The sequence below is a fragment of the Ischnura elegans genome, chromosome 2, assembly GCF_921293095.1.
Source record: "Ischnura elegans chromosome 2, ioIscEleg1.1, whole genome shotgun sequence".
Taxonomy (NCBI): Eukaryota; Metazoa; Arthropoda; class Insecta; order Odonata; family Coenagrionidae; genus Ischnura; species Ischnura elegans.
Window position 1 is genome coordinate 104,919,480 of NC_060247.1, and position 1,153,433 is coordinate 106,072,912.

The following is a 1,153,433-nucleotide window of genomic DNA, read 5'->3' on the forward strand; positions in this document are numbered from 1 at the left end:
CAAGAAATAGTGGTAAATTAACCTTGTTTGTGCTTATTATTCGAGAACGAAGATTCTCATTTGTATAATGAAACCAATTGAAATGGTTTTCTATTGAGTACGCCACCAGAGCGATTTTAGGAGCATTTTGAGGCTACAATTGAATCATAATGACGATAAATTTTAATCATACTTTTGCAGTAAGATATATCTTCTTAGCGTTAGTATGGCCCCTACGCTAATTTATTATCATCTCTGTGTTCCCTACGGAATTAGGAACAACTTGCAATTTGTGAATAATCAAAGCCTTTCCCGTTTTCAAAGTACTCACCATGGCCATAATTTAAATAACAGAATTTATAACCAACCACCGTCTAATGGAAAAATTAATCAGTGTTCATTAAAACGATAACGAGGACTCTGTCACAATGATGTCATTGTTATGATCAATTAATGGTAATTCCTTTGATGATTTTTGTGTTTTTATAGAGCATTTTCAGTTTTATTAAAATTTTCACAATGAGGAGCTATATTCAGCCATGTGTCACTCGTGTAACAGACTCGAAAAGCATTGAGAAGCAATATGTTTCATGAAATCCATAATCTCTGGCAAATAAATTTTCAATAAGGGACAGAACTAAGTTTAAATTTCTTCATTAGAGAGACCAAAATCTATTGCATGACACCAAGTAGCCCTTACCATTGAAGTATAAAGTGAAACATATTTTGATACTGGCTGTCAATAGTGTAGTTGATATTGTAATAGGGATGACTGTGAGTCTTTGTGGTAATGCCAATGAGAATGTATTCATTGCCATTTTAAATTGAATGGATGTTCAGAAATCACTGATTATGAACATAGCTTCACAGTCTAAAATTAAAATTAGAGAAGAATGAATAAAGTTTGAATAACTTATGCATAACCCTACCACAGTTACTTCAAGGGCTCCTGCTATCCAATTATTAAATAAATGTACAGTTTGCAGCAAACCTTTCATACTTTACCAGCAGGCTGCATGTTGTTATAAAACTATGCATCTGTAACAAATATTGCAACTCTTTTTGGCTCATAGCTTGGGATGGGGGATCTATTCTTTATGTTAATACTATTTTTGCAAACCTTGTGTAAGAATAAGTTTTAAGTGCTAACATAACTAACTTCATATCTAATCTTGTATTGTATTTAAGATTTAAGGAAAGGAGATGGGGTGCAAAGATATTAAAGTTGCTGGGTTCAATTTATAAAAAATCTGTCGAAAAACATATCTAATCAGAATGAAAGCATTAAATTTCAACTCTCAGTGGTGTTTATGAATACTATACTATACATGTGATAGATATTTTCTTTTATTCTCAGCGCACAAAATATGAAGCTTTCATTGAACATGTTTTAAATATTTAGCAGAGTACTAAATTATACAAAGACAGTAGTGGATCCAGGATAGGGACAAGGGGGTTGGACTAGGTGAGGTTAAAATTCATGCTGTAGTGGGGGTTGGAAATAAACCACCATTCTATCTAGTGTAAAGTGGATGGTACCCAAGGGGAGCAAATTGGATACCCTCCTTAGCCCCCCCCCATGTATCCGTCACTGTACAAATATACTGTTATTTATATAGCATTTAAAGAATTTATTTGTATCAAATGCAAAGCGTAAGGATTCCATCATGATGACTCCTTCATTGCAACTGTCTTTTTGGGATATGGGTTTTCAATGGAATTATGTTGTTACATGTTGTCACAGTAATTTTTTTTACTACCTACTTCTGGGGTAATCCTTATGAATGCTGTACCAAGTAATCTCTGAATGCACCACACTGACATCACTCACTTATAATTAATATATGTGCTTCCATTATCATAAATGCAATAATATGACTTCCTCACAGAATTTTATCGTACCATGTTCTATTTATGAAGTGATTATAGGAGCAATTTCCCTTACATCCACTCCACTTTCACAAATCTATTAAGAAAATTTGCCTTTGTGACATGAACATAGACTGTTTCTCATTACATATGTTGCAGCTATGCATGTTAAAATATATCTCTAGTGATGCAGATCGGAGCGAGACAGATGAGACAGAGATAATCCTTGGAATAAATAAAAAGAGGAGAATTAAAGGGATAATCACAGTACCAAAGTGCAAATAGAAGTCTGGTTAAGACATATGGAGTAAGGATTGCTATGGAACTGGTATTTTTGACCCAGAAGGAGGATAAGAATAGAGGTATACAGGAATGTATAGATAATATTGACAGGAAAAGGAAGTAGGAAGTGCTAGCTAGACCTGATAAGTGAGGTGAGGGAATAATTGCAGGAGATGAATTAGATATAAATGATGTAGATGAAGTGTATATCAAGCTTGAAATGCTGACAACAGTGATTAAGGTAAGGATTTTGAGTAACAAGCAAGGGCAGGGAGACAATGGTTCTGGAATAAATGGAATAACCATGTATGTTACAAAAAACTATGTCAACCTTAATGAGTAGATCACTTCTAACAGTAAGTAATGGAATGAGATATCTAGTCATGCATTATTATAAGTGTTGATGATATTATACCTAATAGATTTTTTGAACGTATGTACTCATTAGTGACAGTTCAATGGATGGAGCATGAAAAAATTAATAAAAGCTACGTATGGGATTGACATCCCAAGAAACTAACGAGTGTACCAGATATGTGATATAAATTGGCTGTTATAGGAATATGTCTTCACTTATCCTTTGAAGACTTATTAAACACATTAGTTAGTTAAACGTTGACAAGTAGTAGTAAGGGTTAATATTTTAGGAAGAAACCATACCAAGGATCCCACTTAAGACTTTGAAAGAGTTATTAGTAAAATTAGACATTGCAATATTGCCACTGATTTTATTATAATAAAACTCAGTGGAAATACTGCAATGTCTAATTTTACTAATATGAAGAACTTAACCATATCTTGTTCAATATCATACAAAATACTTTGAAAGAGCTTATTGATGAAAAAATTTCAGTAGTCACTGATAAGCATGGAAAATAATGAATGTAATGGTGGTGAATGCAGTCATTTCCTGTAATTTCAACCTCATGAGCAAATACATATGTACACAGACAACAGCTTTCCCCAATTGCAAGCAAGAGTAGCCCAGCTGGCTCAATATTGTAAGAAATACAACTGACTCTGATTGTTTCAAACATTCCCTTAGCAGACTATGCTTGAGAACCTCAATAAATATATTCCCTTAGCAGACAATGCTTAAGAACCTTAAAATAATATTTCTTTGATTAATCTGACTTTGATGTTCCATGAGTCTTCAGGTGCAAGGGTCCAAATTCTCTCCTTGAATTAAGGCTCAAATGTGTGGAATAAAATCAAACTTTTTCAGGATAAAGTATCGAATTGTTTACTTTCACCATATTAAAATATTCAAACCTGAAATAAGATAAGTATTGGTAACCAAATTGGCACTCTTATATTTTAACATGAGGTATCTAGATGGGCACCACTGATTCTATGGCTCTGAAGCTACTTTTGATGGCAGATGCACCACTGATTCTATAGCTCTGAAGCTACTTTTGATGGTAGATAATTTGCTAGGAGGTTTTAATAGTACATAACCTATGTTTGGCTACGAACTGCACTTAGGCAATAAAGTCGCATTTTTTTCCGTTGAAGGCTACACATTAGAACACTCAGAGACGAGAAGACTTCTCTTGCTTACGGTGCCTTTCCAAATCTTTTTCTATCAAAATAATGAGAGGTCATTACTTAGTCACAAAAAGTACAATAATTAGTAAACTTCCACACTCTAAAGGCTCATTTGCCTAACAAATTCCTTAATATGTCATACCATCTCATGAGCAAATCAGTCATTCTTACTTTTTTACCCACACGAGCTGTATTGGTTGCATCAATTAATTTGCCTTTCTCAGCCTCCAAAGAAAACTCAAACAGTATCTTGTATACATTACGTACGAAACGTGCAAAATCCTTTCTTTTTCATGCAATCTTTCACTTGCCTCACTTATTCCTACATATTTATCTCCAAGAAATACCAAGCCGTACACCAGATATTGTTAATGGACTTACCTACAATTTTTTGTAGTACTTTGACAAACATATCTTTTGGAAAAAGAAATACGAAAATACTTTCACCTCATAACATATATCCTCACAATTAATTATAAATTCTATAGTGACATCAAATGCTAGTAAATCAGAATGCAATCAGTAAGTACGATCTTTTTCTCTCTTTCGATTGCCAAATACGAAACTTGGCTGTTCTTCTAATTCAAACTGTCTTTGTAAACACCGACACATTTTAAATTCGTTGATGAAGTCAGCAAAACCAGGTAATAACAGATTTCTATACCTACACTCCTGTTACACCTCCTTCTTTCTCTCCGATATGTAATTCTAATATTTTTCATCATCTCACTTGGCTGGCACAAATCATAACAAACTCCTACACCGGCACAAATATTGCATAACTTCAACATGTTCAGGGGTTTGGCACACGATCTCCGACTGCAGTCCATAGAATAGACAATATTATTTATTGGATGGTGATTATTATCAAACTTGAGATGTTTGTAAGGATTTCGTAGCGTATACCGTAGAATACGTCGAATAGCATGAAAACAGTGGTCCGTTCCGGATATATCACCGGTCTTATGGAAATATTTCACTTATTAAACTGCTAGTATGGTGCTAAAAATATTGGAAATTGATTGCTGATATCGTAGATACGGATAAAAACGGAGGATGCTGCGCTTGGTCGATTATTTCTTCCGTATATTATCGTAGGGTACTTCAGCATTTCAAAACATCCGCCATTTTCAACAATTTAAACTTCACGTTAACCTTTTACCCAAGGGAAATCCATGGTTTAGCTTGACTACCACTTTAACGCTCAGATTTGACTTAACCATCGATTATAAAACAGAATTTTGGGACTTAACCGACGCTTAGCTTAAACTCCAGTTTAACCAGACATTATAAAACCGGCCCTTAAAGTCAAATCAACATTGCATAAAAGGGACATGAATTGAATCCTTTGAAGCTGAATCAATCGCCATCCAAGTACTCTCAGCCTTTTATCAAGGCTTGCCCTCGCAAAACACATCAATAGAATCAAGAATGGACTTTGATTTGAATCTAACTCCTTCCCCAAGGGCTTTTAAACCTCACTATTTCATCATTTGGGGCCATAAGAGGCCTAGACTTAAAGACTTATTTGAATAAGCGCTTCGCTCAATCACTGCGGGCAAGTTGGGCGATATCATGAAATCCCAGCCTAGCATAACTTCTGCCTCCAAAGAAGATTATGTAAACTGAGGGAATCAGGAATAAGCATAGTTGAGACTTCATGACGGGCTGCAAATGCTTGGAATTTTTTTCCAACGTGATATGCTTGAGATCATTAAGAGCAAATAAACCATCAATAACCAAGTTTTCATCCTAGCAACACGAGTGAAGAATTAATAAATTCGGTGTCAATTTCGGATTCATTCATTCCCGCAATAATACTACGATACATCCTCGGCACAAACGCTCAACAATAGCCCACCAGATCAAATCCGCTCATCTAGGAGTCCGGTAATACAAATCCGCCTAGCTGCCAGTAGGCGGAGCACAAACGCTCACCTCCGAAGCTTGGAGAATTGGAGGTGAGCGTTTATGCTCCGGCTACTGCCAGCCTAGCGGAGTCATATTGCTGGAATCCTAGATGAGCAGATTTGATCTGGTGAGCTATTGCTGAGCGTTTTCGAGGTATCAACTAAATTCTGAGAAGCTCCCGTGTCTCACTGAAATTTGCCATCGTTCATTCTTACAGACATCTAAATATTTCGCTGAATTCCCTCAAACTCAATAGCATTGTTAATGGATCATAAATATTTTCATCCATTTTATGTCACAAAACTAGCCGATTCTTCATATTTCATTTATATCGATGTATTTAAAATTCATCAAAATTAATAAATATATACATAATAAAATAATTGATTACTTCAATTGCAAATATAAAAGGGGATTTATGAAAGTATACCGGGACTAGCCACGGTGATAACTTTTTACGGATTCACCCGCAATAATAATAATAATAATAATAAATTCGTTTATTTCGTGGGCCTGTGGCCCATGAGAAAACCATTGCACAACTTTCACATGTTAAGCATGATATTACATTCCCAAAAGAAAATAAAAAAAATAAAAAGAAAAACATAAGATACACTTGTTGCGGACAGCCGCCAACTTACAAACAATTAGGCAAAAACAATACCAACGAAAGGAGAAACAGTTTCCAAAATGGAGATACTTTAGTTTCCCCTCCTTGGTGACATCATATTCATAAGGAAAAACAAAAAATGAAAAGAAATACAAAACATTTAATCGTTGTAAACCGCCGACAGCACACAGACAATACGGCAAAACAACAGCAACACAAGGGAAAACATCATACTGCGGAGTAACTGACCAACCATCGCAAGAAATCAAGGCGATAATTTAATATAACAATAGTGTCAGACAAACAGTATTAAAAAAAACAAAAAAAGTAAATAACAACTTAGTATGACACTCAAATTTAACATAATTTTACACTCAATTTTCTGCAACCATATGTTAGAGCCATTCGATTTAACACCGTTCTAATTTTACTTCAATCAGTTTTAGACAGACAGCATTTTAGGGTTATTTATTAAGATATCGTACACCTGGGTTTTGAAGGCATGTATGGATTTAGTATTTCTAATTTTGGATGGTAGGGAGTTCCATACTCTAGAGGCGATTATTGTGAAGGATTTAGTTACGTGAAGTGTGCTATGTTGAGGGATGTGAAGATCTACGGAGTGATTCCTAGTGGATACTGCATGTAGATCTTTTTTCCAGGTAAATCTAGCAGCTAGGTAAACGGGATTACGAGTGGATAAAATTTTATAGGCAAGCAGGATCACATGGTATAAACGACGCTGTTTTAGTTTCAGCCAACGTAATCGAACGTAAGTATCAGATATCCTATCCCATTTTTTTAGGTCATAAATGTAGCGCATTGAAGAGTTCATTGTTATTTGCAATTTGTTGTTACTTTCTTCGCAGAGATTAGTAAACAGAGAGGAGCAGTAGTCAAGGTGAGGAAAAATTAGTGACTGAACCAAGGTGGTTCGAATTTTGGGCGGAACTATGTTCTTGGTTCTATACAATTGATGTAGTATGCTCAGACATTTCTGTTTTGTGACATGGACTTGTTTTTTCCACTTGAGTTCCTTATCAAATATTATACCAAGGTTTTTAACTGTTTCTTCGTACGGTATTACACGATTTTCTAATTGAATTTTTCCAAGAGCGGATTCATCAATTTGAGTAATAAGATGTCTAGGACCAAATATAATAGCTTTAGTTTTTTTTTCATTGAGTTGCAGTTGGTTTTTCCTCATCCAGGAAGCTATTCTTTGGATATCATTATTGATTAATGTTATGGTGGAAGATAGATCTGATACTGCCGTATGACAATAAATCTGGAAGTCATCCGCGTAGAGATGGTATTTACAATGCATTAGAACCTCAGGAAGGTCATTTATAAACAAGGAAAATAGCAGGGGGCTTAAGACTGAACCTTGAATTACCCCTCTGCGGTTATACGTCCAGTTGGATCTGGTGTTGTTTGTTCCGATGACTGATTGAGTACGGTTGCTTAGGTAAGACCGAAACCATTTTACAGTACTCGAAGAGAGATTGTACTTAATAAGCTTACAGAGTAGTATTTCGTGGTTTACCATGTCGAAGGCTTTAGATAGGTCAAATAGTACCAGTATTGTGACCTCGCGCCTGTCCATTGCTCCTCTGATATCCTCGGCGATATTTAACAAGGCAGTTAGAGTGCTGAATCCAGTTCGAAAGCCAGATTGGTAATTAATTAGTATATCATTTTCAATAATATATTTATTCAGTTGTTCGTAGACCACACGCTCATATATCTTGGCAAAAGTACATAGGATACCTATTGGTCTATAATCTGATGGATTAGAGGGTTCAGAGCACTTCGGGATTGGATGAATTAGAGAATGCTTCCAAATGCAGGGATATTGTGCGGTTTGGAGGGATGAATCAAAGATGTTTAAAAGAGCAGGAAGAATAGCCGGGAGGGCATTCTTTATTATTACAATATTTAGTTCATCGTAGCCTGTAGCATTAGTTGTGATAGCTGTACATGCTTTCATAACTGAGGAGATAGATACGTGAGAACTATCTCTAAAACTATATCAATGCTGTCATTAAGTCCGGCATTTTTTATATTATGTCATCCAACTCTCCTCTCTTTACATCCATTATCTTCCAAAATATTATACTTCACTGTGCTAGGTATCTGATCAAATAAAAAATTGAAAATTACCATTTTAAAGGATAAATAATTCAGATGCCACCAAATAATACGGCATGAGCATGAATTGGTTATACTGATAAATTTCATGCATGGTTTCTTCCATCGACCGAAGTATGACCGCAGCTCGTGAGGTATTCGTGCTAGAGTTGAACTTACTCTCAAATGGTATTCCTCCCAGTCTCTATTCAACTATCCACGCGTCTCTAACCTCAACTGTATCTTAAGCCTCCATGCTTTGACATAACTTGTATATCACCGTCATTAAGCGGCTCCTGCAAAAAAAATAAGTTATCCATTAACTAATATTGCCATCACCTACTGGATGTCTCCTTGTTTGCGCAATCAATAAAATCCAACTATTCCAATTGATAGTTCTTTGAAAAGTGAAAAGAAGTAACAGGATTTTGAAAGTAAAAATATATTGACAAAGGCATGTTACTACCACTCTTCCTAGTAAATATCCCATTCTTAGAATAATTCTAATAAGATAGGAAAATATCTTTCATGCGAGACCTGTTCATTAATAAATCGAACAAAATAACTTGTTTTCTTTCAAATTGATTCAATTGCACAGCATAATGTATCAAGACCTTCTGGGATGACCTCGACTGAGTTACATAGTACAGTTTATAAAGGATGTGAAAGAGAAGAAATATGTCGCTATGAAAATGTTCGTGGATAGGAGAGAGGAATGAAGAGTTGCGTCAAACCAATCCTAGGATTGTTGACGAATGATGATGACACCACAGTGGCGTGGCCAGGAATTTCGTTTGGGGGGGGGGGGTCCTAAATCAGTTTGAAAAACAGGGTACTAAAGAATGGGTTTTAAACTCATTTTAACACTTTTCATAATCGAAAAAAACGACCCCCGGAAGAAGGAAAGGTATGCAAGGAAATCACCAACTGCATCCCACACTTCGGACCTGAAGAGGCAAACTGCAACGTTTGCGAAACATGTTGTCACCTGAGATGAACAGTCGCGGGAGGAAACCTGGAAGCAGCCAATCATCGACACCACTCCACGGAAGACTTCTTTCCAACATCGAAAAAACTTCATTTGTCAAAGAAATATTTTGTAAATTCTTGATTTTTCAATATTTTGTTTTCTTTAATGAAGGAAAATAATGTATTTTTATATTTCGGGGGGGGTCCGGACCCTCCGGACCCCTCCATCCCTGGCTACGCCACTGATACACACCGAATAACAAGAAATTCATAATATTTTGCTAGAATATAAATATATGGCCCCGAGGATAAGAAAAATAGAATGCCCAAGCTCCGAAATAAAATAAAGACCCCCCCAACCTCTTTGAAATGACATCACCTTCTTGTTCCTCCTCCATCCAACAAAGCGGCTGCCACCACCCCCTGGCGAGTGACGCTACCGCCCCCTATTGTCACCCACCCTCCGAGCACATCGCCTCACACCACTATCCCAGCGAAAACTCTAACCCATCAACGCATTGCAATTAACTCATTGGATATCTTCCCCCGGCTCTTTCATCCCCCCCACCCATATGCGTGCCTCCCCCTTCCAATTCCCCTTGAATTCACCCTCTCAACCCCCACCCCTACCCTCGTTTCCCCCCGGACCCATTTCAACGCATCCACTCCAATCCGTGTCCCCCTCTCGCCCCCTGAAACTTGCGTGAAATAGAGAGATAGGAAGGGGGAGTAGGACCCCTTTTTCTCTCTCTCTCTCGCATTCAAAGCCTACCACATTAACCCCCCTCCCATCCCATTACCCCTTCCATCTTTTATCCGGCTTTGCCGTGAAGCCAAAAGCAAGCGAGTAGATACTCAATTCAGAAGCTTCCACTATAAATCCTTGTTTCAATAAATACCAGGCTCGTCATTTTAGTTTGCAATGAATAAAAATGATGATTTTATTGTTGAGGTTGTTTGATGGCTTGGGGGAACATTGAGCTTTGTAACGTATGCAATATTAATTTAAATTATAAAACATATATACACTCGTTTCTTCCACAGCCTAAACCGCCACAAGAGACATGGCTCATGGGCCTCATTATTACGCAAAAGATTTCGGCGTATACCACAGAAATATTGCGTTTGCGGGCTTGCATTTTAATTCCGGACTATGAATTTTATTGGCAGCATTTAAGAGGTATTCATGACAGTAGCAGCAGCTATCTAAAATATTTCACTTTTACCGCGCACTGTCTAACTTTTAAATTATCTAAATAAGTTAGTGGCATTAATGTTATTAGGAAGGCAAATTAAATATAGAAATATAAAGCAGGCTTGAATTTAAAAAAAAACTTAAAATAGGTATCTGTAACTAAATAATTGAAAATTAGCAGAAAAATAACTGTGCATAGCAATTTTACCGACAAAAATGATTTAAATGGTTGCGCCCAGTAACATCTGGACAGCAAAAACATTATTTCGCTAATTTGGATTCAGAAGGTGTTGTTATAGCCTGGAGGGCCAAGAATTCACCCCAAATTTGAATAGCAGTGATGATTTTATGAAAACAAAACATATTTAATTCCTCGGAGACGAGAATAAATTTCCTCATGAGGCATATAAATGTCCAATATTTGCTACAATACGATCGCTAGGTAAAAATTTGGAAAGATGAAATTAAAGCGACGTAGACTTAGGGGAACTCCGGTTGACACAACTGGTCCGGAATATCCTTCAATTTTTTTATCGACCAACGCTTTCTGAGAATCTCAGTGTTTAATTACCTTCAAGTTTACCATATTTTGCGATCGTCAAAATATCACTGTAGATCAAGTCATAAAAATAGAGTAAAAGAGATAAACTATAAAACTGATAGATAAATAATGCCATTTTCTCCGCGATCGATGAAGGGACTATAACGGCAGGGTTAATATTTATAAATAGGTAAGTTGATTGTGAGTGTAGCTTACCAACTTAATTATTACTTAGTTAGTGCACCTTTTTGAATTCTCCTGGTATTTCTATAAGAATTTTTCGTATGTTCAAGCTTCTTAGATCGCCTTCATTAGAAGGATAGAGTAGAATAGGATATGCAGCGTACAGGACGCGTAGTGCATGTTAGTGGAAGTAAATTTTAATTCTATGTTGCAAGTTGGTGATGCTTCAACCCCTTCCAAACACCTCTGTAGGTGGCATACAGCTTGCACTTACTCAATGGTATTATGAATATTTACCCTATTCCTAAGCCGATAGGGAGTTTCGACTACCAAGTTTGACAAATGAAAATGATAAACTTTGCCAAACAGAAATCCAGATACAAATTTTAACTGTGTCATTGATAGAGTAAAGAAGGGCATAAAGTGGATTGAATATCCGAATAAATAAAGAGACCTATTAAAATCACACAAATAATACAAGATGGGTAAATAAAGCTTGCTTATGCTTTCCCCCACCTCATTTCATAGGCTAAAACATCTTCCATCACCGCTGAACAGCGTCTTCTTCGAGCAAAACCTCCCCCATACCCCAACGACCACCACTTCCATTCCCGTCATTCCATGCATTAATAATGTGCGGCCTACCGAAAAAAATAGCACAAGGGGTAAAGCACGGTTAGGGTCGAGGGTTGGAGTAGGGTAAGGGGTTGGTGACGGCGCGGTGGTTAAACTGGAATGGAGCGATTGGTGATGGGAATATGGGGTGGAATGGGTTGGTGTGATCGCACTTAGGAGATGCAGACTGAGCAATCACAATGGACCAGGACCCACTCAGTTAAAACGCTGTGCCGAATGGAATCGAAGAGTTTACGGCTTCATGGTTTTTAAATTCTAAAATCGACATCCTCAACGAGTAAATACACAACTTGATCATGAGGTCCCAACATTAAAACATACTCTAAGCAAGGATTAAATCTACTGAGAAAAAAAAAACCTTTTATTTGACGGAGATTTAAAATCACGATGTCATATAAAAGATGAATAATATACATCTAATAATTACAGGTAAAAAGTTGAAATTTGTAACACAGAAACTTAAACAGGTTCCAGACAATAGAAATAATCTCATGCCGAATTGGTATCGTTCGCTGTCCGAAATAAACTTTTCCCCAAAAATTCACATCAAAATTATCAAATTAATGACATTAGTGATCTAAATCAAGAAATAGTATCCGAAAAAAAATAATATTAGTAATTACTAATCTAATGCCTGACTATGAAATACTGGATGACATCACAAAGATAAGGCAAAGTGCAATCGATTTGCATAAAGAAGGACAGTTGCAGAAGATACATTACTGGTAGAACATAAATTTATGCAAAGGGAAACTTTTTCATGAAAATCCCCTTAGAACTCACGGGACACTATGATGTTAATAAGGTAGCGAACGAGATCCGATGTCATTTGTAACATTTAAATGGAAGGAAGGAATGAGTGGATAGAAACATAGCGAAGGCAGCGGCGTCAGAATCACAGATATATCATCCAAGGCCTATTTTCTGCTAAAGGTGCTAAGGTTACCACGGCTTCCCATTCGACTTGAACACTGGAAAACTGTTCATAAAGTGATCTGCATACCTTACAAAAATGAATCGCGATACCTAAGTAAAACCGCTAATTGTGGTATTCAAGCCCAGATCACCAGAATAGGATCCTGTTCTCCACACCGTGGCGATTCCCAAGAAACACACCGGCAAGAATTGAAGGTATGGAAACTTATGGAAAAGAACAGTTTTCCATACCTAAATAACGTCCTCATAATGGGTAAAGGTACGCACCAATATATATTAGATGACATGTTAGTGTAAAATTGGCTATTTAAATTAAATGAGAATCGCGGAGATTTGGTCAACCTTTTTCTAACTATGCAGCAACACTTTCCGGAGTTCCGCTAAATTTTATTAACATCCCAAGACTTGGCAAGATTAACTGAAATAAAAAAATGAAAATCACTACTTCGAAATATCCTAATTAGTATAGGCATATTAATAGAAACAAAATAAGGCACCAAATATTAGTTCAACATGTTCTGAGTTCTCCATGAGTTCTCCAACCATGAGGAATGAAACAAAATTTACTAAGCAGATTTTCGGTATTTGATAATTTGCAATTGAAAAATTAAGGCCAAAATTCTACTTTTCCCATGTTTCATGCGAGGAATAGACGTATTCTTGGTAGAAATTAGTTCAACCCCGACGAATAGGGTAGAGAGGACTTCAATTGGGAAGAGTAAGTAAATGCCTCTTATTGTCATTGGATGAAGGGTCGAGGCTCAAACGTTTAAGTTCCCACTCCCGGCTTTTCACTCTTTTAAAGTTCAACCGTTGGAAGTAAGAGAGGAGGCGAGGAGGGTAAATAAACACGCATGTAGCGGCGGCGTCAACGGCGTCGAAAGATCGCCCAGCGAGTGACAGCAGTTCCCTCTTGAGCACACGTCAGCACTGGGTGAAGAGGAAGAAGGGGGAGGGAAGTTAAGGCGTGGGGGAAGGGCAATGGAATTGGTACGGGATTGATGGGGGTATGAGTTTCATGCGTGAAGCAGGGGGTGTTGCCCATTCCCGAAGATCCGAGGGTGCATCTGGAAGACTAACAGGACATGTGAGGCTGAAGGCATAGTCTGAGAGGAGTAACTCATGGAGCAATTCATGAGCATAATAAGTTTAACAAGTTTAACTGCCATGAGTTCTAAAACATAGGTGCCTACCCTTACGCATTGTGAGAACGCTATTTAATCTTGAATAACTGTTATTTTCCATATTTTTCAATACCTTCAATTCTTACCAGTGAACTCTAGTGTGTTTCTTGGTAATCAAGGCAGTCAGGATAACAGGTTCCTATTACAATGATACGGGTTTGAACACCAAAATTAGCGGTTTTACTGGGGAATCTCGGCCCATGCTTGGAAGGTATGCAGAATTACTTCGTGAGCAGCTCTCCACCCTTCGAGTCGATGGTGACCACCTAGAGATCACTTGGGCACCATAAGTTTTAAATAGGCCTTGGATAACAGAACTATGACTCCAATTCACGGTAAGAAACCCCAGAATATGCTTCCATTCCACCATCGTGGAAGCCTTCGCACCAACTTCAAGCTTGAATCTTATTGAGGAATGACATAGTTCTAAAATAAAGGGGAAATTCTAAGGTTATTTGAAAAGTGTAACATCCCTCTACATTTTAAAAGTTGGTTTCTCTTCTGCGAAATATACATCGCATACCCTAAGCGAAGTCAGAGACCACGGAAGTTGGGGGTGGCTGTGCCAGGCCGTGTCATTCAAACCTCAACACTTCAACTTGCACCCCATCGCTAACGTCTTCCCCAACCCCCTCCTCTCACCCCCGAGTCTTTCACACCCTCCGGCCGGAAACCCGTGTTGCGCCGGAGAAGTCGTTACTTTAATGCAGCCAAGATTCGATTTTCCCCCGCTGCGAAATCTTAGAAGCTGAGCCCACACCCTCTCCCCGCTCAGCCAACCCAATTCCCGAATTCATCCCTTCCGAAATCCCTGCTACACCACCCTCTCCTTTTTTTATACCTCGGAATCCCCACAAGTGAAGCTGCGATAAGGTGAGAATGGACCCTGACGAGAGCTCTTTGCCCCAGCAGGAGACCAGCGCTAGACGACCATAAAGATCATTCGGATGAATAAGAAATCCGGGCCACACGCTGATTAAAAAAAGAAGAAGATATTGCAGTTGCATTCATTTAAATGGGCCGAGGACGGAAGCCTCTCCGTAATTCGTCGCTTTCCGTTTAATACAACTTTTCATTTAATAACATATCATTTAATATCATATCATCTTAAACTATGCTATTAACTCATTCAAATCATTTGGCAGTTTTCCACAACTAGGTACTTTAATTGCACGACCGGTTTCGATACGTTTTAAATTATCCATACGATTATACATGGCAGCAGTAAATCTATTGACTCACCTGAAGATACTACATAATTTATATAAATCGGTCGTACGATCAGAGTATTTGTGGAAAATTGCCATTTTAATTTATTAATATGAATCAGTATCACACGAGATTAAACGTGAAGCAACTATCCAAATTAAAGCTAAGATATTCAAATTTCCAGGATGAGTAGAGCTAACGCTTGCCAACATGTACCAGTAACGTTCTAAGATAATAGTTTTAGTTTTGAAAACAAAATATGAGTATATTCCATTGCTATCAAGTACACTTTGCATAACCATCCATCGTTAAAGGAATAGAATAAACTTGAATACTGTACAATGTATAGTATACAAGTTTATTCTATACAGTGTACATACTTTACCAATTTAAACACTTTTCATATTCCACGCGAGTGTCGAGAGTGTATCAATAAAAAGTGTCAGGAATTGAAGAAGTTTATTCCTTATATTTTAAAAAGTAATACGTCACAAAAATACTTTGGAAGGGATGTACCTATTAAAATTTAGGCTACTGATGAGAAAGATTCATACCGTACGCGAGATATCAGTTTTCTGATAATCCTTGCCTGTTCCCATACCCAAATTCTATTCATTTCCTAAGCTCAACATAAAATATTTTCCCATTTAATGTCATTGTAATCAAGAATACTGCACTCATCCTAATCCTTCCCTCTTGTTCAATATCCTTCCTCTTTCCTCTATTCTTGTTTTCTCCTCAATGCACACAGATTCCACAACATCCTTTTCTTCAACATTCATTCCCTATCATTTAAGCTGCTAGCATGTACTACTAAGGGGTATTTTGGGCTAGAAACCAATCCATCATCAATTGGGAATTGCGATTTTGTTGTTGGTCATGAGTCACTCGATAAAACGGAAACAAGATGCAAGACAGGTAAGATTAGTTTTATAAGTGTGGGCTCAAACCCGCAAAAATACAAATGGAGGCAAAGTTAGTAGCTGCTTTAGGCAAGTGAAGTACACAAATAGTAGGGCAACGAGAAAAATAGTTGGGCAAGGTGGAAAACAGAAAAGGACGTTAATGTCTCTGATTATACACTTAAGCAAATATTAAAACCATACGCATTAAAAACAAAGTCATTCTACGGTACATTCATCGAATATCAATCATATTTTCGAGTAAAATGATCTTGGGCAGATCATAAGCCCTCGCGTGAAATAAAGACGCAGAAATCGGAGTGATTTTGAATTCAACTTTTTTCTCAGAAATACTAGTTATTTTTCCTAAAAAATTTAAATTCAGAATTTCTTTTGGCAACTCCTCTTGGACGACTAGCAAAAATTTGAATGGTTCAGCCTGTCCTGGATAATGCGGAAACCTGCAATCACAAAACAGAGAGAGGTTGGGAGCCTGTATCGCCGTGTCTCAGAAAGTCAACTCCGAAAACCTATAAACCTAACCGACCGTCCAAACCACCGGTTTGGTTCAACAATCAATGAGTGAATTAACACAGGGTTAGACGCAAAACAAATCATTGCATGAATGAAATCAAGGTACAAGCGATCTAAAACAAAAAGATATACATATAAAGAGGGACAAGCCAAGCACGAGTTAATTGCGGTCGCAACTAAGCGTTGCTTTGTTTTAAAGCCCCATTATTGACCGCCGTTTGACCTCCATACGGTCCACGGGGGGTGGTTGGGTCCTCTAATTGCCTGGTCTATTAAAACCCTTGAGACCCGGTCGGCCGCGAAGCTCAGCGTCGAGAACGCCGGCCCAAAAGCACCATCGGCTCGTGTTTTACTTTGTGATGCCGTGAACCCGGGAGCTAAAGAGGGCAGTCCCTTTAATTTCGCATGAACTTGCCGGCGCAACTTCGCGCTAATCTGCTGGGCGAGGCATCCGCAGGCACTGCAAGTCCGTGCTCCTGCGAGTGCCAATTAGTTGGCATTCGGGAACTGAATACCGTTTTCACTTCAACGCAGAAGAACTTCAAAAGATCTTGTTCACGAACTTTTACCTGCATGTCTACGTTCTAGTTAGGTTTTTGTTTAAATGAGCATTGAAAAAGAGGGGTAGAACGCAGTCTGTAAGCACTGATACTACGAATACCACGGAAATGTCCGATTTGGTATTTTTAGAATCAGGGGTGCCGACACACAAAAAATATTGGGGGGGCCCAAACCGGCGACCTTGCCCCGGTAAATTTTATAAGTAGTGAATTTTAAGTTTTTTAAGCATTTTAGAAGAGTCATATGATCAACATTAGAACCCCGATCACTCAAATCTCGATATCCCTCGTGGATTTTTAGGTTTATGATTTTCAGCAACGTCCTTGTTCCTAAAATTATAATAATCTGTAAGCTACTCCCAATCATTTGAAAAACGATGTGGTTAAGATATTGGTTATGTTTTTGGACGTTAACACATTTTGGGCAAATTTTAATGATCAATTCATCAATTTTTCGCGGCAGTAATTTCTCTGAACCCCAATTGTGATCTCCTTTTGGAATTTATATTTTCCAAAACCTATTAGTTTAGCCTCGAAAGTAATATTTTGTAATTATTTATGTTATTTCGATGGACACTTCGGGGAAAATCAACAAGCCTGACACATTCTTTCCTCACATCTGGAACGATTTTTGGGGGGCTCGGGCCCCTCAGTCCCCATGGAGTCGGCGCCACTGGTTAGAATTATGCGTTCGCCTTAGGTATGCTTCAATACTTTTTCGAAATTAATTATCAGATGTCAATACTTTTAAAAAAATACATTAAAAAATATTTATAGCAAATATAATATATACAGCATATACCTCTACAAAACATAATATCTCCTTGGCTTAGCCATGGAATAGCTCCTCCAGCGTGAGGTACAACTACTCCTGTAGTCGATCTGCCTCTTTTGACACAGCCTCCAAAGTCAGCAACACTGTTAAATTCTAAAATGCCTTTGTTTGCTGTAGAACTGTAAGTAATACCCAAATATAGCGTCCTTGCCAAGGATCAAAAGGCCCTCTTTGAGTCTTGCGACATCATCTGGGGCCTAAGTCCGTAACTTGAATTCTCCTTTCTCCGGAGAAAGTGTACTCTCCCGTAGTTTTCTCCCGACTGTAGTCCGTAACTTGGCGGAGAAAACATCAGTTCCTGGCCGCTACCGGAGAAAACTCTAATTCTCGGTATCGGATAGGAAGAGCAGATAGGTATGAAAAATATTGAATCCGAAGCCGGCGATACCGTGAAGAACCAATAGAAAAGCTTTGTTTCAAATAAAAAACGAGAGGGAAATCAAACGATTCTCACCTGTAATAAGGGCTACTCGTTCATCATTAAAGTTAAACTTTCAAATAAAAGAAATTGATGCATCGAAATTATAATTGATAGTGGATAAATCGATTTAAATCCATCGCAGATATATTTGTTCATTAGTACACACAAAAGAGTATATTATACCATTGAAAAAGGAGAGACTAATGCGTAACACCAAAGCATTTTTATGTTTTAGATGTAGGTAATCTTGTATACAAACGGCCGCTGTATTCATTGATGATATATATGGCATATTTTTTTGCACTTCGGATGCTTACTTTCATTGGTGAATGCATGATGAGTATGGAAAAACATAACTATCAACGTCAGTATTACATGCATTTATCCTCGAAAATCTGAAATACACAATGTGGGAGTGGAAAAAGAAAATTGAAAAACTTCACTATGCAGAAAAGAATCGTAAAGAAAATAACGTTAAGATAAATGTGTGAATGGTACACATTTATTCTTGCAAATACATACGTGCCAGCAATTAGTAACATATGTTACAATCTCCCAAAATTTTATAGTTTAGGAAACACAACAACCTGCCTCGCTACTTTTAAAAATTTCAAATACTGACAGCGTAGAAAAGCGAAAACATGGGGAAAATGGTTTACTAGAGGTATATATAGAGAAAACAAAGCAAAATTACCCTTACTTGTACATATTTATTGCTCATCATATCACATACAGCACTACAACGCACACATTTCTATCTTTTTAATACTTATAATCATTATATTCGGAATCAACTGTTTCAATAAATATCTTGGCTCACAATAAATATAAAACACTATTATGTAACACTAATAAAACATGATAATCGGTTTTCCAATCACTTTGCACACACTAAAAGAATTTGCACTCCTTGAAGTTCGAAAGGATTCTTTACACCTCACTTCCTACTCATCACTAACGACTTAGAATCAGATTACGTTATTTCACATTAACATTGCGAAGACAATTAAATGAATAGGTTGAAAGAAATTGCTAAACCAGTTATTGTAACACCAACAAACTTCGAATTTCACTATCACTCTCACCGTAACATGACCAAAACAAAAACAAACAACAACACAACGAAATGCGTGAAATGTAAACATTGCCAAAACCTCACATCTCACAACGGGAATTGGAAATAGATGCAATACGTAATAAAATCAAACAGAACTTAGAAGCGAACAAACGAATGAAAATTAACAGGCGTTCGATGTATCCCTAAAGTAAGAATAGTTCAAATATGAAACATATCCCCTTCGCAATACATAGTTAGATACCTTTCATCGTAATGTATACAGTTGATTCGTAGCCTAAATTATATACGTGCGAAATAATTTCGTCGAAGATGTTACATTCACAACACACTTCACTCTTTACTTCATCGTCTATGTGCAATCAATTCACTAAGGGGTACACTAAGGATATAAATTTTGTTCACTTATACTAGAGGCACAATGAAAGTTCACTGCACGTAGTTTCCTTGCAAATGCAGCCATACAAAAATTTCTATTCTTGTCACAAATTACACTACATAAGTTGCCTGCCTAACTTGAGGAATGCATTTTCGTGTTCTATTTTGTCACAAATACGTAAAAAACCATATTAGAATACAATTAGAACCGCAGCACGATCGCCCACAACGGTCCGCCATTGGTATTTTCCTCGTTTCTCCTATGGAGAAAATGAATCGCCGGGTCCCGGGCGGGTGACTCCGAAGCTCCCGTCCAGGGCGCGTCAGTTTCTCCAAATCGCGTTACGGACTTCAGTCGGGAGAAAGATACTCTCCAGGAGAGTCAGTTTCTCCGTTACTGGGAGAAAGTTTTCTCCGTTACCGGGAGAAACGAGTTACAGACTTCAGTTGGATGAAACTGGAGCTTCACGAGTCTCTTTTCTCCCAACTCGGGAGAAAACGAAGTTACAGACTTAGGCCCCTGATGATGGATTTTCTAACGACCTTGAGATAAATCTAACGGTGTAAGCCGCCTCAAGATGCGTGCTACGGAAGATTTTAGGACACAAATCGTTTACCTGAGCATGTTCAAAACAAATTAAGTTGTGCGCTAGAAATACTAATGGTTTCGTGGAGAGTGTAAAGATACGAGTTGTTAAAACAAAAAAAATATAAAGAGAGAGAGAGACAACGGTCGAGCGCAAGTGAATAGGGTGGTTTCCTATTATTTTTTTATTGCCTAAATCGAAAGATTATTACTCCTGGAGTACGTATTTCGCGCTTTTAGATTTTTAAATGACGATATCTATTTTTCGCGATTAAATGAAAAGTGAAAAATTTCAAGCGCGCAAAAATGCGACGCGTAAGTAGGAAAGTCCGTGCGACGCATTTCTGGTTCCCCTCTCTCCTTGTGAAGTGACCTTGATCGAGGCTCTGAGCGCTGATAGGACGCAGGATGCTAGCGGATAGCTGAGTACCTTGCTGGCTGGTAGCGCTTGGCTTAAAAAAGGTTTATTAATACCTTATCAAACGAAGAAAACTTTCCGACCTTAGCCAGTTTTAATAGGTGATTATTAAGACATGTTTCCCTGAGCTCTGTGCCTCATGCATGCATTGGTAACCTCAGACGATGTATTACTCCTATCCTCTCGCGTAGAAACTAGGTCCCTGTGACGTCACGCGGAGTGGAATCGCATGGGCGCCAATCTGGCCTTTTTCAAATGAGGATAAAATTTGACCCTTGCCATTCGTCTAAACCGGTATTTCAAAAACCAAATAATTTGTGTATTATGAATACAGTAATGGTGTATAACGAATCGCAATCAATGCCTATCGTTTTCTTTGATGAAGGAAACTACCCTATTGCGGCCGCAACTTCTTTGAGGTGATTTTCTATGGCCTATAAAGTCCTTCATCGTTCGTGAAAAAAAACAAATTCTTATTCCTCTAAATTTATTGTTCCTAGCGCACGTGGAAGAAGTGAAGAAAATAAACTTCTATTTGGTGATTCTCTCAGCGCCACCCTGAACGATTTCATTAATTAAGCAATTTTTTTAATCTTTTATCATAAGGAATAAAGTTCAAAACCTTCGATAAGTTTTTTCACGAAAGTTGTCTCGACAGATCTGACTAAATTCTGAACTCAATATCTTCTCTTTACGTAAAATGCAAATTAAAATATTATAACTGATAATTTTAGGTTTTTTTAATTTTAGGTGAAAATTTTCCACCATGGAAAAACAATTAAAGTTTGTTAGGTTCACTAGCACAATATATTTAAATAAGCACGACAAGGGTTTCATAACATAGCACCTGAAGGGGTGACTATGAAACCCGGGTCGTGCATATTTGAATATGTAAGTAAACCTAAAAAATTTGCATTTTTTAAATAATAATAATCGTAATCAATAATTAAACATATAGGTACTCATGCTTAGATGTCATTTGATACATATTTATCCCCAGAATTACCGAAAATCAAGAGTGAAATAAATATAATCCATCTATGAGCAAATGGTGTTTACCAACATCTCATCAAAGAACTAGGAGCTAGCCTAAAATTGAGGAATGAATTTAAAACATACAAACTCAAACTACACAAAATAGAAAATGGAGCAATGGAGTATACATTTTTGAAAATTTCCATGAATACTTTACCCCACTTTACAGATCAAAGGATCACATATTGATGGGATATGAAACAAAAAGTTTATCCTGATTAACAGTTTTTGCCATAATGTCCCAATAATAGGAAAATAATCGGCCAAATAAATTTAAAAAGTTAAATCCACTGGCTAAAAATCCCAGACTATGACGGACCCTGTCAGATTCATGCAATATGCTGATAATTGCATTTCTTTCAATGGATTACAAAAATGCATTTCGACGAAACTGATATGTATTTGCTAATTCAAAAGTTTCTGTCAGAGAAAATATAAGCTAAATTTTAAATCGTAAGGGAATTAATTGTTTACATACAACAAACAAATCAAGTACAACATATAATTTCGTTTCATTGCACTATAATCGGATTAAATTATTATCATCTCGGCCAATTTATGTTAAAAAAATATTTACCACAGGAACTAGCAGGTCGTAAGTTATTTGTTCTCGATTCTAGCAAAAATAATTACAAAATATTACTTTCGAGGCTAAATTAATCGGTTTTGGAAAATATAAATTCCAAAAGGAGATCACAATTGGGGTTCAGAGAAATTACTGCCGCGAAAAAGTGATGAATTGATCATTAAAATTTGCCCAAAATGATTTAACGTCCAAAAATATAACCAATATCTTAACCACATCGTTTTTCAAATGATTGGGAGTAGCTTACAGATTATTATAATTTTAGGAACAAGGACGTTGCTGAAAATTAAAAACCTAAAAATCCACGAGGGCCTTTTTTTCTCGGGAGATTAAATTCAATTACCCAGCACAATTGACGTAGAGGGAAGGCACAAGTACTTTGCAAAATAACTAGGTCATTCGGGTTGGATTACAAAGTATTACACTTTGATTCCCATTGTCAAAGCAATTATCTCTTACCCATTCACGATGAATGAAAAAGAAAAAATTTAACTCCATTTTATTACAATTTTGAATGAATAATTTATCAGTGAGAAAAGCAATGATAATTTTTTCACCCATTAGGTAAGCATGAATTGCATGAAATCTTAGCTCATTCATACATCCTATTATTAATTAAAACAGTAGAGCAACAGATTGAATATGAAATCTAATAGATTTACCGTGTGAAAAAATACTACGGAAGATATATACAGGGTAAAATGCATAGTCAAAGAATTTTTTATAAGATCATCTCATTATTTATAGCCCCTACTAAGAGTCTAACCCTTTAGAATCTATTGAAACCTTCTTGTATTCCTTAAACAATGTTGTAAATTATAAGATTTAGATGGTATAAGACATAATGGTGAATGTTAGAGCGAAGCAACAATTCATGAAACGCCATGCTTGAATGTGCCATGAGTTACACAAGAAGATAGTCTATTCATATTACAAAAACAAAATAATAGATTATTGAAATGGAGGCAATATATTCATATATAAGTAAGGGCGAGAAAGTTAAAAAAACTTAATGATTTAGAATAGGTAATTTTGCAATCAATAATACTATAGCCTGCCTATAGCTTTCCAAAATTAGTGAAAAAAGAATACAGTTTTTATTACGCATACTCACACTCCTCCGCCATGAGCCTGCAGCAATCAGAGAAGCTTGTAAAATGCATCAAAATTGAGCATAATAACTACTATTGATGACATTGTAAAATACACATTTCGCTCATCGTGTGTATTCTACAATCGCGAAGAATAATCGCAGTAAATTTTCGAATAAAATACTGGAAAGAATATTGTAAGCACCAGAGTGCTAATGGTACTGACTTTAACGTTTCATCGTCACTTGGAGTAACATCATAATTATGAAGGATTCAGTACAAAATTTATGTTTCCGTATGAGTGGCAAATATTATATAATTAATAGAGACTCATTACTCAAGCATGCTAAATAAAATATAAAAGTCCGGCAGTAATCCTACGACATATGAAAAAAGACCGAAAAATGTTTTGAAAAACAGTGACCAGTCCCTTCGGAATCCAAGGGAATGGGGCGTTTTTCTCTTGAGGGAATAAAGGAAATCACAACACTGAAAAATAATAAAACAGAGATAGAGAGTGAGAGCGGGAGGGGACGAAAAATAATTCCGTCCTTGGAATTGCTTATCGGCCACCGAAGAAGGCATATTTCACCCTCCACTTAAGCGGGGAGGGCGAGCGAGCAAAGAGGGAACAGAGAGACGGTATGGGTAGAAAAAAAAACAAGCGGCTGGATGGACCCACCCCAAGAATCCGGAGAAACACGGCATTCCGGTCGATTCCGAATGAAAATCAGCGAATACCAGAGAAAGATTCATCCCCTTTACCCTGAGTTGCCGTGGAAAGGACTTAAATGTGCCACGCGCGTTAGTTCTCAACCAATAGAAGGGTTTAAGGACGAATCTAACCCTGTTGTGCTAACTGGGGATTGGCATCACGAATTACATAGCAACCAGCTACTTCGAATCAACTTTAATAGCTGCCCGACAAAATTGTACGTCACGCAGGCACTGCAATGTATTCGTTATTCATTTATTACACTACCGGTCAACAGGTCTAATTTTCTGACTCTCTCTTGGAAAATATATTGGAACTTTCTCCCACTCCTCTAACAACGTTTTTAAATCATAAGATTTAGATGAAACTTGCTATGTCATAGAGATGGAAAAAGAGGGCAACTAAAAAAGGAAATGTCATGGTTGCATGTGCAGAGAAACTTGCAAATATTTTTTTTTTCCTGATACTCCACATGCACAAAACATAAGCTATCGCCTTGAAATGTTTCCGGGATTGAAGAGTAACCCTTTAAAAAAATTAACTATGGATCAAATGTTAAAATTTCATCTCAGAGAAAGAAAAGTAGGAGATTATTAGTATTTCAAATATTTTAATGTACATTCACTTTAAATTTTTCCCATCGAATCTTAAGGTAACAAGACTCTGAGAATGTCTCTAAATAATAATTTCTATAACTGATTGAGATGAGTTATTAATGCTTGGTCTTTTGAATATAATTACTCGTCTTTTCGCTCTGTTCGAGCATCTTCAGGGCGTAATTTTTTGCTCCAATCGTTTTGGTCAAACGCCCGAACTATTTCGTATATTGGTTTCAAACCTAAAACTCTGATGAAGCTCGAATTAAAGAGGAAAAGCATTGCATGAAAGAAGTGACTTTGTACACAGTCACGCGCACGGTTGAAAAGTTATTTAGACCGAAGATGAAGTTCGCCATGAAAAAATGATGGAGAACACCCGGTATTCGAACACAGATCACCGGATTGCCGGTCAAGGTCCTGAAGTTTGCTCTGAGAAGATGGATTAGTGGTGTGACTGGCTAACCTGACCGACGATCGGTAGATCCGGGTTCGAATCCCGGTTAATCAAAATATTTGTTCATAACGAACTTCATCCTCGGTGTAAAGAGAAAAAGTAGGCGAATAATTACAATCTAAAGGTAAAATCAATAACCCATATTCATAAGTTATGAACAAAAAAGTGGAAAAAAACTATAGCATAGTTCACAACCTTCCACAAAACATTGTTCTCTTGTGAGATAAAATTTTACCTCTCGGTATGCAGTTAAATTTTGAAAAGGGTGTACTCTAAACTAGCAATAAATACATTTTAAGTAACATGGATTTTAAAATAGCAACACGTGAAGAAACAAGACAAATAAGATTGGTCAGGCGGAAATGATGAGTTCTCTTGAAGTCTAAGCTAAGACATTTGCTACTGCCCAAGGGCTGCGATAGCTGGTGATGTTAAATTTCTCACAAAAAGATAGGTATCAATACAGAGCTCGAGATTTTTCCATCGGTACATTGTAAAAATATAAAATTACCAAAGTTTTAGGACATCGATACATTTAGTGGGCACTGAGCCCTCCAAGGCAAACCAAATGGCTTCAAAACTCGATTCTTATGCCAGGCCAAATTATTTCAACCCATTTTTGCATCTTTGACGGTAAATCTCACCAATTCTCTTTGTACTTAAAAACAAAAATTACTGTATCAGCATGGCAAAGAATATTTAGTAAAAATAGCAATACTTATCATGAAGCTTTATAGCGTGCTCTGTGCAAAAAATATAGCGGTATAATTATCATGAAGTTTTGTCCTTCCAAAAATGACATTTTTATCATAATAACCAATACAAAATTATGGTGAAATATATGAACGAAATGACATTACCAATTAAATTCCTAAAACGCAAACTTTGAATAAAACATTTTTTACTTACCCAAAAATCAAGAGATACAATCTTGAAGCAAAATAATGGACACCCCACTCATTTGATTTTGCCATAAAATAAAATCTGAATCCTCCACCTAAAAAAATAATAATAAAAACTAATAATCGCTTATGACAAAGTACATTAATAAATTGACGTCACATAACAAAAAAATCAAATACCGAAAACGTATACTTCGTAAAAAACATTTTTACTTGCCCAAAAATAACTCTAAAGAGGAATAATATAGAAGTAAGATACAAAACACCCACTCATTTGATTGTGTCAACGAATAAAATCTACGAAATGGTCACCACCCACGTTATAGAATAACTTTTATCACAGGTTCTCAAATATGTTCCAAAGAACGTTTTACCTTGATCGACAGACTTTGCAAAAATAAATATGCCTCCCGCTCATTTATTTACGTACTACGATGCAAAAGAAGATGGAGAGAGAGGGAATCCAAGGCATCCACGTGTCGAGATATCTCTCCCACCCGTTTATTTTATTTGTTGTCGAGTGTCCTCATTCCAAAGCTCACGGAGGACCGCCGGATGAGCACGGCTGCAATTTTTCCTCCCTCCCTCATCCCATGCTCACTCAATGGAACCACTCTTCCGAAACACCCACTCGCTTTACTCAATGCGCCCTTCCCGCCAGCACCTCCCGCTGATTGTTTAAAAAATAAAAATATTTGGGAAAGCATTTCTGGTATACCTACTGTCTTGCGTTACTTTTCTACATATATTTTACACGTATGTAGCGCAGGGAATTGCCGAACGAGATCCAGCGAACGTTTAACACTCGCACCTCCAACTTAATGATTAAAAATAAAAAAATATATTTCAAAAGTGCAAAGGAAAAATATTACTGTTACAATTATTGCCTTGTGTTACATTTCTACTCTCGATATATTTTACACGTATGTACCGGAGGGAATTTCCGAACGAGATATTATCCAGCGAGCGTTTAACGCTCGCACCTCCAACTTAATGATTAAAAATAAAAAAATATATTTTAAAAGTGCATAGAAAAAATTACTGTTACAATTATTGCCGTACGTTACATTTCTACTCTCGATATATTTTAATATTTTTTAAATATTTATTTATAATGTTAAAAGAAATATGCATATTTTTAAAGTGCGAAGGAAAAAATTCTGGTGCAGATACTTCCTTCCGTTACATTTCTACACTCGATATTTTACACGTATGTTGTGGAGGAGATTGCCGAATGAGATATTATCCCACGAACGTAATTTTTAACATGTTGAGGATATTATTTTTAGATTTTTTTCTATTTCACAACAAAAATATGGGAGATAACTACGTAGGGTCCCTGTTTTAAGAGGGAGGAGTCCTTATTCAGTGCAAATTTACAGAGGATTAGGTAAACTCCTATGAAAAATACTTAATAAAATAAATACATGTCCAAAAAAGAAGAATAAACCAAAGAAAAAATCGGCTATAGTAGCGGTGGGGGCAAATCCTCCCACTTAATGATTAAAAATAAATATTTCGGAAAAGTGCGCTGAAAAAAAGTTTTGGTACAGATACTGCCTTCCGTCACATTTCTACACTCAATATTTTACACAAATTTAGTGAAGGAGACTGCCGAGCGAGAGATTTTCCCGCGAACTTAATGCTTCAATGTCACGCTTAAAGTTTAAGAATAAAAAATAAAAATATTTCGAATAAGTCCGCAGAAAAAATTTTTGGGCCTTCCGTTCTACTTCTACACTCGATATTTTACACGTATGTAGTGGAGGTGATTGCAGAAAGACATATTATCCCGCGAACGTGTAACGCTCCCATATTCCACTTAATGTTAAAAAATAAAAACATGAAAATATTTCGGAAAAGTGAGCGAAAAAAATTTCTGGTACAGATACTGCCTTACGTTACATTTCTACACTCGATATTTTACACGTATGTTGTGGATGAGATTGCGGAACGAGATATATATCCCGCGAAAGTAATTTTTGACGTGTTGAGGATATTATTTTTAATTTTTTTTCTATTTCATAACAAAAAAAAATATGGGAGGTAACAAGTTAGAGTCCCTGCTTTAAGAGAAAGGAGTCCTTATTCAGTGAAAATTCATAACGAAATTCCGGTAAGTCACATTTGAAAATTCAATAAATGTCCGAAAATAGGAATACATCGTAGCAGGCAAATTGAGGATCGTTCATGAAATATATGTATTTCATTAAATTTGAAAACTATATTAATTATTTTTTTCCAGCACTACATGGAAATTTTTTTAAAGGACCATTAAATTCAGTCAGCTCGAAATTATGTTGACAAAAATTATAATTGTACGGCGACATACATCACAGATTAATGAGAACCCTCAGAGAAGATGTAATCATAACATATGGTAAGGTGAGGTAGGACGTGGACCGTCAGATTACGTTTTTATTATTGGAATAAAATCAGAAAATGGTAGGGAAGAGGATAGCAGGAACATCCTAGTTGTACAGGGTGGATTTGTCCATTAAATGTCGTTTTTACTGCGAGTGTAGAAAATACAGACTGCAACTGAATTCAAAATACCCAACTGAATAAAAAAAATGCTAAATGAACTCCAAAGGAAAGAATAAATCTGAAGTAATAACTATTCAATGACTAATTTACATTTTTTTGGAGCAAGGCTTCTTACCGAACACCGAAAGACATTACATGCTAAATCAGTATTTTTTCAGTATTTGAGACAGTTTTTTTAAACTTTCCGCAGCTACAAAGGAGCCAACTCACAATCCAAGCGAAAGGATACAGAGTGGCGCATAAACAATTTCGAGGGTGAAAAGGTATATTCTCTGCATCTGACAATAAAAAGTGGTAGGATAGTATCGCCAGACTTCATGATATAGGCTGCCAATCCATACTTTATTTACCTCCTTTAAACGAATTTGAATGTATCCGCCATTCATCAAAGCGGGATTTGAGTGGGCGTTCTCCATTATTTAACGGTGTTAGCTTACGGGCGTCGCACAGTGGGCGGGATCGCACAAAAAAGAGGCCAAAAGCCCCACAAAAAAATTATGATATCAGTTTTTTTGCAGCCAAAGTTAATACTCCGGGGCATACTATTTACTGTGAATTTTAATTGAAATCCGTACTTCAATCAGCAATCCCATCGCAAATAACGGTAGACATTTTAATGGCGGATAAAGTGTCGCAGATCTGCGTTTACAAAAATGCCTATGGCGGAATTGAAACAGTAAAATTTATTTAAATTTTAACCGAAAGTTAATTTTTAATGTTTTTAGAAATATGCATGAAGTTATATTGACCCAAATTAATAATATAATTTGCATTACACAGCAATTAATATGAGAGTACAGTTTTCAAAATGTACGCTCATTTTATTAGAACTACGAAAAAATCTGCATTAAGCAATGGGATTACTATTGATTCAAGTGAGCTGTCATATTATTTGTGGGACTAATAAATATCTTATACCAATACTTGTGGACCCCGGAGATTCGATTATTTTCTAACAGAGGGTCCCAGCCGGCTACCCCCGACCTCGTGCCTAGCCGCCACCGCGTCTGGCTCGTCACCACCAGAATAAATCTGGCCGAAATATTGCCTACCCTCCGACATTTCCTCAGAATTTGTGTTAAACTCGGGTAAAATCTTGAAGTCTTGATCTTTTAATCGACTTCATATTCATAATTAGGGACCCAATAAGACTCTTGACACCAAATTTTCACCAAAATTGAACCATTTTTTTCCATTTTTGGCCAACTTTTCACAGTGTCGGACCATGGTGCCCGGCGTGGAAGGCTCGGGTACATGGTCCGTGCTCTAAAAAGAGTCGAATGGTCTAACAATTACTATGAATTCCAGTTTTACGGTTTTCTGCGTTCCGTCATGATGAACAATCATGCCGAAACTAAAGATAAAAGGCTATTTAACTGTGCTTACATTCCTCCTCCATTCCTACAAGAATTCATTCATTCAATCTTTCCCCTTATACATCCCACGCATTTCACATTCCCTTTTCTAAGCATATAGAGGAGGTAAGCTTTCGAGAGGAATGTAAATGGTGTAAATGACCCCATCTGACGACATCTTCCTTCTCAAAGAGCTAGATCATCCTCTCCATTCCCTCCTCCTCGTACGCAAAACCTTTTCTCCTCCACAAACACACACACACTCACACAGCGAGATTGCGCACAAACCTATCCCCTGGCTACTCTACTCCCACGCCCTCTTCTCGCCCTCCGAAGAACCTTAATTTCACAGATTTCATTCTAATTTAATCAAAGATCTAACGCACCCCCACACTTTGAACCCCCCAAAAACCCACCCACGACGCCTCTCTTCATCTCCAATTCAAAGAATCCCCTCTTCCACTTCAAAAAAGAAAAAAATATCAAGGCAAGAGAGTGAGGAGGGGGTCCAAATAGGTCGGCCACTTATTGAGCGCCTTTATTTTCAACTCTCACCTTCGCAAACCGTCCTCCACCTCTCCTTTCGAGAAAAAAATTAAAGTCGCCCCTTCCCTATAGCAACTCCCTATAAGTCGTACTCTTCAGTCTAATCCACATTCACGCGTTCTCCAAGAATCTCTCAAAAGTACTATACATAGCATAGCCAGAGCTGAGAAAAATACAGGTCGAGGGGTATTTGAAATACAAAATACCGCTCCAATAATAATTGAAATGCAAGATACAAAATACCTTAGACTAATAAAAGAATGCAAAATATTGAAAAATTATGAATTTAAAAAATATTTCTTTGACAAATTAAGTTTTTTCGATGGTGAAAAGTGTTGATATTAGTTTAAAACCCTCTACTTGGTACCCTGTTTTTAACAAATTTTCCACCCTTGTTTTGGACCCTCTCCCCCGAACGAAAGTCCTGGTTATGCCACTGTCGTGAAACACCCTTTTTATGTATTAGGTATGGCTTTTTACCTCCCAAAAGAGTCTCGGCAGTCTCCTCCTCCGCCTCATCCGAATCTCCACCCCGCGGGGCCCGGGATCCTTCCCCCCGTTGAAGAAGACGCAGACTTTAATTGTCATGCCGTGGCCAAAGAGGGTCATCGTCCCCTCTTTGGCCGCACTTCTTCCTATTTTCGTCCGAGCCACATCACACCTTTCCCTTTATTTTTTTCCAATGCCGATTCCACACCACCTTCCTAAGTTGCCTTTGCTCACTTTCTTCTTTAATTAAGTCCTACTCTTAAGGTGGAATTGGCCTCTGCACATGCGTCCATTATTGAAAACCACTGAGTGACATAGCTTTAGGTGCTCTACTCGTACCATAGGATTATCATTATTATTATTATCATTAGATCATCTGGGCATTCATATTTAAAGCCCACTTCTTCACTTTTAAGATAATCTATTGTTTTTCACATTTTTCATGAAAATTTGTGAAACAATAACACGTTTAATGTTTTTATTTCTATTCCCAACCCTTATAAAACGAAATGTGCTTAGCATTTCGAATTCACTTGAGTTATCTAGATGATTAATAATCCATTGCTACGTAGTTTATTTTTTATTGCAACGTAAATCACCTCTACGAAGCACAATTTCCGTTATAATCGAATGCATTTCTTTAATCATGTCGCGATGGTTGCACAATATCGCAGAAAAAGGTGTAAAAAATTAAGAGTATACAGCGTTAAAATTTGTATGATGTAGCCAAAAACCACTTATGCACTTATGATAATATCAAATCCATCGTAAGTGGGTGAATTTATTGTTACGGCAATGAAAAAAGAGAACCCGGGTGTAAGGGCTATTAGCGTTAAACCTGGGAATAATGTTATTAATCAAAGAGTAACCGGAGTAAATAAATCGAAAAATATTACGCCAAATGATCGTGAAAGTGAATAGAAACCCCATTCGAAATCCCGATGTCTACAGTAAATGTCAATCGGAATAAAAAAGGAGCAAGTTAAAGGTGGCAGAATAATAAAAAAATTGCTTTCTTCCGAAATTTAATGAACTAGGAGCAAAGTACATAGAGACCAAATCATCTCGTATTCTTAAATAACTAAAGAAAACGTAACAATTTTACCGTATTTGTTTCGTAAGGGGTCCATCGATACCCCCCCGACTTCATCCAATCGGCATCTTAGGTCTTCACAGTCGAATTTATACTGGCCAAGTAATTTTAATATAATAACTAAAGAAGTCCGTAAAATATGGCCATTTCCCACCATTTAAGTATTTGTTTGATCGACTTACAAAATGATAGTCATTGATAAAACATGAAATAGTAATATTTACAGATACTTGAAATATATGTCTCCAATTTTCTTGAGAATTAGTCCTAATTGTTATCTAAAAGGTTGATATAATAATTGGTAAATGCCGAAACGTACCAATGATCGAATTCATGTTTCATATAAAATTATTTTTTACGGTTAAGTGAACAATATAAGGCTATAGAAATTCATGTATTAACACTATTTGAGTGTTTTGGCACTTTTAATTTTTTCCTATTCTTAAAAATGTTTTGTCTTGCTCTACAAATTGTATTAGTCTTTCTTTTCCCATATTTTAATTACTGCCTCTATCAACCCTTCTGCCTTCCAATACTCTAAGCTATTAGAAAAAGTCTTCACCGCTGCAGCATGTTGACTAATACATATTCAGTTTGATGAAAAAATTAATTACATTTATATTAAATTATCATTTGATTGTTATGGGTGAGTCTATTCATGAACCTATGCGGTATCCACGAAAGTTTATTTGACTGAAATTGATAAAAATAAAAGTGTTTTCTTACTACTTTAGATCGTTAGATAAAATAAGGTTTCTATAGCATTCATCAAATTGAGTGAAAGTAAATTTCTTGTATGTGCTAATCTGAAAACAATGAGTCTTGATGGTCCAAGATTTCATAATAAGAGAAAGCACTTCAGGAGAAGTAGTTTACATAAAGCGAGACTTAATGAAGAATGCACGCTGAATTTTTTCCTCATTGAACGGAAAGCACCCTCCAGCTTTCTCCTCCTGATAATGTAGGATTACAAGTCGCTCCCTAGTTTACTCATAGTCCAGTATAAACTTCGACGAATGAGAGATCGTAATATTTGTCACCGTTCACCAGGGTACAAACTTAGGCCGCAAAAACTTTCATAACCTTATAACCTTCTTCAATTACGAAGGGATTTGGCTTTCGAGCAAGTAAAAGAGCATAAATATTTGAATAAAAGGCACTTTCATGAATAACACTTGCGGAAACTTACTAACGCCGCAGGTCGAAATTAGTATTTTCAAATCAGTAATTTCAAATTACTGATTCAGAGACGCAATTCGTATGTGGCATATTAGCATGTGCTTAAAATATTCCAGACAAAACAATTATACGAAATAAATATACAGCAGCATATACAAAAATACATATATGTGTGCCCAACTACCAAACCGCAATTTGCATTAAGATAAATTAATTTGAGTGCATATTTATATAATTAAATTTACGACTACCCATCAAATATAAGTATTTATTTTCAGTTCTAATACCCAACCTGAAATATAACCATCACATGCTAACATAGTTGAATGCAGGACTTCATCACCGTGTAACCTATTGCATTTCAATTTCGGAATAGAGGCAGCTGAAGCCATCTGCACCGTTTTCGACGTTTTCCATCAAAGATCAATTTACTGCAACTCCACTCTGGTAACCAAATCAAGGTGATCTCTACATAATACTAGCTATAAAGTGGAGGGGGCCTACATCACCACAGTGTTCGTCACACCTTAAGAATCTCGAATTCCCAGCAAACCCTGTGGCGCGACACACTTTGCCGGTATCCCTCCTTCGCCGTTGATTGCGAGAAGAGAGAGAATTTCAAAACCAAGCAAAACAAGCGACTCCTCTCCTTCAATCGATTTCTCCCAGACTCGCCTCGCTACGATTCCTCGGCTCGGTAAGGGCGGGGACAAAAGACGCGGAACGCGGGGTGAAAACAAAAGACAGACGCAAAAGAATTTTACAACGCAACGCCACCACACAGCGCTTCTCAGATGCCGACGCCGGGCAGGGCCTCGCGCACGCAGCAGAAGGAAAAAAAAAGAAACCAAACGGAGGGCTCTCTCGCCTCATGCGTGAAATACATCTGCGTATTTACATAAAAACCTTTCCAACTAGTAGCAAGAGTTTCTTTCGTCATCATCATCACTGGTCAACAATCCTAAGATTGGTTGGACGAAGGCCTCGACTCGATTCTCCTATCAGCTAATCATTTCAAATCCACGTATTTCTTTTATTTCACATCCTTCCTTTACCTGTTCCATATATTTTGTTCGAGGTCTTCATTTCCCGTTCTAGCCATCCACCACTTGTCCCTCGACGATTGTATTCATCATGCTATCATGTTGTGAAATACGGCCGTAAAGGTTTTTCCGTCTTCTTGTTAAGGTTATCATGAAGCTTCTCTTCTCTCCTTCTCTTCTTAAGACTTCCTTCTTACTCAATATATCAATCCATTTGATCATCGTCATTCTTGTGTAGCACACATTTTGCGATTTAGGACCCGAAATTGCAATATTTCGGTAATTGGAAGGAAAAGATAAGATACCACCAAAAACAAACTGTCCTCATTCATCCATTCACTTATAACTCTAACTGAGAAAACGCAAAAGTTGCCGCTCAAATTTCATTAGTGAACGACGTCATCATAGCTCTAGTTTATTGAGGTATGGAATCGCCCATAACTTCGTAAACATGAACCGCGTGATACCCTTGCGTAAGGGGGAGATAAAATGGGGTGACTCGTCGGCTTTAGAGTCCGGCTAAACGGCTTCCGTACTCGGCCACAATCTTTCGGCTGCAAGTAAACTCATTTCCACATTTTTAACGCATACATCGGCGAAGATCCCGTACTCGGGCGTACTTGCTGTAAACTTACTTTCGATTCATATACATCTACGAGGTACCGTGAAAGCCACCACCAAGGTGTGCGGCACGAGGCCATGCAGCCATGACAGCCATGCAGCACTCATCAGAAACGCGCTCGCTTGCTGGACACTGGACAGGCACATGAGACAGAAAGATGCGGTGTAATACCAGAAACTAGGAGAGTACTGATTAGAACCAAGGACACGAGCATGATAACATGTATATAAAACTATTAATTAGTAATAGAAAACGATTACGGCTACGCTCGAGGACGAATCGTCAAGTTCAGACATTCTCGGCCCGAGAATTTGTACTTCACTTCAGCAGCTCCTGAGAACGCTCCCACTAGTCCGATATTGAGATACGAAAATTCGTAAGCGATCGCCCAAACAGTTGCTGAGTCACTCGAATCCTTTCGTAGTCGTCGGTTGACCGGGGACTCGAGGCGAGTGAGCGGTCGAGCACGGCCACACTAGGATAACTTCGAAGTTCAGGTGCATACAGGCTGGAAAATATTCCTGTCACGAAATTTTAACTCTGAAGAGCTGTTGACAGTAGGCAACAAAATTATGAATGATGCTTAGGTCGACAACGCACCATTCTTAAACCATATAAACTTAGAACCAAGGGCTCCGATTGGCCGCGAGTTTGCCTTGTTGCCGGATGCTCTGAACAACTCATAACTTCGAATGCTTTGTCTGCCGGATAACGCAATGTATCCAAGTCATTCGGCAACAAAGCAAACTTGTGGCCAATCGGAGCGCTTGGCTTAAAGTTTCTGCAGTTTACAAATGTGATTTTATGACCAAAGCATCATTGATAATTTTTTCCTAGTGGTATCTGCTACCCAGGATTAAAATATCATGTCACAATTTCTCTCCAACCTGTATAGTCGAATCCACTGCCAGCCGAATGAAAGTTGCCAATTTTGGGAGGCGCTTTGTAGGACTCTAGTTGACATGAACTCATGACGTCATAAACTTATCTAGGCTTAGGGGTCACGATTTTTTTGTGCAAATAGTTCGAGATGTAGGCGTATATCGAGAAATAGAAAATACAAAGCTCTTTAGTTTTCAAACTCTATTACAATCAAGAAAAAATAAAATTGTTCAACGAGCTAAAAGCTTCTCGAAAAATGATTTTAATTTTCCCAACTGCTTCTGATTTATCGGCACAATAATCTAATGCCCAATTGTTCTGAATGCTACTCGTTCCTGGATCACAGCAGCAATGCCTCTAATTTGATTAATTTTATTTTGTCGTACTCGCTGTTGTTGTGTTTGATGTTCACGAACTCGTTGCATTCTAAGCCTATCCGCTTCATTTTCAGTCACTCTATAACGCAATTCTGCCCGGGCCCATTCTGCTCAGGTAAACCCATTAAAATGCGCGGTGGGTGACAACATTTTTATAGGCCGACTTGAGGATCCTCTTTTATAATATTCCTAAACCGTTCCCCATTAAAAAAAGCCGAAATTAATTTCCAACAAACGTAGCAAGAATACAGAACGGACGGAAAACGCAAACATTAGATCGTTCCGTTCGTACCAGGTGCTCGTCGGTTTGTGGAGTAATGGGCCCCAGGGGCAATGACACATCGAGCATTAACGCTCAGCTCAGCGCTTTCGGACACATATGGGGGAGGACCCTGGAGCACACAGGCCGAGAGAAAGGGCTCGCACGCACTCAAATCAAGGGACATCTAGGGGGTTCGGAGAGATGGGGGAAGAAGGCCGGCGGAAGAATTGAGAGAAAGCTTTTAGCAAAGAGCAAGGCAAGAGATTTACACATGTATCGCACATGTATACATCGGCGTGAGACCAAGCAGACCGCCGCCGCAAATTCATGCCTTCAAGGGTTCTGAAGCATGAAACACACGGCGTTTTGCCTTTCATTTGCACTCGTACCAGCATGTACCCGTGGACACGTACAGTAAAGGTGCATTGTGAGATCCATAGTTAGTAGCATGCTAACTACCTGCATCATCGCTGGCGCCCTAACTTATTTAATATTTCCCGTTACTAATGCTATATTAGTTTGATACTACCGGGTATGAAAAGCGGAGTTTTTTTAAATAATTATTACACTAAAATTACATCTATTAATCATACATCAAATGAAAGAGGAACTCAAAGAGTCATACATAAAACCCTAAAAGTGTTCCATGCGAACACAATTCGTCGCACGGCACACGTCATGACGATCTTCGTCATGACGTGTGCCGCGACATGTGTTCTTCACAAATGTTGATTAGTGTCTCCCGAGTGCTAATTGTTGCAACAGCCCCTTCTCTCCTGTTTTTTGATTCGGGAAGGTAGGCTGGTAGAGGAGTGGATAGGTATTATTATCACTTGTAAGGATCACAACCGAAATTAATACGAAACGCACGTTGCACGGTAACTACAGATTCCGTATTAGCAAACTGTAAAACTAAAAAAGCTTTCGGTTCACTAAGCCCATATCCTTGCTACTAGCGCTCTCTAACGGATGGCGACAGATACATTGGGTGCAAATGAGCATCGTTGTCACCAAACAAAACTATTCAAGAAGCTATTTCACTTGATGCATCACTTACAGCTGTAAGTTAAGTGTGATAAATATTATAAATCTTTGTAACCCCGCAATTCATTTGAAACACCTGGCATTGTCCGTGCTGAAAATTCACAGGATGAAATATGGAAAGAGACGGTAGAGGGGAAACAACATGGTCGTATATTCAACAGGCAAAGGAATAATGACAACAGTACCAGAGGGATCGGTGGAAGGTGAGAAGAAAAGAAAAGACAGTTTTAGCCGATGGATGGTTTAAGAGAAGAGGGTACAAGGAGACGAAGGAACGAGCAAAGAACAGAAATCATCGATACAGCGACATCGGCTGGATCCAGCTTAATAATTTTGTACTTAAAAGATCACAATTAATGATTCGCTTACAAAATAAGCAAGGACATCATGTTTGCATTTACAAATTATATACTTTTTTTTTAATTGTCTCTGGTCTCGGCGCTTTTACAGAGGGAAGTTCGCGTGGATCTCATCTCGACAGCCTCACTTTACATCGTGAAATAACAGGAATATTTTCATTCCCATTCCTGGGTTATTCCGCTGATAATTGTAAAGATATTCTCATTTAAAAATACATAATTACCTACATTGGACTCCTCGCCCATTTAATAAATACAATAAGCATTATAATCCCACGAATTTGTTCTTCGCGTTTTTGTCACGGGTCCAACCCGATTTAAAATGCTTACGGAGTCACCATACACAGATTCAACTCCCATGGTTGAACACGGACGACAAATTAGCGTCAAACTCAAGATTTAACGAACACATCTCTGATTGTACGAATATAGGCAGTCCTCGTGGCCGTGACAGAAAAAAAAATTGATGCGGAGATGGTTTGAAGGAGATCTCCCTATCTATCGCGCCATGGAATACTACGTGCCGCGTGCGTACAGAACCTAATAAATGGTCAAGATGGAGAGATAGAGATATATCTATCAGAGGGGAGTTTACAGTCGACGGCGTTGCATTATACTGGGAGGGATGTGGGGGTTTTATGGAGTTTAAAGAGCTTCCCGAGGCGTACCCACCCAAGGATTTACAGAGCGAGTGCGAATATGACGGAGGGAGGAGGGAAGACTGCTTGGCCGAGTGGTAAAATGGGAGAAGGATGATAGCACAGCAGCTGGGCATTAGATCGTGGTAATGGGGGAAAGTGAGCAGTCAGCGGGAATATCGAAAGAAGCATCTCGTTTCAGGATCACCCCCTCTTATTCCCCCCTCTCTCTCTCTTCCCAGGGTTCCAGCGACTCCTCTCTCCCCCTTTGCAAAGCTAGCCTCTCAGTCTGATACCCTATCCCCCCCTTACGTGTTCATGCCTCCTTTCCCATTCCCTCATTCATACCGCATCCATCAGCAAAATCTCTCAAATTCTGCTCCCCCACCTCAACCTAAGGGTTCTCTGCACTCCCCGTCCACTCACCCACGCTTCTTCCACCATCCAGCCTCAGCCCCATATTATAGTGTGATGCCTTGTGTCCACGTGGCCGCCCCATTCAACCGTGGTCGCCCGGTTCGACTCTCCCTTAATAATGCTCTCCTGCTTCTTTTCCTCTTCCTCCCTCTTCCTTTCCTCTCTCCCTCTCATGAAGGCTAGTCTTCCTCTCCTATGTTCTCTTTTTCTCTTGATCTTTATACCTACTCATTTGCCGTCGTCCGCGAATTAGTAATTAATTGTAAGGACTCGTCTTCGCCTTCATAATAGGTACGCCACAAGTTTAAAATGATGAAAGTACTTCTATTTCCACAGTTTATTATTTCTACGGATCCAGGTTTCGGCGCATGATGCCATTTTCAAGGTAACTTTCAAGGTTGAAAATGGCACTATGTACTTACAGAAAACCTGGTTCCGTAGAAATAAAGAAGTGTGGATATGGACGAAAGCTTTTATTATGCTAAATATTTCCACTGAATTAAGCCGAAAACTGTATCTTTCACACCACAAGTTACCTCAAGAGCTTCCAGGAGGATGTTGAATGCTCAAACACATTGGAGTACCTTGTGTGTCTATTCATGTCTTCAGTGGCAAGGTAAGTACTGCCAATTTCTGGATCTCCTGAATTTTCTGGATTATATGTAGTGATTGGGTTTCCTATCGAGTCGAGTTCCAAATGTCGATGTTTCGTTGAAAGGTATTTTCGACATTCTCACGATTATAACAATTACAAAGATAAACAATAACCTTGACAATGTCAAGATAATATTGTTGACATCTAGGTTGGTAAAATAAAACCGAGTGGAATTGGCTAAAAAATTTAAATTTACTTGAAAATAAAGACATCAGCCGTCCACAATGCGACGCCTTTGTTCGATATAAGGCATTCATTTTCAGTATCACTCCACTTTCTGAAATTTCACAAGACTATATGCTGCAAAACCTTGAATATTTTATCACCTCTGGTAAGGGGTGAATTTAAAACAAAGAAGTCATCCACTTTAGATTTCATCTGTGTGAAATGAATCTTACAAACGCATACAAGTAACAGCGGCTAGCGGCAGCCACAAAAATCTTAAAAAGGTATGCATGGTAATTCGATGAGTCAAAATATTCAAGGCAATCGTCTAGTAGCTGATAAGACGAAGAAAATCATAATTTCGCATTAATATATTCTTCCAACTTTCAAAAATTCCTTTGGCAACATTTACTGATAGGTATTAATAGTTTCAGCAAAAAATGGCCCATGCCCATAACTCCGCTGTTCAATTTATGACCAATCTCTAACGTTAATTTAGGTATTCCGCAGTGGGAAGATTACTTACTTTAAGATACACCGTACGCCATGTAAAAGACAGCGAACTTTGAATTGACTCGATAAATTATATAGATATTCGTGCCAATACATTGAGACAAATAGAACGAGACTCCTAGGGCGGGCTCGCAAGTATAAACTCCTGGGGCAGGGCCTATAAGCGCGAGCTTTTTACCTCTGCATCACAGAAGGGGGAGGACAGGAAGGAGAAAGGAAGGAGGCGCCGCCGCGATAGGAGCCTGACGACGCCTACTGTGACGGGGTAGGGAAGGATGGGATGGGACGAGGAATCCCGCACCGTCACAAAGGCGGGCGGGTCCTACCACCAGCGAAACCAGGCAACAGCCATTGCAATTCTAACGATTTTTTTAGGATTATCCTATGAGGAAGAATAACCCAACGATCAAATTGTTAGATAATACATTGAGACAAACTAATATTGCAGTAGGTATTGCCAGTAGTAGTAGATTTTGATTTTCAGACGACCAAATACTATGGCTGTATCGACGGGCGTAACCCAGATCCTAAATGCTTGTCAAACACATGATTTTACCAAAATGGGAGCCGGAATGGGATCCCATAATGGGTTCCACATCGGGCGCATAGCCTGGCTTGGAGGGTCAGGGTTAATCCTCTAAACGACGGCGGAGATAGGGAGACGAAATTTTCAACTGACCCATTCTCTGAAGGTATGCATGGCCACGAAATGACCATACTTAAATGACCATAGTGAAATAAAAATCCCCATCATAAAATGTGATAGCAAATATAAGCACTCAGTTCCCATGAAAATAATAAACACCCTCTCTCCAAATGATTCATGAGGCTGTCGAGATCTTGTTTTACCTGTGTTCCTTTGGTAAGATGCGAGTAAATTCATCAGGTGTATTTCACCACGCAAGTTAACCGTGCATTTTTCCTTTTTAGCAAGAACGACGAATGAGTAGTAACTATATCAAGCAATTGATAGATTTTTCTTCTTCTGAATACGCGTACTGAGTTACGAAAGGTAGAATACGCCAATTATTTTCGCGATAAAGATTGCCCAGCTAACGACAGACTCCGGTGTGACATGTCACTAACCAATTCCTTTATCACAACTTTCTAGGGAAGATACCAACTAACATCTTCCCGCGCATCATTCAAAAACAATGTTTCACTTCTCCAATACTGAGATCGGTTTGTACTGATGAAGATAGAGGTCAACCTAGAGTAAGACGGAGTAGCGAATTCCACACAGTCGGAGTGGGGAGCAGTTTCTTCTCCTCTCTGCTACCTGAATATTTTCTGTTGACTGTGCCAAAAGACGTAAAGACTGCCCTTAGACAAAAATCATAATGGTCCACCCATCAGGATAACCCGGTCTCTTAAAATCACCATCATCACAAGCTCGAACTTCGAAAATTGGTAAAACGCTGCTCTAGGCTCAATTCTCTAATCCGCTAATCTGTTAACTCCAACGTAATGCTCCCTTTTTATATAATTTATCTCCTGCTTTACACATCCTGTTGTGGGCCTTCCTGTGACGTTCTTCCCTTCCACCTGTCCTTCAATGATTATTTTCATTAGAGCATTATTTCTCATGATGCGGCCGTTTAAGTTTACCTTATTCTTACCAAGGTTTTCAGAAGGCTTCTATTATATCGTAATCCATAGTTTTAAATGCCCAGCTGATCTAAGCCATTGGCCAGGGTAAAGTGTACCCCTCGCTGAGTAGCCAAACACTACCCCAACACAACCTACGTTCCACCGGAGTCACCAATTCGTCGACGTCCGCCGTTGCGATGGTAACGTTCCTCAGTATACTAAGGGCGTGTTTTGAAGTGAGCCGACGTAATCCTAATACAGTTATCGCCATTAGCAGAACAGCGCAAAGACAGAGGGCATTTTTTTACCCGGAGAAAAACCACTTTCCACTCCCCTAAAACTCTCAATCCGCGAATTATACGTCGTCTCTCTCTGTATTTAGTGACCGAGAATAAACATTTTCGCGAGGGTGAACATTTGGAAAAGGAATAAATAAACAAACCATGGAAGTTGGGATTAGAGCTACAGTTGTGGCAAAGCTACGTCTGCCCTCCATCCCCCTTTCCTCACCACCATCAACCCTACCACCCTTACCCTTGGATCTTCTTATTGGGGTGGGGTGGAAACGGTACTACCCATTCATTGAATGCCCAACGCCCATCCCCATAATCCCACCCTAAATGCCGCGGCTCAGTCTCGATCACCCCATCCACCCCACGTACCATTCCGGAGAGAGAGTGTTCACCCCACTCTGGCACCGGATTGCTCCCCATACCCCTTTCAGGGGAACGGTCCCTTTCGTCAGACCGCGCGTCCCTCCCCCACCTTCCTTCCCAACCCTCTCCGATCCTCCCCCTGAAAAACGAACCCCCACCCCTCTTTCAGCCTCTTTTCTTCGCGTAAATCTCGGCTCTCCCCTTCCCCAAAACGGGACTCTGAAACACTTTTAATCCCACCAACACCCACCCCCTCCATTCACTGGTCTCTTGTTTTTTTCTCTAGCTCATACAACTTTTTCCCTGAGTCTTACCGGAGTAACCAAAGCGGCAAATTTTATTTTTTTTAATTGAAAATTTCCAGATAATATGAGATTTAGTCAATTATTATCCGCAATACAGTTATAAAATGTTATATATAAAATACTACAATACTGAACCGTGACTAATTTGCAGACGATATGCCACTTCGTCAACAGTTACTCGTGTGTCTAAGAGAATCATTTCACGTGAACGCTAAATGTTTTCTTCATTTTTGGCGGTAAACGGTAACCCAGCTCCTTCATCATATGTAACTCTTGTGCGACCATTTTGGAATTTTTCAATCCATTCGTAGACACTCCGTTGTGGCAAAACACTGTTCCCGTACTCTATCGAAAATTTTCGATGACTTTTGGCCCCTAATATGACTTCCTACCACACATAACGGATCTCTGAACGTTGCTCTTCTTTTTTTTGTGCAAACAGAAAGCGGAGCAGCCATGATTAACATCACGAGAGCGATAATGAAACTAACCTAGCAGCTTGAAACTTGCAAAGACAACAACAAATAAACAAAGCATGCGCCATCAACGTAAAATGACAGTACACCAAAATTAACAAAGATATAACTCAATTGCGGATAAAAATTTACTTGCCCTCGTAATAATGATAATGTGATTAATTCTTCTTGAACTTAACAAAGTGTGGTTACAGCAATACATTACCAATTATATGAGTAATATAGATGCAGCAATATTGTCTCCCAATCACAAGAAATGGTATAAAATATAACGACATCAGATGCATAAAATATAACGAGATCGAATATATAAAAATAGAGAAAACAAGTACATAAAACATAATGAGAATCGGAACAAAGGCAAGAAAGTTTATAAGAATTGATACTAATGAGAATTGGGATAGAGGTAAATTTGGGAAGACGTTCGGGGATATATAAAAGGTATAAACGCTCGGAGAATGGAATTAAGAAAAGAGGGGAGGCGGAAAAAAGTGAGTGTTTGACAGTCGGGCTATAATATATACTAGCACCGATGTGTCGTTCTGAATATGATCAATTAATGTGTTTAATGATCGCGTTTTACGATTACCTAAGGCGGAGACCTGTGTTCAATATTTCCTTCTTAACCGGATATCCCATCATCATCAGTCAACAATCCCATGATTAAGATTTCCAAGTTGGCTTTCCGCGGAGATTATGACGGTAGACAGCGATTCTTCCGGGTTTCCTTTCGTGTTTATCCATTTTAATGGACATGTGCCTTTTATATTAGAGATTACGTTTCAGCATAGCATATTTATTATTTTAAATAATATCACAAATTTGAGGCATTAAATTCCATTCCAGTTGGTGATTGCGGAATTATGGGTAACTCTGTCTTAAATTCACGGCTTCCCATCCTCACGGAGATCGATACGGCTACCTGCCGGAAGACATTTATACCTATTACCAAAATACATTGTCCAGTAAAATGGATAAACCCGGAAGGAAACCCGGATGAATCTTTTACTATAACCCCATGATTAGTTTGACTCCAAAATCTATAAAAGTATTTAATGAATATATAAAGTCCGTGATTGGCCGAAATTTTGCACCTACTCGCACGTTAACCCCTAGAGTGCCTCCTGTATCTCGCGAAAAGTGCCCGGGGCGCGATAGCGCAATCCTGCAATGTAACTCTTAGATGCTGATGGTTCGCTAATCATTCAACAGTCAATATTCATTTTATTTCACTATTAATTATTTTTTAATTACAAAAATTAACTCATATGACCAAAATTTCGTCAAATAATACATTAAAAAGGTAAAAACACATATAATAAAGATTTCCTTAAGTTTTTGAATATGTACCTTTATTTTTTTTAGGCCTAATTTTTTTACATAACCTACGGAAAAATCAGCAAAAATGCCTCGGTACTTTTAGCGTAGTACCTATAAAATCGGTTGACACTCAAAGGGTTAAGCATCATGCTTTTGGACCTTGAATTCCCGCCTAATAATAAATAAATGTAAATATATACAGGATTATTACAAATGATTGAAGCGATTTCACCGCTGTACTATAACTTTATTATTTGAGATATTTTCACAAGACTTTGCACACACATACAAAAGCTCAAAAAGTTTTTTTTGGCATTTACAAATGTTCGATGTGTGCCCCATGAGTGATTCTGCAGACATCAAGCCGATAATCAAGTTCCTCCCACACTCGGCGCAGCATGTCCCTATCAATGAGTTCGAAAGCATCGTTGATGCGAGCTCGCAGTTCTGGCACATGCATACCATCGCCGAATGGAGTTAGCAGTTGGTGGATCTTTGTTGAACTTCGTCCTGAAGTGTCGTTGCACTGTTATGGCTGACTGATGTGAGTGCAATTCAAGCACGGCATACGCTTTCTCGGCTCCTGTCGCCATTTTGTCTCACTGCGCTCTCGAGTGCTCTGTCGGCAGAAATCTGAAGTGCGGCATCAGCCAAACAAAACTTTATGAGTTTTTCTACGTATCTGTAGTGTGTCGTGACCATATGTCAATGAAAGAAGCTACAGTGAATTTATGAAATCGCTTCAATCATTTGTAATAACCCTGTACATTTCTTGATAGAGCAATAGAGCTGCCGGCCTCGGTGGCGGCGGGGTGAAGTCCTCACCTGCCAAACAAGAGGTCGCGGGTTCGAGTCCCACCTGCGTAGGTTTCCCCTCTTCAGGGCATGGTTATTCGTGTACGTTCAACTGTTGAATATGTTAAGTACCCCGATATTCAATGGCATTATGAGCTGTATTCGGTGGTTTGGGAATAAAATTAAATTAAAAAATTAAAAATGTATCACTCAAAGTTGTGTTTCATTTGGGTTCTCCTACATTCCCTCCATATCGTATGTTCTAGTTTCCTGTCAGCTTTTGCGGTCGTTGCGTCTGATGATCGTGTTCAAGCTGAACCAATTAGTGAGAGTAAAGGTAAATACGAAGACCAGACGGAATACACGATATCGAATCGGCAATGAGGTAGCCGTATAACGATCTTCGTGAGGACGTGAAACCATAAAGTTAAAAGAGAGTTACCCCCAATTCTACATTCACCAGGAGACATCAGGATTGCACAGCGAAAAAATACAGCTTTGAATAAAAAAAGGGGGACACAAAATTGGATATATTTAGGCATGATTCAGCATATAGGCATTAGTAAGAAAGGTAATTATCGGCAGAAAGGAATGGGTGACAGAATCCTGTCTTACGATCATTTGAAATAACTGACCAAGAGCCTTGCACAGAGTGTAGCTGTGGATGGTGTGGAAACGTGTACCAATATAAGTAAGGATGATAAATGGACACTTTTGAGGTCATTATTTGGGAATGGAGGAGAATGGAAGTTGATCAATAGCTATTTTTTATGAAAATACTTAGTTTTTTATGTATAGTTAAATAATTATGGAAAGATTAAAAGATTATGGAAAAAATTATGGAGTAAATTTCAAACTATCCAATTTAAATTAATGCGATGAATTTAGCGTCTTAAGTCTAATACATATTTTATGCTTCCCATTTGATTCTTTTTTCGATATTTATGCATTAAAATGAGGCACGTAATTCTACTCATGAAATATCAGGATTATAAATGATCCATTATATATTTGTGATAAATACACCACCTGTGAGCAAGGGGGGCGACGACCCGATGTTGGAAGTTACTTCGCATAATCCCCTGCAACATTTTATCTTTTATGTCGAGAGACACAATACGTGTTAAAGCTCAATGAAATGACGTCATTAGCATTAAAGAAGTGTTTTTGTAACGGGGAGTATTCTGTTTTCGGAAAGATAAATCATCACCTTATCTCAGTCTGCTGATGCAAATGCACTGAGAAAAATAAATCTTGAACTCCAATTCTCATATTACGCTAAATAAAAACACAACAACCCACCATGAATGCGTTATTATTATATTGTAATCCAGATTCCTTCAATGAAATCGTATTTTTAATTTCGCTGAGAGAAAGTACAAGATTCATAATCAGGAACACAATCATAATCTCTTCATTCATGGGATTCGTTTGAGAGCTGTGTATTATTTTCTCCTAAGTATCCACTTTTTAAAAAATCGCCACCTTCGACCGAGATAATATCTTCATTTCTTTTTTTTTCAAACCCCTTTTACTTGTTATTTCCACCTCCTTCCCCACTCTGTGCTGTTCTCCAACGGTACTTCTCTGTCAGGGCACGTGTTTCCACGTGCCAAGGCCTCAATCGTCACAAGCATTCACCGCAACCCTTTGCCGTGTGACGTCATCTTCCCCCCATAGATACACGGATTCCTTTTTCGAGAGCAGACAAATCCGCGGGAGAGCGAAGAAAAAACAGATAGGAAATGAAATAAAGTGGGATATGGCAGCGAAGTTCCAAATTCGATACAATAAAAGTGGGCCATCCAATATTTTGATTGATCTTTTTGAATGCCTCATTCAAAGTTATTGATTGCATTTTCTCGCTTAAATAGCAGCATCATTTTATATAACATCCGAGATAACTGACGATATTACGAGATAGCATTGCTGAAAAATGTGACAGTGTTTTTTCACCCAACGAAATCTACAAATTTACTCGTGACTCAATAGACATTGTCCTAATATAAAACTGAATATGATCAAGCATCAGTGGGAAACCGAAATTTGCGAGCTTTATAAGTCGCAAAAATTAACGAGGACAACAAGCGCCTGTCCATGCCCACCAAAGGTACTAAAATAATTATGATATCAATTTTTGGCTACACAAGGTAGAGTCTATCAAATTTTCATGAGAGCAGACCTGTAGAAAATAAGAAAAGCACAAACCTTATCGTAAGCTGTTTCAGATAAGTAGGAACGTACTTGCTCTATATATTCTACTTATCATTATTCAAATGTTTTTAATTAAACATCCTTAATCATTTAATCTTTTCTCTATTACTTGTTGAATCCAGTAACCTCGCTAAGAATTACCTGTCAGCTTAAGAAGGGTTGAGACTCAAAGCACACGGATTGTTTTCGATGTATTCATAAATTTTCTCGCATGTGTTTTACATCTTTAATATAGAATATATTCTCAGTTACCTTTTATAGTAATGCATCTTGAAATGCGTCCAATTCATTAACATAAAAATTAAAGGGTTTGATATCCCTATCCAGCCTGCACTCTTAATGCAAAAAGTACTTATAAACCACCGATTTTCTTTTTAATCGTAGACTGAAAGTGAAAAAGCATAAAGCGGCCGAGGAATATTGAGTCCATTTTTCGCCGAATATTTCCCTTGCCAATCACCAGGAAAAAAATCACCATAGAAAATCCGGCGGGATGAGAGTTACCTAGGACTTTCAAACTCCCAGAGCCAATTAATACTTTAATGGAGGTATAATTTATTCGAAAATCGATTGAGGAATAGCATTTTTCGCTGAAAACTAAATTTGAAATTCCTTGCTAAGAATTTTTATCACACACTACTATTAGAAACACTAATAGTAGCATTTGAGAAAATAATCTACCATAGTTTCGCATGAGTTAATGAAGTAGGAAGACTTCCAAAAATTACAGTGTCAGAGAAGGAATAACAGCTAGAGGTAATCGACAGCATTTTTGTAATCCAGATTATTTGTAGAAGAATGCAAAGTTGAAACCTGAGTTGCGTTTCTTAGTCAAATATTAGTGTTCATACTGAATTAAAGATATAATACTATGGAAGTTAACTGAGAACATATTCAGTATTAAAGATGTAAGACACAAATGAACATATCTTTAAATATGTCGATAACGATACGTGTGATTTGATTCTCGGCCCGTCTGAAGACGACAGGTAAATCTTAACAATGTTACTTCAACATCATTTAGAAAAAACATTTAATGATTAAGCAGGTTTAATTTAAAAAAGATTGAATGATTTTATGATAAGCTGTACAAACTTCCCTTAATTGAAATTCCATTGCGTTGCGCCGCGCAGCACGCCTCTCCAGCCGAAAATAGACATTTTCTGACTGTGCGACAAACATGAGATAACCGGTCAAGCTAATCGTAAAATGGGTTTTCTTAAAAGAATATCAGGAAAGTGCGACGATAAAGTGAGAGAAATTAGCTACTTTTCCCTAGCTATACCCCATTTAGTAGTATAACTAAACTCTTGGATAAACCGGCATGGGAATCTCTGTCAGACCGTAGATTGAGAAATAGACTAAACCTTTTAGATAAATTCAAGAGCAGTGTCTTTTCTTACGGAGTTAGCCATATCTTACGGAAGCCAACATACTACGGAAGATCAGATCATGTAAATAAAATAAGAGAGATAGATTGTAGAACAGAAAAATTCATTATGTCTTTTATTCCACGATCAATAAGAGATTACAACGGCAGCGACTGAACTCATAAATAGATTAGATGATTTGTAGTGTAGCCTACTAACTAATGTAAGACTTAATGCATGTTTCTTAATTTTATTATTATTTCTAACAGCATATGGTTGAATAATTTGTTAGTATGCGTGACGTTTTTGGTCTGTGTGCTGTGCATGTGGGAGTCCAATTGCATGCTGCATTCTGGTGATTGATCACCCCCTGCTAAACACCCTAAAGGTGGCTGGCAGGGTATTATGTAGATGTAGATGAGAAATAATCAAGCGCAACATGATCACCCCTTCCGCGTCTCCGTCACACTCAACGTATCCTACGCTCCGTCCAAGGGAACACTCTCCGACCACTCCCCGTTCAAGAGAGATGAGGAATCGAGGAGAACCCCTTCGGAAGAGCGTGCCCCTCATAAGAGCACACGCGTCCGCCGCCGAGTGAAAGGGAGTCATCATTACCATCCCACACACAACGCAAAGCAACTCCTCGCTCATCAACGGTCATCCGACATACCCCTCTTCACACTACACGGCGCGCCTGAATGCCTCAACACGTCCCAACGGACGGCTAACGCTAGATTTATCCCGCCAATTTTCACGCAGGTTACCGTCCTCAGTCGATACCATGTTTATGACTATAACCATTATTATGCTGTGGGTGGTATTCAATTTAAGGCAACAGACGAAGTGAAGTACCTGGGAGTTACGATAACCTCGAACCTCTCATTGGGAACACATATAACGAATATTTGCGGCATAGCCCTGAAGAAATTAGGACTCGTCAAGCGTATTGTGGGAAGATTTTCGGATGAGAAAGTAAAAGAAAGGTGCTATTTCGCACTCGTCCGACCGCACCTTGAATATGCAGCGAGCCTATGGGATCCGGTGCAGAAAGACTTAATCCGCGAAATGAATAAAATACAAAAGAAGGCTGCATGTTTCGCCAAAAACTGCTACGGGCGTGCCGACAGCGTTACCCAGATGTTAAGCGAATGAGGTTTGGAGCCGCTGGAGACTCGGAGGCTGCCCGCTAGGCTTAGATTGCTTGAACAAATGAGAATGGATATCTTTAAGAGCGACACGGATAACATAATATTAGAGCCACACTATATTTCCAGGTCCGATAGAAACGATAAATTGAGAGATATGTTTTTCCGAACGGATATATATGGATATTCGTTTTTCCCCCGAACCATAAATGACTTTAATAAACGCTAGTCCCAACTTCGTTAGAGCACTTCATTTTTATGTATAAACGAATGGTGTCCTAATACCTCCTGCCACACGTCTTTCAGGCGGCTTGCAGGGTATTATGTAGATGTAGATACACTGCCTGCAGTACACGTTGTAGGATACCCCGAGATGATTTCGCAAGTTGTACACCTATTGTTTCATTGTTCATTTATTTATTTATTTATCAAATTGCCCACTTGCAGCTTACTTGCCAGTTAACGGGGCACAATATAGCAAAAATAAAAAATACACTCAAGCATAATGAATGTAAATAAATAACAATGCATTAAAGGTAATGATAATAACCTTAAGAATTTCCATTCAGATATAGCCCGGTTGGTAAGAGTGTGGCTAGGAAGTGAGATCGGATGAATGTGGTCCGGAATAAAATTTATGAGGGAAGAGAGGCGGAAGCGGAGGGAACCTTAGATCAGAGACAATCTGGGAACGGGCATATGGAGGAACGAGAAGTGGATCTACGTGAAATGTATTCAACCGGTTATGGTACATATAATTTAAACAACTTGGTTTTAGTCCAAAGATTTTTTTTATATCATCATCGACCTGGGTTTTAACACCTACCTACCGCTATCTGCAGGGTAGATGGGCACAGGGTATTTGTCGCTAGGTGCTGAAACCTGGGTCGGTGATTGCATTTTTTTAAATTTGTGGTCTAAAACAAAGTTTTTTGTAAAATATGAATACCGCAAACTTCCTCGTAGTTTGACCTTAACTAATTGCGGTTATGCCAGGTATACATGAAGCATTGATTTCCTATTATGCCAGTCCCCCATCCCACCCACATTGAACGGCATCCCTGTTATACTAACAAAGAAATATAATCGTAAATGAAAATGGCATTATAGTCGATAGAAACTGCGGGGACAAAAGAGAAATGAAAAATATATTAGGTACAATAATCTGATAGCATTGTACCAACATTATAGTTTAACATTAAAGGATGTAACTGATAAAATATTATTTTTAATTGGCGTTAGCATAAGATGTAATCAATCATTGGTTCTGAATTCCATAATCAAAGCAGAACTTCATTTGAGAAGTACAGCGGTGACTGCGCGATTCCAAGCAAATATTTCTCGAGTGTTATTTAGAAAAATAGTTTTTCAATCTATCGGGATTAAAATCAAAATTATGGAATAATTACTATTCATAATCTAATATTTAGATTTTAGTTAATTCTTTTCCCACCTATTACATCCGACCATAAGGCTATTTTCAAAAAACCAACGTGGTTTCACCTTAATTGCAGTATCCGTTTGCTAATAACTTAAAAAGCTGGCTGGAGACAAGCTTAAGTTTTAATTTTTACATAATTGCTAAATTATGTCGCAAATTTTACCAGTTTTTCAAAACGACATTCCAGTATCGGTCAACTCCTACCATTTTTTTGAACTGGTACCGCCATAGCTTTATGTAATTTTTTTCCAACTTCCTCGTAAACAATACATAGAGGCCTTTACGACGGAGGAATTAAGAAAGTGCGACACAAACATTCATGCCCTGGATAGGACCACCTACCCAGGCGGGATTCGAACCCACGACCTAAGGTTTGGCAGGCAAGGACTTTACCCCACCGCCACTGAGGCCGCCAATGAGGATTTTCGAATGAAATGTTCAGAAAATATAGCCTGCATTAACTTTTTTGCCTGTTTGTTGAGTAAATAGATTCAAAGCATAACAAATCATGCTTGAAAGTGCATATCAAGGAATATTTTTTAAGTAAATGACATATGCTACGTCTACTCGACCGCTTGAATGAAATCGTCGAACATGCCTGCCGCACGGAGCCATGTTTTCCCGTCGTTCTCTGCTCCCGCGTTTGGGCTCTGCGTACGCACAATGGTGTGTACGTCGGTGTAGCGTGAACGGGCCATTTGCGCACGTGGTGGGAGGGGTGAGATCATTCCATTTCCCCTCTCCCGCCGTCTCCCTCCTCCTCCCCAGCCCACACCCTGGTGCGCGTACACGGTCGAGCAAGACCCTGGGAAAGGAAGGGGGAGGGGTACGCGCAAAGAGAGGAAGGGAACATGTTTGGATACAAGTGATGGAGAGGGAGAGGGAGTTAGTGGAACGAATAAGGAACAGGTTTATGAATATGAGTATGATATGAGTCTCGAGAAGATAACATTCGCAACAGGCCGATTGTGGAATACGTATTGGCATTCAGACTGAAGGCTATGATCATGGGATACGCCCTTAAGAAATCTCCCAATAATGAAAAACGCTCCTGATGAATCGGTTTGAATTCATGAAGCAGCAAAGTGATGATAAAATCTTCTCGGGTTTTACACCGGGTAAGGCTGTTTAGGGTTAACGTTTTGGTTAGAAAAATATGATTTCATTGAGAGAATTATTTAATTTTTAAATTACATAACTGTAGAATTTCATCAAGTTATAAGACAGTTATAATGCTAATGGAATTTAAAAAAATAAATGGGAGTGTATTGTGAGAAAACATAAGTAATACATGAGGGGATAGATTTGGTGTGTTGGTTGGAGGATTAGCATCCCACCCTAGAGGTGCGGATTCAAATCTCTGAGGTAGAGGAGATTTTTCAGACACTCCCCGACCTTACCTTAGGTCTTTCTAGAGAGCACTTGTGAGTGCCTCCGTCCGTCGGATGGGACATAAAGCAGTGTCCTCCATAGTACCTTTCGTCGAGAGCAAGCTAATGCCGACGCGTCGAGATGCCGTGTTTTCTCCACCCTCCTTTTCCTATAAAGCTAATTACCTGATCTTCCTATTGCCTCCTAAAAATATCAAATTGTAGGGAATATATTAAGCTTGAAAAACTGTGTTCTAATATTAATTTCATGTTGGTCGAAAAAAACAAGACAGCACTTTTTCCACAAGTTTCACTCCCAATACATCAAACCACTACATTTAATAAATCCTTTTCTGTTGTTGGGACAAGGGTATGGAACATTACTCCTGAACTAATCAAAAACTCCAAATCACTGATGTCTTTCAAAATAATACTGTTCAATAAAATTCCATTGCAAGAAAAAAAAATAATTTTACCAACATGCTTGTATTTTCTGTTATCATTATTACATCATTCATTGCATGAATTCAATTTTTCTGTGTACTCGGGCTTTGATACTATTTTATACCCTTGTATGTTCTTAGAGCACCAATGGGCCAAAAACAATAAACATTCCTTTATCTTTATCTTTGGTACTACTTTCAACCGCTAGATCTTCATCAGGTACATACAATCTAATACATCCCATACGTACAAAGTTCTGTGAGCCGTATATTCACCACTCAAAGGGAGAAGTGGGGAGGAAGGATTGGCATATATACGGCTCACAGACATTCCAAACATGTATGTACCTGACGATGACCTAGCGGTTGAAACGTGAAGTACCAAAGTGAAACTTGTGGAAAATGAACCACCTATCCTGTTTTCTTCAATCTATTTGTATTCTTTCCACTGCATCTCGTCTGCCTCAGTCAAATAATTTCAAGTTTTGCTAATTCCTTGATTACTTTCTTTTCTTTCTCTTGACCACAATTTTTAACGTTGATTAGCGCATCGGAATGTAGGTCTTTAAGGATGTATAGCAAAATTTTTGGCTAAGGTTTCGGTATATTTTATAACTTACAAGCTGACCCGGCGAACTTCGTACCGCCTAACATTCAATGAACTTATAGTTTAGTTGCACCATTTATAAATAAAGAGCGGCTGTATCGTTTTAATCATATTTGATTTATTATAAATTAAATGAGAAAATATTGATGAAATAAAAATTATTCGCATTCAGTTGTTGGCTATTTGTGTTATTAACCGTAAAAAAATATTTTAGGTCTAAGTCCGTAGCGTAAACTTGGCTCCTTCACGGGGCAGGTTAACGCAACGCTAGACCGACACTTGACTGATTCTCAAAATAGTGTAAGAAAAGCCCCTATGAATCAGCATTCGTATCAAATGACTTTAGGCGCGCCAGTTATAGTATCTCTGTTTGGAAAAAATGCACTGCGTAAACGTGCTGCATGCGTAAACGCACCACGGTGTGCCCTACACATTCGGGTTTAATGTCTTGCGTCAAGCGCCTTCTGATAAACAACAGTTTTTGTTTTGTTATCAGGCGCAAGATAAAGCGAATGAAGCTAAATAAAAATTGCGAAGCGAAGGAGGGACAAAGCGAGGGGGGTTTTTGGGGGTTAAAACCTCCCCAAAAGCTCAGAGAATCTTTTTATAAAACATTTAGTTATTAATATTAGGGGGACGGATGAGTCACAAAATATTCAACAGTTCACTTAGCCGCAAAACCTACCATTTTGAACCTTTTACCCTAAAAAATGTCTGGGGAGGGCCCCCACACCTCTCGCTTACCTTGGCGAGTTTTCTATACCTTACAGACCCGCCAGTATTAGCTGCGCCTATCCTTAATTCCTAGCTGCGCCCTGGAAGCGAAGGAAGAAATACAGCGGATGGTTACTGACTCGAAAAACATACCACATATTATTTACCATTAGAAAATCATGGGTTTTCACTAACACATGAGAACAAATATCACAAAAACTGAAAGACTGACCATGCGATTTGTTAATCGTTATCACGAATTCAACACGAATTGGAAATTGAATACGTTTAAGCTCAAAAGGGCATATAAGTTGGGATCATGGAATCTTCGGATTGAGAACTTCCTCATCTTTGAATTTTCCTTTGAGTATAGTGGCGTGAATCACTTTCATCTCCTAAAAGCATATCTCTAAGATAAAGTTGAATTTTTTTTGTGAATTTTTCCTATTTTTTAATGTCCTATATGTTATCCGGGGCTAAGACGAATCCAAAGAGCCTAATGTCACTAAAATCGGTGCAGCCGTTCTCGAGTTATAAGTGTTCTAACTAACACGATTTTCGACTTTGTTTTATATATATAGATTCAGGACATTCGAATGAATATAACTAGATTAATTTGATACATAAAGGCGTGAAAGCTTATTACAATGTTTTTTAGAATTTTTTTCTTTTTTTTCTAATAAAAATATCAAAATTTTTCAATTGTACATATATTAGTTAAAAAGAAGATACAAGAATTTTGAAGTATATTTTTTTTGCAATAAAATATTATTTGTTTATTGATTGTAACTAAGCTAATTCGATTTCGCTCGCTAGAGGGACTCAGTCCTCCAGAACACCTGCAATAGGTCTACGGCCTGTTATGGTCACTGTGCTAGGTCTAAAAGTTATTGCCTGCCGTTTTTTAGTTAAGTATCGTTTTTATTTAATTGGCCTGATTAGATATGAGCAATATTTTCACTTTCACAGGCACAGTGAGTTTTTAGTTCATAGGTTACAATTTAAAAAATAATTTTTGCAAAAGAGCAACTTTTTTCTAAGGGACTAAAAAATATAAAATAAATTTTATATGAGCCCAACAGAGTCTCTAAATTATATGCTATATACAACGAAATAAGTTTAGCGCATGTTCAACTATAGCACTAGATTTATACTTAACCCTTAAAGTGCCGGGAAGCGCTATCGGGCTCCTCCTATCTCATGCAATGTCACTCTTAGATGCTGATAGTTTAGTAATCAATCATTCAATAATAATATCGTTTATTTTCGTAGGCACTGGGGCCCATGAGAAAATGTAAGTATGGCTTTCTATCAATTCACATTGAGATAGATAAATAAGAGACAAAAAGTAAATAAATATATATACTGTCAAATGTGAACAGTGCATATCGCCTAGTGCATAAAAAAAGACAATACAATGTTTTCGACAAGAAAATAAATAAATAATCGCACTTAGATATAACACACTAATTACAAAATTTAAGGAGACAAACAAAAGAAATATGAACAAGAAATATGGACATAAGAAAGTGAATATAAACAAGAAATATGAACATAAGAAAGTGAATATAAACAAGAAATATGAACATAGTAGTCAATATTCATTTTATTTTAATATTAACTATTTTCTTTAAATTATAAAAATTGACTCATATTACCAAAATTACATCAAATAATACATTAAAATAGTGAAACCAGGCATAGTAAAGATTTCCTAAAGTTTTTTAACATATTTACCTTCATTTGTTTTTGAGACATAATTTTTTTTCCTAACCTACTGCAAAATCAGCAAAAATGCCTCGACACTTTAAGCGCAGTACCTAGAAAAACGGTCGGAACTCAAAAAGTTAATATTATGTCATCATGAATTAGGAAATACAGTGAACTACCCAAATCAACCCTTGCCCATACCCTTTCATACCGCCCTCTCCCACCCCACAACCCCACAACCTTCTCCTCCTACCCCCCCTCCATTTCCTTTCACCCCTCCCACTACGGAAAACCACCCCCTTCCCACCGCTCTCTCACCCCTTTTGAGCGTATCGACTCGGTTCGTGCACCACTTCTGCTCACTCTGGCGGAGAAGTGAGAGCAAAGAGTGACTGGCGTTGCGCGGAGCTGGCTGACGGTTGAAGGGAGGGGGGTCGGCCGGGGGAGATCACAGCGGGGAGCGTAACAAGGGGGATGGAAGAGGGCGGGGAGGAGGCACGGGGCGAGGTGGAATGAGGGCGAAGCGTAGTAGTGTGGCAGATTCACGATTAAGGACGCCAGAAACCGAACGCGATGCCGATGAAAGTACAAGTTGGTAGGAGGAAGATTTAGGGATGTTCTCAACGAATTATACGGCATTACCATTCTAACCGTATCGATACCTCCGCTGCAAAAAACGCTCAACAATCGCCCACCGGATCAAATCTGCTCACCTAGTAGCCCAGCAATACGAATCCGGTCAGATGGCAGTAGCCGGAGCATAAATGCTCATCTCCGAAGCTTGGAGAATTGGAAGTGAGCGTTTATGCTCTGGCTACTGCCAGCAGAGCGGACTTTATCCGGTTGTTGTGCGTTTTTGCAATGGAGGTATCAGTAACATTATGTAATAATTACCGATACCCATACACATGGTTTTCCTGGTCCGATAGAAGCGATAAATTGAGAGAGAGATGTTTGGATTGGATAGATATGGGAATTCGTTTTTCCCCTGAATCACTAAGCACTTCAATAAATGCTAACCGTGATTGTTTTGAGCATTTGATTTTTATGTGTGAATTGGCGTTGCGCGGAGCTGGTTGACGGCTGAAGGGAGGGCGGCAATTTTCATAACATCCCATGCCACACTTCTTTTAAGCGCCTTGTGAGAGTGTATTTAGATTTAAATGGTTCTTCAAGCAATTCAATCTGTCCAGTCGAAATAATTCCCATATTTTCCATGTGAAAAGCATTATATCGCTTCGTTTATTTCAAGTGCTCTGGTTGAATGGAAGTGCTCATTGAATATCTACGTGTTTGTTGATTAATATCGCCTTCAACTTTCCATATTGCATACAGCATATTTTTGGTCACTCGTACTTGCTTTTACCCGGCTAACGCCCAATTTTCCTTGGCAATGGCTGGTGAATAACGTGCATATATGCAGTAGATGGGTTTAGATAATTCAGTAAATAATAAAGCCTATGGAATATATTCAATCATTTTGTGAAATTCGACCCTAGTTTATATTATCCCAAAACTAGTTTTAAGTCGTTCGAGTCATAATTAAGCACAAATTAACTTTATACACACCTGTTTTTATGAAGCATAATATTATTTCATTTATCCTTCGAGCAATTTTCTATTCCGATGTCACAACTTTACAATTTTAGCTACCAAAATTAATCATAGATAATTTTCACGTGACCGCACGTAAATTTTATATCAAGCCTGATCTGAAATTTAAGATTAGATGAAAACCTGATGGTACCCATTGGTGAAATGTAAGGTCAGGATGGGGTTGCTCACAAAAAATAATTACCATATTTTGTTTAAAAAATAGATTTTTATTAGATTTTTATTAGAAGGGGCAGAGGGTTTGAAGGTTTGGATGAAGTGATCACTTCGCGGGGACGGAATGTTGAAAATAGAATTAGAGGGAAGAACATTTATCAAGGGAGGAAGGCGAAGGAAGAGATTAGGATTTACAGATAGATGAACAGGGATTAGGTGTGATTGTGAATGAAAGAGGGAAGTCCAAGGTGGGAGGGGAGATGGGCCGCGATAATTTTCAAAATATTCAATGTAAACTTACCTCCAAAAGTACAATGCTTTGATAAAATAAAGTCCAATGACGAAAACTTATCTTGACGTGACTTGGCCATTTCGATCAAGATTAACTAATAGCATACTCTTTCAATAACAGCGCAAACCGCGCACTAATGGATTTTAGGGGACCCACGATACTTCATTTTCCTTAAAAAGGCAAAATGATTTCCCTTTTTACTGGTTAACTACATAATTACGGACGGGAAATTTAATATTCCCGAAAGTAATAATTATCCTAAGCCAAGTTATTTCATTTTAAGTTTTTCGCAAACCGGTAAGCACTCTTTTCGAGTTTTCTGTTACAAAGCTACGTAAAATGAAGTTTTAAGTTCAGTTTTTGTGAACAAATCATTAAGGCTTCCAAAAACTTATGTACAATTGTAGCTCAAAAATAACTTCATTATTCCCAGTTGGCATATTTCGCTATTCGCTCTCTTTCTTCGACAGATTCATCAGAGCCAGATTTGGTATCGGCAATTTTTTGTACTTATTTGCCATAAAACTAATAAACCTTCCTAAAATCGAAAATGGCATGATGACCTACTTCATATTTAATATTGCTGTTTACACAGTCACTAAGAGAGATAAGGCTTCATTTCCTTTATTAAATACATTGGCTTGATAAAAAATACTACGAGAGCTGAATGTTAGTCATTCAAATAAAAATCAATAATTTTATATTCGCTTGGTATCAGACATGACCTCATTTAATCTCGGTTGATCTACTTAGGATACCTTATGCTTCGTAAAGGCCAAGCTACTCATAGAATCATACATGTAAGTTTGATTTGAACTTGTAGAAAAATATCAATGATAGTATTCTCGCTTCGTGCACGGAATAAATGTTAATTAGGTTATGAAAGATAATGGATACAATACCCACCTATGCTAAGTGAAATTCAAATATCAAATAATTAAACCTCCTTTAATTCCAACCTAGTTGTTATTATCTCATTGCACATATTTATAAGGTTTTAGCCATAATTAAGTAATAGCACACTTTGTAATATAATGTTTTTTAACGAACCATGAAATCTCACTTATACTTCAAACTCTTTTCAATTTCGATATCACCAATTTTGTAGTTTTAACTACCTAAACTACTCTTGTAAAGCGTGCAATTGTGTTTTCTAGAGGTACAACCATCTTCCTACGTTCTTCTAATGCAATTTTTTAACGTCCTTACTTATGCTACCAATCTGTATGCCTCCTCTTTTCTCACATTCCTCTATACAGTCCCCTTCCTTAGGGTACTTGAAAAAAAAGCGAAGCGATTCCTGAATGTTAATATGGAAAACATGATAATTTTTTCTCAACTGGGCAGATTAAATTTATTGTAGAACCATGTTTATGGTTCAATTCGTTGTCTCGGGCGTGACTTCATGGAATAGGCTTAGCATAGTGAAATGTAAAAAAACTTTTAAATTCTCCATTTTAATACTGTACAACCTAAGATTTGAATTGGCACTTCTGGTTTCTGGTAGTGACGTCGCAAGTCGAAATTTAGGTCTTACAGTATTAAATTTATGTAAAATTACACTATTTTTACATTTCGTTATGTGTATAGGTATTGATAATTATAACCCTATGAAAGGAAAAGAGCGCCAATGCCACATAGTAAATCAGTGAGAGTAGCCCAAAATCTCCCTCCAACCAAGAGCCAATGAAAAGTGAGGAAGCTGGAGGAAAAAAAGAGAGCTTCATACTCTTGCTCACGTTGACCGTAAGCCGTATTGATAGTACGGGATGCAGAGAGATTATGAACTAGGGTGGGGAAAGAGTTTGGCCTTCACCGAAAAACAGGAGGAAGGGGAGCTGGGTAGAGAACCAAGCGGGTGGAAGGGGCAGGGGTACAGCCTCGATGATGGAGAGATTGGGGGGAGGAGGGTGGACGGGTGTTCCTTCTATCGATTCCGTGACATCCCGCTTGTCAGTTGATACGATACGCATGCCATCTTCTTTCCCCATCAACGTCGCTTAAAGCCAAGCCTCCTCTCATTCCTCGAACGAACCATATCTCTCCCTCATCCCTTCCACGCTGGGAAAACAAGGAAGACATTTCCCTCCCGCCCTCTCGTGGAGAAAAGAAGAAACTGAGACGCGCGCAGGTCTACGTTTTTTGCAGGAAGACCAACCGCGCCGGACGGGGAACTACTCCACTCGAGTAGGACTCGGAGTACGGACGGGAAAGAGCGAGATGCGGCTTCTGCGCATGCGCCCGAGATTAAAAATCACAATTCGCGTGACTAAACCCCACCCTTAAACGATAAAAAATATCGCTATCTGTATGATAAATTCATCTACATAGCAATTTTGTTAATCAAAGTTATAAAAATTATTTCATAATTGAATTGCTAATAGAAAAAAATTGCTCTTGGAAATTCAGTGTCCCGGTTCAGGGTAATTTTTTCTTGTGGCAATTTATTTGATCTTCGTCTCCATTCACGCGACGGGCCGGAAATGCAACACACACAGCCATTCGCGGCTTTGAGTGCAAAGCGCAGGGTTGAGGTTCTCAACCGGTTGTGACTTCATTGCAGTTCTTTATCCTTGATAGCCGCGAGGGCCTAACATCTAGTATCATGAGCATCGGTAAAATTGCCATGGCAATTAAACAAACCAGGTTGACGTAGTGGTCTGAGTAGTGGCCCAGAATGCACAAAGTCAGTGGTTCGTTTCCTGGAGCGGGGGATTTTTTTCTCATGGCAATTCATGTATATTTCACCGCCGTTCACTGGCTCTAAAGATTAAAATAATTTATTGGTTTGAGTTGCTGCGGTGAGCACGATTTTATTATCTTATTAAATTAAAAAATCTGACGATTCTGTTCTTGACCTGTTTTTGCCCCTTGAATCCTATAACACGTTTTTCTGGCTAGGTTTTCTAATGACCAGACCAGGAGAATTTTAGAGACGTGTACTCACTCAGCCGCCACGGGGATCGGCAGTTTTACACTTTTTCCTCAAAATAATTCTCACATCAGATTTATATCTCATCACGAAAATTAAGTATAGGGCTATGATTTGCAACTGATTTAAAGGCTAAATTTCACTACACTTTTTACAGAAAGGATTTTCGTGTTTTCCACCGGTTAATTGGCTGCATGCCTTCCAACGTTTCGAAGAACGACTTGCTCTTCATCCTCTGGGAATCCTCTGAAGAATTCCTGAAGATCATACTGAAGATCCCTGAGGATGAAGAGCAAGTCGTCCATCATAACGTCGGGAGATATGCAGCCCATCATCCAGTGAAAAACCCGAGAATCTCTTATGAATTTGATACGCCGGGAAACTCTACGATCTTACTCACACTTTTTCTAGTTTCCGTGATAATGTTGGTATTTCCCCGAAGTTACTTCGCGTCCAAGTCCAAGAGTGCACTTTTTATATATATGTTCTGAACAGCAGACTGCTGTAAAATTTCTGCAGAATTGACGCGAAAAAATATGTCCTCTTCCCATTTCAAATATACCCAAACCCATTTCAACCATAGGGAAAGTTTGACGGTGCATATGTAGAATAAGTATCTGGGGAAATTTTTCTGGTCCAGAGAAGAGATTATAATGCTGAGAAAATTGTCTCCTCAAAATAAAAATAAAACACACGCTTACCACTATCTCCTTCACTTTACAAATTCACAGAACAGACTACGAGAAAAATAGCGGTAGATGAAAATTTGAGATTTGCCCGGCGAGATTGAATATGCATTAATTTAAAACGGTCAGGCATAAATTCATTTTGCTGAGATGTACCTTAGCATTCCCACTAATGCATCAGGGACGTTGAAATTTCACTCACATTAAGCTTGGTAGGTAATACGAGGACTTGGTATAATCTTACCTGAGAAAAAGCATTAAGTCTTCGACTTCATTTGATGAGCATTTATGTAACGGGGTGCAGATAAAAAGTATGTGGAGCATCCGACACCTTTGTTAAAATTCTAAAAAAGCGTTTTGAAAACCTCAGATTACAACTTCATTTTTCAAATCATAATATTCTAACAACACAAAGTAATAAATTGTGTGAGAATGTTATGATGTAGTTGCACGTTAAATACTTGGATTTGGGTGAATCCTACTCTTCACCAGCAAACCAGTCATTGGGTAGAAATTTTTGAGCAAAATTCCTTGAAAACCTCTAACTCATCAGCCTTATCTAAGACAGATGAAAGAGTTTAGGAGTTTATGTATAACATGAATGAAAGCTGTACTTGCACGAAATGATAAAAATAAATAATAAAATTATATTTTCATCGATTAAGAGTCTCATGGCTACATTTCTACGATAACAAATATTTATCCTCTCTAGCAATGAATTCCAATGCCTACCGATTCATTAAATTCTTTTCAGAAAAATTATAAAGACAAAATATTTCACAGGTAAAGAAATTTGTTTTTACACTAGCATACTTTTTATTTTATTACACATAAGGTGCTTATTCTAATGCTAGGATTTATTCAGAAGACTGGAGGCAGTTTTATAAGTACTCATTAAAATATTGAACAACGTATTTGTGAATATGATACATAAGTTGCTAGGAGATAAATATTGGGATGGAATCTTTACTCTATAAGATATCAAAGGGGTAAAACGGAAAAGCTGCAAGATAATACTCCAGAAATTTACATAACTTCATAAGTTACAGAGATATTTATTTTGTCAAAAAGTCTTTTAAATATCAATTTCCGCATCGAAAATTTTAGAATCGCACTACCCCAACAGACCTTAATTATAGGTTCCCAAACTTCTGAGAAATTTTCAATTAATCGGAAGTAATAATGCGAGGAAAATTCTAATACTTTTTAATCTATAGTCGTAAGAATCGAGACATACAATCGCTAGTTGCTAACGTACTACGCTTACACATCGAGGCTCCAAGATTTGAAGGTAGAAAGATAGAAGCCCATACTGCTTTCCATTGAAAAATTGTAGTAACCCATAGCAATGTGAGCAAAAAAACGCGTGGCAGATTTATCCCAAGACGAAAACGCCAAAATGGCGACATCATTCCAGTCTCTCCGCAAGGTGAAGCCGAAGATTTGGGTCACATCGATCAGTATTAATAGCGAAGGAATTTTTCGCGGAGGAGCGAGGACATCCATATGCATGAGGTGGAACTCGAAACTAAGGCGCTAAAGTTAGTCGACGGGGTTGTAGCCCAAGGATCACGTAGGTTACACGAGTCGGGTCCCCACGTGTGACAAGGCTACTACAACTTTGGCCCAATGCGTCTCATAAGCCTCGGCCACTTGATTTCAAAACAGTCACCTTACATAACTAGGGATTCCTGAGCAGTGTCTAATATTTTAGGTCAACATGCGACTTCGGGACTCGGAGGCTGCGTGCGACGCTTAAACTAGATATCTTTATGGGCGAGATGGAGAACATCATACGAGGGTGTATTGAAAATTAAGGATTCCAACGACTCTATTTCCGAACGCGAGTCGCTAGGAAAAATTTGACTACGGCACTGCATTCCTTTGGTTACTATGCTAAAAATTAACACCACTCACGTTACTTTGGGCCATTTAGCCGCTGTGTAGCAGTCGTTAAGTATGAAGCATCCGCTTAGCTCTCCCTCCAGGTGTGAGCTACGCTAAGTTATTCGATTTTTGAATGCGAAAATGTTTTCTCCGATAGAAATTCGTCGCCAGTTAGTGGAAGTATATAGTAAGAAGTGCTTGGCCATCAAAAACGTGCGGAAATGGTGTCGGGAGTTTTCTAATGGACAGCAAAACGTCCATGATGAGTAGCGGTCGGGAAGGCCGAGTTTGCCAGAATCATCAGCGGCTTGAATTGATGACGCGGAGCGCAATAACCGGAAATAACCCTTCATGAGATAAAGGAAGGTCTAAATGAAGAGTGTGGCAACTTCTCCGTGCAGAATATTGAGTCGGAGGTCCTCAGTTACAACATGATGTCTACCAGGTGGGACCCTGAGCAGCTCACCGATGGACACAAAAAACCGTGTCCACATGTGCCACTTCAAGCGACCGCCATAATCAACGAATTCGGCTAGGATTCGGCCAGATCCGACGGAAACGAAAAACTAAGTGGGAATATAATATCTTGCCGAACAGAAAGGTATGGGATTCTATTTTTTCCCCGAACAATAAAGGATATCAATAAATGCTAGTCGTAATTTCGTTTGAGAATTTAATTTTTATATGTAAACGTAATATGTAATTAATGCTGATGTCCTAAAACCCCGCAACACTCGCCTTTTTAGGCGGCTTGCGGGGTAACACGTTAGATGTAGTTAATCTGATTCGATCAAACCCAAGTTATAGACACCTCATGAAGTATGATAAATATACGTAAAAAAAACATAGAATTAAGATATTTTTTCAGGAAAATGCGCAAAAATATACGAAAAATGAATTCTTGTTACTGGGCCACTATAAATTGGCAATATTGCTGTATGTGGGCTTTTGATATAAATAAATAAAATAAATAAATGCCAAGGTAGAGGTACGAAATGGTAAATAGAAACTCATTCCAAATGCGTCATTAAGGCACTGCAGGTATGCTACGAAACGATGATTTTAGTGCAATAAAAAAGCAGGTAAAGATATTTAAAAGTTCCCTCCTTCCTCATCACCAACCTACAACGATATAGATAGATTAAAGTTGACTTCCAACCTATAATATGATCTGATATCAACAATTAATTCAGAACCACCAATACCGAACACTACTTACAACTATCTTCAGTATAGTAAAAATGTAGCACATTTATTTTAACGCTCATCAAAGTGCCACAGCACAAATCTTTCAGTGCGATGGGACGGTCATATTATTAGAAATAATGTCATTTTATCGCGAGAAACAAATATTACATTACAATTACCATATGAATTTTTCTATGGGTCCCAAATTGACCATCGTGGCTAAAAGATGCGAATTCGAAAAACGAAAATAAATTCGACTGCAGAGGCGTAGTGCATATACTTGTACGCAGATTTACTCTTTCCACAGTCATAGTTAAAGGAATGAGAAGAATGCCAGTTCAAAACATTTTCATATGAAATTTCAAAAAACGCTCTTTTTCCTTCCAGTTCAAGCAGTGAAATCACGGAGGAAAAATACTCATTTTTTCGGCTTCTTTCAAAAATCTTTTTCATACCTTCTAAATGTATAGATATTCTGATGAACCATCCAGCTCAGGCTGGTCGTAATAAACAAAGACAAATGCTGCAGCCTTACAATATAGTGATTTGATTCAAAGATATGCACCAAATGAGCTCTTGAAAATTTAACTGCGAATTTTTTCGAATTTGGATAACATGATGCAAGTATCATGATACGAGAACGCAAAATAGGGCCTACCCCTAGAATTCATGCAAACCGGTCTCGCGCCATGGTAGCAACCAGTGCATAATTTAAGGGATCAGCTCGTTTGAAACCGAGAAATTCCTAAACGGCTTAAGTCCGCTAGCCATTTGGGATGACTGTGCAGCCTATTTGTGCAATGCGGGACTGATATGGCTGCCTATTATTTCCATGATTTGACATAACTATATGGTAGCTTATTGATTCACTCGACAAATCCGCGACGTGATGGCTTCGGTAGCTCAGAAGATGGGCAAAAAAAGTGGTGGGTCTCAAAAACTTTGCTGAATAAATTGTGAGGTTTTGCGATTCTCGGCTTTATTTTATAGCACGACTAAAGAACATTAACGTCACATCACACTCCATCAGAATCCGACCAATAATTTGAGACCAAGTGAGTAATATTGATTTTACGCGATTGATTCGGCTTAGTTAGTAAATACTTAAATTAATGTTCCCCGACCAGAGACGCTCATTTTTCAGACATCTCTTCAGTAACACCTGAAATTTCCAGCATATTCTTGTTCATCGACTCTAGTTTTGCCCATCCCATTTCATGAACCAATTTTTCTACGAGCTTCGGCGAATGCGAACAAGTATTTTAAAAGCTCAAAAAATTCATTCTCTCTCATCCACTTAAGATATATCAATTTCCATCATGAATGGCAATCTCAAAAAAAAAAAATTAAACCTCTTGGCTTTTGGATTGAACTGTAATATTTTCCTCCTCGATTAAACATTAAAATGATACAACTGTAAACATTCTGATTTATTGGAGCATCGCATGATACGAAGGTGGACCCTGCGGAGATAATATAAGCTAACGCACTGTGGATCTCCGGCTGGTATGTAAATTAAGGTGGAGATGAATACAGAATATATGGCAGTAACGTATGACAGGAAACGGCTGAGGAATAAAAGAAAGAGATTTCCGGAAAAGTTGGGGTAAGCACTGAGTATTAGGAGTCCGGAATTGTCGTAGGGAGAGGAGATAATAAATTGACATCCGCAGCGTTTGAAACATCGGAAATAGTTCACAAGCAGGTGTTATTCCATATTGAAACACAAGCGGTCGACTCGTATCACATCTGGGATTTATAGAGATAGGCAACGGTATCCATCGCCAACATAGCACACACATTTGAAAATGAATTAAGCCGAATGTTACCTTTGAAATAGAAGTTATTTATAATATCATTAAGATATAGGTAGAAAGTGACAACACCATATTTAAAATGTATCAAATTATTTATGTATTCAACAGTCACATATTCATTCACCAATCGTTTAATCGGCTCATTTATCTTCATAAGATCGTTAGGTAGTAAGTTACATGCGGTGAAACCCAGAGGCAATGGAAATGTCCCAAAATCAATACCGCGGAATAGTACGAGCTAACTCAGCTTTTCCTACGCATTGGTTATTCCCTATATAATACTATTCATTATTTCGGTACGCTATGAAGTACGGGGCCAATTAGTCTACTTCTATCTTTTGCATCCGCAATTTTTTCAGTGATCACGTACGGAGGGAAAATCATAAGATCTAATATGTATCATTAAATAGATATTTGAGATTTCTTCCCTTATTTTTTATTTTGGAACAGAATATCTGTTGAGATATTGTTGCTTATATTGTTGTCTGTTTAGCCTGGCTTATTGTCTTCTTATTATACTTGTTGCTTATTTTCTTATTATGTTTTCTTATTATGTCACTTCCAAGTAGCTTAAATCTCAAGTTGTTTAATAGGATTATTTTATCCTTGAGGTGGAACTGTTTATCTCTACGTTTATAATCGTTCGTATTTTTCATTTATTCAAGCTAATAAGTATTTAAGGCCGTATTGGAAAAATAATTTTAGGCAAAATTGGCAAAAAAGGACTCAGAACATTGTAATGTCCGGAAAATTATCACATGTACATAAAGTAGTTTCAAAACGAACTTCAAATTTATCACACCCGATATCAGTTTTAAATTGAAAATGTCTATCAGACCTCGTTAAATAGGTGGAAAACCTGTTATCATGGTGTCCTTAGTCGTGGAATAAACCAATATTTGGAATTATATAGTGTACACTTCGACCTTGAAGCATTGATCTAATACGTAAATGCATACTTTATTAGTAAAGCAACTATTTATGTAATACATCCAGCAAGCGATTCGTTTGTGACTCAATTTAGGTGTTTTGACCTAGAAACACAGCACATCTTATTATTTATTCGTAATGCATTTTATGAATTGTGCATCAGGTGTAAATAATACAATTATTTATCCATTAAAAACAGCGATCTGTTACATAAAATTATATAATTTGAGCAATAAAGATGCTTTCATTTGCTTCTTTACGTAAAATAATCAACGATTAAAAAGTACCTGCTCGTTCGGCTCTATCCCTCTCTTTCCCGACTTGGATACAAAGCCTAACAGATATAACATGGCCGAATATTAATCAGAGTAATTTTAATTTTTCAGTCTAAAGTCTATAAAAGTCTAAAATCCCTCACTTGACTCCAATAATGACGTCGCAATCGAAGATCTGTAATAGCGGGGGTGGACATTTACTTAGCATCAGTAAAGTAGCGCCTAGTAAACTCGACCGGAACAATAAAAGGATAACTCACTCGCCAATGCCACCATGGCCATGCTTATCAATCTCTCGCACGCGGCCCATTGGAAATTGCTTTCACCCTCCTCAGCGGGAACGGGGAGGGGGGGTCGCTGACCCCTGGAGATTACACGTACCCTTTCGCCGTTTCAATTGCATGTCAACCGCTTTCACTACACGACAACGTCATTCGCGATGTTTTCTCCCCGCCGCAAGCGACCCGTGTTCGACTCCGGAGGGATTTCCACGAAGTGGCGTCGCGGAGTGTAACAGCCGTCCATGAAGTTCGAGATGTGCTAAGCACCTGTAGCGCTGTACCATTGACGAGAGGAGACTACAAATTCGCGCCGGAAAATGGAATGGCAGCCCTTGACGCAAAGAGCCCTTTTTTATCGAGAGACTAATATACCGGGAACCACAGAATATGACTGCAATAATTTAATTTCAGGGGATTTGTAATCCATTTTACGAGGTAGCGACCGCATAAATAAAAATTATGACTCAAAACGAAGAGAAAGCTGCGACGTTGCAGACTGCAAATGTATGATCTGAAATAGAGAATACTAAGGTCATTATTATAAATATTATCAACACCAGTTGCGAGAAAGAAAAATAAATTCCATAGATATCTTAGGTGGCACCGTAGGAATAACTGTATTTTAAGGCATTCAGCTTCATTACTCCATTTCATCGGGACACAATGGAGACAGTCGAATAAGTAAGCCTAAATCAATTGATAAATTGCCTTACAAAATCCAAAAACTTTAAGTTATTCCGCATATTTTTATAAAAATAGTCATTATGCCTTGTCTGATTATATTTTAAAATCCCCAATTCCAGAATTCCAAAGTTCAATTTTAAAATTCTGTACCGCATCAGTCTGGCAACATGGACGAAAATTCTATTGGTGAGGCAAGTTCTCAACGCAAACACGGAAATTTCGTCATAAATAAGTCTCAACTCTGCAATTGTTCCAACTAATGATACTATGAAGTCCAGAACTCTAGTGTTATTGAATTTATAGCCCAAATGAAAGGAAACATAAATTTGTTGGCATGAAATATTATTTTTGCAAAATAATATTATCTACGACAACAACATCGATAATAAACTTTACAAACCGATTGAGTGTATAACGATGCTAAAAAATATATATAGTGTAATCAACCACTCTCCCAATAAGGCCCCAGTTTCCTTTCTACTAAGATATTTATCATAAATATTATCTACACCAGTTGGGAAAAACAAAAAAATGACCATCCATGAACACTGTCAGTATTTACATCTGCATTCATTTCATTCCTTCACTATCATTGCATTCAGCTTCACCTTTAATTGAAACGCAATAGCAATAGTCTAACAAATAATTATTACCAGCAAATGTCGAGAGTTTAATTGCCATTAAAGTCAAAAAAAATATTCTAATATACGAAACACCGTAGACAATTGCAGTAGTTATTGGATTAATAGTGCTCCATAGTAAAAATTCGTGGTAAATAATGTCCATATACATTTTAGGTGAACCGCATGAATAATTGGAGCTATTAATGCATTCAGCTTCACCTTTAATTGAAACGCATTAGCGACAGTCTAACAAATAATTATCACCAGCAAATATCGAGAGGTTAACTGCCTTCAAAACCCAAAAAAACATTCTAATAAGCGTAATTGATTATGCCGTGGAAAGATAACAATTGTAACGAAAACGGAGGACAACATCTCTTTACTTCTTTCGTACCAACCCACGACTCTGTGTCAAACCTCGTACATCCCATTCAATTACTCTCGGTCACTTCTCCTTCTCTCTTCCAAAAATCCTTGCAGTTCATTGTCTGACCGGAGAGTCCGCCTTCTCTGACGTCACACATCGTGACCTTCGCCTGGCTTTACTTTTCGACCTCAATAGGGCCTCTACGAACTGCATCTCCTCAGAGCGGCGACTTTCGTTAAGAGCAGGCTAAGGCCGACGCCGGGTTTCTCTCCACCCTTCCTTCCAAACCCTTCCCTCATGGCGCAAATGGCCTAAGCTGTCGGTCGCCTCCTCCAAATACCATACCATTCTCAGCCCGTGGGCTCCGGTCCAAATCTCTGCAGTGGCAATGAATTTTCTAACACTCCCCAATCCCTTATTACATGTTAAGTGGAAGACATTTAAGGCGCAACACTCCGTTTATCGTTAAGGACGTTAATCTGTGGTCTCCTTGAAGCCTTTTGTTAAAACTAGGCTAATGCCGGCGCCAGGTTTCTCTCCATCGTTCCGTTCATATCCTTGGTTGCCTCCTCCAAATACCACTGCCACTAGGTACCGGTGGCGAAGGGAGGGGGGGTTTTGAGGGATAACCCCTCCCCCCCCCCGAGCTCAGAATTTTTTTAAATTTTAATCCATTTTACTTAATTGGATTAATATTACTTACTTACAGAATAGTGTAAATATTAATAAAATATCCCTCCGAAAGCCGTAAAACTCACCACTTTGAACCATTTGCCTTGATTTTTTTCTAAAGGAGTGCCCTCGCACCTCGCCCGCTTACCCTGGCGGGTATTCCACACCCCAGTATTAGTTGTGCCTAAACCCCCCCGCCACCCAGCTTTAATTCCTAGCTGCGCCCCTGACCGCTACGGCCCCTATTTTCCGTCGAAAATAATCCGAGTTATCGTCCCTCAGTTATTGAATCCAATGGTATTTCAATCTAATGCGCTGAGCAGGATGGCAGGTTTCTGCAACGGGAGTCAAATGCAACCGTCAAATGCTCCACCTCCGCCGCTTCAATGGCATCCGCGCCAACAGGGCGTGGGCGCGAAAAGTGGCCTCGGCCACAGAGAGATAAGGATTCGCTACGCCCTCACCCTCTGGACTGAAGGACTGGAGTGGATGTGTCGAGGAAAAGTTTTTTTCCCCGGCACTCGAAAAAGAAGACGTCAAGTATTCGAGAGGACGGCTGGCAGTCACCTTCCCCTTCGAATGCACCCACGCGGCGGCTATTCCCACCCACATGTACATTCCCCCACGCCCACCACCCCAACAAAAAAACACATAAAAACCCACCCCCCACAACTCTACCAATCCCACCCACACCCACCAACATTTTCCGCTCCGATCTCAAACAAGACGCACGAGGTAAGCCCCCGCCTATTGTCAGGAACACGTCAGCAACAATTCAGCCCAGTACCCCTCCCTTCCTAAGCAACCACCACCACTCCCCCCCCCTCATACCCCCTTGATCCCTTCGTATAAACCCGCAACCCCATCACCACCTCACCCCACTCCCCCTATAAGCTCCCACGGGTCACCCCACCTCCTCCTCGTCCACTCCTCTCCCACACTGTAGCAAACCCACCCTCTTCCTGCACTCCAAATCCCCCAACCCGACCCAACCGATCTCATTCCCAACCCTCCCACGCAAAAGAGCCCCTAGTCCACTCCCAGTGCAACACTCAACCCCTCTCCCACCCCACCTCTTCCTAAATACCAATGCCTCCCCACCCCCTTCCTGCCCAAAGTAACCATAGCAACAGAAGTGATTAGCGGATGACTCCCCGAGAGTTGGAGATGGACAGTGAGGGATGGGAGTTGCGTAAGGGGGGTGAGAAAAGGGAGAAAGCAAAATGCCCACACTGTTCACCCCCCCCCCAAACCCACCCCTCGGAAACCCCTTGAGCCCCCCCTTTTTGTTTGCACGCCGAGATTAAAATGCGCCGGCTCACACGGGAATAAACCTTAATAACACGACAATATTGCGATGTGTTCTTTGGTGGTGGTGCTCGGAAGCTTATGTCGTGAGGGTGGTTGGTGCCCGGCCGATGCTCCCTCCTCCGCTCACCCTCCTGTGGAGGCAAATTGCGGTACGGTGACCTCCTCCTCCTCTTCTGCGGCCACGCTACAACCCTGGGTCACCTCCGGGACCCCCAAGGGAGTGCATACCACCAGTTGCGGTTAAAAACCACTTTGGCTGGCGGGTAACCTCGCGGGAGAAATTTTGGGAAAAAATTTTCGAAATGATATCAGCAACAATGTCATTTTTGAGCTTTCACTGGTAGGTCCACCATTTATATCGCAAATTCCGATCAAAGAGAGATTTTTCATAGACGAAACTCTTTCTCATTGAAATGACAATTATTCTTTTTGAAAATGAGGTTGAACCAAAACTGCCCCCTTAAAAACCCAAACCATAATGTTTATAGACAATCATTCATATAAATGTTCATTTAGAATTAAGATTTATGGATGAGGCAAAATTAATTTCACAAATGATCATGTGAATAAAATTCACCATATAGTCAAAATTTTGAAGATCTAATTCTGAGTGGAAAATGTTTAGTATTATATCCTTAACGAATACACGCATAATACACACGGAGGGTGAAAAAACTGCGAAAAGCAAGGAAAATAAATAAATTAGTAAATACTCAGTGGCATAAAGTATTAATATGAATAGTAAGTAAAAGCACACATAGATACGAAAGAAAGGTTCTTAATTATGCCCCAATAGAGTGATTTATTTATTGGTGCCACTCCAAAATTAATGCTATCAGACTTCAGATCCTTTTGCGTTGTATTCTTCCACATCTAATTAAAGAGGACTTCAGCGGCAACAGATACTCCAATGAATATATTTTTAGAAAAAATAATTCTCGAAAGATATTTAGACAGTATTCAGAAGTGGCGTAGCAATATCTGTGGTGAAACGTCATCAACAGGTCAACAAATACGAGGAAATGCGATGGAACACTATGAAGAGCTGTGGAAGACATTTTAAGCTTTGTCGTCATTATCTAACTTCGTAATTTTCTCATGAGAATTTACAACCGTAGGTATTTAAAATATCTTTTTAAGGCAAAAGAGGCATTTGAGAACTCGAAATTAGGGATTTTTTGAGATTGGAATGATTAGATTTTCTCTAGGATTTTTTTAAATTCGCACCGCTCTGTCCCCACATCAGGTTAAAATTAAAAACTATTCACCGGACCTGGTTAAATAGATGGTTAACCTGTGATCATTAACGGCATAAGCTTATTTTAATCGGTTATGGTGTAGGTGAATGTTAGCAGTCATAGTAGGTCAAAAATGCTCAGAAAATGTGTTGAAAGATAACATATGACTATTTTATTTATTTCTGCAGCACCAAAAACAGCACCATTGGCCTTTTGCATCGGGGTTTTTAACTTGGTAAAAAATTTAACTTTTTAACATTCTCTGATATTCTATAACCTACTGCTATGGAGAAACTTGCTTAAAATATGGTATACATTATCGCTATGTGCCATAAATCATTACACTTAACAGAAGCATATTAATCGCACGAATAAGTATAAAAACCTGCAACCAAAGCTTCTACTGAAATATCTTGAGGACTCAACTAATCAAACGTGAGACAAATCCTTTGACAAGAAGCGTCTTAAATAGTTTTCTACGAGCTGTGAGGCAGGAAGGACATAAAACGACTGGTTTTAATGAATGAAATTATAAAGGCGTGAACTGTTGCCGAAGGTAATAATGGAAAGAAAGGCATCGTAAAACGAAGCCAAGATTCAAAATTTATCATAATGACCTAGTAAAAATACATGTCTGTTTCCACACTCCCATAATTTCTACCGATCCAGTTTTCGGCACATAATACCATTTTCAAGTTCAATCATCTGATATTTTACCAAAATGCGGCGCATAATTCCATTATCTGTGGCATTAATTCAGAATTATGAATTAATTACGACACATAGCGATGATTTATATAATTTTCTCCCAATAATTAATTGACGGAGTAACTCTGCAAGCAGGACACAATGCCGCCTTGAAAATGACAACATGTGCGCATGTACCGAAATCTGAGTCAGTAGAAATAAAGAAGTGTGGAATAGACAAGTGATTACCATATGTTAAAGAACAAAGATTTCCGCCGAGTTACGCCGGAATATGTATCTTTTCTCATAATGGTTCACGCTTCCGCATATGGAAGCAGATAATGAGCCTAAAAATGGCTTCTATCACAAAAAAGCGCTCGATTTATAACGGAGGATAATAATAGAAACAGGCTTTCTCTTCTTCGGTAACGCCCATTCGTAACTCTCGTAAGTTGCGGTTTAAACGCGCAGGTCTATTCACCATGATTGAAACTGTCGAAACACTCTAGTTCGAAACAAAGCCAGATCCACAACTCTTGAGTTCGCAATCGGCGGCGGTGACACTGACAATGAGTGCAAGTGACTCAATTAGGGCCGCCCCCAATTACCAAAGGCGAAATAACGATGGTCGCTGAATGGAAAGGCATGATCCGTTCTATTCAACTTACGCGAGCTTACGGGTAATTTAAGGGTGAATGTAAACAAGAGCGCTGAATTTGGCTGGGAAGTAATTTATAGTGTCCACTGAAGATAAAGAAACCACGTGACTTGTGAATAAATTCTTTTTTATTATATAAACCAGAAAAATAAAATAAATGGTATAAACAGCTTCTATTTTAAGCCTGACAATAATGACTACCTCTTCTTTACGAATCCTATATTTGGTGAAATCATAATTTCCATTCAAAGAAAAAAAAACTGGCAGCAATAATTCAACATACTGTAAGCTGGATAAACTAATCAGCGGTCACTGAAAAGTTTGAGGTGAGTCCATATCACGAGGTAGAGGGAATTTGAATCTTGGCCGAATGTGTAGAATCTAATATTCGCTCTTTCCTGTACTAATGGTGAGATGACATGCTTCTCGACTTACTCTTGACTACCTAATCTCGACCGAGGCGGAAGGATCCTTCGTCTTTCATGTGTGAATGGTGAATGTACACCGTAGGTCTACATATACGATATATCACTAAAAAGCAGTAGAAGTACATAGTTCTAATGAAGTACTATCCTTCGCGAATTCAAAAATTTAGAAAGTGTATGTTGCAGGCGCAGCAAACAGAACCTGCTTCATTTTCATCCATTAACTTCATAGGACTCCTCTAATATTTCAGAGGCTCCTGTGGGCAGATTCCGGAAATCGAATCGCAAAGCAGGAGAAAATGCATGACTGCAAACCTTTTTCTTTTCTGTCCATATTCTTTTCAAGCAGACCTTAATAAAAATATATTCACATGATTTTGAGCCGAGTTTTTGCGTTTTTTTTCTAACCAGTTTGAGATTGTCTTCAGTGACACAGTGGCACCAATTTTTTCTGCAAATTTTTCCTCCTAAGAGACTTTTTATTCATAATATCCCTAAATATTATCAAGATAAATTATCGAACAGGCTAAATTATCAATTACAAAAATCCATGATAAAACATAAGACTTAAATACAAGAGACATAAGACTTAAATAAAAAAAGACATAAGATAAGACTTAAAGGTCATTCATTCTCAAATAAATGAGGAAACCACGGTCCATAGCGTATTTATGTGTTAAAGTGTGGAAATTACTTTTGGTGTTTTATATTTTACCACTGAAATACCGTATTTCCACCACTCCAAGCCTGAAACGATTTTATAATATCAATTAATTATGAATTTCCTCGTTCACATGAGAGGATGTAAAACTAACTCCATCCACACATTCTACCATTTACGGAACAGGAAACTACAAGACGCCATTGGACAGGATAGGGTAAGATTTCTAGGAAGCAGACGATGTTGTTGACGGGCCGAGAGGCAAAGAGATCGGTGTTTGCCGGGCGGAATAAACCCAATGGAAGCGGAACGGAAGGAGGAAAGCATACTAGAAGGGTTCCTTCGCCTAGCAGAGGAATTGTGGACAGAGAAGGAACTATGGAGAAGCGTGCAAGGGCGAGTGTTTGGCAGGACGAGGCCGAGGGAGGAGTGGGGGAGGGCGGAGGATGTGATGAGAACGCCAGGGAGCAACTTAAACAGGTGTGAGGGGTAGATGAGGGAGGGGGGGTTATCGGTTTGGAAAGGCCTCTGCATCGGGAGATTATTATTGTTCAAGACGCCTGATCCCTCGGCCGGGTAGGGAGGATAACAGCCCCTTAAAATGCCTTTCTCTCGCTCTCCTAGGCAGCGGCGTCTGAGCCCGTGTTCGGGCATCAATGCCAAGACTATAGGGGATGGAACTCTGTCAGCCACCCTTCCTCTTCTCAGCCATTGACGTCCCTTCACTGAAACAAGGCGACTTTGGTCAATTCGTTCGACGGCCCTATCTCAGGTCATTAGTAGAGACAGCTCATTCGAAAATTGCGAAGCGTTCATGGAGAGGGTTATATTTCGATTGTGAGTAGAGTAGAATCCTTTTAATTGGTACACATAGGAGCCGATACACTCGGCTCCAACTAAGCAATTATCACACTTATCCGAAGGATTCGGAATATATTAATCCTTGGATGTTGAAATGAGATAAAAGAAAAGACTGATGGAATTATTCTCTCATCTAATCTGAAGTTGAACCAATGAAAAAATACTAAAACCCTAAAGATTTGACCGAATAAGTGATAGTAGTTATATATAACTTATTTCTGACGGGTAATATACCCATATATCTCTCAGACTTCACGCATGGGAACGTTAATTTATAATTTGAGCAGCGGTAAAAGAAATGGTGAGAGAAGATACGTGATCAGTACTAGTTGCTGGAAAGAGTGTATGTACAAAATTTGTTTCTAGAGTTTACAAAATTGCTTATCTTTTCGTAACTATTGGGCAAATTCCACCGATGCGTGTCCCGTTTGATCGACTTGTCATCCTAATTAACCCTAGAAAACCCATGGTAACTCGTCAACCGGTATTTCTTACCGGAGACTCGTCAAAGTAGGCGCCTACCCTTAATATTTGGGGGCCTGGTATAATAATAACTAGAATCTACAAAAATTAGATGCAAATATTACTTAAAGCTCACACTATGGACAATTTCAAAATGTGGTGATGTCTACAGGATCAATATCTCCCAGATATAAAGGTATTTATGGATTTAAATTGAATAGCATAATAATAAACGGGATGGGTAACTTACTGAAATGAATTTGCGATCTTCAGCGTCAAGCAGCATTTTTAAGGCTGGAATGATGCAATGAGATTATCATTTTCCATCAAAAATATTTTTTTCCAAGTTTAACGAACTAAAAAATGCCATAAATGAATGGCATCGCCTCCCTAAAAAAATAAGTACGAATTAGTTAACCTCTGGTGACAACATGTAAAAGCTTCATAAAAGGACAATGTTATAAATAGTTATAAATACCTAGATGTACATGACTTTTAGGTGTTTACCTGGCGTTATGAAGATACTTCACCTTATAATTTAAATCATTAACAAAAGAAATAAAATTATTACGATTCTTCTAGGCAGTTTGATAAGGTTAAGTGATGAAACTTAGATTGGTCTCGTGGTCGTGGGACAACGTTTCACTGTTTTCCATGGTCATTTTTCCCAGGGAATGCATATGACGGAAGAAAAAGATATTTTCCCAGGGAATACATAAGACGGAAGAAGGCATAGACAACGGCAATAGCGGAGAAATCAAAGGTAGAGGCCTTCATAATGTGGTGTTAAGGAAGAATGTTGAGGATCGAAATAATGAATCAACCGAATCAGAAATGAGGAAGTCATAATAAGGGTTAGAGAGAAGAGAAGTCACATGAAAACATTGACAAGAATACGGAACAATGTAATAGGCCATACGGCCCTAGCAGGTGCGGGGCTAGGGGCGAACCTTCAGTGCGGGGCCCTTCACTTAACCCTTAGACTACCATTTTTTTCTCCTTAACTTCCAACCTTTTTATTGGTTCCTATCTCTTTATAAGTGTTTCAAGATGCTATAGGATAATTTTCATGCACGTCAGGTTACGGATTTTCAGCAGGGGGGGTGAGGGACATATATGTCCCACTGGTACTAATGGGTGGGACACATATGTCCCATTGGTACTTACGGATGGGTCACGAATGTCCCATTGGTACCTACGGTTGGGACATTCATGTCCCATTGGTATACAAAGTAATTCAACAATTCATACCAATACAAGGGAATACATACGTTTTGAGAAAAAAATTATTTTGAAATCGGCATACGTGTAGGTACCCAAAAAGAAGCAAAATACACAAGAATAGAGACTAAGATTGAAAGTGTCATGAGGGTGATAATTGAAAAAAGTAGATAATACAGAGTGGAATAAACAATTTTATTATTACAAACAAACTATACATCAATTTGACAAAAAAATATGATGAAACAGACATCAACTTTTTGAACCCTAGGTGTGATACGGCGTAAAACAATTTTTACATAATGGTACATTACACATACAGCAAATTGTTTTGGTTCTTTTTTCCATTTTGTTCTGCGCGCACCTCGAATAGTGTCTCCTGGTGTTACCCTCAAAAGGCAGATGGTCACCCACATTTATCATGAGCTTAGCTGCTTTCGATGGTCTGCCTCTGCATCTTTTGCGTTTTACATGGCTTTTTTCTTTCCCAGTTGCCATCAAATTTTCGGCCAGTGGAACAACGACCTGTAGCAGTTTTACATTTTTCTTTGTTATTTCCTTGTGTAAAATCCATGCATTCACCACTGCTAGGATTAGTAGTTTGTAAAATACCTTTTTCCACCACTTCTTTGACCGCCTGTCGAAGTCATACACGCTAACCTTCTGGTCGGAGAGATCTACTCCTCCCATGTATTTATTGTAGAAGCAAATAGCGGCTGGACAGTCTACCACCAACTTTGTACCATCTTTTTGTTTGCGATTAGCAGTTTGCACTGTAGTATCGTGGAGGTTGCTAAGAACAGTTACTTCTTTGCTGTCCTGCCACCTTGTTGCTATTGTCTCATGCTGATTCACAAACTCATACTCTCCCCTTTTCAATTTTCCTTGGAACTTCGGCATGTGTTTTCTTGAACTGATAGCGGTACCCACTGATGGATATTTCATGGTATTTATCAATTGTACACTTGTGAAAAATCTGTCAAAAATTCCGAGAGTGGTCAATGCAGAATAGTTTTCACCGGATTCTTTCCCAGAGTAAATATTCAAATCATATGCGTACCCAGTTACTGCATCGCAGCGCTTCCAAATTTTTATCCCTCTTTTTATTGGTTTCATGGGAAGGTATTGCTTGAGAGAGGATCTGCCTTAGAACTTTGTCATGGACTCATCAATGCTCTGGAACGGACTTTCTTCCCTTGCCTTAGGAAATGTATGTTTGAGGCAAGAAACTACCTCGTCAATATAATATGTTTTTGAAGAACCCATTGGTTGTTCGGGATCATTGAAATACAGCTTTGATACTAACAATTGGAATCTATTTCATGCCATTGATTTTTTGATGGCCTCATTTCCCATAGAAACGTTGTGGGACCAATAATCTAAAATATTTGGTACTTTATTGTAGCTCATTACGAGCATAGAACCAAGGAGCAACATAATTTCCCCAGGATCAGTGTCGCGGATAATATTATGTTTTCCCTTTTTCCGCAATATATCCAAACGCTTATTCGTAAATTGACTGGTGAATATAAATAAGCTGTGAGGAAATAATAGAGAAAACAGTCCATTTCATCTAATGGCCTACTAACCGAAATCAATGGCATTGTAGGTCGATCAGGTATGCAAAAATGTCTCGGAAGGAATTGTATCTTTGGAGTGGTCCACAAAATCTCACTCGGAATGTCACTTGTAGATAAGAGGGTAGAATTATTGCTTTCCTCTGTACTTACATTGTCTTGGATGTCGTCGGACTTTTCATTACAATCTTCCAGAGAGCTCTCATCAGTCACTATTTTCAAAATCAACCCTGTATTCTTCGTCCGATGTATCATCAGATGACGCGTCTTCGTTTGATGATTCGCCCACCGACATTTCGTTGTCAGGTTCATCCAATATCTGGAGTAATTCTTCTTCATTGCATTTTCTCTTGTGGCTTATTTCTTGGGACTAAAATGAAAATGAATATGTAAAGGCTGTTATGGAAGCAATTATGCACGAGGACACCAAATTACATTTAACGTGTTTACTCACCTGGTATCAATCTACTCCAGAGGTTACACAGATGTAGTTGTAAATCACTGTAATCCTAAAATAGCTTCAAAGGACTGAAAGAAAGAGCCTCATCTAGAAGTGCTCGTCGCATTGCTCAATATCACAGGGACATAAGCACTAGTCTGTTACTTATCAATCTACAGAACCTAAATATTTACCATATGGCAAAATTTTATGACGTCATGGTACAAACGGTAAATCAGAGAACTTATATCAAAACGTCGGCACTCACAAATGCATATGTGAAAAAGACAAATCATTGCGCAAAATGAGGAGTGGTAATATTGTGCAAAAAACAAGGATTCTAAAGTAACATGGATATTTACTTATCATTTTAGAATTACTAGCCAAGTCCAAATTTCCTCTGCTATAAAACCGGAGGTGACAATGTAAACCTTATTGACTTGTCAAAGTACTGTCCTCTGTTGGCAAAATAAGAACTGAAAGTTGATTAGTCCCTCTTATACCGATGGGACAATATCGTAGGTGTTTATAATAGGCCTACATCCCAAAGGTTGTTTTGCAAATCTACCTGGGACATATGTGTCCCGTTGGTAGTCTAAGGGTTAAAATATTAAACTCTATACCCCATCTGCAAACTCGAGCATTTTGAATCCCTACCACTCTCTGGCTAAGTATGTGTTCCCCTCCCAAATTCAGACTTCGTAATTACGCCGTTATGATACCATCGTATATTTTAATCTTTTTTCACGAACGCGGGGCCCCCAAAAGCGCGGGGCCCGGGGCGGTAGCCCCAGTCGCCCCGCCCTAAGGCCGGCCCTGAGGCCATATCTCGAGACATGATGGCCTGATGAAGAGAATTGTCGAGGGAAAAGTAGACGGCAAGAACGGAAAAGGAAGGTCCCGAATGAAATATATTGAAGAGGTGAAGAAGGATGTGAAAGAGAAGAAAAGCGGAGATGTGAAAAGATTAGCAGATAAGAGAATTGAGTTGAGGGATATGTTCAACCAATCTCAGGATTGTTGACCAGTGATGAGAAATAAAAAGCATTGTGAAATGGTGAAATCGGCAAAATCAATATAAAATCTAGATTTGTCTCCATTAAAATTTCATGAATATTGATTAACTACAAGTTTCAAGGAACGTAGATGGCAAGAAAATTCAATGGAGGGCTCGTTCAAACCATTATTAGGATTTTAGAGTAGTGATGATGGTGATGATCATGATTCATATACAATTATCTTTACCCTGATGTAGCCTCCTGTAGCGGAGACGAGACTGTTGGTAGATATATTTTAAATTGTGACGCAGGTGTAACCAAAAGAAGATCGCTGGACGCCGAAAAAGTTTGAGCATCGCTACACCAGGACACAGAGCTCTTGCGAAAGAGAATCCCTCGGGTTTGAATCCAATCCAGTATCTGTCTGAGTAAGGAGATGCAGTTTACTCGAGCTTCGTCCCAAGGGATACACGGATACACCGGGGAGCGGGGATAGACACGGTCGGGGGTTAGCGAGAGTGTATTTGATATTGGTGACGAAAGGGAATCTCAAGGGTCTTTTAAAAAGGGGGAGGGGAAATAAGGGATTAAAGTACGAACGAGAGGGGAGTGCGAGAGGAGAATTTTGGAAGGGGGGGGTGGCAGAGGGTGAAGGGAGGCGCATGTTAGTAGCTTGGAAGTGGGGCATGTAAAAAAAGAGCGGGATTATGCCCCTGTTCTCGCTGCCATCAAGCGCATCAACGTTATCGGCGTAGCAAATCCGAATTCATTCAGAGCCATGCCAATTCACCACTATAAATTTAAAATGTGGCAGGAAAGGAGAGAGAATTTATATAGGAGGGTCATTCAATAAATAATGCCCCTTATTTTTTTTCTCCGAACATATTTATTGTAAATAGTCAGAATTTGGTGACAATATGCATCAACATGTCTTGTCCACGCCCTATTTTTCTACGTAGTACCCATTACGTTTTAAGGCCTAGCGGCAACATTTTGTGGGAGCATGTATTCCCTGGTGGTAAAAGCTCTTGTCTTGTTGCCGTTTCCATGCCGAGCGTGGCTGATCATGGAGCTCTGTTTCTGCATCTCCTGAGGCTGTAACTTTCTTTACCCATCGCCCAACTTCACTCCTACCAACTGCAGCGTTGCCATACACTGCACACAAACGCTTATGGACGTTCACCACGGTTTCTTTTTCTGTACTCACAAATTCAATAACAGCACGCTAATTTTAAAGTGAATCGTATGTAGATGCCACTTTGACGCTGTGCTACGGTTCTGCTATCAGCTAGAACGGTGTCAAACTTCATCAGCGCAGAGAACTAACATCAATTGCGAAGCACCGACAAGGACATTGATCTGTTTACATCATGGCTTTTTTTTAATTTGGGGCATTACTTATTGAACGACCCTCGGATTTATTTGAAAATAGTGTTTAAAAAGGCATACTATGGTCCATTTGAGGAATTAGTTTTTCACCCATTTAGGATATCTTCTTTATGAAATAACCGCTTATCAACGTTTCGTTAAATTAAATCCCTATCGCAGGGGCTTGAGGTCAATGATAAAATGAAGGTAGCATAGTTTAACAACAGCTAACTGGGTAATTTCATAAATAAAATAAATTATAAAAATTTCATAACATGAAATGCTAATTGAGGCTGTTATCATAAATACACAAATTTAACGAATTTGTTACGCGTTTATACTAAAATCGAGCGGAGGAAAGCAAGTTCTCTAGCATTTTACTAGTGTTTTCGTGGTTTTCCTTAGTTTTCCAAGCGTCAGTATGGGAGAAATCTGCCATGACGGATTTCGAACGTTTAGATGTTATGTATTGGACCTCATCGCATGCCTATTAAATATAACCAATTAGAAACCATCGAAAGAAGTTGGTAACCCAAAACCTTTTCATTTTCTGATGGGTTTAATAGAACACGAGCCTTTGAATTAATTTAATTATAATAAAGTTGGCATTAATTTAGCACAAATAAGAACCAATTTTTATCGCTTTGTCGCATTAAATGCATCCAAGTTATCAACAATTTTATTTTGAAAATACAACTCATTTTCAAAAGTTGGAGTCTCATCATCTGATGTTATAGTTTTCTTCGTTTCCGCTGATAAGGTTAACGTGTATTTAGCACAATGAAGAACTATTTTTTTATCTTTTACCTTATACAAAATTGAATACATCCATTTTTCCAACAGTTTCATTACGTAAAATACAATCTATTCTCAAAATTTAAACGCATAAAATCGTTTCTGGCTTGATTTGGTGGAAGTTCGATATATCCATGATAAAAGAAAGCAAACAAAACATAATACACAGCCAGAAAACTAATTTTGAAAATTATCTATGCTTAAAATATGCAGCAGGTATTTAAATAATGTATAGTGTTGTCGAAAAGCGGGTCGATAGTATATGTATAAATGAATTCTGCAAGCATTTAATAATAATATTTGTGTTCTTTCATCATGGATCAAAATTTAAAGTATCGTTATTTGGTATTAGATTTGTCCCGTATCCTCTGATTCACACCCAGCACACGAGCTCAAAGCAATACGGCTCACGAGTTACACTCACACGTAAATCCAAAGCGTTCTTCCCCTAAGCAGGTCGGTAAAAAGGTTGGTGGCGTAAAGAGCTGAGCTTCTGGCGCATCCCAGGCTGGATTTCTGGAGTTAGGGGGGGAGAGAAAATCGGTACGGGAGGGTATTAGAGGAATGAAAGTGGAAGGAGAGAGAGAGAGAGAAACGGGTGGAATAAGCCCCGAGGATGAAACAGATATTTAACAGGACTGAAGGATTAAGATGAAAATGAGGAGGTATATATAAGTAAAGAGGAGTTTAGTGAGGGGAGGGGGATGCTTCCGCGAGGGAGCCACTGAGAGCAACAGGGGTTGGGGGAGGGAGGATTAGTGCGGGGAAAAGAGAAAGGGATGACACACGAGGGAGGGTGGGTGGCAGGGGGTGACCTCGGAAAGGCTACAGCGGAAGGGGAATACACCCCACGTAAAAAGGGGTTGAGAGAAAAATAAATTATCCCTCCCCCCCCCCCCCCCCCCCCCCCCCCCCACGGGGATAAACAGGGCGTCAACGAAACAAAATAGTGCGCTCAGGATGCTTTATTTAATGCGTTTCATTCCGGAATTTCGAAGATTATTACCCTCTAACACCGAGATCACTAAGCAACCGAAAGCATACGTTTAGTGGAAAACGGGTGGTTTCAGGTTAATCTTCGCGGGATTCGGGGATTGGAAAAAATCATTACACAAATTTTAACAAAGTGGATGATTTCAGGCGTTTTGACGGTACATAAAAAAATAAAATATGTGATACAGCCTGAAAACAAGTTTTGAAATTTGTCTAATCTTAAGATATGCAGCAGGTATTTTAATAATGTATAATGTAGTCGAAATCCGGGTCTATAGTATACGTATAAATGAATTATGAATGGATTTTATATACTTCTACCGTTAACGCCATCATTAATAGAACTTCATTATATTCCACACAGTGAAGAGAGGAGCGAGGTAGAATAGTGCGTAAAGCACACCGACCGCTACACTAAAGATCCCGGCTTCAAATCCCGGAGTGCAACCTTAGTATAGCCAAAAACATTCTCTAAGGGAACGCGAATTCGGCGTCAGCTCTACCCTCGAATGCACAAACCAATTTCCAGAAAATTTTTAACTAATCAAAAACAATTTACCTCACTAGTGCAGGAAACTGCCGGAAGGAACACGATTCCATGATTTTTTCTCAATGATTTAAAATCATATTGAACACTACACATCACCTCCCACTCAATTTTTATGCAACAGCGGTGCGAAACTGAACATGGATGGAATAAATATTTGTAAAAGTTAAAGCAAATATAACAATGTTAGGTCAAGCGATGCATATTTATACTGGTACACATTTTCCTGCTACGCTCCATTACTTTTAGGCCGAACAACAAGAATTTTGCACGGGATACACAAACGCCCGCGCACGTGATGAGCCAATATTTGCATTATCGATATTATAATGCGGATGCTCCTTTGAACAAAAGCAATATTATTACTCAAAATAGAGGCTTGGAAATTATGCGAACGACAAAGTAGTCCTCTAAAACTGGATACTCTTATGAAACCTTATTAAATATTCAATTTCCTCCAACACAAATAGAAGTCTGAAAATAGGAAGACTGTTTTAAAATCCGCAGGAATATATTCCGATACTACGGTTCAAGTGGCTGTCTAAAGAATTCCTTTCGATGCAAAGGGAGAGCAGAAGGTTTTTCTAGCATGAAATTTTCTTAAATTCAACAAAACTGATCCAAATGCTAAAGAAGGAACGAAACTTGGGGGGTGATGAAGATCTTACACTATATAATATTGCCTGCAGGTTGGGGGCTATTTTTTAACGCAAATTTGTTCTGTGTTCCATCAAAGGGGAATCAAATTACTCCTTTATCCCTCACTTGAATTCAATTGGTAAAACGGAGCTATGCTCACATAACTGTGATATATTTTTCCCGGAAGAGATGGAGGTAGATTAAGTAGTCCACTACTTTCCCAGGGCCTGGGTAGTATGCAATACTTAAGAGCGATTATGCGCTTGCAAGTAGACTAGTGACTTTTAGACGTACTCCAATTATATCATATTATTATTATATTATTTTGTAGATATGTTTATAGAACTGATGAAATAAAAACTTTCATTGGTGAGCCACTTTAATGAACACCATATTCTCAATTTTTCCAGGAATTACAGGGGAGGGATGACAGCCCCCTTTACCTAAACCCCTAAATACGTTACTAGGGAGAGTAAATAGATAATACCTGGAACATTTTCGGTTACATAAGATTATTTAAAACCAGATTTTATTTATTATGACGAGAACCTAACAATGTGAAATCGAGGTTTGACGCTCTATGAAAATGTTTGACAACATTGTGAGCAACGAAACTTGTTATACCCTTTAAGTCTTAGCGTAAATGAGAGCAATTTGGATAGTTGACGCAAGAAAACCTCCAGTTCAGTGGCTTAACTAGGCATATGCTTTGGGGGGATGAGAGGGGTTAGTGAAGAACCCAGGAAAAGAGGTGTTCAGGTAAAGTTTTGAAAAATAAGCTACCTGAAAATGCACTTTACATCATTTTGGCACTTAAAATTTAACTTTAAGCAGATGCAGTTATCAAATCCAGACAAGATTTTAAAATAATTTTTTTTGATTTCCCTAAGGCTTTGGGGGGAATCCATCCCCTCATCCCCCACTATAGTTAAGCCACTGCTACAGTTAGACGTCTGTCATCAGTAGCTTGCAGCTTATTAGAGCTAACTGTAAGTCTACCTCTATCCAGAGTTTAATTCAGTTTCTACACATGTGGCGGATAGTAACTGGTCTCAGAAAATTTTCAACAAATGCCAGATATGAAGGTCGGAAACTTCCAGAAGAGAAATGGAGGTTGAACACGTTCGATTTCAACCGATGAAAAAATTCCTCCATCAAAACTTTCAGAGAAATTTTCCGGAGGACTATTGGAATACCAAAGTTACAAGGTTAAAGTACTTCACCTGACATCTCCACTCTCGAAAACTTTTGATGATCCTAAGCTTAAACCCATAAATCTTTGTTTCCACCTACCCAAGATGCAGTTTTTGATAGGATAACGCGAGGTTTTGCACAGCAGAGTTCAGCAAAAAAGTAAGCAATATAAAAAATTCTAAGAGAAATCGGAAGCCAATATAAGACCCCTTGACGGTTGTAACAAGAAATTAACCCTCTTTACTGTCCTAAATAGTTGTTAAATAATCAGATAATCAGTATGTCAAGTATTAAGGAAAAATTATAATAATCAATCATCCTGAGTGAATATTAAAAATTTTATTACTTCTATAAATACTATCACTATTTATGTACTCACAAATAGATAGATAATCGTTCCTCAATGGGATATGTCCCGTTCTGTTAGAGATTCTTCCCTGACTGTCACATTTGAAAGCGAATCAGATCGGCAATATTGATAAACTATCATCATCACAGATGAATAGCACGAATGAGGCGGGTTAAGGAGTAAATGTAAAGCAATTTGGGATCATTTCTTGACGCTGTTTCTCAAGGCATATTTACAGTAAGTTATATCAGCATTTAGGAATTCATGTACCAGGCATCAATCGATTAAATACCAATTTAAGAAAGGCACACCAAAACTGTTAACTAACCGTTAACAGTCCAACAGATTATATAAATTCATAAAAATTATGTTTCGATCTGTGATTACTTTTATAGCTTTTGTTATATAAATAAAGTATGGAAGTATTTTTTAAAGTGAATCGCATGACTTATATGTATACATTGGTCGATAATTATGCCTTTTCAAAATTGTTTATTTTCATTACCTCTGTAGTGAGTACCTATACGGTTTATTCGATATTTTCCCCTACACTCGCCCTCCTGTGACATGCTCTCATTTATTCAAAAGTTCAGTATACATTACGTCGCTAAACTTAGTTTTGTTCAAGTGTATATTTATTTTTCAAGCAATAGCAAATTTTTGTGGCGTGTTCCCATTTATAAACATGCTTCAAACGAGTTTTCTTTCGTAATACCTCTTAATTAGTTTTAAAATAAATAGGATACGCAACAAAATAATAAAAATCAATTCGTAAGTTAGTTCGGTCTTTAAAGGGATAATTGGGTTTCCACCAAAGTTACGTGGATATGATGTATATTAACCTACCGGCGAGTAATTTTTTTTCTAAATTTATATGTTAAGGTTGGCCCAATTTTCCATACAAAAATCCCTTAAAATGGATTATTTTGCAAAATTGCAGTCTTGCATGCGGTACTACTTTCCGGGGAAACTCGAGAACAGCTCTCACGGATTTTCCATTGGAAAAGATGTCTATTAACCCCATGATCAGGGAAATGCGCCAGCCAATATCTCAGAAAGCTTCCCCTTCGGCGGGTTAGAATTTTACGATTTGTTTTATTTAAAAAGGTCTTCCTTCTCTTTTTCCTACAAAGAGTAGAATTAATGGCGATAAATCACAGGGAAAAGAGAACATCTATAAAAATAATCATAGCCTGGCTTATGCTAAATGAGATCCTCAACATTCTTTATCAGAAATGTATAATAACTTTCCGAAAGCCTTTAATAATACAGGATCCCTTACTATTTGCAAGAAGAAACTCAGCGAAGTTTAGTATAGTAAAGTCTATTTTTCTGTGGATGAGTTCCCACAGCCGTTCACGTGATAGGAAAGAAATAGTACACCAGAAAGGAATCCATACTTCCATTTGGAGGAATTTATCACTGAAACATTGTTAAAGTTGATTTTATTACTAAAAAATGAACATTGCCAATATGTTATTTGCAGAACGTATACCCAGCATTTAGTTGATAATTTACTCATGGCCTTAAAGTGACTGGTTACACGGAAGTAAAACAACAAAACTCCGTGTTGTTGACTCCAGGTAAGGAAATAATGAGCCTCCATCTGGCCTCAATAAAGCAGTACAAAAATTTGTGTGACATAAGAGAAAGTGCAATGGCTACAGGTAAGATTTTATTTAGTTTAAATTTTAAACTTTTCGGAAAGACTTAACTCTCTTTGAATACTCTTAACTCTCTGAATAGTTTTGACAAAAAATTAACCTCCAAATATTAAAAATGCTGATAAATATTACGCATTTTCTTCCTAAGAATAGATATCTCACACGTTACGATTATACTGAAGCATTATTTATGATATCCCTATCTACATGGTTCGCATTAAATAGCCGCTCAAGAGAGAAATCGATATTTAAATTCACAATATTTTTATAATGACACAGAGCAGAGATCAAATAAAGAGGTGGAATTGCATTGCCATTTCATTAAAATTTCAGAAATGTTTGTACAAGAAATGAAAGACCACAGGCGACGCTTTTAGAGCGAGATGGCCATTACGCGTAAAAGATAGTGAAGCCGTGAGTGGATGCAAAATGAAGGAGATCCTGCAACCCTTTCATCGCAAGGAGAAATGCATTACAGGGGAAACGATTCCAATAGTAGCTGACACACTGCTTCCATCTAGCGTATGCGACGCTACCAAAGATGGACTTGGCGCGGTAAGTGACGTCACGCGAAATCGCTTCTCCCTGCGCACAGCAACCCAGAGAAGAGCTCACCCAGAGTCATCTCTGCGGCTTCTGAGAAAACTACTTGGGCATTTTTCCTGGCTACGAAGGTAGTTATTCGGATGCTCGAATAGAGGACTCTGTAGTACACGAAGTGCCTCCACGGCTGATTCTCACATCTGGAAATGAGACCACCGCGAAGTCGACACAGCCACACAGCAAACCGGCAGCAGACAGCGATTTATTGAAGATCATAGCCCGCCAAATTTTTAAAGGAACAAGTGGCGAGGCCAATTCATTTTTTTCTAATTCACGCGAACATCTCACCAACTCCAATAAAATGTTACTCCTCAAGGGTTTCACGTGGTATTATTCGCAAATTATATCTTAAATTATTAGAATAGATATCTAAGACTAATGTTGCGTACTCATTTTGTCGTAGTAGGGAAATCGAAAGTTGATAATTCGACTTGGGAAAAAAAGAAATTCCTCTTCTTCTAAAAAAACCTCATCTGCCCGTGGCGTCATTTAAAGCATTTTCTGCCCCAAATGGTGACAGAACGCCAGCCGTTTTCGGGATATTCCTGTTCCAACAACCTTAAGGTTTCCTATTCTATGGCAGTTAACGAAACCTGATTGAGTACTTGAAAAATATGAAATTTTAAGTCTTATGGCGGGTAACATCCATAAAAATATAAAACTGAAATTTGAGAAAAATCCCCATTGAAAATGGTCAAAAATATTGAAGCTTTATTTAATTGCTTTCAGGGAACACTCACAGCCCTGAGGATGATGGCCGATTCGGACATCGAAACGCCGGGAGTTATGCAGTTCCTAACCCAGTGGCGATCCCGAGAACATTTCACGAAGTCTATTCGCTAGGAAAGCACTAAATCTTTCTTCAGAGTGACCTGCTTACTTCATCCGTCGGATGAGACGTTTGTCTTCACCGCCATTCTAATACATATCCATTTACTTCGTGAAAATTGATTCAGTTATTCAAAACTTGGATACTTGGAAACTAGAAGACCATAGCCACCAAATACATCAAAGTCAAAGAAGACCATAGGCACCAGAGATTGCCAAAGAGTTAAAATTCCTCGAAAAATTTTGGCTGTCAGTATGCGTGCAGATCTTCAAACCAATGATTCCGCCCCCGAATGCATCCTTCTCCAAAATAAATTTACTTTAACGATACCTGTGGCCTCAGTTTTCAGATTAGTAGTAGGATTTAAGCAAAAAAATTCAATTGCTCTAGTTGACTATTAAGTTTTTCCATTCAATTACAGCAGCCATTAGCTAATACCTCATTAAATACTACAGCGGAGTACTTACGTCTCGCTTTGTACGTTAAGGATTGACTTATATTAGTTATTTTTGCCAAAACAGTATTTATATTATAACTTTTTTTACATTTTTCATGCATGCGCAAGTACACTCTATAATACTACATAAAGTTTCACATAGACAGCTAAAATACTCAAACAATGAATCGAGGAGAGCATAATCTTTAATAATAGCTTGTATTGAACAATAAGAGGAATATGCTATGAAATTTTCAAACAAATACATTCATTTCGTTTCCCGGTGAAGCTTCCTTCTAAGGCATCCTCGAATTTTAACACAATTACATAAAACGCTGAAACTAAAAATTATTACTTTGCCATACCAATTATTTTTAAATAATGCAAACTTTTGGCGTTCGTTTATGAATTTTTTTGGAAAATAAAATTCTAATAAACCCCTTCATTTCAAAACAACGTATCCCTAGCATATCAACTAGGGGATCAAAGCATACCACGGAGAGAGGGGTAGAAATCAGGCGGTAAGAGAATAAATAACTCAGTTTCCAAGAAAATATACTTTTGTGACTATTTGCGAAAACTGCTAAATTATTTAGTCAAAATTTTATAATAATGAGTGCCATGAGCAACAGTTGGAATAACTACGAAGCTCAACGCCTCCCGATAAAAATTCCCGATCCGAATTTGAAAACGTATTCCTTATGGTCTCTGGACAAATTCTTTCGAAGAAAACGAAGTATCTTGGGGACTATAAATGACCACACAACGAAGTCTGCTCAATTTTCATCAGGTCGCTTCCGGAAATTGACAGTGATTGTTCTGTTTCTCAGAAATAGCTTCGAGGGGTGGACGATATATCTTCCGTAGCCAGCTCAAGACAAACACCCTCCGTTAGATAGCAAATGCTTCCAACAATTCTCCCCACAAATCCAAAGAATAGTTCCGTTTTCTACGCCAAAAAGCGCGTTTCTGGAAATTGTAAGGAGGCATATACCAAAATGCTACCGTTTCGAGGCGCGATCGTGCAAGTAAATCGAAAACTTGGTCTAAAACCAGGTTAGAGGTCAAAGCACAAATCTTTACTTTGTGAAATAGACTTTTACGATAAGAAATGTCAGATCAAATTCCTCCGATCATGTTTCCAGATTAAGTGTTATTAACGTGCAAATGACAGTTCGTGCCCAAAACGTAATTCGGAAAAAATAGTTAGTAGATAACGATGAGTGATCCATTCCCTCCCTAATTATCACTGGTTTGATTGAATATTGAATCCGAAGATTGTTTCGACTCAATTCTCCCATCAACCAATCTTTTCACACCTACGAGTTTCTTCTCTTTCACATCCTTCTTTACCTGTTCTATTCATTTTATTCGAGGTATTCCTTTTCCGTTCTGGCCATATATTGTCTTCATAAGGCCATTATATCTTTTTCTCCTTAGGAGAACAAATATCATGAGAAAGAAACAGCCGAAGTAATTTTCCACACTTATCCATTAACTCAACCAGCTTCAAAGTTTACATGTAAATTCTATGGCTGTTTCTTTCTTATTACAATAAGTTTCCACAAAGTAATATCGCCTACAATCGACCTGAAAAAAATTATTACTTCTGAAGGGATACATCAGCCTGTTTGATGGTGTCTCAGCTTAATATTTGGGGTAAATGAAAGTCCAATTGAAATCGGCGATGACAAATATGAGTAAATGCGCTACAACAATGGAAAGTTATCATCCTCCGAAAGGTTGGTGGATATAAAGCTGGACACACGACGCTAATTCCAAGAGAAGTTCATCCGTTGTATTTATAAATTCCACCGTTTCCGCCTTTCTCATGACAATAGTCTGGCCCGATTATCAAGGGGACATAGAAGAGAGATCCTCAGATCGAATTCAGGAGTTCAAGACATCTCAATCAAGATGATCATCGGAGCACGAGAAAAATATTTATCCATAAAACGATGAGCGCGGTTTGATAAACGGTTAGGGATAAATACCATATTGCTGATAATTTCTTTCCATCATCTCACGTGGTAAAGTTTATGTCTCCACTGCAATAGCTCCATTTCTATGATAAACATTTTACTTATATTATTGAATTATTTTCCTTAACTGATCGTTTTACATAAGTAGTAGGATATTTTTTCATGAAATCCATTTCCATCGAATCATTTATCTACACTTAAGTGACAGACATGGCTTGGTAATTATTCAAATGGTAAAATCTGAATGTTTAACAAAATCACATGGATTACGGCGATACTTTAAAAAATAGATACTAGGCAAAGGAAAAATATGTGTAATAACCGTCAGCCCTCTAAATTAAAATAGACAAAGTTGACAAACTCAATGTATTTTTACGGTGAAAATTGTCCATGCCTTCCGAGTTATACACGCTAACTAGACCAGTCTTTATTTAGAAATAACATAATCTTACCTTTGAGAATAAATTGAGAATATTATACATCCTAAGGTTATTGAAGTATAATGCTTAGCATCGTAACGAAAAATCGATAAAAATAGTTAGCCTATCTTGGAAGCTGCAGCCAAATAGAAGCAGAGATATTCTTAATAAGTAAAAATGCAAAAAGAAGCACTTATAAGGACTAACACAAATCTCCATGACAGATTGTCACAGATCCAGAGAGCATCCATGAGGACTACATAAACCGTGATGAAAGGATTAATTTGTTAACAAGGAAATCTCACTCAAAGATTGCAGTCGTACTTTTTTCAGATTTATGGACCGTTGATTAGCAAAATGAGAAAAAATCATCATCATCGGAAATGACAGTCGAGGCGTTCACTGAAATTAAGAGTTCGTATAAAAATATGAACGAGGAAGTGTAAATGAGAATACTAGAGGAGAAAACCAGGAAACATATCAGGAAAAAATCAAGCATAAAAAGGCCACTCAGCCGAAAGAATGAAGATCATATGACGAAGTCTAATAGAATAATATTAACGCCAGCTACAGTGACTACGAGAACGGAAGAACAACAATAGCGCAAAGCATGTATCGCTGAGCAGAATTGTGGCCAGCTCATATCATGATCAATGTCAAGAAATAACTACGAAGAAAATAAACTTTTCTTGAAGATAAATTTGAAGTTAATGTTTCACGCAACACGACGACCTTGTGGACAAAATTAGCTGCTCAAACAGTACAATTCAAACAAATTTCACTTTCAGTTTGCAATAATGTTTGTAATTCCCTAAAATATCTTTAATTTTTTTAAATGTGTTAAGGCGATTAAAACTCGTTATGTATACATCTTTGAAGACAGCAATTACCTACTACCTATGAATGTGACTGCAGTAATAGTTGGTTCACTTCACATTTATTCATTTATACCACTTCTAAATATATATCATTCCCACTTTTAAAAAACTCACCCGTTCAAGAGGAACTTAAAGACTCGATAGCAGAGCCAACGAAAATTTACCGTTTGCTTTTCTGAGAATTATAACGGGTTATTTACTTTCATCAAGATACTAAAGCTCTTCTCAAGAAAATGATACCAGAACTCTTTTTAGAAATGATTTAGAGAAAACCAATCTACACACAAATAATGAGCGCAGAGATATAATTCTCCGGTACTTCATTCCATAACTCGCTCTCTGAAATCATTTTAAAAGACTTATTCAGAAAAAATCAGAATATTACATCGGGCTCGAACATTATATGAGATCATATTCATCGAGTGTTCTTTAAGTTTCTGCATCATGTGAACCAGTGGCGTAGCCAGGGGGTGTCCAGGGGGTCCGGACCCCCCTCTCCCCCCCCTCTCCCCCCCCCTCTCCCCCCCCCCTCTTCATCCCCCCCCCCGAAATATAAAAACACAACTATTTTCCTTCAAAAAATAAAACAACATATTGAAAAATCATGAATTTATAGAATATTTCTTTAACAAATGAAGTTATTTCGATTATGAAAAGTGTTAAAATTAGTTTAAAACCCATTACTTAGTACCCTGTTTTTCAAAAATTTTTCCCCCTGGTTTTCGATCCCCCACCCCTTCCCCCGAACGAAATTCCTGGCCACGCCACTGATGTGAACCGTTACTGGGGAAGGCCTTGATGCAAAATAAGCAGAAATTAGTTATATTGGTACATGACTCTTTCAGAGATTGCAATCAAATTTTAGTTTTAAAGGGATGGATCTTATGTGAAGTATTCTGAAGCCCTTCTCGACAATTCCGTTCCAATTCTTCAGTTTCCCAAGAGAGCACGACGGAAAACATTCAGGGGATCAAATAACAGTAACAGCTGCAATTGTCTCAAGAACGTGAAGTTCATTGAATCGGTCCGAGAACCTCTGTGGAAGGCAAATTGAAACCTTTGCCTTCCTACAATATCCACGTTAGCCTCCCTAGAAGATACAGCCTAGAATAAAAGCATGACGTGATAGCATTATTCCCGCCAAGTCCGTTGCCCGAAAAATGTTTCGCTGGAATGCAATGTACCCCACCGCACATAGAACAACCAGCTATGTATCCCGTGCATACATGGGAAGAGTGTTCAGTTAGGAGAGAGGTCATTTGAGACACTCCTTAAATTTCTGGGAGGTTTGAAACCTCTGAACCTCTTCCACAAAAAGTAACTACTTATTAGTAAAAAAAATATTACTGAGATAACAAAGTCCCAATAAGATCGTTGAGTGAAGATTCTCGGGAAAGGAACTCCAGTCAAAGGTATCATACTCGAACAGGGCCAAGGGTATCGGGATCTTCAACCTCTTCAGATCTATGGGAGAGGAAATATAATTCTCAAGATCAATTTCTGCTTTTCAACTGCTAACAAGGATACATTTTTATTTCCTAATATTTTTATTCCCAACTGGATACCTTATTGGCTACATCACAATAAACTTAAACACTCGGCTATCTTCCTAATAGGTCCGACTTAAATAGCAGTTAACGAATAAAAAATTTTATATTTAGTGAATAAGTATTTATACAGTATGGATTTTTCAAATATGCCTCCAGCAAAATTTTTATTATCTAGAAGAATATTTTCACGAAACTAGCGCCATACATGATTACAGTGGGCGGCCCTAAAGCATGCAAACAGCAGGAGTACAATAGGTTTCAAAATTTTCCTCCGAATCCAACCAAATTCTACCTATTCAGCCGAGCGGAACTAGCGCCATACATACTATCGCTGGGCAGCCCAACAACGTATTCAACGGTTTCCAGTTTTTGAAAATGTCACCAATCAATTTCCATGCCTCGCATTATTATATCTAAAGAAAAATCACACCTTCGACAGTGAATATTACAAAAGAGAGTCCTCAAGTCTGCCTCTACATGTGTCGTCAACCAACGCGCATTTAAATGGGTTTACAAAAATCGCCACTCGCGTCGCTGACGGACAAATTGATCCGAGTTTCACGGGGAAATAAGGTATAATTAGGGGTGTAAACCGAAATATATGTCCATGATGACGTGATCTATCAAATTCATAAAAGTTCAATGCTATTCCTCGCAATTACAATCATTATATTGCAAAATAATGGAAAAAAAGTGGCTCGGACATGAAACCGATTAAAATGCTACCGAAGTGGCAACAGAAATCAGCCATCTATTAGATCAGGGGTCTTCGATCTTTTTAATGCAAGGGCCAAAAATCGATATCACATCGTCCGTAGGGGTACAATACTCCACGCCATTATACCATATCATACTATACCATACCATACCACTATACCACATGCTATACCACGCCACTATACCATACCACTATATCAGTAATTTTTTTTAATAATTAAAAAGTCAATAATCTTCATTGGTTAAAAATTAAATAATATTTTTTAATCAAATATTTTCGCAGGAAAATCCGAGGTTATTTTTAAAAAACCTACTGAACTTGCTTAAAATCATAAAATTATACAGCTCCATTAATCAACGAGGTTTTTGAAATTGTTTTTTTTTGCTTATGTGTCAATATTTGGTTCGCGACACAATATTTTATTTAGCCTCTTGGGGCCGCGAGAAATTAGCCGAGGGGCCGCGGGTTGTAGACCTTTGTATTAGATGGAATTGGATCTCCTCCATGCAGTTCTCTTGCCGTCGACGATCAAAACCATTGTAGACGGATCAGAAAGAATGGATACATCGAATGAGCCTAGCGGAACGGGAAGCAGGATGGGAAAGGAGAGGGACAGAGTGGGTTGAGGGAGGGAGACAGGATGAGCGTGAATTGAAAGCGAGGAGAGGGGAGGGAGAGAGAGAGATAGGGGGGGAGACGGAGGGAGGACAGGTGGAGGGGGGCAGAGTTCCCGCCTCCCGCTCCGACCAAGACAGACGTTTTTCTTCCCCGCGGACTCAAACACCGCTCCTCGCGGGAGAGGAAGGCATAAACATCAGTCTTCCCCACGGTCGCGGCCGACTCAGTTCAGCTCCGCGCGCCACGGATTACCCGGCGGCCGAGGAAGGCACGGTGTCGCAGCCACCTTAGCTCTGCTTGCCTGCCTGTGAGAAGTGTCGAGTGCGGATAAGGACGAAAGTATTCCAAACTCGAAAATTGCTTTGGTGCGTGCACCGAGGGAAACCTTTGACGGCAGCACCACTACCAACCCCCAAAGGGGACACGGAAACCGTCTCGCGAGCCGTCTCCGCCACTGAAACGGTGAGTTTCGAGTTGCCCTAATGAGTGTCTGCGTATATGCATGCCTACTTAACTCGGGAAACCTTACGACGGAAGGGGATTTCTCTGGCGCCGTCCGGATTTGGATTTTCGGGACCCCCAGGGTCTCGGAACCCTCCAATTACATCACCGAAAAGGTTCGGGGCATGCTTTAAAACCGCTGTTTCTTCTAATACACGGCAACTTTGTTAAGTTAAATGTCTATATCTTCTCATTAGTCCTCATCCATTAGTTCATAATCACGGGCGTACCTAAGATCAAAACTAGTGGGGGGAGGGAAATCTATGGTTGTTCGAGTTGTAGGTAAGATTTAAGCATGGAAAAGGGGAATGAAATCAACATTTTCAGAAAACTGTTACAGCCCTTTATTAGTGTATAAAGTTATCTACTTGAAAAAATATTATTTTCCTAAAAGACATTTGCGATTTTTGCTTCTAGGGGGGGGGGCAGCTAACCCCTCCTCCCCCTCGCTGGGTACGCCCATGTTCATAAACTCTTTATAATATAATCGTCATTGTCGTCACCATATTTAGAGTAAAATATTTTTTCGCGGATAACATAAAAACAATTTAACTTAGAATTGTTGAGTAATAATAATATGTATTTAGCCAAGCACGACATTATGTCGTCCTACTGAGATCGAGAGGTCTTACCCAATAAAAATATTCCTTTTTAAACAAATGAAGTAAATCGTTAGATCAAAATGTAAATGTTCCAATAGAAAATTTCTTTGTGATATTATTGCGTTACATACGCATTTGCATGTGACTGTGTCCAATTTTTTCGCTAAAAAATTCGAGGTTATTTTTCAAAAACCACTGGACTAGCTTAAAAATTAAAAACATCATCAGTTCAATATTTTCTATATTTTCAATCGAAACTAACAATGCTTGTTGCTTTGTGGAGAAGCAACTATCTAACGAAAGAATTACGAACAAAGTTTCTAGTAGGTGAAAATCCCGGGACGACCTCGTTCTACTAAGTACTCAGTAGTTTGGTAGATCTTTTTCCTTGCGCTCTCGTAAATTCGCATTTATTCACCCCAAAATCTTCTATATAGGCACACTCACGTTGGTTATCTTTCAGCAAGAGCAAAAAAAATAAGAAACTATGGCGCCTTCGTCTCCTCTAGAAGAATTATTTTTTCAACTTCTCAAGAACCAGTTCACAATACACAACTTCGCTACTTAGGACATACATTTTTATGACGATTTTTATTAAAATTCCATTACCAAGGAATTTTAAAATATCGCTTGCACCATTACGCACAGTCAATACCGTGTTTGAAATATTTCAACCACAATCACAAGGAAGTCCGTTAATACAAAAGACAAAATCTCTTCATCTATCACCTGAGTGTTATTTTTAACTATTTTCCACTTCATTAATGGGATTTCAGCATTTTTCTTCCTTAAATACCATTAATTCTTCTTTTATTCCCATTCTGAAGTCTTCTTCGATTATGTCATCAAGGTAAAATCTGACTGAGATTCTGACACAACGTTTGGCAACACGGAATTAAAAAATAATTCGAGGCTTTATATAGAATGTCAACAATTCTATGAAGTGGCTTAATTCTAAACATACAATGACTCTGAAAAGCAATTATTTTACTTATTCCCTGTTCAAAAACCTCCTTAAAGAAAAACGCATTATGATTTGAATATGCGAAAATAAATTAAAGTAAAATTTGTCACTCACAAATTTTGTTATTCGCGAACGATCAATTTTCCTCGCCAATCTTGAGACGGATGAAAATGTTGCGTGTGAAAGTGTCAATACGATGGTAAAATGGGACTCCCTTTTGTACTGTAGGGCCGTGGCTTTTGTGTGCGGCACAGAGTGTTTTAATCATATCGCATGAAGTCTTTCAGAAGTTTTATCGGTGTGAAGATTCAATACAGAACTTCCTGTAGTGTAAAGAAAGTGGTAAGTAATGGCAAGGAAAACCCCACCTAAGACAAATAAATCAGATAGCGGGATATGTCACCTGTATTCACAGGAACGAATGAAAAAGAGGGAAGATCAGGAAATAGAACCAGAGGAAGACCTTTACAGACGAATTTTAGTCTCGAGCATCCAAGGGGAAGAAAAAGAAAAGCTAATAATTTTCCTTTCGGCTTTCAACTCGTCCGCTATCTTCCATTTCGGTTTTCCCACTAAAGAGACGAGAGAAATTCATTAAAAGCCGGATTTCTATATACCTCCAACTTCCAGCAATCATGATTTGGTGAAGAAAAGAATAACGCTTTTGTTTAAGATAACTTTGGATATACGATAATAACGCACATTCAAAGATCAACAGAATGACGATAAATATATAAGACAGTTAATTATCGAATGATAAAATAGGAGATAACTATACCTGAATAAGTGAAAATCACTCAATCAAAGGTCAGCAGACAGCTGAGAAAACTTAAGGGTAGAGAATTAGCCAAAAATGAAACCGGAGACAACTTTGCGCGGTCAAATCCGAAATGGACATATATTTTACCATTCATAAGTTAGCGCACCAGTTTTAGTTTTGTAAGAAAACTGGGACAGAATTGCTCATACATAGGTCGAAGATATGAATCATCTCATATGAAGAGCACTCTGAGCAGACTAGGTTCTGACATACCATCCTAATGATTGTGGAGGCTTAACAGAAACGAACCCCAAATGACTTTCAACAGCAGTGCAGTTGAACCTACGCAAATGATAGAACAACCAGCCGAAACAGGAATTTTCCTTTCCTCCATTTAGGGAAAACATCATTAGTTTATCAGCGTAAAAAAATCACCTATACCTACCGAGTTACACGGACGGATAAGACATGCCATCTGCGTCTCAAGTACTGTCTGAGATATCTGGTTAAAACCGCAAAGTGCACGCGATCAGTTTCACGCAAAAGGTGTGGATCGTCGCTACACGTTTATTTTCCTCGCCATACGCTTTTTATGAATCTGTTACACAACGACCAAAATGGATTGATCGAGCCATAATATTTTATGCCACCGTATTTTTAAATCGATGCTTTCCTTTTCGAAAACTGGTATGAAAGGTCATTTCCATTTGTCAGAAGCATGTGAGGAACAAAAACCGTAAAACATTTGAGCTGGCGCCACACAGGCAGACAGTTCTCTTCCTGCATTTTTACGCGGCTTCTTTTGGCATGAAAACAGTCTGACATGGTAGGAATGATAATTAGTAGTCTTAATTTGATGGTCTCCCTCTTATTAAATGAAATTAAATATATAGCTCGTGCATGTGCTCCGTTTTAAGGGACTTCTCATAGAGGATGTTTCTTTCTTGAATCATAATTAAAGAATTTGATAACATTCCGCATGATATCATCAAATCTTCGGAAAAAATGTTTCCTTGATTAATATTCAATATTCTTATCCTTCTATTGAAAATAAAATCTCCATTTCAAATACTGTCATTACTAAGCAAGAGTCATATCTAAAAGTATACGTGAATCCCAGTCGAAATTTTAAACTAATGTAGGGAGAAATAAATGTCCAATATCACCATTTATCTCACGGGCCACTTCCGCATATCTAGCGGACTATTGGCGATCCGCAGACCACCTATTCAATATGCATGAGCTTGGTTTACTCGAGAGTTACTTGCTAAAACAGTATTATTGTGGATTGCATAGTAACTTTCTTAAAACTACTCGGTAAGTGCAATTATGGTAGTAGCAAGTATTAATGACTGATTTTTCGACAAATTTACTGGACAATTCACTCTCTTGGTTGATAGAATCATCATCGTGGAGACTCACAGTACCCATTGAAACCTAAGTTATACAGGAGTGTAGAAAATTAGAAAATTTTGTTCATGGTGAAACAAAACATAGTACTATTCCACAAACTTTTATTTTAACAGTCAACTAGTTTCGAAGTTTACACCGTCATTATCAAGAGTCTTGATAATGTCGGTGTAAACATCGAAACTAGAGGACTGTTAAAATAAAAGTTTGTGGAATAGTAGTGTGTTTTGTTTCACCATGAACATTTCATCGTTCCACCAAGTAACGCCCAAATCAGTTGATTTTATTAGAAAATTTTGTGCATCCTTCTATCATCATGATCGAAAAAATCTACTCAGTAAAACTTTAGTTTATCGTTTATGCTCCCGTGAAGTGATTCGTGTGATTTTCTCCACCATTAACGTTTGATCAACACTGTCATGATTTTATGCCACCAAAAGAGAGTGTTTGAACCCCGTCAGTGATTTTAAGCGGCCTTGGCTTTCCTCTCTTTCGTTTCCTTTTAAATTTTGGCAAGAGGCTCTCACCTCCGCGTGGGGTAGTTTTTTAACGAATAACCCATCCCCCTCCCCACCATTGTCTCATCGCCTCCTGCGCCCTCCCGCCCCTAGATCTCCCGACGGATAGGGAGGACGATGTCGTCATCGGGTTGCCCCGTAGGTAACTTGTTTATTTTTAAACTCACCCCTCTTTATGTCTCTCTCTCTCTCAAGCGGGACAACGTGAGCATAACAATAACAAAAAGACCGCCGCCCTCCGCGGGACTCCGTGATGTGAGACGTCAATAAATTATAAAAGACGTACACGGAATGACTTTTTTGGCGTGTTACTTCTCAGCGCTATGACTCTTCGATGGTTCGGACTCGCTGGCGCTTCGAACTTCGCAAGATCATGCCGCAACGTCCGACCACGGCACTTGCACTCACCAAATGGATGAAAATTCTCTTTTAGACTAGATGGCAATCATTATTTCACGAGGGGATCGGGTTGGTGTAGTGCCTGAGTGTTGGCTGTCCACCCCGTGGGCTCGGGTTCAAATCCCGGCGGTGGCAGAGAATTTTCAGAGACTGCCCGATTCCTACTCGAGTGCTGTGTGGAAGAAAATTCAAGCTTTCAAGACTTTCTCGTGATGGGGATAGGGTGGGCACGGTTACCATAATGCTGGCTTCCTATCCTGTGGGTCCGAGTTCTAATCTCGGCGGAGTTGCATAGAAATTTCACTGAATAACCGACTCTGGCTAGAGTGATTTGTGGAGGAGGGTTCTTCAAGTATTGCACTCCGTCCGTCGGATGGGACGTTAGGCCATGGTGCCCTTGGCACCTTTCGTAAAGAGCAGGCTAATGCCGACGCCGGGTTTCTCTCCATCCTTCCTTCCATGCCCTTCCCTCATGGCGCATATGACTCAGATATGAGACGCCCCCTCCAAATACTATACCAATATTTCACGATTAACTAAGGATGAGGGGGAAATAAAATCCCTTTAAGCGTCCATATTGACTATTCATTGCTACTGACGATAGTTTCGATACTGTTATGTCATTACTAAGGATAAACTTTAGGTACTATTAAATCATTATCAGAGATCACTTTGATTGTAACAATATAACTAGATCAAAACCGTGATCGGTGTTTATTAACCCCTTGCGCTGTAATGACGAGCCTAGCTCGTCATGAACTTTCGACGCCAAACCGCGCAATGACGAGTGTCTCTCGTCATCAGATTTTCATAAGTTTAGCACTATTTTGAGGAGCAATATAATTATTGTGAAAGCTTAACAATGTTAAAAAATTCATAGTATACAAAAATAATTCATATTTAATGAAACGTGATTCATTGGAGGGATTAAAATGATTTTATTCGAGTAGCGATAGCTGTGTCCTCCATGTTTAATAATCGCATTTTATTTCACGTTTCTACGTTGATTACAAATTACAATATTATCATTTCATTACCTACCATTTGAAAAAGAACTACAGAAAAAATAAATAAAGAATAGGAGTACGATATTCGGAAAATAAATCGAAGTGGAAGGGGTTAATATTCAGTGTGCAACGTACCTAGCGGATTTCCCTGCATCGCGCTTCCAAAAATTTGAGCCGGAAACCTTACACAGTTCCCACAAGAGGGTATTAATATTAATTTATGGTGTTAAGGCAAACAAAAACGGTCAAAGTGTGAAGTAGCCTAGGGAAAGGATCTGGCCCCCTGAATGTGTGAAATTCACACGCCTGACGCTTAGTCAGTGTTGAGCTCTACCTTCACCTCTACGAACCAACTTTTTGGTTCCATCACTGAATGCACGCCTAACCTTGTACAATTTCGGACGGGTTCAAAGTTGATAAAGGTCTATCACACCGATGAATTACCTCACAATTCAGCAATCAATTCGCGAAGTTAAGCAACAGACTGACTGTTGCAAACGGGCAAAACGTCTACTTCTCAGCGCGATGACTCTGATTGATCTGACTTTAATACGCTCAGAAGTACGCAAGATAATATCGCAACAGTCGACGAAAGATATTAATCATTTATAAATCGCTTATTTTTAACGCAGCCATGCATAGAAATTCCAAGAAATAGTTGATAGACAAAATCTGTTATTTTCATGGAAGAAGATTACTTAACACATTTCAATCTCCAGTATCCTAATACTTTCGATTTCTTGATAAGAATAATGTAGTATTAGACATGGAAAAATGTACCATATTAAGATATCTTATTTAATTCCATAATATTTTTACTTCAAATAATTGAAATCTTTCACTACATGAACCAAATAGAAAAAAATTAAGGCGATGAAAAGCTAAGTTATATTATTCTGCCCTAATCCAGATTATTGTATGCCCTAACGCCTCCTCGTGATTCAAGTTTGAACGTTTGAGTTTATCTTTAGGTTGTCTCTTCATTGTTTGAGAAACGTAGAAAGTTATTCCTTCAAAAAAATAATCATCTTCTTCTCTTGTAACGTTAACGGTTCATGTCAAATGTATCTTTGATTTATAACATTTTAATTAGAAATTATCTCTCATAAGTGCCGACATAAGATACCTAAGATTTACAGCCTACATAAATAGCAAAACATATATACCTCACACAATTCTTCAAAACAGGGTTCCATATCTTTTGGTGAGGATAGAGCTCACACCAGGCAAATACAGGCTTGTAAATTATTGGTAATAAGAATCGCTTAGGAATTAAAATAATTGCAATATAGTTACCATTTTCAGCGCCCATGAGAATACTTTACATTTGTCTCGTATATTCTACGTAATCATATATCTAAGCATAACTTTTAGATAAACTGAGTTCAGCGAACCAATTTCATCCCCAAAGACGGCGTCGGCTGAGATAAAAGAAGTGAGAAACGTTTCCTCTCCGCAAGCGATCGAATGGTGAAGAATTCCGAATAACGGTTGATTTTTCCACCTCTTCCGACTACAAAGAAAGCCACCTCGGGATAAAACATTATCTTGAGGTGGTGATTAAAACAAATCCTTGTAATCAAGGCGAATTTTGAAGAAATTTTCTGGCAACACCATCGAAAATTTCAAGAGTTCTATGATGTCTGCCACATGTCTTAAGAATCACTTTTAATAGCATTTCCGAGAAGTCATGACTTAGATTAACCTTTGCGTGTTTTCGCTTTCCGTGAATTTATATATATGTATGCATCAAAAATCACCGGGATCCTTCGAGGCGAATAACGGTACGGTGAATCCGGATTTATAGTACTGCGCGAGCGAGGAAAAAAAAACATTTGAAATGGCAGAAGGTGAAAATTAGTCTGAAACTTCTGGTTCACGAATTACCTTTCCTTATCCTGGTATTTTTCCCCGAGAGCATCCTCACGCAATGGCAGATATAAGTTATTTTTTCATTCATTTACTTTTGTGTAGGAACATTACGTTGAAAATGATACAGCATATAACATATTCATATACAATTTCTCAATAATAACAACACATTCTAGGTGACATAAATTATTGACAGAGCGAGTACTGAGCGAGGAGGTGATATTGAAAATGGTGTTAGAGGGCAGAATGTTAGGTAAACGAGGGAGAGGAAGGAAGAGAATAGGAAATGAGGATACTTAAGAATGGGGACGAGAGAAGACGAGGCGTTTGAGATGCGTGTGTGGAGAAGAATAGAGAAGGTTAAGTGGACGGAGAGGAAGAGGAATGCCGAAGTGCTGGACATGGTGGGTGAAGAGAGGCAGCTTCTAGATGAGATATGAAGAGACGGAAGATATGGATGAAGGGGGTACAAAGCGGGGAGGGAATGTTAAAAACAGTGTTAGAAGGTAGAATGTTAAGTAAACGAGGGAGAGGAAGGAAGAGAATAGGATTTTTAGGTAGAATGAAAGGGGATAGGCCTTATTATTAATTGAAGAAGGAAGTTCATGAAAGAAGGTCAGGCTGCCTGAATGCTTTTTTAATTTTTTAAATTAATTACGCCACGGAAACCTTCCTTTGCTATTATAATACCTTGATAATAATAATTTAATTTCAATGAAAGGTATCCAAAAATTAATTAATGATCACGGTCACAAAATGAATCATGTGTTTTCTCGCAAGATCAACACTCTTTTTTCCCGCGCTGATTTTCATTGAAAAAATTACACCCCTAAGATCTACTTGATCTTGAATACCTTAATTATCTCATCAACCGGCTCGGTCCAACAGTAATCAAGGCCTTATGTCCCGCTATCAAGAGTTAAATACTTCATACATGAGGAGACGTGGAAAGTATTGCTGCTTTTTGAAACGAATGCTACAACTCCTCGTTCGAAGGAATTTTTTTTAATTAAATGCGTTGAGTAACATATGATCAATCTTCAGATAATGAGCAAGTTACTAACATACTAGTGTGATAAACAAAATAAAAATGTCTTCCTTCCCCTTATAAATCCAGTAATTCTAAAAATGTCGAACAGAGATATCATATCAGTCCATGGTATAATAATTACGGCCGTTATATGGCTTTGATGGATAAAACAGTGCATTTGATATTCAAGAACACGATGTGGTTCAAAATCATTGCTAACTCGAAATAAATTCTATCGAAGACCAAGACGATTTTTACCGACCTATTAAGACTAAATTATATGTTTTGGGACAACATAAGAGGTAAAAAAAAGTAGCTGTAGCTATTTTTCTCATGTAATTCCAAACCAGCATTAAATTCACGAATTTTTTCCTAGAAGTCATTAATAGAATAAATGACAACACATGTTGGCACTGAAAAATTAATGCATAAGAAATGGGAGCTATTAGAAAATTATGGAGTATCAATTACCCATAGGAAGAGTTTAAGGTTCGTCAGCATTTGGCTTCAATGTTCGTCAATGAGTTATACAGACTGAAAAATTACTGAATTACTTACGCAGTCCATCTATCGCATCCCCGCAACAGTGAAATGTAGCGCGTCCCCTAATGATGATCAATGCTTAAAATCTTCGATACGAAAACTAACAATAATGCATGGCTCCTACATGATGAATGAAATAAAGCTATGGTTATAGGTTCAGGAAATAACAACAGATACTAAAAAATCCTCCGAAGTTATCTTATACAACATATGAGTAGGTATGCGTCATTAGCTTAGAAAAAAGAAGACTTTATTAATGTATGAGAGTAAATGCAAACTTATCACAAAATCGATGAAAAAATCCCCAAAACACAGACAATCCTGTGGTAACTTACTATAATTGAAAATATCATGAAAGCCACATGTTAAGTGGGGAAAAGCATACCCGCGGTAGGAAGATATAACATGATTTGGGAAAAATAAGCTCTCAAAAATCACCAATAGAGATGAATATTTTCTCGGCTTGTATCTTTTTAAGGCACGCATTTGATGTATTAATCGTGAAACTGTCCGTAAACGTACACAGCTGTACGCATTTCACAGCACGACCTTCGCATCGAAGGCTCTTTTGGTCAGCAGCACTTCCGTGCTCGATTTCATATTCGCGTGCGATCCTTCGTGCTTGAAATACAAGCCATTTGTATGGTGAACCGTCGCAGCAGTGGAGTTCCTCAGCATAAATTTAAACCGGAGGAAATGCTGATCTTTTATTGCTCCATCGAGTCAACCGTTACGTCGCCGTCGGCTAGCTTTCGCAATCACTGATATTAACGCAAAATTCCAAAGCATTTGATAGATTTTAAATTTTTTCGGTAGTCTCCTCGTTCCCACTTTAATGTGTGGAGATTCTTTCATTTCCCTCCATTTTTATGAGCGGAATTTTTCACTCCCCGCGATATCAATCTTTCCCATGAATCTCGTCTTTTTTTTACTTCGCAACAATAAAATGGAAATTATTTTCCTTCGCTCGATGTTTATTGAGCTTTTATCAGGCAAAAGGCAAACGTCCTCCAATCAATTAAACTACTTCCCCAAATGCCAGCGAATTCGATCGAATTTATGATACTTACGAGGCAAGAAGAAATTCGATAATGAGATTCTAAGCCATAAACTCCATCCAGCAAAAGCTTTTAGGTTGTCTTCGCTCTGAGAGAGGAAGAAAATGCTTCTTAATAGCAAAAATTCATCAATGGTGAAAAGCAGCGATATATATATAATATAAAATCTAGAACACTCTCCCGCAGCATTGCATGAATATCGATTGAGAACGAGTTGCAAAGAACTATTGATCAAGGGTCAAATTCTCCAAAAATCTACCTCAGATTGAACTAGAGCAATTTTCGGCATTTTGCGCATGCGACTAATATATGAAATGGTAAAATCTGAGAGCACGTGATTGGGGTGATGGTTCTGTTAAGCTGATTCCAACGATTTTGTTTATTTAGATTAAGTATATTTGAATTATAAAGTTTATTTCCTTGTTATCAATTATTGACGAAGAAGTATCACGACTTTAAAGAAATCCATTTTAAAATATACAAGAATTGCCATGAGAGAAAATTTCCCTGGACCGGGAATCGAACCACGGACCTTTGGCTTCCCGGGCCACTGCGCAGACCACTACGCTATCCAAATTCTTCAATTCCAATGGCAATTATACCTTTTCTCATGGCAATTCTTGTATATTTCACCGCCGTTCACGCGGCAGGTTTAGAAATATTACATCCATTTTTAAATATTTTATTTAGTAGCTTTTTTCGACTTCCAATTATAATGCTAAAGTGAGAGTTGCAATGTTAGTCTCAGCTCTTGGTTACTACGAAGTCACATACACCACTCTTGTATATATTTACTCTCAGATGTACTCCCAGAATATTCCCCATTGAAGTCCATTTGGTGAAATATTTGACGCCAACATCCATCACAGGACATTGGTTTGAGGGATTTATTTTATCAAGCGGAAAACGAAGCGGGAAAAAGAGCCGCGAGATAAACGAAGTGGTTTCTTTGCTTTACTGTCCGTTTACCTTCCCCATTCAAATGTTTACCTCGCGTATCGCTGTCGTATTGATACGATGGGGCTAGCAACACCATGTGTGGGTTTTGCGACGCGGCGAGAAGGAAGGAGGACAAGAGATACTAAAAAAACAGTTCTCACCATATTCTTACCATTTCCACAGATCTCACTGAGGGCCAGCGAAGTACTGGGTTTATTAAGTGTTACGTTGGAAAGTATTCGGTCGTGGAGGAGGTTTGCTGATCTAGATTATTCGTGAAATGATTAAGGATGTCAAATATTTCCCGCTAATTGATAGTGGGATGAGTTCTTCTTGGATGGTTTCGAAGCTTTGTTCTAACGAAGAGAATTTGCCACCACAAGTAGAAAAATAAGTTATACTTCAATTTCATTTTGATCGAATTTGGAGTTTCTCTAACATCTAGTCTCTAAATTCTTTTGCGTTAGATAAGAAGTTATAATAATTGATATACAAGACGAAAAAATCCCCGGACGCATAATATATTAATTTCATTTTCTAATCTCCAAACTTTCGGCAACATCTCTACGACTGAGAAAATTTCTCACATGCGCCATTCAAAATTTCTCCGACGGTTGCAGTCCAGGAAAAATAATTCCAACTAAGGACATCGTAGCTCCTTCGAGCTCATAAACCCTACAAATCATATTTTCAGCGAATGACTTTCCTGGCCATACTTGAGAAAACACTAATGATTTCAAATCATCCACCTTTCAAAGCATTTAATATCATAAGATGCCACAATAATGGGTATGCATGACGAAAAAATCCCCTTGGACGCGTATAAATAATATTCTGGAAGTACCTCTGAGTAGGGATGTGCGACTAGTACTTTACGATCTCGAGTCGAGTATCGAGTCTAGCTTGGTAATTTCTGAATCTGGCAAAATGATAATGCATGCACCAACATATTCTCATTTTTCCAATCCCCTGGTGATATATATGTATACGCGCCACACATTTTGTTGGGCTACCATGTCTATTCGGGGAGTGTAACCTATTACTTTTTCTCGAGGCTATTCCACGGGGACTTTGGGAGGTCGACAATACGCCCTTGCGATCTATCAAAAATGGCAACACAAGGGAAATGAAAGCTTCAAAGAGGGCGAGCCGCACATAGCTGATTCCATTACCAAGGCTATGACCGCGCATGCCACTTAATGTGATAATAGCGCGGCGTAGGGTTCTCAGCATTGACCTGGAGAGCCAAGGGCAGCGGTTTGATACACGGTCCAGGTGGATTTTTTTCACTCGAGACTCAACGAGCGAATTTTATTAAAGTTTGTACAGCAAATTCGAATTCATATGCATCCATGTGATACCACGCGAGCCTTCTATAGGATAGACAAGGATTGAGTACTTTGACTTGAAATGCACCATTTCACATACTTCTCAGAGTTAAGTTAGCATCTCATTAGCACATAAGGAGAAAGTGCAATTTTAACGTTGGCTTCATTACGATTCAATGACAAAGTTTTTAGTGCATTGGATTCATTTGAAAAACCTGAAATGATTGCATCCTTTTCTGACTCTACCCTGTTAACGATACGACGGAATTAAGATTTTAGACGGAATTTTCAGATGTTCCCTTTTCATCACAACTGTTTTCGATTTCTACCTGACTATACCATTCCTTTGATACTTTTGCCGAGTGACTCATCTTCCTCTTCCCCTAAGTCTTCCCAGATTAATCAAACGTTCATACTCACCTTTTCTTTTCTCAAACAAACTCCACTCAACTTTAATAAGCATATGGCACGAAAATTTTCATTATCATATGGAAGAAGTAACCGGCACCTGAGGGCATTCGCGCGATGGTGGAAGTGTAGGGAAGAAAGGTTGGAGAGAAATCTAGAGTCGGCAGTAGGCAGTCCTTAACCCTTCAAGGTCCAAGGGACATATATGTCCCATTTTTTTTAAATTCTCTCAAAATTAAATGAGAAGGTGTATGATTCTAAGAATTGGTTCTATTGAAGAATAGGCCATTGGCTTCTAGTTTAAAATTCTTTTTTTAATATCCTTCAGATATTGTAGTTCCCACAGAGTTAAGAGCTCTCACTTGAAATGCTGTTTACGAAGTGAAAATTTGATAGTTTATTACAGATAGATAAGAAGGTCAACTATAACGGAACTTTCGGTTTATCTTTTGCGCGTACCTAGCCTGTGGAGTTAGTACGAAAAACTCCGCATTTGTGCTTTAATTTTCACAGAATTAGTGTTTTTATGTCATGGGACACATATGTACCATAAGGGAGCGAGGATTTGTATTATTTCACTTCCCAGACTGTATCTCAGAAACTATAAGAGATATAGCTTTAATACACATGTTTTTTTTAATCTACGCATTAATATTAGCCTAAAAACGTATATTGTTATGCGATCTAATGGCTGCAATCTTTATGGACCTTAAAAGGGTTAACGCAAAGCACCAAGGGGCAAACGTCTTACCCTATGGACGGAATGTTGTACTTGGAGCGTCATCCACTCAGCCATCAAACAGTGATCGACTTCTAAGAGAAAAATCTCCGCCACTGCCACTATACACATCGTCTAATTAATTGTCTGTTTGATATTGAAAATTAAGCAGTAGAAGACGATAGTAATTATTGGGAATAAATGTAACGGAGTCGTACCGAGTATTTTAATACTGCGTTTCACTCCTTCACTAACACTGGAAAAGTTACACTGATCCCCTGTACATTTGTATTGTCATTTTCCCCTGCGTGAGCACTTGCCCACATTCATCGCCGCTGAAGAGGTGGTACATATACTCACCGGCAGCTGTACGGTTTCCGGGTAAAAAGCCGGGGCGAAAATTGAGAGGGATGGACGAAATAATACTGCATTTCACAAACTACCCAAGATCACTTAAATCTTTCGGCTTGATACGAATTTCTTTATTTGTTAGGGAAAGTGCCTCTAGGCACTGATCCGCAAGTCCGTCGCGCAAGTTGCATTGGCTTCAATTAAGACCTCATATCCTTGACTTTGATGGACCGCAAGGGCATTACAACGACCTCCCATGAATCCTTGCATAATCTCTGCTCCAGCAACGAACTTTGGCTCCATAGCGACCCAGAGAGCCAAAAGTCTGTGGCCTATTCCTGAAGATATTTTTCTAAAGCATTTCAATGTAGCTAATAAATGCTGACTAGAAGGAAAATGGAAACTCAATCATAAATTTTGACAATATTGGGTATTTTTCAGCATTAACCTACTCCTAAAGGGTGATAGAATCTATGCTATCACGTCATATAGTCAAAGCTATTTGAATTGATTTAATATGGCATTAAAATGAAAGAGGTAACCTTAAATTGACATTCATAGGCATTCGAAACCTTGAAATTGAAACATGCTATTTAAGCTTGGCATAGGTCTGATCTTTGTCATTTCTTCAAGCCCAAATAATTACATTAATGGTCTGCCTCATTCAGCAAAGAAATCGTTAGAAATAAGATCCATCAATTATAAAAATTTAAATGGCTCCTAGTGAGAGACACTATGGTGATAATTTTCGTATGCGCACGGTTCCTACCAATTAGTTCAAGCTATAACTCGTAAAAAATAATTAGAAAAAATGTAGAATTCAACATTTAATTGTACATCATTTACTGATTTGAATTTTACAAATCCTCATTCAGGAAAATTATATAGATAACATATGCTTACGACGCATTATAAAAACACGAAATCATTCAAATGGTATTTTGCAGGTGAAAAATATTCTTGCATCTATGAAAGGTTAAGACGATTATCACGCTATTTATTAGCATCATTCAATTTTTTAGTCATCCATACTCTAAAAAAAAGTCTCGCGCTCAGGTTTGCTCGCCTAATGTTAAAATATAATCTGTTTTCCGAGGTAAAAATTCAAATTCTTTCTTCCTTAAGAAAAAGTAGGTGAAATAATATTGGGTTTTTATACCATTTAAATCATGAATTAGCACAAATGAAGCCTCAAATATGATAACGTTCCACGGAACTCCAGCTGCGGAACATGTGAGGTACGATATGGCCTTGATCTCAAACTCAAAGTACGTACGACCAGAGTCCAATTGCTGCGAATAGAAGTCAGTGATGCGGTGAGTCACATCCCACGGTAATGTAAAACGGCCTCAATTTTCCTATCCAAAAGGTTTCCGCGCGATAAAGTAGCAAGCGGGAGACACCCTGGCTCTTTACCAATGCAGTTTACGGTTGTCGCCAAGGTCAAAGCGTTCAGATCACACTCTTATAAGGTGTACCGTAGAGATTTCCGCAAAGAAACACAAAGAGGCATGCATTTCCCGATGAGATTGTCTCCTTAGACGACCCTTCCTGATCACGGAAGTCGTATATAGCTTAATCAAGGGGACTGCATAAAGGAAGCCCAATTCTATCCCATACAAGGCTAATTTCTATTCCCACTTCGGTCGCATTTTAATCGGTTTTCAAACATGTCCGCGGCGCAGTGATGAGTGCAATGCGATTTTTTTTCCAATATTTTGCAGTATAATGATTTTCATTGCGAGGAATAGCTTTGAAAAGTGATGAATATGATAAATCACATCATAACGTATATAAATTTCGATTGATCCCCTAATTATACCTTATTTCCGTGTGAAACTCGGATCACTCTGTCAGTCAGCGACGCGAGTGGTGACTTATGTAAACCCATTTAAATGCGCGGTGGGTGACAACACATTTAGAGGCCGACTTGAGGGTCCACTTTTATAATATTCGTGGGCTTAATACTCTGAAGTCTAAGCCCGAGTATACCTGGGGATGAATATATTCTGCCACGGACCTCAGGCTGAGTAGATCTGAGCTCGGTCTGTCGTATTTGATTCTGTGAAAAAAATATTGCGTGCGTTATTCTCAGGCCCGAACAATTTAGCCTCTTTTCTTTGCTATCTGGTCTTCTTGTAAGCAGGGTGCTGTCATTTAGCAGCTCCTATGTACTTTTTCGGATAAGGACATTTTTTATTTAAAAAATCCCTGGGTTTTTGTGGCAACCCGCTCATAATATATCACGCAACCCGCTCATAATATATCACGGGCTTCAAAGAGCTAATGGAAAGAATCGGGCGGATACCTACCCGTTAAATACTAAGAATCCAGTGGTTATCCGTAAAATAGCGCGCAACCGGTGGTTTTCGAACTCCCAGGTTAGGCGACGTATGAACTTACATCTCTGTAACCACGAGATATTGATAAACAATATTTTTTTTAAATACCCAACCTTTCATTGAGCAAATACATTGATCAAACAGTGTGATATGACATTGTATTTTTTAGTTTATTTAACATACATAAAACTTCAATAAAATTTATTTATGCACAGCATGTGGCAGAAATTTCTCTTAATTTCATTGTTTCTGAAGGTACCTACTGAAAATAAAGTACGGTTCCAATGTGCCACTCTGAAAGTTATCTTCTCTTAATTTCACTGACAATCTTAGCCTAGCACGTAGCCTCCGAGTCACTTTCCCAATCTAATTATGCATTAAGTTCATGCATTTTTTGACAAACTTCACCGCTCTCCATAGTATTTTATTCAGTTCACGTACTATATCTATCTACGCTGGATCCCATATGCTTGTCGCATATTCGATTTTCAGCATATTGACCTTTATCTCTCAACATATTCCCACCATGAAGAGTTGGAAAGCACTACAGCGTTCTAAACGGTTAAACACACACTGGATCGTCAGTGAAAACAGGGTCATCTCCGGTTCTTTCCAAGAGAGATACAATACCGAAAGAGGGCAATCGAAAAACGTTCCCAGAAGGAAACAAAAGTCGAATTTCGCAGATGACTGGGAGTGGCAGATATTCACTCGGGTGGAATAAATTATCTCCTCCCAGCTAAGTTCCCGTTTTGTGCAGCGACCGTGCTGCTGCATTGTCAAAACAATAGTGCCGCCCTCTGTACGGAAGCCAGAGAGTAGTCCATTGGGTGGAGGCGGGAATCTACTGGAGCGAAAAGTAGGCTTGCGATCTCGAACCAATATCACCAGGAAACATCTAGTAGACGACGCGCCAAATTTCACATCAGTTTCTGCTGCTTCACTCGATGAGTGGAGAAAAGTTGAAGGTAGAAATGGAGATAAATCTGTGAATTTCCACTGAATTTTTCAACATATTTACAGTTTCCTGAGGTGTGGAAGCCTTGCCGATGCAGTATTAAAAATTGTTATTAACAGGAACGATCACCGTGTGAATTAAACACTTACAAAAGAAAAATGAATGGTTGAAAAATAGAGAAAATTCAATAAAGAACGTTTTTTTATGGAGACCTCTGAAGTGACTGCAGGTAGGTACAGAGAATACTCTCTTCCTCGCAAGCGGCGAAGAAAAGTTCAGGACGAATTTAAGATATTCTCAGCGAAAACTTTCAGCTAACAAAACTACAAAATGATGTGCTGAAATAATGGATCATGCTCATCGCATTCTTTGAATCAAATTAAGTATATATCGATTGCTAAGTTCGAACAACACGTATCTCAAAAATAGCAACTTATGAGGAGAGCAAAAAACGATTTATTTTTTTAAATTTCACATAATTTCATTGTAATAAAAACCAAAAATGCATAAAAACTGAAAAATAAGTATATATTTGCAAACAAATAGTTGCTTTTTGCTTGAATTTTATTGTTTATTAAGAGTATTAGCAGTATTAACTCAGACCGGCCAAATTTTGCGATACGTGTTGTTAGAACTTAGCCATCGATATGCAACTATTGAATAATTGCAACCTACGAATGTGGAATTACTAAGTTATTTCCAATCTCAATCAATCTCATCAAACCACAGCGGTTTTCGGCGAGTTATAGGCACCAGTATTTTCCTTAGCAACGCATCTAGCTTTAGTGATCGAAGGTACGGCCCCAACTCCCTAGCTTCGAGATAATTATTGCGTATCAGAACGGGAGACTCGGAAGCTAAGCCCCGCGGCAAGGGAAGCGGATACCTCGTCACCAACCGGATGAGAGTGAATGCATGCGGAACAGCACCCACGGAATCACATCCTCTTAACCGCACTGTGAACCGCATTTGTTTCCCCCATCTTCGACTTTGGAATCGGTTTTGAAATTCCAGAAATTTCTCGAAGAAAACTGAATGGACAACCCATCGACATCGGCCTCGCGTGAACGGAAGGGATACAGCTAAGTCATACTTTTTCTCGGAACCGTTGTCCCTTCGTTGGCTCGAGCGCAAATCGGAACCGGTGGGCGATTTTCCGAGTCAAAGGATGTATCACTACCGCGCGACCACTTGGATTACCCATGCCTGGTTCCCAGACGTACTGGCTGCAAAATGTATTAAATTTTTTGGGTATTTACCAACTTTTCTGTTTATATTACCAACTAACAGTTTTATTTTCGTGGTAGAATGTTCGTGTCCTCGGTACTCTCCCAAGTTCTGGTCTTACCGCGTGTCGAAACGAGAGCTTTGAGTGAGTATCAACAATAAAATTGCGCAATATCACCCATTTTAAGATTAATTATTTCAGTCAATTGTAATCGAGAAACTTCGCCCAACCTAAATTATTTAATGTCCTTAAAAATCCAGAGTATTAATTAAAATGTCGGAAAGGCTGGATATCCCTAGAAAAATCGTTTTCATGGTAATTACTAAGTATATCCAAAGAAATGTGGACAAAGCATGCTTAAAATTGTCTCCCTTACCTCCTCCTGAAGTACTGCAGATTCCTGCAGAAACACCCTGTATTCTAACTATTTTTTTCCATGACAACATCAATGCTGCGCTGAAACAATGCGAGAAAAAAGCAGACCACTTGTGACCTTCCTTTGAATGTCATCTCGCACTAAGCCGAGGCATTAACCGCGCGACCCGATATCTTAGGCGGCACAACGTTCACCCTATTTATTGAATGAATCCTTTCTTCCCAAGTTTACGATTCGGACATCATGCTCACTCACGCAGCGCAAAAATGCAAACGCTGCACCGCCTTGAGATTTCGCAGCTGCACACTCATTTCGCAATCCCATTATTGAAACAAAACAAAAGCGTCGAGGGATTAAGTGGGTCCCATCTAGACCCATACGGAGTAAGTAATCCATTGCTTTTGCTTACGTCCGACTGTTACGCCCGACATTCGCATTCCGAGCGCGATTACAGCTCGCGAACAATGGGGGCGCTTCACGGAGTCAAAAGTGGGGGAGTAATCCCATCTGCGACCGCTTTCGTCGCTTGGAGACGGAAATAAACAAAAAAGAGAGACGAAAAAGAATATCTCCGAAAGAACAAACGAACAAGGCAATGCCTTCGTTCCGGCTTGGGGAATTGTCGCGGATGTGAGCAATGGTTAAAAAAAAAGGAAGAGACCGCGAGATAGGAGATAAAGACGTCGAATCTGAAGGAAACGTCGGAATCTGCGATGAGAGAATCACGACCGCAATAGGAAATGGACGTTTGGAGGGGAAGAAGATCCCGCAAGAATATCGCTCGCAACTGGCGTCATTGCGACACTCAAGCGCAAAAACACATGAAGGTGCTTGAAAGTCGTAAATGACTTTCAAGCACCTTCATGTGTTTTTGATTGATGAAAGCGATTCACATCCTCATAACGTCTTTTCTCCGTTAACATGCACTCACCCCCATCAAACTAATTATAATTCCAATTCCTCTAAACCTCAATCTTACTAACGTGTTCACTTCATGCGCCTTCATCTCGGCGCCCTCCTAACCTTTGCGGCCCAATGTCACTGTCTCGCTGTAGTAAGGGCAAGGCAATGGAAGAACTAAATGCGGTCATTATCTAAAGCTGGCATTCTAGCTATCCTGTTGCTACCAGTGAATTAGCCCAAGAGTTTTCTATAGAATACCATTCAAGGGAGCTCAAGCTATCCACACATGAGTGAATATTTTTTTGTTTTTTATATCAATGAAGAATATTTTAGAAGAACAATTTATCAAGTGCTACATATGGAGCATGTTTTTGTCTATGGGAGCGAGGCTTGGGCGTTGGCAGGTGCAGAGAAATCAAGGTGCAACTGAAGAATGATGACGATAAAATGGATCGACCGTGTAAGTAATGAGGAAGTGCTAAGAAAAGTGGGAGAAAAGAGAAGTCTTCTGAAAACCTTAGGGAGAAGACGAGACAACTTAGTTGGCCACATAATGATGCATGATGGTCTGATGAAAACAATAGTGGAAGGACAGGTGGAAGGGGAGAAGGACAAGGGACGGCCTCGAATGAGTTACATAGGACAGGTTATAAAGGATGTAAAAGAGAATGAATACATCGCTATGGAGAGAATAGAATGTTTCGTAGCACGTGCTGGTGAAAACTTTCAGCCAAAGACTCATGAGAAAGAGTTAGCAGGGCATTATTGGAGGAATGTACCTGATATTTTTGTGATGGCACTTTTTCCCTGCAGCATTAAAAGAATCCTTAAGCGCGTGTACGGATGTCACTGAACATCGTGCTATATTGTGTAGGTCACATTTATTCAACGGTTGCACTGCTAACATACTTTCCGGGGACGGTAGAGGATGGTAGTAGATAATAATGATTTTCCATTGTCTCTTTATAGGCATGTGCGAGTAGTACTTTTTTATCTCGAGTCGAGTATCGAGTCGAGTTGAAAACTACTCGCGAGTACCGAATCGAGTCGAGTCGAGTGTGGTAATTTCTGGACCAGGCAATAAAAAAATGCATGCTCCGACAAATTTCCCTTTTTTTCCAATCCTCTAGTACATTTTCTATTCTGAATGCTTATCCTGATATAAAATGGGAAAAATAACGAATAACGTTGATGATAATTGTGTCAGCATTAGGTTATGTATGGAAATCAATGTATCATAAACAATTGAAGCACAGTTTAAATGAATTAACCCCTATTCATATGTCGAAAATTTAATGAATACGTGTATCCAAACGGTTTGGAGGAGCTCTGAGTAAAGGCATTTGCGCAATAGTAATAAAGATTACATACGTAAGTTAATCAATGGCTTACTGTCCTCGACAGCTCTGTAACAGAAACTACTCGACTCGACTCGGCATTTGCAATGCGACTCGAAACACTCGAGTCGAGTAGCAACCACTCGACTTGACTCCGATTTTCGACTACTCGCACATCTCTATCTTTTTATCATTTTTTCTAAGAGTAGCCTTGATATTTGCGTTCACAGAGTCCCCAAGGTCCTCGTTGCCAACTAAAAGAATGCACAATACGTTATTCGCATCAAGTAGGGGCTACCCGTTGGCTTTTACTCCCGTTGCGTCGTTGCATTTCCCCGACAGTGTGCGCCACACGAGATTTCAAACTTGATCCCGCTTTTTTCATCTCAAATCTCCCTATTATGCTTGCGGGGCTATCAATTGTAATTACATCCCTTTGGCTCGCCGACGTTGACCAACTGGAACTAACATTTTATACGTCCACTTTATGCTAGCTGATGAATGAGTGATATGTTATAAAGTATTGGAGCAAAGTGATAAGCTCGAGCTCTATAGCTACTACTGAATAGAGAATCGCTCTCACTGGGATTATTGAACCGCTCAACAATAGGGCATTCCGCGGATTAACGGATACCTGATTTCAAAAACAACGGAGGAATTGCTAGCGGTAAAGCTGGCAAGTTCATTCGAGTGTGACAATTCCGCAGAGAAAACATCATTCGTCTTGACCTTACTTCGCGCTCGCCTTGACCTCGACTTTGCAGCCAGCAAAAATTTAAGGGGAACAAAGACGCCTTATTAGTTAAATTCATGGAAGCGCTTGAAACTCAACTTCTCAGCGCTGATTCGGAGGATCCTAGTTTTAGCCAATATCAGGCCCGAAACTAGTGTGGGTCAGGGGGGGGGGGGGGCACGTGCTCCGGACGGCAGATTTAAAGGTTGACAAAATTTGAAAATGTTATTTTTAAAAAGATTTATTTTTCAAATTTATAATATAACGATCAATATGGTTACATTTTATTTGATTTTTTGCATATCATATCAACTTTATTACACGCACACACACTTTATACCAAATTATTTTCTTCGTTGAGTGAAAAGACACGAGAGTTAATGTAGCTTATAAATACGGTGAGTAATTTCAACTACCGCATCTCAAAAAATAGCTTCCCGTGGTATTATATTTTATTAGTGGGGGAGAGTGAATCAGGGGATGGGGAGCAACAAACTAATATTTGCTCCCCCTGACAAAACGCTCAGTTCCGACAATGGCCAAGATCAAGATGAATGAATTTTCCTGAACGATTTTTCAAGCGCAGACTGATGCGTCGCAAAAATAATGAATAAAATCATTAAAAAATAGTTGCAGCTGTACCATTAATTAGAGTAGAGGAAGCTCTTATTCGAAGGTATTGGTTGACTTACGCCCTCAAGTTCGGTTCATTCAGTTTCCACGCATCAATGACCGAAGCCTGAAATAGATACGGACCACCACGATGAAAGCTAGACCCCAACTTTGATCCAAGAATCTATTTTTTCTCGTGCTGACAGATCAACCAAAATTACATCGAACTTAATAGAGACAAACTAGGATTTCTTGTGGAGTGGCTCCACAAACTTCGCGAACATGCCCGCGGAAAAGAACTATAGTAAATTTCATGCTACTAAAATGCAATAAAAATTAACAAACAACAAGGAAAAATAGCACAGACTTTACTCTTCCCCTTAAACGTAGCACTTCATTTCCGAAAGAGTGTACAAATACCCCTAAAAATGCATGGCTGTAATGAGTAAAGTGGGCAAGGTAAAATGTGCCTCATCCAAATAATGAAATTGAAATAATATCGAGCGGACACGAAAATAGCATTGCATATTGCGCTGCATTGATGCATATATCACTCGACAAACCCTAAATCAGTGCATTAAGGCCAGCATAATATTCACTTCAGAAAAAGACGAGGGTTAGCCGGAGAATGAAAGAGAAAAAAACGATAAAAACGTGCAAAATATCTCGCAAAATTCGCATATGTTTAGAATTATCTGTTTGATGCAGAGTTATCGGTCCTCGAGCGAAAAGATTTTTTTTATTCTCTATTTGACGGCCTTACGTAGGGAATAATTTCGGTTCCTTCTCTAGAGTTGACGCCTTTTTAACAAGAATTTTCATGATTTTGACTTAAAATTTTCATCTCATGTAAATATTTAATAAATTTATCTAATTTAGCTTGATATTTTACACGAAATTCCTCGCTATTTTTGCCGTTTTTTAGACTGTTACAGTTTCCAGGAAATGTAACACTTGCTTGCAAAACTAAAAAGTATTAGTCATACCATTTTCACAACAAAATACAGGGATTTAGCAATCAATACTCCGAGGTCAGCGAGAAAAAAATGAGCATGGAAAATAAAATAAGAAGAACCCGCTGAAGAAATAATTGTAAACGATCTCTGCGATAAACTGCGTTGCATAAATAATTAAGCCACTTGGCTCCCTCAACGCGTGACTCGCGGGCAATTGAGCTATCTGGCTCGAGAGAGAGAGAGAAAAATCAACAAACTAAGCACTCATTAAGTGTCACAATGGCTCACTGTGAATCACGAAGGAACGGTAAAGATCGCGGACATGAGTCATCACCGCCGGAATCCTTCCCGCGATTTACGAGCATTCGTCAGAGACGCTAAAGAGCTGTCATCAACCTATGCTTCAACGGCGCGAAATTCTTTTGAGCTACCGGAATTCTCAGATAACTTCATACCTTAGGAATTTATAACTCGAATACTAGCTTGTTTTCGTTTAAGGACAGGAAATGTTGGCTGCAGCAACGAGAACACAAGAATTCCGTGAAAAAGATTACATGCATTAAGGGCAACGTTTTGATAACAAAACACGATCTCGTTATTTTCGCAGATCACTCAATTCTTCTTAGTCCTCCCTCGTCGTGATAATTCACATCGTACTGACAAAAACTGGTTTAACGTTCTTTCCTACTATTTCTGTTTATCAATACGACAGTAAGTAGCCTTGGCCCAGAGCTATGACGAGTAAAATATATTGACATTCATGAAATAATCATAAAATCGATTGCGCCGAGAAATTGCCAAATTTTAGTGTATATTTGAGAACTAATGAAGTTTCGACATTTAGATGTGAAACAAACACGCCTCGTACTCATTGGCTGCTAATAAATCAAACCATAATTAAAGCATTTGGCAACAAAATAATACCATCGATTAGTACGGCAAAAGATGGCACAGAAATGAGACGTTCCGGACGATAACTTGAAAATAAAATGAAGGTGGGATGAAACACAACACTTAAAATGATCAATTGTAATTACTTATTTTCATAACGATTTCAAAGGAAAGGAGCAAGCAAACAAGTTTCTCTCACTCACAACTCACAAATAAACGTTCGATGAAGCAATAATGAAAGATTGATGTATAATGATGACACTTAATTATTCATGCATATCTTATGAAGACATTTTCCATGTGATCAGCGAGGGAAAATTTGTTTTTTCACTGTTGTCATTAGTGTTACGCACATGAAAATAATTTTTTGCCACAAAAATATTACGCCGTTGCAATTTTTTCTTCCTAAAGGCATTAGTCTACTATTGTCATTAAATTTTAACATAATAAAACCATGTCTTAAAGAGGATACCGGAACCTTAGCCATTAATAAGTTAATGCATGTGATTGCTTTGAAAACCGACCGACCGAAAATACCGACGTCAACACAGTCAACTGCAAGAAAGGAATGATAAACGGATACTCTACCGAAATGAAAAAGTACTTCAGCCCGCCCTTCTAACGCTGTGCAAATATCACCAAGATCGCGCAAGAAGCCCTTCAATCATACAAAGCAAGAGATAAAAGGATCATACGGCCTGCAGTAAAAGGAACTCAAGAAAAAAGAAAAAAAACTCAAGAAGTTCGTACTTAGGCGACAAAGAGGGTGCTGATTTGATGTCAAGTCCCAAGTTGAAAGGAAGATACAGGGTGCTTTCCAGAGAATGCGCAAGGCGAAATTTGACGCACTTACCACCAGGCGGTCGGGCATGCGTGAAGTAACCGCAGATCTGGTTAATTCAGTTGGGCGCGTGGGTGCCAACAGTTGACCTTTTGATCCTCCACTCATGTGTCCTTCAATTTCAGCCGCCGTCGACCAGGGAAAAGTCATCTTGAACTGACGCCAATGATGCTACTCATGGAGCGGAAAAAAAGCACAGCGTCAAATGAAAAAGTCGACCTCCGTCACCAACATCCCAAAACCACATTTCCGTGATCATTTGACAGTCAATAACATAAAAGTTCTCTTATGAAGATGCTTAAATATAAATATAATTGCTCTTAGTAGGGTATAAACAGAAGTCGTAAAAATGCGCGAATAAAAATAAATAGAAAAACTGTAAGTATATTGAAGTTAGGAAGGTAGGAGCATTGGGAATATTTACAGATAGAATAATATTTCAGCTCCAATCAAAAGATGCTTCCAATATTGATACATCATTTGGGAGGCAAGTAGTTGGCTTAAAATTAAGAACTTATAAACACAAATTAAATAAAAACAGGAGTGCTACGCTTAGTTGTGCAGCAATAGAAAGGTGGGGTCGAAACTACGTCACTTTTTCATGATGCCGATAATATTATGAAAAATAACGTGGAAATTGTTGCGGACATCTTCGTCCTCGTGAAACCTATAGTAAATGAAAGGACAACTTCATTGAATACTGACAAACTCACCGCCGCATGTAAAATAATGACGTTGATGGAAACAGTGAATCAGCAGTCACTGCGATGCCTGGTGCAGTGGCGGATACAGAAAACACTCAAGGGGGGGGCGCAAAAGATATATTGAGTTGCCTTTACTTTTATCGCGATAAAAAATAATCAAGTCACCGGCAGAGTAAAATAAAATTTTAATTAAAGTAATTATACACATATATAAGACAATGCCATCTTATGATATAAAAAAGTCACAATCGTGGTTCTGCAATGTTTGCCAATACGGCCGGACCCGCAAGGGAGGGGCGCGCGCCCCCCATCTGTATCCGTCACTGGCCTGGTGTGAGGACAGATCACGTGGTTTCGGGGTTTTCATCTCGGAAGAATTCAGAAAATCTACTAATCATTCTTTCCCATACTTACTGAAAGCTTAAAAAAGTTAGCAAGGGAATAAACAGAAGATTACTTCACCCAAAGCTTTTTTTCAATACATATTCGCACATCGTTCAATCTTAACCTCATAATTCATCCTAAGATACGGCATCACCCGAATTAATTCACGAGGAGGCGAGACGAATGGCCATGCATGTGCCAAATTTATTTCTGTTTGAAGGCTACGCAATAAACGTCATCAAACTGGAGCAAACCTCAAAGAGAATAAAAAGATATCCGGTCTCCTTAGTGTTTACTGGATCATCACCTGGCTTCGCCAAGCCACTCACTCAGGTGTTGGGGCGGCTTATGATTCATAACCTGGCAGGGGTTTCCGCTTAGGAGTAAGTAAAAACCAGTAGATTGGCATTTGAAGCTGTAACCATGGGTCCCGGAGAATTAATACTAGTAATGTTTACAACGTCATTAAAAGCAACATTACAGGAAGCAAGATCAGACAATTAGAAGCAAGGACTCATCGATTTCGACGCAAATAAAAACTTACTGAAACCACACTTTTATGAAATCATATTTTGACCATTTTAAAACATGTTTACAATTAGTTTTATTATTACTACTACTCTGAGACAGTAGAAGATTTTGATCAGCACCCGGCCGACACATTTAGCCCTGACTACAACGAAATGCTAAAATTTCTCGAATGAAATATTTTCTTTTTTCCGACAACGATACTGCATGTGTCGTTGTAAACTGTATACCGTGCACTTAACTAAATGATGACCTGTGATTCATGGCTACTTAACTCCTAAAACGAAATTCTGAGTCTTCCACCATTATTTGCCTAAGCCCGCCATTACAAGCGGGTCTATCTTTGCCACCTCTTTATAAGGATAAGAGAGATGTAAAATAAGTAACTACATACGTACAGACAAATTCAACGGAGAAAAAAACGCATTTCCTGGCACGGAAACAAAAAAATCCAAAGGAAAGAACATATACAATCGCAATCAAACAGCAAGATGATAAAAATTAGCAAAATCTCCCAACGGAGATAATCACGCACGATAACTGTCGCCAGCTCGAATGATAACGAAATTGCAAGAGACGCTTCAGGAAGCTTTCAGAACCTATAGGTTTGTTTCTCATTCGAAAAGGCTGTGAAGTGAAAAATATTGATTGTTCACTGAATGAATCTCTTTTTTATATAAATGAAAAGAGCCAATGCCCTGATATCCTCCATACAAAGAGTTTGAAGAAGAAAGAACAAGATAAAGAAATCCCACCAATTTCAGTTTAGGAAATAAAAATGAATCGGTAGCTATAGAGCACCGTCTGATCGATAACACACTGCTGCACAGATAGGAGATAAGTTATCATGAGATTACTTATTTGGACCAGAAGAAGGGAGCTGGAACGCGCCCGAAACTGTCGTCCGCCACAAATGAATCGACGCGGAATTAACCCGGAAACCAATCTTCAATCAATAATGAGATTAGTTTGGTTTCAGAGTCAGACGATCGAATTGTAAAACGACACCATGCTTTTGCTCGTGAATAAAATGACACACGAAGCGGACGGGTTTGTTTTCAGTGGATTTTGAATTAATCCATTCGCAACGTACAGAGCGTAAAACTAATTGTTACCATAGCAAGGTCCAATTCAAAACGTGAATGTAAATATGCTTCAATTGAGGCAAATACTATAACCACACGATTTTTTAAATATTTTTTTTTTATTTTGTGATTTACCTATCATTATTACTGAGTGTATTTGACTTACGTTAACACGCTTCGAAAATATTTATTAGGTAAACATTAGTTTTTACGAGAGATAATCGAGAGCTAGAGTGGGAGAGAAGAGAAGCCTAATGAAAACTTTGACAAGAAGACTTAACAACCTTGTAGGTCACATCTTGAGATATGATGGCCTGATGAAGACAATCGTCGAGGGACAAGTGGATGGCAAGAATGGAAAAGGAAGACCTCTATTCAAATATATGGAACAGCTAAATAAGGATGTGAAAGAGAATAAATACGTAGGTGTGAAAAGATTAGCTGATAGAAGAATTGATTGGCGAGCTGCGTCAAACCAATCTTAGGACTGTTGACCGGTGATGATGATGATGAAACCAAGGATTAAAAACTGATTAACATACACAAACTGTCCTCAAATGTTATTTTTCATTGCTAAAAACCAAAACTACCTGATTCCGCCATTACCATTAGTTCAGTGGGTAGCTCATGCTTCTTCATTCAACCAAAAAGCCTGATTCTCATCCTGTATCTTATCCAAACACCTGCTCCCTATAGCATTCAATTCATCCTCTCCATTCTTTACCGAACCCACATCACATATGTCCGTCGACTTTTTACAAGATTTACATTTCGGTGCCTAACAATCATAAGCTTTGCTCTTTCACTCGAAACACTCATCTTCTCTCCGTTCATTGCGCTCATGCCAAATGGTACTGTCATCAACCCCTGCCTGTTGAATCATCTCGTTAAGTCCTGACGCCGTAGTCTTTCAGGCGTCTTAGCGGCTATGCTTAATGTTTCTCTGTTACTTTCAAAGGATGCACAACTATTTTTTCAACCTTCAGTATTTCCCCATCAACTTTATGGTTGGATATAAGAAATACTTTCTGGATACAACAATATGACTGGTTTTCTGACCTCCTTTCAAAGTATTTTATTGAGTTTTACAAAAGCTCAGCTCGTAATTAAATGACTAAACAACTAATATTTATCTGGAATTTCATAGCTAATAATAATTCGACTTTAATGGGTGAGATTGGATCAAGAAAGTCAAATCTACCATCTAATCCCTAAAAGCTAAAAGATGTCAAGAATCGAAATTTTGCTCATTTTTTACTCTTATACTGCTCACAGTGACCTTTGTTAGATTTTTTTCGCTTTCACTATGTCTGCATGCGAAATTCTTGGTTCAAAATGATCACACCTGATGATTGCATCAAGATCTGAATTCCTGAATATCCTGTCAAGGTTATTTACATATTCAATACCTGTATATTCGCCAAGATAGATTTACATGCAAATTTTACGAATCACACCTTCATACATTGAATTTCCACTTCAGCTCGCCACAGAAATAACAATAATGATTTTATTACTCCACACTCAAATTACATGACAATAGCAAAATTGAGCAATTCATGTAGCCTCGAAGGATAATCTGTAAGAGGCAACCGTCCAAAATAATAATATATTATGCTTTACATATAGTGTAGCTCATTTTGAGTTACCTTGGTAAATTAAGTTAACAAAGCTTAAGTGCGTACATGAAAAATAACAACGAAAATAGTATTTATAATTCATTTACTTCAATATGTTACAACAATATTTGTTCTACACTTTCTTTAGTGAGAAGCCAAGAATGTGCATTTTGCAAAAACATTTTCAAATACTTAGAAATAAAGCATGACTGGGGTAACAAATTAAATACCTTTGGTCCTATATCCAAAAAAACATCTTTTAAACAAAGTCAAATTTGGTTGTGGTAAGGGCACGCTTCTTTTACTTCTTTTAAAATTCTTCTACAATATATGACTCTTCTCTTTCCTCCTATTCCCTGCATCCATCGACGTCCTTCCCTCTATCACAAGTTTCAGACCTCCCTCTCCTCCTCAGTTCACGCTCCATCCATCTCTTCGCGTCTCCTTCTTGTCCCTCTAGCAGTTTTCTCCTCGTGCCCACCGCGCCTAACACTTCCTCGTTCCTTTCCCTCTCTATCTATCTCACCTCTCCATTTTCTGTCATACCCTCATCTCGAACTCCTAAATCCTGTTCTATTCTTCCTTCCACAGCGTCCGTGCCGTAAGCACTACTCTTCATTTCAGATTCTTCGCTAGATTTTTTTAAAGACTGTAATAACTCATGCATGAGTCACTTACTAAGCTAACTTTTCGTTTTTCTATTACTAACTAACAGTTTTATTTGCAAAATATTAGTATGTACGTGTCCTTAGCACTCTCCTACTTTCTGGTCTTGCCGCGTGTCGTTGTCCTGTGTGCTTGGCCCGTGTCCGGCAAGCAAGCGCGTGTCTAAATAAGACTAGGATGAGTTCTGCATGCCTGGTGTGGAATCACCCCTTGCCACACACTCTGGTGGTGACTCGCACGGTACCTCGTAGATGTAGATGTACACTCTTGCATAACTAGCCTCTCATTAGCTCTTACCTGCAGATAAACGACTACAGACTACGGTGTTAACGCTATTCTCTCCCGGAAATTCTGACGCGTTTGTTTATCTCTAATGTGCTGTCCCACCTACTTGGTTGGTAACCATGATGTTAGCTATCACCAGTTGGTAACCATGTAGGTGCTTAAATGTTCAGACTCAACTTCCCTGCCTTCGCGAAGAGGCTTTGCGATTCCGCATGACTCATGCCTACTAGTGATTTATCCTCATGCTTTATTGCTAGCACAATTTACATAAGGCATCCATCTGCGCCTGCAATCCTTTCCCTGACAGCTTAGTCTGATCATTCGCAAGCCTAATAAGTTATCAAAGCCTATTTCAAGCAAGACTTTCTAACCAACTATATAACTTGAAACGACTCGCCACGGATAGCCATGATTTTAAAACTCACCTCAAATAAGGATGCGATAAGATCTCTGCTGAAGCCCATTGAAGTTTCGGCCAACCTCATATTTGTAAGGAGCCAGAATGTTCTCCAGTTTTATGAATGTAGCTTCCAAGAAAGCTCCCACGATCAAGGCATTATGGGAATTGGACCTGAAGAAGACGTCATTTGGCACGATGAAACCCTTCGGATGACGTACCTATATCAGTAGTATCCGGAAAATCGTATTTTCGACAAGCCGCCACTTGGCTCCTGTCCACACACTTCGAAAAGGGCGTCTTTTCGGAGAAGGGATGAGGTGCTTCCACAAATCAGATGAAAACATGGCACAAAATTAACTACTCTGACGCTTCCTCGACAGAGATTTTTAAACCAAACCTCAGAATGTTCCGAAGAAAACCTTTGGTAGGGAATTGGTTATGATTGTTAAAGGAGAGAGGACGGGAAACGTTCAGAAATTAGATTCTCCTCTGAAGAGAACCTGCCGGGTTAATGGAAAATTATTTACTTATTTCCATACGCTCGAAAAAATCTTAAATGGACCTTTTAAAATTGGGCTAAAAACGCATAACAAAGGAAAATTAAAAACACTCAACACTTAATATAAAAATCTTACCCTGGCGGGACCTGAGACCTTCACTTTGACACGCGAGGACTTTAGCCGCACCACCGAGGCCAAAAAATAAAGCGAATGAGAAACAAAAACTCTGAAACACATATAAATATCGGCTGAGAAACTCAAGAAAGAATAATAACAATATTAGACAAGGCAGGTCATGGAATGAAAATTCAAGGGAAAAGTAGCATAGTTAGTCATTACTTTACGGCTGAGCTAAAACAGGCGTGAGATAGTTTTCTATTTTTATTATTATTGCTATATTCTATCATAGTAATTTCTTATTCATTTTTAAGGAATTCGATGCAATAAAATAAAATTGTTCTGAACATGAAATTTCGATATTACAGGAAATAAAAACTGTGCATGCAGCAGGAATAGATTTAAATAATAGAGAAATCAATTATTGTTCCAAAATCTTTCAATAGATTATATCGACGGCATTGCATCCAAAAAGCATAATTTATAAAATATTCTCTTAAAGAATGACCTACTCAGTTTTTTGCTCTGATATAGTCCCCGCATGCATTTGTGACAGTAATATGATGTTTTAATGAATTTATCCATAAGTCAATCCATATATCGATGACTAAGTTCTAATAACACTTATCTCCAAAATAGCAAATTTTGAGGAGAGCAAAAAAACTATTAATATTTTTGTTTTTAGGCTAAAATTAAAAACCAAAATTTCATAAATCTTGAAAAAGAAAAATTCATTTGCAAAGAAAGTGTTGTTTCTTGCTTGTATTTTATTTTTCTAATGTTATTAAACTTTGTTTAAGATACCTGTCTCAAACCGGCCGAATTTGAGATACGTGTTGTTAGAACTTAGCCATCGATATAGCGTCTTTACCCAGCAATAGTCTCCAATAAATAAGCATTCAACCGTAAATAATTGTAACAGGGTAGTTGCAATAATTTATAAGAGAGTACCGATATCATTTTCCCAATATTTTACGCTAAAATTATTCCATTTGGCCATCTTTCATTACAAAAAAAAAGTCGCAGAGTCGGCACTGCTGAGTTGATAACGAAGGGAGCCAAGTAAGGCGATTTAAATACCGCGAAGAGGAGAGGGTCGATATTCATACAAACCGAAAAATAAGGATAAAAAATATCGCAAAACCACACTGTGTAACGGCAGGAAGCGTTGAATATGTGAGTCCATGAGAAAAGCCAGATCAGCCTGATGATCGGCGATGAGCAGAGTCAGGGGAGTGAGTCAAATAAACTTCATGCCTTGCCCTCTCTCCGAGCCCGCTTTGTGCCATGGACCACGCAGCTGCTATAAATTCAAAAAAAAAGCATCATCAATGCAGGCGAATTTTAACCATGCACAGGAAAGCTGTTTTAAAATTAGAAAACATATTGCATTACTCTTTAACCCTGGAGAGGGCGCGCGGCGAAATGTAACATCAGAAGGCCCCGTGGGGTGTCATCGACACCCCGAAGGAAATATTTTATTATCTCTTTCATTGGAATGATATAGTTATGCTGTGTTCTTTTTTAAATAGTTCCACCGAATTAAACTGATAATTATTGTTATTCTCATTAAATAAAGAAGAGCCATGGGGTGATATACGTCCCGCGCGCCCTTTCCCGGGTTAAATTGGCGCCTTGGTATGCAATGAAAGATAATTTCTCTCTGACGCAATGAAGACTGAAGAAATGGTGAGGGAAGTATAGACGCTGAAATGTTAAACTTTAAAAAATATATATATAGATACACATTTGGGAATTTGGGTATTTAATGAGGGTTTTCCGTTGTTAAACGTTGAAATAATTGCTTGATCGCAACTTTAGCCCCTCAAAGGACTGAAAGCACTCCATTCATCGATGACCGGTCTTCGACGTTAAAGACAAACAGGGTACAGACAGAAAGTCCAAAGAATGCACATTAATTGGCAAATTTCCCTTATTTGGAGCCGATCGTAGTAAAAATTTAATGTACTTCGTCTTCTTATATTGTATTTGCGAATGATAACTCAAAAAATATAATTTAATGGTGCCTACGCTTTAGATTTATTACGGCTGCGAATGCACAACGAAAATTTTTGGGCAAAAGAAGTTTTAGCGTAAATACGTAATCTATAATTATCATGATGTTTAAGGACAGAACCTCGGAGTAAGAATATCAGATTTCGCGAATACCCTACTTCGTTCATATGCCACGGGCCCACTGAGAGCTTAACTACGTCACTTGCATGCGAGCAGTGAGATGTCATCTAACCGATCGCTTCTAAGGATCACTCACAGATTTACACAGTCACTTTCCATCGACCCTGGTGCATCCCATTACGCGAGATAGCGTGTCAGGGATCTGCTGAATTACGTCACCACGCTCTCAATTCGGAATTAACGAGACCGACCAGTGACCACTCGAGAGTAGCTGTACGTAAGTTCACTAAAAATAAGACGGATGAATCGAGCACGAATTGAGTCCTCATTCGGTTTAACAGACTCACTCATTGTCGCGGTAAATTCTCCGTCTCAAGTTAGCTCTATAGAAGAGAATATGGCTTCACGATTTCCAAGGAATCTCAACTCAGATGCAACAAGCACAGTGACTCATCAAAGGCTTATTAGAGAGTACGAAAGGAAGTAAGATCCGCACCAGAAAATGAAACGATGATTGAAAGAATTACGAACTCAAACTGACTGATAAGAACAGCGATCGGTACATAATAGCGATCACGTCACTCTCAACCGACAGAAAAAAATAGCGAAAAACATAAGTTTAAGATACGTGTGATACATATATGGAAGAAGGGATTTGAAGGTGATCCTGGTCAATATGAAATGAACAATGGCCTGATATCAGCCGAAAGCCAATACGAAGAAAGCTTAGATATTCGTACGCAGTAAAAAAAACCAGCGTGGGTAGGATAAGGTCGGAAAACAAAAACTCGAGGAGGTGAAAGACCTAGGAAGCTGAGGTAACCCGTGAAGCTGAGTAACCAGCGAAGTACAAAACAAGAGAGAAATAGTCACTGGGATACTCCAGGCGAAGAGGGCACTCTTCAAGAATTAGAATCTACATAGAGAAAGGTTAAAAAGATACAAATAATGAAATTGTCATAAACAGGTTCAGGTTTCATTAAAATAATGGAGATTCAATACCCATAAATTACTATGTGAATGGTAAATATTTATTTCCACCTTAGGGAGACAAATATGCACTAAGCAATAAACCAAAAATCCCCATAGATCGATAAATTCCTCTTACTTCACGTTTTGAGTGTTCACACTGGAAAACAAGGCACCGCCTACCACACAGAAAGCTTATTCCGGCGCATTGACGTTACTCGTTTACTTGCTATTCCGGAAACCTACCACGCATTCGCGGTGGGTAGACACGAGCAAGAAAGAAGTCACAGAGTATCCTCTCCTGAGCCATTCCTGGAGCCTAGCTGTCGTAAAATTTACAGTGTAGGATCGTTAAACATCTTTTGTAATATTGGATGTTATTCAGTATTTATTTTGGTTTTTTTACAGTTGTATTCTAGTTTTTAACATATAGGAGCCCAGAGTATCAATTTCCAGGAATAGCTTTGCTTAAAGTGCTTCTTTTTTTAACAGTGGGAAAACCAGAATAAACGCCTTTCCCACGCGTGGTCGACAATCGCCGAGGGCCACCAGCTTAGGGGCCCCACAACGCTCGCGTCTATCGTGAAGCGTATATGAAAGTTGAAATAAAAAGACAGAATGCATAATCCAAAATATTTGCGCAATTATAAGATTCTACGTTTATATTAGTTGCTTTATTTACAACAATCTCGGTGTAAAAGGATTATTATATAAAAATATAAAATAAAGGTGTCAGAAAAAGATAAGGTTTTTTTTAATGGGTATTCGAAAAGGTTGTTTTAGATGTTTTTTTTTTGTTTCAGTGCTGTTTCAAAGAAAAAAATTCAATAAATATATAATATAAATTTTATACATTATTAAACTTCATAAGCTGTGAAATTCTTAGTTTTCATTGTATTTTATCTTACGAAATTTCTACTTTTATTAACTTTGATCTGGTTTTTAAGAGTCAGAATAGCGTCAAAATCCATTTCCGCGTAAACAATATCCTAAAGTTTCCCTGGGGGAACCCCGAAATCCCTCAATAAGGAGGGCCCCATCATGAGCCTCAGCTGAGGGCCACCAATCGCCCCAGACCCCCCCCTGTTTGCAGTCCACTCTTTTCTTCATTGCATCAATTCCCCGCCCAGGCAAAGAATAAGTATGGAGAGAAACAATTCACCGGATATCCCCCTATATCGATAGTCTTCTCACTTTAAGCGCACCAAGTGTTCAAGACCTATTCCACGACCGCACTGACGTCTCTCGTCCACTTGTTATTCCGGGAGTCTACTCTTCACAGCCCTTCTTTCGCGTCGGGTAGATGGCCTCTCCTCCATTCATGAGCTGTTGTTCTGACGCCGCCGCCGCCGTCCGCTCGCTCTAACGCGATTGCTCAACTTCCTTCCCCACCCCTCCACAATAGACACGCGGCTCCTCCCGCTGCGCTCACCTTGAAAACCGTGAGCGAACCTCGCGGCGTTATATTTGGTGCATTCCTCCGCGCTCTTGCATTTGCATACAAAACACGCTTTTGACGCTCGCCGGAACCGATTAGAGAGTCCTCATCTCCCGAAGCTCTTGGAAACCCCCTCATCATCAGTCGAGATAATTTCGTGAGAATTCGCGACGCGGAGAGCAACACGACCAAGGTTGCGGGGTAATACGGACCGATAGAGTAGAACGCGGAAAGGGAGATACTAAAAACACGCGATTCGAAACAAATATCAAGTATATCTTATAATGAAGCAAATCATTGTTTTTAATCGGACAATCGTCTTGCCTACTTTTCGCAAGTTGGCAATAAGATTCGCCGAATCTTCGAAGATGCAAAATAAAATGTATGCATCTTCGAAGAATGAGGATTTATCATAAATAGACTAATATCTAAACTTTTCGATCCCCTCATTAAACGTGAACTTGTGATGATTTTTTAGTGAAAGTTTCGAGATTTTCAGTTAGATGTAAATTATTAAAAATGCTCATCCCTAAGACTCAAAAGAAAAAGTTAGCGAAAGGTCTGCAAGAGAATTGCCTGATTTTTTAAATGCAAAAATCTACTGATCTAAATCCAAAAATAACAAGATGTATGTAATATTAATTACATATATACACCAGTAAAAATTTAAACAAAATATCATCCCTCCCTCTCGACTTGTCTTTTTTGGCGACGCCTTTCTCGTTGGAAACCTTGATACTATAATCCTGAAATAAAAATAATATATAGTTACAGACTAAAAGTGCCAATCGTTTTGAACGGTTGTCGGCTGGGCACAATAAGAAAGGTACTCATGTAAAAAAGTAATACCACAATATATATAATCTGAATATTCTAGCGATATGGAGTTGAATTTCTCCGTATTGGAATAAAAAGGTGCAATATAATACGTCCATATTCGAATAGCAAGGTGCTTGTTATTCCAATAACACGAAAATTACATTAACGTTTCTCTGTGAAATATTCTTAAGCAAAGCTGCGGGATAGATAAGAACTCGCACCAATGCGCGACGTAGACAGAGAGAAATAGTTCTCATTCTCTCCACGGAATCGATGTCATTGCGAGCTCTCCGGCGAAGCGGACGTCTCAAGGTAAGCTCTTTAAGGCAAAGTAACTCCCCTGGACCCTGTGGACTTCCAATTACACCAAGCCTTACAAGACGCAACCTTCATGCTATTCCCATTCCGTTGCTATTGTGTCGTTGAAAGAAATAAACCTATCAAATATTTTCTCGTCGCCAAATAAACAGGTCTACTTCTGTGTTCTTGTGCCCTGAACAGTCTCAAAGGACTAACTTACAATTATTCTCATTAATTACGCAATCATACGGCGCGAGGCGAATTAATGAACTCTAAACGCTTATACAGACATTAATCGTTCGATTCCCAAGTAATTGAATTTAGAGCGGTTCCACGCAAAAATTCGTCAGAAAAAAGTCGCTATCAGACAAAATGTTAAAATTTAAACTAATTTTTGACAGAAAATAGGCCTTAAACGTTGGAAAATATGTAAAATGTACAATGATAAAATGCATACGAATATGTTTTCAAGTTATTTCCCAAACTTAGATATTTAGTAAAATCTTCAAATCGTTGTAAACAAATTGTTGTAAAACTTTATTTTCAGGCTTGGCGTACACATGAGAAAAGCACAATTATTTTCAATGAAATATCTATCGAAGTATTGCGAGTTGTTCCTTTAGATATTTTATTCCTCTGCCAAGGAAAGAAATGGGTAAATTAACGATACTGACATGGCCACTCCATTTTTTTTTCTTTTAGCTCTATTATTTGTCCTTGGATACTCCTGACATCCAAACTAAGATGTGTTCTTTCTGCTCCACTGTTCTGAGCCTTTGACATTTGAGTCTATCCGAACCAGGTGGCTAGAACTTCTAAAACCCCATAGTCGTTTCCTTTCGGCGGCTGTCTTCCCTTGATCTTCGTTATGGGACCGAATATCCCACAGCTAACAAATCCATGGATACTCATGGAAGATTCCCCACGTCTGAGAGTCAACCTCATTAATCTATCACGGTTTGCTTCTCCAATTACCCATTCATCGGCACCGCAGTGGGGTAAACGTTCACAAAGTTGGGGGGCCGTAGCCACCCACGACACCCCCACTTTTTTCATAACATCAAAGACGTCTATATCAATAAGTTTGAAATTGTTTACAGGAAGAAAATTTCTCCACATCCCCTACCTATTTTCTTTTATCGATTGCCGTAGAAATTAATGAGCATTCAAGGCATTATCACCTGTAAATCGCAATTAAAAATCTGAAAATTCGCACAGGTTCAAAGGATGATGCTTTTTCTTGGGAAGACAAAAATTTTCATAGAATTTAGGGTAAGTTTTTAAGAGGAAACTGAAATATGAAGCGTCACATTATACGAAGCCTGAGAAAAAACTAAAGTTATACACTTGATCACACCAGCTTCTAAATTATTAGGAAAAATGCAGAAAAATGAAGTCAAAATCTGCCGGATCAAAAAAATAATACGATAGTCAACTCAAAATATGTAAAAAAAAAAGACTTAAAAACGTATTGATTTTATATTGCTCTTTTTGTGGAAACTTTGATTTATGGTATCAATTAATATAACCCGCAAAACCAGTGACTGTATGGCATCTCTTGATATGAGACAAAGTGACGAAACCATCGCCCTTGTATATTAAAAGTGTGGAAAACAACTAGGAACGTTATTGTGATGAGAGAGGAAAAATGATTCACCAGCTAGTGTTTCCCAAGATGTGACTCACTGAGCGATTAAGATGGCACTTATGACTATTTCGAGGGGACTGTTAGTAATGTGGGCTGAGGGAAGCGATCAAATGGGCTGGGTGCATCCTATTGCGCGCATACCTAGAAGACGTGGGCGTATCTGGGCTACTCGCGGCTCCAAAGCGAGAAAAAAAAACATGATTCATAACCAGAGCTTCGCCACTTCACGCGCACCCGCCACCATTTCCTCGCGAACTGGGAGAAATTCGCGGAAGCTAAGGAAACTAGCGCCTCTCCGTGGTGTCATCCTCCTCCGCCACGGCCTGTTTCCTCGGTGACTCGGGGAGACCGTTCCGCTGCAGGTCACCGCCGTGAACGCCCAGGCACCCAGGGAAAACAAAAACTCGAACGAGCATGGGGTGAGAGACCTCCCTATCCCACTCATTTCTCAGAAAGGTACTCAGATTGGTAAATTAAAATTCAATGGCAATTTTCCACAAAAACTTTAATTTCACTTCAAGACCGGTAGCAATACATTCCGTATTATCTTCATCTGGTGATGTATGGAAATCGGTCGTAAAAAGAAATTAAAGTATTTATGATATTTCCAGTAACTTTTAATTTCAAAGCACTGCGTGAAACAAGTGAATTTGTGCGCAGTCACGCGCACGGGAGCAAATTTATATACACCAAGGATGAAGTTCGCCATGAAAAAATACTTGACTTGACCAAACAGTTTTTCGTGTAGAAACTGTCATCTTTGGTGTATAGTATAACTTTTAATTTGCTAATATAGACTGTCCCACTAGTCGTGTGTCATTTTTGACCTCTATTTTTAGTAATTTGGCCTCGAACAATAGTTACGAAAATTGACATACGTATGGGGAAAGGTATTAAGTTTTGTTGAGTGTAAGCAAAATTTTACAATTTTGACCTCACAGTGTGGGTCAAAACCAAAATTTTGAATTTTCCTTTAGGGGTTTCAATGAAAAAAAATTCTAAATAGGAAAACAATCTGAATTTCATTGACTAAGATATCAGCTCTTAGGCGTATATTGTATGTTACAATTCTACCAGATTAAGCCTGAAACAACTCTTTATACAAGTACTCAGCCACAAAATTAACATCAAAATAACCGTCACACCTCAAAAAGACAATAAATTTGAATGGGCTAGACTGCCGATATTAGGAATTATGTCTTACAAAGCCGCAAGGTGCATTCCGCGAATTAAGTAGAGGGACCTTCCACACGCCATCCACTTTGAGGAACATTTTCGACAGAACTAAAAACAGCCATGAGATGACGAAGAAGTCGGAGGCGTATTAGACAGCGTGTAACACATTTGGCGCAGTGTATTTATGAAAAAAAATGGATGAATCCCGACACTGGATTAGAATACCACAGAAAATGCTTTTAAATAATAACCACAAATCGTTTTTAACAAGTACTCCTTTTCACCTACATTTGAAAATTTTACAGTTGGAAAAGGTAGGACGTAGATTAAACGTGCTTAGAGAGATGGTATATAATACAAAGAAAGAAGAAAAATATCCTGCTATTCAACTGTATTGAATTTGATCGCTCGTCACCCACCCTTTCCGTTTCCACCTGATTACTTGACCTCACCCGTTTTTATTTCCATCTAGTAGGATAATAATATATATTCCCTCTTTGATCTCAGTGTTTTCCTATCATTGCTTTCCAAACATTGACCAACCCTTATTCTTTGGCCTCCTCATTCTCTGGTATGGAATCTATTACAGCTACTTCACTGCGCCGGAAATAATTATTCAAGTGACCTAATGATGACTTATGCGTGGAAACGCGTTATGAATAAATAACTTCTGCAATTAAAAAATTGCACAACACAAAAATTTTAATTTTATTCAATATCTTCCAGAGATTTATTTCATTGGTACGGCATGTTTTGATACAGAGTTAGAGATTTTAAGGAGAGAAAAAACCCATAGGCAGCGTAACGGGTTTTTTTCCTCCCCTAAAACACTAGACACCCTCGGCTCCTACTCTAACCGCCATCGTTCACCCCACCCCTGAGTTTGTTCCTCTCCTGAATACCCCCACTTCCACCCTAGCCACTATATTATAGTTATATATGGGAAAATTTCTGGAAATATTTGTACCTAATGATGACACTAAAGTGTCGAAACACATCGTTCCTAAGTATCACGTAATTTTTTCGGCAATAAACAGTGTAAAATGTGATTCTAGACTTCGATCTTACTAATCTTAAATACTAGTCTTAAATAATCTTAAATAATTTTAAAATTTGTTTTTTAATAAATCCGACGTGATGAAGCATAGATCAACGTATTTACACTAAAAAAACACGCATTTGGAACAATCTCACGTGATATGAAAGAGATGGGGAGGGGGTCGAGCCAAATCTCACGATATATCACCAAGGGGGGGAAGATGGGGTCCAAAATTGCCAAAATCACCACACGTAATTAATGGATACCCCCCAAAAAGTAGCGAAATACTAGCCTGAAAAGGTCGAGGTCGTTTCAGGAATGAATAAAAACCTAGTGTTTCTTCCGTGGACTTCAATTTCCACGTAGTTGAGCCTGATACCACTGTAGGTGAAAAAGCCATATTCCAGAGGACGGGATCTGACCCAGGAACCCGACAGTGTATCTACGACAACGTTGTCCTCCCCCTCGATTCCAAAGGGCGATACCCTGAAGGGCAACGGTCTCCGCTCTGCATGCTCTCATAATCCCAAACAACCCCCCCTCACCCTCCTTTATTTCCCGAACCCCATCGCGTGGATAGCATCCGCGTGTGGGTCCGGCGAGTGAAGGAAGGGACCCCTGGTGGAGGGAAAGAAAGATCTCAGCATCCGTTGAAGGGAAGGGGATTATAAATAGAAGGAAGGAGAGTTCCCTCCACGTTAGCCTCCATCCACCACGTGTCCTCCAAACACATAATAAGACACAAACTCACTCCCCCGCCACGGCCGACGTGTTTTTTTCACCACCACCGTTCCCTCCTCCCCCCGCACGCTCTCGGAGCGGGGGTCGGTAAACTTCTGAGGCGGAGGAGATGATGCCGTACCTGCCCCGCTCGTATGCGAAGCACGTAATCCGGAGCCGTGGATGTATTCAAATTGAGGAGATACATAAAGGGTGGGAACAACGAGTTATCAACGGAATGGAGTCAGTCCCTTAAGAAAGACATTATTTCCATATTAATTGTTGAGAGAAAAAAATTCACCTGTCGGAAAATCGAATCACAGACTGCGGAGACCATTATGCTATCAGATATTGGCATTAGGTGGTTTCTAGTACTATGGAGGTGTTGAAGAAAAGTGAGCAAACGTTAATCGGTGCAAAACAACCACGAGGCACACAAGTTCAATTGCTAGTGTTTGGGATAGTTCGGGTATTAGTTTCCGAATGATTCAAATGTGTTTACCAGGTTAATATCTACGACGGCAGGTGTACACCTCCTCCAACTCACCTATGAACAAATCTTAATCCATAGTTGAGTTGAAATGTAAATAAATACATAAACTATTCATTAACACAGTGGGGTTACACATAACTCCCATACCAAGGGAAAGTTTGGTTTTGCACGTTATAGTTACGTTACGTATGTTTGCACCGATGGATTTTAAAGGGTTGCAATTACAAGATATCAATGGAGAGAAGTGGAATGATGAGAACTCTCACCGGCCAAGGGAGAGGTCGAGTTTAAATAACTGAATGATAATAATGCGCTTTTGAATTTCCTAATAATTTTAAGTATTACTGCAAAACCTGAAAAAATAAGTATTTGGCCTACCGGACCAATTGAAGTAAATTATCAATGAGTTGCCTTCGATGAGTTTGTTGCGCTAAATGTAATTGGCAATGTATATCCTCAGTACAAAATTTACTTCAGTCAATGAGAAACTACATCGAAGCATCACTCCGGTGGTGGTAATGGCGTAAGATAACGGACAAAGCAGTTAGGAAATCGGAAACAAAATAGCGCGGGAAAATTGAGACATTTATGAATGGCAACGGAATTATCGTATTCCAGGAGCGCAAATAATCAGCTAGGAAAGAGTCTGCCAGAAAACGTAGCGCTTTACGAAACGGAAGCGAGGACGCTGAGTTAGGAAAAATTGGCTGGAAGAGTATGAAATTTGGGTTGGAGGAGAATGGAGAGTCTGAGTTGGATAAAGAGAAATAACAAGGGAAAAGGAAGACAAGGAGGGCGAAGAGAAGAAACTCTAAGGAAAGTCACAAAGGAGGCAAGGGTGTGGCTGGAATTTCTAACGGGGAAGGGAGGTTGATCGAAGCAGTAAGAGAGGGAATGGTGTTTGGTAAGCTGGAAAAGGGGAGTTTGGGGGCAGGGTTAGCGGAATCCGGGGCTTAATTCCGATCTGATAAATGGTAAAGATAATGGTTGTTAGCAAATCATTTCATGTAGACGTGGGGTCGTAAATTTTCCGGTGATCAACGTAAAAACTTGTCGTGATATTGGTGAAAACTCTTTTTTCAGTTTAGCTGTGCCATTTTTTATCGGGATGTTGGAATAGGAAAAGAAAATTTCGGAATACGGATGATTGGATCACGAAGGATAAGTAATGAGGATCCCATACATGACACATAAACCCGCTGGCCAAGTACCGATTAGTTAATTTCAGGGATGGCAAGTGCAAACGAAAATGTTTCGTTTCGACCCGGAGGGAAACTAAAATACGAAGCCTAGGTTTAGTTTCGCTCACGCACGAAATTAAAATCACCAAGAAGTTTAGTTTCGACCCGGGACGAAACTAAGTTAATCGATACTCCGCTGCTCATAGTTAAGTTTCGATCCCAGAGGTTGAGTGGAGGGGGTATAAGAGGGACGTGTAGAGAGGTTAAAGCATTGAGCTTAAAAATCGATTGACTAGTTTGCGTCCAATGTTCTCCTATTTGTGGTAAAAATATGAGTGTCCCATGCATCTAATGGGTGTAGGCCGAACCTCTACCATACTTCGCACTCGGTGTGTGGGTCGAAACTTAACTGTTCGAAAATGAAGCGCGTGGACCCTCCGGTGCGAAACATTATCTGCGTTTCATTTCGTTCAAGATGTTTAGTTTAGTTTCAACCCGAAGTAGTTTTGAATCCGATTTCGTTTCGACCCTGATTTTAGCTCCCCGGGTTTAAAGCCATTACGTTTCGTTCCTACATTTCGGTACCGGGAACGAAAATATTGAAATTTTACTGTTTTTGACTTTCGTTTAGTTTCGATTGCCATCCCTGGTTCTATTATTGTAAAAACACAGGAGCATCGTAAATGGTCAAAAAGATCGCAAAGAAAGACACAGGGGAAAGGAATGATGGAAGAATTATTTATTTGAAGAAGGGTAACACACAGAAACGGTGAAATACATTCAAAAACATGTTTATCTGACAAGAATTCTTTTTGTTTTAGGCATTAGCTTTTTCGAAAATCCCATTGTACTCCCTTGTTTTCTATAAAAACAAAAGGTTTGCTGTCTTTTAGAGTAATAACTAAAGATTTAAGGTGGACTTAAAATCACGCCGATGACACTTTCATCAGATTTTTTGCGAAATTGTAGGAATAGCAATCTCCTCCCTCTAGACACTTAATGTTTCTCCCTCGTGTTTGGAAGCTCTCACCCGTTAAATTGTAATATATGTATAAGTAAATTGTAATATAACTGTAAATAGATGCCAGAGATGATGTGAGATGTTTTGCGAAAATGGAGGAGTTGTCTCTCTCTTAATAAGTATGTGCGAACGCCAGGAAAAAAAATGAGAAAAATGAAGAAGTCCTGAAATTTAATATCTCCCAGAGGCAGCTCTGGATTACAAAGGGTTAATCTGTAATACAATTGTCTGTAAATAGTAAGCTGTAAATATTAAGCTGTAAACGTCACCATTAATATTGCGGGAAATAACTCTCTTCGTAATGTTGCACAAAACTTTATTACTCCGACCCTGGGTGTCAACTGCTAGTTACTCATTGATTACGACAGTCTTGTAGTTGAAACATAAGGTCGGAATAAAAAGTTTTGTAGAACATTACAAAGTGAGTTATTCGGCACTATCGTTAGTCGAACCAATTTGACTATGCCACAGTCTCACACTGCTGTCAAAACCAATTTAAAAAATCAAGATTTTTGTTGACAACTCTTTGACCAACCACCGTACAGTCCTTACTTTACATATAGCGATTACTTCCTCTACTTGCACTTAAAACAGTGGCTAAGTGGGCAACATTTCGAAACCGAAGAGGAACTCAACGGCGTTGTCAATTGGTCAACTCTCAGGCGGCGATCTTCAATGCAGAGGGGTTAAAGAAGCTGGTGCAGCGGTACAAATAATGCTTAGAAGCGAACTGCAATTATGTAGAGAAGTGAAGTAGGTTTCTGGCTAACTAAAAGTGCCAATAATATTTGTTTCGAATGAGTATATTTTTTCCTGTGACCACACAACCCTTACTTTGTGAAAATACCTCGCATATATTTGTCACCATCAACCTGCTATATGCGAACGCCAGGAGAAAAAGCAGGAAGAAGGAAGACCCGCTCGAGTCCTCCCTTGCGGCCCGGATAGCTTCCGTTATCCGTCTTCATCCCATCCCCTGTTGCTTCACCCGCATCCACCCCATTACTCCCTCTCTCCCCAATATTGCATTCAGCGCACTCCTCCGCACCCCAGCCGACGACCCTCGCCACAACACGCCCTTCCCTTCCATCAGGAACCCTTCCGTTCGGAACTTCTCAATAGTCGGAAGCCCCTCCTCCCTCGCGATTCCCCATCTGCATCTGATTAACTCGTATCGATGGACGGAGGGCGATTGCGACCATGCGTCCTCAGACGACGGAGTTTTCTTTTGAGGGTATGGGGAGGTGGATGAACCCTACACGGCCCGTGTGTTGGATAATACTCATGGATCCTTTCCCTCACGTGACAGCGTGATCCACGACAAAGCCGATTGAAATTCTTCCTCGACGGTCACCATTACGTCATGTACTCTTACACCTATCGAGCCGTGGCAACGGGGCGTCAGACAACACGATGTTAGGTGGAAGCCGACAGGTGCGGTGATGTGGGCCACGTGCTCAGAAAACACTAGGCTAAAAACTAACATTCAAACTTTGTGTGTAACACTGTATCAAAAAAAAGATATTTACAGATAGAGAGACGATATATCTTTGTAGTTATTTTAGAATCCGATCACCTACAAAATGAGCCAATCCACTAGCCAACATCTCGCGTATTATTTGCACATAATTAGGGCTATGAATTTGCAAGGGTTGAACGACATCATTTTCATTATTAAGTTTAACAAATAATAAGCACAATAATGGCATATTTCTGGAATTCTTTAAGGCTTGTGAAGGAAGTAGTATGAGACAAACCGCGGACTTGCAAGACTTAAACCTCCACGGAGTCACCTGTAATGGCACATTTAGGCGAAAATCTATATTCGAAGAAGTTGCCATGGTGTCCCATTTGCTTAGAGCTCCTGAGAGAGGAATCCTGTTGTTTCCAACTTCAGGAAAATTATTGATATTTTTACACATCTTTCGTAGTGTTAATAATATTCGTTTACATGAAATTTAAAAGCCCAACCTGGGACCGAAGAGTACGGTATATAAGTCATCTGCAAGTACGATGAGACTAACATGGGCGATGCTGATCAGAAAATAGAGAGTATAATAAGGGATGCCATAACATGCATCATTCTGGCTGACACCAAGAAGTCAGCTGTGGCGGAACATCGCATCTGCTAAGGCCATCTTATCGTATTCGACGACACTAACATTCTTTGCAGATCAAATTAATAATGGGACAGGTGAATTGAGGAGGCTATAGTGATAAGATTGCAGATAATGACTTACTCTGAGCTGCAAGATAAGTATTCTGTCAATAGTGGCAGCTGGAGCTCAGGAAAAATGAAGAAGATTGCGATAAGAAACAGAGCAAATGTCACGACCGAGACATGTTTTAAATATAATCGTCGAGTTATACTTCATCGAATATCGGTCACCAAAATTGGTAATAACACGCTATATTTTCTGTAAATCGCATTCATAATTAAAAAATGACATAAGCTCCTGTTGCATCGCTTCTCATAGAAAATATTCAGATTACGACTAGAATATTAAGTAATTCAGTTTCTGAAAAAAAAACTCATAAAATTTATTATTTAATTAGAATCATGATAAAAAAGGAGCACTCGTCTATTTACTCTCTGAGCTATTAGAATATTTGCCATGACTGAAATAAAACATGTTACTCAAAAGAACAAGGACTTAAAAAAAAACGCCAGTCGACGTCGATACAATAGCCACGTCTTAATTTCCTCAGTGCAGAAGACTCACTCATTCTGTGCGCATAGTAAATTCTTTAACCCTTAGATTTGTGATGATGGGTTAGGGTAGAGCTCAAGAAGCAAGACAAAATCATGCAATAGAATAGGTACTTCTTTTTCTGTTCTTCGAAGTCTTCCTTATCCGTTATTGCCATCTACTTGTCCCTCGACGATTGTCTTCATCAGACCATTATGTCTCAAGATGTTGCCAATCAGGTTGTTCCGTCTTCTTATTGAGGCTTTCATTAAGATTCTCTTCTTCCCCACTCTTCTCATTACTGCCTCACTACTAACTCGGTCAATCCCTTTCATCCTCATCATTCTTCTGTAGCACCACATTTCGAAGGCCTCAGCCCTCGATTTCTCCGCTGTTCCCATAGTCTATGACTCATTGATTCATTCGCTCGTGTAAAGTAAGAAAATGCGAATGTTGCCGCTCACCTAATTGGTTGATGACGTCAGTAGTGTAGCCAGGAATTTTGTTCGGAGGGTGGGAGGGTCCAAAGCCAGGGGGGGGGGGGGGGGCATTTTTAAAAACAGGGTACTAAGTAGAAGGTTTGAAACTAATTTTAACACTCTTCATAATTGAAGAAACTTCATTTTTCAAATAATTCTTTCGTAAATCCATGATTTTTCAATATTTACTTTTCTTTTGTGATGCAAAGTAAGTGCGCTTTTATATTTCGGCGGGGTCCGGACCTCCCCCCTCTCGCTACGCCACTGGATGGCGTTATCAGAGATCTGGATCATTTAATCGTTCAGAGAGACCTTTCACTACGCGAAGGAATTACTCACAAGAATGTAAACACCTACGAACCACACGATACCCAAGCGCAAGACCGGGAGGAAGTAAAGAAGCGGCCGCACGCTCGGTTTGAGTTTTTGACGTCATCAACTTATCTAAGAAAGGATTAAATCCTTCAAATTCTCCCCACAAATAGCTCGTGAAGTATGCTAAGTGTCGAAAACCGGTAAAATGTGGGTTCCCTATAAGGTCTATTACAAACGACAATAATATAAAATGGGTGAGCGAGCCCATTCTTCCGATCGGTGGTCAATACGAGCAGTTCATTCTAAGAGGTAGGCTACGTAATCTGATGTTGTTTTTATTGAAGTTTTTCATTCCATCAATGAGATGATCTCTCGCAATTATTCGTCGAAAAGAAAATTTTCAAGCACCATAGTTACGATAGCGTTGCAAACCACTAAGAACCAACCTCTCGCAATGACAACAGATCGGAATAATCTCACTCACGTCCCTGTGAAGACGATGAGGGTGTGGGCAGTCGAAACGTTGGCTATGGATGAATAATATTTCTAATGGATATGCTTAAATCTTTCGTTATTAATTCCGGATTGTAACCAAGAACAACCTAATCGGGCAAATCATGAGATATGATCGTCTGACGAAAATAAAAAATGAAGAAGGGAAGAGAAAATCTTCGGAGACGATACAGTAGAGTAGGTGATGAAGATTTAAAAACAGAAAAATTATGTTAGTACTAAAAATACTAGCGCATATAGGAATTGAGTGGAGAGGTCCGTCAAACCAATCTTCTCATTATAAATGATATTGATGATTATGAACCATTAACTCACCCATTAATAATACGGAATGAATGGTGGAGGCTGATATATTGTGGAAATCCATCGTAGGATATGAAGTAACGATACTTTAATAATACTTTCCACGTAAATGTTTATTTCAAAGGAGTCAAAATGTGTCACTGCACGTGGAAATTTTTGAAAAGGTTAATTTTGTAAGGGTCACTGAAACATGTTGACTCCTTTGAAATAAAGATTTATGTGAAAAATTGCGTAGTATCATTACTTCATATCCTACAGTGATAAGAAATCATTGGTGTGTAGGCTTTATTCTTAACAGGAATCAATCTCGAACGTTCCAAACACACCTCAGGTAGAATTTAGACGACCCTCGAGTACCGAGCCCACATGCAAAGTAACAATCCCCTTAGTTAAATGGTTCATGATTCACGGGTACTATTTGACTTAATTCACGACGTTTGTTCTTAGTCCTCCCACCTTTCGTGCCCTATTTTTTTTATTTCGTGCCGCCCATCACTAGTGCATAGTCTCGGCAGTCGAGCGGAGGAGATAGACGTTCATATCAAGTATCCAAGGGGCGGGCAGGATGCCAGAACGATCACTCCCCCTTATCCTTTCCACGCATTCAAACGGCCGGATACGTGCGCTCACGGATATGTTTATTTTTGAAAAAGACGAGAGAGAGAGAGAAAAAGAAAAGAATCCCCGCCTCTCCGAGCTCAAACACGCGAGAGAGACTTTCTCCTCCTGCCGTTCATTAAGTGGGGCTCGGCCGGACGACTTCAAAAAGGCGAAACGATTACCACGAAAGGGAACGCGGCGGGTATGTTCCTCCTCAATTGGAAAGGAAGAGGAGCAACCGCACGTAAAAAAATATAATTTGACAAAAGAATTACAAATGGCGTGCGGACCTGTGATGGAAACCGTAACGGGGAGTAACGGTGAATTTCAAAATAAAATGTTAGGAACATCAATTCCCCAATAAAAAAATCGTCATCAATTTCCTCATTAATGACTTCTTCCATTTTTAAACATGCTCAACACTTACTCATTTCTTCAATCCGAAGGCTGGTTTGGATTTGTGGGAATAGAACTCCACGTAGATGAGCCCAAGGCGTGTAATTCACTTAGACAGGTAAGGGTGCGGGCCTGACCCTTCACTTGGACCACATCACAGCAGGGGGATTTGGTATAGGGCAGTTGGAAGGATAGAAAAAATTCGTCATCATCAAGCCCGTAAGCAATGACATCTATTAATTAAAGTCAATTAAAATTATGGTGCCGAAACATTTTATAGCTAAAGGCTCAAACCGATGAAAGTTCATTTTGGTCAGACCAAACTAATGTAATATTAAAAACAATTCATAAATTAAAAGCGATGTTACTGAAAGTTACCAGATGGTGATTCGATAAAGGTGTTCGCGTTTACTTTGCGGCAGGCTTTGAACACCCTAATCTCTAATAATAACATTACACGGGGAGTCAATTCTCAATGCCATCCATTTTAGATTGATTTTGAGGTTATATTGAGATTGATTTACTGCATGTGAACATCATTAATTATAGCATTATAAATACAAGTTAAATAAAATAGGATATTTGGCTTGGATTGCGAATATTGTATTCAATTCTTTAAAGGAGTGTTACCTTTATGAAAGGAGTTACTTTTAATCGGTGCAGTGCCTCTAATTGGTTCAAATAGGCAGACAGTATTTAACGGCATTAATGATATTTCAAAATATTTATCTCAATCTCTTACGGACTTGAATAAGTGATTTTTAGGTGAAATTATAACTGTCATTCCTTTCTGCAAAATATTCTAGCAGCCAGGTACCTGGTTATTGACGTAGATTCTCAATATTGCATTATAAGTAAGAAGTGAAAACAACCCTGAATAATGAATACAATTTTCGAAAGGTAAATAAGGCTTTAAAAATAACTCTGAGTAACGAACGGTTCTCAATATATATCTTTTGGTTGCGGCAAACTTGGGAGGAAAATTTCAACGATAAGCATAAAAATCTAAATGAACGGAGTGAGACGATGAAAGCGGGGAAGTTATTTTCGAAGGCAAGGAAATTACTTTCCAAAAGTGAACCCATGACTGAAAAAAAATCAAAATGCATCTCGTTCTTAAGGCATTGGCTACTTCTTCCCAATTAGAGATAACAAACTCTGAAAACAGATAAAGACCACGAAAGCTAGTCTGATAAATACCAGCGCTCTGAACACCCTAATCTCTAATAATAACTTCATTTCAGAACTAATTAATCACATTTAGTTGTCAGCTATATTCATCACAGAGGGAAGGTTCGAAATAACTTGTATATATATGCACGTGGAAAACATTCTCGAATGCCTATCATCAGTCTACGATCGAATGAAGAGATGAAAGATTCAGGCAATTTTAACCTTTCAAAAAATTACACTCTTTTGGGTAAAGGAAGTAATTTATGGCTATAGGTCGCATTAAATAATAAAATTTTGATAAGTCCTTGTGGTTATGTAAAGAGAACTAACGGCTAAAATTTGTAGAATGCCTCGATCACTTGAAAACATACTTAAATCACAGATCTATTGTTTTTTTCGTTTTCCATTGCAGTACTTTAAGTGCGAGATAGGCAATAAATAAATAATCATTGATACACAAATTTTATAAAACGGTGGGTAGACCATATTATGAGGGAAATCATTTACATGGGAAGCACAATGGATGGAAAAATTGAATGAAAAATCAGCTAACGACTCCAAAAAAGAAGTAGCTTACAGGTAATATGATTGGGCGATTCCAAAGTTATTCCTCTTAAAAAGTACCTCCACGAGACCGAGTAATCATCCACAGAGTCAATAGAAGACCCTCAATATATTCCGTGAAAATACAGGGAAAATTAGTCCAAATTGATAGACGACCTGGAACTTCTACTTCACTTCAAAGTAATATTAATCCAAAAACAGAAACAAAAAATGCTTTGTAATAAAAAATTAAAACGTTTTATTTAGAGAAAAATATTAAATAATCTACATCAATCTTATCGATTATATTATTTTCCAGTTTAATTTCTTTCTAAGTCATTTCGTTGCCTATGTGAAACCATCTTTAAATCTTTGGAAGAATTTAAATTCTTAAATAATGAGTACATAAGCGCCACTTCAATATCATTTGAGCATCATTACACTGTGAATTCTGAAACTTTTTGAAAGAAGGCTAGTAATGCGGTGTAAAATATTATGACATGACCAAGCTATTCAAGTCTTCGTGAATTTAAACGACATATTAACTCATGCGAGTTAATGTCTGGTTGCATGAACAATTTTTGTGGACCGGAACGGAACTTGTACAAATGCAAGAACAGTTTCTACTTTCTGTTCATGCATTCTCATAAGTTAGGCGGTTACACGGCACATTTTGGAGTTCACTCTCGCGTTCATACATTCATACTTTAACTTATACGCGCTAACCTAGCGGGTAAACGGGTCCTTTACGCACAAATCTGACACAGTGTCTCGTAACAATCACACTACTGAAAACAATCAGTCTTGAATCCCTAGAGCCCTGTTCCGATCGACCATCGCGAAGGAACAAAAGCGATTCGATTGATAAGAGAGCGGAAAAAGAAATCTTCCGCAGAAAACTGCATCCGTCGACAAAAAACGCCATCACCTTTTCCCTTTGATCGAGACGAATTCAGACCACTGACTGAGTCTCTACGGAGTGTCTGCGATTCCGAGAAAAGTGCGTCATCTTCCCATTTCGCCACGCCAGCTGACTCAGGAAGGAAGAAAAAGAAGGGAAAAAATATGGAAAAATAACAGATGACGAGAAGATATTATTCCTCATCCTGCAATGTATCGGATCGGGTCGATTTCACGTTTCGAGCCAGGGTAAAGCGGACACGAGACCGATCGATTGATGAAATCGAACTGGAACGGATGTCCTTCCTTCGACCCCTTCAAAGGACGGAAAAACATTTCCCTTCCGATACAACCCGCGACTGGCTCGTCTACACTTCGGAAATAACGCCGCGCAGACGAGGCGACGTGTGAGTGGTCTTTGAAGCTTGTTGCTCATTACAGAATGCTCCGCAACCCGTTTCATCAAAATCATATATTTAGAACACGAAAATATACATAGTCGATCAACAATTTGTTCTCGTCCCCTTAAAATTCATAATATAATATATTCCTAATTTTAACAATCAATAGTAAATATCGACCGCTCCTAGTCGCAAAGTAGTATCTCAAAAAATCATTCTATTCCAGCGTAGTGTCTTGAATTTCTACAGTCCAGAAAATCGTACGAGTAAAATTTGAGCCATATCAACGTATTTAAAATTTCGTCCATTGTGGACTGGTATTCTGATATGCGATTTTATGGACGGCATTTCAGATACGGCTAAAATTTTACAATTACGATATTCTGGACTATAAAGCCAAGATACGCCTAAACGGATTGGAATGATTTTTTCAAATACTACTTTGCGGCTAGAAGCGGTCGATATGTATCTACCACTGGATATTTAATTTTGAGCACGATAGTGGCACTACTACGGCATCACCATAAACTTGTAGAGAGTAGGTACTTGCTGACGCCATAACTTGACGTAACTGGTTGTTCGCTCAAAATTAAATGTCCTATTGATAGCAAAAATTTACCATAAAATATTATAACTAAATATTCCTTCAATCAAGAAACGCCTCAAATCATTAATTAAACCATGCTTTCCGTTACCAGGGCTACACAATAATAAAAAAGAATACTTAGCGACAACTACGATAATTTCCACATCGCTATCAAAAAATGTATATCGTTTTGTTGTCCTGAAATAAAATACACTTAGTTTCGAAGAGCATGCAAGAAAAAATAAATACTTATGCCTCCCTTTCTGCACTATACTTTCATTTCTTGAAACTAATTTGAGATATACTTACCCCTTTACCCATTAAATTGTACCCCTTTCATTAGGTGTCTGATCTATCCTATTGGCCTGATAAAATGCCTGACTAACCCTTTCATTTTCACCCATTTTTTACAGCGATCATTGTGGATGATAGAGAAAATAGTGCCTATCTCTGGACGTATTTTACTTCCCTATCACGATAGCTCAAGTCATTTTTTTCCATATCACATGGTCATTTGTCTCGAATGGGATCGCCATTTCCTGGCCAGTAATTGCAAGGATTCATTATTTCCATGAACTGGGGGCCAAAAGAAAACAACATTTTCTTCAGGAAAATTACTGGCCGCAGGTATTCCACGGGCTTATTTAATTAAGAAAGTACTTGTCAATCAAGTCATGGTCCAGTTGGCGCATTTCGTTAAAAGTAAGCCGGGTGTCTCTCCAACCAGGCGAAAATGGAAAAAGCTGCAGGTCGCCTCCTCCGTACACCAAAAATCTTGCGTCCGCAGGTTGTAGGCAACACCGGGTTATAATATCCATTTTGAAAATGTTTCAACACTCTAGCTGAGTCGTAGAAGTAGCAGTCACTCCAGTAGTATGTATCTCGTGATGACCAAGCGATTGAAACACGTAGTACCAAGGAAAGTCTGTGAAACAAGTGCTATCTTGTTTTCTTCAACCAATATACCCATATTATTTCCACTAAATCTCGCCTGCCTCAGTCAACTTAACTCTAATATCAAGCCAAGGTCCCGTTGGCGCCTTTCGTTAAAAGTAAGCCGGGTTTCTCTCCAACCAGGCGAAAATGAAAAAAGCTGCCGGTCGCCTCCTCTATATACCATGAATGTTGTGTCCGCAGGTTCTCGGCAACACCGGGTTACAATATCCATTTTGACAATGTTTCAACACTATAGCTGAGTAATAGTAGTAGTAGCAGTCACTCTAGTAGAATTTACCTATTGAATACCTAGCAATTGAAACGCGAAGTACCAAGTGAAACTTGAGAAAGAAGTGCTATCTTGTTTTCTTCGTCCGATATTTATTCTTTCCACTACACCTAGCCTGCCGCTGTAACTTTTACTCTAGTTGAGTGTCGTCCTATTGACAGAGGCGAGTGACAAGAAAGAGAGGGTAAACCTAAACTCTTCCTCTTCTCTTCCTCCTTTGCAGGCTGGAGATGCCGGTTCGACCGTGGGTGGCAGGTGCCGCCCCTTGCAACGGGGGCGGGTGCGGCAGCACATTCCTCCGGGGCGGCTTCGTCAACGGCAGTGCCGGGGGAGGAATGAACGGCGGGGGTAGGATGAACGGCAGCAGCGGCGATGGGGGAAAGGCCGAGGAGGACATCCTGAGGGCCCGCGAAGGGCTGAGGGCGGCAGCGGCGACGAGAGGGGGCGCCGCGGACGGCTTGCCCCCTTCTGGACTGCCCAAGACTTTCAAGGCGGCCTCCGACTTCTTCGGCTCGCGAGCCTCGGGGTCGACTACGCCCTCCGGGGCCGAGGGACTGTGGAAGACGCGCTTCGAGGACGCCGAACGGAAGCGGAAACAGGTGGTGGCCCTCGCCCAGAAAGGTAAGTCTCGCCCGGCGCGGACTTCGTCCGAAAGGGCTCGCTGCTTATTGTATGATGGGGGTGTGAGGAGGGTTAATTGACCAATGGGGATAAAGAGACACGTGGAGATTGCACTGAACTTTTAACAATGGAATACTAAATACCTTCCCTCAAGTGGAGCCAAGAAATTACGTGTATGGCCATCTACAGGAGGGCCTTTAAAATTGCACTCCAATTAAATACTTGGTAAATCGCGCAACTTTTTTTATCAGCTCACATGAATGACCGCGCTGAAGGCGCGTTTCCGAAAGCTGTTCCGGTGAGTCCACAGATGACCACCCAGCCAGTTAACAAAAGACGATTAAATTGGCGAATATTTTTTCGTTATCGGCGTAATGACGTTTTTGACGTCACATTACGCCGATTTGACGTTTTTGTGAAGAGGAAACTTAAAACTAGTAATTATTCAAGAGACAATTGAACAAATAGTAAGCTGTTGCAAATATTTTGATATTTTCATTATTTTTTCAGCTTTAAATAATTTTTTGTGCCAATATGGTAACTTTCGTAGGATTTCTTTCATTTGTTTCTATTGTCACTTGAAATCACTGCTGAGAATTTCTTATACCTTTGTAAATTTTATTTTCTTTTTTGATAATTCTTAAATATTTTAAAAATGAATGACAAGAACAATATTAATTAATAACCTATGATTAGAAGACGGTTAGGACATACGAAACACTCATAGAATAGCACCTTGTAAAGGCAGTGTATAATTGTTGGAATGCTTGGATTTTTATTCCAAGTGTCTGTAAATTAGTTTTTTCTCAGCTCATATAAATCAGATGCTTTGCGACTTAAAAGATGAATTACTTGAATTTCAAACGGCAGCTTTTTCAACTCATAATACTCTGTTATTTCAATATAATTTTGCTCCTATTTCTATCCAAAATACGTGGGATTCGCCTGAATACTGAGGTTTTCCTTGGCAGTCAAGTTTAGAGTAGTTGCGGTGAAGCACTGTGACCTTAAGGAGGTCGTTCAACCAAAGCTAATCTAATTCTATGCAGGTACCAATGTTATCACCAAATTTCTCTGCTTCTACTCTGCTATTGCTGTAGTAACTATTTTAAAGAGCAAAAATGAACTCAGCCCAATCGTTTATCTTCCCAAATGAGTAGCCGATAATATTTAATAGCATGGGGATGTGTCTTAAATAGACATAAATTGGACAGCTGTCAAAAGAATGAGCGGAAAGAAACATTTAAGGAATGGCTTCACGACTGCCGTAAAAAAATACTAAGGACAAATGACGTCCAACTCGACGCATTAACTTCCCATAACGATCGTTAGCTACGGGAACGCCCACAATAGACTGAGAGTTTGACCTCGATTAGATACTGTCGCAAACAGCACGAGACAAATAGAGGGGGAGAACAGACCCATTTCAAGGGCGGTATATTTTCGTTTCATTTAATATTTCTTTTCACCTTCTCGCGCACTGTTAGTGGCCAAACAAACTCCCATTCAAACCAATACAATGCCCTTGACATCAAACTTAAGCAGTAACAAAATAGTCAGAAGAGCAATTCTCCATTCGAATTATTTTAAAGAGTATTTCCGACGCATAACATTCGAGCATGAAACATCAAGTAAATCACAGTAAAAATCCATACTAACTTCTACTAAGCTGGAGAAACTGCTCTCTTTTTTCTATGAAAGTATAACTTTCGTTTCCACTGACTCGACTTGGCTTAACTTCGCTTGTATTAAGATGAACCTAGAGTTAGGCCGGTTTCTTATCAAATAAGTACTCACATCGACACGAAAGGGATTAAAGAAATATGTTTATATTTTGGCGGTAAACTCTTCAAACTCTTTAAGTTACGTATTTTCTGATCGTCTAGAAAATTTTTAAATTTTCTTCAGTTTTCTTGAAAGCCTACATCAAAAAGCCCGTTTCATTATAAGAATCCTTCGCATTTTTCTTTAAAAGTGTATCTTCTTTCTCATGTTGGGGTCTTTTTCCAATGTATTTTCTCTAGTACACCGGTAAAAGGCTAATAGGCAGTATAGATCATAATAATAGATAATTCTTTGATAGAGAAAGTATAATGTGATCAGAAATGATGAGTTAAAACATGAAAAAGGTAATAGCTGCAGAAGTAATGAAATAAAATACTTCATTCAGTGCGATGATTGCTCAATAATTTTAGGCGGTTATCTCTCTCCAAAAAGTCATCGGAAACATATATCATCAAATCAGTGGAAGATTAAGGGAGGGCAGTCCCTTATTACCCCCACGTAATTTCTGGAAAAATTGAAAATGTGGTATTATTTAAGGTGGCTTTCCAATTACGGCTTTTATTTTATCAGCTTAACAATAAACATTTTAAAATAATATATTAATACCTATAAGCCACTAGTCTATGCCTATCTTATCAGACCTCAGACGCATTATCGCTGATAGGTATTGCATACCACCAAGACGCTGCGGAAAGTATATGAACCGCCTCTCCAAAACAACGATCTTAATCCCCCCTCCATTAGATAGTGCCACTCACGCCATACATCTGGCTGAAGCACTGACAAGTGTACTTACTATAGTATCACTGCTTAAGCCAAATGGTTTATTACCTATTCGTAATTAATTTATTTGCCACTTCAATTACTTCGTGAATTTTGGATTAATGGTCCTCCTTAACAATAAATGAGGGAGAAAATTACAAACTTGCATGTCCTTGGCGGTGGATTCCGTTCAGATGGGATTCGAATTCTCCACCTCTAGGTTAGCAGGCGAGGGCAACCCCGCCATCATCAAAGCAGGCCAGATAGATTGGTTTGGATTGGTGAGGATTATCTCTAATAAGCGTGCATAGCCGGAAGCCTAAAGATAATTGTCTGCGTGACAAAAACATTTTGGGATTTTCACATCGTAGATGCGATCAAATATTGTACAATTGTAAAATGTACATAAATAAAAAAGGCTTTACATTCATTACAAGTACATGGCCGAGAAATTTTTAACAACGACGAGATGTTTCTGCTTTACGATAACACCAAATTCCTAATTCCCAGTCTGCAATGTTTCGCCAGGAATGTACAACTCTACAACAAGGGCGCTGGGAAATGATCTTGAACTAACCTCATCCAGCTGAATGTGATCACTAAGGCTAAAAAATTATTTGCACAAGACATCACGCCGATTTTCTAGAATTTGTTTCCACCTACCTATTATTCCATCTGGATTCTCATTCATGTGCATCGCAGTAGCACCAGTCATTTCAACAGGCGCATTTTTCTATTTCGAAATCGCTTCCCCATGTGCACAGGCTTCGTCATTCTCTTCCGAATCCTTAACGCCAGTAGTTGGCATCGAGCTGCTCACAGTAACTCTTCCTGGGTTCATCAACCACTCCACACTCCTAGGGTAGGAGCAGTCGATATTTTTGGATGAAACCGAGACAAGCCACCAACAGGTAGGCCATTCCTTTCTTAATCACTTATAGAAAATACAATTATTATCGAAGGATAAGTCTGTCATTACTTCTGTTAATACGGTGCGAAATAGTTATTTGAAAGAAGACAGCTATGTGTTGGCAAACTTAAAAGGACTTACTGGGACTTGAACACGCGTACATTGATAAAAAAGTAGATATAAAAGCCATCTCTCCGATTTTCTTTAATTTTTTCCCACGTACCTGTTATTCCCTTTGGATTGTCATTCATGTGCATTGCAGTAGCACCAGTGGGGTTCTCATAGCGAGGTACACATTGGGATGTCCAACACGCGTACACTAGTGAAAGAACTAGACACTACACTTGGGCGATAAAAATATCGCGGTTCAAATAGCTACCACGTAAAAGTTTCCGTTTGGTTATAAGAGCCATTTATATATTGCATCGCCATATACCGCCGAACTGGTCACTCGCGGCATCTTCTTTTTAGATACTATTTAACGCTCCCATCTGTGAGACGTCACTCCCTCCTCGTAGGCATAATGCAGGAGTTGGAAGGGGTGACAGTTGCCATCTCCAAAAGTATTTACCCCCGTACTTTGCAACCCAAAATTTTTGCAATAAGGGAATAAGAATCGAACACTTGAGATTTTTGAAAATGTTTCACGTGTTGCAAAAATGCTATGAAAAACCTCAGGCCTCCCATAGCTCTCGCCTACATAAATACGTTAAAAACTTTAAGACACGAATGTATTCCCTCCATCTACCGTAATTGCTATTTTTCACATATTACTTAATATATAGTGTACTTAAACGCCCTGGCTTTGGTTGAGTGCATTTTAGGGCTAACTTAAAATTGCTCCAGTCGTCAAACACTGCATTTTGCATGGAGACTATCACAATTTAGATTAATTTGACGGTCGATAAGTCGTAACTACATGCTCTTGATTAGATTATCGCGTTCGAGTCCAATTTAATTTCATGATAAGAACGCGAATAAAAGCATAGAGCTCAAGGAAAAGTGTCGCCAACTATAGTATGAACACCATTTATTGAATCAATTAATTTGCCATTCTACAAATATCAATTCCAAACAATGTCAAAGATAAAATTTCATCAATGAAACTTTTGATTGTGACGATTTAACGCAGAAAGCTATTTGATTTCAAGAAGAATAGTGACAAAATAATGAAAATCCTCATCCATTACGCCTCAATTACTCCACAAGGTATGATGCAAAAGGAACGCGTTAAAAACCGTAAAATTTAGAAGAGGCCATTGATTCTATTCACTTCCCAAAATAATAATAGCTATATCATCGGAGTGACTTAAATGATTCACTCGCCTCCGTTTTAACAATTACCTTGCATTTGGTTGCGAAAATAGCGCTGAAAATTAAAACCATCTAAGTCTTCTTTGGCTCTGTTCCAAGCGAATTCTCCTATTATATTGATTAATGAAACCCCCATCACATTATTTTTTTCGATTACGTCTGGACTAAGGAAAAAGAAATGACGATTTTTTAATCCTACATATACAAGGTCCTTGCTAAAATTGTTGAGACGATCACCTCCGAATCCACGTCCGAATTCCTGTGCCAAGGTTTAATCTATATGAAATAATTGGGAAGCCTAATAATATGTAGAAGCAACAGAACGTCATGTTCCCAAGCGGCTGTGTTTCGGAGTCACCTAGAGACAATTATTATGGAGTCACACTATATTTCTACACCTAAAATTCATCGTTTCTCTGATAAGTGACGTGAGTACCTCAAGTGCGCAATGATAACATTAAAATCTTAACATCTACGAGCAGGCATAGGTATTGTTAATACTTCGTATAGGTACTCTTACAGCTTCGTTTAGTGATTGCCTGTTATGTAATATAATGCGTATTGCAATATGTGTGAGATTATTGAAGATTGATTCAACAGGCCCGCCGAGAGAGGGCAAAAACCCGGGGGCCAAGACCTCTGGGGGGCAGTGCCCACGGATTTTTGAGGAGAGTATGGGATACTGATTTCTTATCTTTCGCCTAAGTGCCCAGCTCGTCTCACGAAAATTGTAAAGAAAGAAGCATCGTTGCAGTAATCAAAACATTGGGCTTAAGCCATTACTTGAGGAGAGGATTGAGTCAACAATGACTCCAATAAAAACAGCAGAGTATGAACACACAAGTTACAGGAATTATTAGGGATCGTAAACCAGCGTTAGGATCGTAATACCAAGCCATTTTATTATTAATTTCTTCAGATTAAATTTTCCCATTGCCAAGGCCGCTGAATCGAAAAAGCAGCTATACCAGAAGTTCACCAAATTAACGATAAACAATAGCTTGGAAGAAGACCTTGTACTCGCGGACCGAAACCAGAGCTCTTAAATGAAAAATAAATTTACGAGCCGGTTCCCTCCCACGCCATATCCTTTGATGGCCCATTAATTTTGTCTTTAATGGCCCCTTCGATTGCATCCAATGTATGAGGGCGGAGTCTCGCTGGGAAGACAGCGAACATCGCCAATTTCTCGGAGCAGACAACAGCTACTCATTGGCGTGTAAACATGACGAGACACAGAGCATTTTTTGCATGGAGGAAAGCTGTACAGTCGGAATATCAAGACTTAACTATGCGAGAACGAGAGCTAAAATCTATCAATAAATGAATACCGATTCTTGAGTGAGGCTTTACGACGATCGTATTAGTCGAAATTAATAAATATAAATCTCGTTATCAATTCCGGCGCACGGAAAACAGCCCCGAAGCAGATGATAGTATACTAAATCGAGAAGAAGAAAGATTCGACGCATTCGCTGAATTTGACAAATGTCTCGAATAACTATTGATGATTGTCCATGAATATCACCATGTTTGCCAAATTTACCTCCTTTTCATGATATTCTGATGCAAAAGACTTCAGCGACTCGAGGTAAATACCCTGATTTTGTTTTTTTCTAAATTAATGAACACTCAACACTCCCGTCCTACTTTATTTAAACTTCTACCTTTTTTTATTTCGAATGTTAACTCAGGCAATAATTTCTCTACCAAAGCTGATCCTGAGACTAACTCTACGCGGAAAATTTTTTAAAGAGATCCAATACCTCCCCTAGAAGTTTATTTCATAAATTTCATATTCATTTGTTTAACAAGCATAGAAATGCCTGATTTAAAGACGTGATGCGAAAGTTTAAGTTCTAATACCTCTAGTATCAACTAGAGGAAGAAATATTTGATACCGTACAATTCATTATACTTTTTAATTACGTTTCGTCGATAACTTTGGGATTTGTTTCGCTCTAAATCGATCTCTAGGAAAATTCGTACACTTTAAAAACTTCGTATGATAGGTATATGCAATTTTATAGTGCAACTGGCATTTTCTACGTATTGGCAAGCAAGAACAACTTTGCGTGTAACAGCTTAATAAATTATAAAAATAAATGCACTCTCTCCATCATTAGTCCATCGTGTAGAATAAGAATAATTTATATCTTACGGTCTCACAGGCGGTATAAAATTTGCGGAATGCGGCACTCAAACTGTGGATGACCGACACCGGGGGCATACGTTATATTTTTGTATTAATGGCGAAGAATATTCGCGATTAATACACAAATATATATGCACCCGGATAATATATACACAAATATAATAATACAAACAAATCTAAGTATGATAGCTGATATGCCAGCTGCATACACAAATCGCGAATCGGAAACTCACTTTGAGGAGAAAAACCACGTCCGGCTGAAAATGAACTCTATCGCCAGATTCAAGAAGTTTCCGTCTTTCGCCGCAAGTCAAACTCTGCTTCAGTGATCGAAGCCAAAAAGAAACAATCCCTAGTCGCGAATTAACAGTCCAAACTCAACAGTTCTTTGGGGAGAAATGTTGATTGAGTAGACCCAGTGCAGTGTAACTGTGATAGGAGCTAAGACTGACGAAGTAAAATAATGAAGCGACTCCGCCGTTTCTTCAAAACAGGGACAAAGGACCTGGAAGACCTTCGAGAGAGCTACCACCAGCTGCAGGAGAAGTATGAAGCCACAATTCAACAATCCAAGGAGAAGGACGAGAAACTGGAACAACTAAAGAAAGGTAACGCTAACCATATATGTATTCTCGAGGTGGTTGGCATTTGCATGCACAATGGCCCATCAGGAGGGGAGGGATGAGAGCAACACTTTCATAGCTCTTACCTTTACCTTTAGACACAAATTTGCCTTTAAATCGGCATAATGAGCCCATCACTTCAGCCTAAAGGTATATTTACTAATTTAAGGCTAAGTAAAGTGGATAATAAAACGAGTAATATTGTCACAATGCAACGTAACCTGAGATCGTAACTCAACGAGGTAGCGTAAACAAACAAAGGTGCTCAATCGGTGTGAAACTACGATATGTTGACAGCGTTGCCGAGTTGGTGGTCAGCAATTATATATAAATCATTTTTCCAAATTAGGTTAAAATTAACAGAGCAAAAGTTCTCATTAGTTTAGTTCTTTTTATTCGCCACAAATGATATAGTTATAAAGCTTTTCTGTATTTCAAGAGAAAGTTTTTAAATTCTTCCGATACCTAAGAGTCAATATAACAGCCATTCTTTATATCACAGGATTATTCCATTTTTAGTGAAATACATGCATTGTACAGCTATTTTCATTGATTTAAAATTACTTTTAATTTTTATAAATGACACATTTAGCCATTACAACTCGTTTTTGTCGAGTTTATATAACTAATGAAAGCAGTATTTCGAAGCGCAGGTTCTACCTTAAACTGATCGGAATTATTCCGATCGGTTTTCATTCCGAACGGCTAATTCCCATTGGCTGCAGCGCGATCGGCGTTTGTAGTTTTTTTTTTAATTTTCACTTCGAAGACTCGCAAATAGGGATCATATTGTCATAAGGAAGAAAATTTTCAAGCGCAAAAAATTTTTATCGCACTTATAACCAATCGCAAGCAACCAACCGTTCGGAATGAAAATCGATTAGAATAATTCCGATCAATGTCAAGAAAAACCCCACAAGGAGTAGATGAGTTTGACTCTGATCGGGATTAGCCTGATCGGAATAAGCCTGTTCGGAATCGTTACGAGCGGTTAATTCCGAGTGACTGGCAACGCGATCGGAATTTGAAGTTCGATATTTTCATGTCGAAGGAATATTACCTACGAGGGCACCTCTCGCAGTCGGAAAGAAAAACTAAAACCCGCCCACTTCCGATCGCGTTGCCGAACACTCGGAATCAACCTGTCGTAATGACGACCGATCGGAATGATTCCGATTAGGTTCAAGCACATCCCTCTAAGGGGGACATCCCACACAAAACACGATAGCTAGCGCGTTGTATTTGCACTCTTTGCTTCGATAATAAGGGTGTTTAAAATGAGGATTTATGTGTTTCTTATCAGTTAAAATGTTCCCTTTGCCATATAATTTTAAATAAAACTGGGACCCGCCGACAAATTTTCTCAGGAAAATGAGGATTGACAAAAGTTACGTTTTTTCACATTTATCTCCATTTGGGTTTTAATGATGGCTTATTTGCCATAATGCAGTTTATTTAAGTCTAATTGGTAAAAGTTTCCTGGCGATATGTGAATTAAGAGTACGTAAGTAAGTATAATTTATCTCATGTCATTACCTCAATTGAACCATAAGAAACCATCCATAGAATGGCTCCTCAAAAGTGCAAAAAAGTGTATTACTTCGTGAGGCCTAGATTCCCTCTTTGCTATATTTCTATCAAGTCGGTATGTCTCCTTGACACACCCAAGAAAGATGTTTTCCGTTCTTAAACCCCGAGTCCATTCTTCGATACCAACAACTCGAAAAAAAAACACCTTTTAACGCCCATCCAAATAGTATATACAGGAACAAAAATTGGAAACTTCAGAACAAGTCATTCACATGTAGAACAGGAATACATAACCAGTTTCTTTTTTACGGCCCATTATTTACATCTCTATATCCACCTAGTCATTTCCATGGTCGATACCTTGACCCTCGTAAATGACCTTCCTTCTCTACCACAATTATTCCAGATACGCCGCGGACCATATTTAGAGACGATTCAAACTGCTATTATTTCCATCTTCCTGCCCTCACAACATTATTCCTTTCATTAGTTATAATTCTCACGCTCACTCCGCTTCCCATGGATTCATTTTTATTCATATCCTTCTCAGATATTTAAATACCCTCGTTTTAATTGTCTCGTCCGACTAAAGATTGAAAACTGGTTAATTAGCCAGGAAGCAAGACGAACGCCTACAACGTGGAAATAAATGGAATACTGTCCATGTATGCATAATTTATCAATGCATTTATCTTTCGCGAATCGTAAAATTTTCACTGTTCAAGACTGTTTCTTCATCGCATTTGTACTGGGTACACAAATCTGAGCTGTGATTGTGCCCAATAAAACGAAATGAAGTGCATGCACTTCAATACATGTTCTTGGAATTCGTAAAGCACGCAAGAAAGAGTTCCAAAAATTTTCATTCCCGTGTTATGCTTCAAAAAAAATCTTCATTTTTTAATACATATGTTTCAAGCAAGAATTTAAATAGCCTCACAGACATTTTAACTCAAACCTCATCCTACTACTTTTGCCAATAATTTGCTAGTCCCTATTTATTTACAACGTGGATCGTATAACTATGTAAATAATAACAAAAGAGTAACAATTCGCACGATTCAGCTATGGCTGAAAAAGGAATCTTTTTTCAGGAAATAATGACACCGTTTCCTAAGTCAGGAAGGGAGGTGGCGGTCTTAGGGATTGAAAGGGTAGGAGTTTGACCTCGGAGACGCAGCATCGCAGGGTGGTCCCCATAGCCGCTCGAACTTACAATTAGAGGGACTATAAATGAGAAATACATTGATACACGTTAAAATAAACAAAACATTAGCCCAAAAAACTGACTTGCGCATTCTGCACGAAAATAAGTATTACTCATTCTGAACCTATGCATATTGTGTTTTGAAGTAGGCACTGAAGTTTTGAAGCAGGCACTGAGGAGGTTTTGAAGTAGGCACGAAACCAGTGCAGCAGTTGGGAAAAAAATTTAGGCGGTACTCACCCAAAATTTGCCAACAGCTGCACATGTATTATACCGATTTAAAAAAGGTAGTTTAACCGGTACGCTTATAGCTAGTTTGGATTTTAGGGGGTACGCCGTACCGGCCCAACTACAGCACTGAGTGAGTACAACCATAGAGTAAGTTTACATAAGAAGAGTATTACCAGGGGCGGATCCAGGATTTCTTTCTCGGGGGGAGGGGGCACAAGCAAGGCCATATCCAGGATTCTGTTCAGGGGGGGGGGGCACAAGGATACCGTATTGGAAGTCTTGCATATTTGTTAAGGGTCTGGGGGGGCACGTGCCCCCGTGCCCCCCCTAGATCCGCTTATGAGTATTAATGTGATTAATGTGGCACAACGTACCACAGGACCCGGGTTACTGACATAATAACTAACATGGTTTTGGATGAAGAGTCTACAATCATTCATCTTCAAAACTTATATAAATTTATTTCTAGACTCCATGGATATTTATACCCTATTTCGATCATCAAAAGAACAGAAAAACATGACTTTTCGTGATTTTAAATTTTAAGGGCCACTCTAGCAGTGGCGTAGCCAGGAATTACGTTCGGGGGGGTCCAAAACCAGGGGGAAATTTTTTTGAAAAACAGGGTACTAAGTAATGGCTTTTTAACTAATTTTAACACTTTTCATAATCGGAAAAACTTCATTTGTTAAAGAAATATTCTATAAATTCATGATTTTTCAGTATGCCGTTTTATTTTTTAAAGGAAAATAATTGTGTTTTTATATTTAGGGGGGCGGGAGGGGGTCCGGACCCCCTGGACCCACCCTGGCTACGCTACTGCACTCTAGTATGTATGTCCTAGTGCACTTTATCTGTGGAGGGGTAAGTGGAGGAAAAAGTGGGTGTAATGAGGGAATGCCCGTAACCACTGAAATAAAATAGGAAAAAGGCAACAATATACAAAATTCCCCAACGTTAGCTTCTGATTCGCCAGTTCGATACACGATGCTCGAGCGTTCCATTCGATTCGTTTCAAGGCATCTCCCCCGTAAGAATCTTCCGTGAATCCGTATCTTTGATAATTACATCTACATTCTACCCCGCAAGAAGCCTCAAAGGCGTATTAGGGCACTAGCCATTTACAAATATAAAGTAAATTCTGTAACGAGATTACGCCCAACATTTATGAAGGACCTTTAGTGTCCTTTAGTTTAAGTTAGTCCCGCGAAAAACGAATTCCCATAGCAATCCGTTCGGCAAAATATATCTCTTAACACTTCGCGGGCGTAGTATTACCTAAGCCACGGGAAATCCTTCGATTTTTGCTACGGGCGTAATATTACGACATGCGTCATTTGAAAAATCCTGGTTTGCCCTTTTTTTTAAAAAAAAAGTGGTACTATCCTCCAAATAAACAAAAGCAAAATTCGTTCTTTAAAATGATACGAAACACATATTCCTCGCATAAAATGAAGGTTGTTCAGAAATAACACTGGGATACAGATCTCCAGTACTAAGGTCAGCATGGTAAGGGTCAATTTATCGTTTCCGTAGGACCCTGAAATACAGTGATACTGCATATCCCACAGGCGCCTTGAAAAGTAGAAAACCCTCAAAACAACAACCCCGCCCCCCCGCCACTCCCCTTGACGACATATTGTTAGTCAACCAAGCCGCGACCGAATGGAATATCGATGACATGGTGTACTTTCCATCCGACGGCCGATAGACCCTCGCGAAACATGGTTACAATGTCGCCGAAAAATGAAAGGAATTCACCGGTAAGCAAAGGACAAATAGCACACGCCGAGGCGGACCTCACGGCGAACCAATCTACCAATACGCTTGGACGGGTACCTATGTAGGCGCAGTAAGTAAGAATAACTTCACGGTCATTCCGGGAATTTAAATGCATTTGGGCCATATATTTAGAGTCCCTTTGATGTTTTACGGTAGTATCAGTTTTTAGAGCTAGAAGTTTTGGAATTCGTTCATTGACTTGATGAAATTTGGCTTTAAACATTCCAGTTTCATTTGCGAAGAGTCTTGGGGGCCGTTAATCTGTTTTACGGGCTCGTTTTTTTTAAATTATCTAAATTGGTCCCAACTATGGATAAAGCCCTCGTAATAATTTTAACGATATCATAAGTCAATATTCAATACAGTGACACATTAAAAGCAAGTTGACGGCCCTCCACACTTCCGTCTGTTTGATTGTTGTAAGCGCGCGTGTGAGCTTCTGGCACTCCAAGAATGCGTCGTTACTCGGAAGTAGGTACCCAACAATTGTAACACGTAACAACGCAGGGAACAGTAACCCTCGCATTTCATAATAGAAAAATCTGCGTTTCATTTATTTGTACACTATGGACATGCACGCAAGTAGGCATCTGAAAAGAATTAGTTTAGCAATTCAAGATCTAATGAACCAATATCCTGACGACGCGATGGAATGGAGTTACAAAGAACGTAAGTAACTTTCTCCAAGGATACCTTCATTTGCATCTGCTGTTTCCATCTAATTTTTTGGTATTTCTGTTGGTGGTGGAAAACTTTTTCACAGTATTTCAACCACAAGATTCTCTAAATCTAGACTAGATTCCAACCAACTCACTTAAGTATCATAGCACAGGTTTGCACAGATAATAATTGCAAAATTTCAAATATAAAGAAAGGGTAAGTCCTCCAAACTATCTTTACGACCTAAAATAAACTTAAACCGATCGACATCCAATGATGGATTCAAGGACTTGATGAAGATAAGGTGGATTTGAATTTCAAGAAATAAACTTGTAATTTAGTACTTCTAGCACCTGATAATTTTTGAATGGTCAAAGCACATATATATTAAGAGGTAATAATAATAATAATAATATATATTTATTTATTTTCTGTGGCAAAGCCACCTTAGAAAAACAATACATTTACATTATAATATATCAGTCGGCACTAGTGAATACAAATAATAATATTATAGATGTGCACATTTACATTACATATGATATTATTTAATAGTGTTCAAGAATATACAATATACAAAGGTGGGAAAGACTTTTACAATAGGTAGCCATTTCTAAAAAAGTTATCTTAATTCTACCAACCTGTGATCAAATTTTAAGGAAGTTGGACACTGAGATTCAACCAATTAGCTCTTAGATACTAGTAATTAAATTCAATAAGAGACACAACTCGCTTAATTGAGAGGATAAGATGCATGACAGAATGAAATGAAGTCTAAGGCACTCTTGATGATTCCTTTGCAGCACAAAGGTTTCACTGAATAGATTCAATTAGCATCTAGAATAAAATGCAGGCAAATTCATGAACTTATCCATTGTTTAACTATAAAATGCAAAAATGTATAATTGCATGTCCATCCTTTACAGCTTCCACAGACATGTACCATGAATATGAAAAACTAAACAGTCAATACAAAGAAGAAACGGGAGCTTACCAGAAAGCATTAAAACAAGCAACCTCAGTAAGTACAATTTTTATCCCGTTTCCTAGCTCAAAGAAAAAGCACACAAATGTTTTTTGAAATATTAATAAATCATAATTTTTTCTAAGTTGATTAAATTTTAACTGCTACACACTTAGGTGAAATTAAAAGCAAGAATTATGTACACACATACAGGTATTACTTGCTGTTGAATAAATTTTTCAAATATTGCCAAAATGCTTAATTATTGGAAGCATTGAAATTAATAAGTATGCAATTCATGGAGAAGCAACAGCTTCATCTCTAAGCACACCACATTCTCTCTTAATTGTAGGAATACCCATTAATTCTTATCTAATAATGGATTTTTCAATTGCATCCAATATCTTACAGTGGTACAGAGAAAATCAAGATCTCAAGAGAAGAAGCTTTGCCCTGGCACAGAAATTCATGAATGACTCACCAGATCTCTCTTCCTTGGACACATTAGTTGAGCAGTTAAAAATGGAATCATCAACTTGTCAAGAAAATGGAGAGTTAGATGATCTTAAGAAAAGTGTCAAAGGTAAGTTTCTCCTATAATTGACTCCAGTACTAATTTTCACCTCCTTGTGCAATCCCTGTGAAAGGTTCATGTTAACGCCTGAAATATTTATGATCTATGACATAAGTTATGACTAATGATAAATTTTTCCTCCTAAAACAACAGATATGAGCGAGACAATAGGAAGGCTACAGTCAGAGCTGAACGCAGCTAGGCTGGAAGAATTTGAAGCACAAGAGGCTGCAACTGCATTGTCTGGGGAGCTGGAAGAGTCAACAATGGCACGTAAAGCTGCGGAGGTGCAGATAAAGGAACTGCTGGAAGAGATTAAGGTACTGCGCCAAGCAAAGGAAAAGGCAGAGGAAGAAGCTAAAATGGAAGCCAAGAGGGCAGACGAAGCTCTAAGAGATCGAAATACGATCGCTCATCAAAGTTCCCTCCTCCTGTCTCAAGCCCTTGAGGAAGACTACGAGGGAAGGATGGCTGCAACACTAATAGAGGTGGAACAGCTGAAGAAGGAACTCGAGGAAGAGAGAATAGCTCATGAGAGAGCCATCAAGGAAATGGAGGTATGGCCAAATTTTTTTTATTTGGACATTAAAAATAGCTAATACTAATTCAGAGAATTTTTATTGTAATCTTCCATTATTATTATTAACATATTCCACCTATTAAGGTATGTTCCCATGGAGTATTTAAGAAGAATTCTGGGAGCCTTACCTTCCATCACGCACTTCCCTGTTCAATTCACAATAAGGGCTACCTAAATTTCATTCTACCTAAAAATCTCATTCTTTTCCTTCCTCTCCCTCATTGACCTAACATTCTAACCTCAAACACTATTTTAAACTCTCACTCTTTCACTCCAGATAAGACTTCACTACCCTTTTCTTTAAACTCTTACATGGCAAACCTTGTCATAAGCCCCTTCCTGTTCATGAACGCCTCCTTAGCTAATGCAATTCTCTTCATCCAATTATTCAATTCAATGGATCAATTCAATAATTAATCCATTAATTAATCTTCCATTAAAAGGCAAGAAATTGACCTGCATGGTGCAAGATCTTATACTGCTCAAACATTATGCTCGTTTGATCAATAACGAAATGATGTGTAAAAATGCTGTACGAATGAAGAAATGCCTGCTGCTGCCTTAATTTCATTGATAACAACTTTTTAACTTACTTAATTATGCTTTACGATTAAAATCAAATCAGATGATAAGGTGATCATATTTTAATAACTGAACCTTTGCTAAGGAGGGTAAAGCAATGAGCTCATCAATTTTGATAGCTAATATTGAATATTTCTTTTCCCTCTAGAATAAACTAGAAAGCAAATCCGCAGAAGCCAGATTGGAGATAGTAGAGGAACAGCTTGCAGAAGCCACACGCCGAGCAGAGATTGCAGAGCAAAGACTGGCGGAAGCTGAAGAGAAGGGTAAATACATTTTGTGCTACTTATTTACCTATATTTACAACTATACTCTTAAACCAAATCACTTCCAGAAAAGAATATGAAAAGGTAATTAACTTGCACCCACATTAAGAAAAGTTAAGTTAGATAGTTTATTATCGAAGTTGTATTCCAGTTATGTTGATTTAGAAAGTCTTTCATTCACCCAATCCATTACCTGAAACAATTTTGCCCATCACTAACCCCATTCCCCTAAACAGCACCCACCTTCATTTACTGACCCAAAATCTGTAAATTCCTTGACTTTTCATATGGAATAGATTACTACTCTTAACTTCTCCCCTATCTCCTAGCATCTGGGGTATTAAATTTAACCTTTCCCAAGCTGTTTTAACACTCGAAGACAGTTCAGAATGATTTGGTAGAATGTTGCTCAAAGATGTAGTTAACATTTTCAATTGGACTGTTGCTTAAGTTTTAACAAACTGGACAGTACAACCAGGTCCGGACCTAGGATAAGTCAGATGGGACAAACGCCCTGGGTGTCAGATTTCAGGGGGCTGCAAAATTTGAAAAAATAATTTCAAAAAGTTATTTAATTTTTCTAATAAAAATATTTAATGATAATTATTAATTTATAAATTATTAAACAATAATACTTACAAAATAGCCTTAATTGCAAACATACAGAGTGTAATTTCAACTACCACATCTCAAAAAAATAGCTTACTGATGATTTTTATATTTTAGTGGTGGGGGAGGGAGGGAAGGAGAGAAGGGGGATGGAGGCAGCAAACTGATCTTTGCCCCACTTGACAAAACTCCTAGTTCCGGCCCTGAGTACATTTGTTGATTACCTATCTTTTCAACTATTTCTTTAAAAGTTTTTTATTACTTACTTATCTTTTTCAGTGAGTCAACTTGAGAACCACCAGATAGTGAATGGCGCCGAAATGGAACATAGCCAGCACCCAAATCCTCCACCTTTTGCCCCTCCACCACCTCCTCCTCCCCCTCCTCCACCACCACCACCTCCACCCCTAAACAGTTCCGTCTGCCTCTCACAAATACTCATTCCCCCTCCTGCGCCTTTTGCCTCGGGGGAGGACAACAAAGGATGCCTGCAACGGAAGCAATCCTCTTCCTCCATCACTGCCCCAGGTAAAAATCCTCACCAAAAAACAAAAAAGATCGAGGAAGAAAAATGAAAATTGTACTTTAGAACTGTTCTTGCCCATTCAGACTAATTTACCGATGCCAGTTATCAGTTGTAGTTTTCTAGATTTAGTGTACATCGCATGTCTTTCATCTTCTACTTCACTTACTCTGGAGAGGAAATACTGATCCCTTAAACTTGTGTCATTTGTCCCATTGGTGGGCCTAAACACATTCAGCTCGGAGTACGTTAATTGACGTGCTCTGCCGGTCGGGCCGGGAGCCCTCTCTCCGCCTCCGTACGTGACTAATATCCACTTCCGAGTCTTCCGATTGTGTGCATGGCCTTCAGCAAGCTTCCATCTTTCAACCCGTGTGCGCTGTTTTTAAATAGTAGTATTTGAACGGAAGTTATGGCACTGTAACGTCTGATTTTTTTGAAGTTGTTATTTTGGTTGTGAAGGGTTTGTTTGGGAGAGGGGATTGTTGAGAGAGATGTGAAAAAGGAGGGTTTTTGTGGAGTATTGTGGAGAGAATTGAAGTAAATAAAAAAGGTTATGAAAATTAATCGTCTTACGTTACAGCACGAAAACCTCTCTATTTTTCTTTCTTATTTTATCAGCCGATTGTGCTGACTTTCATGAAAATCGGGCCTGCATTGAATGTGTTAAAGGCACAATTAAAACTGTTGTAGAGGCAGTATACATCACTATCAGCTGGGCCATTAGCCATTATATATTGGTGTCATATTTGTGGGCGAATGAATGAACCAAATGAAAAAGTAAACTTCAGTTCAGATAATAGAGAATGCAAACCTGAAGCAGTTGTTTAAAAATTAATTCTGCTGATACAAATATTTTGTATCTACTGGTATTGAAATTCAGTTCAGCCATAAAAAAGTTAACTTCAGTTCAGATAATAAAGATAGTGTAAACCTGAATCAGGCATCTGAAAATTAATTCTGCTGATTCAAATATTTTTTATCTACTGGTATTGAAATACTGCTATTCACCGGCATTGGGATATGGCTGAAATGACAAGAACTTCACTTGAATGTGATTTTGAAGTATCTATTAATACAACTCTAATTTGACATAATGAAAAGTTGGTTTTTCATAAATAGCATTCTTATAAAAATTATAATGTCGCATTTAGGGAAAGACTGTTATTATTTATCCGAAAATGATAAAACTGGACCACCACAATAAAATGGGTCATTTTATTTGGCAATAAAACATAAAAGATGCTTTCCAGTAATGTCACTCGTTTACCAAACATCTAAAAGACACGAATGTAACAAGTGATATATCAAACCTAGTGACATACCTCTGAGTGAAACTCTAAGATCATCACCTTAATTGTGCTTGATAAATATCTCCGACAGCAAATCCATCTCAACAATATATAATTGAAGTTACTCAATAACTCTTTACAGCTCCACCACTAGATGACATCATCAACCAGATCAAGGGTGGAAGATTCACCCTGAGAAATACTGAGGTAAGTCGCCATCTACTTAGGATGATTTCCATGAATTAGCTCCCTTCCTAGACAGATATTTCTTGAATACAACCAAATAAGAAATACATTTTTAAAAGTCTTACTAGGCAGTGAAAAGTTTCCCATGCCCATTCAGTTCATTCAGCAATTAACCCTAACTTTCCATTCAATCCAATCCAAAATTCTATATTTGTCATTTTCAAAAATTCAGTGAGCCTGGTAAAGGAATTTGAAAATTTAATCAAACCCATGGACTGAAAATCCACCAATTAATAGGATGAAGAAAGGATTGGAAGATGTGACCAAATTCATTGGGTTTAAGATCTGATAGAATCCAATGGATTACAAATTTGACCCGTCACAAAATTTTGCCAATATGTAACATTTTCCTCTAAATAACAATGCTATCCCTTAATTGCATTTAATACTAACATAACTATCATTCAGCATCGAATATTCAGTTATCAAACTATCACGCAAATAATTAACTCCTATAGCATGTATAAATTTAAAAATTTATTGGAAGTAAGAAATAATTGTGGATGTTTCTAAAGATACATAATATTTACCTCAGAATACAAAATGAATAACTATTGCCAAATAAGTTCTAACTTCTACTCATTAGATTGCTTCCATCTATCTTTATATAATAATAATAATGGAGTATTGGTTAATTTTTAATGTCTACTCATGTTAATGTCATGAATAGCTAAAGCAATGATTAGGGTATGAAAGTTACTAAATACTTAATTGAAGATGAATTCACCAACCTTAATTAAATTGATATTTTCAGAAAAAACGACTGAAATACATAGGGAAGGTCGAAGATGAGCAACCTCCAGCAGTTAAAGAAATGCTTGGGATTCTTGGAACATTAAAAAGGCGAAAAGGTCAGACACAGGAGCTGGTGAATGCTGACAGCCGACAGCCAAATGGAGCAGACTGATGAAGTTTCCATTTCCAAAGTTTGATTATCAAATCCTATGGATTTAAAGAGTATTAATATTTAAAAGAAATTATATGTACAATAATCCATACAGAGAAAGCCTCTTCACTTGCCAGTGAGTTTTTAAAAAATACCCGACGTTGGCTACTTGGACAGTAAATGAGAAAGGTTTGGAAAAAAATTCCTTGTGATTACACTGTCAGAAATATTATTCTCGTGAGCCATCTCTTTTTCTCAGTAAATTCCCCTGTAAATACATTTACATTATAATTTCTACCAAAAAACTGTCCAGTGATCGAAGGAGAGTATAATGTAGAGCATAAAGCAAACTAAAAAGTCAAAGTGAGTATCAAAAGCTAACTGTAGCTTAAAAACACTTCACTCGTAATCCCATTGTACATATATTCACCGAAAACACTCCTTGTGTACAAAAGAAGTATATTTTTGGTTTCCTATGAATGATAAAAAGTGTACTTGTCCTTAACAATAAAATTAATAAAAAAATTCAGGAGCCACAATTTATTTATGCCAACTTAAAATGTTTTACCCAGGTCAACACTTCAAGTCCCTATACTTTTCAGACTCACTTTTTTACCCATACAGGTGATAAGGGGCATCCATTAATAACGAAACGTGATTTTTGGCAATTTTTGTACCCTACCTCCTCTCTTAGTGAGTTATCATGAGATTTGGCTTGACCACTCTCTCTAATCTCACGAGCGACTGTTCAAAATGCATATGTATTGTCAGCATAAATACATTAATCTTTGCTTCATTGCATTGAATTTGTTATAAAAAACAATTAGTTTAACGTTTTGCACAATTCAACCCATTTTTCTCACAATTTTAGTTTCTTGCAGAAAAACAATTACGTGATACTTGCCAGGACCCGTCCTATCCCCCACGCGAGACTGGGAGAGAATCGGTTTGACCCCACAAGCTAAAATCTTCACATAATTAATTGATGCCCCCCTTATGGTTCCTTGAGGATGCTTACCAAGGTAACCGAAACCTGGAGAATGGAAGCAGCAAAATAGATAACCACTGCACTACATAGCTAGTTGGACATGTAACAGAAAATAACACATCGGACACAACCAGAAGTAGCATTACGGCATTGGGAGCATGAGATCCACTAACTACGGTTGCAATCTGTGTAGTACTTTGGAAATTCATAGCAAACAGACTTTTTTGTACATATATGGATTAATGGGTTTGGAATCTTTCTGCATATTGTTTCCGATTCATGTTTTTTTTGCCATGAATTAAGTATATGGTCAGTTCTTTTTCTTTTGTTTCGGAGCTCAACGGGAAATGTCAGGAAATAGCGTGGTGTACTTAATTTTCCCCTCCAACCAATATCAGTACATATTTTTAGGAGTGAACAACCAATGGAGATAACACAATAATAATAGAAAATCCACCATGGTTTTAAAAAGTGAGAATATTTATTCAAAAAAAAGCATAACAAAGTAGAAATAAATCAATGCCGTAACAACAGGTGCACAAATGACTAGACTTCATGCTGTCAATACATGGAAATGGAAAATTTCTAAGTGTTTGGAAAGCTAGGTTACCTCTACACCTACTTGCTCTCATACCAAGCACTCACTGTCACTTAACCATTTTAAATCACAAATATGTAAAGTCACAACATAGTCCCACAGTGGAAAAGTAGAAAAATAGTATCCTATACAAAGAAAGGCAATTACGTAAAAAATCATTGAGCACTTCCAATGTATATAAATAGCTCTTTCAATTGTAAATGGTCACCAGAGTAGAAAAAATTTCTATTTATAACAAACATTTCACACTATGACTAGTCATTATGCACCTGCCTTAATTGAAATATTATAGGAGATCCATAAGATATGGAACATCACATTACCATAAGCTTGCACACAAGTGTCTTACAACTTAAGACTGTTGATACAAAGCGACAATGCAATGTCATCAGTTGGCCAGCTATTCAGCAATGATAAAGGCCAACTAATGAGTTATTTTTTGGACGATACCTCCTCGGTCACAAAAGCCTTAACTTTGGCAATTGCATGCTCAAAACGATCAGCTCGGAGAATTAATACTCGTCGATATGGAATCATTTCAGCATCCCCCTCTCCCCACTTGCCTCCCAGCCCAGAGCCAGCCTCATCCTTAACACAGAATTCAAACCTGTAGTCTGCTTCCTGAGGTAGAAACAAAATGAAAAGGATTCACATCACTCAATGGGAATGCCAACACTGCTCCACAAAAGAAAAGGAAGGAGGAGGATCAATGCACAGGTACTATATAGGGAACAGAAACAGTGCGCCCCTGAAGGATTGCATAAACTTACCTACAAGGTTAACTTCATTTTCAGAAGAAGGAAAACAAAGAAAAACCGCAACAGAACCCTCATGGATAAGAAGGATTGAATATAAGTTCACACTTTGGTTCTGTTATTTATTTTAATGAGAAAAAAACCACCCCATATGGAATCATTTTAAAAATACCCAAGGGTAAAATCAATGCTTTTTCAAATAGACACCATTAATTCTACAGCTAGCCTTCCAATCAAAGAAAGAGTACACACACACACTGCGAACTTAAAAGTGAACAAATGAGAAACATTTTTCCACCAAGAAATTAAAAAAGATAATTCTACAGACAAGCATTAATAACATGAACTTCTAACAACATTAGTGGACAGTCAAAGCTCTATTCAAAAGAAGAGACATTATTGGAGGACAATCTCAACATTCTTCACCAAAGATAAGACAATTTTGCAACTAAGGCTAACCTTTTCATGGGTAATGCAACAAAATAATTCACTCAGCACATCTTCATTCATTAGAAAGTTAATAATTACTATAAATTTACCAATTAAGCAGTTAATTTACTTACAGAGGCCAATTAAATGCATTTTCTATAACAAAAAAACTAATTTGACCACCATACATTAGAAATCCAAAATCTTAATATAATTTCAATCATGGCAATTAAATCTACATACTTAAGATAATGGAAACTACAGAAAACTTTGCAATTCCTCATAAATATTTAATGTGCAACCTAGGTTTGACGTGGCATGTGCTTGTCTGCAGCACAACTTGCAAGAAGCGCCGATATGAAAATGATAAGTCTTTGAATCCTCTGTTTTAATTTCATCATATTTCGAATAAAACCTACATCTATATCAATAAGGGTTCTAATGTTGTTCATATGACTCTTCTATAATGCTTAAAAACATAAACTCACAACTCATAAAATTTCCCTGGGCAAGATCCCCGGTTTGGGCCCCTTCAATATTTTTTCTAAGTTGACATCCCTGCTCCCCACCCCATGGTCTTTCTCTCCCGCTACTTACCCTCCATCTGTTGTGGTTACGCAATCTCAATTTATCTCATATTTATCTTCACAAGAGGCTTAAAAGTGTGTAATAAAAGGCATACAGTGAGTCCTCATTTAACGTCACTATAATATCCCATAAGAAACAATATAAAAAGTGAATATCGGCTCCTAGACCTCACAGTTTCTAACCGAAAATAATTTTAGCGTATCATATCTGGGGCATTTTTTACGGTGGGAATGCCAAACTATCGCATAAATATGAGTTCCTGTCTTCATCGACCACAATAGCAGCAGTGACGTAAATCCTTCTCCATTTTTGTATCTTCCAGCATTTGCTTTTCGGCTTTGCTATGGTGGTCGCCCGGGCGAGCGTCGCCTGGGCATCATCATCGCTGAAACATCGTCGCAGTTACAGGAACCAAAATTATTGTGAACTCGGCAAAAAAGTGACGACAAAATCTCCGAGTTCTACACGGAAAAATGCCTTGATATCACTTTTTAGGTTCCTGAAAACCATTATGTCAAGTAAAACCTTGCGCAACTATGTAAGAATTCATTTTTCAGAAATTTTTGCTAAAACCGTAATCGCAATTAAGAATTACCACACCGTTTTACACTTTGCTTAGACTGACTGTATTACCGCCCACAAAACGAACAACCTGCAACGCCCGCCGCTTCGCCTTTTTTTTTCGCGCCAAATTTAAAAGACTTGACGTTATCGCGAAGCGTAGGTGCGATAAACGAATTACGGTCTCAAAATTTTTGTGATGTTATCGCGAAATGACGTTAAACGGGGTGACGTAGAACGAGGACTCACTGTATCTCTAAAAGATTTAATGTGATGGGACCTGTCTGAGCTAACAATAAGCAACAAAAAATTACAATTTACCTCGTCAATGACTTCCTCTTCAGGATTGGACCAAATAACACTCAAATCTTCAGTGGTCTCTTTCTTCCCTTTTCCACCCTTCATTTTGCGCCCTTTCTTGCTTGCCTTCATATCCATTTTGTACAGCTTGCAAATGAGAATAAAGTAAGCAAATTCGAAAGGCATTCCTTTTTCTTGTGCTCTCTTTATTTCTTTGCTGAAAAGAGTAAAGAAGAAAAAATGACATCCAAAAATACACAGTACAACGATTCCAACAACTCAATGACTCAATTTTTGGTGCGATGGTCTAGTGTAGCGTTTCCCAACCTTTTTATCCTCCTGTACCCCTCTACATGTATATAACTAATATTGTATCCCCAAAAATGAAACATGCACATTTTATTACAAATTTTACTTCAAGTATGTGACACTTTTAGTTGCAAATAACTGTAAAAATAGAAACTTCGTTTTGAATACCCCATATAATATGCATACAAATTTTCTCGTTAAGAGATACAGTAGAACTTGTTTAGTACGTTTCTGAAGGGACCTCAAAAAAATGAATGTACTATCCAGGAAAACGTGCTAACCAAGCAAGTAGATAATAGCAATTGGGATAATAGCAACTGAACTCTGTGGAAAAGACGTCATAATTACAATTACTTTCGGAAGTTCTCGTAGGATCGTCTTCCTGAACTCTTTCCACATAGAAAATCAATCAAATGAGCACTGCATTGCAAACACAGTACCACATGAATGAAAATCAATGTTTCATGGATTTCCCTGTAACATTTACAGAAAAACTGCGTCATTCTCCCGTGATTTGTAATGCATATGTTTTAAGAGGACAAGTTAAGCTAAGTAATTTCTTCTTTGTCACAGCTTTCATGAAGAATATGACGATAACTACAAGTACATATATCATTTGGTTGCTTTAAAACATCATAAAAATTGGCAACACCTTATTTACCATTATTCACGGCAACCACCTAACACATTTGTTCTTGGAACGAAACCCTATCAATTGGTATAACGATTGATGAATCGATATTGATTAACACACTCAAAGATTAATACAAGCACATTTTTATATTTGACAGTTTAAATTCACTTAAAAAATTTGTCCCATATTGTCTACTTCCTCTTTCTTGTGCGGAGATCAAGCATTTTTGCATTAAGTTTCGCGTGTAGATTCAAAGCATTGTCTGCTCCCACAACACTTGTCAAGCAATGACGCACATACCACTCGCATTGAGAAATGCATTTAGATGCATCACCGTTGCAGAAAGAGAAGGGTGGGATGAAAGTAAGAAGGTATATGGCTGATAATTATGCAATAACTTAAGAATTCAAAGTTCAAACACCTTAAAATATATATGAGGAAACGACTTGGGGGTTGCATCATGGCAAGTAATTGTGCAAACTAACCAAGAAAGAGCCACTATTTGATACGTACTAACCAAATAGTTTTACCTGTATTTTGTTCGTATAGTACTGGGACCCGCGAGAAATCGCTGTGTTAAGAAGGAAAACGTGCTAAAGAGGAACGTACTAAGCGGCAAGTTCCACCGTACCTAGTTCCTGGTGTCCGCCTTTAATGATTATTTTCGGTGTACCCCCGACTGGTTCATCACATACCACCAGTTGGCAACCCCTTGTCTAGTGAGAGGAATGCTGGCAGAGAGGATCTCAGTTTTAACATAAAGGAGCCTCTCTTACAGCAGTTTATACAGTATTCAATTCCAGTCCACAAAAATTATTAATGCAAACAGATATTAAGTCACACATGTTAATGCATCTTGGACACAGGCCTTAAGAGCACTATAGATGAATGTTATTCAATATAATTTTAATTACCTCAAACTTTCAAGAAGAGGAACAGCAATTTGGACAGGAATGTTTATGAAGCGCTCAGTAACTAGAAGTCCTACGTGATGCTGCTGACCACTGGCCTGGACCAGTGAGCGCACTAATTCTTTAGTTTCATTACTTCCATGCTCTTCACACAGCTCAAGGAGGAGGGATCTCAGTTGGCGCACACATTCTAAGTCCTGCGAAAAGAAAGTATTTAAACAATTCAGAGAATTTACCAAAGCAGATTGACACAAAATGTAATGTAATTGGGTAATGGACCATTTTACTTGGCAAAGACCATAAACATCACAGAGAGGGCCACATGACCAGTGTGGCAGACACGTGAGAAACATGAAAACATAATCTAACCAGACTCATGATTTGGAGACTAAATATTGTTCTTAAGTGGTGAAAGCCTTTCAATTAGCAATGATGAAGCATTGTATGATGCTCAAGGACCAGAGTAGAGCATTTTCTTCCATGATATAGTTTCTCTTTTTTTTTCAACAAATACTAAGTCCAGAAGAATTTTTGAGGTAAATAGAGAGTGAGGTAATAGATTCCAAAATAAAATATTAAATATATCTTAGCCTAGATGGAAGTTGGGTTCCCCTCCTCAATTTTTGCAAAATTTTAACACCTACCCCAATTTCTAGATAAAATAATGTAACAATTAGTGATGAGCGATATATCGCTGTGATTGAATCACCATCACTGAAAAGTAGAAGTCACAGTGGGTGACTTAATACTCTAAATCACTGTATTCGGTGAAGATAGCACAGGCTGCTACCAAGTGATGAGCGATATATCGCTACCTGTGATTGAAGAGAAGTAGCCGATCACTACCGGTGACTAAATCACTAAATACTCGATATCACTGCGACTGTGACTAGGGTAAAGATAGCTTCCGCTGCTACCAACTACCAACGGTATAATAAAGAATGTCTTATTTTTCCTTTATAATGAATAAGACATTCTTTACAAAATATACAGCAAACAGTTTGAATCATGATGGTCTGAATATAAAACATGTTTAAAAAAATGCAGACAGGATTTTAATGATTGCCAAAAGTTTATCAATTCCTGTATCATATAAAATTTACTTAATTATCGTACAGTGGAACCTCGTTAAAGCGAGCACGGGCTATAGCGACACCCCCGCTATTACGAGAGATAGCCGATGCACCGTCAATTGACTCTATAGTAAGCGTGTTAAATAATTCGTTTTTACGAGACCCTTTCGGTGTTGGCTCTCGCCATAGCGAGGGTTTTACCGCCGGAAGACTTTCATGAAGACTCCTTAACCTATGTAATTGCTAGCGATCTGTTAGAAATGAAGTTAATGGAGTGCTCAGTCTCAAATTTATGTGGTAAACTGTCGTTCGATAAATATAATGATGACGAAACAATGCTTTGCATGATTTTTATTCGGTGCGGCGCTTATAAATTGTTTGAATAGTTAGTCGTTATTTGAGTAAGGAAATTTAGTGATGCAAAAAAACATCGCCTTTCGTCTGGATTTATGATTATGTTTATCGGATAGATGTTTATCTGTCGCCGCACCACTCCTGTTCCTGTATATCTGTTTGCAACAGGTATATTGGCTATTATTTGCTCCACCTCCGGTAAAGCGACAATTCGCTATAGCGAGTGTTTATTAGTGCACCGTGGGGTGTCGTTATATCGAGGTTTCACTGTAATATGAACTCAAAATCAGAACTATTCACTAAAAAAAATATTTTGCCTAATTTCCCAATTTTCAAAGTTTATTCATTCCTTTTGCAGAGAGCTCATTCATTGGAATTGGACAAAGTAGCAGGAATAACAGCGCTACAAATCATGGCTGACTTTTATGAGTGATTTTCCTCGGTGATCGCAATCACAGTTAAGAATCACCGTTACTGATGAGTAGCAGTCACAGGCAACGAAGTGATTGGAAAATCACAGTTCTGTTCATCAATACTAACAATCTCTCTGTGACAATGGGAGAAAAACAATCGAAGTCAAACAATAATGGACAACAATTCTTGTTGAGGATGCGAACAGAATGGGAGTATTGTCATGAAAATAGTGGCGTTAGGTTGTACGTGCTGTAGCTCTAGTGGTTTTGCCTGAAGTACTTATTGTGTTCACAATGTGTGTGTAATTTGATTTTTAAAGTACATACAAATAATACATGTCATCTCTCCCAATTTTCTTCATGACAAGTTTCCTCAACAAGTGTGCTGGCAATTTGCTTTAATTACATAGATAAAGTAACAGTATGTGCTGTCACCCTCGATCTTCTTCATGAGGACTTAGCTACCATGTTCAACATTTACGAGTAAATTTAATTTGAATTAAAAGTGAACATAATGATAGATAAGCCCTGAATAATATAAAATACTATCCCAAGATAAAATGTATCACCTGAGTAAGCAATGAGGAAGTGTGGGAGAGTGATGGTAGTAAAGAGAAATCTTCTACAAACTTTAAGGAGAAGATTGGACAACCTAGTTGGCCACTTTATGAGGCATGATTGCCTGACGAAAAATATCGTAGGAGGACAGGTGGAAGAGAGCAACGACGGGAGGGCAACGGACAGCCCCAAATGAGTTAAGTAGGATGGGTATTAAAGGATGTCAAAGAGAATAAATATTTCACCATGAAAATACTATCAGATAGGAAAGTTGAATAGATCACTATTAAACCAATCTGGATTGTTGACTGTGATGATGATCACCCCAGTTTCTAACCCATTTTTCAATAAAACAATGTTCACCACAATTTATCAGTTCACACTATTTATGTTATCACATACAAGGATAAGTCTAGAGGAGAGTTCTAAAATCTCTATCCTCCCATTCCTCCAAAATTCTTTGCAACACCCAAGTGGCATTGACATGACTTCCCTTCCATCCTAACTCAGTTCTTCCCTACTAGGCATTCATGCATTTTTTATATTTTGCTCCAACTAGCCAATTTACACTTTTTACCTCCATGAACCATATCCATTAAAATCCATCCCTGATCCAATGCTAACATACCATTCTTGGTTTAATTTTTGTCATCATTTAGCCTCCTTTTCAACATGACATTGTTTTCCCCAAGAACAAAGTACACCTATCTCTGAACCTTCCAGTAGACTTTCCATTTTGTCATATCAATAAGGATAAGTCTACAGGGAAACCAATATGGACAAAAAAAAGTGGTGGAGTTTGGTTCCTTATTTCTGCCTTAAATAAGACCATTTCCTTTCAAACAACTCTCATCTTTGCATTACAATCACCCAAACTCCATTTATCTAAGATTGAAGGCCAAATCAAGTTAGAAAATTCACTAACCCCCTCATTTATGGCATTTTGATATAGATAAAAAAGATATCAATTAATGTCATCCATTTGAGTACATATATTCGATGTAAAATGTATACAGGCTTACAAGGATTAAACCTAAACCTCATGACAGGCTAAGCAAAATATTCAGCAGTTAAATAAAAGTTAAGAAAGCCTCTGGAGTAAAAACAAAATTAAGGCCAGCACATAATTCATAACCATTGAACTACACTAGTCAATGCATCCATCACTAAACTGGACGAAAGCAATTCTTTTCAATCTACTTTTTAATCTAAGTTTTTTCCAAACTTTGAAATTGGTTAATTTATTCCAACAAAATTCATCTTGATATTGCCTCACAAAGAGGATAATACAGGCAAATCATATGTCCACCATGCCTTTGAAAATTTTCTTAATTTACAACTAAACAAACTTTAAATTAAGACATGAAGATTTTGCATTTATAAGGACACGCTTGGCGTGCAGAGAGCATACTAGTCATTAAAGTGGCAGTTTAATGTAGACAAAAATATGTCTCAATTTGAATAACAAATAGCAACATATTGGAAGATGAACTTCCCCAGACACTTTGCATTAAAATATAAAAAATAATCCAGACATACCTTTTTGTCAGTTAAATTAATGACAGATGTGATGCCAAAAACATCATTACTATCCATATCTTCATCTTCACAATCACTGTCTTCATCAACCTCGCTTTGCTATAAAAAAAATAAAACAAGTGAATTCCAAGGCTATGAAACAGCAAGGCATGAGTATTGTGAGTACATATATCAGATCTGAAGTCATTATTATTAAAGGTATTCTACCATTTCAGGTAGGAGAAGAGGCTAACAGTGTTATGAAGTAATAGCATCTGAGGAATTTGTTTGATGTGTTGATGGTGGCAACAAATCAGCTCTCTCATTTCCTGTTCACCACAAGCTGCAATTAAGTTTATAGTTCCAAATCCCATATGAATGATGAGACCATATCACTTACAATTAGATTCAATCACTAGCAGGTGTGGAAACTTTTGGAAAGGACAGGAAAAAATTATTGAAAGATAAGATTATAGTACAATTTTGGGAGTTTACCATTATGCTAAATCATTATACTAAACTAATATGGCAGAGAAACATTTTTAAAAATGAGATTGAATAAAATTGACATTTTCATCCGGTAATTTTTGAGTGGCTCCACTTGGGTAATTTTTATAAAAATTCTAAATATCCAGCAGGTGAGTTTAAAAAATCCTCATTATAATGATCAGCCAACGATCCGAAGATTGCTTTGATGCATATCTCGATTCCGCTCTCCTTCCTGCTAGCCTATTGATAGTGAAGAATTCCCTCTCTTTCAATTCTTAATAACCTGTAATATGTAACGCATTTATTTCCCACGCCCTTCTTCCCTTACACCAATCATTGTAAGATAGTTTTCAATAGGTCACCATGCCTCATAATGTGGCCAACAAAGTTTTCCTGTGCTCTCTTCAAGGCCTTTATGAAGACTTCTCTTTTCCTCAATTTTCATAGTGCTTCCTCCATATACCAACTCAGTTGACCCAATTTATCTTCATCTTTCTTTGATAGCACCACATTTCAAATGCTTCCACTCTTGGCTTATATGCATCCCCTATAATACCCCTTATTTTCCTTGATCTGAACTGGTCCTCATCCAGGAATTCTTCTGGTCTTTGTTCCATTTTTCTGCATTGATATAAGCCAGACACCATATGCATTGATGACTCTTGTCAGAATCTTCAATGCATGTGTGTCATCATGCTTATGTTCTAAAAATCTTCACACTTCTATGGTATCTTCTTCTTAGGAATAGGAATGATGATGTTCCTTGAGTAGTCACTAGGTACATCTCCTGTTGAGTAAATTTCACATATGGTTTTGTACAGCAGAGTTAAAGTCTTCTGCCCTGCATTTTTGATCAGCTCTGCTGGAATATTATCTATTCTAGCAGCTTTATTCCTTCTCATCTCTTATTGCAGCATTATATTCCTATTTTCGGATGCTGGTTCCCATGCCATCCTTCTCTACTCTTATTTCATCTTGGGTAATTTTGAGCCGAGTTTGCCTCCATTGCAGAATTCCTCCAATTATTCTTTCCATCTTTTCACTTTGTCTTTGTTTTCAATCAAAATATTTCCATGCTTGTCCCTTACCGTACTACATCTTGCTCATGGTTCCTTGAAATGGTTCCTCACCATCTTTGAAGCCTCTTGCACTTTCCTTGCACAAGCTCATTTGGCAAATCCAATTTCATAAGTTCATCATCCACGCTTCAGAGCTTTCCTTGTTTTGCAACAAATCTTGTTGTTTATTCTCTTATAGCAAGCCTGTCTTCCTTAGTTTATGAGGTATAGAACTTATTCCGTGATCCATAGCTTCTTCATAACCAATTTTCTTATCCTTAGAACTTTTCTGGCAGCTTCTAGAAGTCCACTTTTAATGTTTTTCCAGTTATCCTTGACTCGTTTCTCAGTCAAATCTAATGCTATCTTGCTCTTTATTAATTCTTAAAATGCCCTATGTTTTTTCCCCTTTAGTTTCTTCACTTGCCATGTGATTTCACTGATTTCTTTAATTTCTTGAACTTCAGTATATTACGATCACTGTTGATATCTAACTTCCGTTAGCTTTTGTAGTCCTTTATCTGGTTCCTAAACATCTCTTTTATTAAAATTGGTCTCCTGGCATTTCCATGTGTATCTTCCTCACGTATGATTCTTGAACAGTGTCTTGCCACCAACTAATTTATGCCCAGGCCAGAATTCCAGAAGTCTTTCTCCTTTTTCATATCTATTACCTAATCCATATTTTCCTGTTACTCTTCAATCCCGGACTTCTCAATGACAGCATTCCTATCACCTAAAGCATTAAGGTTTTCTTCGTATCTTACCTGTTTGATTAATTCTGTGATAACTTCAAAAATGTCTTCAACTTCCTCATCCTCATAGTCCGTCGTAGACATGAAAAACTGTACCACTACAGTATCTACCGGTTTATTCTCTAATTTCACCATAACCATGCTTTCATTATACTGAAGGAAACTTTTCATTCCATTCCCGTATTCCTTCTGAGCATTATCTTAATCCCAGCACAAACGTTTAGAGATCCTGTGTGTATAATCATATAGCTTCCACTCCAAAAGTCTCCCTCGTCAGACCACTTCATTCCACTGATTCCTAGCACATCAAGTTTCAATTTTTGTATTTATACTTTTCCACAAGGTTTCCTACTGCAGATCCTAAGCAATCTCACATTTCATGTTCCTATTGTCATAACTTTATCACAGTTGACCTTCAGTATCACGATACCCTCTTGGGTAGTTCCCACCCCAGAGATGCAAATGGGGAACTAGTTTACCTCCAGAATTTTTTACCTGAGAGAATTCCATCATGTCTGATTATTTAATCAGCAGTAATTTTTATTTAGTAATGTAAATTCAGTAATGTATTTTAAAAATTTAAAGTTGGAGTAGCTCCAACTCCTTGGGATAATAATGTGGTGGTTTCCCCCTGCCTTCCACATCACAGTACTACAGCTATTTAGGCAAATGTTACCATGCCTGCAGTGAAATGAGTGTCACTTTACTGGCCACCGTGGTCTTTACACCGTGGTCAATCGGGTTCCTTCCCTCGAAATCCACCTGTATTTCCTATGAAGAGGAGCTACTGCTCTCTCCCCCAGGTGATGGGATGCATAATTGTTGCCCACTTCCCACTGCCAAGACACGGTATCTTCAAGGGATTTGTGTATCACTTTGATGGCCTACCTTGCCCAGGGATAGACCCACACCACCTAAGAATGCCATCGCTTATTGCCCACGGCTGCTTATTCAACAAGAAAACTTGCTCATATCATAGCTAACCTTGCTATCTAGAGGTCGATCCACCAATAATAATATATTTATTTGCCCAGCGATTGAGTTACAAGGTTTGTACACAATATAAGGCACGTCCAGTGTTTGCAACCCGGTGGATGCATTCAGTGGCTTCAAGCTCAGCTGTGAGGAAAATAAAAAACCCAAGTGGAAATTTTTTTTCAGTCCCATCTAGCCAAAATTCCACACCAATATCGCCGAATTTTTGGAAATCAAGGTAATTAAGTCATCCAACTTCTGCCACAGAAAAAACAGCACTTAAGTCAAACAATCTTCGCAATCCAGTAATTTAAAGCATACATTATCCAACCCACAAAAAATATAACTCAAATTTTAGTATTTAAATAAAAAATATGTAATTAACTATTAACTAAAGGCATAATTTGGTTCCCTAGGATATGGGAGAAAATGTGGACTACTCATGCAATGTAGTCGGAGATTCTCAACTTAGGCGTGGTTTAAATTTACAGCACAGTTTATTGCAGCTGTAATTAATCACACTTAAATTCAATTTGAATGTCGAAAGGCTAACTATAATTCCGACATAATAACATGAATCCAGCCGAGAAAAAAAATGAATGCGTCAGTAAAATAGTAGGTCGGTAACAGCGCGCACATGCGATCAATTTGTGTTCGCGCCTGCGTCACAGACGTTAGTTACAAGGTTCAACGCCTTTCGGTACAATGATTGAACTTCAGAATAGGAAAACCTCCAGAATTTGAACTTCATTCCACAAGTACATCATTTATTTTCTAACAAAGTCTTACAAATCAATAGTTAAGCTATAATAAAAAATTACTATCCTTTCTAAATCCCAACAATTTCTGGCCGATAATATGATAACTGATAATTCCTAGCGAAAGCAAACTTCTACAGAAATCTACCAGAGATTTGATGCCTCAACATGAAATAGTTTCCTTTGACACAGCGATTAGTCTGGAATGTCAAAACTAGAAATTGATGTCAGTGTATTTCATGAAGCACTAAACATGGGCGAGAGCTGAGTAATCTAATTGAGCTACAAAAGACACTGCGTTAAGTCCACCCTAAAATACAAGTGTTTGCATCGATTGTCAACTGCCAGGCAAAGTAACTAAAGGTAACAACTTTCGCATAACTTACTTTGACCACACTTCCCACGTAGTTCTGAGAGATTATGAGTTCCGTCAGCTCCGATAAGTTCACATGAGCTTTCAAAAATAACTGCTGAAGAAGTTGTTTAATTCCATGGAAGTCTGAGTCAATCGGGTTCCTTCCCTCGAAATCCACCTGTATTTCCTACATAACAACAGGTGCACCATTAGAAAAGTACGTGTTGAGATTGTGAAATCAGTCAAAAAATACATGCCTTCGGCTGTGACTAAAATACTCACTTCCTGCTCACCAGCACCGAAGTCATCTTCTTCAATTGAACTATCACTGCTGTCAGAACCATCATTATCTTCAATGTTATCAGAATCATCACCACCCACCATCCGCTTTTTAACCGGTGCCGCCATGTTTTCGTCTTGAATGAACACATGTAACAGCAAGTACACGATTATTAAAATAAAAGTTAGCCATAATGTAGAAAATTACCAACGTACATGTTAAAATACCAATAATTCAGAGATGATCCTCAATTTTTGATCATTTGTTAAATTATGATGGCTATGTGTAGAAGCAACTTACATATAACCGTGCCCCTTCTAATTTCTCAACGGCTTGAAGTGAAGTTATCCGTCGCGAAAATCGGACCAGCCATGATGGCTCTCGTTTGATATAAGTATCCAAAATAATAAGAATAAATATTTTAAAAATCTTGATTTCATTTGCTAATCTAGCCAATATGAAATAAAAGGCATTTGCTTGTGTCCATTGCCGTTCTTATTTCATAATATCTCTCACATTAGATGAACGCTTTGAAACCAATTCAATGAGTTCAAATATCTGTGATTGGCACTGCCGGTAAGAACGATTTGTCGATTGAATTTTCAGTGATAGGTTGATTTCGCAGATCGATATTTCGGCAATGTTTTGAAATTCCAAACTTGGAAAGTTACTTAGAATATGTGACCCTTTGTTCGTTTAGTGAAACTGAAGTATGGATTTTAAGATTTTTACTCACCCGATAAAATATTTCCATAGTGTATGTATTGATTCCTGAATTTGATATTTACGATTTGTAGTAACAGGAATATACGTGCCAAATGCCGGGAGCAGTGACCGTCGCAATTTCGTCAGAATTTACGAAGACCCTCATTAAGTGTCATAGAGGTGTACTATTTCGTAACCTTAGACACTATTCTAAGAGGAAGTATCCCGTAAATCCAGAGGAAGCGAACAGTTTGCCGGGTATGGTGTCAGTTTTGTTTTTACTAACATGGTCTATGATAGCATTTTCCGACGTTCAAAGCATGTTTAAAGGAGTCCCGATTAAAATAGGACAACACATTTTATTTTATTGAGTATTTTTAATTTAACATGTACCATTTAATTTATTACGTGATTAGTTTTCGATTACAGCCCCGGCGAACACAGAACTCCACATTCATTCCGAGTGTATGGTTGGGGAAATGGAGAGCATGGTGGACTGGGAAACCAAATCCAAATCAAAGGCAAGCGCAGCCCTCCACGAATGATTCATCGCCCCTCAAGGTTGCATTTTGCGGAAACCCACAAGGTTTGGAAATTGTATTATAAAATTTATTTTAACGATTGTCTAGAGGCAGTCAAGTTGATTCTATTAACATTCTGTTTACTACCCTCCCTTATCCTCACCCTAACACAAACTGATCATCTCATGGATACTTAATGTTGAAACAGCTACTAAAGTAGTTACCACTATGACTTACTTGGTCATAGATGATTTCTCCATGCAGAAATTGTTACATGCTCATAAAATGTTTTTATATCCAAAAGATAGTCAATTGAAATGTGGGGACATAATCTGCCTCCTCCATATACCTTTTTTACTGAGAGCCAGGACTCATTTGAGGTGAAAGAGGAATGTTAATGGATTTTTTTCAGTAATCCCTCTTGGGCACATCCCAGCACCCACCCACAAAAATCGTGAGGCATTAAGAGACTTTGGTCAGGTTTTCAAGAGGAATTATATTGAAATTCTCTCGAAAACTTATTGAAGGAGCATGTCAAGTTTTTGCACCTCCTTTGAGAGTGGAAATGATTACATTGTTAATCTCTGGAGTTGACGAAACAAATATCTGCAAGATGTTTCTTAAGATCTTGTTACACAATGCATACAAGTTAATGCCTAAATGCATGAATGAGTGAATAAACACGAAAATGCACCATGTAGCCACGGTACTTGTGGGAATGCATGAATAGAAAATAGAACCTGCTCTCATTTGGTTCATACATTCATGAATGTTCCATTCCGGTCCACAAAGATTGTTCACGCAAAACAATTTGCACAGGTTAATGGAGCAGTTAACCAGGCCTTTAAACCCTCATTGAAATCCTCTGAATCCAGCGTTACAAAAAAAATCGCTGAAAACCTCTGCATAGCCTCTTCAAATCTTAGCCAATTCCTCTGGATAACTATCAACATAACATGTTTTGCAGGTCTCTCAGAAACTTTTACGGAGGAATTATTATTAGAAACTCCTTGAAATCCTCTACGAATTGCCTGTTGCGACACCTCCTCACATCCTGTTAAACAATTGCATATAGCTCTAGAAAAATTTGGTTGTCATTGTTTTGTTACTCGCATCATTAAAATTGGATTTACTTGCTCTGTAAATGCCTCAAATTTTCGTTGAGTGCTTAGTGTAAATATTAAATACATCAGCATTTTTGCACTATGTGAGGGTTTTACTGTTCATATTATGAAATTATGCTAGCATGGGCATATCCAGTGGGGGGCAGGAGGGAGCAGCTGCCCCCCCTCGAAGCAAAAGTAAATTTAGTTCAAAATGAAAGCTTTGAACAAATTTTCTTTAAATCCAAGAAAAGTGATATTAGTATAAAACATGAAATTAAAATTAAAATATTTTATTTTTGAGGAAATAATTTTAAAAACTAATAAAGCGCTGTTATAAATTTCTTGAAATTTTGGTTTCCTTAACCTTTTCTATGTCACAACTTGAAAGACCACGGCTTGCCCCCTCTAGTTTTGATCTTGGGTACCCCAGAGTTTTTGTCAGCAATCATAACAGTCTATGTATTTTTTCTTCAACTGAGGTAGAACAACATGGTGAACAGGCTGCAATCCTACACCCCCCTAGCCTCACCTGCCAACAGTATATGAGGTTAGAAATGAAAGAATAAAACTATGTAAGGTTCACTTGTGTCTTAAAATAGACACGACCCGGGTTTCGTAAGGTAGTGAAGATGTAGCTGCGTTATGCTATGCTGCGTTATCCAGGTCATGCTATTTAAATACACAAGTGAACCTTACATAGTTTTATTCTTTTATTTCCAATATGGAGAGGTTTTACATAGTGTAGTCTGAAGTATCAGTTATAGTATAGGAGGTGTTTAAGTAACCAATGTAAGTAAGTGCCTTCTCCCAGGACAGGGGTTCTTACCAAGTAAGTGCCTTCTCCCAGGAGCCAATAATAGGTATTACTTCATTGTTTATTTACCTACTTCACTTTGCAGGTGACTGATGTCGCATGTGGATATGGATTTTCAGCCTTCGCTGTGGATTCAAAAGAGCACCAACTATTTGGCACTGGCATCAACACAGATTCCCAGATAGGTATGCCTATATATACCGTATAAACTTGTGTAAGAGATGCACCCCTATTTTGAGCATCGGAGCTAAAGAAAAAAATTTTGCAGCATTTTTCTTTACCCTATCGCACGGTGTTGCAGACCTATGCCTGTACTTTTGACAAGTATCAAAATTTCCAGTTTCAATTCTAAAAATTTACATGGCATTTTTCAGCTAAATTTAAACGAAATTGACATGGTTATAATAAAAAATAATGATATAATAAAAATTAACAATAGAATACAAAATAAAATGGGCTCAGTTAAAATAAAGGTTATAAATGAGTACCTGAAAGGCCATTGAAATATGAATGAAATAAAGTTTCCAAAATTGGTTGGTCTGCAATTGGAAGTATAGATGAAATTGCTTTTTTCTCTTGTAGAAATTGATGGATAGACTCATTTTTCTTACTGATCCAATAATGACTGGTCCATAAAATCTTGTGTCATACATTTTCATTTGTATTTTGTCTGCTATAGGCTATCATGCTGTACGCCGTGGCCATCCCCTTGGTCTTCTCTTGGCACCTGTGCCAATCAGCCGATTTCCTCCAGTACATTCCAGTAAGGGAGGACAGAAATCAGATCGTGTTGCTGGTCTAGCTGCTGGTCGGGCTCACCTTTTAGTTCTTATGGCATCTGGTTGTGTTTACTCATTTGGATCCAATCACTATGGTCAATGTGGTCATCCATCAAGTGCTGCGAAAGAACCACATTCATTGTACTTACCCCATTGCATTTCCAAAGCACCAGATGGATCTAAATTCCTCTCTGTGGAATGTGGTCAGGATCATAGGTAATTTTTTATTCTATTTTGTGTCGATGACTGCTGATTTTCGGGTTCTCCAGCTGCATCTGTTGTTTATCTGTCAACCATGAACGACAGACGCGGCTGGAGAACCCGAAAATCAGCAGTCATTGTGAGCAACGCCGTGGAAACCAACCTACGCACGAATTTCTATCTTGTGTCTTTGACACATTGAGTGATATAGAATGAACATTCTCAAGCATCTTTTGGCGGAAATACTCCATCATGGAGTTCAGTTTATGAAATTAAAGTCTCCCATGTCTCACCTTACACATCATCATGACATGCATTGTCAATTTCTAGTAAATGCAAACAAGGGTGTATCCAGGATCAAAACTAGAGGTGGTCGTTAAACACAAAAATGGGTATGAAACCAAAATTTCAAAAAAATTATGAAAGCAATTTATTAGTTTAAAAATTATTTTCTCTGAAAAATATTTTTTATTTTAATTATATGCTGTATTTTATGTTATACCCTTTTCTTGGAAGTAAAGAAAATATGTTAAAAAATTACAATTTGGGCTATATGTACCTGATTCTAGGGTGGGGGCGGTCACCTTCCCTCCACTGGGTACACCCATGAATGCAAATAATGATGTTGTTCTTCAATGTGAATTTTTATTTAATTTGGTTTGGCTATAGCAGGTGCTGTCTTAATTAGTATTAGTAATTATGGAGCACCCTTTTACAAAAAATTCCAAGCTCTGATGACAGAATACATTAAATTCTGAAACATTGGCAAACAATTATTTTGATGATCTTATCTGATCTAAATATGCTCCCTATTTTAACATGTTTCCTATGGAGCAAGTGTGGATCCATGATTTTTTTCTGGGGGGCACAAAGGTCTGACAAGAGCTGCAAAAAAGGAAGACTCAGCTCTTAGAGCAAGAGCTGAGTCTTCCTTTTTTGTGCTTCAGACTGTGGTGTCTTTCCAGTGGGTCACAATTTGGTTCATTCTAGCCTGGGGGGTGCACCATGCTAGGATGTCTCCTGCTTATGGGAGCAGATGGAGGGGAAATGAAGGAACATAAGGCAGCTACTGCAGTTAGGGAATACACTAGAGCCCCTTAAATTGTGATACCCTACCAATAGAATGCTATAAGTGTGCGGCACTGCTGGTACCTGGCACCAGGCCTGGAACAAGGGTGGGGTAGAGAGGGCACATGACCCGGGTGGAGATTTCAGGGAGCGGCAAAATTTGAAAAGTTTATTTATGGATTTATTTAATTTTTATAATTAAAAAAATTAGCAATAGTTATTTATTTATAAATTACTAAACGATAATATTAATAAAAATTCGTAATAACAAACATATGGTATGTTAACTAAAGTACCGCACCTCAAAAAAATTGCTTTCTAGATGATACTTTATTGATGGATGTATTATATTTTAGTGGTGGGGGAGGGGGAGAGAGAGGGGATAAGGGAAGGGAGGCAGCGAACTGATCTTTGCCCCCCTGACAAAACTCCTAGTTCCGGCCCTGCCTGATACTGCTAATTTCTTGGCCTTTGCAACCTGGGCATTAAACTGAGTCCAGTGGTAGACAATGCCACCTGGGAGAACCATCCAGGTGGCTCCTGTCCCATTTTTTTCAACTTGTGTATTCAAACTCCATTCCAAAGCAACGTCCGGAAGTGGAGTCGTGTAACACCCTGAATATATATCCATTTCACACTCCGTGACCCACGAGTGGGTCACACTGCAATGAACATTTTAAATAAATTTAAATGATTTTTCCTTTGTTTTAATTATTTTTTTATGAGTACCAATAGATTCAGAGTTGATGCATCCATACATTGTCATTTTTCTGTTGTGTATGTATTTGGTACATCTTTTCTTTCGAACATAATTTAATTATGTATACATTTCTCTCCATTTGGGTGTTCTTCCCATGGCGTTGAAACAGCCTGTTCCTTAGTGATCAGGGTGAGGTATGGGCATGTGGCTGGGGAGCTGATGGGCAGATGGGACAAGGTGACACACAGTCATCATGGAAATTAAAGAAAGCCGTGGGTGATCTCCAGGGTAAAAGAATCATAAAGATATCCTCTTCAGCTGACACTATCCTTGCCCTTTCTGGTAAGTTTTTTATTTGTGGATTTGTTTAATTTTGTCTTGTGTAATTTTGGTTGTAATGAATTTTTGAATGCCCCTTTGCAGCATATTTGTTTTTTTGCCCCCTCATATATTGTTAGTCAGCATTATAAATTTGGGCAGAGCATTTTAGTGTAAAGTTACTGTTGTTTATACACAAGGGCGGGTCCAGAATTTTTTTCTGGGGGGGAGGTGAGGGGGGAAGACAAAACAGACAAAAGATCTTTGATCAAAAGATCTTTTGTCTGACAGACAAAAGATCTTCTCATATTTGAGATTACAAACAACATATAAAAATTACTGTACGAAGTATTCTCTTAATTTTATTATGAAAGTAATTAATATGATATTAAAATATTGAGGCTCAATAATGCACAAAACAAAACGAATGTAATGATAACCGTATTAAAAATGTTGTCTACATTGTAAGCATCTAGAGGGGGCACGTGCCGTCCCCCTAAATACACCCATGTACATACAACAGTTTGGTGGTTGTGGGTCGTGAGACAATTTTGAATCTTAGTCAAATTTTTGTAGGTAATTCTAGATACTTTTTATTATTAATTACGTACATATATATTTACCAAGGTCACCTTTGGATGTTGTTAAGTGTTTTTTCTCAATCCATTTAATATGTTATCTATTCATTTCTTTTGTAATGAATTGAAGGCATCTTTAGCTGTAATTAGAGGTTCCATGTAAAAATTGTTTGGAAACCAATGAATTTAAGAGGACACTCTCTCTCACCCAACTTGTCATTTTCTAGACTTATTACTTTTTAAAAACTTATGCTATGGTATTGAAAATTCTGAGGATATGTATATGGAGTATGCTATATATCTGGGTATCCCAATGGGTAGGGCTTGGGGCTGCTAATTGAAGGGATCTGGTTTCAAATTTTTGGGGTGAAGTCTTCAGTCACCCAAAGCATTAATCTGCAAAGATCTCGGTGGCTCAGGGAATGGGACTGAATGTGTGAAATTCTCATGCCTGTGGCTCAGTTCTCAGTGGCTCAGTTGTGAGCTCTACACTAACCTATCCTAATCAACATTTGGGTTGAATCACGATCAGTAGATCATTTTCAAAATGTGAAGGTATTTATAACATGAATTTTATATATTTTACCTTAGTAGTTTCCGTGAGGTAAAACTTTGATATTTGAGATACAGACATACTATATTGACTAAGGTTTATTGTAAACACCCTGAAAATTTTTCAAGATGATGGCATAAGTTTTTAACGAGAACTATGTCATGAGAAAGTACAAAATACTTGCAGTTGAGTAAGAATGAAACATCCTTGTATGGTGGAGATAGCCATTGTTCTCTGCCTTTGTGCTTGGTATATAATGGGGAAATTTGTTTGCTTATGGCTTAATCTCTCCTTTCACTCAGATCTTTACAAAAACTTTTGCTGTATGAATTATGCTTTTATGTATGTATTTTTCAGCATTGAATTGCATTAAGTTGAGGTCTTTTGTTGCCTTTTTTAAGAAAAGTTTGTTTCAAAAATAGGTTTCTTCTTAAAACTCCCTCCTTCCCCCATGAATATGAGGACTAGATGACTTTTATAACTATTAAGTGCAATTCTTTTATTTTGGTCCACTCAAAATAGGTATACAAGTAATTGACTTTGCCAGAATAGGAACTTTCCTCTCTTGAAGTTAAATAATAGCTCAAGGAATTAGAGTGTTTACAAAAATGTGCTCTTTTAAGAAGCTTAAGTTTACGTATAGTAGTGCATGTTAAATCATTAAAGAACTCTTGAAGCATTTTAAGTTTTCAGAATTTATTGATTAACTAGAAATTACCGTATAAGCGCGTGTAAGAGGCGCACCTTTTTCACCTGAAATTGAAGCCAAAAAGGGGGGTGCGCCTCTTACACAAACTTCTTATCTTCCCCCCCTCCCCTTCGCCGGCCGCAAGTCCAAAGGGAACTGAGTGGCCTTGGTTTTCAGCGTGAGTCAGTCATTTGAAACCCTGGGTCAAAATCAAGCAGCAGGTAGGGGAGTTTCTCCCTTAGTGACGTTTTTGTTAAATGCTCGTGTTTGCATTTATTGTAAGCATAGCGCCGTCACGTCGGTACCCCAGAGGAGAACTTGGAAAAGATCCTGCGGGGTGATTCGCTCCAGAGCGCGAGATAAATTTACTGCCACGAATGGGCATTCTGCAGCATTTATACTGCGTATAGTAATCGCTTATCAAACGTAGAGAAACGCATAGTTTTGAAGGACATGCCTGGTTAATAGTCAACATCTGTCTTGCCGAGAAATTTCCATTACGCTGAGCACATGATTTTTCAAAAATTACCTTCAGACGCTTATATGAGGATTTTTGCAACTGAAAATTATATTGGTGTCAAAACCTGCAGTTTAAAAAATTTGAACGAGTGTGTTCATTGTTGGACTAAATGGTGGATAGAAGCAATCGGAAATACTTATAAGTGAAGAGCGCTGAAGGAGAGCTCGAGGGGAAGGAGTGTATCCGTATTTCAAGCTATGAGGCTATGAGCCGCTATGAGCGAAGGAGTAAGGGAAACCACGTCCGATCTTGCATTTGACGTCGTTGCCTTGAAAGCGAAGCGGCGAGGGTGCAGCAATGTGATATACGTAGTTTGCGCGTCCTGAAGTTTCCAGTCCATCTCGTCTTGTTTGAGTACGCTTATGCTATGCTTGTTTCTTCCGAAATTGTGCTGTTGGACTATGTTGAATATTAGTAGCCTTGTTTTAACTTTAAATCTTTGTGTCAATCAATTAGAGTTCAAAAAACTTAAATGCTGTCAGATATACGTTGCGTTAGGTCCCATTCGTTTTAGAACCTCGTGCACGTCATACAATTGCTGAAAGATATCGAGATATCTTCGAGCTCAGTAGGTGACTCTACTAGTATTTGGCCTCCAGAAACTAGGAGAATTGAACCTGGTAGGCCGAAATAGGTTAGTTGGTGAGATGGGGTAGGGATGAAACACGTTTCCATTGTTCCCTGAAATTTTTTTGATACTTTATATTTTCTTATTTTCCTGTTGGGTCTCGGAAAGGAAAACAAACGGCAGAGGCATCAGCTGATGGAGGGCCGAGTGGAGCTCCGTTAAATCTACGACGTGGTTATTATCCTACGGCGCTGAGATTGCCCTGTTTGTTGTCCAATCTCTTGGGAAGGCTCATGCTATGTGACTGTCGTGTTTTGACTTAAAATTTTCCACGGCTGCAATTCTATTGCAATACTCGTGCGAGAGCTTCTAAACAAAATTGTTCGTGAGTAGGACGAGCATTGTAGAGCAACGGCGTATGGGAAGAGAGGGTTGGAACTCTTTCTACTCCCTCTTATGCCGCTATTACCACCGCAGTTATCAAAATTTTCTCTTTCAATTAGCATTGAAAGAGGAAATTTTGACAACTGTCGAAATTCCAGGCATACGTCTGCAACACCGCACAATAGGATAAAAAAATGCCGTAAATTTATTTTCTTTATAGCTTCGATGCTCAAAATAGGGGTGCGCCTCTTACACGTGTGCGCCTGTTACACACGCTTATATGGTATGTATGGCAAAGTTAAATTTATGAATGTATGATGCCATATTGTCATTTCTTTTTTCAGAAAACTTAATTCTCACACTTATAATTTTTGTTCTAGATCTACACAATTATACATAATTTTTATTTTATAACTTTGTATATTTCAGAGGATGGTGAAGTGGTTGGTTGGGGAAACAATGAATATGGGCAACTGATAACCCATAATCCAACTCCTCAGTTGTCTACTCCAACGCAATTGAAATTTCCTTCCAAAGTGGGGCGTGTGAAAGATGTTGCTGCTGGTGGATCTTTTTGCCTTTTGACTAATGGTTTGTATCATATCCTCTTTTTATATCAGTATCTTTAAGCATTGTATGCAGTGTCTTTATGCATTGTTGTTATGTTTCATAATGAATTATTTGTCCAGTCAATTTGTACTTTAAAAGAGCTCTGATTAAGAGAGAAATCTTGTGATGGTTAATAAAATCTTCATCTAATTATCAATTTTGAGGGGATGTATCCCAATCTGAGGTGTGCGTACAAAATCTTGTGACTCATAGCAAAACTTGACATTAAGTTATATGTATATGTATTTGGATTTTTTCTCTATCCTTGCTTTCTCCACTGCTGTCATTGTCCCTATTGTCTCCGCTGCTTTATTGACTTTAGCCAATTCAAGGACCCAGGTTTCTCTTAGTGAGGCTAAAATGAGAGAGATAGTGCCTTAAGCAAGTAAGCATTGCTTATGTTCAATGAGCAAGGTTACACTTGGAGTTTCTTTCATTCAATGTGCTCTCATTGAAATAGGTAAGTATACAAAAAGTCATTCTTAGATTGGCGGTAACCTGAACCCAAATCCAAAGGTTTGGTAATGAAGGACCATACGCTGCTAATTTCCATGTTTTAAGTGATTAAGCCCTTTCATCATCATCACTGGTCAACAATCCTAGGATTGGTTTGACGCAGCTCTCCACTCAGTTCTCCTATCAGCTAATCTTTTCACACCTACGTATTTCATCTCTTTCACATCTTTCTTTACTTGTTCCATATATTTTGTTCGAGGTCTTCCTTTTCCATTCTTGCCTTCCACTTGTCCTTCGACGATTGTCTTCATCAGGCCATCATGTCTCAAGATGTGGCCTTTAAGGTTGTTCCATCTTCTTATTAAGGTTTTCATGAGGCTTCTCTTCTCTCCTACCCTTCTTAGGACTTCCTCGTTACTAACTCGGTCGATCCATTTGATTTTCATCATTCTTCTGTAGCACCACATTTCAAAGGCCTCTATCCTTGCTTTCTCCGCTGCAGTCATTGTCCATGCCTCACTTCCGTATAGGAGCATACTCCAGATGTAGGTTCTTATAAATTGTTTCTTTACTTCCATATTTAAGTTTCCCGCTGTAAGCAGGTCTCTCTTTTGGTGGAATGCTCTCTTTGCCGGGGCAATTCTGCTGATAATTTCTTTCTTGCTTCTCCCTTTATTACTTGTTAATCATGAATGTAATTAAAAAATTTCTAACCCGTTTTTTCTACTGATCCAACTATGAAATAGTGGTTTTGGCGAATGGAGGTTGGCAATTTCCCCTCAAATGTTTGAGTGATAAGGGCTCAACATTTGCCCCTTCAATATACATAATCACCAAAAGGTATGATCTCTTTACATGGAACCCACCTTTTTTTGCTGGAGCCTTGTGTGATTTTTAAATAGTTGATAAAATATTTTCTTTAGTCAATGTGAACAATTTTTAAAGCTTAAAGTAAATTTTCCATTGCGAAATCAGTCTTTGCTTGTGTTATGAATTAAGGGATATCTATTCAAATCTCTATTACTTACTCTTTATTATTACAGATTCTGGGGAAGTGTTTGTTTGGGGTTATGGACTGTTAGGACTAGGCCCATCTGCTGACCATGCCAAGGAGCCAGTGCAAGTCCCACCCACACTTTTTGGTGCTGGGGTGTTTCAAGAGCAGCCTAGAGTCACCAAGGTTGCAGCTGGTCTCTCGTATTCAGTTGCCGTATTAGCCAATGGAGATATGTATTCCTGGGGCCATAATTCTCTTGGTTGCTTGGGTCTGGGCCATACCAAAGACCAATCTTTTCCCATGAAGGTGAATTCAAAACCATAATTTTAGCTGTCTAATTTTTTGCTGTTAACTACGGCACACTCCCGATTATATAGGCTAATGATGGGGAGAGACGGCACGAATAATTGGAAAACATGGATAACCCAAACTTTCACTTTAATGTCTTGTAATGTTAAAATTTACATAAAACAAACAATATATAATTGTTAATGCAGTTATTCTGTTATTTTAGTGTGCTTTCCGGGCTTATTGAGAGCTTTCTTCACTAGTCTGCGATCTATTTAGCGGCGATAACAAGGTTGTACCCGTATTATTACGGCTCCATGTAAGAACTGGCTTCGAAAACCACGCATCGGCGACTGCGTGATCACGGATACAGAAAAGTGGTTTGTATGAATGCTTCAAAACCACTGCGAGAAGTCGGAAACAACACTATTAGGCACCACGCCATGTAGCCGCATCTCGCACAAGTTGCGAGATGCAAACGTGTATCCGTGATCACGGAGCGCGATCGCGCACTGCGAGGCTTGGAAAGCAGGAATACGGAGCTCCCGTGAATGTAGCTAGTGCTGTTCCGTTTTAGGAAGGAGGAATTGTAATGGGAATAATAAGCCCAGTGAATCCTAGCATTCAAATGCAGTAATTCCAGTGATTTTGCATCCGATTTTATTGTTTATAAAGGTTGCGGAAAATGCTGAGCGAGTGTGAAAATCGTGCACGGATAATCCACAACTCTGTCATACCGCAGCCGGATAATCGGGAGTCTGCTATAAGATAATACTATAGTAAATAAAGGGCTATTCAAGTATTGAAGACAAGTATATTAAGACGTTTTATAGCATCAAAATTACCTAAAATATATTGAGGGGTCTTTTGGCTAGTCAGTCCTTTCACACAATAGGGTAGTTTCCTTCATCAAAGAAAACGAAAGGCATTGATTGCGATTCGTTACCCACCATTAGTGTATTCATAATACAGTGGAACTTGGTTAGTACGTTTCTGAAGGGACCACGAAAAATGAACGTACGTACCAGGAAAACGTACTAACGAGGAAAGTAAATAATAGCAGTCCGGGTTATTGCAATCTGTGGAAAAGTCGTCATAATTACAATTACTATCGGTAGTTCTCATAGGATCGCCTACCTGAACTCTTTTCACATTTAAAATCAAGAAAATGAGCGCTACCATGAAAAACAAACCCTTTTCTGAATAAAAATCGCAATTTTTCATGGACATCCCGGAGACGATTTCATGATTACGGCGTCTATCTCCCGTGATTTATATATATTTACCGAACGAGGACGAGTGAAGCTCAGACAAGCGAAGACAAGTCATTTTTCTTTCTCACAGCGTACTCGGAGAATATAACAACAACCCGGAGTAGGTCAACTGGTTTTTTAAACATCATAAAAATTGGGCAAAATTATATTGACTTTCAAATTACGGCAACAGCCGTAGACATTCGCTTCTGGAATGATACCATTTCGATTGTAAAATCGATCGATATATCGACTGATGACACGCAAGATTATTAGATTACGACGTAATTACAAGAAAATTTTATATTAAACAGTTGAAATTTACATTCAAAATTTGTCTAATGTCGTCTGCTTTCGTTCCGAGATCAAGTATTTTTAAACTAAGCTTCTCGTGGAGATCCAGAGGATCGTCTGCTCCTGCAACAGTAGTCAAGTAAATACGCACGACGTCGAGTTTATGGAGCAGTACTGCTTTAGATAATGTGGGAATTGTCTAATACCGTTAAGACTCATTTCTTCATCATGATAACTCGTGCAATAGCAACAATTTCCCACTCGAACTTCGTGCGCAGCAGTGGGCACTCCCAAGCGCTCCAAAGGCAACAAAAGGTGAGGAGCTCGGGGTGGGGAAAATTGGGGCTTCTTATTGGCTGTAGTTTTTCATAGTCAGACATTCCCGAAAAATGGCCGCATTTTATTATTCAGCACGTCACAAGAATTCAGAAATGCATTTGGATAAATTACGGTAGAAGAAAGAGATGTGGAATGAATGGAAGAATGTTAATGGCTAATAATAATAAATTAAATCATGAATTCAGACGTTTGCGACCCTTAAGAAGACACTAGAGAACGAATTGCGGGTTGCGTCATAGCAAGCAATTGAGCGTACTAACCAGGAAAGCGCAATTTTTTCAAACGTACTAACCAAATTCTTTTACCTGTATTTTGTTCGGATTGTACCGGGACCGAGGGAAATCGCCGTACTAAGGAGGAAAACGTACTAAGGAGGAACGTACTAACCAAGTTCCACTGTACACAAATTATTTGGTTTTTGAAATACCGGTTTAGACGAATGGCAAGGGTCAAATTTTATCCTCATTTGAAAAAGGCCAGATTGGCACCCATGCGATTCCACTCCACGTGACGTCACAGGGACCTAGTTTCTACACGAGAGGATAGGAGTTATACATCGTCTGAGGTTACCAATGCATGCATGAGGCACAGAGCTCAGGGAAACATGTCTTAATAATCACCTATTAAAACTGGCTAAGGTCGGAAAGTTTTCTTCGTTTGATAAGGTATTAATAAACCTTTTTTAAGCCAAGCACTACCAGCCAGCAAGGTACTCAGCTACCCGCTAGCATCCTGCATCCTATCAGCGCTCAGAGCCTCGATCAAGGTCACCTAACAAGGCGGGAGGGGGAACCAGAAATGCGTCGCACAGACTTTTTCCCATCATTCCTACTTACGTTGCGTTTTGCGCGCTTGAAATTTTTCACTTTTCATTTAATCGCGAAAAATAGATATCGTCATTTAAAAATCTAAAAGCTTGAAATACGTACTCCAGGAGTAATAATCTTTCGATTTAGGCAATAAAAAAATAATAGGAAACCACCCTATTGCCGACAGTTCTATGGTGTAATTCATGGTAAAAAGTCTCTTTTTTAATGCATTATATATTCTTACTCATATTCACGGGATAGTTTGAGAATATAGTTGATTAAAAAAATTGCTGTATATTCATTGAAAGTAAAAATATATGTACCTAGCTAGTAAAGACATTTTGGTGATAACTTTTGCATTTTGTATAATTGAAAGAATTTCATCTCTTCACAGTGCCTACTTGTCACAATGAAATAATTTTAATTGTGGATTAAGTCTGAATAATCTCACTGTTTTCTGTTTTCTTAATTCTTAGTAATTTACACATGATTTGATATACTTGTGGATTTAATCCCAAGCAGCAGACGATACCCATCGGATATTCTAACAATGTTGATACGTATATCCAAAACATGTTTTTATTACGCAACGGATATTTTTACAACGTTACCTAGATATCCTATTTGTAAAATCCATCATAAGTTGTAAAAATAATATTACATAGTTATACAAGTTGAATTCCAAAGAGTATCCACAGGGCATATCGATGGCTGAGTTCTAACAACACGAATCTCAAAATTGGGGTGGTTTGAGACAGGTATCGTAAGCAAAGTTTAATGACATTAAAAAACTCATTGTTTGCACATGTATGCTTCTTTTTCAGTTCTATGAATTTTTGGTTTTTAATTTCAGTGTGCAATTAAAAATATAAATCGTTACTTTTGCTCTCCTGAAAGTTGCTATTTTTTAGATGCGTTTTGTTAGAACTCAGCCATCGATATGTTCTGTATAGAATTGGAGAGCACAAATGTTTAGTCTGCGTCTGGGTATTTCCAAAAACCTTAATAAGCGTATCCATCATTTACTGATTAGATGTTTTGAAGATAACTAAGAGATTTTGTAATATAGACCTGCATGTCCACCGTTGTATATCGCTGCAACATTCTTGGCAGGTTCTTTGAATACTCGACAGATATCAATTCAACGTTAATTGGATTAAATGAATGTTGCATGTATGTCGTATGTTAACTCCAACAATGTTGTCTGGATTTTGTTGGGATATTGATTGCTGCTTTGGATGATGTTATGATCAAGATTTTTTATATTAAAAGTATTGCTATCTTTCTCAGGTTGCTGTGGGTGCTGAGGTTGTGAAAGTAAGCTGTGGTGTTGATCATCTCCTTGCGCTGTGTAAACCATTCGTATAGCTTTGTCATAGTACAGGATGTTCCAAGAGTTAAACTTGAGAGTTCTTTTAAATGTACTGTTATTTCTTATTGCCCCTAATAGAAGAGTTAGGTAGTATTACTCAAGTTCATTTAAATGACTGTGCTTTTCAAGGGTAAAAATCAATTTTTTATGTTTTTACATGCATACACTGTAAAAGTCAGTCAGTGATCAGTAATTACATACTTGATTGCTTTAACTAGTTCTATTTGTGTGTGATGTTATCAAAATATGTTAAATGTGATGGTAGCAGTGCAAGCAGCCTGAGAATCAATTACGATCATGGTGTGATAAGATTTTTCTGCCTTGCAAAATCTATTTTGAATTAAGTTTTTAAAACTTTCGTGGTCCATATGCTGTCAATTGATATAACCCTTGAGTTAACTTGGTCTTAAGAGTCATCAACTTTTTTTCCCCCCTGTTGGGGGCCTATTCAGGACTAGTTTGAAGAGGTACCAGGCGGAGGGGAAGAAACATTGACGACTTTTAAGTTAACCTTGAATTTTTATCAATTGACATCCATGTTGAATGCAAAATGTATTGGTATTTGACATCTTCTAAGGCTGTAAAACTCAAGGTTGAAATGTGTTTGCCATGGAACTTTCATTTGCATTCAATATATCTGCCTTTTATGGTTCCATTTTTATTTTCCTGATTTATTCAATGATTGAATCCTTTTGAAAGTGTTTCTGTAGGCTTTTTTATGATGATGCGCGAGCAATTTATTTATTATGTAGATCAAAATGATCATGGTCATGGCTTTCTTTCTTATATTGGCTTAATGATTCTGTTATAGCAAAATCTGTTTCTGTTTATACCTAGGTATTTTACTTAATGATTCTGCAGTATAGAACGTTATTTTTGCTGAAGAAAATACATATATTTATGTTATTCAATACTTTTAGTACTAAGTAATAAATTGAAGTTGTTGAAACTTTTCGGATTTATTTTTACACTTCTTTGGTTTTCAACCATCCAAATTTGGCATGCCATAATTCAACCTATGTCCCCATTGAGAATTCTGCCAGTGTCGTGTGTTAGATCCTAGGATATTGAGAAAGGTCAGAAAGTGGAGTATCCTCCTCGTAAAAGTAACCACTTCCTAATCAAGATATGTACCATATTTATCATAATTAAATAGTTATGCTACAGCTTTTTTCCATGCCTAAGATTGTTTATAATGTTAAATAAGTCATAAATCCTAAATTTGGTTAAGATCGGTGGAAAAATGAGGAATCGATAAAACCGTACCATTCCCAAAAGCAAAGCACATGATCCATGGTTTTCAGAATATCTTCTTTTGAGTGAAGATGATTAAAATCATGGCATCCTTAACCCCTCAACGCCGTCATGCGTACCCAGTACGCGCCCTTTAAATTTCGTATGCCGCCGTCATGCGTACCCAGTACGCTTCCTGACCTACTGTTTATAATATTTTTTCTCCGCCAGATATTGTATGTTAAATTAAAACTAATTCCTCTATCTTTTGAAGGAATGTTTTTCCTTTCCAATAAAATATTCATAGTGGTTTTATGCCTTCAAGATTAAAAAAAAATGCTTCGATAAAATTCCGTTTTAAACCAGCGCCTTGACGACTTCGGTCCAAAAACTCATCGCCTTCTTTCAGCTGTTCTATCATGAAAACTTCCGCCTATTCTGCTCGGGAGATGTCTAGAAGGGTCAGCTCCTTTAGCTTGAGATACGGTATCTTCTAAGCTCTCCGTCTTCTCCTTGTTTGTCGTCACCTCGAGCCCCAAATGTGTTTGGTCCGCCTCGTTAGTCCTAAGCGAAGGGGCCATGTGCTTCGCTCTGCATTTATTTTTTATTTTTTTTTCTGGACAGTAATCAACGAAGATAAGATTCCATCTAAACAGTCAGCGTATACCAGGGCCCCTTCGAGATATTTTCTCGTCTCTTGAGGGAGCTTCTGAACCACGAGCTTCAGTCCACCCAGTCCACCAGAGTCATTCATGCTGTGTGGTGTTCGTTCAGGCAGTATGCTGAAATTCTCATCGAGTGTACTTCCTGTGTGTGGTTTTATAATTGGGGATCCTACGAACTGTGAATAGTATTGAAAGGCAAAAAAGAGACTCGGAAGTCTGTTTGTGTGTTAGGCTATAGTAAAATCATTGGTGGGGTGAATTTCAAGGACCTGTTATTGCATTCGTACGTAATGGAAAGAAAACGCCATTACAAGTGATGTATGAAGTTATTTAGGAGACTATTGAATGAGGCAGTCCTAAATTCATATGTTGTTCACAGGAAAAACACGTATAAAAATTTGACTTATCATTTCGCGTGCCATTGGGCGAGATAATATTTTTGAAATATCCAACGTCATACGAACTGTTTGGACTTGGCCGTCACTCATTACACAATTTAGTACCAAGACTCACAAAAATTGATTTCCTAAAGACAATTCCTGCAGCTGGGAAGAAATCAAAGTCTCAAAGGAGGTGTGCAGTTTGTGCGTAACATGGGAAATGAAGAGTTTGCGTGTACTGATGTGAAAAATGTGCAGTGGGATTATGTTTGGATTGCTTCAAATCATGTCAGAGCAGATTTTCTATGGTAAATCGTTTGAATATTTGGATATTGACGTTTGAAACATTAGCATGTGATTACCTATATGAAATGATACGGTAATAATGGAACAAAGTCAGAGAAGTGGGCGGAGTGGTAAATTTTCAAGGAGGCGAAACGGGTAATCCTATTGAAAGTATCCAAGCTGTTATGAAATTTTCAACCCCAAATAACTAAATTACATCATGTAGTTGTATTTTTTAAATGCATGGAATGTTAGAGATCTCGTAGCATATTCGAAACCAAATAAAAATCTTTCAAAATTGAAAATTTATTCATTAGTTCATAAAAAGAGATACATAAAACAATAAATATTTTTTCCAATCGCTCGAAAAATTATTATATAGTAGCGCATTATAATACGCAAGTTTACAAAAATTATCAACGATACTGATCGTATATTATAAAAGATATAAATTATTGAATGATAGTATACCAAAAAGGCGAAGATTTTTAAATCTCATCCGGCCGCTGAGATGGGATTTAATTAAATGCCTGCCGCGCTTGAGGGGTTAAATACAAGTAAGTATTAAAGGTGGCCATGTTACATCCAGACTCACATTTTAAATTTCCCGCTCAATAGTACTACCAACATGTGTCGTCAAGTAGTGCATTCATTACAACTAGGTCTGTGATTAATACTGATTGTAGGAGAACCACTAGCCGGTTGGACAGCTGATTAAGTGGTTCGTTTACCATTGGCATTAAGGCAGTTTGTTCATTTACACTTACATAATGTTTTTGGAGGTGACCATGAGTGGGTGACGAGCATGAAAGACCGAGTATTTATACTGTAGAGAATTTACAAGCACCAATATAATAAAGAAAACTTTAGGATACTAGCTACATATATCTACGGTAGATAGACGCAAAGGATTTCCATTTATATACTGTCCTTAAACTACATTCTGGTCCAATTGATTTGTAAAATGACGTCAGTTGGCGAACCTGTTTGTTGACAGGCCGTGCGGAATGATTTGACATCAGTAATTTGAGCGCCAAATGGATGGTAGGCCGAAGTAGTTAGGAAGTGTAGAGTAATTGCATTCAATTTTTTTTCATAAACTTAGTTAGCATTCGGTAGAATAAATGACAATATCTTGCCGCGGGGCTATGAGTAATCTTATCCGTAAGTTTGTGTTTTTTGAATTGTACGGGCTTCGATTCCATGAACCCTTCGGGTGAGTGTTTTCAAACCTAATTTTATATTTTGAAGGTTTACGGAAGGAATATCGGAAAATCCTGAAGAATTTCTCCGAAGTGGAATTCAAAAGGTCATTCATTGACTTGTTTGGTTGGGAGAAATGGAACTGTATCGTGAGGTCTTTTCCAAAATATCAGATAAGTTCAAAAGCAGACGCTGATAGAGCAGTGGCAATTACTGTTGAGGTTAGTGTGCTTGATATAACGATTGGCGATTAAAAATTACATGAATTATCGAGTTATTCAATGAAAGTATTATTTGCAGGAGGTCGATGAAGAGTTTCTTCAGAGAACTATACATGGTCTGCAACTGTTAGGTAAACAGTTAAATTTAGTTGTTAATGTTTGTTTTTCTATTAATTTACACATGAAATTATTTTAATTGATTGTTTGGTGTGTAGACGTTTTATTGCACAGCAAAAGAAGAAAGTGGTATGCTTTTAAGTTGTGCGGTGAGAGGACCAACACTGTATCATCAGATCGTAGAGTGGAAGAAGATATTAAAGCCACCAGTTGGAAGTTAAAGGCTCCTTGTGTAAGTGATAATCATACTTTTATTTTTCTGTGGATATACAGTAGTTTAGTGGAATATTTCTCATAAATCTGCGAATATTCGCTTCAGGATGTAAAAGTTAAGGCCCACGAAGAAGTATTTTGGATAAGAATTTCTTCGAAAAGAGGGAGAAACTGTGCTCCAACGTTCTTTGCTTACTTCGCATGTGAAGATATAATACTATGTACGAGGAAGAGTCCAAACCGCAAGATGTTTCAAGTAGGTTGAAATATAATTTTATTTCTTGCTGTGGAATTTGGACGATCTTTGCATATTGTGCGATGCTTTATTTCTCCTTGTTACTGTTTTTTTTTTCAAGTCTATCGTGAGTACTCTAAGGTTCGAAAATTACAAAAAACTGAGCTTGGAAGGCAAAGATGTGTGGTCTCTATTTAAAATGATAGAGGAGAAAGATGGTAAAGCTCACGAAGGGAATGTCAACTTGGCGTTGAAAGATAATGAAGGTATGCTAATAAAATATTTTATGATTCTTATTTTATGGCCGGTCGTGCTTCTACAATTGTTTTCCATTTTACCCTATAGATCAGCTGAAAGGTTCGAATTTTGTTAAGGACATGTCTTCGGGGAAGAAAAATGAAGTGAATGCCTTGTTTGGATTGAATCCTCCAGTTCTTCAGTCTTTGATGATAAAGGTTAGTTGCTATAAAGAGTGAAGGAGTGGTTTTATCCATGAATTTTTCAATGTCTTTCTTCCTTCACTTCATTGCAATATGTTCTCATTCATTTTCTTATTATCTGTTATGGAATGATTTCATATTTTGATGTGAAGGGAATGTGTTTGCATTCTCTACATTATCTAAAATTAGAAGTAGAGAACGATGTATCACGCAATACAGATGCAAAATTACAGCTGTGTATTGTGTGTGGTTCTCAATGCTCTAACTATGAACAGCATTCAAGAACACATTGTTTCTTGTCATTGGGCTAAAGTCAATATTGCAAGTCAACGTGACAGTAGAAATTTCTTGTGCCACAAATTTTGCCCTTGATGGAAGCTTGTCTTCTGCTGAAAAGTCTTTTGCTGTTAATACTGTATAAGGATACATATTAGATATTTTTGAAACAGTCTGCTTTGGAGTTTGAATCTTATAGTTTTCTATGTCCTCTTGCTGAGTCCTTTGCAATCCATGAAATGCACAGGGTAGAGTACTCCTTGGTAATGTACTCAACCAAATCATGGTTCCCTTTGCAGTCTCAAGAGAGCATCAGCCAGGGCTAACAAAGAACACTTCCAGTACTCCCACTCATAATTGTATACTCACAAAGTGACTTCCAAGGACTGATTCTTGAGTGATGTGACCACAGGCAAACCTTAGTGGGGAGCGATAAGGCTTTTTAGTGGAAAATTGTCACATTTTAAATTTTTTTCCAATTAAGTACTTATGCAATGCAGCGACTCCTTTGCCCATTAACATATCTGAAAGCACAACCTTATTAAACCATTTTAAAATGCTCATTGTAGCTTGTCCATAGATGACAATTGACTACTGATTGACAGCTTTTTATGTCACCCTGGCTGGCTGTTCCTGCTTCTGAGGAAACAATGACTCAAATTTTGCCTTTGGCATGAGAGCTCGACTGATAGACTAAATATGACCTTGATTGGCACTTACCAAATGGGACACTTTAACATCTAAAGGCAACTTCCAATCATTTGAATTATTTGATGGATTGTGCTTTGGCTCTATTTCCTGTTCAAACTCATCTTAAAAAACCTGAAAATATAAAAGAAAATTAAATCAACTCATTAAGAAAAAGTTTAGGATTCCCTTCTTGAAAGCGCTGCACAACACACTTCATTTGTGTCACTGAAGTTGACTCTCATACCCCTGATTGACCTATCATCAGCTTCATAATCCGTCTCTACACTGGCATAGGAGACATTATGGCCTTACTCGACCTTGTAACGTTTTTTATTATTTTCTTTTCAATGGTTCACAACATTTTGTTATTACACTGTATAACACGTTTTATAATTTAAAACTCAGGAGCAAAAACACATCTGCACGCCGTGACTATTACAATCCAACTCCCTCTCTGCCTGCCGTTCGCAACAATCTCCGTCCACCATCACTTGCCTCATTGTTCCTCTCCCACCAATTGCCACATCAACATTCTCCGACTCAACTCAAATAAAACTCGAAATTAATTGTTACAACCTCTTCATCAAGCTCAGCTTAGGTGATCATTATGATCCACTCTTGCCATATCGCCAGTTCCTTGCTAACACGGTTTTGCTGTTCAAACTTCTGGCTCACGTAAAACTGGCAGGCTTTCGCCGGACATGAGGAGGGATCATGAAAATGACCTCATCTCCAGTATGAAGCGGAATGCTGTGCCAGGCAATGGGAAGGCTGACCTGGCCAATCTCTGCCCTGCGGCTCTCGTCTTCCTCAAAATGGCTGTTGTCCTCCTACTGCATTCCTGGCATGGAGAATCTGAGAGGGGTCAAAGATCTGGCAATTATGTATCAAAAGTGTTAAAGCTTACGAAAAGCCATTTGTAGACTTTGCTTCCTTTTGCACTCATAACAGCATACTGCTCAGTATATAATGTACATAGCCTTGTATGTTTTGTTAAACATATGACACAATGGCTTAAATGAAAGAGTTCCAGGCTTAGCGGGTAGCCATGACATGTGCAATGTGTTGCACATTTCTGAGCCACAAAATGACTACAAAAGGCAGACTCTCAAAAGCTACAATATATCATAAAGCTTGCAATAAATTTCAAATTGCTAACCAAATATTTCGTGAGCGAGTGCACTGACTTATTAAATGGCTTCAACCTGCCATGCAGTGTTGCCATAATTGGTACCAACTTGCTCCTTGAGAATTTCCTCCAGATTATCATTAATTGCTATGGTTCCATCCCATCCTTGTGACCAAAATGGACATTTGCATTGATGATCGCAGATGTAATTCCGGATACCTTAGACTCAGGCATTAAGGAGCATAGGCGATTAAGGCAGGATTCTCTTATACACAGTTCCTCATAATAGCTGTCAATAGCCAACCGTAGATGTCTTCCCTCATTTTCAATGAGTATCTTCTTGAGTTGAGATTTTTAAACTGTGTTAGCAGCCACTTTTGTTACGATCAGAACTCCAATAGTCTGTCTCATTTTGACATCATAATTGATATTTTCTATTTATTTTGTAATCTTAAACAATCCCGTATCTCACAATAATTAGGTTTTCTACATATTGTCTTAACTGCATTGTGGCTTAAGATTTGATATTAATCTTCGCCATTATTATACTGTCATTTTGCTATAGGAAGCCGTTTTTATGAATTCTGGTGTTCTTTGGTAGCTCCATACCAACTTACGCACTACAATTTAGATATCCAGTGTATGATGCTCTAGCTTCCAATCCTAAAGTAAACTTTTTTGTACCTTTCCATTACTGCGTTTCCTTGTTGTCCAGATTATTCCCTGTCCACCTTCAGTTTCTCTAGTCTTCCGTGGGTGATATCTAACCTATGGAGATACTATGACTCTCATGACATCTTCACTGATTATTGCAGAAAATAATTTTCACAGCAGTTTCTCATTTAATCTAATTCCCCTTTAAAAAAATGTAGCGAGTGAAATGCTCTTACAAAATAAATTACATCGAGCCAGACGACTACAGCCAGAAACACAAGAAAGCCAGACGACTACAATGAATACAGAAATAAATGCTCTGTGCTCACCTTTCATATAAGACAGGCATTCCATTCTCAATGAAAATTTATTTTCCTGTTGGTAGTTAGGCAGATAACCATCATAGAAGTACATTTTCAGGTGCCTTTTATATATGCTAAACTGTGTGGCAATTCATGGATAAAAATCATTTATTTTTGTTGTAGAAGTATGTCTTAAAGGCATGGATTCAAGATACGGCAGCATACTTGAGTTGATGTTATGAATGTGTGCACCATTTTGGTGGACTGGAACAGAACAAGTGCAAATGCATGAACCAAATGTATAGGTTCTGTTTTTGCTATGCATTTGCACTAGTTGGTGATCTCATGGTGCATTTTTTTAAATGCACCACGCATTTCCTCATTAACTTGATAATGAGGAAATGCATGGGCACAAAAATGTAAAAGACCTCAAGGCAGTCCCAAGTTTCCTGATCATGGTGTTTGCAGCATTTCCTTGCATGTCACTGACAATTAGTCCTGATGGATCGTTTTCTCTTACGCCTTTATTGTGTGTAAAAACATTTTTCCCTGGCATAAATGCATATTTTAATTTTTTTACAGGGTGAATCAGGCTTCCGGGTTAAAAGGTGGCTGCCAGAAATGGAAGGTGTCCCTGTGAAATCAGTGCTCAGAGTGATCAATCCTAGTATAGCAGAGTTTTTCAAGAGGTTAGCTGTGTCAAATGTTATCATGGATCCCATGTTTTATAAATCCATACTTGCCACTGGGAAAAATATAATAACTTTGAAAGACCCAGCTCTTAGGAAATAGGTAAAATTACGTTTTTTGGACACTAATAGTACAAAATTATTCAAGGAGTCATGGCAAATCGGATTTTGTGTTCAGAACTAAATATCTTCGAGAGAAGTTTGGAGTGCTGATGATTGTCTTTTTCGCAATATGAACAGCTTAGCTGATCTCATAGGCTTGTTGGGACTGTGGTGTTGTTACGAATGAATATAATAGATGCTTGACTGTGCCTTACAATTAACCAGGGTGCAAACAGTCCTGCAGCACTATTGTTTCCTGTAAATTTTTTATTTACTCGTTAACTCTAAAACATGTATAGGTTGGATTTTCTCTGTTTTTTAAGTCTCCAACGTTTCACACAATGTGAGATGCCTTAGCCCAGTATTGGGTCACTTTAAATTACTTAATGTAGTCTAACTTAATGAAATGAATGGATTTTGTAATTTTGTATGGTGTTGTACAAATTTTATTCTCAATGATGCATTACAGTTAATGGTTGAAAAAAAAAGTTTTTTTTTTGTCTTAAAGGTTTATGGGAGAGAATAACAACATAATTGTGCATTTGGTTCAAATCAATATGCATGGCTATACAACTAAATTAAGGGCTAAATTTGGTAGAGCAAGAGTAATTATTGGGGATAATTTTTTTAGCCATTAGAGTTAGATCCAAAAGGAAATTATAAGCATCTATACACAAGTCATTGGCAACACTTTTGCCCAATAATGGCATATAGTTAATTATTTCAGAGCAAGATTTTCTATTGAAATTATTAGTCAAGTGACATTCCCTCATCATCTTCATCTTCCTTCTTGTCTTGACTGGAACCCTTACTTTCTTTCTCTTTTTCATCTTTACTCTCAGCTTCCTTGAGGGCTCCTTGGAGAGCTTTGACAAATGCTTCAACATTTCCCTGCTCAGCAGCAGTTACAGCCTCATCTCCAACCTCAAACTGCTGTACAACAGGCCCCAATTGGCCAGACTGCAAAGCTGTGCTGAACATACCTAAAGCCTGTAAATGCCATACATGAATTGTTAAAATTGACTCCAAAAAGACCTATGTACATCAGCAACACAACTGAAAAACATATGCACTTTAATTTGTAGCCGTAGCAATTACCAAATTTCTTCCCCCCCTGATTTTTAGGCTTCAGTTTTGGGTAAAAAGTTAAAAAATGTGTTTGAATATAGTCCCCCCCTTTTACATTTATCACGGGCATTTTTGGAAAAAAGGGGGACTATATTCAGATAAACATGGTATATGCACACTCCTGTTCAACATAAAGAAACACGGAGGAGCTGAAAATTTTGTAAGTCAAGAGTGACGCTGATGTGACAACATACCCACGCCCTGCTGCCTCAAATTGTTGCCAACTGGGCCCCCGAGCAAATGACCAGAGCTAAAGAGTCGTGTGGGTGCCAAGGAGTTATATCCGAGAGGAAGTAGACTCACTGCATTTCTCAAGTTTGGAAGCATATGTTAGATTGCAAATTTCGCAAATTCAATATTCCTAAATTTATATATGTATTTGGTAATTGAAATGTGCATTACAAGGGCCCTTAATTAGATTCAATTCTTCATTTTATGATTATTCCTTGTCAAATATACATTGCATTAGTAACATATGATATTTGGAGTTGGTTAAACTGTATGATGGTAAGAACATACAAAATACTTCTAACCGCACTGAAGATAAAAAATATGCACAAGGAATACAACAATTAATCTGTGTGTGAGTGCCTCGATCTACAAGAAAAGATACTTATGAGATGGAGAAAATCTTTTATAGAAGCAAATTTTTTCAATTAGCAAGACGGTATTAAAATTACTGACTATCTTGATACTGCTTTGATTTCTGTATTGATTGCGACATTCTTCCAATCGTAACATTGCATGTACAATATCATTACTAACATTAGCTGATATGAAGGTTTTAAAATCATTGTGACCAAATACTGATACTGGACATCATCCTTACCGTAATGTGTCCACCTAGCAAGCAATGGAGCTCGAATATATCTAATGTATTGTCAGATTACACATACATATCATCCTCCACGGATTTTTCCAGAGTTCTTTCTCAGTTTCCAAGAAACAAATGTCACTATAAAGAAATTGCAAGCCTCTGTACCTTAGGCAAAACAGTAGACTCTCATTATTACGAAGTTCACAGGACCGAAAAACCGGAGGTTTGTAATAACAAAGTTTGTATGAATGTTTTTTTAAGAATCAACGAAAAAAATACAGTATATTATAAACGCGATTAAATTATGCGGAAATATATATAAACAGGAAAATTCGTTTCAGTTTTTCAACAGAAGAATGCAGCATGACGCAATCGAGGGTTGATATCTTCCCGAATACATCCGATATACGAACTAGATGCGTTCCAAGACCTTGTTCTGTCTTCATGGGTTGATAAACTTACAGTCCGGCCGCCGAGAGTTGTCCAATGATAGACAAAATGGTCTAGATCTGGGTAGGGGGCAAGGCTGCCAGGTAAGAAAGGGAAATGCTTACAAAGGCTTCGGTGAAGAAAAGAAACGGAAGGGACGATGACTGTGAAGGACCTAGAGGAACAATCACTTGTGTTGGTGAGTCGAAGAATGGTCTTGTTTTGGTGGATCAGGCTTATTACGATGCTCCTTTATGCATTTGACAACGTTGTAAGAATGGGTGAGTGTGTGAGGTGCATTTGGGGGACAGCGATTGGCTTTAAACCGTGCTGGCGCAGGCTTATCCGCCCCTCCTATTGTGCTGTAATCGGACAACTCTCGCCAGCCGGACTATATGCAAGTAATCGAGGAGTACGGTTATCCTGCAGAATGCAACACTGCATTACAAGTATGCGCTAACTCACGAAATGATCTAGCGGGGCGTGCGATGCATCCGGAGCCGAAAAAATAGCTCCCCGCAGTGACAATGAATGGGCGAAATGCTGAATAGTTCCTAAATTCACACCAGATTCGATGATACCTTGTTCAGATTGTGATCACAGAGAGTTTCCCAGCACCACACCGCGTAGTATCGGCCAAATCTAAAGTCGCCAAATTCAAAATTTAAAAATTTTGAATGCTCGTATCTCTGATAATTCGTAAATCGAATGTTCACAGGAAGAGGACTGACTGTACATCCAATTTACGAACGGTTATGAGTGGGTCACCATGACTGCACAGGAATGAAGCTTGTTATATGATGTTGCGTGTTAACTGAATAAAGAACCATAATTGACGCTCTTAGGCACAACACGAGAAGAACTTAAACATGGCGCGAGTATTAAAACTTAAGTGTAGTGAATATCCACCTAAATGCTGTGACTTATGCGTGGAACTTCGTAATAAAGTTCATTTTGTAACCACCAGGACCGGGATTGAGGTTCGTAAATTCGTAAAAACGAAACTTTTGCAATAACCTTTCTTTTACTATAGCTTGGATAGGCCTTTTCATCGGGACCAACGATTTGCTTCGTAATAACGAGAACTTCGTAATAACGTTGCTCATATTAACGAGAGTCTACTGTAATTCTCATGAGTACATACTATGTGAGCAAAATCTGGATAATATATCCCTGAATCCATTAAATAATGTTATCTCTATCCCAGAAACTCTGAGGGTGTCTTCAAATTGGCTTACAGTATTAAATGCTAATTTGTACAACCAAAAAGCCACTTCTTCAGAAACACCATCATATTGTGCTGTGGAAGTATGTGTCAGTGCAAGCAAATAGGAGATGACCAAAGACTGCTTCCTTGTGAAGTTAACTTTTATAAAATATTCGTTTCCCATAATTCACTCAAACATAAATAATAATATCCCAAATGAATGCAATTGATATTTAGCGTGGTTACTAGCATCACTGTTTTAACTAACATAATTCATGGAGATATTTTTCCAAATCTAAACATGAACCAAAATTCAGAACCATGAAGGGTAAGGGTATTCAGAAGCGTTACCTTCTACAAGTGAACAGGGTTCAAAAAGGTTCTCCAACCATCTATTTGGTACCAGTTCGTTTCAGCATCAGTTCCCCCTCCCGGTTCCAAAAAACAATGTCATTTCATATTTTGGCAAGTCCTTCACTTTCAACCAATAAAAAGTTTTAAACTGATACATACTTCCACATCTTTTTGCAACAATTCCCAGTCCTGGTTCCAAAAACGTTGTCCTTTAATGCTCTTTTTTGCAAGGCCTTTACTTTCACTGAAAGAAAAGTGTTCAAAGAGGTTTTCCCACCATTTTTTTTTTTTTACCTGTCCCACTTCCAACTCCGAAAACCGAACCATCCTATCCATAGTACACAGTATACACTAGATGATCTAACTAATAAAATAAACATCACCTGCTGAAATTGTGGTGAATGTAGTGTTGCTCTCAGTTGCTCTGATGGCTGCAGCTCACTCCCTGAAATAGCAGGAAGATGTGTCTGCAGTTCTCGAACAATTGCGGGATTCGCTAATGCTGCCTGGAGACTTTCAGATGATAAGGCTGACGACAGGTCAACTAGAAATAGCAGCCCAAAGAAAAATAATTCAGGATACAGTTTTGAATATCTGGTTTAAATCCACCAAAGACACTACACCCCTTGGAATATTTTTTACCTGGCAACTTCCACTACTGTATATTATGCATAATATTCTGTTACAAACAGTAGTTATAATTTTTTCGCTGCAATTAAGTAGCACCAAGTCAGTGTTTAATATATTTAATATGAGCCAATTTAAAATATGAAGATCTCCATTTTCTGACACAGGAATAATTCTCATGTTCATTTTTAACTCCCTTATTTTTTGAAAGTGAACTCAATACCCTCCCTTACCTAATGAAAAACTTAAAACCAGGCTAGTAAACAGTTCCTTCTACGTCAAAAATGCATTTGAACAATAAATTTAGCTGCATGACTTTATAAGATAAAATACATTAAACGTGGTAAATCAGGTAGTGTCACTGGACAATGGAGAGGTAGATAAGAGATACACAATATTAAATAAAATACTAACTATTAGTCCAGATCAACTAGAATATTTCCTATGGTTAAGATGCCAATGAAAAAATGGAAGTCATGCACTAATATACATACATATATGCCTCCACCATACGAACACCTAAAATGACAAACTCTTAAGCAATAAGCAACACAGACATGCAGTAGAAGTTCCACTGTGGCATCTGCCCCTCTCATTAAAGAATATAGAGGCAGGCTTTGATGATACTATTCCAAATTAACCAGTAACCTCTCTATTGGTAGATACAGAGACAAGAACCCATGCTATGCCTATGAAGAATCCACACAGGGTAAAACAAATAATTGGTTGAAATTTTTTCCTCAGATCTTATACAATGCCTCCGAATCTGATTTCATAAAATGAAATCATGCCAAAACAACAAAAAAATGCCTTTTTCTAACTTATTTATTAAGGTCGTCTCAGGGCTCCCTTTAAGCTTTACTATGTAAATAAGTGACACCAAAAATAGAAATGATAAAACTATGAAGTATTAAGTGAATAAAAGGTAGGCATTTCAATTTCGATGAAGAATGAAGTTTTTGATACTTAAAGCCCCATCAAATGTCTTTAATGAGCCATTGTGGGTGGATTATGTATAAATACTAAAACAGAGCAATGTGCTTCAAACAAGGTAGATTTCCTAATGCTCATTGTAGATTTCCTAATGCTCATTAAAAGCACACAGCTTATTCTAGGAAGATCACCCTCCCAAAATTTACAGAATAGAACATTGATTCTAGCAAAAAATTAACACATTCTCATACTAAGGGCTTATCTATCTAGCATATCAATTGATTCCGACAACACCTGAAAATATTAATTATTCATATCAATGCCTACGGACAGGATTCTATTACCTTGGCATTTATTCTCCTCGGAAGTTGGAACATTTAATTCAGAAAGAAAGTTTTGAAGGTCTCTGAGCTGAATAGCGGATTGACTACCTGGAAAGACATGTTATGGTACACATTCAGCCAATTAAGGAACAACATAAGTACATAAACACGCATACTACATATATACATTATTTAATACTTAATTCAATTAGAATCACCCAATTAATAACCTGAAGGAATCTAGTCACCAATGCTAGTAATAGTAAAATTATGCACAAAGTATATTAATCACAGATAGGTCATGACAGACTAATAAGCTCATAGGGATAAAACACAAGGAATATTAAAAGCTGCTGGTAGTACCATTTCCAACTGGTGAATGGATTAGAGAGCAATCAGTATAGGAGGTACTATAACAACTTCCATATAAGACACGGTCTCCAGCATGATATGATGCACCTGATGATAGCATGATATGCAGAAACCCGGGTCGTACTATTTAAAATTACTTTAATTTATTTTTCAATAGATAAAATATTTCTATCTATCAGGATGATGATAGCATGATATGCAGAAACCCGGGTCGTACTATTTAAAATAAAGTGTGGAATAGAACAAAGTATTTTTATTTTTATGATTACAACTCCCAGTCAAGTTCACAAATGAAATGTTGGATGCATTCTTGAATGAGGATTTTTAAGGAGGATATTTAAGGATCTACATTTTTAAGAGGAACTTAAAATTGATAATTTAAAAGAGTATGCTGGTTATCTTGAACAAAGATAAATGGCCCATAAACAAAGCAATTGCTGTAGAAGAATGGATAACTTTTTACTGAACTATACAGGAATTGGCAGGAAACGTTTTTCAATCAGGAGGTTAATTCCATGATTACAGTTTATTTTCAATATTTAATGGTAAACTTAAAGAGCGTTGAGAGCATCATCATCATTAGTCAACAATCCTAAAGCCTGAATAACACGATCATTTTTTTTGTCGCGAAAGTGATCACTATCGCGAGCACTGCGCAAAATGATTGTCGGCGGCAATTGTTTTTCGCGATGGCGATCGCGATGTGGATTCCCATCGCTATTTTTCATCACTCGTCCGGTCGCTTTTTCCGTCGCTAAAACCGTCACTAAAACCCCATATCAGCCAATCAGATAGCATGCCCGTATGGTGTGATTGCAGCGCCACGTTTGACAAATGTGCGAACGGCATAAATAAACAAACACGCTATATAATTTCGTGATGAGGGTACTATGACAACGAGCTGTGATATTGGAAATGATGCGAAAAGCGACGGCGGGAGTGACCGTGTGATTCAGAAAAATGATCACAAGAGCGATTGCTTTTCGCAACGGGAAAAGTGATCGCGATAGTGATTACTTTCGCGACGAAAAAAAATGATTGTGTGATTCAGGCTTAAGATTGGTTTGACGCAGCTCTCCATTCCTCTCTCTCCTGTTAATAAGTCTTTTCATAGCGACGCATTTCTTCTCTTTTAAATCCTTTATAACCTGTCCAAGACTGGATCCAGAATATTTTTCTGGGGGCACAAGGGCCTGACCGGCAAACAGTCTACTTATATTTGACATTGAAAACAACATGCAACAATTACTATGCAAAATATTTTCTATACTTTAACATGGAATTAAATTATTAAGGCTCCAAAATATAAAAAAACACAGATGTAATGATAACCGTGTTAAAAACCTTGCCTATTTTTTTAGCATCTTGGGGTGGTCACGTGTCTCCAAGCCCCCCCCAACCTCCTAAATCCGCCTGTGAACCTGTGCTATGCAACTCATTTGGGGGCCGTACCTTGCCCTTCTTCCCTTACACTTGTTGTTCTAAGATAGTTTTCATTAGGCAATCACGCCTCAAAAGGTGGCCAACTAAGTTGTACAGTCTTCTCCTTGTGGATTTTAGAAGACACCGAGAGCATATCAATCGTAATTCATATGCATTATGTGAGTAAATAAGTTTTCATTATTTTCAAACACCATATTAAGAAATTTCTACCACTAACAACCATTAGATAATCAGGTGGTACTAGTTATGTACTTATAACGTTAAAGCTCCACAGATTCACTAAAATAATGCCTTGGTGTTGATGTATAACCTTTCTCCTTACTGCCTGGGCTGCCAGAAGCTAGGCTCTGAAGCAAAGTACTAGTATATGAGCCCACAAGAGTCCACCTTAGGCTTTCTAGTACATACCACGTCGGTATTATTTTACCCATGCCTAGGGAATTTAACCTCACTCCAACCCTGTGGCGGAACTAGGACTGAGCTTTGGCGGGGGAGGGGATGGGGTGGCGGCAAAGGGTTGGCAGGGGGAATGGTCATCAGCAAATTTAAAAAAAATGACATGCCTTGAATATATTTTTAAAATCAGTTTGGCACTAAATATTTAACTTTACGCTGATGCAGTTATCACATGTCAAAACTAGACAATAGCTTAAAATATTTTTTATTTCTCTGAGACTTTGGGAGGGGGGATTATGCCCTCATCTCCCCCCATAGTTACACACAGCTCAAACCTATCCATGGGGCCAGGAATGACCAATCCCTCAAAACATTTTTGAACAGAGGAAATTCAACTCGTAACTAATGTTGCTTGGGTATGTTTTCAAGTGGCCAATGACACAGTACTCATTCCAACATACCAAAAATGATATTTTTTACTAACAACCCTGTAAAAATTTAGGTTAAATGTAACAGCTAGTAAAAGCTTGTGATAATTATTGCAGTTTGCATCATTTCAAAGCTTCAACAGACTGCCATCAATTGAGAAAAATGCCAAATAAAATAATACCAGATGCTGAAGAAGAGTCTACAGCAGCAGTTGAGGTGTCCATTGGAGCAGTGGTGCTCTGGGTGTTTGACGTCGCTGAGGGCTGGGCAGAGGTAGTGGTAACAGTAGGCGTGACAGAAGACGTAGAAGAAGAGGCTGAAGCTCCTGAGGTTCCACCAGAAGTTGAACGAGATGCTTGACTTGACGAGGGCCGACTGCAAATAAGATAGGTTTGTAAAATGACAATTAGTTAACATTGCTTTTTTAATTACCTTCACCACCCTGAAAAGAGCACATAACCATGAGGGAATCTAACTAATAACTTTGGTTAACACCCATGCCCTAGATAAGGGCAACCCTCGACCTTCAGTTTGGCAGGCGAACAATTTACCCCAGCAAAAGTATTAACACAGCTGTTGTGAGAGAAGAGCTCACAGATGTAATGTTATTGTACCTATTGCACTGGGTAATTGATTAGGACGTCTCAGGCATTTCAAGCAGGTTAATCATTGTATACGCTATAAAACTTTCAACTATTCAGAGCGATTGAATAACATTAGTACTGTATGTCGTAGGGTCAATGTGTCAAGTGCAGGATAAATGTTTTTCTTCAAAAATTCAAGTATTACCATCACTATACAGGAGTAATGGTATCGACTGAAGGAACTAATGCAAGCTACCATTGGGACGCACGATGACTGTGCATGTTTCTATTTAGTAATCTCAACTTTTGAACTACTAAAATTGAGACACGAGTAAAATTGCATACCCGAAAACATACTGTTAAACAAGAAAAACTGCGTGATAATAGTGGGGCAAGACGTAAATTACTGCTCACCTCATTGTTCCCAGCAAACTACCTAGTCCTCCAATTTGCCCCACGCCACCGAAAAGTTGCATTAACTGCTGCTGCGACATGTTATTCAAAAGATTTTGAAGGTCTCCATCCGGTGTTCCACCACCACTTCTTTGAGACCCAGGAGTTGGAGGATTGTTTAACATTTCATTTACACGTCGACAGTGGTCATCGTCTTTGTCTGTTTTTGGTTCCTAAAATTATTCAGAGCATTCTAATCATCTGCACCTCATTTTTGTTCTTAAAAGATAAATAACTATCTTTTACCTGCATCCAGAAGAAAAAATTTCGATTGGACGACTTGAATTTCAGCACATACACTCGGCCAGTGGTGCATTGATTAACACGCTTATACTCGCAATCATCGGGGAAAATAATGAGATCCTGAAAATAAATAAAATTAAGGAACATATGTAGGACAGCTTAAGGAACTAGAGTACTATATTAGTCTTGTTCTTACATCTTCCACGGCACCAGTCTGTCGATCCTTCCAACAAAAATGCATTAACGAATCATCCGACTGATATACATAAAGCAACCCTTTCCGTTTATCAGGGTGAACCATTTTTCCTTTCTGGGTCATTTTCCCAGCCTTAAACTCCACTAAATTCTTGCTCTGAGAGCGAGAAGAGGTATTTCCAAATAATGCAGCACCGACCGCCATTTCTGCCGACTATGGGTTACGCTGTATGTGCTGTATCATTGGCTGCATTGGCTACTGGGAAATTCGTCTGTCTTCTGAATTTCACATTTTCCCTGCTTTCACCAAATTTCTCCTGCTGGTGAAAACAGAAGAAGGGAAATTGAAAAAAATGCTTAAAGGGCTAATATGGTATTCATGGTGAAATAAGATAACAAAATGGCACACGTCTATTATTTATTCAATAATTATCATTTTAAAACAAATCACGCTAGCTACATTAATTTAAAAACATTGCTTAGGAAGGGTTCAGTGGCAATTCAATTTCAAATGTAAGGTTGCACGGTATCGTCCATAAAGCGGCGTTAGTGGAGAAAATAATGAGCGCTTCAAAGAATGATAAATTCCGGCAGTACCACCACAGTAACAACCCAATTCTAATCAAACAGATCAGACAGGCACACTTAGTCTGTACAAGCATCACAAATTCATTTCATGCTTAGACATCACCCGAGAGAATTTAGCCAATTTATCCGCAACAGTCAAATAAGTGACATAAACATTTATTTCAATTCTTGTGCTTCCATCTGTGGAGGAAATTCATAAGTAAACAATAAGTAAATGTCAGGCGTTTCTAACTACGCTCACTAGATGGCAACTCCATCTCCGAATTCCATTATCGTGCCTTGCGCGTGACGTCACCCAGCGAACATCTCTGTTTTTGCGTTGGTGTGTGTGTTTTCCTTATGTGTGTGGGCATGTGGGGTGGACCCATGGCTATGTTGCACTGTTTGAGCGTGCAGAGGTTCGCAGTGGGAAGGGATAGCGGGAGAGGAGGAGAGAGAGCGGGAAGGGGTGGAGTGCGGGAGGGAGGACACTGCTGCCGCGTCGAGCGATCGTGGTGGAGTGAGTGAGCGAGAGGACGCGTCAGGGAGCAAGACCTCTTATCCAGAGGAAGGACGTCTCTCGCAGAACGGTTTGTCCGTTCTCCGAGAATACCGACTGTGTTCTGTTCGTATTCTGGGATTAAAGTGTCCGTAAGGAGGAGTTTTATTGTGTGCTCAAGATGGCTGTGTGAGTGCTGAATTGGAGTGGGAAGATCGGGGCGAAAAAGGATGCATCCTCGGTGCACGCTGGCTGTTTGACCGACGGGAAGAAGTTGCGGAGAGGCCTTGGCTGCCGCCCCTGCCATGCCGAGGAGGAAGACCGCTGGGGTTTCTCCGGGCAAACGTGAGTACCTACTACTTTTGTGTGACGTCGCTGCGTCGGAATGCTCGGCCGCTTGCGGGTCCAACTTCAGAACATTTCTAACTTCCTCCTTAATAGCGCTTACAGCTGTACTGGTTTAAGTGCAGTCATCTAGTTGCGTCTTCATGCCCTAACAATGTTACGGTAGGAACGTAAACTGAGTTACGTTGAGGATACAAAGCGGTCTCTGGCCGTTATGCTCAGCGATACTTCGTCTCTTGTGTTTTGTAGCGTACACATGTCGCATTTGACCGGATAACAATCGAAACGGCACAAAGAAGCCTCACCCGTCTCGACTCATCGTATATGTATGAGTGGGCGAGCTAGCAGACTAGTCGCTTAGCTCATACGAGCCGAGGGATTGGTTTGATCGGTCGCGGCTGAGGAAGGTCGTGAGTTTTTTTCATCGGTAAATGGCACCAGAACGGCAGGCAGTCTTTGTTGTTTTTGTAATCCTCCGTCCTACTCATCCCACGCCGCCTAAACTTGCAGGGTTCCCCCGTCACGTCCTATGACTACTCTTCTGCTCGCTTTCCCCTCCTATTCCCCTTGCGGACGACACGTGTTTTCTCCCCAAATCGGTGACGCCAGTGCACGAAACCTTGTAGTACAAATGTTGGAGATCAACCCATCCCCAGAACATATTTTCGAAGCTTCCAAGGATGTTTTCACGCGTACTTGTACACTAGGAGGGATAATATGAACAGAGAGAACCTAATATAGGAGAATATTTTTGTGTCATTAATTTCGAATCGCTGAGAAATTGAGCATAAATTTGCTATCTTAGGGTCACGAAGTCATAGTGTCTGTTTGCATGGGGTTGAAGGTGCGTGTAGAATCTCGGTTGGATGATTATCTATCGTTATAAGTTCACGCACTGCCGCATCAATCGAACGATCACACTACTTCTGCGCCGACACTGACACAGAGAAATCCCCCTCCCGCCTCCTCGCCATTGGGCATGGAATCTCCCTCATTCTCTCTTTATGAACGGCGTGACGTCAGCCGACATCGGGATCTCCCTTCGTCCCCTCTTCCTCAGCCCCCATTCCCCCCGCCTTCCTTCTCTACCCGCAAGAGGGAGCTTTCCTCCTCCGCAAGAGCCTTGGAGGTTGTCCGCTCCCTCGCTTGACTTCCTCCCATCTCCGCCAGCCCGTCTCGTCGCCTCTCCATCCACGGCCAGCGGTCGGACCTGCAAGGCACACTCGAAGGTGTGTGGCAGGTGCTGGAATGATGCAGTTTTCTGTTCTTGACCTGCCTTTTTTACATTTATAACATAGCAGAAATCTTTTTTTTTTACATTCGAGCTATTTGTCATTTATTTGACAGGTTCGCAGTTATCTTTTACTAGTGTTCATAGCTGGATTTAACAACTATGCAACGGAAATATCTATCTTTTGATACCGTCATGGTTTCGGATTTTTGTCAGTCTAGTGAGGATCTGAAGTTCTGCGTGCGCTTGCAAACATTCCTTGTTTTTCAAGAGGTGATGGCGATCCCTTCGACGTAGCACTGATGATGGCCCAATTTTTCAGTATCTTTGTCCTTCTTAATCTAAAGGTTATGTTTCTTCATTTCTCCAACCATATTAATAAGGAAAGAGAGATTCAATTTTAAGTAAGCGTCGGATCATTGAGTCATTTACCCATGAGCTGTTGGCTTATAATGATCAAGCATGTTGAGTGCTGTAAACAGGCCGGTCTTGAAGAGTGGCTAATTTGTTACCTCGCGAGTGGTCCTGACTTATTTCACAATTTAGCATGAGATTGGCAGCACGATTTCTTTCGCCTCAAATTTACATTTTGTTTATCAAAATATTTTCTCTAGATAGACTGTTGTTTCTGAACGAGCTCGATATTATTAAATGACGTACATACATGGGAGATTTCTGGGTTGCGAGCAAGATGCATCCTCGAAGAAGGGCCCAACTTTGGAGTTACTACAATATCTTTTGTGTTTGCTTTCTACGTCGAAGGAATAGGAGGAGAAAATCGGATCCTTTTTATATCGCCTCGAAGCTAATTACTCTAAATATTATTAATTTACCAAGAGTAAAACAAGGGAATTTTTTTAGTCGCCTCCATTATGGATTTACTGTCTATAAATATATGAAAAGGGAACGCTTTAGAGGTAATAGTAAATTCACTATTGGCCCCACCTACATGGCCTGCATAAGCCGCTTTTTACAGAGGCATAGAACATCCTTATGTAAGCATGCCTAAGCTTTCGTCCTACCACGTGCCATCGTGGAGTTTACTCGCATATGCACGTCAGCGTGGTGCAGCACACCGCTCCGCATGAATAAAGTAGGGGAGTACTAAATCTTTCACTCGTCGACAAAAGTGGCCCCGTGGCATCTTCCCGTGGGACCAACGTAAACATCTTCACTGTCTCCTCTCCGCGCACTCCTCCCTTCATCTCTTTTCAGTCTCTTCTTTTCTTAGCACGGAGAACGTTCTTGCTTCTTCGTCTTCTTCCACTCGTTAACCCCTACTCCTCATGCCTTCTTCTCTTCCTGGGCCACCCCTTGGGGAACTCCCCCTAGCCCGTGAGGTGTTCCTCCTACCTGCCTCTCTTCCTGCATACGCAGTTCCTTCCCCCCCCCCCCCTTTCTCCTTCCCCCTACCCTTCGTTTCCCCCTGCCCCTCCTAATTCTTCCCCTTAGGAGTCCTCTCCCTGCAGTGTTAACAGGTGGGTGGGTCGGTACCCTTAGTGAGGGAGGAACGGGTGGGGGGGCTGAGAGCAGGTCGCTTTTCCATTTGGAATGATTCTCGTGATTTAAGCGCCTTGCCCGCCCCCGGCCGGCTACAAAACTACGCGTTTTGTTGTGCGTGGATTCCACTGTCTTCGCAAGGCTGTACCCAGAATCATAACTAGGGGTGGAAGGGGTCAAGCCGTGGTCTAATGGTCTAGGGAAGGGGGGCAAGCCATGAGATTTATGAGATTATTTCCTTGAATAAATGGTTTTAATTTAGTTACACATCTTATACTAATATATATTATTTTTCGTGGGTTTAAAGCAGGGTTGATTGATTTAAATCACTTCGATTTTTATTTTTTTAAATCAGGTGATTTAAATCATAATGTGATCTATATGTTTGATTTTTAAAGAGTCAAGAAAAGGAAGCTGTACGTGTATAATTTTGATTTTTTTGTCTTAATTCATGCAATGATTCGACAATTGTCAGCACAATGGTGGCTGTTAAATATAAATGATACTGTAGGAATGCATGTAACATGAAAATTTTTAAAAATCTTACATTTCAGTTTTTTAATAGAAAATACAATTAGCGCAAAGAAAATCATCAGTAAAATTGACAGATAATAAATTGAGCCACATTTAATTCGTAGAAAAATTCCATGACCCGTGTCAATTTTTAATGAGAGTGAGTGTAAGTGAGTAGTCGGTCTGTCAGCCCAAAGTAAATGTGGGATCAAGGAAAAAATTGTTTTTTCTTCTAATTACAAGGGGAAGGCAGTGCACTATGTCACACAGATGAAGGCACAATAAAGGAAAAAGACAACATTCGACAATTAGATTAAACAAAAATTTTACAACGAAGTTGCATATTTTACAGCATGAAGAGCAAATATAAATTGTCATTCACTGTAATGATTTAGCCAATTACAGACAAAGTGAGTGATATGGGATATTAATAAATACCTCATGTCACTCACTAATCATGGTTAACAAGTGTTTTTATATTAAGAAGTTAGTATGTACAAAAAGAAAACCATGTACTTATCATATAGTATTCCTATCAACACTGTGCAATGAGGACACCTACATTGGATGGCTATCATTTAAATGCTTCTATTAGACAACTAACGTTGCAGCTTTATTGTGTCCTAATTTATTCTGCGATTTTGAATGAACTAAGTGAAAAGTGGAAAAGACTTTCCTCTCCAGCTGATGATGCTGGGAAAATGAAAAGCTGTTCAATTATTCTTACGATCGAATTTCCTTGGTGCTTATCTGGTTTAGAGTATGTTGCCTCTTATTGTTTCTGCAAACGATCATTCTCCAATATGCTGCCCAAAAAATTAGTTTTGCAAATAACTGAATTTTTGGTGAATGGAGAATCATAAAGATACTGTTACATTTTGTACTTTTGGGTATTGGAGGGGTGAAGACTTCATATTGCATCACATAGCTAGTTTGGGCCAGAGATCACCTGACTTCGTCTCCCTCTTGATTTCTTAACTGCTGAGATCACATTACCGATACATTGTACTGCTTGAGCATTGCCATTTCAACCCATACTACTGGTTCATGGCTCACAGTCGAAGGCTTTGGTTAGAATACTAGTGTATCCATTGAAAAAAAAAATTGTTTTCTGATTTAACTTCTAAGCGTAGGCACCGTACAAAGTTGCAATTACAGAATTTTTCTAAACTTCATATGCTTTAGAACCGCGTAATATGTATAGCACATTTGATACTACAATTTTGTACTATGCTGGCCTAATTTGTAATTTGATACCATTTGCATTTCCATAGTTCTCTCCCCTGATTGACTAAATGTTGTATCAAGTTGAGTCTGCTGCGTCTTATTGTTTCAGCGAACGATCATTCTCCATTATGCTGCCCAAATAGTTAGTTTTGTAATTAACTGAATCTTTGATGGATGGAGAATCATAAAAATCTCATTTAAATAAAAAAAATCCGATTTAAATAAAAAAAATCAACAAAAATGATTTTTTTGAAAAAAATCATGATTTTTATCAACCCTGGTTTAAATAAAATTTGTTGAATACTTTCGTTTCAATTCAGTACTGATTTTGATTAAAGACTTTTGCGATTTTTGCTTCTAGGGGGGGGGGGGGCAGCTGTCCCCCCCCCCCCTGCCCCTCGCTGGGTACGCCCATGTGTCTTCGTGCTATTTTTTCTCATTTGCCGGTCTTGGTAATGGTAAGGTTCTTCCTAACGACGAACCTTCTTTCCAATAATTATAGTGAAACTATTGTCGCCCACCCGTTTTGGCGACATGGTTACCAACTTTCATCTACAAGGAACCGTGCAAGCCACCACCGAAGTGTGTGGCCCTGGAAAATGCCACATCAGGCATGCAGCACTCATCCTATGCATTAATCAAACACGCGCTCGCTTGTCGGACACAGGGCAAGACCAGGAAATTGGAGAGTGCTTAGGACACCAACCAACATGTTACCATGCAAATAAAAAAAATTATTGAGTAATAGAAAACGAGATGTCCTAGCGTTACCTTGGGTGGTAGTTGACGAACAATAATTACCAAGTGTTAATGTCGGTATGAGCAACGCACTAGCAGAAAAGTACACGTAAATAAATGTTTATGATGTAAATGCAAAAATTATTACTCATGTTACTCAAAACTACCGAGGAATAAAAGAAGGGTGATGTGACAGCGGGTATTAATAATAGTTCTGTACGATTCATTTCGTGAATTAAATAAAGATTTTTGTTTCCTAGAGTGGAATGGATGCCTAGTATTAGTTATTTTTGCTGTTTTTACCTTTGAAATACACCCGAGAGAGCTCGCAGGGTTTGTAGTGTATGTGGCGAAAAAGGTATCCTCGGTCGGTATGTTACTCGTGTATCTCTTCTAGGAATCAAGTCATCTTAGCATTACAACTTCCGAGGTATAGTACTCCCTCTATAATCCTGCACCTCACTTCTCCGGCTACCTATGTCAGGAATCCGACGTTTTTATTCAGGCAGTAACCCAGCGGGTGGATCGGTATTTTCGAGTAGTCTACTTCGCAGGTGAGCCTAGTCCTACTCTCAGTCAGAAAATAGGAAGTGTGGAGCTTACAGAGAGGGGAGACATGCACGAACAGTCGTTTCATAGTGGAAAGGGGTAAAGTATGGGAGGACGGTTCCCATCAGAATCTCAAGTCGAATGGGGTGAATTATTTGCGCCCGTATCAGCCTGGTTATCTCAAGAAGGACCGGGGTTGTATGGCCACAATTACCCGTTATTTTCACGGGTAGTACATAATAACTTCAAGTATTTCTTCGTTTATGTTAAAATGAATTGATAATTTCATTAAATATGACCTTTTTCTGTAGTTATCAATTGATACTAGTGATTTTCTATCAGGAAGTACTAAGTAACCAGGAAGTGCTAAGGAGAGTAGGAGAAAAGAGAAGCCTCCTAAAAACATTAAGCAGAAGAAGGGACAGCTTAGTTGGCCACATTTTGAGGCACGATGGTCTGATGAAGACAATCGTTGAAGGACAAGTGGAAGGGAAAAAGGGCAAGGGACGGCCCCGAATGAGTTATATCGGACAGGTTATAAAGGATGTAAAAGAGAATAAATATGTAGCTATGAAGAGATTAGCGTATAGGAGAGAGAAATGGAGAGCTGCGTCAAACCAATCTTAGGATTGTTGACTAATGATGATGATTTTCTATCATTTTACAATAAAAATTAAAATAAACAGCGGTCACGTCACTCCAGCTCCTCCTGCCCTAACTTACCCCAGGCCACTCGATATGGCTAATTTTCTTCTTATTTCAATTCAAAATGCAATATGTGATGAAGTTAGATCTACGGTTTCCGCAGCATTTCTCCGTGTGAGTCTCGGCTTTCGGGCGTTTCTCCGCGTTGAGTTGTCCATAGGTGACGACAGTTTCTCCAGCCAGCTGGCGTTTTCACGTCACTTCTGACCTGAAGACGCCAGCAGGACGGCTGAGGAAACTGTCGTCGCGTTTAGACATGAATACGCAGAGGAACGCCCGAAAGCCGAGGCTCATGTGCAATATGTGATGCTAAATTCCGGCCTCGGTGGCGGCGGGGTAAAGTCCTCGTCTGCCAATCCAAAGGTCGCGGGTTCGAGTCTCGCCTGGGTAAGTTACCCTTATCCAGGGCATGGATGTTTGTGATTGTTAAATGTTATCAACCCCGATGTAAAGGCCGAACAGTGCTGTTTTCAGTGTTGTGTGAAATAAATAAATAAATAAATTCATACATTAGCCAATTAAAACACCAACATGGCCAGACATAATATAGTGTTGTGATTTCCAGAATTTAACACGCTTTCCCGTTACAATTAAAATATAAATGCATTTTGACGGGTTTTGGTCTTTTAGGGTAGACAGGTAGTACAACTCCATTTCTATTTCAACTATTAAATAATATTTTTACATAGACATGATATTTAAATTTATTAGATGGCTATTTTCGTTGCATAATTTTTAAACCCGGCTATGAACACTAGTAGCAGATCTTAGCGATACTATCGACTAAATAACAAATGGCTGGTATGTAAAAAATAGAAATAATATTTTTACAGAATTATCATACAAAATACATAGTGGTAATATACAATTAAGAGGACCAAAAATTAAAGGCAATATGATTAAGAAAATAGAGGTTACCTGTCAAAATGACGGACGGATCTGGTCCTCTAGTATTAACGCTTATTATTTAGCCTCAGTGGCGTTACTACAGGGGGTGTGAGGGGGATAGATCCCCCCCCCCCCCAAAGCCTCAGAGAAGAAAATTATTATAAAATTATTGCCTAGTTTTGATGTATAATAACTGCATCTAGCGATTTGATCGATGGATTTTCCTACCTCATCGGAAAATCCTCTAAAATCGCTGGCACATTAATGGCTTTGCCTGGTTTCGCTAATTCCCTCTTCACTTTTATAGCGTTGTTGGGGTGTTTTTCCCTCTCCCGTTCCCTCCGCACCTTTCCTCTCCCAGAGGCGTCGTCGAACTCCTATCGCGGCGGCGCCTCTTTCCTTTCTCCTCCCTCTCCAGCCCCTCCCCGGGTGATCAGGCGTATAAGCCACTGGCTTGGTTCCCGGCCCCGGTGTGTTGTATCCTCGAAGGGGTCTCCTGAATCCTCATCCGCTGTGTAATAACTGCATCTGCTTAAATTTATAGTGCCAAAATGATGCAAAATGAATTTCTAGGCATGCCATTTTTCAAATAATTTCTGGGACCCCGATTGCTTGGGGGGGGAAGTCGCCCCCTAGGCCCCTCATCCCCCCAAAGCACATTCCTCTTTACGCCACTGTTTAGGCTGTAACGAGTTCTAGTAATCCGGTGGTGCTCTCGTCCGAAATCTGCCGGATTACGGAGAGAATATCATGATACAGGTTGGCATTCACAATACTTACCATTGTGGGGATGCTAGTGGTGGAATTTGAGGGCATCACGGAGGTCGCCGCACACCTTTCGTATAGTGTTTGGTGGGTGGGGTCTCGTTGTGCGAAGTGGGCAGGTGTTTATACCCTCGCATTTTTTTCGGGTGGGGAGGTTTCGGTGCGTCAGGAAGTGGGGAGATCGCTGGCAGGTGGGAGATGCCCAGTGTGTTTTTTGTTCCAGCTATCCTCCGCATGCTGTTTTTGTTTTGGCGACGATGTTGTTGATTTTTTGTTGGGATGCTGCCGGTCGTGGTGCTCGAGACAAGGAATTTTTAAGGGTTCTGTTTGGCTGTATTTCCTTTCCATCCTTGGATCTGTACGGATTATTTTAGGGGCGTCTTTGGAGAGAGTGCATTTATGTAATTTAGGGAATGACCTTTGTGGCGTTGTCTCTAATTGAAGATCCGCTTCGATAGAGAGTGATTTCACTTGCTCAGCTCGGGCTCGGATTGGTTGCACCTAAAGCCCCGGATCTGCGAGCCTACTGATTTATACAACAGTTGATGAGGCTATTACGGAAATATTTGTCCATTTTTGACTGGAACCGAATGCAGACATACACACTTACATGTTAGTAAATTGATGCGATGTTAATTTAAAAATTTAAAGTCCGTTTGTGCCTTTAGAAGCAAATTTCTGCTAAATTTAAAAATTCAAATCGACATAACGCTATCTCGGCAGGGTTAATTTTTTTCTGCAGCAAAAAAAGTTGAATTGCGTCCACCATGCTTGATACCATGTCATGTTCATTGCTAACTAATCTTTATTGAAAATGCCAGATTCTCGTATTACTGGCCATTTCAGCACTTTTTATTGAGTTACTTCGAGAGCAGCTTCGCTCATGGTTTAAAAAAGGGAAAAAGGGGAATCTGGCTGGAAGACATTCCATTCATGTTAACTCACCAGTGTCTCACAATTCTTAAATGATACTCGGAATCCTTTCCCTCTTCGGGCGTGCGAAGGGGCAGTCTTTTAATATAATTGTTTTCAGGTCCGTTTTTCTCTATTAAATGTCCGTCCGAAAAGATAGTCGAAGTCTTTGAACCGTTTCCTTATACTTACACACACATGGCTTGTCCTCTTCGTCGAGCATCGGCCTCCAGTGGTCGGTGCTTCAGGTCAATTAATTTAACATTTCAGTTTCGTGGGTCTGCGATGTACGGTTAAGCGGCAATTTTTATGGCCCGCCGGGCTCGCACCTGTTCTCAATTTATATCGTTATGTTTATTATTTTCGTTTATTTTATATTCTAGTTATGTTACGAAATCGGACGAAGCACGACAGATTTCTTCACGGTTAGGCTTGTGCCATTGGCTTGAGCGATTAAAAATTTGTATGTCCTAATATTTCGTGGTATTGTAATTATACAATGGGCAGCCATTTATTTTTCGTTCTTCCATATAAGCACCGTCACCTGCTTAATCCGGTTGCCTACAAACATGATGGCCATGGGTTCTGAATTGCTTAATTTCGTTCGCATGCAGGCCTTAAGCCTCCACAATGCTGAGAGAGTCTCCAACCCCCTCTGAAAAAATGCCATGGCAATGTATAAGAATTTATAAAATTTTGAAACAGGTTTTTACAATTTTTTCATAGGGGATACCTTGTTCCCTTACGCCGTAAAATTACTTACTATTTCAATCTAAATTTCCCTTGCGGGAACATAAAGAACACGGTTCGCATATTTTTTGCCTTTGCTCCATCGCCGAATGCATTCATGAGAGAACGAAAGACAATGATGCTGATTGTTACTTATGTTATTAATCGATGATGCTGTGGAAATACCAATAACAAAGGCAATCTGGGAATAAATCTTTTGTCTTCAATTATCCTTCCCATTAGTACCTACGTGTCTTATACTCAGATATTTACTTTTTGTATCATGACGCCTTGTGTTCCTCACTTGTAGCGTGACAAAATGGAGAAGGCATTGCAGGATTTATGACTAAAATGATTTTAATAATAAATAAATAATGATAAAAAAACGGGGCAGTCGTGGGACTGGCCGACAGAAGTGAAAACTGAAATAATTATTATCCATTTATTTTTTATATAGATTTAATATTATTAAAGAACTAATTTTTCCAGTAATACTCATTTTTCAACAAAAATTGAAATTATTTTTTTCAGCAAACTGTTTATTATTAAATATATATAAAAAATACGGTGTGTATGAATAGAAAGTAACATCATTTATATATTAAAATATAATATGCTTTTATTTCTTTTATTTAATATGCTTTAAACCTATAATTGTTCACTATGCACATAAAAGAAACTGCCTTAAATTGTACTGACCTGTATTTATATAGCGTGTATACTCTTCTGCACGTTCATGCACGAGCTCTTTATTTATTACTTCTTTTTTTGATGTTCAAGTTTATTGAATATGTCGCATAATTATTTCAGGTGATAGATTTTCCATTTGCGTGGTCCATCGTCAGCATTTCTCACCCCCTTATCGGGGAAATTATCCCCGTATTTCTTCGTCCAGCTGCGTGTAATTTCCATGTATTTATGTACGACTTCGCGTAAGTGTGCCGGGTTTAAATTTTTTAGTTCGACGATTATCTAGGTTGGAATGAAAATGGCATAGCTTAACTGTCAGTCTCAGTGGCCCGCTCCACGGGTTTTGGTCGGAAGTTGGAAGATATCTTCTCGGAAGCCATCCGGTTACGGGATCACACTTCTGGGAACAATTATTGCGATAACAAATAGTGAAAAAGTTCTTTGACACAAAGCTTCCTGTCGGCCTTCGCTTCCCTCCTCCGAAGACGAGGCCGGTATGTTTTTTAAAGAGTTTTCTGTTCAATCTTTTCTTGTTTTCCTACATCTTTTTCCGTGCTGCTTTTCAGAAATTTACGGATTTGAACCACAATTCCAAATGGGCTATGTTGAAAAGGAATATTTTCTGCCGTTTGCGTTGTGCGTATAGGTTTGGCAACAAAGTGTTATCACGCGCTCTATAGATGGTTATGGAAGATTATTTGTTTACATCTTGAGATTTTCTCTCAGTTATGCGATATTGTTGCACGGATTAGGAGTACGTTGACTTGAGTATGCATGATTAGTGATTAAATCGTATTACGGTCATAAATCTTCATTCCTTTTGGACAATTCGATGTTATTTTAGTAGAAGTATGAGTATTTTGTATAAATCAATGTTTGTTTTTTCCGCACCTGGCTTTTCTCTCATGATCAAGGTTGGCAATTCAGTGAGGTATTGCGGGAATGTTTATCGGGTGTTAATTTCGTTTGATACCGAGGTTTCGAGGACCAAGTGCGCCATCGTCTTCTGGTTGGGAGACAATGGCGTACTAATACATTCCCTGGATTGGATTAGAGTATGACGCGACTGCGACCGATGTTTCATGACGTGACTGCGAGAAAAAAAGGGTAAAAGCTGCATTTCTCCAGAAAACCGTATTGTATTCGTCGAAATAAGTGAGTGCCCTTGGAGCCATTCAATTATGCGTCTGAGATCGGGAAACAATAATAATTTCATTTATTTTCGTGGGCACCAGGCCCATGAGAAAGTAACTGTATAACTTTTTACATTTTTAGAATTGATACATTCATAAAAAATTGTAATAATGAATAAAAATGCAAAGAAATGCGCCCTGTGTGGACCGCCGGTAGCATGAAGACAATTTGATAAAACAATATTTAAAACAAAATCATGCTGTGATATAAAAATCTAACTACAAAACATTAGGTGGCAATTCACTATGACAATAGTGTCAAACAAACAATATGTTGTGTTACAAGCAAACTCAATTTACCGGTTGTATGAATGATTATCAATTAAAAAAATTAAGCTATGCATGAGTACAAACAAGAGGACTTCAACACGGCGTTATTGAGCCCGTAGTCAGTAGACCGAATGTTTTATGTTTAAATTTCTCGATGTTAGTGACCCTTCTAAGTCGGACTACAAGAGAGTTCCATTTTCTAATGGCGGTTGCTGAGAACGATTTATTCATATATAAGGCGTGCGAAATATAGGAAGATAACACTTCAATTTGTACCTGCCAACCTGAATATATGCCATGGTTTCAGTACTGATATCATTATCAAGTTACCTTACGCAGTTCTCAAATTGGGATTTTTGTCCACTCGTGTGGGGAATGATGTTCTTCTTGCTTTTCTGGTATTTGGCGCTCACCCATATGGTCTTGTTCGACGTAGGATTCTTTCAGTTACCCTACGTTTGGTTCTTGAAAAGTCCTGGTCTATTCAGCTTGTTTTTCGGCTAGGTTAGTTTCTTCCAACATGAAGGAAAGTTTTGTTTGCTCTCGCGACAACCCAGTGCACGAAAATGGAAATTGCTGCGTTGCCGATCAGGGATGCGTCCCTGTTGACGATTGCGTACTTTCTTGAGAGGGAGCAATGCCTTCGACGTGACCCTTGGTTCTCGGAATGAATTCCATTTACTTGTCCGCACCCTTCGCTGGAAGCACCGGATGGTGCGGTCTGCTCACCCCGGCGTTCTCCAGAATGCATTTAACAACCGTTCAGGCGACTCTTTTTTCGTTAGAATCTGTTAATTGCTTCTTCTGGTCTTCGTTTTGCTCATTTGGGTCGACCAGCATACAAGGCAGGTTTAATTATTATGGGTGTTTAAATGGAGCCGAAGACAGAGTTATGTGTTTATGGGAGTTAGGTTATGTCTCGTGAGTGCTGAGAACTCGATGCCGATGTCCTGAAGCTGTGCTGGAGTAGGCTTCTACGTAAACTATCCCGTTATTAATTGATTATTCGCGCAGGAATGGTAACATGGTAGTGCTAGTCATCGATTTAGACTCGATGACGACTTTGTAATTGGCAGTAAAATAGATATTACTAGTAACGATTCAATCTTTTCCTGCCCTACTATATAGAATGTTTTCCTATTAAATGGGAGCAACGACGACTTCGCGATTTTCCCAACGATTTTATATCAACGTCCTATCCTATACTATAACGTCATACCCTATGCGATCCACCATTTCCTTTTCTTTAATTACATTTCGAATGGTTTACCGCGCTGGTTACGCAATGACGCAATGCAGATACAAAAACTGTGGGTTTTGTATACATTCGAATTTGTTCATTGCCGAAAAAACCATTGAAGATGCAATTTAATCCGTGAGAGTACATATGATGATATCCATTCTATCCTAAGTAAGTGCATTAATATGTGCAACAATACTGTTACATGTACGCTAATGTACGACGAGATACGTTTACGCTAAATCTATGAATGTAAATTAAGGTGCAATCACAGTATATAACGCGAAAGAATTACGTTACATGATCCTGAAATCGAATAAAAATCCTATTCCAAAGGACGATGTTTGCTTTAGAATGTAAAAGGAAAAGCAGTGAAAAGATCAAAGGTTGTAAAGGTCAAAGATGCGAAAAAAGATCTAAGTATGCAAAGTTGATTTCCTCTGCAGTGTAATGAATGTATCAACAAAAAATTGACGAAATATTCTCTTATTGTCAATAAGTCAATGATAACTTATCCATGTTGACCCTATTAACTTGATGTAAACAAAAGCCGCCGTATTTATTCCGTAAGTGGTCTCTCCGGTACTTCTTTACCCAACCGGTATCAAAGGTGTTAATCAATTGACTGCCTTTTTTTTAATCTTGGGGTATGCGAAGGTGATGTTTACTTACCTCAGGTCTTTCAAGTTTTATTGCGTTTCCCTCGCCACGTGTCTAGATTTTTTTCATCGCAGCCTCAATGCGCATTCTATTGTTAATCGCTGGAAGCCATTCTGATCCTACTGATGAATGAATGTTCCGGGGAATGCGGTCGATTGAAAGGGAAGCCTTAAAAGCAATTTGTGCTGAACTCGTGTCTCTCTTCCCTTTGCTCGCCTCGTCTTCTGTTGATGTCTTTATAATTGCACCCTTGACGCGAGGCATTCTTGCACTTACGAACCCTCATAGTACTCAAAATGGCGAGCGTGTCTGGTGGCTATCTAGCGTTTGATCATGTTCGCTTTTAACTCCCATCGACTCGGTCACGAAGATGGTGGGCACTCTGGAAAAGACCTACGTAATGCGAGCGTGTTTTGTTTCCGTGTTTCTCCTCGTTCTCATGACTGTTTGATGCGTCATAAAGGTATTCCTCCTATCCTCTCAAGCTATTAACTATATTTGACAGTGGGGTTTCCATTGATAGAGAGCTTTGAGAGCTCTTTAGTTAGGAAGCAATCATGTGCAAACTCCATGTGTTTACCCGGGGTGAGTATTTTTGCTCTACTTGTACCACATTAAGTACTAATACTAACTATTTTAGTTAAATTTTGTAACAATTACGTGGACACATATTTTACAGTGGTTAGATGTCTCCAAATGTGAGAAAATCACATGGCTACTACAAGTAGCTGCATTCGTCGACGTCCTACATTTGAGCCCATGCGAGAAGATGGTGCTTATGGATCAAGACTCAACAGATCAGATTCTTTCTGCTTGCTATATTTTTTTTCGAAGATCGTCCGATACTACTAAAAATATTTTACTGCCATACTATGTAACTGAAAAAAATTGGTGCGGAGAGTTTCGTATTACCGACTTCGGATTGCTGCCGTGATAAGTCTTCCCCTTAACCACTAGTCCATCTCACTCGTTGACTCCTTTGTGCATTCATTACGAGCTTTGTCAGGCAAGGTAATGATCCAGTCTCCTAGTGTCGCTAAGGCAAACTGATTTTAAACACTCAGTGGCATTATTTGCTGTGATATTGCGGCAGATATCTTACATGTATGTTATGTTCGCTATCGCTGATCGAAAAGCTTCAGCGTTAATTGTAAGATAATATCCTTCGACGGATCGGCCAACTTACGAGAGAGGGTAAATTGACGTTCTGTACGTAGATGTATTATCTAGCAGGAGCTGCATAAATTATGTACGGCATTAAACATTGCACATTTCCCGCATACATTTCCCTTTAACGATGTTGTTATAAAAATATTACTAGAGGTGGGAATGTTGTTCAAATTTCCCTCCCACTGGTGCAATAGAAAATGCCGAAACTCGATTTCCAAAATGCGGCGAAAGTGGCGCCGCTCCATTTGTTGCAATACTTTTGAATCCGACTGTACATTATCTCAAAGCCATGTCAAAATTCAGGCTGAAGCAATAGTTGTGTAGTTTCATTCCTTTCTGTAACGTTTCATGGGTGTCTATCATGATGTTGGTGCCTTGAAATTTGTATGACATTGCCAAAACGCTACCTACTCATTATTTTTTTCCGCCAAGTCATACTCATCAGTAGTTAATTTGTGTTTTTTAGTCTCTTAGTTGTTTCTAGTTTTACTCCATCGGTGTATATCATAATGTATTGCACCGGCATGCCTTTCACGTTCCGTTATTTGTGAATTTGTACCTATACTTGCAGTCTCCGACTTATTTTTACTGCTGCTGGTATGGAAAAGGGCTTCCTAGAAACCCGTATTTTCCTCAGGCTTTTTGGAACTGATTCCAACGAATTGTTTTCGTTCGAGAATATCATCCCAAACCATTGTTTTGGATGAAAGGTCGTGTTACTTCCTTGTATCGGTGGAAAATCTTGGCTTAACGTGACCTCAGCGTAATCCATAATGTTTTTGGTAACAGCTTTATTATCGCGTGTCGAGTCCACACTCGCTACTCCCTTCCTAGTAAGTCGTAACTCTTTCGACCGTCGTTCCTCGAAATCGCATGGTTAGCTGGTGTTCACCAGTTTGACCCGCTCCCCGTCGGAACTCGTCTATTGCGATGCGCCATTTTTTTCGTAGCATTCTGCATCCCGGTGGCCCCTGTTAAGCTGTTGTGTATAAATATTTTACTTTGATGCAGGTATATGACGGTAGTGAATTGCTCATTTTTCCCTTTCAGTCAAATCAACGTCAGGCGTTCTAATGGAGATTTTTTCCGCGGGGAGGAATTTCATTACATTGGAGAAAGCATGCGGTAGATTGTTTTTTTTTTAATTGGTGAAACATGACATTCGGCCCATGCTACCAAGTATTCCAAATGCAATCGTATTTGCTCATTATTAACTCCACAGTGGTTTTTTTCTGGAGAAGACCACAAGACCTAGGAACGGTTGGTGAGGGGACAAAACTCCTGGAATAGATAAGGTTGGGACCGAGGATGAGGAAAGAACGTGTACCTAGCGGATGCGAGATACTGCTGCCAGATGTTTAGGGAAGCGGGCTACGAGGAGGAAGAGAACCATGCTCATGCATAGAATGAAGGGCAATACGCCTTCTATCGAATTTATGAGGAAAACTCAATTTGGGGAAGGGGCACAGGCTGTGGTTATATTTAAAATTCTTCGTGTCAGCCCGCCCCAACCACTGGAATGAATGAATGAGTTTGATGTTTGTCTCTCCTTATATATCCATGCAGCAGTTCAATTTGTCATAATTGGGTGTATTATCAATGCGCTGCTTGAAACAAGTGACCTTATACGCAGTCACGCGCACGGGTGCAAATCGATGACCAAGGATGAAGTTCGACATGAAATGATATTTGGCGTTGGAAAAAGTATTTTTTTGAATTTCTCTCTGAAAAGATGGCTTGGTGGTGTAATTGGCTTGCACGTGTGACCGACGATCGGGAGATCCGGGTTTGTTTCCCGGCTGATATTTTAATGGCGAACTTCATCCTTGGTATATGCATAATCAATGCTTCAGTTGAGGATCTTGCGTTTATAAAATCATACGTGGTTAGAGGGAGCTTCGTGTCATCATCATCACTGGTCAGCTATCAGAAGATTGGTTTTTTTTATTTTTTTATTCTCAAACCACCGGATACAGCTCTTATTGGCCTTTTTGCACCGGGGTGTTCAACAAATGTAACAAGTAAACGTACACAAACAACCAAAGAAGAACAAAGAAAGACCAAAGATCTACCCGCCTGGGTAGATTTCCCCTGCCCTGGACAGGGGAAATCAACCCAGGCGGGACTGGAACCTGCGACCTCTTGCTTGGCAAGCGAGGACGTTATCCCGCCGCCACCGAGGCCGAGGCAGGTTTGACGCAGATCTCTCTCAATACTCGCATCAGCCAAGTAATCTTTTCACACCTATTTCACGCCTCCGTATCTCTTCTCTTTCACGTCCTTGTTTACCTGTTCGTGTAACGTTAGCTTTTTGTAATTACTGCAATATGGGACGCCAACGGTGGGTGATGGAGGCAATGGTATTTCCTCTCTCTTCCTAGCCAACCCCCTCGACCCGTTTCTCCGTCATAAATTCCAGTCCGCATTCTCCCAATTTAACATTCTAATCCCCGAAGCACTTCGTCTTCGCCGCTTAATTTCGGGGAGGAGGAACGTCCGTGTTGGCAAAACTCAGGCGAAGGCGATTCCGAGAACTGTACCAGCACCAGTATAGGATTCTTCCTAGAACCACTATTGGCCACGTTGCCTTATTCCGGGTCAGTTAAAGGCCTACCCTCTCTTTTGCTCCTCAAGCGTGTTTTAAATTAAGCATTGCCTCTCGTAATAGTAACTTGCTCTTTACCCCTTTATTTATATCTCCTTGGTCCATATGCATAAGGAAATCCATCTACACTTTTCGACTTGGTGACAGGCTGGATGGCGATTCTTGGTGGAACTTGGTGACAGGAAACGTAATAAAAGATGCACTGTTTTACAGGGGCGCAGCCAGGAATTGAGGCTGGGGGGGGGGTTTAGATGCAACTAATACCGGGGTGTGTGGGGGTATGGAATATCCACCAGGATAAGCAATAGGTGCGAGATTAATAAATTGCGGAATTTTAAGATAAATGGTTCAAAATGCCGGCCTCAATTTGCCGGCCTCGGTGGCGGCGGGATAACGTCCTCGCCTGCCAAACAAGAGGTCGCGGGTTCGAGTCCCGCCTGGGTAGGTTTCCCCGGTCCAGGGCGTGGTCGTTTGTGTACGTGTACTTGTTACATTCGTTGAACACCCCGGTGTAAAATGGCCAATAAGAGCTGTATCCGGTGGTTTGAGAATAAAATTTAAAAAAATAAAAATGATGAGTTGTACGGCTTTCTGAGGGATAATTTATTAATCCTTACACTATTTTATTAGTAATATCAATCCAATTAAGTAAAATGGATTAAACTTTAAATATTTTCTGGGCTCTGGGGGGGGGGTTTATCCCCTAATCCCCCCCCCCTCGCTGCGCCACTGCTGTTGTATGCTCCACAAAGGTTTTAATAATCGACCCAGGTTTCCCATAGTGTAATGTCGAAACCTGGGTCGGTTATTTAAACTTCTGTGGAACATGCAAAAGTGCATTTTTTATTATTTTTCCGTCTACACATGTAAGCCTGCCTGTAAAACTTAGTCGATAAGTTTTGTTTTCGCGATATTTTTACCGGCGGCGCTTTTTTTAAATATAATTTACTTACTTAAAATGTTCTCTGAATCGCTCATAACGTATGCCATGCATTTTGGATCCTTCATAATTATCTCTCGCTAAGAATATTTTATTCATTCATTTTCAATAGTTGAGCCCAGAGCTACTCAAAGCCCCCGAATTACTACATGCGGAATAGCTACGCACATATTGCTTGCTATTACTATTGGACACATTTTACGGTGCAACCAGTAGAAAATGAAGTGGGGCTTGAATGGACTGCCTGAATAAGACATGTTGTTTCGATTCCGTGGATTCTATGTGCTATTTTATGCTTGACAGAAATACTGAATGTGTAATCCTCTCAGTTATTCAATCTACTAGCATATTTTTATTATTTTCTATTCATTGTACTGTTTGTTTTAAATGTCCCCGAGAATGGTGCCAGCAGTTTTTTTTCATTGGAATTTCGTTATTAAGGAAACTGTTAATTTTCCTCTTAAATTTTATTTTTGACCAGTTTCGTTACAGTATATATCGTCCTCGGGTCATCCTAAGGAAGAAACGAAGTGTGGGTTAGATTACCACAAAATCAATTCTGACTCCTGTTTCTCATAATAGTGTTTTGACATTCTTATTTTGAGTTCATACTGGCAGAATCCTAATAGCCAAATAAGTGGTAAACTTTTCCGTTGCTGAGTTTTGATGTTCTATCTAGCCTTCGTTTGGGTCTTTATTTAGAGATTGTTTTACTCAACGCATTGCGTGTGTTGGTGGTGCACGTCATCGGGGGGTATTCCGCCTTGTCGGCAGCTGTTGACGTAGCCGCCGTTATCAGCGCTAACAATTCGCACCTAGAGATTTTCTCTCTCCTCTGTCCTCGGTGGCTGTAATATGACCACCACCATTCAAAGATAGGTTTCCTTCGTTCCTTAGCAAGCACGATTTTCATTCCACAATCCTGTGAAATGTAATGAAAAATGTCGCCTCTACAAGGAAAAAATTGTCACAATATCGTCATTACGCCGATGCTGGTTCTCTTCGCCATGCATGTATTCAATTTTTCATCATATTTGCGGTGAGCAGCCTTTTCTTCATGCTGGAAATGCAGCACGAACAGAATAATCATCATAATTCAACAATCCTGAGATTGGCATAGTGACGTGTTTCTTCTCTTTCAAATCCTATATAATCTGTCCGATGTAGCTCATTCGGGACCGTCCCATACCTTCTTCCTATCCTCCTGTCCTTCTATGATTGTTTTCATCAGGCCATCATGTCTCAGAATGTGGCCAGCGAAGTTGTCCCGTCTTTTGCTTAAGGTATTTAAAACACTTCTCTTTTCTCCAACCTTTCTTAGCACTTCCTCATTATAAAAAAATGCCAAATCCACGTAAGTAAACTTAAATCAAAGCCCGGTTTTCGCATTTCACAGCATTTTCATGAAAAAGGAAATGAAAATGAACCAGAAGATTGGTGATTCAAGTGTTTATCATTTTGTGGGATTGGAAATATTTCTATTTCTTGCCTCATAACGTGGCCGACGAAGTTGTTACGTCTTCTTCTTAAGGTTTTTTGAAGACTTCTCTTTCCTCTACTAGAATGCCTGTGCAAAAAGTTCTTGTTTTTATTGAGAACGCTCGCTGTTTTGGAAATCCTCATGGTTTTTTTCCTGTGTTTAGTTTTTTATATTACGTCAGCGTCGCGGATCGAAGTTCAGTACCGCCATAAACTCTCCGTAATCATCGGGTTAGAAGGAAACAGACGTCGTATCAGATACGTGATCGTTGATTTTCTGCGGTTTCCTTGTGAATATCGATAATCTGGACTTCGGTCAGTCTCTGCGCGTCATGTAGGTGGCACGCGTGGGTGAGAATCGGACCGATGACAGTGTACTAATCTTTTCTCTCCAGAAGAAGCATGTTTTTCTGCATTCTAAGGATTGTGCGATGAAATTGTGCTTATTAAAGACCAAAACACCCTTTCTTCGAATCCTGAAAGATCTTGGTCTATGCAGCTATGCTATGCAGGTATTCTCCTCTGAAAGTGAACTTCAGTCTTAGCGCTGTAATTGCCATTTAAAAAAATTGCAGTCCATCCGAATGTAGCTGACGAGGCACAGTACGAAGTTTTCCTGTTATTTTAATCTATAATTATAGATTTATAATTGAGTACTTCCTTTTATTGAGTTGGGACGTTACGTTTTTGTCTCGAGGACGTATATGATTGTTTCTGAGCGTGTTACCTTAGTGGTCGACTTCTTGGCTGTCCCCCTTACGTATTGAGGAGGCCTTCTTTCCGTAATCCCAATGTAGGAAGTGGAAAGTAAGAAGTTTTCATTTGAAATTGAATGAGCTCTTTACCGGAGGTATACCAGCTGTACGATCGCGAGGAGGGTATTCCATCGGATGGACACAAGGCGGTGCAGTGGCGTTGTTCTCATATTACCCTGGAGCCCTGATTGGTATTTGGGCGAGAAGGCTAAATCAGAGTGGCACAAATATGATCTTTGTACTGAGTATAAAGAGGTAATACTACTTTTTTATTTAGAACATTAGTAAATCAAAATTCACTGGCATTTCCCCCCAAATAGCTCCATCTCACGACTAGTTTTAATGTAGTATTGTCATCACCAGAAGATTTAAAATTGCATTGAAACCTGCGGTGAGATTGAAAATGTTTGTGAGAAATCCCGGTAACTTTAAATTTGTTAATGTGTTATAATTGCTTGTGATAAAGCCTTAAAAGACATCATGCCGGCCTCGGTGGCGGCGGGGTAAAGTCCTCGCCTGCCAAACCGTAGGTCGCGGGTTCGAATCCCGCCTGGGTAGGTGGTCCCTCTCCAGGGCATGGATGTTTGTGTTGTACTCTGTTAATATTGAAATCCCTCGTTGTAAAAGGCCGTTATGTGCTGTTTACGGGGGTTGTGATAAATAAATAAATAAATAAATGTTGGAACTTTGAGTTTTTTTTGCATATTCATATACCAATAAGCCTGTGAAGGTAAATCCCTAAGGAAGAAATTTGCCCCAAAAATAATTTGATTTGACCAGATTTCGAACTCAAATCTTTCGATTTCTGTTGATATCGGGGTTCGAATCCAATTCCTTTGTTTTTTATTAGAGAATTTCATTCCATGGCTTGTATAGTATTATTGCAACGGTCTGCGTGACTGCATACAGAGTCCTGCGTTCGTTCAAGGCATAGTTACGAGGTTACGTAACTACTCAATTAAAACTTCTGGATTCCATAGGTTGGGGCTCAGAGTGGATCATATTTTGTTCGTCTGCCCTGTGAAGATCCCGAGATTTTGGCCTCTACGCTGAGGTTTTGAATATTTGTTTCCTAGAATATCATGAGTGGTGGCCATAATCTCTGTTATCATTCGAGTATTGTGTAAATAAATATCGCTGATTTGGTAATAGATGACGTACTATTTGGGTGGTGTGTTGAAAGTTTGTCGCGGCGTCAACTGGGTCAAAAAGGAATCAGGATCAGGGCGAAGTCCTCTTAGTATGTGCGTATGACATCGTGCGACGTATGTCATAGGAGCCATCCGCTGAGTTATTCTCAATGGCGAGGCTTTGGATTTTCGCTCTACATTGCGTAACGCCCTCAAATTTAATTTGAACTTAGATTTAATATCGAGTATGCATCCGGAATCATATTGTTTTATGTGCGTTAAAAGCTGTCCCGTTCAAACATGTTCACCACAACCGCATTTTTGGGCGCATTTGTCTGTGTTGTGCGAGTATAAGCGTGGTGTTAGTGTGAGCAGAAACTTAACAATCAACAATAAAAACTTATATCTGAAAATTTTATCACAATTAATATTTCAATTATTTTGTTCTTTTTTATTACTAGTAGCAGCTTTTATTATTTTGGATGTAAATTTTTCCATTTTTTTAGTGCTTTTGTTACTAGATGAAGGAAAGACTCTTCGAAGAGTAACTTGCTGTGGCAGTCGGCTATGCATCCTAGTATGGAGTATATTTAAGGGGATTCGCGATCTCAGGTTCAGAAAACTCGATCTCTCTACGTTGATTACTAGTATTCAGTGCCAGTTGCGCCCTCCTACGGCATTTTCCCGTTATTTGGCACTATCTGGGAAAGGTCCATGGACTCTCACCATGGGTAACCACATCGGATGACACCAAACCTCCGAAGCGACGCCTGTAGGTGTTCCAAATCCCGGGCGTCATGTAACAACTAGACGGTCCCGTCGAAAATGCTCCCGCCTTTCCTCACAGCGACAGTGATTCGTGATACTTGGTCATAGGGGGCTATGACCTTCGTGACTCGTTCCGCCGACGCACGAGCCGTTCGTCTCTCGTCCTTGTAGCAGGAGCTGATAAGTCACATCGGCCTTCCCTGCCGCTGTCTGCTTCGACGACTCCGAATTTCAGTTCGCGCGTGCATATCGTCATTCGCAGTTCGGGAGATTTCGTCCCCGATTGGTAAAGCGTAACCCTGAATTTAATGGTTCGGTTTCCGTAAATAACCCCGAGCGAGAGAGAACTGTTCAGTCTTTTGTGCTCGACGCAAATGATGCGAGAGGAGTCATGGTCGGAAATTAGTTTTTCTTTTCGCAAAGTGAAATTTCTCAAAGATAATTGAGCGAAATTTAATGCATGGCTCATGTATCTCTTGGATTTAAGCTGCAGGTATTCAAACACACACACCCTTTCATATCACATTTTGGAGATGGAATTATCGTTGAGTTTGAACTTGGGTAACAGTTTTGTGCAATTTTTGATTTTTCTTTCATTTTCAATGCGTTTTCTTTTTTTCGGACAATATTTCTCCCATATCTACTGATCTATTAATGAAAGAATTTTTATTTAGAACTGATCAAAAGTATTAAATAATAGGCATAGTAACTGAAGTTGGCCAAGATAATATTTAAATCACGTTTTTTAAAGGTCTAAATTCTCGGTTTAGCTCAATTTTGGTGATAGTTGGTAGCAATAATGACATTCAAACCAAAACTGGTTATTGAACGTAATGCAATGATTTTTTTAGAACTCCTCCTTCGATTTCCTCTATGGCACACATTGCGTCAAATCTACACTGCTCTTGGCGGACCTAGTATTTGATGTAAATGGTTGTAATACAAGTAGAAAGGAATATAATTCGCTCCTGAATATATAACGTACGTAGTGATAGATAGATAAATCAATTTTTCAACTATGCTGCTCATCGAACGGAATGTTTGATTAAAAAAGGGCAGAGAATTTTTTTTATGCGAAAATGCTTCCAGATTACGGATTTGGTGAATTGCATTCGGAATGAAAGGGATACGATTATGTAGAATTTTGTTTTCTGGGTATGACGCTCTGGCCGAAAGGAAATAGCATGAATTTACTGGAATCTTTGTTCGAGGAATGTAATTTCCTGTGAATCATTTAATTTTGTTATGTATAACGTAGGGATAATGAGTGATAAAATGTTTTTTATCGGGATGAAATTATTTCACTCTAATTTCAGTTGAATATGAGCTTCAACTTCTTATTCTGCACGGCTGCTACTATCTTCTGCTCGCTGTGTGTCGCCGATTAGGAGAATAAACGCGAAAGGTGGGAGGGAGTCATCGCCGTGACCTTAGCTGCTGCTTGCGTCATCTCTAAGTCTGTTCTATTATCAAATTCTCCGCGTCACTCGAGACGTGTTGTCGCTTACCTGTCGCGTGGAATGTCAATACTGCTCGACGATTACGCGTATCTTTGTTCATTTTTACCTGCCAGGTGGACGTAATCGTAAAGCAAAAAGCCTCAACCAGTAATTCACGAGTTTTCGCTGTTAACGCCTCAGGCTTAAGTACAATGATTTTCATGCATCATATTTGAGGAAGTATTATATCATCTTAAACTTTGTTATTGTGTTTGTCGTTGAAGTCTGAAATGTATTTTTTTTTGTATTGGTTCATCCATGTTTGACGTATACCGTACCCCTCATAGCACGAGTGCTTTCGTAGTCGACCATATTTGTAGCGGTATTTGTAGCTCCATATCGTATTTTAAAAGGGCGGTGCATTTCCCGCCGACGTGTATGTAGCCTGTTGGATTCTTCGAGTCATCGCAAATTCCGATTGTGCTCACATGGGTTGTAGTAGAGCGAATAATGCAGCTGAATTGACAGCAATCGTCTGCATTCTATTACAGAACATCTCCGTTGGTCTATCCTAAGCATAGTGCCTGGATGTAACCCTCAAGTTTCTGCGTATTGCTGCCATGCAGCGCATGATGTACGGAATGGAGTTGCCTGCTGATTCGCAGGTGTATTCTTTGCCTACTGGAAACATGATGACACCACATTAGTATCATAGACTTTCGTCTAGCTAATTCTGTTTCATGTTGTGTCAAAACGTAGTGGAATGTAGTATTGAGCTAGTTAATGCTCTCTTTTTAGGACTGATAGATTGCCTTATTTGAAAGTTATGTTGGCTAAAGGTTTTTTTTTCCTCCTAAGTCATCATAGTTGTTTTTCTATGTTATGTCGCACGCTGTTGTTAATGAAATTCTAAATCGATTCCTAGAGTTTACTCGTGTGAATGCAATATATCATCGTCGTTAAGTATGCTAATCCTGTATTTCTAAGCCTTTTCATTTTCATCGCAGTGTCCTTCCAACACCTTGCTAGACAGCTCTATCCAGATTATGTCGTGCGATTAAATCATCCGGCGCGGAAGAAGCTCGTTGTGTATTTTTCGCCGGGGGAATCTGATGTCGCGGCTGTTCTTTTTTTACGGTCTCCTAATTATGCTTCATTTCCTCGTGTGCGGTCTTTTTCCAACGGCTGCGATATGGTGTGTTCCCCACCCATATTACGTCACAGGTTCAAAATTGCCCCATTTCGCTCCGAAATTCAAGTTCAGCGAACTGGCTTATACTAGCGGCTCGCTTTGGGGATCGTTTCACCATCTTTGAAAATTCTCTATTTTGAATTAATTTGGTGCAAATAGTTGTTTTATTTGGTTCTGATGAGGGACGTACTTAATTATATCTTCTCGCCAAATTTCAATGTCCTTGGGTTTCTCCCGCTGTCTTGCATTTTGTGGTGAGATCGCTGGCGAGTAGATATTTCATATCCGTTATCGTTTGGTTGAATATATATTCAACCTATACTAGCAAAACGGCTGTTGGTATTATTCTCTGCGTGTAGTCACACCACTCCTCTCCTACCAATTTTATGCTGAGTCTAGTGTGACCAGTTCTGGAGACATTCATTTTTGGAGTAAGCTGTATCGTCTTCTACAGTGTTTTACGAAACTCGCTCATACCTGATACCACTAATCGAAGCGCTTAGGAACAATATAAGAATGTGTTAGGTTCTAAAATTTTAGAATACATTTTGTCATCCTGTATAAGTTTTACATAAAACAAGCAAGTGATATCCTGCGTTTATTACGCGTTTCTTTTGAAAACCTTTGTTTTTGAATTTTTTCTCCCAAATTGCGCAAAATATTTTCATGAATAGTATGTATTAATAATAGTAAAAATGAAAAATAAATTCAAGCTATGAATACAAAGGAGGCTGAAATATATTGTAATATATATGTAGTTATTATGACTTTGGTTTTCTAGTTTTCATACTTTTCGTACCCGATAATGCGTTTTAATTTTGGTACGTCATAAATATCCCTCTAAGAGCTAAAAGAATAACTCTGGTAACTTATAAACTGTGGACGTTTAAGTAACATAACGGCCATGGTTTTAAACGCGTAGTGCCATTATCACAATTGGAGTACATAATGCTGTTATCATCACGCTAAAATATTTTTTTAAGAGAAAGTTACGTTTTTTTTCTCGTAGATACTACGAACACCTAGTTAAAGCTGATACGCCTTTATGCGTTAATATCATGCGTTTACTGATGCTTTGATGAATGTAACGAAATTTTTGTATCTTTTTTCATTGTTCCACTCGGCATCTCTATTACGTCCAGTGTATATTTTATGGAGTTAAACTGTTTTCATTGCTAGCGTGTCGGATTAACCGCGATGGCTTTGAATTGGACGGATTCGAGAGAGGCTGTGGAATATGGAGGATGACTCGGAGCATTCAGCTTTCTCGGACTGTCGCTGACGCAAATGGGTCGCAATCATGAGGTTAACTGCGATAAGGCCGGAATGAGTTATGCGCGCATGTATGTGTGCGTTATTTTTTTATGTTTTTTAATTCTCGACGAGCTGAGTCAAAGTACCGAGATTAGTGTCCGCATTTTTTTTTATTCGAGCTACCCTTCCCCCCCCCCCCCCCCCCCATGCATCTCTTGACCGAAAGCGAGGAAACAGAATTTTTTATGCCCCCTTTCATTTAGTACTGGTGGGAGGGCGACTCGTTTGACGGGGAGGAGCTTGGGGACTCGTGCGGGAGTTGAAAGATCAACAACCGCGCCGCCAAAAACATTCTGCGGGCGAGGTCAAGATCTCGCAGGTTCCCCATGTGTAAGTAATGAATGACCCCTGGCCCGCAAGCAGTGATCATGTGCAACTTTTCACTTCTCAATGAAAGGAAAACTTACTGTGTTACTTACTCTTACTGACTAGATTTCAAATAAACCGACTCATATTATTATATTTTTTAAGAATTATGCTATGGTGTTTTGGAGATCTTTCTTCATCGAGCAGGTGATATCATCAGCGGATAGTGGAATCCTAACCTCTTATATATCCACCATGATTGACTTCATTCTCTTCTATTCATTCTATCAGTAGCTTTGTCCATCTATGCATTGATTTGTAAAGGAATCTAAAATGCAAAACAAGGAACGTTAATAATGGTTACTTGTTGGCCCAGACAGGTAAAATAGTACAGTCTGGGATTCAAGACTCGGTCCATAGGTTTACTCTTCTTTTATCATTGGTCATCAATACTGTCAATGAGACTGTTTTGACGAAGTTCTCCGCTTCTTCTCCTTTCGGCCAATCTTTTTTGTTGACGTTTTTCTTCCTATTCGCAACCGTGCGCGTGACTTCGTAGAATTTTGCATGTTACATAATGCGATTTTAGAAAATAATGAATACTCATAGTAAGTTATTCAATACCCTGGTATTTATATCATCCTTAATGGTGAATAACCGTTAAATTCTGTGGTAACGCATTCTCATCCCTCCGAAAATGTCATCATGAATTTACTCGAGAAAAAATTGGTACTTTTCGTTTTACGAGGGATTTTTTTATCATTCCAGCTCCTGCCCAAAGTTTTCTTTGTGAATGATTGAGTCGCTCGTTGACATCTTGTCGTACATATAGGTCGTTTGTTTTGTGGCTTAGATTCATACGATTGCGTGAAGACCAACTCTTCAACTTACGAATAAAACTTGAGGAATTGTTACTTTCTGCTATAAATATTAAGTTTAGCCCTGTTGTTTGTAATATTTTCGTCTCATAAATCAAAATGTCGCTAATTAATATCGGGTGCATATAATCTGTCCCATACCCGCTAATGCCAAGTCCTAGTGACGCTTCTGCCCCTGACAATCACTTTTCGATATTCTTCTTGAAAGAGAATGAAAACATGATCGTATTAGTCAGGTTTTTCGTAGTAATCAGTCCTTATATTATTCATTACATTCCAAATGGTTGGGGAGTAAACGTTTAGGAATCTTCTCATTGAAGATACAAGATGTTTTTTTTAGGCAAAAAGGAACGTTCTCATTGATGGAAAAAGTAAAGGGATGATTATCGCTGAAGTCCCCTGGAAAGTGTCCCGTCGCACGATCAATTTTCACCGATCATTCGAGCTTTCATTTGCGCCTTTTCTGGAGAAGAGCGTGAGAGTGATCGCGTGGATTTTTATTCACGAGGAAATTTGCGCAGTTGTCTTGGGAAATTTGCGCAGTTGTCTTGGGAAATGGAGCGAAAAAACTGATGGTACTGCAACAATCTCATGTAAGTCCCTGGTGAAGCAAGTGCACGGATTCGCGGAAGATACGCGATAAACAAAAGAGGACGCACGGAGGGAGAGAAAGACAAAAGGACTTGGTGGCTTCCCCCCCCCCCCCCCCCCCCCACTCCCCCTTCCTCGCCCACACGGCAGGCATCTTCCCGCCATGCCTCTTCAGTCCGTTCACGGCATCTCCACACCCTCCCCTATTTCTCTCCTCCCCCCACCCCTATCTCCGCCCCCGCCTACCCCCTCCCACCATCGGTCCCTCCCTCCGCCATTGATCCGCTCTCCCAGCCTGTCTCCATAGTAACCTCGCTGCTTCTGGGTTCAAAAGGGGAGGCATGAGAGGAGGAGACTCTTCTCCTGCGCTCTCTGCTGGGGGTGTGTTGGGCTTGCGTGGGAGGGTGTGTTTATATGTGTGGAGGTAGGCGGAGGTGAGTGTGGACTTGTCGTTTCCTAGGAAGCCGCCCCCCCTCTCAACCCCCATAGTGAGCTGCAAGCTCCTTTACGGTGGTGTGGTGTCGTCCCTCTCTCGTGTGTGTATGTAAGGACGAAGTCACTCTCTGCACTCTCTCCTGTGCAATGCCCGGCTTACCTAGGCAACGCGGTTTGCCCCCTTGTGATTTCCGGAGCTCCAAAGGATAGAGTATAATGTCATTGCTCCACTTGATTCAACCGGCGTATTTCTTTTTCAGTTACGAATTTTCAAATTACTCTATTCGGGGATGTAGGTATTTTATTTTAATCCCAATTGTCATGTAGAATGTAAAATAGTTTCGTACGATAAATCTTGTAATAGAAGTATACACACTTCAGCAATTTGGAGAAGAAATAGGATGAGTTTCATATGTGATCCAAGGAGGGATTTTTTTTACAAAAAGGCGAAATAAACTGCGCATGAAAAACATAATTTTTACTTCGTAAACAGTCGCGAGATGTGTAGTTTGAACACTTTAGAAATTTACATTAAAAAATGAGACGTTGAGTGACCATCGTTTGTTGATGTGATGTAAAATGAAAATATAATTAATTTTATTTTTAAATTCAGTGCCGCCGTAGAGCAAATGTGGAGGATGTTACTGACGGAAAGCCTTATTGGGCTACTGATATTGGTAATAAATGTGCGAATATATTTTCCGTGAATATTTATCATAAATCATCGGAGATGACGTTAATGAAAAAGTTCTTTTCCGTTGCATTCAGGTGATAAACTGAAACCTTAATTTTTTTCTGTCCCTCTCTTATTACCGCAGTTTGAGTGGATTGCTGCGTCTTTTCATTCAACTATCGTATTTTGATCTCAGTAACAAAACACATTTTTAAATACTCTATCGTGGGATGCAGGCGTTTTATTTTTATCGCAACTGTCTGTTGTGACTTAAAATTATTTCTATCACGACTTTATGACGTATGTTATCTGTGATATAAATTTTGCACATGCCTTGACGGTCGAAAAAATAAGAGTTTATATGTATATGTATAAAAATAGGATTTTCAAATTACCTTGATACCAATAAAGAAATTAATTTTATTGCCAAAATATTTTAATAAATGTTCAAATAGTGTTATAATTAGCGTCGTATAAGTTTATCTATAGGTGACGTTGTAACGTATATTTGCTTCCGATAAATGACTTTCAATAAGAGTTTTACCTACGTTATTCGTGATGTGCAATACATGAAGTCATCAAATGATGGAGAGATGAGATTTTGATCCGTGCCACTGCCGTAATAGGTTTATAGCGGGCGATGTTAGTACACTAGCCAAAAAAATGAAAGGAAATGTGAGTAAATTCTAGGTACGAGTTCTGCTTAGAATTACTTAAAATCCTTTATTCTTGGGGGAAAACCTAATTCCTATAACGTTCCGTTCGGCAAAGTATCTCTATTAATTTATCATTCCTGTCGGACTTTGAGAGAGAAAGAGAGAGATATATCTGGAGGTTACTTTGATTTCTAGTTTTTCTCGTCTTGTGTGAGGACTTATTTGTTGACCTGGCGTATTATATACCTTTGTTGTTTCATGTACGACAAATTGCGGTGGATTCTGTACCCGCGTAGGTTATCGCAAGGCTCACGTTGTCCCCACTATTCGTTCATATTTTCATTATCTCCCCCATATCGTGAGACTTTGTCGTCACGAGTCCAAGCAATCTCTCGTCTGCGGAAACAAGCGCAACCCCCCTAATGCGCCCCCCTCCCTCTTGAGGAAGGCTTCCCCCCCCCCCCTCCCGTCTTTGTTGGTCGTCCGCCCACTCCTTTCCCCTTCGCTCTTACCTTTCTGACGTATTAACGGGGGCGGCGGGGGAGGCGGAGATGAAATCCTCCCTTCATCTTCCCTCGTCAAACGACCGAAGTAGTATCACCTCCTCCTTTTCGCCGTCCATTTTTCGCTACTGCTTCGCTGCCGATTCTTGCTTCTCCTCTCCGAGTGAACTTGTATGACCCCGTATGGTTTTGATACCCTTGAACTGGTTTAAAAATAACCATTTGTACAGTAAATAGAGGAATACCAGCTCTTGGAATGTTTGGAGGAGAGTAGCGTTAGCATAGGAGGCCTAAGTTGTTAAAAATTTAGTGTGAGAAGATCGTCGCGTAAGGGTGCTAAGAATGGCCAGCTAAGAAGTTAGTGTTGAATGTGTATCTTATTAATTCCCAGTTCTGTCTTTAATTTGCGAATGATGTACAGCTTGCTATGGTATTTGATTTCATTGAAAAAATTGGAATCGCGTCCTGGGTGTCGCTACATTGAATCTGACCGACGTTTGTGTATGTTTACCGGGTTATATTTCGATTGGAAATGTTATTTACATTACATGTTTCTCGCACGAATTAGATTAAGTATCTAATATTTTATAAAATGTCTATTTCATTTAATTCATCTACTAACAGTTATGATTTATCGTAATAATGCTAGGGTTGGGGGCATCAATCTTGGCCTCAGTTGCTGGTTTCTGTGGTGGCACCCAGAACGCTCCTGTGTTTACTTAACAAGCCGCAAGTGGTAATGGAGGGGGCGTTGTCTCTTCTTAACTGACCTGGCGGAGGGACAAGGGAATGGGTCCGCATTATATATATGCTTCATTCTCAAATTGCCCAGCACGGCTTTTATTTGTAAGATTTGGCTTTTATTCCTTATGTGTGCTCCCATTCCCCTTCGTTCCTTTCCGGTACTCCTCCCATCTACGTTACCTCTCCTATCCTGCGCATTTATACGCCGTAAGCTTTCCCGATGACTGTAGTTCGAGACTGAAGTGGCGAGTTCCACCCCTCCGTTGCTATTTCCTAATCGCCCTTCCTGTCCTCCTCGACTTGTGTTTAAGCGTGGGCCAACCTCTTTCCGGCGTTTGCTCAGGGTTTACCGAGAAGTTGTCGTGAGCCATCCGTCAAGCGGTCGTGGTCTCCGTTTCTGCCCCGTGTCTGTTTGTCCCACATGAATTCCGTTGCATCGACGTTTTCCTCCTCCATAGATTGTAAGTACTACTATTCCCCTTCTATTTACTTTTAAGGAGACTCCACCGGGATATTAAGGAAGTGCTTTTTTTAAATCTGCTATTATCGTGTTACTTTATCGACTTTCGATCAAAATTTTGCTTTCTCTTTTAGTATTCATGAAAATTACTCTCAATAAGCGAATAATATTGGTTTTTTTTATGGTGGTGCTCTTTTATGTATATGTAGAAGATAGATATTTTATATGCATTATAGATTTATTTCTCCCAGGAGAGAGATTTAAGATTCATTATGTCATAATGATCTAGTAATTTAGCTCCTTTATTGCTGTAGTTTTTGAGCTGTTAGCAAATAACCATAGAGTAAATGATGTAACACGTTAGTTCATTTTCATGTTTTGTTTGATATACTCTAAGTTGACGTAGGTATGTTCTATCAAACTATTTTTATTGTTTACGGTATCCTATGTGCAAAAGTAGCTTGTTTACACGGAACTGTTTGGGAATCACTCCGGATCCTCACTACTCCCGCTTTGAATTACATTCGCATTAATGTATATTCTCTTTTATTTCATCCAAAGGCCCTCTCTCTTCCTTGCTTTTCCGATGTTCTTCCCTCTTACACCATTTTCAGCATTTCTTCCCTACTATTTCTTCTACCAAAAGTTGAATAAAGTATTATTTACTTGAATATATATTGGACATGAAGAAAGAGTGGCGTCTGTAAACTCGTGGGGTGGAGGCGCATTTCTGCATTCGTGCCACTGAATGAAAGCGAGTCCTTGGAACGAACGTGGTCCCGTCATTTCTGCGAATGTGACAGCGCATCTATTTTCGCAGCGTACCTGGGGCGGCCGAGTTGCGGGTTTGATTGATCAGCAGCCCGTCGGATGAATTTCAATATTCCAAAACTGTCAATCACTCTCGCTCGTCCTTCGACCGGAGCGGATGATTTTCCTGCCCGCTTGCTCTGACGTGAGCTGTTCACCACCGGGAGGGAAGCCCCGGGCCCGACGCGAAGGGCGGGTTGTCCGATCCACATAATCGCCGCCATCACTCCACCGGGCACATTTTGATTTCGCTCCACGCCATCTTTCCATTCAGCTCTCGGTCCACAATTTTTGCATAATCGGCTGATGTTTCAGGACGGAATACATAGGCGTTCCTTATTTGTTCTTCAGTAAGGGGTTTCCTGGATGGTTAACTTTCCGTCATGCGCAATATAGGAGTAGCTAAGTTCAGGCGCAATGTCCCTACAGGCACAGGTGTGAAAAAACGTTAACTCTTAGCATGCCTCAGTGGTGCACCTTTTAAGTTTAAAGCACCATTATTTGTGTAGTTGACCACTTAAATGATGTCTTACGTGCTATGCTCAGACCCCTTTACACTCTGTCATACGGCCCTGGACCGATCCAGCAAGGTGCGATATAACGTGCTCATTAGGCTTTTAAGTACCATTATACGTAATGTATTTTAGCGTGTGATTTCTATAAGATCATTTTTTTTAATCTAATGTATTTAGCTAATGATGCTTTTATTTTGCATTAGTTTGCCATTATTTTGTTTGGCTACGATGAATAATCCGCCTCTAATCTGTCGGCATAAATGCGAATAGCAAAAGGCTGGACAGAGCATTTCAAAACAAACAGCCTTGTGGGATGGAGAAATAGAAATACATTTGCTTTGTGCCTGACGTATCCATTGCGCCCAACGGAAGGTTAGCATACTATATATTGCTCTCTTTTTTAATGAAGTGACCTGGGTTTCAATGAATTGTCATCATCTTCAGGCGTACAAATTCTTAGCTAGGGATAATTTAAAGTTCACTTCGTTTAAAAAAAAGAAGTGGCATAAGTAATAGTTCACCATTCAAGAACCCTTAAAATGGAATACCTCACAGTTAAAAATGTGTATGTGAAAATTTTGGTTCTTCAGCGTTAATCCTTTCGTCAGCTGTGACTCCTTAACCTAGAATTCCTTCTATCTTTCTGCGAATTTTGATGCTTAAGAAGTGAGGTATTTCTAGTGATGGTAGTACTAGGAGTTCTTCTGCAGCTCTCATTTTCGTCCCTCGACGATGTCGCTCCGCCAGCGATCATTGTTCAGCTTCTGGGGCTCTCGCAACGCACCGTTATAGTGTTTGAATAGAATAATCCGATTGAATGGGATGTGTCATTAGTAATATGCTTTTAAGTATTTAGCTGAATTTGGTTAGACTGTACCATCATGAATTTTTTAATTGAATACTATTTTTTCCCTTTAAAAGATGTGGAAAATGGCATTTAATTTGTCAGTAGATGTCATAGTAAATACGAATATAGGGGAAAAATTGAAACAGTCGCTCTGGCCAAGATGGATATAGATGTCAACTTTGTACAGCTTCTGAAGGGTTTCGAAGTGAGCCGCATGTTTTTAATAATAGTGATAATAAAAATGTGATTCTTCCTTCTAATCCATGACTTAATTGTAATTCTATGGTTGTAACTATCAAGCTGATGGAAATGTCGATAGCAAACCTTGCAGCCTTTCATTTTCCCCGTTGGCCGGAAAAATCCTTTGCCTGAGGTCAGTTAAATTTTTTTATGGAAGAGTGAAAAAGTATCTTCTTCGTAATTTGTTGGACCGATGAAGTGGTGTTATAAAATAGCGTCGGGAATCCCATGAAGACCAATGAGATAGGGGTTTGCGCAGCTCAGTAGCAGAAGCAATGCGATATCGGCGGCAGATGTTACACCGGCGGATGCAAAAAAACTAAAGAGATCAGGTTTTTTTTACCCCTGTTAAGCCTCCGGAGGTTGATGATGATGATTTATTTATATCGTGTGAGGAGAACACGACATGAACCATCGGGGCTTCAAGTACAGCTTTCAGGAAGACGAGCTGTCATATTGCTCACGAGTCGCTACATGCATAAATTATGAAACCCTTATTGTAATTCGTTTTTCAGTTTTAAACTGGCCCCTAAAGATGTTAAACGCATGATAATAATTAAGGTTTAATAATATTTCAATATTGGAATAAATTAAATTTAATAGCAATTAGTATGCTAATATTTTATACTCGAGAAATTTTTCACTATTTTTTCTTACTTTGCCGGAGTTGGAAAAATAAAGATAGCAGAATTTCCCATTCGTATATCCGTCTGTTACTTTTGAAGGTATTTGCGACGAAAGATGGACGGCCGCTTTGTTGATAAGTTGATGACGTCACGAATTAATACCGATTGGTATTAACCACTTCTCAGCTAGACAAGCTCTTGGCATCAGTGTAGCGTGGTTCGTGGTTTTATTACCCCCTTATGAGCGATTCCTTTCCTGAATGAAAAGTTCTACTTGGAGGAGTAATAAAACTCGGAAATGTGATCACGTCACAATTATTATCTGTGATTAAGTTATTTGAATTAGGTGATAACTTTTGCGTTTTATTACTTGTTAATTAAATATTCCAATGCATTCTAGTTTCTCGGTTTCTTATACCAGTTGCAAATAGCGTATTCTCTGATGAGAGGATTGTATACTTGGTGATGAAGGTCAACAACCCGACACGTGTTTTCGATTTTGAAGAAAAACAAATGGCCGAAAATCTTGGTCATGGCTAATTTTTCGGATTCATAGTGGTGGTAAACACTACCTTGGTCGTGTTTTTTTTTAATGTGTCCGTATCCTTTTAAGTTATTTTAGCTGATCTTCTGAAATTTTTGTTTGCGAAACTAAGCAGAAGATTAGTGGTCCTTGTTCCTTTTCGGATATCTGGCTGAAATCCAAGGTCAAAATAAGTTTCAGAACTTGTACAATTAGCCTAGAAGTTTCTTTTGGTTTGCTTTCTCTGTCTCCTCCGACGATTATAAAACTTGGACTAGTTCCACTTTACGTTTGTGTGAGTTATATGAGGTGGAGTGGATAATTTTTTGTCTTTTCCTCTGATCTTTTACCCTAGCGTAATGGGAATGAACTTTATTGCGATTTAAGTGTCGTACGCTGACTTCGTAGCGCCTGTGTCTTTCTTTGTACGCTATGTCGTGCATCACTTGTTCCTGTATTATCGCGACCATTGTTTTTGTGTACCGTTCTGCTTTCGTACCTTCCTTCTTTGCTCGTCTCGTGTACATTTACGACTTGACGTTGCTCTTAACGTTCTCTAACTTTTACTTTGTACCTATTCCCTGAAAGTTTTCTCCGTGATGGACGTGTGCATACTCGAACGATTTACCCATCGAGCTTAATTTTTAACTGCTCACTCAGAATAAAAAATACGAACATATGCGCGAGAGTTCTCCAGTGAAACCCACTATGTGAAATCTATCTCCGTAAAATGAAGTAAGGTCGATTTTCATTGCATGCGAATGGAATAATTTGTAGCTAACAATAAAAGTTAAAAAAAACTAACACCTGTATTGGCATCATGCACGAACACGACTGATTATCTGGGAATACCTTTTCCCCCTACATTACCTGTTGTTCCAGAAGTTTTGTGTCTCTCTGGCTATAAAGTTATCTTATCATTAAGTTATCTTGCATTATTTCCTGGTCACCATTATCGCCCTTTATGTGCAGCGGGTGGCTTTCTTTGTCCGATTTAGTATTTACATTTTATTTCTAAAAAGTTTCTAACGAAGTATTGTATCACAATGGGACGAAGATAGAAATTAAATTACTAAATAGGATACATGCGGTAAATAATGTGATATATTCTCTAAGCCGTAATAAATTTCTAATCAAATTTTAAAAAGGTAACAGGTACAACAATATTAAGATGTAGAAGTGGCAGGATTACATACATGTTACAAAAACCAACGTCTTAATCTGAAAGGCTATTGAAGTATACAGAAGTTAATCCAATAAAGCCGTTCTGAAAATAATGCAGAAAATTAGTGAGAAGAAGAGGGAAAATAATAATTCCATTTAAGTTCTGCTGTTAAGTAATTAAAATTTTAATCTATTTTTGCCTCCCCTTGAATGTATTCTACTAGAATCATTATTCAGCCTTCTCCCAAGTGAGAGCAGCGCACTCTGCGTCATGAAGACCATGTTTGTACACCCCTTCGTTTCTTGTTCGTCTTCGACCACAAGAGCCCTCTCTCCCTTCGCGGTCGGCTGCCTTCTTGGCCGGACGCAACGCTATCGTGTCGTATTTTCGGCCGTTCATCACGCGATAAAACCAGCATCGCGTTTGTCTTTAAAGTTCCCTTTGCTCTAAGTTTTTTTTTTTTTTGCACCCTCTCCTTCCTTGTGCTGCTGGTTGAGGTAATTTTTTCCTGCGATCCCACCCTCGCGTCCGTTAACCTTGAACCCGTCGGCGGCACCATTAGCCCCCCTCTTTTGTTACGCTCTGAGTGTCCCACACCGCTGGCACCAAATCACTTGTGAGTATCGTGGTGCTTGTCCTTCCTGTGTGTGTAGGCGTTGCGATCCGGACGGGTTTCGGTTGTGTAATTGGGTTTAGTTGTGAGATCGATTACCTCCTATAATGTGACGGTAGAATTATCCCCGCCTTTGGTTTGTAAGTGGTAGTTATTTTACCAACCTGCCTAAATCATTCATGCTCGAAGCATCTATGATCCAGCGAGGCGGATCTCTGTCGTCAAAAATTGTAAAACAAAAACATATGTAAAGGCCTGGTTACACGATACATTAATATGTATGGGTTAATGTCTAAATCTATGAACGCGAGAATGGACGCCAAAATGCACCGTGTAACCACCCAACTTGTGCGAATGTATTCACAGAAAATTGAACCTGTTCTTATTTGGCTCATGCATTCGTAAATTTTCCGTTCCGGTCCAATAAAAACATTCACGTAAACGTACAATAACTTGTACGTGTTTATGTACCGTGTTACCAGGTCTTAATTCGTGATTGATGGTACTTTCCTGCTGTTTTTGTAGAGTTCGTGATTTCCTAACCTATCATAGCCTATGGTTTTGTGAGCAAATTGACGATTTCTTCTTATCGAAGGTGTTATTATAAAATCGAAACTCTCCGTGTAGCTATTAACATGTATCACTGGAAATATAATTATCTCGACGGTAGACATTTAAACATTCTTGCAATAAGTTTTGCGTTAAGGAGGTTGAGTTCAATTATGTGGCATTCCCGTGATGTATGGAATCACGAAATAAGGAAATTGAATGCAAAAATGTTCTTAGTTTTCATGCAATCCGGCGATCACTTTTCACAGTCTTTGAATGAGGGCTCTTTTAGGCTGAGGAACCATGGTGACATCCATTTGCTAAGATTCGAATGACACATGGTTTGTTATTTTTAGCGTGGGACGGCTTTGGCGGTCCAGTCGGATCTCGCGCCTCGTCTGCATCGTCGTTCACCCCCAGCGCGGTGGTGGTAATCTTTCCTCGAGGCGTGGACGGAATTTTAATCGAGCGATTACGATACGTCGAGAGAGAGAGAGCATAACGCGCTGCGTTCGAGGCGAGGGCTCCGAGGGGTTTCGCAAAAAAAAAAAACCGCGTCCCTGACTTCCGCCTATCTCTTTCTCTCTTCGCCCGAGAGGAGTTGTATTTTTTTATCATTTCTTTCCGTTGCTCGTCGCTAGAGCTTCGTCATTTTCGTCCTCCCACCCCCCACCTCTCTCTCCGAGTGCTCTCTCTTCGCCTCGAGTTCAGGATCGTGCGTGCGGGGTTCCGAGCCAACTTGAACCATTTCTCTCGTTTGCTTTCGCTCTTTCTTCCTTCCGTTTGCCAGCTTTCTACCACCACCACATGGCTCTGTCCCCATACTCTTTTTTCCTCGACTGAGACCCACCCCCTTTACTTTACTGTGTGTCATCTGTGTCATAATTTTCATCCTTATTTTCCTCTTCTGACAACTGTATCATGTTCGTCACCGTCGTAACCAATCAAAGGGAAATGTTTTGATTAAATCTTACGTGGAAGCTGCAAGTAGAATACTTTTTGCCTGACTTTCAATATATTTTGAGAGAGCCTAATTATTATTGTAGATACGATCACAAGGGTAAGATTAGGGTAATGGACTGTAGAGCCGATAGATTTTTTCTTCCTTCCGTTGCCAGCTTTCGACTGTCCCCATACTCTTTTTTTTTCTCGGCTGAGACCCACCCCCTTTACTTTACTGTGTGTCATCAGTACCATAATTTTCATCCTTACTTTCCTCTAATGACATCTGTATCATGTTCGTCACCGTCGTAACCAATCGAGGGAAAATTTTTGATTAAGTCTTGCGCGGAAATTGCAAGTAGAATACTTTTTCATAAAATAAAAATACTTTGTTCTATTCCGCACTTTCAATAGTACGACCCGGGTTTCTGCATAACATGCTATCATCAGGTGATAGCATGATATGCAGAAACCCGGGTCGTACTATTTAAAATAAAGTGTGGAATACAACAAAGTATTTCTATTTTGTAACGAAGCAGTTCCACAAAGTAACGCCGGAGACCGTGCCTTATATTAATAATACTTTTTGTCTGATTTTCAAGATATTTTGAGAGAGCCTAATTATTATGATAGATACGATTACATGGATAGTATTAGGGTAATGGACTGCATAATTGATGGAATTTAGATGTTTTTTTCCGCGCACAATAAGGAATACAATATGCTTTCGCTCTTTATTCCTTCCGTAGGCAGCTATCTACCACCACAGGGCTGCTGCCCCTATACGTCTTTATTTTTCTCGACAGCGGCGTAACCCCTTTACTTTCCTGGGCCATCTGTATCATCATAGTAACCAATGGTAGGGATAAATTTATAATAAATATTTTGCGAAAATTGCCAGTGGAATACTTTTTGCCCGATGCTTAAATTTTATTGAGTGCATGAATTTAATATTTCTCTCAATTTTTATTTTTATTTTCAATTTTTTATTTTTTACATTTATTTTCAATTTCTCTGGTGACTCATACGGAAAGCAACCATAGCAACCTCAGGTAACCTAATGCATATTGAATATTGGATGGATAGAAATACAGAGGAAAGCAACAAGCACAGTACATGCACAGTAATGAAGTTCGTAATTGGTACGATCAAGGGTTAGTTTTTTTATGAAGAATTAAAAACTCGAAAGTTGGCTTATTAAAGTGTAGGCATTATTTCAGAGGGATAATTTACGAGAGTAGTGAGTTCCAATATTTCGGAGCAGTCGTAAGGAAGGAGTTTAAATAGACATTGATACAACCGGGGGTATGCGAGGGAAATTACTGTAGAATCGAGTTGATTTTTAGGAAACTCTCTCAGAGGATAGTGAATATATCGCATAGTTCGGAAGAGTTCAAATTATGGAAGAGTAAAGGGAGGTAGAACGTTCCACGAACATTTTATTTGTATTCATTTGGGATCCGCCAGTTATGGCTTCTTTCTCTCGTCTTATTTTTTATCTTTCCTGTGTTCGGCACCCTTGTATTTTTGTATTTTTTGATCCTGGTATTTTGTCAAGGAGTCCGTTTTTTCCATCATTCTTTTTGTTCCCAATTTTTAAGTTCCTGTTCTTGTCACTGCTTGTTTTGAAGGTAATTTGGGGAATACCTTTGATCACAAAAAATTTGATAAATCGTTCCTTGAATTCCCTTCTTTTGTCAGCGTTTTCCCCCATTATATTTTTTCGAACATCAAAGGCTAAACATATCCTTTGCTGAAAACAGTATAATGTATTATTCTCAATAATTTTGTGTCGCATAGGTCTTTGTATTTAATTAATATAAAAGGACCTTCCTATCAGCGTGCATGCATTGTATGTCCCGATTCCTCATGAGCATGACATGGAAGTGTTTCCAGTCCTAAACGATTTATGCAAATACGTTCCTTCTGTAATTTGTGTTTAATGTGTATGTATTGAAAATGTTTCTTATTTTTAGCTCTCTCAATTCTTGTTAATATCATTTTCCATTAGCATAATTGTGTGTGTAATTTCATCATAATGAAGTAAGGAATCCTTTGTTCGAGGAGAATGCATGCAGGTTACCGGTTTCTCTTTGACACTAACAATAAATATTAAATCGACTTATTTATCCAGCGGGCGTATTCTCGGGGAGGTGAACGTGTACGTTATTTTCAATCATGATTTTGTTCGTGAAATGAACTCGGCGTTGCTTATTTATTCGGACGCGCGCTAATAATTGTTTTTGCCCGTATTTGGGGCGCAATGCATGTGGATTAGTGATCACACTCCCGTGTCCACCCTCCTCCATTGCATCCACCGTTTGACGGGGACGCGTTGTCATCGAGACGACATGATCCGTTCGGCTCGTCTAAGTGGGGGGGATATGTGGATGGGCTGATCGATTGTTCGGCAAATTGGATTGGGATTGGTCGAGTCCCTGCCTCCGGCGATCATCTCCCCACTCCACCTGCCTTTGTCTCTCGTCCTCGCGCCCTATCTCAACTGCCCTGGCCTATAATCGCGGTCTTTACCTTTCCCTCTCCAATTCTCCGGAATAGGCTATCCATAATACAGGAGGACCTCATATGTCCCGGGAAATTGATAGTTCGCCTGGTTCTCCGTTTCCATTCCGGCGGTTATTTTCATCGGCACATTCTCTTGGATTATCTTCTCTCTACTTCATCACGCATCGTGATCTCTTCGGCATAGCGTGTCCAGCCGGTAGTGGTTTCGAGGTGTTCGTGGATCGCTGAAATTTGTGAAATGCTCCGGAATTTCTGGTTCATCGCCGGCGTTGATAAATAAGTGAATCGAAGACTCAAACTGAACCTCAGCACGTTTTATTTGTCAAATTTGTAGCAAATAATACGCTCTATTTTATTAGCCTTCTTTTTTCACTCGTTTGTTTTGTCATTATGTTTGATTATTAACTTCATATTTACTGCTTGGAGTTCTTATGGAAAACTCTCCATTCGTTATAAGACTGGAATGACATCATCTTGGGTCATGTAATAAGCGCCATATATTTATCAAAATAAAACGTTGGCCGCATTTACATTTAATTTGATGTTTTGTGATACATTTTTTTACTTTTGTGGATTGTCTGTATTTGTATAGTCATTCAGGTCCACAACTTGAATTGATTGAGTTGCTTACGTGTTTTTACTAAGGTGGCGATCGTTAACAAGTATCAGAAGGTGTCTTTAATTTTCTGATCTGTCCCAGCAACTTTGGTTGAGAGCACTTGGCTGCTTTTGAGGCATATTCGGAGATGCAGTCCGATCCACTATCCACCCCTATATTTACGAATTAAGTTTTACAACTTGAAAACTGCCTCATTAGGCCGCACCTTTATCCTATATCTGTAATACCGTTGCAAAATCAGACTACTGGGCTAAATTTTTGACTCCTGTTCATCGCTTGAATATTCGTAAGGAGTTCTTCTCGCATTTCATTGTTACAATGCACTGGATGTTCCACCAATAATTGGAGTGGTAACAGGTATGCAAACGACCATCTCTGCTTGAGACTTTCGCAGCGTTGTTATGATGATATAAGTGTCCATGTATTCGGGGCAGGGTAGCACCGTTTTATTTTGAATATGGCGTTAAGTTGACTGGAAGAGATTCTTGATACGGAACAAACCTATATCGAAGTGCTCAACGCTTATTTGTTGGATAACCAGAAGGCCATCCTGGTGTGATATAAATACTAGCCAATTTCACTGCTTTTCAAGGAGTTGGTCGCGGACTAGCCGCGGGTGTATAAGTCCGCAATTTCGAATGAGAAAATTCTACGGAAGAAAAGTCGTTGGATTTTTCGTAGCGTCAACCGATTGGTAATTGGATCCTTTCTGACCATGTGGCCTGCATTGGCCAAAAAACTTCTTAATCAACATGCTACGGCCCAGCATTACCAAAAAAATACGGATATGCCTTGGTTACTACCGTGTTTATGTTTACTCGCGATTGTTTTGTTTCCCTCCGCGATGAGTAGGTGAAACGGCGAGTTGGTCCAGTTGTGCCGGCATTCGGGAATATCCCCGTGGGGGGCTAATGCCCCGCTTACCTTCCTGCCTCCTCGATCCCCCGCCGCCCCCGTGTCGACATCGATCCACGGCATCTCTCGGGGCCCGAGCTTCGTTCGAGCGATGATCGATTGTTTGGGCGAATCGAAATTGGGAAGGTCCGCGTCCGTTTCCCACCAGGTCACTCCCTCCCTTAGCAACCCTGCTCCTCCTCCCTAACCTTTCCCTTTCCTCGCCTTCCTTTCGTTTCGCCAGCCGCAGGATTCCCCCACGTCGTCAACCCACCTACCGCATCGTCCAGCCTCGCTTCCCTCCAACCTCCTGGACCACCCTTTTCCCGCGCTGTCTATGAGAGATGAGTCGTTCGGACGTGAACGAATCCTGGAGCTGCGGCTCGGCTAACTGAAGTCGTTGACTTCCTTGACAAACTCGTCTAACTGAAACTACCTGGTGTGCATGGGGGAATCATCTTGCATGTTGGTGTTTGATTACCCCTCGCCAATCACCATAGAGGTGTTACGCAGGGTATTATGTGGATGTACCTTTCGTGTGATGGGATTTCGCCAATACTCTAAAATTTAAAACAACTACGTACTACCCGCATGGGTTGATGAATTTTTTTTTGCTTTTGCGTATGCCTTGCTTTAGAGGTCTGATATGCATTTTAAGAGACACAAATTAAGTGGTAAAGTAGACATTAAAACTCATAATAATTCATGTTTTTTCACATTGATACCAATTTTGCCAATTACATTTGCATAGCGAATTTTGACCTCAATTAATGAATGTGTTTACCAATAAATTCAACTGTAGTAATTTTACTTTTCAGCGTTTTTTTTTTGCTTTTACTAATACGTGTTGTTGTGCTTGACAATCGTTTTTCGCCTAAATAGCATTTATTTTGAAGTTTAAACGTATATATTTCGTGCGAAGTGTCAAATATCGCTAAAAAGCTGTTAGAAAATCGCAGATTGTGACTTCAATTTTAATAATGTATTGCACGGAAAGCCCAAACACTTTGAGTCGCTGTAGATAAAATACAGTCGGAGGAGCAAATTTTTAAAATTGCTTTCCTCAGCTTCACGGTGGAACTACATTAAGAGCTTAGTTGCTTCTTTTGCATACCTAATAAAGATTTTTAACCGTGTCCCAGAAAGCGAGACAGGCTATAAAATTAAGTTGTGACGTAAGTAAGGCGTAAATAAAACATATTTCAACTCGTGTATTACTGTGATTATGACTTGCAATTATTACAATATTCTACGGGTTTAAGTAGTTTGTAGGAAGATTTTTTGACTTGTCTCTCATCCCTAATTTTGCGTCCCTTATAACGTCTCTATGATGGGCATTCCTTTTCATCCATCCATTAATCCTATTTTTACCCGTGCCCACTTACCTAATATTATTTTCTCCGAGGTTTTTTAGTATCCCCACGCTTAGCTCTCGCTCCATCCATACCGTTCGTTTCCTCCTCATCCCTTGTAAAAGGTCCCTTTCCTCGCCCACCTTGTCAACTAGTAGCATTTCTTTATCCTCCAGTCTAATCTGGTCCTGCTTCCTTAGCGTCCACGTTTCCGTCCCGTGTGTTTGCATTCTTTCTAATCAAGTTGGATGTCATTTGCGAGCGCGAATATAATATCTCTCCAATGATGATCCTCTCCTACTGTGCCTAGCACCTCGTCGTTCCTCTAGCCTTTTCTTGTCCTCCTTTCTCAACGTCCACGTTGTTTCCTCCCCTTACGGTTGCTGGTCGTCTATCAACTTACAAAAATGCGAAATTTATCAGTTTTTAGTTTTTTTAGTCGCGGTAGAACGTCCTCAAACCCAAGTTTATATCTTCTCAATTCTTCGTCACGATTGTTTCCCGTCCCCTAACCTCCATTCAGAAATCTTGCTCCGTGAGAAGATTCCACGGTGGCAAAGTCATTAAGAAGTCTTTAAAAATTTCAAAATTCAACATTTGAAAATTCCACATAGGCCAATGACCACTTGCGAGAGATTCCATTAAGTTATTCAGCTGGATAGTTCGGAGTTCTACTCAACACAACTCAATTGTAAACAAATCTCCTAGGTGCATCTAAAAGTCGGTTTTATACCTTGAATAAGTTGTTAGCACTAATATAATGTATCAGTGGCGTAACAATGGGGGGATGAGAGGGATAAGCCCCCTCCCAAATCCTCGGAGAAAAAAAAATATTTTAAACTATTGTCTAGTTTTTACGTATAATAACTGCATCCGCTTTAAGTTAAATTTTAAGTGATGTAAAATGTAATTCCAGGCCAGGAAATAAATATAATTTTTCAAAAATTTTCCCGGGGGTCGCCGTCCCATGCTCGCTCATTACCCCCAAAATATATTCCTAGTTACGCCATTGTGGTGTATGTAAAGCTCCATTTCAGTTTAGCTGGACACTCAGGACATCATTATGACGAGAACGACTCCCAAGATTCGACTCCTTTCACCGATTCGCCGAAATGAACGATTTTCCCCATCTGTGTAGCAGGGAGCATCCTCCTCTCCTTCCCTCTCTCTCTCTTACGGCACGTTCCCTGCATCCTAGCCCCCCACTCCCGCGAGGTGCATCAGCGCGCATGACTGGCCTGGCATGTGCGCGCCTCTTACCCACCCCAACCCCCGCTGCCACCCCCTCACTCACTGCACTACAGCCGCCCCTTACCCTTCACGTCTGACCCCCTCCAAAGCCCCCCTTTACCACTTGTCTTTACTCCCGCGCTGCTGTGTACGGGGGAAAGAGGGCTGCTACACGGTACTACGCAGAAGCGCCCAGAACTGTCCCACTTTACGATTACCGAAGGAGAGCTCCCTCGCAATTTTTTTTTCTTCCGCTTTTTATTTCCGTCGTTCAAAAACTTCTTTTTTTTATTCTTTGCATCTTTCCCGATCCTTGCTCTCCTCTGTGTGTGTGTTCGTGTGTTTACGGCCTTATATTTTTATTTATTTCTTTTGTTTGTCATTATTCCTTGGGCGATGATATGGCGTCCAGGGGGAGAGCCCGAGTCGCTCGATAATGTGCCGTTGTGTTTCTTTTGTTTTTTCATCTCTCTCTCTCTTTTTCTTCCTTCTTTTTTCCTCTCTTCAGTGCAGGCACTCCAAGTGAAGTGTCCGTTTTATTTTTTTTTCTCTGTTCCGCTGAGGGGGGAAATGGAATACAATGTGGTTGCAACCTTGCGTTGGCAGAGAGTAGGAGAATGGGAGAGGTGTCTTTCTGAGTTTGTCCGTTTAGAACTTCAGGAAAGACTAAGATCTGGTGGTTTCCTGACATAGTAACACTTGAATAACCTGCTGCTTTTTTCGGCCATACCCTGTGTAATAATTAGAATAAAGGAGCTGTCTCATCTTTGTAGGATATCTTCGTCCCATAGTTTCCATCATTAGGTCGTAGTTCGATCGTTTTTTAAATCTTTAGTGCATCAGAAAAAAAACTTCGCGGTAGATGACCTGAAATATCATCATCTTTCAAGCTGGTCCACGGAAGCCTTTCTTTACGATAGAATAATATCTTCTTTCTTTAAAGAATCTTTATTCTATTTTTTTCTAAATCTTGTTTTAAATCAAACTGTTTAATGAATAAAAAATCTTCCAGAAAGATAAATTTCCTTTCATATAGGATAAAAATTCTTTCGCACAAACAAGGGTCTCTGGCCATTGTAAATCATGATTATGACGTTGCTTCGTTGCTGTATAACGTTATTTTCGATTAATACTACTCGAATTAGATATATATGATCGTGAATGATTTTATTAGTCATCGCATAACATTCTTTATTGAATAGATGCTATTTTCAATGCAGTATATGAATAATTTAATTGATTGATCCAATATTACTAATTTATTTTTAAGTACCATCAGCTTCATTGACGGCTCACTTCATTGTGTAAATATGTGGTATCTAAAGATTTATTGTCGTTCTTGCTTTTTCTGAGTACCGTCTGGTAATTACATTGGTTGATTTATGCAGGGATTTAGAGTTCGTGAAGAATGACGTAGCTGGAACACCTTTGTGAGATTATGTATGTTTGAGAGTTGACAATTGAGTTGCAAATAAGGATGTTTTATTTTCTGCGTGAATTTACCATAATTTCCTGGCGCTCGTTCTCCCTCCATCACGAGCTTATTAAAACTTTTAGAGCTAACAATTAGCGTGGCTTCGTACGCCCCAGTTTACTTCAGTTAATTCTGAATGTGTCTTGGCAAACTTTCCTCCTGGTTCTCCTCCAGATTTTCCGTATGGTGCATAATTTGATAAATTCTCTTGGAAGTAATCAATTTGTGGCGTTTCCTACGGGCAAGAAAGCCTGGCGTGATAACTATGCATATTTTTCGATATAAATTATTGTTCGCTGTTCCTTTTTGTTGCTGTCAAATGTTGTTTTAAGATAATAAAATATGACACACAAAATGAAACACACTAATAAATTATACGGTTTTTATGCGCACTTAACGACGAGGAAATTAATGATTTTTAAGGCTCCCATGAATCTTTCATAAATAGATATATCTAAAGAGTTCATAAAGTACGTACTGCAGTATTACCTCTCCCTGGCGGATAAATAATAAGCTAATTCAATATTGCTATATTTATTGTATATGAATGTAGCAATAATGAAAGTTTTTATCACTTGTTATTTCCGTTTGAATGCGGTCATATTTTTCTCTGCGTTTGCTTCAGTTCACATGTATAAATAGCATGTGCGATCAGTTGTCAGTGCGGGCCTAATTATTTCTTGATATATATTTTTAGAAAATTATGTTTGATGATCCGCAACTATTTTTAGCCTCTTTGGATGACGCCTATCTTAGCGTATAGGGAAGATAGATATGGAATTCAGTTAGAATTGAATACCTCAACCTTTGAATATAGAATATATATTTGAATTAACAATACTGATATGGGGCACGTTACAGCATGAGAATCGTAATAAAATCTAAACTTAGCTACCTTACCATGCTATTTTTTGAGTTTCATTGTAATTTATTTGGAATGCGGATTCCAAGTAATGTATGTTTAATATTTCTGTTTATCGCTCCAAATTGGGTGAAATGTATATGTCCCTTTCACCTCTGTTATTCTTTTTAAGAGTACATAATTTTTAAATAAATATTAGATAGATACCCTTCTTCCCGTACACTTTTATAATATTATTTATAATTAATTATATTTATATTATAATATTATTAGAAAATATGCTTTGGTACATAATTAATTTTGCTTTCTCTCAATTTTCAGGTAAGTTTCATCCTTGGACCATCGCTTATGGTTGTACATTTTCTCTGCTGAGAGGTTTGTGAAATATGTGAGTAAACATATGAATCTTCCAATTAGGGAGAAAACTTAACGATTTTCGTGAGTATGAAGTTTATTTGCTCTCTGTTTAGTTAATTTAACCCGATTTTGTAATCATCCCAGAGAAAGTCCGCTTATTCACTCCCGTTGGTAATTTGTTGCTGTAACCGAAGTAAAAAAACCGAAGTCAGTGGATGGAAACTGGAGTCACCTGCGACTGTTCCAGGAATGTATAGCTGGAAAATTAAGCAATGGAATAATCTGCTCGTTTTGCAACATAACTTATTTTCCTTGCAACATAAGAATTCGACTGTGAAAGTTATTAAACGAAGTAAAAATTAAACACATTGTCCGCAAAGTGAGAATGATGTATTTTTTTTTATTGCACTGCGACGTTGGGGCGTGCTTAGAGGCAATGGCGCAGCGAGGGGGGGTTTTGGGGGATAATCCCCCCCCCCCAGAGCTCAGAAATTTTTTAAATTAAATCCATTTTACTTAATTGCATTAATATTAATAATAGAATAGTGAAATTATCTATAAAATATCTCTCAGACAGCCGTAAAACTCACTATTTATCCTAACAGTTTTCTGGGAAGGTACCCCGCACCTCCCGCTTACCCTGGCGGGTATGCCATACCCCCAGACACCCCAGTATTAGTTGCGCCTAAAACCCCTCCTAGTCTTATTTCCTAGCTGCGTCCCTGCTTAGAGGTACCTCGATGGATTTTTTTGAATGAAGTTTTGTCACTTGCTATTCTCGTTTGACTGCGTTCATATTTTTGTTTGCGTTTACTTTAGTTCACGGGTCAAAATAGCGTGTGGAATTGGTTGTCATGGCATGTCTAATATTTGAACGGAGGGAAAGGGAGCGATATGAAGGCACCTAATAGGCTTTACAGAATGACTAACGCGATTGTTTTTACTGTTGACCTTGTTTACTATTGGAAACGTCTTTGGTATGGCAGTTTACCCAGAGTGACCTTGTTAACGGTCCCAAAACAAGCTGGAGATTTCCATAATAGGTCTTGTTCCATCAGCGTCCATGGTTTCTGCCTTCGTTTTGGACGTCAGCTGGCCATGATTAGTTTTCTTTCATTGGTGTAATGCTGTGTTCGCGAGGGGTGGCTGCTGACCTCCAACATCGTTCATCCCCGTAATTCTCTATTTTTAAATTTTGTGATCAAGTAGCTAGCGTTGATATTTTTTAGAGTTCTTGAAGAAAATGTTCTCCATGTGCACTAGCATTATAAGCGGAGGAATAATCTTGCTAAGCTTTAAGTTACAATTGAAACAGTTATTGTTAAATAAAATTAAAGGACGACCTCCGCAACCCCTTTAATATGAGGAGGGTATTCCTCCACTGTCCATGCCATACAAAGGTCATTAATAATAAAAAAAATCTCAACCCTCGTAGGAAAGTTAAACGTTTTGCTGCGGGCAGAAAGCAATTACGTTGGTAACTGTGCTGCGTCGTTTGAATTGAAGCGTGTGGTATAACAATGGTAAAGGATATTGGAAAAAGAGCAAATGTTTCGTGGCATCACTCACGGAATAAATTACCGGTAATTTTGTGGCCGGCGGCAGTGGTCCTCGATACACCTATCAGGCATTTCCGGAGTCGTGACTCTGGAAAAGGTTTCGATTGGAATGCGAAAGCGTATGCTTATCGCGCGCTTATGTCATCGCCAACGGTTATCGAGCGGTGCGATAGCCTCCCTCTCCGCATGGGCGTGTAAGATTAATCATTTCGATTCACTGTTCCCATCATTTAATCGTCTGAATTCTCAGTCTTTGACACCTGTTATTATTTGACGGATTACGGAATGTCTTAGCTATAATAGCGTGTTTTCCTATTATTTTTTTACTGCCTTAATCGAAAGATTATTACTCCTGGAGGACGTATTTTATCAGAAGATCTGACCCGGTGGAAACCCCGAAAAGGATTCATGTCATTATTTCGCCGGGAAAGAACTTAATCCTATGATGCCTGTCATTTTTGTGAGGTTTCCTTCCTACCAAATATTTTGCTTCTATAATAATAATATTATAATATATTTATTGCTCCTTAAATAATTTTAATATTTTGAAATGTCAAGATACAAAATCAGTTATTTTAACCATTTATTCAGGAATAGTATATGGGCGTACCATTATTATGGGCGTAGTCTATAAAAATGTTGAAAACCACTTTTGAAATACCACTTTTACGACGATATTGCTTGTTTAGTTGTATTGTTCTTAATCCTTTTCTTAAAGGGTATAATTGGTTTTAAAACTCGACTTCTACAGATGTGTCTAGTGAAGCTATATGTTGACTAAGAGAGGCGAATTTCATAATACATCCCTTCCGAATCCACATTAGCATGCTATTGGCGTGCCTAATCCCCTCTTGAATTAGTGTGCACACAATTTTTTTACCGGATGTCGTATTATCCTCTCATAAAATTGAAACGCTTTTTAACTGCTATCGAGAAGTACGTTTTTTTTTACCACCGTTGTTAGTGGAGCCCGTCGTTCCCTATTGGCATGTTTGCCCTAGTTCATGTTTCTCCTGAGGCTCGTTAGTATTGAAGGGATTTGAATTTTTTTTTGCCATCGACTTAGGTGGACAACTCCCCCCCCCCACCCCTAAGTCTCAGGAAAATATATAAAAAATATTTAAAACTATTGTCTAAGTTTTGGATAATAATAACTGCATCTCCGTAAAGTTGATTTTTTAGTGCTAAAATGACGTAAAATGATTTTCTAGGCATGTCATTTTTCAAAAATTTTACCAGATTTTGCTTTGGGGGATGAGGTCGCCACCCCAGGCCATCCCAACCCCCAAGCATACTCCTAATCACGCCACTGGACTCTAATATTAAAGTATTTATTGATCACATACTTCTACCTTTTCTTGTGTGTTTACCTCTTGTGTGTTGTCTCTTTACCTTTTGTTGTGTCGTTGAGATGAAACGTATAGTGAGGTAGCATAAATGTATAAAAAGTAATGCGACTGTTAAATTATTTTGTACAGGTCTTACCAGCTATTATCAGCTACTTTCGTTTCTCGATAGTGCAGTTTGATGTCCACGGTGTTAGGGTTTAGTGACTTCGGACAGACCTAAACATTGTTTGCAGTACCTATATTTTGGCAAATTTTGAGGCTTATGAGCGACCGGAAGATACCAACTGATCTAAACCAAATGAAAACTCTTTCAGGCTCTATTTGAAGACGTTAAAAACTATTACATTACGAAAACATCTAATTTAAACGTTGAAAAATAATCACAAAAATGATTTTTTTTTCATATTTTCTCTAATTTTAGGGCCTACGCGGTGACCAGAGGATGTCAACCGATTTTGATAATTCTTTTTCTTTTGTTTTTTCTGCACAATTCACAACTTTTCCGCGCTATTACAACTTCGAAATAAAAAAATGAGTTTTTTTCGGTCCACCTTACTAAACAAGGGCCTAGAATCGTTATTCTGGGCGTTTTAATCTATAATCCTGAAGCTTAGTCCGGTAGTAGAGTTCCAATCTTACCTACCACCCACTGATCAACAATCCTGAGATCTATTATATAGATTATTCCTGAGAGTCTCACATTAAGTAACATTTTGTATAGGTAGTACGGTTCTTCTGCTTCACATCCGTCACCCTTTGTCCTATATGATCCACGCCTACCCAATTCAGCCTTCGAGTTGAATCACTGGGTAAGTTGCCTGGGACTCGATTAATCGAACGCACCTAAAATGAAGAGTGATTAATCTCGAGTCACCTTCGCGTATAATTCGCGTTCCGTTCTCCTCCCCACCTACGCCTCCTCCTTCCTTGCAGCCATGGAAGACGTGTTCGTTGGAGGATGGGCCCTTTATACTGTGTATAATAGCAGATAATAGTGGACGCTTCGGAGAAGGCGAAGGGTGGCCGGAGGTGGTGACTCAGTGTGGTGATGGAGTCGCGCGCGGACCGGCTGGTGTGCAGAAGGGAGTCCAGCCGAGGTTGGTGGGAGAAAGTGCTCATGCCCTTCCCTCCTCTGTGTCCACGTAACCTCCTCCCCCTCTTCCCATCTCCCCGTCTGCACCAGGAGATGTTTTCCCGGAACCTCAAGGAGAAAATTCCGCCTGTTTGTCTGCGCAGATGTGACCGCAGAGTATGTGTAGCGATGGGTTTAAAACTCCGCGAAACGAGAAGGGCATCATCAGATATACATTGCGGTCAGAGGAGAATTGTGAGGCGGGTACTATATACTCCATGGATAAGGTGTTTAATAATGAGAGTATGGTTATAGCTAATACTCGAAATGGCTATTTCTGATTGACTGTAGAAATTCCAGTAGTACTTTTTTTTAGATATTGGTGGTCATTGCTCGCAAAATGACTGAAAATATATCACAGATTGTAAATACGGCTTTTATCCTTTAATTTTTAATAGTACTAGTTCATTCGTGAGCAGCAACCGTTACTCCTATAGCTTCAGGCCCAATATAGTGTATTGTATTGATTAGTCCCATACTTTATCGCATACGTTTACCACTTCGTGTGTGTCGGTGAGATGAAACGTACAGTGCTGTGACATAAATATATGAAAAGTGATGCGACTGTTCCATCAATTTGCACAGGTTCTTACCAGCTATTATCAGCGACTTTCTTTTCTCGATAGCTTGGGTTGATGTCCACGTAATCATCATCGCCTTTACCTTCTGTTATCCCCTGAGACGTATCTTCCTGGAACTTCGACGAAAGCACACCCACGTTCCGATTCGGATGAGGTCACCCCTCAGACTCACATTTCTCGAGCATTATCAATTCAAGTGGCGCGTGTCAAATATCTCCGGTCAAATTTGGGCGTGATAAATTCCTGTTTTTGTATAAATACGATGGAAATAAAAACGAAAAATTTAATTTAGGCTTCATGAAGTACCCATGTATAACCTCAGCGATTATGTCAGTTAAATGTGGCAAATAAATTTTTTATGTGGTTGTGATATCTAAGACGTTTTTGGGAATGATTTACGCGAACCGAACGTCTACTTATGATTGCGTTATAATTTGCGAGTAAGTTCATGTAACAGGTTTATGCAAGTCTGATTATATTTATTTACTATTTAAATTTCCTGTTCCCCTGAGAAACGCTTGAATGAAGAGTTTCATATGGAATCTCTTATGCGATACGACCGTTGAACATTCATTGTAATTTTATCAAGTTTACATACTTCACATTCTGTACGAATGAATTATTTCCACTAAAGTTCAGAAGCATTGGGTTAGTCTAGAATTTTTTGAAAAATCAAATCGTTAAAAATGTTGCAACTTGACGCACTCCTTTAATTTATGTTAACTTGTAGATAAGGTGCATGCGTATCCAAAAGCGAGCTTCTTTAATATTCTCTTCATTTTCAATTAAATTATTTTTCCCCAAATGTACTACTATATCTGCTGTATATCCATTTAAATATGAATAGCCGTAGACGATTGGCTTTGCAACCCTGGTTATCGGAAAATTGGTTTGTAATATCTTCTCCGATTGCAATTTCTTCTCGTAACGCTGTTAATCGCTGTGCATGGCTGGAATTTTTCTTGATGGAATGACGCTGCTAGCTGTTACCCGGAAGCGAACATTTTTGTACGTTAAGTCCAGAAGTAGTGTCTCCTTTGGTTCATGTAGGTCGTAGATCTTTTGAATGGCTTTTTAAATCACTCGAACGCCGTTAGCTTCATTTTCAACTTAAGTATAGTTTTATTATTATAAGGTGCAAGTTAATTAGTTCTTTTCCATCTACTTGACTTTCGCATTAGTGAGGATTGTCTCTCAGGATGGAATATTGGCATCTGAGGTGAAGTTACACGAGCGCGTCCCGTTCCGGAAAAATGCTCCGTGGTGACACCGTAGCCAGCACCGAATGAGTCCACGCCATTTGCGACGCAACGGTCGAATCCGCCTCAACTTGCCAAGTACCTTTCTACCATATCTACTTGGAAACCCTGGACGAAGAGGCTCCTCGCCTTATCACTCTGTCTTAAGGCCGTTTTACACGGAGCACGGAATTGCGCAGGCTATAACTGCATTAATTTCTAAAATGGCGTGGAATTGCGCGAATGCATGAACGAAATTAGAACAGGGGCTATTTTGCCATCTCACGTCCAACGCATTCTCGCATGTGTTCTAGCAATTCACGGCATTACACGACGCAATTTTGACTGCGCCTTCGAAAACACACGTCAGATTGTGCCCCGTGTAAAACGGCCTTTAGTTTTAGTCGTTGAACGTTAAAGCATGGGATTTATACTCCATGATTGTATTCTCTGTATTCTGATCATAGCATCATTAAAAGTAATCAACCGGATAAGGTTGTTTCTTGGGGAAAATTCCATTATTCATCGGAGCCCCCTTGTTCCTCGTGTCGCATTGAAGTGCCGTTTTTCTGTTTGGAGTATTAATCATCCTACATTTCATCCACTAACTCTGTTCTCTGGGCCCCCATCCTTCGCCTGTTTTGCTCTGTTTTCAATATGCCCTCTGATCCCTGTGGACTGCCTTCTTTTAAAACTACCCAATGTCAGGCATCATTTGATGGTGACTCACCTGACCGATGACCGAATAGAAATGTTACGATTTGGTTTGGAAGAATATTTTTCATTAAATATCCTGACATTCAATATTCGAACGAGTGAGTGGCTGTTATATGAATACATTCGATCCCAAATCATGGCTTTCGCAACATAATGCTAAGAAAAATAGTGAAATAAGTTCCCCTTCGAAACCTTTTATTAAGAAATGCTGGCAATGTGAAAGCTACCGTGAATTAGCGTGCTGGGGTCGATGATATGGCGAGATCTTTACTTACAGTCGCACTTTTTATTAGTAACATATAAGCTACCACGTACGTATACAACTTAATTTTTTAAAAATTTCCATATGCTTTAAGAAATGTAATGGTCTCATTGTCGTTAGAGGCATGTGATAAGAGCTGAAATCATCGTAAAAATTTTCAGTGGACACTGAAATGTAATGATTCACTGACTGCAGTCTCTTGAACGTGCTAACATAAGTGTAAAACATTTTAGTGCTTCCGGATGAATGAAGAAGAGGGATTTTAAAATGACGGGAGATGTATAACGAGGGTGTAAATGTGACATGTGTTCCTGGATGCGAGCCCATGTGAAGGCTCGACGTTCTTCGTGTGAGTGCGGCGGAGATACTTGGAGTATAGAGACAATTTCTCCGGAGTGGCGGCAAACGTCTTTGGAGTCTCCCATTCCACCCCGTGTAGTGCGGACGCAGCCCAATCAACGACAGGCTGTCGTAAATCTTCGTCATTAGTTGGCACCAATCTTATATCCTGCGAAGCAGTCTAGAACGCTTACAACGGTTTGTTAGAATGTGCTAGCGATTTTCAGTTGAATGAGGTCCACCTAAGAAATGATTTTAGTATGATTTTCATGAAAATTTCTCAATATTAATGATTTTCTAACTGTACTTTATCCTCAGTTGATAAAAAATTGGGCTTTCTGAGTATTTACCATTTGGTTAATTTGAAAAACAGAAAAATGACAGCAGTGAAATGTGTTCTTCTGCAATTTTGTGGTTAATTAGAGTCAACGGTGGATTCAACAGTCGGGGTCAACGTTGTGGATTTTTTATGATAGATGAACTCTTACTCTAACCGGTGATTTGTGCAGAACTGTCGTATATGTGAAAACTGTAAAAAAATTGTAATGAAATGATTTATTTATCGTAAGAATATTCAGGAACTCCTCAAATTGACTCGTGTTAAAGTTTACTTAGCGCTGATCACGCGTCTCATTTACCCGCTTTGAAAAACAATTAGGCCCACGGTAAATTCTTACGAAAACCATGCGTATTTAAAAATAATAAACGAAAATGAGAATTCGACTGTTGAACTGTTATTTCCCTAATGAAGTCATGCAGATCATTGAAACTTAGGTGCTACTCACAAGTCCAAGGTACCTGTAGGTAACAATTACGAATTCCTCTTCAGAATGATCGTGAAATTTTCGAGCGATGAAATTCCCTTCATTTTGACCTCATTCCCTCGAATACTAAAAATAATGGCGTGTGAGAAGTATTGATTCGTGTAAGTTGAGGCTCCACGCACGCAGTAGGTTCTAGGTTTTGCCACATTTGCTCGTAACTGTAAAGGTCTCATTAGAAGTGCGATTATATACGTAAGAGCGAATAAATGACTTGTTTTTGCTCGTATTTCATCGGGGACTAAAGCGGATAGATATCACAAAGTGGATTCCATGGATTCAAATCTCTTCAACTTGTTTTAATTTTACGTTGCTTCTTAAATTGGTGACTTTTTCGTGAAATTATTTAGAGTGCTTTTTTATCTCCCTATTTGCCGCATCCCCCATCTCCTTCCCTTTCTTTTCGATGAGCTTTGCTTTAAGCGGCTAGTTTTTTTTCGTGAAATTATTAGCATTGTTTTGCCTTTCCCCCTTTCAGTTCCGCATATCTTTAGCCACATTCCTGTATCTTCTCCGCTCGTATGTCTCGGCCACCGCCTTCACCGGTTGGGTGGGTAGGTTAAATATTCAACGTGTGTGTGTGTATGCTTGTGGGAAGATGCTGGCAACTGGGGATGATTTTGACGAATCGTCTGGGAGTTTAATCGACGTGGGAGGTCGCTCGCATCCTTTGGCCTTTTCGCGGGAATTAGCGCCCGATGCCAGATTAAGTGCGCTTATGAGTTTGGCCGTGAGTCGTCGCTCAACTGTTTGGTCGTCTGCGGCGTCGATTCCGCGCGCTGTGAGCGATGGGGTTCCCTAACAGCGGCCTTATCACTGGAAAATGCGCGACTCCGGCCTCGTTCTTTACCAAGGACAGCGTATAATAGACTTCGCACGTGTGGTATCATCCTCTCGCGTATTTGCAAACTTGGGAATGATTATGTTTCGATTTGTCGTGTGTATTCGTATTTCATACGAATCGGATTATTTATTTCTTCCTCCATGCTTCGAATGGAAAGAAATTTTGGCTCGTTTATTGTAAATTTCGCCCCGAATTAGCATAAAAACGAGTGAATTTCATCATATTTCCACAACTGACAATATCGCGGTGCGAGGAATTGTTGTTCCTAAGTACTAGGGTGGTTTTGTTCAACCTCCGACCGCTCAGCAAAAACAGCATACAAGCGACAAGCGGGTACAGAGCGGATAGGGCAATTGCGTGTCCTCTGCACCACACGGTCAAGTGATTTCCGGTCGTAAGTTGTTAGTTTAAGGCTAGTAGCAATCTCATTAACTACACTGCTTCAATTGATTCTCCCGCCAAGTGTGCACTGCGGAGCGGCAGACAGAAAACTACCCAATGGTTTCAGCAGTGATATATCTCTAACTTTATGCCGATAAAAGAGAATTTTTAATGCACTTTGGCTATAGTGTGAAACATTACTCACATTCCCATTCAAAACAAATGAGGAGACATGCTTCTGGAAGTGTACTGATCCTTGACAACGCCCGTCATCTCAGCGCTGTAGCTGCCCAACCGCTCCTTGAGCAATTTCAATGGGACATTTTCGATCACCCGCCTTGCAATGCCTACCTAGTGCGGTGTGAATTCCATTTTTACGCTGAAATGAAGATTTGGCTGGAAGAGGAAGTTATCAAACAGACGATGAGCTTCAGGAGCTCATCGTCCGTTTCATAACGCTTCATAAGTAAGTTCAGGACAAGGGTAATTTTTTTTTTCACTCTTCTCAACACCCCCTGCTCCCGTTTTGCTATGGTTCTTCCCCACGTGTCGTCATTTTACAGTTGTGACTAGAACCCTCCCTCCAACGTGGGTTCTCCACATCCCGTAGTTGTATCTTTTCCCACTGTCTCTCCTCAGTACGCCCGTTCTCATCCCCCATCCTCAAAGATGTCAAATCCTCTCCTTTCTCAAGGGTATAAAAGGGATTTTCACATGTTCTGAAGTGTCTTGTACCAGATGATGGCTCAGTGAGCCGAAACGCGTTGTACGCATTAAAAATCATTGTGGAAAAGTGCTACGATCTGTTATTTATTTAAAAAAGGGTAAAATTCATTGGAGGTTATTGGCGGCAAAATCCTATGAAGAAGGCATAGTAAAGCTTGTCCACAGGAACGATCAATTCCTCAATGGCCGAGGTCATTATATCGAAAGGACACTACGAGTGTGCTCAATATTTGGCAATAAAATGATTTTTAATCGATCACATCGTCTCCTGTTCATGACCCATCGGAGTTTGAAAAAAAACGCCCTCGTATTTGAAGGCCTCACCTGGATTTGAACCCGATACCACTCTATCAGCAGCTATCCATCTAACCTATGAGGCTACCAGCTCAACCCACAACGAATGATGTTCTTCGGTACTTACAAACAGATTTTATTGAATGCATGGGCTGATCTCGATTAACACTAATTCGACGATCTCTTGTGTCCTAACGTAGATGCTTTGGGTTGAGTCCGTAGTTCCCTATTTTAGGGTAGTGGCTGGTCTTCTATGATATTCTATCCTCCAGAATGGCCAACGATACTTAAAGTTAATGATTCTAGTTATTTAGTTATTGTTTTTTACTTTTATAAATAGAAACTTACTACATATTGTTCCTGAGGCACCATTAATTCTTTCCTGTGTCACAAAATAAGCGACTATATTTAGTCGTCTTGCTGATTAGGATTGAGATGTACTTCCCCTTTGGCTATTTTATGCATCATCGATATTTAAGAAACATTTAGCCCTTAATGTCGGTAATTGTTTTATGTCTAAACATAAATGAGGTAGATTATCAGAAGTGAAAAAGTCGCTTTCGTTCTGGAGAGTAAATGTGAGTAAATGGACATTTTTCAGTCATTAAATATTTTTCTGGCTCATTTGAGCTGAGGTATCATTTTAATTTTTATTGTGTCAATAAGTGATTTTATAGTAATTTTTCATGTCTCTCTCATCTCTCAATATCGTATTCCTCGTAATAATTAAAGAGGTTTGTTACACTTCCTTTTTTCATTGAGAAACGAGAAATAATTCTGGTTGATATTTCGGTGGTCCTCGCGCCATCATCATCCGAGGTAAGAATAAATTACATTTTTACCTGCCGCTGACTAAGTAAATAAAAAGGTAGTCGATATCCATAGCCATTAAGTACGGGATGTGTTGTGAATTGATTTTCTAAAGCGCGGCTTTAGAAATCACAGGAATAAATTTTGTGGGCGGAGGAGGAGTGCGCACCGGTAAGCGGTTTCGGATTGCCGATTGATATGTGGGCTATATTCTGGGAATCCGTCCCAACGCCTTCCGCGTCCCGTCTCTCCTTCTGCTCCTTCCGCAACCCCTTTGCGGTAATATCTCCCCAAGGTCTCCCCCGCACTTCCTCATTCCATCTTCCCGGCGCACGTCTGGACATCCTCCGCAACCCCAAGTGCCGGTGGAAGGGTTGGCGCCTCGGGGATTCCCGGACGGGACTGAGAGGAGCTTATGAAAGGGATGTTTGCCTCAATCGCACTTGGATTGATTTCAAATCCGTTTGTAATTTTTGTTTTAAACCTTAATTCTGTTTGAGTGGTCGTGTCAGAGGGAAGGATTTATAGAAATAGCCGCCGATGAGCGTGTTGGAAGAGTAGTGCATTTCAAGAAAAAACTGAATTTATAGAATTGAGAGAATTGCAATATTTTCGTTGATTTTTCTCGCCTCCATTTATAGTTGAATTGATTGGCGCATCGAATGGCAACACAGGCCGGAAATAATTAATATTACTATTGTCCAAGCTCATCGTTTATCCATTTCGCATAATATTTGCCTTCTGGTTCACGATTATTTCGTAGTGTTTAAGGCGGATTTCCAGGTGCCTCTTAGATTAAGGCCCGAATCTCTTTTAATTGATATATATTCTTCCAACAAACGCCGAAGGAGCGGATGAGTATTTTGCTTTTGCAAAAAATCATATGGTGATGAAACACAATGTAGTGTTCAGCGATGCTTGATTTCCCATCTTGTACTTAGCTAAGATCCCTCATATATTCTGTGAGGAGCGTCACAATGGTAAGTTCCGTTTCTCCGATTTTCACTGACCCGGCTGAGAACCCGATGGAAGTTCATGGATATCATTCTTTGGGGAAGAACCGAGGAGGTTGGAATATACTGGGCCACTGGTTCCGAACTTGGAATGAAGTGTGGCGGGAGTGGGGGTGCTTGGGTAGGATAAGCCATGCCTTCTTGACCAAAACATTGGCAAAAACATGTGCCACAGTGTGGACTTGTGACGTCAACATCTTGTTCTGTAAGGCCCATCCCGAAGTTCGCTCTGAGAAAATGACTTGGTGGTGTAACTGGCTAACACACCTGGCTGGCAATTGGGAGATCCGGGTTCGAATCGCGGCTAAGTCAAATATTTTTTCATGGCGAACTTCATCCGTAGGTGTATACGTTGGTGCCATGTGGCACCCAGTGCAGTGCCGAGCCAATACTCCTGCAATGCATTTAATATGTGAATATTAGTGAACATTTCTGTGAACATACTTAGTAGTAGGTTTCCTCTATTATTCACTCAGTTTTGAATTGTGTTCATCGTGTTGAGCTCATATGTATCATATTTTATTAAAGTGAAATGTGTGTGATTTGAAAAAAAACTTTGGGCGCTGACGGGATAATTGGCAATCTCATTAGATCAAATGCGTGCTATTTGGCGAAAGTTTTGAGCATGATTCGTAAATAAATTAAAATGCAATATGGAACGCACACAGGAAACCTCTTTTTTTTGTAGGCTTCGCGAAGTTGGAAAAGTTACGTTGTACAACTAGCTCAGCTGAAAATAAAATGTTACAAGTGTAAACTAAGCATTTCCTTGCACTTTTACTAGTATTTACGTTGATGACGGCAAAACGAAATTATCGTTCACGGACCGGTCACAATTATAGTACAAAAGCATATTTTCGAAGTAAAGTGGCTAATGGGATATAGCTGGTACATTTAATAGTAGTATCGCGAATGGTCGGAAAACTCCGATGTCAATCGTCGGTTAAATACTAGTGATTATGGCAGCAGTTCTCATTAGTTCAATCACACACTCTGTACCTACACTAGTTGAGACTATCCTTAATTTGAATCTTAATTCCCGCTAGGGGTCGCTGTTCCTAACTAGTCGCCTCCAAGCAAGGAGATTAGAATATCTGGAGGCGCTGTTTCCGAGTTTTTAGCGTGGTCAAAGTTCCGCCATCTTGGTTCGACAATTTTTGGACCTAGTCTCTGACTGATATTTTGAGGCGGCTAAGTTTCGTTCTGAAAATGCGCTACGTCAAGTGAAAAATGCTACCATAATCACTATTATTTCGCCGGTGATTATCTACAGATTTTTCCCATATTTGGCGATACTTGGATTAATGTATAAACTCTGTGTCTGTTAGCCGCTTTATTGGTGGGGATATCGTTGTAAATATTCTTTTTTACTGCAAATTTTTAGATTTCCATTGGCTATAATATGACTAAATACCAGTATAAGTGCAGGTAAATGGCTTGTTTACTCTCGTAACATTTTATTTTTAGCTGAGGTGGTTGTAGAACGTAACCGTGGTAATGGATAATATTTTTTTTCCTGGGAAAAGATATTCACGTCATAGCTTCACGAAGTCTACCAATGTAGTAAGAAAAGAAGGATAACATTGTGGGTTCCACAGGTTATTTTAATGTATTAACGAGTTGTGACCAAAAATTTCACCAAATAGTAAGCATTGATCCTTACGGGATTGTCAACGTTTTGGTCAATGTGGGCGTGGCTTGCCCTTCCCAAGCACCCCCATTCCGGCAACACTTCGCTCCACGCTCGAAAGCGAAACCAGTGATTCCCTCTCCAGATATTTACAACCGCCTTGCTCCCAAGACACTCGATCCTGGGCAACCCTTTTAAGTCAAACCCTTATCGCTCTCAACACAGTCCTTCCATTACATCTTTGGTCTTCTCTTCTACCGGCAAATTTTGAATTCTGCTCCCCACATACTCCTCATCCCTGCCGAAAACGTATCCAAACCACTGCATCCCTCCCTCTTCCACCTTTCTTGATATCTCAACAACTCCTGACATCTTCCTTTTCATCTTATTCCTAATCTCATCTCTTCTTTTTTTCCATCGTCCATCTCAGTATTCCTATATTAGCCACATCAGTTTACTTTTCGTGGGCTTTCTTAAAGAGCCAGTTTTCACTTCCAAAATATTATCATTTTTTTTAGGCGTGACTTTATGGAATCTACTCAACATAATGAAAAGTAAAGAAAACATTGTAATTCCACATAAAGTGGAATTTTATGGAAGTGAGATTTTATGTGGAATTACATACATAGTTTTATTTACTTTTCATTCACTTCCAAGACTAATTCGATATCTACACTGCAAAAACGCCTAAAAAATGCCTACCGAATCATATCCGCTCATCTAGTAGCCCAACAATACGAATCCGCTCAGCTGGCAGTGTCCGGAGCATAAAGGCTCATCTCCTATTCTCCAAGCTTGGAGATGAGAATTTATGCTCCGGACACTGCCAGCTGAGCGGATTCGTATTGTTGGGCTACTAGATGAGCGGATTTATGTCTCTGCTTCTGTCTTCTGCTAATCTAATATAGCAATTTTCTTGCTTCTTTAAAACTGCCTTCTTTTAAAACTACCCAATGTCATGCATCGTTTGATGGTGATGACCTGACCGATGACCGAATAGAATAGTTACGATTTGGTTTAGAAGAATATTTTTCATTCAATATCCTGACATTCAATATTCGTACGAGTGAGTGGCTGTTATATGAATACATTCGAGCCCAAATCATGGCTTTCGCAATATAATGCTAAGAAAAATAGTGAAATAAGTTCCCCTTCGAAACCTTTTATTAAGAAATGCTGGCAATGTGAAAGCTACCGTGAATTAGCGTGCTGGGGTCGATGATATGGCGAGATCTTTACTTACAGTCGCACTTTTTATTAGTAACATATAATTACAGTGTTATATAGTTCCATACATTGCAGTGGAGGTATCGAATTGAGACTGGCAATAAACCCTAAAATTGTCGAACTAAGATGGCCATGCTAAAATCTCGGTAACAGCGCATCCAGTATATCGCAGCCTCTATGGGTAGAACCTAATCGTATTCCATATTATGATCGAGGGATCCCTCGCGCTATAAGTGCTCCACCGGATTGAACTGTGAGCTCCCGCTTGCCTCCCGTCGTCGTCTTTGGCCGCCTCCGGAGGCGACACAAAGGCGGCCGCGGGGGTAGGTGAAAAATGAATCGGGCCATCATCCGCCAACACTCACACACCCCGCTCCATATCTCCGCACCCCTCCTCATTCCCCACACCCATGACGCGGCAGTGGACGCACTCGCCCCGTTCCCCGTGGCCCCTTCCGTCTAAAAGGGTCCCACCCGCCACGAGAGTGCCAGGGAGGAGGGGAGGGGTGAGGAATAGAGATAAGGGTTGGCGGAGGAGGAGGAATCAGCGGGGGAGGGAGGGTCTGCCATGCCGGCGCCTTGGCTGGACGGACGCGCGTGGTGTGGGGGATGGGATGGGGCGACGGAGAAGACCGCATGGGCGTCTCTTTCGAGCGGTTTCTAAAATTGTAAAATGCACGCAAACGGAACGCAGGCTCCGTCCTATTTATACTCCGAATATTAATCCCACGCATTCTTCTCCTCTCCTCCCTTGGTATGTGTGCGTTTGGTGGTGTTGGGACCTTTTAAAAATATAACGCACAAACCTCCTTCCTCTCCTCCCCCTCCTTCGCAGTGAATATATTTTGCTAGTCCCAGCATCGGATGCGGGCGGGTTTTTTCTTCAGGGGTCGTACCCGTCAGGGAAAGCACTGCATGAAACGTCCGTCGCGGAATAACGACAGAGTAGGGTTTATTTCTTCGACAGTGGCTTTGTAAGCACGAATTCCTTCTCCTGTGCCACAGTTTGAAGTTGAGATGTCAACACCTTGTTCTGTAAATCCAGTCTGAGATTCGCCATAGAAGGAGATGTCTTGGTGGTGTTACTGGTCGCATACCTAACCGGCAATTGGGAGATTTCAGATTGGAATCCCGGCTAAGCCAAGTGAATTTCTTCTTGGAGATGATAATAACCATCCTTCGTGTATATAGTCAGGAAAACGTCAGGGAAATAGAAATTAGGACTGGGAGTCAGGGACATTAGGTGTTGGTCAGGGACACTATTATTACAAACAGAAGAGGATCCTCGAGCCGGCCTCCGGATGTGTTGTCTCTCGCTGCGCATTTAAATGGGGTTACAAGAGCCTCAAATTGCTTCGCTGACGGTCATAGCGATCCGAATTTGTGCGAGAATTTACCTGTAATCACGGCTCGTGTAAGGTTACTCGGGAATTCCACCGGATCAGGTCCTCAAACTCCATCTCGCCCGACGTTTCCTTGTACGATGTTGGAAAGAAGGCTTCCGCGGAGTGGTGTCAATGATTGGCTGCTTTCAGGGTCTCTCCCGCGTCTGTTCATCTCAGACGACGACATGTTTAGTTTGCTTCTTCAGGTACTTCGGACCTAAAGAAGCAAACTGCAACCTTTGCGTCTTCGCCTGAGATGAACAGACGCGGGAGTGAACCTGAAAGCAGCCAATCATCGTTTCGATGCAGGAGTTGTCAGGGCATGCCCTGATGACAATGGATAACTCTTACATCGAAACGTCGGCCGAGATGGAGTTGGAGAACCTGACCCGGAGGAATTCCCGAGTAACCTTCCACGATTCTAAACGCCGGGAAAGCCTGCGATCGTTCTTTATAATCACTGCTGTTAAGCTTTCCTTTTGTCAGATCATTCACAAGGGATTATTGAAACGTTTATTTTTTTATTTTTTCATTTTGTAAGTGGAAACATGAGTCCACCTGCGTTTTTATCATAGATGGCCAAAATATTTGCTTGATATAATATGTCTGATATTTAACCACACGAATAGATAATTGGAATGTGGTTTGATTACGATTGGAATCACTGCAGCGAAATTATCTCACTATCGTGAAGTGTTTATACCCCATTGTCGACGTAATTGGCAATGTGGCTCCATCCTTATATGCTCCCCTCACCGTTTACAATTATATGCCGGATTTTCTGGGGGAAGTATCCAACTTTGCCGGAACGAGAGCCAGGACCCATAGGATTGGAATTCGCTGCTAGACACCTCGCCAGCCCGAGTTTATATGGTCTTTTAATTTTGCAGTTGGTTTGTGTTTAATTTTTTTCGATTTATTTACGATTATTTTGTCATCAAAAGGCAATATGTTTGTGGGTACTCTGAAAATGTATCTGTGTTGTGAAATACTCTTGGTGTCTTCTCTTCCCGCCTAATTAATTTGTGCGCAATATTCTTTGCTACTCATATTTGTGTTTGGGTGTTCGATAACGCTATTGATAATATTAATAACGCTTTTGGTTACGGATATGTGGTCCAGATATTGTCTTTTGTACTACTTATTCTTTTGCCGTGACTTTCATGACAGGTAAATGCGACATATTACTACGTTATTAAAATGAAATGAGCATCCACTATTTCATTCTCACACAGTTCTACGGAATACTACTTAATCTCTTTCGTTAACGAGGCTCGTACGTTATCGAGCAGCGTGACTCATTTAATTATCTTTACATTCCTTATCGTGTGTTCTTTTCCACCCGATGCTTTTTTTTACAAATGAATCGAGAGTCGTGATTCTTCTCTGATGCGCAGAGACCTCCTGTGGCCGTTGAGATTATTCTCTCAAGGTAGACAGTCATTCATTAATCGTGAACTTGGAGAGGGTTGGCCAAGCCTCTGAATGCCATTTATTCACATATCGGTGATGAATTAGCGACGGTCGGAAACATTTGTCACTTTCGTGGGAACGGAGGAAGTCATATAAGATGAGATTAAGATAAAGAGTTGATTGTGTGTCGAAAGTGATGTTCTATGTTTACAGCGTTATTGAAACGGTGAAATTACTTAAGTTTGTTTCGTAAACATGAAGATAGAATACGGATGGACGTGGGAAACGAATCTTTAATCTATAGGCGGACTAATTGATGTGAAATGTATGGATGGGTGACGGATATATTGTGAGCGGAGAAGCTTGATGAAGGGAAGGATATTAGGTAAGCGGGGAAGGGAGAGGATGAGGGTGGTGTTTATGGATAGACTTAAGACTGCAGGCCTTTTGCCGCATTCTCAATGTAGTTCTTGCATTTGGTAGGAGAGACCTGGTTGTTAGTTGAAATTTTCGTGGTAAAAACCTACCTGGAGTGGTACGGTATCTATGTTGACGACTTCGAAATTATTTTTTAGCCTTAAATTTTGTATTTTCTAAAAATTTCTAGTGGGGTTATAGGAGTAAAACCACCAATAAATGAACCTCCTTGCCTTCGCCAAAATTCCCAACTTTAAATTTTAAAGATAAAATTCTACGTTTTCAAAACCGCATACGTGCTGCACATTCGCTTTAAATTAAACAATGGGCTGCTATAAATTCATCGTCGATAATTTGAGATTTTAGTTGTGTTACTGTAGTGGATATTTACAGAGGTAGAATTAGGTTTTAGGTGTTGAAGTGAATGTGTACCCCGCTTTTTGTTTTGAACATGTCAGACAAGATAGTTGCGTAATCAAGTTACGAAAATACTCTATTGGCAACCACTAATATACATTATTTTTTATTTATTTCTCGCGTAATTTTATGAAAGTGTTTTGATGCCTTTGCTAATTTTACAAAAAAGAAGTAAGCCTTCCCTCATCCCATAAGTCTTTTCTATATCCATCAGTTCGTTGGTGCTTCGATCATTCGCCTTTGCCGGTTTGATAGAAAATTGGATGTCGCTAGAATATGTGCGTTGTCAATGTGTGTGAAATGCACCGTTTTATTGCGTTGTGCCTCTGTCGCGAGGTTTGCCAAACACTTCTATTTATAGTTCCGTGCGAAAAATGGGTCCCTAATAAACCGTATGTTTCCTAGTCTTACGGAGCCATATGTCGACGGCTCCTTCGTCACCTCTCACCACGGCTTTCTGTTATGACTTTTCATGAAGTAACTGAATTAAGTGTGTTTACTTAAATGGTAGATATGGCTTCCGCTGTCTAATTTTATGTTCTTGCATGATTGATTATGCATTGTGAAAGCCAAGAACAATATTTAAATGAATAAAAGATCGTAGCACTTTTCCACAAAATTTTTTACTGCGTACAACGCGTTTCGGCTCACTGAGCCATCATCTGGTACAAGACCTTGTCTTCAAGACCAAGTCTTGTACCAGATGATGGCTCAGTGAGCCGGAACGCGTTGTACGCTGTAAAAAAGTTTGTGGAAAAGTGCTACGATCTTTTATTTATTTAAATATATCTAACTTCCACCAATTGAAACCTGAATCTGTCGAGCCAAGAATAATGATGGAGATAAATTGTATCGACGGAGTAAGTACTGAGGAAGTGCTAAGAAGAGTGGGAGACACGAGAAGTCTTCTGAAAATCTTAATGAGAAGACGGGCAACTTAGTTGGCCTCATAATGAGGCATGGTGGCCTGATGAAAACAATTATAGAAGGAAGTGAAGAAGGGTAAGGGACCGCCACGAATGAGTTGCTTTGGACAGGTTATGAAGGATGTTAAAGAGAAGAAATGCGTCTCTATGAAAAGGCTAGCGGATAGGAGAGAGGAATCGAGAGCTACCTCAAACCAATGTAAAGATTGTCGGCTTATGAAGATGATGATGTTTTTTTATTCGCGGCTGCTAAACGTGTTCCCTTTTTCGTCAGAATTCAGGGTAACGCTGGAAATCAAATGTGAATATTAATTTATCATAGAGACATTGCCATAGAACTCCCCGCCCCTTTTTATCTTCGGTGACTCACCAGCCCTAGCCACGAGTGTTCGATAAACGGCCGGCATCCTCCACCTCTTCGCCGCTGTTCAGATTTCTATATTTATTCCCGTCTCGAGAAGACAAGACAGAGAAGGATTAACGGAAAGGAGCGATATTATCCCTCCTCGCGGTCCGAGCGGAGGAAGTCGCGTCGCATGGCCTTGGGAGCTTTTCCGAGATTAACTGGCGGAGAGAGCTTTTATTTATTTTTTTCATTATTGTTTTATTTTTTAATCCCTCGTCGTTCACTTCTTTTTCCGCAACAGAGTGACATTGTCCGCTAGTTGTCTCTCCTTTTGGTCGTAGTAGCGTTCTCATCCCGTACGGAACATTGATTGCGGCTGAATCTTGGGGTCTCAAAATCATTACGGGCGCTTCAGTGTCGTTTGGCCTACTTTTCGAGGGTGGAAGGGGCGGTAGGAGCGAACGTGGGGTCCTTTATTTATGGCCCAATGCTGTGCGCTGACGGCGGTGGTCCTCTCTCTCCTCCGTACATAGCTTAGCGCTGCTGTAAGGTGGCGAACATCCGTAGGAGTCAAGCGGGTGGCGTTTCCGCGAATTTGCTTTTGCCTATGCCCGTGACTTCAGCTTATCCGGGTGGCAGGGAGCGGGAGAAGTTGTAAAATTTTAAAAGAATTGTTCTGCCATATCCAGTATGGAGTGTAGCAAGGGCGTACCCAAGATCAAAATAAGGGAGGGGGGGGGGGGCAAGCCATGGTTGTTAAAGTTGTGGGTGAGATTTAAGCATGGAAAAGGTGAATGAAATCAACATTTAAGGAAACTGTATCCGTTCTTTATTAGTTTTTTAATTCATTTTATTGAAAAAATATTGTTTTCCTTAAAGAAATTTGCGATGTTTGCTTCTGGGGGGGCAGCTGCCCCCTCCTGCCCCTCGCTGGGTACTAACATGGAGTGTAGCGCTTTACGGTGCGGAAACGTTGACACTCGGCAAGGAGGATGAGATAAGACTTAAGGAGTTCGAGATGTGGGTGTGGAGAAGAATGGAGAGGGTGAAGTGGACGGAAAGGAGGAGGAACGACGCAATGCTGGACATGGTGGTTGAGGATAGGCAGCTTCTAGAAGAGATACGAAGGAGACAGAAGGTGTGGATGGCGTAAGTACCTAGCGGGGAGGGGATGTTGAACACGGCGCTAGAGGGTAGTACGTTGGGTAAACGAGGAAGAGTAAGGGAAAGGATAGGATTTTTAGATAAAATGATAGGGAGTAGGACTTATATTGAAGAGGGAAGTACATGAGGCTACCAGAATGCTACTTAAGTACTCCATGGAAACCTACCTTAATCGGTGGAATACTTAATTACAATATCCGGTATCTATTTGAGGTAGTCGGAAAGCCAGTAGCGATTGTTATTCGGGTAATTTTTGCCTAAAATTTGCAATATTTTGCAAAAGGCAATGTTTACTTTAGTTTTCTTCGCAAGAATTTTTAGTCGTATTTATGCTTATTGGGTTATTTCGAAAGAATCAGCGGTCAAGATTTGGCAGTGGTTTTTATCAGGTCACGTTCTCGAGATATGCATCGGTAAGTGGATCACTATTTCGCAATCATTATATATAGAATTCAGACTCGGCCAATATATTTAAATATATATACGCTTACGTTAAATCTCTGAAGTCTTGACCATGAAACGGAGTATTTTCCGTTGATTTTCTATTCCAGATAGAATAAATATGTTTGCCTGCACTTGTCAAAAAACACCATAATTATCCAATGTTTTTTGTCTCAATGTGTCATTTATAAAGCTGAAACCAAGTGTGAATTATTTTACTATTTATGAATGAAACATTTAATACAGCGTTGATGGAGACGAATGAATTCCTCATATCTAAATATATATATTGTTCCCATTTTCGTATTTTTGCTGTAGTTTTTATCGCGTACTGTTCCACTCTCGTCGTTTTACTTGTAAGCAAATATGGTGAGATATTATTCAGAATCGTGCGAAGTCATAAAGCCTTGGTTTTCTCGGACTACTTCTTACTTAAAAAGTCTCTGCGAACTTAGTATTTCTTTCATATTCCTCAGAACTTCGCGTCATCTGGACCGTAATCGATTCGTCGTCTCGGATTAATGTGTCTGAATTTATGGGGAACTCAAAAAGCTCAAGGATATTTATATATGAGAGAGCGAATGTTCGTTGGGGTCGAAGGATACGACTGCGTGGTTCGTATGAGGGCGTTTCTCGGAAAGTCGTTTCCTTGAATTTCCGGCAGCTTATGGATTATCCATCCCGTTGGAGAATATACCCATCACGAATAGTTATATAATATTTATAAAAGGGGACCCTCTTTCCGTAGTGCATCATTTCTTCCATGACAAATTGAATTCCTCAACACCTGTCAAAAATTAATCCTTAAATCATCGAAATCTTATTTTTTTAGTGTCCTGCCATAGTTGATTGGGAGCGATAAACTAAAGTTTTCTGACGTCATTTATTTTATTTATGAAAACAGCTTTTCCGTTAGTTAAAAGGTCACTGTTATCGGGTTTGCCGTTCATGATGCAGTTTTTCCATACCCAAAGCGCACTCATTTATCATCAATATTATGATTTTTGGTGCGTCATTTAAAATTACTTCCATTTTGATCAAATATTCATCGTAAACACGTATTATCTTCCCAGACTCAAGGCCGCGTCGGGCGTAAGTTGATAAGAAAATAGCCTTGTAATTCCCAAAGAGTAACGAAAAACATTCATTCATGGCCATGGGCTACAATGGTTTGATCCTCTCCCAGCTTTGGTTTTGAAATTAATGGAACAAAAAGAAAACAGGTGGTGCCTCACAAGTGGGTGTGATCTTATTATGCGGTGGTTTTGTGTCTATTTATCTTTCATTCGTCTTTCATTCTCCAGTAGCGTTATTACATGCATTGCTTTCAGTTCATAACTTTCCTATCTTACGATACGCTCCGCTACGCTAAATTTGGTAACTATTAAGTTATTGTCGCGATGTTCAGCCGTTGCTGGTAATCGGAGAGTGGCCTCTATTTTCAGTGTGGTGTTATTGTTTTATTTCAACTTTTTCCCTCTTTTATATCTACCTCTGAATCCGTGCTAAAGACTTGGTGGAAAATTTACTTCCAATTCTTAAACCATTAATTCACATAAAGTTTAATTTATTTATCGCTGTTCCCATTTCTGTGTTTACTTAATGTCCCTTAAGCGACAAATTTGCAATCCTATTTCGTACAATTGTCTTCAGTCGTATAAAAAAATTGATCCTTCTATACTTGTGAGAACAGCGATGTTTGCAGGTAAAGAAAGTTTTCCTTTCAATTCAAGGATCCATTCGTGGCTTGGAGATTTCCCACTGCCGACGTCAGCCTTTCATTCTGTATTTCTATCTGGAGGGAATGTAATCATTTCTTTCAGTTGCGAGATGAGTGTGAGGCATTAGAATTCTTTCGTTGCAAGATGTTGGTTGTGTTTTATTCGTGATTTTTTTGATTCCCTATCCGTTATTTATGAGGCGTGGATATTGTTGAGAAAGTGCTCCGAAAGCCATTCTCCTACACATTGGCAGTTTGCCAGATTCGTTTGCCAAACACCTTCACCATTACGTAGGTAAGGAATTTCAATTCAGTTGTGATTTCCGTGATCATGAGATCGGTGCGTGTTAATCGTTTTAACTAAGGATGGTTCGGTTTTCCATTTTGTTTCCGATTCCGGTTCTTGCTCGTGACATCGGGTCTCGTGTCCGGTTCTTTGTCAACTGTTTCATTTTCATTGAATAATTTTCAAAAGCCATGAAAGGTATGTGCTGGGTTGTGACGGAAACTGCCTAATACCACGCATCAAGCTGCTTAATTAGTGATTGAATTTACGAAATCACTCAATTTAAAGCCTATATACCTTTCACTGAATAACCTTTGAATATGCAAGCTGTACCGGTGAGCCTTTGCTCACCCCTACAAGCCATTTTACAATAATTCAATTTAAAAAAATATCGCATGTGTACCGTTGTTTGGTGTAAAGTGTTGTCTGTGTGAAATAGAACCTTAAAATTAGAATTTTTTACATAGTAGGTACAATAAAAAATTCAAAACGGTAGACAATTTTAATGCATATTTTTTCTTTTATTGGATTATATTATTATTTTTTTAAAGTACCATTCTCTTAATTAATAATATATTTTTTAACAATTTTTAATCAAGTGTCTGATAATTATCAACAATTTGTGGTATATATTTTTCTTTTTCCAATTTTTTTCAGTTTTATTATTTTTTTTTAATATTCTTAAGTTTTGCTACATCAAGTTCTCACGCAGGAACCAAGACGAAGAACTTTGTAAACTCCCTGTTTACCTCACGATCAGGGTACCGTCAAACTGTCGACATCATCATCAACTTGGTTTTCTATTAAGGGATATATTCTATAAATTGCACTAAATTATAAAAAATAAATAACTCCTGTAATTGGTGTTGACTGTTCAACGAAACCATCGCCGTGTAATAAATAATCCCATGGAATTTTACAAAGATTTTTCTTCTTAGCCCAACGTGAATTATAGATTTCACAAGGTTACCCCTGATACCACCATATTTGTTTCACACAGTTTACCTTTAAATTTTCCGGAATCGAATCTTAATCATTTCGGCTCCAATTCCGTTCCCAAAGTAAAGAACCGGTGCAGCGGAAGAACTGAACCTTCACAGCCGAAGAACCGAACTTTCCTAACTTGAAGTGAACCCTCGATTCGTTTTTCATTTTATTTTCGGGGTGGACGGCTGATGTGATCGGAAGGAAGTCTCCTCTCTCAAATCAAACCAACTCGTCTGCCCGCGTCGTCGCTTTTATCTCCGCTCCAACGTGTACGCATATCTACTCATATATATATATATATAAAGCAGAATCCGTTGAACTGGAAACCCAAGGTCTATTCAACAGTCTCTCCCGCATGTCGTCATCCGCTGCGCTGTTGACGCGTTCTCCGAGGCTTTTATGGAAGGGGAATTCATTCGTTGTTTTTTTCCCTCCCTCCCTCCCGGAGATATCTGGTCGTGGTGGGTGATTCTCGGAAAGCGGCGAGCTGTTGTACTAGACCTCCGCCGTCCTCGCTTCTGCCTCCGCGGCTTCCCCATCCCCCCCATAGCGCTTCGGAGTGATCATTGTCTGCAACTCACCTCAGTCGCCTCCTCCTTCCCTCTTGCGGAGACTTCGCGAGGAGTTCCCGGGAAATCAAGGTGGCCGGAGAGCGTCTAGGAGAGGCAGCCGTCTTGCTGATTCGAGCACGAATGTAAATATCAGGATGCATAAGAGGCCCCAGTTCGTCCCGTAGAAGCCTGATTAATAATAATAATGAACATTTATTATCGTGGACGCCTTGGTCCTTTGGGTATTGATAATTGTACTACCAAAATAATAAATTTACATAAACAGAAATTAAATAAAACAACCTTTAAATCCAAGTGAGTGAAGGATGTAGAACCTCTCCAAGATTTAAAAATTCATTTTATGAAATAAAATTTCGCGTATTATTACTGAGTGTGGTGTGCTATTTAATTCTATCCACCCTCTCGAAGCCAAGTTCTTGTTACGCCTTTGGCGCCGAGCTTTCCATTTATTCCTTATACTTCTAATAGTTCCTGTTTCAGGCAAAATGTTGCGGAAGAATTAGATATGGAGAGGTATATGCTGTTCAGTAATGCATTTGACCTCTCCTCGATGAATTATATTTGCATCAAAGTCATCGGAAGACAAAGATTTCTCTTTTCTCTGGTATACTTGGAGTGCATCAGTATGAGAGAAAGTTTAATTTTTACCATAAAACTTATCGTATCGTAAATGTATTTGGACGTAAGTCATCCATCGTTAAAATTAATTCATGAGATATTTTTAAAACAATTTCTTGTTAGGTTTTATCTTATATCAAACCAATTTATTTGCTTTTATTCCAATTGAAATTATGGCTAAATTAGAGTAATATTATCCAGGAAATCACCCAAATATCTCTTTTCCAAACATGTTAATTAATTAATGGTTTTCTTGAATAAGTTAGATCCCAGCGCGTGCATCGCTTTCATATTAATCATTTTTTTTAGTTTCTTACTACTACAATTTATTTAATTTTATTCAAATTGAAATTATGGTTGAATCAGTGTAATATTCTTCGGGAAAACTCTTTACAGTTTCTCGGATATCCCTTTGAAAACTAATTAATTATCTATGGGTGGATAAGTTAGATCCCAGCGTCGGCTTTGCTTTCATTTTATTATTTTTTTTAGCTTTTATTACAACCATTTATTTAATTTTATTCCAATGAACGGTTGAATCAGTGCTGTAGTCTTCGGGAAAACTCTTTGCAGTTTCTCGAATATCCTTTTGAAAACTAATTAATTATCTGTGGATAAGTTAGATCCCAGCGCGCGCATGGCTTACGGCGTCACTGAAATAAACGACGGATGGAGTCATTGGCGAGTGACGCATTTAACATCGCTGACCCCACTCCTTGATTCGTTATCATCCGTCGAGTGAAGAGAGGGGAATCCGGTCTCCGGAGGAGCGTGGTGATTCGCCTGGGGACCGACCAGTTGGCGACTGAGAAAACCGGACCCGCACCCCGTGAAGCTTTGACGAAGGCGAGGTTCCGAGTATCTCTAGACACGTGTGTTTTTCCTGGAACCTTGGGCTACACCGAAGACTTGCGCGGTAGCCCCGTTTCCACCACCAACCTGAAGCCGATCCTCCCATTAAGAAAAGCACGTTTTACAAAATTGTAATGGAACTCCATATCCGTTTGGTCGACGTTTTCGTTCCCATGTGTTACGCATTTCCGATTGCTTACGTCTCTTCGTTGTCAACATGGAGAACTATATTATCAAAAGGCGATAAACTCATTTCAGGTATAATCATCATCATTGGTCAACATTTGGTTTCTTAAGATTGGTTTGACGCATCTCTCCTCTCAATTCTCTCATCATCTAATCTTTTCACACCAACGTATTTCTCTCTCTGACATCCTTTTTTACCTGTTCCACATCATTTCAGATAGTCGACTTTTAAGCGTTTCAAGACAGCTTTATCTTCTGCGCTGTATTACGTTCCTTGAGGTCCTTGCTTTTAAGAATTCAATCTTTTACTCTGTCTGTGTACTTCATTACATTTTCTAAATAGAGGAGCCCATTATAATATACTGGTAATCTATATCTACAATACCCTGCGAGCCACATCTAGGGTGTTTGGCAGCGGGTGATCAATCACCAGCATGCAATTGCACTCCCACTTGCACATCACACTGTCCAATAAACGTCACGCATACTAACAAATTAGACTACCATATGCTCTTAGAAATAATAATAAAATTCAGAAACATGCATCAAGTTTACATAAGTTAGTAGGCTACACTACAAGTCATCTAATCTATTTATGAGTTCTAACGCGGCTGTTATAATCTCTTATTGATCGTGGAAAAAAAGACATTCTGAATCTGTCTGTTCTACAGTCTATCTATTTATTTTATTTTATATGATCTGATCTTCCGTAGTATGTTGGCTTCCGTAAGATATGGCTAACTTCGTTAGAAAAGACACTGCTCTTGAATTTATCTAAAAGGTTTAGTCTATTTTTAAATATACTTTCTGACAGAGATTCCCATCCGAGTTTATCTAAGAGGTCAGTTACACTAACAAGACTATCGTAAAGATCTTTCACGTACCTGGCAGCTCCTCTTTGCACGCGTTCTAACTCTGTTATTAAGCCTTTTTCATGAGTGTCCCTAACACTGGCAGCGTGAATGAATGGTGATAAACTATGAAAAATTCTGCGGACAGCTTTACCGATATTTATCCTTTTCATTGTATGAAATCCATGCTGTTAAAGTGAGTCCCAACACCATCTCTCCAGAGTTTAGCTGTTGACTTGGTTTTAAGTTGTTCGACATCCGTGATTTACATAACTTACTGGAATCGAAAGAAAATTTTCAAGAAATGTTGAGTTTTTTCCTCTCGTCAATTAATTCCCCCTTTTCTTCGAACCAAATCTTGTGTTCTGCTCGTGATGTATGTGGTGTGCCTTTTGGTCTCCTGGGGCTCGAGGTCCGTGCCTCCTTTCGTTCCGGGATTCTTTTGTTTTTGATTGTGTTCTTTTCGGTCTCTCATGAGAGCGAGTCGGGGCGACGCGTTTGGTGGCAATGAACGGCGAAACCGCGAAGGTCATTCAGTCAGTCAGTCATTCACGAGGCAGGGCAGGAGCGGTTTATTCTTCGGCGACGCCAACGCCCGCCCGCCGTGCCGCCGAGGAGAAAGGGAAGCGAAATGGGGATGAGGCTAAACAAAAATGAAGAGAAGAAAGCGGAAAAAAAATTACGGAAAAACCTGAATCACGCGATCCTTCTTTGTCTTTATTTTGAAAGACACATGCAGTTAGCTAGGTGGACAAACCAGTAGCGGATACAGAAAAAAACTCAAGGGGTTGGGGGGCGTAAAAGATGTCTCTAGCCCCCTTTACTTTTATCGTAATAAAAAATAATCAAGTCACAAGCAATGTTTATCGAAGTTTTGTTTAAACTGATTATAGACGTATACAAGGGATGCCATCTTATGATATATTGTAGTTATATTCTTGGATTGTTCGTCCTATAATGATTTATATGTTGGGCGAACATGAAACATGATAAATAAAATAATAAAAAAGTTACAATTGTGATTCTGCATTGTTCGACAATGCGGGCGGCTCCGCCCCCCCCCTTACGGGCCCCCTGGCCACCCCATATGTATCCGCCGCTGGGACAAGCCCCCGTTTTCAAGTCTAGGCTTATTACCGTGAGCCGCTCTTTATTCGTTCAATTCTTGATTTCAGAACAAATTTTGTTTGCTGGTCAGCCAACAGACCGCGTCCCATAGCACTAAGTGCAAGGTTCATCAACACAGTTGTCTCTTCAGTTCTTAATTGTGTTTTCTCTTTGTCGCGTTGACCCTTTGTCTTTATGTTATTACTCATGCTTTCATTTTTTAATATCCTCGCTGTTAAGGTTAAAATATTAACCCTATGCGTGAACTTTTTCAGGGATTTTTGAAGTGTAGAGTTGTACGTTGCCGACACCGAGAGCTAATCCGCGACGCGGCGTCGAGTATGCTGGAAATATGATCGTGAATTTCCTAGAATTTACTCAAATCACGAATCGTACGAGTAAAGAGGGGCTCTCGGTTATAAGACCCGGGGGGATGGTGGTGGGCCCTTAATATTTTCACTAAAATTTGCCTTTAGAGGACGATCGGTTTTTTTCAAACTGGACATCATCTGGACATTTTAGTGAAAATTTGTTCTAAGCTTATTTTTTTAATCAGCCGTGAATGTTTTCAAAATTGTGACCAAACATATTCAATTTAGCTCTATCACATCAGTATCATGGTTGGCTATATCACCCAGTGTAAATAATACCCCAAATTGCTCTATTTAAAATCTATCATTCAGAGAGACAGGAAAGAGGTAATGCGATGCAGTCTTTCGATAATGCCTTCGGTGATGAGGATGAAAGAATGTGAGATGAAGAGGAGGGTGGAATTGAAAAAGAAATGAGGGAAAGGAGCGAAAAAAACTGTAACGCGTTGGAGTGTCTCTCCTACCCACCCAACCCTCACCCCACTCTCCCATCTTTTCGAGCAGAAACCCCATCTCCGCTTGCATTTTTTTCCTCCCGTATCCGTCTCCTTTTTTTTCGTCCTTTTTCGCGTGTGTTTTCTTTCACCCCGGCTCGACCTCGTGCCTCGGCACTTCGACCCGGGCTCGTATGGTGCACATTCACTCATATGAGTCTCGTATCCCTTTATCCCCTTCCCCTCATCCCACCTTCCCCCCCCGGACGCGATGTCCCCGCGTTCTCACTCAGGACTCCCTCGTCTTCGGCAACAGGTGCCCGTGTTGAACGCGGTTGGTGTATACGCGGGGTTCCTCGCGTGCCGAGTGAAGATTTTATGGGCCCGGGTCACGAGATACATAAGTAGGAGCTCTCGCGGTGGGAAAGTGTTTTCTCTCATTCACTTTCTTGCTACGGTTTTCCCTCTACCCCGCCCTCTTTTGTGTGTTTGACGGAAAACGAAAGGTAGGAGGGGAACGAGGATGTTCCAGGGACTTGAGCGGCCGCGTGTTCGGGAGGATATGCCCGTATTTAAAACCTGGATCCCTATTCTGTTAGGCGCGAATATTACATTATTTTCAAGTTCGCAGCTAGAATTGTTGTCGCTCCGCGCGCATTTATATCAAATTTCAAAATAATAATAATAATGTCTGTAATGACCATAGGTTCCCCCAATTACGACCATTATGATATGTGGACAACGCATTTAAAAAAAAAAACCATGCCCAGGATGGATTCGAACCCGTGACCATCGCTTTGACAGGGGAGGATTAAATGCCTTCACCACCGAGCCACTGACGGCGCTATCAGTCATCGATTTATACTTTTCACAAGGAAATACAGGGAAGTAATACGTAACTGAGCCTAAAAATAAAAAAAGCGCACATTTAACGCATGCTAGTCGATAGTCTACTAAAAATATCACTTCTACTCCGGTTAATGGCGAAAGTCGCACTAAAGGAGATACAGACCTGCCGAGTGGCGTAGCCGAATTTGAGATAGCAGAATCAATCATTTCTGCGGAATGTCATACAATAAGATGAATTTCATTCAGTATTTTTTTTTAAATTTTCGAAAAACGAAAGTGACGTGTATATATGGTAGGATTCACGAAAATGTTCGTGGAATTTCATGCAATAATTCGTAGATCCCTCTATCTTCCGGGTTTTCGTCGCGTTTGTAGTAAGAGGTTGACGACAGTTTCGCTGGAATTCCACCGTTCGCCTTCAGGTCACTTCGAGTCTCGAACATTTCACAATATGTTGAGATTCTTTAATTATTCTGTGAGGTATGGAAATTATTTGAGATAAAAGTCTTGAATATTTCTCTACATGCCAAGTAACAAGTTGACATTCTTTCAATATTCCTTAGGGCCTCGATTTTCGAGCCACAAATTTTGCGTCTATATTTGAGGTTTGAATCTCGAACATTTTTATTGCCATGCATTAAATTAGAATTATTTAGGTGTGCCATTCCTTCATATTCGATGTTTTCTTCGTTAACCTCTTGTCTGTCTCGCATAAATGAAAACCTCCCCAAGGACGAAAATGTTCTCTCCCTATTGGTCCACTTAATGCATTTATTTATTACAACACAGAGTTTCTTATGTATGTTTGGTTTTATATTCCCATCGACTTGATTTCTCGTAGACTTGGTTTGTATAATAATTTTTCAACAGTAGCGGTTTATCTCCATGAAGAAATTCCCTACACTTATGTCTGACAATAGCAGGTAACTCGACGAGTGGGAGGTGATTATGAAAAGTGTGACTTTGTGTTTTTACGATTGTGTCTATTACGGCGTATGTGCGATTGCGTGGTGTGTATAATTCAATATTATCTTTCCTCTTTTATTACTCAGCCGTGGGTGACGTTACTTATGACGATAGAGTTATCTGATTTCTCGCCAATTCCCCCAGGCGTCAAGCGACGTAATTCCCGTCGGCTATTTGATCTAATTAAGCTCATAGGTTACATTCAATTTTGCGTGATGTGTGTGCGTAAGAAAATCGATATAAATTCTTATGTTTGCGGGTCGTCGGGGCGCTAGTCTCCTCATGATATTGAAATGCATGGTTTGTATGAAGCAATGTCCCTAGTTTTGGCCTTACAGTCATGTATTAGTTTTATACGAGAACGTTTCTTGATGAAGTTGAAATTTTTTGTGAGTTATTTTTAATTCACTATTTTGTTTCCCAATTGTGTCTGTATGCTATCTGATTAAATTGTTGAACAAAAAATTGATCTTACCTGCGGAAAAACAAAAATCCTCCAAGTTCGAGGTAGGCCGAGGAAAGAAAGTGGCTCATCTACTCTTAAATGTGTGTAACACTCACACGTGTGGTTTAGTCTAGGTTGAACTCTACCCTAACCTATCCCAGCCTCCTGGTTGAATAACTTATTGAGTTCATCATCATCATCATCACTGGTCAACAATCCTAAGATTGCTATGGCGCAGCTCTCCGCTCAATTCTTCTATAAGCTTATCTTTCCACACCTATGTATTACTAATATTTTCTATCCTTCTCTGCCTTTTCCATATATTTCATTCGAGGTCTTCCTTTTCAGTTTATATCGATCCGATTGGTCCTCATCATTTATATATGCGGTCATATGCTGCAATCTTGAGCCGCGAACGATCGAATGGTTTTTTTGCGGGATGCTGTGACCTGTCGCGCTACCAAATTCTCAGACAACGTTGGGGGTCCTTTCCATGCTATCGGCGGAAGCTGTGAAGATAGCGTTCCCAGTTCTGGCGTGGACTTCCATCTGTTGATGTCTGCGCCCGGCGTGGGTGTCTCAGCTCAGCCGATGAGGATACCGGCACAGTTTCTCACGCGACAGATGGTCATTCACGTGCGACCCACCGGTGACGAGAGACGGACTTCTGGCGCCGGCAAACGAATACATCGGACTTTCCGCGTGTCGCTGGTGGCCGACGATGGTGTGATAACCCCTGTGGAAAGAAGCAGACATTGGAATGGCTTCATCGCGTCACTAATCCTTCGCTGAGTTCTCGCGGAAAACCGAGTCTTCAGATTATGCGTGCTGTTTTCGTATGGTTACCAGGCGTCCGGAAAATTCTTGACGTCCATCAGATTCAAGTTAAGTCCGCCGAAGAGGAGGAATTTATAAAATATCCTCAATGCCCTCCTTTTTGAATAATTGGAAACGATTTACGCAATTTCTGTTTGAAGTCCAAAAATTGTTTTGACAAATTTGACGTCTGGATTATTATTTTGAAATATTTCATGAGCATGATTTATTAAGTACGAGGTAAAGAAATAAATTTATTTTTGTGTAAGTTTTTACGTTCTGGAAAAAGCAACTGAGAAAAGGATTTCGCGTATGTCACGCCTGTTTTTCCTTTTGTCCCACTCTTTGCTGATGTTATATGCTGGTAATCTTAAAATATTTCTACTCTCGTGGACAACCATCGCTTTTTAATTATATTACATCCTCAACGTTTTATGTGCGATTCTCACTCAAAATTCTTCTTAATTTTCATTCGTTATACAAAGCCATCTTTAGCCTTAATGTACAGAGTAACTTTCTCGATAAAATCCGAACTTTCGCTTTAACAATTTTTTTATGGCTATAATAACATCTGAGGATTTGAGGACTGCATGGTAAAAAATGCTAATGTAAGTAATATAGTATACGTTATTATTCGTATGGATTCCTGTGTGAAGACGGCATCTTCCGACGTTCCGTTCAGACGTCTAATATCTTCTCCGCTTGGCTGACTATTTAACGGCCAAATGATATTATCCATTGGTGGGGCTATATGCGTGATTTTTATATCTCTCTGCCAGCACAAGTTACTCGCATCCATTCCGGACCAACGAAATTCTCCCTCTTTTCCGGTTTCATGTCCCTCCTCGCCTCTTACGTAATAACCCTCTGCTTCTTATTCCGCGATTTCGTCTTTCCATGTCTCGACGCTCTCTTTTCTACCGGATCCCTTCCTTGTTTCACTACATGGCTTCAAAAAGTCCTTCCTTGGGCCCCGTTTCTTCAACCACTGTTTCATCCTCCCTATGCAAATCCTCCCTACAATGCCACCTTGAACAATTCACTATTTACAGTCTAATCCAAAATGCCAAGGGGGCAAGCCATGGTTGTTTGAGTCATAGATAAGATTTAAGCATGGGAAAGGTGAATGAAACCAACATTTTAAGGAAACTGTTACAGCTCTTTATTAGTTTTTAAAGTTATTTGATTGAAAAATTATTTTATTTAAAGACATTTGCGATTTTTGCTTCTAGGGGGGGGGGCAGCTGCCCCCTCCTGCCCCTCGCTGGGTACAGTTCACCAACACAACAGCCGACAGGAGCTGGGCGAAAGCGGGAAACCAGTCGGAACGCAGGAATTTTCCCTTCAGGAAAAGGCCCCTTCTTATGTTCAAACATTTTTTTCTGTTTGTTTTATTTCTTTGTTGTGTTATCTTGCTAGCTTTTATTTGTTTATTGAGTACAACCAATTTAAAAGCCTTCGTGCCGTTTTTGGTGGTAAAGTAAATAAATTCCTTCGCCCCGATTGGTATCCCGCTTTCGCCCAGCTCCTGTCGGCTGTTGTGTTGCTGAACTCTACTCGCGTGCAGAATCCTCTCGGCCTTCGCACGCGTGCGCCTCCCGCGTCACGTGACCTCTCGGTCGGTGGATGTGTATCGCGAGTCGCCATCTGCCTCCTTCCCCAGTTTTCGCTTTCGCCTTCCAAACCCTCCCCCCCTCCTCCTCCTCCTCCTCCCTTCCCGGTGGTGGGGGTGGCGGGGGTGCATGGAAAAGGTGGTGGGGGTGTTGGCGTATATGTACGAAAGAATTTGAATGTAAATGTTCTTGCCACTTCCCCCGGCACCTACTCCCATACTTCTGAATTTATTATATCAGAAATACATAGTGAAATTTCCTCGAAATTACTGCTATGTGTCGTGTATCGGCCTCCTAAAACGGCACTCCCCATAGACTTTGAAAATGCATTTTTGCACTATGCCCCTACCTTTAAAAATATTGTTATATTTGGTGATTTCAATGCTGACCTCATACGAAATAATTATGATGGTAAATACATGCATAACTTTGTGCATTGCAACAATCTCCATCTTGTACCATATGCTGCAACGCATCACACAGGAAAAAGTCTTACCCTGTTAGATCTCTGTATCGTCGACGATCTGGAAAAAGTTTCAAAATACTCTCAGACTTCTGTCCCCTTCCTGTCGTCTCATGACTTGATTGAAATTACCTACAACTTCAGTTTATCTATGTCTGTCACACCCACCTCTTTCAGATTCCGTGACTTTCAAAACATTGATTCCCGGTGCCTTCATGATGCGCTTCTAGCGATGGATTGGAATGGTGTTTTTAACTCTAGTTCTATCGATGGAAAACTTGGTTGTTTCACGTCAAACATAGCTAGTTGCTCTGACACTTTTTTTCCCTTACGGGTATGTCGGCCTAAACGCCGAACACCTCCTTGGCTGAATGAGACGATAAAACTCATGATTAAAGAACGCAACCAAGCGCGATGTGCCTTTCGACGCATTGGTTGTTCCACTCTGCGACAAAAATACAAGGAACTTAGAAATCGCGTTAAATCAGCCATCAATGACAGTAAACGCCAGTTTTATTCCTCGAAGCTTTCCTCGCAGAGAGACCCGAAATTGATTTGGCGTGAGCTTCGAAATCTTGGGCTGGTTCGAAGACGGGACTCTTCTCTACCCCCAAATATAACTCTCGATCAGCTAAACTCCTACTTTTTGTCAACTACGATTAGTCATAATGATGCCCCAGCTAACTCCAGACTTGAGCGAGTTATACCATTCAGTGATAACAACTTTTACTTTAAGCACGTAACTCCTGAGACTCTGATCGAAGTATTGGAGTTCTCCAAGTCAAATGCCACTGGAGTTGACGACATTCCAGTAAAGATTATTCAACTTGCCAAATATGCCCTATTACCTTACATCCTTGAAATTTTCAACCATTCTCTCGATAATTCAGTATTTCCATCGGAGTGGAAAAAAGCACTTATTCGTCCGATAAAGAAGACAAAAAATGCAAAATTACCTTCTGACTTCCGGCCAATCTCTATTCTGTGCGCCCTGTCGAAAATGTTGGAGAGAATTGTTTTCAAGCAAGTTACAGAGTACCTAAATAACAATAACAAACTTGACGCTATGCAATCAGGTTTTCGGCATGGATACAGTACGCAGACGGCACTACTAAAGATAACCGATGACATTCGACTTCATATTGATAAGCGTATGGTTACAATACTAGTTCTTTTTGATTTCAGTAAAGCATTCGATCGAGTTGATCATAATCTACTAATCCATAAGATGGTGAAGCTTGGTTTCTCTTGTTCAGCTTTAAACTGGTTCTGCTCCTACCTAGGCAATAGATTTCAAGCAGTCTTAGGACCTGAAAATAACTTATCCGCATGGGCTCCAGTATCTTTCGGAGTTCCTCAAGGATCTGTCCTGGGACCTCTGCTATTTTCTATATTTGTCAATGACATTTCAATTGCGATTAAAAATTGTAAATATATGATATATGCAGATGACCTTCAAATATACATCCATACTTCGATTAAAAACATAGCTGATAGTATTAATCTAGTGAATCATGACGTGAGAGAAATCACAAAATGGGTGGGTAAAAACCACCTCATACTGAACTGTTTGAAGACGAAAGCAATAATCATCGGTAGCTCAAGGATCCTAAACAAAATAGATTATAATCACCTTCCTCCAGTTGTAGTTGGTGACCATCAAATACCGTTCAGCGACTCTGTTCGCACTCTTGGACTAACCCTCACAAAAAATTTGTCTTGGAACCAACATGTGAACGAAATCTGTAATAAAGTCAATATCACACTGTATCAACTAAAACTGCACAAGCACTTACTTCCTATATCCACCCGAAAAATGTTAATTTCTACCCTGGTATTCCCTTCCTTTGACTATTGTAGTCTTGTTTATAATGACATGCCTAAAGAGCTGGATAAAAAGTTACAAAGGCTACTTAATTCATGTGTAAGATATGTATTCAATTTAAGAAAGGATGTTCATGTATCACAGTACAGAATCAGCCTTGGTTGGCTAAATCTTTGTAATCGAAGGAAATATCTACTCGGTGCTCTTCTTTTTAAGATTCTCAGAGAGAGAATCCCTAATTATCTCCGGGAAATCTTTATGAACAGATCAGTAACCACCCATATGTCATCTCGCAAAAATGACTATTTATGTTATCCTACTCCACGTACTAATATCTACCAGAAATCATTTCTGATAACGGGATCAAAATTCTGGAATTCTCTCCCTGAGGATCTTAGACAGAGGGGCTCCATCCATGCTTTTAAAATTAAATTGTACATGGACTTACTCAGTGGAGAGCTAAAATAAACTCCCACGAAAATACAGCCTATTATGTATCATTATTATGTATTATGTACTATATTCCGTCTGCCTATGATGTCAAATTTCAATCCTTGTTACGTGTTATTTCTTTTTTATAGGTGCGTATCAAACAACTTTACTTGACATTTTTCATGAACTTTTTGCTTTGATGAGCCATTATTTTTGTAAATTGTGTTTTTTGCTCCAAGGGTTTTTTCCCAGAGCATAATAAATATCTATTCTATTCTATTCTATTCTATTCTATTCCCTTCTCCCTATCATCATCGCACGGCTCTCCGCTCGCCCTCTGCCGGGTGGTACTTTTCGGGGGCGGGTAAATTGCTGGGCGGAGTGGGGGAGGTTCCCGAGGTGGGAATTGGGTAATCAGGATCTCCCTTTAGCATTCGCGCACGCGACCCGCGATTTCTCAAGGCCACGGAGTTGAGTTTTCTCGTGAGGACCCTCTCGCAAATCACCGCAAAGCGACCAAAAACGAAACCCCTCGCTTGACGTCAATAAAATATTTTTCCTCGTAGTGAGGTTTGTTGTGATTGGTATTTACCACATTTCATTTCGTAAATAATGAGAACGTTATCCAAGATAATTAGTGATATTTCCAAGAAGCGGTACAACGTTTGCTTTCCATGAAACCGAAACGTGTGAATTAACGCCTAAAGGTGGAGGTTTATAATCTGTTATTAAATAGTAAATGATGATAATAAATAAAATGAACTCGTCAAGGCATACTCTACTTATTAAGTGGGCAAATTAAGGTTTCAGGTTTGCAAAGATTTAATAATATTGGTCTCGTCGAATTCTCTAAAGCATCCTAAGAATTTCTGTTTGGCTTATTCGGCATACTTAATTTCGACTCGACAAAATTGATCCGTATTTTGTGGATTTGCTACGGTATAAGGCACATCAATTCTCCATCCTCTCTCCTCTTCACATAACTGCTGTTCAAGGTCCTCAATAGACTCTTTATTTAGCGTTTCGAGTGAGAGAGGATCGGCAGTTTAAGGCGGGCGGTGGTTTTTGTGACGTCACTAGCTTGCGAATCTACCTCCGCGGTATTTCCCGCCGAGCGCTCTTGACTCGGATTTACATGTTTTCCTCTCGGCGGGATATTTTGGGAGTCGCACGAGCGGGAGACCGGTCTGGACTATTCTAAGCCGTTATTTCCTTGTGCGAAGAAGGAAAACAAAAACCCTCACACCTTTCGCCACAGTTAATTTGTTTCCTTCCTTCGTCTTTCCCTGAGCCAAGATTAATTTTAGGGAATCAACATGAAATGCATCTTCACCATTTTCGATGGCTTATCTTTTTGGCTTCACAATATTTATACACATATGACTCACTTAGCCTTATCTACAAGGCCGAAAAAAACATTTCTTATACCAAAAAAAGCTTTTAATTCCTTAATTAAAAGTCGTTGGGAGTAGTAACTGTATCCGGGAAATGATTCAAGAGTTGTAGCGATCCCGGTTTTTTTACCGAAATGCATCCACTTAGCGTGTCATGTTTCATCGTTGTGCTCGATAGAGGTAAAATTCGTCAAACGTGATTTTTTTATTTAATCTAGAGCATAAATTAAAACGTTATGCAACAGGTACATTTTTTAAACAGTGGAAAAAAGTTCAATTTTACCACCGAAATTTACCCAATAATTTCGTATTTTTTATGCCACTTCATTGAGGTAAAAATCGTTTGATTTATTTATTTAAACTTAATCATTTTAAGTAGGTTTGGTGGACTAAATATCCTCATCCGCTCAACAAACCCTAATTAGATAACATTTTGAATTATGATCCTTCAATTCCATCGATATATACTCTGCCTCTTCAAGGAACTCTTCTAAGTGTCTATCGTATGTCGTTCCTTCTTCTAATTTTAATGTTTTAATAAGTTCAACAGATTCAGGCTTCAATTGGTGGAAGTTAGACATATTTAAATAAATGAAAGATCATAGCACTTTTCCACAAGGAAAAGTGCAACGATCTTTTATTTATTTGTTTTAATTTGAATGATTGTTTGATCGAATAAGTTCAACCATAAAAAATAATCTATATTTAAAAAAGAATGAAAATAAGAGATAAAAAATATCAAAAATTGCTGCCTTCATCGTAAAAATATTATAAAATTATTTCTTTTAGAATGAAAAGGGCAAATACCATAAAATCTGTACGTAACATAATATATGATCTTTCTGGTAATAGTGTGAATTAACCAATGTTTTCAAGTTGGTAGTTAAGGATCTCCTATCAAAAACAGCGCATTTTACGCACACGACGCAAACAGATGCACACAAAATTTATTGCATGGTTAACTGGCTGATTGTAGTGAGCTGGGTTTACCGTGACCTGCGGCGAGGCTAATGATGAGAGATCTCCTCATTCGTGGATCCCTCCAGCCCCAGCATCTAAAAGCGTATCTCCTCCCACGCTGGAATTCCGGAAATGGCGATTTTCGGATTTCGATCGCACTTCTCAAGCGTTTCAAAATCATCTATTCCCGCACCCACTCCATTCGGAAGCCCCTCTATGCTGTGGATAAGAGAAGTGGATTTATGCCCCCGCGCCCCTTGAAACCGCTCGCCCCCGCACCCGTGGACTCCTCCCATTTTGCCAAGGCGTATTTTCGGAGCGTGTGTTGTTGGTCAAGGCGGATGAGAATAGTCAAAGCGTTGTAATTGGCTGGATTTGGAACTCCCTCGAGCCAGCGGATCCCACATCTCTCCTCTTAACCCCCTTGTTTTTTTTTTTTAAAGGGGTAGTTCGCGGAGTCTACCTCGTTTTGTCGCTTTCATTTTTCTTCAATCTTTTTCTTTTACTGTGACGCGATTTGCTCCTCTATTCCGGGAGACGGATGACAAGTAAGGTCGTTTGGGGGTTTTGAGGGTCAGGGCGCTAATTGGGGGGATTATTAAAGTAGTAAGAAGGGTTGAAAGATGGGAAGGCGTCGACAATAAGGTCTATCAGTCGACACTCTAGCCTAATATCCCAATTACCCGGTCGCGCTAGAAATAAGGCGCCAGGAAATCCGTAACTTTTGGTCTTCATCACTTCCAGTCAACAATCCTACAAGATTGGTTATAAACAGTTATGCCAGAAACTAAACAGACGTATGCGTTCGGATAGTGTAACGTAACATGAAGTGCGGAAGATAAGTTTGACAAAGTGGCCATTCCACGATAACCTTTTCGAGTCTTCTCAGGGGATTTCGTAAATTTAAATGCGTCAAATCTCTTGAGCAGGTCTTTCGGCGTGTTTTTCGCCCTTCGTCCAATGCAGCGAAGTCCCTACCGATTTTCGAGTAGAGCTCGAAAATAAACAAGAGGGGCTGGGAATGCAGGAATGTCGTGAGGAAATCGATGTGAAAGCCGAGAGAATTCTTAGATTTCTCGGAAAAAAAACTAGTATTCATTTCTATGTGTTACATACTCATGTCGCTACGTTTTCTGGTGCGAGTAAACACCAAAATATAGGCTGAATGCATTAGCGCGTCCCCCTGAATAATAGACGGACAAATTTGTAGGTGTTTACCTCAATTGTAATTCAGAAATATTATTTTTTTCTAAAGGTTGGGAGTTAAAACCAAGTCTATTTTGTACGTATCAAAAAAAGGAAGGTCGAATTGTATTTTTTCTGTTTGTGTTTTTTGTTTTGACCACGTTAATGGCTGTTTCGCTTTTTTGCAGCTTTAATATGAAGAATAATTATATTTTATTTCATTAGAAATGCGAATAGGTAATTTAGAAACTATGCAAATAATTTGTTGCAGTAGAGCCAATTGAGTTGATAATCCTACTTTTAAAAATAGATTTGTTTACTAAAAGGGCTCTATTCTCTCGTGAAGTCATCCATCATTGCTCAACTCAATCCAATAGAATAACGTGCGCCGCACACGGTATCGTTCGGGGTCACCCGAAGTGGAATCCTAAAAGGGAAAAATATCCAAAATTCCAATGTAGGAAAATACTTCTTAAAGGGCTTAAGAGCTGAGAGTAGAAATTTCTAAGGTGTGCTATTTCTCATGCATGTACATGCAGCGCAATTCTCCTGGTTAATTTTGGTTAATGCGTATTTCTGCTTCTCGTGGGCTGTTTTTCTATCAATATTCCATTCTTTTTTAGTGAGTTTTAGACGACCTTTTCTGGTTTAAGCGGTGTATGAAATGATGTCACAGGAGTCGATTCGTTTTACGAATAATTTCCTTGATATGAAAATTTTATTTTAACTGTTATTGTGTATGATTTGTAAAGTGCTGTACATTTTAGTAATTTATATACTTTCTTTATTTTTTCAGGTAAGTGTAGTCCATGAGCCTTCTCGAGTTCTTGATAATTTCTTCTGAAGGGGAGTTAAATATGAGGAGTGATATCTGTGAGTAAAAACAAAAATTCGCCTGATATATAAAGATTCATTAATAATTAACTATTTCCGCAGGCTAGAAAACCATATGAAAATTTTCTACTCGAGTTCCGAGGTGACTCTAATAACTTACAATTGTATGCTAGCATTAATCAAGACATAATGATTAATAAGAAAACGTTTTGGCCTTACTCATCCTATGCTATCCGCTCTCAAAACTTCTCTCTTTTAATAAGGTTTTTGATTAAGTGACGTCATTCTCTTATTAAATAAATTGAAATGGTCGTTTTAAACTCAATGCATTATACTTTGCTTCGACGAACACCATATATTTTCAAGTGCTATTTGTAACAGATACCGTCGTTATATGTACGAGTATGCGCTTGTGATTTCGCAGTAAATTTCAATAGAGGGCCATTCCTAATGATATCATGCGAGACAGGTCTTGTTTTTTTATACTCATAGAAAGGAATGGTTTCCCAAAATAACGCTGTGGTAATGTTGAAAAACAATGTTTCAAGGAGTCAATGTTTCATGGATCTCAATCCATAGTGCCCTCTTCTCATGGATTCATTGTGATCCATCGACTTCCAATACCCCACTACGATCTACGTCTCCTCTTGCATATCTCGCGATATGCTGACGACTTTTCTTTACCGCACGTGAAATGCCTTTTATCGTTTGATAATGTGATCTCGTATAGGTCAATTTATGACAACTCTTTCAGTTATCTAACTCGCTAGGTCATTTGCATTAATTTGCCATAATCATTTAGCCAAAGTGGGTCAATATGTTGGATCGTAATCGCTTCAGTCTGCAGGTATATATTTACGGAATGCTATCCAACCCTGCTCTCCTGTATCGTATTCTTGGCTATTATCGAAGTGTCTTTCACGCTTTCGGAATATTCATGTGTTACTTCCCGCCATTTCAGGCATAGAAATTTGTTAATTTATAAATATATGGACCAATTCCTTGAGCAGGGCTCTATTCTATGTGCTGTCATTTTTTTCGGTGAGCGTTGTCATCATTGAATTTAACATTGACAGCTGGGTCTTGTATTTTATACCTTCACTTGACGATGGTAGATAAACCGAGAAACCGGTTACTGAGGTTGTATCTGATAAGCTATGAGCGGTAAAAAGTCGTATGTATTTTGTTTAAAAAATACATCATTGCGTGATTTCCCCTCGGTAGTGATATCTTTTCCGTTGTACAATCTTAATTTTTCAGACTCCATGGTTTGAATTCATGAAACGGAATTAATTTCTTTTCTAATTAAACGATCTATACGAAACGATTTATTCAGAGAAAATTAGTTTAAAAAATATTATGTATTTAATTCAACGTGTTTGCTAATGTTTTAGCAACTTTTTTTCCGTGCGTTAAGCAGTAGGTGTGGCATGCCCGAAAGAACATGTAATCCCCATTTTTGCTGTCTCTACTGAATTAATCTAAATAGAGGAAGGTAGCTCTGTCGGTATAGGCTTTCTTAATAGCATTTGACATTTTTTCATGTATTACATTATTATTATATAGGTATATTACATTCACCATTCTAAACTATGACTTCTAAAGTGAGTTTATGCTGATTTTCTTTCTCTGCCTTGTTATGGAGGCGAACGTTCTGATATATTTCTCTTGAAGCAATTCTGCAGTCTGCGTGCCGTACCGTGTGAAAAGCTTGAGGCAATCAGTGGGACAGCTGTCTTGTTAGTGGAGCGATAACGAAGACCAGGAATGCGTGACTCTTTGTGTTAGAGTCACTTGGGCCGAATTACGCTATCCAGTGATTTGATTTGGCACATGGCATGTTTTATTCATGCGATTAAATCATTTCAGTGGTGATTGACAGCGTAGTTAATCTTTGAAAATCGATTATGGTGTGTATCGTTCGTATATTTTGAAATTGAGTTTTAACCCATTACGTGATATTGGCGGTGACCCTCGAGATAAAGGCCAACTTCTTAATATTCGGTGATTAACGTCAATAAGTGTTTATCTATGCTCTGAATGTACTTATTTTACCTTTTGCTATCCATTATAATCCATTATAATGGATAAATTGTCTTGCCTTGAGTTTATTTATCCCAGAGGAATGGGTATTTATTGTAAATTTTAATCATGAACAGTTATTGTCAAACCCCTAATAGGTATTTTATAGCGCGTGAAATTTTTTTTAATGCCAAAATTTTTTTTACAAGAAAATATATCCTGTCCAGAAAAATCTTCCAATAATCTTACGGCCTATTTATTCGAAGGAGCGTCTTGGGTTAACTGAACAGGCCATACCTACCCTTACATTAAAACAATGGGAACGCGTTTATTATCGGATGACTCATGATCATTGACTCTTCGGAAACAGTTGCCTCCTATTTATTTCATATGTCTCCGTTTCGAACGAGAACTCCAAATATTAATTACAAGTTCAGTGTTAAAAAAATAGTTTTACTTGTTTATCCGCGTGTTAACCTCGTTATAAGGATAAGAAACACCGCGATGAACGTATTGGCCGCGACTAATCGTCTTCATTGGGCGAATTTAATGTCGCGAAAATCGGAAATTATCGTCGCCCAAATCCTATCGGGCTCTTCATCATTATCTCTCTCCAATTTTCCCCCGTGGAACCCACCAGTTGAGCGTGGTGGTGCATGTCGGGATATTCGTCGCTTATCTTTCAGATAGGCGATAGTGTGTGACATAAAATGGGGATGCGTCGCCCTTTTTCCTTGTGAAGAACCAGCGTCCCCAGCGGACGAATTATATATTAAGGCACCTTGGCTATTGTATTTTACCCTTCACCATCGGAGAACAAAGCTTAGAATTTCGATTATTATATTCATTCCTACCATCCAAATACCCGCATTTTTTTTGCCGGCCCCGGTGGCGGTGGGGCTAAGTCCTCGCCTGTCAATCCTTAGGTCGCGGGTTCGAATCCCGCCTCTGTAGGTGATCCCTAACCTGGGCATGAATGTTTGTGTTGCAAGTTGTTGACGTTAACCCCGTTGTAAAGGCCGCAAAGTGCTGTTTACGGGGAAATGGGAAATTAATAAAATAAAATAACTTAATTATTTGCTCAAGGATATTTTTGTTGGGATGCTATTTTTGTGATCGTAAATAGGGTAGTTTCCTTCATCAAAGAAAACGAAAGTCATTGATTGCAATTCGTCTCCCAACATTGGCGTATTCATAAAATAAAAACTATTTGGTTTTAAAAATCCGTGTGTAGACGAATGTTAATGGCCAATTTTAACCTCATTTGACGCCCATTGGCGCCCATGCCATACCACTCCACGTGACGTCACAGGGACCTAGATTCTTTCCGAGTAGTAAGGAGTTTTACATCGTCTGAGATTACCAATGCATGCATGTGGCACAGAGCTCAGGGAAACATTTCTTAATAATCCCCTATTAAAATTGCGTATGGCCGGAAAGTTTTCTTCATTTGATAGGGTGTTAATAATCCTTATTTAAGCCAAGCGCTACCTGCTAGCAGCCTGCGTGGTAGCGGCTCTCATAGCCTCGCACCAAGATGGTCTCACACGGCGGAAGCCGGAACCAGAATGATGTCACACGGGCTTTTCTCAGCATTCATAGTTAGCCTTCGCATTTTCGCGCGCTTGAAATTTTTCACTTTTCATTTAATCGCGAAAAATAGATATCTTCATTTAAAAATCTAAAAGCGTGAAATACGTACTCCAGGAGTCTTTCGATTTAGGGAATAAAAATAATAGAAAACCACTCTATTTTTATCAATGCCATTCTTACGATGTATATTAGTACGAAATACCCTTGTATGCAGTTGGTTGGAATTTAAATAATATTCCGTTTCCTGTCGATGCATTTATTTTTTATGTGACTGTTTGAGAGTGATTTTTCCCATCACAACCGTTCATTTTTCACGGTATCTGTTTCATGTCATATTGTTATGTCCTTCGCTTTTTCGTCGTATTTTGTTTCCTTTAACTAACCTACCCATTGGTGCTGAGATTAAGTGATTCAGATGATGTTACCGTAGATTTTAACCAACCGACCACGTATTATATTTTTCCACGCCGAGCGATATTGCACCTCGGCGATATGAGGTAATTTTTCCGCTCCATTAAATTTCTTTCTCCCTGATCTGTTGGGAATAGAAGAAAGTTAACGTGAGACTCGCGCGGCAAAAAATTGCCCATATGCCATCACATTTTCAACCATCATTCTCATCAAATACCCAGCTGCACTTTGCCGATTACTGGGATAAAAGGTCGGTATTACAGTTTTACCGGAAGCCTGCTTTTCTAAAGGATTTTAAGAATGGCAATACTTGTATTCCAAAGGGAACATCCGCGTTGAACATCCACATTTTAACTGTGCTATTTTTTTAAGTCATGGTGCTATGTTTATTTCGAGAATTTCTTTCGGTTTATTTGTTACGTTATTAGGTCGCCGTTCTTCGTGGAGGCCGTTGTCGTCTCTAAATTACTTATTAAATCTGTTGGAATATAAACAAAGCCTTCAATTGTTTACTTGACAATAAGATTTTGTATCTATTTTCACAAAGTTCTTTCTCTTGCTTTTTTCGCATCTTTTGCAATAGGGAACGCGGTAATAGGAAGGAGTGAGTGAGCGCAATGGTAATAGTTTTCGTATTAATCTGGACTTATTGACTGGAATCGTTACTTTCATTAGGTCTTATACAGAAAGCAAGTGGAGTTGCCGCTGGTGGTTTTGTTTTACTGTTTTATCGGTTTAAATAAACGATACATTAGTGAGAACTATTTACTTGGTCTGATCCGGCTTGACTTCGTGGAATGACCGTTAATTCATTGATAAACACGACGTGGAACTTTCCTTGATGAGCCAGTAAGCCGAGTTTGCTTTACCCGCGAAAAATATTTTTTATCGATAACTACCTTGGCGTGTGTCGGAATGGAGTACCTACGACTTGCAGAGGATTGCGATTCCCTTGCTTCCATCCTATTTATTGCGGATATAAGGTTGAAGCAATGCACCGTGTATTTTTTTCCCGAGTTGTGCATTACGTCCTTGGACCTGTTTGCGAGGTCGATCGTATACCGTTGCTAATGACTTAATTTGTTTTCGGTTACTTGCCTCTCTGTTGTGGTTCGCACGCAGATGAGCGTCTTCTGGCTCGCCATCCGGTTTCTGGCACCACCATGTGTTCACTTGCCCTGACCCAAGATAAGAGGAACACATTCGGTTGGGACTCGAAATTGCTTCCTACTATAAGATAGCCAGGAGTTTTGAGTCTCCGCCGTAGAAATCTAGATAAAGATTGAACTCATGAGTTGACTAATCAACAAATCTGGTAAGCAGCCGAAGATAACAGTCATAATAATCTATTTCAATGTAATCAGATATTTGTATGTGCGTTTTATGCGTGTTAATGATATGCTCGTTGATAGTATCTCACTCATCCACTCAGAGATTTAAACATATGTTTCCTTTGGAGGCAAGGTTCGACACAGCCGCGGCATAAATGTCTTTAAATCATATAATTTACGTTAGCTCTGAACTTATATTTAGCAATCATTTGCCTAGCGTGCTTTTTATGATTATTTGACCAAAACGTAATGAAAATTTCAGAGAATATGTTGCTTTACCGGCCAACGATGCTCAAAAAGTTCTCTTCTGGTTTCCTATCGGGTGTAGAATTTCTGCTGCTGCAAACGTTTTTAAGGTTGCCTCGGCCATCGCCATCAGGGCTGATCATTTTCGTAAGCCTCAGTTCCGTAAACATGAGAAGTTTCAATAATATGAATGATTGGAACGTTACAATGCCTGCTTGACGAGTCAACTCTACATCTACAAACCGCCTCAACAGGCGTGTGGCGGGGTGTTAGAACACCAGCCGTTGAAAATTAATAAGGAAATGCCAATAAGCAATTCCGCCTAGCATCTATTATAGTTCTTTCACTTTTTCATCCGATAGTCTTCCCAAAAGACTTCGAAAACGAATCCTAGCTTCCTCAAGACTCTGCCGTAAGTATTTCTTACATGTGATCCTCACAATTGGTTCGAAGTTAACGTAAATCCCAGCTACTTCACTTCACAGCTTTATCTGTTTCCAAGGTTCCTCCTAACATCGTTGTTGTACCGGCGAGGTACTTTACTATCACATTTCAGTATTTGTTGAGTATGTTCGTCGAATCCTTGGCGTAGAGTTTCCATGAAGTATTTCCTTGATACATTGGTGCTTTTATCCTCTTTTTTTATTTATGAAAATGTGGCTCAGTATTTGGTTGATGTTACGCGGTTTTTTCGCATATTCGCCCCCGTAGAGTAAATATATACGAGCCATCTTCAGCTTCAGCGCTTGCGGCTGAGTTTGAAATAGTAAAATCCCGGATTACTAGACGCATCTGATTGACTTACTACGAAGACAGCTTTTTTTTTGTTATTTTTTTATTTCAAATGGAAGTTTTATTTCCGTTAAATTCCATATTCTCCGAGAAGAGGGTTTCACCTCATCGTCCTCAGTGGCAGCGAGGTTGAGTCCTCCAATGCCAAACCTAAGGTCGCGGGTTCAAGTCCCGCCCGGGTGAAGAGCACCTATCCAGGACGTGAGTTTTTGTTATCGTTCATAATAAATTGTTAAATATACCCTCTCGTGAAAGGCCAGATTAGTTATTTTTTTCACGGTAACTGTTTTGCGTGTTTTTCTTCTTTAAGGGCAACTGGATAATAAATAAATAAATTTATTTATTTTATTAATTTCAATGGGGAATTATCAATTAACAATGAAGGACATTCTCACACGCCCATGCCCTGGATAAGAGTAACTTACCCAGGTGCGACTCGAACCCGCGACCTTCGGTTTGGCAATCGAGGACTTAACCCAGCCGCCAACGAGGCCGGCAATAAAGAGGTAGTAAAAGAACTTTAATAAAATTTTAAATATACGCGTCTCGCTTTACTACCATAATCGAAAAAAAATCGATTTCCCAATGCTATTGCAGATCTTAAGGTTTGGCCTCAGTTTTGGTCACTGCTCCACCATCTTGAGCGCTCTTACATATTGACTCACTGAGGTCGCACCTTCGCGATGTCCGCTCGCGAAGAGAAGGGGAGAGAGAGTCCACGGCGACGACATTGGCACTCGACTTGTGGTTTGGCAACCATGTCCGGGTGTGAGGAGAGGCCGGTAGGAGAGCACCAGCGAGCAGCATTTCTCCGGCCGAAGAATACATTCCGTTCGTCCTTGAAGATTTTTGCGGGCGCCAAACTTGAGAAGCCCTTTTGGTCCTTTTTCCCTGGCCGGGAGCGGTTAATGAACCTCCTCGCGTTCCCGAGGGGGGAGGGAGGGGGCGCCCGGCGGCGTGGCGTCTTGGGGTCGCCGAGTATAACCCTCTTCCCCCCCCCCCCTCCACCTCTTATCACCCCTTTGAGCACCCACTCCTCCGTCCTCCACTCCACCCCTTCCCCTCGCGATGGCTTGCTTCGGTGGTTGGTGCCCTCACCGTACATTACATACTTGGTTCGCCCACGCCTAGCGCACCTGCTTCTTCTCCGTGGACTGCTTGCTTGCGTGAACGCGCGATTCCGGCTCGTGGAGTGCACCATATTTGACGATGTCGCGAGGGTTTATTATGCTTCAGCTCTGCCGAGGATGTCTTGACGTCAGGAGGGATGAATATGAATGCATAGTCCCTGTTTATAGGTAGGGTTTTTAGCCGGCAGGATGGCAAAAATGATGGGTACGGTTTATGCCGGAATTATACTAGCTCTTGAGTGGTTTGAGAAGTGGCTTCCGGATCGTAGACATCTGAAATTATTTTTACGAACTGCCTCCACCTCGCTGTACCCTTTGTTAGTTGAATCCTTTCTTCAGGACTTAACCATAACCAGATTCAATATTGATTAATAACTATTGCTTTTATGTTGCAGATTTTTGGAAGTCGTGGAGGTTGAAAATGAGTTTAACCTCCGTGATTGAGGTAGTATTTTCATGGAGGGTGAAAATGACGGTTATTGTTTATGCTGGGAGTAAACATTTTTTATATTGGCTCTTGGCTCTCCCTTGGTTTGAGAGTAGCTTACAGCTCTTAGAAGCCTGAAATTCTCTGTACATTCCTCCTTCATCTCACTGTACCCTTTGTTAGCTTTTAGCCCTCAGCTCCTTACCCATTACCAAATTCAAAATAAATAAAGTGCCACTGATTTTCTCTTACCTTAAGAATTTATTGAGACCCCCCTATTGTTTTCCCCATACCATGTAATACCGCTTCCATTCTGTGGAATGGAAACTTTTTCTTTGTCCAGTGGGCCTCTCTCAAATCTCATACTGGTCACCTGCGGTACGCGAACCACCAATTGGGTTAGAGGATTGTGGTAATTCCAGCTATCGTTTTCATTGATGCAAAATCAATCGACCTAACTGAGCGTCATATAAATAAATGTAGTTTAGATCAATAGAAATATTAAAAGAAAGTAGTTCAACCGTGGGTGGACGAATGCGCAGTGATATGATTATCCGTATTCACATATATAGCCATCAAGGCCGTGTTACACGAGGCACGCACCTGCACAATCAAAATTGAGTCGTGTAAAGCGGTGAATTGCTGGAACACATGCTTGAACCCTGGACGTGAGATGGCAAAATATCCCCTGTTCTAATTTCGTTCATGCATTCGTGCGATTCCACGCTGTTTTAGAAATTAATGCAGTTCTAACCTGCGCAATTCCGTGCCTCGTGTAAAACGGCCGGTACACTCTGAAGATTCACCCAAGTTAGCGGCTAGCCTTCGTCGGGCATAGCCAGCGTAGAGGATGGGCGTATTGAAAACAGCGCAAAAGGGTAAAAGAAAAGACCTAGCGGGTATTTATCAGCCTGTATTGGTGATACTGCTTGATTGCTGATCTGTTTGAAATTTCTCACGCAAAGCGTAGAATCTTCGTTCATGGATGGCATAAGGGCGCAATGATGACTGCGCCAGGGTTACAGTTGCAGTAAGGGCACAATTCGAGTTCAATCGTGGTTCATTCATTTTGCACCGCATTATTAATATCAGTTTTTACTTTTGCCTTTTCCGGTGTGGTTACGCCGATCAGTTTGGGTGCAATTCAGTGTAATGATTCAGACGAAATTCTCAATGAGCTCCGTTATTTCCGTCGTATCTAAATTGAATGGAAATACATGAGAAATTATCTTGGAAGTAGTAGCGTAGTAGTATATAAAAATTTCTCTCTCCCCTCAGAAATATCTGTTCGTGGTTTTACTGACTGAATTGCATATTGACGTACTATACTTATATTAGGTATAAATGGCATTGACTGACGGACAAGATAGAACAAGACCATTTACCCAGGTGAACTTCATGCCCATACTAATTTCCGCTATTTTCCGTGAATTATCAACGTTATTTGTTGATATGATGCATCTGGTACTTCACAAAAATATTTTTAGGTTGAATGAGGTGCAGTGCCGCTGTCTTGTACCACTTATTCAAACTTTCCCAAATGTATCTAATAACAATTATTTTTCTTGAATAGAGTTTTTTTTATTATAGCTTCTATTGGATAATGTGTATTTTATTGAAGTAATATTATGTAAAGGGTCACGCATAATATCGCCAACTCTTCAACCTAACGTTTGCTTCATTACATCCTTATGAATTCACCTTCTTGAAGCAGTTTTTAAGTTATGTAATGGTGTCTGCTGTGTGATATTCTGCGGGAAAGTTTATAGCTCTGCCTCAGTGCTCATGAATGTGTACATCAGGATTACCATTTTCATAAATCATTGATTTGTGTTCCGCGGATTGATAGGCATTGAAGGTAACTCATAATTATTTTTATCACTTACTACAGATGAGTCATTCGTAATTATATTCTTTGACTGAAGGCCATCGTAGAGTAATAGCTTCCTATAATTCTCTTCTGCAAGCAATGGGTGATGAATCTCTCGTTATGGCTACGTAGCCGTCACGCATTTAGATTGGAATGACCTACATTAATCTCCGCGTCGTTGTATCGTACATTTAATATGTGACGGTCATGTTAACACTAGCGTTCGTCTGGACTACCAAATTTTTTGGGTCAAACTTGATGTTAAAACCGTTGTATAACCCTGTAATTCGAAGAAAGACCTCGCCTATCCGTTAACTAATCCCACGCCTAGAGTTAACTAATATTATTGCTATTAGTGAACCTTAAAACGTTTATTTTTTCATTTTCCGTAATGGAATGGTTTCAAAAATTGATACCGGAAATCATCAGTTATATGCAATAGTGTGTTGGAAAATGCAGTGCTATTATTATTTTTTTAATCTAGTGTTTGCATTGATAGTTCTCGCTGAACCAATTTAATGTAATTACTCCGTCATCGTGTAGTGAAGGAAACTAGATACTACGAACTGATGACAAAATATTTGATGAACCCGAGAGAGCCTTATTATTAAAGCCGTCTTCTCGACCAAAAGTAGGTCTTACGTTTATTTTTTTATTTAATTGAAAATGCCCATATGTAGCAATATTGCCAATTTGCAGTGGCCCAATAACAAGCATATTCATAGCGAACACGCGTGCACCATATTGTGCGTTTTTTTCCTAATTGAGTTCAGGTATCGTGGAGGAGAACTAACGCTAATTATTCGTTCATATCATATCAGTTGGCTGTTAAAGAAACAACAGGCCGCTCATATGCGCATAATGTTGTTAGTTACACGCGTTTAAAGTTAATTTTAATGAGTTCAGCACCATTATTCGTACACCGTGATACAACACGAAGGAACCCGGGTTTCACCTCCAAGCAGATACACTTACCTTACCACTGGCTCCTGCGTCGCAGATGTCGTCTCTTTGTGGTGCCGTGTTCGTTGTATTGCTTGCATAGCGCACGCGCCTTCTGCTGAACACGTGTTCGCTATGAATCATCGCGGGTTCCCTTATGTTTCCAGTGAGTTGATTGTGTTCCTTATTCAATCCATGCCTCCTTTTGCGCATTTTAATTACCTCAATTTCTCCCGGACTCTATTATGGCCAGCTCATTAATCTTTACGGATGATGCAGGTATGAGAAACATGTATGTATTAGGGATGACTCAATAGTATGAATCAGGTCTATCGAGAAAGGAAGTAAGTGTCGCTAGAAGTCTGTTCCTTATCGACTCTTTTTCAAAAAAAAAATTTTTTATTTTATAAGACGCCTTAATTTCTGGGTGTGGCATTTAAAAATGGAAAAAATTCAATGGCCCAAAATGGCCATGCGTATCTGTACGTTGTTTATGTGTGTTTATCTACGAAAATATAGATGCCGTTTTGAGTCAATCTGACATAAGTTTCTCCTTATGTAGATATTCAAATAAAAAAATTGGCACCCAACCGCATACTTTCTGAATTCAGGGGTTATTTGGAAGATTTTTTGTCCCAACCTCACCCAATAATGACGAATTATTAATATTATACCACATTAATGCTGTAACTGAGGTTCAGTCCTTCATCCGAAGGAAAGTGACCCATCCATCGATTCAAATTGCAGAAATCAGTTTGAATTGAAAAATACATAATTTTTTTATCCGCAGGACTTGTAACCTAACTTTAACTCTCAATATCTAGATGTTCAACTAACGAGAACGCAGTATTTTGATGATGATATGAAAGGAAATAGGGAATGAAGTTTGTTTTAAATCGCATATGTTCGCGATGGAACATTTGAGTTAGGATAAGAAAGAGTGAATATTGGCTTTTGAGCTTGCAACAGCGATAGAAATGGAAAACTCGCAGGCCACTAATTATTCATCTCTCACTCTCCGACGTCAGGGAATATCCCATATTGGTTGATTCCGAGTATGACATTGTGGTATAGCAGCGACAATTTTGTTTATATGGATGGAAAAATTTCTCTCCATTGAACTTATTATTCAAAAGATAGATATCAGGATATGAATAAAATCCATTTTCAAGGATTTTTTTCTCGAACTGTTTCATTTTTCGACATATTATGGCCATTTAGCGGAATTAAGTACATCCAAATAGCCGTAAAGAGTTAGCAACCTTTATTGTTTTCAAAATATTAGTGAAGAGTTTGATCTGGAATGCTGGGCTTTGCGGCACGGAAACGTGGACACTTGGGAAGGAGGACGAGAGGTGAGTGGAGGCGTTCGAGATGTAGGTGTGGAGAAGAATGGAGAAGGTGAAGTGGACGGAAAGGAAGAGGAACGACGAAGTGCTGATATTGGTGGGTGAGGAGAGGCAGCTTTTAGATGAGATACGAGGGAAACAGGAGGTATGGGTGGAGCGAGTACTTAGCGGGGAGGGGATGTTGAAAACAGTGGTGGAGGGTGGAATGTTGGGTAAACGAGGGAGAGGAAGGAAGAGAATAAGATTTTTAAATTGAATGAAAGGGGGCAGGCCTCATCATGAATTGAAGAGGCAAGTCCAAGATGGGAGGGCGGACTGACGGAATACTTCATGAATGCTCCATGCAAACCTACCTTAATCAGTAGAATACTTTAATAATAATAATATCCGTTGGAGAAACTTTTTTTAAACTGTATCACCCTTATGAGTTAATTTCATATTGCTCATCTATATTTTCGGCATTTTCCTGAAGCCAAGTGGTTTTAATATTGGCCTCATCTTTTGTTTGCTTTTAAGCCTCCTGAGCCTGCGCTCTGTTTATGTTTATTCCGGGGATGTAACCTTCTGAAGATAGTGAATATCTATTGGTGTTAGAACGTGAAGTGGGTCGATCAATTGGAAAGGATTTGTTGTCCCGTTTACAGCAATGTGTGAAAGGAATTGTGCGCGCGAGGATAGCTCCACCCTCGCCTATGCATGCCGACCTTTCGGTTGAGCAGAATGCGAGTTCGTGACCTGTCACGGGTCGATATTGGAAAATGAAACACCGCGCCTGGCGCCTTTATTTTTTGACCGCCACCTTTCCCGACCCCTCTGCATCCGATGCTACCAATAGAAGCGCCCAAATACGTGCTGCGTCGCGCATGGTGTGTGGAGTCTCCATTGAGGGTATGTCTATTTTTACGTTGGTTCAGACCCCATATTCATTTAGTTGTAAGCGGAGGTTTCTCGGAACGTGATTGATTAAACAATATTGAGCATTTTCCCTTAATATATCTCCCTCGATTCTAACCGTGGGCATTTCCCAATCAGCTTACCATGTAAATTCGATATAAATCAGTGGCGAAATTGTGGGGAATTAGAGGGGTAGTTCATCATCAAAGAAGTTTCGTTTTTCCTACCCGTTATGGTTATTCTCCATTTTAGTGAAGAAAAACTGAAAGACTAGCGAGTTTCTGCTACAAATATTAAATTCAACTTTGCTTTTCTTAAATACATTCATGTTGTAAAATAAATACACAAGAATTGACATGAGAAAAATTTCCCCTGAACCGGGAATCGAACCATGGATCTTTGGCTTTCCGGGCCACTACGCTATCCGTTTCAAATAGATTTATTTCCTGAAAATATTTCAATTACATTGAGGGCTATCCAGGTTTTTTAAATCCCATGGCAAATATAACGAAGCTCATGGTACTAGGTGTTATGTAAAATAAAATTTCATTTATTATTACCCGGTGTGGTATGCGATTCAGTCTGTACGCCAACCTTCCAAAACCACTCCTAGTCATGCCACTGGTATTATTAGAGTCGTGAATTCCCAAACGGTACGAGTCTACTTCACAGGAACTCAGGACAGTAAGATGTCATGTATATTTTTCGGGGGCTACTAAATTCTTGGTTCGATTTTTTTCTATGGGTGTAAATAACGTATAGTAACGTATTCATCAGGGAAATTGTAAATGAGGGTTTAGGTAGCTTTGAACATTTATGCTGGAAAAGTGGTTGGTCTCAAAACTTTGGTGAAAGGACTTGTACTGTTTTGGATTTCACGGCTTGAATTATCTTGATCGCATGGAATTAATCTCCCTTTGGGCGATATTTGATGGAAGGTAGTCTTTCTTATATAATTATTTTTTTCTAGGTAGGTGGAAGGTAGTCTTTCTAATGGCAGGACTTACTTGCGCGAAGGGTTATTCTCCTATGGTCCCGAACTCGAAAACAATTTCTCTAAGATTTACGATTGATCGTTAAATTTTCATTTTTTGTTCATCGTTTGAAATTAGACCGTTTTCCCTGTTGGCCACCTATCTCCCTTATAGGTTATAAATTTCCTTCTAATCTACCCAAACATCTGTATCAAATATTGCAGAATTTCTCATTTAATGAATACTATTTTGATGAACTACATTCAAGTGACTCCTATTGTGCATTACTGTATTTGTGAGAGTTTAATACACTTCTTATCATATTATACGCAGACAGCAGGGTTTACGTTTTCTGCTGGAGAGTTTCCCCGTCGCTCGTGCGGATGACGCCGTCGGCCGTGGCGGGAGACGACAAAGTGGTTTGCGAAGTTTGCGATATCTAGGCGCCAGAGACGAGCGCCTCCGATAGTAGTGCGCAGTGGTTATTTATTGCCCCCCGCCCTCCACTCTCTCATCGTAAACTATCCGTGCCTGCGTCTGTTGAGTCACGTGACTTCGGAGAATTCCGTATTCTTTTCCCCCATTTTCATCTCTCGCTATCTCTCCCATTCCTAGCTTATCTCGTGTCCTCCCTTACTTTTTACTTACATTCTTCTCGAGTATATGGTTCGCGTTCATGTGCAGGCTACAAATTCATCTGTGTAGGTTTTTCGGCTATAATGATTTTTAAAATCCTAAATATATTCAAATTCAAAGAGGTAAAAATAAGTTCATAAATATGTTGAAATAAAATTTAGTTTAAATAAACAGTGTATTTTGAAAATTTAGATTTTTTTGGAAATTGTGTTTTGCCCCTCATTATCCCGTTACAACCTGATACTTGCTTTCAACTCGAATGAATTTCAGGTTTTTCTTGCTTAAATTGGTGTCTCACATCGGAAAGTGTACTTGAAGGTGGTTTGAATTTGAGATATGTAATTCATCCAGAATTATATTGATCATGAGTGTTTACTAGACGCACTTATTCGTTGTGAGGTAAGACCAATCGAAAATGTCGTTCTCACCTCAGTATCGTATCACGTGATCGCAAACTCAGTCTTTCGCGCTGTTGGAAAAGTTGACGTGATTCAATGCATTGACAGTGGTTGTTTTCAGTGTTGTGTCGATATGACCCTGAACTTAACGTTATGTTGCGAGACTTAGGGAAAACCCAGTGAATAATCAAAAGTGGAAAATTCTCTGGAACGGCTTCAGTGCTAGTTCCCGAGGACAGCGCTGCGTTTTAGTGTTGTGGAGCGATTAGCTTGCAGATATATGGCTGCAAATCTATTTCAGGCCCTTATTTATTCTTTGTTATTTCTGTATAAATTAATTAGTTGTTTCCAAGTCTATTGTTTCTCTCCATTCCTCATGCGAAATCCCTGTGTAGAGTGGATTGATGTGGGAATCGGGTCATCTGGGTGTTACACTGTGACTATCGTTGTTTTCTTGACCGATAGTTTAACCAGCGTAGCAGTCTGCTATTTCTCATCGTTGAAGTATGCGGAGCACAGCCCGAAAGATCGGTTTTCTGACCTGTAAACAGAAGAAGACAACTGCAAAACCGGCATAATTGTGTCCCGAGCACAGATGGACGAAGATGAATAAATCAGCTATTTCATATCGGTGAAATACGTGGTGCACAACCCGAGAGATCCTTTTTCTGACCTGTGAGCAGAAGAAAAAATTGGAAAAGGGCGGAATTGTGGCCGGAAGACACATGGACAAAGAAGCTGTAAAGCCCGATAGAACTGCTTCTTCGCATTCCTTTTTACGTGTCTTCTTCACCACTTCTTACGACATCGCTGCCTGTGAGTTGGCGGATCTTGGGTATTCTTCTCTAGAGAGTTTGAAGAAAGGAAAGTCATTAGACTCAGTATCGACTTATATCATCGTTTTCCAAGGATGAAGTGCGGGTTGCCTCCTCATTAGCGAGCGAATCCCCCATTCATTTTTTTCCCTGCGGAGCTCCGTGCCATTGGTATGGAAGACGGATTGGAGCGAGATGATTTGTTTGCTAAGTGCGACCTTATGATGCGTAGAATGTCATCGAGGCATTGCTACATGGCCGCCTGTGGTGAAATGAAAGGATAGATTTGCGGCTGCGTATGGCAATCCTTGTGTTAGGGGAAGAGCTTATTACATGACTACTACCCTTCTAGAAGATTACCTTCCGCCATCCACTTCGTCAATGAATAGCTCTTCCTTCCAGTGTCATTTCCTTGGTTATATTATGTACCCAATGCCTTAACAGCTGAATCGTGCTTGTTTGGCTGTTGGCAGGGTGACCAGGTCTCATGGCATCAAAGAGAAGGTAGGGCACTCGAAAATGTAGGGCGTCCGGAAGTAAAAGGTTCTTAGTTAATTTTTATGATATCGAAGTTAAAATATGCTGATACCTTAGGCATTGTTCCTGCGTGGCTAAGGGGGGCAGCAACCCCCCCAAAAATCTCCCAGAGTCCACTCCGGTATTTTGCCAAAGCAAAGTTATTTGGACTAGTGGTATAATTTATCATTTAGAAAGAGAATTTAGGAAATTATTTAATCGCAGGAAATTATGAAAACCCTTTAAAACCAATAATTATTTAACATATTATTTTCTAAAATGTGCCTTGTTCTCAAAATCTCAATTCATCTACCTTTCAGTATTACTTCTCGTATTGCATTTGTTGAAGTGGTTTATTCAATTCTTATTTAATAAAAAGCATAAGAATATAAACGGAAATTTGTTTAATTAAAATGGAGAACATCCCGAAAATATTAAAATAGTAACCACACCAACTGTTATTTGAAAATATATCATTCATAAAATCTTTTTGTAGACCGGGTTGGTTTGGTGGCTAGAGTGTAGGCTTCCCACTCTGTGGGCTCGGGTTCAAATCCCGGCGGTGGCAGAAATTTTTCAGAGACTGCCCGATCCCTGACTTGAATGTTGTGTGGAGGACATTTGAAGGGCAATACCCCGTCCTTCGGATGGGGCGTCAAGCCTTGGTCCCCTTGGCGCCTTTCGTTGAGAGCAGGCTAATGCCGACGCCGGGTTTCTAACGCCACCCTTCCTCAAGGTGGTATAAAGACCCTATCACATCTATCTATCTATCTTATAGCTAGCTATCACCTTGACCCTTCCTTACCTACCCTTCCCTCATGGCGCAAATGACCTAACCTGTGGGTCGCCTCCTTCAAAATACCATACCTAAAATCTTGCACTTTGCACACTCGCTGAATATTTACCGGCATTCATGGTAACATTTTTAATTACGTTGTTCGTGTTGCTCAAGTATGGAAAAACTCCTAGAATGCTGTTAGTATTGGAGCCCGACACCCTTCAGTTATGCTGAAAGAGAGAAACCCGTATTCCTTTCATTCGTTGATTGCGTGCTCTGGTTTGTGAGAATTCGCGTGCCCAAGTCGTCGGTCTTTCGTACTCGCGGTGAAATTCAACGGAGTACGTTTTTTTATGTGGTTTAATTACGCTAGCAGCACGCCAGGGGAAGCGGTAATGTGCAGTTACCAGCTTAGAGCTCAGTGCCTCAAATGCAACGCACGGCCTTTTTCTGTTAAAAATGCTCTTGCTCTTTGGCGTTTTTGTTTTGTTTTTCACCTCGTGGCGTTTCCGTGCCGCCGCTGCGTCCTTGACACTGAAAAAGGCGCAAATAAGGCGCAGAATGACCGCTCCGATGATCGCATTCGATAATCAATGGTGTGAGTGTTTCCTAGAATCGCCGCTCGATTAGATCTCCGGGTAAATATAAACAAGAGCTGTTGCGGTGGTGGTTGCGCGGTAACCGAAGATGAAGGCAATGTTTGAGTCACGTCATTTATGAGTGATTACAATAATTCCTATTGTATGGTGTTTTTTTTTGCAAATATTCGTGGAATAAAATTTTAAATCGGTTCCTCACACTGCACAATGCGGATGACACAAAAGAGGAAGTTTTTGAAATTATCTCATTTGATGCTTGAGAAGTTTTTATTTCATGAGCATTAAAAAGGCAAAAGTTTGGTTCATACTTTGATGATATTAATTACATATATTTTAATTATTCTTGCTAAGTAAGGTAATCTAGCCATCGACATCGCAATTTTTTATTTTACTTGACACTTTGATTTCAGTAATTATATTTATGTGCTAATTACTGTGATAATGGTTTGACGAGTTACTTACGTTTTATTTTTGTTGTGATTATTGTATAATAATGTTAGTATTTTTGTGTCAAAACGGAATTCGTAATCTTTTGGCATCAAACACTTTTCTTGTACTTAGTCAAGCATCGCTATGAAGGGGATATTTAAAAATGCTGTGATTCTGAAAATCAATTTCGATGCAAAATAGCGTGGTAAGCCTGAGAATATTTTACCGATACCCCATGGAGAACTGCGAAATATAATACTTACGAAAATTTACTTAAAACTTTTTCGTTAAATATTTTCAGTGTAATGTCTTTGCATCATATTTCAGCATCAATTCTTGGGGTAGAAATAACTTTATTTATTCATTACAAAAATACTCTGTTACCAGTCAAGAATTGCAGTTGACTGTGCTAGCAAATTTACCCTACCTCTCCTGTCTGTGATTTGAGATGTTCCAATGTTGATAGCAAACGTAATTACCAGCTGGTAATCAATTTATCCGTTTCCTTAATCTAAATGCAAGTCGGGATGTAAGAATAAAACATCACCTGTCCACTGCCGCGGAATTCTCGGCCGTCTGTCTCGTGCATGTCCTAGGGCGCGCGTAAAAGAATTTATGAAATAAAACCACGCCATGAGGAATTTCAACCTTTACTATTAGACCACATTTCTTCTAGCATATTTTAAATTTCTCCATTTGACTTTTTCTTTACTTCACGCTCTAGTTTTCTTATAGCTCGCCGATAAAATTGTTACGACCTAGGTAACTACATTTCGAATGTGCAATTACTGATATTCATGCGGAGTCAAAAATGGATAACTATTTCAGTTAGATTTTTTTTTCTCATGGCAATTCTTGTGTATTTGAGTTTATTTTTTAAATGAGGAATCATAATTATTTAATGTTTGTGTACTTGTTTTCTGATTTTTTGCGTGGTAGCTTTAGGGTGCTTTGTGGTGGAATCGTGACTTATTGCGTAAAGAATCGCCATTTTATTTTCAGCTGTGTTATTGGCCCTAGATATAGTCCAGGAAATGAAGCTCATAAAAGTGAAAAACCTTGCAATTTTTTCAAACTGAATCGATTTGCACCAAAATTTGGGATTAGACTAATTATACCCCCTACTTCAAATTCTATATTATGCCGAAGGGCGCTTTTTATTTTTTAGGGGTGAAAACTACCCCTAAAAGCTGTAACTTAAAAAATTATTTTTTAAAGCTAAATACGTGTAAAATTTAGTTCAAATTATATGTATAATTATTTTTTTATGTTTGAAAAATAATTTTAAGGTGTTTCAACCCATAATAATCAACCCTTATTGGGGGTTAATGTAAAAAAGAATTTTCAAACTGAATCGATTTGCATAAAAATTTTGGTTTATACTAATCATACCTCCTTTAAAAATGTTTTTCAAACCGAATCGATTTGCAAAAATATTTCGGATTAGACTAATCATACCCCGATCTTCAAAATCTATACTATGCCGAAGGGCGCGTTTTATTTTTTAGGGGTGAAAACTACCCCTAAAAGCTGAAACTTAAAAAGTTATTTTTTAATGCTAAATACGTGTAAAATTTAGTTCAAATTATATGTATAATTATTTTTTTATGTTTGAAAAATAATTTTAAGGTGTTTCAACCCATAATAATCAACCCTTATTGGGGGTTAATGTAAAAAAGAATTTTCAAACTGAATCGATTTGCATAAAAATTTGTGTTTATACTAATCATACCTCCTTTAAAAATGTTTTTCAAACCGAATCGATTTGCAAAAATATTTCGGATTAGACTAATCATACCCCGATCTTCAAAATCTATACTATGCCGAAGGGCGCGTTTTATTTTTTAGGGGTGAAAACTACCCCTAAAAGCTGAAACTTAAAAAGTTATTTTTTAATGCTAAATACGTGTAAAATTTAGTTCAAATTATATGTATAATTATTTTTTTATGTTTGAAAAATAATTTTAAGGTGTTTCAACCCATAATAATCAACCCTTATTGGGGGTTAATGTAAAAAAGAATTTTCAAACTGAATCGATTTGCATAAAAATTTGTGTTTATACTAATCATACCTCCTTTAAAAATGTTTTTCAAACCGAATCGATTTGCAAAAATATTTCGGATTAGACTAATCATACCCCGATCTTCAAAATCTATACTATGCCGAAGGGCGCGTTTAATTTTTTAGGGGTGAAAACTACCCCTAAAAGTTGGAACTTAAAAAATTATATTTTAAAGCTAAATACGGGTAAAATTTAGTTTAAATTATTTGTATAATTTTTTTTTTGTTTGGAAAAGAATTTTAAGGCGTTTCAACCCATAATCATCAACCCTTGCTGGGGGTTAATGCAAAAAAAATTATTTACCCTAAAAATAAAAATTATGTATCACATTGTATCTTGTTATTCACTTTCTTACTCCTTTCATTATGTATTCACTTTTTTCTCTCATGATTTTAATCACAGCACAGAAAAGGTATAACAATAGGATAAACAGAACAAACTTCGTAATGGTAACATAAACAAATAAATGTACATTTATGTAGACATTACATGAAACACAATCAAACGGAGACTGTATGGCTTCCAGTCTTCCCACCACATGCATGCTCACAGGTCACTGTGAGCGAAAGCACACATACTCACATATGTGTATGTATATATACATCTTATGGGTATGTGTGTTTATTTTGTAGCAAATTTGAGTGTATTGTTAGCTTATAACGTAAAATACACGAAGAATATGCTGATTATGAGGAATATTATGCTCTGAATTGTGGATTTCGAATTTTTCGAAAATAAATTTGATTGGTATTTCAAACATAGCTCCTTTATTTTTTATGATAGAAAGTTCATTTAAATTTTGTTTTGTAGGGTTTTTACTGACTACTAGGTCATGCGAATTAAATTTTTTTCGAGTAATTAATTTTGAAAGGGGAGGGATTTAAGGGTTTAAATAAGGTGGAGCTCCCTTGAAAATAGAGGTTTTAATTATCAATATCTCACCAAATATTTATTATATAGAAAATTTAAACACACCAAAATATTTGAAAATAATGAAGCTATAATTTATCACTCGTGCATTTTTTTCATATCTCCAGCTTTTTTGGAGTTATTTTGAAAAAAAAGAGCACTTTAACGAAATTGTAAAAAATGACTTTTCACTTTTTCCTTCAATTTTTTCAAAATTTAGAGTTGTAAATTAAAAAAACTTCTAGGATCAATTAACAATACTTAAATAAAGATAAATACTGAAGGGCATTGATCAATTTTGTCTAGCGTGGTAATAAGGAGTTGTTTTCACTGATGTTTTCGTACAAAAAAGTAGGGACTGATCTTATTTTTAATCATAACTCGCTCAAATTTCATGATAAAAAATATTTTTTCTCATTATAAGAAAGTATTTTAAAAACACTTTAAAACATATTACATAATTTTTCCTCGAAAATTACATTTTTTCCGCTATTTAATATTGAATCTTTCAAATTTAGCGTATGCCAAACAATAGATAACCATCAACAAGTTGTAGCTCGGTCCGAATTGGTCATAAAGGAAATCTAAAATAAGATTTTTATTAAATTTTTTACAAGCTACAGTTTTGTAATTCACAATTTTCTAATAAAATTAATACTTTTCAAGTTATTTGCCTATAATCGATAAAAATCGTTGATTTTTTCGTCAAAAAACTGTTACTTTCAATCGCAAATAACTTGAAAAATATTAATTTTACGCAAAAAATTGAAAGAACATTTTATTCTTAGAATGTATTTTTCTATCGATTCCTGTGGTCAAAATATAATTAAAAATTTCCACCCCCGAGATGGGGTGGAAACCACCCCCAGGGTAAAAGCGCCCGTCGGCATGATATAGATTTTCATTCTTGGTATATTCCCTACTCATTATGAAAATTTCAAGAAAATCGATTCAGTTTGAAAAAATTGCAAGCCAAAATGCTTCATTTCCTGGACTAATAGTGCTTTTTAAATTTTGAATCCGACTGGATTGTTCAAAAGTTTAAAATTATAATCTTGTATAATTTCGTAGTTTTCTTTCGCGATTCCATTTGTTTTCAACCACACGTTAATTAGTGTAGGTTACTCTTCTTACGAAAATTCAACCCAAATATAGGTGTAAAAGTCTTTTTTATCCTCATGTTTAACTAATCTAAAATCTCTGCGGCTCATGTATTTTTAATCATTTTCTGAGCTACGTGACCCCTGACATTTCTGCGGTATACCGGAGGTCGCTCGATGTGTACTTTTGAGTTGATCGGTCCTATATTTTCACATCGCGGAAAACAGTGTAATGAATTATATGACTAAAGTCAAAAGCACGAATTAAAATCACACACGTGAAGAAGTTCGGTATGATGCCAGGAATCCCGATATCCGTGTATCGAGACCCGTATATTTTCGCCCGTAAATTTCCATGTGATGAAGTATTTTAATCCTCGCAAAGATTACCTTGGCGGATTTCGTGAACGAGTGGTGTATGTTCACCACTGATCGAAGGGCGATGTGAATTCTTTTATTTATGTATAACGTTCAAGCAGAATAATATATTTTCCGGTCTTCATATCAAGTCACCTGAAAATATTCCGTTAGTTTCCAATTGGTATTTAGCCTTGCTTTTAAACTCCTTTCTCGTTATTGTGTAGCATGAAGAGATCTATCGTTGGGGTGCCTGCGTGTGTTAGGGGTCCTTCAATATATCTGTAACTATGATCGAGCTGCTTTGTGCCTTAATAAATATTGATCGTAGGAAAAGTGTGCTGATGATTTTAACATACCAGAAAGAGTTAGTGTTTGTCCCTTTGTCGGTATTTCTGCTAATTTTCCTTCTAGGTTACTTAGTACTGCACAATAAACAATGTTGATTTCTTTTCCCGGGATTGAAATAAATAAACACTTTGGTGAATCTACCCACCCTATTTCGAATTTATAATTTTACAATAGATGGCAAATTGGCGAATTCCTTCTACTTGGTACCAAATCCCTATTTGATAAAGCCTCCTAAACTGGCGTCGGATCACGATCGTTTGACTTTCCTGGCCAATGCTTGGGCCTCCTTTGCTATCTGGGTTCCTTTTTGTTTCCCCAGACCACTGCACACGCCGCTGCGATGCCACGGAACGTTAATACCGTAAAGAATAATAAATGCCATTAAATAAGTGTTGTGTCGCGGCGTATTAATATTATGATAGTGGTTCCCTGCCCGGGATACTTTTCGCCTCCTTTTACGGGGAAGGTTCGAGTGATTCACACTCATTCTCCGCATAGAATGAATTCCTTCGATGTATTACAGTATGGTATCTAATCATTTCTGCATCCTGTGCGGAGAGTGACACATAATTGATGTTACATGGCTATTCCGTGTATTACATTCTAGTCTTGTGTCGCTATCTCTCTTCGTGGCTTGAACAGGAATGGCTCTCTTTCGCGTTCGATCCATTGAATTTCAAATTCTCCGTATAATCGCGATTCGTACGTCAATTGGAATTTCATTCATGTGATCGACGGCCTGTCTCGTTTGTTCTGGCAAACTTCATTTCGTTCTGACCAGCTTAACGTTGTTCTGGCATCAGCTTGCGTTGCGACAAAAATATAAAGTTGGACCCTGAATCGTCGTTTTCATCGGTGCGAAATTTAATTTAGTGTCGTGAAGTCACATGCCACGAGTTTCGGAATTTCAACCGGAGAATTAATACCGCACTTCTCGGGCGAAGGAATCTGGTCGCCGCGTTGCATTTCCCTGTGTCTCCCGTGGCAGACTGCGGATAATTTATCAGGAAACAGGTTTAAAGCGTCCCATGATACGTAACTACTCCCTTCACCCTTTTCGCAAAAAAATACATTGGATGTGACCGAAATCGGATTTACGAGTTTTCCCTTTTTTTTTGTTTCATTATTCCATCGCTTTGCGCATTGCGGCATGTGTGCATATATGTTTTAACTTTGTTTGCTCACGGCTGTGTTATAACCCTGCACGTGGGAAATCAATTTCCAAGTTTGCGAAACGCGCTTCGTCGTTAATTCCAATCCCCTCTCCTCTCTAACAGTGTCAAAAGGGACCATTTACGTCGAAAGGATGTTGTATCAAAAGCGTCGGATGTATGTGCAAAATCGATGGGGCCACATCATTGAATTACCAAAGTTATTTTCCCCAGCTCTGGGACTCTTTATAACGCCGTTTTGCCTGGGAGTGTAATTTTTGACCTCATCGATGCTATATGGAATGCGTTTTTACTGGAAACCGTCAGATGTAAACGGAATGTTGATCTAACGCCATTTGAAGCTTGCAGGGCATTTTTTTCTCCCTCTTCTTTGTGTTGGGTCGATACATGCTTATTTGGTTGTCATTCGTGTTATGGAAGCGTGGATGAAGGGAATATTTTATCGCCGTAGCGAGAAGCTTTTGAACTAGTTTAGCCTCAGTGCGTCATTAATAATACAGAGCGATATGAAATAAAACATCGACTTTCGTTAATTCCCTTGTATTCACTTTTCTAACTATTTAGATCAAGTCGCTTAACACAGTGATAAAAGGACAACACGCTTAACTATTTTTTTTTAGTATTAACTGTCGATCAAGTTTTATATGCGTAATAATTCACCTGCACATGCATGCGTATGGGAATATCATTGTTTGGGCAGAATTGCGGGTCACTATACAGGGTTCCCACTCAACCGTGAAAACCTTAAAACCGTGAATTAGCCGTGAATTTCCTCTACCGTGAAAAAACCGGGAAATAGCCGTGAATTTCGTCTTAAAACCTGAAAAATATCTCAATCTTGATAATAATACCTTCCCAGAAATTTTCATCTTCGTTCGTAGCTAGCGCACTTCTATTCATTGTGGCGAGCATCGTCGCATGCGGTCGTATGGGTCAGAAAAGCGTGGGAACGAATGTTGCCTGAAGAAAAAAACATCTTTCCCCAGCGCAGGCCTTTTCTCTCCCCCTCCTGAAATATGACACCACTTCTCATCAGCTTGCTTACTTTCCTCAAATGGCTTGGTTTCCCCTCCCTCGGTCACTGCTTAGTCCCCCTTCCACCCAATTAGCCTTCCCACTGGCTGCAGCGACCACTTTCGAAACTAAATCTAGATGGTCATTGTGTCGAAAAATTTGAACGTTTATTCAACACCCTCAATCCTATGACTGGAAGACCGCTAGCCTTGAAAACCTGCCATGCGCTGTGGACACTACGCTCCCTGCGTTTGAACCGGGTGACAGCGAGCTTTCGGCGTGACGTTACTAATTCTCGCGCATTGCGGCCCTGAAAACGAGAGAAGATTTCCGCTTATGGCAACACAGCATTACACGATTGTCGCATGCGTCGACCTGGAACTTGCCAGTTTTACGTCGCAACCGGAAAGTTTGTGTGGAGTTATTTACTGTCGGTGGGGATCCAGTTCCTCCGCTTTGTGCTATCTAAGGTAATGCTGTTTGTTTGTGACGTTAAAGCCTCAATGCCGTTGCGATATAAACTGCTACATAGTCTCACGAATACAAGGATCAAGAACTTTGCTATTTCCTTGATCCTTGTATTCGTGATATTATGGATTTCCACCAAGTTACGCCCTCTACGATTAATTATGCTACATAGTCGTTCCATTTTTCCCAGAGCAACGGTAAGAAGGGAACATGATTTGCCTCTGATTAGAGAGATCGATTCAGTTTTGGTTTCAGAGTATTACAATAGCAGAGAAAAGAAGTCATTACACTGCCGCTTTCAAAAGAAAGTTATACGGTGGAACCTCGATCTATCGTTCCCGCATTGATCGTTCGCCGTTTCTAGTCCCAAATAAAGTTCCTTATAGACAATTTAATTTTTTACCGCATCTATCGTTCCCTGAAGTATCGTTTCTCGCATTGATCGTTTGAAGATCGCGGTTCCGACGCAGAATTTTCCCGCATCCATCGTTTGACGAAAATGAGACGAAATAAATACAATGTGTCATTTATGGCTAATAACGACAAGCACGTAGTTGGAATCCTCTCCAAGAGATGGAACTACCATTGGGAGAAGCTCAGTGCCGTGGGAAAGTAACATTAGCGCATTTCCCAAGAACCCTTATCCCCCTCCATTCACCATTCGCCTCCCCCCTTCTGACGCTTTCCTCTTCTTCAAAATAAAAACAGGTCCCAGCTCGCGCAGGGATCTTATTACGAAGACCTTAGCTTCGAAAAAAATATCGAGTTACACGAGAACAGTAGAAACGTGTTTCGCGCTCCCCCCTCTTCTCACCAACTGACCTTTTTCAGCCTAAAGTTCCCAGTTTATGGAGGTCAACTGCTGCATGAATCACCTATTAGCCCAAAAGGTATCTAACAATGATATTCAGTAATTGCTATTATGCTTTTATTAGATTGAAATGTTAGTAATTTGCACGTTAAAAAAAAAACGAGACCACACATGACGTATTTTAAGCAAGGAAATAGATGGAAAAATACGATGGTGATTTTTGGCGAAACGCGATATCCTCGTAGCTGAGCTTACGGCAGTTAATTCGGCATTTTAGCAAAAAAATTAAGCATTGATCGTTTTTCCGCATTCATTTTATAATCGTATCGTTATTAATAAAGAAAAATTGTCCCCTAGTGGAGTTCCAAAAAAGGAGGGTAGTCTTAGAATCGTGTTTGTCTTAGATTCGTGCTAATACGGTGTATGAAATTGTTTTTCGATTTATTATGTTCTATTAACAATTTTCATAAAATATTTTCCGCTGAATAAGAAAGAATCAATTTATTATATTCTATAAACAATTTAAATAAAATATTTTCCGTTAAATAAGAAATATTGGGGTGGGGGAAATTCGGTTACTGTGCAGTAATAACAACGTGCGCAAAAAACAATCTCTCAGCGAGGAATTAAAAAAGGACCTCGAGTGTCCGGACGGAAGAAGGTCCGAAGGGTATTCGGCGTCCGGGCAAGAGCGCGGTTGGGCTGGTCCTTTAGTCGGCCTTGAATTTTACAAACGATAGATCACGTCATAACAGATATCACTTTTCATTGCGGCGTTAACATTCACGGCGTTTTTCGCGTACGTTAATTTTCTGTTGATATACGGCCAGTGATTTTCTTATTGTTGGCTTATTAACGGACCGTGAATTTAGCAAAATTGAGACCGTGAAAACCTTAAAAAAACCGTGAAAACGTGAAAAATAACCGTGAAAACCTGGAAAAAGCCGTGAATTTCATTGTTCAGGTAGAGTGGGAACCCTGCTATACAAGCTGTATTGTAGTAATATGTTAAGCATTTTTTCCTGTTAAAATCACGATTTGACTGACTTCTGGTCCCGTGACTGCGGTGAGATATATTTTAGTCCATTTTTTTCGTTATCAGTTACATTTTGGTAAAATTCTTCTCTTTTCTTATACATCGTCCTTTTATCCTACTTAAATTTTTTCTTTTATTGGGGAGCTAGGCATGTATTAAAATTATGCTCCTTGTGCAATTTTTTGTTGTTTTGAAAAATTGGCAAACACGTTGGTGAATGCATTTCTTCATTTTAATTCCATAGTATCGCATTTTTCTCTACGCTATCGAAATAAAAAAAAATAATAATTTAGTAACCGGCCACGTTAGATAATGCCAAAAAAGATACTTGATGATTGATTGACTTATGACGCTTCCATAACACGAATGACAACCAAATAAGCATGTATCGACCCAACACAAAGAAGAGGGAGAAAAAAATGCACTGCAAGCTTCAAATGGCGTTAGATCAACATTCCGTTTACATCTGACGGTTTCCAGTAAAAACTAGGATGGTACTAGAATCTCTCTATAAAACCTTTTTTGTCTCGGTGGGGGCAAGAATTTGAATGTTTGGTAGGCATGTATTAATCAGCATCCTTGCGCCTAACTACGCACGAAGTTACTTCTTTCATGCAGTACTTCGCAATGATGTTTTATTTGGTGATTATCTCTGGAAAAAGTGAAACACTTACAATTTATCGACTAGTTTTATAATTAATCAAGTCAATTTTAACTCATTAAGATTATGGATCAGTCAGGCGTACTATTAAGTTCTATTATTCTTTTCATGCAGGCCTACGAATGTGTGCAAATTGATGCAAGAAAGATGAAACTCGTATTAAAGTAATCATTTTGCCATTCTCGCTGGTTTTACCATGGCGACTTTTATATTTGGCGTAGGTATACAACACGCTTTCAAAGCTCCATGCAAAGCTATACTTGGTCAAAATAAACTTTTCAGAAGGCAAAACTAATTAGGTAAATAATAAGTTCAACCGATCAGGGCGTGATGTATTGGTAGTTTGGCGAATTGGAATGAGTACCTGCTCGCTCTCTCCCGAGAGAATATGAGCTCAGGATGGACTATCCCGACTGCATTCCTCTGAGCGCCCATGCCTCTCGTCTCCTGGGCTGAGAGTGACTCAACGGACATCGGCAGTCTATTTGTGGGACAGGTAATCGTGATACGCGATCGACAAGGAGAGAGAGAGAAAGTTCTATAAAAGAAACCGGGCTTTAATTAGCGCCTGTCTGCGGCGTTGTAATAATTTCTCATTTTCACTCTCCTTTCCTCCGTATGTGTCCGTCTGCCTCGTCCTTTCGAAGTCGAACGCGGCCCCGAGGCTCTTTGGAGGGGGTTGGCAGGCCGTAAATTTAAAATCTTCCTCCCCCCACTCTCCCCCTCGTCAATTCCCGAGTTGACTCTAATCCGCGCGGAGTCCCGTGGTTTACAAACGCGGAAGTCTGGCCTTCGTCCGAAAACCGTGGCGATTGTGCCGAGGGGAAGAATCGAGTCGAGAATCGCTATCATACAGTTTGCCCGTCCCGTGAAAGTGGAAACGTTTATATACCACATCGAACTGGTGGTATTCAGGCGTAACTCTACTGTTTGGAGATCGTAGCCATTTTTATTTATGGAAGAATCAATACAATTCGGATGCTTTTATTTCCGTGCCAGCTCGATTTACATTTTAAAACTTCAAGCTCTCTTGTTGATTAGGTTTCTGGTGTAAATCGAGAGTACAGTTGTGCGTAGTTCTCTTAACATTCATTGATTAGCATCGAGTGTAATGTATCTGTTTTCGGTCAACGTATTCAACGGACACACCTCACCTAGCTGTAGATTTGTCTGCATGGATGAGTTTTTTTAAGTTTTGAGCTGGCTTAATTAGCAGCAAAGACTTCCTGTTTACGTATTCTGTGAGTTTAATAAAAGAAATGAGATTGAATGTTTAAACATAAGGATGAATCACTCCTTAACGTTGTGTTGCTGCCGGGAAATAAACTGATTGAAAGTAATAATATTAATGTATGCATGTATATATATTTATAAAATGTAATCATATTACCGCGTTTGAATTTTTTTTCAATACCATTAAACGTGATTGAAGAGAAATAGATGCATCGATGGTGATCTTCTTACAGTCCTAGCGCAAACATAAACTTACTCTTATATGTGAAATTACAAGTTTGTTTACTGGGAGTAGCTAGCGTAGATGAAAAAGAAGCCAAATATTGATCAGCGCATACGATTATTTCAATACATTGTGCACTTTCTTGCTGTATTTAAAAATAATTCCGGTTATTCTTTCCACCAACAACAAAATGTCTAACTAATGCCTGTTGTTTTATTTTCGTTTTCTTGAAGCCATTATGCATAAATTTCATAATTTTAAACTGTGGCATATATGTCGTACTGAATTTTCTTCGGGTGTTAATGTCCCAGTTCGGAGGATTGAATTAATGAAATGCATTGCTTTCTACAAGTTTCGTGTTTTATTATGTATTTGTATTCCCCGAGGAGTCCTTTCGTGAGAGCGTTGCGTAAAAACCTGTCGATGGGGAAGCCCAAGCGAATTAATTTTATTTAATTGTAAAGTTAGTATTTAACTAATGGGTGAACGTATCCCAGAATAGAAACACTTTGGATAAATTCCTGATGGTTTGATGAATGTGGTTATGCAATTTACGATCGAAAATATGGAAAAATAAATCTGAATTTCACAACATTTCGCACCGCTATAAGCGTAAATTATTTAATGGTTCAACAAGTATGGTAAACGGCATTTTTACTGTATGATTCATCTAACCAAGAGTTTTGGTTTCATAACCTTTGCAAAAATGTCCAGATTTCCTTAACAGCATTCGCCGATTGAGGGCTACTTTCGATTATTTGTGGGTGTATAGTGACGATGACAGTCCTGGTTAATTTTTTCGAGCTTTCTTAAGGCCGTCTTACACGGGGCACGTTATTGCGCAATCTGACGTACGTGCTAAGTCCCAATCAAAATTGCGTCTTTTAAAGCGGTGAAATGCTAGAACGCATACGATAATGCGTCGATGCGATACGGCAAAATAGCCCGTTCTAATTTCGTTCATGCATTCGCGCAATTTCTCGCCATTTTAGAAATTAATGCAGCTCTAACCTGCGCAATTCCGTGCACCATGTAAAACTGCCTCAATGAACTGCGTGATGTGTCTTCCATTGGAGGTGATTAGGTTGTAAGTGCCTTATGAGATCATAATCCTCAAATTTCAAGTAAGTTTTTGACCAAGGTACTTGTCATTATTAACCTGCGCAATTCCGCGCCTGTGTAAAACGGCCTTTAGAAACACGTGGACGATATTGTATCTCGTCTTTGTGCCCTCGCGTGCCTACGAGGAAATTTCCTCAGCGGCCGTTAATCACCTTTTTTGTAAAAAAAGGAAAGCAAATCTTTTTTAAAAATATTTGGGAAGAAGAATGAGATGATGGAAATAGAAAAAAAAATTCTTCCTGATTTAAATTTTATGGCGTTCTCCCATTAGGGATCACCTCTCGTCTCGTCCGGTACCTAACGGGATTGAAAAAAAAAAGAAAAGCGGTCCGCGTGTTTGTGTGTGCGCAATCCATCCTTCTTCTTCTTTCCGCGGGTCGCCGGTCTCTCTCTCTCGCGCGCTTTTCGTCGAGATTAAGAGTTTTTTTGTTGTGGACTTCGGTAGTGGCGGGAAAGAAAAAAGTGGCGGCGGTGGGAGCCGTGGAGTTCGTAAAACGATTGGGTTGGGTCGCCTCCTTCATAATTGAGTGCTTTCGCTGCTCCACATTCGTCCGACCTCACCCCTACCCTTAACCATTTCCCCTCCCCACGAATGGAAGGGGAAGGGTCATGGGGGAGAGAGAGAGAATTTATCCCAGGTCTACGAGGAAGACTGCGCCATTCAGAACACACGCTAGGGGGAACGCGAACTCTAGTACAACTTTTCGTACAAGTTGTCAGGAATGTTACTACTAGATAATTCGGAACCGGTCTTTGAAATGTGGGAGATGTTGATTTATTTATTCCCATACCACCGAAAACAGCTCATATTGGCCTTATACATCGGGCTTTTCGACAAAATAACAAATACACGTGCACGTACAACCGTGCACTGAATAAGGGGACGCAAGCAGGACTCGAACCCGCGACCGCTATCATCGTTACATGTCGAGATACGCTGGATAAGGGCGGTGGTGAATGAATTAGTCAGTGCCCAATGCACCCAGCTGTGCGTGCTTTTTTATCGCTTTTGTTTTACATTATTTTCGGTGCTTTCATAACGAGGGAAGATTTATACCTTTTCGTTTTGTCAATGGATCTGTCGAGTGAAAGTAACATTGTTATATTTTCTCAACTTTCGTATGTTCTTAAAAGTGTCTCTGCTCCCTGGACGTCATGCTGCTTACGGAAGATATCAGGGAAAGGACAATTTTAGTATAGGAAATACCAGAGATTGCCAAAGATTTCCGTAATATCGTGTGGAATTTACTGATTTTTAAAGGCAATTTTCGGGAAAATTATATTGGTAAGCTCAATTTTATTGTACTATCGTCGATAAACTACATGCGGAAGATAGTTTTCTGAAATATTTATGAAAGTAACTCTGACTTCATTTTTAGTTGTAACCTCCTTAAGGCGTTGGCGGTAATCCGAGGAAAAATAAATACAATTCAAATCCTGCACTGCTAGACGTGGAGTGACGTAATCTTCGAGTTGATAGGGAGGGGAAGTGAAACTTTTGCCTCGGGACTTACGGCTAGGATGGAAAGGTAGGGATAAAATTATTCTCGATCAGCTGTGCATATTTATTTACGTCTTTTACGGCTCTCTGCGTGCTCGTGGAAGACATTTTTTCTGACGCTTTATCGCTTTATATAATTCTCCCATAAAATAAGGAATGTTGCTATTTTATCAGTATCTCCGTTAGGGAGCGTCACCGAAAAGTGAGGGGTCAGGTGGGATTATTAATGATAGATGTTGAAAAGATAATGTTCTTGTTATCATTGGCACCAAAATTGCACTTCTTAAAAAAGTGAAATTCCTTGTACCACAGTTGAGAGGGAATTATTTTGTGATGACTGGGTGAAGGAACGCATCAGCTAAATGTAAAATAGAGTCATTCTCCGGGATGTTGGTGGCCCAGCGTAACCATTTGCATCTTTAAAATACCCAAAGGGTCACCGCAAGGGTGTTGGGCAGGGGGTGAGTTTTCACGAACATTGAATTCACTACATTTGCATTAAATGGCAATCAACATTTATCCTTCTGGGACTGCGAGGGTATAAATCGCACTATCATTATAATCTATATAATCTCAATATAATTTATAATCTCGGAAAAATCCATGGGAATTAAGGAATCCATGGGATTAGCGTAGTGGTCGGCGCGCTGAACCGGAAATCCAGAAGTCCTAGGTTTGGTTACCGCTCCAGGGGAATCGTTTCCCATCCTAGTTAATATGTTTTATGAGGTACGCGCAGGAGTATGCGTAAGTTGAGAGGTCTTGCCAACCATTCACAACCACGCTACATATGCTGTATAAGACCCTAGGATAAATATATTTAATAGTTCAATAAGGTCTTCATCTGAAGTTGATGGTTGGTGAAATAACTTTGTGGAAGTTATACATGATAAAATAAAATCACTTTGTACTTCTCACACAATTTTTAATGTTTTGCGACCGGTTTCGACGTTCTAGGTCATTTTCAAGCTATACTGCCATCTACAAACAAGCCAGAGTTCATTATTTTATTTTACCATGTATAACTTCCACAATGTTGATTCACCTACCATCAACTTCATTATGAACTTTGGCTTGTTTGGAGATGGCAGTCTAGCTTGAAAATGACGTAGAACACGTCAAAACCGGTCGCAAAACATTAAAAATTGTTTGGGAGTTCAAAGTGATTTTTTTATCAAGCTATTCATCTCCCTGATTACTGTGGAAACGTCTCCCCTGGTGAGGGTACGGCGTGTGGGAGGCCGGAGAGGGAGTGACCCTGGAAGTGTATCCTGCGTGTTCCCCCTATCCATCTCTCGGGAATTATAGTCATTAGGCGGCCAGGGTTGCTTCGAATTGTTGTGCGCCCTCGCAGCCTCCGGCTTCCTCCCGTCCGTCCGTTGCCTGGCCGACATATTGATTTAAGCAGTTGCAATTGACGTGCCACTCTGTTGTAGCCCGGTCAGAACGCCCCCTTGGAAATGGGAGGACTCTCTCACAGTCGAATTTCGAAAATTTCAGACTGTTTCCTCTGGTAACGTAGCTGCGTAACAGAGGGAGAATATCACGGCGTTCGGAAATACGCCATCGTTACAGGGGACCTTTAAAAATGTGCATTTGTTAATTGCCGGCCGCGGTGGCGGCGGGGTAATGTCCTCGCCGGCCAAACAAGAGGTCACAGGTTCGAGTCCCGCCTGGATAGGTTTCCCATATCCGAGACGAGGTTGTTCGCGCACGTTAAAATTGTTAGCATGTTGAAAACCCCGATTTAAAAAGCGATGTATAGCTGTTTTCGGTGGTAATGAAATAAGTAAATAAACTTGTTCGATTTTCTTCTGTCCGGTTGACTTTGGTGTGTTAGTTGAGCTCTGATGTTTCCGTTCAAATGAGTCTGTTGCCAACGTTTCGATAGAAAAGTCCTCCATCGTCATCAGGACAATGGTTTACCAGTGTGTCAAACACCCGTATAATCAGGGGACCATTGGCATTTTTTCTGTTATTTTACTTGTAATTGTTTCCTAGTGTAGGATGTGCCCAGAGGCTCGATATAAGGTAGCATTTTCCGGCCTCATTTCGAGGGTCTAATTTAGTCAACGCTCCCAAAGCCTTTTGGACCATTGTGATTGCTCTAAAGACGATTGAGTTTTCCAACGTATCGTTGACAATAGATGTATCCTAGCTTAGTTGGAAACCCGAGTGGGATTTATGTAGTACATCTGAAGTCAGTAAACCGTTACACGTGTTGAAGCCTTAAGTTAGTGAGCGGAAAACCTCGCCTAAATTCTAGCTTTGGTCTGAGCTTTCCGTGACGTCATTTCATACATTGCTTTCTTAATATTTCCGAGATAGGGAGGTTCTTTTATTTTTCAGATATAATTCTTGGTGAATATTTAGGCTGTGCACGGGAAATTATCACGCTTTCCCCTTAATTATTCGTTGTTACAGCTTCCATTAATGTATTTCAAGTCGCTCCTAAAACCCTAATATAGTAGTCATAAACCCTAGTATAGTAGCGACTCATTTTTGATGTGACTATTTTTCTTCTGATCGCCTTTCCTGTTAAGACTGCGCCTACATAAACCTCTACGAGCCACCTCGGAAGATTTTTGGCAGGGGGTGATTACTGATTAACCACCTGCTTGCAGCTTGCATTGCGCACTCACTCATAGTTTTAACAAATCTATAGTACTAAATTTATCACGGAGATTAATTCATCGCTTGCTTGCGGGACGCTCGCACTCACGATTTTAAAAATATATAATAATAAATATAACACGGAGATATTTGTGCAGGTGGTATGAGCATCCGCAGAGCACACATCGCTTCATGAAACACGAGATTGTATGAAAAATATGCTCACAGAGAAAGCTGCAATTTATATGCATGTGTAATTGTGCTTAAGTGACGAGAGGTGGGTCTCTAATTTGCACGCGTGTGAATTTGCCTCCGAATATGTTTTCGTTCCTCGCGTCGGCTTTGACCCGGTCACCGGCGTTGTCGAGAGAGGGAGTTTCCCCGCTGTTGGTTCGTCCTCCGCCGGGTGAGTGCCCTGTGGAGCATCCCCTCCTCTCTCTCTCTATCCCTTTCACGTCTCACTCGATTAATTTCGCGAGTAAACTCGCCCTGCTGATTTAAGGCCTGGCGTAATTAATCGAATCATGTTTGTCCTCGCGTTGAAATCGAGTTGCCTCAGCCCGTGGAAGTGAATTTCACTTGCGCTGTTCCATCTTCGGACTGTTTTTTTTCTTCATGTTTGACAATGCTCGTTTTATGCATGGATTGTATGGATATGTTATTTTTTTCGTTAGCCTTTATATGTGGTTTATTGCGTGTTGGTGTAACATCCTCTGCCAAGCACCTTTTAAGTTAGGTAGTGTGATAATGTCGTCTTTGTTACCGGCGAATTTAGGTCTCCATAGTACTTTCATACAATTTATTCGTTTGAAAGTCACATACACCCATGCCCCGGATGGTGGTAAATTCAACTAGGCGGTATTCGAACCTGCAACCTTTATGTCAGCAGACGGGGACATAACCCCGGCGGCACAGAGGCCGACAAAGTATCATCCGCATGCTCACTGTCAGTAGTAAAAGGCTCAACCACAGATGTTGACTTTTGCAAATTTTGCAGTAACTTGATTTTTCTTGACTATGAAGGAAGGATAGAGGCCTTCGAAATGTGGTGCTGCAATAAAGTGATGAAGATAGAGTGGATCGACCGAGTTAGTGGTGAGGAATTCCTGAGAAGAGTAATAAGAAGACGGAACAACCTGATAGGCCACATCTCGATTCATAATGTTCTTATGAAGGCAATCGTCGAGGGACAAGTGGATGGCGAGAACGGAAAAGGATGACCTCGAACGAAATATGTGGAACAGGTGAAGAAGCATCTGAAGGAGAGGAAATACGTAGGTGTGAAAAGATTAGCTGTTCAGGGAATTGAGGGGAGAGCTGCGTCAAATCAATGTTAGAATTGTTGACCTGTGATGATGAATTTATTTCCTTGGTACGACATGTTTCGACATCATCTGTTACCCTGGAGGTGTCCTTATAACGTGGTTTTAATGTAGTTAGGGTTCGTCAACATTGATTTTTAATGAAAGTCATTCCATATTTTTATGCTAAAGGAGCGTATAGGTGTATTAGTTTAATAATTATAATTGTGGCCGAAGGATGACGAATTAAAGACTTTGGGCGTGGCCAACAATAATCCTATCAATGCGCGGTGCCTCAGGGACGTGAACCCTGAATTTGTTAAACGTGGTTCGTCTCAAACTCATGTTCAACGGATACAATTTCTTGCATTCGGGCATAGTTGTAACCTAGTGGGTGGGTAAAACTCTGGGCTACAGATCGGAGGAAGGGTGGGTTATTATTGTTGTCTTACCTCTGAACAGCCTCTTCTAAGTATGTTTTCCCCTTTTTTATATTGAAAGCTCCATTACGATAATATATAAATATGAGGCAATAAATTACAATCAAAGCCTTGGCGAAAACCCTGGGCATTGCGATTAAGTGGTTAAATTATAGCGCCTCTGTTGAATTCTTAGCAATAACTTTGAATCTTCACCTACTATTCATTTTTTAAATATTTTTACTTTTTAAAAAAATCAGTAGACCTAGTTCCCGTGCTGAAGAGGTACAAGGTGGCCTCATTCATAGGAACACCAGGTAAACCGAATCATAGCTACCTTGACAAAGTAATTAGGAATTCGTTGCTACCCTGGGAATGTTACCCTTACCCTGCATGTGCCACTTTCACTCACTCACTTGTCAGATACGGGTGGTCTAAGTTCTGCTCTCATATATCAAGGCATTATTCGCATGGTAACTTGAAGAGAAGTCAGCCCTTTTGTAAGTAATTTATTGATCGCTCTGGGTTCAAGTCCTGGGAGTAACTAAATAAACTTTACAATCATAATCATGGATGGAAATATATTAAAATTGTAATAAACAAATAACAAGTATATTTTCATTTCATAATGTGGGAATAGGGTAATAATAATAGATCCTGAAATCAAACAATTTTCTCAAATTTTTTCGTGACTCATGTATTGCTAAGAAAAATTTAGAAAAAAACTAATGCATTCTTCTGTATAAGAAAGATATTGAATTATATATGTTCTTTAATTAGATTGGCAATGAGTTCCATAATCTCGTGAGGGTCACAGCAAAGTTTGCAGGTACGGTGTGCATGGAAATATAAAATCGAGTGTGAAGAGGGGAGGATTGTTGGAGATTTTTATGAATGCATGCATCGTCATGCTTTTTTTCATCATCGTAGCTGTTTCACACTCTGTTAGAATATTCCGCACAATCAGTAGGTGGTTTTTAGGACACCGTCCGCTTGCCCCTAGGAGTTCCCATCAATATTTCTGCAGGAAGAGTTTTATTGATGCGTCGGATGTGGATTTTGAATAAGCCATACTATCGATCTCTCCTCCCAACCACTTTTTGGCGGCTACGTACCCCAATGGACCAATCAGCTCTGAATCTCCTCTTGGTCGAGCAATGAGCATTTTCGGTCCGATCCACCTTGCTGCCTACTAATGCATGCCATTGCGAGTGCTGTGAGTCATATAAATTCTCATATATTAAGTTCAACAGATTCAGGCTTCAATTGGTGGAAGTTAGACATATTTAAGTAAATGAAAGATCGTAGCACTTTTCCACAAGAATTTTTAATGCGTTCAACGCGTTTCGGCTCACTGAGCCATCATCTGGTACAAGACACTTGATCACATGTGAAGATCCCTTTTATACCCTTGAGAAAGGAGGGGGGTTAGGAGAGGACTTAACATCTTTGAGGATGGGGGGGGGGGGTTGTGGGAACGGGTGTACAGAGTAGAGACAATGGGGAAAGATACAACTGGGTTCTCCATATTCCGTAGTTGTATCTTTCCCCATTGTCTCAACTCTGTACACCCGTTCTCACCACCCCCCCCCCCCCATCCTCAAAGATGTTAAGTCCTCTCCTAACCCCCCTCCTTTCTCAAGGGTATAAAAGGGATCTTCACATGTGATCAAGTGTCTTGTACCAGATGATGGCTCAGTGAGCCGAAACGCGTTGTACGCATTAAAAATTCTTGTGGAAAAGTGCTACGATCTTTCATTTACTCTCATATATTACGTCAAATGTTTTCTATTGATAGGGCGCCTTATTATTATCATTACTAAGGAAAAGTATTGGTTTTAGGCGATTGATTTTAAGGGTTTTCAACTCCATTTTCATGCATAAAATGTTGAAACTTATACTTATTGCATATTTATTGCATTATTGTATAGTATATTGTATCATATACATAGTTGATAAATTCTAGTGTTAATATATAACTAAACTTGCTTTATGAATTTTATGCATTAAAAAATTCTAAGCTATTGTATTTTCATTGGAATATTTGATTCTCAATTTTATCATTAATTCCCTTCTTGCAACCCAATAAGTTTAACGTAAGTAATTGAGTTAAAAGAGTATTCGTAAATTCTTCTTTATTCGTCATTTCTATTTCACTTTGTAATTAATATTGTCTTCTTCTATTTTCAGGTAAGTGCCACCCTTGAGTCATCACTTGTGTCTGAAAATTTCCTGTTCTTGGGCGTTCGTAAAATAAGTGAGTAATACACAGCACCCATCAACGGAGAGCAAATCATTTCCAATTTATTAAAAAATGTAAAGATTAAAAGGTCAGACTATTTATAATAGATTTTGTGGTCACTCTGTTGGACCTAAATTAATGATACTCAAGGTCTCGGCTCAGTGCATCCAAGAAGGGATAGTTAATTTTTAGATAATTGTCTTTTAGTTAGCAACAGTTGGCCGCTCTTTATTAGGTTGAAAAATTAGGAGTAGCGCATTTTTGGAAACGGTCACAACAGTAAGAACAGCAGGGATAGAGTAACTGTGGCAAATGAGTCATAATGGATATTAGCCCGCATGCTGAACTAAAGAAAAAATCGATGCGTGGAAGTAGGAGGCAGGGTTTATGTGTAAATTTGCTACCTTGTTTCGGCAAATAACGCCTTCTTCAGGTAAAATTCATCGGCATTTATAACATTATTTTGACTTGTTTATTATGCGATGTTCGTCGATGTGCGTTTTAAGTAGTTTTCGATGTTAAAAATTGAGGAAATTGCAAACATTTTTACTTACTTGATTTCTTTGTTTACCGGCTCATGACCTATAGTAATGAAATAGAATTCGGCATATTCTGACCATCTTCTTGTAAATATCTCCCCCCATTATTCTAGCGTCCATGTGTTTCGCCGTGGATTTTATGTAATGGCAAGGGAACTACTTTTGTATTCAAATGGTTTCGGGCTATTAACTATTCGTTGGATGCCTTAAAAATATCGTAGGTCAGGTATGGCGGGGAAAATTATATATAAATTCATAGGTCTTTATTTTGTTTTAATTTAGTTTTTATTTTTCGATGGTGAACAAGGTTGTCTATTTCAAATGCATTTTATTAGGAGTAAAAATTACCTTGGGCTATATCCCTTGAGCAATATATATATCGCGTTGCTGTTTCTTTCGTTTGTTACCCTGCCTTGCTTTATTCCGTCAATTTTATCATCATATTATTATTTGTGTTCTCAGAATACAATGTTGAAAGTTGCTTATTTATTTTGAGTTGTCTTTTGTGAATTTGTGTTCGCAAATTATTGATTGCGATTGAAAGAAAAATAAAAACAATCGCTAAAATCGTTTTTCAGTTTTTCATATTAATTATCCATGCCTTAATTTTAGCGTTTAAACGCTGGGATGTCGGGAAAGCTTTTTGTGCTTTCATTTTTTATCGAGTGTAAGGGAATGCATGCATGCATGTGCTGATGGAATCCGTGTGGCTTTCAGGTGTATCTCTGATGCTAACCTAGAAAGTTGGTGGTATATCGAACTCTGATCAATGATATGCCTTTCTGCTGTCAATCTTCACGAAATTGAGTGCGCAAAAATACAGCCCTGCCAAATAAAATTATTATCCAATCAAGTTATCTAACTGCTAGTTTGTGCGTAAAACTCACAGCATAACTTTATGGTGTGCAGTACTGCATCAAAACTGCTCGAGGAATATTATATTCATGAAAAAAATTTAGGATAGCCACAACATGGTGCATTTTTTTGGGAAGGCAAATGCTTTTATTCCTCCGCCAATAAAACATTTTAATAAAGAAATGTTAACATCAGTGGACAATAAATTGATTATTGTGATAGGTAATTTGTGATTCTATATAATGGCGATGTGCTTCATAAAAGTGTACTTTCTGTACATTACATTGACTTCGTCCAACTTCGTGTCTTATTTAACCCCTCCCGTCATCAAAATAGAGTTTATATTAGGTATTTATGCTCGTATTTTTGTCCTGCGTCGATGTAGACCCAACGTGTGAATATTTCGTGTTTTTTTTTATCACTCTAAATGTTTCCATTTCTGTGGCATCTTCTCTGGGGCACAAACGGCGAAAGAAACAAACAGTTGACGAGTCGCATCCGTCTCGAAACTCCTCGAGACAAGGACGCAAAGAGGAAGCGACTGTCTTATAAAGACGCCCTCCGTGAGTCAAATTTTTCCTCGTCCTCGCGGCTTTTTCGAGGAACGGAACGTGTAAACGGGGGAGCGCGCGCGCGAGAGGTCGGCCCCGAGATGGAAAACGACCGAAATTTCCCAGTCGGTGGAGGGCGCGAAATCGGAATTCGCCCATGCGTGCGCGTTGTATGAGGAGGGGGGCATGCCCGCAAAAAAAAAAAAACGAAAAAGGTGCGCCTTTCCTTATTTTTTTATTCATCCTCCTCGAAAGAAAAAAAAGATAAAACCTCTACCCCGCTCTCTTCCCTTCCCCATCCCTACTCTTTCTCTACCTCTCCCCCGCTTCGGCGACCATCCCTTTTCCGAGAACCTCAACGCGGAACCTTCCAACCCTCTCTCATCGCTAAAATCCCTCCTCACTGGGAGCTCCCTTCCTCCTCCCACACAAGAGAGCTTCCCCTCCGAATCCACCCCTCTCGCTTTCAAAATATCGATCAACCGAATTGTAAACAAACCCGCCGACCTCCCCTCCTCCCTCTTCACTCTCCACCCCCCCCCCCCCCTCGCCGCCCCTTACCTTCCCCTCTCCCCTCCCCTCTCGTCGTCGTCCTGGGGAACAGTCGCTCTTTACGATTCGTGCGTACTACTACGCTTATCACCATCCCCCTCCTTCAACCATACCTCTCCTCCCAAACCCCCCCCCCTCCCGACTTCCCCACCTCCTATAGACCATCCTAGTACCACCCCCGCGCGAGTGACTCGCTCCGTGCTGCCGTAGTAGCGCGGATAGATCCCCAAGCCAGGGGCGCGGGAATAGGTGTGTGTGTATATATATAAATGGGGACTTGACCTGGGGGAAGCAGAGGTCAATGAGGTACGAGGTGAACGTGATTGCAGCCCTGTGGGGTCGTTGCCTACGCAGTAGAATCGTAGTCATGTGCTTTGCTACTATCTGGCAGTCACGAAAATCTCAGAATTATGCATGATTTAAGAATTAGTCTTACAAATTGTATTGTATCGACAATTGCTATCCATTGTGTGTTAGCATTAGGTGTTTCGGTAAATTCTATTCGCACATTTATTATTTATCTAGGACATTTTTCATTGATGGATACGGTTAAAAAAATAAAATCTCATCCCTGCAATATTATGATTCCCGCGTTTATGTGTAATATATATCCTTTGGTTTGGATGCAACGAAATACCCTATAAACGATATGAAATTCTTGTTCCCCTAACTTTGCTTTTAAGTAATTTTACAATGGTTTCAAAGTGAAATATTCACTGGCATCGTTAAAGATCGCTTTCTACTCAATTTAAAATTAGTGAACTTAGGGAGTCGCTCATTGTCAGTGTATAAGTCAGTGGTGTCAAGGAAAACTCGCTAAAAAGTGAGGGCGGAAGAAATGTTCGCAGCTCGTATAGTATTAGGACGGCAGCGGGAAATGACGTTGGTGACTTTCCACATGTCTAACGTGATTCAAGAAATACAATGATTCTTAACAATTTATTCGACATGTTGGCAATAATTTAAAATAAAATTGTGCATAACGTGCGAGTCTTCTTATTTTTCGAGTTTAATCAGTGGAGGGTGGGTGGTCAAGTCCGTTCCATACTCTATCTGGCGCCTCTAATGATTCTATTTTTCAAGGGAGGAGTATGCGGATTCCATAACATCCCTTTTGCTTTATACGGTACGATTTTCTTCGTATAAGCGTTTACGTGAAACCTATGGTTACGGTCGTCGTCGGCGCATAGGAATCCAGCCCAGTGCTTGGGAGAAGTCTATTGTTTCATTTAGTATTCTGTCGATACGCGCTATATCACGAAAGCCATATGAAATTCCGTAGAATCGTGCGTATCCATGCATAGCGAATTAAATTTGCTCGAATCAGACAGCATTTCGATTCATTTCGTCAGCGAATAGGAATGCCACCATGCGTAAATTTTCAAAACCTACGCATTTGATGAGTTATTTTTAAAATCACAGCATCCGGAATTTGCTCTTTGTTTCTGGAAGTTAATTTAGGCCGTGACTTAATCGAGAAAATTTCCTCTCCCTGATAATGAATTCCTGCGATTTAGTATTTACATTTTGTTTTATGAACGAATCCGTACTTATCAGTTTAATTTTATTATTATCCAATTATGAAAGTTTATGCTTCCCTTCATTTCTAATATTAAATGTTTAAATTAGCTTTGGTTCAAATCGTAATTTATTTTCCAGAATCAGGCAATTCGTATGTAATGTGGCTTGTAAGTTGTCTCATGCGAAAAGGGTTTCTGAACCGACAAATATTCAACAGCCGTTTTTATAAATGAAAATATTGCCCCGACCTCCACTTGAATAATCGAACAGTAATCCACTCTATTTGACGTTTTTGAACGGTGCAACTGTGCATAGGAATGTCCTTGCTCGTGCTAATAAATAAATCCCGTGTAAAACAACCTCACTATATGATTATTGCACGTCAAAAGGTCTGTACGCTTTCGAAAAAGTATATGGTGGAATGAATCGAATGTTATTAGTAAAATAGTTTTGGAAGATGACCTTAAAATAACCTCTAAAATCGGAAGTTATCACATTATTCATTAATCAATGCGGGAGTACTTCCACCATTGTACCCTTGTGACAAATAAAGGGACCAATAGGTATGACTAGCAAATATTATGTGATTTCCGTAGTCCATATGAAGAAGGGAAATATAATTTATGTGAGTCCTGTTATACATATTGCCTGTTAAACTATTTTCATGTAGATAAGATTCGTCTTCTACGATTATTTTGCCCAACTCCAGAGTAACACGTACGTATGGACAAAATCCGTTTGGTGTGCCTTTGGCATCATGTGTGGTTCTTGGGAAAGTTACGGTTTTATTAATTCCATCCAGCGTCATAAACGCGGAATTGAGTGGCGCAAGTTCAGTCACCCATTAGCTGGATGTCGCATGATGTTAGTTCAATACCCATTAGCGAGATTTCTGCGCTTACATAAGTGGGGAGGTAAACATTTTACCGCTCTGGGACACGTAACGTGACCCCCGGAGGGGAAATGGCAATTTAATACGAGGGCAACACCCTGAAAATGTGACCCGGAATCCAACTCTGTGGTTTTGGAGCCATAGCGTCGTTTATGACTCCAGTCACTAGCGAAGGAGAGAATCAATTATTTGAGCAAGTATTCCACTGGAATTCTAGATGTTGTAGATAAAGTTAATTGAGCTCTTAGGCCTCTATTGATTAACTGGCGGAGGAAAAAAAGGTTCATTGTTAATCTAGGTGCTGTATTTCCTCGTGGGTTTGGCAGGCGGACATAACAGATTCCATATCGCGATATTATACATTTGTATCGATGTGATTTATGAGACCCTTCGACAACATCGTAATTTGATGGCGTCGAAAGGTCTTATCGTGACGCTAAATATCGTAATCGTGCAATATAACTCGGTTTATTAATTTATTTGGCTAGGCCACCTAAGAATAGGTTAAGATTGCATATAGTAACATACATTCGAAATAATATGGTAATATTAAATACATAAAAGCATTAAGGGTTCTCTATACCTCCGTCAAAAAATGGCTCTGCAGACTTCAGTTTCGTCGCCAGTTGCTCCCTTTCGAAAAATCGAAAAAGATTTATATCAACGTGTGGAAGTTCGATTTCATTTAGTTTAGTTTGCCAATCTGCAAATATAAGCGTTTCATTTTATAATTTATTTGTAATATATTCGTAAAATATAATTTTGAACATTCTTTTGACAACCTTTGTGGCAAGGCCACCTAAGAAATAGTACAGATTATGCGTGTAGTTACATCACAGTGGAATATATATATGGTAATAATAAATGCATTAAAACATCAATACGAGTCGAAAAAGATACGTATGAGTGTGAAAGTTCAAATGTTATTTAGTTTCTTGTGCCGATCTGCAAATACAAGCGTTCGATTGTTTGAATTATTCATGTAGATGTACATAAAATTTAGATTTTTTTGTGTATCTACATGAATATCAGCCTTGTGATAACCTTTGGGTTGAGACAGTGAAACATGCCTCGTGATATTTACGGCACATCGTGTGCTCGTGGGAATAGCCTCATCTTCCTCCTCTGCAGTCCACCCCCAAGCTCCGGATCAGTCCCCTGGTGCATGGGGTCCACGAGGGTGGCGCCTGAAAGAGCCCTAGGATCCTCCCCCCTCCTCCCCCGCCCGGTGGCGCGTGGGTGCAAGTCCCGGACAAGAAGGGGGTCGCGCGCGCGCTGCTCTGGGGACACCCCGCGCTCGCGCTAGGGGTTAAAGGGGTAAAGGGGGGGGGGAACGGATGACGTTTAGGGGCGAAAGGGTTTGAGGGCGCTCCAGGGGGAAGGGAGGGGCGTGCGTGCGTGTGTGTGTGCCCTTGTAAATCGATGTTCTCCCTCTTTCCATCCCTTCTTCGCATATAGCTGGATCCTGCCGTGTTCCAGTCTCACACTGAGGAAGCGTAAACAGAAGGCTCGGCGTGGTTGCGCAGTAACCGAAAGCTTGAGGCCGTAAATAGAACCACGTGGCTTCTGAACAATTCCGACGTAATAATTTACGTAGTGACTGGAAATATGTTATGATGTATGTTATGTAGACATGTTCCTGTATGCGGCATTACGGTAAAATTTGCTCTAATGTATGCGTGATTGATGGGTTCGCTATTAGGAGCTCTGTCCCCTTTGTTATCATGATTTATAGAATAAACAGTTAATTATTGGCTGGGAACATGAAAACATCGTTGTACGAATGTGTAATGAAATACTCTACTGATTCATGTATTTAAAGAAAATGCCGTTTAAATTCGGTGACAAATCAACTAATAGCCATGCAGATCCGAACGGGACCCGTCCGCCCCGTACTATATTATTATACCCCGTAAATATCTTGTAATCCATGAAGTGTTGTCCGTTTACTGGGGCAAAGTGATGAAACTCTGTAGTTATTTCTCTAATTTCCCAACAATCCCCAGTGCACACGAGGTCATTACGTTTTTGTTTTACCTCGCATTCTCTATTTTTTCTCGTATGTTCTTTCGCGGAATAATTGAGAAAATTGAAACCTAAAAATCAGTGGTAAATGATGGCCTAATACTACTTCTCCAGCCTTCATTCTGAATATGAGATGGGAATTTAAAAGTTTTCACGCCGATATAAACAAACACCGCAACGATTCGAATGGTGGGAATCGGCGGTCTTCCATGTCACGGAGGTGGTGGGTCACCTGGATTTTCGATTTTACAGCGTTGACCGCATGCGCAGAAGGCAGAAATCGTTCTCTCCTATTCGTGCTGTCGTGGTTCCAGCACGATGCCAGGGTCTTCCTGGAATACGCGTCTTCCCTCTCCCTCCCTCCAGGTATTGGCCTCTCGTGGTTGTGCCTTCACCTTTTTTTCCTCTCCCTCTCTCAATTCTTTCTTTGTCACTGAACAGAGTCGTAGCTTCCCTCCTCGTTCTGCTCAAGGGTTGAGGAAGGGAAGGGGCAGGGGGGGGGGTTACAGCGGCGGGTGAGCTCTTCTCTTCCTTTGAAAGCGGTTGAGGGCGGGTTTTCTGCTCCCGCGAGTGAAGTGTGTTGCGTGCATATGTGTGTGTGTTATGCTCTCCGCCCCGCCCCGTTCACTTCGCGTCGTAAGTGGTGAACTCCCAAAGCCACGCGCGGTCGTTGCATCGTGATTTTTAGTTCCCATATCTGTCGTCCTCCTGCATCGGTGTGTTTTTTGATCTGGGAAATGTCATGAAAAATATACCACATTTATTTCGCCTGCTGGGTGACTTGGAATTTTTTTCTTGATTAATATCACAATTTTTTTAAGCCTTTTTGAAAGGAATACCGAAAGCCATAGTGACAATTTCCCCGAACATGTTCGTATTTTTAATGCCAACAATAAGCACACACTAAGAATATGTATCGGAATTGCTAATTCATGCCCCTAGTAGTTATTCTCCCTAGCCTTACCTTACTATTTTTGGAAGTGTATATATTAGTTCCATTATATGAAAATTCCGAAAATTAGTTTACTTGTGTTGTATTAGGTTGGAAGTGTTTTTGCATCTAGCATCGTGAATCTATATAGCGTCTTAAAATCCCATCAATTAAATTAGTTTCGTATGAATCTTTGTAATCGTATTTTTCTAAAAAATTACATGGCTAAAATCTTCATACCGTAAGCCTTGGGGCGGATAGTCAGCCTTTTCAATTTTTTTAGTAAATATTTTATTTCTTTCAATTAAATACGAACCGCTCAAGCCTTCACAGTTGGTACCTGGTGGGAAATGTTGCGACACCAGCCAGTAACGGCAATGGAGAGGGTGTTTTAAGATATTCAAAAATTATACAAGTATATTGAGAGTGTTTTGATTGTGGTCTTACATTTGTCATGGCCTTATAATGCCCACGAGGGAATGAATTCCTGTACATAATCCTTTGGGAGTGCATTTATCCTACTATATCGTTCCCATTTTCATTTGGCTGGATGCTGCTGGCTGTTGCGACGGTTAGCTCACGGGCAGTGGCGAAGTGAATGCGTGTCGATGGGTTACGTTGGCACGCACACGGCGGCGCCGTGAACGGATCAGTGGTGAAGTGTTAGGGGTAGGGGAGTTATTGCAGGACCTGCGGGGGAAGGAGCAGGAGGAGGTGGGGAGGGTGGGGTGGAGCAGGCGGCCAGATTCCCCTGCAAGCCAAGCCAAGCAAGAGCGGACCAGCCACCGGGAGTTGTGTGCGTGCGTGAGGGAGCGGGTTCGGTGTTGGTGGTGTGGCGGACCGGGACGGCAACGCTGTAGGTTTCCCTCCCACTCTTGGCAACGCCGAGCCTACAGGAAGAGGGGTGGGAGTGGGCTGTTAGGGGAAGGGAGAGAGAGAGTGTATATCTGTGAACGGAGGGGAGAGTAGTATCTGAGGACATCCCCTGGCGCCTGTGGGTGGAATGGCTTCTCCTCCGCCCATTCTGTCTCTCCTCCCTCCCCATCATCCCCCTCCCTCTTTTCCCAGAACTCCGCTTGCCATTCTCTCTTACTACGATCTCGCTATCTCTCTTTTTCTCCACGCAGAAGACTTCCCTCCGCCCCTCACTGCGAACCTTTTTTTTCCGTGCGCATGTGTGTATAATACAGCCTTCCATATCCTCCCACACGAGCATTCTCTCTCCTTCCCGTGCATCGTTGTTTTCCCTCTCCCCCGCGAATGCCCAGTTCCGCAGAGCTCAGGATAATATCTTCAATTGCCGCATTACTGTTAACACTTAGCACTTGTTAAGTAATACCTCGTGTTAGCGGGAAACAAATTGTGAGCATGTGCCGCCGTCGTAGTTTTTAGTTCCCAATCCTGCCAACCCGCAAAGTCGTGGCGCTGGCATCAGTGTGGAAATTACAATACGAAGCCGCAAAGATGAAAGAATAGATGCTAACGTTTTACCGTTATTAATATGCTTCGATAATATTTGTTTATATCCTATCTTTGTGAAAGTGCGTCTTTAGTAGATTAATTGACTTTACATCAGAGTTTAATGAAATAAAAAACCAATGTATTTGAGACTTTGAAATAATTAGACTCTACGTTATGAAACTTGGTGTCATTAATCTTCGAAATCGGTGATTATTTGATAGATAATGGAAACCAGGTGATAACAATTAGTACTAAGGAATAATGAGTGCATCAATGATCAAAGTGAGCATATATTTTGTTGGAAAAGTTTGAAGCTGAAACTTACAAAGCGAATACCTCGGATAATCTTAATTTTTAGGTTAAATCAACTAATCTGTTTTAGTTTGCTCGTTTTCCTGCAGGGAGCATTCGGAGGAGTTAAGGCTGTAAATGAAAGAATCAGCGTTCAATGGATTTCATCGGTAACGTTGGTACGCACGTTAGTCGTGTGCACGAGGCCTGAATCTTCATATTTTTTTCGCTCTTTGTCCCCCTGTTCTTCCTCCCCCATCCTTGTTGGCTTGCGAGTTGCCTCCTCCACGTCGTCTTCCCCTCCACGTCGTCTCCCCACGTATGTATGTACTCATTCCTTCGACTTCCTTCTCTCTACTCTGCCCCTTCACCACTGAGCACATGTGTCGGACTTTATTAAGCTCACGGTGGTGCCTTGGCGAACCTCGTTGTGCGCTACTCCTCGCGGGGGAGAGATTTGTCACCTGCAGTGCGGGACCAGACAGCGGAATTCCCTTTCTCTCGAATCTTGCGCGCTTCGCTTCGTTGTTGTTTCTTTAGCGGCCGCGGGCAGCCTTGTTTGTTTATTATTAGCTTCGAACGTATTCTTTACAAGATACGTCCTTCGATTAAGTAAACAGAAGATGCGTTGCTAGGGGGAAAATTATTGTTTCCAGTATCAAAACGTTTTCATGAGGAGTCGTGAAAAAACTTATCTGGAACCACTATTTTCAATGAGCGGCGCTGCGCATGCGCGGCCCGTGACGACTGGCTGAAAACCATCCTCACGTGAAAATATAAAGATGTCAGTATCCCCCGTTGATGTTAGGTCCAACTGCCTCAATTGTAAATTGTACAGAAGAGCGTAGTTTTAAGATATTAGTCCGATCAGGTGGACAGATCGTAAGGCGAATGCCATCGTATGTTTAATCTGCATTATTTCCAGATGAGGTATGTTTGAAGATCACATGCAACTGTTGCTACGTTTAAAATCTGTTCAACATAAGGTGTAGAATCACATAATTTTACATGTTGTGCAAGTAGAAATAAAATCGGTGAAATCTGAAAATTTTAAAGCGCGCGCAAAATGAGCTCAGATTGTATGTGGAGTCCGTATTAAGTCTAATTCAACGTAAAGCGGGGGTCTACTATATGAAAGGGCATATCTCTAAACGAGTATGATTTAACGATAAACGCCTACAAGGCCTTCCTCTCAGTGGCTTGTAGAAATGGTTTGTTTCAACGTAATTCTGATGTGAGACCTGGTATTTGTTTACACGGCAGATTGAACTCTGAACACGGTAGCAAGAGCATTTGTTTACTCTCGCCCAATGTACCACCGAAGGCTGTTAATTTTCACTTTTATCGCTGTTCAAATAGCGGAAGAATGCCAAAAAAATTCACTGCGTTCCGAAGATTCATTAAATCGACGTCTATTTAATGGTTGGTATTTGGTATTTACGTAAGACTTTTGTGCGTATAAAGTTCATGATTCGGGCTGTGACTATGGGATCACTAGTTTGCTTCAGCATTAGATCAAACATGTACTCTACGATGTTCGATGACGGTGACATTCGATGATGTTATTGTTTCTCGGTTCTACTTCGATTCTTCAGACGACGAGAATGAAAGGATAAAATCTTAGGTGGCTTTTGAAATTAGTGAGCGACTTTTTCTGCGGGAAATACGTGTACATTGGTGTATTTTTAACCGGATATATTTAGCATCGTTTCAAATTTTTGTTCCATTAAAACCAAGATTAACTTCTTCGCTTCAAACTGATAGCGAACTATCTAGCGTAAACAATGGTGATGTTTAAAATTTTACGTTTTCCCGGCGTATAGTTTGATGAAAAATTTCTTGGGATTCCCACCGGGTGTGGTATTGGTACCGTAAAAAAGTACCATTAAGAGTAAACCCCTGTTGACGATGGCAGACTCAGCCATTGAAACGTTGGGAGAATTAACCCAATACCACACCCGGTGGGAATCCCGAGAAATTTTTCATCAATGGTGATATTTGTACAAAGAAATTTTATTTTGACAAAGCCCGAGATTTATTTCGGTTTCAAGGGTCTGGTATGGATATTCCCATAATCATAAATTGGCGATGCAATGTTTTCATCTTTGATCCAGCCCTCGAGAGCCGAAGCAAGTTTATTTCAAATCCATCCGCTGAGGTTGTCTTAGGAGAATTCGTTTAGTTGTGACCGAGGTAAATGGCTGAAAAACTTCCTTTTTACTCCTCCATTATCCGTATTCCCTTCCATTGTTTGGAGTCGGAGGCTATCCTCTCTTGGAAAAGTCGTCCTTCAAATTGCCCGCGGGGAACACTGTAAGTGGATCGTAGTGTTTTCCTTCGCGTCCGAGAGGGCTCTCTCCAACTTTCATCTAATCTTCTGAGCGAATATTCTTGCCTGTTTGCCATCTTCCTCCAGTCTTCCTTCCTCTGTCCTCCAAGTCACCTCGACCTCTCCCTCTGGCCCTCTCTTTTGAGATTGGTCCATAGCTATCCATTCTCCTGTCCAATATATATTTCCTTCTTCCCTGCTTTATTTCCCGAATTCGACCGTCACGGTCGGTGTCCGTGCTGAACAAATCCTATTTCGCGTCTCCAATTCGTCCGCACTTGATCCACAATATTGTTCAGTCTCCTAGCTCATTCTTTCCCGTTTATACTTCCAACAAACATCGTGTAGCTGTTTTATTTTTTAGGAATTGGCTCTGATTGTCCTCTCAAGTTAGAGATAATAGTTGGTATTAGTGTTAGGATTACTTTACAGTAGACCGTCTCTTCTTCCTCTCCCATCCGAGCTCACTATTACTCTATTGTTCTTCTTCTCTGTAGTCAAGTGCTTGCCTCCTTAGGGTACTCGCCCTTCAGTTTTTCCCTCTTTAAATTCCATAGCATAAGTAGGCGGATGGAATATTCGTTAGTTGAAAAATCTTTCCTATTTTATCCGAACAGTTTCTTCCTTTTCCTTGTCTTCGAAACTATGGCGATAGAAGTGAGATATATTTAGAAACTGTTATCTTGATCGAGATGGTAGTGGGATAATATTATTTCAATGGAACAGTTATCCGTGATCAATTATGTTTTTAGCAGCCTTTGCCGCCGCCGGAGTCCAATCCTAGATGTTTCCTGATAGCTACTTGATGTTTGTGGTTGTTCGGTTGGTAATAATTTATTTATATCAAAAAGGCGATAGCATTTATGTTTGGAAATTTGGTATCGCATTTCAATCCATATATTTGTTTGTCATCCTTTGCGGTTTATTGAGTATAGAGTTCTTTTAATAATTTATTCATATCAATAAGGCGACAGTATTTATGCTTGGAAATTTGTTATCACATTTTAGTCCGTATTTGATTGTCATCCTTGCTGTTTATTGAGAATACAGGTATTTCGCGAATTTTCAGTTGACAGTTGTTTTTCGTTAAACAATAGTATTCTTCTAGTTTTACTTTAACTCCCCTGATCATACTCTAGTTGTGCCTGTCATCTTTTCCTTTCCTTCCTCCGACGGGTGGCTTTGTTTTTATAAATGAACTTTCAATTCAGGTGTACGCATTTTCTCTATTAGTCTATTTTCCAGCCTATTTTATTTGTAGGAGCATGGGGTGTGACACGTCGCGCAAAGTCTGTAATGTTGTCGGCGCGATGTTGACGTGAAAGAAATGTAAACAGCTACGGTATTTAGGTCCTCCACACATTTTCCCACAGGAGCAGCCAAAGGTTTTTTTGGCTACCCTCTCTCTCTCTCTATTGTCAATGTGCAACTCCTTGCAAGTGGACTCGAAATACGTGAGTATAATATCATTCCCCATCTGCAATAATCCTAGCCGTAGCCACGCTACCAGCTCCTCTTTCTCTCTTTTCTCCTTGCCGAGGGCTTTCCCATTTGGGATGCCGCCGCCGCGCCGAGCAGGGAGAGAGAGAGGCGGATAGGCCGCCGCGCCCGCCATCTGTTGACAGATGCGCGAGCCACTACGTCGCTTGGGCGAGGGAATCCCTTCGTGGAGGACAGACGAGGCTCCAGGAATGTTGGCCGAGAGGAGAAGTTGGGAGGGGGGTGGTAGAAGGGAGGGGAGGTTGTAAGGAGAGGGAGGGGGCGGGAAGGACGTGAAGGGGCGAGGAAGAGGTCGTGGAGGGGAGTGGCTAAACCGGGGGAACCCCTGTGTACTCTCTCTCTATCTCTCTCTCTCTCGCCGCTGGTTTGGAGGAGTCCCTCCCCTCCTTATTCTCCTTCAAGCAGCCTTCCCCCTCCCGCTGACGCCCCGGCACAAGACGGCAGGCTGGGCGGCGGCAAGCGGACGACAGCAAGGAACTTCTTATACCTCGAAGCCGCGAAGGAATTAGTGCGAATGGATGTAGGAAGAGAAAGACCCCAGAATGAAGCGATCCCTCCCTCACTTTTACATGGAGTGTGTTGAAGGTTTTCATAGGCGCAATCTTATTCATTCTACATCATGCGGTCATCACTTGGCGGAGATCAGGTGATTGGTTCGCAATTGTACGGGAAAGCGTTCTTTATTTCAGCTTAGTCTGGGTTCTTTCATGTTGGATGCGGGAATTTAATTCATATTGTTTTTTGAAAAATTACTCATAATTTGTGTGTTGCACACCGAAGAGTTGAATTGGAAACTTGGAAAGCAATGAAGCGTAGCGATTTCGTTGTGTGGAAAAGATGACTCAGAGAGAGGCGTGAAATGTAGAAACCATCTCATTGACCGCAGTCTGAACAATGCAGTTGGTTCATGTTCTTAGAATTCAATAATGCCTCAGCTCTGGTACTGGGATGCTTTTTCTTGGATATCATCCCACTCCTCTCTTGTAGGAGATAACATGAATTTTCATCTGTTTTTATTTGGACTGTGGACGAGTGGAGGCCTTTGAAAATAAATCGTCATCTCCATGTATCTATATAGGAATGAATTCTGTATTAGAAAATGTAGAAAGGGTTACTTTAGTTGGACGATAAGTTAAGAGAAGGGAGAAACTACGAAAGAGGGCAGAGTCTGTTGGGGGATGAAGATATGAACTCGAAGATCGGCGGATGTAGCTTAGCAGGTTCATGCGTCATAGACTTGAAATCACACACTGTCCTAAAAGTCGTTTGCATCGCTCCCTGTATGTCTTTCCGCGGCAGATGCGCTAGGCGTAACTCAGGGAAGCGGTCTTTAGCCGCTTGTTTTTTTTTGTAGCTCTTATAGTTCCATGATTGCATTGGTTACTGAGGCTTAGAATGTTGAGACCTTTGAAGAAACGCGTCTTAGTATCGATTGTACCGAGCGTTTTATTTTCCGATGCTGGACCAGCTGTTGTGCCCGAGTGGCGGTAGTGTAGCGGCGAGAGGTTTGCTTCGCTTGCGCACTCGCTCTCTCTCGCAGATTACACATATATTTTTAACTCTCGCTGCGGGAAAACCTTTCGGTGGTGGACATTCCGATCGCCCCCGTAAGAGGTGTGTGCGATCGGTGGTGGTGCCTCGGGGCGGAGTCGGGTTGGCGAAGCCGCAGAGGAGTGAGAGCGGATGCACGTCGCTTTGCTGTCTCCTCAGTGGAACTGTCTGTGCTTTGATCGTTTACGTTAGCAAATGGAACCATAACTAGCCTTTGCTCAGTATGAGTGGTCAATAGTCACGTAATGGTCATAGCTGGACCTAGCCTGTGCTTGGAAGATCACTTTTAACGTGGCAGGGTTAACATGACAACCAGAGAATTTTTTGCTCGCCTTGTATCCAACAACAAAATAGAAATCCCAGAGTTCAAATCCCGGGTGAGGCCTTCGGACACCCTATTTATAATTCGTGGAATTACTAAGTAGCTCAGGCAATCGAATTGACCCTGCCCCTCTCATTTGTGACTTTTACAGTGAAATGAGATTGTTTGTAAGAGTATATGTTTTCCTTTGATTTCCTCATATGTAAACGTATCGTCTATTATTATATTTTTACAATGTATGGGCTCCTAGCGTTTATTTATTTCGCTCGTACTTAATTATAACTTTCGTGTTGCAAGCTCAACTCCTTTTTGTAGTTGGAACCTTAGATTAGCAGCGCAGAGATTTCTTCCTCTCGCTTCTATATTATGCTGTGGTATAAAGTGAAAGGTTAAACCGCAAAGGTTTTATAGTCAGTCGGGCACCATTGTGAATTTACTCATAGGTTGTTTTAAATTGTGAAATCGTGGTGGACCCTTATTTGGGAATTTAAGGCTTCGAAATAAACGTGTGATTACACTTATATAAACCGCCTCTCCTTACTACATGTATCGATATCTGTATGAATTCTATATTGGAAAAATGTAGTGGCGGTTACTATATTTGGAGTATGAATCAAGATTCAAGGGAAGTGATGGAGAAATTATGAAAAAGAATAGAGGGGCAATCGTAGGAGGATGAAGATATGAACTCGAAACTGAGCCGGTTCGTGTGTCGCAGACTTGAAATCTTACGTCATCTTAAAAGTCATTTACATCGGTGCTTTCATGCCTTTTCCGCGGGAGATGCGCTAGGCGTAACTCAGGGACGCGGTCTTGAGCCGCTTGTGTTTTTTTTTCTCTCGTGCCTTCCCGGACTGCTGCCTCCTCTTTGAGCGGGGAGCAATTCCGAGAATATCGACTGTCGAAGCGTGCGATTACTCGGTCGCCTTTGTGAGCCAGCTCCTCGCTTCCTCTCTCAGAGTCACCGCCGCGGAGGGAACCAGTTTCCACGCGTTCTAGCCCTTCTCTTCCCGTGTGCGACATGTTTATAGGTGCGGTGCAGCTCCTGTAATGGTATTGAGCCCTGAGCGAGCGAGCATGGACTTTCGCGAAGACCGATTATTGGTTATCTAAGCCCGAGGAACCCGTTTTGTGCCGCCATCTTATTTCGTTTTGCCATTTACGATGATTATTATTTTTCCACCGCCATTGCTCCAGTTTATCCCTATATTTCTCCTATGTAGTCGCCTAAATAAAAACCATTGTTCAATCCTAGTTAAGCCTCTCCATCTTTGGCTGGTTCTTGGTATTTTTCATATTAGCCAGATATGTCTACATTTTTTACTCTCTTCCGTTCGGTTGCTACGTTAATGTGTTTCACTAACCCCCTAGAAAGCCCTTCTCTCCTCCGATACATGTGTTGCCTCTGCAGATGAAAATTTCAACTCATATATTATCTCAATTATTGATAAGTTTTTTGTTGAACTATTTAAGTATTCCGCCCTTTAAGATTGATAGGACGGTTTGGAATGAAACAAACGAAGTCGACGGGGTGTAGACGAGTAAAAAACACCGAGCGCATTGCAACTGTTGCAATAATTAGAATGAACCCACCTCTCCCTCCCCCTTGGCTCCTGCCTTAGGTTAGTTTGAACGTAGTTATGCGCGGCTACTTATTGTGCTAAACCCTGTGCTCTAATATTTCCTCTCGATCGAGCTTCTTCTATTAATAAATGTATTGTTCAAACGCGGTGACTGGAAGTCATCACCTTTTGAAGCTAGGGAGCCATTGCAATCGAAAAGATTTTCCGCACGAGGTGCTTTGGCATGCATAACTCCTCTCCCCTGATCCTGAATGAGTGTAAATTCATTTACTCGTGAAACGCTTTCTCGTTGCCAGTCAATGTCATCTAAACTTCTTCATATTAAGGCCTATTCATTGACTATTTCTTCGTTTTCGGTCATGTTTCTGTTGACGGTTTTTGTTGTATAGTAATTCGAGATGGAATTTCGCAGTGTCCTCCCTCGAATTTCCTCGTGACTCGGTCTCTTTTCCGGTGTATCAGATTGAAAAATTAGAAAGCGGGGGGGATGAGTGGAACGCTATTTTGCTCCCTGGCGCGTAATGCGCTCTGGCAGCGGGACGTGGTGGGGAAGGAGGGAATTTCAAAAGATCCCGAATCGGCCAAACGGGAGAGGTCGAAGCACGCGCTATCCGGTCGTCCATTCTATGGGAAGACGTTCGACGTTTTGAAGTTAAAACAAAACATACAGTATAACTTTCGACCATTTCGCTTTTTGTGATCGGAGCACTTCGTGTTTTATATCATTCTTCTTAACTTTCTTAGTGCTTTACAAATATTCTATTTACATTGAGATATTGTGAGAAAGTAAAAAAAAAGCTAATAATTTTATTAGAGGTGCTAGGTGCCTTCGTCGGGGGAGGAAAGGGAGAGGCGAAAGCTACCTGTGTCGGTCCCATACAGTTTTTTTTGTCCGTCCTTTCCACCCCTCCTTAGCTCGCGGCTTAGGTACCTCGCGGGCCCGTGCGCCAACTTACGGTACACACACTATAGAGACCATGACGCTGAAGTATGGCATGGTGGAATAAACGAAGAATCGGCAATTTTCCTCTGATATATATGTAGTTTCATTCGAGCTGTTACGATGCACTCTCCACACGTTGGTAATTTCGTATGGTGTATGGTATTTGGAGGAGGCCACCGACAACTAAGGTCATACGCGCCATGAGGGAAGGGTATGGAAGGAAGGATGGAGAGAAACCCGCCGACGGCATTAGCCTGCTTTTAAAGGAAGGCGCCTAGGAGACCACGGTTTAACGTCCTATCCAACGGACGGAGTGTTGCGCTTGAAATGCCCTCCACAAAACATTCAAGCAGGGATGGGACAATCTCTGTTAATTCTCAGCTACCGCCGGGATTTGAACCCCAGTCCACGGGGTGGGAAGCCAGCACACTTGCTACCACACCAATCAGAACGCCCAGGTGATTTCGTACTTCGAAACCGGTCGAATAAATTTGTAATTTAACCGATTCAGGCGTGATATAGTGGAAATTCGACTTATTGAATTGGAATGTAGTTGTACTTTTCTACACTCATTTTAATCCTTTCCACGAGTTTTGGCTCACCGAGCCATTATATGGTACAAGACCAGATAATGGCTCGCTCGCAGTAGCATTAAATAATTGGTGAAAAGTACAGAATTTAAATACGAATAAATTTATATTTGTGTAAAATTGCTAAATATTCGTTTATTATTGTTGGGGACAGACTGGCTTGGTTACAGCTGCGGCATGATATGGATAATACTAAAATGACGAAAAATTGATGGAGAGTCGTATAGTTGGGGTATTCCTGGGATATTTCTCCTCATGCGGCCGTTTTTCAGCGATTATGGGAGCCATCATCGGAGCGATGAGGACGAAAAATGTGGTCCTGTGATTCAGAATTTACGTGCGACTGATGTATAGAAAGTAGGATGTATATTTTTTAATAAAAATTAATATTTTAGCGAAATTTACTGGGAAAATGCAGATATTTTTGTTGTGGTTCCTTTACATAAACGCCGTTGCCGTCAATGCGTTTTTGCTGCATATACACCAGTTTTTGTATGTCCTCGTCGAGTACCGTCCTCTCCAACTACTTCCTCGATTTTCATGACCTCTTCATCGTCTGAATGGTACACACTTCCTTCGCTCTTTCTCCCGCCCGGAGATGCTATAGTACTTTCTTCCTACTTCGACGCCAAGTCGTATACTCCCTGGGGCCAAGTCTCCCATCACATTCCCGTCACGAAAAGGGGCATTTGTCGGCGTCGTAACCCTTCTCACGATAATCCCCATGGCGCGCCCTCTCCGATTCTTTTACGATTCTGCCCCATTTCTCTCTCTTTGGGCCAGTTTCACTTGTTTTTGTTTACTTGTTTGTGGTTCAAGATAGGTTGACGCTTCCCAAGTCTATCACCCTACCGTTTTTGTGTTTTCGTAGCCACCATTTAAAAGATCGAGGCCAATTGAAGAAAATATTCTCGTCCCAAGTCACCTCTTAGTGACCTGTCGTTCAATTATGTTTACTCTTGGGTGAATTACCTCGTGTATATTTATGTGAATAATTTCCTGCATCCCACTTCAAATTTTTATGGTAAGGATCGACTTTTTTCCCCCAGCGGGTTTCAATTTATTGTCGTGGGATATTAACGTTAATTCTTAACTCTTATGATTGATACGATAGCCACTGCAACCATGACGTAAGACATCACGCACCTCTGGTCCAATACACTACTTATGCCTTTCCACGTAGACGTATTTTATAGCCAGAGATTTATATTCGCCTATAAAAACTACTTAAGCATTTTCCGTGTATTGCAATTGAAGTAGTAATGAAGGCAGTGTGTGGATATTTTATATGGTCTAGTCAGAAGGCACGTAAGAGCATTCTTGTCTACCTTCACATTTTGTTCAGTGCAATCTCTTTCGAACTCCATAATTGGTTTCGATTTTTGAATTTGAATTGTATTTTTGTATTTTGATCCCATTTTGCTCCATGCTGCTGCGAACCGAATTCTATGTCTTTCGTTTAATGTTCACGATCAGAATTCGCTCGTTCCTCTCTGTTACTTTATAATAAACTTATGCACATATTTCATTTGCAGTGGCAGTCGGTAACGCGCCACGGAGTCATGCGGAGTTGCCCTGCTATACAGGTAAAGTAATATTTTGCAATTTAGACCTTCAAAATATAAATGCCGTTTTTAGCGGTGGCCAGGTAACTAGCCTGTATGGCAAGCCGGGGGAACATGGGTTGAAATTTATTAATCGAATTTTAGAAATAATTGTGGTAATAATTCCCCTAAACATATTCTGTAATAGCTTATATTAGAGGCCTTAATTTTATCTGTATTTAGTGATTGACCAGAAGTAGCCCTGGTATTTCAGTTTTTGTGGAAGTAAGTATGTTGTATATATCAGAGAATATTCGGCGTTCTGAGTCTCATAATAGCATGATGATGATTTTTTTCTCTTTTGGTGTATCTTGTATAGATACATACGTGTATGGTTCAGCGCTAGTTTTGTCTATATCGAAAGAAAGCATTTACCATCGCACAGCCATCGTTCAGATCCTGTTTGGCTTTTTGGCATGCCAGCTAAATAGAGTCGTTTTCCGAATCGAGTAATTTTTTAATACCTCTGGAAGTCGTTTATCGTAATCTTCTTCTCGTGATTCTAATTTTTTTCTTGCTATTTACGGCATTACTTTTAATGCATCAATACATAATTTAGGTTGGACGAAAATGTGCAATTATTATTGTCCGAAACAATTAATCTTTGAGCTTAATTGAACGAGAGCTTTGAGCGAGTAATGCCCATTTTGAGATTAATTGTTTCAGACAATTACAGTCACTCATTTTCGTCCAACCTTTATCATTTAATTTCTTTAAAAATCCAGAGTATCAAATAAAATTTCGGATAGGCTTGGTACAAAAAAAAACGTTTTCATGGCGACTACAAAGTGCACCCAAAACTGTTACTATGCCATGGCTGAGTAGCTAAGGAATTGCTACCCCATGTTAATGGACTATATATGCTTAAAATTGTCTCCCGTGCCACATCCTCAAGTATTGCAGATCTCTCCTGAAACACCATGTATACATGAAATTTCACATACTTTGCTTCTTTATGGAAATTACTTCAGTCGAATTTTAAGTCGCGGCATGCTAACGAGTATTTTTATAGCGCGTGGCATATGTTGCTTACCGGAAAACTGGTCATCGCTCCCTCCGACCTTGAAACTGTATGAACTTCGCATCGTCAAGAGATGAGACCCCTCCCTCCTGCCCCAAGCGAGAGATTTGCACGAGCTGCACAATTTGCGCACTTGCCATCTCTCTCTCCTTCGCAGATCACCCCTTTCGCGGATCCGCGGCTTTCCTCCCAGCTTCCTGGTATTTCCCCGTCCTCGCCGATTAGACGCCTTCTGCATGACATCACAACCATCGCAAGGAAGTTCGCACGGCGCCCGCCTCACCTCGACCGCTTTTCTCAGCGCGTTGCGTCAACTTTCCCGTTTGATGGGCCAGCGATTATCGCTCGCGCGAGCCGTGTTCCCTCCGCGCCCGAGGATTATACATATTACACATTCCTTCCCCCAACTTCCTCATGCTTCGCTAGCCCATTCATATATTTTTTTACTCGCTCCCTGCAGAGAGAGAGAGCTCCTTTCAAGTTCACTGCTTTTAATTCCAGACTCGCGCCGCGTACCAATTGTCCAACCTCGTCAATGGAACGGCGAGGTCTCGTAAGGAGCAAGACGACATGAGACGAGAAGAAAGCTCGAGAGTTATTACGCAGCTTTATCTCGAAGCAAGTCGCCTCTATGACTGTTCGTTTGCTTTGTCAGATGTGGCGGGCCTTATTGTCATAATCCGTGGGCAGCAAGGGGGCACCCAGGATCGTAACTATGGGGGGCAAGCCAAGTTGTGACATTTTAGCATGGAAAAGGTGAATGAAACCAACTTTTAAAGAAAATTATAACAGCGTTTTATTGGTTTATGAGATTATTTCCTTGAAAAATAGGTTTATTTTTGTTACATATGATACTACGTTATACTAATACATATCATTTGTCTTGGGTTTATAGAAAATTTGTTGAATACTTTCATTTCAATTCAGTACTGATTTTGCTTAAAGACTTCTGCGATTTTGCTTCTAGGGGGGGACAGCTGCCCCCCCCCCCCCTCCTGTCCCTCGCTGGTTACGCCCATGGTGGGCAATATTTGCGGGAGCGCCTTACGTACGCTTTATTCGAAGCACTTAATGTGTTCTTATGTATACAGTTCTTCCCTCAGTCCAGTATAACTGAAAAAATATAACGGGCATTTTTTATGACTTGCAGCCGTACATTTATTGTTTGTTATTTTCAATTGATCAGTGAATACGATGCAGTTTTCACCACGCCTTTTGTGCATCAGGATGTAGTGGTACAGTAAAATGAGTCGTTTAAAACGGCAGTAAGAAGATGTGGATTCATGAATTCAAGAGAACCTTCTTCCTAAAGATTATTAGCGTTGGAAGAAGAAGATGGCTTGGTTTTGTAACTTATGGCGACTGGCAATCGGGAGATTCCACTTCCTTTCCCGGCAAAGTCAAATAGTTTTTTCATAACGAATATCATCTTTGGTGTATATAATTTATCTTTTAGTTCATTTTATGTAATATTTTGTATCTTTTTTTAAGCATACCATTGGTGGTACTGTTTTAGATGGATATGATTGTCTCATGGTTCTTTAGTGGTGAAGTTAAAATAAAAAAATTAAGCGTGCTTAATGCTGGTAGAGTATGAAGGATATAGGGCATAAATAAACGGTGGTAAATATATATTTGTAGAAGTCTTCACATAACATTGAATTTGTTTGGTAAACGTGTGAAACTTCGCATTCCATTTCAATTTTTCCATACTCACCCATGAAGTCTACGATACTATTATGTGTGATACTACTTAAAATCCTGTTCAATCATCGAAGAAGTTTTTATCCTTCTGGGAATTGTGTGAACTAGATTTCTCAACCTTGGTAATTCTACGTAATTTCATGGTGTCGGTTTCTTGAAATGAAAAGAGTAAACAATTATGCTATGACATTTCCGGAATCGGAGGAAGACGCCATGCTTAATGGTCCCTACTCGTTTAAAATAGGGCGGGCTCTTATAGCATCTGAAACTAATGCTTTTGATGATGAGATCTTGTAATTTTCGGCAGTACGTATGTTAAAAAAACACGTGAGTCGCCGTATTTTGGGCGTCGTTGTGAACTATGCCGCTGGAATTGATCTCATGAGCAGACATTATTGAAATGAGGCGGAAGGGTAGAATTAATTTTTTTTTTAATGCTAACGAAGTTTCCGTATTTTTGAAATGAGGATTGCACCATCCAAATGTGGGTAAAGAATGATTGCTCAATATTTATTAGGCTTGCGTTACTGAATCGGCGGTAGTGCATGGTTATCGTAAAATGAATGTATTGTTTGATTGCACTTACGTTGTTTATCACCACTGCCTTAAATATGCGTGTTTGCTAGAGTAGGTAAAATTTGAGGCTTAAAATTAGCTAAAACTTTGGATAGTGATTGCTAGGCGTCTCTGTTCTACATGTAATGCCATTTTTTCCGGAAAATGTGTCGCCGCAACTAGATGAATGCACGAGTTGTGGTTGTTCTTCCTCGCTTGGATAGAGTGGAACGCAACTCTAAAGCACATTCTTTTGCACTAGTAGACATTAGAGCATTTTTTTAGTGTGATATTTATCTAATCCTGAGTCTCAAATAGAGAATACTATCAGAGCACGGGAAATTTTTGAGAAAATATTCTTAGAATATCTGGACTATCATTTCATATTCGTCCGTACTACCATCATCCTTTGACATCAGAATGTGGGGAATTAATCTGCATTCATTATATGTTTCCTTATTGTTTCAATATTATATCTTTTCTCTTACTTTTAGCATTGGATTGAATTTTCATTCGGGCGCAAAATGTTGAAGTTGTCATTTACAAGATGGGCACTTCCAGCGGAAACAGCCATAAGTTTTGAATGCGATCGGTTAAATAAGAGATCGCACCTTATAAAATTATTGTTTAAGCAACTCAGCTGAGTGTCACAATCATGTCGAAAATGATTTCAGTATACTACTCACTTAAAACTTCATTTCCGGACCAGGTCTCGGCTGCATAGCAATCATCTCAAGGTTTCATTATCCAATGTTTTCTTTTATAATCAAGGTCATGAATATAAGATTCGACTTATTTCAGCAGAGTGGTTTAAAATAATATCTGTGGGCGTGATAATCCTTCAAGATCTCACTGTGGAGTCATGCAAATGGTCTGTCGGGACCATTCGACTCGTGTTTTTTATTTCTGTGCCAAATGGGTTCGCGTCGCTTTTAATTCTGCTCGGGTTGACGCTGGCGTTATAATTCCTCTCTCTCTCTCTGACGTGACGGATGACGCAATGATGTGTTGTCGGCTGACGCCTACGTCCTGTCCTTGGTTGTTCGTTTTAGGGCGCTTTCTGCAAAAGCCTTGGCATTGGAAGCGGCCGAGGAGCGGTGTGCGGGGACCCCACCGAAAGTTCTCTTTCCCCGCGACAGGACATGAATGCAAAACAAAAATCGTGTTAATGGGAAAAGCGTTGAGGTAGGCCCGGAGTTGGGAAACCCTCCTTTACGATGGAGTTAACGGTTTAATGGCTTTGGACAACTTCAGGATAACAGTCCCCATTGCCCGCATTAGACTTCGCTCAGAAATTGGGGAGGGATTTATAGATTATGTAATTGCCCTTTTTTTTATGTTGCCGCATCGTTCCTCTTCCATCGGTTTTTTTAGTGTCCAATCCCGCGTATTGGAATAAAATATAGTTGAAAATTTCCACAATTATTTAATGCGTCGTACGCACGTTAATAATTGTGAAAAGTGAAACTACCTTTTATTTCAATCTGTCGAACTTCCACTTTATCACGACGGGATCGGTTGAACGATTTACGCGTTTAAAAATGTATGCCATTGTCCTAAAACTCTCACAGCCGGGGCCGGATTTTCCTATAGGCTAACCAGGCTTCAGCCCAAAATCATAAGATCGATTGGGGCCTACATTCATTGAACATTCTCGACCTTTTAAATATATTGTCCGTGCCAATTTCTTTATAAAGGTCAGTACCAATCACAACGTGTGTCATGCAACATATTGATATATGTCACAGTAATGATGTCTTCTATTATCTCTCATTTAATTTACAAATTTAAAAATGGGAGGTAAAAGGACTTCACGAGTTGCGTACCCTTTCATCTAAATCCGGCCTTGCTCATTGCATATGAAGAAGGTCCTTCATCATTTTCCTGTGTTCCGAATTGGAAAATTTTACCTCTGTTTTTCTCGGATATAGAATATATATGTTTGAATTAAAGGCAAATATTTAGAAAAGGTCCTAATGTGAATATAATGAAATGTATGATTCATGAAAATTTCATGATGATAACGTTGATTCTGAACGATTATCAAGTCCCCAAAGTCAATTACAACCGGTCGCGAAATAGTAATGGGTCGCTTTAATTGCTTTTCCTTTATTTGACTAGCTATTACTTCGTCTCTGACATTGCAGATGGATGCTAGTTTCATTTTAATTAGATTTTCGTGTTTCGGATTGCCATTTTAAATTAAAATAGAAAATTTTCAGTGCGAACGTAGAATACCTATCATTCAAACACTGGACTTTCATTTCAATGTCGTGGTTGTTGCTTAGTATGAAGAATTTTTTCATTATTGTTTGATGTATTATTTTTCGTGGAGATCCTTGTCTAGGAGTAAGCTTTTGTTTCCTTTCCAATTTTTCACAGGTTTATTTCAATATAGAGGTTTTTGCTTTCTACTCCGCAGGCTAGATATTGAACCGTTTGAATATTCCAGATGATAGGGGGGGGGGGGTGAGTCGGTGGGTGTTGCCTTCCGTGCAAAAGTTGTTCTTTTTGTCTCTGGGCCAGGGAGGCGACGGAGATACCCTTTTCAGCGAGCAAAGCCCCGAGCTCCCGACCTATCCATTGTCCTCGCCCCGTCCCACTTATTCGCACTGCTTGAATGTTACAGGGTTGTTGACTTTGACGTGGCTTTCCCACACGTCCCTGGGACGTTCTACATATTAAGCCCACCAGTTTCTAGCGACGAGAAACGCCCAACGGGCTACTTTTAGCCAAGATTATTACGCCTTGTGTTTCTGTCTAAATCGATTCGGGAGGTGAGGTGCTTTTATTTTACAAGTTGTTGGCAGAAATTAGCGCAGTATAGATTATGTGTGGCACCATTTCCTAGTTGATGCTGTGTCTGAACATGAGATCCATTCCATGGTTTGAAAGCCTATTTACTCGGTACATTGGCTAATGCAAGTTAATGTCTAAATGCATGAACGTCAAAATGCACTGTGTGAACACCCAACTTATGCGAATGCATGAACAGAAAATAGAACCTGTTCTAATTTGATTCATGCATTCGTACGTGTTTCGTTCCGGTGCACCGAAATCGTTCATGCTATCGTACGTTAATTCTTACGGGTTAATGTATCGTGTAATCAAGCCTTAAGCCAAGAGTCTGTTGTGTATGGTAAGTTTCAAGATCATTTCTCTCGCATATGTGGGTGTACAAAAATCCCTCTAAGATTTATAATTCGAAGTACTTACTCAGTTTCAATTTGTTCTTTATTTTGTGCCGACCCGGGTTTCAAAGCAACCTTGCCATCATGTGGGAATGTTGTGTAAAAGATGCCTATTACAGTTGTCACATCATGAACGGAGTTTGTTTGTGACGGAATAATGACAATTTTCGGAAATATTGGTTTAGCGGCTATGGTGATAGCTTTTCATCACCTCGATTCTTAATTTCTCTGCGTATAATCATCCCTTAATCATTATCTTAAAATATCATTAGTGATCTGAATTTCGGTGATTAATATTCGTGCGTATTCTCTCAAAATTACGGTATTGATTGAGAGAGTATTTAATTTTGCGTCGTTGGTTCATTAAAAAAATGAAATTATTACCCTTCCTATAATCTGCGGTGATTCGGCTTTATATAAGCTCATGTTGAAGAATTAGGTACGTTATTATTTTGATGGAGCGTTAACGTTTGGGCGCATAATGGCCTTCAGGCGAAATTATTTGGTGGTTATAATTCTTCATTGCGAGTTATAATGCGAGTATTATTCGATTATTATGCAATTCAGTCATTTCGAACGCTTTGTAGAATACTTAAAGCATTTTTGACTTCTTATTCAGGTCCAAGAATTTAGTGGTTATGAAGAATGTCGTTGTGGAGTGAATTTAGTTCCTGAAATTTTTATTGGGGATGTATGTAATGTTAAATGCGAGCGAAAGTGATCAGTGGCGGATCCGAAAATATGTTTCTGGTGGGAATTCTGAGAAGCATTAGCAATATGAGGTATTCAATTTGGATTTTTTTAAATTTGGGGATTTACGTCAGCCTGGATGACTAATTTTGTGCTTTATAATTAATCTTCCCCTCGTTCCATAGTAGAGGGCCCGTAATTAGGAGGAAATATCCAGCTCCATTTATGGATTACGCTCGGTGTCAAAATGTTAATTTTTGATTAAGTTAAAATAAATTCTCTATTGGCAAATTATTTTCCCATGATAGTCGTGATAATCGTTTTGACATTTGTGAACTCATAACATTCTTATATGTTACTTATTTTAAATATTTCATTATTATTTTTTGATTAAATTAACATTATGACAGGAAGAATTGTAAATCCACTTATGTCCACCCTTCTTTTCTCTGAGAAGTAATAAATGTTCCCCTGAAGAATAGACTCTCAATCCTCTCTCTAGATTTTATTAAGGAGTAATGAGGAAGGGGCTTAAGCTCTTGCATTCTTCGTCTTAGGAACGCCTATGGGCTTACATAATCGAGTCTTGATGTACCAGTCACTTTTTGTTACCTTTTGTAGTAAAACTCCTACTGGCCGGATACATAGGAACCACACCCTTGAAGGGTAACCAAATATATGAATATATACTATGAAAAGAATTTGATTTCATGGAGGAAGAAAAAAACAAAATATTTGTGCTGAATATAGTGAGTCTTTTTCTGTTAACTTTGGCAACGTAAAATTGCTTGTATAGTGACAGTTTCTATTTTATTTTTAGCTGTGTTATAATATTTCGTATTTTTCAATTTACCGCCTGTTGTTTCCTATTATTTATTTGTTTTCTGGTAATTCCAATGTAAAAAGCCTCTTTCGTTTCGGGACGTTTTCATATTATTAAATAGAGAAATAACTGCCGAGTAAAACCACGGAACTCTTTAGATGTCACCTATATGTCATTGTGGTCTATCGGCTTTTTAACATTTAAAATTAATCAATTTCACCCATTGAAACCTGAAACTATTGATTATCCTACGGAGGTCGTTGGTATGGTGAAATTATGTCAGACGGGGTGTCCCATCTTTTTACGCGATCAGGGTAATTGGCGGTTCGGGTAACTGTCTCTATACCGAAATCTCGAAGGGGCGGGTGAAACCGCATTTCCTGTGCACCTATTTCGGTGTGGCTATTCTTCAGTGGTACGTTTTTTTTTCGCGGTGAGTGCTTCTTGGAGAAGGGCGAAGGTTTTACTGCGCCCATGGATGAGAGCCAAGCGGAAATTCTCCTTCGGATACGCATGGGCCCCCGTTTTCAGTCACTCAGGGAAAAAAAGGATGAGGAAAATATTTCGGTTCGTATTTATATCCCATCGCTCGGCATTTCGGCTTCCTCTCGCAATTTTTTTCATTCACCTCGGCTCTCTCTCTCTCTCTGCGATATCTGTTTGAGCGCTTACTCAGTGAATTCGAGATGGCTCGAAGACTTCATTGAATCTCGAGTGGTTTCCGTGATATCTTCGCCTCCGACCTTCGGCTACTCCCGAGATAAGTAGGTGCAAGACGAATGGGAACATCCGAAAAGTCGTGCTTACTCACCCTCTATATTCATAATTCAGATGTCCCGATCAAGTTCACATTTTGCATTCATGATTTCCAAATTTGGTACGACGAGCGTGTAAATTTCAGTGGCTCATAATTTTAAGTTTTTCATTTCAAAATTAAGTTTTTCATTAGAAATTCTGTGGTTGGCATAGATTTAATTTCAAAATGAAAAAATTCTATGCCGCTCTGACAATTACTGGGATTGCATCGTAAAAGAAGCGATACAATATCTTATATGATGTGAGGCTCGATGTGGTGGGAGTTCTTAATATTAGTAAAATTGGACGTCGCAATATTTCCACTGAGTTTTATTTTGCCACTACGCGTTTCTTTTTTTGATAATACATATTATTTGTAACAACGAAACTCGTAGTGCTAAAATAAAACTCACATCAGTGGAACTATTGCAATGTCCATTTATTATTAAAGAGAAGCGATAAAAATTAGCCTATAAGAATGGAACATCAATAGGGACAAAGGCTTCCAGTTAAGCAATGCGTGGAAGAGTCTAATTGACCACAACATACTAAAACGACACCAATCGAGAACCAATCAATCAGGGCTCATTTGAGCGGCAGTCGAGGGTATAAATACCGAGAATAGCTTGGCTCCGTATTTTACCCCTGGAGGAGATGGCAGACTTACTAGGCCCTGAAACGTTGGGACTATGCATCCAAAAAAAACCCGGTGGGAAACCCGAGAATTATTCCTTCATTGGTTGATTGATAGTCCGGAAAAAGACTCAGGGACACAGAAGTCTTGAAATACATCTACCCTCATCAACAACGTTTATACAGGGGGCATCATCATCATCATCACTGGTCAACAATCCTAGGATTGGTTTGACGCAGCTCTCCACTCTATTCTCCTATCAGCTAATCTTTTCACACCTACGTATTTCTTCTCTTTCACATCTCTCTTCACTTGTTCCATATATTTTGTTCGAGGTCTTCCTTTTCCATTCTTACCTTCCACTTGTCCTTCGACGATTGTCTTCATCAGGCCATCATGTCTCAGGATGTGGCCTATAAGGTTGTTAGGGGGCATGCAGTAGAATATTCATAGGGAAGTAATTAAAGATTATCTAGTTATTTACACGGTGCCCGCAAACCGGGAAAACAGGAAAATGAAATTCAGCTGAATTGGCCAGAGAAAAGACAGTGAACTTCTGCAATCTTGAAATCTTTTTCGAAATGTAGGTGTTGATAGTGATTAGTCTCATATCGTGTGGCGCAGGTTGCCCACATGCCGAGAAAAGGGGGAAAAGAGAGGGAACCAGATTTTTTTCGAAATGTGGGAATAAATATCAATTAAAAAGCACTGCAGGAACAAGTGACTTTGTACGCAGTCACGCGAACAGTTGCAAAGTTAAATACACCAACAGATGAAGTTTGCCATGAAAAAATTTTTGACTTGGTCGGGATTCGAACACGGATCTCCCGATATTCGAATTCGGTTTCTGGTTCCCTCTCTCTTCCCCCTTTTTTCGGCATGTGGGCTACCTGCGCCGCACGGTATGAGACTAATCACTATCAACACCTACATTTCGAAAAAGATTCCGATATTGCAGACGTTTCACTGTCTTTTCTCTGTCCAATTCAGCTGCATTTCATTTTCCTGTTTTCCCGGTTCGTCCGTGTCGAATTTCATCCGTGTTCGAATCCCGACTAAGTCAAAAAATTTCTCATGGCGAACTTCATCCGTTTGTGTATTTAAATATCAATTAGTCTGCATCATATACCGTGCAGCACAGTGTGTCGTTGATGCTCTCATTTGGCAAATCAGTCTCCTCTGCCACACTTCCTGATCGAATGAAGTTAAAGTCGATGCCATAAAGAATCGTGTCTCGAGGGAAACGGTTGTACTGCTGTCGTCGAAGGTAGACGAAATGGCAAATTCAATGTAGGAATCATAGCAGCCGTCAGTAAACAAGGGCGGCTGGAGAAACCATTGGCACGAACAGTCGAGGAAGCGTGCGTAGTGAAATTCTAGAGGACTTCTTTGCCTCTAGATCTTATATTTTTTTCCCTACTTCTTAAAGGTTCTTGTTCAGAACATCGATAGCGTTTGATTACTGTTCCCTTCTTTCTTTTTCGATTGATTTCCCCTCTGAAAAGACTCAATAAGCTGTTCCCATTGCCCTAAAATTGCGGCACGCAAAACGTACTTGCTAGGCTATTCCTTGTATTCTCATTTGCGTATTTATTTATTTATTGCATGCATGCAATTTTTTGTGTGACCCATCCCGCAAAGTGTATTCTAATTTGAAGTGCGGTCCTCGAGTAAAAAAAAAGGTTGGGCGCCACAAGTCTATACAGTAGATGGTATTTTCGGACGTGGCGTGTGTATTTAAGCGTCACGGATTGTCTAGAGGTAAGAGTTTCTTATTTAATCGTTTTCCACTTACTTGCTTATCATTTGTGCTTGCCTGATATGGGTGTGTTTATGAATGTGTATGCTCTCTTCCATTGTCACTCGTGGCCGTGATGAGTAAATCAGGGATTCCTCCCTATCAAGAGGCGGCTGATATCTTTCTTCTCGGAAATGGAGCACTGGGCTTTTCGGTACGAAATCACGGTGACGTACTGATCTCCTTAAGTGATGAGCTCGGTTATATATGCCTGCAGACGTCTAAAAAGCTTCTTTTATATTTTACTAAAATTTCAATCTGCTTCTTGTTAAGTTTTGAGTGTTTCAATAATTATCCGTGCATATATTTGGCAAGTTATTTCTTTTAAAATCTATCCACCATAAGTCTTCTTGGGAAGTTTCAAAACCTTAGTTGCATTTACCACTGTGCATTGCATTAGGTAATCTCTTGATAGGAAATAAATGAAGTTGTAGTGGGGCTTTGGTAATTGTCATGGTGGCAAGATCAGGAAGGAAGTTAATGTTTTGTCCGATAGATACTTGGATGCAGCGCCTTTGAGTTATGTGACTGTTACAGCCATATTGTATCAAATGACTTAATGCCTTCCTACGCTCTTGCTTGGAAAATAATGCTTTTGAAATTTGATTTTTTGAAAGTGCATCTAGTTGAGATTTCCTCTCAACGTGATTCGCATTATGTTTCTTCCACGAGCTGAACTCTTGTCTCATTACCTCATATTTGTTGCACGACTGCCGTATCGTTTTCATATCCCAGCTGTAGGACATGCGTATCTGCCTTCCCTTCACCAGTAAGTAGGTGGTATTCGTGCCTTTCTTTTCCTAGTTTCCTGACGGCTGACTTAGAGCCGCATACATCGCCGTCTCCTCGACACCCACGGGTCTATTCCGCTTCTATTGTGTCACTCTTCAGTGAGTTTCAGCCCTCTTCCCACCCCGCCGTGCATTTCTAACGAGTTCCAGAGCGCTGTTATAGCTAGCTTCACGTGCGTTCCCGCACTCCGCTCTATGCGTCGGTAGATTCTCTCCAGCCTCACCAAAACTTCTGGAACTTTCTTTTCTTCTCGGCAGACGTGGAAGCGCTGGTTCATGCCTTGTTCTCCGTGCCCCTAATTCCCTTTATTCTCCGTACCCACGCGGATCCTGGCGCATACTAATTTCCTGCGGTTCCATTCACGCCCCAACGTGTCTAGCTCGGGGGGTGGGTGCGGGTGTCAACCCCCTCGCTCTCCATTCAATTCTATGACGAAGCCGGGAACGTCGATACAAAGTGATTTAATTAAATATGAGGGACTGGAAGCGATGAAGCCGTGGGTTTCTCTAGCGAGCATCAAAGTTTGTCATTTCTTGTCTTTAAATAATTGGTTCGTGCTTATGGATATTAGGCATTTTGAAACATGTTTTGAATTAATTTTGGCATCTCTTAACGGACCCCAGTAATTGCAAGAGACTAATCTTTGCTGAATATAATCAGGAATAGAATGCCTTACTTGGTGTTAATGAGCAGCACCCGACAGTAGCGATTTCTCAAACACCAATATTTGAAAGTAGGAGGAAGAAATGGAATTATTTATATAATACAAGGACTCCACCTCATGTTTACGGGCCTGCATATGTTAGTGTGGCATCAATTCCATTATGCAAGTGTTACCCTTGGAAATTTGTTTTTTTTTTCTTGGTCCGCCTACAGGATCTAGCCGTTACAGGTGATGGGATATCCTTAGCGGAGAAGTATTCCGGTTAGGTATAGGAAATTTAAAACGTATATACCGTTGTAACTCCAGATACTTTCATAATTTAACAAATTGAACGAATTTAATTCTTTAATCCATACATGCTGGCTATAGGTACCAGGAAGTGCTGGACGTGGTGGGCAAGTTTATATGGAGTAAATTTATGTGGGAGATACGGAGGTCACAGTCCATTGAGCGAGTACTAAGATTGGAGGGGATGCTGAAAACCATGTTTTATGGAGGAACTTTAGGTAAGCAGGAAAGAGGGGGGAACAGAAAAGGATTTATGGATGGAGTGAGTGAGATAAGGCCTTGCCATATTGTGAACTAAAGAAAGAATTTGAAGTTGGGTGAAGGACATGCCGGTAGGAATCTTAAATTGCCTTAGTACAAATGAACTAGACTGTCACTGTACCTTTAATGATAATGATTATGAATATTTCTGGATCCTTTCATTGATAGTATTTTTTGTTGTTATTATGGAGATAGTTCGCCAATAAATAAAAACAGTACCATTACCGACGTTTACCAATTTTTATTTGTGCATATTCAGAGCTATACTTTGTTTGTGTTAAAAATCATTTTTTAAAGAATACATATCGTAATAAAAAATGCAAATTATACGAATTAGTAATTATCTTGGAGTTTTTTTTACGCATTTCCACTTGTACTTGAAACATGTATTGTAATGAATGTAATGTGATTTTCGTTGTTAGTTGATTTTGCGTGATAATGAGGCAATTTTTTAAAAAAGAGATAATCATTAAGAAATAATTTTAGAGAATAATGAATGGAAGTTGTTGAAATAGGGAGAGGGCGAACGAGACGTGAATGTGGCGAAAAAGTTGCCGCTCGCTTTTCGTTTGTCCTCTAATCCTTTCGCGAGGTTTGACCCAATTCGCCTGCCACACGCCACGCGATGGCCCGCGGCCCGTAATGTACATGCACATTTTCCACCTCCCAAGCACCTTTATTTTTTTAAATATTATTTTCCCGTCAAGGGTTCCACTTTTCCCCTCTGCGTCCTCCCGTCTTCCAGGTCTACCGCCCGCCCTCCGCGCCGCGAGTCTCAACTGTCTTCTTGCCGTTTCATTTTACGACACCTATCGGCGTCTGGGATTCAAAAAGTTTTTATCAGCCCCATCGCCGCCTCCGTATCCTCGCCGCCAGCGTATATATATTCCGACGTCGCGATCATTTCCCGATCGCGTTTCTCCTTTGCAAGCCCGCTGCTTCTCCAAGGACGTCGTTTCTGCCTTCGCAAGAAACGAAAACGTTTTTGCCACTGTGGATGCGAGTGTGGAGGTCGGTCGATGGGTAGTGGATCCAGGGAGAGAAACAGGTGGAGAAGGCGTATCCAGGCGACGTGATGGCATTCACACGAATTACCTCGGGAAAAATTAGTCACCATCGGGAATCGAATCATCTGCCTTTGATTTTCCGCAGCTTATCGTCGACTGGTTGGTCACTCGTCCAGAAAATTTGGGATTTTTTTTTTATTGTCAGGATAGTATCTAGTGGGGCGCCGTATGACAGAAAATTAATGAACCTATTCTAAAAAAGTACAGGTTGCCCAATATAATTATAGAGACCGTGAATTTTCCCCAACTTGGAGTGAACTCGAAAAATGTTGGTTACTCTACTCTGAAGTATACTCGCTTTAACCCAGTATCTATGCTCATGTGTATGCTTCTTTTCCCTCCTTTACCCAACCTTAAGGTCGCGTATTCTGAGTTTCAGCAGATGATTGAGACTTTGTGGTGTTATTTCTTAACAATCATGCGTCCTATTTTACAAACGGGCGTGTAAAGGAAAAGTCTGTAGCTATAAAAAAAAACTTTATGCACCTTACCACTTTCACGATATGAGTGTGTATCGTTTCTGTATTTGCGAAATACCACTTCAAATCAGGTAGTCATTTAAGTTTCTGTCGGTGTGTGACAATGAAATAGTCGGACATTAAAATATAACCGTCTTAGCGTGGTGAAATGAATGGGCTTTGAAGAGAGCTTTCGCCCGTGACATTCGCGGAATCTAAAATTATGTCCTCCCGCCTAATCTTGCCTAATCCACTTTTTAAATTGACTGGACTGCTTTTGGGAAAGGCTCTCACTGAAACTCCCCGAGCAGCATGTCTGGATCTCCTCGAAACTGGGTCCCCGTTCTTCTCCAATCTTTCTCCGTTCGAGTGACGACGCGTGGGCCGTCATTCCGGATTGTGTTGTGTCACGAACGCGCTACATTAGAGATTATAGTCAACCAGAGGAATTGCTATCAGCGGAGTTCGCTTGAAATACCGACCGAATAGTTTGTAGTGGATAGCTGAGATTGAAGTAGTTGGCTCAAAAGATGCTTTAGTAAGTTAACTTACTGCTGCGAAAAAGTTAAGGTGTGCACTCTTGTTGGAAATAATATTTATGGTTTTTGAGTATAATTTATAATTTTTCCCATTAAAATATGAAATGATGGCCGGTGAGTGGAATCCTGGGAAATTTATTTATATCTGTAATCCACTCTTGAAATTCAATGAGTTGCAAATTTGTGATTACTTGTAAAAATTTATTTTTAATTGCCCTGGATTTTAAAACAGTACTGTAACCAGATAACGAATTGAAAGAGAATTTTCACGAGTTTTTCTGTTATGACCATAGCCTCTACACTCTTTGTAAGCATATTATTAAAACAAAACTGTAACATCAAGGCTAAAAATAATATGTTGGAAGTTTTAGTATTACAGGTATTTATTTGTTACATTCCGTATTGATTATTTTCAATTAGAATTTCGATGACGTATTCGATCTTAACCCACTTTAATGTGACCTATATCGATAATTCATTTCTCCCGTGAGTGGGGTTTTATCACCCATAATCCCCCCTGTAGCTACTTCACTGAATAAAACGCCACGCCACGTGTAATAAATTTCCCACGGCACTCCTTTGTTCCCTCGTGGGTGGCAAACCCTGGCATGACTCGGAGCGGGGGCAACATCCGAAACAGTCCTTTTTCCGCCCGTGCCCTGTTACCGTGTCACGCGCTCATTTCTGCGGCCTCCTCTTTCCACGGAGTGCTTCGTGGCGTGTCGGCACGGCGGGGAGCCCACCCCCCGACACGTGTCTACTCTCCAACGTCCTCGATTGATCAGATATTTATTTCGCCGACAACGGTGCGAACAGGGAAAACACTGCGGGTCACACATCACTGTTGACAGCGATAACACAGTTATGTTTCCGATGTGAAAGAATATTTTAAAAATTTTATGTTGAATGAAAATTTTATTTTCACGCCACTCATGAATGATCTCCTGCTTTGGATTTCTCGGTTGATAGTGCATGCATTTACTGGTTGGAATATACTGCTTATTATTTAGTCATTAATCAAATACTTCTGGCACTGTCTTTCATTTTTATGGACAACTTAATGAATGATTGATAACCTCTACAATATAATGTTTTAAATGATTTCATTGGTAGTTTTTACTCATCAAGTAGGGGAAAACATCGCACGTAAAAAATTGTTTTCTTTTCCTCAAAATTATGCTGAGATGCAGAGAATCCTCTTTTTCGACGGAAAAATTAATGTCGATGCTGAATTTTTGCCGCAGTTAAATAATGATTAGAGGACAAGGTAAACTGAACCTTTAAACTTTGTTATTCATATTTGTTTTCTAGTGGAAGTTCCCTTCCATCTATCACTTATGCATTAAAGTATTGATATTGCGTGACAATTTTTTTCATGAAAGTTCTTTTACGTATATTTTTCCTTCTCATATTTCTATTGTATTATTTCCTAAAAAGTAGGTGAACTCTATTATTTTCTATAATTTGAGTTAAGATTTTTCATTTTAGAAAAAATTATTCATGACCGTTGCTTGTTATGAAATTGGTGAGTCGTTCAAGTTCAAGTAAGTATAAATTGACTTTTGCGTACATTTGTGAATTAAGAGGTAAAAATTGTGTAAATAATTTAAGGCTAGGAAAAGCAAACTTGGACTAAGGTCCTTATATCACGATTCCTTGCCATAATTCCTTCATATGCGTTATTATTTCGTAATAAGTTTTTTTAGATAATAATCGTATCTCATCATACAAGGCAAATATTTCCCTGAAGTTGATATTCTCGCTTAGATAATGTTTCTATCTATTCCAGGAATTAGTTGTGATAAACAGAGATTTCCTTTTTTACCCATAAGTTGAGGCTCTGATCTTCTGTTCCCAGCATACTTGGTTTTAGATTGGTCTAGGCATTGTGGTTATTTTAATCGGGATATTTCCTCTTTATTCAACAAAAAGTTGTCGGCCGCGCAGTCAGTTTCCTGAACCGTATGCAGAATTTCCTTGTCGGAGTTCATAAGTTTCAAGGAAGGGAACTGGACCTTCTCACTGAGTGTATAAAATTCACTCGCCTGTCATTTAGTCCGGGGTGAGCTCTGCCCTCACATATCCAAACCAACCTTCGGGTTGAATCAGTGACTGAATGAATGACTTCCATTGCTGCAACATTGATGAGTCCCGGTTTTGAATTACTATCACTACATATGAGGCTTGTATTTTACGGATGTAGGCGTTAAATTTTTTAATTAACGCAGATTCTCCGAGATCCACGATCACCGCTACAACCACCTTATATTGGCCGGCTCCGGCGATCGGCCAGGGGCAGTCCATTTCCGGAATCAAATGCAGAAGTTCCGTGTTGGAGTTTTTTTTTGAGTTCCGACCGCCGGCGACATAAACCATTCGGTTTCTCACTTGGCAGGGATCCATACTTTGATACCCCGTTTATCTCGACGTTTTTTTTCCCTCGTGTGTGCCTCGTTCCCTGGCGCCATTGATCGACCTTCCTTCCGTATCTCTTCGTCCTCTTACAACTCCATCGCTCTCTTTATCCCTCTCTCTCTCCCTCTCTCTCTCTCTGAAGCCCTCTGCAGAAAAAAGCGAAATGCTTCCCTCTCAGATTATATCTTCTGCCTGGTTTGCTTTAGGGCGGATAGCTTTATGGAGAACGGTGATCAGCGGTCGATGATGTCGTCATTATTTTATCCCGAATGCCCTCAAAAAGGGGAATGTTAACGACGTTTGTGGGTTAAGCGTAAAGCTGACCGTAGCTGACGGAAGAATTGACGAATTCGGTGTAGTCAGGGGGTAATCCCGAGGATCAGAATATTTGCGAGAGATTTTGAGTTTTCGATGCTGTATCAAACGAATGGTTCGCGAGTTCACTTCGTTGAATGGTGACATGGTAGATTCAAAAATAGACTTTTTTTATATTCTACACAGTATTTATTAAAAACTCCACCGGTTTCGACCATCTGTTACCTATTGATAATGACCTCATAAGGTCGAAACCGTTCGAGTATTTAATAAAAACTGTGTGGAATATTAAAAAGTTTATTTTTGAATCTATAAATTTCGATATTGAATATTTTACTTATTTTTAGCTAAGACCAAGATAACGGCCAAGTATACTTTTATCATTATTGAGTATATATGGTGTGACTTTTGATTCATGGAGTAGATTCTTCATATAAATGATGACGTTTACTTTGTACTTAGTTTCTCTTGAAAAAATTATTAGTTGAGTTTATATTGACGAACTAAAGTTTAATGTTGTCATTTACTCTCGGTAGTAAATCTTCTTGCATTGGTTTGACCAAAATGCAAAGAAATACATTGTATTAACAAGGCGTAATTATATAACATTAATTGGTGGCGCCTCGAGACAATAGGCTGACGCGGTAGTGGCGCTGTTCAGAAAGGGTGGAGGGGTAATGTTTGCTGAGGATTTAAGGAGGAGGATTTGAAATCTTAGAATGCGGAAGAGAGATCAAGGGAGGGCAATAGCGATGTGAGGATTTTATAGATTTTTAGATTTTAGGCGTTTGATTCAATTTTCCGAAAGCCGAAAAAGTCTCCCCTATTGAATGAACAGCATATCAGAAGGTTAATGAGGTAGCTTAGTGCCAATATAAAGCTATGAATACTGCTTTAATCAGAGAACCATGAGAGCTCAAGGGGAGCTCTTCGAGGATACAACCACCGGGGCCCGGAACCCTAGGCCGAGCCTTATACGCCCGATCACCCGGGGAGGGGCTGGATGGGAAGGAAAAAGGATAGAGGCGCCGTCGCGATCGGAGCCCGCCGACGCCTCCAGGGAAAGGAAAGGAATGTAAGGGAGGGGAATAGGGATAAAACACCCCAGCGCTATAGAAGCGAAGGGGGCCCTACCTAGCGAAACCAAGCATGCGCAATTTCTCTACCACCATCCCGAGGAGATTTTCCTATGGGGAAGAAAAATCCCAGTGAGAGGGACAGTGGGAATAAACTGCTTTAATCAATGCACTCGTACGTTTAAAGAGGTTAATCCCAAACTAGGTGCACGCCCTTATTCCACGATTTCATTCTCTCGCTCCGCTAATTTGGCTGTTTTAAAGTTTTACTCTCGTATAGGATTAATTTAGATTGCTGTAAATAGTGAAATGGAAATAGTGTTTTGTTGCTGTGGGTCGTGAGCAAATTGCAGGGCTTATTAGGAAATGACGATCGCAATTACAGTTATTTTGTTTCTCAATGAATGTGTCCTCAGAATAGCCATGTATATTTTTTCTAATTATTATGTTAAATCTTTTATAACCTTGGTTTCCTGTGAATATTTACTTTAGGTCCTCTGGAAAGCTCATGTCTATTCTATAGGAAAAAAGTGCAATAAATGTTTCGTTATCTCTCGAGCCAGTGTTATATCGTTGAACTTTTCAACTCCAGTGGAGAAGTATTCATTTCTCGATATTTATTTTTTTTATCGTATGTATCAGCCTAGCGGAGAAAAAATGTCCTGCTTAGCTTCGGTTACCATAGGAATCGCTCGAAAGATGAAAAAGTCAAGCTCCGACTCATCTCAAAAAGAAGAAAAAGGGTCTCCGATTGTGAGGCAAAGGCGAGTATTCGATCAAAAGAAACGACGACGTTATCAATGTATGTATTCCTCCCTCGGAGAATTGAGCCTCGATGTGATGAAGGGACATTCCTATCCTTTTGAAGCGAATTCGACGTGAAATAAAATGCATAGCGGGTCTTATAGATGAGGATTTTTCCCCCTCGTACAAATGAGAGTTTTCATCACGTAAAAGCGTAACACTTAACTGCGTGCATGCATACGTTTCGCGAGGTACGATCCGCGTCCTCACAGGTCAGTAACTCTTGCTTGGGCGGGGGGTTGCGATGCATTTGGGATGGTAAAGACGGGCTCGCCGCTGTACTCCTCGCGACATCTCTTCACCGAGTAATGGTTGATGCATTTCGCGGCCGCCAGCGTTTCGCGTGTTTTTAAAGGCAAGGGAGGGATATGGGGTAAATGAAACGTGGTGTCGTTGGGGTGGTTAAGGGGATGTGGTATGGATCTTCTCCCTTTTCCAACCCGTCTTTTGATCAAACATTTTCCTCGGCCTGCATCGGCCTCATTCCCGCGCACTGCCGTCATCGACCCCCGTGCCTGTTGTGATCGACCTTTTTAGCCTGAGGTGTGCATGCGCACCGTGAGTTCAATTTACGATCGTCTTATCTGTTCGTCACTTTTTACACTATTGTCACTTTCATGTGTTTGGTGCATCTCTACACGCAGTGTTTCCGTATTCGTTGTTTTCTCATTCATATTAGCGCGTTTTTTTCCTTGTCAAACCTAGTCCCTGGTGGTGTATGGTATTTGGAGGAGGCGACCGACAGCTGAGGTCATTTGCGCCATGAGGGTAGGGTATGGAAGGAAGGGTGGGAAGAGAAACCCGGCGTCGGCATTAGCCTGCTCTTAACGAAAGGCGCCAAGGGGACCACGGCTTAACGTCCCATCCGACGGACGGAGTGTTGCGCTTGAAATGTCCTCCACACAGCACTCAAGCAGGGATCGGGCAGTCTCTGAAAAGTCTCTGCCGCTGCCGAGATTTGAACCCGGGCCCACCGGGTGGGAAGCCAACATTCTAGCCACCACACCAACCCGATCCGCTTTATTCGGTACCAATCACATGTTAAGCTTGAAGGTAATCCAAGAGAGAATACCGAAATAGTTTCAGTAAACCGTTTGTTATTTTATATGTAAGTTTAACCATTCGTCTTCCGCTTTCGAGAAAGCAGGAACAAATAAATTTTCCTAAATCTTCACTAGTCCGGACTCCCGCTAAATGATCCCCGCAGCCAAGAAGGCCGGTATAATAAGGGCATATCATAATAAACGGACGGAGTGTTGCGCTTGAAATGTCCTCCACACAGCACTCAAGCACTCAAGCAAGATTCGGGCAGTCATTGAAAATTCTCTGCCACTGCCGGGATTTGAACCCGAGCCCGCCGGGTGGGAAGCCAACACTCTAGCCACCACACCAACCCGATCCCCTCCTAGTCCCTCCATATTGGTATCTAAAATGAGTCATTCCATGACGATTCTTTCCATCCACTCGTTCTTTGACGTCCTTTGTCTCCATTTGACCATCATGTTCCTTGATGTGATATATTATGTTAGTCTACATTGTTAGTTGCAAATCTGGAGTATGTAAATAAAACAACGAATCTAAACCAACGTTTCGTTAAGTTTTAATTGGCGTTTCATTAACGTTTTTTTATTGGTACTCTTATGCTCACTGGTGACGCGATCTAGAATATTGGAAAATTCGCATCCAAGACTTTGAACGTGGTTTGAATGTGATAATAACGTTTAAGTTAGTTCTAAGTTATTGAGATAAATTTTCAATGATCAGATTTAAGTATGCCGGGACTAGCCACGGTTTGAACTTTACGGAGTCACCCGCAATGCTCTAATTGTGCGGAAATTCCACGGAGAAAAATCCCGGTCAAGGCGAATGATTTTTTTCCCTGTGGAATTTTAACTCAATTTCAATAATCACTTGTCACGCATTTTGATTCACTAGCAAATTACAGTCGAACCAGCTTGTCACGATATAACGAAAACCATGTTATCATTTTTTTCATCATTTACATGCTATACTATCAGAGGAAAAATCACTGCATCATGTGGGCGTGAAAACACCCATCAATAGGAAATAACAGGGAAGAGTGGAGGTCATAAAAGTTTATTTACCTCTCTCTGGCTGAATTTAAACTTAATTTATGTGCGTTTACGATCTGTTTATTTCCGCCTCCCGCCTGGCCGCGTTTTTTTCCACCCTGAAGTTGTTTTCATAAGAGTCGGCGTTGTGGCGGTGAAATATCGTCCCGAGTTTTCTTGAGTGGGCGTTAATTACGTATTCGCCGTCATTTTTTCCCACGCTCAAAGGAACCATTTTGCAGAGCAGCGTAACGATCCTCACCACCTCCTCTTGTTTGGCCGGAATGCGTCGATATTTTATGCGCGCGAATACATACGAGTGCGTCTGTACGCTGCTATCGTCACCGGAGTGTCTTTCACCCTAATAAGCCCGCCATTATTTCGCGAATGTATATCGTGTGCCTCGCATAATTTCGGTGGAGACATATGAAATATTTGAACGTAGCCTACGTTATGTAGATAACGTAGGCTACGATTTGAGATAGTGAGTGGTGACAGTCAGTGTGCTAACCTGGAATTATTAGGAATTTTGAAAATTCCTGGAGAAGACGGAAAAGGTGGAATTTCCGGTACCATTATGGAAAAATTTTTGGAAGAAATAGTTATTTTCCTACTATTTCTTGGATGGGGCAAGCGTGTGCCCCCCAAGTGGGAAGATTAAGTTTCCACCTAGCTCAGGGATAGAGTTTTAAGAATAGAGAGATATTTTTTCCGTTTTTCGATACGTCACCTTCTTCACGTGCCATTCGTCTTAATTCGGGCTTACCTCTTTTTGTGATTTGGTGAAGTTCATGACGTCACTTACTCTTGCCAATTGGTTAGCCGCTTCTCCGCTACGTCTCGGTCTCACCAACCCGTCTCACGCGATTCGTTGTCATAAACACTCCAATGAGTGATTCTTTCAATCAAGAATCGGGTCTGTAACTACGACATGGTGAACCAGAACTTCAATGCATTTTTTTCGTATTAAAGTTATGAAAAAATGGGTGAATGAGGAAGACTTTTTTCGTTATTACTTATCTTTCCCATCCATTTACCGAATCATCTTAGATATTAAACTGTGATTTCTGGTGTGAGTGAACGGCGACATTTTCACAGCCGGCTGCATCCCACATCCTCCCTCATTAGCCGCATAAAATATTCTGCTGGATATCCCTGTGCTTCACCCCCGCGGATCCTTTTCAGAAGGGAATATGCCACGCGCATGCGTAATACCTATGTGGTGATTGCGGCAAAGGAAGATCGGCATTGCCTTCGTAATCCTACGCGCACTTCCCCCGCCACCGCTTGCTGTCAGTTATAATAGAGTTGTTCCATGACGCTATGTACCGTTAGATACCATTGTGAAATCTACTATTTTCCGCCGATTTATGTCTCAATGCTTGTTGCCTCCGCTCAATTTTTTGGTAGACCTTTCATAAAATCCATCATTATTTTAAATGAGCTTTCTCACGATAAAAACGTTGTGTAAAACAAGGCTGCAACACGAAATTTTGCTTGGCTTTTGTATCATTATGACGTCTTTTTTATTGAATTGATTTTTACCGTAAAATGTTTTACGTTTTTTGTTATGAATTACTTGAGCAATATTTTACAATGCTGAGTAAGGCGTCTTACGTTCTTCACTATCATTGCTTGATTATAATTTAGTAGTCATGATGATAAAAAATATTTTTGATTTTGCTTTGACCTTTTTGAGGTGAATTTTCGTTTTCTATTGCTAACTAATAGTTTTATTAGCATGTTAGCATTTTCTTTTCCTTATCACTCCCGTAATTTCTGGTCTGCCCGCTTGGCCTGTGTCAGGCTAGCGAGCGCGTTTCTGATAAAGCCCAGAATGAGTGGTGCATGCCTGGTGAGTAATCACCCCGTGCCTCACACCCTGGTGGTAGCTTGCACGGTACCTCGTAGATGAACTTACTAACAAATGCGCAGTAGAACCTTTTTAATATCGCATTTTTATCTGCTAGTCCAGAAAATGATAGGTTAGAATGGGGAGGAGGAATTCAAATCGATATTCGGGAGCACGGGAGCAGCAGCTCGAGGAAAGAGATTCTGGAAATAAAACAGATTGCTAGTGCTTAGTCTCCGCTGATCTAAGGCTTTCCAGCCCAAAAAAATCGGAATTAGACAAATCCCACCTAGAGCCCCTATTAAAGTAGAGGAGAATAAAGGTTCGCGACGTTTGCCTTTAGGAGGAGTAACGAGTCGCTATTCGGAACTTTGCGACGACTGTAATTTTTACCCCCGAACGCCTTAGCAATTATAATTTTCTCCGAGGAAGTGTGAAATATCATCGTTATACATGCCTCATTTGGTCGTACCCACACTGAGATATTTTATTTAATTTTTTTACTTTAAAGAAAACGTTACGCACACAGCATGACTTTCATTATAACGTCATTTCTGAATATAAAAAATAATTCAAAGAAGCTAATTAAGTTACAGATGAAACTGTAACAAAACAACAAAACCGATACGTTGGCCATATCCTGAGTATTTAGGACTTGATATAGTTGTTTATTTTACTAATTTCGTGCAATACCGCTATCAATAATGCTCCCAAAAAAGAGTCTGATTAAGCCGTATATTAATCCCAGAATGAAATTTCGCTGTTAGTGATGCCTTATAAGATCTTATTTACATTGTGAAATTTTTGTTTAATTTTTTATTTTGAAGAAAACGGTGCATGTACCGAATTAGAGTTATGATAGGGGCAACCTACCCAGTCTACTGCTGCGTAGGTTTCACCTGTCCAGGGCATGAATAATAGTGTATGTACGTAGTTTTCTTGTTATGAAAACCCCGATATAAAGGCCGAATAGCGCTGTTTTCGGTTGTGTGAAAATAGATACAATGATTGCTAATTTAAAGAGCTTATTTAACAATTCTCTTCGAAATTTTACCAACTTCGTGCCGTTATCAATTATGCTCCAAAAGTGAGCCTGCTTAAGTTAAAGCCCTAAAATAATCCCGCGCGTAACTTCCCTTTACTCGCACCCTCGGGCCAACTCAAATTTCACGGTTCGCTCCCGTCGTCGTATGCAAAATTTATTCATTATTATTATTACCCGCTTGGTCGTTCGGCTAGGCCGACCAGCTGAGCGGAGGAGTGGGGGAAGGGACGTAGTGAGTACGACAGCGTGGACGACTGCCGAGAGCCGTTTGAGAAGAGAGGGAGAAAGTGGGCTAGGAGCCAGCACATTCATCGGTTATCCCCCTCTTTCTCTCGAGAGTTACTCATTGGACTGAGTCGGTCGCGAGTGAACGACTCTTCTTAGTGACTTGACCCTCGAAAGCAAGCGTAACCAATAGCGAAAAGCAACCGAAAGTTGAGGCCAAAATTCAAACTTACTGCCTTCAGAAAGTTGCCCATCCTGATGTGAACTGGAATTTAGTAGCCTGAATCACACGATCATATTTTTTGTTGCGAAAAGTGATCACTATCGCGATCACTTTTCCCGCCGCGAAAAGCGATGGCTCTAGTGATAATTTTTCTGAATCACACGGTCACTCCCGCCGTCGCTTTTCGCATAATTTCCACAGCTCGCTGTCATAGTACCCGTATAACAAAAATATAGCCTGAATCCTGGAATTGAAATAATTTAAATTTGGTGGTGCCATAATGGATGTACAACACAGGCGTAGATTGCTTTTGGCTACAGCAGCTGCAGTTGAGTTTTCTCAGTTAGACACAAGCTAAAATTTACGTAAACTTTTATCCATCGTATTACATGTCAGACCTATTCAATGTTTGCAATCATGGAACAGGAATTGTGAATCATTCTATATCTCCTATTAGTCAGCTTTCCGAAGAGTCGTTGGATGCCCGACACAAGTATACAGAAGATATCGTGTAAAACACACCAGGAAAGTTTCTAGGATTTCCGCAAACCATGACCTTTTCCATAGACATTTAAATTAGATCCTTTTATTTCTTGTTCTACGGGTGTTCCCCGTAAAGTAAAGAATACCAGCGGAGGTGAGAATAATTCTGGTGAATAGCGAAAATATTTCAAACATGAGAAGTCTTTAGCCTCTGTCTCAGAGTAGGACTTAAAGTGGCATGCCTTTTTTTGAGCAATTAGCAATAAAAATATTTGTTAATGGTATTATTCTTCTTCATCACGCTTTAATGATCAAAATTTAAAGTTGAAAGTATTCAGCATACATTGTATTATTTATTGAAAGACTCAACCGGTTTCAACCTTACCAGGTTGAAATTTTCTATAATACCTCTGTGTAATGACTTAGATAAGTTAAATGACTTGGCAAATTAAACTTTGTTGTATTCCACGCAGATTTATTGAAAGACTCGACAGGTTTCAACCTTTCCAGCTTGAAAATTGGTATAATACTTCTTAATAATGGCCTGGAAAGGTTGGAACCTGTCGAGTCTTCTGATAAATCTGTGTGGAATGCAGCGAAGTTTAATTTTCATCCATTATAAGAATCAGTGGCTATGATGGGCGAATTTTCCCACTGTCGAGAGCCGTTTTGTAGGCTGGGAGAGAAGAAAGTGGGCGTGGAGCCAAAAGATCGGCCGGCTCTCTCTCTCTCTCAAGAGCCGCCCCTCACGGATTGTCCTCTCTCCTCATCGTCCTTCCCTCTCACCTCAGTGCCACCCACGCCCGAATGCCTCCGCCGTGTCCCCCCTTAGCATCCACGGAGGATGGCCTTCGACAGACCTCCTCATTTGCATCTCTCCCGAGAATTCCCTCTTCCTCCCCCCGTGGTCCGAAATAAAACGAAATAATAAAACTCGTGGTGGGAGTTGGGGTATAAAAAAAGGGAAGGTCGGATACGACGATGGTGACAAAAAAGGAAAATCAAGTGTTTTCTTCGTCTGTTTATTCTGTTCTCTTCACCTTCTCCCATCTTCCTCTATTGTAACGGAATCTTTCTCCAAGTACTAGCTTTAACATTTTCCGTGGCCATCTTTACTCATTTCCAAAGTAAGTTTTATTCTTACGAAATTAGTTGTTATTAGAAAAGCAGTTGTTCTTCAAAATAGGTCTCATTCGTGTCAAAGATTTAACCAAAAAAATATGTATCAATTTATGAAAGGAATGATTGCGTTAACCGTACACTTGTTTGAACTACCTGGTTTTGTATATTAGAAGTGACCTCTCTGACGTTGTTATTTTGAGTCTCACTTTTGACTCTTCTCGTCCCGGTTTACATTTTCACCGTATTATTTTTTCAGTTAAACCATAGTCAGTGGTTGAAACTTTGTTAACAATTCGTGTTTGAGTAAAATCAAAGAATAGGTCGATCAATTGATTTCTGAAACAACTTTTTATAAGTAAACTATTTTAGTCCCGTGTTGAGCGTGGATTCGTGTGGTTTCTCTACCTGACTACGACCCATAAATGGATTGAACAGTCTGATGGCTTCAATCAATAGATCATTTTGATCGGAGAGAAAGGATTTAGGTCTATAGGCGGACTTAAAATTAGATAATTCCCTACTTTCAAGATTCCCTATTTACCAGAAAAGATCCGAACTTCTTCTCGAGTGGCTCGATTTTCCTGAGTTTTGAATCGTGACGTCACGTTAACATCGAGTTTGAAATGGGATAATTTAAACTTTCCCAGCGCATGACGTCAAAATTCCATCATCTTCGATTCGTGCGTGCAAATTCTTAAGCCTAACGGTGTCACTTGGGGTGGTGCTAGCGAAATCACCATTGTGGATTGGGCCACCCACGAGGGAATTCATGGCGCAATTTGTGCCGCTGCATTAAAATGTCGTGAAGAATCGAAAATTTGGTCTGGGGATTTCAAATAAAACCTAAATAAACATTTATTTCAAGTACAATAATTCTTAATTGTAACTGGACTTTATGTACGTATTTGGTGGTAAAAAAAACAAGTGAATGTTAAACGTTTGTAAATTTAATTATTGCATTATTGCCGCCAAAATCCTTTCCGTAACTTTGCCCTCAATCTATCTTGCGCCATCTCCATCGTCATTTTTTCCCTGCTGCTGTCCCCACCCAAGGAATGATACAATTATTTGTTTGTTTATTTACAATGCTGATATGTGTCCTTTTTAATTGTGCTGGTTCTGTTTCTTGACTTCATTAAATAAATAAACATTCGCCCAGGATGGGCACGTTATTACCTGAAGTCCTGAGTAATTGCAAGGGGTTGGGGTAGCGGCAAGGTATACATGGAGGGGATGTAATTGTTGATGACGAACAGAACACATATGATATTAAGTTTCAATGATAAATTTCTGTCGTTGGGCGGAAACAAGTGTACAAATGGTAATTACATTGACTGACATGAACCATGGTCAGTAATATTTTGCCCGTTGGTGTCATTCCAAGCGATGGTGTCACCCGGTGAGTTCCGCACCTCACCATGAGTGACGCCACTGCTGAGACCTTGGCGAACAGGACACGTGGAAGTCAGTAAATCACTCCGAATGTATCTCTTGGCATGGACGAATGTCTGCAGAGGTGTGCTTCCCCAAAACAACCCACCAGACCTTTGGGTGGGCGTGGCTGAGGTCATTTTAAATATCGTGAAAAGTTCGTCGCTGTCGTCCACCCGCTTCCCCAAGATAGCGTTTTTAACTTAGGGCGTTTCACACGGGGCACGTAATTGCGTTGGCTAGAACTGCATTAATTCCCCTTCAAGACGTGGAATTGCGCGAATGCATGCTAGGAATTAGAGTAGGGGCTATTTTGCCATCTCACGTCAATGCATTCTCGCATGTGTTCTAGCAATTCACCGCTGTACACGACGCAATGTTGGGTGCGCCTTCGTACACACTTCAGAAAGTTCGAGTATGCTCCCCGTGTAAAACGGCGTTGAAGCGTTGTTTTTCGCGTGGCACAATATCGCACATCTCCAAGTCGCTACTTTTTCTCAATAGGGAGTGCAATCGTTTAATTATTAGAGCAGGGTCTATTTTGTGAACTTTCGTTCGTGCATTTGTGGATGGGTTCAAAAAATTCACGGTTTCACGCGATGAATTTGGAAATGTAAAGTCCTTGCTTCTAGTATTGAACCACGGCAGTCTCTCTTGGTAAATGTAAACAAGGGCTATTTCAGGCATCTGCCCATGGGACCAAGATTGAAATGGAAAAATTCGAAATCACTTGAATATTCGTGCGTTAATGTCGTCTCTGACGGAACTATGAGCGTGAGGAGGTTATGGTGATATTGTCCCCTTTCCACATTGCCGTTTGGTTGAAAGGTACCCTAAGTAAAACCGAAATTTTGGAGACCCCCTCTTTGGATGGAGGATACCCTCCGGCTTGTCTTCTCCCTTCTTAGTCCAATTTTACATCCACCGTTGGCTGAGGTTATCAATTAATTATGACATTAACCCACCATGATTAAGTTAGCGTTATCCGAGATAATATTGGAATATTATACTTTGTCTTTTTTCTGATTAAAGAACTGGTATTTTATTAACATCGATGTATTTGTTCCCTCTTTCTTGTGAGGCATATAGACTGCTCGATTGGCCAGTAGTTTAATGAGATTCGGCTGATATAGTTACAACCTACCCCTCTGTTAATATTATTCTTGAAAGACAATTTTATTTCATTGCGAGGTAATCAATCATCTATTGGACACATGTAATAGTTCAGGGTGACACCCGTAATTTTCGGCAAGACGCATTATTTTTATTTATTTCTTTGTCCAGCCTCTTTACCCTGTACTCCATTATACGAGATTGTAAACGATCATCTCTCTCCATATTCGTGCTTCGCAAGCCACAATTCTGTGAGAATCCCCGCCCCACCCACACCCATCCGGTCAATTGAGCGAGGCGATAGGGAATGAGACAGTCTCGTACAAGGTCGTCATCGAGTCATCACCCAGCCGAGTCCCTGTGATATACGCCCTCTCTTTTCTTGCTACATACTTGGATACTGTAAGCTGGTCATGCTCTCCGTGATCGTCCCACGTATTGTCAATTTTTTTCTGAAAATACATGCTTGAAGCGAACGGAGAAGGAAATGAATTGTCACGTGTTAAGTGGAGAGACATTTCCATCCGTTTCGAACTGAAATTCATATTTTCTCTCATTTTACATTTAATTGGTATTGGTCTTTGTATTTACCTCTACTCCATATTTTTTTGCCGATGTATTGGTATTTTTTCATGTTTTAAATGTGATTTTATGCTTGAAGTATTTATTTGAAACCCTATTCCTACTCCTTTACATCCATTCCATAGCATTAAATGAATATCGATTTCAATTACTAGGAATTAGTAATTTTCTTGCTCTAAGCAGAAATCTTATTTGGTACCAGGGATAATGCTGGCTAACATTAATTACAGGCACTAGTTGGTAAATGTGTGACGTCCATGATGGAAGGTCTTCATAAAACAGGTGTTTTTTCGATGAAATGTTGGGACCAATATTTTTTGCTCGACCACTCTTCAAGCCTGGAATGATCGAGGAGTTACAATAAAATTAATGTATGCATTTGTTTCCCTCGCGGGAAACGGGTGATATTAAAGCCTAATTTAATGCTCATAATGGGATGTGCGGACAAAAAATAACAGCGTATAAATCAAAATCAAAGGTGAATTATCATCATCGAGATCAAAATGAGGTACATAATGTTTGCAGTCATTTCGATGCGTTCGTATTCATTACGGGGGTCGTGTATGTATGATCTCCTCGACGGGACGGGTCTAATTAATGGCGGAAGTCGCTAAATTAATGATTCGCCCTGTGCCGCCGTTGCATTGCGGCCGACGAGAGGGCCATCTGCTGTGGTTTCCGCCAAATGCTTTCCGGTGTTGGAGTCTCTCTGGGTTTCTGCCTTGGTGGGCCATTCCCTGCTAAAGCGGCCTAGCGCTTCCTTTTGGTAAAAACGCGGATTTGGTATCCATGATACCACAATGAGATAGGGCGGAGGACCAAGACCTTCACTGTGGTCATATTACCGTGCCTCAAATTTCGAAAACATAACGAGCCCCATTGTCTAGAGTCCGTGATTGTACTCGGCGATGTATCTAACAGCATGTTTTGCTCGAAAATGTTTCTAACAGCACGTTTTGCATGTTCTAATTTCATAGGCAGATTGCCTTCATGAGTAGCTGACAATTTTTGCCTTAACACGAATGCGGAATTGTGTTCTGTTGGTGTGCGTAACATTATTATGACCGTGTGGTGCGCATGTAGGAATCCTCTTGCATGCTGGTGATTGGTCACCCCCTGCTAAACACCCTAGAGGTGACTCGCAGGGTATTCTATAGATGTATGGAAATATAATGGTGGTTCAGTAGTACCCATAGGTCTAGCTATAGATTCGTTGCTATCACCTGAAATCCATGCAGAGTGGCATTCAGGCACATCCTTCCTGCTGTTTTATACCGAGGAGCGTATAAAAATCCTTACTCTATGTGTTCCTCCTAAATATTTCATCTCTTCAATAATGGTAATCGTTGGGTACATATTATTCCGAGATAAATTAGCACTAGTAGTGGCTTTTAGTTAATTATTTTACTTTTTAAATAGAAATCCCTATTTTTCGTTATGTAATTTCTCTCGCCTTAACGATGACTCGTGATGATTTATCTTACAATTAGTATTTTTCTGCTATGGTATTAAGAAATATAACGCCACAGCCTACGTACGAGGTGTGTCCTGAAAATAGCGGGAATTTTAATTATTTTGAATATTTATTTATTCGTCTAATTGAATAGTGTCTACATGAACCCTCAAAATAGTTTCCAGTGGATATTATGCACTTGTTCCTTCCTTTTTTCCAATGCTCGAAACTTCCATTGCTTCTTCGCTAATACTCCATTTCTGTGGCTCGTAAATATTTTTATTTTTTATATCTTTTATGTATATTTTCCAGGCTTTTCATAATATCCCTGCTGGACCTCTTCCATTCGGCGAGAAATAAAGAAGGGAAAGACATTGTTTCTCGTAAACCAAGTAACCTAGTCTTTCTTGTTTTTTGTCTCTCGTCGAATGGATGTGTTCCCGCGGGGATGCTTATGAAAAGCAGGGGGAAAAAATAAAAATAAAACGAATGCGAGGGCTTGGAGTTTTTTGTGCGCGCGTGGGATGCAACGCCCGCCTTTTATTCTGCTCGATGATCGAAAACTGCGTCATTCAGTGGAGTGGAGTGATGAGAGGGGGTAGTGGGGGGATGGGCGGTTGGTTTGTCATGTCCATGAATGGGAGTTCACTTGCTCGAGAGACTTGCATCCTATTCCGTTCACCAGCGCGATTCGCTCGATTCAAGGGAATTTTTAAAATGTATATTCTTTACGATCTTTATACTGCGCTCCATATTCCTTAGAAACGGAGATATATTATCCTTGTAAACTTGATTGTTTCTGGCTTTACTTTGTGAAAATCCATTCTTAATAATAAAACGTTATTGTACTTTTCCACACGATTTAATTAATAACGGATAATTATAACGGATTCTGTACCTGATGATGTCGCCTCTGCGACGAAACCGGTCGTATTAATTAAATCGTGTGGAAAAGTACAATAACGTTTTATTATTATCCTTGTGTTTGCTAAAATGTCATATTCTTGAAGGAAAAATTTTAATGTTGTGAAACGTATATTTTTTTAGCGTATGGATGCATATTTTCTTTATGATCTTTATATTGTACTCCATATTCCTTAGAAACGGAAATATATTGTTTTTTTATATATTTTTATAATACCTTCCTCGGAGTTAGGTAATGCCTAACTCCGAGGAAGGTGGTAATGCCACCGAAAATTCAGTTATTAATGTGAGTTTTTAATCTTTATCTTGTGTGTTCTGTGATACTGCCCATCCTAGGGTTTTTTACGTTGTATATATATATTGTTATTGTATATTTTATTCTTGTGTTTGCTGCAATGTTATATTCTCGAATGAGAAATTTAAGTGTTGCGGAACGCGGGGCGAATAAACGTCCAGAGACGATACCTGTTACTCGAGCGAGAACAATAAAAAGGGAATATTATTTTGCTGAATAGAGTAAACTCCATAATGGAAGAAGAAACTGCCAGAATACTTAAATAAATAATTTTTGCTATTCTCTTTCATTTTGTGCTTCACCTCTCTAACGGCTGAATTAGGGATCCATGATCATAATTTGGCGAAATCTGAGATTCTGCTATTGGTTCATTGGGATCCTACTAAGACTTTAATTAGCGAATCTATCCCACCTTAATAAATGACAGTTAACCGCCTTAAAAGATATGTTAATGCTACGTTAAAATAGTTTTTGAATTGAACGAAACTACGTTAGCTTTTATGACGTGAGACTTGAGAGCATATGATATATCTAGTGAATGAATTTGGTGAATGAACCTATCGATTACCCCTAATTATCATCGAGTGATTTTATGGCTGTAATTATTCTGGCTCGCTACCCGCGGCCGTATGTTCGCGAGTCGTTGTCCAGCAGCCGCAGGAGAGCTGGTTTTGTCTGGCATGGGAAAATAATGGCCGTCGAAAATATATGATGATCACATTCCTCAGGTGTTGCCCCTTTCATATCATTCCAATTAAGAGGTGTCTTTTGTTTCCGCTATTTAATGCTGAGAGATTATTGCCGGTGCGTCCCGGGTTGTAGTTATAATATTAAGTTCAGGTTTAAATATGTTGTTTCATTCTAATTTCGCTCGGATTTAATTAGCTCTGAGGATTATTTACTTTGTTAAGCTGTGCTCCAACCAATTTTTCTTTTTTCCCCAATCAATTGAATGTCAATTGAAAAGTTTCTAATTGTAAGAGAAGCGCTACTACGTTGCCGAAGAGTTCTTATGCATCGAACCTTATGTCCCCAGTGGAAGGCTTTTACACTTTTAAATAGAATAAGTTGCCACTTTTTATAATTTATTTTCTTGTGTTTTAAAGTATGTAAGATGAATTGATCGAAATGGCGATGCAAAATCTATCCGTCATTTCTGTAAATAGCCATTCGTATGCAGCAGGAAACTGGCTCCTCGCAGGAATATCTTATCAACCAGCTTTTACTAACTGAACAAGCCTAATCTCCCGTATGAATAACTAGTTTCTGACCTTAAAGACCTTTTATTACTCACTGTGGATAGGGACTTGACGGAACATGGCATAGTCGGTTTGTATTGCTCAAAGGACATGTTTTTCCCTTAGACCGTATAGAAATGGGAGATATTTTTCAAATGAAGATCGCTTGATTCACGTCAGCTGGGTTTGGGCAATTTCTTCCCTAATTGTCCAGGACGGATCCAGGATTTTTTTCTGGAGGGGACGCGATGGTCTGACAAGCAAACGGAGTCTAATGTTTAGATAAAATACAAAATAAAACAATTACTGTAGGTAATTACGATTACCACTGTAATCCTAATTTCAATATGAAAGTTATGCATATAAAATTATACGAATGAGGCTCCATTATTCACAAAACAAAACGAGCGCAATGATAACCGTGTTAAAAACCTTGTTTATTTTTTAAGCGCCTGGTGGGGGGGACGTGTACCCCCACCCCATAAATCCGCCTATTCTCAATGTAACTTTTCGTATTCATATCGTTGCGCTCTGACTTTGTCTGTAATCCCATTCGAGGTGCCTTGCAGAGTGACTTATCAATCACTTCTCACTTTAAATTATCTTGGCGTGAGTCTCATTTCCTATGAGCGTGCCTCGCCGATGCTTTGTTCAAGATTATCCCAGGAAATTCGTCTACAGAAAAAATGAATGCCCAACCTAACTTTAGTTTTTGCTCGCCGCACCTCAATTAAATACGGACTTAATGAACCCGACCTCTCATATGCTCACGTTTATTATTTTAAATCGTGCAAGGTGCATTATAAAATTAGTAATTCAACGAGGGCATTAGCAGGGTTCTCACCTGCTCATTCTCGTCTGTTTTTATTTTTTTCGTTCCCAGCTAAATCCCTCAATCGTTAAATATAAATTTGAGTACATGTGAAATAAGAGTATCTTTTCATCTTTATCTTTTTGGAAGCGATGTTTCTAATAAAAATTAAATGATGGTGGATGAAATAATTATTCTGTGGTTCTAATTAAGGACTAATTTATTTTTTCTTTTTTAATTAGCCTTGACTATATCCTTTAGCTTCCGACTCTTGTTTATATTTGATTTAGGATTGCGAAGCGATGCACGGGCGATTTTAGGGAAATAAACTTGGACCTGACTGGAATATATACAGTTATAATGTTTAAATTTTCACGATTACATAAAAGCATATCTTTCATGGAGCAACACGTACCTAAGGACGTATTACGAAGAACGCAGGAGGATTCGATGGCTATGGATATTTCGCGACCGGCAATTGTTGTTTTAACTGCGTAGGCGGAGAGTATATTACTAGTTTTTTTTAAATTTAATTCTTAGTATGGATCAAGGGTGCATGCTGTAAGTTGGTGATTGATCATCCCTTGCCAAGCACCCTAGAGGTAGCTCGCAGGGTATTATGTATATTTAGATGTAGGGTAAGCCTAAAATTGATCGAATTCTCTCGCAAGTAAGGGGAGATGAAATTATTTCTCCTTTCACTTCGTTTTTTTCTACCTTTGCCATCGCTAAGCGCATTGCCACTTTCTAAATATTCATTTGTGTAAACCTCCTCCTGCCAGTGTTTGGGATCCTTATGAAATAGGCATAAAAAAGGAGTCAGAACATTTACAGAGAAGAGCAGCCAGTTACGTGAAAAGCCAATTACATAGTCTTGTTAGCGTTACTGATCTCTGTGAACAACTTACACTTTTTGGATATTTCTGTGTTGATAATATTAGGGAGATGTTAAGCGAATTAGGCTGGGAGCCGCAAGAGACTCGGAGCCGACGCGTTATGCTTAGATTGCTTGAGAATAGATATCTTTAAGAGCGACACGGAGAATATCATTTAAGATCCCCAATATATTTCCTAGTCCGGCAGAAGCGATAAATTAAGAGATATATTTTGCCGAGCGGATAAATATAGGAATTCGAACCAGTAAGGACTTAAATAAATACTAGTCGTAATTTTGTTTGAGAATTTACTTTTGATACGTAAACGGCCGTTGCCCTAACACCCCTGCCACACGCCTCTTTCGGTGGCTTGCCGGGTAGTTTGTCGATGCAGATGTCGCTCTTGAGCTACTGTTATCAGAGTCCTCTGGATGGCAGTTTTTTCTCTACTTTGTGCCGTTAATACATAAACAACTCCCTCCTTTATATAGTGTCGTATAGACAATCCAGCGGACTTAGCTGCTATAGCAGTTATCTTCGTCGTGTAAACCTGGTTTACACGACGAAGATAACTGTGGCTCTGTGGGTGTGTTCCTGCCACACGCCCCCTTCGCCAAGTTTCGAAGGGCACTTGAACGTGAAGGCCGAACGGAGAGTGAGTGAAAGGCCGATTGCTGGAGGTAGGAAAGGGCGACTGTACCTACGGAGAAACCGCAGTACACTCTGACTTTGTGGTGGAGAAAGAAAACGGCTTATGGGGAACCAAGATAAGCCTTCCAGGAAAGAGAAGAGACGAATGGGGATAAGGAAAACAAAAGCGGTCTCGAGGAACCCATCGGCGGTGCAAGGTGGCTGGGGATGGAAGCGACCAGTAGGTACATAACGTCCTGGTGAAGTGCTCGGACAAAAGGAACTCCGTGGAGCAGACGGCATTCTTCGGGGCCCCAGTCGTCGTGATGGGGTTCCCGCGGACTTGTTAGTCACGAGGATAACGGTAGGAGACCATTCGTATGGGGAAGCCAAACACTCTTAGAGGGAGCAGTGGAGGAGCGGTCGGAGTCCTTGGAAAGAGTGGACTCGGGAAGAATTGTCGCGGGGCTAATGGTCATCCATACGCCTGGGGAGACAGGTAATCTAGAGGAGGGGGAAAATACCAATGCAGTTAAAATATTCCTGAGCGGCGGAAGAAAAAAAATCCAAACGAGTCGACGTGAGTTCAACAGTATCGTGAACGAGGTATGACGATCCGGCATTTTTTTCGAGAAGGCTGGAGACGTTTCAGATGCGGGTGTGGAGGAGAATGGTGAAGCGGGCGGTGAGGAAATGGAACGGTGAAGTCCAAGATGTAGTGGGTGAGTAGAGGAAACTTGTGGAAGAGATGCGGAGGAAAGAGTACTAAGCGGGAAGGGGATGTCAAAAGTTGTGTTTGAGGGAGGAATGATTCATTCTATTTTTTTATTTTTTTTTTATTTATTTTTTTTTCAAACCACCGGATACAGCTCTTATTGGCCATTTTACATCGGGGTGTTCAACAAATATAACAAGTAAACGTACACAAACAACCATGCCCTGGACCGGGAAAACATACCCAGGCGGGACTCGAACCCGCGACCTCTTGTTTGGCAGGCGAGAACGTTACCCCGCCGCCATTGAGGCCGGCATTTTTATTTTTATTTTTATTTTTTTATATTCGATATTTAAATGTACTGTTTTCTTTATTTGCGTTTTTATTAGTTTTGTATTTTTATTGCCCATAAATTAATTATGCGCTAGGGATTAACCTAATTTTTCGTAGTCGGAATAAAATCTATTTATTTTTACATCCTAAAATGCGTTTTATCAAGTACATATTGTGGTTTAGTGAGCGGGGAAGAGGGAAGAAGTGAGTAGGATATATATAGGAAGAATGAAACTGGAAATGAGAGGTTCGGGGGGGTTCAACGGTACATTTGAAGAGGGGGATGGGCGATAAGATTCGCAAAGTGCTCCGTATTGAATACATTCAATAATTGAGAGGCAAAATTACATGTGGAAGTCTGAATGCATTTGTGTTCATAAGGTGAAATATGGTACGCCGTGTTAGGACATCCTTTTTTTCTCAAGAAAGGAGTATTTTGACCATGAAAAGCTTACATTGAAGTCAACCATTAAGTAACTGAGAATTTAGGGGACAAGTACTTTGACTACTAAGTTAGAGGGCCAGTCGTGGAGTGATTTTAATTTAATATGAGATAGTCGTTAGTTTTTTCCAAATTTGAGGGCATAAAAATGGCTGGGGTGAGCTCTCACTGAGCTTGTGCAATGTATTTCGCTACAGAGTCGAACTTGCGAGCAGGGCTTTCTACGAAATCTTTTGCTGAGGACTTGTTGCGTGCCATGTGTCGCATGTCTTCTCTAACAGAATATTTATTTCCTGCTTGCAATTAGTTTTCAGATAAATTTAAGTTAAATGTCAATTATTTATAACATTTTACAGTCCCTCCGAGAGCGATTTCATTGCCCTAAAAACACCCCTTTATCACTTCAAGACACTCTTAAAAATTGAAATAATCAACACTCAAATAGTGAGGGTTGGAAAAAAAAGAAAATAGTCTTTAATCACGAAAAATGTTGTGACCATTAGTGTCCTGAAATCACGATGTAGTCATTTGGCAACATTTCTTTTAGTAGACAATCCGAATTCTGATTAGTGACGATAAAGGTGGATGCTAATTTAGAGTATCCTAAAGATGACAGGCCCATCGGATCGCATATTTAATCGGGGGAAAAGGAAATGAAAATAAAAGAGAAGCGAAATGAGAAAGTGACAGCACGGAAAGTTGCTAATTCCAACTGATTGATTCTATAATGCGATCTTGCTTGATGATTGCATTAGGATTCAATCGTCAAATGTGCTTTCTGATTTTATTTCTTGAATATCAATATAAAGAAAAGAGCTTTACGCTAGAAACAAGATATCGAGTGATAGGACTAAGAAACGTAATTGGATCTATGTATATCTTCTGAGAAATCATTATAAATGATCAGTGTTCTTTATAGGAATCCTATTAACAGAGAATGGATACGCTGTGACGTACAATTATAATTCAAAAGTCAAATTAGCACATAAATAATAAACACAATTGTCCTGGAAGAAAAATCGGAAGCGACGATCCGTATTATGTTTAATACAGATTGCAAACACAATTGTCCTTGATAAATACTCAACGAGGAAAAATCGAGAGAGACGACGCGTCTGACCGAACACCGCTATTTCCATTACATGACTGACTGTTTTGTTTACTCACGTCGTCAAAGTGAATTGTTGTCCACCAATATGTGACTCTCAATTGTTTTCTCCCGTCGTCAAGGAGAATTCTTAAACACTAAAGTGATGTAATTGTGCGGCTTTTCTCTTATGTGTGCCAATTTTCACGTGGTGCTCTGAGGTAAACTTAAAAAATACGATGATATTCATGTGTACTTACCATGGGATAGAAAAGACCCAAATTCAGCGTTTGTATGAAGGAGAGACGAAAACGTGTGAAAAAAAGAATAACTTGAACGGGATAGACAGAATATTTTGTATTGCATTATTTCATTTTGCATCAGCGTTTTATTTAAAATTATTTCCGATTTTATCAGTTTGTATTTTCATTTCTTTCAATTAATAGTTTCACATAGGAGTGATTTAATTTTTCTTCGTCAGAATGAAATCTATTTATTGATACGCTCTAAGGTTCGTTTTGTCAAGTGCGCCTGGAATGTTGTCCGTGTGATCTTCGGGTGTGTGGTGACCGGCAGAGGGGCGGCAGGCAGGCATCAAAACGTAGATATCGTTATACGGTCCTGCTCTTAATTGGCCACCTCGATATCCGCCCCGGCTATAATTTTCCCTCTCAGCTCGCATTACGAAGAATTATGGGCAAGTGGATGTCTATATTTTATTCATACTGTAAAACTCTCGTGCACTGGGGTTATAACTCACTCGCCTGGGTCAATTACAGAGCGCGTGCGTGTGAATGAATGAATGGCAGCCGTCAGGAGCGATACAATCACCGCTTTACGACACGGCCACCTCCCTCCCCTCCTCTCCTCCCATTCACCATTTCCCACCGTTTCCGATTCTTATACGAAAACGAAAGTTTCGGATGCGTGCGGGTGGGCGTTCTCTCAATTCGCGGGCGTTCTTTCGGGGACTTCTTTTCCACGCTTGTGCACTTCGAGGTGTTCGGAGCGGTGTCTTCATCATCATATCATGAGTCAATAGTCGTAAGGATGATTTGAAGCATCTCTCCTAGTCGTCATAGTCACTACTTTCTTCTCTTTTGCACCCTAAATAGCCTGTCCAACGTTCAACATTCGGGGCCGTCCCTTGCCCTTATTCCCGTCCACCTGTTCCTCAATGAATAGGAGCCAATATTAATGGTATTCACATTTGCGTACATAAAACAATAGCTTAGTGTCAGGGCCGGCTCAAGGCAAAATACTTACCCTGGCAAACTGCTGTTGTGTCCCCCTAGCCACGTCGCCCGGGTTGCACGACCCTTAAGCTGGATCTAGTTAGTGTTACAATTATGTGAATATTGAAGGCCTCCGAAATGAGGTGCTATAAGAGAATGATGAGGATCAAATGGATCGACCGATTTAGCAATGTGGGAGTCAGAAGAAGAGTAAGAGAAGCTTCATGAAAACCTCAATAAGAAGACGGAACAACCTAAAAGGCCACATCTTGAGACACGATGGACTGATGAAGATAATCATCGAGGGACAAGTAGATGGCAAGAATGGAAAAGGAAAACAACGAAATGTATGGAACTGGTAAAGAAGGATTTGAAAGAAGAAATGCGTAGGTGTGAAAAGATTATCAGATAGACGAATTGAGTGGAGAGCTGCGTCAAACCAATCTTAGGATTGTTGATTAGTGATTATGAATAGCGAGTTGAAGAATCGATAAATTCTTAGCATTCGACCTTTAAAATAAATGAAGTTAAAGTTTTGAAATTTATTTTAACTGTAAGTATGATTTCTTCTAAGAAACATGATCTAACATTCTGCTAGTCGGTGACGACAGAAAAGAGACGTCGGCGACATTCTATGGTATGTTTTTCGATTTTTGAAAATTTTTAATTTAAATTACTTTCCTTAAAATAATTATACACTCGTTTTACGCATCATATCTTATCTAGGAGACAGTTTTTTTTTGCCAGCAACTAAATTCTATATTAATTAATATCATTCTCCATAACATTGCGTATTGAAATAGGGGTAAATATTTTAAAACGAGCAAGTGAATTTTTTTTTATAAATTTAATCCTTTGATGAATTACAAAGTTCGCCGCCTAAGGTGGAATGTTTTGCAAAATATTGTATTTATGGGATTTAAATAAGTTTTAGTAAGTACATACATCTACAAAATAGGTATTCTCTTGCTTAAAATACTGAAAATTTGAGGTGTAAGGTACTTATTTAGTAAAAATTTGTATTCCAGCGTATAATAGTAGCCCATTGCATTTCCGAAATCAAATAAACGATTGATTAAAAGCCTGTTCCTCAATCAGAAGAAACCCGGAAGTATCCTTTTAATTAGGCTGAAATCCACAGTGACTTATTCTATTAACGTATTACATTAATAAACTTATAAACATCTGGGTGGGTCATCGAGAGTTCCCACAGTATATTGTGACTATTTTGCCATGAGATTATTCCCCTATATAATTTTGACTAAGACCAATATGTGAATTCCTTTGTAATCGCAACTCGGTTGGGATATTTATCATGTAATGGATTTCATCGATCTTATGATGATGTTTAGGAGCATTCATATATTTTGTTATCTTCCTTGCTATCGGATAGAATTGAAAGAAGATTGGGCTGTGATCAGCTCAAATGTGTATTTGGTAGCAATAATTTTGAAGACACTCTTCTGAAAGTCTCATCTCGAAAGAGTCGAAGCTTTTACCAAAACTCTCCCGAATGCTGGAATTCACGGCGGTCTTTTCGCGCCTCACGATGTCTTTATGTCTTCGCAGATATTTTTACGACTCCATCCGATTCGATGTTTGTTGCTGCCTTGTGATTTAGGTGCCTACCTCTCCTCTAGGTCCCGAAAACAGGAATGCGTTCCGCGTACGATTTTGTTTTCGCGCGCACGCGGTGAAAGTGAAGGACCTTCTCCGAATACCCGGAACGACTCCAGTATCCGCAATGAATCACTTTATGGACATGGCACGACCTTGATGCCTCAGTGCATGAAGTTATGTAAATGTGCGCGCAAACGTGTCAAAAATGTGAAGGAAGAAAATTTCCCTCAATTTTCGTTTTTTTTTTCGTCACAATTTTTAGACAGATTGCAATAATAAATAGCGATTAAGGTAGTGCTAACAATTGTCAACTACAGAGTAAATCAATATCTCAACTTACTGTAAGTACTAACGTGTAAACTTAAGGAAAGTAATTGAATTAGTGGATTGATTCAATAGAGGTCAGTGTTTAATTAGAATTCGTACCATGTCAATGAGAAATTTGCCAGAGAGGTGTTGTAAACCAAAAATGGATTTAGAAGTCATTTAGGATCGAATAAATGAATGGGTAATTGGGAAAAATCTATCAAATATTATAATTCTATTGTAGTGTTTTCAGGTGTTACCAAATTCATATGCTTTTTTGTCGGAAATGTCTCGGTTCCAGCCGGCAGTTTCTCATGAAAGAAGTAGTATGCGGTTTTGGTATTCTTCATATGCTGCTTATTAATCACGCAGCCCTGCCGTGGTTACTGGGGTGACATACTGTATCATTTGTGAATGCTGACCTTATGGCACAGTTCAGAAGCCAATCCGATATTTCTCATTTGTTTTGAGTTTCAGTCAGGGACGAACAGCGTAAGTGTAAACAGGAGCGCCTATTGTAGCTCCGCTGTAACCAAAAGCTGAGGCTGACGTTGAAATCCTTCGGTATCACTTTAGGAAATGGACTAAAAGCAAGTGAAATGCTCATAATTATCTATTTCATAAAAAGCCTGACACTTGTCCTTATTCATGTATTTTAAATTTAATGTCAATAAAATTTCCAATGGAAAATAGTAACATGAAAACAAACACTGTCGCTGGAAATAGCCAGTCAGGCACATCGTGATCTCTAACCAGGGATTTGGCCGTTTATATTTTGGTCGTATACACAGAAGCGGAAAATCGCTTTTGTTTGTATTTACTCTTGTGGTCGAACTTCCTTATCATGGCGAACGGGCGCATTGAATTGTACATACATACATACTTTCCAATGGTGTTTACTTTCGTCATCGCGAACGCGCACCGGGGAATGTCACTCCAAGGGAGACGGTTGAGTTTCTATCCTTCGCGAATGGAGAAGATAGTCTAGAAGTATTTGATGGTTTCCCGGTGAACTTTGGCGATGAATTTTTCTCGAGCTACCGAGCTGGTAAGGATCTCAATTTCTTTCGACGTTTCGGTGAAACACTTTTCCATCGTCCTCAGGACTGGTTGATTATTCGGCACTTCTCCTCAAGGAACCGTGGAGTTCGAAGTCCGTCTTAGTTCGGAGATTCCGAGCTGTGTAGTGTATTGCCTTTGTGCAATGATCTTGTTCTTTCTTTATTGGCGTTTCTCGCTGTAGTAGAGGTGTGAGATGCAAAATACATCTTCAAGCGCTATGGAAGTACTGTAGAGTATGATAGTTTAAAAAAAAACCTCGTAGTTTTTGATTATTCGTGCTTTAAAAAAAATACTTTTTCCCGGAAAAACTAAATATTCGACAAGAATTACATTTTTTGATATCACTGAATCCCGTTAAGCACAAGATTTTTGGTATTACTGTTATCGCATTTTGGTATCTCCAAATCCTGTCCGTATTACGATGTGTGTAAATATTTTGCTGTATACACTGCGACTTCACCTCTATTTTTGAACCTCTTTCATTCATTCGATATCTAATCACTTTTCCTGTGTCACACTTTTGGCATTTATTTTGTGCATGCGAACTTGTCTTTGAAAATGTAGAGATGTTGATCTTCTTTCTAGTCATTTGGCGTGCACTTATTTCGTTTCTAAACGCAGCGTTTGTCTCCGTTTCTTCTGCAGGGGTGCAGTCTGTAGCTGCGAAGGAAGACCTGTTGCTGCGAGGCTGTGGATTGGCGCCGAGGAGAAAGAACTGTGAGACCAATGGTGAGCCTTCCTTTCGCGCGAATTCACCGGCGCATTTTTAGTCGTCTATTCTGGTAGCGTATTTATTTTCGTGTTATATCATTATCACTGGTCGACAAAGCTGAGATAGGCAGCATTCCGTACTAACACCTCTAATGATCTAATCTTTTCACCCGCCAGCGGTTCTTCTCTTTCATAGCCCTCATTTCCCGTTTTAAAATTTTTTCATTTAATTGAAGTTTTGGGAAGCAAGTGATATTTTGTTCTAAACAAAGCTAGGTGTAGAAATTAGGTATTGAAAAAAACAAACGAGACCAACTAGATAGTTAGTAGTGTATTTGCTTTTCCCCTCGATGTCAGCACAGAATAGAGACTCACTCGTATCCCTTGGCCACCAAGTTTTTGTGTATTTCTTCTATCAATTTCTTTACCTAACTCAGTTTACAAAAAAATCACTTGTACCCCCTTGGCTTCTTAAGGCTGGCTGTACCCCCTCAATTGCTCTTCGAGCCTTTTGTAAAACTCGCGACAAATATTAAATCGTAATTTGTCGTAGACACACACGACTCATATGCATCATTTTCTGAGTTTCGCATCTCTCGTTTGGACATCTATTCTAATTCAGTGTATATCAAGACTATATTTTTAGCTTTAAAAGTTCTCTCTTTTATGGCTTTGAGTTCAATGGCAAAAGTTTACATACTTCTGGCGGAAAACAGGGTTTCTGGTGCTCAATGCATATATTGAGTCAGGGTCAATATTGTCTAAGATACTGCTAGGATATATAAAGTAAAACTGGACTACTATACTTACACCTGGCTTTATGCAAAGAAAAGCTTGTGAAGGAAAGTTTCTCCTCGACCTGGAAGACGATGGGAAACCCCTTCATGGAAACGTTAGCAATGGAGTAGGAGTTTTGGTCGAAATTCTCTTGAAGAATTCACCTCAACGAATTCATCATATTCTTATGTTCTTCATTGGACCATTTTAAGCCTAAAGTCCTTTCGATTTTTTTAAATAATGACGAAAAAGGTAAATTAGTTTATTCACAATCAGAGATCCGACGTGTGGAGCACAAATAAATATGCTCTGTACTCACTCTGGAAAAAAATCCTCGTAATTGCGAATAAATTTAATTCTCTAAGACCTTGGTTTCGACGAGGCGCGTGATTATCTGGTATACACATACATTTGCATCGAAGACAGAATGAAAATTCGTCATATCATATCTCTGTCTTCGATGCGAACGTATCTGGTGATGACATGTTACGTCGTAACCTAGGTCAGTGGCGTAACTATGGGGGGATGAGGGGATAGATCCCCTCCCCCCAAAGCCTCAGAGAAATTTAAAAAAATTAAACAATTGTCTTGTTTTGATATACAGTGTCTGAATTTGCTTAAAGTTAAATTATAAGTGACAAAATGACGTAAAATGTATTTTCAGGCATTGATGTGATTTATTTATTTTACCTGTCGCAGATGAGACCACAATCCGGCCCCCTTTTCCCTTGGACCAGGGCTGATATTTTTTCAAAAATTTTCCGGGAATCGCTGTTGTCTGGGGGTAGGGGTCGCCCCTCAGGTACTCCCATTCCCCCCCCCCCCCCCCCTAAGCATATTACTAGTTACGCCACTGACCTAGGTCGTCTTACAGTATTAAGTTTATGTGGAATTATAAAGTTTTTTTTTTACATTTCACTATCTGAGCGATCGTATTCGATGATTTTTCTTCCTATTTTATCTCGTGCTCTCAGGAATCGAATTTATCGTGGAAGGAAATATTCCTTAAATTATTATTTGGAACCAGCCTAGTTCCTCTTATATTCTGACACAGCTTCATTCATGTCGCAGAAGTGTGGAGGAGACGTCATCAGCACGGCTTGGTTATTCAACTTTCTCTTATCCCTCTCCCGTGATAAGAATTTGCCGTTCTATGAATAATATTTCACGATCCGCAGAAGAGTTTTCATGCATACTTCCTTGCACATTTGATGGGAATTGAACCGTAAACGACATTAGTTGGCTTGTTATGACATACGATTCGATGAAATTGAATCTGCTTTGATAAAAGAGTAGCGCTTTCCGAAAGATAAGTTCTGCCAGTAACATATGTTGAGAAATGGCTGTGATGTGATTTTCTTTGTCATCGTATCACGTCTTAATTATGAGGAGAGGAAAGAAAACTTGTAAGAAGTGTTGCTGTGGCGATGATGGGATCATTTTCGTTTGACTTGAATGAAGAATAAGCGAAAGGAAACGACATTCTACGAAATTGAAGCGGGGAAATTGCATTGAATGTCCAATGCAAGATGTGGAACAGGCCAAAATAAAGTAATTGTGAGGTACCACGATTTCTTAATAACCATCCATCAAGCAGTCCCACGGAATGTGGTCAATTTATTACTAGAACTATGTAAATCCGGTGAAGTGGGGCTAATTTCACTAATATTGCTGTTTTTTAAGGCTGTAATTTTGCCCTTTTAATCATCATTCGTTTATGTGTAATAAAAAGGAAGATTCACCTGATTATAATTACCCATTAGGAAAGGAAATTTATAAAAGAAACCAGGAATGAGGACGTATCCATGAACCAACGAGTTTCAAGTTAGAGCTACAATTAAATTTAAAAGATTTCAGTGCTAATGCCCTATCCTATTACAAGATACCAATTCAGAATAAATATTAACGAATAAATTTTCGACCAAGATGTAGAGCATGATTTTTTGAGAACAATAACGAAATTTACATATTATTTTAATCGACAGGAACACGTTTAAACATCATTTTGAATTGATAGTGAAAAATAAGAAAAAAATTATGGTTCTTGCACCCGGAGAGTATAATGTAAGTTTCCAACAATGTCTGAGAGTTATTTTGAACTTATTGTTGAAAATAACTATGTCTACTATTAAAGAGGTTGAGGGTCTTCATGTTTTTGTGGGGAATCTCATTTTTGCAAGTGTTAGTCATTACCTCTGTATCGTGGTCTCAGGTCTTCAAATATGTTTAAAACAAGGCAAAAGTATTTTAAGAATAATTTTTGGTACTTATTGCTGCGAAATTAGAGAGAGTTGCAACTTGTAATTATCAGTCCAAAATGTGTAGCGAGGACATAGTTAATGATTGACATGGTTAAAATCTCTTCCTCTGTAGTTTCTGATACATATTCTCTATTTTAGCACCTTCCTCGAGCGTCAGGGGGTATTGATGTTATTTTGGTCCAAGGCTTTAGTCATTATTTGTGGATTGAGCGTGCGGAATATTGGACAGCAAAATCGGGACGCTCTTCCAGATCTATTTCTCCGTGCAAGCGAAGCGGTAACATCCCAAAGGACGCTAATTGATCGTTTTCCTCGTTACACCAGAGCCAAAGTGGCCTGTCGCAACTTTTCAACCGCTCGGAAAATGTTTTATGCGGAATGTTCGTTGGCGATAGGCTGTTTGCGCGTGTAGCTCACGTCTTTCGGCTGTTTTTAGAACTCGTCTATGTTCCAATTGGCCACTTATTTTCCTCCACGTTTGACGAATGTGGCATATAAAATCGATGCATTTTTCCTGTTTTGTCACATCAGGAAATCGCTGGACTGCCTGACGATATTTCCCTTATCTTTTAGAGTTTCTTGGTTCAGTACTGAAGAAAAATGTCATGACGAACTCAGAATAAATGTCACATAAGTTACGTGGCTTTTAATATTCATTATTGGAAAACGTTTTGTTTTATTTTTCGTTATTTTTTCGCAGCACCATTCCGTTTGCTCTTCACCTTTCGTTTATATTTCTGTTCACATTTTACAACAATTTTCTTCGCCCCTATGTGTTGGTTTCAAGCTGAAAATTCGTGTTAAAATTTTGGAGGCTCTTTCAATTATCTTTAATTATTACCAAATCTTCCGGCAAACAATGTGCGAAATGCAAAAGAAATATATCAGCTTGCATTCTAAGGAATTATTGTAGGTGGCGACTTGATGACGCTGATTGCAGAACTATTAGTGGAATCGCGGAAAATATAGAATACATGAGGTATGCAAAGAGTCCTTACCTAAATGAGTGCTCCGAAATTAATGAATTAGATTATCCCCAGGGATGGAAATAAATGGTCAGAAAATGGTGACTAGACAATTTGTTACAAATTCGGATGGTGTTTTTAAACTTCTGTTCGTGATTATATTTTGCAATACACGAAAATGATGTTTAGTTCAGAGTTAGATTTGCAGTTCGTATTTTTTTATAATACCTACGTAAAGGGTTGATTTTTTGAACCAGCTTCTCGTGATAATATTAATTTTTTTACAAGAAAAAACGATGAAAAATTGTAACTGGATCTGAGTCAACCTATGCTTCTTTCGTCGTCATGAAATATACACATTTCGTAGTTAAATTCTTAATAGAGATACTGTGGAACCGTTCGAATAATCAGAAGTCGTTTTTTATGAAGATTGGTTTATCGTATGGAGTTTTTTAAAATCACTTTCCGGCGAATTAAAGGAACTTTCGTGATACTAATTCGTAGAAAGTTGGTGGTGTGCGGACTGATTCTCTCCCGAATATTCTTAAGACTGACAGTTTTGTTCGGCTGTGCGCGAAGAACCCTGTGGGTTGTTGTCGCTATTTCTATTTCTGTCATTTGTGCTCGCAAGACCCAGGAATAACTATTGAACCCGCGTTGCGTGACCCAGAGCGTCAAGGTTCATGGCTGTACGTCCCTTTTGAGATTTCCTGGCAATCCGCCGAATCGCAATGATTATTATTTTTCCTTGTTGTTATCTTTCTCAGTATTTTGTTTGCGGCTGAATCGGCTTAGTTCCTTTTGGTCATTTCCTATCGTACGCAGCGAAATACTGTTCAGACGTGGAACTAAGGCGGGGGTCTGTCTTTCCCTTCCCCCAAAATCCGTAATGCAACTTAGATTTTATGCTGTAATAATTTTCACGTTGCAGGTTGATAAAATACCTCGCAATTTGATAAATTTTAAAATGTTTGTAATAAACAATTATTTAAATCACACGTTTGTGGAGGAATTTTAAGTGAAGGCATAAGGGGGTCTGGCGTGGCCGCCGTACACTGTGCTGAAATGACAAAAAAATGGAAAAAATATTTTTTCCATGGTTAAAATGCTCGCATTTTTTGTATCACAACAGCAAAAGCACTGAAAAGTTTATTTCTGAGTACAGGCCTGTTTATACTGTATCTTGACGAGTACGAGTTAATGTTTAATTGCATGAATGATTTTGGTGGACCGGAACGGAACATGTACAAATGCATGGATCAAATTACAACACGTTCTAAATTCTCTACATGCGTCCGCACAAGTTGGGTGGTTTACACGGTGCATTTTCGTGTTCATTCTCGCGTTCATTCATTTAGACATCAACTTGTATTGTTTAAACAGCCCTTGAAATGAGATGGGGCTAGCAGGTGAACCTTTTTTTCACCACTCGGCTTTATCGAGTACTAAGTTATCACGTGATATAAATTGAAAGAAAATGTTCATGGTGAATCAAAACCCAGTACTATTCCACAAACTTTTATTTTAACTTTCAACTAGTTTCGACGTTTACACCGTCATTATCAAGACTAACAGTGAGTCTTGATAATGACGGTGTAAACGTAGAAACTAGTTGACAGTTAAAATAAAAGTTTGTGGAATAGTACTGGGTTTTGATTCACCATGAACATTTCATCGTTCCACCAAGTAACGCCCAAATCAGTTGATTTTATTTGAAAGAAAATGGATTCCGCTCCAAATTAAGCTTGAATTTCTCAAAAAAGAAAACAAATGCGATGGATAGCGATCGCGGATCAGTCGCTGGATTTCCTCCCAGGAAAAATCCTATCATGTATCTGTCGTCGGCAGTTTGGGGTAATAGTTACGGATAGCCTTCCGCTTCGGATGGAATCTATTTTGTGGTTGCGGCCTTGGCCATACGCGTCTCGGAGAGAAAATCCACTCACCCGTGGACAGTCATTTATGCCTTGGAGCGTGTCGAGGTGTCAGGGTGGAGGGAAAGACTGGGAGGCGCATGGACTGTTGGGAGTTGGGACTGTTCCGCCTTGCCCACCCTCACTGGATGCTGTCTGTGCCTCTCTCTTTCTCTACCAAGGTCCATTTCGTGATGCCTGCGACATGGCAGAAGCAATGCGGATAATGAATGAAGTAGACGAGAGCCACTTTTAACAAAAAGCTTTTCTTCCACGCTTTTCTGTGTTCATACTCGCTTTCGCTCTTTGGGGGGGAACATGTTCGGGGGGGTGATATATCCCACCCTCCCCCCCCCCCAGGAATCCCCCGGAAATAGCTTGCGGCCTTTTCTGATCACTCAGCCAATTCTTATAATTTTTGTTAGCCCTTTGTTTCTTAAGGATCATTTTTTTTTTCGGTGATATCTAACCGACTTAAATTAACCATGCCGGCCTCGGTGGCGGCGGGGTAACGTCTTCGCCTGCCAAACAAGAGGTCGCGGGTTCGAGTCCCGCCTGGGTAGATTTCCCCAGGGCAGGGTTGTTCGTGTACGTTTAATTGTTAAATTTGTTGAATACCCCGATACAAAATGGCCAATATGAGCTGTATTCGGTAATCGGTCGACATCACGTTGGGGAGCCACCGCATGGGCGTTTGGCAAGACATGTTAGACATCCGGTGATTATGTTAATGTGACCGGAACGAAGTAACCGTTCGTATCTCGAATGCAAGGGTGCTTGACCTTGGCTTTGTCGTGGTCGCGAATCGTGCGGATAAAAATAGATTTTTTTTAAAAAACGACTGTCGCGTAAACGGAGTGAAAGTCAATAAACTCGCATTGGTAAATTCGAGTTCATTTGTACCCTGTATTTAATTATATATTCGTAATTTAGTCTTGTTACATGTTAAATTTCCTTCAAACTCACAGTCCTATTCAAATGCATTTGTACCATGTATTTAATAATATTTTCCGTAATTTAAACTTGTTTCCTTCATCAGTTTCGTATCACAAACTTGCAGAAGATTACTTTACTTTTTAGTTCTTATAAATCATGTTAATATTTTTATCTTTGAAATTTTGCCTCGTAGTCGCTCAGAGCTTTTCTACAGTATTCTGAATTGTGGCTGTAGTTTGACTAGACAAGAGCAATTTTATTTTTATCACGATTTAAAAAATACTGTCTTGTTTCTTTTATCAATTTTTTCGTAGAATTAACGGCAAGGATACAGAAATTTGGACGACAATATGAAAGATAACTTTTTTCCTATTGCACCTAGTTGATTTTAATAATTAACTGCTGTTCTAAATTGTATCTACTGTATTCAAAGTACTAATTTCAAGTGTCATTGTTTTGCATTGTCTATTTTCTGTTCGTCTCCGTAAATTCAATCACTGGGCCTGAAGGTTCGTTTACGTCGTTAGTCTAAATCGTGTCTATTGGTTGTTACTTTTGCGTACCGCAATTTCCCATTGCAAATTCAGTAATTTCAGTTATTTACGATACTAATACGGATAATAGTTCATAGTTTGTAATATTGTTGTCAACGATGTTTTTATTCATTTTCGCGTCACATCTTCTAGTAGGTAATGAATAAATTCTATGTATCTTTACTCTGATGCCCAATGGATTTGCTGATGTTGAAGATGTCTGCTTCTCCGGAGCTTTCTGAATGTGTTTTGTTGAGTCATAATTTCTGTCTTACTTGTGAAGCAGCCCTTATCTTCTTCGCATCCCATGTATCTTAAATTTTATTGTGTATGATCAAGTAAATAGATGAACGGTTCTCCCAACTCCGAAACCAATATTTATATGTGTTTGTGTTGTAATGTTTACATCATCATTTGCTGATGAAATGAAGACCCGACTTCTTTTTTCCCTCATTTGTTTGATTGAAATAAGAAAATAAATGGATCAATGTTTGTTAATCCCTCAACAAATACTGGCTACTACATCGGAAAATCCATTACTTTTGATACAGTGAGGATTTTATTTTTAATTATTCATTTGCAAACGAGTGCAAATTTTTAGAACCGTATGGAATGTTTCAGACCTCATGTCATTTCTATGATATGGAAAAATTCACGTAAGGTCTTTGCGCTGAGTATTTTCTCCTAAATTTTAATGTGCTATATACTTGGCGTAGTAATGGAAAGGGAAAAGGTAAGGAATATCAATACATTTCAGAATATCAAAAAATATATTATTAAATGGCAATGTGGCCTACCTTGCGAATATATGTTTCTTTGCATTCATGGTAATATATTTCTAACTAATTCTGCTTTTAGCGTAATGGTTTTCAATTCCTGCTTCCTGCCCTTATAAACATTCCATTATAAACATATATTATGCTTCTGTCTCTAGTGTATACCTATCTCTCTCTCGTGCGATGTAATTTTAATTGCGGTTTTTAACGGAGTTTTCCCCATCTTCTTCCCTGCCCAGATGGCGAACGCAAAGATGGATCGCAAACAGAGCCCAACCTCAGGTACCTGCACAAGAAGTTCAAGAAGATGGCGGAGGCCGTGGGTGCGGAAGCAGGAGGAGGCGCCGTCGAGAGCAACGGAGGAGGCGGCGGTGGAGGCGGCGCCGAAGTCCGAGGGGGCGCCGTCGCCCCCGTGGCCATGGAGGCGCCGTCCGCCGACACGTCCCCCGTCGAGGCCTCCCCTCCGCCCCCGGCTTCGCCCCCGTCCACCTCCAACGACGCCTCCTCATCCTCCTCTTCCTCGTCTTCTGAAGAGTCCAAGCGGCGAGCGGCCGCCGCGACGCCGGGCGCCGCCGCTGCCACTGGCGCCGGTCGACACATCTGCCCGTACTGCAAGCTCGCGTGCGCCAAGCCGAGCGTGCTGCAGAAACACGTGCGGGCGCACACGAATGAGCGGCCTTACCCTTGCCGGACGTGCGGCTTCGCCTTCAAGACCAAGAGCAACCTGTACAAGCACTGCCGCTCGCGGTCCCACGCCCTCAAGGCGGAGAGGCCGTCTTCGGCGGCGGCGGCGGCCCTACCCGGTGCGGAGGATGACGAAGAAGACGAGGAGGAGGTGTCGAACGGCGTGTCTGGGGAGGAGGAGGAAGAGGAGGGCGTGGAGGAGGACGACTCGCCCAGGGAGGAGAGCGGCAGCAGCAGCGGTGGCGGTGGATACGGCGGCACAGGGAAGACGTCCCCCATGGAGGACCAAGAGTGCCAGTCCGTAGCCGCGTCCCTCGCCAACTCCCGCCCCCGGACCATATACAAGCCCAAGTTCCACACGGCGGCGCTTTACAGGGACGAGGAGGAGCAGCAGCAGCAGAGCCAACAGTGCCGTGCCATGGCCGAAGGAGCAGGTGAGTGTGGCCACCTAGGGAAATAAAGAATTTTCTTCCACTTGGTCAACCTTCGACTACTATGCTTTTGTCAGTTGTGTCATCGTGGATGTTTGCTCCAAAATGTAACCCTCACTTTAATAGATTATACAAAAGCAATGTTTTGATGTACCCTATGGTATCGATGATGGTAGGTATAAATACTCCCACGTCAAACTGAAGCTCGCGGGTTCCGAGTACCGCCTGTGTATCCAGATGTTTTTAAATGTGTTTGTTAATAGTTAAATGATAATAATTGGAGAAACTGTTAGAATTACAGAAATTATTATTCTTATTATGATTACTATCTATACTGCTTCTTAGTGGGATGTTTAGTGGGTTAGTGGGTGAGGGATATTAAACGAAACATGGGAACTGTTGGCGCTTACAATCAGTTAAGAAATATGAATGATATGCCTCACCATGCTATCGTAGTCAAATCTGGATTTAGTATATTTCCTATAGTCCTATAGTCATATTTCCTACGCAACAGTTTCTGCTGTATTTCCTTAGGTGTACATAATTATGGACGTTTTTATTTCATTTGACCCTGTCCACCATTGCTGTTGGATTTGCACATCCATTTTTTACATCATTTTATCGAGTTTCTTCCTTTGCCTATAAATGATCTCCAAATTTCCCTTCCTTCATCATTCTTCCATAACACCACATTTTGAAATAATTCATACCTTCATTTCTCCCCTGCTGTCATCGTCCATCCCTCACTGCCATAAAGAAGCATGCTCCAAATGCAAGACCTGCTCCTTAGTGTATGGACTTGAATTGATACATCCCCTTCTGCCTATTCCCACTTTCAGAACTGGAGATGCTGAATATGCTAATATGGATGGATATATATGGATATATATATAGGATGTAGGATATATATATTCCTACATCGTTAGACTTTATTTTATCATTTCTTAATTATTAAATTGTTTTCTTTAAAATTACTGGGGGAATTGAGTTTTTACATTGTTCTAACAAAGTTTCTCCCTACCTCCATGGTGGCTGCAATAGGTGGAGGTCCTTCGGCTCCAATGTCTTCCGAGCGGGAGGCGCCGCCGTCGCAGCCGCCGCCTCCAGCAGCATCCGCCCCTTCCCAAGAGTACCTGCGCCGGCACGTGGCCCGCATCATCGACGAGAACAGAGCCATCGTGGAGGGCGGCGACCGCACCGCCTGGGCCAAGAAGAGGGTGTGGGGCGGACAACGGGCGCCGGCAGTCGCCAACAGCCGCCCGGGGCCCGCTCCTTCCCCGCACACCGAATCGCCCCCGCCGCCCCGCCCCTCCGACCCGGGGCCGGAATCTCGCCTGGCCCTCGCCCTGCTGCGCCCCGCCCCCGAGCAGCCGCTCAACCTGTCTAGGGCCGGGCCCGACCGAGCGAGGTGGGACCCTTCGAGGGCCCCCTTGCGGAAGGAGAGCCCCTCGCCATCTCCTCTGCAGCCCACGCTCCCCAAGACCTGCCCCCTTTGCCGGGCCCAATTCCGCGACGAGGAGAGCCTGGAGGCCCACCGGATGTGCTATTGTGAAGGCCGTGGACCGCCCTCGTACGCGCGGAAGGCCTCCGGGGCGGAGGCGGAGGACGTTGGACACATGATGGGGGCGTGCCTCCCTTCTCCGGGTCCCCTCCTGGGCAACACCCCCCTCGTGGACGGCTACAATCCTCCGGGAATCCCCGCTCCGAAAGTGGGGCCGCCGCCAAAGAAGCGGCGGACAGACCCACAGCCCTCCCCGAGATCCATCCGGCACTCAGCCCCCGAGTACGAAGGACCCTCCTCCGTTCTGCGCGGCGGAATGGAGGACGCCCGGGAACAATCGCCGTCCGCCATGCTTCCCGCGACGCGGCCCTCCAACGCTGTGCACCTGTTCGGTGGAGAGGTGCGCATCCGGGAGGGCAGCGAGACAAAAACCCTGAGGATAGAGGTTGGCGGGAGGGGAGGCGCGAACCGGGAGGTGCTGCGGGGGGAGGAAGGTGGCGGAGGCGCGGGTGCCGCGGGAGGAGCGGGTAGGGACGGGGACACGGTGGTGACCATCGCCCGCTCCGGCCTCCACTCCGGAGGAACCATCGTGCATGTGCGCAAGACGAGCAGCTGCGAAGAGGACGCACCCACCGTTCGACGGCCCAAGGCGAAGGCCGGGGGTCGCCGGTCCCTGGCCCCGTCCCCCACCGGCGAGTCCTCGCCCCCCTCCTCCCTCTCCCTGCCCATCGCGCCGCAGATCTCGACGCCGGACCTCGCGCCGGACCTCCGGGCCCCATTCGGGCCCTTCCCCCACCACGACGGCGTGCTGCTGGGCTACGACCATCCGCCCCCATCGCCCTCTCTGAGGGCCCGCCCCTCGCCGCCCCGGCCCTCGCCTTCGTCTTCAGGCGTGCTGACCATCTTCCATGGGGGCAGGGCCGTGCCTTTCGTCCCCGGGATGCCCGGCCCCCAGGGCACCCCGCCCCTACTCGTGCTCCCGGCCCGCACCCCTTTAGACCTGGGGCCTCCCCTTCCGGAGGGCAAAGACCACTCCCCGCACCCCAACCACGTGTTCGCGGCGGAGGCGTCGAGGGAGGCGACGCCCCCGCCTCCACGGCAGCAGCCGCCCCCACCCCCGCCTCCTCCACCTCCCCCGAGGGTGTCCCCCGTGCCTCCGCAGGCCAGCCCCACCCCAACTAGGGCAGAGAATGATTCCACTGCTCCCGAGGACCAGAAGAAGAAGAGTCGATTCCTTCGACCAACGTCACTCCCTCTGAAGCCAGGTTAGTCCAGGAATTAGTTGAATGTTCATGTGTGACAGTTGTTGAGGACTCTAGCATGACATTTGTTTAAAATTTTATTGCTTTATTCATCTTTCATTGATGCTCTTAGTATATTTCCTGTCCCCTTCTACCCATCCAGCATGCAAAATTGTTTCTGTAAATGCAGATTTCCTCTTACTCTTATTTTATCAATAGCTGAATCAGTTAATTTTTTTCCTTCTTGTTATTAATTTATTACACTCTGACAAAGAGTTATTTTGAGATCAATATTAAACCCACAAGAAGGTTATAATGTTTGCAAGTTAATGGGCTAAAGATTTGCAATACTGTAATAGTAATGTTTCAGCTGTATTGAGTTGGAGTAGAATCTTGGAATATAAGAAACCTCCCTCACATCTCTCTTCATGTTAAATTGTGTGGTATTAATTATGAAATGTTGATAAGTAAGAAACTTTTATTTTTTTTATCTTTTGGAGGCAATTGTGATTTTTTTTTCAAGCGATTTGTGAGGACACTATTAATGACAGTGTGTGGATGCCCTTATATTTTCTAAATAACGCTTAAATCTTCTTAAAATAGTTTTCTGGGATTCTTAGTTTATTTCATAGCTTTTTAATGTAATTTTTTTTTACTCCAGGAACCTATCCGTTGAAGAAGCATAGTCAAGGCAACACGCCATTAGGCATAGGGTCTAGTGGGGCTTCTCTTGTTAGTCCGGAGACACCCCGTCCTCGCAAATCATATGGGCAGCTTTATTTGAACGGCCACGCTTACACTTATCTTGGTCTCAAATGCTCAACTCGGCCATCGTTCTGCTGTGCCCATCGCCGCCCACCTCAGCCCATGTACGTTGCACAAGGCCCTGCACACCCACGGCTGTCTATGTACTCCAACTGGAAGGTGAGCACATCTGTTTTATTTTGTAAATTATTGAATCAGAGGAATTGTGTGTAATGAGACTCCTTTTACAGCCAGCCAGAGGTTCAATCAAGGTGTTCAAGTATCCAAAACATTTTTGAGCAAACCCATTTAGGCGATAGTCTTAAGTTTAAATGTAAGTGTACCTCCTTATGTGCACTTACCCGTCTTAGGTTTTCACTTAAGACTCCTAAATATTAAATGCATCTATCAGTGATCACTCTAAATTACACCCTCTTCAAATGAAACTCCTCCATGCATTTCAGCCATTCATATGTCCACATAGTCTTACTTTGATTTACATGCAATGAATTCGGTAGCTTAAAAGAAATTCAGGGGAATTTTGTTTTAAGGGTTTTTTATTTACAGAATATCTGTTAAGGGATTTAGGATCTACTCCCTATGTAAGTGATAAAGAACATTTGATCTTAGTAAATTACATTAGTGATTGAGGTTAGCTATGCCATTACCAAAAAGTTATTGTTTGGGGTGCCTCTACAACTATATTCACTATCAGTTTGTAGTTGCCTGTACTTTCTTTTAAATTTATGTGTGTGGTAAACTTAATGCAGTTAATTGACAGGGAAATCAATGTTGTGGGAGTATATTATCCAATAGAACCCTCTAATCTTTCAGGTTTGTGAAGCAGTGACTGCTGAGCCATTTGGTTTGGAACCTGGGAAAGCAATGAGGTTGTATGATTCCAGACACCGGCCATCGGATACATCTGTCGCACCATCACAGTCGGATGGTTCCAATGCCATGATCCTTACTCATTCATCTTACTGGCTGCTCAAGAAAGAAAGAGATGTATTGGGGGAGAAGGAAGAGACAGTGGAAGTGAAAGAGGAAGCTGTGGACATGGAGGAGAAAATGGACAAGGAGAATGGAAAATCAGCAGCCACGTCTGTGAAAAGCGAGAGGACGAAAGAGAGTGAACAGCAGGTATTTACATATTGCCACTGGTCTCGTCAATATTTATGCCCTTTTTAATCCTTAGAATGCGATAAGTTATCAAAGTAGAAGCTACAGGAATAGCTCATCTCTTTCCTAAGCTCATTTTTTAAATTTTAATTTGCTTCACTTGGTAATATCAATCAATTGATAAAATCATCTTGGGTTTGGCACTGGTTAAGGGTGTTTAAGGTCATCATTTTGATGAGAAACTCACTCATCATCATCAGGGCTGAGGCTGACGGAGACAGAGAAGATTGTATAAATAGTGTTTGTGAGGAAAGCTTACTATCTTTTAATGTCAATCAAGTTTGTTCAAAATTTCTTAATTCATTTTTCTAGTAGTTATCCGATTACTTGTTTTTAATATGTTTTTTTTTTCATTGCAGTGTACAAAGTCATCTGCAGATGCTGAAGGGCAAAGCCAACCTCCGGCTAGGGTGAAGATATTTGCAGGCGGGTTTGAGTCTAATGAAGAATACATATATGTTCGGGGAAGAGGTATTGTCACATGGTTTCATATATTTATTTAATTGGCAGCTTTTTCTTGTTAGCAAATCATGTTTATTTAAAAATATTATTCACTGGACATTGAAACACATTTGTAGGTTGTTGAGGAAGAAATTGGATATGACAATGGTTTTTGATATGAATGAATGAGTACTTACATATTTTTATTTCTTCTCTTGAAGTGGTAGGAACTGAATCGTTTCATTCTTTGTCCAAATTTTCATTGTTACACTACGGGCATGGTCTTATTTATTAATTTGAACTATTTTACACTTTTTATGAATATTTTTGGATTAGTTTTTTCTTAAAAATAAAAGAAGTACTGTTAATTTTTTTTTAAGGTCGTGGTCGATATGTCTGTGAAGAATGTGGGATTAGATGTAAAAAGCCGTCAATGCTCAAGAAACACATTCGCACTCACACTGATGTTCGTCCATTCACTTGCCGGCACTGCTGCTTCAGGTAGTCAATTTATCCAGCTTCTTTTCTTTTCCAGTTTTATTTTGGCATGCACACTTTCTTAGTTGCCCTGTTAATGATACATAAGTCATTCCTTCTTGTTGATTTATAAATTTGTTTTATTTTAGTTCATTATTTTACTTGGTGTTGCTGTACTCAGTATCATGGGTGTAATTATATCACCCAATGACTTGTAATGCTTTATGTAAATGACTGCCATTAACAGAGTTTACTGTAGATTAGATGGTCCAGCCCTTTCAACTGTTCATCTAATGCAGATTTCCATATTCTAAAATATCTATATGTGCAATTACTCAAAAGGAATGGTGCTCATTTTAGCTTCAAGACCAAGGGAAACCTAACAAAGCACATGAAGTCAAAGGCTCACTTCAAGAAGTGTGTGGAAATGGGTATAGTCCCTGTTCCGACGACGGTGGATGAGAGCCATATTGATGAAGAGTCACTTGCGAAACAAGTAAGTGTGGAATTGGAATAATAGCCAAAGGAAATCACTTGGTCATATCCGGACGTTTAATCCTAATACCATCCCATGGTTTGTATCTTTTGCAGCAAGCTCAGAGAGCTGCTTCCCTTGCTGAGGGCGAATCAGAGTCTGATGATGACGATGATGAGGAAGATGATGAGGAGGAAGAGGAAGATGAAGAAGACGAGGAAGATAATGCTGATGGTAAGAAGATTTATTTTACTCCATCTTTATTTCAAGTGTTAGGTACCTCTGTATTTTTAGTGGGCACTTCAAAGTCCAGCACTCCATTCGTCGGATGGGATAATTAGTACTCCCCTTAGCACCTGTTATTTAGATTAGGCTTATGCTGATGCTAGGTTTCTTTCATTGGTCAGGTTATTGTTTTGGGTGGATTTGAATCATTATTTTCTGCAGTGCATTGGTGGTATGCAATACCTTGCAGCGATAATGCATTTGAGGTCTGATATGCCTTTTAGATATTGTTTTTTAAGCTGGTGAAATGAAAGCTTTAGCTCGAGCCACCTTAAAGGTATCCATTTTTAGAATTTACACTAGGGAAGGGGGGGGTGTCACCTCCCCCAACCTTTCCACTTATTGCGCTAGTGGTTTCTATCTACCCCTCATTCCCTATAGTGATAATGACCTAAGCTGTTGATTTCCTCCTCCAAATATGATACCATGCGTATATATTTGGCCAGCAAGAACTTGGATGAGATGTTGGATAAATGGCCAATTGTTATTTGTTGGGTGGGAGAAGTAAAGAGTGACTGGAAGTTGATAGAAGAAGGTTTGTGGACGTAAAGGATATTGGGATGGTGGCTTTTGGGTACTCGATACTGGAGGAACCTCTTATGTCTGGTCCATTTCTTTTCTATACCATCTAGATCTTATGCTCTCTATGACAGATTCCAGGCAGGATTCGGGGTAGGAAGATTAAGAAGGGGGGGAGTTGCAGGAGAGGGTTCAAAGAAGGTAAAAATTGAAGGAAAGAATTGAGAGATAGTTGAAAGGGTTGTGGTGTGGACTTATTCTTCTTTGGCAGTGGTTTCAGGATATCTGGCACTCATAGTGGATATTATTCAGGCACGCAGCCAGGAAGGTTGCTTTAGGGGGTTAAGAAACCTTGATTCTAATCGTTAATAACGTTGGTCTTGTATCCTAAATACCATTCTTGCCAATTTAATTATTGGTTTTATTATGTAAGTAATGAGTAAATGTATTTCATGCAGGTGCTGATTCATCAAAAGGCAAGATGGAACAGGAAGAGAGAGAAGTAGCTCGCAGCTTGCTCAGTTTGTCTGAATCTATCGATCCTACCAATGGAATTGGCAGATTACCTCCACCACCACCACCTGAACCAGTGTCTTCATATGCCCCCCAAAGTGGTCTCACTCCCCTCTTATCTCGTCCACGCTCCTACCCTTATCTCTCCCACCTTCCCGATCAGTCCATCTCACCACCTCTTCCCGCGGAGGAGAAGGCAAGGGTCCTTCCCCCGGACGCCGATGTTGTAAACCCTGAGAGTCATATATTCCCTTCATCTTCGTCATCCACTATGGTTGCCGTTGCCTCTGGGCAGCGCTACTATTTCCCATCTCGGCGGGATGCCCAAGCCCAGGAGAAGGTGACGGAAGAGAGTGTGAATGCTGTCAAAACACCTACACCTTTGAGGTTAAGTGTGAGGGATGCCTCTCCTTCAGCAGGCACTCCTGTCTTCAATGCCACGAACATTGACCCAGCCGACCAGGATGCCAACGAGATGGAGGATGGTGTGAACGGAGGGAGTTACGGTCCCGTTGATCTGAGCACAGGAGGTGGGGCCGGGGGAAGTCTTCCATCGACCCCGGAAGATAGGGGACCAAGGATAGGTTGGCGGGTCAGGGGACAGGAGAGAGAGGAAGCTATTCGTGCGAGAAATGCAGGGCAACCAGCATTCATTCTAGCATCCGTGTTGCCTCACTCCCCTTACGGAACTTTGCCAGGGACACCCACCACACCGGTCAGGGAGCATCCTTCCGAGATCTTAGCGCCTGTGCCCTCCGACTCGGCTGCTCTGTTGGCCTCACTCTGCAGTACCGTTAACAAGTTGCCTCAGTCGACACTAGATGCCAGTTCAGGTGGAGGTTCGGTGGCCACCACGCCGACTATGGACGACAACACCCCTGGTGGTGGAACTATGCTCCAGGCTTATCTCACGGAGAGGGCACTACAAGACGTGCGATTGAAGAGGCAGCAGAGGAGTCCGTTCCATCCGCTGGGCAGGGATGATCAAGTTGAGCCGGTGCCGATGACGGGCACTTGCAACGTGATCACGTCAGTTGGACCAAGTGCCATATCCCTCCCACCCGGTGTTGTTTCCAAGGTGGTATCCATGACCCATTCGCCCAGAATCGTTGACTCTCCTTTGTACGAGGTGGCCAAGGCAGCTGAAGCCATCCAGGAAGTGCAAGTGAAAGTGTGCGAAACGATTCCAAGGAAGGATTGGTCAGAGACTGAGAGGGAAAACGGTGAAGTAAACGTTTACTGTGCCAGTACAGCAAGCACTGTTGCACGGGTCATTGAGCGTCCGTGTGTGGTCTCATCCAATCATTCGAGTGCGTCGCCAGTACTTCGTCAAACCAAAACTGCAGCTGATGCTCACTCGGCTGGTGAATCGAACAGCATCACACCTGTTGGATCATCAGAGATGATGAAATTAAGTCATGTTGTAGGACCACGTGTACCTTCTTGCTCTCCCAAGGCTGAGTTCATGCCACCTCTAAGTGGGCCCTCTTCTAGTTACACGGGGTAAGTTAATAAACATGTTTGCAGTATTCATTTGTTATTTGGTGTACCGTTGTATTTATTCCTATTATTTCACAAATATTTTTCTATCCAAAATTGAGTTCATCAGATGGACAGATACTGCTGGTTACATTTAACACTGCTGGGCTTTATGCCCTTTTGATTTTTTTGTGATATTTTTGTTCCCTAAATTAGCATCCTTGAAAATTTAGAGGATCAGATGAAATGATAATTTCCATTTTCACCTTACTTGCTATTGTAGTTTAGCCAATGCCAATTAGCTATCTCTATCTATTGAATTCTGAATTACATATAAAGTGAAATGATACACAAGATTCTGGGCTGATCAGAATATATTGAATTATAATACCTTTCTGTATTTCTTATATCCTATCAGTGGATTTTCTTGTATAAATTGACCCTTGTCAGACTCTTCGTATAATTTTGATCTTTGTCTTCAAATTGAACCTCTTGAAGTCAAAGAGGTTGAAGGAAGTTAAAAAAAATTTCATGGAGGGAAATGGGAACTCTGAGGAAGAAATAAATGAACACGAAGTAAAATTGTTGAATAAGTACTCTTGAGAATGGACTACAATCAAAATGAAAATGTCTTTTGGTTTGTCAAAATTTGGATCTGAAGAAGTTAGAGTGGTAGAAACTCGACTGTATTGCTATATTCTTTTGTCCATATAATCATATAGAAATAGTTGTGAGGTTTTTTTACCTGCAGTAATGTCACATGAATGGGCAACCCAGGTTTTTCCATCAGTTAACATGCTTATCAATATGTCTGCTGGAGTTTTAATTGTTATGCTATGTATTTTTTTCAGGGTGACTGAAGACGGCCGAAGTATGTGTGCCATATGTCACAAAGTTTTTAGTAAAGCAAGTCAACTACGTCTGCATGTGAATATTCATTACTTTGAGCGCCCCTTCCGCTGTGACTCATGTGCCGTGTCCTTTCGCACAAGGGGACATTTGCAAAAGCACCAACGTTCTGTCTCACATCAGAATAAGGTTAGTCAAACTGCTGATTCGCATCTTGCCCTTCATTTCAAATCTGTCTTATAAATTTTGTTAACACGTTGCGTACGGATGGCGAGAATTCTCGTCATTTTTTTCCCGAACATGCCGGACGGATGACAAAGATTCTCGTCATTTAGGCGCGTCAACCTAAACAATTTTAAAGCGTACAATACGTATTCGTTAGCACGTTTTCAGTTGTTGTTCGTTATTCATAATGAATTGATGCATCATAACGTTTGATTGGGTAAAGTTATATTCTAAACATTAGCTTTTTAATCATGTTTAAACCAAAGGCATTACGCCCTAATAGGCACATATTTCCAATCTCGGTGTTCCTAGGAATTTAAATACCCCGTTATGCAACGTGTTAATGACCTTAAGGATGCTGGTTATTAATATAAAGTGTAGTGTTGTGTGTAAATTATTTGTGAGCACTATTTTTGAAGTTATTTGATATTTAAAATTCTTTATGTCATTCCAAACTTTGATTATAATTTTAACATTGGATAAGATTATAGGCAGTAAGCACCTTGTAAAAGATTGTATTGTATTGGTACTTGCTTTTTCATTCCTTCAGTGGCTCTTCTAATTTTAATTTGCAGGTCAGCATGAATTCAACATTTGGTATGCCAACAACGGAGAATCCTCGTCCCTTCAAATGTGGAGATTGTAAGATAGCTTTCCGAATTCATGGTCACCTCGCCAAGCATCTCCGTTCAAAAATGCACATAATGCGCCTTGAATGTGTTGGAAAACTGCCTTTTGGTACATATGCAGAGGTTGAAAGGTCTGGGATCTCATTAGCTGATATCGACACATCTGACTGTGAAAACTCTCTAGAAAGTTTGCAGGTAGGAATCCAACTATTAATTCACCTATTAATTTTCAGCATTTTTTTGCTACAGCCCATTCTCCTTTGCAGAGGTTAGGGCTTAATTTTTTCCGTATTTAATTTTAGCAGTTCTTCTTCATTGAATGAATACACTACATTTCTCTCTGAAATTTTATTTCATTGCCTTTGGAGTTAAACTGTAAAAAAAAGTATTGAAAAAGGAATCAAATTCCACTGAAGAAACAAACTCCTCTACATATTACTTGAAAGAACGCTTCATTGTTGTGTCTTGGTAATCTTGTTTTGTGTCCCACTATGCAAAGAAGCAAAATTGTATGTTTATATTAACCCTTTGCGCTGTAATGATGAGTCTAGCTCGTCATGAACTTGCGATGCCAAACCACACAACCACACAGTGACGAGTGTATCTCGTCATCGGGTTTTCATAAGTTTAGCACTATTTTGAGGAACAATATAATTATTTTGAAAGCTAAATAATGTTAAAACATTTATAGTACTCATAAATAATTCATATTTCATGAAACATGATATATTGGAAGGATTAAAATGATTTTATTCAAGTAGCGATAGCTGTGTTCTCCATATTTAATAATCACATTTTATTTCACGGTTCTACGGTGATTACAATTACAAAATTATTATTTCATTGCCTACCATTAGAAAGGGAACCGCTGAAAAAATAAATAGAGAATAGGAGCACGATTTTCGGAAAATAAATCAAAGTGGAAGGGGTTAATCTTTATGTCACTATATTTCATGAAGCTGAAAGTTTTCCATTTTCTCATTTTGTTTTTTTTTCCTAAAATTCATTCCAGATGTTGGCCCAAAAATTGTACGAAAAAGATCCGACAAAGCTTCAGCATTGGGAGCGTACGAGAGCTTTGAGTGAATCGTCTGAGGATGAGGGAATGGGTTACCACAGAGATGAATCTGGACACGGTATACCTGTGCCTAATGGCCCCTTGCATGGTGGTACATTGATGAGGCCATCTGTTTTGGAACAAACGGCAAGCCGGAGAGCCTTTTGTGGCACGCTCACTTCAGACTATGAAGATGCCTCTGATGGAGAAAGTGTAGGTATTCAATAGGCAGCGTCAATGTTCAATCTGTGAGAAGTATTTTTGATTGACTCTTAATGTTCTTGACGTTGAAATTGCAAGGATGAGGTAATAGGAGAATATTATCTCTTAAAATTATATAAATTTTTATATTAACTATACGTATAGGGGATATAAAATTATATAGTCGTTGCAAGAATACAGTCATTGTATTTTGAGTAGAGATGGGTTGAATAGAATTTTTCTTGAATTTGAATATTGAATAAGATTAATTTATTTCCGAATACCTCACTCAAATAGCGAATATTGCATTACTGAATGTGCATTTTCCTACCAATTTTAAATACAAATGAAAATTAAAATAAAAAAATGCTAAACACTTTGCAAGTCATTCTACTTCAATATGGCACTCAGATCCTTACGTAACTGTCCCACGTTTACATCAAACCTGCACGCATGAAGCACCGCAATGCTTTTGTTTTTTCTTATATACATGCATATTGAAGGTTATGTTATTGGTATTGTTTTACTGCATTCTTTGGAAGCCTAAAATTAAATATAAAATTGACAATAAATTCAAAATTAGAATATGTAACATGTAAATTTGATCATGCAAAATGGAGTCAGAAAAGGAACAGCCTTCACGCGTGCGTACATACATTTTTCTAAATGTTGTTCTTGTTGAGTCACCAGGGTTATACATATTTTAGTGCTTAATCAAATTCTTATTTTCAATGGTAAGTTTTTGTAAAAATATTATTATTGAAGAATTGAACCAACCAAATGCCTTGAAACCTTCATGTAAGATCCAACCATTGTCAACGGATTTATATTGAATCGCAGACTATCTGTGCTGTCTATATGCAATTTGAGTAATCAATAACTTTGTGTCATCGAATATCAAATGGTGTAAAAAGCTCATTATTCTAGGTATTTGGCGATTCAACTATTCGAATAGCCAATCCCTAGCTTAAAGGTTTTTGATGTGTGTGAATGCTTATTTTTAATTTCTTTAAAAGTTACTTCTAAGAATGTCAGGTTTGCTAGAGCAGTTCTTGCAGAATATACTGTATCCAAAATAGTACCTACTATATAAATACAAAAAATTATCTTCGCTTAGTAAACCAATACATATATTATCCTGTAGCTATATTTAGTTTGACTAACAATGTAACAGATTTACTTGACTTTAAATCTGCAGTTTTATTAAATATATTAACCATGGTGTACTATACTGATAATTAAATGTAATAGTCATAGTATTCTTGTTATGATTTACATGAATAAGTTTGCACTGATATTTTTCAGAATAGTTTCAATAATTGATATTTTAATCTTAAAGGTCTATCGCAGGAAAATTCATTTACCAAAAGGTAGGGTACATTTTATGTATGGTGGAATTTTATTTCATTAAAATGTACTTCATTTACATGAATGAACAGCATTTTTCTGTTGGAAATAGAATTTACTTCATAATACGAGTTCTATCTCATGGTCTTTTCTTTTGGGACAGAAAACCGGTTCTTTTTGTGGCACAGATTTTATTTTGAGTGAAGATAATATCTGGTCATTCATGAATCTTGCTGTTATATGTACAGGGCTATTCTAAATGATGGAATTATTTTCAATAATTCCTATGTATTAATTATTATTACGAATTATTAAATTCAGTTAAAATCATGCTTTAAAAAAACTTTAAAACATTGTCTTTTTATTGACATAAAACTTGTTCATTATGGATGTGTACTTGAATAAATACAAAGTTTTGAAAATGAGTCCCATCAATTAGAATAACATTGTGCATACTATCATTTAGATATACAAGATTATTTTAATAATAGCATGATGAAGAATTTGCCTCTGGGGCATTTTCCTTTAGTTCTATGCCACCTTATTCTATTTTTTGATAATTCCCTGCATCAATTGACCTTTGTGTTCCTCTAATTTTCATTGTATTTAGTGGTGGAGCATGTTTCACAACATGGTTTTTCGCTGTGCTTAACCTCCTAAGTATTTGTCATTGCTTTCAAAAATGTTGTACCATTCTCCCAATTATTGGTCTAATGCATTTATCAGATATTTTTCACTCTCCATTTTTCAAGGTGATATGCTAGTTATCGTACTTTTAAAAAAATTTGGTAGACAATCTCCTCTCAGACGGCAGAATAACAAAATTGTCAGTGAAAAATATCTGCATTTTTTGCATGCAGTTTAATGTATTGAAAGTTACACAAATTACATTACATTAATAGACAGTTGAATGCCGTAGTGTACCTCATCTTAAGAAATCTTTTTAAAAATTAAATTATCTTTCTTTTTCTTCCACAGCACCTCATGCTCCAACCTCAATTAACACGCTCCTTCATCTGTGACTTTTGTGATGCTGGTTTCACCTCAAAGCAGCTTCTTCAAAATCATTTGTTGGTTCATCAACAAAGTCCTCCAGATAATTGTTTGTAATGGGAATGCAATGGGAATATTTTAATGTTAAGCGAGAAAAATGGAATAGTGTGTATTGTAGAGTAATTGTGTGTTAAATGAATCCTTTTGATTGTTCTGTGTACAGTTTTGAATTTGTGATTTGTTATTAAGTTTTTATTTTATAAATAAATGTTAAATAAAGTTTCATTTGAAATTGTAACAATGATATCAGGGCAGCTCACAGAGCTACATACTTTTATGTCCTTATTGGGATAGGTTGCATAGGAATTCATATAATATTGTTTTAAAATCTTTTCCTTGTACATACTTTCAGTATTTGACTGCTTTTGTATTTTCTATCAAAATTAGATTTTATGGATGTTGTCTTTGTTTGAGCCATTTATAAATTGTACATAAGAAACATTTGACATGATTACGTAGCAGTATGGTTCAGCCAGTAACCAATATTATCCTCTCAAGTTGCTTTATTTTATTCTTTAAATTCAAGATTGTTGCAAGAAAAGTTGTAATTATTCATTTGTTAATTTGTTTTAATTTAATGTGTCTGATTTTCACAGTATAGCAAAGGATAACAGGAAGAAGTCACATTAATAGCTGTTTTCAAACATATTCTCCTAACAATACATATCTGAATGTGGCGAGTTAAAGCATACCTTTTACCAGTTGTAGTGCTTTTACAGGGTTTTCTACCATATATTTCTTACCTTTGTCTAGCTTTTTGATTATATCGTAGCCAATTGTGAAAATGTTAGTGGGTGAAAATCTTCATGATGGTGGTTAGATTTTGTACTTCCATACATCTTCCTTTTCTCTTCCATTTTCAAATTTGCTCACATGACAACATAGTTTTCTAAAGCTTCCATGTTAGAAAGTTGTTATTAGAAACATTATATAAGTCATTTTTATGAATCTAAATATCAATGCTACCTTAAAATGAGTGATTATGGACTAAAATGATTTTCTTATACCTGTCAAGATATTTTATAATGCATTTTAGGCAAGGAATACTTTTTCTTGTTACTTTTTTATTGATAGTGTATAAGCTGATTCTTGATAAATTCATATCAAAGTGTCTAAAGGTCAGGCAAGCTCAAACTTCCTCCAGTATCCCTGCACTCCATTCTCCTCCTCTCGGGGAACACATTTTGTCCAAATCTGTTGTCTGCCTTTCAATGCTCACACTGCCCTTAACCTGTAGGCCATATTACAGACCCTTGTTACCTGACAATTGCCTTTGTTTGTTACTCTTCCATCAGTGCTCTCCTAATGAGACCAACTGTTAAAGCTTCCATGATTCAAAAAGAGGTCATGTCTTCTCCTTTTAAGGTTATTGTAGTAGTATGACCCCTTTGCAATGTGCTTGATTAGTGGGACATTAGAAAACTTTTTAGAGGAAAATTACTTAACAATGATGAATACATTTGACAGTTGTGTATTTAATTGGTAGAACTGTTATCAGTATTCTTAATGTATCGAAATCTCTGACAATGTCAATTTTTACTATGTTCCTTCTGCATGCCTAGCTGGCAAAGGACAATTGCTCTGGCTGCCACAAGACTCGTTGAACATGTTTATTTTCTTCTTTCTTTTAAATGTCCATCGTGAAATTTTAGATTTTAATTAATGGTTACTTTTTTAAGTGTTAACGGGGTAAGTTTATTTACCCAGTTTTTGCTTCTAAATTGTTCTTGATGACAGCTCATGATGTCTAATGAGCTTGATTTATTTTTGAAAAAATGTGAAAAGAATCCTGGTTTGACATTCAATATGCTCAAAAACGTTGTGAATATTGATTTACAAAGGAGCCTTCATGAATCATGTCACACAGAGGATTGGTCATTGTAGGCATTGCAAATGAGAGCAAACTATTACTGTCAACCTTAACTTATATTAAGTGTATGGTATAAAACAGTGATGTGCGTGGGTATGACATTTTATAGTGCAATGTTGTAAGTGGTAGATGATGTTGCTTCTGCTATGTACTTTTCTGAAAGTTTGGTATGCGTAACCTTGCCTGGAAATGGATAGATCAAGCAATTCCAAAAATCCCTCAGAAACCTGTACAGTGAAATGGTTTATTTTTGTATCAGCTGAATGGAGAAATTAAACAAGTACATAAGTTGGAACTTATTGAATTTAAGATACCTGGAACTATTTTTCGTGTGAACTGTAATGATTGTTCATTGTAAATGTTAATTAATAGGCATTTGAAATTCTTTTCAAATCTGTTTTCGATATGTAACAGTGTTTCCTCCTGAAAACTATAATTTTTTACCCTTTTCACCTTGGTCAATCAAAGGTGTTTATTTATATGAATGAGCAAGTAGTATGAATCATTACATTGATTGCTCAAATTCAGTAACTTTAATTTTTCACTAGCAATAATTCTTGAGGTGCTGTTGTTTGAGGTATTCTCAGTATATGAATCACATATCACCACCTCAAGTACCTTATAACCCTCTCAGTTTCATTCATAAAATATGTTTTGAGTATATGAATGCCCATATCCATGGCATTTTTAAATGTATAAAAATAGACTGTTCATTATTTCATAATACATTTTGACTCCTGGTTGAATACTATCGTTGATGTGAAGTATGATCCTGTTTTTCAAATACCAGCTTTATAAGAAGAAATCATGTACCATTGAAATGACTTTTGGAGGTTATAAATCAAATAAATGAAGAGCTGATAAGTGTAAAGTATTTCACTATTAATTTTCACATACCAGATTCATGTTTTTACTCTAGATTTACATTTTACATAGCTTTCTTAACCCACAGGCTGATTAGAATACAGGGATGCCGACTTACAAGAAATATTGGGGGGCCCAAACCGGAGATCTTGCCCCGGGAAATTTTATAAGTAGTGAGTTTTAAGTTTTTTAAGCATTTTAGAAGAGTCCTATGATCAACATTAGAACCCTGATAACTGGAATCTCGATACGTGGACACTCCGGGGAAAATCGACAACCCTGACACATTTTTTTTCCTCACACCCACAACGAATTTTGAGGGGGCTCGGGCCGCCTTTGGCCCCATTGAGTCGGCGCCACTGTTAGAATAGGTTCTTTGGCTTCTGAAACTTAGGGGTTTGTGATCATGTGGTGTCACTCTCGGGGGGCCTTCCGTTGATGGGTGCCAGAAGGGCACAAGGGACAGATAGGCAAATGGTCTACTCATATTTGAGATTAAAAACACCATACAAAATTTTTTTTCTAAATATTCTCTTTATTGTAAAATGAAAGTAAATGATTGAAGTTACATTTCAATACACATTACAAAACTAATGCAATGATAAATAATAAACAAGATTTTTTAATATGGTTAAGAGTCTTGGGGGGGCATGTGCTTAATCCACCAAATAGGGATATGAATGCCATCATTGTGATTCCTTTCGGGTATTAAATATCTCTTTTCCAAGTAAATCTTTTGAACAAATGAGGTGGGTCACCAGAGTATTTTGACAGTAAAAAAAATGAGGCCTCATTATAGTGCCTCTAGAATGTGGCATGGGCCCACTGCTGGGACTCGTGACTGCTAATTTCTGGCTCTCGCAAACAGCGTATTAGGATGAGGTCAGTGTCAGATGGTAGGCCATCCAGGGAGCACCAACCGCCATTTTTTTCAACAATCTCTTTTTTTTATTGTTGAATTCCATTGTGAAAAGGTTTCAGGTAGTGAGGTCTTCAAATCCAGAATGTGTAAGTTTGTTATCCCAGAGGGAGGGATGGGGTTGAGGGGTTCAAGCCATAACAAAATTTTATGTTGACTTTTACCCAAGGGTGGGAATGTTAATTGTGATTCTTATATGTAATGAAAACTGACTCATATGATAGGCAAATGATTGCTTGAAATTTTCTGTTAAGAAATATGTAAATATATATGTATTGATAACAAGCCACATTTAGCCAAGAAATGGTCTCCAAGTCACCAATAGAAGTTGGTTTGCAGCAAAGTAATATGTGTGCAAGGAAAATTCCTTAACTACACTTGCTTCTAATTCAAGTTACCATCGTGTGCTCACTTCACGAAAAATATTCTAACGAAGCAGGTCAAGTTAAACGACCTGTGTTATGCATCTATGTCCAGCTACTACTTACTATGGCCCATGCTGAAGTCTGGGAATTACCTCCCTGGAAGATGTAAGAATAAGGGTAAACTAATTATAATTAATAGTAGCGGGCGTGACTTGATGGAAATCCTTAACTGTAGGAGTTGAAGGAATAAAAACTTTGCTTTTTCCGCATGGTGATTTATTATGACTGACCGTGGTTTCGTTACAGCGTGATATTATCAGGGTGAGGAGTACAGGAAAAGTGAGCATTATATAAGAAAATGGAATGGGAAATTTTTGGGTGCTGTTGGTTAGGAGGAGGTGGTGGTTGCGCTCACAGTTGGTTTGTCAGCACTTTGGTAGGCATTGCAGTGGGTGGAGCGTTAAATGAATACGTGGGAAAGTGGAGGAGGGTAGGAGCGAGAAAGGTGTCATTGACAGGGTATGAATTCCTGTGGCTTAAAATTTACAGCTCTTCCAGGGCGACTAATCTGCGTCCGGTCTTTTGGAAGTGCAGAATGGTTGAGATGAAGTCAGTGTTGTGGCCCATGTCTATAAGGTGTTTTGGGAACTGTGAGTTATCTTTTCCTTATTGATGAAACACCTGGTGCTTGGCCATTCGGGTAGAAAAACTCCTCCCCGTATGTCGTACGTAAATCAGTAATTAAGGCGATACACTCCGCTCCGTTCCTCCGGAATTTCCTTGTCCTTAGGCGATTCAAGTATGTTCCTTATGAGGCTTGCAAGTTCATATGAGTTCCTCACACCATACTTGCAGAAAATTTAGAATAGCTTCTAAAAAGGGTGTTTATTTTGTGCAATATTAAATGATTAAGTACACAGGAAGTCCGTAAACTTGGGTGCTTTCATTTGATTCACTTGATGACATAAGCTTCTTTCACTTGATGATATAAGCTTCTTGCCCTCTTTCTGATATTCCATTGTAGGATATTTTTTTTAAAACTTCAACTTTACCGATGAGATGAACTCTTCAGACTTATTTATGTGTTTTTTTTTCGTGATCACTAGGCAAGATGTTAGGACACCTGCTAATAACCTGTATGACAACTTTATTTTGCACAGTGCGAGTGATTTGACAGACTGAGGTCAACCTTGCATATCAGGTAGCCCTTTATTGTTTAGGAGAAAAATTCTTATGCCTACCTGTCCAAAATATATCTGCAATTTTACTTTTCAACGTAATGCGTTGTTTTTCTAAGTTATTCAACTGGATTATCAGCTAACTTTATGTAACACCGTTCATGCTAAATGATTCTAGATTCAGTTATTTTTAGTTTTTCGTGAAAAAATATCATTAATAAATAATCTTGCTATTACGTGCAGACGCGCGTCCTCACTTCACGGCACATAATTGCTTTCGGCTCGCCTGCGGGATTACTCCGTACCTGCAGGACATAAATGCGAGTATGAAGTGTTGACTAACCCGCAGGATGAAAAGGCTAGACCTTATGCTTTGAATTTTAATGTATGTACGCAGGAACCTAAAATTGCCCACAAGAGTAAATGCTTAAAAAAATTTCAAATTAATTCGATTAATATTTTTGTACTTCTCGTAACTGCTGGGGGCTAGAATCAATTCAATCGCACTTCATGATTTCATTAATTTTTTAAATCTTGACGCAGGTTAGAGAGTAAGAGTTGAGTAAGTTGCCGGAAAATATGGTAAAAATATTAATTGATGTGTTTTTTGGAATTGCATGGGATCGGCGTCAAAAAGCCTTGGGAAAATGTAAAAAAAATCCGAATAGCAAAACTCTTGAATAATCTTGCCAGGAGTCTTTGATAGGTAGAAAGTTAAGAAGCAGCATACCTAAGTAACTTTCAATAAGGTAATCATCATGCTACAAACAAAATTGCAATGGAACATTACTGCATATAAAAATCAAACATGGCTTATCTCGCCATCGACTCGTTCACCGCGAGTGGTAGCAACTAGGGCCGGATTTAGGATGCACTGGGGCCCAATTCGGTGCGAGACCCACCGTTTCAAGGTCTTGCAATTTATTACTTAATTGCCGGAAAGGCGTGCCATGTTGCTTTCAAAGCTACGTTAACAACGACAACGGGTAAAGTGTTTTTACCATCAGTATTTAACATTAATTAACGTCAATGTTGACGACTATATGTTTACAAAAAAACAACCCAGCTTCAGTTCGAATCCCCTCATTCATGATGATATTTTATGTTTTACCGATTTTGTGAAATTTAACTCTACATTGGCTGAAGACTAATGCTTGGTGGGTGGCCCGGGACCTTTGGGCCTCCCCTTAGATCCAGCCCTCGTAACAACTCACGCTATAACCTCAGCATACATCGTGAGTGAGAAGACGCTAACAGATTGCGAGGATATAATTGAAAAATTTTACTTACCGAGTGCAGTTCAAGTTCTCATGACAAATTAAGGAAACCAACTACCCGAAGAAAGACAATAATCCTACAAAGACAAAATTAAATCACTGTACTATAAAACCCATTTCCAACCACTGACTGATTCATACAAATTCTTTGGTCGAACGAAACAAGATACGACAGTGAGTGATGCATAACCCCCCTCTAAAATAGTCTGGAACCCTAGGGAAAGTTGTCGAAACAATTTTCTATTCATTTCAGTTTTGTCCACTACCTCTATGTCTCTACCTTTTTGGGGCATTTAGGGTCAAAAAAATCAATTTTTTTAAAATGTAATTTTTCTCATCTATACATCTACATAATTCCCTGCAAGCCGCCTCAAAGGCGTGTGGCAGGTGGTTTTAGGACACTAGCAGTTTAAAAATAAAAAGGAAGTGCTCTAAGGACATTATGACTAGCATTTATTGAAATCCCTTACATTTGGGGAAAACGAATTCCCATATCTATCCGTTCGGCAAAACATCGCTCTTAATCTATCGCATATGTCGGACCTGGAAATATAGTGCGGTTCTAATATTATGTTCTCCGTGTCGCTCTAAAGATATCAAACAATCTAAGCCTAGCGCGCAGCCTCCGTGTCTTCAGTGGCTCCCAGCGTAATTCGCTTAACATTTGGGTAACGCTGTCTGTACGCCCGTGGCAGTTTTTGACTAAACGCGCAGCCTTCCTTTGTATTTTGTTCAGTTTGCGGATTAAGTCTTTCTGCACCGGATCCCATACGCTCACTGCATATTCAAGGTGCGGTCTGACGAGTGTAAAATAGCACCTTTCTTTTACTTTCTCATCCGAAAATATTCACACAATACGCTTGACGAATCCTAATTTCTTCAGGGCTATGCCGCAAATATTCCTTATCTGTTCCCCACGTGAGATTCGAGGCTATCGTAACTCCCGGGTACTTCATTTCGTCTGTTGCCTTTATGTTAATACCATCCACAGAATAAACATAGTTAAAGTTGGACGAACTCTGCAAAAAATGTACCGAAATGCATTTGCTCAGATTAAGTTCGAGTCCCCACTCTTGGCTCCAAAAATGAACGTTGTTTAAGTCAGATGATAGAATTTCATAGTCAGAGTGATCATTAATTTCGCGGTAGATGACAGCGTCGTCAGCAAATAAACTTATTTTGCTGCTAATTCGGAAGCAGAGATCATTAATGTATATAATGAACAAAAGTGGATCGATTTCGCTTCCTTGTGGAACACCTGATGTCACTTTAACTACATCAGAGATAATTCCGTCAATAATTACTTTTTGTTTACGATCATTCAGAGTGTCGCTTATTCAGTTAACCACTGTTTCGTTGAATCCGCATGACTGTAATTTGTATAAAAGTTTATTTTGAGGTTCTGTGTCGAAAGCTTTCTTAAAATCTAGGAATAATTCATCAACTTGTCTTTCCGATTCCCCGGATTTGAGAACGTCGAATCAAGAGCGCGAGATGCGTTTCGCATGATCTACCTCCTCGGAATCCGTGCTGACAGCCATGGAAGAAGTTACGTTTGTCCAAGAAAGTCATGATATTGCTAACGACGATATGATCCAGTATCTTGCCTATAATCGATGTTCATGATATTGCACGATACTTGCCTGGGTCATGTCTGTTTCCCTACCACGTGATACGTCGAGAAACCAATTTTCAGACCGATCGGAGTACTTTTAATTTTGGCCAAATCTCGCCTTTGAATGCCACCACCCTCTCCCCTCAATAGCCTTGGGCGATCATGCCACGCGATGATGCACTGAGTGATGCACTAGGGCATAACCCAGTCCCTAAAGCCACCCAGAGCCAATAGAAGCCAAGTAAAATTGACAAAGAATGGAAGAGCGTCTGAGTAATATCGGGCTATATTCACCTCACACTCAACAGCTACACAATATTTTATTGGCAAATATTGAAAAAATCTGCTAGGTGCGCGAGTGTTCTATTTTATTATTGCTCGGGTACGATCGTGGTCACTGCCTAAGGAGAAGTCCTCGTAAACCTAAGGGTGTATGTGCACGAGATAAACGCAGACATGTGGTGGTGAATTCTTCTCGGGTTTCCATCTGGGTGAGCTCCATCTCCATCGCTGCCGACGTTTCGATAGAATCCTTTTCTATCGAAACGTCGGCAGCGATGGAGATGGAGCTCACCCGGATGGAAACCCGAGAAGAATTCACCGCCATCATACGCCGGGAAAAAGTGAAATCTTACGCAGACATGTGGTCCTTAGGGGCAAAAATTCTGGGTGGATAAGTGAGGGAGTGCGTGCTTGATTTTTTTTGCATAATGTTTTAAAATGGATTTTAGTGATTGCCTTCATTTCAAACAAATCCCTACCTTAATTTAATCCCTCAACTGACCCCCGAAACGATTATATTCTTATTAATATTATTTATCCTACCATGACTTTTTAAAATTAAATTTCATAGCCTAAGCGTTTCGAGATTAATAGAGATAAAATTACGGCGAGATAAGAGGGTTGTGATAAATTTTTACGATCTTTGCCAGTAATTGAACTGTGCGATTTTACGGATTAATCATACTTCACATGTTTTTATTATTTACCATGTATGCAAACGCATAGAAACTATCGATATAATTGCAAATTCAAATTTTTATACTTCCTTATTTATTCGGTTTTTTCCTCCTCCACGAATACGCCCACTCCATTTTTTCCATGGTTTGCGTGAACATGACATTTGGTTTGGATACATTAGAGGCTAGCGAGGGTGAGTGAGTCGAGGAAAGGGTTGCGAATTAGCGACCCGTCCGAGGGTGTACCACGCCCAACTCAGGACTAAATCTGCGACATGGCCTCTGATAACGTACCGGAACCAGACCTTTTCTTAGAAACATCTTAAACTCGACAGATTAAAGCTTTTATTAGGAGGCTTTACTCCTGCTCGACCGATCGTATTTTAACTTAATTCCTGACATATTGATTCTTAAAAGGTAATGCCACCGTCTTAAATTATCGGGGTACGAAGATTAAAGCCTTCCTAACGTTTACCTCTATTATGCCACCTCTGAGGAAATTTCGAGGCAAAAATTTCCGTTATTTACAATAGGGATGAATTTTGGCACGAAAAAAATCATTTGGCTTAGCCGGAGTACGAACCCGGGTCTCCCAATTTCCTGACGGGTATGCTACCAGTTACACCACCAACCCACCCTATTCCAAGGCGAAGCTCTGAGTTAACCGAACCGTTCTATGCATTGGTTTCAAAAATTTCAGGTTGAAATACAAGTATATGCAGATAAAAGTCTACTTTCTCCATCCCGAAAATTTCAAGATGATAATAGCCTAAGTTTCAAACAAGCAATGCGTTTTTTTAGAGGAAAACAATAGCATCAAAGAGATGAGAATTTATCGGGGAGCTGAACGTAACGTTCATCCCCACCTTTACAACAAGTAACAATGTGAATGATGTGAAAGCGAAAGAAAGTGAGGCTCAGGGACTATGAAAGGTCTCTTTGTCGTCTGTCCGAAAGCATTTCGTTCAAGTCGCTGCAAAGTAAACTCCTCCGATTTATCACACGTAAGGAGAAATGCAGTTCGACATTTCTAGTATCATCCATACTGCACCACTTCAAAGGACGTTGAATCCATCATGCATCACAAACTCAATATAATCAAATTTCTTCACGGTCTCTGGTTCAAGATTTTACTCATATCTCACTGGCGACTATATTTCAATTTTTTAAAAATGTATTCTTGGAATCTTGATGAGATTGAGCGCATACTTTATTTAAAGAAAAAAATATCGGCCAATGCTCTACATATACACATCTAATAGTCATAACATATTATTTTGTGAAAAAATAAAATTCTTCAGTTGCATCCTCAGGGAGGAAGATGAGAAATTTCACGTGTTCGAGGTATGGGAAGTGGAATATACAGAAAATTAATGTACTATGGACGGCGAGGAAAACTAAAGTAAGAACTGGACGTAGTTTATGAAGATAACGTATTTAGGGGAATACGACACGGATAATGCCAATGGTGAGAGTAGGCATTGAGGGGCGTATTAGAAGAAGGGATGCGATGTTAGGAAAATGAGGATAGGGGTAGGAAAGGACAAATTATCGATATTGTGAAAAACAATAGGATTCCGGGGTGAATAATACAGTAATAGATGGCTCGTGCATCTCTTGGGAGGAGATTCTTCATCTTCCATAAAAGCCAATCTTACTCTAAATCTCAATCTTACGATAAACTCACACACATTGACATTGTGTAACCTCCCTTCGGTCCAATATATAAACCATCATGAAATGGCAGCGGAGGAGCGTGAAGGAATCAAATGGTCTTCAAAAAAGGAATCAAATAAGCAAATACAAGTTTATTAGACTCCGGATTTACTCACCCTAATGGAAAATTATGATCTCACTCGGTAAGTGAAGCTTGAATGTTTTCCACACATAATTAACACATAGCCAACTTCCAAGGCGAAGAAATCGTGTCTAACTGAATGACAATTGATAAAGCACGAAATCAAAACTTTGCACAATCTTCAATTAATTTTTATGTTAAAAAATAATGCTTATTGTGGATTGTCATCAATATTTTTACCAAAAAACCTGAAAATCGCTTTCAATAGAATACTCCTGCTGAAAAAATATGATAAAACAATTGTAAAGTGACAGATTTAATAATATTAGCTGCGATTAGTGGTCTAAACTGTGGAATTAATTTCAGATTTGGGTGCTACCTTTCTAATTGCATCTTCAAAATCTAAAATCATTCCTTACCTTCAATAACAAGCTAGAATAAGTTAACTAGCCGTGCAAGAAATTAATTTCTTTATCATAAAATAAATACTAAACATTTCCCTCTCTGCCTAATTAGAGATAATTCCTGGAAAAAATGGGAAAATGCCAAAGAAATTCTATTGACATAAGCTTAAGATTTATTACATAAGAATAATTACGAAAAAAAGAATCTGAAGCCGTTCCTCTTAAGTGCCCTACAGTATTAATAAAAACAGCTGAAGTAATATTCCACACTTTTTAATTTGCTAAACCGGTTTCCATGTTTTCACGTAATTCTCAAGAGCTGTCAGAGCTGTCAAAGAGACAGCTCTTGATAATGATGTGAAAACGTTGAAACCGGATGAGAAAATTAAAAAGCGTGGAAAATTAATACACATGTTTTTATTATTACTTTCGATGAATTTCCACAAAGTGAACTCGTCGACAATAAATCTGATAAGTGCACTACTGTCATGGTAACATAGCGCTTCGCGTCTCGTCGTCCCTACAGCCGAGCGGTCATTTTGTCCGGCAACAATATTCGCCGGGGTGATGAATACGAAGTCTATGGTCAACAATGATCTAGCTGCACTGGTGATGAAAATGCCTCAGTGATTCAGTTTGAATTAAGGGGGCCACAGAGGCACAAGCTCACCTAATCGCTTCATGAAAAATGGCCCTGGATGTGATCAAAATACACAAACTCATGCAAAGCTCTGAAAATACTGTATTTCTCTTTTTGTAGAAGTAAATTAGAATATGGATCAATGGTTTGGGCGCCATATTCCAAAAAATACATTGAAGAGATTGAAAAAATTTGAAAGAAATTCATTAGGTGCTTGTATTACATTTGTTTCTATATTTACCCCGCTCAACAGAATTATGTACCGTATAACAGCTTGTTGAAACTGTTTAACTATCAAAGTTTAGAAAAAAGAAGGCATGTTAAAGATCTCATGTCTTTATTTGACATAATAAATATAGGTGAATGCCAGTTTTGTTTGGCGAGTTTAAATTTTTATGCTTCAAATGTTAATTTGAGGCCCAAATCTTTTTTTACTTAAATTACGCGAAACATGATTATGCAAAAAATTCACCATTACGTAGAATTTGTAAGATATATGATAAATATTGTAATGAACTTAATTTTTTTCAACAAAGAAATGAGTATTGTAAGGCTCTAGTATTGTTAATGAACTATGACGACTAAATTTGATGTGTTATATTCTAAAAAAATTGGGATTGTATTTTTTTATTATGTTTATATACTTTCTATCAATTGTGTTTTTCCTGTAATTATGTTGTTGGGAAAACAATAAAAACCAATAAATTTTTTAAAAAGTGAGTGAAACCCTTAGGGAGTAGGCGGAGAAGAATAGTAACGGAAGATATTCCAACACATCATGCATTCACGGCGGCCTGCGTGGGGTTTTAGCGGTTACCCTCACGTCTAGTGCGAATGCCAGCCCACAAAGCCATTCCTGAGGAGATAGTTCCAAGTGATAATTTCTTACTATTGCCGCAACAAAATCGCAAACAACATAATCCTCACTCATTTTCACGTTTCGAGGATCTTTTTATTTACCGAAGTTTCATGTATTATTCCTTGATTTTCCATCCAGACGTTATGGTGGGAAATTGTGAGTCTAATTCTTAACGATTCTGAACGAAGAAATAACTCAACGTATAACTAATATGATCCTCTGACGTTCTAAAGAGTGTTCCGTCAAATTAAATCCAACCATTACACAACTGAGCGTCATCCTGTCGATTGGAAATTTTGGAAATGTATATTTTATAAATCCCCCGAATATTACCTCAACGGTTTAAAGCAAGGTTTTTAACACAAAAATTTTCAAACACTTTCTGAAAAAAACTCGTGCAAGCGTTTATTTCCTATGCTGCCTGTGAATTTACATAAATATTTATAGATCATTGTGATTTGTATATGTACCTATACGTTGCAGGTACACTGGCACAGTAGTAAATTCCATTAAGAAATTTGAAAAAAATGCGTGAGGATCAAGTTGTAGAAGGAATAGGAGAAATTTATTACCGTGGAAATCTTTTCTTGTGGTATCCTTCATTGCCTGGGATTCGCCCGAGACGTGAGGGAAACCGGCAAAACCTTACGCAAACCGCCGGGAATGCAGCTGTGGGTATGAGCGTTAGGATGATGTTGCGTCCATTTAAATGTATTCCGTGCCTATGCTTCTCCGTCAATCTCTTCGGGATTTCACTCAATTCGATCACATCTACGAATTAGATATCGTTGGGAGAGATTGGTTTGACGTGTGGGTCCGTGACCCGCTTCGTTGCAACTAATTTATTCGTGCGTTTTCATCGCCTAGGTAGCTAGGGTATTGTCGGGCATACCGTTGTCCGTGGTCACTCCAGCGACTATTGTTGCCGGACTGCTGGCAATATGGTGTAATATTTCCGGTTTCCATGGCTGCAGGACACTTGGGTGGATGAACTTCGAAATCAATTTTTTCGAAATCATTCTTCGCTTAGTGCCGATGAGATTATCAAGCTATCCTTGTTTTTGAGTCCAAGAAAGTCGCTCGTAACTGTCGCAGAACGAATTTGAAATTGTCGACATTGACGAAGAGGGATTATCAGGATCATATGCGCGCAGGGGCGCAGCGAAGAATTAAGGCTAGGGGGGTTTTAGGCACAAATAATACTTAGGGGTGAGGGGGTATTGCATACCCGCAAGGGTAAGCAGGAGTTGCGGGGGCCCTCCTTCCGAAAAATTCTAAGAATAATGGTTCAAAATGGTGAGTTTTACGGCCTTTTGATCGATATTTGATTAATCCTAACACTATTCTATAAGTAATACTGATCCAAATAAGTAAAATGGATCAAACTTAAAAAATTCTCTGAGCTCTGGGGGGGGGGGGGGGGGTTTAACCCCCAAAACCCCCCCTCGCTGCGCCACTGTATGCGCGTACCTACACTGCAATGTATTGTCTAAAATCTAAGATTGGGATTAATGACGATTAAGTGTAGCAACCTTTTAGAGGAGATATTTTAATTAAGGAGTGGTATTCAGCTTTGATAGTGCTAATATTAATGTGATTAGTTTCCACTCAAGCCCTACTTTTATGGGAGTTCGTATGGTAGCTTGGTTAATTGATTTCTATACTGAAGTCCTACAGGAATTTCTAGAGTCAGACAACAAACAAAAATTATTTTTTTAAGAGGAGGATGGACACCGCCAAAAAAAAGGATACATGCGCAGGGGCGGATTAAGGTGGTTGTTTAGGGGGGTTATTTAACAGCGGTATTTACTTACCGCGGCGCTTTGATCGTATGCAATACTTCGCTGCGATAATGCGTTCGAGGCCTGATATGCGCAGATAAGAGGCTATTAGATATACATTCATTATTTTTAAACATCTTTTACAAATCTGGTGAAACAAAAATCGTTCATTGGAGAGCCACCTTAAAAACTACTATCATATCAATTTAACCAGAAATTACGCAGAGGGGAGCGGTCGTCCTATGCCCTGCTGCCCTCTTGATGTACCACTGTATATGTAGACGACAAACACAGCAAAAGCATACTGAGAGAGAAGCAGTCATTGTTTCTTCTTCTGGCTTTATATCGAGGCTCGCAAAAAAATAACACAGTTTTGTTGAGAATCAGGAGGTAATGAGTCCGAAAATGGATTTTGATATTTTTATCCAACGAGAGAGAGAGAAAAATCGAAGGAAAATTCTCCAAATGATGAACAAGAGACGAGTACTTGGTATAACGATATGGGGAAGAAGAACCACAGGGAAGTAATAGAAATGATATGCCATAGCGTTAATGGAAGGCAGTGATACATCAACCCCATGATATTACAGGGCTGTCCGGCCAATCGAAAAGAAAAATTCATGCATATATCCCGGTTTTCCAGGGTGATTCTACAAAATTCCAGGTTAATCTTATGTGATTATTGCCATACATAAGACTTTTGAAACACTCAAAATTACATCAATACTTTTAAAAAGAAACTTCCCTTAAAATTACGAAAATCACGTTTTAGCCAAGAAAATGGGTTTTGAACTGGAAAAATATTTATCAGAAATGAATTTTGAAACAAAAGATGTTGAAATTCCCGTTTGGAGCAAAAATTCATGAATAATTCATGCACTATTCCAGGGACTTAAATAGTAGGGTGGTTTCCTATTATTTTTCTATTTCGTGAGTCGAAAGATAAATTATTACTCCCGGAGTACGCATTTCACGCTTTTAGATTTTTAAATGACGATATCTATTTTTCTAGATTTAATGAAGAGTGAAAATTTTCAAGCGCGTGAAAACGCGACGGATAAGTAGGAATACTGGGAAAAGCCCGTGTGACGTCATTCTGGTTCCCGCTGCCGCCGTGTGAGGTGACCTTGGGGCGAGGATATTTGAGCCGCTGCGATGCAGGCTGCTAGCAGGTAGCAGAGTACCCTGCTAGCAGGTAGCGCTTGGCTTAAATAAGGATTACTAATACCTTATCAAACGAAGGAAACTTTCCGACCATAGGCAGTTTTAATGGGTGATTATTAAGAGATGTTTCCCTGAGCTCTGTGCCTCATACATGCATTGGTAATCTCAGACGATGTAAAACTCCTATGTACTCGTATAGAAACTAGGTCTTTGTGACGTCACGTGGAGTGACATCGCATGGGCGCCGTCTGGGCTTTTTCAAATGCGGTTAAAATTGACCATTGCCATTCGTCTAAACTGGGATTTCTAAAATCAAATGATTTGTGTATTGTGAATACACTAATCGTGGGTAATGAATCGCAATCAATGTCTTTCGTTTTCTTTGATGAAGGAAACAACCCTATTACCAATTTACCCGATCGTTGGACACAATGTATTAATTTTATCCGTGTATATAAATTTATGTACTATCTTTTCAACACTAAAAGTGCCTTTTTCACCTTTTTAACCCTGGAGTCGTGTCTACGATTTATTGCTACATTTTCCATTCTGCTTATCGATTATTAGGCGAGACGAGAAGCAAGTTGACTCACCAGTAGGCTGATGCCTAGTAATTTCACCGTCCCAATTGTTTCACTACTCAAAAATATAAAAGGGATATATTATCCTCAGGGATGGTTTTATGCACGTAAGATCAAGGGAATAACCGGCGTCTCATCCATGTCAACATCATCGAGATCATTACTTCAATTGGAGGCCGAAAATACTTCGAGGAAAAAGCTGACCAAAATACATGACCATAACATTTATATTTAGCAATACAAATACGAGGTCAATTCCTTTCCGTACGAAAATAAATCAGTTTCGTCGAACTCAAAAATTATTCGTACCATTGGCTACACAAATTAATTCCAATGCGGGAAAAGTGAATCCGATGTCCGAAAATATATTTCCCAGAAGAGAAGTCATCTAAAAATTGCGAAAATTAATTACAGCCACTTTTTTACATTCATTATTGTTATTAAAACGTCTTCATCGATAATTTCCAACCTACGTAAGCCATCATGAACTTCCTTCGCTTGAGAGTGAACGATTCGGCGGCAAGCGTCAAGCAAATTGATTTCAAAAATGGCTTATAGTATAAGACCAAACTCTGCAATGATAGTTCCTTTTTAGAATTCCAAATTAACACTAAATTAACAGCTATCTAACCTAAATTTATGCACATATTTTATCAACTGACAAAACGCTTAAACACTAGATTTTACGATAAACAAGTCACTTATATGCGCGAAAAATTTAAGAACAAACTGACGCTAAGTTGCAAGTCCAAGGTTGGATTGATGGGATAGAGCTCCCCCCGATCTATTTCTTTAGTATTCCCAGTAATTCGCTTACAATAATAGTTTTAATAATAATTTGATAATAATAGTTTAGATAATACTTTGTGAGTCTAATGTGATGTATTATAAAGGTCAGACTGGAATGAAGATGCTTTGGTGCAAAAATCCATAGTGTGAGTTGAGAAATGCAAAAGATTTCGCCCGGGATTTGAACCCCGTACCCCAAGTGAAAACGTAGCTCCTACTCCTAGTAAAAAATTTTTATCAAGATCATAAAGTTGGCATTATAAATAATCACCGAATGCAACAACGCGGTGTTTCCCTCTTAAACACAGATACTTCAAATTTCACCCATAGACTAATTAAAACTTTTAAAGCATCGCATTCCTTCTTTTTCAAGATTCCCCACCCCACAACGGTCTCCTTCATTTCGTTCAGGTTCTGATGGCCACTTGATGGCCGATTGATGTTGAGTGGAAAAACTCTCGGAAATGTGTTCGAAAAAAGGAACACCTCACTCAAATTATTACCGCAAAACAATTACATTGGCGCCCCGAACAACCGACAACGTTTTTCAGCAGGTCGAGGAGGAAATCTCTTGACCGACAAAACCACAGTGTGGCTTCCAAATTGCGCCCCAAGATTCTTCGAATTCGAGCAAAAATGCCGCGATAAAATCTCCAGTCATTAAACTTAAAGAGGAAGTATATCTCGGCGACAGCTGGAGGAGGTGGAGTGGGAGAGAGGGAAAAGGAAAAGCGGTTGAAGGATAGGAGAAGATGGGATGATATCAAGTGACTGGTCGAATTAGGACGTATGCGGTGTCTTCAGAGTCAAAGCAAACTTCTTTTCGTACAAAATTCACTCATGTGATCTACACAACTTTCTATCGCGAAGATTATTGCATAATATTATAATATATCATCCAATTGTTAAACTATACGATGTCCTCTCTGGAGTGTTGCTCAGGAAATAATGACTCTTTACTTCAGGATTAAAAATTATTACTCGTCATTTTCTTGGGCTATAAGAAAAAATTGAAAATTATGGCTTCTAATAACTTTTCGCGCTAAAAATGATTTTCCTGAGATGAACGTACAAAATTTAAGGTTTATTCTGAAGTCAAGAATTATACTTCCTGTACAACTCCCAAGAGAGGACAAAATATAGAAAATTATTACCATAGCTGCTTCAGAGGACGCAGCATTCACGTTCGACCGTTCTTTTGTGACTTATCACCAGTTTAAATATAAATCTATCATCTTGAGAGTATCGAGTTGACGCGTGTCAGCTTTTACCAGCATCGTAACTATGAAAATGCACACCCAGTATTTTCTCCACCTCACTATATTAATTAGTTATTTTACTTTAGAATTTTCAAGTTAATAGAGTTAAATTGTGAACAATGATACGTCACGAAAAACGTCAACAGATAAACGTGCGTGAATCGTGGAATCACCAACTCAATACTCTTCATTGCTTCAGTGTTTCAACTCGATACGTGAAGTTAGAATTGGCGTACGCAATACACAAATCATTTTATTTTAATTCAAAAATTTCGCCTGGATGTTCAGAGACACACTCATATTTCATCTCATTACTCTGCAATATGAAGCCAAATCCAAGACGAAGAGATCATTGTCCCGCCGTTTGAAAATTAAAACAACAGTATTTCAATTGTCCATCTATCTATCTCTCTAATGTCATTTACTGTTGTCACGATTAAGCTTGGGTAGTTAGTAATTTGCGTCTTTTTGTGCATGCAACACCAGTTATTATGAAGTTTTGAACTTCGCTATATGAGTGCTATTCATCACGAGTGGTTTCTCGAAGATCAATAACACGTCACTCCCACCATTACACTAAGAAATCTCAAGGCGACAGGCAACTAGATTGGATGGTTGATGAAAACTACTAAAGAAGCGTGAGAGGACTTCCTAATAAAATATGAAGTGGACTGAATTAATACACTGAAAGCTACCGAAAGGACATAAAAATCTTCTTTTTCGTGAAAAGCTTGTGTTTTTAACACCTTAGATTACATTTTGAATTACGTATTGACCCGCGAATCAGTACTATTATTTAGTCGAATGGTGATAAATTGCCAGAGTAAAATATCAATGCGAGTCAAGAAACGTTCAAATATTACTATGAAATAATTAGGTAACGCTAATAACAACACAAAAATGAGTATGCGGCACCATAGAATGAAGAAGTCTTTTCAATACATGTTATTTATCTGCGTTTAGCTTACGAATGTTAATTTTTCCTCATCCATACTGTGGAAATTATATCAAAATTGTTCCTGTATTTAAGGAGTGATGATCAACTCTTCAAAGCCATCGTGCTAATTTTGTGCATTGAGTTTCAAATATTATATCACTTTAAATAAATAAAAAATGCAGAATGGCAAAAGCAACAGAGGAGACCATTTCAAAAAGGACAGGCATTAAATGCAGCAGCTTGTCGTTGGAAAGGAGGAAAAGAATTATCAACTGAGTGTCTTGAGAAATGGATTCGAAACCTGACTGAAGCAAGAGGAATAAGGAAATGATTGAGGCGTTGGAGATGTGGAAGTGGAACAAAATGGAAAATAATCGGTGGACGGGAAAAAATGAAGAATGAAGGAGAGTCACATAATTTTAAGAATATTATACTTGACAAAATCGGAATGAAAAGGGTAAATCGAGAGGGGTATAAGAAATAATTACGGATGTAGGAAACTATTACGTCTCTAAGGATCGATATAAGGTGAGATAAGTATGGAAAGGAGATTAATAAAACTGATGGAGGAGACTCCGAGAGGAAGACATGAGGAGATAAAGGAGAAGGGGGAGGAGAAAACCTATCCCATGTAAGAAACGTAGAGCGTCATATGATGATACTAGTATGAGCAGCATCAGTCACTTGAGCGACTTTTACTGCAAGGAAAAAAGTAACAAAAAAGTAGTCCAAGGCTTTACCACCTTGTACTTTTCACGACGCGTTATGATACGTTACTATTAAAAATGCACCGTTTCCAATATGAAATGTGGGTTAGGATGGAAATATTCACAGGAGCGTAGAGCAAAATATAGGCTGAATTTACTTATGTTAAGAAATTTGGAGAAGAGTTTTTTTTTCAGGCCACGTGAAAAATATACTTCGCTTACCGTCGCACTACGGAAGAAGGGATGGCGAGAAGAAAATTAAGGAAATAGACTGCACAACAGATATATTAAAAATTTAATTCTCTCCTCGCATTATCAGGGATAGCGAACGTGTCCCGATTAATAACATCAATGGCGTCACTTGCTAGGAAGACTCAATGCATGTTTTATTTTCCATATTTCTAACCTTCACTAGACTTTCAATAGAGATTAGTAACCGTTGGCAAATTTTGCCTTTTCATGGATATGGGCGTATTTTTTGCTATTGTGTGTAATATTTTGATAACCGTGCAGTGTTAATGTGAGGATCCTCTTGCATGGTGCATCCTTGTGATTGGTCACCCTCTGCCAAACACTCAAGAGGTAGTAGGATATAACAATAATAATATATCTTTATTTGGGGGAGGTTGAGACTAAGAAGTCCCCTCTTCCACCAAACCCCTCGATAGCGTCAAGGCAAACATATTTAAAAACGGTGGATAAACGTTTACAATATAAAACATATACAATATACACTGTGAAATGTCAAAAAAGAAAAACAAGTATGTGTGAAAAATTTGTGTGAGAAAAAATATTATTTAGATAGATAAATTAATAATTCTGATCCCCTGAAATTCTGATTCTCTGCACGGTACGCATTGTAGGATAGCTACATATAAAATTTGACAATTCACCGGCCGCCATCGGCTTTTTTAATGAGCTCTCCTGCGGAATAGTCGGAAGGGCACATGTCGCAAGCTTTTGCGAGGTCCTAAGATAATAAGTGCGAATGAAACCACTTCTATCACGGAGCAAAGCAATCGGATCGGTCGGGCAATCAATTAACGATGCAAATATATATATTTTATTATTTTGTCGAATTGGTGGAAAAATTATCCAACATTAAGAACGATTAAGTGTTTTCCTCACAGATTTCAATTTCTTCAGCGCTTTCATATTTTTCTGCTCGCCCATTTAATTCTTTATATAAGGTTAAGGAAATTAGTTCCTACATTCATTTGCGAAGCTCAGTATAATAAATATAATCGATGACGCAAAATTTCTTCTGCCCATTCCATGCTTTTCGGGGAAAAATTGGCACGATAAACTGTTCTTTCACTCTGGCCGAGGATTCATGCTTAAATCACGTAATTAACTTGCGAGGAAGAGATGGCTTTAAAACTTAAGGCGGGTAACTAGGGTCAGGAGTATTTACTCGAAGTAACGTGACCGTTCCAGCGGCTAGAATTCGTTTATTCACGTTTATCACCTTTTGGCAACGTTTTAGTCATATTTTGCTACATCCCTAAAAATAAATGCATTAAAAAACCAAAAGTACATTTTTCAAATTGAAAATTTCAATAGTAGGCGAGAAGTTATATATCGGGGAGGAGGGCAGTGAAAAATACTACGGTTATCAGCAAGAGGGAGGGGGAACGGATACCAAATTTTACCAGAAACGTTAAGGCAGTTAATGCTCGAGCCTCCACTGAAAATTGCGATGGGTTCAAAATTCTTCGCCGCTATCGTGGTGAATACTTCCATCAGGGGCGTATATGAATGACGAAATGCCGACCCCGGTGGCGGCGAGGTATAATCCTCCCAACTGAAGGTCGCGGGTTGAGTCCCGCCTATATAGGTAGGTAGTCCTATTCAAGGCATGGGCGTTTGTGATCGCCCATAGTTAATTGTTGCAGCCCCCGATGCAACGGACAAATAGTGCCGTTTCCGGGGTGATGAATGAAAATAAATAAATCCCCGAAATTATGACAATTGTGAGGGTTCAAGCTATCTACTGGCTACCGCTTAAAGCTATCGTAGCAATTTATAACTATATACTAGTTCTATTGCACTTTATTAGCTTCAATAAATTCACATTCATTTTAAATATAAAACGCCATGGAGTGATTCTTTGTGAAATTTCTTACCCTAACCTTGCATTGATCTTGCCCCTTCCCCCCCCCCCCCCCCCAAAGATACAAGCAGCTGAGTTACATCTTCCCTCCTCTTTAATCTTAGGGGGGCTACTGGTCGTTGGGAGGCGGCGAGAATGTCAACCGTCTTGCCCGCTCCTCATTCACCCGATCCAAACCACTCCCCCCTCCCCATTCACCCCTCCCACACAGTCTGGCTGGAAGGGGCGCTTTTATCTCATGAAGGAGAGGACCTCGGTCATCACCCCTCTACCCTTTGCTCCTCCGCACCACAGCACAAAGAAAAACATTCACTCACTCACTCCACGCACACCAGTGCAAATGCACAACTCACCAGTCAAACGCCACTTCCTCATCCTCGGCGTCAGAACCCAGTCCGCCTAGGAGAGTTGCGAAGGAATAAGACAGCGCACGGTCGCTCGAAACAACCGTACCGTCACAGGACACTGTCATTTAGGCCAGACCTCCTTGCTCGTGACCCCTGTGACTCGGTTTACCTATAAGGTGAAGTGATTACAAAAAAAATAATAATCGAGTGCATCAGGAAGGGATAGCATAGTAGTTTGAATGGCGACTGCACCCACCAAATCCTTCGCGTCGGGTGACTCCCACTATGTGGTGCCTATGGTCCTGCTCTGCGTCCTGTGCCTGGCCGCGGCCTTCTCGGCGGTGCTATACGCCATCGCGGCGAGAGCTGACATCGACGCGTTGAGCGGACGGCTGTCGGCCCTGGAGTCGCGGCACTGCGCCTGCCCCCCTGTGGTGAGTCCAACCAAATCCTGGACATATCCTGCAATTTTAATTTTATCCCTCCTTCCGTAAGAATTGAATCTTAAATAATTTTTCTTCACGTTTAGAAATTTAAAAATTTAATTCTATTCATGCAAAAACATAATTTTGTATTCCCTCGAGTTTTACGAATTAATTTTTCAACCAGAGGTGATATTTTGCTGAAGACCATTTGCCCTCCAATAATTGGCATATTTAGCACGATCGAAATTTCTAAAATTTTTCTCTATCGTTCTTTTATATGTTTCAATGAGATGAAAAATACAAGCAAACGACATTTGTTAAAATACTTTCGCTTTCACGCAGAATATTCTTACGCCCAACAATTTTGTCTGATGCACTAAATTATAGAACATTATGCCCAAATTTTCATCAACATTCCCACGAGGAGCAAGCTGCTTAACAGAGAAAAAAATTTGGCGGTTTTAAATTGCACTCATACCGGGAAGGAATGAGCCATCAGGAATTTGGGGAGGGCCACTCCTGATTAAGATCATCTGGTAACCTTATATTTAGGGTTGTTTACTTCCGAATTCAACCCCGTTTCTGAACGATACGATGGATTTTTAAGTAATGAATTGGCTTGATATAGAATCAGTAGACGTACGCACTAAACATAGCAAAACCGATGATTCGATATTATTCGCGAAAAAAATAAACTGAAAATTTACATAATGAACCTAAGATAACAAAAAAGGCGACCAAATAACGTGCATTGTTTCACGAATTCGGGATTATTGTTTGCGTTTCCTTTCTCCGAGCAAAAGAAATGTCTGAACGACAGAGATTAATCAGATTAAATCAATCTTTTCAAAATGCCGTCCTAAAATTACTCCTCCAGCCTCTCGAGCAGTTATTGACGGCAATTTCATTCTCACAACGGCAATGATTTCATCACTCACAATCAGTTATTCGGTGTGCCAAGCAAAATTTTGGTTTGTGAGTTAAATGATATATGAAAATGAAAACCTTTGTGTAAGTCCACTGTATTTATTATAGTACGACGCGTTTCAGCGAGTCACCTTCCCATCATCAGGTTCAAATGCAGGTTTCAGCCAAGAAGTCGTATATATTCCACAGTATAGAATTCAGTATAGAAGTCGTATATGTTCCACAGCATCTCGCCGAACACCGTTGAATACATTTCTGTGTTCAACATGGTCAGGCGACGGTAAAGATCACATCAGTGACCACGAGAAGTGGTGTAACCATGAACTTCACACAAAAAATTAGATAGGCCAAGTTCTTTCCATGAGAAGTCTGCGATTTCACACCCCTGAATATTAGAACCGTAAATATTTTAGCATAGAGCACCTGCGTCCTCGCACCGAACTGAACCTGAGATCGTCAGGCCATTATCTCACCGTTCCACTGAGAAGAGCCGGTCTATTCCGCTCACTCTCATGACTCAGGAAACAAAATTCGTTCCATCTGATTGATCTTAACTAAAAAGCCTATTATCTGAATATCAACTCTTTCCACCCAAGACTTTGAAATACCATTCGTATGAAAGCTCGTGACTTCAAATTTGAATTATTGATAAAATAACTGAAGACATATTTCAAGATAATTATTTTAATTGGCATGGTAAGGTTTGAAGCATAATTTTTATCTCCAATTTCACTACATAGAAAATGTTTAACTTCGTTGAATATGTAATTTATAGAATTTTAGTGGTAATTAAATTCTCACTCATAAAGATGCATATGAACATCTAAAAATAAATAAAGACGGACAATCTGTATAGGTACATTAATTAAATGAAGCATTCCAATCTTTCCACCTAATTCATTTGATCACGACGCGTTTTGTAGATGCAGCAACATTCTCAGGTGCGTCAAGAGTAAATATAAATAAGCAGAATGAAAAAATAACTGTGGTTTACATTGGAAACGTAAAGGCAAAGCATTGAAGAGGCAAGTTAAGATAAATTCTGTACACAACAACCCCTAAAAATTTAAACTTTTTATATAGTAACCGTTCCCATGCCAACGCCTGCAGAATATTCATCGTGGCACCATTTGCCTCGCCGCGCAAGAGATTTTTGAATGAATACGCAAGACTGGTTTCTTTTCTATTTGCCTGAGAAAGGATTACAGCCTTAGGAGAACACCCAACGGAGAGCCATGAAGCCCTGCTTTCGTCACCCCTCCCCAAAATACTTCCGCCTTGCCCTCCTCTTTCCTTTCATCAAACATCCCCAGTTACCCCTGCAGAGAGCAGAGTTGTAAGTGCATATGTACAAACATTGGAGATACGTTATCTCCATTTGGTGACCACCGCTGCACTCGCGATTGGTTTACGCTTACGACAAGTCTGCATCGCTTGTGGTTATACCTGCCGGCTAACCCATCATGATTTCACCATCTGATATTAGCAATCAATTTGCAACGGCTGGAATTCAAGGTCCGCTTTTCTAAAACCCAGGAAATCCAGTATTTTTGTATCGAGATAGAAAAAAGGATAGGAACCCGCTCCTATTTGAAGGATTATAAATCAGCCCCTGGGATCAAATGTCGAAGGTTACTTTCTGAAAACAAATGTCGCACGGATTGTGAAGCGATACCGTAAGCGGGTTCGACGGCAGAGGTAGAATCACAACGATCACTCCCGCTTAGGGAAGATACGTTAAAGCTGCCGGGTCGCAAGTAATTTAAAATTTAAATACCGAGTTCCTCATCCATAATGATTGCCTATGTTCTTTCAAAAGCACACATTATCCACCCACGGACTACATATTTCCTCAAGTGACTGGGTAAAATTTCCCACAGCATCAAAAGCGCTCCTGATATGTGGCGACTCTGACTAAAAATGCTCCTTTGGGAAGAAGGCATTTATCCCAACCGATCTGTGATCCAGTGGCGCAGCGAGGGGGGGTTTTTGGGGATAAATCTCCCCCCCCCCCCCCCCCTTAGACCTCAGATAAATTTTTAAGCTTAATCAATTTTACTTGATTGGATTGATATTACTAATAGTATAGTGCAAGGATTAATAAAATTTCCCTCGGAAAGCCGCAAAACAAACCATTTTGAACCGTTTATCTTAAAATTCCGCAAGTTATTAATCTCGCACATACCGCTTATCCTGGTGGGTATTCCATACCGCCACACATCCCGGTATTGGTTGCACCTAAACCCCCCCAGCCTCAATTCCTAGCTGCGCCCCTGCTGTCATCGTAGGATCAAACATTCATTCGCTGCATGGGTTATGTTACGTTCGTAGAATCAAACACCAAACACTAATTCTTTACATGCGTTATTTGTTAAAGATGACTGAGTGTATTTCAAAGAAATCCCCACGCATACGCGATGAAAGACAACCAATTCTATTTTTGTACCCCTTGTAACCCTTGTAATGAGAACGTGAAATATGTATCGTTTTTTTTGGAAAAAAACAATATCATTCTCACCCCACTACGAAGACTTATAGAAAACGTAGGTTATGACAGCACATTCAATATTCTTGAAGGGGGCAATTAAGTTATGTTACTTTGAATGTACAAAAAATGTACCTAGAAATTTCATAGAAGGGAGAATTTAAGCATTTGGTACGGTTTAAGTCCGCAAGAGACATCTATATGAACAAAGGCCAAATTTCTCACTTGCAAGGCGCAAAGTCATGATTAAAGCATCAGGATAATTCAATCATCGGTACGTCCACCAGTTTTTTTTATTGCCAATCGTGATACTAGGAAAAATGGAGGGATACGTACTTTTCCACTTACCGATGGACCGTCTACTCATCGAGCTAATCCCACCGAAAAGTTGACGGCACATTTAGCAGAAATGTTCATGATGTCACGCGCTGCTACCGAGCGGGTCACCACTTCCGAGCTACTTCTCTCGTCCTCCCATAGGTTCGCGAGGTACGTTTTCGTTAACACTCTTGTGAGCGATTCCTTACCTCACTGAGTGGTTCTCTCTGAACAATATATTGAATCGTAGCTCTAGTGACGTCACCAACTCGTGAAAAGGGAGCGGCAACTTTCGTGATTGTTTTATTCAAAACTAACGAGAGTATGGCTGGACGAGGAAGATTTTTTTTGCGCCGTAACTTGCCTTGCCCTTCCACAAACCGCATCCTTTACATACATTGCGATTAGTGGTAACTTAAGGGACTAATAAACCGATTGATAACGCGAAATACCCCAATGGCAGCCTCAGTGGTGAATCTACGAATGAGAACAACTTAATGTTCGCCTTCAGTTAAAATTTCCTCAATCGCTAGCAACGAAACTTTTTATGACTTCGGGAAAACACTACATACATATTTTATTAAGCGTTAGTTGAATCAATAATAATAATTGATACAAGAGATGCTCTTTCTCCACAAAATAGACTTGCCTCCACTCCAACTGGCTTGGCCCGGTGATACGAGTGACCACTAAACCGATCTTACCTTGGTAATCTCCTTATCTTCTGGGTTTTCCAAGCAAATTTAAAATTATCTACGGATTTTTCATTCTGTATCGAAACGAAAGTCTATTCATGCATAATATTTTTGCAGTTCTAAGTATAGTTTTTTAATGCTGGTATCCTGGTATCGCCATGAAAGAGAACACAGGTACACATAAGTTTGTCACATCATCAAGACGTCATAACCATGAATATTTAAAATAGTATTAATCGAAAAATGGATTAGGAATTCATTTCCTCCATCAAACCCTTTTATTATATTTTTTCGAACTTAATACCGTAATTTTCTTGCTATTTTTTCAATATTCATTCCATTTCCAATCCAATTCATTTGTATAAATCATGGAACAGCTTACTCTTACCAATATGGACAGCTATGAGTTCGGGGAAATGGATTGAAAGAGTACCTCATTATCCCGTTTCGAATATACATTAAAAACGATCTTCCTCAGTAAAAATCAAAACTACCGTTGTCTCCATAGCCTACGTTAACGATTAATTCTTCTGTCGTCCAGAAACTTAACTTCCTTTCCGCTTGACTCCACGAGTGAGACGAGTTTCGTATGGAAGGTCACGCCACGATATGGAAACACAAATATGTAATTCTTTAACTCCTCCGGAGGCGCAAAATATTTTTTGGACCGATGCCCAGAAACTATACAAAGATAATAAATATTTCTAACCTCTCCGGAAGAACTTCTACGCAATTTTCTTTTAGCTTTCACGAAATCGTGTTACCCGTCGATGAAATTAACTAGTAAAATTTAATACGGACGCGTTTCTCAGAATTAATAGAAATTTTTAACGCATCACCACAAGGGTAAGTGCCTCAAGGATTTTAGTAGCGAGAATAATTTGAAACTTTTAATTACAATTTTCACCTTCCGGGCGGAAAATAAGTATTTTCTTTGTCATGATTATTTTCTGATTTTAGACTTCGGTGTCCGGTGGGCTTTCCACCGGATTTTTGATATCTGAATCTAAATAAATGCCCATTTCCACAAGACTCACATTGCGCTAGTCTCATTTTGCCGCGACAAAACTAAATTATTTCTGAACATGAATGTAATTCTCATCAAAGGCGCTATTTTCCATCAAAATGATATTTCATTTTCACAGCTTTTGCAGAAGCCTACGAATTTTAGGATTTATCCACGAAACAAATCACGTAAACCTATGAAATAGGGGAAATGAAAAGGGAAAAAATTACGAACTACACCACTTGATTAACACTTTAAAAATAGCGATTTACATTATTAAATTTGGCCCCTTAAAACCAAATATTGAGGCCATAAATTTTTACCGCCAAGCTATTTTTCCGCAAAGCATTTATTTTTTCACCAATTTTGTGCAGCGCAACGTCCGTTAAAGAGCAACTGGCTCACCAAAATTTAATTCACATGCAAGTACGTTAAAAATGCAGTGGATAAGAGTCCAATTTTTATTATATTAACATTCTGTGTGAAGCAGGGGCGCAGCTAGGAATTAAGGCTAGGGGGTTGGGGGTTTCGGTGCAACTAATACCGGGGAGCCTGGGGGGTATAGGATAACCGCTATGGTAAGCGGGAGGTGAGGGGTCCTCCCCCAGAAATTTTTTTAGATAAATGGCTCAAAATCTTGAGTTTTACGGCTGTGTGAATAGTTTGATGTTTTTTTTGTGAATCATCCGTCCCCCTAATATTAGTAACAAAATTTGTCACAGTAAAAATTTTTATTGACAAAAATTCTCAGAGCTCTAGGTGGGGGGGGGGTTATCCCCCAAGCCCCCCCTCGCTGCGCCACTGGTGTGAAGAGCACTTATACTTCGCTCATGCGTGTAATAAGTTTTATCATAGAGAAAATATTCCCTATGCGATTTAATTAGTTTATATACCATCCTTACATTAAAAATTGACTTTGGTGAAAAACGCTTTTACACTCACGCCAGTCAAATCTCTCGTAATGCAGTCCAAGTACGAGAAAAAACTTGATTTTTACAGGAAGCTCCTCACGCCCTCATAGTATGTCGTACTCTAACCAAGCCTCGGCCCGCGTGGGTGTGTAAGATTACATTTGCGGTTTAGAATGGGGTATTATTTGATTTGAAAAGAAATCATTGTTAGTAATAATGGGAAAATTAGTCTCTCCTCTCATCGATTTTTGAATGGACTCGTCGCAATAACCTCGTCACATTTCGCCGCGGAAGATCCAATTATTTCTACTTGTGAATCGACTTCAAACCAAAGTCGTTTTTTTCATATTTAGGGAGATACATGATATTTTGTACGCAAGGAAACGTGACGTGATAAAATATTTAAATAAACGCGCACTAAACGAAAAAGCGAGGCCTTCGAAAATGTAGTATTCATTTATGGCACGTACACAGCTGCAGGGTTAGCAAAAACGGATCTATGAATGTATGTAATGAAATTATCGGTCTACAGGCAGTGGCGGAAAAAGTCGGGGGCGGCTTCCTCTATCTCCCCTTAATTTAATTTAAGTACCCTTAATCTCTGGAATAATTAAAAAGATTAAAATCTTCAAGGTGGCTGTCCTATAAAGGTTTTTATTTCAACAGCTCAACAAACAACGTTTAAAAAATATTCGATGAATATCTAGAGGCCACTTCCGCACCTCAGTCGCATTTTCGTTAAAAGGTATGAATATCACAAAGGCGCCGCAGAAAGTAATGAACCGATTCCCCCTTTTAAAAAAATAATAATAACAACGACCTTACTCCGCCGCTACTCAAGAGAGGGGAATCTTAGAACTCTAAAATTTGTATCTAAAAATGAAATAATTTACTTTAGTTTTGCAGAAAAAATGCTTTGAAGAAATGTAATCCATTTAATCCACGAAATAGCTTCATGTTTTTCTTATTTTACCTTTTCAAGCCGTATAGAGAAGACTAGCCAATTAAACAAGGATGTAATCTTAATTAGAAATGGATACAGGGATGTTCATCACTCGATACATCCCTCCTCCCTATTACGCCTGTCTGAAGCAAAGAGGACGCAAGTATACTGCAGCCGAAAACTTACGAACCATTAATTCGTATAATCATTAGAAATAATGGAAGACAACGGCAATTTATTCCGATTAATAAATATGTTTGAATGGAGGTCTGATTTTTCCATCAGCAATGAAATCACTCACCACAATTTGTTGTTGACTTCGCAACTTTCAACAAAAAAATGAAGTGAAACAATCACATGACATACGCATTCTACGCGCCATACACAATTGGGCGTTATCACCCGCGGCTTCCTATTACTTCATCAGTTCCGCTGACGAAGTCCCAACTCGCGCATCATTCATCATTTCCTGTCTCTCCCATGCATACACGGGCTACCATTACTGCAGAAAAAAAGCTTTTCGAAAATTCACACGGCTGTAACGTCTAAAATGAAGCAATGCTTGTTGAGGGATCAGTCGTCGCATTGAGTCATTTTGAGTTCGGGAACACAATCTTGCAATGCTATCACCGCACAAACACCGCATATTTGTATCCACTTTAAACGCTGACCAAATTAAAAGATGGCTATGGCTGTGGAAAAGGGCAAAGGTCTAGCTTCCAACGATTCTCAGTTCTAAATCGTAGTTAGCACAGCAAAAAAGATAATTTTCAAATCGAATTAAAATCGCTTCAAGTACAAATACGCATGCAGCATACAAGAGCTACATTCAAACCGAAAGGTGGTTTTCTGAGGTATTTGAGATTTGGGTGCGATTAAACGTTGGAGGGTAGCCGACGCGTAGCTCCGTAAAATGACAAAGTTGATAATCCCGCACCTAATGAGAAGCCTTGCACATTTTGAAAATTTTTGTCTTAAAAAATGAGTGGTTGTCGACGTCCCTGAGAACCAATTATGACGTAAACCTCACGGATATGGGTTAGCATGTGTACCCTAATTGTAAAAAAAATCATTCAATAAACCTGTAGCTCAAGTAATAGCACATGAATATATCAAAAAAGCTCTACTAGGACTAAGATAAATTAAAATAATAATGAACGGCTGGAAAAAATATTTTCCCAAAAATCTAAAATGGTATTCATTGAAATTAACCAGAAGTAAAAATGTTGCTGGAGAAATAACCCAAGATGAGCCACCTTCACAAAATACAGCTCTTATGCATATTTGACAATCAACATCAACAGTTCCATCTCTCATGAATAGGTGTATTAATACTTAATTATTAATCAAGTTATAGGTTATGGGAGTAATAATTATAAGTACAGAAAAATATACAGGTATGGGAACATAGAAAAATTTTATGCTACCAGGTTGTCATTACTATTTTTGCTAGGGAGGCAGGACCACCCTTAAGGCTAAATATGGCAGGCAAGGGTGAATCCAGGATTTCTTTCTGGGGGTGGGGAGCTCAAGGGTTTGCCAGGCAAAGTCTTCTCGTATTTGAGATTAAAAACAACATCACTGTACGAAATATGAAAGTTATTAATGTGAATTTATATTATTGGGGCTCAATAACACAACAAAACGAACGTAATGGCAACCGTATTAAAAGGCCGTAATGAGTAGGGGAAGGGGTAATGCTTAAGAAATAGTCTTTAGCACAACACCTCCAACTGAGCCCCCATCCCCAATTATACCCTCTCATAAAAATGATAGCTTTAGGAAGAGAAAAGAACACTTTCTAATAGTGCAACTCCATTAATTACTCCACTCAAAAAAGTATTTAATTATAAGTTAACCTAAATTAATTCATATAAAAACCTTAGATAAAAAATGTTGTTCAGCTCTGTTTATATGAAAGATGAAAATTGATGTTTTCCCTTAGAGATTGTCAAGAGGACTGCCTACCCTGCAGGATGTCTAAACACACACCTTGCATGATGTGACGTCAACGTAAACACGCAACGCGTCAGGCACAACCAGAAGTAGCAATATGAACTTTGGGAGCGTAAGATGTACTGATGTACTAAGTTTGGTTTGCAATCCATGCAGCCATATGGAAATCCACTGCGGACAGACAAACAGACATCCTCTTTTTATATACATATATAAATATACATACATATATGTATATATTTCTTCATTCATTATTCAATACATATTTCTTCATTCATTCACAAGGTGCCTTAAGTGCAAACATACAAATAAATTCATAGGGTAGGAAAGAAAGGGATAGGGAGATATAGTTGAAAAGGGGAGTATATACAAACATAATTACAGACAGAAATTGAAACAATGAGATAGACACATAAACACGTGACTATGACGCACCCCGGCATGGAGATGGAATGAAGGCTGAAAACATATGGAAAAATTTCACCTCGACCAGCAATCGAATGGCCGACCTTCTGCTTTCCGAGCAGATTCTCAGACCACCGAGCTATCCAGGCTACTCTATCTCCAGTGTTTTTGGCGTGCGGTTTATGCAACCAATTCCCCCCAGATGTAGCCCAGTATGTTGGCCAAGAGATGGCTCTGGGTGTAAGTCCCGCCACCAAGGAAGAAATCAACATGCACAGAAGAAGAAATGGAGTTAAAGATTGTCACACTCACACTAACAGTACGATACTCATAGCACACACGTTTCGGGGAACACTGATCCCAACATGAAGAAACTAACCATATAGAACTGCTTGGCTCAAGGTTTTGGGGAGCAGTAAGAAAGAGGTGAGTTTCATAGTCTGAAGGTTACCAAAATACTTGAAATTTTGAGAAGGGTTTAGTCAAGTTCTTAATCCTTACCTTTCAAATTTCAATCAGGATATCTCTCTTTGGGTGAGGTTGGCTTACAGGGTGACATACTAATGAGTTTGCAGTTGCCTTATTCAAGATAGTCTTTGGTGTACTGGAACACCACTCACCTCTGTCTGCTTTATTATTGACAATTAATAAGTGTTTTTGGAACTTTCTGATTTCAGACTGCACCTAGAAATCATATGGACATTCATACATTTTTTATGTATGCACTGTCAACAGTGGTAACATTGGCCCAACTTTTCAGGTTTTCTTGGAAACAAAAAAATTTATTTAACTCCAAAATAAAAAAAAATGTATTTAAAAGTCGCTACAATACGGTAGTTTCCTTCATCAAAGAAAACAAAAGGCAATAATTGCGATTCCACTCTCTGTTGCCCACCATTAGTGTATTCATAATATACAATTTATTTCGTTTTAGAAATGCTGGTTTAGACGAATGGCAATGGTCCATTTTTATCCTCATTTGAAAAGGGCCAGATTGGCGCCCATGCGATGCCACTCCACGTGACGTCACAGGGACCTAGTTTCTATACGAGAAGATAGGAGTTATATATCGTCTGAGGTTACCAATGCATGCATCAGGCGCAGAGCTCAGGGAAACATGTCTTAATAATCACTTATTAAAACTGGCTTGGGTCGGAAAGTTTTCCTCGTTTGATAAGGTATTAATAATGCTTATTTAAGCCAAGCGCTACCAGCCAGCAGGGTACTCAGCTACCCGCTAGCAGCCTGCGACGTATCAGCGCTAAGCCTCGCCTCAAGGTCACCTCACCGGGCGGGAGGGGGGACCAGAAATACGACGTACGGAGAGATTTCCCGACATTCATACTTATGCGTCGCGTTTTCGCGTGCTTGAAAATTTTCACTTTTCATTTAATCGCGAAAAATAGATATTGTCATTTAAAAATCTAAAAGCGTGAAATACGTACTCCAGGAGTAATAATCTTTCGATTTAGGCAATAAAAAAATAATAGGAAACCACCCTATTATAAACAGACCATATACCTTCAATATAGGGCTGTTTCTGAACCTCAAACTATTTTGACAACCAGGATTTTTTTAAATTAGGGCCAAAGTTACCATGAATTGGGGTTTTGGCCAAATCTAATAAAAACATAAAAATCTAGTTCTACTCAATATGTTGGAGCAAAGATATCCCAAGGGATTCGGATGAGTGTTCGGATTGTTTGCCCTTACAGCGCGTGCCTAGTTTCAAGTATCTGGGAATAATCCTGGATGAGTGTTTAAAATGGCGTCAACATGTTGAAAATGTTGCAAATAGTATGAGGCAAACTATATCAAATTTTTATTTCATCTGTAACAAATGCCCAACATATTTTTTGAAACTCATTTATAACGCCCTAGTAAATACCAGGCTAAACTACGGTGTGTTTAGTTGGGGTGCAGCTTATAAAAATTCTATAAGATCCATTGTTGTATTGCAAAAAAGGCTTATTAGAGTAATTTTAAAAAAGAGCCGTTTTGAAAGTTCCTTTCCTTTATTTTATAGTATAGGCTTGCTTCCCTTGAGAAATCTTTTCATTTACAAGGTTTTACGTCGTTTTTTCATGAGAAGTGGAAATACGGGGTTATTATTATACAACCATCCTTCCTTCACCCTACGAAGATCATGTATTGCTTTACCTAGGACTAACCTTATGCTGTATAAACGTTTCTTGTTTATAGGGCCAAAAGTGTACAACTTATTACCCGTATCATGTCTGAAAACAAAAAATAATAATGTAATTATGAAAAATATTCAGTCTTGGCTGTTTAAAATGCAAAGTGTGGAGGATTTTTTTCTATGATGCAATACCATGTAATATATATGTACGTACTTGTTTCAATTCAAATGTTGTGCTTGCTTCAATTCAAATGTTGTTCTTGCTTCAATTCAAATGTTGTGCTTGCTTCAATTCAAATGTTGTGCTTACTTCAATTCAAATGTTTATATGTCAGCATGACCCTATACAAATGATGGTAGCCAAAAAACAGGTTGTCCTTAATGGCTACCTAAAGTTACTCCATTTTCGGTAATTAATTCTATTCTGTACTTTTATTTTGTGGAGTAATAAACAATTATTATATTATATTATATTATTGCAACTGAATATATATAATGCACATAAGAAACAAAGGCATCAACTATTCCTTTCCTTATTTAGCAGGATATAAAGAAAAATGCAGAGAAAATTACCTTACCACCACACACACTAAATGGATTACCATCTGCTCACCGCTTTAGGAGATCTCCATTAAACCAAGAATTTGATAATCCAGAATTATTGAACACGGAAGTTGAAGGTAAGCTATTAAACATAAACTTAGAAAAGCCTTATCAGCTAATAATGAAGAGTTGATAATATTAAATTAAAATCCTTGTCATCATAAATTCCAATAATATTCAAGTGCATTAAAAAAATTGGCACACATAACATGATTTCTCCCTTACCTTTGAAACTGAGTACAGAGATTCTGGATGAAATGGCTCACAATGATCAATCTTTCTCTCTTTAGCTGATATCTCCAGGCAGGACAGGAGGCGTGGTAGTAGAAGACGTGGTGGAGTTCGTGAAGATCCAGGCATAAGAGGAGGAAACAGAATCACAGGAAGCACACATTCACTTGCTCTACATTTTGATGGAAATACTTCCAAATACTCTCTGGGACACAGGCATTTTGAAGGTTAGTAGTATACATACAAGTTGAGAGAGCATTAAATAAAAGCTTGCCCAAAGAACAGCACAACAGTTTGGAGACAAACTTCAATATTGTTATAAACTACTCTCAAAGTATATGAGGGATATTCAGATTGAAAAAACTGTTGGCCTCCAGCGGGATTCAGTTAATTAATAGGAAAGTCAAATTCGCTGAAAAATAAGCAAATCTGAAGTTCTCCCAGAAACTTAAACATCAGGAGTGTAGTGTAGTGAGAATGAATATCTTACCTTGAGGTAGCAAAACATCATATCATTAAGTTAAACCATCATAAATCTACAGATAAAAGAACACTTATAGAGCCTAGATTGGTTCAAGCTCTTGACAAAAACTCAGGATAGTACCTTAGTTGCAGTTCTTTCCAAGGGAAGTTATTTCTCCATAAAATTAAACCATATCATTTTAAAATTATAGTCATCATACTATGTACAAGATATTCAGCATTAAATAAATAGAACTCTTAAATTATAATTATTACACCTCAGCCTCCATTACTGAACCTCTTTCTAAGTGGAAAAAGCAGTTGTGCCAAATACACATTACCAAATAAATTTCATTGGACAACCTTTCTGGAGAAGATGCATAGCAGAAATTACAATTCCTATCACAAATTGAGAGACCATTTCAAAGAACAGTATAAAATCCAATCATTATATCAAAGTGAAAAACATGCACCATGAGCACAAATAACCTAGCAGTGATACTATATTGCTGGATCCTTAATGATGTAAATTTATTGCCAATGGCAGGTAATGGCCTACTAAGACACCCAGATGGCATATTCAGAGATTGGAAAATGAAGGAATGGGGTAACCACCTCAGCAGACAGCATCGGCTGCAAGAAAATGAGGGGACCCTAACCATCAGAGAATCAGGAATATACTTCGTTTATGCTCAGGTGAGAATAAATAGTAAATAAGAGAATTATCATGTAATACATATTATCCTATCTCAAAATTTTTCGATCATTGTTTAGAGATTGGGAGAAAATTTGGTCATCAGAACAACTGGAAGTGGATAAAAATTCAACTGCAATATTTCAACCTTGATGAACATAGAATGGAGTCAGAAATTTCTCCATTTATTTTAAAATTATTTCAAAGTATGCATTTTGAAATATATTTTCAGTATACTACATTATTCAATAATTGTGAAACTACGTCAATAACTGCAAACAATTAGTGAGTGAATCAGCATGCAATGAAATATACATTTTTCATTTTTATCCCTAGGTTTATTATTACGATACCCATGATGTCAATGGTTTTCAAGTGATAGTCAACGAGTCACCTGTGCTCCAGTGCACAACAATGACTCATGGAGCAGGACATACAAAGGCCAACACATGCTTCACAGGAGGTATGGTTGAACTGCATACAGGAGACACCTTGTTAATTAAGGATATAGAGGCACTGCGATATTCCATTTTTCAACCAGAGAAAAGCTTCTTTGGGCTATTCCGAGTGGCTCACCATTCAGCTGGGCAACGGGAAGGACCTTGATGATCTTCGCCTACTGCCACAAAATACTTGTATAAATGCATTTGCTCAAATCAAATGAAGCCCAATAACTTGGTTTATTTCTGTGAAATACATAAGCTAGAGAGTTAGGAGCAACATTTTCTGGTTGAGTACAGAGGAGTGCTGGAATGGTGAGTGCACACCATCTGAACTATTACATCTGCATTCAAAATGAGGACAATGGTGTGAAGTGGAGAAGCATTAGATACAACATCAATGGAATTTGGCTGCTTCCAGTTTATATCAATGCAACCAAATTAAAAACCTAAAGTAGTGAAAGAATTTACAAATATTTATTAACACAAGAAGCCCTAAGTGTGAATAAAAGGTAGTCTTTTGAATGCAATCATCATGTATGTTGTTGTGCTCATACAAATAAAATATTTGGAAAGACAACCCACTCCAATTTGACGGTGCTTGAGAATTAAAACTTTAAGTCCCCTTCATAAATACACATCTCTGATGCTAACATATAGATTTTTTAATCACTTATGTTCCTAAGTTTTTTGGACGACAGGAAATTAAATAAAAGCAGTGCCATGTGATTGTCAGGGAGTGGATCCAGTCACAGGGCACCCCCCTCAGGTCTTCTTTTCTAGAGTCATACTCAAGCTGCTTGGTATTCTTGATTCCCCAACAACAAACAGCTCATCCTCAAAACTTCACGCTGACCCTCTTCATGGGATTACCTGATCAAACCCTGGTGATCAACTAAGTCGATCATCTATAAATTCCATAATCCATTTGGTTCAAGTTCGAAATGGACTGCACTGATATAGAAAAAGGGAGCCAACTGAAGGTCAAAGCAATGGATGAGGACTAGCTGAGTTTCTCAGGAATATATACAGAAAAATTAAAGCCCGAACTCTCTGGAGCTGGACGAAGATCCAACAGAATATACATATTTAAGTTTACAGGGTGGCCACTATGAAGCTGAAATTATAATTTTTTCTTGACTACTTAAAAAATATCAAGGAGATTTTGATAATATGATGTATGTATGTGTACATACAACATTAATAATGCATTCAAGTAGAACAAATGTCTGAATGCTATTCAAGATTAACCCTATGAAATGTATTTCATGTCATAGAGCAACATCAGAGAAGCATAACTTTGAACATAAATTGGGAGTCCCAATCACGGTTGAGTAATAATGGAGAGGGAAGCTCACATGATAAAATATGATAGATAATCTATTCATGGGAATCTATCAAGCAATTTTCACCTGAGTTTCTGTGCAATGCTTTCTCTGATCTTTTGCACCAATCCCCCAAAATTATTTTTTTGTGAGAAGGAATGGTAGATAAGGAAGAATACAGGAGAGTAAGCAAGGGAGAGAAAGAGAGAGTGATGAAGAACTACCCGCAGAAATGTTAAGGACAATATATGTATGACAAATTGAACAAACAATAATTGGAATTCAATTTCTTTTCACTATTGGATCATTATGGCAAATATTTGAAATCATTAAAATCTACCCACTGTGTAACAGCACATATTCTGGTGTTTGTTTACAGGAAAAACTCCTAGCAAATGCATCACCATACAATACTAACCAAGTGGACTAGCATTAATTTTTACAAGTTAACTCAATGATAGCATGTCAAAATTGAAGTACTGAACAGTATAAAGATCCATACAGAATATGCTAATGGCAATGAGATACCTACGCATCAAAAGATTAGGCAAACTCACCATTTGACTTAAACAACAAAGATGGTACCTTTATATAATTACACATATTTTTAAATTTCCCAAAAATCCAATTAGAACCCTATAGACCGAGTACTTTTCTTACTCCCACTTTTCAAGTTTTACAGCAGAGTTGCCACCACATTGCTATCTATATATGATTAAATGTTGACATGTGAACCAATATCTACTGTCCTTCATTTCTTTCAATTATTTCAAAAATATTTATTGCCACACCACCAAAAACAGCACTACTTGGCCTTTACATTGGGGTTTCATAATATGCAACAATTAAACACAAACTTCCAAGCCCTCTTTAGGAGCAACCTACCCAGGCGGGACTCGAACCGGAGCCTTTCGGTTTGGAAAGCAAGGACTTTACCCCGCTGCCACCAAGGCCGGCCAAATAAAAATATGATAATGGTGTGTGTTGCACTATTGGTTCTGATCCTAGAAACATGAACAGTCACAACAGCTTCCTTGAGTCTGTTAGTTGTAGCAAACTGCAGCATTAAAAATTCGAATGTAAAATTATCACTTATTATTTTAATTGTATGTCATCATGAGGCAGTGCCTTTGGGTACCTATCTAGAATTCCTCCAACATTCCATTTTCTCTTTCATGGTTTTGGCACAAAAGCTTCGCATGGTACTGCTTCGGTAGCCCTTTATGCATGCTAGGTGTAACAGTTTTTTCCCTGTTTTCATAGGAAAAAACGTGAGGGATTCACAGCTCCGATGTCTCATGATTAACAGATAAAGTAAATGATAAACTGGAAACAGAAGTAAATAGGTGATTTAATGATTTCAGAGGATGAATCACAATCTAACATATCCTTTATACTCCTTAAGCTATGAAACAATTGAAAAACCCATTATCTATCAACAATTCTCACAGAGAAGTTACACATTTTATTAAAACAACAGCAAAAAGAATAATTTCATCAATAGAAAGCATAAAGAAACCTACTAACCCAAGGGTGAAGGTATAGTAGATGAATAGCAATCCAATTCACTGTGGCACAAAAAATATTCAAGTTCAATACACAAAAGATGAATGTTCAAGAAGTAAAATAGCTGGACGGTTTCATTACTTGAAGATTAAATTGAATGTATACACCGTAATGATGAAGATAAATGGGAATGCATGGAGAATCATTAACGTTTATTTGATTTGACTCATCACTTGCCATTAGAGGCTGAAAATTAATTTGAATGCACGAGGTATAAATTTCTCACCTCTCTCATGACCCATGTGGTAGACTTAGTTTCTGGAGTATTTCATATAATTATAAAGCCTTAGGTTAGCTCAACTCAATCACAAAATTAGAGCTAACCCACAAAAACTTAGGAAATAGGGACTGGAAAAAAGGCATTACTTACAAAAATGCCCGAAACTGCTCGAATATGGATATAAAACAGGTTGAGAATCAGTCTCAACTTCACCAATTGAACACAATTTTGATGGATATATAAATCATAAATTAAGTTGCCATACTTCGCTACATACATATTTAAAAATGTCTCCAGCCAAATAAAATATAAAAAGCATTATCTTCTTAACCTATGCTTCCCAACAACGCCACTAAAGATTCCTTCCAAACTGACTGATACTCAAGCAACTAATTGCACAGATTCTTTTACAATAAATATGATACATTTATTATGCACCCTTTTTATGGGAAAGCATAAAAAGAGAAAGCAATCTTCCAAATAACGCACATATGCCAGCAAAATTCCTCATTATAGCAAAACTATACAGAAATGCTTAAAATTTTTTGTATTAATGAGAACAATTTCATTACTTTTAATCTGTTTTCCATATATATAAATATATATACATACACATTCTCTCTTATCGATGGGAAATGACCAATGACTCATCACAATTATTTAAGACAAGAGGTGTATGTAAGCCCACAATCATTCCCTGTGTCTTCACTAATAGTGACGTTCTTATGGTCCCTATGAACACCTGAAAATGGTTAAAATAACTCCTGCACGGACAAACAGAAAGTACCGTCCCATGGAAATTCAATTGAAAACAATGACATCATCTGTTTACATTATTAAAATGATTTAGCTCTATGCAAAGTAATTCCTGAAGCCATGTCGACCTTGAGATGAAAATCAAGAATATTACCAACATAAATGTACATATCTATTAATCACCATGGAGAAAATCTTAATTTATCAAAATGATAAAGATAAATGCAGATTAACAAAAAAATACGCACATACTATACAAAAAAAAAAAAACTTCCTGCAATTTTCTCTTCAAGGGGATAGAGACAAACTAGATGACTAGAAGAGGCCCAATTTATTTTTAATGAACACGATGCACAGAAATGAATTTATTATCCATGATTAACTGGAATACTGAAGGGCATAGCTAAAGATCAAAAATCTGGTGCGTACATAAACTGAAACCATTTCCAATGAATAAAATAAGATTCTAGGATAACTTTTGAGATCTTTGCGGTTGATTGGCATATGAATGCAAATTTGTCATTGGCAAGGGAATTGACTCGCGATCTTCAGAGATACATTACAAACAGGATAAATATTCAGGTATGGAGCATACAGCCCAATAAAGTTACTGTACTCACAACAACATCCAATAAAAATTTTACAATATACACAAGTCAATTAAAAAACAAGTCACACACACATATATTTTTAGATATATGTATGAGCTGTTACAAAACTGGTTTGTTCTAACTAATAAAAATCACACATTACACAATAGATTCATACATCACTCACAAAAAGCACTCATTCAGGTGAAGTCCACATTCACACCACAAATTCCCACTTTCCACAATCCCCTCTACGAGAGGCACATTGGAAGATAAAAATTTTCCCGGCATTTGGCTTTCACAAAGAAAGTTTTGACTAAGGCATGGCCAGCTGATCAATATAGTATAACACTTGTTTATCGAGCACATTAGCTGACATACACAAGCATGAGGGCTTGAACACTGCTGTTTGCTGGTCTTGAAGACAAGCATGTCAGACAGATTTCACAATAAAACACTGGCTTTTAAAGTTTTTATCTCACACAATCACTTGTGGCACCTTGAGGCCTAGCTGGAAAGCTGCAATAATCCATGGTTTACCTTTAAAAAAATTTAAGGTGTTTATTGGTTTAAGGATTAATAACCACTAAAACTAACAACTTCCTAAATAGTACAATAGAACTTTAAAAACTTTAAGATTTACTTTTAAAGAGGTGTCAGTTTGGTTCTTCACTTCTACTGGTTCTTAAGCTGGAATTGGAACCAAAGTGAAAAAGAATTTTCGCTCAAATAATTCATGTAAAGCCTATTTAAAAACCTTCCTTGGCCATAAATAACATTTTAAAAATTAAAATGAGTTGTGCCATACATTCAACCACATAGGATACAACATAATAGGTTACTTTAGGCAGTTTTCAATATACCCCACCAAAAATCATTAATAGTTTGAAATATAAAATTATGGAGCAAAAATTGAAACACCAGTAACAAACCAGATTGACCAGAATATGAGTTGGTAAAGAACCAGAATCAAAAACCAATGCCATACTAAACCAAAATCACAACCAACAAAAAAGTGGTACCAATCTATCCTTACCCACATTTAATTCACCCAAAAAATTGTGGCATTGTGATGACACAAAAACAGCTTGTCCCTTAAGTCACCAAGCTAAGCTTATGATATTGTCAAAGATACATGAAACCTAATGGTGACATCACTACAGGCAGGAAATAAAATATAAACTATCAAAACATTGTTCAATATCAGAACAGCAATTTCTGCAAAACTGAAATCTGAATACATGCTTCAGCCTTCAGACATAAAAAATTAATAATGAAAACATTCAAAGAAATACGAAGTAAATTTAAAGTACTGTAAGTTGGTCAAAATCAAGAACAAAATAACCTTGATAGTTCAACCTCAATAGTGAGATCTGACGTTGCAAAAAAAAACTCACCATTAAGATTGACTCTACACTCTATGAGGAAAATGAATAAGCTAACCTTTTATAGATAAACTTATTGGTTCTTTATTGCACTTAAGTAATATTATTTTGGTGAAACCATAAAAAAGCTTTTAACACCTATCCATATAATTTAAATAAAATACCTTAAAATTATTAAAAAAGAAATTACCCATTACATAGTAACTTATTGCTGATATTTGCTCTGAGGTTTACCATGACATCACTTTAAAAAAATTGCATTATGCATGTGCCAACCCAACTAAATGATTTGCCTAGCTACCAAATATCCAGTTGTGAAAATGAAAGTTAGATACAGGGATGCAAATCAAGTTTAAGATTGTGATGCAATTTCATTGACTTAAAATATTTTATCATAGTCATCAATGGCTTGTGACATACATTGTTGTACTACCATTTTTATAGAACGTAGGGAGTAAAGAACTGTTTGAGAGCATGCCAGCTATGAAATGTACCTCGCACCAGAACTTATGGAAGTTAGGCAAAACTTTTGATTGACCCGTCAAGGTTGGTATTATTGTTTTTTAAGATAACAAATGTACATGAGGGAGTAAAAATTCTGTTGTGTGGGCAAGAGAGGCCGATGATTATTGCCCTAAGGTGTCAATATTTAATTAAATGAATAATAGTATTCACTGGAAATTGGCGTAACCTCACTAAAACTTCATAACCTTATTTGAGGCTATATTTAAGATACAGAAAGTGGGAAGGGCTTACCAAAGGCAAATCAAGCGAAGTACATAACTTTCTTGGTATCAGCATGAACAGTGATAGCTCGGGCCATGGCTCCAGGAGTGCGATCTTCACTGCACCCAGATTGATGTGAACCCTCTCCACTGAAAATACACAAAATAATAACATGCATGAGAGAAACACATGAAGATCATTATCCTAACTCTCAGAGATCCCATATTCAGGTGTATTTCCTGTCTCAGATGTGGACCTCTGGCTGATGCCAAGAAGTGGTGCTGCACTTGGAGAGTTCAGGCCCTGAGCAGTAAATGCCATGAGGCACTGACGGGCCCCAGTGCAACTGATTTCTGAGAAATCTGTCACCTACTGGGAATTGTAATCTAATTTCCCCTTCTAGGACCCAATGCTAAGTCATGCGAACATGCTAAAGGTAAATAAATTTGCTATCAAATGTATCAAGGTTACATTCATTTAATTCTGATCCAGTGATTAATGGTACTTCTCAGCATGGTGGATAAGGGCTGTATTTCTCGTAATAGTCCAACCCCCTAATATTTGAGGCTTTGGAAAATCTATTTTTTGTTCAAAGCAGGCCTAGAAGTTGAGCTGGAGGTGTTTTCTACAAGTTGAGCTGGAGGTGTTTTCTACACATGGCGTGACACTGTATACATTTATTATCAGATTAACAAAATTGGTGCCTTACACGATAATTGATACTTTGAAATGCGTTCTCATTCATTGAATTCATTTGAAATAAATTCTCTGTATTTTATCTGATGATAAGTATGCAAAATGAATAATTTTATTATCCATTTCCTCAACCGATTTTAATTGTTTTTTAAACATAAATAAATAAATACAAGTATCCTAATCACCCAAAAAAATTAAAGGAAAAATAATAATAAAAAAGCTCATCCTTCCACTAATCAATAATCACTGGATACTAAATTGACATAAAGAGACTAAACAGTTTAAAATTGAATGCACGATTACAAACCTGTCATGCTCCTTCTCAACAAGGTGGTAACGAGCCCTGAAAGCTACTAAGTGAGCATAGTAAGCTGGGGCAGGAATTGAGACTGAACGAGTACACCTCACGTAAGTATGACATAGTTGGTATGTTAAGCACTGAAGTTCATCAGCATCAAAGTGGTTGTCATCCCATAGCACATGGTAGTGACTTGGCCTGCTGGTTCCCTGAGAACGAGAATCACAGAATTATTTAAAGTACTGAGATCAAAACATTCTACTTAAGAATTCTTTCACGAAGATATTTAAAAAATTACATACTGAACTATTGGAAAAATAAAAAGAAAACCTTCAGCAAGAAGGCCTGGAGGAATATAATTATGAGTCTATAATGATATACAACAGTAACACATTTCTAATAGCATGAATACCTGAATTCCTTGGTGACTGCACAAGTAAAAATCAAATTCTGTAGGATGAGTGATGCCAACATCAACTGTTGTGCCTGCAGGAATGTTACCAGATTTACCACTCTGCTCCTTCTTGTCAGCACAGAAGAGTCGAGTATGATGCCTCTTTTGAACAACAATAAATGTAATACCAGGTTTGTAGTCTCCTTCCAGCTTTATACATGCCTCTCTAATGGCTGTCAATTCATGTTGTAATACCTGTACGGGAAAAGTCGAAACATACAAATAAATTTATGACAATTATAGGCTTGACCATTAATATAACCATTTACTCCTGGCTAGCCCCTATTGGCAAGGAAAAAAGAGCTTCACTGAGTACCAACTGAGCCCATATATGCAACACTTCACTTTCACAGCATTAAGTGTTCAATTTCAAAAAAATTGAGGTGGCCATATAACTTTTTAATTAAACAATCCTTTAAAATTTTGAAAATCAAATGAATTAGGAAATATTCCTCTCATATAACCTCCTGATTGATCTTTTAACAAAACATATGGACTGAAATTTAACTCTGCTTATATTTCGCGGAATTAGAGCATGTACCTTTAAACGTCAGAAAGAAAACCATTTTTAAACTACAATATATTTCTAAGTCCAACAAAAGAAAACAAGATTAAAAATATTCTCTTGAATCGATAGGTGTAAGAATGTGTTTCCTCCCTTTGATAAATGTAACATCAAACTCATTCAAACTTCTCACCATGAAGACCTGATTTTTTAAACTTTCTTGTACAGGGTAATAACTGATGTCCTAACACCACCAAACATATACCTATTGAGGAGACTTGCAAGATAGAATATGTAAGAGAGCTGGGAGAGAATATGGACAATAAGGAATTTATATCTGGCACCTAAGTTTGACCGCATGAGGTTAAAAACACCTGTCCTCCATCTACTCTATATAAAAATGAGAATGGAACAATTAGGAATGAAATAGATTAATGATTGACAGAAAAAATACACATCCAGCATTTGAAAAAATTTTTAAATCAATAAAGAGTTGACATAACAAAAATACTTGAGCAAATTTATATCAATGACAGATTCTAAATTCCTTTGAGGTCTATTTGTGATACTCAATCTATAAGAGAAACATTCATCAAATAAATTTCAAACAAGAAAGAAAAATACCACTTACGTGAAGAAACTGTCCTTCAGATACACCATCTCTATACAATATTATCCTATGTGGTTTATAGCCACCAGTACTTTTGTAAAACATGATTAACAGTTCTCTGAAAATGAAAAGTTTAACAATTAATTAAAAAAGAATGACTTATTACTACAGTAGTATTTATTGTGTTTTAATTTCTCATTAACTTCACATATTAAATTTTTAACGTATTTATAAAAGGCCACGCTATCTAGGATTGTGTACAACAATGAACCATGAAACTGTGTCATCCACAACTGCACCTACCTGACCATTGAGCTGAGCTCTTGGATGATTTCTTGTCGATGCTGCTGCACCCTTACAGTAGCTGCATAACGTGATGGGTGAGCATCCATGGACCCAACAACAGCAGCAATAGAGGGCTTTTTATTATCGCCAGCAGGTGGATGGGTGACATCAGCACCAAGGAAAATTACTGGCTCATTAAATACCTAAGAAAGTGAATAATAAGTAAATGATTCTGAAATATGATCTTTACCATTCTAAAAGCATTAAAAAGAAAATTCATTCCAAAGGAAGAATTATTGAACTCACCTTTGGTCGTATGCTGGGAACTAATATACTATTAATGCCACCAAGTTTAACATTAATTTTTAAACATAAATTGGAAAGGGTCTGAGGTGAAGTCTTGTTGACATTCTTTGCTTGAACACATTGTGTGGCCATTCCAAGAACCGTGTCACCAACTCTCTTTACTTCAGCTATGTAAAAAAAAAGAAGCAGAAATTAGCCTCACACAACAGTATAATATTGGGGTATTCAAGTCTACCACGCTTATAATATGTTACATAAAATTTTATTTTCATTATCAATAATTAGGTGCTACACCTGAAATAATGTAATATAATTCTAAGAGGGTAATCCATAAAATTAGTTGTTTCGGCCTGCAAATTGTTAGGGCAATTTTTTGCTAAATGTGGTAACATAGTACAAAAGTGAGGAAACTTCCATATTGAATGAGGATTGGAAGGCTTGCAGTAGCATCAAAAACAGTCAAAGAAAGACATGAAATGGAGCCCTTGAGGTCTCACACTATCACCTTGGTGCCTGTTCAATCTTGAATTGTTGTGAGCGGAGTGATTCAATTTCATAATGGTTATGGTTTCAAATTGGTTTAAATTCATCTGATACTTGCTTACGTGTATAGATTGGGAGTAATGCATTAGTCAATAGTGAGATGAAGGGGTTCATGAATTTAAATCAGGAAGACATTTACTTGTGGACAGTAGTGGGAGAGATCCTAGTTCACTAAGGATGAAATTGTGGAAAAAGTTAACAATGCTATTAGCAAAGATCGTTGTTCCACTACGGATGAGCACGGAAAAATACTTAACATATTTGAGAACATTTTCTGGAAGTTAAATTTTTATCCAATAAAAACTAGATTCAAGAAAATAACTTATTTCCAGCAAGTCCCCTCTAGTAATCTCTTATGAAATTTAATTAAGTTTATTTCTTCAGCACCTACTTATCTGATATTCAATCAAGAAATTGTCTCAAATTCACTTTTTCTCAGTTTATTGATCTATCTTTCCAACAATGCTCAAGTTTTCCCATCATGGACAACTAAAACAAAAATAAAACACTTTACTTACATATTCTTCAATCGTGATTTCTCTTTAACCACTTCACTTTCACAATTAATTAGCCATACTGCTCAAATTTAACAAATTTCAAATAACCAACTGCCAGGGCCAAAACTAGGAACATGCTTTGGGGGTGGGGGATAGGAGGGCCTAGAGCGGTGACCCTCTCCCAGGAAAGGGAACATTTTTGAAAAATAAGATGCCTGGAAATACATCTTACATCATCAATAAATGATCATTAACTTTAAACGGATGCAGTTAATATATATCAAAACTAGACAATAGTTTTAATAATTTTTAATATATAATAATTCTAGGCTTGACCATTAATATAACCTTTAACACCTGGCTAGCCCCTATTGGCAAGGAAAAAGAGCTTCACAGAGTACCAACTGAGCCTACATGACCCCCCCCCCCCCATTGTTACGCCACTGCCTACAGTCATTATTCCATTAACTACAGATTCATATCCTTTTGAAAGAACTCCCACTGCCTTCGCACTTCAAACTTTGACACTTTCTTTAAAAACCATATTCACATCACAAATTTATTCAGTACTCACCATAGACAGGTGTTTTACCAGGTAACACAACCACAACGAGCTGCAAGCCAGGAAAAGTAGTTTTTAAATACCGGAACATTGGCTCCACTTGATCAGGACCAGTTGCATATTTACCTATTAAAACAAAAAATTACCATTAATGATCAACAAGCATAATTACATGTCACACATTACCTTCACATGGTACAGTTCTAATCATTTTGGCAAATCATTCTACATGTGTGGACAATGACTTAACCTGGATCCGCCCAATGTAACAAAAATGTCACACCCTGTATCGCTCATCTATAGTGGCACTTGCATCGCTCTGGCACGGTACATTGTTGTGTTTTATACTTTATTAGAAAGAGGAAGCTAAGTGATTCAATTCAAGGTAAGAACTGTCAAGTGAGAGTGAAGACCTATCCTTTAAGCACCCCTGGTGCTTAGGCGCCTACCCTAGACACTAAAAATGGTTGTTCGCTTTGTGTAAGTATTTAATTTTTTCATTAACTGTATGCGCTACAGCGACAATTTTTGGTACATATCCACATAATGATGCAAAATTATTAATAATACATTAATATGTTTGGTATTGCTTTCCATCTGTAATATTCTCTGATAAATGGTACCGTGACATAAATGTCACATTGGGCGGATCCCTATGCTATTCAAAGTTGCGAATTTTATGCTCTAGTCAGAATTTATTGCAATTTCAACGTTTTTTACCTTCATTTTCACACCAAAAGATTTATTATTTATCAATTAATCGATAAATTTGCATTCATTAACTTTTATTCCGGTAATAACATTTGAATCAAAATTTTTACTCTTAGTGATATCGATAGTTCAGAGATATTACACTGCGTGAAGCCAAAGAGCTCCCGGAAAATGAAGACTTTGACGAAGTGTACTCAATATACCTTGAGCCGCCAGAAGCAGCAGTTGCCTCCGATGAGAACATTGCAGATGACCAGGCTGGTGTACTTGTGGAATATTGAACGGGAAGACAACCTCGGGCAAGAGTGGAGTTTGTTTTGTGGCTTGATAATGATAATTCTTAAGAATTTCAAGAGAAGTCCGAAAGATTTTCGGTACCAATTACACATAAGAAAAAGGATTCGAAGTCAACGAAGCCTAAATCACTTCTCCAACAGAAAAAAGTAAAAAGAGAAGAAGCCTATTTGCGACAGGAAGGTCTTTTTGTAAGAAATTGGTTATTCCCTGAAACAGATCTTCCTGAATTGAGGGAAAAATCATTTGTAGAAATTTTTGTAATAGTTTTTTTCGGGTGAAATTCTATTTTCCTCAAGGCAGAATCAGATAATTACACTACGTCATTTTTTTCATCTCCTAGCATCACAAAAGAGGAGATGAATTTTACTGTTATGAGGTTGTAACAGGTTTCCATCCAAACTATGCTCCTGGGAAGATTCTGGGGATGTTCACAACTCAATGATTACCGTAGCCTAGTGAAAGAATAGGTTCCTTGTGATAAGTAGATACCTTCACTGTGCAGACAATATGATGCCCAAGATGAAAGACAAATTGTGGGAAGTGAATCCGTTTTGGTGGTGTTGGTGGTGGAGTATTTTTTCTTGGCTTTTTAATATAGCTGTTCACAAGCGGAAATCTGGTCCTTTCATGTCACAAATACGAGTTCAGGCGTGTAATAGAGCAAACATAACTGGCTATATATCGGTGTGAAACCAAGAAGCCACACTACTTCATTTTCATCAGAGGCAGGCAATGAAATATGTTACAATGTTAATGATCATTTAGTTCCCTGTTATACTAAGTAAAAGATAGCGTAGCCGTGCTGAAGAATATTGCGCTTCCATCAACCGCACTGCATGCGATACATGTAATATGGACAAATATTGCTTTTCTGATTACCACTCAAAATAGTATGTTCAGTGGAACCTCGATCTGTCGTTTTTCAGGGGGATGGATGAAAAAAACGATGAATGCGGGAAAACGATTGATGCGGGAATGTTTGTACGGGTTGCCTATGTCCCAGGAAACGCTGGATTTTTGCGAATTATGATATTCATTAATGGATTCAAACAAGATTTTAGCTGATTACGGGAATATTATTACTTTATCGAAACACTTAGGTCATATTGTTGATTCGACTTATCCCTCTTTCAAATATCCTAAAGGAACAAGCCGCCTAGCTAAAAAATGTTTGCACTCCACTCGGAATTTTCACTGCTATTAAGAATTTCTGTCTGATGTAAAAATTCTTATCAATCAAATGCCATTTCAAGTACACGTATTTACGAGAGAAATGTGCGTGTTATGCCTCAAACAACTGATTTCGCTGTCGCAGTGATTGGTTATAGGATGGAACAAGAAGGCCAAAAATAGTTTATTATTTGAAATGTTCCTTTCTAGCAATTAAATTTTTAATATGATTGAGGCAATGTGGCGTTAATCGTCAGCGGCACGCCCACCTGATCCTCGGCTTCATCCCACTTCTTGTTTTCACCAGGGATCTCGCTCTACCCCCACCCCTGCCGTCATGTGCTACCGGATATACCGAGGTGTTCTGCAATATTCACGTATTTCTAGCCCGGATTCTTTTCTTCATCATTAATTATTTTCAGTCCATCTTTTAAAGTTCTCACTTGTGTCTTCGGAAGGGCCATGGTCTGAAGACGAATAAGAATAAAACTAATAAAAATGAAACTGGACTCCATTGCACCCAAGCGGAAAACACTCGCTAGTTTTAAGTCAACCCACCCTGGAAAGTACGGAACCACTCGTACGAGGTGAAGTTCGGCACTAATGCTATCGCGTACGGCGTAAGCAGAGCTTACTGCAGAGGGTGAAGCATGACCATATGACTGCGCAATGAAATTTTTTATCCTATAGAGAAGGCAACTTACCCACTCATTTCTAACAATAAGTAGCGTAGCTCTAGATGAGCAGATGAATTCAGATTGCTAGTAGAGAGAAACAAAATATCCTGAGAAGACATCGCTTTGTTAGCAGCTCAGACTTGTAGCATAACTCATAAATTGTAGCCAGATGCCCTGCTTTAGAAAAAAAATCGTATCAACTGCCATGAAGCTCACTATCAGCTGCGAGGATATCGATATTCGCCAGAAATCACCATCGTATTATTCCAACAATTTCCTTGCTTAAAATGGTTAAATAACGTTAGAAATACGTCGTGTTTAGTATCATTCTTTACTGAATTACGTGCACATCACTAATATCTCAATCTAATAAAATCATAATACCAATTACCGAAATTCATTTTTAGACACCTTTTAGGCTAATTGGTGATTCATGCAGCGGTTGACCTCCAGAAGAAGGGGATCTTTGAAGCGAGTCGGCTAAAAAAAAGTCAGCAGTCGAGAAAGGGGGAGGCGTGAAAAAGGTTTCTTCTGTTCTCGAGTAACTTGATATTTTCTTTTGAAGCTAAGGTCGTCGTAATACGATCCCTGCTCGAGCTGGGACCTTTTTTTACTTCGGAGAAGAGGAAAGCTTCAACCGGGGGGAGGCGAGTGCTGAATGGAGGGGGATACCGGATCTTGGGAAATGCGCTAATGTAACTATCCCACGGCACTCTGCTTCTCCCTATCGCATTTCAATCTCCTGGGGAAGATTCAAACTATGTGTCTGTTGTTATTAGCCATAAATAACATTGTAAACACTTCGTCTCATTTTTATCAAACGATGAATGCGGGAAAATTATTCGACAGGACCGCAATCTTCAAACGATCAATGCGAGAAAACGATACTTCGGGGAGCGATAGATGCAGGAAAAAATTATATTGTCTTTATGGAACTTAATTTGGGACCAGGAGCAGCGAACGATGAATGCGGGAAAACGATGAATACAGGAACGATAAATCGGGGTTCCACTGTATAAGCCTTCATTCAACTCTAAATCATTCTTTAGTTTATTTGAAACAATTTGATTCATATTTCATTCAATTTTTTGCTAAATAACACTTTGATGTGACGTGAGAATATTTTTCAAATATGCATTTATTCTATATATTTTCCAAAATTGGGGAAATGCGTTTTCAACTGTTTTACCTATTCGCCATGCAAAAATATTATTTGAATGTACCTTCAACAAATCCATTGATTGCGTCAATTCAAGGTTCTATAATTTCATAACACTCCTGACGAAAACTTTACATAAATTTGAAATAATTTTTCTTAGTGTGTATTTGACAAGTTTATATTATAAAAGCACTGTGTATTTATGATATGAACGTTATAAATTTAAATATACCCCACATATGTGAAATAACATTTGAAAATCTAGAAAATTTAAACACTTTTAGAACGTCACACCTTGCATCGAAAAATTTATGAATTGCAGACAATGAAACACTGAAAATTATTGCTAAATATTCAATAATTTCCTTTAAATGTGAACAAAAGCTTGACAGTAGTGAACATAAATAATAATATGAGCAAAATAAATGTTTTGTTAGTGATTTTTATCATTTAAATGAACTCTGTAACACAAATGCGAAAAACATTTGCCTTATCTGGGGAAATATTACCTTGCACCAAAAGACAACAGATCCACCCCATGTGACAATAGGGTGGTTTCCTATTATTTTTTTATTGCCTAAATTGAAAGATTATTACTCCTGGAGTACATATTTCACGCTTTTAGATTTTAAAATGACAATATCTATTTTTTGCGATTAAATGAAAAGTGAAAATTATCAAGCGCACGAAAACGCGACGGGTAAGTATGAATGCCGGGAAAACTCCGTGTGACATTGTTCTGGTTCCCGCTACCGCAAATGAGGTGACCTTGGGGCGAGGCTCAGAGCGCTGATACGATGCAGGATGCTAGCAGGTAGCAGAGTACCATGCTAGCTGGTAGCGCTTGGCTTAAATAAGGAATGTTAATACCTTATCAAACGAAGAAAACTTTCCGACCTTAGCCAGTTTTAATAGGTGATTATTAAGACATGTTTCCCTGAGCTCTGTGCCTCATGCATGCATTGGTAACCTCAGACGATGTAAAACTCCTACCTACTTGTATAGAAACTAGGTCCCTGTGACGTCACGTGGAGTGGAATCGCATGGGCGCCAATCAATTCTTCAAATGCGGTTAAAATTGACCATTGCCATTCGTCTGAACTGGGATTTCTAAAACAAATACCTTGTATATTATGAATACACTAATGGTGGGTAACAAATCGCAATCAATGCCTTTCGTTTCCTTTGATGAAGGAAACTACCCTATTATGCCACAGCCTGTATCTCGGAAACTACACAACCGATCAATGTAATATTTTCAGAATATAATAAAAATGAGACCCTTGGCATTCCCCTAGAATATCAATTGTTAATCTCAAAAAAAAAATATTTTGGGTGGATCCAGGTTAAGACATTTTAACACACACTAACAAGACGTGAAATTTAATGAAATCATAGTCAAACATAAAAATATCATGCAATCTTCAAGGACACGGAAATTAATAGCCTGCACAAAATTTTATTAAGGAAAGGGTAAAATTCATTCATTTAAAGATTATTTTCAATTTGTTGTTCACTAAGAATAGTCCTAAAAATTTGAATTAATTGAAGCAATTTCAAAAATAATAGACATTTGACTATTTTGTATTCCTGCAGTTGCTTGTGAAAAGAAAATATACTTTGCATTACAATAATGATTTCAATATGCCTTAATAAGTGGAGCATTGAAATAATTATCATTAGGTTATGTTGAGAAATAATTATTACTCAAGTGAAACTCACACTATATGCAGTACCACATTAAAACAAAGAAATTACTCACAGAAACATGGCTGGCCAATAATTGGCATCCCTGCATCATTGCTAATTTTCTGCAACTGCTGAGTGAAATTCCTGGGAAGATGTTGAATATTCATAATTAGAATTGATACTGATTTTTAGATTATACATCAATAAAATGAAGAAACAATTACATACCTGAGAGCATCCTCCCGAACAGTTCTCTGAGGTGCAAAGCAAGCAATAGCCCAAACACGAATCTCCACTCCGGTGAAGAACTGCTTCCCTCTCATATCCCAAACACCTTGATTGGGTAATGCCTGCTGCTTGGTCTATTGCCATTCACCCAGAATATGAGATATCCCCACCCCACCCGAGGGTCGGAGAGTGGGGGAAAGAGCATTAGCACACTATACAAAGAGGGTTCAAGATACCAATACCAAGTCTACAACCATCAACACATGCTTCATCACAGTTTAAGATCTTTGAAAATTTGAAAGAAAATTCATCACAGAGATGCCACTTTCATGGTTAAGGACCACTCATGGACTGTGTTAACCTTTTCCCTATTAAAGACAAATATATTCCTGTGGACGTTTCTTGACCCGGGAGACGAAAGCCGTATATTTGCGTCTGAGATTTTCCTGACCAAGAGAACGAATGCCGTATATATACGTTTTCTACCTCTCCCCCCTTTATGATGCTCGCGGGGGTACGACGTCTTTGTTTCAGGACCCAACACTGCGAGGTTTAGGCTTTACCCTCGGAATCTGGGAGCAGGTACCCTGACCCCTCGTCTTTTATTACCTCTCTTAGCAGAAAGGGACCGCGGTCATGCAATTGTTTATCCAGTCAGTTTTCAAAATAAATATTTGTTCTTTTCTCAAGAAATATAAACTAAGAATTGAATTCTTTGTCTTTGAGCTGCGTTTACAATTTTTAAACAAAATTCTAGGATAGATATTAACTTTTATCTCGAGTTCTGAATAAACATCAACATGGAAATTGTTGCTGCATTAAATTCGTAAATATTGATGCGGGAAGGGGTCAAAAAAGGTTCCGCGAGACCCTTCTTAACGAATGTCCTCCAAAAATGCTCCATACCACGAGAAAGAAGTCTCTTGGGGCTCAGTACAGCAGTCATGCTAAGACGAAAACTCCGCCGTCTCGAAAGGGTTAAGCTCTTGAAAAGGATCCATTACAGGAGGATTTTGAATGCAATGTGCATGAGAAAGTCCAGGGACAGAAGTCATGACTTCGAAATACGGAGGTTCTCATGAAATTTTGCAAGAGGGAGGTTTTTATATAGAAGTAATAATTAACAGCTAATTATGAAGTTCCAATTGATTTTCAGGTATCACTAATAATTGAAACTGATGGATTTGAATCCAAGTCTTGTCGAAGTATATTTTGCATGATAAATTTTCCTAATTGAGAGAAATCCATTTTCTCGTTAAGTGAAATATATAAATACAGATATTCCTCACAAAAGAAACTTTGGAGGAGGTGATGGGCTTCAATGATACGTCTTACTATGGAAGAGACATGGGAATTGCACAACATTTTAGAATAAGGTCCTACCAGAAACCATAATTAGCCTCGTCATAAAAAGGTTTAAAAAAAAAAACTTGTACTGATTTTACATTAAGTAAGCCTGCCAAAATAAAGAATTGAGAGGTCAAGTTTTCCTACTGTTAGAACACAATTCTATAATTAAATCAAGGCCATCATGAATCACTAAGCAGTGTTGGCTGGGGAGAACTTAGGTCAATTCGTACAACACCTACAAAAAATTGTCTAACTGGGCATTGCCTTCACCGAATCATTCCTTTGCCTAACTGAATTTGCAGTTTTTTTTAGAATCATTGAAGTCTCCCGAATGGAACCTTATAGATGTAGGATAAAAGCAATTCATTGAGTGTTAACAGTAAAATGAAAATATTAAATTGACTACACTTAATACTAAGCAAGATAGATTGCTATAAACGATCTTATCTTTGGATTGTGATTTCTAAAAGCAGAATAATTCCATTTTCACAAAACCTTATCCATTCAGTGAATTCTTCAAATTTTTAAAAAGCTCTATTTCAACCACAAACACCCGACAAACATTTTCATGCCTCTAGATAAAGAAATAATCTGCAATTAATTGATGAGGGAGAAAAGAAATTTCTAAATATCAACGGGCAAAATGAAAGATAAGCACTAAAAATGCCAACAGGTTTTCTTTGAAACAGATAAAATTCTTAGAAGTTCAATTAAATGAGGTAGCAAAAATAGTAACATTGACATGACAAGACATGTTGTAAAATATACAAATATTTAAGAAGCTAAGTAAAACAATAAAATCCAGAAATAATTTCTCACGTCATATGTAATTTAACGTAGAAGAAAAGCAAAATCGGTTGTGATAATAAAAAATTACTTCTTGTAAATGTAAAAAAATAGCAATTAAACATCTTTCCAGTCATCAGTATAACCTAATGTGCTAACTCATAAGTTTACCTCTTCTAAGAATCTTATCTTTTAAATTTCCAATTTGTCTGTTGGATTACTTCCCATATATTATATCATAGAACATTATTAATCCAGCAAAAAAAAGTTCATTAAAAACTAAAATTGAAATTACTTGAAGGACCTTCAAAGGGAGCTAGGAAATTACTTATTCAATCAAATGAAAACATTTGCAACAAAATGGCAATTTTAAAAAATTAAAGCTAAGGTAAGATGTTATGTGAATAAGTTAATGTACAATTGAAGAGGAAATGCCAGCTGAAAATCTGGCAACCAATCAGAAAATGGTGAGAAATAACAAAAATATCAGCTAGTGCAAATGTAATTATTCAAATTAACAACACAAGAGGGCCTCTCAAGTGTTGAACAAGTTCACGAATACTCTATAGAAATTAACTTGAAAAATCAAGGCCAAGACCATTTTTTACATCCAACTACTTGAACTTGGAAGAAGGGATAAATATGATTCTATATAAATCAAGACAAACACATTCCAACTCCAAAGGTTAGTAACTAATCAAACATACATGGTAGTACGAATAACTGCACAAAGAAATAAGAAAAACTGAAAGACCTGTCCGCTGAGCGAACTAACCCGTCCGCCATACTGAAGTTTAGGCGGAGGCAAGACGCGACCACGAACTTCCATCATAGAATTAGATATTGTAAGCCCAAACTCTTGCACGTAGGCATCATTATTGAAGTCAGCTTTCCGAACTAAGTTGTTAATTTCCCTTTCTCGATCTGGGGCTGATCTGGCAGTTGCCTTGATCATTGTTGATGTTTGCATGTCAGTCAACTTCTTGATACATCTCTGCCCTGCTACTATATTACAAACCTAGGAACATAATAAAATGCTATTAGAGAAAATTAACACAGAGTTATCCAGAAAATACATTCAGTACTTGATGACATTACTGCCACATAAGAAATGCAAAGAACAATTCTAACCAAACTTCTGCAAACAGGAGCAACAGATTGATTATTGAGTAACAACCAGTGGAATTGATACAACTGAAGAACGGCATCTTTCACAAGAATTCACTACAAACCGTTTTTCAGGAATGAAATGTATCAATACAAGTTCTGGCACTATGACTCAACACAGAAATGATTCATTGCTAAACAAAAAGTATTTAAATTTTTTAGGTGACCAAGATACTGACTACTATTTTTCCCATATTATTTTTCACTCTTAAATTGATGATGGTAAGATAGCATAGAGATTTGAGATAGCATAAATGCTATTTCAAATCTTCAATTCTTAAAATCCTGCATTTATGCTAATTAAAATCTTCAATTTATAATAAATAATAGTCTTATAAGACTAAACAATGAAAACCTTTACACATAACAAATACTGAACTCACCTCAAGAGGCAGGTATGTGTGCTTGTGCTCTTGACCAACTTGCAAACATGGCAAATGAGGATATCGTAACTTCATTTTATATTTATCCAAGAAATATTTGGCAACTGTGCATTCAACTGTTTGCCCATTTTCTAGTTGCAGGGGGAATCTATCAAAATTTAAATAAAGACATAATATTAATGTATTTTCACATGCAGAACATCATAAAATATAAAAAAATAGAAGGAAGCACCATTAGACCAAGAAATGTTTATTAAATGCTGACTCCCTTCCAACCATGAAAATTCTCACCATTACTCATTTTAACTATTCTTTAGATAGCATTATTATTTAAAAAATTGCAATGGATGAGTATCCTTTTCCACCAATATCAAATCCAAAGATATGATGAATTATGAGCTCTGATAAAGCATGCAAAAAGTGAGTGGCTATAATATTACGAAAAGTAAAAGAAAATTATTTTATAAAATTTTTCCTGATTCTTTAAAATAAAATTCTAGATTTGATTCAACTTAAAAATATTGGAAGAATACAAAAAATAAATAAAACCATAAAGCAAACTTAACCCAAAGAAGTTATTTCAACTTACGACTGCATTTGTGCTGGTCTCCTTGTTACATTACAGACACGATATTTACGCCTCATTGTTCCACAATGAGTGATTTCAATTTTTAAACCTTTGATTTCTTTAGTAAATTTGACACGCTGAGAATCAGTCAAGGGTTTCCTCTGTTCATGTATGTCTCGAATATCAAGTACTTCACACATGAATTCTATCACTGGCTGGGCCTTGTAGAATGCAGTTGCCGAGACTAAGAAAAGATGAAGAGAAGATACATTATACATCCAAGTTAACAATAACACAAAAAATCCAAATATAAATTGATTGCGGATCCCAGAAGAAGGTAAGTTATTTATCCTTCATCATAACATAGTTTTTAATTAAGTCTGAAATTACAGGTTCAATCATTAGTTTCAAAACTATTCTATTACAAACGTATAGAACTGCATACCGTCAATATTGAGCATCATCTTCCATTGAGACGGTCGAACTGATTGATGGAACCCAAACCAAACTTCTCTTCCACCACCAAGAGGGTGATAATAACCATCAGGAGATGAGAAAAAAGAACGACCAACAGGAGTGTACGTCATGGAAGGTAAATGCCTCATCACTACATCAAGGGCCTACAAGAAAAAGAAGAAAAGTTACAGTTGATACTCAAATTGTGAAAAATTTTACTTCACCGAAACCCAGAAAATTACAGCATATCGACTATGCATAGGGCACACTCACCAGTATAGCATCATATGGAATTTGTCTGGTGCGACCCTCCAAAGCTTCTTCAAGAGCAAAAAGAGACACCTGAGCAACCCATTTGATAATTACTCGAAAAACTCTGTCTTTCCCCTCTCCTGGCAGTGTTACCTGATACAAACAAAAATATGCATGTTAGGAATGCGAACTTCACCTCAAGAAGTAGTATTAATTGCACAACAAAAAAATCGATCTTCATTGAGTCTCATTTTGTACCACTGCAACAATAGTGAAAGCAATACTTATACACTTATGTATACAAATACTAGAACGTGATACTTTTGAACGAGAATATTTCAAAAGAGGAATTAAAAAATTAATTGGCCAAAAATACAGGAGGTCAGCCAAAAGACTAGCTTTCATTACAGGGGAACAAGTAACAAGTTCATTCACCTTGCCATTGCCAAAAATTTTGAGGACACTTGGGATCAATAGTTAAAACAGAATAATTGGCCAAATTTAAAAAAATTTCTTCTAAGCTTAGTTCCTAATAGACCATAAGTTCATTGTTAACATTAGAAAACTAAAAAAAAACAAGCTCAATTTCCTACATTCCATGACACTACCTAACAATGAATCACTCAAAAATGTATTCTTCAATATTTAGTGTAGAGCTAAAATTGACATAGTTAAAACCAATTGCAAATATAATGGTACAAAAAAATAATATGACTACACCCCAAAGATAAAGGGTGATTTTATAGAACCAAAACAATATGCTTTTACCAATAATTGCAAGAATCCCTAAACACTGTGCAAACAGAACAGAGAATTTCAGCCCAATTTAAAATTAGATATAATATTTCATGAGAAAGGATCTTTTCCAACATTTCATCAGTCTGTATCAAACATAAGTTCCTCAATCAATACATTGTTATTATTATACAGCAGAGGGTAAATTATATAATGTTGGATCAATTATTACCCAGTTGAGCTTCTTTGAGCACTTTAATAAGTACAACTTAAGCTCATCTTAAACACCAGTAATTTTGAAGAAATTTCTATTACCTAGGAGTCTGAATAATTGGAACATATTGAGGACAGGACTGGCACACTTTTGCCCAATTAAGCAACTTCCCCAACCAGGCCAAGAATCCCATAAGTGCATAACCATACGTTGAAATGAGAGAAAGAAGACTCAATAATGTTTACAATGCACAAAACGTTTATTTAACTATTAATTGATTTGATGGATCAGTGAGAATAATTTATTTATAAAATTTTTTGAAAATTCTATTAGTCTTGCTTGAAAATATTTTTCTCAGCCTCAGGCGATGCTGAATGCTTTTTACAAATACCTATTTAAGAAAAATTCATGGTTCCTTAGATAAGAATATGTGATCTCTAAATATTTCATATCCTAATAAACATAAGAGTGCTTATTGTTCAAATCTTATCTCCTAGTCCTAGGACTTTGTCACATGTACTCTGCTGCATTCTCTTAATTCTCATTGTACGAACAAAGTCGGCACATACATCCAATGATGAAATTGGGCTACCTTTGTTGCCTTCTTACACGAAGAAGAGTCATAACCCCTCAATGAACTTTCTTGCATCCAGCGATGTCACACAGCTACGCTAAGTTACGAACTTATCTCTGTCATTATCCTCACCTTCAGTATCACTTTGCTGCCTAGATAATATGGTTTCAACAATATCAACTCCAGTTTTTACTGGTGATATAGAAGTCCACATTGCAATCAATATTATTAAAAATTTTATTGTTTATTACTTGATGTTCATTGCCCACACCCTTCTATCCTTAAAACACAATCTTTTGGCCTATCATCTATCGCCGGACTATGACCACAAGAGCCCTCTCCCCTGAAAAATGACACTATGTTAAATGAGGTCTCCAGTTTCCAAAACAGAATACAGATCCTTTACCACCTAGCAATAAAAGCTATGAGAATAATACAAGGATAAGTACCCATGAGAAAAAGAATTAAAGAAGGACAATCTTAGAAATTGGTATCCTGATGCAAAAAAATCTGAATTTCGTTGTGAGTAAGGAGTCGATGTTGCCAACACATGGTCCTATAAAGCGGCATGCTGTCCCAGTGAAGTAGAGAAAACTGGGACACTCTTCCTTTGGGTTCTATTCTTCACGATCTATACCAACCAAGCGGTTGTGCCAAAAAACTGGTGGCCCCATTAACCAGAATCCACTGCATAGAATTTCTGGTTACCTCGGATCTAGAGCTTTCAAGTTCCTGTTGTCCAAGTTCAATACTCACAGTATCATAGTTAGCATTAGCCTACAACTACGTACCTCCAAATCAACACGATCATTTCCAATAGGAAGAGGGTCTCGAGTATAAAGATTGTTCCTCCCATCAAAGACTGGCTTCAAGGTACCAAATATCTTGGTATAGGCATGCACCATTGTTTCAATGATTTCTCTGAAAATCAAAAACAATATTAATAAGGTAATCATGGAAAATACACAAGGATGATTATCATCTAACCAAATTCTGTTCCACCAATACATCAGATATCAAGCAACCATTACATTTCTTAATTCTTTATAACACAGATAAGTACACTTATATTACCTGTTCACTTTGCGTGGACACTTGTCAGGTTGTATATTAATATCATAATGATGAACATAACCTCTGGGCATTGAAATTTGAAAATGATTGGCTCTGAGCATAATCGGCCTTCCTTCTCTTCCTAAATTGGGTCTCCTGGGACAAGTGAACACTGAAAAAAATCACAGTTGAAGAATTAAGTAAATAAATTATTTAGTAAGTACTGAGGTGTGATAAACCCTAAATTTCTACAGATTTGAATCCTTAGCTGTCCTGGAAACTCTCAAATTTCATGAATGTTGGATGTATTGAATCAGCCTTTCTAAGGAACTTTCCTTGGAACTCTTGGAAATGACACAAGTCATTGAAGCCATTAGAACAGAATAACAAGTTATTGGAATTTTATGGACTGTTTAACATTAATCTACCAAGCTTGAGTCTTAGCAATGAAGTCCCAAACTGCTTTATACACACTGATTCTTGGGTGGCACCTTAATTGGTCTGAATACAAATGTTGGATTAATCATAAAACAATTTTGCAACTGCATACTGCCCTCTACCACAAATTAAAATAAAAGAATCTAAGATTAGCTTCAAGTCAATAATGTAAAGAACCTCGTTATGTTATAGCTTTTTAGAGCTCTACACTAAAAATTATCCCAATGTAACAGTGCACATCTCGCAAAAAATTTCTCAAATTCATTTATCTCCCAGTTCTACTGTTCTTCACTTATCTGTCATCTTAACCCTTATTAAATAGCTAAAATTGTACTCAGTCAATGTTCTGCAGAATTAATGTGTTAGTATCACTATAATAATCACTTTGCATTATAATTTGCAAATATACTTAAAGGCATGACATTGATTACCATTGTCAACAAAAGCTCAAGTTCTGAGATTTAAGGCCCCCATCATCCGGCCTTGATGTTGTTTAAGGACAAAATACTACTGCAAACTGAAGTCCAACCAACAAAATAAATTATGCCCATTGCAACAGAGATAACATAGTAAAACGTCTAATGTTTAGATGGGAAGTACGAAGTTATCATCTTCAAATAATGGTAATCACACAAGGAAGGTATTATTTTTCTTCCTTTATAAGATTGATATTTACTTAGAGTTGCATATACACTGAAATCCATTCGCTACGTAGCTTATGTTTTATATCCACATATGTATATTGCCTCTACAAAGCACTATTTCAGTTTGCTTCAAATACCATTAGGGTAGTGGAAGGTTACACGGAATTTCCACCAGGTCAGGTTCTCCAACTCCATCTCGGCCGACGTTTCCCTTTGCCTTTCGACATTGCCCTGAAGACAATGGACAACTTGCCCATCGAAACGTCGGCCGAGATGGAGTTGAAGAACCTGACCCGGTGGAAATCCCGCGTAACCTTCCACAATTCTATACGCCGGGAAAGCCAACGATCATTCTTACCATTAGGGTACTTTGTCGCCCTAATTTTACGACACCAATAAAAAGTAAGGGTTTTGTGAATTCCAATTTGCATGATGTCGACATAAGCCATTGAAGATGTAATATTATTCCGTGAAGGTACTAATGATAATAACCAGTCCATCGGCAGTTAGTGTATTAGTACTTTCCACAATATAAAGAAGAAAATCCATGTTCAAGGGATTTTCATGCTAATCCTATGTATATGAATTACAATGAAAGAGTAACCAGAGTAAATAAAAGGAAAGATTGTTACATGATCATAAAAGCTAATTGAAATTACATCCCCAAGGCCAATGTTTGCAGTAGATGTTAATCGGAGTGTAAAAGAAGTCATACAAAGAATTTTCCATATTTCAATAAGTCGACGAAAACAAATTGATGTTGACACAATCACCTGATGTAAGCAAAAGTCGCTATATTTGTTTTGTGAGGAACCTCACCCCACTATACCCACCCAGCATCTAAGTTCTTCACAGATTGGCTGGCATATAAACGGCCATATGATCTAACTCTGGTGCGGCAACAACTTACTTGGAAGCTCTGGAGGCTGAGGGGGCTGGTTTGGTGCCTGTGGCTGCTGTGCTTGTCCCGGTTGCGCAGGCACAAGTCCCAAGGGTGGCACCCCCACACCTGCACCCCCACCTCCACCGACCACCACTGGTGGCCCACCCCCGGCACCCACTCCTGCTCCAACACCAGCACCCACCCCAGGCGCACCAACTGGTGGCCCACCCCCGGCTCCACCACCTCCCGGTGGGCCAGGGGGAGGAGCTGATCAAGATAACAAATTGAAAAGATTAACATCCACAACTCATGATTACCCGACACAAAAATATACATCACAAAAAACTTTGACTGGATCTAAGGAATCATCAAATCCAACTGTTCCAGTTTTGCTATGATTATTTTTATTGTTTGAAAAAAAAAACAATGGATCACTTTGCTTTTTCCAATTTCAACATTTAAGACTGGAAAATCCAAGTGCTCTTCATGATGTAGAAATTCGACTGCATCACGCATGATACTCATGCTATACTTCCTCAACAAGCTAAAACAAAATGAAATATACCACCATCAAACAAAATAAAAGTGAACATTTAAGAAAAACATGTTTTCTAGCATATATCACCCTGTAGGGTGGATTCCTATTTTTTTATCGCCTGAATCAAAAGATTATTACTCCTGAAATACGTATTTCATGCTTTCTGATTTTTAAATGATAACATCTATTTTTCCTGATTTAATGAAAAGTGAAAAATTTCAAGCGTGCGAAAATGCGGCGGCTAAGTATGAATGCTGGGAAAAGCCCGGGTGATGTCTGGCTACTGCTGTGTGAGGCCACCTGGGTACGAGGCTATGAACGCTGCTACGACCGCTTGCTGACGAGCATGGCCGTAGCGTAGAGTACCCTGCTAGCAGGTAGCGCTTGGCTTCAATAAGAATTATTAATATCCTATCAAACGAAGGAAACTTTCCGACCATAGCCAATTTTAATAGGCGATTATTAAGAGATGTTTCCCTAAGCTCTGTGCCTCATGCATGCATTGGTAATCTCAGATGATGTAAAACTCCTGATTACTCGTATAGATCTAGGTCCCTATGACTTCACGTGGAGTGGCATCGCATGGGCGCCAATCTGGCCTTTTTCAAATGAGGTTAAAATTGACCATTAACATTCGTCTAAACTGGGATTTCTAAAACCAAATAATTTGTATATTATAAATACACCAATGGTGGGTAACAAATCGCAATCAATACCTTTCGTTTTCTTTGATGAAGGGAACTACCCTATTCCCACATGGTCTAAGTTTACCTCCTGTATCGGACACCCGTAAAATATATTTCAAAATGTAACTCTTGTCAACGAGATAAAGGTACATGTACATACATCACCTGGTTCTGGATCCAACATCTTTTCAGTTTCAATTTAGAATCAAATTTATTCAATAACTGAATTTCTTTAAAATTAATTTCGTACATTACTCACCGGAAGAATCTCTCGTGATCAAATTCACTATTTTTGAAATAGAAAGTTTAAAGTGATAATGCTGCAAGGTATGGACTAATAATTTTCAAATTCTAATTAAGTTGCTGGTAGCACATGCATGAGGTAAAATACATGGATTAATGTAAGTACTAGCATTTAAATTAATGGTCTTACTAACATTTTAACTCAGGGAGAAAAAGAGAGGGCTAAGGGTCTATAGCATGTAAATACACAAGGAAAAGAATAACTCTTATATTTTGTATTTAATCAAGCTAGGCACATAAATGTAATTGATTTCGAGATTTTACTGCTATACAACTCAATGCATGCAAGGAAACATGCAGCCCTTGATGTAAAAATTGGAGATGCTAATGCCAGAGCTGGCTGTTGATCACAAGAAAAAGAAAATGGAAAACACATCGATTAAACTCAAATATCAATGCTTTCCTTTCCGTTAACGACTCACAGAGCGCCTTACTAATATTCAAATCACAGAAAAATTAAGAGAACTAATATCAAAATCCAGAAAAATCCTCAATCACTCATTCCCAATTCTATAGACATTGACACCTCCATAAATAAATAAAACAACCGGACCGAGAAAATGGTGATTTGATGTGAGAGGATTCAGTATTATGGAGGTGATTTTTGGGCTGCATTTCCAATGGATTAGCAATGTGTTTATGACGACTGACAACAGAAGCAAAAAATACAGCAGCTACAGTGACTCCAATTTGGAAGATTTTCTGGGGATGAGAAATTCTCACAACGGTGAAAAATAATAGGTGACCATAATACATAATTCCCCTTACATGACAGACTGGCTCACTCATTAATGGATACAATGTCCCAACCACTATTAGCAGAGTTGGAGATCTCCAAATTTTCACAGAAGTGGGGGACCAAAGTGATTCAGAGGAAGGTTGTGAATACCCTAACTTGTGCACCCATTCCCCAAAAAAAATTCAGAATGGCACAAATTATGGTTTTCCAATGCACTCCCCTGTATGATGGCCGGAAATGCTTAGAATATTAAGGGGATCTTAAACTTATTAAATATTCAGATAGTGGGAGGATTGTCGCTTCCTTGGGAATGCTTTATATTTCCATAAAACCCAAGAATCCAGAGAAATAAGTCTTCAAACCTGAACTTTGATGGGCCACTCAAATATCCTATCGGTCCAGACAACCTGAGAGGAAATTACAGAACATTTGTTCCTTTGACTTTTGATTCCACTGTATATTAGGACTTCGACTTAAGTACAGCAAACTACTGTACACGTATCAAATACCCTGACATTTACCCTCCAGACCATTGAAATGCTCAAAATGCCAAGATTTTTATGCACGCCTCCAGTCAAAAGCCCCTAAAGCCAGAAGTAGGCATGTTGTCCGACAATTAGTATTCCACCACATTATGATGTCTTTAGGTAATTAAATTTCTTCTCACCATGATGGTTTACTTGCATCCAAATTCGCTGAAGGCATCATATCTGGATCCGAAATTTTAAATTTATGCATCAGTTAATGCAGCGTCCCATACGAGGGAGTGGAAAGAGTAACGATCCTACCTTCGCATGCACCGTTGCATAGCAATGCTTGCCCTACTCATGAACTATTTCGCTTAAAAGTTCTCATAGGGGTTATGCAACAGAATTTTAGCCGCAGAAATTTTTACTGCAAAATACGACAGGCACATAGTCTGACTCCTAAGAGATTGAACAGTTATTGGGAGAATCTCAACACCATGGGATAACAACCGAGTGAAACATGACTACGTTGCAGATTAACAAAAAAAAAAAAACACCCTCAGCCCACCATAACCCCATGCCACTGATATTTTTTTTTCTTTTCTGAGACCACACAGTCCATAAATCATTATCTTTGAAGGAAAATATCAAGTTATACAAGAACAATGGAAGCGTGTTTCATCTCTACCCCATCTCACCCACTGACCTTATTCTTCTTACCTGCTTCAATTCTCCGTTTCTGGAGAACTAATGCTAGGTGAGTGACTTACTGGACCCAAAGATGTCTCGATAGTTTTCGGCAATTGGATGACGTGCACGAGATTCAAAAAAGAATGAGACCAGATTTCTCATATTTTTGCGTTTTTTAAGATCAAATTGATTGAAACAAAGTTTTTTAGTTACAACATGACTATAACAATATTCAACTCAGACCAAACAGCACAATTTTCAAAGGAAAAGGCGTGGTATCAGTACCATCAAACAAGAAGATACTGTGTACATCACATAGGTCACCCGGCTTCGCTTCGAAGGCAACGACATCACAAAATAGCATGATCTGACATGTCCGTCCGCGACTCCCTAATCTTTAGCCTCATTGCTTGAAAGACAGGGGAGCGAACTCCATCTCCTCCACCTATCCTTTACACGCTTCTGGAGCCCACTTAACCTCCTTGTGCCCACCCCATCCTCTCGCTGAGCGGTCATCTCACTCTGTTCTAACAACTCGTTGCACGTGATGCTAATGTTGTTCTAAACATTGTTAATTGTGTCGCAGATTGCACAGTTACAATTTTAATTAATGATATACCAATAAAAATGTCTTTCATTGTGTAGAAACATTTTCATCGACTTAAAGAGAACCATATGCGTGCATTGTGACGAGAAACCATTGCGAGGAAGTGCAAAATACACCTCACCGCAACTGAGGCATTTGTGGGTGAAACACAAGTCAGTATGTGATGAGAAAGTGACAAAATTTGGGGGAAACTTATGTGAGAAATATTAAGATTCAGTCAATGGTTTATATGTAGATTGAAAACTAATTTAATTTCCAAACGCAAGCGTAACTGTTAAGATACTGAGTGTGTAAGGGTTTTATCATTTTGAAAAAATAAATTGAAAGCTAATAAAAATTATTTTTTATCAGTAAAAATATAAAAATGTGTATGTCAATCGAAAAAGCATTCCTTTAATGGTGTGTCCAGATGAAACTTGAATAATTACTTCGCTTTATAGCAGGAATTTGAAAATGCATTAGGATCCGAAAATATCCAAAGATCCAGCTCCGAAAATCAAGGATCCAAACCAGATCCAGTTCCACAAATAATCCTGGATCCGTCCATTTCTAATACTAACATTTCATTTTGCTTTATAAACATATCACTGTATCAGTTATCGCCATTACTGCTCACCTGCACAACTATGTCACAATTTTTATAACATAAGTAATCCAAACAGCCAGCATCTTCTTCAAAACATCATGACCACCCATTGACTTATAAAGGCCTGGGTACATGATACATTAACTTGTCCATATTTTAGTACATTACCATTACCAAACACATATCATCGTTACCAGTAATGAGAAATGACTAAGTATGTAAAAGCAATCACATCAATTACAGCCCTTAATTAATTTTTGTTTACCACGTTTATTGCCCACTGTTCCAAATAAGTTCCATATAGACTATGTAATTTTTTGCCGCATCCATCATTCCCCTAAGTAGTATCGTTGTTCCTTATCAATTGTTTGCAGATAACAGTCCAGACGTATTTTCCCACGTCACGTACGACAAGAAATTTACAATGTATCATTTAAAGCAAAAAGTGACAACTTCTCAGGATATTTTGTTACTCCCTATTAGCCATTCAAATTCATCTGCTTATCTGGTGCTATGCTAGTAAGAAATGAGTGGGTAAGTTGTCTTCTCTTTGGAACTAAAAATTTAGCAGTGCAATCATATAGTCATGCTTCATCCTTGGCAGGGAGTCAGGACCCAATGGGTGCTCTGAGGGTTACAACACACTGGGGGCGGGACCCAGTACCTTAACTGATACACCCGCGCACCCAGGGAGGGGAGTGGAAGGAAAAAGGATGGAAGCGCCGCCACGATAGGAGCCCAACTGCGCCTCCGGGGTACGGATAGGGATGAAAAAACGGGACGGGAAAACCCTCGCCGCTATGGAAGCGACCAGGGCCCACTACTAGCGAAACCATAATTTTATGCTCTTACAGAAAGGAAAAAATTTCATATGAGGAAGGAAATTTCTATGATTTACCGTTGATGCTTCACCCTTGGCAATCGGTTCTGTGTGCATGATTGCGTCAGTTCCTAACTTCACCTCATACAAGTGGTTCTTCCCTTTCCAGTGTGGATTGACTTCAAGCCTATAAGTGTTTTCAGGGTGAGTTTAGCGAAGTTGGTTTCATTTTTATTGGTTTTATTTTTATTTAATTTGTCTTAATAACATGGCCCTTCCGCATAAGCAACTGAGAACTTTAAAAGATCAACTGAAAATGAGTGAATAAGCAGAAAAGAATCTGGGGGAGGAGTACAGGCGGTCCTCGACTTTCATATAATTCACACTTTCGTACATTCCAAATTGACACCTCGAGGGCAGCGTTGATTTTAATCAAGGCGACTAATTTGAGAGAGAAACGGCTTGCTACCGGCTCCTTTACCAAGAGAAGAAAAAATCTGTAGTTCAGCCTTCATTAGAGAATTTTTTTAAGTTAACAAGACATCACCAAACAGCTGTCAATTGAATTAATAAATAAGAGTGCCTCTTACTAGTTGTGTATTTTCCGTTTGAGTGCTATTTAATTCGTGTACGACATTTAAACCTTCAGCAACAATATTGCACAAAATATAATCCGAATCCCATAGGTCTTTTTTTAATAACATGTGAAGGATATGCTGTGACAGCATACGGGAATACGAGTACATTGACATAGTCACCACTAGAAAGCTCTCAATGAGTACTCGAGGCAGTCTAAAATTTCAGACTATGAATATAATTAATTATATACAGTGAGTCCTCGTTTAACGTTGTAGATTCATTCCTGAAAACCTCAACGTTAAGCAAAACAACGTTCAACGATGCAGTGTTTCCCATAAGAAACAATGTAAAAAATTTAAATTGGTTCCTAACAATCCATTTCTTTGTAAAGAATCCAGAATTTCCCTGGCGAGAATCCAAGGAGGCCAATTATCAGAGCCGTAACTTTTAAGCAGACTTCGTGACCAATAGGGAGACACCTGAACCAGGCCAAAGGTATACATTAGAAGGAATTTTAGAGATCGGAGGGAGGGATAACCTTTTTGGCATACCTCACACCAGCGCCACTGTGACACCAATAATTCACTTCAGCATGATTACGATTCATGCACAGCGCAACGATAAAAGATTGGGAATAAGGCATTATAAAATGAAATATACAAACTAAATTGAGAAAGTATTATAATGGCAAAACATCGATATTTTCAGTAACAGAAGAAATTTTAATTGTAAAAACTCGACCTGAAAACCTAAAACTCAACTGATCTCTCCAGCAGTTACACCTTCTTCAATTCTTATAATAGTATCAAGTTTTTGTTCTAATATCGCCATTTTTTCTTCACGTCTGAAGAACCACCAGGATAGCCACTCCTTTTCGTGGACATATTTTTCGGTTGGAATCAGAAAAATAAAAGGATAATGGGTAAACGAGGTGGTAATTATTCGCTTAAAATGCATATTTAACTTATGCTACCCACACCAACCTTTTCTGTCAAATGAAAATTATCAATCGCATTAATATAGTAATATTTACTATACATCAGATGCGCTTGCGTCCTATTCGCCATTCATTTTTTTTCTTCGCGCATAATTTGAACAACGTTATCGCGAAGCAATAACGACGTTAAATGATAAAGGGTTTCAATTATTGGACAACGTTATCGTGAAACAATGTTAAACGGGACGACGTTAAACGAGGGCACACTGTATACTACTTCATTCATTCATACGTTGCCTAAAGCGTAAACATTCAAATAAATTCAGAGGTAAGGAAAGAAAGGGATAGGAACACACAATGGAAAAAGGACAAGGACAACGATGCTGTGGTAAATGGAAATAAAGCCAGAAATCAGAGGGTAAAAATGCAGCCTGACAGTTTAAGGTAAATTATAACATCATGTGGATATTGGATGCTATGCATTGACAATTTGCATGTTTGCACACAATTTTTACATTGGAAAGAAATCCATCATAGAAGTGTAAATGCAGAGACGCCATGAAATTATTTATGAAAGGCAGCTTTTTTCCTTAGGACATTTAAAAGAGAAATAAGTCGAACCAAGTAGGTGCCCAAAGTGTTTCCATAGAATTAAAATACTTCTGTAAACAGCTTAATTCCAGCATGAATCCTTTAAAGGCTTAATCTTACAAAGGACACGTACTTACACAATCTGAAGTGTGTACGAAGGCGTAGTCGAAACTGTCATATCAAGTGGCAAACTGCAAGCATGCATGCAAGAATGTGTGGACGTGAGACAGCAAAATAGCCCCTATTCTAATTTTGTTCGTGCATTCGTGTAATTCCACGCCATATGGAGAAAGAAATGCAGTTCTAACCTGAGCATTTAAAGTGTCCCGTGTAAAATTGCCTTACACAAGACTATCACAATTACTTGCACAAATCCTGCCTTTACTGCTTCTGAGGCAACCTAGTCAAACTTCCCCGCAGTAGTTTTTTTCCACTCATCTCCTTAAATAATTATAGATGTACCTTGTGTCGTCCAGAAAAACAAATGCACTGAAGTATATGCTAGCAAATAGATTTTTGGCTAGTGATGTGTTTCAGTCCCCAAATGTAGAACATACAAGGCTATTCAAGGCTTGGGCTACCTTGGTGGTTATTGTTACTAACTACCTACTTTAACTAAGCCCTGATGATGGCACAATTGTCAAACTCTGTAGAGAAATGTAATTGAAACAGAACAAATGGGAATATTAAATTTCTGGCAAAAATAATTACCAGACTTACTGTGAGCAATACGCATAAGATAGCAATATTTTTGTGATTTGAATCGAGCCCCCAAGCCAGATTGCTGATTGCAGAAAGCCAAAAGCACAGAGGTACCGACAGTATTACTAAAAAGACTACCGGAGAAGTTAATCTAAAACTACAAATCATGAAAACGGACTCGCTTGAGAGCTATTATACCTGATACATCATCATAAAAAGCATTATTAATTGACAGGTTGATACCTAAACAGAATTATTAGTGAGCAGTAAGGAAATCACTCACAATCAATGCTATCAGATCAGATGACCATTGGAGGAAAACATTTATTTTTTGTTATGCGTTTACTTTATATTAGAATGTGATGCCATTTTATGATAATACTACCAGAATGAGGAAAGTTTGAAAGCTTTTGAAACTTGTATTCATCACTGAAGCTGCAAGTACTATGGACATGTTTTTGTATTCCACACATGCACAGTACTTAGAAGAGATGTGGTGGAACAATTCAGTCATAAAATAAAGAAACCTCCATTGATGCTATTTCTAAAATTCTTATTTTATAATATGCACTTAATCCACAATCGCAGATTCGCAACTTATGACTTAATTTTTAAATATTTTATTTCAATGAGTTATCAATGTGAACCAGGACTTCTTGGGGGTATATCACCACTAATAATGATTCGCAAATAACAAGCTCCTTCACTGAACTGCTCAATTTCATTTTATTTCTAATATGAACAGAAGTTTGAAAGCTGACCTCATCAAGGATAAAACAAGAGTACTCAAATTAGGGATTTTTTGAGTAAATGTGGAAATAATACAAAGCATTTTGTTAACTAAAAGCCAGCTGGCTGCCCACAGAGGGGATGCAAGGTGTGCCATAGAAAATTGAAGGTGGGGATACAAAATAAATTAACATTGGTAATATTAGAAATGCATACCACATACTGGTTAAGGGGGCCAGATTGTTGCTTTTGGGGGAGAATGCCCCATTGCCCCATGCCCCAGAATTGGTGGGATGGAAACCCCTAACAATAGTGCTGAATTCCGCTTTTTGGGTAGGACAACAAATAAAAAGGAACACAGGTTTTTTAGCAATAAAAAAACCATCAAAAGCTACTAGTGAATCTGGAGATACATGTCAGCGCCAATGTTTATAATGTAGTTTGAAAAAGGAAATAAATACCTCCAATTCTTGAGTCACGTGCCTCATCAATGTCAATGTGACCGATTTAAGTAAAGAACTAGACTCCGATAATATTGCATAATAAATTGCACAAAAGGAAATAATTGTCAGACAATGTGACAGATTAAAGTTAAGTGACTGATTTAAGTAAAGGACTACACTCCGATAATATTGCATAATAAATTACACAACGAAATAATTGGTTAACATTTAAATAGTAACATCAAGGGTCCATGAAAATATGACCATAACCGCATTAGCATATATTCTAGGATGGGTGGGACTTTCCGGCGCTGATCATAAAAAAGAAACAACAAAACTCCCACCAATTAATTAAAGGGCTGAGATAACCTTACATCTGATAACACAGGCATTGGGACATACAGGCATAAGGTAGGTTCTAAAATGTCACTGTACGGAAATATCACATTGAAAAAGTTTAAAGAGTATTAACCATTCGGCAAATACGGTATGGCAGGCAAGACAGCTGTCAGAAAATAATTTGGAAGGCATACCCATAGCAGGGGAGGATGGACGAGGTGCACATGTCTGTCCAGCAACAGACCATGGTGGAACCTCTGCAGGTGAAGAGAAGCACAAGGTACAAATGCAGCAAGCAAAGCCAGGGTAGGTCACGGGTTGCAGGCAGTCAGGTTGGCCAGGAAATAACCAGTTACAAGGTGCACAAGGTGTCAAATGGTTTCCCAAATCACCAAACCCCCCAAAAAAGGAGAACACCCACGCCGAGCAAGGGGATTAAGGATAAGCAGGTTAAAGTAAGGAAAATGAAAAGACAAAACTTAAAACGAGTCACAGAAAAATTATAATAAAAGTGGCTAACACTTAACCAAATACGATATCCAAAAGGCACGTATCATTACTCCACAACCAACGCAACACTATGCCTTTTCAAAGGCAAAGAAGCGTTACAGTTCACTAAATGATATAATGAGATAATACCTCAAATTATGAATATATACATAGATTACAGCACGCCTTGCTGTGCATAAAATACCCATACCAATTAATATGGAACCTTACAGAAAAGTAAGACACGTACATAAACATTGGTGCCGTAATCATGTTGCAACAGCCATTAAACATCAAGACGGTTCAAAACTCATACTTATATAGCCTTTAACTACTCTTTATAACAATTAACTAAGGCATGGTGATTTGCAATACCAATAAAACACCAACGTCAGTTGGACCATTGGTTGCAGCACATCATACATACATATTATTTGCAGTCATATCAGAGACGTGTAAATGAAAGGAGTGAGTAAAATAAAATATCTACAGTTCTCAAATATTAAAGCACTATTCACCTGTCAATATAATTACGGGATAGCCTAGTAAGTTTAATTCCAAACAGTGCAACAAAATACAATGAGGATGCAGGATCTAGTTCGACGATTTGGATTAAGGAGAAAATAGGAATTCAAAAATAATACTCACGCTGACCGACTGGATACATTAATGTAAATAATTTCCTCCCTCAATTCAAACTATATAAAAAATTAATATATAACTGCCCCGAACAAAATAACTAGAAAATCTCTTCAAGATTCCCCTAACATGGCGTCATGTCACGTGACGTCAGATACTAGTTTTGTTACAGGTCATGTGATTGGCGGCTCGTTTGTCGAAGAAAACTGTGATTCCAGTTGGTAAAATACATATCGGGATTATTTGTTATTGAAACTCTATTTTGGCTCTTAATTTCGAAAAATTATAACGCTTTCATTTGTGATCTGTAATGTACAACTGATTCTAATGATTTTTCAGAACACGTTAGGTTGTCCACCCTGCCACACTACATTGCAGCGATGTCCGTACCCTTTTCTGGAACTCTAAGCAGGTCTGCAGGACTTGTCAGTGCCATAACAAAGCAACTCAAAAATGTCAACCTAAAGCCAGTAAAACAAATATCAGTCGCATTTGATCCCTTTCATCACAACGCAGCATCGATTAGGTAAGAAACAAGAAGAATTCGACAGTTTGATGAAGACATTCATTTGTTTTATTGAACTTCTGCATACATCGAGCCCCCTCAGCCACTCAATACACACATTTTACTTACCATTGCATTGTCCGCACCCGTAAGTTTTCCCAAGCATGGAAATGGTCCCTCTTCTGTTATTGGGAACCTCTACAGTAGGTTTTGGTTTCGCCGTAGCCATTTTCTTCATTTCCCATAGAAATAGATAAAAATGTTAAGTTTTATGTAATGCACTATTTGGGACCGTTAACTACAGAAATTTCGCCAGATAGCTAAAAATTAAGTATTTGTGATTATCTTGTTCATTTCCATATTTCATACTATTAACGAAATACTGTATGAGTTTGCCGTGCGGTACTGTTACTACCAAAAGTTGCCTTTTTCAGGGATTTTCTGTTCTACATTGCTTCACCTAAAGTTCTCCAAACCAACCCCAATTGCCGGCTAAAGACAGCCATACAGTGTACAAGAGAGGAACCCATCGTATCTTTTGCACTTGGTAATTATTGCCTCTCAATCATGTTATAAGCAGGTTCTAGCCGGGGTCTCATAACGTTAATCTCTTTAATTCACTTTCTAGGTAACGGTGAAACTGTGAAGTTCAAAAGTGAAAATCTCACAACATTAGAAATTCTGCAGTTGTACAACAAGCATATCACTCCCCTTGCTCCAGTCGAAGAAAAGTCTACTGTCCAAACTAAGTCCGAGAAAGCAGGGTCAAGAAAGCGAAGATAGACGCGATTTATAGTGTTGCATACCCCACTTGCTACCTTCGTCGGCGTTATTGTTGGAAGATTATATCATCATGCAGAAGAGTCAGTATAACATGAAAATAATAGATACCCTTTACAATCAGGTACCAGCATTTACCGATGTGTTCGATGAAGATACATGGTACATTTTTGTCGCCTGCTTTGCAGCAAGTACTATTGTAATCGTATTCATTATTTCCCGATTTGTTACTCTGAAACCTGTTGATTAACCCATTTCTCTAGCTTTGTATGTTCTCCCTAGTCAATTATGTTGCCATGTCGTCGCATGTGATAGACTTTGATTTATTTATAATTCGCGTAATTTAAGTTGTACGCTTAATTATCAACTGCGTATTAGGCTATTGTTGAGTTTAAATCATAAAACTTTGTATTTTTGAGTTGGTTGAGTGATACTAAACCTCCTACGTTGATCAAAATAGTAGATGTATCAATTGTAAACAACTTGATGTGACCATTACAAAATGTCCTCCATGTAGTTGTTGAGTGAGCCTAATAAACAAAACCAATGCGGTGCGTAATAGTGTATTTAATGTTATTATCAATACCATCCTTCCTTAAATTTTCCCAATGCGTCGTGAAAACAAAACATACTGTCAAGTCGAAATGAGAATGGAAATTAGAAACGGAATCGGCAGGAAGAAGAACCTACAAGCAAGAATTCCCGTGACACTCGCATAAACAGCAGGCAATGAACAAAATACGAACAACTCATCAAAATTGAGTTTTTTGCTACATTAATTAACTATTCCGGGGTATTACCGAAAGACTACAAGCACGGATATAAAGAAGATGCGCCACCAGCTTGACCTACCGTACGGCAACATTGCAATGTCAAGGTCGCGCAGAATTGCTGCATTGAAAATATAAACAATAACTAGTGATGTCACTGACAGCATTCAATGACTTACATTTGCGGTGATTCAATCCACGAAGAAGCCAGCAATAAACAATACATTGATAATGAAAACCATCGTCTTGCAAGTAAAGCGTTGAGATAGTAGCTGTATGCAGACTTTTGCGTCCAATCGATAAATGTCTACACACCGCCTCGCAGGTGACGCGACGATTTCCGTTGCCTGATTTATGAAGCGCAAAGCACATGGAGGTGAAAGTTGAAGTTTTTCCGATAGGATATCTCTCAAAACATGATACTATGGCACAATAATATTAATTTACATAAAGACCGTCAATAGACGGGTGTGACGAGCCGCTTGACTCATGAACGATTGAATCGCGCATGGCGATGTTATATATCAGCTGACATTGGTAATTAACCAATCATAAAACAAAGCAAAATTGCGCTTAACACATTCGAAAAAAGTAAACTAAGGTAAGTTTAAGGTGAGAACCAAAGCGTACTTCTGCTAATCTAATTTTTTAGCTATGGGGTTTTGCTTGCAAGTACGTGATTAAGGTGGGAGGAGATCAAGTAGACGATGCACCACTCAATAGTTGACAAAAATTTGCGAAGTATTAATTTCACATTTATTTACAGCGTCCGCGCGAATTGTCTTCGCATTCGCCGGATCGATGCAAGCGGGAGTTTTCTTCAGATTAGTGCTGTCAGATAAATTCTGTTGGCGCCAAGACAAGAATAATATGAAGCAATTACGTTTTAAAAAGATACTTGCACTCTTTCTAGTAATGTAGTATCTCATTATTCCTTACTTTTCCCATGGCCAATCCTTTCCCTGCTTTTCCTGTCAAGACAATTTTCTTGGTTTATTTTCTCAACTATTCTTAATTCAGCATAGTCTATATTGCTACCTTTATCCTATATTCTTCCACTTCTTTTATGCCCACGAGCCATCAAGTTCTGGAAGTAAGTCAGTGGAACTAAGAGTTCAGGGGGGACATGGGGGTAGGTTCAATTTGAAATGAATTGGTAAATTATTTTTGTCCAAGGACACGTTTGTATTTTTTTTAGAGGTAGCATCAAAACCTTAGGCATTCGAGATTAAGAAGATATTTATTTGGGAAGCAGGATAACTATATCAAAGGGAGACAGTAGTGGATACAGAAATCACTCAATGGGGGTAAGGGAAGGGGGGGTGAAAAAGGTATTTTGAGCTACCTATAAAAGCAACAATTTTGGTTCAGCAACGAAGGCAGCGGGTGGCCCTGTGCCCCCCATGTGTGTCCGCCAGTGATGGGAGAAGCAAGAAAGAAATTATTAACAGGATAGCCGAAGCGAAGAGAGCATTCCACCAAAAGAAAAACCAGCTTACAGCAAGAAACTTAAACATGGAAGTAAAGAAACAATTTGTAAGAACCTACATTTTGAGTATGCTTCTATACGGAAGTGAGGCATGGACAATGACAGCAGCGGAGAAAGCAAGGGTAGAGGCCTTTGAAACGTGGCACTACATAAGAATGACGAGGATGAAATGGATTAACCGAGATAGAAATGAGGAAGTCCAAAGAAGAGCAGGAGAGAAGAGAAGCCTCATGAAAAACTTACCAAGAAGACGGAACAAACTTTTAAGCCACATTTTGAGATATGATGGCCTGATGAAGACAATCTTCGAGGGGCAATTGGATGTGAAGAACGGAAAAGGAAGACCTCAAGCAATATCCAAGGAACAGATAAAGAAGGATGTGAAAGAGAAGAAATATGAACATATGAGAAAATAAGCTGATAACAGAATTGAGTGGATAGCTGTGTCAAACCAATCTTAGGATTGTTGACCAGTGATGGTGATATTATGAGACGGTCATTGCAATTAGTATTGTACAGGAGGAGGGTTGTTCACAAGAAAGATAGTGAGAGGAGGTGATTCACATATGGCCAATTCAGGGAGTATAATTGCGCCTCCAAGAGATTTTGAAGAACCCCTTACTTCCTCCCCTCACTAAATACTTCCTTGTTAATAAAGGCCGAGCTACACAACTCATTAACATGTTCAAGTTAATGTCTGTGTGTGAAAATGAATGCCAAAAAATGCTCCTTGTAATCAGCCAAATTGCAGGAATGAAGAGAAAATATAGAGCCTTATCTCTTTTATTTTTGGCATTGGTACATTAAATTATATATTTGCATTTGCACATCACTCATATTTGTCAATGTATGATATAACATTTGTTTTCATAGGAAAGGCTTCACTTATTCGGTTATCTACTAATATAATTTGCACAATACCATACGTGGTATGGCCCATACAATCTACGGAATGTGTGGGAGTTTCCCTCTAAATAAATACCGATTGAAATGTACACTTTACATTAACTACCCCTCCCCCTAATTTTTGGGCTTAACTCTTGAATGCCTTACCTCCATTTCATTCTGTTTTAAGTAGATTTAAATTTAACTGGCACGTTCTTCTCTTTTACTGCAAAATCAATCTGTCTTCCACCTCCCATTTACATGCAGACCTAACAGACTTTAAATAGTTGTTTTTCTCTTCTCAACCATAGGAGTGCAATTTTCAGTCATTCGAGACTGGATGGCACTCTAGAGACTTTAGATAGTGGATCCTGGTTGCCACCATTTGACCAACACTCACAATTTACAATCCATGGAATCAAGGACGTACCCCGGATCAAAACTATAGGGGGGCAAGCCATGGTTGTTCAAGTTTTAGGTAAGATTTAAGCATGGAAAAGGTGAATGAAATCAACATTTTAAGGAAACTGTAACAGCTCTTTATTAATTTTTAAAATTATTTGCTTGAAAAAATATTATTATTTCCCTTAAAGACATTTGCGATTTTTGCTTCTAGGGGGAGGGGGGCAGCTGCCCCCTCCTGCTCCTCGCTGGGTACGCCCATGCATGGAATGAAGTTCAAGTATATCATGTCATTTATGGGGCCGAATTATAAATATTGAGAAATTCACTATCCACAGGCTATTGTGAGGGGTGGAGACTAGAGGGGTTTTGGGACCCTAAAGGGCCTACTACATATTACATAAAATGCAGATAAATATATTATACAGACAGTTTTAATTTTTAAAGCACAAATCCTTCAGGTAAATTCTACAGTTTCTAAGTATAAAAATTAACATAAATACACAATAATTCCCTTGTCAACCCAAGCTCTCTTTGGTCCATCTAACTCCACCCATAACCCTCTCTCAGCCCCATTCCCATTACCTGAAACCACAACTACTAACATCTATCTCAACTGGTAATACGTGACCCTACAGGATGGAGGGCTATAAACCATTTAGTCAATCAGGAGATCAACTGCTGGAAGGTAGAGAGGCTAAGGAATTGATAGACCTAATCCAATTGATGTATGATAGAACAATAGATGATCAGCACACAGCTTTGACAAACAAAAACAAAATCTTTTATCACTACAGTACTATAACAGTGTTTTCTTTAGCACATTTTTGAACAAATTGAATGAAAATTAACCTCTCACAAAACATTCTTTCTATATTCAGTAAAATTAAAATATGTTATTTTATCATTCCTATTTATTTCTGCTCCTTATATGACACAGTTAAAACAGATTTACAAAAGAACAATACACAAGCTCTCATCTCAGATTGCAGCAAAATATTCTTTTTCAAATGATATTCACTTACTTATGCTTCCATAACATCCAAGTTAATTTCCAATAATTACCATTTACCCTAATTCACAGTATGTGAAATTTTAAACCAGCAAAGCTTTCAAATACTGTTGGGTAGTTTAAAGTTTTACTTTCTTACATTCGCCACTCTTCTGACCTGAAGAAGAGAAGAATATTTCAATCTCTTCATAAAATCTCAGTTTCTTTTGAAGTATGTAATATACTCCTCTTGCCCCAATAAGACATCTTATCGGGAGCATTGCCATGAATGGTATCAGAATGCCCAATATTATTCAAATTGACTATCTGAGTGCAGATATCACATATAAGAGTTAAATAATACATATAAGAATTAAATCCCTACACGGCTACAGGAAGAGCCAAAGAATATGGCTTGGGGAGCTACCAACCACTGCTAAGGTTTCTGGTGATACCTCCACTTCAAGGAGTACTCCTTATGATTGTTTTTCTATTTACATTTCAGACAGTTAACTTTAACCTGAAATTCTGATGAAATTTTGTATAACACTGAAAATTTTCGTTTTTCAAGCTGAAAATTTTTCAGGTGCCCCCCCTTTCTACCCAGACCCCTCTAGCTTTGTCCATATACATGACATACGTCAATCAAAAAGTACAAACGATTGAACTTTGAACTGAAAACATTGAAAGATGCTCGCACCATGCAATAGGCTGAAGAAAAATTATGATAGAGAATGAAGAAAGCAAAATTAAGCCATGCTTCAGCCTAAATCACACTATCATTTATCATGCACAGGTTATAGATTTATTCGTGCTTTACTGAAGTCATCATTTGACTAATCAGAGTCATTTGTGAAGTAATTGTACTAATCATACCTAGGGTTAAAAAGTATGCAGTGCTTACATATAGACAGGAAGTTACACAATACATTTTCTCTCATTGCACTAATGACTGCATGTATTTCATGTGGGAGTTCTAGGACAGAAAAAATAGTCACAATTGTCATTTAAATGATTTAAAGAGTAAAATTAATCACTATTGCTCATGCTATACCAGAACTGGGAGGTGAAGAATCACCATTCAAGTCTTTCGAGGAAAGGCATGCAAAAGCTTTTCAGTTTCTCAAGCATCAAAATCTGAGATCACTTCCCAAATGCACGAAATCAAAGGATAATAAAAAATTAAAGCACCCCATAATAATGTGAAAATGCTTTCATTACCAGAATAGATACATAAACAAGCATTAAAATATCAATAATTTCAAATTCTCTACAAAAGTAAAAATTTTATAGACAGCAATAACATTGATTTTCAAAATGTAATTGCCTGCCTTTAAAAGACCTAAAAACAAAATTTTGATAAGGATATTCATGACTAACAAAAATAAAACAGGAAAAAAATATTCATACTCACATTTGGATGAGATAACAGGAATTGTGGCCACCAGAGATACTCATTGATAAACAACAGCAGAACTGAGAGTTAAATGGGAGGATAGGAGAGAATGTGCTTGTTAATATGCCTAAAGTTAACGTCATATCCTTTCATTCCTGGACTAAGAAATTTACTACAATGATGTAATAAGAGGCACATTCATAAAGCAAGGGCCGTTTGGTCACAGATAAAAATATACTCATATGAAACACATTTTATTGGCACTTTTAATCAGCCAGAAACTTCCTTCACTTTTCTACATAATTTCCATTCACTTCATACCACTGCACCAGCTTCTTCAATGGTTTTCACCAGTGAGGTGAAGTGAGGAGAGCCAAGAAACTAAAAGTCGAGGGGAAAGATAAGGGAGAATAAAATGTTAAGAAGTAGTGGCAAAATGAAAAGGAGAGAGTAAGCTCTTCTAAAGGCAAGGCCTTGTATTTGGGAAGAGGTTTCAAACAAACTGGGGAGTGGAAATGTGTACCAACATCACATCTACCGGCAGTGGCGGCTGGTGGTAATTTATCTAGGGTGTGCATTAGAGCAGATATAGGATGATTTAATTACATTATGTTAATACTAATCCATGAGCATCATATTTCGTCGTAATAGAATACATAGCAAGCAAAACATATCACTGGCATATTCTGCCCTTAAAATTGCATGACCAGAAATAATATTAGCATGCATGAAAATAATTATTCTAAACACGCCTTTACAAGTGACGGTAGGCGAAATTCATTCTCCTTTCCTTACACCCTATGAGGAAGTAGTGTAGAAAACGGCCATACAGATGACTCTGTAGACGGACTAGGATCCTGGGCGCAGGTAGTGTACGTGGCGGCTACACCACTACACTACCTGCGAGTCACTCACCAAAAATATGCACGTGCGCACTCGCATCGTTTTGAGTCTGCTCCCATCACCCATTTGAACTGTATATACCCCCCCGCTTACTTCGTCCCGCCAGAGCACCATCAAGCGATCGCATAGACCGAAAATGCGCCCGGCCAATGCCTTTGGCCCGGCGCGATGCCACTGGATTGCACACTAGTAGAGCGGTGAATTCAAAAAGGAGATAGCTGTAGCGTTCATGTTTCTAGCATATGCAGACAGGATTTTTATCCTTCTCGTTGCAAAGGAATAGTTTTCTTTTATAATTCATTCATCTTTGGGTGTGCACTTGCTAACATGCGTATACGCACGCGCCGCCACTGCCTACTGGGATCATTAGATGTCCAGTGACTGTGAGTCACCATATCCCAATCCTTATTTCTTCAAAGTTTCCTGTCTCCATCCCTTGCCCTTTCTATCAAATTTGGTGGACATCTCAACCTCAGCAATGCTCTTCCTGCCCAAACACAAGAGGTCCTCAACCCTTCCTTGACCTTGTGTTCAAAAATGAAAAAGTAGCTTAAACATAGCAATCCTCATCTATCCTCAAATAACTCATACAAAGCAATCCTATTCACACAGACCTATATGGCGCAGGAGTAAAAAGAAAAAAAAACTTCTCATTCTGAAGTGTGTATCACTTTTCAGAAATTCAGAAAGGGAAAAAGAATACTTTAAAAGTTTCATTTAAAGAAAAATATGTAGTCCACAAGGGTGACATACACCTTATGAGATTCAACTATGCAGTATTTGGTTAATACATTAGTGTGTATCTCAGATAAAATATGTCATCAATGTGTCATATTGAAAAGATATCAATTTTTTAAATACAGGAAAGGTGAGATTATATAAGTACAAAGATGGAAAATGTACTAAATATTTTACTATAAAAATTCTACTTCATATATTTATTATAATTTTAACATCACAGCAGAAAACTCGAGCAAATATTTCACTTCCACGATGAAAGAATATGCAATTCTCAAAAAACGAACATGGAATGTTTATCAGTGCTGGATAAAAAATGATTTTCATACAAAAAAACAGGAGATTTGCATCTCTCAGTGCTGGATAAAAAATTATTTTCATATAAAAAACAGGGGACTTGCATATCTCATTCCCAAAGCTAACATCTATAATTATTTTTATTTTAAGCTGTGCTCACAAATATGCTAAAAACAGTTTAGACTATATAAATCTTTAACTAACTCAGGATATCTCAAAATATATAAATAAATTGTAGCATTACGACTTCTACCAAAGACAATTTATACCTGGAGACATAACTGTATTATTTTGCTTTCTTTAGAAATACTAAGAATGTAAACAACTTTTAAACTCCCTTATATCCTTCTCCTCCTATTTTATTGAAATATCTCAGCCAATTGGCATTTACTCTAAACAAAAAGAATGACATACAATAAACTAATATTATATAATCACATTACACAGAATCTACGACAAATACAAAACAAAGAGTTCACAGCTGCTATAATTTTCTTAAAGTGTTGGAAAAAAATTGTAAATTTCAACATTGTTTGAAGATTTTACAAAGATATACGTTCATGAAGGTTTAATAATATGGCCCATTGATATTGAGAAGAAAATGAAGGATACAACAATAATAGAGCAACATTATTTAACATATAAAAAGGTAAAAGGACAATGTCTCTATCAAAAGATTTTCTTAAAAGTCAAGCTTTAAAAAAATATGACACTATTTCACAAATAAATCTAAAATAATCACATCAATCTATCAAATGATTTTCAAATATTAAAAGAAATGTTCAATACAAAATAAAATATCTTGAGATGAGGTAGTCATCGTCTCAATGATACCACCTCATTTACATACTCTGTGAAAAACCACACTTTTAATGTAAATTTTGAAATAGTAGCCACAGCAATAAATCACTTATATTCACATGCTTGTTTAACAACCAAGTGGAAACAAAGTGAAGCATTCATCTTTTTAGAAGAGTATGGCTTCAACTTCAAAACTCATAGAAACAATGCGAATGGCAATGTGAGAGGTAAGAAAAAAAATTCAATGGTAACATGTTTACACAACTACATTTACTTCCCCATGGAAACACCGTCACTGGCAACAATGACAGAATTCTGAGATTGCCGACCAGTTTGCTGGGCCTGCATGTGGACACTTCATTTTATAGCACGTCATGGAATAAAGAAACAAAATATTATTATTTAATTTGTAAAAATTAATAATAATAGCCTTCTCAAAGCCATTATATACAAATGAGGTTCAAATAATCTCTATCGATACCTCCACTGCAAAAATGCTCAACAATTGCCCACCGAATCAAATCTGCTCATCTAATAGCCCAAAAATACGAATCCGCTCAGCTGGCAGTGTCCGGAGAATACATGCTCACCTCCAAGCATGAAGAATAGGAGATGAGCATTTATGCTCCGGACATTGCCAGCTGAGCAGATTTATGTTATTGGGCTACTAGATGAGCAGATTTGATTCGGTGGGGGACTGTTGAGCATTTTTGCAGTGGAGGTATTGCTATGTTATGGACAAGATGGGTTCCTGAAAATATTATCACTTTTGCCCCAGCTAATATTGCTGATATTCTATGCATACAATGGTGGCTGCTAATAGAGCATAAACCATTGCTTGTACCTTCAGCTATTTATCCAATTATCCAGACAATTACATACATTTATATTATCATCCAAAGGCTGCCCTATTATATCTTATAAAAACCAAAGGGCAGCATGACACAAGGGTAGGTCACACCAGTACAGATAAAGAAACATGGGTGAACTATTATCATGGTTTCCAATCAAACTAAAATATAAAATTCACGGTTTTTTCCAGGTTTTCACGGTCTAGATGTCATCAAATTCACGGTTTTTGGATAAACCATTTTAGGCAGAAATATTGATTGCGTAACGATCATCGGCCGCACGTTACCTAAAAATTTAACAAACTCGACAGATGCCATGAATGCAAACGCAGCAATGAAAGTGCTGTAACCTTTTATGACGTCACATATCGTTTGCAATATTCAGCTCCCGCTAAAGGTTGTGAGTGGGAAAAGGGAGGGACCAGGGTGCCAGGGAAATTATGAAGTGTCTGAATTTTCACCAGGGTTAATGAACACTTTGGTTACCGGTCATTCCGGCTTTGGTACAGGCTTAAGGTCAATGTGCCATCACAGCAAACAGACCGATAATTGCGCTTAGAATATACGTGTGCAGATAAATGCGTGGACAGTGTCTGCGCTTAACTGACCTTGAAACATGATCGACATATCAATTTTTCTTATGCTCTTTCAATCGTAGTTCTAAAATCAAGTTTGAGAGATTTTTAAGGCTATATGACGAAATTCACAGTTTTAAGGTTTTCACGGTTGAGTGGGAGACCTGCATAATGTAAGGTCAGCACACCTGAAAGTGAGAAATGTTAGACCCATCAGTGACGCACACCATGGAAAACCTGCCCAGTGTGATTTGCAAATAACTTAAACTTTTGTGTAAGTCACACAGCTGACAATGAGCAAGTGGTACTTTTTAATTTCGAGTTGAATTGATAACTACATGTAGGTATAGAGTTGAGTATGGTAATTTCTGGACTAGGCAAAACAACAATGCGCATGCTCCAACATATTCCTATTTTTCCAATACCCTCGTGAATTTTCTACTCTGAATGCTTGGTCTCATGTAAAAAGATATGTTAGGACATTGATGGTAATTGTGTCAGAATTAGGAGATGAATGAAATTTTATGTACCTTAAACAGTTCCATGAGCACAATTGAAAGGAATTAACCTCTATTTGTATGCCGACAATTTAATTGATATATGTATCCAAACTGCTAGGAATGCATTTGCACAATTGTAATGAAGATTATAAATGTAAATGAATCATTTATACTTGATCCTTTCAAATTCTCATCCCGAAAAACCAATTTTTATACATGCTCAGGCAGCAGGTTTTGATGTCTCAACGTTACAGTATTACTGCCTGCCGAAAATTGTCTTTCACTACACACTTGTGCGGCTGGACAAGGGAGTTTCTTGCCAAAATTGCAAGATTTGGAAACCTTGGGAAATGTTATTAAAAATAATACCAATGATTTTTATAGATCTTGAATGCTTGTGGAATTTAAATTAACTAAGCTATCAAACTACAGAACTTAGCATAAGCTTCGCAGACCAAAAAGTATTGTCTGTATTTCTCACTTTGTCTAATCAACCATGGGGACTCTTGTTCTCTAAGTTCAAGGAGGAAACTAAATGCAACACAGTAATAAATGAAAATAGACATAGGACGTACATAGTACTCAAATAGGCTAAAACATGGCACTACTTGCAATGTCAAACATCTGGGAAAACAACATTGTCCACTAAAACCCAAAAGTTACATAGTTTTTTCTTAGGAATCTTAACAGTTCTTACATATTCTTTCAGTATTTGAGGGAAGAAAATAGGGTGAGGCATAAAGTATCGCATAAGAAAGCATGTACGAGCGATGCAGTGGTCCAATCCAATTACTCAGAATACACCACTGGGTCAGAAGACAGGTGGCCGCTGCTGCTGACGAAAAGGCATTCAGTGCCCATGTGTTGGTTACTACTATATTGGTTGACTACTGTGTATGTATATAGCAAGCTGAAACTCTCAGGCCAAGACATTATAATGACTCAATGAAAGGATATTATTGCATGAGTTTTATGATAGTGACTGTCCTGTCGCAGATTTCTAAAATTACTGGCCTCGACAGCTCTGTAACCAAACTGCTCGACTCAAAATTTTCGAGTACTCGCATATCCCTGTACACAGCTGCCATAGCAATATTTTTCCGAAGCAGCCACATTTTACAGTTAATTGCCATTCAAATACACCCTTCTTTGCACTCATTACAAAGACTTTTACTGGCAATTATATTTTTCCAGCAACTCCCTTTCTTATGAAATAATATTACAGAGCCTGAGGAGCATATCCATGAGCAAGAAATGCAAAACATTCCATAATTCGGGGACTACCTACAGAGCTAAGACCAAAAAGGATTTTTTTCTTTCTTTCTCTCAGCAAAATAGCCTGAAAGGTGTTATCAGCTTCGTACAGTGAAATGAAACTAAAATTAGTCACTAGGGTACATAGGTGGCAATGGAAAGCAACTAGTTACTTCCTTGAAATCCCAAGACTTCTGCTATCATCACCATAATTGGAAAGCTAAAATTGTTGTTTTTCTACAGAATTTACATACTATATATGTATCAATAGCAAAACCATTTTTGCTCATTGAAAATACAATTTAAAATATAACAGACAACTTCAGGCTTGACTTTGTGAAACCTCTCCATATTGGAAATTATGGAGTAAAACTTTGTCAGGCTCAATATTATATATTACTATGGGCACGACTCTGGTTTCATAATGTAGTTACATCTACGTTACGAAACCCGGGTCGTGCCCATATTAATATAATAGTGAACCTGACAAAGTGAAGAGTTCTCGGGATCGCCACTGGGTCAGGAACTGCATCACTGCCGACGAGACGTTTCGATGTCCGACTCAGTCATCATCCTCAGGGCTGTGAGTCTCGCAGCCCTTAGGACGACGACCGTGTTGGACATGGAAACATTGGCAATTATGGAGTTCCTGACCCAGTGGCAATCCCAAGAACTCTTCACTAAGTCTATTCGCCGGGAAAGCTCGAAATCTTTCTTAACCTGACAAAGTTTTACTCCTTTATTTCCAATATAATTTAAAGCATGAATTTGATTACCGTTATCAACAAAAGCTCAAGTTCTGACATTTAAGGCTCCCATCAACCAGCCATGATGCTTTTAAAGGACAGAAAACATAACTCCAAACTGAAGTACATCCAACAAAATAAATTATGCACATTGTAACATTGCTAACATAGTAAAATGCATAATGCTTAGATGGGATATACATACTTATCAACTTCAAAAATGGTTATCAGTGGAGGAGAAGGTTTTATTTTTCATCCGTCACATAATTGATATTTCCTTAGAGTTACACATTCACTGAAGTTTTCTAGAAGATGATGAATCTATTAGCTATGTTGCTCATGTTTTTTATCAACGTCGCTCGCTCGCAACGTAAATCACTCTACAAAGCACTACTTCAATTTTATTAAAATCAAGTGGTGCGCTTTGTCACACTCATTGCTCAATGAGGCTGATGAAAAGTAAAGGTTTTGTACATTTCTAATTTATATGATGACGACAAAAACCACAGAAGATATAATATGAATGTGAAGGTAATAACAATGATATCCATTATATTTAAAGGGTGAGTATTAATTCTTACCACAATGAAAAGAAGAACATCTGTGTGCAATGGATATCCACACTAATCCTATGCATTTGAACTTCAATGAAAGAGCAACCACAGTAGATAAAACCAAAAAATTATGTTATATAATCGTAACATCAAACAGAAATCCCATTCGAAAGGCCAATGCCTGCAGTAGATGTTAATCAGAATGTAAAAGAAGTCATATGAAGGTATCAGAAGTATGCAAAGTTACCGTATATGTCTGAATATAGAACCCCCCTTTTTTAAAAAAATGTCTGTGGTAGAAGTAAAGGGGGGACTATATTCAAACACATTTTTTAAACTTTTCCCGAAACTGAAGCCTCAAAATTAGGGGGGGGGGACTATATTCGGAGAAATAAGGTAATTACCTCCACATCAATAAATGGATTTCATGAATGTATAAAAAAAATACAGACGAAATCTTCCCACATTATCAATAAATAAATGAAAACTTATTGATAAAGACAATTATGGGAAGATATCAGCACCTTGAATATCAAGGAGCAATTATAGTTATGAAGGTATTTTCATAGCACAAAAACACACACAAAACAATAACAAATCATGATTTCTCTTGTGCTCCCTTTCTTTCAAATCTGATTATTCTGGAAATCTACATAGCTGTTTTTAACAATAATCATAATTAAATAAAAATATAAGGAGCTCACCCATCAGTTGTCCCAATAGGATTATTCAAGGAGCCTTTTGAAGAAACACCAACTTCTTTCTTCATAGAATTACTAGTTGAGGTCACTGAATCCAGACCAAGTTCTGAGAGGGCACGCAGAGCTGTCAATGCAGCCTAGGAAGATATCAGAATAACAATTAAAGCACGTTCAACATTCACAACACCACCTCTTAGTGTGCGGACTACATATTTCAATGGACAAGGCAATGATTGGATAATTGAAGTTTTTTGGCGGTAGTAGGAAAATTAAATGGGGGATAATAATCGAAGTAAGAAGCATTCTTTATCACTCATTAGCCCAAGTAAGACCTTCTCATTTATTACATATATCATACTGAACAAACTAAGGTTACAGGACCTGACACTCCAGCAAACCACACACAAAAATAGACCTTCAACAACTTTCAAATAGCATGGAAATGAACTAATCGTGAGAAAAAGTATGGCTAATGAGTGGCTTCATTCTTCTCCTTTGGATATAACGATTCCTCAATACAGAGAGTGATTAGCCATTAACCCTTTTACTGCCAGCCAATTTCATGTACAAAGACTGCCAAGGCTATTTTCCGGAATTAGCAACGTTTCAGATTTAAAAATTTTTCAGCTACTTAATTTTATTTAATACGTCTAGATTTTTTTCCTAATTCTTCAAATATAATTATATCTTATAACCATAGATAGATTATGGGGGTTTACATAAATCACAGCCATTGAAAAGGCCACAATCACGAAAAAAAAGTGAACTAATTCGGGCCAATAAATCAGCCCCTGGCAGTTTTCACTTAGCCAGCGAGGGCCAATATATTGGCCCGATGGCAGTAAAAGGGTTAAGACCAATTGTAATACTTCCACTTCAATTGCAGCTGATGACACATGTAGTCTTAAGGCCTCAGGAAATCAACTAACCATACAAATTGCCACTAGAATGTAACTATGTACTACCATTTTCTAACTATGTATAGCTTAAGGCCACAAAGGGGAGAAAGCATTCCACAGAAACCATTGTAAAAACAATATTCTTAGAACATTAACCTGAAATGATTATCCATTTGGACTTTCCCTTTATTACTTTAGATTAAAATCTGTTAATTAAATTATCAAATTACCTGATCATGGGATGCATCTGTTGTTTTTCCAGCTCCATGACAAACTTGGGGTGGTTCAGTAGACAGAGAAACAAGACTAAGAAACTCACTGTTGCCCTGTTTGGAAGATTTGCATAAGATTGATATCATACCATAGCAACATGCACTTAAATGCAGGATTTAATGACACACAAAAATGTATTTGACAACATATTAACAATGAGGTACACTGATTGCAATCAGTAGTGGCTCTAGCATGGGTCATAAGGTTGGACCAGATTATAAAATGGGTGGGCTTAACAGGGATAAATACGTCATAAAATCCACTTAGCATGTGTTTCTTTTCTGTGCATGGAATTAGAATGGAAAATGCATAATTGTTCAGCAAATCAACAGAGTGGTTTTCCATATGCCTATAACTATAATCAATTCATTTTAATTTTATAAAATGAAGTTTAACTTTAGACTTTGATTCTAAAATTTGTCACTTTTATTTGGGCAGGCCAAAAAATAATTTGGGTGGGCCTGGGACCATCCCTGACACCACCACTGACTGCGATGTACCACATAGAAAACCACAAGCAAGAAATATAGGTGGTACCTGAGGTATAAATTTATATGTTAACAGAAATGAAAGTGTTCTGAAACTCTTTTCCATGCAAAGTACATATGTATACATAACCTACATATAAGCAATTTAATGGAATAAATGCAGTCTTATTGTTCCAGCAATGGCAAGAGAAATCCTCCTTTGCACACTGACATGATTAGAGGAAAGAAACCAGTACACACCTTTTCTTGTCACCTATATAACAAAATGCATTTACTGACCTTGTAAATTATATTTCCTATAATAAATACGACCCTGAAGTCTGATATCAACACAGAAGATTAAATTGCATGGGATAACCTTTGATAAAAATCAAAGCTATTTTTACACAAAGAGTCAGCACTAAACAGCAACAGGTACCGTGCGAGTAAGATTATGTAAGAGCGCCAATGTTTTGGATACCAACTTGCTACCCATTCTCAGTATCCGTGAGAATGGGTAACGAGTCCGCACCAGAAACGTTGACGCTCTTACATAATCTTACCCGCGCAGTATCCTGAGAAGAGTTTACACATGTTGTTCACCGGGAAAGTGTTAAATCTTACATAGCAACAGGTAATTAAATAAAGTAACTTTTGCAACAGTATTATTTTTGGGTTTCTGAACATCAAATTCAAAAAATTTTTCCACGCTCAAACTTCCGCCAGGTGAAAAACGCCACCAAATAGAGAACACGTGCTGTTAATAAATGCCTCATTAATTTACTCATGTGAACAGCAAAATATAGACAGGGAAATTTAACGATAAGCATATTAACATTAAAAATAATCCTCTCAAGTAATCTTACTTTAGGAAAGTCAGAAAATTGAACTTGAAAGTTCAGCAGCTGTGCCAAGTACATGAGTTGATCTTTTGGCCGCACAACTGTTGAGCTGTTATTTTCTTGAGGCCTGGCATTGGGTCTGTGTTCAAGGCCTCCTTTTGAGTCTGAGAGGATAGGAGGTGAATGTGTGGGGGAAGGGCGATGGTGATACGCTCCAGATTTAAGAAGAGCCTCGGCAGTAGGCGATGTGCCACCTCTTAAGAGTTCTTTTGCTATTGTGGCTGTAGTCTGGATATTAGCTATTCTTCCTCCAGAGGAAGACTGAACACTTCGTACACCAACATCTGCAAGGAAATAAGGTTATGCACTCAAGAGGCTGTTATTTTAGACATGTAACAATCAAAGATGGGGCACTTAAAGTCAATTGCGACAGACTTAAGTATGTGACTTCATATGAGAAATAAATCAAGCTCTTATCTTAAATACTTCCCAAAATACAGCGAGGATTTGTACTTAACAAATTATGCAGTAACTGGCCACATACCATGAAAATCCATACCCATTATTACTAACTCTTTTTAATGAGGTGTGCCCCATAATAAATTCATGGAATACTTTAACTAAAGTGTAACTCTAGGAATCAGTTTGCACAAATAACAAATTATCTTGAGTATTTAAAATCTTTGGTTGGAAATTTACAGACAAAAGAAGGATAAATAGAAGAGTAATGATATGAAAATCTATGACAACATAAAAAGTCACAGTCAATCAAATTTATATATTATAGAGAGAATGAGAATGATTATGATCATTAGGGAACCATTGTTGCTAAGGGAGAAATAAATTACACATGCACTCTACATTCACATTTGAAATATATTCAATGAATGTTGATGTAGAAGCACTATCCGGTATATTTAATCAAATCTTAGATAATTAACGTTAAATTCAGAAAAACATTACAAGTGAAGACGTTACATCTGGATCACACTGTAATTTCAATTGAAATCGACAGCAAGGCGATCCCCCAAACCTACAAAGTACCACTATCTCCACATTTACTGTTCCAGTTGAAACAAGGTAGCACTCAAACACTCAAAATCGATCATTGGTTTGAAAATTTCAAGCACACCAAATCCCAAGTGAAAAGATTCTGAAGTGAAATGAGCAATCCAAATTACTCCGTGCCGGAATCATTCTCAAACGGTCAAAGCACACCCCCACAGAATTCCTGATTCTGGCTCATGCAGGAACTGAGTTGAATGGTTTTCACTCCACAGAATTACTGCAATTTGATGTATTTAAGGTGACTCAGTCTAACCACGGTGCAGATTTACTTCCTTAAACTATGCTGATATTTTACAGACAAGAAAGTAGAAAACAACTTACTCCCTTGCCCTATTTTTGCTGATGTTTGATTGAAACTCTGCTTAACATTACTATCACCAATGAGAAGAAGGCCAGGAACTAGCTGCCGCCCTCCACTTCCTCCAAGGGCAAGAACAGATGATCCAACCCCACTAACTCCACTGCTGTCTCCATCAACTCCATCTTCCATGAAAGTCACCTATCAAGCATTCAATTTGTACCCATTTATACCAAATGTACATACCAATCAATTCAATACAAATGACATTGAAATCTACAATTTCAACCACTTAGTGTAACTGGTGGATTATAGGCAGTGCACAAATTATGTATGAGAGGCATTTTGAATGATGTAAATGAAAAGCTATTAAAAAACTGAGTCTGTCGTATGAAAGATTATGTTGATCCAGGAAAATGCAAGGTAAATTTTCAGCTCACTCCATTCACCGCAAAATTCATGAAATCCTCCGGTTTTCTTAAGATATTTGCCAACATAAATAAAAATATCACCCAAATGTTGAATCTTGAGTATTTCTCTCCCAGAAATTTACCAATTATATGCAAAAATATTAATGTCACAAATAGACTTACATCATTAACCCATTTATGCCCACTAATTTTTTTGCAAGAAAATTTAACTTTTTTTACATTTTTCGAACTTATTATTCCTCTGGACAACAGAAAAAATATCAAAAAAAATCCTGAAGCATTTGTTTAAAAATTATGACATGGGTCGTTTTCGACCCACTGGGCATTGGTGAGCACATTTAGGATATTGACTCTTGGATCGTTTTCTAATAGGCTCTCCAGAGTTATTGAGGTGCAACTGCTTTATGATTTCCAATTTGTTGTGTTTTGTTTTTTAATTGAAATTTTAATTAACTTACATTATTTTGGGATAATTTGTTAAAATAAAAAAAATATTTTAAGATACTATTCATATAAAATAATTGTTTATTTCCTTCTAAATTTTAACAGTCAGAGATATTATTATGGTACTCCTCAAAGCACTTATCGTTCAAAGGAATGCAACATTTATGGCATGATTTTACTGTTTTACTACGACATAAAACGCATCTTCTTCTTGGCTGATCTGTGAGAATGATATGGTGCGGTCCACTCGTTCGGATTATCTCTGGAGGTGCAAACTTGCTCGTTGGCCCTGCTCGTTGTGGTGGAATACCATATTTCTTCAATAATGATATTACAATTTCTCTTCTGAAAGCTAAACTGTCCAGTTTCATACCATAAGTCCTGCTGAGACACCATGCATTACTCATGCATACATCCATCATCCAGAGAAATATGGGCGTGTACCACTTTTTCCCACGAATGCCAATACGGTAATTAGAAATATTATTGTCCATTCGGTCTACACCACCCATGTTTCGATTGTACATGGCAATAACGTGGGGTTGTGGAATTTCAATTCTTCCTTTCACGGATGCTGAATATCTCGTTGCCTTCTGCTGAGGTTCGACGCCAAACTGATTAGATAGCATTTTGACAACATTATTGTCCATCCACCTAACTGCACTGATATTGTCCTCCCGGGATACACGACAGTCATATCTACCTCTCTCATTTCTTTTAAACACTATAACATCCTGCAAGGGGCAGTTATCAATTCGGATCACTCTAGCGGTTCCCGTTCCACCATAGCCAAATTTTGTTGGTTCGTGTATTAGATTCGTAGAAGTGAAAAAATTATCAAAATACAGGGAGAAATTCAGCAGTGGATAATTTTTTTTTTAGGATTTCAGCTAACCCCATCACCACAGATTCACCGAGCCCTCTTGATGAAGTGAAAACCCTTTTTTCCTCTACTTTCCCTTGGTAGATATAAAATTGGATGCAGTCCCCTAGGCGGAGTGCAGCTACCCAGGCCTTGTAACCGAATCTCACTGGCTTTCCCCGAATAAACTGTTTGCATCCGTGCCTTCCAAAGTATGGAATCGATAGAAATTGATTCTTCTAAAGGCGCAAATCTACAAAAGTTTTTGTTGAGTTCACAAATGACTGGACGCAATTTTGCGAGACGATCGGATACGTCTAATGCACTATTATCTGCACAATGGATGTTCGTAAATATATCCTCAAACTTGTTTCTTCTCATACTTCTAGACACCAGTGAATTGCAGACATATTCCTTTTCTTCCCAATACATTCTTCTTCTTGGGAGCCAGTTACATCCGGACAAAAACAATATGCCTAAAAATGTATACATAGCTTCCTTGGAAACCTGCACACACCTATTCCTCGCTGCTGCATATTGATTTGTAAACTCAACAAGTTTCGTAATGATGTTGTCATCAATAAAAAGTTCTAAAAACTCTAATGGGTAACTGGACGAGGATAAAGCCAGTGGAGGTATAAAACATGTACACCAAGAATCATAAACAGGGGTAGTTAGATCACAACTGACCCATCTCCGTGTTATGTTTTGGGTTTTGGTTGATTTCCTTCTCCTTTTAGAATGGGATGATTCTTCAACGAATTTGATTTCCTCATCAACTTCACCAGGGTCATCTTCAATGTCAATGTTGAAGTCACCTTCCGCTTGCAGCTGCCAGCCAGAAAGACGATCAGGATCATTACATTCTTCGTCCCCAGAATCTTCACATGTTTCGTTTCCATCTTCTGGAGGAGTTATGTAAATATATACTTCATCTTTTACACCTTTTTCATCCAACTCTTCTAGCTCGTGAAGTATTTCTGTTGTAGTCAGCTGTTTGCGACTAAATTAGAGACATAAATTAGTCAATGAGCTCACGAAAAAAATATGTTTATAAAATAAAAATATGTCCTCTAGGAATTATATACTAACCTTGCCATGCCAAAATTTATTTGGGCTAATGCACTCCAAAAGAATCTTATCGCAGTTCAGCAGAGAGAACGCTCGATTTCTGGTCAACCTAGTACGTCTGGAGTTGCCTAGCCTTATCTGCCCAGTGGGTCGAAAACGACCCACACCAATATCATGACCCGTGACAGACACAGGAGACATGAAATTTGGTAATTGAATACGGAATAATGAAATTGAGTATACAAAGTATTGTAGCATGTCGTGTCATTTTGATTGAACTTGAAAATTTTGGTTATATTGTACGTCAAAGTTATTCGAAAATCGCGGTAATGAGAGGTAATTTTTTATGCTCACATTACAATGATTTGAAAATGTATCCTTGGAAATATTACTTCAGGAATGAATCACTTGCTTCACTGTAAAACGAATATAACAACAATGTAGAAAAATACTTCAAATTAGAGGGACAAGGATTTTTTAAATCCCGTGGGTCGAAAACGACCCACTGGGCATAAATGGGTTAATAATGAAATATCCCATTGGCATAAACCAAAATTGTGAAATAATGTATTACTAAAGGGATAATAGGTTTCACATCTAACCTTCTACACAATTTGTTATCAGCTCATTTGCTTGGGTGTACTGATCAGCCCAAAAAACTATATAATATAAGAAATATATACAGGTCAGGTAATGCCATGAATAGATTTTTGTACAAGATTTGTATTTTCATCTATACTTGCACCACAATTTCAGTGTAATCGCAAAAACTTGGTCAGAGCTAGGTAATGTGTTGAAACAGCAATAAAGTTTTAATGTTTTTATATCACAATGTTAATGTCTGCTTTCATGAATGATTTTTGTAGACCGGAACGGAACATGTAAGAATGCATGAACCAAATTAGAACATGTTCTATTTTCTGTGCATGCATTCGCACAAGTTGGGTGGTTACATGGTGCATTTTGGCATTCATTCTCGCCTTCATACATTTAGACATTAACCCGTAAGTGTTAATATACCGTGTAAACAGGCCTTAAGGAGACAGAATTTTGTGAAATTGGAAGCCCCATATAGCAAGTAGGTCATGTTGCAAGAAGCTTCAATTTGCATACTGTTTGATTCATTGAGGCCAGGATTAAATGGCACCAAGTTTCCATAATTATTTGAATATCATAATATAATTTCATAATTATCATTAAGTATCATTTTAAGTTTGCCTTATGCCTGGATTTACAAACTTACACAATACTAAATACTAGCAATAATAATAATAATAATTAGCACAGTAAGTTTTACCTATTCATACAAATAAATACAGGATGAAAGAAATGCATAGTAAAAATGGACAAGGATGTCAGTGATGTGGAAAATGGTACAAGGTGGAAATCAAAGGCTACAAATGCAACCAGACAAGGACATTCAAAAAATCATGAATTTCAAGGATCGAGTCCAGGCATGCTATATTTTTATGCCTTGACTGTTGGCTTCCACCATCTTCCAGATCACCATTAACTATGCCCATTTTGCATTGTGCGCTCCCATCTCGTTCTTTTCTTTGCAATTGATTTTTATTGATTTACTTATTCAAATTATGGTCTTGTAAGTCTAAATGATTCTTTAAAAAATCCTATTTAATCATAATAAATCACGCCAGAAACCAAATTCTTAAAATGCTTACCTTTCTATTTCCATCAGCCAGCTCATCCTTAGTTTTCACTTCAGAATGTAGCATTGAATTTGAAACAGATGATGGGTGGTGAGACGTAGCAGAACTATTGGCTGATGACGACGAATTACGAATTCCACTGGGTAAGGAATTTGAGGAAATAGTATTTGATGAGGAAGTGGAAGGTTTGGAGGGAGAGGAATTAATTGGGGTTGGTGTATTCTGGATGGTCGGCCGAACATAGCCTAGCATTCGTAGTAGACCCTCGGCAGCAGAACGTTTTGCTAACTTCTTATTTGGACCTGTCCCAGTACAACTCATATCTTCAACAGAAACCTACATCAGACCAAGGAAATATAGACATCAGCAAAATAACGTAGGTCTGAAAACTAAACAGGAAAATCATTACCAAGTATGTATTTGGGTTATTGGGAAATGTAAGTAAAACACCAATACACCAAATCAATTAGGTATCTCATGATCAGGTTAAGAAAATAAATAATCCATTACAAAACACATTTCAATATACAATGGATATTTTCGAAAAGATGGCTATCTTAACTCATGCACTCCATTTAAAAATATATTATCCAAAGCTTTAATCTTCAGCAAAAATAAATAGAAAATCATTTTTATGATTAAATAAATAATGAAAAGAGAAATGAAGAGTGAGAGGCTAATATCCTTCTATATAAAGAAGTCAGTGGAATTGTTGACAAACTTGCAAAAATACTCACCTCCATAACAAATTCCCTTCGATGCCTGGGCACTCCTCTCTCCTCAATTAATGTGTAAACAGGCTCATGTTCTTTCTTTGCTTGCTGTATTTGGATAAGTCGTGATATAGGATTGATATCTTCCCCATAGTCAACCTTAGCTTTCTGCTCCTACAATGAATGAAATTATTCATAAAATGAAGAGTAGATTAACACTGATTTTACTGAGACAAAAAAATATGAGAAAAGAACTGCTTTGTTTGCTGAATGATTTGTTTTTCCAACAGGAAGTAAATGATCACTGTAAAAATTGACCAGCATTCCAATCACTCAAAGCACACAATCAACCCTTCCCAGCCCTCTATACATTTTCTCAATATAATAAGGAGTCTGCAAGACTGGAAAATTGCCACTTCATAGAATCAAACTTAATAATTTTGAATCTTTTAAATAAATGGCAAAAAAATTTCATCTTAATCATTTTAACTTCTATTGTCTTCATATTTTTTTGCCACTACTAGAGGAGATATGCTAAAAATATGCCTTCTTTACCAGTCAGGGAACTAATTCTGACTTAAAATTAGTGGTAGAAGAAATCATACCTTTTTTATCAATACATGCATTGATTTATAGTTTAAACTAGTCGTAACTGGAGACTAACATATTTTCTACAATATTTTAAAGATTATAACATTCACTTCAAATTAATCAACACAGGGAATCACAAGGAACATAATGACGAGGCCATACTTGTTGAAATAATTAGGTCATACTTAATATTTAATCACTATGATAAAAAATTGTAAATCTAATGCCCAAAATAAAACAGCAATAATGGGCCACAACCACACTTTTGACCCTGACCTGCTGTACCTTGATGAGGTTCCTCGTCTTCTTTTTGGCAGTTGGCTTCCGCCTTTGACGATTAGCAGCCATGATTGGAGGAGGTGAGACAGCAGGTAATTTTCGTATTTCTGCCAGCATTTTCTCAGCTGCATGCTTTTTTGAAACCTAGGAATATGGAATAAAACATTAAAAAACTTAAAAAGCCCTTTTATGTGAATACACAGGCAATAGCCATAAAAGAAACTATTATATATCCAATAATACCCTTAGCATATTTTGAGCAACCTTAGTTTTTAAAAGAGCTGTTCCACTAGTAGCACCAATCGTGCCAGTGTAAGTATCGCGAAGATGGGACGTGACCTCTTTCCTAGCTTCCCCCTTTTTCCACCTCTCGCCACCCACCACCCACGTGCCGCGTGCGATGAGACCAGCGTTGGCAGTAGCGTCCACGAAGAGCATGAGTGTGTGTTTGGCGACTGTAGAGTACGAATGTGCCTAATAAACCTGCTTGAGTAATGTAGAGTTTCCTTTCAATTAATCCTGCCTTCCCTGATGCTATCGATATACTGAACCCTTACACCAGTTCACTATCTTTACATTGAACAATATATAATTTAAATACCGGCAAATATCTTTTCAGCACAACAAAATACAGTTAACCGTGCTAATTGATGGAAGGTCTGACCCAAATAAATGAAAATATAATTGTATAAGTGTAAAATAAGTGTGGTCGCAATATCAACATTTCACATTATTGCAGATAATTATTATTAGGACAGGTACAGCAGACTCCCAATTATTCGGCTGCAGTTTAGCTGTGTTGCGGCTTATCTGCGAATCAATTTTACACTTCTTCAATGTTTTCCACACTCTTTTTAAAAGAATCAATCGGATGCATAAGCACCAGGATTTCTGCAATTTAATACAAGGCTACACCAGGCTTATTATTTCCATTAGAATCCTCTTCGTAAAAGGAAATCATTCTATTTACTTTTTGATGAGGAATGTTTCAAGGTTACTTGGTCGTCTGCTCTTGCATGCAGACGATGGTCAGCGGCGGGAAAAACTTTTGATTGAATTTAAAAGTTCCTTCAATGGTTAACGATCGCAAATTAAGGTAAATGTTATCTACAATCTGTAATTCTATATTACAAATCATAAATGATCAATTATTGCTATGGCCTTACATTCAGTTGAATACGGCCCTAAGGAACCGGAGATTTCATCGCACTCAGACATATTTACGCTGTGACTAGTCAAGGTCGATCTAGAGATGAAGGGAATAGCAGAAGTGTAGCCAGTGGGGGAAGTGGAAGTAGAGATAACATGATTTGATTCATAGCCAGGCACACGCTTGCGTAGACAAAAAGTCCTGGTTTCCTATAACTGCTGCTTCATGATGAGGTGATCACATGCCAATTACCGACATGGAAGCTCTGTGTTCGTGTTACCTAAACATGGTCAGCGTACGCGATCATGTTCAGTGATCACGGAACTGCGTCCCACAGCAGTTGCATATCGGGCAACTTGCCCAAGACGGGACTACACAACGTGGTGCCTGACGTTGTAGTTTCCGACGTTCCGCAGCGATTTTGAAGCATTCGTGGAAACCAATTTTTTGAATCTGTGATCTTGCAGACACAGGAGTGTGGTTTTCGGAAACCAGGCATTATAAAGAGCAGTGGGAATATGAGTACAGTCACTTCATCGCCGTTAAAAAGATCGTGGTTGGTAAAAGATAGCCGTGAATGATTCTGGAGAGCAACCTAAAATAACAGATAATGTGCAAAAATAATATTAAATTGTTTGATTCAGATGAGTAATGAAAATTACATGAAATTTAAGTGAAAGTTTGGATTATTCGTGCCGCCTCTCCCCATCATTAGCCTGGATAGTTGGGAGTGTACTGCATATATTTGAAACATTTAAACCATCCTACAGTTAACAAAGCATTAGTTAAACATATACCAATTTATTTGTTAAAAAATTGGAGTAGATTCTTGTCCTGAATCACTAGAATTTTTAATAGTTTTTCATTGCCACAACAACTCTTGGATGCATTAACAACGACAATAATAACTAACTGCACTATTGCCTTCACATCAGGAGGAAATTTTTTTGCTGTTAATAGGCAATTTTTAGGCAGGGACTCCCTTGATCATTCCTTTTGATCAATTCTAGGTTCTGCAATTGGAAGCAACAATTTCCTTCCGCTACATTCTTCAGATCCTGCCAGATAACCGGATAATCAAAAGCAGAGTATCTAAGATAATTGTAACTGTGATAACTTGAAACACTAATTATGCAATAATACTCCATTGTATGTATCACTGGGCATGTTCAGGTCTCACAACAAGTAGGCTAAGGAGCTGCTCATAATAAGTAATAATAAGCAGCACCCTAGAAGAAACATTCACAGATGACCAGAAACAAGATGAGGAAGAAAATAGTGCAAAAACAGATGACTTCCTGTGATATTTCCAACACACTCAGTGAGCACCCATTGACTGCATAAACCTACTGAATCACTCCCAGAGGCTCCAAACCTGCTCTATTGGCTGAACAACCCCGCTAGCAGCCGCACCAAGAGAAACAAAGAACTATCTATGGGCAAATAATGACAAGGAGCACATGATTTAGGAGTTGAGAAAGGAAACGGAACACACTGAATAATAGGAATAGTAAAATTTTTAATACTAATATAAATAATATAAATTGGTTCATTGTTTTCATGGATGTAAAAATATTGTTCTTGTATAATTGTAGAAGCGTAAATATCTACTCAATGCACCATCTGATGAAAAGGTGCAAATGAAACAGATGAAATTGAAGGTATTTCATGCAATGGTTTGTTTTTAAGTCAAATTCTTATTCATGAGAAAGAAATAAGACTGTGAATTGGCATTAAAATTAGACTTGTTGTACATAGGTTAGGTTCTACACAAGAAAGTTGGTGAAAAACGTAAGTGGAAATGGCAGAGTTTTTAATACATTTCTTTTTATCAGGAGCAACCAAATATTTCCTATTTATTATGATTAATTGGTCAAATCAACTGAAAAAGTGACATATTGTCATTTGCATGCATTTTGACATTGACCTTAAAAGTATCACGATTATTGCCTTCAGAATATTCTTCGAAATGCTATCGGTAGGGAAGAGAAAGTAGCTTGGATAATCCACAAACCAGATGATCGGGAGCTGAATAATGGAGAGTTGACTATATCATTTTACATTACAAGACATTTCTTCAAGACTGATTCACACTACTCCTTACATAAGCTTATTCATTGCAATTGGATGACACACTAACCCACCAAGGAATCTAAGAAACTATGTATTCATTAAGAAAGCCTTGATTCATTCAAGAACACTTGTGTAAATGTTCAGGGGGCTGAGCAAGGAGCATTAATGAATTAAAATTCAATTTATTATTAAAATAAATTAAAAATTTATAATACCTTTTTTCCATTGCCTTCACCCTCTGTAATCAGATCTCCAACAACACAACGAGTAGTAAATGTACGCATATGGGGTGGACCTCTTTCTCCAGTAACCTCAAAAGTCACCTCTAAGCCTCGTTTAAGAGCCAGTTCATGTACCAAAGAAATGGGGGATTTGAGATCTGCATTGAGTCCAGCTCCATCTTTACTACCTAAAACATAAAAAATATTGAAACAAATGAGTTATAAATGAAGTTTCATTATACAAAAAAACAGGACAATTCAAGGAAACAATTGAAAATATGGATAAAAATAAGCTGTTGATAAAAAATCACATCTGGTTACTTTATTAATGCTGTTCTTTGAGGCTCATAATTTTCTGAGGCTGGAAATAGCTTCATACTTTCGAAGGACACCAAATAATTAAATAAAACATAATCACTTTGTACTTTCCACACAATTTGAACATTTTGTGAATGGTTTCGACGTGTTCTACGTCATTTTCAAGCTAGACTGCAATCTCCAAACAAGGCAAGTTCATTTTTATACTGCAAGGTGGGGGAGGGGGGAAGTAGGTAATGTGAAAAGGAGGTAAGGTGAAGGTTGGTGGTTTGAGTGGTGAAGGTCTAGAGTCCTCCACGCTGTTTCCAAGTCAACTACCAACGACGTGCATGTGACAGTGTATGGTGCGAAATTCAAAGTATTCGAGATGGTACTTTTAGCACAATTATTCAAGATCTTGAATATTGAATTTGAGGTATTTGAGTATTCGCGGATACTATTCGCACATCTCTAGTCTCTTATTAATTGCAGTCATATGCGTATATCCCTCGTGGGCTAGCCCCAACACCTACCGGAAATTTGACATTTAGTTAATATTTCCCCTTTTTAAAATAATAACCACCTCCTTGGGGTGAAGTTGGTGTGGGAAGAGAGGGGCCTTTGGACGGAGGTTACAGTACGGTACCTTCCTCCATCTGACTTGGTCACTGGGCGTCTATAAGTTAGACGATATGGTCGAAATGGTTGGTTTTTCTTTTACCGGTCAATTAGTTTGTCTACCATGGGAAACCTTGTACCCATTGTTAGTGGCAACCTGTTCAATAAAGGTCACTTCCTTGTGAAAGTCAATTTCTTCCAAAGGGATGGAGGTAAGTCCATTGATTAGGGAGTGAAAGGACACCCTGTAACTGAAAGAACTTATAAGAACTGTGATGGTTTGAGTCATATGGTATGACCACGTCAGAAAAGGTCTCCTTATGGTAAATGGAAAATTGATGTCTACTTCCTTAATACATATCGTTAGATCTAGATAATTAAGACTATTTGTACCAACTTCACTGGTGAACTGTATGGAGTCATGTAAGGTGTTGAGGAGGATGACAAACTGATGAAGTTGCCTATTGGTACCATTCCAAAGACAAATAATGTCATACTATGTAATCACACAAAGCAAGAATTGGAAGACAAAGCAGGGTGAACATTACCTTCTTCATGTGTTCCATTAGATTCAATTGCTGAAGTGAGTCCAGCATCACTCACTCCATTACATTCTGCAGTCTTCTGCTGAGGGAGATTCTTTAATAAGTCTAATGCTTTCGATGCTGCATCATGCCTTGCCAGCTGAGCATTGTGGCCTTCCCCAAAAAATTCCCTATCCCCTACTCGGAGCGACACAACATACATGGGAGAATATAGTGGAGCATTCATTACGCCAGGTTTGCCATTCATCCCACCGCCGTAGTGATTATGATACCGCTGAAAATGAGAAATAAAACTCATTAAGAAATTTTAATCACAATAAACAGAACATACAACAACATAAATTCCCTTAAAATGCCAGGGTTCATACCAATTTTCCATTTCCTTGACTTAGTATCAACGGTAAAGCACTTGTACATAGGGACTTAGAAAAAAGATGCAGTAAAATACAACACGGTACATTGTGACGTAAAATTTATTTATTCCAAGAGTGTAACATAATTCAGTCAAACCTTAAAATAAAAAAGGAAAAATCTACACAGCCTTGGCTTAAAAATCACTTATTATCATACAAACCATCACAAAAAAGTAAACTTATCCTTGGCTATTTATCATTGCAGCCAACTGTTTATCATTTGCACATATTTCCGCAGCCTTCTCAGTAGCTGACTTAGCCCTCTTCGCCTGCATGTTAGCCAAATTTAGTGCCAATCACCTTGTCTTCATCACCTTCTCTTTTATGAACGGAAACAAAAAAATGTGTCCACCTTGCCACTAGAAGGCAGCTATGCTCCACACATTCAACTACCATTTTCACTTTTAAGCTGCGCCTCAGAAGTGTTTCTCTGAATTTATGTCCCAATTTTTATTTCCCTGCTCACGATGAAGCCTGAATATATTTCAACCCAAATCTCTAACATTTTTGATAAGTTGATCAACTTTTGAGACCTACAACAAGTCCTAACTACCACAAAGGCAATAAAGAATGATTTTTTTACATGGATCATTTTCTGTACCAGTAGTGTCAGACATGGTACATAATGATTTTTTGTCCCCTTAATCTCCACCAAGCAAAAATTGCTATCTCACACTGGGGATGGTACCTGGCATAACTTAGTTGCATCCATAATTCTTGTTGGTTTAACATGGACATTTGAGATTTTCTTTTATTATTCACATTGATTACTCTGCCAATTAACAAAGTAAGGGTTTATTGTTTAATCCTAGAATCAATGTTTAATGCTCTTCACATTCCACTCTTTGATATGGTCTCCACTGTGATCCAATTGGAGTCTACTGTTAAGTTCCAAATTCCTAGTAATCTTCCATTATTTTATGCAGTGCATCTTACACTTTTTCATCAAGTTCTTAGATTATATTTGTACTCTTTCACTGATTTTACATTACTCAGGCACCTATCCATTTACTGCTTTCTCAAGGTTACTTATAAGTATCCATTGGCAACTGTTTTCTGCCTCATCTTGTTTCTGGTCATCTGTGAAAGTTTCTTCTAGGGTGCTCCTTATACGTATAATTTCATGTTGACTATCTTCCATCAGCAGTTTTCCATCTGAATCTGAGTATGTTTCTGCATTAAAGCTTCCTTTCTCCCGCACCTCTCTCAATCTACCAATATGCTGCTTTTTATTTGCCCTTCATTGTGTTGTCTTTAATGCATTTGCTGCAAATTTTAAAGTCACCGTTCCACCATGAGGATTAAGAAATAAATGGACAAAATGACAGTTAAAAAAATCGTATAAATCACCCTATACTTGTCTGAAAACTTACTTTATTTTTTTTACAAATTAGGAAACAATGCTAGGAGCACATCATAGAAGAAAATATAGGAATGTTATCCAAAAAGTTTGTACTAGAAGTTTCCCCTAAATAGGTAAACATTTGGGGTAAAGTTATTTTAAGGGGTTTCTTTGAAAGTGCCAATGATATTGTTAACTTGAAGCAATCTCATATGACAATTTACAAACTACCTTTAACAGAAGAAACATCAAGCATTCATTGCAGCATTACTACCTTTGGTACTATGGTTCCTAAGGGAATTTCAATGCTCATTTTTTTAACCTCTGTGATTATCATGTGAACTCTTAATAACTTGATTATTGACACAAAATTTCCCTAAGTACACCTCTAAAGATAAACACAAAGGAAATGCATACTTCCATTACTAATCCTATAATGGAGCTAATTGAAATAATATTTTTTTTAACCAAGACTGCAAAATTGAGAGCATGGGATACAAAATACTGCCACTTACACAAGCTAATGGAGTATAAGATTGATTACATCCATTATTGCAAAAAGAAATATTTTTCAATTCCATTAAATTATACAGATAAAATTTGGTTCTTTCTTTGTGAATGATGTTCAGGAGCTACTCCCGGCTTTCCATCCCGCAACACCAAAATTCTACAATGCCAAATGACATCACATCTTATAATGCAGCACCTGGCTAAGATGAAATGCACTAACTTGGCAGGAAATTTACCCGCCATACTAATTCCCTTATGCTGGTATCTGACCAGGGAGCAAAAACATTGCACCTCAAAGAGTTATTGCCCAGGCTGGAAACCAGTGAGCAGTTCCTAAGGATTACATTATTGCTGAGCTTGATGCAGTAATTCTCCAAACAAGAGCACATAAGAAATAACCTACCAATATAGAGAGCCAACTTCTACCACAATAATTTCAATGAAAATGGAATAGAAGCAATATTACCCCAGTATATCAGCTAGAGTTACCAAGATATAATTAAAAATCATAAGCACATTACTTTAAAATTACTTTCAAAAGATCAACTGCATTATGCCAAAAACAAACCAGCATACTAGAAGGTAGCAAAACATTCTTCAATATTCAAAGCTAGAAGTATAATGTAAGGAACAGAGTACAAAAAGATGTGACAAAAACCAACCACCACTCTCAAGTGCTTTTAAAACTAAACCTAAAAATCATGCAAAACATACTATCACACTTGCCTGTGCTGATTATGAAAAAAAGAGCTAAAAACAGAGGCATGATTAATGTGCATACAATTGAGTTATGAGTAGATGAGAGCATCTAAGTGTGCCAACAATACTCACAGCTTTTTACTAAGTAACTTCTCAAATATACATTCAAGATGGAGAAAAAAAGATAAAGGAGAGAAATGAAAACTGTTTCACCGACTATTTAAATCTTGAAGCATGGTGCAAACTTGCGTGGGAGTTGTGGCACTCATTTTGGCTAGACCAAAGGACAATATAAATTTAATATTTTATTAAATTAAAACATACATAATGCAGCAATCACTATTTATAAGCCAAGCCATTTTACAATTTGGTTAAACCCATTTGAGTGTCACTCAAAAGAAAAGTGCTTCAGTCAAAATTCCAGTGCCCCTGGCAATAGGATTACACTCATGCCTTGATTAGAGCAATTTTGGCAAGGCCAATTTTGCCATAGCACAAATTTGTTCAGGCCTAAGACTGACTGCCAAGTTTGGTCCACACCACACCTATATACTGAGCTAGGCAAAGGATGGTTGAGACCTATTGTTGGCCCGCTGATTCAAATTGGCTCAGAGGGTTTGAATCGAGTCTGTAAATTATGGCTTCGCTAGTAGTGGGCCCTGGTTGCTCCCATAGCGGCGAGGGTACTCCCTATCCTACCCTTCCATTCCTAACCCTACCCTGGAGGCGTAGATGGGTTCCTTATTCGAGGCGGTGCCTCCATCCTTTTTCCTTCCCATTCCAATCCCCTCCCCAGGTGAACGGACGGATCAGTTTTATTACAGGGTCCTAGCCCCGGTTCATTGTAACCTTCTAAGAATTATCTTTACCTCAGCTACCTTTGGGTCCTCATACTCTGCCTTAGAGACAGAATGCCAGCAAACTGAGGCAGACGGCCACATGATCACCTGGCAACCCATAGGCAGAATAGTTTTTGCTCTGGGGAAAACCCTTTTGGAGGCCCTTGCACCCGCTGCCAAAACCACACTTCTTTCTGAAGGGGTTGTTTGAGGTGGCCAAGGCAGAGAGCCGAATGGCAGCTAGAAACGTGAATGCTGGGCAAACGCCACAGTCCCCCACCTCATTTATCAGGTTGCCTCCTAACACAAACTCTGATGGCCAAGGGGCCTGAATGGGGAGAGTTTAAAAAACTCCAATAAAAAAAGCCCAAATCACTGGTGAGCAAGAGGGAATAAGGGACTTAATACAAGTTTGATTAGCACAAAGATCCCATGGAGTGCATCTTTTGCACTACACAAGGCATGAGTGTATCCCCAAATAAAAGCAAAATATAAAAAAAATAGCTTCAGGAAGCTAGAGAAAATTCATTAGTTTTGAGTATGCTCTCCGCTTTTGTTACTCCATTACGTATTCCAATACATGTAATACACCAATGATAGGTAAGTTTACCACCTAGCATAATTGAATTTCAAAAAATTACATTAAAAATCAGGAGTTTTGAAAGACTTTAATGTGAGAAAGAAAAATCAGGAAAATGTTAAAGTCTCCACCACAAGAAATGAGAACCAAAGACCAGATAAAATTTTGGCCAGTTCAACTTTAGCTCTTTTAGTACGATCAATTTTTTTTGTACTAGTCACGACTTGATTCCATAAAGATTACACACACCCCATGTAACTGATGAGGGGAGGTTATCCACGATTCCTACAGTAAAACGTACCAGGAAAATTTGCCAACCACCTAATTAAAGCTTATAAATAGATCATTACCCGTGGAATATGTGAAGAGGTTGTGTCCCCATGACGCAAGGTTCCCCCTCCTACATGCCTGTGGAACCCTTCCGCATGGGGGTGAGAGGGAACACGTGGGGGGAACGGGAGGTTTGAGGGCGGGCAGGAATGTTGGTGGGGTGGCCCCATGACATCATCCTGGTGAGTGACTGCCCCATTTACACGCATCTTGTCCCCACGCCCTGCACCACGGCATGGGAAAGGCTGCTGGAGACGTCCATAACCAAGCAGTCCTTCTTCTGGCCTGCTGCGATTGCTCACCTACGGCATGCAGTGCAGTCCACAATTCAAAAATAAAATGACAGAATGCATAGGCATGCACATTCGTGGTTGCCAAAAACAAGAATAAAAATCATACTACATTGCACAAGATCTATACAAACTATAGCCATCTCCAAATCTGGAGAGGGAAATCACAAAATAGCAAGGTAGTCCTATAAAGAGCAATTTAAATCCTACTAATACTAAGTGACTGTATTTTACCCTCCTTAGAATATGAAATGGTACAAAAATTTCCAACACTGGTAGAATAACTGCACGACTTACCAGATTCTTGGGCCATACGAGGCCATGACTTTCATTACTGCCAAATGCACGAAGGCAGTCAAGAGGGAGATTTCCTTTTGGCAATTAATTTAAGTCAGAGGAGTAACATTAAATTTCACTTGCATTAAAAGCGATATTTTTTAAATAACACATGAGTAATGCCAACACATTAGTACATAGCAAAAATGGAAATTTAGGTTTCAGCTATTTTCAACACCAAATCTGTGTAACATTGAAATTTAAAAGAGAATTTTCAGCAAAGAGGTGTTGTTATCTCGACAAATCATTGTGATAAGATAAAGATAACATCCATTTTGCTGTTTCTCTAGGTTTTTGCTTTTCATGTATCTTCACACCATAGAAGCAGCACCTTTATTTTCATTGGCTTTTCTATGATTGCATTTTTGACACAAACAAGGATGAAAACAATATACGCACGGTTGCATGAATCTCTGCAGGAATTTCAGCTAAATGCTTTTGATTCGGTGTTCTACCATACGAACTACAGAACATAAAAGCTTTGATAAATATATACATCTATGGAAACTGCACCAAGAATAAATAGTATTCATGCTCTGCCATAGAAAACTATCAGATAACCTTGATAGTATCCCTACAAGTGCAGTATTATGACACTCTTCCATCAAGAATGACTGTATTTGATGAGTACTTAACAGAAGAATGAATATAATAGAGAAGTAAAATTAAAAAACATACAATAATTAAAAAACCAGAATCATATTTTCATTCTAGGCCAAGTCTTTAATGCTAACAATGTGTTGATTCACTCATGCTAAGTTCCCCCTTCAATTCAATATTGGCCACCAAACTACCAACCTAATATGTTATTTCCAGGAAATAATAATTCCTGGAAAGGAAAAGATATAATCAGAATAATTTTTTCCATTGGGAATTTTGTGTCTATTTATCAATGGAACATTAAATACTGATCCATTTATAGGCGAGTGCTATAAAATCAAAACGAAAACATCATGTTTTTTCACTTCAATTGGATGGGTTGGAGAATAATTATCCAACAGCTTGATGGCTTCAGATGGAAATCCTAAGTTTGCCAGAAGACAAAGCACCTACGGCATAACCTTTTTCTAAAACCAATCTGTGAATTTGATATCATCCACCACACACCCTTCAGATTTCCATAATTTTCATGAAGCAGAGGGATTCAAAGTTCTTAGATTTGCCTGTCAATGGTATAATTTGTCTCCAGCCGCATTTACACTGCACAGCACTTTTATCCTCTCTTTCAATGATTTACCTCCAGGAGTATTTTTTCCTGAATGCTCAAGTTCTTGTCAGATGGAATTTCCAATGGGTAACCATTTCATCAGCGTGAAAAATAGTCATGGGTCAAGTCTCCATACATTATATATTCTGTGAACTTCATCAGCACACCAAAGAGCATCAACAGCTGAAAAATTGCCACCAATTCTCTTTCAATTGCTATTTGATGAATTCCGTGTCCTTGCTCACATCTGTCAACTATCCAGAGGAGGCTTACCATATACCCCCCTTCAAGTATTTTACCTTCTATCCCTGAAAAATAGTGAAACATTTTTTGTCAGATGCTCACCAAAAGGTCCCAAAATGGGTATACTGATTGACTGTATTTGATAGAAGCAAGCAGCATGGCAGAATTTAAATCCTGAAAATTTTACTATGACTTTTAGTCCAATGTTCTTAAATTCTCAAGCCAATGTCAAAGAAAATTTCATTAGCTTACATTTTTTCTTCATATTATCCCATTGTGTTGGCAATCTCACATCACATTCTTCGGCTAATTAATTCATAGTCTCTCCTTTTTTAAATCCTTATTTTCAACTCTATGGAAAGCACAATTTTCTTCTGCAACATTCATCTGCATACTAAAAGGATAGCACGGAATACAAATGCAATTTTGAGATGTTGTAACATGAATGAAGTAACAATACTCTTTTTTATTGTTATTTACAGCCCACTCTGAGAACAAAACGAATGACTGCCAGTGCGAAGTGATGAAAGAGCAGTGATTTTTCCAATTGATTCTCCAAATTTCTCAATTTTTTTTCTCTCCGCCGCTTCTTGAAATGCAAGATGATGATGTGGCACCTTTCTTTAGTTTCTCAACTTACCCTACGTTTCAGTGATTTATGTATTTAATTTATTGAGTTTTTTACGGCATTTCATCACCACAAGATTATGATCACTGTTGAAATCTGCCCCCAGGTATCAGTGGTGTAGCCAGGGCAGGTCCAGACACCCCCGAAATATAGAAACGCAAATATTTTCCTTCATAAAAAGAAAACAAAATATTGAAAAAGCATGAATTTATAAAATCTTTCATTAACAAATGAAGTTTTTTCGTTAATAAAAAGTGTTAAAATTAGTTAAAAACCCATTACTTAGTAACCTGTTTTTCAAATATTTCCCCACCTGGTTTTGGACCCCCCCCCCCGAACAAAATTCCTGGCTACACCACTGCCAGGTATCTTTTGACAGTCCTTTAACTGGTTCCTAAGCCTTAGTTTCTTTAAAATGTAGTCTAGTTGAAATCTTCTTTTGTCTCTTGGCACTTCCGAAGACTATCTTTTTCACATGAGATTCAGTGTGTTGGCAACCACAATATTGTGCTTTGTGCACAATTCCAGAAGCCTTTCTTCTGTTTCATTTCCATTTCCTAATCCATATTTTCGATTAATTATTATGTCTTGACCTTCAATGACAACAGCATTCCAATCAATTTAAATAGTAAGATTTTCTACACCTCTTACCTGTTTTATAACTTGCATAACCTTCGTAGACCTCTTCAACTTTTTCATCCTTGTGATCTGTCTGAAGCACGTAAACTGGTACCACTACAATGCCAACCAGTTCAATCACTACCTTTACCATAATTATTCTTTCATTGCACTGCAGGAAGCTTTTCACATGCATTCCGGAGTTCTTGCTAAGCATTATGCTGCATCAAATCCTGTGAGTATAATCCTATAGCTTTCACTCCAGAAGTCTCTCTCTTACAGTCACTTCATTTCACTTATTCCTAGCACATTGAGGGTTAATTTTTGCATTTCCACCAAATTTTCTAGCCTAATCCTGGTTCTCAGCAAAATAATGTATAATTGTTCAATAATAAAAGTATGAACTTTTGAAAAGGAGTGACAAACGCTTTTCACATGCATCAAATGCTGGTCCACCAGAAAATGGCTACTAGATTGCCTGGGGCTGAAAGCCTCAACTTCAACTTCCCCACTTGTGTAAATAGCCATTGAAAGAAATATGATATTCTTATTTATTTTATGCCCATTAAGTTATTTTTTAATTTGATATTTAATTTACTGACAACATATTCTCCTGGGCAAGACCCTAGCCATTTGTCGTACAGATTCACATACGATAACAGAAGTTAGGCAATAATGGGCCACGACAAAGGTTAGACTGGGGATCATGTTCACCTCAATTTCACAATTTCAAATGTCCGCAAGTGGCCGGTAGGATGAGAATTGCATTGGCAAAATATTCCAGAGCACCTGAGAAAGGCCTCTCTAACGTTGCAATTAACCTACCTAGATGAATACTGGAAACTATTTGAAAGGTGACAAGCTCATAACCAAAAGTAAGAACTAAGTTTTTCCAATGGGCCACGCCCAAAAAAAGCTGTGAATCTTTTAAGTTAACTCTTAATTTTAAATTTAATTCAGTCAGGCTTTAAATTCTAATCTTATATAGAGCAACAACCAGCTACCACAGAAAATTGCATAAGATACTGCTCTCCTGAGGTGGTATGCATCTAACACACACATACGGTAAAAGGATTGCATGTATTTAAGGATAATGCATATTCATGATAAGCACATTTATCATATTTGCACGAATCTAAAAACCAGGTTTTTTTTCCACCCCACCTCCTGTAGTCTTACAATCAGATGCAAAATTCTAAGTTTCAATTGTGGGTTGGAAAATGTAAATTATGGATGCTCATGTGTGCCACCAGGTGGCTTTTCAATGATAAACTGACATTTACATTAGCAGAATCATAATTTAAATTATTTTGTTCATTGTTTTAGTTTTAAAACAAAGAAGAGTTTTGGTAGCAGTCATAGATTCAGAAAGAGAATCTAATTTCTAATAACCAATAAAAACATCTCAACAAAACTGATAACGACAGACCAGCAAATAATTGTCTACCATGCCGTAATTTTAACTTAACTGTGATGTCCAGGTTGCCTAATTAGTCATTCAAAAACTTGCGCTCCAATGTTGGCATGGCCTCCTTTAATAGTTAAAGCCATGGTATAAGCCACCTATTAATTGTCTTCTGGAGATTTTTGGAAACCAAAGGAGACTATATTAGGAGATATACGGTTATTATTTTTCAAAGTAAAATTTTAACCCTAGTGGAGTTCCAAAATGAAGGGGATCAGGGGATCATTTAACGATCTTGTTCCCTTTAGATTCGTACTAATATGGTATTTCCTCCTCTGACAGCCTAACAGGAGCAAAATGAATTTCAGAATCCTGAATAAATGTAAATACAGAATTCAACTGACTCATTTTAAGCAAAAAAAAACTTCCCTCTTCCATCAATAATGCAACTAGCACTGATGCAGTTGAAATAACATCTCTCTCTTACATAACCATTTTTGTATGAAAGATGGATGCAAATGGGTTTGAAAAAATACATTTTCATGATAAGTCACATGAAATAAAATTGGAGATTTATTGAATCTTTTCCAAAGTCAAAACATCAGAGGTAATTTTAAACATAAGAAGAGGAGTCATTCCATCCAAATACAACCAGGTTATTGCCACATGGATAAAAATTTTCAGCCTAAATGATATTTCCTTCCAAAAGTACCTGTGCCTGTATGTGAATGGGAAAGTGTAGGCGATGGTACTGGTCCCAATGCTTGTAAAGATATTTCTCAGATATAATAGTGTATGGAAAAAATTGGATAGAGGAAGAGAGAAAAGTATATATATTCATAAACAGCAACTTCTATCTTTCGTGATTTCCTGCTTCTTGTTTTTGAGGTTTCAATGAAGTATTTGTGGTTCAGGTTTTGAGATATTTTTGTAAAATTCTCTATTCTCACTGCAACCATTGCAAAACTGCTTTGTACTGTGATGTTGTTCCGAGGTGGCTCTGACACAGGACAATAATTACAACATAATAAAATAATATTATGAGACATAAATGATTTATGTAACAAACCAACATCCCAGAAAAAAACATAACTACATTAATAAAAGCTTTATTACTATTTTTATCATATAAGAAAGCAAAATAATCACTAACCTGGCTGTATATCCCACGGTAGTTCAATCCTTGAGGTGGCATGTACTGAGATACATGTGGAGGAGGCATTGGGCCAGGGTGCGGATGATGAAGGGGAGGGTGCGGTGGGTGTGGTGGATGTGGCGGGTGGGGTGGGTGTGGAGGGTGTGGGTGATGAGGAGGGGGGTGGTGATGCATGGGGCAGTGTGGCGGTACATGAGGAGGCTCCAGGAACGTGTAAACGGCAGGTTCACCCCTCTTCATTGCAAGAGCATTTAGTTCCACTGTTGGAGTAATGTTACCTAGATGAGGCATCAGAATAATCACTATATTATAGCATAAATGTTATAATAAATAAGTACAATTACCCCTAGCAAAAAATTGAATCACTATGTCATTCATTGATTCCCTCCAAATAATCTAAGAGTATTCCATGTTCAAGATATGCTTTTCACTTTCTCCAGGATTTGATTAAATGCAATCATGGAAGTTCAGGAATTTAAATTAACTTTTCAAAAAGTATTCAAAGTCAAATGAAAGGACAATTTTAAAAAGCTGGATAGAGCACAAGGATGATTTTATTCTTTCCCGGCATATGATACTGGTGAAATCTTCTTCGATTTTCCACCAGGTGAGTTGCTTGTAGGCCAACATTTTGATGGCAGAGGCAGCCATTGAAACGTCGGCCCACAAGCAACCCACTTAGTGGAAAACCCTGGAAGATTTCACCAGAGCATGGGGATATTTCAAATACAGAAAAATCTCATTAATTCTAACACTATTAATTCAAAATACCATCTAATTTTAAATGCGAGCAGTCCCCAGCATTAGCATGAGAAATTGCATGCTAGGTGGTACAAAAAATTTGAAATACTGTGACTTTATTCCAGGTATGAATGCAGTATTCGTTCCAACGAAGAAAAAAATGTGAATGAATGAATTATTGAACCTTTATTGCTAATTCTTTCTAATCGAATGGGCAAATTTGAAAAGGGCCGGTAGGTATATTATTGCTGTTACTTTATCATTTCACATGCTGTTCCATAAATGGTAGTTTCCTCGCGAGTCGAACTCACTATGTTTGTACAACCATTAAAATGGTAATTCTGCACTGAAGTGACCTACTTATATTAATGTCAATTGTTTCTTATTACTCATTTATTCTAGAAAGAAAAAACCTGTCTCTATTCCCCACCTAAGTCCTTTATTATTATAATATTTATAATAGGCATGATTTCATTCATTAAATATGTACACCACAGGCATTCAAAAGTCTCTCTTGACAATGCAATCAAATTAATTAAGATATGACTTAAATTTGTCATGGGCTTATACATAATGACTGCCTCAAAAATGCAAAAATGGGAATATTTATCGACAATAATGGGGAATCTCAAATGCCTACAGCAGACTACTAATTATTTTTCCCTTCCTCCCAGAATATTTCAAAGGTCTTATCATTTGACATGTCTGATGAAATGTTCACAGGACAATTGCTAAAGATTCTATAATTGAATTCACGGTGATTAAGAGTCCTAAAGCCTAAAAGGTGATGGATGAAAAGGAGCAGCAATGTTTGCCCCTTCGTTAAATTTTATTCGAATGTTTAAGGGCCTTCTGTGGTGGTCATGGGCGGATCCAGGGGGGTGGCTGTGGGGGCGGTCGCCTCCCTTCTCAAAGCTTAAGTGCGCACGTGCAGAATTTTCTGCATATAATTCTACATATTGTTTTTCATATGGCTACGACCGACGATTAATACTGAATATAACTATTAGCAAACAAGTAAAATGGCTCTACATAAAACAATGATTACAATTCATATTCAATATTCGTTATTAAGATATGTCATGATGCGTACTATAAATATAATAATGAACTCAAAATATACATGACAAAGAGTTACTGGGTAACCTTCCCTTTCTTATTTTTGAATCATTTTAGGGTACACCCATGCCTCGCTTAGCACAATTTCGATTAGCATAATTTCAATACAGCGCAAAATCATTCTTCAGGTAAACATCCTGGGATAATCAAATAACCTTAACACTCTCTTGTTATAACATGAACTTGCCAAAAGTACACACAAAATTAACCTCATTTTGCAGTTTAATAATATTACTTGCCTCAAATCTTCTTCTTTGTTTATATAGTCGAAAATCATTGCTGCCCAATGTGCAAAAACATTGCTCGTCATGCCGTCCGGATAGCCCACCTACCAAAGTAATTTAAGTCACCTCCTTAACTGAATTACAGTGAAACCTCGATATAACGACACCCCACGGTGCACTAATAAACACTCGCTATAGCGAATTGTCGCTTTACCGGAGGTGGAGCAAATAATAGCCAATATACCTGTTGCGAACAGATATACAGGAACAGGAGTGGTGCGGCGACAGAGAAACATCTATCCGATAAACGTAAGCATAAATCCAGAAGAAAGGCGATGTTTTTTTGCATCACTAAATTTCCTTACTCAAATAACGACCAACTATTCAAACAATTTATAAGCACCGCACTGAATAAAAATCATACAAAGCATTGTTTTGTCGTCATTATATTTATCGAACGACAGTTTACCACATAAATTTGAGACTGAGCACTCCATTAACTTCATTTCTAACAGATCGCTAGCAATTACAGAGGTTAAGGAGTCTTGATGAAAGTCTTCCGGCGGTGAAATCCCTCGCTATGGCGAGAGCCAACACTGAAAGGGTCTCGTAAAAACGAATTTTTTAACAGGCTTATTATAGGGTCAATCGACGGTGCATCGGCTATCTCTCGTAATAGCGGGGGTGTCGCTATAGCCCGTACTCGCTTTAACGAGGTTCCACTGTATATTATTAATTGAGTTTGAAACTGGAGGAAATGATTTTTTTAAAAGCAAAACAGTTTTTTTCTCCATTGCTCTTGATTGCTAGTCTTTTGTGAATGATGTTATGTTCATATAGCCATCATGGGTTATCCGGCTAATTGACTTCCACAGTAAGGGTCCACCCCAAAGCCAATACGGTCTCTCGGATCTCGGGGGAGAAATGGAGCAGGGGCAGAGATACGTATGAATAGCACCAACATGTAAAAGGGTCTGAAAGAGTGTCTCTAACACAAGGACTTCACCCATCATCCCCTCCCAGCCGTTTTAGGCCCTCTGTGTGCCAGGCCCCTCCGTAGCATTGTAGTTAGTCCCACCCATGCTGCAGAGGAATTAACTGCCTCAGGCATACAGAGTGGAAGTTTTTCAGAAGTAGGCGATTTTAATAGAGCCAAACGGTGTAAAAACCAAGTGAACAATGGCAGTATATAGGAATTCGTATCGAAAGACAAAGTCGAAGTTATCAAGAAAAAGCATTAGGCTAAAAGAAATATTGGAAGTGATCAATTGCTTCAAAAATGGAGAGCACCAAAGTGATATGGCGTGCAAGTTTAAGCTCAAAATGTCAATACTGCGCACTATTATTCAGAATAAAGTTAAAACGTCAGCGACATCAGCCACATCAACTTCAGCCAAGCGATCAGCACACAAGTGAAATCCATTGCTCGAAAAAACAGAAAGACTTCTCAATACTGGGATTGATCATAAATGGCCAAATGATATTCCTCTGTCACAGGCAATTATTTGTAAAAGGCTGTGACTTTATTTGAATCTGTAAAAGAACACGAGGGTGGTGATTGCACCAAGACATTCAGTGGAAGCTCTGGTGGGTTCCAGAATTTTAAGTGGCGAGCAGTTATTCTCAGTGCTGCAATATTAAGCGAACTTGCTAGTGCCGATAGCACAGTTGCTGCAACGTATCCGGATGAACTCCAAGCAGTGATTGAGACTGGCTCCTTTCCCCCTGAACTAGTTTTTGATGTTTACGAGACGGGATTGTTTTAGAAGAGAATGTCATCTCATTCTTTCATTTTCAGGGAAGAAAACCCTAGGTCAGGTTTCAAGGCATTTAAAGACCGTTTCATGTGGCTGCTTGGTGCTAATGCCTCAGGGAACTTCAAATTAAAGCCAGCTATGATTTATCATTCACAAACTTCGCGACCAATAAAGTGGTATTCAAAGTAGTATTTGCTGGTCATTTGGATGAGCAACAAAAGGGCCTAGGTGACACAGATCTATATCGAAATTGCACTAGGCGAGGCATGGGTGTACTTTCATTTGGTATGTTAGATAACTTTCATACATTTTTCTGTTTTTCTTTTCTACCAACTTCTAAGAAACAGTTTATGAGCTTACTCTTTCCAAGACGAGGAGCTCCTGTGCGCTGGGCAGTGTTAGACCTTGGAGGAGGGTGGCGATGAGTTGTCGAATTAAGAGCAAGAGCCGCAGCAGCATGTTGTGCCTTCTTGATGCTGTGACCCTCAGCCTCATACTCCTCGCCACCCAGTTGCAACATGACAGTGAATTTTTTCTTGTGTGCTGGCCCCGTTTCGTTCGTAAGTCGGTACTGATGTTGGATCTATGATCAAACCAATGGAATAAAATAAAAACCTGTTATAACATTCATACAGCTTGATTACAACAACATAAAAATCATACATTGTACAGTAGAAGCCTGGTTTAACGAGTGCTCATAATCCCTCCTCAATTAATCGCTAAACCGAGCGCTCATTGTATCCGAAGGTGTTGAATAAACCCACCGAAGTCTCACAATCGTTCGTATTTACAGTTTTTCTTTTGTTTCTGTGGTATGTAACGAAGTTAAACTGGTAGAGAGTCATTATCAGGTACAATCTAGTTGAGTATCAACAGATTAAAAGAAAGATACCACCACCAGTTTCGGTGATTTTATTCCTCTTTTTGTATTTTTTGATCGCCGAAGAAAGTTGCAAAAACAGAGTGACTAACCTGAATCAATATGTTTGGTATGCGGTGGAAGTTTTTGGATAATTTTGCGATTACATCATGCCGACAATATCAGTTTTGTCGAGTTTTCTAATGTTTAACCAGTACGTCAGTCAGTTTGGAAAATTGGCAGAAAGGTTCACTGAAATATGGCATGATTTGGTGGTCGAAGATATTTCTCCCCATTATGTAGTCAGCTTTCGTCTTTAACATCACACCGTTTAGGGGCAGTCCTCTAGACCTTAGTTGACAAAACCACTTGAATAGTGCAGATTCCATCTGTGGATGTTCCCCTTGCCGCAAACATTTTTGGCTGCTAGGTGTTCCTAGTTTGGCCACTGCTGCCCAAATTTATCTTTGTTCTTTAATACTGTGAATAAGGTAAATGACGAGACACCAATCCGCCTTCCGATATCAATCTTTAAAGCCCAGCTACTTTTGCACTCGTCTATAACTTTAATTTTGGTATTAAGGCCCAAATATTTCCGTTTCCCGGACATAATGCACTCGCGCAAATGATCTGACACTAATACGCACCTGAGACTAGAGTACACTCTGCCCCTCCAAGCGAGTAAACTCCACCCCTTACCCACACCCCAGCTCTCCATTGTCATGTGATTGGGTGCATCCAAGTTCGGGGTAGGGGTAAGGTTGCCAGGTAAGAAAGGGAAACGCCCATGTTACATGCAAGTAAAATGCTTCCGTGAAGAAAGGAGCCAGCAGGGACGACGGCCTTTAAGGACCCAAGGAACAATCCTTTGTTTTGGTGATTCAAAGAAAGGGTTTGTTTTGGTTTTTCAGGCTTTTTTTCTTTGCTTCATATGCATGTAAAAACGATGTATGACTAGGCAAGGGTGTGAGGTGGATTTTGGGGGCCGTGATTGGCTGCAATCCGTGCCGGCAGAGGGTTCTCCACCCCTCCTTTTTGGCTGTCACCAGACAACTCTTGCCTGTCGGACTGTAGTCTGAGGGTTTTCTGGAGAGCGACTACAATGATATAAATGTTTTACTTATTGTACAAAATCTTCAGTTCCTCCGAAAAAAAAAACTTTGGGCGATTTACATACCTACGATAAAAGCTCCCCATGGCAATGGATTAGCGAGGACTCATATGAACTAACTCCCTCTCCCACTGTCATCTTCCTCCCATTCCCCTTCCACTGATAGCAGGGCCTAACAAAAGAAGAACATTTAAGGAGCGCGCTGAGCATCCTCAGGGCCGTTAATCACATAAATGCTTGGACGTAATGGGCTTTAGGTGTTGTAGATCTAACACACATCTTGTATTAGTTTAATAAACAGATGCAAATCATAATATTTAATGCTTGCTTAGCAGTGTATCGCCCTCAAGAAATATGTCGTAACACTCAGTGTACACTGTGGAAGGAACTTTATAACCTCGCTAAATCCGATTTATTGTACATGTAAAACTTAGGCCGTTTGGCAGTAAAAAGACTAACACTCGCTAAAATGCGATTCTCCTAATATCCCATACTCGCTAAATTGGGCTTCCACTATACCCACTAAAAAATGCAGTAATAGCAGGATCAACAATGCAGTCTTTTGAAATAATGTTGTCCATTCATTAAAACTTTTTTTCAACATCATCTCTGCATCACAATACCATCAATCTAATTGAGTGCAAGGAAGGAAATTAAGAGTGAATACATCAGAGAATACCTAATGCATCATGTCCCCCATAGAAAAAATAAACACTCCATTAAAGAGTGAAAAACTAATCAATAGAATATTTCAGAAGATTAAACTAAGCTTTCCATACAATTATGTCTTCTCCCCATCTTTTACCACAGTACTTACTGTAGAGAATTCAACTAAAATCATAAAATGAATTTTTACACATGTGTTGACCCTATTAAAAGCCACAACTTAAAGGTTTTAACAACCACAATATTATTTGCTAAAGCTATCCTTTCGCCACAAACATTAACATTACATTTTCAACCATTCCTGCCACATTGGCAATTTATTTTTCAGAATGGCTGTATCTACTCCAATTGGCCAATGGCTGTGTTATTTTGGAAAGATGGAAGATCAAATAATGTTAACGTGGACAGGAAACCCCATCATTGCTGCAGTGCATGATAATGACGGAATTTCTATGCAATAATTTGGCTAACTATTGACAGCAGTCCTTTTGAAGATGTCCAAAAAATGTTTGCAAAATTATCTGATTTTGGTGAATTGCACACCTCATCATGTGGAAATACTTGCCATCAATAGCTTTCTATATTTACAACATCCACAAACATGACACAACGGCTGCTAGTGGCTGTGAGTTATGATTGGCAGAAATATGGTGCCGGTGATGGGAAAAGAAATAAGATTCCTATACCAGAAGCTACGGCGGAATGTGATCGTGTGAAGTGGTCACTTTTCTCCCATCATTGGAATGATTACAAGAGCTATCACTCTAGAGGGACAGAAAAATGATCATATAATTCCCGCTTAACACGTTGACCGCCATGCCGGTCATAATGACCAGAGTCGAGTGGCTCCTGTCACGCCACGCCAGTCATACTGACTGGCCTCCGAGCGACTGTTTCAAGTGGATTTCTGATGCCGGAGTGACCAGAATCTCTTGCTAACGTATGGGCCATGATCGTTGTGGCGTCAGAATATAAATATTTCTTTTAAAGTTAAGTACAAAATCACATTTAATGTTTTATGATCCGGGAATAGTTAACGGAATGAAAAACACTAATGGCGTCAGAGGACATATCTACTAAAAACATCATGGCGGTCAACGTGTTAATAGCCACAGCCCACAGCATGGTCATAATAAGCACAGACAAGAGGGGGCAAGGAGATTCTACACACCAAAAATATTTTAATTATACCACAAACGAGCAACCAAAACAATTTTTATGACTATGGACCAGTACTATCCATTCTGCACACCTTGTTCAGACGAGCCAGTTCGTTTATCAGGCACATGGGAGTTTTCTCTTTTGTGTTTGCCAAGTTACCCCTCTGCTGCTGCCCCATCGGGAGGGCGGCAGAATCTCCGGACACCAACTCTGCCCCACCGCTTCCTCCAGCCTTGTTGAGAATGGTGGGAGGCGGACAGGTCATGGGGGGAGTGCAGTGTCCAGATTTGTCAGAGGGGGCTACCCCATTGGGAGTTGCAGAGGAAGAGTTGGTGGAAGGAATGGTCACCACTCCTCGAGATTCCATAGGGGGAGCAGGTGCAGACACCACAGCATCCCCCACCCTCCTCTCTCCAGCCCCATCTGCGCCACTCTCGACAGCTGAGCGAACCATTCGACCCACACCACGCCCCGTACCTCCGTCCCTCCTTTGTCGGGACATGTGACCCAACAACATTTGGTGGTTATTTGAATTCAATGGCGCAATGGGTGGTCGCTGTTGGATGGCAACAGGGGGCTGTGAAGGAGGAACTGGGTGATGATGCAGGTGGTGAAGGAATTGCCTCTGTCTGGGATGGCGCCGGTGCTGCTGTGCATCAACCGAGTGATGGATATCTGATGGACCTACATCAAATGCAGACGATAAAATAAATGAAGAAAGCCAATTACTTTATGGGTAAATAAGATATTTTAGTGACAGGCATGGAAAGGTTAGGGTACAATGGCATATAAGGATACCTATTATCATGCCTCAAATTTTCATAATTATGAAAACAAATTCAAATTTGTGCCTGTCTAGAATGGTCTCGCTCATTTAGTGTTACAACCCTAAGGTTGGTTATGATAAAGAAATGTACCACTCATCCCACTTTAGTCTCGGGAAAATGAATGACACAAATTCAGAGTGTGATGGTCAGATCAGGAGGAGAGCGTGCATGTCATTGTTTGGAATTATTTTGATTGGTTTTCATTCCAAATGGTTGATTCTGATTGGTTACAAGGGAAGGTAGCACTTAGTTGCTCACCAGGAATACATAGTTTTTGATGTGCTGAATGATTTACTGCATCTAAAAGGCGTAAAGTCTCAGTTCAAATTTGTGACTTACCTTTGTGGAACTATGATGAAGGGAAAAGAAAAATCTCTTAGCATGTTCCACACTGACACTTTATTACTGATCATGGTTTCCACACTTGTGTGATACCTTACATGACACACCATGATAATAACCTAACGTGTCAAAACCATGGCCAGCAATGAAATGTCAGTATGGAATACAGAGAGTGATTTATCTTTTCTTACATAAAGCCCCCACTGTCCCAAGCTAACATTTATAGAGAAGATTTTACATTTAGTAGCCTCTTGTTCCCAAAGGATAAATATAAAATTACAAATTACATTCCCTCAACAATTAAAACTGTTTTGTTTAATACAAAAGACCTGTTCCAAACCACAAATAAGGGGCATAAATGACCCAAGGTGAATAATGACAGCAAGTACATTTCAAAATCACAAAAACCATATGTCCATTACAAAACGTAAGTGCTCGAATCCCTTTTCCCCAATTTATCCACTCCATTTATTTTGCCAAACGTACACCTTCTGTGAAAGTAAAATTAACCAAAGCCCACAAATTACATCTCTAAATTACGTGGGGCAAATTTTTGATCCCCCCCCTCTTCCGGGTGACATGTCATTAGGCTTAGCTAAACCCTAATCTCAATTGAGATTTTCAATATGCATTTTTTGAAAATGCGTACTGTTTCTTGCAGATAAAAAATGTGATGTATGCAGAGACAGCTGTCAAATAAATATCCTTTCCATTTTATTTATTACTTATTTAATGACACAACACCAAAAACAGCACCATTTGGCCTTTAAATCAGGATTTTCAAGACATTTAATAATTAAACATACAAGAACATCCACACCCTGGATAGAGGCAACCTACCCAGGTGGGACTCCATACAAGTAGCACAGCGAGGGGGTTTTTGGGGAATAAAATCCACCCCAGAGCTCAGAGAAATTTTTAAGTTTAATCCATTTTACGTAATTGGATTAATATTACTTACAGAATAGAGTAAATATTAAAAAATATCCCTCAGAAGGCCATAAAACTCACCATTTTGAACCATTTATCTGAAAAATTTTCTAGGGGAGGGACCCAGCACCTCCCACTTACCCTGGCGGGTATTCCACACCCTCTGACACTCCAATGTTTTGCGCCAAAAACACCCCCCTAGCCTTAATTCCTAGCTGCACCCCTGCTCCAAACCACGAGCTTTGGTTTGGCAGGTGAGGACTTAACCCCACCACCACTGAGGCTGGTGATTCCCATTTCATGAAATTCGATCTCTTTTTATATAAAACAATTCATGCTTCTTATATCATCCCTTATCATATTTAATTGAAAACTACCTAAATACCGTATTTGCACGAATCTAAGACGAGGTTTTTTTCCCTCAAACTCCTTCAGAAGAGTGGGTTTGTCTTACAATCGGATGAAAAATTCTCGACGTCAATCGGGTTGCATAATTTATGTCAGAAAAAAAATTATGGATAATGGAGTTTGCCACCTGATAGCTATACAACGAAAAACCAGCGTCAAAAATAGCTGAACAGCAATTTAGCTTATTTAATTTTGCTTTTAAGTAAAAAACATTTACCATTTTTTGGCAGCAGGCAAAGATTGGGTGCGCGCCAATAAGTCGCCGCGTGCACTTCTGCCATGTCCACGAGATCGCCTACTTTAACCTGGGTTTGGCTTAGTTTTAAAGCTTGATCAACTCACAAAATGTTTGTGTGATTGGTTACAATTTACCTTAACTGTAACGTTAAAGTCTCAATGCCATCGCAGAATAAACTGCTACAAAGTCGTTGCATTTTTCACAGATCAACAGTAAGAAGGCAACATGAAATGCATCTGATTAGAGAGATCGATTCAGTTGTGATTCCGTGCCTTTCAGAGTATTACGGTGGCAGAGAAAAGAAGTCATTACACTGCCGCTTTCAAAAGAAAAGTTGCATTATTTGCAGAGAAAAATTCCAATTCTGCAGCTGGAAGAGTATTTGGAGTTCGGAATGTAATGTTAGACCCTGGAGACATGATTCGATAAAGATTTTCTCGAGTACAGCAACAAGGAGAGCATTTTCTGGAACTCAAAAAGGAAGGTACGAAGAATTGGAAACAAAACTAAGTGATTGGTAGTGAAGGCTATTCGAGTTCTCCACCGGGTAATCTCCTTCATGGCTGCCGACGTTTCGGGGTACGAGTCGTACTCCATCTTCAGGGCTGAGTGTCATTTCTCGGAAGGTGTTCGCCTTATATAGCATGCCAGGATGTCAGGTTCCCTCTGATTGGTCCTTGGTATTAGCCAATCAGATTTTATTCAATACGGGTTTCCATACATAACTGAGGCAGCAACCTCCATCTCTATTGAAGTTTTTGTCCGTTAGCCGGATCTCTATGGCCTCCTTCGTAATTCTTTCCCAATAATTCTTTTCTTGAGAGATGATCTTCACATCTTCCCAATGGATGGCGTGGTTCTGGTTGATGCCGTGTTTGGCCATTGCAGATTTTTCTGGATGACATAGCCTGAAATGCCTTTGATGTTCCTTTATTCTCGTGGCAATTGTCCTGCCAGTTTCACCCACGTAAACTTCTCCACATTCACAGGGAATCTGGTATATCCCGGGAGTTGCGAGGCCACAGGGATCCTTGGCTCTAACTAGTTGGTCCCTAAGCTTAGTACAGGGCCGGAAGAAGGATTCAATTCAGTGTCTTTTCAAAATTCTGGAGATTTTGCCGGAAACCGTGGACACGTACGGCATTCCGGCTATTGCCACCAGTTCCTCACGTTCTTCATCCTCACGGGCGCCTTCTCGGTCGCTGAAGGCCCTTTTAAGGGCCAAAGATATCTCCCCCTTGTTGTAGCCATTCAGGCGGAAGGTCTTTTAAGGATGATTAATCTCCTGTGCTAGGTTATCAGAGTCGGATATGGCCCTTGCTCGGTGGAATAGCGTGGACAAAACCGATCTTCTTTGGGATGGAGGATGATGACTAAGTCCATTCAGGTAAAGGTCGGTATGCATGGGTTTCCGGTAGACGCTGTGCCCCAGATGACCATCTTCCTGGCGGTATATCAGGATATCCAAGAAAGGTAGCCAACCCATTTTCTCTACTTCCATCGTGAAGAGAATGTTGGGGTGGTGGCTGTTCACATGGTCGAGGAAATTTTTCAGTTGGTCCGGTCCATGTGGCCAAATGATAAAATAATTGTAATATCCCAGCGGGCTAAAGGACTACCAGTTTCTAGCAAAATTATTCAAGTGAAAGCAAAAGAATTAGCTCGGACTTTGGGTATTCTGCGGACTGAATTCGGAGGTAGTCGATCTTGGGTGCAAAAGTTCATGGCTCAGAAAGGATTTTCTCTTCGTCGGCAAACTTCGATTTGACAAAAACTTCCTCCAAATTTTTAAGAGAAGCTGGTTGAATTCCAGCGTAAGAAAACTACAAGAAAAAGGATATCTTTTTGTCCAAATAGGTAATGCTGACCGGACACCAGTTTATTTTGATATGCCCAATGCATATACGGTGACAAAAAAGGGGATAAGGAAGTGAAGATACTTTCTGCCGGTGCTGAAAAACAAAGACTAACAGTTATGCTATGCTGTACCGCTGATGGATTCAAACTGCCACCATAGTTCTCAAATGCAAGAATGTGCCCAAGGGTGAGAATTTTCCTTCAGGAATGATTGTTAGAGCAAATGAGAAAGGGTGGATGACGAGTGAAATGGTAGTTGAATGGCTGAAATTGGTATGATTCCGACAGCCGGGACACCTCCTCAAATTAAAGTCTCTACTTGTTCTGGATTCTTATCGAGGGCACATTACTCCTGCTGTGAAGGATGCAATGAAAGAAGCAGATAGTGACTTGGCCGTGATTCCAGGAGGTATGAGATCCATAGGTGCAGCCTTAAGACGTTTGCGTTAATAAGCCTTTTAAAGATCAATTGAAAAGGTTTTATACAGATTGATTGGCATCTGGAGAATGGGAGCTGACGCCATCTGGACGCGTAAAGAGGGCTGGCATATCTCAGTTGGTGCATTGGATTTTAGCTGCATGGAAAGGAGTGAAAGAGGAAATAATTATTAAAGCATTTAAGAAATGCGGTATTTCTAATCTTATGGATGGAAGTGAGGATGATGAACTTTGGCAGAGCAGTGATAAAGATTCAACTGGAAATGAATGTGATAGTGACAGTAACTAAAATGATTCTTTGTGAAATATTTTTTAAAAATATTTTGTAAATTAGTAAGTTTTGTAAGTCACCAAGTGAAAGTATCTTCTTTCATCATTTCTTGTTGATGAAGCCGTAGTGTTACATGTAGAAAGAAATTGTCAATACAACTAGTAGCTATAAGCAATAGGGTGGTTTCCTATTATTTTTTTATTGCCTAAATCGAAAGATTATTACTCCTGGAGTACGTATTTCACGCTTTTAGATTTTTAAATGACGATATCTATTTTTCGCGATTAAATGAAAAGTGAAAAATTTCAAGCGCGCGAAAACGCGACGCTTAAGTATGAATGTCGGGAAGTCTCTCCGCGTGACGTATTTCTGGTTCCCCTCCCGCCCTGTGAGGTGACCTTGAGGCAAGGCTTAGCGCTGATACGACGCAGGCTGCTAGCGGCTAGCCTAGAACCCTGCTGGCTGGTAGCGCTTGGCTTAAATAAGGATTATTAATAACTTATCAAATGAGGAAAACTTTCTGACCTTAGCCAGTTTTAATAAGTGATTGTTAAGACATGTTTCCCTGAGCTCTGCGCCTCATGCATGCAATGGTAACCTCAGACGACGTATAACTCCTATCTTCTCGTATAGAAACTAGGTCCCTGTGACGTCACATGGAGTGGCATCGCATGGGCGCCAATCTGGCCCTTTTCAAATGAGGATAAAAATGGACCATTGCCATTCGTCTAACCCGGCATTTCTAAAACAAAATAATTTGTATATTATGAATACACTAATGGTGGGTAACGAATCGCAATCAATGCTTTTCGTTTTCTTTGATGAAGGAAACCACCCTATTAATATGTTTGCATTTCCTATTTTTCTGTTTATGTGCACATATGTTGATAACCTTAGACCGTAAGTATTTTATCATTTATTGCTTTTGATGGGAGTATTGGTTTATGGCCACTTTGGAATAAAACAACAAGAAATACCTTGGAACTCTTGTATTAATCACCCAATTACGACGCGGGTAGTGAATATGACTGTTCGGTCTGCAGCTCTCTGTCACAATGACCGTGGTGGCAGGGTGTATATAATATTTTGCTGACTACTGACTTTCGTATCCTCTCCAAGCTCTCAGCTGCATCTTGGTGGCAACAAGGTGATAAGCATGACTTTCGGGTTAAAGTAGGGTATCATCATTTCGCCGAGCACGTCAAGCCATCTCGCGTCGCCAATGCGAGGCGATGACAATGCATCGCGGCAAGCACAATAATGTATAGGAGATGGACTCTTGTAGCAGTGCTTGCAACTGAGGGAAACAGGAGCAGCGTTCTGTTATGTCTATCATTAATATTATTTCCCCTATATTTTGGTGCCGAGATCGATAAAATAATATAGAAATTTAATATATTTATTGGAGTTGCAACCTCAAAATTCTCGTCGTGGACATTCAAAGCAAACAGCAATCAGAAGATAAACAAATGATAATGAATGTAAAAAACAAAAACAACAACAAAAATAAATAAAAAATTCAATTAGAATAAATTTATAGGCACCAGTAATCGTCTAACAAATTATTTTTCAAAATAATTTTTTTTCCTTAGTGGAGTTCCAAAAAATAATATATGTAGTCGTCTTAGAATCGTGTTCGTCTTAGATTCGTGTAAATACGGTATGTTTTTCGTTGCCAGAGGATGAAATTTGCTTCTTTTGCACCACTCCAGATATGATTTTTACACCACTTTCACTCTAGTTAATATGCCACTTTCAAGGGTTCCTACCAATAAACCATGAAATTCACAACATGAATAGTCTCATGAAATAAATTTAATCACTGAGATGGAGGTCGACTGCAAGAACAAACATCTTTATCCAAAATTACAAAAATACTTCTAAACATTCAACAGAAAATATTTTCAATGTACCTGTTGCATGGGATGGAGGAACAACAGCTCCCGGCCCAGTCGCCATTACAGGAGTAGGCATAGACACAACAACACCTGATGGCAAAAATCACACCAAATTTCAAGCTATGATACACGTACCTTTCCTTTCTATAATTAACTTCCAAAAATCCAAACACTTTTAAACAGCAAGTACAACAAGATCGAAACAAAGACGTATTGAGAGAAGAAAATTTATTCCCAATAACTTTCTAGTGATGAACAATGCATTCATAAACTGAATCCAAAAAAATGGTGGCTACAGTGAATCTTTAATACTAATTTAGTTCTAAGTCAGAGTATCAAATATTTTTTTCTCAGGAGCTGTAAGACCTTGTTACTTCATGTTTTTGTTTTGTGTTGGCACAGTAGACCCCGGCTCACGATGATTATCTATTTCACATGTTTATTCGCGATGTGAATTCCATGGTAAAGTCAACAAGAAAATACTGTTTGAGAGAATTTGTTTTACTTCAACATTTCTAAGGCCCTTTACGGCGCACAATGAGGCAGAGACATAAAATATATAGGAATCGAATGATTAAATGCTACTTAAATAGTCTACTGATTTACATTACACTTGGCAAGTTGCTGCAAGCAAGAACAATGCTCTTAGTTCCTAGCACATTAGTTGTTGAGTGAATCCACGAAAAAGTTAAGACATCATCAAGAGGGGGTCTACTCAACCGGTTTATTATAGGGTGGTTTCCTATTGTTTTTTTATAGCCTAAATTGAAAGATTACTACTCCTGAATTTTCACACTTTTAGAATTTTAAATGACGATATCTATTTTTTGCGATAAAATGAAAAGTGAAAATTTTCAAACGTGCAAAAACGTGACAGCTAAGTATGAATGCTGGGAAAACTCTGAGTGACGTCATTTTGGTTCCTGCTTTCGCCACATGAGGTGACCTTGGGGCAAGGATATGTGCTTTGCTACGATGCAGGCTGCTAGCAGGTAGCAGAGTACCCTGCTAGCGGGTAGCGCTTGGCTTAAATAAGGATTATAAACACCCTATCAAACGAAGGAAACTTTCAGACCTTATGTTTATGGGTTTCTTGAAGCCAAAGGTTTTCAAACAATTACCAGTTCAGGTTAATTTTCCTTCACAGTTACATAGGTTAAATAATTTCATTCAAAACTATATCTGTGGTACATCCAAGACTAATCTGAGGAAACTCCTTTCCAGAGAAATGTCATTTGATATGAAAATTTTACAGACCAAAAAATATGTAATATTATTAAAAATTTCCTTTTAACATCCACCAGTCTTTCTCAATCAGAAAATAATCATGAGTTAATAGAACTTATAGCGAATTATTATGTTATTGGCATCAATGGAACTCACAAATGAGCATTGTTGCATGGATTTGCTTATGTTTCCTTTCCCCATAACTTAGTATTAATACATATTTCATTTTCTCCAACATCATGATGCAAACAACAGGTAGAATGTACACAATGTATGGAGTGAGTAAGCCCTAAAATATCAAATAAGAAAACTGTGTGCTATTACTACAATAACAATACCTGAATTAATAGTATACTATGGAACTAGTGATATCACAAAAAATAGTGAAATGATACAAACATCACTTGAGGCAAGTCTTACCTGGTACACCATTTGGCTGTGGGGGCTGAGGCGAAGGATGCATACCCATGAGGATGGGAGGGGCACCATGTGGTGGACGAGACCTATGAGGACCACCAAGGCTCCCTGGTTGACCCATTCTCAAGGGCAGCTGGGCAGCCATTCTGAAAGAAACTTGGAAACTTAAAAAAAGTGAACTAAGAACTACTCCAAAAAAAGCAGATGAATTTTCTTCACTATGACTGCCAATTAAATTTTATTTTGGCTCGAACAGTCATACGGATACAATGCGTGACAATAATTATCACATCATCATTCATTCACTAGGTGGAATTTTTTATGCAACGATACATAAATTTGTTATTTTCTCATTTTTGTATAGGTCCCGACTTTCTATGGCCTATTTCCTAAGGGTATACTTGATGATGAAAAAAAAACAGCAGGAGGTTGCTAACATTACCTTTACTCAGCCAACCAAAACTTGGCCACTAGACAATTAAGTATCTGCTCAATATAGGTCAAGAGCAATCGGCCAACTGGCACACCAAAGAATAATTTAACATAACACTCATTATAGATACATAGTCATTCATTTCTTAACCATCACTTTATACGAACATGCCTACAGAATTCAAATGCTAATACAGCACTCCAAATCATAAGTACAATCAAAGATGATCAAAAAAAGCAGCTAGTAAATGTTCTTTACACATTCAGACAGGGGCGGATCCAGGATTTCTTTCTGGGGGGGCACAAAGAAGGCTGTGTCCAGGATTTTGTTCTGGGGGGCACAAGGATACCTCGTAATACAAAACGAACGCAATGATAATGGGGCTTTATCAAAATCTTCCATATTTTTTAAGGTTATGGGGGGGGGGGCACATGCCCCCGCCCCTAGATCCGCCTATCCATTCAAAGGGCTCTAGTTTTCTCATGTAGAGCAAGCCACTTCATGTATTAGGATGACGGTAGAGCATTATCCTGTATTTTATACATACTTGTTGCTATGCGATGTAGTCTTCAAATAGAATAGCAAGGAATTTTTTCATCATTTACCAACTCTAATACTAATTCACTTGCTGAGAGTATTAATAGCTAGGGAGTAGTTACTGTATTTAACCCTTTCACTCCCAAGCGGCCGATATATCGGCCGCGGCCTTCCTACCCAATACGCCCAAGCGGCCGATTAATCGGCCGCTTGCTTAGAGCAATATTTCACATAAACTATGATGTGTTATTATTTAATTTATTTTTATAATGAATGTATACATATTTTGCTATCCTTAGGTATTTTTTATATAATTTAATTTATACTTTTGATATTTTAATGGACGCTCTTTCTTTAACTCTTTGTAAAATCTGACTCATTTTGTCGAAATTCTTATGCCACTTTATAACTAAGCGAAATTAGAAAATTTGTACATCATTGTTGCTAACTATCGTTTATAAGTTATATTGAGGATAAATTTTAATAAATATGTAATTGAAATGTTCTTTTTCTGTAATTTTTTATGTAAACTGACAGCTTATTGAACTCCTTTTTTTCCTCTCGTAAATTGCCGCCACGGCTGAATAATGACCTTATGATGTTCTCAACAAGCTTAGGCACGCTTTTACGCAAGATTTATTGTTATTCACTTCACTACATCACGTTCGTCTTTATTCGTGTAATACACTGGTGCGTATGACTCCGTTCTTTCCACGACGTAACATTTTATCTAACCTCTAATCTCCCGCCCGCTGCAATTATATTTCGACATCTCCTTATTACAATCAAATCCTTTTTCGGTATCGACATACATTTCAAAGGAATCGTCTTATCTGACTTACATTATTACATTTTATTCACAAGGAAACAATACTTCTTGTTTACAGGAAGAGTACACTAAGGGTAAGATTATCGTGCGTGGCGCGCGAATAAAATGTTTTCAGCGAACCTCAGCAAGTGGCCGATAACGTCGCCGAATAGTTGCCGTGAAAGTGATGGCTTCACAGTTTTTTATCCTAATCTTCCTTATCTACATAAGTGATTCATTGTGTCACTGCTTTGCTGACACCTACTTTGTGGGCAACTTCTGAGAATGCGTCATCAGTTACAAATGTAATGGTTTGCATGCGGGGTCCCGACGGCTTAGTTTGCATCAACTCGCGCGTATCAGAGGTCGGATACTTTTCTTCGCGTTGTGTTTTCTGTGCATTGAGTCACTTGAATTTGCGATAAGTTCATCATTGCAGCGAAATCTGCGTATAAAAGTCTTGTGCCTTTTTTTAGTGGTGTGAGTGATATTTTTCAAAATAAAAATCACCAATAATGGCTGGACCATCACGCGTAACGGACAAGGATATTTTGGAAATTTTAGACAGTTCATCCAATCAAAGTGAATCAGACTACAACGAAAGTGACAGTGAGTCGGGGAACAATACTGATGGAGATCAGCATTCGTTTCAGTCTTCGGGTGAGCTGGACACTGACGAAGACAGTGACAACGGAGAATGGAGGGAAGTACAAGCTAATGAAGAACAAATACCCATTAAATTCAAGTTCCAAGAAGTAAGTGGACCCAAGAAAGCCCCACCACCTAACTCGCCACCAATTCTTTATTTTAGACTTTTTTTTACGGACCTTCTTTTGAACCTCTTCGTCACTGAAACAAATAGATATGCAAAACAAAACATTACCTCTCATTCAGGAAGATCATCACCACCACTGAAGTGGGAAACAGTTACAATTGCGGAAATGAAAGGATTCCTTGCCTGTATTTTGAACATGGGAATTATACGGAAGCCCACCATAGCTTCATATTGGTCGACTTTGCCTTCTCAGAGTACCCCTTGGTTCAGAAAAATGTTTCCGCGGAATCGCTTCCAGCAAATTTTGCGATTCTTTCATCTGGTTGACCCTAAAAAATGTACGGCCCGTAACGATCCCAGATATGACCCTTGCATCAGGTATCAACCCCTTGTTGACCATGCAAATAATGTATTTAGATACCATTATACCCCTCACGAAACTCTGAGTGTAGATGAAAGTCTGGTGGGGACAAAAAACCGTACAAGTTTGTTGCAGTACCTGCCAAATAAGCACCATCACCGCTGGGGAATCAAATTTTGAATGCTGTGTGATGCTGTATCAAACTATTGCTTAGGTTTCTTTACCTACAAAGGTAGATCAAATGATGAAGAAAGGATGGAGGTGAAGGAACATGGCCTGGGATATACAGTGGTACTGAAACTCCTTCAGATGAACAATTATTTATACAAAGGCTACCATGTTTTTGTGGACAATTTTTTTATGTCAGTTCCCTTAGTGAACAAACTTTACCAAATGGGTACATATATTACAGGAACTGTTAGAAAAAACCGAAAATTCCTGCCCGAGTTTTTCAAAAAGAAGTTCACCGTTGGGGAAAAAATGTTTTGCCGTTCCGGCTGTATTCTAGCCAGTGCATTTAGGGAAAAAAAATCTCAAAAAGGGCCAGTGATTCTTCTTTCAAGTAAGGCGACTGCAAGGAATAGTGAAGTGACAAAATTGAGACAAGGCCGCGAGAAAAAAACTGTGAAACCGGAAGTAATTTTGGAATATAACAAGTACATGGGAGGTGTAGACTCTTCAGACATGATGCTCTATGTATATTTAGATGAAAGGAAAACATTCAAATATTGGAAGAAAGTAGCGTTCAACATTATTAGTAGGATGGTTTTGAATAGCTACATAATATATAAGGAAAATTTCAAAGAACCTGGAAAGCCTCTGACAAGACTTATGTACACAGTTAGTATAATTGAAAACTTAGGAGCTGAGTGGTTGAATTTCAGGGAAGAGTGCGAAGTGAGGGGCCGTATTTCACCGGGAATAAGGAAACTGGGTGGGAGAAAAGAATACAGATGCTGTGTCTGCAGCACAAAGGAACAAAGAAGAAGATCCAGAACAGTGTGCGTCAGATGCAACAGGGGTTTGCATGGGGAGTGTTTGCATAAGCATAAGTGCTAAAAGAGTGATTGTTAACAAAAGGCAAAGTTTATTCCTACGTGATATTTTAAACGTGAAACTAATCAAAAGTGTACCTATGTACTTATTCCATTAACAACTTGAACAAATAATGAAAAATCCTCCGTGAAATAATTTTCATCATAATTTGTTTGCCCTCGTTTTTATAGAAATAACATTGCATATGTAAGTCATTCATTTGTTTAAATAAATGCAATGTTAACATTTAAACAATTCCTTTAGCTTTAATTTAAAATAGCAATAATTTGTATTATTTAAGGCCTAGATATATAAATATATACATATTTCATAGTTTTTTTACAGAAGACTGGCTTAGGCACTGCTCAAAAGTGATTGTGACAGATTTAAACAATTAAATTTTTATGACAACAATTTTTTTGTCTATGCTTAAAAAATTAGATAGATCTATCAAAAACTAAATTTTTAATGTAACTCAATTTTCAATAATAGCAAAATGAAAAAAATATTATGAATCAATAAGCCATAAAGTTAAGTTTTTCGTAAAAACATTTTAAAGTATTAATTTTATAAATTTATTAATGCAAAACTAAAATTTATACATAATGATAATTAACATTTTTGAAAACGTCATTTATTTTTACATATGTGTGATTTTTTCCATGTCTATAAAACCTAAAATAAATCCATGAGAATTTTTAAGAAAAGTACTAATAATTTCATAAAAAAACCCTTGGGAATTTTGGGTATGCACATTGAAAAATGCTTGGGAGTGAAAGGGTTAAATAATTATGTTGTACTTTATATACTGACGAATCTGATACCTACATTTGTATGGTCTGCGGAGAATAAATTATTATTATTATTATTAAACACATGAATACTTGGCAAAGGCTGCAATTGACCCATTAAAATATGCAACAATATTGAAAAAGAGTTTTGGCCCACAGGAAAGATATCAAGAAATACATATTTATATCCAATCCATAATTGCAATCAGTAGAATTAATTAATTACAAATGAAAGGAAAAATTTTGGGCAGGTTATTGGGGATAATTTGAGTTACATAGCTATAGGGACTTCAAAATGAAAGCTTTGACAATTATGTTGCCACTGAAATGGACACATCACATTTTACATCAATTTCCTTGAGCAGTTAACTGTTTTCAGGGTTTAAATTCTAATAAAACTGCACTGCGAAAGTCTATGGCTATCAGTGAAAGAAGGGCATACACTAATAAAACCAAGATAGTAGGTATCCTCAATAGTCCCATTATTGATGATGATAAAGTCAGGCTGTCATTTTGTAGTTATCATTTAAATATCTTGTAACTAGAAATATCTCATGAAGGGAACTTTAAAAATTTTCACAAGACTCACACTTACGAACTAATTCTTACTTTTCACAAAGTTTCCAAAGGGATTAGCTTTCTTTAACATCATTTCACAAGAAGTTCAGTTCTACTAAACATAATTGTGCCAAAAAACTAGTACCAAAGTCAACCCAAGCAAACAATTACTACCTTTGTGTTAGTATATAGAATCCCTAGCAGATATCTCATAAGGCTCACATAGGTATTTTCTCTTGAATTCCCATTGCACACCTCATCAGACATGAAATCAATTGATTCCACTTCACCAGGTGAAAATTCATGCTGAATGAAGGCAAAAATATAACCTTTATAAAATTTTCACTTTTTTAGGATACGACCCATTTCGAACTTAAGGCATCATTTTAGTACAAATTTTTACAGCACAATTCTAATATATATGTACTAAGGACGAGGGAGAAGGGTTATGGAGAGGAGAGGTCAGGGTGGAGCAGGAGGGTGGGTGGGGGAGTGGTTGGGTTGAGTGACTATAAGTTCAGGGAATAAAAGGCTGGGAAGGTTAGCTGGCTGGCAGAGGAGAGGTTGGTGCTTTTGAAAGACAATGTCATTGAGTACCTGGTCCATACTCAAATTCCTTTAAATCTTTAATTCTTCCAGAATGTCCATCTTCTTCTCCTCCTAGGAAGGGTGTACGAGGGGAGACCCAAAAATAATCGGACACAATTTTTAAAAATTTCAAAATTCAATTTTTTGTCTTACAAAGATTAGTCACCTTCGAAGTATTCTTCATTTACTCTGATACATTAGTTAAAACTATTATCCCACTACGCAAAACACCTTTGGTGCTTGTCATTTCCGATGCCTTGCAGCACCGCCTTCGATTTTCTTTTCACCTCCATAATATGACAAAAACTTTTCCCTTTCATCACCATTTTCATCCGGTTGAACTGCATCCGGTGGAACTCAAAAAGTGCAAGATCTGGTGAGTAGGGTGGGTGAGGAAGCAGTATCATGCAATTTTTTACCAAAAACTCATGTCGCGGCAATCAGCAACATGTGCCGCTTCTGATCAAGAGGCAAAAAGCGGCACACCGCGATTCATCACAATTGCTAATCTTCAGCTAAAATTCGCTGTAATGGACTCCACATATGACCACATTGTTCAGCGAGTCCATCAATAGTACGCCTCTTATCCTCATACACAAGGATAAGAGTTTTTTTTCCAGATTTTCATCAATTCTGGACCTGGGAAGCCGGTCCGGGCATTGAATGTCTTCTATCGACATGTTGCCACATTTGAATCGCAAACATCACTTGAGGACTTTTTAATGCGTGTTCCTTATTAGTCGTAGACAACATATTAACCGTATCTGACTCAATTTTACTGAGCAGAGAGCAAAATTTCAACACTGCACGATGTTCTCGACTATCAGCCATTTCAAAGATTGAAGAGGTCAAAAAACTCTTTGAATGTAAACCATCACAGGGGCTTGCTACAACTGTCTATATCGATGCTGTTTCACATACTGACTCAGAAATGATGAAATAACATCCATCAAATGGGAGAAGCCCAAAATATTAGAGCGACATGCATAGCGATATATGGCCAGATATTTTTTTCCCCCGCCTTGTAGTATCTTAGGTATGAAGTCGCTCTTCTATACGGCTTCTGCCATAGATTCATGTCACTCATACTATTGCTATTGGGTGCTGGAACATTGCAGTATATTATCTATCTAATGTTCAGGTGGCGTTTCTCTGAAAACCACCAATAATCATGTTTGTTTCTGATAGTGCGTGCACTTAACACAATTATTGCCACAGAATCCCATGTTTGTTATCCAAAAGGCTACTTTTTGTGAATTACTTGCAGGTGACTTTAGCTATATTGATGAATATGATGCTCAGCTAGCCATGATCAGGTCATGATGCTCACATATCTCATGACATTTGATGTTAGATTTGAGAATGAACTAATTTATACAATCTTTCAACTGTTAGATTTATACTGAACTTTTCGGATCTCGGAAATCAAAAGTTGTTCATCAAGAAAATCATGTATGTGCTTGGCAAAGCCATTTGCTCTTCTGTATACCCAAATCTGAAAACTAAGGCCAGTTGATGCGTGGATTTCATGGCTATAAATATCAATTAAAGTCAATTTTCCAGCATATTCAAAATGAATTCACTACAGGCATTTCACTTACAAGTCTGTTATATTAACCTTCATTCAATATTAAAACTTCTTTCATTTAGCATATTATTATCTATGCAACTTCCATAAGACCCTAACAGGTTCTTCATTAAAAAATAAAAAAATAATGGATTTTAATTAATTACAACAGTATAAGATATCTGTAGTCAGAAAATTGTTTTCATTGTCGATTACAAGGCTCAATTCAAAGTTTGCCTAGATTATCTAACAAGAAAATCTGATTAATAATAATAATAATTTTTATTGTTCCTAGAGATCACATGTTCTGGTGACATTGGAAGTCGTCAAAATAAAGTAAATAATTAAAGTAATAGTTACAAATAAATGAAGTGATATAACATTTACAATTTTTACAGATAAAAGAAAAAAAGTTACAATTTTAGTGGTTGATGGGCAAAGATTACTCCGAGCCCAACATAAAATCCTTCAGGCTATAATAGTTATTTTCCATTAAATATTTCTTCAAAGCATTCTTGAATGGTGTAGGTGGAAGACATTTAATATCATACGGTAGCTTGTTGTATATTTTTGATAGGGAGAAAAGGGGTCCTTTTTGGCAGAAAGTGCTATGGTAGTCTTTGAGGTGAATGTCATTGGTGGTTCTGGTAGCGTGATTATGGAGAGAACTATTTTTTGGAAAGTATTCAGGGTTATTCATAACAAAAGAGGCACAGTTGAGTATGTACAGTGATGGGAATGTTAGTATTTTCAGATCATTGTAAAGAGGTAAGCCAGGTGCTCGCATAGAAACTCTGGCCATGGCTTTCACTGCACGTTTCTGCATAGAGAAAACTTTGTGGCAGCAGCTAGCATTACCCCAAAAGATGATGCCATAAGTTAGGTGAGGATATATTTTGGCATAATATATCATCTTCAGAGTATCAATGGTAGTTACTTCAGCCAGCTTTCTTATAATAAATATGCCAGTGGATAGTTTATTCATTATATAATCAATATGTGATGACCAGTCAAGGTTGTCAGTGAGGATAACACCTAATAATTTTGTTGAATGTGCCCGGGAAATCATGTGAGGACCAACATTTAAGATCATACTTGAGGTACATGGAGACCGGTTGCCATGGAACTGAAGAAAAACTGTTTTGTCAATGTTGACTTGAAGGGCGTTATCATGACACCATTCTGACATGCTGTTGATACTGCTTTGTGTGGTATTAACTAGGTCGCTCCTATTTACCTCACTTGAAATGATTGAGGTGTCATCTGCATATAGAATGGCATTTTGGAGGAGGGGTTTGTCTGGCAAGTCATTAATGAAAATTAGGAATAGCAATGGCCCTAGTATAGAACCCTGTGGTACTCCTGCTTTCACAGTAAGGGGATTTGACTTAACTACTGTAATGCTTTTTGCTGTTCTGGAGGTATATTTGACAAATTGCTGACGGTCAGTTAGGTATGATGACAACCAGGAGAGAGCTTTCCCCAAGATGCCCACTGACTGCAGTTTAGAGAGGAGAATTTCATGATTAATTCGATCAAAGGCTTTGCTTAGATCAAAGAAAACACCAGCTGCTAATTTGCGTTCCTGAAAAGCTGTGTATAGTTGGTTTAATAACTGAAAGATGGCTGTACTTGTGGATTTGGATTTACAGAAACCATGTTGAGCATTTTTCAGTATTTTAAAGGTTTTGAGATAACTCATTACACGATGGTAAAAGAGTTTTTCGAATATCTTTGAGAAGGCAGACAGTACAGATATAGGTCTGTAGTTTGCCGAGTCATTTAGAGGGCCCTTCTTATGAATTGGGGTAATTATGAAGCATATTTGAAAAGGTCTGGGAAGACTCCAGAGCATATGGAGGTATTAAATATGTCAGAAAGGGGACCAGCAATGACTTTGGCAACATGCTTAATTATAGGCATGGGTATACCATCAGTACCTGCTGACCAACTATTTTTGAAGGAGTGAATAATGTGAATACTTTCAGTTTGCGTGCTTGGGAAGAGAAAAATACTCTGTTCGGGGTTAACTACTTTGAAATCAATTGTGGAATTCAGGGTTGAGGGTGAGTAACAGAATTGTTTATTGAAGCTATCTGCAGTGATTGATGGATCAGAGCAAGGAGTGCCATTAAAGAAGATCGGGGAGGGGGTCAGGGTTCCACAGGAGGATTTTGTGTTATCTTTGATCACTTTCCATGAAGCCTTTATAATGTTGTTTGAGCTTTTTATGTATGTATCAATTTTAATCCTACGTTCATTGTATACCATAGATTTAAGGTCTTTCCTGGCTACTTTGTAACTGGGAATCAATTCATTTTTACCGCTTTTTATCAGGGAGTAAAGGTTGCGTACATTAGTGGCTCTTTTAAGAACATTCTCAGAATATATCTTTTCCTTTAGAGGGAAGATTCTGCTTTTTTTCACATTTAGTGGAAAAGCTGCATTAAAATAGATATGAAAAATGTTAAGGAAGGCACTAAGTTTTGAGTTCAAATCCAGACTTGAGTATATCTCTTCCCAATTTTCTAGAGATAGATCATGAAGGAATTTTTCCATAGCAGAGTCTGAGAAAGCTCGCTGAGACATAGGTACAAGACGAGGTGGGGTGTGGGTTTTGATTTTTATGTTGACATTAATTGCAAGATGGTCAGACATAAGGGAATCAAAAGTAGTAAGAAAATAGAAAGGGTTTTCATTTTCTGAAAAATGATTCCATGCAGTAAATCTCATTCATGTCTACATTGCATAGGTGATTCCATTGTTCTAGGAAATAACAAGGAATTTGATAATAATCTAGTGATAATAAAAACCTTCCATTAAAAATTGATGTAACTCAATACGAGAATATTGTTCGTATGAAGGATTATCATTGAGTAAATAACCTCTATCTCCATTCAGATATTTTAAAAAGTTAATTGTTGTAGTAAGTCTATGCAGGCAGTTCACCATGTCACTGGAATGCAGCAACACATCTACCACAAAATTCATCAATTTACTGTGCCTCTGGATTTTTTGCCCGAGCACAATCCAATTTCCGTGGCATTTCCATGACTTCTCCAACTACTAAAAAGCCTGATTTTACACTTGTACTTTTATATTCACTTTTTCTATTCTCCCTTAATTTTACTTGGTGCCCTAAGACACCCGTTAACTTGAGGTAAGCTTGTCCAAAACCTGTGATACAGCTGGATGTGCCTGCATGCATGAGTTGTTCTGAGGAGGCCCTCTATATTAATGTGTGATTTGCGGAGCTGTAAAGATGTGATGGACAATAAATTAATTCATAACTGAAATGTCTTACTGACCCAGTCTGTGGGGTCAAGGCTTCAAAGATAACCAAAAGATTTCAACTCTCCTTCAAGGTGTCAGTAACATACTCTTCCCTGCCTTGAGGTGATCTAGTTTTAATTCTATTACTTGTGTGGAGCACTCTTGTCACGCATATGCATGAATTTCAGTGTCCCACTATTGTGCTGAGTAATGCACCTTGGTATCCTTTTCTATCACTAAAATAAAAAATAAGCATACAGAAAAAGTTTAGGCAACAAATTCTAGGGTTATTAAATATCTAACACGGCACAACACATTGAAATAATTGCCTCGCCAGCTGTGTACTGATATACTCAAAGAGCTCTAATAAAATAATAATTATTATTATTAAATTATTTCTCCCTCCTTCAAATCAAATTTAATGCTCTATGATACTCTTAATACATTATTCGCCATCCATTGACGATGCCTGCAGCCCGTAATAAGTCGATCAGGGCAGCAATGGCTTCAACTGCATATGTACTTATTTGATACAGCATGTATTCGTTTACCTATATAAATGGTTTTCAATGAATTTTGAGAGATTTTGGCACCATACTTTGCCATTTCCTGCCTCTTCATACTCATGAACTGCTTGCAGCAAAGCAAGAATCACTTGACTGAAGTGTGATCAGATGGGTCTCCACTGCTCGTGTGTCCACAAGTGCTTGAAGTTACACTATTGCTTTCAGATACATGGAGCTCGAGCATACCAAATGGATCAAGCACTTGGCTACATACCACATCACTAAAGAATGACTATGAAGTCCCATGGAGCTAAAATTTTGAGCATAGGCCTCCTACATCGAAGTGCATAATTAGGTCTAGCCACATCACACGAAAGAGAGGCAAAACCCAAAGCACATATTTCTAAACGGTCATGACTGATATGCATGTCTTTCATCACCGAGGCAGTGGGACCGACACAGTCTGAAGAACAACATGAAAATTCTTTAATAAAGAAAATAATCGCATTCAACAACATAAATGAAACGTCATTTGGACACGTTCTTCAAATGAGCCCGGGAAAATTCATATGAGGTTGGGCACAAACTTCAACATGAAACGCAGCATACGGCTCTCCTCGTATAATTGAGCAAAACACAGGGACTGCTCGCGTTATCATTCCAGTCAATAGTATTCACCTTCAAGCAGGGTAAGCTGTCAATTAAGGTATTATAATTCTCAAATGGCGTAATATCACCTTTAAGAATCATAATTATCCGTACATACCTTCCAACATTAACTATTCTGAGAAGTGTACACACTTCCTTTGTGATCTTTCATCAAGTAAATCTTTAGGCAGAAAAATCGCGTGCCATTACATTGGCAAGTTGTTCATTTTGAAAGAAATACCTCAATAAAAAGCTACCAAAAACCGTTATTAACGAAAACAGAAGTCAGAAGTGTAAATTCACCTGTTCGGATCTCGTATTTGGTTCGGAGGAATGGGCACCGCGTGCTGATGATGCAGCATACCGGCAGCAATAAAAAGGTGCGATGATTACGTTTATCACTGAAAGAAAATTAGGATATTAACGCCTGATACTACAACGAAGAATACAAGATTTGAGGAGGGAACATAGGTGTGTACACCACACCGTCAATTGCCGGTGGACATACACGCCACAGTTGTATTATAATACGTACCAAAAATTCTTAATCACTTCAACCAATAAATAGTGATACTATGGTTGCCGTGATAAAGATAAATATGAACTGCCCTAACCTTTACACCCTACGTTGGCAAACAGTAAAGAAAATTAAGACTATCATACAGCCATGATGGTCTACTCCCTGCCCAAGTTCGTACTACTCGAGGGTATGCAAGGTAACCAATTTTTACTTTTCTTATTGCGTACAAAATCAATCAGATTGAATTCTTCGCATGCGAAAATCACATTTCCTCATATCAATATCACGAATTGAACATAGCTTGATGTCAATAAATTATATAAATCATTAGTTTGACTATTCTCATGCATGGTTGTCTGCTAGAGTGAAAAGTTAGACGGAATTCATGAGTTAACAAATCTCAGATTGTACTGTCATTTTCGGTATTTCGGTCTCCCATTTTAGAAAATAGCTCCCAATCTTTACGCAGGTAAAATCTAACCGCATGATAAGAGACATTGGGCTCTCACCGTCCCTGCGTCAATAGTTAAAAAGCGAGTCCAACGAGATGAAATGCATTTTGAGCCTTTATGAAAAAAAGAAGGTAAAAATCACTGAAAAAGACCAGTAAAATAATTTACCAAGTTTACTACGCTTCATTTATCATTATATTTTTTAGTTGAATTATTACTCATATTTTGAAGTTGATTGAAAAACAAAATCATCATGGTAATGCGTTCTTCCTATGATGGTAGTGCCGCGCGATGTACGAATTTCGGACTTTACGTCCTATCCTAAACTTTTCCGAATTGTTAATTTTTCACCCCAAACACAATATTTGGTGCCTTAACTATTATTGGCCATGCTTCAGACCTTGGATAATATACGGTAGGGCATAGTGTACGGCTACGCTGTGGGGCACACGAAAATTTTCGTGTGATGATGTGGTCGATCAAATGATCAGGTCGTAGTAAGATAACTCACAGCGATGTCAGTGTTGAATGATACCGGTAATTAAAACGAATATCAACACAAATCTAATTTTAAAATAAGCTTCTGGAGATGAAAGCATAAATTCATAGTTTTCTGACATAATGCTGGGCATGCGAAGGTGAATAAAAATGGCAATATCACTGAAATTGATCCAAAAATACCATATGTACGATTCGTCTTAAAGAAATAATTTTTCTAAAATTCTATGTAAAAATCCCCTCTTCAGGTCTTGCTGTGAGTAACCAACCAGGAACCATCACTTTACCACATAAAAGATTCCTATGACATTTCCAAAACATATATCTACTTTTAAAAGATCAGTTGCAGCCCTAAATGGAACGAAGCCAGCATAAGAGGGGCTAACTGTATCTTAGTATAAATAATGAACTAGTAAATATTAAAATTCTCATGACAATACATAATTAGAAGCGGTTTTCTTATATACGATTGGTTGCTTTCAATATTGAAGGCGTTACGAACCTATTGATGCTACTGGACATACTGGGTTTTACACTTACAATGCTACAACATACAAATATTGCTCTCTTCCTCTCCTTGCACAAAAAGGTGAGCATGAATACAGTTAAATTAGGGGGTAGAGGCAGCCTGATATTTTAATTCTTGCTCCCAGTAGGACCTACCAGGGGCACAGCTCGGAATTAAGGCTGGGGGTGGGGGTTTAGGTGCAACTAATACCTGGGTGTGTGGGGGTATGGATTACTTCCAATTTCACTCTGTCTAATCTTCATTGGCTCCAACTGCCACTCAATTCTGCGAAAAACCAAGTTTCCCATGGAAACAAGACTAAGTACCATCAGCATTAAGCCCGAGAAAAAACTATAAATGAATGCATCTCGGAAAACCTCATAGCTTTCATTAAGTACTCATAATGCCAGCTTGACAGCAAGGCCATTTTCACACAAAGCTGCAAACCTGGTGCCATTGCCAGTTCCAGCAGTAAATTTTGACACATGGGGCTGCTGGCTCTCAAAGCTGGTTTAATTTCACCTCCAAAATAAAACCAGCTATGTTATCTGAAAATAAAACCTTTTCTTCCGCACTCACCAAGCCCGATAAACGTACAAAACTGTTCATAAATAAATATAGAAACAAATAGCCTTAGCTGGCACACGCTCCCATCTTTATCACTGGCTGCATTTGCTGGTCTCAAATAGGATAACGGCATTATACTCTCTTGCCAACTGACAACTTACTTCCAGTTGTTCCATCTGATTGGACGAGTGGAAGACCAGACTCTGGAGCACTCAAATAAGAGATTAGGTGTGACTACAACTTCCCCACCACAAGCAAGACTTGAACCCATTACCTTCACAATGTTAAGCCAAAACACTAAACCTAACTAGGCTCAAATGAATATATTATAAATACAAATTATGATGGGATATCCTGATTCACTTCTTAACGTCAGTTCATTTCACCTTCAATCAAACACCACCTGTGTGTGTTACCAACGCTATCAGAGAATGATTTTAAAAGAAATCTTTCATTAATTCTGCCATTGAGAAAGCATTTACTTTTTCTTTCCAATCATTCCTCAGTAGTTATGTATAGCAGTTGAGTACTGTTAACAAAATAAAAAGAGTAATTTTGAAGATAATGGTAGTATGGGGTGTAGCAAAAAAATAAAATGAGCCTTAGACTAAATCCCATGCCTTGCAAGTGGTGTCAGAGAAAAAATTGCATATAAAAGAATAATACAGTAAGCTTAAAATTTACCAACAATTAGAGAGTTGTAAAAAAAATTCTTTACTGTGAGGTAATCTTTCCCATTAGAAGAATCCAAACTATTTACATTCTTGATTGAAACAGTTCCTGGAGTACATATTTAAGTTTAAGATTAAACAATGGTAAAAAAGCATGAGCATTTAAAGAATTCATTAATTAGCCTTTATCATGAGGAATCAATTTTTGGCAAATACAATTATGACAGGCATGTAATCAAGATTTTTAATGCTCATACTTATTACGACGGATAAACTGCTAATACCACTGGTAAAGTAGCAATATGTGTATATATGTATATTGATTATGGAGAGAAGGTATTGCATTATTTTAAAAGAATACTTCACCAGGAACAAATTTCCCATAAATATGAAAGTCATGTTACAAATACAGTATTCAAAAATTCATTACAAATTCACAGTCATGGTTCTTCATCATTCAGTGAACAGATAGTTAAGTTCACCCACATAAAAGCAACACTAAAATGTTAGCACTGCATTTCACGACTATACATAAAGTATGTACCTATAATGCACCAATTAAATACACAGTAAGCTCTGAATACCCATTTGATGGGTAAGCAGCCAATAACCAAAAAATTAAATATAAAACAATACAGCTATCAAATTAACTGAGTTGTCCCCAGAGTGCAAATGTAATTCTTCACCAATATAGCCATTTCCTAAGGTTAAATGCACAATAAATCTTTGATCATCGTGAATCAAACTTAAATATATAAAATGTAATGGGATGTTTTAATGTGCCATGTCCAGAAAATAACTCTTACATCAACTTTCTCTCTGGCCTGAATACAATTGAGCCAATCCATGACAATCCACTACTCAGCAAGTGAAAGCCATTTTGAGTGAGCAGCAATGGGGATATACTGCTGGCATAAAAAAATTGGTTGTAAATTGTTGTTGTGGAAAAGCAGGCATGAATGCTGATATCTGATGTATCTTCTTTGTATCCTTATTATGCTTTGCATTCTACCACTTCGGTTTTCAACCCCTTCTCACTCACTGTGGTCTTGTACTGCTCTGGTATTGGGTATTCCATCTGAAAGTAAAAGATAATAAATTTACTCCAATTACAAATGGTTATCAAATAAAAGAATGAATTTAAAACATGAAATCATTCTAATACTTCCATTTGATTACAATGCGTCTGACACTGGTACTGGTTTAGCCAGTGTGTGTGAAAATACCCAAACAAATAATTAATACCTGACAAACTGATACTTGAGCCTAATTCCAATCCACTTTGGAGTATCAGGGTTCTCACTCTACCTAAATAATGAAATTCACGGTTTTTTCCAGGTTTTCACGGTTTTTTTTCAGGTTTTCACGGTCTCAATGTCGTCAAATTCATGGTCCATTTATAAGTGAAAAATAGGACAATCACCAGCTGTATATTAACCAAAAATTAACATACACAACATACGCCATACATACAAGACATATGTATAATGTAAAAGCAGCAATGAAAAGTGATATCTGTTATGACGTCAACGTTTGGAAAATTCAGGGCCAACTTAAGGCCCAACCCAACCGCACTCTTGCCCGGACGCCGAATACCATGGCCTCCTTTAATATGTGAATGCCCTTAGGACCTTCTTCCGTCTGAACACCGGAAGTCCTTTTATAATTCCTCGTGCCTCCGAGAGATTATGTTTTGCGCACGTTGTTATTACCGCACAGTAACCAAATTTCCCTCACCCAATCTTTCTGAGATCGCCGAAAATATTTATTAAAATTGTTTATAGAATGTAATAAATAAAAAAATCAATTTCATATAATCACAGTGGAACCTCAATCTATCATTTTTCAGGGAGATGGACGAAAAAAACGATGAATGCGGGAAAACGATCGATGCGGGAATGTTTGGATAGGTTGCCTATGTCCCAGAAAACGCAGGATTTTGGCGTGTAATTATGATATTTGTAAAAGGATTCTAAGATATTAGACAATTACAGGAATACTAGTACTTTATCAAGACACTTGGGTCATATTATTGATTCGAATAATATCTCTTTCAAATATCCTGCCATATAAATAGCCATATTTTTAAGATTTCATGGCGAAATTCACGGCTTTTTCCAGGTGGACAAAATTCACGGCTTATTCACGGTTTTAAGGTTTTCACGGTTGAGTTGGAACCCTGAGTATACTAGGTGTACTTAAATTTCCCCATTTTCCGGAATTGACGTCATGTTTTTTGACTTCAGGCAAACTTCAGAATCAAAACAAGATGCAGTACAGCTATTTCAGATGAAGGCATACTATTGAGTTGTACCAGCCTTACTATAGAAACTTGGCAAACACTTGTTTGAACATGCTATTTGCTGTTAAAATATAATTTAATCAACCTTAGCTTCACTTTTTCGATAAAAATGGTATTTTAAGATAATTCACTTACTTTTAACGGGCTCACATAGGAAATTTATCTGCTTATCACTTTATATGCACTCCTATGTTAATCTGGTATGTGCATGAGAACTCCAAATTTTTTAACAAGATACATGATGTATGTATTAGGTTGAATTGCATGTTCACACATGACTGGCAATTAAAAACACCGTTTCAAAATAAAAGTGGAGATAGTCTCCTTCAGTGTCCCTGATTTTTAATGATGAAATTTAAAATTAATGATGAATGCAACCAATAATATATCATATTTAAATGAATTGAAAGGGTGGACTACATGAGTATTAATGGAGCTTCATTATCTTAATACTAATAAAATCACTATGATAATGAGATAAAAATGTCTTAATAGAGTACGATAGTGATTATGATAACTTGTCCAGAGCTTCTAAAAACACCTCTTAAATACTAGTAATAAAATTAAATCACGCAGTCCAAAAATACTTCCTAAGGCAAGTCAGCTCAAAATTAGAAAGTAAAGTGCGTGATACATTTCTGCCTTCACAGCAAACACTTATTCAAATAAGAGTAAAATTCAAGGATAACACAACTTAAAAAGGTCAACATAAAATTACGAAAGCCATCTACTCACATAATCTCCATTGGGTTGAGGCACCATTACATTCATCTCTGATGACTTGGAGCTGACTATTTCAACATCCATCGAGTCCTTACTAAGATACATCTGGCACCCATCTGTCTTGTCAATAGTGATAGTGGGAACCTTACCCAGCACCTAGCATCAAAGAAATAAATAACTTTGTTATTCTGGCCTAATGGAAACAATTACTTAAGAATTAAGGAAAAACATATAATGAAACTGAAAATATACCCACTAACACTTGGTTAGCAGAGAAACAGATTAGAAAAAATCACTATTAACAATTCTTAGTTAAAGCAACTAGGATCTTCAAAAAAGATGGCTAACATACTTTTTCAATCTTATAAAAATATGGAGTTAGTATTACGACTATTAATCAAAAATACTTCAGTAATTCCACCCACAAAGTCTAGGAGAGGGTACTGTTTTGGTCTGCTCTGTTCTAGTGCGATTTTAAGAAGAAAGAGAATGATTGTCGCTCAGGGAAAACATTATGTCATCTCCATAATTGCATTTGTGCTGTAGTGAATTTCATTTCAAACTAAGTCCAGTATTTTAACTAACCATTTTGTGTTAACATAATATAACATGTTGTGTGCAAGTTGACATCAGGAAACAATCCTTGGACATTGAGGCATCCACGTTAACGATGTAGAAACAATGCAAATGAATACTTAAAATAAAAATTAATTATTTAAAACTTATTTGGATATTCATTCCACTGGGGACCTTTTAAAATTACATACCACCCACTGCAAAAAAATTATGGAAATACCTCATTAACCCAATAATTGCAACAAGCATTGAAATTAAGGAGAAACATATTCCTTCAAGTATGAATAAACTCGACTTCAACAAATTGAAGCCTGAAATTGTTAGCAATATCCCTAGAGAGATTTAGGGTTAATTTCCGATGCTCAATACCATATGCTAGGACTCATCATTTATCTTGATATTTTTGCTGATTTGAACCAATAGGGAGTTTTCCTATTTTTTTTAGTGCCTAAATCGAAAGATTATTACTTCTGGAGTACATATGTACAACTTGCTTTTAGAATTTTTAAATGACAATATCTATTTTTTGGGATTAAATTAATAATGAAAAATTTCAAGAGTGCAAAAACACGATGGCTGAGTATGAATGCTGGGAAAAGCCTGTGTGACGTAATTCTGATTCTGGCTGCTGCCGCATGAGGCCACCTTGGTGCAAGGCTATGAGCACCGCTACAATGCAGGCTGCTAGCAGGTAGCACTTGGCTTAAATAATGATTATTAATACCCTATCAAACGAAGGAAACTTTCCGACCATCTGTAATTTTAATAGATGATTATTAAGAGACCTTTCCCTGAGCTCTGTGCCTCATGCGTGCATTGGTTATCTCAGATGATGTGAAACTCCTGACTATTTGTATAGCATCTAGGTCCCCGTGACATCATGTGGAGTGGCATCGCATGGGCACCAATCTGGTCTTTTTCAAATGAGGTTAAAATTGACCATTGACATTCGTCTAAACTTGGATTTCTAAAACCAAATAATTTGTATATTATGAATATGCTAATGGTGGGCAACAAATCGCAAACAATGCCTTTCATTTTCTTTGATGAAGGAAACTACCCTATTCCAATTGCTTGCTCTATAACAACTCCTTTTCAGTGCTTCCAGGGACTCAATCTAATTTTTCTTGTGCATGGTAATTCTTTGCAGTCATCAACTTTTCCCGAATGCAACATTAAAGGTTGAACTCCCAAATTACTTCTGACGGTGATTTCTAAAACAGTATCTCACCAGGAACTATTGCACCACATAAAATTAGTTGTAAAACTGTTTCTCAGCAAAAATGCCTCATCAAAGGCTAGTGCTATGTAAGAGCTTTCTTATGAAACTTACCTGCATTTGTACTGACTGGCAATTGATGAATTCAACGGATGACACAAGTGAGTCAAATACAACTGATGACTTTCGACAAGAATCAACCACCACTGAATTGATTTTCCCACGAACTGTGAGGGTGGATCCTTCACAGCGGAACATGTAAACTACATTGTTCATTTCAGCATTTTCAACAACCAAATTACTGTTATTCTTTTGATGCTCCTGAAACATTTAAATGGGGATCACATTGAATCATTCTGGCCACTAGAGATTGATTTCTGCTTCATGCTTGTCACAAAACAATGCATTTACTTACCACCAGCCACTTTTTCCCATCACGGGTGAATACAGGAGGTTTTGCACTTGGAGCACCAGGCCCTCGAACAGGGGCATACCCTTTGATTGATACGTCACCAGATGGGGCCTTAAATGGTGCAGGGCCTGAACGCAAAGCTTGATTTTTATGCACTTGCATGTCAGGTGTCACCTTTTTCAAGCCTAGAGAGAGGAATTCATGATCTGTAATGCCATTAAATTACAAAAGACTAACCAAAGAGACTTCACCACTTCCTCAAAATCTTACTAAAGAGGAATAACAATTTTTACACTTTCACCAGGATTTTACATTCATGTAAACATATATTTCAACAGAGGAAGGCAAAAACTACTTGCTTTGGGAATTATATGTTAAAGGAGATACTATGGTAAAACTATGAAAACTATGAACTAACTTAGCAGAATAAGCTTCAAACTTAGCAATTATGCCGGTAGTGCTTTTTGATTTCCAGTTCAGGGTTTAAAAAGTATTCAGTTGAGTTTTAATTGCTCACAAGTATCGAGTCAAGTCAAGTTGTATAAACCATGGCAATTTCTGGGCTAGGCAATATAATAATACATGCACCAACATATTCTCATTTTTCCAATCCCCCTCGAGCATTTTCTCTCACAAACACTTCAGCTGATGTAAAAGGAAGAAAATGATGATAAACATTTACAGAACTTGTGTCAGAATTACGAGATGCACAAAAATTATTGCCTCGAACAGTTCCAATAGGACAATTAAAATGAACTAACATCTAGTAATTGTCTACGCTGTAGTTGTCTACAGTGTAATTTAACTATGTATCCAAACTCCTACGAAGAGCCCACAGTAAAGGCACATGCAAAACTGTAATTAAGATGAATCATGGAAGATTTGATACTTTCGATATCCCTGTAACACTTTTCTTATTACATAGAATCTTTTATGAGTAACTACCAATGATTCACTGTGTGTTTGCACTGCAAATGACAGCACAAACTTGTTGTCCAGCCAGTAGATACTTTAAATGTATTTAAACAAAAATTTCAGGTGGCAGTTGCTTCGTTGGCACGTTAGGTAAAAAGTGCCAAATCAAAGAAATCTTTGGTGAGCCTATAGAAGGCCTGTGCATGAGGCCTACATTTCCGTCAGTGTTTAATACACTTTGTCTTATATCAAATCAAGGTTCAGAAGAACTAAGATCATTAAGGCCTGGCCTATTACTAGGTCCAGCAGCACATTTTTCATCCATAGAAATACTCGCTCTTTGCCTACTATCACATTTGCCTTCCAAATCATTGTCCACATTTCCACAATTTGTCATTCACTCGGTTCCAACTCACTCAAATACAGATGCATACTTTACGCAAATTTAAATATGGTCTCAACAAAAGAAATGCAATAGTTTGTGAGGTAATCACTATCCAAGCACTTGAAGGAAAGCAAGCCTGGGTCTCCCCTCACAACTCCTGGAACCAATTCTATATAAACTAGATGTTGGTGCAAACCCACCATAGCGACAGTCCTGCTTCGGATGCCAACTTCACAAATGGACTCAATTGCAATCACTGTACTTAAATGGGTTCTAAATATGAGCGGGTGAGTATGCAGAGCTTATGCAAGTGGGGGAGGTTCTTCATTGGGTGAGTCCAGATGCTGCTGGTGAGTTTCACTGAAGGGAGCACTAAGATAGACAGAGAGATGGTTGCCAAATGGAGGTATGTACTACCTTTACTTGTTCTAGGAAACAAATGGGCTATAGGTATTTCAGGCCTGGCACCACTGCAATGTACGAGGTGACCCTACTAGAGGGGATTATCCCCAACGCAGACGAATAGCTTTCACTGTCTGTTGCTCATGAGGCTAGCTACAGAACCATACTACTGTACCGACCCCATACATAATTTTTTACGTATTCTCTTGGCGTTTAGGTAATGAAAATGGGGGAGGGTATAAAGGCATGGTATAAGAAAATATGAGAGATGCAGCGGTCCACTCTGATTACTCCTGAATACCCCGCCAGCTGCTGCCGCCAACGAAAAAGTACCTAGAACCAATTTTGATAGTTATCGTAGCTGACTGATACGTTTAAAACCAGTGAAACTTCCAGGCTAAGGCAAATAAATGATTTAACGTCTTTACAAAAGATTCTTACGTGAGTTCAATGATAGAGCTTCCTATCGGCAGAAAACAAGTCCATTTCAAGCCAGAACATGCACGCAAAGGCTGAAAATATTCAAAACTCATGCACAATACACAAAAATACTCACTACGCGTAATAGCCTCTCCCTGATTGATTTCAGCAAACAGAGCGGACCGATCTTGAACTCCACCAGCTGATATGTCTAAGTTCTCAATTGGAGGAGGGGGAGGAGGCATAGGGCCAGGTGGTGGTGGGGGAGGGGCAGGGGTGCCACCCTCTGGCATACCTCGGCCTCCCCAACATAGTCCAGTGGTGTGGTACTGCTTGACAAACTGTTGAAGTTCTGTGAGCGTTTGGACCCATGCCTTTGTCCATTCAACATGGACTTTATCCCTGGTCAAGTAGAAAGTCACAATCAGCATTGAACTTCATTAGAACAACGTCATCAAAACCACAAATGGAAATTGTACTTAGATCAATTTTATGTGTGAATATTTTATCCAATGCATACACATGAGTCGAGTTAGCAATTATGGATCTTCAGCAGAAAAAATTATATCGTGATACATGACTGATTTATGGTATTTTTATACAACTTAAAAGATTGACATTGATTTAATCCTTACTTTTCTTTCCATTCTTTTAACACTCTATTGGTGTAGAATTGTCCAGCATCATTCATTTCTTTTACATATGGAGCAGGAGCAGGGCTCTAAAAATAAACAAATTATTTTAAAAATTAGAAATTTATTCCTTGGAACATTAATAATGTGTTTTCATGATATATCATGGTATACCTTTGATTAGTAAAGTATAATTTGTTCTTAATGCATGTTCTCAACACAGCAGAAATTGATTTAAATGATCAGAATTAACAGTAAATTGGAGGTAAAAATCAAATAACCACCATACCAGCCAATACAATGAAAAAAATTCCAATCCCAAATCTCATATTTAACATTTCTACTGAACCATGATGCTTGAAGTACAAAAATTCCTATAAGAATTTTTACACTTCAAGGGAAAGAAACTTACCACAGCAACCCATCCCAGTGCTGGAATGCTCTCACTTACAGCACTTAAGTGATTAAAATGAGGAGAACCTCGGTGACTTTCCCTAAAGTTTTGGATAGCACCAATACCGTCAGAAGTAGGTTTTAAGAGAGCTTGCAGTAAACTTGAATTTGAAGGAGCACTTGCTTTGGATGCAGTCACAAGGAATTCCTTCTGGGCACTGAAATGAGAAATACACAATTACGCGGGAAGAAGAAATACAAAATTTTCAATATTGTAGATAAAAGTATGAGACCATGCAAATTGATCAAAAACAGCAACATTACAACTTTGGGCTACAGTTTAAAATGACCTACAGAAACCAAATTGTGCCAGGAGCATGACCTCCACAGGAAGGTATTCTCCATACAAGAGAACTATCAGTATCATTAATGAATATTTAAATTGACACCTTAAGGGAAAGTTGCAAATGGTATGGGGTCATTCCATGTCAGTTCATCCAGGCATGACACCCACCGACTCGGATTTTGATGAAACTTGCCAATTTTCATCCTTCCATGCTGGAATGAAACAGTGTAAAATATTTCTTGGCTATCTCTAATAGTTTTTTTTTCACGACCATTTGAAGTTTGGGTGAAACTGCAGTTTTTCAATGAATGCGGTCTCCAGAGGCACTTGTACCTCCAGAGGGAAATAATTTGTCTCAGCCATAGTTTTCATCCGATTCTTATGAAAATTTGCAGGTTTACTATAGAAGTCATGAGGATTCCAAAAACTAATTGAAAAATATCCTAAGGAATGTTGGAAATTCTCTAAACTCGTATGTTTCATAAGATTTTAGAAACTTTTGCGTCAAAAACATGGTTCTATAAAACATCAAATTTTTACCTGAGGCAATATCTGAATCAAGCTAAATTATTTTTTCTAATATTCCTTAAGGTATGACCCACCACCTGTAAAAATAAAATTCATGGCTTTTTGCTTGCTTTGTTGCTAAAAAAAAATTTATGAAAAAAAAATCCCTTTTCACGACTCTGGTCGTCAGTGTTGGGTCCTCCTTCAAGTGTGATGAAATGCTAGTGTTAACTGTTTTCTATATCTAAGAAAATATTTACAACATGTATCTAGTGCATAATACATTCAAAAATTAAAACATTTTTTATGTGCAGGTTGTTTTTCTCCCGATAAGAAAAATATATTTTTGAAATAGAATATTTTAAGGAATTCATAGCACTTACCCATCATTGCTGGGGAAAACTTGATTGTTGCTATATAAAACACATCAAAATACAGGATGAATTCCTTAAAATATTCCTGGAGACCGCATTCATTGAAAAACTGCAGTTTCACCCAAACTTCAAATGGTCGTGAAAAAAAAACTATTAGAGATAGCCAAGAAATATTTTACACTGTTTCATTCCAGCATGGAAGGATGAAAATTGGCAAGTTTCATCAAAATCCGAGTCGGTGGGTGTCATGCCTGGATGAACTGACATGGAATGACCCTATGTCATGACCATGGTAATCATAAAAAAAATAGCCTTTTTGGTACACCTCACAGAATAGAGATAGCTAATACTTCTAAGAGAAGAATGAGTAAGATAAATACTTGAACTGAACATCAAAATGCACCTTGAAACCACTCAACATGTATGAAAGCATCAACAGAACTTAAAAATGTTCTAATTTATTTCATGCATTCGTATATGTTCTGTTCTACCAAAATCGTTCATGCAATTAGACATTAACTCTTTCAGGATATGTACCACATAACTAGGCCTTACCTGAACTTTTCAAAATTAACATCACTTATAATAGGAAGAGCTTCTGATGGCTGAAAATTTACACTTTGAAGCCACGAAGCAATTCATTACAACTTACATTTGGGGCATGCTACACTATATTAGTGAGACGAAGACATCACCAGAGAAATTAGAAGGTATAAATTGGAAGATTTTGAAATGTGGTGTAATAGTAGAATAATGAAAATCAAATGGATGGTGTGTATGAGTAATGTGGAAGGTCCAAGAATAGTAGGAGAGAAGTCTTTTGAAAACCTTGACAGTACAATTTAATCTGTAACATAATGAGACATGATGGTGTAATGAAATTTATTGCTGACAGACATGTATAATGGAAGGACGACAGAGATAGGCCATGGAGTAGATAAATCGAGAAGGTGAAGAAGGATGCAATGCAGAAGAATGCGTGTAATTGCACGAATGCATGAACGAAATTAGAACAGGCACTATTTTGCCATCTCACATCCACACATTCTCACATGTGTTCTAGTAATTTTGAATGCACCTTAGTACACATGTCAGACTGTGCAAGTACGTGCCCCGTGTAAAACGGCCTTTACTGCCTACAGTAATGCACTGCATGATGTGTCTTCCTAACCCGGTGGCAACCCCAAGAACTCTTCATACAGTCAATTTGATGGGAAAGCACTAAACCTTTCTTCATATCACTCAGTCATTGTCATCATAAAAAATCAGCATCAAAATGTAAATTGGATTGTAATCGTAAAAATTTATCCAAAATATAGTCCTTGGGTTCCCATTACTACAGTTTATTGCATGGAGATTAGTAAAACAAATTTAAAAATCTCACGATTGACTAAGGTATTGTTGGCATTTTGACGATAATTTTTTAACATAGCTACAACTGCATGAAGTCTATTGGAGTTATATGATGGGAGTTATACGATGTCTTTGTCCTTGAGTTGCAAGTGAACTGGAAACCAAGCTACCTTCACTTCTGGCACTTTCCGAAATAGCCTCAGAATTTTGAATGTAAGTTGAATAATTTCTATGCAGTAATTAAAAACCACTTGAAATGACACATACAATAAGGACCACTTCTTTGATTAGTATTAGTGTGCTTTAATTTTCAAGTGAAAAGTTTTTCTGTTACCAAACCTGGGGTACCAAAGGATTGGAGCCAAATAGGAATGACCTCTTTTAAATTTATTTGCAATATACTAAATATACCATCACAAGTACTCCAAATAATATATTTAAACGAGGGATAGAAATGGCATGGGGAAGCATGGTTGCCAGGTAGGTTCAACTCACTTGGCCACCAACAGATGGGACACAGGATTCTATCCCAAATTAAATCTTTAGAGTGTTCCCAAATAAATCTTGCCATATGAGACTGCCCAGGGAAAGGATAAAACCTTTTACTGATGTTTGAAAGAGGTCATGCCAGTGGCTTAGTTGCAGGTGAACTCAACGCAACTAGCCAATATCAACCATACAGTTGATACACCAACTCAGGGATTATCATCATAGTTAAGCCACAGACTTTTGGCCAACCAATATTTTAAAGTCCACGAATATCAATGACCGTAAATTTGAAAATAAATGCAATGCCATTTCTAAAAAACTAATATCCAAGTGTTAATTCATAATAATATTACTGAAGGTGTCATATACAATGATTTTATTATTGTTCAGTAACAGATAATATAAGAAACTTTGAGAAAAAATATGGCATTTGATAGAAAAAGTTACAAATTATACAAAACATACTTAAATGCACTCTCCACAAGCTTTGCATGGGCAGCAACATCACCGCCAATTTTGGAAGAACACTGCAAATACGTTTTAAGTGGCCCTTGGAGGATTGCATCATAAGATGATACTGAGGCCATTGTTTCTGTGAACAAAACAAAATTTTGTCAGGGATTTTAAAATGAACATGGTTTTTATATCGGAAAATAAAATATTTTAAAAACAATTAAGTGGACAAATATTTCATAATCTAAACCTCAGCATTTCACTTCACTGGAAGATGATTTTATTCGTTCAATATCATCAATTGAAGTCCAGTTACTTCATTAACACCCCGAATTCACACTCGGAGAAGCATTGAGGACATTATTGAATATAGGGAAAATATCAGTTGGTTACAAGGAAATCAAGCAAAAAATAAACCTCCAATCTAATCAATCATATGAGGAAACTGAAATTTTGTACATAGAGAAGTGCATATTTAGCATTGAACCCAAATAATATGCGAGCATCAAAATGTGTTAATTAAGAGAAAAAAATCAATCTTAACGAATTTTGCTACCAGATTTACAAAATGACTTTCTTTAATTCCAGATTTAGGCACAAAGGCCTACTGACCTCAATCTTTCATTGACGAAAAAAATGGGCAGCTATGCTGAAGAGGCATCGCTTTAAGATAAAAATACATCTGGGCGTCACCCCATCATGCGCTAACGTTGCATATTTTTCGGAGCAAATCATTGCCCTTGAGAGTCAGCAGAGAAAAACCACTGCCTTCCGAACACATGAACATTAGTCCCCGAATCAAAATCCTCAAAGTAACTTCATCACAACAGATTCCAATCTAACACCCACTTTAATTTACTCGTAGTTTCAAATTCCGTTTTCACAAAGCGACTCGTTGAAAACGTTTCATTTAAAAAAATAAGCAAATGACAAACACGACCCGACATTCTAAAAAATAGCGGTACGCCTAAACATTAGACAACCATCTCGGTTCAAAGCAATGGAGCCGCAAGAAACGAATCCATAGAAAGCGGCTTACTTAAAACTTAGATTAGAAATTCACATTCCAATGACATGATAAAAGATGACTCAAAGTTATTTTCATGTACCTGCCGACGGCGCGACCTCCTGACCTATCGGGTCCGGGCGGACGGGCGGTAACACTGGAGTAAGACTGACATTGCCAGTCGTCATGTCAGCGAAAAAACGATACCGTCGAATTGCTAATTCATCACGGCCGTAATTCTTGCCTCCATGTTCCTCATTCTCGGGATTCTTCTCACTATCCCTATTAACCGGAGAGTCGGAGTCATTCGCGCCGGCATGATCCGACTCTTTTCTTAGCTTCCCGTCCACGCCCTCCTGGGAGACAGCTGTAACCTCTACCTCTTTAGAAGCATTATTGTCTCCTCCTTCTATTACTCGGTCTTCCGACGGAAAACCGCATACCGCCACATCCTCTCCATCCCCGTTGCATTTTTTTCCCTTATCTTCCGAAACTTTGGATTCGTCATTGGACACCGTCCGCTTCCTGCCACACCCACAACACAACATGACACAAACTTACGAATGGAAGTACACTTAAAATTGTGAAGGGAAATGTACCCTAAACGGAATAACTACATAAACTTCATAAACAACTAGCATTAACGCATTCCCCCACACAAACCAACACTAACACACTTTCATGCGGACACGGCCAAACGCCATCTTCAGGCTACGCCGACAACTCAAGGAACCTCAAAAGTCGTCTGACTACTGAATATACCTGTACTCATCAGTTTCAATTGAATCTGAATTTGAAAATGATTCCAGCAAATATTAAATGAGTATCAAAGATGAAATTAAACCACTGACTACAAATTTCGGCATAATTAATCTGAGCATAATTTCGTTGCTACCGGCAAATACTCTTTTCACAACACAGCAGTCACCGTAACACAATTATATCCCAATACCCCGTATTCATACATAAATAATCACCAATACTCATTTAAGCACTTTATATTAATACAGCATCAAACAGAGATGAGTCATAGAACCTAAACGCATCGCACTGCTCAAGCAAAATCGGGTAGGACTATACGAATACGATTGGAATAATTTGTACTAAACTATTGATTTTGTAAGTTTAAGTAGAATTAATAATAGTATTTACAATATTACAAACGTTTGGTATCCGGCACTTACCTGGGACAGTGTCAGCTGCTGGGCGTTCGCAGACGTACTGCTGTAGTCAAGACAATCAAAACGTCTCTGGCACAAGCTGCACGGTATTTGGATCCTGCGTGAAAGGGGCTTGCGTGCTGCCGGCAATCCGCTTAGTCATACAAATTAAATTATATATCCCTATAGTTATAAAACATAAAATGAGTATTGGAATTCATGGCATGAGATGACATATTTAGTTACTGCTGGTAGCGACTTTTTGAGGCGCATAACTCAAATCAGGAAGAGTTTTCGCAACATCGATAAAACTTCTTGCTTAGCCATATACGGACAAAAAGATACACGCGAAAACCTGAGTAAAAGAGGTCGCACGGAAGATAATGCTCTTTGGCACTACCTGGGAGGAAAAATGGAAGATGATGAAAATATCTGAGAACTGCAACTAAGGCTAAAAACAAGGAAGAAAGTTGTTCCGTTATTTATTTATCCGGTAGCATGCTTGACCGTGCATTTTGGAGTTCCTGCAAACCAGCAAAAATGTTGCACCATTGATTTTGTGTTCTATGATCAGTGGTAAAAATTTTCGTATACTATTAATTAGCACTCTCATCTGTCGGGACAGCCCCTGGCCAAATTTTTGGCGGTATTTTATGAACCGAGATTTTATGCAGACGCACATGCAGCTTATGGAAAAATCCACTGGCTTTTATTACCACCATTGATTTGGGTCTTAGCTGTAAATTAAGGAAATAAATTCTAGAGGAGTATTTTTCCCGTAAACGATTTGTTTTACACCATTAATTTAAAATCAACGAAGAATTAAAAGGGCTTTCCGACAGCACAACCCGCATAGCGGTACTAGCAGTCTTTATACCGCTCAAATTAAGTAATTTCGTACACATTTTCCCTGAAAATCAATGGAATCAAGTATTTGTGGTAATCGCATAATAAAAACATACTAAACACAATGCGTTAATTGATATTAAGGAGCTATGATAACATCATGTTTGAACGTTAATTAGAAGTTGTGGAGGGGGAGTGGTAAATAAAGAATGCATGTTGAATTAGATGAGGAAGAGATTGATAAAGAGTAAAACACTGGATTCCGCGGAAAAATCTCAATTCGGCGAAAATGAATGAAGAGAAGGATCGGAGCAGCACCCGTATCCAGTCGCGTAAGCTCTCCTTCCGACTCATTAAGTTCAAGGTAATGACGAAAGTGGTGAATCATGGAGAGGTGAGGGCTATCATACCGCCGATTTTGGTTATGACTGATGTTGCTCTATATTTCGTGTGTGACCCACGTATTGTGATCGAAAGGAGCAGGGGCGCTGCCAGGAATTAAGACTGGGGGGGTTTAGGTGCAACTAATACCGGGGTGTGTGGGGGTATGGGATACCCACCAGGATAAGTGATCGGTGCGAGATTAATAAATTGCGGAACTTTAAGATAAACGGTTCAAAACTGTGAGTTTTACGGCTTTATGAGGGATAATTTATTAATACTTATACTATTCTATTAGTAATATCAATCCAATTAAGTAATATGGATTAAACTTAAAAATTTCTCTGAGCTCTGGAGGGGGGGTTTATCCCTCAAAACGCCCCCTAGCTGCACCACTAGAAAGGAGCAGTTTATTGGCATTCAAACCCCCAGTGAAATGTTTCGGAGATGCAGCCTTAGGTGTATCCATAATTTTCTAGCAATGGCCTTGCCATGAATCGGTCATTCAGTAAAAGTGTGGGTTAAAGTTAGCGAGATGAGCGGAAACTTCACTAATCTATAGAGTATCGGTACAGGAGACGGGGAGAGCTTTTGATCCCAACACCTAGCAGCAAAGTGAACTGCGTGACCTGACAACTGTCAAAGGAAATAGTAGTCCAAGTTCAGTACTTTCCTAAGCACAACCTAGGATTCAAAAACTGTGCTACGCTTAGCGATTTCTTGAGGCTCAAACTATTTACACCTATGTTTGCACGTAAGGGTCTGAGTCAAGTGGCATTTAAAGTTCATTGGCGAAATTTTTCTGACATATAAGCCAACCTGTGAAAACTTAAGAGGGCAAATAGGTCAGGAAATCTTGATTAAATCCAGGGCCGGTTTAAGCGGTAATCAAAGTACGCGGCCGCGTAGGGCGCCAAGCAAAAGGGGACGCCTAAGCGCTCACAATTGTCAGTCCAATGTTCAATACTAATCAAACAAGGAGATTAATGAGGGTTGAGGGTTGATTTACTCCAAAAAATTATTGTAGAAGTAAGGTTATATCGAAAAGTGGATACCCAAACCCCAAATACTCGGGTTATTGTTATTACCAAATGGACTCGCCCGTCGGAGGCCCCTCCGTTCGGGGTATGAGGGGAGAAAAGGATGGCGGAATGTTGCTCGCTTACGCTAGAATGATGTCAAGAACCAGCCTTGATTAGACCGTACGTCATTTCCATTTTTATTTTTTTTCCATTCCAATATTCTCGCGTTTCATCAAACATACCATTGGAATGGAAATGAAATATGTATACGGATGGATATTAACGCACAAACTCGAAAAATTACAAGGATTTTCCGTCAGGGCTAAGAAGCACGGGGGTCCGGTAGAAGAATCGTCAGGGGCTGCATTCAGTACCGCCCCTGTGGCGCTATATTGCATGGTGTTTTGTTCAAACAGTAAACAATAGCGGTTTTGTTAAAAAGGATAATTTATTTGTTCTTGTTAGTGACTTTTTATTTCTAAATGCATTGTTCCTATTCAAATAAAAGGAAGTTGTCGCAACAATCATTTCCAAAAAATTTCCATGAGCCACGGACTGCGCCGCTCCCTGCGCCCATGACAGGCGTAGTTATACTTGCCCAATATAACATATTATTATTAAGATCCATATTGAGCCTCTCCCTCAGGGGACGCCCTGTGTGACGCCCTAGCATACATGGAATGGGATATATCGACAATACACGCATTTTGCCGGATGGCTACTTCTCCCCTCGTACACCATGGCAGGTGGTGCTGTAAAGTCAGTGGCGGATCCAGGATAGAGGCAAGGGGGTGGGGGTCCAGGAGGTTACGAAAATTTTGAAAATTTCGAGGCTTGTTACTGCTGACTGCTGAAAGCTGACGTTAAAAATCAGTTCTATTGTCATGAAATATGCAAACGGTATTTTGATTCTCAATTCAAAAATATCAGAGCCCAGGAAGTCGTTCAATCAGTGGTTCAGATCAGGCTAGGCTATGGTTATATTTTATCCTTTTTTCTTTTGTCCTCGAGGCCTTGAAGAAATAAATCGGGATATATTTCGGCTTCAGTGGATAATTTTCAAAAACACTTATTGCATTACACTCGTAGATTACCATCGAGCAAAATGATACATTGCGCGGATGAGTGACCCGAAAAGTTGTTTACAAGGTATCTAGGAGGGCGACCCATAATTAATTCATTTTTTTCGCAGCATTTCATTTATGTAAGAATTCGATAAATATCATTTGGTATTTATTTATATTAATTCTATTGTAATTAAAATTACATAGTAATTTGATGTAAAAGTTTAAATTGAAGAAAAATGATAATTAATTGGATTCTTAAATGTTTTGAAAAGATTTTAAAATTTGTTGCCCGTCTTGGCAACCTCAAATGGACCAATTTCAAAGCTTGAAATCACTTCAAATTAGTTTTTAAAATTAATAAACCTTCTCACAGAAAAAGATCTTATGTCTCTAGCGAACGAAAGTAGGACTAAATAGCACGAAGTATATTCCAGAGACCATAAAGTGATTCAGTAATGCTGGCAAAGAAATTTCTCCTTCAATTAAAGATATTGGTGACAAAACGGCGATTCGCTTATTCTTCCTAAATTTTCTTCACTCGCAAAGAGTTCAACGTGATCTCTCGTTAGGTGATACTCATCCGAAAAAGTCTTGCTATTTCAGTAACTACGCCCCCGAATATCTCGTTTGCGGAGAATCTGGCAAGGTACTTCGCCCTGGAACTGCTCACGCCAAGTTCGCAAGAAACTTATCGTTACGTAACCATTTTCTGCCACTCGTGGCATAGAAAGATATTATGCTGGAAGCGCACCATTCAAACACAATAATATTCCATGAAAATCTTTCCTCCGAAGGTACAAGATGTTTACTAGTTCGCGCAAGACTGAAACCAATCAAACGAATAAAGATCACGGATGTATATGTTTCGGATATTCATGGGAATATCATGCTATTATCGATACTAACGGTACTGAGGAAATCAAGTTTCGGCAGAGGTGACATCCATAAGATTTTGAATTCGTTTAAAAAAGAGCTCTATTTTTTTACGGCATCTGTCTCAATAATATGTACTCTCAAGTTCACGGTTAAACAACGAGTTTTTCAGGAGCAATCTCATCCAGATTAAATAAAGACCAAATACTTAAATAGAAACAAACTTTACCCACGATTAAAATTTACTATTACCGTCTATAATGACCCTTTCTGTACATATTTGAAAAAAATTGACGGGCTGCATCTATGTATTTGCCTAGAAAAAATATTTCCTATATATCAAATCATATTCTATTTCAATTTTATGACAGATATTACCAAAATAAAATGGCAAGTCAAGCACCGATGTCATTAGGATTGTTATTCAGGAAGAGCAAATGAAATGATCGTGAAAATAAAATGTTTTAGGTGTCCACAGAAGAAAATGGATTAAAATTCGAAATAATAACTTTGATAACTTGAAAAGGAATAAAATAGAAATTAATTTCACTATATTCTCCATCATGTAACGCAGAAATGCCTGAGCCAGAATCAAAGAAATTACGGAGATCCTTGTAAGAAAATTCCCTAAGAGAATATTTATAAAAATTATCCTCGGGAAGGAGACCGCGAAAAGCTCTCAAAATTACAAACTACTTTTTATTCTGGTGAATAACCTCTTTTCAATCGATAAAAGATGTGCTCTTCTGATGAATAAATAGGATGAATTTTTCTCGTATTTTCGTTACCTAACCTTCTTTTATTTTACCCTGTCAGTAATTTTCCATTCATCGATTCACTACTACTCCTGTATATAATAAGCACGTACAGGGGCGGATCCAGGATTTATTTCTGGTAGGGGCACAAGCAAGGCCGTATCCAGGATTTTGTTCAGGGGGGGGCACAAGGATACCTCATCGTACAAAACGAACGGAATGATAATGGGGCCGTATTAAAAATCTAGCATATTTTTAAGGGTCTGGGGGGGGCACGTGCCCCCGTGCCCCCCCCCCCTGGATCCGCCTATGAGCACGTACGAATGTGAATTTTGGAGAAATGTAACTTTATGTCAAAATTTTAAAAAATATGGCATTTTTCCGCGCAAAAATGTCTCAACTCTTCAAATTCTGGGAATAGTTTCAACATCTAGTACTAAATTTACCTTGTTTTTCAATCTGGCATGGTCTTTTTGGCATGGTATTTTGATAAACCTACGAGGGCACGCAGTGTAATTCAGTGTAACATGGATTCAGGAGGATCTCCCTCGTAAAAGAAAAAATCGCAAAAGCATTGCATGAGGGAGTGATGACAGGGGCGTATTCAAAGGGACCCCGTCACCACTCGAAATGAGAAACAGATAAAAAATTAAGAGGTGTGGTCTGATCTAGCTTAATTAATTATCCGAGAAGGCATGACCCCAGCATACTGTGATACTCCGTCGTATATACAATGTTTTATATACTTTAACATAAACTATCTTGAGGTGCTCTAATTAAAAATGAGTTAAGCAAGCCTAATATTGACCCCCATTATTATTGATCTATAACCTTAAGTTATTGCTAGCCAAGGTAGGCGTGGAAGATGACAGACGCAAATATGAAGGGTCCAAGGGCGTACCCAGGATCAAAACTGGGTCGTTCGTGTCCGTGTAAACCCGTGGTCGTTCAAGTTGTAACACAGAAAAGGTTACGAAACAAAAATTTCAAACAAATTATAACGTATCGCCTTATACATTTTCATAACACACTTCTATTGGTTTAAAAAAATATTTATTTTGATTACATGCTTTATACTAATATCACTTTTCTCGGATTTCGAGGAAATTTGTTAAAAATTTTCAATTTGAAATAAATTTAGTTTTGCTTCCATGGGGGGCAGCTGCCCCATCCTGCCCCCCGCTGGGTACGCCCATGGAAGGGTCTAGAGCGCGTCTTTGAATATGATAAATATTCCTGAAGTGTTCTGAAAGGCGCAAGGGCCATGGGCGCGACACTCGTCACCGGAGTTACCATGGGTTTTCCAAAGGGGTATAGCTCTGCATTGGGATCTATAAACGCCAAGGACTGATGAAAAAACATGTAAAAGAACCGTTTTTTTTTACATCTTTCAATTTTCTCGCGACTTGCGGGAAGGAGGAAACAATCCAACCATGCATGTTCATTATCATGCCCTGTCGACCCACTGACATCTATGAATCCAACGCTGCTCTGGGGCGAAATCAAGGTGTTTGAGGAGGGGTTCACAAGGGCTCGGCGGTATGGCAGCTCTCAACCACGGATATTAGCTCTCAACAAAGCTACTTTGAAAAAACATAGAGCACATGACATGCATACGCGAATCGTAGTCTACTGAACTTGTAAAAATAAATCTTGATATTTTAACGCACTAAGAATCACGTTAATATAAGTATCCTTTTTTTCTTATTTTCTCCGGAAAAGCTGGTTTCATTCGACCTGAATTCGGAACTTCATTATTCTAGCGAAAATAGATAGGAAGAATGGGCAACCACCGAAAACTTTATCTGTAGCCATTATTTGGTGGAAACCTATTCCCTCGTCCATCTTCACAGCTTATGAATGAAACTGCAAAATCGGGTGGAGTAAGGCGACCCTTTTAAGAAGACTCGTCTCTCCTTTTTGCCTTTTTCTTTTTCTAGTGAGTCATTACTAAATTAAAACTTCTGCCATCATATTGAAAATTTCAGTGTACGTGGAATAAACGTCTGTCAAAATTTTCCTTTATCTTTACGTAAAACATACGTGTGAAAAATGTTTGCGTAGCATCATCAAATTTTAGACAAAAAATGGTCTACTTCGGATACTCAAAAGCTTAAATAAGTTAAAGTTATGCGTAAGTTATGAAAGAGTATTACCCTCGTCGGTAAAAAGACCGGTCGAACGGGAGATATGCGTACTACCATAGAGTAAGTATATACTTACTCTATGGTGCTACTAAGAGAAAATAAAATTGATCGTTAGAATTAACACGGTCTTGCGAGGCAAGATTTTATTTCGTCTATTCATTAGACTGTTAGTGATAGACGCCCGTTCTGGGCTAGTAGAAATCCAACCCCCCCTAAAATTGTTGGGATATACAGTGCTATGTGCGCCCCTGACAAATGAACCAGAAACACACCCTCTCCTCAAGTCAACCCCCCCACCCCCGAAATTTTTTTCTGACTGCGGCTAAGCGCGTTTCGACGAAGACACGATTTTCAAGAGCGAATTCTTTCTCTAGGCATCGTCTATTTATAACAGGCAAGGAACGTAGGCGGAGTTGGAGGGTTGGTGGGTACATGCATTCGAAACGGCGTTGAAGAGCGTGGGAGAATGCGGTATGGACACGGTATAATGTCATTTTTGGCGGAGTGGAATTTCTTGCAATTTTTTTCTGTCGCTTCGGAAATTTTCCACCACATTTCACTTCAAGCAACCACGTCAATTTCGCATATGAGACCGCGTGAAGTAAAAGATTTTTGAATGGATGCTATGTTACGTGGGCTGAGATATTTGTGGCTAAGTTTTCACTTCGATCTATCCTAGGAAGCGTTACTGTCACAGTTGACAGAAGCGTGGTGAGTGCCGGGTGTCATGTCCCAGACGTTTCATGACCTATTGCTGGTCACTTAGTCATAGGAAAATGAATGATCATGAAACAATGAAAATGAGTGAATGCCATCATGAAGCGCGAAAGCTTCAACCAAAAGATATTTGCAAAGGTTAATGATTGAAGAGAGAGAGAGGAGGTCAGTAGTGAAAATAGAGCAACCCGAAGGAGCAAAATATGGCGCTAATGGCGCCAATGAGAAATATTTTGGAAAGGAACCAACGGTTTTGGGGAGATTCGAAAAATATATAAAGAGATGCTTACTTAGTAGTCTTAATTTTTTCCCTATTTGCGTCGCATTATATTCATATTGGAAAGTTCTAACGATAAGGTAATACTAATCGCTTAGTGTAGAACAGTGGCGAATACATATGGGGGGCGTAGGGGCCGCCCCCCCTAGCGGGGCTTCCCGCATTGCCGAACCACAATTGTAACTTTTTATATCATAAGATAGTATTGTCTTGTATATGCGTATAATCAGTTGAAATGAAACTATCCTAAATTTTGCATGTACCTTGATTATTTTTAATTACGATAGATGTACAGGAGGCTCAAAATATCTTTCGCTCCCTCCCTTGATTTTTTTCTATATCCCTTCCTAGTGTAGAATAGTAAACCAGCACAGTCGTTACAATACCACTGAAATTCCTTACTTTCCCCATTCCCTCGCTTTCCCAAAATTAATTTCTTAATTTCCTGTGACTTTTTCTCACTCTCGTTTCGACCATAATAAAGCACTTTTGAAATCGATATACAAGCGGCAATAAAAAATATATTAAATAGAATTAAAAAATTATATTGTAAGTTATCTTTAAAGCGTGTTTCTTGACAATTCGCATAAAGAAAAACAGATATAGCGCACATAAAGATTAGAAAAAACAATATGTAATGAGCAATAAAGTGTAAATAATGCTTAGCAATGCGATGTCATCGGATCCTTATCTTCCCAAAACAGCGAGTTAAGTGGTTTTACATAGAATACGGGTGTTTCCAAAGGAATATTAACCGATTTATTCCATTTGAAAGACGGGAAGCTGTATGTCCCTTAGCCAGCCAATGACGGGGTCGACGTGGCAGTCCTTTTCAATCGCACAACGTCATAAATATTCCCTGACACTGTAGGCGAGATATCGTGATTTTTCCCTGATTTCCCTGGCCCATTACAGATACTCTTGCTTTCCCTCACCAATAGCAGCACTGAACAAGCCCTATCAGGACACGCCATCAAACGTTATACAAACAGGATAATGGGGCTGTATGCGACGGAGAGAAGAGCGGGGGTCAGTGTTGTTGGTTTTGAAGGGGAAAGCGCGATATTCGTCGCGATTGGTACCCCCTGATCGACAGTACAAGCCTTGGTTCTTTCTACCATACAAAATACGTCGAAACTGTTCCAGTTCCACCCAAGGGCCTCCGAAGATACTTACTGAACCGCTCTGGCATTCGAATTCGACTCGAAGAAATCTCTGTCAATTTTAAAGAGAATAGGGTGGTTTCCTTTTATTTTTTTATTGCCTAAATTGAAAGATTATTACTCCTGGAGTACGAATTTTAAACTTTTAGATTTTAAATGACAATATCTATTTTTCGCGATTAAATGAAAAGTGAAAAATTTCAAGCGCGCGAAAACGCGACGGCTAATTATGAATGCTGGGAAATCTCCGTGTGACGTCGTTCTGGTTCCCGCTGCCGCAAGTGAGGTGACCTTGGGGCGAGGCTTTGAGCGCTGATACCACGCAGGATGCTAGCAGGTAGCTGAGTACCCTGCTAGCTAGTAGCGCTTGGCTTAAATAAGGATTATTAATACCTTGTAAAACGAAGAAAACTTTCCGACCTTAGCCAGTTTTAATAGGTGATTATTAAGACATGTTTCCCTGAGCTCTGCGCCTCATCCATGCATTGGTAATCTCAGACGATGTAAAACTCCTATCTACTCGTATGGAAACTAGGTCCCTGTGACGTCACGTCGCATGGGCGCCTATCTGGCCTTTTTCAAATGCGGTTAAAATTAACCATTGCCATTCGCCTAAACTGGGATTTCTAAAACCAAATAATTTGTATATTATGAATACACTAATGGTAGGTAAGGAATCGCAATCAATGCCTTTCGTTTTCTTTGATGAAGGAAACTACCCTATTTGTCTTGTGCCCTAGCCTCTAAACTATAGAAAAGTTTCCGGCGAAAGTGATCTGAGGTATGAAAGCAAACAGGACTGAAGGTCTCGGATAAGAAATGCCTTGCAATGAAACCCATCACAGTTTAAACTCATGACTTATCTTATCTTTGCTTGTCATACTATAGATTAAACAAAAAAGAGTTCTTGTCTCGAGTACCAACATTTATTTTTCACGACGGATTAGGACGAAAGGGGGACGCGTCCACTCAATTACTTATGCCCTCCGGAGAATTTAATGAGGTTATTATGAAGGTATTCCATACCTTCCAGACTTCTGCAAAGCCGGTCCCCTGCAAAGGCTTACTGCTATCAACGCCAATGACCGTGTCCTTTCCCATGCACCTCTTACAACGACAGACCATCTATTAAGTACATAAGGTTAAAATGGTTGTCAATTTAATAAGATTTTGCGTTTAAATTAGGATGTACCTCATTTGGGAAAGAAACTTTTGTTCGCGAAAATTCTTGCTTTCATACCTCTCATTTTTTTCCTTCTGGTCATATGACCTCAGAGATCAAATTTTATCTCAATCGGACTCTTATCCCGCGCCGAATCGAACGACACGGTTAAGCGGGGATTTCAAAGGGAAATAGGGAGTGAATAGTTTTTTTTGCTTAGTAATGATAGAATTCATAATTTAAAAATTTTACCATATTTAAATAAACTGGGGTGGGTTTTCACAGAAAAAATTATGTATTCTTGATAGCACATACTTTTAAATCAAAATTTCCACGTTAAGAAATCGTTACGTTTCCATGGTTCCAAGAAATCTGATTTTTTACTTCCTTCGTATTATCACCAAATTAAAAAAGCAACATAACTTCATATGTTGAGGAATCCAAAACGTTTAACCTTCTATGTTTAAGTTGCTGCGCTAAATCCTATATATTACTGTCAGATATATCGAAATATATCCATTTAATAAGTTCGTCCGTCTATGGACGAATAGACCTTTCCTCTACGCTTGCATGTTTCAACTACCAATAGGGTAGTTTCCTATTATTTTTTTATTGCCTAAATCGAAAGATTATTACTCCTGGATAACGCTTTTAGATTTTAAATGGTGATATCTATTTTTCGCGATTAAATGAAAAGTGAAAATTTTCAAGCGCGCGAAAACGCGACGGCTAATTATGAATGCTGGGAAATCTCCGTGTGACGTCGTTCTGGTTCCCGCTGCCGCAAGTGAGGTGACCTTGGGGCGAGGCTTTGAGCGCTGATACCACGCAGGATGCTAGCAGGTAGCTGAGTACCCTGCTAGCTGGTAGCGCTTGCTTTAAATAGGGATTATTAATACCTTATCAAACGAAGGAAATTTTCCGACCTTAGGCAGTTTTAATAGGTGATTATTAAGACATGTTTCCCTGAGCTCTGCGCCTCATCCATGCATTGGTAATCTCAGACGATGTAAAACTCCTATCTACTCGTATGGAAACTAGGTCCCTGTGACGTCACGTGGAGTGGCATTGCATGGGCGCCTTTTTCAAATGCAGTTAAAATTGACCATTCGTTTCAACTGGGATTTACAAAACCAAATAATTTGTACATTATGAATACACTAATGGTGGGTAACGAATCGCAATCAATGCTTTTCGTTTTCTTTGATGAAGGAAACTACCCTATTGTATAGAAGAGGCACGTTGAAAATGTTTTTATCACTCTGGTTGACTTATTTCCATTATATCATAAAAAAATATTCCGTCGCTTTAACGTTTATGGCATTATTTATACTAACTTATCAATTAAATTTACATTCCTATCGGACTTGAGGGCTTCGTCCCTTCCGAAATTCTTTCCTGGTGGCGACTACCCTCGGTACATCTCTCCTCGGGAGATCATTAGCCCAGGGACATGTATTATTTTTTTTATATAATTACATTTCATAATGTTTTCCGAATACCGACGATGAATTAAAACAATGATGAATCAAAACGAAAGTTTTGAACAAATTTTCTTTAATTCCAAGATTAGTTTAAAACACGTATTTAAAATTACCTGTGCCTCATGCACAGGTAATTTTAATTACGTGTCATTAAAATTTTTTCTAGCGTCTTCTAAAATCTTTTCTAACTTCTCATTAAAAAATTTCGAGCTAATAATGTAAAAAAGTATTCACAATTTTCTTGAAATTTTCGTTTCCTTAAACCTATCTGTGCTACAACTCGAACGACCAGGGCTTGCCACCCTCTAGTTTTGATCCTGGGTACGCACGAAGCAAATATCTGGCTGCGTGACTACTTGGGAAAATTCGTAATTAATATACCGAAGACATTTCCCAATTACGCGTATGAAACAATAAAATCAAATCGACAAACGGACACGCAAACTTTCCACAACGACAAGTCTACGCGTGATTCACCTGGGAATTTTTTCCACACAACCTCGTGTTCGATTCGGCATGGGTAGAATTTGTAATCCCTTCTTATTAAAATTTTGCATCAAAGGCGATGTAACAAAAATGGGGGATGAGAGCTCAGAATTTTATAATTCAGAAATTGAGGGACACCCTAAAGTGCTCAAATATGAAATCTGTTTTTATTCACTACTGCGGTGAAAAGAAATGCGAAAAAGTTTTAGAAAAACAGACGGGCTCGAGTGGTTCGAAGAACGAGGGTTCCAAACACTCGAGAACATGCTCTCCAGTAGAAATTCTAGCAGAATGATTCCTATCCTATTATAAAGCGCGCATCTCTGAGCCTATTGTGCGTAAGCTTCAAGCATGACGTAACAGATACGATAAGCCTTTTTCAAGGGCTTTATTCCTCCCTCCTGGCCCAATTCTCTCGTCAAGCGAAAATTCCCCTCAGCGTTCATGGTGACGTAGGGTACGTAATATTTAGACTGGAACGCAACATTGAACATAACTAAGTACTCCACTGTCAATTGAGGATTGTCGTGGTGAGATTCGCCCGATAGTATCTACAAAATTATGAAGACGCATCCCCAAGATAAATCTCTCAGTTAACTTACATCGATAGATCCTGTCTTCCATATTTAAAATTTTAGAAAAAAATAAATTTTCCCTGCCTGAATGCATAGAATAAAAAAATCAGTTGCCTAGACCAGGAATCGAACCACAACCCCTTGAATCTGCATAAGTTACTCCTAACCGATTTCACCATCAAGATTCCCCAATAGATTTATTGGCTTATGATTTTCTTCTGCAGGCACTCAAAAAAAAGATAACATTTGAAAATTGGGTATTTATCAACAATTAGTAGAGTACCTACTTAACAATAATGTATAGAACAGGCTGGGGAATAGTCACATTTGGGGTGCAGAATTTAATGATGCATAAATTTTATTCTAGAGAGTGAGAATGAGGTTGAAAAATTGGAGAAGAGATGAGATGAGTATTGAAAGAAAGTAAAAAGTGTAACAGGAATAGAAGAAATAAAAAGGCAATTTTGATTCATTACCCAGGTTATCAGTTGACAACGTCACAGTACCCTTCAGTGGGCCTGATAACATGAAGCCTAATGATACTTACACCGCAGAGAGAAGTGGTCGGCAACGTGACTACTTCTTAAAGTCTTGTATGCGACCCTTACAGTTTCATACAGTTCACACAACCATAAGGCAACTATTGCAATGCTTAACAAAGTGAGGGTGAATATATTATTTAAATTTAGTGTACATATAATTTATCTGACCTAATATCCTGATAAGATTCAGAAGCACACATTCCATATAACCTTACCCAATTGAATACCCATAGGCATGGAAAGGTAACCCAACCAAGAGAGAAGGGATCTAATCAGATTAGAAAGGAATAGATCAAGGCTACGTGATATGTACTCTACGTACAGAGCTGAAAAAAGGAAAATCGTCAGAGATCAAGGACAGCAGGCATGAAGGTTAAATTGACACCTCCATTTGAGTCCACCTCTGTGGCATGGGATTGGGGGGGGGGGGGGGGTGTGTGATCCAGGGGATGGAATCTCCCCGATAACACTAAAAATGAAAATTTTCTTTTCATTGTAATCCTACTTGTTTGAAATACATGAAGTGTTTTAGCTTTAATTTGGCCTATTTATTCAAATTAGTAATGTGAGAGGCAGCTGACCAGTGGCGTAGTGAAGGGGGGCAGCCTGCACCGGGCATCAAGTCAAAGAGGGGCATCATCCTAGAGTTTTTTTTAACGGAAATATACCTTGTTGATAAATCTTTTTTCGATCATTATTCAAAATCAAAGTATATACAGTGGAACTTGGTTATAACGTCATCAAAGGGACCAGAAGATTTTTAACGTTATATCCGAGTGACGTAATAAAAAAAGCAGCCTTAAATCTGAGTGAAAGGACAAAGTAAAAATGCAAATGTTCTGCTATATACAACACTGTTTACTGTGATGTGACTGATGATCTACTGTAACTAACGAAACAATCAATACAATACAGTGTGCCTGTGTCAGTGACCTTGTAGAATGTAGGGGTGGGAAGGGATAAGACCCAGGTATGCGGGACAGCCCCGGCTCCCTCCAGACATCAATTAAACAAAAGAGTTGCATCCCGTCACCAGCTCAAGTCCAGCTTGTGACCTGTTTTTGTTTTTTCTGCACATGGTTTCTATGAACTTTGGGACATAATACAATCACACTACCACTTTTGCAACCTAAGAATATTTTTGACGATATACCTGAGCATCGCAATATTTGTGGACGATATAAACGGGTTTTCGTACAACATAAAATGTTTAATTTTGGCTGGTCTGTATAAAATGTGATGTTACAGCCGATGCCGTTATAACCAAGTTCCACTGTATACCATTAAATAAGACATTAGCGGTAAGAAAAGAGGATAAAGTGTACTCATAAACATAGAAGAACTGTAATCATAAAACAGACAGCATTAAAAATAAAAATCAAAACTCAAAAACAAGTTTCAAAAAACATTTGTCATCATTACAAATTCAATATCCAGACAAAGAAATGGATGTGCAGAATTAATTCCTTGGCCCTATAGTTGTGACTTTTTTGGGGGGACATCAACATCCACGTCTGCCCCGGGCATAAAAATTCCAGGCTACGCCACTGCGGCTGACATATTCCTTCCTTCACCCCTCTCCCACACAACTGACAAGCTAGGCACCTTTGCTCTCCCAATCCCACCAGCACCTTCAGTCACCGAGAGTGCTTGCAAGCCCAGGTAAGGTGAAACGTACTTTCGACCTGATGTGAATAAGACAACACCATGGTCAGCAGTCCACAGTCCCTGCCAAAATAGTGGTTTGGGGCATCTCAAATTCATCTAAGACAGGTGATGACTCAACAGAGGGGGCAATAGCACCTTTGATACACCCCCCATAAGATCGGACACTGTTAACTTTCAAAATATAACTAAAATATTAATGGGGAATTTTCAAGAAAATACATGAAATTCAATTATTCTTAACACACAAAAGCCAGATTAAAATAAAGAGAGAGAGAGAAAACGATATAAAAAGCTGGAGAACCAAAAATCCAATAAGTCCTAAATAAGCCAATGCAGATACATGCTGACAAAATGTAATCATTCCTACGACAATTATTGAGTTACAGTGAAATGAAGTTTAACTTGGGTTAAAATGAGGATTGTGAATCCCAGGAAAAAGTCTCAAGTTATTCACACTAAATGGATGAGGGTAGCCACAATAAGGTAATTCCAGAGCTATTAACAAGGATGCAATGGTTATTTCCAAAGATGTTCTTGAAAAGAAAAATTTTCATTAAAAAATTAATTTTTCAAGTGGACTAAAAGGAATGCTTTCATTATCTACAAATAAACACCATCATATTTAAAACCATGTCCTCACAATTTCAGCAACAACCATATTTGAAAGCAAACAAAACTCTGCCGACTTTACTTTTATGGTATGATATCCTCACCCAATCAAAGTGTAGAGGAAATTGAAGACAAATGTACACTAAAAATGCTGGAGTCCATTTTTATTACAATCACAAACAACCATTTTTTTTTATTAAATATAGGACATTTCAAATTGAAAAAGTTAACTTATTTTAGGTGGTGTTATTATTTTTTCACCATCAAACCTCATTTGAAAAGATTCCATGCCCTCCATAAATACAAATCCTCACTTTTTTTCACCTGGCAAATTCTATATGATCACTTGAGAAACTGCTAACAGTTTATTTCCACTATAAAATAGTTAATTTACAATACACCTGTTCCTCTGTTCACAGTCACTCAAATATGTCTTCACCCAAAATTTGATCAAAATGTCTGCCATACCTTACATTATTCTAAATACCAGTCATACAGCATGCTTAGATTATAATGCTAGATCATAATAAGAAATATGTTGAATACATATTTCATATAAAAACTAGAATTGGTGTTATGGTGATTTTTATACAAGTATTTTAACTGTAATGCAATTGTTACACCACCATAATGAAAATAATAACTAAATATATTAAATTACATAAGTATTTTCCATTTCTATTTTAAATTCAACCACTGGAATTGAGCCCAAGGCACGCCATTGGCAGGTATATAAATTTTTATCTATACCTTAAAATTGGGAAAAGTATACAATAAAAGCCCACATGAGAAAATCAAGTAAATTCAAATGAAAAGCATTGTCTACCACATCACAGAAAAGACAAGATGATGTTATTGTTTAATGTAATGTTTCATAATATTTGCGGAACCTTTTAGTAACAAATGCAATTACAATTCTAGTAATGAATTCATGCATTCTTGCGTCAGAGTAATGTTTCTATTTCGCAGTCAATTTAAAATGCACATTCAAAAATGAGAGCCGTTGAGTAATTTAGACCAGAATGCAGCAACAATTTAAAGCATAGAAAATTTTCATGGTGATGAGTGAACTATCTGACCAATCATCATTGCCATTAGTAGATGAAGTTCAGTCCACATTGATACAAGGCTGAACCACACCATGATGGGCATACATCTCAGTTGAAGAATAAAAGACCAAATCCTATCTCCAATAATTGTATTATCTACCAAGAAAACCATGGCTAACTCAATAGATGTAAGAAAACCATGGCTAACTCAATAGATGTAAGAAAACCACAGCCACGCCTACACTCAACATTTATTCTCGACAAACTTGAAGCATGCAATTATGAGCATCACACTGAACGATGATGTTGAGGAAAATAATCAAGTTTAAATTTTGTATGTGTTTAATGCCAAAGGCAGGAAAGACCTCAGCAATGCATATCAACAGACTACGTACGCGTTTCTTTCTGGTTACTATGACAAATTATTGAGCAAACCCAATGAGAAGATTATTTTGAATGGGAGAGAACCCCTATGACAATGTCATGAAAATGTATAAGAATGTATGCAAATTTTATACAGGTTTATGCAATTTTTTCATAGGGGAAGAGCATCAGCTGCTCAAACCACAAGAATAATGGGACTATAAGGTGAATGTAGATATTGACTGAATGTCATGAAAACACATGCTATAAGATTTGGTCAATTGCAAACACTAAATCAAAAAGAATTAATTCATCCATTAAAATTATTCCCTAAAAACCTATTTATATACACCTGAAAAATAATTGAAAGAAAATGCAGAAGACATTTTATAAATGCAAAAACTTCAAGGGTCTCTTATAACATTCAGAGGCATTTACCCAAAAAATTAACAATGAATACAAGGTATTGGTAGAATTTTCTAAATGCCCAGTATATGACAGTGAGTTGAAAACTGGAGAATGTAGAAAAAATACAGGTCAAACACCTTAGATGGTGGCATTCTTATAAGGTCACCATTAAAATGGCAGATAACTGCCAAATTAACCCCTAAGTTAGTAAAAGTAGGAATGGTTTAATTTATATGCTGATTTGACAACTAATTTTGTAATTAAAACAAAAATTAAAAAAATGAAATAAATATTCAAGTCATATCTAAATGCTTAATGCATACCTACTAAGAAAAACTGAAAACACAAGAATTATTTTTGTGTGTGAGTAAACTGAATCTTTTGACAGTTGCCCAAATTACGTAAATTACTTCCTAAATCCTATTGACCTTAATGATGCTTAGAGGCTTCATTCTTGATCTGATCATGTGTCTGAGTAATGTTTCTGCTACTAAATACTCAGAATTCAAAGAATATGCATTGCTATTTCAGGGGGAATTTAATGAAGAACTCACTAGATTGATTATTTTGCACCACAATAAATCTCAACTCTTTGGCCTCAGTGGAGTTATTTTATAGTTCAAGAAGTAAAATGAATGTGCATACCAATTGCGAAAAAATAAATTTTTTATATGCATAGAGGAATGCAGTGGAAAGATTGAGTTAAGCAAAATGGGAACGATATTATAGAAGTATGTTAGCAATAGTTTAATCAAGAAAAGTGACTATGCCATGATTTTCGGTAGCTACTTCTTTAGGAGTTCAAAACAATTCGCTCACCTTTTATTTATCTTGTAATAAAATTCAAAATCAAGGTAATAAAACATCATTAAATGCAAAAAAGCAAATTCTTATATGCAAGATAAGAATATTTAGGAATCCATTACCTTCTACCTTGATGTAATTTATACCAGGACATCAACAGACTCAAAAGTTGGCAGAACTGATAAGGGTAAAACAAACATAAATGTGTCAGGGCTGAATTATATAATTTAAGCAACTTCACAAAAGAAACAAAAAAAGAGAGCTGAGGTAAGTAGAAATTTGTTCCACAAAATTTTGGTTTAAAACCAAGTTTTTGTTTATTGCAAATAATACCGTAAGACGATAAGTCCTTCCTTCAAATGCAGGTTTATATCAGCCCCATGTAGGTCACATATGAAATTCAAAATGTGGTAACAATGCCATTGGTCACTGAATTCGGACATTATAATCTCTTAAAAAAAAAACAAGAAATTGATATGAAGATGGCAAATCACAGACTAAAAAATCTCACCATCAAAAAAAAACAATACCCCAGTAAATTGCATCTCATGGAATTAATTAAAGCCATATATATGGAAACTTAACCAGTTTTTAATGACTATTCCATTGGTTAATTACCTGAGGTTTAAAAATTAATATGTATTTCAGGAAATTAGAGGAGACTAGGAGACAAATTATGTGCGACTTACGACTGTGGTAATCACGCAACACTATGATTATGATAAAATAGAATATCCTACATTGATTTGTGTACCCCATAATTCTATTAACTGTCTAATTATTAATTGCACATCAATATGTATCGAAGACTTGAAACCTTGTGATGACGTATCGGAAGTATTCATTCCCATTAAACTGTATGCCAAACGAAAAGACTGGTCACTATCTCGAGCTAATAAATGTGCATCAAAATAAACACATGACAATGGCTAAAACATAGTTATGTAAAAAGACTACTAACTTGGTTGCACCATGGTCTAGCGTTTAAATGGGAAAATATCAATTCCAGAAATTCTGGATGATTCGTGATGCATTGAAGGTAAGTTTTCTCTCCCTCCAAAAAATTAAACATTCCAGTACACTTGGACAGCATATGATAAAGCAAGTCAGTAAATACCATTTAGGAATTAACCCAAATGAAATAATTTCTCAAAGCTAAAAAAATCCCTAACAGAATGCTTCCATTAATCATCATTCTAGCAAATATTTGCCTGATTTTGTAATATTTAGCACAGTAACAAATGAATTCTTTTCTTCAAATGATTAATTTCCATTCACTCAGATATCAACAAGAGAGAAAAATATTATACTCTCACCGAGGTTAATAACCATAAATATGGGTCATACACAGGATATTGCACCATTGGGATCAATTCATCTCTATCAGCATAGGTAGCGATGGGAATGGAGAATGAGTTTTGATGGCTCCTGGTCTTCACACTTATCGGTTATTCCGGATAATCAAGAGAGTGCAACATGTTTTATGACATGAAATCCACATGACATGGTAAAGATCAATGAGTAATATTGTTAGTTAACTACTGAAAGCACTCGAGGGAAAATTTGTTTCAGCTGCTTAAGGAGCAAATACAACATCATAAAATAATGCATGAAAAATTATTTAAGTGTGATTGTCTCTAATTGAGGTGCTGGGAGGTTAATCTTCTCAGTTTGCTTATTAAATACTGAGGGAGTTGTGAAAACGCATTGGATAGTGCAGAAGAGAAATGTTGAACCACATTATAAGAATGTGAATATGAAGATAGTGAGTTATTCAAATGAAGAATAGCTGACACTGGCAATAAAAAACCTAAAAATCTTTGGAAAAAATAGCCACAGAAAGTGAAAAATTGGTCACATCCCTGAAAAGGCAGAATACTCAAGTAGAAACAAGACTTATTAGACAGGTCAAATGCAATGCTTCAATAGTCTAACATCCTTGTCTGAGTGAAATATTTACACAGTGACCACTTGTGATTGTCCATACGGTTGCTTCTTTTCAAAACTTGACACCCAATGCCATGATACGTCAATGACCTTGAAATACACTTTCAAATACAACCAATCACGCCTGCTTACTGCTGTCAGTGAAGTGACAAAACTCATCATTGCAGGCTTTTATGTATAGCTTTATGATACAAAAGAGGTATTCAATAATTTTAATAACCTTGATTAGGCACTGTGTTAGCTACTGACAAGGCTTCTTGAATTTATAATAATCCCTGCTTTAGTAACTATTACTTGCCTACAGCTATAAAATCAATGTAAGTAAATATCGTGTCAATTTAAAATTTATTCAGCAGGGATGCCAAATTACGTACATACTTCAAACATCTAAAAATTAGAAAATTTTTTATAGTGGCAGCTTAGACTTCCATAGCAGATTGTTTAAATGGACGGAATATTTACATTGCCTAACAACATACAGATACCCTGCCAAAGTGTTGTCAACAAACTTATGGTGCAAATAAAAGTGGAATGTAAAAATTATATTATCATTTTTTCTTAAATTTACAAGCCAGTTATATGTTAAAAGAATAATCCACTCAATGCTTCTACATGATAAAACAAAAATATAAGCACACATCAATCATGATAGCAACAAAAATGGTAAACTATTGTTGCACATCCCTAATTGTATCAATTCTTTTTTTTTAATATTAAAACAATTCCTAAAACCTATACTCATAGTTTTTCAGTAAAAAATTTAGTTATTTCTGTTTCTAACACCACCTCTTCGATGGAGGCCAATAAAACATTTTCCACTCAAGTCATTTCTTCTTCCACCAGTAAACACACTGGCAGGTCTTCAGGAAGTCCAAATGAGAGGCAGGCCACTGCACCTGAGTTTTAAGGGCATTTAAAACCCCGTTAGTAAGTCTTCAATATCATAAGACAGTAGCACTTCAGTCTGAATTGGATCCATCGGAATCGGAATCAGAGTTGTTGGAGCCAGAGTCTGAAGAGTCTGAGTCACTGTCACTTCCAGATGAAGAATCATCACTGGAATCTGATCCCTAAGAAATCGGAAAAAAATCTTCTCAGTCCATCTTTTCAAAGACACCACTTTAAGTCTACGTTAAATACGTAAAATTAGAAATCTATCATTACTAAAGCATTTAATAGAGCCTAAATTTATCACAGCACATGTCTTTTTAGACAGGAAACAGAAAGAGACTTTTTAAAGCTCCTCACATGAGTGCAAAACTCGCAGTACAGTGGAACCTCGATCTGTAGTTTTTCAGGGGGATGGATGAAAAAAACAATGAATGCGGGAAAATGATCAATGCGGGAATGTTTGTCCGGGTTGCCTATGTCCCGGGATCCGCTGGATTTTTGCGAATTACGACATTCATTAATGGATTCAAACGAGATTTCAGCTGATTACAGGAATATTATTACTTTATCGAAACATTTAGGTCATATTGTTGATTCGACTTATCTCTCTTTCTAAAATCCTCAAGGAACAAGCCGCCTTGCTAAAAAATGTTTGCACTCCACTCGGAATTTTCACGGCTATTATGCATTTCTGTCTGATGTAAAAATTCTTATCCATCAAATGCCATTTCAAGTACACGTATTTACGAGAGAAATGTGTGTGTTATGCCTCAAACAACTGATTTCGCCGTCGCAGTGATTGGTTATAGGATGGATCAAGAAGGCCAAAAATAGTTTATTATTTGAAATGTTCCTTTCTTGCAATTAAATTTTTAACATGATTGAGGCAATGTGGCGTTAATCGTCAGCGGCACGCCCACCTGATCCTCGGCTTCATCTCATTTCTTGTTTTCACCAGTGATCTCGCTCTACCCCCACCCCTGCCGTCATGTACTAGCGGACATACTGAGGCGTGCTGTAATATTCACGCATTTCTTGCCCAGATTCTTTTCTTCGTCTTCAATTATTTTCAGTCCATCTTTTAAAGTTCTCACTTGTGTCTTCAGAAGGGCCATGGTCCGAAGACGAATAAGAATAAAACTAATAAAAATGAAACCGGACTCCATTGAACCCACACGGAAAACACTCGCTAGTTTTAAGTCAACCCACCCTGGAAAGTACGGAACCACTCGTACGAGGTGAAGTTCGGCACTAATGCTATCGCGCACGGCATAGGCAGAGCTTACTGCAGAGGGTAAAGCATGACCATATGACTGCGCAATGAATTTTTTTATCCTATAGAGAAGGCAACTTACCCACTCATTTCTAACAACAAGTAGCGTAGCTCTAGATGAGCAGATGAATTCAGATTGCTAGTCGAGAGAAACAAAATATCCTGAGAATACATCGCTTCGTTAGCAACTCAGACAAGTGAAACTTGTAGCATAACTCGTAAGTTGTAACCAGACGCCCTGTTTTCGAAAAAAAATCGCATCAACTGCCGTGAAGTTCACTATCAGCTGCGAGGATATTGTTATTCGCCAGAAATCACCATCGTATTATTCCAAGTATTTCCTTGCTTAAAATGCTTAAATAACGTTAGAAATACGTCGTGTTTGGTATCAATCTTTACTGAATTACGTGCACATCACTAATATCTCAATCTAATAAAAGTATAATACCAATTGCCGAAATTCATTTTTAGATACCTTTTGGGCTAAATGGTGATTCATGCAGCAGTTGACCTGCATTGCCGCAGTTGACAGTTTGAAGCGAGTCGGCTAAAAAAAAAGTCAGCGGTCGAGAAAGGGGGAGGCGTGAAAAAGGTTTCTTTTGTTCTCGAGTAACTTGATATTTTCTTTCGAAGCTAAGGTCGTCGTAATACGATCCCTGCTCGAGCTGGGACCTTTTTTTTTATTTCGGAGAAGAAGAAAGCTTCAACCGGGGGGGAGGCGAGTGCTGAATGGAGGGGGATACCGGATCTTGAGAAATGCGCTAATGTAACTATCCCAGGGCACTCTGCTTCTCCCTATCGCATTTCAATCTCCTGGGGAAGATTCAAACTATGTGTCTGTTGTTATTAGCCATAAAAACACGTTGTAAACACTTCGTCTCATTTTTATCAAACGATGAATGCGGGAAAATTATTTGACGGGACCGCGATCTCCAAACGATCAATGCGGGAAAACGATACTTCGGGGAACGATAGATGCGGGAAAAAATTACATTGTCTTTATGGAACTTAATTTGGGACCAGGAGCGGCGAACGATGAATGCGGGAAAACGATGAATGCGGGAACGATAAATCGGGGTTCCACTGTATGTGTTTATGAAATCACCTTGATAATTTGCACACTAAATAAGACTCATATTTCCAATTTTGAATTCAACACATTAAAGATACAGTGTCCGGCGTGATGCGGTGGAAATCTTTGATATTCAGCTTATTAAAACAACTTGTCTGTTTCCACTCTATTTTATTTTCACCGACCATGGTTTCGGCAACTTGTACCTTGACAATGGCACAAGTTGCCGAAACCATGGTCGATGATAAAATAGTGTGGAAACAGACAAGTTGTTTCAATAAGCTGAACAACACATTAAGAAGTCTATAAAAAGCAAGAATAATATATTATATCCTCCACTTTACCCAATGTGATCCCACTTGACCCCATAGATCATCCCATTCCCAACATGAAATGACACGTTGGGAATGGGATGATCAATTTTACATAATTTTTTTTATTTCTGACTTTTCTCATTTCCCTCACATTCAAAGACTTTCCGTGCATGATGAAATACTCAAAATTCAAAGGTTTTCTAGATGAGTGGTAAACCAGGGTAAGGAAACCTTAAATAAAACTTTGCCCTTCCTGCAATTAGCTGAGCGAGTATTTGCAATTGAAGGAACAAGTTTACCTCGTTTGCTTGGTTCTTGGCGCACTCATCATCGTCCTCCTCCTCACTCTCATCACCTCCGTCCCCGTCATCTGCTTCGTCCTCTTCCTCTCCGCCATCCACACTCTCCCCATCCCTTCCGTCCTCATCGTCTTCATCATCATCGTCCTCGTCCTCATCATCACCATCCGAGTCCTCTTCCTCCTCTTCTTCCTCCTTCATCTCATCCAGCCTATTACAATTTGACTTCAGGGTGGAGTACTCTTTAAGCTGCTCCTGAGAGAGACCCTGGAACAAATAAAAAGACTCAGATGTCACTAACAATAAGATTATAATATGAAAAATTGTTAACCTAAGGTGACATGAAAAGGTGGTAAGATGAAGAAGGATTTGGTTCTTTCCCGGCGAATGCTGTTGATGAAATCTTCTCGGGAAATCAGCCGGGTGATGATTCGCCCTGAAGACGATGGCAGAGAAGGCCATCGAAACGTTGGCAGCAATGGCCATCATCACCCAGCTGATTTCCCGAGAAGATTTCATCAACAGGTGGTAAGATGATGTGATCACTCACCAAGACCCTAAACTGCAAATCATTATAAGAATTAAGTAGGGATGAGTCGATTCCACTTTTTTTTGATTCCGATTCCAATTCCGATTCCTTCAAATCGATTCCAGGTTCTAGATTCCAATTCTTATTCCTTCCAACAGGTGGGAAATTGATTTATCTGCAGCATTGCTATCATTAAAATTTAAGAATTTAATGGAATAAAATACCTAGGGATGGTCAGATCCAGGATTTTTTTCGGATCCAGATTCGGATTGGATCCTTGATTTTTGGAGCCAGATCTTTCGGATCGGATATTTTCGGATCCAAATGCATTTTAAATTCCTGCTATTAAACAAAGTAATTATTCAAGTGAATTCTGGGTACATACAATCAAAGGTATGCTTTTTAGATTTTCATACACATTTTTATAATTTTATAAATAAAAAATCATTTTATAGGCTTTCAAATTGTTTTTTAAAAACATTCAAACATGCTCAGGACCTAAACTGTTACGCTTGGATTTGGAAATGAAAATAGGTGAACCACTGACCAGTGACGTAGCGAGAGGAGGAAATACGGAGGATCCAGACCCCCCAAAATATAAAAACACAATTACTTTCCTTCATGAAAGGAAACAAAATATTTAAAAATCATGAATTTACAAAAATGAAAAAAAAAAAAATCTTTGAAAAATGAAGTTTTCTCTATCATGAAGGGTGTTAAAATTAGTAAACGGCTGAGGATGGTTTTCTGAAATCTGCGACGTAGTTACTTTTGACGTGGTTATTATCCTACGACGCTGAGATTCCCCTGATGATTGTTCAATCTTTTGGGAAGAGTCACCCTACGTGCCACTCTTATTTTTCCTTTTTTATTTTCCACGGCTGAAATTCTCTTACTTAACCTCTGCGAGAGCTTAAAAACAAAACGGTTCATGAGTAGGACAAGAATGGCATGCGACGGTGCATTTGAAGAGAGAATAGGAACTCTTTCCATCCTTATGGAGTGTTGCATTCACTGAAGCTTTTCTTTAAAATTTCGGATCCAGATCCGATGTCTTCCACGACTTTGGATCCGATTTATCCGATGAAGGGCAACATCCGCGGATATTTGGATCCGAGGTATCCGATCCGACCATCCCTAAAAATAACAATAGCCGCGGTGGCTACATTGTTGTTTGGCCACAGGGGCCAAGCAATAATGCAGCGTTCATTGCGTCCATGCATACCAGAGCAGCCTGGCGGGTGCGCGGTGGCGGCCGAACGCAACCTGCCGAGTCCGCCCGGAGGCCGCGGCGGCTTGTGCCAAGCAAGTTTCAACCTTCTCAAGGGTTGCATTGATGAAACTGGGCTATACAAACGTGAATGTGTCTAAATTTTTTATTATTGATGCAGACGCATCTTAGTCTAAAAAATTTATTTTAAAAAAAAAAAAAAAAAAAAAAACGCTCTTTGCGTGTATTTATATGAAACTTTTTTTTCACAGGAAAACTCGCTCTCTGCACGTTTTTATTGTCATTCGAACTTCAGAACTATTATCATTCAGACTTCAAATTTCATTCGAAAATTAAAAAAAAAAATATTTCGATCTATTATGCGTTAAAATTGGTGGTCCAGATGAATTCTCCGATGATGATTCATTATCATAATAATTTGATTTGCCGTGACCAGCGGTCATTAAAAGAACGAAAAACGTATGCATTGCTTCCACGATCCCGTGGTTTCCAATTTTTTTTCTCTGAGAGTTGCTCATGAACACGCGCCATTTCAGGGTTCGTCGGTTTGTCGCTCTTGCCGACATTTTCATATTTCCGAGGCCTCTCAGGTATGTCCGTCGCAGCACCCGCATGCTGGGCGTATCCTCCGCGCGGGCAAGGCTGACACCGTGGCTGCTTAGGTGTGTGGCAGCCTCTATGCCCCAAGCTTTAAGTCTATGCTCAAAACATTTATCTTCCTGGAATCGATGGAATCGGAATCGACTTTAGGCGATCGATTCTCGATTCCGATTCCATGCCCGAGAATCGGTGGAATCGAGAATTGTTATTTGGAATCGACTCATCCCTAGAATTGAGTAAAAGGATGGAAAAGAAAAGTTACAGCAAAAAAACATCTTCCCCTTTCACATCGAGGTAAATAAAAGCTTCACAAAACAGTATAAAAAAGGACCAAAAATCAGTATAAAAAGTAGGTATAACGATCCAGTTTGTGATAAAAACAGTAAATAAAATTGTTACATGTGGCGGACAAGCAGAAGTTGTTGCAATTGTTTTTCCACCAATGGCCACAAGAGAGCGTTGGAGAAGGAGGACACCAAGCAGGGAGAAGAAGAGCGACGCCATGAGAGTCTGGACGAGAAGGGTGAAGGTGTCGATACTGTTGAGCTTGTCTGTGCAATGCAAACGAAGCGAAATAAGCCCTATTATGCATAATTGGTGATAGCTTTCATTTACCACGTCCGTAATCATCCCCACGCTACATTACAGAAATTTTTTTTGCAAACAAAATTACAATTTTCACAATCCAAATGCACTTCCAATGGCAGATTTTTTTTTCATTAAATATTCCCAGTTATAGAAAAGCTGAGTCAGGTATAATATTTAGTATGGATTATTACGAGTTTGAGAAATGGAAGTTTAAATGTGATAGTCATAGGTTGGACCAAAATCTCTTTAAGCTCATGTATAAGGTAACGGAGAAGTGTGCCAGCTGTAGCATACCATAATCAAGAAGACCATCCATTGGAGTCCAGAATCCATAGACAATAGTTTATCAATTAAAGCTCTGTTCTAGGGAAAAACCTGCTTAGGAGTTAATATTCATGTCAGTAAGGTGTAACAGATATTTGTTTAAATTGTCATTACCATTTATTTATTAATAAATTTAACACAGGAATAGAGGATATGGAAGTAGCCATTCTTTGTGAAATGTGAATACACTCTGATCAGCATGAAATAAATGGGCATACACTCAATAAATCTGCAGGGTTATACCACTAATCGTATGGCCAGGCCATAAGTCGAAATCGACCATAACTACGGCCTCGAGACATACGTAAGGCTTTGAGCGATTCTACTCTGAGCGAAAGGCCATAAGTCAGGTGGTAGCAATGGTCTGCCTAGGAGGCAGTCATAACATGGGCCATACGAAATAATATTGCTCGCCTAATGAGTTGTAAAAGAAATTTACGAAGTGTCATCGATTATTTAGCCATTGTTTCAAGAAATATAGGAATAGTGCAAGGGAGCACATACTGATTCAACGGGCATTGGCTAGATATATAAAAGAAAGACGTCGATTTCATCTGGAAAGAAGGAGGACACGGGATACGTGTAATCTGTTCGCATTCGATGATTAAAGTTTCGTTAAATATTCCCACGCGTCAAAAGAAGTTGTTACTTACTTTTTAAGTAGATATAGTGGATGAACTAAAAGTTCGCTTGTAGTTTAAAAGTTATAAATACTTTTTAAATGGATGCTCTGTTGAAGTGAACGGAGGAACGGGCTTTTATTTGCTTTCTGTGCTACATTTGCTAGCAGATTTCTAACTTACTTTTTTCGAAAAGCTGTAGGTAACTTGAAATATCCGCTATGAAATGTTTTAGATTTTAAGATTCTCATTGCATTACAGTTCACGAGGGAGGACATCAAAGAAACATAGAGCAAGACATTTTTTTGGCAGTAAGGCAAAGTCGATGCGTGAAGGACAAAAGCCATCCACAAATCAAGGAAAGAATGATAGTCTCATATTGAAGTTATAATTTTATACAGCTACCTAAACATAAGCCTCTGATAATAAAATTAATGAAACTTAAAGTTTCCATTTCTTCTTTAGAATTTGTGCATTGGTTGGATTTCTAAGGCTTTTGGGGGCAAATGATAGCAGCCATGAGACAATAGTTACACCATTGGAAGAAGAGGAAGGGGGTGAGAATTACAATGGGATGTCATGTTCTAACTCTATCCATTATATGTACAATTCACGAATATAATAATAATGTATGGTACAAATTTCTTTTGCTTCTTCTCGTCCGTGATTTTCATTCTTCACTTTTTTAAAGCTCTCCAGCATCTACTGCCAGATCAGTGTTAAAAGAAAATCCAAATATCCTTTAATAAGAGTTAATTTCAGTTAAGGAACATAGAATTAATTTTTTATCCACGTTGGAACAAACTTCCTTCTCGAAAAATGACTAGTGCTTAAAAAAGTGAACCCAACATATAGTACCAATTACAATTCCCATACTCGCCGACAGAAAGGGTGTTAAGACTTTTGGCTGGGCCATACGATATGGCCCCTTGAGAGTGGAATCGGTATAGGCCGTAATTTCAGGTCAGGCCATACGAAACTTACGGCCGGCCATACGTATGGCCCAGTTTAGCAGAATAGCCCTGCTGGTGGTCAGAAACACCTGGTGACCAAGGAAAAATAGGAGGAGAAAGAAAATATCAAAAGCAAGAGATAAGTAAAGCATTGCATGATACAAATGAATCATAATCATTGATACAATGATATTACAATTAATTGGATAACTAAAGTCTTTCACCTGAAACAGTTACAATAAATATTTCCTGACAAGTTGAAAATTTTCACTGGTGATTTGTGAAATAAATGGCATGAGAATTCTCAGGATCGCCACTGGATCAGGAACTCCATTTCTGCCGTTAATAGTAATGCAGTTCCTGACCCGGTGGTGATCCCGAGAACTCTTAACGCAGTCTATTCGCTGGAAATCAGTAAATATTTCTTCAATGAAATATATGTTCACAAACTGTCATAAAGACATCATCAAAAGGTTTCTTCATAGTTTGTTAAATATTTTACGGACATTGATGGAGTAACAACACTTATTAAATCCAATTCTGAGGTCTCAGTTAGGTTTTAATTGTGGGCTTCAGCATCATAATCACAAAATTCTTACCTTCAAAAACTTTTCATAGTTAGCTATGTACTTCTGCTTCAGTTCACCAAGCTTTTTCCTGTGTTTGGCCTTTTCAGATTCTGGCAGCATCTCCCAATACCTGGGTGCTTCTTTCATTCGGGTTGCTGGAGGTATGTGGGTTGCATCACTCATGAACGATTTTAAAAATAATTGAAATGCAGTCCTGAACCAAAAGAGAAAGGTACTCGATTAATGCACAGGATTAGATAGTAAACATTGGCCTAGAAATGAAGACAACAAGAGGATTCACTCATCAACGAAATATACTCAGCAGTGGCATAACTAGGAATATGCTTTGGGAGGATAGGGGATCGTGGGGCAGACCCCCCCCCCCCGGTAACGGAGTTTCGAGAAAATTTAAAAAAATAGCAAGCCTGGACATACAATTTACATCGTTTCGGCACTTAAAATGTAACTTTAAGCAGATGCAGTTATTATACATCAAAAATAGACAATAGTTTTAAATATTGAAGCTTTGTGGGGGGGGGGATCTATCCCCTCACCCTCATCCCATAGTTACACTACTGATGCTCAGCAACTCAACTAACAGTAAATCTATGTTACTTGGATCCATTAAATTCGACCCCAGCATGAAATATAGACCACCTTGCATACAAGTAGCAGCTGCTTAAAATTAACCTCTACCTGGAAATCTGAATTACGCAAGCATCTGAACAATGGAGGGTTTCCCGGAGTTCTTCAAAATTTCTAATTAAGTTCATTAAGATGCATAGTCAAAAATGCTGCAATCTAAGTCAACTAATTAGCCATTTTCTTTTTTTAAATATTTCACTGAGTGACTTGGGATACCTAGATGTGGAGATTTCATGCTAGAGAACTCACGGCTACAGTGTACAATGTCTATTCCTAGAATTTTCTGAATTTATTTGGAGAGGGTTGATGCAAATATTACTTGAAGTCTACCCAAGAAGACCTACAAATGAGGTTTATGAAAAAAGTATAGCACATGAATGATAACTGTTAATCTTCTTTACTGAGATATGATTGCCTACTTTTTCATTCAATGAGCTTTAACCACCATGAAGAGGAATCCTACTGATGTCTTGTATCTACATGGACTCATTTTGCAGCAGTGAGAATCAACATGTTGCTTAACATATTTCTTCAGATGCTGTTTTCCCAGATGAAAGCTCTCTTATCTGAACAGAAGTTCATCTATTTCTAAAAATCCACACATGAAATAGCCAGTTGCTTCACGCAAGGGAACCTTGCAGTAGTTTTTAAATTGGATTTGACGATCCCTTTTCACAATAGGTCCCACGCATTCCAGATTATTGATCTTCTACTGTAAATAGGCATCACACACTTCATTTGTACCGCTAAAATCCGGAGACATTTTTTCATGCTTGGATCAAGTTGCCTTGCTGCTTCAGCTACACCAGGACCACAGTGAACATAGCATGTGATATTTATGCTCTGCAATAAGCATTGAATTTCTTGGTGATATGCATGTGGTCACGCCAAATTCAGAATAGGAGCATTAAAAACACTGTGCTACACAAGATATGAATTTCAACGGATATTTCACTCAATATTACAAAAAATGAATATTTAAATATATAAATGAAATGACACATGATGAATGAACTTCAACTTCTTCACAGATATACAGCCAATATTTTCATTTCAGATTTAAAAGAGAATATCCTGCCCAGACTTACACAGGTGGAGGTTCCGGTTCTCCCTGATACAAAGTTTGTTTCCATTCTTTCTTGCTCTTTTTATCCTTGACTGGAGCAGGTGGTTCCTTTTCCTGGACCTGAGAAAAAAGCAGAGAGATGAAATGGCCGAATTAAGATGATCCAAGGAATGAACATCATTAAATGTTTGAAAAATCCCTTAGTATTACAGGAAACGATAGTTTTATAGGTATTGCACCATTTCAAATTTAATCCTGTCAATTTTGACTAAAAAAACTTTTTGATTTTTTTTTGGGGGGGTGATGTTGTGAACAAGCATAAATAGGTGAGAACTGAATGCAACTTTCAGCAGAAAAACTTCATTTTGAGCATTCAAACTTCTTTTCAGCATTCAAACTTCAATTCAAAGTTTTCTGAAGCATTTGAACTACTAAGCAGACTAAAATATAACTTTCCCAATTGGGGAGGTTTCATATAACATGCCAATTAACACAGCACCTTACATTTATGATATAAATAAGTTATTAATAAATGAAGTTTGTGAGAGAAAAATTTGATAAGGTAATGAAGGAAATTATGCAAATTCTGAAAACTTTAAACCTCAGCATAGTAATATGTATTAATTTAAAAGTGGTTTCAAGAATCCCCAACCATTAGTGTTCCTGATTGCTACATTTATAGATTCCTTATTCACTCGTGGGCAACACTATAAAAATTACAGTAAAATAAGCACCGTGAAACCACACATAACAAAATAAACAGGAGCAGAAAAGCGACGGCTTCATTTAAGGTGATTCTTATGAAGGAGGTTATTATTTTTGGGCGAAATTTATTTACTTTTATCTTGTGATCCCTGTCAAGAACTGATTACTTAAGATTTATCATATTCTCCACATAATTTTATAGCTTGATGCTTGGTATTCATGCAAGAAATATTACTTCTCAATGGCCCGGCTACAAGTACACTGCATTACCTCTCTTTTCACAAACACACTTAGGCTGGAGTACTGACAGTAATAAAATATATGTCTTTTCATATGCTTGAGCCCCATTTCTGATAACTATAGTGACACCACATCAAATGAATGTCTTAGAATGTGCCCAGAACCTATTCCCGGACAAGGAAATAGCAAAAATCTGAAAGATGGTCACATTGGATGGCAATATCACGACGTTGGCATCCTTGCTTACAAAAGACCATGAGGCCTACAGCAAAGCATAATTACATGTACATTTATGTGACTCTCAGTCACTACAAAAAGGAATTCTGAGCACATCCTAAAATTACTGGTATTTGCACGCAATACAATTAATAACATATAAAGTTGCTACATAGATATCAATTTTGTTCCGGGGATCTGGATTAGAATATAGGTATTAATCAATGGAAAATTGGTAAAGAGAAAGGTTTTTAGAGTGGTTTAATTCTGCAAAAGTGACATATGTGAAGGTACCAGGACCATAGCTATGGTTTGAATACGAATGAATATTTTACTTTAATATTTCCAGGAATCAAAGAACAGGAAATTTGGGGAACTACCATAGGAACAGAATAAAACATAGGGCGAGTCCAGTTTTCAAAGCAAAACAAAGAAACTTATACCCCTGAATTTAATAAGTTGTCTTTTAATACATTCACTCTTACTTTGACATCATTTGCTTTCTTCGAACTAGCAGATGCTGAAGGTGCTGCTTTCGTGGTAGTAGTACTGTTTGCTTTTGCGGCAGGCTTTTCTGCAGCTGGTTTTTCTGGAACTACCTTCTTTTTCCTATGAGTAGTCAAAAGCAATTCTTCCTTTCTCTCATTTTCTGGTAATGATTCCAAATATGTTGCATATTCTAATTTATACTGATCTATCATTTGCTGCACCTAAAGATAAAAGTATTATAATAATTAAGTCATCAATTCTAATTATTATAAGAAAATCAATTCTCAATATAACAATTTAACATGAAAATATCAGAGGAAAAAATGTTTACTTTGTCATGGTACTTCTTCTTATCTATTGCAGAAAGATCCTTCCACATTTTTGAGATTTCTAACATTCTCCCTTTGGAATTGTATTTCTTCATTTCATCACTAGCTAACATAATTCGAGAAAATAAACTGTAACCCGAATTTGGAGGTTTTTCAGGTTTACCAGCCAATCTGAAATAAAATAATTTTTTTTCAGGAAAGGGCACCTCATGATGGTATATTAAAATTGCGGAGTGAATATCTAAGATAAGGAGGGCAGGATTAATCCACCTTAAACTAGATGAATAGAAAGTAACAAAACATTTTGCAAGTGTGTATTCAACGAGGTACTGTAGTCTATATATACAAGTAAAATTGACAAGCATGAGTAAATACATTAGCAGAGAGTTTAGCATATAAATTTACATTCAAACTCATAAAATGCATCTACCATATAAGATAATCATATTAAATTAGCTAATAAACAAACCTTTCCTTCAACTGCTTCTCATCTTTGGTAAGTACTGGTTTTAAGGGTTGAGGCACAAAATTGGGATTTTCCCTCATATAAACTTTCAGTTCAGCCTGTTAATAATAAGATGGATGGAATAAGCATCAAAGATACATAAAAAAGATATGTCACATCTGCTGAACAAAAAAAATTCCTTACTTGATAGCGTGTTTCATCTTCCAGAGCCCGATTAATCCAAATTAGTTTTTTCTTATCACTAACATTCTTCCACATTTCTTTGCATTTTTCTTGCCTGAAGTCTGGGTCATCTCGGTGAGTTTTCAACTTCTCTAAATAATATAGCTGTTGAGAAAATAAAGGTTGTAATTACACAGGAAAGAGAATTTTAGGTACTAAAAGACACGGGGTGAAGTTGCAAAGCTCAAATAACAAACATGGAGGAATTTATTCCTTTATCAAATGAACATAATTGTTAAACACTTTTAAAACTGCCCTTATGAAAAAATTGTATAAACCTGCCATTGCAATGTATAAGAATGTATAAAATTTTTAAACAGGTCTATACAATTTTTTCTTAGGAGTGTAAACAATTCTTTTTTTAGCCTTTTAGAATTCTTCTACTTGACTGTGTAAATGCATGCATATAGTATTCCTCCACCACAAAGAGGTAGTAGAAAATGATAAAGAATCAAAAATAAGACTCATTTTGAATTCTTCAATCAAAGAAAATGTATAGAAAAATATCATGGGCACTCTTAAGCTGACCTTAAAAGGTGTACAGGGTCTGCGTGGCCCTGGCTCCATTTGAGGAGGTGGTTTGTCCTTAGGAGTACTTTTGGGAACCATTTCCGGATGAAGACGACTAGAAGAAAAGAGAAGAAAAAAATGAGGCTAAGTTCAGAGCCCCCTAAAAGATCCAATCTAAACAGCATTTGTGTTGAAGCACCGAGTGAATGAAAGAAGTTCCAAGGAATCTTTTTCCAGTGTCTATCAATGCCAGGCAAAAAGTGTACAATGAGATTCAAAGCAAAATTAAAGCATCAATTCATTAAATTATCTCTGAAAAATTAAATTAATTGAATAATGACAAATCCTGCAGAATTTGGCCATTTTCATTCCTTATATCTAATCCATAATTCTCTATTTCGAATATCTACCTATTGACCAAAAGTAATATAGCTGTCCAAAACATGTGGTAGAATGTGTTTTCATAAAATTTAACACCAGCATTCATTAGTTTTGCTGAATATTTACACTCTTTTTTTAACTCAATGATTCAATCAAAATTCAAACAAAAATTTATTTTTTGCTGCAATTAATTACATTGCAGCCATACGTATCAATGATAGTTGCCTAGATAAAGCCAACCACTATTTATTAATTACTTACTAAAACTCCTCCAACTTCTCTTCGTATTCCCTTCTTTCTTCAGCTGCCTTATCTATGTATTTTTGCTTTTTCTTTTTTGATAAATTTTTGTACATCAAGGCTATATGTTTTGATACTGCAGTCTAAAATAAAAACGAGATCAAAACATTTTTTTTGAAATATCCAATGGGAAAAAATTGTAGAACCATAGCACACAACGAAGTATATTTGCAGTATCTCCTAATATAAATGAAATGATTTCCTTTTCATAAAAAACAGCCATATTGTAAAATTGCTTACCATTTCCAGTCCTGGGTGTTCCTTTGCAACCCTGTCTTTCTTCTCTAAATAAAATAACATATATGTTGACAACGGCCGCCTTGGCAGATCTGGATGTCTATTCTACAAAAGAAATATTTTATGTCAATATAAATTCAATCTATAGAAGTAATCAGTTCCAATACAAAAACTTGACCTGACCTTAATAAATAAGATGATTATGCTATTATATGATTACCTGTTTGGTGCTTCGGTAAAAATTGGTCCATGGTTGAGTCACCCAAGTTTTGGCATCCTCCAACAACTCCCGGAGTAACCGGTAACGCCGGAGTCTTTTCTGAATTTTGTTCCACATGGCTTTACATTCTGGCCCAGTGTATGGTCCAAACCTAACCTGCAGTAGTAAAAAATCAAGTAAGACAATTATAATCTGTGTACAGATATATATCTTTATTTTGGTACCATTAGCTCCGAAGGTTGTAAATCATTATAAACATAAACAATAGCTTTAGATTACATAATATGAAATGATTCCACAAACAATGCTTTCTTAAACAACATGTATGTTACACATTGCTGTTTGAGGTACTCATAAATATTGTTAACATGCTGTCTTTGTTAAAAAAATTTCACTATAAAATAAAATTTCAGCTACCTTCCAAGGAATAAAAAAAATGGACAAACAGATGTTACTGAGACTGAGAACAGAGCTGAAAGGTTGGAAATTTAACTATCAAAAGACACTAAAGGAACAGAAACATTAAAACATTTCACCAGTTCAGCATTTTAGGGTAAAATTAGAACAGGGGCCATATAAAAATTTTGTTTTCAAGTATTTTATTAAAACATTTTGCAGCGTACTTTCAAATTTTCATTGTGATTATGCACTCATTTCAGAATAAACAATAAAATACATCACTTAAAATTAAATGAATGCATTACTACCAAACATATCATTAACTCGTAAACCACACAGTTAAAATTATGGTACGTTAAATGAAAATGAAATTCTTGAAATCGAACATTTTAATGAATCAAGATTCAATATAATAAAAGAAATATACAATCCATGAGTATTTGCCTTGCCCACAGCAAATGTAGGTAAACCCTTCCTTCTTTGCTATCGGAAGGGCACAAATATCAAAAATTTCATCAGGTAACATTAAAAATAAATGATAAATGCAGTAAATTTAGGCTATTTGATCTCTGAATAAAGGAATCACTCGCTACCTCAAAGCTAAAATGAGTTACTAATATCTAATAATGTGCAGATTGCAAAAAAAATCGTTTCAAGAGTCGCTAAGTACCAAGGGAGCTACAGGCTTCCAACGGCCATATAATAACTAACTCATTTAATGAAGGCCATTTATTCGGTAGAATACAATTTGATAACAATCCGTTAGTGGATGACCTCTGCTAAAAGGAATACGTGAGTAATGTAGAGATTTTAAAAAATATTTAAATTAAGATTTTATTAAATTTTATTTTTTTATCAATCCTAACCTTAGCAAAATAATCATTAATCTTAATATAAAATTTATTTGGATTATTTCCGCACTTGTGCATTCATATGGCTTATTTCAAATTACAGCAAAATTAATGCGGCAAAATTAATGCGACAAAATTCAATGACAGAGACAGATAAAACGGTAAGCAAAATTTCCAAAACTAGCGAAAATTTGCCACTAATGAGCGTCGCACATCGCACCGCACGACGTATCTTTCAGAGTAGCAGATTTGGATTCTTACTACACCATGGCTAGTCCCTAGATTATACCAAAAATTCATAACTACGTGAATAAATGGATTAGATCCATTTACAAGGAGTAGATTAGTTACTGTCTTACAGTAATATTTCAAGAACATGGCGATTCAGTGACAAAAACTGCAGCCTTATAACATTATTTCGTAACTAACAAAATAACTATAATAAAGGGCAGTAAAATGTAGGCAGTTTTCACTCGCTTTTCAATTCGTACGCTTAAGCTATCTTCCATATCAACAAAAAGTATGTAATCTAATTCCAATGGTTTTTGACAGCCTGCGAAGTTTTTAGTACTACAGAAAACCGAAATGGCGCTCCGATCGCAGAAGTGACTGCCACTAAGGGACAAGGCTTATTGCAATCACTTTCTCCCAATGGTTTGTCGAGTAGGTCGTGCCCGTGGTGCGGGCAACTATGCGAAACAGAATGTTGTTTTTGCAACCATAATTTTGAGGGAGACAAATCTAATGGCATAGATGATCCTATTAACGCAAGATAAATTTTCGCTGAAAATTCGTTCATTTACCTTCATGCAACGAAGACAGATCACAATTATATGCCACTAAATATAGGAATTTCACTTTTATTTGTGGTTCTACAATGTCAAATAAACTTAATACATTGATAAAAATTCTTTTAAAAATTTTCAGCCTTTCGGAAACAACCCTCCATTTACACTTTTTTTTATCATTAACTAACATACAATTGTATTTTTTTCTGGCAACATAGGACGTCATGATTATGTCACTCCCATCACTTAACAGTTGAAAAATGTATCATAGTTACAGAAGCATCTCTTTACAGAACAGTAGTAATTATCAGGAGTTATTTTCTGGTATCCCGTAGAAAACAAACATTTTATACGCGACACTTAGGCCACGTTTTCTTATAAACAAAATTGGCAAGTGGTTTAATAGCATACAACATGGGGCACAGCAGAGAGTATCTTATCACAAGAAATGTGTCGCTCTGATGCCAGGGAAAAATTTTCCGATCCATATTTGTTGTTGGACCTCATTAAGGATGTTTAATTAGAGTTAATGCCCACAATCACTTTCAGACAAACACACACTAATCTATTTATGCATATATCGGTGAAAGATGTGGCATCGTCAATAAATGCTGAATGAAAAAGTTTAGTTTAAAAATACAAATGGGATACCTGCGTAATGTTTAAAAGTACTGACAAGTTTTCCGCACAAAACAGGCGCAGGTTTTCCGCATGTGCCTGGCATAGGCGATACATTCGTCTTCAAAATGGCAATAGGAATCGATACCATGATCGATTAGCAATTTAAAACATTTTAACAGTGTTTTAGATTCGGAATCAGATATGTACTACAAATGACGTCAAAGTTAAAACTGAAACGGTGATACATACAAATGTGAGTTTTGACCTCAAAAGGAAATGCCAGCCACAGGCCATTGAATAAAATCTCTATACACGTCTTGAACGAGAATAGGGCAAACCACACATAATATTCTAGCCTTACGAAATTTCGCAGTTTCTCCCACTACCAAAACAATATTGCATTATCATCTGGATCAGTAAAAAGGAGTGTTTAGGAATGAATTTGCAAAATGAAAAAATGACTTGCAAATGATGAAAACTTGAAATGCAAAATGAAAAGCAACGATATACAAGCTAAACGGAAACATATTAAACATTAAAAGTGAGACATTAAAAAAATGAACTTCAGTAATTTAGGAAAAATAAATAAAAAAAGGAGAGCTTCTACCCAATCAATCAAGAAATTTAAAATTGGAGCATTTAGAGATAGAACTTGAACTGAGAAAGGTCCTTCAAATTTCATTGCCATGAGTTCCGTGGGTATTTATAGAACATATTCAGATAGTTATAAAATACATTGCCAAACGATTAGTGGGTAAAATGGCGATAAACCTGTTACTCATGGGAGCGCACATGACCTTCCCAAGGTTTCCTAACAAAATTTAACACCAGTTACTTACATCACGCGAAAAACATCAAAATTAAGAACTTTGCACGTGATTATATGAGTGTTGAAGATGAATTTTCGAATAAAGCAACAAATTAATGCTGAAGAACGTCAAGACACTCGTGGCACTTCGTGATTTCCGGACAAATAGAATGCATGGCTTTTTCTCGGAATAACGGTTGGGTTAGCATGCATTTTGATAGCCAACGTTTCCACCGCTTGCTCTCCCATTCAGCACTGGAAACTTGCACCATAAAGCCCACTTTTCCGGTAAACCAATAGAATTACTCGACTCTCAATCCGAAAATTATTCATTTAATTCAAGACAATTCAAACAAAGCGCCACATTAAATTCAAGTTACTTATACTCGGAGCGACGGGTTAATATTCTTTTGAAATGTGAATTTTGCAGAATTTAGGACCTAAATCATAACAGCTACGTATGTTAGATCAAAGTAGCTCGGGAATAAAATGGAGTGATTGAGAAATACCGGGATATGGAATACGTAATATAATCACGGTTTATTTAAAGTGAGAATGGCTATGTGACTTCTTCATTAGTCTTCACGCAAGTAATTAACAGCTATACTTTCCCATCTCAAAATCGTCACCAGGTGAGCCTTCGTCACCACCACCCGACGATGTCCTAGCGAGAAAAATCAATTGAAGAAAAGTATTCGGTCACAAGAAAATGAGTAAAAGACCGTCAACCGACTGGAGCTTCGTATCCCAGTAAAAACACAAACTCTTTCTTTACCCCTTTGACGACTCGGAAAAGTTAATACCCAGTTAAATTCTCTAACTCCCTTTGCGAATAAGACAACCCAACTTGTCGGTTACCAATAAGTCGATCGACAAATTTATCTCCCCAAAGATATCACCTCCTACTATTACGCAATTAGAGAAGGCCCTATGACATAGCAGAAAACGAAAATGATTTATATTGATATACGTCAATATCTACAGCAAATAAAAGGCCACAAAATATGTTTTGCATGATCTTAGGCTTTCCCGTTTTATGGGTATCGATTCGAAACGTCAACTTCATACCGCGAAGGAATCTGCAGAACACAATCTGTCCAATTCTACCACGTTATGGACACTTGCTACGGTAACCAAAACTCGTAAATTAACGTAAGATTGCGTGGAAAATTTTAAATAATTCAAAGCAGTTCAAATAATGAGTAAACATTCCATTTTGCGGAAATGAATACTGAACTTCTTCCACTCCAAATGCCTCAAGGAGAACCGTGACGCAAACTTAAGACACTGATTAGTCAGAGTAAAAATGAGGCAGACTAAATGGCATTATTCCCGTATCACTGAAGTAAAGGAATACGGAGCGACGAAAATCAATAGTGTTCCATTTCAAAATCATCACGAGAATAAGGTTAACAAGTAAACGTATTTCAAATTATGACTCTTAAGTTGAAAATGGGAACATCTTTGTTTTCGATAATAATTACAAGACCAAGTTATGCCCCTATCCAACCATTAACATCCACCGCAATCGTAATGGATAAGCTACGGAAAAATTTTGATTACGGACGTAATTGGTGCATGAGGATTGTACAAAACCAATGTGCGGAGGAAAGGGCATTCACTTTAATTAAATATTAAACAAGACAACAACGACAAGATATAGCATAGGCTCACATCATACACAACGCCTGATTCAAAGAACTGTCTTAAAAACAATAACATTCGACTGAAAACCGTTTACGAACAGCAACGTGAGCTGCAATCAGTATGCCAGATTTGACTCGAACTTTTCCGGAAAAATGTTCCAACAAAGAACTGACACGCAACATGTAATGATTATGAGACACACACGATTATTGTCTATACCCAGTGTCATCCGGAAACATTGGAGACACGGCTATCTAACAGTATCATAACCTGAAATACTAATCGTCAGCATGGGTCACGTTTTGTCAGTCTTTGCGACAGACGAACATTATTTCCTATGGCATTAAGAGAACTGAATTTCAGCTGTAAATTCCGAACAAAAAAAAAACAACACAGATAACCTTAAACACAAAAAAACCTTTACGGGAAAGCAATCAAAAACAGGGTCAATCATCAGGTGAGTTAATTCAATTTTATTTCCAGTTTTCAAAGTTGGTGATAATGAATTTATCAACCTGAGTAAGATGTGAAATTTTCAAGTTATCTGCCGAAAAATATGCAAAAAAATCTTTACAAATAGTCATCACTATAAATAAATATTAAAATCCGGTAATTTGTGGAGAGCAAACCAAAAACCAATATACAGGGACAAATAATATAGCTGCTTTGGTTCGCCCTGCGGGAGCGCGTGATCCGCGACCCCAGCGCCGCTGTTCGGGCTCGAGAAAATCAGTACGAGTGGAGGCGAGCTCAACGACGCAACAACGAACGCCGAAGAGAGAGAGGGAGAGGACGGGGGAAGGCCCGCCGGGCGGAGGGAAAGGAGGTCGCGTCGCCTGGCGTTCGTACTCGGGAGGCAATCCCCCCATCAACGGCTCGGCATGCGCGCCTGGGTGACGCCTACTCCGCCGTGGCGGCGGCGTCGGTTATCGAGCCGCTCCCCTTGGCTTGGCTGGCCCCGGCGCGCGTTCGGGGGCCGCACGCCGGCGTCGTCTGGAGCCACGGTGCGCAGAGCGGCTGGGGCACGTACCACGGCTGGGGCGGGGACGCCGTCGCCGCCGCCCGAGGATCGAACGAGCCGGGGTGGGTGGGTGGGATGGGGGGGATTGTTCACCCCGTCCACCCCAAACCCAGAGTGCGCGTCGCAAACCCGGCCCGGGTTTCGCTGCGGTGGCCTCGCGGCACACATCCTGTGACGTCCCCCTCTTTCCGACGAGGAGGCCAATGGTGCAAATGATGTGGGCTCGAGGCGTGCACGAAAGGATTGTTTGGTGCTACGGTCAAATATATATGCTGGCATTATCACGAACATTTTCGATCACCCGGCCTGTCAGCCGAATTCTGTGCGTCAGTTCAACATTGATTTTTGAGGGACTGAATTATAGTACAGAAACGAAAAAATCACTGGAATTTAGCATCATTTAAGAGGAAATTACATAAATAAGCACCAGATTTTTACCATCATAATAATAATAATTTATCGAGCTTTGATAACAACGCGCTTCGTATCCCAAGCACCAACTTCAAGCATTTAATTCTCCTCAACTTCAAATTACAATTTATAATGAGACGACGACTCGTATAGAAACGTTCTTTCGCTTATTTTATCAAATGCACGAAGAAAATGTCAGCATCACATTTTGTGCTTAATTAGATTTATCATGACACCAGATATGTCGCGTTTAATTTTTTTATTGCGTCCACATGTACACATAAATACATAACTATTACTAAAATTAGGCAAACAGGGATATACGTAAACAAAATTGTGCGGGATCACTGTTCTCGGTATCTAAATAGAAGTTCATGGAAGTTCTCAAGGTTCCCCAGACGGGATATAATTTCGCTTACAGCTTAGCTTATGTTCCGACGACTGGCTAAGGAACAGATAAGCAAAAACTTATTTCTCATTAATAAAATTTCTTCGGTTACTACAGAAAACGAAGAAGATGAAGAGATCTGCTGTCAAGTTTCGAGAGGAAAGACACGTCAGACCAACTCTAGGGTTGATGACCTGTGCAGATGATGACAATGCTAGCAAGAATGTCGGAACGCTGGAGATAAAAAAGAGCCGTCTTTTAGGAGGATACTTTCCGATTACGCTTTAAAGCATGCCTCACAACGCCTTGCCACGATATCAACATGAATATCCCCCGAAAAATCTAACCGTTTGATAAGCCGCAGCGTGTAAGTTTACAGCAATATTGGATCGAATAAATCTCTCCTCAGTCGGTACACAAAAAATGAAACAAGCAAAAAACAACAGGAATCCCAATAATACTCAGATAAAAATCAGTATTCGGTACTCAACGCCCCAGATCGTAGTCAGGCGCCGGACATATCCCTATTCGCCGGCGGCCAACCTCATTGATGCCAAGATGTGTGTAGGCAATTCAACGGAAATTTAACTTCCTTCCTCATTTTATAATCATTAATTTACCACAAAATAGCAAAAACACATTATGCGATACAAATAAGTCGGTTTAATGTGAAAGAAAACGGACGATTGTATGGCATTTCTGCCACAAAAAACGCATATCTTCCTAAGAATCGAGATCGACTAATAAAACGCATTACATTAAGCCTAATATTTCCGTAAGCGCTAGAGTTATCTCAAATATCAAAATATTTTATAGCTTGTAGCTTGCTGGGCTGCAAAAAGTGGTTTTAAGGCCCGCATAAGCCACGCCGGCAGCAGTACCTCGAATAGGCAAAAAATCGCCTTAGAAATCAGAACCATTAGCCTATCCTAACTCATTGCATCAATCGGCAAAACATCACATTCGCACACATACATGAACTGGTAGGAGAGATAAGGAAGGAGCATGCTCTCAGGCCAATCGTCATAGCACGCGATCACGAGCTTCATGTCGCTAACTGGCCGACGACCAATTCGGAGACCGCCCACTCGAGACGCGGCCGCGAGCCGACGAAAGAGACGGCCGGAGACCGTTGAAAGGCTGACCAGCGGCGGCGCGACGCCCACCTCCCCACTTCCAAGCGCGGCAGCCGCGCCCGGGGAGAGCGGTCGCCGCGCGCTCGATCCAGCCCACGCGCCACCACCCGGCCGCCGACGATGAGATTGCCTCCTGCGCCGCGTCGAGGGAGATCCCCCTTCGACCGCGAAGGGACCCATCGCTATTTTGAGCGGACACGCACTCCTATGCCGCTGCTAAAATAACATGTGGACGCGGGAGGCACCCGCGTCGTCTGGGAGAGGCTGTGACCCCGGCAGGCGCGCTTTTGACGCTTTTTTGGCGGCGTCGTCCTCACGACACGCAAGGCTGGGCGAACCTACCGTACAAGGGGCGGGCATTACCTTGCGATTATTGTTGGGAAAACCGGTGGTTTCCGCGAAAATCTTAAGACACTATGCCGATGTAACGATACCTGTAGCATAGGAAACCCTATTTTAAACAGCTTAGTCACCGAAATACGACAAACCTCGTATAAGATGAGAATGTTCCTAGCTACCAAAAAATCTTATTTATTCTACGAAATAAACTTTTCTACAACCTGGAAACTTATGGATTTTTATCAACTCGCCAAAACTTTTGGTATTTATACAAAATTTCGAGGTGGTAAATTCAAATAATATTCAGTTTGGCTAATATATTTCAGTAATATTTCATTTAAATATTTTTGAATAACTTAGCAATAATTCTTATTACCTAAAACTGCGACTGCACTTTCCAGATCAAATCATTTATCTACCGAACTAGAGAAAAATAATACTTCCGCCGTCGGTCAAACTTTTCTACATTTTGAGTTCAAATGGAAACAGCGACATTCACCTTAGAAAATGTTTGTTGCCATAAATTGGTATTATTTGGTTTTCTTATACGAAAAAAATACTTAGAATTTTCTCGTCTATCTCCTATCATCCTGAAACAACCAATCGAGATATCATTGGTGGAAGGCTGAGGCGATGAGCAAAATCCCCACGTGTATCAACTAAAACGATTATTGATTGAAATTAATTCCGAGGAGACCACCGCTTCGGTTACTATGCTATTTTCGACTGAAGTACGTCGCAGTAGTGAAGTTAGTAGTCTGGGTTATGGGCCTAATCGCCCATGTGTATATTAGCCTGTTGTGGATTTTAAATACCAATTATGCCGCGAGGGAAAAAAAGGGAGATCCTTTTTGGTAACTTCCCGAACGGTTATAGTAAGATACGAAAGCCGCATCCGAAACAAAATCATTCAAGATTCAACATCATACTGCAGAAAATAAATAAGAAAGCTACGAAAATCGAAGGTCACCCTACAACACAGTTAGGGATATACGGGTACCCATAGTCAGAAAAAGGCGAAACCGACGGTACCCTCCTAATGTAATTTCGTGGAAGTCGGTGTTTTACAGATTGCTGTAGCGGCAATTTCTTGGTCACTACCTGACAGGGCAACCTACGGTATGGATGTACCCCATCAATCCCCGTAAAATCGTAAGGTCATACTTTTTTTCAAACAAGACTTCCCTTACAAAATTCCCCTTTAACGAATAGGTCAAACTGTGCACTTTCATCTAAATAAGACACTAGACTAGATCACACAGGACTGGAAAAATGCTTAGAGAGGAATTCACCCAAACATACCACAAAATCGGAGTTTTATAGAAAAGAAGCTTTTGACGTAGGTCACGAGTAGAAAAACTGCAATCAAAGGTTTGGATTAAAAAAACGGATACGAAAAATTCAAGTCGCGCGCAAAAATTACCAATTTTTAGGATATAAAAGCGGCTACTTTCCCTTGAAATACCAGTCTTCGCCAACGCATTAACTCAGAAGTCGTCTTTCAATGCGCCACACGGAGATGCTGACTTGGCTAGGGCCGACCACGAGAAAAAGAGATGAATAGAAATATGGTTGTAAATACTGAGGTGGGAGACGGAAGGAAAACGGAAGGAGGTGAACGATCGCGATGACGGAAGAGTGTGTTCCTGGCACGACAAACTAGGTGACGAGGAAAAACAACTTCGTCCTGACAAAGGAAGTGACGATATGGAAACCGCATCATTTGGCCTAAGGAGGTGTAACGAATGATGGCAAACGATTGAGATCCCATTCTCTCCACTATTGACGACTCAATCATCCCCCAAAACCTGAGGACTCTGTTGCCCATAAGCTTTTCATGCAAATCTTTTGAGTGGGAAAAAATTCAGCATCCCTTTCATTACAAGTTATCTTATTAAAGGTAATACACATTTATTTTGTTGCGTAACCTATGCAGGGACGCCGACTTACAAAAAATATTGAGGGGGCCCAAACCGGGGATCTATCCCCGGGAAATTTTATAAGTAGTGAGTTTTAAGTTTTTGAATCATTTTTGAAGAGTCATATGATCAAAATTAGAACACCGAGAACTCTTATCTCGATATCTGGACACTTCGGGGAAAATCAACAAGCCTTAAACATTTTTCCTCACACCCATAACGAATTATTGAGGGAGCTCGGGCCCCCTCAAGCCCCATGGAGTCGGCGCCAATGAACCTATGTAACCATTCGTCTGTCATTATAGACATTTTTATGTTATTATTTAACACATTTTACTCTCTTAACTTGGAAGCACCCGAAATTAATTTCAAGAAACCTCAAGGGCTACGTTTAAAATTCCGAACCCTTCTCACAATTTTTTGTAAAAATAAATGACATGACTGACTTCACCCACACATAATCTGAGCCAGAACACCACGTAGTACTCCTTACACAACGTAACGTAGGACAACAATGTTTGTCCGCCAGGATAATCCGTGCAAAGAAAGTAAAGTGGTTTTAGAAAATAGTTTCAGCCCAGGGAAGCAGGGTATAAACATAACAATTATTTCATGTTGCTCACCGCAATATAGTGAAAATAATCGAAGATTAGGGCATCGCCACCCTGTACGTTGGCTAGAGGAATAATATCGATGAATCTTGGCTTACTTCAAATATGACCTCATCACGACACTTTCCAAAATATGTAGCAAAATAATCTTCAAGGATTAAGTCCCTCATTAATCACTTAAATTGTCGAATAGATGATAAAATAAAACCAGTACGAAACAAGAATTATCTAGTGTATTCCGAAAAAAATTAAGAAATAATACACAGAAGTCGAAAAAAATAGAGAATGATAATAGTTGAATCCCTTCTTTTAAGAATGATGAATCCCTTCCTTTAATAGAAAAAGTTAAATTATTATATTCTCGACCACCTATCGGCAAGGAGTTTAAGCCAACAGTTAACGACAATTCCCTTACGTTTGCAGCTACGACGCAAAACAGAATCAAGAGTGGATTGCTAAATTATTCCGTTCTGGGCTTTGTGAAACCTCGGTCCTAATTCATCTATGCAACTTCCGAGCGCCGACACCTATTCCCCCACGATACCACAGCTTCCATAATACATAAATTCGTACACATGGCACATTCAGAAACAACCAATAAAAACTGAACAGGGGCTTGTTTGCGCAACAGGGTTCCTCGTAACCCCAGATATTCCTTGCTTTCCCTACGCCAGTCGATTAAAAGGGTAATCACGTGCGACTCACAGATCCGTGTGGACCTCCATACGAATCGCCTTATAGAAAATGCGCACTCCACGCAGAGCCAAATTTTCATCGGAAGTTGAAACCACATACAAAAGCGAAACCCGAATCCCTGATAACATGTTCCTTATCTCCAAAAGCGCAGGGAGGTGCGGCTCCATCCTGTAATACCTCCCCTTGATGACCGACAAAACAGAAATTATTCTTCGAGGATAGGCGCAATCATAAGTTTGCAGCATTGCAAAAGATAGTACAGATGCTCACACCCCTACATAAAAATGTGTCGGATGCACTGAAGTCGATGAGACCGCAAAAATAGAAGTAGGACGATTACAAAAAAAACAAAAAAGTATTCCACCAAGGCCTGTTTACGCGATACATTAACGCGTTACAGTTAATGTCTGTTTGCGTGAATACTTTTTGTGGACTGGAACGGAACATGTACCTATGCATGAACCACATTCGAACAGGTTATATTTTCAGTTCATGCATTCGCACAAGTTGGGTGGCTACACGGTGCAATTTCGTGTTCGATTTCGCGCTCATACATTCACACATAAACTCGTACGGGTTAATGTACCATGTAAACAGGCCTTTAGAATCAAGCAAATGCAAAAACGGAAAGACTGACCCAACAATGGTATTAAATTAGATGCATACTGAAAACTGAATAAGTATCATAAACAAATATATTCTTTCACTTGGAATTGCCCAATCGTCCCACTGCCTAAAGTAGTAGGTACTGCCTAACCTAAATCAGTATGAGATGCATTTAAGTGAAAGCTATGAAGCTCAATCTCCACCGGCGTATCAATTGATCAGACGTTACGGAGTAATATAAAACCCAGAAAAAAGTACCTTTACGTTCTAACAAAAGGCGGATAGATATAAACATTAGCAGGCTCTTTCTAATTCACTTCTAGTACGCAAATGTTTGGTACGATGGGTGATAGCCTCGATTGAAGAACCAACACTGAAATAGCAACAGGTGTGGACGGAACGTAATCACGTACGTAATTAATTGGTAATATCTCATCAATTGACTTCAGAAATAGATTTTCACAATCCCAGGAATATAAAACCAATCTCTACAAAAACTCTATGGCAACAATTAGTTGCCCGAGAGTTTTTGCGATTGTTGGGCTTCCTCTAACCGAGCTCAAAGGACAAGCACAATCCATATTTACTAAATAGACCTTCCTCAAACTTGAAAACGAAGACCACCAAGTGGAAGAAAGGCGGGGTTCACATCCTCTAGGACAGAAAAAAATTAGCGGATATTTTCGGTAACAGAAATAGAAGGATCGAGCGAGTCACGCAGTGCAACCGCGCGCTATCCAGCCCAATGCACCATTTGAAAATTCGAAAATGGGAACCGTAAACGGTCTTATTGCATTTACCTAGCGACATTCATGATTCATTCTCAAGCAAAACTTCCATGTAATTAAGAAATAATCAATTCTCTTACTAGAAACAGAAATATCGACACGCGACAGGAAGCTTTTAAGCCTTGACTACAACGAAAGGGTGGTTTAACAAAAGGTGTGATACAAAAAGGTAAGACACACCTAAATCTCTGGCGATCACATAGATCTTACATAAAGGGCTGTATTTTTATCGACATATTAAACGAAAAATCCATAGGTTAATTACTCCTCTGCCGCATTCTCCAGCAAAAGCCGCGATCGCTATTGATCTGTCGACTTCTTTCATGCTTACTGGTTCTCCGCAGTGCTACGGGCATTAATGTAATCGGATATGGTTAAATAATTTCAATTTCTTAACGCAATAAACAAACAGAACTGTTCCAAAGGAAGAGTTTACTAACACCCGGCCAAAAGCTCGCATGCGAGATCGATCGATCATCTTCAAAAGTAGAGTCATAGCGGTAATTCAGCGAAGCGAATTTCGAAAAAAAAACACGGAGCAAGAGTTGATATGTTTTAACACATCCCGGAGAAATGTCTTGTGCAAGTCTGAGGCAGAATATTGGATTCTATAATCCAGGCACACAGGACTGGGATTTTCCTCACGAGATCGAGAAGTTGAAAAACTGATTCCTGATCCACATTAACCTGTTGGCGGCTCATTTTGATAACAAAAAGACACCAAAACAGGTAATTTACGAGTCATACAACATTTTGTGGAAACAAAGACTACACAATCGGAATTAAAAGGTACCCACCACAATGAGATGAACCACCACCAAAAATATGAATTATTTACACCACGAGATCTATTGACCAAAATGCCTTATTTGTACCGTGCAAAGAAGGAAAATCCTGTTCAACCCGTAAAAGTTTGTAAGCACGAAACACCTTCACGCTTACAGCTTCGGCAATTGGCGTTCGCACCTCCCGCTACTAAGGCCGTGTATCGCGGGACAAACGCGCTTTCCGCGGCGACTACTTGCCGCGGAAGGCCCTTCAGAGGATAAGTGACGCAACTTGAAATACACGAATTAAATCACTCATTCAGGTAATTATGAAGGAGAGAGCGTCACCAGATTCACTTCCGCATTTTTTCTTATCCCCAAATATCGTTTCTAACTTCAGGAAGAAAGCGCCTAAGATCGCCAAGATCGCCTGCTGTAAGTCTGATTTGATATACCGGTAAAACCAATGTTAAAGTTGACTATCAAAATTACGGAGGTCACTAGGAAAAAAATATGCCTCACGACCATTAATTTAATCGCTGATATCGTAACTAAATCTAATTTGAAATCAATGTTACAAGCCAACAAGACATGCAAATCACAGGAAACTATTTTAAGATCCCCGAGATAATCACAGGAACATTTGTTCTTTCGGTCTGGCTCTTAAATTATCAATAATTCTATACGCCTGAAAATGGAAAAAGTTACAGCAAGAAAAAAGGTCATGACCGAAAATTCAGCCCCTAATTAAAGGAGGATGCAACCACAACCACTAACCATCCATAGAAGATTTTGTTCAACATTTTTCTCAGCACTCATAAAAAAAGTTAAAAAAATAGGCTTAAAAATTCAAAAGAATTCATTTACAGAATACAAATTAAAAACAGAATATTGTCATAGTGTATTTAATCAGCAGGACAACAGCCAAAAAAGCTACAATATCCAAAATCTGAAATGAAGACTATGCAATGGGCAGAGCCAAATAATTTATAGGATAAGCCTAATAAACCACATTTAACTTATATTTATAAACTTTAATTTTAATTTATTAACTTCTTTTAAATATTTTTCAAACCAAAATTCCTCTAGCCATTTTATTCACAATGGTGAAATAGGAAACCCTATCAATTACTTTAGCCTCTTTGGCCTCCCTTTCATTGGACTTCTATTAATGTTAACTTCAACACAGCAATTCATCCTAAGGATATAAGCCCTAGAGAAACACTAAGTATGAAACAAGGAGAATTGTAATGAATGTACTTCCCCCGTGAATGTTGGGCACATTGCAGGGTACTTAAGGGAAAACATACCATAATGTTTTCCAGCAAAATTCACCAAGGAACAAGACCACAAGAAGAAAAATAAACTTCAAATCCTAATATCTTCTTTGCAAGCAAAATATGTATAAAATATGACAGAATTATGAATGACGTGATTCAGTCAACAGAACTATCAGTTACGAAATAAATGAATTAAAGAAGAAGGATTTGGTTCACCATAGGTCAAGACAACTTCAGTTGTGAAAAATTTCATTCTTATTGGTGACAATAAAATACAAAGGATTCAGAGATGCATACTCATGTGAGAACAGAGAATAAAAGGGAATTATAACACTAGTGAAAAGTGTGAAATAGTTGTTATCACCCACTGCAGAAAAAGGGTAGACAAAAAATCAATACAAGCCAGAATAATATGATACCTTGAGTGATAGAAAAGCAAAATAATGTTCCAATGGAGTCATTTATTATACAACTGTTGTTAAGTAGTCTCCTTAAGAAACAACCGCTTGGAACATCAGCTTCCCTACAATTAGATATCCTCCCACACCCATCCCTGCAAAAACTGATGCAAGACCACAGGGGAAAAGGTCATAAATGGCTTTAAATACATTACTAGACATGAGTACATTAATACTCCCAGAGTACTTAAATTAGTCACGAGCGAACACCTCTTATACTGCAGAACAACCAGAAGTAGATCATTTCCATGCATTCATAAATCATTTGAATTGCAACACGTTGGCCAGTAAGGAAATGGTTTTAAGGCAGAAGATGATTTATTGGAAAAGGGTGGAAAGGCTAACAAGTGAAGATACGGTTGAAAACTGCATCAAACTAATTGTATTGTGAAATATGAAGGAAATGTAACATGGCCTAATTAAAGCAACTTTTTAAAAGCTGAATCAGTTATGAGTAACATTAAAATTTTAAAAAAGAAAAAAAATTGCAGTTGAAATGACATAAACCCTAACCAACCAATAACTAACTAACCAATTTATAACAAACAATAATGAAAGTTTTAACCATTAATTCTCACTTGAATGGTTTATTTGGGTTTACATGGGTGTTCCTACAGGGATTTTGGTTTTGGGTTGATGATAATGCATTGGAGAGCAAATAGTAACAATTTTCATTGAAAACGATGAATAGAAAATAAAATAATTACAATTCTAAAAATGTAATTACTTCAGGTAAAAAATATATCTGAAAACTAAGTTATCACTCATTTCTATCTACTAAGAGTATGCATAAAAAACCTTTAGAAATTGAAAATTTCCATTGGCAACAGTAGAAAAATAGACAAAGTAGGCTCATTCTCCCACCACAAATAAAACCTTGACAATACAAATGTGTCTGTTCAACCAACATCAGCTTCACATAAGGAAGACGGGTACTCATAAAACAAAAACCTAATGTTATGACTAAAAAAGTACTAAACAATCAGGGTGGCAGCTGAAATCCATTTTGACGTTCCCTGACTTACCTCTGATAGATTTTTTTTCCAACTTTTCAATCTGACGGATAGTCAAAAGATTACAAAACTGCCAAAAAGTTATATTTAATCGTGATTGAATATCTGCTTAAGTTCAGAGGAATTTTAAAAGGCTAAATTAAGACGATGCGTGCTGAAGAGAAGGATGAGTACATGCATCAAACCTTATTAAAGTAAATAAACTTTTCTTGCGATTCCACGAGGGCAAGAAAATCCAAGAGCGTCGACGTTTCAAGTTCTGTCTTGGTTTGGGTTTAAATCATACTAATTAAAGTACTATAATTTATGGTAAATCCAAGTTGATTAGTTAAAATAATGACACAAGAAATAGGAATGGCTGTTATCTGGTTTATCACAGTCCTGTATTCTGTCTTCATGGACTGCACCCCACAGATGTCATTCTATCATATGTTATGACTGACAAGTTGAGATTCCTTTATTATCTCCACACCCACTCATCTTCCCATCAATGTGTATCTTCTTGCACCTCTTCACTGTTTCCCTTCCCTAGTGATAACCCACCCTTCATGGATATAGCCTATGACGACAGCATCCGCTACCATCACTCTCTCCTTTCCAGTGTTCCTCTTTCAACCAATTAATCAAAATTGGTCATCACCTCAGCCTCATTCATAGTTATTCAGGGTAAAACATACTATGCCCCTTACTCTATGCGCAAATCTCAAAAAATGATTTCTCTTCTGAATAATCTATGCTCATGTACTACTTCTTTTTTATCTTAACAGCCTGGTAAGCATATTGGTATGAAAATAACAAGGACACACTCAGAAAATGAGTCGGTAATTGGCTAATGTGTCAGCTTCACATTCCTGGGGCATGGGTTTATAACATGATGGAGGCGAAAAATTTTCAGTGAAATATTACTGACAATCTTCTGATGCTCAAAATGGTAATTTCATCCAGAAATGGGACAGCACTTATACAAATTGCATCATACAGATAATAATTGGGAAGATGGCTAAGCATAGAACGGATATGAGCAGTCCTATTAAATTTCAATTGACATAATTAATGAACAGGGATAGATCTTACCTCTTCCCAATCCAGCTTCTCAACACGAGAATCAAAACGAAGAGAATCACGAGCTGGAATTGATGCTTCCATTCTTTTCATGAGTTCCCATAGATGATCTTCGGGCCATGATGGAATGTCTGAAAAACCAAGTAAAAGAGATCATGGCTTAAAGAAGTCTTTATTAACAAGGAATCACAATGCCAGTACATGGTTAAACATTTATAACCAATGAAAAAGTTTGCAAATTATAATACTGCAATAATAGGGTATAAGGAGCAACTACCAAGGTAATAAAAAATTATTTTTCATTACTTTGGTAGGTATTTCAAGGTAAAAAAAAAACAATCCCATTCAAAACTAAAAAGTAAAGAATTCTGGAGCAAATTACTAAATCCAGGTTCAAAAATCTTTGGTGAGAAAGTAAAGTTTTTAAAGAAGTTGTTGTATTTATGAGAAGATAAAAATCTTGATTGCAACGTACAAATTATGAATTGAATAGTCCTTAAGAGATAATTTCTATGTTAAATGTACTTTAACCTGTTGATAAAATACCATTGATTCCACAGCTAATGAAAATGGGAGGTGACAGTACTGTGGCATCTGAAATTAAAGCTTACCGTTATTATTTTCCTGTTTCACGGGAACAACAGCATCCTCCACCACTTCTTCCACTCGTTCCACTTTAACAGGCCGTGATTTGTCCGACCCCTTCTTCTTGCTTTTGCTTTCCTTGCCTTCTTTGGCATTCACCGGTAAAGGAGGAGGGACACGAGATTCTTCTCCTTTGTGCTTTTTAGCAACTATCTCTGACGCTTCCGACGGCTGAGGAGCCGATCGTTTCTTGCGGTCTAAAACCATTTTTAAACTGAAAAAGAAAAGTACCGATTTAATGAAAGTATCAACGTTCGAAAATCGCCAACATTTTTCTTATATTTCCCACAGTTTCATTTAAAATTAACATTAAACGACGACTATTAAAGCCCCTGCTACAAACTACAGTTTCTGTGATGTTTTCGAATGCAAAACATAACAGAAAATAAATTAACATTTATGAGATTTGAGTTAACTAACTTCCTTGAGTACTACAATGTTTACAGCATAAACAGTATTAAGATATATAACAGCCTCAGCGATAGATATTTCTACTAAATTAAAATAGGAACATTTTCATTGGATACGAAATATCATTATTTTGGTACACTTTTGGCTTAGCCCAGTCTTATCAGTAGAAATTGAAATATTTTAAATTTCTGAAGCTTGGGTTCGCTCCGCATACTTACATTCCCTGTTTATATCAGTCGATTTGACTTCGTTCAGTCTAAAACAAGATAAATCGGCAACACCTAAGTCAAAACCCCGACATTTTGTAAACGATGAAAGTAAGAAACACCAGACAGTGAAAATAAATGAGAATTTTCAACACGAAATACAGTTTACTTCCTCGAACTTTGCCAGCCAACCGAATCTAGCTACCCGACCAACGGCACAACTCTCCCCGGACGCTAACTCCTCGGCCCAGTCAACTCAGCCGAAGCAGGGCAATCGGCGAATAGGAGAGAGCAGACCCAAGACCAGCCCCTTGGACCCCCGCCGGACGGCCAACCGTCCGCCCGGCAACATCATCGACTCGGTAGATGCAGTGTGCAAAGAGGCTTCCCGTCCGCCCCGCCCGCCGCCTACCCAGCGATGGCGGCGGGTAACGCCGACACCCGCCCAGCCTCTATCACGCTACGACCCGACGCACCCTCCCAGCCGCGGCGGGTGGGAGTACGTTATATTACGTTCTACAGTAAAACAAATCGTGTTTTAAGGAGAATATGTATTTTAAACTGTGAAATGATGATCATAGAAGCCAATGACAACTTGGAAAACGGAAAGTATCATCAGGAAAGGGATCATTTCTTGTGTTTTGTTATGCGGGGGACACCGTTCAAGGTGGCGGCCACAGCAGCCGCGATCACGGACAGCTACTACACACCAGGCGGCCATCTTGGGATTTCGCATATTTAATCAAAATTATAGCTTTTAATGCTGATAATGCAGGGTCTTAACTCAATTTCTGATTGCAATGGACACTCATACATCTAACTCGAACGTCATGCAAAGCAAAACTAACCACACAGCAAAAATAACAAGGGAGTACTCACCCCTACTATTTCACGGTCGCCCGCCAATCCTACCACGTGTGACAGCCCACGCGCAGAAGTCGTAATTTTGACGTCACAGAGGAATCGCGTGTTTGGATTGGCTGGTATGTTTTATCAAAATATATTGTATTGATAGGGGTAATAGGGTTGTTCAAGCCTACCAGAAAGGTCTAAAAAAACGAATGTATATCACTTCTGATGTAATTTCATTTCGATTGGGATGAATGACAGATGCGTTGAAAAAGTAATGATGGAATTATTAGCAATCAAAATTCGAACAATTTTAAACGCCGCCAAAAACGGTCGGCCATCTTGAAATAGAGGTGATGACGACACAAGCCTGTACGGCTGGCCTGTACCCTCGATCGCTCGATGCCAAGCTGAGTACTCTGCATGCCGACTGGACATTTGCCAAGGTTTTTCCTTATTTTGAAATGGCCTATGTTGTGCATGAAGCTTCCGGATGGATCAAGGCGACATGAAATCCATTCTTCAAGTTAGGCAGGCAACGTATGTAGCGTTGACAGGAATTGAAAGTTTTGTATAGCTGCATTTGCTAGGAAACTACGTGCTGTGAACTTTCATTGTGCCTCTAGTGCAAGTGAACACAATTTGTGCCCTTAATGTACCCTTAAGTGAATGATTGCATATAGACGATGAAGTAAAGAGTGAAGTGAGTTGTGAATGTAACTGCTTCGACGAAATTATTTATTTCTTCCATGCTAGTTCAATCAACCCTATACATTTCGATCTAAGGTATCTAACTATTGCCTAGGGGATATGTTTCATATTTGATCTAATTGTGCTTTAGGGATACATCGAACGCATATTAATTTTCAATCGTTTGTTCGCTTCTAAGTTCCGTTTGATTTTATTACCTATTCATTTTGAGCATTCACGAGTGTTTACATTTCACGAATTTCGTTGCGCTGTTGTTTGTTTTTGTTTTGATCATATTTTGGTTATGGTAAGAGTAATAGTGAAATTCGAGGTTTTTTGATGTTACAATAACCGGTTTAGCTATTTGTTTCAGCCTATTCATTTCATTGTCCTCGAAATGTCAATGTGAAATAACGTAAACTGATTCTAAGTCGTTAGTGATGAGTGAGAAGTGAGGTGTGGAGAATCTTTCGAACTTCAAGGAGTGCAAATTCTTTTAGCGTGTGCAGAGTGATTGGGAAACCGATTACCATGTTTTATTAGTGTTTTATATTTATTGTGAGTCAAGTTTTTCATTGAATCAGTTGATTCGGAATATACTGATTATATGTATCAAAAAGACAACTCGTGAAATGTGTACGTTGTAGTGCTATTATGATATGATGAGCAATAAATATGTACAAGTAAGGGTAATTTTGATTATTATTACTCTTATTAAAGGATAAATTTGGATTTTCTTTAAACACTGATCTGGCGGCAGACGCTGGAGATCTTGAAAAAAAGTGGAATAACCCTGCTGAGCCACACAACAACACTGCAGTAGGGCATCTACAGGCTTGTGACGTCACACATCAATTCAAGATGGAAGTAGGGCTTTTTGGCGTAAGGTAAAATTTGTCACTGTTTAAAGCCTTCTCTAAACATGTACAATGAAGAAAATAGCATAATATTATTGTCATTGCTCCTTCTGAAGCACGATCTTTCGATTTCTTAAATAAAAAAAATATGGTGAACAACCCTATTGGTATAAATTATCGGAAATGCTATGGATGTACTACGTTTAACTTACCGAAATTGAACTAAATGTTCCCTAATCGTCTTTGTTCGATGCTTACAGTAGTTAAATTAGCATTATTATTTCACCATATTACTTTCGTCGGAAGAGATATAAAGCTTCAATATAATACAGAGGAAAATTCTGAATATAAATTACAGTGAGAATTAGAAGAAAATACCGTTTTGTCAATGGATGAAGTAAATATCGTGGATAGCAAAAAATAAGAATATATTTCAATGTAAAGCTTAGGTGTTCCTACGATAATTATTTCAGGTGAGATCAATTTAATGTTTCTTGTTTCACGCTATGTCGACATTTTTGGTGTTATAATAATGTAAGAATTTGGACTCATCTGGGCCTTTATGTTATTTTATTAATTTTTTCAATAGGCAGTCGACCGAGGGAATGATTTAATCCCCTAAAGTGCCAACCAAAACGAGTTTAAATTAAACGCAACGATTTTTGACGCGATTCTTCTCCAATATTTCTCACAACTTATCCTGCGTAATGTTAAGCCGTGCAAGAATAGGGATTTCAAGAATATGATTTTCTATTTCGCATGGGAATTTGAATCTCTAATCACCTTTTCCCTTACAGAGAAAAGTAGTTAACGGTAGTTAATATTTGTATGTATTCGTAATCGCTACGTAAACAAGAGAAGTGCGACAACGAACCGCACGAGCGAAATTTGATTTACCGCTTACACATTTATTCTCCTTTTAGGAACTTTATTGTCTTCTTATTTCGTCTACCGATTCAACTAGGTTAAAAAATGTATAAAAAGTTTTCAATTGAATTCCTGTTTTCTTTCTTCCAAACTTCTTATTTTAAATGCTAGTTCATCAACTGTACTTGCATTAATCTTATTTTTTTTATCAAAAATTAGAGATGAATTCTGGAGTTGACAATTAGGGTGGATGAGGTGATGGATCCCCCGTGAACTCGCACAAAAATTTTACCCACGGGTGCTGAATTTATCGAAAAAGGATGTATAATATCGACATATCAAATGATCTTTACCCATCTCAGTGTACGCGAGGACCGTGTTAGATCCCTTCTTACAGCGGTGAACGGCCATGGCCAGAGGGCGCCAGCACTATGCAGGGCAGTAGCACCCAAGGTTCTTAAAGTAAGTACAGTCTAAGAACCTTGAGTAGCACATACAGAAAAAAAACTCAAGGGGGGGTGTGCAAAAGATATCTCGAGATACCTTTCAATTTGTTGTAAAGACAAAGTTGTTGTTTTGTCGCCAGCCTCGGTGGTGGAGGGGTAAAGTCCTCGCCTGCCAAGCATGAGGTAAAAGGCCGTAAATAGAGCCGTTTTTGGTGGTACGAGAATAAATTAATAAATAATTAAGCCACATGTGCAAAGTTTAAAAAAGTTTTATTTTAACTGATAATATGCATATACCATAAAATGCCATCCGATGATATAAAACAGTGGCCTTGCAATGTGGGCAGCCCCGTAATCGGGGAGCTTACACCCCCTCGGATGGCTTAATTGCAAACAGGAACAAAATAATTATTGAATTATGATTGAAAGTAATATCCCCTATGAAAAATTTGTACACAAGTTTGTATTTGATTTTACAAATCCCAGTTTAGACGAATGGCAATGGTCAATTTTAACCTCATTTGAAAAAGGCTAGATTGATGCCCATGCGATGCCACTCTACATGGCATCACAGGGACCTAGATTCTATACGAATGGTCAGGAGTTTTAAATCGTCTGAGATTACCAATGATTACCACAGAGCTCAGGGAAACATCTCTTAATAATCACCTATTAAAACTGGCTAAGGTCGGAAAGTTACCTTCGTTTGATAGGGTATTAATAATCCTTATTTAAGCCAAGCACTACCTGCTAGCAGGGTACTCTACGCCAGGGTCACAGCTAGGAATTAAGGTTGGAGGAGGTTTAGGTGCAACTAATACCGGGGTGTGTGGGGGTATGGAGTGCCCACCAGGATAAGCGGCAGGTGCGAGATTAATAAATTGTGGAATTTTAAGATAAATGATTCAAAATGCTGAGTTTACAGCTTTCTGTGGGATATTTTATTAATCCTTACACTATTCTATTAGTAATACCAATACAATTAAGTAAAATGGATTAAACTTGAAAATTTCTCTGAGCCCTGGCTTTCATCCCCAAACCCCCCCCCCCCCACTCGCTGTGCCACTACTCTGTGCTACCACCATACTCGGCAGCAAGCATCATAGTGGCGTTTATAGCCTTGCACCCAGGTGGCCTTACACAGCAGCAGCCAGACATCACACAGGCTTTTCCCAGCATTCATACTTAGCCTTCTCGTTTTAGCAGGCTTGAAAATATTCACTTCATTTTATCGCGAAAAATAGATATCATCATTTAAAAATCTAAGAGCGTGAAATATGTACTCCAGGAGTAATAAAGTTTCAATTTAAGCTATAAGAAAATAATAGGAAACCACCCTATTGTTTGTCTGAGCAACAGACAATAATAAGAATATGAACTATATTTATGTGTGTCAAAAAGAAATAATGGAAAATGGGAGCACTCGATATGAAGAAATAAGACCAAGACCAATACCTGTGACTCAAACTTTTCATATTTTAATTCCAGGAACAAGGAATGAATAACTAACAAAGAAGTTTCAACAGACACAACCCGTGAAAAGTATGAAACAAATATTCCACAAGAAACATTGCCTCTCGAAGATGTTAAAGGTTTTGTGACATGTGTCTATAGTGATGCCCCATGGTTAGGTTGTGTCATGTGTATGAATATAGCCTCACAGGAAGTTTGGGTCAGATTCCTACATCCCAAAGGGCCTATCACCATCATGTGTGTATCCTCACCAGCCAGACATTCTTAATATTCCAAATGAACAAGTTCCTGCCAAGGTCGATCCAAGTGCTGCAACTGGGATAACTTACCTATTAACAGCTTAGGACACTCAGAGTTCAGCAGAAGCACTTCCGAGGAGGAAACACGGACTAGTTTTTGATTATATATTTCCCTGCATGTTGTATAGGGCATTAAATTTTATTCTTCCAATATCTGGTAATTTCTATTCATAAATGCTACATTTTCTATGGAATGTAAAGTCATGATTTCATGAAGATTTGATGCAAAAATGATTTCATGATTTTTTTACTCCTATTCCCAAAGCCATCTCAAAAAGAAATTTATACAAAGACAGACTACATTTAACTGTTTAACATATTTTTTCCAATAAAATTTGAGATTAATTTCTTTGATACTCAAACTACAAAGGTCACAGGGTGAGCCAAGGAATAAACAAATCGGCATTTTAAAATCTAACATTTTTTCCTGAAATTATGTTCCTTTAGCTTTAAAATAAGACCAACAGGCCACCTTTCTACCACAACTATTAGCTAAGTAATGATATCTTTTCGTAAAGCATGCTAGGACAAATCTTGAATTTTTTGTTATGCTTGCAACCCTGCTGAATGAATTTCACGATTAGCCGAGGGTTAAAACTTTGCGTATCAGCAAATTTTCATGAGATTTCACCCTTCTACTGCCACCGGGCAGATATATGTATTGGCCCTTGCTGGTTGAGTGGCCGATTTATCTTAATTTGACTTTTTTTTTTCGTGATTGTGACCTTTTCAACGGCCGTAACTTAAGAAAACCCCCATAATTTATCTATGGTTATAGGATATAAATGTATCTTAAGTATTGGGAAAAAATCTAGATGTATTAAATAAAATTAAGTAGCTGAAAAATTTTAAAATCTGAACTGTTGCAATTTCTGGAAAATAGCCTTGGCAGTCTTCGCACATCCCACTTGAAATGGGCTGGCAGTAAAAGGGTTAATTTCCTACCAAATTTCATGAAAAATCTGAGACAGTCAGGTTAGGAGCTGTGACCTGTGGCACCATTACCAGGCAAAAGAAATAAAAAACACTAAAAGCTATTTAGAATCTCACATTTAAACATCACAGAATCCCAAATTAAAAGAAAATGCTAATAATTATGGGGTGAAATACCAGGGAGAGGAATTGTTTAATATGAATTTCAGTTCTTATAAAAAATGTATTAAAATTTATTTAAACACTGAAGAAGTATATTTCGAAGTTTTAACCTTAGATGCTCTTCACCTTCACAATAAATATGTGTTGAGTGGTCTTCAACCTGAATCAAGGTATCTTCATTTTGCTGCAAGAAGAGAATTAAACCCTCTAAGTTCATAGCATAACAAATAGATTAAGGCACAATAGTTCCCTGAATATATTACAAGATACAGATTGCATACATGATCTGTTCTCTTAATTTCTGCCTCTTCATTACTGACACATAATAAGATCAGATGGAAAGGAGCTGTTGGCTTAAGTAACTTGATATTTAAATAAAAAAATTAAACCTATTACACAATGGCTTCATAAAATTTAACTCACTGTACAATAAGTAGTTATTAATTATTTCCTCAAAATATAGTTATTCCATTAACACATTCCCTGCCGTGGACTTTTAGATGAATTAACCCATTGTGCCATTGTGTTTTACTCATTCCTTTCGCTTAAAACTTGGATCCTTTCCATTTGAGTTTTATTGTGCATTCAGCTACATCATAAATGATATATTTCACGTCAAAATAGGGTAGTTTCCTTCATCAAAGAAAACGAAAGGCATTGATTGCGATTCGTTGCTCACCATAAGTGTATTCATAATATACAAATTATTTGGTTTTAGAAATACCGGTTTAGACGAATGGCAAGGGTCAATTTTATCCTCATTTGAAAAAGGCCAGATTGGCGCCCATGCGATGCCACTCCACGTGACGTCACAGTGACCTAGTTTCTATACGAGTAGATAGGAGTTTTACATTGTCTGAGGTTACCAATGCATGCATGAGGCACAGAGCTCAGGGAAACATGTCTTAATAATCACCTATTAAAACTGGCTAAGGTTGGAAAGTTTTCTTCGTTTGATAATGTATTAATAATCCTTATTTAAGCCAAGCGCTACCAGCTAGCAGGGTACTCTGCTACCTGCTAGCATCCTGCGTCGTATCAGCGCTCAGAGCCTCGCCCCAAGATCACCTCAGTTGCGGCAGCGAGAACCAGAACGACGTCACACGAAGTTTTTCCCGGCATTCATACTTACCCGTCGCATTTTCGCGCGCTTGAAAATTTTCACTTTTCATTTAATTGCCAAAAATAGATATCCTCATTTAAAAATATAAAAGCGTGAAATACGTACTCCAGGAGTAATAATCTATCAATTTAAGCAATAAAAGAATAATAGGAAACCACCCTATTGACATAGGTCACATCATAAATGTGGCACCGAAGTAGCTGTGACCAAATGCATGCTACGAGAGGCCAAAAAAGTGACTGATTCGTGGGTCATTATGACCAAAGGAGTAGTAAATGTGTTTTTGGAAGATTGCATGAGAAAGAATCTAAATTGACAATCTGATAAGCTTCTTCATACTAAAACTCCAATACATACCAAGTGAATAATATATCCACTAGATCCTTGCTCAACTTTGGCATCAGTAATGCCTTCCTGTGTGATCTTCTGAATAAAATTATCAATATCCAAAGATCCCCAAGTGTAACCAGAAGGCTTTTTTTTAAGAACATCTTGCACTCTTTTTTTCTTCGCAAGATGAGCTTTGTCATTGTCTTCTTCAACCTATGGGTGGGGTCCAAGTGTCAACAGTAAATTTTACCAAAAGCTTCCATAAGGAAGTGAATAAACACTGAATGAATGTGGAATTAGTGAAAGATATTGGAATAAAAAAGTGAGAAGAAAAGTTACTCATAGAATAAAAAAAAGTATTAAGTATCTGATTCCACAAATCTATATAAAATATTGAAGGGGGCACATACCTTAAGGACACGCTTATTATCTCGTACATGAAGGTCACCAGTAAGAGTAGCTAATGCAATTCCAGGCTTAACCTCAGTAGGTACTAGACGTCCAGCAAGTTCAACTTCAACATCGATTCGTCCTTGTCTACGACGCAAGGGTAAGCTTAAAACTTCGCCTCTTTTGAAAGGGATGGGTGGTGTTTCCTAGAGTGAAATTGTAAAAAGCCAATATATATATATATATATATATGAAAAACAGAAAAAAATATTCACTAACTGATAACATCATTTTTACAAATCAATGTCAATCAAAAATTTGGATACATTCCCAAAAAACTGAACACCATAATTGTGTTCAGGACACAATCTGTGATTAGGACATGATTTCAAAAAGTAGCTTTCCTCAGATTAAAGAATTTAAACATTAATCATGGCCCATAATGAAAAGTTAGGAACCAGTTTACTAAGCTCGTGATCCATTTAGATTACCTAAAATGAAAGATGAGGAATTATGAAATAAAATGGAACAAAATTTCACTTAAATAATTTTGTAAAGCCACCAAATTCAATTTTGCCCATGACAAAAGTTAAAAAAATTTCTTTCCAGTAAAATTTCCACCAACATTAATTTGAGTAGGCCACTTAATATCCAAAGGAGCTAGGTAAAAAAATATTTTGGCAAAAATCTGTTCTGAGAAAATTAACCACTTCTTTACTCTTAGATATTGATAGATACTACAGTTTATGATAAAATTAAAATCATATGAATTCATTAAGAAATCAAAACTCAAAAAGAAAAAGATTAACTACTATGAAATATTGTGAAACTGCACTAAATTTTAGCAATAAGCATACCGATTCCACCACTAGATCTACACGATGAGTAGCAGTAGGTGGAGGTAGAGTGTACTGATGAGGAAGAACCAAAGTCGTTGGCTTCAAATCCCTGATGAGTTTATTGGCTTGAGTGAAGTTAAGACTTGTATCTATGGGGCAATGTACAGCTTTCATGGCCAGGGGCTGAAATGGAGCTAATGCTTCCAGGTATGGAAAGTCTGGCTCTGAAAAAATATATGTGACAGATAAATAATGAACAAATCATACTCAAGCTCAACAGAACATTCACGCACGGCCGGAACTAGGAGTTTTGCCAGGGGGGCAAAGATCAGTTTGCTGTCTTCCCTTCCCTGATCCCTCATGCTACCCCACCCCCTCCCCCCCCACAAAAATATATGTGATACTTCCATAAGCTATTTTTTTTTTTTAATGCCGAAGTTGATATTAAACATTATATGATTTCCATTAAGAAATGTTGTCAATATTGTTGTTCAGTAATTTAATTAGCAAAATCAAATAAATTTTGAAAATAAACTATCAAATTTTGACGCCCCCTGAAATCTGCCGCCTGGGGCATGTACCCCCTTTGACTCGCTCTAGTTCCGGGCCTACATTTACTTACCAGTAAATATAACGGTGTGAAGTGGATTGGACCCCCACAATTCTACAAAATGAACCGAGTCACCAAAACGTAGACTAGGATGCCCACAGAACACAACACATGGCTGAATGTTGAGACATGTACAAACAATAATAATTGCATTAAAATTATGCATTTCCTTTGAGATATTTAAACCAATTTTGCTAAAAAAAAACTCTGTAGATAACTCCCGTGATCAATAGCACTAATGGCCACGAGCTCAATTGAAAAGATCATCAAAATATTCATTTTCATCAACTTTCATAAAGCAATTTTCAATCTTAAACATAAGGTATACTGTGATTTCAAAATGCAGTTACATAAAAGAAGGCACATTTTTAAAATTCCTTTAATTGAGGGTTAAATAAGTTGTTCAAATAAAAATACTGAAGCTCATACAATTTAAATTTTTTTTCGGAATAATGCAAAAATATTATGTCTGTAAATAGCAATATGTGAAAATTCAGGTGAAAATTCATGATGAAGTAGACTAAGAAATAGTGTTACCTGGCGATAATCAGTACTGAATCCTTCTGCATACAGGTTTTTGAAATGTTTCAAACGTCCAGTTTTTACTAAAAATGCATGAGGGAATGGCTCTTCTGGTAGGTAAACCTTATTCTGCTTGGCTTGAGACAGCCTGAAACAGAAATGACATGATTATGAACAGTTTTTACAAATAAAATTAGGATCCTCAAAAGAAGAGTTCAATGGGATAAGTAACATGTAGGAGGATAACCAACTTTATGTTGTAGCACAGTCATTCAATAGACGTACGTGTTTTACACTTTTACTAAGCATTGCATTAACATATTCGTCACACAATGGTGATGGAGTATTCTTCTGTAAACAAGTATTTCCACACCTTACCATAATTAGAAATAAAAAAATTATCTGATAACTCAATTGTGAAAATCGATTATTTAGTCATACCCTTACTGTCTAGCATCATTTCTCTAATTTAGGATCAGGAAAAATGAAGTACTTATTAAGTTTGCAGGGTAACCATAGAATACAAGGCATTCCCCCAATTGGCTATGAAAAATACTCAGTGTATGTTATAAAACGAGATCCCACGGTGCTCCAATAAACACTCGCTATAGCAAATTGTTGCTTTACCGGAGGTGGAGCAAATAATAGCCAATATACCTGTTGCGAACAGTGTATGTTAATTGATCCTGTACGTTAAGCGGAAGTTAAGTGAAATAACGTATATAATTTGTTTCTGCAGTCGAAAATGGTGGGAGGTTGTATAACCTTTCTGCCTTGGAAGACTTTTCTATCATATATATCAAAATTTTCACCAAAATGAACTACTAATTTATCGAACGACAGTTTACTACATGAATTTGAGACTGAGCACTCCATGTTAACTTCATTTCTAACAGATCGCAAGAAATTACAGAGATAAGGGACTCTTGATGAAGGTTTTCCGGCGATCTCTCCGGCGAAACTCTCGCTATGGCAAGTGTCAACACCAAAAGGGCCTCGTAAAAACAAATTTTTTAATATGCTTATTATAGGGTCAATTGACAGTGCATCGGCTATCTCTCGTAATGGCGAGGGTCTCGCAATAGCCAGTACTCGCTTTAACGAGGTTCCACTGTATCTGATTTCAGCTTCAAGGAATGGGTTCAGGGAAGACACAGCAAGGGAACAAATGGGAGTTTGGTTTAAACCATTTAATTACATGAATGTAGTACACATGTATCACAACTGCACTATAGGTAATCCCACACTACACTCCCTGAGTCTCAAGCGTACCCACACAGCGACAGCAGATTTGCTTACCTCCTCCCAACTCTTTGTTGACCTGACCTTATCGTAGCCTGTCCTCCAATCAGGGATTCTAACTACTCTCCAGCGTGGCCTCCCCCTTAGCCACAACAGCATCTTCCATGCTCACCTCTCCAGGCTATAAAGCTGTCAAACCACATGCATGCACTGGTTGCCTCAAGCCTAAGACTAGATATGCTATGACAGGGCTAACACAAGGGGTCCACGAAAGACTTACAATACTAACATTAACATAATAGCTGGTACAGGTAAAATGTGAAATTTGAGAAATGAATAATGAGAAGCCATAGTAAAATATTGGATGAAAACAATGAATATTTCAATGGAATAAGCAGAAATAATGAAGATAAAGCTATGCATGGAAACCATGGTAAAATTAATACAAAAACACCCAAAAGCAATTGTTCCATATTTTTACATAATCTAACAGTAACCTCAGGCAGGATTTTAGCTACATACATTTAAAAAATACTTTTAATTAAATAACTGAAAGCAGAGATTAGCAACCATTTTATGCCAGTAGGCTATATGTTTGTATGTATGGATAAATTATTAAGGAATTACATTTGAGCAATTGAATCTCTCCATTGGCAATTCCACACTAAAAATTTCTCCAAAACTCAATAGCTAAGGCCAAACACGCCAAATATAGTACTTTTGGCATACTACCAGTAGGTTACCTATCTCTTAAACAGCATAAAAACTTCAAACTTACCATTCAGCAAGAATATTGGAATAAGCCAGAGAACTATCAGCTACTGGTGAAACAAAAAACATTGGAACATGGGTCAGCCCTGAATTGTCAAGATGACTGGAAAGGCACTCAAAAAGGTCATAAACCACTCCAGATGGGTAGCACGGGATTAAAACACTTCCTCCACTTCTTAATGTCACCGCTGTTAAATGGAATAAAAATGATTATAGTAATTAGAAAATTCATAAACTATTTCAGAATACAGCACTAAACCGTATTCTAAATGACAATAGAATGAATCATGCTACTCCACAAGGTTCATCTACAAACCACTATCTTAGATGACGGGTTCTGCTTAACTATATTTATTATTAACTGAATAATAGTAACTACTTCTGGTTTATAAGTACAAGAATCTTTTATTCCTTATCAGGCTATTGATAATACATAATTTTAAAAACCAATTTCTATGGCAAAAACTGCAAAGACACAATTATTCCAGTATTCTTATATTACTCCATATATATTGAAATAAAGATTAAAATTACATACCAACTGTCATGCAGAGTTCTCCCAGCATCGAATCAGGATTAGCGGTTGGTGTTTGGGTTAATCCCGTCAGAATGAGAACATTTGCATTTTTCAATGCTGCCTGGTCCATTGGCCTGTAGAAGACTACTTGATAAATAACTTCAATAATTTCCAGTAGGCAAAACACATTTCTATCAAACTTTCAAAACAGCATTTCACAAGGATCTTTCGCACGATTGTGCATTGCGGGTGACTCCCGTAAAAGTTATCACCGCGGCTAGTCCCGGTATACTTTAAACTAGCATTTCACAATCACCAAAAATTGAAACTTAATTTAATATCCTAATTATCATCCTAACCATGGTTATAAAATTATAATAATCAAGGTAATTTAAGATAATCAAGCCATTTATCTAACAAGCTGGTTTATGGAAAAAATGCAAGAAACTTGATGCCACACATCATTTTTCAGCAGAACTGACAGAAAACAGTCCACACATTACATTGAAATTGAGCTGAGTAATTTCTTAGCTGTAACAATGTATTTTCCTGAGTTTCCTTCTCAATTCCACATTATATTCATTAATATTGTTATTTTTCATTCTAAGATGCCTTCTTCCATGATTCAAATTTTTGATTCCCAAAACATGGATGAAAAAAAAAATGAAAATGACACTGAGCATTCCAAGTTTCACTCTAATTATCATGTTAATGCAAAATTGACCAAATCCCACACTAATTTCTCTGTTAATTTAGCTAAGTGTTATTCCAATTTTCTCAATGAATGTTGCCATTGATAAATGGATACTGGAATCTCTCATCAAGTGCTCCCTACAGTTAATTTATTGCAATTTATTTTCTATGAACCGAGCTTAAATATAAAAATGAATTCAACCTATAACTATAGTTATATACCCATATTCAAATTCAGTAGTAAGTATCACAGATAAAATATCTTAATACTGCTGCATAATAATGCAAAAAAATACCTATAAACTTAGTTCTACATGTTGGATGAATATGGTAATTCTCAGAAATTTCCTTCAGTCTGCTAATAGAAAATAAGTATATGATTCCTACAATATTTACATAAAGATACAAAATACTACTCTTGTGCATTTTTAGGTCTGTTTAACGCTAAGCGGTTAGTATATTGTATGCAGGTTCAGAGCCCTTTTCTTATTGACAATAAACACCGATAATGGATTGATAATGACAGTTTATCACACATCCTGTGGTTAGATTCATCCTGTGGTTCTCCTTACCTTGGATGAGTAGTCAGTGTAGAAGACCCGCTAACATAAGCGATTTTCTCATACTCAGAGGCAATGATCCAATTACTACTACCCAAGCAATATCCAGAGCTCACGGGCATGACATTTAAAGCCCCATACACGTCCTAAAAAGATAATAGAAATCAGTTTAATGGCTGTTGCAGGGAGGATGATCTGCCTCAGCCTCTTTCGGCACAGTGGTATCCAGCCAAGTCAATAAGTATTCACAACCAGTGAATGATCCATCATTAGGACATTGACTACTTGACCATTGCTAACTTACAATGTGAGGTAGGGATCTTCCTCACCTCACTTCTTCCAGAGTTGGTTTCTTCCCATTCTTTTTACTCTGGTATCATTCAATGGGATGATAATAGAGGTCGAGTATCTCTCCCTTATGCCTCCACCATCAGTTGCTGGGGGATTAATCAATGATTGCTTGGCTTGTGTAGTGGCATCCACAGCCAAGAGTTCCTAAGAATACCATCATCACATCTGATGGAATTACAGACAAACCTCAATAAGCAAGAACTGGATAAGAGAGAAACCTCTACGAATGATACTCATTACCATGTCCCATCATTTTTACCCTTGAAAGCCTCTGTAAGTGATAATTTAGAAACCTCTATAAGTGAGAGAATTTTTGTCCAGTTTCAAGTGGGAAAACATGCCCACGCTGTTAAACTCAATGAGGAATGACGGTAAACCAGTCACACTCATCCTTCAGATTTGCATACATTTTATTTAATGCTGACTTGAGGGGAACACGTGCTTCAAGAGATTATCTCACCTATCAATCCCTATCCCGCACTTTGATGGAAGTTGAGAGAGAAAGATATACAGAATTACTTTTCCAAAGAAAATTTCAGAAGCTTACGTTGTTGCATCTCTCACTCTCTGCAATCTCCTCCCCCTACTTCCTCATGTTTACCCAGGGGCGGTCTGGCCAGGTTGGCTGCTTGGTGGCCCCGAGCTTAGGGGGGCCTCACAATGCTCGCATCCATGGTAAAGCATATATGAAAGACTTATTTTACATAAACCAAAGTATTTTTTTGAAATTATTAATTTCTATGTTTTCATCAATTGCTTTATAGACAACACACTCAGTGTAAAAACAGCATATAAAAATGATTGTGTCCGAAGAATAAAGAGAATTTGATGCATTTTTGAAAGGCTTATTTGAAAAAGTTATATTTGAGGTTTTTTATTTTTTAGTGCAGTATTAAAGAGCAAATTCACTAAATAGATAATAGAACCATAATACAATTGTTCAATTTTGTGAGGTGTGAAATTATTACTTTTTACAGTATTTTTTTAAGAGGCAGAATAAAGTCAAAATCCATTTCTGGGTAAGCAATATCCTAAAATTTTGCGAAGAAGACTCTGGTAAAGAAGGCCCTATCATGAGCCTCAGCCAAGGGCCCCCAATCACCTCAAACTGCCCCTGTGTGTACCTCTTTAAGTGAGAGAGGTCATCCCAGAACCTTTGTCAGTGAAAAACTGGATAAGTACCTCTATAAGCAAGAAAAAAATGCCGGTCCCTTGAACTCTCACTTATCGAGGTTCAACTGTATTAGGTTTCTTCTCTGCTGTTATCATGGTTATAGCTTGACATTTCGGCTGGGCGTGGGCCATAGGACCAGGGGTTTGGTTGATCCCCCACTTCAACAGGAGTTGTTTCTCCCCCAGAAACACTATTTTCAAATTTAACATTTCCATAAATTGAATTTATCCTAATTTCTTCTGATATTTTTGTATAATATTAAAAGGGGTGCCTGGCATATAAGCTAGGGGTATGGCCATCATTATTTTGATATGTCCATTTTTTCTGGGGGTGGGATGGGACGACATTAGCCCTCTGGGCCATCATCATAGGAACCCTCTAGCTATGTCCATAATTTTAATTGGATTTGGAGATAACTAAGAAGAAGTTTTGATTTTTACCTCACGAGTTATCATGTTTCCTTATCAACAATGTGACATGCAATGTGTGGGAGTTACTCTACCATTTTTAGCACAATATCTGGTTCATTTCTTATTCTGGGATATTTCATCAAGAAAAGGAATTGTTCACTAGTATCTAAACAACAATGAACCACAATGACCTATGCACAAAGACAATAAGATAATGACAATTTAGTGCTACCTGCATATGTAGTAATTACATATGAAAAGGAATTGTTCACTAGTGTCTAAACAACAATGAACCACAATGACCTATGCACAAAGACAATAAGATAATGACAATTTAGTGCTACCTACATATGTAGTAATTACATATTTTAATTAGGTACTACTCTCAAATAACATAACATTAGAGTTTAAAAACTTTCAAATATGAATTAAAAACATATACGTTATTTACCAACTGCTCATTATAGCCAACCATCTGAATCCTAGCCAATGATGCATTCACTTTTGCAGAATCATAGATCTGGCGCCATGACCGTGGTTTATCAGCATCAGAAAGGGGCATAGGTAAAAGATGCAACAAATCCTTCCAGTGCCTGGCAGAAGTTGCCTGCGGACTACTTTCAACAAAGGTAACCAATTCTTCCATGAAGAGTCTTAAAAAATATAAAAAAAATAAAATAAAAATGAAAGAGTCGGGTAACAACATATATCTACTGCATATATTCAAGCATTAAAAAACGATATTTAATGTACAAATCATATCAATTTTTTAATACAACCATTATATATTTTAGTACTCATGAGTTTATTATTCTTATATCATTGCTAAATATTTTGAAATATTTTTGTACCTAAGGGTGTTTCATTTCATGCTCGTAAGTACATAGTTTATTTTGAAAGTCTCTGGCCAACCTAGATTTTTTATACTTGGATAAATATTGATGGCAAAAAACATTTTAAAAACTCATGTTACTAAATATTTTTATTACCATAGGTAAAATAATGTTTCAAAATGATCATGCCCATGTTACTAAAAACTCAGTAATGATTTAAGAATAATGAACTATCAAGTGCTATAAAAATAATCATTTCCTTACATTAATAGATTCTCCACTAACATACATTCAAATAAAATAAAAAATGCTGATGGCTGAAATCAGTGGCGTAGCAACGGAGGGTGTCAGGGGGTCTGGACTCCCCCAAACCTCCAAAATATAGAAGCAAACGTACTTTGCCTTACAAAGGAAAATCAAATATTGAAAAATCATGACTTTACAAAAGATTTCTTTGAAAAATGATGTTTTTTGATTATGAAAAGTGTTAAAATTAGTTTAAAACCCTCTACATACATAGTATCCTGTATTTCGAAAATTCCTCCCCTGGTTTTGGACCCCCCCCCCAAAAAACAAAATTCCTGGCTACGCCACTGGCTGAAATCATAGAATATCACTTGGGCTTTGAAAAAATTGTTCACATAGCACACAAAACACAATCCCTTACCTTCCAATTTGTAAAGTTGGCTCTGTTGCATACACAACTCCCTCAAAACCAGTGCCTTCAGTAATGAATGGCAGGGCCAGCATACACAAATAATTAGATATGAGGATGACATCTACTTCAGAAAAGTCAATTACATTACTTTGAGGAGGTCCAAATTCTGGAGCTGAGTCCACAAAAACCCTACCACAACACTCCTTTAACTCCTGTGGGCAAAAAATACCATTGCATTTCAACAAAATTAATCTTCCATTGACTTTATTTTCATAATCAACCAAATTCAGGATGACTCTCTAATATATCACACAAAAATTCACCGGCTTTTCTACAATTTTTTAAAATTTCCATGTTGATTGATAATGTCTACATTAAAAATAATACCAGATACTCATATTTACAATTTTCAACAAACATTGCATTTCAACAAAATTAATCTCCGCGGTGAAAACCCGAAGAGAATGCACAGATCACAAAAAATAGATATCGTCGTTTAAAAATCTAAGTGTGAAATATAATAATACCCCAGGAGTAATATTCTTTTGATTTAGGCAATTAAAAAAATAGGAGACCACCCTATTAAAAAATGACAGAATGAAAGACAGAAAACCATATGGAAACAAAAAAGGAAAGTCAACAGCACAATATGTTTTTATTTCACCATGAAGCACAATATCTATTATAATAATACTTACTCCTTCAAGCTGTCCATTAACACTATCCCGAGGCATCCAATTCGGTAAATTATTGATTCTTGTGCTGGGCACCAAAGGTAATGGTAGAAAATTAAGGACAGTGTGGGCAGACAAACCACAGTCAAGCATAATAGTTATTTCTTTGAACTGCAGGATATTGCATGGCTTATTTGGATGACTACTTAAGCAGTACTGAAATTAAAGAAATGATTATTATAAAGAGTGTTAGTGGCTCAAATTTTTCCTAAAAAATAGGAAGGTATTTAGTAACATAAATCCAAGATTATTTGAATTTGCTTTTTAAAGATATATTAATTAATTTATTTGTCCAGCGATTTGCACTATACAAATATAGGACACGTCATGCTAAGGGTATAAATACACAGAAGACTAATTATTTACGAAGAAATTAATTTACATGATAGAATAAATTATCAAGTAAAAATAAATAGGTACACATAGTTTGCATTTAAATAGAGGCAGTTCTTTAATACCTTTAACTTACAAAGAAAGTTCATCATAGAGTAATAGACCCATATGTTGTGGGGCATGCCCAGAATTTTTGTCCTGACATATGTCTAATGAAGATTTTTGGAACTCCTAGTATCATAATTATGATATCTATCATTTGAGTCATAATTAGATATATTTTTTTCTTGACAGACATCATAGCAACAAACATATAAATGCAAGGGAAAGGAAGGATGTCCAGTTTTTTATATGGGCGACATGGAGTGCTTACAGATTTCTTATTAAAATAGTATGCACACTTTCATCCATTAGAAAATGACATTCAATTATAATTTCCAATAATAGGGTGGTTTCCTATTATTTTTTTATTGCCTAAATCGAAAGATTATTACTCCTGGAGTACGTATTTCACGCTTTTAGATTTTTAAATGACGATATCTATTTTTCACGATCAAATGAAAAGTGAAAAATTTCAAGCGCGCGAAAACGCGACGGGTAAGGAAATCTCTCCGTGTGACGTATTTCTGGTTCCCCCTCCCGCCTGGTAGGTGGCCTTGATCGAGGCTCTGAGCGCTGATAGGACGCAGGATGCTAACAGGTAGCTGAGTACCTTCCTGTCTGGTAGCGCATGGCTTAAAAAAGGTTTATTAATACCTTATCAAGCGAAGAAAACTTTCCGACCTTAGCCAGTTTTAATAGGTGATTATTAAGACATGTTTCCCTGAGCTCTGTGCCTCATGCATGCATTGGTAGCCTCTGACGATGCATAACTCCTATCCTCTCGTGTAGAAACTAGGTCCCTGTGACGTCACGTGGAGTGGAATCGCATGGGCGCCAATCTGGCCTTTTTCAAATGATGTTAAAATTTGACCCTTGCCATTCGTCTAAACCGGTATTTCAAAAACCAAATAATTTGTGTATTATGAATACACTAATGGTGGGTAACGAATCGCCATCAATGCCTTTTGTTTTCTTTGATGAAGGAAACTACCCTATTCAGAAATAAAGAAAATATGAGCTCCTTCACCAATTTATTTTTACTAATGATTACCATTGACTTTGAAAGGTGAATAACCTGCATCCATTGACAACTTCTCAAGCTATTAGCATAAAAAATTGATGGGCTGAACCCTTTCATTGATAAATAGATGGGACCATAAACTGCAGCCAAGTGGGTTATTGCCTCCCCACCACTCGTCATTGTTGCTCACACTCAATGGTGGCTCTGTGGGAGTCAAGAGGGGGCTTAGGGTGCTATAGCCCATTGGGTTGAAATACACACTAAATAAAATCGAAGTTTTTGAGGGTTGCCACTTTGTACAAAAGTATTCAGCTATATTTCTGATATGTTTAACTACCTTAAAGAATTGAAATAAGCATTAGCTCTAAACTTAGGGTGTATTTTACACACTTTTAGAATGTTAAAATTCAGAGACAGATCCATAGAAGGGCATAAACAATTAACACTAGATAGAATGATAATTTTGTTCGGACCCCCACTCCTGGGAGGTTACCCCCTTCTAAGCCTCCCCCGTTGTCCCTATCCTGAATCCACCACTGCTCACACTCGTGTGCACGATTTCTTTCTCTCAATGAGCTGTTTTCCCAGAATGCATTAATGAATGAATCATACCTTTAATGACATCACCAGCTCATGAGAAGCAGGTAGCTATCTTGGTGTTTTACTTTTTCCATAGAAAAATGCTGAATGAGGTTTTTGTTTTGTCATACTGATCTTTCCCTTTGACCAAACAAAATCTTTTTGCCATTGATCAATGGGAAACTCGAACTATCATTGCTGCCACTGAGGGTCTAATAAATACGCATTTGTCACTGAATTTCCATTAGAGCACTCAAATAATTTAAGGGTTCCGTGACAATTACCTCTTTGAGCGCTTATCACCACTCCTTCCCAACATTTTTCCCAAGGGTTTTTGTTTGGAGAAATCTTTAAATTTTAGCCAAGAAAAAAAATTAACATTGAATCAAAGAGAGGGTTCTAGCCCATTATAGACGGTTAAATAAAAGATTCAACATAATTTAAGACAGTCAAAACACTAATCCTTAGACATTGGTATTCTAAGTTACGAGATTGTAAACAGTGTTCACGCACAAGACTGAAGGATACTTATATGAGACAACTGAAAAAAAATAAAACCATATAGGCTTCAGTTAGGGACCCACTGTGAACGCATTTGAGGCCATTTTCTATCAAAAGATAAGCTTAATATGGATATGACAGAGTCAGTGAATCGCAAACCTTAAAAATATAACTACTTCCGTGACCTGTTACCAAATCACTCCCGAAGAAATGTATGCCTAAGGCAGTACCTTAAATCTACACATACAAATAATTAATCATGTAAAAGAACAAAGAGAGTTGCGGTTTGTGACTTGCTATAGGAAATTAATTATAGGAGCATTTACATCATTTTCATGGTCTTGATTAAAAAAAAACAAAAAATATAATGAAGGGTTTGTTTCCATACAAGGCAACTTCCAAATAATGTACTGGCTGAAGTTATAAATGCGTTTAAAAAACAATGTCATGGACTTACGAGCCTCATTTTGGAGTAATTCTTCAGATTCACTATCCGCTGCAGTCCGATACCACACTTTTAACAGTACGTCTCAATCATTTTGATACCTTGGGCAAGAAAAACTAAAGTCAGAACGGTAAACTTAGGTGGTATCCCAAAGACATACCACATAAATACAAATACGTGAAATCAACAAACGCAACAAACCACTTGTAAAACCGCTTTGCGCGATTCGCTTCGCAACTGCGAACCCCCGGGAAATTCAAAACGCACTCATAGGTCATTCATCTCAGAGCCTGTAGCCTAGACTCAATTCAATAAAGGTTTGTCCCTTAAGACCTCAGATTTCAATGAAATTTCTTTCCAAGTCTATACCCATTTCAAACTAAATAAACCGAGACCGTTTTGCGAAAAAATATTTTATCCGTTTAAAATACTTTTTCCCATTTTTACCCAAGTGCCTTGAATCATACAATTCTTTCTATTTCACCATCAAGCTGTCTAGAGGCATTAATTACGGCTTATTTTAAAGCTAAAACTTTACGTATGACACAGAATGTGTAAAAAATTGAATAATTCTCCTTTCTTACCACCTTATTCAAATGTACAAAAAATGTTAATTACTTTTCCCAAACATCCCCTCTGAATTGGCCCAAACTTTTGATCTTGGTTTATATACTCATATATACACAATATATGAAACATATTGTCCAAAAATTCAAAGTTAGATAAAGTAACTCACTAGTTAATCTTCTTTATATATACCAAGGTATGTATATGATTGTTTATATCAAAACATCATTTCCCTCAACTGGAAATTAAATTCTCTCTCTCAGACATATCAGAGTTGAAATCTCAATGCATTAGCTTAAGCTACGGGACAAAAATACATTTAGGAATATTTTTGTCCCGTACCGTTTCATATTTGAATATTTATTTTTAAGAAATTTGAATTAATTATCCTTAAAAACATTGTCCTCTTATTAATTTTTTGCATTGAGAAGCATGGGATAACACAGCAGGGGGCACGAAAGGGGAAGCTGCCCCCCTCTTGAATTGGTTTATAGCTCCCCAAACCTCTTTCTGGTTCTAACAATTTGAAAAATACCGGATGCATAAAGGTAGGCTCACCATTAGCTAACAGATGAGTTTTTTAAGTTAAAAGTTGAGAAGGAAATAATGGTATAGGAAGAAGACATAACATCATTAAATTATCCAGCACTTTGCAAAGTTAAGGAAACCAAAGAGCAAATAAAACGATTAGCATTATTTATTCTATTATTTCCTGACTGATGGCAACATTCACCATTAATATTTCAGGAGCTCCTTCGCATGCTCACGGGAAGCCTTAATAATAATTAATGCAACACATAATTCAATAAATGCGTAGTCAAAATGTCAATAGCAAAGGGAAAGGTTAGAAGATTATTGAGAACTTAACAGAAGTTATAAAAAGTATTCTTTATTGAATTATGTCCCACTGACCTTGTGACAGTTCAGTTGTACATCTAGATTGACAACCATAGGGAGAAAGTAGGTGGGGTGAATGTTCGGCTAGAGAAAATTATTAGAAAAATAATGGGAGGAAAAGATTTAGACCTGATGGGGGACTATAATCCTGCAGTAGAGTAGGGAGGGGATGGAATAAAATAGGGAACTTGGACTAGGAATGTAAAATGATTGGAGGGAAATGCCAGTAGAAATTGACAGTAAGGCATACATGGAATAATGCAGCAGATAAGGGTATATATGTAGCAGGTACATTCAATTACATAGAGGCAGAGGTTAAGTCTAGAATACCAGACTACAGTACTACCAAAAGTCACAAACATCTTATACAGCACAATTTCACAAACTGAGCATAACAGTAGAGAAGTAGACTCATACCAATCATTGGTACAATCAAAAACTTTCTATTACTAAAAATAAAGAAATATAACTGCTGCTTTGACACCGAAAATGAATCATATACGTAAGGGGCTAATGCATACACAACATTAAATAATGCATAAAGTGGTGACATAATAACATATAATTTATTTACTTAGAGCAATTTTTCGATGATTGCAGCTACCCAACCCACCTTCTGATGTACTGACAGGCAACCATAGGGAAGATGAAGTAGATGAGGTAAATGAGCAGCAATTGGAAATTACTAGGGAGATCCAAGAAAAGAAAACCTACTTATAGAGGATTGGATGGCATTGAAAAAGGAATAGAGATAATAGAATGAAATCATAGAATATGCAGGTACTGATGTTAATAAGGTGTAAGAGATTTTAAAGGAGAAGGGAGCAGAGTTTAGTTTCTTCACACTTTTCATAGCCTACTTTACTTTCTTTCAAATACACCTTCAAAACATGATGACTGGTTATAAATTAATGATAAAACTTCCAAGACACAAATGAAGGGGGATTTATTAAACTTAAGAGATTTAACCCTAAAAAATTGTATTTTTCTCATATTAGTCACTAAACTATTAATTACTATATTACTTATTGGTAATCCTGTTTAATAATTTTGAAGAGTAATTTTATTGGAAGACCCCACTTATTTTAAAAGGATGCATATTAAACACCTGTAAATATTCAATCCTTACATACCTACTTATTGGAAATTGAAATAATATGTGGATTTGATCAGTTAGCTTTCTCAGCAAAATAAGTTAACATTCTAAACCTAAAGCCACATTACTAAGTTCATCAGTTTAAATTCACTCACAATAAAACAATAAAAATAATTTTGGAGCTGTTCATTTAGTAAGCAATATTCTAGTAACACGATCCAGTGGATCCCGAGTGTGAGCAATCTGATTATGGAATTATGAAATAAAATCAATGAGCACCCTTGCCAGAGTAAATTCTGGGAGATTTATACTACTATTATGCGTAGATTCACCATCAGTGCTGTGACATGGACCAATTGTTGGCGTCAGTACTGCACAAGTCTTGACCCAATGCCACCTAGACCCAGTGGCGGCTGGTGGTAATTTATCTAGGGTGTGCATTAGAGCAGATATAGGATGATTTAATTATATTATGTTAATCCTAATCCATGAGCGTCATATTTCGTCGTAATAGAATACATAGCAAGCAAAACATATCACTGGTACACTCTAACCTTAAAATTGCATGAACAGAAATAATATTAACATGTATGAAAATAATTATTCTCAGCACACCTTTACAAGTGACGGTAGTTGAAATTCATTCTCTTTTCCTTACACCCTATGAGGAAGTAGTGTAGAAAACGGCTATACAGATGGCTCTGTAGACGGACTAGGGTCCTGGGCGCAGGTAGTGTAGGTGGCGGCTACACCACTACACTACCTGCTAGTCAGTCACCAAAAACATGCGCGTGCGCATTCGCATGGTTTTGAGTCTGCTCCCATCGCCCCTTTGAACAGCACATACCCCCCCGCTTACCTCGTCCCGCCAGAGCTCCCTCAAGCGATCGCACAGACCGAAAATGCGCCCGGCATGATGCCACGGGATCGCACACTTGTAGAGCGGTAAATTCGAAAAGGAGATAGCTGTAGCGTTCGGAGGCTCATGTTTCTTGCATATTCAGACAGACTTGCATTGCAGACAGTACTTTTATCCTTCGCATTGCAAAGGAATATTTTTCTTTTATAATTTATTCATCTTTGGGTGTGCACTTGCTAACATGAGTATACGCACGCGCCGCCACTGCCTAGACCTAACCACTACTCCCTTACTCTCTCAACCCACTATCTTTTCCCTAAACCTCATGGCAACCACCTTCCCTCCTTTGTTGCTTTCAAGCCTGCCTAGCTATCTTTCTGAGTCAACCATGATGACAGATGGATTTCTCCTCATTTTTCAGTAGTTTGTTTAATTTGAGCGGAAGTCTTCAGAAGGATATTCTGATCCTCGACTGTGGTATCTATCTTGATCAACTCTGAATAAATACTCTCACCTATCCAGAAACCTTTCAAAAGGGTGTCCAAGTAAGGCCAAATTACATATCTCCTTGCCCTAGCATAGCACTGCCCATTACGTTGTCAATACCTTAGGCAAAAATTTGATGCAGAAATATTTTCCTCCAAATTCCCTCCATGCTACACCATTGAGAATATAGAGATAGATAACATATACATTATGTTTCTTTGATATATACCACCAATAATTTTCTGGACGAAATTCTGTTATTTAAATGAGATATACCTATGTTTCCCAACTTTACTTAAAGTGATTTACCCTAACGTGTCTTTTCACTGCTCCCTAATTTCTAGCAAAAAATGTAAACATGAGACTGGGGACTCAATGGCCACACCATTTGACTGCTCATAGAAAATTCCATTGTAGGAGAAGTATACCGACGTTAAAATGTGGAGAAGAAGGTTAACCATATTACTGTCGAATCTGCTATTGCAAGGCATCTGCTGCAAGGACTTGGGTGAATACACACACCAAATCCAATCCCATCCATGGATTTTTGGAAATTCATACAATCTTGGAGGGACCCAAGAGATCTCACTCCTCACATCCTTGTTTAAGTACTCCTATATCCTCCTCACTGCCTTCTGAAGGAACCCAATATTGTCAGCGGGGAATAACATGTGGTAAGCCAGAGCAAGGATGAGACCGTTGGTCAGAACTGAAATGGAGTCTTCAGCAATGCTCCTATTTGATAATTTTATGACCAGACAAATGCGATGCATTGAGGAGGCAGGAACTTATGGTGGAGAACCGCTCTAACTTCAATTGTGGGCCTTTGCCTTCAAAACTAAAATTTCACCCCTGACCGCAGTTCTGCGAGTGATGTACCCAGTTAAAAGGTAAGAGAATTGCTGTGAGGTGGAGGTTCAGTGCCTTGTCTCCTTGATTTGTGGGCGACGGATCATCTCTTGTGTTGACTAGAGCTGCATGCTTCAGGATGCCTTTGGCAGCTACTGACGATTTTGGTTGCACAACATTTGGCCTTATGTCTTCATCACTGCATCTCAGAAGGCAGTTCCCTCAGTTGTAATTTATTGTGGTGAATCTCGTCTTTACACAGGCATGTGAAGCATGACCTGGTAATTTCCAGAGAACCAATTGAAGGAAATATTCTCAGTCCACCATGTGAGTATCTCTATTTCCATCAACGTTTTGACCACCTACTTGTAGTTCATCACCAGGATTTATGACTGCTACAAGTAGGAATTGTCTGCTTAATATGTATACCATCCATATTGGTTCAGGTGCCTCCTGATTGGTTAGCCCACTTCACTTGTTCTCCTCAAATCACTACCATGAATAGGGTATATTAAAAATTACTTTAGCCACATAATTACATGAGGATCAAGTAGGTGTGGAGGCCAGTGTGTTGGCTTCCCACTCTGTGGGCTCGGGTTCAAATCCCGGCAGTGATAGAGAATTTTCAGACGGCCAGATCCCTACTTGAATCACGTGTGAAGGGCATTTCAAGCACAACACTGTGTCTGTTGGATGGGATGATAAACCGTGGTCCCCTTGGTGCCTATCGATAAGAGAAGGCTAATGCCGATGCCTCCTCCAAATACCACACCATAATTACATAAATTAAGGGTTTGTATTTCATGAATATAGAGTAAAATAACATTGTATACCATTGAATTCCAGAACATGATGGGGCACCCACAAAGTCAAATGTGAATATCAAAAATGCACCAAGCTTTCCACCAAACAGGAAACCAAGGTGACACACGGTACCGTAAACTAGCAGTTAAAGGAACAGCTATTAGTTTGACATCTGCTGAAGCAATCGATAAGACATACAGCTCCAAAAATTTAGAAATCAAGTCGGCTTATCTTAGTAGCAAAGTAAACGAGGACCTCTACTATTCAGCCAAAAGGTTTTTAGAGTGAAAATAGTGTCCTTTTCATGTGCTTCAACTAATCAATATCATCAAAGTATTACAGCAAATGGATAAACTGGATTGTGGTTTACACAAAATACTTATTGACTGATTTTAGACTACAGAGATTAATTAGTGATCAACACCTAAATGAATGAGTGATCTATACCTAAATGAAACTACCATGATGAGAAACTATTTTTGCTTTACTACACATGTGCTTAGTTTTGGAGATTGGGACCAATCACATAAGGTCATTATTATAGGTTAAACTATTGTCAATGAAATTACGGTTATGGATTTTTTATCCCAATCTTCATCCACATAGCAATTTTCACTGCATATCGAGGCAACTGAAATCAAATCAACCTGGTAGGAGTATTTGATTTATGCCGGTGAAGAGAAGGGCAGATTGCAAAGGACTGAGAGATTCCTCATATTTCAAAATGACCAGAAACAAATCTTAAGATCAGAATAAATTTTCGAATTAACAAATATATGTGAAAGAAAATCTTGTAATGTCAAATGCAATGGAAGCGCTAAAGGCATTCTACGTTACGTTTCCAGTTATAACATAAGCGTCTTCGTAAATAAATCACTCAAAAAGCCTTTCTTATAACTAGCCTTCATTCTGTACACGAAAGGAATTGACTGAAAAAAGAGTACAGCATTTCCATAAAAATTACTACGTAGACTAGCACCTAAGCAATAATTACGCAGGAGATGCAGTGTTTCTGCGACACAATCGGATCATTAGCAGAATTGAAATATAGCCCAGAAACTTTGCAGGGTACAAGGATTGCGACTATCTTACTATACTTGATCTCCACCATTCCTATAGCTATCCGATGTTTGCGAATTGAGCGGTCAACATGAATTGAGGCCATGCATAAATTAGAAGTGGCGTTTGCATAATCTATCATCCATTTTCACAAGTAATTCTACACAAGATCTTTAACAGTGTCAAGAGGAAACGAAATCTTCGAAGCCGGCACTGATTCTCCTACCTTTTTAGGTTACCTTAAGGCTTTGACATGATATACATCGAAATGTAAGGGATCCACGACCTAAATTTGAAAAATTCTATCACTGTCTAAATTGTCTATCACTCCTTAAATTGTACCATTACTCTGCTGAATCACATTCTCACAAAAAATATAAATCACCAAAGAAATCCCACATGAAACAACTTGATTGATTTTCACGCGCGAGTTGACATGAATCAAATTCAGATGGCATGTTGAACTCGATTTCGATAGTCTTTTGGTTTTGCCAGGGGAGGGGTGCTTTCGTATAGATCCAGCGCCAATTTACTTCAAGGTAAGCTTAAATTTGGCACCTTCAATGTGATTACGGCAATTAAGTGAATGAAGAATACGTAGTGGCAAAGGGTAATATTATTTATTCACGAATCTCCCAGAATTTTCTCTGCATGGGATACGTGAGGTCCCTGCACCATCTCATATGTGTATTCGGCAAACAATTAGTGTTATTTCTTTAAAAAAAGCTTGTAAAACTTTTATGTAATTTTAAATTGCTTTTTTGCTTGTTTTAACATGTAAATACTGGTTATAATGCGATATCGTACTTATTTTATCCTTGTACGAGGTGTGTTTTGACTCGAGCAGTACCCGTGATTCCGGCTCTGAGGACCCCTCTTTTTCGCTGTGGGTTCAGTGGTGTCCTGGGTAGATTGTTAGTGTGTAGAAATTTGTGTTACATTTTCTAGGATTTGGTTCCTAACAGGTTACTTTTGTAAAACGTAAGTATGAGTTGTATTTGATTGATTTCCGACTATAGTTACGTGTCTGTTGAGAATTCCATGGAAGGAGAAGACGGCTGCGAACATTGAAAAAGTAACATGGCGAGTGGAATAGGTGTGACGCATTGAAGGAGTGCTGTTAGCGGGATCGCCATCTTGTTTCGTGCCGGCTTCTTCGCGATTATTGGTCATATTTGAGTTGTCAGTGATCATTCTGGGATGTGTGCATAGTGTATGTGTTAACTATATGCGAAGAATAGTGTAAATGCAAGTAAGTTGTGGGGTTTCAACAACATCATTTCGCTGAAATTGATTTTCGCCTTCTTGCTATCGGCCCGTTATCGGAGTATATATCAATAATTTGGTGGAGAATACATATGCTCCTTGTTTTTGCGTGTGGGGAATACGGGTGTCAGAATATTTTTCCCACCGAGAGTCAATTGAAGTAGTTACTCCTAATGCTCGCCGGATCGATCGTTGTAAATGCTTGTTGAATGATTCATCTGGTATAATCCAGCATGCACGTGGTGTTCCTAATAAAAACGTAGCTTCTCAATCGTCCATAGATACATGTATTACTGAACTCTTCATGGGCGCTATATGTTGGCTGTTAATTCTTTACGTATCGATCGAGTGGTCATCACGAAAGCTATTCGACCTCGTCCCCCCATCGGTAACCTACTCCCCCGTCCACTTGTCTTCGTCGCCGCAATGAACTCGGCCACTGCAGATATAATTCTTCCCTTACCTTTCGTGTGAAAATGAGCTGACCGGTAGAATGTATTATGTTTCCTTTATTTTTTGTCATATTGCTTAAATATTGAGGTTAAAAATAATAATTTTTTTTGTAATTTCTTAGTAGCAATTATTTCTCATTTTCGAGTCCCAAGTTTTAGTCTAAGGGAGCAAGCGGGGGTTTAACCTAAGAAATTAATTATGGGTTTATGGAACTTCCTCAGAGTAATCAGTGAATGTCATTTTCATACCTATTTGAAAATATTTTATTATTGAACTTCATAGACTTACGATAAAAATGAAGGTTTCAAGCTCTTTATGTTTTGAAAATTGCTCTCAGAACTTGCAATTATGTATTGGCGATGATTGCCCGTAAGTTGGAATGATAATGAAATGGCTATAATACGTATTCGAAGGTGCGCCGGCCCTAAAATTCATAATGTATTAGAAATGATACTGGAAGCTCACACTATCATTCACGCAGTCATCAGCGAGTTGTTTCCTGCTTGTAAGTAATTTCGTTGTTTGAAAAAGGAACGCAATGTTTGAAACGGTTGGACAACGTGTTGGTGGAATAAATTAACAGTGTGCTCGGTCTTTGTCTATAAATTTTATGTACCGGCAAAGAAATTCGTGCATGAAAGCTGTTGTATGTAGACTATTCGTGAAAATTAAGAAATGATCTTTAGGTTTCTAGTCCCTCGTCACTGCTGATATCATCAAGTGTCTTTGCAAACATTTCTTATGTTTTAATGCCTTTTTAGCTTCGGTTATCAATTGATTGGTTAGAGTTATCATTTTAGATTTCAATTGTCAAGCGTTGAGATGACTGAGGAAATTATAGTAGGGTGATGTCATTTAGACCGTGCATGGCTCGTGTTTACACACTCGCCCAGACGGTAGGCCTAGATTATTGATTTCGTCTGCCGTAGGATAGTAGCTTTCGCGGGTTGTGCACGGAGTGAGCAAAAGGAAGCTTCCTAGGGTGCGTTGGTCCAACGTAATATGCAGATAGCGCAAACTCTTCTGCAGACAGCCACCAGAAATCGATCCCTTCGTACTCTTCTCCCACCCATCTTTACCGCCCCTTTCTAGTTCCTCCAATGCACTTGGAATCGTGACGCATTCCCCCTACATCCCTTTAAAACCCCCTCCCCGATATATTCTCTTCTGCTCCCCACTTTCCACCCCACTATTTCATTCTTCCACACCCGTAGTTGCTAGGACAGTCGTGGTTTGTACGTTGGATGTATCACTTCGGCGTTTCGTTCGCATGCGCCCTAGTGCCGGTGGTGGCGACGTGACTCAGTAGCATGCATTACCAGGGGTTGGGGATTTGTAATTTATTATCGTATTGAGAAATCAGTGAATCATTTTAGTAAGCGAAGATAAATATCTTTACTGTAACTTATAGTTAATTATGAAGTTTTCTCCAGATTCTGACTAAATTTCGGTTTTCTCTCCCCTCATTCAACGGAGTAGCTGGGAACTACCGCGCCGTAATTGCCAGGAGTGTGTGTGGGGGTATCGTGAATTGTGGGAGTGGAACTCGAGAGCTGCTGGCGATCGGCGGTCATAAAAAGGACGACCCGTGTAATCAAATAGGAAGATGTCCGTGGACAAGGAAGAACTGGTGCAGAGGGCAAAGCTTGCAGAGCAGGCGGAGCGGTACGACGACATGGCCGCCGCGATGAAAGCGGTCACGGAAACAGGAGTGGAGCTTTCAAACGAGGAACGGAACCTCCTTTCCGTCGCGTATAAGGTGAGTGGAAATGCGTGACATCCCACCCGGCGCCCCACCCTCCGCCCTCGGTGCCTATCCTTCCCCTCTTCCGATAGCTCGCTCGCCCCCTCGTCGCTTCCATGCATAGCTCTTGTCAGTTGAGGGCGTGGCGTTAGAGTGACGGCGCAAGTTGCTTTCGAAGTTGATTCATTCACTAGTTGGTATTTTTTCCGCGCCGCTGCCGTATTGGGGAATTTTATGCAATGAAAAGCTCTCGACCGCGATCATATTTAATGGATTATGATACATTTTTACCTAACAACTTTCCTGCTTATATATTTTACATCCTCTTAATATTCCCGGGTATCACTGTGATACGTTGTATTAGCACACGTTTTCGTACCAGGACCAGGTAAAAAAGCCATTTATACTCGGGGTTGGACTATGTGGGTGATTCATGCTGGGCTGTGGGCAATTACTTTGCTATCTAGTTTCCGTTTTCTCAAGTAAAGAAGAAATAGCCGACGTCAGTTTCTCTTGATTAGTTAAATTCCGTTATTATCAGTTCTGTAAAATGGAGATAAAGATTCATATATAGTAACTTTAATAATTCGGGGTTCATGGGGGAGTTATCCTTGAAGGTGAATTTCTGGCATCGCGGGTGGGTGACCTTACTGGATCGATGAAGTTTCAAATATGGAAAATGTGTTCTTTTTGTTATTTTGGAAATTATAAGTTTAGTGAAGGTAAATGATGGAATATTTTTCTATGCTTCGTGATTTGTGCGTCCACTTTGTGTCCTAATTAGTTTTATTATCTGGTATCGTTCAAGTGCTGCGATATAAACTACGAATAACCATGTAGTATAGCAAAAATATCGAGAATTTCTCCCTGGCTATAGTAGGAATAAGAGATTAATTAGCCAATTTTTTTAATGCACTCCTACATGACACGGAAGAGATACGTAGCTTTGAAAATGCTGGCGGAGAGGAGAGAGAAATGGAGAGCTACGTCAAACTAATCTTAGTATCGTTGACTAATGATGATAACATGCCACAAAATCTTTAGCAAATAATAACTCAGTTGATCATCTTCACCTGATGAGGAGGTAAATTCTCGTATTGTGAGATAGTAGAGTGAAAAAGGGGAAATTGTATGTTGTAGTAGTCGGTGTGAACTTACGTGCGTGTCAATTTTCGTTCAGTTTTTGGTGCCGTAGAAGTTATTTCCTTTTTAATGGGGAATATTTTTAAATGTATTGTTATTTATCACCATTCAGGGCATTCTATTGTTCATTGTGTGTATTCATCTTGTTGCGAGGAGTGCAAATTTATATCCATTTTTTTGCCAACCTTAGTCGTCATAGTTTTAGCGCGGAACAAAACTTTCGCCCAAGAATGTCCGAAGATGAAATATCGTTTCGGTACACAGCACGTGTTTTTTCATTAACACTAATTTGTAAGCTAGGACATCTGGTATGAAGATCCAATGTCGGCCTTCGTTTATTGTAGGTATGTTGATTACGTCATTATCATTCACGGAAAACTGAGTACTGCAGCACCCGGGGGTCTTAGCTTTGCTGCTCCTGTAACTAAACACCGATCTACAAAATCAGTAGTCATAACCTCTAATCGATCCGAGGCACATCTATGTCGCCCATTCATTTTTTATAAGCATTTCCGGGGCATGCTTTGCCGTATTGATTTTATTTTTTGGGAATGACGAACGCTTTATGAATCGAAGGAATTGATCATTTTTAATTGGTTTCGGGAAGGAGTAGGTATTTCAATTGCGGGGTTGTTGTATTTGGTGATCTTCCGTCTGCGAGTCGCGATCAGCGGCGATATTAATGACGTGACTTATGCGAATGTGCAATTGCGACGATTTGGGAGGCCTGAGGCTAAAAAATTTCCATCGGCTGTGTTTTAATCTACATTTGTCATATAAATTGTCGGGTCACTCAGGCCCTTCAGGCCTGTTTGCACGGTACATCACGTTCGGGTTAATGTTTAAATGTAAACGCCAAAATGCACCGTGTAACCACACAACTTGTGCGAATGCATGCACAGAAAATAGAACCTGTTCTAATTTGGTTCATGCATTCGTACATGTTCCGTTCCGGTCCACAAAAATCATTCGCGCAAACAGACATTGACTCGTACGTGTTAATGTATCGCATAAAAAGGCCTTTAGGTAACGACATTTGTTTCATCTATGATCCCTGCCTTACGTACAGTGAACTGGTGAAGTGTCTAGTTTAAAGTTAGTTTATCACTGCAGTTCAACCAAGATGAGGTGCACCTGTCTTCAGCTAGTGGCGAATGGGGTGTGACTAAGGGTGCTGTGCCTGTCCCTTTCCCTTCTTCCTGGGTTCTTCATAGCATCTCACTTGATGATAGTTAATTAATGAATGCTCTTATTTTCTCCATAATTTGTTTCAAACTACCTTTAACAGTTAAATGGTTATGAAAGAAATTCTTCACTACTTACCCAATTACAAAGCCCCCGCTATTTTATGGCATTACGTTCTTCCTCCTGATGTATTGGCTCTAGTGGTATGTGGAATGGACTGGTGTGGTTCCGTTAATTAATTTTTTTGGGACTTTGAGCGGAAATTTTACGAAAGAGGTCATGTCAAAATGAATAGTTTGTTGAAGAACACCGTATTGTACTCTGAATTCCTTCAGTTTATGTATTGTGTAATTAATTGATCATGGTGTAGTATAAGAGTTAATAATTGCATCTTAACATATTGCTAAGCAATATAATGCGTATATGATTAAATGAATGATATCACTCACAAAAGAAATGTATGAAATCCATGTTTAAATGCTCCATTAAATTTTGGGTCGACCCATTATATTTTTTATCTAATGGACCCGTCAGATAAAAAGTTTCCAAAAAGAACCCATTAGGAAAGGTAATTGAATATTTTTGCAGGATTTGAGAATTCCATGTGGAAATCTACTATTGGTAGTCAAGGGGGCCACAATGCATGATTTCTAATAGTATCTAAGTAAAAGTGAATCTCTTCTGGGGTATGCACGAAAAAATAATCTAATTAATCACATTTAAGTAAGAAATGATGACTATTCAAAGTAATAACTTCATTAATGGTAGCTGCTATAGAAAAGTTGATTTATCTGAATACAAGTTGGCCAATGTTGATAATGTAAATGTGGTGTTCATTCACAAAGTTCATTTAGTTGTTGCATTTCTACGTAATAATTTAAGGGTGATTACTTAACTCTCTAAAAGATATTGCATTTCAACATAGTGATCCTCAATTTTTAGTCCATTAGATGGAGAAAATTGAAGTAAAACATGTTGAATAAGGATAGGTAAAATATAGGTGGCAGTAGGTGTGTTGTTCCAGTTCCTTGCTATTGGAACACAAGTACAGGGTTAAATTCATATCCAGGGTACTGATTAGTAATGTTTTGCATTTGAATTTTGTTCCATTTAGCCTGCAAGTATCTTACTTATTTTATGTTGTTTTAGATGTTAAAATGTCTTCTCTTTAATTTTTTGCTTTACTTTTGATTCTTGTTAATTCAATTTATATTTGAATATTCTAAAGACACCAGGGCAGATGTTAAATCAATATCCAGTTCTTCCTTGACATTTTAAGCACTTCCATTTATTATCCCTATGCAGTTAGAAAAATATGTTTTATGACAACATGGACATTTCTTATTTTGGAAGCTCAGTAATATTAATGCGAGAGGAGTGTGATACTGTGTCAATTTTGTTAGTTTATTTATTTATTTAATTCAGTCCAAAAACAGCATGAGGCCAATTACAGAGGGCAGAGAATAACAAGGGAATACTACTAATATTGCAAAATGTAACCAAAAACAAACAAAATAATATTTAACAGTATTTACAGTTTAGTATTACAGTGTGTATAGTTTACTTGGGCCATGAATAATGGAAAACTAGTATCAGCCCTAGAGGCATAGAAAGCCTAAGGTCACAGCTTCCTTCCCAATTCAGGGAAATCTCTTCCAAAAGTGATTGAGGTGATTTTCAACACACTGAGGCAGGTTTGAAATTAATAATAGTTGTCCAATGATGGGATAGTCCTTCCACCTAACATACCTGGTGGGCAACAACTATCAGAAAGAATGAGTTGTTGGGTCAGATAAAATCAGAGACCCCTTACAATCTTCGTCAAATTTTATTGCAAGTGCTAAGGGTACTCTGTCAGAATTTATATTGCTGGTTTAATTTCAGCATGCTAAGATGAAGTGAAAATCAGTCATCAGTGATATTTGATTTATGAAAGAAAATATTATTTCTAAAATAAATAAATCCTAAAATTAATCCTTAAATTTGTGTTCAGGATGCCTTTGTTGTGTTATTTGAGTGTAGTGTTTTCTCTAATCTAAATCTGTAATAAGCAAATTAATAATGGCCATCCTTACTATGGGCATAAGCTTCTGTTACATGTTCCTCAGTAATTACATTATTGCCTGGTTACACGATACATTAACACGTACGGGTTAATGTCCAAATGTAGGAACGTGAGAATGAACGCCAAAATGTACCGTGTAACCACCCAACTTGTGTGAATGCATGAGCGGAAAATAGAACCTGTTCTAATTTGGTTCATGCATTCGTATATGTTCCGTCCCTGTCCACCAAAATCATTCACGCAAACGTACATTAACTTGTACGTGTTAATGTACCGTGTACCCAGGCCTTTAGAAGGTGGTGCCCAAGTTCTGTTAGTTGGTGCAGTCTGGTTGGTGGTTAATTGCCAAATGATCCAGGAAAAAGTTAGGTGAATGGCTTATAATTATTGTCATCCAATAAACATGACAAGAATTAACATGTGGTAAGAGACACTGAAAAAAGCAGTCCAGAAGGATATCTCTTCTTTGGTGCCTGTACATAATTAGAAAAAAACTACTACCTCGTCAGTTTGCCAATTTATTACCTGATGTATGCAGTTTCTTTTTGTTTGAGGAGGTCCTTTTAGTTCAAAATGTGTTGTTCATTTCACAGAATGTCGTTGGTGCACGGAGGTCATCATGGCGCGTTATTTCGTCGATTGAACAGAAGACAGAAGGTTCCGAAAGAAAACAGCAGATGGCAAAGGAGTACCGGGAAAAAGTAGAGAAAGAACTCCGTGAAATTTGTTATGATGTTCTCGTAAGTAATAGCTTTTGCAATCATTCTGTCGTATTATTTTTTTCTTTTTCAGCTGTGGTGATTCTTGTGTGCATAGGATAATGGCAGTTTGGTGAGGTCATTTCTATTTAATGTTGTACAAAATTCCTGATTATCTGGCATTCGCACCAAAGAAAGAATTTTTAGTTCAATTAGGTCCCTAATGGTCATGCTTATAAAATATGTATTCACAATTTCTTACACCGAAGTTTTGCTACACTTTGTTCTCCTTTGACGTTTCCTGCTGTAAGGTTTCGTGCCTCATGTGAAACAATTTGTTATGGTGAGTCATTTGGTAGTTTTTGTATCATTTCAGGAATTATACCTTGATTTGTCCAATTTTCTTGGGAGGATTGAAACTCCTAACAACTCTTTTATAGGCTGCAATGAGAATGCAAGGCCATCCACAGCCTGAGATATGCATTAGACACATTAAAGAACATAGGCATTTGTGATTCATTGTGATATTGGTATTGGAAACTTAATGTCAATTCATGATCATGGAATACTGGGAGAAGTATTCTGTATCATCTGCATAGCTTCAAATACTTACTAAAGAATAATGTCTTAAGTTGATCGATTTAAGTTGACATTGAGCAAACAGTGTCCTGCATTGCCATTCAATCAATGCCTGTAAAAGACTTTGTGTCATTCGTATTTAACAATATTTCCGTTTTACTAATAGTTCATTGCCTTGGATAAATAATCATACCTCTGCAGATGCTTAATTGGATGGTGGCTTTTCCCATGTTCTGTATTAGACAAAAAAGTGAAATAAAGAGCTGGAGAGGAAATTTACAATTTACAAGGAACGCAACTCTATGAACACTTCATTCAATTATTAGTTGGTGAACACTTTTGGAATAATAATTCTGAGAATGATTGGTGTTAAACCAAATTGCACAACTACAAAAATACCATTTTAGTAAGCATAAAGTAGTAACGGCCCTGAAACTGAATGTATTACCAACTATTTGGAATGTAATGAATCACTTATCATTAGCTTTATCTTATTGCGCCTCTTAACCCATTTGATGATTTGCATTCCAATGCTTTATTATAAAACTTCTAAGTATCGTAATCCTCTGTTCATTTAATTGTTTTTGCTCCTATCAAAATTCTTGTGTACAACATAGGGAATATCTCACATTGTATGTATGTCATAATACCTTCCCTTTCATTGATATTGGGTACCCCAACAACATTGAAGCTGGCTGCATAGAAGAATTATTTTGCATTTAATGTTTTACTTGTGCCTGCATAAGTTCTCGACATTTTGCTCAGAATTGTTACTGTAAATTACTTTTGATACTCGTTACTTTAACCTCTCCTTATTAGTGACCCATGGAAAGCATTTTGGGAATTTTCTCCACCTTATGGGCATGAAGTAATCCAGCCAGCCATGCTTTACTGGTCGGCATCTTGAGATTCAGTATAGGAGAGAATTTTTAGGTTTTAATCCATGAATCAACTGTATTATTCTGGCTTTCCTGTTTTCCAAATTGGCATCATTTATATTCAGTATATCATGTAAAATTGCACATTACTGTCCACAGGATTCAATCGGAATGATACTAAATCACAGAAAGAAATAGTTGTCATAATAAGATGATGCCGAATTGTGCACATCACCCTCGACTCATGATGCAAAACCCCTAAATGCATTTCATAGCTGGACCTTTCTTGAGTGGTTGGTTGCGATTCGGTCATAAGTTCTCCAGGATGGTGTGGTGATGGCACAGTGCCAACTTTGCCCTGTATGTTTGGTGTCAGCTAGCTAACAAATGACATTTGCTTCCATTTTATTGGGCAATGTCCATCAAAATGGGGAATCGTATAATATTTTGTCAAATATATTCTTCTAACTATTTTAAATGATTTCTTTAACCAGGGCATGAAAAATACTGGTATATTTTAATTAATAGCAGTGATCTATACATAGATATAGTTCTATATTGGTGTCCAATTCAGGTAATCACTTAAGAAAACCAGACTATTTCTCTGTGGGTGATCATGGTTGCCTACCCACTTGTCTGACTTACGGGTTTTAGTACTCACTTAATGCATTATGCTTTATGAGGACAATTGCCACTATTAGCCTGGAAATATTCACCTAGAAAACAACCCTTTTGGGATTCGTCACCAATTTTGTTGGTTTATAGAAATACAGATTATGTATGCAGATGGCCAGAGTAGATACAATGGGGAAAATATTTCTTAATGATGAGCATGGCAGTGATGTAAAACTTCTGTTGTTTTTAGTCAGTGTGATATTATTTGTATAAATGATAAAAACTTTGGTCTGGTAATATTAGTTAGACTCTGTTCACAATGTGAGCTTACCTCAAATTCCAACCAATCCACGGATGCTTCAGAAAAATAAATGCAATATACTGCAAGAATTTTTCTTATGCAGCATTTTGGGCCAGATAACTCTTCTTCCACCTTCATTTATGAATTTGGTAGGCATGACATTTTTTTTTTTGAAAAAAAAAAGTGATTTTTTTCTCTGGAGCCTTAAATTGCAATTATGGTTTTCTGATAATCTTAAAAAATTTAAGATGATTTAAGGTATCTGTTAACCTATTAAGCCTATGGGTCACTAAAATTTATAAATTGTACCACATCTAGTAATGGCATAAGATGTTAGGATTGAATTGATAAAGGATCTTATTACTTAATTCTTCTGATTTAGTGAGCAGTTTTCATTAGTTCTATAATATATGGATTCACATATTGAAGTTACAGTTCTTCTGATTTAGTGAGCAGTTTTCATTAGTTCTATAATATATGGATTCACATATTGAAGTTACAGCCCGGCCGTCGAGAGTTGTCCGATGACAGTTCAAAAGGAGGGGCGGAGAACCCTGCGCCTGCACGGTTTGCAGCCAATTGCTGTCCCCCAAACGCACCTCATACCCTCGCCCAGTCATACAACGTTGTCTCATGGATATGAAGCACTGAAACAAGCCTGAGCCACCAAAACAAGCCCTTTCTGCGAATCGCCAAAACAAAGGAATCTTCCTTTGGGTCCTTCACGCTCGTCGTCCCTTCTGGTTCCTTTCTTAAGGGAACCCTTTTGTTTACGTGTGGTGTGGGCGTTTCCATTTCTTACCTGGCAACCTTGCCCCCTACTCCTTCTAGCTGTCATCGGACAACTCTCGGCAGCCGGACTGTATATCATTTTCATGAGGTACATAATGTTGGCTGCCTAGCACTAACTTCATGGTTGTGTAGGAATCTTATGACTTGTAATTCATTTTATTGGGTACATGTTTTGTTGACCTATTTCTTAGGTGTTTGGGTCAGGCCCTAATGTTTTGTGATGGAATATGTATAAAAATCATATCAAGAGCTACATTATCTTAGTTATGATAGGAGGGATGGACAGATTCAGGATTTTTTTCGGAACTGGATCTGGATCGGATCCTTGATTTCAGGTGTGTGGTATCTTCATGTACTTTTGGATCCTAATGCATTTTCAATTGCCTGCTATGAAACAAAGTAATTATTCAAGTTACTATTGGGTACATGAAATCAAAGGATTCCTATAAAGGTAGTAATGGACATTTCACTATTTTTACTGATTAAAAATCATTTCTATAACATTTCAAGTTAGATTTTTAAAAATTCTAATATCTTCACACACACAGGATCTAAACTGTTACGCTTTCATTTGGAAATGAAAATCGGTTTCAATCATTGGATAAATTATTGACTGAATTTGAATTATCCCCACGTATGTTTCCCCCGAGTTCTGTCACTTTCTCATCGCATATTGACTTATTTCATTCGCAGATGCTTCAGTAGTGGTGAGGTGGATTTTGCACTTCCTCGCGATACTTTCACACCGCAGTGTACACACATGGCTCTCCTTATGTCAATAAAATTTTTCTTCAGAATGAAAGACATTTTTATCAGTATATTCTTTAATTAAATTGCAACTGCACATTCGGAAACATAATAATATTTAGAACAACATTAACGTCACATGCAAGGAGTTAAGGGAACAGAAATAGACGACACCTCAGCGAGAGGATGGGGTGGGCAGCAGAAGCTTGTAAAGGAGAGGTGAAGGGGAAGGAGCCTCTCCATCTTTCTTACAGCAAGGATACGAATGAGGGAGTTTAGGACAAACATGTCACATTTTGCTATTTTATCATGTCGTTGCCTTCAAAGCGAAGCCGGGCGAGCTATGTTATATGTGTAGACATTTCCAATCTGTATCTTTTTGTTTGAGGGTGCTGATGCCATGCTTGTTTATTTGAAAATAGTGCTGTTATTGTCTTGTTGTAACTAAAAGACATAGTTTGTCAATTAGAGCTAAAAAATGCTGTTAGAAATGTGTTATGTTTGGTCTCATTTTTGAAATCTACAATGGAGTCTAACTTGACATGATTATTATCGTACTGTGCTGAGATTCTCGCGATGGTTGCTCTATCTCTTAAGAAGAGTTACACTATCAGGTCTATGCTGTATCTTGGGGGTGCATTATTGCGCCGCCGATATTTCCCTCTTTCAAAGGGCATCGTTTTTGATTCTGCAAATTGCATCGCGTTATATTACGCCGATTTTGGGGGCGAAATATAACACGATTATATATTATCAAGCGGTCAGCGAAAGCCAATTTTAGATTTTATAACATTACCTGCAAATCCAAGATCTCAGAGAGCAAGATACAAATGACGATCGAAAACAGTTCCGCGCATTGCAGATGACGAAAATCAATTTCTTATTACACTATTTATGATCAAACTCATCAGCAGAGAAGGGGATTTAGCATGATAATATCTCTCCTACCTTCATAAATGCCCATGTGAGCATTCTATCATGGGCAAAGACAGCACCGCTGCAATTGAAAATGCATACTAATAAGACTAATAAGTACGTACCGTGTATTCCAACGGAAGAAAGGGGCAAATAAACAGAATGATTGCTCGGAACAAGGAAAAATTTAATGAATTATTCATGATAAAACTGCATACATATCATTTCAACATCATTCCTCCAGCGGCATATCACAAATTTACACTGCACCAGTATATTTAGTCCAAGTCATATCAACGCTAAGTTGTTTGAAGTAACATGGAAATGGTATCAAAATACAAACATGATAACACTTCCATAATCATTGCTCAAGAATTGGTATTAGAAACCGTAAAGTATGTCACGTACACGAGTTCACAATCACAACACTCGCGATGATTCCTTCCATGACATCCGCATAATCTAGAAAACAGCTGTTTTCCTCAACGAATGTATTTAAAATGGCCCAAAATGTGATTTCAAGTGACAATAATGTTTTGTAATTAAATAATTACCCGCGGCGGCAGTATATGCTTTCGACAGCGCAGTTATTTCCCTATTTCCCCTAGTGACAGCGCACTGTGCCCATAGTTGTGTTTGAGGGGAGGCGTGTGAGGGGTTTGAGGGGTGAAAGCGGAATCTCAGGCAACACTCCCGAGCCGGAATATGTCGGGAGATTAGCAACCAGTATATAAGGACCAGGGTATAATCATTATAGGCGTAGGTGAACGAATAGTGCGTAGCGGACTAAGTCCTCTCTAAGACAATTATACTTGTAAATTCCGATATTTTATGCCCAAAAATTGGCGATATTCTTCCATCGACGACAGTAACCCTGAATATAGACTCTTATTTACTTAGGCTAGAAAATATCCGATAGAAAAAGAGCAAAATCTCCAAACACAAGCCACATCGTATTTTTAACTTCTTCCCGGGCTGCCGAGTATCCGGCTGCGTTTTCGGAGTGTCTCATTTGTTTATTGCAAAGAATCAAGAAATATGATTGGACGTGTACAGCATTCCGCCCCAGGTAGGGGCCGCAATTGGAATAACGCCAGCCAAATGCTGGCGTTATTGTCGATGCTATGAAGCGACCCCAAATTCCGCTTGGGGGCTGCTATTTTGAGATAGTGAATCAGGGGGGCGTAATATTGCGCCAAAAATAGCATCTTCGTCGTGATAGCGCAGCCGCTATCTGTTACAGAATAGCCCTGTAAGTGCCTGTAATATTTTACCATATAATTTTCCACAAATGAAATTCTGCTGCATAACCCATATGAGAGCTCTTAAACTAAATGGTTGGAGAGGATTTGAACTCCTTCCACTCCTTTTTATGGGATGCTGAATTCACTGAAGCATTTATTTAAATTTTAGGATCTAGATCCGATGTCTCCAGCAAATTTGGATATGAAGTATCCTCCGACCATCACTAGTTATGATATGAGTTATTATATACACTGTCATCTAGTGTAAACCAAATCTTCCATGTAGGGCACATCCACTATATGATGATTTCATTTGATAATCTCTGATAAATTGATACAAACTATGAAGAATTTCAAATATTGGTCATAGTAACCTGTCAGGTATTTTTTCAATAAAGTTAGTAATCTCATCTATATTGTAAATGCTTAATTTTTTGCTGGTGCCTACAAGTTGTTATAGCTCTGGCATTTGCTCTGGTATCACCAATTCGTTTTGCGGTGGACATTTCCTTTTGTTTGGTCCTTTGAAAGAGATTTGAAAAAATCTTTAAACCCAATCTTCGGAATTTCCTTTTATTGTTTTCTCTTGCCATTGCTATTATAATAATGTAGAGAGTATAATCTGCAAAAATCATGTTTGGTATTTATTTTAGCTAGTTAGTGAAGAATTTCTTTTTTGCTTTTTTATTGATAAAAACATTTTTCACAGGCTCTCCTTGACAAATACCTTATCCCTAAGGCAAGTAATGCAGAAAGCAAAGTTTTCTACCTTAAAATGAAGGGAGATTACTACAGGTATCTTGCAGAAGTTGCAACTGGGGAATCCAAAAATGGTGAGTTCCTTTGGTTAGGATTTTTTCCTATCCTGTTAGTTACTCTTGATGTACATTAATTTCATGTTTTTATCTTTTCTGGAAGTAATGGTTAGCTATTTATAATTGATGAAGGCATTTAAAACATCTGAATGATTTGTAATTTTATTTGTTAGTGAAGATGATCATTTAGAATACTTCTGCTGTGATTATTGAATGTCAGGTGCTTACTTCGTTGCTGTATTGAGAAATGTTCCTGGACCTAGGCCTTCTAAGATATGCATTATTTGTGTCTTGTTTTAAGCTGATTTAGGGTGGATTTTCATTATGTATGAATGTGTGTGCTTTTCTGATTTTGCAATTTTTTTGTGTGGTGTAAGATCTTTGCTCATATCACCTTGAAGAAATTTCCTGCATTAGTCATGAAAATTATGCACTTAATCTAGCCATCTAATTGGCCTAAATGATGTCATTTAGTTACACTCATGCGCCCTTATTTCATTCAGTCATATATGACTGACATATTCGCAGATGGGGAATTGAGGTGGCAGCGAACCTTTTTTAAAACCTGTAATTTTTTTATTGCCTAGACTATGTGCTAGTTAGTGCTGGAATCAATTTTAATTGTGGCAGTTTTAATGTAAAGTGTGGAAGGCACATAAAATATAGCTTTTGATTAAGGTTCAACAGATTCAGGCTTCAATTGGTGGAAGTTAGACGTATTTAAATGTATAAAAGTGCTACGATCTTTTATTCATTTAAATTTTGACAAAGGGATGACTTGAAACTAGATAATTGGGAATTTCAAATTCATATGGCTCATCAGTTTTTAATGTAGTTGTTTTCTCCCCTTTTTTCACTAACATTTGTATTTGCCTAGGATGGTCACTTATTTTGATTACAGGTTACTTAACCTGGACATATAAAAAATATGGCATATTGAGCAATATAATGTGTACTTCTCCATTTTCCAAGCTTCTATTATCATATTTACATACGTCGGAATATGAATAATTTTGTTTCATGTTTAGCCCTTATTCCATTGACCTATATCTCTATATCACATCTATTGAAAAGGCTGGCTTAATCAACAGTATAGTATTGATTCAACTCGAGAACACCTTAGTGTATTTTATGGAGAACAATAAAGTAATCTTAGTGAAGCAAAGGAGGTAGCCCCTGGGTATAGGGTTGGCTTTGGTGCCCAGTTAGGATAATGGGTAGAGGTGTCTGGCTGCTGTGGTCAGTGCATGCTATCACAAAAGATGAAAAATATTGCAAGCTTTTTAACAAGAGAAAGTTATCCTAACTAGAAATGAGAATTACCGGGTGTTGTATAAATGGAAATATATGTGGGTTTATCTTTTGATAAAACTGGTATAATTGTAGTAGGACGAAAAGTTTTTGCACAACATATGTGATATAGTCAGATTCTTATGCTATTGGGGTATGGAATGATGTTTCTTTTATTATATCGCCAATACTTTCACCTACATGTGGTAACATACATTCACATTCATTCATGCTGTGGTAATGTGATATCTTTTCTCCATTATTTACTACTACTCTCCGTCATTTATTACATTTTGCTCAAGCTTTCTTCTCCCAGGCCTTCTCCCTCATTAAAACATGCCCAGCCAGGAAGTTCTGGCTGTGAATGTCTTCTGAATGGGGGCATATAGGTTTGGGGTGATTTAGGTTTGTATTCTGTTCTAAGTTTAAATGTTGTATCAGAAAGAAAAGAGGTAGGTTCCACAATGTATAAAATACTGCGACCAGTGTCAATGCATAGTGTCAGCATCAGGGATTGATGACGATACCATATATTGCAACCGGTCGCAGTATTTAATATGTTGTGGAACCTGCCACTGTCTTTCCTTTCTGATACATCATGAAGGAGTTCCATCATGTTCTGCCTGACACAATTGGATTTATTTAGCTTTCATTATTAGCTCCACTATTTTCAAGGTGTCACATGATTAACAACCAAAACTGTGTTAGTCGTCAAATAAGTGGAAAGTTAAAAGATGTTTGTGATTATGCTGCCTGTCATGCGAACTTGACTTTTGCCTTATATAATTGTATGCCCATATTGAGGTTGTAGACATACTGAGGAAGAAATTGTATTTTTGTTATGTAATTATCTTTTGTTTGACTCGAGATATTGCCTTATTTTTGTATTAATACCTACAAGTTATTCATCAGTTCTTCGGAATTTCTTGGGTATTGTAAACTAAAACTTAATGTTAGTATTATCTGTAATAAAATTTGACTCTGTTATCGCTAAAGATAGAAATCGTTCCTTCCATTATATAAAAGGTTAATTTTTAAATTGGCTCTATTGCTGCAGATCAACTGTGTGATTTCAAAGTTCTGAATCCTCATGTAATACAGTGGGACTTGGTTAGTACGTTCCTCCTTAGTACGTTTTCCTCCTTAGTACGGCGATTTCTCTCGGTCCCGGTACCATCGGAATATAAATACAGGTAAAAGTATTTGGTTAGTACGTTTGAAAAAATTGCGCTTTCCTGGTTAGTACGCTCAATTGCTTGGCGTGGCGCAACCTGCTATTCGTTCTCTAGTATCTTCTTAAGGGTCGTAAAGCTCCCAATTCATGATTTAATTTATTATTACTAGCCATTAAAATTCTTGCATTCATTCCACATCTCTTTCTTTGACCGTGATTTATCCAAATGCATTACTCAATTCTTATGACGTGATGAATAATAAAATGCTGCCATTTATCAGGAATGCCTGACTATGCAAAACTGCAGCCAATGAGAAGCCCCAATTTTCCCCACCCCGAGCTCCTCACCTTCTGTTGCCTCTGGAGTGCCCACTGCACACAAATTTCACGAGTGGGCAATTGTTGCTATTGCACGAGTTATGATGAAGAATTGAGTGTTATCCAATTCCCACTTTATCTAAAGCAGTTCTGTACGTACCACATAAACTCGATGTCAATGTTACGGAATACGTGCATATTTGACTACTGCTGCAGGAGCAGACGATGCTCTGGATCTCCACGCGAAGCTTAGCTTAAAAATACTTGATCTCGGCACGAAAGCAGACGACATTAAACAAATTTTTAAAGTAAATTTCAACTGTATAAAGTAAAATCTTCTTGTAATTACGTCGTAATCTAATAATCTTTCGTGTTATTAATCAATATAACAATCGATATGGTTTTATTCTAGAAGCGAATGTGTATGGCTGTTGCCGTAATTTAAGGTTAATATAATTTTGTCCAATTTTTATGATGTTTAAAAACAACCAGTTGACATACTCAGGGTTGTTGTTATAATATTCTCCGATTATGCTGTGACAAAAAAGAAATGACTTAGCTTTACTTGTCCTCTTTCTATAAAAATGTATAGGGTAAATCACGGGAGAATGACGCCGTTTTCATGTAATTGTCTTCGGGAAATCTATGCAACATTGTGATTTTTATTCACATGGTATTGTTTTTCAATGTAGCGCCCATTTTCTTTATTTTAAAGGTGAAAAGAGTTCAGGAAGGCGATTCTACGAGAACTACCAATAGTAATTGTAATTATGATGACTTTTCCACAGATTGCAATTACCCCAACTGCCATTTTTTACTTTCCTCGTTAGCACGTTATCCTGGTTAGTACGTTCATTTTTTGCGGTCCCTTCAGAAACGTACTAAACAAGTTCCACTGTATGAAGTAGAATTGATTGTTTGTTTGAAAATGTTTCCCTTAACAATTCTGGGGTAAATATTTTTAAAATACCAGTGACTGATAGGTTTGTGTGGTGGTTTGATCCTCTTAATTTTAACTTGTTTTGTCCATTAATTTATAAGTTCTTAAGCGTTATGAGGTAACTGGAGCAAAGTTATTTTTGAAGTGTGCTTTCTTCTATTAATAGTTGTAGTTCTATTGGACAATATTGACTTTAATTCAATTCAGCATATGAAACCTGCACTCCTGCTTGGTGAGCCTGCTTGTCATTACTTTGCCCAGGAGGGATGCCCTAAGAGTTTGACTTTTTCAGGCGTTGTGGACGACTCACAGAAGGCATACCAAGATGCCTTTGAGATAAGTAAGACGAAGATGCAACCAACACATCCCATAAGGCTGGGTTTGGCCCTCAACTTCTCTGTCTTCTATTACGAGATCCTCAACTCTCCGGATAAGGCATGCCAGCTAGCGAAGCAGGTTGGTCGGAGAAGACAGGTCACCCAGCGTAGTCACAAGAACTTACTTCCCATCTTTAATTATTTCATTTAGTTTTAAGTTTTGTGTAGCAGGATGGTCATGGTCCATGTGGTTGATTTACGCAGATTTTTTTTGTTGGGGCTTAATTATTCCTGAGGAGGTGCTGGTGTGTCTGGGCGATGTGGTGGTGTCAATGAAGTAGCAGTTATTTATTTTCTTTTTTTCCTCCCCTGTCCATACCTTTCCTTATTACTCCTTTACACCTGCTTTCAATATCCCATCCTTGCATATGCTAACTGTCTAATATCTTAAACTCACGTTAAAAAATACTCATGGGTTAATCCATTTAACTGGTGCCTTGGGACCTTTCCTACCTTTGCAAATCTGTCCTTCTCCCTTCTTTTTCCTGTTAATATACCCCGTCACTGTGTAGGTGTGGTGAAGGACTCACAGAAATCATACCAGGAGGCTTTTGATATATCCAAGGGAAAACTGCAGCCTACACATCCAATTCGTCTAGGCTTGGCTCTCAATTTCTCAGTATTTTACTATGAGATAATTAATTCACCTGCACAAGCCTGTCATCTAGCTAAGCAGGTTTGTCAATTCTTGCTGTTGAGTCACTAATTTGGTTGGCAGTTGTTACCTAACTACTAGGTGCCCATAACCAGACTTGAAACTTGTTCATGGGTGGGTTTACTTCGATCAGCATGGTTTTCATGGTGAAGTTTTGTAGGCTAACAAGATAAATGTGTTCAGGATATTACATGACTTACTATTCTAATTGACCATCACCAGTGCATTGGTGCCTCCTAGCATATTTAGTATCTTTCTTTAGTTTGGCTTTCATGCATGTATATTTTGGACCTATAATTAATATCCAAATTTTGTTCCCCTACTACAACCTGGCCTGCAGATGATTTTAGTTAGGTTGTCGTTTGGAATTTGTGCACTACACTACCTTTAATAAGGAAATAAGTGAGCATTGCCTAACCTTCAATTTTAATTGTGATGCTGTGGAATTAATAAAGTGAATAGACTTGCACAATTTTATAACCCTGGAATGATGTATCATATATCCTAAGAAATTGAGTATTTACTGCAGGGTATGTGCAAGTTCTGAATTTTTTTTCCCTTTTAGGCATTCGATGATGCCATAGCGGAACTGGACACGTTAAATGAAGACAGCTACAAGGACAGCACACTCATCATGCAGCTGCTGAGGGACAACCTCACACTCTGGACCTCGGACACACAGGGGGATGGGGATGAGCCCCAGGAAGGGGGTGACAATTAATCTGTTACCTCAAATTAAAACAAAAAGAGGAGGCAAGGGATGGAGGGAGATTATGGAGGGATGGAGAGGAGTTGAAAAGGCGGTGAGAGCTAGAAGGTGGGTCTCTTGATTGGAGGGGATGTGTTGGGGAAGGAAGTTATGATGTTTGGAGGATGGTGCAGTATATATATATTTTTTTTATGGTTGACAATTAATCTGTCACCTCATATTAAAACAAAAAGAGGAGGCAAGGAATGGAGAGAGATAATGGAGGGATGGAGGGGAGTTAAAAAGGCAGTGAGAGCTAGCTGGTGGGTTTCTTGAAGGGAGGAGATGTGGGTTGGGGAAGGAAGTTACGATGTCAGGAGGATGGTGCAGTATGTATATATTTTTTTTTATTTTTCTTTGCCGCTCACCACTCCACTGCACAATACCCCATTAAAAGCAGCACTCTGCCTGGGCGTGCACATCATAACCCTACCCTCATGAAGCCAGTCACATCCCTCCTGCCAACTGGACCTCAGCCCACCTTAGTTCTTGGACCACGTTTGAGGGGTCCATCTTCAATTCTTTTTTGCCAGTGACCCTTTCTCTATTGTCTTCCCCCTCTTCAACTAGCACCGCTTTTCCATCTTTTACTGATTTCCTAGCTTCTTTTCTGTTCCTACCTCACCAAAAAGTCCTTGACCATGTAAATTAACTTTGACTGGAAACCAGTCACATTGCATCATTTGTGTATCATCCAATCGTTGACTGAGGTATTTTCACATTGAAAGATGAAGGAATCTTGGAAGGAGGTGGGTGGGAAAAATGGTATGAGCCTCTTTATGCATGGAGTACTTGCATTTGGGAAGTTTGAGTTGTAGAGTTGGTTGGGGAAATGGGGGATTTTTCTCCATGCCTCTTTTCCCCTGTGGAATGGAATAGACAATGAAAGTTGTTTTAAGAGAAGCAAAGAAAAACATTGGGGCCCTTATTCCACCTGCCCATTTTTGAACTGAAAGAATTATGTAGAACCAGTTGAAGGCATGCTATTTCACTAAGTTACAACTTTTTGCTGCAGCAAAAATTTCTGGAGAAATTCAGCCCAGGATGCCAAGAAAGACTTCTTTTGATACTTAGAAAATTATAGAAAAAATTCTGCTGTAGGCTGGTGCACTAGTAAACGAAAATGACAAGAACCCAATATGTAATAAAGAAATTACAAGTGAACTTGTCGTATTTGTATGTAATATTGTCTGGTTGTCAAATTTGTTGTCGCAATTTTTCTCTCCTCCAGTGCTCTAATAAACATTTGTACATCAAAATGGAATTCCTTACCCATATGAACAATATAACAGTGGTGTCAAGAGTTAGCCTACTGCTTTTAACTTATAACATCACTTTTTCAACAGGAAAAATATCTTCATTTGAATGGATATCATGTGTTGTTTGATATGGAAAGATTGGGGTCTGTATGCTGTTGTTAAAAAAAGAAACTGTGGTAAACGTGTACATCTCGTGGATTTTTTTCTCAATATCCTATTTCCATAATTGAAGACTTACAAGTGCCCTTGGAACTGGTTTCATCTAACTCCTAAATGTGCACTTATTTAGTGTGTCAGGCATTGTATGCCATCCTTAATTTCAGTTAAGAGTATCCTGCTGCAATTTCTCATAACATTTGCATCGCCAAATTTTGATTTTTTTTACCTCCCTGTTTATATTGTAATACTCAGAATCTAGGAAATGAAGGAATTGCTCAATTTGCAATTAACAGTTAACAATCACAAACATTTAAAAGGCTAGAAAAATTTTATTTAATCCAGGGAAATTCTGTAACAGTCTAAAGTGAATTTTTACTGTTAATGCTTGGTTATATTCCGTACTAGAGCAATGGCACAAAAAGCATTGGTGAAACAATGGTGGTAATGAAAATTAGGGTCTCTGTACTCCCTTCTTAACTGTATGTGGTTATAGTAAAGATTGCTTTATTTAAGGAAATATTTGTCTCGTGTTTTTATCTGAGGATTTGCTTTTTCTGTATCCCTGTCAAATTGGATTAGTTGGTAGGTTTTCGGGAGGAAGGTAAGTAAGAATGCCATGCTTGTAAAGTTTGCCTGTATATATTTTCTTAAATGTTGCAATATACAACTGGGAGGTATTGGATGTGTGAGGATGAAGGGAGATGCTTAGCCAGCCAAACAGTGCATGTTATATGTCTTGAATAAATATACTTGAAGGTGTATTAATGTATATGATAATTGAGGCTTTTTCTTCGTCCAACTCCATTGGCAACTTGTTTTTATCTGTTAAGGGCTCATTTTTGCATCAAGACTGGTTAGAAGCAGATGTAACCGGCTCTAGGTTTTTTGCTGCATGTTAATTATACTAAGTCATTTCGATTGAACTGATTTCAAGCATGATTTTCCATTTACCAGTATGTCCCGGTTCAGTGGTTTTATTAATACTTAATAATAAAATGAAGTTTAAAGTTAAAAATAACCTACTGATTTACTAGTATTACATTACCCTTTTTGCCCTTGGGTTCAAAATGCATCTTGTATTTGTACATCTTGTGAACTTTAGGCCCAAGTATCATACTATGGTATTACAATCTTGTAATCAGGGATATGTTTCACATGTAAAGTGCTCTGTAATTCAAATGTCTAGGAAATCATAGTGGTTTTATTGCAAGGTTTTAATTGGTACATTCTATGCATTGGGCCAGGAAAGTAACATCAAATTTAAAAAATTGTAATTCATTATTGGAAGCCATTTATTGGGTCAAAGAATTGGGAAATCCTAACTTGTAATTTGTTTCTTTAAACAATGTTGGCATCCTGTATCATCACTGCATATAAATTAGAAGTCATGATTATCATACTTAATTGTATTAATTATAACTTGAACTGTTTGATGAAATTGGCTGTAATTATTTCATAACTAGGTGTGAAACACTTGTTTATTGCTAAATTAAATTATTTTAACGTAACCAGAGAAAAAAATAATTGCTTCCATTATTTTTTACAATAACATATTAAGTTACCACTTCGATAACCACTTCCTTGTCCATTGAGTGCTGAAATCAGAGTTCCTCGTGTTTTTATTTTGATAAGAGGACATGTAAAAATTTGATTCATGATTTTCAATTAGGTGTATCTGATAATAATGCATTGTCCCTTATGTCATTGCATGAGTTAAAGCTTACTTCATAAGAAAGCTTCAATGTGTATAGCTAGTGTTAGCAGACATTTTAAGTTTCTGAGTGAGATGAACACCTCATGGGGGGAAATCAGAATTTATGCCTTATATATTTTTCAATTAGTCTTAGAGTGTTGTTAGACTACAATTTCATAGTTGATATGAGATGCTATTTTATGAAAGTGGAGAACTGATGAATCTGAAAACTTAAGAGCAGGGTTAGTTTAATTTTATATTTTGAGTTTAACCTTTAATAAGGTAAGGATTTATCAGAATTGATCTAGGTTCTCAGATGTGATGTCTGTTCTAAAATCTTATGGTCTGCAAAGTACTTATATTTGAAATGTGACTAATAATAAGCAGGGATGTTAGTGTATTCATAGCTGTGAAGAACCTAACATTCCAATGGTCTGATGTTAGTGTGAGCTTAGAAAATGCTATAATCTGAAATTTATTCTTGCTTGGGTGCTTTTTGGTAGCATTTGAAGTAGTCCACTGCATGTGAACTGCTTGTTTTGGATATTACAATCTGAGTTGTTTGCTGTGAGGGAGCTTACGTTTTAAAGGGCAACTTGTAATTAACTCAAAAAATCGATTTGAGATTGGCAACCCTTACCCTTTTTAAAGTTTAAAAGATTGACTCCAGTCGGAGACACCTTTAATATTTGAGGTGTCTTTCATCTAGCTTCCTTCAGTTGATGGTATGTATTCCTTTGGTCAGCCATTGGTATGCAAGACTTCCATAGGTGAGTATATTTTCTCAGGTAAGTGTGGCGTGGATCTGGAATGACATTGATACTTCACTGTGCACACAGCAATGCAGTTTTATAACTCTGTAGTTAATTTTGTTTTATATGTAGTAAGTGTAGGCAAGGTGTCTATTTGTAACATGGAATTGTCCCTCTTTGACTTTTTGTAATAAAAACAGCACTATAGGGTCTATGAAGGGTGACCAGACGTCGGGGTTAATCTGGTCACGTGCTCTTTTTAGGTGTTTGTCCGGTGTCAGAGTGGATTTTTAAAGAATTTGAGTCCTTTTTTTTAAATTATGTTTATATATACAAATAGTAACTGTTACTAGCCATTCAGAACTTCTTAAAATTTCTGTACATTTCTTCAGCACACCAGAAATGGTATTTTCTCCAATTTCATCTCTGCTGAGAGAAAGTAAACATTGCCTCAGTAAAAATTTATAAAAGGGGTTGTAAAAATTGTGAAGAAATTATATCCACAGAAAAAATATATGAAACCATAATGCTGATAGATTTATATTGTTCTTAATTATGAAATTTTACAAGTTTCCTTATTCTCCCTTAAAATCTCCGTTAAATAAGGTGCTGTACTTTTTCACCCTAGGATATCTGGTCACTCCAGGTTTATGTATCCAATGAATACAGAAGCTTCTTCATCATGTTACCTTGGTATTGATCAGTTGACATTTTCCTCTCCTCTGGAATAAAATCTTCGACCGAGCCCCAATTCCTTACGGATCCCAACTGCCTCCCCACTCCATTCTCCCATCCTTTACCCCCAACCCCACCAACTCATAACCATACCCCCTCCTTTCTGCTTGTACATATGTAAGACTTCTTGACGTGAACCATGCATTTGTACCTAATGATGGCGCTGAAACGCGTCGTACTTGAATAAATACTGTAGACATTCACTAAGTTTTTTCACTTTCATTTATAATAAAATCTTGTATTGTATTTGGAGGTGGCGACTGACAGCTGAGGTCACTTATGGTATGAAGGAAGGGTGGAGAGAAACTCTGTGTCGGCATTAGCCTGCCATTAATGAAAGGCACCAGGGGGACCACGGCTTAATGTCCAATCTGACAGACTGAGTGTTATGCTTGCAATGTCCTCCACAGAACATTCAAGCAGGGATCGGGCTGCCTCTGAAAAATTCTCTGCCACTTCTGGGATTTGAACCCGAGCCTGCCGGGTGGGGAGCCAAAACGCTAGCCACCTCACCAACCCGATCCCTAATAAAATCTTACTCTTTTACCTGTACACAAGCATATGTAGTCAATGAGCCATATCTCTAAGCATGTTCGTATTTCATTGTCGATTCCTGTGTAAACTGTACAGCGAGGGAATATCAGCTCTTGGAGATGAGTCCTCTTCATGGTTCTTGCCTCAGTGTGGAAGTAAATTTCTTCATACTACATTATAGATGAATTTCTATCTAATATATTGCTTGTGGGATGCATGTCACAGCCAATACATGTAATAGGCTTTGATGATAATCCTTATTCTTGTTTGGGTGTTTTCAACAATTCAAGATGTCTGCACGTCTTTTCATCCCAAGCATAATATGCTGCTTGTGTGAAAAGTACAAATTGTACATGAATATGTGGATTGAATCTTCCATTAATTGTTGGTATCATTCTGGAGAAAATTTTGCCGGGAGGCATTTTTTAACCCTCCTGATAATTCGAATCTCAAGTTCCGAGTGATTCCAATGCCCGAGGCTTACTTCACAGCCTTTGAAATTGCCATGAGCAAAGAAAAATCATTTAGTGGTGTTCAGTTGGATTACACTAGTAGAAGTTATTCTCTTTAAATATGGCCATCTCTACTCTTCTACATCCCTTACTTGACTTACCATTGTAGTAAGTGTATAACAATAGTTGGTGGTGGCTCAAGGATTTTTTTCTGGGGGAGGGGGGGCACAAGGGTCTGCAGGTTTTCTCATATTTTAGATTATAAACAAAATACAATTACTATAGAAAACATTCCCTTTATTTTAAAAATAAATTTATTAAATTAGTTCAACAGATTCAGGCTTCAATTGGTGGAAGTTAGACATATTTAAGTAAATGAAAGGTCGTAGCACTTTCCCACAAGAATTTTTAATTCGTACAACGCGTTTCAGCTCACTGAGCCATCATCTGGTATTATTAAATTAAATGACTGAGGCTCTGTAATACACTTAATAAAACACTATGTTAACGGCATTAAAAAATCTTGCACATTTTTTAGGCATCTGGGGGGGGGGGGGGAAGGGCTAAATCTGCCAATGACAATAGTTATTAAATATCAAATTTCATTGAAAGGAGATAGAGAGATCTACTTCTTACTTGAGGATAACCCTTCTTATTGCAATTTTGCAACAAGGATTACGAAATTACTACTAGGGACTACTAATCTCACCAGGACCCCAATCTTAGAAAAGGTACCTACTACGGGCTTCACACATGATAACTTACCAAGGGCCATTTCTTCATGATGATTCTGTCAATTGTAACATAATTCAAATAATACCCAATAGGATAATTCTAGATATCTGATAACCGGATGGTCCTAGAAAGTAGTTGCACATTTAAGAAATGACAAGATGTCTTTGATGTATGTATACACAAACAAATGGGTACTTATAATTCTATTTCCAAGGCCAGTCATTAACAATCCTAATTTTTTGGCCAAGAACACATTTTACTCAAACTACTGAATGGAATTCATGCTGAGTTCTCCCTCCCTCCCCAAAACTTATAATTGGATCTGCTTATTATATAGAAACTCAATCCATTCATCTACCTATGAAGCTTCTGCAATGCTAGAGCGGATTCCAAATATTTTTGTGGGTGATGGGGCAGGTCTTAAACAAGTGTGGAACAGTACACTCCGAGCAAGCCCAGACTCAATCAGTAGTAGGTCTTCCTGATGGGAAAGATGGAATACCAAGAGAAATACATGGAGTATTGCCAAAAGCGCATACCTGCATCTACTTGCTGAAGGAAATGCACAAGTATCAAGCCTGGCACAAAGAAAATCCACTCTTGTTGTCCCAGAAAAGGGTTAGCCACCCAGTAAAAACCAGTCACTATGTATACATATAGGACAATCCTACACACACACCCCTTTGCTGAAATAGGAGGTAATTATGGAGGCTCATAGGCCAATAGTATAAGTTAACACATTGCAGGATAGATATCGATAGTATTTCCAACGTCATGCCTTGGACACAGAACTTTATAATTTAACTGAATTAACCAAACTTTAATGACTAAAAGGATGATTTACTCATCACAAAGAGTGCACACTAAATGATTAACCTCTTAGACTGACGTTACTAGAGATATCCAGACAATAAAGTAAAAAATCAATGGATTCTGAGTATCAATTATAATTAAACACAAACATGTATACCAAAACTTGCACTGCTAGTCCTTTTACATGCAAAGTCTTCATTCCCTTTCTGGGAGCAAAAGTGAAGTCCTCATCTGCCCAACCAAAGGTAACAGATTCTTTTCCACCCTTATGATGGCCACTTCCAGAGCTTGGATGCTGCGGCAAGGACAGTGATGTTTATTGAATAAGAGGCCTTAAATACTCTTAATGAAGATGTTTCCAGTCCCTTTAGTAGAACAGTAGTTTCATCATAATTATCTTGATTTAAATATAGGAAATCCCGACCCAATTATTTGGTAAATAAAAATTCAGCATGTGCTTTCAATTGAAATTGATGGGAAATCCCACAGGCACAAAATACCAAATTTCTGTGTCTAAATATAAATTTTAAAATGTTTGGATTAACACACAAATAATTCAGCTCTTAAGTTAAGCTTGGCTTGCTATTTAATTAGATCCATCAGACCCACTGTTTCTGCCTAAGTTCTCCAAGGACTTCACTACGGTGGATTTTATTCTCACATAGTTTATGGAATATTTTTCTGGGGTTTAATCACTAAAGCCTTGGTCATTTTCAAGATTCATAAAAGAGCCATCGGGCTCATGACTTTTTGTAAACATGACCCTCCATGCACTCTCCTGTTCAAAATATTGAATAGATTACCAGGACCATGCATATATACAACTATATTCATGTTCTAGTAAAAAAAAAGAAATTTATCTCATTGTCAGTATGCTAAGAATTGTGATATTCGCCATTAATGTACCAGAGTGATCAGCTGCATGCCCTACATCTAACACACCCGGAATGCAGGTGCTAGTCCAAATTGTATGGGCTTTCCACTCCACAATAAACTGGCAGCTGAGCTTAAGGCTCAAAAAAGTGTACTTCATTTAAGAATAATCTGTTAAGAAATCTGAAATAAAAAATGATTTCTTGATTGACAAATTTTTGAACGTTTGACTTGTGTCCTAGATTCACTGTATTTGTTTAACCTGAATTGTCACCTTGTAACAACTTGATCTCCGGACAAATGAAACATTATTATATGCAGGGGCGGATCCAGGATTTCTTTCTGGGGGGGGCACAAGCAATGCCGATTCCAAGATTTTGTTCTGGGGTGGCACACGGATACCTCGTAATACAAAACAAACACAATGATAATACGACCGTATTACAAATATTACATATTTTTTGGGGTCTGGGGGGGGGGGCACATGCCCCCGTGCCCTCCCCCTAGATCCGCCTATGATTATATGTTCCATATTTATGAAGTGGTTGATGCAAACTCAACTTTACAGAAATGCAGGCACTTAGGAGATAAAACATTTATCTATTTATGGAGGCCTCACCTCTGCAATATGTTGCACTTAAGTTTTGTTTTAAACTTATTCATGGTTAAACACATTTTTCTTTATAGTTAAACCACTTCTTTTGCGAATATTTTCAGAAATAATAAGGTAACAATTTTCAAAGAGGCACAGTACTTACGTTGCTGACCAGTGATTCAGAAAACACTGCTACGAATTACGCAAGATGTAATTAAATAGGAATCAAAGTAACATATGGAAATGATAAAAGTTTTGAATCAGGACAATGATAATGAAGACACTCAACACCATTCCAGTGGCCATAATGATGGTCTCATTAATTTTTAGCTAAAGCTGGCATGACAGGGCATAGTCCATAACAACCATACAACTGGCATTCGATCAGCTAGTTATGTCAATCCACTAAACGCAGGCTATTCTCAAAACAAGGCCCCTTCCCACACAATGCAACAGAAAACAAGGACAGCATTATGGGATAGGTGGAAAAACAACCCATAATGAGCAAAAACCAGCTGCTGGTAAGTCTGGGACAGTGAATATGTGCCATGACGTGTAGAAGCACATTGAGTGCTGGGAAGGCTGGGCGATACTACTTTTGAAAAAATATTTTGAAGACATAACTGAAGAGTTTAAGTGTTAAGACAGCACACACTACCTAAGTTGTGTGACATGGATAAATGGTTCGAACTCCACCAAAATTAGGGGTTCGCCTGAGGTTTCTTTTGAGGAGACCATGAAACTTTATATACTAGGGTCAAATATACATTGGAATGAAAGTATGTAACAAAATTTTTAAATGAAAACATATCCATCACATAAATAGGATTCTGAACTCATAGTCTAAAAATGTAGATTTTTTACATCACAAAACTCAATAAATACTTCTAATTTAGTGTTTAATGCACTGCAAGTGGCAGCCTTATGCGGTGAAGTACCCGGGTAATAATGAGCTTGTTACTACCCTTTGTGTGGCATGCCACTGGAAAGCATTATGTACTTAGAAGGCATACCTCTGGTATTTTCAAGGCAAGCTATTAATCCTTTGTCCGAGAGCTGAGGTAAGCTTATAGATTCCCTTCAAGTCAGAAGATTGTTCTAAATGAAATTTGACACCCCAAAATACGGTAAAATGACTTCCTGTAGTGGTGGTTCACATCACCAACATTCCTTAAAATTGTGGGTGGTGAATTTCTGCAAAACAATCATTAATCACATTTGATTTAATAATGGAGGATGAATTAAACATAAAAACGCCTTTTCTTTCTTCTGGAAATATTGAAAAATATATTTGATTACTTATCTACAAAATTTAAGAGCTAACTCACAACAGAACATTTGCGATAGGTCAATGAGGAGCATTTCCACGAGTAAATCGCTTAACAGAAAACGAGCCTTGCAAATTTTGTGCATGTCATCATTGTAAAAAATTGTGCAAAAGAAAGCAAACACTGGAAAGATGCGGGATGTTAAGTTACTTCTCTAAGTTAATAACATTATTACTAGAAGTTAATTTCCAGATTTCATTGATACCAAAAAAATACACATTTCACCAATAACAACACTACAATGGAAATGACAAACCTCCCGGCTCCGAAAGATCTTCAAAACATATGTCAAAAAGATCTCGTGAAAGAATGTGCCAGTACTCCATATAACAAAATGCACACTTCAATTACAGAACATAAAATCACAAACATGCGGCTAACAGCGAGAAGGAATTAAAAAATAAAATATTTACCAAAAGCCGCCAACGACAAAACAAATCACGATTTTACCTGCCAATTCACAAATTCAAAAGCAACACCCAGAACGCTCATTCTTGAATGAAGAAATCTGAAGTCACACTGCCATCACTTAATGAATACACTTTTATATTTGTCCAGCCAAGTCAAGCACTTCGGGCTTAATAGGATAAGGTGAAACATCGTCCACATATGGCATCAAATCCAACTGGCAGTTCGAGGAAGGGTAAAAGGAACGAGGTAGAGGGGTGGCAAGGGTTAGGTTAGTCCTTGATCGAAAGTCTAATCTCAAACATCCTTTAAGTCGTCTGGCATTGGATTTTTGGGATGTTTATTTTCGAAATGTTGTTTATAAGTCTTGGGATCTGGCATCTGGGCCTGTAAATAAAGTAATACACATTAACTCAAGATGATAATATGTAGAGGAAAATAAAAATTACCACTTGGCGGGGTAATTTAATAAATAATTACCTTACAAACGGAGCACACGTGGACCAACGCTTTTTGGGCAGCCTTCTTCTGGGAATTTGCATTATGTCCTTGCTGTTTTTTAAGCTTAGCTGCCTTTTCTGCCGCCTTCGCCTGGGACTGCAATTTCTGCTGGCCCCTCGCCATTATTCAATGCAGCCTATGTACAAATACATGCATAAAATAACCAATTACTGCTGACTATGGTGCAACTTTTGCTCCATAAATGTACTAAAAACAACATTTAACAGTTTTATAAACGCACTAAATAACAATTAGAAAAAAGAGAATTTATCTTAGAAACGATCCTGGTGTTATGAACGATATGATTTCGAAAGCGTATGCTGCAGCTGAAATATACAATTAATAGTATTTTCAAGTAATCTTCACAGTATTGCGCCAATTATCTCGCTGAAGAGTATAATTGGTTTCCTTTCACAGGAAAATAGTTTCAAATATGGCAAAGCCATACCTATTCCGTCGGAATGAGGACAAACACCAGGAAGGAATTCCACAACCTCCACAATCAGCCCTCCGCTGCTTGGATATTCATCGGATGTGACGTTTCAGCAATAAGCGTAATGAGAAATTCAAGGCAAATTTTCAGTAGTGATACTATGTGGAAATAAAAAGCTGTAATTGAACTAATTTTATTAAAAATTATTTTTCAACCTCGAAAAACGATTTTGGGTTTCATTTATTATTTTTTACGATTAATAACTTTTTTAAAAAATACTTACCCGAATTTAGCGCCACCTTGTGGTAAAATTTTGGCTGAAAATAGCTGCGCGCGACGAATCGTGCGGCGGTGCGGCAAAACAAATCGAAGACCACTTTCTATAAGAATTATTTAACATCGTCAATATAGCACGTTGGGTTTTGTCGGTATAACAGGTTTTTTTATTATTAAATATGTTTCTACCTAGCTATGCGTTGAAATGGAGGTGAAAGTGATTGCTTGTATTCGGGCTAGAATTTTAATTTGCGCCTGAGTAATTATTCCGCCTTAACATTTTATTTCGATAAAAGTGTAGTGGTAATAATTTGTCCTCATTTGTGTTGTTTTGAGTATGAAGAAGAAAGATCAAGGGCTTTGCACGTGTACATGATCCGTTGCACGTGTGCATGATGATGATTTGACGTGTCCGACAATTTTCGTGTGTCTACATAGTGGGTCCACTTCGGCATTCATATTAAATCATTGTGAATACGGATACGGGCGTGGACGAAGTTTTTTGAGCAACCTAATCTTTTCGGATCAACTATCTAATATTAAACTCCATAGAGATCATTTCTAAGTAGCGTAACCGTGTAACTACAGCTGCGACGGATATGAAAGTGTAGCAGTTACTAAATGATAACGATATAAGTTAAGGTATTTGAAAGCTTGGTTAAACGTCTGATCATTCCGTAATGTGAGACTGGAAACTTCAATAATTTTTCCGCATTGGGTTTTTCTTAGGTAGATAACGTAAAGGATAATTGCTCGTTCGCTCACGGTTTTAGGTCATTCCGTTAAGTTACGAGCAGTCCGTTCATTCGGTCGTCGGAAGTACGACTAAGCCCTGGACAATTAGAAGAGAACTAAGACGGGTGAATAAACAGTTGCGTGAGGATTATTCCACAATATTCACATGGGCGGTCCTTGATTTTCCATCTTGCGCACCACAGTAGTTTTTCATCTGTCCTTTTCTCCCTAGGCATTATTTCCGTATTTCATTTCGTCCTTGAACACAAACGCTACAAAAATAAGTCTAGCTGAGAAATTCAGTTTTCGTTACAAACAAGCCGTATCTAACATGTTATTGAAAGTCGTGTTCTCTTCGGCATTCTGGAGGAATGCAAGTGTTATTAACCTTGGAGCGAAATCTTTTTACCGTGGGCTCAGTACTTCATCAGGTTCCTCGGAAAATATATCTGCAATTATTCGCGATAAATGTGAGAATATAGTGGTAATGGCAGGAGCTGGGCTAAGCACCCCTAGTGGCATTCCGGATTTCAGGTTAGTTCCTTCGTTACAAACTATACCTAGTTGAAATGACCACTACGCTTGTTTATACTTACCATCATTTACCCATACTGTTTTTTTATGTGGTCGATTATTGTAACTCAAATACACAACATTACTAGTTGTTGGTGACTCAATTTTCGGTCAATCATTAGCCATTTCCTATTGATTATTCATTGATCGAGTAGGGGAGAACTAGAAGGAAGCTGTAAGGGCTATGAAGGATTACTTGTGGATGTATTTTAGTGAACTCTTTCAGGTTATGTAGTGCAATCGTATCGGGAGACGTCCCGACCTCTGAATCAAATGAGAATTCTTCCATCTCCAACACTAGTATCACTTGCTTGGATTTGGACATCCCTCTCCAGCAATAACAAATTCAAGACACGGTTCACATCAACGCTACTAACAAGCAGCAATACCTCCTCTACAATCGCTGCCATCCACCACAAATCAAGTGTTCCAACCCTTATTCTCTCTCCATCTGTGGACATGGGCATGGGCGTACCCAGCAGGTGGCAGCTGCCCCCCCCCCCCTTGAAGCAACATGAAATTTAGTCCAAAACGAAATTTTTGAACAAATTTTCTTTAAATTCTAGAAAAGTGATAGTAGTATTAAACATGTAATTCAAATAAAAATATTTTTTCCGAGCAAATAGTTTTTAAAAACTTATAGAAAGCGGATATAATTTTCTTGAAATTTTGATTTCATACCTTTTCTGTGTTACAACATGGTGGTGGCGAGGATAACTCCTCGCCTACCATTCCAAAGGTTGTGGGTTTGAGTCCCGCCCAGATAGGTTGCCCCTTCCAGGACATGTTAATGTATGTGATCGTGTGTTGTTGATTGCTAAAACTCCCAATGTAAAGGCCTCACTGTGCTGTTTTCGGGGTTAATTGAGATAAATAAATAAGCTTGAACGACCACGGCTTGCCCCCCTCTAGTTTTGATCCTGGGTAGGCCCTTGAACATGGGACACAGGATTTGCAATAACCCCAACAATCTTCAGAAGTACCTCTCCAAACTACATACATCTCTTCTTTGCCGTGGGTACTCCAAAAAATTTTTAAACTATAAAATAAGTAAAAACCTGTATATTCCAGATAAAACCTGCATGGATATATGTAGATATAAATTGGATACATGTAGATATAAATTGGTCACTACCTACTTTCCTGGCACTCAGTGTTTGTGTTTTAGTGACAGTGACTCACTTTTGAACCATCAATATAATGTGCTACATGCATTAGCTGTGTTTGATAGTGCTAATTACATTCAGTCCAATATTTTAGCTATGGGATCTCGCTAATTCCCTGGGAATTGTTGGATTTAGAAAATATTCATGGTCTTCAGAGCTTTCCCTTTTTCGTAAGCAATGAGCTCATTTACAAAAATCAAACACTGTTTCTTCAATTCCTATTACCTATTAACCTCGGAATGCTGGTTGTAGCATTCCGTTTCCAGAAAGGATTTTTCCTTTAAAGGAATAACCTTGCATTATGTGTCAAATATTTACAGAAACTATCAGCTGTAGTCATTGGTATCTATTAACTCCTAGCTCTAAAAGGTGCAAGGTTCAATGAATTTCATTTGAACACACTGTGATTTTCCAAGTATTTATTTGTAAAGAGTATGTAGTTCACTACTTAAAAACATTAGAGGGAGAGGAAAAGTGAATAAAATAAAACTTACTCAAATAACTAACTTGAGGTTAGGTTAGGTTGAACCAGGAGTGGCATTTCTCTGATGGTATGATACGGATTTTGGTGGATGATACGGTTTGATGGTATGATACGGATAATTGTAAAGAAAGAATTTTTTTGCAAAAATACCAACTGATTACATATTATGAACAGTTGAGGACCTCAAATCCGAAAAGCTTGAGACCAAAGGGTTTCTGGATTACAGGTTTTTCTGGATTTCTGGTGTTGAGGGCCTTCCCAAAGATATTTCCCATTTTTAATAACTCCTCTTTGATTTAAAGTAGGACAGGTGAATTCTCCATTTCTGTAAGTCATATAATCAAGGAAAGTGAAGCTGATGACTTGTTTCATCACTCGTATTTTTCCATAGTGAAGGGTGTACATGTGGTCACCTATGACACCTCTACGTAGATGCTTATGTAGCAAAGTAAGCCGTGAGCCATTCTGGATTTCTGGTTTTCCGGGTTTCAGGATTTGAGGTCCTCAACTGTATCATGCTAAAAGGGGAAATCTTTCTCAGAACTAAAGGCCGTGTTCATTCAAGCGTTCATACACTTAGACATTAATCCATTCGTGTTAATGTATCATGTAACCAGGCCTTAAGAGTTATGTGAGTGCTGTGGTGCTTAATTTTGACCAGGGATACTATTTAACTAGCCTTTGGGGAGCACCTAATTCCACCTCCAATCTCCATTCATTCCAACCCACCAATTTACTTGCTCTCTCCTCTCTCTGAACTTGAGACTACATTTGTATCCATGGAGATATTTTTTTACTTAATGTAGGGGATGCTCTGAGAGGGGTTCCATGGAGCAGAAAGTATCATTGAAATGTTTGGCAGGGTGTCGTGTAAATCAGTTTTTGGGATGTATAATAATAAAAGTAACAAAAGATGGCATTTAATAAAATTATCAGAGTAATAGGAGGGGGCACCATTGAAAGTGAAAAGTGGTCCAGAAAAGAAAGCATTAATAGAGAAACATAAATAAATATTAATTAAATGTAAATAAACCAAGAACTCAAAACAATAACAACATGTCAAAACATAAGTTGCCATAATATTGCATTTATTGGTTCAAATGATTTTTTTATCCTTACCTAATGGCAATCCTTCCATCACACTGGGTGCTTTCTCTATAATAAATGAGCATTTTCAGCAAAGATATTACTGTGCAATTGCTTATCTGTACCTGAAAATGCTGATAATGGAAAATGAGTTTTTTTAGGACACTTTTATGTGTGGTACACTTTTTTTTTTGGGAAGGCATGAGCAACAGTTTATTGGGGGGCAGGCACTTAGCCAGGGATTCTACTGAGGTGGCCTTCTGCATAAGGGTGCCGACTTACAAAAAATATTGGGGGGGCCAACCCGGGGACTTTGCCCTGGTAAATTTTGTAAGTAGTGAATTTTAAGTTTTTAAGGATTTTAGAAGAGTCATAATGATCAACATTAGAACCCTGATCACTCGAATCTCGATATCTGTACACTCCGGGGAAAATTGACAAGCCTTACACATTTTTTCCTCACATCTGTAACGAATTTTTGGGGGGACTCGGGCCCCCTCAGGCTCCATGGAGTCGGTGCCACTGCTTCTGCAATAAATTCCCTGAAGAGACGACTAGACCACGGGCAACCATTCTCCGACTCTCAATTTTTTTTTATGGGTACACCTCAAATTTCTGCCATCAAATCACATTTAAAAAAATCCATTATTCAATCTCCATCGCAATAGGACAAAATTGGTTAACACATGGAAAGATTTAGTGCATGGAACTGAGGAGTGGAGAATCAGAAACAAGGAGGGTAACATAGGCATTATCTTTGTGGCAAAGAAAAAAAATTGGTGCATGATTAGAAAGATTTTCTGGTCTCCAGGTGGTTGCTAAGAGTTCATAATATCCATGATGGTGAAAGCCCAAAATAACTAAATCTAAGTATCAAGAAAATGGATATAAAAGCTAGTTTAATGAAATTTATGGTTTTCATACCCATGCAATAAAATTACTAGTGTAGTCAACCAAAGCACCCCTCCCCCAAAGCAAATTTCAAATCAAATGATCCCTGAAGACAATGGGCGATTTGCTTGTCGAAACATTGGAAGGAGAAATAAGGAGAGTAGAAACAAGGAAGTACCCAGTGCAGAAACCGAGAAATCTTCACTGCTATTGTTTGCAGGGAAAGAACCAGACATTACATGCATGCTGGGGATTTGGCCAAAAGCTTGAGTGTGTTGGGCTCACCTGGTCTCTTGTAAATGAATATTGCTCAATAAATTGAAACAGACAATTGGTAAAAACTCATGTGGTATTGCAAATTAGTAACGTAAGTTACTACTTGCATATCAAAAATAGCTATAGTAGAGGCAAAGAAGATGAGGTGCTGTGGTGGATTCAGAGTTGGTTAGCGACTCAGAAGGGCTTGAGTTTTAGTTATGGATATGGTACAAATTTTTTTGGATGGATATTGTTCTCTCTGGTTCTATCCTTTGATGCTGTGTGATAGTTTTTATTATAAAAATCCAATAATCAAAATACAGCTTTAACTATTTGAACGATTATAATATGTATAAATATATATGAATTAAAGGAATACTGAGAATTTTTTCCATAAGCTAGAGTTGCTGCTGTTTTTCTATTCATTTCAATTCCTTCAATTTAATTTGGCCAATTTTCACGTGGTTTTATAAACATTATTCTTAAAATATGATCCCATTATATAGACCTCCATTTTTCAGCATGGAACCCATGCAATTTAGCAATAGTTACAGTTGCTACACTTCAGATTTAAGGGTATGATGTTGATTGAAACCGATGGTCCACCTTTCTTTCTAATCCCGTGGCAGTTACCCCTAAAAGAGACAAGAGGGAATACCTATATATTTTCATTTCACTTGGATTAGGGATTCCCTTGATGCCTCTTCCTGTTGCCTGACCAAAAACAGAAACAGGTTTAAATGATAGTAATAGTTGTATGTAAAGGTAATATCATTTTAAAAAAATCTCCTCAACAAATTGCTTGTAGGGGTTATGGACGTGTTAATATGTCAAAATTCAAAACTGATATCTGTGCTGTTTGTTCTTTAAACAAATTTTAAAAATTAACTATGGAGTTGATATTTTGAACTTAATAATTATCACATTCACTATACATTATATTGTAACGTTCAATTCAATCTTCAGTATTTCGTTGATATTCTAGCAAATGTTGCAAATTCTATATTTTTAATATCTAATGAATATTATTACTACCTCGCTGCTGGCCAAGATGTTTATTCCTTATGAAGGTTCATTAACACACGTGTTTGACCTGAGACAATTGGATAATTGAATACACCATCCCCAGCCAGCACATATAAGTCATTGAGATATGGTGAAAGGAAGAAATAAGGAAGGCGCTTACCAAGTAAGCTTGCTATGGGTTTTTTACGGCCAGGCCAACAAACATCCAGAGTAATGACAAAATGGATGCCAAACTTTCAGCACTTCCGTAGATGTTGTTTTTTCCATCGTTTTAGAGTATTCATTAAGGGATATATGTATAAGAATAACAATAATAAATTTATTTCATAATTGGCAGTATAGACATCTGCAAGGCTAAAGTCAATATGAGATTTACTAATAATTACATAAAAACATACATACATGAATGCATGATTGAAAATTGCCAGGTTCTTGGGAATTCTCAAGATAATCATTCCACTATGATATGTACAAACATTAGAAACAGAGCTGAGAGGGTTATAAAATACTAACAGAAAGTATGGAAAAATATAGGCATTCAAGTTGCCATCTAGAAAATTTCCTTATAATGCATCCTGCAGATATTCATTAATACTGTAGTAGCATTTTTCAGCTAGGAGGATTTTTAGTCTCTTTTCAAATTCGGAAAGTGATTTGCTATTTTTTATTTCTTCGGGAATTTTATTGTAAAGGATCGAGGCAGAGTGGTTGGGACCTTTCCCCAAAACAGAATGCCGTAAGAAATATAAGAATGGATTTTAGCGTAGTATACCATTTTTAACGCAGGATTTCGTGACCTCGTTGATCCTAGCGTTCGGCAGCACAACACCACATGTATCGTATACCTTACTGACCTTGGTTTCTGCGATTTTGGACGATAAACCACGGCCTTGGCTGTCAGAGAACAGCAGAATTGATCTCTGCTTCCGCTTACCATGATGGAGACTCTTTCCATCATCTATTCCGTGTTTGGGAGAATAATTTTTCCATTCTTGGCACTTCTATAATATGAGTAGAAATAACATCATACGGCCATAATTTGAAAATCATTTACACTTATGAACTGATGGCGAAACGACGGTCGTTGGAAAAACACATAATTTCACAAGAATAGCGACGTAGAATAATATGAAAATGTTGGAAGGAATCTCTAATGTATATTGTATTCATCGGGTTATCAGACTATAAATTAAAATTCATAAGTGTTATATGTATTGTGTGGACCTTGAATAATTTCAGTTTTTCATATACCTGCCAGCCAAGTTTTTCTATATAACTGGATTTTAAACTGGTAACTACATGCCTCTCACAGTCATAAGTTGCCGTGGCGTAGTAGTTAGCGTGTAGAGATGCGGATGCATAGGTCATACGGTCGGTTCTCCCTGTAGTTAATTTTTTTTTCTTTCTGCCGCAAGGATAAAGTACTTGTATTATATGCTTTGTATCTTCACCAGCCCGTCGCTTCCAGTTGTTAATTTTTTTCTCTTCACGGGAAAATCTGTTATCAGTTGTTAAGCTCTTATAAAGACTCACTGAATTTCACCGGTAAGCTTTAAATTCATGTCGGGATGAGCAGCATAGCATTTGTAGTATGCTGTTCAGCTGCCTTTGGCACTCCAACAGAAGAGACTTACGTTGTCCGAGGATATTTGATGGCATTCCTTACCTATTCTTCCCTAAATCTTACCATTGCCTTATATAAGCCCCTTAGCTTACGATAAGCTGCTTATCAATTTTTTCTGTTAGAAAACCATAAGAAACTGATAACTCTATTTCTTTGTGCTATCTGAGTCATTTACATATAATTAGCCACTTGCCTTAAAACGTAGTTCATGAGAGTAGCCTTCTTCCTGTGCTGAATGTAAGTATGAACAAGAAGTTGAAAGAACAAGCGAAATCCCTTACTTAACCCCTTTGCTGCTGCTTATTATCCGGAAACCTACCCATCGCATGCGGCAAAAGTGCTGAGTGCACAACAGGGAGGATGAAAAGGTACACTCACAGCAGCCTGTTCTGCGAACGTGCCGGGTATGTTCATTGCAACGAAAGTGTTAAGGATATGGATCTGGGTACTCAATAATTCTATCTTTTAAATAGATAAGACTTAAGGCAAATAGATGATGTAATCTATTTATAAATAGTAATCTAGGAATTGGGCTGTGAGTTATCGGGTAGGTACTGATTCGGGAAGTGGGATCCAGATGACCCACGATTTTAAGATTCACTCTGTTCCTGGTGTTGGCTACAGTTATAACAAGAGTCATGGTTCCAAGTTATTTTTGCCCACATAGTAGTTACAACAAAAATGTTTGCTTTAGCGGGTGTGCAGCACAATGGCAATTTTGAATTTTGCAAGTGGGAATCTTTCAAATTTGTCTCTGGTTGAAATCTCTGTGGTAGAGTTGTTATGTCTTAGAAAAGAAATTAACTTCTGCGCCATGGATGTATAAAATTTCATGCAAGTTCTATAATGTTGCAATCAAGGAACCAGTGAAGAATATCCTTGCTTGCATTCTGATGATTGATATATTGTGACTCCTAACTGTGGGTGTCTCCTTAGTTGGTTTTGGATCTCTCCATTGTTACACTCAAGCGAAGTGATGATTCTCTGATTACACTGTTCTGCCAAAAAAATAGTTCATAAAATGCCCTGCTACAATTTAGGATGTTTCTGGCTAATTTTGGGTCGCTGAATCCGAAAATGACCTCCGTTTTTTTCTATCACCCTCCATTTTTACGCAACCCCTAAATTCGGGAAAACAACCCCTTATATAAACTTATCGCTTTTCAAGTGACTTTTACTAATGTTATCTGCTTCTGATTGAAAAAAACTGAAGTTTTAATGCAATTAGGGTCAAGAGAGTGACAAACTTCACTGGGGTTGAAAAGATTTAGGGGGTGAAAATTGAAAAGAAAAAAAAACTTTAAAAAACATTAAAATAACCATTTTTCTTCGTTTTTTATGACGTATGGTAGCTAATGGTAAAGTTTTTAAGGGATGAATACACTGTTCACTATTTTGTAATTATTTCGGGTGTAAAATTGGTGACCTAGACAAATCGTGGGCCCCTAAATTCTGTTGCAGTGGTTGTCATTTAAGTCTTAGTGAATGGCTAAACTGGGGAAATTGTTCCCTAAATTTTGGAGCGCCAATGGTTTGAGGTGAACCCACTTGCCATTTAACGAATTGCTATTTTTGTGAAACCGACACTATGGATTAAAAAAAACAATCCTGAAATGATTTATCTGAATTTACCGTCAGCAATTCGCCCGGTGAAGCATACTGATGCTATTCCTATCCCTAAAGCTCAAGCTAGTAGCACCCTCGATGATTCTGATGTCTTAGTGAACGAAACTACACCGGAAGTGGAAGCAAGTCCTAGCCATCGAGATGAATATTACAGCCCTGATGTAGAAGAACCCTAGACTAGTCAAAAAAGGCACGTCATCCCATAACACGAGGACCTAAGTGATCTAATACAAGATTTAGACTTACCAAAGGGTAAAGCACAACTTCTTGGCTTGCATTTGCAGCAGTGGAATCTTTTGGCCGATAGTGTGAATGTTTCGTACTACAGAGGCAGACAGTCAACCCTCACTCAATTTTTTTCAACGGGTGATGAAAATGATGATCTGATTTTCTGCACTGATATTGAAGGACTGATGAGAGAATTAGCGATTAAGAATGATCCAGACCAATGGGGGCTATTCGTGGACTAATCGAAGACAAGTTTAATGGTTGTTTTACTGATCAACGGCCATGATTTACCTTCGGTTCCTGTTGGATATGCCACTGTTTTAAAGGAAACCCATATTCCAGATTTTTGTGGCAGCTCTTTATACCACCTCCTAAACCCCCTCCTATACCACTCCTACACCCCCCTTTCCCTCTTATATTTTATATTATATTGATCCCTTACAAAATAGGGGGGTGAACAGTGTATTCATCCCTTAAAAACTTTACCATTAGCTACCATATGTCATAAAAAACGAAGAAAAATGCTTATTTTAAAGTTTTTTTTTTCAATTTTCACCCCCTAAATCTTTTCAACCCCAGTGAAGTTTGTCTCTCTCTTGACCCTAATTGCATTAAAACGTCAGTTTTTTTCAATCAGAAGCAGATAACATTAGTAAAAGTCACTTTGAAAAGCGATAAGTTTATATAAGGGGTTATTTTCCCCAATTTAGGGGTTGCATGAAAATGGAGGGTGATAAAAAAAAACGGAGGTCATTTTCGGATTCAGCGACCCAAAGTTAGCCAGAAACACCCTAAATTGTAGCGGGGCATTTTTTGAACTATTTTTTTGCAGACAGTGTTATCTGGTGTTTGATTGTTCAATTACCTGCCTACTTTACTAGAGGTAGAATTTGCTTGCTGTGACATCTTTAAGTCACTCTTTAAGTGTTTTAATTTTCCTTTTTATGTGAATATATATTTTTCTCCTCACAGGTCTCCTAAAACTGGATTGTACCATAACCTGCAGAAGTATAACTTACCTTACCCAGAGGCAATTTTTGATGTCCAATATTTCATGGATAATCCAATGCCTTTCATTACGCTGGCACAAGAGTTATACCCAGGGGTGAAATATCGGCCTAATTTAGGCCATTATTTTGTGAGATTGCTGCATGAAAAAGGAAAGCTACTTCGGATGTATACACAGAATATTGACGGTCTTGAAAGATGTTAGAACATTACTCATTTTAGAAACACTAATTTAGTACTCAATTCAAATTTTTGCACTAGATTTTCTCTCTATCTTCTCTCAAGACAATGTGAGGGAAGAATATGATGTTTTTTCAATGATACAATATACATGGCTATGCTAGGATGAGAAAGTGAGTGTAGGATAAAGGTAGATGGACCTGGTTGGCTAAGGCTTCTCTAGTTTCCTACTGAAGTAGGTCGTCCATTTTATGCTATCTCTCTAGTTCTAGCATAGCCTTAATGAGAAGCTTCCCTGATCATAAGCCTATTTCAGTCTTCAAAAGCGTTGGAGACTAATAACTGTCTTGCCGAGTGTTTGCGAGTGAACCAGTTTGGGTGACCATTGTGTCGACGACTAGGTAGACTAAATGGCATGATGTCCAATTAAAGCTATTTGTTGAAAGGAGATGTCTATATTTGAGGTTTCTTTGGCACAGCATCTGCTATTATTATCCACGTTTCCACACCGTAAAGTGTGACTCTCCAGATCAGCTCTTCTCTAAGCTTTTCTGTAACCTCTTACAGAACAGTCCTCTCATAAGCTACTTTCTGTTCTTGAACAGCTCCTTTGCTGACTCGAATCTCTTCCTGATGTCCTTGCTGCACCTATCTGTTTTCCTCTAATGTACTGCTCAAATATTTGATTTGTTCTATGGGCTCAAGTTTTTCCCCACCTACTTTTTATCTTGAGTCTCACATTCCCAGCTCATGATGCTTGACTGAACAGTATAACTTTGCTCTCCTTGTGATTCTCATGCCATACTCCTCACAGCCTTAGTCTAAAGCATCCACTAGAGCCAGCAGACCCCTCACTTATAAACACCTGATCATCTGCTAGCCTCACTGATTTTAACATCATTTCTCCCACTTCGACTCCAGCTTCCAACTCATCCCATGCTTCTGTCACTATCTTGCATATAGAAACATCTAGATAAATATTAAATGATATTGACTTTATTAGCGATATTTAATGTAAATATTATGAGCAGTGGCGCAGCGAGTTTTGGGGGATAAAACCCTCCCAAAGCTCAGAGAAATTTTTAAGTTTAATCCATTTTACTTGTTTGGATTGATATTTCTAGTAGAATAGTGTAAGGATTAATAAAATTTTCCTCAGAAAGCCGTTAAACTCACCATTTTGTACCATTTATCTTAAAACTCCACAATTCATTAATCTCGCACGTACCGCTTATCCTGTGGGTATTCCATACCCCCACACACCCCGGTATTACTTGCACCTAAACCCCCCCAGCCTTAATTCCTAGCTGCGTCCCTGGTTATAAGTACCAGTCTTCAATTCATTGCACAGCTAACATGAGTACCGATCAATTTTCAATTGACCCATTCGTTTCGAAGTTAACAAAGGTTTGTGTTGTTAACAATACATCCATAAATTTCAGTGGTGTAAACAATTTGTTTTCTGTAAACTGTTATTAACAGATCTGGCTTTCTAATATCAAAATTCCAAGTTATTGAAACGAAAACTGCGGGAATACCAAGCGCTCAAAGTTGGAGAACTTGATTTTACGGGCAAAAAATGGGTACTTTTTTTTTGTTAGTAAATTTCAATTGCAGTACTATGGGGTATTTTACAAAGTTTAGTAAATTTTAATTGATATACTATGTGGTGAAAATCTTTTTGAAGCAGATGGTCCAACGTGGGAATAAATTATCTGTCGTGTACTTTTTGTTGAATTGAATTTAACTGCTTTGTTTAGACGATAGAGCTCAAACTCGGGTGTCTTGCTTTTTTTTACGGACAGTAGGGCTTCCTGCAACTGTCTGATGCCTTTGGCTCTGCAGTCTTTCAGGGCCCCCATCATTGACCTCACGATTTTTTAGGAGTTGCTTTATCCATGCAAGTTAAATTTCATGAGAAAAGAACTCTGGAAGTGGGCACCCTGCATGAAGGTGATGATTATTTTTGACTAACTTGAATGTCATGCTTTGCTTCTGTTATCTACATTATTTTTAATGTACAAATGGCTGAAAAACTAATGTGGTCATATTATATGAGGCATTATGGTCGAATTATTAGAATTCCTCAGTCACAAAACCTCTCCTGCCCCCTAAATTTATCGGTGGAAGCAGTGGAAGAACTATGGGAGGAGGGGATGAGGAGGACAGACCCCCGCCCCCTTAAAGTCTCTGAGAAATAAAAGAATTATTTAAAACTATTTTCATAGTTTTGAGGTATAATGACTGCATGTGCTATTTAAAAATTTTAAGTTCTAAAATGATGTAAAATGTATTTCCAGGCATGTCATTTTTCAAAAATTTTCCCTGGACCCCCAATAATAATAGTTGCCTGGGGGTTCTCCCCCCTCCCCAAGCCCCTCAAAGCATTTTCCTAGTTTAGTTACTGTGTGGAAGTATGTGTGGCAACTATTTGGCAAAAATGATAATATCTGCCTTGACATGAGTAGTACATGCATATGAGGTAATCTCATTGTCACAAAAATGTCGTCATTATATGATTTTTGAGCACAGATCTTCATCTGGGTTCTCATACAAAGCATACATGATATAGAAGAAGATAATAGTAAGGAAGCCTTCATGGTGTAAATATTTTCTTTTCAGTGAGTGGAATACCTGGGGATAAACTTATTGAAGCTCATGGCTCATTTAGCACTGCATCTTGTATTGTTTGTGGAGATAAACATGACCCAGAAGCTGTGAAGAAAACTATATTATCTGGAAATGTGTATGAATGCGTTTGCAAGGTTTGTGCTAGCTGGCTAGAAACAGTGTGTGATTCACCTCATCCCAATGGGACCTAACTATCTTCTCTTTTTTGTCTCTCTAATTCCTTTAACCATGATGCATTGTGGGAAGGAATTTTGTGATTAGTACTAATAGTATTGGAAGCTCTCTCATCATATGTTTCATCGGTAAACTGAGAGAAATACTGTCAAATGTGGTTTTTAATCCAGGTCAATGTGTGTGATTTGTTTGCAGTCAAAGTTTTACTTTCGCCCATAATAGCCCAAGTGCTAAATTCTCTCAGAATCATGTTTGATTTACTTAAGCTAATTATCTCGTATGAGGTGTATATATTTATTTAGGTTTTTTTTTGTGTGAACATCAATTGATCCTTGATACCTTTTTGCTGCAATTGATTGCTGAATTTTTTTTCCAGGGTTACGTGAAGCCAGACATAGTGTTTTTTGGAGAGCAGCTGCCAGGAAAATTTTGGCTGTACAATTTGGACATCATTGCTGCTGATCTTCTCATTGTTTTGGGAACTTCTCTTGAGGTAAGGTGAAATTAGATAAGTGAGGACAGGGGTAGTTCGGCATCGCTGAGGGTCCTATGAAGTAGGGCTTCCTTATTTTGCAGGTGAATGAAACGAAGGTAGTTTCAGTGAGCCTAAAATATAATTATGTGCTTTGGTTATTGCTGACCTTGCTTAACTGCCCCTGGGTATACATTTTGATTGATCATGAAATGAATTCTCAACTTGTGTGATTAATTTCTCTATTTTTATACTTTTAAGGTGCAACCCTTTGCATCAATTTGTGATGCTGTTCCATACAAGACTCCTAGGATCCTAATCAACAGAGAAGTGGTTGGGTCTCTTGGTTTGAGAGATCTTGACCATGTGTTAGTCGGTGATATTATTCAGAATGTTAGTGACCTAGCAAAGGAAATAGGTTGGGAAGATGATTTAATCAAATTGCAAAAGGAGAATGAAAATTCTTGATGCAATTTGATAAAGATTCATAGTATTTTTCAAATAGGTGCTATTATTGGTTTTAGGAGTTCCTTTGAAGCTTGAGGAATAGATCAATGTGAAACATAGATATGATAGCTAATTTCAATTTATCATGAATATCTATGAAGTCAATATTTCATATTTTTGTATTCGTGTATGGTATTATAAAAAATGGGGACCATGCAAAGATCTTTACAATCTCACTTTATTGGTAATGCCACTGGAAACTAACTTCTTGCCAATATTAGAAGTTGATATCATTCTTTGATTGGATGAGTGGATGTATTTTTGCGCTAATGGACTGTGAGCTGAATACTGATTTTTTCCAAGAACAAGTACCTACATGAAGTAGTTTTTATGATTGTCTGGTGACTACTGAAGGACTACCAGTGCATGAAATTATTTTTCTTTGTTAATGTAAGCATGCACTTACAGCCTACCATATTTTAAGTTTGGAGGAAACTGTCTGTGATAAAGAAAGGAGGGTTATTAGACATGAAAATAATTTTCATGAAACATATGAGTAGGCCTTACTGTATCAGCTTTGGTTGACGAACTGTAGCAAACAAAGTACATATATGAAGTTCTGTAAAATCTTGAAAATTCTGACTACCAAAACTTTGTGACACATCAGAATGAGGAATTATTAAATTTTTATGGTCATTTTTGAGGATTTGTTTTTTTTTCCTTCAATGTTCTTACTCTCATAAGGGAAGATACCCAGTGTGACCACCAAATTGTATTCAGACTTTAGTGTGGTGAAAATGGAGTTTTAAGTAATGTGTTCTTGCTCAAGCATCCAGTTGGCCTTGGTTTTCAAAATATTATCTATAGAAAGTACTACGTAGTTAACTGCCTGGAATTATGCAACCCACAATTTAAAAGAAACTAAATTTAATGGTAGTGTGGCTCCACTCACATGTGTAGAGACCCTTGCTCCGCTTGAGGAAGAGCATTGTAGGGGATATACTGCCATTGAGAAATTTGTTGTTCAACAGAACTTGCAGTATCATTGTAATTCCACTAGTTACCTATATAGTTGACGTTTTAGGTAGGGAAACACTTTTTAAAATTGATTTTAATTGCCCCGAAAACAGCTCATTTAAGGCCTTTTACATCAGGGATATAACATGAAACAAGGACTATCACATACAACCATTCCCTCAGTAGGGGCTACCTACCCAGGCAGGATTCGAACCTGCGACCTTCGGTTTGGCAGGAGAGAACTTATCCCCGCTGCCACTGAGGCCGGCATTGTCTGCTTCCCAATCCCAGTTGTGTCCTTACTAGCTGCACAGCTAAAAAAGTTCTCAAAAGATGCTCGAACAGTGTTCAACAATTTTGTTGAGCCTCTTGTGATAATTGGTGCATGGTGGCCAAGTTAATTGAGGTGCCACGCACAAATGATAGCACCAATCTGATGGAAAATTCAGATGAGAGCAGTGACGTAGCCACAGGGGCACAGGAGGCACGTGCTCCCCCCCCCAAATCAATTGATTTTAGCAGAAAAATATTAATCTATAAAACAAATTTATTCTACTCCACCAACTGTTAGCAAACCAACTTCCCAACAATCAATTGTTCTAAAATAGCATGAAATGTGATTTCTACAAATAAAAATGTTCCAGAAGTGGGTTCTACCTGACTCTTGGGTTGTCCCCTTCTCCCCTAACACATCATCCTGGCTGGCCTGGAGGAGAGGGCACTTGAAAAACCTGTATTGTGAGAATGCTGGTAAAGAAGTGTGTAATTGGCTAATAGACTAGACCTTGGCCAGAATTTTCTTAACACGTTGCCTATGAACAGCGAAAATTCTCTTCTTTTTTCTGAGCGTTAAGTATGGATGACGAAGATAAATTAAGGTGTGTAAAGTATACTATAGGTATTTGGTAGTACGTTTTCATTAGTTTTCCGTTGCTTATTACGAATGGACGTATCATAATGTTTGATTGGATAAAGTTATATTTTAAACATTAGCTTTTAACTATAATTAAACCAAAGGCATTCTCCCAAATTGGTCTCAGCCCAAGTACGTTGCTCCTGTACATTTTTATACTGCGTTACGCAACATGTCAATGGACACTGATCTGAGTGAGCCTTCAAGTTCAGAAGGATTAAAATTGTGCAAACATGGTTGCGGATTAACAACTGAACCAAATATTTGTGCACTGCTGAAATGTTTGCTGAACTTAGTCATTCAAGAATTAGACAAGCAATGTGATGTATTGTTTTGATAATCTATAACTCGTAAAAAAGATTTCAAAAGCTATTATAGAGTCTAACAGAGATATTGGAGATAATTTTTGAGGAGGGTTGAAGATATGAAAGAGATTACCACAAGAAGGATGGGATGAGTCATGTAGACCCAAGTGTTCAAACTTAACCCTCTTAGTGCTATCCTTCTTCCTGGGGTACTGGCGAGTAATGCGGAGGGTATTTTTATAAAATGTAGCAACTAGGAAAAATAACCTTGCATAGCTATTTTATTACATATCCATGAGCGTTTTTTAATCATTAAGGTAACACTAGAACTACCGATGGAGTCATTTTGACTCCTCGCGATTTTTTTTATAAAACGTGTACTATTTTATTTTCTAGAACTATTGTAATCAAAAAGCCTAATTTCGAGCCAAAAATGAATAAAAGTCAAGGAATTTCAGGTCAGAATTCGGAAAATTTAAGTCAGGGCAGAGAAATAAAAACAGCGAGGAGTCAAAATGACTCCATGCCAGTAGTTCTAGTGTTAAACTGGTTAATATTGAAAAAATATTTTAACATTTACTGAAATAAAATATATCAATGTAATAATTTTTAGCAAATTAAATGCTGCATTAAGTAAGAGCCGATATATTGGCCCGCCGCACTTTTCGCCCAAGCTGCTAAAGCTGATATAGCGGCCAGCCGCACTAAGAGGGTTAAATTAACCAATTTTTAAACTTTCAAAATTCTTTTGAGAAGTTATGGAAAATATGCATTTATTCATATGAAGCTAATGTAGAAAAAATGTGCAGTTATCCATTTCAAAGTCTTAAAATAATAGCCTAATCAAACATGGGTATACCCAGCGAGGAGCAGGAAGAGGCAGCTGCCCCCCCTTGAAGCAAAAATGGTAAATGTCTTTAAGGAAAGTAATATTTTTTCAAGCAAATAATTTTAAAAACTAATAATGAGCTGTTACAGTTTCCTTAAAATGTTGATTTCATTCACCTTTTCCATGCTTAAATCTTACCTTCAACTTGAACAACCATGGCATGCCCCCTCCCCCTTGTATTGATCCTGGGTATGCCCTTGTAATCAAAAGAAATTTTTCCTCAATTTTTTGGAGTCGGGAGGGGGAGAATGTGTCTCCCTTTCCACCCTTGGGCCCAATTAATTATTCAAGTTTCTGAAGAGATTTTTAAATATTTCATGTTTCACAATGGGGGAGTAATGTGTGCAAATGGACTCCATTACTATTACTATTGTAATATTCGTGAATGTGTGAATGTTTTTTGTGGACCGGAACGGAACATGTACGAATGGAGAACCAAATCATTAGTTTCTATTTTTTGCACATGCATTCGCACAAGCGTTGGGTGGTTACACGATGCATTTTCGTGAATCTTCACGCGTTCATACATTTAGAAATTAACTCGTACAGGTTACCGTCCACTGTTTAAACTGGCCTTTACGCAATATTTGGTATGCTTCAAAGGTAGATATGGAAAAAATGGACTGCGAAAAATGACATCATGATGGAGAATTTTTATACGCACCTTGTAAATTCTATCCTATGCTGTCGGATTTACACAGAGGCGGGTCATCTGGGTCACGAGGTCAGAAGTCACTCATACGTACCTTCACATAGACGAGGAACACAAGGAATTTTTTTAAACGCGGGAGCAGCGGGATGAAATTTAACAGGACTGGGCGGGGGAGAGCGTGTGCGGTGACGTAGGTAACAGGAAGATCGGGAAGGGAATGGAATAGGCGAAGCGTTGCGATGCGAGAATGGGGTCAGCGATCTTAAAAAGGGCATTCGGGGAAAAGATTCACATCGAAGTTGTGTGGTCTAAAGGATTCAGAGACTCGGTCTATGGAGGACCTGGTGGTGATCGCTCGCCGTGAAATTTCTAGAAGTTAATCCAGCTGTTATTCCCGGATGGGGATTCCTTATTGTGTTCATATATTGAAAAAGTATCAGTCGGACGTCGTGGAACGTCATAAATATTGATGACCATGGACTTTTAGTGTCCTCTTGTCCTCTTTTGAATTTTATCACACTCAATTCGTTTCATATCGGGGGCTTCAATATCGGGTAATTCTATGATAAAAATATAATTCAAAGCAGGACAGAAAATACGGTAAAAGCTGACTCAGTTTATACGGTACGCTCCATATAAATTATAAGTACATGCTTTTGGAGCGAAGAAATTCATTGATATATGCATTTCTTTAGCTCAATGTGGTTACTTTTCTTTTCTATTGACTGCGGTGAGTTAGAGAGACATAGGTAGGAAGGTTGGTGTTTTTTGTATCGAGATAATTGTCAGTTCGCCAATCTCAGTCAACAGCTTCTACGCGTATGGAGAATTACCAAATGACTGATTTCCAGGTTCTGAAGTACCACGTGGAATTGTTTTCATAAACGCACGACTTGAGCAGTGGCGGCTCGTGAGTCAAATGCTAGGGGGGGCGCACTCCACCGGGGGGTCATAATTTTTTAATATTTCGTGTATTTTATTAAGTTTTTACGGCAATCTAGGAATTAAATTCTGTGATGCCATACGTTCCGTTTTTTTCAACAAAAATACCTAGTTTTCCTAATAAAGCTTGATTAATAAATACTAAATGCAGTAGACTCTCGGTCATACGGATCGGCTTAGTCCGGACTCTCGATGATACTGATCAATGATCTTGAAGAATAAAAATATATTTGCTGCGATATTTTGCAAATACAAACGAAAATACGTAACTTTAGGTTTTAGCGTCTACATTCTTCGTGCGGATATGCCCGCAATACACTTCTATTGTTCGTTTTGCAATCATAATGCGTTATTTGTCAAATCTATACAATATTTGCAATGATTTAGGTAGCAATGACACTTGTAACATCTGAGGGAGGAGAGTGCCACTGACTTCCACTAGGCAACAAACACTACTAGAATGCGCGCGCTTTGCTATTGCAGATGTAAACTTTGATGGCGGTGTTCGCGTTGCTTCTTGAATACAGTATGATTTAAAATCAACAATTAAACATTTCTCACACATTTTTAATAAAATATGAAATACTCACAGGCCTTTAGTTATATTGCAAAAGTCCATCCGTCTTTCATTTTGTCCAGCAAAGTGATCAATTACCCGTTCGTTGAAATCAGCGCTGGACAACAATTTCTTTCTGATTGAACACATGGCAAGGGCACTAGTCTATAAATAATCAAGGGACGACACAAAATAGGCCGACGAAAAATACGACCAAAAAGAACAAGGTGCCTGGACACAGAATTGGGACAATTTTTCCCTATATTTCCCTTAAAAAAACGAGCACTATTGATTAATTCAAAATTGTCTTCTTGAATGTACACACAGCACTAAGAAACTTCTTAATCGGCAATTACGCACAATTAACTCCTCGAAAATGATGTCTGAACTCATTTCACTCCGTTCTTTCCGAGAGTCTTGCCGTTACTATAAGGACGACTCAAGGGAGATAGAAGTCGTGGTCCACTAATGCTGATTCAGCTGAGGGACGAATTTAAGGTCAGCAAAGGCATTCAAGCAAACAAAGGACGTCACTGACCATCTCCTTGAGTCTAAGATTCATATGTGGTAAACACACGAGACGCCAACGGGTCGCATTTGGAATAACCGTGTCTTCGAAATCATTGCCATGATATAATAGAAAATAAGTTCTAGATCGTAAAAGAAGACGACTCGACTGAGCCACAGATGGGAGCTGTAAGGATTTCCGCACTGATATGAACTCTTCGAGGCCACTTAAATCAGACCCAAGTGGGCATTTTCCGTCAGACAGCTACCGCTCTGCCACTGAGGAATTAGGTGAACATGAACTAATACAACAAGGACGGCTAGAAAAATGATGAACCTACACACAAAAGGTGCATTGTACGCGGCACTTCATGACATTAATGGAATGACTCTATTTAAAGTCGCGCTTAACGATTTAAATCATATTTAATCCTTCACCCTATCACGCACGCAACTATTTCTTAAATTATAAATCAGTGGGAATGTTAACTGATTTTTCCTAATACTGCAGGTCTTTTGATAAATTTATCTGAAAAATAGGTACCGCATTTCTAATCATCGGGATGATATGAATACATTGTTAAGGCCTAAATATTATAATATTAGTTTCCCCAAGGTTCTTGAAATTCGTAATCATAACAGAACTGTGTCAAATACTCGAGAATAGTTTTCCTTCATCAATACGGCCTTTAACTGGTTGGATTTTATGTGTTCCGGGATTCAAACACCAAAAAACGCAAGCATAATGGGATAATTTATTTACTGTAGCAATACCTACCAGTAATTAAAAATTTAAATCGTATAACTACACCCAGTACAGTGACCATTCTGATTCCGTAGGTCCCTTTTCTGTGGCAGCACCAAGTAGACGCCAGATTATACGCCCGCCGGCCTGCGCAGCGATGTCAACTCACTCGTCGCTCTGCGCATTTTCGGACGACGTCCCAAGACATCCATAAGACGCAACGTTAGACGCGTCATAGCACCAGCGGCCCCCACCACTACCACTCTCCATATGACTGTATGGGGATGGATTGGGACGTTCTGGCCAGCGCCCCACGGCTACAAATACGAACTTCTCGCGCTATTTCTTTTCGTGTTTTTCCAACACTTTCGATGTATGGGACTGAAAAAACGCTTTGATTAATCAGATGTATAATTATAAATTAATGGATATTTATTTTTTTTACTTTTTCAAATATTTGGGAGGGGCGGCGTCCGAGAGTCCTTATGGGCAAACCGCCACTGGACTTGAGTTTATTACGTGCCTTAAACTCGTCAATCTATGGTGATATGTTAGGAAATTTCTCTCTCTAACTAGTAAGTGTTGCCTATAAATCTGAAGTGAATACTCACATGAATACAAAGAAGGGGACAGTGATGACGATTGCAAAGTACGCGAAATGCGGGAGGAAATTGAATGCGCAAGCATTTAAAACAGCGGCCCACGAAAATGACAAGTTGAGGTGACATGCGCTGCAACAAACTTCATCGCGCTATATATAACTCTCATGAATATTCAAATAGTTGCGCCTGAGTAAGACGAATAAATATTTTTTCTGTCATGGATATCTATGGAAGAAAATACGCCACGATAGAGCTATCCAAAATCTGAATTTTTTAAATTTAAAGCTATATGAGCACTAATAAAAGCTTGAAATTCAACACAAAATAGTAATGTGACGCAGGAAATAAAGCCAAGAATCGCTTGAGACCGTCCACGGGGAGTGGGCTACAGCGCAAATAGCGAATTATGCAGTGGCGTAACTAGGAATATGCTTTTGGGGGTATGGGAGGGCCTGGGGGGCGATGGGAAACGGGATAACAGGGTTCAGGAAAATTTTTGAAAAATTACATGCCTGGAAATACATACATGTACATTTTACATCATATTGGCACTTAATTTAAATTTAACTTTGAGCAGATGCATTTATGTGATGTCAAAACGAAACTATAGTTTTAAATATTTTTTTTATTTTTCTGAGGATTTTGGGGAGGGTCTATCCGCCTCATCCCCCCCATATTTACGCCACTGGTGCTATGGATAAGAAAATCGGTGTAGTTGGGGGGGGGGGGGGGGGGGGGAGGAAGGAGGATCCGAGGATAACAGAAAAACACCGGCAATAATATTAAAGAAAAACTCCATCTTGATTGGGAAATGAGCACCCCTGGTAATGCTCTTGAGTAACTAAGGATCTATTTCGATGTTTCTTCGAACAATCCGTGGAAGCTAACTTGCTCTCTCCCTCAATGACTGGGCTTTCCAGCCCCAATTTATTACTGCTGCTTCGGTGCGTATGGAAACCACCATTTCAGCATTCATGATCGTGCCCTTGGCACGATAAAAGCATTGGAAAAACATGAATAGCTAAGCATTGGGAATAAAAGTGCCTTGTCAAGATTGCATAACTTTGGGACCAGTGTAAACCTTTCCGGTGTACGTGAAGGATAAATTGAAGTAATGGCTGCTAGTGAACGCTTGCATTGCACACTAAAGTTTGGAAGAGTAAAATTAAAATACATGAAATATTCCCTAAACATCAAATCACTCTATTACTAAAAACTTACCAACTATTCGGCCAGCATGTGGCCAAATAACGTTCAACTGCAGAAGAGAACATTTTTAATTATTAATAATATTTACGTTATAAAATTATCAAGTTATGAAGATTTTTTGTTAGAATAAAAAAATGCTTTTTATTTTTTTAAAATCCAACTAGAATTTTATTTTTTGTCTTATTTTGAGCTATTACCTCTTTTATATTGTCATGTTTCGGGCGACGCAAGAACGGGTAAGGGTAAGTTCCTCCCGAATTTTTCTCGTCACTGTCAGTGGAATCGAATGTTTCGACCTTGCGGGGTATCCTAGTCAAAAGGACTTTTTACCCTTGCACACCCGAAGAGGCTAGACATGGGTAAGTAATTAGGGAACGGGGTTGTCGACACGGTAGCCATGTAGATGGGGTACATGTTGGGGGCGAAGTTCATCTTTTGGGAGTGCAATTATTTCCAAAAATTCTGGGGGATTCGAAATTTTTGACTCCCCAATCTCTGGGTAAAATTATTCGAGTGAAGTAAATCAGATAAGAATGGGCAACTATTTATGTAAGACTATCCGCTTCAGGGGCGAAGGTAGCAATTAAGGCTAAAGGGGGTGGGGGTTAGGTGCAACTAATACTTGAAGGTATGGAATACCCGCCAGAGTAAGCGAGAAGTGCGGGGACCCTCCCACAGAAAATTTTGAAGGCAAATGGTTCAAAATAGCGAGTTCAATGGCTGTGTGAATCAGTGGCGCAGCGCGGGGGGCTTTTGGGGGATAAAACCCCCCACTCAGAGCTCAGAGAAATTTTTAATTTAATCCATTTTACTTAATGGATTAATATTATTACACATTGAATAGTTTTAGGATTAATCAAATATCCCTCAGAAAGCCGTAAATCTCGTCATTTTGAACCATTAATCTTAAAATTTTTCTGGAGGAGGGCCCCCGCAACTCCCACTTATCCTGGCGAGTATACAATACCCAATACAACACCTCTTAGTATTAGTTGCGCCTAAAACCCCCCCTTGCTTTGATACCTTTCTGAGTTCTTAGCTGCGCCCTTGGTGTGAATAGCTTGATGTTTTATTTGTGAGTCATCCATCCCCCTAATATTAGTTACAAAATTTGTAACATTAAAATATTTTTAAGGCCGTTTTACACAGGGTACGGAATTGCGGAGGTTAGAACTGCATTAATGGCGTGGAATCGCGCGAATGATTGAACGAATTTAGAACAGGGGCTATTTTGCCATCTCGCAACCATGCATTCTCGCATGCTTTCTAGCAATTCACCGCTTTACACGACGCAATTTTGCCTGCGCCTTCGTACACGCGTCAGATTGGGCAAGTACGTGCCCCGTGTAAAACGGTCTTTATAAAAAAAAATTTTCTGAGCTCTGGGGAGGGGGGCTATCCACCAGAACTCCCCCTTCGCTGCGCCACTGATCCGGTTACCTTGCATTGCAGTAGCTGCTGAAATAAAAGCGTCATGGCCAAATGGGTGGATCGTTGCAGTGGCGCAGCGAGGGGGGTGTTGGGGGATAAACCCCCCCCCCCCAGAGCTCAGGGAAATTTTTAAGTTTAATCCACTTTACTTAATTGAATTGATATTACTAATAGAATAGTGTAAGGATTAATAAAATATCCCTCTGAATGCCGTAAAACTCACCATTTTGAACCATTTATCTTAAAATTCCGCAATTTATTAATCTCGCACATACTGCTTATCCTGGTGGGTATTTCATACCCCCAAACACCCCGGTATTACATCTACATAATACCTCGCAAGCCGCCTAAAAGGCGTGTGGCAGGGAGTTTTAGGACACCAGCCGTCTAAGCATAAAAAATGAAGTGCTCTACGAAGTTGGGACTATATAGCATTTATTAAATTCGTTTATGGTTCGGGGGAAAAACGAATTCCCATATCTATCCGTTCGGCAAAACATCTCTCTTAATTTATCGCTTCTAGTGGACCTGGAAATACAGTTTGGCTCTAATATTATGATCTCCGTGTCGCTCTTAAAGATATCCATTCTCAATTGTTCAAGCAATCTAAGCCTAGTCTCCAGCGGCTCCCAGCCTAATTCGCTTAACATCTGCTTAACGCTGTCTGTACGCCCGTAGCAGTTTTTGACGAAACGCGCAGCCTTCCTTTGTATTTTATTAAGTTCGAGGATAAGTCTTTTTGCACCGGATCCCATACGCTCGCTGCATATTCAAGGTGCGAACGGACGAGTGCGAAATAGCACCTTTCTTTCACTTTCTAATCCGAAAATCTTCTCATAATACGCTTGACGAATCCTAATTTCTTCAGGGCCATGCCACAGATATTCCTTATATGTGCTCCCCACGAGAGGTTCGAGGTTATCGTAACTCCCAGGTACTTCACTTCGTCTGTTGCCTTTATGTTAATACCATCCACAGAATAAACATGGTTATAGTTGGACGAATTCCGCAAGAAATGTACCGACATGCATTTACTCAGATTAAGTTCGAGTCCCCACTCTTGGCTCCACAAATGAACGTTGTTTAAGTCCGATGATAGAAATTCATTAGATGATAGAATTTCCTATAGGTTGCACCTTACCCCCCAGCCTTAATTCCTAGCTGCGCCCCTGGATCGTTGGGCTACTGATCGAAGGGTCCTGGGTTCAAATCGGGGTTTGGCCCTAGACATGCTTTAAAGACCAGTTCTCATGGTGCTATGGGGAAAAAGTATCCCAACAGAGTTTGTGCCGCCACCATCGCTTCGCAGGGGAATGGATTCCCTTTCTAACGGTATATAATCCTTGAAATAAGACGAGGGAAATTCATATACGGTCTTTGTTCAGCCACCAAGGTCGTGACGGTGAATTTGCCTGCCTCGGACCGAGGCTCGAACGTATTTCGTACTCTTCTCTAGAATGTTGGCGCATTCGATATCCTAAGGAATTGTGCCTACCTTTTACCCGCTATCTCCCTCTAACCCTCCTTTCCGTTCCTTCTTCGGACCTACTCTGGCACTCGTAATAAAATTCACTTAAAGCCCATCTCCACTTCCTCATTTTCTCGTCTCTGAAAATTTACGGGATAAATATTCGCTAGACGTAATCTGCAAGGCAGCAATGTCGAGGATCGATTTTGAGCATCAATATTTACTCTAAATTTACTGGTCAACAAAATGACTTTTTTTCCCTACAGATGTTGTTGGGTGATCCTAGAGGTGCTTTTCGTCCTGCTCAAATGTTTTCTATCACGTCTAGTCTTTTGGAAAACCGAATTAATAAGGGCTCAAGGGTATCAAAGCAAATAAATCGTGATTTGAAAAATGTGAAAAATAGGTACATCCATAGGATTTTCTCTCATCTGGCAAGTCTCTATTTAGTGTCCATGTTGCTGAAATTTCCTTGGTGCTATTATTCCAAGTGTAAAATATCTTGGTCGAAACGCTCACTGTATTCATCTCTAACAGCGCTGAGGTTTGGTTGGAAAAAGACAAGGTGTGAGTGGAGAAAATAAATTTTTTAAATTCATATTGCAGCCCATGTTTTGGTACGATTTAATTAGATAAGCCACCAAATCGTGATAATTTTCAGCCATGATGTTTCCTAAAAATATTAAGATAGATTTCTGAATGCGTTCTACGCGCTTCTTTCCGTTTACCTCAATTGCTTTTGAAATTCCGAATCCTTCAGCGCTTCCCTAATATGTGGCCCAATACAAATTCCTTCTTTGATCTTTGACAGGACATTTTGCTTCAAATAAGTAAAACCAGAACGATTTTTGTCCATGGATTTCACAAAATTTTAAAAAGTCCTTATTTATTATGCAGAGGTGGAAAAAGAATATTTTTTGAATCAACCAAAGGCTGAAAAAGGACATTTTTGGATCCAGGAACGAGTTCTTTACGTTCCGGACGATTTTTTTTTCAAGTAATAATTTTTTCTGTCTCTGATATCCCACTCGCAGATGAAGCAACAACATTTCGTATAGCCAAGCTATTGTAAAATTGCAATTACTTTTAAGTGGCCACAAATTTTCCATTTATATTTTTGGTAGTGATTCTTCTAAAAGTAACTGCATATTCTTTCATTTCGGTTTCATGGGTTAACAGTATCAATGGGAGCTCATTTCCATTATGTGAGAGATTAGCCTTTAAAATAACCTAGGAGGAATAAAGGAACAAACGCTAATCAACTTTGTTGAATTCAAAATTAAGAGTATCCATAATAGAAAGAATATAATTGCAAAAAGCAAATGGCTTTCTGGAGAAAAAATTAAATCAAATTCGTCATGGCGAGATCGAGACATCAAAAGTTTCGTATTAGGATCCAGCAATTTCCAACCCTTTATTCGTGGTCCTAGATTTCACCCTGCTTTTTCGACAAATTTAAATCGTGAACTAGATCATTTAAATCATCTTGCATTATAAAATGAGGTCCATCAGAAGAACTTAGTCCAAAATTTGGGTCCTCCGAGTTTCCGAATCCTTCCTTATCACGTTATTGATTACTTCCTGAATCTTCGCTAAGATTAACATACTACATTGGTTCCGGCACTTGTAAATTTTCGGAGTGAGGGAACGGTAGTATCGCTGATTCAAAGTTTTCTGGATGTTTACTGTGTGTTTTGACTTTGGTGTAATTCCTTTCATTTTTTCAGCAAAAATAACAGTCTGAAAAGGGATCTGCCAAATCATGGGGATGGCAATTCCTTATGACGTTTTTCCTTAGTTCAACCAGTAAGAAGCCCTGAACTGGAGCCACACAACACATGGGGAGCACATCCTTTATCTTGGCCACACAACAGGCAGTCAAAATATACCTTATAACTCTGTCTGAAAAAGGGAGTAATTTTCCACCTTTTAGCCTTAAAATTAATTTCACCGTATACATAACAAAAGTCATCAGGATGGTTCACGCACTATCTAGGCCTGATTAAAGCTAAGCCACTTCTCAGCGATTACATTATAATAGGCTGTAATTTCCTGCGTGCAACAAAATTCTCAAACTATCTTCAGAGAAAACAAACACTTCACGCTCCTACAGCTGGTCACATGATGATGTGAAGTGGCAGCTGAGTTAGCATTGCTTTGAACAAAACGATAAAATAGTACAATTTTAAACATATTTTGACAGGATATGAAGGCATGACATCTTAGGACAATATGTTTTGGCAGGAAAGTTTAATTTTCACTTGCTCAATCTATCACGATATATAAATGAATGAAATTACTACTTTCGTAAAAGCGAAAACATACATTAAGTTGTCCTAAAGAAACTAGATGTGATAGAAAGAATGTCACAGATTCGGAATCAGCGCGAGAAATATGTCCAAAATCACTCAACAACGTCTCTATAACAAAATCTATGTTGACCAGTGCTACCTTAACAATTATCACTTTAAAAGGTTTTAGTGCGTCAATTGCTACTGAAAATTTCCTCGATGATATGCACATGATTGCTAAAAATTTAATTGACGACGCGCAGTTTTACGAGTTGAATTCCATAAATCGTAAAACAAAGTTAACATTTTTTTCTCAGTCATGCTCTGGGATGCGGGAGACTCAGTAGTCGGTCGCGTATTTGGACGACGAAGATAGGAAATGGTTTGCCTTGTTTGAATTTTTCTCAACAACGTCTCTATAATAAAATCTATGTTGACCAGTGATACCTTAACAATTATCACTTTAAAAGGTTTTAGTGCGTCAATTGCGACTGAAAATTTCCTCGATGATATGCACATGATTGCTAAAAATTTAATTGACGATACGCAGTTTTTCGAGTTGAATTCCATAAATCGTAAAACAAAGTTAACATTTTTTTCTTAGACAGTGGCAAAAAAACTTTTATTTTATGCAGTCTGATACCTCACTTTTTTCAATTTATTTGAAAACCAATTTTTTTAAATTTGAACAATGCATGGCATTTTGCTGTCAAATTACTTTTGACAGTATTTAATGGTCAAATAAAATATCTAAATTAATGTGGACAAAAAATGAAGAACGAAATATATGATATAATATATATAATATATATATATCGTACGCTAGGATAGCGTCCAGACAGCATGTGACTCTGCTGTGCTGAGTAGCCGAAACATCTGGCGTCCAGATTCACCCACGTGTTTGCCGTGCGTGGAGACCCGTACAAGGGGGAGAAGGGGATCCTGGTGGGTGAGTTCTCCGGCACCCAGCTGGGCGTCGGAAACCCGGTATGGGCCGGAGTTCAACACCCCACTTCGGCCCTGGATTCCCCGAAAAACGGGCGGCCGAGAAGAGCCCAGCTCGGTCAATCGGCTCCTGGCGGCTGGGGAGCTTGGCGGCTCCTTCCGAGCGTACGCCACGACGGGTTAGTGCTGGAGATATGGGGGTCTCCGTAGGGCGGCCGAAGGTGCGTGGGTTCGGAGGGCCCCCGCGCTGGAGGTTCTAACCCAAAAGAGATCCCCTATCAAAGGTTCCTATATCCCTCGGGTAGCCCTGGCGACCACACCGGATCTCGGTGTGGCGTCCCGAATGTGTGGCTCCGTGGTGGGTGGGGAGCCCAGGGGACGAATTTTGTACGAGCGTATGGATAATAACTTCTTTCCTCCAACAAAAAGATCCCGTCCGGAAACGAATGGGGGAGAAATGAAAAACAATAAATTTCTTATAATGAAATGTCAGAAGGAAGGGGAAACACTAAAAAAAGTGTCCCCTTTCTTAATTCGTAAAGTCCTCTCTGCTACGGTCCCAGGTGATATAAAATCGGCCAAAAAGTTACGGGATGGATCCCTTTTGATCGAAACGGCAAACCAGGCGCAAAGTGAGAAGGTTCTCAACATGAAACTGATGCACGACATCCCAGTGACAGTGGAGGTTCACCGAACCCTGAACACTTGTCGGGGAGTTATAAGCCATTTCGACCTACTATATGTGGACGCTGACGAAATCAAACAAGAGATGGCATCCCAGGGAGTGTGCGACGCTCGTCGGCTGACAACGAAACGGAATGGAGAAATAGTAAACACCACCTCTGTAGTCCTTACATTTACGTGTGACCGGCTCCCTGATAAAGTGTTCATAGGGTATGAATCAGTTCCCGTGCGACCATTCATACCAGCCCCGATGCGCTGTTTCCAGTGCCAAAAATTCGGCCACATCGCACCGCGATGTGAGGGCAAGGCCACCTGCCCGCGCTGCGGCAAGGACAAGCACGATGGGGACAAATGTGCTGAAGCGGCCTGCTGCGTGAATTGCGAGGGTACGCACGCGGCTTATTCTCGCGATTGCCCGAAAATGAAAGAGGAACGGAAGATTATGGAAATTAAAACTGTGGATAAAATATCTTACCTAGAGGCAAGGAAAAAGTTCAAAGCCCTTAGTGCCCCCTCTTTCTCGCTTTCCTTTGCCGCAATCGCCTCCGCTCCAGTTAAGAAGTGCACCATTTCTACACAGACGGAACCTGAAAAGCAGATAGATGTTTTAAAAAAAACTAATGCGAGTAACAGTAGCAACAATAAAAAAAAACACCCCTAACACCTCCGTAGTGTCTCCCAAAAATACAGCAAAGAAAACCACCAGAAAACCTGACCAGCGAGAGAAAACTCCCTCTCCTGGTCCCTCCGGCAAAGGTATGGAACCGATGCAGGAGGACATAGACGAAGATCTCTGTATTTCGGACACAGAGATCGAAAAAGTCAGGAATAAGGGAAGGAAAAGTCGCTTGAAGCGATGATTCCACAGATTTCCGGGCTAATGCTGCTCCAAGTTTAAATATTTACATCATTTTTTTCTGTTTTTATCTTTCACCCTTTTTAAACCTTTTTATGGCTTTTATATTACAATGGAATTGTAATGGATTTTATCGGCATAAGGAGGAGCTGGCTGTTTTAATAAATGATTTTAACCCTTCATGTATATGTCTACAAGAAACGCATTTTAAATCGACAGACAAGGGAATTTTAAAGGGATATAGTGTGACTAGGTTGGATGACTTGAGTGGGCGAAGAGCCCAAGGTGGTGTAGCAATAGCGGTCCGGGATACCCTACACACCTCCCGTGTGCGGCTAACCACCCCATTCCAGGCTGTGGCCGTCACCGTCCATGCACCCGTGGAGGTAACGCTGTGAAACGTGTACCTCCCGGAAGATGCTCCGGTAAATGACAATAACCTTCAAGCCCTCATACGTCAATTGCCGCGACCCTATATTTTATTGGGTGACTTTAACGCTCATGATCCTCTTTGGGGCGGCCCTTCTGCCCAACGCAACAGAAGGGGACGGATTTTAAGCAGATTTTTCCGAGATTTTAACCTCTTTTTATTGAACAATGGCGAGAGGACACGCTTTAACTCCTTTAATGGAGAATATTCCTCCATTGATTTGTGCTTATGCACGAGCAGCATTTTTACAAGACTGAAACTGTCTGTCCATACGGATCTCTGTGGTAGTGACCACTTCCCGATTTTAATCAAATCTGACGAGATTAACAATACGAATTTTATCCGCGAGGGCAACTGGATTGTCCACAAAGCCGACTGGTCTGTTTTTGAAAATTCTTTTAATTTCACGTACGATGCTCTTCGGGGCGGAACAAAGAACGTTGAGGTGCTAACCGCTAGCATAGTGGACGCAGCGAAACTTAGTGTCCCCTTATCTAAGGGCGCAATCCGTCGACCAGCGGTACCATGGTGGAATGAGGAATGCGCCGAAGCTATTAAGAAACGGAAACGTGCCCTCCGTATTTTTAATAAGTTTCCAACTGCCTCTAATCTTGCCTCATTTCGACGACTCAGAGCAAAGGCTCGACTAATTATAAAGGAGTCAAAGAAGGCCTCCTGGATAAATTATGTATCCTCCATCAACAACAGGACTCCGCTAACTCAGGTCTGGAACAAGGTGAGGGCTATATCGGGAGCACGGCATGTTCACGGCGTTTCGTGCCTTGTATTTCAAGGTGTGACATTTCACACACCGAAGGAGATATGCGACGTTCTCGGGGAAGCGTTTGCCAAGACCAGCAGCGACGAGAACTACTCAGCAAACTTCCTGTCTATTAGGGAACGCTCCCCACACTTGAACTTCACCGAATCGCACGCAGCAGCCGGATACAATGATCTTTTTTCCTTATGGGAACTGAAGTCCGCCATAGCGGATTCCAAAGACACCGCGCCAGGAGTGGACGGTGTCCTAAACATATTTCTTCGGAATATACCGGAGAACGCGTTGATGGATATTCTCCATACCCTCAATCAAATTTGGGTTGAGGGAAGCTTCCCTACAGCGTGGCGGGAATCCGTAGTTGTCCCTATCCCCAAACAAGGAAAGGATAAAACAGACCCAAATAATTATAGGCCAATATCCTTGACCAGTTGTCTATGCAAGACCATGGAAAGAATGGTGAACCGTCGGCTCGTTTGGTGGTTGGAGCGTCGGAACCTTCTTTCCAATATCCAGTGCGGTTTCAGGCGAGGTAGATCCACCACAGACCACCTCGTGAGAACCGAAAATTTTATCCAGGAGGCTTTCCTTCTGGGCCAGCATGTCATAGCCGTGTTCTTCGATCTGGAGAAGGCGTATGACCGAGTCTGGCGCCAGAAAATTCTGAATACGTTACATAAGTGGGGCCTAAGAGGAAATCTCCCAATTTTTATCAAAAAGTTTTTAGCAGACCGTGTTTTTAAAGTAAGAATAGGTAATCATTTATCCGGACCTTTTACACAGCATAATGGGGTACCACAAGGCTCTGTACTCAGCGTCACACTCTTCGCCATCGCGATAAATGACGTTACAGAATGCGTCAGAACACCAGTGATGGGCTCCTTATTCGTGGACGACTTGGCCATTTTCTGTCGATCATCCACAATTGCCAGTGCCGCACGGGTCATCCAGCTGACCCTTAACAGACTTGGGGAATGGTCGAACCGAAGTGGATTTCGTTTTTCTGTTGAAAAAACGAAATGTGTCCACTTCCATCGTAAGCGGGCACAAGTTCCTCCACCAGAACTTCGCCTGAGCGGCCGAATTCTACCTTATACGGATTCAGCCCGCTTTCTGGGTTTGATTTTTGACCGCCGCCTTAATTGGCGTGAGCACATTGAGTTTTTAAAAAACAAATGTTTGAAAGTTTTAAATATCCTGCGATATCTATGTAATTACTCGTGGGGTGCCGATCGCTCCACGATGCTTTTATTGTATAGAGCATTGGTGCGCTCGAAATTAGATTATGGCTGTTTTGTCTACTCCTCTGCCCGTGAAAGCTATTTGAGACCTTTGAACACGGTTCACAATGCGGGGCTTCGATTGGCAACTGGAGCTTTCAGGACTTCTCCGATCTTGAGTGTTTACTCAGATTCTGGGGAGCCCCCGTTGACTGCACGCCGAAACATCCTCATGTGCAACTATGTTGCTAAAATTCTAACAATGAGAGGGCATCCTAGTTTTAATATTATTTTTAACCCACGCTTTATAAATATTTTTAACAGGCGGCCTAGGGCAACTAGACCCCTAAGTATTACTTTTAATAATTTTATCCTGGACAGTGAGTTTATACTCCCAGAAGTGTACCCCATTGGGAATTCGGAAAATGCACCTTGGCAGGTACCTTTTCCACAAGTCAGCTTTGTCCTCCACAAAAATCAAAAATCTTTGACAACTGCCGCGGAATACCAGCATAGCTTCAAGGAAGTAATGCACCGCCACCCCGACTTCATTCCTGTTTACACGGACGGATCGAAGTCGGAGCGTGCGTGCGGGTGTGCAGTGATCTCGTCTCACCATGGAACCCTCAAGGCCAAGCTCAGTCCGCTGTGTAGCGGCTATACGGCAGAACTGTTCGCCATAAAGATGGCTCTGGATGGTATTAAGTGTAGCAACGCGTCCTTTATGGTCTGCAGCGACTCCATGAGCGCCCTGCAGTCCATTTCCAGTTTTTCTCCCAGTCACCCAATCGTCCAGGAAATTCAAAATAGACTACTTTCCCTTGCTCGGAAAAAAGTGAAAATCCGTTTTCTGTGGGTTCCTGGACATGTGGGTATTGCTGGAAATGAGAAGGCCGACTCGGCCGCGAAGGCAGCCAGCGAGGACGACGTTGCTGATTCTGTGCTGATTCTATGCCTGAACCCGTGTTAAGTGCGTTCATTTTCATGTACATGTGCATGGAAATAACGGGAATACATGCCAACGAACACAATTAGAAATGGGTTTAATTGGTAACACCGTAACTAACGATTGGTAACGGATATGGTAATAAATTTTTAAAATTATAATATTATTTCGATAAATAACGAAATTTTAGGAAAATTATGAGAAAATAGTTAAGCATATGTAGTGATAGAAATAACAAAAACCGGATCTTGTCTACTGACCGGATTTTAATCCGGTCAGTAGACAAGTGCTCTACCCACTAACCTATGAGACTCCCTGAAATTTTCGATCGAAAAGAGAGGTCGATCTTTCGTCGCGAACAGCTCGAGAAGGAATCGGCCCATCGGCAAACGGAAGAAAGTTATTTTTTCAAACACTATCAAAGTCAAACAAGTGATCCATGATTTTGGTGGACCGGAACGGAACATCTACGAATGCATGAATCCGAATGTTGACGATTAGTACCCATGACGGCTTTGCGTTTGCTATCCCAACGATGAAATATCCTTTCTGTTTAAAAGAAAGTTGTAGAAGTGATTGCGAGGTGTTGAACATTTTGCTCTATTTGAACCTGCCAAAAAGGCTCGAGATTCTCGAGATCTCCGCCGGTCTAAGCACAGTTTTTTCCCCGCATTGTTCCGTATGTTTTTACCTAGCTGTAAGTGCTTCTTAAGCCAGGTAAGTACTATTAGCTCAAACTTATAGGATCATTATTCTTAACGTTTATATTTTATCCAATACTTTTCAAATACTTCATGTCACATTCCTATTGAGGCGTCTTACGGGGTGGTATATAGATGTAGATGTAAAAATGTCAATTAAAATAAGAAGGACTTGAACTAAATTAACTTACTCATTACTAAATTTGTGGTATTCCATTATAAGTTTTATTGAATCTTGTAGTATTACTCATGCCACTTCCTTTTTACATGGTAAGACCCGGGTTTCGATGAATTATCATCATCTTCAGGCGCAAATTATGATCTGTTTATTGTTACCTAAGCTTTTTTCGCGTCGCGTTCTCCATCTGCGACTTCTGCACCCGCGGGGGCAAGAGCGAACAGACGAGGGCAGAAAGGTTCAACTTGCGACGCGAACGCTTTTTAGGAAAAGATGGCGCGTAATGTAATTGATAGAAATCTGCTCTAAGGACTTCCGACCGCAACAATTTGGGTCTTGTTGTCCAAATATGAGCTATATTTTTTATTAAGTCTTAAATGTATTATAATATTTATGGCATGTGTGTATTACAAAAAAATAGCCGACAGTATAATTTAACGTCCCTTAATTGTTGTAACCTTACGTTAATGGTAAAGTTCATCATATAAAATTGCATCTGAGTAGCGAGGATCAAAACCAAAATCTTACTTTGGTTAACAAGAAATTTTTGGCCCTGGTGAGTTTGGATTTAATAAGTCGAACGAGGGTAGGTGTTTATAAATAATTCTTGACGTTCGGTCCCACCCATAGTGTACTCTAAACGTGATGGTATGGATATTTAATTCTTTCAAACATTTAGAGGCGATAGGTTTAAATCAGAAGGCATTCATCGTCAATGCTGTTGGTAGTGCGACAGGCAAAATTCCTCTAAATTTAAGAAGTAATTCTTCATACAGCGATAGATATTGAAATGCCGTGTAACTCGGTGATATTTTGTCCTTGGATAATGAAGTTCAGTCAGAATTATATTCTGTGGAAGTTTATATTCGTCTTTGTTACGCTGAAACAGCATATGAAAATGTTGAGATCGTCTGCTTCTTCAGTTCAGCTCGTCTGCTTTTTCCCATAATTCTCTCTGCTGCCCTCCGTGCCACTTTTCCCCTACCATCGACGAGGGTGCAAAAGGGGCGGGCAGGAGTTGCAACTTTTGAACCCGAACCTGCGACGCGAACAGCGTTCCTCACTTGCGCCTTCTGCGACGCGAGCGGAAAGGGGCAAGAAGTCGCAAAAAAGTGCAGAAGTCGTAGCGACGCGAACAAAGCTCTAGTTATCTGACGAATTTTAAAACGGACGCCAGAATAGGGGAAAAGGATGGGTAAAGATATTCATTTATAAGAGTACTGTCCTGACTTTCAATAATTAAAAAAAAATATTGAAAGAATTATTAGTATTATTATTTTTAAAATTATTATTATTATTATTTTTAGCAGTTAGAAATTTAAAAAAAATACTGAAAGTCAGGACAGTACTCTTATAAATGAATATCTTTATCCCTATCCTTTTTCCCTATTCTGGCGTCCGTTTAAAATTCATCACGTAACTAGGTAACGATAATAAGATAAACAGATCATAATTTGCGCCTGAAGATAATGATAATTCATCGAAACCCGGGTCGCACTATGTAAAAAAGAAAAGGTGCAAGTAATAGTGAAAGATCCAAGAAAACCAAGTACTTGAACTATCATGAATAAGAAGTTCAGAACAGGTTGATCGGTTGACATTGGCCACATTTTACGGGTAGGAGATTAATGTGTTAACTTGTACAGAGCCATATTAAAAGTGAACACTCACTTGAACTCTTAATTCAAAACTCTGCATCTAAATTTTTTATTTTGAGCAGGAGAACGTCAACAAGTCAAAATAGCCATTTTAGTCGCTCATTAACCGTACACTATTTTTTCCGCTCGAAAGGTGGACTCCCTTTTCTCTGGTACATCTGTTAATGGGAGTTGAAGGAATAAAATCGAAACCATGGTCGGACAAAACATATCACCATGTGGAAAAAGCTAAGCTTTTATTCCTTCAATTCCTACGACAAAGGATATCCACCAAGTCACGCTGGCTACAATTACTTATATTACTTAAATCTGTTGATATAATGAAATTAAATATGTATATATCTGTTTATAACTGTGAGAGGTCTCGGAAGACACCAATTCTTTAAATAACATTATCGATTCCATAATTATCCAACGTTCCAAGGTTCTTGATGTTTTCAATTCAAACTTATAGAATGGTTATCCTTAACGTATATATTTAATTCCATGCTCTTCATAGCCTTCTGTCTCCAACCCAACACCGTCCGGTATCTCAACGAATTTCCTATCGATGTTTTCCCTTCACTGAACATAGTCGTCAGCGTCGCCCTCTTCATCAACCTGTCAGTACGCCCGTCAACCACCTCTCCTACCATTAACGAAGCGTCCAATTTTCTTTCCTCCTTCACTCGATGCATTTATCCGTTCCCCTTCTTCTTCGATCTGTTTATTCTTTCCATCCTTCTCTGGAGCCACATCTTGAGTTTATTCGCCGTAGGCTCGCCATATTGGCAGAAAACAGCCTGGTGATGGGAAACTAAAATTTAAGAAGTTCATTTTATTCGCATCGGGTGTTGGAAATAAAGTGAGGTAGATAAATCGATTATGTCTGTTCTTGTTAGTGGGAAAGGGTCATCTTGAAAATTCAACAACTGAAAATACTCTTTGTATTTTTTTGCCGTTCATAGTTACTACATATACTTTACAGTCCTCATAGGGTGGGTAAATCCTTATATCAAGTGCGTAAACAGGCACTTCTTCCGGTGCTCAAGTACTAAAAGTTACTGATAGACGCCGCCTGCCATCTATCAGTATCTTTGACATCCCTCTGCTAGTTTTTACACCCGATGAGCCCGTTAGTGGCATGATTTTCGGCTAGTTTTTCGACGTTTTGTTGACTCTAAATCGCGATTCCAGAGATATGAAGCTACCTGACATCAAGTAGACGTGAGACTTGTGACTCTAGCGGCTTAGGTCGAGCTCCTCAAAACGCCTAGTAATAAAAACTTTTAATGGTGGGAACACTTTTTTGTTCTAGAATCGCATGTTTACATGATCTCATATGTTTGCTGATGGAGGGATAAAACAAATTGCTCGAGGTTTATAGGGAAACAAACTCCACTGCAATTCGACGGTGTTGAAACTCTCATTGACGGCAGCGATCTTGAGTGTAATCAGATATTTTCTTCTCTTTCTTCCTTTTCGTCCCCTTGACATTCCCTGTCGTCGAGCTTTAGGTTTACGAAGCGCGTAAACCCGGCAAACATTTCGTGCGATGACTCCTGGGGTTTAATCTTCCCATTTCGCCTCTGTGGCACACCCTTGAGGATATGTCGTGTTTTCTTTTTCTCCTCCCCGCACACCCCCCTGCTTTTCCCCTTCCACCCGTCTCTCCAGAGGACTGACTTTATCACGGAAGACGACTCTGCATTCGTTCCCGCAGTGCGGTCGCCTAACCCTTCGCATCGTCACCCTGCGTACGGATTGGGAATAGCGATATTTTGCATTCTGCAGAGGCGACCGAGATTGGAAATTCGAAGCAACGACACGTCATTTTATTAAGGTCTTAACTATTTCAATGTCTCCAACCGATTGAAAATAGTGACCGCCATCATGTTATGAATAATTACAAACCAAACAATTTGACTTCTTCAGTAGAGGATACGATCAAAGCGATCAGTGTTCGCCGTTTTTTATGAATGAAAATGAAGCGTCGCATAAAGCGAATAAGAATTAATTATTCTTTTCCTATCGATTTGATTCAATGCTCTAGGATATTACCTGGATCACTGCTACGTTGAGTTTTCCAGAGGAATGCATAAAAATTACCTACTTGATACGTAAGGCAATATATCGATCGTCTTTATGAAGCAAGGTATAGTTTCAAGCGTTGAGCGCAAGTGTTTTAATATGTTTTTTTGGAGCTATTCGAAGTAGTAAGATTTTCACTAAAATTGTTCAACTTTCAACCACTGATGGATGTTTATAAAATTCAATAAGTGAAAAAAATGCGAAATCAAATGGGAATGATCACACTATGTTTACTTTCGGACTGAAAAGAGTATTTGGGGGTTTGGCCAGATATTTTCTGCTACAAACGAATATTCGACGTGAAATACCCTTTCTATTTATGGAATGAATTAAGAACTTTCTATTTATATAAGAAGAACTTTCTTTCTATAAGAACTTTCTACTTATGGAATGCAAATGTTGATTCTTGTAAATTTAGGAATCGATCGGAAGAGTTATAATCAGAATGTTTGAATTGAAATAGGCTTAAGGATTTAATTTACCAACTCCTCTCAGTTTCCATGAATATATCGGCAATTTTCCAAAGTAACGTCGTTATTTTCGCCTTGGCTTTTGGTTTCTGTGGTACCTAGTCAAGTGCTCTGTTTAACACTTTCAGCCCGAAGGTAAAAATTTTAACTTTGCTCAGATCCGAAAATTTTTCTGTGGCGTAGTCGGCCGTCGTCTATTGATGACGCTCGGATCTGGGCGGAGTCCGGCGCGTCAATTATAGAATACGCTCGGTCTCAAAGTGCTAATATATATATTTGCTCTAAGGTCCCTACCCACCCTGACGCCGGCACATGTCTTCAAGCACTCGGTTCCGAACGAGGAGATTACGGCGCTGGGAATCGCGCGTTAGTTCAGTTTGTTTAACCAAGGGGTTCCATCACGTAAGTGTGCAGAGGATCAGGAAGATTTGGAGAGGAGGAAATGGATAGGGCGTGTATCGGAAGAGGTGTGGTATGGGGTGTTGCGGTGAAGTAGGAGGGGCGGAAGCGTTTGACTTCTCCAGTGCGGCCTCTCGTGGCCGCTGAGGAACCTCGACGGTTACAGGCGGACGTCATGGAGGGAGGTTGGCGGTTGATTCAAATATGATTTTCATGTGCTTTGATCGATTTTACTTCTTCGATCACCCAATCGGACGATAAAGTTAGAGAGAGGTGAGATTTCAACCCGGGATACTTCGATCAGCACCCTAGGTCTTTACCTACTAGACCACGCTCCCACGAGCAGGACGACATTTTCTAAGCATTGCGTCCCAGAAGCGCAATGTGCTGATTTGAATTTGGCGCCAAGAAATAAGGATTGGCCGCAAAAGTTTGGGGATGGTTTTATTCCATTAGGTGGATCAGGAAATTAGTCTGCCTAGCATTTAAATACGAACAATTCACATTTTACCTCTGCATTGGTCTGCAGTTGATTGTTTCGATCAATTCCGTAGACGAAGGCTTCCCAAATTTTATGCACGTGATGCTTCCTCAGCCTGTACGCCCCAGGAAGGTGTTATTGCGGAGCATGTTGTTTGGTTGGCTAAATGAGGAAATGAATTTTGAATTATTAATTTTTAAAATTTTCTTGAAGAATTTATCACTGTATCTATGTATCCATCAAGGTATTATACTTTCAAATGTTCAACTTTCAATATTTGAGCGTGTCCCTAGAATTTTATTCATTTGTTTTTAAGTATTGTAAATGTTGCGAATTTTATACATATTTGACATACTAGACCATCATAGCGGCCTCTATCGAGACGCAATACTTCGTCGAATGAGAGGTCGAAATGAGAGAATGAAAAAGAGGAAAATTGACGCCACGTAGTGCTCTTCCAGCTTGATTAAATTTTTGGCCCAACCAATTATCATATTTTTTCCTATAATCCTCAATCGTCAGTTGCCATGGTGGCTGCATGGGGTAGAAATCTCTTTCCTTATTGGTGGCTCCAATTTGGGTTCTTTAGATCTCATTCCCTCTCATCTCTTTCATATCAATTTGGTATATTTTAGTATCGCCCGCCGAACTCTTGATTGGGCAAGTCAGTGGATGTCAATGATGAAAGTTATTCCGGGAAACCAATTTCAAACGGATGCCTCCTGCTTCCCTATACTTTCTTCACGGATGATTGATTACATTGCATGGAATTGGGATGGTATTTCGAGTTTATAGTCTATTTTCCCTAATTTTGGGATGATATACTCCAGTTGGATAGATTGATAATTCTTTCTGTAACGAGCGCGGAGCGTTTATTTTTTATAGCGTTCGCCATTCGCTTAAATATCGTATTTACTCTCGTTGTTTTTCTGGAAATAATTTTTTTTATTTTGCCTAAACTTCCTGATCCGTTGCTCTCCAACTGGCTGCTTACATTTCAATTTATAATAGCGTCTATTACATCTATCAACTAAGTGTCATAATAGTTACAAGGACAAAGCTTTGAGCAGCGTCGTTTTGCTTACCATTGAAATTTTGGAAAGAATTGGAAAATTCCATCACTATCGGCTTATGTATGGTTTTTCCTCCATTTTATCCTGGGAATTATTCTTAATAAAACTTCCCTGGCCATAACTGGCCCTCTCTATGTTCATTTCTTATGGTACTTTTTTAATCCATTGTAATGATGATTTTTAGAATCATTATTGAAACAGAACGCTTCGCATTGAAAATTTTTTAGGTATCCCCTTCATTAATAAAAAAAAATAGTAGTTATTAGTAGTTATTTATAATAGTAGTTATTTATTAATGGTAGTTATTTATAATTTCTGCTGTTATTTCCATTTTCGTCGTGCAGTGTTTCTCCATATACCTTAATTTGAAATTTTTAGTAGATTTAATGAAAATGTTCACTTTAGATGGATATTTTCATTGAATTTTCTGTTTCGCACGATCTTATTGATACCTGTTTTACTTAATGCGTATTCGGCTCATTTAAATTCGTGTAAATGCGTCGTAATTTGTGTTTCTCAACTTGTTGTATCACTGTAGACAGCGTGCGACTTAAAAAAATGATTGCAATTGCTTCTAGCGTTAAGGTGACTGCTACGGAAATCGAAAGTGAATACAATTCTTCGACTCTTGAAAATTACAGACTTCATTTATTTAAGGTATATAATTTGAAATAAAAATTGGAAGTTACTGATTTAGTTTTTAAGATTTTAATTTAATAGATTAAATCCAATGGCACAACAGTACTTGCAAGAATGAATTCTATAGTATTTAAATGCCTAAAATATTGGTGGACTGAATGATTATTTGTTTCCTATGTTCATTATTTGAATAATGCGTTGTAAACATAGAATTTTATATTAAAATTTAAATTTTGTGAGTGAATGCTACATTACGGGGAGTTAAGCGGCTATTATATTTCCCAAGATCATTGCAAATGAATTTCATCTGTAACAGCCATGAAAAACTAGCCATAAAAATGGTGAAAATCACTAAATATATAATTATTTATAAATTAATGGTTAAAATTCTGTGAAGGAACCTTACGGAGAGATTCTGTTTTAAAATCGCCCGAACTCACGTTAGTCATCATGTCAAATGGAGCGCGCGTAATTTGTTAATTAAAAATTATGGATGAGAATTTATTTGTGTGTCACCAGCGTTGATTGATATTTTGTTGCCTATCATCTTAACTGGGAATTTTATCTCGGATTACCCTTGAAATATCGTTTTTCCGGAATCACTGTCAAATAAGCAAATATAATGGGCACTAAAGCGTGCCCATTTCCATCTCCGGTAGCGATCTCTGGCTGATGCGGTCAATTATTCCCGGAAAGAGAAAGTATTAATTCATATTCATGGAGAATAAAATGGAGATAAGGGGAATAAAAACTGTAATGGTTAATGAAACTACCCTTCTCAAAAATGTTTTTAAATCTGCGGGAATGGTGTGTTTTTGTCACGAAAAGAAATAGGTCTAAAATTGGGGTCAGTAGTGAGTGATCATTGCAGATCATTGTTTTTCAGTCTTTAAATTCGTTTTCGAATTACACATTTATTTTCACTTGCAGCAAGATGGTAGATCAATATTCAACGTCATGAATCGCTTGTGCTTGCTTCGGATTCTTCGCCTGGGGAACGCTGCTTTGGAGGCAAGGTTCTTGGAGGTACATTTTCCAGTTCGTTAAATATTCCTCTTGGAAGGCATTTGAGGATGTAGATATGGGTGCACGAAGCCTTTTGGAGGCAGATAATCGTATTAGGGTCTCCCTCTGTCCTCTAATTATGCAAGCAGTACCGTGTTCCGGAAAAATAGAATTTCTTCTCATGTAGGTCGTGCCAGATTCGGCCTCACAAGATGTTATTCCTCCGTGGGGAATAAATTAGCCTTGTGCATGGAATGATTAGGGGCCGGGTACAGGGAGGGCATATAATGAGAGTGCAAGGACAAATTGTATGTGACAGATTGAATATTAGTTCATGTTGTTGCGTTGTTATCGATTTTACTGGACCTTTAAAGTATCGTTGATGTTCGATAATTTTAGGTTTACGATCTTCTATTTTTTGAGAATCAGCTCAAGGGTAATTGTCCTTGTGTCAACGAGACAAAATTTAAGCTCAATTTTTTTCATTGTTAATAGATTTATGTACAATGGATAGAATAGTCAAATGTTAAAGTTTCTTTTGGGCCGCTACCACGACAAACTTTTATATGCTCATTATTAACGTTTTAGTAGATGTCCAATCTATCGTCTTTAGGGTGGGATCTTACATCAAATCCTAGTGTGTTGTCATTTTTAAGATCGGTGTGCTCATGATTTATATAATTTTTCGAGAGCCTATTGAACCTATCCTGAGGAAACAACCTTAATACGATATTATTATTATTCCTCGTATTGCGATAGCTGATTCTTGTCCAACAATCGCATAAATAAACGGACGTGATGAGGAAATTTTCTTAGTCGATAGCTGCATTTATTAAATGCCTGGATCTAAAGGCAATGAGTGGGAACTGTAATTCTCACACTTACTAAATTATTGGCTTCCATCTCGAATTAATAAGTTAAAGGGTGTGCAATAGAAAATTGGTTTGAATGCGTGGTATTCTGTTCCCGCTATCGAACAGAGGACGAATTGTTCAATTTTACACCCGACATATCGTAAGTGACGTATATTTATTCATCTCACCCATTGCCACAGAATCTCCTTCATGACCATATGGCATTGTGGGACGTTCTGTTTGAGTGAGTTTACCCCAAAGGTTGTTCGGAATGGAGTGCCGAGTTTTCAAAAATTGAAACTCCCATGAATAATGAATGCAACGAGGAGAGACTGATGGCAGTTTTCGACATAAATGAACCGGAGGATTTTAATTTTAGCGCGCCGAACGAGGGAGGACGGTAATCGCTGACGCGCTAAACCCCTTGATGGGCTCCGCATGTAATCCACAATAATTAAATGGTGTGAAATTTCGTTAGAGTCGTGAGGGTGTGGGGAGAAAATGGAACCTTTTCACGTCATCTGTAATTAGGGACTCGTTATTTTTAAAAACTCGTTACCTGGCAGGAGACTTGAAAAAATAAAGAGCTTCGCTAACCATGATATGCTCTCAAAGGTCATTCATTTCTGGGTACAGGACATTCGGATGTCGGGGTCTCGTTTATTTGGTTTGGCTCTCGTCTTAATAATTATTCATTTTACCTCTATTGTGGTAAAAAATATCCATGAGTTAAGTGTTATCTATAAAAATGCATATTGAAAAGATAGACAACCCGTCTACGTGTTGTTAGATTAGATTAATAAATACTTTTCAGCCAAAAAAAGGATTAATTTCAGTTTTGTTGGGCTGAAGTATTAATATATCGTCCGTCAAAAACATAGTGGACCTCCAGAGGAAATTAATATGAAATAAACGCGTATCAGGAATAGTAAATTTATTGTTGCGGTGGGTGACTTTTTTATGATATAATTTTTGAAAGAATTCATGCAAAAAAATCTGAGTTGGGTGGTAGGGTCTCAGAAAAGTTTCTAATTTCAAATGAATTAAAACTTACATTTAGCTTTAACATACTTTTTTGCAACCATTTTTGCCCATCGAATACATCGGTTACCTCATTTAGGACGATAGAGATTGCTAGGAAACTCTTCAGTGAATTATGGCATGTATAACAGTCCAGCTTCCCCGATGACATTGCTTCCCTGCGGCCGTGGAAAGATGGTGACTATTCCTGTTGCAGACAGAGTTACCTCGTTTCTTTCACGTTTGAGGAGACAGAAAATCTCTCTCAGAACAGACGTGGGTGAGCCCTGGGAGGATTATGCTGTGAAGAGTCCATCCCTGCTTCAATTCGTAATATGTACTTTTGTTTACTTCGCGATGAGATTTCGCTTTGAAAAATGTACTCCTCAAGCCGTAGCTTGGATGGAAATTATACCTTTTTTGATGTTACGTTACTCCCTGAGTTTGTGGCATTGCCTTTTACCTCTACTTTGGCTGTTTTTCTGGCGATTCTATTCTCATAGAATATTTTGATGCTTTCTTGGTATTTTTATATTTTAGCGGTTAACTCCGTGTAAAGACAAATGTTTAATGACAGTAGTTACTGTCTACAATACTATACTCTAGGTGAAGTGGAAGGGAAACTTCCTGAATACAAATGGTAATTTATTAAGTAATTGTAGGAAAAAAATTACTTTGATTTAAAAAAATTGTTTATTAATGATTTGCGTTCGATATTTCTCGGGTATTTTGGTGATGCATATTTCCTTCTTTCGAAACACCACTTGAAGTTTAGTCGTCCCACGTCTTGCATTTCATGACAGATTTTGATATTGACATCTTGCATGATTCGATACATTTCACCAGTGAAGTTTGTACAAATTTTCTTAATTATTTAGATCTAAAGATATATATTAAGGAAGGTAGACATCAATTCTCCATGTACCGTAAGGACACCTTTTCCGACGTAGTCATACTATTACTCAAACCATCACCGATCTCATAAATTGGCGTCCTTTCGCTCGCTGATCAATATACTTACCTCCATCTCCTTGTAAGAAACGGATTTTCAAAAGCAAGTGGCCTTTATTAAACAGATTGCCACTAACAATGGGTACAACGCTTCCCTTATAGATAAAGTAATTTACCATAAAGGAAAACCCTAGCCATTTTGACCATATCGTCTACCTTATAGACGCCCATTTACCAAGTCAGATAGAGGAAGGTACCGTTCATACAAGGTTTATCACATAAACTAGCCTGCGCCTTGGCAGGAACAATTTTAAAGCGTGGTTTTTTGCAAAAATGAACCGCGGTAAAGCGTTTTTTAATTCAAAAGAGTAGGTGAAGAATATACAGAAAAGTGGTGTCTACCTTCTTCTATGTAACACTCCTGAATGTGACTGTTTTTATGTTGGCCAGACTGGCTGCGAAATAAAGACGGGCCCGTGAACATTTTAATTTGTTTTTAAACTGTGTCAATAAATCTGCTTTTGCTAAACGTCTACGTGACATGCTACACGAGGCTAATTTTGATCCTTGTATTTTACACATTTGCGACAAAGGAAAAAAAGTTGGCTCTTTAGAAAATTCCGAAACTGTGTCTTATTCAAAACTGTGTGGTAAGAAATTTCGTAATGACATTGTGCCAACCCACTTGTCACCCCTCCTCAGCGTCACTCCCCCCCATCATTACCTCCCAATTCCACACTCGGATCCCAATAGCACGTGACCTTCACCATTCAAACCACCAACCTTCACCCTACCTCCTTATCCACATTACCTACTTCCCCCCTACCCCACCTTGCTGTATAAAATGAACTCTGGCTTTTTTGGAGATGGTAGTCTAGCTTGAAAATGACGTAGAACACGTTCAAACCGGTCGAAAATATTAAAATTGTGTGGTACTTCTACTTTATTCTGTCATGCATAACTTCCACAAAGCTTCCACAAACAACAATCAACTTCATTGCCAAAGATGTCCAGTGATGTTGATATAGAGTTAAAATCATCATTAAATAAATACTAGTGAAAACAATGCTAGATCCAAAACCACCTTGATGTCCACCTGCACCGGTTCTAATAAAAGCTTGGCGCAGTAGGTGCTACTAAACACCCAAGAATTTGAAAATTTCACTGACGGTGCACTACGGTGCTCAACAATTTATGACCTATACCTCCGAAGTCTGCCTTTTCCTTCCCCTACTCCAAAAGTTTAAAATCCAATGATTCCAAAGCTTCTCTGTTACTATTGAATGACTCCACTAGTTTGTGTTGATAATATCGTACACCTCGAACATTCAATTGTTTTATGCTATCGCAGTGCTTTTGCCACTTTGGATGCCTAACTAATCCTTAATCAATAATTAATTTGGTTTATATAGATAATAATAGCCTATTCATCTCGAGCTTCTCAATTATTTTGTTCTATGGATGGCGCTGTTATGTAATAATTTGAACATATGCACCATTTTCGTGGAGAAAGCTTATGCATGTCATGCATATTTAATTACGGGATATGATAGCCGTCATTATTAATTGTATTTTTTAAATCTTGCAAGTGCCTCGTTTAATTAATATTCGTTGACAAAATGAAATGAATAGTGAAATTGATTTTTGTTAGATTTTTACATTTCTGAGGATGTTTGGTAATCACAAATAGCATGATTAATTGTTGCTCGATATGATTTCTCTTCACTGTCAACCATATTCCTCGATTATTGACTTGATAGACACTTCTTCGTGATGATTTGATCCTGGATTAGAGATGAGTTTCGTCGGTGGGACGCTTAAATGATCGAATTGGACGTAATTGAGGATTAAGGTTTTGTTTATTTGGATGGAAAAACTGGACGTGGCACGCTTGTGACATTAAACGACGATTTACCAGATTTCATTTCCGATGGGTATATCTGACACCAAAGTACGAATTTGTATGTGTTAATTAATAGACCTGTATTAATTGAAAGCAAACAACAAATTAAAATACGGTCTCTCACTGAGTTTTCGGCATGTTTCTTTCATTTTTAAAGAATAATAATTACTAAAAACCTCAGTTAATAATAAATTTGAAGTGAGAAAATGGAAATAAAAGTTTTCGTCTTAACATATTCAAATTCATCTTAATTCGCTTATATTTTTGTAGACAGATTCTTTCTCTCTTGTGTTAGATATCGATTATTTGGAGGTCGGGTCAGCTGAAAATGAAAAATAAATTCCTACTGTCAACGCATTTTTCATATTTGTGGAAGGTATCCAGGCGTTGAAGTTTTTTGAAAGTAATTGTGGATACAAATTTTGAACTTTTCTAACCTTCCATATGTTTTTGTGATGCCTTTGCTAATTAAATAAGCTAATAGTCCTGGCAATGCCAGAATAAATTTGAAACACTCTATAAAAGGAATTTAATATTTTATTTCTGCTGAAGGTACGCCCAATTAGCCGATAATTATAATTTGATCAATAGCGCTGAGAGCATTTGGGATGAAAAATAATATCTGAATCTTAGATTTAAATACAAATGTCAACATTGCCAATCAATTTACTTTTCGCTCTATCAAAAATAATATCTGAATATTGGATTTAAATATTAATTTCATAATTACAAATCATTTTAATTTTCGCTACTTTGGAAACTTCGTAGAACTCTAAAAGAATTTGTAAATTTGGATTATAAAAGTGGAAGTCATGATGTCAGATAATACCGTATAATAATTGAACTCGATTTAATGAATGCATCATTTTATTTCTCCATTATAACGTTACCAATTTCTACCTCTACCGTGAAAAAAATGAGTGAAATGGAGAAAGATATTCTGAGGATCAGGTAAATGCAATTTGCACCTCAGTCACTCACAGAGAAGCTACTTATATGAATACTTGTCTTGCTGCATGGCTTGAAGCTTTCATTTCCATATTTTATGCTTACTGATACGCTGTTAGAGCAACTATTGAGTGCGAGCTAAAATTATAGAATTTCATGAGCGAAATATCTGAAGTACTAATTTTTAATGACGACAGAACAAGATTTAATAATAATGTTACTAGAGCGACAAACTATATTTGCATGAATGAATTCAGGCTATTATTAATGGTACTCCAAAGCCTTCCATATGTTTCCATTATTTTTATATCTATTTTACTCCCCGTCAATATATGCTTAGCGGCCTCGCTCCCTTGGGCGTTCTCCGCTTAATGTCTTTTTTCTTTTTACACATACAAGCGACTCTTTTTTTCTGTTTTTATTTCATCATGTTTTACTGAGCACCTTTTGTCTTTTCATCCTATGATCTACTTATCCTAATATTTTTACGTGGATAAATTCAGTTTATTGTCATGCAAATAGTTACGTCATTCCTCGCTACGCGACGTGGATACTCGAGAGGTTTTGGGGAAATGGGGTGGTACGTTGAATATATCACTCAGCGTTGAATGCATGTAATAAGTTAAGTGGGTTGATCCCATTAAGCTTCTCTCAGAATGTGCCGTAATTCTTAACAAGATTGAGCATGCATTATTAGCACCGTAAAAATGCTTCGGAATAAAGATGTATCTAGTTGTGAGTTTTACGTTTATCTGTTGACAAAGTTCAAGTGCTTATGTGGAATATAGCAGTACGTGTGCCGTGAATTAAGAGTGATACCGTTGTTACAGCCCTAATATTTTAAAAACTCCCGATTCAAAAAGTCTCCCCTGGAATATTTAAACTTTTAAGTGATGCATTACAACACATCTATCTAAAATGAACCATGGTATAAAAAGTTTATATTGCAAACCAGTTATGCAGATACCGTATGAATTGCTTATTGTACCAGTTAACGGATGGATTTACTGAATGTATTTGAGTGTAAAGCGACGAGTGGTGTGTAAATTCTTTTTTTTCAGGTGCCCTCTCAGCAAACATCAGATGTTACTGAAGAAAATCCACCATCGTTATTATCCCCAAACTCAATGTTAGATATGTAATAATACTTTGCACTAACATGCAATTGCTTTATGGCTTGAAGTTTTTATTAGCACATTTTATGCGCACTAATATAATAACAAAGAAACTATTTAGTGCGAGCTCAGATTTTAGAATTTAACGAGCGCAATTCTGAAGTACTAATTTTATTTACTTTTATGTTATTACCAGAAAATTGAAAATTAACCCATAAAAAAGCCACCAACTTTTATTGGGGCTCCATCATGGGAGGTAGATAGGTCATAGGCAGAATTGTCATTCCTCAAGAATAAAAGTATAAGCTCGTTTATGTTTGTATTATACATGGCACTGGTTTATTTTTAACATCTACTCTAATTATAGAATTATAATAATAGAGCTATGAAGAGCGAAAAATGTAAAAAATCAAAACGATACATTTGTTCACAATTTTTAAAAATTTTTAAGAATGCAATATCCAAGTAATCTAGGTTTAATTATGTATTTCAGTCAGAGAAAGGATGACTGTTATCGAATTGTACAAAATAGTACATCTCTTTCAAGATTTCGGAAAAAATATGAACGCTTTTGCAATTTTATAACCGTGGAACATCGACTTTTTTCCTTCGTATATTGTTTTATATTCGTTTAAACTGGTTGTACTCAAGCATAATGTCACATATCACTCAGTTCAATTAGTTTTCTTATTTCCAAGTATTTCCCTGTATTTCCGACCGAGAAATACCACAGTGTTATACCCTTCTCACATCCTATTCAGACGAAAATCTGTATTTATTAAACATGCTTTTATTATAATGAAGGAATTTAATATTAAACTTTAACTTTTAGTGAAGTTCCAGTCATTTTTTTGCTATTCCTTAGATAATATGCCGGTAGATAATCACTGGTATCATATCATAATTGCATCATATACCGATTTATGGTTATATTTCATCTGGAAATCAAATTCTGTGATATGAGTGCCGATGCGTTTTTTGTACCCATACTTTTTTCTGAAGCCCTACATAAATAACTAATTTCTTGCTGATTAGCGTTTATAGTTGCCATATAAATTGCCACTGTTGCCACTAAATTCGCTGTGGAAAAATTCTTTGAGTTTACCGTTACACCCGTATCTCCCTACTTCTCGTCATGTATGTTAACAGTTAAACTACCACCTTGAAAACTGGTGGAATTACTGGTAGCAGATGCAACCGATAATGGGAAGATCACGATCGAGCTAACTTTTTCTCTGCGAATTTCTGCCTTAATTGTTTTATTCTAAAAGTACTTTCTAATTTTTTCGACCAATTTGGGATGGGTGATATTCACTATCTTTTCAATTATCCAATAGACTGGTATATGGATACATCGGAGATGCATCTTTTTGTTTCATCAGTGTGGCATGTACATAATTTGGTTTCAGCAATTCTGCTCCATTCATTGGGATGAAAATGACGCTGGGACACTAATGACGTAACTGCATCGTCGCAGTTCAGTTCATGATGGCCGCGTGTCATCGTATGGCGGCCAGAAAGGAAAATCTTCGGGGGAAAGGGGATTCTCGAGGCAACATGTTGAAGTGCTTAGAGCAGTTTGGAGAACATGTCGTGTCGAACGGGGGTCAGGGTCTCGTTGGTGAGTAGGAGTCATAAGTACTGCATTACTGGTGACGATTACTCTCTTGATATTTTATTCGTGTAATTGTTAGTGTCAGAAATTAATCTACTCATTGTTTCATGATAGTAATCGCCACTTTCCTCTGACTGCTGTGCCAAAACACGTAAGCCAGGAACTTAAGTGTCCGCTCAACTTTATCCGCTCGAACCTTGATATTGCTCAAACGGATGATTCCGGATATTATACTCTCATTGTTTTTTATAATAAATATATTTTATTGAATTTGCAGGTTAAAAACGCATCATTTAATTGATTCTCATATAACCTGTTAGGAGGTGAAAAAAGTTTAATGAAATTACTCCGTAACAAATAAAATCCGAAGATTCAAGCGTGATGGAGTGGAATTTTTCCATATTGAAAAAAAATACTTGCAATTTTCTACGACTGTAAAATTTATTGCCGGAATAAGTGATAATAAATTTTATAATCGTGGAAAAGTATTAATTTCAAAACCCGTTACTAGTTTTTTTTTTAAATTGTAATTGGTACTCCTAACTAATTGATGCTCTCGAAAAATTTTAAAAATTAACCCGTAACCAAGCCCTGTTACTTTTTAATGTTGCTTCACTCATCCCTTGTGTCGAGGGGTGGAAGCGGTAGTAGGAAGGGTATTGATTACGCGGATAATTGCGGGTATTGTGCCCTCATTGTCGTCGATAATAAATATATTGTGATTAAATTGAGATGCAAAAACTTGTTAAATCGATTCTTTTGTATAGACCTATTAGAAAGAGTAACTTTTTTTAATGAAAAGTATACGTAACTAGTTTATTTTTGAAATTGCAATTGGTACTCATAGCTGACTGATCCACAAAAAAAAAAATTGAAAATTAACCAGCAACCAAGCCCGGTTACTTTTTATTGGTGCCTCACTTATCCCTGGTGACAAGGGATGGAAGCGGTAGTTGGCAGGGTGGGGTTTTTGAGGGTAGGCCAGGGTGGAGGTGGAACTCGGGGGGAGGGAGGGGGGTTGAAACCCGTGGAGGGCAAGAAAAGAGCGAAGCCACAGTAAAATTCCGAATCCCTTCTTAACCCCGAGGAAGCTGTGTAGGGCTCCTCAGGTGAATGATGAACGCGGCAAAGGCAGCGTGTTGCGTGCCGTGCAGGAGGAGGAGAATTGGATATGAGGAGCAGGGGTGCCACAGTGAAAGGGCTCAGGGGTTAAGAGGACTGGCCCCCGTAAAAAAAGGGTGGGTATTTTTAATTTCGGTCGCGACCTCCCAAGGCGCTAGATGACTCTCCGGTGACCTCTTTGACAGCCCCCATATTTTAAGGCCTCGCCTCTATTATCATGTTCTGTCTTCCATTGGTTCCCCTCGCTGTAATATTATTTTTCCTACTCACCCGCCACGTTCTGCTTTAAAGGGATTTAGTGGCATGTATCAAAAGTTGTAATAAGAGATTCAGAGAATGGTAACCTATATATTTTTTAAATTTTATGCCGTCGAATGATACGAATGAATGCCGCGAGATGAAGATAAAAGATGGATGAGATATGGATTTTCGGATTGCGGATGATTACTTCATAAGGGCTTGCGATATCATCGAATTCCTGATTTCAAAGACGTTTTCTTTGAAATTATTATGGATATTTTTTCAGCCATTTTTTGGAATGTAAGTCTTCCTTTATGTGGTATGGAAATTAGAGTTTTTTGGACTCCGCAATGGGCATTTTATTTTTCCTGAAAATCAGCGTTATGGAATAATTTTGAGCAAAGAGCTAGAATGATTGCTGAGGATGCTTTTAGGTGTAACATATAATTTGTAATTGATTCTGGAGAAGTTTTATCAATTTCTTCATTCGGTAGGGCATGTTAGATTAAGTATTCTAGTGCTTGTGAGAAAATTGTGGTCGTTAATGTGCAAGCTGGACAAAAGTGGACCTTTGATTTCCCCGTACTCTGGTTTCACATAAGGACAATGGTTATAATTTTGTAAAATTGGCTCCAAATATGTCAGTCACAATATATAAGTGGTTGCACCTGCGCGAAAATAAAATTACGCAAGGGAAATAAAATTATTTCGTCGGTGAAAATTCTGGTTCTTTAGCCTGGAGAATGTCTGAAAATTTTCGGCAATATCTGCGTTGTAGTTGTTTTTTTTTTATCAATTCATTAGGGCATTTTGTCTCAACATCTGTTAAATAAAGACAGATCAAAAGAGGACTATTTCTTCGAGATAAAAATATTTGAACGGGCTTGCTGAAAAAAAGTTTTTATTCGTAGCTGTCTTTTGTTAAGGTGGTCTAGTTGGTAATCAATTTTTGATGATGTTTTATTAGAATAATGAATACTTTTCTCATTATAAATTTCAAATTTCCCGTGGAAAATTTTCCGAGTGAGGCAGTCCCATCTTAAAGATAGAATTTTGTATGGCACTCGTTAAGTGGAGATAGAGTGGAGATGCTTTTGAAACTTACTGAGAAATCCGGTGAAATTGTACAATTTATTTAGAAAGATATGACATGCCTTAATATAATTACATAAATTCCGCATAATCCTTGTCGGTATGGGGGATGAGGGGATAGATCCTCCCCAAAGCCTCGGAAAAAAAATAAAAATATTGCCTAGCTGTGATATGTAATAACTACATCTGCTAAAGGTAAATTTTAAGTGAAAAAATGATGTAAAATATATTTCCAGGCATGTAATTAAAAAAAAAAATTCCCGGACCACCCGTTGCCTGGGGTGGGGGTCTTACCCCCTAGCCCTTCATCCCCCCCTCAAAGCATTTTCTTAGTTACGCCACTGATCCTTGTTAAGGCTTGCATGTGTGGTTGTTGTTAAGATACAGCTCTACCGGTCTTTACTCCACGTTGGTCCATCTCATCGGACGAAAGTTTCGCCTTAGTTGTATTCGGTTTCTTCAGGTCACTGAGGTGCTGGTGCATCTTTTTTCGCCTTATGTATCATAACGCTGATTCAGGTCGCACGTAATTAGCTGCTGGTGTATGTGTTTTTCCCCAACACTTGTTTCTACGATTTGACAAATGAATAGCCATTTTCCCGGTTGAAATAGTCTTCATTTATGGGCTCATGTATTACTTGATTGAACGTTATGATATATTAGGAGGGCAAAAAAGGATGCATCATTAACTCAATCACCTGAAGAAGCCGAGTGCATCTCCGTCGTAACTGTCGTCCGAAGAAGTGTGCTAACACGAAGTAAAGCTCGGAAGACTTGTCCATTCATAAATTTACGCTTATTAGAACATAACAATTGACAAATAATGATGCGGGAAATAACCTGTCTCCTGCCATCGAAAACAAAAGTCAAGCTCGGAAGATTGCAATTGATCTCCGAACTTTTTTGGTAACTCAGCGTGCACTGAACCATCATATACCTCTACATTTCGCATGAAAATTAAATTAACATCGGTGATTCGAAAAATTATAACTTTTTTTGTCCTTGGGATGTTAATAAATTTTTTTAGCTACCTAAGAAATATCCACTGCTACCAAAATATCAGGACGAGATGCCATGCCATCTGGTGGGGAAAATATTAGTCTTTTGTTTATTAAGCAATCACTAAGTGCACTTTAGTTCAAGACTCATTTGTGGAGGAGATAGTTAAAATATTGCTTTATGTTGACGGGAATCGGTCTTGCGTGAAGCAAAAACAAGAAAAAAATATATATCTCATCATATTTCTGTGGAGCATTCTTGAAGCAATATGAATTTAGAGAGACGGTAAACAAAATATCTCCGAAATCGGGTCTCGGTGAGTGCCATGTTCAATTAGAGGTTGAAAATTTTGACATTGCAGGAAGCTGCTTACCGCCACTTTTCTCCAATAACGCGCAAGCGAAGACGAGAGAATACCCTTTTTTCATTAAAATTGTAATATCTTGAGATCTCTGCTAACTTTGTCCCAGAAATTTCATTTTTTAAGCGGGACACAAAATATTATCTTTTACCCACTCGACTCCAAGAAATCACGTTCAACCACAAGATTTACATAAAAAATAATAATGTGCGGTGGTAAGACTCAGTGGGGTTCTTGAGGTGAGCTTATTTTTTTTATCAAGCTAGCATATTTAAACAAAAAAAAATACACTCGCTTCATTTCGTAGACGAGGTTTCTCAAGGGCAAGTAAAGATTTGAGGGAAGGGATGGAGAGAATAAGGAAGGGGTGGGCTAGGGTGGAGAATTAGAGTTCAAAGGTTTAGTGGTGGTGGAGGTAAGGTTTTTTAAAAGCGGGGCTTTGCCTGGGTCGTGCTGGATTGGTCGGGGTAGGAAGAGAGAGGGTTGAATGGGGAGTAGGGGTTATAGAAGGGGCAGGGAGTCTTTCTTAGGGGGTAAGCAGAAAGGGGTTGGGAGGCTAAGGGTATCAGAGAGATTGAGGGAGCGAAAGAGAGGGACCCTGAGCGTGACGCAAGGGTACGACGTCGAATCGCGATCAGGGAAGCCCCTCGTGGAGCGGAGGATCTTCTGTACACTCCTCCTTACTTCCTCCTGCCTCGTCCCTGTAAAAAAAGGGCCTCTCCGAGTGTGTGCACGTGGGTAGGGTAAAAGAGGAAGCCGGAGGAGGTGGTGGGGATGGGAGATCAAATAGGAAGGACGAGAGGGCTGTAGGGTGAGCGTGGGATGGGGTTTGGTGGGTCCTACATCTGCATGCGATGCTTCGGGGGCGTTTTGTGATGCTAGAGATGGCGATGTTGGGACTTCAATACGGATTTGTTGATTTAGATCAAGGGTATTCCACCCAATTAAACTGGAGCCGCATGCGGCCCGACGGCTAATTTTTTGCGGCCCCTAGAGTCCCATCTGGAAAGCAGTCTGCGGCTTGCAACTACCGAAATAAAACCAAATATGGAGACACTCCTCAAAAATCTCATTGATTGATTGAAATTTTTAACCGATAAAGATTATTACACTTTTTATATTTTTTTAATTTAAATTTATATTTTAATGATATGGTGGTAAAATGACGTGGAGCATTGTGGCCCTGCGGACGATGAGAAATCGATTTTTGGTGCTTGCATTAAAAGAAAAGGTTGAAGGCCACTGATTGAACATGCCCTAAGAGACTAAGTACCGTTTCGTCCAAGTATATGCTCGGCTTTTAAATCGTTTTTACTTATTTTTGCATATTATAAACAATGAGGATGGGGATTCGAAAAGGGACGGAGGGGAAATCGAACAAAAGAAAATCAGCATGACCTACTTAGAAATGGAATTATGGGGTGTGTTGGTCGTTTTTACTCTTCATAACACTTTGCTGCAAATAGCTAGGGGCATTCAAATGCATAGGGAGCATGTAATAATTTTTGAAGTTGACGACGGAAATCGTAATGGTCAGTGTAAACCAATGAAGTATATGCGCACATAAAATTTCCGCTGAGTTAATGAGCCTTCCATATTTTTTGGTATACTGGAGCCCTTGTAGAAATCTAGGGTATAGGCCTTCGAAATGTGGAGCTACGAGGATCAAATGATCGGACAAGTAATGAGGAAGTCCTAGGAAGAGTAGGAGAGAAGGGTAGCCTCATGGAAACTTTGATTAAGAGGACGGAACAACCTTATACGCCGTACCTGGTGACATGATGGGCTGATGAAGACAATCGTCGAGGGACAAGTAGATAATGGAGAAGAAAGACCTCGAAATATATGAAATATATGGAGCAGGTAAAGATGGATGTAAAAGAGAAGAAATACGTAGGAATGAAAAGATTATTGGCTGATTGAAGAATTGAGAGGAGAGCCGCCTCGAACCAATCTTAGGATTGTTGACCAGTGATGATGACTGGAGTCATCAATTTTTTTATTCATCCTGTGCATTTTCCTGTAGTTCCCTGAGGTTCTTCGTCCTTGGATTCTTCTCCACTTGATCCGAATACTTGTCTTTATGGAGAGGGTTCTCCTTCATTGTTTCCGTACGTAATGCTTTCAACGTATCAAGGGGTGGGGGTTGCTTGGTCCTATATCTGCATGCGATACTGTGGGGGCGTTTAGTGATGTTGGAGGGTGGGGGGATTGATTTGGGGACTTTCGGAATTGAATGGGTGGACTTCATGACAGGTTAAAGAAACGGTCAGGGTACAGGGACAGGTAAAACGCCAGTTTAGATACATAGATAAAAAACTTTCTTGCTCAGGAAAAAAATCCACGAGAACAAAAATAATGGTAAATGTTGCAGGCACATCGATTATTACAATAAAGAAAAAATTAATTAAAAAAAAATGTCTATATGTAATGTCTTCCTATTTACTAACAACACAAATGTATTTAGCTAAGAAAAAAAAGCAAGTGGAGTACACCTAGCCAGATTTGATGCAACGCAAAAAACCTATCTATTCTTAACCTAACAAATAATAAAACGATACAATGAATAAGCAACCATAATAACATGAACACAAATTTGAAAAAGTAAGAGCAACTTATGCTAATCCCGAGAAAGTAAATAGTCTTAATACATGTATAAGTTTACATATTTTAACAGATATGCAATTTAATTTCAGTTGACGTCTTATTCCACATGTGACAATCTGTTACACTTAGCCCATAGTACTGAAATCCTAGGATTCGTATTGGTAAGGATTTGTATCATGACATGCCCATTGCCCAACCCACTGCGAATTCGTATTTCGTATTTTTTCTGTATCGCCCTTCGTTTCTCATTGTAGCTGTGTCACAACTCGTTAAGCGTTACGGAGCATGGATTTGAGTGGCTAAATTTTGGGTAGCCAACCCTTTAAGGAAACATAACAATAAATGAGGGTATCCTTACGCAGTTTTTGCCATCTCCTGGGCACGAAACCAATAAAAATAAGAGCAATTTGGAATTAATTGAGCAGAAAATTGCAATGAACGAAACACTTCACATTCCGCGTTGTTGACAGTGTCAACGAAGTGATTTTAAATTTTCAATGTTGGAAAAAGTCACTTTCTCAGCCTTTAAGCTAATTAGGCGACCTTTTTGCTTTGGTATTAGATAAATAATATACATGCACAATACTTCATTAATACAGATATTTTTAGTAGCGTAGCTTTGGTTCAATAATAAGCTTGTTTCCTCGATTCTGTTGCAGATAGTTGCCCTTTTTGTTACTATAATTTACCGTATACCTACTCCTTTTTCTGTAATTGATGGCATTTCAATTTTTCTCTTAAATAAGTACAATTTTTAAGTTCGCTTAGCACGCTTTGAATCATGAGAACAGGTTGCACTCCTCGATACCCAAATCTGGCGACCAAGAAAACTAGCAAAATTCGCTCCCTTATGCCACCTAATGCATTGGGACACCCTTCCAAGATGGCGTCCTGCCCGAATCTTGGGAGATAGACTATGTCACCTATTAGACACCTAACTAGTAGACTGGGACACAACTTAGAACCGTACACATTTTCTTCAGCATCTTCCCACAGTTCGAGGACCATCCTCTTCTGATCGGTGTTTCCAATGGTCCACTTTTACGATCCATTTTATCCTAAGGGGCAACTATCGTATATTAAAAGCTCGAATATAACTATTAAAACTTTCGTGTGATATCACGTACTCAGTGCTTTGGTCCGAAGGCTTGTATGCGTTTTTCTCTCGTAGTCTTCCTTGGCGTTCACAATTTGTATATTAAAAGCTCAAATATAACTATTAAAAGTTTCGTGTGATCTCGCATACTCAGTGCTTTGGTCCGAAGGCTGGTATGCATTGTTCTCTCGCAGTCTTCCATGGCATTCATAATTCGTGGATCTCTCCATTTCCCGGGTTTTCGCCGCGTTTTATTGTCAGAGGTGACGACAGTTTAGGCAGGATTACTCTTCACAGGATCACTTCGATCTGAAGATGCCTGGTGGAATCCTGGCGAAACTATCGTCACCTCTGACAACAAAACGCGGCGAAAACCCGAGAAATATAGAGATTCACGAACTGGTATGCATTGATGAGGCGAGAGAACGCCAGTTTAAGCCCATGGCTTAAACGGGGGCGTTTGTTGAATTTTTGAAATTTTGTGCAGGAGATGCAGCTCCTTTTCCTTGGTTTTCCCGCATCACGATTTTCTAAGGCCTCTCTTTTTTATTATTTGGAACTGGAACTCACTGTTCAGTCACCCAATGCTATACCTACTAATTTGACTACAATGGTCCCCCTGTAAAGTAATCCAAGTTAATATAATCTGATGCTCTCTTTGGGTTATTCCCTAAACAATCAACCAACCTTGAGGCCCATGGACCTCATGCAGATCTCCGTCATGATGATACTAATTGCTGTAATATTTGATGCCATGAAAGAAGCTTATTAGAAGAGTAAATTGTTATTTTATATTAACTAATGAAATGAATAATATTGCTAATAATTGTCCGAAACAAAGTCCGAAAACGACTCGCAGATATGGAATAGTTACCGTTTCTTGTCCGTGAGCATCCCCATTTATCCCTTAAAATATCTGTTCCTGGGGTATTAGTTCTCTGAAGTCTTATTGAAGACTTTCCTCAACCTGATCTCATGAGGAAGTCATAGACCAAATCGTTTCATTTTTCGAGGAAAGATATTCTTGGGAAATATTCCTCAGAATTTTCGACGAAAAGCAATTTTATCAAGGAAATAATCATTTCCTTTTTGCCTGGGAAAAATTAAACGGACGTTTCACCCTATCTATATGGATGGAAAAGCAATAACTCTCTACCGAGAAATCGTTCCGACTTTGTCTGTTTGTCTCTCGTCGTGTAAACGGGGTGGTGAATTACTCTGAAGTAGAGTATTTCATATCTTATGTCGGTATTTTTAAATCCCTGCGTTGTAATTGGCAAGTGAACCAGTCACTATGACGACGTGTCACCTCAGGCTAACGTGAAGTTGCGAAATTGCGTATAAAAAGTACAATTAAATCCCTTCGCAAGGTAGGATGGCTCGGGGGAAAAATTACCATGAGTTACCAGCTGTAAATTATATGCTTTCACAAGAAATCCGTCAATCGGTGATTTACTCTTCGGTAATCTTCAGGTTACAAACTATGTCAGCTAACATGTAAAGTTAATTTCCCATAAAAAAGTAATTGATCTAATTTTGTTTGGTCTATAGGATAGGTTTATTCGTCTTTACATCGAATTTTTTTCTCATTTGCCTTCTCTCCTCTAAATATTTTGGCTGAATTAAGATTGTTGCATAATGTTGGCGTTACTTGGCGTAAGTAGGACTAGCTTTGGTGGGGGATGAATCAGTTTGAATAGCGCACCTCACCGGTCAACAATACACGAATTAATTTCCAAGGAACTTAATAAGTCCAATTGATGAGATAGACGGTTATGGACGAAGACTTAATTTCGTCGAAATACTTGAATCAAGTACATGGATACAAAAATACGAATTTTTACAGTCCCTGACACATTTATTCGAAATATTGAGGCAATTTCAAAGTTTTAATGCGTTGTAATCGTGGAAAAAGTGCGTAGTATTTGAAAGTTTCAGTTTTTATGTCATTTTTTTGCGAACTGTTCGCATTTCCCAATTTTGAAAGCATTTGGTTTGAGATACTGAAATTGATCGTCTTGAATTATTAATTGTAATAACTGTACCTTCCTTGGGGTTTAAATTAAGTCTATAGTGGGGTTTGATTCCCTGTATAAATGCACAACTTAAATTTACATTGCACGGTGTGGAACTATTTTAGGTCGAGCGAATGGCTGAGAAACGTGTTTTAAGGTTCGTTCGAGTAATGAGAAGAGTTTTTGGCTCAGCCATATGGTTTCCAACCCCTTCACTGTGGGCTACGCCGGTGAGGCTCGAAGAAAAGGGATATAAAAGGCGTTGAAGAGCTCTTTGAGTGGAGGGAAATTTAGTTAGCAGCGGCGAAAGTGAAGGAGATGGGGAAGAGTAGATAAAAGTGAACGATAGCGCAAAGGTGGCTTGTGAGGGCAGGCATGGGAGAAAAGGTAGTTTAGAAAGCGAAGGGGGGAGCCAAATTGGCGGTAGCCCCTCGTCACAGATTAATGGGTGATAATATAGAATGAGGGCGTTACAATGGATGAATGCTGGTAAGGCATATTGGACTAGGCTGAAGATTAATTCGGATTGGGTCACTAAGGGTCGCGACAATCATCTCGGCTCGCTCTTTCAAAACGTCATGGGCCAATATAGCATATTGCCTAGTATGTATTTATTCTATTTATTCATTGTTAGAGATTAATGGCTTGTAATATGAAATTAGGGCGTTAGAATGGATGAGTACATGGAAGGCACTCCGTTGAATTTGGATTGGGTTACCAATGGTTGCGACTGTTATTTTGGCTAGCTCTTTCAAAATGTCATGGACAAAAATAGCATATTGCCTAGGATATATTTTGGCCCTTGAAATTGTTCATTAGAACCAACGCTTCTTTTGGATTGATTTAGCGGCACGAAAAGACTGCTCCTATCAATGAAGTCTTTCTGAAAACTATAGAAGCGAATTAAATATGACTCATTCCTCTTACACTAATGGCAAGAATTTTATTTTACTTAGTTTACATAATTGAAATGGCGTCGTCGTTTCCAAAATTCCCGTTAATCATGACGATGGCACATAGGTGTATCTAGAAAAGGTTAAAAGGGGGAGTATGAATTACTCCTTAACTAAAACGAGATGTCAAGGAACTTTGATAAATATGCACCTTAAAATTGCATTTTCAAATTTTTTAGAGCGTTGAAATTCCCCCAATCGCATATCCCATGGGCCACCTATACTTATTCAGTATAATATCCCGGCCACATGGAAAATAGGTTCTTATTCTAATGTACATCTTCACTGGAACGCTCTTTCTTACTATGTTTCTTATCCTTCATCTTCAATTCCAACTTTACTTTCCTTAACGTCAACGTCACTCTGGCTTTATAATATTCCTAGCCTAAGGTCAAACTTGAAGAAACTACCAATGTGTTGTTGTAATAATAAAACTTTGTCATTAAATACCTTGTATGACGACCCTGTATGCTTAAAAAATTACTTTTTATTAACCTCACTCCATGGATACCAATGATTTTACCCGACGGTAAATTGAAAAATACACTTGTAGTTGCGATGTAAGCATTTAGAATTGCATATCAGTGAATCAAAAATTAGTGAAATTATTTAACTCCATGCGTGCTTACGCCATTGTGCTAAAAATGGAGTTGATAACGTTACTAAGTTTTTTACTGTTTCATATGAACAAAAATAAACTATTATGTAAGAAGAGATTCATTGAATATCCCTCGTCTAGGAAAGTTGGAAGGAAAATCCCATTGTAAACACAATTAGGTATTGCTTTCATTCTTCAATCCCACAATGAATAGTTCCCTTTCTTGGTGTTTCTAAATATACATTTGCAAAAAACTGATTCTTCTTTTCGTAAAATAAATGATGAACGCGGTAGGAGAGCAGAGGAAAGGTCTATTTTCTCGTCCTTTGACGGGAAAGACATTTATGAAGCGGATTTACTTTGGAATTATAACTTACAGGGAACTTACTCATAAATGGGATTTAGCGCAATAACTGTTATTGAGAAGACTGATATCTTCGAATTTCTCAGCTGAAGAATTCGTAAGAAGCTTTATTACTTTTGCCATAATGCGAACGTAGTACACATTCACATTCCGTGGTGCCATAATCAGAGCCATGGAAAGGTTACAATTTCGCATAGTGGAACAATTGATTCAAAACGTATCTGCTCAATAACATTTCGCGTATCTATTCAAGAAAACATCATTTATTTTATGAAAAGCATAATTTTACCCTATTTTAATTAAAGCTATGCTAAAATGATAAATTTATTACTTAAACGAAAACCTAAGTTAAGTATAAAAAATCCTATTCACTCCCAATTTCCCATTGAAATACCCTTTTATACGTGTCGTTCGATTCGGCTTTAAGGCATCCGGTTGAGATAAAATGTTTATGAATTTGTATGACCAAAATAAAAAAAAAATTAGGAGGCGAGAGCAAGAATTTTCGCGAAAACTTATTTTTGTCCAAATAAGGGACACTCTAATATCCACTCATAGTATTGCAATGGTGTACTCCAACCTTCTATTTCTATCATTCCCATGCGATTCCTTCAGTTTTTGGACATTCTTTTTCCTTGCGACATTCTCCATCGGTCCTAAATACTTATCTTTTTTTCTTACTCGAGAGACTTTTTCTTCACATTTTCCATCCATTACAACCCTCACGTGATTGCTGTGTCTTATGACGTGGCTTATTAATCCACTTTACTCCATTTCACCTCCTTATTTCCCACCTTATCCATATATTTGATCCTTAGCAACCGCCTCCAGCAATAGGCCTTCAAAGTTTCAATTCTGGTCTGGTTCTCCCTTGGTGCATGTTCCTTATCCCCAGAGTACCATCGTATTCACTAATATTTATTCATAACGCCGCCTTTACTCCATTCTAATGCTCGCGGAGTAAAGAAGCGGCCTTTTTGTTATGAATACAGCCTTAGCTTAGGTCAAACGATGATTTAAGACTTAAACTAAAAGTTGAAAAATTATTTGCTCCTTATGATGGACTGAAGCCGATTGCATAAATAATGTACCAGCAGTGGCGGATCCAGGATAGGGACAAGGGGGGGCGAAGTGAGGGTTAACCTACCAGCAGTGGTGGGGGTCCGAGAAACTTTATAATTCTACCTAGTGCGAGTTGGATGCCCAAGGGGGGGGGGGGCTATAGCCCCCTTAGCTCCACCACCCCATAGATCCGCCACTGTGTACCAGTGGAATTCATAAGTTCATATATTTTGATAACTATCAACTACTCTTTATTACGGTTGGGGAATTTGGTGGTAACATTTAATCGAAACATTAAAAATAACTCCCTTGCGGGGAATCGAGCCCCGGTCTCCCACGTGACAGGAGGGAATACTTACCACTATAATACCAAGACTGTTGAGGAAGGAGTGTGTATTAGTTTCAGCAGGCGTAAGATCTTTTTGGACACTTACAATATCATTCAAATGGCAATTTACCCTGGGTAAGTTCACGAAGGTTGCCCCAAATTATTATGGTATCCTGATGGAGTATTTTATTCTTCATAGTTGCGTTTTAAGATTTTATTTCAACAATGGTTTTTAGCCATCCCAATTGTCTTCCCAAATGTAACTCCATGTTGAAATCCTTGCTATGCCTGCAGTTGGAAACGCTCTCGATGGTAGAATTTTATCCAAGTTTATAGCTTAGTATTTTTTTGCGAAAAATGTTATTTTCCGGTTTATACTGATCGAAAAGTTTCCCCTGGTAGGCGATCCTCCTGTGTTAATGGTAAATAAATACTTGCTGAGTTGTCGCGTCTCCCTCTGCGCCCTCTGTAAGCCGTGATGGCAACAACTACGTTGGGAAACACTACGTGATCGTTGAATCACAATTTTGCTCACGTTTATCCAAAAGGAGTAACACAGAGGAAAACACGTGTGCGAAGTTCCACAAGAACTGTACATTAACTGTAGCGCTACACTGTTCAAGTGTCCAGTTACGGTAAAGAGTCACGTCACGTGTGCTTCTCACGGGGCCACACGATCCTTTTCCCTCCTCGTTCGAAAAAACCTCTTTGCCCAATCACGAAGTCTCTACTTCTCTATCTGTCCCTGTGGATTCTCGGTGGAAATTCAGTCCAAGTTGAAAGATTCGCCAATCGCAGTCGCGGGAAAACGTTGTGGCACTTCGTGGAAGCGCATCAAAGAATGGACCTCGGGGATTAAGCTCGCAGGGATCGCATTAAGAGTTGCACCTCTCGTGAAGACTTCAAGTTCGTGGAAGAGACGTTTGAGTTCACCTGTCCAGTGGTTAAAGCGTGTCGACAAAGAGCTTGAGGATTTATCCTTATAGAGGATATTCCATGAATAAAAGTGTATAAACGACCAGAAAACGAACTTTGGGAACGCATTTACGCGTTTGCTATTTTCCAAATATGTTTATAACTCTTTTTTATGATGCATGACACAGTGTTCTGCTCGTGAATTAGAGGTACACTGCTCATTTTTTGTCGTGGGAGAAAACTTTTGAGGTCCTGGGAGGTAATATAGAAGGCGTGGTGTGGTATCTGGTCCATTAAGAGAGTGTCCTCGTTCTGTTCCCTCTGCAAAATGAGTAACGATTACCTAAATTTATGTCATATTTGGTAGATTATATAGTAATTCATAGTACGCGATTTTCCAATCACTTATTTGCGTGAAGTTACATCTTTAAAATTATTTCATGCATCCAAAGAACTATTAGCGTCGATCCTGTGGGAGACGCGTTCCCCCAATATTTGATATGTTGGGTATGTCCTCCAGATAATTTAATGAAATTATTTTGAAGTGGTGTAATTGTGTTTTTAATTACTTCTTAGGGCAGTATTTCACAGGGAAACATTACGATTCGTACAATCGTGTGTTGTTTTTTCTCCTGATGGGGTATAACATTGGGTAGAAATGCCTTAAAATTACAATGTCATGAATTATTTCTTCTTATTCCCGGACCCTCCTTCGTGAGATGTTTTCGGTACCCCTAAGACCTCCCAGAAGCCCGTACCCCACAAAGTTTTACTGTAATCGACGCCGATGCATAGAGCTATCATTTGAAAAGATTTGACTGGTTGAAAGAGTTCTTTGATTTGATTTCTTTCTTAAAAATAGCATTTGGAAATGGAATTTTTCTAATTTTTAATCTATTCTTTTCATAATTACTTGTTCAATATAAATGAAGCAAAAAATTCGGAATGAAATAGTGTAAGTGACCGCTATAGTCATGCTATCTACTTTTATTCAAGGCCGAGGGTTTTTAATCCCGAGTGAATCTTGCGCTTCTATCAGGACTTCCTAACAAGGGCTTTGTTACATCTGCAATTTGAATTTACATGGCTAATAAAAGTTACAATTGCATTTTAATAGCAATAAGGGTTACGATGACGTGTCAAATATCTTTTCTATCTCTTGATTTTCTCTCACTGCAGTTGTTCTGTCTCTAAATTTGAGAAACGAAACTAAAATTAATAATTTTCACTTTCATGGGATTTATAAAGAAAATTTTTTTACCGTGCGACAGAATTTTCCTAATTTTGCTTGCAATTAGAACATTATTATTGCCTTTGCTGTGCACTAGTTATTGGACTGGGGCGGCCTAAAAAAATATCCCCGTCTTATACTAGGAAAATGTTTTCTCCGTGGTTACTAGTAGGTACAATGTGGTCTTCTGTGTTTAGCAACACTTTGCCCAAAGAAATTCAGTAGATTGGGATGTCTATTGGAATAACGGGCAAAAGACGGGAAAGACGGATGGGCATAGTGTGGATGAAAAATAGTACTAGCCAGACGTCATTAATAGCAGACGCCTAGACACCAGGGAAAAATATGTATTTTATATAAAAAAGCCTACACTCCAGTTTGTCTTTCATCTCGCTACTTAATTCATATCTCTGAGATGACTTGGTAATAAGTTGTCTTTGTGAAATCCTATGAAACCATTTGGTTATTTGACTTCCAAGGTCCACTGATATAATGGCAGCTTTGCGTTTAATGTATTGTAGTTCATTGAAACTAATATTCATTCCACATTTCACGTATTCTTAGGTAAATTTTTTGGAGAGGGCTGACGAAGTTCCTCCGAGATGCTCATGCTTATAAATCGAAGCTTATTGCTGCACTTTTAAGGGCGTATAATTAGTCTTTATTCAATGATGTATGCATGGATAAAAGTGTATGAATGACCAGGAATGCGCGTATGCTATTTTCGAAATATATTTTTTTTTATTAAAAAAATTAATTCTTATATCTATTTATTATGATGCATGGTGTAGAGTTTCCTTGTAAGGATACAGCAGTTCGATTTTTCACGAATTTTAAAATATTTAGGCGAAAATCTTAGATTAATTTTGCTCTAAAGGCTTGTTCGGAGAGAATTTATTCATATCATGATATGAACACGCAATGTGCCCATCTTGGGATGAACGGAGTTTGCCCGCATAATGATAAAATTCGCCCCAACCCCTAGAATTGGTCTCCTAGCTTGCTGCTTCCTCACCCGCTACCATGCAATTTTGCGGAAGTTCATGGCGAGGTGGCGCCATGTACGGAGCGGTGACCGCGTAATATCATGTATTACCTACGTAATCTCTTCCTAACTGTGCGTTGCTTGATCACGAAAGAATATTTTTTGCTTATTCATGACTTTTTAATAATTAAATCATTCTTTCTGGACACCTTGCACTACTCGTTGCCACCAAAGTTGAAGTATGCATGATGTCTCGTTACGTGGAGAATTTAATTATGTGAAGCTGACAGTTTTTTAATAAGAAAAACGGAATTTGAAAATCATTATTCGGATGACAACGACAAGTGCTCTTCTGCTGTCAGCATGAAAAACAAACTCTTGATTTACTGAGTTAATTAAGTCAGGTGAGGAGTATTCAGGTCTGGAACTTTTTTTCATCGCTCTATTGAGAATGCAGCTTAACCTTAAAAAGGGGCTAGCTACTCAACCAGGGACATGAGGTTTTCGGCGAAAAAAAATGGTATGCCGTTAATCCAGATATTTCTGACTTTCGTCGTCACTTGTGTTCGTTAGTTTTCAGTCGTGTTTCTCCTCTAAAGATATTGTTAACTTCGCGAGATGAAGGTTCAAAAGCGTGAGCAGTTAAGGTCTGAAGGTAATATATGTCAAGTGTTAACAGCGATGCAGATATACTCGGAAAGAATGAGACAAAAAAGAGATGAGATCAAGTGAGCTGAGGCCTGCGGAATGGGCTGTTCTCTGAAATTCCCCGGGTAACCTCGCTGCAAATGTATGCGAGTAATTTTGGGGTGTTGTGTGGGTAGAAATGTTTTTGGCATAGAAAAAAACTAGCGGAGTGTTGCTCCATATAAAGCTTAATGCGTTGGATTGGAAAAAAAGTTTTTTTCGGTATCGATCGTCATGGAAAATCGAAAGTAAACTCTAATCCAAAAATATGTCAAAGAAAAAGCAAACAAACATCAGTTAAATTTGTCGTACCACGATTTAATTTCATTGGTAATCACTTTTATGGAAATTCTCAACCTTGCGGTCGCCATGGATATTTTGAAATAACGCATTTATAATTCACCTTAATTGCAGAGAAATACTTATTGCTTTTCCTCATTTCGTGTAATAAGTGAAAATTTGTCTAGTGACTTATGGTACCAATGCCTAGTTTCTGTAATCAAATGGGGCGCGTCACATTTTTTTCACTATTTTCACACTCTTGTAAATTTTCCATTTGAATTATAACTCATACCATTCATTAATCGAACCGTGAATTCTCTCATATTATTTATTTGGAAAAATAATTTCATTTTGCATCTTGTTTAGATTTACTTGGTATAGGGTATAATGCATTTGTTAGGTACAAAGACATACTCACTTTTAAATTTATTTATGGGATCGTTCACGCAGACGCGAAATCTCAATTTATTATAGGAATTTGTTCGGTAGAAGGGAAAGATAAATTATGAAGAAAGAAAATCTTTCTCATTCAGTCATACTCTTATTAAGTTTTAATATAGAAGCCCAAAAGTTGCCGCGCACTTCTCATGAATAAGTGACGTCATCAGAGTTCCGGCTCATTGCGGGAAGGAATCGTTTACAAGAGTGTAAGCAATAACTTAATGAGTCAGGCAGATGCGCGAGGTCCAAGAGTATTGGAAAAGTGTTGACCCGCTCGGTAGGAGTTCGTGACGTCCACTTATCCCACTCCGTCCGGCCACACCCTGAATATGCTGCGAGCATATGGGATCCAGCGCAGAAAGACTTAATCCATGAGCTCATAAAATATGAAGGAAAGCTGCGCGATTCACCAAAAACTGCTACGGGCGCACAAAAATCGTAACGCAAAGGCGACAGATGAAGTGAAGCACCTGGGAGTTACGATAACTTCGAATCTATCATGGGAAACACACATGAGAAATATTTGTGGCAGAGCGCCGAAGAAATTAGCATTCGTCGAGCGTGTTTTGGGAATATCTTCGGATAAAAAAGTAAAGGAGAGGTGCTATTTCCCACTCGTCGGACCACACATTGAATAAGCAGCGAAAATGAGGGATCCGATGCAGAAATACTTAATCAGTGAAATCATAAAATATAAAGGGAAGCTGCGCGATTTGCCGAAAACTGCTACGGGCGTACGTAAAGATTTACACAGATGTTAAAGTAATTAAGCCGGGAGCGTCTAGAGACTCGGAGGCTACGCGCCAAACTTGGACTGCCTGAACAATTCGGAATAGATATCTTTCAGAGCGTTAGGGAGAACATAGTATTTGGCAGAGCCCTGAAGAAACTGGATTCCGTCAGTCGTATTGTGGGATGATTTACTGACGAGAAAGTAAAAGAGAGGTATTATTTCGCACCTTTTTGGCCACCATTTGAATATGCAGCGAGCATATGGGATCCGGCGAAGAAATATTTAATCCGTAAAATTAATAAAATGCCATGGAAATCTGCTCGATTCGTCACAAACTGCTACGGGGGTACAGAAAGCCTTACACAGATGTTAAGCGAATTGGTTAGGGAGCCGCTGGAGACGAGGAAGCTGGGCGCTAGGCTTAGATTGCCTGAGAAATTCAGAATAGATATCTTTCAGAGAGATACGAGAACATAGTGTTGGATCCCCAATATATTTCCAAGTCCGGCACAAACGGTAAATAAGGAGAGATATTTTTCCCAATGCAGAGTTAGAGGAATTCGTCTCTCCCTCGATCAATAAATAACTAAAATAAATGCTAGGCGGAACATCGTATGAGCATTTTTTTCATTTTTATTTGTAAATGGCTGGTGTCCTAACACCCCTCGCCACACACCTATTGAGGCAGCTTGCGGGATAGTGTATGTATATGTAGATTTGCGAAATGTTTAAGACAGTCGATTTTTTGCCGCCTATAACTACAAAATGTAGGCGACTTATCGAGATGTGTAAAAGATCGGCAATCTTTATTCCTTTTATGTATATCACTATCGAAAGCAAGATAAAATTGTTTAACCGATCCCATTCTGGATTTTCCTACGCTGGGGTCATATATATTTTTTCTTTTTCGTCCTACATATCATTTCTTTATGCGGCTAAAGATTTCCTTTATCTCCTCTCTTTCTCTCTCTCTATGCACTGTCCGTCAATCTTATCTCCATATTCAAGATCTCTGTATCCTCGAATCGGGATGGAAAACGATGTATGGATTTCTTGTTTTCAAATGGGAGCGAGAAAAACTGAGGTCATTGGCGTCGTGAACGATAAGATAGTCGCACGTTTTGGCAAGTAACATTTATGAAATCGCAGAGATAGTATTAAGAACTGAAAGGTCGACTGCATAACGTCTTTTAAAGGATACTATCTCGACTGAAAGTGTCGACCAAATATTTTAATGATTTTTTCTACGAAGTACTAAATGAAAGAATATTGGTTTCGTATGACATTCGTGTTTTATTACTTTTCAAAATTGGAGCACGCGGTAGGTACTGTAAGCTTAGCGACAATAATCGCTTGACTGCCTACTCCACCGCTCTTGCTTGAAGAATCCATTTCTATATCAGGATTAATACATTGCAATAATTTCGTTGAGGAAAAATGAGTTGTATAGATATAGACTTGTCCCTCTTCAGTCAGTGGAATAATTTTTATGGCATAATGGAATAGTAATCATTCTTGATTTCTGATGGGCGTGGTACTCACTTTCAAGTTAATTAAAAAAAATTAAAAATCTCTGCCAATGCTACGACATGCTGTGGGTTTCCAGAAAGTGAATCCAGGAACAATGCCATCATATTTTCATACTTTCATCATATTGTGCAGGATTGAAAATGAATTGACTTTTGAGGACATCAAATACGATAAGGGGTTTGAAAGGTGATAACTCTTTCTTTTTTGTATTCCGCACTCAATACAAAAGGCTACAAAAAACATACATGTTTCACAATGTCCATTTTGAGACTTGCTAGGGGCCATTATTAAGAGGACATATTACTCCTGCATGACCGGTAATTTTACGTGACTTATTTATCGCTTGAAAATTTCACTACCGTCTTGAGCTTTTCATGGTACATTGAGGAGGAGGCTGGAACGGAAAAAGGCTGATGTCGCAAATCATTGCCCGAGGGGTAAAATTCTTAATCTTTTCCTATGACCAGTTGGTATACAAAATATTTGTGCCCCAGGTTGAGGCTTTGCAAAATCAAAGATTCATCCGTGTTTGGTCCACCAAATTATACACGATTATCTTCTCCAAATATTTGTTTTAAAATAAACTTCAGAGTATCGTCTTGGTATTATCCGTCCATCAATTTGGGAAAAAAAGTCAATAGAAACATTTTGCCTCAGTTTTTTTTTCAGGAATAAATTTTTTTGATTATGCCACTGGCAAACATTGGCAAGATTAAACTCTCCAGATTCGAAATTTCAGGATGATAGCGTAAATATTTTTTCAAAAGTAAATGTTCATGGAAAAGACAGGACACCATCTTTTGACCGGGCGTGGTACGCCCTTTACTTATGATAATAATATGATGTCCTCCTGTGCAATCCACGAGAAATAGAATTTTAACTTATCGCTATTTTGAAAACGTAGAATCCTAGGTACGAGTGTGAAGATGATGGCAAAAAAAAACAATGGTGTAAGCTGAATCTCAGGGTGATGGGGATGCAAGAGGTGGCTTAGTCGCGCGAAATATGTGGAAAAACTCATTTGCTGAGATTCAGGAAAACCTCTACTTTAAGAAGAGGCGAAGGAGGCCGAGAAAACAAAATGCATTGGCGGGCATACGCACTTGATGAGGATATTTGCCGCAAAGTTCCATTGAAGGTGTGGTGGTGGGAAAATACCTTTCTGTATGTGAGTGTGTGTGTCTACTAAGGAGTTGCGACGGAAAAGATCGGCGAAAAAGAAAACAGGTCCAGTGGCGGTACGTGAGGATGAGTGGATTTTGGCAAGGGTGATGGAAGAGAGAAGGATATATAGGGGTTTTAGAACGTGAGAGACAAAGAGAATGCTGATGGAGGTATCCTGTTGGCGGAGGTAAGGAGGGCCTTCAGGGAATGGGGAATTTTTTTCGGGGGAGGCATGGAGGAGTCTTTTTCAAAAAAATCAAGATTTTTATATGGGAGAATAGGAGACGCTGGGAATAGGCCGTAAAAATAGGAGAATTCCAATAGATTATTATGAGGGGTCGAAGGTTTAACTAGGCTTTTATGGTATGATAATTGCTTTGTTAAATAGGTCAGGTGTTTTAATTTTGACTTGTAAATTCGTCCTTAACCTTCAATCTGTTGGAGTAGATACTATCCTAGGAGAGCCATAAACGAGAGGTATGTTGAATGTTTTTGATATCCTACCAATTGGAATAAAAAATATGTTCAATTTTTTCACATTCAATTTACCTTTTTCGTAAATTACAACAATCTTCTAGCTGCACTTACCTACTGCATCTTATATAATCCCTAGAGAAATCAGGTTGATACGGTATGTTCTAATATTAATTAATTTTTTTAATGGATTCCTTCTCGAAATCGCCAGAGTTTAGATTATTGATTTACTTGGTGTTGGTGAGATGGTACATATTGTAGGTATGCATCGCGAAAAAAAGGTATTTAACACTCTTGTTTCCCTTCGCTCGGTTTGCTTGCAAGGGTTTTCGAACACCTTAGTTATTTTTATTGAAACGTATCCCCTTCAGTATGTCCCATCACTTAGATCCTCGAGAACATATTGTGGAAGGCACTCGGGGTTCTCTAATGTGTCAGGGCCGGTAAAATGGTGTCGTTCATTATGGCGTGGAATCTAAATTCATTAAAAGAATTCGGTAGATGGACGAGAACAGTAAATCATGACGAAACCTATCTTCCATTTTCAGCAAATCTCTTATAAATTATTGATAAAAATTACATGAAGTTGTCGCCCAATATTCATTTGTTGGTAACGATATTACTATTCCTGTTCATTGAGCCGTTCAGCGAGTACCACATATGAAGGAAAAGAAGTACTCTTCGGGGTATAATGAACAACGAAAAACGCGAGGTCGGTACAAGCAAGAGAAGATTTCCTGAGAAGTGGTGACACATTCGGAAGGAGCACGTGACGTCTTGGCGTCATCATCTTAAGATCTGCGAAAGAGCTTTGACCTTCAATTTTTCGGGTCGAATAGAATGAGATTTGGCGACGGAACGGAATAGTAGAACACTAGAATTGATTTTATTTTAAAAAATCAATAGTATGAAGAGTTAAAAAAGTGGCCGACTAGCCCGTTGCCCCCGTTTGTATTCTCCTGGCTGGCCTACTGCATTTAGCAGGCTGTCAACCGTTTTACTGTCCTCTCCACTCCTTACTTGTCTCGAAGCCCACGTGGGTTACCTACTTATCACATGCCAGATGGAAATAGTGATTTGATATAGTCCCTCTTGCTAGATATCTACGACGACCGAAACGTGTTGGGCGATAATTTGTTGAACCTTAGAGAAGGTTAGTGTATACTTGGATAAGATTTTAAAGCGGAAATAAAATAGTTATGGAACTATCTTGGGAACACATATATCATCTCTCACTTTCTGTTTTAATAAGCCGATGACTGGTTGTAAGTAGAAAATTTTGTTCAAGTAATTGGTTTAATGAAACATACCCAATATATTGGCAGAGGAATGAGGGTCTATGATAAGGCGAAACGGCTTTTTACATATTTTTTATCGGCCCCTCATTCGGTTCATGCCGAATTTGGCCATGAATTATGTTCCCTTCGTGTTCAATAATATTCGCGCGTGCACTTTTAGTTCCCTCATAACTTCCTAGATTTGGGTCAGGGACTCATGCTTGGCTATCATCGGCAGATCCCTGGGCTAGAATGGGAAGGCTCGATGCAACTGAAATTTTAGCGATAATCATTGCGCTACGCGTGCAAACTTAGGCTGCCTATTATCCGGCCTCACGCTTCTTGTAATCTCTCCCTCCTTGAAGTGCCGCTTCCTTCAATTGATTGCCTGCTCCCTACCGGGAGTCAACGCTGCGAAATCAGGCCATTGAATAGCTTAGAGGCATCGATAGTATGTGAAGTTAATAGCCCCGAGCTATTTAGGTATCATGTCTTCCTTGGAATCAAATTTGGTTCTTCACGGTGCATCGCTACTCGCTGGGATTACATATAGAGGAGGCATCCCAATTGGAGATTGATGCCTGTCGCCACTTTGGCCGCTTTGTAATCGGTTTTCAAAAATGTCTGCTCTGCGGTATCAGTGTAAAGCTATCCACTTTTAATTCCCATATTTTGCAGTATATATTTGAAATTGCATGGAAAAGCATTGAAAATTCATGAATTCGAAAGATCACATCTTCAGGAATATACTTTTTAAATGAAAGCCCTGATTACAGCTTATATCTCGGCAAATTTAATCTATTAGCCCGGCAGCGACGCGGGTGGCGACTTTTGGAAACCCATTTAATTTCGCGGTGGTTGACTACATATTTGAAGTCTTACTAGAGGATCCTCTTTTTTAAATATTCGTCGCTGCTAGTTAGGTTGCAAATTACCACGCCATTTGAATGCGGAAGATTTACCGATTATTTCCACCTTAAGTATTAATTTTAAGTGTTTTCAAAAGGAATCAACATTAAGAAAACATATGTGTCTTTTAAATAAACAAAGACAGCTTGGGAAGAGGTTCTTGAGATAAAATATCGATGCGAATCAAAGTTTGCATTAAAGTTGAATTTACACATCATTCCTTTAAGTTTTCTTCGTAAAGGAAAAAAATTGCAGATCACAAATCTTAAATTGAATGTCTTCCGCGCGCTCATTGTTTACCTTCTACTGTCAGACGTAGAGAGTCTGGGGAATAGGTATTTTGGAGTATTTACGATGGTTTACCATTATTAATAATGCCCTTTAGTAATATTCCATGGTGTTTATTCTACAAATCGTCGTCAATATTTTTCCTTTATAATCTATCGAAGAAGGTCTGGGGAATGAGTATTCGGAATAAGTAGTGCTTCAGATTGTTCTTGTGTAAGATTACTCGCTATTTGCCAGAAAAACGATAATTTTTCATCTTAAAAGCCGTAGAAAAATGGTAAGTATCCAGCCCATACTTTTAGGTCATTTAGTTTCATAAATTGTTCTGGAAAATTTAATTCTCAAGATGACCAATAGTATTATCATGGATTAGGTGTGGGAAAGCGATTTGGTACTTGAGTACCAAATATTATGAGGAATGAGGCACATCAGAGAAACTTCAGAGCGTTTCGGATTGCAGGACCTTTTCGAAAAAAATTATCGATATTTTTGGCCAAAATATCATTGTGCGGAAAGTGGTGCATTTATTTTAGATTGTGGAGGCTTATTGACTTAAGCGTTCTGAGCCATGGGTCCAAGTCAGTGCGAAGCCTTTGAACACTATATAAAAATCCTCACTGCTGGAGGTGGTACAGGGGCCGAATGTGAAAAATTTTAAACGCGCTTTTGATCTTGTGCTTGCCGCGGATCGGAAGTATTCCGATCGGTTTTCAATCACAATTATTGATTCCGATTAACTGCAATTTGAACGGTGTTAGTTTTTTTGAAAAATTTAATTCCCAAAGCTCAGTACTAGGGCTCAGTATCGTCGTCAGAAGGATAATTTTCAAGCACAGCGAAATCTGATCGCATTCATAACCAATCGGAATCAACGGTTCGGAATATAAGTCGTTCGGAATAATTTCGATCGGTGTCAAGCACATCCCCTGAGGTTGAGCTCTACCCTCACTGGAACCAGCCATCGGACTGCATTGCCGCATTTTTGCATGCATGATGCCTATAATTGTTAACGACTAGTATTATGGCAACCTACTGATGAAGCAACGGGTATGCAGCACATTTTCGTGGGGAGATATAAAAAAATGGAAGCATTCATCGAAAAAAAAGTCAGCGGATAGTGCTATCATTTTGTTTTATGCGTTTGCATATCTTAGTACGCCCGGAACAGCTGTTTTTATCCGTAGTTCATAATGGAGCCCCTGGCTTAGAGCTTGAAAATCGTTTTAAAGTGCAGTATCCGTCAACATTTTTGTGAAAAATGCCTTTGGTGTTTATATCTACGGAAGGAAGGTCCTCAGGTTTAACTGAGTACAATGCATTTGAAAATGACGTTTCGCATGGAGACTCGCAGTGCTTGCAATTTTGAGCGCCTCAGAGATTACGAAACTCTGTACCCAGACTAGGGATTACCCTCTGTCGAGAGGGATATAGAAGCGCAGTGCCCTGCTTGCATACCGTTAACGTTGGTGAGTCCTCATATTTGCGGCAAGTCATGCAAGAAGCTTATAAACTAGAACCCTGGGACCTTAAGCCATACAAAGCCGCCAACCTGGTCGTATTATTTACTATATATCTTTATTTTAACTATATATTTTATATTATTTTTACTATATATTTTTATATATTTACTATATATTTTATGTTTTTATTCTTCCGTTGTGCCTTTATCTATATAAAAACTTAAAATTTTAGCGTTTGATATATAAATTATACCACTTCGTTCTGACTTCATACTATTTTTAATACATGGGCGACTGAGGCATCCCATTATTGATATTATTACTACTATTATTTAAGTATTCTACCAATAAGGTAGGTTTGCAGGGAGTATTTGCGAAGTATTCTGGAAGTCTCCTTCACTTCATGGATTTCTCTCGTCAATTCAAAATAAGGCCCAGTTCTTTTCATCCTGCATAAAAATCCTATTCTCATCCTTCCTCTCCCTCGTTTACCTAACATTTTACCCTCTAACACCGTTTTCAACATCCCCTCCCCGCTAAGTACTCGCTCCAGTCATACCTTCTGTCTCCTCCGTATCTCATCTAAAAGCTGCCTCTCATCACCCACCAATTACAGCACATCGTTGTTCCTCCTCCTCTCCGTCCACTTCATCTTCTGCTTTCTTCTAATTTCGAACGCCTCCAGCCTTTTCTCGTCCTCCTTCCTAAGCGTCCATGCTTCCTCACCTTCAAAATTGCCACATTCCAAAGGGTATTGGAATACTTCCATTTTTTTCTGCCTAGTTTAAGCTGAAGCGCGAAGCAGACAAATATAAAATAGCAAAGGGCTGGGATGGACTAGCATTTGGAAATTAAGGAACTCCTATTCACGAGTACGTGCTCAATTATTGTGTATAAACTGAAAAAATGACGGGTATTGTGGCTTTATGTGGTATGGTTCATAGTTAGTTAATGATAAAGAATAATTGATGGTCGATACTTAGTCCTCCAAGGAAACCGATTAAAAAATAAAAATTCGCATAATTTCAGCTCACCAATTGAATGTAATGGAAATTTCAGCGACATTTTAAAAAATGGTCCAAATTACCGATCATTTTGTTGCTTATTACCTCATACTTTGACTGTATTTTTAACTCTCCACGAATATTTCCGACGTAATTAGTCCTCTTCAACATATATTAGCTAATTTTGCGGTATAAATTTTAGATTAAATATATGCAAAACATTTCGTATGTTAATCCGTCGCCAATGATCAAACAATTTATGGAATTATTTTGAAAATGAAAAAAATTGAATTTCACTAAATAATTTTTGAATGTCATCCAACTTCAACTAATTTGCTGCTTTAACTTTTCTGACCTCTCTCATAACCAAGGTTATCATTATGCCAAGGGCAATGATTTCGTAATTTATGAGGGAAAAGTGCGTCCAGCATGTGTGTCCTGCTAGTTAAAGGAACGAAGAATTGCTTACGTTATTCCTTCACCTGAGTAATAGTAATATTTTAAAGACGAATCAGTAAATTTTAAAATAAATGAGATTATATTAAGCTTGTTTCTTTTTGAGTTTAGTGATGATAAGAATTTTTTAATATTATTAATACTTATTTTGGTTTTACGTATACAACTGATTTTTGGTCCCTAGTTTCGGTCCTCAGGCGGGTGTATTGCGTTCAAGGCTTCTTAATAACTAAATGGATAGAGACATGAAAATTTCCTTTTCACATGCTGTAGCTAAAATCTTTCTCAATGGCGTTACGAATTTGAGTATTTAAAAGCCAATCAGGATATTAGTTATTCATTAAATACGGCGTTATTTCCGTGCCATGCATGTCTGAAAATCGTTACGATAACCTAGAGTATAATGAATCCTATTGAAATAAAGACTCACAATTTTCCAAGATTATAAAATTTATTACGACCTAGGTTTCAATATTACTACATAATTTTAATGGTAATGAATTTTATAGCAGTGGAAAATTGCAAATGATTGTATCAATGTGGAAAAATTTAAATCTATAACGCTTGAATCTTCGGATTTTAGTTATATAAAGAATCCTCTCATGTATCTCTTAAGAATTTTGCTTAATCGATGTCGTTGAACATAAATGTCGGGCTAAGGTCGTGCTAGCGTATGCGATGCGATTAATTAGTTGAAGCTTTGCCGATGTTTTTATTTCGTATCCATGCTAAGGTATCAGTCTTCATTGACTTCCTGAAGTCCTCCTATTAGAGAGCTCTTTTCTTTTCTTCTGAAGGAGTAACTCTACGTTTCGAGGTTTTCAATGATTCTGCTTGGTAAGAGGTGCGCGGGAAGTGACAGAGAGTAAACCCCAGTGCTCTTTCCGTAAGCACTCCTCTGAAATTCGCACTCAATTCATTCCTCCAAAATGTTTTCTTTTTCGTTCATCCATTTAAGCCCACTTTGTGTGCGCCTCTTTAGGCGTGGGTGTAGGCTTCATTTTTTTGGTACATTCCACCGGGGGTTGCTTTGCATTAAGGGGTTTTGGGGAAGTGTGTTCGTAGTCGGCCTCGTGCGTCACACCTTTGTCTGTGTGTGTGGATCTCCAGCAAAGCCCACATTATCCTCTGAACTTCTCCTTGAACACTCCCGGCCTCTACAAAACCTTTCATAATTTTTTTTTCGAACGAGGTTGAGAGGCTGGCGGCGGAGGTATAGCTGACGCTGCGACATTGCTCGGAGTGGCTGAGGGGCCGGTTGCGCGTCAGGGCTCTCTCTACAGAGCAGAAGGAGAAGTAGTGATGGGTCTTGAAATGATGGCTAATGTCATCGGGGGTTTTAAGAGAAGCAACCGAGCATGGTTGCATGGATTTGATGTCGATAGAATTTTCTGAAAAAAAAGACAAGAGGATATTCATAAGTAGATTGGCAAAATATTTATTTTAATATCAACTTAAGGCTGGATGGCGATACTTGGTGGAAATTGGTGACAGTAAACATGATAAAAGATACACTGTTGTATGTTTCACAGAAGTTTACTCAACCGACCCAGGTTTCGACATTACACTATGTCATTTTCAAAGGGAAAAAGGTAACTTTTGAAAATGACATAGTGTAATGTCGAAACCTGGGTCGGTGAAGTAAACTTCTGTGGAACATACAACAGTGTATCTTTTAATTATGTTTCTTGTTTTAAGATATTGAATGGATTTTTATAGGGTTCCTAACCGGGTTAGGGTCGTATCCCGACGTTTCCTGGGGAGACACTACCTTTCTTCAGGGCTGATGATGAGATATTTTCGTGTGTTTTTTGAGAGTGAAGAATGGTGTGCGCGTAATTCTGAATGTCAAAGGTTAGTATTTGTGAGATTATTATTCCTCGCCTATCTTCCCATTTTTGCACCACATTTTAACATAATCATCTTGACGGCGATGAGTGGCTGATCAGGTAACTACTTAATATTGTAAGCCGTCAGTCTAACTGAGAATAGGTGTGGCTATTTTAGATATTGACGGGTGATGTCATCGGAGGTTTTAGAAGAGGACCCGAGCATGGTTCCAAAGAATTGATATCGGTAGGATTTGCTGAAAAAAAGCGTGCGGATATTTATAATTAGAATGCCAAAATATTTGTTTTGAGATATTTAATTAATTCATCTCGGTTTTCCAACCGGGTTAGGGTCTGCATGTTATTGGCCGAAGTTTAGTTGGGAGGCTTTCCCAACATTTTCAGGGGTGATGATGAGACATTATTGTGTATTTTTTGAGAGTGAAGAATATTATGTGCGTTATTCTGGATGTAAATGGTTAGTATTTGTGAGGAAAAAGTACCGCTGCGTACTTATCCTTTTCCCTATTTCTTATTACCATATTCCTTTTCTATCTTCCCTATTTACACCGTAATTTAAAAAAATCACCTTGACGGCGATGAGTGGCCGATGAGATAACTACTTGATATTCTGGTTGCCATGCACTGTACCCTTATTTCAGCCATCATAAGGATTACACTGGCAGGCAACATGCTCCAAGTGAGGCCTTACTTTAGTCAGGTAGCTTCTCTCATTCACCTATCTCATTTTCCGCCAGCTAAGCGTATTTGTTTGCGTTCGAGAGATCCAAAGTACTGGTGACTCCAAAGTATTTTACGAACTTATGATTCAATAGTTGGATCCCGTTAGCGGTGTGACTTCTTCTTGAAGAGATATCCTTCCCAAAAATTCGTAACGATACACTTTTCAAACTTTATAACTCCCAAGTACTGCACCATTAATTTATAGCAGCGAGGTTTTTTCTATATTTTTTTTAAATTTCATCAATTTTTCTGTACAAAACTAAATAATCGCGAAGAGTCGGATTTTTATCGTGACTGCAGTGGTAATGTAATGTAATTAATTTGAAGAAAGAACAAATGAGGTCCTATGACACTTCCTTAGAGCATGCGGGAGGTAACTTTTATTGAATCAAATCTCCATCAAAAACAACCCTCTAATCGAGATCAGTAAAGAAATCCTTGATCAAACCTATGTCGTGCTTATCCGTATCGTATAATTCCAAGTTTCGAATCAGCTTTGAAAGTGGAACCTTATCGAGTGCCTTGCTGAAGCCCTAAAATATAGCTTCTACTTGAACATGGTTGTCACTCGCGGTTGTCACTCGCTGAGATATCCCGAATAAAGAGAGTTATCTGGATTTCACAAGACCTCCCCTTTCTAAATCCGTGCTGTTATTTTTCTAACAGATTGTGAATATCACGACGGCCAATAATCGGACTAAAAATAATATGTTCAAAGATTTTTCAAGAAACGGAAATAAGTCAGATTGGTCTGTTATGACTGGGTTTTTTCCTCCTCCCACCCTTCAATATAGGGGTGGAGTTTGCGTTTTTCCTCTATTTGGGGGCAATGTTTTCTGTTAGAGATGATTCAAATACTATCTTCAAGTAAGGCGCCACCTATGATAATGATTCCTTACATACCGGAGTTTGGATGAGATCATTGCCTGGAGATTTTTTGGATTATTGGATCTGAGTTGATTTTTCTAAACCGCTGCCTGCAATACAAATAGACGGCATTTGCTCTTGTTAGAGTCGATGGAAAGATCTTAATATATTCTTCGTGAAATTAGCGAAGAAGCTATGAAAAAAAAGGATTTAAGACACTAGCTTTATCTTGATTGTTGGTCATCCTATCTCCTGGATTATATTTTTGCAAGTGAAGAGATAAAAGGGTAGCTTCCTTGTGCTTCCCTCGCAAAGAATTATTAAGCCATAGGGTTGTGTAAATATTCTCCCAAGGATAAAGGAAAAAAAATCATTCAGTACCTCCCTAAGGGTTTTCTTTGTCCCCTCTTTTCGATTTTTTAAAACATAATTTTCGCGCATTTCTTATTTTTTTCTCTCTAATAGGACTCACGTCAGCCTTTCGCATGTTTTCGTGCATAACTCTTAGAACGATATGGACGTAAGCATTGTAGCGCCTCGGTTCAGCATTCAGGCATTAAAACTTACTAGGAATATCGTTATCAAAGGCCTCTTGCATTATCTTTACAAACTTGGTCCATACATCGTTCGCCTCAAGGTTGACAGTGCCGTCCTTGAAATTAGTGAATGAGGTCGACAAGTACTGTTTTAACCCTTCAAAAACCGCCTTATTGAATGAGGAGACTCTTCTTAGACGCAGTCTGTCCATCGAAGGCGATATGGAATTTTCCGTTCACCGCCTTGTGTTCTATAATACCAGCCATCGTCTCATCTCTGATGACTCACTCGGGAATATTCGTTGCTTAGAGATCTCGTATGTTGCTACCCATTGTGGGTGAATATACAAGGTGAGTAAAGAAATTGGAATAGAGAATGGAAATCAAAGTTCGCACAACTCTTATTCTTATTTTTATTTCCGTTTTTAAAACAGTATTTTTCCCAATCGATTAATGCACAATCACTACCGATTATGAGATTATTACAATTTTTATGAGTCCTAAAAGGAATGATCTGTCTATCTAACTCCAATACCGAAGAAGTCTGGAATCCGGCGGTCTATAGAACGCGCATTTAATGAATCTGAATACTTCATTATAAACCAAAACCTTTCCAAATCACTGTGTGCAAAATTATCCGTTTAGCTTATCATATCATCTTTGATTCCAATTGAAACCGCTCTTCCTTTTGTTCTTGTTTTTCGGTCATTCCTTTATAATATAAACTAGCAGGACACCCGGCGTTGGTCGGGATAGATAGTACTCAGAGAAGTGGGAAACTTGGAATTCATGGTCACATGGCAGGATTTTTAGTGAAGATAACAAAGCAGGTATTATCATGCCAAACATATGTAACAGCAAAAAAAAAAAAAAAAAAACGATTTCCATTCACTGCAAAGGGATCAACTTATTGTTCCCTTCAATATCGTCCACAAATCCGTTCGATCATCATCAAGATCGTTCCACAAAATTGATTGTTATGTGAGTCCGTACGTGCGTAGACAAAAAACGTCGTGTGAGCATATATACCAGATAAAAAGGTTTGCACCAAGAAACCACAGAAAAAAAAATAATCAGGTGAATTGCGGGAGCACCATGGTTCATTCCCAACAAAGACATCAGGAAGGACTTCAAAAATTTTCCCATCCTTACCGAACTAAAAACTGAATTGCCCTGAATTTAAAAATCGCTTGCGGTAACGAAAAATGAAATGCTAAAAAATCTTTGGAACTACTCCCCCGCTAAGGTCGGCAAGCATAAATCTCCCGAAAACGCTTTCCTTCTCCACCATATCCCCTCCCCCTAAACACACCTTTTTAGCCACACTGTGACTTTACCTGAAAATCTCAACTGAAATGAAAATGTTTGAAATGCACTGTAGACAGCCAATTGGCTGAGAACAGTGACCAAATGAAAAAGGAAATTTCGGCGTGGCGTTTGCACCAAGAGGATTAATAATTAAGAGCATAATTCAAAGGATTATACATCCTTTGAATTATGCTTTCCCTTTGAGCGATTGAAGAGGTGTGCCTACCTGGCAGGATTTCTGGCCGCAGAAGTTGTGTGACGTGACGTAACAAACGGTAATGAGAAAAGAACGCGTCGTACACTACCAGAAGTAGCATTACGGGCTTTGAGAGAATGAGATAATTAGATTTATGAGAATTTTATAAGAAATGCATTAATTGGAACAAATAAAAATTATCAGGAACTCTCAGAAATTTATTCGATGAACACCCTTTTCCCCTCAACTCTCAGTTAAATTATCTTTCAAAACGTTGGCCTTTCGCACACCACCACACATTGACATGTATTTGTTTCATATAACTTTATTCAAGAATATTTTTACAAATTTTGTGATCTCTTTAACACACTTCTCAATTTACATTTATTACCTTTTTTCAACCTCAGAATGTAACATTATCTTACCATTTTCTGAATTAATATGCAAAGTACTGCATTTTTGTAGCAACGACAACAAAAACCTACTAATTGTAAGGTAAACAAACTATAGTACACAAGATGCCAGTAATGGGGAAACGCGTTGTACTGAATTTATTTTAAACTACTAATGGAAGAATATAAATAAGAGTCATTCCACCCTTATTCTACCCAGGTACTGGCCCCTAGGTTCACCAATTTCGACAAAGTTAGGCAAATCATCTTCATTTGACATTTTCTTTTACTCATACCATATAGCCTTTTCGTCCTTTGGTTCTGATTTTACATCCTTGGTTCCGGCTCCACTGCCTGTAGCTTTATTGCCTAAAAATTAAAAGGACATTGTGTCTAGAACAGAAAAAAAAACTTTCTCACTCATTTTGCCACCCACAAAATTTTTCTAAGAGTTCCATTTTAAATGAAATAATACAGGAATAACTAAAAATCTAAAATATTTTATAATAAAAGCAATTTGTAAGCACATATATTCAGGCTAAGAAGTGGAAATTATTTTGCATATATTAAAAGAATTCTAATAGAAATCTATCTTATGTAATGGTTCTAATAAAGTTAATAACTGTCATCCATTAAATGAAATTAATAAGAAATAAAAAGAAAAATGAAACCTTTTAAGAAATTACCCTTAAATAACAGTATAAAATGCACTAAAAAGTTAAGAATACGCTTTTAATCACTCGGAGAATAAAACGTGGGTACTAGGTAATTAGGTTGAGTTAACCGATTAAATAAGTGTAAAAGAGCCGGATAGGTGAATGAGGATTGAAACCCATTATTCACCGAAAGATGATGTTGTGCCCTACGTAACATAGGCAAAACCCACTCGTTGAAATACGCGCCCCAGTGACGTAGTTTCCCCTCACTCCCCTAATGCTTCGTTCAGATTACGATTGTTCAAGAAATCGTAGGAAAAATCGTGTATTCACACAACGATAGAAATCCATCTTGTATAATAGTTCTAATGATGCTAATAACTGTCATCCATTAAATAAAATTAATGAGAAATAAACCGGGGCATCGTAACCTGTGCTGCCCTCTGGTACTAGCATCTAAAGTGAACGAGAAATTGACGATCAACAAAGCTGCTGAGGTATGCAGGGCCAAGATGTAACAGTTTTCAACGTGTATTTATCGAATAATGTTTCTTCCGCCCATATTATTCCTTCCTAGGACAAATCCATGAAAAAAATATAGCGAAGGGAACTTTACGAACTTTTCGCCTTTCTCTTGTCGCGGAGAACGTGACAAGAGAAAGGCGAAAAAAAATTCGGAATGAAGTGGACATGAACTCGTTTCCTCCGACAACTTTCAGCGTTAAAATTTCAAGAAGAAACTAATACCATCAATTGAGACATAATTAAACATATATTAATCAAACTCTATATTCAATGCTCAATCTAAAAACTATAGAACAGTGTAGTATTTAATGAATCGTACTCGGAATTTTTATATAATATTAAAATTATGGCTCTATTTATTAGAGAACAGATATATTTAAACAGATTTAGTATGTAGATATTGACGGTTTCCGATTTACCATATTTTCTCAAAATTTTACGAGTTAAGCACATACTAACCACGTCCCATAGGCGTGTGAGTGGGACCACTCTGGTCGGATCTATTTTGATCATTCCTTTTGGAATCCATTGTTTGCAGAAAACAAGCTGTACAGCCTATATTGAAGCAAGAAGAAAAAGTATGTTGTTAGAGACTACTTTAACAGTAATAATATTTCAATACCTATTAATATTATGCATTGAGTAATTAAATTGACTTTAATAAGTACGGAAACAATTTCTCCTGCAGTTGATTTTGCATATCTTTATTCGATGAATTTGACCTTAACTGAAATATGTAAATTAAACGCTTCCGAAGTAGGTAAAGGCAAGTCCCAAGAAGAGTAGGAGAGAAGAATAGCCTCGTGACATGATGGCTTGATGAAGAAAATGGTCGAGGGATAAGTAGATGGCGAGAATGGAAAAGGAAGCCCGTGAATAATATGTATGAAACAGGTAAAGATGGATGTGGAGGAGAAGATATACGGTGGTATGAAAAGATTATCTTGCAGGAGAATTGAGTGGAGAGCTGCCTCAAACTAATTTTGGGATTGTTGACCAAAGATGATAAATAGAAGAGCCTGACCGCGAGCTTCAAGATAATCATGCGTAAAGAACGATATTTTTTCAGGCCACCATAGCAAGTCTCAAGTTTCAGTTTGATTAAACGAAATTTTATCCTTCCGAAAATTGGTGAAAACTTTACGGAAGAAAGTTCAACGTGACACTGTGAGGATAATTACGCGGCTATTATTAATATTAAATCTCAATAAATATGTTTGAGATCGAAAGTTTAACTGGAGTTCCTGAAACTCTAAAGAACAAACTTATTGAAACTTCTTAGAGCCTATATTGCATGACTAATGAGATGTGACAAAATTAGTGATGGAAAAAAATCTTCTTTTTCCGTGGGTGTTTTCAAAAGTGGAATAAATACTTTTTTCTTGTCAAACCGTTTTTCACATTTTTTCCTTTCTTGGATTAGATTTCACCTGGAATGGAGTACACTTGAAACATTCGAAGATACTATTATCACTGAGCAATATGAACTGATTATGATATCATCAATTCCAAGAATTAAAAATGGAACTATTGAAATATAAAGTGTGGCATCATTACGAAACGTATTGTAATGAGATGAATAGCGCCTGTAAAATAACCTGTCAAAAATCGCTATCAGTGGGTCAAGCACGATTATATCTTGAAGACTCGTAATTAAAAAAAATGAAGGAAGGAGTAAATGAATAGAAAATGGTATTAACATATGATAATTAGATACAAGGTACTAAATTAATACGATATAATATGAAAAGCGAAATCAATCAAGTTAAAGCAATATGTATTTATTTTGCTGTTCTTTTCGAGCCGAAATTAACCATGCAAATGTTTAAGGATCAGGGGTAGTTGAGACACGGTTACCCGCTCCGAAAAAGTCGTTGACGTCACCAACTATTCTACGAAAGGGCTGAGGCCGCCAATTTCCCTCCACCAATCGAACGAGAAGTCGGCGACGGATCAAAAAACGGAAAAGTACGTGTTTATTTATTTTTAAAAGCCTAGCACAATCGAAAATTTCCAAAGCAAATTCGTTAAATGCTTACTAATTATAATACTCAATTCGAATTATTCCACTCCGATATTGGGAATGATGAGTTCTTAACCCAAAGAAAGAACTTAAAAAAGAGCTTTTAACTCTAACGAAAGGTTACAGGTGCTCTCGTACAGAATGATTTGAGAGAGAAAAGTTTACATGATATGCTTTCAACCGGGGCAAAGTCTTACCTTTCAGAGTGGATGCTGATTCAACCTGGATTTGCACTACTGCTGGATTGGCTACGCCATATATACTTGTAAACCATAGCCGCACCCAGCAACCGCTACCCGTCATTCGTAATCTAATCTGCCCATATTTGCCATTGGCAGATTAGATTACGTCATTGTGTACCTTAAAATTATCCACGATGAAGCTTTCGATGGACATTTAATTTATATTTGTTTTCAAAATTATTTTTCAGATAAAAAAATCTCACAAAAACTGTAGTATAGCCATTCAGACCTTAACCTCTTCAAGATACAACAAATGTGGGTAGTGCTAACGTGATACTGCGTTGCTGATGAAATGACGGTGGTGATGGATCATAAGGAGTCCTACTTCCATTCAAGAAACACAATTAGTCTCTAAACCTTATGGCTTCTGTGGGTTGTTGGAGAAAACCTGACGAATCGGAAAGGTATACAAACTTTATGTCGCATCAACCTCTCCGATAAAATATAAATTAATCATGGTATTTAAAAACAGAGCTTTGAAAGCTATGGATTCGATTTATTTTGATAGGATTCTGTTTAGTATAAAATAGTCGAAGGTGGAATGGTTTACAATTTAGCCTGAAAAACATTAACTAAATAATTGCGAGGAAAATTAAAGGAAAGCAGCGTGATTCGTCGAGAATTGCTACCAGCGTACAGAAAGCGTTTCACGGATGTTAAACGAATTAGGCTGGGAGCCGCAAGAACCGCGGAGGCTTACCGCTACTCTTATATTGCTTGAGAAATTGGGAATAGATATCTTTCAGAGCGACCTGGAGAACAACATATTATAACCCCACCATGTTTCCAGCAGGAATGGCAGTCGAAACTAAACGAAAGTAAAAACCTTTAAATTTTCAATAGTTTCGTTCCCGGGAGTGGAATGTAGAAACGAAATGGATTTAAACCCAGGGAGCTTAACTCAGGGTCGAAACGAAATCGGAGTCAAAACTACTTCGGGTCGAAATTAAACTGAAACTCAGGGACGAAACGAAACGTGATAATGTTTCGCACTGGAGGGACCACGTATGTCAGCTTCGAACATTATAGTTTCGACCCACGCACCAAGTACAAAGTATGGTTGAATGAAGTAGAGGTTCGGCCTACCGCCATTAGATGCATGGGACACTCATACTTTTACCAGTAACAGGAGAACGGTGAACGCGAACTGGCCATTCGATTTTAAAGCTCAACGTTTTAACCTCTCCCCACGCATGTCAAACGTAATGGGTGGAAACTATTCCCTCTTATACCCCTCCACTTCACTTCTGGGATCGGAACTTAACTATGAGCAGCGGAGTTTCGATTAATATAATTCCATTCCTGAGAGTAAAGTTTCGTCCCAGGTCGAAATGAACTCCTTGGTGATTTTAATTCGTGCGGGAATTAAACTAAACCTAGGACTCTTATTTTCGTTTCCCTCCGGGTCGAAACGTTTTCGTTTCGTTTCACTTGCCGTCCCTGGTTTCCAGGTCTGAAAGAAACGGTAAATAAAGAGAATATGGTGGTTTCCTATTATTGTTTTATTGCCTAAATCGAAAGATTATTACTCCTGGAGTACGTATTTCACGCTTTTAGATTTTTAAATGACAATATCTATTTTTCGCGATTAAATGAAAAGTGAAAATTTTCAAGCGCGCGAAAACGCGACGCGTAAGTATGAATGCCGGCAAATCTCTCCGTACGTCGTATTTATGGTTCCCCCTCCCGCCCGGTGAGGTGACCTTGAGGCGAGGCTTAGCGCTGATACGTCGCAGGCTGCTAGCGGGTAGTTGAGTACCCTGCTGGCTGGTAGCGCTTGGCTAAAATAAGGATTATTAATGCCTTATCAAACGAGGAAAACTTTCCGACCTTAGCCAGTTTTAATAGGTGATTATTAAGACATGTTTCCCTGAGCTCTGTGCCTCATGCATGCATTGGTAACCTCAGACGATGTATAACTCCTATCTTCTCCTATAGAAACTAGGTCCCTGTGACGTCACGTGGAGTGGCATCGCATGGGCGCCAATCTGGTCCTTTTCAAATGAGGATAAAAATGGACCATTGCCATTCGTTTAAACCGGCATTTCTAAAACGAAATAATTTGTATATTATGAATACACTAATGGTGGGTAACGAATCGCAATTATTGCCTTTTGATTTCTTTGATGAAGGAAACTACCCTATTATTCCGATTATGCCAACTAATCAGGCCATGTGATATTACGTAAAGAGAGGTTGCAGTGGAATCGCATAAGTGGACGGACCGAGATAACTACATACCTTCTCAGTCCGTGGCGACCTACGTGTCACCTTCTGTCCCGCTCAACGTTTGATTTCATCAGATTTAATTTGGTTACGTATGCCCTGTCCTACGGTGGGGTCGCTCCAAAAATTACATCACGCTTTCAGGGGGAAATTACTCGATGATATTGCCTTGACCACTGGTTGACACGCGGAACGTGGGGTAGAATCTTTATTGAGGGGACCGGCGCGACGTGTGCGTTGTGGCAACCGTGATGCCGTAAATAATTCAGCGAAGGAAGAAAAAAATTATGCGATTTCACTGATGTCGAGGGATTGTAGCCTCCTGAACCAATCATGCCGGACTTGATCGAGTCAGTATTGACTCGCTGTCAGTCGAATAAACGGTTTGGCTGCTTTAGGGGCCGAAGAGTTGACAGTTAGTCGGGAACATATGCTCGGTCATGCTGTGAGCTGGTGATATGCTGTGCAACCATGGGTATCAAATGCCGGTAAAAATATTGCCAACTAATCGAGAATTTATGCACGCGCCGTGAATCATGCATCTCGTTCATCGAGCTGGAATTATTTCTTCCTGCCCATAATAAATTGAGATAGAGCATCCCATTAGGTGAGTTTACGACTGTTTTATATTCGGCTTAGCACCTAACTTTTTGCTCAGCGTGAATGTTTACTTATAATTAGATTGTCAAAATATTTGGCTTACGACATTGCTCTGTGTTTTATTTTAGAGTGAAGAATGGCATATGCGTAATTCTGTATGTAAAAGGTTAGCATTTGAGGAGAATAAAGAAGCACTACGCTTTTATTTTTTCCCATATTTCATATTACCATATTTTCATATTTCGTATATTCCCGAAATTCGCCGTAATTTAACAAAATCATGTTGACGGTGATGATTGGCCGATTAGGTTACTGTTTGATATTGCAAGCCATCATTGTAAGAGAATTGGTGAAGCAGTTTTAGATAATTATACTGAGGGAAGTAGCTGCCTAGTATGAGGTGATGAATCCTAGGTCTCAAAAAAGAACTGGCAGCTTTCTAAAGCAGTCCTTAATCTAGGCAGGGAAGAAAAATATACGGGTAAACATAGTAAAATAATTAAACTCATATTTGAATGCTTTCAGGGTATCTCAGGATGCTGACAAAGTTTTCTCGGGTAACCTACCGGATGAGTTGTTTCAGCTACTCCAACGCTTCTACAACCATACTCTGTTGTTCTTCTTAGGAATTTGGTGACTGAGTTGCTAAAACGTTAGAGGAGATGGAAAAACTAGCCAGAGAGGTTATCCGAGAAAATCTATTTCATCTTGTTGAACTTAGCTAATAAATTATCGAATGAAAGAGTTTTTATAGTCAGTTTATTCCGCGTCGATAATATAAACATGGGATAGACTAAAATATCAATATTGCACTTGTTTGACTGTGGTGAAATATTGAATTAAAATGTGATCATGAATGAATTTCAACTTTTAAAAGTACATGCTTTTTTCAAGTGTACGTAAATATTGTTTGCATTGTACGAAATAAGTTATCATTAAAAATTATTTGACGTATTGTTCAGATATCTTCTCGCAACGCATCTCGAAGCCAAAATGTGCCAGCAAATGTTGTAGCAAAAGGGAGAGGTACGACCGTGGAAAAATTAGGCAACTCTTTATTTTGGCATAAAGTAAGCTATATCTGTGTAATTATACCGCAACGCCATGTTCTTGCTGATTGGGTGCTGCTTATACTGTTTTGGCGCCCCCTAATTATGTTCATTGAAGTAGGTACTGGAGAAGGATTGGGGGTTTCTGTGCTCCGCTAGCACGCTCGACAGTCCTTATCTTGATCGTAGACATAAAAGAATCGCTGACTCATTGATACCACATGCCTCAACCTCTCTGAAGGGTCACGCATAGCATGCGGCACCAATGATTCGTGATTTGACGTGATTCTTTTTCATTGAAAGAGGAATGTGTTGTATAATTTTACTGTCATATTTAATTTATCACTTTGACTAATGTCGGTGAATAGTTCATTATTTACCTGGTTGGGGTTATTACCGTAAATTAATAATTGTTAATTTCTCGCGCCAATTGCAATGCGACGTCAATACGTATCCTGAGTTTAATACAATGTCTAGCTTAAATATTTACAATCATATTAGGAGTGTATTAGGGGATGGATCTCATATTCATGTTGATATTTTGCACTTTTCCTCCGACATATTTTTTTTGCTCCGCGGATTGCATCGTCAGTTGAAAACGAATGGTCTACCGCATTTTGCATTACGCGAAAACCGGCCACTGCCTTCCCAATATTTAACTTTTCAATTGACTTCATGGAGTGTTCTCGATCCCTTCTAAGAGGGTGAGTGTCTAAATATGGGATCTAACAGCTTTTGAGCGAAGACTCTCCCATTGACTCTCCTATGTGCGGTACACCAAATGCTTTATTACATCGAATAGAAAACAGCATTACTAACGACCGAAATTTGGTTAACTAATTAGATTAAGTAGCAAGCTATATCGCGCTTTTCAGTATAATTTTTGAAATTCCCTTATTGTTGTAGGTAACGTGAAATTCCATTATTGTGTCATGCTCTTGTAAAAATATATTTTGGACAGCAATTCAATTTATCTCCCTATGCGTAGCCGTTTCACGATAGGTATTTAAATTGTTAGCATTTTCATGCTCTCAAACGCTGAAGTCGTGGGTGACTAATGCATCGAGTTAAACTGGGATGTTGGTTCAGAGGAGTTGAAAAAATACTCTGTATTGGAAGCGCAGGAAAAAGCTCCCCAATAGGAAAATATATTTCTGTTAGGTGTGTGCTCTTGAACACACGGACTTAGATGGGAGGCATTTGTTTATGATGGCATTTCAGCATCATTTCAGTGGGTATTTTTATTTTGGACGAGGTGATTTTAAGATATAACCTCACCTTCTATGTCGGAAACTTTAAAATGCGCTGTCTCTTCCCTGCTTTATAATATAGCGTGTAAATAAAAAGGGTTATCAGAAGTTTGTATGTCTTTTGAGTAGTTATCTATATGAACTTCTCTCCCAAGAAATCACATGTGTGTAAGTTTTTCCATATATATGATAATAGGGTGGTTTCCTATTATTTTTTTATTGCCTTAATCGAAAGATTATTACTCCTGGAGTACGTATTTCACGCTTTTAGATTTTTAAATGATAATATCTATTTTTCGCGATTAAATGAAAAGTGAAAATTTTCAAGCGCGCGAAAACGCGACGCGTTAGTAGGAATGATGGGAAATCTCTCCGTACGTCGTATTTCTGGTTCCCCCTCCGCCCGGTGAGGTGACCTTGAGGCGAGGCTTAGCGCTGATACGTCGCAGGCTGCCAACCGGTAGCCTAGTGCCCTGCCGCCTGGTAGCGCTTGGCTTAAATAAGGATTATTAATACCTTATCAAACGAGGAAAACTTTCCGACCTTAGCCAGTTTTAATAAGTGATTATTAAGACATGTTTCTCTGAGCTCTGCGCCTCATGCATGCATTGGTAACCTCAGACGACGTATAACTCCTATCTTCTCCTATAGAAACTAGGTCCCTGTGACGTCACGTGGAGTGGCATCGCATGGGCGCCAATCTGGCCCTTTTCAAATGAGGATAAAAATGGACCATTGCCATTCGTCTACACCGGCATTTATAAAACGAAATAATTTGTATATTATGAATACACTAATGGTGGGTAACGAATCGCAATTATTGCCTTTTGTTTTCTTTGATGAAGGAAACTACCCTATTGAGAGGGTAATGAGTTAAATTTGAAATACAAGTCGTGGAATGTTGAAATTCACGGTCATCTGACGATCGGTTATCTGCTTAGGTGCTTTATTTACACTTTGTGGGAGAGGTAGTTTGAATGGTCAAGGAACGGATTCGAAGTAAGTAGTCCTGAACTGTTCGTCAAGTAGCCCAATGATAATAGAAGTCACCTGTAGTACATTTACAGTAATTTTAAACATTGGGATTTCATTATAATACTTCTGAGTTCAAATACGGGTGTTTGGTGGTGGGCCACGGTGACGGCGGGGTAAAGTCCTTGCCTGTGTAGGAAGTGTTGTCCTGCCTGGTTTCGTTGCCCCTATCAAGGGAATTTTTAATTTCTCAAAAAAAAAAAAATCCGATGAAAAAGTCTAATTTAGTGCTGTTTTTGTGGAATTGAAAATGAAAAAAATAACTAGCGTTATCGATAACTTTCCAATTCGACCCCCAAAATGCATATTTATGTTTTCAGGGGACCGTTTTTTGCAGCCGCAAAATCGGTTGTCATAAATTCTTTTATGGGGAAGGGTGCAAACAAGTTAATGCGCTTCGGGAGCATTTAATGTTATTTTGTTTTCATCATATCCATCACTCACAAATCCAGGAAATCATTTTTGTGAGTCATCGTTGTGGCCATAAAATATTTAATTTCCCAGCAATAACCTCGTGATACACGTTTTGAGGGATTTCGGGGAATAAATTCGAACCATTTTATAAATTGTTCATTCTTTCAACGCCTAAGCGCCATAGTTGCTTGAAAATCATCGTAGAACTACTGCCTGTTCACAGGAGGTAGAGTGGAGGTGAATGTTTAGAAGGAAGCACCACTCACGCTCAACCTGTCGTAGTTTCTCTTGATATCCTGACGCGGGTAAATCTTGCTTTAAAATTCCAATTTTTAGTCATAATTAGCTCATATACTTACGGCGTTCTTTCTTGCACAGCATACTTACGTGTGATCTCCTGTGTCTCAATAATGAGATTTTACCTCTTTCCCGGTTTTGTTCCTAAGTAGGCTTCCGCGGACATTATGACGGTAGGCAGAGATCCTTCCGGGTTTCCTTCCGCGTTTATCCATTTTACTGGACAATATTTCGCCAACGTTTCAGTTGGCTTCCTCAGTTCCACTTGACTGTCGATGCAGAAATTTGGCCGTCTTTATATACATCTTGTTTGGCGCCTATTTTGTGGAGGTGTGCCCTGATTGGTCGGGATCTTTTAAGACCCGTTTCCACGCGCTGGCGAGAGTGTATCTGTCTTCATGGTTCAAGTTCTTGGGTGTTTTGGCGATTTCAATTGCCTCCGCGCAATACGCTTTTCTTACCATGAAAATTTAGATAGCAGCAAATTGAGAAAAATCGCCGACGATCTATTGAATTAGAGTTTAAGTTCTTTCCGCCTAGCTTTCATTATCTTGCAAAGAAAATGGGTGCTACTCATTTCTCTTACTTTCTAACGTTACTCGGGCTTTCTTTGTATGTTTTGATTCGCGTAATTCAAAGTTCCACGATTAATTTAATGCAAAGCATTGCTAAAGCATGAGCTAATCTCAATGGTGTTGTCCTGGAAATATTTTTTTGATCACCTAAGCTTCCAAGGATCACAGAAAAAGATATCGATAGCTGTGTCGTCTCAGTTATCAATAGGATTCATTTAGTGCATATGGTTGTCGGCGTTATAGATTGTTGATATCAGTGTGTGCGAAGGTTTTCCTTTGCCCCTTAACACGATTGTGAGATATTAATGAGATACATATCGATGGCTAAGTTCTAACAACGCGTATCTCAAAAATATAAACTTTTCACGAGAACAAAAAAAGATTTATTGTCTACATTGTAAATAATTTTACTTGAAATTAAAAACAAAAAATGCATAAAACTGAAAAAGAAGCATGCATTTGCAAGCAAAGAGTTGTTTTTTGCTTGAATTTTATTTTTTTATTAACAATATTAGCAGTAATTAATTATTAAAGTGTACCGGGACTAACCACGGTGATAACTTTTTACGGAGTCACCCGCAATGCACAAATAGTGCGAAAAATCCACAGAGGAAAAATCATTCGCCTTGACCGGGATTCGAACCCGGATCCCTCGATTTCCGGCTGAGTGCTTTAGCCAGTTAAGCTACCGAGGCGTCATTCTCCACGGAAATCGAGGGATCCGGGTTCGAATCCCGGTCAAGGCGAATGATTTTTCCTCTGTGGATTTTTCGCAATATTAGCAGTATTAACTCAGACCGGCCAAATTTTGAGATACGTGTTATTAGAATTTAGCCATCGATATTGCAGGGGAATTGGTTACACAATGTACATTGGATTAATGCATTTGTCAGAATGAACAACTAAGGATGTTTTTTTCTTTCTCAATACATTGAAAATTCCCCGAAGGCGGCTGTTTGATATGCTCATTTCAGTTTACGCGTTTTCCACAATGATACCTTGCTTTCTTCTAACGCGGTAAGGAGCTTAACGTTTACGCGGTTTCCGTGGGAGGACAATATTTGAATGAAAGATCAGATATATAACATCAAACCTTACGCTTCCTCGAACGCAGGTTCGTGTAAGGTGGTGAAATCACGAAACGGAGCTCCCAATTTAGGTGTTTTAATTATTTTAGGAAGTTTTTAATATGTGGTTACGTTTGGAAATTCAACTTTGGCATTTCGCTGCTTCGCTGCCGAGGAAGTTTTGCTTTTGAATTGTGGTGAGCCAGCTCAACTCCAGAGTTAATTACTGAGATGTATGGCCGTGGGTGTGGTGATATAACATCATTCCATTGGACTAATCGCGAATGGGTTTAATTTGTACTCAGAAAACAACAATGTATTGATTCCAGGTCGGATAGTTGGTTCATTGGGAGTGAATCAAGCAGAACCGATTTCCAAAATCCAATAAACGTCATTTTTATTTTATTATTTATAAACATGCAAGTGCCTGACAATGATATCTGCATGAAGTGTGCTTAAGTCTTGCAAATATGACATGCACCTCTTATATATTTTTCGTTATTCGGGAGTGGTGCATTGGCCAATTTTATATTATTTTCTTTTCACTTAATTGATCTCTTGATAATTAATTATCTCTTAATATCAATAATCTCTTAATTGATCCCTTGGAAGTAGGTAATAATACTCAAATTTTATTTCGTCACTAGTGTATCAACATATATGTTAATAGTGTGAGTGAAGGCGTACACAAACATATTTTCACGATGATCGTTTGTTTTCCTGGAGTATTTGCTAGATCAGTGCTTTTATCATGATGTGGTAAAAAATATCAATACACAATTGCATAGCTGTCAAAACTCTTCCATGCATTAAGGAAGGGTGACATCGGTATGGTAGAAGAGTTGTAAGAATCTCATTTTGGCGGAAATAGCACACATTCGTCTTTCTTGTTTACAAATGAATGACTGTATTGAATATTATGAACATAGGTTTAATATTTATAGCCTACGTGGAAAATTAGGGTTAATAAATCGTTGAAAATTTCAACTGTTGTTTGTAATTCAGTGATGAAATATCTTTCAGCTCATAGAAAGAGTTTATAAACCGCGCCCCAAGTTGAAACGGAAAGCTATTCTCGCAGTTCCAGAAATGCTCTACAGATGGCTCTGAGATAATCGGTTTGCCTTTTGATTTCAGAGAAGTGAAGTTAGTACCTTGTGGGAGGTTCTCTCACTTTTCCTCAAGGCATCGAATGATTTTGCTCGGTCGTAGTTCACTAATGGTTTCATTCATGAGAAGAAAATTAATCTTCTTTGGTTTAACAATTGGATCAAAAATATGCTGTGGAATGCCGTGGTAACTCAAAATAGAATGCGAATTGTTAAAAAAAAGATCCCTCACTATCAATATAAAAATTATCACTAAGCATTTTTAATGCATTGTATTAATATTTTTGTGAAGAGACTCATCCTGTTTTTAGGTAAATTATGAACAAGAACATGATGCTAAAATATCGTTGCACGAAGCAATGATTTCTCACCTTTATCTCATTTCCCCTATAGTAATGCGTATCACTTGACGCCACAATTATCTTCAATACCTTTTAATGTTATCCAGTTATATTTTAAACAATTTAAGGCTCAGAACTGGTGAAACAGTATTTAATGGAAATAATCCTATCCACCGCTTTGACCCTAAGCGATAAATTAAGAGAGGTGTTTTTCCGAACGGATAGATATAGGAATTCGTTTTTCCTCCGAACCATAAAGGATTTTAATAAACGATAATCCCAACCTCGTTAGAGCCCTTCATTTTATTTTAGCTGTAAACGGCTGGTGTCCTAACACCCCCTGCCACACGCCTTTTAGGCGGCTTGCGGGGTATTATGTAGATGTAGACCATTTACACTGACCACTTTCTGGTGAGGTTGCATAAACAAATGGTTCCAAAAACCTTCTCCAGGTAATCTCTTAATGACAATCTTTCGAGATTCAAAAGAAAAGATTTATTTTATGCATCGTGCTATGTCGTCGATCATAATTTATGCTTCTGCACCGTGAGAAAATGCATTACGAAACACCGCTTTGAGCTAATGCGCACTAACCTTGAGTAATGCGCTAAAATTTTCCAACATTGCGAATTCATATTTCGATTGAGTTGTCAGACACATGCACCGTACTCATCCTCGCTATAAGTGTGTTACCTTAGCCTTAGCGTGCTGAAAGCCTATTTTGCAACTTCATCAGCGCAGTCTCTACCTGCTCTAAATTTATCAGAAGCATAGTGGAAACTTAATACTTATTAAAATAATTTTAAAAAGCTCAGATCAAATATTAATGAAACTGAGCGATCAGTGATGCATTTTTAACTCTTGAATACTATGTGAGCCTATGGATTTATCTTTGGTAAATTCCGCCGTAAATTCTTCTCGTAAGCACAGGGCTCGACAATCTTTTTAGACGAAATTGCCAAAAGTTATGCAATCAGTTGCATAGATATATTTCAACAGTGCTTTATTGACTTCCGCCAGTGTATGTATAATTGGGACGCTTTATCCTCTCTCCTTCCTACATTCACAGTTTTTATCCTGTTTGCAAATTTTTTGACCTTTGAAAATGAAAAAAATGTAATTATTTTGTACGCGTGAAACTGGAAGGTCGCAATTTGAAATTGAAAGAGCCGCAACATTGCATCGAAAGAGGCGCATGCGGTTCGCGAGCCGTAGATTTTTAACCTCTGCCTTAGCATGTTGGGCCCGTGTGTAGAGGATTTGGCTACTTACCGCAGTGACCGGTGTTCAAATCCCTGCAAAGCCTTCGGCAAGCCCCATTTCAAACCTCGAAGTCAGTGAGAGAGAAAATATATGGACCCCAATCCTCTATGTGTGAAATCTACTTGCCTCCAGCTTAATTATGGGTGAGCTATAACCTCACCTTTAAAATGATTACGGAAATGTGATCGATAGAGGTTATTGCTAATCCACAGGTTACCTTTCTCAACGTCCCTCTAGTGCACCTACGTTATAAGATCTAATATCCCGTTTTCATCGTCATTTAGTTTTGAAACCCCCGGGCTGGTTGGCAGACGATTTTAAAGTTTACCTATAACTAAACCATTGGTTTTTGTGTTTCATTTATTCAGAGTATCTGGACTAGTTATTTGCATGGGTTGCTTGTGGTTTCTTAGGAAGTGGTAACAACAGGCTTTTCAACTGGGGAGTCTTAAATCCACCTAGATTTGAATATTGTGGATGCTAGTTCTCTTCTCAGTGCCTCTCATTACAGCGCGTCACCTGCAATATTTATTGTATACATTTTGCCACCTCCTATTTCATGCGTCGCTCGGGAAATCATAAAACTGTCGTTGCCAAGTATAATTGGAGGTTCTCCAAAGACTTAACGCGTTTTCTGTGCATCGCCCTGCATAATACTTCGAGGTGCTCCTCGAGTGAGTTTGGCTGGGGGTAAGTTTTCATCTGCTTACATTTCGCTGCGTGTGTTCTCCATGGATATTAGAACTTCCTTGAGTTATCCATGATTGTTGAAATATGCGTGCACATGCATGCGAGCATTGTGAAATTGCATTGTATGCAACACAGTATTATATCACAAGTTCACTTCTTTAGAAAGCTGAAGTACCCAGAGAAGGTTATTGACTAAAATAGGTATGTTAGCTTTGTATTAGAAAAAGGGAATGTTGCGAAGGAATAAATGAAAACTGAAATCATATAATTAAATTGACTATTTAAACATGGTTTCAGTTGTCTGAGCGGGTTCATCGTGAACTTTCCGATCTATATACTAGAGTTTTCAACACCATTTATTTAGATGCCCCTATTGTGCAGGCAGTTTTTATAAGCAAGCACATAATTAATGAACTTATTTATGCTTGTATTTTTAATTTTTGTTAAAACAACTAATTACGATTCGGCAAAAAAAATTCAGCGTAAAAAAACCTCCCTCGTGCGCTTTGCGTCCGTTACATTTTTTCCTCCTTTTTTTCACCCTCTGCATCCCGAAGCCCCCCTAATTACTCCAAAGCATAATCCCTTCCCATCTTCCTCCCGCACCCCATCTCCTATGCCCTTCGCCTCCTCCTCAATTTCCTCACCCCAACCCCCCCCCCCTTATTCCACTCAGATTACTTCGATCCCCCTCTTTCCCTCTTATTTTTCCCCCTTCCCCTCTCCAGGACTCGCCCAACCCATCCATCCCCTCCCTTTTAAACCTCTCATCCTCCCCGTCCTCCCCCCGCCACCCTTTCTTCGCGTATCTCGTCTTTCCTCCGCTCGACACCACCACGGCCCGCCTTCGTTCCCATCCTCTCTCCAGGGTTTTCTCAACGTCGTCACCCCAATTACCGAGAGGCACGCACGCACTACACAGGCCTTCGGGGGTCGGACGGAAAGAGAGGGTCTCGGCCCGGGGCTGGAACGAGAAGGGGGAGGGAGAAGGAATCGAAGGGGCCCTCTCTCTCTAGCGTGTGAGGGGTGTGTGGGATAGGGCTGGTGTTGTGGAGAAGGGGTCTTCACCAACGCCTCGAGTCACCTTGCCCTGATAAACTTTTCAATGGGGCCCCTATAAGGAAAATAGACAGTGGGGGTGAAAGTGAGGTTTTTGGGGCGGGGTTTAGTGTGGTTTTTTTGGCGAGAGGGGTTGAGGGAGGGTTGGTGAGTGGCTGCTTGGCGTGATTAGTGTGATCCGGCACGGGGAATGTGTGTGTATACATATATAGTTAGGAGGAAAGGGAGGGTATTGAGGGAGGGGATGGGTTCTGAAGAGGCTGTGACGCTTGCTTCGGGGGGCCTTGGTGAGCGCGGGGTCGTCCTTTGGCGGATTACGCAAATCGAGGAGGAACTTAAGGAGTGGAGGGAAGTTATAATTGCGCAGATAGTTGGGGGAGCGGAAACGGACGGGGTGTGGATGAGGCGATGACCGTAGGAGATGATGGTGATCCTCCGGCGAATTTCCAGTCGTTCCCCGCTCGCGATCATTGAGGAGGTTCTGGCGTGACTTTGCGATTTAAAACAAGCATTTTTACCTACTATTTGGAAATATAAAAATATGCCATCTTCTATTATTAAATCCTTGAGTTTTCAATTCGTAGAAGCATGCAGCCTGTTCATAAAAGATATATTTGTTTAATAATTTTAAGGAGTGAAAGCATTCGATAAATTCAGTAAATGACTCTGAATCAATACAGATTCTAGTGTGACTTTGCGATTTAACAGAAATGTTACTTACTCTAAGGATATATATAAAGAATGCCTTCTTCTGTTGTAAAATCCTTGTGTTTTGCAATTTAAAGATGCATGCAGACAAAGAATGCAGGCTGTTCAACAAATATACATTTTCAATTTTTTAAGGAGGGTAGCATTATGTAGAAACCACTCTGAATTAAATAATTTCGAAATTTGAAAAACAGGTACCTGAAAAACAAAGACTGCTGAAAATAGTGCATAAAATTTTAACCTAACATATAATTTTCTGCTATATAATGTATAAATTTAATTTATTCGTACACGATGCGGTCATGTCAATCTTTATTGGTTTGTTGGCAGACTTACTTGCGTAAACCATTGAATATTATGCGTCTCCAAATATGAACAAATATACACAGCTAATACAGGTTCGAAATTGGTGACTGTCAAATTTTAAAATAAGGCGAAATTGAAGGCGGATGATTTTTTCTCTGTGGATTTTTCGCAAAATTGAGGTAAGTTATGAATTTCCTATATTATTTTAATGAGTTGTTTTTCGATTCAGTTATGAAACCAAGAATGAGTATTCGGGCACAAAAGGCTTTTCAAGTTGTTAGTGAAACGACTGAACGGCTGATTTTGCTTATTATTTCACTGAGATACTACTTTGATTAAAAGGTTTTTCTTTTCTACTAAAGATTTCCTTCTAATTCTGATACCAATACTGTGTTGTCTTTATTATTTGCATTTATTTATTGTATAGAGCCCTAAAAGTATTTCTCGTGCCTGAAGAGCGATCTATAAGATGTTTTATGTATTTTTATGTTAGCTTGTGTTCAGCCAGGACACTTATCCCTTATTGGAATACTAATGAACTCCTCTCAGTCATATTTTGTACAGTAAATCATTTCATAATTTTTTTCATAATTTGGGAGAGATAGTTTCTGTTCGAGAGTTGTGTGTGTTAGTTTGGTACAAGAGTTACCTAATAATCAGGCGCAGAACATTTCTGTGAATCTCCATTTTATATTTCACCCCATGTATTCCAAATAACTCGAGAATATCAGTATTTTCTCAACATTACAACAAATCATTTTCGAAATGAAAGGAAAATAGCGAAGTTAATTAATCCAAGCAGCGCTGAAATGATTTCAATATTGATTTCCATCAATGCAAATAAGCAAAAATGTGCTTATATTAAATCACTGCTGTTATTAAGTGAAAATTATCAAAATACTTCATCCTGCCAGACTATGTCGATATTCATTTTCGTTGTTTAAATTAAAGGAGAGCTTGCTTTTCCATTAGGCGCTGATTCGAAATGAATTCTTTGGTTTGTATTTTGGTGTATTATATAATTGAATCCTATTTGTTTAGAAAAAGTAAGGCGGGGATCCTTGCGGTATGTATACATATTTTTTGCTCAATCATTTGCTAGCATGGGAAAAGGAGGAAGGAGAGAATTAATCAAAAAGTAATATTAATCAATAATGAAAGACAGGTGATGAAAATATCTGCACCAAACATTCATTCATCAGTGCACAATGATGATCATAAAAGGATTAGTGAATGAAATGTTCACGAAATCTCGTCTATAAATTCTCCATTAAATGTGTCGATTAATCAAGTCGTGGAATGTTATAAAAGCCATTGCGACATGTTCAATCGTAAAAGTCTGCATTATTTTCATCAGAAATGGACTATTTATTTTTCTTTCGGATCTGAGGATTTAACAATTTAGCATTTAAACCTTACAATATTATGTCACATGACTGTTAAATGTTTGCGAAACTGCGAGACCTTTTTTCACGAAGCGATTCCATACTAAGTTTCGTCCGGAACCTCCGTAAATAATGACTCGCAGCTAGCAAAATTATTGGTAAATGAAGAAAGAACGTTTGCTTACTATACTAATGCTTCATGTTTTTTCATTGTTTCATATTGTTAATGTTTTGTTCATGCATTCTATTGTTGTTTCAATTTGTGATCCACGGGGGTGTATCTAGCATATATGTACACTGCAAACATGAATACGGCAGAGCTGCTTGGGCTGGTTGTCTGAGTCACTAACAGAGTCTGTGGGTGTTACGCGATGGAAATGTTATCCTTGGATTTTGCTAGGGAAGAGTAAGCAGGGTAATGGTGATCGTAGGCCCCATCAGCGACCACCCGGCACGGCTCGGCGTTCACAGCGGAACGCGTGACCATGTGTACGATTAGAACTGTTACTATTTTGCATCCTAGAAAAGGGCGCTTTTTCCTCTGTAAGCGAAGAGTAATTGCCATTGGATCTAGGTTTTTATTGTCACACATGACCGGCAATTGAACGTGAAACAAAAGCATTGAAAATGAAAAACAAGGGGTTTGTAATTCCACATAGATTAATAGGAATCAATAGGGATACTCACACGATGGCACACCGCAGTTGCTTATGTTTCACGTTTGTTAATTATTTCATTTTATTAATGTTTCATTCACGTATTGTATAGTTGTTCCAATTTGAGATCCACGAGTGTGTGCTCAAATGCTTAGTGCATAAATGCTGTGTATCAACCATTTGTGTGTATCCGCTATGAAGGCGTGCTACGAGGAAAACCTAGATCGGTTTATTGCATATATGTGGAATTACGAGGTTCTGGCTTTTCATTTTCAATATGAATAGCAAAATCTACCAATCATGACTGAGACCACCTCGTTAAACAAAAAACTTGCTATTTTTATGATATCCATTTTTATTCCCTTTAAATAATTTTAAAAGGTTGATAAGGAATACCGGAGATTGGCGAAAAAGCAAGCAAAATTTTGGCACTTTCAAAGGGGAGCCACTGCATTAATTCATCCTTGGAGTTGGTTCTCTTCTAGTATACATTAATGGTAACCATGGTGATATATTACCCAATTTTGTACGTATTTCAGAGTTGAAAAGTAAACAGCAATTATAAGAAGCCTTCCTTCATATCCCGCAGATTGAATTTGCATAAAAACGTTTCACTTCGAAGGTTTTGGCATTGCCTATCGCGAGCTTCATCGTTGTTATACCTGGAGAGGACAAGACGGGGCGGGGAAATTAGATAGCTGATACATGATTAAAGAATAAGTGTCACTGATGGAGAACTCAGCTCTGCTCAAAAGAATTTGGATTCCCTGACTTCTAAATTCGTCATGATATGATTTAAGAAACTCATAAATATTCTTATGCTCCACGACAAAAAGATAAAGATAAGAAAAAATGTCACTGTTTTCTGCCCACTTGTAAACACGGTAATTAAAATTAAGCTTACTTGTTGAAATGTTGGTAATAGGGTCTGTGTCCTCCTTGGAGGTGTATTTAAAACAGGTTTTCTCAGATCTACAGGCTTGAAATTCAACACCAATGCAAGGAAAGTAACTATGCTTCGATGACTTCACGCAAGTCACTTATTAACCAGGCACTGGCAAAATGTAAAAAGCAATGGATGTGCATAGAAACATAGAAGTTCTTGACACTTCAAGAGCAATGCATTAACTGACGAGATCATGCTGGAATTCCTAAGCCTTACCTCCATGTAGCATCAGTAATTGTTCATATTTTGTAAATTATCTTTAAAAAAATAATAATAATAATAATAAAGTAGAAGAAAAGAAAAACTTCTACTTTCAACGAAAAAAGAGAAAATCCCTGGATCCCTGATGACGATGGGCGAGTTGTTCATCGAAACGTCGGAAGGAGATATGGAGGATCTAACCCGGTGCGAAACCCGAGAAAACTTTACTGCAACAAATTCTTTTTTGCGTCAACGTAATATGCAAAGGTTTAACTCTTGAAATAATTTTCGTTCATAGAATTTTTGCTCGAGTCATTGTTTCGTTACTGTATTCAGGATACTTTTCGTCAATCTAGGGCTCTCTTCAGCGGTGACGAAGTAGTACGAATCTCAAGACAGGCACGCAATAGTGGAATGAGATCGAACTCTGTTTAATTGTTAAATAATGCCGTTTAACTTTTAAAATATTCAATACTCGTTTTAGGAACAATATTGAATTATAATCCTCTATTTTCTTATGAAATAACATTTACGTTTGTACTTCAGACGAAACTGACCACTATATTACAGCTGAAAAGATTTTAATTATACTGTAGTCTTCCGCAACGTATTTTATCAGCGTCCATCTTCCGGGTACACATCGCGTCGGTTGACTTTGCATTCAACGGCAAATAATAGTTTCATGGCTGAAATCTTACTGCATATTGGGTAGTCACGGAAAAATTCCCTCGCCTGGGAAAAGTAGAAAATGATTTTGTGTGGCAGAGAGATTTTGTAAAGTATAGAAAAGAAGTAGAGATTCCATGACGATTCAATAGTACAGTTAGATTTTAGTTATGAAAATATTATTTGTTGTTGAATGCAATGAATGAATTTATTGCGTTTTACAGGATGAAATTACTTTTTAGCATTCAGTTTATCTTATAAAAGCTGTTCCTGGCCGCAGAAACTAATTAGTTAATGCAGCCTCCAGCTACACTTAAGTAACAAATGATAGGATACGTTTTTGTTCATAATCGATTCCAATTAATTACTACAAAAGTAAAAACTGTAACATTTAATTAACTCGTTTTAAAAAAAACGTATAAAGTTCAGAGAGGTTTTTGTTATCATTGATGATAACGTTAGTCGTGGGAAATTTCACTGGCAGTTGATTTTTATGAAATTTGTGGAAAAAAGGAGCGTCATTTAAATTATACCAGATATGGCAATATATTATTTTTAACGACGAGCAAGCGAATTCCAAGCGGTAAATTTTACTTTGAGGCTATATTTTTCGCTATAAGGTAACGTGAACTGCGTTATCACAAGAAGAAAAGGAGACTCATTGGGCATCTCGTATTTTGCTCTAGTTTTCTTGGAAACAGTTTAAATTTTGTTTGAAAACATACTGGAAACTTCCTTTACTAATTTCTTACGAAAATAATTTTTATGTATATTCTTTCAGTTCTTAGCAAAAGTATGTCCTTGGGCTTATAGTTACAAACGTGGCTTAGGAAGTTTCCTTGAGCCCGAAGTTCGTTTCAACTTGCGAAAAATCATTTTGTACTCTTCCCAGACGGGAAAAATGTTTCCGTGACAACCCAATAATACAGCCCCAGTTGTGGAAGACATCCACTGCATTGGTGCAGCTGAAGGGCTAGATGAGTCTGGTGCCGTCTATTTGAGCAAGTGTCGGACTTGAATGCAATACTGAAGCAGCTAATGCCTCGCTACCTTGAAGGTTTAATGGATATCGCCGCAAGAGTTCAATTTCATAGATTTTCTCTCCAGATTTTCAAATTAGGAGTTTGAATGAAATCTTTGCATGGAAAGGCATGGAACTAATTATGAAAATTATTTCTTTATCGTTTTAGGAAAACTATTGTATTATATTTTATCCTGTAATACCTTAAGAAATACCCTTTCGGTCATAACGACCGACGAAAATGACCGATTTATATATTTACAGCTGAATAGGTATTAGGTATGAAAAGTTTTTGTTGTAGATTGTAACTAGATCTGTTTATTATATTGGCTTGATCAAAACAATTGTTGATTCGGTGTTAGGCTCACTGTAATTACGAAGAATAGAAAGTTACTTACTAATCCGTAGGCTTGAACGATCCATATATAAGCCTGGTTTTTAACCTAGAATTACATAATGGCATGTGTTGTGTGATTGGTAGATATGTTTTCACAAACAAATATAAGGGTTATTCAGACACTTCTATATTAGACCTCGGGTATGAATTGAGCCTGATATTTATTGTAGGTACTGGAGATCTAGTGAAGCGAAGAAATGAGATGTTTGAGAGCAAGGAGTTTGTTTTGAGAATGGCAGTAATTTTTATTTGGAACAGTAGTGGGGAAAGAAAGACCACGTGGCACAGTCATGCCTAGAGAAAATTTATTTCCAGAACCTGGCTGCCGGAGGATAAAAATAAGGAAAGAGTCTAAGATAAGATCTGAGGAATAATTAACTTTCCAAGTGAGGAGGAATGAAACATGAGAGCCTTATATGGGGGTCCATCGGATTGGATGATAACGAATGCCTCACCGTATCTCCCATATGTGCTCCCATGAAGCTGATACGAATAATTGTTTCGCTTTTTAATGCATCTTGGACCAATTTGAAGGATAATTGAAGGGAGTTCTCTTTTTTATATGTATTGAAACGACATCTGTAGTTTGATATTTGGTTTTGTGAAGAGTGAGGAAAGCATGAAATAAACCATGATAATCGAGTTCATGGTGATGATATTTTATCGGCCGCCAGCGTGTTGCATATTGATCTGGAAAAAGAGATATGGTGCATGCTTTTAAGAATAGGCAGTGATTTCTCACGAACTATATTTTTTCAATTAACTGAACATATTCCGGAGATTCAGGCGTTATCGCATGGAGACGTAGTATAAGCATCATTTAGAATGCAAAGCTGCCAATTTCGCAAGATATTGTAACATTTTGCCTCAGATTCAACGCTTTTATTTCCTTAAAAAAATTACATTCTAGCCTTTTCCATTTGAATTTAAAAAGATATTTTTGAATGAGTGAAAACTCTCTTCTATAATGTAAAGCCCTAATCGACTTTGAGTAAGTGTTATGACACGACTAGTGTATTGTGGTGTTTGAAAGAGTTGCTTCAGGTCTAAAAACCACCGTTCTTTGATCTCTTCGCTCAACGTTCGTGTGGTAAAGTTATCCATTCTCTACTCAAACCGATAATCTTCTACATATCTCGTCGCGTTTCATTAAATCACTGAAACACAAGTGAAGGGCTTGAGGGCATGACAAATTCCTGCGATTCGTCGCTATAATTGTGCGAAAAGCTCGTAAGGATGTCTCTTTCTTCCGAAAAATATCCATAAATAAAGTTTTTCGAAAGAATGGAAATCTGTTCGATATTTATTTTTGCTTCATACTGTGTCACGGATACTTAATATTTTTTTTTAAGGGTAAGAATGGTGATGTGATGAATGTTATAGATTTACGTTAAGGACCGGTTGAGCGGAATCAGATTCGTTTTATCTTTTTCCCTCATTTTTTTCTCGTTATAATTTTTTTTCGTAAAAAATGAAGAAATAAAGTTGAAGGAAAGCAGCATTTGTATTTGCCTCGTACTATCGCGGATGCTTAATATTTTTCCGTGAAGGGTAAGAATGGCGATTTGATGAATGTTATAGATTTACGTTAAGGACCGGTTGAGAGGAATCAGATACGTCTTCTCTTTTTTTTCTTAATTTTTTTAACCCTCGTTATTATAATTTTTTCGGAAAAAAATAAAAATAAATAAAAAAGAAGGTCGTGGAATTGAAGGAAAGCAGCATTTTCCCACGAGACAGTTTTATCGAGGATCAATGCCTGCTCGTTCGTTTCCTCGCGCAGCGGGTGTGCGTTACCTCCACCTGTTTCCGCCACCGCTCCGCACAGCGGGCTGCCTCGTTTCTCATTTTGTCCGACTCTCCCTCCTTCCCCCCACGGCTCGCCAGCTCACAGATACGTCAACTCCGCGGGGGCGGTCGCCACCCCCCCTTCCCGTCTCCTATTTCAGTCGGTGGGGCGTGCGGCTCCACGGTCGCGAGTATCCATCCTCCTCCGCCTCCTCGTAAAGGTTATTTCCTGGAATCCCATTCCATTCGCTTAGCTGCCGCCGTGCGTGGTCGCAGTAATTCTGTCGCTTCAAATTTGAAAGATTGATTCAACCGCGTTTGAAGATGATAGCGTTCGCGATGTAATTCGCATTATGCGTGAATTAATCGACGTATGGGCAAAACGTTGCTCGCACAGCCATACGCAAAATTACTTTTAATATAGACTGAAACACAATTCTCTTTCAAAGTTATTATATGTTGCCTACTGTAAGTTAGATCTTGCATAGCTGTGTGATTGTTGGAAGTATTACCTCAATTACCTCTGTAATTTATCTATTCATCTTTCAAGTTTCTTCCTCACAGATTTTCTTAGTAAGTAAAACGTAGTTCTCTTCCCAAGTTATTACGTATTATATAATATTAGCAAGACCTTGAATAGATGTGTAATTGTCAGCCGTTAGAGCCCAATTAGTTTATCTTTTACTTAATAAATTTAATTGTATAGTGATTTGCATAAAAGCATGTTTTAATAATCGAACCTAGGTGGACGGTATATGTTACGGTATTCCGTTATAAGGTATGGAAAAATTATAAATCACGTGTGCGAGGTACTTCTCACGGACTTGAAAAACTGGGTCGAATGAAAATCGAGATTAAAATTAGACCAGTTTTATTTATCAATGGTAGGTATACAGTTTTCGCACGTGGAATTGATTTCTCCGCAAATTAGAATGTTCATTAAAGATATACTTCTTGAGTAAATTTTTAACTGGTTTGTTGAAGTAAGTGTTAAAATATGTTTGTAAAGAACTTAAAAAACGATAGAAATTTTTTCCAGTCCAATTTATTTGAGATTTTAAAAATTTATTTCACTAACTCAAAATAGTGCTATAGTATTTCTAGAAAAATTAGCGCGCCGTATTTGCTTGAAAAAGTACAACCCTTCAAACTCAAAAAAGTGCACTCTTTATCGGCGCATTCTTTACAAGGTTAATCCAAATCTTCATTTTATTCACGTTAGGGGTTTTATTCTGAATTCAATTGCCTAGTCAGCTGCAACTCATGGATCTCTATAATACTTCCACTCCAAAAATTACGATTGTCGCAGCATGAATCTCAACTAATATACTTAATAGTCTCTTGCGAATTTCTGAAATCTGACTGATGTTATTTTAAGAATCTCATTTTTTGAACTCTTCTTCTTTGTAGAATTTTGTATTTTGGCATGAATCGATACATTCCGAAACTGCGACAATCAATAGATCCTTGTAATGGTTTATTAGCTCGAAATATAAAACTCGATTCGAATTCCACATCATATTTTGAAAGGCAACTCAGACAAAATGATTTTTTTTATTTTAAAAATTTTAAAATTATGATAATTAAAAAGTGTGGATTCTGTATTAATGATTCATGTATTCTAATGAGGACTAGTTAACAAAATAGTTAATAGTTATTTTCCTATAATATTCATGATTGATATTGCTCATTCACCATTTTTGTAAACATCAATTCCGTGAGCGTTGAATAGATTAAAAATTATCGAAATCATTTGTTCAAGCTAATGTTTATACCCGATATGATAAATGGAATGCTCATTTTGTATTCTGTCAACCCCAAATTTCCGTTCACAAGCGTGAGGGTAATGTCATACCGCAAACAAAAACGTGAAACTATGGGCGTATAGGCACTGAATAATGTGAAAATTTTGCTTAAAAAACTAAGGATCACCATTTTCATTATAGCTAAAATAAACGTAAATGCTCTGCATAATACTCCAATTAATGCTTAAAGCTAATTGATGAATACGGGCTTCATGAATACAAGCTGCGACTCTCATTAGCTATATTCCCATGAATAGGAAGAATATGTTCAACATACCCCTAATCTTTCCTCTCAATATATCCTATTGAATGTCCCTATTCGCGATTGTTCCTGAATATTCGATATTTGCTCGGGAAGATGCAACATTTTTTTCATTCTTCGTCGAAGAAATCCGGCCGTCGTTAATGGCCTAGACAGAATCCCATTGTTCCCTTGAGGAGCAGTGATTGGTCGTTACATCAGTCGATAGCGCAATCGGCTGAAGAGCGGCCCCGGTTTTTTTCTCCATCCACTTATTCTGGTCGTCTGTGGCATGTTATGATCTAGTATAGAGCAAGGGATGCTCAACGACAAAGGATTCGGATAGATATATATTCTAGCAGTCCTCTGATGCAGCCTCAGCCCAGGACGCATGTAAAGAGGTTTCTTTGATGAACTTGTAGTCCATCCTTCCCTTCCTAGTGTTGACTCACTGTTTCACCATGTTCGGCTTCCCCTGTCAAATGAAGCCATGCTTACCTTCCTTATAAACAACTTCTGCGAATGTTTTCTTTCGCAGGAATCGAAAAACAAAATCCGTCTCGATGGGGTACTCGAATAAGAAAGAGATAAAAAGTTGAAGATTTTGCCACAATGCTGTGGTGACATACGAACATACTATTTAGGGCCCATAGCCAAGAGGAAAATATATAAATCTTCATTCCTTTCGATGGTTACGGGCTTAAAATAACTGTCTTAAGCTTCAGCCCGTGTATGGCCAACGCCGGCGAGGATGAATGTCGTAAAATCGTAATAGCTGGATCACAACGGAAAAACTGACATTAAATCTCCGGGAATGAAAATTACTTGTAGTATTATGCATTTGTCTCACCCAATTTTGGCGTCGTGTCTGTATTGGTAGGTAGTCGACCATTTCGGTTATCGCAAAAAAATCGAATATGCGGTTATTCCTCCATGGCGAATTGTGATTCTGCATGAGAATTTCGTAGGTAGAAATATTTAATGTTGTGGAATTGATATGAAGGAAGAAATCTGGCTTTTCTTTGACGCTTTCCACATAAAAAACAGATATCCAAATAGACGGAGGAAGTTATAAATGAATTGTAACAGAGTGACATCCTCAATTATGATATTATTATTGTTTTACAGGTTACAAGATAGTTTTTGCCAGGTTGTAACAGTTTATATTTAATTAAAATGTATTAAATAAAAATAAATCACCAAAATGACACTAGATCAGTGAAAATTTAAAATATCAATGAAATTAGTTTTCCTAAATAAATTTTTACACTTCTTGAAAATCTTTATGTTGCTAGGATAGGGCTGACACAGTTCTGGAGGGAGTCTATTCCAATCAATAATTGTCCGGTTGAGGTATGAGAACTTTTTAAAGTTTTTCCTTTGAGGCCAGCATTTTGTCTTGTATTTGTGGATTTTCCTACCTATATAGCTGGGGTTTTAAATCTTGTTTCGTAGTTCCCCCATGCCTTTTCCACAGTATGTGTGTGGAAGAGTGCGCACAGCCTATTTATTTCTCTTCTCCGTCCTAGTGTGTCCCATCCCAGTATTTTCAGCATTTTAGTGACACTTTCGGTCTTTTTGTGTTTCCCCATTGCATACCTTGCTGCCTTTCTTTGCCTTAGTGTTGTTTGTTGACTCACCTAATCGGTAATTGCGTTATCCCGATACGGTATCTGCGGAATTCCATTAATTTTTTTTTGCGGAGTCTGGTATTTGCCTCTTCATGGCTTCGTGTATGCACTAGAGGAGGGCTTCATTCATTTTATGAAAACATATTCCTTTACTTGGAATGAAAACGTGCCATTATTTTATTTATGTTATGAAAATGGGGTATTCAGTTTAAACGCTCTTTAAGGGACGGGTATATTGCTGGGAAAGCCATGATCCACATCCCAGGACTTATGCATGGCTTCACAATTTTAAATAGGACTACTTGAACGGTGGTTTTATTACAAAAACTATTCTAATCTCCCGAGTTAACACAGATAACATCTGCGCCAGCAGTGGGCAGCAAAAGCTTCCTCCATCATTTTTATGGGTAGTAGTCTGTTCCTGTCTATCCAGGAAAAGGCCATATTATCCCGAGTTATCACGAATATACGTACTGTCGCTTAAGTTACACCGAAAGTAAAAGAATATATGTGTTAACATATGAAGCGTAATAAAACTTTATACGATCAACTGTTTTCGTTGTGAATGAAACAATAAAACTGGCGCAGGTGTCATCAGCATTCGACGGCTTAAAATAGTTAATCGTAATTAAAAAAACCTTTAAAGTTACTCAGAGCTCTATCAGGATCACTGTAAAATTATTTTCTTCTATTTAGTTCAGGAGAAAAATGTTTTTGAAAAACATTTATTTCCTGGGGAAAGCAATGGTTCATGGTAAACCTGAGGCCATATCTGCTTACACAAAGCTCGTGAATTGGCTGCAGTGTCCTTATAACTGAGCTCTCTATATATTAATCCTTTTTCATTACCAACATCAGTCAAGTTCCTTGCAATTTCAGATTCATGAAAATAAACTAAAATGGTAACCTTCCATACAAGTATTTACTAAAGTACCGACCCGGCACCGACATATATATGGATATAAAACATTTCCACCTGATATCGCCGGACACTGAATTAATTTCAGATTCTCCTAGTGCTTTCATTACATCAAAGGATGACTGAGTATTTATTTTACTATCAAGAACTTTTATTACAAAAACTATTCTAATCTCCCGAGTTAACACAGATAACATCTGCGCCCTACTCACTTATTTCTTAGGTACCATGCATATATTGTATTCAATCTAACCAATTCAATTTCGCTTACATGTACGTAGGGTTTCCTTTCGCCCTTCTTACCCGACTTTTTTACCTTTGCGAAAATGACCTTCACTGTCAGGTAGCTCTTAAATGCATCAAACCATTCTAGGAATCCTCGTATCTGCAATCATTCATTTCTTTCTAAGTATCCTTTGTTACCAAATCTAATATTTGGCGAAAACACTTGAGAAGTGTACTGACAAAGTAAAATGCAGCCAACAGAATAAGTATATGTAGGTGAAATTTGATTTTCCATGTCGATTGGGCGCCAATTTGCATTTCATCGGCAGTAGACCCGGGAAAACTACTATAATCAAAAGCGCCATTCACCCACTTAATGTAGAAATACGACGGCAGTACTAATTCCAAACACAAACGCAATGCTTTTAGGATCTAATTTACCTCTGATCTCATCATTTATACCCAACTCAAATACAATCTCAGCCAGTTTATTCAATTAGTGGCTGTGGATATCGAGGCATCCGCCATTGTTCAGTTTACACGTATCCGTGGAACCCATTACGTGGTATTCTATTTCGTAATGGATTACTTACAAAGGTTTTAATGAGTATGGACAGCAAGTTTTATATTTGCTAGATGCACTGCAGGCAGCAGCCATTCTATATTCTAAGCGCTTTAGGTTATTTCGGGAAGTTTGTTAAGTATTTATTATACGCCGAGGATAATCTAGCCCAAGCATGATAAGAGGAGCAAAGCACACCATCATAACCAAACTCAAGCGTGCAATATTCGGAAATTGAAGCACATACATCTTTCCCACTTATCCGGGTGCATTCCATCAGCTATTTATTTCATGATAATAATAATAATTTTTTCGTGCTTTTCGTTCAATAACATATGATATCAGTTTAAATTATTTTTTAGAAGTTAGTTTCAGGGATATAGATTATTTTATAATCAATAAATTAATTAAGGGACCAATCATCAATTTAGTGTAAAATTTCTATGCGTATCAATTTCTTTACTATATTTTTTGAATTTATATTTCCTTATTACCACCAGTATCCGCGCTCGAGGATATTAGAGTTAAGTTTATGTTGTGATATAAGTACCGTATTCCAAATAAAATTACACCGCTGCATCATAAAGATATGATCCTTGGTAGTGCTAGTAAGAAAATAATCAGGGTGTTCCTATCCAAATTGTCGTATATTTTATATTTAAATTACTTTACAGTTGCATTTTTCCAGCCTTCGTGACAATGTATAGTGACGCAATAAATATTTCCTCACAAATTTACCACAGGGAAGCGATTCTGAAGGTCTATGAATAGTTTAAATAGTAATTGCATTAGCAACCTCGATAATGCGCATTAATTCTACCTCGAGAAAATAAGTGAAGTGCCCCGGAAGCTTGCGTAATGTCAGACAAAAACAAGCCATAACACAGCGCACCCCGGAACTTGGGATCGTAGACATCCCATTATCCCCAGGAAAGCAGGCGTACGCTATCCTGAGCAGCTTATGCATGGACGTTCTGAATTTCGGCCGCCAAACTTCACTGCATACAAAAGGGACAACTTTTGGCACCTAAATATCGCGCTCGAGAATCGAATAATCCCTAATCTAGGATAGTAGAGGAAGTACCCTTATCTTCTAAGGGAGCTTGATAAATAGGGAAACATTGATTTTCAAACACACCATCGGCTTAAGTACCTTAATAAAAGAAACAAAAGTATGTCGCCAGGAATTTATTAATTATTTGAATCATTCCTTACGTTGTTCTTGTATAGTCGAGTAATGCTTATTGTGAAGGAGAGAGATATAATTGACTCATATTTTCTCTGATCTCAAGAAAAATGTCGCTTTACCTATTTAAAAAAGCTAAGCTACTTACTATCATTATGGTAAACAATTTGATGCGTAGTTTTCCGCGGCGTTGTCTAGATGATGTCTCCATGTTCCTGGGTTTCACCGCGTGGATTTTCTTTGTGACGACAGTTTCGCCGGTATTCCGACCGGCGTCTTCAGGTCGAAACTGTCGTCACAAAGAAAATCCACGCGGTGAAACCCAGGAACATGGAGACATCATATGGAAAAGAATGTTTGATTGATGAGTTGAAGTACCTGGATAAAATCTCGGCGTTATGCGATAAAAATCCCGAGCAAAGCTAACACTTAAGTGCATAAAACAGTAGACGTAAATGAAGACAAGCTGAAAAAATAATGCTCAGCAATTTAACTAATAGTGTTCGTCGCGAAAGCCTAGGAATTTGACTCTATGCGGAGAGACAAAACAGTTCTTAAACTGGCAGGTACCTTAAAGGGAAACCAGAACATAGATGGCTATATATAACAATGCTTTATGAACGAAGCCGCTATATTAATGTTCCATTTTGTGAATATTGGTAAGATGCGAATAGAACGAAGTGTATTCTAGATTTCTTTCTTCTGTCGTGATGAGCGAGCTATCACTCTTTAAAGCACACGAAATTAATTTCGAGAAGGCTAATTTTATCCTTGAATCCAGGCAACACTCCAGCCTCCCATGCTGAGGGTTTATTTATTTACCTAACATCATTTAAAGAAATATAATCTCATGATTATATCCCCTTATTGCCGTGCCGATATTTTTAAAATTGTCTATAATTACAATTTTTGCCTCTCGTCTACAATATTCTACATTTTCGACTTCCTCGATCATCTTGTTGTAACTGGAAGAGTCTCGATGTAATCCTACGTTGGCAAGGTTTTAATTCTATGCCAAAACGAGGTAAATGGACCGTGAATATTCACTGCATTACCTTTCCTCAATTTCTCAGCATGTAAAATATAAGACCAAAGTAATACCATATTCAGAATAGTCTTTTATACCAGCCTAATCAAGGGCAAATTTTTGGTTGTTTAACCTTCACACTTTTTCACATAAATTATTTGCGCTCAATTTTAAATAAATAGGTCGCCTTTCTTAGCCTTCGAATTTTCAGAGTGTGCCAAATTATTAATTGTAATAATTTACGGAAATAATTTCAATATTATGATACGCATAAATTATTGAAATACAATTCATAATTACATAAAATACAATTCACAATTACATAAAATACAATTCATAATTACATCTAGTGGAAAGTAATCGAGAGGTTTTATGTACAATTCACTCACATTACAGGTATGATTCAGTTGGTAGCTTGTTAAATCGTTATGGAAATACATATACATTTTAAAAAAGTAGTCTCATTTCAATATGAGTTTTATAAATTATATCCGTCTGAAACGTGGGTGTCATGACCAAAATTTTCTTTCAAATATTATCAATAAACGCAAAACCTCAATACCTCCTTTTTGTTTTATCAGAGGAATAAAAAATAATGCTAAAGACATTCGAGAAACAATGGCAAACGGTATATTCCACTTTTAAACCACGTAACTAAATCAGGTTTCCAATGCTGCCGTCCTTCTCATCCACCTTTCAAAACAGAATGCGGGGCACCGGATAGCCGGTACTTGAACTCCGTCAAACATCCGCGGAGTTGGAAGTTTCAGTATCTCCATTGAATATAGTCTCAAGCCGCAACAAAAGAAGCTACGCATGTGAACACCGATTCTCTATCTCATAATGAATAGGGACTGCTTAAAATCCAGCCATCTTAATGTGAACTAAGAATATGGTGCTATATTAGATGGCACAAGAGATTCAAGAACACTTCAACATTTTTGCATGAACTTTCAGGTGGTTCTGATTGGATTAAAATTTTTACCATTAATTTAAAGAACACTTCTTCGAAATAACCGCAGTGAAAGCCTTTGATTTAAATTAACCGTATACACGTTTTCCCTCTCTTCGACTGCATATCTCAACTATACATTCCATATGTATTTTATCTTCAATGACGATAGTTGACATAAACCAGATCTAAGTGTGTGATGCCCATGTTCCGGGCCGATCCCAGCAGAAAACGAATATGACATTCGATGTGATTCATGACTAATATTTTTCTCGTCTTCATTACGATAAAAATGTTTAAGATTTTGAGTTTTAAAGAGAAATCTCCATAAGAAATTCGAACTTTTGTGTGGTCATTGAAGAAAACTGCTTTCGAGGGCTTGTCTTGCTCTCTTGGGGGTACAGGCGCAACAAGAGATCAGGAAGCTTACATATTCTTGAAAAATTTCTTCTTGGCCATTCCACTGAGTCAGGCCTTACAACGTGGCCAACGTTTAAATACACGACTCCTCTACCACCATCAGCGCTGAGGATTCTGTTTCGTCGAATGGGAGTAAAAAGTCGGCAACCATTGAGGATTCGGTCGGCGGAAAGCCAGATAGCATTATCTTCAACGAGGAAAAGCTCCAGGCATCATTTTTCACTCATTATTCATTCCTCATATTTCATTCCTCTGCCTTTTCCGGGTCAAATCATTTTACTGTGAAGACACCCTGCTCATCACTTATCTTTGTCTCCCCTTTCATTTTTGAATTTGTTGTTTTGTTAAACATCTTCCACTCCGTTTCATAATTCAAATCTCAAATCTTAAAGATGTGACCTCGGAGATGTAGAGTCCTTAAAGAAACATTGAGATGTACGTGCATAGTGCACAACATTTCCGTTTATATTTTAATTTATCGTTTGGCAAGACGGGAGAAGAATGAGACCAATCATCAAAAGAAGGCTTATTGTTATGCATAAGACTTATTGATTGCAGGATGAAGGACATGCATAAGTAACAACACGTGCACTTTGCACTCGAAATATTTCCATATTAACACCTTTGTCTGGATCTGAACTATGTTACAATCTCTCGTAATTCCCAAGTCGAATCTAGGTTCTTGTGATGGAATATCGATGTCCGCTGTGTGTATGCATAAAATGCTTCAAACAACCTGATTTCTCTGGTTGTTTGAAGCAGATTTTTTCTTAGGTGTTTATTCAGGTATTACCGCACCGAATTCCAACTACCTGATCGCCAAATGAAGGCTGCATATTCCTGGTTTCATCGCGTCGTCGTTGTGGTAGAGACAACAGTTTCTCCTGTATTCCAGCAGGTGTCTTTAGGTCAAAGTGCTTGATGCCGTGCTTTAGCCGCCCTTATGTAAGCCAAAACAGTACCAGGAACTTAGACCTGAAGAATCCCTGCTGGAATGCAGAAGAAACTGTTGTCTCTACCATAACGACGACGCGGTGAGACCCAAAAAATGCTGTCCTCGTCATCATCGCATTGCGGAAGCATTCGCATCTACTTCATCGCTCTTCGAATTTGGACATCTTATGGCCAGAAATGAAATTAGTCAAATATTTTGTATTCCTAGTTCAGTGACGAATCAGATAAATTATCAAAAGTTTTCTATATTATTCTACTTTACTGTTTAATTTATTGTACATGTGAATTTTTCAATTTATGAATACGTTGAATATATATTATTATTAGTATTATTTTCTTTTCACCGACAAGGTGAAGAGTTTGGATGGCTATCGATCCGCTGGAGAAAAATTCGGACAACCATCCATCTCAGGAAAAGAATTAGGACAGCCATCTGCGTGGACCCGGACCGTAGTGCTGTGGACACGAGTGAAATATGGTGAGTGCAGACTCGATGAATGTATTTATAAAGCGAGGGAGACAGATGGATTGAGTGAGTTATTCAAATTCCATGAACTACGCGAGTACCCTTTTTACGGAGAGGGAAACGTATAGGGCAGAGTGGAGATGGTGACTGAAATGGCGGAAAGAGGGTAGGGGATTCAGTTTCTCGGGTAAGAGTCACCTGGTGCAACTTTAGCCGACCCATAAAAGAGCACAAATTTTCTTCTTTTGGGCGAAAAAAAATGTTTAATACTTAAGCTATTAGCTTAAAAGTTTCAGGGAATTTGCAAAGGAATATAATTGAGAATACTATTCCTAAGTTAATTCAAGAATACATTAGGGATTGAATCAATGGTTATTTGGTGGAATCTTGACGTGATAGATAAAAATTAAAATTTTTTGTACTCCACACAGATTTATTAAAAGATTCGACCGTTTTCAACCTTTCCAGGTCATTATCAAGAGGTTTAAAAAAAAATATGTGTGGAATGCAACAAAGTGTAATTATTTTCTATCATTATTGTCGGGAATAGCGGTTTTGGGTGGAGCATACTTGACTAACGTTCAACTTCTCTTGGTAATCAATAAAAAGGTAATAAGGGCTATGCTAAGGGCATCAAATAAAGCGCATTTCTTCCCTCTATTCGTGAAAATGAACATTTATTACCTTTACATTTGAGGTTTTTTTTGTCTATAAGGTCCTTTGGGTCTTCTATGATCGAGGTTGTGTAAAATATTCACCAAGAGTACATCAACTCCGTCGTTATCACATTGTAATTGTACCCAAACCTGGAACAGAAATCTTTAAGCAACGTTTCTAATTCCTGGGGCCCAAAATATTTGCTCGTTGCCAAATTTGTAAATGATGCAATAAATGAATATAGGTATTGTAGAAGTGTAAGTAATTGGTTGTTTACCTGTCATGATTAATCGAATTTGATTAGATAATGTTTGGAATGGGGTAGGTCAGTGGAATGTTAAATGTCCTAGTTTAGTGCTTTCATAAATTTTAAGTATGTGTCATATGAAAATTCAATTTTGTTGGTCCAACACTTAGATTTCTCTTGAAACTGCCGGCATTCTTGCAATTTTCTTCAAATAAGTATCAGCACATCTCAAACATGCAAATGTAAAACTAGCCGGCAACCCCGAAACGGAGTCTTAATTCCAATGGGGTACCTATGGTCCTAAATACATATGTACGATTAAATATTGTAATTGTGTGTGAAATAAGCATTATTATTATTATTGTTATATGCCTTACGGGCAGAGCGTTTAGTCGCTGACCGGAATGGTCTCGGGTTAAAATATCGGGAGAAAACTTCATGCTCCCATAAGCAAAAAGTGCGCAAGTTCGAGGTGCCCTAGAGAAAGGAAACTACCCTGAATTTTCGCTATTCACATGTCTATGACCTAGAATTGGGTAAAATCTACCATCACCTATTCAAATTAACCTTCGGGTTGAATCACGGAGAGAGTGATACGGCAGAATTAGTCAACATAACTGGTAGGTCGTTCCAGTCCCTTAAGGTCCTGCTCAAGAAAGAGAACTGCTTTACACTTGAATCGCTAACTGCAGAAAGGAATCATGTCCAAGTTGGAATACTTATCTTTTATTTATTTAAGTCTTTGCCAGGTGCAAGAAAAAACGTTTCCTACTAAAAGGGAACATGTCATGCTAATAAAACCGAGCATAGTTTGCCATAACATGCTTTCTTTCAGCAGGAATCCTAGCGACAACTTAAAGACGAAAAGGAAAAATTATTCAACTGGGACAAGATGCCGTTCTGCAGTTAGCGATTAATTTTTCCTATGTGATAGGCATTTCATCTAGACTGGTGATCATTTTTTCCCATAAAGCTTGGATTTATACTTTCCTTCCAATATTCATCGCATGCTTTTTCCTCAATCACTATTTCGTACATTTCACATAGCCTGATCCTTTTCCTCCTCTCCTGTAAACCCTCCCGGCCTCCCACCCCAGTACTCTAGGCATTTCTGTTATGATCGAAAGCGCTCTCGTTTTTTTTGCGTATCCCCAACACATACCTTGCAACTGGGGAAATAAACACTCCAATGGCCGTAACAAGTTCCCTTGTTACGGCCATTGGAGTGTTTCTTTCCCCAGTTGACCTTGAGGCCGTAGAGCTCACCTTTTTATCTAACATACCTTGCAGCTTTTCTCTGCACCTTCTCATTGTTCGTCACCTCTCTATTGTGTGTCCCGAACAAGACATGCGTACTCTAAGGTTGGTCGCACTGGAGTTTTACAGGCTTTCCATAGAGTGGTCTTGGTCCTTCAGCTCAGGTTTCTCATTTACCCAGTGGAACATTTTAAACGCTTTTTCGACCGTTTGTTCCACTTTTAAACCCCATTTTCAATCCTTCGTTAAGTGTAACAGTAAGTATTTACAGCTATTCGATTTTGGAATTGGTCAATGCCTCCCTTAAAATAATTAGCACCTGAAAAAATGGTGACGTTACATTTTCAAGTTTGTGAAACAGGCATGCTTCGACATGTTCAGTAACTATATACCTGCCCTGAAAATGACAAGAGAATATTATTAGTCTTAAACTAATTGTGCATTGCGAATAAAATTGGTCAAGAGGGAGTGGTGCTCTTCGAAGGAGTAAATATATTCAATTTGCATGAAAATTTCAAAATAAATTCATATGCGTCATTGGCTGATAGCATATTGCTCAACAAGTCATTGTTATTGTGTTAAAATTTCATTTTTATATCGAATCTAATGGCGATGATCCGTCAAAACATGGGAATAATGCTGATTAATGCTAGAATATATATGTCGTATTGAAAAAAACTGATATCAGATGCGTCACAACAACGCAATAAAAAAATCAAAACGATGTAAATAAAAATTTGGCGCATCACGATAATTGGTATCATGGCTAATTTTTTCGTCATTAGCAAATATAGGGTGTAACTGAAGTCAAATCGCGTTACTTCAAGAGAAAAAATGGCGGGTATCAACTTGTTCTAGCGTAGACGTGTGTACCCACTTCGGTGATAAAAAATCATCCAGGCATTCTAACCCATAACCTCGAGGTTAGCAAGCAAAGAATAAAACCAGTCGTTTCGGCGTCGACTTTTACGTATACATCCTCAGTCGCAATAATATGGATGAAATTAGTTTTCAATGAAATTAGTTCCGGACGATTCTGTGGGCCTGCAAGTCTCTTGAATCGACAGAGGTGCTAACTGTCATTAGGTTTTCCATTGACCGAACCAAATAAAATTGATATTCGGACATGCCCTGACGGGAGACAAAACCGCTGGAATCGGGCACGCATGACACGTATGCTGGCAACTGATCGATCATATGAAAGGAGAGAGAGAGAGATGCCAGAATCCATTACGTACGTGAGAGTGCCCTTTTTACCAAGAGAGATAAAAATGCATGTGAAGGAGGAGAGTAGGGTAGTACCGTTAGGTGTCATTTGCATCAATCGAAGGAGTCACGGAACTCACGAAGAAACAAGAATGGTGGTGCATTTCGATGTAGCTTTTTATGAGGAATGAATGGGTTAAAAAGTTCCATAATTATTATTTCTATCTGGAAATCGGAAAAAATCTGCATGAAAATTGCAAACTAAAAAATGTTTTGTCTAAAACAGACCTGAAAAAGCCGGGATCATGGTAGCAGATTTAAGAAGAAGTCTATTTTTAGAAGTTGGCCCAGGAGTACTTCTGAGAGAGTTTTGAAGTTGGACATGATGCATCGTAAAATGTTGCAGATTTATTGACACTATGTCAAAGCCTAATTTTTTTGAAGAGATTTAATCGTCCAAAAGTGGTTTTTCAGGATTTAAAAGCCAATAAATTTCATTAAGCGTTCTTTTATCGAAAGTGTGTACTTTTGCTGAGTTTTCTTTCTTTTACATAAATCCCTATCTTAACCTTTCAGGCCCTGGGGTATTCAAGCGCACGACTTTTGGATGGGCATGAAAAGGATTCTGCCCACATCCACCCTGACGGGTCATTAATTACACATTTGGTGTCCATTGATAACATATATAACTATACATGCCATTACCAATGGTAGCCATTATCATTGGCTCTATAATATAAATATAATCTGTAATTATGACGAATGCCATTTCACAAGAAAATCTTTTGGGTAAGAAAAAATATACTATATGCCATAACTGTATCATATTTCAGAGAGGGAGAAATGTTATAATTTTCTAATTCCATGACTTATATTAAGAGTACCGAAGACGGGTAGATGGGTAAGGGACGGCCCCGAATGAGTTTCATAGGGTAGATTATAAAGGATATAAATGAGAAGAAATGCGTCGCTATGAAAAGGATAGCGGATAGGATAACAGAATGGAGAGCTGTGTCCAACCAATTTTAGGATTGTTGACTAATGAAGATGACGGAAGAATAGCATTTTTAGGTTTGATTGGGGTTGTTGATATAGCGGTAATTGGGATTTTGATGCTAAGGCGCCTAATTACAAGAAAATCTTTTGAGTCTATCGTCGCCTGGGTAGTATGTACTTTCCTAAAAGGTGGCCGTACCCTCTCTTGCTCCATTATGTGCCGTTGCTGGGTGTGGTATCAATGATGTAATTTATGATACAGCCGAATATTGATGAATTAATCATTAAGCATCTTGCATTAAGGACGTTAAGAGGAACTGGAGCCGTACTCCTGCAATGTCTTCTATTCTCCGGGCGGCAAAAATTCCACCGAGGCTGATCTCAATGGCGACCCCATGGTTAGCAAGTGAGAAATAAACTCTATAACGAAGATCAGAGGTTACGATGATGTTTATTGGGTTCCGTTTGCGGAAATGAGTATTTTCATGACCACTGATGGTACATGCGAGAAAGAGATCTTGAAATTCCGTGACCTATGCGAGAGTAACTTTTTTATGCCTGGAGAGGAAACTGTACGAGGAGAGAGTGTAGGAGACGGTGAAGTCGCTGTATTTTAGATATTAAGAAGGAGTTGCTGGGTTCGCGAACATGCTAGGTGACGACTTTACCCCGAATTTCTATGGCCGGCTATTATCTTTGACATATTTCATGGCGAATGAAACTATATATTTATAGAAACGGTGGTGTGTTGAAATAGCGCATCTCCTTGGATAGTTGTTGTAGCATACGTGAGAGTATCGGTACATTTACTCCTGAGAAATGCGTAGTTATCAATGAATTGGGAGACAACCGCACCACCCTCCCTTGCCTCCCCTAGTGGGGGCGGTACCAACAATGTAGGATTCCAGCGAAAGTAGGACGAATTGATGCTGTCTCACATGTAAGTAAGCGTCATACCGCTACTGAGTCATCATTGTCCGGGCGTTAAGCAAACCCTCTCAGCCTACACTCAATCCTCCACCCTCAAATCTACCCAGCGAAGAATACAATCTACCATATTCGGGCCTAATGATGTCTTCGCTGGCTATTGAATAAAATTGTATTTAGGACCAACATGGTTTGTTTAACAGATATAATTCACGCATACAGACATCCATGCCGTGAGTAATGAAAAATCTACCCTAGGAGGATAAGAAACAGTGACCTTGGATTCGGACGGCACCGAAATCGTTATTTAAAAATTTAAGCTGCTCAATTTGTCAAAAACTACTAAGGGTGTACAGACGTGGATGTTTAGCGAATTAAGCTGGGAGCCGCAAGAGACTCGGAGGCTATACGATATCTTAGATTGCTTTAGCTATTGAGACTATATATCTTCAAGAGCAACACATATAATGTCAAATTAGAACCATACTATATTTCCGACATAAACGGTAAATTAAGAGAGATATTTTGCCGAACGAATATGCACCGGGATTCGTTCATACGCCGATAAAAAAGAACCCTAATAAAAGCTTGGTGCGACTCCGTTAGAGCACTTCCTTTTCATATGTGGACGGCTGGTGTTCTAACACCCCCATCACACGTCTATTGAGGCGGCTTGCGGGATAAAATGGCGATGCAGATGAAATCACGCAGCTTCCTCGTATAACGGCCATGTATGATGACCACTGATGGCACATGTGAAGAAAGAGATTTTGAAATCTTCCATGATCTACGCGAGAGTACCTACCCTCTTTGGGAGAAGAGAAAAATAAATGTTGAAGAAGCGTATGAGGAAAGTGCATTTGGGGACGTATTTAGGACCAATCTGGTTTGTTTAAGTATATACTTCGCAAATTCAGACATCAATGCCGAGAATAGCGAAAATTCTACCCTCGGAGGATATGAAACTGCGACCTTACGATCGGCAGACGCCAAAATCAAGCATATTCCTCTTAGGAGGGCCGCTATGATGGCCACTTATGGCACATATGAAGAGGGTGATATTGAAATCTTCCATGACCTACGCGAGAGTACCCTTTTTGCGAGAAGAGAAAAATGAATGTCGAAGAAGAAGAGTATGGGGAGAGTACAGTTGGAGGGTCTTTTCGATCGGACGGAGGAGTCACCTGGCGGGGGAAGCCCGAAACAGGCGGGTTGGGGGGGGGGGGTGGGGTGAGGCGCCAGCGTCGACGGCTGTGAGCGCCGGCGTGAGGGAGGAGCTATTCGCCGCGGATCGGGAGAGGAGGGGGAGGTAAAGGGGAGGGGGTAGAGGTGTATGTGAGAGGGGAGGGGAGAGAGAGCATAAGGGGTAAAGAAGGGTGTTTTGAGGGAGGGGGGATAGGAGGGGGAGGAGAGAAGTGTACCCCGAACGGGCTATGTGGTGGCATCGGAGCAGTTGGGAGTTCCTCGCCGAGAACGCGGCTCGGAGTCCGGCGATTCGGCAGTGAGAGACAGGTCGGCTGCGGATCGTGAGCACCGGGGGAAAGCGCGTCTACCGTCCAGCACTCGCCGGCGGTCTGTCGGTGTCGTGCCGGCTGGTTCTCGCTCTAACCCTCCCCCGAACCACCCCGAGGGCCTAAGCGAAGGGAAAACCCCCTCGTAGGGGGGGAAAAACCCCTTGGGGGTCATATCCCTCGCTCTGTTATATCTTCCGGAGAGTTCTCTTTAAAATGGACGGGCCCTATTAGAATTGTTTTCAATTCGGGGTCGCAGCAGAGTTTTATTTTCATTCCTCTCCCCTTAACGGGGGGAGAGGTCGCCCCACCCCCAGTGTCTTTTTTATTCTCTTAATAGTGGTGAGATCAAAATAAAATAGGGGTAAGGGACCTGTTCCCTTTAAGGAGAGAACTTTTTGAACACCTGTACTCATCTTCCGCGGTCCAACTCCCTCTCATGGTTAGAGAGGGCTCCGTCTCTCTGTCAAGATCTTCGCTAACGTTTCCGCCGGCCCTTGAATATTTAATCCAAAAACTCGGGAATGGACCTTTAAAATAATTCAACTCCATAGAGATAGTCCTCTTTCAGTCGGTCGGGAAAATTTCAGAAAGGAGTTCAGATAGGTATCATTCTTCTATCGTGTGGTATCCGCTGGAACTTTTAAATGGACCTCGAAAACAGCGGGATGGACCTCCAATTCATCCGCGCTTCTCTGAGCTCATCGTCTTGGGGTTCAACCACTCCCTTTTGGACAGCGGGGTAGGCTCTGTGGCTTCTTAAAATTTTTGTGTGGTGATAGATGGGTGGATTCGATGAAGATCTGAAGAGTTCATGCTAAGATTTCAGGATGGACATCGAGAACTTTCCTCCTCCACCTTTGAGCCGCTCGTCTTTGAGGACAGCCGGACGCTGATAGTGAGAGGGAGGAAGTATCGAGTGACTTCGACCACAGGTGAACTCCCGAAAGGACCGCTTCGGATCACCTCGTAAGATCCCGAAACTTACGTGATGGCCCTCAAGAACGCCGCGACGGAGGAGGTGGCTCGGGCGATGGGATGTACTCACGGGCGGTAGAGTTGGAAGACGGCGGAGAGAAAGTGAGGGAATCGCTTCGAATAATTAATATATCCTCTCTTCAGGATTCCTCCTCCCCCTCGACGAAGTTTGAAAATTCTTTGAGATGTGTTTTGCGACAGGTATGTGAGGGGAACCGTCGCTTGAGGTGTTGTTGTGATGTGGCGTGTTTTTTGAGGGGGAGGAGCGGCTAATTCGGTGTCATCCATCGAGGGAAAAATTAGGAGGGAAGAAGTGTGTCCCGCTAAATATACACAGTCCACTCATAGCGTCCGAACTTTTTCCACCTTCTCTCACCTCTTAGGCTGCCGAACGAAAATAGACCAGGTCTCCCTGGGAGGGCAAGGAACACGCCCAATTAGTTTCCCCGACACTTAACAAGTCTATTTTTTTCCAAATAAATTTGAGTGTTTTTTTTCGACCACTCTTCGTCCCCAAAATGCCACGCAGAGCCAACGACACCTGGCTCGGGCGCAAAGTGGACGTGAGGAGAAAGGCGGACTTCAACGACACGTCGAACGGCACCCAGAAGCTCAACGCCACGTCCGCCCTCTCGAGTCTGTGGGACTGGGCCGTCGGCGATAGCGACGCCATGGACTACGGTAACTCCAGCGACCTGAGCTACGCCTCCTCTTGGAACTCCACCAACTCCTCCACATCGACGTCCTCTCCGTACTCTTCTCCCTCCTCGTACTCGTCTCTGTCGTCCCAAGAGATGTCCTCGACCGCATCGACCGCGCCTTCCTACGCGGCGTCCTCCTCCACGCCGTCTTACCCGTCCTTCTGGGGCGGTGGCGGCCTGAGGGATGACCCCGTGTCCTCGTCCCTGTCCACCGCCGTCTCCTCCTCCTACGTTTCGCAGGATCCCTCCCCTTCCCCCAATGCCTCCAGCCCGCTCTTCCTCCTGCTGGACTTCGGCGGCGCCTCGTCTGCATCCTCCGCTTCTGCGGCCGCCGCTGCCGCCGCATCCGTCTCCCCCGCGTACGGCGGTTCGCCCTCGGCGGCGTCGGCGGCGGGCACGGGCGGTCACGCCGGTGTCCCCGCGACGTCCGCCGGTTCGACGCACTCCCCTCCCTCGGGCGCGCCGGGTGCCAACGGCTCGGCGGGCGGCGTGGCCGCGTCTTCCGCCTCGGCCTCGCCCGGCATCCTGCTAATGCTGCCCGCGCCGTGGAACGAGAGCGCGGGCAACGCGTCGCTGCCCGGCTGGGACTCGGAGGAGGAGCGCAACCTGTGGGCGCTCCTGCTCGTCCTTTTCCCGCTCTTCACGCTCTTCGGCAACGTGCTCGTCATCTTGAGCGTCCACCGCGAGAGGGCACTGCAGACCGTTACCAACTACTTCATCGTGAGCCTCGCTCTCGCTGACCTGCTGGTCGCCGTCCTCGTCATGCCGTTCGCCGTTTACGTTCTGGTGAGTGCGTTTCCCTGATCATTTCGAAAAGCGCTGGTGAATTCCCGAGGCCGTGATGAAAGACAAAGGAAACTGCCGCAGCACATAAAATGAAGCTTATTTTATGGCTAAATTTTTTCTTAATCTCTCTTAATTGATAGGTATTCTTTCGCCATTTCATCATTGCCAAACTTGCATTCCCTTAGTTCATGATAATCCTTAGGGGTCTTTACAAAAAAAGTACGCAGAAGAATAGTTTAAGAGGATAACTTTATTGCTCACAGTTCACAGATAATACATTTTGACGACTTCGCGTAGAAAACCATGGTACATAGGCTGGGTAAGAGTACACGCAAGAAAAATTATATTATGAAATTTCGGCCGACTAAACGATCAAATCTTTACATTATTAATTTAAGTTACAAAGTCCGCCGACCGTTAAAAATCAGTTACTAGGGTTTTTGTGTGCTTTTATTTGAATAATGGATTATTAATTTCTCTCCAGAAACCATTTTCACTCACCTATTTAGAAATAGAATTCATTGGACAAGGTTTTCGAATTAAGTGGAAACGGTATGAGCACTGCGAAATTGTTTCTCAATGAATTAATTAAGAGCCCTGGAGACCGACACCAACAAATTCTTCGTGAGCACCGCTCTCGCTGACATTCTGGTCGATCTAGACATCCCTTTCGCCGTTAAAGTTCTGTTTAGGTGTTCCTACTCATCTCGCGCCAAGCGTCGATAGAGACCACTGCATAGCCATTTACTGATTGTGTTCCTCCCGAAGAAAGTGGTGATATTTAATAGAGTCATGGGGGTGACATTTAATGGAGTCCGTTGAAGGTTTTGAAGTTACTAATTCCGTCACTTGAAGATACTATTTCATGAAATGCATTTACCAAATTCGAGTGGAAAATTTTACACGCAATTATCGTGACGAAGTTAAATTTTTTGTACCGTATTTATTTGCGTACATAGCTATTATAGATCAATTGTTAAGTACACATTTTCACCTAAACGAGTTTGCATAAAAAACTGCGGGCTAAAGCACTCATAAGTAACAAAGACCGCTGACAAATCTATAAAATGTTCGCTTACCCTTGACACCTATCTGTAGGGGTGAGATAAAAAAACCTCTGAAGAAGGTGGTGTGGACGACCAGCACTTAAATAAACTATTGCAAATGTTCTTATTTCTTGACTTAAATTTTCCCAATTAATAAATTACGTATTTATTACCAACGTCACTCTTCACTCGACGATTTAAGGAAAGTAGTAACTCAGATCATAAGCATGCGAATGAAGTAAAAAGAGAAGCATTGAACATTTGCCTTATGATTGTGAAATAAGTGATTAAAGTAGAGTTTTACGGACCGTCAGAGCATAAGTTAACTAAAATTATTGACTTGCACTACTACATTAAATACTACTTAATGTTAAGGAACTATTTTTTCACTCAAAAACATTAATGAGAAGTAATTATTTGATAAATGTAGACCCAATAATTCCCCACCGTCGCAGCGTCACGGCAAGGACAAGTCCTTCCATGCCATCCCTAGGGTCGTGGACCCTGTGGGCGTAGTTCATGCCGCTCTTATGACATGAATGTTCGCGGATTGAAGCGGGTTTGTTGGAAAATAGGAGAAACCCAAACTTTAGCTCATAAAAGACAACCTGAGTAACTTAAACACTTATAGTTTATGGGTGTAAAATCAGAAAAAGTAGCTTTAAAAGTGTCTTTCTGTTGTGATTTGAGAATTATTTTCTTAGAATTCGGAATTTTTCTTGGATATTTATGCAATATATTATAGTGATCTCAAACACAGGAAATTTTCGAAACCCCATCTTTCAAAATTGAGGGCCGGAGCAGGCTAAGATTTACCTGCTACTGTGTATATTTTATCACCAATTAACTTTATGTCGTTTGACGCGACAAAAGCTTTTACGGTGGAAGGATTGAATCCGAAATTTTACATGGACGTTCTCCACTTTATTTTTACCTTCGTCCTTGAAAACTCCGGCAGTAGGCCAAACAGCAAGTAGCTTAAACGCATCGCTGATCCCCAGGCGTGATACACGAGGTGTGTATCTATGTATGAAATACATCAGTGCTTTTAACAAGGTTGCTGTGTTTCTCTTTGATAGTGTACCTACCATAAGCGTTAAGCGTCACTTATTTAATTTTTGTTTATTTGGAGGGGATACCAACATTACGCTATACTGTGCAATGAATTATTAAATAATCCTACTACAGCTTGCGTATTTAAGATGTTATTAACCAAAATCTATAAGATGCCTTAAGGGTGTACCAAATAAGGCAATCGAATTGAGGAAAGGACTAGAAACATGGTTTACGCAATGAAATACTATTTGCAAAGAATTATGGGGAGAATACCGTGTGTGAGAAGTTATGCCTATGACTTTCCGACCCAGTGACTGACTTCCGACCAGTAATCTTGAGAAAGTGCTCTTTCACAGTGGAGAATTCATTTAATATTGGCTGATAACTTTTAGAGTGAGGTTTCCTCGTAAAGAGGACCTTTAATAGCACTGCATCATCGAAAACAGACAAAATCCATGAGTTTGTATCGTTTCCAACGGGCGACATCCATTGTGCTGGTCGTTTTGTTATTAAATACCTATCAATTATTGTACTCAGGTGTCGACCGAAGTGTACGATCAGAAAAAAAAGATAATTAGCGATGGCTTTGGGATTTCTATAAAATATCCATTCAACGCCCGAACGCGTCGGTGGAGTGAATTAAAAAGCTGAATGCCAGATTTGGTGAAGAATACTGGCAGCTAGCTGTAAAAAAAACAGCAGCTTGCCAATTCCTTGTATGCAGAAGAAATTACCTTCTACATTGCATCTGCATAATCAGGTATGAAGTTCAGGTGTATATTTGAAAAAAATGAGGACTTGGGCACAATGTATTCATCACTGACTACGTTGAAAGGGGTTGATACGTATAATTATGCGTTGCCTCGTTGTACCATGAAGGCACAAGTAAAGTAGAAACATGTCAGAGAATATTTCCGAAATTTTTCTGTCGAAGAAAAATATGCCGGAAATTCATCTAGAGAAGAATTTTATTAAAAATACGGTTCCTTTATTCAAAATTCCTTTAAGGAAATTTGATTTCAATGTTTCAAACATAGGATTACCTGAATATGTGCTTCATTCTCTCATGCGTGGACGGCATTTCGAGTTTGAATCGGTTATAGTTCAATGGATATTCGTATGTGATGTTTATGCGTCGGATGGAAATTGATGAATAGTTCTTTCCATATTTAAATTTATCATGAATTCGTTTTCGAATGTTTAGCTCATTAAATATCGATTTCCACTCGGTTTCCATTGAAAGACCTAATTTAATCGTTAAAGGTCAAGAGTTGCGCTCAGAAGGCGCAATTAAATTTATTAATCTTTTATGTCGTGCTTACCGTTCGAGAGAATTCCACGAAAAAATGAATGTCTCATATCTCATTCAACCGGTAATTTCATATGTGAATATGTTTGTATTTAAATATATTTCCAAGAAAACGTCAATATTTGAGAATTTCAAATTAGCATCATACAATTCGGAAGGATGAATTGCGTGAATTCGGGAACAGGAATCCATAAAAATGGATTGAATAAAAATATAAATCTAGCGTTGAAAGTAGCCCTAGTTTATACTGTGTATGTCCTATGAATATTATTAATTAAAAGTCGTTTTCCTTCAATATTTAAAAAAAATTGAAAAGATTTTGTGCTAATGCGCATCTCATTGCATGAAAAAGATACGGAATAATATGCTGAATTCATGAATCGTTCATAATTTATTTTTATTTGACTCGAGAGCTAATTAGCAGCATATTTTGAGTGAGAGATACAATGGGTCGTCACAACTAACTTAAATGGCCCGAATTTAATAACTCAAAGAATGTCTCTTAAAATAATTACCCGAAGGAAATTTAAAAAACAATTAGGTAGTGATATCGATATTCATCATGTGTTATGAATCGAGAAATGAAATTTTGTGCGTAGGGGATAATGGATAAATCCAAGAGTAATGAAAATATTCCATAGTTAATGCAATATTCGTGGCAATTTTATGTTTTAAATTTCAACTTCCAACTAATGAAAGCGAATTGGTTTCGCTGAAATTGCATTGTGTGCGTCGTATCAAGATTTTTTTAAAAAGATTCGAGGCGGAATGAGAAATAATTTGTGTTACGGTATCGATAAAGCTTTTCATTGGGATGAATTTGAAGCATTCAGTTCGGTTTTCAAGGCGTTCTTCTATTCCATACTTGATCAGGTTTATTGAGATCCTCCTTGAAAATAGGGCTTATTTATGAAAAAAGTCACGGATGACTGCATCAAATATTTATGGCATTTATCTGGAGGAATATTTATTTGATGATGAGTAAATGATTGTGTGCAACCATTAAGACGCCTTACAGGCTGCTACAACCTCCGTGTATCCATATTTTCTTTTAACCCTGTTTATATCCTGAGAAATTCCTTTTTTTCTCGTAGTAATTTTCGTTTAGTAATAATGCATTCCATCCATATCGGTACAACTACTAATTATTAGTACACGTTTCAAATGGTTTGAACTGTTGCGTCTTTTCATTCACCGTTCATGTCCGTATGTTACGCTTCTTGAGGTTAATCCATCTAAATTTCGGGTTCTCATGCACATTATTGCTTAAATGTTTCCAAATAATAATTATTAGCATTATCATCTGATTAAATTTTCACTCTTTTTGGAGAGTGAAAAATAAATCGGACACCGCAAGAAACAGCTATAGTTCTGCTTGTAAATATAGGATAAATATAGGCGTGTAAAATCGTTTACAGGATGATAAATGAATTAAATACGGTGCTCTCCGATTTAGAATCTGTTCTGAATAGAACCTATCCGAGTTGTGAAAATTTAATGGTACCTCTCGTGTACTGAAACAATTGATGTTTTTCGGTGATGCATTAATGAGTAGCTAGGTGTGGGTATTGATTTAAAGGCTTACTATGGGGATGAATTTTAGCTATTCAGTTCATTTTCAAGACGTAATTGTTTCCCAAACTTTACCAGGTATATTTTATGTATATCCAAATGATTTCCCAGAAGGATATTGTCATTTCGTAATAACCGGATTCACGAAGTGATTTATGAAGCAAATCTGGAGTAAGGTCTCCGAAATATCGGAGAATTCTAGTTGTTATTCCATGATGGACTTATTTTAAAAATGGGTATTTCTAGTGTATAATTATTTTACAGTTTTATAAAAAAATACCTGCGTAAAACGGAAGAAATAGGCTTATTATGGAACATGGTGATACTAAAATTTGTCAAAGGCGGAAACTGTTGACTGGTACTTTTTTAAAAGTTAGGCATGGGTAGAGTAAAAGTTAGGCATACCTTTAAGTATCTAATTTTTAGAGTCACTCCTTTATCTGTCTTATGACCGGAATTGAATCTTGCACATATGTCCTCCCTATGCCAGAAATGAAATGTTATGGAAGAAGATAAGAATAAGAAATTCTTCTACCCACAAATATTTTTTTATATATTTCTATCTACTCAGTAGAAAGGTATAGAAGCTTATATAAATTATACTCATAGTCGTGTTGATAATAGTACATAATTTGGAGAACGCTGAAAAAGATGTTTATAAAAATTTTCAACAAAAAGAGGAAGTTTGATGGATCGGTCAGTAAGAAAATTTTCACTCAAAAAAGTCCGAGTTCTCCTTGGTTTTACTGTAACTTAGCAATAATAATCATAACGTGAAGCGGAGCATACAAATTGAAAAATAATATGATTAAAGGAGGAATATTATCATTCTAAGTTCCTGCTACTGAAATGTATTAATTAATCATAATGGCATAATAACCAAGCGTAGAGTCAATATACTGAACCATGATTTTTCAAAAAACCTTCATATATGCCGAATTTCTATTTGATGGGACCTAGTGTAAATGTTACTTTTTTATGGTACAGATAAGTGCACAAACTCATGTGAGTACTTTTTATGACCAAATTTTATCCCTCGAGTAAAACAGCGAATTTAGTGAGCTCGATTATCCGACCGCACTGGAAATAGCACCTGCTCCAATCCCTCTCAAATGAGTATAGTTTTCTTAACTTTTTTATGCAGTGTTTTATCATCTTCAATAGTATCGCATAAGCCCTTTCATTATATTTATATGGGCATCTTCGAAGAACCCTAGTCTCTAGAATGATGAAAAATGCATATTTCACCCGAATTTTGCTCGTGGCAATGCAAATTTGAATCAGGCACAATATTAATAAAGAGTGTTGGCATCATGTGGCGGCTGTAATATTATCTATACCTATTCTGTATCCTTCTTGGGGAATGCACTCAGGCTTCATCAACTTTTTCATTCCTTCACAACATGCCGAAGTAACATTTATGAAAAATTTATTCGTTTTTGCAGTCATGAAATTATCAGTCTATTCTCTCAACATAGCCTGCGTTTCATTCCTTCTTGAAACTTCCTTCTAGAAATAAATTGATGTTAATTTTTTCTTTTATTGAGCGATTCAGTGCATGTACGATAATGAGAAATTTACCGACGTTTTCCTAATGTGTTTTTCTTTTGACTCTTTATAACCCAATGCTGTTTCTAACTAGCATAAAAAATGCATACATTTTCAGCTCTATTCAGGAAAGATTTAAACTACGTGTTCTTTTGTCTCATAAAGTTTAATGGTGAAATATGTAGCTGCCACAATAATTGATTGAGTAGAAACTTTTCAATGTTTAAAATGAGAAGTCTTGAAATTTAATTTCTCCCAGAAGTAGCTCTGGTTTAGATAGGGTGAAGGCTTTCTAATCCAGAGCTGATTCTGGGATTTGAAGATTTTTTAATTTGAACACTTTAACATTTTATACTCAATCATAATTAACGTGGCATTTTAATATTTCTTCATTGAAATTTACACCACAAAATAATAGGTAGTTTAGATCTATCATAAATAGAGCTAAAAGTTTAAACATTTTTGATGTTGCTTAGAAGCAGCATTGGGTTATAAATTGTTAAGGGTGTTTGTATCATGTGGCGGTTGTTATCATATCAATATCTTTGTGTCCTTAGTAAATTCTCTCAATACCCTTTACGCTTCAATCGCTTTTACATTTCTCTAAAAATACCGAAGTAGCATTTATGAAATTCATTCATTTTTGCAGTCATAAAATTATCAATCTATCTTCTCTCGACATTATCTTCATCATTTTCCTTTTTGAAACAATAAATGAGGGTTAATTATTTCTGTTATCGAGCGATTCAATGCATGTACGAGACTGAGATACATACAGGCGTTTTTCTTATGTGCTTTTTTCTTTTAATTCAGTAACTTCTTAATTTACAGGATCGATCAGTTATCTGGTAAAATCTCAGGAGGAACTAGTCCTTCTACCTCCTTTTGAGTTGGTCTGGGTCACGGACTGGGCGTGTTCGCTGCGACGTATTGCCTCTATTTTATCTATGCCTTTTCTTATTTTGTTTAGGAAAGGAATCGGAGGAAAACTCATTTGGCCTTGATATAAGGAAAGATTCCGCTCACAGCCTTTCTCTCTAATCACAAAGTCTTCTCCGAGGTTCATCTCCGTCCTCGGGAGTCATCGCATTATAAAAAAGAACCTTTGGGCGCGGCTAAAATTACCCGGGGAACCAGGCTATGGTATTCGTGATGCGATACGGTGGATTTAATGCTTAACCGATTACTTTGAATTCCGTGAGGCGGGTGTATTAATAAAACTTCATCCTACGATGGAATTCCAGTGCTCCAAATCGTAGTCTGAACCAAATTTTTCTTTATTTGTGGTTATGGGGCGTTTATTTGTGAATGTCTGAGCTGAAATCATGAAACGTACGATTGTTCTCGCCTTTTTTTAGAGATTCTCTGTAAAACATTTAGGCCGAAAAATAAATTTCATTCTCTCCCCTAAATTGTATTAGAGCCTACTAATAGTACATATGATCATGTAAATAGGTACTCGCAGTTTGAGCTGTAATGTTGAGTGTACATTTGGTAGTAATAATTCAGAAGTGACATTGAAGCCGTAAGGTCAACGGAAGTCTGCGTTGTGAACGTTAAATGTCCTTTATATTAGCTTCCTTTGCTTGCATTGGATTTTTATGTGATGGGCAGCAGTGAAAAGATATAACCGACGAAAGTGAATATGTCGTAAGGATGATTTTACGCACATAGTTCAAAATTATTTGTTTATGCATCAATACGTTAAAAGTTCTTGCAAAAATCAAATATTCAAGAATTGTCTCCCCTTTGTTGTCCATTATATCAAAGGTAGTGCCCAGTCAGTCATGTAATTACAAATTGAAATCTTGTCTTGACTCTTATTTACGTAAACTGAAAGGGTTATCAATTTTCTTTCTTCAAGCAATAAAAATCCTCCCACGGAGATTTAATTACTGTGACTAAGTGCAGAAGACGATTTTTCCGTCTCTGGTGACCAGTTACCTATATCAAAACCAAAATACGGAAACAAAGAGAGTAATCTTCGAATACACAACTGTTCATTTTACGCCGTGCTATTTCATTCTACTCGGGAAGGCGATTATTGTAGTTTGCCATTCAAAGGATGGCGTAGTTGTACGCGACAACGGTTGATAGAATTGCTTGTAAGTTCAGGGTTATTTGTGGGTCTGGAGAGGGACTGAATAGGAACATGCCTCTCGCACTCTGAGCCCTGTGATTGAGGTCCTCTGCGTATGGCGTTGTAGTTAGAATCAGATTGAGCTCGAAATTATCAGTGGACTACATAATTGAACATTAAATACCCTCGAAAAGGGAAGATGTGTCAGTTAAGCTATCCTCCTATAGTTACCACTCATTGCTCTGTTTCAGGGCTCGAATCACTCTATGAGAGCAACACTAATATCTCATTTTTTGGCTCCATTGACCTAATATTTTGACTCTATTTCGTTGACCTTAAAACGAGCCCCTATTTTTAAATTCTTTCCTCAGAGCAGTACACCCTTCCATGGTAAGGCTCGAGATTTATAAATTGGGAATTAATGACTTGAATGAAGAAATGCCAGTGCAAATGAACCTCCATTTTTATCGTAAATTTATTACGTATATCAAACGGCTGATAACTATTGTCTGTTTGAATAGTTTTATATTTTTGAAAATGTAATTATGCCTGTGATGATTTTTTAATGAGAACATATACCAATAGATGGATACAATTGACTAACTAAATCAATGAATATATAAAGCTACAGAGTGTTTGCTGGTGTTGATTTCCATTTAATACCCTCAACTTTTTATCGTGGATTTATTTATTAGTATTTCAACAGGCGGTTAAAGTATTTATCCATTAGAATTTTTCTCATTTTATGAATACTTTATTATAGATATGAACCAAAGGCGATTTTCTTGTGAGAATTTACATGAGTAGATCTGATCACCGATTTACTCTATTTTTGATGGGAGTAGAGCTCACTCCAGACAGGTCCGTGCTTCAGACTGAGCCACTGGCGGCATTTTAATGCCTAACATTCAAAGTAATTGGTGGCCTACTCTTTTCCCTGGGCCATATCGCACCGCGAGAATTTATGGTAGGGCGTTCCTAAAGGTTTCACCTGGGATTTACACTCCAGGGCCCTTCTGTCAGTATCCAAGCGCTCTACTCTCTAGAAAACCAGGATACCCTTGTAACTGATGGAGTGGTTATGCTTCACTCATAGGTTTTGAGAAAACTATGGTGATAATAAAAACATAATGATATTCGATGATGATGGTGACGCCTACTCAGAATTTCCTCTGAGCTTCCCCATGCTCCCTTTAAAAATTGTTGAGATTTTATTGCCTGAAGCTGAGAACTTTGTTAAGGTAGAATAGTAAGGTATAATTTGATTTTAATTTTTCAAATTAATCTTCATCACTCCGAAAACAGCGCAAGTAAGATCTTAACGGCGGGGATATTTAACGAATAACAACGTCAGACGATCACAAGCATAGGATAGGGATTATCTACTCAGGACTCGCACCCGCGATCTTCGATTTGGCAGGCTAAGACTTTGTCCCTCCGCCTTCAAAGTCGGATAATTAATTGATTTAATGAACATGATTATTACAGCCTATCCCTGGAAGTTTTATTTGCCTCTAAAATTAACTTCCGGCAGTCAGGAATTTCATTGTATGGTCCCTTTTTTTCCTTGCTATTTTGTGAAGCATCTTACCGTTGAACGTTGAAGCACATTTGTCGTTCCTACGTTAGAAGTGTGTTTGTCTTTTCATATCCGAATATTCGTTTAGCTTCGTTGTTAGTACTCGTCAAATTAATGGTTTTTATTTCATGCTCCGAGTTGAATTTATCAATATAAATATAATCATTAAAAAAACTTCCTTGATGCGATTATGTGCGGTAACAACTGAATTAGATAACGCAATTAGATATTAAAATTGAATGAGATAGTATTTATAAGCAGCAGAGTTTCATAAAATGCGTGGTAGCATATATTTTTATGGCACATGCATGCTTATTTAATCGGGTTTCTCAGTCACTCACAGTTTCCACTGTAGAGTTAGTTTTTCCTACGCTTTTATTTATTAACTTAGATACTTAAGCAAAAAATCGTCGGTTGTTGAAAACTTGGCCTTCGTGGGCGATGCATTGCGATGGGTTTGAATCGTTGGGTGGACTGCGAAATGCGAGTTACTCTCTGCGCAGGGTATTCGGAGATATCGCGCTCGGTTCTCCCTTTTCAGGGACCTCGTCGGAATGAATTAATGCCGGACGACGCAAGCACAAATAAAGGCTCTTGTGGTGGGCAGACTAGTTGATTCGGACGACCACCCGGGTCAGAGGGGCTCTTTGGCCTTCGCGAGTTCACCACGCCAACTCCCAAGGCAAGCCGGCAGTTTCCGTTTTGTATGGATTTCTCTCATAAATAGCCACCGCGTGGAGGGCTCCGTTCGGTGTTTATCAACGGGGATTCAGACGTAGGATCACTGCCGGTTCGATGTCTATATCTGCGATCTTTCTCTAGCTTCGCGTTTGTATTTCCGTCGTCGAAACATGTAAGCCTAGCGGGTGGAAAGAATTGGAGGTACATCTGTCGTTCCTTTGTCAGAAGAATGTTTTGAGTTTCGTGCCAGACTATTAATTAGCTTCTTTGTAATTGTTAGTCAAATAAATTGGTTTTATTTCATATGCAGTCTTGAATTTATCGATGAAACTGCCTTAACACGGTTTCGAACGGCAAAAACTACCCAATTGAATCAGATAACATTTGTAAGCTGTGGAGTTTCATCTGTGGAGGATGCGGTGCCTGGTAACATATATTTTTATTGCACCTACATGCTTATTTTATCGGGTTACTCAGTAACCCACAGTTTAAACTACAGGGTAGTTAGATAAGGCCTTAATTTTCAATTTACTCCACGAAATGCACCCAATGGTTAAAAATCTAGCGCCACACTCATTCATATACACTGTTCTACCAGTATGCCTACTACTAAATTCATTTAATTATTTTTATGATTGTAAAATGCAATGGAAGAGAGAGTATTGTGTGGGTGTCATGATCAAGTTATCAACTCTTGCTTACGGGTACACCAATAAATACGAAACTCAAATTGCGGGCAGCAATTAATAATCCTTGAGTATTAAATTCAATTACTATTCGATACACTGTGACATTGTGTGCTTGTTTTGGGAGGACTTCAAGGACGCTGTCCGCCTGATGAGACATGTAAATTTGGATTGCTCAAAGTCATTTTTGCAATTAGGGATTCTTCTGGAAAAGAAGGAAAAACTTTTAATGAGCTGATATTTTTTCGCCGTCAGTTCCCACATTGGGTTTATCCTGTAAAAATTACAAGTAAAAATTACGGCTGATAATAGTGTTAATTTAATTCAAATTTTACTGATTTTTGATGGTGCCATTCTCGGAAGAACTTAAAATTCTTGGAAATAAGACTCGAGCAATGGAAAGATATGTCAAGGGTTCGGTCCACAGTGTTAAAGTGTGAAATTAATTATTTATTGACTTTTATCCTTCAATTTGCTTTCTTTTTTGTAATGCTCTGCTGGTTTACGAAAGGAAAAGATAAATAAAAGACTAAATGTTACGTTTTATATTTTCCTAGAATCCTTGTAGATTTTCGGAACCACAAGGACGATATGATATAGGATTTTTGTCTCGAGTACCTACTCTGCATGCAGTTACATTAACGCAATCACCGTTGCTCAGTTATTTTTAGTTGGCAAACTTGAATTTTTTAAAGCCGTAATCCTAGCTCAAGATGCGCCTCAGATGCGTGGGCGAGGAAACCAATTTCTGTCTAATCCATCAAATTCTAACGCTCGTTACGCACACTCCCGTGTCGAAAAGATGTTCGCTTCGCCATAAATTACGGTTAATAATGCATGTATGCTTGCTGAGCCATCGCCTGTCGTAAATCCGGATTTATGACTCTCCTCCTCGCAATTTTAAAGTGAAAATCGAAAAAGGCACTCGGCAAGGCGATCGATATATCTCGAATAGAAGAGTAGGAGGTCGCAGCCGTGACATTTCTACGGCGCGACTGAAGAATTTCCACGAAAAAATTCAAATTTCTGGAATAAATTGAGAGGAGCAAGAAGTGTATGATGATGAGGAGAGCAGAGCAGCGTTGATTTGATTGAAAGCGATGATGTTTACCGATTCTTTTCCTCACGCAGAAATGGACTGAGGGCATGAGGCGGGAGTTGGGTAGCTAGTGGGGGAGTTGTAAGATGTGAAAGGGGCTTCGGGAACGAGGAGCCGAGGAAAAAGATTGGCTTATTTTTTTTCTTTGACACTTCCTTAGTATGGTTTACCATCAGGGAAGCGCACGAAAAAATAAGCACATAGGAGTTCCTTCTTGGCTGCGTGAGTCAAAGTGGGAAAATCAGAAAAAAAGATTTCTACGTTCTCGTATGTGACTATAATAAACTTCTTCTTCAACTGATGGCTTACCCAATATACTTGGAATAGTGAAAAAGGTAAAAATATTTATTGGCTAACTTAGGCACAATTTTAAAATTCATATTATTCGTTTTTATGACGCCGTATTGCTCCAATTTTATTTAAATAAATATTTTAATAATATTAATACAGCGTCAAGAATAGTTTTACTAAAAAACTAAAAAAGTGAATTGGATCGTTCTAAGAAAATATTTTGACCGAAAGACATTTTGTTATAGAAAGAATTATTGACATTTGGTGTCTTACACGTGTAAATTATTGTCTCTCTCTGCTTTGCATTGTTATTGTTACTCATATTGTTATGTTTCACATACCGACAAAGTTGCGTTCAAGTTGCTTTATCTGAAGGAATAAGTGAAGCAATGGAATTTGTATAGTTTTATTTTAGTTTTTTCCCCTCTTTTTCTCCTCATATTTTTATTCGCAAACTGAAATCACACTGACACTTATATCGTAACTAACGGTAAGGGTTGCTAAACAGGTGGGGGTGGTAACCAGAAATGCTAAAAATATCATTTTCCTCATGGTGCAAGCCTTCCAGGGAAATGTAAAATTTCTTTTCTGAGCATATTCATGGTGGAGGAAAGAAATGTCTCAGAGAAGAAAATGGCAATTGTGAGATTCGGAGTGACTTTGAAAGAGTAAAAATTAAAACATCTACCTGGGCTCTGTAATTATGAGAAAACAGTGACGTTCCAGAATAAATGAAAGAATAACCTTGAGAACCGATTGTTATTATACTCTGTGGTGATCCTTACGAATAGCATCGGCTTCCTAGCTCAGAGGAAATATATTCAAGAACGCATATGATGACTTCGAAGTGCACAAAAGCCGAGATAGATATTGAAAACCTCTTCCGTATTATTATGGGTAATGGAAACAAGAAACCGAATGTGTAGTCGAGGTCCATTCAGAACATAACGAGGATTTAAGTTTTATGAAAAAATATTAGCATATTCATCTACATTATTGCAGTAGCCTTCAAATATTTTCCGTTAGATATTCATTAGATGTAGTAATGGAGCGATTAAATTAATTTTCCGACCACTACCTACACTTTATTATCTTTCTTTCTTAAATTTTCTCTTAATGTTTTATGTACAAAAATTATGAACTTCCGTGTTCCATATTTTCCCGTCAAAATCAACAACTCATTATTGTTTCCTCCATGACAACTTTGATACTCTTATTGACGGTTTTCTGTGCCATTTAGAACATACGTACCACATACGTCATAGATTAGTTGATCATAACCATTTTTATTTTCCATTTTTTCATCGGTTGTTGATGCGCTAGGGCGTTCGTCATCTTCAACATCGTCACCGCCATCTTGGAAACGCTTATACCAATCGTAATTTCTTGTTTTACTCATAGCAGAACACCATTGCCCTTTGTTAACACATTGGACAATTTTTTACACTCTAGTTGCTTATAATTATTTGCTTTTAAATCATTCCTTGATCTATTTCTTTAGCAAACTAAAATTGCAAACATGTCTAACGTTAGCGGTTGCCTCAGATAAGGAAAACATTGAATACAGCTGAAAATTTTATCGTTCTTCAGTAGCATGTTTACCAGCATAATATATTTGTTTGCAAATCGGACATACCAATCCCGTGATATTGAAACATTTACGTTATTTTCTGAGCACAACTCGCATTTCAATCCTGCCATGTAAACGGAGGGATATTCTCGTGAATTGCCATGAGAAAAAATACACTTGGACCAGGAACCACGGACCTTGGGAGTGAACCTGAAAACCAAGGGTCCATGGTTTGATTTCCGGTCCGGGGGAATTTTTACTCAGGGCAATACATATTAAGGAAACCAAATATTTATAGTATGCCCCAAGTGAGTTAGTTATTTATGAAAGGAAATGCCACTCTAGGTAATTATTCGAGTATATGTAGGTAGCTATTTTCCGAAAAGTAGTTTTAAGCCCGAAGATATAATTGTTGTGATGCAACTCGAACTATGTGTATTTAATGAATTTATGTTCTTTAAAATTACATTTTGTTGAAAAAACCTCGTTCTCTCAAATTAGTGGATATGAAATTGCATTCGAAGTGAAAAACATGGAAACAAACTCTATCGTCACTCTCAGCTATTCAGACCCATCACCTGGTCTCAGACTTACCCTTTACTTTCTTAATCCCATTTTCAGAAGCCGATGAGCGCTCTTGTATACAATTCCTCTGAGTTTTTCGACCATTCTTCATCTTCATCTTCCAAATTTACTCAGCAATCAAACTTATATTATACTTGCATATATTAACTAAACTTTTACCATACTTCAGGAGCATGTACACCAAAATAATAAAAAAATAAGGAAATCGGACTCCAACCCCGCGAAATTAAAATAATTCCCGTTATAGAAATCTTATCTCAAACAAATTGCACAATCGAAATAAATAGAATGAATACAACCTCTATCGTAGCTGTCAGCTATTCACATCCTTCACCTTGTTTTTAGATTTAGTGTTCTCAATCTTGGTCCCATTCTAAGAAGCTGACGAGGGATCTTGTATACATTTCCTCCGAGTTTCCCGTGACCATTCTTCGTCTTCATCTCCCGAAATAACCCAGGAGCCAAACAAACGAGGAAACGAAAGGAAGAGCGAGAGAAAAATCGAGGTGAGTGAGGAAATGTGTGAGAAAAATGTGGGATACTGGGAGGAGGTAGTGATTTTATTGTTTCCTTTTTTATTTCGCGTGCATATCTAGGTGGCGATGCGAATGGAACGGAGGCAGCGCGAGTCCGTCTCACTCGCTCGCAAACAACGAGAGGGTATAGGAGGAGGCATTGGCCGCCAACCCCCCTCCACGCGTGATTGAATTAGAATCGGAGAGTGTGTGGGAGAAGGAAGAGGGATCGAATTCCGAAGAGTGCCATAATTTTGACGATGGAAGCCCTCCACCTCCTCCTCCGTTGTTAGTCGGGACAGTTTTGACGCTTCCATTAAGGACGAAAAAAAGGGAGAGAGAAAAAATATTATTCAGCCGCGCGGTGCAGGAGTCGTCGACATCATTTCTCTTTCTCTCTCTCTCTCTCCCGCACACCCACTACGTATCCGACGCGAGATGAAACGATAAATTTTTAGTGTGCGACTCGCTCGCTCCCGGGACGTTTCCCTTGACTCAGATGATCCCGGTGACATTTGCAATTTGAGGGCGTTGAGTCTTAGAAGAGCACCGAGGAAGTACGGCGATGTCGAGTGAATTGGCCGAGGGGAGGGATCTACATGAGAGGACGCACGAGCTCGTCTCGTTGAAGCATATTTTATGTTGTCACTTAAGGCGAATCTTAATCGGTTTACAATAATGTCCGCAGCTCGGCGATGAGGTGAAAGCGATCAATTGATTTACACTATATCTATGGTGTTTCAGGAGCAATCTGCAATACCTCAGGAGGTGGTAGGGGAGATAATTTTGAGAATTTCTTGTCCATAAACAAGGGGTTGAAACTACTTAGTTACTGAACTATCTCAACGCAAAAAAGGTTTTTGATGAACTTTGCAGTTACCATAAAAACGGGTTTTCGTTGGTATCCATCCTTTTCGACATTTTATTTAATACTCTGCATTTTTAAGGACATTAAATAATTAAGGTTGGACGAAAATGTGCGGTCATAATTAAATGAAACAATTAATCTTTGAGCTTAATTAAAGGAGGGCTTTGAGCGAGATTAAAAAATGCGATTGCATAATCTCAACCATTTTCGGATCAGTTTTTGATCAGCAGCAAATCGTTCCACTCACTAGGCCACTACGCCCCACAAATTTCGGTCGACAGCCCTAATAATTAGTGTGCGACTTGCTCGCTTACGGGTCGTTTCCCTGCCTCAGATGGGTCGTTTCCGTGGCCCTGTCTCCTCAGTGACATTTGCAATTTGAGGCGTTGAGTTTTAAGGTGCGTTTACACTGTAACATGTTATATAAACATCTTATATGTAGCAAGTTACTTGTAACATTTGTTTTATAACAAAAGTCCAGCGGAGCCAAAAATGCTCAAATAACATATTGCGGATTCAGTCCTAGCCCACCCGTCAAGTGGCTATCCCCATCATACGCCTCACCTCTTTTCTGTCACATGTTACACATTTTTCCACTTCGTGCGGGAAACCAAAAACTTGTTATATAACACGTATTTTTGTTATGTAACACAATGTTACAAGTAACTTGTTACACGGATTTGTAACTTTTTCGCAAAACATGTTATATGTAACTTGTTTATGTAACATGTTACACAGTGTAAACGCACCTTTAGGAGAGCACCAAAGAAGTACGGCGATGTCGAGTGAATCGGCCGAGGGGAGGGATCTGCATAACAGTCCGTCTCGTTGAAGCATGGTTTATGTTGCCAATAAATACGCATCTTAATGGGTTTCCACCTATGTCCGTGGCTCGGCTATAGGGTGAGACCGATCCATTTATTCCCAGTATAAAAGGTCATTTCAGGAGGAATCTATAATACTTCAGGAGATGGTAGGGGAGACAATTTGAGGATTTGTTTGTCCGTAAAACATGGGGTCGCAACTACTTAGTTACTATGGCTACGCAAGCATTTTTTGGATGCAGGTAAACTCTTCTCGGGATTACCACCCGGTTAAGGTATCTATTTTAGCCAACGTTTCAAGCTACGACTCGGGGATCATCCTCAGGGATGCTGAATGCCGTTTTTTAATGCTGGCTAATATGGATAATGAACGACGAAGTGCTGGACATGGTGGGTGAGGAGAGACAGCTTTTAGATGAGATAGAGAGGAGACAGAAGGTATGGGCGAAGCGAGTACTTAGAGGGAAGGGAATGTTGATAACAGTGTTAGAGGGTAGATTGTTAGGTAAACGAGGGAGAGGAAGGATAAAATTAGAATTTTTAGATAGAATGAAAAGGATTAGCCCTTATTGTGAATTTTAAGAGGGAAGTGCTTGAAGGAAGGGAAGGCTCCCAGAATTCTTCTTAAATACTCCAATTATAATTGGATGGATAATTTAACCAGGTGGGAACTCCGAGAAGAGTTTACCCGCATTATTCCGGGAAAGCATCAAATCAAAATTTTTTGGATGCACTTTACAGTTACCATGGAGATGGTTTTTCTTCGGTATTCAGCCTTTTCGACATTTTTATTTATATTCTGGATTTTTAAGGACATTAAATAATAAAGGTTGGACGTGCGATAATAGTTGTATGAAACAAATAATCTTTAAGCTTAATTAAACGAGAGCTTTGGGCGCGCATCAACGATACGATTGCGCAATGTCACCCACTTCAGAGCTAAAAAAACGATGCGCATGCGCAATGCATTACACACTGGAGTGATATGAGTTCATCATCATATATTTGATATTTTAGCTGAAACATTACAATGAATATTTACCCAGAAATAATTTGGCTTAAAAATGTTGAAATTGATGCGCACAACGTTATTGATTTTGAACATGTACTCTGTTATCTGTAAAATTTGTGGGACATAGCGATAGCGGGTTTATTTTCTTCATTACAGTTCGAATAAAAACGTGGGTTTTGATGCTATTTTTAAAAAATATTTATGCCATGTTTTCTTCTTTAAGTTGAAATAAAATTATGAGTTCTAGATTGATTTTCAATCTATTTCTATATTATATTTTGATTAAATAATTCCTGGAGTATAGGTCATACATAATGCAAAAAGTTTTTAGCCAACGTTTCGGTTTATTTTAAAACCTTCATTAGGGTTTAGTTTTGCATATATTTCTAATTAAACAAATAAACAAATATTATTTTTGTCAATGTAATTTCATAAAAGTAAGGCCTTAAAGGCTACCTTAATCTCGTACACAAATCATACGAACTAGTGAAGCCCAGTGCCGTAGTTAGGGCGGTACGGCATACCCCCTAAAATCCAAACTCGTTACAAGCGTACCGGTTAAAATACCTTTTTAAATCTGTAGAAAATGGCCCAACTGTAAATTGTCCTATAGATTTCTGAAAGAGAAATCGGAAATGATAATTTACTTGTCCAGAGTTATCTCGTGGCACAACTTGGAACTGATATAAGAGTTGGAGTTTGACACTTCAATCGCGGCCGTAGGTATAATACATGTTATGCTGTTGGCAAAGTTTGGTGAGTACCGCCTAAATATTTTTCCCAGCTACAGCACTGGTGAAGCCTAAAACGATAGGTTACAAGGCTAATTTGTTAAATTGAAAAATATCAGGAGAAAGTAACGACCCTGTCAGGATTCGAAACTAAAATCCCCTGATCCGAAGTCAGACGCGATAAACGTTGCGCCAGAGGGAAACATGATTATGCAGCTGTGCTCACAAGAAAAATACAAGGTGTTTTTTAAATAATAATATACGTATTACATAGTATTATTTTATCCAAAATATCGATCGTTGCGCCTCGATTGTTTGCGAGGCTGCATGAATACAACCTCATTTTTCAACAGGACGGGATGGGGATGCACCCTCATTGGAATCGCCAAGTGCGTAAATATCTGTGTGAAACTACCGAACCGTTGGATTGGTCGCCAAGGAACTGGGGACAAAGTATGCCTCAGATAGGCTCCAGATTTGACACTCTGTGACTACTTCTTGTGGGGTCTCGTTAAAGAAACCCATTAATAAAACCCCGCACACACTCTCACACACACACGTATTATGTACCACCATTCTCACAAGACCTGGAAGAGATGAAAAACTGGGTCCGCTCTGCTTTAATATCAGTCACGAAGGAATTGCTTGCCCTAGTATCGATGAGATATTGACTGTTGATGTGTTATTGTTCGTGTCGGTGATGGAGGCCATATTGAACACCTTTTTTACTTAAATTGAGAGGTTCGTAAGTATGAGTATTAAGTTTCGTATTCGGGTGCCTTCAAGTTTAATAAAGGTATGCATTCGAAATACGTATATTCTTTCTGAAACAACGTTTATTAATTTTTGAAAGTGATGGCTCAAACTTATTTCGGAAATGGTGGCCTCTGAAGATCTAGAATCTAGTTGAATGTCATCTGGTTCTGATCTGTACTGAAAATTTTAATTCAATACATAATCGAAAAGTGGTTTTTATTTGAGTATGAAAAAATTTCCCGGACAAAAAAGCAAACAGACAAGGAAGTTTATAAATGAAAATCTTTTAAAAATACACTAATTTGCATTGCTTTGTAGTCTAAATATTCGTTTTAATTATCAAAGGACTCATGCGGAAGCAGTATTTTGCAAACACTAATTTTTCGTCGTTTTTGATGCTGAAAATAGTTTTGAAAAGCCGATTGAAAGCGGAATCTCTGTTATTATCTCATATTTTTCCCTGTACCACTCTTTATTTTCTGCATTTGACCTCCTAACCTTTGGCTTACTAACTATGTGCTGCGTGTCCTCGTGTGCTGATCGAGACTCGATATATTTTGTTTAATGATGCCCATTCTAGAGCACTGTTTTCATGCACATTCTGGCCGTGAAAATATTTAATTGCCCTCTCCACGGTAATTGTTAGCGGAGGGGAGAAATTTCTCGCTAACTTTGTGGAAGTTTGTTTTCCTGGCTATAATCAGAAATTGTGAATTTATCGTAATGTTTTCCTCTCGGCCTTTTTCAAGCTTTTCAAATGTTTCACTGCTTGTTAGTCGCAGTGCCTCTGTGGAGGCGCAGAGTGTAATTGGGGAAGTAGCGCTTGTGAAGAACAAGCTGTACATTTTTGGCGGAATCGTTTTTTTACTGTAGGAGAGAGCTGTCCCCTCATTTCTGATGTCATTTACTTTTTTATGCGCAGGCATTTAAATTTGTCTCACTGTCAAGAGGTATTCCTGGGTATTTAATCTGTTGATCTTAAACTTATTGATGCTAATTCATGTCAAGATAATACTTAGTAGGCAATAATATCATACATATATGTTATGGCAGATGGAATCGTGGGGATTATTGAGATGGAGAGGAAGGGAAAATAAGGTCCAACCGCGCAGTACATATCTTATTGGCACGTGATTACGCGCTTAACACATTTTCTACCAGCCAATTTCATCAAGTAATCATTTAAAAATGTTATGTTCTGAAAATATTGATTTAAGATATATTAAAATGTCTATTGATACATACATCCATACTGTTGGTATTTTATTGGAAAGCACTGGTAGTTGTAAATGAATTAAATGCAATAACTCTTCATATTTTAAAAGTTTTAGTAGTACCGTATTTTAACTTCACACACATAAGGATTGTTAACAAATACAGATCAATAAACAATCTTGGTAACCAACCAACAGAGACAAAACACAACTGAAAATTACAAATGTCAACACCCCCCCGTAATTGAAGATGTGCTGAAACAGCTCTTTAGCATTTCCATCAAATGAATTACAAATTTTTAAAATTATTTTTAAACCATGCCTAAACCTCTCATACATTTTTCATGTTTTATACGATTTAAGCCCTTGGTAAGTATGTCAGCTGTCATTTCCTCAGTGGAGAGAAAATCTACGTTTATATTACCGTTTTCTACTTGTTCTCTAACAAAATGGTATTTCACATCTACATGCTTCATTCTATCATGGAAAACAGGATTTTCTGCTAACTTGAGAGCGCTCTGATTGTCCTCAAAAATAGTAATAATTTCTTGTTCCTGAAATAATTCGGAAATAAGATGTTTTAGATGAATAGCCTCTCTAGTAGCCTCGGAAAGAGCAATATATTCTGCCTCACAAGACGATTGGGCAACACATTTTTGTTTTCTACTACTCCAGGAGACTGGTCCACCTGCACAAGTGAAAACATATCCAGAGTATGAATGCCTATCATTTAGATCATCCACCATTGTCTCTTTTCAATTTGTAAACCCATTTACATGGTATTACACTTTTATTTGCAACTCGCACTAGCTTCCAAGTTTCATTTTTTCTAAGACACTCTAATTCCTCCATCATTGCTTTCATCCAATGCTCTTTGTCTTCACTTTGCATAGCCTCTTCAAATGTGGTAGGTTCTTTGTCAAAGAAATTTTTTGCTTGTAAAACAACATGATCAGGAAATTGTTTCTTGTTACGTACCCTTTGAGGATATCTAGGACTCTTAGCAGTTTCTTGAACATTAGTCCCAGCTTTATCTTCTGTTGAGTCTGCATTTTCACAAGGAGAATCCAAAAGAATTTTAACAGCAGCCGCAGCTTCATCTTTTGTTGAATCTGCATTTTCATTGTAAGAATCCAAAGGAATTTGAGCATCAGTACTGCTCTCACCGGAAAAATTATTTTCTAAAAACACAACATCTCTAGCATGGACTACCTTCATATAATTAGAAAGATCCCTAAATTTGTAAGCTTTCTTATTCTCACTATATCCTACAAATATATGTTCCTTGCTTTTGCTATCCCACTTCTTGCGTTCCTCCTTTGGAATATGTACAAAAGCTCGGCAGCCAAATACTCTTAAGTGTGTCAAGTTGGGACGCTCACCTGTCCATTTTTCTTCTGGAGTCATTCCTGTAACGGATCTATGAGGTGATTTATTCTTGAGATACGTAGCAGTTCTCACAGCTTCTTCCCAAAATGACTTAGGTAGTCTGGCACTATGCAACATGGAACGAGCCTTCTCCACAATGCTTCTGTTTCCCCTTTCAGCAACACCATTTTGCTGAGGAGTACGGGGTATGGAAGTCTGGTGAATAATTCCTTCTGACTTAAGATAATCTGAGAATTCCCTATTAACATACTCAGAACCATTATCTGATCGTAAAATTTTAATTTTCTGGCCAGTTTGCTTTTCCATGAGGTTTTTAAACTCTTGAAACTTTACTCTAACTTGATCTTTTGTTTTAATGAAATAGGTAAATATCATTCTAGAGTAATCGTCTATAAATACAAGTAAATACTTATTTCCTTCTAATGATTTTACACTGAATGGTCCACAGAGGTCAGAATGAATCAACTCTAGGCATTTAGTCGCCCTTTTACTTTTGATTTTAAGAAAAGGTTCTCGACTCTGTTTCCCTTCTAGACATGCAGTACATACAGTTCTATTTTCCTCAGGGGCGTAATCAACTCCATCAGCTAATCCATTTCTCAGTAGATTCATACCATAGCGGCAGAGATGTCCCAACCTCCAATGCCAAAGAGTTTGCTGAGAAGGGTTAGTTGTAGCAGCCAGGGACTTTTCTGATACCTGTGACTCTATCTTATATAACCCGTTACTGGGAAGAGCAGTCATTAAAACATTCCCTGAAATACTACAATCATTATCATGAAAAAATTTAGCACCTTCTTTCGTAAATACTACAACAAAACCTTTTGAAACACATTTTGACACAGATATAAGATTTGTAGCAAGATTAGGCACATGAACAACTTCAGAAATACTACTAATACTGTTGTTGTTATTACTTTTGTGAATCATGACATCACCTATACTGTCACTCTGCAACTTACGTTTATCAGCACACACAATCTCCAAACCAGAGTTACTTTTAACATTGAACAGAATATCTTTATGAGGAGTCATATGGGCAGTTGCCCCGGAATCCACAAACCAATCATTTTTATTGCTTTGAGCACAACCACCAACACCTAAATCCGAGAATAAAGTGTATTGTTTCTTGTGTAGCTGCTTGTGGGTTGAACTCGATGTCTGTGCCGTTTTCTTGGTCTTGTTTGGACAGTCTGGTTTTTTATGGCCGGGTTGGTTGCATCCATAGCAGACGATACCATCTTGAGAGTTGTTGCGTTTCGGGAACTTCTTTTTCTTCGGAATAGTTCGAGACGCATTGGATGCAAATGCAGTCTCAGTTGCACCATCATTTTTGGACATTTCATTTAAGAGTTTAGTTTTCACCATGTTCACCGTTACTTCAACTCCTGAATTCTCGAGTGCCATTACTAGGGGGTCGTAATGTGAAGGAAGACCTCCAAGCAAAATAGCAACTAAATCCTCATCAGGAATCTCCTTCCCAATATCAGCAAGCTTCTGAGCGGTATCCATTACGGCAGTTAGGTACTCTTCAATGGACGTATAATCTCCGAGGGATAACCGGTACAAAGTCTTTTGAAGGTTAAGTCTCCGGGCAAAACCCTTATCTTCATATGCATCGGCAAGAACTTTCCATGCTTCAGCAGCTGTTTTGCATCTTCTTACATGTATGATAGCGGAATCGTCCACGCACAAACAAATCTTAGCTAGGGCACGCTCATCCTTCCTGGACTTTGAAGCAGCATCAGTATGATCATCATTTGGGTATCCATCAACAGCATGCCACAAGTTTTGATCTATTAAATACGCCTTCAGCTTAAATTTCCAAGTTGGATATCCTTCACGCCCACACAACGGCTTAATGTGAGACGATATACCGGATGCGTCAGACGACATTATGAAGACTTCAATTACTTCTTATAATTTACCAGTGCTGGGCCCATAACCTCTGTTGGTATTTTATTGGAAAGCACTGGTAGTTGTAAATGAATTAAATGCAATAACTCTTCATATTTTAAAAGTTTTAGTAGTACCGTATTTTAACTTCACACACATAAGGATTGTTAACAAATACAGATCAATAAACAATCTTGGTAACCAACCAACAGAGACAAAACACAACTGAAAATTACAAATGTCAACACATACGCCTGTTAAGGATTTAAATCGCATATATTCTTTCATGTATCGTCGAAATTTCAACAAAATAACTAATACCTTATAAAGTAAGTGTTGGTATCGTACTTTCTCTTAGTTTTATTTTGTGTTAGTATCACTGATAAGTAACTACTTAATCGTGTTTTGCGCTGCAGTAGCTTTCATGTTGTCGAAAAAACAATTGATTAAATTCGTCTAAAGTCGTAGCGGAAAAGGTTTGCATATTCAAGCTCTTATAATCGGTTATGCGGTAATTAACTATGTGATAATGGGGAGAAACAGTTAAAGGTTATTGTGTGACCTTTTTATTTGTGCAGATGCTTGTCGCTGCCGTTGGTTATGCTTAGCTCTTAGGTTTTTCAGCTCACCATGGTGCGAATGAAAAATTATAATTAGTCACGGGTTGTAATAAAATAATAATTTGCATTAGTACTAGCCGCTGCCCATAGGTGATCGTTACCTTAACACAGGATATTCTCTGGGCGTATCCCCCGGGAGTACCTTTCACCCTTTGAAATTTAATGAAAATGTGTCGTATTTAGGTGGAATAAAAGTTATAATTATAAAAGGATTAATAGATAAGATCGTTATAGCTTCTAATATTTCCCTCCCGTGTTTGTATATATTGAATTCCGAATCGAAATTCTTATTGGTATAGTTGGTTTCGCCTCATGGCAACCACTTATAGATATATAAAATACACACATTTTGGTATGCAGCTACAAAATGTCTGGCCCATTCTTGTAATAACGCTAATTATAGCATTTTATCTATTACATATGTAGAGCATACGGTGAAGGACGCGGAATAGAAGGAATTAATAATTATATGTGTTTACTATTTAGTGCAATAGCCTTTAGATTTAATACTTAGTAATTCTACCCGAAAATTAGTTCGCTTAGCAGGTTCGCATTCATTGGTTTGTGAATATTACTTATTTAGGGTAGGAAAATCAAGCTTTATCCCTGGGCCACCTCGCATTTTTCGAATTTATGTTGGGAGTGTGCAAAGAAGTTAATCAGAACATAGGACTCTGAAATTTCAACACTGGACCCTTAGGTCGGAATCAAAGCGCTATACTTAGTTGGCCGTTGCGCTCTCATTTTCAAACTCATTTCAGCCTTGCATCCTACCATACCATCATCTTATGTAACTAGCAACCAACAAAGCACCATCGCAGTTGAAAAGCGAAAGCGTCCTCGTTTTAGCTATCCTGGGTTAAAATCAGGGATGGAAATGGAAACGCAACGAAAGTCAAACCAGGAAAATTTCAATAGTTTCGTTCTCAGGAGCGAAATTTAGAAACGAAATGGATTCAAACCTGGGGAGCTAAACTCAGTGTCGAAACGAAATCGGAGTCAAAACTACTTCGGGTCGAAACTAAAATAAATTTCTGGGACGAAAATGAACGTAGATAATGTTTCGCACCGGAATGACCACGTGCTTCACCTTCTAACAGTATAGGTTCGATCCGCACACCGTGTACGAAGTTTAGTTGAATGAATTAGAGGTTCGGCCTACCACCATTACATGCGTGGGGCACTCATATTTTTACCACTAACAGGAGAACGGTGAGCACAAACTGGCCATTCGATTTTTAAGCTCGATGTTTTAACCTCTCTACACGTATGTCAAACGTAATGTGTCGAAACTATTTCCTCTTATCCCCCTCCACTCAACTTCCAGGATCGAAACTTAACTATCAGCAGCGGAGTTTCGATTAATTTAGTTTCGTTTCTGGGAGTAAATTTTCGTCCCGGGTCAAAACTAATCTCCTTGGTGATTTTAATTTCGAGCGGGAACGAAGGTAAACCTTGGCCTCGTATTTTCGTTTCCGGGTCGAAACGAAACATTTTCGTTTCGTTTCACTTGCCATCCCTGGTTAAAATTTCGTGACACACTGTTTCTCCACTCTGCATATACCTACATGTGCCGAAAGGGTAAATGTGATAACATGCTTCTACATATCAGTTAGGCATATGTCCTGTCACATTATCAATCCTATTTTCTCTCCGTGATTCCGCAACAATGGACATTGCTTGCCCAATACCTCCCCTCTTCTCGTAACTCGTCATCCGGCATTAGTAGTTCAAACGACCTGCTCATCCTCGACTTAATCTCCTCCAGTGTCACCCAGGCTTCACACATCCTGTCCATCTCTTCTCCGTTATTCTCAGATATTTCATTCAGATCCACCCTGAATTCCCTCCTATCCTATTACTACGAATCAAATCAATGGTTCGCAAGTCCACTTCGGGGAATGGTGACGTGATGGCATCTAGCATAAACTTTGTTTTATTCCACACAGTATTTATTTTAAACGCTACCGGTTCCATCCTTTTCAGATCAATATCAAGAGGTAACAGAATTTTCGTAACAGAATTTCTGTTACCTGTTGATATTGATCTGAAAAGGATTAAACTGGTAGAGTTTATAATAAATACTGTGTGGAATAAAACAAAGTTTATTTTTCATTCTATCAATTGCTTCGCCTTCTCCTATCTTTTAATGGTTGACTTATGTGGAGAAATTCCCAAGGTTTCCCACCGTGGTAATATCGTTAAAAACTTACGTCTCGGGATATGAGTGTGCAATCGTCCTCACAGTGGAAAGTAGAATCAAGTTTTTGTCCGACTATGTACCTATGCACTTGAGCTCCGTTTATTTGGTTTCGCATACGCAGTTTGGTTGTGACTCTTCTTCAACGCATGGCTTGGTCATCATTCATTCATTTATATGTCATGAGGCGGTGTCCTGCATTTGAGACTCTTTACAGCCTTTTACCTCTCGAATCATTCAAGGTCTTTAGCATCAGCATTGCAGTATTTCAAGGCTATCCTTCATAAATACCTTTTCAGATTCCCCTCTGCCATTCCTACTGCCTTCAAATGTTATTCGTAAGTAGTTGAATTGTTCTAATTGTCCCAGATTCAAATCCTTGTCGCTTGACTACCCAGACGCACATTCTAGTCTTTTTTTATTTTGTGGCTTTCGCTTTAGCATGATTTATGATCACCACCCATTTAATTTCCTGCTTTTCTGATGTGGATTGATTTAATTCTAGATAACGATCGATGACCAATTAGGCATCTAGGATTATTAGTGACTTATCGGCTTTAATCCCACATGCACCCTTCTAGGGCTTCCTTCGCCTCAATTAATTTCTCCTCCGATTGGGAATGAAAAAGGAAATCATGACTAGCACCTGGTCCAGTATTCTCGTGAAAATTTGGTCCGTTCTTATTTAGTGCTATTTTCCATGTGCCTACTTTCACACTTTCGATGAAATTTAGGAGGTATTTGGCAAGTAACATACCTTTGAATCGGCAGTTTATATCTGAAAGAAACTAAAAGTTGGCGATGCATATGCTGATGGCCAGGAATGACTAGAAACTAGTCGTGCTACAATTTTTGCAATACCCTTACTACCATTATTTTCTGGTAGAAACTCAGGAAGCGGCTTCGCCTGAACCAAATAAAAATATATTAACTTAAATTCAAAGAGGCTGTAGTCCTTTAGAACATTTTTAGAACTGCCTAGGCCTGCAGATGAAATGATATATACCATGTGATGAAACAGAAATTAACTGCGCGATTTGACTATTATGTATTCGTTCCTTTTTAGTTTAGTGAGTGGGTACAGTGTGGCGATTTGCTACACGTCGATTTTTTCAGTTCATTGCGTTGCCCACAAATATTACGAAAGAGGATCCTCGAGTCTGACTCTAAATGTGTTGTCACACAATGCGCATTTAAATGGGTTCACGAAAGTCACCACTCGCATCGCTGACGGACAAAGTTATCAGAATTTCGGGGAAATAAGGTATAAATAGAGGTACGAAACGAAATTTATACACATGTTAACGTGATCTATCAAATTTATAACTTTTTAATGCTATTTACCGCAATGAAAACTATTATTCTGCCAATTTTTAGAAAAAAAATTGTATTGAATTGCACTCATCACTGCGCCGCTGACATTTTTGAAAACCGATGAAAATGCGAATTGGGCCTCCTCTATGCAATCTCCTTGGGTCCCCATTGGAAAGCGATTTCTTCTTCGATCGAAAATTGAGGGACTATTTTTCTGCGTATCATTCGGAACAATTAGAGAAAGGGAAGCCACGTTCCGTAATCAATTATTGATATATTTCGATATTATTTTCAAATAACTCTTCTTTTCAATTGAAGATTATTCCAATTAGCGGCAGTTTGAAGACTATCCAGGCCGAGAATTATGAAATTACGTCCACACCAATTTCCTGCAAGACGTGATAAGCGGAGCAGGATGAATTTAGGCTCCACAGGTTGTGAGGGAGGAGGATCGCGATAAGAATCTCATCATGTGGTGAACTCTCGCATTGTGTGAATGCTTGTCGGGCGCTTTAGTATTTCGAGTCTTCTCAGATGTTGCCATTTATTAAAACAAGTATTTTTAAAGCCATAATGTGGCCATACTAGTAATTAATTAATTTTCTTGGCACAAGATAATACATGAATGCCAGTGAACGCAAGTTCTTATTCACGCAATACAGTTCATTTCAATTTGTCGGTTTCCTCCGTCCCGAACTCCAGTCATGTAACACGTTAATACTAGGGATGGACGAATTCAGGATTTTTTTCGGATCTGGATTCGGATCGGATCCTTGATTTTGGAAGCCGGATCTTTCGGATCGGATATTTTCGGATCCAAATGCATTTTCAAATTCCTGACGCTGAGATTCCCCCGATGATTGTTCAATCTCTTGGGAAGAGTCGCACTATGTGCCAGCCGTATTTTGCCTTTTTTATTTTCCACGGCTGAAATTCGGCTACGTAACCTCTGCGAGAGCTTTCAAACAAAACGGTTCATGAGTAGGACAAGAATCGCATGCGACGGCGCATTCAAAGATAGAATCGGAAGTATTTCCACCCTTATGGGGCGTTGCATTCACTGATGCTGTTATTAAAAAATTCGGATCCAGATCCGATGTCTTCCGCGAGTTTGGATCCGATATATCCGATGAAGGGCAATATCCGCGGATATTTGGATCGGAGGTATCCGATCCGACCATCCCTAGTTAATAGTGTTATTATTCCATCAATAGGATTAAAATTATGAAAGTGACTCTCTATACTTCTTTATAATATTTCCCTCTGGCGAAGCGTGCCTGAATCTTTTTTTTCCTCAAATATGAAAGCCAGTTTCAATCTTTGAAAATGAAGAACGGGATATCCTGATTTAGGTTTTCTTGTGAATAGTTGATATTAATTAGTTTTGCATTCTAAAAAATAAGATTTTATAGATTTTTAGCCCTTAATTGTGACTTTAAAAATTTGCTATGGTAGTTTCAATAGGCAGAAATAACTCAACGATTGATATTTTATTTCTGTGAGAATAAACACGTCCTTCGAAGTAGAATGCTTCGTGTATTGTTTTAAGAGTGCAAGTCCAGAAATATCTTATTTGAATGAATTCCGTTGATCGAGACTTTAGTCAGGGGATGCAAATTTTGCTTTGATATTGAAGAAAATATTCGCTGATTTTTAAGCACGGAACTAATTATCAGGCCCTTAATCGTGTGATTAACATATGACTGTGCTGAAAAAATTAATTCAGTATCAATATAGGTATAACGCAATTTTATTTACGAAAGTATAAAAAATCGGCCCAGACGATATTTTGGCGATACTTCGTGGCTACATTTTAGCGATACTTTGAGAAAGTTGTCGATCCTCGTATATAAACGCAATTGTAAACTCCGCGCTTATTTTAATGTCGATCGCCTTAAAAAATGGCAATGGGCTACCGAAACGGACTTTAGGTGAAAATTACTGCTACTAAAGGTTGAATGATTTATGAATTATGAATACGCAATGCTTGAATCGGCCCGGGAGTGTATAACACTGGAAGATCGAACACGGTAGATGGCTGGAGATCGTAATAGCCCACACGAGGAAAGCAGCGACATTCGTGATGAAACGTGACATGATTGATGCCGCATGCTCTAAACATTTGAGCGCTTGGTGTTGGGTTAGAACTACCCTAAGGCCTAGCAATGTTATTGAAGCATCTAGAATGCTTACGACTCGTTTCCCTGTGCCAAGACCTTATTATACTATGGCGTGTTCGTTGTAGCTCCTCAGAGCGCAGATGTATGCATCCGAGGATAAGTCCTGAAGCCGTCATTCATACAAAGTAAGGCCGATTCCCCGAGAATTCTTTCTTATATTTGCGCGAGTCGACAATTCGTTTCCCCGTTGAAAATTCGTTTTGCAGCTCTGAGAAATCCTTTCCATTTGCATGTGTATTTATTTGTGCCCAGAGGCTGGAAGCTAAAAGGAGTGCCTCCTATTTTCAGCGAAGGACTTTGCATGCGTGACATAGGTGACATTGGTGATTTAAGTGCTGGGCATGGTATCATCGTTATGCATAGAGATGAGTTTTTATGCTGTGCAGATGTACTTGAAAGACTTTAGGGCTCTAATATTTACGAAGCGTTCGCTGAAGGCCTTAAATTCGTATTATCAAAACGCCCCGTGCCATTCATCATATATTTTGAAATTCTATTCGAGAGTTTTTGTACAAAATGTTGATTGTGATCTATTTTATATGTGCGAATTTTTTTATTTATAATATGCCGCAGTTTGTTTATCGTCCTTTACGTTTTTCCAATGATGAAAGTTTGACGCATTAATTTCCTTTCCTTTGGAGGAAGTCAGGCTGGATTTAATTTTTTGTATTATTTAATGGTTTGGTATACTTCATTAAGTCATGGGAATGATAAAATTACCATAGTAATTAAAAAAAATACCTTTAGCTCAGTTATGCGTTGAACGGTGTGAATTGATAAACCGAAACGTCCAATGATATGTTTTGTTCTCATTATTTTGTTAATGAAAAAATACGCTCTATAAATCGTTTTCACCGAGAGTTACAGTATTTTACGTCTCATTGCAATTTTTTTACTTATGTCGATTCATCGTTTCCTGCGGAAATTATTTATTTTGTTTCGTCTAAACCCAATCGGATTGATTTCAGCTCGTCATAATTTTTGCAGGATGCACTTCCATCAGGTTAGAAGTATTATACTGGATAATTTTTCGCTCTTTTTAGTGAACTGGTGACTCCAAAAATCGGATTGAAAAACCGATGCTGGAGATGGCCGAATCAATACCAGCAATTCTCGCTAACATTCGGGTAAATATTTTTTTTTCTATCTTGACGGGCACGAGGCAAGAATTCTGGAAATCGCCGAAATTCCATTTTTTATTTTACCATCGTTCTCTGGGATGGGAAATACGTTTGACGCAAGTGCGCCGAGCCTTCTTGCCGTGTTTATTTTTTCAAACGCTGTGCGCGGAATTTTTTTCTTCCCTCTCCGGAGAAATGGATCTTTGATTCGAAACATACATACATTTTGATAAACCAAATCTATCTTCTTATACGGGGTGGAGGCTCCTTTCAAACGAACGAGAAAGAACTCGCGTGAGGAAATCGGTGGGTTGGTGTTGACTCTTAAAGAGATTCGCGTCGTAGTAGGGAGAGCAGTTATTCTTTTGCTTGTTTGTCTTTTACGGTAAATGTTGCTGTCATGCTCTGCCGAGGCGGCGGGAAAAAATTACGAGGAACTAGGACGGATGGCGGCGGGCGAAATTGCGCATTGGCTCGGAAATTTTAGTCTTTTCCCTCCACTCCCTATATCTAGGGTTCCCCATTGGGAGAAGTGAATTTTTCTGGTAGGAGAGATGAAATTCACACAAAATATCTCTCTTCGACTTTTCAGTTTCTCACCTCAGCCGTTTTCTAAAATGCCAACCGGCTTATCCGACACAGGTGTTTTCTATTTGAAAGCGCGACAGGCATAATACCTTATGCTTTTTATTCCTCACATTCTCAATGATATATCAGATTAATGTTCTTCGTGCCAAATAGAGCTTGATGATGAATGGTATTAGGAGTGAGCATTACCTTCTTTTCTATTCGAATTCCTAGCTAAGACTTGTGTTCACTCACATAATCCTGGAGACGAGAAACTAGTACTGGCATTTTTCTGCTGAAAAAAAAATCTATCAATGACTGACTCCTTTATTAGTGTTAACACATATGGATGGCTAGATTAGCGATGGCTTAATGTTTTGATTTTCTCAATTCAAAGCCAAAATATAGCCGATATTACTCGCCAAGATTCCGTGAAGACTTTTGCCGTTAGCGATGAAAGATGTTGAAAAGAAGTTTTCATGATACATGCTTTCATATTGATACTCGTGCCATTTCACCATAGTTTTTCAAAACGAGCGTCAGATAAACCCTACGAGTTTCTTTTCTAATATCGTTATTCCCCTGATGCCGTGTAATGCCTCTCTATATTTAGTCTTATGATCTTTGTTAACATGTAACAACGGTAATGAAGCGGAACTCAAGAAGGGACAAGTGCTTTTAGTATATATTTACTGCGGAATTTCATTAATATGTGCTAAATTTCTTTTTGAAATTAAAAGTAATTCAGTTTATATCAAAATCTTGGTGAAATTAAATTAGCAACTCATAGAAAAGAATTAAGAAAATTATATTTACATCGGTATAGGCAATATTTGCCGTCTGATTGCTGTTCATTTGATTTAGTTCGATATATCCGCGTAGGTTTCATGACCATTCCTATTTTGCCATGCCGTAAATTTAATCATCGTGAAGCATCCTATTCACGGATAAGTTTTCATAGCATATTGAATTGCGGACGGCAGTGAGTTGTTTATTTTTTTGTTTTTAAGACATCCCACGACTTGTGGAGGAAAATGGACCATTCTCCTTTTACGATTCTTTTCTTAGACTGGGAACTGTTGGTGAAACAGGGTTCATGAAATAAGTTTAGATCGTACACTCGCTAATGGAATCCCGACTTTTCATCAGGCTTTCGGAAAAGGAATTCCAAGGATTTAGAGCGGAGATTTTCTCTCACGGCTCGCAAAGCATCCGAATCGTGTGTCCGCCGGAGAAAAACTCGTTTGACTGGTTTTGAAGTTTTGTTTCGCTGCAGCCATCGCTACCTACCTTAGGGCAGGGAGACGGAATTGCAATCCGTAATAGACGAAATGCATGGCACGCTGCAAATAGCATACTAGGACTCGGTGATTGCGATGTATTTCCATAGAATCGTTTGCGACACTTTAACACGGGTTTTCGCACCCTACCTTATTGCTCGAGGGAGTTATTTTTGCTTTCCAGCCACGTTACGTTTTAGATGGAACGACCTTAAGTGACGATTTCAGTACTGCGTCAGCTTCTCAAGGTGCGAGTTAAATTTTATTCCTAAGTAAAATTAACGATCATGGAGAGAAGTTGTCTGAATGAACTTTTGGAGTTTACTTTGAAGGCAAGGAGTGTGAGCGAGGAATTTTAGTCTAGCATTTTGCACGAATAGTGACATCGTTAATGGCAGAGCTTTATCTACGTTTCTACGAACTCGATGAACAATTACGGAGATTATAGGTGGAAATGCAGGTGTATACTGTAGTTTACTCCAACGGCGGTGGTAGTTAAGACTTAAGGGCGAATGGGAAATAATACCTTTTCGTTTTAACCCCGTAATTTCCCAAATAAGGTGGAGTTAAAAAAAGCTCTAATTCTTCTTCATGGTTAGTCGTTAAATTTGTTAAATATAAATTTTCAGTCTCAAGATTTCCAGAATTAGATGGAAGTGAGAAACTTAACAGTGATTCCTGATAATGTGAAAAAGTCGCTATTAAAACATGAAACTTATACCTGATTTTACACTGCTAAAAAGAAAAAAAACAAGCACTCTCCAGTCGGAGATAAATGTTCAAGTTCTCAAATAGAATTGGAAAATCAGATTGGAAATGACCGGTTAAGAATTCATAAGCTATTCTACATTTGTATCGCCATCATATTTCATTGAACCTGTTTTCCCTAATGTAGAGAATTTTTAGGATTTGTGCAATGAATTTGGCTTATCCCTTTAAAGTTTCGGTTGCATGTGAGGTAGATAAATTTGTTAGATGCGTATTTGATTTATCCAAATGTATGGTATTGACTTGACAAAATATACGAGATGTTTGTTGGCTGGCTGAAAACAGGCATGAGCTTTGAAAAAAAAATACGGTGCCATTTCCCCTTCCGCTCATTAATTTAATAGGTGCATAGGCGGATCTAAGAGGGGGGGGGGGGCACGTGCCCCTCCCCAGACGTTAAAAAATAGACATTTTTTTTCGTACGATTATCATTACGTTCATTTTGTTTGGTTTACTACGGAGCCTTAATCATTTATTTCATTTCGATAACTTTCCTATTAAAATAAAAATTTCGCACAGTTATTGTTGTATCTTGTTTTTAATCTCAAGTATAAGGAGACCGTTTGCTTATCAGACCCTTGTGCCCCCCCCCCAAGAAAAAAATCCTGGATCCGCCCCTGAATATGTATATATTGGACGTGGCATTAACGGTCCATTATTTCCATCGGTTTGAAAAAGTTGAACTATGCTCCCTTTCTTCTGTCTTTAGCTCGGGCTGTTTCTCACATTGTTATTTTGAAGTGTCCTCCCGCGCCTTCCGCATTGTGGTGACTACTTTTAGTTTGGCTTGGTAAAATTTTCGTTGAAAATGAAATGGCTACGGATTTGATTTAAGATCTCGCACTGTAATATTTAGTTGACACAAGGTCAGAATTATTTATCAGAATTTTTACGATCACCATTCGCAGCGTTGCGCGAAATTGGTATGCACGTCATGCAGCGAGTTGTTGATTGGAAATATTGTTTTGCAAAACTGACCTCTATTCTTCTTTTCACAGTGCGAACGTTCCCTATTCCAGGCCTTCCAATTTCAATGAAACTTTTCGTGATTCAATGTCTATGAACGTGTTCAATATTTATGAACGGTAGCAAATTTCGTTCTTGGTTAGCGGAACGTTTTGCATGCGTTAGCTGTTGGAATATTAATTTCGACCGGCGGTATGCTGTTAAGTTAAAAAAAAATACTATGCTGGACTCTAACAGTACCACGTGACATCTGCTGGAGCGTTGCATGGACTGGGACTTGACCGATTCATGGGAATTAATATCGAGCTAGGTCAACTGAATTTTATATGGCGACTGAAAAACTCTTTGGGATTTTTTTTGCTTTGAAAAAATGATTGCTAGTTAAATCAACTAAGTTATTATCTAGGGTTTCAGTGTTTGATGTTCCCTTTATTCTTATAAAATGTATTTGAGGAAGGAAAAATAAACAGCCGCGGCAATTAGATGAAAGTAGAGATCTGAGGTGATGACATGATTTTTATGCGCTAGTTGAGTTGGATAGCCCCAAATAATTACAGGTTAGCCCAAGGCTCTGACATTAAAATGACTTGTAGTAATTTTTTCGATGAGGGAGTGAGGGAAAAACCACCTGAATCAAAATGAAATATAATGACGCTTATAATAAATTGAGCACTTTGGAACGGAGATTAATCCATCGATTACTCGCTTGACGAATTTAAGTATACCGGGACTAGCCACGGTGATAACTTTTACGGGAGTCACCCGCAATGCACAATTGTGCGAAAAATCCACAGAGAAAAAATCATTCGCCTTGACCGGGATTCGAACCCGGATCCCTCGATTTCCGGCCGAGTGCTTTAGCCAGTTAAACCTTTACCGAGGCGTCATTCATCCCTATGGAAATTTGTGGACTATACCTGACATCGGAAATCGAGGGATCCGGGTTCGAATCCCGGTCAAGGCGAATGATTTTTTCTCTGTGGATTTTTCGCACGATTACTCGCTTATTCAACTTCTTGGTAAAGGCAATGTACGTTAAAAAAATCTGCAAAAACATCTACAATATACTCCATTGGACGATGGGTTTGACTTAAATAGAATTCAACCTATGAACTGTCATTATTTCACGCTTGATTTTGTAAATTTAAATTTTCACCTATTTCGTTTCCACTCGCACAGTATGCCATTAGTTATGTAATCCTACGCCGTATTTGTTCACAAAAAACATTTATCACCAACATTTAAATGCTCCAGTGCTCCAGGCCGTTTTACACGGGGCACGGAATTGCGCAGGTTAGAACTGCGTTAATTTCTAAAATGGCGTGAATTGCGCGAATGCATGAACGAAATTAGAACAGGGGCTATTTTGCCATCTGTCGTCCTCGCATTCTCGTATGTGTTCTAGCAATTCACCACTTTACACGACGCAATTTTGACTGCGCCTTCGTACACACGTCACATTATACAAGTACGTGCCGCGTGTAAAATGCCCTTTAATGCCGATTCCTCATCCGGAATGAATACTGGTTCAATACACGACGGATATCGCTTTACGAACGGTCCTCAGAATGGGATTAATGTCGTTAAGCGAGGATCTATTGTATTATTAAAGTTTAGTATTCTAGTCGTTTTGGTAGGCTTACGCGGAGCATTTTATGTATAGCATATACATGGGATACCCTACTGGCTCCATCTATACTATATAGTTATACAAAAATAAAACGTTTGTCGCTTTAAGTGCCTAAATATCTTAATTGAACCCGTAATTATCAACAATATTGCCGACAGCAGGTTGTGAAAAAAAATCTCCTGTGCTATGAAATAAGGAAAATTTTCCCTAAATGTTTTTCAGCAGTAAAAGGAAAAATGCTCTTTTGATCACAAGGTAAGCATTTTATAACTGCGACGCCTTTAAATTTCCTAATGGAATTATGCTGTCAACTAAGGTTGATTATTTGATAATCAATTTGTGTACCTAATGTGCAATTTTTAAGTAAGAGGTGCAAGGAAAAATTGTAATTGAGAAAGGAAATGTGATCCATATAATGCTATAATTATCTTTCATCATCATAAACACTTATCTAGGCCGTGTAAAATGAGTCGAAGGACGATGAAAAAATGTCACATAATTCATAAAAGTACTCTTTTCCTGTTATTACCAATCAGTAAACATTGAGGTGTCCCGACTACCCCTGTGTTTGCAGTTGCATCTAGTGTTTTTGGGGACTTTGTCTCATTGGTTCTTCAGTGCATTAATCCCTTGTTTTCCTATCAGCCATAAGGAAATAGCACAGGGTGTTAAAATTTGTCACCCGAAAATTCGATTTTGGTAAATGTTTCTTGGTCACATGAGCCTCAATCTTTAAGCTTGTTCTTTTATCACTACTGTTTCTGTTCATCAGATTTGGGTTTTTAGCTATGTCAAGATTACAATTTTTCCATTAAAATTATTATGTGATTGAACTTTTTTACGCCCGAGGGGTTAGTCTAGTGTCCAAGCCAGTCTTTCCTAAACGGAGGAAATGAAGTTAGATCTATTTTTCACATTTTCCTGCGAATATACTCTTGCTATACCTTTGATCAATTAGTAATCCTAATATTTATCGAGAAAAACGTTTGATTGAAGTACACGCTGTATCCGAGTGTACATTTTTAATGCGACTTCGTTAACCAATTAGATAATTCACCTTGAATTTTTATGAAAATTTGAGGTGCAGTCTCATGATTCTAATGCGGTAATATATTTTCTTTATGTTTGCTCACCTCTCACGATATTCGTGGTGAAAAGCTTCCGAGAATGACCTGACGGCTTTGGAATTGTGATATCGCCATTTTAATGTGCCTTTGCTATGTCCTCGTGAAAATATTCTGCCTCTTGAAGAAGTTTAAATTTTATTTTGTCGCTATTACTTTAAAATTTCTCGACGGTTCATGATTCATTATTGAAATTAGCCTAGGAAAGTCGGAGCTGATTTTCCGCTTTCCTTTTTTATAGTCGAAATAATATTTCGATAACCTAGGTTACTGCCTTGGACTCGCTCTTTTAAGAAACCGGGAAAAGGAAATTGTGCTCTTTATTCTCGCGCCGAGCCTTAATTTTCGTCGACGAGACTTCAGGAAGCTGTAAACCGAGCGGGGGAGAGCGTGCGCCGTATTGCTCTCTTTTGTTTTCATTCTGAACCCCACTTTGCGTATCGGCGCGTGCGAGGAAGTCTGTCGAGAGCCATTTCAAAAGAGCTCGCGCCGTCTCTTTAAGGGGCTGGGCCGGTCTGTGAAGAATTGGCGCTCGGGCGTTGGATCAACAATTTGCCGAGCGGTGGACTCGCTTCTTTTGTCGTGACGTAACCTCCAGCGCGTGCGCTCGCTTCCCGTGCCACTTGTGGCACGCTTTGACGCTCCATCCATCCAACCCCCCTCCTCCCTCAGTGCTTCTGCTGTTGTACCTTTCATTAATTCACTCCATAAACTGTACTCCCACGCCGTAGAATAATAACTCCTCTATGGTTTACCCCACTCGCTCTTCATATATGCATTACGTATCTACGTTGTCTCTTGAGTGTGTGTTATGTGTGCAGCGGAGGAGTGGGCGTGTTTAGGTATGCCCTCTATGGTCTAGTGTGCGTTCCGTGTTTATCCCAGCCAACTCGACTGCCTGTGTTGAGAAAGGGTAGGAAGAGGTGGACCCGTGGCTCTCGGCATTGTTTCGCGACAATGTGCCGTCATAGACGGCTCATGGTTGAAAAAAATATATATATGACGTCTCAACATTGTGTGTGCGTTACCGTGTGGTCCCGTGCTCGGCCTTTGTGCGTCCTTACGCCCTTCTCGACTCAGGGACGGTTCAGAAGGTCTGTCGCGTGGAACTCCCTTGTTATTATTTCTTTTCTCCCTTTCGCTTTTCGGAGTCTTGTCTCTCCGTTTCGAAATGAAAAAATGAGCAACCGGAGCGCTTAAACCTTCCTCAGTCAAGGTCACGGTCTCTCCTGTCGTCCCCAAACCATTGTCGTGGCTTAAATGTTTTCGTCTTTTCTTAATTTTATTTTAAAAAATCTACCTCTGTCGAGCCAAATTTCCTGGTTATAACAAGCACAATTAGTATTGAGAGAGTTTTTTCAAGGATTTTTAGCTTTAAAAAAATTATGAGTTCTCTAATGAGACTGATATCCAAAGGGCATCGGGCATTGTGAGGGTAGGTTAATGACTTATATAGAGGTTTTTGAGGAACTCTTATAAAATAAGGCCCTGCTCGTAGCAGTTTCGTATTGCGTTCGATGTCAGATTCATGTGATGCGATCGTAATTGATTTCCAGCCTCGTGATATGAAGAATGGTCGTCCGACAACGTTGTTATTTTGGCTCTTCATCATCATGTTCTGCCAGCTACGAGTGATTGCGAGGTTATTGTCCCACAATTTGACGGAACTCTTTTTCCGGCATGAAAATTATGAGAAAAGGCCAATTAATGTTAAATGCGAGTGATTAAATTCAGCTCTTGAGATTTGACTTTGATGTCGAAATTTTAGTCCTGCATTGTTTCTACTTTTAAGATGTTATTTGAGCGAGTTAGGTAATTGCTGGTTTTAATTTGGGCTAGTGCGAGTCACATGTTCCATTTTCCTCTTTGAGACATTGGAAATTAGATTTGACGATTATGGAAATTAGATTCACCATTATTCGCAGTTTCTGTATTTTTTTAGCAGTAACTAAAAAAGCGTGCATTTTTCATGTGTTGATCCAAAAGTTTTCCTTTCCTCTATTTTTAACCAGCCGTGGTTGACAATCGTTATCCCTAGGAAAATATTATTTTTGGTTGGCTATGGGTGTTATTTAAGCAAGTTATTTCAAAAGGAATTTATTTTAAGGAAAGTTATCACCATTAAATATACCCACGTTTTCATACTGGTTGATGCTGACGGAAAAATTCTGCAATCGAAATAAATTAAAAATTCAATTTATATCTTCCACGGTGATATTTTAATTGCTATTTTTTTAAAGCGCCAATCAGGTAATTTTGTTTGAATGTGCATTCATTCATGGGGTAAAACTAAACATGAAATGAAATAGAGGAAAGAGATTGCAATCGATGCGGGAACTAAATTGGAAACGAGAATTTTGGCAGGACGAATGGCCACTGAAGCTGAATTTTTAAAATGCGTGTTCATAATTCCTTTGGAAACCTCTCGGAGGGCGTTGTTGGCAAGATAGGTTGTTCCACTTTAAAAGCATGGCTGTGAGGCTGAATACGGGGATCCTTTATATTTTAGCTTTAACCATCACATATATATGAATGAAAATTGCTTCTGTATCTCATCTCATAATTCATACTCGATGTTAATGTTTTATATTGTTGACTCTCGGTAGTTTTCAGTGTGATTCCACCATTACTCACATTTTGATTTTTTTTAACATAAGCTAAAACAGCGTATACTTTTCAGTTGTTGAGGTCAAAATTTAATTTCATCCTTTTTTCTTAAGCCGTGAATTACGAGCGATATCCCTGAGGAAATGTTATTTTTGGTAGGCTAAGGGTGTTACTTCCGTAAGTTATCAACTAAAGGAATTTATTTTAAGGAAAATTACCACCATTGAATGTACCAGCCGTTTCATCAAATACTTTTACACTTTTAAAAATACTGTCATGATTAAATTTTAATTATACCGGTTCCATGGAAATTTAATTGTAATAGCGTCCCCTTTCATTTGCATAAAGAGGCCGCATTACTCTTTCTCGAGAGTATCGAAAGTATAAAATTTTGTCTCATCATACTCTCTGAGTCAAAATTTACGTATGAATTGCACAGTTAAATATTAAAAAGGGTTCATTCCATGCACCCAGAAAATTGCGAAAGGATTGAGTTGTTTACTTACGCGTAAAACATCATGTATATGGCTAATAATCACCAGTAGAGCATCAGTACCAGTAATCGCGTATGACGCATCATCTTAAGTGTGGAATATTGTATAAAATGTGTTAAATTGTATATAATGTTGGATAATACGTGATATATATAATGTGGAATGTCACACACCTTGTATTACATGTAATGTGCAATATTTAGTTTATTTTGATATCATATCCCCTCCATTACAAGTAGTACTCCATAGTAGTTGTGTTATTGCTACGCTAGTGATAATGTGCTATGGATAAGAAGTATAACACGGTGTAAGGATTTGACGAACATCTTGCAGAACTATCATTAAGCGTAAGTGACGTAACAGTGGAACCAAACGAACGCCCTACTTTGAAATAGTAAACTTAAAGTACACCGTTTCCATAAATATTCAGCAAGCGTCCCCTTTCAGTTATATAGAGAGGTCGACCGTATCTAAAATATGACTATCAAATCCTCAACATTTTATAATATCATTACAAATTTATTAATATATAATAAAAATATAATTATAAAAATTATACAAATAAATTCACAGGCAAGGAAAGAAAGGGATAGGAACATGTAATAGAAAAAGGACGAGGACAATGGTGCTGTGGTAGATGGAAAGGATGGTCCCAGTCAGGCCGCATTTTTACCCTCTGATTTCTGGCTTTTTCCATCTACCACAGCACCATTGTCCTCGCCCTTTTTCTATTACATGTTCCTATCCCTTTCTTTCCTTACCTGTGAATTTATTTGTATGTTTGCACTTAAGGCATCGATAAAATCTTGAAAATGTTTTACTCATTGCACCCAGAAAATTGCGAAAGGATACCGTAAGTTTATGAGTGGAATATAAAACGTTTATTTTGTCGTCGTATCCTCTCTTACAGTCGTTTTATTGCTATGCTAAGTGATAACATGCAACGGAAAAGAACACATAACGCGGTGTCTGGATTTGACGGAAATTTTACGGAACTATCATTATGCGTAAGCGAAGTTACAGTGGAACTAAGCGAACGTCCCACTTTAAACTAGTAATGCCTATATGTGCGTGTTTTGAAGTTGCGGTCTGGGTCCGAGGGTTTTAAGCGAAACGTCACCGGTTATTGCGTGCATGTCACCCGGCTTTACACGAAGTGTCTGGTACGCCCGCGACGAATTGGGAATACACGGTGGGACGGCGATTAGTTGACAGTGATGTCGCGACTAACGACAAGGGTTTTGCAGCAAAGCGGGCCACGGAGTTTATGGAAGTTCCGCGGATTCGAGTTTTGCTTTCAGCCATGTTGTTGTCGGTTGGAGTGCGTGGTTGCCACGGAGGATTAATTTGTAGTAGGAGGGAGAGGGGACGGGGGGGATTGGTGTTCGTTAATTGCGTGACGGTTCAAAGTTGCGAGGTCTAAAATTGAAAACTAATTGAGTTCGAGTCGGACTAACGTTGAGTTCTTCGGAGATGAAGGAGTTCATTTTGGGAATATGGTGGAGTGTGCCCGCACGCCTCTGCTATAATCAATATATCTCTCAGAAGCTATTCTTCCGGAAAGTTGTAAGGCCGCTCGACCTTGCTCATGAGCATCCGAGCCATAATATAATGAACCTTTATTGCTCCCTAATTCACTATTCGCACGCTCCTCTTTCCGTTACAGTCCGGTCCTATGTGACCAGTTCTGAACATTCGCAGAGTATTGCATTCTATTTTGAGTCCTACTGAAAAGCTTTGATTGGCTAAGCTTGATTGTTACGTGATCAAAAAGCGTCCGGAATGGAAAAGGTCCGTGAGAATAGTCAATAAGTGTAGGTAATGGTGGAACATAACCATGCCATCATGAGTTTTCCTCGCGGGAATTGTGACACAAATAACGTGACCATTAAGCTGGGGAATGTGTTGATTCTGCGATCCTCCAGATATTACGAATGCCAAAATAGATTTCGATTTGGGAGTAATTAAATTGAGGCCCACTGAAGGAAAACTTCGGAGCTCATATAAAACAAAAAAACTATTAACTTAAAATACTTTGTGTCAGTAAAATGCAGGATTTAAGTAAAACGTAGATAAAAAAAATCTTCCTTGGAAGTTCCATCATAATAGGAATTATATTTCAAATTCACTATTTTACCAATCCCCATTTAGTGTAGCTCATTAATCTTTAACATTTGATTGTTACGAATGCAATCTCCAAACGAAAGTGGGGATAGAAGTAACAATGGAGTTCCACGGGGTGGACCTTCTCTACTGTTCGAAGAGGGTGAAAGTCCACAATGGACAAGGAAGGAACCTTGAATGATCGCAGAATTAATATGCCCAGTAGGCATTATTTTCATTATATATAAGTTTTTGACTGTTAACTTGGATTAGTTAGAACATATAAGTCAGACTGTTGCTTCTAATGATGGAAAAATTATGGAAAACAATGTATAGAACGTCCTAGTATGTCTCAGAGCTACTAAACTAATCTTAGATTGGTGCCGTAGGAATCGTTCTCTCTTCAATCATTTTCCAAAAATCATAATGTACGACGTCTAGTCAAATTTTATTTAAATTTAAATATTCAGTGTAACACTGCATAGTGAAAATTGTTTCCTTCTTTTTTAATGACAACAAATCTCAGTGACATGATTAATCTTTTTCCCATAGTGTGAAGTAGTTTTCTACAAGTAATACTTCACTCATTTAGTTCACGTTGCACGAGTTGCATTAAAGTTTTCCGTGCGATAAGTGCGGGAACATATTCCGAATGCAAGGTACCTTGAAACTGAAATCCGTCATTTACAACGGGAAAGTATGCCGAACTCCCTGAAGATGCATCCAGCTGGGGCTAGTCTTTCTCGCCTTGGCCCATTGCCAGGCATGTGGATCTCATGGGATTCATCCTACGCCAGCGAACGTATGCAATATTAATGAGGAAAAAATGAATGAGGGAAACTTCGAGTTTTTTCAGCCTCTTGGGAAAGGGAGAGTGAAGGAAAATAAATATTTGGGAAATTGCGGTGATGTAAACGAAACAAAACATACGGAAATTCAAGCAAGTGAGAGTTTTCAAATGCTCTGAATTAACCCGTGGATTTCCTTGGCCGGTATTTTAAAAGGTTTTTGACAGGCCGTGCTGTCTGTCTATTAGTTTCTTCATGAAGCTTTTGTTGCGAATCCATATGACAGATTAATTCAATTGTCATCTTTATTTTGCGAATTCTATTTAGCCATTTTTAATTTTTCCTGGATGCGGCATTGGTAATTAGACAAATTCCTCCCATGGAGGATTCGAGGTCACTAAGAAAAGAAGAAACAATTTCGGTTATCGGTTTATCTTTAGTTGATTTCCTTCATTAAGTTTATTTCCTCATTTCCATTTGATTGATGTCTCACTGCAATCTTCCAGGCAGAAAATGTATTGATCAGCAGTTTAAGTTCTGATGAACAATACTCGTGATCCGTTTGAACTTTATTTCACTGATATGTGCAATACTTTACTATACCGTCTGAATTTTTGGAAGAATCTTCTATATTTGGGTCACGATGGTCCTCTTATTTCGATAGTTTTTTAATAGGGTTCTTTAAAATAGATTTTATGGATTTGAAAGTTTTTAATCATAAACTTTTTCTTGGGGAATAAAGTTACCCGATTTAAAAAAATAGCTATTGACCACAAGGAACCGTGTGCGTCAAAAAGTTCCTTTATCCAGACTGATTATTGGGAATATCCTCAATAATTTTATTAGTTCTAAAAGGATTCCTTCGCGTATTTATCCCATGAAAAGAGTTGCTTCCATTATAAAACAAAAGGGTCTCTATTGCTGTTATTTACTCGCCTCAGTTTAAAATGCTGGCGTGTTTATTTTACTGCTTAGCTTCGTAGCAGGGAGGCCTAAGTTTATTTTAATGGTTACTGGTTGAACTGACTTATCTATTCCTCTTCCCTTTTCCCACGTAGTCGGTCAAGGAAATAAAGTGTTTAAAAAATCGGCAAATGGTAAACCGTGGCTTATATTAATGCCGACTATGATTATTTCTTTTGTAATTTTATAAAATTAAGCATAATTTTGACGATCTATGTTGGTAATTTCTCGTTGCTTTAATCAATGAAAAAGTTAGTCCATTTAAAAATTGTTACTTCGCTATCGCTCTAATTTCATCTCTTGTATGCCTGAAATACATGTGATATTAACCTAATTTTCTTTGCATAAAATGAGGAACTGTTCTTTTGATGACACATATTTCATATGCCTAAAATAAAAGTGATGTACATCTGAAACATAATCCTTTAACATTATATGAGACAATGTTCTTTTGGTGTCTCAACGATGTATTTATTCCAATGGCGTTTCTACTTTCAATACGTACATCTGGACGAAACCCTGAATACCAGAATTTTCCTTCAAAGAACTGTGCGTGCACATTTTTGATTTCAGAACTTTTCTCTAAATCTTTTATTCAAGAGCCTGAGAGATTCTGTCTGCCAAAATGGGAGACACGAATGCGTCTTTTCCTCCTCTAGCCGAGATGGTATGCACTTACGGATTTTCCTGAACCCGGCAACATGTCAAGTCGCCATTTGGCACTCTGGTTCATGCTCAGCGCTACTCTCCATTCGTAAAAAAGCACGTGAATTATATATATCTAGTGCCTTTCTGTTCCCTGGAAGTAAGTGAATGGAATGCCCTTATATTTTCCCCTTTACGGGGATGCTATCTTACTGTCAGAAAATTTACCAGTTTTCTCTCGCTTTTTTCTTGTAACCATCTCCAGGTGAACGAAAACACTGGACGAAAAAATGTGGTTATTAACATTAGCATATGAAGAAATCTCATTTTTTTTGTCCAAGAAAAAAGTCATGGATTCCTGTTTTACTTTTTATTTAAATTTCATGTAATAGCTGGCGCAATGATATGAATAACAAAGATAAATAGATCGACCGTGTAAGTAACGAGGAAGTGATGAGAAGAGTGGGAGGAAAGAGAAGTCTTCTGAAAACCTTAAGCAGAAGACGAGGCAGCTTAGTGGGCCACATTACGAGCAACTTAGTTGGCCTGATAAAAACAATCGTACGAGGGTCATTCATTAAGTAATGTCCAAATTTTTTTTACCAGCCATTGATATACATAGATCAGTATTCTTGTCGGTGTTTCACATTTGATATTTGTTCTGCGCTGGTGAAGTTAGTGTTGTTGAGGAATTTTGAACGTAGGTTTTCGCAGCGATAGGCATCGTTGCTAACGGCTTCCAGATGCAGCTGCATGTTGCGCATTGTCGTGCAAGCTTTCGCGTCCATTACAGTGCGCATCATCAGGCGATGAATGATATGAATGATGCTTTATCGCCTGATGATCGCCGTTACCAATGTTTTTGAGGAAGTTGAAGGTGAACCGTGGTACAGCGTCAAAATGGCATCTACATACAACTCACGTTAAACGCGTGGGCAGAAATAGAAACCGTGGCGGACATCCATAAACGTTGGTGTGCAGTACATGAGGATTTTGCAGTTGGTAGGAGTGCAGTTGGGTGATGGGTAAAAAAAGCTACAATCTCAGGAGATGCTGAAATACAACTCCATGATCAGCCAAGTTTGGCTTCGCAATGCCTACAAGACCAGAGCTTTTACCGTCATGGGAAAAATTCTCCCCCAAAATGTTGGCGCACGGTCAGAACGTGATGGAGACTGCATAGAAAAATATAACATGGACAAGGCATGTTTAAGCATATTGTCACCAAATTCTGAGTGTGAACAATAAATATATTTTGAGAAAAAAATATCGGGCCTTACTTATTGAACGACCTCGTAGAAGGACAGGTGGAAGGGGAAAAGGGCGAGGGACGGCCCCTAATGAGTTACATAGGGCAGGTTATTAAGGATATAAATGAGAAGAAATACGTCGCTATAAAATGCTAGTGGATAGGAGAGAGAAATGGAGAGCTGCGTCAAACCAATCTTAGGATTGTTGACTGATGATGATGATGAGACTGCATAATCTTCGGAGCACGGTTTAAATTCAGGTTCCAAGTTATTAAATATGCTGCCCTTCGGCTTACATATTCACGTTTTATTTCGCATTTACCGTGAGACTTGGGTGGAAGGGCTAGAAAAAACATCTGCAAACGCACGATGCTATTTCCAACTTCAGCATTTACAAAACGTTCCTTGTTTTCTTTTCCAAAGGCTTCTTTGAGTTGGTCTTTCCGAAATCTTCTTTTCATTTCAAGTACCTCCTCGGGAATGCGAGTAATTGGAATAGGAATGCAGCGGTGGAGTCGGGTATTTGATGCTCTAAATTACTGCCGGCCCTAGTTTTTCCTAAGGCCTCCTTACCTCCCCCCTGAAAACTTTAATGCCCGTAGTTCTGAGTTTTTTTTACGGAAACGAGCCCTATCAACTTATCGCTGGTTAGTATAAGTAGTTCTAAAATATATCTTTAACCGCGGATTCATCAATTATTATAGTCTGTGTGAGATACTATCCATAATGAGTAAAATATTTCTCAAGCATCTAAATGTGTTACAAATGTTTTCATTCCTCGTCGAAATATCATGAAATTAGGTTGAGAAATGGTGTAAAGGTAAGGAATATTTTTTGTAGTTATTAGGGCATAAAATATACCGTCATAATTTATGGGAAGTGGAATTACGAGATGCTTGCAAAAGATGAATTTACGAGAAAAGGTGGTATCCTGTTCCGTATTTCTAAGTTTTTAGTATTGACACTTATTCACTATTATTCAGCCTGCAATTGGCTACCTAGCTGAACAATATACGCGCCTACGATAATTTGTTTCTCTGTACCTCACTGTAAAAATTAAACTTTTTTCGGACAATTTTACCTTCGAAAGGTTTTTCCTGATGTGCATGAAAACGAAGGAGAGTGTTGGGTAAACTTCTCTCAGGATTCCCACCGGGTTAAAAACTAAATTTCTACCGGCGCGACGTTTCGAGATCTGACTTGGGGATCATCTTGAGGATTAAGGATCCTGAGGATGATCCACGAGTCGGAGCTCGAAACTTCGGCAGAAATGGAGTTTCTAACCCGGTGGGAAGCCCGACTCGGCCATCGAAACTTCGGCAATAATGCAGTTCCTGACCCGGTGGCGATCCCGAGAACTCTTCACTCAGTCTATTCGTCGGGAAAGCACGGAATCATTCTTCATCCCTAAAGAGGTTTACCCACATACTTCGCTTGGCAAGCATCAAACCTTTTTTATCCGAGGAATCTTATTTTACTTGAGCTTGGGATGGATTATAAATATTTATTGTGATACCCTTGTCGAAAAAGGAAAATGGTCTCGGGCGTAATGGATATTAGGAAGAGAATGATGCGGTCAAAGTAAGTATCCATGGATAGGATAGCTTTGACGGAAAAGTCGCCTTATGAAACTAAAGATAGGGCTAGCGAGCATTCTGGTATATTACACAGGGCTGGAAATGTGGGAAAAAACGTGGGTGCTGAGAGAAGGGGATGAGGAACGACGGTGTGGATATAAGAGATGGAAGAAGAGTGGGTAGGCGGACTGAGAGAAAAAGACGAAGGGTGATCCTGTAAAAACATGTTAAAGGGAAGGATGTTTGGCATGGAAGAAAATTGAATTCATTGATAGAATTTAGGGTAATTGGCCCGGAATTAAATTAGGGAATTCAGTATGAGGCGGGGACAGGTCAGGGCGGTTATTGAAATGTAACAACCTTGACTGGAAAACCTCCTTCATTTGGAAAAACACCCCTTCACGCTACTCTGGCTTTTCGTCGCCAGTGCGTGGGCGCAGTCATGCTCGGTGTGGTCGTAGTTTTCTATGCGAACCTTGCCGCAGGTTCGTCTCCCCTAGTAAACCGTCCCGCCGCACCGTACACTCAGGCGCTCACGTCGGGGCCTTTTAATCTCTTTATCACGCGGCGCGCGGTGACAGATGGCGTCGGTAGCGGGTCCGACGATCCGATAGACAGGGTTTATATTACGGGAGGCAGCGGCGGAAGTTGCGCGAGCGAACACAACCATCCCTTTCGACTTCCCTCCGCGTTTTCCTGCGAATATCGTCCCTCAGACTGTGTCCAGGAGGTAGGCAGTCACCGGCCCTGGAAAACCAGGTCTTCGGAAATAATTCGAGGATATTCTTTGCCCCATTTAATTTTCGTGGAGTAATCAATTATTATTCCTCGGAAGATTCTTTTTCACAAAAAATATCAAACACGAAGACCACAAAATAGATGTATCCATTATCTTTGGTAGGAATTTAAAACTTGACGATCAAAACTCAACTGATTGCAACTTTGCTGACTATAGGAGGTTATATTAATTACCTATTTTTAACGTTTGTCATTTGTAATCGTTCATAATGTTCAATGAATTTACATGCAGTATAAATGTTTTTAGACATACTTAAGTTTGTTGAAATGTTAAACATGGGAGGAATAATCAAAATTTTTAATTTAAACTGAAATTTATTTTAAGTTACCACCGAGGTGACTTTTAAATTGAATGCGCAATTTTAAAATAAAATTAATGTAGAAATTACCGAGTTTAAATTACTCCACATTAATTATATATATACGGTGAGGAACATCTTATTCTACATAAAACCTTTAAAAATACAGCGTGACTCATGTGTAAACTACGTCTGTGACCTGAACCGATTATTTAGCCTTATTAACCTGGATTTAGGAACGTATATAATTGTTTCGGCATTCGAAATTCGGTGCTACCGAAGCATAGGTGGATCCAGGGGGGGGGGCACACCCCCCCCAGATCCTCAAAAAAATGCAATATTTTTAATACGGTCCCATTATCATTGCGTTCATTTTGTATTACAAGATATCCTTGTGCCCCTCCAGAACAAAATCCTGGATACGGCCTTGCTTGTGCCCCCCAGAAAGAAATCCTGTATCCGCCCCTGTACCGAAGAATGATGAAGATATAATGGATTGACCGTGCATGTAACGAGGAAGTGAAGGAGAGTGGGAGAAAACAGAAAATAGTCCTTTAAAAACCTTAAGCAGAAGACGGGACAAGTTAGTTGGCCACATTATGAGGTATGATGAAGACAACTGTAGATGGACAGGTCGAAGGGAAGAAGGGCAAGGGACGGCCATGAATGAGTTACACAGGACAGGTTATAAAGGAAGCAAAGGAAAAGAAATACGTCGCTATGGAAAGGTTAGGGAATAGGAGAGAGGAATGGAGAGCTGCGTCAAACCAATCTTAGGATTGTTGACTAATGATGATGATGACAACTGTTTCAGGCTTTACTTGGTGGAAATACGATGCAACAACGATAAAATATAAACCACAGGTGGAAATTTCCTCAATCTAATGCAAAACTCCACTGCTGACAATGGATTCGACATTTTCTGTCATTTTTCTTGAAAATGGCATAGAATGCCGAAACCATGGTCGGTAGTCTAGTTTCTTATTAACCCTTTCTAACCCAGGGCTGCTTCTGGGAGAGATTAAATTTCAAGACTTCTCATTTTTAAAATGTGAATAATTTCTACTCAATCATGATTACTGTGTCAGCTACATATTTCGCCATTAAACTTAACAGCACAAAAGAGCTCGTAGATTACATCTTTCCTGAACATAGATGAAATTGTAAATATTGTTTTACCTAAGCCTATAAAGAAGCTTTCAAATAAATATACACTTTTCTTGCACCGAAATTGTTTTGTTATCTCCCGGTTGAGATATTGAGTCAAAACTCTATGGCTTACAATTTCAATATTATTTTAATTTATTATCGTGGTTTCATTTATTAATCGTGGGTTAATTTACTATCGTATTTATTATCAAACACGAAATATTTCATCCATGGATGAAGGCATTGTTGGTAGCTAAATTTGTCTCCTATGCCAAGAGAGTGAAAATAATGAAAAATTGTTAAAAGTTGTGGCGTAATCTTTCTTTTGTATTTTCAAAGTTTATATTAATTATTCTGACTAGTTTTTCAAATTTTTTTCTCTCTCCTCCTTTAAATTTACGATTTATTTGTATTTGCATTGTTATAATATAATTCTTGAATTTTATTTTCTTTTTCCCACTTTTGTACAGCACACAGTATATATTTGAATATCAAAATTGTTTTTGTGCTACAATTATCTCATTTTTTAATGTTCATAAATCTGCACCAGCCGCAGCTTTCAGATATGATGATAAACCCCAATTCAGATAAACCTACGGGGACATATACTTCACTTTATTTATTGTATACATGTACTTAGTAATCTATTAATTAGAGGAATAAATATAATCATTATAATATTATCATTATTTTTGATGTCACTTAGAAGAAACATTGGATTGTAACGGGTTTAAGTGTGGAAATTACCATCTGGATTTAGGGTTGGTGTTAGTATCCTGAATCTTATGGATACCCTCTCCCGTCCTCCGCCCCCTTCTGCTGCGCCGCGCCCCCTCCTACCTCCCGCGAACTCTTTCATCCCCCATCCATTTTTCTCGCCCCCTACCCTACGTCCCTGTCTCCACCATCGGCCTTTCTTTTTTACACGTCTCCCGTCGCTTTGACCGAGTGGAGTTGAGTGTATGGTGACACGGCGGAGCAGATGGATAAAATGGCGAGGAGGATCTATAAATACAGACGGGGCCTGAGGATGCTTTGTGGTGTTCAAATCGCCGATCAATATGGGAATCTCGCCTCTTCCAAACCCATCATACGCGTCCCTCAATCCACCACATTTCTATCTTTTCCCCTTCTTATTCTCCATATTTACATCCACTCCCTAATCCTAGTGTGAAGGTTTACTTGTGGTACAGTGGGAATCATATTGGAAGGATATGTAAAACCACCTCAAAAGTTTAGGATTACCTTCTCGAGGAGTCAAAGATCTGTAACCTCTCGCTATGTATGACAGGTTATAAGAAGTTTTCTAGAGCTGCGGGAGGCCATATGTTGGGCTGATAAGAAGATATGAGAGATGGATTGCAATAAAAAATGGTATCTCCCTTGCATGGTTAAGAATGCTGTTTTTGAAGACGAAAGCACAATTGTTGTCATGTAATAAGGTGTAGTTAATAACGCGATGCAATAAATGGTATCATTTCATAGGATGTCTAGTTTCTATCCTACTCGGAACGCCTGTGTCCATATCCCTACCCTATTTTCTCCTTTCTCCGGCTCTTTTCCCCTACATACACTCCTTAGATTCGATGTTGGGCTCCAGATATTCGAGTCTCGGGCATACCGACCTTAGGGATACTCGAAAGTATAACTCCTTTCGGCATATAAAGTGCTCCAGGGTAGGCAACTAGCCGCTTTGTATTTGTTTCCTAATACCTACTAATTATCGTAAGTCAAAAACCTGAGGATTGGTATGACGCAGCTTTCATATCAGTTAATCTTTTCATATTTACGTTTCTCTATTATTGAAAATCCTTGTTAACCTGTACTTGTAATTTATTCGAAGCAGTCTCTTCCCCTTCTCCTCATTCCCTTACCCTTCGATGATTGTCTTCATCATGAGGTGGCCGATGAAGTTGTTCAGTCTTCTTCTCGGTGTTTTTGAAGGGTTCTTTTCTCTCCTTCTCTTCTAAGGACTTCGTCATTGCTCCTTCAGGCGATTAATTTTATCTTCACATATTATCTTCTGAGGTAAGCTATTCCAAATCCTCTCATTCCTAGTAAAGTCGTCCTCTTGTTTCGGAATTTATTTAGTAAGAATTTTGCAGGCAGATCTGCCATTTTCAATGTCAATTTCTTTCAATCTGGTGAGCACGTGTGCTGTTTCCCATTTCGAATCCATTCCCTTTCATTCTGAATGGTTTATCGGTCGCTACGCTAGGTGGTAGTGTCGCATAATTCCTATGTCAGAGAACACGATTTATTTGTAAATTGGAATGACATTGGTGATCCGGGGTAATTCGAGCGGTATTCACATTTGGAGACCGGATTTTCCAATTTTTTACATTTTCACCCCGCACGAACTTTTAATATTTCCAGGAGACAAGGTTTATCGTGAGGATCTTAGAGCTAAATTATAGAATTTCATTGCTCACTTGCTCATATTAATTTTCAAGCGACGCGTTAGATAGTGACCTAATTTTGCGCTCCTTTCTCGGAATACAGCTGTAGTGATCACTTAGAATCGGTCTTTTGAACCAATCCACTTCTTTTCCATGGCCATTCTTGTCCTTTTGGTTTCGTTCATAGCACGTGTCGACTCCATCAATTTTCGCTCCAAAATACGAAAACTTTGTATTATTTATTTATATTTTACGTATTGATGATTTCGTGGTATTCACGTTCATTTGGGGAGCATGTACGAGCTCGTATTTCATTATTAAGCATTTAGTTTTCATGCCAGTAATTATAATTAGTCGTGGGGTAATTAGTCAACGGGTTTACGGAACATACGATTCATTTCCGAAGCAAATATTTCCTCCAGTGCTAGAAGTTGAATGTAAGCTCATTGAAGAGTGAGTCAGTGCCTCAGCTGCCAATCTCTCCCCGAATATCTCCTAAAGTTCCCTAATTATCCTACATAACCTACCCATTATCCTAATAGTGCATGTTCACTGTTCCACGAAAACCATTCCGATGCCTTTTTATGGGAGTAAAGTTTCAGCAAATTTGATGATAGTGTACCAATACACGAGAGTATGTTTTTTTTAAAGAAGGAACACGAAAGCGGAATAATTCAATGAGGATCGAACTTCATTTAAATGGGCTTAAGATTTTCACGCCGAATTGAATGCTAAAACATACCATACCCATACTGTGAATAATGCAACACGGCATGTGATGAAAAAAGTGGATGTTATAAAAATGAACTATATTAAGACTGGTGATGAACAATTCAATTCAGTTTTCATACAGCTTGCGGCAGTTTGTTCTCATATCTCAGAGAAGTGACAGATGGCGCCTAGGACCCAAATTGATTTTTTTATAAGTAAAAACAGAGCTGTGAAGCCAATAATTGGTCGTTAAGTACCCAGTTAAATATTTCGTCAGTTTTTTCCGCGAAACGACCTCAATTAATTCTACTGAAAAAGGAAGTGCAGAATCCATATAATTCGTATAGAAACCTGAACACTTGACATCATGTTAATTATGTGGATTTACAATACGTCTTCACCATTAGATGCTCTATGAATTTAGGGAATCGGGTTGGCTTGATGGCTATTGTTGGCTTCCCAACCCGTGGGCTCGAGTGGCTCATGTGGCTGGCGATAGCAGAGAATTTTCTTCAGAAAAAGACTTCTCCCTACTTTAATATTATGTGGAGCACAATTGAAGCTCGGCACTTCGTCCGTTGGATGAGACGTTGATCCGAGGTCCCCATGGCGCCTTTAGTTAAGAGCAGGCAAATGTGGATGTCGGGTTTCTCTCCACCCTTCCCTCATGGCGCAAATGACCTGAGCTGTCGGTCGCCTCCTTCAATTACCAAACCAAGATGAAACAGTAGTTCTCTATGGAAATAATTTCATTTAAACATTATATCTGCGAAACAAGAGATATGTTTGATGATAATTTTTCGGGTGAATGCTGCGTCGACTCACTTTTTGATGGACGACTGTTTCTGGTGCGTTCCAGCTCCCATCTTCGGGTTCGGGTGATTTGGACCCAAAGACCCGGGAGCTAGAACTGTCCTCCACCAAAAATGAGTCGACGCGGCACTAACCCGAAAAACAATAATCAATTTAACCACTGCGGAAGCCTCCGTAACAAGAGATATGTTTTTGCATTCAATCCCCCGTAAAATTCTTACACCATTTTAGTCGGTGTCGATCACCTCTTCCAAAGACCACCATGCATTTATATTTGCTTACCTCATTTCGCCCTCGAGCAACTTTGTAACTTGGGCTGTAGCTCTTCTTTTCCCTTCCTCTCAGTGGGCGTGCCAGCTCGTATGACCTCAGTTATCAGTTGCCTCCTTTAATTAACCCCGTCCCTTCTTCTACTTTCGCCGATTTATCGCAGGATCTCTCCCTTTTCTCTCCATCCTTTCTATCGTTGCTTTCCACTCTCTCCTCCCTTTCATCGCCTAAGTGCCCCGTCCCCTCAGTCTCTGTCCCCCTCTCTGCAGCAGTCCGGACACTTTCCGTCCGTCTCTGAAATTCCCTGACACGGCCATTCACTTCTTTCCGTCCCTATCTGACGCCGACCGTGCTCAAAATGTTTTGAAGCAATAATCCCTTCTCCTGCCCTCGCCATCATCGTCCTATCCACTTCGCCAGATGCCCCTTCACGTCTCCCAAAGGCCTTCTCCTATTCGGTCGACGCCATATTTTCGTTAAAAAATTTGGGGGCCCGGTGTTCGTAATTTTTGTTTGCGTCCACCCCCAAAAATTTATCTCTGTCGTCTATCTTTTCATCTCACAATCATCAATTTACTACTACCCTTCGAAAGGTCCGCTGTTCTAACCTCTAGAGCAGCGAATTGGATCTGGTTGAAAAAAAAGTCTCACCCCTTTTGCATTGCCCCTGCAGTTCATTATTTCGTAAATGATAAAATTAAAGTGAAAACGCATTTAATTTTTATTATTTACTCACCGTAATTTTTTGTATTTACCGTAAATTTACCGCAAGTCCCCTCGGTAGCTTTAATTTAAGGTGTAAATTGCGTATAAGATCTTTCGATGATATTTCCAATGCGCATAGAAGTCGCTTGGTCTAAAAGTCGAGGGGATTAAAGCTTATATGCTGCTTGCGCGCTACGTTTTCATCTCGTAGCAGTCTATGAGCTCGAGAAATTCTGTATACCAAGGGCCGTAGTTTTTATATAGGTACCTCTAAGTTTACGACATCTGATATAACTGACTTGCATCAAATCGATGGACTTCAGCAGAAATACGAGATTCTATAATTGGCGAGCTTATTTTTATCATTTTTCCATCATTTTCAAATTCATCTTTCCACCTGGTTATTTGTACTCCAACATACTAATTCCCGGAGTTTTCTGTGGAATTCAACTTCAATTCAGCCTTACTTTATTGGGGGCCCTCTTGTTTGAGAAGTATAGTAACGAATTAAGTGAATATGAATGAAACTTTTCTCTTGGTTATTGGTTATTTTCATTCTTTTCTATGATTTGGATGAGATAGATAATAGATCGATAGTTATATATTGCAGTGGCTAAAGTTGTTTATTCATCATCAATGCAAGATATATTTGTGTCGAATACCTAAATACAAAATTGACTGTCTACAGTTTGGCCTTCTATAACCGTATATCTTACTGCCCGCCACATTTCTATTTATCATGGGTATAATTGAGGCAGATATAAACTCGGCAATCATGTTAATGGTGTAGTAATTCTGTCATCAATTTCGAGCTATCCGTCCATGGTGATGTAATTGATACGCCGGTTAAATGTACGCGTAAATATTTACTTGAGGTATCCTAATCGCAGGAAAAAACTAAAAAAGCTAATGTTTAATTCACTGGAACGTTTTTGACTCGCCAACCTTTCCTTCTGTTTTGCTACCGATTTCCTGGAAAAAAATCTTCCCCCCTCTGCTTCCCAGCCACATGCGTACCAAACCTCCTCCTTCCCCATCCCCTCTTTAAACCCCTGGCGTATTCACCCTCTCCAACACCCTCCCACCACCTATGCACAACCTCACCCTCTATCGCGAGCTTTTACTGCATGAAATTGACGGCAGACCGTGGATTTCCATATAAAAGCCCTCCTTTAAAACGTTTTTGATGTACCTTAAATAAAACCGGAACGGTGATCATGGTAATTTTTTCCTTGCGGGTTATTGGTTTTAATGCTTAAAAAATAAAAGGGATTTGGCTCGGTGGTTGACAGAGGTAAATCCATTGGTTTATGAGAGTGGATGCCCTTAAAAAAAAGGTAATTAATCCGCTGTCCTTACTTATTTCACCCCGTCGGGGTTGAAATGCAATTTTTTTGGTAAGGTGATTCTGTACGCTTGGGTTTGATAACATGTTTTGACCCAAAATCCGTGTTTTGGCCGGTTTTTTAATAATTTTTCGTGGCGTGCATGTTATCGGAACTTAATTTTTGATGGAGCCCATATGCTCCGTTTATATTTTTCCTACTAGTAGGATGCAGTCTGCTCAATAATTTTTATTTTGACTATCAATTCATTTACTTTTGGATTCGGATTTTCTGAAAAATGCTTTTCTGGGAATAACTTTTCTCTTATTAATACTTATTTCTCTCTTCGTAATAATTTCAAAAAATATTTCTTGGCGGTAAATTAGTTTTTCCGACGCTGTTAATGGACTTAATGGCAAGCTAGAAGGAATTGAACAGGAGAATATCTGAATTCTCTCAGTAATATTAAGCTTTCATGGCCAAATTACGAGAGATATTTTCATTCTTAAATTACCAAGTCGTTCCTCCTGATAGGATACACGTATAGTACACTATTATAGATTTACTCATTTAAATGAATCAAGAATTCTATGAAAATCCGAAAAAAAAACGTTTGGAAAAAATGGATACGATAATGAGAATGTAGATTGTTTCCATCTGGCAAAGCTGACGGGTTTGGGATATTGGTTTCGTTTTATTTTATTACATATAGGTTTCTGGAGGTCTAACAAATTCAGCTGGAAACCACTATATTCTTACGTTTTGCTTTTCATCGAATCTCTATCAGGGCTCAGTTTATTGAAAAAAAGGGAAAATTATATCTCAGAATGATCTCAGCAATGTGCTGTCAATTTTTTTTTCATTTTTCAGTTTAAGAATATCGAGGTGTTATTACATATTCCCGTATCCATTCTGGGAATAATTTAAATATAATTTTCAGTCATATTCAGATGTAATACTGGTGAAAATGTGAATCGCATTTGGGAAAGTGGTGATTTCCCATTAAAACGAGAGATAAGTTAATCATAGAAAGTAGGAAAGGCTATTGCGCGTGGGCAATCACTTCCTTTTCCTCTTTTCCTCAAGCGGCTCAGTAATTACCGCGGCTATTTTTCCAACGCCAAAGCTCTGGATTCTAGGAATGGAAAGAAATAAATGCTCTTTCAGCCGAAGTCTTTGAGCCGAAGCGAGTCAAGCATTCCACTCGAATCTAAATATCGCCCGAGCGAAAGAGAGGAGCACTGTGCCCTCTCTCTATCCGCTGCTGCTGTGGAGAAGTAGGAGGAGGTTAATTTTAACGGGCACGCCATCATTTGGCGGAAGACCCCGAGAGAGAGAGAGAGAGAGGAGGGGGTCAATGGCGGGTGACGCTCTTTCCTAATCGCTGAAGTTATGTCAAATTGGCAGATTTAGAACGGCGCGCGGCACGAGTGGGGGCCGAACTCTTGCGGTTTACCCTTCGGGGCCGGAATGGGCCAGGGCGGTCGTTGGCGGCCCGGTAATGCATCCTCTCTCCGGGCCTCGGGAGCATGTGTGTAATCTTGCCGGAGATGGAATGGGAAGGCGGTGTGGTCGATAGGGGTGGGTTTTTGGGGAGGAAGGGGGGAAGATTTTGAAATTAGGCAGGACCATTGGAGATGGCGTGAGGGGTATTCGGGGGGGGGGGGGGGTCTATTTGGCCAGGATGCTGACGGTAAACGACGTCGTTTCCCACGGGGCAAATACCTAACGTGACATTCCTTGCATTGGAATGTGTTTTGTTGTTGCTTTCCTTTTATATGTATGGCAGTGGTTGAAAATTGCACGGCACATCGTACCCTATCGATACAGTGTTTCTTATACTCACTTCTTCATCTTCGAAATCACGAGTGACTGGAAGAGGAAACAACTTAATATTTATTCACAGAATATAACCGATATTGCCAGTGATAAAATTTGTTGAAATTTCACGGGTTCCATCTTATTTTCACAGCAACACCTGCGAGACATTCGTGACAATAGTTCGGGGAAATTTATTGGAAAAGACCATTGGAAAATTTCAGCATTTTCCTTGTAACGCCGGACGATTGTTATTTTTCCTTAAACCTCTTTCTTTTCTTCAAATTAAGTTTTCTTCCTTGTCTCACTCTTTCAAGAAACTTTCCCTTTTCCTTTTTTTCTCAACATACTCCGCTCTTCTTTCATCAACAACTCCATGCCAATATTAAATAACAGTATTTGAACACCAAACGTTACATCCTGAACGAATATTCGGTATATAATATTAAGAAATATATTCATGATTATGTTTTTCCATCATTTTGTCTGTAGCTCACTCAATCACATTAAGGAATCGACACGGTTGAGCTATTTATATCAATGAATGGGTGTTGTTTCCTTTGACATTTGTGTAATAATGTCGGAGATAAATGAGAATGAGTTCGGGGGTGTATTTGGTGCGGGTGCTTATAGTGAACGACACAGTTTCCTTCGGGTCAATGCCTAATGTGGCATTCTTTGTATTGGAATGTCTTCCGTTGCTGCTTTCCTGTAGATGGGGTATAGATTTCTTCATCTTACTCAATCGATAATGCTTTTCTTTAAGGCGTGGAATTTATCCAAAGCTCACTTCCAGATCATTAAAAATCACGAGTGAGGATTAGAGAGACTACCTTGACGTTCTGAGATTGCGGAGATCAGTGGAGCAGATATAATTTCTATTTACTACAACTTAACTACTTGATTCAACATCACACGTTTCTGTAAGTGAAGTATCTCTAATAAGAGCTCAGATCCTGTTATAATCGTGAAATCGGTATATGAGAACTTTGAGTAATTCATATGGCTGCCGATATTAATAGTTTAATAATATCCCACAGAATAGTATTATCTTGGCAGCTGATTTACTCCATGATATACTTACTTACCTGATATATTTTTAACTGGCCTTTTACCATTATAAGTCGAATAATATCACTTTAAGTTAGCTGCTCTCCACGAGTGTTTCACTGTATTGTTACAAGTTGAGTAACTACGTATGAACAGTGTTGTAATTTTTGGCTTGGTGTAGTAGGGGCTGAAAATGGATCGGCCCATATTGCTCTATAGCTGATATTCTCTTTAAATGAGTAAAAATTTCTCTCATACAGATGTCTTAACCACAGAAATCATTAGATATGAGTAGAAAGAATGCCTCCGGTTCATGCAATTGATTCTTTGGGCAAATTTCTTAGATATTTTACAGTTTCCATATTATTGTTCACGGAAATGCCTCAGGAATATTTTTGTTTCAAGAAGAATAAAATATGGCAGCATATGAAAGAATAAGGGAGGATAATTTTGAAAATTTTAGTGCTGTCCTGAACTTATTTTAGGTGCATAATATTGAATACATATAAAGTATTTCTTTTCTATCCCTTTTTTTGTCGCCCATTATATCACATCAAGCCTTAGGCTTAGATTGTTTGAACCATTAAGAATGGTTATCTTTAAGAGCAACATGAACATAATATTAGAGCCACACTATATTTCCAGGTCCGACAGAAGCGATAAATTAAGATCGATGTTTTGCCGAACAGATAGATATGGGAATTTGTTTTTACCCCGAACCATAAGGGAGTTCAATAAATGCTAATCGTAATTTCCTTAGAGCATTTTTCCTTTTTATTTGTAAACGGCTGGTGTCCCAACACCCCCTGCCACACGCCTTTTAGGCGGCTTGCGGGGTATTATGTAGATGTAGAAGCCATCAAAACGGTTGAGCTATGAACGGTGTGTTTTTTGATATGTCGCACGTGTTTTTTTATATGTGTCGTATGTGTAGTATTTTTGGGTATAGGATGAGAATGTTGTGTGTTCAGTAGGGTGGGTATTTGGGCCATAAGGGGGATGGGGTATTTAGGCTCATTCGAATGAGGGGGCATGGCGATTTTGGGGGTTAATTTTGCGTGGTTGCTTGTAAATGACGCCATTTCCCATGGACCAAGGCCTAATGTGACATTCCTTGCATTGAAATGCCTTTTGTTCTAGCCTACCTCGGTTTTATGTGGATTGGTTAATCGTGCTCAATCAATATTTTGTATCTCTTTAAAAGTTCGAAATTTCTCCATTGATCGCTTCTGCTCACCGAATTCGTATGGAACGGAGAGAGAATTCCTCTTAATTCAGAGGGTACCGTCGTTTTTATTACGGGTCATACTAGTGGTGTTCTCATCTCTAGTGAACTGAAGGTTGACAATCTTTTATTAAAAAATAGGGAAAAAGACTATTTGAAGTTTTAGATCCTATTTTAACGAATACCGGGTGAATAATGTGTAAAAATAAAGTGATATTTGTTTTTTCCGTCTTTACATCTGTCATTCATTTAGTCACATGAAGGTACCAAAAAGATTGGGCATAAAGTTGACCGCTATTTGTTTGTCACATTTAGTTCATTAATAAAATTTTAACAATCACAAAAAACTGCCATTTTCCCACTATATCGCAGTAGTTAAAATGTACCTTATACATAATCTAATCGTAACCTCTCATTAGAACGTAGCTTTGGCTTGGAAATAGCTAATTTACTATCTTCAATTATTGTGTTTTATTTCGAATTTTATCTTTCGTCTTTAGTAGGTGAAACATTCAATTATACGCAGCATGCAACGAACCCGTGAAAGACAGTGTTTTTTTTAAATCAGACTTTTATTTAAGTAATTATTTCGAACTTTTACTGGTGTTATTTTACAAGTAATTGCTGTTGAAAAGGATGATGTTGGTCGTGGGAATTCTCTACTCAAACTTTGCTCTGGCCCAATTGCTTTTTTCTTCTTCTTCGCTTCCCTTTACGAATTTCTCCTCGTCACACTTCATTTTCCCCGTTTGGATACCGAAATTTCTGGAACTGTCACCGCGGGCCACGTTCTATTTGAAGAAGTATCTCCTACCTTTCTAGTCAAAAGTGTACACGAAGTTTTGTTTGTCTTATCCTGCCTTTGGGAACTCTCTTTTAAATAAGCATCGAATAGGACTTAAAGAGTTGTAGCAAGTGTAATTTGTGACTCGGGAATAGGTTTTAAGGATATGCTTGTTCAAATCTTAACCATTTATAAAAGTTTTCTTAGACTTTATTTAGAAATTCGCTGAAGGAAACCAGTAGAATATGGAATGAGTTATATGGTGTGAAGTTATTTGGAATGTTTCTGGACTGAAATATTATGATTAGAAAGATACCTTGGAAAATAAAATGAAAAGCATTGCTCGGAAATAGGCCATGTTTAGATGCGGGCTAGATTCTGGGATTCTTGAGTCAATACTATGGGCAACTTTTGCAAAAATACTTGCGGCGGGGTAAAGTCCTCGCCTGCCAAAGAAGAGGTCGCGGGTTCGAGTCCCACCTGGGTAGGTTGCCCCTGTCCAGGACATCCCTGTTTGTGCCCGTGTAATTGATAAATTTTGATAAACCCCGTTCTAAAGGCCGGTATGAGCTGTTTTCGGTGATATAGGAATTAATTCATCTGTTTAATTATTTTCTATCAAGATCACTGCAAACTGAGGGCCCTTGATGTACGTTTCATGTGAGGTGCTTTGAACGGCACCTGTTTGGATTCAATTTACCAGCGCTAATTCTTCCGCAAAAAAATTGGTCCAAGGAATATTCGCGCGGCTAAACTCTTATCTGATTCTCGCGGCAAGTGGGTAATTGCATTCCACGCGAACCCCACGCAGATGTGCCGTCGCCATCACTTTCCCTCGTCTTTATTGCCCGCGTCAGCCAACTTGCGGTGGCGCGCTCAGAAATCGATGAATCCACCCACGTCCGGGGGCCCCGTGAGTGAGTGACAACCTTGTATAGCCATTAGCCTCCCCCCCCCCCCCCCCGATCCCAGGGGAAGAGGATGAGGTTGCCGAAAGACATGCACGTTCCCATAACCCCCCTCTCCCTGCTATTTCATCCGCTCCATAAATATTCCAAGTTATGCAGTGCCATATGATTTCCATCCTCACGAAGATGAACACCACCGCCTTAAGTTTAAATCCTTTGCCTTTAGTTTACTAATTACAGTTTTAAATCTCGTTAGTAGGTGTGTCACTAATGTTAAATGAATTAAATTATCAATTTTCCTCTGCTGATTTAATTTTACAACAGGTTAGGATATTTATGCATCGTCAACAAGTGGACTTCAACTGGTGAATCGATAATGAAGCAAAAAATTGGAAACTTAAGTTAAAGTAGCAGTTAAAAATCGGCACTGTGAATCATTTAACATGGAAAAATTGCGCATTATCTCCTGGAAGACTATGTCTGTGATTTTTAAAATAAATTTTAGCATAAAAACGCTTTATGGAAAAGTATTAACGTGGAGAGAGTGGTAAAATGTTATAGGAATTAACTCCTATTTATAGAGACTTTTCTTTTCCATGAAAGTTGAATTCCATGAGTCATAACGGCTTACCCATATCAGCCATTTTTCAAAATCGAAGAGATCAAAAAAACTCTTCGAAAGTAAACGGCCACAGGGGCTCGCTAAAACCGTCTAAAGCCACTCCGTTTCGCATACTGACTCAGAAATGATGACATAACACCCATCTAGTGGGAGAAGCCCAAAATATAAGCGTTACGAGCGCAGCGATTTTCGTCCGGTTATTTTTGGGTTCCCCCTCGTAATTATGAGAATTGATGTCTTGATTATGCTTCTTAAATGCATATTAGCTTGAGGTCTCAAGTCTTGGAAAATCCTTAGGCGCTGCACCTCCTAGAAATTCTGGAAAGTAGATAGAACTTAAATTTAAATATTTTTTTTCCGGAAAGCTTTTATTCTCGAGTAATGGAGACTTATTCATATTTTACGTTATTGGTTGCAAGCTATATATTGCCTCATCGAGTTAAATATAGCGCCGATCCTTCATTCCCTCCTATTGTCAAAACATCGCGATGAATCTTATAGTTAGTGTCGTGTTCAGACCACTGCTAAATTCTTCATTTGACATTCTTCCCCTTTCTTAACGTGACTGTATACTTGACCTTCCTACCCACCGCAATATAGTTTTGTGATTTTTGGCCCCATAAATCTCCGGAAATTGGGCTGAGAGGGCTGTGCAAATGTTGGCCTAAGTAATTGACCTCCTCCGATGCCCAAAATCAATTTATTTCTCTTGCAAGCCTATGATTCATAGAAAATGATAGCAACCGCCCGCACGTGCTCAAAAAATGATTATGCTTTATGCGATTGATGTATTATTTATAGTGAGGTAGTTTGTCTGTTAAGATCAAAAAGAAATAGTTGGAAGTGTTGCGAATATGTTGGTCATACATTTATTTTTTACCATATCATTTTCTCCCTGAAATTATACATTTTTCCGAGCCAAAAAACCTCGACTGCATGTACAGAGAATAATTTGTTGTACATGCGTTGGCGTTGATAAATAATCGAATAACCCGTCATAAATCGTTCAAAAACTTTTATTTAGGTCAGCACCTTAGGATTTAGGTTTACGGTGATTCACCAAGCTGATAAAATTGGTGGAATATCTCCAACCTGGAATTTTAGATGCTAGACACTATCGCTAAAAATATTCAAGATAAGAAAAATCGACGCTCAAGCTCTCGTAAGCATTGGGGCTTATAAAAAAATTAATACCGGCTCAAGGATATTAGAAATATTGAAGTAATCTAATGTGATGCTTGGTCGATATCGACCTCCTGCGCCTGCCTAAATGCTAATAGCGTCATTTTCCTCGAAATAAACTTCTCACCGCAGCCCTATATTTTCCTCATTTCGTGTGGCGTTTCCTCATTTCACAATGCCGTGGCGGTGCCAATTCTACGTTAATTGATCGTTTTAAATATTTCATATCAGTCAGTTGGTGCTAAATGCTCTTTCGTAGTTAAAAATTGGCCGAGCTACCAGAGTGGGTTTTGGTAAGTTGTAGTGCTCCCTGAAACTTGTTAATGTTTTTAAGATTACACTAGTAATGCCTAAACTTTGTACCGAGTAAATTATAGCCATTCACATTTATTATGTGAATTGCGAGACAAATTATTTTGCGCTAGGTGTAGTCACCTTCGCTCAAATGTGAGGAAAAATTTGAAGTATTACATTTCAGATTGATTTTATATGGTGCTACTTGTGCCTTGATAATAGTAAATCCTCTTTGTTTCTCCAAAAACTGGGGCTCCTTTATTTTGAAATCATAGCATTTGATTTGGATGGAATCTCCATTCTTTTGCCTGCGGTTAAACGATTATAACATGGGAACTTTACGCACAATAGTTATGCGTTATGGACCACGATAAACCTTAATCGGTGCTCTGGTTGTAAAATATTTTTTCCATTTACGCTGAAGCCATTTTTGCGGCATTATTTTTACGTACGATGGTCAATAATTATTTGTTACTATGCAACGCCACCTCCCTCTCTTAAACAAATTTCAGGTGACTTATCTTGGTAAATACATATGCGTTTTTGTATTGCTCTCGTCTCTTCTCGTTTTCGAATTCTCGACTTTTGCTTTTTAGACTTCCGTCATTTGATTTACATTACGTTTATTTTAGGTTACATTAGAAACACAAAATATCTCAGTAATTCATGCTAATTTGAGTACTTGTGATTAATTATAACTCTGCTCTCGTGTTCAAACTTACTTGTATATCCTTGTGGTTTGGACACATTTCCAAAGTTCCTGGTTGTGTAGCTTATGCGTAGCTTTTCCTGTGTGAGCTTATGCTTGAAAATACCTGTGAGGTCATGCAAGGGCGGTTGAAATCTGGAGAGAGATTAATTTCTTCGTGGATTTGTGCGCTGTTCCTATTGACCGTATGCATCCTTTTCGAAGTTCCCCGTTAAACTCCCACCAGGTACTGAACACAGGTGGTTCCTAATTAGTAGTTTTCTTCCTTTAAACGATCGCTGAGGGTATTGTAGCGTAACCTCGGTATCTTTAATATAATTCTCGTATGTGCCCAGTGATTCAAGAGTTGTAAAGGTTGCTAAAGATTTTACATATTTATTTTGCACTGGGTTCCTTGTACGGACGTTTTAGAGAAATTAATGGAATTACTTGACGAGGTTGGTACGATATTGTCTAGGGATGCTAAAACGCCCTTTGACTTGACTTCAGTTTAACTACCGATTCATTATGACTTAAACGAGAATTGAAGAAAGAGGTATAACCTCACCCTCTTCTAATTGAGATCAGAAATCGTGTTAGGAATTCGTTATGCTATCTCAATTATGCGCTCGCATTAAAAAGCAAGGGAAGCTTTAAAAAAACTTCTTATTATTTATTGTGTACGAAATCAAAGAGTCTTGCATTAGTCCAAGTTATTTAAACGCACTACCGGAGAGTGTGGAGATAAGTAATATGAATTGAAGACAGTAAATCGGTAGTTATGAGTAACATATTTTTTTAAAATTTCGAATAATTTAATTAAATTCTCTTTGAATTCAGCATTGAACCAGCAGTCATGCGATTTGATGCCTGCGAGAATTTCAAAATAATAGCATTTTTTCTCCTCGTGGGACCTATTTCTCGTGGCTGCATTTCGTATTGCGGGTTAAACCCTTCATTAATTCTCAAAGACAGTGCCGTTTACCGGTGCAGGTCGGATGTATCCACTCATTTTGAGCATTTCAAAATGTTCAGTCCTTCACTTTTTTTTGTCAGTGAGTAATTAGTTGAGCAGACTATTTAGGGGCTCCCGGACGCTTCGTTGCGAACGAATTAGCGAAATTAGCTAACTTCAAACTCAGTTGGGTTCTTCCTCGTCAGCTTCAGATGATGAAGGTCCTCGGCTGACAGGCCTTCGAGGCGAAATGTAGGCTCTTCGTCGACGGCATTCATGCTGGGGCGTGGATTTTGGATGTGGACTAGATGTGGAGCGAAGTACTCGTGCACTAGGCTTGCTCTCGAGTCATGAATCCGTGACCCGTGAGGATATGACTCTGCGAGCTCATCGCCCGCAGGGTAGGGAACTGTGTCACAGACCACTACACTGCCGCACCCGCAGGGCTTTTAACACCCTTGCTCTCGTTGAGGCACGTATGTTCATCCCGAGGTTCACCCTAGCGTAGATTCCGACAGATATATGGGGCTGAACATCCTAATTTTAATCGTCATCTTAAAAAAAAATAGTAGTGGTTATTTTTCGCATGTTGCTCATGGTTTTTTTTGGGAAATAACCTTAAAATTGTTAATAGGGCAGCTAATATTTGGTGATCACTATGAATTTACGTTTAAAGTGCGGATTAATTATAACTAAATAACACGGTTTCCGGTGTAATTTGGTGGATATCTTTGAAATTTAGCATAATAAATGCTTCTGTCTATTTCCACACTTCTTTACCTCTACCGACTCAGGTTTCGGAACATAATACATAGAAAATGGCATTATGAGCCGTGGATTATATGTAGGGAAATAGAAAAGTGCTTTATTATGTTAAGTTTATCGTAGATAATTTTTTGCTTTAAAATGCTATTACTCTTTTAAATATAATTTTATCCCTATGTATGTATGTATTCCTAATTATATGTATGACGTGCTAGTTAGCCTGTTGAAAATTAGTTTATTTTTCTCTCTATTTTTCTGGCTTTACTTTCCTCGTATGAGAGGCAACTCTCGTGGCATAAGAACAGCAGTTGTTTGTAGTAATGAAGGAAGATCAAAAATTTACAACCGAACAAATTAATTTTTTTAAATAAACCTATGTAAATTTCTGTAGAAACTTAACTCTTTTATGGGAGCTTCTATTGCTTTAGGAATTGGCCTACACTACTTAATTTCTTTTTCACTGCCTGGAAAACAGCCTAAAATAAAATCAATGCCTTCGCTAGTACAACGATAATATTGAAAAAGGCGAAAATGGTCATGAAGTGCGGCGAATAATTTTATGTAGGGGGAACACGGGGTAGAATGGGGTTTAGGTTTTTTTTTGCCCGTAAGAGGTGCTGTCAAGTATAAGAGAGTATTTGAAATAGACTGTTTTTGTTCTGATTAGATTAAACTGACTAGATTAAACTGTTATTGTTCATCTTCTGCAGCCATGTTAGCTTGGTTAATTGAGTGTTCCCTCGTGAACTGTGAGTTGTGTGAATTTTATCTTTTTTTTCTAACTTCGGACGTTTTCGGACTTTTGTATCGACGATAAGTCATATTTAAGTATTTAAATTACAGCGAGTCTTGATATGTGTTTGAATTACGTCTAATTGTTGTTAGTTTCGTATAATTGAACGTCTGATTAAACGTTGCTTTCGGGTGTCAGTTCCTAGGTAAAGCGTAAACGTAAATGTGGCAGAACGGGTGGGGCGGAACGGGGTAGTAAGAAAAAATGGATAATAGAATGATTGGATGAAGAGAAAACTCTATGTTTATACTGCGGCGATTTTCATTATAAATCAGTTGAAGACTGGGTCGCTTGTTCCATTCATGAGAAATTGGCTCACAATTCGTGTGCAGGGGTGGATAGCGTTGCAGATGACTCTGTACTTGTAAGTGAATGCTGAGATTAGTCTTCCATCTTCAAAAGTGTACTACATTCAAATTAGGAGACAAGAACAAAAAAGTTGGCTTAACCTTTTGTGTCACATATTTAATTTGTTTTTGTGACTCATTTTCAAACTACTTAATACTTGGGGCAGAACGGGGTAATGACATATTTTTTGCTTTTGGGAACAATTTGTAATTAAGATTTTTTCAATATGTTATTGTAGTTTTGAGTTCAATATTTTTCAAAAGGCCTATTAAAATGTGAAATTAAATAATAATATTGTATATAATTTTTTTTTTTAATAATTAACAATTTATTTATTTATTCATTTAACTATGTACAAACAAGAAATAATGTTTATACAACAGTGTAAATTTACAAATGAAAACAAACATTCTGGTCCCGCTAAGCCGAAATTGGCTTGTCAGCAGGTGCCAACTTAAGCATTACAATTTGTGTCTTGTAAAAATTACTAAATTAACAATTTCACTAACAAACAAATTTTTACATTAAAAAAACATTCTTAATAGCAATTAAGCATATCAATATATAAAATACTGTTACATTCCATTATCAACAACCAGACAATATCCATGTCTTAATTTTTCTTTTTACTTCACTCAAAGATTTTAACTCTTTAAATTCGCTCTTAAAATTATTGAACAGTTTAGGTACAACAACTTTCAATTGCCTACAACCCTTATGCGTATAACATCGCGGAATCTCATACATTCCTAAAGCCCTTAAATCGATATTACTATTAATATTTCTTTTCCTTTTGTATCTATTATTAAAATAATTATCAATTATTAATATGTACTGATACAATTTATCAGGTGGTAATGTACCAAGGTCTTTAAAATACGAGTCACCTGAATATCCACCATTTTCCTCAAAGTTAGTTTGATGAATCATTTTTAAAATCCTTTTTTGGTTGGACTTCAATCTTTTCATATTAGTCACACCACATAATCCCCACACAGTAAGGCCATATCTGAGAAGGCTCTCAAAAAGGCCGTGATACATCATTTTGAGTACATTTTTCGTGACGCTGTCCTTCAGATAATAAAATATGTACATAATGCATCTGAGCTTTTGGCTCAATTTTGATACATGAGAATTAAAAGTGAAATTACAATCAACTATCAAACCCAAATATTTATATTCGTTCACTTGTTCTAAAATATTACAGTTACAAGTTATCATGTTGGAATGTAGACATTCATGGCCGTGAGATTTAATATTTATTGATTTAATATTAGAAGTCAGCATACAAAAGTAAATTACAATTTTTAATACATTCATGCATATCATTAACATAAATTAAATACAAAATTGGCCCCAGAATCGATCCTTGGGGCACTCCCATTTTTATGCTGGTAATATCACTAACAACATTTTGAACTTTCACTACCATCTTTCTATTAAATAAATAATCTTTAAACCAATCAAGCAACAACCCTCTCACTCCAATATTGTATAATTTTTTAAGCAACAAAGTGTGATCAACCATATCGAAAGCCTTTTTATAATCAATGTAAGTTATTACAACATTCTTTCCTCTATCTAAATTATTTCGAATATTCTCTGAAAAGTATTCTAAGGCATCCTTTGTACCTTTCTTTTTTTGAAAGCCATATTGATGCTCAAAAATTGCTCTATTTTTATCCAAAAAATTTAACAGCATGTCTGCCACATATTTTTCTAATATTTTTAATTAATAGTGATATAAATAATTAATAGTAATATTAAATATATTATTGTAGTTTTGTGTTCAATATTTTTCAAAAGGCCTAATAAAAATGTGAGATGATTTTATTAAACCATTGTTTTCTTGTTTTTTATGTTTTGAACTTGATACCCCATTCTATATATTTTTAAAATAAAGATTTTAAAACTGTGTCATGAGGATACGATAGGCAGCGCATTCCACGAACTTTTCTCAGGACTTGAAAATTAAGGTGATTTGGGGGGGGGGGGGGGTAGAGGGGAGGTAGCGCTGCAGCCCGTGCATCTCGGTGGCTACGGTTCATTCTAATGACCTCTTCTGCTCCTCTAGCACCACTAAACCGTGCGCGGCGACTGTGACAATGCAGGCTCATTGTTGAAGCGGGAGAGGGATGATGACGGCGGAGGGCCTTCAGCCATCGGCCGCCACATTTCCTTTTGTCGCGTCCGTCGGTGACACGCGCGACCTTCGCCGTTGACCTTAACCCAGTGCTAATGGACATGGGGCTTGCAGTGACATATCCTCTTGGTTTATCCCAGCTGGAGACGTCAATAGTGGGGGCTTTGCGAGATGACGAACATGTCACCTGCCATCGTGGGAATGCCCTCATCGCACACTGGTCATCGTCATCATGTTGGACGTGAATGCTTTGGAATGAAATCAATGTACAGATGGAATCGATTATGTCCCACCTTGACCATGGTACCAAAGTAATAAATGCGGGTTAGCGCTATTTTGTAGAATATATGCTTTCATTTTATACCAAACTAGGTAATATATGAAGGAATTAGTATTTATATAGATCAACCCATTTTATGTTCAAATGGAGTTGCCTGCTCTAATGAACTTGTCGGCCTCTGGGCCGGCGGGGATAAGCCCGCGCCTATCCTCAAATCCGAAGATTCCATGATCCCAACTTATATGCCCTTTTGAGCTTAAACGTATTCTATTTCCAATTCGCGTTGCATTCGTGATAACGATTAACAAATCGCATGGTCAGTCTTTCAGTTTTTGTGATGTTTGTTCTCATGTGTCAGTGAAAACCCATGATTTTCTCATGGTAAATAATATGTGGCATGTTTACGAGTCGGTAAACCATCCGCTGTATTTCTTCTTTCGTTTCAAGGGCGCAGCTAGGAATTAAGGATAGGCGCAGCTAATACTGGCGGGTCTGTAGGGTATAGAAAACTCGCCAAGGTAAGCGAGATGTGTGGGGGCCCTCCCCAGACATTTTTTAGGATAAAAAGTTCAAAATGGCAGGTTTTGCGGCTGTGTGAACAGTTAAATATTTTGTGACTCATCCGTCCCCCTAATATTAATAACCAAATGTTTTATAAAAAGATTCTCTGAGCTTTTGGGGGGGCGGGGGTTTAACCCCCAAAAACCCCCCTAGCTGCGTCCCTGCTTCGCTTCGCTATTTTTATTTAGCTTCATTCGCTTTATCTTGCGCCTGATAACAAAGCAAAAACTGTTGTTTATCAGAAGGCGCTTGACGCAAGACATTAAACCCGAATGTGTGGGGCACACCGTGGTGCGTTTACGCATGCAGCACGTTTACGCAGTGCATTTTTTCCAAACAGAGATACTATAACTGGCGAGCCTAAAGTTATTTGATACGAATGCTGCTTCACAGGGGCTTTTCTTACACTATTTTGAGCATCAGTCAAGCGTCGGTCTAGCGTTGCGCTAACCTACCCCGTGAACGAGCCAAGTTTACGCTGCGGACTTAGACCTAAAAACATTTTTTTACGGTTAATAACACAAATAGCCAACAACTGAATGCGTATAATTTTTATTTCGTCAATATTTTCTCATTTAATTTATAATAAATCAAATATGATTAAAATGATACAGCCGCTCTTTATTTATAAATGGTGCAACTAAACTATAATTTCATTGAATGTTAGGCGGTACGAAGTTCGCCGGGTCAGCTAGTAAGTAAATAAAATAATGTTATCATCGAATAATTCCATTGTTGATGGACGGAAAGAGGATAATTTTACTAATACCGCTGAAATTTTAAGATTGACCCGAGTTTTGACATGTATTCACGCCTGTCTTATGCATAGTCTTACAAATTCGGATCAAGTTTTAATTGAATTTCAATGGTTTACACGTAAGTTGCTTGCACAATGTGCGGTACCAGGCACCGTGTACCCATCATGCTTGTCTGGAGAAATATTTTTAATGTGGCTTTCTACATTAACACAGTGTAATTCTGTTTCAATATCATGAGAGATAAGCCAAAATATTCCAGTCCTGAAGTTATATTTACGGTTAAAGCTACGGTACGTTTTCTTAAAAATATTTCAATAACATCTCTTTTGAGATATCCAAAAAGTTAATATGTTCGGAGGATCAATAAAGAAAAGATATTGCAATATCCACTTACATTTTTAATTGAGTACATCGCGTTTCAAAGCTACTGTGTCACCATCAGATACGCAGAAAAAGCTACGCTAGAAGCTTCAAGGAAAAAAGGGAAAGAAAATGTAGACCAATTCCAGTTGACAAGTGAACCCTGTATTATCACACTGTAGTAAATACAAACAATTTTATCACCATGTAGTGAACAGAAAATACCAACAATTTGATGGTGTAACACAGTGTTTCATTGATTTCTCTAAATACCGTATAGGGGTATTAGACTCAATATTAAAATACATATTGCTTGGAAACTATGGGTGATACAAAAAAACTAAGGCCAGGTTTGGATTCGGTACAGACAAATCTATAAAGATCAGCTATTAAAATTAAAAAAGTTTTCAAACAAAATTTTTTTGTTGGCCTGTGTTATTATTTATCCCTCCTTATTCAGAACCATTTAACTGAAATGTCTGGATGGTGAAGATCATTGCGTCATCAATTGCAGAGGCTGCGGGCGAAAGACGAGTTCGCGGAAATGGAATGAGCCACGGAAACGATTTTGTAAGGAGAGGAGAAACCACCACATTACTCTCCGCGGAGGATGTAGCCTTGCGTTCGAGGCGTGATGGCATTCCTCGGGGTGAAATACTCCGGAGGTAAAATAGATCCCAATTGGATCTCTGGGTGGGGACTAATGGCGGGGGAGCATCAGTCAAAGTGGGTCAATTTAGGGTTCCAGGTCCTTCGGAGCGAGTGCGAGTTTGGAGAGCAGAGAATGGAGATGGTTAGGCCGGCAATTGTCAGTCGAGGATTGAGCCCTATGTAAGGTATGGTATTTGGAGGAGGCGACCAACAGCTGAGGTCATTTGCGCCATTAGGGAAGGGCATGGAAGGAAGGGTGGAGAGAAACCCGGCGTCGGCATTAGCCTGCTCTTGACGAAAGGCGCCGAGGGGACCACGGCTTAACGTCCCTTCCGACGGACGGAGTGTTGCGCTTGAAATGTCCTCCACACAACACTCAAGCAGGGATCGGGCAGTCTCTGAAAATTCTCTGCCACTGTCGGGATTTGAACCCGAGCCCGCCGGGTGGGAAGCCAACACTCTAGCCACCACACCCACCCGATTCCCTTGAGCCCTATGTACTGGGCCCTAGAGGAAGACTTCCTTGATGATATGCAGGGACTACTGTGTATTAAATGGTCGATACGGAATAGGGATTAAAGTATACTATCTTCATTTAAGTGTCTCGGCATTTAATTAGCCCCAATTTGTGATTTGCTTTGCATTATTTCTGCCTAGTAATCCACAATATAAACTTAATAACAAAAAATATTTTTTCGACAAATCAATCTCGATTAAATCGCACATTCCCATCATCAAAGATAAGCATCGGAATAAGTATTTGCATTATACAGGAATGGATATAAAATTTCGATGACTCTTTGATGCCCAGAAAATTCGGCAATCGAAGGATTTGCGGTGGTCTGCGTATTGGGACGAGTCAATAAAAACTGAAGTATTGCTTATTCCATTTCCAAAATTCAAAAGGTGTTGTATTTAATATCCATGAAAGGAGAGCACATGAAGGATACTTGACCGTAATAACGTCATAATTAATCATTAAAAAATAAGGGTTATAACAAATAATTTTTCTTTGCGGTGTTTGTTCATTTTATTTTCACTGTATCATATTCCCTTAAATCTCACTGTTGAATCAGGAAGTTCATTTATGAATTCGTATTAAGTAAATGCTTCCTCTCACTTTTTAGGTTTATTTTAGCTGTATTGTTTATATCGAACAATAATGAGGAGTAATATCCTGAGGCACTGCTTTAGTCAGTAGCTTTTTGCCAACATCACTGCCTTATAGCATCCTAATTGTGCCTTATAAAGAAAATCTAAGAGTAAACTCAAAGCAATATTTTAGTCTTGAAATAAAATAGTCGCTGCGGTCACTCTCTTAAGGGAGCCGTGAAAGAAAGGCACCAGGGCACCTTATGAGTTGGGCTCTTTGAAATTGATACCAATCGAATAATAATAACATCCTCGCCTTGTAAGAATGGGAAGAATTCCTCCTGAAATCCTATCCTTCCAAAATATTGCCATTTAGTCTGTGCATTGAAGATAATAGCATGCATTGCTATTTTCGAGGGAAATCCATCCCATCATGCACCCATGGGAGCTTGATAAGTTCCATGCCCTTGCGACAAAATGGGCAGAAGTGAACCGTATATCAAAGGCTGAAAGAGCATTATGAAAAATAATTTGTTGAGTTGCATCAAGGGATAACACCAGATTAAGTGTATGTTTCTGTCCCAAACCCTGGACACGAATTTATTAATCATAACACTATGGTATTACGGAAGAGTAGCATTCTTCTATGATGCTTTTGGCAAATGAGGCCTCTCTTCCTCTAACGTGCGAGGATGACTAAAATCTTGTCCAAATCTAAGATTTGTTTTGGCTTCCCCCCTGAAACAAAGAAGTGAAACGTTATCTGTGTACTAAAGGTACTGACCCAATAATATTGGGACGATATTTCCTTTTAATTTTCCTGACTTAGCTTAAAATCGAATTAATTATATGAAGACGTTTGTAGTGTAAGGGTTTCTTGAAATCATATTGGGCAAATTAAGAAAAAAGTGTTCTTTGATATTTCAATTAATAATGGCGTTAGATATGACTTTAAAAGGTGATCAATGTTCGTGAACGCTTGGGTCGCTGAGGCGTAAGGTTAATTAGGCGAGTTTGCTGTAAAATATGCGGGAAAATTAGTTTCAGACTACAGTGTTATTAAAATATGGCGAGAAATAAAATATTAAATGAGAATACCAGTTACCGGTATAATGAGAAATTGGAAGTACGAATAATATTCTTTACTTGTGCGGGGTTGTGCGAGCAACTTCGTGGTTTTTATTGCATAGACTGTCATGTCTAGCTCATTTTTCGTGCTCATTCAGTATTTCTGGTTCAAGATTTGGCTTTCCTCTTGGATAAAATCGGAATACTCACATGATTCATTGATCTCTCTTTACGCGGCAAAACGCTTACACCACTTCATTAGGTTTCTTCTTTAATGTCCCCTTTGAGCATTACCGCTTGCCGTCAACGTTCCTGTTGACATCTTGTTTGTAGATCTGCCGTAATAAAGCGCCAACCGACTCATTCCGATTCAGTTCTACACATAAGCATTGGATTTGTTTGGGCGAATTTTTCCTTTTGATGTTTGATTGAGTATTTGCTCCACAATACTTTTAAAATTGGCTGATGGAGCCCGTAGTGACTATGCAAACAGGTTAAGGACATCAAAGAAACCTTATACTTATCTCTAAAGTAAATATGCCAAACAGAGATGCCAAAATGGGGTATTTCTCCTCTGAAGCCGCATTATTCACAGCTGGTGACTGACGTTATCCATGATTTTTCAGGATAGAATACTTCAGCAAATCCTATTGAATAGCCTCATGGTCATAGTCTTAATCCCGGAATTTTTTAAAATTGCACTGCTCGGCCCCAATAGGGTACTTTCCTTCATCTAAGAAAACGAAAGGCATTGATTGCGATTCGTTACCCACAATTAGTGTATTCATAATATACAAATATTTTGGTTTTAGAAATCCCAGTTTAAACGAATGTTAATGGTCAATTTTAACAACATTTGAAAAAGACCAGATTGGCGATGCCATTCCACGTGACCTCACAGGGACCTAGATGCAAGTTGTTTGGAGTAGTCAGGGGTTTTACATAATACATCGTCTGAGATTACCAATGCATGCATGAGGCACCGAGGTCAGGGAAACGTCTCTTAATAATTACCTATTAAAATTGCCTCTGGTCGAAAAGTTTCTTTCCTTTGATAGGGTATTAATAATCCTTATTGAAGCCTAGCGCTACCGGCTAGCAGGGTACTCTGCTACCTGCTAGCAGCCTGTATCGTAGCGGCGATCGTAGCCTCGCACCAGAGTGGTCTCACACAGCGGCAGCCAGAACCACAATGACGTCACACGGGCTTTTCCCAGCATTCATACTTAGCCGTCGCGTTTTCGCGCTCTTGAAAATGTTGCACTTTTCATTTAATCGCGAAAAATAGATATCGTCATTTAAAAATTTAAAAGCGTGAAATACGTACTCCAAGAGTAATAATATTTTGATTTAGGAAATAAAAATGGCATAGGAAACCACACTTCATGCAAGGCTATTGATGCGAACGCCTTTGAAGTATGTTTACTCCCAGTCTTGTCTAGCAGATGAATAGCTGCGATGTTTCTAGTCCGAAGTAAATTTTTTTATGCATTTATATGAAAGATAAAATGATTTTTTATAGCATACTCTTCAAAAGATAAGTTTAATCACGAAAATTTAAAGATAGAATCACGATATTATCGAGCTCTGTGGCTACCAAGTAACAATAATTTCACTGGACATATTTTTCATTAATTTTTTTTCTGAAATTCGTCGCCACTTCAGCACTGGTAGCGATTAGGAGCTTACGACGTATTGTGGCGTTACGTCTTTAAATCTTCGAGTTTCTGAACGTAAGCCCCCAGACACAGGGAACTCCGATCGTCTGTCACTAGCTGGTAGAGGGAAAGACTCCAGAAACAAGAATAATCAGCACTCATAGAAACAATTGTCACAAAATTACGAGTCATTTTCAATCAATATCTATTAGAAGTAGAAATATTCAAAATCAGAATTATTACAGAAAACAACGATGATAACTAATGATCTCATAGGAAACATTCCCAAAGACTAATTACAAGCTGTATGATTTTTTAAGAAATCACGCCCTCAGCCGAGCAATCTGTCCACCGCCAGCGCCGAAGCTAGAAGAGGCCTGGGCGACCTCCGAATCGTGTCAGGGTGGAGGGGAGGGAATTTGCAAAGGAGTGGAGGGGTAATAGGGCGATTTTCAAGTTAGCTGCATCGGTGTAAATGTGCCGGTGGACGCCCCTGTTGACTGGCACCACTGCAAAACGTCCATCATCCAAGCCGGGGTTGGGGGAGAACCGCGTACCGCCGGGTTTTCTCTCCTCTATCTCCTGGGTTGGAGACATAACCAAGTGGGGTGATAGCTAGTAGAGGCAAATCATTGGAATTCAAGGAGGGGAAAGATATAGTGGGATGAGGTGTTGGAGGGAGAGAGAATTGTGATAGGGCAAGTGGAGTACTACTCACTCCAAACTGCATTCTTATGCCTCACACCCGCTTACCCTTGATTGACAAGGAGTAGGTATTCCTCCGCCGTATTACCTATATAAGTCTTGATCTCCAGGTGGGCTGGCGTCGGAGGGCTGCGTCGTAGGGCAGCGTCGAAGGACAGATTCCGAGACAAGAGTTCCGAAACTTAGAGTCTCCGAGCCTTTGAGTCGAAGGGCCTTTGCGCGAAAATCCTTAGCGGGAGAAGTTCTGCGGATAACTTCGGAGGAATTCGGAGGAATTTCTGAGGGGGGTACCAGAAATGTTTTGGGAGGGTGCACTGAAAAATGGCACAGTATACATAGTACAAAATTATTTCTGAAGGCTGGAGAGTATTTTTTCAGCTTTCGCAGATGCTAGGGTTTGGAAGAAGATCCTACTGCATACCTGTTATGATGTTTGATAGATAATTTTTTTTTGGAAGCGGCGATTTTTAATCATGGTGCCGTTACCGTACTTATCATAGCTATGATGATCTCGTCGTATTATGACTTTTTGTTTTTAAGAAAATATATATCAGCTTAAAATATTTATCAAAAGGCACATTTTCAAAGGAGCGGAAGATGGAGTGATGTACTGTCTATGTGAATGTCGTAATGAATTTCTGGAAGAAGAATAACTCCCTACAGCGTAACTATATCATTCGGGGCACCCAGTTAAAGGCAGTTGAATCCGTGAAATATCTAGGGGTTAGACTCAATAATGATCTATCGTGGAATAAACATATTCGAGAAATAACCGGTCAAGCTAATCGTAAAATGGGTTTTGTTAAAAGAATATTAGGAAAGTGCGACGACAAAGTGAGAGAAATTAGCTACTTTTCCCTCGTTAGACCACATTTGGAATACGCTGCCAGTGTTTGGGACCCTCATGAAAAAGGCTTAATAACAGAGTTAGAACGCGTGCAAAGAAGAGCTGCCAGGTATGTGAAAGGTCGTTACGATAGTCTTGTTAGTGTAACTGACCTCTTAGATAATCTCGGATGGGAATCTCTGTCGGACCGTAGATTGAAAAATAGACTAAACCTTTTAGATAAATTCAAGAGCAGTGTCTTTTCTGACGAAGTTAACCATATCTTGCGGACGCCAACGTACTACGGAATATCAGATCATATAAATAAAATAAGAGAGATAGATTGCAGAACAGACAGATTCCGAATGTCATTTTTTCCTCGATCAATAAGAGATTATAACGGCAGCAATAGACCTCGTAAATAGATTGCATGACTTGTAGTGTAGCCTACTAACCTATGTAAAACTTAAAGCATGTTTCTGAATTTCTATTCTATATTCTATTTCTAACAGCATATAGTAGTATAGTTTGTTATTATACGGTACGTTTTTTGGACGGTGTGGTGTGCATGTGGGAGTCCAAATGCATGCTGCATGCTGGTGATTGATCACCCCCTGCCAAATACCCTAGAGGTGGCTCGCAGGGTATTATGTAGATGTAGATGTGTTTTCCGTGAGGGCATAAATTAAAAAAATGCATTGCTGATTAGAATTGACTAATCTTAATTAATTTTCTACGCTTTGTAAAATATTATGGATTATTTCATCATGAAAGTCGAAAAAGTTTCAAATTTATTTCCCATTCCACTTATATCATGAAATTCATCCATGAATATTTTTTCCCATCTACATTTATGATTATATGAAAATCACATACTTGTTAGTCGACCGTGTGTTCGCATCGGATGCTCTTCTTTCTTGTCAATGGTTTTCATTGTATCAGCGATTGGGGAGTGTGCTTAAGAATAAATATTCACATTGTACGATAAAAACATTTGCAGACGTAATACACCCTCAACGTCTCGACGAATGTTTTGAGACCTCAATTAATTTTCTCCGTTAAATAAGAAGTGTTTTCTTCTCCTGATTTATCTTACTTTATTTCGTTCTTATCGTTTCCTCTCTAAAATAGTTACTACTTACATCATTGCTGTAGGGGTATTTTTATTGCTGTGGTAGGCTGGCGTCGTTTTCTTTTTGTGGAAACGATGGGATAAGCTAAATATGTTCTTCGGAAACAATACAGGTGGAGTAGCACCGGATAATATTTTGGTAGAAATTATTTTCACATTCTTACCTCCATTGCGTTTCATGCATGTATTTTTTCCAGAATGTTCTTTAAAATTCAAGATAAGTCAAGCATAAGTTAAAGCGAACCAATTTTCAATCGAGACATTGGGGAATAATTTAAGAGCCCTTGCACAAATATATTTTTGTTCTGCGTCATGACTTTTCTATCGAACGTTTTAGAGGACCACTTCAGCCATACTTCTACATGCACCAGTGAGTGCATGCTATTCATGCATGCATTTCACATTTTTAAAATAAAATCTAAGTAGTGTTTCGTTTCAATGACGGGCAAATCCAGGGGTATTTTGTGCATTTCCTTGACTTCATTGTTTCGATGAGCTTTTTCCACATTATTTCTCTTCATTTCTCCGCGTAAGTTTTCAGGAGTAGTTCTGAATCAATACATTATTGGTAGTGAATTCGTAGGAATTATTTTCTCTGAATAATAGCGTCTGCTTAAAGAAAAAAATTGAAATGATAATAATAAAATGGTAATTTTTTTATTAATTGTGATTGCAACTTTCCATTAAATTCGGTTAAGAGTTCTCTTATATCACTCATCATGTTTCACAAACTATTTCATGAAATGTAATTTGAAAATTATTTATTTTAATTGTTCTTAATGCCTTAAAAATCAGAAAAGCGTGTAGCAAATCTTTTAAATGGAATTAAGCTGCTCAGCTTTAGGTGGATATAATAAATTTGCTTTGAAAATTCACTCTTCATGTTAAGATACGGCTAGTCACACACTTTCCTAATTTATAGCTTAATGATTTTAGTATATCCTTTAAAATAGGCCAAACATTGGTGCATAAAGAGTATGTGTGCTGCATAGCGGAATGGGGAAGGCTCAGTGCAGAAGACAACGTACGACTGTTGCGTTGGTATATATTGCATGGTACTTGCAGTGAACGAATCGCATGCAGCAATGTCAATCGCGAAATTGATGATGGCAAACGAAGGTGGATAGGATAGACTTCCGACGCGAAGTCAACGTTTCCCAATCATAGATAATTATCCGCGTCTCCTTTGACAGACGAATATATTAAATGAAGTGCCTCCCGCGCAGAACCCTAAGAGATTTTATTTGGAAGCTTGGCGCCGCTTCTTTGAATTGGAACCCAGGCCTATGAAATCGGCACACTCAGGCTGCCTCACCAATTGAATACCACTTCTATAGCATAGGCCTCGTGATACAGGACTACTACCGTGAAGATTTGTGGAGGGTAGAAAGGAGTATCGCTGTTTTTAAAGCCTGCCTGACTCTTATAATTCGTTTACTAGTTCATTTGATCTTTTGTGATCAAGGATAGTCTCATCACTGCTATTGTTTAAATATATGGCAAGTATGAAATCAAGGTTTATCGTGAAAAATATTTACAGATTTTTATTTCGCGAGCAATGAGAATATATGAAAAAGATTTATATGATTACATTGGCGCTAAACTATTTATTTTTGGCCGGTTATATTATTGAATGTAATTGCTTAAAATTGAGTAAATTGCCAACGGAAACGTCCCCAATACCTCCATCATTGCATTGGCTCAGATCGATTTTCCCTGATAAAATAATATCTGAATTGACGTCATAACAATCGCCTGCCTGCCCATACTGTATTTTGTGGCATTTCTTTTACTCTAATCTTAGAATTCAATATCTATTAACTTTTAGGAATTTGGATGTGTGCAGAAATATTAATTTTAAAGCTTCTTGTCAACAGTGCATCAATAAACAATATTATGGAAACCCCCTACTCTTATGACACCAGAAGATATAATAATTTTTTTTGCCCGTTGTGTATGATGAGAGCACAACAGGGAAAACGTCTTATGTCAAAAACTTTGATTTTCCAGTTGAAGCAAACGCATGAGCTTTAATCTATGCCGTGGGCTGACAGAATAGACAGAAGCTCTTTTAATGCATCTAAATCATATTCATTTAGTAAAGGTTGCGTTCTTCACTGAAAATTCGTAAAAATATCATTCAGAAAATACTATGGGCACTTAAATAGTATACAAAAAATGTTGATCTTTAGGAAATATGATGATAGCAAGCTCTTTTCCCCATTTATTGTATTTTTATTAGCCCTTTGTGGGTACGGTTGGGTCCACAGGCAGATCCTGTGACTTATAATAATTTTCTTTGGCACAGTAGGCAATGATTTCCCCAGATAAAGAATAAAAGAAGCCTAGAAATTACGGAAATTTTTTTAAAGAGGGGGAATTAATAACATGTAAACAATGATAGCTGAAAGAAACACCTGAGAGGCAGTCTTTACGAAAGAAAATTAATTTTTACTCCTTTTCCGGTAATTTATGAAGCCATAAAACAAGCTAAGTTCGTCTCAATAATTTTATTCCCGGAAAAGTATCTTCTTCCGCAAGATTTTTGCAAACGCCTCTTAGAATAAAAAAAACTCATCATTAGACGACAGCGAGAGAACGCTGCTATAGCAGTTCCGTTATGAAGGCAATAGATGAGGGCTCACTAAGGACGAACGTTTCCTGTTCGTGAGTCGCTAGAATATGTAAAGGATTCTGAATATTCCGTGGCCCCGAAATAAATTTAAAAATGCGGACTTCGAAATGAGTTTTTTGAGGAAGCGCCTCAAACACTTGGAGTTGCGGATCGGCTGGTAACTTTACCGTTCACAGAAGTTAACTTCACCCCGAAAAAGTAAGTTGATGCGTAAAAATGTTCTCATATTGATGCTTTTGACTCCATCTGTTTGATTTTTCCTCCGGTTCACGTGCTTCTGCCGTTGTCTCTAACGCCCAGCTATCTCTGTTATGTTATTATATATAGGTATATATATAGTTTTTCATAAAGTTTTTTTCAATTATTTATTAGAATATTAAATAATTGCATTTACTGTTGTGTTGTTGGAAGGCCTAATGCTTGCCAAATGGGCATAAGTATTCTGTATTCTCAATATATATAGCAGTTCGTAGGTTATATATGGGCAATTCCATGCGTGACGGAATTACCTTTGGACAGAATTGTGCAATACGATATTTCAATAAAATTGTAAAATAATAAAATATTGAAACACTTCTCGCTATGCATAGTCAAAATTCTTTTATGAAGATGATGATCATATAGAGAAACGAAATTAATCATCAAATATCTTCTAAATTTGTGTAAAGTATGCCTGTGACGGAATTACTTTCATGTCAACCTGCTAGGTGCAATGACTTCAAACATCTTCAAACTCTGTGAATCTAAGATGAATTTTAAAACTTTCAACATGGCTATGAACAATGTTTGAGGCATTGCTTATGATCGCACAGTTTGTCAAAACTAGAAATTATTAATATGCATATAACAGTCAAAAACAAACACGTGACGGAATTACCGTGACGGAATTACCTTGAGGGAATTACTGTGATATATTACTATATTTTTAACGTTTTGGGTCCTTAAATATGTTATGTTTGCTCTTCATTTTCTTGCAAGAAAACTTTGATTAAATCTGGTGATGGTGCTAGTCAGCGTATTTTTCGGTCGAAAGTTTGAGTGATATACTTTATTGCTTAGGAAATATACATGCAAACTATTAAGATTTGTGGCAATGGTTTTTGTTCATTAATAATTAATTTAAATCTAAATTGTCTAAAAAATTATATGTCTTTGAATTTCCTTTTTAACGTTTGGAATTTATTTGCCATGCATTTACGCATCTTAGTGTCTATCCTTAACTGCCTTTTTGAAAGTGTTAATTCATATTTTAAAGGAATTGTGACGATATGATGAAGGGTGTGAGAGAGGAACAACGTATTTTTAAGAATAACTCTTCTATTTGTGAGGAGATTGCTGTGCCGAGCCAATATTAATGATAATGCCACTTCACTAGTAATGATCACAGAAATCGAAATGATACCAATAATTTGAGCCTTTCAACTTTTGTTGCCTCCCCATTTATTTGTCACTTTAAGACTGCTGCTATGGGATACACAATGGCGGTAAATGTAAGCCACATGTGTATTGTAGCTGATGTATTGACTATTTTTTCCCCAAAATTAGGTGCGTTAGGTGTAGGAAGTAATATTCCAAAAAAGATACGGCGCGGCGTAAATATTTTGCGTTTAATTTACGAGTTGAAAATGTTATTACATAGACTATTTTTTAAAAGGCTATGGTATGTTATTACAGCGCTTTGATCTTTGTTATTCGTGAAGAACGCCTCGTTCATTCTAATTTAATTCTACGGTGTGTTAAATAATCGACACCACATTACTTATTCCAATATTCAATTTCCTACCAGCGTTCCCTTCCAGCGTTAATATACTTGCCGACACAAAATACGTTTTATTCGTTGAGAATTGAATGCTATTGATAAATTTTAATCAATAGAGAAAATAAAGGTTTTTATTCAGTAGTTTTCATCAGAAGTAGGTATATATCCCTCTGCGCCTTTTATACTTCAAAATTCATTGAATTCATCGAGCTTTTTTACTCATTAGAGGATAAAAATTGTTTTTCGAGTCTTTTTGGACCAAACACGTGTTTCATTGCTCGTTTTAGAAACATCATTGTTATTTTACTTTATTGACATTATTAAAATTTGTTTAGATATGACACGATTATCTTAAGTATACAGTTTATAAGGGTTTTAAACTATGTATTTTTTCGCTCTTAGTTTTTATCCAGTGGTAAAATATGACTTAATAAATGTAAAATTTTCTTTTTTTTCAGGTAAGTACCTCGAATACTTCCTGTTCCTGCTTGTACGTTGGTGAGTCCATAAACTGCATCATCTGTGGGTGATTCATTCCTACCGTTGTTATACATATATTGATCCATTTATATTTATGTCGATATATGTACCGATCCATTTATAATTTTCATGCTTATTCTTCATTTTATGTTATGGCTTAAGTCAATAATTCACAGTCTACAATATAGAACGGGATGCTCGTGGTGGGATTAAAGCTATTTCGAATCCGATGTGAATCCGATTCGGATTATTTCGAGTGTTTATTGTCGTGATCGGATCTCTTTGTTCTAGCCTCATTTGTCTTTTTTTCTTCTCTCCCCGGCCACCGCACGAACGGCGGCGTCGCTGTCCTCAACGTGCGGAAATTGAATACGACTCCTGGGGACATCGCTCGATTAAAATATCCTTTCCCGCAATAATAATTTTTAATACGCGCAATGCCTCTGTGACCTCCTCTCTCGATTCAAAACGGGTGCAAAACTGTTACGATGCACGGTCGAACGGAGCGGTAATAAAATGTTTTTTCGCCTCAATAAGCGGTGGGTGCCCTTTAAATCACCCCGGGACCGTACTTGCAAAAAGACAGAATTGACGTGTGCTCGGCTGCGTGGAAGCTAATTGGTAGTATGGCAAGCACAAAGACCGCCGTGGATAGAGGAGATTGTTCTACCACTCGGAAAGAAAACTCGGGCTACTTTCGGGATCTGCGCGATATGTATTATACGATGTTAGACAATTTGAAAGCATCGCCGATTTTTAAAGGCCAGGAAAATTATGTTAAATAAATCTTTTGGGTTATGTCACCGCGTCAGTTTTCCGGGTGGCCCCAACGTTTCCCAACCGATGCTGGTCGCTTTTTCAAGGGAATCTTTTCAATATTTATTAAGCAGTAGTGTGACATTAATCTCTCTATATATTTCTCGGTATATTTGTGTAAAGGAACGAATGGAAAAAATCAAGACCAACATGGATAGAGGATTGGAGGAGATTGCTCTACCACTCAGAAAGTAAACTAGCTACTTTCGGGATCTGCGCGGTAATGTATTATACGATGTAAATCAATTCGAAAGCATCGACGAATTTTAACCTATTATAACCCAATCTTGCTTCTAAGTAACATCAAATATGTAAACATTTTCAGCTCTATTCAGGAAAGATATACACTACGTGCTATTTTGAGCTGTAAAGTTTAGTGGTGAAACATTTAGCTGCCTCAGTAATTATGATTGAGCAGAAAATTTTTACTTTTTAAAAATGAGAAGTCTTGAAATTTCATTTCTCCCAGGAGTATCTCTGGGTTAGAAAGGGGTAAAGGGCAATAAAATAATTTATGCAAATGGGAGAGTGACACTACTTTCTATATGTATGCATATTTATTTCGCTATCTTTGTGTGAAGGAGCAAATGGATTAAAGAAGAATGTCGTATGTTATTAATCAGAAGAGGATTGCGATCGATGTGTTGCATGAGTCGAGTCGTAGGAGGCAATTTTTCACCCGTTGGCAATATCGCCTGTCTGGTGGGAGATTTCCTACCTCACCAGGGAACCTTTCTCTCTTCCTCTGTCGGCATCTATCCACCTTCCTCTCCCTCTCGATTCTCTTTCCACCGTCATTCGTTTCACCATCCAAAAAGCTCTCCGTCCACACCATCGCGGTACACTCCATTGTTCGCCCGCCACCACCTCTGCCTGTGGCTGTGCACACTATCTAGTAGCCGAGGGCACGCGAGGGTACATAGCGCGACTATTGTGTGCGATTAGTGTGGGTTTCGGCTCGAGTGAATTTTTTTTTCGCCAGAGTTGTACCCACTTTTTGTCCTTGCGCGAGGTCATGCTTCAAACGAGTTGGAAGTTGGATCTGGATTTATGTAGCGGATGCGTTTTTGTGGCAAAGGTGCGAAATTTTTTATTTTCTCATTTCGTCTGGGGCACTTCGATGGATATTTGCACTTTTTGGAATTAGTATAAATTGAAGATTATTCCTCGAATTTGTCCAATTAGAAGGTCTATTTCTCGTAATTCACTAAGGTTTAAGTATCAGAGAATGATTTACTTGAGGCATGTGCTACTTATTTTCTATTTTCTTTGCCACGCACTTTCTGCTAAAAGGGAATAGTAAACTTACAGCTTTACGGAACTAATGCATATCTACTCTTCTGGGAGGCAGATGAGTGAAAAGGATTTTATATTTTGATATTTATTTAACTTCTAAGGTGAAGGCTAGACAGCGCGTCGAAAGGAAGTTCCTTTGAAGGATATCTTATCATTTATGAGTATTTTTTTTCTGGGAGTGGATTTGATTTTTCTTTATTTGCTTTTTATTAACAGTTTAATTTATTTATCTGCACAAATTTTTCTGACTTTTATTTTTAATTTGGTAGTGAAACCACCAAGCAATTGAAATGGAACACATATATGTGTATTTACGAAGATTCTCTCTCAAGAAACACTGTAATACTCTGAATTGGCTCATGCATATGTAATTTGTGCGTAAATCTATGTTTGCAATCATGTGTATGGTATTCTTGGACCAAAATGTCCAGTACATCAAATCTAGCTATAAAATAGATTATGGAGCTCTTTATAAATATAGCAATAATATCTATAAGCTATTTTAATTTTAAATATTATGCATCAACTTATCTTAATTTTATCATTATAATTTCATCTTTAAGCACTTATTATATGCGTGAGTTATCATGATCAAATACTGCATTAATATTACTACAAATCAAATAAAATTTCGCTATCATCGTTGTATATTATTTTCGTCGCTAGCTAATGTCGGTTGCAGAGAGCCCTTAGCGACGAAATAATGGTCTGGTTTGTGGTTTTGCATTGAGTCCTTCGTAATTTATAAGTCTTTATTTGTTCGATGGCATGTGAATATCTTGTCTTGTTTTGCCAATTGAAATATGGGTTTGTGTATTGGTCTCAACTTGCCTTTTTTTTACTCCTTACAAGCGAACCTCTTCTTACAAACCGAATCACGAAGGTGTACGGCTGTCATGTGGTCAATCATCTCCGGCGAAGATGAAAACTCAATCAACTAAAAACTGACAACTTGGCGGCCTGTACCCGGTCTCCATGTATACAATGTGGTCACGATTGAATTGATACGTACGCCACTGCTACCTGATGACTATCGCATTATCTGTCGATTAAATTTAGTGGAAAAGCCCAACCTTACTTATTTGTAACATGAAATATCATTAAGAGCCCTATCTCTGTCGTATATTTGTTGATCCATGGCCGAATTCGAGCGCTATTACAGATGATTCGAGCTAAATACAGTTCGCTTAACAGTATCAGGAATGAATGACTGGAAAGTAATTATCGGTTACAATACGGATTTCATGGACTGTTTTATCTATGGGAGTTGATTTTAGGCTCCAAAAATTATAGTTTGCATTTTAATGCTGTCTGTGCCGCTGTATTTTGCCTTTGTTACTGAGTTCATGAATGTACACCGCTTATTATTGCTTATAACGCCGCCCTTTTGTAGATGATACCATTGTATTGTTCCGGAAATTTTAAAAAAAAGGTATTGTGGAGCCGTCTCCTCTCCGTGACTCGTATTGCTTCAGATTCAATGCAGATAAACTCGAAAAGCCAAAGGAAAAAATGTGTATAATTGCGGGGTGTAATTCAAAGTTCAGCCATTCGCGTGACCCAGAAAGTAGCAATGTAGCACACATCTCACTCCCTTTAATCGACAAAATTCTCTTTGCGCATTGAAGCCGGTAATGTTTGTTCAATTATTTCCTTTGAAAATCCTGTCGGTTTATCTTTTATTTATTCCCAGTTTATCCACGGATCAAAATCCTTTTGTGCAGTTGCTCATGTCTGTATGACCGATATTCTGCGGGAGTGAATCATTTTTGAGCATCCATAGATCGTGGGAGTGTTATTTTTGGGCTCAACTGTGACTTGCGGTTTCATATGGTAGGATATTAATAAGTTTTGATTTAACCTTTCCCGAACTAGGCTCCCTTTAACCCTTTTCTCCTGGAGATGGAACTCGTTTTGCCGTCGTATATGGGGATCAAATGGCTATCTCTCCTCCTCCGATAGATTCATGGACAATGAGATTGAACTTGAAAAAAAAAAATATCTCACGAAATAGGCGTATTGGTGACGGCGAATAAAAAGAAAAGATTGAAGGCGAGGAAGAAGGGGAAGATACTTGGTGTATTGATTTCTCTTTCCGAGCGAGGAAATGTGAGGATGAATGGAGTGCGAAAGAAATGAATTCCGACTTGAGATTTGGTATTGACAGATATAAATAGAAAACAGATGGCGCGAGAGGGAATGAGGGTGAGGAAGGACTTTGAAAGGGTGGATATGAAGGAGGAGAGTTGTGGCAAGTAAAGTATTGAGGAAGAGGGATGCGAGGATGCAGGAAGTGGTTTCCTTGGAGATGAGAGAGAGAGAGAGAGAAACGCAAAAAATGGCGAATGGAAATAAATCGGCAGAGGGTGACTCAGATTCTTTCTTGAAAGTTTTTCGGCTCGATGGATGTGCTTGTGTTTTTATTGTTTATGTGTGCTTACGTCATAGAATACTCTTGCGATCAGGCAAACAAGGAGAAGGAAAATCGCCATTGAAAATATTTGGCTTAGCCAGGATACGAACCCGGGTCTCCCGATTGCCGCTCAGGCGTGCTAGTCAATTAAAACATCTAGCCATCTTCTCGAAGCGAACTTCAGGATGGGTTTTTGCCGAATAAGGGTTTGACGTCAAAATTCCATATTGTAACACATGTACTGGAGATCGTGCTTACTAAGCCATTGTCGGAGTGATGTAATTGGCTAGCACGCCTGACCGATAATCGTTAGGTTCGGATTCGTATCCCAGCTAAGGCAAATATTTTTTCGTAGCAAATTTCATCCTTGGTGTAAATAAATTGGAACCTATGCGCGCGACTGCGTATATGGTGAATTTTTTCAAGTAGTGCTTTGAAATAAGTAGGGAGCGGCACTGGACCGAATTTATAAAATCAGGCCGTTCTATCAGACCGGAAATTGCAATTCTTTAAATGAGTTTGGCATGTGAATGGAAAATTTCGAAGAGAAACTATCTTCGTCAGTGAACCATTCTCTCGCTAATTTAAAATTAGACAAGACACAAGTTTCCTCCATCTTTTCAAGATTTTGTAACGTCATTAGGTTATGGTTCATTTATTTGATAATTAATGAAGACCCTTTTACTGATGAATAAAATCGCCCTCGAGAATTCACTGCAATAAACCCCGTGAGGCCCATACAAAATACCAAGTAGCAGTGGAGAAGCGCTTAGCATGTGTTAGTGGCGTCATTGACTTCTTCGAAAGTGTTAAAGGCCGTCGTTTTTCGTCGCGCGTAGCTGGATGGGTGAAAATGAGAAAGGTAGGGGTCTCTTGATTTTTTAAAATGTACCACAAATAAATATTAAAAAAGATACTAGCCCATTTATGGTTTCGATCTATCTTTCAAGCTATCTTAGAGAGGTGAATAAAGATTGTTGGTCCTTAATTTTGAGCTAGCGAATCGCCATTTTCCTCATTGGTTTAATTATTAGGGTGGCAGTTACCTCTCCGAGTTCCCTAGCTCCTTGCCATTGAAGTTATGGACCGGTATTGCACTACAATTCATCTACATCTACATCTACATAATACCCCGCAAGCCGCCTAAAAGGCGTGTGGCAGGGGGTGTTAGGACACCAGCCGTTTACAGCTATAATTAAAAAAAAAAAAAGAAGTGCTCTAACGAGGTTGGGACAAGCGTTTATTAAAGTCCTTTATGGTTCGGGGGAAAAACGAATTCGCATATCTATCCGTTCGGCAAAACATCTCTCTTAATTTTTCACTTCTATCGGACCTGGAAATATAGTGTGGCTCTAATATTATGTTCACTGTGTCGCTCTTAAAGATATCCATTCTCAATTGTTCAAGCAATCTAAGCCTAGCGCGCAGCCTCCGAGTCTCCAACGGCTCCCAGCCTAACTCGCTTAACATCTGGGTAACACTGTCTGTACGCCCGTAGCAGTTTTTGACGAAACGCGCAGCCTTCCTTTGAATTTTATTCAGTTCGCGGATTAAGTCTTTCTGCACCGGATCCCATATGCTCGCTGCATATTCTTCTGCAATTCCTTCTGGTTACAACTGATAGAAATGTAAATATAGAATCTTGCACCGGGGAATTGAATTTTTAATAAAATATTCCTACGATTAACTTACGGAAGTCATCATCATAACTCTATGGACTAATCCCATACGAAATGGAGCGGTTCTCTTTTTGGTAAATACTTCCTCTCGACAAAATTGGTTTCATTAGCCTTCATAAGGCCATAAATTTTCTCTTCAATGATACTTTTTGAAGGCTTCTCATCACTTTCCCTCACTTAGGACGGTAACGTTATCTAAATAATTTGAAAATTTAGGTATTTTATCGGCAATTTTTAAGGCTTTTCAAATAATATTTTACGGATTTAATTTGAATTTTAGCGTATTTGCAAGTTTCGATATTCTGCATTGTGGCAAGGAAACCAGAAGTTTATAAAAAAATCAATCGAAAAAACTAGGTACCTATATGAGAAAACTTGTACTCGTGAAGCTGTCCTGGCAAACCATGATTGCCTGCTACAATCAGCTAATTAACAATATGAAAATTTTGTAGCGTATTTTTTTGATTTGCGGGAGTAATGTATTGTTTGTGCGAGCAGAAACTTATATTATAATAATGAGAACATTGATAAAAGCATTTTTAATATACACATTTATAGCAAGATAATTTTATTTTTTCAATTTTCTATTCTCTTTTTTTTCCTCGTTTTGACAATTTTTTTCCTTAATGGTGTGAGAAGCAGGTATCGTATCTGAAAAGAAACTGGAGTCGGTCTCGCCTTAATTGATAAGGAGTGAATCCGTCTCGGTTCTGGCAACTGTGTACACATTCAGTGTTGGGTATGTTTCATTTTTTCCTTTCACAGCTTTCCCCCCGCGTTTGAGCGTGGAGAGGGCGCGCAGCATAAAAGGGAAAGTTATTGCGGCTTCGGGCTCTCATGCCCCGCTTTACCACGCACAACTCCCGGTAGCGAACGGAGTTTCACCCTTCTCCACACCACTCCGGCCAAACCAAGGGAACCTCAAGAGAATTGTCATATCACTTCCATCCTCCCCCTACCAGCCTCTGTTTTTCTTCATTTTTTCCCGCTCTCCCTTGCCTTACGTTCCTACACCCTTCCCACGGCCCGGAGAGAAACAGTTCGGCTGGAAACGGCTCCGAGGTTAAAAGAAGATTCGCGGTGCGCTTCGATATTTACATTTCGGGGCTCAATGTGGACAATCTCGAGGGGAATTGCAGGTTACATCGTTAGCATTGACCATTTTTTCCACCTGCAATCCCTTCCCCGAACTCATGCTAATTCTATTCCTCCCTCCATTCTCATTTACCCTTTCGGGGACTTCCATACCCACCTCTTCTTATCATCGCTACATACTCCCAGATCTCATTTCTAATGACATGCGACCATTTCACCCTGAAATTTCTATTCTTCTCCATCCTCCTTGCCCTTCCCGTTTCTGTGGTTCTTCCCATTGTGTCGTTCTTCTGCAGTTATGGCTGGATTTCTCCTCTTTCCACCCCCAGGACTTCCCATACCTCTTTTGCTGCCTTTTTTCTCACTGTTTCGCCACTGTACGTCTGTTTCCCACACCCTTCCTCACGCTTGTCAAATGCTCCCCTACCTCTCCCTCAAATGTGTAAATGTGATGTTCTCACGTACTGTAACGTATTGCATCAGATGATGGATCTGTGACCCGAAACGCGTCTTACGCATCAAATAATTGTGGAAAAGTACAACTACCTATCATTTTACTATGTCTAACCCTCACACTACGACGCCTGAATCGGTTGAACTTGTTAGCACAGGGAACAATGCGCTCTGAAAGGGAGCAACAGTTTTCTCAGTGCCTCTTTAAATTATCTATACACTCTTTCCTGAGTTTACATTTCATTGTCATAGATGCCAAGCATAGTATGTATGAACTGATATGTGCACATGAGGGAGGGGGTTGTCAATGGGTGTCCGTGCTGTGGTGGATCTGTATTGTGCTTGTTTAGGAAAAAGTCATCAATTATCTCCATTATTTACCTCATTCTTTATTCTTTATTCTTTATTCTTATTCTATGGCTAAATGTAGTTTTCGTACCATATAAATGTGCTCGTGATAATTTTTTATTTAATACCTTAATTATTTACCTTATTATATGGTTAAGTGTATGTTCCGTACCATATAAAATTGCTCGCGATAGTGTGTGCCTTAATTTATAAAAAAATATAAAGATGATAATTCTATGTCTATTATGGTCAGCTATTTCGTAAAAAGAAAGACCAGAGAGACACCGTGAGGGGTGAGTAATGATCACCTCCACTTCTGCTCCTTTAAATTGACCTGGATCCGCTCTAGATAATTATCAAGTCGATTTTATGTTAAAAACTCAATTCTGAAACGCCATTTTCCAATTAGTTTTTTTAACCCTTATCTAGGGACGTATTCAGCTATTATTGGTAATACACACGATACATGATATAAATCATAAATGTTATAAATCATAAATTGCAATCTCCTGTAACTCACGAATTCAATTAGAACTTCTGAAGGTTAATTCGTGGAAAATTTAGATTCTCAAGTCCTATGAAAGTTAATTAACATGATTCTGAAATGAGAACTCGGTATAGTATTTTTAAGCTCAGTATTTGCGAACAATTGCTAATCCTCGTGAATAAATTGAAACACTCGGCAGTATAGCTAGAAGGGGAACGTCAGTATCTAATGTATAAATTGTAACAAACCTATCCTTGGAAATATTTAAGTTACAAATGAGAAACCAAAAGGAACCCGTGTTTCATGAGGGAGCGATGGTCCTCTATTATTTACTTAAAGTTATCTAGGCTAATTAATAGAAGCCTAGGATAACAAGTGACTATGCTTGGTTTAAAGAAGTACGTAACAAATTGAAAGGAAGAAAACATTAAGTCAGCACGATATCATGCTGACATAGGGTTCGATGGTCAATGTAGTTAACTTTCCATCATATTTCATCTAGTGCAAATGAAACTGCGATAAAAATGAAGCAGAAAAGATACATCATCGTTTTTCATGCAGCATATTCACATGGAAAAAAATGCGATGGAATTTTTCTGTCATCAACTTAACGATTATTTTAGAAACGTTTACATTAGTACTGAATTATTAATGCTATTAATACCATGAGGCGTATTGCTATAATCAAAAAATCACTACTAGACTGTTTTCTTTCCTTAATAGTCCCATCTGATATTTTTTCTCCACACTTTTGTCTGAGCCGGCTCGTCTCTCTCAATACATTTTCGCTACTTCCCTTCTCCTCCGCTGCACTGTCTGCGACACAGGCGTGTCCTTTTCAAAGTCTGATTCCTTTGTATTCCCATTCATTTTTCGGGTGCATCCTTTTTTATGTCATACCCGATTCAACCTAAAGTTCGCCGTCCTTATAGACTGCATGACTCTCTATCCATTCCTCCTAACTCCTTTTCATTTTCTCTGACAATATTCGATTTTTTCGATGCCTGGCTTTCGATCCGTCGATAGTCGAGGAATTCTTTTTGGAGGCCGCTGCGTCGCAATTCTATGGAGCCGAAACGCTGGCGAGTTCAATGACAGAGCTTATGACATAAAGTAAAATACTATACTGATAATATTGAGTAAACTTTCTGCATTTCAAAGTTTTAACCGGTTGTACACCTGGGTTGCGGTTTTTATCGTTCTTTTCTTCAAGATCTCAGTTCATTCAAGTGACCTTCTTCCCTCCTAAAAATTTGAGGTCTGACAACGTTTTCGTGTCTAGAAAAAAGGAATGTGATGGGAGTCATCCATTAACTGTTTGTATTCCACTTTCTCCAGATCGTTTATTGCTATCGTATTTGAAACAAAGTTTTTTTTTAATACTGTGGAGTTTTAATTTCTTGCATTAATTGCCTGTCTATGGCAATTGTCCGGCCTATTACTACATCAAAGAATTCTGTTTTGATCCATGATCTATATCTCGCGCAGTAATTTGCACAATATTGAGTGAAATTACTGAGGAGTAGCGGAAATATGGAAGCTCATCGGTTGTGGCTAAAAAGCTAATATTCACATCTGCTTTACATATTGAACTCATATTAAAATTGCGTTGGCTTTTTTTTGCGTGGCTAATAATTACCATTCTAATTCGCAGGTCTATTCTAACAAAGTAATTAGTACGCCCAATTTGAATGGATATTTAAGTTTTGACTGGCAAAATCTTATTTTGAGCTCATTCCGCTCGTACTCATCCGCTTCCATTGAAATTTAAAAACACACATTGATCCAGAGAGCACCGCTGTTTAAATTGACCATAATATTTGCGTTTTTTTGATTGCTGGAAGTGGAGATTTATTGAGAGAATTGCATCTCTCAATAAATCATGTACGCAAAAAGAAGAATTAAAGAATGGAACTTGCATGAAACCTTTTCCACGCAACCATTTTTGTTCCTCAATGAAATAATTTGCGATGCGTTATCGCAGAAGAATCGATTCGTTACTTTTGGCGCTTGTTTTGATGCATACCCCTGTGTTGGGTAGGTGGTGAATGGACAACCGAAGTCAATACGGAGCGCAAGTTGCACAGTAATTACAGATTCCGTCTCTGCAAAACTATACGGCATAAAAAAATTTCTGTTTATTAGTCGCCATCTAAGACCACTACCACCACTAAGACTTTGGTACGGATGGTTGTGGAACCATTGGGTGCACATGCGCATTGATTTCAAACAAAACTATCTGAGTTTACCTTTCATTTGATGTATCATTCATAGCTGTAACCTAATTTTTGTAAATATTATAAAGCGTAAAAACCCCGTTATTCCTTTTGAAACATTGAAGTATATTTCCGTCTTTCTTTCATTTTATTTTTCTTATTTAGAAGCATAGAGGTATTTTTTAGGGGAGTTGATTTGGTGAGTGAGTGAATGAGCCTCTCGTAGCCCTGAGGACGACGGCCCGTTCGGACATCGAAACGTCGGCAGTAATGCAGTTACTGACCCGGTGGCGATCCCGAGAACTCTTCACGCTGTATATTCTCTGGGAAAACTCCAAATCGATATAATGTTTGGTTCTTTCCCAGCACACAAAAGCGGTAAAGATTTCTCGGGTATTGCACCGGGTCAGGTCCCCCATGTCTCCTTCCAACGTTTCGATAACCAACTCGCACATCGTCTTCAGGGATTCAGGATTCCAATGAATCGAATTCAGGAGTCATTGAAGCCCCTGAACACAATGGATGGGTTGATTATCGAAACGTTGGAAGGAGACATGGAGGATCTGACCCGGTGCAAAACCCGAAAAATCTTCACTGCAAAACACCAAATCTTTCTAGTCTCGTGGATTTTGATAAAATGCCACTATTCCCGCGACAAAAAAGTAGCAAGTGTCACAAATGTGTGGGAGTTCGTTTCGTTTCCGCTTTGATCTTGACCTAGACCGTCGACTTTCAAATTCCTCTGATCATTTCCTAGCCTCTTTGCCGTGAATTTTCACAAAGCCTCCGCGTCTCACGCATCTTTCTTTCAATCTACTCTCCGTCGCGTCGCCAAACATCCTTCTCTCCTCCGATTCCATCACCGTTACCCTTTCATCTCCGCATGCCCCGTTCCCCCCAATCCACCCCTTTGGTTTTTCCTCACGCACACTCGAGAGGGTTCAATCCAGCGGACGTGACTTGTGGCTTCGCTCGCGGGGACCCTTGTTCATAGGCGTCTGCTGTGTGCACTTCGCAGCAAGGGAGACGATCGCGAGCGACGCGTGTCAGGAACACACCATTCCAGCTGAACATCGCATTTATTCTATCGATTGAGCAGTTGATGATGTACGGTCTTGATTTTTTCCCGACGAACAGCGGTAGTGAAGATTTTTCGGGCCTCACACCAAGTAATGTCCTCCATATTAAAAAAAATGATACTGCGAGTAGAAAAAATTGCTTTTAACCATTTTAATTTCTTGGACGCTTCAGAGTCTCAGCGAATGACCCATAGAGGCCGAGACGAAATAAATTGGGGCTGATTCAAAACTTATGTAATTGAATCACTGATTATGAACTGTTCAATAGCCATTATCTTATAATTGAAAGAATACGGTTATAGTTTTAACCACGACCTCATCGATTTTGAGCTTTTTAATGCTTATTACTTCTGAATTAAAATTGATTACAATGTAGTGTATATCAGCTCTGGGTATAATTGTGAAATCGATGATTATCTTTATATTCGTAAGTTGTACGATGCTTACCTCAAAACCAAATTATAAGCATGTTTTATTGTTTACACGCATACATTGTAACAGATTAACTGGCTCCGGGCAGTTATCCCTATGACCGGATGAAGCATGCGCGTCCATCTACTCCCGCGAACTTCCGTCCAACCCAACGCCATGATATAAGATGCTCAAACTGATTCTTGAGCGTCGAGAGGCTAATCAGAAAAAAGGTTTTAAGCTTAGACTCGTGAGGGAAGCCATGGAAATAAAAAAGGAAGATAAGAACAATTTTGACAGGGACTCAGGCCTCAAAGTAATGCGTACTTGGCAGCCCGTAATCATGAAAAGAAACTATCCTCAGTAACCTACTCCTCCCACCTCCTATCCCCGCACCCCCTGACAAATGTGAATACATTTTCTTTCCTCACTACATTCCCTTGATAAAGCGACCAGCATCGCTCGGGAAAAAAAAGAAATTGACGTGGCGACATAGCTCAAAATTTTTTACAACTATAACCATAGTTTCTTGAACGCTTCAGCGTCTCAGTGAATGACCCAGAGGGGATGAGACGGAGTGGAGAAATAAACAGGGGCTGAATCAAAACTTATGGAGCTCAATCACTAATTGTGAACTGATTGAGTATTCAGTGACTATTATTCCAATGATATTCCCAACCGTATTACCCGGCCTCATTGATTTCACGCTTTTTAATGTTTAACACTTCTGAATTACATTTGAATGTAGTGTATATCAGCCCTGGGTAGAATTGTGAAATCGATGATTATCTTTATATTCGCAAGTTGAACGATGCTTGCCTCATAACCAAATTGTAAACACGTTTTATTGTTTACACACACACATATATTATAACTGACTAGTAGTCACTGTCTTATCATTGGAATAATACGGTTACCATTTTAACCACGACCTTTTACGGATTATTTTAAATATTTACTTGTATAAAAATCTTGTATAGAAATCTCACGAAGGTGCCTCAGTTTAATATCGCAGTTTTCCGGGAAAATCTCTCAATATTTTGAGCTCTTAACGTTGCCATGTTGGGGCCAATATTTTGTCTAGCCACAGCAAATTTAATGCTTACAATATCGTTGGCTGCAATGATTAGCACGAATGGGGTTTTCCTCCCACTTATATTGCGTCGCAACTGTCCCTTAGTCTCACACCGTGAAGAGGAAACGCCCGACGACTAAGAGGCGGGACCTCGCGCGCTTTGCTACGGTTCGGGGACAGCGGTAGGAAATCAAGCTCTCCCTCCTCCTCCCCGTCAGAGATCTTCCCTTTAGGCTTAAGGCTAAACCCGAAGCCTCTTCCGAGCTGTCCTTCCTCTTTCGCACACACAGATTTCCTCCTCACCCATCTCCCTCCCTACATAATCTCACTTTTTCGCTCTCGATGTTTTCCAACACGCCCTTTCGTCACGTCGCATCGCTTTCCTCCTAGTAAAATATTTTGCCTTTTATATCCAGCTCACCTTCTCCCCTTCATTCAGGCAGCGGAGCTGAAAAAAATCTCTCGCACAATTTTTTTCGGGATTAGGTTTGGAATATGGGGTATTGGGGATAGTGCAAGAAGGGAATCAAGGGTGATATTTTTTCGATCATGTTTACAATTGAGGGGGCGTGGTCGCCCCGGCACGTATTCGAAACTTTAAAGTGATGCAGTCCGAGTTTTGTTTATCTAGTGATGACAAAATAGAATTCCTCACGGAGTGCCGAAAGTTGAAAAATCTAATTAGATGCCACAGGAGCCAATTTTTATTGAGCGTTGCCTTTAGTAAATGCAGTGCTCCCTCTATGATCCGGCACTTCACTTCTCCAGCTCTGCCAGTTACATGGCAGTTTTATACATTAAGTAAAAAATGCTACCATAGCTATTAGTATTTCACCGATGATTGTCACCGGATTTTTCCCGTCATTCGCGATACTTCTATTAATGCATAAACTCTGTGTCATGTTAGCGACTTTACTGGTGGGAATATCCTTGAAAATATACTTTATTACTGTAATTTCTAGATTTACGTTGGCTGTAATAGAATTGATTACCAGTATAAGTGCAGGTAAATGATTAGTTTACTCTCGTAAAATTTTATTTTCAGCTGGACTGGTTGTAGAACTTAATCGAGGTGATTGATAATAATTTTTTCCTGGGAAAAGATGCTTGAGTCATATCTTCGCGAATCCTATCAATGAAGTAAGAAAAAAAGGTTTACATTGTGCGCTCCATAGGTTATTTTAATGCATTAACGAGTTATGACAAAAAATTCACTAAATAATAAGCATTGACCCTTACGGAATTGTCAATGTTTTGGTCAAAGTGGGCGTGGCTTGTCCTACCCAAACACCCCCATTCCGGCAACACTTCGCTCCACGCTCGAAACCAGTGGTTCCCCCTCCAGATATTTACAACCGCCTTACATTGTTAATTGTTTACCACCTCCAACCAATGCAAAGATAGCTTTCATTGATGTGTTTTTTCCTTGTGTTTATTTATTCCTCCCAAAGTCATCTGTCTTGCTTCAAAATGATTTTAAGTGGCACCTTTACGGCTAATAATTAATGGACAGAAAGCTACTAATGGGCTTAGTCCCCTAATTAAAACTGCTCCCGTGAAAAAGGGGTGGGAGGCATCGAAAAATTATGGACAGCTGCCTAACTAGTTGACATGCATCCAAAAATAGGACCGAGGTGACTAAAGCGAAGCTTAACGATCAGCATATCGAGCGATTCTGATGAAATTTATAATAGGCAGTTGTTCGATTAAAAAAATTGAGGGCTTTCATCACTCCACTTGACTAAGCGCACGTGTATGCCACTTCTGAATGTAAAATAGTATTGTTGATAACTCATCTGTGAATACCATTAGGGCTACGTAATTAATTAAGTGAATGAAGTTGAAGTCATGTAATTGATTACATGAATTAAGATTTCCTTCGGATAAACAATGCGCTGTTGTGACGAACATTTTTTACAGAAATAAGGATACCTCGCTCATAATATATGAATCAGGGGATTGCATGGGCATTGTGTTAAAACACTGCCATGAAAACCACGAAATATAATATACATTCGAAAATTAATTCTTGCGTAAATAAATGGATGGATGAAAGGATGTGTAGTGGTAAATGGTACGAAATTTTATGCACTGTAAAAACCACTGAAGTCAAAGTAGCACTTAGTTCGTCATAGTTTGTGCAGAAATGATGTCTGACATAAAACTAGAGCCTTCCTGAGGGTGTGAAAACGCATGAGCGACATAATGATATAATGTCATCCCAACAAGACTAAAGAATATTTTCGTTATTTTCCGTGACTTCTATTTGATGTCTTCATTTTGTCATTCCATGGTTTCCGCTCATATCGTTGTTTACGCTGGCAGCATTTCTCATTCTATACCTTGAGATCAAAGACACGTCATTGTATGGAAGACATCCAAAAGTTGCCAAGGTGTAAATAATGGAGGTATTAGAAGAGGATAGAATCCTTTCGTTCATATTTGGTTCAGGATAAAAAGTATGCATTAAATTAGAGTTTGCGTAAGAATAGAGGTGTTACGATGCATTGGCGATATTGTGTTCTATTAATGCGAGCGAGGTCAGAGAAACATTTTTTCGTTGTACTTATTGTTAGTAGATTATCAATTGTTAACATGTAATTAGGGCTTGAGTAACGTTGTAATTCACCAATAACGTTGAGGGAGCTTATATATATATATAATTTATGTATGCCATCAAAGTGAATAACATATAACAAGACATTTTTATTTCATCACAGCAAGAAGGATACTGTTATATCATTTTAAATTCGCGCTTGCTTGGAGATATGACACTCATGAGTAATGAGTGAAATTATTACGCTGTTAAAGTCAACGAGATAAAAGAAATCTTAAGTTCACCATTGTCAGTAGACTGCAGTGTTGCGTTAACTTATAATTTGCGTAGGAAGAGGATATTGTCTTAAGGGTATCAATGTATTCTGGAAGTTCATGTTTATTGTGTAATTTCAAAGCAAACAACGTTATGGAAGCTTTATCTTCGTCCTAGTTTGTGGTTCGGTGCATGTTTTGCGAAATTAGAGCATGCTTGCGAATGTAAGTTTAGCGGTGCATGAGCGAATTTATTTTGTTCTATCAAAGCCAACTAGGTTGAAGTTAAGTCCTTCGTTCATCGCAGTTTGCAGATCACTGTTATGTAACGTTTCATTTCAGAGCTCTGCGAGCAATCTCTTGTGTATTTCGTTGTTAGGAGCGACGCGACGGGGCCCGCTTCGCTTTTGCTTGCTCTCTTCGTTGATCTGATTCCGCCTGTCTTGGCGAAGGTAATTTCGGGACACGTGAAAGACGGCCGTGACATTTCGTAGACACAGTCTCCGACTTCCAATCTTCTTCCTCCCTCTTGTCCCTACCCTTTGTAGGCCGTAATATATAGTGCGGGAATTTAGTTGAAGATTTTTTTCATCTATGCCTTTGAATAAGTAGTTATGTGAATGAATGAGTGGTTTTATTCATACTCTGGGAAACCTATAAGAGCAAAAAGCATAAGTACAAATAATACTCTACTCAAAATACAATATAATTATGAAATAAGCGTATAATAAAAAACAATAATACTTGAATACAAAGGTTAAAAAATTAAATTAATCTCCACAAATATTTTAAATTTCAAAACAACAGTGCTACTTTTTTAAATTTTCGTACAATTTTTCCTTGAAGATTCCGGGGTGGAGGAGCATTTTACTAATTGTTACAGGCTTGGGGCTTGTTGACATATAGCTGTATAAAAACCTAATGAAAATTATTCATTTCGCACTGAATTCAATGCTTTTAGATAGCGATTGAAATAAATAAATGTTTTAATATTGACTGACGTATTTATCAAGGATTTGTATGCAATTGCAATATTCTTAAGCTAGATACATAATATAGCTTGATATGTTAAGCATATTAATACTGCTTGAAATCCTTCGACATTTAAATACAAAAAAACTACTTTAATACATCCATGTACGGCGCTTAACTTTGTTATATTGGATTTTGTGCGAAGGCTGTCACGTTTCAAGAGTGAAATGTTTGGTAAGATTTTTATTCATCGCGAACGAATTTTTTACGATTTTCTTGTGACAATTATTAATAATTTTCTCAAAATTCCGGAAAATTCCAAAAATATTTATTTGCATATTATATATTCAAATTAATGTGAAATGATTTCCAAATCAAAATATATCTCAGAGTCACGAGTTTGAGGGACAATGTGTGCTACTACCCGCTAGTCTATTACTCCCCTCGCAGAAGATCCGGGGCAATAATTCTGTGAGAGCATATCCTGAAAAATAACGAGGGCATGCATTCTGCCCTGTCATCATCGCAGGAGCACGTGTGGGACGCGAGAAAGAGGAGGTCTTCAATATTCACGTGGCGGCTCGCGTCCTGTCAGTTTGGTGCGAGGCTGTGCCGAGAACTGGCGCCTACCTGCTGCACTCCTTCCTTCCTTCCTGGTGGGGAGGTAGGCGGGAACTAGTCGCGGAATGTCAAATGCACGGCCTGGTTCATTCCGAAATTCTCACGCATGCTGCACAATCCCGCCGCAACGGTCATTATTCATCCGCCGTGATTTTAAACTTGGTTACTCTAACGCCATCCGACTTGCGTACTCGAATCTTTCGCATTTCAATGTCTCAAGAGAGTGAGCGGAACTTCTTAGCCGGCGGAATACTTTATAACCATATGTAGTCCAAAGTTTTTCTGTCTTAGTCGCACCAGATATCATGAAATATGTGTATTGGTGTTGTCGTGGGATAATAAATTTCTACAAATCGGTGTGACATTGACACATCGCTAGATAGCCATTATAATCCTAGTCATCACAGGTATTCGTCATCATCACCATCACTGATCAACAATTCAAAGAATGATTTAACGCAGCTATCTTTTCACTCTTGCGCATTTCTTCTCTTTCACATCCTTCTTTACCTGTTCCAGATATTTTGTTCGAATTATTACATTTCCGTTCTTGCCATCTACTTGTCCCTCGACGATTGTATTCACCTGGCCATTTTATCTCAAGATATGGCTTTTAAGGTTGTTTCGACTTCTTATTAAGGTTTTCATGAGTTTAATCTCTTCTCTCCTACTCTTGTGAGACATTTTATAACCTTTGAAGAAGAATCCAATGATTGCAATCGAACAAAATATCTGGAATAGGTAAAGAAGGATGTGAAAGATAAGACATATGTATGAGTGAAAAGATGGCTGCTTTAAAATACAAAGTAGATTTGAATTTTTACCCTTCCAAAATAATAAAAAAATTGGTTATCAGATTTGAAATTTTTATTTAATTTCAAGAAAACAGTTTCCGTTCAATTACTCTCTCTCTGAAATTGACCGGAAGTACTTAGAATTAATTATCCTTTTTTCGTCCATTTTTATCGCAGTGTAAATTGAACAAATGAATCACCTTACATTTACGCCTTAAAATGATGTGCCTGTATGTAAATCAGATACCATAGCTACAAAGGAGATACGGCGTCGTTTATAAATAAAATCCATTCCTATTAAATCCAATATTTTGGAATTTAAGAAAAACTTTATAGAAACGCGTAGATAAAATGGAATGGACTTTCCGGCGGGCTATCACAATGATATTGCGGCTACTGAGTCAATAGCTGGCATAAATAAACTCGTAAACCTCTGTGGCTTATGATCCAATTGTCCTTTTTCATTACTCCAAGTAGCTAGTATCCGATACGAGCTACTCCTTCGCCGCTTTGAGAAAACTTATTTATTTGAATTTTACTTCTTTATCTATGTCAACGGGTAGTGAAAAAATAGCCCTTATAGGCATGAAAAATGCAATTATGTATTACTGATATAGATCGTCAGCTATTAGGTTGGCCTTGATTTTATTATTGCTATTTATGGTATCGAAGACATGTGATGTTAGAAAGTATCCTTGAAGTTCTACGTAACCATGAACATCTAAAGGACAAAGAAAACCCCATGTTTTTCATCCCCATATCGTATTGCGTTCTTGGTCACGTAAACGTGACGTGTTAGTGGATATATTTGTTGATGTGTACCAATTTAGAATTGGGGGTTAAATCCAGATGATGAACTACTTGAGTGGTACCAAACTCCTGAACAATTTGATCTATTTTCACCTGAAAGCCTAGCATTCTCGTTTGAGGTGGGACAAGATCTAACTGTTGGTGGTTCTTCTGGTAATCATTCGCTGATTATTTGGAGGGTTATATATGTATTTATTAGACGTTGTATGTTTAATTAGGCATACTCTTTTGTTTTAACTACTAGAAATGCCCTTGTGCAAATGTCAAATCCTGAGATTGGAGAATGCTATCAATTGACGGTCATTCGTTGGGGTACAAATGTTGGATTTAGCCATTTACTTTTTAGTCTACCACTTTACTATAACACTCTGTCCAAAGAGCGTTATGAACTCGCTTCTAAAATCCAAGTATCGCTGCATGATAACTTTTGCTTTTTTCTTATCGAGTAGAGGCAGCATTCGAAGAAATTATTATAATTGCTATACGGTTCAAATGCTCGGTTTTTAACTTTGTTGTGCATAAATTTTTACCATGTTTGAATTTAATGTTATAATTGTGCTCGGGTTTTGAAGTGTTTTGTGAACAAAAAACCAATTTTTATGACAAAGTTTTCTCTTTGAATTTTTGAAAATGGAACGGGTAGTTTTGGATGTAAACGTTTTCAACAAAGCAAAATGCGTTCGATTTAAAAGTTCCTGAGAATTTTTCTTTTTCTCGACGATTTCATAGTCGAGAAACAATGGACATAACGCGTTTTTCTGAACAAAAGCTTTTGTTCTATTTACAATGCCTTCCGTTGAAATAAACGTCTTTATTGACATCCCGAACGCGTGAAAAATCTCTTTGGTGACGATGCGTTTTTTGACGGCGCACTAGAATGAATGGCTTGAAAGATTTATGACGTGTAACTGGTTATTCTACGTCATGGAGGCGTGTTTGATATCATAAATTTGTTTTATAAACGAGCGTTTAAATTGCTATTTGCCCTCTGATATGCCCAAGTTGCAATTGCAATGAATCTGACCCACTATTGAGCGTAAAAAATCTTGAATATTTCGCGTAAAATAACTATTGAATTCTTGGTTAAGCGGGTTTAATTTCATTCTAGCTAACTTCAGATTTTTGTGATTTTATGGTCGAGAACTTGAATTTATTATTCGCGAGAATATTGTAATGTTAAAAAATTGGAGGCGACTCATTTAAATTTCATTGTGATGCAGACAACAAATGCACAGAAATCGTTTAAATTAGTGTGTAATGAATGGGTTTATCCTATTTTTCTTAGACTCATACATACTTTTGTAAATCACGTCAGGCATTACGAATGGTATCATAGGCGTAGGCCAAAGCCGAATTTCCGATTTTTGGTTCTTTCTCAAATAAAAGCTGTTTTGAATGTATATGTACGTATTACCATAAATTTTATTGCCGCCTTAGCTAACACAGGTTATTGGAATTGTGGATGTTCTCGCATGTACTGAATATAGATTCAGAGTTAACTTAGTGAATAAATTCAGATTACGCGTTCAAAGTTTAAGTTTTCTACTTAGTTCTCCATTCGCGAATTTAGTATCCAAATCGCGTTACATGCATACTTTTTTCGCATTAATTCGTATCTGTATAAAGCAGTTGGTTCTTTGGTAATTTCCCTCGAAAATTGGGAGAAGGTTGGCTATGTCTTCTGTAAATTGTTTTTGCTCATAGCTCACTATACGATCAAATATTAATTATATGATGTCACCTGCAATGTGTGGTCTATTTGGGAACCATTTTAACGCCCCATTCTGATCGTTATTGGTCTGTAAAAATGGCAGAGGGTCACTTTTCTATCAAGCAGTGTAATAATAATCTTGCGTCCTCTTTGTTCGTTTAAATGAGCACACAGTGAACGCGATCCATGGTAAAATCAAATTATCCAAGGCAAATAATTTACACATCGTTGGTTTACTGCAGCGTTCATAATGCTCTGATTATAATTGATTTATTTCTGTGTCGTAATCCATTGCGCTTCAACCATGTCATAACCATTTTTGTCAATTCGTTATTTTTCGTGTTATTTGTATGTTGCTTTTTCTCATACGATTTGTTTTCTGCAGTTCTTAAAATGTAGCCTTCACGGTAGCGGAGTTTTTTGAATGCGTTGTTGGAACTTAATCGTTTCTTATAAAAGTGTGATTAATAATTTTGCCATGCCTATTATTCTCTCCGTAATATCCTGAAACTTCATGTTTTCATCTAAAGTAAATAAGGTAATGGAAATACATTCGATGATAGCATCTTATCATTTAGAAAACTCAAACTAGGCAAGGTACTGCGTGTGGCTGAAAATGTTTGGAATTAGACTGGTGCCATGATTACTACTCCTTTCCAAAAAAATTCCAATGAAAATCGTGCGGATCAAGTGAATGAACTATGAAGATCGTTTTATTTGAGTTTGTGATGTGACCAATAATTGAAAAAGCCATGTTATTATTTCCGACTGATTTTTCGTCTCAGCTTTTGCATATTTGCGCTTCAAACTCAACACTTGATTAAGCAAAATACGTATTGAATTACTATTTTTCATTCATAATAATTAATTATAACCCTTTTTATCCTCAAATTCTTTGAATACCCATCACGGTTCGACGCTCTGCCAAATCAGATTCGTTGACTTCAGTGTTGAGTCATGCGGAAAGAAATTATTAATTACCATTAACGGTGGCTGTTTTATACTCAGATCTTGAGTACTTGGTTTTGAATTTCGCACGAAACCAAAGAACTCCATAAGTTTTTATGGCATAGCCCTGAAGAATGGCGATACATAATTATATAAAAGATAGTGACTTCGGCCAGTTTTTGGCCCAAAAGTTTCCCTTAGGTAACAGGCCTATTCCAAATTACCTCCAGGGTGGCTGGATGATGAGTCGTGGCTATATTTATTATCTGCGAAAGGGTAGCTGGGACACACATTAGATGGGAATAGTCTTCATACAGGATGAGGTCCCATAGGTCTTAAGTAAACGAATGACAATGATGAGATTGCGGCGTCCCATTAAATAAAGGGAAGAAAAGCCTTGGCTTAGGGCTCTCCATAGGACCAGACCTTGGGAAACTCTGTGGAGCAGCGGATTCCCCGTAATTAAAATATGGATTACTCTGCCTTATCGTCAGATGATGATTTCCTTTGTGTCCTCCGCTGGTGGATATGGTGGGAGTCGTCGGAAATGGGCTGTAAGGGGGACCCGATGACTGTTGCGAATTTCTGCCGTCGGAGGTCGCCGGTCGGGGTCGCCGATGATGACGTCGCTCATCCGCGGAGTTCCTGTCCGCACGTCGAGGATAATGAAGCGGTGTCGTGCTTGGGGGTCGGGTGGGGTGGGAATTGGTTGGGAGGAATGGTAGAATCCAAGGAATGAGGATAGAGCTGGATGAAGCCCATGGCACGATGGGCGGCGAGCGAAATATTGGAGTCGAGTGAAAATCTTTTGCCTGGGACTCGAGATTAAGGATGTGATAACACGATTTATGCATAACTCAGTATTAGTAACTAGGTAAATGACAAGTTTAAGCACCAAATATTGATAAAAAATATGTTATTTCTAAATTTTATAAGCATTTCTTCCATTATGATTTGGGTATTGATGCGGGAAAATACTCAAAAGTATCTCAACTACAACTCGTGTAGCTACTCAGAACATAGGCACTGATAGATGGAATCTTTGTGATAAAAACGCAAGAGATTTTCACTTATACACGGGAGGTAAATCCTGATTTAAGCTAGATTTTGTTTTCTTGGGGGCAACCAGAAACGCAGCAGAGGGTCGTATGTGACTGGCATGATAAGCCTGATCACTAACGGATTAGCGCGATAAATATAGCGAAGAGAGATAAAAAATTAGGACGAATGGCATTTGTTGATTATATTTTTCTCACATGGGGTACATTTTAGTTAAAGAAAAAACGTATTCTCTTTTTAGTCAATGTATTTTCTTAAACTAAAAGAACCCGCTGATTTGTGCTAAGACTCATTGAATCATAAATGTCCCCATTTAATGAATTTGCTTCGGATGCACGTAGTACTAGTAGATATCCATTTATAAGCACTATAATCAGTCAGCATTTAACCGATACACATCGCTTCTCCAGTTGAGTTTGTGTGTTCCTTTAAGCTCTTGCCTACGTTCTGTCCAAAATTATGCCATCGTATTAGGTAGATGGGTTTTGAAACCCTTATATTTTTTGAGCACGGTGAGCTCGTATTGCTTAGAGCCTAGAAACAAATCTGGGACAAATGATGCCTTTTGCTTTTAGTGAAATGTTCGGTAAAAGGTTTCGTTATATCCATTTATTATATAAATGAGTTTGCTTTCGATATAGTCGTTTTGTTATAATTGGCGTTGAAACACTTCTCTTCTATTTTTGGTAAGCAACTTCATTATTATTAAATTAATGGTCTAAATTTAGGAAAAAATAATTACCGCCCGTTTCATCCATAACGGTGACCATTAGATATAGCGTCGGCATTCAGTAAGTTCCTGTTTTCTCTTAGAAACCACAGAACCCTCGGTATCACGGTCAGCTTCAATTCATGGAACTATTCTATTGTAGAATGCGTTAAAAGGGAAGAGAAAATTGTACTCACGGGATAAGAAACAATTCGTATGCAGTGATTAAAGTATGTCCTTTCTTATTTTTTGGGATAGTTTTATGTAAGATTAGCGGTGTGATATGACGCTACGCGCAGAAGACTCGCGTTGAAACCTCGTTGCAATTTTTGGGGCAATCCAATCCTTGCTAGTGCGCTCTGAGGATTGCTAATTCAATTACAGCACTCCGAACGTAGGATATGACGCTGAACCGTGCCCTTATGAAAGCAGACTAATGTCGTCAACCGGGCTTCTCCATTCCCTTCCACTCCACCTTTTATTTTTGCCTCATGTCCACGTTTAGTACATTGCCTTCCCTTCCCCCTCTAAAAAGCGCCGATTCGGCCGACGCAGACTTGCAACGCTATGATGAGACAGTGGGCTCATGTTGTGGAGGGGTCGCTGTGAGCAAGAATAGAAAGGTGAAGCCATCAGCCAACCCAGTCCCTTCGCATCACCACCGGTTCTCTGTCCTCTTATGTCTCTTGGGACACTACTTATGTTCTCCTGGAGATGAATCTCAGCGAGCAGGTAGGGAGCAGATCTCTTGGGGAAGCGAAGATGAGGACCTAGAAGAGGAGGTTACGAGGGATGAGACGGACACACAATGGTCTCCCAGCAGAGGTGGAAGTAGCCTTCTAAGGGAAACAGGGGTTGTAACTAATCGAGTTTAAGGGTTGGCCCTCCGTTTTCTACTTAAGGTACCCTGGTCCCGCCGAGGGAGAGGGCTGCAGATGAAAAGGGAAGCAGAAATGATGAGGTAATTTTAATTTTTAAGGCCGTGTATAGTGCGTTCATTAGACATGGGAACGAGTTTTTTCTTTGGTTGAGGATGTGGTTCATTATTATAACTATTACTACACGTCGGAGCGTGGTAGCTGAGTGGGTTGAGTGCTTGGCTACTTATCTATGGATCCTGATTCCAAATTCTCGAATAAGCTCCTTAGCAAAATCCTCGAGATGCGATGTGGCAAGGATTTGTCCCTCTGCTCGAACTGTGTGAAATTCTCTCACCTGTAGCTGTCTTAGTTGAGTTATACCCTACCCTATTCTAACCAAATTTCGTGTCGAATCTCTGATCAAGGAGTCATTGAATACGTGATTCAAGTACCGGTCGTTTCAAAATGAATAGCGGGGTCTTAACGATTTATAATACATATTTATTAAATCTAACTTACGGCTATAAATGATCAATCAAACGAAAAAGAAACTCAAGCAGTTTTGTTTGTTAGCAAAAATGCGTATGTGCACCCAATTTTTCCGCCACCTTCCGATAGATAGCTTTAGCATCGAAGATGGTGAGTAGTGAACAGATAGCTTTTTATCTTTTACAGTCTTGCCGATAGGGAATCTGTAGTGCAACGTGGATTCAATATTAATTTTTTATTGTGATCGTCCTGGCAATAATAAAAATCCATTGCCTACACTACTAGCGGACCATTCCGAATTGAGGAACAGGATTGAATGAGCTGTTGCAACAATTACTCGAGACACACTGGTCAACATTTGGGAAGAACTCGCATATCGTCTTGACGTGTGACGAATGGACCTTATATTGAACACTTGTAGGCTATATTGTAAAACTGTTTGAGTTGCTCTTCCAGTTGACGTATGAATTAAAGCAGAAAGTTTACTGTAATAAATATTACTAAGCGTTAAAACCCCGGTATTAATTTTCACACAGCCGGCATTAAGAGTTCTACGAAATCGAGTACAAGGGTTGATCCCTCGTGTGCATGTATAACTTGGTCTCACAATGGGGGAGGGCTTCAGGTATGGTATGGTATTTGTAGGAGGCGACTGACAGCTATGGTTATTTGCGCCATTGGGGAAAGGTATGTAAGAAAGAGTGGAGTGAAACCCAAAATTAGCTAATCTCTATCGTAACAGGCTCAACTTTGTGGAGGTTCATTCTAATAAATAAAAGCGAACAAACTATGTATAAATCCACCAATTTATTTTTGTGGTACTACTAGTTTCGACGCAGCGGCGTCATCATCAGATACCTGATGATGACGCCGCTGCGTCGAAACTAGTAGTACCACAAAAATAAATTGGTGGATTTATACATAGTTTGTTCGCTTTTATTTATTACCCAAAATTAGCATTAGCCTTCTCATAAGGAAAGGAGCCAAAGTCTTAACGTCCAATCCGACGGATGGTGTGTTGCGCTTGAAATATCCTCCATACAACATTCAAGCAGGTATCGGGTAGTCTCTGAAAATTTTCTGCCCATTCTGGGACTTGAACCGGATCCCTTGGGGTAGGATGCCAACACTCTACCATCCACCACACCAACTCCATCCCCCGAGGGCTTCAGGTAAAAGGTGAATGAGGAAAAACTTGATGTAATTTTTTTTTCGAGAGCTGGAAACAAAAACAGGAAGAGGTGGATGGATTCTGTCATTTATAAAGCAGAATAACTAGCGATGGGAGGAGCGGGAAAGAAATTTTTAGCGGAATAGCCCAGGTGAAGAGAATATTCTATCAAAAGAAAGATCTAATTACAGCGGGAAATATAAACATAGAAGTAAGGAAACAGTTTATCAGAACTTACATTTGGAGTATACTTCTCTACGGAAGTGAAGATTGGATAATGACAGAAGCGAAGAAATCACGGATAGAGTCCTTCGAAATGTGGTGTACAGAGGAATGATGAGGATCAAATGGATCGACCGAGTTAGTAACGAGGAAGTCCTAAGAAGAGTAGGACAGAAGAGAAGCATAATGAAAACCTTGATAAGAAGGCGGAACAACGTTTTCGGGCATATTTTGAGACATGATGGCCTGTTGAAGACAATCGTCGAGGGATAAGCAGACGGCAAGAACGTAAAAGGAAGACCTCGGACCAAATGTGTGGTAAAGAAGGATGCGAAAGAAAAGAAATACGCAGGTTTGAAAAGGTGAGCTGTTGGGAGAAATAAGTGGGGAGCTGCGTCAAACCAATCTTAAGCCTGAATCACACGATCATTTTATCCGTCATTTCCTAGTGATCACTCGCAATTAATCGTCGCCGGCAGTTGTTTTTCGCGATCACGATCGCGATGAGGATTCTCATCACTATTTTTCATCACTCGTCCGGTCGCTTTTTTCTTCGCTTTAACCGTCACTAAAACCCCATATCAGCCAATCGGAACGCATGCCCGTATGGAGCGATTGCAGCGCAACGTTTGACAATCGTGGGAACGATATAGATAAACAAACATGCTATATATTTTCGTGATGCGGTTCCTATGACAGCGAGCTGTGATATCGAAAGTGATGCGAAAGGCGACGGCGGGAGGGACAGTGTGATTCAGAAAAATGATCACTAGAGCGATTGCTTTTTTCGCGACGGGAAAAGTGATCTCGATAGTGATCACTTTCGCGACGAAAAAAAATGATCATGTGATTCAGGCTTTAGGGTTGTTGACCAGTGATGATGATGGAATGTTGCGTGGATGATAGTGGAGTGGCTGAAAGGGTGAACATATTTGGGGAGGAGGAGAAATGTGCCGCTCCGTCTGTCAACGAGCCTTCCGTCGTCGTGGAGACCACCACAGCACGGTTAACTCCGTGATCGAAATAATTAATGAGATGGGGAGGAAGAGGAGGGGGGTCTTGGCGGAGATTGCCTTCATCGTTCAGGTGTGGAGGCGAAGGCGCATTGGGAAGGGGAAACGCTCTTTGCCCGCTGAGTAGTGACAAACGGGACTGCTTGGCCGGATGATGTGATTTGAGGAGGATGAAAGTTGGCCTCTGTGACGTATCCAGTTCGCCGGCGGTGTTTCCGCAAAGGAGGACGTCTTCATGTACCTCAACGAGCAAGTTTCGCGGATGTGGACCGTGTCAGTGCGATGACTGGAACTGGGTGAACGTCACGTAGTTCATGCTGGGTTTATTGATGTTCTTAGGACCTAGTTGTTTTGATGTGATATTTATTAAAAAAAGATGATATTTTGTACGTTAATATTGAGAATGGGTCGAAATGAAGGTGGAAAATGATATTCCTGCATTTGCAGGCGATCAAAAAAATATTTTATATTGTAGTGAATCCTGAATCCGTACTATGTTCATGTTTTCAGTATGGAAATGGATAATTTCCTCTTTTGTCTCTACGAGGGATGACTTCCATCGAATATCGCAAGGAACCGTAACCTGTTGGAGTTAGTTTGTTCACCTTTTTGTATATGCTATTCCCTAAATTTCCCTGCTTGTTTGCCAGTCTTTTTCGGTTTCTTGATGAGTTGCCTGTTCCTCGAAACAATTATTAATTACTGATGAATTATCGATTTCTCAACCCTTTCGCAGACAGAATATTTAAAATTCAATTATATTCCGTGTTTATAGCATTGTTAACGATGTCTTCTCATAGATCCAATTACAGTGCGAAGCATCCTCCTGCTATCGTTTTACATCTAAAAAGTGTGACATTTATATTTTATGGAAATGGAAGCTATCTGATTGAAACTTCCATGCTATGTTTGGTGATTGGAGGAATTATTTTACCTTAAAAACTGTTATCTCCATGCATATATCGAATGTATGTCTTTAACTGCGAATTTTCACAGATGTGAATAATCGTATTTCAGTCCTCTTTCCGTTTTGCGCTCATGTTTACGTATTATTAGATAATAAAACTAATGCTGTAAAAAGGTCTAATCATGATTAGAGATCGTTCCTCCGAATTAATTTTCGTGTAAGGCCTCGGATATTCGGAAGGGCGTTTGTGAAGTGTTGATGGAATCAACGATAATGTTATCATAATTGACCTGAGTAAAATTTTGTCAATTACCTATTATCAGCAATTGTCAAAAAAGCATTGTCGTTGAATAATTCCGATAAAAATCGAGTGATTATTTTCTTTCAATTTAGAAAACTTGTGGTACGAATTTAAAAGTGTTGAGAAAAAGCACTGAGTTCGAATGAACTAAAAACGAGAGTAGAGATATTACTGTACTTTTTATCGCTAAATTTAAACGTTTCCATGGTCAAAATTTAGAGCGTAAATTTAGTAATGAAGTAGTTAAATGAAATAAATTGGAAAGGTGTACAACTCTTCAACTGTCACCGGGGAAAATGCAATGACCAACTGTCTACTGTAATGTGATTACTATCTACTGAGCTCGATGCGATTTTCGTTTCCGAATCTGAGTTTTCTCTCGTCTATCCATTCATCCAAACGCATTCATTCATTCTACTGGATCATTATTTTTTGATGGAGTCACGTGAATGCGAACTCGCTCACTGAAAGTCAAATTATCCCGGGTAGAAGTCGTTTCCTGGATAGGGCCGCGTTGATAAAGGCGGGCAAAGTGTGCTGGGGACAGGAGAAACGGGAAGCGCGACTGTGAACAAACATTGAGATTTTCTTTTAATCATGCAAATGCTTCGCTTCCAACCCTTCGGGTATCCCTTCCTCCCCGCCCGACGAGGCACGCTTTTCTCACGGATGTACTTTTTGAAGGACGGCGAAGAAAAGGAAAAGGAAATGCGAGAAAGAATCGGTCGGTACTCGGACTCGGAAGGGAGTTTTTCATTTTATTTATTTTTTGATTGCAGTTTTTTTTCTTCCCCCATATTTTTATCTTTTTTCTTCCCTACAAACCCTCGCTCCAATGGTTACTGCTTGTGTCCACTGAGTGCTTTGAGCGGAGCCAGACGGGTCTTAATGGTACCCTTGTGTTTTTATCCATGTAGTTTACATGTCCTGGAGCGTTTTCGTTTACCTCAAAAGAGTATTTTTTGTGGATATGTGGTCAGATGCTGTGTGTGGATGGTCGCTATGGGAGACATATTGTGGCGGGAATGAGGTGGAAACGGGTATGGTTGTTTTAGCGGCCCCCAATTCCAAATCGGTCGTTCGAGAGGAAGCGATGTTATCGAGAAGGCGTAGAAATGCGATCCTTTGGAAACGTATAACCCTTTCTAAAGTTTTGATCGACATAATTCGACCGTTTATAAATTGAAAGTAAAAGCTACAGTAACAACCTCTGTCATAATTCTGTGAAAATATCCTGCCACCGCTAAGAAAATTTCATGATATAAAAGTAAGTTTGTTATGTTCTACTCCTCCTCTTCGACGTAATTATTTCAATCAACTCCAGCTAGTAAATAATTAAAGACCAAAGTAGAATTCGTTGCCATTATTAAAAATTTCCAGTTTTGAAGCAGCTAAATAAATCTTATGTAATACATGAAAGCTGCAGTTTAATTGCGCGCACTCAAGGCGGCAAAAAGCAGCGATTCCTCTCCATTGGGAATATTATCCGCTGGATACTATCGGTGGGGATGGGAAAAGGAACGGGATTAGGACCGGAGGGTACTTACTATTTGGCTAATTAAAATCCAAATAGGGTATACTTAAAAGAAACCTGGAGAGCCGTTCGCTGTTCCTAGAGAAATGGAAAAATATTACATGAGATTAATTGCCAGCGATTTTTCTTAAGATAACATAAATGATGCAATGAGGAAATGTCGTGCTCAACCACATAGTCACGAGAATGAATTCGGAAATATCAAGGATTAGAGCACGTTCCTTTATTTTTTGGGCCAACATTCGGAGTGGTGAAATTTTAATCTTAGGTATTCATAAAACTTGGTTCGTCCAATTTTATTCTTCATCTAACTCCTCATTTAGGCCAGCCCAATTCGTCTCCAATTAGGCTGCTCGGCTAGAATTATCTGGGTGCCAAATTTTCACCCAAATTCACATTTTTGGTCATATCTGTGCTATCCATTCCCATAGGTCTCAGCTGTAAAAAGTTGTAGAAATAATAGAACTCTTCTACAGTATACAATGCGTCGTGTGATACGTGCTACTAATAGCAATACCGTTAACATAAATAGAAATTCAATCCTTAATTTTCGCACCACGCGGGGTGGGTTATCCTTCCAGAAAAAGTAACTTTTACTGTCGCTCGGCGAGTTGAAAAAGAAAACTGTTGGTTACGACGACGAATTTCGAGAAATTCATCAATTTATTTAGAGAATTGAACATTGCAAAAATACTGAATTATCTTTGGATGCTAATGAATAGGTTGCCCAATGCCTCTTACATTCGCCTTTGTGTGGATACAAGTTTAAAATAATGGTAAAACATTCTTAGGACCGGCGGTTTTCAGATTTCGTAGAAAATATTGCAGACTTAACCTGAAGATGCTATTGGAATATGTATACGAGATAAAAATTGGCATCAGGAATTAATATGATACTTCTTTTTATTTTAAGTTGGTTTCAAAGTTTTTTTAACACGATCTTGGTGCCCTCATATGATAAAACTGCAGGAGTTAATGCCATGCAAGTTTTCCTATAAAATAGAATTAAAGTAGTGTTTACATATAGTAATTTAAACGGGAAACATTTTGGAAAACAGTAGTCCTATGTGGCCAAAATCGAAGGGAACACAATTATTGGAAATTGTCTTTGCCTTGAAAATAATTTATTTTCATTATTTGTTAGGCGTTTCAGAGATTGTGCTTGTTTATAATTTCACAGAAGACATGTCTCTGGCCCAAATTAACAATTTTTGAAAATGTGGGAAACAAGTTATTTTCCTCAATGTACGGTATTAACTTCATTTCATGATATCATTGAAGCCATGATTTGAAAAATACGTCCTGGGATACCTCGCTCGCGGGAAGGAGACAAGACAGACGCGTTTACGTTAAGTTTGTTTTTTTAAATCCGGAAATCAGATGGGAGAAGCTAGACGTGGGTGAAGCATTTTTTCGTAGCAGCTTTTATTTCTCTTATCGTGATTAATGCATTTGACAGCGCAGCGGGTTGAAATCTCTGTTTTTTAACGGAGATTTTTCAGTGATGCAGATTGTGGTTACTGAGCTATTCTGGCGGTACTTTTTTTCTCCGTTGAACTTACAAAGCAATTGCGACGCGTTGACGAGGAATGTAGCAGTATTTTAATGTAGTTTGCGATGAAATTTTTGATGGTTAAAAACGCATTTTGCGGGAATAGGAGTGTGTTGTGAGTTTAAAATAGCCACGCACATTTTCCCGTACAATTATTGCGTTAGTAAATAAATATAATTGATTTTTTTGGCAGCTTGATTACATATACAATGTATTGTTTGAATATGTTGTAGCTATATTATTTAAGGTTTTTAAATGGCGGATGGAGCGTAAATTTAGAAAATTTATTGATTGGAGGGGGGTAAGGATAAGGGTACTTGAGCAATTTAGCTGGGAAGATTAAATAGAAACGCAGTGGCAGGGTATAAGTCGCTTTTTAGTGGAAAGTTCTTAGGAAATTGATTTAAACTTAAAACTGTGAAAAGTGTTAACTTTTTTGGTGCATACAAGAACAGGGTTCATACTTAGGTGCAAGGACTTTCGATGGTATTAGCACTCGTCGTTTAAAACAGGGTCTTTAACTTTTTAAGGACTCGCATTGTTGAGCGTTCCTTGAAATTGCTCCTACCTTTAGCTTTAAGACGTAATACTCTTTCTTACTTAAATCTTCTGCCGTATTACCAGCCACTAGAATCCCGAAAGAAGAAAAAATTAATAAGGAACCGAGCAATCCCCCCTGAAGCGTTATGAATTTTTGCATTTCCTCTGTTCTTTGCATTTTCTTCCTACCTCTCTGGGTTGAAAAAACTAAAACAAACTGCAATTCTCGGGTCGTTTACGAGGATTAAAAAGGAGCTTGATTCGGATTCTTCGTAATACCCAATCTTTTTTTACTTTTATCATCTTTCATTGTTCCACGTTAACCTTGTACTTTTTCGTAAGCCGATATTAAAGCTCCTCCTATGACGAGCTTCAACATTCTTTTGTTCCCCCGTACTGAATTTCGAGTGGCACACGTGAAAGCGGTCCTTAGCGGCGTGCGATTTTCGGAATTTTATTATTTTTGAGCATTCGCTCGAAAGCTCATGCGCGTACGAATTGCATACGATGAATCTCGCAATGCTCTAGGTTACGACCGTTTCTATTTTTCTTTTCACCGTCATCCCGGTTTATCTGTCTCATGCTCTCTATAATTCTAAAATTTGCTAAACTTTCCCTGTCGACAAAGAAGTACTGGAAGCTATTTACTATATTGCTTCGTGAGTACGAATCGTGACCCAAGGGGCAGTTTTTCATGGTTTTCCGAGTATGATGAGCAATGTAAAAAAATGTCGAGTATCGCAGTGAATTCTTATTTGTCGCTGCATATAATGTTTATCAAATTATGATTTTATATGGCTTCAGTATGAATATCTAAGCAGACACAAAACTGCTAGTGCTGAGATTATTTTAAAGGTTCGTATATTTCAGCTTCTATATTTGGGAAGACATAACTTACTAGGAGTGGTAATAAACATGATTAGGTATACTGCCGAGTCATAATAGATAGCCACGAAGGTAGATTTGACCTTGCAGTTTTTATTTAATTATATCGATATTGCTACATTTCTTTCTGTTAACAGACAGAATTTACTGTCGTTATTATCCTAAGAAGTAGATAGAATATTTATCTATAATCCATCGGAATAAATCGTTATGTTTTTTAACCGTGTTTTGGTTTCGATAAATGAAGATAGAAATCATCTCAGACGAATGGAGAAATTTGTGAAATTCACACATTCCCTTCCCTGTGTCGCTTGCGGCGTCCGAAGGCCTTACCCGGGATATGAATCCTGCACTCGATGGCCAGAAGCCAAAATTTAAATTTTCTACTCCGCTACGCCCCCTTCGCATATTTACTTGCCTATCGTGCAATGTAACAGTTCCTACTCATGGATGTGTAATTAGGACTCAATGAAATTTCTCTGCTGACTAGTTCTCTGAGATTGCTTATGAATAATTTTCATTTTATTCCAAATAATGTTTTCAGAATTAGGATTAATAGCCTATTGGAATGATGATAATATCTGTGTTATTTTGACGGATCTTTTCGCCAATAATCCGCAAAAACTGAAGTATGCCTTCTTGAAGGTTTAATTGGCATATTCTCTAACTTTATCGATTCTATTACCAGGATTGTGGACTCATTACTTAAGAATTACAAGGATAGCCATAGCTCTTTCGCTTTTTTAACTCACCTAGTATTTTCAAGGCAAGCTCTTCACTTGAAAAATGCACCTTTATATTTCTTCGAGATACCTTTGACTACAGTGGGGATTTGACCACTTTTTGTTCTATTCATTTTGACCAATGTCCGAGATTACTGAAAATTAAACTTGGTGTTCATAACATTTGACTCGCATTATTTGTCGCATGTGCATTCCGTCGTACCGGTAAACTATGTTTACCAAAACCTGCCAGTTAACAATAAAATAATTATTTTGCGCATCTGTTGGTGTTTTATTGGTATGAATAGTGTGTTGTTTGTGTTGGCAAGAAACTTAAATTCTAAATGGTGATAGTGGTAATAATAATACTTTGATACATGAAATATGTAACTTTTTGCTATTTTCAATTATTTTTTCAATTTTTATTTCAAGTATGTTTTTATTTTTTATGCATTTATCATAAATCAACAATTTCCCTAGAATAATTTTTCACTTTTTGTTTTCTTGTAGCATTTTTTATGTTTGTATTACTTGGAAATATTTAAAAAATATGGCAATTGAAATTTCTTAAAACTGGAAGAGGAAAAGAAAATATATTCCACCTGATATTTTGCCCTGTACGACTCATCCTTACCTAAATTTTTGTCGGCCCTCCTCGTCTTCAATTAGTCACGCCCCTTTGCCTTATCCGGGTGAATAATTTTCAACCAATTTCACTGCTTCGATCATATCTTCGCCCTCCACTCCCTAATAAAAGGCTTGGAAACCCAAACTCGTTCTCTCCTCTTCTCACACTCGAAACTTAAGTCCCCCGTTTCGGGTCGTCACTCCTCTCTGCTATCTCTATCACCGCGTCATTCATTTCATTTCTTTTACATACTTCTTTGATTTTTGTGGGGATATAGTCTCTTGTGCGTGATTTCTAGATGTTACTCCACGGGAACAATTAATTCCTTCGTCCAACGTATTTCTTGAGATATTCTGTCTACTCACTAAATGCTTGAACGTATTTTCGTAATGATTTAAGAAAAAATGATACAGGATTTGGGGTAATACGGTGGATATTTTTGATGTTTAGCATAATGAAAAGTAGTTATCTACACACTTATCCACACTAATTTATTCCAAGCAATGCAGGTTTCGGCTCATAATGCCAGACCTTGAAAATGGCATTATGCGCTAAAACTTATGTTGGCTGGAAATAATGAGAGTGTAAATAGTCAAATAATTTACATTATGATTTATGACAGTTTAAAGCACACATAATATCCTGCGATTTCGAGGGTTGGTGAAATTCATCAGCCAGTTTTATTGGATTACAACTTGATTCTTTTTGGAGGGGAAATACAGCGGTAGAAACAGTTATCGTATAAGTATGTTTTAACTTGAGATGTGGAGAACATGCATGCCGTATTTTTCCGTTTATCCTATCGCCGCTGGAATTGGCCATAAACTCATGTAATGCAATTGATAGGTGGAGTAGTTGGAGGAAATTTAGCTTTTTCATTCTGGTTTAGTTTTCGGAACTTCTATGATTTTTCCGAAAGGTTAGTTATTCGTTGTGGGAGCATAACAGACTCCATCAAATTTCATCATTTTATCAAGTCGCTGCAAAAATTGAAGGCAGTTTTTTTCTCTCTCTGCTCGGTTGGGCAAAAATTAGGTTGAGCCAGTTACATTTCCTATTCAAGTTTCAGATTTGGTGGTGAAATTTGTTGGCGAAAAATGGCGGTGTCCCCGTTAGGTTGAGCTTGGAAAAATTGACACTATTCCTATATCGTATTCGGTTTTCCTTTATCCTTATAATCCATATCTTTTATCAGACTTCTCCGTCCAGCAAGTATCATGGGCACTGCCAAAAGATAAGCGGTTTTTCCAGTTGGGAAATTTTTGATTATTTCATTATCGCTTAAGTTATGCCAAGCAATATCTTGTTTTCTTTTCTGTGGAAAAGAATTTGCTTATTTTTTATGCTTACTTCTTTTCTTATTCACTTTATCCGCATGCCCTACATTTTTTGGACTTGATGGCTTCTTAACGCACTTTAAAAATCTGAATATACTCCTTATAATTAGAAAAAATAGCCATCTACTTTTTCTTGCATAAGGCGTTTTTCACTTATTGATTTTCTCTTACGATTTATTATTAATGAAGCCTTAAGACTTCTTCTTTTTGACACTGGGTTCCTGTTATATTAATCGCAAAATTGCAAATTTATGTAATGGTGATATGGATATTCTTTCCAGTATATACCTTGAAGTAAAATTTATGTAATTACAATGACATTCATTTGAATCTGCGTTCTGTTTCTCACCAGGCTCTCGATTGTTGTGAGTACCCTTTTAAATCCAATCTTACGTAAGTGAAAGGTTCACTGAAACGCTTTCCTTAGACACCCATAGCTTTTGCAAAATGTGTCTGGGTGATTATCATCCTCGTCCATCTCTTGCTTCCAATGCAGATACAGTTAAGAAAAACAAAGGCGCACAAATATAATTCGATAGCCCTAATGAGAGATTCTGTGCCGCAAAGCTAGCATTGACGTCACGGGATGTTCCACGTCTATTTTCTAATTTACCTCTCCCAAAAGCTTAACTGTGAGAAAGGGAACGCTCTAGTGGCTTCATATTGCTTTGCCGATTACCACCCTGCATAACGTGCATTATTCACTTTCCATTAACTTATACCTTTGTCTTTTATGGGGCTAGCAGAAAGCCTTATCTGCAGCGCTCGCCGTACCATCGCTGCACTTGTTTCCCCGTTCAAATACCGAAGTGTATTGCCGTCCGTGCACGGGTGAATCGCCGAACCGCTTTTGAATATGAATGCACGGGCAATGCGGCACTCAGGGCTCGGACAAAGCCTTCACTCCCTCCCCAGAGTGGCCCAAAAGCGACTCTGTTCGGCAAAATGGAAAGAGTTGACAAATGGTCGCCATAACGGAGCGAATTGTTTACTCGATTGTGCAAAAATAGCCTGCGGAACCGATGATAATGATGGCGAATGGCGAAACGGGACGTGACTTAGGTCGATGTGTGATTTACATTTTAAAAGTTTTCATCATTAATTTTCTTGAAAAAGTTGCACTGAACGAGTTGTGCAACATTTTTCTAGAGGAGACCCCGATCTATGTTTAGTCTAACGAGCTTACATATTTTTTCTCGCCTTTCCGTTCATTTGCTATAAATTCAAAAAAGAAATTTTGGGTAGATGAAAATCGTTACGACTTTTAGCGCAACTTTCGTTCTAGCGTGTAGCGTTGCCTTTCATTTGTTAAGGCTACAGTATAGTCTTCTGCCTTTTTTTAAAATTTGCTGGAATCTTGAATTTTCAATGTGAATCTAATTTTTAGAAAGTATATGCCGTATTTTTCAATTCACTATTCGTTCTCACAACCTGAAATAACAGCAACTATGCACTCATTATCGTTACGGTATATTATATTTTTATCCTACAAAACACGAAGTATGGAGAATGCACCCGTTTGGGGCACCTGTGTAAGCAATGAAAATACTTGGAAAGACCCAATTTTATTTTTGACGGAAATATTTGTTTTTTCTTATACCTCGAACTGTTTTCTGCTTCTCTGAAATTATAGCGTGCGGTGCAGTGCATCTGATCACAATTGTGTACGATTGAATTATCTCACTTGTTTCGTGATTTTAATTGTTATTGCGATTCTCTTTGCAGTTACTCTTAACATAACCTTGTGAGTCTCGTGTCAGTTATTCATTTTGTCTATTAGTATTCGTATTTTATTTTTATAGTTGATCACGAGGCGTTATCTGTCATTTTATGATAGCCAAGTATCAATATACCCGATGTTGATTGCTTTTTCGGGATATACAGTTATGAAACTGCTGGAAAAATTATTCCAAATAAAATTTTATTTTGTAGCAATGCAGTCTAAAATACATTCGAAAGGTCAATTACATTAGAAGCTTCCTGTAATTTTTTATACTACAGTTACTTCTTAAGGAATCGTCAGTTGACTAGTTTACTGAGAATGTAATTTGAAGCATGAGACATTTGTGATAGTCTGGTTAAGGCTAAAACGGGAATAATTATTTAGTATCATTCTCAGTGAAGTGCCATATTTTTAGAACGAATGATTAGCCGAGACATTTATCTCTGACTATCGTGTGTAGTTTATTATCCGAAGCATTTGAATAATCAATTAGCTATTTCATGCAATTTTACGATTTTATCAAATGTAATTAACCATTTTTGAGGTTGTGCTAACCGGTTTTTGAATATGGGGCCAAGATTAAAATGGCAGAATCCGATATCACGCAATGGATCTGATGGGTCCGATTGAATAACCACGTCGAGAGAATATGTTCCACTACTCTAATTTTGCTTATTTCGATTGGGAAATTTATTTCCATTAAATTAAATATTAGCAAAGGGGGAGAAATATTATGATTTTAATAAAATCTACATATACGTATTTAGGTAGTTGTGTTACTATTTCTCTTTTCAATACTGATTAAGAAGTTTGGGATTCCATTTTAGCTTTTGGTGCCATAAAGTTTATTTAAATGAACTAATGGTCTAAATATATGTACTTAGGTGTTTTTCGAGAGAGATGTGAAATAGAATATACGTTTAGTTACCTTTTTAGAGGGTAAATGGAATATTTATGTTGATTCTTTCACAGTAATACCATTAGAATAAGGAGTCGAAGGATATGGGAAGTTGAAGCTTTTTCGTTTAGTCCTAGAGCAATTAGGTCATATATCGATTGATTTCAGGTGAAAATTTGAAATTAATTGAAAGTTATTGCCGCTCCATCAGTTTTGTGACAAAATTGGAGGCAATTTTATTGGCTGCCTAAGTATCACTCGCTCTTGTGTGTATTTCATGAGATGGTAGACCAGACGTAAATTTTATCTACGTGCCAATGTGGTTTCCTGAATGATATGGATTTTAGGCTTGTTTTAATCTTTTTTTTCCCCAACCACAGATTCATGAAAATTATGTAACCTTTACTATGTAATGTTCTCAACTACATTAATTCGAAAACGCGACGTCTTACGTGATTAAACTGGCTTCGGGGTAGTTTCGGAAAATGAAGATATTCTTGCAGAAAAATTACCACTTCTAAACTCGTTATGTATTTTTTCAGTGTTTAAAAAAATATTGTATTATATTGAGCTTAAATTTCGAGCCCCTCCTTTGTGAACGATTAACTGGGATAATTTTCCTTTGCGCATCCGTTAGTCTGCGGAAAGGTATTGTTTATCCAATATATCTCTCAAATGTCCCAGGTCAAGTATTCATGGCTGCCTTGGAGATTCGATTGTTTTATTTGGATATGAGCCAAATTGAAAAGAATGGCGATGGGAATAGTATAGTCATTGAAATAATAAGATCAGAACTTTATTATATCTGAATGAATTCAAGGCCTAAATTTACGTGCATAGCTGGTACTGCTAGAGAGATACGAATTAAAATTTTCGTTTCGTCACGTATGTAAAGAGAAATTTTAGTTGGAATTTGCAGAATTGTTTGAACTCATTTCTAGTTTGCCGTGTGTCACGACTCAAATCGGATTACCCTCCAGTTATTTGGCAGAATAGCCTTTAAAAATATACGGAAAACCTATTATGTTCCAAAATTGATCTGCCCTATCCTCTTTTTCATTCTTTAGATTATTTTTTCCTCTGTTATAAATAATCCGCTTGGAAGTTAGATTTTTTTCATTATATCGGTCTATCCAATCGATCCCATTCCCCGAGTTGAGAGGCACTAAAATATTTTTTGAACCTGCATATTGGTGAATCGCTTTCATTTTAAAATGAATACTTACGTGAATTTATTTTAGTTTTTATTCTGTTCTCCAAATTAATACTTCATAAGAAGATTACTTGAAGCATAAAAAATGGACAAAAACAAGTTTTCCATTACGTGAAAACCTACATGATATAGTGTTGAGTTTTGGGTTGAAAAGGAGTGCCTATGAAGGGCAGTTAAATTATATATTCTTCGTGTTTAAGACGAAGTGTCTGTCTTAATGGACTTTATCAAATTTTATTTAAAATATATATAAACCCAGAGAGAGATGAAATGGTACTTAGTCATTAATTAAATTTCTTTGACTCTTCCTGGTGGTGGCTTTATAAAGCGAAACCTAGGTTGTTCAAAATATTCAGGCGAAATTACGACTTAATCACATAGTATTGACCTAGTTCCACTGATACGTTCCTCAAACATGCACACTATTTATTTAAACCTGATTTATTGTTGATTCTAAACTGTGTGTTATTCAAAGCAATTGCTCTGACAGTGAAATTATGTATGGAATGCAAACTAATATTATTGAGGTTATTATTTATGAAAGAGTTTACATAAGCTTACGAATTTGAGTGACGCTACTGTTGTTATAGTGGCTTGCTAGTAAACCGATCATGAGTTGAATCCCAGGACAGATCATTTCTTTACTCGTGGTGATGTGGTATTACTTCTTCGTTATATTTTAGATTGCTTTGGATGGATCATATTGAAATCTTTGGATTTTGGATGGCAATTACATGAGTTGATGTTTCACACGCTTATCCTACAGTTATCCTCGTGATGGCATTCGCGTATAAATGCAAAGAGTTAGGACCATTCTTGTGGTTCAAATGTCCTTGAAGTTGGAGGCTATGAACTACATATTTATTCACGAGTGGATACGTACAATATAATACAGCGATTCAAAAGAAGAAAAATCATTCATCTGCATTGCTACGTAATCGGGTAAATAATGTGCTTCGTGAACAAGGTGATGACTATTTCGTTTGTGGGCGCATCATACCCGCTTCTAAAGTGTCATGGGTTTGCGTGCGTGCAGCTTATATCCTAGAAAACTATTATTGTGGCCGTTTTACACGGGGCACTTACTTGCACAATCTGACGTGTGTACGAAGGCGCAGTCAAAGTTGCGTCGTGTAAAGCGATAAATTGCTAGAACACATGCGAGAATGCGTGGACGTGAGATGGAAAAATAGCCCCTGTTCTAATTTCGTTCATGCATGCCCGCAATTCCACGCCATTTTAGTAATTAATGCAGCTCTTACCCGCGCAATCCCGTGCCCCGTGTAAAACGGCCTTTATAGTAGGTACGCTGTTGCTAACCAGTCATCCTCTGGCTCAAAAAAGCCGTGTGAGATTCTGTCCTGGCTCAAGACTCCGTCGATAAACTTGTGCTCTTGCTTATCATGGAACTCAGGATCATCAGAATGGGAAGATGGAAACTTGACAATTCGGTGTTCATAAGCCTTTCGTGACTTCTCATGTGTGTTTTTCGGTCCTTTAAAAGCTGTAGTATATTCTCCGTGCTGACTTCCAACCCGAAAGCGCTCTGGGGGTGGGGAACATTACCCACTATGACGCCATTTGCGCCAGAGCGAAACTGATAAAAAAAAACTAAGCGACCGGAGCCCATGCAAGAGATAAGGCGGAGCATAAAATTTTATGGTAATGTCTTCAGTCCTAGTTTAACTCGACAGCTCATGACCGAGAAACCAACTGTATTCAAAGCAAAAGCAGAATCTCGATGAAAAACCAAGCAGATCGGAGAAGAACTATGTATCAGCGCCACCCTGCGCGTGAAATTCGGTATGAATAACAGAGAATTTTAACGGGTGGAAAAATCAAGTCCGACTTATTTTCTCCGGTCAAAATTTCCAGTTATATTCCCTCAAAAGCTTAGAGTGTCTATTTTTTACATTTTTATACCTATTTAAATGATCATCAAACGGTCTTTTGGAAGAAATATCTTTTGTAGTTTTAATATTGCGGTGCGTAGCTTTTCGTGCAGTGGTCCCCCTGGCGGTCAAAATAAAAATGTATAAGTTTCGGTGGTATCGCCTTCCCTGGACGCTATCCTTTTCATCTTTTCAGGCCCTATGTTCGAGCTAAGAATTTTTATTACCAGCGCATTATCTCTGGTATGCATGGCGTTCTCAGAGGGATTTTAATTATCACTCCTAGATATTTTGACCCTATGGTCGCTGTTGGGCGCTCATCCATGCTTTAATTTTTTTTTCAAGTAAGGTAATTGTGCAAAATGGGAAGTGAAAGCTGGCGGTATCTACTACTCGCATATGTTGGAGTGGGCTCTGTGAAAAATTCCTTTTTATGTGCTCTTTGCTGTTTTTGTGCTGCAATGGAATCTAGATTTAATGAATACTTTATTTTTTTTTACTATATACGCACTGACTCAGTGATTCAACCCGAATGTTAACTGGGATAGGAGAGGATAAATCTCATCTCAGACTAAGCCTCGGGTTCGTGAATTTTTGTGCATTAAGGATATAGGGGAAGAGGTTAGTTCCTTTCGCTATACCGCCTCGCAATTTGAGGATTTTCACTTGGAGTTGGGCAAGGGTTGCACCCGGGGTTTCTAATTCCGCACAATTATATTTGTCATTATGCATGCAGAATGAAAGATAATTTGAAATTCTTGATGAAGGAGGTACCTGTTTAAGGTATTTTGTCTTTAAATCAGAGCTTTTCTACTCTCGGGTTGTGTTTTCTCAAAACATTTCATGCAACCCGCAAGAATATTGGTTGTTACTATATAATGCTATACTTTCACCTGTTTTTGTTTACCGGCCTCGTTGGCGGTGGGGTAACGTCCTCGCCTGCCACAAAAGAGGTCCCGGGTTCAAGTTCCGCCTGGATAGGTTCCCCCAGTCCTGGGCATGGTTGTTCGTGGACGTTTACTTGTTAAATTTGTTGAATACCCCGATGTAAAATGGCCAATATGAGTTATAAAATAATAAATAAAAAGAAAAAAAATTGAGAATGTGTTTTCCCTTTTTAGGGCACGAGTGCGCTTTCGATACAGTATATTTTTTCAATGAATTGAATTAAAAATAAAGTTAAAAAATATCTCGTAAAATGATAGATATTTTGTCTCTGTTATTTCTGCTAATTTAGAAGCGTAAGTCGAAAAGGTTGCCGACTCCTAGTCTGGACTCTTTACGCTTCAAGAAAAGTAGGACATAACAATTTGACTCGATGCCATAAAGTTGGTGCCTATTCAATTAATCTTCCATCTTGTAACGAATGTGATTCAGAGGATGGGGTGGCGATGATAAGAACTGTGTTGGGAAAGTTTGGGAACTTCGAAACGTTCCTTTTCCCAATTGTTTCCTGACTTCTCATTTTAACGCTCTCGCATTTTGTTCAACCACACTTCTTCTTTTGGTAATTAATAGATTCTCTTGCTTCTTCCTTCTTAAATTCCCAAAGACTCACGCAGCAGTAGCAGGTGACGCTCGAGTCGGAAATTTTATTTAGACTAAGAGGCTATTGTAGACCAACTTTGAAAGATTTTTATGGACGCATTTCTGTTTTTGATGGGAATTAACGTTCTTCTACGAGTCAAGAAAGTTTCCCTGGCGTCTCTTTTGACAGAGAATGTTATTCCCTTTGCTCTTCCATTTATGATATTTTCCCTTTATTTTTCCTCCTATCCTCTTTTCAGATATATCTACTCTTACATTCCTCGCTCCCCAACTTCGTGCTATTTTACTATTCGTTCATCACCTGACGATATCTGCGTATACGACTATATGCGGTAAAACAATCCCGGATCCTAATATTTTCGTTTTTTCATTGTTGTTATGTCTGACTCTGGTGCCCATCGTGAAAATGGGGGGAGACATTTTCCTCCGTAATTGAAATCTCTTAATAATAATTGAATGAGCAACTGAGATTGCTTTGTTGGTAGAGAGCTTGGCTGCTGATCCAAAGGTCTCAGGGTTAATTCTCCACGTGGAGTCTAAAATATACCCACCCCAAAGCGGTAGGTGGGTATATTCAAAGCGCTAGGTGGCACAGCCCCCTGCACTGTATATCTGAAATTCACAAGGCTATGGCTTAGTTTTGGGTGAGGTCTACCCTCACCTAAGCGAGTCAAACTTCGGGTTGATTCACTGATGAGAGTGGTGGTAATGGCGTCTTTTTGTGTCTACCAAGACATTTATTTTGTCATGTTTCTCATTATTAGACCACTTAAATTAGAGTTTTTCTATACTGTAAATTAAACACACCAAGTACCTTGATGGAATAATGATTTGGATGCACATAATGGGGAACTTGCATGAATTTTTTTTATTTCATAGGCGGACAGAAAATTATTTTCTGAATACAACAAAGAAAACCGCATGCAAATCTGAGTTTTCCTTCGCGAGTTATTTAATGATAAATATAACGAATTTTAAAGCGCGGGAAAAACTCCCTCACCCCCCAAGCCACTGCCGACGAAGCCTCGATGACGTCAAAGGTGCCTAAACATCACGCGAAGCTATTGTTGTGATTGTTTGTTGCCAGCAGTTGTGAGAGCTTCGTTTGTTAGACGTGTTGATTCTTTTATATTTAAAGATAAATATCCGACGATAGAGGCTTGGAAGCCCTCGTATTTTGCATTATTTATAATATTAATATCTGAGTAAGGGCATAAAATATAAAACTGGAGCAGTTAAACCAAAAATTTTACAATACCTAAATAACATCGTTGTAGGAGCCACGGCCGTTGGAAGGGGGATACGTTAATTGTAAGTTGATGTTATCGACGGCATATCATTCATTTAAGTATGTAATTAGAACGATTTTGATGTTTACTAATGTCCGCTATGCTTTTATATACAATAACCTCATCCGTTTATTCGTAGGTACCGGGGAATTCGTCGTTTAGGACTGTCCTTGCTTCTATTATGGGGTGAGTTCCAGTCAATGCAACTTTTGCTCGCTGATTGGAGACATCTAGGAACATTTTTGTGCCAAAATAGTGTTATTTTCAACGTTACATCTCCCGTTAAGCTACTGCTAATAATCACAGTGCCAGTGGTTGTAATGCACAAAGTTTGACAAGGTTGAAAAATATCGGCCAAGAGTTATCAGTGTTCCATCGTGATTGAATTGTGAAAAGTGCTATTACGCTATCGATAAATGTCTAACAGTAGTGTAAAAATTGTCAGTGGCGTGTTAACCTCCGTTGCTCACCGTAGATATGACATTTCACGATCAAGCTATTGAAATAAAAACTGTGTGAAGTTTGTTATTCCATTATTTCAACGAATAGTAGTGAGAAATGTCACTTGTGTGGGCTAATTTAAGGGTTTAAATCAGTGAATAAATAGTTCTATTCATCATAACGAGTTCTGTTATTGTAAGTTGTACGTGATGAATATAAGAATGTGATAGTGACATCCAGTTTTTGATAAGAGTATTTGCCTATTTCCCACTATATTTTTATGGTATATGCTAGTATATTGTTTATGGATTTACCTATATCATTGAAATAGGTTGTAGCTCGTGTGTGTGTTGGCAGCGGAACCGATTCGCGATCTCACATGTGGATTGTGTGCAGACTGTTTTGCTGTGAATTCGTACCGTAGGACGGATAGGACTACCTTCTCCGTTAATCCGGCGTTGCCAAATTCAACAGCACAGCTTACTCTAATGTCAACAGCACAGCTTACGATCGTTATCCTCCAGTATTACAAGTTTCTTTTACAACTCGATTTGCCGCCGACGTATAGCAATAATTTGTCTTAACAAATTCCATGAGGGTCGTAGCATCAATTTTTGGTGTCCTAAAAAAAGGCTGGTGTCCTAACACCCCATACCACACGCCTTTTAGGCGGCTTGCGGGGTATTATGTTGACGTAGATGAATTTCAGGTGTACTATTCGAACGAGTGGCAACGTTATCATCCATTTTTCTGATAGCCAAAACACACGAAGTGAAACGCTTGTACTTCATCATCCCGATGCCGCATTATTAATATCCCAAGTAATAATCTAGGCACAATAGCAATAGGAAAACTTGCCCAAGAATAACAGAACAAAATTAAGTGACGATGAGCGGCTAAATACTCCCTCAAAACAAATTTTACACCATGCGCTCAGCGTATTTCCCTACTCCCTACGGTTGTTTAGGCACCTATGACGTCACGCCTGGCCTCGGCAACGCTCGGGTGTCTTCGCGCAGTGGTCGGCTCAGAGAAATTTTTCTCGATTTTAAATGCAATTTTTTTATTTCTTTTGATGTTGAATGGAGAAACTGAAGGTATTTTTGCGACCTAATGTATCCATTTGACTTATTCAAAATAGTTTTTAGAGCAATCTACGACCCATGCAAGTTCCTCATTATGTTATTACGGTATGGTGCAATGAAAATTTTCTTAAATTGGGTCCTGATGCCTTATAAATTAAAAGTCTCACCCAAAGACACATATCCACGCTTTTTTCCAAACAACTTCAGGTGATATGATGTGGTGAGGGGCTGTTTTCGCCGTCTCTCTCCCTTTAATCAGTAATGTTACCGACCTTCGTGTGGAATTGGACAGTAGAAGGACTAAAGACCACCATGTATTTGGATGAGCTGATACGATATCATTACGGTATTTCAATCCCTCTTCTTGCGTTGAAATCTGAGAGTTGCTAGAGCTAATGAGGACATTTAATACTATTCTTTTCCTTTTGAGAACGCTGCTTTGCGATGTTAATGAATGGTCTGATCCCCTCTCAACACTCGCAACCCACATAGATCGACATCTTCTAGGACGACAGATATGGTTTTCATCTTACATGAGCCGAGCGTTTCTCAATCGCCAATAATAATCCTCGCTCCCGTCCGTCGCAGGGAAAAGGCCGATCACAATACCGTTTGATTGGTTCTCATTTCGATTGATTCCCTATCTCTCTCCGTGTTTCGTCACGAGGAGTAGTACCCCACTCACGCAGAGAATTCATTATTCCGAGGTTTCATAAAGAGAGTGGGAGACTTCTCTTTTCTTTCCCAGAGAGCATTGAGGAGGAGTAGGGGGTTGGAGAAGATTAGCCGCTATCGGAGCCGAGCTTCCGTCCTCCCCAACCCCTAACGGATGCGAGTCGATCGTCTTTTGTTCTTCCCCAATATACCCCCCTGCACCCCCTCGATTCCTCCCTCGCACACACAACCGATAAAACCTCCCTCCGAAGCCCATCCAGGGGGGGGGGGGGGCGGAGGCAAGGGCTGGAATCGGAGTCGTCGTCGTCACCTCCCGATTCGCGGCTATTTTCGTCCCTATCCAACGGAGCCACTGTCTTTCTCTCTCTCTCCCTTTCTCCTTCTGTCTCTCTCAGTTGGTCGGTCGGTCAGAGTGCCTAGAGGTCTTCGCCAAACTGCACCCCTTTAGAATATTTGCTTCGCTTTCGCCCCTGTCTTCGAACGCTCTCATTTGATCGCCGTATACAATTATCCTATTCTATCTGTTGTTCCGTCTTTCCCTTCCTGTTTTAGTTTTTCGCATGCGTCAAGTCTATTTCTCTTATGATAAACAAAAATACCGCACTGGCCACTTACATTTTTTTCACAGGTCTACAACACATGTTTCAATTCGCTTGCAATAATCACAAAGTAATGGCCTGTTTATAATCATCAAGTATCGGCCTGTTAGTGGACAGTATATATCTTTGTTTATCATTTGATATGATTTTCCACGATCTCTCTCCAGAAAATGTTAACTCTATTTACCTTTTGAAAAATCTTCTCGGGATACCGCGTGGGTAAGATAGAGCGCCGACGTTTCGGGTACCGACTCGCTACCCATTCTCACGGCTACTGATAGAAAATTCGAGGTGACCATTGAAGCCCAGCGTTAGGAGGGGCCGGATTGGTCGAGATCCGATTGTTGTCGCGGAAGACCGTGGACCAGCGTAGACTTAGCTCTGACAAGCATAACTCTTTCAATGGTTCTATTCCAAGAGCTGCTGATCGAAAATCCGTTGTCTCTGTTTACTTTCTTATTTTCAAGTTTTATTTCAATCGTCGGCTCTCCATTATAATCTTACCCGCGCGGTATTCCGAGAAGATTTTTCAAAAGTTGTTCGCCGGGAAAGTGTTAAATCATATATCTATTTACCTTACCTCCTCATGTTTTATTCCTGCTATCCTTTTTAGTATTCTGGTGGTAATAATATGATACTATTCTGGACTGCACTAGGATGCAAGAGCGAAAAACATTATTTTCACAAAAGTGGTTTTTCTCATGGTATTTCCGCATCCTGAGTTCTAAAATGATACTCAAATGATCGTATCATCCACAGATATGGCAACGATCATGTACTCCGCCATTACCGATAACATACGTTGGTTAAATGTCCCTGTCTCCCAACGCTCTCATTTCTTTCGCGATACGTATCTTATCACGTGAAACATACTCTTTTGCGGGCAAAAACGTAACGGACCTAAAACCAGCTCATTATGGAATCCCTCTCTCTTTCTTCTTCTATCTCCCTCCGTTGGTCGGTCGGAGTGCCCTTTGCCAAACTGCACCCCTTTAGAATATTTGCTTCCCATTCGTCCTTGTCTTCGAATGCTCTCATTTGATGATCGCCGCACACAACTGTCCTATTCTCTATTTTGTTTTGTCTGTCTCTCCCTGTTTTAGCTTTTTTCGCATGCGTTGGGGTGGTTTATTTGAAAAATTCCTTTTTACATTCTCTTGTCCTTTTTGTGCTGAAAGGAATCAAGATTTAATGAATGAAATACCCTGTTGCTATGCATCCACTGACTCAGTGATGCAGCCCTAATGTTAATTGGGATTGGTGAGGATAGAGCTCACCCCAGACTAAGCCAGTGTCCATGAGGTCTGTTTCTCTAACATTCCCATTTCTACTATTCCTTCTAATATCCTGGTACTAATAATATCCTACAATTCTGGAGTACACGTTTTTTCACAAGAGTAGTTTTTCTCTTGGCGTTTCCGTCTCCCGAATTCGAAAATGATGCTCAAAAGATCGTACTAGCCACATATATGGCAAAGATCATGAACTCCGCCGTTATCGATAACATATGTTGGTTGAATGTCCCTGTATTCGAACGCTATCATTTATCTGCGATACATTCTTATCACGCGAAACTTATTCTTTTGTGGGCAAAAAAGTTAAGGACCGAAAACTAGCCATTATGGGATCCCTTTCTTTTTCTCCTTCTATCTCTCACATTTTGTCCGTCAGCCGGAGTCCCTTCCCCAAACTGCATCTCTCTTTGAATATTTGCTTCCCTTTCGTCATTGTATTCTATCGCTCTCATTTGATCGCTGTGCGCAACTATTCTATTGTCTCTCGCGGATATCGCGGCGATTTTGAATCTATGCTCTCTTTTTCTCTTTCACCGAATGACAGGTGGTGCATTATCCATTCAATCCATCTCTTTTCCGCCTCATCCATGTTTTCTTCTTCCCAATCCACTCTTTCATGATTCAGGATAAAAATGAAAGTGTTCAGATCAATGTTTATCATGTTTTTTTGGAGCCATTACCCTCTTATTTCTACCATCGCTGAATAGGAGCCGTTCAAAATGTAGATGCACTATTAAAACTTCAAATTCAGGACCAGCTTCAAAAATAAAGAGCTGGTTTGATGCAGTACCGACTATTTTCCGAATATACTGTAGTCTCTATCTAACTTTCTATACTAATTTTTTCCCATTAATGAGTATGTTTTGAAGAAATTTGATAACTTGATCTCCTTAGGATTCGTAAACGTTGATTTTCAATGAATGATGTTGCAATGTAGATGTTAAATTAGATTTTTTCGTGGAATGTGAAATGAGAGCTGTTCTACCGACCATTATGTTCTCTGCTCACTTGCACGAAAGAGGGCTGCTGCTTTCACCCATTATCTCTACCTCAGGATACCTTTTCAGCGGTTATACGAGCTCCTTCCGCAATCTGGATCTCGAAGACCTTTTTGTTCACCTTCTAATTGTGTTTACCTCACAGCGTGTCTGTCTCCGAATCGTCGTTCCTGGTCCACCTTATCAGACTACAAGTTTTCCCCGTCCACTCCTTCCCTAATTGTCATAAAATTTTTTGATTTAGTGTCGATAATTTTTTTTCCAGCCATAAACCATGTAGTCCTTATTCCAAATCCCACAGTGCTTTTATGGAGCTATTTTAAATGAGAAGGCATCACCATCAGCACCACAGTTCGTATAACATATGGCTTGTTCAGTGTATCATCTATTCTATACGCTTGTAATTTATTTTAAACAGCCTAATTCCTTATATTATTCATATTTACCAGTTTATTTTTCGAAGAGATGAAATAGCTTTTTCTCCTCCTTAAGTTTTTAATCACAATTTTTATTACTAATGCAGCAGCAAAATATCAGTAGCAATTCTTTCTCACGAATACATCCTCAGTAGCAATTATATTCTTACGAATGTGTAAAACTGAATTCATGTAAAATATATAATGCTCTATTGACCATTACGTACTCTACTCACTCGCACGAAGAAGAGCTGGTCCCTCCACCTAACATTGCACTCCCTGGGTACTTGGATAAACATTACGCTCATTACGCAGCCTGCATCTTTTTAAACCTTCCTTACTTCGAGTATTTTTACCTCTCTGCGTCGCCATTTCCGAATTGTCGTGGCTGGCCCGCCCTATCCCTGCAGTTGTTTCCTCCCTCCAACCCTTCCCTCCTCGTCCATTCCAGTTTCACTTCGCTTCAATCCTTCTCACCATCGGATACCGCGGTCGACCGTGACCCATTTCTTGGGAGGATCATATCGGAATTTTTGCCCGTCTACGTCGTTCACCACCGCGGACCACTCCCAACCCCCCCAACTCGCCACCCACGCTATCTTCCGATTCAACCCCCTCTGGTCCACTGGCTCCCTCCGATTTCTGCTGTGCTCCGATCTCTCCCCCTTCCCCACTCCACTCCTCCATGTGTTTTTTGCATTCCTCAACTGGTTGCCTCGGCAGCTTTAAGTACCCCATCCTCCCCTCCGTCTCCTTTTGTCAGACCGTGTGGGTGGGTGGGTGGAAAACTTCTCTCCCACCCCTTTCTCCCACCCTTCAGATCAATTATCGCCGATCGCAGCCTCCGATCTTCCCTTTTCTTTTTTTCCCCGCCTGATGGTCCAGTGGATAAGGTGAAAATGTATGTTTAAGCCGATTGTGTCGATAGAAATCGTTGGGACAATTTATGACTCTGCCTTAAAATTATTATTTTTCCTTAAAAATAATTCACAGCATATGCTGAGTTGAAGAAAAAAACCTTAATGTGGTTTCGCGAATTAAGTGCATTATATTTCGAATATAAACTATCTAGTCCGCTACCTCATAATTTAAAGGAAATGAATTTCCTTTATATTTTAGTTATTGAAACTAATCGTTAATTAGGGCAGTATTTGTTCATTTGCTAGAAATGGCATTTAGTTCACCAAAAGGTGATATTTTGGTTTAAATTTAAAAAATTACATGGATTGAAAAAGGAATATCTAAAGAAAGATAATGATCAAACTAATGGGGATGATTCTGCCAGAATGTAGGTCATTCGTGCTTACATTAAGTATGACTGGAAATTTTGAGTAGTATGGTGCCAAGGTTGTTCGCATTCTCATCGTACTATTCCCCTTCTTGTTAACGTTCGTTTCAACTTGCAGTCATGGTGTATGATTATGTAAGAGTCCATTCCAGTTAAGTTCCGGAGTTTCTTATTAGTCTGGTTACGTACAAAACACCATTCCATTTCGTAGTTGTAAATTACTACAATTTATCTCATTTACGACAGTAACGTTACCGTGTTCATACGCCCGAGTTCAACTCCAGTAAACGTTGCTGCTCCATATAAGTTTGAATGGCACATTAATGGCTCATTTGCAGAGGTCGAGAGTCTTTAATGATCAAGAAGGGATATGACCACCCACTTAACCTCCGCGGGCCTATGTCCGACCATTCTTCTTTCACTGGTTGAAAAATAAGATTTAAATGCAAAGTAATAGTTTCGGGAGGTATTCCGTCAGGGTATAGAGGCACATTTTGTTGGTAATACACATAAAATGGTCTAAAAAATAAAAAAAAAACAAGAAATTGGGCTCTATACACTCCTCACTGCTCCCGAATGTTGCATCGTCATTTATGAAACAAATTTGTTTCAATTGGACAATTTTAACAAAGAATTGCAACTGAAAATTTTCAAATATAGCATAATTTACGATGCGCTTTTTACAGAACGGCCATTTGTCACACAATAGTACCCTCGGGCGGAACAAATGAGGCTGATAAGCCCAAATTTCACCGTTAACGGAATGGTAAGGCTAAAAAAAATAGGTCGCCATTTGTTTTTGAATTTCAAGAGAAATATCTGGCCATAAAGCGTTACTTTACAGCAAGGACAAAGTCGTTGCTCGCGATCCAGGTGTTTTCGTGCCCCCCTTAGCCTCTCTGTGTGGAAGCAATTGTGAAGTTTATGAATTTATCACGCCGGTGTTTGTGATAGCTGTGTGACATTGGGAAAACGCGTAGTTTGAAATTAACTGCCATTCAGATAAGACCTGAGGGACGGAATTGTTTCGTTGATGCGTACATTTGCCAGCTCGGCCCCGTTTGTCCCCTGGCTTAGCGTGATTACGGCCTACCTACTGGTTTGCTGCTGGGTGTGCAATGGCACATGAGCACACAGGAGCAGCAGAAACAGCAGAAGGCCGCACCGCGACGCTCTTATGTTCCGCTTCTCTTGTTGTCGCCGTCCTCAAAAGAGGATTGTGTGTTCAGCTCGTGCGCGACGACGCCTTTTGTTGCGTCGCCGTGAGAACAAAAGAATATCGTACGCGGGAGAGGCTTATTGTTGAAATTTCGCGGTGAGGGGGCAGCGGCAAAGGCGGAACTCGGTAATCAGGTGGCGGAATATTGTGCCAAGTTAGCCTCCTCCTCCTCTTTGTGGGAGTGCCGACTCTACTGAAATTCCCTGTGGAATACATTGGAAGAACGAAAAGTAGTTATAAGTAGCTATCGTGGTTTTCTCAACGTGTGGTCACCTCTCTGACATCACGTGTCTGCAATCATTTCGCTCAAGTCAAGGTCATCGTAAAGTTTAAACATCCAATTATCCCTTAGAAATTGACAAGCCAAGTTTCTCCGAATAAAGTACCCGAGCTAGTTTTTATGATGGTTTTCTTAAAGTTTCCCGAACTCTTTCCTCGTATGCCTGCAGTACTTTTTTTTACTACATGCAAGGGTCGTGAAAAATTAATTCCCTCTACTAGTCACTTGGATAAATTGACCCGCTAAGTTCGTTTTTATAACCAGCTTATGGTATTCATTAATAAAAAGTTTGTATATAATTTGGGGCCTTCATAGGTATTAATAGTAATTTTAGACAATTATTAGTAGGGCATCAACATTTCAAATTTCATCTAGTAACGCTATAGATGCCAAAAATGCCACACTCAACATTTATGTATTCGCTGAACGCAGTAAATGCCATAATATTATTTGCAGATTAATGAATGAGGTTAGTTCGCATGAAAGAGCGTTTAATTCATTTTCGAGCGTTTAGCATTTTGATTCGCAAACAGAAAGAGGAATGTCTCTTATTCTATTTATAATAGCAATGTTAATACATAAATCTCTAAAAAATCTCTTATCTTCAGAGGGTACTTTGCCTTGGGAAATGTATTCTCCTTTTGCCTTCCAAATCCTTCTTACATCACTTTTGACGATGTTCTCGTAAGGGATATCAGTTCTGGATATGCTATTATTTATGCCAAAGATACCTTCACTTACCATCAAGTGGAAGTCTTTCTATAGTTTGGCGTCATATGATTTTAACCCAAATTTCACAATGCCCGTGAAATTTGCATGAAAATCGCACCTTAAATATTTTTGCATGTCAGTTTTAGATTTCCATTCTTCGCGAGAGAAATCAAATATCTTATCATTTTATGGAGCCGAAGTAGCGCTGGGCGCTTAAGTTTAGCAATCAATTCTTCTGTTTTATAAGGATATTGATGTAGTTTTTGCTTTCTAGCTGAAAACGATATTTAAACATCAAGCGGCAGGGATAGGTTGGTTTTGCGGGAACAAATTATTTAACAAATGCATTCAATGTAAATAATCTGCATGCTAATCTACATGGAGACTTGTTTAACTTACTAGCATTGTAGGATGTTAAGATCATTTGAAAGTAACATTGTGAAACAACTTTTAATAAAAGATGGATTGATGCATTTTTGATCTCATAGCTATTGCGGCAGAAGGGATTGGTAAGAAAATAATGAATCCAGAAGTATGAATGTGTTGGAATGGTTCTCAATCTGAAATCTCTATTTGCGCGTCGTTTCTCCTCGTGATATCCTCGGTTTTCTTTTCGCTTCTCAGCTAATGAAAGTCACGTTAGAGCACAATGGGTACTTATTTGGTAGGATTAGCCGACCGTAAAGACGGAAGCCGCATGAACGAAGGCAAATAGGCCATCGAAATCCAAATGCGCGCTAGATATTCCCATGCCTAGTGCTGTCGGGGAGTTCCGCTCCCTTGATTACTTTCTCGGTGACCAAGGATTTCATTTGGGAGCAAATAGGGATCAGAGTGGTGATGCGACTGCTGGAAAACTGGCTTCTCGCGCCGAGGACCCGGTATCGAATTCCGGCGGCGGCGAAAGGGATTTTATCAGTGGATTTTCAGGTCCCTGCTTGTATTCGTTGACTACGCAGAGCAGGCTTATTGTACAATACAGCTTCCCAAACGTGTGTGTTAGCTACTAACCGAGCCAATTGTCGCGTTGTATCCGTAATAAGTATGCTTTTCTTTTACTGCAGGTCACTATCTCCATAGAGTTTTTTTGTAGAGGTCATCTATCCTAATTCATTTTACGACTTTTTTACTACATTTTTTATCAAGAATATAACGTATTTAGCAACAGTGACAGTCATTTATGCGCATTCAAAGTTCACCAATCAATCTCAACTTATTTTACCGCTTTCATCCCCTCAAACCACTAGACTTTTAGAAAAATATATTCATGTTGATTGAAGAAGAAATAATGCGATGGATAATAGGTATCAATTAAAACAAATATCATTGCAAAGCCTTGACGAGATCCATTTGTTTACCTACATTGATATTTTTTCCTGTTGGATGACGCTCTCTAGAACCATGATATGATAAAAACAGCTTTTAATGAATATTTGAGGCGTCAATTTGGTTACTTGTATGGTAAAACTTTTATATCTTGTTCAATGATTGAAAACACACATTACTTCAGATCAACTTATCGCGCTTTTTTTTTACTTGATTTTAATTTCTTTACTGGAAAAAAAGTGTTCTTACGTATGCTAAAGTGGTTACCTCCCCGAAAATGAGTGTGCTTCTTATTCCGTCAATGAATGATAGATCATAAATGAAGCCATATCTATTAGGCCAAACATATATAAATGGGTGAAATTTAAGTCAGCATTTCAGAAAAGATTCAGATAGGACGACACGTCTCGCTCTATTTCAATATATGAGAAGTACATGTTCTTTGACGTTCACCTCACATGTTTCGTTTCTAAATTAGTGTTTATTAGATATTAGTATTACCTATGGATAACGATCCCCGAAGCATAGAAAAGGTAGTTTTTCCAATTGTCTCCCTTGATACAGTCGGCCTGTTTTATCTCTACGGATAATATTTCGTCGTTTGGGAATTCATCGTCGAAAATCGCTCTATTCCGCTACAGTTCAATATTATTTCCGTCCAGAGAAAATCTTGATTCCTCCAGCTACCTCGCCCTCATTTACCGCCTCATAAATTCAATCTACCTTCGATGATGTAATCAGATGGCGGTTGCATTGCATGAAAAAAATATTGTTCCTAACTTGTCACCAGGAGAAGCTTAAAATAATCACGAATACTTCTAGAGCCAGTCACTTCCCTGTTAGTATGAGTTGACGTCGTTTCCAATTTCTTTGATGAGGTTTTGTTTCGGCCGTACAATCCTTTAGGGGATTCCAGGTCTCGAAAATGCATGCGAAGGTGGGTTGCGTAACATGGTTGAACTCCTTCATGATGCACAAAGGGTAAGAAAAAGACTTTGCTGTTCCACAAGTCTTTTTCTTACCCTTTGTGCATCTCGTAAATACGGGCCATTATGGAATTAGTACAAAGGAATGCAACGATAAAAATGTTTTACTCTCAAACCAGAAGTCCTACACAAAACTCCTACATTTCGAATCTTATGCATACGAATCACCCATCTGTGTACAATTTAGCGCCAGTGGTCCTGGTTCAAGTTGGAACCAGATGCCACTTTGATGAAGGGGGTGTATTTGTTTACGAGTGATCTGAGTAAAATAGTAGCGCTTGTAAAGCTTCTAATGTAGCTTCTCATGTAGCTTTTTAGATGAACCTTCTATCACATAACGTGCTTTATGTACTCTTCCCACTTAATTTCCTACGCAGCAGGTGCTTAGATGTTTTCCTGCTCAATTATTGCCAAACATTGTTGAATATCCTCCTGGTATGAACCGGTGGAAGATATCATAGCATTTTTTTGCGTATTCTTAGCTACGGCTTGTTTTTATTAAATTACCTGGGTCCAATTACTTTTTATTATTAAATTATACGAACGGTGGCATCATGGTAAGGTTTTATTGCTGCTATGTCTTTATGATAGCACCTTAAACTACGCATTGCGTGGCGTAGTGCGTGCTGTACGCGAATCCGTCAAACGCCGAAGAGGTGGCAGGTAGTGAAGCTTACAGATTTAGGCGACGCTTCTGATTCCATTGGTTAGAATGTTTAAATGGAAGTTCAGAAGGTCACACAACACAAAATTTGAATACACCTTTCTTTGGCTGCTATTGAAACTACCCATTTTCTAAACTAATCATCATCAAATGATTTCTCTGCACTATAAGATACACGGCATTTCATTGATTTTTCTAAGAATTGAGTGGTAATTCGACATTCATCGTTTTGAAATAAATAATGAACATCTTTTTTACATTGTCATTCGCTATCATTTCATAATTTTAACTTTCATTTTCGACAGTAATCACTTTATTGTGTCAAAGCCTGCCTTCCATGGTCCAATAAACTTAATCTGATGAGTCTGATTCTTTCATTAATGGTAAGATATTTTATTATTTTTAACATTCCAATTGGAGATATAGTTTGTAAGGATGACTATGTGAATCGAATTTTGCGCCTCTCGAGTTTTGTTACCATATTAGATAATCCTTGTTAGTGATAAAGAAATAAATGACTTCGACTTCGTGAATACTTGTATGCTTGAAATATCACCAATAATTACTGGTTGATTGAAAGGCGGTGAAAACGTCAGAGGTAGCATGATGCAATTTAAATGAATTGTGACCGGCTTTTTGACGTGAGCAATAAAATCGTTCATTTTTAGATGTTGTTATTTCCCAAAAGATGCATAAGAAAGATAGTGTTTTTATTTAGTGCAATTGACTTTATACAAATTAAAAGAAAAGGTTGATAAAATTAAAATAAATTGGTTTTCGTGTTATATAAAACGCCAGATTAAGCCCTAGGCGCAAATTGTCTTCCCTCACTCGGAGAAAAATTACTGCGAACAGACGTTTTTCATATCCTTTAAAGTGACATCAAGTGTAATAAAAAGTTACGGCTTTTTTTATCACGGCCTTAGTGTTCATGTTTGTACTAGGTGCCAGGACACTTTTGGCTTTCTAACTAATGATGAATTTCAATGCCCTCGAAAGCATTGAGCGTTGATAAAAAAAATCCTCGTCCTACGGTCGAACGGGGCTAATTGGAATTTGTCCTCGGAACCAAATCGGCCCTTTCTGACTTCAGTGACGTTAATAAACTTCATAGTTCTAGTTTTCATAGTTTGTTTAAGAGTTTGAAATCATGTCTCACTTGTTTCTAGAGTTTTTTTATTCGAGCCACGTTTTAGTTCCAATGATCAATTGGTCTTTCAACCACGCTCAAATAAAACTACTCTTTTTTTAGCGGCCTTGATTTCTACTCAATTTCTGAAAAGAAGATTTTATTGGTGCTGTCGACTGGCGTGCACTTTAAAGTATTCTATTGAGTGAAGCTGTTTGTTTGTAATTTTGTTTTCATTCCAATTTCTCTATTGACGCTATTCGCGTCAATCGTTCTTTCAAAAACACTAATAATTTTGAATAATACTTTGTATTTGTAGTATTTTTTTTACTAGCCAAAGATTCAGGCATTAATTCTGGTCGGAAGAATTTTGAATGGTAGCGTTTCACATGGATATAATTTTTCATCTTAATTGTTATACGGGGTACTTGAATGTTTTATTTATTCAAAAATGGTGTGGTATGGTATGGTATTTGGGGGAGGCGACCGACAGCTGAGGACATTTGCGCCATGAGGGAAGGAAAGGTGGAGAGAAACCCGACGTCGGCATTAGCCTGCTCTTAACGAAAGGCCCCAGGGGGACCACGGCTTAACGTCCCATCCAACGGACGGGGTGTTGCGCTTGAAAATTCCTCCACACAACATTCAAGCAGGGATCGGGTACTCTCTGAAAATTGAAAATCTGCCACTGCCGGAATTTGAACCCGAGACCGCCGGGTGGGAAGCTAACACTAGCTAGCAAACAACTCGCTCCCTTTTATTGAAAATTTGTCTTGGGTAGGGAAAGTGAGTTCTGAGAGGAGTTATGGAAAACTCATGTGTAATATTTCTTGATATTTGATCATTTTTGTTTAATTTTGATTTCTTTATGAAGGATTTTCCGGCCTTTTTCTGACTTTTACATTCTAATTAATAATTTTTCCAGTTAGCCTCCGTATTCCTTTTCTTTTCAATAGGAACTGATTTTGCCTCTCTGATGTCTTTCATGGAAGAATTCTTTTTCAATTCTGGCCTTCCTTTGTGTAGATATTTTTTTTTCAATTCAAATACAGTTGACATTCGTCATTGTTGAATATCTACCCTCTCTCAAAACGGGTATCCAATCTCCGAAAGGACGACTTGAGAAGATTCTTCCATGCTGTCTCTATTGGACTTTTAAGACGATTGGTTTCATTATAATGGAAGCACTTTGTACATGGATTGTAAACAGATCCTTCCATAGCTTGCTGTTTTTCAAGGCTTTACTCCGGTAGTTTCACAAAATGATGCATCATTCCGATGTATGGAATATGAAATATTCCTAAATTGGTCCAGAAAAGAGGATTAATTATTTTTTTGTCAGAGCCAGGTTTATGTGTCAAGTGATATTCATTGGCAGTATTTCTATAAAATTTTACTTGCTAAGAAGTACTTCCAAGTTTGATAAATAAACTATTTTTTACAATGGATCCTTGGACAGAATAAATTCTTCCATTGATTGAACTCTTTATTTTGGGAGAATATAATTACACGTTTCGCTAATGGTCACGTGACGACGCGAGGTTTCCTTCTCAACTTTTCCGAACCAATCCAAACCTTGGGGAATACGTTATGCTCAGTTCATCGAGGTACCTCTTCCATAATTTTTTACCTGCGTACTATCTCCTTCAGAATTAAAGAGTAAAAAACCCACTATAATTAATACTCACAAAATATCAAGGATGAAGGAGATTTGACGGATCACTTACAAATCGAATGATGGAGTTTTGTTGCCACCAAATTTAGATATCTTGCCTTGTTCTGTTGCTGAAAAAAATCTCTAAGGAATGGTATAAATGAAGTCCAAACGTCTTGTCTTTATCCTTATTTTACTTCTAAAAGATGTTTGATACAAAAAAAGTAGTTTCGTTACGGTTTATACGGACAGCAGAAAAAGTAATGGATTTGAATTATATGCGTATTCTTCATTAGTTTTGATTACTGCCTTTACAATGGTGCTTCTGTCACTTCATGGCGTATAAACTCTAAATATCTTGTCCTATAAAAGGATAGCGGAAAATTACCCTATTTTTGGCCGTAGCTGCTAAATAAATTGTAGTATTTGATACAGAGTTTATCTATGCGACGAATGCATTCCCTCAGGAGAGTTTATAAAAAGCACAGCCTTCGTATTCATTTTTTGGATGGAGATTTTCGACAGAGAATTGCCCACAACGCATCCACAGTGTAAATCATAGATATGATTTCTTTCCAATATAAAAGGTGTACTTAGCAGTGACACGTTATTTGTTTGGGTAGTCTCTGGGACTACTACAAAATGGATTTTTATTTGTAGAAAAACGCCCTTTATATCAATTTTGTGGCCCTAGGGGATGGTTCAGTATTATGCCGGAGATTTACGCCATTTTCCCCATTAAAAAATGTCACATTCACGATTTCGATCGCGTTTGATATTTTATCGAGGATTCATGATTTCAATGAGGTATATTCCTTTTCTGTACAAATAAAAGTGACAAGTATTTTTTTATCTGTGTTCATGTGCGAGTACATTTCACGGATTCCAATCGATGAATTGAAGTGAAGACGTTGAACTTTCGGTTTGCGATCCAATCAAACCCGATCACAATTTCAATCAGGATCAAAAAATTTTTTTTAACGAGTAAGAGAATTTTTTTGCTCGTGATGCGCAATTGATACCTTCATCAGGATCAAGACGTCAATAAGTTTGATTTTTTCGGCGTATCACCGCGTCGGTCAAGGAGTTTTTCTCGCGGTCGGGGCGTAAAGTTTTTCAATTATAGCGTGCCCTTTTTTTTGTCAATATTTAATTGATCCTGGGCCTCTTTGCTTTGACCTCTGTCCAAATAAAAAAACTGAGCGCATGCGTGAAGTTGGCATCCATTGACTTGTTTCGCAACGTTATCAACGAATCTGAATTTCGTTTGTACCATTCTTATATTGGCATGACAGGAACATGTCTCCATTTTTCCCATTGCACCATTTTAACGAATCACAGATTTTGAGCAAAGATTGTAATGAGTGACAATTTTCTCATGCTTTTATTCCTATTTTTCTGATCCCCCAAGGTCTTTCTGTGTATTATTCTCTGAATAGTTATTTTAATTGTAGCGGCGAGTTAGTTCATTTTAAATAAAAATTTCATTACAACTGAAGTTAGAGCGCTGGAAGAACCACAATCGCGGTAGAGGTATCACTCTTTAAATTGGAGCTTCTTAGACATTTTCTCTAATAACATCGGCTTTTTATAAATTCATCATGGTTTTTATATTGACTTTACCTTTTGATTGCTGTATCAAAAATTTGAATTTCATTTTTTATATTTAATCCATTACCAATCTTAACTAAACAGTCTTATCCAATTAAACTTATAAGTTTTATGAGGTTGAAAGAAATTAGTTTTCGCAATCATAAGGGAACTGAGCTTATGCAGAAGTCTGCGAGAATCTTCCCGCCTCAGGGTGTCCGACAGTTTGAAGTCAGGATGTTCCGCAGGGACCTCTTCTTGGCCCGCTGGCTCTTCCATTGCCGCGGGGATGACTCAATAGTGTCCGCCCGCCAGCCGATGGTATGGTGTTTGCGTCCGACTGCCAGGGCGCTTCAGCCTTCCCGTCGAGTCTACTCCTCTCGCCACGTCTCCAATCCTGCACTGCTCTTTGCTCGCACCAGCACAGCCTCTCTCGTGCTGCCCTCCTTTCGATGAATTGAATCATTTTCACGGCGATTCCAGCACTCAAACGCACACACATGCCGACACGTCGATAATAGTCGACGCCCGCCCCTTTGCACGGTTAGAACCAGCTGGTTGCCTCGAAAAGTCGTCGCCTAGACTGCAGCAGGAGACTGGGAACCGCCATTCCGCCTCCTATTCTTCCACTCTCTCCTCTTATTACCCTACCTTCTCCTCCTCCTCATCCTCAATTCGATTTCCATTGTCCAGTGACGACGGCCTCGTTAATTCGAATGGCAGGAATTACCTACGACTACCACGTGCTCCACACCCGACGACAATCCGATCCCTCAGTCTTCTCCTGCCTCTCTACTTGTTGTTCTCTAAGCTTCCGTCCCACACGATTGTCTGTCTTCTTCAAAAAATAAAATAAGTCTCGCCTTTTAGTTCTCTCTCAAAGCCTTTTTGCTTTTTTTTTAAATCTCGTCCTTTTTTATGTTTAGCCGAGTCATTTGCCTTTTTTTCCTTTTACGAGAAGAATAGTCTCCGTTCTACACAAGGCAAGAGATTTATTCTGCTTTATCACCTCCTTTCGAATTCGTCTTTTTAAGAGGAAGTAATAAGGGAAGCGGGCACAGAATGAATAGGACGAAATGGAGGACAAAAGAGGGTTAAAATATGAAGGGGAATAGGGTATTGCCCCACTGCTGAATCCGCTTCTGCTAAATCAGTATTGGAGGCAGTAATTATTTGAGTGCGGCCCTACACATTTTTCTGTCAAACTCTTCGACGCATTCCCAGAATTTTCACAATGCCAGCGGGGTGTCTCCATTTTGGCGAATAAATTCGAGGAAGCGTTTTCCAGGACTATTGCTATACATTGGGAAATATTTATTTGTTTCTTGTCCTAAGAATGGTTCATGGCATAGTATATTATTTTCGTTATGGTGTTTCACTTCACCGGAAGGATTTATATCAAGTGAAAAATTTCCATGGGAGAAATAAATCAATGGTTTACTCTTAATTGCATCTCCTTCTTTACTTATTCTAGAAGTCCAGTAATTTTCTGTGTGGTCATCAGAAGATATTTCTCCGAGACGTCCTTTCGGTTGAGCTTGCAATTTAATTTCATTTAAATTCTAAGGCACAATTTTTTCTTTAATATTTTATAAAGTGATAATATTACTGTGAATTCATGATTTATTCTTTTATTTCTTTTATTTTCTCATTTTGAATTTGATACATTTATAATTTGAGTGAAACTTATTGCCTTTTTATTACGGATATAAAATGGATATTATTATTACTGTAAGGTAACTATTCTGAATATTTTGTAATTTTATAACAGTATATTTGTGTAAAATGTGTCTTCATGTTACTTTTCCTTGTCACGACATAATTTTGTGAGCCCAGATACAGAATTTCGTTGTTTGTTTTACCCTTTTCTCTGTGGTAATTCTTCGCTTTCAGTGACGGTTATTGCTTTTTTTCTGTTTTAATGAAATATTAGAAATGAAATCTTTGATTAGAGCTGAAATTATTTTAGGTGGCAAAGTTTCACTGCTTTTTATATAGAGGGTTGCTGAAGCCAGTGAAAAGTTATTTCATTAGGATACACCAAAAAACTATCTTAAAATTAGAGTATGACTAAATAAACTGTAAAATTAAAACTCGAGTATGAAAATAAATGTGTTGAACGTTATTGCTTTCATTCTATAAGGTAATATTTTCGGTCACTGATATCACTAGATCGTGAGTAATGAGTTTGTAAAGTAATTTGAAAATGTACCGTTTTGTTTCTCTAAGTATTTTTTTTTCATTGTGAGGAAAGAAAAGTTTTAAAATGGAGAAAATCTCATATGGCTTACTTGCCGTTGTTGCTTACTGTTGATACAATGCTGGATGCAAAGTTAAGTGAGAAGTATTTTAGGAAAAAATGACTTTAGCCAGAGTAAAATGCAAATAAAAATTGAAAAAATCGTCCGTACTTTAAAATACAACTATTTGTATTACGCGCATCATCGGTAAGTTATCCCCAAGGTACAGTATACGAAGAATTTTAACTTTAACTTTAGGTTTCAATAGTATTAGTTTTAAATTTGCTGGCATATTAAAAGTGTTCATAATACGATGCATGTTTCATAAATTATATATTATATATATTCTCGAAATAAAGAACAATGAACGACTTGTTTAATGTAGGACTGAAAATGGGTTAATTAAATGCAGAAATGGAGCCATTTTTAGCTGAATAATTCCATTTATCACTAATGGGCATTGACTCAGATGTGGAAGCCTCCCAAAAGCAATACCACCATTATAGGATGTTATTTTAATTTTTTTCATCGTGAAGCGAAAATACAACCGTAAACTTGTGGTCCGTGTTGGGTGTACAAATATGGCTATTACAAATTCATCATGAATATTTTTATCTCATATTTCCCATTCGATGTCCTATTCAACTGTAGTCCATCTGTGTCGTATTAGACCAATTTGTTTCGTTATTGAAAGTAATATTGCATTCTTACTTCAGCAATTACTCAATGGAGCTATTAAAATTAATGTTATAGCTAATTCACTCCAAAATACGCAATGATTCATCGTCACATTTTCCGATATTTTCGGTTCGGAGCTCTTCAAACCATTTTGAAGAGTAAAATCTGAAAAATTATTTTTTAAAAGAGCTGCTCCTAGAGGGAAATATTCAACGGAGGCGTTATTAAAATAGAAAACAGTTAGTTGTTGTAAGTTCAAATAAAGTAACAAGGAATGCAAAACGTAGTTTTGTCGTCAGGGTCTTGGAATATTAGGCTGCAAATGGAGTTATAGACTACGGAAAGTGATAGGAGAAGGCGAAACGCGGGCTAAGGTTACAACACTATTCCCAAGCACATTGTGGCGTGATAAAATTTTGAAGTTTTTGAAAAGCCCAGCTTCGCTACTGTATCAGAAACGTGCAAAAGCTACGTGTAAGGTGAATGTATGTACTTCTTCAAAGTGGTCGGGGACAATTACCTAAAGCCAGAGTTAACGGTAATATCATGTCATCCATTCTAACGGGCCGTAGACCGCCTTTAAATGTCGTAATTTTACATTCAGGTATAATTCATGTTACGGAAGACAACCAGCGAAAAGGCCTAAGTATATTGGAATTGCGATCGGCTGTCGTTTCTCCAAATGTATTTTTCACAGGAATACCATAGTCATTTCATTGTATCCATGATGAAAACACAAGTGGTAGTTTCCACACTATTTAATTTAGCACTCAACGACCATGGCTTCAACACTGCGTGTCATTTTCAAGGTAATGCATTAACACTTTCTCAGTATTTATAGCCAGGTCAGGGTAGGAGGTGGAGGCACATGGAATTGGAGTGAGGGAAGTGAGAGGGGGAGGAGTTTAGGTGAACAAATGAATGAAGGGCAAAGCCAGAAGACATACAACAAGAGGAGGAGGAGGATTTCACTGTGATTCAATTCTTGGAAAAGGATGTGCGTCAGAAGGAGCTACGGGGTCTATAGCTAAAACATTGAGGTACATATAAAAAAAATGATCAAAAATATCTGTAATCAAGGAGAATGTAACGTAAGGCAAGAAAATGCGATGAAGTATTTATTAGGGTTTGGAACAACCGATGATAATTCTTGCAAATTTTGCGTGCCATTTCCTCCGGATAGAGACCTGGCTTCTTTTCCTGGTCATAGCATCAAAGTTTTGGAATTCATTACTCCCTCCATAATTTTCTTCGCCTCCCCCGCCGGAATGTTTTAAGAGGAATCTACGAATATTAAAATCCGTAGCTCTGTTGTTTGTAATTTAAGAATCTTTGTGTTGATTTTATTTTTGTTTGAATCTTGTTATGCAAATACCCTTTTTTATATGTTATGATTATTATACTTGATTATGCCAATTATATTTGTTATGATTAATATATTTAGCTATTATATTTTGAGCAGAATGTTATCTGTGCGTTCATTTAGATAGAACTGAACGCAGGGTTGCCGCATATCAGTGGATGGGTCATACTTCCTGTTACGCATCTGTGTATTTTTCTTCGAATTCAATGATTGAGGCATTCCTCTCAAGTCTTTGTGAATTTGTATCCAATTTGTTGTCCAAAATAATTGAAGCAGAGAGGGTCTGCTCTGGCATTCGTAATCCAACGAATGAGTTAAACCACAATGAGCTGGAAGTGCGTTGTGCGTGGAATAGTGGGCCTGAAGGAAAACGCCCTCCTTTCCTTTATCCGCGGCCCGCTCTTCTTTTTTTTTTGCTAATATTCGAGCGTAATTTGTAAATAGAGTACGGAGAAGAATACATCAGGGTGAAATATCAGTCGGGAATGAACGCGATAAAAAAATTCAGGCAAATGGCTCGAGCATAAATCGTGGGGCAGTGAACAGGAGAGGGAGGTTTTTTTTTCGACCTGTAGATGTAAAAGAGAATCTGGGAAGAGGGTGGTGGTATTTAATGGCAACGAGGATTTCCATCGGGGGAGGAAGGGGGTAAGGAGAGGAAGAGAAGGCCTTAATCTGATCATGGGGATGGACAAAAACTTGCCGGATTGAAAGCATGATTAGATAATGAGGTGAAAGGCTGCGAAGCGGCGGAAGTTTATGCGGTCTCCCTCTCATCCCCCTGACCTAAGGCGAAGTTTTACCCCGAAATTTGGACGGTAAAAAAATACTGTGCGTATTTTAAGGTACTAAAGTTAGATAACGTTGACACAAGTTTTGCAAAATTTATAGCCCGTGGGAATACAATAAGTTGTGGGCTTCGGTTTTTAAAGATTCAGTTGAAACTATGCTTTTTTGTACTAAGCAGGTGATAGGGCATGGCAAGTTTTATATATAGTCGTTATTGAGTGTATCCTGAATGCTGGATTATTTTAAACCAGAAACTTTGTTGGAGAAAATTTTTCGCATGGTTGATACTTTTGTTCCCTCACTCTATTTGATAGATTTTATTTTCAAAACAAGCCCAATTCGATTCGGCCTCGGTGGTGGCGGGTTATAGTCCTCGCCTGCCATGCTGAAGATCACGGGTTCGAGTTCCGTCTGGGTAGATTACCCCTATCCAGGGCATGGGTGTCAGTTATCGTCTATCGTCGTTATGTTCTATCCCACCGATGTAAAAGCCCAATTAGTACGGTTTTCGGGGTTGTGAAAAAAAATAAATGGGTCTTCACAAAACAATTTTATGATTAATGTAGATTTGGACACAATGCGGGAAGACCTTACGACAAAAAATTGTATGAGGCTAACTTGACGAGGCCGAAGCATTGTTTTTAATCAAGCGATCCCGCAGACATCTGACGTTAAATTAAAAACCTTCGACGCAGTATGTTCGTTCCTTTGTGATAGTTGGTATAGTGTCCGATAATAATATGGTCACTCAAACATTCCTGGCTATTTAGTGCTATTAATTTTCGTTCAGAAAAATTTAGCAGAAAATTTATGAATTTATTTTCTTTATCCTTTCAGTTGGCAAATAAATTGAATTCTTAATAATTAAGGTTTACACTGAAATTAATTCTCAGAATGTATAAATAATCTGGAAATTCTATAATTTTTGATCTTAGATGTTTGTGTTCTGTTAAGTTCTCAGAATAGTTGTTCACGAGGGGGTCATTCCAGAGCGCAATTAAAAGCTAATGCCAGCATTAATTTGGCATTACAAACTCTAGTATCACTTTTCTGATGCAGGATAATTGTAAATAAATTGTGGTAAAATTATTGACCTTATTTTCAGATGATTTAAATCATTCACTAGTAATTTTTGGGCTACAGTGATATCAATCATGATTTTGGAGATTTCAAATTAATTAATATGCCAATGTTTCATTTTGACGTTAGTGAAACGCATTGTTGGAAATCAATGTAAGAGTCACGAATTTCAGCTAATATAATTGTTTCTATTCCCTCATGATTCGTTCGCATTAACTGCTATGATTACATAACGCAGTCTTCTCCATATTTTATGACCACCTCCCTGCTGATTCTCAGGATGATATAATAAAACGTAGATATTAATTATTCATGTTGGAATAGATGCAGTATCAGATATGGCATGCCAGAAACAACGTAATGATGAGTTGGTAGCAAATTTTCCATGTGTAAATAATTTAACTCTGACTCAAGTATCGACGTTCTGCGTAGCCATTAATTCACTAGCTTTCCATCATGCAGTTTATAAAGTTCTATATTATTCTGTAATTTTAGCAATTATATGCGCATAAATGCTTGCTGTTCACTTAACTAGATTCATCATCATCAACACTGGTCAATAATCCTAGGATTGGTTTGACGCAGCTCTCCACTCAGTTTTCCTATCAGCTAATCTTTTAACACCCACGTATTTCTTCTCTTTCACATCTATCTTCACTTGTTCCATATATTTTGTTCGAGGTCTTCCTTTACCGTTCTTGCCTTCCAATTCCACTTCAGGCTATCATGTCTCAGGATGTGGCCTACAAGGTTGTTCCGTCTTCTTGTTAAGGTTTTCATGAGGCTTCTCTTCTCTCCCACTCTTCTTAGGACTTCCTCGTTACTAACTCGGTCGATCCATTTGATTTTCATCATTCTTCTGTAGCACCACATTTCGAAGGCCTCTATCCTTGCTTTCTCCGCTGCGGTCATTGTCCATACCTCACTTCCGTATGGGAGCATACTCCAAACGTAGGTTCTTATAAATTGTTTCTTTACTTCCATATTTAAGTTTCCCGCTGTAAGCAGGTCTCTCTTTTGGTGGAATGCTCTCTTCGCCTGGGCTATTCTGCTGATAATTTATTTCTTGCTTCTCCCGTCACTAGTTATCTCGCTTCCCAAATAACAGAATTCATCTACCTCTATCAGTTTTTGCCTCTCTATTTTTATGTTGGTCTTGACTTCTCCTCTTCTGCTGCATACTAAGATCTTTGTTTTCTTCGTGCTTATTTTCAGTTGATATCTACCCATTACCCTACCCATATTAATCAGAGTATTTTTCAAATCCGTCTCTGTTTCTGCTATAACGGCTATGTCATTGGAAAATCTTAGCATGCTAATTTTTTATCCATGGATATTCACCCCCAATGCCTTTTCTTTGATTTCATTAATAGCTTTCTCAATGTAAACGTTGAAAATAACGGGTGACATAGACAGCCTTGTCGCACTCCTTTCCTAATTCTTGCTTCTTCACAGCTGGGCCCTGATTTTATCACCGCTACTTGGTTTTTGTATAAACTGTGTATGATTCTTCTGTCATTATAAAAAAACCCAATTTCCTTTAGAATTCCAAGCATTGTGCTCCAATCCACGTTGTCAAATACTTTCTCTAAGTCCACAAACGCAACTAACGTTGGCTTGTTCTTTTCCATGATTAGTGGAATTTATTTTGAAGCCATCATTTACATGCTTGAGCCCTTCGATAATCTGTTTAGAAAAGTAGTCATCTGTATAATGTCTATGAAATAAATGATAATGGAGCAAAGAATTTTAATAACCAATGACAAAAGTTCCAAAAAAACTAGCGGACTCGATAAAGATGGATTCAGATCTTGGAAATTCTCCAAGTAAAGAGTGCCTTTGCCATCGGAGTGATGGCTTCCTTCTCTATAGGAGTTTCCTTACCCAAACAAAAACAAACCAAAGGGTCTGATACTCTCCTTTATGGATGGTGGTGAAATGAGTGTTTTTTTTTGAGGAGCTATGACAATAATGAGGGAAATGTACACGTGGAGGTTAGGTGTGGACATTTTCGCTGTGAATCGTGACTGCAGTTGGCGCGGTGAGATTCGGTGTGACCTGGAAAGGCTTTTCTTTCCAATTTCATCGTCCCGCATATGATTTGTGGAGCGATCTTATTCAGGACAGTGGTTAGCCGGCAAAGGTGTCGCAGGTGGTATCCATTGGCACATGCTGCACACAATTTTTTTCTTGCCAATCCGGAGACATTAATTTTCAGATTCCCGGAGGATATAATTCGTTGTGAAAAATTATGTGCTTTGCCGGCATACGAACTCATTTCCCTATATTTTAGGTCAGGTGTGTTGTCAGTTACAACATACATCCATTATTTGGATCCGAAAATGAATCCGAGTCAAATCAAATAATATTCTGTGGTTTAAGTACACAACTTTCTCCTTTGCACATTTCTCCTTTTATTATGCGATATGTCCCTTAATTTTTATCGGTATAATCGATTTTTAGTGCAATCATAATTACCTGTATCATAATACCCAACACTGGACTTTTATCTCACGTGTTTTTGCCCTCAAAAATTTATGACCGGTGAAGGATTAATTTTTTTCTATTGCAACTTCGTTCATAGATGGAACTTTTTCGCTGAGAGGGTTTCAAAATTCACAGAGTATTGTATTTACGTAATTACACGTTCTTTTCTTGTGTTTCCTTTGAATGCTACGCTTCTGGTAGAATGAGGAGATATACCAATTTTATAATTAACTTTGAGTCTCTGATTCGAAATAAAATAAATATTCATAAAAATAATTTTTTCCACGTGCGTAAAATATTTGTAGCATTTCATTCCAAAATTGCCTTTACCTATTACTATCAGATATACATAGAATTCTCCAAGGCAATATTAAAAATGTCTCCCTCGTTGATCGAGCCTTTACTATCTCAACGTGACCGAAGTTAAAGAGAAGGTGTTTCTGAAGTGGCGAAACTTGGAGTCAAAAATGTGGCACATTGCTATGCACGAATCTGTCAGACTGATTGTGAGACTTCTATGACCCTCGTAGACGAGAAGGTACGTAAGAACATGCGATGAATAGGAAGCTATTTTTTCTGAGCGCAATTTGTGATATTCAGTGATTATAATTGGAATTTTATTAATATTAAATGAAAATCACCTATCTGTAATTTTTTTACTGCAAATATAGTTTTCAGCTTTGACAAGTAACCGGAATGAACGTTTTGATACCCTCCGCATGTGCTGAATATTATTTTGCTTATTATAAGGTACACTAGTTAATATATCATTTTTATGATCCAAAATTCGTATAGATTATGTTTATGTTTATCAATTTCATAAGAGATATTACCCCAGAGAAACTGTTTCTACTAATATTATATGACCGGATTTTGATTAAGCCAGGTTTGTTAACTGTATATTCGGGGTGATGTCATAACAGCATTTTCGGATAAACCTTCGGAGAAAAGATAGGAAACAATATCAATAACGATTGTGAAGCTCCAAAAATAAATAGAATCATGTAATGTTTCCCATGATCACAGTGTTCATCTAGAGTATTTGAACGATAAAGTAACGGTTTAACGCTTAAGCCACTTACATTATTGAATAATAATGGCCTTTTCTTTAGCTCCAAAGTTATGTGCATGATATGATTTCACGTCCTTGTAAATATAATGGAATAGCTGTAAATAATATTGCAGTAAATAGCACTAGATCTGGAGTGAAGTATGTTAAGAATTACTGGAAAAATCACGGGGGTGGGATCACGTTTTATCATCCAATTTTTGAAAATCGCTAATGATGGTGTGCTCATGTATTGTTAACCACATTGCCTAGCACTTTCGAAAGCCAGTACTCTTGGCCGTGAGCGAACAGCCAAAAAAATTCTTCGTTACAGCTGTATTTATTTGCACGAAATAAACTTAGTTTTGCGACGGCATGGCACCTTTTAATTAAGGAAAGTTATTAACACTATTCCGGTAATATTTACTCGTACATTACCATTAGTGTGTTGATATCCATTGCATAAATAATTAAACATTAACTCTAAATTAAAAAAATAAATAATTCTCACATAAAACTTCACCTTGTTTGAGGATTCAGGAGAGCTATTAAAAATGTGCACCTTATGACACACGTTTATCGCTTCAGGCACCTTGAGGGCGAAAAAGGTTTAGGGAGAAATGTCGTCGCGGGGAGTGTGTTTGAGTCATTAGGTTGTGAAGGGGATGGAAGTGGAGATAAGACGAAGACGATGGCTGGTAATCCTCAGATGGAAAGAGTTCGGAGCGGGGAGATAGAGGGGCTGGCTAAAGGGAAGAAGTAGCGAAAACTGAGGGAAGGATTGGGACGAAGATTAACTCGGAAAGCGAAAGGGGACGAATGGGGTTGCGAAGCGGCGAAGACGGAGGGCAAGAACGGAAGAAAGTTGGACGGAGGCTAATTAAAAAGGGGATTACAGTCGAAGGGGATTAACACGTAACGGCACGAAGAATGCAAAGTAGATTGATGAAAAGAAAAGAGGAAATCGGGAGGAGACTTTTGGGAGTTAGAATTTTTATTCTTTTTGTGTTTCTTATACGGAGAAGATAATAGGGAGAAGTAAAGGGATCAGAAATCGGCACGATCAAAGAAACTTTGAAGTTATTTCGTGGCGAGAAATGTTGAAGATTTATTTTATGAGGGAAAACTTGGACGAAATATAATATTTTCCTTTTTTTGGGAGGGGCGGGGGGGGGGGGAGGGGGGTTATTTGACCGAAAAACTTATTGCATTGAAATTGTTTAGTTCATGATTTTCAACTGGTTTTCAGCTACTCTTTGCCAACTCTGGTAATTCCATAAGAGATGTTACCCCAGTGAAACTGTTTCCACAACTGTTTCAAAAGTAATTGAAATAATACAATTTTACCCATAGCCAGAATGCAAATCTACGAGATTGGAACGCTTAAGTGATGCATTAGCGTGTAAGCCATTTACGTCGTTGAATAAAGAGTGTCATTTTTGTTAGTTCACAGTTCTGTAAATGATTCTTCACGGTGAATTATATTCTTTATCGTGAAATTATGGTGGACATCAATCAGAAATTATTGTTCACCGATTGCATGGTTTATTCATTTTTATTCATAAAATCATCAAATGGGATTATGCTCAGCAGCATAAAATTATGTGCTGGTATCAAATAAAAGCATCTGTTGGTATGCAAACTCAATATTACATTAAACAGTTATTTTATATTAACTGGCCATGTTTCCGAGTCGTGGTGTTTGGTTTTGGTTAATGATGTTCATCGGTGAAATGTATTGTGGCAGAGGGTACTTGACTGCAATTCTATGAACTTACCTACTGCTACTGGGTAGCTAACCCAGTTATTTATTGTGTGGTCATGGCATTTAATACGCTGGAGGACAAAAATGCGTGAAAATAGTGTAGATCCATTAAGGCGTCGGTAAAAAATATCCAGTACCTGTACGACCGTACTTATTCTCTTTAATTTGCTTCCAGAATCACTAAGTTATTAACGGAGCACTTAAAAATATCTTCTATGGCACTTCAACTCTGTCAGTTGTTAGCTTGCGCATGAAGTTGCTCGTGCACGCAATAAAGATTTGTCAATTGTGAACTCGTTCCAGTATGAGAAAGGAGGGGTGTCTTGGATTATAAAATCAGCAAGAGATACGATGCTTCGTGGAGCTTAGAGCTGGTATACGAGAATCAGGAAGAGGTTTGCGGTTAGCAGGGAGTTTTGAGGAGGAAAGGAGATTGAGTTGTCTAATGACGTCGTTCCCCTTAACGGCACTCTCATTATGGACCTTTAGAGCACCAAACGTTAAAACTTCAAGTCTTGTAGCGTTAAAACGATCGTTGGATACGAATGAGTTAGGATAATTTGGCAAAAGGGATCATATTCTGCGGTCTTTCCGGAGCATTATATTTTTTTTAATAATTCCTGAGAGATGAGAAATGCTGCATTCTTAAACCGTCATATAATTCTTGAGAATGGCCTTCTCCTTTGGGAGTTAATCGCAAGGGGTTTTCTTCTTTAAGCAAGTGAATAATTAAAGAGGAGCATCTGGTGTGGGTTCCTGTAAGCTATTTGGCAACAAATCACCCCTATAGTGTTGAATATTCTAAAAAGAAAGTGCGTGGATGCCTTCCCTTGGAGAATACCATTGTTTCCTGAGGCGATATAATGTGTAATTATTACTGTGAAGATATTTTTTGTTGTGAATTAGGCATCTTAAGATATTAAAAAATGTGAACGTGTGCTTTATGAAGAAATTATGGCTATGACTTCAAGTTTGTTCTTTCGGCGTGTTTAAATATTCTTTGTTGCGTCTGTCGTGAAAATAATTTATTAATATCATTAGCTCCTTGTAATCAAGATAATGTTCGGGGAGTCTGTGATCCTTAGATCACACAAAGGCTCACCGTTTTTAATTAATGGTATGGAAATAGTATATTTTGGAATGGCTCATGGTATCCAGGTTAGATTCTTTTCTTGATTGAAGCTGGGCTGCTGACAGTGTGTGAGGTAAAATGCAGTATTGAATGTTTTCCATCTTAAACCCCCTTCTTTGAGTGTTTTTAACTATCGCTACTTTTTTCCATGCAAAGTTGTATTTAGCTGAATTATTTGTATTCATTGTTTTCATTAGGTCATCATGTTTCATGATCTAGGCCACTAAGTTGTCCATCTTCTTAAGGTTTTTAAAAAAGACTTCTCTTTTCTCCCACTCTTCCTAGCACTTCCTCGTTACTTACACGGTCGATCCATTTTATCTTCATCATTCTTCGGTAGCATCACATTTTGAATGCTTTCACTCTTGACTCCTCTACTGCTGTCAACGTCCAAGCCTCGCTTCCATAGAGAAACGTGCTCCATATATAACATTTAATGAAGTATTTCATTAATTCTATGCATGTATTCTCAGCTCAAAGAAGATTCTTCTTGTTGTTAGAAAGCCGTCTTTGCCTACGCTATTCTACTGACTATTTCTTTCGCCCTTCGTCTATCGTTGGTAATTCGTCTTCCGAGGTAAGACAACTCTTTCACCTCTTCCAGCTTATGCATCCCTAGCTTAATGTTTGTCTTAGCCTCCTCTCTTTTGCTGAAAACTACTATCTTAGTCTTCTTTTTGTTGATTTTCAGCTGATATCTGGCCATTGCCCTTTCCAAATTTGTCAAAGTATTCTTCAAATCCTTCTTTGTCTCGGCCATGATTGCTATGTCATCAGCAAATCACAGCATACTTATTTTTTTCTCCGTGGATATTGACACCCAAAGCCTTCTCCGTCTCTTTCTCCTTCGTAGAAGGACAGGTGGAAGGAAAGAAGGGTCGGCCCCGACCGAATGAGTTACATGGGACAGGTAATAAAGGATGTGAAATGAGAGAAATGCGTCGTTATGAAAACGCTAACTGATAGGAGAGAGGAATGGAGAGCTGCGTCAAACCAATCTTAGGATTGTAGGCTGATGATGATTATTTGGATACCTCTTCAATGCTAAAATTCTTCACCCTCGTGTGTAAATTTAACTAATTGCTTAATCGTCGCAGTAAAAAAAGTAATGTAAAAAGGTAATGCTCTAATAACCATAGTTTCAGTGCCCATTATTATTATTATTAAATAATTGGTTACAAGTCGACCATGAAGTCGGGTGGTAACATAAAGTTATTACAAAATAATATACATAAACCAAAATGCAAAACAAAATACTTAGTACCACAAAATTTTTAAAAAGCCCTCAACAAAACCATTTTACACAATACATGTCCCCGTATACCTAGCACCAAATCAGCAAAAATACAATACATATCTACATTTACATTGCCCTCAAAATCCATTTTTACACAATAATATACTTAGACCAAAGAAAAAAAGACAAGAATCACAAAATTTAAAAAATATACAATTACAAAGCCCTCAAAATTCAAATTTATCTATCCTTTTGGTAAATATAGAGGCGTGAGTTGGAAATGGCTCAGAAAAAAATTCTTCGGGTAAGCTATTCCAATCCTCTATGCCCCGATGTAGGAAGGAAAATTTTAGCAACTAAATTTTATACTCTATTCTACTCTTTATACTCTTTTTATTTATAGTTTCAGTACTCTTAATATCCGCTCTTTAAATTGAGCACATTCAGGAAAAACTATATGCAGAAAAAAGTATCTAATTGATTCGAATAAGATATTTGAGCAATAAATTGCATTAGAATGCTATCTCGCTTTCCATAGGAAACCGTTGCTAAATTCTCCACTATAAACAATCTGGTCCTCTGTCATCCACTGCAGCCATTTAATGGATTTTCTGCTCGATCATTAAAAAATGAAGATTTCAGCTGTACTGGGACGTTGATATATTATTATATGCAGGTAATATTTAGCTCTATGTATCAAACCATTTTCAGTCGAAAGAATGGTGTATGCTTGGTGTGAAGTGACGCCTACCAAAAATGTTAAATTGTGCTAATGTCATTGACGTAGTTTAGTGTCAATGTGGTAGTACGTATTACTATTTGCCATGTACCTTAGGGAATGTTTTTTAATAATAATTTCCCGGCCAGACACCACTGAGGCGGCTAGTAGAGTACCTTGAGGAAGTAGATGAATTTTTCTGAAAGAACTTTGGTTTGAGGAGGTATTTCAATGCAAATAACTCCCATGACTGCGCCCTTGGGTCAAGGCGCCGAAATTCCACTTGAAACTTTACTTCTATCATGGTAGATGGTAGTATGGCTTCTTCACTTCTCCTCGTGGTACTGGGATCATACGAATGAATGAATAAATTCTTAATCTCCTGGGGCTTTACCCTTTAAGAACAAAATATATGCATTTTTTGAGCAACATAAATACAATAGTCAACAATTTGGAACTAACAGGAAAATTCACTATTAACTAATACATTTTTACATTTTTCAATTAAAATACAGAATGCAAACTATTTGACCGCTCGCGTTTATATTTCGCGCACCATTTCGTTATTGTGTTATCAGTAACGCTGAGATTTTTTGATGCTTAGTATTTTAAAAGCAATCACCTGAAAAATTAATTTTTTTGGGGGGAAAAATTCGTATTCAGAGAAATATCACCTTTAAATTTGAGTGACCGCGAGCCTCAATAGACCGTTTTTGTATTTTTTTGCCGTAATTTAGCTCTCTTTGCCAATACGTAGAGTCAATTATGTCAAGTGAGAAATTTTTGCAAGTGAGGAGACATTTTTATTTTACAACAAATTATTTTTACGTGTAATCAATAATTTTGTTGCAAAGTTCAGTTTTTTCCTAACACTAAATCTAACCGTAAAACATAATCAGAACACTCGTACACCCGTTTGGTAAATATATGGAGGGAAAATGAATGAAAGAGCGCAAGAAAAGGTGGAACTGTCAATTGACCGCTGGCGGTCATTACAGGTATACGGCTTACCCCGGTCATTATAGAGTTAATTATAGTGCGCATGGTAACCATTTGCGTATTTTCGTCGCTTTCCGCCTTATTCCACAAGTAGTGCATCACTCTAATCGGTATTCGAGTTTACCTCCACTCGAGTGCTCTCTCCCGGCAATCCTTTTGCTGCTCTCTCACTCTAACTCTCCCCTCGTGGCAAGAGTCGAAGAGTAAGTTGGAGGCGGATGGGCGTGGCCGCGCTGCCATTCAATCGGATTCCATTCCTCCTCCCTCTGATGGTATCCCAATATTGCTGATGAAGACGGCACGGGGGCGGAACAACAAGGAAACTTCGGAGAGGGGAAAGAGAGAAAGAAGATGCGAATCTCACGGGAATTCGAAGAAAAAGATGGAGAAATGAAAGAATAAGGAATCCCAATGGAGGAAAAGAGAACTGAAGGATTGATTGATTGATAAGTCATAATTGGCACCGTCAACTTACTGCAGGGCCATAAGCCTAATTGAGCTGCGGAACACGTCGGTTACTTGGCTATTCCTAGGGAAGTATTGTAAGACTTTCTATCCTTACTCGCCTACTGAGTCGTTCTGGTACTCCATTTGATTGATCGATAAGTTATAATTGGCACCGTCAACTTACCGCAGGTCCATAAGCTTTTACGGTCGGTTACTTATCTATTTCTAGAGAAGCATTACAATAGTTCATATCCTTTTTCGGTAATTTTGTCGTTCATGTAGATTATTTTTAGATGGATTAATCGATACATTATAACTAGCACCGCCGACTTACTCCAAGTCCATGAACTTCATTGAACTGCGGATCGGGGTCGGTTACTTGGCTACTTATAGGGAAATATTGTAATATATCCTATCCTTACTCGCCAATTGAGTCGTTCTGGTACACCATTTGATTGATTGATGAATTATAATTGGCTCCGCCTACTTACAGCAGGTCCAATTGAGGTGTAGGTTACGGTAGGTTAGGTGCCCTGAGATGTTGCTATATGTTCGGCGCACATAAAAATATGATTGATGTTTTCTGCTGATAGTAACGCTATAATTACGAGTATTTGCGGTTATGACTTTAGGCTGTAAACGATGCTGATAATCATAATTTTGCGTATACTCCGGAATTCATATTCTTACTTTTCCAATGACCCACAGTTTTGTCGTAAGTCTTGAATTTTAAAATACATCATGTCTTTAATTTTGCTCAGAAAACCCTCTATTCATATTCAAGGGCTGTGTTCGCTATTATCCCGGTTGGAAAATCAAAGGCTGTGAAATAGCTCCTGTTGTTTTGAAGAGAATGTGGCAAGCATGAGAATTGATGAATCACATCTCTACCCACCCCAGGCATTTCCGTGGCCGCTGATTGAATGATTCCATTGATAAAATATATGATCAAACTACGTCATTATAATGTGGGGGATGTAGTTCAGTGGTAGAGCGTTCGCTTTGCATGTGAAAGGTCCCGGGTTCAATCCCCGGCATCTCCACAATTTTTTCTCTAACTAATTTTTGACATGTGAAAATTCACCCGTCGATAATCTTAATAATACCACTCCAAAAATTGTGCAAGTTTCGCTTAATTTCGCGCCCCTGAAAAAGGCTTTGAAAAATCGAAAGAAATATTAAAGATGCAGTTAATTGAATTTGTCATCTGGTCATTCGCTATCAAAGTCATCTGGTTTCAGTATACGATTCATATTGTGGTCGCTTCGCTGTGCTCAAGCACTCATATTTACATTCACTCTGAGGTTTGGAGTTATGGCTATTCATCATCGACCGTGAATATTTAGTGCAGATGCCAGTTGTTGTCCCGTTTGTTAACGGATCATCGAGATTGCTGGACATACGAGCCACTCCAAGTGCTTTAATAGGCTCCGCATGCAATGAAAATTGTTATCCCCGCCGGAAATTGAACTTGGCCGCGTCAAACACTTTGTATGGAGGATAATAACTCTCGCGTCCTCCTTGCACCACTTGGCTTTGTCCTTGGGTTTCCCGTTTTCGCCCTAAAAACCACATTCTCCTCCTCAACCTCGTGGTCATGACGGTCGAATCTGCATATTTCTCGGTTGCCGCATTTCCGACGTGTGTAATCCCTCGGTGGCCTTGACCCCCTCTTGGCCTTTATTACGAATCCTCCTCCCTTAAGGAGGTATTCCAGAGTTGGAATTTCTTGTTGAGGAAATGAGAGCGTCGGAGGTAAAGAATTTCTGCACATGCCCACGTTTTTACCACCCAGCGGGACTGGTTGGCGTCCTGTCGTGGTGGTGATAAGCGTCCTTCATTGTTGGCGCAAAGACAATTTTAAGTTATTTGATGCATAGTGTGATGCCGGAAAGAAAGGGGAAAGTGATAGACTAGATGACTATGTATGATGGGTCAGCATTGTTCTCAAGGAAATAATCCCATTGAGAAAACCGCGCTAGAAATATTACCTGAGAGAATCATATGGACGACGCCTCGACACGACGGCGTTCTGTTTTCGGTGTAGAGGTAGAATCGTGGAAAATCAACATGTGTGTCGTTCAATTGAATTTATTGCGCCATTCGTCTTGTGTGTCATCATTGTTACCAAGAATAAATCCTATATCGTGCCATTAAAATAGCCGAGTGAAAAGATGATGTCGACTTTTTGCATGATTTTCCTAGCCTGGATGCCATTGTCCGGAACAACTGCGCAATATACGACCATTGATAAAAAGGGGAATTGAGTGAGCGTAGTGGCCCTATGGCAGGGGTTCCCAACCAGTGGTACGCGTACCCCTTCGGTGTACGCGACGAACCTGTCGGGGGTACGCCGAAAATTATCTGTAATGGTGGACGCTACGTTCCCTCTATTTATACAGTTATTAAAGGTAAATTAAAAGTTTCACCTACCCGTAGTGAAATTATGCAATAAAATGTGCACGTTACACTTTTGGGGGTGCAATATTAGTTATACACATATATAAGGGTACGGGAGGGAAGAAAGATTGGGAACCACTGCCCTAAGGCGTTGTGCTACTTTTCCGAGGTTCCTGGGCTGATATCCAGCCCCCCAACCCGGAAAGTATGAAATTTACATGCCTAAAGCCTGGTGAGAGTTGAGCTCTACCATCAACCAACCTACAGGTCGAATGGCTGGGAAAATGATTTTATTTGTATCGTATAAGGATTGCAAAGGATTTGGTTTGATGAGTGCCTTTTTACGGATGTTTGGAACTCGTGTTACTTTAGCGTTTCTCTTTCAAGTTTTTCAGTCACGAAAATGTGGAAACTTTGTCACCAGGAATCGTAGCATTGCAAAGTATCCTTTTTAAGTTACTGAGTTTTGTATTGTTAAAGAAGTCACGCATTTATATGTTTCGAGACGCAACGATATCTTCTTCAGTCGTTATTTGAAGAACTAGATACATACCGGAGAATTTACTGAATTTTTAAAAGCAAGTTTCCTGTTACTAGCATACTTAATCTACATAGAGCATGGGACCTCAATTGCTTATTGGCTGTTAAACCACGCGGGATATAACTTGTGTTGCGTTTTTGTCTTACCTTGCGCGGCTGCTCTGGCTTAAACTTAATCTAACCTTAGAATCTGCTTTTAAGATGAATTACTGAAATTTATCTGAGAATAAGTTTTTCTTGATGCTTAAGAAAATATGACTGTTTACATATGTATATACGTAGTCGTATTTTCCTGCTTTTATATGCTTCTCGAAATAAAATGTGACATATTAGCTTTCTACGCAGCTTCTATGCGGTAATGGTAATTAAGTTTATCGATGCAATATTATAAAAAAAGGGGTTTAAAAATGGAAAGGTAGTTGTGTTTTTGGCATAGTAGTCTATCATATTTGCCAATTTTGTCCTCTTTAGTGCAGTAAACACGACGAAATCAAGCCAAATAATATGTTTCGAGTGACTGTAGGTCATACGGACGTTTACTATTCTTGGTTCGGATTCTATTTCTGGAATTTGATGTAGCACTGAATACTGCGATACCTTAAAATTGCTTTTATTTCTTTTGTGGTGTCGCTTGCATGGTTCCATTTCTCTTGCATAGCTTACGCTATTGTGGAAACTAGTTTTTTTTTGTTACCGTTTGCATGAGATTCTCGAACACCGACTGTATCTTAGAGGGTTGAATGAAGGAGACAGAGTCCTCCTGCCAGTAAAGCCCCTCGGTGGCTGCCTAGCTGATCGAAATGAGAAACAAAATGCGGTACTCTGGTCCACTGTAAAATTTTTCTCGCTTAAACTCAGGCCAGGTTTCGTGTTTTTCTATAGCCTGTGGTGCTGATATAATATTTTTGTGTTGAAACTTCTTTTTCGGGTTAAAATTATTTTTTATAACTGTATGAAAAGATAAAGTTATGTATAACCTACTGATTTTACAAGTATTATGACTATCGTTCTCCAGGAATTAGTTCTGTTTTAACAAACTTGTTGCTCTGAAACCGCACCTATGCGGAATAACTTTGAATTGAAGTTAAGTGACAAAAATGCTCCCATAATGTTTTTAAAAACATTACGCCATCGTCGAATTAGCGAGAATTTAAAAGCCATATATTGAGATGGTTTTTAATGAAAGATGACGAATACATTGGTGATAATGCTTGCTAACTCTGAAATCCTTATTTCATCTCATTTTCTTTCCTGGGCCTATTTGACTGTGTAACATATCATTTTTACATGGCCTTTGTGTAATATTAATCCCATTATCCTGCAGAATTACCATATGCAAAATAGATTAACTTGGAATGTGACTCATGAACAGATATGAGTTGTTAACATGAGTGGTTCTTTTAATTTTAGCAGACTTGAGCGCAAATTCCTTTTGAATGGCATGATGATACATTGAAGTAATACTGCAAAGACCGTATTTACATGATGAGCGTGTGGCGAGTCAAACAGGAAGTACAACGCACCGACGCTGATCAGCGCGGGCAACCAGGCGAGCCCGGTCAACGCGGCGAGGCTGCCGCATCTAACCAAAAGCAGTATATCCAGCGTATATAAGACCAGCGGAGAAGCCACCGCGAGAGGCAGAAATATAAGAGAAGGTGCTAGCAGAACGCTGTGCTAGAGAGAACTGTGCCACCTCAAGTGTAAACCGATTTTTGTACATAATAAAAATCGTACATTGGAAGAGTATTGTTTGCTTGCAACATAGCCTGGCAGCCGACCTTTACAAGCGACAGTCAAATACTCTTGCTCGTTTGGCGAATGGCATGGAAAAATCTCTGCTTGTATTTAGTGAATGCTAAATCAGAAATAATAGGAAAATGCTTATTGTAACTACTCTTTCAATTTATTTCTGGTACTAAAATTGGTGTACGATTTATTAAGTCTGCATAAAAATGGGGATTTTTATTTGAGATGTATTTTATTCTATTTACATAGAGCCCACATTCCATTTGATTTTCATGTTATGGATCTTTCACGTGCAAAACACCGATTAATACTGATGAAAAAATCGGCACTGTTGACAAACAACCAGGAAGACGCTGACTTATTTCAATGGAAGGCATTTGGGCTCGTTTAGTGTCCCGCAGCATGCGAGGGGAAATAGTTTTCTTTCGCCGATTAAGTGGGTTTACATGCCCTAACCTTTTAGTCTTGGCCAGAATCCAAAAGGATAACGTACGGACGTCTGTTTCTGCTCCCTGTCATTATTTGGATCTTCTCCAGAGCCCTCGGTAACGCTCCTCAAATACGAGTATTATGGGACCTTCCGTCACTCTTTTTTCCTCGTTTCCCTTCCATGCACTGTCAATTCAAACTCCTCTTTTTTGCACCCATAACTTTTTACCTTCTTGTTATCACGCTACATGAATCTTGTTACTCACGCGATTGCAATTCCTGGGAGACCTTTGCAGTCAATCGCGAAGTAGTAACTTCCCTGTCAGAATTGGCAAATTCGTTTGAGTTTAGATCTCCTCCTCCTATCAAAGCCGGTGCTTTTTATAATCCGGCCTAATTTTCAAAAAGTTTTGGTCACTAGTTTTTTGCGGGGAACTAAACTTCATGTTCATATTTCCATGTAAATAAAATATCAGAACGTTGGTTTTACCTTTTTCTGTGATAAACAACAAATGAATTAAGCTTCGTAAATTTCACCATTTTTGGCTTCTACTATGCTTTTGGGTAAAGAGCTAATTCGATGCGCTTTTATTTCTACCTTATCATAAAAAACGAGACATTATATAATAATAGATGTTATATTGGAATTATAGAGCTACAATGTAGGGTATCTATCTCATTTACTTCTGTTTATAGCAGATTCAAGAAGTACTATAGAGCAACAAGGGGGCAGGACTGTTGACTTAAATGCATCAAGAAATTTAATTAACGTAATTTGCTTGCTAATATTTCTCCAAAAGATGAAAATTGGAATTAAGGTGAATTTAATTCGATTTTAAAATTTGTTTCTGGTCGATACCAAGCAAAATTTAGATCAGTTTTTTATCAAATTTAAATCCCGAAATAACTTACTGTTTACTGATACTGATACTGTTTACTGATACTTTTCCTATTGCCTTTGCTATGAAACAGATTTTAGCCTGCCCAAGAGGAGCTCCTAGAATTTTTTTCAGAGTGTTTGGTCTCGGGTATCAGTAGATAGACGGATAGAGATTTTCTCAGATTGCCCCCACTGCAAATATGTTTTTAGCTCTAGATTGTCGGTGGAATGTGGATGGAAGCGGCAGCCGTAAGGAAGCTCGCTATACCAATAAATGGAGTGTTAGACGTAGGATTGATTGTTCCTTTTAGTCGTCGGAGTCCGTTTTTGCTCATATCGTTTCCAGACAGAATCCCAAGAAATGCGGATCTAGTGGTGTGGGCAATTGCTCCGGAGAATCGCTATTTGATACCGTCCATAAGTCACTGCTCAGGACATTTTTTTCTTTCGTTTCAACTTTCGTCGCTTCAATTTGGCCTCAATAATAGCGCGCTTAGTGTTTGTTTTCTTTTTATTCCTATAGGTACTTCATTTTGATGAAGCTGATGAAAACTTGCTCGTTGATATCTTTAATTCCGTCGCTTCGAACTGGCCTCTCTATGATAGAGTATTTAGTGTTCATTTTTATTTTATTCCTGGGTATTTTATTTAGATAAAGCCGATTAAATTTCTTCGTTCTTATCTATTATTCCCCTCATATACTTTTTGTTTTCTAGGTTTAGAAATGCTGCCTTTGCCATAAAGCTCGCTATTTTTCTAATGGCTGTAATGAAGCACCTATTCTAAAAGAGTTGTGCGTTCAAGGAAACAATCTCATGGTGAAATCCGCGCTAAAAATAGTACCTGAGAGAATCAAATGCTACCGTTGACAAGACTTTCTGTTTGGTTATAGAGGTAGCTTTCGTGGAAAAAAACAAGTGCTCCCTTCGTCCTTCAAGTCACTATTGTTCCACAAAATAGATCCTTTATCGTTGCAGAATTCATTCAAACAGTCGAGTGAAATGATCATGGCGGCTTTTCGTATGCATATTTTCCAAGCTTCTCCACTAAAAAAAACATCTACTTTTTTTCCCTCCTTCTGAGAGACGTTTCATAGACTGAGAAAACTCGTTGATGACAGTAAAAGCTGAAAAAATATTTTTCTTTTCTCTGACGCGGTGCTTAAAAATGTAAAACCCGAGCTCATACTGGTTATAAGTAGTTACTACTACTTATCGGATAGTTATTTCTTCTTATTAAAGGATTCCACACAAAGGTACCCCCAAGACAGACATGCATTATTAAATCCTTTCGCAGTATGCGTTGACTATTAAACCAGGGAAAGGCTAAAATTTATTTTTGATATGTAATACCTTCTGTTAAATAGTGGGCCAGCTTGCTAAATAGGGTATTTTTATGCTTATATAATAATAAAAATAAAAATCCATATTATAATGATAACTCTTTGGCCCTTATCCCTAATTATGGTATCATATCCTTATTCTTTCTCGTTATAGGCCGGTTTTTCCCGAACACGATTCCGTACACGGTTTCATTGTATTAACACATCTATTTGCTCAAGATGCGGCTCGTACCTCGTGTTGGCACATTTTAACTCTCTTGAAAAGGAGATTAAAGGTGTATCTTTTCCATCGTAGAGAACCAGCAGGAATATTTTATGTCCTGTGTCTTTTTCTCTTGCCTGCGAGGTAGAAGAGCGCCTCGGGTTCCATAAAGTGGAGGGCCCGAGAAAGAAGAATATTTATATTTTATGCCTCGTGAGCTCACATCCTCTGGCATTCTCCAAAATCTTCAAAAGGAGTGCCTTCTTCCCTCCAGCCTCCAGAAGTCCATCATCTATCCGTGCTCTGAGAGCCTCCGATTTCGGAGTAACCCAGGCGTGACGGCACGTCTCCGTCTCGGATTCCTTATTGTATTTTTTACACCTGACGTTATTTTGCTTCTCAACCCTCACCATCTGAGATGTAGTAGGGCGGGAATGGTTTGGGTTCTCGTTTTTGTTCAGTGCAACGCACGGTCATTCAATTTGCTGGCAGGGTTCTGTTTATATCAGGTGCATAAGTTGATGATTTGTATCCAATTGAAATCAATAAGCTTGGAATGCTTAAACTGGCGAAGAAAGATATTTTGTGGCAGTAACTTAATGAAGCCAGCTTTTATGTACAATCATAAGTCAATTCGGCGTAATACACTGGGAAACAACCAATTCATTGTGTTAGATCTGAGACTTGTTTATGCCTAAATTTTGGTCTCTGGATAAGGAAATGACCTCAGTTTTTATCTATCACGTCAACTTTTTAAGCTAGAGGATACCCTCGTTTCGTCTCATATGTATTGAATTTCATAAGGAATCGTAAGAGATTGCTTGTGTTCGTGATGTAGAGCCATTTTTTGCCAATTTGATCACTATGCGAAGATCTAGTTAAAGCTTCTGTTAAAGGGGAGGGAATACCATCGGATTTGGGTACAGCTTACGCTTTGCGTGGAAAATATCAGAGTGAGCGAACACCTTATAAAAACGTAACCCGGTTCCAAATGAGAGCAAATTATATTCATACCTTAGCCAGAAATCATTTACTCCACGTTGCAATTGAAAGTACACCCGACGGTCGTCTACGAAAAAAACTCGCATTCAAGGAAACAAATCAGACCTGTGCTTCCGTACTGATCCTACCATTAGATTGTCGTCAAGCTTTTTCTCCATTATTGGACCCAAACTTTGCGAGTGGATGTAATTGACTGATTGATGCGTGCCAGCTTTAAAATTGACCTCTTTTTATTGAAAGAAAAGGAGTTGTAGTCGTTGAGAGTAACATTGTCTTTGGGGTGTGATTTTATTACGTCAATCCTTTCTTTGTGGAACAACTGCATATAGAAAATGATGATTTATTGTGGTCCCCCAAAGTGACTTAAATCGCACCGAGTATAACTAAGTATGTTGAAAACCGCTCGATGGAGTGAATTTAATGCTAATTGGCCCTCACGAAGTAAATCTTATTTTCTTGTCTAGAAATTATATGAATAAGGATACGCACTATGGTAGCTTTTCCATGACCTCAATTGATATCCTTTTATAAATGTTGTCATTAGAGATATATTTTATTCATAGCTCATGAAATATTCGTATAGTTGCAATGTTTAACAAAAGTTATTTTGGAAGTAAGGAATTTCCTTTTTATTTCCTTACTTCCAATATGGAGAGGTTTCACAAAGTAAAGCCTGAAGTTATTGGTTATAAAAGTTATTTTACTATTTATTTTGGTACTAATTGAATTTTCTTTATTCTCCTTTCAGGTGAGTCTGACGACGCTGTATACTATGACATCCTGCTTGTTGGTGAGATTATTTCTGACTTCTTGTTTAAATGAGATATTGCACAGGGATATTGAAGTTAGTGGAGTCCATTCACGGGAAATCGGACCCTAACTCTGTTTTAATTGCAATTATTCTTATCCTACGCCAGTAAATGCATGATTACTTTTAGACTTACCTATCTGGTTAATACGGCGAAACAAAATGCTGTAATTAAATTTTCTGAAATGTTTTGCTTTTATTGCTAAGAAAATAATGTGAAGTTAATACGAGATTGTTTATAATGATTGTAACTCCCAAACCCAGTGGTTAGTTTTCCATCTTCGTTTGATATCAGCAAATCACAGGGTAGCGAAATATAGGTAAAATTCTCAAAAATTTAAGATTACGTGTATCACAATATTTGCCAGAATCATACATTGACTGAAAAATAACCTTTGCTTGCATAAAGATGATAGATGAGTGTAAGAAATCTTTATTTGTTATATTAAATGTTTTTAGCCTGGGTTGTTGTTGTGTGGTTGATATAAGAAACGAAGACCCATAATGCTCTAGGGATGGGAGCAAGAGGGAGTAGATCTCTCACAATCAGTATTATAGTTACGCTTGCTTGCACCATTGTGTCAGTTGACCAGCACCAAGGTTTGCAAGATAAGAACAGTTTGAATGATATTGTTGAAATGTATTAAGACAGCTTAGTAAATAGGCGGTAGCTTAAAATGGGAATTTGCTATTTTCCATTTTCTCTTTGGATTGATTCTCTCTACTTCCAAAGACAACTTCGTGATAGGCATGTTTACGTGAATCCTCACTAGTTGACGCAATTGATTGGGAGTGAAAATTGGCAAAACCACCTAGCTAGGGTATCCGATTTCTTTTGAACCCTTTAACGCGATGTAAGGGACGCTATTGTACGCACGTTGTCCGTCCACTGAGATGTTGCCCGTCCCGAATCTTTTTTCTTCTTTTCACTTCTTTTTTCCCGTCTTTCTCTCTGCGAAAGGGAGCCCAGCGGGATACCTACCTCTCTTACCTAGTTGTTCGGCCCCTGAATCTCAAGGATCCAGGTCCCTTTTGTCTTGCGATCCATCACGCACTCTCTCGGGTTCTCTCATTTCCTTTTGCCATCCTTTCTCGAAGGCGGGTGGGGGTTGTATGTTAACGGCTCACCCCCTCTTGGAAGCAACATTATTATTTTTTTCTTTGCCCGAAAGACTCCTTGGTGGTGTGTACATGTTTTGGGTACCTATTAAGCTTTCTCTCTCTCCTCCCACTCCTTCCCCTCTCCCTATGGTTCCCCCAACCGCCCACTCGCGTAACTTGAAAGAAATTGCAAGCCCCCAGGGAGGTAGGATGGGGTAGGAATGAGTGGAAGGGTGGGGGAGGAAGAAGGCGAAAGCGGATGCTCGTGGAACGGAATAAAGAAGAAGTAAGGGAGGAGGAAAAAGCTGTGCCGTGCGTTGGAGAGCGTGCTTAATGGGCGTAAACAAAGGGAAAGAGGTTTTCAGGGGAAGAGCTGAGCAGGAGATGAGGTGGACAAAAAAAAAAAAGAAAGACGGAGAGAGACGTATGGGCGGATTAGGATTTGTGCGGCGGAACACGGGGAGGAATTCACTTCATTATTATACGTACGAGCAAAAAAAAGTATCTTTCAGCGTTTTAGTGATAGGGAGTACTGAAACGGTGAGAGCTATATTTGGTGAAGGCAAAAGATCATGGATGATCGTGTGATGAATCATTATTTATATACTTACCTGGAATGTCTAACTAAATGGCCGGCTGTTCAGAAATAGTTTGTTTCTAGGTATAACATTAGAAGAACTTCGCTTGATGGAGTGTAGCTTTTCCATATTGATAGAAACACGTGCAATTTTCCACGATTATCAACTTTTACACCCGACCTAGGTTTCGCTTTTACGAGTACTGTATCATCTTCAGGGTACAAAATATTTCTGAGATGATGTAGTAACATCTAAAGGTCATCGATAGGTCGGGAGTAAAAGTTTATTATCGTGGAAAATTGTATGTGTTTCTTTCAATATTTTTTATAGGATCCATGACACTAAGAATAAAATGTATTACCCAACACCGTAAGCAACTCCTGGGTTGAAACGATGTAAGGTCTTCTGTAAATGTCCTCCATCACACGCATTTCCCCTTGGTCCCCCATCATCAAAGATTCTTCTGGAATGGAAGTGTCTGGAATGTATCACTAAATCCTGTTGGTGGGAGTTACTTTCGGTGAAGACAAAAGGTGATGAGTGATCGTATAAAAAAAAGGTTTCTTTGCACTTAACTGGAATGTATCGCTAAATGAATGGTAAATAGTTTTTATAAGCTGTTTTAAACTGGGAATAGAATCTATTCCCCAACATATTTAGATCTGGTAAAATATAACTGAAAGGATTCTACTCTTATTTATCAATTCTCTTTGTGCAAAACTTTTTTCTGGGGTATGCGTAACTTCATCCCGTGCGCGATATACAGAAATCATTGTTTCCATTGTTTTCAGTTATATATATGTATACCATCATCAGACCTGCTTTGTTGTTTTACCCAAAAATCCTGCCGTGTGACCATGAATTACCAGTTCCATGTTTCTTACTTCTCTGGGTACCACCTATACTTCCCGAGCAACACCGGGTGGCCTGCTAGTAGTCAATAAATTTCAAATGACATCTCTATCACAAATTATGACTATTAAAAAAAACATTATCATCCTCCGAGTTCAATGGAGTGTACGATATTTTGTAAATCTATCTTTAGCCAAAACAAACCAACTGGATTGTTAACCCAGGCGTGGACATGCCACGTATAATTGTCCGTATGAAGAACACGGTGTGCCTCAAAGCCACAAAAAGACATCGTTTGGCCTTGAGACTTTTCATTGCGAATGCCAATCCAATTGTAAATTGAACCCGTTTGTATTCATTTGGCACATCTGTCGGAATAATAGGGATTCGTGGTAGTTATGGAACATGCCATTCATAATGTATGGTGATATAAAGAGATTTCCAACGACATAAACAGTACTGACGGTCGTCAAGGGGACAGTAAGCCAAAAACGTTAAAATTTCAGCGTTTTTTGAATGTTTTTTTTTCTATGTCTCAGCTTATCACCAATTTAAATATACAAAAGAAAAAAGGTCTGCAGTCATTAAAACGAACTTTACACGTATTTCTTATGGAAATGACCCAGGGTATCAAGGGCCATGGAGAAGAATGAAAAATAGTTTTTAAAATATTCTCACAATCAGTCCCACTGAACACACACACCAAATTTCATAAGCCGTTACGGAGGAGTTTGGAAACAAAAAAGCGTGACACAATAATTTTATATATTAGATAGATTACAAGGACCTTTGAGTATGTAAGATCTTTTCTAAACGTCCTCCATCACCTGTGTTTCCCCTGGTCCTCAACCATCAAAGTATTTTTCCACCTATCTCGAATGTATCACTAAATGAATACCTGTTGAGAAATAGCTTTTAAGGCCTGTTTACACGGTACATTAACACGTATGGGTTCTTGTCTAAATGTATGAACGCGAGAATGAACGCCAAAATGCACCGTGTAACCACCAAACTTGTGCGAATGCATGAACGGAAAATAGAACCTGTTCTAATTTCGCTCATGCATTCGTAGATGTTCCATTCCGGTCCACAAAAATCATTCACGCAAACGTACATTAACTCGTTCGTGTTAATGTATCGTGTAAACAGGCCTTTATACAATTTATTACACTAAGAATAGAATTTAATCCCCGCCACCGTCAGAAATCCCTAAGATAAGGACGTTTAAAAAGTTAGGTCTTCTCTAAATGACCTTCATTACCTGTTCCGTATGCATCATCCGAAGTCTCTTTCGCTCTCCTTCCCGTCCCATTCCTCTGCGACGATTGTCTTAGTCGGAATTTTATATGTTCACTTCGTTTGAACCTTTTCTAGGTTAGGCTCCTAGAGATTTAAAATGAATTCTCGTTTCTCCCTCTTTTAGAGCTTGCTCATATAATACCCACTCGGTCGATCCATTTGACCTTCATATTTCAACCGTATGGCTGCATGCGACTAATTTGGAATAATGCGAATAATCTTTGTTGAAGCAAACGTCAATGGAATCTTTTTAAAGAAAACTTAAGTAGGAGATTTATATGTGCGTATTTGGATTTGAGCTGCGGAAGAGGAGAAAGATTTTACTTTATTACCATTATTATATTTTCTCCTTTTTCTTGACCTTATTTTAATATATAAAATGATGTTTATTGACCTAAACTCCAGGAAACATCATTTTATTTATTACCATTATTATTTTTTTTCCTTGTCTTGACCTCGTTTAATTTATGTTAAAATAATTCTTGGAGTGTAGGTCAACGTGTGTTATGCAAAAACGTTATATCCAACTTTGTGCATATTTATTGATATCAATAAATATGTACAAAGTTAAGCCCTGATAATAGTTTTAAATAAACAGAAACGTTGGCTGTAACTTTTTTGCATAACATGCGTTAACCTACGCCCCAAGAACTATTTTAACATTTATTACCATTGGTATGAATAAAAAGTATCCATCAGCGTCTTAGTGATACATTGTATTGAAAATCTGGCAGTTGTATTTCGTAAAGCCGAAACAGTATAAATATTCATAGTGATGTTATATAGATCATGTCCTGTCTTAAAAAAACGGCTTTGCTACTTTCTTGAAAGGGTAGGAGTTACAAAAAAAATGGAATTAATTCTGCTGGGAACAGAATTAATTCACCAAAATCTTTATTACTTTGTTTATGTTACAGCCTTTAACATTATCCATCACCCATCATAAGCCTTTCATCAGCATTCTTCCCATCCACTTCCTTTCGAGGATTGCCATCATCAGTTTGTAGATGAGCGATATTTTATGGCAGATTTAGTATTGAATTTTTAGGGTTAGGATCTCCGAGTCTTCAAAAGAATTTTATTTTCTATCATTCATGTTAGGACTTATTCAATCTGTATTCACTCGGTTGATGCATTTGATCTATGGCAACACATTTTGAATGCGTCAATTTTGGCTTCTATGCTGCTGCCATCGTCATTGTTTCATACAGTTATAGACATTTTAATATGTATTCACTTATTGGAATAAAAACTCAGTGTGAACTCAATTCAAAATTTTAAATTAAAGGTAATTAACATGTATTAAACTATTATATGTTTCAGCATGATTTTAATACCTATATATTCCTCGAAAGTGTTCTTAAAATTATTTCGAAAGAACATTACTTTGACTATCAAACAGTTTTAGCCTCATTTATACAAAATTGTAGTTTGTATGAAACGTTTAAAATATTTATGATGCTTTCTTTGTAAAAAAATAGCATTACGGTGTATTTCATTTCTTCTCCGTACACTTTTAAACGGAATATGCGTAAATATTTATGGAAAGGAAAGTAACCATCTTGAATGGAAAGATCCCAGTACATTTTTTGCTTCATAAAAACTTCTGATTAAGCTGAAATCATGGTTAAAGTTTCGTGAGGGTGGAAACACTGGGGCGATTAGTGAGCGAACATCTGGAAATTTCAGTTAAAAATCATCGCCTCTGCCCCTCCCGCAGCCCCTTGAAATCAGACTTAACTTATTTAAAAATTTCTCGGGTTTCCGTGCGGGTAAGATATTCGAAGAGCACCGACGTTTCGGGTTCCAACTCGTCACCCATTCTCAAGGGTACTAGTCTTGAATTTCTAACCCGCGCGGAAAATTTTAAATATTCTCTTCACCGGGCAAGTGTGAAATCATACAGACTTCAGTTTTTGAAACCTCAGATTATATTCAGTTATTGATATAAAATTTTAAACGATTTTAATTTTTCCTGGTGAATACTTCTGACGAATATTTCTCGGGTTCTCAGCCAGGTTAATGCTTTCATATAAGCCGACGTTTCGGGAGAAGACTTTTCTCCCATCCTCAAGACTGTGTTATTTTAATTTCACACTAAATTGGACTTCCATAAAGTAACACAGCCTTGAGGATGGGAGACAAGTCATCTTCCGAAACGTCGGCTTATAAAAAAGCATTAACCTGGCTGAGAACCCGAGAAATATTCGTCATATAAAATTTTGATTCGGTGTAAATTTTCATCGCTGCTCATTTGTGTGTTAATGAAACATTAGGTGTATTCAATTAAAATGAGATGGTCCAAAGCCATTTCCGAATAATTTTTGTGCCCTGAAAGCTTTGTTTGGAACAGCGGACGTGGTGCTTCTATTCTATTTTCAGGAGTCCGTGCGATAACATTGTTGGCATAGTAATTATCATTGCTTACACAATGAACCTTCAGGATGATGATGGAAAAATTTTGTCTCTTCATTAATTTATGAAAGCTGGGAAACAGTAGTCCGAATCGAGTTTCTTGAAATCGTGTGAAATATTAGTTTGGTTTTAACATGCATAGGTCATTAAAATATGTTCTTAAAAATTCGCTCATTCCTTAGTTAACTAGGAATACCTCTCCATTACTTCATCCATTTTCTCGACGGATCGCTCGCTGGAAACGATAACTTCGCTTTTTTCCATTTTTCCCTGTGCAAACACTTAGGTCTAACATCGCCTACATATCGTGGCCCAACTCGAAAGCTTAATGAGATTAGTGGTAGCTTGAATTCATCGGTGGGATGAAAGTGGTCGCGAGATAATTCAAGCTGTGATCAGAAAGTTAGCATAGTAGAAATAATGAAATTTATACTCGCATATTTGAGCCCGGTCAGCAGATTTTACGCGGTGAAAAGTAAATGTATACATTATTCAATCAAAATAGAGTACATTGGTATTCGAACGACCAAGAAACATGCAAATAGTTTCTCACCATGGAAGCGTGAATAATATGTATCTTCAATTTTTGTTCTTCGAATTCCTTTGGTATATTTTAAAATTTGTTTTGTAATTAATGAAGAATGATTATTCCTTATCTTCTTAATTGGCAAAACGGATCCTCAATGATTTCAATGGTATCCGATCCATGCTCGAGACCACTTGTGCTAGGTGACGAAAGGAAAATCAAAAGTTCTGAATACGTTTCATAATTATTGCTGGGCTTGCATTTTGAAGGTGATGTTACCTATGAAGGTGAAAAAATGCATTTACTTGTTCACAAGCGATAATGAATTTCAGTAGAATTAAAATTAAAAATGGAAATATATTGTAATGCATGAATAATATTGTTTGAACTGGCGTTACTTTTAACTTTGAAGCACATTTACGTAATATGTCATTCTACCTTATTTACTTGAATTATAGTATGGCTCTTCATTTAATTGAATTTGACTATTTATTCAAATTTAATCGAATTTAATTATAACTTCTACCTATTCTTTTTTGGTATTATAAGAGAGTATCAAATGTCTATTAAATCAATTATATCGCGTTCAAAAATTTGTCGTTAGAGTGAATTAGTGTATTAACGGAAGGATTATCTGAAGGGAACATGAAAATATTTCAAGGACGTTAAGCAGCGTAAAATTGATTTTACATATATTTTTAAAACCTTTTTATAGAGTTATTCCGGGTAGTGATCTCGAGTAATTGTAGTAAACACGTGTAATATTTTACCCTATATTTCAGCAATAAAATTCCGGTACCTACAAGGTCTAATTATATGGAAAATTGAGGTCACGCTTTGTTGGCTTTAGATATTTTAAACGTATTCTGGAAATCTCTGGGTGTTACGCTATCATTATTTCTGAAAATCCATTTTCATCATGAATTTATAGGAGTACGAAAGTAAATAAAACCCGGTATTTTTAGTCCTTATACAGGCTCGCTTAGCGATAAGAAGGGAATAATGGAAAGATATAATACACGTATTTATATAGTGCAGTATTAAGTATGTGGGCTATTATATCTAGGAGCAAATAATTTGATTGAAAATTAGCCTCGATGCTAATTTTCTCCTGAGTCTGATATCTTACGTATTAGAATCATTTGGTGGAGCCTCTGGGTAAATTGTTTCTGACGATATAGTCATGCCACTTTTCAAGCCCAGTAATGGGATAGATCACGTATTTTATGATGACTCTTTTTTATTTGGTTATATTTGCTGGCTTAACTCGGAAAATTCCTGTGAATTTACTATCGCTCTATATGCAGTAAATATAGCTTGGCTTAAATCAGCACGTGGTAAAGCTGAAGGGCTAAGTAGGTTTTTGTCAATTCTTTTGGTTACGCATGTCACTCTCCTTTTACGTTATTCTTTCTCGTCATATTTAACAAAATTTTCCGTCTATTTACGAGTTTTTGTGTGCTCCGGCGTTTAATCATGTTTTACATGATTGTGATATTTGTCGAAAAAAAATTGAGTGCAGGCCATCGATGGATAATAAACGGTTCGATGTTGTCAGGAGCTTATTTGTCACGGATAATTAAAATACGGATATAGCTGGTGATTAAACGTCCGCAAATGTAATAATAATAAGCCTTGATAGTGTGCAAAAATTCGTTAAATACCTCAGCATTGTTAACAGTTATAGTGTAGTGATGGGTATTGGGAGATAGTCAATGGCCTGAGGTTAAATTCCATGCAACTACTTCTTTATTTATGTATGAAATAAACTTTTGGTCAGCTGTGGGAGTGAGATACAAGACGGGAAGGATTTGGCTGCGAATGGAGGTCCAGGAACAAGATCTGTGAAGAATTTTAACTCACGATCTCTGCCACTCGTTGGAACCGTTCGTTTGCACAGTATTGACCATTCATTTTTTCTCTGGAACGTCAAAAAGCTGTGCTTCTTTTATCGTTATGAGATGCCGCAACGCTGAGCCTAAAACCTTCGAGTCGGCAGGGTAGGATTAAATTCTTTCATCGTTTTCCGAAGCGCCTTGGTAGTATAAAATTCCTCTCAGCGTCATTGCGTCTGAGGTCTGATTATAAGCAAGTTTCATTTAAATATTTAATAACTATTTTTATATCATTTTTCAGGCTATTGGAATGAAAACTTTGAATCGAAATCCACCTAAAAGATATCCATATCTTCTCTTTGCTCTAGAAATAAGAATTAATTCGCCACTGCCTTGGTAGTATGCAACATCTCTCAGCGGTATTGCGTCTGTGGTCTGATATACGTAAGCAAGTGGAATTTAGATATTCATCAATCAGTTTTTTATATTTTTTTTAAAGCTAATGAAATGAGAACTTTGAATATAGAGCCACCTAATGCACGCATAGTGCCCTCTGCGAACGATATAAAGATATTCACTTATCATTTTTAAATATTTTTTTAAGCTAGTGAAAAGAAAACTTTAAATGAAGAGTAGCCTAAAAGATTGTCATCTTTTCATTTTTTCCAGAAGTAACAGTGAATCCGCCACTGCCTTGGTAGTATGCAACACCACTCAGCGATGTTGCGTCTCAGGTCTGACATGCATAGTGGCATTTGCAAGTGGTATTAAGATGGGGGTAAACTCTTCTCGGGATTCCTACTGGGTTTATTTATCCATAATAGCCAGCGTTTCAACTTCCATGTCGGGGCTCATCCTCAGGGCTGATAAATGTCGTTTTACGCTTTTTTTTACGCTTTTTTGGTTGCTAAGTCTGATTGTTACAATTAATTTGGTTAGTTAAACTATAAAAAATAGCTATAATGATGATGTCAGTTCCTTTATCGCAGCTATATGTATATTAGAAAACAATTCATTTCCTTAAACGGCCTTAAAATATGATATTCACCAATAATTTTTAAAATATCGTTCCTAAGCTATTGAAATGAAAAAAATGAATTGATAGCCAGTTAAAAGATTTCCATCTCCGCATTTTTTTCCAGAAATGACAAGTATTCTGCCACTGAGAGTAGGTATTATAAATAGCTTGAATTCATCCCACCGAAGATGTGATAAAATGCCAAGCCCGATGACTGCCCATGCATTCGACCGTTCGCATTCCTCAACTCTCGGCGCTTGAGTTGTATAGGTCTATCTCTGAAAGGTGGAATCGGCACATGGTCCCGCGTTCCAATCGATTGGAGTATTTTTTTCTCTGCCACCGTCTTGTATTCGGATTCGCTCCGAACTTCATCTCTTCCTCGAGGACTGTGCTGCCTTCCCAGGAAGCGACGCAGGGCACTCCTTCCTTCATCTGCTGACCTCATTTTCTTGCAAACGCGGAAGCGCGCCTTCTTCTTAAGTCCTTCATATCGCTAGTTTAGTTTCAGGTAGGTAAATGTTTGAAAAAATCTGGATTCCGGCATGAAAAATGTGGATTAAAAAAATATATCGGGTGCCCTGGTAAAAGTTTTACCCTTTCAAAATTTTGCAGTGTATCTTTATGCATATAGTCGTAGAAGTGAATGACCATTAGGCAACCATTGAGGATTATTGTGAAAATATATTTGCCTTATTTATTTCGTATGTAATAAAGATCGGTTTCAAAATTATTAAGACTGTTGGAATTTCGAAAAAAATATGGATTACGACCTGAAAAATGCATATTAAAAGATATATAAATATCAGATGCCTTGGTTTGGAAGTTTTTACCGTTGATAAATTTCGTAGTCATCATGAATAATGCCAGGGAAGTATATGACCATTAATAAATTAGTGGGGTTTATTGTGAAAAATATATTTACCAAAATTATTAGATAAATATTGGTCAGTTAAAATTTTTCTAAGACTCTTGGAATTTCACTAATGCGTGCTAAAGCGTAATGCCTCAAATTACGCCTCAGTTATAAATAGCAACCATTTAGCCTATGATTGTAGTCCAAGATCCGTGTATGAGATGAAATTTACGCTGACGATGGAAAATGAGCGTAATCTCTAGTGATAATCATATAAGAGATTTTGATTTTCTCCGTAGTAGTATATGGAATTCACTCAAAGAAAGAAACCTTTCGGTGCACCTCTTACAGTGCCCAGCGATTGCATAATACGAGTCATTCGTAGCAATATTTATTAAATTTACTTTCTGGTGATTATTTTCTATCACTATTACATCTAATATAATCCATATATAAAAGTGAACGAGACCATATTGCATCCACACGCTTGCCGCGTCGCCGTACTCTCCGCCGCCACCGGCCAGAACCGGAGACGACCACACGCTCGAGAAAACGATTTGAAATTCGAGGTTGCAAGTTAGGTTTTACTTTAAATCCACAATGTAGAAGCTTCATAGAACGACGTGGTATCAGTCGCTTGGCGGAGATCCGGGGTAATATCTACTTTTTCTCTATGTTTATGTAAAAAAAGGGCTGAAAACAGGCTCCGCCAAAATAATTGTCAATTAAGATGGTATAAAAGTTTTGTCGATGAAACTATTCATGAAACCACTGCACGAGGATAAAGGTGGCAATTTTCAGAAAAAATCGAGGTTGGTCGTTTTTCGCTAAATTTGTTCAACTTTGACCTCACATATATTGTTAACGTGAAAACACAGGAAATAAATAATCTGAAAAGTTATGCACAATTTATTTGAGAATATGTATGCGAAGTTTCAACTTTCTAGCTCAAATAATTCGTCTTTGAGGTTTTGGCCAGCTTTTTTCGATTCTAGCCCACTGTGCGTCGTCTTGTTTACTTATCCATGATGACCACTTACACTTGGGTGAGTTACATTACCCAAGTAATGAAGGACAGGGGCTGCAACAGCTACCTGGAGCTTAAGAGGCTGGCGGAGGACAGACGGAGATGGATGACTGCTGCAAACCAACCCAAGGGTTGATTACTTAGAAGAAGAAGAAGGTGACCACTTCTCTGGAAGACATAGAAGGTTTGGGATTTCCATTTTCCTCGGAGTGTCAGGGAAAAAAAATAAAAACGGAAAAATAATTTTTGCTGTCAAATCATAACTTATAAGGGCTATATTCAATATTTGATCTCTGCAAATTTTACTGAAAGCCACTTCTATCATCATCAACCCTGGTCAAAAAGCCTTAGATTGATATGACGCTGCTCTCCTTTTATTTCTATTATTAGCTATTATTAAAGCACCAGCATAATTCTTCTGCTTTACTTCCTTTTTCACTTTTTCCATGTATTTTATTCAAAGTATTCATTTTTTGTTCTTCCCATCCACCTGTCCCTCGACTATTGTCTTCATCAGGCCATTACATCTCAAGATATGCCTGATTAAGTTGAACATGTTCAATATCTTCTACCTAAGGTTTTCACGAGGTTTCTCTTCTATCCTACTCCTATTAGGGCTTACTCATTACATACTCGGCAACAATATAATGTGGTTTCTAAGTTAAAAGTTGCCGGTCAGAGAGTTCAATATCAAGTGTCACTCATAGTGAAATTAATTTCTCTTTCTGACATTACGCGCTTGCTGAAAAATTATCGAATATTTTCTAGTTGACGCCACAGATCATATTGTACAATTAAATAGAATTATGGAATATAATGTGCGACTTGGGTAAATCGAAATTCGTGACAAATGGTTTCTGTCGCTAAATAAATTATCTATATTCTCATCAGTCTGACGATATGACCCCCTGCTCAGAAACAACTTGTAAAACTTTCAAATTCTGCGTAATATGTGTATCACCATCGCGAATATAATCTGTATTTAATTTTTAATATAATACAGATTATATTCGCAATTATTTTAATAATAATTTATTAAAATCATGCATCGCTTATACTGTAGGCAGGCTCTCATTTCGTTCAAAGCAATTACAAGCATCATCATGAGAGTCTAATGAAAATTGCCAATCTCTTCTTTGTGATCCATTGAAAATACAAAGGTTTGTATGCCATATTTAAATTGCGATCGATGATGCGTATTTCGAAGCAAGTAAAATAAAAGCAAATGTAAGAGCCTTTAGTTTTTGATTAGCAGAAAATTAGCGTGTTAACATTAGATGACATTATATAGGTTTATTTTTCTGCGGTGGAGGGCAGCGTCTTGTGAGAATTTTATTCCTTTTTTCACCACGCGTTATCTCCCGTCACTTTTCCGCGCCGCGGGTCTCTATGGGTGAGCAAAAACCCGGATATTCAACAGGAGGCCTATAAACACCGCTGTCTCCCCCTCTATCTCCCTTTTCGTCCTCATGCTTTTACGGCCTTGCCTGTCTTCTGTACTACCTGCGTTGGTCCCTATGGTTCTAATGGGTAATAGGCGGTCACCAGCATCATGACCTCGCTGATAGAGGTTTATTAATGTCTTCCGCAGTAAATGCCGCGTCCTCCTTCAGTGGCAGTTGAAAACCTTACACAGACCTCCACGTGTGAAATGAAATACTGTGATTATTTTGCACTTAGGTCGTCACGTCATGACTTCGTCATTGAAAGCAAGCAAGCACTTACAGAATTATCATAAATATTCCTTGAAAATCCTACTTTCTCATGTTACAACCGTTGCTGGTAAAAATAAAACTTAAGCTTCATTACGCACAGATTATGCCATTAATATGTTCAATCATTTGGCAGTTCTAGTCGACAGTGGTAGCAGATCTAGTCAATTACCGTCTTAAAATGGATCATAAATTATCCATTAGACAGCAGTATGTTCAGGGAAGCTTCCCTTGTTTTATTTTCATCTTTATTACTAACTTATGTTGCAAATTTAATTGGTTTTTAAAATCAAATGGATTGCAGCCATTAAATTCCATAAAAATGACATTTCTTTTGGCTTGTATTGATGTGTTTATTCCAAAACAATTTATCTAAAGATATCTTTAATTGTTTCTGAGATACAGTCTGGAACAAATATGTCCGTATGGACGGTAAGGGTCACACTCATACTGGTGGAAAATCATGTACCTATGGACGGTAATAACAACACTCATACTAAAATGTATGAAATACATTTGCCATGCAGGGGATATTAATTTTGGGACAATTTTCGAAAAGCTTGCCTTTGAGACGTTGGAAATTGAACGCCTTGAGTATAGGCAGCTGAAGTGGAACTCTTGGAGTGCGGGAGCACGCGTTTTTAGGGGCTTAAAGAAATGGTTTATTGCCTTTTTTTAAATTCAGCAAAATGTTTTCATTAGGGTATTCTAAATCCTGGAAGATGGCCAGTAGAATTATTTCAATCATCAAGTACATATCCTAAAACAGCATACAACAAAAGGGAAAGTCAAATTTTTTCCAAGGGAATAAGTGGCGCCTCTCAATCCATTGGAAAACTTTTTCGACCAAGTACATGCATCCGTGATCCCCTCCTTGGCGCAGCAATGGAGTCATTAGTAGCGCAGTTGACTGCGCCGAAGATCCTGGAGGAAGGTGAAGGGGAATGGTGTTGGTGGATGTGCGGAGGATTAGGAGGCGCCTGGCGCATGATGATAGTGATTGCGCATTGGCTCGACTGAATTCGGCGCCGCCTGTTCGGGCCGAATGAGAGGGAGGTGCATGAAGGGCGCTAAATCGCGTCATCTGGGTCGTCACACCGAGAATAGGGTGCACTAGTGCCGACTGTCTGTAGCCTCTCCCTCTCTCTAGCACGCAATCCGAAGCTTCCTACCCTACCCCTCCCGCCTGCTATCTTTGCATCCCTTCACTCGCTTCGCCTTGCGCCGCGCGACGGGATCTCACGTCGGGGATCGCGCCGAAGGTGCGTACACAGTTTTGCTGTTCCGATGAGTCCTTACTCACCTCAACCAGACAGTTTACAATATTAAAATTATATGTTCTCCCAGTAGCAGAAAGATAATAAAACAAAATTATTTTGATTATCTTTTCATTTTTTCCGCCCCATCATGCTTTTGAAGTGAAAAAATCTTCAGGTGTGCTTTTTGGATGGGGTAATATATTCGGATTGGTGACGTTAGAGAAATTGCAGCGCCTGTTTGCAATTGAGGTGCTTTTAATGGAATTTATTAATGTAAGAAGGGTGCTGGGCTGTCTGGTGAGTGGAGAGTTTGGTTCCAGCCGTACGGACTTGGTTTCAAATCCCGGGTGAAGTCTTCCGATATCTCCACATGAAAAGTCTCGAAATACAGGGTTTGTCCGGAAAGTAATAGGCCTGAGTCGATTTAAAAAAATGTATTGAGCCAATCCTTACAATTCTTTAAAAACTTTCAAAATAGGCTCCTTCTGCGTCGATGCAGAGCTGCCAGCGCGATTTCCAAGCATTGAAGGCGTCACAGAAGACATTCTCCGAAATAGCCTTGAGAGCCGAGGTGCATGCTGCTTGGATCCCCTATGTCGTCTCAAAATGCTTGCTTTTCATCGGCGATTACACACAAGGAAACAAAAAAAAGTCTGGGGGGCCACATCTGGGATGTAGGGTGGCTGCGGAAGCGTTAGAATGCCGGCATTGGTTAATTAGCTGTTCACATGAAAGGCGATGTGAGCCGCAATTTCTAGTCGTCAGTGAGCACTTTTGGGACCATCTTCGCGCACACATCTTGCGCATGCTCAAATCCTCCGTCAAAATGTCATGAACCACAGATTTTGATAAATTTAACATCTGAGCATTTAATGAGTGCTTAGTCGTCGGTCTGTTTTCAAAACTTTGTGCACACGGGTCAAAATGTCGGTGTTTGCCGAAGTCACAGGTCTTCCAGCACCGTCTTCATCAGCGACCTCTTCCCGGCCCTTCAAAAAGGCCTAATGCCACCGAAACGCACCACTTCTTGCTAAAGCAACATCTGGGTAAGCCTACTTGATCATAACAAACGTCTCTGTCGCATATTTACCGAGTTTCACTCAGAATTCAATCGCGTACCTCTGCTGTAACGAACGCTGCATTTTCGGCTTGCACCACTCACAGAAACACGTCGCGCAAAAAAGTCTGTCCTGACTCTCCTGGTGCCCTCAGACAACTGACCAGCCACTCGTTCGTTAGCTAGGAACACCCTCTACCAAATTCAGTCGGTGCAAACACGCTCCGAAGTACAGTCGCGGTGGAATAAAATCAGTCCTATTACTTTCCGGACAAACCCTGTATGAGGTGGCCCGAGGAAAGAAACTGGCTCTCCGACCCCAAATGTATGTTATTCTGTGGTGAGTATTGTGTGAGCTCCACCCTCTGCCATTCAAATCAATCTCCTGAGTTGAATAATTGGGAGAGTTGATTGTTTGAGGCGTAGCTTGGTGAAAGCGATTCATAATTAAATTAAAAAAGAGGAACTTTGTGCTTTCACATTAATATTTATTCACGACCATGGTTTCAACGTTAGACGTCATCATCAGGTGAACTCTACAGAGGTCCATCACATCCTTTTATACCAGGTTAGGAGGGGTAGGGAGGAAGGTAATTAGGTTGAACGGATTGGTCAACAGAGAAGAGGGAGGGGGAAAAAAACTTGGTCATATGGTATGAAAGAAGTGACCAAGTTTTTTCCCCCTCCCTCTTCTCTGTTGACCAATCCGTTCAACCTAATTACCTTCCTCCCTACCCCTCCTAACCTGGTATAAAAGGATGTGATGGACCTCTGTAGAGTTCACCTGATGATGACGTCTAACGTTGAAACCATGGTCGTGAATAAATATTAGTGTGAAAGCACAAAGTTCTTCTTTTTTAATTTAATTGGGAGAGTGTTAAAAATTGAACTCATTAGAGCAAAACTTTTTCTAAACGAATGCTTCTTAATTATATGATAAGTACTTATATTGGATGGGGCAAAATAAACTAACTCGCTGTTTCCAGATACACCGCAATGTTATGCATTAGATTGATCTTTAAGCTAAATTAAACGAGAGTTTTGAGCAAGTATCAACAAGACGACTGCGCTTTCCCGCCCATTTTGAGATTGTTTTAGGCAATAGAGTGGTTTTCTATTATTTTTTCATTTCCTAAATCGAAAGATTATTACTCCTGGAGTATGTATTTCACGCTTTTAGATTTATTAATGACGATATCTATTTTTCGCGATTAAATGAAAAGTGAAAATTTTCAAGCGCGCGAAAACGCGGCGGGTAAGTATGAATGCCGGGAAATCTCTCCGGTGGACGTATTTCTCGTTCACGCTGCCACCTTGTGAGGTGACCTTGAGGGAGGCTTGAGCGCTGATACGACGCACGCTGCTAGCGGGTAGTCGAGTACACTGCTAGCTGGTAGCGCTTGGCTTAAATAAGGATTATTAATACCTTATCAAACGAAGAAAACTTTCCGACCTTAGCCAGTTTTAATAAGTGATTATTAAGACATGTTTCCCTGAGCTCTGCGCCTCATGCATGCATTGGTAATCTCAGACGATGTATAACTCCTATCTACTCGTATAGAAACTAGGTCCCTGTGGCGTCACGTGGAGTGGCATCGCGTGGGCGCCAATCTGGCCGTTTTCAAATGAGGATAAAATTGACCCTTGCCAATCGTCTAAACCGGTATTTCTAAAACAAAACAATTTGTATATTATGAATACACTAATGGTGGGTAACGAATCGCAATCAATGCCTTACGTTTTCTTTGATGAAGGAAACTACCCTATTATAATCGCACATTTTTGTCCAACTTTAATTATTAAAAGTTCTTAAAAACTCACAGTATTAAATAAAGTGTCGAACAGGCTGGACTTTAAATAAAACAAATGTACTAAAAAAATGCACTCAAAAAATAACTAAGGCGCTGCGATCCCATATTTATTGGCCAAAAAATGCTAAAAATTGTTTCCTAGAACACCTCATGAAGCAGTGATGTAGCCAGGAATTTCATTCCGGGGTGAAGGGGGTCCAAAACCAGAGGGAACATATTTGAAAAACAGGGTACTATTGCAATGGGTTTCAAACTAATTTTAACAATTTTCTTAATCGAAAAAAAAACTTCACTTGTTAAAAAAAATAGTTTGTAAATTCATGATTTTTCAATGTTTTGTTTTCTATTATGAAGGAAAATAATTGAGTTTTTATATTTCGGGGGGGGGGGGGGTGGTCCGGACTCCGAAGACTCCCCCCGGCGACGCCACTGTCCTGAAGTATTATAGTACTATGTATAATTACAAACAGATTTTTGCTCTTTCAAGTTTTTTTTAAACATTAATCACTAATTAAAACAATGCGTGTATTTATTTATTTTCATAAAGAGTCAAAGTTACCAGTACCATGGTACAGCACACTGTTTGTGAGCAGTGGAAAGGATTTACTTGTGTCGACCACCATGTCCCGTAATTGCGCCATTTTTGCTCTTTCCTCCTCAACCTCCCTTTGGGCGACAGACGCGACGTCCTCGCACGCTGCAATCTTCGGCGCCTATTCCGTCCGTTGGGTCGCGGTCTCCGATGATCCGTCCCCCATGCTCGTCAGCCGCATTGGCCGTTCCCTCCCACAGCGAAGCGGAGAGAAAAAAGAGGATGGATTGGTAGGTGCTCCATCGGAGACCCAGGGACAGAGGCGTGCCCTTGTTTTGTGTGCGTGTGTCCGGGGCGAGCGATTAACCACCCCGTCGCGGATGGGCGAGGAGTCGGCCTTTCCGAATGAAAGGGACATAGATAGAGAGAGAGGCGTCCGGTGGAAGCGTGTAGGGAGGGGGTTCTCCTGCGAAGGGGGATAGTTGGTGAGCTGGGTTGTCCTCTCTTCTGTCAGCCTGTATCGGCCCCTGATTGGACCGGTTTGTATTATAGTCACTTCCCTTCTCACCCAATCTATTCACGTGGTCCATTTTTGGCAAAATAAAAATTTTTCCGATTATGATAACAGTAAATAATGTGCCACCACTCTAATTTCATTTCAATGGATTCATATAATTCACATAAATTGCAATGAGAATAAATTCTTCTGCACTGGGAATAGAACGGACCTTTGACCTTCCGATCCACTGTGCAGACCACTACGTTATCCAGAAAATTATACTTTTACTGATACTGAGGCTCTGAAATTCAGGAACCTTGGCGTCAACTCTCGTTCTCTTTTCACCTAGATCTTCACTTTGCCATGGTAAATCAAAGTGAAACTTAGTGAATCGTACTTGAAACCTTTAGTATAACAACCGGTCATACCAATCACTGCACTATTGCGTTAGCTGGCCCGGAAAGCCAAAGGTACGTGGTTCGATTCCCAGTTTAGGGAAATTTTTTCTCGTTGCAATTTATGTGAATTTCACCGCCGTTCACGAGGCAGAATCGAAGCATTACGCGGATTTTACTCGCTAACTGTAATAGGGAATTTCTTTGGGAAATTAACTATAAAAAATGGTCACTTACCAGCGCCGAAGGCGCATCGGTTAATACTGTACCGGTGAGTCAATCTCACCTCAACCAGTCGGACAGAATAAAAATAAAAAATGACGCGCGCATATGTACTCTTGTCGTTTGAAGTGTTGTTTGTGTGAAGAGGAAACCACAAAAACTAAATGGTAGTGCAATGGCAAAGAAATAATAGCACAATATTAATATAATTGTTGTTTTGTTAATGTAATTTAATTCTATTATTTTATTATTATTTTTTTATTTCTTGTTAATATTATTTTAGGTCAATTATTTATTTTATTTTTGCATTTTGAACAATTTCTCTGTGAATAACAATAGATTTAATTTATATTTTTTTATTATTATATTTTTTTAAATTAAAGCTCTTACCATTTCATTATTTTTTTTCTATGAAAAATGTGCTATTGACCGATATTTACACTGGAGGTGCGGACAAAGTAGATATCCTCTACATTGTCCAGCTCATTAAATTGTTTTGATTCGCTCTCTGAAACTTTGCTTCCTCCAATGACGCGGGTAGGTCTTCACTCGGTCCGTTGTTATTTTCCTGCTTCGACTACTCACGCTTAAGGGGAAGCCTATCACGAATCCGCGGCAAAAGGGAGTCTCAAAGAGACAAGTGAACGTCCTCTCACCTGCAAAGAGAATGCTAGCAACCGGGATCCCGACTCTAGGAGTCTGAAAGCAAGGGAAGCCTATATGGTCCTTTTTCTTTGTCGCACCTTCAGCTTAATTCTCCGTGAATAGTCCACCTCGTTGCGAAGATTTAGGTTCCTTATGTGGACGTGGAAAAGTAAAATACATCATCTCAATTTTAATGTAATTAATCATTGGAGATTTGCATTAATCCAATTTAGCATTTAATGGAGATATTTTTATTGAAATTGATGAACATGTTTACAGGTTTAGCACACTTGCTTTAGGATTTAATTATATTTTGCAGAGCATGATCTTCATTTTTAGATTTATTTTTTATTTTATCAGAAAAGGATTTCATTTTTGTGCTACCCAGTAAATGACTCACAATCGGAAACTCAGCAATACGTACCCGTGTATGAAGCTTGATGTAACCAGGTTGTGTAAATTTGAATTCAACTTGTTCATTATTTTGTAAAACCTGATTATTTTCATTGTGTCAAAGTAAATTTCATTTTTATCCTACGGTTAACGGTTTAAACGAGACTCTAACTGGCTGTACGCCAAAATAAGGGCACTCGCTACCTTCTCGCTTTTTAAAACTTTTAAATTTTGCTTTCAAAAGTTTTATGTCATACTCTCAAAGGCGGAGAGAAAAGAAGAAAGAAAATTTTAGGGCGACGGGTTTTTCGTAGGTAATCAGAAATAGTTAGTTTTTCATGTAAATACGTAGTATTATTTAATGCCTCTTAAGGGGAAAATTATTTTTTTGACCTTTGAGCAAGGAATTACTTAGTTGATGAAACTTTGGGGTTTGGGGAGGCAAGAAAAGGGGTTGGGAGGACATGGTGAATGGGTTAGCTAAGAAAATTACCAAAGTGAGCTAGCTATAGGTGTTCCCTTTGTGGCTATCTATCCCCTTGTTGGTGAGAGCTCTTTCACTAAAGCCTTTTGTGTCCCCCATCATATATCTATGGCAGATTACTCTTGAGTTTTACTTTCACTCTTGTGTGGTTGCATACGCGTCATCATATCCTTTGACCTCACCTCAAATTTCCTGTAGATGTAAACCCAGGAAAGATATTTTGCTTCGCTAAGTCCCTTATTTTGCTAGTCTTTGGTGTTAGGCCTTCACTTTTTTACCTTGATGTATTACCTGATGATGTCTTTGATGCTCTGTGTAATTCAAAGAGTCGTCGGTGGTTTTTCTATAAGCAATACTGGTTTTATGATTTCTCCGCTTTTTTTCTTATAGCCTGTCCGATGCCAAAAATTATGCCCATACTTTTAAGAAATACTGTGGTATTTTCTTTCGAAGGGAATGTTACAAAAATAAATCAATTAAACATATATATTTAGCGTTTCTAATTTTAATAAACATGCAATAGACATTTAAAATTAAGTTTTATCGGTTACAGTATTGGAATTTATAAATTGAATTGCATTTACCATGATTAAATTGGTGTTATTTATTTAAAAAAATTCTCCAATGTACAGTTCATTCTCTAGGAGTAAATCACAAAAAATAATGAATCCGTGGTTAATTTTATGGTCCAATTAGATTTTGACGGAGTTACATAGGGGCGATATTTATTTGTGAAATGCGTTGGTAAATTTGTAATATTCCTTTTTCTAAGCTATTTTAATTTTTTTTTCTCATGTGACTGGCATAAAATTACAGTGAGAGTAAGTCATCATCTTATTTATATCCACCTTTGCGAAAATTTTAATTAAATGTACGTACTTAAGGGGATTGACTCTTCTATCATCCAAAGGCGACGCATCAAATCGATTAGACCTGTCTTTGTGTCTTATTAGTCGTATAAAACTCATACTTTCACCTTGAAAGTCTCATGGTGATTAGATTAGAGCCTTGTCAACGTTTTTTTCATTATCAAAATTGAAAATATTTTCTCTGAACTTCCTCATATTATTCATTTGAGGCACTGGCAAATTTCGAAATATGTGTACTCTAAATACCAGCGGTTTTTGTTTAAGTATGACAATGTGAATGTGAATATTATCGAGTAATACGGCAAGATAAAGGAAAAAATACAAAAATCTGAGCGGGAGTGATACATCCTCTTCAGGTGCTCCTGTAGTTTGTTACAGCATAAATACAAAATTCCACCTTTGACTCCACCCACCACTACCTTGAGGCATTTTTAAAATTCTACCTATTTGAAAATCTTGCTTTTTTCGATGTTGAAGAAAAATATTTGGCGACATAGCACGGACGAATAAAATCAGTCACTCGTTGAATCTATTCGAAGTTAAGTTTGGGTCGGTAGGGCAGATCTCGTCCCAGAATAAGACGCAGGTGTGTGACCTTCTTCTGTAAAGGATAGGAGGGGGATTTCCTTTCCCTAGGCCACCTCGTACTTCCAGGATTTTTTGCAATGGGTTTCTGAAGACTTCATGAGGCATATGCAATGTAAAATAGTAGGTAATAGTAGTAAAATGCAGAAATGATATACATTTTTTGGCCAACGGTACCTGTCATTTAGTACAACGTTTATACTGTTCCTTTTCAACTTACGCATTTTTTCTATTGCAGCATTTTTTTGCGGGAACTTATTGATAAAACCACTGCACAAACGCTCAATAATCGCCTACCGAATAAAATACGCTCATCTAGTAGCCCTAGTAGTACTAGATGAGCGGGTTTGGCTCAGTGTGCGATTGTTGAGCGTTTGTGCAGTGGAGGTATCGTTAACTCAAAAAGTGATATGATTATCGTTCGTTAATTACCGTTAAGAAATTCAGCATTGCTTTTCCAATAGCTGTCGATAATCAATATTATTTCCCCTGATAAAATTCAGATTTTATTATATTAATTTCGAAAAACAACAATGCAATGTAATTTTAGTCTTTTATTTTTGAACGATTGATCAATTGATCTTTTCACACAGAAAGTCATGTTTCGCATTTCTATCGAAATTCCTCAAGCCTTAGATGTAGGTAAGGTTGAATGGACTTAGAGAGATGCACTGTATGAATAGGAATGAGGGAAGGGAATCATGGGTGATTGTCGTATGTACGTATGTCTTGGGGACGAAATCCGTATTGCGCGTCCTCTGCATGTCTTTCGATGATTGGTTGCGTTTCAGCCCGTTGTGGGTTCGCTTCTTCCCCTTGGACGTGAGGACCCTGAATGCTGATTGCGTTGCCTTGCAAATCGTCGTTGACTGCGTGGACGAGGCCTCGGAGGACCATTTCCCCGGACAGGAGTGAAGCTTGGGTTTGTGTGTTCCTTGCTGACTCGAGTGACCCCAGGTGTCGCGTTCTCGGACTGCATACAGGCCATACGAGCACCGTTGAGACATGTGAAATTCTGCGTGCATCGTTTGTTACAGCGTTGGCGGTCTCCGTTGGGCGTTGTTGTTGGACCAGTGGTTTCCAACCTTTGCCAGTTTTGTTGCTTGAATTTGAGCGTAGGATACATTCGCAGCTTGGTACGCGAGGGCTGTCCAGAAAGTAAGTTATGTTAACGAATTAAATGATTCTAGATTCCTTTATAGACCCTGTTCGACATAATTGTGGCTTCATATATACTTATATTCTGACTGTTCGTCAGAAATAGATATTTATAACTATTATTTTTAGTGAGAAATATTGAAAATGAAAAATGTATTAGAGTGAAGAGTTCCAACCATCCCTATTTAGGACCCATTGAAGGTCTTTTTGTTTGAAATATGCTGAAAAGGATGATGGCCAACCAAGATATAGCTATTATAAAACAATGCTTGAAATATATCCTCCACTTTAACGTGTGAGATTGAATATGCCATACTCTTCAGACGTGAAAACAGCAACGAATCCCAGTTGATTTTTTCTTAATCATCGTACGACGAAAGGCATTATGGTATTCCGAGCGGATTACCAATGAGTACAATGAACAAGTATTTGTACATATTTACCGACAATACGTCAGAAGAGTGGAAGAGGAGCAAAGAAACGCGTGGTTATACACTGTATAATATAAAGTAAATTTACTGGATGTCAAGTTAAAATATAGGAATAGGATCAGCCTCCAAAGCTCATTTACACAGATGCTGCACGGAAGAGAAAATTTTATGGTAAATGTATTGTATGCTTAATATCCCCTGATATGAATATTTTACAACGATGCTTGAAATGCCTCTCTACTTAAATGTGCGAGGTTCAATATGCCAAACGCTTCCGGTGAGAAAGCATCAACGGATTCCAGTTGTATTTTTCCTAATGAGTCTCCGAAAAATGTGTTGTGGAATTCAGAGCGGATAATAACCGAGTACAATGAAAAAGTATTGGTCAGTACATATGATTCGAAAATACGTTAGTGGAGTAAAATAGAAGCGGAGGAACGCGTGGTTTGATAATCTGCAATAAGCGAGAGAACTGAGAAAAGGGAGCGGTTGAGCCTTTTCTTGAAACCGCCCTCCCTCAAGAGATTTAAGAATTCGAATTGAAAGTCTCATCGCATAAGAATCCGCCTATATTCTCATCTTTTACACCCCTCTCCATCGCCCTTAAAACCCTCTTCACCCCTTCCGTTCGAACTAAACCTTGAGAGACCACGTTGCGTGACGCGAAATTCCACTCCGCAACAGTCAAGGGTTTACCAAGACGATGCTTATTTTTTATTTTAACGATCTCCATGGCCTCTGTCTCACGGCTCTCCTTTCAAATCTCGGGCAGATATAACACGCTCCCTTAACCTCGATACCTTCCCCTCCATCCTTCCGCCTTCGTCTCTAGAAAAGAAGGGAATAAAAAAAAACATGCTCCTTTGAAGTGCCCTCGCTACCTCACCACCTAAGACGACGTCCCTCACAATCCATTCAAGACCTGTATGCTTGCTGCGTTCGTATTCTTCTACGACTGTCTTTTTTTTTGTATCCACTCCTTCTCCGTACTCCACGATATACTCAAGATGAATACGAGGAGCTAATTTAAAACATTTTCGCGTATAACTCAGGAGTAATTAGCTCTAATGGAGAGGGTTTATATTTGGAATTGACTGTGCGTTTTTGTGGGCTCACAATTTCCGTCAAAAAGCACGTTGTCGCATAAATTGGAGTGATGCGATAAAAATAATCCGCTTGCATTTATGAAGTTTTATTATTTAGGCATTTAAAATTTTATAAGTTGCTATTAAAATAATAAAACTCTAATACAGCTGTGATTAATGAGTTCTTTTTGACGTAATATCAATAAATATGAGCAAAGCTAGGGTATGTCAAAATTTATCGTGTATTCTCTTTTTACATATTCTCTGAAATTATATTATTGTAAAAAACTCTTTCTTAGCATTTTTAATGTAAAAATATTGTATATCATTGTATTTTATATTGTTTTCATGTTTTTCATCCATAGCTCTGATGATAGTTTTGAATAAACTGAAACGTTGGCTTTCAACTTTTTTCATCATAAACATTTGACCTTTACTCCATGAATATTTTACCATTAATTTATGAGGTCAAGATAAGAAGAAAAAAAGAAATATTTATCATCACCAACAAAGGATCACATAGACTTAGCTTGCGTATTTCTATTCTTCAACTTCGTTAAGGATATTTCCAGTTGTAATTGAAAATGATGCCTCGGTGAGTTATGGAAATGATGGCGTTGGGTTCATTCGTGGAAACGACTTTAAAATTAATAGAGGGAAACTCGGGATGTTAACTAACTTATAGAGTTTCTGGTAGACGTCTACCGTCTTTTTGGTGCCTATCGTCTTTACGAGGAAAAATTAAGTCGGTATTATTGCTTCGGGCGACTTCAGGAGTCATCTCAACCTTCCTTTTAGAAATGCCTCGTGCATGAATCTCGGATCGCCCACAACACTCTCACAACCGACAAGATTTTGATGGATGGTAGCTAACTAACCTCAGGCAAAGAAGGCGTACAAGGCTATAGGAGTATCCAAGAAATCACGACTCAAGACGCCCGCCATAGTATTTCACCATTATTTTAGGCATGGAACGGTATAATCGGGCCCTTAACATTCAATTCTTCTATCGCTGCTTTTATGATGAAACAACGAATCACTTGTAAGGATCATGATTCATCTCACCCGGTTGAGAACCCAAATATCATTCAGTCAATTGACCGGTGAAGAACGAGATTCGTTACGAGCCTCTTTTACGAGGATACTCGAAGCAGCATTCGGGAATCGGAACACAAATTACGGGAGGGGAAGACTCATTACCTCGCACGCCTATTTGCTTAAATGTGGCGGCTTTCCATTGATTCTCTTTCACAACACATTTTTCATTAACACCTGAAACCAGTTTCTTGGAAATCAGTCCTATGGCGGTGATGGAGAGAAATGTAAATAATAATAGCCAATTGAAAGTGACCGGATTCTCATACCTAATCTCTATATTAATATTTAAAAAATATCGTTATGAAATTGTCAATGTCATCATAAAATCGCATTTTGAGCAAAGGTGCTAATTTTCATCTACTTTTCCTTCTTTTTGGATAGTGATTCAATTTTTGAATGACAAGTTACTTATGTCAGACTTTAATTACATTTGATTCTTATAAACCTGTTGTGGTTATAAACAGTCACGGAATCACCATTTTTAACCTTTTGACGAAGAACCGTTCAGACCTGGAAGTGCCTATTTCCTTAGACCACCTCAACTGTTTGGAAACCCGAGCTAATTTCCTACTAGTCTTTCCTCGGAAAATCTCGAGAAATGCGGGTAAGGGTGGAGTCAGGCACACTCGCTGCCCCGTTTTCGCCTGCATTTACGCGAGGAACGCCGGAGAGACTCTATTTCCCTCTCACAACCACCCCCAGAAGCAGAGGATCCGCCTTCCCCGAGGAATTAATTTGGCGGATTGGATTAGGACATTTCAAAGGGAGGGACTGGATTTTGGACTTCCGAGGAAAAGCGACTCATTCATGAATTTGCTTTTGACAACTTGTCTCAAAACCACCCTCCTCCCCCGCCTCTTTGCTTGTGTACCAAACCACAATTTCCCAATGAGGAGGGTGGGGCTCGCGCGAAGATTGGACGGTGGCGTGTGGTTTTATGAAACTACAAGACAAACACGTAAATGAATAAGGCGTGGGTGACTTAAATGGGATATGGTTTTAGGCTGTGTCGGTCCTAACTACCACCCGGGGCGTGGTGTGCTCGGGATATATGGGAGTCAGTCTCCCTTACGGAAGAACCATATCAGCGAAGGGGACAGTGAGATGTTGAATATCCTCCCAAACGAATTTGCTCGGGAACTTTAATAAAGTGGCTAAATCTCCAGACAACATTGGAGTGGATACACCAGGAAGGTTTCATTGTGACAATCTTGTTAATCATAGCCCGGACTTCGGTCTTATCCGCTCTCGCTATTCAATTCAGGTTTGTTTTTACTGCCAACAGTTACACATCTCATAATTTTTCTTTACCGCGTTCCGTGGTTATTTTGTTATTCACAGGGTTTGCCGTTGTGACGTCCTAAGTCATTCGTCGAGTTTACGTTTTGCATGCTTCTTGCCTCAGCATTTCCATCAGGATATGACTTCCGCCAGCTACTGCTAGGATTACAACCTGATCTAAAGGGAGTGATTGCTTAAAGGCTCCTCGAAATATGTCCGGAGTTATCGTAAAACATGCCCATGAACGTTTTTTATCATGACTTTAATGGGTGATGTATGGTTGTGAATATGAACTTATCAATTTTAATATTTTCAAACGTGAGGGAAATCATTTTCATTCTTTGAATCGGGTGGACTCTATCGTAAAAAGTTAGTTCCAGGATTTCTAATCCCTGTGCATATTTTAATCGAAGGGATTGATTCTCATTTTGTTTTCCTTCTTGTTGGATAGTGAATCAATTTTGAATAATAAGTAGCTTACAGCTTAGAATTAAGCACGTTTACCAAATTCTTATACACCCTCGGTTTTAGATTTCCTGTGACCATTTTATGAATAAATGTCGAAATTAGAGCCAGTTAAGAATGTAATTTGTTCTTCATTAGCGTAAATTCGATCCATCTCAGTAGGGACTGTTTCGCGTACGTTTTTTTAACCGTTAATATGGCATATAGAGTTTTGACTACACCCTGATGTAAGGGACATGACTGCTGACTTTATCATGATCCCTAACACCCAGGGTTCAAGTTGCTAAGGTGGCTTTAGTGTTGGCTTCCCAAACCGTAGACCTAGGTTCAAAACCAGTCGGTGAGGAAGATTTTTAAGAGACTTCCCAATCCCTACGTGGATGTTGAGTGGAGGACACTTCATGCGCAAACTCCATCCGTCGGATGGGATGTTAAACCTATATCCGTTTGGCCCGTTTCGTTAAGAGCAGGCTAATGCAGATGTCGGGGTTGCTTTACCTTCCCTATGGCGCAAATGGCCTTAGCTGCCGGTCGTCTCCTTTAAATACCACACCATACCTAGCACCCTCGCGAAGATAGATATTTTATACCTGAAATATTTATATATTTTGAAGGGGACTACAAAGACGACACCCCAGTCCGTGCCGTAGAAGTTTGAGCTATGCTGCCACTTAGATAGCTGGTAATTTCTTATTTAATTTAATAATTTATACTAACAAGATATAATTTATTCTTAGATTTCTAGTCCCAAATTTTAAGCGAAGGTTGGTTTTCATCTTTTCGTTTTCGTTGGATGGTGATTAAATTTTGAATAAGTTACTTATAGTCAAGAAGTCAAGAAAGTTTTATTCTTATACACCTGTTGCAATTATAAAAATATTGATCTCGGTGTCAGGTGGCCTGTAGCCATTTTACGAAGAAACGTTTGCTCGGCTGAGTTAAATCTCCTCAGCTCAGCGCGGCAATGAGCACAGAGAGATCGATTTATTTTGAATAATATTTTTTTAATAGAATATTTGCACTCGCATGGTAAGGCATTGAAAATTTGCGATTTCGAAAAGAATACCATCAGAAATATACTTTCCTATTAATAGCCCCTAATAAATCTGATTTCCCCGCGAAATTCGAATTGCTCTACTGACTATTGTTAGCTTATTTGAATGCACGATTAACTAAAGATCACTTTGAAAGTGAATCTACTTCGAATGACATAACTTTTTAACAGATCATTGATTCTTTCTTTTGCAGGTGAGTAGCCTCCGTGACTTCAATAGCCAATGCCGAATTGAAGTTTTTGTGAGTACAGTATCATTGTCCCGTTTACATAAGTATTTACTTGAAAGGATCTTTAAGTCCCTACGTGTTAAGTCCAGTACATTTTGAGAATTTTAAAAGCCATTTTGGTTATGACTGAGTATTAAGAGAAATGAATTTCATAAATGTGACGCATATTTGGTCGAACTTTGCCAAACTTAACAATTGCTGTTTCCATTATCTTCTTACACTCTAGTATGCATATTTTTATGAACTAATTTTTACATATACTCCATGTTTGTCACTTCGTAAATCAATGAATAGGTAAAACAATAAACTGTTGTGAATTCACTGATGTTAATCGTTTTTTCTTCTACCGTCGTAACTGCATAATGGCGCCGTGATATTCATGTTGAGATTCGTTTATTGCTGTCCTCTAGTATCACATATTCATCGATGAAAGGGCAAAAAAATGATTCTTCTCCCCTCATTTACTCTTAAATATACCTTCCTCTTGTGCATCTTATCTACTTTCAAACTCTGTATGCATAATTTATTTTCAAACTCATTCATTTCGTATCCGTAAGGCTCATTTTTCATATTCATCCTCTTTTTGAAGTTATAAAGTATGGTATCTCGTCTCATCACACTTCCTCAACTAGTCTTATTGTTAATTACATTGACCCATTTTATTTAATATTAATTGATGACTAGAATTTTTCCTAAGAAAAATACGTACCTCAAAGACTAGTAGTCACAAATAGCAATTGTGTTATTGTACTTATAATATGGGCGTTGTGTTTCAAGAATGACAGACAAAGATGTCGCGCTATCCACATAATTTAAATTTCATAAATTATACTTCTCGTGTTTCGATTGGTTAGCAACCATGATCAGATACCCGCAATTTCCACGAGTACGAGATGATGTTAACCTGAAAAAGTGAAAACCACTTTTGGTTGAGTTTGTGAAATTAAAATTAGGTGGACAGTACGATATCTTTGTGTATCATTTAATATGCTGTTCCACCATATCCTTTCGGAAAACGTTAACTTCGATAATATTTTATGGATCTAATTTTAAAATTATTTTCAAAGTCGCTCAAGGATCGCCATTTGTCATTTCGACTTCCTTGAACAAGTTCGCGTCCGAGGCGTGCGCCTTGCGTGGCAAGAGTGTTAAACACCCTGAAGCAGACTTTCAGTCGATTGCAGACATTCGTGCTAACGAGCACGCTTTGCATTCCTCACCCGGACTTGCCCTTCCGCTTCGAATAAATATGCGACCACCATTCTCGCCTCTCGTTTGGTTCTTGTCATTTTACATGCATGATTTCTTGCTTTATGCTCAAATAAAAACAAAATTAAAATGGGTTTCGATGCTGCTCGTTTTAGTGGAGTTGAGGGACGATAATCTTCTCTCCACGCCGTTTTCTTTGTCGGCATCGTTTGTATTCGTATGTTGATGTAGACTTTCGCGCAGCGGTGCAGCATGCGTAGACAGGTTTTCGGGTGGACCTCCGCGTCGATTCATCTTTATAATGACAGTTTCGCCGGCGTTGCAGCTGGCGTCTTCAGGTTCGAAGTTTTTGATGCAGGTTTTCGCCCGTCTCATTTAGGCCTTGGTTTTGGTTAACTGTGTCACGAAGACATCCAGCGTCCTATGCAAGGCCAAGGAACGCGTGCCCATGAATATCCAAAGCGGAATATACAAAGTTAAGTGCTCTTGCGGAGACTCATACATTGGCCAAACATCAAGAGTAATGAAATACAGAATGCAAGAACACCTAAGGGCCACCAAAAATAGACAGTTTCGGTTATCCGCCATCGCCGAGCACGTATGGGAAGGACCAACACACAATGTGGACTTTGGAAATGCAAAAATCATCGCTAGATGAAACTTTACTTACCCTGCTCGTACGAGAGGCTATCGAAATTACGAAAATATCCACATTCAACAGGGAGGATAGCTATTCGCTCTCAAACACCTGGAAGAGACACCAAACGGACCAATCAGAACGCACCTAGCCCAAACCAAGGCCTAGATAAGACGGCCAAAAACCTGCATTGAACACTTAAAAATATAGAATCAGTTATAAGGGAACATTTTAAAACATATTACAAAGCATTAAATAAAACTGACGAAATAATTAATTATCAAGAACTTAGCGGATAACAAAGCGAGTACTTCGGATAAACATTAATGTACAGAGTTCTGCTTGGAAATATAGGCCGGGGTACCCTACAACAGGGGAATTAAAGAAGTGAGAACATTGCCAATTATAAGCAAATAAAAGCTGTTTATCAGCACGACACTCCACAACACTTCGAACCTGAAGACGCCAGTAGCAACGCCGGCGAAACTGTCATCATGAAGATGAATCGACGCAGACATCAACCCGAAAACTTTGCTACGCATCGTTTGTATTTGTTTGTATCATTTTCACTACATTTACAGATCCGACAGAGGCGATAAATTAAGAGAGATATTTTCCGAACTGATGGATATGGGATTTCGTTTTTTCGCCAAACCTGTTAAGGATTTGTGTAAATGCTGGCCGTAATTTTGTTGAGAATATACTTATTATTTGTAAATGGCTGGTGTCCTAACGACCCCAGCTACGCGTCTTTTTAGGTGACTTGCATTATATATTTTATTCGCTTCTACCATTTTCCAACCTATTAATATTATGCCATCGCATCCTGTATTTTTTGAGTTCATATCTATCCAAATCAGTAGCGGGCGCAGTGCAGGCCTGATTCAAGTTAATTCACTTGCATTTCATTGAAGTAGCATGTGCATAGTGGAATTGGAGTGGAATGCGAGCAATTCGCCCTTGCTCACCTCATGATCGTCAAACAAATGCAATGTAAAACACGTGCCAAACGTTTGTTAGGAACTCTCATCAAACATACACGAAGGACTCCACTTAGCTCATGAAGGGCTAATACATCCTCGAATAAGTACACTTCAAATCACTACTGAAATAATCAGAGAGGGTTAGTGATATAATGGAGTAAATCTTTGAGGGTTTGTCGTCAAATGAAAAATATACCTGGAGTGGAATTAAAGGTTTAACTAAAATTCAACCATAAACAAACGAAAAACTTAACCTCAGTCCTTCTTGTGAAAGCATCAATTAATTCGTAGTATTTTGCAACTATTACTATCCCTTGTAGTCCTAGGAAATTATGAAATCGTGAATCTTTCCCCAGTAGCCTACTTGAATTAGGCAGCATTTTTTAGGATATTCTGTTTCATTTATCCATGTTTTTAGAATATAACCTGCACTTGAAAATACTCCATGTTTATATGTTGTATATTCGGAGACTACTATTTTCCATTATTATTACTAATGCTCAAATTGAGAGATATATTTGGGTTGCTTTCGGGTGCACTTATTTTTTTTATTCATTCATGCAATCAATGCGTATTTCTGGTTTGGTTAAGATCACTCCAGCCTAAACAGTGGACATGTGAAATTTTCGCATTGAGGGACAGGGGCCGAGTTACCTTCCCTGGACTGACTCGCAATGAGGGAATTTTTGAAAGTATACAACCGATATTGAATGTGTCTGCTTTATTGACTGAAATATACAATATTTTCGACGCTTATTATTCTATTCAAGTGCTGTTAACTACTGGCCGTGGTATGGATTCCAATACTTTCATCATTGATAACTGTACCTAGAGATGACGCAATATTTGTCAAAACTATTTGTATAGTTAAGCAGGTATATTACATTGGTTGGAACTTTAACTGTTCGCAAAACTACTAAACTTCTCACTCACCTTCTCACCCATCTTTGCGCGCATCGATATTGATTTTTATCTCTTAACAGTGTTTGCCTATCTGATGGCTTCCATAACGCTATCCAGATACCATCCTAGATTTCAGCATTCCTCCACTCAAATTCCTGTTCATACTTATATCGCACAGTTGACGATGGACTCATGATTTTTATTGTTCGGTGGTCCAGAAAATTATAGAATTTCTGTATATTTTGTTGTTATTTGCCATAATATGCATCAATATTTGTATCTTTATATGTTGAGGCGTTATTCTGAGTGATTAAAATATCTTCCGAAAAAGATATTACGCTGACCAGTTTACAATTAGTGATATCAATTAAAGTAGTACCAACATATGACGCAGTAAACGTCGTAACTAGTTTTAAAGTTAAGTCAATTGAAGTGGGCATACACGATAGCTTCTGTATTTTTCCATATTGCTGTGTTCTACAGTATATTTTCTCATTTTCGTTATTTATTCGGGGATTTGAGTTTGGGATACTCAAACAAGCTTCACCTAAATTTGTAGAGTGGTTACCTTCGATCTTATTCCCAATCCTCCGTACATTAGGCCACCCAGTTTCCAATTCCCCCGCATCCTTTCAATTTCTTCTTTATAAAATCAAAAAGAAAATTCCTATACTGCGCCGCATGTAAGTCTAAAGATGAAAAAAGTCAACTGTTTCCGGACAGATATATCATACGGAGATATCGTCGAACAGCATATCGAATAATAAGTAGAGATATCTTAATGCCCCCTATTTCATTTTACAGCTCAGAACACGTGTTAGTACCTGATGGTGATTGGTAGGCGATCGAAACACGTGTTGTGAGCAGGTTAATAAATTTAGTGGGCAGTAAGATATCTTTGTTTCATCATCATCGCTGGTAGCCCGGTCAAAATAGACAGTGACCGTTGCATAAATTGCCAACAAGCTGAAAATTCAACAACATGGTCAACAATCCTAAGATTTGTTTGACGCAGATCTCCACTCAATTCTCCTATCATCTAATCTTTTCACTCGTACGCATTTATTCTCTTTCACATCTCTCTTTACCTGTTGTATATATTTTGTTCGAGGTCTTCCTTTTCCGTTCTTGGTATCCACTTGTCCTTCGATAAGTCGTTGGCAAGATTTATTTTTCCCATCTTTTTATTTTTATTAGTACCCGATGATGATTGCTAGGCTTTCAAAGCACGTGTCGTGAACTATTAAATAAAATTAGAGGGCAGTACGATATCTTTGTTTATAATTCTAAAGCTGAGGTATTTGACTCCACACTCAACGACTTAGCGGAATTAGCTTGAGCGTGGATTTTGGAAAAGGAGGAAGGAATTGGAAGGAAGGGTGTTTGAAAGAGGAGAAAAGGTGAGGATTAGGAGAGACCTGATGAAAGGATGGGAGGAGGAAGCAGAGGAGAAGGAAGGGATTGAATGGAAGGAGGGTGAGAATTTTGTCTTCAATCGATGAGTTGAGTAACTTCTTCCCTTTGGATCTAATGGGGATGATGACGCAACGAACTGAGCGGATTTTTGGTGGAGTGGACTTAAGAGACTTATGAGAGAGGAGGGCGAGTTAACCCAAAGACTCCTTCGCCGCCGCTTCCTCGGATGAGTGAGCCTATTTATTTACTCTCGACTCTACAAGAGTCCTCCCCGGCTGCAACGCCCTCCTCCCACCTCACCCCTCCCTTACCTTCCTTTAGTTTCCCTCGGAACCTCAATTGATCGCGCCGAGTTCTTAAGAAGGCATTCCGCTCATCTTCTATTTTTCCACTATCCTTTTACTCTCGCGGAATTGCCTTTTCGAGTTCCCCTTCCCTTTTCTTTCTAACTTATATTTTATGTCGTCGCTTTAAATTCTTTTGCGATTCATCTCCAGGAGGCATGAAATGTACCCGAAAGCAGAAAATGCTGTAAAGTTAGTGAGTCGTGAAGTGTAAAAAACTTTAGAATTCCACCTAAATGTAACATTTCATAATGTGAAGTCGATTCCATGAATTCACTCCTGAGACGAGTTATCGAATAAGGCTTGTCGAAACTTTCGTTATGGGCTTACGAGTATAAAGCAGTAATTCAGGTGATCCGTGTTTTCTTGCACGTATTTCGGACAAGTTTAAGTCGTGAAAACGGTGTATTTCTTCAGTGAAGGGGCAGTGCAATTTCCCCTGGGGGTGTATTAATTCGGATTATCCAAACATATATTTATGATAATTTCTTCCAAATTGTGCGTTTTTTCCTATCTCAAGAACTTAAAACCCTCTATGTTTAAAATTTACGTTTTATTTACATACATAATACCATCAAGGCCTCTAACAAGCCGAATTTCAAATATTGTTAGACGCGTTTACGTGAAATGAAGTGCTACATTTGCAATGCAGTACATGTCTTGTTTCAGTGCATCGTCGTGGCGGTAAGCGTATTGTGCCAAGCACAAGGGCTCTGTGTCTATCTTCTGTTTGACCGGAAATCCGACCTCGCTTAGCGCTGCTCACTCGAGGATCTGTACATGACAGGAGCGTTAGCGTTTCGTTTTATCCATTAACACTGGCCAGTCCTGCCATGGCAGACACTGGCAGTTCACTTCTCGATGTGAGCGGCGCATCGGTAAGAGACACATCGGCCGATGGGAAGCGGTAGAATGGGTAGCGTTCTGGGCCGACGAAATTTCAGCCAAAGGCGTTTGGGTGTGCAAAATGTTCCTCAGTTATCTCCGAGCGATTGAGAGTCGAATATTATTTGCTCTTAAGTCAGGCTAGCCAAGAGTATTCTGCCATAACCACGCGATTCCTTTCAAATGATTTTCTCCATCTTCTCAAAGAAATAGTTTAACGTTAATAATTTTAGTTAACATTTCAAATGCAGCATAGTTCGATGTCAGAAGAGTTATAGTAGGATTTTTAGTATGCTTACTAATTCTTTTTTTTTAATTTTCATTTTGCGTCTGCATAATTTACATGGGATCGAGTCGGCATTTTCATTTAACTAACGCAGGTGTTCCGTCTTCGTAGTCTTCAAAGTTTTGTATTTTCAGAAAAAAGCAGGATGATGTGACTAATATAAATGCGCCTAATGTTTTTTATCCTGACTTGTATGTTTGGGTAAGAATAATACAAGCTTATGACGAATGAAACATTTGTATTCAATCGGTAATACTCGTTTTCCAAGCCAAATCTTATCACATTGAAAGGCAAATTATTTGACGATAAAAGTTTGTAGAAGGCGACATGAATGACACGAATTAAAAAAAAATTATTACTCTGTGCATAAGGTTAACATAAGGATGAATTCTCGATATTTTTAATATAAATATTGTGTATTTTATGTTATTTTTTATATTCTGAATGCGCAATACTATAATTTACTTGGTTAGTTTAAAGGAAACGAGGCTGTTCGGGCATTCGTCGGCACTTTTCGATAAATAATGTGCTTTTAGAGATAGAATAGGGAATTCATTCCGCAGAATGGGTTGACTTTCATAGAGCCATATTATTTTGCCTCTTTAGATTTGCATACATATAGGTACCCATTGCCAACTTGGCATATGGTAGCAACAGTTTTTTTAGTTAGTTGTGTGTGTGAATACGTACACCAAATTTATTACGCATTTGAATTATTCTTAACCACTTATGCCAGTGTTTTTTATGAAATAATATTATACCAAAATTAAAATTGAATCACAAAAAAGAGATATGCGGACCATTTTAGTTTCATGTTATAGTCAAATCTATTTCTGTTTTCCTTTCAAAATCGCAGATTTTTTTCTAATTATTTTTCGAACGTTATACCAGCTAATTTTTTTTTAACCTTCGAACAAGGGTAATTTTGTGGATTTGGAAGGGAAGTAAGGAAATTACATGGGAATATCCTAATAAAAGTATGCCTCTTAGAAAGTAGACTTTTTAATTCGCAGAGAGATGTTTATGAATTGATTACTTTTGAAGGCTTATTATATATCCTAATCCAATAATAGTTGAATTAAATTTTCGTGTAATTTAATCGGTGAAAAATTCCAAATATATTATTTTAAGATTGCTTTCATTGGAATATTGGTGAAATGATAAATACCGTACCTATGCAGAATGACATACATGATATATGACAGATTTTTTTCCAGCAGAGGGCGGAAGTTGGTGAAATAATTAACTCAGTTTAAAATGCTACTCGAAAGAACAATGAGGGAGCCAGATTGCGTAGGAATAAGTTCAGGAACTATATTTTAGGGAAAAACATAACTTAGAGAATCAGAATGAGGCAGTAAAAAGAGGCGAACTGTTCAAGTAATGGCGTGATGCTCGGAAGGAACCGATTACAAAAATAAAAAAAGGAGTGTGTCGGCGGTGGCGGAGCATGCAGCCTCGGGACACGCGATTGACTTCCGAAATGCCAAAGTAATCACCAAGGTGACAAACTTCCAACGCCGGCTAATCCGTGAGGCGTTGGAAATTAAGAAATGTGACCAGAATTTTAACGGCGACTTTGGCTAAAAAATTAGCCACGCGTGGCTCTGAAATTATGCAAAAATAAAATGACTACTCCTTCTTAACACTTTTCAACCTTCTTTCCTCCATGAACCATCATAAATATCCTCCACGGAAAAAATACCCTTATTCCCTTAGAAAAGTGACCAGAAACGGCCACGAAACATCGGGCAACAAACCGAATAAGTACGCGGGGAAAACCTGAAAAAACATCACCATCCACGAAAAAGGGATCTGTTGTGAGCAAGAGTTTCCCTCATTAAGGGAATAAAGGGCGAGCTAGTGAAGAAATAATATGTGGCATCTCTTGGTAGGTGACTTCCACCAATGTGGCCCGCACACGCGTTAAATAACCTCGGCCCTCGTCCAGCGACATACCCAAGAGTAGGATGGGGATTTCAGACTCGGCTGGCTTTCCGCTCTAATAAGGAGAGGAACTCAAGTGATGTGATATTCTCCTGTCCCTCTCTCATATTTTCTTCTAGCTCCCAGGCTTGCCTTCACTTGCCCTCGAGTTAACCTATCCCTTCCTACGTTCATGCACGTAGCAGTAGTGGATGCAGCTGCCCCAGTGGCGCACCGTGGGCGGTGTCTAACTCAATCCTACCCACTCCTACAGTTCTAACATTTCACTGGCAATTTACGTATCTTCCCTCTCCCTCTATGGCACACTTCATTATATTCCCAAGTCGGTCTGAAGTTTAATTCCAGTTTTAAATCCCAATTTGCCCGAGTGACCTCATTGTATTGACTAAAGTTCGGCGTATTTCGGTCAGTGAGTACGGTTACGGTTGCATTTATATTTGCTTAGATGAAAATGCAATTTCGGACGTGTTGGGAATGAATCATCATTTTGTAGGGATTGATTTTATCTCTAAAGGCTGTTAGTAAAACCACTATAGTATATCCTTTAATTAACCTTTGCTCTCATTGATATTGAATTTTCATCTTTTACTCGTGTTTACCTAGCTGATGGATTTCATAACTCTTGCTAGATGCTATTCTAGGTTTAATAATTCTCCCAGTCTAATTGAAATACGGTCATATTTCGCACAGTTGGCGACGTACACAAAATTACACACTTTTCGCTGGCCCATAAAATTATAGCATTTCTCTTTGTATTTATGCTACCTGCTACAACAAGCGTCGATATTTGTAAAAACTTAAGCTGTTGAAGCGATATTCTGAGTGGTATAAGTTTGCAACCTTCCATAAAAATATTTACCCTAACCGTCTTCAATTTTGTACGTCAACACGCACAGAAACTTGCTCAGACTTCCGACATTGTTTTTACGTTTTTACCCAGGTCTTAGGGGTTCTATGATGCACCTACTATTTCCCCATATACAATGCCTAACTTTAGCATTACTTTTCCACATCCCGATATTATAATATACTCGAACCTGGCTCTGAATTTGGGAGTGATATGTGTTTGTTACATATAAATGGTCAATACAATAAATGTGAGGAAAAATATTAAGATTTATTTCCTGAAAGGCATTGAAATGCCGCAAAGATAGTTAGCACTACATCATATTTATACTTTCAATGGCTAAAAATTTCCAACACATTTGGGTGCATGATCTGTTAATGATATGATAAAGAGCTACAATGGTGTAAAGATGGTGGAAATTACTCTGTTGTTCCGTCCAATTAAAACATGCGTAAATTCTCGCCAAAAACGTGATGCAGCTTTCACATCTATTGCATATGAAGAATAAAATCATTTTTTCCAAACGACTTTAATAATTTGTAGCCTTTTAATAATGTCTAATAAGTCAACATAATTTAATGAAATATTTTCAGAACCCTTCTCCATTGGTACAATTTGAAATATTGATCTATATTTTCATTGATTATGTTAGCTACAATTCTGTTTGATAGAAGAGCATATATTTTCCTTGTAATGTAATGTTGTTTCCAATATCTTAACACTTGATGATATAGTTTTTTTTATAATAATGCACTATCTTCAATTATTTTTAAAGGCTTTTCGTAAGTAAGTACTTAAAACTCAATTCGATTTTTTTGCTATTACACGGGTTTAGTAAGCAATAATAAATCTATCGGAAAATCAGTAGTCTTGAAAAGTTATCTCCTTTAATACGGTCATTCGGAGATTTGACTAGCTTAATTTAAATTTTCGTGCTCGGAGAGATTGTGAACAAAAATATTTTATCTGCCAATTTTTATAGCGAAAGATTACACCTTAAATAAGTGAGTAAACGCTAAAAATATGATCCAAGCTACAGAGATCTCCCACGAGCTTATTCTCCACGGCGCCAGGCTTGCGACCAGATTTAAATATAATCTTTTTATTCGCGCTGTGTCAGGCCACCGGTGGAATTCTGATAACGTTGAAAACTGCGTGCCGTCGACGCGACCTAATTTTTTTTTATTAACAATGCGCCAAAGATCAAATCGTGCCGTAACTTGATTATCTGTCGGCACTTCCCCGCCCCCCAGCAACCTCCCTTTTATTCCTAATCCCTCGCCGATTCCCAACCATTATCCTCTCGAAGAGCATCCATTGATCAATCGGCCAGATTAATTCGGCAGTTAGTGGTCAAAGCGCTGCTATTAGTGATCCCGGGGATGTTCTCCGGGCCTTGGGATTTTCTCTCCATTATATGGAGAGACGACGATAATGACTTAAGGCTCGCTTGTCGTTAGGTTTCCTTTTTAAATTGCTCGCCCCCCCACCCCCCCCCCCCCCGGAGGAGGAAAATAGAGAGCCGTGTCAACGGTTATCTCTCGTTCCGGTAATTCGAACAAATTCCTCCGGAGCTGCGAACACGAGAGGATGTTCCTGATTTTATTTCCTTCGAGGAAGTGCCGGATTACCTATAAATGAAGGGGGGAAAGATGTAGAGCCACTCGATATTTTCTCCTCTTTTCCACGGATTTTCAGACGACTTGTTAATTAAGGTGGTGTCGAGGTAGACGGTTTTTAAGGAAACAACCGTAGGCTAGCCGCCGTTATGCCTTCTCCGAATCAGCGGCTGAAGAGCGCCCTCGCCGTAATCCTAATTGAGTCGATGGTTAAAGTTAAGGAATCTTCAGAGAAAATTATTATTTCACAGGCAATTAACAACAAAACTGTTTTAAAATAATTGTCGAATATCGAAAGGCCGTTTTTATAGGGATATCACACCTCATACGCTGAGAGGTATTGCTGACCGCGGAAAGATGTGACCCGCAAAACAAGGACCGTCCCTGCTCGGAGTCGCCCTCAAATGCGCACAATATACAATAATTTAGCAGCAAAATATCCATTAGAGATAGTGTTTACCCAGCTCCTTTCCTTTAAAGGTATTAAAAATCAATGAAAAAATGGTTCATCTGATAGATTATTGATAGATGACAGATAGAAGCGGGAAAGCCTACAATCGCTGGTGACTTCTGATTTGCGCGAAGTCACTTTTCGTGCAATCATATTTGACGTTTTACTGGCGAATATTGTTGGTAAATTTCTCTCGGGATTCCCACCGCGTTAAAAACTCCATTTCTGCCGACACTGTTTTGAGCTCCTACTCGGGGCTGATCCTAAAATCTGCGGAATGTCGTCTTAATTGTTTTTTTAGTTGTTATGTCAAATGGTTACAATTAATTTCTTGTATCAAGCAATAAAAAGTACTAAAATGCATATGTCAGTTCCTATATAGCAGCTATTTGTGATTTTCGAAGTAAAATGAATTTGCTTAAATAATTATTTTATAAAATAATGTTCTGAATTCGTTTCGAAAGAATTGGTCAGATGCCTCAGGATTTGTCCGCTCTGTGGCATTTGATGGCGTTTTTTCTATTTTTTTAATAACCCCTGATCTAATTCCGAGCTCACATTCTCGCAATTTCAAAAAAACTTTTTCAGGACTAACGTGCGCAATGAAATGCCCCGTGTAAAACGGCCTTAACTTTTCGTTTTGATTCAAGCGTTATCGTAATTTAAATGCTGTTTGTTATGCTGTTTCACCATATCTCGCCAAATACAGTTGAGTTTTGTAGAGACTGTGGCTACATTGACATATTTCCTTGTATTCATTCACCCAGGTTTTATGTAATGATAGATTGGCTAGTAAAAGGTACATGGTTCTATTCCACAATGGATATATTGTTCTATTCTATAGGTGCGTTGTTCATTTATGAACCACATATTTTTGTATTGATATAAAGATACAGCAGTTTAATTTTTTTCTAATTCAAAATTCTTTAGTGCGTAAATTTGCTGTGATCAAATAGGATTTTTCTCCTAATAATTTAATAGCAAGGCGGTTTTTGCGGTGGTTTGCCGGCAGAATTGCTAGGTCTCCGAGCAACCCAATCGTGGATGCCAACCATCCAATCACCTGCACCGCGCGTGCTTCGGGTGACGGCGGTAATTCACCCGCGCTGGTGTTTCGGGCGCCTTATGCCGTGTCTCTGCGGGCACAAAGCGGAAAGGAAATATGGCCGGGGGGCGCATCTGTTTCGCGCGACGTCCGGCCATGAATTTGCAGTCCTTGCCCTGCCCGTGGGTTCCGCTCCCTCCGAAGGCCCGTCTTCCTCCCGCGCCACCCTCCTCGGGGACTTCCCCTAAATCGAGTGGGCCGTCCCATAAATCGGCCGATGTGTTCGAGACTCGAGCGACTCCCTAAACCAGTGTCGAGTTTGGTTGTTGAGCTTTCTGTTAAGGGAAGATGGCGAGCTGGAGTCAAGGTTCATATTTCTTCGCTCTCCGGCGCGCTGAATTTTTTATGACTCTTTTTAATCACAATCATCTTTGCTTAACAATCCTGAGATATTATAGAGATTATTTTGATCAAGCACTTCTTTCTACTCTCCTATCAGATGACCTTTTCATAGTTACGTGTTGATATTTTATTTAATATCTTTGATTACCTGTCCTGTAATGCTAATTCGACACATTCTGATTGTAATTTACGGTATAATTCCATTAAAGTGCTTTAAAATGTTTATATTTGTACCATTGGTAATTTATTTATGCTTTTGCGAAGTCTAGAATGAAGTATAACGATTTAATTTCGTATTCCACAAACGAATGACCTGGTCTAAACTTGATGATGAAGCGATGGCTTTTAAACCCCTTTGCAGTCAAGACTTTAATACGTAAATTGTGGACAAAATAAAAAAGTTTTACTTTATTCTATTTGGCATGCTGTTCTACCATACCTCACCAAATACCGCTGAATTTTGTAAAGGTCATAGCTAAATTGCCATATTTCCCATTATTCATTCACCTATGTTTTGGCTTATGACGAATATTCAAGGGTACATTGTTGTATTCTACAATGGATACAGTGTTCTATTTTACAGGTGAATTGCTCATTTATGTCCCCGTATATATTTTGTATTTATATGAAGATACAGTCCTGCTGAACATTTGTTATTTGAATCCACAATTCTTTAGTATATAGATTACTTCTGTTCAAATAGGATTAAACTCCTAGAAACTCGTTTGTATACTCCTCTGTCGAGCTTCTTTGACATTATGAGTTGATTCCGGGAGATGACTTCCAGCCAATGGCAATTATTTTCTTTTCGTTTTTGACCGTGTCATTCGTTCCGGATTTTTATTGATCGAGTGTCTTAGTCCTAGGAGTATTGAAATTGAAGTGAATGCCTTCGAAGAACCTGCCGCGGGTGTAACGAATCATTGATCCACCTATTTATGGCCGGCCAGGCAATTTGAAAGTCCAACCTACAGCTTAAGGACTTGTATACCGTTGCGTTATTTGATTCAATTGGGAGTTTGAGTGAAGTAGAATGCATTGTCGGAATCAGCTTTTTCGTGCTGGCGTTTCTGTGTATCTTCCGCTTTGGCTAGTCGAATGGCACTTGAATCGGCATCCAAATGGTAAACCAGAAAATTTCAAGATTTGATAGCTGAGTGATTTCCTGCAGCAATGGTTATCCAAACTACCCTTACAAAAATTAAATGAGGGGGTGAGAAGCCAAGGGGTACAAGTGATATTTTTCTCAACATAGTTAGGTAAATTTAATTGTTAGAAGAAATGCACAAAAACTAGGTTGCCAAGGGATACGAGTGTCTCTCTGATCTGTAATGACATTGAGTGGAAAATAAACTGCACTATATCAAATATCTAATTGATCTCCTTTGTTATCTATACCTAATTTCATTGCCTAACTCTATTTAGAAAAGAGAAATACCTTGTACCCCTTGGCTTCTCACCCTCTCAAATGAAGTAAGAATTTGATAACAAAATCTTGTTTTTACATTGTATATTAGGCATTATAAAGCTAGCACTCATAGCATCAACTACAATAGTTTCAACATGGTTCCAGGTACATTTTGAGGTACAACGTCTTAACGATTGGCCGTTTGATAACGAAAGTTTTACTGACCTTATCATTGAAAACCGAGTCTTATTTTGATGAGTTCCAGTCATTCTATAATAAGATTGCCATCATAAAATACCTACGTGTCACTCATTCTTCTTCTCTGTCATCAATATTAAAGTAAACGTGTGTTTTATTTGTAAAATTATGCTGTATACTACGGTGAAAATAAATTGATTGGGGTCAACTACAATTAATTTTAATATTTGATCGTGTTTGGGGTACTCAATTCGGGATTCAATCACAATTGAAGCTTAAACTTGCTGTGCTATTCACATCAAAGAGTGTGCCAACGGAGGATCTAAGGAGGTGATTTCATCTCGAGTAATGCTCAGAATTGCTGCACTCTTTACTTTGATCAACTGCTGCAACCACTTCAGCCACATGCGTCCCGCTTTCGGCTTTGCTCCCGATTCTCACGTGTTTCCGTGCCAAGATTACTGACGGCATTCAAGAGGGACGTTAGCCGCTGAAAGCCGTAAACCTTTACGCTAATAGAAGAGAGGATACGGAGGACGTGACACCAGCGACCATTAATCGTGATCTAGGGCTTCCGCGCTTCCCTGCACCCATATGCACGTCACCTCGGGTGCGGTACCCCGCGACGGTTCCTGACCTCAACAGCTATGTTCGGATTATGTCTGGGCAATTCTTAAGGACGTCTATGATTGGATGACAACAATCCTAAGATTGGCTTGACGCAGATCCCGTCAGAAACAGATCAAAACCGCGTTGTGTGTGCAAGTAAGATGGAAGATCGTTTTCATTTGTTTCCATGTAGGCTTCCGCGGAGATTTTGACCGTAGGCAGCGATTCTTTCGGTCTTCCTTCAGCGTTTAATCATTTTTCTGGACATAATTTCGCCAACGTTCCAGCCGGCTTCAGTAAATGGTTCTCATGGATAATTATTCACATTGAAAACTGATTAAATAGTGCTTGAAATATTTACTTATTTATTTAATTATACTTAAATAGATACTTATTTCTGTATTCAATCGATCAATATTTGTAATTTTCTCAAAGTTGCCGCATAAATATCCCGTATTGTAGACAGTCCCTGACTCTTAATACCTGCATATCTCATTGTCCTGCTACCTCAGCGTGAGGACATTCCTATTTTATGAGAGCAGGGGAAGATAAGAAGCAGTACACATACATTCCTAACTCGCAAATTCCACCCCACATCCGAATCGTGACTCAAATGTAAGAAGTCAGTCTCCAACGTTCCAGTTGTCTTCCTCAGGTCCACTGAAGTGCCAACGTAGAATTTGGTCTTCTTTATATACACCCTGTTTGGCCTTTTTATTTGTGGATGTGTGCTCTGATTGGTCGAAACCTTGAAGACCCGTTTTCACGCGATGGCGGGGTGGAAGCCGACCTCATGGTTGAAACTTCTCGATGTTTTTGCAATTTCAATTCCCTCCGTGATGATCCTTGGGTAGTAGTGGCCTTCTTTATTCTTTAGAGTGGCGAAATATTGTCAAAAAAATGGATAAATGCGGAAGGAAATTCCTCACCAAATTCTGGGCGAAGACTTAGGACACACCTAACCTTAACCTTAGGGCGAAGACTTAGGACACACCTTAACTGTAGCGGTGGCAGGTGATCAAGGTAAAGGAACTGCCCCACTCCTTCCTGGATCTCTTACGTTTTCCCATGGCTCCACGAATACCTTGGGTGAACTCGAGGGATTTGTGGCTTTCTGGGGCAGCTTTATCCTTACCGAAACAAAGAAAATTTTTGGCCGAAGCACTGTCTGACTGAGAAAAAATGAAAGAGTACTCGATAAAATCTTAATGGCACTACAGCCAAAAAGGCATTACAAGAATATAAAGACGAAATTAGCACATCACCTACCTTAAGATATCCGAGTCGCAGATCCAGCCAAATTACATTCCATATTTTACCCTCTAACCTTACTACCTGGGTAAAAACTTTACGGTTGGATAAGCGTGCAATAGCGGCGATCTAGTCAATTTCTGTCAAAATACCTCAACTTCATCATCAAAAGTCAAAAATCCTTAGTTTGATTTTACGCAGCTCTCTATTCCGATCTCCTAACCTCTAGCCTTCTCTTATTGGCGTACTTCTCTTTTATACTCTTTATAACCTGTCCTATGTAACTACTTCGGGGCCGTCCCTTGTAAATATTCCCTTCCACTTGTAATACAACGATTGTTTTCATCAGGCCATCATGGCTCATAATGTGGCCAAATAAGCTATCCTGTCTTCCCCTTAACGTGTTTATAATGCTTTCTTTTCTACCTCTCTTCGTAACACTTCCTAATTATTTACTCTTTCGATCCATTCTGTCTTCATCATTCTTCATTCTTATTAAAAGAAAATCTTTATGATTTGGTTACGATGAAATTCAGAGCTACCCTCGCTCATTATTCCTTGAGACTGAGGCGATGAGTTGCCTATTAGGTCACAACTCTGAGATTGGTTAGGAATTGCATTTACAATGGGCTTTTAGAGAGAATATTTTGGGATGGCCAAATTCTGAAGGAGATTTATTAAAGTTATTCCCGTGCATGCTAAAATTTTCTACATGGGATTGAGCGTACTAATAACTGGCATCTTTCAGGGTGACGTCTTTAATTTACTATTTATTTCAACCCAGCATAGATTTTATCAGAGACTTTTAATTCTTATGCATATTTCTTATGATGAAAAACAATTATGCCTAACTGAATCATGCTGTAGATACTGTTGTCATAAATGAGAATGTAATTGTTACGTAGCCATAGAATTATTTCTCGATTATATCAGATTTAAATACGTTCTACGTGCAATTAGACATGTTGTTCCAAAGTTATGGAGTTACTCAAGAAGAAGCAGTTACCGTGCTGTGTAAAAGTTTTTAGCCCGATAAAAACATTCACGGTAAAAAATTCAACCGACTTTATTAATTGCGCTTTATGCAGTTCAAACATTTGTTTTTTTGTTTTCCTCCTTATTCAACCTGTTTTTGGAGAAATTACTCCTTAGTATTTACTCTTCCAGAGCTATTTCCATTTTTTAATTAATGTCTTTCAGCCAGGTATTTTTGATTCCATTCTTCTATTTTTAGTTCATTTCTGTTTTTGTCTCCGTTAATTCAACCTGTCAGCTTTTTGAAAACTCCTCCAGTGATCTTAATCCATCAATGCCTTTCTATAATTCATAAAGATTCCTTCGCAATTTTTGCCCACGTGGATTTTTTCAAAGTTACCAGTGTCCATAAGAGGTATTTTTGACCCTGGAGATATCTTGTTCAAATACACGAGAAGAATCTAATTTAAAGTACCACGTGTTTGCTCTCTTGGATTGATCCCTTTTGCATGACAACCCTTCATTATATTTGGTATGCGTCTGCGATTTCTTGTGGTAATTTTAAATTCAACCTCGAGTTTAGTCATAATCGATAGCTGAATGTTTAATCGGAAGGTAACTATGGAAATATCTCCAAGAAAATCTTTGTTTTACCTGGAAATACCTTGGGTCATGAACCTCAAGGTCATGGGCTGACCCGTAACGAGCTAATTTTGTGTGTGAATGCCGATTACGGCGAGGGTGTTGAAATTAAGTTATCTTTTAATGCTACCCGAATTGAATCAATGCGCGAAATCAATCAAGGCGCGGCCTTAAAGAAATTGGATAACTTTTGATTAACTCATGGCGAGAAGAAATATAGCATTCTTTTTTTTTCTCCGACGAAGATTCTTTTCTTCATAATCTTCATCATCGTCTTCACAATCATTTCAGCAGATTCTGAAATAACCCCCGGGAGAGAATAGAGAAAGAGCTCCGTCTCAACGATTGGCCGATGAATCAGGAACGATCCCCTTTCGCTAAGCGATCTGAATCCCCTTTCTTTCCCCCCCTACCCACTTCTTCCTTATCAACTCCTCCTTCATAGTGGCTATGGAGCCACCTCCATTTATTGGGCCATCGTCCGTGGGATACCCCCTGAGGAAGGCGATGGGAAAATAGGGGTGCAATTTATAGGTTTCCATTCATCGCGGAAAAAATATATTCTCCTTTTTGAATCCCTTCTCGGATTATTTTTTTCCAATCTCCACCCAAATTCCGCGAAAAATTCTTGGGATTCTCAAGTACAATGGTAATAATACGTTCAAAATGTAGGATTTTACATTTCTGTCATCCTTTGTAAAACTGTCTTTTTATATGTTGTGCCCTTTCATATTGCCGGTGTGAAATTGGTGGTAATCTAGATTATGTTCCACACACAACAGTGCGAAATTGTCGCTTATATCAAATGTTATAAGTTGTTCACAGTTCAATTCACTTGACGTTTAATTTTCTCTTTTGAAAAATGAGGGGTAGGCTGCCTGGTAATCATAAAGACAACATGCTTTTCTTTGCTTGAACTTATTATCCGTTGCCGGCAATTGTTTGATGAAATTACTTAGCAAGCGACCCGAGCGTGTTCGAATGACTTTTAAAACACTGTATCAATGACTGCGTAATTACTCGTCCTTTTGACACTAGCACATCATAGCGGAAAATTTCGTCTCCGTGGTCAGCGATTGACGATCGATATTAGATTGTATGGTATTGTTTGAAGGCTTTGCCCGAGGGAAGTTCTCCGAGGCATCAAAACAGCAATAAATATTTTGACGCTAGAAGCATCCCTAAGGATACATTAGAAATATTTAACGTAAATAGCTGAGTGGAAATCACTGCAAACATTATGAACCTACAAAAGTTAACAAAAACCTGAAATTGCAAAAGCACGGTCGAATCACTTTTTCCTTGGATTATGTTTTTGCTGTTTTGTGGTTTTAGGTCTGAATTCATTGAGCTAGATGCGAGGTTACACCTTCAATCGAAGCAGATGCATGCTTTAAATTTATAATTTAAGGTTTGACAGAATATCACATCCCTCATCGATGTCGTCTTCCTCATCCAATCAGGTAACCATTTCACGTTGACACTAAGAAAAAACTTGAACGACGAAACTGGATCAAGCGTCGCTGAATTATCTATTATTATAGTTCACAATTCAGAAGCTTTTTGCACCGGTAGGATTGATAGTCTTTGCTATAACCCACCTTTAATTTATTGAAACTTTTGACAAACTTATCAGGTGATGTTCTAGTGAATAAAAGGTACCATCTTAAACGGAAGCTATTAACCGACTGCTTATGTGTTGTCGATAGCTATTACGATATTGAATATCTAAGGTAGCGACTCGGTCCTTTGAAATATTTGATCCTCGATTGCAGGAGGGGGAGACGACTAAATCCTTCATTTGATGTTAAAACGCCCACACAACCTATTTCTCCCTCTCTTTCTCTTTCATCTTGGTCTCAATTTATCAAGCAAGCATCATTTTTGACACGGATACGCCGTCGTGGGACCTCCCTCCGGCTCGTACGCAATCTTTTGAGACGGAGCGTCGCTTCACAATTATGTCCGCGAAAGCGAAAATATTTACGGAATTCTTTTCCGCTTTCCCCCCTTCATTTTCTCTTTGTGCGCGTCTTCGCGAAACGCTAAGAAGCGTCCAATTCGCACCCGGAGGGGATTCCTTTGACGGTACTTTTTTCACCCCTTCCCATTGCATGAACTTCGGAATCATCTTCATACTTCACTTCCATCCTACTGTTGCCTCGAACTACTTTTATCCACGGTTCTTTTGTCCTTCTATCTCTCTCTGTCTGTGTCTCCTCTCGCCTTGGGACCTTTATAAAGGTTTCCTCTCCTCCGCACTCCGGTAATTATCCGTCCCATTATTAGGAAATCCATTAGGTCTTCCCATACCCACCCCTCTCCTTCGCTCCTCGCCTGTCTATTGTTCCTCCTTTTGCCCCGTCGCGACTCTTTCGTCAGGAGCTACTTTCCGCCCGGAGCTAATTTCGATCCCCTTTCGCTCACACGCGGAGGAGACACTTTCTCTGTCGCTATATATCCACCCACTCAACTCCTCGACCATACCCTTCGTCCATCCCTTTCTCTGCCCCCCCCCTCCATGCCGTGGGGGACTTGTCTCACTCCCCGAGTCCTCCCCTCTTACCCTTGAAGTCTCCCGCTTCAAAATCCTTTACTCCGGCCGCTTCGGCGGACTTCCTCCCGACCTTCGTCATATTTTTACCTCCCTCCCCCATCCCTTTTCTTCACTCTTCCATTTCTCTCACCTTCTCGCTCTCCTTTGGATGCGGTGGATATTCTAACCCTTAAAAGCACTGCAGGAACAAGTGATTTTGTACGCAGTCGCGCGCACGGGTGCAAAGTTAAATACACCAGCGGATGAAGTTCGCCATGAAAAAATATAACCCATCCCGAAGTAAAACCGATCCCGAAGTTCGAATTGAGAAAATGGCTTGGTGGTATAACTGGCTAAAACAGCTGACCGGTAATAGGGAGATCCGGGTTGGAACCCCGGCTAAGTCAAATAATTTTCATGGCGAACTTAATCCGTTGGTGTATTTAACTTCCAATCCTTACCAAAGCACAGCTTCTATCACCCCTCCTTCCGCTTATTTTGCTTAATGGTCGTAATGAGCTGTGAAATCGGTAGCGGACGAGTAACGTCATGGCTAATATATATCTACATACTAATCCGCAAACCTCCTCAATGGACGTGTGACGGGGCATGCTAGGATACCGGGCGCATACATATGTAAAGGAAACGCTCTAACTAAATAACGCCCAGCGTTTTTTATAACCCTGTATTGTGCGGGGAAAAACGAATTCTCATACCTACTCGTTCGGCAAAATATCTCTATTAATATATCTCTTCTGTCGGACCTGGGAAGGCAGAGGGGTTATAATAAGATGTTCTCCGTATAGTTCTTAAAAATATCTATTCTCAATTGCTAAAGCAATCTACGTTCAGCGCGCAGCCTCCGAGTCTCGAGCGGAGTTTAAGGATGATTTTCTGCTGGCGTTCGTATTATGGGCATTTTTATTATTAAGGGGGCCCTTAGAATTGTGTGGCACTTTCAGGTTCATCACATGCAATAGCTATCAAGGCGGCTAAATTTTAATTTAGGCAACCATTTAATATCCGCAGAAATACTAGTATAACAGTTTGAAAATTCGATATTTTCTGGAGAAAGGAATGGCGGGTCTCCTACTACGCCTCTTAAGAGAATATTCACATCACATCAAAGGTCCGCAGTAATTTCATGTAACTCGATATCTTGACATTTTTGAAAATTGTAAGTTTCAACATTGTGACTCCTCGGGTTTCGTTCCGGAAAATCTTTACGTCGGGCACCACATCCTCATATATACAAGCATAGTCTTCGGAGGACATTGATTATATCTTTTCTTTCTCATTTTCTTAAATTATTGACCGATTCTCTAATTTATAGCAACCGTATTACAAATAAGTTATGCCATAAATGTTTAGCTATGAACCCTTATCAATTTATTGGAATTTGCAAGTAATTTCACTATCGAAATTATTGGAATAATTAATTTTTTTGTTGCGCGGAAAATATGAATGTTTTTGCGGAATCTGAGCTGTTGGTCACTAGCTTTGAAGATTAGCTAGGTAATCATTTTCACGCTGCATCAGGCTATGAACGTATGACTTATCTCAAGATTAATTTTTGGGTTTTGACCACCTTCTTTCTCATCATACTGATGGCTTCTTTTTTACCTATTTTTCTGCTTTCGTCCTTAGGCCACGATGCAGTGAAGTGAGACTAGTTTGAGGACGTCTACTGCACAGTAGGAGAAACGCTGGCTTCATCATGATAACTACGCGAGCGTAAACTAATTACGTGGCTTATTACAACCCAGCAGCTCTAAGAACTTCCTCAGAATCTGTTTCGATTATCAATTCTTCCGCTCAAAAGACTCACAAAGTTATTTAGACACGTTTTGTTTTGAAAAGGAAGTCATCACGGCCTACTGCTATATTTATCAAGTCACATCCTACAATTTGCTGTGAAATTCATTTCTCGATGTGACAAATTCAATGGCTATCGCAAAGCGAAGTTGAAGATCTAAAATTGCTCTTCCCTTTACATTCACAATTCTCGTCAGCTCCCTGTCTCCGTCGCATACCCTGCCTCTTACACGTCCCCTCTCCCTATCCTCCCGTATCGTATCCTATTGGCCCCACTTTGCGGTGTCTTCGTGCGGAAAATGTGCCTCTTTTGTTTTTTGGAGCGCGCGGTCAAAGTAGCTCTCGTCTCTTTTTCTTTATTTTTTCTTCTTTTCTATTCCCTCTTCTTTAAACTACCCGAAGACCTCTATCGTGTCCCTATCCATTCATATTTTTTGTTTCATTCATTTTTTTCCCCTTTCTCTTTCATCTTTTTCTCCTCATTCTTTGGAACCCTCTTTCCAGTCCTCCCTTTCTCTCTTCTTATCCCTCTCCCAACCCCTCCTCGTGGCTACTTTCCGAACCTCTATAAATCCTTGCTGTCCCTCCTCCTCGTCTCTCCGATGCCGTTCTGCTCCTCATTACGGTCTCTTATATGCCGTGGTGGTATCCCAAAGATCTCTTTCTTTTTCCCAGTGACTTGTTCCTCTCCTGTTTCCCTTCATTCTTATCCGGTTCTCTCCTCGAACCCCTGCTACACCCCTCTAACAGACCCCAATCGTGAGGACTACGCCCCCTTGTCCCCTTCTGTGTCTTCGCCCGGCATAAATATTTCGTATGAAATAAGGATGAGGGCATCGCGTTGCATTTGGGTGAAGGTCCTCGTTGGTTCTGTGAAGCTGGTTGCTTTGCCTTTTCGTGTCCCGTTCGTCCCTCCATCCTTCTTCCCAATGAAAGGCTGAACGTGAGGGATGCTCCGTTTTTGTGGATTTATTTTTAGACGCCCCCCACCCACCGTTAGCAAAGGATGCTCTAAATCGGGATAGGAGTGAGAACAAGATCTATTTTTAATCTGTCTCATATATTGTTTACTTATTCTTATGCGTTTTACGAATAGCTCCACGAGCATTGCTGGAGGATTGTTGAATCACGTATGAGGGGTTGAGAAGCCAAGGGGTACAAGTGATTTTCTTTCGAAACAGAGACAGGTAAAGTTAATAAAAAAAAAAACACAAAAATTGGTTGCCAAGGGATACGAGTAAGTCTCAGTTCTGTGCTAACATCGAGTGGAAAATCAAATGCACTACTAAATACCTAATTGATCTCGTTTTTTTCTTTACCTAATATATACCTAATATACCTATGTATAAAGAAAGAAATCACTTGGACCCCTTGGCCTCCAACCCACTCATATGTTTACATCTTTACGGCAAAACGGTTTTAGGTTTTTTGGTAAAGCTCACGATCTTGTTTGTGATTTAAAACTGATATATTTTTACGTCTGAAGAATGTACTAAAAACTGAAATCATATCTTTAATTTTTATCAACTTCAATGTAGCTACATTTAGCCCAACGTTGCTCTTAATTTTAGAGCCTTGAAGGCACTCGAGATTGTATCCGGAACGGGACTCATTAGGCTGTGCTGGACTGGTGTAATAACGAAGACGATTATGGGTCTATGAAGTCTGAGATGTTATCCACAAAGTTGGAATGATAGTATTGGATTGATCATTGAATATTTTGAATATTACGATAAGTGATTTTGTAAAGATATCTCGATGGAGCATTGATCGAAAAATTCAAACTAGACCTTATTTTAGCGCTTTTGGTGAGGTTGGCCAGAGAAATGTATATTAGTATGATCATAGCATATATTGCTACAAATTCAATCTCTTTAATAATAATTCTAGGGACCATGGCTAAATTATATTCCAGCAATTTTACTTTTATATTGAGTTTTACCATTTAGAATAGGATTCAAGAGTACAAAAATTTAATTTTAAGTCCGTATAATAACGCATGCATTCAAAGGGTTAAAACATTGTTAGCAACTTAATTTATCAGTTGAATCTAAACAATTACTTACTGCCGTCGATTCTAGCCTATTATTAAGGTTAGACGTAATTGTAGTGAGTAGCCTATACATGCATTGGTTCTGTTGAAATGTAGTCTGCTAATTTTTATTTGTTGTAAATAGTTATAAATCTATGCATAAAGCATTTTATTCATAGTAGTACATCTATCGGATACAATTTCTCACGATTTGAAATGGAAACTTGCGCATGGGCGAGGTGAATGGAAGAAATTTTCTCCCGAAAAGAGATATTGATTTTGCCATATTAGCCAAATTGTCCAATTTTCCACATAAAAACGAGAAGTTGTACTCTTTTTAAATCAAGCCAGTTGTATAGTCCTCCTCGTTCATATATTGTCGTTTTATGAATTTCCATTCAGTAGTCACCACTTATTGGTACCTTGCGCTCTAAGTGAAGTAGTTTATTTTAATCTTGCATTGGTAAATAATTACGAATAATGGCCTTTACAGGGTTTCCGTAACTTATTGTGACTGAAGTTTCTTATGGATATCACATGCACCTAAGAACAAAGACACTTATACCATGGAAAATTATGCACAAGTTTATCAGCTGAATACATTTCCTATGCTCCAATTTATAGCTGCGTTATAATACTATGAACCTAATAATTTGTCATTTAAATTATATTCCCACATATTCACCTAGAATTATCATAGCAGAGCTTACATTATCGCTGCGCCCCCCTGGAGGTCATCCGACCAAAGCTTGGGAACGACTAGTTTAGCATGTTCGCGATCCAACGGTTTCTACTATTCAAGTTATGGTTGACAAACTTATCAAAAGAGATAATAAAGCCATAAGCTGCTATCAAAAACTGAAATAACGATTGCGGGGAAAGAGGTATAATTTTAGATGGAAGGTCAGCCCTCATAGATATATCGACCGTTGGGAATTCACCTGTTTTTGCAATATGTTTAGTCATATCCTGCCAATATTCTGCTAATATCTTTTAATGATAATTATCTTTTGAAATGAGTTGGGATTTATTTCTTATCATATAATACCTCTGCCTGATAGGATAATTATAGTATATTTGTTTTCCTCTAAACTAGTTCCATTCGGTAATATATAATTTTATGTTATAACCCTGTAATATTTCAGTAGAGTGGGTACTTATTTTTATCTTTATCTCGAGTAAAACTATTGTTACATAAATATGTCTGATATTATATGAATTACCTTCTAATTTTCCTTAATGTTAGAGAAATCCCTTCTAATCCAAGGCAATGAAAAATTGCGAGTTCTTCAATTCCTGGCTATTGTTATTATTGAATGGCATGCATTTTTCAAAATTCTACCTTTGTTAAGATGTTCACTAGATCTATAAATATAATTTCTTATCGTCCACTATCATGTTCCTGCTTCGGCAAAGTTTATGGAAGTTTCTGATTTAAAAAGGTTATTCTTGATGTCGAAGGGAATAATTTGCAGCTGACTTGGAAATGGTTTCAGGTAAAATGGAAAATACACCGATTGTTTTATGTTTACCCTTTGAAAACTTATTGGCCACGAAAATTTATTTAGCAAAAACGCCGTGATTCATTCGTATTTTCTAGTAGTAAAGATCAAACATTCAGAACATTAATTAGACCCAAAAAAGAATATAATGTACTTGAATGAAATAACAGATTATCATGAGATTATCGCGTTTTATTTTGTGTTCTTCATTTATAATGCAAATCGATGCTAATTCAAAGTGCTTTTTTCGTAATTCCGAACATGATGAGTACATGCCTCCGTCGACTTTCTTCGGCCGAGTTGGAAGTCCTTCCCTTCAGTTCTTATATTACAATACAGTGATGCAGGAAGAGATATGATAACTAATTTGTTTTTAAAACTTGAGACTTTTTTTCAAACTAACGCCAGTAAGAACGCAAACAGCAAGATGAATGAACGGCAAAAAGAACACGAACCCCTTGAAGAAAACCAAAACCCAGTGGAAACGTACCGATGTGAACGAACGCCAGCACGAACCGTTCGGCAGTTTAACTGCTTATTTTCATTTAGAAGTTCGTGCTGATTCGAAACATAACGGAGAGGAATGGGATAGGACGAAAAGGAGGGTGTCGGTGGTCTATGGCGCGGTTTCGGCGTCCTTGGATGGTCTGCATCGTAACCGCCATCTGTTGTAACCTCAATGAATTGCTGAAGTAAGATAATGACTGAGCTGCGATTGTAAACCATGTTGGTAACCATACCTAATAGCCTGATTGCGCAGCAGCAGTGCAGCGCAGGCATGAACAGTGAACTGGTAGCCTTAGAAAACTATTCATCTTAGAACCGGTTCATTTCAGTGAACAGGTCGTTGTATCATTTAGGTTCTTTTTGGCCCATCTCTAACGTCTGCCATTTGCGTTCATTTCAACATTTTTGAAAAACGTTTGGCCGAATCTTGACAAGATAATCGATCCGCAGCATTTTGAGCGACAGTCCCGAAATTTTCTGAGATAGACCTGGTGATTGCCACGCGTGAAGATTGTGGACGATGCTTGCGTGATCACCGAGGTTGGTCAGGTGGGCACGGCTAAAAAGCACGCGATGCGGTCACCCGTCAAAGTTAAATTGACGAGAATCTTAAGACTCAAGAATCCCCTTGTTATGCGGCGAGAGGGAAAGTATACTTGGGATCTACTCTGGGTGACGTATTGCTCGATACGATATGCACACTGCCGAACATTAAGAGATTGAAGATCACAATCAGTAAAAAAAGTTACCAGCTGCGCCATGCAAAAGAAATATTGCATCGTAATTATTTTGAGCGATTATATGTTTAGGGATACAATATAAGAATAATTCTAATAATTCTACGGTTACAATACATATAAGAACAATTATTATTAAAAGCTGTGCAAATAATTATATTGAAACAGAAACGTAACCAGTGACCGCTTTTAAGTATATTACAAGGAGTCACGTTCAAGTTTGAATTTATTTCGTGACCATGGTAACATCGGCAACTAACGTCAATAAATAATCAAGTTTTGTATATGAATGTTAAAATTTTAATGTTTCATTTTTCAATTATTTTCGTGAATTAGCTGAAACTAATGTTTGACTTCGTATAGTAGACCAGAATCCTTGGTTTTATTAATACGACATAGCACGTATAATTTATATTGTGATGGGAGTAGAGGGGAATTTCGCCGATTTTATTTACGATTTGGATGCTAGTATTTTTCCCAGGACTCCAATGATTCTTTGATACAGCGATAGTTTAATATGCTAAATTCTCATTTTCAAACGTAATGACATAGTTTTGCGGCAATTACTTCTTCTGGGTTTATGTTAGCGCTGGATTTAATTATTTTGGCTAACGAAAAAATTACTGCTATTAAAATTCTCGATATAATATTTCCTGAAGTTTAGGTCAATATTAACCTAAGCTCCAGGAAATATTATATCGTATATTAAACAAGGTCAAGAAAAGGAAAAAAATAATTTAAATTCTCTTTATATCGTTTTATTATTATCAAAATGTATTAAAATGAAAAAACTTGTAAAAAATGTATTCCATTTTAATGCAACCAGGCTCGGCAGACTGTATATACTGTATATGACTTGTAAATTGCTTTCCTGGATGGGGAGGCGAGACGGAATGAATTTTTATATGGCCTTATTCGAGAGGTTTTATGAAGAAATACACCAAAGTGAAAGTCTTTTTCGTTCAAGATTTCAAACAATTATGCACTTGAAGGTCAAATATGAATTTAACCGCATTGAGCATTAAAACGCTGAGATCATATCATAAAAAACCGGCCTGTCCTTTTTTGTAATTTCGTCGAGAATTTGAAAAAAAGCAAGAAGAAAACAAGTACAATAGGGTTTTCTTTTGGTTGTTATGCGTTGTTGGCAGTTGAGCTTTATGCACGGCTGTAATAAAGCTCGATTTTTTCCTTGCTTCATTATTATTTTATCTTGGTGCTATATTACTCCCATGAAATTATGTTTAATTGTATGATCGTAATGTATATATTTTTATCTCTGGAAGATAATTGCGGCGTTAAAAAATTTATCTTATCGTTATAAGTACGAATGAGAATTTAATGGAGAAAATGAACCGTTGACGGTAATGACGTAATACATCGTTTAAAAAACGGTCCAAAGCACATATTAAAATCCGCAATCCCTTCCTTAATTCTGCTCAGCACACACGTGGGGCTTGGTTATTTCTAATGATGCACTTACGTTATTGGTGGACAACTCACAACTATTTAGGATAATATAGGATGAAAACCATCAGGTCTGTGCATAGATATTATTTTTTCAATGCGAAACTATTTTTTGAATTGTGAAAATTATATTTTACACAATAATGAACCTATGAAAAAATTATAGTGGACATTATGAGTGGACCGTTAATAGTAATTAATGCAGGAGCTCTTATAGTGAACCCTGATTTTCTTATTTTTTTTAAATTCCAATTGGAAACCAGATAATATTCAAAATTGACGCAGGAGAACGGGAAACTTCTTTTATGCATGTAAGCTACACTAAGGAGCTCCAATCCGTTGGATTTGCTGGCTTTAATTTTACCAATAGCTTCCATCATTGCTTGTCAAAATCGGGTCATTATTGTGGTAACTCATTTATTATTAGCTTTGTCCCGAAGTGTGGATTGAATAGCTCTGATACTGGTTGTATAGCTCACCCTGGACTAAGCTTCGTGTGCCTTAATTTGACGGACGAATTTGAAAGAATTTTTGCTTTGAGGTTCCAGAGTGCTTCACCGGGCCCTGAAAGCGCTCAATTAACCACGCGTAGTAGTTTTCCTCGTTGACATTCATTTCATGCAGTCCCATTTCAAAGATGTAAAAGCTATGATAGAAATTTATGAGTTATACGCTCTTGAAATTCGTGAGCGAAAACGTGAATTACAAAAGGATGAAAATAGTTTCTTCCTGGTAAATATGGTTTGCCGGAGCTGGATCAACTTATTAATAAAGTACCTAGTTGCCTTCAATTGGAGAACTGCTGGAGATTTTCGACTACAGAAACGTTTGATTAAATATTGACTGATATATAATATCTGGGATCATGTTACCATTTTGCAAACGTCATCTGGAAACCTTGTTGACGTAAAATGGAATGTGAGCTTTTTCTCTAGATACCCATATTTTCCGTTCAAAGTTTTAAAAGGTTGAAAGCTGATGGGAATAATTTACCAATGGAAAACTTGTGCAATTTTGTTGGAGGAAGCTATTGACTAAGCCAATACTGAGAACAGCAAAGGTAGGATTAGATAGGATTACTGGATTTGGGAATGAAAATATTTGGGGGGTAGGGAGGAGATGCTGCCGCAACTCATGGTAAAAGTTTTTAATTACTTGTTTCCGAACTCGGGTATTGAATATTTTTTCCGTGTAAATGGTCGCTCTTGAGTTTATGAAGAGTGGGTTCCTTAACACATTGCTATGTGTCTCAAGCTTTCTCGCTGAAAGATTTAAAGGAGCTAAAAGTAAGAAAAGTAGTTCTTAGAAACTAGCGCGGACTCCATTCAAGTTATTGAGGGGGCCAAAACGGTATACATCGAAAGAATAAGTATTGTTGCTGGCTAGGGAAAGAAAATATTTTCGTGTAACTTCTGGCAAGAGCAGTTACGTTCTCGGAGCCAAGGCTGCGGGCGATATTAAATTTGGGCCGTATAAAGGTTCGCTTTGGCGTTGACCTTAATCTGATATCAGAAGTCCTGCGAGGGTTTAGAAAATGTCACCTGACTCCATTCCGCGGTCGCAAGTTGAAGGTTTCTCTCACCGTTCCCTTTATTCAGCAATGCCCTCTTTAAAGATATGAAATAACAAAAACTTAGAAGAATGGAACTTGAAAACCCGGGGTAACATCGTTGAAAGAAGTTATCAACTGGGCCAAAACGGGGAATAAGTATGTTTACTGGCTCGAGAAATAAAATGTTTTCGAGAAACTTTCAGGCTCGAGTAGTTCACAAGTCTTTGGACCCAGGACTGGCTGGCAATATTGAATTCGGGCGGTATAAAGAGTCCCTCTGGCGTTGGCCTAAATCAGGGGACTAGTGAGGATTCTGAAAACGCCAAGCGACTATTTCTCCTATCGGCTGCGCATACGTGGATGAGGAGAGTGCCTTGCTTCTCTGTGTAGGGTCGAGTACGTCGAGCGGGGCCCGCAGTTTTCATAGGGGGCGTGCGTGAGAGTATGGCGGGAGTTGAGTTTCGAGGAGGGTTTGAAGGAGGGCGAGAGAGCACATCAGAAGTACTGGAGTGGCTGGGAGGCCCGTAATTGAGTTTGCACCCACCTCTCCCCCTCCGATGCTTCCCTCGCGCCATCTGACATCTTTCCCGTGACTTAATTACCTACTTTCGCGCCTCGCACTCTCCATCGCCTCTTGCTCCCTCTCCTGGCGGCGCGAGTGCGAATCCTTGGCCACCTTTAACCTTGTCGCGTGTGTCTGGGTAGAATGTATATATATATATATATATATATATTGTCGTGTCCTGATTTGTTTTCAAGACTTGCGTCATGTCGTTAGTATTTTTTTTAATCCAAAATCTCCATTCCTCCGGTGCTACCCCGTCTGGTGGTTTGTTGATGACAACAGTTTCGCTAGCACTGCTGCTAGCGTCTTCAGGTCGAAGATGCCGGTCCACGATTTTTGTCCTCCTTATAGGGGCTCATTCCCGCCAGTTGTGGCTGCTGCTCTCTCATTGGTACTTTTGAGTAGTCTCCTCCATTGGCATCCAAGTAGTAGCCATCGTAGTGGATGCCAATGAGACCAATGGGATCAATGATAGAGCAGCAGCCACAACTGGCGGGAATGAGCACCTATATAAGGAAAACAAATGGTTGTGGTGAGTTTTGTTCTCACCGGTACAGCAAAATTATACGCGCCGAAGGCGCTGACAATTGATGTGAGCGTCGACCGGCATCTTCGATCTGAAGACGCTAGCAGCAGTGCTAGCGGAACTGTTGTCATCAACAAACAATTAGCCGCGGTAGCACCGGAAGAATGGAGATTTTGGAACCTCGACACCGCGGAAACCTACGTAGTCACTCAGTATTTTTGATCCATCTGGAAGTGTGGTAATTAGTCCCCATGAAATGATAAATTTAATAATAAATGATTATCATTTCTCCTGGTGAATACTATTGATGAATTCTTCTCGGGTGGATGAGGGAAGAACATGAAGAATTTCAAAAGACCTATAGCCAATCGGACGACACGACACCTGAGCCGTTTGTTGTCCTCGGTAAACGGTCGTATCGGTTCAGTGTGAAATTGGACTTTCAAAAAGTAACACGGTCTTGAAGATGGGAGACAAGTCCTCTCTCGAAACGTCGGCTTATACGACAGAATTAACCCGGCTGAAAACCCAAGAAGAATTCATCAATAAATTTAATAATTCGTAATTCCGGGAGTGACTTCAAGGATTCGACTTAACATAGTGAAATGCAAAGAACTTAATAATTTCACATATATTTAATTCTGTACGACCTAGGTTTCGACGAGGCACGTCATCATCTGGTACATTTGCATCTATTAAAATATATTTGACACAACCTAGACTGTAATTAAAAAGTAGGGTCACATTTTTTGCCGTCTTATTTTCAAAGACAGGAAAGTATTGATGAATTCTGAATTCATTATTTTTTTGTACAAAGACTCGTTAATTTTAATACGCATAGTTTTTTTTTAATTTCACCACCTTCATAATTTCAACATGAATCTTATTTCTCTGAGCGCGGTACAGATAAGAACAATGTTGTTTTAGTTTATATACGTTACGATCGTATTATAGCAGCTAAGATATTTTTGAAGATATAATCTGTGGGATATTGTGGGGGTCCTGTTTACAGAGATTTATGGACTCCATGAAGGAGAGTCATTGGAATCGCTTATGTTCCTACATTATAACTTGCGAGTCATTGGCAGCGAGAGACTGCGAAATAAGACGACACTTAACCAAGAACACGACTAGACATCGTCCAGTCTTCTGAGAATGGCACGGTGAAAAAAACAGTGAACTTGTTTATAGATCCTGGATTTTGAGTTCCCTTGACAGCGAACAATAAAGCTCGCTTTATTGGTTCATGCGTAGTTGAATGAGGGCGGTGTCGGTATTGTTGTCGACCTTGCCTTATTCGCCGAGTAATCTAACGCTCACGGAGGCATACGCCTCAAGAACTATTCACCTCAGGTCGGGAGGTATTCATGTATTCATCTGGGTAGTTGTGTTCGTATCCGAGATCTCAGGAGCCTGCCTGGGTACTCAGGAAATGGTTGGTTAGTCAGGAACTTTCCTGGGTATTCTGGAACCTTCCTGAGTATTCAAATACCATATGGGTACTCGGGATCCGGTATTCGAATGCACTTTGCACACTCCTAACATATTATTAAAATGCTGCGTCGCATTGGGAGAATTGAGGTTGGTCCAATATTTAAGAGGTACTTTATTGAAAAGAATAAAATGGTTCAACGGGTAAGCTATTATATTTTATATTTTCTATATGATCTAGAAAAACAATGCAATTTCAAGATGACTCGCTCTGTGTCACGAGCAATGTTGTCTGTTCTTACTTTGGTTACGGCTTGCGGGCGGGGCTTCGCATAGTTTTGTCTGCTTGGGAGGAACGACCGAAATCCCCTCCAATGTAGAGAAACGGGGCGGAAACCTCAGATCCAATGCGTCTGTTCCCCGTTGATATTTTACAGTATAAACTCAGCGCGAAGCTATCGAGTATTTTGAGCATTCCACACTTATTCTCGCTAGAGCTAATCCTCTCGTTTTGCTAGAAGGAACTTCTAATGACCTACATAACATAAATTATTTTCCTTCGTCGGGGCCAAATTGAAGCAAAATCGCCGCCCTTGCCGCACGGTTACCTATCAATAAACGGTGATGGGACGATTCCTCAACGTAGTTTTCATTTCTCGATTTTTAAGCGCTCTCTCTAGAAAATATAGGATAGAGCGACAATTTGCTTTATTGACGCCTGATAAATAACAATGGAAAGGCTATGTTTTGAAAAATTCTTAAAAATATCTCAGTGCTCGTTTTTCTTTGGTATCTTCTGTAAGTGCAATAGAGCTCCAAGTATGCGAATCCATTGGGACCGTACCCCATTCGGATAATTGATTTTTTCCCCGAAAATAGTTTTTTTATAAAAAAGATTACGTTCTCGGTAGTGCATACATTAATTGATTTTAAATGAAAAGAGAAAATTTTTACTGTACATATACAGTATTTATCGCGCATATTAGTGTTTTATGTAAGTTATATAAAAGTAATGCCTGAATTCGTTGCCTGCCCAACACCTCAGCCAACTACTTACCAGTAATTCCTTTATCGAATAGTTCTTTAAGTTTTCATTTATCCGCAAACGATAACAACGCACGTTTTCTTCTAGAGGACATGGTAAACAATAAAACGCTCGCACAAACCCAACAACGCATCGACACTCAGTAGCAGGTCAACGATACACTGACTGGCTCAATCAGAACAAACGGAATGTGTGGGAAGGGGGAAGGAAGATAGTAGCCAATAATAGAACAGCACTAGGATACAGTCACTCATCATCCCCCGCCCAGCGTATATATACTAGCTTCGCGACGGGAAGAAGAGTAGCGCAAAGTCAGAACCGTTATTTTGCGAATCTCATTAGTTTTCAGTTTTTAATTTTTTTTCTGTGAGCGATTCGGATGATCGGCAAATCGGATGGTTGAAGTTGGGATATTTAGAATTCCACTGATCATAGTGGCGTAGCTACGGGGGAGAGGGGTTTCTGCGTTACATTCCCCCTTGTGCCTTTATTATTTTATTTTAACTTAATTTTAATATTGTACTTTATTTTAATGAATAATCGTACAAAATTACTGTTTTTGAGTCCTAAAAATCACGTATTTACCACCAAGAATTCCAAAATTTTCCCCGGACCCCCTTTTTTCCTTCGCTGTTTTCCATATACCCCGGAGGGGCCTCGAAATCTCTGGTGAACCCCCCCCCCCCCATCTCAAAATCCTGACTACGCAACTGACTGTACACGATTTGAATTTGGACGAACTGTGTTATGTCTTTGCAAGCGGGTTTTGTGTCACTAAGCTCGTGTGACAAAGGGAGAGAGAGAGGGTGAGCAGTCGGCTCCTGCTGCCCTGTGTGTTGATATTTCCCTCTCTGTCGGGTGGCACACCAATATTTGTCCAGATCTGCATCCCTTTCACCTCTTCTCCTTCCTCGCCTCGCTGCGCAGACTCAATGCGACCGTCCAATTCCTTGTTCTGCTCTCGTTTCATCCATTCTACCCAGTTAGAAGACGGCGTATTCTTAACCCATTGCGTAACCAATGTTGCTTCTAAGTAACTTCGAAAATGTATACATTTTCACCTCTATTCAGGAAAGATATCAACTACATTTTCTTTTGTGCTGTAAAGTTTAATGGCAAGATATGTAGGTGCCGCAATAATTTGAATGAGTGGAAAATTTTCACATTTTTAAAGTGAGAAGCTTTTAATCCATTATAAGCCAATGTTGCTTCTAAGTAAAATCAAAAATGTGTACGTTTTCAGCTCCATTCAGGAACCACGTTTTCTTATGTTCTGTAAAGTTAAATGACGAGATATGTAGCTGCCGCAATAATTATGATTGAGTTGAAAATATTCACATTTTTAAAGTGAGAAGTCTTTGAATTCAATTTCTCCCAGAAGCAGCTCTGGGTCTGACAGGGTTAGGTTCCTAACTTCTCAGTGCCAAGAAGTACGATGTGTAAAAGGTGTAACTTAAAATTTGCAGCCACACGTACAGAACCTCCGATAGAGCTCCCTCGAGAGTGTGAGGGTTCATGGAGTGTTACGACCTCATGAATTACTCTTTAGTGCGCGTAATAAAATTGCTTGCATCGGGAGTGGGAGTAATTTTATTTACATACAGGTGGAAAGAGTGGAGAGCGAGTGATTAGGTGGTAGTATGTGACCCTTTGAAAAACATGTGTAGAAACACGGGAAACGATCCTTATTTTCAGAATAAGATTACCCACTTTTAAGGGGCACTTAGCGTAAAAATAATCGTTATATGTAGTTTTAATCTTTATGTTTATTTGGACGCAAATTTAAAGCTACACCTCTTGCTTATTATACTTCTTGGGACTGAGAAGTTAGAAGCTTAAACCCGCTCTGACCCAGAGCTGATTCTGGGATAAATTGAATTGAAAGACTTCTCAATTTCAAAATGTGTATATTTTCTAATCAAACATAATTATTGTGGCGGCTACATATCTACATATTTAAAGTTATTGATACACAGCGGTATGATATCAATTGGTCGTGTAGATTACTATAAAGATATTGGGTGACATGGATTACGGTTATAATTATTACCGCATACATACCGCATATTATTCTCAAATCTTTAGTATCTCCGTCTCTAAAAGCTTTATAATTTCGGTTTCCCTACTGTCACCTCGCCACCCACACCACACCCACTGCGTTATATTTTCGGGAAATTGCATTTAAAAAGACGGAACATTCTAATGGGTCTAAATTTTTTATTTTTCTATTGGGAAAAATATCACAATTTTGAAGTGCCACAAATGGTTTTAGTTAATGTAAAAATAAATATAGGCACGGAACTCTACCATTTATGAAGTTATTCGCTAGTAAGCTCTGAATTTTATGTTTAACCACATCAGGTTAAAGAAATTGACGACACAAAGAGCTCTAGAAGTTTGATTGCGTGTTCATTAAAAAAGTAACATCGCTAAATGGTTCATGCTCTGCTCTCGCATTCTGCAAATCCTAACTTATAAAATAATTACGATGTCATCCATGAAACTCATGGCTCAAGCAAAAGTTTTGATTAGTGTTTGTTTTCATTATTAATTTTCATTCACGTGCTTAGAAGGGAATCAAGAGCTTTGAGAATGTTGCGTAATTATGAATAAATCTTTAATGTGCATGATTGAACTTTTTAAATGAATGAATATGTTCTGCTTCAAAGTTACATTGCCCAATCAAATTTCCCACTTTCCCGTGTCCAAGTCGTAAACAAAAGGCATTACTCTATAGAAACTTGCATTATTACTGAGTTTTTGGCGAGTAGATGCGGCATGCCTATTCTTTACAATATCCTATTGTCCTCTTTGATATCAATGCAAATGTGTACTTGTTCTGCATATAAATATTTGGTCTTGTGTAAATGCTTACTGATCATTTAAATTCACTCAAGTTTCCGTTTGACGGTATTCACTGTTTTGTCAGAATATTTTAATGCACGATGTCGTCGTGCCTTCGCATCAACACCCTTGCCATTGCAAATTGCAGAATACACTTTTCAGTTGTTTAAATCTCATCTCTCGTCAGTGTCTACGAGTTTCAGAGTCGTTACTCTCTATTTCTTTTTACGAAAATTTCAAAGTTAAGTCGTTTTCCGGCTTCTATCCATGCCTAAACATTTCTCGTAGTCTTCATACCCTTCTTACCTACTCCATTTAATTATATTCACGGTCTTTTAAGCCACATAACGCCATGACCCAACAGCGCACGCTCTGCGACGTTCCATATTCGGCAGCGTGTTGAAAGAGGAATGCAACCATGTTTTGCATAATGTGCTCTCGGGACTGCAAGTTCGAACCGCGACAGTGCAAACAGTGCGGCATAGTTCACTCGTGACTTGGCGTGCATTAGCCTTATCCACCTGCAGTGTCTCTTGCGCCAAAGTCACTGCCTACCGTAAATGCGGTGGTGGGATAACTGCTTATTACATTACCGGTTTAAGGAGCTCTTGTATTTATGTATTATATAAAGGGCCGAGATAGCAGTCGGGACCTAAGAGTTCTTGACATAGTTGACCTAAGAGGACTTGGCTTATATTAGTGCTATGAAGCTCCATGTCCCTTGCTCTAAAGTAATTGTGAATGAAGAAGCTGACTAATTCATTATTACCCTACCTATTTGCGTGTAGCAGTGGCGAAGATGACATATTACATACAATTTCTCAAAGGTAATAACAAGTTGAAGCAAAGTTATCAGTAACTAGTATTGAAATGATATTGCGAATTGAATTATTTTATGAATGAGATTTTGGAACTAATTCTACATTAAATCGTGTTTCCCGGCGTACAGCGTCTTGGAAAATCCGAGTAACCTTTCGGTAGTTTGTGCTTTATTTCCGTCATTACGATATAATACTATTTCAGTTATACTTTGTCTCGGTTGTGAAGGCGGTCAGTTCTGTGATTTCGCAAACATTGCCGATGAACTGGCGCTATATGAATTCCTCATCAAGTGTTCGTCCTTTATAGAATAGAAGAAAATTATTTATGTTATAGTTTGTTTTAGGATAAGGATTTTATCGGATTTCTCATTATGAAGATACGTTAGCTATTCCAATATGGTCGTGCGCGTTTTTGAAACAGACTGTAGTGTCGTTAATAAAGCTATGTCATTTCATAATTTTTCAATCTTGTAATAAATTGAAGTCTATAAGTAAATAGGGAAAATGATTTTATGTACGCTAGTGCTAAAAAATATCGTTTATTACAAATACCGGCGCATATATGTGCGAGAACCCTGAAAACACATTTTTAGAGTTGATTCCAATAGTATGAAATGCATGCTAGATATTTAAACCAGGTTGGTGTCTTCATGGTTGAAAGTGGGCTCAGGAATTCATATTGCCGTAACATGTAATTGTGATAAAGAATATGCAGCCTTTTTTTTGATACTGTTTTCTTTAATTATTTTATGAGTAGAGAGATAGATGAGATTCCTATGACTGTGGTTAAAACGTTTTGAGCTTAAGTGATTCCTTATTCGAGGTTCTTTCGTCCTCATTGTAAGAAATCCGAACTTAAAATATTAATGTGAACTCTTTTATGGCCTCTTCCTATCAGTTGATCGCGTCTGATCTTGTTCAAAAATGAGCTTATATTTTTTGCGTCCATATTGCTGACCAAAGAGGAAAATAACGAACCCCAAAATATCAGCAAAGGCATTAGGGAGATTACTGCTTGATGCTCAGGAATAATTGAATAGCATCGTACTCTATATTCGGGCGAGATGATCAAGACGAAGGAGTTACAGAAAAAAATAGTCTGCTGTGGTGGTTTTATCGTTCCCTCAAGTCAGCGGATGCACTTCAAAGGAAATCGATGTCAGAATTCATGTCCAATTTATCGAGTTGAAAAGGAATCTTACGTCACTCCTATCTGTGGTTTTTGAGATGAAGAAGGACGCCACGTCAAAGAATCAATCGCTTGCAATTATAGGCCCCAGAAACGTCTCGCGGATGTCGCAATTATGGTTTTCAGGGCCGCAACAATGCCTTTTATTTCGACCTCAGCTAAAATGGAAGTCCGTGGTAAACGAATTATAATCATTCCATGCGCATCTTCCCAAATGTAGGTCAAAGGTAAAAGCATGATAGCGTCATATTTTCGGCCTTTTAAAATGGGCGTCGCTCATGAATACTGTCTGATTGACAATTCAATTAGGTTCCCAGAGGAATTGAAACCTTACTGGAACCTAAATGGCAGATTTACGTCTGAAAGAATTAAAAATTTCATCGATCTAGTCTCATAGAAATAGAAGATTTTAGTTCGAGGGGTTGAAAAGATTAGTTCTGCTATAATATTTAGACAAAAGTATAAATTTAAGCTTTAAATAACAATTATTAGTCGTATAAACAACTTATTAGAAATTAATTACAGGCACTGGTGTAGCTGGATTGAAGGAGATATAGAGAGATGAAATAATGTTCATTGCTCATGTTTCGATTGTGATTTCTTCTTCTAATTTGTTTTTAATACTTCCATAGTGGCATCTATTTGGGGAATTCAATTGGTAATGATATCCAAATGATTGAATAAATGTAATTTTCGTGATTGAATTTAGGTGATTATTTCGGCTAGTAAGTATCATTTTTTATTTTCAGTGAAAATATCAGCTGCAAGCTCCTTAAATGTTTCACCATCTTCATCATCACCGTTCAGGAATGCTAACATTTATTTGTCGAAGCTCCCCTCTTGTCTTATTTCATCAGCTACTTTTGCAACATTGCATTCTTCTGATGAATTATTAAAGACTTTCCCTGCAAATAATATACAGATTAATCTTGGGCTTCCATCTGGGTTAAACATTCTTCCACATGCTTCGGCAGCTAACACCACTACCGCATTCAGAGATGAAATGGCTTTGTCAAGCAATTGGCCGCTGCATTTATCAGTCCGGTATCGTACGATTTTCCCGCGCAATCCAGATTTTGAAACTCTTTGTGTCCTTTCGTCACCGTTCTCAACATTATTTTGTGACTAATTTGACCCAATGGGAAACACTGGATATTTATACCCATTAAATGATTCCCTTTCACAACCTCACAAACAAAAAACAACTTTCCTTAACCAATCTGATTTTTAATCCCTGCAAATATTTAGAAAAGCATTATACGAGGTTGCCCAGGAAGTAATGCACCGCAATTGTTTTCTCAGCCAACAACAATGGTGCGAATGCGAAACTTTACGTACGCATTATCTGAAGTTTTATGAGTGCGTACACCAAATTTTTGACTTTTCCGACTGATGGATTAGCAGCAGGACTGTTTGGAAATGGCATCTGTTAGCGATGTGTGTTACCAGCGGCATGCCGTGATCGAATTTCTCCCTGAGGAGAAAATAATACAGAGGATATTCACAAAAGTTTGTGCAAAGTCAATGGAGCATCTGCTGTCAATAGGTGTACAGTTAGGCCCTGGGTTCAGAGGACGAGGACATCAGAAGGCAGTTCGGCGGTGGTCCAAGATTTGCAGCGATCAGGGAGACTATCCACGGCTGTCGCACCTGGCACGTTGCAGCGAGCTGATGTTGCTTTTGCCATGCCATTAATGCCAAGAGGCGGAAACATTAATACAAAAGCATGTGTCAAAACATTAACAAGCCTCAAGATGTGCTTCCAGCGACTTCGACGCCGTACAAACCGAGATGTTTTGATTCAACATGATAACCCTCGGCCCCACACAAGTTCAAGGACTACTGAACACATGCGGCGAAACAGGGTTTGCCACCGTACAACCCCGACCTGATTCCCTCGGACTTCCTTTTGCTTGGGCCATGACATGGACCACCAAGGAAGACATTTTGAGGGCAACGAGGATGTGATTCACTCAGTGAAGAAATGGCTCCGTGACCAGAAGAAGTATTCGAACCAACAGGGCAAACACGGCCTTGTTTTCCGCTGGAGGAGGACCATAGAACGGGACAGAGATTATGCGGAAAAATAGGGTGTGTAGTTGAAACATCATTCTTTCGTGTGTGTAATTCTCATAACGTTCAATAAAAAATGCCGAAGAAAAAAATATGGTGCATTACTTTCTGGGAAACCCTCGTACTTATTCTGAACTTCCCATACTAATTGGCCTTTTCAGCGGTGTATATTCATTTATGTATGTTCTGCATTGCGTTGGATATTTGCATATTTTCCTTTGTAATATATATTAATTTGTGAAAGATTTTCAATTTATTTATATTCTTAGACATTAAACTGTAATTAATTTAGTAATTACTTTTCAAAAGATGAGACAGGATCTAAAGAGCAAATTCTATGAAATTTGAGCTAAATTGTAAGATATTTGGTAATTTCTTTGTTGCAATTTTTTGTTAACGATTTCATTTTATTACTATACTACTACATTAAACGGATAGATAAGCTATAAATTATAAAAATGCTAAATCGGATTGAGCAATCTGTGAAAAATTAATTTTATTATTATTATCATCCTTCATCGCCGGCTTCACACATATATCACTCCCTTGATGTTGTTTCCGCCCATTCGTCCGTAGGTATCTGTATCTCGTCATCACTCCACGTTCCCTCTTAAATTTCTGTGGAATGGAGTCAACTGCATTTATAATAGACGAGCGTGATGCGCCTGCTACCAGCGGGCTTCCCCCGCTCTTTTCAATGTAGGTCCACAGAGGGATAGGCGCGTTTCTAATTTTAAAATGTAGAAAAAAAGGCAGGGTCTTATGTACAAATTTAATTGAAATGTTCATGTACAAATTGAGGCCAGAGGACCTCTTTAAACACAACATTGGAAGTAATTACACTATCCTCGGTTAAACGCACATGATGGCTCATACTTAGGTATCAACAGGAGACTTGAATGTGGAATCAGCCGCATTTTGATAAAAGATATTTAATTAATGCGAGATATTATTTGTAAATGAAAAAAATGTATCAGTTTGTGCGCCGTTAACGTCAGGAATATTTACAGTTTTTTTTGTTTTTGTTTTTTTAAATTATTATTTAAAAACCAATTTTAGGAAACAATAGCAATATTTAGGAAGCAAAATATGCCGTCGCATGTTCTCTGATAAATTCTGTGCATTTTGGTACCTCATTTGTAGAGTTTGGTTGCGTATAAGATGAGAAAAGGTATCTATACAGTAGAAATAATATAGAAGATTCTAGCGTGGAACATAGAACTCCTGCTCGGATTCATTGCACCGCTTTCTCTTCCGTTCCTCGTCCCCTTTCTTCGATGCGTCCTTGCCTCTGTCGTTGGTGCAAGGGGCAGAAATGCAAGGAGCCCGCAGGGGGAGCTGGAGGAGGAGGGAGTAATTTCTCCTCTCGTCTGCACGGCGAGATGGAGTCGAGAGGCGTCGCGAAAATTGGAAGGTCGAACCCAGAGAGTTTTGCCCCGGAGGGGACTCGTCCTCCTTGGGAAAAGCGGAGCAAGACGGGCCGCGAAGAGGATGGCGGTGGTTCGTGGGGGAAAAGGTGGCCTCAAGTGCGCGGAGACAGTCTGCGAAAAAGGTATATCCGGCGAGGTTATATACCAGCTGATCGGCGATGCTCAGACGAGATCGGTGCTGAGAAAGCCTTCGGGTGAGTGCAATGGATAGAGCAGGGAAGAGGAGGAACTTTACATACATAATGTAGGAGAGAGCGATTAGTGTGTGATAAGGTGGTAGTATTTTACTAGAAAAAAACATGTGAGGTGTCAGTTTCTTGACGTGAACTTATATTCCCGATGGAAGATACTGGTTATAGCGTAAATGAATATCGCAGGAATAGAAGGATACAAAACTTTGCTATTTCCACATAGTAATTTAGTGGTTTCCATGGTTTCATTACATAGTAACATTATCAAGGTGGCCTTGAGACCTTGACAACGAAACCATGGTCGGTGTCAATAAATTACAATGTGGAAATAGACAGATTGTTGTTGATCCTTCTATTCCTGCGATTGTGGATTTCCACCAAGTTACGCCCGCTACTATTAATTATATTAATTATCTAAATGAATATATATTCTTCATCTATGACCGATTACCTAATACTTCATTTATAGAACACATAAAGGTATTGTTGCTGAGTGCATAAAAAATAGTTAGGTCGCTAACCAACGTGGAAAAAAACATCAGCGATAGAAAAATAAACATAGAAAACAACTGAAATGACTAATTTCAACATGTAGATAGGTATATGAGAAAAAACTCTTTTAATTTCCACAATAAGCTTCTCCTCCTTTTAGGAGTCGAAGTGGTTATCTGCCTTAAATGAGCACGTGATAATATGAAATAAGTAAGTTGCTTGCGTAAAAATAGCATTTTATGTGATTTAAGTTCGCATCGCAACATTTGAAGCCGCGGACAGCGGTATTTTTCACTGCTTGTAGGTGGTGAGGATAATCATTACTGCTGTATTTTAACTGCACCTTCGAAAAAAATCTTGTATTACATATACGACTAATTTCGTATTGCTGTACTGATGCTGTAGGCGTTTTCCCCAATTCCAAACGAAGGGGCTTCACTAATTAAGCAACGGCTATGCAATACAATTTAATTATTAATTCTAATTTTTTATACATTGCTTCCAAAATATAATTATGATAATGTGGATTCAAGTATTCTTGCAGATGAACAGAGCGTTTTCGAAGTTTTTTTCAAGAAGTAATTTTTTGAAATTTTCTTTAATATTTGTAAGACTGCCGCAAAAATGTGTACTTGCATTACACCGCAATAGTGCCAGTGATAAACACAAAATTCTGATTAGGATAGCTGTAACATAGTCACACAGACACTGATATTCTATTGTCCACAAATTTTTGTTAGTCAGACCCAGGTTTCATCAATTTACACTGTGTCATTCACCAAGGATTACATTACGATACAAACTTAAATCACATTAAAATCCTATTTTAACGCGAGTGACTCACTTATTTCACGTGCTCATTTTATGATTGGCTTGATAGAGACAATCTTTGAGGGACGAGGAGATGGTAGGAACGGAAAAGGAAGACCTCGAATGAAATATATGGACCAGGTAAAGATGGAAAAGGAAGGGAAAAATAAGTACAATGGTGTGAAAAGATTAGCTTATAGGATAATTGAGAAGAGAGCTGCTTCAAACCAATCTCAGGATTGTTGACCAGTGATGATGATGGTGAGGTTATTCTGAGAAAAGTTGGGTGCTATGTTGACCTGGGAAGTGAGTACTTTGAGTTCTTCGGTTGAAACCTTTAGGGGGGATCGGGTTGGTGTGGTGGCTAGAGTGTTGGCTTCCCACCCGGCGGGCTCGGGTTCAAATCCCGGCAGTGGCAGAGAATTTTGAGAGACTGTCCGATCCCTGCTTGAATGCTGTGTGGAGGACATTTCAAGCGCAACACTCCGTCCGTCGGATGGGACGTTAAACCGTGGTCCCCTTGGCGTCTTTAGTTAAGAGCACGCTAACGCCGACGCCGGGTTTCTCTGCACCCTTCCTTCCACACCCTTCCCTCATGGCCTCAAATGACCTCAGCTGTCGGTCGCCTCCTCCAAATACCATACCTGCCTTTAGCCGGGTAACACTTGCGCGCCTCACTGCCGACGTCAGCACTTTTATCCTATCTTTCTCTCCCTTGCTCCCCTCATGGCGAAAAGGTTTGTAGTTGACGATGCAAATGTACTCGCGAAAGCGATTTTCATGTTCCTTCGCCTTTTTGAACCATTCTATGTTTTAAATTGCCTCTGAGTAGACCTTGGGAACGTGGTAGCCTAGTGGGTACAGCCTTTGGCTGGTTATTCAAGGATCCCGGGTTCAATCCTCGGATGAAGCCTTTGCAATTCCCCAAATGAAATCCTCGGAGCACGGAGTGGCCCAGGGAATTGATCAGGCCCTAACTCTGAATGTGAGATTATCACACGTCTGCGGCTGTCTTAGGTGAGCTCTACCCTCACCTATCCAAAAAAACCTTCGACTGGAATCATTTATTGAGTGCATATATCAAAAGATAGCTTTAAATCAATTTTTGGCAGTTAAAGTTTTAATCAAATCCTGAGCATAACAGAAAATAATGGTACGATAACACTGAGATCCCCGGGGATTTATCAGATGACAGAGCTCATTCCGGCCTCAGCCGAAGGTGCTTGAGTTTTACATACTAAAGATAGGTGGGTGTCTGTCTGTCTTCTCGCCTCGCGAGGTGTTTCTTATTAGCCTTCACCCAGAAGTCCAACTCTCCACCCTTAGGCCATTAGGCTCCTCTTAGGTACCCATTTCGAAGGTTCTGCTTATGCATATTATTGGAATTGAGTGGTAGTTATGGCAATGTTTTATTAAAAAAGAATTGTTCGCATACCACCGAAAGCAACACTTATAGCCTTTTAGATCGGGGATTTTCAAAAAATTAATAATAACACGCGCAAAAACAACCATAATCCGGATAGGGGCAACCTCACCAGCAGGGACTCGAACCCGCGGCCTCCTGGTTGGCAGGCGAGAACTTTATCCCGCCGCCACCATGTCTGGCGATTTCAGTATCAATCAACAGGTAGAAAGGAATGGAGAATAGTTCTCCGGCATCCATTTGGGTCAGGTACTACAGCATCGCTGACATTTCGATGAGAGAATTTCTCTTCGTCGTCAGGGCTGTCTGAAGACGGAGTTAGCTGTTCATATTTGCCGGGAAAAAGCCTCATCTTTCAGCAAGACATTTACGTGGATCATTTTTTAGCCAGATGTTTATGCTGCTCAAGCGTTGAAACAACTGTTCTCTCTTTCGACTTGAAACGAATGGTGGATGATATCATGTCAAAACTAGTTTGTTTAGTATTGAAATGCTTGTCATCCCTCATTTCCGATTCAAAGGTCATTTCGTCAACGACCATTTCGCGAGCCTACTGTTGCCTCAGGACCTACGAAAGTCCACCCAGGGTATTCATTGAGTGAAGGGAAAACATTTTAGAGGGTCGAGGAAAGAGGGAGTTGGAGAACGAATTCGTGCAAATATGGGAGCGTATGGGAAGATTGAAAGGGAGAGGAGGAGACGGGTATGGGTGGGGGAGGGGGGGGTAGATGGTGTGGTTTGGCATTCGAGTTGGAAGTGAAATAACTGGGTGGTCCAGTTGGTCCGGGATGAGGGACGAGCGACTCAAGTTGGACGTATTTCATCAAGGAGGATGGGGGGAGGATGGAGAGAGGGAGGAATATACGGTTCGACTTGGCAGGAGGAGAAAGGGGGCGGGTCCTGGAGAAGGGAAAGGGGGGAGAAAGCGTGCATGGCGAGGAAGATAGCGGGATGGGAACAGGGGTACCAACTTGAATCGAATGGAATTTCGGACCTAGGGTCTAGTTTAGTTTTGGTGGACCTTCGAACCAAACCTTAGTATTTCCATCCCGCTTTTTTTGACTTTGAATCCGAGTTTATAGCAGTGGCGGATTTAGGAAGTGGTTCACTGGGGTCACGGGACGCCGCAAATGTATCATTTATCAATAATAAAATTTTTAATTATCATTGGTTTTACATTTTCATATCCTTGTAAAGAAGTAAAGGTAAGGTACATGTAAATGGATGAAAAAGGATGGGGGCAGGGGTACCATCTTGAATCGGCTGAATTTTCGGACCAAGCGTCTAATTTACGATCGGTAAGGCTAGAGCTCCCTAAAAGATTACTGCTCCCTTTACTTCATTCCACTTCAGAAAAATTTCAGGCATTATTTCCCAAAATACAATAACGACTTTACTACTGATATCTGATTATATTGTAATTCCATCAAATTATTACACATTTATTTATTTTTTTTTCAAATCCGGGCAGAAATTTTATAAACATCAAAAGTAACATAGGTATGTTTTCCCGTAACGATATTCCGCTCAGGAAAATGTCAGGGAATATTTCCCAAAATGTTATAACGGCAATAATATTAATGCATGACTATGATGTAATTCCATATACTTACAATTAGTACAAATTTTATTATTTTTCTAATCCGGACCAAGTGCCGTTAGGAATGAGGCAATAGGGTGGTTTCCTATTATTTTTTTATTGCCTAAATCGAAATATTATTACTCCTGGAGTACGTATTTCACGCTCTTAGATTTTTGAATGACGATATCAATTTTTCGCTATTAAATGAAAAGTGAAAATTTTCAAGCGCGCGAAAACGCGACGGCTAAGTATGAATGCTGGGAAAACTCCGTGTGACGTATTTCTGGTTCCAGCTGTCGCCTTGTGAGGTGACCTTGGGGCGAGGCTTTGAGTGCTGATACGACGCAGGCTGCTAGCATGTAACAGAGTACCCTGCTAGCAGGTAGCGCTTGGCTTAAATAAGGATTATTAATACCTAATCAAACGAAGGAAACTTTCCGAACTTAGGTAATTTTAATGGGTGATTATTAGGAAATGTTTTCCTGAGCTCTGTGCCTCATGCATGCATGGTAATCTCAGACGATGTAAAACTCCTATCTACTCGTACCCTGTGACGTCACGTGGAGTGGCATAGCATGGGCGCCAATCTGGCCTTTTTCAAATGAGGATAAAATTGACCATTGCCATTCGCCTAAACCGGGATTTCTAAAACCAAATCAAATTATTTGTATGTTATGAATACACTAATGGTGGGTAAGGAATCGCAATCAATGTATTGCGTTTTCTTTGACGAAGGAAACTACCCTATTCCTCCTTCCAGACAGAAGCATCCAATTCTGGACTGTCCCGAGAAATTTGAGGAAATTTCCGACTGTTGGCACCCCTAGCTGCGAGGCGTATTGAAGTGTCTGTCGAGGAGAAGGGGGAAGGCGTACGCAGGGAAGGAAGGAGTTAGCGGGAAGGGTGGAGTAAGGGTTTCGCAGCGTGGAAGGAAGGCACGGGAAGGTGGAGGAGGAGGTTTTTCGGTGAAAGGAAAGTCTTCCCAATTTTTTTCTCAAGCGAAGCGGAGATGGTGGGGTTGGTTTGGTCTGAGGAAAGTGGTTTTTCGGGAATTTATTTACTTTGAGAGTTTACATTTGCGTTCCGCAGCAGACCCAGTCGCACCTTGCTTACCTAAACAGCATTAACAGCATTCTATGCGATGTTTATTCCAATCTCGCCGGGGCAAGAGGGCGAGAAAAGAACTATCCGAGTGTAATTCGGTTTTTTTTCGGGAGGATGGTCGTGCTTTTTTTTAATTCCCTCCCCCGGGAAATTGCAGGTTCGAAATGGGACTTCTACGATCTCGGCGCATGCATATTTTACCACAAGAAAGATTACAGGCAATCATCGATCATACAAATGAGTAAAGCTGTAGGTGAATATTTTAGCAGATGTTTTCGTAAAAATTAATTATTATTCACTTACTATTAACTATGATCCAACCCGTTTGAAAAGGCCACCTTCATTTTGTAGAGTATACATTTCAAGGAAAATTTAATGCTGTCATTGCCTACTTCTAAATTTTAATGCAAGTACAGGAGTGTTTGAGGGATAATAACGTCAATATTTTCAGAGCCCTAAATAAAAATGAATGATCAACATCATCATCATAATTATTATTATTTAAAAGCTATATCCTTTGTTTTTTTAAATTTCAAAATGTGGTTGGGTGGAAGTATATTTCCCAATGAATTTTGAAAAATGTAATGCAATAAACAAAAAATACAAGATATTTATCAAAAGTTTACCTAATTAACTGGATTCACGATTTTTCTCACCACAATACTTATTTGGGATAATAAATTTGCTACCTTCGATTGCCTTATATTTTGTACATTCCTAATTAGTAGCCACAAATTTGTGTTTTGCACTCTTTTCCATTATTTGAAGAGTGATAAACTTATGGAGTTTATTTCTTCCCGAATGCATAGTTTGAGCGTTTTATACCTAAATATTGTCCTTTAGTGGAAGAAATTGTGAATTCCGTTGCATAAATTTAATGGATAATACAACCTTCACTCTACTACAGATTTAAATGAAAACGTACTATGTAGATTTTAATACGATACGATTTCAGATCATTACGATGCTTAATTTCTAATTAGGACTCTCGAAAAATAGAAGTTATTATTACCCATAAAAATCAGGCGTAACTAGGGATGGATGCTTGGATATGAACTTACTTGTATTTTTAACAGCCGTGGAATGAATAAATTTGTCTTATATTGAATTCTACGTTTTGATCAAGGATTTTAATTCACTGAAATACAGAAGATCTGTTGATTAATGAAATTTGTGTCTTGAATGAAATTTTTTTGCTAGACTTCCTCCACCTTGTCAGTATCTTCTGATTTTTGAAAGATAGTTCGATTAGTGGTTATCATTCTGGGGTAATGTCAGACTTCAGTGATGTTTCGAGACCATCCAACTAGGGGAATTTTGCAGTCGAAACTGTCTAATAATTTGATCCCTGCCACCTGCCTGCTATAATGTAACTTCTTTGATCTACCTGCTGAAAAATAAGTTACATTATTCGCTGTAAATTTTATAATGCGGTTAAATGTATCAGCCGTCAATCATGCTATGCATTAATTTTATCCTCACGTACGCCTAGAATTTAGAGTTCCCTCCATGTTTGCTCCAAATTTGTCTTTAAACTTACTCAAATGTCTCATTTCCTAACAGAGAATTTACTAACTTGATTTTAATTACTACAAGTTGAGCAAAGATTTCTTTCGTACGAAAGATCTCAAAGAATGTCCCGATACCGCGTATGAAAGTGCATGAGATAAAGCCTCTTCCATCAAGAGATCCTCATTTCGCTATCTTATGGTTTTCGGAAGATGTTCCTATAGTTGGATATTATTCTGGAGTAATTTTAGACTTCAGTGAAAATCTTCAGGGACCATCGGATCCAGACACAGTTTTGCGGACGCGCGGGAATTCTACGACATGCCGCGGGCAGTCCACCTTAACGGAGGCCGGCAAGCGTTCGTTCTCCTGATGAATTTTTCCAAGTCGGCCGCGAAAACACCACCGTGTCTCTTCAACGCCCGAGCAATTCCTTTTTTTTTGGTCTTAACAAGCATTTCATCCTTTTCGTACGACCTAGATTTCGCCACTGCTCGTCACAAACGCTCCGCTTGCCTCCCGAGTCGAAGTCCTTTTTCCCCATCCTTCCCGTCTCGCGGTTCTCCACCCTTCTCGCGCTGTGTTGTTCCGCGTGGATTTCAAGGGAAATAAAATATTTTTTCTTTATCTTCCTCCATCTTCTTCGTCTTCTCATCTTCTAATTCTTGCCTTCCCATTCTTACCCTTGTGGTGCGAGTCCCGCATCTTCTCTTTGGGTCCATGGACCTTTTGTTCTCGCCGGCAAACTTAATCGTCTTTTCTCTCCGTTTAATTAAAAGGCAACCTTGGGATGTGTCATGCTACGGTCTTTGGCGGTGGTTTACCCTTTCTTCTCTTATTATTTTTTATTTTATTTGAGGTCAATTTGCGGGAATTGACGATTGTTTTGGCGGGGAGGCTGTCCTTTAATTTTTCTAACAGCAACGGTTTTTTTAAATTATCTTTTTCTTCATTCTTTTCAAGGGACACTGTTTTGTTTATCTCAAGGGATAATCAGCTGATCCGAATTAAGCAGGCGCGGTGAAATAAGGGTTTATTGCTGGGGTGGATGAGTGGTTGTAAAATGGCACCCTTGAGTTTTTCGCAGACTCTTTGGCTTCCGCCTTTGTTGACGTAGTTGTTATGCTCCAGGCATTGAATCCAAACGGTTTCCTCTTATTTTTCTCGGTGTAAACAAAGCCGATTGTGGGAAAAGGATTCTTTTCCTGTAGGCCTTTGGAGCCAAGCCTTATTTTCTCATCTTTGTCCTCGGCGATTTTTATCGTACACCGTCGATCTCAACGCCCATAGTGTTGTCACACGTGTCTTTACTGCACCCGCAACAGCATTTATTGTTGTACAGGTGCTTTTTTTGCTTGTGGCGGAATTTTGACATGGAATGACAGGTATTTTAGATGAAGGTGTGCCGATAGAAGTATGTCTCTTATAATTTTTAGAAAACAAGGTCTTAGTTTTCTTGTAGGCTCGCAAATAATTCACTAGTTTTATATTAAAAAAACTTTTTAAACTCGTTTTAAATTAAAAAAACCGAGTTCATAATTCTTGTTTATAAATTGGCTGAACAAAGTATATTTCTTCTCATTATTTTTTAAAGAGAAGAATTTCCTTTATACAAAATAAACTGAAGTATCCTTCTAACGTTATGACGTTATCTATAATTTTTTTGAGTTTCTTTTCACGCCTTCAAAATGGTTGTCTCAGTGTCTGATTTCCATACTGGTGAGCTAATATTTCTGCGTTTTCCGGGTTTAGCTCATGATTACCACTGCCCCTAGTAGATATAAAACATTATGTAAAGATAAATTATATTTTTATCACATTAATTTTCGGAGTTTTTGTCTTTAATATCTTTAGACTGAAAATAAAGCTTTCGTTCTTGCGTCACCGTTTACTCTTTTTTCTTCCGCATTTAATGTTTATCTTTTCGTAAATTGCTGGAAATGAAGCATTAGTAGACCAAAAAGCTATACAGGGGTAAAATGACAGCAAATATAACATATAGTATAATTGTTACCACATGGTATAAAAGATAAAACAGCCATTGCTAATAAAGGGAATGAAAGTCAGTATACATTTTTTTCCCGGTAATACAATGAGAAGGATAAATTTTAAGTCGGATTGATATAAAAATGAATAGAAATAAATAGGAAATTTCATCGCCAAATCTAACATATGTATCATACTTTTGTGGTATCTGACTAGTAAAAATATAATATAGCCTCGTCCATTTGCTCATGTTGGCATCATAGTTAATATTTCCTAGCATTGGTGACGAGGACAATATATTAGTAATGGAAATCATTCATTCCATAGATCGAAATAAAAAAGTGTAACCAGTTCCTGTTTTCAAAGGCTTTCTTTTACCTTCCGACTTTCCGAAGTAATTTAATTATATTGGCCCTAATAAAGTCTTTAGTAATACATTGTGGAGTATAGTTGATCTTGTACCATATACGACGTGCAATACATCCACGAAATAAATTCAAGTATTCGTAAGGATCAAACTTTTTTTGAAATTGCAATCCTTTTTATCTACTCCATAAGTTAATATTTTTTTAAAGCTTTGATTTGTATTTTTGCCAATGAAGAAAAAGCAGTAATACATATCAACTCTGAGGATCAATTACCAAGGGAAATTCCTAGTTCTTATTTCTTCCTTCGTTTCAACTGCTTTTCACTCACTGAAACACTAAAAGTGTTCTAATTAATTTTTCTTTATTTCCATCTTCCATTGTGAAAAGAAGATGGAAAATATATCCTCAATTTGTGAACAAAATCACCACGAGAATTAACTGAAAATGAGACAAGGCAAGACAATGAACAGTAAAATATGCAGAAATAAAAATTGAGAAATTCCCGTATTAAAACTCATCAAACGATGCGCCAGGAAAGTGATCGTGTGAATTTTCAATTTTGTCCGAAAATGATAAATCCAATGAAGCTCTATCAGAATCTTAATGAGAGTTTTAGCATAAAAACAAATCATACTAACTTTTCTGAAACCTAAATAAGAAATGTCATTTCGAGGCCAGAAATTCAAAGTTGGTGACAAGCAAATATAGCAAGGATATGAGCGGTAACATCTCTCATAGGTTTTCATGGTTATGCTCTTAATTAATTCAATCATTCATTGCCTACTATCGAGATGCGTTATATCAATCAGATCAGGCTTTTCTGGTAGGATAAATGCTAAGCAATTGATCGCTGTCGAAACTTTAAACTCAGAAATCAATGCGGTAAAATTATAAAGATCGAGCTCTGGTTGGAGAATGGAGATGGTAGAAATTTGTCTGGCTTAAGTATTAGCCTTTCCGATGAATTACTGTAAGTATTACGTGAGGTAGTTTTGCAAAGTAAAGTCCTTCCTGAATCTCTAAAAAATGCTTAGATGTTCTCAAACCGTTCCGCACTTTATAATAATATTTATGCTATATTTTTTCTCCATCTATTTTCAATGACTATCCATCGTCTCTTCTTTTCTATGCTCAGGAATAATAGTGGCAAGGACTATATAATTGTACCTACTAAGTTCTAAGTATTTCGCCAAGCTCTCAAAAATTAAATCAGTCACAGTTTAATTTCCTCCAGTTCTTGAAATTATCCCCACAGAACAAAAATTAAATTCACCCTCACAAACAACTTACACCCCTTTTCACCGGTGACCTACATTGGTCAAGTTATTCAGTTGATGCAAGCAATTATAGATAAAATCATTCCAGTTTTTTTTTGATTTTTCAGGTTTCAAATAATCGGTATGAATACTTAAAACTCAAGAGAGCACTCTATCATAACTGAATGTATCATTATATATAAGTGAGTCGTAAAATAATCAGCGTGGGCATACCCTATATATTGAAAGGGAAGACCCTAAACATTAGAAAGGAGCTAATTTGAAATCTTGGAGAATATTTGGCCATTGATCATAGTTACGAGAGCCGGGAAAGCAAGCCCATAATGTACAGAAATGAGGATCAGGGTTGTGACGTTTACGCATTATACAGCGGTGGCGCTAATGAGTTTCCTATTTAAAGCTCCATTATAGATTTTGAGGCGTTTCTCTCGATTAAGCAATTTATTTAGCTAAGCACACCCTTCGAGACTGGGAAAGACACGGTGTTTTAATTAGACTACCGTTTCCTGGAAACATCCCCAATTAACCCCGTGAATATCGTCTGAATTCATGTTATCTAAATGTATCTCATTCAGGCACACTTCAGACGTGTTATCTCCATTCAATCCAAATATCAGAGTAAGCAACAACCTCGAGAATTCAAAAGGTAGGTATATAACGGCACCCAGCGCTGACGCAAGGGTCGTTAAAATTAACCTAATAATCACGCTGAAAATTATTAATGAAGTTCGCTGCTTGATGCATCAATGAGGCAGATATAAGTTGGCCGGGTGCCTTTTTTAGAAATCATCATTGCGTCTTTTCCGCACGAAGATACCTCAAGGTATCATCTATTAACATTAATGCCAATCAAAAGATCATTTTTTGGGAGCTGATTCAAATTTGGCAATTGAAATGTGGTCACTTACTAGTTAGTTCTTCGATCTGAGGACCGAGTGTGTGGCAATCCGTTCAGACAAAAAGCCGCCATTTTTAAAATATCCGTTTTCTGGTGGCTTTTCAATTTTTGAAATAAAAACGCTTCAAATAGTACTTTTTGATCTGGCAATCATATACATCAATATATCAATTTTAATCAAAATCTGAGAGGCTATGGGTAAGCTCCAGTCCGATTACTAAAAAATCAGCATTATACTAAGTATATTAGATTTAGAAACAGCATGAAGGACTTAGTTAGCCGGTACTCCATGTAATATGAACTTTAATTAATGATGTTATTTGGGGAACATATTCAGTAATCAAGGCTGGTAAATATTACATTGAGTTATATATAAATGTGGGCACAATATGGATTAACATTGAGAGAATTAATCGTACCGATTCAATTTGAAACTTGTCAGGTCAACGACTAATTACTTTCGATCTAAATGGTGTCAACTAGGATGCCAATTTGATCTTGATCCTAAACGTGAAAGAGAAAATTGCTATCAATTTGTTAGGAGCATCTTGAGATATATGTTTTGATGAGTACCTACCTGTACCTATTGCTCTATATTCAGCTGATAATGCATGCACGCAAACACTCTTAAGTGGGAGGACAATTGATTTTATTTAATGAAACACATTCGACTAAACGGAGATTATGCCTTGCGCTAGCAAGATATTAATGGAACCTTCCTTGTTAAGCATCGCCGTGAAGTGATGGTTATATCTACTCAAATCTCATTTCTTTCGTCGATGGCTCCATCGATTCCTTCATCAATACTTTTATCGTCCTCGATCCAAGGTCATTCGGTGTGAGGGAGTTTTTGACGCCGTCAAGGCGAACGGAGGAGACACAAATGATTCCAACTTTCGTTGGCTCAGGAATTGCTCCAGAGGATGGCTTGGGGAGTTTTAAAAATTGCTCTGAAATCGAAAGGTACACCATCGAATTCAACATAAAAGGCATGCTATATGTATCGTCTCGTTACAAACGCGGACTTCAACGCTACCATTCCATTATCATTTATTTTCATTATCATAATGCATTGTTTAATTTTCGAGAAATCGTTAATCCTATTTGTTTAGTTATTGTTTGGTAATTTTGATGAATTGTTTAATTTTTATTATTTTCTTTCCTTTAGCTATAAATTTTAATTATAACTCTCTTAATTATTTAAACCAACATGTATATTTTAATTGTTGCATACTCGTTTAAAACACATTCATAGGTCGGTGAAAAAAACGCCTGGAAAGGATTAGTGCTTGTACAATGTACAGTGCTTCAAGTATTTTAGAAATATTGGAATACGAATGATTACTAGGTTATAAAAGGGGTCACAATGTCAGGAACTGTAATGTTTCTATCTATTTACTTCTAAACTTTGACATGTGGTCAGTGATCATTCATCATTGTATACCCCTAAGTAAGTCCTAAGCCTCGACGTCAAGGTATAAATCTTAGTAATTTTTGAGCAGTGTACCCGCGATTCTCTTCACTCCCGTCTCTACAAGCTGAAGACAAGAGTGCTCGAGTTTAGACATGACATAAACCCAATGAATTACACCGCTTAGCATTTTGAATCCCCCTTCCTCTAAAAAACGTTTCACAAAGTTTGAACAAGAGTATGTGTTATGAAATAAAATCTGTATTATGCATGGCTAAATTTTGGTAGAAAAAGCTAGTGGTATGTGCCTCATAATTTCTGTGGAAGAGCATTAAATCACCTCATAATCCTTATTATCAGCAGAAATTAAAAAGAACATGTGAGTGAAAGGCCAATGATTTTCAGTGATTGAGTGTCAATTTTTGGGGTAAAAAATGGGTTTTTCTTCTTTAAACTAGTAATGTGCTTAAATACTGGTGTTTCAAAATAAATAGCGGGGTGTTAACCCTTGATTTATATTACATTTAACTTAAAAGCAGCTATAAATGAAACATCAAATAAAAGAGCAACTCAAACAGTTTTGCTTACTGACAACAATGCGCATGTGAACCCTATGTTTCCAACGGCATCGGTTAGAAAGAACTTATAGCAAAGATAGCAACTAGTGAACAGAAAGATTATTGTGTTTTAGAGTTTTGCAAAGACAGAATCTGTAGCTACTGAGCAACATGCGTTCCATATTGAGTTTGGCTTTGTCCTCTAGTTGATAATAATACCCGTTCCTCCCTTTCCAGCTGACCTTTCCGAATTGAGAAACAGGACTGAAGCATTTGTTGCAGCAATTACAGTAGAGAAACTAATCAGCGTCTGGGAAGAACTCGCATATCGTCTTGACATGTATCGTGTGACGAATTGTTCTCACATGGAACACTTTTAGGGTTCTTTGCTGAACTGTTTGAGTTGCTCTTTCATTTGATTTACGATTTATAGCCGTAAGGTAAGTGCTACACTTATAAGAAAGCATTAAAACTCCGCCATCAATTTCGATATATAACGAAAAGTGATTTGAAAATTTCTCTCCGGTAATACCTCTAAGCCTGAAAAATACTGCATTAATGAATTTATCTGCGCCATTAGTAGGTAACACGATCGTAATAATATGCTGAAGAACAAGAAATGAGATAGTTACCCTCGGAGGAAATCTAGGCAGGAAAAATATTACGATTTCCCCTCCGGAGAGCAATATTCCACTTTCTCCGCTTCCGAATTTCAATTTCCTCCTTTCCATAAAGAAATGGAACGGAACCATCTCCCTCCTACCACTCCTTCGGGAAACTTGTGCGCCTCACATTACCAAAAACCATTCTTGAAGTTTCCCACGGACTTCGGAATTCATTCTTCCCCTCCACTTCTTTCCTGGAATGCTCTACTTCCGCCATTACGATTCACCTTCACCCTCTCCTGTCCTTTCTTTTTCGTCATTCTTCTCTCTCTCTCTTCGCATCTCTCACTTCTCCTTCCGCGGTAATTCCTTATCTTTTTGTTGTGGAGCTGCACGGCTGCAAAATCTCCTCTTTCGATTCCCGGAATCCCTTTTATTAGTCCAACCCTACCCCCCACGCTCCCCCAACTCATTTCCTCGAGGCCTCTTCTGTCTGTTCGGATTCCGAAGCTTCGCTTCACATTCTCAATCCTCTTATATCCTTCTTACTCTTCTCCTTCTTCCTATTCGACTCCCCATTTTGTCCGCCATTACCGATTTCTCGGTATTGGGATTTCCCCCTACGGCGGAGGAGCGATCGTTTGAGATGCTGAAGTCTTCTCCTATCATGCCGTGCTCGCTGAGGTGAGCACGTGTCAAGCCTTTCTCTAATGTCACCATCAGTTTAGGCCTATCTGCTGCCTCGCCGCACCACCGTCATCATAAATTTGGTTTTGCATCTAAAATTACAGAACGTTATTATGTTTATTCGCAATTTCTCACTGACACCATTAGCCTTAGTTTGTCTTTTTTTCTATCGTCATTGTTGAAAACAATTATTAATGGTTAATACTCAGTGGGGAACTTGCATGGGCCGTCGATTGCTGTAAAAACCTTTTGAACTGGTAAATCGTAAATGTTAGAACGCAAAAATACCTAAATTTCTTTATTTATTATAAAATATATATTATTCTAAACTGACTTTAAAAACCAAGAAAAATTTCACTGTGGTTAATCGGGACTTCTTCAACATTGGCTTTGCGGAGGAGGGAGTTTTCGGTGCGCTTTGAAATTAATTATATTTATCATTCAATATCTCGAACTGGAAAGCTCAGATTTACATGTAGTTTTCTTTATTGAGTTGAGAAAATAATTTTCTGCCCGCCTGTTAAATAAAAAAAAATACATGTTCCCTATTGTTCATACATTAGTCCGAATTATAATAGTATTCAGTATTTGATAAAAAAGCCAAATGTAGATAAAAAATGTGGGTTATTGATAGTAATATTCATGATAAAAGGCTTGAGGCGAGGTAATTACACAAGTAATTGATACATTTTCAAAAACTAATTTTTTTCTATGAAGCAAGGACATTCATAATAAACGTATTCCTTATTTCGTTCTTAACCTCTCAGAATTGCGTACATAATAAAAAAATATATTTTCCATCAGGTGAGAATTTCAAGGAGTGGATACGTGCAAAACAAAGTAGGTAGTCAGGTATTGACGGAAATAGGTCCCTATTTGCGGTGTTTCTGCAGTTCGTCACTCTTCAGTGTATTCATGAACCGCGTACTCTTACTTCACCTCGTTTCTCTTCCTTTATGGCTATTTTCAGCGTCTAATAATACACTGTAAATAAATGTTTCATGGGAGTCCCACAAGGGAAGTTGATGTAGCCGTATTTTCGATCTTGCTTTTGCTAGGTACTCACTCAAAAACCTTTGTGGTTTTTATCTAACTCCCATAAAATTTTACTCACCTAACCCGCCCTGATATGAATTTCCTCATTCATTTTCCTCTTCGTCCATCTCACTGGAACCGGGGCACATTGTGTGTTATGGATAAAAACCAGGAGTACAGTAAAGCACCTGTTGCTACTTCCTTTATTCTTGGTTAGACTTTATTTTTCTATGATCTCTCGAGTCGGAATTGCAATGAGTGAATATGGGCAAAACGGCTGTAGTCAAATGTTTATGGAAATGGGTCCCCGCTTCCGGTGTTTCCAAATTGAATGCAATTTTCATAATGATAGTGAGTGAAGTTGAAGTTGAGTGAGTGATTGAAGTTACTTTGAAAAATATATATTTCTTGCAAAACCCGGGATTGACCACAATCCAAGGCACCAACTCACTTGACGTTTAAAGATGAGGTGCTTTCGTGGCGGATGGACCGTGTGAAATCCTGTAATCAGCCCTACAAAAGATTGCCAAGTCGGACATCGAAACCTTCCACTTCTTGACGCAGTGCCGTTCCCAATGATTTTCACGCAAGACCTGATAATGATGTACCTACTCGCAGTAGCGGATCCAGGATAGGGACAAGGGGGGGGGGGTAAACTCCCAGAATTATAGCGGGTCCGAACAAAATTGCCATTCTATCTAGAGTAAATTGAATGTCCAAAGGAAGAGTTATAGCCCCCTTAACCATCCCATAGATCCGTCTCTGCCTACTCGTACTATCACACCTACTTTTCTAATGTAGAATCGCAGATACTTCATTTTATGCCCTATTAATCAGAAAAATGGGTACAATGTTTTACTGCTATTTATCACCCAATGTGATGGTGCAACATTCGTCAGTCTAGTACAATACTCCGTACAATACTCCCATATTTTTATTCTGTGCGCCATCTCTTGGTTTCGATGGAATTGTGCCTTTGTTTTTAGAAATTTGAAAAAATCATTTCTGTAATTTGAGTCTTCAGCGAGAAAATTCTTCAACCATTCCAAAACGGATTTTTTCAACTGTTTACAGAATCAGTTATTCGTTTATATTGATGATTTTTGTAAAACATAAAAATGTGACAGCTATTAGGGAACTATCGTACTAATAACATCTACATTTGGTGAGCATTTTGGGGAATTTTATTTTAATGAGGCCGAAAACAATTTTATGCGTCTTTTTGATCTTTCGAGTGTTTAAAATTTCTCTTTCAACTCAGTCATGAGTCATGAGAAGCTACTTCCGTTGCTTCTCGTGATAGAATTCCGGGAATTCAGTGCACACACTGGGTGATGTGATGTTTTGTCCGGAAAATTGCATGAAAACGTTTCCTGGTTAATTGTGAAAATGTTATCAGGTAATTTTTGCTTTCAATTTTAAGCGGATTATTTTAGATTTCCTTTTAATCTCATAAATAATAAATAAATGAACACATCGCATTTTTCTCATATAAAATCTCTGCTAATTCAGTGGGAATGCATTAAACCCAGCGAGATAAGAGGGAAGATAGACGAAGGGCGTGGCAAAAGTAACAAGAGTGCTATTTGTATGGATAAAAATATATATTGTTTATGAATTTACTTTTACTACTTACTCATACTTCTTACTCATACTTATCGATTTATATTTGCATTTTATTTTCTGCTATAGATGACTTCCTTCAGAAAAAATACTTTTCTGATTACATCGACTATTTGATAAGGAAGGTAACTTGTAAATTTACCTTGTAAATATTTTTACGAACGAATATAAAAAATGCTAAAATTTTAATTATTTGCTTGGCGACGTGTTCAAGTGGCAAATAGCAGGAGAGATGGCATTATTTTCAAGCTATCATTTATGTTCTTACTCAGGAAAATGGAGTTAAGGGCATTTTGGCTATTGGATCTATTCAGTATTGCATTTAAATCATTTTTTCCTGTTGTCTAGAGTACATCTATTACTTATGCGTGATCTCATGTTAAAAGGAATATTGTAATTGATCCGAAGTTTTCACCGCAGAGGAAATAGGGAGTGAGCTAAATTCAGGCTGTTAGCTTCCACTATTTCAACTTGATTGCTCGCAGCGGTTTTTATTTACATAGGGAGGCAGTGAATAGTACAGAGTTCCGGAGTTTTTAATTACTTTTTGTTGAGATTAGGCTCACAGTCGTGTGAAAGAACGTGTGTTACGGAGATTCAATGGATATACCGCGAAAAATCAATCGGAACAATCCTCTATTCGTCGCTCATTCAAAATTCGGGGCCGGTTTACGGGGCCAGATTATTTTAAGTTTTTTTTTCTACGCAGCGTGATTCGTACTCAGGGGAAATCAAAGTTTGCAGTTGAAACTGAGACATGAGTAGGATTCCAAGCGGTTTACTTGAACGTGTTCCAATGGATTTTTTTCTAGCTTGCTCCTAGCTTATCTCCGCGGTCGCGTAACATGGATTTGATGTAGCACTGCGGTACAGAGGAATGCTATTTTAACAGATGGTGCCTTTGCGTCTGTTGCTTGCACCCTATGCGATGCAACCAACGTTCAGGAAGCTGATCTTTAGGAATCACTCTTGGCATAATCTGTCTCTCCGTAAGTTAATGTAATTTCTCGCATCCTTTCTAAAAATATCCTGAGCGTAGATTTCAATTTATTATTCAGCATTTTGAAAGACAAATTCCTACTTATTCAATCGTAATCGAGGGATAATTTATGCCTTATTTTGCGTTTTAAATTTCAACTACTTTTTCTCTCACAGGTGGTGTGAGGGTAAATACTTGTCCAACGTCTATTTGAAGCATATTTGTTGTGTTTACTCATAGACTTCATACGAGTGCGCCGTTATGAAAATGAGATATTATCTAACCCTTACTGTTGGAGAATTAATTATGGAGAGATATGGCTACCGCACCCCTACTTTTGTATTGCCTTGCCTGTCCACCTAATCATTTCTTGGCTATAAATAGTTTCTCGTTCATGTAATCATGGTAGCATACAGGGGTCATCAGCACTGAGATTTGATTGTGGCAGCTCTCCACTTACTATCAGCTAATACCTCTCTCTAATCTCATATTCTCCTGTCAGCCAATCCTCTTCGATTAGCAAAGCCCTTGACCTTTAATGGAATTTACCCTCGAATTAATCGTGCTTTAATCAAAAACTCACTTGTCCTATTTTATTTTAAATGCATTAAATATATTGTAATGTACTCTGTTGTAGTGCAGTTCGTGCACCTCCCATTTTTATAGTATGCACTATTATATCCATTAAATTTTTTTACTGGAAGTGAGGTTCTTTTTCTTTATAACTTCATTGGCTTCCCTTAGGCACCTCGAGGAAATTTCCTTAAATTTTCTTTCCATCATGCTTTCCTCTTTTTTTAAACATTTTTAGCTTCTTTAGGGCCCATGAGTCTCTGAGATGTTTTATACTTATGTTTCAGGCTCGTTTCACAATCAAAGTGGATGGAAAAAATAACCCTCCTGTGAAATTCGAAGGAAAAATTTATCAACAAATATTTCACAGTATGGCACAAGCATGTGCACAGTGGGATTTTACGACAATATTTTTATTCACCACGATAGTACAAATAAATTATATACATCAAGAATACTTTATTATCATTCATTATTTTCAATTGATAGATGTATTCTTTATAAACATTATTTATTAGTGTTAAACAACTGAATACTTAAAATCAACTGAATCGGGCGTTACTTGGCGGAACGATGAAATGTTCATGGTGAAACAAAACCCAGTACTGTTCCACAAACTTTTATTATTAGCTGTCAACTAGTTTCGACGTCTATTATTAACTATACCGCCATTATCAAGACTAACTTGTCTTGATAATGACGGTATAGACGCCGAAACTGGTTGACAGCTAATAATAAAAGTTTGTGGAACAGTGCTGGGTTTTGTTTCGCCATGAACTGAATACATAGCTTAATGAAAACAATTGACGACGCACACTCATCTTGCTTGTCGATGTGTCATCCATCATGTTTTACGAATTCAAAACAAAGCACATGTGGCACGTGGTGGCAGAATCGTGCACTAAAAGGGACAAAGAAGTGCAGTGGCGGGTTTGAACTACAATAATTCTCACTTGAAGGAGGTTCGAATGTGTTCACCTTGGGTCTGAAGAGATTAAGACACGGTTGGGTCAATCTCCAAAATACGTGCATTTTCTACAGGTAAAATGTAAAAAAATTAATATTTGTTCATTGAGAACCAAAATTGTGTAATTACAGTTTGTCAATCATACAATCTAATGGCGTAAATGGCATAGATCGTTAGTAATATTTGCAATGTTTTTTTTTTAATTTTTAATTTTGTTCTGTCTAAGGACATGATATATCGTATATGTCCACGGACATAGCAGAAGAGGAATATTGTGTTTACTCGCAAGAAATTGGTTTTTTATTTTGACATTGGAAATTTTGTAACTAGTAATAGTGTATCATCCTGTCCGTTACCATCTGTCATGCTCATGGACAGTAGATTTCATGTACGTGATGTCCACGGACATGATGTCCACGGACATGACGTCCACGGACATGACGACTTCCTCTAAATAAAGTTATAGTTTGGACTTACAATAAGTTAAGGCACTGTCCTTGCTAGATCGAACTTGCATCTTGTAGCTGTAAAAGACATCTCAATTGTATTACTAAAAGATTTTACTTTTACTAATTTTTACCTGTCCACGGACATGACTGATGATTTTGGCTCTTTAAAAAAAAAACATAACCAAAATTTTTCTTCCAGCGTTAACTAGAACAAGTATAAACTCAAGCAACCCAATATAGCTGACAACATCTTTCTGTACACGCTGGTTGTTCAGGGCTGCCATCATATTCCATGAATAATTCTCCCTTTTACCTGTGTGTCCACGGAGATAGCTTTTTTGGGTAGGACAAATGTTTTTTTATTTTATAATAGATATTATGAAATAAAAGCATCACAAAAAGACCATTTCAGATTTTTTATATTGTTGTAACTTGTTTTGTCGTAGATTTTATAATGAATTATTTAGTAGAGTTTGTTCCTGCAATGAACACCTATTAGTAAATCTATGTGGGACTGTCCATGGACATGACGATTCATATTCTGTGGACATTAAATTTGGGGAATATAATTTTTTTCTTTACTAATTCGTCACTAAAATTAGTAAAAGGTTAAATAAAATAATATGCCGCTATATTTTTGATTTAGCAGTTTTTGATTTTTTTATGGCAGTCCATGTACATAATTTTGTACGATTTTGGGAGAATGACCCGGCTATAATACCTTGTTCTGCTTTTGCGTGTTAAGTGTAGTACAGCGCCTACTTCCCTAACTCGTGTGTACCCCATGCTTTCTCGCTATACCCGTCCCAAATATATTTCGATTCCTCTGCCATCATCAAGCCTCGAAGACATATACGAAGTAGAAGTTTAGTCTTGCTTCTTTCCGCGTTTGAAATTCGCACCTCCTTCTCGTGATTTAAAATTCTGATGCGTTGATCGTGCATGTTCAATCCTTGTGGATCAGCGTATTTAAAAAAGAAAGAAAAAAAAATGCAGTTGATTTAAGGCAGGAACATTTCGGCTTTCAGTTGCAGTCGATGTACGAATGCAGGTTTTTTTTTCGAGGAGAGGTTCTTTTTACTGTGTTCCTTTTGATGATGCTCATTAAAATGCTTCGTTGTCGCGTCGAGTTTCATTCCTCAAATAATCTAACTTTGTACACGTCAATAAAAGGCTAATTAACTTAATTACATTTTTGTGTAGCATTCACCTGAATTTGAACTTTGGGATTCACAAAGTGCGCCTTGAGGCTGTAGTTGTGCACAAAGATACTTCCTCGAATATCACTATAAAATGAACAAAGGTTCGAAAGTGCTCAAAGATGTACATATTACGAAGTATAAGGAAAGTACTACATTTGGGGGTTCAGCAAAGATTTATCTAATTTTATTATACCTGAAACTCGGTAAATTAATAATGGGGATGTATTTACGGTGAGCTTTGGAGAAATAAAAATATCAAATAGAGAGTCTGTTTTTCAGGGGATTAAGCCCGATTGGAACCAATGGATTTTATTGAAAGCCGATTTAGTTGAGAATTTTTATGTATAATAATATTTTTTATTTAATATTGCGTCAAATTTATTATATGTACAATTAATTTCGCACTGGGTGAACTGGTTTTATTTAGTTTATGACCAAGATTGTTGTCATTAAAATTGAAGATTAAAATTACAAATTTGTCTGAATTTCCAGAACGAAAGAAATATCATTGGTGATATTAAATATGATGCTGCTAAATCTTACAGTGTTTTATTTTAATTATTATGAATTTATTATTTTTTAATTATTTATGAAAATTAATTATTTATGAAAGTGTTGCAGAGTATATTAGAAAGTAATATGATATAAGTATTCGTGGCGCTTGTTGTACTTAGATAACGATCAACTTGTCATTGGAAAACCATGATCTCACAAAACTCTTTTGTGCCAGGATTTTTGCCAAATTTTGACTTCAATAAATTTTAGAAAGCTCGGGGCGCAGGAGTTTGGTGAGCTAAGGAAGATAATTCCAATGACGAGTTAATGTTATCTCAGGACAACAAGTGTCACAAATACTGTATCAATTTATTTTCTAATATTATTTTCATCTTTCTATAAGCCGAATGGTTCATCCACTCAAGAAATTAAGGTGTCACTTTTCAAAACTCATTTAGGTTTCTGAGGTGCTTGTAGGATAGATTGCTTTTTTGTATTGCTGTGGCGTTATCCGTTACATTTCTTGAGCATCTCTTGATTACAACTCATGTTGGCAGATGCCTTTCCCTTCACTCTCATCAAAGGTGAATAGCGGCGTGTGAAGATGAAGGTAATCGAATTTTGGATGATGGATGAATAATATTCCTCCGCTTAATTATTCACTGCTTCTCACATTCGAGTGTTGGCTATGAATTAAAATTCCCCATTTGCGTCATAATAGCATAGCATAATTTGGGAATTTTGACGGTGTGTATATACGTATTATTATATTTTATTCTAGATTCGTTCTTAAACATGCTTTCTCCATATTGTATTCCGTTTTATGATATGCTCGTTAACTCAGTAGCATATTCCTCATCAATATCTCGCCAGTGTATGAGCTTAAGATTTCAATGCATTAACGTACGTAACATTCTTGAGTTTCTTAATTTAAAAATGTTTTACCAATACACCTTAATTTTCATATGATAATTGAAATGTCACTCGTTTTTTTCATCCGTCCCAACTTCGTACAGTGCACTAGAATTGAACCTCATCTCAATTACTCATTCCAAATGGAAAAATTCTGGAATTGTTATATTTTGTATCCTCACTGACATGGTAATACCTTAAGAGTTTTCTGTTTTATTTCCGGAAAAAAATCTGAATAAGTCATGCCCTCTTGTTTTTATTTTCGTTTAATTTAATTTGTTTAACTGTACCTTGGTAATCCCGTTTTAAGCCTTCGGACACACCCAACAAAAAGTACTCGAAGTGCTAGGTGGGCCATGAAAAGGTACTGGCCTACCCTGCACGTTTGATGCTCGCACGTCTGCAGCTAAGTCTTGGGTGAACTCTACCCTAACCTATCCAAACCAATCTTCAGAATGATTAACTGAGTGCATCAATGTTTTGCAACTGTATTCGGACTATATGGTAAAAGTATTTAATGTAGTGCATTTAATGCTGCCTATTATATCAAGTATACAGATGAAAGATACCGTCAAATTCCATTTATTGACGGTTTTTTCATCAATATATAAAATGAAAAACGCCTCACGGTTGGCTGAAACTGAAAAATTTCATTTTAATTTGCTTTATCACTTGCATGGAGGTAAATTGACTAGCTTGAACAGACATTTGATCTTGAAGTCTTTGAAATTGGCATATCAGTGCATGTTCTGTCCTGAATACGACACAGTCATCATTAAAATTAGTCCTCATTGTTGTGGTAATTACGGATTTCGTGGCTATTGTTAATCAGCAAAATTCCTACCCTCTCAGTACCTTCTCTGTCGCAATTTCGAGGATAATTTATAAAGATATCCCTTCACTTATCATATTCATTTCCAGCACCGACGTTCTTGAATTCGCGCTCGTGTCTCCTTAAGTCTGTGTGAGACGCATTTCATTTCGCTAATGTCAACTCAGTTTTCCCCTTTAAAGTTCTTACGTCTTCCGCAGCTACGAAGCGATCTGCCGCTCTCAATTTTGGATTGTTTGACGCATCTGAGTGGTGAAATATCTTCTAAAGCGTCGACACTCGAGAAACCTCCGGAATTTACATCTCGGGAGCTTGAACAATATGAAACAAGTCTCGATGGTGAAATCAGAGGATGAGAGGATACTGGGGGATTCGGTATCTTGAAGCTGTAGTTTTATACACTGAAAAATATCTTTTTTGTCGATTATTTTATAGGTGGAGTAGTTAAAGGTAAGTAAAAACAGCAACTTTTGTTTTCTACTACTTTCTCATTTAATTGTCGACTTGTTTCGATATACCCATACATCATTTGCAAGACTAGTGTACTTAAAAACAATGGAATAGTTAAAAACCCTGTAAGATATAAAACGTAGCAAATTCAAACTGGTATTTTCCTCATATAGTTCCATTAAATTTCTCATTTAGTTGTCAATAGTATTGTCTAAAGCTAAGAGTGAAAAAAATAATGTTATGGGCAATTTCGAATTTTAAATAATATTTGAAGTGAATATTCAATAGATACGGTACACTGCCACAATGCCATTCGTTTTCATTACCCTAGTAGGCGGCTGTAGGGCACAATAGTTTTGTTTTGAAAATAGGTGACTATGTATGAGCTCAGTAGTTTCGCAGGAATAGAGATTTGAATCCTCCGTTATGACTTATTAATATAGCTAGATAATACCAAGGGTTAGGGTGTCCCAAAAAACCGAAAGTTTGAAAGTTGAGGGGGCATTTCCATTTTCCTATGCGAATGCATGAAAAAACATCCCACAAAAATTTTCAGCTCAATCGGACAATATTTGACCCTGCCGAAACGCATTCAAAGTTTGAATTTTCGAGTTTTCCAGATTTCATGCAATGTTGCCTACCCTGCAGGAGGCTCGAGTGTTAAAAAACAACCAATTTTAAGTTCAAACCATCTCCTCTAGCTCTATAGGCGTTGACAGCAACACTTGAGTCAAAATGAGCTTCATAGCCACAACTCGGTGTGTTTACAAGTCCCGCTCGCCGTTGCGGCCGCCAGGCGCCAGCCGAGTGCATATTGCCCCGCCGTGTCGTGTTGAGATTCGAGTTATGCGCTTTTGCAACATCGCTCTGTTTATGTTAAAAGTATCCCGGCTTAGTCTATCAGTCACTCGTGGAGTTTAGTGTTGTGCACTAACTGAGAACGTGAGGTATTATCGTGTGTTTCGTGGTCGAGGCTGTTTCGGCGGTGGCCAGAATGAGCGTGAAATCGAAGAGTACGCCGGTTATGCGAAGTGCGACAAGTGCGTGGTTGGTGGGTAATGAGTCCAAACATTTGCCCGGCAATGGTAAACTCCCTACGCTGCGTGAAGTTCTCAAAGTTTTCTTTTACAACCTACACTGTTCTCCAGGATCGATGTCCGCGGCAGATGCAGCAAGGATTGCAATCAAAGAGTTACTTGCTGTGTGGGGAAAGTCTAATATTCCTACGCAGGAGGCTCGAGCAGCCATTAAGAAGCTCCTGACAGCTTACGAGAACTACCATGCCCTTGGGAAAGACAAAAATAAAACTAGTGAGAAGTCAGTGTCCGCAAGAGAGGAATTCAGCAAAGTGCTCGACCGTCTGTTTGACATCGGCTGCAAAGACGCCCTTTCAAACATTACTGTGGAGGAGGACAAGTTGTTTTACATATCTATGAAAACTTATTGAAAAGGATATATGGCGGGTATTGATATAAAGTGGTGTAAGTGTTTAGAAAACCGTAAGAGACTTCAAGAAGAGGATTTTTAAAGGAAAAAACGGCATGAGAAAGAAAAGGAAATATTGGATGAGAAAGTGGACCTCGTTCGACAGATGTCTGCGGAGAGTACGACGAGCTCGTCGGATTCGGAAGAAAGTAATTTTTTCCGGGTGCGGGAAGGGTGACCAATATGGCGGAAGAAAGGGAGAAATAACATTTTGTTACTTTTACAGAATTTGAAATGCGGACAAGGTCCGGAAAGCGCCGTAGAGTAAGTATAATGTCCGACATCCTTGTGACTGCTTCCCTAGATCGGACTCAAGACGTCCTCTGCCGCTGGGTCTATGATAGTCCAGGCTGTCGCCAATGCGACAGCATCTGCATTGGGTTTTAAAGGGGATGAAATCCATTTAGTATTTTCCAAATCTCATCTACATAGAATGAGAGTGAATAAAAGGTCCGAGATACTAAGGCTTATCAAGCAAGACTTTCACCCTCAAGTTCCTTTAGCAGTGCACTGGGATGGGAAATTACTTCCGAGCAATGAAGACGAAAAGAGGCTGTTTGAAGGATATTTCAAATGTAGATGACATTATCAAATTTTGTATTCTTCAGCTGCAGGTTCGTAAATGGTAAATGTCAGGATGTTCAGGGTGATTTAAACTCCATCCTCAGGATTAGTATTTAAAATTATGCCCCATATTATTTTAGAACCACCATCCTCGAGACGACTACAAAGAACTTTTGGAGTTGTGTATAGTGTGGTTGGGTGGTGTGGTTCCCAAGAAAGAGAAGTATGTGGTTCGCCCCCCCAGGCCCAACTGACAAATCACGGTGGATGAATAAGGAGCTCTACGCTTTTAAAACGTGGATTTTTGGCAAGCAATTGCGTTTGTCGACACATGACAGTGACAATTTATTCAAATTGTGTTGCTTCATTGCAATTGCATTTATGAAACATTGGTACACCTGTCCTGTGGCAGTGAGCGCTCCGAGAATGGATCTTGAGCTACTTAAAGTCCTTGGTCGGAAGAAAGACCCTCACTACGCAGCAGCTTTGGCCAAGTTTTGTAACCATCTATGGTTAAAACTTTCGAAAACTTGAATTGTATGGCCCTCTTCGATGAAATGGTTTCTGACGACGAGAAAAGAGACATTGCGGAAGCAATCAGAGACAATGAGGGGTCTGATGATGACGCACCTCGGGCTACTCTTCCGCCTAATCGACCTATTAGTGAGCTGACTCTCGCTGACTTCGCTTCGAAAAATTCTGTGAAGTTTTTCAAAATTATTGGTATTTCGCCGGCATTTGTGTTGCGAGATCCGTGCACATGGAAAAGTGACGTAGACTATCAGAAGGGCCTATCTATAGTTCAGCACCTTAAGGTTGTTAATGATACTGCAGAGAGAGGAGTTCAATTAATAAAATATTTTCTAGTCAAGAAAAAATTGACAAATGATGAGGCTCAGAGGCAACATCTGTTACTAGTTGTTAAGCGGCATAGGAAAATGCATGAAAAAAGTGGCAAAAAACTCTAGTTTTTCATATTGCTTGTTGTTCACAGTGCATTTGTATCCGCATTATCACAGTATAATAATAAGAGAGCATTTTCTTACAGAGGTTTCTAATTTTAAATCCCCCAAGACCCTTAGAGCTAGGCAACATTGCATGAAATCTGGAAAACTCAAAAATTCAAACTTTGAATGCGTTTCGGCAGGGTCAAATATTGTCCGATTGAGCTGAAAATTTCTATGGGATGTTTTTTCATGCATTCGCATAGGAAAATGGAAATGCCCCCTCAACTTTCAAACTTTCGGTTTTTTTGGGACACCCTAACCAAGGGTGCTCCTGCGGGCCATTTTCATTGGTTAGCTGTATATGCATAACATTTTTGATCGGAGTTTAAGTCGGATTCAGCTTGACCCAGACTCAGCTCAAAGCTACTGAATAATATGTGTAACAGATTTATGAAACTAAAATGCAGCTCACGCATCATTATAAACACGTTCGGAATGCATTGAAGGAAGATTCGTTCTTGAAACATACCGTTTTTAGCGAAGGTTTCTCTAAAAAAAGGGGTAAATAAGAACTGATCGTGTAATCTAGTTGTTTTTATGCGTAATTGCTGTAATATGCGGTTCCACAATATTGCATAGTGTAAGATATCATCTATAGTAATTATTTTTGAATATTTGCATCCAATGCGCCCCTTCAATAACTTTTTCCCATATGGAATTTTAAACGCAAAATATAGCAGAAATTTGCCCACGATTACGATGGAATGAGTAGAGACCTATCTTTCAAAATGCTAAATAAAAATTTAAATCTAAGCACAGGATATTTTTAGAGGGATGTGAGAAATTGCATTAACGTACGGAGAGACAGATTATGCCAACAGTGATTCCTTAAGCTCAGCCTCCTGAACATAAGTTGCATCGAATAGGGCACAGCAGAATGAAGTGAAGAAATTTGTCGATAGTTTTACAAAAGTTGTTTCTACGATCGTTAACCAAAAACTTGCCGTAGAAACCCGTGGGAAAGATTGTATGATTTTCGTTTCCAACTTTGAAATTTGCCATGTGCCTTCCTTGAATTTGAATGAGCCCAGCTATTCACCGTGGTGGTTAACTGGGGTGGGCGTTGTCCTCTCTAGGCTGGACAAAGGCCAGGAAGGGCCGTCTACCATCTACACACTCCACGTCGAGTCGGATTGTCCAATTCTGCTCATAAGTCGGAATATCATTTGAAATGGCCATTTTACGAGCCATGTACTCTATCCCACCTCCATTCCTGTAACTAACTCCTACCACGCTAATCACTTCTCCTAATCTGCGTGTTCCGCGAAGAAAGAATATATTTGTGAAATTCATGCGAGGAAAGAAAGAAAAACGTGTCGTTATTGCATTGAACATGACGAAGGCTATGTTGAACGCACTAGTTTCTCGAAAAACCAATTTTGCCTACGAGGTGGAGATAAATACCCTGTTATCTCCTCTGCATTGGGTATCAAAGGAGCAGCGTGCCGAAATTGATAATTGTCGGGCGGGAACTCTATTGGTTATCGAAGCAAACAGCCTTGAGCATGCTGGAGTGACATGAACGTGAGAGATAATCCGTTTATCGGCTGGCTCTGTACCTGTCAATACTCCTTTGAGGAGCACGGATCGGCTAAAAGCATGGTGCATATGAGTTGGCGGTGGGATGAAAGGAAAAAAATATTTTATTCTATTCCCGGCCTCTTGCAGCCAAATAATGGGGGTTCGCTGCTCGTAAGCCAAAAAGGAGGTCGTCTATTGAGAGATCAGCAATTTTCTCAAGCTCTTTAGTCATGCACAATCGAGCTTTATGGTCGAGCAGCCTAATTGTCCACTCAGTACCCTCACAAAGCATTTAGACGTACCTGCTGATTCCCATCGGCATATTTTGAAGCAATAGATTTCGTGAGAAATCTAGTCCTTTGCTGTGGTTACGCTATGGACATGGAGATTCAGTGAAACGGCGTTATAGACCGAGAAAAGAGATTATTATCGTGACTTTTGATGTAATATATCTGTACAAGGATTGTGTCTATAGTGAAATAGATTTTCAACAATTTTGATCCGTTACTACCAAAAGTAATACCAGTTGCACTACCTACTCGCAAAGTAGAGAGTTGAAAAAGGAAAGGAACATTTATTGTTGCTGGTTTTGGGTGTAGACTGTAAAATTTTTGAAAGGATGGGTACGAGTTAAAATAACTAGGAAGTAATTAATAGTACATGTAAAGGCAGGTAATGCAGGTGCAATGAAGTCAAGCTTTTCTTTGCAAGTGCATAGGATATGCGCACATGTTTTTTTATTTCGTTGTTTATAGATATTTTACCGTGGTAAGTTATTATAAGTACCTTTCTTATTCGTGGAAAATGAGTAAAATCTTACTTGTACCTCTTGGAATAATTGTTGAAGTAATTTTTTAGAAGTATTAATGAAAATTTAAAAATATATTGCATGTAAAGATTTATATAGTCCGACCATCTAACTTCTGCTTTGATTTGATACAACTTTTTAAATGTTATAAAAATATTAAGGACGTGCAATTGAGGACATTTTATTTTCTTCCTACATACTGCAATATGATTTGCATTACTTGTTGTTCTTCTTGGGCAGTTGGAAAATGTGAGTTAAAGAATGCTTACGTTGCCATGGGTCTGTTACTAAAGAAATCAGTATTCGTGAGGTGAAAAAATCTTAAAGCCGTATAAGTTACTGATACGAAACAATTGACAAATTGATTCCTATCACTAACTTTAAAATTAATTGATTGCGTTTGAGATGGAAGTTTTTGCATAATAATGCTGAAGGATTTATGTAGCGCATAGCATTAGGGAAATTTAAATTATAGATCTGTATTACAAGGTTTTTTGTACAATAACCGTAGATTGGAGTAACTGCATTAATTTTACTTATAGACCACTTTTTTGATAACTTAAAGAAACAGTAAGATAATTTATATTCAAGAATTAGACTATACCAATTTTATGCGTTGTACCAGTGCTGAATTACTTGTATTCAAAATAATAAATTCAGCAAGAGTATAATTTTAGGCATTCATCTCACGGGCTCTGTTTACTTGTACTTTGACACTTTTCCACGCGAGGCTAGCAACAGCACATATAGTGAAAGTGTAATTGACAGAAAATGAACGCTCAGGAGATGATCCCCGGGTCACTATTACATTGCCAGAGAATCTTCTTATTGAGAATGAGTTTTTGTATTATCACCTTCACTGCTTTTGGAGGGACTTTAAAGAAGTAAAGAGCTCACTTCCTTATAGAAATGTAGTCTCGATGATACATCGATCAATTTGAGCAAAGGAACTGCTTGGAGGAGGACCAATTCCTTACCAAAGAAGGCTGATTTCTGTTGCCACTTCGGTCGCATTGAAATCGGTTTTCAAAAATGTGCGCAAGACGGCTATGAGTTCAAAGCGATATTTTTTTCCAATATTTTGCTGTAAAATGTTTGTTATTGCTTGAGAAACAGCAGTAAAAAGTTATGGCTTTCATAGATCACATCATCATGTGTATACATTTTGGTTAATGCCCTAAATATGCCTTATTTTCCTGTGAAACTTGGATCAATTTGTCCGTCAGCGATGCAAGTGGCGACTTGTGCAAACCCATTGAAATGCGCAAACACATTGTGAGACCGACTTGAGGATCCTCTTTCGTAATATTCGCGGATTTGCGCAGCACACCTTGAGCCACGGAGCGGTATCCAGCTATTAAGTGGCCTCAAGTTGTGTTGGAGTCGAATTGGGACGTATGTCGAAATGACAGAGCAGGCGGAAAGGCTCTATGAAACTGGTGGCGGCAGGGGGAAGGGCGAGGGTGAATCACAGTCACTCTGGAGGGGTTCAGTTGGCGTGTTGCTGTGTGCGTGGTCATGTGTTTTCTCCCAGAATACGTGTCGTTCTGCCTTTGTGAGGTAATGTTGCATGTCATAACCTCGCTGATAGTGATTTCTATCGACTTCAACAGATACACTCTGCCTCTATACATCGCTGGAATTTAGCAACCACCACGGGCTATGCAATTCATCCTACGTTACGGAACTTCTAACCAATGGTGAGTATTCATGTTTTGTGCAAGGATCAATTCGTTCTTCACGCCATGTACTATCGTTTCTAAAATTATGTAGACACCCACGAGCCCCACTTATCTGGTGTGGTAGGGTCGGTAAAAACTTGGAAGGTTGGCACATGAGGTAGCCTGCCTCTCTTACCAGTACGCCAACGATAGCCGACGAGGACGGACGCGGGGGCGACTGGGCTAGTGAGACAGGTGTCAAACTAGAGGCTCAAATGTCCTAGTTCAGGAGTTACCAATTTACTAGGCCAGGAGGGCCACATTCCAAGTTCCGAATCGCTTCGCGGGCCGGATAGCAAATTTGCCGATGACTGAAGTATTCGATACCAACGTCTACTGAAGTATTCGGTGGCTTAATTACGAACAGTTGAAGGCGACTTTGACGTGTAGTACAGCGCTACAATGCTCCTAGCGGCGTCTCACAGAGTTAAACGAGCGAGAATCCCGCGCTACTTGAAACGAGTGTGCGGGCCGGATGAAAGCCCTCCGCGGGCCGGATCCGGCCCGCGGGCCGTATTTTGGAGACCCCTGCCCTAGCTCATAGAACGCACTGAGGAAACTCACGTCAATGCACAGGTTCGGCCGTCGGAGTGTTTTCTTGCGAGCTCCGTGGCAGGGATTTCCTCTCTTCAGATTCGTATTGGACTCACCGTGAACACGTGTTTGTGTATGTGGCTCCGTAGCTGAGTAGGATTACTTTACGCGCATTTGTTACACTGAAGTAATGGAAGAGATTCGAACATGAGCAAATTGAATTTTTTTATTTTGTGAAAGATTAATTGATAACATCAACATAATAGTTACAGTTGACTCAAGAAGAAAATTAGCGACTTTTTTAGCGACTAATTTTTTTTAAATTAATGACCCAATCTGCGTTAAAACATTTATTGTTTTAGAATATATATATTGTAATCCAGAATGCGTTAAACGCAATTCGTCCAATGAGATGGCGCCCCTTGAGTGGTGGCTTATGTTCATTGATTCCGATTTTTTGTCATTTTGTTCTTTGTCCCGCGCGAGTAAAGGCCATAGCAAACAGTTCCGCCTTGATGTTCTTTCCTCGCCGAAGAGCTTTGATGGAAGTTCCCTCGGATGTTTATAACCAACAGCGGAATGATCGTGGTGAATATGCCAAGATCGGTCGTATGCCGACTGTTTTTCTCGGCAGCGTCAGTTTGTAATTAGACCATGCTGCGAAACTGATGCTCGAGAAGGTATTAGTTTATTTTGTACTGTACGTATCTTCCCTGTCACGACCCTTCCCTTTCCCATCCTTCGGCGTATTTCGTAAATCATTACAAATGAATGTCAAATGTATCTTGCTTGGTATAGCGTATTTGATGGGCTTCTATCAAGTCGAGTTTCAGACCTTGCATTAACGAGAGATCGCATACCATGCTGTCTTTGTTAGTTGAGATTCACGTTTGCTACTCAAAATTTTGATCACCTTAAAATATTTGTATTGATTCTTTAAAATGTTCCACTGACTGATCATCGGGCATTCCTAATGCAATTTTTGTTTGCTCGAATAGTTTGTTAGTTGTACTTAATCATAGAATTAACTTTCGCTTGAGTGCGTAATATTTGGTGCTCAGCTGAAGATGGACAAATTTTTTAGTTGAATGAATTTTTTCAAACTTTTGTGGCATGATTATTTTTGGGTTTATACATAGTACTTTTATCATGATCGAGTATTGCGTCGTCATTGAGGATAGCAAATTACATTTATGAGTGACGTACATTATTTTTTTCTAATTTAAGTATCGTTAAAATTTTAAAATATGGCTAAAAGATTCAATATTAAAATTTTTCTGTGTTTTTTGAAAGGTAAGCCCATTCTCTACTCTATAAATATTCCTTAGTGCTGAAATCGCCTCAGCTATTAATTGTTATTTTTGTGGGCCCTTATTCCTCTGATTCATTCTACTTTGAATCGTTTGCGGTGATAAGTACTCAAATCCTTCAATTGCAAATACCGAAGTACCTATCTATGTTCAATTTGGTTTCATGAAGATATGAATGAATAATTGCCTTAAAAGTTTATGATTGCATCGCAGGAGGGTGCTATTATCTAATACGGCATCCCAGTTATCCCAGCGTCGTAAGGAGAGGTAACTAACGCAGGTATTGCTATGTTTTATCTTTCTATGCTTCTTATGTGTATTGAAACTACTTTCTCTAATTTGGCCTTCTGTGTTTTTCTATTATTAGCAGAGGTTTTTAAGCTGATTGTAGGTAGGAGGAATTTTGGTCGTATACAAAAGAATGTTGAATAATATATTTGCGTGTGTTATTGACGCAAGTGGAGTTGCTGAAGATATTATAACTATCACTGATCACAATTTCGTCCATCAATGTTCTTGAAATATGCGCAGTCAAATAAATGAAGACTCTGAAGCCTAAAAGAGTTAATGACATTTTAATTAATTAGAAATTAAACCGTTGTGAAACTAATTTTATTCTTTTCTTATATTTTCAGGTAAGTGGAATTTGATGGACTTCTTCCTACAGGGAACACAATATGCTTTTCCGGTGAGTGTGTAAAAATTTAGTTTTTATTAGATCGAACAGCCACTTTCACGCGCGTAAATATTTCCTTGAGCTTAAGAAAGAACTTTTTCCTGAATGAAAACATATATATCCTTATTAGGATTTAAGAATAAAGTAACGCTTTCACAGTGCGAACGAAACCCTTGGGGCGGGCTCGCGGGTTATACTCCTGGGGCAGGGTCTATGAGCGCGAGCTTTTTACCTCTGCACCCAGAAGGGGGCGGACAGAAAGGAAAAAGGATTGGAGGCATCGCCGCGATGAGAGCCCGACGACGCCTCCAGGGAAAGGACGGGAAAGGAAGGGAAGGGACGAGGAGTCCCGCACCGTCACAAGGCGGGCGGGCCCTACTATTAGCGAAACCAAGCATACGCAATTAATATTCTACCAATTTCTAGTAGATTTTCCTATGAGGAAGAAAAATCTATCGATCGAATCGGTAGATAGTAACGCTTTCACAGCGTAAATGCAGGCTTTTTCACTGGGTGACACAGAAACTGCCCTCCACCACCCAGTACCCCTTAACGATTATTTATTAGTTAGCGCGACCGTCTCCTGCATAATTAGGGTTTGAGGTAACCTGTTATTGTTTTTTTTTACATCTACGATTACCCTCGTATTGGGCTCGGGTTTTAACACCTCATGAATTCAGTTTAACCCGTGTACAGCTTTATTAGAACACTAGAACTACAGCCGACGCCAAAAAAATGTTACTGGGCGACTAAATATTTACCCTAGGCGACATTCGTGACCCATGATTTGTATGTTATTTTATGCACTGAAATCAAATAGGTATATAAACTGCATTGTCAGCGGTGAGTGAAGCAAGTAGCAAACATACAGCAGTTACCGATTACTTCAGTTCAGAAGCCAGTTCTGATAAAATTAATTAAACCTATACGCTTGCTCGAACTTAAACTTACACCTCAGTAACTAAAAATAAAATTATTATTAACGAGATACTTCATTGAAGATGTCTCAGGTAGTGCTATTAGCCCTTGATGCTGCAATTTTTGGTGAATAGCACGTCTAAATTAGCTCTAATTGTTATTGAAATTTCGCAGGGAAAGTGTTTTCAAACACGTTTAGTAATAAGTTTAATGCTATATAACTTTAAATCTTGAAGATGACTTAATCAGATGTTCGAGAGAAATATTGAGCATAATTCTGATATTATAATAAAATATTTTCCTTCAAACATGAGTTTGTTAAAATTAAAGCACTCGATGTCTCTGATCTTTAGTCTTCATCTTATTTCCTTCCTATTTTTTTCCTTCGCCGTCATAGTCATTATTGGGGTTAGTTAGTAATTACCTAGTTGTAGGGGAAATTGTGAACAGCCGATCTAGGTAAGTGGGCCCATCTTAAATTGTTTATTACCTTTCTCCTCCACTACCTAGTCAATATGTCGGAGAAGTTTAGCTGCATATTACAGGTATGAGTGTTGCATAGATCTTCCGAGGAAAATATACCCGAGAATAAGAAATTCATGACATAAGAAGTACTCAGCTGCGAGTACCATACATCTTTACAAATCTCTTTATATTTTTGCCTTTTTGAGAAAATAAATTCTATTTTCACGGTCTTCAATCCTTCTTGGAGAAAAAAACCAGTTAACTTTGCCTTAACCTCTACCCTTTACTTACTGGGTAGCGTTTAAAGGGAAGATTACTCATAATGCGTCAATTCTGCTGCTTTCTGCTCTGCTGGGGCATACACGTACAATTTAAATTCCTCTGGAGCAAGAATTCCATAGCTCACGCCAAAGTGGAAGATCCTTGGATCTCATTCGCCAACGTTTCATTTCGGATTCCACGTTCCTGCTTCTCATTGATCCGTTCTCGCGTTCCTGTTCCCTTGCCAGCTCTACCCTCGGATCTCCGTATCTCATTTTCCTCTCCTATCTGACATCTTTCTTAGAATTTCCTGTTGAAACTTGGCATACCCTGTACCCCAAGCTGTACATCGGCAAATGCGGGTGATGTGCTTGTCTGTCTTTGAATGAGTTACTCCTAAATGGAAGCTATAATTCGGTTTAATTTTTATCCGTAAGTAGGCAGTTCCCAACGCCTAAATATTTCCACAGCTGCTGGTATGAAATTCAGATTAGTGTTGAAATATCTCATTCAAAGTGTCCAACTGACGAAACATATTGCATATTGACTATTGTAAATCTTTGGTTAAGTATAACGACTCATTCATAAGAAAATTCGCTCAAATAAACTTTATACCACCAAATGAACATTACAAAAGAACATAAATATTTTTATTCTTTAGTCGAAATAAATGATGTTTAAGTTCTCGCTCTCCGCCGAAATTTTTTATACTTACGGATGAGTTTTCAGTGATGCTTCGTTGTGATGGCGCATGGAAGAAGACTGCTGCATACTTCGTTTAAATATTATAGAATGTGCGGAGGATGCTTTTTGGATATTACTGTGTGTGTAGTTAGTCTTTTATTGGTGATTTTAATATTTAATATTATTTTTTGTATTTATAAACCGATAATTTGCTATTTGTTTTTCTACTGATTTGCTACTCATATCAATTTCATAGAAGTTTTTCGATATAGAATTATAACCTCCATATTATTATGATAACGGGTTATTTTTAACATGTAATCATACAGCATTACCCGTGAACAAATTATTTTAGTTTGGTATACCATCCAATCTATTTCCTAATTAGGCATTGGATATGTTTTTAGAGCTCACTTAAAGCTGCTGTTAATGGGTAAACATATTTTCCTATTCATTTTCTTTATTTTTGGCAGAAAATAAACCCACTATGACATCAGTTAGTTCATAGAACACCTGAACTAGGAAATTGTGCCTGGGTAGTTACGTTTTTATCTCCCTTTTCCGTCCTGAAAGATAAAAACGGTATTGATGAGAATATTTATTTCGGAAACCCTGTTTTGCAATACAGGGAAATTGAACATTTCAAGTTCTTCTTACATTAAGCTTCATTAACGCATGGTTATCTAGATCTAAATCACTCGATCACTCATATGACTTGTTAAAGCTAAAAAGCCGTATAATGGTTTTCCTAGTTTCTTTTTCGACCAGAAGTGAAGTAATTTTACATTATTAAATGGACTAGCTGTGCATGGTGGGTGGGGGAGATTTTGGTGGAGGGAAAATGGTGCCGTAAGGAAATAGTTAATAATGGTGTTAAAGGAAATAAATAATGAAATCCTGGTATTATTTGCTCGCATGAAAACTCAATCGTATGACTCATATTATCCTCTCACTGGACTCGTCTTCTTCACAAGGGGGAATTCCATCTGAATTTTACTTTTCTCTTTTATTTATGACTTTACCTTTCTGTTTGACAGCCAAATATTTTTCATAATACGAAGTTTTTGTATTGCCTCGTGTTTCATCCAGGAATAAAGTTGTTCCCTTTATCGATAAAAGCCCGTTGATATGGAAAACTAAGTCCTTTTTTGTGCTAAAAGAATTGGAGTCATCTGCTGCGAATAAAGTTTTCAACTAATTTTTTACGTTCGATTTCTGCGTATTGTGGCACTCGTTTATTTGGTGATTATTAAAGAAAGTTTTTTATTAACCCGTGGAAAACGATCCTCTGTAATGCTGGAGGGAACGGGTTTCCGAAGTCTGGGAATGCATGAGAGGTCGCCCAGGCAACCGGCGAGAAAAAAGAATAGCGCACTGCGCACGCCTTCTTTCTCCCTTTGGGTTCTCGCGCGAGATACTCTCCTTTCCTATTTCCAGGACTTCCATTGGCTCATTGATCTGTGAAAGGGGACCAAATTCACCGAAAAACTAATTAACGCTCTCGAATTTATTGAAGTGGGGTTATGGTGTACAGGTCTCAATGAAATGAACATAAGCTTGTGGTAAGAAATCGTATGTTGATTGATTTTTTCGAGTTAAGAAGTCATTCTGAGAATTTTGCTGTGAAAAAAACATTATATTGTTAAGTATACTTCTGATAAAAAGTCAACATCATCATTCAACAATATCAAGATTCGTAAGACGCAGCTCTCCATTCCTCTCTCCTATCTGCTATACTTTTCATAGCGACGTATTTCTTCTCTTTTACTTCCTTTATAACCTGTCCTATGTAACTCATTCGGGGCCGTCCCTTGTTCTTCTTCCCTTCTACCTGTCCTGTCTACGATTGTTTCAAGTGTCAGGTAGCAGCAAAAAATAATAGTCACACATGGACCTCAAAAGTTTAAATGTTTTGAAGTTTATTTCATATTACTTTCTATTTTTACCACATAGCTGTTTTATCGATCTAAATTATGCCATTAGTCGTTTATAATCTTATAAAAGACAGTTTTTAACTGTTGATTGTATCTCCAAAGCTAAGGCTTCCTAGGGTATGACTGATGCGGCCACTGAAAAATGCTAGTAATCTAGAAAAAAATTCGGTTATATCGCTAGCGTCAGAGAACCGTCGAAAAGATGAACCCATCTTGTTTTTCTATTGTCATTTCCTTCATCCCCGTTTGTTCGTTTCCAAAAGCATACTATTTTAAAATTTAATTTCCATTCGTGGGTTTGGGGTCAAAGTCGTAAATGTGTCCTTGTATTTCAGACGACTTTTGGGACCTGATGTATTTTGTTCCTGATAATTTTTTGGAAATGCTCATTTTTCATCTGGGAAAATCACCCACAGTAAAGAGATAAGCCATTGTGGAAGCAAATTACAATGATTCTTAACCTCTGTGGTTAACCAGGAGTTAGTGATTCCATCATGCTGCGATGATGCCATTGAGTATTTAGGCATACCAATGCAATTTCTCATAATCTATTTCCACAAAGAATGTGAAGCATGTTTTTACTCTATGATTTCAACCCATTATCCTCATTTTCTACTTTCCTCGTAAAATTTATTAATTTAGTCTTCACATGCCTTTGCTCTATCTCTTTTTCCGATATTTTTTTGTTCCTTTGGGAACGGCTCTTCCATTTTCGTTTTCCGAGAAATCACTATTCCCATCGCTCAGGATTGGCACCATCCATTACTCAGTTGGTAATTAACGCGTGGAAAAAAATGTTTCTTCCTCGAAAGTCCTCGTTTGGATAGACATTCGAAAACTGGCGAAGTCATTTGCATCCATCTCACATCTGAGCGTGGGAACTAGGGGCTGATGGGAGGCTCAGCCGGAGATGATTAACCGCCCTGATGATGCTAATGGAAGAATGCTCTCTCAATCTTCTCCTTGCGCAGACCTATCACGAGGAGTTAGGTAGTCAGCGGGCGTGTGTGGACTAATCCGTCAGATTTTGATCCCCGCTGCGTAGTTTTGGTGCTAATGCACCGGCGAAATTCATAGCTGTCTCGGCTGATAGTCAATCGACTAATTGGCATTAGCTTGCGCAGGTACATCAATGGCGCACGGTTAGTCGAACTTCGCTCGGACGGTTTATGGGTTGAATGGGGGAAAATTGGAGTTGACACACTACTCCCCTGCGCGCTGAAGGAATGAGATTAATCTATCGAGTCCGCAGAAGGACGTAATTATTTTAGAATATTCAGAAACACCTCTCAACCCTTGTTAAATTCACCACCATTGACTGTAATTGCCTCAAATATATTTATATTAATTAATCTCACAGTATAAACTACCAAATATTATTATTAATTATTTTTTATCCTGCCATACGCCTTCAATGAACGGCGTGTTATTTCGCACAAAAATCTAATAAACAAGCAAATACATGCAAAAGTTTTTGCGATGAAAATGCATAGTCTTTCGAAAAATATATTTTCTGAGAGGTATCACTGTGTAATTGATAGTGATCAGGGATAGCGTCGCGAATACTTTAAGTATATAGCCAGAATTCCTTTTGAAATAGATGTTGCGGAATATTCACATAGACGTGGACTTTTCACGTTTTATAGTTGGGAAGAATTAACATCAGTAAGTCCAAAATATATGCAAATAATTCGCGTTGTACATGGAGAAAGTGTTGTTGCTACCTCCACCGGGATAAATATTCCGTTAAAGTTGGTGAAGAAAGATCTGAGGTTTTCCCGGCGTATGATGTTGCTGAAGTTATTTCGGGTTTCCCACCGGATAAGGTTCTCCATTTCTGCCGACGTTTCGATGGTCGTATCGTCCATCGTCATCAGGGCTTGATGGGATGGCATCGTCATCAGGGCCAAGCCCTGATGGCGATGGACGACACGACCATCGAAACGTCGGCAGAGATGGAGAACCTTATCAGGTGGGAAACCCAAAATAACTTCAACAACGTTAAAGTTGGTGTTTCGGGATACGACTCGTTCTCCATGTTAATTCTCCAGTATGACCGACTTGGATTGTAAAACCGATAATTAAGGAAGCTTATTACAAGTGGAAATAGGGTCCGGAAAGACCATCAGAAAATTATTTACCTGGGTGAAATAGAAATTAGTTTTTTATGTGTAGTTATTCAGTTCGGGATATCACGGTAATTGGTATGGATGGTAGGTACTTAACTTTTCTCAATCTGCCATGTATTTCGGCCAAGAATATCTTCCGTATACTTCTACCCAGTAGAGTGAAATGAATTTTATCAGGAATATTTCCTTTGATTGCGTCTATTTTTGTTAAATGCTGATATATATTATCTGTACGTGAGACTGACCTTAGGATTGTATTCATTAATTATTGATAGGATGTCAATCGGTATAAAACATCTCTTGAGAATTATATTTGTCACTAATTGATAAAAATAAGTAATTTTAAGTAATGAGGTTATTTATACTTGGAAAGGCAGAAGGACACATAATGCATTTCTATATATTATATTCCCCCCTTTTTGCAGTGGATGGATAGGAAAAAGAAACTTATTGACAATGAAAAATATTATTAGGAATTATTTTGACTGGTATAAAAACTTAAGTTTCTTCATATTATCATGTAAGTAGTTCGAGTTTACGAGTTTTACTGAAGCAAGGTGAAATGACTTTTTTGCAGTTCTGTGTCATAGGGCGTTGTGACGATTTTAGGGTAGATTGTGCGACTAGGAAGCGGCACTGAAAAGAGGAGGGTATAGGAAGAACTTATAGAGAGTCACTCATCTAATTGCGGAACGGGAGAAGAGCTATTTGGTAATTCCTAAGGAAATTTGTTGAAGGACATCCATTTGAGGAAACTGATCATCTTGGGCAGTGACGTCACGGCAAAAATATCAGTGCCGGAATGCACTTCCCTTAACTTTTTTTAGATGTGGAATATTGCTCTGTTTGTTCTTTTATTAGAAGTTATTATTTACATTTTGTTTCGAAATTTTCTGTTTTTGTTACGAATATATATATTAGTAATTTTCTGGTCATAAAATTGTTAAAAATGTTATTTGACTATTATAACTTTTGTTAACCAGTGTTTGAATGGCGCTCCAGCGCCTACCGGCACCATGACACCTATGATCTTGGTGATTGTTGAATGCAAATCTATGAATTCGCTGATCTCCGAGGCTAACCATTCTGTGCATTACCACCGTCGCACAGTGATCTGAAATCGGAAAAAGACGGACAAAAGTCCATGATGGCTTTTTTTTTAAACATACTTAAAACTTGGAATAAATACTCATAAATGATGGCTAATTATGGATATGTATGCCATTTTACATACATTTGATCCATTGCTGAGATACAGAAGCTCATACATGACAAATTTTTCAAAAACTCGCGCGATCTCGTTTTTCTCCCAAAATCTTTGAACTTAAGCAAATGGTGTTGCAGTTGCATTATTTTTATGGAATAAAAAACACAATATTCTTTTGATCAGATGCTTTTGGCTATGTTTTTCATGATTTTTGAAGATTTATGTTCACATCTGCATTGTTTTACAACACATAATGGCGTAGCCATTTTTCGCGTGAAATTTTAAATAAAGTAGACGTTATCTTTCGTTTACGAAATATGGTAACCGGGAAATTTACATCACAGTTTGAAGTAGACATTTGTTAAGAATACTGCGTAGAAATCTTGGAAAAAAGTTTGCGACCAAGGAAATGAGAGCGTTTTTTCGATCGCGCTTCACGTCTGAGCTACGCGACGCGGGACCCTGAGGCTCGGTAACATCGGTCTACTTACAAGTTTTTTTTCAGAATTAATTCTTAAAAATCGTCATTTGAAGAATCATGTGATACAATATTTGCTGTAACATAAACTCATAGTGCACTAGTATAAGAAAAAAACGAAATAAACTCGACAAACGGCGCTCTCTGTTTAAACGACAAGGTCAGTAATTTCCCGCTCTTGTATTTCCTGAGATAAGTCGGAGCGGACTGAGGCTATTGTAATGAGAGTGCTTAGTCTACCGTAGGATGAATGTTGCGGAGAATGCTACTGTGTCCACGGGATGGATAGTGTTTGCGGGGAGCGACCCAAATGTACCAGCCGAAGTCTGATACCCTTTAAACAAGATTCCGCGGCTTTTACGCCGAACGTGGACTTGTCACGTTGAGATGTCTCTCAGCCATCAACGCGTGACCTCCTCATAATATTGATCCGACACTCGGGATGAGTTACATTTCCGCGCAGCCCTCTGCTCTTTTGTTTGTTTAGCCCTCCTATCGGAATGGCTATCGAACACCGCAGTTCGTACGCAGCTCTTGTTTCAATGGTGTCTTTAATCTTTCGTACGTTATGCGTTTCAAGGGTACGTCGAGGTGGAAAAAAAATCATCCGCGCTGTACAGTGGTGAGAAAGAAATCGTGTCCTCCCAACGCATCCACGAACGAGTCTGTTTGTTTGCAATTTTCATGATGACGGTAACGTTACCACTTGGAAATTTATAATCTTTGTGGTAAGGTATAATTACGGGTCTAATCTCTGTGGATATTTTTTTTCACTCTCTGTACACTATCCATCTTCATTGTTTTCACAAATTTTCTGCGTTTAATACACCAATTAGCCTTATTATATACGCTTACTAGCCTACGATTACGTACATACTAAGCGATTCAAGCGTTTGATTAAGAAAGATAATGAGGTGTAACACTGTGTGAATTGTTCCTTTAGTAAGCATAAATCTTCTTCAATCCATTCTTTCAAAAAAAGTAAATATGTTAGAATTTAGAATTTTGAAATCGAAACGTATCACATATCATACCGTGGTCTGAATGTTGCTGCTTACTTGGAAGGAATTAGATTAAAAACGTATTATGTTTACATGTATCTATTCTGACGTTTCACAGCAGTTAAATGGGCTTTAAGATATTATTTTCACAGCCTTTTCCGTAGTTCTGGAATTTTTTCGTTATTAAATCGATACTTAAAGCTTTTACGTGGTCGAAGGGCTCTATATTATCAATAAAAGACACTTTGTTGCTTCCACAATATATTTAAAAAATTCTATTACTGATATAAAAAGAGGAATTAAAAAACATATTTTGAGAGTGTATGTTATTGATTATATGAATAGTTTCGTCTTGTTGTTACTTGGTATTTTTCCATGAATAGGATAATACAGTGGAACTTGGATAATTCGAACATCAAGGGACCAGTTAAAAACTTCGAACTATCCAAAATTTCTAATTGAAGAAGTCCTTAATAAATAGGTCCAAAACGATAAAATTAATATTTACAATCGAAACTCTTTATTAAATTTACACTCTTGAAGCATAAATAATTTGATTAACGACTATTAACACGATTCAAGTAACCTTAAAACAGAAATATTTATTTCAACAAACTACGAAGTAAAGTATTGTAACATTTTTATTCTAATCTTAAAATGCCATCAGCAAAATCTGAACTACTGTGCATTACCAACTCAACTCGTAATCTAATTCGTTTAGACAAGATACCGTAGTATAATACGCTGCAGTAGAATCATGATTATCAAAGAGATAAAAAAAATTGAATACGTACTTTGTTGACTAGCAGAATATTGGTCGGTAAACAACGGTGGCGCGGCGGGCGGAAGGGGAAGGGTGAGTCATCAGGCTCTACGCTGGCACGCATTTTGTCTAACACAAACCTTTTGACTATAGCGTTAGTAAAGCATATTTTCTGATGGATTCACTATTATTTTGAGCAGCAGATTATAATTTATACCTCAATTTGACTCACCAAAAAATATAATTATCCGAAATAAAATTCGAATTATCCACGATTTTTTTTAGCATTGTTTGAATACAAATTGCTAAAGACCAAGAGAAATATTCGAAGTAAAGAACATATCAAATTAAAGAAGTTCGAATTATCCAGGTTCCATTGCATACCTATGTTGTTAACCTTGCACTGAGAGGGGTGAAAGTTTTACATCTACATTGATTTCATTTCCAAGCCGAAAGTTACCAGAGTATTACGCAATCAAACTATAATCTTTTTAAGCCGTAACCTTATTGTATTACGTTGGAAAATAATATTTTCTGTTACTTTATTAATTGCATATGAGTCTAATGAATGCTTTATAATTTATACTGATCCATTATACGAAAATGATAAAAAATCTCTTGTTATCTCCTGCGTGGATTCTCAAATAGTTAGCTTAATATATAGTTAAAATAATCTTTTTAAGCCGTAACCTTATTGTATTACGTTGGAAAATAATATTTTCTGTTACTTTATTAATTGCATATGAGTCTCATGAATGCTCTATAATTTATAATGATCCATTATACGAAAATGATAAAAAATCTCTTGTTATCTCCTGCGTGGATTCTCAAATAGTTAGCTTACCTATGTAAAATTTCCCCGGAATGCTTTTCCCCAGCTCGAGAGATTCATGGAATATCTTCATTTTTCGCATTTTCACATTAGCTACATGTACCGTTCTCTCGGAGCGAAAGATCATTTAAATGAATGGTACAGCGAGCAAACAGGTCGACGCGATGGGGGACCTATTCTAAGCAGCAGCGGCTCTCCTGGAGAAATTTTCATTATCCTTGCTTGTTATCATCGCTTCCCCAGCGTATCCCAACCCAGTAATTGACAAACAGCCATGTCATTGTCTGCGCTCATCCATCATTAAGCTAAATGCAATGCTTTCCGCTGTGTTTAAATTGTATTATAAAATAAGGGTCAAAATATTTCCTTAGAAATGACCACTTTCCTCTTCTTCCATTCCGTAATTAGATGAGAGACTTTGTATGAGTTCTTCCTCTCTTCTACAACATAGAACTCCAACCATCTAATAATTCATTCCACCTTGCTTCAGCAAACCTCCATTACTGGAGCTCATTACATGGTGATAAGAAGAAAATAAAGTCGCTGTATCAATTATAATTATTCCTAATAATATTTTTCGGGGCCAAAAAGTTTCCTTTTCTTATCCACGCACTAAAAAATCTGTGCATGCACTAGATTAAAATGAATTCTATAGCCTTTCTCTCTTTCCAAGCATAAGTAACCGATTTCTGATCCGAGTCATAATTTTTAGCGGGGTAATGGGAGTGAACAATTGAGAAATTCTATCATAATGTCTTTCCAATTTTTTTTTCAAAAACATTCATAAATGAAACTCTATTTCTGTTACGATAGCTCCTTTTCATCACCTATCTAATGAACTAAGAAAGTAGGTGAACCCAGCGACATATGCTTCACTCTCTTGCTTAATAACGTCAAAGTGTGTTCTCCACTTCACGTACCGTCCGATGGATCGAGTATGCACGATTGAAGTGTCCTCCATATCTGACAGTGAGGAAAGCTGGGAATGCCGTAATGGCGCCTATGATACTCAAACTCTATCCCTAAGTAGACCCACCGCTGCTGAAGTTCATTTAATTAATCCTCATATTCAGGCATCTGCTTAATATTCATGCTTGGGGAGAGGGTATCAGAGGTTTCTATTTATGGTTAGGTGGCATTATTCCTTAATATAGCCTCTTATAAAGCTTTGAAGAGTTTTGATGAAAAACTGTTGGACCAAAATACTCTTACATCGCCAGAATAGCCAGCCAGCAAAAACTCATATCATAGCCATAGCTTCATAAGGCAGCAAAGACTCTCAATACCGTACTCTGGCTTAACCTGGAATAATTTACGACAAAGGTGGAGGCAAATGTGAAATCTTAAACGCGTCATATAGTTATATATTTCCTTTATGACTTAAATATGTAATGCAAATAGCGAATGGAAGTCCGGCGCCTTGAGAAGGATTAAATTGATCAAAGTCCCCTAGTATGAAATATCTGAAGAAACAACTGTCGCACAGTGGGCCAAAACCGAAAAAAGCTGGCCAAAAGTCGAAAAATGAAGTTAGCGCAAATCAACCAAAAACAGTTGATATTTATTATTAAGCATGTACTCTTTAAGATAGGGTGCCATACAGAGCATAGAATGCGTTAATATAATTTTTACAGCTGGTCAAAGTAGAGCATGTCAGAGAGATTTTAGTGACCTGATTTTTTCCGTTGAAAATAGCTAAATTTGTGGCTTCATTACAGAGTCGTTGTTAAAAATATTGGTTTCAAAGTATTTTTATCCATAAAATTGATCTTCATTAAATGAATAGAGACAGTTTTTGTTTGATTTTACTTGTTAATTAATATTTTTATAATTTTTCAAAAACTGTGTTGATTTTCCATGAAATTTTATGTTTAACGGTAATTATCGTTTATATGTACATCGAAATACACGGAGTTATTTATACTGTGAGATAGACAAAAGCATATAGAACAATGTCCAGAATGCAGTTTTTGCGATAACTTGCGATCCTAATTTTAACAACCATATTTATGTGAATCCACCCCGGCCACTCGGACCACTGTGGCGGCCACGAAACGGCGGCGGGACTAAGCGAGGAAAGGATATGATATCCGTGCATAAAGACGACGGAATGCCTGTTCAATGACATTAGTCACTTGAATACATATTTTATGAATAATAATCACCTTGATTTTTGCATATTATACTATAAATGGCTAAATTCAACGTACATCTTGGCGCAGATAACAGTTTCTTGCTAAATTGGTGACTGGCAATCATACGATTAGGTCATTGGAAGGTTCCTCAGCAGAGCTATGGGCAGAGTTACAAAGTATGAAAAACTTTTTTCCAGAATTTCGGATTTCCCTCAAGCATCATGGGCAGGCTGCGGTCGAGGGGTTTAGGGAAGGTCATGCACGTGCAGCGGCAGGCGCCCGCGCCGGCTGGTTGAGGATTTGCGACCCTCCGTACTTACTGGCCCGACAATGCTGGTTTTACAACCTTGCCGGTAATGACTCTTTTCTACTTCCCCTAATTCATCGGTAGCTATCCCAAGTTATGCTTTTTACACGTTTTTGCCTCTTGCCGACCCTTTCCGCCACTTGTTCCGACAAATGGAATTCTCACTTAGTGTCTCAGTTAGGGGTTTTCCGGTTGTTTTTGCCTAACACATGCATCAGTTGTCCTAGAGAGAGTGTCGAGTGAACATCCACTGTAAGTGACTGTGCTGTGTTATAACACTGGATTGATCTGTCAACGTTAGAAGCACTTCAAAGGAGGATATAGTTGTACCTGGGAAGCAAAGCCTCCTTGCACCCGCCTCCGTTTCGTTGTGACTACAATAAGTGTACTCCTCATTCATCGAAAACGATTTTACTCTCCATTGTGGTGAGAAGCAGTGCTAATGGTAAGCAAAATTTTCATTTTTAAAATGGATTCCTAGTTGGAGTCCGCAATTTTTTTTTGTTACCCATGTATGACTGATGATAGTTGGGCTGTCGATGGAACTGATTACCTAATATTTTTTTATTTCATATAGTAGTGTTTGATAATAAATTTGTTAGAAACCATGGAGAGTAGAGAAGTGACGCGGTTACAGCTTCATGACAAAATTGTATGTGAAAAAATACCCTTGGTATTATATGCCGCCAACGGTGCACAAGCTTTTAATTCATGGTGCAGATATATCCAAGGAAGCTATTCTACCCATTGGGCAGCTTTCAGAAGATGCCTTGGAATCGAGAAATAAAGATATTAGGAAATTCCGGCAACACAATACGCGGAAGATATCAAGAGAGGCGACTAATGAAGATTTATTTCGGAGGTTGCTGCTCACCTCTGATCCCTTGATATCTTCGATTTCATTTCGCAATAGTAAATTGAAGGAAGATTTAGATCCAGAAGTGAAAAAACTTATTGACTACGGGAATGATGAATATGAAGATGAGAGTGATTACGAGTCATCAGAGGATGAGTGACCACTTTTATTTTATGTATTAATTGATTAAAAATATTGATTCAAGTTTTTGACAATGAAATTATTGGCTAATATTTCTTCAATATTGAAATTATAAATTATCATGGTCTCTGTCACTGGTTTAAATTTATGTTGCATTGTACTCAACTACTAATTATATGCGGTGCCTTTATGGTATGTACCCTTTTATGACGGTTTTACCCCAAGCCCTTTTCACTCGTCGGCTGCCCATTTGTGTACCCAAATTTGTTCTTTTACTTTGAACACGTGCAAATATTTCCAATATAGAAATTTAGTTTTCCCGAAATAAGCCGTCTATGCGATTGGCTCGCTCATTTCTAGCCGAGTCAGTCTCCTTTCAGTATTCCTAGTCGAATTGCCGAATGACGTTCACAGAGTAGTTGCTCAGTTATGGATACAACGAAAGTGACTAGTCAAGATTTACATAATGTGGTCTTGGCAAATAGAGAGGGGACTATTCACAAAGTTTTAATACATGTAGCGGGAATTGTGAAACATGACATTCTTCCTATTGGACAGCTTTCCGAGGAGACATTGGGAGCCCGACACGAGGAAGTTAGAAGATCAGAACATATCGGGAAAAACATACCAGAAAAGTTTCAACTGAAAATTTAACCTTATGGACTCAAAATTTACCTTATGCACAACTATTTGACAGCTTCAACGGCAGAAAAATTCTATTTTTCCCTTGATATTTCCTGAGCAGAAGGTAGGCATGCCCCTGTAGAGTTTGCTTCCCGCATCACATTTGCCTATTTTAATTGTTATCGCCCTTCTAAACAATATTGTGGCCCACATAATCCTAAATAAGTTCAATTGTATTTTTACAATACACAATTTGTAAAAAGTTTCGTCAATTTACCAATTCTTTAGACTCTAGCGACTTTTGGCCAGCTTTTTTCGATTCTAGCCCACTGTGTGTCGGCACTGATGATGAAAAGGAACGCTATGAAATCCCGAAAATATTGAATAATTCTATGTAGAGATTGCAGTGGTTGTAGTTCTTATACTAGTGTTTGTGGGTCCTGCTGGGTGTCGTTATTCCTGTTTGCATCAGAAAATCTTGTTTTATTTTGTAACCATTTGCTCCTGGATTTTAGGTAATGAGGCTGAAGATCACCGTCGCTAACCCGTAATCTCTTTCTAACCCGTAGTCTCTACGCAGTGTTTTGAACTTCTGGATATTTGAATAGCATCCATTGTTAGTCATTCAGTGAATTGAAGAGCAGAATTTAGTCATGTTAATGTGCCTAAATATAACTCTGTTTTCTTGAAATTGTTGTATAGAATTGTTGTATGTTTTTTATGCATAGGCAGAGAGTTTGGAACATCACGGACATATATGTTACACTTTTTTGTTACGGTCATATATGTTGTTCTTCCTTCCCAACAATGATGTTGAAGTTGTTTCGGGTTTCCCACCGGGTGAGGTTCTTCATCTCTACCGACGTTTCCATGGCCGAGTTGTCCATCGTCATCAGGAATTGAGAAACCCGAAAAATCTTCAATATCCTCATACGCCGGGAAAACCTCAGATCTTTCTTGACTCCCTACAAATTCGTCACTGGACTTCTCTAAAGTGGATCGTTGCAACCGCTAGTTGGTAAATGGATATTCGCCGCGTCACAAGGAGCTTCATTTCAATTATTATCGTCTGCTCATCATCCTACGTATCCCCACGGCCGCATCGCGATGCAAGTCCGTGCTGTGCTGATGAGTTTAATCGATTCGGGAGCCTCTTCTCTATAGAATTCGCCCACACTCGCCGAGGATAAAAATGAATGGCAGTCAGGTGGGCGGACGTTGCTGAGTGGAAAAGTAATGATGAAGGGGCTACACTTATTGAGGCATAGGACAATCGACCAAGAAACGAAATCCAGTGAAGGGAAATGTGCGAAATGCAGCCTTCTAACTGAGCATGCGTAATAGACTGTCGTCCGAAAAATTTGGGTTTCGATACTTCGCATATATTTTAGAACCATCGTTATTGCTGACTGATTTATAGGGTAATAGCTAATCCGTAAAAAAAGGTATTTGAAAACTCACCGCAAAATGGAGGTGGCCTAACAAGTAGATATAATTTAATACTACGTTAAATGATGTTTTCACGAAAATCCCATCGAAGTTTAACGTAGATTCAAATTAGGCATCAGGGTGAGCTGTAGGGGAAATAATGTTTTATTAAATTTGTTGTTTCAAAATTTTCTTCTCTTTGAGCTTAAGGTACTTCATTGTCAGAGGAAAGATTTTATTTATCACTACTTTTTTCAAAGAAGGAGGCTGTTTATTAGTCAATGAGAGCCTTTTTGTGTGTGGTACGTTATTTTAATATGCAACAGAGCTGAATGCTCTTAGTATTTCTATTCGTGTCAAGTTGAAATGCTTCGGTTTTATACATAGGACTCCTCATTTGGATAAATCGAATCAACCTGTATGCCCGGAATATATTTTGATGGAATTAAATTGCATTAATGTAGGCCATGGCGTGAGTATATCCTACTGCTATAACGTTGCGTCTTGACAATCCTTCTTTGCGTTTCGGCATTCTCAGAATTGTGATGTAATAAGATTTTCCCCGTATTTAATTTATTGCATGTAACTTTACTCGTGAGTACTTACTGCTCCAGTTTAAATACATCCAGATTCCTCTAATGAAATCCCCGAGAGTGGATCAATATCCGAATTCTTAGAATGCTTTCTTCTGCCATCCATCACGTACCTATTTCATTCTTTGAACTTTTTCTCCAAGAAATGAGCTCAAATTGTGAGGTAATAAACGGTAATTGTAATCCGGCGTTTGTAGTAGTCAATAAGTGGAATATTTCAGCTATTCCTTCTCAATTTATCCTGGCTGACATATATTTGATTTTGCTCTAAATTTTTTGGAAGATTCCAAAGATTTATTTTTACCGACATGGCCGGTAATGATTTTTTCTATTTCTGGGCTAATAATGTTCTAAGTTACTAAAAATACTTGTGTATCGCTCACTTGAATTTTGTATTGTATCTTTTTTAGGTATGCGAAAAATGGTTAAAACGTAATGAATTTTTTAAAATTTTTATCATGTCATTCAAACCGCAAGTTGTGTTAAAGTATAGGTTTCTGCAACCGCTTTACGTATTTGACATATCTTCATATCGGTTGGTATTCCACCTCTCTTAATTTAACTTATGAATCCATTTTTACTCGCTTAAATTTCAATTTTATGCTCTTTTTTTCTCCTGTCGAAGAATCAATGTCTTCGCAAATTATGACACATCTCTCAACCTGCACCATTTATCTTCAGCACGTGATTCCAAAATTAAATATTTTTCTGGAAAATGAGAATTTACACCTTGAATTTTTTTGCATGGCAATTATTTACGTTATTTGTTTATGAGTTTGAACTTTATTTTTGAAATTTTTTTAAACATTCATGTATAATGTAAAAATGCTATGAATTAAAATCGTATTAAAATAATGGTAAACGTATAAAAGTCCCGTATTTACGAAACTATGCTATGGAATACCTGCTTATTTTATTATTGGCATCCTCAAATAAGAGTTTAACTTCATGACATCATGATTAAATATAGTGAGGAGGACTTAATATTTTTGGTAAGTGGGATTGGGAGACGAAGGGAAGTGGATTTATATAAAAAAAGGAAGGGAGGTGTTACTGTTGAGTAGAGAAGAGAAGTTCAATGCATATGTATTGAATGCACACCAGGGCGATTCTCTAAACTCTCTCTGCAAACCTACCGTCACCGGTAGAACACCTTCACTAATATATGACATACTTATAAATGGTAAGCTATGACTTTGTAATTCCACATATTATATATTTAACAGACTATGGTCTCCACGTGGAACGTCGCTATGAGGGATTAACACACGTATGACAGCACTGTTATATACAGTATATAACTGTGTGTTTGTAATTGAGGCAGTCCCTGAAGATGACATTTCGCGTACAACCCATGGTCGATTATATTAATTATGAAAAAAACCAAGTCATAGCTTTTCATTTACAAAGATTGGAATGTTCCCCCAATTGACGCCGGAGACAATGCTTTCAATACAAAAGAGGCAGGCAAAATGTAGTTGAATAAAATCCTAATCTAATGAGAAATAGTGATGGGAATATTCCAAAAATTTATTTAATTATATACGGCGGTAAAACGCGTCGTGCATTGTTGAATCGAGTGAAATATTGCCATCTTTTTTCACTAAAACAATACTATCTCGTGACATCATCTTCACTAGTTACATTCTTGAAGGTATTGTTAGGGGATTGTCTGGGATAAACTTTTGTGCCATCGAGGGTTAACCCCATACTTAAAAGAAAACGATTTTCATCTCCCCCTTTCTGGTCCGTGGGATTAGGTGTCACGTTCGCCAGTAAGGGCGAGGAAGGATACCGCAAATGCATGCATTTGTGTGGGGGGACTAAGGTGTTCTTTGGCGTTGTCTCCACGTGGAGTTAAGAGTACGAGAGGTATTACGTTGGCCACTCGGGGTCGCGTGTCCTCCCCACGGGGATGTTTTTCCGTGAATTTACGGTGGAGGGCACTTCTTCCTCCTTCCGCCCTTTGCCCCTTCCCTACCCGGTTCACTTTATGGGTCCGCATCCTCTTCTGGGAATCGAGGAGGCAATTAGCTGCTGTTCGAATGTGCTGTGAGAAGGATGATGATACGAGAGAGAGAGAGAGAGAGATGAAAAGAGAGAGTGAGAGATGTAGAGAAAGAAAGATGTAGCAATTGGGGTTTATCATCGTTTATTTATTTGCTACAATATTAAAAAAATAGCCACTAGTTGCCTTTAGTCATGAATTAATATCAAGGTAATAAATTAGCAACAGCGTAACTTTGCACAAGAAGAAATAACAGCAGTGATTTTCTGAAAAATGTGGAGGATGGATGCCGTAATTGGGGTTTATAATTACTTATTTATTTGTCAAAATATTAAATAAATAGCCATCAGTGGTCTTTTACAATGAAAAGGTATAAATTGATGAACAAAGATATCGTGCTACCCACTTAAATGTATTTCACAGCTCTAAAACATGTGTTTCGATTGACTCGGAATCACTATCGGGTACTTGAGTAACTAAAGTCATTTTAGGAAGGTAAAACTTAGAGAGGTGTTTGATGATGATTGAAAGCCAATCGAAACACGTGTTGTAGAGTTGTCATGTAAATTTAACGGGGTAGTACCATATATTTTTTAATCAATTGCTATGCTTTTCCATGATATCTCTCCAGAAAATGTTGGCTTCAATTAATGTCAAGCTAATAAAGTACCAACAACGCAGCTTAGACACTAGAAAAATTAGCAGCCGTGATTTTTTGACCATTCGGAGCTACGGAGGTCGGGCCAGTCATATTACGAATATTTATTGAAACTTGAAAATAAAGTCGGAAGAGGAGAAGTCACGTGAAGAAAGGGTTGAAGAAAGTGCGTTGTACAGTTTCGGGAGTGTTTAAAATAGCGACCAAGCGACCTGGGAGGAAGAAGTACGAAATTTAGTTAGGTGTGGAAGATCACCGCTGCGGAATTGAATTAAATACATTGACCACTTTAATTTCGTAAGTATTGATCGTTAACTGCATAATTATCAAGAATCACTTGAAATCTCAATAGAGGGACTGAAAATAAGTCCGAGGGATATGATTGGATCTATGGAGTGCTTTTTTTTTTATCTTCAAGGGTCTACAGTGTTGCGTTCATGTTACTGTAGCTTATCGCTCATTTCTACAGTCATCTTGCCCTTTCGTTTCTCTAAAAGTACTTTCAATAATGCACCTATTAGCTTGCAGAATACCTTTCCTTGTTTGCCTTAGAAGTCTTCACATTTCAATTTCAATTTCATGTCTTTCCAAGCGAAGTATTGTCACGAGAAATTTCTTCATTGCGTCATAATTTGTGCTCATTTCATAAGAAACCCGATGAATTTATTGACTTGGTTGGGCTTCGTACAGGTCTTCTACGCTCAGATGGTTAGAAATGACACCATTTTTATTCACTGCGTAAACTTAGTAGCTAATAGATGAAAAAAAACCTGGATGGATGTTGATTTATATAAGAAAATGTCATTTTATTTTAATGAAAAAAACAGCTGAACTATGGGATAAAGAGTAATAACAGATCAGTATGCGTATTTCCAATTAACTGCGTAATAGAAACATTTCTCAATATTTTGGCATTGACAATGAGTTTATACGAGAGCTATTTTTCCAATAGGCTACTCAAGTAAACTCGAGGAACCGCGGAATGTAGTTCATGTTGGAACAATGTCCCATCAATGCTAGCGCATGGTAAGGTGGGATGACATTATCTACTCGAACACTTAAGCTACATTTTTAGTTAAATTGTGCTGGAGCTAATGATATCATTACCAATTTACTCCTTATCATGTCATCATGTGGAATACCTTTAATTGCATTCATTATTTTAAAGAAAAAATAGCATGTAACTGAGAAAATTAATTATGACTGAGCGGCTTTAATACTTTCCAATAATTCTGTATCCTCGAAACTTTTCGTCCGCCATCTGGGCTTTCGGGTTCGAGAAAAATCGGAACAGCTGTCCCACACGAATATATTCCGACGGAGTTCGGTATGGCCATTTTCTCCCCCCATGTTCTAATTGCATATTCCGCATGTTCTAAAATGTATTCTTCTATTGAGTGAAGCCTTAGTCTTGCCAAAATTTTATTCGTAGTTTTTTATGAAAAATATTAAAAGAATTTTTTAAAACCTTTCTTAACGAATTTTCACGAGTAATGAATTGGTTCGTGCTCGGAAACTGCGTTAAAATTCAATGCGACACACACTAATTCATCAATGCATGAATCTGGAGGTTGGTTTAGATAGGTAAAGGTAGTGCTCATTCCAGTCTAAAGCCCAGGCAAATGAATTCGCACATTCAGAATACAAGGTGCGTTTTCTCTCCCTGAGTGAACTTTCACTTCGAGAAATTTTGTTCGGGCATGTCCGAAGACTTCACCCGAGAAAAAAGTGAGACATCACTTGGTTATTGCGTTGTGGATCCACCTCTGCGGGTCTTTGTGCATTTTTATTTTTGATTTATACTTAAATATTCATGGTGATACTCGTTGATGTTGGAGGAGAATATACCCAATACATTTTTTCAGTGGCTTTTGCGTCAAAAACTCTTTGTGTTACCGAAAGTACAACGTGTTTTCGCACGTAATAATTGAATTAATTCGGTGGCTTATAATAACGACGGTGCTAGGGAAGTGATATTTAACTTAATTTACCTTCTTACTCCTTTTCTCCAATCACGTAACCGATGAAAACGTACACTTATTCGCCGCTTTTACAATTTTTAATGATTGCGCTCTGGTTTAAATAGCCGGTTCGATAATATTTGCCTTTAGTTTTTGGAGGCGTATTAATTAAAGCCGCTTAACTGTCTTAGTTATCACGGTCTCCTAAACTTAATTAGTCTGATACTGTTAGATTGACTGGAACCTCTTGTGACGAGATCTGGTGCAGTTGAATTATATAATGCTTAAAAAATATCAAATATTATGTAACTGGTCGTAGCATCAAAATTTTTGCTACATTTTGAGAAGCAGAAATTACGAATGGCTAAAAATTATTTTGCCACTTCATGACTAATTCACCCGTCTACAAAGTAAACAATTTCATTTACTCATTGAATAGAGTTGCGATTAAAAGCGACGGTTTATTTCTAAAAATGTTTGGAGAGATAAGATGTTATCCGGTAAACTAATGCAAAGTATATTTCTCTGCCTTTCGACCGGTTTAGGCTATCTTTGAATGTCGATGTTTCAATGGAAAAGCTTCGCATCAAAGCTCGGGAGACATGAAGAGCCTAATCTGGTTTGAGTATCAAGAAAAATTCATCGCACTAAAAGTATTATCACTATGGTATGCCGGGCTGACCAAAACGTTCGCAGAATTTTGTATTCAGAGAAAATTGCAAATGACGGGGAATGGAGCCACCTGGTAAAGGGTCGAATCCTTTCTTTGGGGAAATGGCCAGGATAATATATTAATTAAATGCGTATTTAAGGCAAATGCCCATGTGACGTTCTGCGGCTGCTAAGTGTATACATATGCATAGGAATGAGGAAAGAGGTGTTGGTGTGAGATAGACAGCTGTGACTTTGCTGGCCCTCGGCTTTTTTCCTGCAGGATGCAGAATAATATCCTTCCCCGTTGAATTAGCGTACTGTTGGGATTCACTCCGAGAAAAAATTTCCTTCTCCCAGCCCGTGCAGAGTTCTTTTTTTAAGGCGATAGTTTTCGCCTCGCAGTTGCACTACCGAGAATTCCTGGTTATTTCCATTATACAAATATTTTTGTAGCCGGAATAGCTGGTTTTTGTCCGGCAATTGAAGCAGTTTTTTAAGGACCTTTCCACTTCCTCTTGAAGCTTATGGAAGCGTAATAACAGGTTAGTTATCAATCGGAATTGAAATGTTAAAAGTGTGCGTCAGTCAGAAAGTTATTGCTTTAGAGATTTCAGTACTTTTTGTTACTTTTAGAAATAAACATTTGGTGGATTCTTTGATATCCTTCAACGGTCAAACATAGGCAGTATCAGCTAGCAAAATCATGAATAAAGTGAAAGAGTGTCTGAGTCTTATCGTAATCCTATTAATAAGTAGAAATTTACTTCTGTATTGGAACAAAGTTTTCGATTGCTGTAATCAGATATTCTTTCCCGACATTGTATCTTAGCTCCATGATAAAATCGGAACTTACTTCCTCGTTTCAGTGGTGTCTAGTTAGGAGTCACCCAGTCCACTCTTTCGCTGAGTTGCACTCTTTATTTTGAGCGTGTGTAAGCAAATCCATGTCATTGTATACTCTATGAAGTGGAATTCACTGGGGTTCTTTGTCCCTGTATGGCACGAGCGAGAATCATTGCCTCTCCTGGCAACCTCTTTGTAGCAATCAATCCGCTTTAGAATTTAAGACTACGTCATTAAATAGAATAGTATATTTTGATATCTGTCCCACGAAAGCCTTGGGAGCGGTATCTTCGGCCTTTTCATGAAAACAATGAGTGATGTCTCCCTTGGGAAATAGAATTCGTAACTTCTCTTCTCTGCTACCCTTCTGAACTATGCCTAATTACCACTGTGAAAGCAGTTACAATTCTGCCATCTCTTTAAAAAAAGTTCTCCTGCTTGGGAAAATAATGTTTATAGTTGTTACAGTATTTTTGTCATTCAAATTTCGTAAAAATATAAATTGAAAGAAGTCACAGAAAGCTATTTAAGTGGAAAATCCTTGTTTTTTATCACTGGTAAATCAATTTCCCCCATTTTTTACTCATTATTCATCATCTCCGGCTTAATTACCTGGAATTGCAGAAATTCATCATTAAAAATGGATTAGATCCTATCAACACTGTTTTATATAGGAAGTAGGAAAAGTTTTATATAGGTAGACAGAAACTGAAGTATATTTACAAATACTTCAGTTTCTGTCTACCTATAGATATATAGATACCAATTTGTGATCGTGTATACCGTCATAGAGGCAAAGAAAAACCGAAACTTGGTGCACAGCATTCATCGTTGATGATGCGGAAGTGATGAAGTAATTGAATCGAAGAAAATATGGTGGGACGAGATATTTGGGTCAATCGGTGATATTTAAAAGTGGGAGTTACTACTGTAGAGGATAGTGAGTATGGTGAGCGGTTTTAGAAAGAGGGAGGTCTTTTATTAAGAATTGATTGTTGGCTGTTGAGAAATAAGATTTGAATATAATATCCGAGCTTAAAACATTTACTAACTGTCCGAAAATCCAGATAAGCGTGTAAAGATTTCAGATTCAAAATTAGCAATTTGCTTTGAAGTACCGCGTGCATAAATGTCCCTCAAACTTTTTATTTCCACCACCGTTAACAGAGTAATTCAGTAGAACCTCAGCTCGCTATTTGAATTGGCGTACCTTTCCATTCTCGTTCTGTGATTCAAATATTCAATTAACATTCTCTGACTGTGAAGCATGCGTTAAATTTCACGTAGTGGATTTTTTACAGTGCTTTTTAATTTTGCTTTAAAAACGTTCTAACGAATTATGGACGTGTATTTTACGTTGCAGTCATTTTCCCGCTCACATGTCGTTTCTATAACCCCGGAGGCTCATCTTATATATCTCAACTATGATGCATTATTTTTAGCATCGTTTTACTCGAATTTTGAAATTTACTGATGCTATGGTGACGCTGAAAATTTGGAAGTTGAAAAAAATGCAGAAATCGCTATCCTTGTAATTGATATGATAAATTATTTTGTGCTCAGAATCTCTCGTGCGCCACTGTACGTGTAGGCTTAATTATTTTGAAAAAGTTTTTTAGCGTTCCAGATTTATTCTGAGGCTATTGTGGCATAATATATTCTAAATATTGAATATAGATATGATGTAATTTATATAGATGTGATGGTTGAATGTAATGCAAACTTTCCATCATTTGGCTTTCATTCGCGATCACTAGCATGGAAAGTGAGCTTTCAGTAGGAAATAGTGAGAAGGTTTTAATTTACATAAAATAATACTCTTATCAATATCCAATGACGAAAAAAATGTGAACAATAATTTGTATTTAAAACTTTGAACTGAAAAAAGCAAACCTTGAAGTGAGCATATTAATGAATGAGGGGAAAAAGTGAGTAGTAAATGTGAGCGTTTGCCCCGCCCACGACAGAATTATGTTTACATGTATGTCAGATAAGTCATACGTAAAATGTTGAAAGTTATCGTATATTCTGTGTATGAAATACTGTATTTTGTCTATTATGAAATTCGATGACCATGTCAATCTATTGAAAGTGGATCTTTATGAGTGTAATACTTATCCAGATGTTCATGTTAATATTTTGTTCATCATCATCATCATTATCATTAGTCAACAATCCTAAGATTGGTTTGACGCAGCTCTCCATTTCTCTCTCCTATCCGCTAATCTTTTCATAGCTACATGTTTCTTCTCTTTTTCATCCTTTATAACCTGTCCTATATAACTCATTCGGGGCCGTCCCTTGCCCTTTTTCTCTCCCACTAGTCCTTCAACGATTGTCTTCATCAGACCATCGTGCCTCAAAATGTGTCCAACTAAGTTGTCCCTTCTTCTGCATAAGGTTTTTAGGTTTCTCTTTTCTCCCATTCTTCTTAGCACTTCCTCGTTACTCACACGGTCAATCCATTTTATCTTCATCATTCTTTGGTAGCACCACATTTCGAATGCTTCCACTCTTGACTTCTCTGCTGCTGTCAACGTCCAAGCCCCGCTTCCATAGAGAAGCATACTCCATATGTAGCATCCGATGAATTGTTTCCTTACTTCTATGCTGGTATTTTCAGCTGTAAGAAGATTCTTCTTTTTGTAGAAAGCCCTCTTCGCCTGTTCTATTCTACTGTGTATTTCTTTCTTGCTCCGTCCATCGCTGGTAATTCGGCTTCCCAGGTAAGAGAACTCGTTCACCTCTTCAAGCTTATGCTGTCCTAGGTTGATGTTTGTTTTAGCCTCCTCTCTTTTGCTGCAAACTAATATCTTAGTCTTCTTTTCGTCGATTTTCAAATTATTATATTTTATCAATATCTGGTTACCAATAATTAATGACAATGTTCAATGTTCCATTGAAAATCCAAAAAGGTTTTCTGTAACTTATTTGTGTATGCTCCAAAGGACAATCCTAGAGAAGATAAAATACCTATCTATCTACCTAATTATGTTTCCTCAAGGTATATTATTCCAAAGTTTGTCATTCTTTCTGCGCACGCTCTTTAGAAACATATCATTCCAAAGTCTAAACTTTGATGCTTATAATGCTCTTAGGTAAGCGAAGGAGATAATCTTATGACACGGTGTTTTGCGTCTGGAAGCGGAGTTCCACTTTATGTCCTATCACGCGTTCTCCTCAGAGAATTTTTTTTCTTCAGCGATTTGTGATGCCGGTGCGCTACGTTAAAGACGTGTGTTACCCACCACGAAGCATATTCATGAAATTTTTTAATATACGTAAAGTTGTGTTTGTCGTTGGGTCGGACATTCATCGCCAAAGAGGATTATCTCCGAAAGTCCGGCGTGATCCAGGAGCGTAGTTGGCCGACACGCCTGTGCATTAAATGGAGCATATTGTTCCTCGGAAGGGTCTCAGAGGGGATTTTAAGCTTTGTGACTCCTTCTGCGCATTGTGCAAAGATAAGCCCCCGGCCGGTAGTGACGCTAATGACTTCCACCAACCCGCCACCGTAACTCGGGCCCAAACTTCGCGATTGTTGACGTCCGACGGAGCAGCGTTGACCCCTCACGGTCCATTCTGGGACCCTGAAACTCTTTACAGTGTCGAAACTTCGTTATTTTCCTACCACGCATTATACCGTATGTAAAAGACCATCCCCGCATTTAATTTCCCGAAATTAAAGTATGCGGAGGAAAATTTTGATGGTGAACAATGGCTAACAATAAGACATGGTCACCATTCGACGGCTAAATGCGAGACTACAATTCACTTTTTTTTAAATAGGATATTGTGGTCATTTTATTTTCGGACTCTGGTATGTGTGAAATTTTGTTTTCCGTCTCGTTCAATGCGTGGATGTAAACTGCAGGGTTTAATACCTGATAGCGTTTTGCATCAGTACGACTTTGGAGCAGAATGAATTATTTTTGGGTTTACAACCGAGTTAATCACCGGGTAATGATCAGTCCTGAAGATGCTAGGAAGCAATATTGTCATATCCGTGTTTTTAGGTGTATGAAATAGTTTTATGAAAAGTTTCACTTGCTCTTTATATTTAATTGCATGCAAATGGATTAGTCTATAATTAATTAAAATTCACCAATTTCCTTCATCTTAAAAAAGTATTGAAATAGTGTTAACGCTTTTAATATTCGAATTGGATAAAAGTGTCACGTGCGCGTTTCTATTGTTAACATCCTTTCACACAAGCCTCAAGGCGTAAAGCATATCAAGAGGACACCCTCTACTGCGAAAATCTCTCCGCTATCTCAAGAGAATAAACCCCTTCCACCCTCTCCCCTCCTCCACTTTTCCTCCCCCTGCAACTGCATTGCATTTTGATAAAAATGCTAAAATCTCATTAAAATCCATCTCATTTAATATTTCACCACGATTACCTTTTCATATGGCATTCTGATTAATTTTTAGGCATTCGTAATCAATTTTAAATGCACAAACTAATTAAATGGAGAATTTCACAATTAACAGCATGAATTTTTCGGGCTCCCTGGATTACTTAATCATGTTTTGTGCAAAATTAATGTATTCTTGCTGTCAACATCAATAGTAAATACAAAAAAGGTTTATGCTACTCGCTGCAAAGGTTTCTGATGAAATTGCTGACTCATCAACGGCTTCATCTACTGAATATTTTATATGCTCTGATTATGTTCTTTTTCCTTCCTCCTATTTATAGCTATGGCTGTGTGTAGCTACTTATGTAATCTTTGAAGATTTTTCGTTAAATATCATAAAACCAATGATGATGATGATAACCCCTTATGGGATAAGAAATCGATATTCGCCTGAACTGAAGGAATAACTCGAAGTCTGACAACGGAATTTCAAGAAAAATAAGTGATCTAACTTTTTTTAGCACTGATTCTAATTAGCTTTCCATTAATTGCCTTTAAAGTTATTTTTAACAATTTTCACTTATTTCACTTAACTTTTTCAGAAATAATTGAGAATTTTTTGGCGACTTTTTGGCAAAATTAAGCAATTTTTTCCGCTCTATTTATCAGTTAAAAATGATTTATTTTCCAAGTAAATGATGTCATTTGCTCCCCAACGCATAGAAGAGCATGGATTCCTAATTGACCCTCCAGGCTGATATTAGCATTAATGATTAATAAATGTTGACCAAGGTCGAATTTGTTATGGAAAAAAAGTAAAAAAAAAATTCAATTCTTCTATTATAAATTCTACCAACAAAAGTCTAAAAATACATTATTGTTGTATTCATATATACTATGAGGATACATAAACCCAGCCAAGCTTAAAAGAGCAAAACTGTGGATTAATTGAGAAAATACATTAACATTACGTGCATAGCCCGTATTTGCCAAGAATAGCAATGATTCCTCGGTCTTGAAGAATCTGAGTTTTTCACGGTAAATCACTTGAATGAATTCTTCTCGGGTTCCCAACCGGGTTAATCATCGGGTAATGATCAGCCCTAAAGATGTTGGGAAAGTCGACTTACTAAACGTCGGCCTACAATGTGCAGATCCTACGTCTAAAATCGTTTCAGGCTCGATTTTGTAGAAGTTCGATATATCCATGATAGATTTACACGAATGTAAATTTCCACACCTTTAATACAAAACTCAACTACCGACCATGGTTTCAACACATTGCGTCAATGGTTTTTGAGTTTTTGTTTTAAAAGTGTGGAAATAACGATTTATGTTATTTTATCATGGGTGTGCAGGCCCTAACCCTAAAAACCTAACCCAGCCTAACGGGCAGACTCTAAAATGCGATCCAAATGCTAATTTTTGGAGTTTTATTCATTATTTTATGAAGAGTAAGATAACATTTGGAGGTGTACAGTCTCAATGAAGTTAATATATACCCAAACAAGTAATCACCCAACCAATGGTACAGTTGGGTTCTGTTGATCATGTCGACTTATTACCTTGAAAGAGAATGTGTTAGTCGCGTAAAATTAGTTGGCAATTCAAATGGCGTACACTTGGTTGTGGAAGTTAGAAATTCCCACCAAAAATATCGTCCATTTTGCTTAATTTTTTATTCTATCGAGGCCCTTGCCTTTGGGCCAATACCAGCTAGGCACCCCTGCAAGGGTAAAAATGAGAAAATTTACATTCCAAGGTAAAAAAAACATCTAGTTTTTCTCCTCATTGCGTTTCCGATATGCCCACTCTGGAAAATATGTTATAAAGTTTTCGCTCTCTCTCCGGAGGGGATTCAGCGCCATTTGGCTTTCCTTGATCCCATCCTTTTCCCCGACTTTCTCACTCGCGTCCTCCCCTCGCGTTCAAGTTGTCACCTTGCATGGATAAGTTACCTCTCCCCACCCTCCTGTCTCCATATCTTCTTGGCCGTTTCTCTCCTTCTCAAATCTCACTCGATATTCCCATTCAATACGTCTTTGGACCACTACTCCCTTCCCCTTGCGAAGTTGTATGCTCTCTCAAACCATCCGAAACCCCCTTCCGCAGCTGACCCGAGTTACAAAACTTCATTAGCATCTAAATTGCCGTCACCGGTCCTCCCGCACTGTGGTGGCCTGTCTACCCCTTCTACCGCCAGGTCGTTCCCCCAACCTCCTCTCATCCTCCTTGGACGGCTTCTGAGCATACATACTTCGCCAGGTTCACGCAGCGCGGCCTTTACCAACTAATAGCTTCTCCCGTCTCCTACCCTATCTGGATTATCTCGGCTTGGTTTTGGTCCTGGCTTACTGCTCGAGAGGATCGAATTCAAATCCCGTTGTTGGCAGAACATTTAGAGAGGCTATTCGTTCTATTATTTAAGCAGATTGGACGCGCCTTTTGTAGCTATTGAATTGTAAATGGTTTTGTTAAGTGTAGATAATGGTCGTGTTAAAGGTAGAATACAACCTTCACTTATTGTATGTAATTCTATTTAGAAGTTCATCTCTTAAATGATGTGCACGTAACTTTGATACGATATAATGATAATAATATTCCTTCTGTTTCGAAGGCGGTCCTGTGGAAAGTATGCTGAAGTCGTCTGGTATGAAAATTTAGCTCCCATTTTTCGCCATTTTTAGTGATTAAGAGAGCTTGTAGCATTTCCAATAAATTGGAAAGATATTCTGAAATTATGCTAAAGCTATTGCTCATTTTTACTCCCTTGAATTTACACAATTGATTATCTTATAGAAGAGTTTATTGGTTTATCTTGAGACGCAAGATTACTTCAATATAATCGCTGCAGGAATGAGTTAGATGAAGTTAATTTTTATGAATTTCATTCCCGTTGAGGCAGTCTTAGATTACTGCGCAAGCACATATTACGGCACCACTGTGTAAATAGCTGTCTTGAAGTCTTATTTGCAGCTTAATCCCATAATAGATGTTAAAATTATCGTAATTTGCAAAATAACGCTGCATTGGTTGCTATTTTGTCACCTCTTCGATGGCTCTACTCTTAACGTGGCAAATACCATATTTTTCAAACCATGATTCATTAGGTTTTGCATGGCAACTTCGCAAATTAACATCCTTTTGTAATGTACACGTTGAAAAGATAGGAAGTCGTACTGCTGTCCAGCGATTAAAATTATAATTAAATTTTACCAAAAATTTCAATATTTAAGCTCACTTAACCTCCATTTCACATAAAAAGCTATGCTCTTATTAAAACAATATGTAAAAAAATTGGTTGTCTAAAAACATGGACGCTCATTCTTTTTTGTCGATTTTTTTCCCGATTTTGGCGGTGAATCTCTGTAAAATGAACCTATTGTTATTTCATGTAAATGCTACGGAACGACTGACGAAATACTAGCTTTACTTTCATATTTTTATTTGAGAGCTGTCAATTTTAATACCTCCTGTGTCAATCTTAAGCAGTCCCATGACCGATACTTCATTACATTCTATATTTCTTTCTGTCTCATTTATTTTGGCCAGGCATGCATTCTTCACCACTCTAATGTCTTCTTATTTCCGGCGTATAATGAAGACATACTTCTTATGCGCGGGGTATAGTGTATCCTGAATTTCGTATTTTATACTTTTTCCTCAGGTATCTGCTAGCTTTGCTCTTTTGCCTTTGTGTAGAAAGAGGAAAAAGGAAATTCCGGTGGTAATAAGACCCCAGAAGGTGCTTCCTTTGCTGCCATCTTTTGTGCCTAGAAATTTCCGCCAGGAAAGCGATGGAATGCCATGCGGTCGGAGCGAGCGCATCGTGGGGGACTGAGATGATGATGGAACATCCATTCTTCCCCTCCGAACAAGCTCCTAGGCACTCGGAAGGAGTTGCTTGGTCAAGTTTCCCGAGTGCAGAATCTCGAGTAGAGACATCATCAGAACAGTACTCAGTGTTCTCTTGGAGTGCCGAAGAGAACTTGGAAGGAATAATTTTCAATTAGGAAGAGGAGGCAGGAAAATTGAGATGATTTTTTTGTCCACAATGCTGAAAGAGGTAGAGAAAGTGTTCTTAGAGCAAGAAGGTTTCCCAACGGTGGAAATTATGTTTGATGGGTCATGATAGGGTTCACTTGAAGAGCAAAACTTTTCATCTATTACACTATACCGATTACTTCTACTAATTAAGGTGAACTGCGGGATGGGTTGATGAGAAGATGTATGAGGAAAACTCTTACTCTTCTGATACTAGAATTCCGATTTAAAATTTTCTTATGTCATGATATTTTAATAAACTGTGGGGAGTTAATTAATGATGATTGAAATTAAATGACTTTTATGAAAAATTACCGTTATTACAACTACAACTCTTCCTTTATTTTATCCTACGGCTAAAATAACTTTATTTTTATTTGAAATTAGACAGATATTAAGAATTGATTCTGTTCGTTCGTTTGTCATGCATTTCGATTCGTTCTGGCGTTATACATTTCAAATTCAGTCATTTCCGTTGTTGGAGAATTAGGAATAAAATATAAAATGTATTTTAATGTGCTGATGTCAGCAAAAGCACTTATTTAAATGCATAAAGTTTTCTTTTCCTTGATGCCATTAGAAATGCATTTCATTCTATGGTATTCCCAGTAAAATATTACTCAATTACTATTTACTAAGGCTGCAACACATAAAATTCATTATTGCGTGATTGCAAGCTATTTATCCTATCAGAATCATGCCAACACCATCATTTAATAATTTTCTTCAGCGTATATTCTTAGAGATTTCCTGGCTTTTCTTCTCTTGTGCTCCTAATGGTTCCCAGAAAGAGTTATAAGTTCGTGTTTTATTCTGAATTCCGTATCAAAGGTCCCTCTTCTCCCCTTGATTTCCATACCAATAATACTTATGACCCTGACAGATGCTTTTCTTAATCCAATTTGAGTAAATTATACCATTTACTAATGCTTGCTCCTGATTGTTGTTTTTTATTTTCGTACATTTGGCATTTTATCAATTTAAACACATTCAATCGGCTGTCTTATTTCATCTGGTAGTTATCTCGTCCAATGTTATGTTTTTCTTCATATTCTATTCTCCCATCTTTTTCATTTTTGTCGACCGGAGCTTCATTAATGTAGCATACATCAAACTGTCATCGACTAAAATGAAGCTTCTACTTCATCTCAACAATTATTTATTCATAATTAAATATTTTCTGACGATTTCTCCATCTCAATATCACGATAGTTTTATTCTACTTATGCCGTAGAAACCTTGATCCAGTCTTAGAGGCTTCTCACTGCTCAAAATGTTAAGAAGAGTCATTTTTAAGGGAACCGATAATTGATACCATCATTCAGTAGAGGCTCTCCATTTTTACAGTCTAGATAAATTATTGTGCGAGTTAAAGCCTTCTCTGTATCTCCACGAATTTTTCCCTTTCACATATGCACGCTTTCTTTCGAAGGAGAGCGCACGAGAGATAGGGGCATATATACATTTTGGGGGTAGTACGCACATCTCTGTCGAGTGAATATTGATGCCTCCTGAAAGAATGGTTCCGATCGCGTAGCGTGCATAAGAAGCAGGCGAAGAAGGGAGATGTAAGGGGTTGACCAGGGTAGGGAGGGGATGAGGGGAGGCAAGGACAGCACGTTCAGCGTTTGCCCGGAAAGAAGTGGTAGGTTTGGTAGGTAGATATCCAAAGGAGTGGAGGGATTTTTGGTCGGAGTAAAAAGCTTTTGGGAAATTGAAACTCGGTAAGAGGAACAGCGGAGTGGAGCGGAGAAGGTGGATGGAATGGAAGATGGAAAAAGCTGCTCTCTCTCTGTCTCCGCATTCACCATATTTTTAATCTTCGCGGTTGGGAAAAGTGAGTTTTTTCGGGAATTTGCGCTCGCTTTCTCTCTCTCATCTCCTTGCGGACTGCTTTCCCACGGTGCGATCAAGGGAGAGCGAGGTTGAAAGTTGGGAATGTGCGCATCCCCACAAAACTTTTCCCTCCTTTTCCTCCCGTGCTATTTTTTTTACAAGGGGTTGGATTTTCGGGCGATGACTACGTTTTGCGAGCGTTTTTATAGAGTTAGCTTCTTCTTGGTATTCGTTACGCTAGTAGTTCTTGGGCCAAACGCGGAGGTATCTTGGTTGGCTACTTCTTACTTATTTCATACTTGTCACATTATTGTGCACTATGTAGAGTGTTTAAGGAGGAATCTGCAATATTTCAGGAGGTGGTAGAGTAGACGACCTTAAGTATTTTTTGTCCATATCCATAAACATGAATGGCCAGGGAATTGTCGGCCGCCGTCTCCAAATACGATTTAATATGTCTTACACGGCTTATTCTTTAATATGGAGGCTGATGGTGTTCATCATCATCGAACGGTTATCCGCTTACCATATTAACATCACAACTTGCGGTCACTTATTCGTGGAATTATGGACAGAAATATGTTACTGATTCTGTTACCACAAGAAAATTCGCAATAAATACCTTATACGGCGATAAAATGCTTTGAGAATCAGTAAACTGTACGCGATTATCCTGGCAATCGTCGTTCCGGTTATTGCGGCTTCTTACGCGTGAAGCATTTCGTTTTTATTCGTTACTACCTTATTTACCTTACCTTACATACTAAAGCTACTAGTGGGTAAGGTGGGTTGAGTGGTATAAATTTTGCCAAAAGATGAAAAAGGTGAACGCATTTCATTTGATCAAAATTCTTTCATTCCTTACTTAATATCATTTAAGTTCTGTGACTTAAAAGGAATGCTTCATTTCTGCTCGATGAAAACTTTGCCAATTAGATTGGAAACTAAAATTCTCATTTCAAGTAGTTACGCATCACCTCATCGTCGAGTTTCGTTTCTTAAGTTAATTTTAGACCCACTGGACGTCAATTTAACCATGTCCTGGGAACCAAATATCTCTTGTGTAATGGGCTAATTTTTACTGTATTTTACACCACTTATTTGAACATAACTTACCTAATAATTTGATGAGTTTCTTAAGATTACGATCTTAAATTATCGTTAATTTCACTCCTTTTTTCATGTAATTATTTTACAAGCATAAGCAAATCAGATCTAGTAGTATCAATCGCTGGAATAAAATGGTAAGTGTTGATATCAATTACTTTTACTTTCATTCTTTTAAGTGAATGGTATTTTCCATCGTATTTGCATTTTATGTTCCTTTTTCAAATCTGAAAAAAAAATTAAGCTGAAAAAACCGACTAAAAGAAAATTGCGATGGTTTCGTGACTTCGGACAACATTTTACTCTGAATATCAAGTGTCTACCTCTCTTTTTTTCTTACTCTTAGTTTTTCTGAACTGGATTCCGTTTTTCTGAATATCCGAAAAATCATGTTCAGGGAATCATAAGAGCGGAATGTAATCATACGTTTCATATTAATTTGAAGTGCTATTGACGTATTATCAGTTTCATCTAATTTCATGAATTTCATTCACTTATTTATGAGGCATATTCATAAAGTAAGGACCGTTTCGTCACAGGAAAAATATGCTCGTATGAAATACATTTTATTGGCACTTTTAGTTGGCTACAAACCTACTTCACTTCTCTTCATAATTGCCCTTCACTTCCGAACATTTGTTTTTTACCACTGCAATCTTCTTTAATCCCTCTGCATAAAATCCCGCTTGAGATTAGAACCGATTGGACTAAGCCACAGACTCACACTGCAGTAAAAAAGCAATAAGAAAATTTAAGATTTTCGCTGGAAACTCTTTGAGCAACCACCGCAAAGTCCTTACCTTGCACCTAGTGACTACTTCCTATTCTTGCACTTGAAACAGTGGCTTGGTGGACAACATTTCGAAACGGTGATTATAATTACGAATTACATAATTATGTAGAGAAGTGAAGTAGGTTTCTAGCTAACTAAAAGTGCCAATAAAATGTGTTTCATATGCGTATATTTTTCCTGTGACCAAACGGTCCACACCCTATGAATATGTCTCTTACTTGGAGATTTATGATGCTACAAACAAAGATAAAGTCATGAATTTTATTTGACGATGGAAAGGAAGGAGAGAGCTTTGTTGATGGATAGGAATAAGATTGTTGGCATTCCGAACTGAATTGAGAACTGTATGGTGGAGTAGGAATAAAACGCGTTTGTGGAGAGTTATTTGCGTGATATCCCGGTATTATTAAAATTTAGCTTGTATTCAAAATTCCTTCAAAGTTAATCATGTTTTTCTTGTTTAAGAAATCCTTATACTAAATTTACTACAAAAATGCCTTCAGATTTATCATATGCGTAGTCATTGCAAATAAAAATTTTGAATTTCTCTGTGGAACCACAGTATTGCAGGTTCATTAATAATATCTTCATATTGTTTTTATACATTTACGACCAAAAATGAAATAGAAATTTTGAAACAGTACTCTAGGCTGAAAGTATCTAATTTACTTCCTTTGTCATCATTAAATACTTAATTATCGGGCCTTTCCACCACTTATAATGTGCAAATTCTGGGAATATCTAGTGCTCTTTCACACGTGCTTATACGAACCGGCTCATTTTTTTCTCAGGCTTTCATTTTGTCTGCGGGGAAGTACTCTGTGGAGAGAGGTACTCTCTCATTACTCTGGGCGAGAGTTAGGGAATGTGACTTCAATATCCCCATCTACGACGTTTTTGTTTACCTGTAAAAAGAGTTTTAGCTTCTCATGGCTTGAAAATTTTCCAGTATAAAT

At 38.5% G+C, this 1,153,433-nt stretch overlaps 19 protein-coding genes, 2 long non-coding RNA genes and 1 other non-coding gene across 53 annotated transcripts; 12 read left to right on the plus strand and 10 right to left on the minus strand.

The window, feature by feature from the left end:
* Positions 1 to 97,276: 97,276 nt before the first annotated feature.
* LOC124154293 (shootin-1-like) lies at positions 97,277 to 172,710 on the plus strand. Its single transcript, XM_046527918.1, has 10 exons — positions 97,277 to 97,604; positions 152,303 to 152,700; positions 160,121 to 160,234; positions 166,586 to 166,680; positions 167,035 to 167,206; positions 167,351 to 167,754; positions 168,508 to 168,625; positions 169,514 to 169,762; positions 171,192 to 171,256; positions 172,050 to 172,710. Exons 2-10 carry the CDS (start codon positions 152,310 to 152,312, stop codon positions 172,200 to 172,202), a joined length of 1,761 nt encoding a protein of 586 aa, XP_046383874.1. The 5' UTR covers positions 97,277 to 97,604; positions 152,303 to 152,309; the 3' UTR covers positions 172,203 to 172,710.
* A 918-nt stretch (positions 172,711 to 173,628) lies between these two features.
* Positions 173,629 to 187,358, minus strand: LOC124154295 (protein BCCIP homolog). 2 transcript variants are annotated; one of them, XM_046527922.1, is made up of 7 exons: positions 187,141 to 187,358; positions 186,843 to 186,976; positions 186,592 to 186,747; positions 182,192 to 182,290; positions 178,258 to 178,451; positions 176,422 to 176,617; positions 173,629 to 174,388 (listed from the first exon to the last, which is right to left on the minus strand). In XM_046527922.1, exons 2-7 carry the CDS (start codon positions 186,966 to 186,968, stop codon positions 174,200 to 174,202), a joined length of 960 nt encoding a protein of 319 aa, XP_046383878.1. In that variant the 5' UTR covers positions 186,969 to 186,976; positions 187,141 to 187,358; the 3' UTR covers positions 173,629 to 174,199. The 2 variants fall into 2 exon arrangements, with proteins under 2 accessions (XP_046383878.1, XP_046383879.1); XM_046527923.1 differs by having other exon boundaries at positions 187,068 to 187,151.
* A 100-nt stretch (positions 187,359 to 187,458) lies between these two features.
* Positions 187,459 to 203,710, plus strand: LOC124154294 (RCC1-like G exchanging factor-like protein). 3 transcript variants are annotated; one of them, XM_046527919.1, is made up of 9 exons: positions 187,459 to 187,550; positions 187,638 to 187,803; positions 187,962 to 188,131; positions 190,072 to 190,171; positions 190,666 to 190,981; positions 192,904 to 193,076; positions 196,773 to 196,934; positions 198,452 to 198,711; positions 202,679 to 203,710. In XM_046527919.1, the coding sequence occupies exons 2-9, from the start codon at positions 187,659 to 187,661 to the stop codon at positions 202,754 to 202,756; spliced, it is 1,404 nt and encodes a 467-aa protein (XP_046383875.1). In that variant the 5' UTR covers positions 187,459 to 187,550; positions 187,638 to 187,658; the 3' UTR covers positions 202,757 to 203,710. The 3 variants fall into 3 exon arrangements, with proteins under 3 accessions (XP_046383875.1, XP_046383876.1, XP_046383877.1); XM_046527920.1 differs by having other exon boundaries at positions 187,644 to 187,803; XM_046527921.1 differs by lacking the exon at positions 187,459 to 187,550 and having other exon boundaries at positions 187,712 to 187,803; positions 187,975 to 188,131.
* Positions 203,711 to 206,304: 2,594 nt separating this feature from the next.
* Positions 206,305 to 212,024, plus strand: LOC124154299. 2 transcript variants are annotated; one of them, XM_046527933.1, is made up of 8 exons: positions 206,305 to 206,487; positions 206,575 to 206,747; positions 206,827 to 206,878; positions 206,963 to 207,096; positions 207,184 to 207,333; positions 207,434 to 207,578; positions 207,658 to 207,767; positions 211,386 to 212,024. In XM_046527933.1, exons 1-8 carry the CDS (start codon positions 206,448 to 206,450, stop codon positions 211,593 to 211,595), a joined length of 1,014 nt encoding a protein of 337 aa, XP_046383889.1. In that variant the 5' UTR covers positions 206,305 to 206,447; the 3' UTR covers positions 211,596 to 212,024. The 2 variants fall into 2 exon arrangements, with proteins under 2 accessions (XP_046383889.1, XP_046383890.1); XM_046527934.1 differs by having other exon boundaries at positions 206,346 to 206,367.
* Positions 212,025 to 222,232, minus strand: LOC124154298 (proteasomal ubiquitin receptor ADRM1 homolog). 4 transcript variants are annotated; one of them, XM_046527931.1, is made up of 8 exons: positions 222,125 to 222,232; positions 221,529 to 221,847; positions 221,336 to 221,452; positions 221,051 to 221,262; positions 220,234 to 220,427; positions 217,434 to 217,520; positions 215,913 to 216,073; positions 212,025 to 212,584 (listed from the first exon to the last, which is right to left on the minus strand). In XM_046527931.1, the coding sequence occupies exons 2-8, from the start codon at positions 221,730 to 221,732 to the stop codon at positions 212,345 to 212,347; spliced, it is 1,215 nt and encodes a 404-aa protein (XP_046383887.1). In that variant the 5' UTR covers positions 221,733 to 221,847; positions 222,125 to 222,232; the 3' UTR covers positions 212,025 to 212,344. The 4 variants fall into 4 exon arrangements, with proteins under 4 accessions (XP_046383887.1, XP_046383885.1, XP_046383884.1 ...); XM_046527929.1 differs by having other exon boundaries at positions 221,529 to 221,844; positions 221,988 to 222,231; XM_046527928.1 differs by having other exon boundaries at positions 221,988 to 222,231.
* Positions 222,233 to 222,572: 340 nt separating this feature from the next.
* Positions 222,573 to 440,926, plus strand: LOC124154296. Of its 4 annotated transcripts, XM_046527927.1 has the most exons (17): positions 222,573 to 222,938; positions 370,848 to 370,898; positions 414,626 to 414,709; positions 423,092 to 423,970; positions 425,009 to 426,733; positions 427,371 to 427,633; positions 428,288 to 428,596; positions 428,995 to 429,106; positions 429,457 to 429,577; positions 429,896 to 430,049; positions 430,145 to 430,262; positions 431,291 to 432,848; positions 433,676 to 433,862; positions 434,474 to 434,722; positions 435,540 to 435,797; positions 437,125 to 437,155; positions 438,111 to 440,926. In XM_046527927.1, the coding sequence occupies exons 1-17, from the start codon at positions 222,899 to 222,901 to the stop codon at positions 438,152 to 438,154; spliced, it is 6,183 nt and encodes a 2,060-aa protein (XP_046383883.1). In that variant the 5' UTR covers positions 222,573 to 222,898; the 3' UTR covers positions 438,155 to 440,926. The 4 variants fall into 4 exon arrangements, with proteins under 4 accessions (XP_046383883.1, XP_046383880.1, XP_046383881.1 ...); XM_046527924.1 differs by lacking the exon at positions 437,125 to 437,155 and having other exon boundaries at positions 222,575 to 222,938; XM_046527925.1 differs by lacking the exon at positions 437,125 to 437,155 and having other exon boundaries at positions 222,575 to 222,938; positions 429,914 to 430,049.
* A 19,622-nt stretch (positions 440,927 to 460,548) lies between these two features.
* LOC124154301 (protein eiger) lies at positions 460,549 to 478,487 on the plus strand. Of its 2 annotated transcripts, none has more exons than XM_046527939.1 (5): positions 460,549 to 461,045; positions 473,367 to 473,502; positions 473,716 to 473,883; positions 474,666 to 474,814; positions 475,149 to 478,487. In XM_046527939.1, exons 1-5 carry the CDS (start codon positions 460,851 to 460,853, stop codon positions 475,416 to 475,418), a joined length of 918 nt encoding a protein of 305 aa, XP_046383895.1. In that variant the 5' UTR covers positions 460,549 to 460,850; the 3' UTR covers positions 475,419 to 478,487. The 2 variants fall into 2 exon arrangements, with proteins under 2 accessions (XP_046383895.1, XP_046383894.1); XM_046527938.1 differs by having other exon boundaries at positions 460,552 to 461,045; positions 473,364 to 473,502.
* On the minus strand, positions 477,911 to 515,449 carry LOC124154300 (protein argonaute-2). 3 transcript variants are annotated; one of them, XM_046527935.1, is made up of 20 exons: positions 515,129 to 515,449; positions 513,529 to 513,631; positions 502,038 to 502,277; positions 500,067 to 500,217; positions 499,784 to 499,913; positions 497,491 to 497,622; positions 497,207 to 497,381; positions 496,783 to 497,005; positions 496,194 to 496,341; positions 495,398 to 495,661; positions 492,508 to 492,641; positions 492,353 to 492,423; positions 486,589 to 486,702; positions 484,975 to 485,141; positions 484,687 to 484,871; positions 484,405 to 484,501; positions 483,227 to 483,463; positions 482,824 to 483,023; positions 481,851 to 481,969; positions 477,911 to 480,249 (listed from the first exon to the last, which is right to left on the minus strand). In XM_046527935.1, exons 2-19 carry the CDS (start codon positions 513,626 to 513,628, stop codon positions 481,861 to 481,863), a joined length of 2,877 nt encoding a protein of 958 aa, XP_046383891.1. In that variant the 5' UTR covers positions 513,629 to 513,631; positions 515,129 to 515,449; the 3' UTR covers positions 477,911 to 480,249; positions 481,851 to 481,860. The 3 variants fall into 3 exon arrangements, with proteins under 3 accessions (XP_046383891.1, XP_046383892.1, XP_046383893.1); XM_046527936.1 differs by lacking the exons at positions 513,529 to 513,631; positions 515,129 to 515,449 and adding exons at positions 511,961 to 512,023; positions 512,904 to 513,027; XM_046527937.1 differs by lacking the exons at positions 513,529 to 513,631; positions 515,129 to 515,449 and adding an exon at positions 512,904 to 513,027.
* On the plus strand, positions 513,044 to 514,738 carry LOC124154303 (39S ribosomal protein L53, mitochondrial). Its single transcript, XM_046527940.1, has 4 exons — positions 513,044 to 513,115; positions 513,234 to 513,420; positions 513,834 to 513,946; positions 514,028 to 514,738. The coding sequence occupies exons 2-4, from the start codon at positions 513,275 to 513,277 to the stop codon at positions 514,180 to 514,182; spliced, it is 414 nt and encodes a 137-aa protein (XP_046383896.1). The 5' UTR covers positions 513,044 to 513,115; positions 513,234 to 513,274; the 3' UTR covers positions 514,183 to 514,738.
* LOC124154304 lies at positions 514,253 to 514,738 on the plus strand. The gene has a single exon (XM_046527941.1). The coding sequence runs from the start codon at positions 514,253 to 514,255 to the stop codon at positions 514,427 to 514,429; it is 177 nt and encodes a 58-aa protein (XP_046383897.1). The 3' UTR covers positions 514,430 to 514,738.
* Positions 515,450 to 522,384: 6,935 nt separating the features above from the next.
* LOC124154305 (double-stranded RNA-binding protein Staufen homolog 2) lies at positions 522,385 to 582,791 on the minus strand. 7 transcript variants are annotated; one of them, XM_046527946.1, is made up of 18 exons: positions 582,344 to 582,791; positions 582,112 to 582,209; positions 569,932 to 570,074; positions 568,300 to 568,374; positions 561,167 to 561,759; positions 557,639 to 557,861; positions 553,435 to 553,715; positions 547,575 to 547,856; positions 542,845 to 543,115; positions 541,376 to 541,569; positions 537,944 to 538,081; positions 537,092 to 537,235; positions 536,367 to 536,690; positions 531,903 to 532,080; positions 530,538 to 530,857; positions 529,162 to 529,257; positions 528,036 to 528,169; positions 522,385 to 523,206 (listed from the first exon to the last, which is right to left on the minus strand). In XM_046527946.1, exons 2-18 carry the CDS (start codon positions 582,168 to 582,170, stop codon positions 523,122 to 523,124), a joined length of 3,540 nt encoding a protein of 1,179 aa, XP_046383902.1. In that variant the 5' UTR covers positions 582,171 to 582,209; positions 582,344 to 582,791; the 3' UTR covers positions 522,385 to 523,121. The 7 variants fall into 7 exon arrangements, with proteins under 7 accessions (XP_046383902.1, XP_046383901.1, XP_046383900.1 ...); XM_046527945.1 differs by having other exon boundaries at positions 537,092 to 537,241; positions 582,344 to 582,790; XM_046527944.1 differs by having other exon boundaries at positions 537,935 to 538,081; positions 582,344 to 582,790.
* On the minus strand, positions 532,776 to 535,294 carry LOC124154306 (piggyBac transposable element-derived protein 3-like). The gene is made up of 2 exons (XM_046527950.1): positions 534,709 to 535,294; positions 532,776 to 534,619 (listed from the first exon to the last, which is right to left on the minus strand). Exons 1-2 carry the CDS (start codon positions 534,714 to 534,716, stop codon positions 533,665 to 533,667), a joined length of 963 nt encoding a protein of 320 aa, XP_046383906.1. The 5' UTR covers positions 534,717 to 535,294; the 3' UTR covers positions 532,776 to 533,664.
* Positions 582,792 to 585,048: 2,257 nt separating the features above from the next.
* On the minus strand, positions 585,049 to 599,260 carry LOC124154307 (adenylyl cyclase-associated protein 1). 4 transcript variants are annotated; one of them, XM_046527953.1, is made up of 9 exons: positions 599,116 to 599,260; positions 596,938 to 597,064; positions 593,423 to 593,621; positions 593,014 to 593,099; positions 592,515 to 592,780; positions 590,260 to 590,441; positions 589,959 to 590,165; positions 588,062 to 588,205; positions 585,049 to 586,102 (listed from the first exon to the last, which is right to left on the minus strand). In XM_046527953.1, exons 2-9 carry the CDS (start codon positions 597,057 to 597,059, stop codon positions 586,019 to 586,021), a joined length of 1,290 nt encoding a protein of 429 aa, XP_046383909.1. In that variant the 5' UTR covers positions 597,060 to 597,064; positions 599,116 to 599,260; the 3' UTR covers positions 585,049 to 586,018. The 4 variants fall into 4 exon arrangements, with proteins under 4 accessions (XP_046383909.1, XP_046383908.1, XP_046383907.1 ...); XM_046527952.1 differs by lacking the exon at positions 599,116 to 599,260 and adding an exon at positions 598,035 to 598,645 and having other exon boundaries at positions 592,674 to 592,780; XM_046527951.1 differs by lacking the exon at positions 599,116 to 599,260 and adding an exon at positions 598,035 to 598,644.
* Positions 599,261 to 619,764: 20,504 nt separating this feature from the next.
* LOC124154309 (nucleolar transcription factor 1-A-like) lies at positions 619,765 to 654,548 on the minus strand. 2 transcript variants are annotated; one of them, XM_046527956.1, is made up of 15 exons: positions 654,476 to 654,548; positions 652,946 to 653,193; positions 652,347 to 652,465; positions 634,726 to 634,881; positions 634,509 to 634,610; positions 634,230 to 634,351; positions 633,606 to 633,702; positions 633,039 to 633,182; positions 632,859 to 632,953; positions 632,392 to 632,560; positions 632,057 to 632,281; positions 630,433 to 630,530; positions 628,730 to 628,913; positions 623,286 to 623,552; positions 619,765 to 620,506 (listed from the first exon to the last, which is right to left on the minus strand). In XM_046527956.1, exons 2-15 carry the CDS (start codon positions 653,184 to 653,186, stop codon positions 620,396 to 620,398), a joined length of 2,130 nt encoding a protein of 709 aa, XP_046383912.1. In that variant the 5' UTR covers positions 653,187 to 653,193; positions 654,476 to 654,548; the 3' UTR covers positions 619,765 to 620,395. The 2 variants fall into 2 exon arrangements, with proteins under 2 accessions (XP_046383912.1, XP_046383911.1); XM_046527955.1 differs by lacking the exon at positions 654,476 to 654,548 and adding an exon at positions 653,609 to 654,409.
* A 1,613-nt stretch (positions 654,549 to 656,161) lies between these two features.
* Positions 656,162 to 658,862, plus strand: LOC124174113. 2 transcript variants are annotated; one of them, XR_006868865.1, is made up of 3 exons: positions 656,162 to 656,465; positions 657,079 to 657,321; positions 658,794 to 658,862. It is a non-coding gene; the product is annotated as an uncharacterized LOC124174113 (long non-coding RNA). The 2 variants fall into 2 exon arrangements; XR_006868864.1 differs by lacking the exon at positions 657,079 to 657,321.
* A 1,351-nt stretch (positions 658,863 to 660,213) lies between these two features.
* Positions 660,214 to 681,870, minus strand: LOC124154310 (integrator complex subunit 9). 3 transcript variants are annotated; one of them, XM_046527958.1, is made up of 14 exons: positions 681,754 to 681,870; positions 674,923 to 675,011; positions 671,894 to 672,085; positions 671,205 to 671,407; positions 670,156 to 670,357; positions 667,782 to 667,915; positions 666,538 to 666,650; positions 666,007 to 666,187; positions 664,002 to 664,134; positions 663,477 to 663,579; positions 662,873 to 663,078; positions 662,036 to 662,221; positions 661,653 to 661,838; positions 660,214 to 660,356 (listed from the first exon to the last, which is right to left on the minus strand). In XM_046527958.1, exons 2-14 carry the CDS (start codon positions 674,929 to 674,931, stop codon positions 660,237 to 660,239), a joined length of 1,968 nt encoding a protein of 655 aa, XP_046383914.1. In that variant the 5' UTR covers positions 674,932 to 675,011; positions 681,754 to 681,870; the 3' UTR covers positions 660,214 to 660,236. The 3 variants fall into 3 exon arrangements, with proteins under 3 accessions (XP_046383914.1, XP_046383915.1, XP_046383916.1); XM_046527959.1 differs by lacking the exon at positions 681,754 to 681,870 and adding an exon at positions 675,112 to 675,130; XM_046527960.1 differs by lacking the exon at positions 674,923 to 675,011.
* A 110-nt stretch (positions 681,871 to 681,980) lies between these two features.
* On the plus strand, positions 681,981 to 704,404 carry LOC124154311 (14-3-3 protein zeta). 5 transcript variants are annotated; one of them, XM_046527964.1, is made up of 6 exons: positions 681,981 to 682,066; positions 684,726 to 685,005; positions 689,977 to 690,123; positions 696,862 to 696,985; positions 700,982 to 701,145; positions 702,287 to 704,404. In XM_046527964.1, the coding sequence occupies exons 2-6, from the start codon at positions 684,853 to 684,855 to the stop codon at positions 702,440 to 702,442; spliced, it is 744 nt and encodes a 247-aa protein (XP_046383920.1). In that variant the 5' UTR covers positions 681,981 to 682,066; positions 684,726 to 684,852; the 3' UTR covers positions 702,443 to 704,404. The 5 variants fall into 5 exon arrangements, with proteins under 5 accessions (XP_046383920.1, XP_046383918.1, XP_046383917.1 ...); XM_046527962.1 differs by lacking the exons at positions 681,981 to 682,066; positions 700,982 to 701,145 and adding exons at positions 682,382 to 682,508; positions 701,579 to 701,742; XM_046527961.1 differs by lacking the exon at positions 681,981 to 682,066 and adding an exon at positions 682,385 to 682,508.
* An 8,174-nt stretch (positions 704,405 to 712,578) lies between these two features.
* LOC124154312 (zinc finger protein 706-like) lies at positions 712,579 to 713,863 on the minus strand. Of its 2 annotated transcripts, XM_046527968.1 has the most exons (4): positions 713,755 to 713,849; positions 713,548 to 713,632; positions 713,286 to 713,442; positions 712,579 to 713,192 (listed from the first exon to the last, which is right to left on the minus strand). In XM_046527968.1, exons 3-4 carry the CDS (start codon positions 713,427 to 713,429, stop codon positions 713,103 to 713,105), a joined length of 234 nt encoding a protein of 77 aa, XP_046383924.1. In that variant the 5' UTR covers positions 713,430 to 713,442; positions 713,548 to 713,632; positions 713,755 to 713,849; the 3' UTR covers positions 712,579 to 713,102. The 2 variants fall into 2 exon arrangements, with proteins under 2 accessions (XP_046383924.1, XP_046383923.1); XM_046527967.1 differs by lacking the exon at positions 713,548 to 713,632 and having other exon boundaries at positions 713,755 to 713,863.
* A 204-nt stretch (positions 713,864 to 714,067) lies between these two features.
* On the plus strand, positions 714,068 to 729,327 carry LOC124154314 (NAD-dependent protein deacetylase sirtuin-3, mitochondrial-like). The gene is made up of 5 exons (XM_046527969.1): positions 714,068 to 715,284; positions 724,685 to 724,920; positions 727,523 to 727,665; positions 728,082 to 728,198; positions 728,439 to 729,327. The coding sequence occupies exons 1-5, from the start codon at positions 715,082 to 715,084 to the stop codon at positions 728,643 to 728,645; spliced, it is 906 nt and encodes a 301-aa protein (XP_046383925.1). The 5' UTR covers positions 714,068 to 715,081; the 3' UTR covers positions 728,646 to 729,327.
* Positions 729,328 to 797,552: 68,225 nt separating this feature from the next.
* Positions 797,553 to 801,123, minus strand: LOC124174114. The gene is made up of 3 exons (XR_006868866.1): positions 801,037 to 801,123; positions 799,276 to 799,371; positions 797,553 to 798,004 (listed from the first exon to the last, which is right to left on the minus strand). It is a non-coding gene; the product is annotated as an uncharacterized LOC124174114 (long non-coding RNA).
* Positions 801,124 to 840,812: 39,689 nt separating this feature from the next.
* LOC124153230 (putative protein TPRXL) lies at positions 840,813 to 841,799 on the plus strand. Its single transcript, XM_046526328.1, has one exon. The coding sequence runs from the start codon at positions 840,813 to 840,815 to the stop codon at positions 841,797 to 841,799; it is 987 nt and encodes a 328-aa protein (XP_046382284.1).
* Positions 841,800 to 1,004,131: 162,332 nt separating this feature from the next.
* Positions 1,004,132 to 1,004,203, plus strand: Trnaa-ugc. The gene has a single exon. It is a non-coding gene; the product is annotated as a tRNA-Ala (tRNA).
* Positions 1,004,204 to 1,153,433: the final 149,230 nt, after the last annotated feature.

Bases quoted from the DNA above. Each gene is read 5' to 3' on its own strand.
- LOC124154293 (XM_046527918.1), top strand. From the start codon at position 152,310: ATGCCGGTTCGACCGTGGGTGGCAGGTGCCGCCCCTTGCAACGGGGGC. The intron at 152,701-160,120 runs GTAAGTCTCGCC...TCTTCAAAACAG, and splicing joins GGTGGCCCTCGCCCAGAAAG to GGACAAAGGACCTGGAAGAC. The intron at 169,763-171,191 runs GTAAAAATCCTC...AACTCTTTACAG, and splicing joins TTCCTCCATCACTGCCCCAG to CTCCACCACTAGATGACATC.
- LOC124154295 (XM_046527922.1), bottom strand. From the start codon at position 186,968: ATGGCGGCACCGGTTAAAAAGCGGATGGTGGGTGGTGATGATTCTGAT. The intron at 182,291-186,591 runs GTAAGTTATGCG...TTTTTTTTATAG, and splicing joins ACGTGGGAAGTGTGGTCAAA to CAAAGCGAGGTTGATGAAGA. The intron at 174,389-176,421 runs GTAAATTGTAAT...TTTCTACCTCAG, and splicing joins AAGAGGAAGTCATTGACGAG to GAAGCAGACTACAGGTTTGA.
- LOC124154294 (XM_046527919.1), top strand. From the start codon at position 187,659: ATGCCGGGAGCAGTGACCGTCGCAATTTCGTCAGAATTTACGAAGACC. The intron at 190,982-192,903 runs GTAATTTTTTAT...GCGTTGAAACAG, and splicing joins GAATGTGGTCAGGATCATAG to CCTGTTCCTTAGTGATCAGG. The intron at 198,712-202,678 runs GTGAATTCAAAA...TATCTTTCTCAG, and splicing joins ACCAATCTTTTCCCATGAAG to GTTGCTGTGGGTGCTGAGGT.
- LOC124154299 (XM_046527933.1), top strand. From the start codon at position 206,448: ATGACAATATCTTGCCGCGGGGCTATGAGTAATCTTATCC. The intron at 207,334-207,433 runs GTAGGTTGAAAT...TTTTTTTTCAAG, and splicing joins CAAACCGCAAGATGTTTCAA to TCTATCGTGAGTACTCTAAG. The intron at 207,768-211,385 runs GTTAGTTGCTAT...ATTTTTTTACAG, and splicing joins TTCAGTCTTTGATGATAAAG to GGTGAATCAGGCTTCCGGGT.
- LOC124154298 (XM_046527931.1), bottom strand. From the start codon at position 221,732: ATGGCGGTCGGTGCTGCATTATTTGGAAATACCTCTTCTCGCTCTCAG. The intron at 221,263-221,335 runs GTAAAAGATAGT...GAATAATTTTAG, and splicing joins ATTTTTTCTTCTGGATGCAG to GAACCAAAAACAGACAAAGA. The intron at 212,585-215,912 runs GTGATGTTTATT...TGGCATTTACAG, and splicing joins ATTCACCACAATTTCAGCAG to GCTTTAGGTATGTTCAGCAC.
- LOC124154296 (XM_046527924.1), top strand. From the start codon at position 222,899: ATGCCGAGGAGGAAGACCGCTGGGGTTTCTCCGGGCAAAC. The intron at 427,634-428,287 runs GTGAGCACATCT...CTAATCTTTCAG, and splicing joins CTATGTACTCCAACTGGAAG to GTTTGTGAAGCAGTGACTGC. The intron at 428,597-428,994 runs GTATTTACATAT...TTTTCATTGCAG, and splicing joins CGAAAGAGAGTGAACAGCAG to TGTACAAAGTCATCTGCAGA.
- LOC124154301 (XM_046527938.1), top strand. From the start codon at position 460,851: ATGGCGACTGCACCCACCAAATCCTTCGCGTCGGGTGACTCCCACTAT. The intron at 473,884-474,665 runs GTTAGTAGTATA...TGCCAATGGCAG, and splicing joins GGGACACAGGCATTTTGAAG to GTAATGGCCTACTAAGACAC. The intron at 474,815-475,148 runs GTGAGAATAAAT...TTTTATCCCTAG, and splicing joins TATACTTCGTTTATGCTCAG to GTTTATTATTACGATACCCA.
- LOC124154303 (XM_046527940.1), top strand. From the start codon at position 513,275: ATGTCCGTACCCTTTTCTGGAACTCTAAGCAGGTCTGCAGGACTTGTC. The intron at 513,421-513,833 runs GTAAGAAACAAG...TGCCTTTTTCAG, and splicing joins CACAACGCAGCATCGATTAG to GGATTTTCTGTTCTACATTG. The intron at 513,947-514,027 runs GTAATTATTGCC...TTCACTTTCTAG, and splicing joins CATCGTATCTTTTGCACTTG to GTAACGGTGAAACTGTGAAG.
- LOC124154300 (XM_046527935.1), bottom strand. From the start codon at position 513,628: ATGGCTACGGCGAAACCAAAACCTACTGTAGAGGTTCCCAATAACAGA. The intron at 496,342-496,782 runs GTAAGTTGAAAT...AAATTTTGATAG, and splicing joins AGACCAGCACAAATGCAGTC to ATTCCCCCTGCAACTAGAAA. The intron at 483,464-484,404 runs GTAAGTGGTATT...TTTCCCGTACAG, and splicing joins CTGAAGGACAGTTTCTTCAC to GTATTACAACATGAATTGAC.
- LOC124154304 (XM_046527941.1), top strand. From the start codon at position 514,253: ATGCAGAAGAGTCAGTATAACATGAAAATAATAGATACCCTTTACAAT.
- LOC124154305 (XM_046527942.1), bottom strand. From the start codon at position 582,170: ATGCTGCATCATCAGCACGCGGTGCCCATTCCTCCGAACCAAATACGA. The intron at 537,242-537,934 runs GTCAGGGTCAAA...CATTCATTGTAG, and splicing joins ACCTCATCAAGGTACAGCAG to GAGCAGAAAGCTAAGGTTGA. The intron at 529,258-530,537 runs GTAAGATTACTT...TCTTCCAAACAG, and splicing joins AATTTTCTGACTTTCCTAAA to GGCAACAGTGAGTTTCTTAG.
- LOC124154307 (XM_046527951.1), bottom strand. From the start codon at position 598,479: ATGTTGTGTTGTGGGTGTGGCAGGAAGCGGACGGTGTCCAATGACGAA. The intron at 593,622-596,937 runs GTATGTTTTGTA...TTCTCATTTCAG, and splicing joins CTTGTGGAGAGTGCATTTAA to TGCCCAGAAGGAATTCCTTG. The intron at 590,166-590,259 runs GTAAGTAAATGC...TAAATGTTTCAG, and splicing joins ATGGGAAAAAGTGGCTGGTG to GAGCATCAAAAGAATAACAG.
- LOC124154309 (XM_046527956.1), bottom strand. From the start codon at position 653,186: ATGGTTTTAGACCGCAAGAAACGATCGGCTCCTCAGCCGTCGGAAGCG. The intron at 652,466-652,945 runs GTAAGCTTTAAT...TTGGTTTTTCAG, and splicing joins GAAACAGGAAAATAATAACG to ACATTCCATCATGGCCCGAA. The intron at 628,914-630,432 runs GTAAGTCTGGGC...CTTTTGGTTCAG, and splicing joins GAACCGGAACCTCCACCTGT to GACTGCATTTCAATTATTTT.
- LOC124154310 (XM_046527958.1), bottom strand. The intron at 670,358-671,204 runs GTAAGGGATTGT...ATATTTTTTAAG, and splicing joins CCAACTTTACAAATTGGAAG to ACTCTTCATGGAAGAATTGG. The intron at 662,222-662,872 runs GTATGCTTATTG...ATTTCACTCTAG, and splicing joins TAGATCTAGTGGTGGAATCG to GAAACACCACCCATCCCTTT.
- LOC124154311 (XM_046527964.1), top strand. From the start codon at position 684,853: ATGTCCGTGGACAAGGAAGAACTGGTGCAGAGGGCAAAGCTTGCAGAG. The intron at 685,006-689,976 runs GTGAGTGGAAAT...TTCATTTCACAG, and splicing joins TCCTTTCCGTCGCGTATAAG to AATGTCGTTGGTGCACGGAG. The intron at 696,986-700,981 runs GTGAGTTCCTTT...TGACTTTTTCAG, and splicing joins AACTGGGGAATCCAAAAATG to GCGTTGTGGACGACTCACAG.
- LOC124154312 (XM_046527967.1), bottom strand. From the start codon at position 713,429: ATGGCGAGGGGCCAGCAGAAATTGCAGTCCCAGGCGAAGGCGGCAGAA. The intron at 713,193-713,285 runs GTAATTATTTAT...CTTTATTTACAG, and splicing joins ACGTGTGCTCCGTTTGTAAG to GCCCAGATGCCAGATCCCAA.
- LOC124154314 (XM_046527969.1), top strand. From the start codon at position 715,082: ATGTTATTGAAAGTCGTGTTCTCTTCGGCATTCTGGAGGAATGCAAGT. The intron at 724,921-727,522 runs GTTAGAACATTA...TTTTCTTTTCAG, and splicing joins TATTGACGGTCTTGAAAGAT to TGAGTGGAATACCTGGGGAT. The intron at 727,666-728,081 runs GTTTGTGCTAGC...TTTTTTTTCCAG, and splicing joins TGTATGAATGCGTTTGCAAG to GGTTACGTGAAGCCAGACAT.
- LOC124153230 (XM_046526328.1), top strand. From the start codon at position 840,813: ATGCCACGCAGAGCCAACGACACCTGGCTCGGGCGCAAAGTGGACGTG.